This window comes from Pseudorca crassidens, chromosome 14, assembly GCF_039906515.1.
Source record: "Pseudorca crassidens isolate mPseCra1 chromosome 14, mPseCra1.hap1, whole genome shotgun sequence".
Lineage (NCBI taxonomy): Eukaryota > Metazoa > Chordata > Mammalia > Artiodactyla > Delphinidae > Pseudorca > Pseudorca crassidens.
Window position 1 is genome coordinate 69,838,203 of NC_090309.1, and position 1,061,100 is coordinate 70,899,302.

Here is a 1,061,100-nt window from a genome sequence, read left to right on the forward strand (position 1 = left end):
CTGGTCCTCCTGCCTTCTGTATAAAAAAAGATACTTTGAGCTCATTTCCCTCAACCTGGCACACAATGAAAAGGCAGCTGCGATTGCTGCATGAGTGGGTGACTGTAAGTGTGTGTACCTGTCTGTGTGTCCGTGTGTTAGCTCCAGGTCTGCTGGGAACCTGGTCTTCCCTCTCCAATTCATCACGTCTTTAGTTCTCTCTCTTTAGACCTCTCAAGGATTCTCTCTCCCGTGTTTGCTCAGACTCTGGAACTCTGTGGACAAAATGTCCTAAGCTAATTTCTCTTATTTCATATTCCTAATCCCCCATTCTTCCTCATCCAAACTGATGATTTTTCTCTGGAACACACTGTGCCCCATTCTCCCTTTCTTAGAGAGACCTCATCTTTCTCTTGCTCTCTGCCACCACCTCTGGAGCCTGGACTGATGAACTGGCCTGCCTTCTCTGTCTAGTCTTTCTACTCTGCCATTGCCTACAGCTGCCACACTGATTTCTGGAAGCACAGGATCCCCACCCTCCACTCCATAGCTTGGAATGGAATTAGAGGCCTTTCAAAATCTGAACTTCTCACCTTCGGCAGGGGGCACGTCTTTCTCTCTTGGCATGGCTCCAGTCCAGCGACCTAGCAGCTACAAGTGGCCTTCATGGGTGGGTGACTGGATCCCAGGAATAGTTCACTGAATTCCTTTCTTTTCCTGGGATGCACAGAGCTCATGCTCCTCTCAAAGGCTTTGCTTTGGGCTGGTCCCTCTGGTAGGAGCACTCTTCCAAGTGTTCTCCCCTGGGCTCACTCCTTTTCATGATTCTGATGTCAGCTCAGATAACACTTCCTCTGAGCCACCTTCTCTGGCAGGCCTCAGAGGGAACTCGGTGACAGAAAGGATTTCTTCTGCTTTGTTCACTGCAGTATTCCCGGCACCCAGCACAGTGCTGGCAGACAGCAGCCACTTGATAAATACTTGCTGAGTTATTAGAATAAAGTGGCTTCTACATAAAGTACTAGGTTGCATAAATTCTGCCTTTCTGTGTTGGGCAAGAAAGAAACTGAGGACTGAACAAAGAAAGGAGGAACCAACAAGAGAAGGGGGGAAAATAGCTCCTTATAGGGCAGAGGACAAACCTGGATAGCTGGAGAGAAAATAGGGCACAGGGTTCAAGGCCTATTCTTCACTTTCTCTGATGTGGACAATGCTTTCTGCTATGATTAAAGCAAAAGCCAGGCTTAGCTTGCAGAAAAGGACATTTTTGAAGAAACCAGAAAAGGAAACAATCCCTCCCCACATCCCTCTTGCCTCTCGTGATTTTCCAGTTTTCATCACCAAAATTAAAAATGGGTATATAAGTGTCAATTCTCACCACATATTAGATAATTCCTTAGTTAAAAATATCAGCAAAAAATGGGGTCCAAATTCAACGGACACAAATCCTCTGAATTATATGAAAATTTAAAAAGCAGTTCCTTCTAAAGTGCACATCATTTCCTGAAACTTTTTCGCTACTCTTTAAGGTGTTTTGCTCATGATTGGCTGACAATATATAAAGAAACTGACAATACATAAAGGACGTTCCCAACTCAACCCCGTTGTGCAACTATTCTGGATTTTTTTTGTCAAACTGGATCTTCTGCTTCCTTTGCCAACTGAGATCAAATGGATGCATTAGGTCATGACATTAATATGAAATCGTTTCCACCCTTGTTTTTCTTTCTCCATTCTTACTCTCTTTTTATTATGTGTAACACGTCAGATTGTAATCTTGAAAGTGAGGAACTGAGGCAGCCTGCTAGCGCTCTGAGGCTGAGCCATGCTGCTGATCTTGTTTAGACCATTCAGTCACAGCTGAAGGGTGTTATGCACATGATTGTTCAGGATGTGCCATCATCCAAGGCTAAAATGACGTCACCAGAGTGAATTACTCTGGGGCTTTGCAAATCTGCAGTGCAGGATTTGCCAGGGAAAATGAAACCATTCGTTCTTTTTACTCCTTCCATCCCCCATGTAAGTAAGTATTCTTTTTCTAGTGGCTTCGGTTTTATGCTGAAGAGGAACCTGGTCTAGTTCTTCCTGGTACATGAAAGTGTCAAAGAAACAAAGGCTTCATCAATGTAATTATGCAGTGCTTTAGACCTCTGTACATGCTATGTTTTCTCACCCCTGGGTTTGGTGCATTATGTTTCCTCTGTCTGGCATGTTCTTCTCCCTGGCCCTCTCCCCGTGTCTTTCTGGTAAACTCCTATTTATTCTTTAAGACCATTTCAAATGACTCCTTCTAGGTAAATTTTAAGTACATACACGTTTAGAGTTGTTACATCTACCTGATGAATTAACACTTTTATCAAAATGTAGTGACTCACTTTATCCCTAATAATACTTTTTGTCTTAAACTCGTGTGTATGATATAATAGCCACATTAGCTTTTATTTATTTATTTATTTATTTTGGTGAGTGTTTGACAGCTTTATATTTTTTCATACTCTTTTCTGTCCTTCTGAATCCTTACTGTTTAACAAGTCTTTTATAAAAATATATTTGGATTTATAATATTTTTCAATCTAATGTTTTCTCTATTTTTAATAGGTCGGTTTAATCCGTTTACATTTATTGCAATTACTGATATATTTGGATTTATTTCTATAATCTCATTTTGTGCTTCCTATTTGTACTGCTTTTTCACTGCTTTCTTCTCTCCCACTTTTCCAAATGTTAAACTTTGTGATTCTTCCTTTTTCACAAACACGTTTGATGGGCTACCCATACATGATTGAACCAGTAGGTTTCTGTCTTGTTTCTTTATTTTTTAAACATCTTTATTGGAGTATGACACCACATTGGAGTACAATGGTGTGTTAGTTTCTGCTTTATAACAAAGTGTATCAGCTATATGTATACATATATCCCCATATCTCCTCCCTCTTGCGTCTCCCTCCCACCCTCCCTATCGCACCCCTCCAGGTGGTCACAAAGCACCCAGCTGATCTCCCCGTGTGATGCATCTGCTTCCCACTAGCTATCTGAGTTTCTTCTAAGAAGGCAAATGAGAAGATTCTAGCAGATGTTTATAACTACTCATTGCATCATCAGGAAAGAAGAATAGCTATGAGGAGACTTGGTGAAAATCTTTAGTCCTTAACAATTCGCACTGGGGACTAAAGCAGTTTAGCAGCCAAGTAGCTAGTTTTCGAAATGATGAGTCAACAGTGTGCAATGTTGGATAGAGAAAGGTGGAATCTGTGTAAAGTATTGTGAGGATGGTACCTAAGAGGCAAATCCTTGTGTGTCTGGCATACCTATACTGGTGTGTGCTGAGACTGCGTGAGGAGGCGAGCCTCCTATGATTTGTTTCTGTTCAATCACTTGTAAAACCCTCATTCACTTGGTGTGTCATTATCATACTTGGCCTCTCTTGGCTAGAAATAAATCACAAACAAAACATAGTGAGCCATTAAATTGCAACAGGACTCAGTCATAATTGGACTGCCTGACGATCCAGAATATGCTTATATCTATTTTTAAGATTATCACTTAAAAAAAATACATATGTTTTTTAACATACTTGAAGCAAGTTTTACTTTGTGGTGTCTTTTCTGGAAATTTTTTAATTGGGAAAAATAAGTATAGCAAAGCAGTTAATAGTCTGGAATTTAAGGTTTGATACAGACTGGGATTTGAATCCTGATTCTTCCATGTACTAGCCATGTGATCTAAGGCAAATTACTTAAGCAAGCTAAACCTCAGTCTCCTCATACTCTAAGTGAGGTTAATGATAAATCTATACATGGAGTTGTGAGAATTTAATAAATTAAAACACAATAAATTATAAGGTCTTTGGCATAAAATTGTACCAAAAGAAGTAGTAGATATTATAATGATTATTATTTTTTTAAAAATAAGGAGCTTCTTGGAGGCATTCCTTCTTCAAGTCTTTGTCCCTCAACTCGGAATAATAGGTGGAGGATAGGAGCTGAAACTAGATGGTCTCTTTGCCTCTCGGATTTAACAGGCTGAGTATGGTGGAAATGCCTTTGAACTTTAAAATGCCCCGAAGGATGTCAGGAGTATGACTTATACCCTCATGTGTGCCGTCCTGAGTTAACAGACATCAAGGGTGTTGATAAACTCTTTGTTTCAGCAAATGTGACCTCCTTAATAAGGCTAGCCTGATTTCATGCCCTCAAATCCTGATCTCCCCTCCAAATCCAGTTAGAAAGCTATCAGGCACCACACAGTTGCCAATCCTCTCATTTTCAGGAATCCTTACTCCAAGGGCTAGGGGGAATCCTGTCCTGAAATGCTGATATAGAATTGAGATTGCATTTTCCTATACAAACATGATTATTTGTAGCTGATATGTACCACTGAGCTCAGTACTATTAACGATGGATAAAATAAGACCTTTAGGACCTACCTGAGATCCTAACGTCTTTAAATAATATGTTTCCCAATGGGAAATGTGTTCACAGTTCCAAATAATTGATTTGCAAATAAAATATTGAAATATAAACCATTAGGAAAATGGGGCTGCAATCCTTCACATCTTTTTTTTTTTTTTTTTTTTTTTGACCACGCCACACAGCTTGCAGGACCTTAGTTCCCTGACCAGGGAAGTGTGGAGTCCTAACAACTGGACTGCCAGGGAATTCCCCCTTCACATCTTTAGTGTAGGAAAAGGAAGAAAAATTCTGCAGACCACCCAAAGTGTAGGAACAGTTGAGCACTGTACCTTTCTCTAAACTGGATGTTAGCCAGGACAACAGATGAGCAGTTTCTTGCGAAAAGCAACACTGGCTCCTTAGTGACCACCAATGATGGGGACAGTGAATTAGGTTTGGTCGAATAGCCACCCCTGTTCCCTTGCTGTATCTGGATGCCTTATTATTCCTTGGAGAGTCTTTCTCAGAGGAGAGAAGACCATCTTTTTTCTCAGGGCTTTCTGGAAGTTTCTGAGTATTGCCTCGAAGGGGTCTCTGTGGCTACACTACCTTACCCTAAATTGGCCTGGCTTTAAGCAGCTCTCCAAACTCTCTGCAGGATCCCTCTCTATCCTTTTGTCACTCTTGTGTATGGCATTTGACCACCCTGGGCAAGGGTCTTCCATCAATCAGTCAGTTAACAGGCAGATGCCAAGAGTCTACTATTTATTGCTCAGAATTCCTCTAGGCTCTGTGACAGTCCAGAAAAGAAAAAGTTAGAATCTCTTCTCTTAAGGCATATAAAAACTTGTTCAGGAAGCAGTATATCTGAGATGTTAAAACACAGGATTCAAGTTAGCCAGCCCTGATCTATATCCCAGGTGTGTACCTTGGGCCTCAATTTTTTCATCTGCAAAATGGGGATGATAAAGTAGCTATCTCATAAGGTTGTTATGAATTGTGTTGCAAAATAAAGCACTTAGCACATAGTAAGTACTCAGTAAATGTTAGCAGTTATTATTATTATTTTTAATCATTATTCAGAAAGTCCCAGATGTGGTATAGACTAGTCTGGGCTGTGTAGGAACCTAATAACACTTTCCTCAATGCCCTCCTTAGTCTTCTCAGACCTGGGGGAGGAAGTAGTACTTTGTGGGTCACAGAAATGGATGGGGATGAACCGGTAGGAGAAGGGAACTTCCTTTGGAACTTCCTTTGCCCTTGAACAATTTGCTACCTAGGTGGGGATTCAAAACATAACACAAAATGCAGCTTTAATGTAATGGAGCAGAATCTTAATTAACAAGAACAAAATGATGTGGTAAAAACTCAGTATAAAGAAATGCTTATTAATAAGTCTAAATTCTGGACTCTGGGTAAAATGTTCTGAGTGTGTTAATACCACCCATAGCTCTGTGGCATCACAGCAGAGAGGCCCTTTTCTTACCCCCAGCCCCAGAGCCCTGCCTCTCTGTCCCCTCTGTCGATTTCTCTTCCCTGACAAAGTGTGATCTGGACGAGCCAGTGAAACATAATTCCGAGTCCTACCCACAGCCTTCAGTGATTTTGGAAGAAAGGCAAGGGTGATTTCCTAGGGGAGCCCCATGTTTGTTTTCATGTTTTAAAGCAGGGACTGGTGGAGTGATGAATGGTGAAAGCTCTCTTTTTAAAAGAAAGAGGTTGACTCTAGGTGACTCTGACTGGGCTTTTGCTGAGGATGGTGTTTACTTTGCAGGCTAATGACAGGGCTGGCTTTCTGGGAGTGTTGCAATGAAAGAGATTCAGAGGCCTCCACGGACCTCCTCTCCAGCAAGGCTGCTCCGGCTGGCATCTCGAGGGCAGTTCCACTGAGCTTGGGATTTGGATGTGAGGCACAGCTTTTGTCTGAAGATTTTTAATCAAACATCTGTGTGGTTTTGCCCTCTGGATAAATGTGTGTGTTTGGCAGCAACAACATCTCATTCTTTTACTTGATTATGCAACTCTGAGAAGAAAAGCAAAACAAAACAAAAAACATCGTTGTGATTCTATATTACTTAAGAATATTGTTATAGGGCTTCTCTGGTGGCGCAGTGATTGAGAGTCCGCCTGCCGATGCAGGGGACACGGGTTTGTGCCCCGGTCTGGGAAGATCCCACATGCCGTGGAGCAGCTGGGCCTGTGAGCCATGGCTGCTGAGCCTGCATGTCCGGAGCCTGTGCTCCGCAACGGGAGAGGCCACAGCAGTGAGAGGCCCGCGTACTGCAAAAAAAAAAAAAAAAAAAAAAAAATATATATATATAGTTACAGAATTTGAAGGCACCATAGAAATCATCTGCAGATGTGAAAAGCTGAAGCTCAGAGAAGGCAAGTGCTTTGTCTAAGGTTGCACAGCAAATGAGTGGCAGAGCTAAGAATGAAATTAGGTTTTCAGCTCTGGTTCTGTTCTCTTTTCATTATTCTACTTCTGTTGACAAACATGGACAGTTTTCTTCTCCCTTTCGTTCAACTCTTCTTTTTTTCCCAAACCCCACAAAGAGCCAAAATGATCAAGGAAATCATAATTCACTCCCAAAGCCAGTTTGTTGCCTGTTGGCCATGTTGTGTGGCTTGCTGGTTCAATTAAGTTGTTCAACATTCCGTATGAGAGCGTACAAATTACCACTGATTGTAAATAAATCAATTTAGATATTCAGGGTTTATAAATATAAAGAATTTTGCTTTCTGTCTCATCCTATCTCTTCCCTGGCTTTCTTCCCCCTGCCTGCCTCTGTTAAGATACTTCTTTTTTTTTTAAAGACTTCTCTTGGGATACAAATTCTGGTGAAATCCTTCACATTTTCTTTATTTCCTATGGTTTTATATGATCATTGTTATAATGACCAATGTTGTAACAATATATATTTTGCAGATTTTTTAGTATATTAATTTTGCCCTGTAAGTTTCTCAAGTTTTCTAATGAGAAGGGGGAGGAGGGTGCAGATACGACTAGGGAGAGAGACTTTTGAAAATGTGGGCAGGGTGTTTGTGAATGTCTGGGCAGTGGAATATTTTGTGGCATGGTGGGTGTTTTGAACTCTCTGGAAAGTAATAAGCAAGCCCCACACATACACTTGATGGAAGTCCTCCAGACTGTGGACAACACAGAAGCCTTTGAGAAGTCTGAACTGCGTCCAAGTCAAATTACAGCCTAGTGTGCTAGTGTAAATGAGAAGCAGAGAGAATCAGAGGAAATGACCCTGGTCCAGGACCCCTAGGATACCCAGGGCTCAGTGCTGGCTCTACCACTAGTGGTAGCGTTCTTGTCTGTGGAAAGGGTTCCTAAGAGCTCCTACCTCATGGAGTTGCTTCAATGATAAAAAATAAAATGATGTATGGAAAGTGCTGAGCACAACGCCTGGCACATAATAAACTCTTGTTATTTGTATGAGATCCCGATAGGCTTCTGAAGAGCTGACAGTCAACCAGACAAGGTCCCTACTCGGGCAGTGAGGAACCAGGGCTATGGCCACAAGATTTGAAGTCAGACACGGCTGGCTTTAGATCCCAGCTCCGGCATTTTCTAGCTGAGTGATCCTGGGTGAGTAACCTAACTTCTTTGGGCCTCAGTACCTATCTCATAGGGTTATTGCATGGATTAGGGATGCAGCTCATGTGAAGGCCCTGGCTTACTGCATGCAGTAGTGCTCAGTAAATGGTGGTTACCGTTCTAGGTTCTTAGAGAAAGGGGCTGCAATAAACTGGAGGAGTGAGGCAGCTAAGACATCTCGTCAACTGTGGGGGTTGAAAGAACCTAGAAAAGCAAAGTTAAACGCTTTGGGGCCCGCGTTAGTTTCCTGTGGTTGCCACAACAAATGACCGTAAACTTGGCAGCTTAAAACAGTAGAAATGTATTCTCTCACAGTTCTGGAGGCCAGAAGTCCAAAATCAGTATCAATGGGCTGATACCAAGGTGTCAGCAGGGCCACACTCCCTCCAAAAGCTCTAAGGGAGAATCCGTTCCTTCCTTCTTCCAGCTTCTGGTGACTGTTGACAGTGCTTGGTTCATGGCTGCATTACTCCAATCTTTGCCTCTGGTTTCACATGGCCTTCTCCTGTGTGTGTGCGTGTGTGTGTGTGTATGAGAGAGAGAGAGAGAAATCTCCCTCTGTTTCTCTCTTATAGGGACACTTGCAGTGCCATTAGGGTCCACTTAGATAATGCAGGATAATCTCTCCATCTCAAGATCCCTCATTAAATCACATCTGAAAAGACCCTTTTTTCTTATAAGGTAACACTCATAGGTTCTAGAAATTAGGACCTGAGGTCTTTGGGGAGCCATGATTCTGCCTACACAGGGTTTAAGGCATCAGTGGTTGGGACAGGATTCCAGTTTGCCTTTCCCTGGAGTGATGTGGCAGGCCCAGGAGGGGAGGAGAGCCGTCACCAGGACAGAGGCAAGACAAAGCAGGGCAGAGCAGGGATGTGGGAGAGACAGGTACAGACCACATGGCAACAGGCAGGGTGACATCAGTGAGGCTGTGGGGCAGAGTGGAGCTCATCACCAGCGTCTGGGCAGGGACATGTTAACGGCCTCCAGGAAAAGGCATGAGTCACTTAAACACCTGGCCAGGGGAAGGAAGAGACCAAGGCGTGGCTGATTGCACCGCCTGGGTTCAGAGCCTTGGTGGGCTGTATTGGGAGCCTCAGACCCGAGAGCCTGTGCCTGACCTCCCTAAACTGGGCCCAGCTGGGCCGCAGTGAACAGGACCCAATCCCTGTCCTTGGCGAGATCACATCCTGGTGGGGGAGGCAGGCATATTCAAAGTGCTCTATTAGTAATGCACATATCTCTATGGGTCTGAGAATAGTTATTCTACCTGGAGCCAGAGGGTGGTGGATCTAGAAGCTTTCAAAGAGACATTTGAGGTGAGTCTTCAAGTTCAAGACGTTTTCTAGGCAGAGGTAGGCAAAGTCTGCTTGACAGATAAGGAGACACGTGGGGCTGGGGACACCAGCTGTGACTCTGCAGGTTTCCGGATTCCACCTGCCTGAGACACATGGATCCTTTTTCAAATCTAAACAGGCAACAGAGCATCACCAGGATTTATCTTCAACTCGGAGCTGCAATATAAAACAGAACTCCAGGGCTTCCCTGGTGGCGCAGTGGTTGGGAGTCCACCTGCCGATGCGGGGGACACGGGTTCGTGCCCCGGTCCGGGAAGATCACACATGCCGTGGAGCGGCTGGGCCCGTGGGCCATGGCTGTTGAGCCTGCGCGTCCGGAGCCTGTGCTCCGCAATGGGAGAGGCCACAGCGGTGAGAGGCCCGTGCACCGCAAAAAAAAAAAAACAGCAACAAAAAAAACAGAACTCCAAAACTGGAGTTAGAACATGTAAGCTCAAGTCATGGCTTTTCCTTGCCCAGCTGAGTGACTCTGGGCAAACCACAAAGGCCTTCTGAGCTCCGGTGCCCTATGTGTAAAGTGAGGGTAGTAACATCTTCCTCAGAGGACAGTTTTTAGGATTAAGTAAAATAATGCGAGGGAAATGGTCTAAAAATCTACATGCTGAAATAAATGTTAGTTTCCCTCCTTCCTGAGAGGTAAGGCAGCTTAGTCTGACAGACCATATATGGGGCAAAGGCTCTTCCTGCTGGGGATGGGACAATAGTATTACCGAATACCTTTATGGGTGTTAAAGGCATCTCACCTTACCAGAAATTAGACTTGTTTGTTTTCTCAATTGTATTTTCTTCCTCATTCTTTCCTCCCTCTATGCTCACAGGTAAACACGCAGAAGGATTCTGTCTGGTCCTTTTGCACGTTTGTGTCTCTCAATATCGCCAGTTTGAAACTCCATACTCCTAAAAAGAAGGGGGTCTCTCAGTCATGGTGAAACTGTGCAACTCAGATTGGGACTTGAACCCATGCACTGGGACTCGAACCCGGCCAAAACCCAGATGGGGCTTGAATTCACGGTCTTTTAATTAGAATCACTCACCCGGTCTCAGGACTTAATAAAGCTCAGGTTCTTGATGTCTCATTGCAGAAAGAATTCAGCAAGAGACAAAGCAATAGGTAAGAAGTGGATTTATTTAGAGAGAAGCACACTCCACAGAGTGTGGGCCATCTCAGAAGGTGAGAAGCCCCAAAATCTGGAGTGGTTAGTTTTTATGGGCTGGGTAATTTCATAGGCTAATGAGTGGGAGGATTATTCCAACTATTTTGGAAGGGGTGGAGATTTCCAGGAATTGGGCCACCACCCACTTTTTTTTTTTTTTTTTTTTGCGGTACGCGGGCCTCTCACTGTTGAGTCCTCTCCCGTTGCGTAGCACAGGCTCCCGACGCACAGGCTCAGCGGCCATGGCTCACGGACCCAGCCGCTCCGCGGCATGTGGGATCTTCCCAGACCGGGGCACGAACCCGTGTCCCCTGCATCGGCAGACGGACTCTCAACCACTGCGCCACCAGGGAAGCTCCACCACCCACTTTTTTGCTATTTGATGGTCAGCCTGGGAACTGTCATGGCACTGGTGGGTGTGTCACTTAGCTTATGCTTATGTTATTACAGGGAGCTTATAATGAGGCTCAAGGTCCACTGGAGGTCAATCTTCCACCATCTTGGACCTAGTTGGTTCTAACCAGTCTTTGTCATGTCCTGTGGCTCTGTCATTCTTTTAAAGGTTGTGCCCTGCCCCCTTCCCTCCTGTTTCAATGGAGGCACTAATAAATACACGTAGTATGAGCTAGTTCCCATCTCATAGAAATGTTCCAAGGGTGAAACAAGGTACTTGTAAATTACTTAGCACAGTGCAGGGTTACTATTAATTGGTCTAAAAGGGAAAGATTAGGAATAAAAAGAAGCAAAAGTTATTTAGAAAGCCAGGAGATGAAATGGTGAAATCAGCATTTTCAAACTCTCCCATGATTTCCAGTGGTTGGGTCACCGGAGCAAATCCACAGCAAATTGTGATCTGATAGGAGGGCTGCTGATAAAAGAGCCTTTCCCCAAAGCTATCTTTTTTCAGAGAGCCTGAAATTCCTAGAGAGCCTTTGTCTCTTGACAAAGACATTAAGTCTCTAGGAGTTCTTTGATAAAACAGAGAGGTAACACATTAAATCATTAACAGTTTTGCTGAAAATATTTAACATCAGCATTGGGATCTGAAGGAATTAAGCACGGGACAGGTAAATTTTGACAGGGGAGGTGGAGTGGGTTGAATGGTGGCTTCCAAAAGACACGCCCACATCCTGGAACCTGTGGGTGTGACTTTATTTGGAAAAAGAGTCCCTACAAACGTAATCAAGTTAAGGATTTAGAGATGAGATCATCACGATTATCCAGGTGGGTCCTCAATCCAAGGACAAGTGTCCTTATAAGAGACACAGAGGAAGACAGTCCTGTGAAGAGGGAGCTATGCCTGCCTCCCCCACTAGGATGTGAACTCACCAAGGACAGGGATTGGGTCCTGTTCATTGTGGCCCAGCTGGGCCCACTTTAGGGAGGTCGGGCACAGGCTCTGAGGTCTGAGGCTCACCAAGGCTCTGAACCCAAGCAATGCAATCAGCTAGACCTTGGACTCTTGGTCTCTTCCTTCCCCGGGCCAGGTGTTCAAGTGACTCACGCCTTTTCCTGGAGGCCGTTAACATGTCCCTGCCCAGTTGCTGGTGCTGAGCTCCACTCTGCCCCACAGCCTCACTCTTGTCACCCTGCCTGTTGCCATGTGGTCTGCAACCAGCCTCTCCCACATCCCTGCTCTGCCCTGCTTTGTCTTGCCTCTGTCCTGGTGACAGCTCTCCTCCCCTCCTGGCCCTGCCACATCGCTCCAGGGAAAGGCAAACTGGAATCCTGTCCCAACCACTGATGCCTTAAACCCTGTGTAGGCAGAATCATGGCTCCCCAAAGACCTCAGGTCCTAATTCCTAGAACCTGCAAGTGTTACCTTATATAAAAAAAAAAAAGACTCTTTTCAGATGTGATTTAATGAAGGATCTTGAGATGGAGAGATTATCCTGGATTATCTAAGTGGACTGTAATGGCTCTGCAAGTGTACCTGTAAGAGAGAAACAGAGGGAGATTTCTCTCTCTTTTCTCTCTCTCTCTCTCTCTCTCTCTCTCTCTCTCTCACACACACACACACACACACACACACACACACACACGAGAAGGCCATGTGAAACCAGAAGCAAAGATTGGAGTAATGCAGCCATGAACCAAGGAGTGTCAACAGCCACCAGAAGCTGGAAGGGGCAAGGAGCAGATTTTCCCCTAGAGCCTCTGGAGGGAGTGTGGTCCTGCTGACACTTTGATTTTGGCCCATTGATACTGATTTTGGACTTCTGGTCTCCAGAACTGTGAGATAATAAATTTCTGCTGTTTTAAGCCACAAAATTTGTCATAATTCCTTATGGTAACCACAGGAAATTAAGGCAGAACTTAGGAAGGTGAGGGGAAGGTCTGAGGTGTGTACCACTGAAGGTGTTGGCTACCAGCGCTTTGAGGCAGGGAGAGACACTCACTGAGAAAAGCCCACTTTCAGGTGTTGTGTCCTCCGTTTGGTCGAACCCCCGGTTTCCCTCACCTTGCTCACTTATTGGCTTCTGCTGGTTTTGACAATGGCCAGTATTTATGCTGTTCTTATTGTGGGTTTGCCAAACTCTGCTCCAGGTTCTGAGCACAAGGCAGTGAACGAGGCTGGGGGATCCCTGCCATCACAGCGTTCCAGTCCTGGTCCGGTGGAAATGCACCAGCCCTCAGCCTGTGTCTTAGCCTCTGTTCTTGCTGTCACTCACACTTGGATTTAGCCGTGGGATTGCAGCGTTCTGACCTTAACCTGTTCTTCTACTTGTTTTCAGCTTTGACTATTTCCTGGTCCCCACTCCTCTTCCATCTACTCCTTTCATTTTCCAGGGTTGGCACTTGGCTCCTGCTGTATGCCCGGCCCAGCCTGGCACTTTTGGATCAGCTGATGCCAACTGCTCCATTATCCAGCACCTCATCGTGGACCCATCCACAGTGTGTGATTCTGTTTTCTGGCCTGGTCTCTCAACATCCTGCTTTGCCTCCTGAGTATAACTTCACATTCGTTCTTGGATTTTTACCACTGCTTTTGATCTCCTGGCTCTGATCCCAAATCTAAAAGGTGTTAGCAATTTGCAGTTATCGACCTGCCCCACCTACCTGGATCTAGCGCGGTGAGGGCACCCAGAGTAGGTTAAAGAAAGCCATGATGAACTGGACAAGATTTCTGTTATTGTGATCCTGAGATGAATGCCAGCCACACCAGCTGACAGTTTAATTGTCACGGCGCTTCCAAAGGAGGGAACACTTGGCTGGCTTCTTTCTTATACATTGCAGCTTGGGCCAAGTTCATAATTCTGCTTTGTAGACTGTAAATAATCTCTTTGTTCAAAGCAATCTGTTTATTTTGGTGTGTCTAACCCAATGATCAGCATACACGGCTCTCCACAACTTTCTCTTCAGTTCATCTTTTACTCTTTCTTCTCTTTCCTAGGATAGGGTAGAAAAGGTGAGAGAGAATATTTGAAAAGTCTTAAAAAATTTTATCGAAATATAGTTGATTTACAATGTTTTAGTTTCAGGTGTACAGCAAAGTGATTCAGTTATACCTATATACATATATCTATTCTTTTTTAGAGCCTCTTCAATTATAGGTTATTACAAGATACTGAGTATATCTTGTATGCTGTATACCTGTGCTGTATAGTAGGTCCTTGTTGGTTATCTATTTTATATATAGTAGTGTGTATATTTTAATCCCAAACTCCTAATTAAAAGTCTTTAAACAAAAGCAACGTGTGTCTGAAGTTTTTAATACTCAAATGTAGGTCCTTTTAGAACACATGGTGCTGGATGAACCTTGAATGTATCTTTCTGTTTATTTCTCTACAATTTTGTATAGCAAAGGAGTGAGAATGTGGGGGAAGAAGAGAGAAAGGAACTGACTTCACCGAGTGCCTCTAAGTACCAGGCACTGGGGTGGGTACTTTGCAGATATTATCTCATTTAAGGCTCACAACAATCTCCAGAGTTAGGTACTATTATCTCATTTTATAGATGAAGAAATTGAGATAGAAGGCTGAAAAGACTTGCCCAGGGTCATGAAGTTGGGATTCAGAGCTAGAACTTGAACCTGTACACGGATGTCGGTACCTGATACAAATGGAATAATAACAATGAAATACTTTTTAGAAATCAGCTAGGAATGGAACTAAAATACGTCCAAAACACTGGAGGCATATATTACCTCTTTGCTAGAACAAGGGCTGACATGGTCTTTAGAAACCTTGAATTTCGTTCTTAATGGAGACTTATAAGCGTAAAAGGAACCGCAGTTGTAGCTGGAAGTTGCCGCCTGCAAGTCTGCTTTTTTAGACTCTGCCTTGCATTAATTAACATTCCCAGAGCTCTTTAAGATACAAAGATAAGAGCTGTCATAGGCCTGACATACTGCTCCCAAAGCAAGGAAACAGTCTAGAGACATCGCATGGGCCTGGCTGCTGCATAGGTGTGTTCCAACAGCTTGCATGGTATAGGGAAGGCCCTATGCTTTGGAGATGCACCCAAACGGAATTCTCTGTAGGGAGATTTCAGTGCTTGGGCAGAAGGTTCTCACTCTCATCAAAATAGAAATGCTCTTTGGAGGTATTAGTGATTATCTGTTACTTTCACCTGAGTGGGAAGGAATTTCCAATTCTGTCCAGAGATCAGTTTTGGTTAGAGGAAGAGAAAACCAAAGGACCTCAGGTGCCAGGGGCTGGGAAGAGGGGGGTGCATACAAAAGCAGTGAAGTCCAAGACCAGCTCTACCCAATCCCATGTTTTGCTTGGGGTTGGTCCTTGGAATGAAACAGTATTTTAATTCTCCAGCTAAAGGCCCAGGTACAGGCACTAACTGCAAACAGGGACTGGAGGCTTGGAAGTAGACGGAAACTTCCAGGGAAAGAAAATATAAGCACAAAGAGTGAGCAAAGGGCAGAAAGGTATTTCAGAAATCGAGGTCAAAAGGATTTCCTAGGGCAGGGGGTAAAGAGAGGGAGCCAGGAAACAACAGTAAGAGATCCACGTGTGGTGGGAAGGAGATATAGAACCATCTCATGCTTTTTGATTGTTGGTGACAAGACACACAAAATGCTGTGTGTTGTCCTTTTCACCGTGATAGCCTTTACTTTCCTCACAACACCCCTGCAAAGTGGCGTTACTCATTTTACATGGGGAAGTTGAGGTTGGAGAGTAGGAGTGCCATATCTGAGTTTGAATCTTGGCTCCGGCACTCACTTGTTTTTTTATTTTATTTTATTTTATTTTAACATCTTTATTGGAGTATAATTGCTTTACAATGGTGTGTTAGTTTCTGCTTTACAACAAAATGAATCAGTTATATATATACATATGTTCCCACATCTCTTCCCTCTTGCATCTCCCTCCCTCCCACCCTCCCTATCCCACCCCTCCAGGCGGTCACAAAGCACCGAGCTGATCTCCCTGTGCTATGAGGCTACTTCCCACTAGCTATCTACCTTACTTTGGTAGTCCATGCCTCTCTTTCGCTTTGTCACAGCTTACCCTTCCCCCTCCCCATATCCTCAAGTCCATTCTCTAGTAGGTCTGAGCACTCATTTGTTGTGTGACCTCGGAAAGTGTTTGACCTTCTCAGCCTTCTTTCCCCCTAGTTACAGAACAGGGGTGAGAGTTCCCCCCCTCTTCCATGTTTTAGAAGCTATTCATTTCACACTTAAAAGCAGATGATGACGATAATGATGCCCATTATAATAGTTTACATTTATCGAGTAATCACTTTGTGCCACACACCGTTCTAGGCGCCCCCCATATATTAACATATGTAATCCTTACAGCAACTCTGTTAGGTAGAGATGATCTGATTCCCATTTTACAGATGAGGAAACTGATGCACTGTGAAGTTAAGTAAGTTGCCCAAGGCCCCCTAGGTAGTGAGTGGGAAAGAGAGGCACAGATAAACCCCTGGGGCCTGGGTAGTGTAGATTTGCAAGGATTGGGGAAAGAGCTGGCCTCGTGCCACCAGTGGGCCCTGCACAGTCTTTGCTCAACAGGTGGGAGCTCAACAGGTAGTGCTGACAATGATCAGTTTCTTCGTCTAGGTCCTCCCTGTCCTGGTCGTCTCCTCCAGAAGCTTCTCTCTCTGTCTCCAGCCTTAATTTCCTTCTGCTGGTTTTCAGTTGCAGGCCTTGTGATCCAGTTCACCTCTTCTGCCAGGCTTTCTCTCCTCAGTCAGGTCTTGATTCCATCATCTGTCACCAATCCCCACCGCCACATGTCAACAGACTCCCAGTTTCCTGTCTTTTGCTCCTCTGGTTTCTCTATTTCCAGGCACCCCATCACTGTGTTCACTTCTCGGGGTCTGATCCTGGGAGGCAGATTACACTGGCTTCAGCTCCTTAAACAGTAACCTCCAGGAGCACTTGGTCCAGGGGGATGTGGTCCAGGGGGATGAGAACATCCAGGGGGATGTTCTCTGATCTGCATGTCAGAGAAGGAGGGAGGTGGGACATGATCGACCTTGAAGAGTATTATACTTTGTCTCCGAGCAACTATTAGAAAGGCAAAGCTGGTGTGTGCTGGGCCTGGATAGGGCAAAGAGTCCCAGGAATGTGCACCTGGAGCTCCTGGCCACAAACAGTGTGACCAGACCTGATGATGAGCCCCCTATAAGACCCCAGGCCTTGTTGCTTCAAGTTTGAAATCCAGGGGCAAATCCGTCAATTTAAGATGCTGGAAAGTAAATTGAGCCTCCACTGATGGCCTTCTTGCTGCGGTGCAACTCTCTCCACCCCCACTCTCTGAATTTGGTTTAAGAAGCTACAGGTGATAGTAGTTAAGTCACTGGATGATGAAATTGATTTAAAAAAAAGCCTCTTTGGTTACACAGGGCAAACCTGGAAGAGTAGAGATGCAGAAAAACCTACACCTCCATCGCCTAAAAACAGATTAAAAGACTGATGGGAGCTTGTGACCCTACGTAGTGGAACCACCCTGTGCTCACTGGCCTGGGAGCACTGTGCACGGCAGCCGTGGTGAGTAGCTGATGAGATGCACACCCAGCTCGTATCTCAGACACAGCCAAGGCCCTGAAGCCTCCTCTCGCTGCTGTGCTGCTGCCATTTGCACCCTGTGGGTCCTTCCTGGAGAACCCACCCTCCCCTCCTCCGGGCCTGGAGGAGGGAGCAACCTGACTGATTACACCCACCTCCCCCAAAGCTCCTTTTAGAGCGGGCTGTTCCATTTCCCCTGTAGCTTAGCAACCCGAGCCCCTGACAAGATTTACTGAAGAAAAGCTTGACTTTCTCCCAGCAGGTTTTCTTTTTCCTTTCCTTCTCTTTTCTTGTCCTTCTTTTCAAATAATCAGACCTTGACTATGACCAGGTCCTTGTGGATTTCTCCCAGAGATGCTGTTTTCACCTTGCCTGGCTTGCCTGGACTCCTGCACAGACACCCGTTTCCTCCCTGGTCTTCCAGCATCAGGTCTCACCCCAGTCCGCCTCCATGCTGTAGCCAGATTGATCTTTCTAAAGTTCAGTTCTGATAAGCTTCCTCTCTTGTTTAAAACCCCGTGGTAGCTCCCAGGAGAAATATTCCCACATGGCCCTCCAGCAGTGAGCCCTGCCTGTCTATTAGATGTTACCCATTGTCTGTCACACCTTCACACCCTCTGCCCCCCTGGATTATAACTCTTTCTTGCCTCCAGATCTTTGAATATGCTGTTAAAGCCCTCCTTCTTCTTACTTAGCTGTGAAATGTTCTTCAAGATTCAACTTAAACATTGGCGCCTCTGTGAGCCTTCCCTGACCACTCCCCAGGCAGAAGTGACAACCCCTGCCTTTACTTCTGAGGGTTATATATGGAATTGTCACTAGACTGTGAGCTCCTGGAGGGCAGGGAGTATTTCTCATCCTCCAAAATGTGGCCAGTGCCCAGCACAGTGCCTGATGCATAGAGGGTGATCCACACATAATCAGATGTGTGAATGAGGGATACTGGAAGGAAGGAAGAAAAGAAGGAAGGGAGGAGGAAGGAAGGAAGGAAGGGAGGAAGGAAGGGAGGAAGGAAGGGAGGAAGGAAGGGAGGAAGATGTCATGGAAACAAGCGAGTTTGAACATCCAGTAGGCAAGATGCAAGGGTATAGGGAAATGGAGCCCAGAGTGACGCCTGGCCACCAGGACGAAAGCGGCTTCTCTTTGATTCCTGGGACTAAAACTTGTGGATCAAAGGCAAAGCAAGGTGGGCTTCTGGAGGCCTGGCACAGGTACACGGTAAGAGAAAATGCAAAGCCACACCAGTTGAGCCCATTTGCTTCCGGATCTTTTGCTCTGCTCTGAATCACAGGGAGGCTGACCACTAGAGGCTCCGTGTCAGTGGCTTCTGGCTGGGTCTGACCAGTCAGAGGTGTTGGTGGGAAGCTAGGGCATTTTGGGCAGTGACTCTTTTTGGGTCTCTGGTACCGGCCAGATAGGTCTGCTACTATTCCAGCGTTTGGCAGGTGACCCTCGCCCCTGGGCTCAGGTAACGCTGCCTCTCTCTCTCTCCTCGTCCCTCTAGTCCTTGGGAGTGATGGTTGCTTCCAGCCGCTCAGGGTTGCCTCATCATCCCCTGATAGATTTACCAGCTCCTCTGTCACGCGTGTAACTAATTCCATGCATTAAATCCCCTTCGTTGTGAGTATTCAGTGCTTTCTGTTTTTTGGTTGGACCCTAACTAATATACCAGCTGAGTTTAGGGACCCCACTAAACTGATAGTGAGGTCACTGATGCGTACCTTGGAGGGGGTGGTATATTTCTGTCTTTTTTCTGGTTTATGATGGGGTAAGGGTATGCGGTGTGTATGTTTAAACCGGATGGGTGGGGGGGTTGGATGCATTTGTTTGGTTTCCAGACCACACTGCTGCTCACTTTGAGCTCTGAGGGCCCCCTGTGCACGGTCTCCACCCAGTGGTTCCACCCAGCCCCCTGCCCCTGGGGAGGAGTTGGGGGTTGGGCCTCTGCCCCTGAGTTCCAGTTGGAAAAGTAGCCTAAAGGAGGATGTCGGGGAAGCAAGGAGCTGGTGAAAGGAAAGAGAGACTGCGAGGCATGAAGAAGGAAGGAAAGGAAAGGGAAAAGATGGGGAAGAGAGAGAATGGAACAGGTGTATCCATGTTTATCACAGTGTCTGCACATAGTAGGGCTCAACTGATATTTGTTGAACGAATGAAAGATGAGAGGAAGTAGAAGGAACAGGTGGGGTGCACGGGTAGTACTAGCAAAGAACAAGGGGAGCTCAGTCCCCATTCCCACTGTGTCGTCACCCTACTTCAGAGCCTCTGAACAGTTCACCTACGACAGCAGCTTCCTAACGGGTTTCCTCCACTCTCCCTGACCACTGCTTCAGGGACTTTTCCAAAATCACAATCTCAGTTGCTTGAGCCAATGCTTTAGTGGCTCCTAGAAGTGTAGAGATTAAATTCTGTTGTGTACTTCCAAGCACCATCTTCTACTACCTGCTTTCAGCCTGGACTCTTCACGTTGTTCCCCACTCCTGGAACGTCTGGGAGGACCATTTATTTATAAATGACCTGCTTCCTCTCTCTCTCTCTCTCTCTGTCCTTTTAAGGCCTGGGATTCTAAGGGATTTGAGGCAGGCCTAGGGAACAGAAAGTTAGATAATGAAACTCAGATCTGGCCCTCAGCCCCACCTCCTGCTCTCCCATAAATTCCCTTTGTCTCTTGAAGAGCCTGGGATGACGGTCCCACTCCAGCAGCCAGGAGGTCACTGCGATGGTTCTCACACCCTGGGCTCCTGAGAGAGCATGTGGAGGATGGGATGCGGCAGGCTCTTGGTGCAGAGAGGGGCCCAGCCCCCCAAGGCAGGCTTTGTTCACGCTCACAGAAGTCTCACGGTGCCCGCTGCTGAGCTGTGTGCCCAAGCAGATGTGGGGACTGGCACTGGGCAAGTGAGGAGGAGACAGAGGAGCATGTCAGGTGGTGCTTCCCCACAGCCCGGTGGGGCAGCCTGTGACTGCGTGGGAAGCCGAGCTGGGCCGTAAAGAATCTTCTGCTGACTTTGCCAGGAAAACTAGAGGACACCTGGTTCGACCACACCACTCAAATGCATTCCAGTTAACATTTGCAAACACACGTGGCATGGCACGGCACGGCGGGTTTGATTTGCACAGACCTGGGTGTGACTCTGCTACTTACCAGCTCTGCAGGCAAAGTCCTTAATCTCTCATTTTCCTCATCTGTAACATGAAATAATAAATACCTTTGTTACAGAGTTCCAGGTATTTGGCACCTGATAAGGCTTCAGTAAAAGGACACTCTTATTATTACTGCTATTTATTAATTTATAAATTATTTGAGACCTCTGGGGGCTGAACTCTGTGCTTGGCCTTGAGGCTACACGGGAAGCCACAGAGAAGAATAAAAAGCTTGTCAGTACTTTAGGGAACTGACAGTCTAGAACAGGGTGACCAAAGTATGGCCCTTGGGTCAGTTCTGGTCTAGTGCCTGTTTTTGTGAACAAAGCTTAATTAGAACACAGCCAAGTCCATTCAGTTACACAGTGTCTATGACTGCTTTCATGCTACAGTAGTGGAATCAGGTTGTTGCAACCATACAACCTACAAAGTTCAAAATATTTATCATCTCGATCTTTATAGAAAGAGTTTGCTGACCCTTGGTCTAGAGAGGAAGATGGATATATAATCAGGATGAAGCCAGTTGCAGGAGAGTGTAAATTACCTAAACTGATGGCCCAGAAAAAGAGAGAATCAATTCTGACTTGAGTGGGCATTAGGGTTTTAATCCAGGCCTTGAAGGCGGAGAAGGAAATTGATCGCCAGCACCTGGGAGTGGGGAGGGGTGAGAATAGGCAGGTCAAGATGACCACAGGGGTTTTAAAGGGAGATCGTGCACATGAGGATGGAAGAGACTAGAAATTAAATGGCTAGTTCACTTTGGAGTCAGAACTTAAACCTAGTTCAGTGCCTTGTAGGATTTATTGTACATTACTTTATAGTTAGATAGCATTTCGTAAAATGCATCAACACGCATCAACACATACTGTCTGATTTAATCCTCACAGTCACATTAGGAAGTAGGTATGTCTAATCTGATTTTACAGATAAGGGACACTAAAAAGAATAAGGATCACTCAGCCAGGAAGTAGCAGTGCGGTGCCTTGAATGCAAGGAAGGGGCCTATGACAAGGGTACAACGCCAGCACAGGTGGGAACTCTGTCATAGGAATATGTCCCGGTTACCTGATGCATGACGTAAATGATGCCCTAAAAACACAGGCAAGGGAACCTTGGGCCTGCACAGCTGGGGGTTATTCAAAATTCAGGATATCTTTTTCTTTTCTTTTCTTTTCTTTTTTTTTGCGGTACGCGGGCCTCTCACTGTTGTGGCCTCTCCCGTTGCGGAGCACAGGCTCCGGACACGCAGGCTCAGTGGCCCTGGCTCACGGGCCCAGCCGCTCTGTGGCATGTGGGATCTTTCTGGACCGGGGCACGAACCCGTGTCCCCTGCATTGGCAGGCGGACCCTCAACCACTGCACCACCAGGGAAGCCCCAGGATATCTTTAAGATCTGTGGTGTTTGTGCACAGAGTCAGATGCTGAGAGAAGAGCCCAGGGAAGTATAAGATGAGCCTGTGCTGACCTCCAAGAGCTGTGGGTTCAGTTGAGGACAACCCTCAGAGTCCCCTAATGGTTTGAGGCTGTTCACGTCAAGTGACCAGTGTGTGGTGCTGACAACAAGGGCACACGAGTCAGAGGCTGTATCAGGAAGGCTCCATAAAGAGTGTGGGGCTGGAGCTGAGGCCTGGCTGATTCTATGCCATGGATGAATTCAGGCAGCCATCTCCTCATATCACAAAATCCTCATAAAACCATAGAACCTCAGAGCCGGAAGGGACCCCTGTCCTTCCTATCAATTTACAGATGGGAAAACTTGAGTCCCCAAGAAAGGACCAAGGTGCCTAATAAGTATTGATATGGAGTTCAAACCCAGAGCACTGTTTTGTCCCTTTCCCCTGAATTAACCCTGCAGACTTCAGGTTTTCCATTTCCGATCCACCTTAAAGAGTGCTCATAGATGAATATTCCCCAAGCCCCGGTGGTTTCATGACACTCTTCTCCCTCTCCTCTCCCTGTCCCCCACCCCCCACTCTTAATATCTCCTTGCTTCCTTCAGGATAAAGGCCAAGCCTTAGCCTGAGAGGCTGCTGCGGATAGTGGATAGGAGTGTGAGACCTGGCATCAAACTTTCTGGGTTTGAGCCCTGCTCTACCACTTGATCACTGTGTGGCCCTGGACAAGTAATATAACCATCCTGTGCCTTAGTTTCCTCATCTATAAAATGGCTGTAATCACAGTAATTACCTCAGAAGTTTGTAAGGAATAAGCAAGATAATTCACAAATGAAACATAGATTAGTGTCTGGTATCTAGTAGGTGTTCAATAAAAGTTAGCTAAATTATTGCCATTAGCCTGGTATTTTTCTGACCCTGCCATTGGCCTCCAGCCCATTTTTCCAGCCTGGCCTCCCCAAACAGGTCTACTTACTGTCTCTTATAAGCCAAGCGTCATCTTGCCTCTTGAACCCTCCTCTCTGTTCCCCTTCTCTTCCCTGCATTAACCTCACACTCTTTCTACTTATCTAAGTCTGCCTGTTTTACTGGATGCCTTTGAAGCTCCAGCCTCTGGTCACCTCTTCTTTCTTAGAAGTCTTGCAGCACTCAGTCTGGACCTCTCCCTTGGTGTCCTGCTGCCGTTATCCATCTTGTACGTCCATATCCAACCGTTCCCAAGGGGCAAGTTCAGGGTCCACCTAGCACTTCACATCAGATTTTGCACTTGGCAGGCAGGCACTCATTCAGTTCTTCATTTATTGAGCGCCTATGATATAAAGAGGTCTTTGCTCAACACTAGGGGTACAGGCTTGATGAGCCCCAACTCCAGGCTCACAGTGTGGTAGGAGACAGACTCACGGCCAAGTGCTCGGCACTGGAATGGGAGTGGGACCACAGTTCAGGGGAGCCCGTGGAGGGAGTGAGTAATCGGTATGTTTGAGGGTGATGACAAACAAGGGTAAAGGAACTAAAGAGAGAGATTCCAGAGTCATTATACCAGAAGAGTGAGTGGATCTGGGCACTGAAGGACAAGGAGTTAAAGCCGATTCTGGGCGTTCTAGCCTGGACAACTGATGGCATCTGTCTGAAAGGTACACGAGCCGGGTACCTGGGGGCTGCCATGAGCAGAGAACGTGTGGACACAGGACCTGGCTGGGGGGGCGGGGGGGGCGGGGTCTGTTACTCCATCTTGGTAAAGGAGGGAACCCAAGTCTGAGGCTGGGAAACAGCAAGAAGCTTCCCAGCCAGGGAAGGTCCATCTGTGCCTGGTGCCGGAGGGGCAGCCTGAAAAAGAGGGATGGGCGGCAGCAGCAAGGCCGGGGGAAACAGGCATGGGTGGGGGAAAGGGCAGTTCAGGAATGAATTCTGAGAGTGCCCATTTCTGAGAGTGAGTCTGAACATTTTGGGGCCAGAGTGGGGTTTTGAAGGCCCCACTTGCACTGGATGGTGGTGTTGGCAGAAACAGGAAAGTCCAGGAGGAGGACAAAGTTTGCACTTGGGGATTGAAATTTGCAAACCCTAACTGCATGTGTTGTACAAGCACCAGTACCCAGAGGGCTGTTGGGAGATAGGAAACTGAGGATTGGAGTTTTCAGGTCAACAACTTTGAAGAGGTAGCAGGAGCTATAGCAGTGGGCCCATCCTCTGAGGGAGGGACCATCAAGGAGGGAAGAGGGCTGGGGACCAACGGGACTGAGGGGCTGGAGAAAGAGAAGTCAGAATAATCAGAGAGGTAGGACGAGAACCGGAGGCAGTGCCTCGCAAGAAAAGCCAGGCAAGGCGAAGCTTCCTCAGTTCAGGAGTGGGCCTCTTTCCTCTGGAAAGTTCTGAGCAAAAAGTCAGGGTCGAAGTAATGTGCATGGAGGCTCTCTAGTCAATTCTCTTTTGGTACATATACACAATGGAATATTAGCCATAAAAAGAAGGAAATATTGCCATTTGCAGCAACATGGATGGACCTAGAGATTATCATACTAAGTGAAGTTAAGCAGGCAGAGAAAAACAAATACCATATGATATCGCTTATATGTGGAATCTAAGAAAAAAAAAAGATACAGATGAACTTATGTACAAAACAGAAATAGAGTCACAGATGTAGAAAACAAACTTATGGTTACTGGGGGTGGGCAGGGATAAATTGGGAGATTGAGACTGACATACCCACACTAGTGTATATAAAATAGATAACTAATAAGGACCTACTGTATAGCACAGGGAAATTACTCAATACTCTGCAATGACCTATATGGGAAAAAGAATCTAAAAAAGAGTGGATATATGTGTATGTATAACTGATTCACTTTGCTGTTCACCTGAAACTAACACAACATTGTAAATCAACTATATTCCAATACAAATTTTAAAAAAAATGTTGGAGCAAGTGTTTCAAGGAAAGGAGAGATGGGAGAGTTCCATTAGGACTTCATAGCAATTTAATTCTATGTGAATGAATGCCGAAGCTGGACAACAAAGATCTCCCCAGCAGGCTTCTAGTGGCCCCGACCATCCCCTCATGAGAGGGAGCAGGTGTGACTCGTGCAGGGGAGTGGGGACAGTGGGTAACGCGGAGGGGATAGACGCACAGAGAGCTCCTTTACTGTGTGGGACTCTGGCGAAGGGGGACAGGGGACAGGACGGGGACTGATTTCAGGGAGCTGCCAAGTTAATGGAGTGAGAGAGGCCCGTCCTGGGTGAAGTGTGACAAGTGACACCTGTCAGGTACGAAATGCAAGGTCGTTTCAGGAGTGTGTGTGTTGCGGGGGCAGGCAGGAACAGGGGTTTGGGGGAACAGGGAAGGCTCGGTGAGGGCAAGGGCATTTGAGGCCGTCCTGAGAGAGAGGGGACAGGATTTCAACAGATGAAGCCAGGGGAGAGTGTTCTAGGTGGGCGACCAGCATGAGTACCGGGGTGACGCTGGAAGGGTACCTGCCGTCCGATGACGGGAGTTAGGGGACAGGATGCTGGGCTGAGGAGCTGACATAGGAGCTTGGCAGCAGAAAGCAGCCCCTGGAGGTTTAGGGCAGGGAACAGACGACCAAGATACGATTCAGACTGGCTTTCAGAGAGTTCGGAATGGAAGTCCCACCTGCCATGGGTCGATACAGGGAGTACCTGGTGCCAAGGGGACCATCTAGAAGGCTGTTCTACAGACTAGTGGAACTTCCGGCGGGAGCCTGAGCTTCTTCATTTTCCACATGGGGACCTGGAACCACCTTGCCACCCTCCTTGCTCTGCTGACCCTCTGGCCGTTTGAGACAGGGCTCCTGATAAGGCGACCGGGTTACATAGGCCAGCTCGGTGGGTGTGTCACAGATAAGCGGGGATCCTCTCTCACAGCCTGACCTTATCCAGTCACTTTGGGTGGGGCTGGGGGAGGATCAAATAGCTGCTCTGGCCCTTCCCTTTCCCGTCAGACCTCTGCGACGAAACTCAGGGTTTTGAGCCGTTGATGGTCTTGGGGGTCACCCTCCTTTCAGATTACTTGTTCCTGTTTTTCACCACAATTTATTTACTCTCTTGTATCAGGGACTATCCTGAAAACAAAGAGTTACTTCTTTTCTACCTTTGTATATCTCACACCATGCTTTGCAGGTAGTAGGCATGCAACATTCTTGCCAACCTTCAAACCCAACTAAACAAACACTTCCCACTCCCCCAAGAATTTTTCAGTCGAGTCCCTGAGGTGCTCAGACAGATCCCTGCCCTGGTTAACTGGCACTCTATCAAGAGGAGACAGGATAATAACCAAATAAAAACATTCCCTTGGCATCAGCATTTTCCGTGGAGAGAGGAGGAATTGTTCTCCCATGCTGAGTTTTGCAAAGGCATGTAAAGAGTTAATTAAATCGCTGCCCACGGGACTTGGCCAAATAAAGGCAGTGCACCCAGGAGGAATGAGGGAGTCGTGCTGGGAAGCAGGTTTCTCTCTAGGCTTGGGGGCCTGGAGGGCTTGTACCAAAGCTAATGACTGGGGCTGTGTTTCCAGCACTGGGAGACACAGGTCCCTGGGGCCACGGAACGTGATGTAGATTTCCTGGCTCCCCGGCTTCCTTTGCCTGCACTGGAGATGCCCACGGGAGTCCAAACAGTGATGTGGCTCCTGGCTGGGGAAGACTCACAATGGTAATCGGCACAGCAGCTGCCTTTGCTGGGTGGTCACCGTGAGCCGTCATCTGTGACCTTGTGTCCACCCCCACCCTGGCAGCCCGTGGCTCTTAAGGACGCATGGTCGTGGCATCCACCCGGAATGCTGGACTTCATGGCCTCTCATCGGCCCTGGACCTGCTGCACATCTTCTGTGTCAGTTTTGTTCTCAGCTGAATCCCCAGTGCCAGGTGCTGGTACCAGGTACCCGTACCAGGCACATAACAGGTGCTCAAGAATGAATGGAGTTAATTGTCTCACCTTTACTCTAATTCAAGCATGAAGGAAACAGCTCGCAATCTTCTCCCCTCAGTTTCTCTGGCGCTGTGAAGGGTGGTGTGATTATCCCTGGGCTGGCTGGGTAGAAATACTTGCCTTTTCTCTCCTCTTGGTTGATCAGTGTTTACTTGCTGTACGATCTCCTTCAAATACAGGTATTCTGTGAAGCCTTACTAACTCGGCTCTCAAATCTCCCTCAACATGTATGTAGATAGTTATCTGTTATTGTCCTAATCAAAGTTTCTTGTTTTCTTTCTCCCCAAGTATTTCGCTTCCCTGCCATAACCGACCCTCCGCCACAAGCAGTCAGGCCTTTCTAAACCTGTCACCTCAGGGGAGGGATGTGACAGGGCAGAGGAAGAAACAAAGGCATCTTCCCATCTTTGGGGCCCCATAAATTTATCTTTAGGAGACCAGAGGGGACTATGGGCGTAGACAGAAAATTTGGGGGAAACACAAGAGAACTGAAACTGGGGCGCAAGAGAGGGGCTGAGAGGCTGTCAGCTTCCTGCAGTGGAGCCCTGGGGAGGTAGCCAGACCACAGAGGCGTTGGCCGCATGGTAAACCGTGGCCTGTCAGGCCTTGGCCAGCCTCACAGAACTTCCTAGGGCCAGCGTGGCACACAGTAGGGGAGTGAGTCCCCTGCCCTGAGCATGGAACCCCGCTGGAGGACAGGAACAGGGGACAGTGAGGGCCACCCACGTAGGACATGATTACTGAGGCCCAGATGGGTCAGTGAAGCCCGGACCAACTCTGGATGAGATGCCCCTTTGGCATTTTGCAAATCCCACCCTCACCCCACCCCCGCCACTGGAACTTGAACACATTTCAGAGAAAAGGGAAGAAGAATCACAAAATCACAGAACTTAGCTTCCTGCTTCCCCAGTGGTTGGGGAATGTGGTGTAGAAATTAAGTTGTTACAGAGGAAGGTACAATGGTTAAGTACCAGACTCTGGAGCCAGGCTGCTTAGGTTCAGATCCCGGCTAGCTGTGTGAGCTGAGGCAAGCCATTCCACTTTACTTCTCTCTGTTTTGCCCCAGTTTTTGTTTTATTTTGTTTTGTTTATTTATTTATCTGTTTGGCTGTGTTGAGTCTTAGCTGTGGCAGGCTGGCTCCTTAGTTGAGGCATGCAAACGCTTAGTTGCGGCATGCAAACGCTTAGTTGCGGCATGCATGTGGGATCTAGTTCCCCGACCAGGGATCGAACGTGGGCCTCCTGCACTGGGAGCGTGGAGTCTTATCCACTGCGCCACCAGGGAAGTCCCTGTTTGTTTGTTTTTGTTTGTTTGTTTGTAATCTATAAAATGGCTCGCTCTACAATGGCAGTTCCTATCATTTATAAGACAGACCTGGGTTCCAGTCGTGGCTCAGCAGTAACTAGCTCTGTGACTCTGGGACAGTCATTGAACACTTTGCGACCAAGTTTTCTCAAAATAGTCCCTACTGACCTCACCGGGTTGTCATGAAGATCCCAGGAGACATATGGTCTTCCTTTGGTGGTGCCCTAATATGAAGTTGATTTCTGAATTCTCATGCATTTTATAAATACCATTGATTATTAGGATGACCCTTGTGACTTATAAGTAGATTACAAATAACTTGAGGGCAAATACTGATTTAAGCTATGCTAAGAAATGGATGTGCCACACCTTTGTCCCATCCTGCCCCGACGTAGTGCAGGGCCCCGTCACAGGGACATTCGATAAATATCTATTATTATTGGGGATTCTGAAGGAATAGATGCAACTTTATTTACAAAGAATCTGAAAACAAGGTTTGGTTCAGAGGGTCAGGAGATGTGAGCTGGTCGGGATTTGCTTGGCAGTGGCCCATAGAACTTAGAATTGTTTGTTTATTTTTTTAATTGAAGTATAGTTGCTGCACAATATTACATAAGTTACAGGTGTGCAATATAGTAAGTCACAATTTTGTTTTTAAAGGAACGTACTTTTCCTTTTTAAAAAAAATTTATTTTTTTTTAAAATTTATTTTTGCCTGCTTTGGGTCTTCATTGCTGTGCACGGGCTTTCTCTAGTTGCGGTGAAGGGGGGCTACTCTTTCTTGCGGTGTGCGGGCTTCTCGTTGCGGTGACTTCTCTTGTTGCGGAGCACTGGCTCTAAGCGTGGGCTTCAGTAGTTGTGGCACACGGGCTCAGTAGTTGTGGTACACGGGCTTAGTTGCTCCGCGGCATGTGGGATCTTATGGGACCAGGGCTCGAGCCCGTGTCCCCTGCATTGGCAGGCGGATTCTTAACCACTGCATCACCAGGGAAGTCCAGTGATTCACAATTTTTAAAGGTTATAGTTATCATAAGATATTGGCTATATTCCCCATGTTGTACAATATATCCTTGTAGTTTATTTTATTTATTTATTTTGGGCCACACCGCACAGCATGTGGGATCTCAGTTCCCCAACCAAGGATTGAACCCGTGCCCCCTGCAGTGGAAACACAGAGTCTTAACCACTGGACCGCCAGGGAATTCCCTGCAGTTTATTTTATACCTAATAGTTTGTACCTCTTACTCTTCCACCTCTGTGATGTGCCTCCCCACTTCCTTCTCCCCACTGGTGAGCACTAGGTTGTAGAACTACAGTTTTGACTTTGCTTCATTCTGTGATTAGCCTTTGAGAAAGTCAGCACAGGTAAATGTGCCTGAGCTCAGGCAGTGGTCCCAGGAATAGATCTATCTGGGTGGTGGGGCTTTTCCATCTTTCTCAGTTCTCATTTCCTGTGTACTGTCAGCAGAAGCACGCTGATTTTAGACATAGGTCTACATATCAACTCCACCCTGGACAAATGTTGTGATCTTGCTTGAGTTACCTAATGAATTGCCTTGTGTCTCAGTGCCCTCATCCATAAACTCTAGCCAGTACCACCCATGTTATTGGGTTCCTGTTGGGATTAAATCGGATCATGCATGCACAGCCCTCTGTCCAACGCTTGGCACAGAAGATGTGCTTCCAACATTTGTTTCCATCTCCATCCTTTCCCTTCTTGAGGAACTGGCTTAGAAGGAAAAACCTAAAAGCAGGCAGTGGGAGCTTTCATCCTGCCATGAAAAGGATGGCACGCCCTGTGATGTTTGCCCCTGACCAGAGCAAGATTTACTAGATGTGCAGCCACTTAAGGGATGTGGAAGCCCTCACCCTCCTCTGGGGTCAGAGAAGGTCAGGCTCATGTTTGAGAAGTGGTGTATTGTGTTCGGAAGACATTATACACTCCATCAATATTTGATGAGGCCCGGGGGTGCGGTGTAGTTGGCTGATCAACTCTGCAGTGTGACTACAGGCTGTCCTGTACCTGACTGTGACAGGTCAAAGACCGATGTCCTCAGGGAAGAAGGGGCACATTGTCCTTTAGGGAGGACAGCAGGGCTGATCTAGCTCCAAATTGGCTTCTCCCTTTTTCTTGCTCTCCCACTGGAAAGCACAATGATACTCATATCTAGCAATTGCTGACTGCTTATCCTGTGCCAGGCACGTAACAGGTGTTATCTCTTGTAGACCTCAGAAGGCTCACTTTACAGTTAAGAGCACTGAGGCCTAGAGAATGAAGATACTCCCTCAAGGTCAAATAGTAAGTTGTGACCTGAGGAGGGCCAGCTAACCAAGGCAAAGAGGTACATGAGTCAACTTGACCTCAAGAACGGGGGCCTTTAGGAGAGATGTTTTCACCAACTGGGGGCTGTGAAGCTCTAGAGAATCTTAGGGAAACAGAAAAAGGATGGGAAGCCGTGTTCCCAAAAACCCGCAGACCCGCCTCAAGTCTTAGCACAAGGATCGTGGAATTGACCTTAATGCCTCCTTCGATTTTAGCTTCCCTTCTCCCACTACTGTTCTCTTTGCCTGGCCCAGACCTGTCCCTTTAAGAGCAAAGAGAATGACCCTGGAGCTTTATTGCTTTTTGTGGGTATGAAATAGTGTGTGCACTGCAGCCCTAAACAGCTCCCTCCTCACCCAAAGGCTAGGCAGGAGGCACCCATTCCCCCCGGGTCTGTTTCATAGTGCCCACCTCCCTGCCAGCCCCCCACGGTTGCCGCTGTAGGTGGACCGTGGGTTTGTTTGGATAACGGATGTTCGCTCCTGGATGCTCTTAGCATTGTAGCATCTTTAGTGTCCATCCCTGGATGTCTTTGGGATGTCCAGCCTGAGCACAGCTCCATAAACTTGTCTGGCTGGGAAGTGAGTGTGCAGCGAGGGAATAATGGATTAAATAAGACCGTGCATGCAAAAGCACTCATCATGGTGCCTGGCCCATGGCAGGTACTCCATGTGTGTTATTGGAATTTGATTTGGAGTGGAAGCGTTGGATTTCAGTTCCGTAAAGGCACTTAAAATTTCTTGGCTCAAACCCCACATTTTATAAATGAAGAAGTTTGCCCAGAGAGTTGAAGTGGATTGCCCAAAGTCATGGGGAATGATCTGGGTGAGCACTGAGTTCCTGGATTCAGATTCTACCTAATAATAATGCCCTTAGATGCCCTCTCTTACTCTGGACCCTGGGCTTTACAGGACCCCCACTATGAACCTCCTTCAGCTATGCCTCTGTCTATGGGTAAGGAGTCTGCAGGGCCAAGGAGATGTGACTACCTGGAGCCCACGTACCTCCTCTAGAACATTCTCTGGGTACCTAGAGAATTCTAGAATATTCTCTGCGTACCTAGAGACTCTCCCTGCCTGAATGATCCAAGCCTGTTTCCAGACTTCTTCAGGCCTCTTTTCCAGGTTCATCGTACGAAAGGCAGAGGTCACAGCCAGTAGGGCCAGTCTGCACAAAGGGTGGCAAATGGGAGGCTCTTAGTGGGGTGTGTAGCGGGAGCTCGGCGATATGGGCTGGGATATGGGCAGGCGGTGGCGGATGGGAAGAAAAGTCCATGAGCCCAGGCCCAAGCATTGGGGCAGGTTCTCCCTGTGCAGCAGAATTCTGAGGAGGGTGAGAGCTCTAAACTTGAAACTGGCCTTCTAAGTCATTGGGAATATGTATTTATTAGGATAGGATGGTATAACATTTTCTTTATTTGTTAGCTTGATCTATAACCTTTAAATATTAGACCCCACATAAATGGGGCTCTATCTGTACTCTTGTGCTGGGCCTTGCAGATGTTAGGGGTGGCCTGCTTCATAGTGATCTGTTATGAGAGCCCCAAGGGGAATCCTGGTGAAAAAGACAGAGAACACATCACTCACTGAGATGACTGGGAGGGCATGGCTGAGTGCTTTTCCTAATGCTCTGTGGATGTTCAAACATATGAAAGACACGGACAACAGTATGAGAAATGTGAATGGGCTGTAAATGAGGGCAAGAAGAATCAGCTGCATTATTGTATTAACATAATATCCATTCTTGAAAAAAGGTGACTCTTTGGCCTTCAGATTAGTTTTGCATCAAAACTGAAGGAACCTTTGAAAACGCCTTGAAGGGTTTATGTCTAGGCCGTCATCCACACCAGCAAGGCCTTTGATAATAAGTAGCCCTTTGTTCCCCATTCCTCAAAACCAGAGGTTCAGGGGAGGATGTGCGATTTGCCCTAGATGCGTCTTCTTCCTTTTCCTTCTCTCCACAGATGAGTTTCTCAGACTCCAAAGTGAGGGGATGGACTCCAAGGGGAAGGGTTAGGTTAGAGCCTTCATTCCACTGGAAGGAAAGCCCTTTTCTGTGGCCCTTCTGTTTTTCTAGAAAGCTGGTGGAGACGCCTGGCTCCAGACCCCCCTCTTGCTGTGAGGTGAGCATGCCCGTGGCTGCGCGGCTGCACTGCCACGGTTGATAGGGAGCTACGTCCTGGGCTATTATGCTGCGCTCCCTGAAGGAAAACCTCCTTCCCTTCCCATGACGGCACGATCCACGGTCTCTGTTTACTGTCTTGCGCAGAGTCCGGTTCCCAGAACTCCCTGGAGGATTTGCAAGGCTCAGGCAATAAGGTGTCTCATCTGGAGAGAAGAGAGGGGCACGGGAGTCACCAGAGTCCATGTGGATGAGGTGAGCTCGGAGTGGCCTCGACTGCTTACTCTTGTTGACTTGAAGCCACCTAGCAGTGCTCAGGGTCTGACCGTGTTGCCAAAATGAAGAGGGGGTGGAAGTGCTCTAGTAAGCACTTTGGTGGAAGGCTAAGGGCTCATCCGAGCGGTCAGAGGGGTGAGACCTCTCACGTGATATCACACACTGTAGGTACCCTACAGCCTAAGCTGGAAGGACCGATCTTGCATGAGGCTCTGAGGCCAGCCAAGTTTGTGTTGGTCAAAGTACCCTCCATTAACTCTTCCCCTGGAACCCAGATGGGTGCCATGGTGCTCTGCAGCTCATCCAGCATTGGCCCGCGTCTCGCAGCTCCCAGGGCCTACACTGGGCTTCCTGGGTGGGTCTCATCATGCTACCCTCTCCTGCCACACCCTTGAGGACTAAGGTTTACACACACACACACACACACACACACACACACACACACACACACACGGAATTTACTGGTTGGCGTTTTATTTCTCCAGAGTTCTGTTTACTGATGGGAGGCAGTAGAAGAGTGACTCTCACATTTCAGGGAACATTTTGTTCATTTAAACCCTGATCACTTGTTTCCTAACTTCCAGGTGAGGGATGTGCTGGTCCATATGGCAGGCCGTCCGTGAGAATTAGAGGAAAGCGCCCCTCCCTGTGGGCAGGCACAGGCCCTGCCAGGTGGAATTGAGGGTGGATTCTAGTCCCTACTTGCCCTTTGCCTGGATACCCTTGGGCTCTGAGCTCTCTCTCAACTGAACGTGCTCCATGGGAGTGATCCTAATGGGAAGGGTTCTAGGCTTGGGCTCTGAGCTCTCTCTCAACTGAACGTGCTCCATGGGAGTGATCCTAATGGGAAGGGTTCTAGGCTAGGGAGGAGGGGAGAGTTTTGGAGGCAGATGGAGACTTGTAGTTGCCCACAAATCGTCTCATGTAGTGTCTGTCTCTTTCACCTACTCTGATGCTGGAGCTGGTGCTATAGGCTGCATGTGCCTCACTGGCTCAGCTGGGTTAATTACTAGGAGTCCCTGCTAAGTGCCAGACACTCCCAGGAGTACTGATGCCCAGTGTGTGACGGGCTTTATAGTGGACCACATTTTTAGAAACAATGATTTTATTTGACCCAGTGATGACTTTGGGAAATAGGCAGGGCCAAAGATTATATCCATTTTATAGATAAGAAAACTGAGACTCAAGAAAGGTGAAGTGGGGACTTCCCTGGTGGTCTAGTGGCTAAGACTCTGTGCTCCCAATGCAGGGGGCCCGGGTTCGATTCCCTGGTCAGGGAATTAGATCCCACATGCACGCTGCAACTAAGAGTTCGCATGCCACAACTAAAGATCCCACGTGCTGCAACTAAGACCTGGTGGAGCCTAAATAAATAAATACTAAAAAAAAAAAAAAAAAAAGAAAGAAAGAAAGGTGAAGTGGTGTGCACGCAGTCACCCAGCTAGTAAATGGCAACGCTGGAATTATGATCCTCCAGTTCTACTGAATCGACAGCTATGCCACATTGCCTCCTACCAGACAGACTCACAAAGTCCAGCTTTCATCTTAATTTTCCAGAATGTACAAATCTTTAAGGAGTCCTTTGTGCCTTCAAACTATGGACTATTTGCCCCACACATTCGCTAGTGTCCTACCCGCCATTTGACAGGATTCTGCTAACAATATGACACATCTGTTTAGCACTTAATGTTTTGGGGAGGCCTTTCTCAACAGTCTTGTATGGCTGGCAGGGTGGGCATTCTGTCCGTTAGAGATGAGCAAATGGAGACCCAAAGAGGATGAGTGAATTGCTGACTCACACGCCTGGTTCAGAACCAGCATCCAGGTCTCTTCCTTTTTAAGGCTACAAGCTTTCAGCTTTGTCATGCTGCATCTTCCCCAGAGCTTAGGAAGCATAAGAAACTGCCTACAGGAAATATGCTTCACCTTCCTAACAGACACGGCATTCCAGAACCAAACTCCATGGAAACGGAACGCAGAGGATATGTCCATGCATCTCCTCTAGACGCACTCCAGTTCCCATTAGAAGCTGATGCGCCACCACGTATTTTCATGGTAGGTCAATCCTAATCCATATCCTCTTCAAAGCCAGAAAAATCGAGTCACAGAATATCAGAAAAGAAAGGAAACCGTAGAGTCTTCCTTCTAGTCAAATGCCTTAATTTTACAGATGAGGAAATAGTTTTTTGTTTTGTTTTTCAGATTTATTGAGGTATAATTTATAAAATGGTAAGACATGAATTACGAGATGATTTGAAACACTTATGCATTGTGAAAGGATTCCCCCCATCAAGTTAATTAACACATCCATCACCTCACATATTCACCTTTTTTGGTGTGTGTTTGAGAACATTTGAGTTCTACTCTCTTAGCAAATTTCAATTATACAAGTATAGTGTTATCAACTATAGTCACCATGTTATACAGTAGATCCTCAGGCTGTATTCATCTTGTAACTAAAAGTTTGTAGAATTTTACCAACTTCTACCTATTTCTCCCACTGTCAGCTCCTAGCAACCACGTTCCTACTCTCTGTTTCTATGAGTTTGACCTTTTAAAAAGTGGGTTTTTTTTTCCTAAGATTCTACAAATAAGTGATACCATGCAGTATTTGTCTTTCTCTTTCTGGCTTATTTCACTTACCATAATTCCCTCTAGTTTCATCCATGTTGTTGCAAGTGATAGGATTTACTTCTTTTTTAAGGCTGAATAATATTCCATTGTATTTTTTTACCACATTTTCTTGATCCATTCATGCCTCAGTGGACATTTATGTTGTTTCAATACCTTGACTATTGTGAATATTGCTGGCATGAACATGGAAGTACAGCTATCTCTTGGAGGTAACAGTTTCATTTCCCTGGGGTATATACTCAGAAGTGGGATTGCTGGTTCATATGGTAGTTCTATTTTTAATTTCTTGAGGAATATTCATACTGTTTTCCATAGTGGCTGTACCAGTTCGTATTCCCACCAACAGTGTACAAGCGTTTCCTTTTCTCCACATCCTAGCCAGCATTCATTGTCTTTTTGATAACAGCCATCCTAACAGGTGTGAAGTGATTGTGGTTTTTTGCTTTGCATTTTCCTGATAATTAGTGATATTGAGCACTCTTTCATATACCTGTTGACCATTTATATGTCTTCTTCGGGAAAATGTCTAATCAGATCCTTTGCCCATTTTTAATTGTGTTCTTTGATTTTTTGCTGAGTTATATGTGCTCCTTATGTATTTTGGATATTAATCCCTTATCAGATATGTGGTTTGCAAATATTTTCTCCCATTCTGTAGGTTGCCTTTTTATTTTGTGATGGTTTCCTTTAGATATTCTGTGCTCATGGATTGAAAGAATTAATAGTGTTAAAATGTCCATACTACCCAAAGCAATCTACAGATTCAATGCAATCTCTATAAAAATTCCAATGCACCTTTCACATAAACAGAAAAAATAATCCTAAAATCTGTGGAAACACAAAAGACCCCAAATAGTCAAAGCAGTTTTGAGAAAAGCAAAGCAAAGCTGGAAGCATCACATTTCTGGATTTCAAGCTATATTACAAAGCAATAGTAATCGAAACAGTGTGGTACTGGCATAAAAACAGATACATAGACCAGTGGAACAGTATAGGGAGCCTAGAAGTAAAACCGTGTATGTATGGTCAGTTAATTTTCAACAAAGGAGCCAAGAATATACAATGGGGAAAGGATAGTCTCTTAAATAAATGGGGAAACATGGACAGCCACATGCAAAAGAATGAAATTGGACCCCCATCTTACACCATACATAAAAGTCAACTCAAAATGGTTGAAAGACTTGAATGTAATAACTAAAACTGTAAAACTCTTGGAAGAGAGTTTGAAGCTCTTTGACATTGGTCTTGGCAGTGATTTTTTGAATTTGACACCAAAAGCAAAGGCAACAAAAGCAAAAATAAACAAGTGGGACTACATCAAATTAAAAAGCTTCTTAGTATGGATAAGGAAAGAGTTTGTGGCTACAATAGAGACAGGTTAAATGACTTGCTCAAGGCCACCCACTTAGTTATGGGTATAGGGAGTATTTCACAGTCTCATGTTGAAGTTGTTAGCTTGGCTTCCACCTACACAGATCCAACATTTGGAGAGTGGGCCCTGGGAAAGGTGAATGGCTGCTGTCATTGGAGTCCTCTGCTCTATTCTGTCTTTCTTTTCTTTTCTTTTCTTTTTTTTTTTTTTGCGGTACGCGGGCCCCTCACTGCTGTGGCCTCTCCCGTTGCAGAGCACAGGTTCTGGACCCACAGGCTCTGGACCCACAGGCTCAGCAGCCATGGCTCACGGGCCCAGCTGCTCCACGGCATGTGGGATCTTCCCGGACCGGGGCACGAACCCATGTCCCCTGCATCGGCAGGCGGACTCTCAACCACTGCGCCACCAGGGAAGCCCTGCTCTATTCTGAAGGAGAGCCAGGAGGGTGACAGGGTGAGGAACATGAAATAGAAGGTTGGCATCTTATTGCTTGCTCTCAGTCTGAAATCTGGGCTCTGTCGGCTTCACCTGATTCCTTATAACCTGGAAGAAAAACCTTTCTACCTCTGCACTGACCTGTGAGGACTCTCTGGGCCCTGGACCTGGGCCCCACCCTCTGCAGATCCCCACTTTTCTCTGGGAGCAGTTGCTCCCTCCACACACTTACTGAGCATGTATTTCATGCCAGGCTCTGGGCCAGGCTGGTGATACCCAATAAAAGACAGACATGGCTTCAGTCCTCAGTCCAGCAGAAGCAGAAGGCTGCTTAAAATATTTAATCCTGGAATTAATTATACAGTTAATCCTGAGAATTCCCTGGAATCAGCATTCATACCTTGGTTGGGCTGTTAGGTGACCCCACTCACCTATTCTGGATCCTGAGCCACCTTTCCTAGCCTCTGGGTCTGGACGCTTTTCCCTGATTGTTTTCTGATGCCCACCTTAGACCCCAAACCCTGACCTATGGGTATCTACAGAGATGACCACACCTCTGTGTTCTCCTGCCTGGCCTGAGCACCTGAATTGATCACTATGCCAGATACTGGGGAGAGGGTGCTGAACATGTCAGGAGTGAGCCCTGTTTTCAGGAAAGGATGCTGGCTCCTGGCCTCTACTCTCTGGCCAGGGATATGCATGCTTTCCCTGTTCACTTGGAACTGCTGAGCATTAGCCTTGGCTCTCTTACACAGATTCAGTATTATGTGTGTCTTGCCTTTGATCTCCTGTCAGTCTCTGCCCTTGACTTTGAAGTTTGGGTTCATGGTTACTGCACGTCTCCTTGCCCAATGAACTGACCCTGAACTGTAACCTCTGACACAACAACTTCCTGCCACCATGCCCACCAGCTTGGCCCACCTCCTAGTGCCCTGCCCACTTCGTCTGAGGCAGCCGATGGCCTGGAGCCGACCCATCATTATAACAGGCCCTCAATAAATATTTATGAATTGAATCAACTCCAGAGTGGTTCAGAAATTACAGGTGCCTTTAAAAGAATCCGGAAGAGTTGGCTGTCATCTAATGGTACTGAAACCTTGCACTTCAGACTGCGACTCAAACCCACATGGCCAGGACTCGAACCTGGCCAAAACTCAGATTGGGATTTGAATCCACGTGGCCGGGACTCGAACCTGGCCAAGACCCACGGTCTTCCAACTGAGATCACACGCCTGGTTTCAGGACTTAATGAAGCTCAGATTCTTGATGTCTCATCGCAGAAAGAATTCAGTGAGAGACAAAGTGATAGGTAAGAAGTGGATTTATTTGGAGAGAAACACACTCCACAGACAAGGTGCAGGCCATCTCAGAAGGCGAGAAAGGCGCCAGGGTATGGGGTTGTCAGTTTTTATAGGGGTGGGTAATTTCATAGGCTGATGAGTGGGAGGAGTATTCCAGCTAATTCAGGAAGGGGTGGGGATTTCCAGGAATTGGGCCACCACCCACTTTTGTTTTGTTTTGTTTTGTTTTGTTTGCGGTACGCGGGCCTCTCACTGTTGTGGCCTCTCCCGTTGCGGAGCACAGGCTCCGGATGCGCAGGCCCAGCGGCCATGGCTCACGGGCCCAGCCGCTCCGCGGCATGTGGGATCTTCCTGGACTGGGGCACGAACCCGTGTCCCCTGCATCGGCAGGCGGACTCTCAACCACTGCGCCACCAGGGAAGTCCCTCCACACAGGACTTTTATTCTAGGGTATAGTTGACAGTCTCAAGCCCAGCCTTCTAGGGGGCCTGACCAGCCCTGGATAGTGGAGGTGTGGGAAACAGGTGCTGCCTGTTACTGGCTGATCTGGTGAGCCTTTTCTTCCCTCCATACTTCTCCATAACAGGTCTGCCTACTCAGAAAACAGAATCAAAGCCGGCCTGTGAGGTGCTTTGTTTTCCTTGAATGCCTCTTTAGATGTTTGCTTGGGCTGCTCCTCCAAATTAGAAACCTTTGTTGGCATTCATGAACTTTCTTCATGAGGTAGATGCAGTCAACTTGCTTGGGCACCAAAGCTTAAATCCCTGTAAAGCAAATGACCAGGTCCCTGCTGAGGGGCAGCCAGTGGCAATGATTTCTGCAATCAGGCTCAACTCAGGCGCTGGGTCACTAACTGGGGCACACTCTGGTTTCTGCTGAAAGTGAGCTTAGAACTTTTCCCAAATTCTGTTTGTCTCTTAAACGATCTCACCCCCAGGATGAGAGAAAGATTTTGCTTTCTCTCTCCAGTAATGACCTCACTGGAAGAGTGGTTGAAACTTGATATCCTGACAGGCAGCCCCTAAGATGGCTCCAATGATCCCCATCTCCCAGTATTCACACTCTAGGGTACTCCTCTCCCTTTGAATGAGGGCTGGACTTACTGACCTAAGAACAGAATAGAGCAAAAAGGACGGGATGTCACTTGTGAGATTAGGTTATAAAATGACTATGGTTTCTGTATTGGAAATGTATCCGCATTTTTCTTTTCCTCTCCTGTCCTCCCTCCCCTCTCCTCCCCTCCCCTACTCCCATCTTGTTTTCCCCTGGAAATGTATCCATGCTTCCCTCTCCTCTCCCTTTCTCCTATCTTCCTGTCCTCTCTCCTCCCCTCCCTCTCTTTCACCCCATCCCTTCTCTCCATTATCTCTCTCTCTTGCATCATTCACATTGGGGGAAGCAAACTGCCATGTTGTGGGCAACTCTATGGAAACGCCCACGCGGTGTGGTGAGGAACTGAGCCCCTCAGCCCAACCACTGGGAGGAACGGAAGTCGGCCAGCTTCCCCATGAGAAAGCTCTGAAGTGGATCCTTCAGCCCCAGTTGCGTTGAAATCACTGCAGCCCCAGCCGACAGCTTTACTGCAGGTTTATGAGATACGCTGAGCCAGAATCAGCTGAACTGCTCCTGGATTCCTGACTTACGGAACTGTGAAATAATAAATGTTTGTTGTTTTAAGCTGCTAAATTTTGGAGTCATTTGTTAGGCAGCTGTAGATAAATAGTATATATACCCATGTAGGAGCTCCAAACGCATGGCTTTCATTTCTTCACTAGTGATTTGTTTATAACCTTCGTGCCGTCTGCCTTCTGTCTCCACCAAGGCTGCTGCTGGCCCATCACATTGTGCCAATTAAGAAAAGGGACCCATTCCTCAAGATAGTTTTCTCCCTTTGGCTGGAAACTTGTCATGAATATCCACTCTGTGAGGACCAGGAAGGGAGGACGCCTTGCAGATGGGCTGCCTTTGTGCAGTGCACAAGCCACATCATTGCATGTAGCACCCCTGACCTTACTCCTGCTGGAAAATTCCTTTCCACTGTCATCAAATCTGATGACCTTTCCTTAGTTCTCCTTCTCTTTGATCTCTCAGTTTCATGTGACATTATGAGCCATCCCCTCCTCTTTGCAACTTGTTATGTTGGATTGAAGGAGACAGGACGGAGCCGGATTAAGGATACAAGTGGTATATTGCTAAAAAGATTGATTGGCTATTCCGACAGCCGCAAGCCCCAGCACGGCTCTTCAGGAAGCCAGACCTTCACGGTAATCTACCCCAGACGGTCGTTGCCTGGGGGCTTCCTGCTCTCATTCTCAAGGTCACCTCTGGTTCCAGCTTCCTGTCTCCAACAAGTTCTTCTTCTCTGCTCTGGCCTTGGGCCTTTCCCTTTATTGCTACCCTGGTGTTTGTGCCAACAGGGAATTCATCCTTTGTTCCTTACTTTTTACCCAAACCTCCCTACTCCAATAAAGTCTGAGGAGACAGGAGTGCGTTTTCATTACAGAGTTGCAAACAGTGGACTGTGAGAGCCCTCTACTTTTACATTATTTTAAAATTTATTTATTTATTTATGGCTGTGTTCGGTCTACCTTTCTGTGCGAGGGCTTTCTCTAGTTGCGGGAAGCGGGGGCCACTCTTTGTCGCGGAGATTCTGCTCTAGTAGGCACCCAGGTGAAAGTTGTAAGTGTTGGAAGCAAGAGCTGGCGGGCTCCTTGGGCTGCAGTGAGCGTCTCGGCAGGCTGGTCAGGTATACCCTGGCCTGTTTGGGGTGTTGGCTTTGAAGAGGCACTGAGGTGTGTGTCCAGTGCGTGCTGCTTCCTGAGAGGGGAAGGCGCATCCCAAAGGAGGAACCATGGCCAGCCAGCGGCAACAAGTAAGGGAAGTGGTGGGACCCCGCCATGGAGGAGGGTGGGCAGCCAGCGGGGACAGGCAGGTCCGGTTACGCACAGCAGGGCCTAACGTGCAGGCCGGGCCAGAGTGGATGCTGGTCTCTCGGACAGCTTTCTCTTGTGCTCTTGGGTACGGGCCAAAGATTCTAGGCTGCCTGGTTGTCAGTGTGTTATCGATTTCTGCCCTATTACTTGGTAATACTTTTTACCCAAACCTCCCTACTCCAATAAAGTTTGAGGAGACAGAAGGAGTGCGTTTTCATTACAGAGTTGCAAACAGTGGACTGTGAGAGCCCTCTACTTTTACATTTTTTTTTATTTTTTAATTTATTTTTTGCTGTGTTCGGTCTTCGTTTCTGTGCGAGGGCTTTCTCTAGCTGCGGCGAGCGGGGGCCACTCTTCGTCGCGGTGCGCGGGCCTCTCACTCTCGCGGCGTCTCGTTGCAGAGCACAGGCTCCAGATGCGCAGGCTCAGTAGTTGTGGCTCACGGGCCTAGTTGCTCCGCGGCATGTGGGATCTTCTGGGACCAGGGCTCGAACCCGTGTCCCCTGCATTGGCAGGTGGATTCTCAACCACTGCGCCACCAGGGAAGCCCGAGCCCTCTACTTTTTAGAAGTCCTTTGGGGACTCTGTACTCCTGCTGGTGCCCCACTCTGTTCTCCCATCCCTTCGCCGATGCAGCCCTATTTAACCTTTTCCTTCATAAGCTTGTCTCCTGCTAGCCTATGCCTCCAGTCACACCTGCCATCTGAAGGCTGGTAAAGGTACTATCCTGTGGGAAGACGGTTTCCTCCCTGAGAGGAATTCTGTTACCAGACATTAGGCCAAGGTTTTTCCCACAGGCCTCAGCCCTTAAAGTGATCCCAGATGGATCAGGTGTTAAAGGCCAGCTCTCCAGAGCGACTCAAAGTGGAGGGAGCAGTTTTAAGACAGTGAAGATTCTTTACTAGAATTCTCTTCTCTCTGGGACCATGTTTTTCCCTCTTCCTGGGCATTTCCCGCAGTGTGCTGCTGCCACATTTTACCCTGCATTTCTGGGTTCCTACCATAGCGCAGAACCTGACTTCTGATTGGATGGACTCTCCATTGCACTTCATGCAGGCAGCCCTTTTACTTTGAAAAGAATTACAATGGAATGGGTGCCTGGGTTGCTCTTCACGCAGGCCCAGTCTGTCTGTACATGACATTTTCTTTGACCAGCTTTGAAAAATCCAATTTAGATGATCACCACCTGCAGTTTCAGTCTCGCATGCAATGCTAACTCACAGCCTCTTTTGTTACCAAAACAATTTGGTTAGACTTTGCTGAACAATCTCTCTCTCTCTGTCTCTCTCTCTGTCTCTCTCTCTCTCTCTCTGGCATTGCTACTTTCCAAACGTTTCTGAATCACGTCACAAATTCTCTCCCTCTTTGCCTTTTGTGATGTAAAGCCTTTCCTCCCTCTCCTTCCATCTCTCAGACCAGCTGTCTCTCTTTCTTTAGACCAGCTTCCTTCTTCTGTTTTCCAAAGGTGAGCCCTTCTGGCTCACTTTTCCCTCTTTCCCAGGAAACCTCATCTACTCTTGGGGTTGGGCTATTACTTTTAAAAGTTAATATATATTTCCTTTATTTATTTATTCATACAGACACACACACACAGACGTATATGTTTTGACAATCCTAGCCATTTTTAAGTGTACAGTTCAGTGGTGTTAAGTATATTCTAAGTATATTCATACTGTACAAACTTCACCACCATCCAGCTCCAGAGATCCTTTCACCTCGTAAAACTGAAGCTCTGTCTCCATTAAACATTGACTCCCCATTCTCACCTTCCCAGCCCCTGGCAACCATCGTGCTACTTTATGTCTCTATGAATCTGACTACTCTAGGTACCGCATGGAAGTGCAATCATACAGTATTTGTCCTTTTGTGACTGGCTTATCTCAGCATAATGTCCTCAAAATTCATCCATGTTGTAGTATGTCAGCTATTACTTTTATACAAGTAATTCCTACAGATCCAGTCCTTACCTCTCTTTTCTGATTCACTTCTACACCCCCAGTTACCTTTTGGATTCTTTAACATTGAATCACTGCAGTCCCCTCAAAGACCACAAGTCTAAAATCATGCTCACCTACCTTCCCTTCAAATCAGAGGTTCCTCACTTCTATCAACAGAAATAAATTTCCATAGTCTCTTTACATCTTGGGTCCTTTTTTTTTCCTTCTCCCTTTATCTTTCCCCCTCAAGTCACTCCACAGCTTATAAACTGTCTGTAGCTCCTTATTGCCTATATAATGAAGTCCAAAGTCGTCAAGACACTCACAACCTGGCTTTGAATTAGTTGGGATTAGGCTCAGTTGCGTGTGTCAGAAAAGCCAAAATAATAGTGGCTTAAAAATGAGATAGAAGTTTATTTACTTTCTCTCATGCAAATGAATGCTGGAGATAGGCAGCCCAGGTCTGGTACACAAAGCTGTCAGGGACCCAGACTCCTTTCTAGTTCACTGCTCTATCATTTGAAGGACATCTCTATCCTCATGGTGTAAGATGCAGCTGGAGCTCCAGCCATCACATCTGCATTCCAGGCAACAGGATGGAGGAAGGGGTAAGCAGAAAGGGCACATGCTAATTGTTGTCTAAGGACATTTCTTAGAATTATCCCCATACCATTTGCAATTATATCTCATTGGCCAGAACTTAGTCACATAATCACACCTAGCTACCTGGGAGGATGGATACTATAATCTTTATTTGGGTGGCCCCATATGAAACTAAAAACTGGGAGTTCTGTTACTAAGGAGGATGGAAGACTAAATATTAGGTAGGAATACTAGGCCTCTCTTCTGCTTCAGAGTGCCCTCTGCACACCCTGGTATCAACACATCCCATTGGAATGGGATTATTTGACACTTGCTGTCACTCCTACTAGGCTGAGAGCTCTTTGAGGCTGAGAATCTTCTTCATTTTTGTGCTCTGGTATTTGGTGCAGTGCTTGGCAAGGAGATGGGGCTCAACAAGTGTTTGATGAACACTGGCAAAACTTATACAGGAGGGAGGGGCCAGGAAAGTGTCCCAGAACAAGGAAGAAGCTTCTTTGGGGTAAATAATCCTCTCCTAGAAAAAATAACAATAATACTAATGAAATTAAATAATGTCCTACAACATCATTATGCATTTGTGATTAGGACAGATATTTTTTTTTCCCCCTGACAGAAGAAGTAAGCTATTCAGTGATGTTGACACGATGCTTGAAGTCACATATCCATTTAGTGCTGAGGAGGCCTGGAGCCTGCATTCCTTCACTCCAAGCCCAGCGATCTCTTCCCTAGAATGGGGAGGCCAGAGCAGACTGCTGAATCACCTACCTCCAGTGCACCAGCTCCAGATTCCTTTTGCTTTGTAAATAAATGAAGTCCTGGAGGGCTGCTTCAGAGCAAAGCAGCAGCTCCAGGTAAGGCCCAGAGAGGAGCTTCAGAATGTTCCTTCTCCAGACGGGGACACCCCAGCAGGCTGTCTGGCCTCTGTCAATCACCAGCCTTGTAAATTCATGGGAGGCCCAGGACCTGTAATCTGCAGCTGCCTGGACTTCAGTAGAAGTCTATCTTGGGGTCCATCCCATACAGTGTGCTCTGAAAGTGCCTTAAAGGTCCCATTTAATTGTTGATTCCCCCAAACAGGAACTCAAGAGCAATGTTAGAGCCGGGCCTCGCTCGGGGGAACCGTGTCTTATACTGGACGAGAGAGGAGAGCTGTTGACGTGCTTTCCTGTCTAGTTCCATCTTGGGCTCAGGACAAGTTTTGCAAGAGAGTGAAGCACTAGCTGTGCCTTACACTGACTCAAAGCACTCCCAGGTTTTCACTAACACAGTGGTTGGCTCTCCAAAGGTGGTCCTGGGCCCAGCAGCATCAGTTTCACCTGGGAATTGTTAGAAAGGCAAATTCTTGGACTCCCCCAGGCTAACTAAATTAGCAGCAATCTGAATTTTAAGCTCTCCAGGTGATTCTGAGAAACACTGCTCTAGTAGGCACCCAGGTGAAAGTTGTAAGTGTTGGAAGCAAGAGCTGGCGGGCTCCTTGGGCTGCAGTGAGCGTCTCGGCAGGCTGGTCAGGTATACCCTGGCCTGTTTGGGGTGTTGGCTTTGAAGAGGCACTGAGGTGTCTGTCCAGTGCGTGCTGTTTCCTGAGAGGAGAAGGCGCATCCCAAAGGAGGAACCATGGCCAGCCAGCGGCAACAAGTAAGGGAAGTGGTGGGACCCCGCCATGGAGGAGGGTGGGCAGCCGGCGGGGACAGGCAGGTCCGGTTAGGCACAGCAGGGCCTAACGTGCAGGCCGGGCCAGAGTGGGTGCTGGTCTCGGACAGCTTTCTCTTGTGCTCTTGGGTACGGGCCAAAGATTCTAGGCTGCCTGGTTGTCAGTGAATTATCGATTTCTGCCCTATTACTTGGTAATAGTTTTTACCCAAACCTTCCTACTCCAATAAAGTTTGAGGAGACAGAAGGAGTGCGTTTTCATTACAGAGCTGCAAACAGTGGACTGTGAGAGCCCTCTACGTTTATATATGTTTTTAATTTTTTTTTTTTTTATTTTTGGCCGTGTTCGGTATTCGTTTCTGTGCGAGGGCTTTCTCTAGTTGCGGCGAGTGGGGGCCACTCTTCATTGCGGTGCGCGGGCCTCTCACTGTCGCGGCCTCTCTTGTTGCGGAGCACAGGCTCCAGACGCGCAGGCTCAGTAGTTGTGGCTCACGGGCCTAGTTGTTCCGCGGCATGTGGGATCTTCTGGGACCAGGGCTCGAACCCGTGTCCCCTGCATTGGCAGGTGGATTCTCAACCACTGCGCCACCAGGGAAGCCCGAGCCCTCTACTTTTTAGAAGTCCTTTGGGGACTCTGTACTCCTGCTGGTGCCCCACTCTGTTCTCCCATCCCTTCGCCGATGCAGCCCTATTTAACCTTTTCCTTCATAAGCTTGTCTCCTGCTAGCCTATGCCTCCAGTCACACCTGCCATCTGAAGGCTGGTAAAGGTACTATCCTGTGGGAAGACGGTTTCCTCCCTGAGAGGAATTCTGTTACCAGACATTAGGCCAAGGTTTTTCCCACAGGCCTCAGCCCTTAAAGTGATCCCAGATGGATCAGGTGTTAAAGGCCAGCTCTCCAGAGCGACTCAAAGTGGAGGGAGCAGTTTTAAGACAGTGAAGATTCTTTACTAGAATTCTCTTCTCTCTGGGACCATGTTTTTCCCTCTTCCTGGGCATTTCCCGCAGTGTGCTGCTGCCACATTTTACCCTGCATTTCTGGGTTCCTACCATAGCGCAGAACCTGACTTCTGATTGGATGGACTCTCCATTGCACTTCATGCAGGCAGCCCTTTTACTTTGAAAAGAATTACAATGGAATGGGTGCCTGGGTTGCTCTTCACGCAGGCCCAGTCTGTCTGTACATGACATTTTCTTTGACCAGCTTTGAAAAATCCAATTTAGATGATCACCACCTGCAGTTTCAGTCTCGCATGCAATGCTAACTCACAGCCTCTTTTGTTACCAAAACAATTTGGTTAGACTTTGCTGAACAATCTCTCTCTCTCTGTCTCTCTGTCTCTCTCTCTCTCTCTCTCTCTGGCATTGCTACTTTCCAAACGTTTCTGAATCACGTCACAAATTCTCTCCCTCTTTGCCTTTTGTGACGTAAAGCCTTTCCTCCCTCTCCTTCCATCTCTCAGACCAGCTGTCTCTCTCTCTTTAGACCAGCTTCCTTCTTCCGTTTCCCAAAGGTGAGCCCTTCTGGCTCACTTTTCCCTGTTTCCCAGGAAACCTCATCTACTCTTGGGGTTGGGCTATTTTAAAAGTTAATAGATATTTCCTTTATTTATTTATTCATACAGACACACACACACACACACACACAGACGTATATGTTTTGACAATCCTAGCCATTTTTAAGTGTACAGTTCAGTGGTGTTACGTATATTCTAAGTATATTCATACTGTACAAACTTCACCACCATCCAGCTCCAGAGATCCTTTCACCTCGTAAAACTGAAGCTCTGTCTCCATTAAACATTGACTCCCCATTCTCACCTTCCCAGCCCCTGGCAACCATCGTGCTACTTTATGTCTCTATGAATCTGACTACTCTAGGTACCGCATGGAAGTGCAATCATACAGTATTTGTCCTTTTGTGACTGGCTTATCTCAGCATAATGTCCTCAAAATTCATCCATGTTGTAGTATGTCAGCTATTACTTTTATACAAGTAATTCCTACAGATCCAGTCCTTACCTCTCTTTTCTGATTCACTTCTACACCCCCAGTTACCTTTTGGATTCTTTAACATTGAATCACTGCAGTCCCCTCAAAGACCACAAGTCTAAAATCATGCTCACCTACCTTCCCTTCAAATCAGAGGTTCCTCATTTCTATCAACAGAAATAAATTTCCACAGTCTCTTTACATCTTGGGTCCTTTTTTTCCCTTCTCCCTTTATCTTTCCCCCTCAAGTTACTCCACAGCTTATAAACTGTCTGTAGCTCCTTATTGCCTATATAATGAAGTCCAGAGTTGTCAAGACACTCAGAACCAGGCTTTGAATTAGTTGGGATTAGGCTCAGTTGCATGTGTCAGAAAAGCCAAAATAATAGTGGCTTAAAAATGAGATAGAAGTTTATTTACTTTCTCTCATGCAAATGAATGCTGGAGATAGGCAGCCCAGGTCTGGTACACAAAGCTGTCAGGGACCCAGACTCCTTTCTAGTTCACTGCTCTATCATTTGAAGGACATCTCTATCCTCATGGTGTAAGATGCAGCTGGAGCTCCAGCCATCACATCTGCATTCCAGGCAACAGGATGGAGGAAGGGGTAAGCAGAAAGGGCACATGCTAATTGTTGTCTAAGGACATTTCTTAGAATTATCCCCATACCATTTGCAATTATATCTCATTGGCCAGAACTTAGTCACATAATCACACCTAGCTACCTGGGAGGATGGATACTATAATCTTTATTTGGGTGGCCCCATATGAAACTAAAAACTGGGAGTTCTGTTACTAAGGAGGATGGAAGACTAAATATTAGGTAGGAATACTAGGCCTCTCTTCTGCTTCAGAGTGCCCTCTGCACACCCTGGTATCAACACATCCCATTGGAATGGGATTATTTGACACTTGCTGTCACTCCTACTAGGCTGAGAGCTCTTTGAGGCTGAGAATCTTCTTCATTTTTGTGCTCTGGTATTTGGTGCAGTGCTTGGCAAGGAGATGGGGCTCAACAAGTGTTTGATGAACACTGGCAAAACTTATACAGGAGGGAGGGGCCAGGAAAGTGTCCCAGAACAAGGAAGAAGCTTCTTTGGGGTAAATAATCCTCTCCTAGAAAAAATAACAATAATACTAATGAAATTAAATAATGTCCTACAACATCATTATGCATTTGTGATTAGGACAGATATTTTTTTTTCCCCCTGACAGAAGAAGTAAGCTATTCAGTGATGTTGACACGATGCTTGAAGTCACATATCCATTTAGTGCTGAGGAGGCCTGGAGCCTGCATTCCTTCACTCCAGCCCAGCGATCTCTTCCCTAGAATGGGGAGGCCAGAGCAGACTGCTGAATCACCTACCTCCAGTGCACCAGCTCCAGATTCCTTTTGCTTTGTAAATAAATGAAGTCCTGGAGGGCTGCTTCAGAGCAAAGCAGCAACTCCAGGGAAGGCCCAGAGAGGAGCTTCAGAATGTTCCTTCTCCAGACGGGGACACCCCAGCAGGCTGTCTGGCCTCTGTCAATCACCAGCCTTGTAAATTCATGGGAAGCCCAGGACCTGTAATGTGCAGCTGCCTGGACTTCAGTAGAAGTCTATCTTGGGGTCCATCCCACACAGTGTACTCTGAAAGTGCCTTAAAGGTCCCATTTAATTGTTGATGCCCCCAAACAGGAACTCAAGAGCAATGTTAGAGCCGGGCCTCGCTCGGGGGAACCATGTCTTATACTGGACGAGAGGGGAGGGCTGTTGACACGCTTTCCTGTCTAGTTCCATCCTGGGCTCAGGACAAGTTTTGCAAGAATGAAGCACTAGCTGTGCCTTACACTGATTCAAAGCACTCTCAAGTTTTCACTCACACATTGGTGGCTCTCCAAAGGTGGTCCTGGGCCCAGCAGCATCAGTTTCACCTGGGAATTGTTAGAAAGGCAAATTCTTGGACTCCCCCAGGCTAACTAAATTAGCAGCAATCTGAATTTTAAGCTCTCCAGGTGATTCTGAGAAACACTGCTCTAGTAGGCACCCAGGTGAAAGTTGTAAGTGTTGGAAGCAAGAGCTGGCGGGCTCCTTGGGCTGCAGTGAGCGTCTCGGCAGGCTGGTCAGGTATACCCTGGCCTGTTTGGGGTGTTGGCTTTGAAGAGGCACTGAGGTGTCTGTCCAGTGCGTGCTGCTTCCTGAGAGGGGGAGGCGCATCCCAAAGGAGGAACCATGGCCAGCCAGCGGCAACAAGTAAGGGAAGTGGTGGGACCCCGCCATGGAGGAGGGTGGGCAGCCGGCGGGGACAGGCAGGTCCGGTTAGGCACAGCAGGGCCTAACGTGCAGGCCGGGCCAGAGTGGGTGCTGGTCTCTCGGACAGCTTTCTCTTGTGCTTTTGGGTACGGGCCAAAGATTCTAGGCTGCCTGGTTGTCAGTGAGTTATCAATTTCTGCCCTATTACTTGGTAATACCCTTCCTAGTTACCTTGCGTGAGCAAACACTGTCAATGAGCAATTTGCATTCTCCGCAGTTCACAATATGCCCGGCACCTCCCATTCTCCTCATTACCCGTCTCCCTGTAGCTCCTTGCCATGATGATGTGTGGCAGCACCTCCCTCGGAAGGGGTGCACTTGGATGTTATGCCATGAGTACTGTCGGCTTGATTGGACTTTCAGGCTTTTGTTTCACATCTCCACCTGCCAGTGCTTTGTCATTCCAGGGACGGGAAGATGAATGGGATATCAGTATTACATGCAGTCAGGAACTGGTGTGCCTGAGTTAGTTGTGTCATGTTAAAATCAATAAATCATATTATGAAAAGTTATTGGTAATAATCAATTGTCCCAGTGCTGTAATTAAATCCTGTAACTCCATGTTTACTAGCAGGCAGTGAAAGTTCTAGCCTATGTGTTTTAAACATTGATGCTAAATAACGCACCAGTCCTCACAGTCACATCACCATCATTGTGTCTGCACCTGTGAAGGTGGTGGCTCAGGTGGGCGGGGCTGGAAGGAATGCCAGGATCTTAACGCTGGGGATGGGGAAGGGGTAGGCACACATTTGGGGAGTTGGATTCTGAGGGAGGTGACCAAAAACTTACTGTGTCCACCTCAGTAATTGGGTTTGACAAATGACAAGGGTTTGCTAGTGTCCAAGTGTGGGGCACGGAACGGGGAGTGTCTTGGTCTTGGGGTGAAGCAAGAGTAGACAGGTAGCCACTGAAAGTCTATTGGGCTTAGAGCTGGGTGGGCCAAGGGCAAGGCTTCATAGCAGGGACCAGCCAAAGGGTCAGGGACTCCAGGCCTAGAAACAGGAGCTACCCAAGAACTCGGTGGTGACTGGACGGTTTAGAGAAGGTAAGTGGACATGTGAGTGTCTGTTGCAACAGCTGTGTGCCTGGAAAGGTGACTCCAGTACACACGGCTGGTGGGTGAGAGGCTGTACACCTGCCAGGATTGGCTCCAGACGAGAAAAGGTGCTCGGGGGGGTGCTGAGGGAGGTGGGACTGTTGATGCCTGAGCCCCAGTTCCACTGCTGGGAAACAACGTGGGGCGAATGATCAGTTAGATAGTTTCCAGGGAGGTCATGGATTTTCCGAGCTTTAATTACAAGTCTTCCTTCCACGTGTGCGCCCCGCCCCTGCCCTCCCTGGGGGAGGTTTCTGGAGTGAATGCAGAGGGTTGTAGAGGAAAGCACTTTGGAATCAGGCCAACCAGCCTCTGAACCGTGGTTTTGTTCTGTGAATCTGGGTATTTTGAGGGAATTTCTCTTCATCCTGCTGAGTTTCAGTTTTCTCATCTCTGAAATGGAATCCCTCATGCCTACTTCACAAATAGTGCAGTTGTGAGGGTGAAGGAGGTCAAGCACCTACTTCATCACGAAGGCCCCTTCTCCCCCCTCCCAGCCCACATCCTGTACAGGGGACTTGAGCCCTCTGTATTTTGCAAACCCGAGTGACTGCCTTGAATAAATACACATTAGCTCTCTGCGTCAGCTTTGCTGTAAACAGGGGCTTGGGGAGAGGGAATCTATTTCTTTCACTTGGAAAGCCAGAGGCAATTTTCTTTCCTTTTCTTTCCTTTTCGTTAGAGAGGATCTATGCTGGATATTCTATCCCAGAGATCAAGTTCAGTCCTCTGGGCAAGGAGTCACACAATATCCATCGAAATTACAGGGAAGGCCGAGGTCTGGGCCTCACCCACAATGTTGATTGTGGATGTGGAGTCTAGCTCTGGTTGCATGTTGGTGAGAACCAGGATGGGGTGTGGGCTCAGGCACTTAGGCCACCTACTCTATGCTACCACTTTGGAACAACCCAATACTTCATTCCCCTCTGGAGGAATGAATTTCTAAATTCCTGCCTCATAGCCAGGGTGTGAATTTGGATTATACCACTTCAAGCAGCCCTGTTTGCTGTGTGCCCCGCCTGTGCCCCATGCCGCCTTGGGTTTGAGCTGTGTTTGCTGCTATTAGCCAAAAAGGGGAGGTCCCTTGGCCCTTCAAAATATTATCCAGTGGCAGGGCCGCCTGGCATATCAGAGCCTTACAGCTGCATCTAATCTTCCTGGAGTGGGCAGCTGAGGCACCCCAGCGTCCTGGCGCCTGTGGGCGGGTGATTGGCTTGCCCCAACTATGCATTTGAATTGAAGAGCCTTCAAAAGGAAGAGTCACGTTACAAAGCTATAGATGTTCCTAAGTGCTGTGCGTCAGGGGTACGTGATATGTGTATGTCATCCTGGCTTAAAACAAACTCTTGAGAGCCATTGGATCCCCAGCTGTTTTTGCTACACAGATTGGTAAAATGCACATGGAGATTTTTGGAAGAGGTAGGGAAAATGGTAGGAAAGAATAAAGGAGGCCTTTTGGGGGACAATTCTGGAGGAGGAGGAAGGAAAGGGATGGAGGGGATGAAGAAAAGGGGAGAAGAGAGAAGGCTGGCGGAGGAGAGGCAGTCAGCCGTAAGTGAGTGATCCAGTTCTGTGTGCATACAGTATGTCCCAACTGTATGCCAGGTACGAATGGCAGCACCTGCAGCCATCAACACTCACTGTGCTCTGCTGTCAACAGCAAGGTGAGGTTTCCACAGGGGAATGTGTCACAGTGAATGTCCAGCGCTCTGGACATCTCCCTGAATGCAGCCAGGGAAGCATCTGCCCTGGAGGACTGGCTATGGCCATGGCCTTGGTTTCCATTCCTTTGGAAGACATCACCACAGGCTCTTCAGGACCTAGCCTGGTGTTGTTTACTGCCCTGTCCCTAGGGTCTGGTGCAATTCTTGGCACAAGGTAGATGCACAGTAAATATCTATTGAATGAACAGGGATGAATATTTGATTGAATACTGTGAAAAATGACACCAGAGACTGAGGAAGGACTTCAGTCCAGACAGAGCTCACTATATGAGTGCTTCTTAAATTTTTTTTGAATATTGTATTGTTGTCTTTGAAGATGGAGTAAGGGGTCTTACAGCGAAGGAATACAGGTGGCCTGTACAAGCTGGAAAATGAAAAGAAATGGATTCTCCCCCTAGAGCCTCCAGAAGGAATACAGTTTTGCTCACACATACACACACACACACACACAATTACTCTCCCAAGAATCTTGTTTAAATGTTGATTAAGTAGGTCTGGAGCAGGGCCTGAGCCTCTGCATTTCTAACAAGCTCCCAAATGATGCCGATACTGCTGGTCCGTGGGCCACTCTTTGAGCAGAGATCTTCATCTTTCCTAAAAGCTGGTCAGTCATCTACTGATTTGATCTAGCATCCCCCTGACCTCAGAAGTGAGGCCCACATGGGCCTCACTGAGAAGTGGTTAGAAAGGCTGAAGTCTCCTTCACCAGAAAGTAGAAGATTATAGTTTGGAATTCAAAAAGAACTTAGTTCCCAGCCTTGTCTGCAACTTGCTGAACTCTGTGGTCCAGTGACCCAGGACCAGACAGAAAGAGAATGCAAGCATTTCCCCTCTTCCCACGGCTGGCCCCCTGGGACATCCCTGCGGTGGAGAGCTTTGTGTCCTGCAGCCTCACCGAGCACCCCTTGTGACCAAAGCCTTCCTAAACTCCAGGGAGGTGGTTGTTAGGATCCCATGGGTATGTTAGGGGTCTTTTCTCTGTTCTGGGATCTTTTTTTTTTGTTTTTTAAACATCTTTATTGGAGTATAATTGCTTTACAATGGTGTGTTAGTTTCTGCTTTATAACGAAGTGAATCAGCTATACATATATCCCCATATCTCCTCCCTCTTGCATCTCCCTCCCACCCTCTCTATCCCATCCCTCTAGGTGGTCGCAAAGCACGGAGCTGATCTCCCTGTGCTATGCGGCTACTTCCCACTAGCTATCTATTTTACATCTGGTAGTGTATATATGTCCATGCCACTCTCTCACTTTGTCTGTTCTGGGATCTCTGAGGCTCTCTTTCTAGGATGGACGTTACTCCCGGAGATTTTGGACAGACCCGTTTCTCCTCTGGAATCCAATCCAGCTATACACAACCACCATCACTTCCGTTTCCGCCAACTTGTTACTTCCACCACTGCCTCTGCCACTTCTGCTGCTGCCTCTCCACCACTGGCACCATGGCACCAACTCCATCATCTCCACCTCCACTGCCTCTAGCTTCCACTCATAGAGCTTTTTAAAAAATTTTTTATTTATTTTTGGCTGCATTGGGTCTTCGTTGCTGCACACAGGCTTTCTCTAGTTGCGGCGAGCGGGGGCTACTCTTCATTGTGGTGCACGGGCTTCTCATTGCGGTGGCTTCTCTTGTTGCAGAGCACGGGCTCTAGGTGTGTGGGCTTCAGTAGCTGTGGCATCTGGGCTCAGCAGTTGTGGCTTGCGGGCTCTAGAGCGCAGGCTCAGTAGTTGTAGAGCACTGGCTTAGTTACTCCGCGGCATGTGGGATCCTCCCGGACCAGGGCTCGAACCCGTGTCCCTTGCATTGGCAGGTGGATTCTCAACCACTGTGCTATCACAGAAACCCTCACACAGAGCTTTGGTAGTTTTCACAGTGTTGTCCTATCAACCTGTGTGGTAGGCACTGTTACCTCCATTTAAAAGAAGTATAAGGGCAAAAGAAACGAAACTCTATGTCTGAGGTCTCAGAGCTAGTAAGTGGCAGGGTTGGAACACAAATCAGTGTCACCTGATTCCAGAGCAAGTGTCATCACCCACTGTTCCAGTGTCTCCTGGAAGGGGCCGTACAGTCTATTCCAGTCTCATCAGTGGTTTTGCCCTGGCAGGGAGGGCCTGCTCCGTGGAGAGGGGCAGATTCATCCTCCCCTGGGCATGTTGCTTATCCAGGCAGAGAGGGAACTCAAATCTCCCTGAGTCCAGTGGCCAACCCCATTCATTTATGGCCATGTTTCTGTGCCAAATCTGCAGGCTGAATGGTCACTCCGTTGAAACTTTTAATTCAGTGGGGTGGATAGGGGGAAGTGGTCAGCAATGTCACTGTCACTTCATGACTGCTTGTAGAGCCAACCTTTGAAAGACATTTATTTGTACCTAAAAAAAAAAAAGCAACAACCCCCTTCACGCTGCTCCCATCCTGAGCCTGTGATGTGGGCAGAAGACGCTAAATTGTAAAACACTGGTAAGAATGACTTACATTGTTATGGCAATGTACACCTTCTAATTAGCCCGTAAGACTTTGTTTCATCTTACTCCCCCTGATGCCTCCTTTTAAGCTAGGCAGGACAGGTATTATTAACCTCATTTTATAGATGGGAAAACTGAGGCTCAGAGAGGTTAACGGACTTGCTCAAGGTCACAGATCTAGGTCCATAATGCAAATTGTCTGCCCCCAGTTCTGGTGCTCTTTGGTCACATGCACATGCTATGGTGGTCACCTGCCTTGAATGCACAGTGTCACCAACCAGCAGAGAACCTTCAGAGGGGCATTCCATCCAAGCCCTGGCAGATTTATTACCAGTAGCTGTCATGCCTTATTTTATTACCCCCAAATGCAACTCTTTAGAAAAACACCTGCAAATTAACCAAAGTGCTCTGGGAGCTGAGTTGGCATCTGAATGAGAACAGGACATGGAACACCCAGGGGAGGGGCAGGAATGCTTCTAGAGGGAGGGGTATAGGTACTAGAAAAGAGCAGGTCCAAGGTCATGCCCAGAGACAGCTGATGTAGGGAGCAGCAGGCAGGGGTGTGCCACCCAGCAGGCCAGGCTCAGGTCTGGAAGAGCCGGGGCAGGAGGCACGTCAGGCCCAGAGTCTGGGTTTTCAGAGCCCAGGCTCAGAATTCTGAAGAAGAATTGTCAAGGACTCATGTCTGGCAACAAACAGCCTGGTCAAAAAAAAAAAAAATGTGTCTAGGCAAGAGACCAAGAATACCAAGCATGGAGACCGACACTAACTAGGGTTGCATAAAGCAGAGGCCGTTTTTAGACTTCCTGTCCAAGACAAAACTAGGTTTAAGTGTTTAGGTTGGTCTGAATCCACGGCGGAAGGCAAGCAGGCCGGTAGACTGCAGTAAGAGAAGCAGGAGGTGGAGTGCAAAGGATGTCTCTGACAATTTTTGTAGCCCTGTGTTTCCCAAGCTGACAGTCTGCAGAACACTGCTCCATAGGATGCTTCTGAGTGTGTCAAGACAGAAGGGTCTGTGCTCTATAAAGATGGGAAATGCTGGATTAAATGAAGCCATACAGGTTCCTTTATTACAGGAGTCCTCAGTACCTTTAATATGCAAATATGCAATGTGAATTTCCAGCTGAGAACTATTAAAAGCAGAATTTTCCAAACTTCTTTGACCCCTCCCCCTTTTATTTTTGCCTTGACACACTTGTTAACATCTCCTGGAACACTGTTTGGGAAACTCAGTCCAACCCTCGCTCACCTGGGCCAATGGCAACACCTGCAGCGCTTTCTGCTTCCATATTGGGACCCTGGCCTTCTCCCTCCTCATGAGTGTGCTGGAGGAAGGGGTGGTTAGCTTTAGAAACCTGAACAAAACAGAACTGTGATTTTAAGATTAGTCCACCCTTTCATCTCTAATTTGGCATGTTTCCTTCCAGTCTTCTTTTCAATGCCTTTTTAAAGCTCGGTTATCACAGTCTAACACATTTTAAACTCGTGTTTGGGGTCTTGTATCTGGGGGTTGGCAGCCTGTCTCAATCAATGTGCCAAACTATACTGAAATTCAGAATAGAAGATCAGCAAAGCCGGGGGACCCCAGCCTTTCTCTGCTTACCAGGACGTAAGCTGCCCACCTTGTTCACCCAGCGAGCAGGACCCAGAGGGACAGAGTGGAGTAGGTGACAGTCAGTCCTTATTGTATTTTTGGATCAAGCAGAGTCCTATGTGTGACTATAGCCATCGGGGCTGGAACCAGCAACACTTCCTGATTTTTCTTTATGGATTTGTTCCCTTGCTGTTTCTCCTGCTCTGGCCTCAGCCCCTCTGTGTTGGGAAGTCCTTGATGGTCATTGATGACTACAGTGGTTCTCAAACTTGGATATTGATCAGAATTACCTGGAGGGCTTTTCAAAGCAGAGTGCTGGGTCCCACCCCCAGAACTTCTGATGGGATAGACCTGGGATGGAAACTGAGAGTTTGCATTTCTGTTATGTTCTCTTGTGATGCTGATGCTAGTGGTCAGAGGACCACATTTTTAGAACTATTAGTCTGTAGTTCCCAGACCTGAGTATTAGAATCAGCTCGGGAGATTGGTTACTTGGAGATTCCTGGAGCTCACCTCAGCCCTACTGAACTGGAATCGCCAAGGGTCAATATCTTGTGTGCCTGGCCTGGCCTCTGGTGGCCGGTTTCCCTCTCTCCTGTGCCAAATAGGAATACTGGGATACTGGCCCCTCCTGTAGTGAACTTCCTCAATTGCCCATTGGCACAGAAACCCATCATCTCTAGTGTGGCTAGGAAAGTTGACAAAGAGGATTTGTATTTGCCATTTGATTAGTTTTAAGAAGGTCCCTATCTGGATGTAATCTTTTTTTTTTTCTCTCTAGTGGAAGTAAAACTATCATTTGCGTAGCCCTTACAGTTTGTCAAATGCTGATCTTTGACAGTAATACTATGTCATAAGAATCATAAACCCCATTTCACACATGAAAAGTCTGTGGCTCAGAAGGTTTAAGAAATTGGCTAATGACTCCAAGTCGCATTATTTTTCTGCTATCCACTGCTGGAGAGAAAGCTCTAGGAGAGTGTGTTTACACCTGATTTGGAGGGTAAGCTCCTCCCCTGTCTATCTTGGGGCAGCTGTGAAGGCAGACCTAATAGCTCTCCCTGATCCCTGTGGTGAGCCCATGGCATCAGGCTGCACTTTATTTCAGGTAATTTTTTTTTTTTTTTTTTTTTGCGGTACGCGGGCCTCTCACTGTTGGGGCCTCTCCCGTTGCGGAGCACAGGCTCCGGACGCGCAGGCTCAGCGGCCATGGCTCACGGGCCCAGCCACTCCGCGGCACGTGGGATCCTCCCGGACCGGGGCACGAACCCGTGTGCCCTGCATTGGCAGGCGGACTCTCAACCACTGCGCCACCAGGGAAGCCCTATTTCAGGTAATTTTTATACAAAGACATCTTGATAGGGCTCTTAAATTTGAACCTCAGACAAACTAGTCTTCAGAATTGAGACTAACTGAATAAATACAAGGTGGAAGTAATTAGATGTGCTAAACAATTGAACACAGTTTTCATTTTCACTTGCCACATAAAATTTCATTGTATGAATATTATGCTTATTTTTAAAATGAGGAAACTAGATTCAGTAAAACCAGATGGCTTATCCAAGGTTATGGGGGTAGCAAGCGGCAGAACTAGAATTTGAAGTCTGTTTGACTTCAAAACCTGTGCTCTTGAAATTAAAATGATCAACAATAACACGTGTTGGTGAGGATGTGGAAAAAATGGAACCTTTCTACAGTGCTGATGGCCATGCAGAATGGTACCAGCACTTTGGAAAGAAGCTTGGCAGCTTCTAGAGTTAAATGGACCCTTACTTATCATGTGACCCAGCAGTCTCACTGCTAGATATTTACCCAATAGGAATGAAACATACATACATGCAAAGACTTGTATTTGATAGTTTTGTTCACAGTAATCCCAAATCGGAAACTACCAAAATATCCAACAACAGGTAAATGGGATAAATACATTGTGGTATATCCATATAGGGGAATACTAGTCAGCAATGAAAGAATAACAACATGGATGAATTTTAAAAAATTGAAGAAGCCAGACATCAAAGAACATATTCTCTATAATTACATTTATACAAAATTCTGGAAAAGGTAAAACAAATCTATAGTGGTACATGGGCCAGAGTTAGGGTATAAAACCCTGTTTTTTAATCTCCATTTTACAGCTGAGAAAATGAGGCTCAGCAAGGTTAAATAGCTTGTCCAGGATACACAGCCAGCAAGCTGCCCTTCTCTTCTTGATCTCAGGCTGTCTTGCCTGACCACACTCTTTTTGCTGGCTCCCTCCTCTATTCTAAAGAGTGTCAGCTTATTTTGCTCAGAGCTGAAGCCTGGGCTTACTGCTTCCCTCTGCAAGTGACCCAATACCCTGTAAGGCTGGCATCACTTGGACTTTTCTGCCCCTGTTTTACATCTTTAATCTCACGTTATTATTTTTTCTTTTCCTGCCTCTTCTGTTCTCTCTCCAATCTCTTAATACTCCTGCTTACTCCCTTCAAATCCTCTTTCCTTTGCTTCCTTCTGTTTTCACTGTGTCTACACCCATATCTCACTGTTGGGGTGGGCGCTTTCTGCCAAGGTGTGATTCTCAAACAAACAGTTTCTTTGGTGAGAAATTAATTATCTGCCCCTCCTAAGGTTAACAGGTTTAGGATGGCAGGATGCCCAGTTAAATTTGAATTTCAACTAAGTGAGGAATATTTTTTCAATATAAGTATGTCCCAAATATTGCATAGGACACACTTATACTAAAGCATTATTTGCTGCTTATCTGAAATTCAAATTTAACTGAGTGTCCTGTATGTTACCTGGCAATTCTAACCCCTCTTGATAGCCCATCATTTTGCTAAGAAAGGACAGGTTTTTGGCAGAACCTCTAAGAACACAGTCTCCCTGGGGAGCAAAATAAGACTGGCCCTTCAGGGTTTCTCCACCTGTGTATCTACCACCCAAGCTCATCTTGTTTAAGCCTCCATCCCCAAGAGGCTGCTGGGATTTCCCTCACTCCCTGCTCTGTCCTTCACCTCTTTAGGTCTGGATGCCTTGCCTGTCTCCGACTTACCCACTCACTGTTGTCCTTGCCCTGTTGTGGATCCACGTTCTCTAGCCTTGTCTGTCTGTCTGTCTGTCTGTCTGTCTGTCTGTCTGTCTCTCTCTCTCTCTCTCTCTCTCTCTCTCTTCTTCTTCTTCTTCTTTTTGGGCCATGCAGCATGCAGGATCTTAGTTCCCCGACCAGAAATTGAACCCGTGCCCCTAGAGTGGAAGCGTGGTTAACCACTGGACCACCAGGGAAGTCCCCCTTGTCTCTTTTCAATACCAACTTGCCCTTGCCCTGCCCTATCTGGCCAGGCTCAGGACTCTATATGCCAGGGTCAAAGCCACAGTACATTGAAGATATCAGTCCATTGCAGACCCCAACTGGGGTCACAGCAAAAACCACTAACTAGGAGCCTTGGCTCGTCCATCCATCTGTACCCATTATGTGTAAGTTACACCAGCAGACTCATTCATTGCCAGGGTTGAAACTGGGCAGGCCTCTGATTCACTAGGCTGTTTGCAAGTGGTTGCTGGGTAAAAAGACTTAGAAATACATCCTCAGTTGACAAAGGGCAAAAAGGGCCTATATTTAGTTTATGTCAATAAAATTCAGGTGATTTGTTCCCGGAAAGAAACAAGGAAATCTTATATTAAGCTACCTGTTGAGATTATTTTGCAGTTCTTTCTATTCCCTTTGAGATTTTGCAGGCACAAAGCACATGCAAACTCTCTGGTCTGTGGAAAACTAAATGAGAAGCTGTCTGTGGGAGCGGTTGGTTGGTTTATGGTTATAGTAGTTTTTTTAATTTATTTTTTTCAGACTTATTGAGGTATAATTGACAAAAAATTGCAAAATATTTAAAGTGTACAGTGTGATGATTTGATATACATGTGCATTTTGAAAGGATTCCCCCCATGGAATTAATTAACACATCCATCACCTCACATATCCACCTTTTTTAGTGTGAGAACATTTAAGTTCTACTCACTTAGCAAATTTCAATTATGCAATACAGTCTTATCAACTATAGTCACCATCCTATACATTAGATCATCAGCTCTTTTTCGTTTTGTAGCTGACAGTTTGTAACCTTTTTCCAACTTCTCCCGATTTCCCCCACCCTCAGCAGCTGACAACCACTTTTCTACTCCCTGTTGCTATAGTTTGACCTTAATTTTTAAAAATTTTTTCTAGATTCTCTATATAAGTGATACCGTGCAGTATTTGTCTTTCTCTGTCTGGCTTATTTTACTTAGCATAATGCCCTCCCATTTCATCCATGTTGTTGCAAATGACAGGATACTCTTGCTTTTTTAAGGCTGAATAATATTCAGTGTGTATATAAACTACATTTTCTTGACCCATTCATCCATCAGTGGGCACTTAAGTTGTTTCCATACCTTGGCTATTGTGAGTAATGTTGCAATGAATACAGGCGTATAGATACCTCTTCTAGATAATGGTTTCATTTCCTTTGGATATATATCCAGAAGAGGGATTGTTGGATCATATGGTAGTTCTATTTCTAATTTCTTAAAGAACCTCCATACTTTTTTCCTTAGTGGCTGTACTTTAGTTTACATTTCCACCAACAGTGTACAAGTGTTCCCTTTTCTCCATATTCTAGGCAGCTCCTGTTATCAGTTGTCTTTTTGATAACAGCTGTCCTAACAGATGTGAAGTGACATCTTAGAGTTTGTTAAAATTTATTTTAAAATTTTCTTGGAGTATAGTTGATTTACAATGTGTGAATTTCAGGTGTACAATAAAGTGATTCAGTTATATATATTCATATATTCATTCTTTTTCAGATTATTTACCCATATAGGTTATTACAGAATATTGATTAGAGTTCCCTGTGCTATACAGTAGGTCCTTGTTGGTTATCTATTTTTTTAAAAAAATATTTATCTTTGGCTGCATTGGGTCTTTTTTTAAAATTAATTAATTAATTAATTTATTTTTGGCTGCGTTGGGTCTTCATTGCTGCACGCGGGTTTTCTCTGGTTGCCTCGAGCGGGGGATACTCTTTGTTGCGGTGCGCGGGCTTCTCATTGCAGTGGCTTCTCTTGTTGCAGAGCACGGGCTCTAGGTCCATGGGCTTCAGTAGTTGCAGCATGCGGGCTCAGTAGTTGTGGCTCGCGGCCTCTAGAGCATAGGTTCTGTAGTGGTGGCTCACGGGCTCTAGAGCACAGGCTCAGTAGTTGTGGTGCACGGGCTTAGTTGCTCCGTGGCATGTGGGGTCTTCCCGGACCAGGGCTCGAACCTGTGTCCCCTGCATTGGCAGGTGGATTCTTAACCACTGTGCCACCAGGGAAGCCCCCGGAAGCCCCCTCGATATGTATATTCTTAGTGCCATTTTGTTAATTGTTTTGGTTAAATTCTTTGCTAAGTATTTTTTGATGCTATTGTAAATAAAATTTTTTTTCTTAATTTCTCTTTCTGATAGTTCATTGCTGGCATATAGAAATGCAACTGATTTTTTAATATTGATTTTGTATCCTGCAACTGTACTAAATTTGTTTATGAATTCCAACAGGTTTTTGGTGGAGTCTTTAGGGTTTTGTACATATAATATCATATCATTTGCAAAAAAGGACAGTCTTACTTCTTCCTTCTCAATTTGGAGGATTTTATTTCTTTTTTTCTTGCCTGATTGTTCTGGCTAGGACTTCCAGTATTATGTTGAATAAAAGTGGTGAGAGTGGGCATCCTTGTCTTGTTTCTTATCTTAGAGGAAAAGCCTTCAGCTTTTCACTATTGAGTCTGATGTTAGCTGTGGGCTTGTCATATGTGACATTTACTATTTTGATGTATGTTCCATCTATACCCAGGTTGAGAGTTTTTATCATGAAATGATTAATTTTGTCAAATACTTTTTTCACATCTATTGAAATGATCATACGATCTATTTTTAAAATTTTTTAAAAATATTAAGGTATGAGGTTTTTTTAAAATTTATTTATTTTTTGGCTGCCTTGGGCCTTCGTTGCTGTGCACGGGTTTTCTCTAGTTGCTGTGAGCAGGGGCTACTCTTTGTGGCAGTGTGTGCGCTTCTCATTGCGGTGGCTTCTCTGGTTGCGGAGCACGGGCTCTAGGCACGCAGGCTTCAGTAGTTGCAGCATGCGGGCTCAGTAGTTGTAGCATGCGGGCCCTAGAGCACGTGGACTTCAGTAGTTGCAGTGTGCAGGCCCTAGGGCGCGCGGGCTTTCAGTAGTTGTGGTGCGCGGGCTCGGTAGTTGTGGCTCACGGGCTCTAGACTGTAGGCTCAGTAGTGGTGGCGCATGGGCTTAGTTGTTCCACGGCATGTGGGATCTTCTGGATCAGGGATCGAACCCATGTCCCCTGCATTGGCAGATGGATTCTTAACCACTGTGCCACCAGGGAGTCCGATCATATGATTTTTATCCTTCATTTTATTAATGTGGTTTGTCACATTGCTTTTGTGGTTGTTTGCATCCCTGGAGTAAATTCCACTTGATCATGGTGTATGATCATTTCAACTTATTCTTGGATTCAGCTTGCTAATATTTTGCTGAGGATTTTTGCATCTCTGGTAAGCAGGGATGTTGGCCTGTAATTTTTCCTATAGTGTCCTTGTCTGGCTTTGGTATCGTGGTGATGCTGGCCTCATGAGTTTGGAAGTATCCCCTCTTCTTCTGTTTTTCAGAAGAGTTTCAAAAGGATTGGTAATAGTTTTTTTTTAAAAATGTTTGTTGATTTCACCAGTGAAGTCATCTGGTCTTGGACTTTTGTTCATTGGAAGGTTTTTGATTACTGATTCAATCTCTTCTACACTAGTAATTGGTCTATTCAGATTTTCTATTTCTTCATATTCAGCCTTGGTAAGTTTTATATTTCTAGAAATTTATCCCTTTCTTCTAGATTGTCTAATTTGTTGGCAGGTAATTGTTCGTAGTAGTCTCTTATGGTCCTTTATATTTCTGTGGTATGGCTACAGCATTTTAGAGGGGGCAAAGCATGGGATTTATTTTTGGCATTGGTCCAGCAGTAAAGATGGAATCAGTCAATCAGTCCATCAGTGCAGCACCACTGCCTTGTGAGAACCGCTGTAAAAAACTGTTTTCTCAGAGACATTAAGGAAGACACACAAAGCAATGAGCACGCAGGACAGTGTCATGTGCAGTATAATTAAGCTGTTCATGAGGAGGCAAGGTAATAAGCGGGTTCAGAGGCTAGAAGGGGAGTAGTGGTCCTGGCAGGGAGAAGTTGGAGAAGGAGTCAAGGAGAAGGTGCTACATGGAGTTCCATCTAGATGGCTGAAAATGTTGAGTTCCAGGGAATGGAGGAGATGCCCTCCTTCTTCTTCCAGAAGCCCCTTCTCAGTGTGGGAGGCGCTTGGAAGGAGGCCAGGGTAGGTGACAGCTTTGCCATTGTTCCTGGCTTGGGCTCCCACTAGGTTTCTTGGTGGTGCCTGGGGAGGGGCACGGAAGTACTTCTCTCCATGGTGGTGCCTTTCTAGCTCAGTGTGGAGAAGTTTCCAGGGGTCCCTGCCTTTTGGTTCCCTAGCACAGATAACAAGGAAAACGAAAGCTGCCCCCTACTGGATGGGGGCTCAGGCTAAACTACACTTAGAGCTCAGTAAAGGAATAAACTTGGGCGTGATATTGCACCCAAATCACACTTGGTCACCAGGGGCAGCTGTGCAGCCTCCCAGGCCTCCATTGCAGACGCCACAGCACGTTACACCATTCCCTTGGTCTGTGGGCAGGGTGTGTGATTTAGGGTAGAGCCAGGGAAAGAGGCAGTGTGGTTTCGTGGGAAGAGCGCAAGTTGTTTTTTTAAAAATCTACTTTATTGAGCTATAACATATATGGTATAATCACCCATTTTCAGTGTACAGTTTAATGAGTTGTGACCAATGTAACCCTACCACAGTCAAGATATAAAGCAGTCCCACCACCAAGAATTCCCTCCCTCATCCCCTTTTGCACTCACTGCTCCTGCCGCAGCCCAGGGAGTCCACTTATCTGCTTTCTGTCATTATAGATCTGTTTTAACCTCTTCTAGAATTTCATATAAATGGAATCACAGAGTATGTACTCCTACATATTTGGCTTCTTTATGTTTTTGGGGTCCATCCATGTTGTGGGGATTGGTAGTTCATTCTTTTTCGTTGCTGAGTAGTATTCCATTGTATGGATATACGGCAATTTGTTTATCCCATTCTCCTGTTGTTGGGCAGTTTGACAGTTTCCAGTGTTGGACTATTATGAACAAAACTGCTGTCAACATTTTTTTTTTTTAAAGAAGATGTTGGGGGTAGGAGTTTATTAATTTATTTATTTTTGCTGTGTCGGGTCTTCGTTTCTGTGAGAGGGCTTTCTCTAGTTGTGGCAAGCGGGGGCCACTCTTCATCGCGGTGCGTGGGCCTCTCACTATCGCGGCCTCTCTTGTCGCGGAGCACAGGCTCCAGACGCGCAGGCTCAGTGGTTGTGGCCCACGGGCTTAGTTGCTCCGTGGCGTGTGGGATCTTCCTGGACCAGGGCTCGAACCCGTGTCCCTTGCATTAGCAGGCAGATTCTTAACCACTGCGCCACCAGGGAAGCCCTGCTGTCAACATTTTTGTACAACTTTTTGTATAGATGTGTGTTTCTTTTCTTTGGGGGCAAATATAGGAATATATTACTGGGTCATGTGATAAGGGTACATTTAACCTCAGGAGAAACTGGCAAACTGTTTTCCAAGGTGGTTGGAGGATTTTGCACTGTGTGGGGAATTCCAGTTCTTCCACATCCTCTCCAACACTTGTTGTTAGTGTTTAAAATTTCAGCAGCACAGGTTTTGAAGTCAGACAGATTTCAGATTCTAGTTCTGTTACTTGCTAACCCTGTAACTGTGGATGAGTTATCTGTTCTTATAGAGTCCAGCTTCCAGTCTCATGTTAAGAATGAGAATCCTAATACCTTCTTCATGAAGTTGTTGTAAGGATAAAATGTTTAAAGGTAAAGCACCTGGCCTTGGCTACGTGATTTATGTAAAACTTGGGAACCAGGAAAAGGAGAGGGATACAAGTTTGGGAGGGGGGAAGAGTTAGACACTTTAATAACAGCAGACTTAAAGTTGAAAAGGAATGAACATAGAATTTCAAGTTTGAACCTAAGAGTAGCTTAGGTAACTATCAGATAGAAGCATAATAACTTGCTGACATATTCTATCTCAGAAACCAACCACACAGTTATCTCCTAAAATCAGTAACGTATTTGTTCTCAATTTTTTAAATTCTTAAAAAAAATTTTTCTATTAGTTTTTGGTCTCAATTTTTAATGTGCACCTGAACTGTTCTAGGTGGAGGTGAGGCAGTAGGGTGATAGATTAATGCAAGAAAAAAATTAGCTAGAGAGTTTTGAAATACAACTTGCTGTCTGTATGCATCCCTGGAAATTCTGATTCTCATGATTTGGGGCAGGGCCCAGTCATCTGCATTTTTTTACAAGCTCTCCAGGTGATTCTGTTATCAGTGGAACTTGTCCTGTATTTAAGCATGTTTTCAAGAGTGCTGTGGAAGGTATCTAATCATACCATGCCTCTACTTAAAACAAATCCTTCCCTTCTGCCTCTAACGTACTGTCAAATGCATCCTGGACAAAGTCCAGCTCCTTAGCATGGCTTCCAAGTTTCTTCACAATTTCCCAGGCTCAGGTACTAAGGAGGATAACGCTAGGAGACACTGTTTCTCATCAGGGAAGAAAATAAATCTCCCATTCTCTTTTAAGAAAACACTGCACAGTGCTAATGTGAGGAGGGCACATCATAGGTCCTTAACAGAAACCAGTTTCACTACCTGTTTCTTCTGATCAGCTATGAGTATTTCCACGTTCCCCAAACATTTTGCCACTCATCCCATAACTCAGATGCTTTTCCTTCCTCCCACTGAAATCCTACCCTTCCTTCATAACTTATTCAAAAGTTCCATTACCTCTAGTCTGAAATCTTCCTGAATTTCTCCTCATTCTGTCTCATGAGGGTCCTTGTATTGTATGCAATTTTACTCAACATTCACTACATGTGTTTACTTGTCTGTTTCTCCATCTAGCACAGTAGTTCTTAATTGTTCACGCCCACTACCCAGGACAGATAACACAACCCCACCCCTCAGGGATCACTCCATGCTCAGGTCCTATTAGGCAGGAGTCCAGAGACCAGCTTTATCTTCAGACCATTCTCTCTCTCTTAGGAAAGCACGTTGGGTTGCAAGAGTGTTAGAATGATGGGTTGTAGTGATAACTGTGATTTCAGTTGAGGACTTGTCCCCAAAGAAAATTATATAGGTTGACCCATTAGGATGTGGAAGAAAACATTGCATTTTCTACTTATTTGCCATTTTAACCTAAAAATAAAGAAGAAGCTGGTCTTCCTAATATTTTCTTTGTGGATTGACCCTGGCATTCTCATGCAAGTGTAACATGTATGGGTGGTTTCCTGGGTGTGGCAGTGTGAACCCAGCACAGAGGGATTTAAAGTGGTCCTTTGCTGAATTGTCTGCTTTCAACATGCTGTGATGACTGTCCTCCCAGGTCATAGAGTTAGAGAGTAACAGAACCAGAGTTGAAATCTGTCTGACAACAAGCTGTCAGACAAATTAAAGCAACAAGAGAAATGGCAAAGCTGACAGCCCTGAGAGTAAGGGCTCATTCAAAGCCACATTGAGAAAGTAAAACAACGATGATCTAAGCCGACCTAACAAGGAGACCAAAAAAAAAAAAAACAAAAAAACCCCATAACCTTACAACCAAAACCCCCAAAACGTTGACATTGATGTTATCAAGAAGTCAAGAAGTCTATATGGAATATGAATTTATAAGCACCTCTTCCTAGTACTAGTAAACCCCTGCCTAAGCGCATTATTGTACATTCAGATTTAAGCTAATGAAATGAAACCACATGATTCGCAAGACATTTAAAAACTAAGCATTTTGTAACATGTCAGCAAACCACTATATTTTTTAAAAGCAATGTTTGAAATCATAGGGTTTTGAATTCAACACCTCACAAAATTCACTAACTTACTGATAAATGTTTAGAGGTAATTTTTTTCCTTTTTTTTTTTAGTTTTCTTACTAGCAGAGGCAAAGAGCCACATGCCATAATGACTAAAATAAAACAAGGGAAACCACACAGTGCAAAAAGAATAGGTACATGCTTGTCTGTGTCCATTGTTGGAAGATGCATAGAAAATATTGCCAAGTGTTAGAACAGATTATGAAGCTTTGGGCATCTGGATAAAAAACCCAATATAACTTAGCCTATGGTGTTTGTTGAATTGTTTCAGTTATGAAATATAGATACAGTTGCTCTTTCTCTTTCTGTGTGTACCATTAAAAAAAGGAATATGTACCAGTGAAGACATATACTCAACAGAAAATTACTTCTTAAAAAAAAAAAACCCTGGGGCTTCCCTGGTGGCGCAGTGGTTGAGAGTCTGCCTGCCGATGCAGGGGACACGGGTTCATGTCCTGGTCCGGGAAGATCCCACATGCCGCGGAGTGGCTGGGCCCGTGAGCCATGGCCGCTGAGCCTGCGCGTCCGGAGCCTGTGCTCCGCAACGGGAGAGGCCACAACAGTGAGAGGCCCGCGTACCTCAAAAAAAAAAAACCAAAAAAAAACAACAACAAAAAAACGCTGGAAGCATTTTCACTAATAGAGTTACTCCATTGACTAGAATAAAAAGATTTCCAGGTAAGAGTAAAAACACAGCACCGTCAATGAAATTCTTTCACTGTATCATTTATTGGCAAGCTATTGCAGCAAAGCCAAAAGCGTACAGAATGAGATAGGATATCATCAATGTGGTTATTGTTACTGGAGCCGGAATCTTAAGTGTAATAGAATCTTTGTAACATTTTGTAATGAGATGGGGAGTCACCGTGAAACTATTTTGGCAATGTGCTCGTAAAAACCATCAAGCCTGAAGATGAATTATGCATTTTAAAAATCAATAGACAACTGTTTCAAACTTGCTGACCTTTTCTTTGATGACAGCTGGTTGTTGGTAACATGTCACCTAGCAAATATTAAAAACAAACAAACAGAAACACCCACCTCACTTCATGGAAAAGGAGAGGAAGTAATTGCTTTCTGAAAGTAAGTTGTAGAGTGTTGTAGAGTGTGGTGTGTGAAAATACTCTTTAAAAACAAAGGCAGGGGAGTGGGAGAGGGATGCACTGGGAATTTGGGATTAGAAGATGCAAACTATTATATAGATAATGGATAAACAACAAGGTCTTACTGTATAGCACAGGGAACTATATTCAGTATCCTGTGATAAATCATAATGGAAAAGAATATGAAAAAGAATGTATATATATGTATAACGGAATCACTGCTGTACAGAAGCAATTAACACAACATTTAAAATCAACTATAATTCAGTAAAATAAATTAAATAAAATTCAACAAAATGACAACAACAAAACAAACAAAATAGGTGGTGTTGGAAGCTGGCTTTGAAAACACATGTTTGGAAATGTTGCTACTATTATGTGATTCCACTGCTGACATGATGAGCTCCCTCCATAAACTCTCATATCTGTGTACATTAAAAATATCTGGGAAGTAAACTTTTTAAACCTGCTTTTAAATTTCAAAATGACTTCATCAGTGGGGTGTGAACCCATCTGTGACAAATCGGATAGCTTCCAGTTAGTTTGCTAAAAAATAAAGATTAACATCAGGAAGAAGCGTATTTCATGAGTGACATTCAACAAAAATCTGTACAATTGAATGAGAATCATGACTTAGCACAACCAACCAGGTACATCTTCTGTTTGGAACAATCCATCTTTGTGAGGAATCTTTTTTCAGCCATGGTTTTTTTTTTTTTTTTTTTCCTTTGGCCATGCCATGTGGCTTGTGGGAACCTAGTTCCTGACCACGGGCCCCAGCAGTGAAAGCACTAAGTCCTAACCACTGGACCGCCAGGGAATTCCCAAGCCATGACTATCTTTGAAAGCCAGTTCAGAAAGAAAATTAAACTGAAACAAGGCCTTTGAATAGTCATATCACAAAGCTCTAAATCAAGAGTCTAAAAATAGTGAAACATATTCAATCAAAACGCTGTCCTCCCCCCCAAATATTACTATTTTAGCAAGAGCAAAACCTTTACTTCACCTTTATCTTGTTCTTTACAAATGCCTATTTTTGTGAGTTTTGTGATTGATATATTAGTATAGTTATATACCTATATAGTTTGTAAGTAAACATCGCTATATTGTGGTTCACGTGCTGACATTTTTTGCAGGTACATAATCGAAATAGTGTGGCAATCCCTACAGCAGAATGTAAATCCCTTGAAGGTGACCCGAGTCTTCCTCATCCAAGTTTACTTCTCGCCCACACAGAGCACGTGATAAGGAGCCTCCGTTCCGTAGGCCGCCTGGCGGGCTGGCTGAATGAAGACATCAATCGGTAAAAACGTTTCCATCATAGGAACAACATAAACATCAACTCGCGGAGGGGGGCGGGGGTACTGAATACATAAATAAGCATTTGGCAGAGGAACAAAAACCATCAAATGTGAATCCTGAGGTGCGTCTATAAATAACACTAATAGGAGCTAAATTCACTGAGTGTTCACTCTGTGCTAGGTGTGTTCCATATTCAGCCCTCGGACCCTCCCCGAACTTTCACAACAGCCTTGTGAGATATGCCAGCAGCAGGCTGGTGTCACAGGTACCTGTGCCGCCTTCTAGAAGGCGGGCTGCCCCGGGGACAATTCTGGAAACTGTTTCCTTGTCTCCTCAGGGGATTTCAGACCCAAAGAGATCCCGATCATGTGCTCTCCTGTGTAAAATGAGTTACAGAAAGAACTGGAAAAGAAAGGTCGACAGGGAGCCTTCATATATAATGATGTTATCATCGGTCTGCAGGGCACAGGAGATAAGCTCTGAGCTATTTTTCCAGCAAGTGGAAAAAACCAAGCTGCCCTGTAGGCCTCCCTGTGGGTAGGGCAACCTCGGGTCTGCCCCAGGGTCCAGCACTTCCTCTCTAGGGGGTTGACACTCCTTGGCCTCCTCCTTCCTCTCCCCACAGACAGGGGACAGGGGTGCAGGGAGGTCCTGTCTCACTCTGGCTTTTGAGAGCGCAGAGCACTAAATGGTCTAAGGCAGGGCTAGCTTTTCTATTTCTAAGCCTAGACAGGTTTAGAAATCAACTAAAACCAGACTTTGTAACATTACAGAGTCCCCTGGCCGAGTGAGCACGGGAAACGGCTGCCTCCCAGGTGATTTGGGGACTGGAAGGTGAGAGCCTGCCCTCCTTTGTATCCTGGATCCTGAGATATTCCCCCAGTTAGCGGAACCAAGATGATAACACTTGGAAGGCTGTACTGTCAACTTCTTTCATAGTCCTTTAGGGATCTCAGCAATTCAGACAATTCCGAATTGAATTCACTGATGCTCAGAAAGGAACCGTCAGAGGCACCTGAGGCCACCCTGTTCACCTCTGAGTGTGGGACCCAGGGCTGCTGCCTCAATTGTCCTATCCAAGGGAGAGGCCTCTTCTTAGATAACCGGGGGGGAGGCTGAGCTTCTGCTGGAAGGCCAATCACTTTATTCTAGGCTTAGGTTGAAAATGTTTGGAGGACCAGAGTGGACAACGCACTGCCGAGGGTGGGGAGAGCAGGATTCATGGACACGCTTTCGGCCCAGTTTGCACACAGGAGAGGAGAATAACTACAGCTGCCATGTTTTCAAGCTCCTCCTCTGCCAGGCCCTTGTCATACATTTTTTTCTCGTTGAATCTGCTGATAGCCTCTTAAGGTAGACATGATCCCTGCGTTATTACAGTTGAAGAAATCAGGTCACTCCTAATCATTCAGGACTGGAATCCCTTTTTGCTCCCGTCTGATCCCCAGCTCCCCTACTCCCGGAGCCTGCTTGTGCTTGAGACTTTATTTAATCAGAAAGAATGAAGTTCAACTGACTGAAACGCCATCTGGGTGAATGTATTTAGGAGAAGCCTCTGTTTCCTCCCCTCCTTCTCCCATCGTCCTCACTTCCTGCTCACCCAGCACTATGTGACAGTGTCCTGATGGCAGCACTCTGGGTAATGCATGGCGTAGCCAGGGCCCAGGAGGGGTGGACTCTGGGCCTCCGGGAAGGCACATGTTCCCTTGGCCCTTGGTGTATCACAGTGCCAGCTGTCAGAACAGTGGGACAAGCTTATAGTGACAAGTCTTCTAGACTTTGCATGGAACACAGGGGGGACACACCTGAGTGGCCTCCTATTGCTGAAGCCTGGTGAGCCCTGGCTACCACCCAACATCGCCATGCTGCTCAGGAGCTGGGCCCACACTGGCCTGCTGCAGGGAGGCTGATTCCTCACCAGCTGGATGTGGGATCTCTTTTTCTTTGCCCGATCAACTTTGACTTATGTTTACTTCACTTGAGTGACTTTGAACACTCACCAAATTTCTGTAGGTGGCCCTTGGGTGAAGAAACTCCTCCAGGGGCTTCCCTGGTGGCGCAGTGGTTGAGAGTCCGCCCGCCGATGCAGGGCACGCGGATTCGTGCCCCAGTCCGGGAGGATCCCACATGCCATGGAGCGGCTAGGCCCGTGAGCCATGGCCGCTGGGCCTGCGCATCCGGAGCCTGTGCTCCATGGCGGGAGAGGCCACAGCACTGAGAGGCCCGCGTACCGCAAAAAAAAAAAAAAGAAGAAACTCTTCCAACTGGTCACTGAATGAATAAGCAGCTTAATTTAGCTTGGTTCTTTTATAAAACATCTTCCTCCTTCATTCTTTTAACTTAAAAAATATGAAATACACATACAGAAAAAGCCTGAAATATATATATATATATACATTCAATTATAAGAATAGTTATCAAGCAAGATCTTGTGAAACTACCACCCACGTTTAGAAATTGCCATTCCAGTATCTGAGAAGCCTTCTGTATATCCCTCCTCAATCACCAACCCCTCCTCCTCTCAAAAGTAGCATTATGGTTTTTCTGATAATGGTTACACTGATTTCCTTTTCTACTTTTACCGCCTGTCTCCATGTTTAAATGGAGTCGTCTTACATGTGTTCTTTGTAATACTTTCTTCTTTTCGCTCAGCGTTATATGTAAGAGTCACCCAAGCTGATGAATGCAGCTGTAGTTATTTTCACGGATGCATAATTACTCCGTTATATTAATACACCATGAGCTGTTTTCCCAGTCCATTATTGATGGACATTGACCTCATTGTTTCTGGCTTTATTGTTTTTATGAACAACACTGCCATAAATATTCTCCTACACATCTCCCAAGAGAGACACATTTGCAAATGTTTCTTTGAGAGCCATCACCTAGGGATGGAATTACTGGGTTGTTGGTTTCCACTTGTTCAGATTTACTAGGGTTTTATAATATATCCTGTGGTTTTATATACTTTCGTATAATTTTTAAAAATTAGTTTTCCCCTTAGGTATTTTTAATTTTATTATTTGACTGCGTTGGGTCTTAGTTGTGGCTCACGGGCTCAGTGGCCCCACAGCATGTGGGATCTTAGTTCCCCGACCAGGGATCGAACCCACGTCCCCTGCATTGGAAGGTAGATTCTTAACCACTGGACCACCAGGGAAGTCCCCCCTTAGGTATTTTTAAAAAGTCATTTCTTTCTAAAAAGTTTAAAGTATGATTCTCATACAAATATAGGATGAATGTATGTCAAGACTAACTCAGTGATTAATAAGGGAATTATTAAGATGGTCAAGTCTGATTCAAAGGAGAATTTGAGGAATGGAGATTTATGTTGTTAGCTGGTCAAAGGAATACTGAAATGATGTTGCTAATGGAAAACTAGTTAATGTTCTATAGGGTGATAAAATCATAACCTTGATTTTATCTTTTCTACCAGTCAGAAATCCATTAGTCAACATAACTTCGTAATATCTGAGCTCTAATCAAATAGTAAATAGCAAAGTCAAACACAAGTGTATTCTAGGTAACTAAATATTTCTTAGATGAGCTTTGTTCAACAGTGACATTAATAGGACACGTGGTCACTCTCCTGCCTTCTTTCCAAGTTTGGGATATTTTTTCTTAATAATACTGCACTTTGCTTCCAAGTTTGTGGTGAGGATCAAATGAGAACATATAAAAGTGCTTTGTAAACTGTAAGGTACCAAATGTATTTTCATTATTATGGTTGTTTCACAAAGCCCTCCTACGTAATCTATTGGATTTAAAATGGGATATGGGAAGGGATATGGGAATTATTGAATACCTATTTTTTAAACTATTGTTTTTATCTAATTTAATTCTTACAAAAAGACTGAAAAGACCCCGAATCTGCTTTCGTTTTTCTGTCTGTAAGATTGGGATAATAGTAGTACCTATCTCATTGGGCTGTTGTGAGAATTAATGAGTAATATAGACTTACTGTTAAAAACAGTGCCTGATACATAGTAAATACACAAGACATGTTGTTTCATTGAGTGTCAAATCTGTTATTTGAACAAATCTACTGAAGATTATTTTTAATAATATATTTTTAGAATTTCCATTTGGTTCTTATATAAATCTGCCTTCATTAAAAAATTACCTTAGTCTTATCTCATGTTTTAAGTTCCTGTTTTTACTAATATACTTTATTTTTAGAGCAGTTTTAAGTTTACAGAAAAATTGCACAGAAAATACAGAGTTCCCAAATACCCACTCTCTACCCCTGTACAGTTTCCCCTACTATCAACATCTCGCATTAGTGGAGTACATTGTTACAATTGATGAACCAATATTGATGCACTAGTAAAGTCCATGGTTTCCTTTAGGGTTCATTCTTTGTGTTGTACAGTGTTTTTGGTTTTGAAGGATGCATAGTGTCATGTATCCAGCACTACAGCATCATACAGAATAGTTCCTTTTGTCTTTAATCTTTCAAAATCTGCTGACATATAGTCTGTCTTCAATACTATTATGTAAAATGTGGGTCTAATCCTGTCATTCGTTGTGTCTACTAATTCTCACTGGGATTGCTTCTTCATTTTTTTTCCTAATTAAAAGATTTGCTAGCTGCTATATAACTCCACATATACTCTAGCAAAATAAATCTTAGCCCCTATAGTTAATTTTTAAAACCACAGCTTACTAACTAGAGACGGCTGAGTTCTTCAGACCAATTGGAGGCGCAGGAACTCGTGGTGCCGTCATAGCCTTGTGAGGATAATGTGTATCCCTCCTTTCTAGGTTTTTATTTTATATCCCATTTATTTGCAGTTCAGCCCAATTTACTGCTAGAATCATCTGTTTTGTATTTTGGGGTTATTCCCCTACCCTGGAAACCAGTATTCATTTTGATGGATGTCCCATTATGTAATGAAAGTGTAACTCTGGGCCAATTAACTCTTCTGAGTCTTGGTTTTCTCTTCTGTAAAAAGGGGATGATAAACAGGGATGTGGAAGCTTAATTATTCTGTACCATGTTGCCTGTCATAGTGGAAGCACTCTAAGTCAACTCTTATTGATATTATTTTTCTTTGTACCAATCTTTTCCCAATAGCATTTTAGTCCCAAATCAAATGCAGCCTGGTATTACAACCATTGTAACAATACAATCACTATGAATTCCTTGTCCTTTCCATAGTGTGTCCCTAATCTGACTGTATCTGGCTCATCCATCCTCATCGTTTCTGGACAACATCTTTCTTGTTGTCCCTATATACACACCATGCTCATTCACCTCTCCACTTAGATGGCGTTTTCCCAGTCTCCATGACCCCATTCTCTTCAGCCTCTAACCAAATCACCTCTCCATTCTTCAGAGCTCAATTAAAGCTCTATGTCCTTTGTGAAGTCTTTTGACCAAGTTTAATCCACACTAATCTTTCTCGAACTCGAAAGCCTCTATGGAGAGTATCTCAGAGCGTAGCTTTCTCAGGATTTGGTGGTTTTGTTCCTGGTGTGGCTGTGATTGGCTTCCTAACTAGATTGAACATTTTCCTATAGGAAAAGGACATGTTTTTGCGTATATATAATACCACCAGGTTCAAGTACGTGCTCTCATGTATTTTTAAATTTTGTCTTTTTAGTGTGTCTTTGGTGGGAATTTGGGGCCTGGTTTGCGGTTGTGTCCCTCCAAAGAGGATTTCTCTTTATTTCTGCAAAGTGTTCCTTGGTGACCAGCCTGGGAACCACCCCTTTCATTAACTTTTCAGACTGGGGGCTCCCGGATGACTCAGGTGGTATAAATTGCAACCCCCAACCCGAGTGAGGGGAGACTTGTGGTTATCAATTCCATGGTTCTTTGAAGTAGGAGCTACTGGAAGGGAAACTTATTAAAAAAAAAAAAAAGTCGAACTCTTCGACTTAATGAGTTATCTTGGTTGTCACACGGTGTTAAGCCAGGAACACAAGCTGGGATTGCTGGTTCTTTAGGGTATGTGATATTGTTTTTCGTCCACAGGAAGAAGTGGGGCAGGTATGCTGTTCCCTTTGTACAGAAGCAGAAATTGAAACCAGCAGAAACCTGGGACTGGGTAGGTCCTCTGCAGACTCTATTTTTGCCAAAGAGAAACAATATGATGACCCTTCATGAGAGGAAGGTGGGCAGTCTTCACTCGTACATTACCCCCAGTTCCTAAACCCATCTCTGGACCCCTCCACATCCCCAGCAGCCTAGACCCTAGCTCAACTCTTCACAGAGGAGAAGACAACCCACTTTCGTGGGTGCAGTATTTTAGAGTTACAGAGCGCTTTTCTACGGCATCTTGTTTTTTAGCAGTGCTGGGAGACAGGCAAAATGGGTACTCTCATTCGAATTGTATAGATGAGGTGTCTGAGAAACTGGGACCTAGGCTGGTGATGGGGTTTGCTGTGAAAGCCACACATTCAAATGGTACATCTGGGATTCTAACCCACATTCTTTGTCATCTCAGGCTTTGGGGTCAGAGAGGTACTTAGATCCTGATGATAATGGATTTTTGTTTGCTTTTTATTGAGGTGAAATTCCCATGACATACAATTAGCCATTTGAAAGTGAACAATTCATGGCATTTTGTACATTCACAGTGTTGTGCAGCCACTATTTCTGTCTTCAGAAATGACCATCAACCCCGCCCTGGGTTTTTGTGCTGAATAAAAGAGCTTATCTGTGTAAGACATCCAGCTCAGGGCCTTGCCCCTGCTAGGGGCTGAATGGAGGGAGCTTGTGTTATCAGACTCTCTTTAGCTCTCTCATAAACCTGGTAATGTAGAAAGAGGAATTCTTTTCTAAATTTAGCACCTTGAGAAAATCAGGTTGAGGATATGTGAAGCATTCATGTCCCAATCCTTTTTTTAAAATGACATTTCAAGATTGCTCTCTTCCAGGAACCCTTTCCCAAGGAACTCCTATTCTTGAAAGCAGACGCATTTTCCTGCCACTGCCCCAGGACTGAACCACACGCTGTCACAGAGCATCTTGTATTTTTGAAAGAGTTCGTCTCTTGGCCAGGCCGTGACATGCACAACCTTGGAGGTACCACAATGCTCTACCTTGTCCTGGGTACAGAAAAGATGTTGGATGGTACTGAGTGATGGCAGGCGAGCTCCAAAATTCCAGCCAAACCCTGGTGACCAAGGTTTTTCCCACATTTGAAATAGTGGTTTTGGTGACTGAGGATATGCCTGTTGGGTGCCAGTCTGGGCTCAGGTTGGCCATCCCTGGCTGAGACAAGGTCCCAGCTCCCACCTCTGCGCCACACGACAGGTTGGAAGGCGAGAGCTTCAAGCAGGCAAACCCAAGAATAGAACGGCTTTGGCCTTTATTTAGATGTGCCGATTCCAGGATCATAGGTCCCAGGCCCCAAGGAGTTGTGACTGTCCCTTTGGCTTCCTACATTACCAGGTGTTGAAGCGAGTGACCTCCGTAGTGGCCAGGGGTGGCCAAGGGAGAGGGCTGGTGAGGAACGTGGCTGGGGAATTCAGGATGAGAGCCCGCACAGGGCTGGCGGGCCTACAAGCTCACAGTGTTCAGACTTATGGGAGGATTTTCCCTCTGGCGACCCCTTAGGGCTCTCCAGGCCATCACTGTGCCGACACCAACCGCAAGGCCGCCTCCCGCTGCCACTGGCACGGCCCAGGAGAGCATTGGGGGGTCTGCTTTAGCCCGGTCTTGGAGCAGCCGACTGTTCCTCAGGGTGCAGATGTAGGGGCGCCCCTGTGGAGGAGGAGAGGGACAGGGCTCAGGGCCTGAAAACCACCCATCTGAGGCTTGTGTAGTCCCCATCCCAGAGATGGCGCAATAACCTTGTTTCCACAGCTCATCCCTGTTTGTAAAGCTCCTTCATCCACACTGTGCCCCAACCCCCTGGATAAGGAGGGGTATCCAAAGTGGTCAACACCCAGCTATAACCTCCTTTCCTGTCAACTCAGTTTTGAGAGATCGGGAACTGATAGGTGACCCGTGGAAGAGAGTCCTGAGGAGCTTGCAGAGTGCCCACCTCTGTTTCCTCTAGGCCGCCCCGGACAGCTGTTCCCATCCTCCCATCCCAGGAGTGCCCGCGAGCGGGGAAGGTCGGTGTGGAAGGACAGCTGGTTCTGTAGTAGGTTGAGAACCCAAATGTGAAGGGCCTGCCTCCCTGGATCCTTTCCTTCCCCCCGGTGAATGCTGGTGGCATGGTGGCTGTGTGGAGCCCTGTGCTAGGAACTGGGAGAGGGCCTGAGGGTTCAGGTGTGACATCACTCGCTCGCGGTCCAGTGGGAGATAAGACATGTTCAGAAACAATCCCATCACAGAGGAGCCTGGGTCAGTGCTTGTGAGAGGTGCGCACAGAAAAGAGAGACCAGTGCTGATGCGTGTCTGGGGTGGGAGTGGTAGGGTGAGATAAGGTGGACGGTAGCCCAGAGAGGGCAACATCTGGGCCTTGCAGGATGTGAAAATTTCCCACAGGTAGAGATGGGGGTTGAGCCTCCAGAAGGAGCAGCTGGCAGAAGCAGATGCACAGACGGGGGCTGTCGTGGGGCTGCTCTGGGAAGCCGCTCCGTTTTCCAGGAGCGGAGTGTGTGCCTAAGGTGAGAGGGGAAGGTGGGCCTCTTGTCTGGACTCTGCTCCGTGGGCGCGGGGACCGGGGAAGGGTTTTGACAGCCTTGACGAGACTGGAATTCCTTCCAGGTGGGCCACTCTGGGTCTGGCAGCGATTACAGGACGGACAGAGAAGGGAGAAAGGAGAGCTGGGGAGACAAGGTTGGGGCTTCGTCCCTGGTCCGGGCGAGGGCGGTGCGGGCCTGGACACTGGTGGTGCTGGAGGGCCAGGAAGATGACGTGGGCACCCAGAACAGACACGGCCTCTTATTTCTCTTTTCCTCCCAACCCCCAGCTCCCAGGAGCATGCCTGGCGTGGGAGGGCTCCTCGACGCGTGTTTAAGACAGAGGATGCCACAGACCCTCCAGGGTCACGGGGGTAACGAGGTTCTGGCCAGTGCTCGCTCATCTGCCTTGCCGGGCCTCTTCCTGATTCGGTGAACCCATCCCTTTGTCCCTCCCCTCACTCCTGGCTGCGGCTCCCTGAGGACCTGAGAAGTGTCGGGGCAGCCAGGAGAGGTGAGATTTGAGAACGGTGGTCGTGAACGAACGTGCATGATGGTGAAGCCTCCCAGGGGACTTTTGTGCCTCCAGATGGCCAGGACCTCCCCCCTCCCCCAACCCAGGCACCTGTTCCACTCTAGACAGGCAGGACCTTACTCACAGGGGAGGGGCACTTGAGTTTGGTTCGGCTATAGGTGAAGTTGTTGGAGGTTGTCTTTTGACCCACGGGTTCCAGCTGAAAAGAGAAAAGGAAACCTTGGTTCCCTCCAAAGCTGGGAGAGACCTCCCTGTCCGGGGGAGGAGAATCTCACACCAGATTCCCTCCCTTTGCAAGGCTGAAACCAGCTAAAGGGGCAAGACCTGGGGCAGACACTAGCGGCCCTGGGGCCAGAGCTAGACCTGACTTCTGACTCACAGACTGACAGGTCAGAGTCCATCAGAGGAGGGGGCAACCCTGAGTCTGTGTCCTGGATTTACTGCGGAGGACACTGAGGCCCAGGAGAGACTGACCGGTCCAGAGGCTGCAGCGAGAGTGGGAGGGCAGAGCCCAGGACCTCCACCTCCTGCTTTCCTGCTGGGTGGTTGTGACTGCAGCCACTCTGCACTTTCAACTTTATAAAATGGTGATCATCATATTTACCAACTCCTTGAAGTGTCTGGGGATAGTCAATTTCAGGAAAATTTTGAACACATACTGGTTACCATGACGTCATTATTATGCTTGGCTTGTCAACCTTAAGAAATTGGCATTTTCTCACTTGAGCTTTCGTGTGTTTTCCGCATAGATGAAAAGATTTACTTGAAACCTCCTGGGGAGCAGCTGTGGTTCAGGGAGGTTCTGCTTCATGCTTTTGATCCTGGGACCCTCTGAGAATGAGCTGGAAGCTGCTGTGACTCCCTCCCCAGCATCTTAAGCCAGTAGCCTGCCCCCTGGCAGCACGTGGCCAGCACCAAGGAGAATGGATCCCTGGCACTCACTTATCCAGACTCTGTCCTGAATGTCTAGCGTCCACCCATCATATGATCTGCTTCCCTGCCTGTTCTGACCTCATCAGCTCCTGACCCCCAGGTACTGCCCAGGAGGGAAGGGGGAAAGTCCACTATGCCGGCTAATGACCACACCTGGCCCGTGACCTTGCTTTTTGTTGTCTTACAGCCTTTTCCACCTGTCTGTTAGTAACAATTAGAGGAGGAAGGGCTGCTCTGGTCTTGGGAGAGTCACCACGGTGACTGGACAGAGCATGGTGGGCACATCCACTGGGGTCCTGGCTCTGCTGATAATGAGCTGTGTGGTGCTAGGTGGGCTCCTGAACTGCCCCTAGCATTTTTCCTGCGTAGCAGAACCACCTAGTGACAGAACAAATGCTACAGATCAGTTGGCTGAGCCCCAGTGATACTCCAGGAACCCAGGAACTGGCGTTGAGGAAGGTAATGATCATATGGATTTGATGACTGTATCAGTTTCTCCCTTTCTACTGGTTCCTCGGCATCGGTGCACAGCCTACTCTATTTCCCAGCCTTGAAGCCCCATCCCCATCCCCCCTCCCCTCCAGCTGCCTTCACCATTACTCCTCATAACTCTAGAAGAGTTGTTTGTAGCCCCTGGTTGCACTTCCCAACCTCCCGTTCTCTCTAACACCCATTCAGTAGGTCTTCAGTCTCCACCACTTGACTCAGCTCTGGTCAAGGTCACCAAGGACCTTGCTAGATTCAGTGGTCACTTATTTTGGATTCATCTTGCTTGACTTTTCAGCAGAATTTGTCAAAGTTGATGCCTCCCTTTCACAACACTTCTCGTTTCCCTCCCACCTCCCCCTTCTCTCCTTCTCATCGGTCGGTCGTTGGGTCAAAAGTTGGAAGAAAGCCCCAGGCTTGGTGGTTGGTCCTTTGCTCTCTTCCACCTATTCTTTCTCTAGGAGATCTCAGAAAACCCCATGGTCTTGAATACGACTTCTATGCTAATAACCCGCACATTTTTCCCCCTAAATCTCCATTTCTGACTCTCTCTGAGCTCCAGAATCATACATTTAACACCATACCTGATACCTCTGGGTGGATTTCTGGAAGGCAGCTTACACTGACCATGTCCAAAATAAGAACTTTTGATTTTCCCCTCCCAACTCTATTTCTCTCTACACACCTCAGCTGTCCACCCAGTTTCCTTGACCTCAAACTGAAGAATCACCCCTGTTCCTCTTCTGCCTCATCCACCAGCCAGTCCAAAACACATCCCAAATCTGACCACTTCCCTCCGCCCCCACTGCCATCCCCTGGTCCCGGCCACCTTCACCTCTCACCTGGACTTCCAGCAGCTTCCTAATGGTCTTTCCAACTCCTCTCTTGCTTCCTTCTAGTCTGTCTCTATGCAGCAGCCGGAGGGCAAACCAGATCACGTGGCTCTCCCGACGAAAGCCATCCAAGGACCCGGCCCCTGCTCTCGCCCACCTCTGACCTTGCTCCCCTCCCTCCAGGCACACTGGCCTTTACGCTCCTCACACGCTTCAAGCTCCTTCCTGACTCTGGCCCGCACAGGTCGTTTCCTCTTCCTGCAACACTGTGGCCCCAGACCTCTGCGTGCCCAGCAGCCTCTCCACGTTCGGTTCTCAGTTCACACGTCACTCTCCGGTGAGCCCTCTCTCTCTCCACTGTTACTCTCTGTCACATGACCCTGCCTTTTTTTTTTTTAAGCCACGAATGTGGTCAGAAATTACCTCATTGATTTATTCACTTTTTTTTTTTTTTTTTTTTTTGCGGTACGCGGGCCTCTCACTGTTGTGGCCTCTCCCGTCGCACAGCACAGGCTCCGGATGCGCAGGCTCAGCGGCCATGGCTCATGGGCCCAGCCACTCCGCGGCATGTGGGATCTTCCCGGACCGGGGCACAAACCCGTGTCCCCTGCATCGGCAGGCGGACTCCCAACCACTGCGCCACCAGGGAAGCCCGATTTATTTACTTTTTCTCTCTTTCCCATTAGACTGGCAGCTCCCCAAGAGCAGGGACGCTCTTTTCCCCAGCACCTGAGGCAGTCCCCACCACATAGTGGAGCTCAGGAAATAGTGGTTGAGGGGATGGATGGAAGAACTGGACTCATAAGGGCCTGAGGCTGGCCACAAGAAAGGCAATTGTTTTTCCTAGAACCTACCTTTCCTAAGGCAGACACTGTGGATACCAACGATGTGGCAAATGACAGGACTGAGACAAGGCAGGGTGCCATGGGGCCAGCTCTGGGGACTCGGAGAGGGCTTCTTGTAGAAGCTGACACCTGAGTTGAGTGTTGAGGTGGGTCAGAGTTAGCCGGGGAAGGAGGCTGAAAGGGCAGCCCGAGATAAGGGGAGGAGCGAGGGCAAACACACAGAGGCAGGAGACAGCATGGGTGGTGCAGGAAACTTCACTCCTTGCTGGATTGCTAAATGCAAATCAGGGAGATGGGTGCGGCTGCCGGAGAGGTTAATTGGGGCCAAGTCCGGAAGGCCTGGTGTGCTGCGCTAAGGGGCCTGGCCTTTCTTCCTCAGGGAGGGGCCAGCCTTGGAAGTTTGAGAGCAGGGGCATGACTTGGTCAGATTTCATTTTTGCAGACTACGTGGTTGCCCTGGGGTGGGGAGATCTAAGGCAGTGGTTTGCAAGCCCTATGCAGTAATATCACCTGGGGAGTGTCTAAAACGTATTGAACCCAGGTGCTACCCCAGACAAAGTCAGAATTTCTGGGGATGAGGCCCAGGCACTGGGTTTTTGTTTTGTTTTGGGGTTATTTTTTCTGGTTTTTCTTTTAAATAATTTTTTAATCGAAGCTCACATACATCCAGAAACAAGTACAAATCATAAGTGAGCTGCTGATACATTATGACAAAATGAGCATACCCACATAGCATCCAGGTAAGGAACAGAATATAATCAGTACTCAGAGGCTCCCTCCTACCCTCTTCCAGTTCTATCCACTCCCCAGTAAGACCATGGATTTATTTGCTTGTTTTTGAAATTTATATATATGGTTGCATGTTGTTGAAATTTTATTCTCATTGCTGTGAGGTATTCTATTTTAGGTATTCTATTTTATGAATGTGCTGTTTGTTTATCCCTTCTGCTTTTGGTAGACATTTGGGGAGTTTCCTGTTTGGGGGCTATGAATAGTGCTGCTATGAAAATTCTTGTTGTATCCATCTTTTGGTGAACCTTCTGTATACCTTTCTGTTGGGGAGATATACGTAGGAGTAGAATTTTGGGGCCATAGGCAATACATGTGTTCCGCTTTAGTAGATATACCAAGGTTTCCCAAAGTGGTTGTAGGTATTAATTGTTCTTAAGAGTCCCCAGATAACTGTAATACACAGCCAGAGCTATTCTAATGGCTGTAAGCCTGGTGACAGGGAAACCAGTTAGGAGGCTAGCGTTGTTACTCAGCGCCCAGGGAGATGCTAATGTTAGCTGAGAGTAAGATTTCCACAGAAGAGGGAGCGGGCAGCAGTAGAGGAATAGGCGTCAGAAAAGAGGAGAAAAAACTGTTCATAAGAAGACAAAAGAAAAAGGAAGAGTGGACTTCCCTGGTGGTCCAGTGGCTAAGACTCTGAGCTCCCAGTGCAGGGGGCCCGGGTTCAATCCCTGGTCAGGGAACTAGATCCTGCGTGCCGCAGCTAAGGCCCGGCACAGCCAGATAGATGGATGGATAGATAGGTAAATAAATATTTGAAGAAAAGAAAAGAAAAGGAAGAGAAAAAATTCCCTAGTGCCGTTGGTATTTCTGGCTTTGCGGAAGTCTCTGGAGAAGGATGCATAAACTGTTCAGAGAGGAGGGGCAGGAGATGCAACAGTTTCAAGTGTGTTTGTTGCCACAGTGGGGTACTCAGGGTGTGAGCCAAAGCCTGCAGACACTATGTCATAGGACTCTAATTATGAGACATGAATTCACTCGTTACGCATGTGCTTATCAGGCTGGGAGCAGGGAGGCAGCGTCCTGGCGCTGTGGCCAGGACGCTTGGCAATTAGACCCGTGTTCTAATCCTTGTTCTGCCACTAGCCGGCTGTGTGATCTTGGGCAGATTGTTCCATGTCTCTGTATTTTAGTTACAGAGCATTCTGGCTAGATGACCTCTAAGAGCCAAGGTCTATCGGTTCGTCATTTATTTTATGTCACTTTAGGGGTGAGATTCCAGGAAGAAGACGACCTGAAAAGTTGGCATGATGCTATAGCTTTATATCTGAGATGGTTTTGGAGGAAAACACTGGACCCTGTAATTATTTCCACAAATCACATAGCACAGGATAACATACTCACAGATGATTTTAGGTTTGTTTTGCTTTGCGTTGCTTTGTTTTTTAAATTTGGGTTATGGCTGGGACAGAGTGGTTGGGGGGCCGTGGACAGTCTTGTAGTATTAATAATATGACAGTGTTCATCTTTTGTTTTCAGATCTAAATCCCTTCTGCTCGCTTTTATGAAATAGAAGCCTCTCACCTGTGTGAATGGGAAGACCTACCGAGCTGTTTTGGAAGAGAAAGGCCAGAACTACATTAAATCATGCAGAATGCGACAAATGGGCCCTGTAATGTTCAAGTCATCAGTACGGCCATCGACCCCCAGGAGACTTGTGGAGGGTCCTGGCACTGAGCAGGCTCAGAACTGCCCTGAGGTAGGAAGACCATGCCCTGAAGGGGATGCTGGGAGGGAAAGGCTAGGGCTCAGCATTCCTGCCCCTCCTTGGAGTCTGTGGATTCCCCCGAGGTCACAGGGGGAGAAATGGACCAGGCAGAGAGATCCAGTCTTTGTGGGGGTGTGGGGAGGGGATTTTAAAAGGAATGAAATTGAGTGACTCAGCCACTGAAAGACACCTGGACTTCAAAGCAAAAAAGTCTTCAAAAGAAACATAACTGCTCTCAGGAATTGTTTTAACTTTGATTTAAAAACCTACCGTGGAGGTAGGGTTGGGAGGGAACTCAAAGGTATTCTGATTGCAATTCTGAGTCCTGGACTGACAGGAGATCAGGAGGGGGCAGAATGTGGTGTCAACAGGAGGAAAACACCAGGAAAACAGAAGCAGAGGAAGGCTGAGTCTACAATTAAGGAGGCCAAGGAGAAAACCTCCTTACGTGCTGTTCTGAGAAGAGGAGGAGGTGGTGTAGCTAAGGAGAAAGACAATATTGTGAGTCAGCCGAGTAGGATACCGGCCACGCTGGCGGAGCTGACAGGTGTGGGAATGTTTGCACAGCGGTGCCTGGCAGAGCCGCAGCAGGCCTGAAACTGCAATGAGAGGAGCAGGCGTGTGGATTGTTTAGTCACCATGGGAGAGATGAGGGAGCAGGCAGGTTGGCGTGGGGATTGGGTTACCCGCAGAGCCTAGATCAAAAGAAGCCAGTGGGTTGGAAAGGCATTCATTCACTTGCTCCGTGCAAGAGGATACAGCGCTCAGGGTTACTCGTCGAGCTCTGTGCAAACACAGCTGACTGTCCAGTCATGAGTGGCCAGTTGTAAAGGGCAGAGCAAGCCACAAGGCCGGGTTGTCCCTGTGGCCTCTGGGCTGTATGTTCATTTCGTAAGGTCCCCTTTTTCCCCATTAGGGCTAGAATAGGTGGCAGCCTGGGAAAACAGGTTGAGTGGCTCTTTTCTTTTTGATGTTTAAAGAAATAATAGTTGGGACCGAGTGGATTATTGTACTGGGTGCGGTACACACATTATCTCAGTCTTCTAAGACCTGTGTCATTTTTGTTGTTTTTGTAGCTATTGATAGAAATGGCCAGAGAGAGATCATTGGCCCGAGGTCACACAGTAAGGGGTTCATGCTGATATTTTCATCCAGTCTATCTGATGACAAAATTATCCCCCGACAGCACTGGGGCATTACCGAAAGAATAGAATCTGTCTGGGCAAATACGTGAGCTGCCATTTGGAGCTCTGGGGAGAAGGGAGCCACATCAGCCAGTAGGTTTTTCGTTGTGGGAAAGAGTCAGCTTCCTCGGGTTTCCCCTTGACCCAAACCCACTCGACCCTCAGGCACTGACCATGTTATTCCAGAGAGCGATGGCCATCTCAGCATGCCCGCGTTCTGAGAAGTGGAAACAGTCCTCGGAGAAGAAGGTGAGGTCAGCGCCTCCTCGCTGTGACCAAAGGCAAGGGGATTATCTTCCTGGGACGAGGGCACTGCTACCCCCCCATCCCGCGGCATCCTGGGCATTTCAACTTTCATCCTTTCAACTCTGCTGCCAGTTGGCTCAGATGTTGATGGAGAAATTCCCTGGTTTTGGAATTTTTACTTTTTAAAAATTATAGCCCCCTACAGTCCGCATCCCTTTTCCTTCAGCATCCCTGCTCTAATGGTTGAAAAAGAATAATAATATTTTTAGGAAGCTTTCCATTTTATCCCAACCCAGCAAATAGCAGGGCCATGTCTGGGGAGCTTGGTCACTGTTAATTTTCACCTTTTCTTTCCAAGTACTTCTAAGTTCAAGTTATACTCAGAAAAGGTGGGTGCAGGGGAAAGGAGGAAAAGCAGAAACAGCAACCCTTTGGGAGTGCTCTTGGAGAGAGATGGTCCAAAAAAGCCCATGTAGAAAAGGAAATACATTGCCTAAGATACGGCCTCTGCACACGCACCTCCCAGACACGCCCGCAACTTACGTCATTCAGGGGGACAAGAGTGTTTTGGAAGAAAGGCTGCACAACCACGGCGAAGTCCTCACGCTGCAGGTACTGGTAGGAGAGCCTGGAGAGGCGACTCTGGGGATGGGGAGAGAGGCTGCTTAACCGCCCGCAAGACGGGCAGACGGTCTGTTCCTGTGGGCTTGGGTGGGTCACGGCAGGGGCAAGGGACTCAAAGGAGCCGCTCTAGCGCCTGAGCATCTATTTAGTCTGCACCAGGTGGGGGCGCCACCCGGCTCTGCCCTGACGTCTGCTTGGGCCCAAGGCCGCCTCTGCTCTCACTTCATGAAGAGGTGAATTAGAACACGGGGCCTCAGTTCAAACGGGGAGCATTTCAACACCAGCTCCTCAAAATGCCTGTGACGTTGGGGGTGAGTATCCACGGTCTTTGCATTTCTTAAGTGCCAAAAGGTGGACTATAAAAGGGATAGACTAGCTGTGCTCATCCTCCAGAAATGTATTCATCTGGGAGATGGAAAAATCAAAACCAGGTAGGGCTTGAGGGGCAGTGAAGTGCTGACTGAAATTGCCGGGGGTGCTTCGTGGGGGGAAGCTTCTCAGAAGAGGTAAGAAGACAAGCCCTGTGCATGAGATGGATACACTGCGGAAAGGCCCAGGGCATGGCAGGTCAAGGGAAGGCATAGACAGACGTGAGTAAAGGAGGGAGGAGCCCCAGGGTAGTGAGCACAGCCCCTCTCCCCTCTGGGAGCTGAGACGTGGGCGTTCTCCCCAGCTTCCCTTCTGAGCTTCTCACTCCCCGCCCCTGCCTTGGTGTCTGATTCACCTGGACACGTATTTCAGGGGCTGTGATCTCAGTAGAGCTCTCACTCCAGGAGTAAAGATGGGGGGGTGGTAGGGAGAAGAGGTGGGGGACAGGGTCACCTGGAAGTCCCAGTTCACTGTCTTCAGTTTTTGCAGCATCTCCAGGGAGTTCTCCTGGGAGCCTCGGAGGCAGGTGCAGTTGTTCCTGTGAGACAAGGAGTCCTGAGGCTCAGTGCCCCCAGGAGGCTGCCCCCGCCCCACGGAGGTGTCCCCAAACACAGCCTTGCTTCCTCTTGGGCCCGGGTCACAGAACCATAGTGCTTGTTGGGAGAGAAGGTGGACGGGCTGCCTGTTCCCCTGGCCGCCTGACTGCTCCTTCCCAAGAGTGCAGCTCCTGCCTGGGGTTTCTCCACGAGGGCTGGGGCTGGGGGAAGACGGCCAAGGTGGCCCAGCCTTTCTTCCTCATGCTCCTGAGGCCTCCCTTCTCTACCTTTGGCTGCTTGGGACTCTCCCACAGGGCTCCGGAGTGAGGGGTCTCTCTCTTGGGCAGCAGTGGCCACTCTGAGAATAGGAACCAGCTGGTCACCTTCCCAGCGAATCCATTTGACCCCAGATAGGACCGGACTCCTCAGCTCCCTGTAGAATCTGCTCCCCCCTAACAATGGTCACAGGAACTCTGGGCGAACCTCTGGCCTCAGAAGATGGCAACTTCCTGCAGGGTCACAGCTGAGCTTTAATAAATTCCAGCCCCAGCAGAAATTCTTGCACATTGTACCTTAGCTCCAAGCCTGGCCTTCATGGACAGTCCTATCGAGCACGTTAAAAAAGGTACTATTTCCTGAGTGCCTGCCCCACAGCGACCAGGTACCTTATTTGCTCTTCCGCTAGACCTCACCTCTACCTCCCAAGTGAGGAGTAAGAGGCCCAGAGAGGTTGCATGGTTTGTACAGGGTCCCACAGCTCCTAAGATGGCAGAGCCAGGATTTGAGGCCTGACAGAGCTGTCCTGAAAGCGCATTGCCTTGTGTTGCCTCTCAAACAGGAACAAACAACTTGCTGAAGTTGGGGTTTGGCATCACAGACAATGTCAGGGGCCCTCACGGGTTATCTGACTGTCTGCCTCACTTTCCAGAAAAGCAAACTGGGGTCCAGGGAAATAAAGTGACTTGCGTACAGTAGGCATTCAATAAGGTAGCAGCATTTCTGAATGGTTTTCCAAGCCCCTGGCTAATTGCTGATGTCTGCTCCCCAGACAAGAAGGTCTGGGTCCACCTTTATCAATCTCACCCACTGACATCTAAGCCCTGTTCTCCCCAGGTGCCCTCCCCCTGGGCCCACGTACGTCTACTTACTGGGCTGCCAGTGGCATGACACATTTCCCACCTTGGCCCTGGTGCAGGCCAGCCAGCTCCATGACCTCTACCACGTTGATGAAAGCCCTTGGCAGCTGTGGGCAGAGGGGTGGGCTTCAGTAGTCCCCAGGCACTTGTGGGGGGGCACTGGTTACTGCTGGAAAGAGCTTGGGGGATCCTCTACAATCTACTTCCTCCTCCCCAACTTTACCAATAAACTGAGGCCCAGAGAGGGAACGTGCCTTATATTATCCCGTGGAATCTCCCTTATTGGCCCCGCTTTATAGACTGGGAAACCGAGACACAAGGCACTTGCCCAAAGCCACATCTCTAAGCCACAGTACCTGGCTACAAATCAGGCCGACTGGCTCCAGAAGCCAGCTCGCTCTTTGCCACCAAACAGATGCAGTCGGATCCAGTTAGACTCTTCCCCGCAGAGGAGCTACGCAGCTGCCTACCCCCCCCCCCCCCCCCCCGCCCATCCCATCCAGGGACCTGCTCACGGAGGAGCGGGGTGGGGGGCTCTGCTTGGCGTGCATCTCACTGGACACATCTAGATGCACACGGGTCACAGCCCCCGGGGAGCAGCCTGGTTGCCACCAGGAAATAGGACCCAGGATTGTGCTGCCCCTGTGCTGTCTTACCTCCTCATAGAAGATGCCCAGGGCCTGCTGGATGTGCCGAACATACTCGCTGGCTGAGTGGGCCTCCTGTGAAGAAGCAAGGGGCTCTCCTCAGCTCCTGGCAGGAGGAGGAGAGTGGCCTGAGGCCAGCACAGGAGGGCACTGCATGGGCTGGGAAGCCCAGCCCTTACTGCTGGTGGACACAGTCTCTTGTAAGAAGTCATCCCTTGACCCCTACTAGGTACCATGAACAATCCCCACCCCACCCTGCTCCCGGCTCCTCTAACCCAGAGCCTGTCAGTGCTGGACCCCACTGCCGCTCCAGTCCCATCCGTTCCCCCGCCTCTCCTTCTCCAACCAGGACAGAGCCCCTGGTGGCCATGCTGTCTCTTTCCTCTGGGCTTTGGCCCGTGCTGGCCCCACTGCCTGGGGCCCTCTGCACTGCCTCCCCCTCACTCCCACCCCTGTAACTCAGGTCAAGGGTCTCCTCCTCCGGCCCATCTCCCAACTGGAAGCTGATTTAGCCCCTTCCTAAAACATAGCTGGCGTTAATCCTGATGGAGGCCCCAGGTCTTTCCACAGAAAGCTGCTCTCAGGATCATAAACCTGACTGTTTGCATGAGGACAGGTATTCTGGGGTCACTTCTGGCTCCCTGGACCCCAACGAGTGCAGGACACAATAGCATTTAAAACCCCACGGGACTAGGTCGCTTCTGCCTCTGGAGTCTGGGCAGGGAGGGAGAAAGCCCCTGGGTGGGGGGAGGCCAGTTCTCATCCAGAATTTGGTCACTGTGGGCCAAAGGAATGATAAATGCCTTCTCCTCGCTGCCTGTGACTGTCAAATATTCTACCACAACCTCTGAATTATGGAAGCTGCTTTTTTTTTTTCTTCTGGCCAAATAAAATATAGCACACCCTCAACTTAGAACAAGATGTATTCCAAAAGTTATTACTTCCCACAGTTTGTAAGTCTGGACATATTTCCCCTTAGAAACGACATTAGGAGTGGGTTGGGTTCCCGGGCCGGCAGAGTTTGTTAACGCGTGTTGTCCTTGAAGGAGCAGTAAGCCATCGATCAGGAATAGTTCAACTGAATCGACCCTATTTATGGCATTGTTTCATCCTCCCCCTGCAACCTCCCCACCACCAAGAGATGCCCAAAAAAGTGGGCAGGGACTCTAAGCAAGTGAGGGTGGGGCTCCCTAGTTATCCACTGGATACCAGAGAACAGTATTTGTGTGCATAAGAGAGGCCGCCTTGGCAGTGCCTGAAGAGTGGGGACACCCAGACACTTCTGGAATCAGGGGACCAATGCAGCTGCCACTCAGCAGTGGGAAAGGCAGGCCTCTCCTGGCATGTGTGAGCTGGGGCTTCCTGGGCAGACTCAGGTGCCTAGGAGAGCCGGCCCATGTGCCTCCCGTGAGGGAGGTCCCGGCCCTGGGCCTGGATGGTGACCCTGGCCAGCAGCTCCCCTCTCAGGGCCCCCAGGGGGCTGCTCGGGGGCCTACCGGATTCTCGCAGTAATGGCACAAATCGTTGCTCCCAATGAACAGCGTGATGAGCTTCCAGTCCTTCTGTAGGTTGATTTCCTGAGGGGACAGAAGATCCCAGTTAGGCCTTGGTGGGGGGCACGTGCATGTGCCAGACGGCCCCCCAAGTGCCTTTTCCTCTCTTTGTATCACAGTGGCGAGAAGATGCCGAGTGCAGGCTCTCCTGCCCTCACCTTGGTGCTGGGGCAAGGACTCCGCCGGGGGGGGGGGGGGGGGGGGGGGAGGGAGGGAGGGAGGGAGAGAGAGAGAGAGAGAGAGAGAGAGAGAGGGAGAGAGGGAGAGAGGGAGAGGGAGAGAGGGAGAGAGGGAGAGCGCGCACGCGTGTGCTCCCTCAGTACAGAGGACCTTTTTCCCTTTGAGATCCTCTTAAGAAAGTTGCGGTCCAGGAGGAGGTGGTGTGTATTAACCCACCCCTAAAATGGGATCGAAAGGCCTTCAGAGGAGCCGAGGGCACAAGACACATCTAGAAGCAAGAGCCCAGAGCTGGCCTCTCTTCAGGCCTGGGTCCAGGGAGGGGGGTGGAGGAGGAGCCCCTCGTGGACGGAGAGTTGGGAGGGGGACGGGGCGGCCCCCGGAGGAGCCTGCTTTCCACTCAGCGCCGCCATAATAGGAGTGCTCCCAGACGCTGAGTGCCAAGGCATAAACACAGAGTGTTTAAAGAAGTGCTGGTGGGGAGGTTTAGAGGGGCCGGGTTAGCGGGAAGGAGGAAGGGTTGGAATGAGCTGCCTAATTTTAGAAGCCAAAGTTTACATAATAGGGCTCTGGAAGCCAGCTCCTGGGTAAAGTGGAAAGCCGCCAGAGGCCGAGGCCTGCCACCTCCGGCCAGCCTCTGCCCCTCTCACCTCCTGCAGCCGGCCCTGGGGGGAGGGGGGCGGCAGAGACGGGCGGCGTCTGGGTGGCAAGGCCTGCTCCTCGTGGCTCGTTTGGCCCCTCTTAAGGACGAGCCAAGAGCGCTGCAGTGATACAGAGGGGGCTCTTTTAGGGCGGCTTGCACCCACCCCAGCTACGGGCAGAGCACCTTCCAGGGGCGGCCCGGGGTCCTGTACTCACAGGGCTGTTCTTCATTCGCTCCATGAGGTCCCGGGCCTGGGCCGGCATGTCACTGGAGGGGGGAAGAGAAGGGGACATTAGGGCTGGCTCACGAGGGAGGGCTCAAGCTGTCGGATTTGGGCCTGGCAAGGAGATGTTTCAGGAAGAAAAATGTTATATAAAGTTCACTCTTTCATTGCATTCCAAGGCTTTCCATTCTCAAGAAATCTCAACCTGTTTAGAAAACTCAAAGATCTGCCCTGGACCTTGGAGCCGTAATTGATCCTGACCCTGCCAAGGGCTAATCTGCATCTCCCCACCCCCTTCTGCAGGCCTGCTCCTCTGAAGCCACTTCAGGGGGATTTGCTCGACCTTCCCATCAGGGACATTCCCTTATACTTCATCCAGCTCTTTCGCTGCAGGATGAAACTGAACTGAGCCTGTTCAGTTCTTATTTGGCTGCCTGTTTTAAAAATAACCTTTTGTATATTTGAAAAAATTCATCGTCCCAAATGATCCCTCAGCCTTTTCCTTTCCAGGCTTCACGACTCCTTTAACCTTTACCTCTAAGTCCCACTCTCCGTTCCTTTAATCCTTTTGTTATTCTCCCTGTAGTTCCTTTGGATTTCCACACCATTCCCCATCTCCTCACTTCTCCCACTTGCAACAAAACAGGACGGGGGAGACAAATACGGACAGGACTCGTTCTTCCTTCACCTCCTGGATACCTGCCATGAACGAGGAATTGAATGCTTCTGGATGAGAGACAGGCATGTCAATGGAAGCTTACCCAGCAATAAAGGGGAATGAACTAGTGATACACAAAACAATGGGGATGTACCTCAAAATAATTTTGCTGGGTGGAAGAAGTCAGACAAGAAAAGAGTACACAGTCTGTGGTTCTGTTTCTGTAAAGTTCTAGAAAATTAAAACTAATCTATAGGGACAAGAAAGCAGGTCAGTGGTTACCTGGGGCCCAGGGAGTGGGGTAGAGACAGGAAGGGGCGGGAGGGAGAGATTGATTACAAAGAAATACAGGGAAACTTTTGGAGGTGATGGATATATTTATCATCTTGATTGTGGTAATGGTTTCACAGGTATATGCATATAACAAACTGATCAAATTGTACACTTTTAATACGTACAGTGTACTCGTCAATTACACCTCAATAAACTGTTATTTAAAAAAATATATGTATGTGAGAAGGGATACAGCCAATGGAGGCTTCCATGGAAGAAATCATAAAAGCAGTAACTGGTACAGAATGGGCATTTTAAATCTTTGCATGTCCACAGTGAGCTGGGCATGTGGCCAAGCATACGTGGTACCATCCCTGCCATGTTTCTCATTAATACATTCAGGACCGTATCTCACATGCTACTGCTATTGATGCGTGTGTCAGAAAGCTATAAAGAAAGCCTGTCCTGGTTAAAGGGGACCACAGAAATCCCTGTAACCTTTTAATAGGTTCAAGCTATGAACAGGGGAATCCACGGGTGATAAGCCCTCGAGGGCACTAGGGGAAGTCAGGCTTTAAAGAAGCTGCATGTCTCGGCTACTTCCCCTGCCACTCCTCCCCAGGTACTCTTGCTGCCTGATGGAGACACCAAGCAGCAGTGAAATAGAAAAACCAGTTTAAGAGAAGTGAAGCAGGAATGGGGAAAGGGGCTTGAATGTCAACAGACTAAGGAATCAATTCCTGGTTAATGAAGCCTGGGCTCTAAAAAAAATAATAATGGTAATACCAGCAACTAGAGGTTGATATGATGGCCCCACGAAGCCCAAGTTTTTGCAGAAAATAATTCTTCCTGCTTATGATGTTGAGGACCTGACATCGCTTCCTGTGGCTCAGAGGCTCAAAGCGAGCGTGGGGCCCTCCTTACCGCGTCTGAAAGGAACTTTCCCTGTAAACAGGGTGAGTCAAGCGGGTTCTGTTTCCCTGGTGATCTGAGTGCAGCAACCCTTCTACAAAGCAAAGACCCAGCACGCTCTGTGCAGAAAATCAATGCACTCCGTCAGGCATTTCAACTTTAATTATCTGGGTTGTTGTCAACCACAGAAATCCAAGTGCAAACAGACAACCGCCATGTTGTTTCGAGGCCCTACCATCTAACTAACTCCCGAGTGTCAATGCCATCTAACTCCCGAGTGCCAACATACGGCTTTTTCAGAGTCAAGGGCTGGAGGTTCAGAGGCGAGAGAAGGGAGGAGGGAAGGGCGGCCAGCCGTGAGGTCCTGCTCTGTGTCCCCAAGGTGCTGAGAGTTGTCACCTGCACATTCGACCCCAGCCTCCTCTGGGCTGGGAGACCAGCTGGAGTCAGCAGGAGGGCACCCTGCGCCCTGGCCGCATGCTTCCTGTCCGGCCACCCTCAAGGGCTTCTCCCCGCTGCCCTGAGAGGTGCTAACAGCTCAGCGGGCAGAGCGAAGGCTCTGATTCAGCCTGGTCTGATCCTGGCTCCTCTGGTCCCTCGCTCTGATAAGCTTGGGCCATTCAGGAAACGGTCTAAGCCTCTGTGTCCTCACGCTAGTACCCATCTTGAAGGGTGTAAGGATTACAGGAGATGATCCACGTGAGGGGGCAGCTCAGGGCCGGGCAGCAGAAGTGCTCCGTGCACCACGGCTCTTACGGCCCGTCTGTGGGCCCGGGTCCCAGACACCACCCTTCTCTCGTCCCCGATCTCTCGGCCTTGCCCTCCTCTGTCCCTCCAGTACCCACGTCTACTCACCGAGCTCTGGCCCCTCCCACTGCTGCATTCAGCCCGGCCGTCTCCTCCCGGGTGCCGGCGGAGAAGCCGAAGATTTTGGGGTTGAACTTCTTCAGAATGTCTTTGAAGAGGGAAGGAGCAGAGAGCACAGGTGAGAGGGAGATGGACGTGCAGTGTTGGGGCACAGGTGTGGGCAGGACGCTTCTGGGTCTCTTCAGGGCAGGCTGACTTCTCTCCTTACAGACAACCTTCTCTTCCCTCGCTCAGTGGAAGGGCCCTGGCCTCAGGGAGGGGTTGCTACGGCCACAGTGATGGTGCCTCTCCGTGCTGCTACTTACTGGGCAGTGTGGTGTGGGTCCCCAAGTCGCCGTCCCCTCCAATGCTGGGGAAGCGAAAGCACATTTGTTAAAATCACAGGTCATCATATTTCTGAGTCAGAACCAGACAGTCTGCCCTGGGGCAGGATTCCCATCTCCCTTAGGAACAACAGAAGCATCGGGGCATCGCCTTGCATCCCAGCACCGGGCCTCGAGTACCCGGCCTCATCTCTGGAGGGGTGACAGGGAAACACACCACCCATGCTTCTGTGGGGAGCGTCATCAACAGAGATGAGTGGAGAGCACCCTCACCTCCAGGAGAGTCCCCTCCAGGCTGTGGAGAGGTCACTGGAGTTGCTGGGTCGGGCTCCCACCGCTGTCTGAAAGGCAAAGAGAAGGCTCTAGAGCTGGGCTGGGTCGGGTGCAGGCTGGGGGCACTGGGGAGGGGCCCTCTTGCCCTGGTGTAGCAGCTGGGACCTGGATTTACCTTTTCTGAAAATGGTACCAGCTTTTCCCCAGGCCACTTAATCTCAGAGTCGTCCTGACTTCCCAATCTTCCACACGCAACCAGTAACCAAGTTGTGGAAGAAGCAAGATTCTTCCTCCCCAACCTCTCTGGCTTCCGTCCCTTTCTTCGTGTTCCCTTTGCCATATTTGCAGGTGAGACTCTCATCTCCTCACCATGGACAGCTCTGGCGTCCACCTGACCCCACGGTCTCCAGTGTCTCTTCCCATCTCACGGGGCTGCCCACCTGCTCTGCCAAGCACACCTGTTCCCTCACGCCTCCCTCTGACTCTGACCTTCCAGTGGGTGTCTCTTACTCACAGGGTCAGAGCCAAACCCCTTCACCAACATTCAGAGCTCACCATGACCTGGTTTCCACTTTCCTTTCCTTGTTCACCGCCTCCTTTCCTGTCCACACAAACCTTCAAGGTCTAAACAAGTTGATCTGAAGCATGAGGGCCTTGGACCGGCCTACTAACAGCCACTCCATCCTTTCTGGGAATGCTGAAACTCCTCCTTTCCAGCCATTATGTCTCCAGTTCATTCTCTAACACCTTTGTCAATTTCTGCCTCCTCCATAACACTTTTTTTAAAGGCCCTATTTTTTAAATTAATGTCTATTGGAGTATAGTTGCTTTCTAAAGGCCCTATCTTAAAAAAAGAGAGTATTCCTCTTTGAAAATTACAAAATTAGTATGCATTCACTATAACCAGTGAAATGATACAAAGATGTTTTCATTACTAATTTACCCCTACTTTAATAACCTGCCCCCTGCTCCAGGGTCTACACCCCCTCCCTCCTCACCCCTTACCCTCACATACACACTACCAGGATCAATTAATGGTTAAGAGCCTGGTGTGTATCCTTCCTTCCACAGCTTTCCCCACGTTCATACCAAAATTAAAACACACTCAAACCCATCTGGAGAAGTTGTTCTTTACTGAAATGAATACCTGATTTCACAAGTCCGGTTTGTCCCCGATATGATTACGTACCTCCTTCTGTGTAAGTGTTTTTTATTTCCCCAGCTGGACAAGTTTCTAGAGGGTTAAGACTACATCTCACACTGATTTTCCCTCTGAATTGCTAGCAGAGTGTCTCACACACAGACAATAGCTAAATAGTTGGCCCATACGATTCCTTTAGTGAAACTGTGCTATGTGCAGGTATTGGGCCCCCTCTGCCCCCACAAACACATCTTTAAATGGGGTGAGCGGGTGCTGGGCAGTGTGTGGGTAAGACCCACCATCCTGGGAGTCTGGGTGAAGGAGATGAGTTCCCTGGTAAAGGCAGGCAGACTTGGATAAGTACCTTAACACAGGGGTCCCCAACCCCCAGGCCTCGGACCAGTGCTGGTCCGAGGCCTGCCAGGAGCTGGGCCGCACTGCCGGAGGTGAGTGGCGGGTAAGCGAGCGGAGCCTCACCTGCGAGCCCCACCGCCACTCATCGCTCACTTTACCACCTGAACCCCTCCCCTGCCCCCCTCCCCTGTCCGCGGAAAAACTGTCTTCCACGAAACCTGTCCCTGGTGCCAGAAAGGTTGGGGACCGCTGCCTTAACACACACAGATGAAACGCTTGGGAACAGTGGGGAAGGGGGATGGACGGCTTCTATCAGGGGATGGAGGGGAGGCCCCGTGGAGGAGGTGGTATTGAGCCAGGCTGTGGAAGGGAGGAGGGGAGGGCATTCTCGATCGCCTGCTGGTGTTTTGCAGCTGCCTGGCTATGTCTCATTGCCGGACACAGGTACGTTCTCGGCTAAATGCTGAACACAGAGCTGATGTGGAGGAAGAGGTGATTCCGCACAGGGCCTGGCCCAGCTCAGTACTCACAGTCAGCGAGTCACCCAGGGCAGCTACCACTTTGATATCCGCTGGCCGGAGCTCATGGACTAGGGAGACAGGAAAAAAGATGGATGGTCAGTGGAGGTCTTCCTTTGAAACTATTAACTTGGCTAGGAGTCTGAGATTCTGTTCTTATCCCACAGGTTCCCATTAAACTTATTTCCAGCCTAAGGCTTTAGAAAATTTGTATTTTCCATCTATTCAGAGCAACTAAGGCACTGAAGGTGATGGGCTTGATGGCTCTCATCCATCCTGAGAGGAGCCCACTTCACACTGGAGTGGTCCAGGAAAGCTCCAGCTGGGTGGGGGGTGGGGGGGTCATGAGCACAGGTAGAGAGGACCCCAATCCCTGACTATACCTACCTCACCGGGCAGGGAGGTCTGAAAGGCTGCCATTGGGACTAACCCGAGAGGAGAAGTGTGGTTTGTGGAGAGCCCGGGAGCCCAGCAGTGCTGCAGCCTAGCTTGTCATGGGCTACCCGGGATCAAGGTCTGCACTGCACGGGCATCAGCAAGACCTGCTCAAGGCTCCAAGGTGTGTGTGTAGGTTGACTGAAGGGGGCCCTTGACTGAAGGGGGTGATGATGTTTATACTCACCTGATGTGGGGACACTGTTGGAAGGATTCCACTCCTCACACAGGAAGTCACTGCCCCAGTTCTAAATCAACAGGAGGAAAGACACAACACCCGACACTCACTGTGCAGGAAGGTTAGCTTCAGCCCAGGAAGAACTAGCTAAGCAATTCTTGGTGGAGGCTGGAATTATGTTACTGTAGGGGATCATGTGAGGCTAGAGCTGTGAGTTGTGGATGGAGCGAGAGGGGAATCAGAGAGGAGAAAATAGGTCTCTCCCCACCCGCCATGCACAAAACACATGATGTGTGGACACACTCATGCACACCCACAGTCTTTCCCACCTCAACTTATCTACACCCTTAAATGGAGCCCACAGTCATCCAAAGTAGGGGAGAAAACAGTGAAGGTGTGCAACAGGTGGTCTCCCAAAGGAACACAGACCTGGATGCCTCATAAGAGGTTCCATGTGGGTTTTGGTGGTGTCGTTTAACATGAAACTAATGTACACTAATTACAACGCTAGGACCAAAACAATAATTACAATATATTTAGGACAGTAATGTGAAATTTTTACAACTGCAAAGTTTCTGGTTTCTGCATATCATTTCTGAATATGTGCATATCATTTCTTTCGGTGTATTTAACTTAATAGCCAAACAATTCCTTGTATGTATATAAATTAACGTCTATAACCTGGATACCTTCAGTCCAATTCTCTTGTCTCTGGAATATAGGGCACGCTTGCCAGGTGCTGGAGGAGGGGATGGGGAGGGAAGCAGAGGGCGCAGAAGTTGGGGGAAAGATAGAGTTCCTTCCCTAGTGCAGACGCTTGCATATGCCCAGAGCGGCCTGAGGGACAAGCCCAGTAGGGCTGAGTGCACAGTAGGGCTCCACACACAGCTGTTGTCCGGTTGACTGATTCTCTAGGCGTGTGGTTGCCAAAGGCTTTGGAAGCTTGTCTCTTTCATTTGGTCAGATGATGAGGCAGACATGCCTTGTTAAAACACTGCTCTCACAAGGGAGCAAAAATGAAACTTCCTTTAAATATTAGTTGCTTAATCTGATGTAATTTAGTTTATTCCAGGGAACTGCTCAATTCATCACACGGATGGAGTCCTTCTTCTGTGTGGGAGTTCTACTGAAATCAAGAACACAGATGTTCTTGAAGCGCAGATGACAAATATCTGGGGAAGATGCAATTAAAAAAAATTCTATAGCCGTGAGCACTTTAGAAACATCTCAGAGAACTGGTGAGCCAGAGACAAGCCCATCCCATGCAGATGAACAGACCCAGGTTGGAAATGGAGCACTCTCGTCTGTTCCAAGGGAAGAACTGTACTTGGCACCCTATGCCAGGGCACCTGGATCCCCTGTGGGTCTTGTTAAATGCAGATCCTGAGACAGCAGGACTGGTGTGCTGCCTAAGACTCTGCATTTCTAACAAGTTCTCAAGTAATGTTGCTGTTGCCTGTCTGTGGCTAATTTAAATAGCAAGGTATTTTAAAAAAAGAAACAAATCCCACCACTTTCTAGGCCTGGGTTTTTAACTCTTCCGGCAACAGAAGCAAAGACACATGAGACTAAGATCCAAGAGGACAGAACCAGAACCACTGTTTTCACCAGTGTGTACCCAGCACTTTGCACAGTGCCTGCGCCATTTAGGCATCCAATAAATATACGCATGTTAGATAAATCAATCAATGCCCAACTGACAAGATGTAGCTGACATTTCAATTCTAATGGATTTTGTCCGTGGTTGGCCTGGGACACGCCTCTGTTGGGCTAACATGAGCCTAAGAGAATTCAGAGAGGCTGGATGGTGGCATTACCACATGGCTTGCATCCCAGCGCTTAGCACCTAACGGTTCTTCAATAATTTCAGGTGAGCTAGTCTCAGTGCTTCAGCCGGCTTATAAAACGTCTTTCCTCAATCACTCCTGCTGCTCCCGAATCCATTTTCCACACTAGTCAGGGGTCTTTAAAAAGGTGAAATAGATTACATCACCTTCTCCTAGAACCTCCGACAATTTCCCACAGCGCTCCACCTGAAGTCCAACCTTCTTTCTTAGGGATTCAGATTCTGTGTGATCGGTCCCTCAATAAACCCTCTGGTCTCATGACCTACTCTCTACCTCATTCACACACCCACAGCCACACTGACTTCTTTCTCTCATCAAATACACCCGACTCAGCCCCACTTCTGAGCCTTTGCACTCCCTGGTCCTGTCTGGGACTCTGGCTCTCCAGATAGCCGGCGTCTTTTCATCATACACATCCCAGCTCAAATCTCTCCTCCTCAGAGAGGCCTGACGTGGTCTGCACGGCTCATCAGAACATGCCACCCTCCCTGCCCCATCTCACTTTCCTGCATCACCTTCCTCAGAGCTGTCTTCACTCTATGAAATGATTGTGTTTAGCTGTCTACTGGATGCCTCCTCCGGTAGATTGTAAGCTCCATGAGGGGTGGGACCCATCTGTCTGGTCCACTGCTCTATCTTCCTGAGTCAGTGTCTGACACATCGTAGGTGCCCAGTCTGGAACGACCTCTAACTCCTGAGGGCAGGACCACGCGGACGCTTCTCTGAACGCCCTCCAGCCCCTCGCACAAGACTGGACAAACCATAGGTGCTCATCCGACACTGGTGGTTGATCCCTCGATCTGGTGGCCGACACATGTGGTCTGGACCAGGCCGGTCCTGCAAGGCCGGGTGTGGTTCAGGATCCTTCAGGCCATCTTTGCAGTAGCTGCCCCTAAAGTCATGGGCCCTGAATCCTCAGAGCTAGAATGATTGACTTGAACCAAGCAAGCCCTGGAGACCCACCTGCATATGTGTCAGCTTCCTGTTGGGCCCAGCCCCCGGAATTGAGGTTCTTCCCACTCAACGACAGGAAATTGACAGTGCATCATACCCACCGCCTCCCCCTCATCTCTTCTTGAAAGGCTGAGCTGCCTGATCAGAAATGATGTTTGTGCAAAGGTCAGAGACAACTGCTCCACAGGCACTTCCTCTAGTTGGTTGCTGACATCAGGTAAACACTTGAGAACATGTTAGGACAATCCTGGGACTTTGTGGTTCAGGAGCCTTTTCTTCACATTCCAATTTCCAGTATGTAAGCGGGGTACGTTTCTGATTAAGCTAACTCTCGGAAACCCACACCACGCCCCGCCGGGAGGTGGAAATGGTTTGTCCCTGAGAGAGGCAGACGTGCGTCGGGGGTTACCTCAATGGACGGCTTGGTGGGGTATGTGTAGTTACTGTTCCGGGGGGTTCTCAGGAAGGGTTCATTCTAGGAGAGAAAAGAAACCACAGGGAGAGCTTATCTGACAGCCTGGAAGATTGCTTAGGAAACATTAAGTACTAACAATCCTGTCCTGTAGATTTATTTAACATGATCTTCTGCATTTAAATAGAAAGAACCGTACAAACATAATTTCATTCATTCCCTAGAGGGTTTTACATAACAGCTTTGACAAGGGATGCACAATAAAAGGCCTAAAAAGGGTTCCATACACGTTCTAGTCAGGGTTCTGCGCTTTTGTTTTCACCCTGACAACTGAACATCTCCCTAATCCTCAGAATGATTTTTCTTTCCTTTGTCATTTCTCTGGCAAGAGATTCACATTATAGCACTTTTTTCTTCACCAAAAAGTGTTATGATCATCAATGTATTTTAATATCTGCTGCTATTAGTATGATTTTGCCTCCTTTGAATTATGTATCTTACCCCCTTCGGGTTGGCTTCACATACTCTGGTTGTGTTTTTTTCTCGTGAAACAGCCTCTTCTTTCCCTGCTCGCCTATTTATTTTACAGTCAGTTTCACACACGCCCAGTCAAGAATCCAGGTCTATTCAGTTGTGGGTGATAAGTTGGTCGAAGAAGGAAGTAGACAAAGGAGAAAAGGGGGAAAGCAGGTAATGAGAAAGCGTGAAAATGACAGTGAAGCAATAAGAAGTTCATAAGCCAGAGATCAGGCCAAACAGCCCAGGGCTGTCAACACCTTCACAAGACGTGCTGAGTAGGGTAGAAGGGCCATGGTCTGAAAATTTGGGAATAACATGGGAGTAAGTAGGAAGAACCAGAATGTTGGAGAAGAGGTCATTGGAGATCCGAACCAGGGGTTGAAAGCTGACTGCCCATCTGCTCTATTTTGGCCTGAAAGGTGCTTAAAAAGTTAGAGGAGGAAAGGAAGGGAGAGGAGAGAAGACCAACTCTGAATGCTTCCCAAAGAGGCGTGTGCCCTTCAGTTCTGGCCCTACCACCTCCTCTTGTCCCAGACCTGATCCCATCCACACGGTTGTGTTCCTGCCTGGCACTGCATCTGAGTCTGCAACCCCCGCTTTACAGATGAGGAGCAACTGGGGGGCAGAGTGGAGGAGGGACCTGCTCCAGGTGGAGAGCAGGAAGTGAGTGCAGAGCCGGGCCCGACCCGTCAAGCCTCCTGACCAGCAGTGGCCTCCTTCCATTCCTCACGGGGAATTCCTCCTGATCACGGGGGTCAGGTCCGAGAAAGACCCTGCTGGTCAGACAGAGGGATGAGGAAGAGAAGGTCTCAGCAGTCACCTTGGAGGATGAAATCTAGGTACATGAAAGCCCTAGCCCTCAGCACAGACCTTGGCTCCCTGGGCAGTGCACGTCTCTCCTAGCCTCCGAGTCTCGGCATTCCTAGCTGCAACATGATTCAGAGGGGGCACTCGGGGCCAAGGGCAGGAAGTGTGCCCTGGACCATCTGCAACACTGCAAGGAGACAGAGCTTACAATGGCGCGTCGCCCCGGCTAACGAGGCTTGTCTCTGGCCAATGCTATTGTGCCCCCCGAGCTTCACCATCAGACGAGGGCGCTCTGGGAGCATCCTATAAATAAATGCCCCACCTTTGTAGAGCCCCATGTGTTCAGAGCTCTGTTCTAGGTGCCAGAATGAGGGGAGGATACAGAGGCTTACAACCCAGTCAGGCAGAGAACATGAGAAGCATCAGGTAGCGAAGCATCAGAGGATAGCGCATCCGGTAAGTGCAGTAATTGCTGAGGAACGGTTGCAAGATCTGGGAATGTGTGGTCCTCAAAGACGAGACTCGCTGGGAGGGGGGTCACTCGTTATCATTCTCTCCCCACTTCACGGGAGCCCCGATGGGGCACAGGGCCTGGGGGCTGGAGCTAGTCTCAGAGTGGTTACCACAGGAAGAACCGGAGAGCAAAGACGCTCCCTGCCCTTCCAGACATGCTTAAAATCAAACTGGAGAGCCTATTCCATCTCATGATCCAACGGTAGAGGGAGGGGCCAGAGAGGGGAGACTGAACTAAGGCGTCAGGGAGACACTGGAATGCGGTGGGGAGTGAGGCCAGAACGGGAACAATGAGAACAGGTCCAGGACAGTGGCAGACAGGCGGCCTGGGTGCCCTGGGCCCGTTGACCGCACTGTGTCTGCATGAGTCAGACTGGGTTAAAGGCCTCGCGCTGAGCAGAGGGAAGAGGGAGCCCATTTAGTCCGCTGGCTCTCCTAGGCGAGGTTGCTAACACCAGTAAGTAGAAAGCTAAGCCCATTGAAGGCCAGCACAAGGAAATGTTCTCCTAGTTAGAGCTGTGCAAAGATGGTGTGGCCTGCCGGTGGGCACAGCCCCGACAGCCACCTGATGTGAGTCAGCAACGTGAGTCAGTGGTTTCGGGAAAAGGTCTTCTTCATCTTGGCAGTGTTACTAGGTGTAAAGTTCCGTGAAGGAGAGCTGGTTTTCTTCTGTTCTGTGCTGCTCGGACCAAACCAGGTGTGTACTGTCAGGGCCGGGCACCAACTTAAGGGGGGGCCACGTTCCAAGGAGACATACCTACTACGTGAGGCAGGGTTTGGGACACTTGTCTGCGATAAATAGTTGAGGAAACTGAGGAGAAGACCCAGGGGAGGGTGGTAGTGGTAGAAGAGAGGAGGACGTAACAGCGGTGCATGGAACACCCTCTGACATTTCTGTCCCACCTCATCCCAACTTCCCATCCTATCCCATCCCATCATCCCATCCCAAACGCGACCTACTAGGCTGATTTTACAACATATTAACAGGTAGCCACTTGGCTGTTAGAAAAGCACTGCCTTGAGCGTGTGGAAGTGTAAGTAGAAGCCATAGCCTCTAGCTGCCTTGGGAGGGATGTGGTAGAATAATTCAATTATTATATGAGAGACTGCCTCAACAGGACTCCAAGGCCCTCTGCACTGAGATCCTAAGGTTATAAAATTCTCTGTTGCTCTGTGATGGGAAGCATCAGGTGACCTTTAACACACAAAGTGTTGAGGACCTGAACTGGGGTGGTGGCAGTGGGAACGGAAAGGATGCCAGCGGGAAAAGCACTAGGAAGGATCCTATCAGATAGCGTGCCTGACGTTTCACACCTGCAGAACTGTGACAGCCACAACAACGTGGACAGAAATAGGAAGTCCTAAGGATCAGAGAGTTTGGGAAGACAGCTATTTCGTTCCTATGGACGTTGTTACTCAAACATCATTTTTTGAATGAATATGAGTGAGTTTGAGATGATGAGGAGGTCCGGGCAGGAATGGGAGATTTAGAAGTCCAAAGCATTCAAAAGACAATAGACCCCATATGTAATTCAAAAGAGAAACACTGCTAAATAATAAAGGAAGTATAAGGGAATCCAAGAAACCTCGGCTTTTTCTCAAGATGAAAGACTGGATGAAATAGCACTCGAAATTATTTCACTTTGTTTATCCGTGTTTCCCCTTGGTTCCCCCATTCTGTGGGTACCCTGATCATATATTTAATCTGCCTTCTGGGTAAGCTTACACCATAGAGGGCAACCAAGGGGGAAAGATCTCTTAAGGGTTAGAAATAGAGCTCAAGTTTGGGGAAAAAAAAGTAAGAAATGATGACACAGGTTGGGGGATCCTAGGCAAAGACATTTAACGGGAAACCCTGGTAATGGACAGATCTCAGAGTGAGGGGACCTAAAGAAAGAGAAAAGAGAATAGGGCTGAGACATGGAAGTTGGAGAATGTCCACATTTTCGATGCTGGGAGAAAGGAAGGAGGGTTATTAAAAGAGATGAGAAGGGGCAGACGCTAGAAAAACAGAACAATCAAGGTGGCTTTACATCCACGAATGCAAGGAGGAATAAATTCACGGAGGAGGTGGCTAACTCTGACAAACGCGTCTAGAGAGGGCAAGAAAAAGACCTGAAAAAGGACTCCGCTCACCTTCGGCCGATTTCTTCAAAGCTTGAGGAGGAGCCACAGCCAGCAGCCCTGGGTTAGGGAAGGAGTGGGCAGAGGCCATGAAGGCAGGAAGGGGACAACAGTCACAGTCCACAGAGCAACTGATCAGAAGTTGGCCACAGGGCTTCCCTGGTGGCGCAGTGGTTGAGAGTCCGCCTGCCGATGCAGGGAACACGGGTTCGTGCCCCGGTCCGGGAAGATCCCACATGCCGTGGAGCGGCTGGACCCGTGAGCCATGGCCGCTGTGCCTGTGCATCCGGAGCCTGTGCTCCGCAACGGGAGAGGCCACAGGCCCACGTACCGCAAAAAAAAAAAAAAAAAAAGTTGGCCATAAAATCCTGTGTGCAACCTTAAAGTCTAACAGAAATCCATGGAATACTGTTAAGTGCCCGACCTGGCTGGGCAGAATGCACTTGCAGTTGATTGGGGCTGGGGGAGGAGCAGGCAGGAAGCTGAGAGAGCTCCCCAGTGCTTGCATCCGTCCCTGCCCCCTCCTCCCTGCTGGGTCCTGCCTGTGGCCTCTATGTTTAGACTCAGCTAGGATTAAAATATGTGCTGCCTGGCCCCTGTCAGCTCACACTGAGTTGCTGGTGGACTTTTATATAGCTCCAAGGCACATGGGAGGGAGCAGATGGGACCTGAGGAATGCAGAATTCTACGTTGCCTGGTGCGGTGAGGTTGGGCTGGCCAACAGATGGATCCTTTTGGAATGTGCTCTGGGGTTGCCTGGCAACCGCTTCTCCCAGGCTGGGCTTCTACGTTCCAGGAGGCTGGATTTGCTCTCCTCTGCTCACCAATGGCTCATTCAGGTTCTGTCCAGGAGGAGAAGCGGAGCCCAATGTGGCTTGAGATTCTGGGTGAAGCAGCAGCCTTTTGGGGCTCCGTGCCTGATCTGGGACTTTGAAGCCCATGGTGACAGGGCTCTACCTGCCCCAGTGCCTAGGCTCCAACCTGGTACTTAACAGATATTTGTAAGGAGGAGAGCAAATGACGGCTCCCTGGAATGGGCTGTGATTACTTTTACTATTTAATGGAAGGGGAATTGGCAGATTGGAGAGGGTTTTCCATGGCTGATGTTCAGAATGGCCATATGGGTTCTGAAAATATTGAAATACTTACCCCCGTATGGCTTACAGCCACTGCTCTGAGTCCCCGAATGCCCCCACTACCCAGGTTGCCTGCTCCCTCCCCTAGAACCCGCTGTACGTGGATCTAGCAATTAAAGGGTTTACACCTGGCACAGAAGGGCCCTCTAGGACCTTGCCCGCATTGCACTGATTATTACATCTTTTGACCATCTCCTTCGCTCCAAGCCCTGGACCCGGCATCTGAGCCCTCTGCTACCACTGCCTTCACTCCTGCATCCCTTCTTCCCACCCTCCTGATGAAGCTGATGGTACACAAGGCTAGCCTGGGCCGGAGACTGGGGTGGGGAAGGCAGCAGACAGGGAGGGGTATACCAGGCAGGGCTGCCCACTGTCTCTGGAGCCCTGGCAGACACACGGGGGAGCTGCAGGTCCTCTCCCTGCTCAGCTGGGAGGGTGGGAGAGGGCGAAGCAGCCCAACCCAGGTGGGAAACCCAGCCTCCCAGACCGGGTCACGCTCTCCTGCTTTCACTGCCTCTGAGGGCTCTCTGGCCTCAGCCTTATTTGGTTAAAGAGCCATAAGACAGGGGCTAGAAGAGGGGGTTGAAGGCAATGGGCACATGTACCTGCCCCACTCCTGGGCCTGAAATCAGGTTTAACAACCACTTAGATCTTCCTCCTTAAAAGGAGCCCAGCCAGCCTCACCCCAGTCATGGCAAGGCTGGGCCTGCTTGTCCCTCCCCCACCCAGCTCCAGGGCTCTCCTCCCTGACCCTCTCCCTGCCGGACATTCCCGATCCAGGCTCGACGACCACTAACCACAGCTTCTGAGCCCAGCTGGCTTCTTGCTAGGCCTCCAACCTGCAGCCGGACCTTCCCAACTGCCCCACGTACCGCTGCTGAAATGAGTGGTCTTCCCACCTTCTGGCTTATTAACGCCACTTCTCAAGAATCCACATCCGTCACCCTACTCGTCTCCCTCTACTGGGGCCAGGCCTCCTCTCCCACCTGCCTCTCCTAGAGACACAGGTGCTTCTGTACCCTCTTCTACCCCTCTCTGTTCTCCTCCACTTCCCTCCATCCTCCGAAGTCCGTCCTCTCCCAGTCAGGGGGCAAGATGGGCAAAGGGGAAACTGTGGTGCGGGGTGAAGGGGATGGGTGGGGTCTGAGCTCTGGGTTTCTGGAGAGCAGCACAGCAGGCCCTCCCTCATTACCTGAGCAGGGCAGGGGAGGGGTATAGCTGCCATCAGGTCCAGGGTATCCGTTTTCTTTCCTAGTGGTTCAAGCTGATTGAGGAAGAAAAGAGAGACGTGCATGTACTAATTTGTTTCCCCTGAAGTGAACATTCCCTGGCAGGGCTTCCTGCAGTGGGGAGAGCTCAGATTTGCTTTCAGGGGGCCTGGCTTCCACTCCTGGCACTGCCACTTGCCAGCTGTGGGATACTGGGCCAGTTTCTTAGCTTCTGTAGGATTCAGCTTCCTCAGAAACTCCTAAGACTTTTCTTGCAGGGCTGTTGAGAAGCTTAAATGAGATAACATGGCTTAAACTGCCTAGAACAGCTGCTGACACATAGAAAATACTGAATAAACGTGAGGGTTCTGCCTTGCATTCATGTAAAGAGTCCCGCACCGCAGTTCAAAGCCCACGAGAGGGGAGGCAGTTGATCCCGGAATCAGAAGGACTCCGTATTTTCAGTTCTATACAGACTTCCACAGATGCGCTGGCCACTGCTCCTCTGTATCTTGCTTGCAAAGGGAGGCCAGGAACAAGCTCCATTCTAGGGGGCTTTGCTCTAGACTAGAACCCCAGAGAACCAGGGACATCCCATGTATTTTACCATATTGACCCAAAGGGCTCTGGAGAGCTGGGAGTGGAATTTCTGATTTGGATGGAGGCAGTCTGGGGCGAAGAAGGACACATCCGGGCGCCCATCCTGAAGGAGAGAAACAGACGTCCTTAAGATCCCGTTGGCGCAGAGGGTGGATAGTGGGCCACAGCTGGTGGGCCTGACCCCTGGGGTTGACCTCTCAATGCCCTCCTCCCCCGAGGGTGCTCCCCGCCTGTGGCTTCCTAAGGCCCTGCTCACCTCGAGAGGGAGATCAGAGCAGTCCCACAGATCAATAGCCTTGAGTGACCCCAAACTCCTAATCTGCTTTCCGGTCCCACAATTCCCCTTATTTAATTAAAAAAGCGCTATATGTATTTTTAGGCACATGTACGTAACCCATGCCATGGTTGAGGGAATGAGATACTAGTCCCTGAGGAAGTCTTGGTCAGCCAGCTGGGAAAAGCTACTTCCCAGCCCTTGGCCAGCTGGTCCCAGTGACCTTGGTGGGGAGAAGAGGCCAAGCCTTGGGGCAGGCCTGGGCAAAGCCTAGGTGCTCAAAGCTTCCTCCGGCTTCCCTCCAGGTAGGCCAGGCCCTTGGGATGGAGGCCCAGGTAGAGAGAACTGAGTCCCCACCCTGGTCCATTCTGAGCAGAGCTCTTCTGCTCAGAGTGGAAGTGTCAAGTGGAGAGCAGAGCCAGGGGCGGAAATGGTACCCTCCGTTATAACTGCAGTGTTGGCTGTGGGGCAGAAAGTAAATAGTCTGGAATTGGACGTGTTCAAATCTCACCTCTGTGCCTTATTTCCTGTATGATTTTAGGGAAGATACTTCAAGTCTCTGAGCCTCTGTTATGTGGGGATGATAAAACTCACCTCAAAAGGCAGTTGTGGAGATTTGATGCGTGGTGCGCACAGTGCCTGGCACATAGTAGGTGCTCAATAAAATGGAGGCTGTGATGAGTAGTAATGAGAACATCTCACGTGGGACTCCCTCTGGGAATGCAGCTCTGATGTTCGGGGAAGCTGTACCCACCAGACCAGCAGCTGGAGAGCTGCCCGGGTCTGCCCCATTTATTTTCACTCTCACGGAAGCACTTGGCATTTCTGCCTTGAATTTTCTCCTCCCTTTGGCAGCCCTGTCAGGGAGGCAGGGGGCCTACCGCCAGGATGGGGAGCTGGATGTTGTAGAAGAAGGGCTGCAGCACCACGGAGAAGTCCTCCCGCGTGTCGTAGCGACCTGACTCCACCAGCTCACGCATGCTGCTCTGGGGACACACACATGGGTGCCTTCTGCACAGGCCCTGGGGCTCCAGGTGCCCATTAGGGCAGGGGTGGGGGTGGGTGGGCAGTGTCCTTGTCCCCGTCTCCCTCAACAGGTGGGCTGACTCAGTTCTTCCCTTGAGAACACAGACACACCTGATGGTAAATCTCTTTCCAGAGTATTGGATACGGGTTGTGCCACCTTTTGGTTTTGGTTTTAAGTGGACCGCAAGTTCTGAAGGGCCGGGCAGGAAGTCCCACAAGGAACGGAAAAACCTAGGGAGAGTCTCCAGAGGGCCCCCAGGCTCGGGACCTGAAACTCCCCATTCGTGCGTGGCCTGCCTGTTGGGGAGGTGGGAGGTTGGGGGGACAGCTGGGCCTCTAGGGTGCAGTGGAGGGAAAGGTAGTCCGATGGGGCACCTAGGGCTGCCGCCCTCTTCAGGCCAAGTGTCAGGGCTGAGCCACCAAGGACAGCTCAGCCACGAGGACTCTGCCACCTGGGTTCCTTTGGGATGACTCCAACTGGGCTGCCTGAGACACCTCAGCCAGGAAGTGGCCTGGAGGGCGATGTTACCCCTCAAAGCCTGAACAGCTCTTCCCTTCCCCGTGTGCCTCCCCTGGGGGGCTCTGGACTGGCGTGTTCATCGAGGGGGAGGAGAGACTTTCTTGGTCTTACCTGGTAGGCTCGGGTGACAGCCTCCAACCTGGCCAGCTCTTGGGAGCTCTCCCGCGGGGTCAGGACGCAGTTACACAAAATGCTGCACAGAGAGGGGGAGGCAGGGGGACCCAGAGCAGAAGCTTAGGTCAGAGACTGACTCTGCTGCGTGGGGCGGGGTGAGGTGCTCACCGGAGCCCTGGCTTAGGAGGCTCTGCCGCGCGTGCTCAGGGCAGGTTTCAGGCCTGACAGGGGGATGGACAAAGCCCCAAGGGTGTATGGGGCAGGTCCAAGTGTTGGACCACAGGCCCTGGGCCTGCAGCAAATTACGCTGAACACGTGAATTTGGACAATGAAAAGCCAACGTTCAGTGTTTAGAAATAAAGTACAAGTGCCTGCTCTGGCGCTGGAGCTGGTATTTCGGGGCCTCTGATGCTCACGCCTCAGACACCTCCTGAGTTCACACTAGTGCCCCACTGTGTCCCCTTTTGTTTTGTTATGGATTATTTCACATCCATAAAATACACTTAATGTTAAAAAAGATATCTCTAGAGCACTCAGAATAGTACCTGGTGCACAGCAAAATTTTAAAAAGTATTTGTTAAATGAGTATATGGATATATAATGTAGGAAGAATAATAAAACACACGCCTTGCACCTCTCACGCAGCTTAAGAAACAAAACACTCCCAGCTGGAAGCTCCCTGTGTCCTTCCCCAATTCGCTTCTTCCCCACAAAGGTAAGGGAATCTTGGGGACCATTCCCTTGCTTTCCATTACGCTTCCACCACCCGTGGACACGTCCCTATATGTTTCTCCTTCTCACAGGCTGGGCTGCACCGTCTCTGAGAACTAGTGTTTGTCCCAGCCCTAACCTCTTCCCTGTGGCTTCCCCGTGGCTTCCCCGTATCACAGAGGTTCTCGCTGATACCCTGAGGCTGGTAAGCGGGGGCCCTGGCTCCAACTTCCCAGAAGGAGGTGGTCCTGGCACAGACCCTGTTACAGACTTGCACACATGGACGGACCAAGTCACAGAGACCCCGAGGAGTCCCCACCGCATGAGCCAGACCAGCAAGCACCCGCCTACCTGGCCTGCTGCACCGGGCACTTGTCGGGGTTCCCCAGGAACACGCGCCGCATGACGCGGGGGCTCATGAAGTCCACGAGGTTGACCAGCGCCCGGGGTACCTACGGGAGAGGCTTCAGATGAGAGAGGGGCTGAGGGGCTTCTTTCACAAGCTGCCTTAGGGCCCCAAGAAGTGGGATCTGGCTCCGGAGTCCCCGAGTTGGGTTCTGGGAGGTGTCGACACAAGGTGACCACCTAGGGCCCTGCAGGCTGTGCCACCCACGTTGGCAGCAGCGTGAATGGGCCTCCTGGAGCAGGACAACATGGCAGACCGAAGTCTAAATGCTGAGGGCTCAGCTCGTTCAGCCATCAGTCAGTGAACCCAAATCCGTTAGCTTTCTTTTTTTAAATTTGTTAGTATTTTTTTTAATCTTTTTTAAAAATTTATTTATTTATTTTTGGCTGCGTTGGGTCTTCGTTGCTGCGTGTGGGCTTTCTCTAGTTGTGGCGAGTGGAGGCTACTCTTCGTTGCAGTGCACAGGCTTCTCATCGTGGTGGCTTCTCTTGTTGCGGAGCATGGGCTCTACTTGCGCGGGCTTCAGTAGCTGCGGCACGTGGGCTCAGTAGTCGTGGCGCATGGGCTTAGCTGCTCCACGGCATGTGGGATCTTCCCAGACCAGGGCTTGAACCTGTGTCTCCCGCACTGGCAGGTGGATTCTTAACCACTGCACCACCAGGGAAGCCCCAAATCCGTTAGCTTTCAATTTGGTGAGGTAGGTGCCCCGTTTGCCAGGACATTAGCCCTTGACTCTCTCCTTCCAGCCCGACCTGGGCTAACTCTGCTGAGCAGGCCCAGAGTCTTGGCAACCCATAGAAGCATCTGGGAGTCAGAGCGCCCCCTCCTGGGCATCTGGAAAGGCTTGTCCATGCCAGGGGGTGGGGAGACCAGAGAGGGGCCTACTGTAGACACTGCCTGCCACTCAGAGAGCGGTGCCCAGCCTGGGAGCCGCCCAGCTGCCTCCACCAGGGAATGTCCCAGGTAGAGGTGGCGGGACTGCCTTCCCTTCCTCAAGCCTGAGACCCTCGGGGCTGATTCCAAATAGAATGAGGCTTCCTTGGGGGGAAGCCCCAAACTCTGGAAAGGGCAGGAGCCCACGTCCTTGTCTGTCTCCTTCAGGGGAGGGGGCATTTCACCCTCTTGCCCCCAACACGCTTGAGCTGTGTCCAGCTTGTGGGAGCCTGCCACTCACCTCTCTGTGCAGGATGTCCAGGGCATTTCGGAGATGGTCAAAAAAGTTGGCTGCAGAATACAGATTCTGGGAAGAGACAGGATGGAGAGGAGGAGCTGGTTAGGGGGAGAGGGCAGTCTCCCCACCCGGCTCCAGCCCCAAGGCCTCGTTCTCCCTCGGCATCCAACTGTGACCAGCTCGTCATGTCAGAATCTGAGATGAACGGTTGGCTACTCGCTGTTGCCAAAGATGGGCCAGACGAAGACTGGAACCTTCAGCCAGAGCTGTAGCTCAGGAGCAGAAGGTGTCTAGTACCCCTTTCACGGGCTTGGGCTTTACTGCTTCTTCTCTTTCGGAATTCTCAGGAGTTGTAGGAAACGGGAATAGAAGCACTGTGTATCTGTCACTTGCTGCCTCATGCCAGCTAGGACATGGGGGGGAGCCAGAAATGCGAGGGTTCGGGGGGCAAGAAGTGTGTGCGTGCACCTGTGTGAATTGCGTGTGCATGTGCGTGTGTGCGTGCACACACACACAGGTGTAGATGGACAATCCTAGGGCTGATTCCAGGGACTGTTCTCAGATAGGATCTCCATGGCTTACAGGTCAAATCAAGGGCGATGAGTAGGCCTGGCCCGCCCCCATTACCGAATCCGTGCAGTAGTCACATAAGTCACTGCCTCCAATCAACACCGTGATGACCTTCCAGTCCTCGTGGAAATGTACTCTCTACACAGAGGGAGGAAAATGCCTGATGATTTCCAACAAATAAAAACACCACAGCTAGGAAATCCATTCAATCCTCCAAAACTTCCTTGCCCTCTTGAAATAACAGCATCAGAATCTCAGAGCTGACAGAACTTCAGAGGTTTGTTTATAGACCACAGATTCTTAGCATCAGGAGGGATTTTCAAGGTCATTGTGATCAGCAACAAACCTCCCCCCAGCTGACGTAATCTCCTGAGGGCCTTCGACAGGGGCTGCCCTACTGCTGCTTGAATGCCTCTAGTGACAGGAGGCTCACTGGTTTCATGGCAGACAATTCCATTTGGGGACTTTAGTGGGTCAGAAAGTTAGTGTTTAAAAATAACCATAGGGCTTCGTTGGTGACACAGTGGTTAAGAATCTGCCTGCCAGTGCAGGGGACACGGGTTCGAGCCCTGGTCCAGGAAGATCCCACATGCTGCGGAGCAACGAAGCCCTCACGCCACAACTACTGAGCCTGCTCTCTAGAGCCCGCGAGCCACAACTACGGAAGCCCACGTGCCTAGAGCCTGTGCTCTGCAACAAGAGAAGCCACCACCATGAGAATCCCATGCACCGCGGAGAAGAGTAGCCCCCGCCACTCACCACAACTAGAGAGAGCGGGTGCACAGCAACGAAGACCCGAGGCAGCCAAAAAAAAAAAGAAGAAAAAGCAATGTAAAAGTAACCAAAAAGCTGACTCACATGGTCATCTTTCATCTTCTGTATCAGAGTCTGGACTTGGCTTGAAAGTTCCCTGAGGAGGAGAGGAAATCAGTCCTGTTGAGGAACAGCGCCCAGACCTTTCATCCTAAAGGGCTTGAACTGGAGGTTTCTATGGCATTAACCCCTCCCCCCCACCACGAGCTGGCAGAGACCCTGAGGCTCAGGACAAGAAGCTACTTGCCTCTCCTGGAGAGTTCTTACAACAAATAACCGTTTGCAAAGCCTGTCGTGTGTTTGTCCTAAAGCAACAGTCAAGGGTACTGACAATTATATTTGTTACGCATGGTCTCCTTTCTAGGACTCCACATGCAAAGGGTCTTTAAGGTTCCATGCTAGGAAACCGTTCATCTCCTTTGAAGGACTGGTGTAGATTCTGAAATTAGATATAGGAAAGTTTTGGCATGCTTCCTCTTTTTACCCTGGCTGCCAGGAAGCTGAGTGTTTGATGCTTAGACACAAGAATCGTAAGAAGGCTCATACTGACACAGTTGCTTCTTCCCCTCCTCCCCCCACCAGAAGCTGTGATTTTTCTCTCTCATGTATATGTTGTGTCATTTTTGGCAAACTTAGCTACATGTTTCTTTTAGAAAGAGGTGGGGGAATAAATATACACCGTACAAACACTCGGGTTTAGAATTCATGGAAAGACCAGACCTCAGGCATCCCCAGCTCCTCACTAGTTTAGGTCCCTGTTATAGTGTGAGATGGAGCCACAGAACGTTCATCTCCTGGCGCCTGGTGGTGGGTCCATCTGTCCCCAGCCGTTTCTACTACTAAGAAGGGTCTTCCCAGGCTGGGCCAGGAGCAAGGAGACCCAGGCGGCTGAGGCTTCTAGGAGCAGGGTGAGGGGCCTCCTTGGACGAGCAGCCCGGGAGGCTGAGCAGTTGGTTCCAGCTGCCTCTGGCTTCTCAGCTGCATTTCCTGCAGCTCCAGAGCAGGAGCAGGGACAGGACAAGACTTACTGCCCCTCTAAGTAGCCTCTGAGGCTGGAGATCCTGGCTTGCCCATCCATTTGCTTGGTACTCCCTGATCTTTTGGGGGTGTTGCCACTTGTGAGGTGCTGTAGAGAGTACCACTATGCCATGGTTAAGTTTTAAAAATTGGCTAAGGTGGGTCGTTAGTTGAATGATTAGAACATGCTGCACAGGAAAGCAAGGCCAGGAGTTCAGGCTCTAGGAGCATGGCCTCTGTCCAAGATCCAGCCCTCCAGCCTCCCTGCGGCCTTGGTCACGGGGCAGCCACAGAAGAGGGTGGCCAAGAACTTCTCAAATCATTGCTGCAAATGGATAAATGTCCCCTTGGCACTCAGAGGTCAGAATTACAACCTTAAAGGGGACTACATGCCTCCCCCTCCCTACCTGACAGGCCCCCTCCCCTCCCCAAATGCCATACTTAGCCTTTGTTCCAGGAACAGCCTGATTGAGGAAGGCATTTGTGTCACTGGCGTTGCCTGTGCCCACCGCATAGCCTGTGAGATTTCCGTTGAACTTCCGAAGGATATCTGGAAGGGGAAGGGTGCACAGGACACAGAGGGCTTAGGATGGAAGGCAGAGTGTGCTCCTGAGAGGAGTTGGGGCCTCAAACGACTTGGTGACAGGCTGGGCCAAGACAACAAGAGCCTCTCAGTTTTCCTTTTCTTTCTATCTTTTCTTTCTTTTTTTTTTTGCGGTACGCGGGCCTCTCACTATTGTGGCCTCTCCTGTTGCGGAGCATAGGCTCCGGACGCGCAGGCTCAGTGCCCATGGCTCACGGGCCCAGCCGCTCCGCGGCATGTGGGATCTTCCCGGACCGGGGCACGAACCCGTGTCCCCTGCATCGACAGGTGGACTCTCAACCACTGCGCCACCAGGGAAGCCCTCTGTCTTTCTTTTTTTATAGTTTACAGTGCAGCAAATACTCACTGTCCCATTAGACTATCTCCACACTCTCTGGGCCAGTTGAGGAGATCTGAGGCTCAGAATGTTTAGTAACTTGGCCCAGGTCACCCGGCCAGCACACAGAAGGGTCAGGGCTCGTACCCAGGTCTCCGGAATCCAAACACAGAGTTTATTCCATCCCCTTCAGCCACCTGTCCACAGGCCTCTCGTCTCATTTCAATGACAGTCCACAAGGAAGATGTTATTCCCTCCTTTCTTAGCTGAGAGGCACTTTCAGGAAGCCTGGGGGTCAGATGGACCCAGAGGGCAACCTCAAGCCACTGGTGGTTACTTACTCGGTAAGGTGGTCACATTCTCCAGGTAGCCGTCCCCTCCTGAACTGTACAGAGTGAACAAAGCCAATGAGAGAGACTGAATCAATACACAGGCTTTACAAAAAAGCGCCCCCAGCTTTTAACAATGCCCATGCCATCAGTACCTGCCAGGTGTGCCAGAGACATCTCTCTGTGTTTGAGGGATTCTGAGAATATTTGAATTCCCCGAGGAGTTGGTTCCCCCCAATTCAGGATTTGAAGCTGAAAGGTGGCTGCTTCTTTTCTTCAGCAAATCAGGAGGGAGCGCACTTAGCTGAGTATATACTACGAGCTCAGCCGCGAACCAGATGCTCTGCATCAGTTATCTCAAATCTACAGACAAGCTTGTGATGAGGATGAACTATCTCTAGTTTACAGAGTAGGAAGCTGAGGCACACAGGGGTTAAGCAACTTTCTAAAGGAAACTAAAAACCATAAAGGTAACTAAAAACCAGCTTGAGCTGGAAACCTTTAGAAAATGGATAAGCTCTTCTTTGCCCAGTGGTCAGGCAAATCCCGCTGGAAGGTTCGGGGGATGGCCTCTCACTGCCTTCCAATGCCCGATCTCATTTCATCTCATCTCATCTAGTTTTATGGCCCTCAATCTAACTTGAAGAGACACAAAGTTTCATTGCCTTTCATGCATTTAAATTGAATACATGGGGGAGGCAAGGAGAAAAGTATTTCTATTTGAAAAAAGTCCAATGTTCAGATGTATTGTATCTACTGTTATTTTTCTTCTGTGTCTCCTCCTTTCTTCCCTCCTCAGTCCCAGCATATTATCCTAGGCCAAGAGATTTTGAGAACACAGTGTTAGCCTTCAGCCCACCAGTAGAACCTTCCAAAGGACAGGCCACGAATCAAAGTCTTGGCTATTCTTCATTCAAGGGAAGGCTTGGAATGAAGTTGACTATTTCACACTATGGTGGTCAGAGGCTTAAGTCAAAGGTTCAAGAACCTCAAGTGGTGGAGAGAAAAAGAAGCCAGGTAAGCCCTACCTTTCTATCTCACTCAGGAATCTCTCTCCTACCTCCATCCAATGTCTGAACTTAACTTGGCCTTTGGTTGGGCATTTTTTTTTTACGCTTCTGATCCTTTCCCAACTCTGTATAAAGCTACTACTTTAGCTGCTTCCTGATCCTTCCTTCTCTGGACTAAAAGCACTTAATCAGAACACTTTTCACTTGGCAGGAAATTACAAAGCCATATACCTCCTCCAGTCACTGTGTTCTAACTCTGCCTCCTTTTCTCCTTCAGTCAACATATAAACACAGAGATATACGTAAACACACACACATCAAGTACATTCTATTGTAATTTCTTGTCTAAAACTATCTTTGTTCCAAAACAAGTGAGGTAGCTGATCAAGACCAATAGGCTACAGAAATCTCTCTGAGCCCGTTTCCAGGAGAAAAGAGAGAATTATACAAATAAATATGGAGGAGCAAAAATAGGAAAGCCTTCGCTCTGATCAGAACTGTGTGAAACATGAAAGAAAACAGACCCATATGAAACAGCTAGTTTACACGAGACCCTTCAGATTAATGTAAGTTGTATGACACCATGAGCTCGAAGGCTGGGCTTTGTTCCCTAGTCACCCATAGTGTGCGGAGAGATGCAGAGAAGATGCTTGATAACATCTATTGGAGGAGTTTCAATAACATGAGACTGACCTCCTAATTAATAAGACAAAGAAATGCATTTTTTGATAAATATTATTTTTGTCCTTTGAATGAGTTCAATCAAGCAAACATTTCAATTGGAAAGGCAATTCTCTAAAGACCTCTGGGCCTACCACACCGTTAAGCTACCCAGAGCTGGGGCCTTTGACTGCTGTGTGATCCTTACAGGTCAAGGGGCCTTGCAAATATTCACAGCCAAACCTCTTCTTGCAGGCCCTGCTCACAGCCGCCCACCCACCAAAAATCCTTCTCCCCCGTCTGACTCTGTGAGGTCCGCTCTCTCCACTTCCTTCCCTTGGAGGAAGAGGCTCGATTTGCATTCTTAATTTACCTATAATCAATTAATTGCCTCATATTTCCCATCCGGAAGTTTTAACGGCTTCAGAAAATTGCTTTTTCTCAGATCAGTCTACTGCATGGACATTTCCCAGGGGATGCTAATGGGCATCTACAGAGAAAGAGTTATGAACAAGGAAAGAGTTCCGGGATTAAGGGAAACACTGGATTCAACAGACACAATTTAAACAGATCTCTTCAACGTAGGGCGGCTTCTCAGAGCCTTCAGTATGCTAACATGTATGTGAATTCCCCCGAGGAAGGATATAGTAGGAAATATTTTCCCCAAAATAAAAGACTGGGGCTAGTGTTCTATGGAACACACTTTGAGAAACCCTAGTCTACGCGCTTTATCAAGTGTCAAACTGTCTCTCAGACTCTGACCAAGAAGAGCTCCTATCTTTAACGCACATGGGTCTTGGGGCAGGTCTTTGAAACATTTAGAATAAAGGGTTTAAAGGGACAGCAGCCACTGAGCACACAAGGCCTCGGAATTGGAACCAGAAGATTGAAACATCAGGCCTTACTGGACCTCACTCATAGGAAGAAACAAAGAGCAATGGCTGAATTTTTCCACAGCTGCAGAGAGAGACCTTTAGCAGAAGATTGTCTCTATCGGAATCCCAGGAATCCGAGCAGTTGAACTGTTTGCGGAGCTGGGCAGATCACCTCACTCCCCTGACTACACCAGCGTCATCGCTGGCTGGCTTGTCTGCTGTATTTTCTGTTTTCCCACACTAGGATGTGAGGCCACGGCCTTCTTTAGCTCAGACTAAGTAAAGCGGCCACAACCTCATGCTTTTTCAACTGTAATAAGCTCTGCTTTCCTGCTCTCCCTCTGGCTTTTCTCTCTGCTGCAGCCTCAGTAAAGCCTGGGGCCCAGTGGTCAGGAGGCAACCTCCACTCTGTCCCTCGGCAGCCCGGTAGAGACCCCCCACCTGGCGGAGGGTGTGTGGGACCTCGGGAGCTGCGAGGCCTTTGGCTCAGCTCTAGGCAGGGTGATGTCCTCACGCTACCCACGCCCTGGATCCTCTCTGTGGGTGGCTCCTGGCTGAGTGAGGATGCCTTTCTCTCACCCGGGAAAAACTTTCTCTCTGGCACTGTCCTCGTCGTCCCCACTCCGTTCCCTCTCGCTTTCTTAGAAGAAACCTTTCATTTGAACCTCTCGGAAGGAAAGGGAGGGGGCCGGCCTGAGCTGTCCTGCCTCTCATCAGCGCTCTGCCCTCTTGTGGTAGGCCGTGTTCTAGTGGTTTTGAATCCTGAGCTAATCGCCAATGACTGTGAAGGGTTCGTAAACAAGAACTTTATCAGGAAAGAAAGAAACTTTAGAATATCCACATCCAACCACTTTCCTGACACGTCTTAAGCTTTCTTACCTCCTGCCTGGAATGCCCTTTCTCGCCTACCAAATTGCTAATCTCTCAAGGCGTAACTGGCTACCACCTTCTCTGGGAAGCCCTCCTATCCCAACTGGCAGGGCTGGGTGTTCCCTCTTCTATAGTCCTGTGGCACTCAGGCATCTTTTATTTTTAAATAACACTTGCCAACTGGGCATAAGCATCTGCCTGTGCTTCCCATATATTCCTCTCACCCACCCGCCTCCATCATACGGGCACATGGGAGGGGCTTGGCAACGCCTATTGGTTGTGATTTTTGTCTCGGCTGTTTCTGCCTGAAGCGGGCGCTGCGTTTCGGAGTTTTCTGTACAGACGTGTGCACGTACATAAAGGCAGAGGTGTGGCTACAGAACATGAATAAACAACATGAATCGATACATACAGACAGTAAACAAGAGACATGGGAGAATCTACGTGTGCACATATACACGCAAACGGGCAGGTGAAGACTCAGAGATTCGGTGCTTTTCTGGTGCATTTCATGTTGGATCTGTTGACCCAGAAGTCTGATAAGTACCCTGATGTGCTCCTTCTGCACAATTAAAAGGAAAGGGTTATTAGCAGTAAAATACCCTCTCTACTCACCAAATTGTTACATTTGGCAGAAATATATAGGTTTTCCTTCTGAAAGCCCCCTCCAGACCTGGTCCTTGCTCTTTGGTATTTATGCATTTATAGGAGACAAACCCCCGGCCGATCTCTGCGGGTGAGCATGGGGTGGGAGGGGGTCATGGGTTAACATTACCTATATGACAACCCCCGGTACTGAGTAGTGACGTCAGATAGGTCATTCGGTTTGGAGCCAATCCCATTGCCAGCCTTTGAAAACACATCAAAATCCACAGGAAAATCAGCAAGTCAAGAGAAAAGGGAGGCTGTGTATATGCAGGGCTTCCCAAGGTGTTCTCCGCGCACGCAACGTAGCGTGAGCAGAACGCTGCCCTGGGAGCCAGAACGCCCGGGTTTGCTGCTTCCCTGGCTGCGTGGCTTCCTCGAATCTCAGCTGCCTCCTTATGGAGCTGAGGCCATGCCCTGCTCATCTCACAGGATTGTTTTGATGAGCAAATTGGATCATAGCTGCAAACACAGTTTTGAAGCCTCTGAAGTGCTTTATAAATGTGACACACTTACAATATTATTAGCGGCATTCTGCTCCTAAGTCCTTCACACGCAGGAAGGAAGAGCCCATAGACTGCGTGGGCCCCAGCGGACAGATTTCTCGTACACTTCACATTTCTCCTCTTTCCCTCTGGGACGTTCTGTGGGCCAATCTCACGGCCTTGGCCGTGCTGCCAGAAAGTGCTGTCTGGGGATGGTACGATGGCCCCATTTCTTGGAACTTAAGAGCAGGGCTTTTGCCACAGCTGTGGAGCCTTTCCTGCTTTGGGGCAGAGGCAAAGACGAAATGGATGTGAAGGCTGGAGCTGCTCGTAAAGTATAATCCCAAGGGAAAAGAGCAGCCACATTAGGTTTAGGAGAGTTTTTGAGTCAAAATGACATATTTTTGCAATGGTTCAAAAGGTGACATTAGGTGTTCCAAACCTCTACTGCCTGAGACAATTCAGTTCGCTCCTGAAAAAGAGTCCCCCTCGCACACCTGATGGAGAAAGTGGCTGCCAAATCAAACCACTGTCCTGCACTCAGACTGACAGAGTCAGGAAGGAGGGGTGGGATAATGCAGAGGCCAGGAGCGCAGGCCCTGGGGTCAGGAGGACGGGGACCCGGAGCCGACACAGCCATCCCCAGCCACGTGGGGCCCACGCGTCCTTACGGTCAGAGAATCCCCCAGAGCGGCCACAACTTGGATGTCTGCAGGTCTCAGGGTGTGCACTGGAAAGACAAACAGACACACTTGAGTCTGTGCGAAGGAAGCTGCAGTCAGAGTCCAGGGCTTCTTGCTTTAAGCAAGACCAGAAACACGACCCGCGTGTGTGTTCGGCTGTGCAGGACTGAGCGTCCATGGCGCCATAGAGGCAGAGCTTAGATGAAAACAGTTTCCCCATCAGAGGCACAATAAACGATCCTGGGCCTATGGGAAGGGAGAGGTGCTGAGAGAGAGGGGGAGGAGGAAAGGGATGCTAGGGCACAGTGGGATCCCACCACTTTGGTGCCAGCAGTCACGTGGGACACCAGCTGTGACCTGAGTGCGTGACCAAATGGCCGCTGGCCCATCCGAGATGCGGTGCAGAGCCCGACGCACGGCCCACTTAGAGCTGGGTTCCGGATTTCCACCAAGAATCTGAGGAATAGTCATGTTGGGTCTTTCCCTGCCCCCAAGTCTCTTCCAAAGACTCCAGGGAACTTTCCAGCCCTATGGCAGGCAGCAGCAGTGATTGCAGAGCCTGGGGCCGCAGGGCAACCCGCAGAGCTGGCTCCCTCTGGGGCCTTCCTGGGCACCACACACCCCGCCTCCGGGCCCGGGCAAGGTCACACCCCAGGCCGGGCCACTGAGGGCGGCGCTCCTGTGGCTACTCCGCATGTGCTCCCAACGGCGGGCTGAATCGGAAGGACCCTGGCCGCCTTGGGTCCTGCTGGGTCAGACTTCACTACAGAAGACAGGGACAAAGCAGGGACTCGTCCCAGGCGACCAGCCAGACAGGAAGCAAGCCCTGGCCACAAGTGAGCTCTTGTGGAGGGGCCCTGGGTCCTGCCGTGCCACAGGGGGCTTACCTGAGGTGGGCGGCGAGGCAGAAGGGGCTCTGTCACTGCACGGCAGCTGGCTCCCGTGACCCTAGGGGTGTAGAATGAATCCCAGAATCTCAGGGTTGCCAGGGGCCAGAGAGGCTGGCTTGGCATCAGACTCACCAGAGAGCTTTAACAAACACAGATCCCTGGGCCCTACCCCGGGGACGGCCTAGCAGGACATCTGAAAAAGGCTCCCTGGGTGATTCTGAGAATCTGGCTGGGCTCCATCTGCTAACCTAGCTCAGACCCCCGCACACGGCCCCCACCATCCAGTGTAAAAATCAGGGCATCAACGAAACGACCCAGCCCACCACATGCCAGCCCTGCTTCTGCAGCAGCCTTGTGAGAGGGATGCTTCTCTTGACTTACGTCTGGAGAGGCTGAGAGTTGACCGGCTGGCCCCCTATCTGTGCTGTTATCAATGGCTCCTCCTCTGCCCTCCCCACTGTCTGAAGGTGTAGGTGGATGGACTTCACAGAAGAGTGTGAATCCCCCCGACGGCCCATCGGGAGCACCTGCCCACATTCCCACCCTGCCTTGCAGGGCTGGTCCCAGCTCGGGGGCCGCCCACTGCATTGGCGGCTGAGCCGAAAGGAAGCAACAAGCGGGTACCTGCACAGCGTTCTTGTAGGTGCTCAGAAATGGCCGAACCTGTGAGGGGAAGCGGGAGGGTGAGCCACCGCAGCAAGCTGACTTGCCTCTTGCTCTGCTCCGGTGCGCAGAAACACTTTCCACGTTCCCAAGCCCCCTGCCACCAGGCTGACCCCTGGGCTCCCTCCCAGGACGTACCCGGCCGTCTCTGCAAACCTCTTGAACAACCGGAATAAACCCTGCACGGCTCCCAGGAAGGAGCACCTCTGCTCTTTGCCTCCCACCCAACTGGCTGAGGTGGCTGGGTCACCTCTCTTTCCCCACGCTGCCCCTTCCCAGCAGAGCCTCCCTTTCTGCTAATACAAGAGCATGTCCCCTACTCGCAGGACCCCTTCCCACCCCATGCCACTCCCGCCCTGCAGCAGCCTGGGCGCCTCCCGCCCAGACAAGAAAAGCCAGGTGCTTTGAGGTCCTGCCCCCTGCAAGCCCCAGATCAGTGGGTTCCCGTGCCGGGCCTGGGACCCCTCTGGGAATCTAGGGGAACTGACAGAGGTGAGGGAGCAGCTGCAAAGGTCCAAGAATCTCTCTGATCATTTGTGAATGAACTCGGAGATCTGCTTTGCCTTTCTGCTGAATGTCTGCTTTCTTAGCTCCGGTTTCCAATGGACCTCCCACCCCCAAACCCCACCTCCATCCTAGAAGATATTCTTCTAGGTCTCAGCCCCTCACTCTTTCCATCCTACCATGGGGACAGTGGCTCTGTGGAGATGGGGTATCCTCTGTCCCTTCCCGCCCTTGAGGTCCTCCCCACCCCTGGCCTTCAAAATGAGATCTGGCTGGTCCTGCCATGTCCCTCTGCCCAGCTGGAGACAGCCGTGTGCAGACTTATGCCAGGGCTTGCTGGGACATGGAGAGACAGAGGCGAGCTCTAGGGTCTCCCGGCCACTGGCTATCACCCTTCACGGCCCAATCAGATGGGGCATTGTGGATGGCTAACTGGAGTCTGGAATGGGTGGGTAGGTGAACAGAGCTGGGGGTGGGGGTGAGAAGCTGGGATGGAAGGAACTGAGAAACGTTAATGAGAGACTTCGAAAGGCTGGGAAAAAGGCTTTAGGTAGACCCCTGGCAAGGCTGCGCTCTTCACTGTACCTGGTCGGGACATGTGATATTGATCTTGTCTTCAAACCTATGCCTTCTTGTCTTCTGGCCGACAGGTTCCAGCTAAACCAAGAAGCAGGAGGATGCAGAGTGAGAAAGGGGTGGCAAGAATGGAAAAGCCAGGATGCAGGGTGAGGCCGGAGAAGGGAGGGCGGGACGGAGGACATGGGCTTTATCGTCATCGCTGTGCAGGGAATCACACAGCCTGAGTGATGGGCCTCTGAAAGCTTCCTGGAATCTTTTTCCTATCAGAAGGAGAATAATTTTTCCTACCTCGGTCCTCTTACCATGTTGTTCCACAGGGCCTGGGCTGCGCGGGCATGAGCCTTGCTACTGAAGTGGAAACAGTCAGGAGCGAAGAAAGAGCTGTCAGGCAACCCCTCCTGGTCACAGGACAGAATAGAGGGGCTGTGTTATAGGGACGTCGCATAACACACATGGTGCTCAGACAGCTGGGCACACCTGTGGCTCCCACTTATACATGAGGCCCTACCGGGGTCTTTGGCATCGCCACGTTTTCAAAGAACGGCTGCACGACCACTGTAAAATCTTCCCTTGTGTCATATCGCCCACTCTCGACCAGCTGGTGAGTCCCCTCCTGCAGGAGGAAGGGGGACAGGGGTCAGGAGACTCTCTCTGCATCTGCCCGGTCTTTGGGAACTCTTTCTCCACTGCAGAATTAAACAGTCTGACTTTTGAGTGAAATCAACCTGCAGCAAAATCCCAACTGATCAGGCAGGAGCCAGCTACTCTTCAGATCAGGCTTTATCTCAACCCCTGCCCCTAACCTCTGCTGCCTTTGCATCTATTTGACCTAGGCTGGGAAAAAAGAAAAATCCAAGTCCATCAGTTTGATCCTCTTTTAAAGCTTCTGATTAAAGACTAGGGTGGAAGTGGGGTGAGTACAAATTTGATTAAATGACTTTTTTGGAGAACACTTACATTTATTTCTGTCCTACATGTGTTCAGAAAATCAAAGGTGAATCAACAATGACGTTTAATGCCTATTTATATCACTCATGCATGAAGTGAGTGTGAGCACGTGTGCTCCTGTGTGTGCACACTTGAGATTCTCAGATCCGTCTAGGAGGTAACAGAGCTGTTACTTTCATAGCTTCCACCTGGGCTCAGTTCCAGAAGGACGAGTTACCCCAGTTCTGGCTCCCACTTCTCCCAGACTCTGCCATTTCACTGCTTGCCGGGTTTCCATCATTTGGACCAGGACCTTGGCTGGGGGGGGAAGTCAGGCTTCCACACCCAGAACATTACAGCAGTCACTTCAGAAGACATCATGACATCAAGAACACCGTCTTTTTCCAGGGTCAGCCAGAAAAAGAGTCCACATGCTGGGGATACCTCACCTCTGACCTCCTGGGGGGAGTCTCTTCCAGTTACACGCAGAGCCTTGAGGAAGGCAGAAGGTGCAATACCGCTAACTAGGTGTGTGACTTTCAGCAAGATGCTTTCCCTCTCTGGACCTCTATTTCCTCATCTGTAAGTGGAGGATGTTCACCGAGGCCTGGGCCATCCCTAAGTCCCTTTCAGGGCTGCTAGTGCCTCCGTGGGTCAGCCATAATGGCTCACAGTGGAGCCTCGCACCTCTTGAGAAATAAAGGAAATAGTGTGGAGAATGCCTAGCACACGGTGGTTATTAACAGCAATGAGCACCTCCAAGGAGAAGGATGGAATGATAGCTTCAGCAGGAAGTAGAGAGTCAGAGGATTCAGAGAGAGGGCATGACGGCGTCATGTGGCTGAGCTGTGAGCTTGTCCAGGATGCTAGATCAGGGTCTCCATGGTAACCAAGATCAGACCTGGGAACAACAGCTGGCCAATCTACAGAGGTCAGTGAAGGCCATTTTTGTGAACAGTCCTCCTTCTCTTTAGTTGCCCAGCATCTGGACCCACTTCCTATATTAAAAAAAAAAAAAATCCACTGTGTGAAGACCAGCCTGACTTGCACTGCAGAAGGTGAGAAACCCAGATGCTGGCTTTCCCAATGCCCTTCACACGTGCCCACGTGTCCCCCAGTAGATGCTCCCGCTTCAGGCTTTGGTTTGGAAGCTAGCGATAGAAAGGCAGAGGGACAGCACAGAATCCATTCTGCTGGGGGTGGCAGCTGCATCCAGGTCCTAGAAGAGCAGTGACAGTGGTGTCCAGGGTGTCTCCACTGGACTAGTTCCTTGGCCTGACTTTTATTCTCATGGCTTGGCTCCTAGAATTCCAAGACTTGCCATTTCTGGTGGCTTGGCCTCTGACCTTAGCTCTTCCAGGCATTCTGCTTAAATAATACATCTGGATTAATAATAAATAATAAATTAACCAGAATCGCATAAGCGCTTGTTGCTTGCACCCAAACCGCACCTGGAAAAGGTCTGCTTTCGTGGCCATAACCTCGGCTGCCTTCCCTCTCCTGGTGAGGCATGGGCTTCCTCACCTGAGACAGAGGCACCTGCTCACGGCAGAAGGAAGTGCAGCTGGGGAGTCACCCACAGGGCTGGGGGATGGCCTCAGAGGACGATGAACAGAGGTTCATTCCCCTGAGCCCTGACACTGCTGGCAGATACGGCTGCCTTGAAAGAGGCTGCAGGGAAGGGTTCTGCTCCAGGGAGTCCATGGACTTGAAGGATGGATGCACCCTGGAAGCTGTCTGCAGCCCCCTTCAGAAGAGCTGGGAGACTACCACTGCTCTCTCGAGTGACTGGATGATTATTTGGGGGAGAACTCAAGAAAGTCAAGGGAGTCAGCTGCTCTGGTCAAAGATTTGATGGAGGAAGGCCTAAAAGGAACACCCCACAGGATGTTGGGAGAGCATCTGCTGACTTTCTTTCTCCCTGTGCACCCCAATAACACCTGTTCCCCCCCGAAGGGGAGGGCAGAGGGAATGCATGTTCTTTCACTGAATCCTCCAGACTCTCTTGGGCGGCAAGAGTTCCCCCAACCCCGTCCCCAGGAGTCAGAGCCTCATACTCATTCTCCGTGGACAATTGGAAATACTCATTTTCGTGTAAGGCCGGGAACTGAGATTTGGGGACGTGTGTTCAGTGACTCGGCTCTGTAACTTGAATCAAATACATTGAACCTGCTGTCTTGCGGCGGGGGGCAGGGGGAAGTATTAAAATCTGCAAACTGGTCAGTGGTAACATCACACACAGTCGGGGTCAACATAACCTAAGTGTCTGTTGGTTTTCTAAGCAGAGGGATGAAACCACACAGCAGTTGCTGTGCAGTCTTGGAACCCTTTCCCGGCTTACCTGATACTTCTTGTTCACTTTGATGAGGGAGGCAAGTTCTGTTGAGTTATCATCAAACTTCAAGACACAGGGACACAGTTTCCTGCAGGCCAAACCAAAGAGATGCCCCATCCGCCAGGACCCCCGGCTGAGTGCACGATGCAGAAGCGTTGGCTTGAGATTCAGAATATATTTAACTCGGAGGTACCAGAAGCCTGTGCTAACAGGGCCCTGGCTGGCTAACCTGTCAACTGTACCAGATGGAAGTGAAGAAAATTTCCCAGACCTGGATTTGCCCATGAAAATGAAGTAGTTACATCGTCTGACACCTGCAGGAGTGACTTTTACGGAGCTGCGTTACCTTATGAATGCTCGATAACAGTGTGGTACAGATGAGGCATGCCTCCTTTAAATAACAGTGACAACAATAATAACAATGCTAACACACACTGAATGTTTACTGTGCGAAGAGCTTTATGGGTATTCACTTGGTTAATCCTCTTAGCAATTCTAGAAGATGTATTTTCATCATCCCCATCTTATAGATGAGAAAACTGAGGTTCAGCATGGTTAGTTTCTCAAGGTCACACGGATGCTGAGTGTGGGAGCCAGGACTTGAACTCAAGTCTGCCTGGTCTGAACCTGAGCTCTTAATCCCTAGTTGAGCTGCTTCTGTCCAGTCCGCACCTCTGCCCTGACTAGCCAACCTGCAGATCTGGGCTTTTGGTCCAGGGGGAGGAGGTGATAATAGTGAGGATGGCTCAGCGTAGACTCAGGGCCACCAAGGAAAGCACAGCCACTGAGGCAGGACAGCTGAGAGCCAGGGAGTGCGGGGCACTGGAGAGGTGGCAGGACAAGGTGACCCTGAGTCTTCCTAACCCCACAGCCAGGGACTTGGCCATTCCAGGTTGGACTCTGAAACTTTAGCTTTAATTGTCTAAAGACCTTGCAGTGATGGGCAGCCAGAGACTTTTGGGTGAGCTGCTCTGAAACGGAATGAACAAGCTGAACCCCCCGTGGGGCCCAGTGACTGGAGAGAGTGGGAGTAGGGGATGAGTCAGCAGCCGAAAATAGCACGCCTGACACCAGCTGTGCTAACAGGCATGTGTCACCCTGCAGCCATCCTCCCGCTGCCCACAGCATCCCCAGGCCTTCCGCAGGGGACCTGTCAGTCAAGGCCCCCAGGGCTGGTTTGGCATGGATCTCCAGGGAACAGCCCAGATACCCCTTCACTTCCCAGAGCAAATCTGGCCCTTGTGAATTATTCATTCAGTCATTCAGCAAACAGCCACAGAGCCCCTACACCGTGCTGGCAGTGACTCCGACACAGAGTTCAGGGCTTGGGGGGAGAGGCACACGGGCCATTATCCCGTGATGCGCTCAGGGCAGTGGTGGAGGCCTCTACAGAGCTGGGGAAGGGAGAAAGGGGGTGGGGGGCACAGCCACTGTGATCTGGGCTAATGGTCCGGAGGCGACCTTGCAGGAAGGAACGGTTCACGCTTGGGGTAGAAGGACGTCTTATTCCTGAGGCTCCTGGGTAACATTAGCAGGGGAGCCATCTTTGGCTCTGAAGGCTGGGCATGAAGGCGGCCTCTCGGGGCCAGGGCTCGGGCTCTTGCTGGCGGGGGATAAGACCGTCCTCTAGACCATGCTGATTCTGACTTGACCACCCTGTCTTTTAGAAAGTGACAATAGCCCTATCTTTTTGAATGCCCAGCCTGGAGCACCCATGCTGAACAGAGGCCCCTTCTGTCCTGGAGCTGGGCCTCTGGGAGGGGGCAGGGCACACTTAGAAGGAGGCCCTATCGGTGGCCAGTGAGACTGGCCCACAGAGGCTCGTTCCATCCGTCATGTTTTATTCTTCCCTCCCTGGAGGACCGAAGGGTGTCCTGAGCTGTCTGGCAATGGCAGCACGTTGGGTTGCAAACGCATGAACTCCGAGGGTACGGGAAGGCTGTCCTGGGGTGTCTCCTCCAGGCTAGACCACGGGGTCTTAGCACTCCTCACACTCCTGCCCTTGGTTTTTCTAACTAACCAGAGTCACTCTCTGCTGAGGGTCCCATGGCTTTTTCAGGAATAGGTGGAGAACTTCCAACTCACCGGAGGACCAGCCGCGGGCAGCTGACATTCTTCTCCTGGTACAGCTCCCTCAGGCTGATGATCTCCAGGATCTTTACCAGGTTCACAAACGCCCGAGGCACCTGAGCAAAGGCAAGGTCCGTCCCCAAGAGGATCGAGGCCAGGCTGCTCCAGCCTCTCACCTGGGGCTGGGGCCGGTGTCTCCTGCTGCGTTTCAGGTCTGTGGCCTTTCATCTGGCCCCAGCCACAGCCTTCACCCCTCTCCCCCCCCCCCCCCAACCCCCAGCTCCCTGTTGACGCATATGTTCAGGCTGCTGGGGCCAGGACTGACAGCACGGTCTGCGCTGGTCTCCAGGAGAAGCGGACCTGGCAGGGAGGTCTCCGCAGGAAGCCAGAGCTGCCTCCAGGCTAAGACTGAGGCCCAAGGAGGAAGCCTGCGGCTGAGCTGCCCAGAGGCCGTGTGGCCTGGCCTCTGTACCTCGGCATGGAGGATATCCAGAGCCTTCCCGATGTTGTCCACGAACTTCTGTGGAGAATAGCGGACCTGCAGGAAGAGGAAATGTCTCTAACCCCATTCATCGCCCCACCTCTCGGTAGACCAGGACCACTTCCTCTCCTGGGTCCCCTCCTCCCTGTATTTCAGGCAGAATGGGCAACACTGAAACACAGGCTATCTTTTGGGGCCCTCGCCTCCACCCTCACCCCACGGTCCTCAGGCTTGAGGTGAAGGCTGTGACCCTCAGGGAAACACTCTTTCTTCTGCATGGAGCTACGGAAAGCTCTGGATCCACTTCACGTCAACTAGATGTGGGGCCTTCGCCACAGCACATCACACCTCTGGGCCCCTCTAAACTGGGGTGTCGGAGCAGGGGACCTCTAAGATTTCCTACAGCTTGAACACTGTTTGGTCCTAGGGGCTGATCACTTCTGATGGAACCTCAAGTGCCTGGGAAGCGAAAGCTCGATCAAATCACGTAAGGAGATTATGAGAGGGGAAGAGGGTCCTGCAAACCCCCCCACCAAGCATAAATACATTTTAATGGTGATTTCCCCTGATCTCGATACTTGTGGTCTTCAAACTTTTTAAAAGAGCAGTGGAACCCAGTGTCTGAATGAAATTTAGCCAAGAGCCTGCTCTGCCAAATGGGTCAAAGCCTCAAGGGAAGTGGGGGAGGGACCCATGGTCCCACCTCCCGCCCCGCCCCACCCTGGCAGCCAGCAGCCCCCAGGCCCCACTGTGGGCCCTTCGCATTGTAGCTTGAAACCCCCAGACCCTGGTGACTTTGATGCCAGGAAGACAGGCCTTGAGGGGTCTGGCGGGCAGGGTCACCCCTTGGGACAGGTGCTCCCAGGCCACAGCTAGACCCACCACCGACAAAGCTGCTCATGTGTCTGGCCCAGCTGGAAAGTCTCCTGCTCTCTGTAAACCTCTGACGCCGCCCCTCCCTCCCCCAGCCCCCCAAATCCCACGGCAGTTCTGACCCCAGACCAGCTCTAGAAACACCTCAGGATGGTGAGTTGTCTGTACCTCCCTGCCCTGGCAGTGTGAGTTCATCACAGACAGAGCCTGTGTTTCGGTGCCTGTGTGGCCCAGGCTGGGTCCATGCCCGACTGCCAGCCGAGTCCCAACCCAGCTGCACTGCTCCAGCGACCCGGGGTGGAAATCCTTCCCAGAGGAGTCCTGGGTGAGGGCCTGGAGACCTACCGGGTCTTTGCAGACATTACAGAGGTCGTTGCCTCCTATAAACAGGGTTATTATCTTCCAATCTTCCTGAAAATTTATATCCTGAAATGAACAGGAAACAAACAAGTAAAAGCCTTGCTCCAGAGTCAAGTCCAGGAAAATACAAAGAGCTGAATGCTGTAGGGATGGGTCCTCACACACAGGAGGGTTTAGTGGGGACATTGATCATTTCTGCTCTTTGGTTTGTGGGTCCTGAGGTCAGAGGTCACAGATGCTAAATCATTTGTTGTTGTTTTAAAGGTGGCCTCTCTGGATTCCCATGTGCCTTGTCCCCCCCACCCCCACCCCAGAGCTGACCCTCTCTGTCCCTATGATCCTCCCACCCACTCCCTCCTCTGGGCATCCTACCTCAAGCGGTCTCAGGTGCCACCTCCCCTAGACTTACCTTGTAATTCTTCATCAGATCCACCAGCCTCCTGGCCTGAACAGGTAAATCCCTGCAGGCACACACAGGAAGAAGTCATGTGACCAGCGGGGGCTGTGAAGCCGGGGTCGGGAGGGGACTTAGCAGAGACATCGGGAATATGTAGCAGGAAAACTGGACTGAAGACCATGCCCTGTCACACAGCTCCTTCCCCACTCAGTCTCTGCTGGGGGTGGGAGTCGTGAGTGTGCCTTGGGAAGGGCAGAGCACCCTACATATGAGGGGGTGACTGTTAGCGGGACTGTTTTCTGATTGGCGTATTGGAGTTCATAGTTTTCTTTCTCTTCCAAGCCAGGCTCATTCAAGACAAACAGAGGGCTGCCTATGAGTGTTCCATGCCACACATGGCTATCTCTGCAGGTGCCAAGACCTCAGCCGCAAGGGTGCCCTCACTTTCAACGTGACATGGTTGAGTCAGACACACCTGGGTGTGACATTTAGTTGCCTCTTGCTAACTGTGGGAATGTGACTTAAATTCTCATCCAAAAGATAGGAGATAACCGCCCCCCCCTATCTTAATGGGTCTTAGTAGAGACGAGCCAAGCAGCCCCGTGGGGTAAGAGCCACTCCTGGTGCCAGGCAGCATATGGGTTTGAATCCTGCTTCCACCCCTGACCAGCTGTGAGACCTCGGCAAAGTACTTAACCTTGCAAACCTTCAGTTTCTTCCTTTGGAAGATGGGGATGACAAGCATACCTTCTTCACAGAGATGCTGGGTGAATTAAATAAGGTGCCCAGAAAGAACTTAAAAGAGCACACGGTAAACATCCATATTAGAAACAACCCATTGAATTATTTCTACCATCGTCACCATCACCACCATCACCATCACTAAAGTCCCTGGCACAGGACTCAGCAGGAAACATTAGTTGTCACCCTCTTCCTCTCTTAAGTATTAGCCCAACTGGCCTGCTCTTAGTCATAATAGGCTAGGTATCAGATCACCTGGGTGGAGACTCTGGGTAAACCCCTTCACCTCTCTGAGCCTCAGTTTCCTCATCTATCGCTCTGAAGTTAGCAGGGCTGCTGTTCTTTCTACGGACCAGAGTTTTGGATGATTACTTGGCCGCTCTGAGCCTCAAGATCATCATTCAGAAAACATGGGCATCTGAGCCTCTGCTCTGTCCAACTCACAGTTACTGTTCAGAACACAAGAGATAACAAACGTGAGGGTACTATGTAACTGCACACGGCTATATACACATGAAGGGTCATTAGTGGACCTGTGGTAAAGCCTGGGGCACAAAGATGACAGACCACGTGGTCGAGATAAGGCATTTGTTCAGGCCACTTCATCTCTCTGGGCTACAGGTTCTTCATCTGTAATGGGAATAGTAATAATAATCTGGAATAATCATCCCCAACTCTTCCCTACAACACAGGACATGCTTGGACAAATAAATGACTCACACGAACGAGCCCCAAGGCCTTGGGGAAATCAGGGAAGAAATCGGGGCCATGTGAATCACACTCCATTTTTCATTACATTTATGCTTTCAGCTAAGCTTTCGTTCTTGGATGCCTTCCTGACCTAATCATGCTTAGAACTGCCTCTCCTCTTATACCACCAGCTGAAATACGCTTGGAAAAAAGCAAGATTAAGGTAATATTAACGGAAGCCTAAAATTTTAAGCAGTAACTCTGTAGCCTTTCACCCCCGCCCCACCAAAAGGAAAATGAAGCCACCGAATTCATTATAAAACCTATTAGGTTTCGCATGATCTCTGCTGCAAATAATCTGTCCCCTTTCCTGTCCTGAATAAATAAGATTTACTCTAGTCAGGGACTCGTAGATTCAGGATGGTGTTGAGAGCTGGGAGAATGATGTCGGGGATCTAGGAACCTAAACATAGGAATCCCTAGGAACTACACAGTAAAGTTCGTGATTGTTCTGGAAGAAATAGAGGACTAAGAAACAAAAAGGACCTTTCCATTTATTTTTCCTACATTGGATGTGGCACTCACTGGTTCTCTGACTGGCAGCAAACCCAAAGAAGTACTCAGGGTTCTGGGATGGTGGGGAGAAATGGAGCTGTAGGACCCAGGAAAGCTGACCCCGCTCTCTGGAACCCTCCATCCAGTGCCCCTGGCCCACGACTCAGTGGTCCTGTTGCTCGCTAACAGTTTACCCCAGGTGGGTCCTGCAGCCCTGCTGCACTGTTGCTGGGACCACCACCCTGTCTGTGCTATTTACAGCTCACCAGAACTTTCACTTTCAGCATGGCACTGAGGGCTTCCCTGGTGGCGCAGTGGTTAAGAATCTGCCTGCCAATGCAGGGGACACGGGTTTGAGCCCTGGTCCGGGAGGATCCCACATGCCGCGGAGCAACTAAGCCCATGCGCCACCACTACTGAGCCTGCGCTCTAGAGCCCGTGTGCCACAACTACTGAGCCCTTGTGCCACAACTACGGAAGCCTGCGGGCCTAGAGCCCGTGCTCCACGACAAGAGAAGCCACCACAATGAGAAACCCGCACACTGCAACCAAGAGTAGCTCCCGCTCGCCGCAACTAGAGAAAGCCCGTGCACAGCAACGAAGACCCAATGCAGCCAATAAATAAACAGATAGATACAACATTAAAGAAATAAAAGATGTTTAAAAAAACACACCGAAAAACACGGCATTGAGCCCCCCAGCCGGCGCATGGGAGAGGTTCAGCCCCATCTCTTAGAGGCTAAGGCTTAGAGAGGCCAGGGGAGAAACCAGGGCTCAGACTCACACACTCCCCCACTCCCGCTGGCCCCAGGACTGGTGCTCTTCCCATGAACCAGGAAGGATGCAAAGCATGGAGCCTGAAAAAGCCTCCTAAAAAGCAAGTCTGAGGAAGAGGGAGAAGGTGACACGACAGACGGAGCATTAACAGAGTGGTGAGACTTGGGGCTCCGTGAGTCCACCTACGGCTGCTGTCTTATGTGAACATAAGGTTTACAGACGAGGCAAAGGAATTTGCTCAAAGCATGTACCTGGCATCAGAATCAACGGTGACTAGCTCCTGGGGGCACGGTTGGTGGGTGAGCCAGCAGGCTTCCGTGTCCCACGGCAGAGGACACCCCCAAGAGAGCCCGTCCAGTCCAGCCTTTGACCCTCAGATCCTCCCCCTGGACCAAATCCGGAGCCTTTAGCCATACACCCTGGTCTAGGCTAAGCCCCCGACCAAGTTCCCGGGGACCCGTGTGGTTCACCCGCAAGGCTCCACTGCTCACTCAGCTCGGGCTCCTGCCACGGCCTGGTTTAGGAAGGCCCCAGGACTGTTTTCTCTTCCAGTGCCAACAGAGAAACCCTTCAGGGAAGGGTTGAATTCCCGGAGGATGTCTGGAAATATAAGGAAAAGATGTTCGTCATCACTGCCCCAAGGCAATCTTCAGATTCCTTTGGTAAGTGCCGGGGGTGCTGGCGACAAAGCAGAGCGCCCGCCCCACAGCCCTCACCCTTACTGTTCGCTTGGCCCCCAAAACAAAACGTCCAGCAGGCTGATGCCGGACCACGTGTGCGGCACACAAGGGCGCTCGATGAATTAGTGCTGGATAAATGCCAGTCTGGTTAAGGTGCTGCTCTCGGGTGCTTTGCTTTTTTCTCTAAATATGTAATCGCTTTACTGAGATATAAGTCACATAACATAGAATTCACCAATTTAAAGTACAATTCAATAGCTTTTAGTACATTCATACAGTTGTGCCACCATCACCCCATAAACTTTAGAACATTTTCATCACCCCCAGAAGAGACTCCGTAGCCACTAGTGGTCCCTCCCCATTTCTTCCAGCCCCATGGCAACCACTAATCTACCTTCTATCTCTATGGGTTTCCTTATTCTGGACATTCATATAAATGGAACCATACAATACAACATGTCCTTTGTGACTGGCTTCCTTCACTTAGCAAGTTATCAATGTTCATCCATGTTTAGCATGTATCAGTACTTCATTCTTTTTTACTGGCAAATAATATTCCATTGTATGGCTACAACTGTTCAACGTATTCTCTCATAATCCTTTTTATTTCTATACTTATGTCTCCTCTTTCATTTCCGAGTTTTAGGCTCTCTTCCCACCATCCACCTTGGTCAGTCTAATTGCTCGCTGATTTGGTCCATCTTTTCAATCTCACACATTCTAATGCCTTTACCATGCTGGAGCTACACTTTTCACTCTGCAATCCCCCCCAGCTTGGCTGAAAACTCCTGAGAGCAGGGTCTGTATACAGCCCTGAGCCTCGCATGGGCTCAATAAACGTTTATGCACTGAATTAAGAAGAACTTAAAGTTCAGAAAGGTTAGGAGAACTGTTAAAAGTCATACATTATTAAGAATAGAATCCTAGGCTAGAACCTGATCTCTCAGCTCGTGTTAGAGGGTACTTTCCCCAGACCTACAATCTACTAGGATGTGGGAAAGGAACTGGCTAGGTATCAGTCAGGACTTTCAGGCATCATGCCATCCAGCAGAGCACTCTCTCCAACCAAGCACTGCTACAGGGCCTACACAACACAGATGGATTGAACTCATTCCTTGTGGCTCTGGGGACATTGTACCAATGGATGGCAATTACTCTGATCTACTCAATAGAAGGAAGAGCTGCGAGATCACTCGAGCTATCTGAAAACGGAAGAGATTGTCCCAGACTCCCCATTACTGGAAGCATCCAGCATTGGCTAGCTAGGTACCTATCAGGAATGTCACAGAAGGCACTGCTCATTGGACAGGACAAGAACTTGCTGGTGCACACAATTACCTCTGCCAGGAACATTCAATCCCCTTTTCTTATCCGATGAATTCCAGTTCTTAAAGCCCTCTTTCAAAAGGCAGGGTAACAGCCTTCTTATTTATTTTCCCCTAAACTTTGTACATGGCTATAATTATTGGTACACATGTCTGTCTTTAGGGAGACGTGTCCCTAAAGAGACTTCAGTGATGTCATCAGGGCAGGGACCTCACCTCATTCTCCTGTTTCCCAAGCACCCAGCACGGCTGTATTTGCTGGATTACATTGAATAGGGAGTTGAACCGAGGTTCTGTTCTGACCCTATGTTCTCATAAGCTTTCCAACACATTGCCACGTGATTATTTCTCCATGGATTATCCAGTCCCTACAGCCAATCTGTCTTCACAACTCTGGTAAGGAAGTCTGAACAGGCAATGTTCCACTGCTGGGCTAAGCGTGTCAGGGCGTCCACCCAGATGACGCTGTCTTAATATTTTATAAATCATTTTAGTGAAAGATCTTGAGTCAGATGATTTCCAATCATGTTATCAACCACAATAGCATGGGAATCAGAGAGCCCAGCAAGTTGTGTATGCTGGCCCAGCTCATAGCCCAATTACATTCACAAACACAACCCAAATCGTCTGCTAGAGATGGCGGAGCTTATTCCTAGCTCTTGTGTGTGGACCTAGAAATAAGGAAGATGGGAAGTACTCGTGCCACAGAACTGTACCTACTTAAAATCAACAGGATTTGCAAATAGCAAGAACAGATAACACGCATGAAATCCAACCAGTTCTGCCCATGTGGCGATCAAACCACCTTTATCATCAAAGTCTCGGTGACTTAAAGCTCAAATAATTTCTTAGCTGCTAAAGATATATTACAGAGGGATAATTACGAGAAAAGTAAATGAGAATGGGACCGATTAAATTCCTCTCAGGCAAAATCGTTAGCCAGAAGATTTTAAGGGAAAATAATTCAATTGTAACATTTTTTTGTACGCGTACTTTAAGAACAAGCACTGTGCATGCACTAAGGAGAATAAAAAGATGAATAAGACCATTCAAAGAATGTAGTCAGGCTTAAAAAAATCATTCCGAACAGGTTGTTGATGAAGTAATTTAAAGAAAAGGTTGCACCCCAAATATGGCTGTGTTTGCAGAGCCTGAACAAGGTAATTTCATCATCACTGCTGCAATAGCAGCGTTTCCTAAACCAACACCAGGAATTCAACGTCTTTGTATGCAGTGGTGCGTAATACAGCCCAAGCCTAGATCAACGCCTCCCCGAAAGGTGTTCTGCTCTGAATGACAGGCAAAGCAAACATGGGTTTCCTTTATTTCCTTCTTCAATCATTTCTTAATAATAACTTGCACTAAGGGTTGGCCTGAGCATTCTTTCCCTCTTACTCTCTTCCTTCCTCGGACAAATACAATTTCTCTTAAAAAAAAAAAAAAAAGGCTTTAATCGCTCTCAAGCAACAGAGCAGGGCGACCGCCTCGGGGAAGCAGCGCCCCCTGCCGAACGCTGCTGTTTCCTGCCACCCTTCCCTGCCAAGCCCGCGGCCGCCGCCAGGGGGAGCTGCAGAAACGCGCAGGGCGGCGGCGAGCCCGCCTCGGACCCCCGGGAGCGCGTACTTACTGGGCAAGGTGGTGACGCTGCTGAGGTTCTGATCGCCGCCAGCGCTGCGTCGTCGTGGGGACAAAAAAGAAAATGAAGGTTAAAACGGCCAGCGACGCTGAAACACCTCAGACACCACCAAGACAGACCTTGCTCCTTCTGAGAAACACCCTGGGGGCTTGGGGCTTGCCCTTTCCTCATTATTTTTGTATAAAAACTGAAAAACCAGAATACAGCAACTTCTCTCTCCTTTGCCCCACAAACCAGAACGTCCAAACAAAAAACTGGCTTAAACCGTCATGGCTGACTTTGAGCTTTGACCTTGAGGCAGGGGAATTAAGTGGGCCTCTTCAGCCCCATCTTCCAAAGGGGAAATGGCCCTTCCCTGGATGCAGAGCCCAGCCCAGCGCCGACTAGCCACTGCAGCTGTGCATTATTATTATTAAAAAAAAAAAAGTTTGCCTTCATGTTTCTTGTCCTGTTTGGCTTGGGGAAAACCCGGTTTTTAAAGGGTATCTTCTAGAGAGCAACCCATCTTCTGAGCCGCTTCTAAAATTCCAAGGAAATCAAAGTTGGATGGGTTTCTAGGCATGAAAATAAGCAGCATTCCAGAGTTGATTGGATTCCCTACTTTTCCATATCCCCTCATTCTCTGCCAAGTATGTCTGGGAACATTTCAAAGGTTCTCAAAACGTCTGGGGTTTAACTCTGTGTAGCATCGCCAGGGAGGATGCCAGGGATTCAACGCTCAGGTTCAAGCTGGTGCCAGAGATGCTGGATTCCAGGTTGAGGGAACACCGAACCTGCCCTCTCCCGCTTGGCATGAGCTGGGCTTTCATAGCAGAGGTGAAGCAGGAGCGCTGCTCCCCGCAGCCTGGGGCTGCCTGGGTTTGACTACAGGCAGAGCAGGAACAAGCCTGCACAAAATACACATGATGGGGGGTGTGCTGCATTAGGGGTCAGGAGCCATCTACTCTACCTTTTGCTCTCTTACCATCTGACTGTGTGACCTTGGACAGGATACTTGCCCTCTCTGAGCCGTGCTTCATCATCTGTAAAATGAAGGCCCTTTAATAGTGATCCCAGCTACCATTTACACCTACCTTTGTGTCAGGCACTGTGCTGGGCATTTAAATTCTCTGTAAGCCTCGCGGCAATGCTAAGGCAGTATTATTGTCTCTGTGTCAAAGATGAGACCAGCTCAGAGAGGTTGAATAACTTACCCAAGGTCACACAGAGCGGGCAGCTGGGGCTCCTACGCAACCCGGGTTCTGAAGGCTGCTGCCTCCTGCTGAGGTGACTGCCCAGAGGGAGAAAGGCAAGCCCAAACTTTTCCAACCCAAACGTCTGAGTAGTTTTTCTCCTAAACTCCTGCTCAGGTCCTGGCTTGTTTTGGGGGAATATCTGGTTTGGGGAAGCTGATAAATACCTTCCTTAAATTAAACCTAGAAATTTCTCATGGAAAAGCACTAGGTTGACTCATCCTTCTGCTAGAGAACTTGTTTTCTACATGCTCAGGGGTCCTCCCCTGCCCTGCGACGGGGCGTCTCTGGGCCTTGCCACGCCTGCACTTACCTCCAGGACAGACCTCGATACTGAGTAAAGACGTCCAGGACGTTCCCAGGCTTGGATCCAGCCCCATTACCTGCCTGAAAGGGAACCACAAGGGGGTGATTTCCTTGCCTGCTCACCAGAGGGTCTGTGTTCTCGTCCTGGCCGGGCCGGAATGTCCGGCACTTTAGAATCTAGCGTCTTGAGAGCACCACGTCTTGACCTGCATCCTGCCTCGTCAGAAACGAGTGCTACTTCCCACTGGGAATTCTGGGGCCCTCCAAGGGCAGCCTCACCCTAAGAAACCCTGCCCGGACCCTAGCCTGGCAGAAGCGCTCTGAAAATTATACTGCAGTGTACAGTTTTCCAGAGGACACATTTCAGGGCCCCATTTTCCTCATTTTTTAAGTCGTGAACTGTATCAGAAAGGGAAGTATCCTGTAATCCTTTGATGTGAATAGGTCTCACATATGTACAATTGGAAAAATTAAAATGAAACGCCACGTACCTACTCCTCAGCTAAAGAAAGAGCGGGGTCTTTTAAAACCACACCCTGACACACTCTGCAGGTGCACGTCCGTTGCCTAAAGCACGTTATTTCCCAGCAGAGCCATTCCAAAGGTCATGCCAAGGGCTAGCCTCCCAGGCAGCCTGTGGGGAAGGCTGGCCTCCGGGAGAGGAGCCTTGCTGCCTCCCCAGGTAGTCCTGAACAGCTGGGCTGATTCTGTTTCTTGTGTTTTTTTTTTTTTTTGGCCATGCCTCGGCTCCTGGGATCTTAGTTCCCCAACCAGGGATAGAACCTGGGCCACAGTGGTGAAAGCGCTGAGTCCTAACCACTGGACGGCCAGGGCATTTCCAGCTGCGTCAGGCCACACCCAGCAGGAAGTGGCTGGGATGAGCCGTGCTGCCTGTCCTTCCCAGAAGGTTAGGAGCTATAGGGCCTTCGGGGTGAAGAGTACCTGAGGGGTCATGGAGGAGACGGCTACAGGGCAGGGAAAGAATTCTAGCCTCAGAGTCAGGACCTGGGAGTCCTGTCCTCACCCAGCAGTTACAAGCTATTGGCTGCGGTACTCACTTCGCTTCAACCGGCTTCACCTCCTTTGTTGGTTTCAGTTTGAGGAGAGTCATATGGCCCAGGATTTCGTTGAGGATATTGAGTGAGATCATATCAATGTGAAGAGGCCACAGACATGAAAGGTGTCAGCTGGTATTTGAGGGAAAATTCTACTGATCCAGAGAACAGCAGCTGGACTCCTCTGTAATGAGTCACTGTGGACCTGAAGTTCGAGAGCTTCAGAGCCCCCCTACCCTGGCTCTCTAAGGACCTGATTCTGCTTTTTCTGGATAGCTTTTTGCTGGGCCTGGGAGGTCACCACAGCCACCTGCAGACGTAGGCTGGGTCATCGTTAGTACCTCTGTCTTTTCCACGGACCCCGGTTTTCTCACCCCTCCCCCATTAGTACTCGTTCCTGTCCCATCATCCCATTGCCCTTGGGACCTTCCCTTCGCTTTCCTACATGGACAAAACAAAGCACCGGGTCTTTGAAGGGGCCCTACACCCCACCACCGACAGGCTGTGCGGTTTGGGCTAGGTTACTTTCATTTCAGGGGCTCCTTCTGGGGTCCCCCCACTTCCTGCTCTCTCCTTCATTCCCATGTTAGGAGAGGAAGGATGAGGTTAGAATGGAGGTGGGAAAACACGATGGGCCAGGGAATGCCGGATTCCAGGGTGGGCATGGAGGTGGGGAGGGACTGAGGTTGGGACCAGAGACGGCAACGCTTAAGGTCCAGGAGTGAGATTCTCCTATTAACCAAGATCGTCTCCTCTCCTGCCCCTTCCTTCCACCGTCAGTAACTCACCGTGAGCGAATCACCCAGGGCTCCGATGACCTTGATGTCAGCCAGCTTCAGCCTGTGAACTGAAAACAAAGATGAACAGACGGTGGGCTTCTTGTCTCCTCTGAAAGCAAAGGAGCGTCTTCCAGGAAAACTGAGACAAAGTAGAACAATTCAGCTTGGACAAAGATATTAAAAGGCCATCCTTGCCCTAAACCTCAGCAGTAGCAGCCGTGGAGCCTGACTGCCAGTCTCCTCCGTGGGGCGCCTGGACACAGGGCTCGGGAGCTGGAAGGTGGCCCCACTTTCGGAGAGGTGTCTGCTGGTGTTGGGTGAACCTGATGCCACAGGTGGGCAGTTACTCTCAGGGCGTGAAACAGCCCCTGGCGACATGATCTGGGAGTAAGGAGGGGATTGTGGTGGAGGTGAAACCCATACTTCATCCATTCTAGGATCTGTTGATAGTTGGGATAAAATATTATACCATCTTATTAGAAAAAAATCAGCTCGGTTTTTATGAAGGGAAAAGGGAAATGCCTTTATACTACTGTTTTTTAAAAACACTATGACAACCACTATCAAGGTGACGTTCACATCACATAAAAGGAAGCATTTTAAAGTCCACAATTCAGTGGCACTTCGTACATTCTCAGTGTTGTCCAACCATGACCTCTATCTAGTTCCAAAACGTTTTCATCACCCCCAGAAGAGACCTGTACCCACTAAGCAGTCATCCCTCACTCCCGCCAGCCCATGGCAACCACTATCTGCTTCCTCTCCATGGATTTACCTATACTGGATATTTCACGTAAATGGAATCATAAAATGTGACCTGTGTGTCTGGCTTCCTCCACTTTGCCTAATATTTTCAAGGTTCACCCATGCTGTAGCAGGTGCCAGTACTTCAGTCTTTCTTATGGCTGACTAATACTCCACTGTGTGGATACACCACATTTTCCTATTCCTTCATCTGTTGATGGACATTTGGGTTGGTCTCATCTTTTGGGTACTGTATATAGTGCTGCTATGAACATTCATATACAAGTCTTTATTTGAATGCCTGTTTTGAATTATTTTGGGTATATACCAAGGAGTGGAACTTGGTGGGCCATAGGATAATCCTATGTTTAGCTTTCTGAGGAAACCCCAAACTGTTTTCCATAGCCTGCTACTATTTTATCTCTTGAGTTTAGGCATGTGCTATGATGTGGCTAAGCAGCTACTTACTTGTATGACAAACATATTGGCCACCGAGCAGTGGCTGGGGGCCCTGGGGACAAAACCGTGGTCAGAAATGAAGAATGTGCTCAGGAAGCTCGCAGGATAAGCAGGGAATGAGAAACATCCATAGTTATAATAACTTATAGGCTGATGAATTCTATGGGAGGTAATAAAGTGATAAGAGGTTCAGGAGCTGGAGGAATGATTTACCCTCAGAGGTGTGTGTGTGGTGGGGGAGGAGAGTTTAGAGCAGGCCACATGGAGAAGGTCATGTCTGAACTCAGGATATGATGAGATAAGGATGCGGTGTGGTAAATCGTGTGACGTCCATAAAGAACGGATAGTTGTACAGTTTGACTTAAGTGAAGGGCATGGGAAGGAGACTAACAAGAAATAACACTGGAACCATAAACAAAATGAAAAAACAACCTACAGAATGGAAGAAAACATTTGCAAACGATGCATCCAACAAGGACTTAATTTCCAAAATATACAATATACAAACAGTTCATACAACTCAACAACAACAAAACAAACAACCCAGTCGAAAAAATGGGCATAAGACCTAAACAGACATTTCTCCAAAGAAGAAATACAAATGGCCAATAGGCACATGAAAAGATGCTCAATATCGCTAATTATTAGAGAAATGCCAAATCAAATGGTACAATGAGGTACCAACTCACACCGGTCAGAACGGCCACCATTAAAAAGTCTACAAATAACAAATGCTGGAGAGGATGTGGAGAAAAGGGAACCCTCCTATACATACGGTGGGAATGTAAGTTGGTGTAGCCACTATGGAAAACAGTATGGAGGTTCCTCAGAAAAAAAATTACCATATGATCCAGCAATCCCACTCCTGGGCATATATCCAGACAAAACTCTAATTTGAAAAGATACATGCACCCCCATGTTCATAGCAGCACTATTCACAATAGCCAAGACACGGAAACAAACTAAATGTCCTTCGATAGATGAATGGATAAAGAAGATGTGGTACATATATACAATGGAATACTACTCAGCCATAAAAAAGAATGAAATAATGCCATTTGCAGCAACATGGATGGACCTAGAGATTACCATACCAAGTGAAGTAAGTCAGACAGAGAAAGACAAATACCGTATGATATCACTTACATGTGGAATCTAGAATATGACACAAATGAACCTATCTACGAAACAGAAACAGCCTCGTGGACATAGAGAACAGACTTGTGGTTGCGAAGAGGGCAGGCGTTGGTGGAGGGATGGAGTGGGAGGTTGGGGGTTAGCAGATGTAAGCTATTATACAATATATGGAATGGATAAACAAAAATGTCCTACTGTATAACACAGAGGACCATTCAATAACTTATGATAAACCATAATGGAAAAGAATATTAAAAAAAGAATGTATCAATATATATATATATGTATAACTGAATCACTTTGCTGTATAGCAGACATTAACCCAACACTGTAAATCAACTATACTTCAATTAAAAAAAAAATAACATTGGAAATGTATGTTAGGGCCAAAGGCCTTTTATGCCTGGCTAACAATTTAGGAGCTTAACATGAATATTACACATATATACACACACATACACACATACATATACATATATATATTTACTTGCATATATACGCCTGTCCTATATCTATCTACCCCTTTACCTTATATACATACGGACTTGAATCCAAGTGCATTTTGGGAATCACACTTAAATTCCTTCTGCCATATGTGGCTCTGTCCCCTCAAATCACAAGTTCACCTCCCACTCCCCCAGGGCACCTCCTCCCATAGTCACTCCAACTTTGACACAGCTCCATCTTTCCTCAGATGTGCCTTTCATGGTCTCTAGCAGCGCGATGTTGCAGTAACTTGTCAATTAGCTTTCAGCCTTGGAAGAAGCCTAATAGAGCATTTGTACCACAGGGTGACCCACTACTTCAGTGGGGAAAGAAACCCATCATTTCAGTGGACCACTGCTTAAGATGGATAAACTGAAATCTGTCTGCCAGGAGGCTCTCTCGACAGCCCTTCTTTACCAAGTAACTCTATAACGAGGGCAGTAAAACACAGAGAACAAGATGCTTTCGACACCAGCAGGCTACATATAGCCTGCTTCACTCATCAACATCCAAATCATGGTGTATAATCACACCTGCATGGGAAGCTGTGTTAACAGTCCGTGGGATCAACGTTCAAAGAGATCTCTAGGTCTTGCCTCCTTCCATGGAGACATCTTGTCTACCTGACTTCCATGCTGTCTGCAGATGTGGAACTGCTGGTCCCACTGAGGATTTCCTCTCATTGGAAAAGGAAAAGTCCCTGCCTCTTCCCTATGACAGCATGCAAAGTAACACATGCATAGCTGTGAATGTGTGTATGCAAAATATAGAGATTAGTGGTCTTCAAATTCGAGCATGCATCAGAATCATCTGAGAGCTTGTTAAAACACAGATGGTTGGTTGCCACCCTCAGAGTTTCTGATTTAGTAGGTCTGGGGTGGGCCCAATCCTATGTGGCTAGAAGAACATTATCAAATCACAAAGCCAGCTGCACACATTAGCACACATCGACGGGGCCAAGCCTGAGAACTTTCAAATGACCTCTTCTCAAAGAAATGAGGCTCTGGGTAAAAAAGGCAACAAAATGGAAAATAAGACCTCCTCCCTTCAACTCTAGACGGTTTATTTTAGCTCCTGATGGCGACAGTCAATCACCGTATTCTTGTTGCCATGATGTGTAATACAGTGAATTCTGTGAACACTAACTGGTGTGTCAAGGCTAGGGGACATCTTTGAGGCTGGTAAAATGTGGAAGAGATGGATAGATTTGCTTTGAAAGCACATTGCAGTTTGCTAAAGGGGCAGCTGAAACTGGCCATTCCTGTCTCCTAAATTTGTAGCAGGCAGAAAGGAAACACACATATATGCGCGCACTCGTGTATGTCCACATCTACGCGTGTGTGTATACACACGTGTAGATTGGTGGGTATGTTGGGAGGGGTGGTTTTCTGTTGGTCATTCTGTAAGGAACGGCCTGTAAGAGATAATAAACCAAATGAACCAAGTCTAGATGGGAGGAGTTTGACTCAGCTGGGATCTTATTCAAATAGAACCCAACACACATTTCATTGGTTTGACATTCTGGAGACCTTGATTTGAGCTTTGTTAATATTATCGTATATGATAAAGACACAGCCTGGAACCACAGCAAAGCACTTTAGCAATTGCTCTCCTTGGGGACAGAACTCTTTAGAGATAAGATTACATTTGTGTGGCTGATTAGCTAAACATTTTCTGGTACAAACTGTCCACCACCTTGAAAGCAGTTGATAAACACATCATTCACTCATCAAGATCTTTACAGAAGGGGCCTCTTATCAGAAGGCCATCCAAACTAAGATAAAAGATCATGAATAGACAGAAAATGGTTGACTAGAGTAGAGAAAGGGGAAACTGCCCGTTGGACATGAAAAGGAACAGCAGACTTGACGCTTGGGAGTTTTGTCTTGTGTAACCCAACAGCTTAAACCTGGGGCCATAACCTGAAAAACCAACTTTCTCTCGACTGTCAGCTACGGCTGCCCAACCCTTTTGCTCTCAGATTTTAGGGACTTATATAAGGACTTCTGCAATGGTGGTAAACTGCTGGCACAGGTTGGGCCTTGTTTCTGTCTTTGAAGTGCGTTGGCATAAGTTTATGTGAAGAAATATGTGCCTCGCACACAGTAGGAGCTCAAGAAATGTGTTCAGTTGAATTAAAGGCTAAGGAAGAGGCTCTGTGTCAGAGACTACAGCTCTCAATGCTTTAAATGGTGGGAACTGCAGGGAAGGGAAATACATTCATCTGAGTGTCTTGAGGGTGAGTTTGAACTTGTCCAGTAGGCTGGTCACGCCGAGGGGACAGGCAGGCTGTTATATTCCCTGTGGGGCGTCACTACTTCCTAGTCACAGGCTAGGTTAGGCCACAAGACTCATGAGCAGGTGGTGACTATAGAGACGGTTTCAGGACGTACACTGGACAGTACACAGCTGATTCACAATGAAGTGAAACTCCTAGTGGTCACCCAGTGCCTGTAACCTGGGCATTTTTCATAGCAGCGCTTGAATAGCTCATTTTAGCCAAATGGGTAAAATAAATCACATCAGGGACTTAGAAAGGAATCAATAGCTTAAAATAAATGAACTGTTCTAATTGATACTACTGGTGACAGTGGCACAGAATTAGCTTGGTGGACTCCTATTTTCAAATACTATGAATTTTCCCCTCTGCAAGGAAGGAGCAGCTTGACTTCAAGATAGCCAGCTTCAATGGACAGGCGATGAGCCCTGTGCCCTCTGGCTCTTTATGGCCACTCTTCTGTTTACAAAATGCTACTCCTTTCCTCACTGGGAAAACCTTAAGTCATCTACCAGGCCCAGCATGTTATTCTTAGTTATCCCAACTATGTTAGGGACAGGGCCGTGAAGTAATATAAAATGATGTAAGTACTTATGAAGTTATAAAGTTCACAGGAGGTAGCACTCAGTAAATTGCATGTATGCACTGACCAGAAGGGAAAAATTGGAAGCACGCACGTGTGCATTCATTTATTCATGCTACCAAATAGCGACTGTTAATAACAATTACTTACATCAGCTCTATATATCCCATCCCAAGCCCCATAGATCAGTAGGAGAGGTTCATCACCTGTGGGCTCTGAATGGTGTGAGGGTGGGGCACCCGGGCTGCCAGGGGCTGGGACCTGTTGATGGAAGCAGTATCTTATTTTGAAATTATCACTTCTCCTTAGCTAGGTGTAGCTGTGGGTTGGTTTGAGAGAGACACTAGAAAAGGGGACTACAAAGAAGATTTTTGAAAACAACTCTGAAGATAAAACAGTTATTTTATAAGAGAGTCTTAGTGAAAAGTTGTCTTAACGGAAGGCATTTTGGTCCACTTGGTTTTTAAGATCGTTTTCAACTCTGGGAATTTCTGATTTGCGGAAGTAGGAATACTCCATGATTAAGATGAGTTCACCAACCATCATCAGGCTCCTACCATGTGCTGAGTCACTGCGGTTGTAAAGATAAGATGACCTGCTCTTACAAGTACGTATCAGAGGCCTTCATCTCAATTAGAAATTGCCAACATGATCTCCAGAAGAGTGAACGACCTCACCAGTACAACGATCATCAAGGGTAATAATGACGTGACCCTGTGCTAAGTCTTTTTCCCACCCTGACAGCCACAAGTATGATTAAAATGTCCAATCATAGATCAAGCGCAGTAATGAAATGTGTTTTTTGTTTTTGTCCAGTTAGTTGTTGCCATTTTTCTAAAGACACTTTTCAGAGGGACTCAGAGGCGCAGGCCCAACGTTAGCCCACGAGGGCTGCCACCCAGTTGGCCAATGCTAATGTTTTGGTCCCAGGCCCGCTTGGTTAGATCAAGGAGGCATAAATCTATCCATCTGCTTATCCAAACAGCTTCTGTCACCAGAGTATCTAAGATCTCAAGGCCTTGAGATTTCTTGTGCTTACATATTCAAGTGCCAATAAACAAGATAATCTTCAGGGTCAAGGAATAAAGAAGAGATTCACATTTTATTTGGCTTTCAGATGTTCAGATATGCTCTGATGGATTGGTTGGTTATCACTGTCATGATGGGAACATAATCTAGACAAGACTGCAAAATCTTTACACATCATCCTTTCAGAATGATAAGATTAAAAGAGGATGGATATCATTTCACTGTAAAGAGTACGGCTATTAAAACATTCAAATTCCCCCCTTCCTCTCTCTATACATACATACATCTTTGAGGTTTTGCTGTTGGAGGGCCTACATATGAAGCTAACAATTTGTTTCTGCTACTGAAGTTCTGCTAGTAAACTAACCAATACGAAGGGGCTGTCACTAAGTACGGGGGGAAAAAGTCTAAAGACTAAGTGTGTGTGTGTAAGACTTTTTTTAAAAAGACTTTTACCTTATTTATTTATTTTTTGGCTGCGTTGGGTCTTTGTTGCTACGTGCGGGGCTTCTCTAGTTGAGGTGTGTGGGCTTCTCATTGCGGTGGCTTCTCTTGTTTTGAAGCACAGGCTCTAGGCACGTGGGCTTCAGTAGCTGTGGCACACAGCCTCACGGGCTCTAGAGCGCAGGCTCAGTAGTTGTGGCACACGGGCTTAGTTGGTCTGTGGCATGTGGGATCTTCCTGGACCAGGACTCAAACCCATGTCCCCTGCATTGGCAGGGGGATTCTTTTTTTTTTCTTTTTTCTTTTTCTTTTTTTTTTTTTTTTTGCGATACGCGGGCCTCTCATTGTTGTGGCTTCTCCTGTTGCGGAGCACAGGCTCCAGACACGCAGGATCAGCGGCCATGGCTCACGGGCCCAGCCGCTCCACGGCATGTGGGATCTTCCCAGACCGGGGCACGAACCCATGTCCCCTGCATCGGCAGGCAGACTCTCAACCACTGCGCCACCAGGGAAGACCTGTAAGACTTTTATCACCTATTCCATTATTCTGCAACTTAGTCAAGAACACCGAAGTTTTGGTGAGAAGATTTTTAACTTACTTGCCTGTCATTTGACTAGATTTGAGCGTGTAGAGCTAAGACAGGCATGAAGGGCGGGCTGACACTTAAACTTGTTCTACTAATACTCAGCAAAAGGAGACAAAGTGACTACAAAGATTTGCACACTGCGACATCTTCAAACTTCACTTTCCATCCTGGCAGGCACATAAGAGGCATTCAACAATCATCTAATAGATGAGTGAACAAGTGAACGAATCAATGAACAAATGAGTCACCCTCCAGGACCAAGCAAGAGAACCTATCGCATTGTTGCAGAAACGCTCCTGGGTTGAGGTTGTGAGTCACGTGGGCCACCACACGGCTCTCCCGTGACCTCCCATGATCACGTGCACAGAGCCATCACTCAGAGGTTGGCTCACCTGGAGGAAAAGTTTCAGCCCTTAGGCAGCCTCTCTTTGGGAAGGTCTCTGCCTAGAATGTTCCATGAGCCTCATTTTCATGGCCCAGCACCAGTCATCTTGGAAACACAGAGAAGTAGTGAAAATGGCACGTTTGTAAGATGGCTTTCCAGTGTTTGAGTGCACTCTGCATATGGCTCTGACCGGGAGCTTGGACTGGTTATTTTTGCTTCCTGCTTAAAGGTAGTTTTATGTTTCAGAGAATAAGTTCACCTCATCGAGGCTTCCCAGCGGGGACAATGACATCAGCTCACTCACCTGACACTGGGCCCTTTGCAGAGCATGGCCTCGCACACAGTTAATGCTCAATAAATGCTTTCGATAATGTTATCATATTTTAGTTAAAGAATAATCAAACACAGGCATGAACTTACAAGTATACATACAGAGCTGTATGGCCTTGAAAACTTCTCAGGTGTATCTCAGATTGTGTAGAAAGCCCTGTCATCTTAAGGCTGCTCTTACATTGATGGTTTTAGACCTCAGATGACTTTAAAAATCACTTGACTCAAGCCGTGTACCTGATGTGGGAATCGTGTCAGAGGGATCCTTGTCAGGACACCTGATTTCCGTTCCATCTCTCACCTAAAATGAGACACATGGAGAAATAAGAAGAAATGGATCTTGCAACCTAAGAAACTGGGTGAGAAGTGGGCCTCTATTTTGGAAGATATCACTTAGTACAGAAACCTAAGCATCATGTAGGATTTCTCCCTCTCCTTCAACACTCACATCTGAGCGTCCACAACACCCTTTCCAGATGTTCCCAAGCCGGCCCCCCTTTCCTAGTCCCTCAGCCTCAGGCTAAGTTCAGGCCTTGTCCCTTCTTCCTGGAACATGGCCCTGTTCACCATCATCACTGCTGCCGGCCTGTGGGCTTCCTCCCCAGCCTTCTGAATCCATTCAGAGGACTCTTTCTCTCTCAATATAAAAATCACTCCCTTGCCCAAATTCTCAGTGAAAGCAGGAATTTTCATCCATTTTGCTTCTTGTATGTCCAGAGCCTAGAAGGCTGCACAGTAGATGCTCAATAAACACTTGTTGGTTGAATAAGCATATTTCCACTCTGTGCTAACATCAGCATAAAGTCCACCCTCCTCAGCACGGGGTAGGAAGCCCCCAACATTCCAGACCTGACTCTCTGTCCCTCCACATCTTCGTCCGAACACCTACGTCTGCTCTTTCTTTCCCTTTCCCTCCCTCTGTTTCCCTCACTCCCACCCACCTGGCTTGACTTTTGTCATCCTCAGGCTGAGGTCATGGGTACTCTTGGGGAAGGCTTCTCAACTCTCTCCTGCCTGTCATTTGTTCTTCCGCTGTGTTCCCAGAATACCCCGTGGAAACCTTACGGCACTTTTTACATTGTGCTATCACTGCTGGTTGACTCCACTAGACTGGGTTCCTTGGGACAAGCAACGTATTTGTGTTTGTATCTCCTATGCCTGGTCCCCGTCCACCCACCCACCTGCCCACCCATTTGGTTATTCGGCTAATAGTGACTAGGTACCTGCTCTGAGTCACTGCCCCCATGGAGCATGCATCCTAATGGTACACAGCTGGTATTCAGTAAACGTATCCTGAAGATATGCATTGCTCCCTCTACTATAAAACTCATGGCATGTCAGATACTGTTATATGTGCCTTATACTTAATAACTTATTACAATTTAATAGCTCTATTAGGTAGCACTATGACCTATCACCATTTCCCAGATTTGAAAAACTAAGGCACAGAGAGGTTAAGTCCCCCTGACACAGAGCCAGTAAGTGCAAGAGTCTGGATTTGAACCCCGAGCCAGCGCTCTCAAATTGCGGCACCACGGTGCCTCTCAGATGTATCCTTACTGCTGTGATATTAGTTAGAAAGCACGGGACAAGCTGATACATCAAGTCTTTTACGCCGTATCTCTTGGGCTTTGTGGTGCAGGCCCAGGCCATCAGCTTTGCCTACACCCCTGGGAGTAAACCGCACCCTCTTTTATCCAATAGGGAGGCAGGGGCGGTGCTGGGACCACCACCAAATTTGTCTCAACCCATATTGGTCCCCAGTCCTCTGAGAAGGAGACAACCTTCAAGTGTTTCTTGCATCCTCAGAGGAGTGTGGAGTGCCCTATCTAATCTTGACAGGAAGTATCAGAAAGAGACTCATGAGATAAGTCATAAGCAAGACATGTGTGAGGCAGGCCCCTAAGGTGTGGCCGACAGCTGAGGCCTTCCGGTCTCCATGCTGACAGCTTTCAGACTTCACCCCATTTCCCTGCCTTTTCTGGACTTTCTCTTCAGATTAAGGGCTCAGATGAGTTTTCAAAGACTTGTCAGAGATTTGGGGAGGGCCTGAAATTCTTGTCTCGCATCAAAATAGACGGGGAACAGGTAGTGCTGAGCCCCCCAACACACCCCGTGAAGCCATGGGATGCTGATTGCCGAGGCCGTTTTAAAGACGGAGCTGGAGGGCAGCCCTGCGTCAAGCACCAAGGGGACAGCCACATATGTGCTCCTTCACTCTTCTCCAACCTACCCATGGGGTCCAGGACACAAAGAACTGCCCTGGAAGACTTCAAAAAGACTCAGCAAGGTACGGCCCCTGGTTCATTTGCATGTTTGTCAATCACAGAAAAACCTCCCCGTACCTCAAACTTCGCCTGGGATTTCTGCAACCTGGGCGGGTAGTTGCTGTTCCTGTAGGTGAACAGATAGGGATTCTCCTGCAGAGAAAGGCATGCGTTGTAACCACGATCCGTATCCTGTAATCATCAGCTTTCATCACCCAGCAATGCCTTTGGCCAATCTGAAACATTCATACCATCCTTTAAAGGATGGGAGAAACATTCTCTGGCTTTTCTTCTCTGGACTGCTCATTAGTTCCCTGAGGGAGTTCATTAACATTTTGAAATTTCCCATTTGCAGCAGTCAGCATCTTTTGCTCTCTACCCGAGGTCCATGCCAACAGGCAAAGTAGGTATATTTCCATGAAAAGAGAACCTAATCTTAAGTTTCCCGAGAGCCAAGGCAAAGAGGAAAAGAGGGTGAATTATACGGTTCTTACGGCCTGGTAACAAAAACGTACCAATTCATCAATAAAGCCAAAAATCTGACTAGCATTAAGTGATATAAAAGAATTCTGTTCATTTACATTCAGCTATTTTTTCATTAATTTATTCAGCAACGTTAATTCTACACCTACTATATATTAGGCACATATTTAAGATACCCGTCTTAGCATTTGGGGCCGTGTGAGCTGTGCCTTTGTTCCTAGGCCCTCTACAAGCACGGAAGGGGCCTCACTTCTGTTAAAACAGCTCTCCTGGCCCACAGGTATAAACCTTAGGTGTGCCCAGGCCCAGAAGAACAGACCCGAGACTCTAACGGGCTAATGTCTCAACCAGGTAAGACCCACGTCGCAGCAAAGCCCCCTGCTTTGTGACCCCGCCTTTCTCCCCAGCTCAGCAGGAGGTGCCGTCCCCCGGCCCCCCGCCCCCTCCAGTCCTCGCCTACCTGAGAGGGACATTTCACTGGCCGCCTCTCTTTGGCACCGAATGGCTCATCTTTCTGTCCTGCTGGCTCCATCTAGGAAAGAAGGTGATGTTCAGAACAGAAAAGTCTTACACGGGTGGCAGCATCCTAGGGTACTACCACTGAGAAAGGCTCATTAGCTCAGTGTTTCTCAGAGTGTGACCCTGGGCGGGCAGCATCAGCGTCACCTGGGAACACGTTAGAAATGGCAAATTCCCAGCCCGCAACTCTGGGGTGGGGTCCAGCTCCCTGTGCTTTATCAAGCCCTCCAGGGATTCTGACGCGCGCTCAAGGTGAGGGCCCACTGCGGGAGAGGAACCACTGATTCCCAGCCCACCCCTCCTGCTACAGGGGAAAGTGAACACCAGGGAGGTTGAGCTGACACAAGGACATGGATGTCCAGATTCAAGCAAATCGCTCTCACGGGGTCACCGGCTACCTGATCACCAGGAGCCGGTTATTAGCTTGATGTCGCATCCCCCTCCTTGCTGCCCTGCTGCTGGCCGGCTCCCTGATTAAATTTCCCTCAGGGAGGAGAGTAGGAATGGGAAGGAAGGGCAAATAAATGGCTCTCGTGTAAACCAGCAGGGAATGAATGAAACCCTCTGTCACCTGGCAAGCCCCATGTCTTTACCTGGGACACAGAGGTACAGTGACATGGGACATAGCACGGCTCCACGCTAACAACTAGAGTGTCTAGCCATTCAGGAACAGTGATAGTGGTACCAGTGGCTGATAGAGGCAGCTACTTAAATGATAACTGAAGCCTATCTAACAACATAGACGAAAAGTGTATGGTGTACCCGCCAGAGAAAGCAGCAGAGGATCGGCTCAGGTAAAGACATCGGAGGGGAGATAGAAAAATGAAGGCAGTTGGAGAATTCAATGGAGCAAGGATTTTAAGTTCCTTCTGTTATTTTTAAATGTTCATTATACATTTGTAAACACTTAACAGAAAAATACAGTGGTTCTGAGAGATCACAGATTTTCTCTTGCACGCACCGTCTTCTACTGTTTGGGGACCTCGTGTTTGCTGTCAGCCCTGCTGCCCAGAGGAGCTGGGCTCCTAGGTCACCCGGTCCCTCCTCTCCCCTCCGCTCCCCTCCCACAGACCTTGACGGGGGACAAAAGTGCAGGAGGCTACAGGATGGAGCCCCCCTATCTGGCTCAGTCACGGGCTCTGCCATCTTCCACGAGCCCTTTAGATTCCTCAGCAATATCTTGCCCCGGCATCTGTGCCCAGCAAACAAGAAGCAAGGGAAGAACTTTATCTTCTCAGGTAAACTTCCTTCACCCAAACGGACAGGGTCAGATAAGAGGGTGTAAATAACCTTCTGTAAAACGAGTGGCAGCCTTTTGCTCAGGGGCTGGAGGAGGAACTGCACTCCCCATCTCCTTTCAGTTTTATTCTGATGGTGGACACTCCTAAGTATGGGATTCCAACCCAGAACTTTCAGGGCTGCCCTGAAAGGGAGTGTTCAGTGGGCCTGAGTCGGTGGCCCAATGTCGAAGTGGCCTGAGTTCTCTTCTCCAATCTTTCAAGAATTTAATCAATAATAGAATCTGGAAAGAAATGTTGAGAAAGCCACGTTGTGATAATTTTAGTCGAATGTATATAACAGAACCTAATTTTTTAAGGACGCCAAAGGAAAATTCATAGGTTTTCCCAATAAATCCATTTGCACTAAGAACCTTGTCCTAAATGTCTCTTTATCAGTCACCTACGTCCTTCCTGCTGCCATTAATCCCCTTTACACACGCTCTGACCCTCCATCCTCAGGATGGAAAATGACTCGGCTAGATCAAATGACCCTTTGCGTGTCCCTCCATCCACCGCCCTGCACCGCACGTGCCCGTACACACCCTGGGGACGCTGGTCCTGTTCTCTTACTCCACCCTTCAGCCCTTTAATTGCTCGCATCTCTTCTGCACAGCCTCCCTGTCCCCGAGATGAACTGGAGCGTGGCAGGGGTGGCGGGATGACCTTTGACGTGCTCTCAAGAGTCCCGCTTGACTGTGAGCCCTTCTCACCTCGCCCTGCGCCTCTGGAGCTAGCGCAGGGCTGGGAATAAGGTGGGGGGCCGTGACTGCTAGAGCTGGCAATTGAGTCCCCACAGGTGGGTCTCATCAACACTACTGTTACATAAGAATCATCAGAAGTTATTGAGGAGGCAGGACGGGCCCAGGGAATGAATTACATCCCAAACACAAAACCCTCCTCTGCTCCATGCCAGGAGCTCCGCTTCCGTCTGGGTGGCTCATGCAGCCAGGCGTGTTTCCGAAGCAGGGCCGCTCACGATGACTGCGTGCGTGTGTGTGGGGTTTTCCTTCACTGGCCCTCAGAGCTTACGCGCACCTCGGGACTTGGCCCGGGGAGCAGACACTGTGTAGCCCTGCACAGTCGCCACCATCGCTGTGGCCTAGGTCGAGGCCAAGCAGAGAAGCGGTAGAAGCTGGGCCCCTCTGGTCACAGCGATTCTGCTGGTCCCTCTCTGCTCCCCATGTAAGAGGGTGGCCCTCACTCGGGGCTCTTGTGTGTCTGCAAATGTGGGCATGACGGACGTAGCTGTCTTTTACCTCTGTAGTCGCAGTTAAGCCCAACACCACAGAGGCACACAGAGGTGGAGGCAGGGAGGCTCCTGGACTCCCTATGTCCCTGGGAGGACACAGGAGGGAACCCAAGGGTGAACTGCTCCTATATTTCCCAAGGTCCTCTGAGGCTGGCAAATAGAGAAAATGGGGCCCAGAAAGACCACGTGACTCACCTCAAGAAACAACCAAATGCACAGCTGGACTCAGAACCCAGGTTTTCTGGCTCCTCACCCAGTGCCCTTTCCCCTAACCTGTTACCTTCGTAATTTCTCATAAATTAACCTGCAGGAGCTGTCCATGCGCTCGGGAGCCATGGGATGGTCTGGCATTTTGCCAGAGAGGAAGCCAGGGGACGCGCTTCCCTCCTTGTTGGCTCGGCTACAGGGACCTCGAGGCCTCTCCCTGGGAAAGGACTGCCGGTTCGTTGGGCAGGTAACTGCCCACCTAGGAAAGCTGCCTCCTCCCCAAAGCCCCTGGGACACCTACTGGGTCCCAGACCTTTGGCCTTGAGCGTGAGACCTTCTGCTCCCCTCTGGGCACCTGCCCATCCTCGCCCTCGAGCGGGTTTCAGGGCGCTGTGCGCGCCGTGCGCCTGTCTGATTGCACAGGGCACTTCATTCATTCGTGGGGCCTCCTTATCCCGTTCCTCTCCCACCACCCCTTGCTAGTGCATTTTATTCTGTTCACACAGCTCCTCTCGCCTGGGAATGCCAGCCCCACCTCCTCTGACATATTTCCCCCCAACCCATGCCGACAAAGCCAATTCCAGTCCCACCCTCGGGGGGCCGTCCTGGCCTCTTGCCCATATCCCTTTTGGGTGCTCTGTCCAGGGCATGACCCTGTTCCTGCTGTGCCCTTCCAGCTATTCGCTGGGCCATTTGGTGTGTCTCCTGTATCTTCCCTGGACCCAGCATAGGGTAGGCACCCTCTAGGCTTTCTTTCATTGCTTGGGAGAAAGGTAACAGAGGAGGAGAGAGGTTTGGCCGAGCTGGAAGAATCAGCCCTCCTCCCCCAGAGAGAGGGTGGAGGGAGATGAACAGCAAAGTGGTTTTCTGGGGCCTGACTGCTCAGGGGTCAGGCCCACCAACAAGGGTCCTCGTTCAAAGAAATCAAATGGCTTCTCCGAAGGCTAGTGTGACTCCGTCAGTCCGGGCTGCCTGGGCTGGCCCCTGCCCTCCCTGCTGTCTCACTGGCCACTGCGCACCCAACTACAGCTGCTCACAGGACTCAGCACAGCACCTCAGTCTGAGGAGATGGAGAGAAATTTTTCTAATGCAAGGAAGAAGAAAACCAGGTTGCCGTCCCTGGAATTCTAGGACAGTTTGGATGGGAAAAAAATAAATGGCAAAATCAGGTCTCTGTCTGGTGCTCTGGAGAGGTTCAAAGTTTAATGGAACATTCCAGCCACTGACTAATCCCAGATAGCCCCGGGGGACCTTCAGAGTCTGGGGGAAGCCCGTCACAGTCAGAGTAAGAAGGGCCACCCAGGGTGAATACTCGCTGTGGGCCGGGAGGGAGCTGTACACTCTCCACGTGTTGGCTCGGGGGTTTTGCAGAAAGGGAGCTGAGACCCTAAGTTCACACAGCTCGTGAGAGCTTTGAACCCAGGTCTTCATCACTCCACACTCACCCCAGGCACCACCCTGGGCATTGGAAACTTAAGTGTAAAATGAGGGAGAGCTGGGCCAGGTTGCTACGTGAGCCTTCTCCCTAGTGCCCCACTCCAAGTGAGGTCTCCCAGACAGATGCCAAGGAAACGTTCCTGCATCCGGAAAGAGCAGGACTGAGGCTGCCCAGGGAGCCGTGCTCACTGTCAGGGCTGCAGCCCAGCTTCCAGGAAGAGGAGGTGAAACTCCCAGGTGGTCCCAGATGGGCTGTCACTGGATGTGGGAGGGACCCCTGATGGCCCAGAATCATCATCTTGGGGTCCTGCTGGTGTCCCTCAACCCCTCCATCAGAGCGGTGAGCAGATGGGGCACGACGGCAGAGGCCCTGCTTCTCCTTCCATAGACTAAACCCCAGGCTGGCAGGGCAGCGCCCCGGGACCCCCAGCCACTCACCATGCTGTTCCAGAGAGTCAAGGCGAGGACGGTGGGATCCTGGAGTGGTCGCTCCCCCTGAAAGAGAACCAAATGAGAGGTCCCGTGTGCCCCCGGGGCTGGGACAGCCCTGCCGCGCACTCTGAAGCTCTCCCGGCAGAGATGGGGGTCCTGATGCACTCAGATTCTATCTCTCAGTCCCTCCCCATCAATAATGGCAGGGACTTACAGGCTAGGAGGTGAGGGCCTGTAGGGGCGCGTCTCACGTCTGGCTGCTCCTCCGCATTGTGGGGTTGTACACACTGAACTCAACAGCAGAAGGAGGTGACAGGGAAGTGATTCAGGTATGGTCTGAGTAGGAGGGGGGGACGGGAACTAATATTCCTTCTCCTACTAAACCACTGTTTAAACATCACTGAAGTCCCGGAGGGACACAATGACTCCAATGGCAGGAGCCAGGAGCCTGGAGGGAGGGGCTGTCCCAGATGTACAGTGCTGAAGCCCCACAGGTGTAGAGACCTTGCTGAGCTGAGCACGTGTGCACCCACCACAGCGCTTGTGGTCTGCAGGACCCCCAGGGGGAAGGGGCGTTTGCCCAGTGACCTGGGTGAGGAAACAACTCAAAGTGCCCTCCCTTGCAGGGATAGATGTGGAGGAGACTTCAGGGGGAGGAGTGCAGTGTGGGGCCTGGAAATTCCATCCTGAATAGTCACCATAGCTGAGAGACACTGCGGGCTTCCCAGAGCCAGGCGCTGCTCTAAGTTCCTCACATGTATTTAATCACCCTGACAACCACTCTAGCAGGCGGAATGTTAATAATGGCCCTGATTTCACAGATGAGGAAACAAGACACAGAGAGTTCAAACAACTTGCCCAAGGTCACACAGCCGGCCCATTCCAAAGCCAGAAGCCGTCTGGCTGGAGCCCATGCTCTTTACCTCTGGGCGGCTCTGCCTCTCGGAACCTTCCTCACGGGGCTATCCAACCTCACGGGGAAGTTGTCCAAAAAGTATAAGAGAACACTGCAGCATTTCCCCCTGAGACTACACATCCTGGGCTCGGTGAAGCTCAACTGTGTTGGGGCATCTGCAGAGGAGAGGGCAGGGGAGGGAGAGGGAGAGGGTGTGAGCCAGGCCCTCACTCACCGAGGGTGGTGGCAGGGTTCCCTCGTAGAAGAAAGGCTGGAAAACCACTGCGAAGGACGTCTGCTCGTTGTACTTGCTGGAGGCCAGGAGCTGTTCCCAGGTTTCCTGAAGAAAGGAGTACCAGCGAGGCTCAGCCTGCCCCATCCTCACACCAGGGAGTTCCCAGCAGCCCCCCGGTCAGAATCACCCACCCATGCTATTCTGAATCACATGCTATTGGGAAGCTCCCTCTCATCTCACACTTCAGGGCCCTTTGATTAACTAAACCAGGTTTTCATTTTCCTCTGACGTCCAGCATCAGGTAAGACCCGAGAACTGTTCTCTGGGAGCTCGAGAAGTATACGCCAGCCCAGTATGTAGCTAGGGTCCCCACTCTCTCTTCAAGGGCTGAGTTCTGTACAGGGATGTGCTATTAACCACTCAAAAAATGTCATTTCCAAAGCAAGAGAAATGACATACAGCTTCATATGGAAAACTTCTTATACAAAACTGCCTCTTAAATAAAAAATCATCATGTTAACGCATGTCAGTGGGAACCGTGCTTTGCACGGTTTGCTGGTGGGGATGGAGGTTTCCGCTGAGCCACGCACACTGTCTTGGGATCTCTCCTGTAAACTAGATGCACATCTTCAGGAGCCAGACCGTAGTCCAGGCTGCAGTCTGTGCAAGCCTAGTCCAGGCAAACCCGTCCACCAGCCACAGATGCAGTGGCAGAAGGGGGATGATGACCAAAAGCATCTTGGAACGACCTGCAAAATCCTTCAGCATCTTTTACCGTAGGTACCACCACCACCCTCCACTTGCATCCACTCTCCCCGCAACCAGTACGGCAGTTCCCACTTTACGTGCTGGAAGATCAAGTCAGCACCTGGAAGCGACGCAAGAGTAGCTGCTGTCGTTCGCTCCTGACTCAGTTCTGACTTCAGCTGGTGGGGTCCTACGTCAGCAAACGTGCACCCTAATTGTTCCCACCATCCCTGTTCTCATGACCACCTGCCCCTGTGAGCCAACAGGCAGTGTCCCAGAGTGCACTCACCTGATAGGCCCACTGGGTCGCAACCCTGGACAGCCGCGAGGTCTCCCCTGAGCACCTGCAGGGCTCGGCCGTGGGACTGCAGGTTAAAACAAGCAGGAAGTGAGCATGGATGCCGTGTGGGGCCGTTTAGACTCCCTCTTGGAGGAAGGTGGGGCTGGGGGCACTGGGAGTTGCTTTGGGAGCCGGGGGAAGGGGAAGCTGGAAGTCTTAGATGGCCCAGGAGAAGGAAGGAAGGAAGTACACATTGGGGAGAAAAAAGGGTACGTTATGGAGCTTCCCTGGTGGCGCAGTGGTTGAGAGTCCGCCTGCCGATGCAGGGGACACGGGTTCGTGCCCCGGTCCGGGAAGATCCCACATGTCACGGAGTGGCTGGGCCCGTGAGCCATGGTCGCTGAGCCTGCGCGTCCGGAGCCTGTGCTCCGCAACGGCAGAGGCCACGACAGTGAGAGGCCCGCGTACCGCAAAAAAAAAAAAAAAAAAAAAAAAAAAAAAGGGTATGTTATGGAGACGCTGCCTCTCACTTCATCTCCTGATGCACCGCTTCCCTCACTGCTCCTCCCCCAGAAATCCACCTCCTGTTCTCCCCTCCCCTACTCTGAGCCACCGTTCCTTCAGCTTTCTTCCTCTTCAAACCCCCCTATCCTCTCTGCACTGTCCTCTCCTTTCTGTTGCCACCACCTACAACGCCCCTGATCTGACTTTATCCAGCCAGAAATCTCAGGATCTGGGCTCAGAAAGTTTAAATTATCTGAAAAATCTCAGAAATACATGGGAATCAAGTTGTGTGAAAATAAAATACAATTAGACTAAATTGTCTTTCCAATTTCTGGAAATAATACTTCTTGGCTAATAGCTGTTTTGCCCAAGCTGGTTTTTAAACTCTCAAGTCACCCTGGTGGGGCTGGGGCACCTGTCACTACGTCAACCAGGCTGCATATTTCATCCTTTAACTCAGTCCCCAAAACAATGCGGCAGAGGGCCCCTTCCGCAGCCTGACTCTGCCCCCGCTGGCTGTGGAATCTCACACACGTCGCTTTGTCTCTCTCCCACTCCACGCCTTGGATCAGCTGATGCACGTGAAGTGCCCCACGCGGTGCCTGGCGCGTGGCACCAGTCGACAAATGCTGGTCCCTTTTCACTTCCCTTTTTACCTGAGCGGAGTCCCCTGATGCCAGTGCGAGCCCCTCAGAACCCCGGAGAGATCCACCAGGTTCACAAACGCTTTGGGGACCTAGGGGGATACGAGGGGCAAGATGAGCATTTGCAAAGTCGCTGCCGCTGCCCTGCGGCCTCTCTGGAACCCCTGGTTTGAGCCTAGTTTGGGGTCTGGTTGAGCACGATGGGACTCTCCTTGGTTAAACAGGCAGGCCCTCTGGGACGTGGTTGGCTGGGGTCAGTTCAAAGCTGTCAGCTCTGTCGGCTGCGCCATCCAGAAATGGGTCATTCACCGCCCCTCACGGTGGGCAGGGCACCTCCCCAACACAGGGCAGCAGGACCCAGTGGTAATGGGACTGGGGACCCTCTTCCTCCCTAGGGAAAGGCGGGGAAGGTGAGAACCCAGAGCTCCCCTGGGATTTCCAGGACCTGCAGTGCTCACACTAATCACTTAGGGAAGCCTTGAGAGTTCTCAAGGTCCCTGCAGGCTCCAGGCCATCACTGCCCCAGACACAGTCAGAAACGGGCCTCAGGAAGGAGCGGGTCACAGAGACCCCAGGGGGGAACAGGGCTGTATCCTCCCTCCTCCTCAGGGGGCGCTCTTAGTAATATCCTTTGCAAGAGTGAAGAGGTCTATCTGTGACCCGTGTTTTCATCAAAAGCACTCCAGAGCCTTCCCTTTCCCTGGGGTCTTGGTCTCCCTCCTGGGAGTCCATTTTGCCGTCCTGGTGGAGGCCATTCGAAAGAAACCAGAACCTGTCCCCCCATCCCACGGAAGGGCAGCTTCTCCTGGCTGCTGCAGGTGCCCGTGAGGGAGCTCCGGGCGCGTGGTCCCACCAAGCTGAGGGAGCTGCCAACCTCACCTCCTGATGCAGGCAGTCCAGCATTCTCGTCAGCTGGTCCATGCTGCTCGTCACGTGTCTTTGCTGTGGAAGGAGAAATGTTCTGAGTGTGGGTGGGGACGGGGGACACGGGGCAGAGAGGCCCAGGCTCACGCTGGCCTGTCCCTTCCCCTCCCCAACCCCCCATCCCCCCTCGACAGAGATGATAGTAACAAAAGCCCCATCTAGACCCCAGTTTCCCACACACAAGTGTAGAGTTCCCAGAGCTTCCTGGGATTTTTGTCCATTCTCTGACTTCCCCAACACATCACCCACTAGGAAAAAAGTAAACTCTCCCAAATGAGAAGTTCTGTGTCAGGGAAGGGCAAACCCAAGGCCAAGGCAATTCTAAAGCTCACATGAGGGACATGAGACCAGATTTATTCCCAAAGACTGATGGAACCACTTTGACCTGAAGAAAATCAGGTCCAAAGGGGGAACGCTTGGATTTAAGGACCCAGATGAACCTCAAAACTTCCACATGGCACTCTTATCAGACCTTTCCCTGCCACATCTGCCCTAAGAAAAGGGCTCCTGTCACTGAGTATTTAAAGACACCTTCTTCCCACCCAATTCCTTGCAGGTAATGAAAATAAACAAATGAGAGCACTTCAAAAAACAACCCGGGTTTACCTTTTCAGTGTAAAAACAAAACAAAACAAAAATAAACTTTGCAACAAGACAGATTCCTAAGCTGCTTGCAAACCTGCTGTCCCCTGAGGCGACTTGGCTCAGACAGGAAGACAAAGCAGGCCTAGCAGCCGTTCTGTTTCCTGGGGGGGACACAGGTGGTGACTCTGGAGACAGCTGCCCATCAGTCGGGCTGGGACCGCGTGGAGGGCGGCCTCCCGCTCCTGTGTCCCCACTTTGGTGCCAGGCTGTCCTCTGGAAGCCAGTCCAGCCCAATCTGCTGCCGTAGCCAGCAACAAAGCCTCCTGTCTCATTTTTTCTCTCCCTGAGCAAGACATTAAGCATCACACTTTCCCTTCTTAGGAGTCATAGGAACTTCGGTCCAGAAAGGTCCTCACTGCCTGTATCATATGCAGGGCATCCCTCTTTCCTCGGGGAATCCCTGTATGCGTCTCCTCAGACTGCAAACCCTGATTTAGAAACCTCTTAGTCAAGGTGCTGATTCACTGCTACAGAGTGAATCAGGGCCCACCTAGGCTTTCCAGGTATTGAATGGTTGTCCTTGGGGCACCAACTGTCCCTGATCCTTAGTGGAAGACATGATGCTCCTATAAAATGTCCCCTGCCTAGAAGGTCACACGTGATAAACTCCTCCATAACTCGAAGTCAGGAAAAAGCTTATTTCTTCAAAGGAACTTACACATTTCCATATTTTGCCCCCAGAATCAGAAGAATGCTCTGTTATCAAACATGTGCCTGCAACCAGACTTAACTTTTTCTACCAAGTTATTTATCTGGGATTTATTCCAAGAAGTAAGATTATTCAGTCAAAAGACACAAACACTTTTAGGTTTCTTGAGTCATACTGCCAGCGTGTCCTCCAAAATGTTGACACCTGTTTCTAAAGGCATCTGCAAGGAATGAATGGGTATATTTTTGAAACCAAGTGTCATCCATTAGATACCTTAAACTACAACTTGCTTAATAAATAATGAACTGTAACCTGCCTTCACTGATCAAGTTCCCTTAATTGTTTTTATAAAAACTTGCATGTTCTCCAAGCATTCCATGGCCTAAATAAGATGTTTGCCCTAGTTGTGTTTCAGGAACTTGGAGTCGGCTGTTCACTGGCTCAAGCTCCAACTGGACAAGACTGGTTGAGGCCTCCAACTGGGCATGTGTTGAGTGTCCCATCAGTGACCTTCTGAGGTCAGAGGGCCCAGAACTCCACCTTCAGAACATGCTAACGCTACCATTTTCTGAACATGCATCCCATGAAGAAGCATGTGTCCCCTTGAAGAAGCATGTAGCTTAGCTGCACCTGCTCAGAACGATTACCTCACCTTTTTCTTCTCTCCAATCACCTATCCCCCACATTCCCCATGCCTCGGACTGCCCTGCTTCTTTATCCCATAAATATCCCGAGGCGGATTTGAGATTTGTTCTCGCATCTCCTCACTTGGCTGCCTGGTGAATAAATCCTTTCTTTCTGCAAACCTCAGTGTCCCAGCATTTGGCCTGTCATGCATGGGGCAGAGAAACTTGATTCAGTAACAGATTTTTGCAGTGTTAGGTTTTTTGTTTTTCTTTTCCTTTATTTTTTCTCTTCTTGCAATTTTGTTCTCACTCCATATAACTAGACTTTAACTGGAGAGCAGTAAGCAAGAGTCCAGACCCTAAAAGCATCCCTGTGTCACTGCTATGAGCCAGGTTACTAGTTAGCTCTGAAGCACCTGCCTTTGAATTGCTGCATCCACCATAGCAGCCCTGAAGAAGCACCATCACTGCCTAATGAATGGTTCCTGGTCTTACTCTCTTATGGCTTTGGTCTTAAGAAATCCCTAAAGAACACATGTGGACACAAGCCCTTGTCTATTCCCCATGAAAGGAGCCCAAAGGTCTCTTAGGGGAGGAAAATTCCAGGTCCTAAGTAGGGCAGGACCGGAGTTTAACATTTCTTCTTAACAATAAAATACCTTTTTCTCACATGAACTGTTTCAGGAAACCTGCCATATGTATGCCACAGTTAAAGGCAGAGCTGCTCTGTGAGGTCGGGTGGAAGCCTGGAGCCCACAGTCTCAGAGCACCTCCTGCAGCCCCTGGGACTCTGCAGAGCAACCCCTGAGGGAGAGGCCATGCCTGGGATGTGCTTTGGGGATGCAGAAGTGCTGTGTAAGAGCTTCTCAGATGGGGGATCCTGGTTAGCTGTGGCCAGAAGCGCCACCAGGGAGACTAGGAGGTGAGGGCTGGGTCTGGGCTGCAGAAGCAAGAGTGCAAGAGTGAAGGGAGGAACCAGCCAGCCCAGGCCAAGGAGGTCGAGAGCCAGAACCATGAGCCGCAATGTCCTTTGGGGGAAATGGAAGTGCAGGTGGGATTTATTCTAGGCTCCAAAGCCTCGGTGGTCTTTGGGCAAAAGGAAAATCAAGACGGAAGGAAAAACGCAATACAGTGGGAATACGAGTGGATGATAGTAAACATCGCTTCAGTGAGTTCAGTTTACAGAGATTAAGTCACTGGTATGTAGCCATTTAGAAATCAGGAGTGGAGCATGGCTACTTTTGTCATATGTTTACAACCAATTAAAAGTGTGAGGTTCTAAGTGTGAATAAACTTAATCCACATGTATCAACATGACTAGATCCTGAGGGAATTTCACATGCTGACAAAAAATCATTGGCTTTGATAACAACAAGTGTTGGAAAGGTTGTAGGTAATGGGTGCACTCAGACACTGGTGAGAATATGTGATATTGCCATTTGTAATACGAGGTATATATTTGGTTTTCGTCCCCTTTTGCGGCACAGAGCTCATAAACCATTGGAATTTCCTAAGTGATGAGAGCATAAAAGTGTATTTTGCTGTGTTAATGAGGTGACTTTGGAACTACACCTAAGGATGGGGGCTGGTTGCCAGGAGAACCAACCCTGGGATCAGAGAGTTGGAATTTTCAGTCCCCCTGCCCACGACCGCCACCCAACCTGGGGCTGGAAGTTGAATCAGTTGCTGTTGGCCAATGATTTAGTCAATCCTGACTGTGTAACGAAGCTCCATAAAAGCGCAGAAGGATGGGTTCAGAGAGCTCCCCTGCTGGTGGCCACCTGCAGGTGCTGGGAGAGTGGCCCACCTGGAGAGAGCACGGAAGCTTCTCGCTCTTTCCCCATACCTTGCACTATGCATTTCTTCCATCTGGCTGTTCCTGAATTATATCCTTTTATAATCAACCAAGAACCTAGTAAGTAAAATGTCTCCCTGGGTTCTGTGAGCCACTCTAGAAAATTAATTGAACTCAAGGAGGGGCTTGTTGGAACCTCCAATCTATAGCCAGTTGGGCAGAAGCTCAGGTGACAACCTGGACTTGGGATTGGCAACTGAAATGGGGGCTGGGGACAATCTTGCAGGACTGAGCTCCTAACCTGTGGGATCTGATCCTGTCTGCAGGCAGATCGTGTCAGAATTGAGCTGAATTGTAGGACACCCAGCCGGTGTCTGAGAATTGCTTGGTGGCGTGGAAAAGCCCCTTATATGTGGGGATTGGTCCCAGGATATTAGAATATAAAGGTGTTCAGCTCCTTTGGAGGGCAATTAGGCAGCCCTTTAAGACTTAAAGTGTATGTATCTGATGACCAGCAATTCTGTGTTTACGAATCTACTCAAGGCACTTTCTTCAAACTGCTTTGATCATGACCCACAGTGTGAGATATGTTCCACATCACAACCCGGTACACACATATCTATATATAAATGAAGCAAAAATAATCACGAACCAACACTTACCTTACTACATGCAATGAACTCTAATATTTTATAGTTGATCCTAGTCTAGTTCTTTTTTTATAATTTTTGGTTGTAATCTTTTAAACTGATTTTTGACCCACTAATATACTTCAATCTATAATCTGAAATATAATAAATTACACTGTAATTGAATACAATGAAATATAATCACTGTATTTAGAAAACCACCATGTTCAAGTAAATGAACAAGATTGTTTATATTAGTGGAAAACTAGAAACACCTAAATGGCCATCAATACAGAAATAGTGAAATAAAATGTAGTAAATGTACACGTGGGATACTATTTAGCAAGTAACAGGAATAAACTCAATCCATATGTATCAACATGACTGGATCTCAAAAACACTTGATTAGTGAAAAAAACTGTTCAGTGGTACATACGATATAATACTATTTATGTTAAATCTCTCTCTTATATACACACACATAAAGGAATACTAGGATTTACAAATATGCAAAAAGTTTGGAAATAAAAAGAGAGAGGATTGGAGGTGGTGGCTAAAGGGTATTTTCGCTTTAACTATAATGTTTCATTTTTTAAAAGAAGAAAGCATCTGTGCATTGCTTGTGTAACTAAAATTTAATAAAAATAAATAGTGCATAAATGGACACGCACACAGGAATACATCATGCATGTATTCAAGAATGCATGTAATGTACTGAAGGAATAAATACACGAAAGAATGCAAGAATTCACATAGGAATGCTCGAACACAAGATAAAATACATGGAAGAAATCATGAATGAGTGTAAGTATCAATGAATACATTCAAATATTAAAAAAATCAAACAAAAGCTAGCATGAACAAACTCATCATAAGTACAATAATGTGTGCCTGCATGTAAGAAGAGAGAATGAATTGATGCACGAATAGATAACTTATGGATGGATGGATGGATGGATGGTTGCGTGGATATATAGAGGAATGCAGCCATGCCTAAATGCTTGTTTGAGCATTTCAATGCATGAATGTGTAAATTCACGAGTAAATGTTGGTGTGCAAAATGGCCAAAGTGCAGGGGGTGGTGCAGACAATAAACAGGGCATGGAAATTTCCCTTGGTATGGGAGAAAACAGAGGTGAAGTAGAATAAGCTTCAAGATCTATATGCCACAAACCCAGGAGATCTGCAGGAACATTGTTTAACAAGAGCTGATTAGGGAAGGTGGGCTTCTGTCAGCATTCTCCCAGCGCCTAACATCACTAAAGGGAGGGGATTTTGGTGGTGGAGCAGGGGTCATGGGGCATTTGGAGGAAGGCAAGAGTACGTATTTGGGAGAGGGGCACAGAAAAGAAGAGGACAGCATCTCAAGAAACTTCACCCTTGCCTGTGCCATGGCCTGGTGGAGGCCCTGGAAGGCTGCTGAAAGGACAGTGGGCAGGTGTTTGAACTGCCGTAAGTGGCAGGGCCAGCTGGGTGGCAATGAGGCTTCAGGCTCCAGAAGGGTCACCTGTATGCCATTTACGTCACCATGGCCTAGGCCTCTAAGCCACCCTCTCACTTTCAGTTGATCCTAACCTGGACACTTGTCAATAAAGACTTAAGTCATAGTCAGTCACCCACCTAAATATCTTAAAAGTCACATGTTTCATATCTCATTCCTGGCAACGCCAAAGAGCCTGGAAGATACAGTCTACCTAATAAACAACTAGACAACTTCCCACTAAAACTAGGGTTCACGGTGAGCTAGAGTTCAAGAGGTGTTATCAAAAGTACTGCTTTATTTCCTAAGTTCAGCATTCAAATGAAATCAGAGTTAAAAGAGGCAAAATGATTTTTGAACTAGGAAGCGGATTTTCCTCAGGTGCAGAATGACCATTGACTCAGCTTATCTATACCATGGTTTCCTTTTCCTGAATGGTAAGGATGGTAAGTTAAAAATACCTCTCCCTCAGTATGTTTCCTTGAGCCCTTAGATATCTGTCTGTCTCTCTACCTGCCTGCCTGCCCTAACTCTGAAACAGGTGCTATCAGGCCCAGCCTTCCAGATGTAATCAGGCAGGTTTAGTTCCTTCTGCACCCACCCCAGCATCTGCAATCCCTCTGCCTCCCAGCCTGTGGTTTACCTGTTGGGCGGAGGGACACAGGTGACACTGGCTAGTGTTACTGAAGAACACGGTGATGAGCTTCCAGTCATTCTGAAAGTCAAGTTGCTGGAAGAGAGGACAATAGCATCAAAAAGAGACGGTGGTGAAACCTGAAGCCAAGAGAACTGCTTTCTTTGCGTGTCTTTCCATTTCATACACCACCCCCATAAAACCATATGTATGGATTTTTTTCCCCCAAAAGGAGGTGTATATGGTGGGAATTTAAAGTGGTATAAACTGCTCTACGAGGCCGTTTGGCAAAACTTATCAAAACCTTTTTTTTTTTTTTTAAAGGGCTTACCATTCGATCCAAGCCTTGTTCATAAGAGTCAAAAATTGGAAACAACGTAAATGTCTAAAACAGAAGACTGCTGTGTAAGTTGTGGAATGCTCATAAGACAAAACGCCATGCAGTTGTTAAAACGATGCTGGAAAACGTAATTATTGTCATGGGAAATAGGATACCGAGAAAAGCAGATTATAAAAAGTCTCTACATCTAGTAACGTCCCTATTTTATAAAAACAGATAAACGTGCTTGGAAAAAATGTGGAAGGGAGTGTACACCAAGCTGGGAACAGTAATTCTCTCTGGGCATCATGTTTAAGGATGATTTTAATATTCTTCTGTTTGTGTTTTCTGATCTTTCTCTAATGAACACGGGTTACGTGGAACAAAAAATAAACTTCTGTTTTTTAAGAGGCAGCATGGTGTACTTGAGGGGCGTTGGATAAGAATGAGGCACTTTAGATTTTAGCTTTTAACCTGCTGAGTGAACTCGGACGGGTCACAAGACTTTTTGGGACTTCAGTTTCCTCATCTGTAAAATGACAGGATTGGATTCAAGACCTCCTAGCCATTTTCCAGAATGTTACGACCATTCCAGAAATTCAGGAAGTCTCTTGGGAGGAGGAAACCAACGTTTTACAGCATCACTCCTGTAATTGTCCCTGTCCTTGTATAACCTGGAATGACCTGGCTTGAACACCTGAACTCTTTAATGAATGCGTGACTGGCCTTCAAAGTGGTTTCCCTTGGTTCCAGGGGTCCAGGCTGAGACCCTGGTTAGAGCCAGCTTGGTAGCAAGGCTTGCCTTGATTTGATACTTGTTCATAAGGAGAGCACAAAAGATTAGAGCTGGCTAATTACGAGTCCATATGTGAGTTTCTGAGTAAAGAGTGTCTGAACTGCTAGAAGAGTGGAGACCAGGGCCCCAGCATGTATGTTACAGAAACCTCCACCCAAGAACTAAAATGGGTATCGTAATTAATAACGACAGCAGTGGCCACTTCAGTGACCATGACAGCTGCAGGCTTGCACTGAGCACTGCCTCTGTGTGTGCCAGGCACATCCAACACCTCATTGAATCCACCCTAAGCCCTGTGCTGCAGGTCATTTTATTACTCGCATTTCTTAAGTGGGAAAACTGAGGCTAAGAGAGGTTAAGCGCCTTACCCAACGTCACACAGCTAATAGGTGGAAATTCAGGATTCCCACTCAAACTGGTCTCCCTCTGGAACCCAAGCTGTCAACCATCTTGCTGAGCAGGAAGTTACTTAGCCCACCTGCTGACTTTCGGCAGGACCACATTGGGAACATGAGAAGTAGCCCTGGATTTTGCTGGCCTCCAGAGAATCACCAGGGGAAAGGCAGTCTTGGAGGGCCCAGGCCACACTGGTTGCCTAGTTCAGGGCATGATAACCCGGGGGCGTCAGCTGCCTGATTGCCTCTCAGCAAATACAGATGGCCCCCAACAGAGCCGGATGGATTCTTACCTGGTTCTCTTTCATGTTCCTCACCAGCTCTTTTGCCTGAATCCACAAGTCTCTGCACAGAGGGAGGGAAGCAGAGAGAAAACTCAGTTAAATACCACTTTGTTGAGGGCCGGAAGCTTGCCCCTTGCCTCAGCCCACAGGCCAGTCTCTGAGTTGGAAGCTGCACTACACCACTCCTGGGCTCTGGAGGGCAGACATTGACCTGATTTTTTAAGTTAGGCCCATCAAACAGACTAAAATCAGCGCAGGAGATAAGCTCCGGCTTTAACACAGATCTCTAGTTTTAAGCCTCTGACTCTTCCAGCCCGCCACCCCAAATCCTCCCATCTAGAAACCCAGGACTGACGGGAGTGCACAACCCTGCAAAGTGTCAGAAAAAGAGCTTACTCGGCACCGTTATGGGGTACCACTCCCTTCCCAGGGCTGCAGATGGGCCTCAGGACAGATGGATTGAAGTGTCTGATGACATCTGAAAGGACTAAAGAGAGAGCTGGTTTGAGGCTGTGGTCTCGGCATGCGGAGGTCACCTGTAAAGAGTGACCCCCTTTGGGGTGAGGTACCAGGGTCATTGCCCCTGTTCCGAAGCATGACCTGCCTTGGGCTGTGAGGTCAACCTCGTAGCAGGGCCCTAGAAGTAAAGGGAGCTGAAAAAAGAGAGCATTGGTCAGGTGCTAGGCCAGGCCAAGCGCTAAGCACTTAGGTGTGTGTGAAGGAATCCTGAGGCTGGGGGAAGCCAAGCTAGCTCCCCGAGGTCTCAGGGCTGCCTGAGGCGGCTGGGATCTGAGCCTGAGCTCTCGGATACCAAAGCTCTTCACTGTCCTGTGCTACTGACTCGTTCGGGAAAGTGTACTGGGACAGGGACCCGGGCAGGCTGCCTTCCCGCCACCCTCCCTCCTCCTGAGAGCGACAGCAGGGTGGGAGATCTCCGGGGAACACGCAGAAAACTCGTCCCAGAGCTGACAACCAGAGGACCGCTAAAAATAGTGCTGTCAGGAGCAGCTAGGCTGCGTCTTGCTCCCCAGAGAGGAGAGGGCAGAGTGGGGAGAGTGTCACGGCAGGGAGGTTGCACTGCCCCGGCCCAGTCCCCCTTGCTTTTTGCCCCCGTCCGCGAGTGCCTGGGGCTCTGTGGGACGGGAATCCAGGAGGCGGCTTTAGAGGGGCCGCCTTTGAAGGGAGCTGACACGGTGCAGGCAGCAGATGGGGACCCTCCCACCACCTGGGCCATCAGTACCCTCTCACCTGTCAATCAGATCCTGGAGGGCTGCATAGCAGGCCTCAGCCTCTCCTGCTGGATGGTGAGGGCTGAAGGCAGGACGAGTCCCTTATTTATCCCAAGCCTTGCAGGGAGCCTCGTCATTCCAGGCCCTTGGTGAAATTCACTGGCTGAACTGACAGGATACCAGCTACCTCACGCGTCCTCACGCTCTGCTCGGTGTCAGCTCAGTAGAGCATCTGCATTGCTGCCCGAGTCTCCTCACTCTAATTATGGAGTGAAAAGTGGTGTCCCTGCTCTCAACCTGTGAGCACCAAGCATAGGTGACTCTATCCACCAGGCTAATTCAGCCGACGTTAAGGGACTCAGGGGTTCCAGGATGACTTAATCTACTTGCAAGGGACCTCCGATGTTAAGTGAAAAAAACCAGGTTAGAGATAGCATATTCCTAGGCACCTTCATATATAAAAAGGTCAAAATGTTAACAATGATTATGTCTAGATAGCAGGATTACAGTTGGTTTTCATTCTTCTCATTTCATTTCCCTGAATCCAACTGAGATATTTATTTTGTAAGGAAGGGAATTACTACAAAATGAAATAAACTGAAAATTAGAGATGGGTCTTCTCCTTGGTGTGATGGGGGGATAGGGGGTGGAGGCAGTGAATGGTGGACAGGTTCCCAAATGAAGTGCTGTAAGTCCAGTCCTGGGGTCCCGGGGGAGAAGGAGCCTCAGGACTCTGGTCCAGCCACCCCCTGACCCCTTTCCCATGTCTCCGAAGCTTAACCCAATGTCTCCTGGAGTCTCTTTGCTCAGGGACTCTCAGACACGTTTCTCATGCCCTCCTTTCAGGGAATGTGTCTTTTCATACCCTAGCTCCCTACCTGTCCTCTCAGATTGCCTCCCCCTTTCCTCAGGCTCTGCCCCGAGGTGGCCAATAGGGTACATCCTCTTCACTAACCTAAATGCTGCTGTGTCGGGAGGGACAGGGACAATCTGGATTCTGGCCATGAAAACACAGAACTCACCGGTCACCACTCCCATGCACGCCTGCGGTCCCTCGCTTTCAGTCCTGCAAGCAGAAGCAAGCACGTAAGCCTCAGACCGCATTTGTCGCCTGCCAACCTTGCCCCCAACTGCTGTGGTCTCTTTCATAACCAGCGGCGGCTTAGCATTGCCCAGGTTCTGGTTTATCCTTCCTGGAGACAGAGACACACCTCAGATGGCAATGGACTCACCAAAAGGGGGTGAGCAGGTCTGGACCCTCCTTCCCACCCCCGTTAGTCTGGTCCAAAGTTGGAAGAGGATGCAGACCCCGTGTTGAACGAGGCTGACCCTGGTCCAACCCTGCTAGCTTCCTCCAGGGCAGAGCAAGGAGACTGGAGGAAGGAAGCAAGAATCCCACATTCGGCCTTTCCCACTTTTCCTCCCTTATTCCCCTTATTCGGGGGATTCCCGGGCATGGGGAGTGTTGGCCACAGAGGCAGGAGGCTGCATCTGGTCCCCACTCTGCCGCCTGATCCTAAGCGAGACTGGAGCAGGTGTCTCCTCCCTGGCCCTCGGGTTTCCCTGCCAATGAAGCAGGGAGATGAGAGCGGATCAGCTCTGAGGCTCCTCTCAACTCTGTTGCTCTGTGGTTCCAGGACAATTACCATTCTTGCTTCTCCAGGTCATCCGTCCCTGAGTCTGGAGGCTGGAAAAGATGCAAGGTGTGAGCAGTCCAGCCAGGGATGGCTGCAGATCCTGTCCTGGGGAGGACACTCCCTCCCACCAACAAAAGGGAACCCGTGGATCCAGAAAAAGGCCAAACCCACCCATGTTCGTTTTTCAGGGAGGGAAGAAAGAAGGTTAGGTTTTCTCCAAAGCTTGTTGGTTCAAACTCAGAGCAATAAAAGGTATAAACATTTTCTTCAGAATAGAAAACTGGGTGAGAGAGCCTAGACTTAAATGCATCACTGTAGAATATTAACATCCCACATAGAAACAAAATAGATTGTTTTATTGTGATCTTCCACAATCTAAAATGTATTTGTGTATTGTTTGTCTCCCTTGCCTAGAACGTAAGCGCCATGAGGGCAGGAATTTGTGTCTGTTTTGTCCTTGATTATATTCCTTGGACCTAGAACAGTGCCTGACACATCGTAAGTACTCAATATATACTTGCTCGATACTAATTTTAGATGCTTGGGATTGTGCCCAGTACATAGGAAGTGCCCAGGACAAATTAGCTGTTGTCAGTAGTATTATTTTCACAGGTTCTGACACCAATTTTCTCTCTCAGGACTCCTAGAAGACAGTGTCTGTGGTGCTGACAGGTGATGCTGTACCCACACCACCTACACCCAGCCTGCTGTTGCTTCCCTTCAAAGGACCTGCCTATCCTTAACAACCCAGCTCCAATGACAGCCATTCAGTCTGTAGAACTGGGCCACACTTCTGGGGTCATCTTGGGAGGGCAGGCTGACCATGACCTTCCTCTACCTGGGATGGAGTCCTCTCTACTTCTCAATAAGAGGGAGCTTGAAAGGAAAATTTCCAGGGAAAGGTAACACATTAAACAGAAAATCACACACAGATGCAAGTCAGGGAGCATAAGGATGCCAGACAGGAGAAGTCCTGAGGGAGGCTAGCCTCCAGGGCCGAGGCAAGGGGGATAGCCTGTGCCCAACCGAACGGGACCTGATTGACAGCAGAGGTTTCCCTCAGGAAAGCTGGATGGGGGTGGTGAGGGGAAGGAAAGGAGAGAACAGGAGGAACAAGGTGGAGAGAGTGGGGGAGAGCTCAGGGGGAGTCACAGAGGGAAGGCTGGGACAAACCCCGCAAACTCCCATGCCACCATTTTGCCCGCTGCCGCCATTTTCTCCCCACACTCTTCATTGGCTGCCTGTACTGGAGACACACAAGTGAGACACAAGCCCTGGCTTCATGGAATTTGATAGAGTGGATTATAACCTCTCTGACGTGGAAAATGTCTGTGACTCTTAGTTAAGGGGGGAAAAAAGTCACAGCTAGTATATTGCAGTATAACCCTATTTAGGTTACACACACACACACACACACACACACACTCTCTCTCTCTCTCTCTCTCTCTCTCTCTCTCTCTCTCTCTCTCACCCTATATGTTGGAGAGTATGTGTGTGTGTGTGTTGAGGCAAGAGAATAGGAGATGTGAATGAGATCTTCCATATTTTATACTACCTACATGTGCTTTGATTTTCTTCTTATACTGAACATGTATCACAAGTGTTAGTTTGAAAATAATTTTGATGAATCTGATCTTTAACGTTCTGTGAGGAAAAGGAAGTCCACAGCAATGAGACAAACAAGTGCTAGTCATGGATACAAGTAAGCGATCGGCCTTGGCGACACAAAGCCTCAGGAACTCGAAGCAAAAGCATGGGCCTTACAGACTTCCGTCTTTTTCATTTCACTGTCTTCCATTATTTTTCCCTGGTCTGATGTCTTTTATAAACCAGGCTAAGCTCATGACAGCTGACTCTCAGGGCAGACAGAGGAAGGTAGCCTCCTAAGAACGGTGCATTCAGGGCTCACCCTGAAGGTTGAGGTGCCCGTCAGCGTGATGATAATGATTCTGGGGCCAGGAGACCGTCATGGACTGAAACCGTCTCCCAGCGCCCTGGGCCTCGGGCTCCCAGGAGGAGAAAGGGTGAGCTGAGTGACAGCAGGAGATGTGGGGATGAATAATTCATGAGCGAAAGAACTCTCTCCGAGCTGGGACCAGACAGTGGAAACTGTTGATTGGTTTAACTTTAGAAACCTGACTTGGGGTGGAGATTTCCCTGCAGTGCATTTTCCTGCCCAAGGAAGGAGAATTTGAGTCCTCCAGCTGGTGTCACACATTCCTGGCTCTGTGACGTAGCGATCAGCACGCAGGGACACACGCAGGGACACACAGGCTCGGCGGAGTCAGTGTGCTCTGCGTGACATGAAACCTCTTTCCTCATTATTCCAATCCCTCCCTTCACATCCCTCCTACTGGGAAACCTCCACCTTCACCCTCATACACACACACACGCATACGCACAGTCACATGTGCAGTTTTAACACCACCATCACAGGTAGAAGAGAACAAGGGCGGGAGCCCTGGCTGCAGATTTCACTGGGCCCTGGTCAGTTTTCTAATGTGAAGTCCCATCCTTTACACACGGCTGGCGCTGTGCGTGGGGTAGCAGGACGGGGCTTGCAGCGAGGAGGCCGGCTGGGCCCAGGGGCAGGGGCTGAAGCTGCAGGGGGTACAGAGTGCAGCAGGGACACGGAAGGACATGGGGAAGGACATGTGGTAGGTAGTGGCAGGAGGAAGGCACAGGAGGGGAGAGGCAGGGGCATCCTGGTTCTGGTGCAGGAGGTACAGCCGGGCCCCAGGGCAGAGCTGAGAACACCTGATTAATTGTCCGTTCGGCTGGGGGCTGCTAGGACTTGGGGGCGCAGCAGTGCTGAGACCAGAGCAGGTGGGACTGTGGGAAGCCAGGACTGACTGGGGAATCACACTGGAAATTCCACTCTGCTCTCCAACCCTCTTCTCTTTCTGCTCACCTCCTCTCTCTTCTCTCTTTCCATCCTTCCCTTCTTATTGCTTTCTTTCTCTGTTACCTGACCATATAGAACAATACCACTCACAACCTATTAGCAAAGAAGAGTGTATTTTTAAACATTTACCATGCAGGTAAGGACATTTTTGTTCTTCACCTCATAAAGAGAAAGTTTAAGAGATTACTTTTAAAATTCTGTGTGACCTTTGACTTAATTTATCATTAGGTTTGATTTTTTAATGAAACTCCAAAAGTTTCTTCATCCTAATGTAAAGGGAGGCATTCATTTCATTTAAGACAACAACAACATCAACTCAGAACCCTAGAGTTTAGGATGTTTTCCAACTCAGAGAATGCCCTTCTCTCCCCAGACGAAGCGTTCTGCCTGGTTACTAGGAGCTCATTCAGAAGGTCACCAGGCCCAAACCCTATACCTCCCACCTCAATCTCCTTGACAAACTCACAGTTTCCACATTGCCAATGGCTGCCACAAGTTTAATATCAGAAGGGCTCAGAGAGTGGACTGCAAAGACAAGAACGCATGTAAGAAGGTCAGATCTATATTCCCCACGATGCGGGCCAAGGGCGCCAAATGGGAGAAGCAGACCCATGTCCCCCACCCCAAGGACAGCTGCTGAGGCTGCGCGTGTTGGCCATGGGAGTGGGAAGCTGAAGATCAGGCAGTTGCTGGGAGCCCTGGAAACCTGCTCCAGAGAGGCTCACTCCTCTCTGGAGGCCACACTGCTAACTGGACTCAGTATCTCCAAATAGGTGTCCCATGGAAGGTCACTCACAGCCCTCATTCCCCTCTCACCTGGCCCTCTTTCTGCCTCTTACTTCCCTCTATCCCTTGGCTCTGCACTTCTGGGCTACCATTAATGAGTGAGAGAGCAACAAATTAAAATGAAAACCATCTGGGTTCAAAAGGGTTCATGTTAGCTTGAAGGACGCAAAGCCTGTGAACACACAGGCTTTGCATCGGATGCAAGCTGTGTGCAAATGGTACCAAGAAGCCTCCGTGACCCACCTGGGCCCCTAGCATCCTTAGAATTAAGTTTCTTTAGAAACCACTGATATATTCCTCGGTCATGTTATGGGGGCATTCAAGGTAAGCCTCCCAAAGAAGCCACTTCCTAAGAAGTACATCAATTTCTTTTTCTACCCACATTCCTTACATGACAGAATAGTGAGAATAGCATGCTTAACTGGAAACCCTGGTAAGTCAGTACAATGCAAACATAAACAAATCCATTAAACACAGTTTATAATGCAGCCACGTGATAGGATAAGGCTGGAGAAGAGGACCAGCTCAAGAGCAACGTTCAGAGCATCCAGGTATTAGATAAATGTAGCCCATTACAGGACTAATATGTCTAGAGCTGCCACTGTGGCTACATTACAGGATTGGGGAGTAATTGGTCACGTGAGTGACCAAGCTCCAAGCCACAGCTCCTGTGACTCGGTTCTACCCACCTGGAGGTGAGCTCCCAGAGGGCGCCCTCACCCAGGCAAACCACTGTGGGGTCATGCCGGTTTTATCTCTGCGTGGTGTGTTGGGCTGTGTCCCTCCACAGGAATGACTGAGGGGGCCAAAAGAGGAAGGACTAAGGATGGGAAAGAGAGAGGGCTTGAACAGCCAAAAAGTGCAAGAGGAGTAGTGCTGGAGCCTCTGCTGGCCACACCAGAGAGAAGACGCTGGCCTTCCTGGCTCAGCGGCACATACCTGAGTTAGAAGGCGCATCAGATCCTGACTTCTTTGAGTTGCATGAGAATGGAAAACCCTTCAGGCTCTGCCACTGAAACCGAACATCGGAAACATCAACTGCCTTGTATGGCAATATTACAGGTCCCGAAAACTTGGTGTAGAAATGACCAGGTACTTGTTGTACTAGGCTCAAAATCCAGAAGCAACAATTTTCCACAGTCATGGTCTTCTAACCCCTTACCCAGCTCACCTAGTAAAACGGGACACGTGCCTATTGACAGTGATTTTAGCAGATGGCAGTTAAGGATACCCCAGAACAGTGGGGTGGAGAGGGAGGGAGGATAAAGAATAAGAACAATTCTTGGAATAGCGAGAAAGTTCTGGGGATGGATAGTGGTGACAGGTGCCCAACAGTGTGAATATACTTAATGCCACTGAACTGTATACTCAAAAATGGTACATTTTATGTATATTTTACAATAAAAAAGAAATCATTAAGAAGAGACCCAGTATATCTAGACTGAAAAATGTTTAAATCTGTTCTATCCTATGATGTTTTTTTATTATCCGTTTCTTTATTTAAATTTGATTATTTACACAAAAGTAGGTATATGAGGAATTATGCTATTTGCTGCTGGTAACTGGATAAAGTGGAAACTGGGAGACTCTCACATTCCCACTGGAACGGAATGTGTCCTAAGCCCAGAGGGGCTGCTGAGAGCACAGGAGGGACTGGGTGACCAGTGCTGGGGTCCTCAAGACCACTTGGCCTCCTCAGATGCCTGTGAAATTTCAGAGCAGCCTCTGCTTCTGTGAATCACATGGAGGGCTTTGGGAAGGGAGATTATGTGTTTTCTCCCCAGAATTGAGAGTGGAAGGGGAAATACTCCAATGGGGGAAAAATGTGCAGTAAATGAGTTGCTTGACCACATCTCTCTGTCACAAGGAGACACAAGTTAATTTCTCGTGAATTACCAATTTCGGTTAAGAGATAAAGCATTTACTCTCAACTCTTATCTTGTAGATGTTCTGGGAAGATCTCACCCAGATGCCTTCAGATAACTCACAGCATCTGCTTCAAGGTTCACAGAGATAACCAGCCCATCTATAATCTTTCCAGACACTTCTGGGAACCACCTGCTCACTCTGCAGGGATGATGAGCCCCAAATTCCAGGGGATACAGTTATGCTCTGCCAGGCAGCCCGGCTGTCCCTGGAGAAGCCGCTCATCTAGCCCATTCCCTCAAGGCCTCAGGGAGGGAACCTGCCAACTTGCATCAAGACTTACATTCACCCTCTAGAAGGGAACTCACTCCCCCTCCCGTGAGGACAAAGCCCTGACCTCTGGCCATAGCTGCTCTTCCAGTGTGTTCTCTCCAGGGGAGGTACGGGCCTGGGTAGTTCCTAAAAGAAAGCAAAAACAGTTCAGGTTATTTAGCTGGAAATTAACTCCCGCCCAGATTTGCAGCTTTCGTGCCCTTCCTCCCTGCCCAACCTGTGTGCCCTGCTCAGTCACGTCCCTTGTGTTAGGAAAGTCCAGGTTCCATTCCTCCACTATCACCTCCATTGTTTGGGACACTGTGCTTCCATTAATGCAGCCTATTAATCAGAATCCCCAGGATGAAAAGCAAAAGTGCTACCTGGGAGGGGTCAGCAATAACCCTATATCATTCATGGGCACATTACCACAGATGCCTTTATTGGTTCCTTAGCGAAGGGCAGAACTCTCCAGGAGAGTAATGTTGGACAAATAGCTGCTGCTGTTTGGGGATCCAGGACAAATGAGGGAAGGCAGAGGACATCTGGGAACAGTCTGAAGGTGATGTGAGCTTAGCCATAACTATACACAGTAGCTGGACAGCGGCTGTCTCCAGTGGGCTTACTGACGGTGAGGCAAAGAGGAAGAAAAGGCAGGTGGAGAGCTGCGAAGACACTGTCCTTGTCCCAGCTTACTTGGCGCCAGTCTTTTAAAACTTTTTTTTTACTTTTTAAAAATATAATATATGTACAATGAGAGACTCATTTTGTAAGCTCATGAGTTTTCCTCTCAAACCTACCATCAAACTTTTAGCTACGGAAATGACAGTGTTGTGTACAATAACAGCACTCATTTTTCAATAAAGGAACCAAGACAACCACCCACGGTGCCACTACCCCTCTAGCCCAAGAGTGGTTTCATATGCTCACACCCTCCTGTCCACCATCAGTCTCCTGATCAGTCCCACTTTGTATTCAGTTGTAATCAATGTGGATGCAACGTTGTATCCTACAAGCTCCCTTTAATGTATCATGAGCGTTTTGTTCACACTGTTACATCATCTTGATGCTTACTTCAACACCTTCAAGAAACATTTATGATACTGATATGTAATCAGAGGTCTGGCTCCCTTGCTCCCTCTGGCTTCTCCCCACCCAGTTCTCTGCCCAGAGCGCACACTCCTTGTAAGGGCATATCATGCAAGAACCCCCAGACAGCATCAGACAAGGCTGAAGGGAGGCCTGGCTTGGGGGAAAGCGCTTGATTTCTTTACCCCACCCTTCTTTTGCAGCTTTACTTTCTGACCCTGAAAAGAATTTATCTGGAGTTTCATGAGGAACAAGAGTATATTTCCATTTCACGCCCACGGTGAGATCAGGCACTGATTTCCACTTCGGAGCTCGTAACAGGAATGTTGGTTGGATCCTGCCCCCAGATCTCAGTGACCCTTTTGAAATGCCCGGAAGAAATGCTTCTGTGCAGAAAGAACTGCATGATGGGAAGGTGTTGAGGTGTGGACAAACAGGGAGAGCTTGGAAGGGCTGGAGCAGAGGGTTCATAGCTGGAGGGGAGTGCAGGGCAGGGCAGATGAGTCTGCACAGACAGATGGCAGCTGGGCTGTGGAGCTGTGAATGCCAGGCTGCTCCACAGGCAACAGGAAGCCATGACCAGTCTTTGAAGGGATGACAGGGTGTGTTTTAAGATGATCATCCCTGGGGGTAGTGAGGTGGGTGAATTCGCAGGGCAGAGATTTGAGACCATTTTGGTAACACTGTTTTTAAGCCGGGATAAAAATGTACATGGGACTCAACACATATGCAGCTTCTGGGTGCCAGGCACTGTTCTAAGCACTTACGTGAAATAATTCATTTATTCCTCACAACAACTCTATGAGATAAATGCTATCATCCCCACTTTACAGTTAAGAAACAGGCCCAGAAAGGGTAAGTGACATTTTAAAGGTGACACAGTGAACACCTGGCGATGGAAGGATTTGAAAATGGGCAGCCCGGCCCCATGGGCCGAGCTCAGAACCAAACTAAGTGTAAGTCACAGCCTAAGATTTGGACCAGGGCTCAGCAAACTTCTTCAATATAGTCTATATTTTAGATTTTGCAGACTATGCAGTCTCTGTCACAAATACTGAGCCCTGCTGTTGTACTGTGAAAGCCACCATAGATAACATGTGGACAAATTAGAGAGACATTTGAATTTCATATAATTTTCATGTGCCATTAAATACCTTTCTTTTTATTTTTCTCAACCATTTAAAAATGTAAAAACCTTTTTGGATATCAACAAACTGATTTTAAAGTTTATACGGAGAGGCAAAAGACCCAGAAGAGCTAACAGAATATCAAAGGAGAAGAACAAAGTCGGAGGACTGACGCTGCCCACATTCAAAAGTTACTATAAAGCTACAGGATGATACTGGCAGAATAGACAAACAGACCCATGGAACAAAAGCGAGGGTCCAGACACAGACCCACACAAATAGAGTCAACTGCTCTTTGACAAGAGTGCATAAGGCAGCACAATGGAGAAAAGACAGTCTTTTCAACGAATGATGCTGTAATAACTAGATGTCCACGTGAAAAAAAAAAAAATCGATGTAAAAATCGTTCTTAGCTCACAGGTCATACAGAAAGCGGCAGAAGGCTGGATTTGGCCCATGGGCTGTTGTTTGTTAACCAATGTCTGATCTAGACACTATTTTTGTTTATAATTAATTTTTATTGGAGTACAGTTGCTTTACAATTTTGTGTTAGTTTCCACTGTACAGCAAAGTGAATCAGCTATACGTATACATATATCCTCTCTTTTTTGGATTTCCTTCCCATTTAGGTCACCACAGAGCACTGAGTAGAGTTCCCTGAGCTACACAGTAGGTTCTCATTAGTTATCTATTTTATACATAGTAACAATAGTGTCATTCCCAATCTCCCAATTCATCCCACCCCGCTGATGTAGACACTACTGAAAAGAGGTCATCAAAGTGAAATGGGAAGATAACATCTCTGGTGATCAGCAATATCCCTTAGCCCTGGGCATCCCCGATGGGAGCCTGGGATCCATCTCTAGATTACCATGCTGGTTGCTGCTGCCACAGCTCCTCATTGGGCTTTGCCAGCACCTTCACAAGTAGAGGAACACAGGGGCTAGAGCGACTCTCCCTGGTCTTTTAGAAATGTCCCGCTCAGCACATCTCCTGGTCCTCCAGGCTTCATGCCTGAGAAATAAAAAATTGCTCCTCAAAGAAAGCCTTTGGTTTCTGTTGAAAATAGCAGTTTTCTTAAAAAAAATTTTTTAAAAAAGATTTTTATCATCATGGGTATGCTTGTACTCTATAATTTATAAATTTTAAAAATTGAATAATATAAGCAGAAGATCTAGCCCAGTGCCTGCACAAAGTGTATATTGAAATCTGTTAATTTTGATGAAAGAAGTTGTTTCATTATCAACCCAGAGATACAATCTTACAAAATCTATGGGATACAGCAAAAGCAGTTCTTAGAGGGAAGTTCATAGCAGTACAGGCCCTCCTCAAAAAACAAGAAAAATCTCAAATAAACAACCTAAACTACCACTTAAAAGAACTACAGAAAGAAGAACGAAATAATGTCATTTGCAGCAACATGGATACAACTAGAGATTATCATACTAACTGAAGTAAGTCAGAAAGAGAAAGACAAATACCATATGATATCACTTATATGTGGAATCTAGAATATGACACAAATGAACCTATCTACGAAACAGAAACAGACTCATGGACATTAGAGAACAGACTTGTGGTTGCCAAGGGGGCGGGGTTGGGGAGGGATGGAGTGGGAGGCTGGGGTTAGCAGATGTAAGCTATTATATATGGAATGGATAAACAACAAGGGCATTTAAAAAAGAAAAAGAAAAAAGAAAAAATAATCCAGAGAGACAGATGTCATTATTAGTATAATTTTATAACAATGAAAGTTAAAATTTTTCTTTAGAGAGGTGGGGCTGGGTTGAGAGACCCTATCTGCTGACTCTAAATCTAAAAGGTTTTAAAGGGGCTCAGAAGAGCTTGTTTTCGAAGAGATGGATCCCTACATCTTTCCCTGAAAACATCATAGAATCTTCTGGGCCTGATTTTCTTCCTCTGCAGACATTAAGTCATGCATTTCCCCATTTTGTGTGTGTGAGTGTGTGTGTGTGTGTGTGTGTGTGTGCGTGCACGCATATGTGTGCCCATCTGTTGAGAGTCATAAAGGCAGCAAGAACTTGAGGAGTAAAGAGCCAGAGAAAAGGACAGCAGAGAGAGTGAGTCCAACATTTGATGCTGTTTTTATCCTTGAAACACTTGCCAAATCATGGGCAACAGAAATCAGCAGGTAAGTGGCTAATATGCTGGGCAGAGCTTCAGACTGCCCATGGAGCTGGGGGGAAACACTGGAGCCCAGTGCCCATCAAGGAGGAGGTGCCCTGGTGAATGTCCCAGTCTTTTATCTGGGACTTCAAAGAGCTAGACCCTTGGAAGATGGATAAAGTGGAAATAGACCAGCCTCCAAAAAGACTGAAGCCCAGCTTTGAGTCAGATCGATTCCCAGTATTAGATTAGAGTGATCTGCCCCTACCTAACTGCTTGCCCAAAGTAAAGCCTTTATGGAAGAAGACAGCACCATCTGGAACATACAGTTATTTAATTTTTCATACACAATACCTGGCTTTCAATAAAAAAAAAAAAAATTGGGACTTCCCTGGTGGCGCAGTGGTTAAGAATCCGCCTGCCAATGCAGGGGACACGGGTTTGAGCCCTGGTCCGGGAAGATCCCACATGCCACGGAGCAGCTAAGCCCATGCGTCACAACTACTGAGCCTGCGCTCTAGAGTCCATGAGCCACAACTACTGAGCCCACGTGCTGCAACTACTGAAGCCCGCATGCCTAGAGCCCGTGCTCCTCAACAAGAGAAGCCACCGGATTGAGAAGCACGCGCACTGCATCGAAGAGTACCTCCTGCTCGCCGCAAGTAGAGGAAGCCCACACAAAGCAATGAAGACCCAACACAGCCAAAAATAAAAATAAAAATGAAAAAAAATTACCAGGAGATAATACCAAATAAACAGAAACCAAGAGAGAGAAAAAAATCCCAACAGACAATAGACAGTGAAAAGTGGTGGAATAATGTGGAAATAAAGGGATAATATCTGCAGCTTTGTTAGCCTGATGTTTTGTTCCCAGTTGGGGTGAGGAGTAAACCAATGGGATATTCAACGGGGCGATCCAGGAATGAGAAGGAGGAAAAGGGAAGGGCAGAGATACACCTCACATATTCCCGGCTGGCTGGGAGTCTGCGTGCTGGGAAGACCTGCAAGAGCCCCACGTAAAATTAAAGGGAAGGAAACCTTGAAAATTGTCTGCAACTTTGTGTTCACTCCCCACCCTACACACAGACCGATAAACAGAGCCTTCCAAATTCAAGGTCTTCGGACACCACCTCTGTCCAAATCACTGATCACTAAACCATGCAGACTCAGGGGTGACTCCTAGGATGCCAGGTTAAAAAAAAAAAAAGAAAGAAAAAACTGAGCAAAGACATCAGTGGCTGTCCACTGCAGGGCAACAGATTCCACAGTTTAATTCCAGGCAGGTTACTAAAACATGAACCAACAACCCTCAGAAATGGAATGTAAGATTGTTAAATGTTATCAGACATGTCCAGTTTTCAATGAAAAGTTACTAGATGTGCCATGAAATTGAAAAGCGAGACCCAGGAAAAAAAAGAAGCCAATGAAAACGTGGCCCAAACGTTGGGTTTTCCAGGCAAGGTCTTCAAAGTAGCTATTACATATATGTTCAAAGAATTAATGAAACTATGTTCAAGGAATTAAAGAAAAATGTGAAGGTGAAAGACTCAACAAATAGAAGCTATAAAAAGAAAATTCCAGAGATGAAAAATAAAATAACTGAAAGATTTACTAGATGGCCTCAGTAACAGACTTGAGATGGCAGAAAAAAGAATCTGTAAACTTAAGGACAGATCAATAGAAAGTGCATTTCTGAAAAATACAGAGGAAAAGAGATTGAAGAAAAACAACTAGAGCCTCAGAGGTCTGTGGATACCGTCGAGCATAGAAAGCGTACAGTTAATGAGTCCCAGAAGAAGCAGAGAGAGGAAGAGGCAGAAAAAGATTTGAAGAGATAATGGCTGAAAATTTCCCACATTTGGTGAAAAATATTGAGTCACGGATCAAAGAAGCAGGGATAAAAACAAAAGCAAACAAACAAAACAACCACTTCAGGTAAGAAAAACACAATTTTACCTAGACACATCAACTGTAATAATTGATGTGTTCAGGTGTAGTTTAAAGCCAAGGTAAAAAAAAAAAAGCTCAAACAGCAGAAGAAAACCAGCTTTTCATGCATAGGAGACCAACATTACGATTAACAGTCAATTTATCGGAAACGGTGGAGGCCAGAGGCAGTGGAATGACATATTCAAAATGCTACAAGGAAGATGACCCCACATGCAAGCATAGTAATGTAAGAAGAAATGAAGTACAGAAAGTAAACATGTAGGTAAATACAAAATAATATTGCCTGTATAAAACAGAAGCCGGCAAGCTATAGCTCGTAGGTCAAATCTGCCCACAGCCTATGTCTGTACAGCTCACTAGATAGGAACGATACTTATATTTTTAAAGGGTTATAAGACAAAGAAGAATATGTGGTAGAGACCATACATGATCCACAAAACCAAATATTTACTGTTTGGCCCTTTATAGAAAAAATGTTTGCCCACCCCAATACAAAAAATAAAAAATAATAGTGTGGAGTTTAAAATATATGTAATGTATTGCTGTGGGCAGATGTGAATGGAGCAAATGGAGTTACACTGTTGTCAGGTTTTTCTTTATCTGGGGAGTGATTGATCCTCATTTATATTAGACTTTAATATAACAAGGATGCATGTTGTAATCAAATACCAAAATAACAAAAATGTATAATCAGCAAGCTAACATTGGGCAGGATACTGCAGGGACACTGAAACAATAGAAATGCTTAATCCAAAGAAGACAAGAAAGGAGGAGAAAAGATCATAGAACAGGTACGACACATTGAAGCACAGGGGGTCAGATATCATTTTTAAGCACACTTGGGATGAACGGAAAAGAGAAGCTTAGGGGGCTGCATGAGAACTTCCTTCAGTGTCTGAAAGGTCTGGATACCAAGGGGGATGGCCTTGTTCCCTGTGGCCCCCAAACCAGGACTGGACCAGTGGAGACAGGTTGTCCCTTGGTAGAATAGCTAGAGCTACCTGAATAAGAATGGAGCTAGTGGGAAGCAGCCTCATAGCACAGGGAGATCAGCTTGGTGCCCTGTGACCACCTAGAGGGGTGGGATAGGGAGGGTGGGAGGGAGGGAGATACAAGAAGGAAGAGATATGGGGATATATGTATACGTATAGCTGATTCACTTTGTTATAAAGCAGAAACTAACACACCATCGTAAAACAATTATACTCCAATAAAGATGTTAAAAAAAAAAAAAAAAAGAATGGGGCCGCTCAGGGCACTTGGTCCAGGCAGCAGCTGGGGACCATGGGGGGCATGTGGTACATACACCAGGCAGGTGTTAGGAGCTTGGACACCCTTGGTCTAGTCAATCTCTCCATGCCTCTGTTTCCTCACCTATAAGGTGAGGTCGATAACACCTGCCTCGTGGAGTTACTGTAAGGGTCATTCACATGTAAACATGAAGCCTGGTATCTGACACGTGCTAAGGTTCAGTAACTGGTAGTTATGATTATTATAATCAGTATAAGAGAGATGATTAAGCACAGACCATTTTTCAGATACTTCCAGTCTCAATATTCTGGGATTTCCTTATATAACTAGAGAGTTCGTGTTTATCCTGATGATCTAAATCATCCCTGATAACTGCCCTGGGGCGTCACAGAGAGGCTGTACCTGGAATCTAAGTGTCTAGACCTGAAGACCCGGATGGAAACTTAGGACCCCTGGGTCCTATCCCCACTGACTCCTGGGCCCTCACTCCAGTGCTTCCCACTCTGCTTCCCATTCTGCTTCCCACCAGCAAATGGAAGAAAAATTCTTGCCTTTCCCATAGCACCCCAAGGTATTGTGGGAGAAACTGTCAAAGCACTTGTGGCCTGACTGGACCCCAATCATGGAATCCCAAGGGAATTTTCCCATTTGGAAGGTTGTTTTAGCCTCAAGCTCATGGATCTATGAAGGGCGTAAAGCTCCCTGAAAAACTACCACCTCAGTATGGTCAATAAGGGAAAAAGACAAGTACTTTTCCACCCTGCTAGGCAGGAAACAGAATGTGTGTGCACACTCTTAAGAACAGGTTTGGCTGAGATCAATCATCGAAGCTGGAGAGAGCTGTGACCACTGGGGTCCTGGAGCCAACAAAGGGCCATCATAGTATTAGGCCTTGGCAAGGCAAAGTCACACACGGTTCTCCTCCGGGAGGCCCCTCTGAACAGTGGTTCTCAACCCACTGCCTGCTGCCCAGCCCCCAACACTGAAATTCAGATTGGATTGGCCTGGGGGTGGGGGGCCTTGGTGTGCTGGACCCCAGCAGATTTTCAAAGCCCTTTGAGTGATGTTTGTGTGCTTCTGAGGTTAACACCTCTGACTCTTCACGGAAACCCAAAGCTTGTCAACCCAACAGCTGGCCAGGGGGAGGGAGTGTGATTTCAAAAGCAAAACTAAAACAACTCATGCGCTCTTAATTAGTAGATTTCCTTTATTTTTTTGTTATTATTTTTTACTTATACTGTGTCTAGAGCACAACTTTCCACCACCATCCCTGCCTCGAAGAAAGATGGCCATGTTGTAACCCTGATCAAGCATCAATCTCTCTGGACCTTGACTTCCCCATCTATAAAATGGGGATGAGACTGGCTTCCTTGTGAGAACAGGAAAGCGCCGTGTGAATAGGAGAGGCCACACACTTGCAAGGGAGGACTTGTCTCCCGGGATGAATGGGAGGCACATGCCCTGGGCAGTGGGAAGGACGGTCAAGGCCAACACATTTGGAATTAGGGCCACTCCTCAGTGTACATTAAATCTGGGGGCTCTTTTTAAAAGTATAATGTCCTCACAGCAACCCTAAAGGGTAAGTAGAGGCAGGATTGACAGGCTCTAGAGAGGTTAGGTAACTTTCACCAGCTCACACGAACCACACCAGCAAGGGCAGGGTCAGGCCTTGCACCAGCACCGCCATTCACTAACCAGTGAGCTATCTGGGTAAGCTGGGAAGGGGAGGGCCCAAGTCAGCCAGGGATTGTCTTCTGTGCTGTCCTGGGCTGTAAGCAGGTCTTCTGGGCTTTGTCGGTCACCCTGTGCAGCATCTTATCCCCATTCACACTTAGGGCCTGTGGGATGCTGTTGTCGACCTGCGAGCAGGCACCGCACAGGTCATGCATGGCTGCTGCTCCTATACCAACAGTGCTCTGAGGAGCACAGGATGTTATCAGGGTGCTTGGGCAGTCACATGCCACAGTCAGTGAGGGCGACCCAAGGGCCAGAGAACCTTTCTGGGGTAGCTAGACTGACCTCTGTCTTAGAATTCTAGAATGTCTGTGGTGGGCTGAATTTTAAAACCTCAGCAAACTGAGACCCAGAGAGGTTATCAAACTTGCCAAAGACCACTCAGCAAGTTATTGAAGGCTGTGTGTGGAGCTCAGTTTTCCTTAACCTAGTCTGGCCTGCTTTCCTTGGGACCAAAGTCTGTTAAACTTACGGTTACCAAAGGGGAAAGGTGGGGAATGGAGAGGCTGGGATTAACATATATACACGGCTACATATAAGATAGATAACCAACAAGGACCTACTGGATAGCACAGAGAACTCTGCTCAATATTCTGTAATAACCTAAATGGGAGAAGAATCTGAAAAAGAATAAATATATGTATATGTATAACTGAATCACTTTGCTGTACGCCTGAAACTAACAACATCATAAATTGACTATAGTCCAATATAAAATAAAAATGTTTTAAAGGGCAATTATACAAAGGTTTTTTGTGTGTGTTCCTCTGTAGCCTGAGTTGCCAACATACGGAAATTTGTTCCTTTGCTGGGTCTACAAGAAAGGTATTTTCAGCTGCCCTTACCTTACCCAGCAGTCAATCGAAATAGATTTAACAGCAGGATGCCAAAAAATGATTTCGAATTAACACTGTTACAATGTTTGGGTAGACACAACCTTAAGTCTGATGAGATTATTAAAAAATTAGAGATAATTTGGGAAGTCCCAAACCACCGTTCTTTAAATACCCATGCCCTGTGCTGATGACCCCGAGGAGACACCCATTACAAATTCCATCCTGGACAGAGACCAACGCACCCTCCCGTCTCCATCTCTGATGCCCACCCAACACTCAACCTCAAACATCTTGTGCCCCAGGAGAGGGAAGATGGTTCTAAGAGCAGTCCTAACAGGAGAGAGCACATTCAAAGCTGACCTGACCTTTGGCCCTTGGTTCATTATATGACCTCAGACAAGGACTGCTTCCCTTTTAGATTGTATTTTCCTTAATCTCCTCATGGGGACACTTGAGGCGGGGCCACAGCCAGGAAGGAACAACCCAAAGAAGAGAGTTCCATGGTAAAGATGAACAAGTGGTCCTGGGCAGTGGCAGGTCAGAGCCCTGATCCCTCCACCATCACTCTGCTCCAGCTTTGCCTCAGCCCCAAGGGGCCAGAATTTAAAGGGACCAGGGACCCCCAAAGCCAGATGGGGGCAGAAGCAAGGATTAGTGAGCTCCAACAGGAGGGGGATCCCAGGAAACTGTGGGGGGGCCTCACGTCTCCCCCATCGGGAAGGTCTCCTCCCAGAGACAACTGGGAGGTTCTGGTCTGAAGAAGGGAGCATTGCCCGAGGACCACTTCTTCTCCCTGAGATGCAAGAGTGCAAGAGGAAATGGCTGCCTGACTCAGGACTCAGGAAGGCACTTGGCCTTCCCAGAGCCCAGCAAACTCCCTGCTGGGGCTCTTTCTAAGAGCCAGGTGAGCCTCTGGCTCACCAGTGTGTTGCCTCTTTCAGTGCATGACCTTTTATGTCTGACCAGCAGACTCATCCTGCCCAAAATACCACTTCCATTAGGCCACTCCTCTGCTGAAGAACCTTTAATAGTTTCCCCTTCCCAATACAGCAAATCCAAATTCTAGACTTGCTGCATGACCTTGAACTGGTCACTTAACCTCTGTAAGGCTTAGTTTTTTTGGGTTTAAAAAAATTTTTTTTAATTGAAGTATAGTTGATTTACAATATTATGTTAGTTTCTGGTGTACAGCAAAATAAGTCAGTTATACATATATATTTTCTATTTCATATTCTTTCCCATTATGGTTTATTACAGAATGTTGAATATAGTTCCCTGTGCTATATAGTAGGAACTTGTTTATCTATCTTATATATAGGGTTTAGTTTTTTAAAATGTAAAAATAACAGATTTGGATTAAATCACTTTAGAAGTCTCTTTAAGCAAAAAGACACTGTAATAATCTCTACTGTTCTCATCTAAGGATTTCAGAACCTCACTTTACCTAACTCATCACCTCCCCCATCACCAGCCCTGCCCTTCAGCCCAATAGGCCCACTCCCTGCTCCTCAAACCCATCACGTTGAGCCCTGACTTTGCCTTTAGGTATGTTGTTTCCCCCACTTGCATGCCCTCCCTGTTCCTCTGCCTTTATCTTAAGCCCACTCATCCTCCAGCGTGCTCAATCGAGTTTCACCTCCCACGTGAAAATTCTCCAGCCCACATTCATCTCTCAGTTTTCTGAATCCTGTTGCTTTTATTACAGCTACTTACACCTATTTTGGTACTTAATTCTTCTCCAGTGATTTTTATGCAGATCAGTTCTCTCTCCCCAGAGGGTTCCGTACATTTGGTTTATTATCTCCCTGGCAGGCTCAGCCCTACTTGGGTTCTTAGAAGGGTGCTCAGACAGTTAACTGACAGTAGCAAAAATGCAACTTGATGAAAATGATGATTGACAATAAAGTCCTCAAAATCTACAAGGTGCAGATGACATCCCAGGAAAGTAGGACTTCTGAGCCCCCAGAGAAAATCCCATACCTGTGCCCGCTACTCAGGGCAGGAATTTGGAGGCATGTGTGTGAGCTGAAGTGGGGGCTGGGAATGGGGATTCAGGCATCTGATGTAGAGGAGAGAGTCTGACACCAGAGTTCCACCATCTGCCACCAACTAGATAGGTGACTTGAACAAGTCCCCCCGACCCTTCATCAATAACTGGAAGGACGTGGGCCACCAGAAGTTCTCCAAGATTGCTTTCTACTCTTATTTGGAAAGAGTATTTCTAGAAGGCTGGGCTGGCATCCTCCAGGAAGGACTCCAGGCCCTTGTGAAACAAACGTTGACTAACTTTACTTGTTCTCATAATGAAAGAGGCATTCCTTTCCTTACACAATGAGTTCACCCAGTTCCCACCTTTGGCTTCGCAGAGACAGGCCTGGCATGGGTGTGTTACCAAGGGAAGAGTTTTCATTCACAAGCAGGACAGTCTCCTGGGGAACTTCTGACCCATGCCAGGAAAATGAAATTCTAGTGACAATAGTATTTTACTAGGCACAGGGACTTCCTTGCCAACTTGTTTTCGCCAATTGTAGTTTTGAGATAATGATGTTTCAGGTTTCTAAACCAAAACTTTCAGAGCAGGAATCTGTTTTAATATGGGTTTTGGTGAGCCCATTTTAAAGCTTAAACAAAAGCACTGGTTTGGTTTGGTTCTTTCCTCCTTTGGGCTCTATTGTAATGCAGGGAGATGGTGAAAGGCCCTGGCTCTGGACTCAGTCTCAGGACTAAATTCAGACTCCTGTGCTTATTAGCTGAATGAACTTGGGCAAGTATTTAACTTCTGGGTCTCAGTTTTCTCATCTATAAAATGGGGAGAATAGTACATCCCACTTAAAGGGAATATGTTATATATGTACAGTGCTTAGCATGGGGCTTGGCTATTCTAGGCAACCTCATACCACAAATTTAGTTTGAAGTGATCCTTCATGGTAATGTCCCAAGTGCCTGAAAGATGATGTTCATATAGTCTCTGAAGACAGCCATCTTCATCCTAGGCCTTCATCCTAGGCCTCAAAGAATCTCACAAATAACTTTTCAAGGAGTCAAAGCACCACACACTAAAAATAACCAAGCACATAAACAAACACGGTGTCCAGGAGCAAGTATTAGCAGAAAAAAACAAAGCAGAAATAGATCAAAAACTTTGGAGACTGAAATTATCAGACAAAAATTATAAAAATACTATGTTTTAAAAAATAAAAGACAAACTAGGGCCTCCCTGGTGACACACTGGTTAAGAATCTGCCTGCCAATGTAGGGGACATGGGTTTGAGCCCTGGTCTGGGAAGATCCCACATGCCACAGAGCAACTAAGTCCGTGCACCACAACTACTGAGCCTGCACTCTAGAGCCCATGAGCCACAACTACTGAAGCCTGCTCGCCTAGAGCCCATGCTCTGCAACAAGAGAAGCCACCGCAATGAGAAGCCTGTGCACCACAATGAAAGAGTAGCCCCCACTCGCCGCAACTAGAGAAAGCCTGTGCACAGCAACAAAGACCCAATGCAGCCAAAAAAATAAATAAATTTTAAAAATAAATAAATAAAAGACAAACGAGGATATTTATAGGAACACAAAATTATTTTAAAAAGTAACATTGAAAATTTGGTAAAGAACTAAATGTAAATTAAATATGAAAAATAAAACCAATTTTCCAAATCTATGATCAGGTTTAACAGCAAATTAGACACAATAAGAAGAACGAATAAACTAGGATATGTGTTATAATAAATTACTTAGAATGCAGTATAGAAAGACAACAAGATGGTAAAATTGGAAGACAGGCTAAGAGACATGGCACATAAAGTGAGAAAAGCAAACAAACATTTAATTGGCACTGCAGAAAGAAAAGACAGAAATAGTGGAGTAAAAGCAATATTTCAAGAGATACTAGCTGGGAAATTTTCAAAACTGATGAAAGATATTAAGCCACAGATTCAAGATACACTACAAATGTTGAGTAAGATTAACACAAAAATGAATGAACTAGGAAACACATATACAACATAGACTGTATATTTTTCCAAAGATGGCCATGGCATTTCCTTCCATCCTGTATGCACTTTTGCAATATGACTTTTGCCACTCTTCCCCCCTTAAGAAGTGAAGTCTATTTCCTTCCCCTTGAATCTACGCTGGCCTTGAAACTTGCATTTACCAACAGAAGCAGCAGAAATTATTCTTGAGTCTATGCATTAAAAGGCCTTGTGGCTTCCAATTTTGCTCTTTTTGGACCCTGAGTCTCAAGGTAAGGAATCCCAGGCTTTTCATGTAGAGATAAAGGCTGTGCGGAGGGGCACCAAGGCACCCCAGTACCAAGTCTCCTGATATGGCATTTTAGACTCTCCAAGTCAATCCCAGACAACACTATGTGGAACAGAGACCAGATCCCTGAAGTCATCCCAAACTGCAGACTCACTGAATTGTGTGTAAGTAAATGTGAAACATAAAACTTTCCAAGACTTACTTAAGCAGAAGTAAATATGAATAATTCCATAACCATTAAAAAATTGAGTCAGTAGTCAAAAGTCCACCAAAAAATAATATTTCAGGCCTAAATGGTCTTATTGGTGAGTTCTACTACCAATTAAAGGAAAAAAAATTCCATTAAAAACTATTCTAGAAAAGAGAAAAATAGGAACACTCCCAAATTTATTTTATGAGAATGTATAACATTGGTATCAAAATCCAGCAGTAGTGAGAGAAAGGAAAGTTATAGTTCAATCTCATTCATGAACATATAAGGGAAAAAAATCCTAAGCAAATGTTAGCAAACCAAATCCAGCAGTATATAAAAACAAAGTACACTGTGACCAACTTGATTTTATTCCAGGAATGTATGGATGATTCAACATTAGAAAACCATTCAACATAATAATAAATCTAAAAGGAAAAAAATAATACACTTATTTCCATAGATGCCGAAAAGACCTTCAACAAACTTTAAAGTTCATTCCTGATAAAAATGAAAACACTCAAGAAAACACAAATTTGTGGATACTTCTTTAATGGGAACACAGAAAACACACATATATGTGTGTGTATGTATGTATGATTCCCAAAATCCATCATCTAACTGAACAGGGAAAATGTGTTTCCTACTAAGATCAGGAACAAGGTGAGAATCCCCACTATCACCCTTGCTATTTAACATTGTATTGGAGTATTAGACAATGCAATCAGGAAAGAAAAGAAGTAAAGGCAGAAAAAGGAAAAATATCTCTATTCGTTGATAATGTGGGACTAACCATGAAAACTCTGGAGAATCAATGATAAAACTAATTCAAACAATGAAATAATTTAGCGAGATAGAAAGTATAAAATTAACATAGCAAAAAGTAAAAGCCTTCATATACATCAATGTATGGCCTGGCTTGGTTAGAAGATACAGTGGCCTCTCTCTATTTTGCAAATTTACGGCAATTCCAATAAAAATACCAATACCTTTTTTTTTTCTAAAGCTAGGCGAATTGTTTCTAAAATTCATATAGAAAAATAAACATGCAAAAATAGCTATGAAATCCTGGAAAACAAGTGCAATGAAGGTAGGTGAAGTACATTGCAAAATGGCCACAAATCTCTCCTATCCTTGAATGTATGTCACTTTGCAGTATAACATTGCTGTTCCTCCCCAAAAGAGGAGAAGACTATTTCTCTACCCCTTAAACCTGCAGTTGGCCATATGAATTGTTTTGGTCAATGGGACATTATCAAAGATGATGCAAGCATGAGACTTGAAAAGTGTTGATGCTTTTGGAGCTTACCCTTTTTCGTTGCATTCTGGAACCTGAGACCACATGGTCTTTAAAAAAAAAAAAAGACAACTTCCTTTGCAAGCAGAGAATTTAAAACTAAAATACTACTTCTCATATGTGACATTTGCAAAAATTCTAAGGCCTGACAATACACTCTATTGTCAAGCTTTGGAGAAGTAGGCATTTTCATATATATTGCCAATGGGAATGTAAAATGGTATAATCCCTATGGTTGGGGGGAAATTTGGTAATATCTAACAAAACTATATGTGTTTTTATCCTTTGACCCAGAAATCCCAGTTCTAGGAACTTACCCTAAGCTCTCCCTCCAACAACATGAATAAGACATATGTACACAATTGTTCATGACAGCATTACTTAAAGTAGCAAAATATTGGAAACAATCTAGTGTGCATATTGGGAGACTGGTTGAATATATATGGTACACAATGGAATATCCTACAGCTGGAAAAAAATAAAAAAGATTTCTGAACAGATATAATGTAATTTCAGGATATATTATTAAGTGAAAAGAAATCAAGATGAAAAAGAAGTTTATAGTAGATTAACTTTGTGCAAGAAGGAAGAAAATATAAGAATATATATTTGCAAAAAGAAACATAGAAAGGATATGACAATAATGAAATTGGTTACCGACAGGGATAGGTGGAAATGGGATGGATGGGATAGGGATGGGAATGACACTTCTCCGGGTATATCTTTTCACACTTTTGAACTTTTGAACCATGTTAATGCTTTATATATTCAAAAACTAAAGTAAAATCAAGAATGGGAGAAACTTTATAAGTGAATAGAAACAGAGACAAATTTAACTATATGTCAAATACATAACATAACCACACAGAGAGAACAAAAGAAAAAGAGTTAATACAAGTGATTTTGATCAAAGTATTTTGATTATATACCCTGTGTGGGACATATTCTAAGGACAAAAGAACCACAAAGAGATTTCGAACTTTGTTTGTGGTGGTGTTATTGTTGCAGTAATTCCAATATTGTGTTGGATGTACTGTAGGATTCAGCAAATGAATAAATTTATCAATATTTTTGTAACCTCAGCTTACACTGTGGGATAAGGACAATACAAATCAGGAATACAGGAAGGAGATAAAAGCCTAATTCTAACTAAAATTAAGAGATATCTGTATAAATTCATCTCATTAAAAAGAAAACAATATTTCTTGGCTCTGTCCACTGAGAGAACTTAGACATAATGACACTCCAGAAGCAATGAACACCCCTGGCATCTCGATCTTGGTTTCTAAATAAAATCCCCTATCAATTGGCACCTTAAAGACGTTGCTAATTGCATGGTGAGATAGGGAAAATAGAAGATTAGCCTGGAATAACTTGTTCCATAAAGCTAAAAAGTGCTAAAAAATTGATGGGGAAACAGGAATCAGCTTGAAGTGGCTCTCACTGGCCAATAACTTGAGCATCAAAATGAGTAATGACAGGACTGGGTTATAATATACTGATTAATAAAAGAATCCATATGTCCATTTTATATGAGAAAGATAAAACCTTAAAAGAGTGGGGCAGAGAATTTTATTTTATGGAGGAATGCCAACTAACAATAGTAGGAGGAATGATAGCCATTTTAAAATCACCATCTTACACTTACCATGGTAATAATTCAGCCAAGAATCATCAATGGATGCTAAAAACCATTGGGTATAAGAACAGTCACTCGGTATCACAGTATCTCCCTACAGACAACTTATAAATCACATGGGGGGAGGTACCTTTACAAGGGAGAAAGCTGGCAGACACCAACTTAACCAAATTATCAAATTTAACATCACCAATGAAAATATTTGCTAACGTCACATGTATCGCTGAATGTTACACATCAAGGACACAACAATGATCTGCATTGTATTTCTACCTGAAGAGTTTAATCTGATTCTAGCAACAAAGAAACAGTTTGGACCAATCCAAACTGCAGTGGGCACAAAAAAAGCCAGCCTCAAATTTTCAAGGACACACACACACACACACACACACACACACACACAAAAGAAAGAAAGGGAAAAAAAAGGCTAAAGAACTACTCTAGATTAAAAGGGTTTAAAGAGGCAGCACAAGTAAATGCAATGTGCAGTCTTTGGTGAATTTAACAAGCAATGACTGAAAAAAATGAACAAAATAATAAAAAGTCAATTAACTTAATTCACCATATTAGCAGATTAGAGTAAATCATACAATCATCTCAATAAGTGCAGAAAAATTTATTCAGCACCCACTTATGATTTTTTTTAAAACCACTTAGCAAATTAGGAATAAAATAGAACTTTCTTAGTCTCATAAAGAGCGTCTCAGAAAAGCCTGTAGCAAACACCACACTTACTGACGAAACATTAAACACTTTCCTTTTGAACTTGGGAATAAGACAAGAGTGTGTCCAACCGTCACTGCTATGAACAGTTGTAGTGAAGGCACCAGCCAGCACAGTAAGGCAAAAGAAAGAAAAGGCACACAGGCTGAAAAGAGAGCAACAAGACCGTCATCACTGGCAGGATTGTGTATACAGAAAATTCAAAAGAATATACAGATAACTTACTAAAATTTATAAGAGTTTAATTGGGTACAAAATTAAAAATTTATTTCTATATACCAATAACATTTTCAAAATGACAATTTAACATTCCATTTATCATACACCAAAAGTATTAGATACCTAAGAATAAATTTAACAAAACATATGCAAGACCTCAGAGAAAACTATAAAGCATTGAGAGGCATTAAAGGTCTAATTATAAGCTCATGATTTGGAAGACTCAATATTGTAAAGATGTCTGTTTTCCCCTACTTGATCACAGAAGTAAAAGCGATTTCTATCAAAAAAAAGCCCAACAGGTTTGTTTTTTTGGGGGGGTAGAAATTGACAAATAGTAAAATTGTGAAAGTTCAAAGCCAAGTCACTTCTAAAGAAGAAGAAAAGGTCTTCCCTGGTGGCGCAGTGGTTGAGAGTCCACCTGCTGATGCAGGGGACGCGGGTTCGTGCCCCGGTCTGGGAGGATCCCGCGTGCCGCGGAGCTGCTGGGCCCGTGAGCCATGGCCGCTGAGCCTGCGCGTCCGGAGCCTGTGCTCCGCAGCAGGAGAGGCCACAGCGGTGAGAGGCCCGCGTACCGCAAAAACAAAAACAAACAGAAAAAAAGAATAAAAAACAGAAAGACTTGTTTCTCACAAATAATAAAGCTTAGTACAAAACTACAGAATTAAGATAATGCGCTACTGGCACAGGGATAGACAATGGGACAAATAAATCAAAACAGAGTTTTAAAACAGATGCATGCACGTATGAGTCCTTTATATATGAACAGAGGAGGCTCTTCAGAATGGTGAGGAAGCAACTGACTTTTCAATAAATGGTGCTGAGACAACCAGGTATCTTCATGAAAAAACACATAAAACTAGGTTCTCCTCTTACAGTAGTCACCAAAATCAATCCCAGATGTCTTTAAAAAGACCCAGTGAGAAAAGCAATTTATAAAGTTTTTAGAAGGAAATATAGGATAATATCTTCATGACCCTGAGGCCAGAGAGAAGTTCTTTAAGAAGACACAAAGAGCACACACCAGAAAAGATTAAAAAAACTTTAGAAATGGACAGACAGTCTACAGACAGACAATGGCCAGACCATAGATGACAATATACCTGTGACCCACACATCTGCAGTAGACGGGCAAGGAATCAGCCTAGAACAGTCAGGACTTGGCCCATGTCTGCAGCTCCCCAACTTTTGTCCCTGCTTCCAACTCAGGACCAACCAGAGAAAGCCACATATGTTTCCCAAACGAATCATTTAAGATGCCTGGTTTCTAGTTAGCCACCTGCAGCTAGTTTCCCCCTGGCAACAGCCGCCAGTCAGAGCAGCCCTGAAGCCTTCCCCTTTTCCGTCGTCAAGCTTTCCCACTCCCCTGCCTGCCTCGGAGTCTCTGCCAAACGCAAATGATAGCAGCTTTTACCATAGCAACCTTGGAATACATGCCTCCGTTTGTTCTCATTTGGCTGGTCTCCCTTTACTTCCCCCCCAGATTAGGAAGTTTGTTCACTTAAAGTCTCCATAAAGAGAATGAAAGACAAGCTTCAGAAGATACTTGTTGGTTATACCAACAAACAGCAAGTGCTCAGCCCATATGAACAACTAAAAAGAAATCAGTGGGAAAAAGGACAACCTGTTGAAAAAAAGGGAAACACACTAGAACGGTCACTGCGTGAAAGAATTCAAATGGTCCATAAACATAAAGATTCCTAAGCCTCAGGAGTAATCAGGAAAATGCAGTCACCAGTGCAGGAAGCAGAGCAGGCACTATCGTTCTCTCTGGCCTCGCATCCCACCCAGCGACTCAGAGAGGGCGACCGACATGTCCCAGGTAGGTAGCCGAAGCAGCGCTTGGACCCCAGCCAGGCCCCGGCCTCTGTCCCCGCCTCCTCCTCTCCCTCTGCGGGCTCCAGGGCAAGAGCTTTCTGACTCTGGGCCCAGGCCTCTCATTTGGAGACAGTTAAAAAATCATCTTTAAGGGACTTGCCTGGTGGCGCAGTGGTTGAGAGTCCGCCTGCTAATGCAGGGGACGTGGGTTCGTGCCCCGGTCCGGGAGGATCCCACATGCCGCGGAGCGGCTGGGCCCGTGAGCCATGGCCGCTGGGCCTGCGCGTCCGGAGCCTGTGCTCCGCAACGGGAGAGGCCGCAACGGTGGGAGGCCCGCGTACCGCAAAAAAAAAAAAAAAAAAAATCATCTTTAAGGCCCTCTTCGGTTTAAAAGATCCCGCCTTTCTGAACAAAGGGAGGAAGGTAGAGCCAGGGGCTGGGAGAAGAGGGACAGAGGCACTGTCTTCTACCCATTAGCTCAGAAGAAATCCAAAGCCCTGGCTTGGGCCCACTCGTTGCGGTCGGAGTCAGTAGTACTAACGAGCGCGGTGCAATCCTGTAGGATTCATCATCCTCAAATCTGCCTTCCTCTGCCCTTTCAGCAAAAACGAACAAAGCCCACGTAATGATCAAAATGTGCTTACCATTAGTGGTCACAGTGGTACTTTTCCATGTTAAGAAGCAAGGTCCAGGGAGGTAGGACTTGCCCAAGGCCACGCAGCACGGAGCAGTAGAATCCGGGTCTTCACGACTCCTACACCTATGGCTTTTTGCTTCCCCACCACGGGGCTGTTGCCCGCCCACGCTTCTCACCTGTCCTAAGACCTGCCCATCCCCCACAGCTGTGGGCACTTAAGCTCAGCACTGCAGCCTGCTTATTCTCACCTGTGCGTTTCGTGCTCACTGAAAATTCCTCTCCCAAGCTCTGTGCCGAAGCAACATGGGACACCGGCAGGGCTGACCCATTGGTTGCCCTCTGAGCAAAAGGCAGACTTACCTCGCCCCAGCAGCAGCAGCAGCAGCCCCAGGAGGAAAGTGGGTGGCCGCAGCCCCATGCTGGAACCCTCCAGACGTCCGCCGACCGATGGGCTATCACTCTTCCTTCTGCTTTTATGCTCCTCTGTTGTCTGATAGGACGCCCGTCATAAATTTTACTGTCTTCACCTTTGAAAGGGGCAGTGACCAGCTGTAAATGATAAATATTAACATTTAGGTAGACGACTTCTCAAGGTAGATGGGTCAAAGATGGGTGGCATGTTCTAGACAAAGGCACCAGAAGACCAGGACCACACAGCCCCCTTCGCCTGGCCTTCCAGGATGATGAGTGCCCAGAAATTGCTAGCGTCGGGGGACTGGAAATTGCTGGCACTGGGCTGGAATCCCAGGTCGGCCACAGCCGTCAGAGCTCGGGGGGCATCCCTTAGGTTAGCCCCAGCTTTTCCGCTGTAAGCTATGGAACTAAAAGCCATGAAAGGAGAGAAAGTACTCTGTAACAACTGTAAACCAGCCACCTCCGAATGTGAGCTCTCTAGTGGGCAATGTGTCCCCACAGTGTCTCAGGAGTGTCTCTGGGTTCCCTAGCCTCCACGGCACAGAGAGGTTTTCTCCGAGCCCTGCGCCTAGAGCCGGGGTGGCTGGGAGTGTTGGGCTGAAGTGTGTGCCGCACGTTTATTGTCTGCATGTTGAACTGACAGATGTTAGCCAGAGAGGTGAGCCATGGAACTCATCCGATAGAACTAGAAGTTTCCTTTGGGCAAACGAAGTCAGAATGCTGGGCTGCGTCCAAACTGGGCCGATGGCGCTGGAGTTTAAAGCCTGGGTGACAAGCCTTGAGGGGGTAACGTTGAATTTTTTCCCCACAAGTATCAAGGAACAATGGCCTTTAGTTAATAGAACAAATATATTTAAATCATCCTTGCATTTTGGTGACCCTTATGGCAGCAAGGCTGAGAGCCTGACTTCTGAGATCTAGCTAGGAGTCTGGAGTCGGTTTCTATCACCCAACCTCAGGTCTTGATCTGCTGACACTTTTCTCAAATGTTTAAAATCACAGTTGGGTTCTCTTAAGTATAAAGTGAAGACTAAGTGGGCGGCCCCTTGTTTCTGGCTTCCAGATATTAAGATGTCGTTTTCCTTTTTCACCTGCTCAGAAAAATGTGGCTCGTGGGTGACCACTGGTTTAGCTGTGCCTAAGGCTCGGGCTGCACGGAGGTCTCAGGTCACACCGAGAGTGTGGACGCACTGATACAACTTGACCAGCTGACCACCGGCTGGTCCTGGAGCCTGGCAGAGGGCGGCACACAAGGCAGAGAAGGAAGAAGTAAACCCAAGGCGTGTGTGCAGGGGCCATTTGGACTAGATGCTTCTGAGCATCTGACGCTTGTTATCTTCACCAGACTTCCCACAAAGCTCAATGAGAGACCCAAAGCTGCTGTCCTGCTACAATGATGTCAGGAGTCCACTCAGCTCCAGGCCACCAACAGCTTCGAGGAGCATCCCTGAACCTACTTGGACTGAATGGGTGTTCATAGGTCCCCACTCATGGTTAAGCCAGTTGGAGGTGGGGTGGGAAGCGTGATGGGAAATGGGCAGAAATAGCCTAGCTCTGCAGTCTGTGTACTCCTTTCCGTCTCTTACTGCTTCTCTCCATGACCATTATGGCCCAGCTGGACTGGCACACATACCAACTTCTCACCTCTTTTCCATTTAGAAAAATTGAGAAATGACTTAAACACATACTTAACCTGTGTGAAGCATTTTTATATAGTACAGACTGAATTCTCTCTTAGATAAAAAAATCTTTGAGTCCTGTCAGCTCATCAAGGAATTCTCATCAACTGTGAGGCAGTGGGGGAATAACATTTTTGGGGGCATTCTTGTCATCCTCTGTGGTGTGCTCGTTAGGTGTTAGCTTAATTAGCACTGATGACCTATGTGATCTATTAGCAGCTGTGAAAACAATGGACAAAGGACTTGTCAAAAGCCAGAGGCAAACTCCAAAAGCTTATAAGCTTCTCTGATTTTTGCCACTAAAATGTCCTACGAGGACATGTCCTAGAGAAGGTAAGATGCTTCACTTCAGATTTTAGCAACAATCAGCAGGTGTTCCTTTCGCGAAAGGCACAGGCCCATGAATTCAAATCTTTTAGGGATGGCAGTCCATGCCTTGGTCAGAAGGCATCTTAGTGACTAAAAAAGCTGAGAGTGTGCTGTTGTCCAAGAAACCACAAGGTGCCTGTGATTCTTTTTAATGGTTGTGAGCCATAGTAAATAAAATTGTTCTCTTCTTTCAACAAAGGAAAACCTCATCCCTGGCTCCTGGGTGAGCTCTGCCAATGTGGTAGAATGTGTGCCTGTCATTTAGGACAAGTACCCACTGGTGCCTATCTTACAAAAGACCCATGGCTAGAAGAGGAAGGGTACACACCAGAACTGTGGCAGGGGTGGAACCAGGGGTGTCAATTTCAGAATAATCTGCACGGATGCCACTCATGCCCTGAGAATTGTCTGCCCCAGTTTCAGCTTTTCTGAAGCACCTACTGGCCCTCACCATGACGGCCTCGTGTCACTCATTCCTGCATGGAACTAAGTCGCAGGATCCTGGTAGGCCTCCTGAGGGAGAAGTTGGGCCTTTCTCTTCCTGTCGTCTTGGCACCCCTGGCACCCCTCCCCACAGAGCACCTAGCTCGGTGTCCTGCACATACGAGGCCCTCAACAAATCTTCATTCATGGGTTAACTCTTCTCCAAAGGCAGAGACAACTGGTTTAACCAAGCCTGTGTTCTCCAAGCCCTTCCCAGCCACAGAAGGGAAAAGAGGCTTGGATTAGGCGTCTCCAAACCTGAGTGTTACCTAGATGCCAGTGTTCCTGTGGATACAAAACACAAGCCTGGATGCACACACACACACACACACACACACACACACACGGGCAAAACACTGTCCAGTGCAAGTAACTGAGCAGATTTAGCTTCCCTGGGGCAGCGGATTTTCTTATAATCAATATACTAATGATAAGAAGAGTTTAATTAAGGAATGAACAAGTAAGAGACAAAATGAAGAAGGGACCAGCAATGCATGTCTAGAAAAAATACAATTTTCAAATATCACAGCATTAGTAATAAAAAAAAAAACGACAGGGCAAATCCCAGTAGAACATACACTCCATGAGACCTGTCCTCCTTGTTCTTTGCTATGTCCCCCACGGCTGGCACATTGCCTGTCATAGCAGGCATTCATTCAATGTTGGATGAATAAATAAATGAATGAAAGTCAGAATAAAAAGGAAAGAGACCAAGCCTACTATAAAAAGATCAGCTCAACAGGACAGAACAGAAAAGATGAAAGGGATACACATCATGTTTTAGGACAGAACACTGAGGAGAAAGAGACAGGCACAATGCTCTAATACCATGAAGCACGATGGGAAAAAATAATGGACAAGCAACATTGAAGCTCACAGCCCATGGTCTTCCCCAAGGTCACGATTATTCTCCCAGCTCCTTGGTTCTCAAGCCTGGCTTGCACATTGGAATCACCTGGAGAGCTTTCAAGAAAAATACCTGTGCCTGGGCTTTACCCTCGGACCTTCTGAATTAATTGGCCTAGGCTGGGAGTTGGGCATCAAGTTTAATGATGGATTCCAGTTGAGCCAGGCCTGCCCAGCACTGAGGGATGAAGAGGGCTTCATCTCTGCTGTTCTGGACGAGCCAAAGGTCCCTGGGACGTGGCTTGATGCCAGAACAGGCCACGGATGCTGACAAAGTCAGACTGACCTGGCAGCCTCTCCAGAGAGGAAACCCACAGGAACCCTGGGTAAAATGCTGGAGCTTCCCTCCGAGGTCAGGGAGTAGATGGGGAAAGGGCCAGATTCTGGCGCCTGGAGAGGCCCAGTCATTGAGCACCAGGATGTGTGGGCTACAGTTCCAGAACAGCCATGGTGCCCGTTACCACCCGCAGGCTTTTCCTCTTCCTTGCATCTTGGTTTCCCGGCCTGTGAGACTGGTGGCATGAATTCCATGTTCTCACGTGCAGTGTGAAGAACTGGACAACAGCCGTTGGGGAAGGGGTGAGACGAGCTGCCTACTTCAAGCATATAGGGTACCTCTCTCTCGCACAAACCTTTGTGCAGAGAAGGGCACCGTCACCAACTGGCCACCATTTACAGATGGGGAGCATGTGGCCCTGACGGCATAAGCCCTGACATCCTCCAAATCACACGCTGTTCTGCTTGTTGGTCCCTCTCTCCCCCTCTCATCCACCATCTCCAGACTCTGAGCCCCCCAGACCCCCCAGTGCTTCCCAACCTTTATGCCTCCCAGCACACGGAAGATGGTGGTATTTGCACAACAGAGTCTGAGCAGATGGGGCGATCTGCAGCCTGAGATGATCAGCCAGACAGCCCCCAAGCCCCTTCCCACCCTCCCCCGCCCCGAGCAGGGCTTGGGGGTGTCGTCAATGCATTTCCCCATCTGTACACCTTAGTGCACCTACACCCAGGTGAAGACTTGAACAGCATTTGCTGAGCACCTACTAGGTGCCAGGCATGCTCTAATCAAACTCATAAATGAATTATCTCATTTAATATCAGCTACATTCATGAGGCTTAAAAGCCTTGACTAAGGTCACCCAACCAGTAAGTTGTAAAGAGGAGGTTCTGACCCACGTCTTCTACCTCCACAGCTGTGAGTTTCTCCCAGGCGTGACTGAGAGATGAGCCTGATGAAATGGTCTTAAACACCCTTCCGGAGGGAAACCCGGGAAGGAGTCTGATTGTGCGTTGGTGGAGGGCAGCCTCTGGCTCATGCACCCAGCTGGGCAGGAGAGTCTGGCAGTACGACCATTCCCTCCTGGGCGCTGAGTCTGAGCGGGCCACCCAGCCTGACCGCCTCACGGCCTGGGCTCCGGGTACCCACTAACCTGTGGAGGCCATCTCAGGAGGACCAGAGAACCAAACAGGGATGCTCTGCTCCATTCCAGTTGGTGGACGCCCGGCTGTGACCTCCTTTCCCCTCCTCGGGAGGATCCCACCCAGAGGCAGGAAAGCAGCAGGGATTAGGTCAGAACTGGTCAGAGAGCACCTGAACCTTAGCGGCTATCTAGTCAGTCCCCTCCACCCCCATTGTACAGAGGGGGAGACCGAGGCAGAGAAAGCCGGAGGGCCAGTCTGTGACTAAGGGTCTTGGATTCCCTGATTCAAGTCCAGGGCTCTTTCCCCATTCATCATGTAGGGCTGAATCACCCCAACCACGTGCAGCAATGGAATTTTTAGGCCAGTTTTACTGATAAGAAATGAAAACCCAGAGAGGATTAGTAACTTGCCCAATTGCTCAGCTACTCAGGGTAGAACCCAGAGTGTTTGCCCTCTCTACCACAGCCCAGGAGTGGTCAGGTTCAAGTCAGAGACACTCGACACAGACCCTGCACTAGCAGATACCAACATAAAAACCAGGGCCCGCACCTCCATTCTGGGAAGAGGGTTCCCATGGAGACAGGTCGGCCAGCATGGCCAGTAGGCACTGGAACACAGGAGAAGCTCTTCCCTGGATCTTCCAGAGCTGAGATCCCCGGGGCAGGGCCGGGGGAGTGCCCTGGGGAGAGAAGTGGTGTGAGAGTCCTCTGCCCACTGAGGGGGGTGCTCCTGAGGGAACCGTGCCATGTGGCTAAGATTTCCCTTATTCCATTTCTTTTGCATCCTTTGAGAGTTACGATCTGTTCCTCAAATCCAAAGGGAATAACCACAGTCTCCTGGCCTTTCCTGGGAACCTCGCGTGCTTAGGACCATGCCGGGAGGATCCTGGTTCCTGCAGCCCCTCGTGGCCTGACCCCACATGCTTCCCTGGCCTGTGTTCAGAGCGGACCACTTGCTAGGAGGGCTTCTCCCGGACCACGGATCCAGAGACGGAAGAGCGCCTCTCTACCACCAAATCGGGGCAGCTTACCAGCTGTCGACGTCTCTCCATCCGCACTGCTGATCCAGGCTGGAGCCTCTGGGCCTTGGGCTGTGGGGCAGGAGACGGCTGTGGCCTGGCGTCGCCAGCTTGCTGTGGAGCTGGGCCGTCAGCCACCCTCACACACGCTGCACGCAGTGTTGACAGCCTTAGTAATGACAACAATGCACAAGTGTGCCTGCTTGGCCGGCTCCCTGTTTACCTGTGATGGGCATCACCTGGGGAGAGGGCCGTGCAAGGGGGCTGGGAGTGGGAGGGGGCCGGCCTTCTGTCCCAGGGCGCCGATGCAGACGGGCCTGCTGGGCCAGGCGGGGCTGGGCAGGCAGATCTGCGCTGGGCTCCAGTCATCAGCGCAGCCAGGTCTAGATGAGGCACAGCCCCGCGGAGCTCTGTCACCTCAGGCTCTGTGTCCCAGGGAGCGCCTGTGTGCCTCTCTTCGGGGCACTGCTGGCTGAGGCAGGCCAGCCTGTACTCCTTTCTTCTCTCCCTGATTCTGGAAGGACCTTCTTTGTAACTGCAGGGTTATAACCTGTTAGAACCCAGAAGAGAAAACCTGAGGAAAAGGAATTTTCAAATTCCTAATTTTCTCCATTCTAATCCCCGTACATTTTCATACTGTAACATCTCTGAAGACAGTCTCTAAGAAACCACAGAAATGTTTAGAAGCTTGCCCAAGATCACACGGAGAGCAGGTGGTGAGACCAGATTTTTAATACTGTTTTTTCTGCCCCAAAGGCCGGTCCTCAGCCCAAGACACAATACTTCCTTACTTTTGTTCATTTCCGTTTGTTCCTTGATTGACCCTTGTAGGCCTCTTAGGGGCCAAACACGTGTGACCAGGAACACCCAGGGCTGTAGGCCTTAATCCCAGGCTCTCCAGAGAGCGGCCGGAAGCTCAGGGTGGTCTCCATGGAAACCCCGGACGCCTCCTCCTACGCCCCACTCCCTTTCATCTTTGCTCTGGGAGCCACCTGGAGCCAAGTTTCCAATTGTTCCTCTCTGCAGACATTGAGATCCAGGTTTTCTTAAGCAGAGCGAGGCGCTAGGCTCTTGACCTGTAGCATCTCTCGCCTGGATTCCTGGACCAGCCCCTGCAGGCTGGCCACCACAACCCCTCGCCCATCCCCGAGGGGGTGACCTTTTAAAACCCTTTACCCTCGCTCATCTCCCCTGCCCTCCACCGTGGCTTCTGCTCCTGTCACTCTAGCAGACGTACTCTAAGATCAACAATTTGTTCAATCCAGTGGACGGTGAGGCCCTCAGACCTCGTCCTACCTGACATCTCAGCAGCATTTAACGGCTGACTGCTACCCTTCTTCTCAGAAAGTGCTGTCCTGGGCCTGCACGTCTGTAGTTTCCTGCTTTCTTCTCTCCAGTTCTTCCTTTTCAGACTCCTTTGCCAGCTCCCCCTCTGCTTCTGGAGCTCCTCAACACTCTGGCCTGGACCTTCCTCTTTCTTTCTCTGTCTCCCAAGGTGATCTCACCCCCCAACCACACACACACACCCCCATGGCTTCATTTAAAATCTGTGCATCACTGACTCCTACGTTTCCATTTCCAGCCAGCCCTCTCTTTCAACCTTCAAACCCCATAAACTTATTGATTCATTGACTCAGCATCTCTACTTTGATGCTTCATAGGACTTCAAACTCAAGGGGTTAAGAACAGGCCGTATGCTCTTCCTGCACTCATTTGCACTCCTACAGGAAGTGGCAGCAGTGGTTGTAGACAGACCCAAGAATGATTCTTGAAACCTTCATCTCCTCAGCCCCAACAGATCATTCATTGCTGAGTCCCATCAATTCTAGACCCTCAATCACCTCGTAAGCTCACTCATCGTTCTCTGTCTTCACCGCCCCACCCCAGGCCCATGTCACCATCTCTGCTTCCCTGAATGGCTGTAATATCTGCTCCATGTCCCCTCTTGCTTGTTCCAATCTTGGTTTTTTTTTTTTTTTTCACACAACAGCCTGAAGGATCTTTTCAAAGTGCAAATCTGATGTCACACCCTCGTATAAAAGCCTTTGACAGCTTCCCACTGCCCTTTGGACGAAGTCTAACCATCTTGGCGTGCTTTCTAAGGCCCTGCATGTCCCCCTCCTCCCTCTAGCCTTAAGCCCTCCTCTACCTTTTTGCTCGGACCCCAGGCTTGCTGGGCTCCTTTCACTTCCTTGAACGTGTCATCCTTTTTGCCACCTCAGAGCCTTAACACATGCTGTTCCCTCTGCCTGGAACTCTCAGGCCACACCAATCCCCTTCCCACCCCTTGGCCTCACTAGCTCTCCTTCCAGGCTCAGCATAAATATTTCTTCCTAAAATGCTTTCTCTGGCCCAGCGAGTGTCAGGCCCTGTCTCATGGTTCCCTGGCCTTGCTTCTCCTCCAATATTCAACACACTTGGAATTGCTCGTTCAAGGTCTATCCTGTCTTTCTGATTGCAAACTCCAGTAGGGCAAGGGCCAAATGGTTCTCTGCTGTGTCCTTAGTACTTAGCACAGGGCCTGATGTCAGCAGATGCTCAACAACTGCTACATTGATGAAAATACCCAGCCTGGCTCCAGTCACCCTCCGGAGCCCCTGGTGAACAGAAGCCAGTGCTACCTCATGGCAGATTAACTGCTCCTGCCCTCTCTGTAGCTGCGTTACATCACTTACTTAATTTTGTCAGCCATCCAAACATGGGCCTATTGGAACCACCTGCACAGTCTCTGCAAAGTCCCATTGCAACTTTGCACACAGGAGGAAACTGTGTCCCAAGAATTGCACTCTTGGGACCAAGAACAATACATCACCACACAAAGGAAGGGAGCCCTGCTTGGTCTCTGTCTGGCCCAGGTGTCCTCCTATGCTTGAGAAATCTCTCAAAATAATCCTCCTAATAAAACCCCAGGAAAATCTGAAAATTTCCCAGTCTTATAACTGATGGATAGTGAGCCAATCAAGGACTGGCAAATAGATTTGAAGGTCTATCAGAGTCTCCCCTGTTTCCAAGATCCCCCCGAAGAAAATGCTTGCCAATCGGAGACTGCCAGCATTTCCTCTTTCTTCCCCTATGAAACTTATTCTCCTTTCAGACACCTTTGAACCCCTGTGGAAACGAAAGTGACTGCAGATGGTTCCCTGTGGCTGCAAGTTTGTAAAGAAACAGGCTTGACTAATTTTCTCTTGGGTTTTGTTTGATTTTTCTGACTGCAATCTTGGTGCCATGACTCAGCTCCAGCCTGACCTGCCTGTCACTGTGGACCGTGACTCTTGTCCAGGTGTGGTGTCCTCGAGTCTCACTGCCCGTGGACCATCGTCCATATCAACAAGTCCGTTTACGCGGGACCTCAACTCCACTCTCCTTTAGGTTCTTTGGCTGTTTTACTCACTTGTCGAATACTGGGTGTTTATACTTGGCTAGGGTTCCCCTTTAGAGCTGCGTCCTTAGTGATTTGCTTCCACCCGTCCCTTTGCTCTGTCCTGTGTGCTCGAGTGTTATTTCGTCGAGAGGAGGAGGACCACAGAGTGGAACACAGGCCTCATTCCTGTAAGCTGGCTGTTTGAACCAGCCTCACAGAACAGGGAGGTGGCAGTTCTCTGCAGATCAGCACCCTCTGAGAGCAAACTTTGCTGTAAGTCACCAATAAAGCCAGAAAAAATGTCCTCCCATCCTGGCTGTTTGTCCTGAGACCTTGATTTTGATTCGAAGAGAGCATTCTCTCTCTCTGATATATTCTACCTGCCAGGGACTCTGGTCGTTGGGTCTGTGTTCAGAGGCAGCTGACCATTAGGTCAGGGGCCCGAGACAGAAGATTGTAAGAGCAACTTCAGTTGACTGTAACTTTCAGCTGACAGTAGCCAGGAGTCTTCTCAATCCAACCTGTGTCCCCTCTAGCAGAACTTCACCAAGGATGACCTGGGCCTTCAATGGACACTTTGGGGAACACTTAAGTTTTTTCTTTAATTGAAGTATAGTCACTGCACAATATTATATAAGTTACAGGTATACAATATAGTGATTCACAGTTTTTAAAGATGATATTCCATTTATAGTTATTATAAGATATTGGCTATCTTCCCCATGTTGTACACTTCATCCTTATAGCTTATTTTATACCTAATAGTTTTGCACTTCTTATTCCCCTACCCCTATATTGACCCTCCCTCCCTCCCTCTCCCCACTGGTAACCACTAGTTTGTTCTCTATATCTGTGAGTCTGCTTCTTTTTTGTTATATTCACTAGTTTATTGTATTTTTTAGATTCCACATATAAGTGACATCATACAGTACTTGTCTTTCTCTGTCTGACTTATTTCATTTAGCGTAATGCCCTCCAAGTCCATTCATGTTGCTACAAATGGCAAAATTTCATTCTTTTTTTTTTTTTTTTGTTTGCAGTACGCAGTCCTCTCAGTGTTGTGGCCTCTTCCATTGCGAAGCACAGGCTCCAGACATGCAGGCTCAGCGGCCATGGCTCACGGGCCTAGCTGCTCCGTGGCATGTGGGATCTTCCTGGACCGGGGCACGAACCCGTGTCCCCTGCATCAGCAGGCGGACTCTCAACCACTGAGCCACCAGGGAAGCCCAAAATTTCATTCTTTTTAATGGTTTAGTAGTATTCCATTACATACATACCACATCTTTATTCATTCATCTGTTGGTGAACGCTTAAGTCACTTCCATACCTTGGCAATTGTACATAATGCTGCTATGAACATTGGAGTGCATGTATCTTTTTTAAAAAATAAATTTATTTATTTATTTTTGGCTGTGTTGGGTCTTCGTTGCTGCACATGGGCTTTCTCTGGTTGTGGCAAGCGGGGGCTACTCTTTGTTGTGGTGAGCAGGCTTCTCATTGCGGTGGCTTCTCTTGTTGCGGACCATGGGCTCTAGGCACGTGGGCTTCAGTAGTTGCATGTGGGCTCAGCAGTTGTGGCTCGCGGCTCTAGAGCGCAGGCTCAGTAGTTGTGGCGCATGGGCTTAGTTGCTCCGCGGCATGTGGGATCTTCCTGGACCAAGGCTCGAACCTGTGTCCCCTGCATTGGCAGGCAGATTCTTAACCACTGCGCTGCCAGGGAAGCCCCTGGAGTGCATGTATCTTTTTGAATTAGGGTTTTTTTTTTTCTTTCAGATATATATCCAGGAGTGAAATTGCTCGGTCATATGGTAATTCTATTTTTAGTGTTTTGGGAAACCTCCATAGTGTTTTCCACAGTGACTGCACCAATTTACATTTCTACCAACAATGTACGAGGGGGAAACACTTGATTTAAGTAGAACTGCTCATTTGAGAGGTACCTTAGAACAAGACCAGAATAAAATTCCTCAGGCCCAATGAGCAGTGTTTATTGATTGGTACCCTGACGCTTCTAAGCAGAATTCCAGTTCTTCAAATTTTTTTGGTCAAGGGTCCACAAGGAACTTGATGACTCAAAATGTAAAACATCTGGGATAAAACCGCCTCTCTCATGAACCCCCCCACTTCTAACACTCGCCGGCTCTTCATCATACACTCTCTACCACTCACACAGATCTGACCCCAACCCCTCTACCTCTTCCTTCCCCTTGTCTGGATTTCTTGCGTTTTTCTTAACGAGCCCCTTGACACTCCAAAACATCAGTTTCCTTTAAAAATACATCCTGTTTGAGACTCACACATGCCACCTGCCATAGAGTTTAAACCCTGATCTCAGCACACCCAAGAACGATTGCCCAAGATTTCTCCAAATCTTGACAAGACAGACACCTCCTTTCTGAAGAATTTGGAATCTCCCAGGAGCCTATAAGCCAGGCTTGCCAGAGCTCTACCAACAAATTCGCATGTTGGTATGAAGATTAAGGGCTAAATTAGCAATGAAAAAAGCAAAATAGACCAATCCAGGGTAAGACTCAAGGAATCCCAGCATGCATGCTAAACCAGCAGCATCGAGAGAGCCCAGGAAACAGATCAGAATTTACTAAAAGTGATTTCTGGGACCGCCCCTGTCAAAATCGATTGGCATCAAGAGAACGAGAAGACAAGCCACAGACAGGAGAAAGTATCTGCAAAAGACATATCTGATGTGGGACTGTCATCCTAAATACATAAAGAAATTCTTAAAACTCAACCATAAGAATATGAACAATCTAATTAAAAAATTGGACAGAAGACCTGAAAGGATACCTCACCAGAAGACATACAAATGGCAAATGAGCATATAAAAAGATGCTTCACATCCTATTTTTAGGGAAATGCAAACTAAAATCCACCACACGCTTATTCTAGCCAAAATACAAACACTGACAACACCAAGAGCTGGTGAGAATGTGGAGCAACAGGAACTCTTATTCATGGCTGGTGGGAGTTCAAGATGGTACGGCTTCCTACAACACTAAACATACTCTTGCCCTACAATCCAGCAATCACAGCCCTTGATATTTACTCACAAGAATTAAAGATTTATGTCTACACAAAAAACAGCACATGGATGTTTATAGCAGCTTTATTCACAATGGCCCAAACTTGGAAGCAAACAAGATGTCCTTCAGTGGGTGGACTGAGAAATAAACTGTGGTACATCCATACCATGGAATATTATTCAGTGCTAAAGAGAACCGAATGATCAAGCCACAAAAAGACGCGGAGAAACCTTAAGTGCATATCACTAAGTGAAAGAAGCCCATATGAAAAGGCTGCATACTGTGTGATTCTAACAATGTGACATCCTGGAGAAGGCAAAACTACGGAGACGGTGAAAAGATCACTGGTTGCCGGGGGTGTCGGGGGAGAGAGGGATGAATAGGCAGAGCACAGAGGATTTCTAGGGCAGTGAAACTATTCTGTATGATGTCATGACGCTGGATACATGTTATTCCACATTTGTCTAAACCCCAGATTGTACAACACCAAGGATGAATCCTAATGTAAACTGTGGACTCTGGATGGTCACGCTGTGTCAGTGTTGGTTCATGGACTGTACCGGACGTACCACTCTGGGTGGGGGGGATGCTGATGGTGGCGGAAGCTGTGCGTGTGGGGTCCAGGGGATGTATGGGAACTCTCTGTACTTTCTTCTCAATTTTGCTGTGAATCTCAAACTGCTCTGAAAAATAAAGTCTATTTAAAAAATCAAAGAACATAAAAATTGATTACATCTTGATTCGGTGTAGTAAGCAGAGAAAAGATGAATCAAAAGGGAGATTTTTAGAGACAGACTAGAAATTACTTTCCAACAAGATTCAGGAGTCAGTCTCAATGTTGATATAACAGCAGTCCTCTCAAACCTGAAATCAGAGACCCAGTTTGCAAGCAAAAAGGAGAATGGGAGATAGCCCCACTGTCTAAACTATAGCACCTAGAGGAATACTTTGAAAGGACTTTGAAACAGAAACGATATAAAACGTAAAATAAATGCATGACTTTGCAGATGAAACAATTAGATGGTCTAATTCTAATTGGCCTCGGATTGATAAAGATGCCCAGAAATACCATAAACAGAAGGGACACTGGGACGAAAAGACCAAGCTTATGTCTTGTTAGGGGAACCCCCTTCCAGGTGTCTAATGCAGTTGCCTAGAGGCAGGCCTCCTTCTACGTGACACTGCCAGCTCTGAATCCCTTGCAGCTTGGCTCAGGCGGCCTGACTGGAAACAGCTGCCTTCTCTTGGAGGCCCCTAGGCCAACCGTTGCCTAAATTATGGCTGAGACGGAAGCACTGGATCTGCAGCTGGACCTCACAAGCCCTGCCAACCCTCTGCCGACTGTCTTCTGGGCTCGATACACCCACGGCTGGAGTCAAGCCCCTGGGTTTCCCCAGCTGCCATGCATGGTCCTGGGGAGCCACTGTGTTTTGCATCCAAGTTTTCAGGCACGCTCTACATACCGGCCTCACTTAGCCTGGCAATAGTTGGCTGAAGGTCAGTGTGTACATAGGATGGTCGAAAAGGACATTAGGATGGAAAGAGGGCTTAGAGGATCTAGTTTTCCACTCAGAAAAAATACAGTCCAGGACCAGCAATGCTGGCAGCGTCTGGGAGCCTGTTAGAAATCTGGGCCCTCAGGCTCACCCAGTACCTACTGAAGCAGGAAGCAGATTTTAAGGAGGTCCCCAGATACTTTGTGTGCACAGTAGGATTTAAGAAGCCCTGGTCTAGAACAGTGGTTCTCAAAACTTGCTGCATATTAGAGTTGCCTGGGGCACTTTAAAAAATGACTAAGAGCCCTGTCCTAGGCCAATAGAATCAGAATCTCTAGGAGTGTGGCCCAAGCACTGTTCTTTTTGGTGTTACTGCATTGTGTTGTTGTTAGTCATGTTGTTTAGAGTTTCCCAGGTGGTTTAGACGAGTAACCCCCAGACTGAGAACCTGGAGCATCCCAACTCTTTTATTTCAGAGGAGGGAAAACAGAGGCCCAGAGAAGGTGAGTGGGCTCAAGCCCCGGGCCCCCGACTGCTGGTGCAGAGCTCCCCTACCACCCCAACTTGTGCGCCTTCTCATTACCACGTGAGCCTTGTTGGAGCCCCTCTTGTGTACTGGGACTTGCCAGCATTGACCCCTGTAGCTTCCCAGCTCTTTTGAACAAAGCATCTGTTGTTTGAAATACTGGAAAGTCTGTAACTGTCCATTACTAGGGAAGTGATTGAATAAGTTGTGGTATGGCCACGTTATGGAATACTACACAGTAATGAAAAAGAATGGGGTGGCCCACACCAACCAACAAAGCTTTGCAGGGTATAATGTTGAGTAATGAAACTAAGAAGATAAAGGTATATATTGTGAGAGCTCTTTTTTGTGAAAAGAATAAGAAAAAACAAACAAACAACCAACCAATAAAATACTATATTTTTCCTATAGGACTGGTGGAGCCAGAGGGACCCTGTGTGACCAGGCTGAGGAGGTGTGGCCTGTGGCAGAAAACCACAGGGAAAATAACCTCAGTGCTAGGAGAGGCTCCAAAGTGACCACAGACTCCTCCGCCAGAGAATCTGGTACCTGAAGGCAGGGCACCACGGGGAGATACAGTTGTAAAAAGTCCAGCAGGCCCTTCCCTGCCCTCCCCCGCCTTCCACCCAAGAGCACCAAGCTCTCCCAGAATGGGGAAAGGAGATGGAGACAGAAGCGGACCACTTCCCCCGTCCCACAACTTTCCCAGGCTGACTGGAAGGAAGCTGGGCATTTTGATAGCTCTCCCACGGGGCTGGATATCTTATTACATGAGAGTGACCAGAAAATCAGTAGGAGCTGCCTGGGGCTTCCCGGCAGGGAGAATGGACCCAAAGAAACATCTGCAGGGGCCGATAAGAGAATAAAGGTGCTTTCTTCATGTGCCATGTGTCCAGCCCACGCAGCACCGGGTCACCTGGGTTTCATCTGCCCCACAGCCCGGTGACCAGAACTCAGAAGCATCATCCCTGAGGGTGGCCTAAGAGCAGCACGTGCTTCGTGAGCCACTTCTACACGCGCCGTGAGGCCCTCTACCTCACGGAGCTTATATTCTAGGCAGGTAGAGAGGGAAACGTGAATTCGTTTTACAAATGCACATAAGATGATGATATGAACACATGCGGCCAGGGGACCTCTCCCAGGCTGATTTCAAGGCTCTGTGATTAGTGGGATCCTGGGAAGAGCCAGGGGGGCGACCATGCAGAGGGAAGGGAGGCTGAGGCAGGGGAGGTAGGAGGGGCTATTCAAGCCTCGTAGGCCTTGGTCCTATCTGGGTCTTTACCTTGTAGGCCTTGGTCACGTCTGGGCCTTTACCCTAAGAGAAACAAGGAGCTAATAAAGGGTCGCAAATGGGAAAGTGACAGGATCTGCCTAATATTTTAAAAAGGGGACTGATGGCTGTGTGGAGTAGGGCCCATAGGGAGACAAGGAGGGGCCCAGACAGGAGGCTGTTACCCTCTGAGCAGGAGGTGGAAGAGGCTTGAAGCCAGCGGATGGTGGTGGGGATGGAGAGAAGCGGGTAGAGAGATGTTCAGGAAGTAAAGCCAATGGATTACGCGTAAGAGGGGAGAAAAAACAACGCCTCAATTTCTGCCCTGTGCACTGGCATGGACAGTGGTTCATGCACTGAGTAGGGACCACTAGGCAGGGAGGAGGTTTTTGGAGAATGCTGAGAGAGGTCATATGTTCAGGTATGGACACTCGGGAGATGCCAAAGAGGCAGCAGATAAAGGGATCGAAAACTCTGAAGAGAATTCTGGGCCAGAGTTATGCGGAAGTCAGATGGCCATTCCAGGTGTGGTGGGATGAGTCTGCCTAGGGAGAGAGGATGGGGGGAGGGGAAGAGAAACATCTAATGACTGCATCCTAAGGAACGCTGGTATTTAGTGAGCAGCTAGAGATGGAAAAACCTACAAAGGAGACAAAGAAAAGCCAGCCAGAGAAGTAGAAGGTTTACGTCATGGAGAGAAGAGTGTTTCTAACATGGAGATGCTGCTGAGAAGACACGGATCTGAGACCTGGGAAACTGGGTTCCAGCAGAGGGGGCTGTTGCTGGTCTTCATGCTGTACCTTGGAGTCTTGGCTCAGCTCTGTGCCCCTGGGGACACCTATGCCCCACCTGAGACTTTTGTTTACCAGTCAATGGAGGAAGAAGGTTGGCTCATCACCAAGGTCCCTTCCAGCTAAGCATCATTCCAGAGAAACATCATGGTGGAGGCACGCTTCAGCTCCTGCCTGGCCCTGCTCCCCACCTGCATCTCACCACATCCTCTGGGTATGTTTTGTGGTCACATTCCTAGAGCCACAGGGCCCATGTGTGGGTGGAAGGGAATTCCCATTCATTTGATGTTCTGTGAATGCTGGGCCTTCTATGAGCCGATCTTAGGTATTATGTGGGAGACAGAAAAGATGTAAGATGTAATCCCTACCCGTAAAGATCTCATCACCTCTTTGGGGAGATAAGATGAACATACACAAAAAATGAAGCCTAGAGACTGTATAAGTAAAAGGAAAGAGCATGTAAGGTACACAGAGCCGCCAGGCAGAGAACGAAGGGTGGGAGCCTGCGGGAAAGCTACCTAGAGTAGGCAAACCTTGAGCCAGGTCTGGAAGAAGTGATGTGCGCTCATCGGAAGAGCTTGGGCAAAGGCGTGGAGGAGAGCCATGAGCAGACTGATAGAGGGTTGGCGGGTCTGACGGGATGGGGTGGGGATTCCCAGAGATGAGGAGGCATGGGCGTGGCTGCTTGCATCCGGGTCCAGGGCACAGAGCCTGGCCCAGGGCAGAGCCAGCACTCCAGGTCCAATATGCCTCACGGGACCTGTGAAAGCAGATATCATCCCGCGGGGACCTGCTCCCCCAAGGGTGACTTCAGGCCTGAGCGAGATACATGGACTTACGGACTCACAGCACGTCACAGCCAGGGCTGGGACTGAGGAGAATATCTGAGAATTGACTGTGCTTCTCACCAGACCCTCTCCCTTCCTCATTCCCCCAACCCAGCCAACAGAGGGTCCTTTCTCACTCTGACCGTTCACAAGCCCCCTCCTCCCTCTTCTCATTGGCCTTGCACCCGGCCTCTCGCTCTCTGCCCCAGGGTGGTGGGTACTGCTGGGTTCCTCCCTGACGGCTGCCTGCTGCACCTTCAGCCCAAGACAGTGCAGCTCTTCTCCAAGAAACCCCACTGCCCACACGAGGAAGGCGACTCCTCCCCGCTTCCCCTCACCTCCAGCTCACGTGTCCCACTGCCCTCCTTTCTCCTCGGTCTTGGTTCGCTTCTTCCCTTCTCTTTATCATTGGGCCTCCTGCCTCCATCAGGGATTCCCTTCTGGTAGGGACACAAGCCCCTGGCCCAGGCCCTCAAGCCTTCCACGATGAACCCAAGCCTCCCCTTCCCCCCTTCCCCTGAGAGACTCCCTTTGAGCAAACGACACATTTCTGGCACCACAGTGACCCCCACATCTCTGTTCAGGGTGTAACTTCAGCCTGAAATACCTTCCTCCTGTTTCCATCTAACAAGTTCCTTCCTACCCTCCAGATGCAGCTCAAACCCCATCTGTCTCATCTGGCAGCCAGGCAAAATGCATACGACTATGTGCTCTGGAGCCAGAGACTTCTGACCTTAATCTCTGCTTAGCCATTTTGAAGCTGTTTGCCCCTGGGCAAGTCACTTCCTGTCTTCTGAGCCTGTTTCCCAATCTATAAAAGGAAGGGCTGGTCCATACTTCAGCGAAGCGAGGATGAAACGAAGCCAGGAGTATGAGGTGCTCCATGCAGCATGTGGCTCCCGGCAGCGAGGCAGGAATGCTTACTATCGGAGCTTGTTTCCAGTCACCTCCTACCAGCTGTGGTCTCACCCTCCTTTGAAGCTCTAGCATATTTTGCAACTCCCTTTCGGCATCCAGATCGGCTGTCTATTATAGGTGGCAAACTTCCCTAAGGCTTTTGTGTCCCTTTGGGTCCTACACAAAAGGTATTTGTTGAATGGAAATGAGGATGGACCAGTAATGACCCATCCTGGGAAGGTCAAACACTTCCCTGTGGCTGGAGATGCCCCCAAAACCAACGAAGGCCAGCAGCTACCTTCTCACCTCAAAACTACCTCACCACCTGTCTCACACCTCATCCCCAGGCACTGGGCTACCTTTGCCACCTCCCAGGTCCTCCTGTCCCTCCAGCACAGTGATCTCGGGCAGGAACAGGCCTGGCTGAGCAGAGAAGACCCCTGACAATGGCCGAAGAAGAAGTTGTGCCCCAGTGGTTCCCGCCTTATCAGCTTGGCCGCTCCACACGGCCTCAGGTCTTTGCACTGTGCACATGGAATGCCGCACTCGGGGAGTTTCCTTCCCAAGGCCCCTGGTGTCCTCTCCTACCAGGCGACCTCATGTAGAGCCACCTCCATCCAGTAGAGAGGTTAGCATCGCTGGTCCCCAGGGAGCAGGCCCTTGAGGCAGCTCACAACTGCCCACCTCTTCCCAGCACCCTTCAAGCTCTGCCTACAGAGGAATATGTGCACAGGACGGCCCACACTGTCCTGTCACACCCTTCCTCACCCCAGGAAAATAGGTGTCAACTTACAGCTGTCCATATAATTCAAGGCAAAGAGAATCTGTTCAGGGTGGCAAAGCTGAGTCTTTCCCTATTCAATCCCCTTCCTCTGGGATGAGAGACCAAAATGATCAGATGGACCACGGGTACCATCCACACAAAGAGACGGGGTGAGCTCCTGGTCACAGAGACTGGACCCTACTGAAAAGTTGAGTGGGGGATAGGTTCATCAGAAGGCCAGCAGCCACCCCGGCCTAGCAGATTCCCTAGAGGCCCAAGATAAATTGCCATCTGTGCCCCTGAAAACTACCTTGCCATCCCCCCTGCCCTCCTCGGTGTGCCTCCTCTGGCCAGGCCTGCTGGCACCTGGTGTCTCTCCCTGGAACAGCACTTATCCCCTGCCTTTAGGCTGTCTCAACACAGATACAGAGCTCCTGGAGGGATCTGCCTCTCTATAGCCCCAAATGCCAACCATGCTGGCACATAGTAGCTGCTCAATAAAAATTTATTGACACGAATGAAGCAAAGAATTAGAATGTAGATTAAGACCTAGAATTTAAGCTTCTCCCATTGGTGCAAGGAAGAAGGAAGATGAAGCCTCCTTCTTCTGACATCCCAAACTGAGAATCTCCGTTCTCCCTGTCTTCCAGTTACCAAACCTCCGTATCAGACTCCTTCCTCTTCTTGCCCTTACCACCATGAAGCCTTTCCTGACTCCCCAGTCCCCAGAGACCATTTCCCTTGGTTGCCTCGGCCCTTCACCTGCTATTTGATTCGTACTATCTTGGTTCTTAATAATTTGCAAGCATGATTTCTCTCCCAATCCAGGACTGCAAACTCCAAAAAGGCAGCAAGCCTGTGTTCTGCTTTTTTGCATCCCCCAAAGAAGCAACACAGGGTGTGGCCCAAAGTCAGCATTTTGTAAATTAGTAAAATGACTGAGTGAATTGATGAATGGCTTAATTTCCAAGGGAAGGAGAGTTTCCACATTATCCCACAACTCCATACATACCTATGGGGCACAGGGAACCTCTCGTGTCCTCTCCAGAGCACATATGCACACGGCATATGCAGGAGTATCCCACACACTCCCCTCAGGGTGCACAGGACACTCTGGGTCCCCCGCAACCCCACACCTTCTGAGTGCCCTCTGCTCCCACTCCAAGAACATATGTTTCTTTCACATCTCTAGTGCAGGAGAAATAGCTCAGGGGCTAAGACAGGCAGCCCAATGTAATCCTGACTTGGTCCTGTCTTGTTGGGAGGTTTGGCCCTATATGCCTCACATTTCTGCGTCTATTCCCTTTTCTTCTTTGTCCCTTTATTGTTACCATAAAACACATGTTTCAGCCTAGCATATAGGTATTCTCTATGATTCTCTTTGCTTTCCCTCATGGTTGCAAAATGGCTGCCACATCTCCAAGCATCCCATGTTTATATAACAATGTCCAAAGGCAGGAAGGACACACGGCTCTTCTGGTATATGTCTATGTTTTGTCAAGAGAAATCATTCCCAGAGGTCTCTAGCTGACTCTTCCTTGGGTCTCAGTGGGCAGAACTGGGTCAATCACTGGCAAGGGAGATGGGATTACCATGTCTAGACTAGAGCAAGCATGACTCATCTCTTAGGGCTGGTACCACCTTCCTTGAGCATACTGTTGATCAATATCTAAGCAAAATTGGGATTCTACTCACAAGGTAGAAAGTAGGAATGGCTGCTGGGAAGGCAGCCAGCAATGTCTCCCACATCACCAAGAACTCTCAGACCAGAGCAGGTTTCATCCAGTTGGGAAACAATAAAATGTGTTCAGTGGAGTACCAGGCACTTCATTTCATGTGAAAAATGCATTTTGAAAACCTGCACATTTTAAAGCTCATGCAAATTAAAACCAATCCTGACAGTGTCTGGTAGTAGTTTCTGTTTACTAGCTAAATTTGTAGCACCATGTGGTAGTAGCATAAACAGTTTATAATTCACTTGGCCTGCCAGGTTTCAAATTATGCAATTTGTGAAGAATTTATAAAACTTTGGGGGACTTGCATTATTTCATGTGTTACATATAAATGAAGGCTTCATTAATACTTTTATTAATCTTTTAAAATAAAATCGTATCTTAAAATTTATTAATATTTTATGCAAATTTTCTACTTTGCACAAAATATGATACTATCGCAAAGGTAAGTTGGTCAGGCCAGCTGTGATGCGTGTGAGTGGTAGGATGGGGTGAGGGGCAGCTGGGGTTCATTTTTCCAAAGCACAGGGAGGATGACGTGAAATAAAGGAATTAGTGAACCAGCAGCAAGACTTTAGGCAAATTACTCTCTGCCTCAGTTTACCTCATTTGGCTGGCTCGCTGGTTGAAAGGCCCCTTTTTGCTCTAAAAATCTATGGTTCTGTGGATCCCATAATGAGTGGAAAATTTTAGGATAAGCAACTACGTTTTAACACTGTCTTGCACGCTTTACATTTGAACCACACAAAAACATTTTTATGTTCACTACTTCGCAAATAGTTAAGCAAATAGTCATTGGGAAGGACAGATGAGGTCACTCAGGAAGCCAGAGGCCAAGGAAAGCCTGATTCCCTCCCCCACAGAGCAGGTAATGTTGACCAGGTGGTAATGTTCCCGCCCCTTGAGGGGGACGGGGTTGGATTCCATTCAAAACCTTCTTCCACCGCATAGCAGCCTCAAATGCTCTCTCCACCTGCCCAGAAAACACTAGTGAGACTCCAGCAAGCTCCCTCTGGCTGCTCAGATAGCAGAGCCGTTTTTCCAAGTTTAGCCCTGGCTGCAGTGTGACTTGAGAACTGTCTGGCGACACTGAAGTAAGAGGAAGTCACCAGGCTCCACCCAGCCCCAGCACCCCCCTCCAAGGCCCCCTGCTCTGCAGGTAGAGAACAGAGGTCCAAAAGAAGAACTGAGGGTCACAGGGCTTTGGTCTAGCCTGGACACTGTTGCCTCATACAATAGTTTGAATGAAAACGTTGAACTAGTTGACTTTTTAAAAGTGGGATGATTCTATATTTAAAACTTCGTATTTCTGGCTTTTTGGAAAATGTGGATGACCTTGAAACATGAGGGCCCACATTCCTGCGTGGTAATAACCGCCGGAGCAGGGTAAGTGCATCCTCCCTTAGGGGGAGTGTGCGCCTCCCAAATGCATTACAGTCCCACCACTCGTTCACCTCCCTGAAGTTATTTGGGTCTGAGACTCCCTGGTGTAGCCACAGGATGTTTAGTTCTTCCTGGGGGGGCTCGCCACACTCCTGCAGGCCTCATTCTTTCCAGGACGCCAGCTGGTGCATTTCCCCCAAGGGACCGTGCTCTGGAGGGAGGGACGCCACCCCTCCCACTCCGCCATTATTTGTGGGTGCAGGCCTCCCTCTGCTCTGACATGGGCTGTTAATAATCCTGGGCAGCATTATTAGCCACCAAGTGCTCAGGTCACAGGAGGTGAGAGTCTCTGTCCTCTGCCCTGGTACCCCACACGAGGAGTCCAGTGGCCAATTCTGAAGGCTGGTGTTTTCACAGAAGTATCAATATGTCAGAGACCTGCCCGCATCAGGAGAACAGTAAGCTGGATGCGAAGGGGCAGGAAAGCACACTACAGCAAGAAGGACTGATGGAACTGCAGGTGTTTAGCAGAGAAAAGAGAAGACCCAGGCAATGTGATGCCTTCTTTTGAACACATGAAGGGCAGTCATGTGAGAAAAGGGTTAGATTAGTTACTACTGTTAATAGCACTAATACAACCACTGCTAGTCACTAGTAACAAATCTCTATCTAGTGCTTACTATGTGCCAGGCACTGTTCCAAGAAGACACATTGACTAATTTTGACACAAAAAGTAATAAATGGAAGCATAGGAAGACAGATTTTGGTTTAGCCAATATTGTCCAAAGATGGAAGGGGCTGCCCCAGTCAGTAGTGAGCTCACTGTCTCTGGAGGAATGCAAGCAGATACTGGAGACTACTGAGGTGCATCAAAAGGGTGGTTGTATTAAATGATTCTTAAGGTCTCTTTCATCCTCGACATTCTGTAATTCAAATATTTTAACTTCGGGGACCTCCCATGGGGACTGAGTGGGAAAGACGCAGTGCTGGGTTCAAATATCAGAGAAGCAAGGAATGAAGAGGTGCACTCAGCACTGTGGCTCTAACGTCAGGAAAGTGAGTCTGTCTGAGGTCAGGTCAAGGAGGACGAAGTGTACATTCACACAAGTGCGCTCTGAAGTTCATATATGCAAATCTCTGGGAATGGACAGATATGCCAAGATACTCAGTTGTGCAAGAGACTTCTTGGGAATTTTTGTGTGGCTCGCCACCCGCTGAGAATCAGACAGACCAGAGCTGATTAGCTTATGTGGTTAGGGTGGTGTTTTCCAAACTACTGGTTCGGACCCATTGGTGGGTTATGACATCAATTTGGTTGGTCGCAACTAGCATTAAAAGAAAAAATCAGAGTGCATCACAACTAATTACTACACACTGTTTCTTTAAAGTGTAGTTTCAATAATGCATGAGTGTATGTGTGCACTGAATTATGATGTGAAATTGGTGAATAAAAGCCAACCTCCTGGACCAACCTCTGATGGACTCTGTTCCCAGTTGTTCAAGGACAGACGGAACAAAAGTGCCCACAAAACTGAGAAGGCATCTTGAGACCGAAAATTGAGGCCGGCAGCTCCGTACAGTCCATGGGTCAGTTTATTGCAGGGTAACTTACTCACAGGGGGCATCTGGACCAGGCAGACAACAATCCAACTGCACCTGCAGCTACACTCTGTGCCGCCAAGGGGCCACTGGGACAATTTTATAGTTAACCCGGGGTAGGGGGACAGGTGCTTGGAAACAGAACCCGCATTCCTAAGATTTATGATGGGAAACTAGTCTCGTGGGTGCCAGGAATATGTAGCAAAGGTCTTCATCATTGTTTGGGGACTAACAGAGCATAGAGGTTACCAGGTCCAAATGATTATTAAGCAATATCTATTAACTACAAAGCTCTTGATGACAGAGAAGTGATTCACTGCACAGTACTTTTCCTGAGTAGTGTCAGCAAAAGGACAGGAGAAATTGTATAAGGCCCAGGATGGCATCAGTTATGCTAACAGCCATACACCGGTCAAGGAGCCAGTGGCAGAAGGCACAGGCTGATCCCAGACTTTCGTCAGGAAGATGCTGTCAATCTTCTCTGATGAGGTTGTTCCCCTGAGCGTCCCGCCACTTGTAGACATCCCTCTCCGTAATACCAGCCACCGTTTCAGTGCTTTCACTGCTCACACTCCTTACCACACCTCAGGATTAAGCCAGAGCTTCTGCACCCACTGAGCCTCTGGAGTCCGCCCAATAATCAGGTCTGTTCCCTTGACCCTTCCATCTCAGCACTTTGATGCCTCTCACCCAAGATTGCCTAAGTGCCTGAATTATGGCAAGGAATTAGCTGCATAATCCCCTTCCCAGTTTCCTGAATTACTTAACCTGCTGAATAGATTGATTTACAATTATCTGCAGACTGAAGGAACTGACCAAAGGTGGGGTGGGGGGAAAGAACAATGGTGCGGTCTATGGCAAAGCTATGCTGAGCTATTCTCCTCACACTAGCTGCCTACCAGGAACAGCTGTTCCTCAAGGACCCTTCTGGAAGACAACCGGCCATCAGTATTTGTGGAGCAGAAGTACCCTGTTGGCGCTCACCTAAGGCCTGGAGCAGATTATTTAGACACCATTTCACAAGAACTGGAGCTGGGGCAGAGTTATACAACGCCTTTTGCCTTACATTGGAACAACTTCTGTCAACAATCCATTTCTACCCACTCTGATTTATGATGAGTGCCCTGAATGGGCATTAAAAGCCAGGACGCTATGACTCATGTAGCTTGAACGTAGGATGGGTTTGTTTTGAAGTTGAACGCCAATAATAAATCAGTGAATGCTTCAAAGACTTAAATTTTCTACAATTTTTGGAATAGGTAATATATGGACATATTACAAAATTCAAAGGAATGAGAGAATGTAGACCCTTCTCACTGCTAGTGAAATGCAAGTCTCCCTCCCTCCTCTTCCCCACTCAACCAATTCCCACCCCTACCCCCAGCCCTGCCACACCATTGAAACCACTGTCATCAGTTTCTTAAGTATCCCTCCAGAGATAGAACATTCTACATATATTATCTCAAATCGCTTAGTAGTTTTCTCAAAGAAGGGCAGCAATGGTCCACAGTAGACTAGACACCTGTGTCTAAAGCCTGAATGATATTGATTGAAATAGGGAGACTCAGACCTTCAGTCTGCTGTGGGAAAACCTGGGTCCATAATACATGCTATTTGTATAAACAGAGTAGATTATATTCTGGTCCATTATGAATGAATAAACAAATATATTTCAAGCATTAGCTATGCGCTGAAAGTAACGATGGCTGATGTCTTTTGAGCACTTACTAAGCCCTCGTATACATCATTTCACTTCATCCCGGTGATAACTTGGGAGGTGCGTGTGGACTGGCTTCCTCAGCTCTCGTAGCATCCTCCTGTGTACCTTCCTACTGCAGAAGCTAGAAAGCAGCTTGCAGCTGATGCTCTGGTTCCACCAATTAGAAGGACTTGCTTCAATTTTGGAACACGGGAGGAAGGCAGACACTGTTTCTCTGCTGTTTTCTGCACTAAACTCTGATTGATATAAACATCTATGAGTTGGATACTATTATTATGTCTGTTTTACATAGAAATTGAGGCACAGTGTAGCTAAGTAACTTGCCTGGAGCCAGGATTTGAACCTGAGCAAGATGACTCCTTTATTACACATTGCTAGGTGCTTTCATAAACCTTTCCCCTTTTAATCTTGTTGGGTCAAATATGAATCACTGCTATTTACAGATGGAGAAATTGGGGCTCAAGTGAGTTTCTCATCCAAGGTTGCATGGCTAATAAATGAAAGCCAAAATGAGCCAGTAGCTTCTGACCCCTATCCTAGTTCTTCTTCCACACTTCCAAATACCACCTGAGTAGTTTCTTTAGGAGAATTCAAAGTTTTCAGGAAAACTGGCAGTCCAAATGTCTGCCAGTGACTTTATCTTAGCTGAAGATGCAGACTTGAGGGTGTGGCCAAGATGGCAGGATAGGAAGACCCTGAGCTCACCTCCTCCCACTGGCACATCAAAATCACAACTATGTACAGAGAAACAATCGAGGAGAATGAACTGAAGACCAGCAGAAGAGGTTTTTCACAACTAAAGGTATAATGAAGGAACCACAACAAGACGGGTAGGAAGGGCGAGATGTGGTGTAGTCAAGACCCATACTCCTGAGTAGGTGACCCACAAGTGAGAGATAATCACCGTTGCAGAGGTTCTCCCCAAAGAGTGAGGGGTCTGAGCCACACATTGGGCTCCCCAGCCCTAGGGGGTCCTGCACTGGGAAGATGCACCCCCAGAACATCTGGCTTTGAAGGCTGGGGGCTTGCATACAGGAGAGCCAGAGGGCTGTAGGAAACAGAGACTCTGCTGTTAAAGGGTGCACACAATCTCACCTGCTCTGAGACCCAGCACAGAGGCAGTGATTTGAAAGGAGCCTGGGTTAAACCCACTTGCTCGTCTTAGAGGTCCTCCCAGAGAGGCAGGAGGCAAATGGGACTCCCCCGAAGACAAAGATGCTGGTGGCAGCCATTTTGGGGAACTCATTCTACCACAAACACACCGGTGCTGGCAAGTGTCATGCTGGAGTCCTCCCTCTAGCCTATTAGCACCAGGGGCTCACCACCCACTAGCCAGTCAGCACCAGTCCTGAGACCCTCTCCCCCCCACAGGCAGAGCAGCCAGGTTAGTGGTGACCTGGATCCATCCACCCTGGACCAGCCCCAGCCCCAGCCCCAGGATCTCCTGGGCCCCGTAGCCAGCTGTACCAAGATACGGTCCTACCCACCAGCAAGCAGGCAGCCTCTGCACAAAGTAGGGCCTGGCAGCCAACAGGGCTGGTGGTGAGCCCCATCTACCAGTGTGCCCGTGGTAGTCCACCTGCCACAACAAGAGGACACATGCAGCCCATATATGGGGCATCCCTAGAGCATACGGCTCTGGTGACCAAAGGAAGTAAGTGTGCTGCTGTGTCTCATAGGATGTCTCCTACATAAGGCCACTTCTCCAAGATTGTGAAATGTAACCAACCTACCTAATACATAGAAATAAAAACAGAGAATTAGGCAACATGAGGTGACAGAGGAATATCTGCAAAATGAAGGAACAAGATAAAACCCCAGAAGAAGAACTAAGCTAAGTGGAGATAATCTACCTGATAAAGCATTCAAGGTAAGTATCATAAAGATGCTCAATGAACTTGGGAGAAGAATGGATGAACACAGTGGGAAGTTGAACAAAGAGTTAGAAAATATAAAGAAGAACCAAACAGAACTAAAGAATACAATAACTGAAATAAAAATACACTAGAAGGAATCAACAGATTAGATGATACACAGGAACAGACGAGCAAACTGGAAGACAGCGTAGTGGAACTCACCCCAGCTCATCAGGGAAAAAAAAGAACTTTAAAAAATGAAGGTAGTTTAAGAGACTTCTGGGACAACATCAAGCATGCTAACATTTGCACTGTAGGGGTCCCAGAAGAAGAAGAGAGAGAAGAAGGGGCAGAGACTATATTTGAAGAGATAATAGCTGAAAACTTCCCTAACCTGGGGAAAGAAACAGACATCTAGGTCCAGGAAGCACAGAGTCCCAAACAAGATCAACCCAAAGAGATTGAAGCCAAGATACATTTGTGATTAAAATGACAAAAATTAAAGATAAAGAGAGAATCTTAAAAGTAGCAAGGGAAAAGCAACTAGTTACATACATACAAGGGAACTCCCACAAGACTACCAGCTGACTTTTTAGCAGAAGCTTTGCAGGCTAGAAGGAAGTGGCATGATATATTTAAAGTGATGAAAAGAACAAAATCCTATGACCAAGAATATTCTACCAGGCAAGGCTATCATTCAGATTTGAAGGAGAGATAAATAGTTTTATAAACAAGCAAAAGCTAAAATTGTTCAGCACCGCTAAACCAGCTTTACAAGAAGTGTTAAAGGAACTTCTCTAAGCAGAAAAGACCACAACTAGAAATTTGAAAATAAAGAAAGGAAAACATATCACTGGTAAAGGTAAATATACAGTAAACATAGTAGATCAGCCACTTATAAAGCTGGTAGGAAGGTTAAAAGACAGAAGTAGTAAAATCATCTGTATCCACAATAAGCAGTTAAGGGATACACAAAACAGAAAGATGTAAAATATGATGTCAGAAACATTAAATGTGGCGGGGGAATAAAAATGCAGGGTTTGGTAGAATGTGTACAAATTTAAGAGATCATCAACTTAATCATATATGTTATATATTTTTATATGTATATATAGTTATACTTATTATAAACCACATGGTAACCACAAACCAAAAATCTATAATAGATGTACTCACAAAAAAGAGAAAGAAATTTAAAAAATAACACTAAAGATAGTCATCAAATCACAAGGGAAGAGAGCAAAACAAGAAAGGAAAAAAAGGAACTATGAAAACAACCAGAAAACAATTAACAAAATGGCAATAAGTATATATCAATAATTATTTTAAATGTAAATGGACTAAATGTTCCAATCAAAACACACAGAGTGGCTGATTGGATAAAAAAAAGAAAACACAAGACCCATATATATATGCTGCCTATAAGAGACTCACTTCAGATCTAAAGGTACACACAGAATGAAAGTGAGAGTATGGAAAAAGGTATTCCATGCAAATGGAAACAGAAAGCTGGGGTAGCAATACAATCAGACGAGATGGAACTTAAAACAAAGACTGCAACAAGAGACAAAGAAGGACATTACATAAGGATCAAGTGATCAATCCAACAAAAAGATATAACAATTGTAAATATATATGTACCGAATATAGGAGTACCTAAATACATAAAGCAAATATTAACAAACATAAAGGTAGAAACTAACAGTAAGACAATAATACTAGGGGACTTTAACACCCCACTGACATCGATAGACAAATCATTCAGGCAGAAAGTCAGTAAGGAAACACTGGTCTTAAATGACACAGATCAGACGGGCTCCATATACATATATAAACATTCCATCCAAAAGCAGCAGAATATGTATCCTTTTCAAGTGCACACTGAATATTCTCCAGGATAGATCACATGGTAGGCCACAAAACACGTCTCAATAAATTAAATAAAATTTTGAAAAAATTAATCTATTTATTTATTTATTTTTGGCTGCATTGGGTCTTTGTTACTGCACACAGGCTTTCTCTAGTTGTGGTGAGGGGGGACTACTCTTTGCTGCAGTGCACGGGCTTCTCCTTGCAGTGGCTTCTCTTGTTGCGGAGCATGGGCTCCAGGCACACAGGCCTCAGTAGTTGTGGCACTCGGGCTCAGTCATTGTGGCTCACAGGCTCTAGAGCACAGGCTCAGTAGTTGTGGCACATGGGCTTAGTTGCTCCGCGGTATGTGGGATCTTCCCGGACCAGGGCTCAAACCCATGTCCCCTGCATTGGCAGGATGATTCTTAACCACTGCACCACCAGAGAAGTCACAAGCCTCAATAAATTTAAGAAGACTGTAATAGTATCAAGCATCTTTACTGACCACAATGATATGAGACTAGAAATCAACTACAAGAATAAAACTGCAAAAAACACAAACACGTGTAGGTCAAACAACATGCTACTAAACAACCAATGCATCACTGAAAATATCAAAAAGAAAATTAAAAAAAAATACCTGGAGACAAGTGAAAATGGAAGCACAATGATCCAAAATCTATGGAAAGCAGGAAAAACAATTCTAAGATAGAAGTTTATAGTGATACAGGCCTACCTCAGGAAACAAGAGAAATCTCAAATAAACCATCTCACCTTACACCTAAAGGTACTAGAAAAAGAAGAACAAACCAAAAGTTAGTAGAAGGAAAAAAAGCAGAAAGTTTAGAGCAGAAATAAATGAAATAGATACTAAAAAAACAATTTAAAATATCAATGAAACTAAGAGCTGGTTCTTGGAAAAGATTTCTAAAAATTGCTAAAGCTTTTGCCAGCCTCATCAAGAAAAAGAGAGAGGGCCCAAATAAATAAAATCAGAAATGAAAGAGAAGTTACAACTGACATCACAGAAATACAAAGGATCATAAGAGATTACTACAAACAATTATACACCAGTAAAATGGACAACCTAGATGAAATGGATAAATTCCTAGAAATGTACAATGTCCCAAAACTGAATATAGAAAAAATAGAAACTGTGAACAGATCAATTACCAGTAATGAAATTGAATCAGTAATAAAATTTTTTTAAAAACCCAACAAACAAAAATCCAGGACAAGATGGCTTCACAGGTGAATTCTACCAAACATTTAAAGAAGAGCTAACACCTATCCTTCTGAAATTCTTTCCAAAAATTGCAGAGGAAGGAATGCTTCCAAACTCATTCCACTAGGCCAGCATCACCCTGACACCAAAACTGGACAAAGACACTACAAAAAAAAAAAAAAAAAAGAGAAAACTACAGGCCAAATCACTGGTGAACATAGATGCAAAAATCCTCAATAAAATAATAACAAACTGATTCAACAATACACTAAAAGGCTCATACACCATAATTAAGTGGGATTTATCTCTGGGATGCAAGGATGTTTCAATATCCACAAATCAATCAACATGACACATCACATTAACAAATTGAAGAATAAACCATATGATCATCTCAGTAGATGCAGAAAAAGCTTTTGATTCAACATCCATCTATGATTAAAAAAAAAAAACTCTCCAAAAGTGCGCATAAAGGGAACATACCTCAACATAATAAAGGCCATATATGAGAAACCCACAGCTAACATTATACTCAATGGTGAAAAGCTGAAACAATTTCCTCTAAGATCAAGAACAAAACAAGCATACCAACTCTCACTACTTTTATTCAGCATAGTATTGGTAGTCCAAGCCATAGTCCAGCCACATCAGACAAGAAAAAGATATAAAAAGAATCAAAATTGGAAAGGAAGAAGTAAAACTGTCACTGTTTGCAAATGATGTGATACTATATATAGAAAATCCTAAAGACACCACCAAAAACTATTAGAATAAATGAATTCAGTAAAGTTGCAGGATACAAAATTAATATACATAAATCTGTTGTTTCTATACACTAACAATGAACTATCAAAAAGAGAAATTAAGAAAACAATTCCATTTTACAATTCCATCAAAAAGAATAAAACACCTAGGAATAAATCTAACCAAGGAGGTAAAAGGCCTGTACTCAAAAAAGGCTCTAAGACATTGATGAAAGAAATTGAAGATGATGCAAACAAATGAAAAGATATACCGTGTTCACAGATTGGAAGAATTAATATTGTTAAAATGCATACTATCCAAGGTAATATACACATTCAATGCAATCCCTATCAAAAATCTAATGGCATTTTTCACAGAACTAGAACAAATAATTCTAAAATTTGTATGGAAACACAAAAGAACTTAAATAGCCATAACAGTCTTGAGAAAGAAGAACAAAGTTGGAGGTATCATGCTCTCTGATTTCAAACTATACTATGAAGCTACAGTAATCAAAACAGTATGGTACTGGCACAAAAACAGACACATAGATCAATGGAACAGAATACAGAGCCCAGAAATAAACCCACACTTATATAGCCGATTAATCTAAGACAGAGGAGACAAGAGTATATAATGGAGAAAAGATAGGGACTTCCTTCGTGGTCCAGTGGTTAAGAATCCACCTTCCAATGCAGGGGATGTGTGTTTGATCCCTGGCCAGGGAACTAAGATCCCACATGCTGTGGGGCAACTAAGCCCATGTGCCACAACCACTGAGCCCGTGTGCTCTGGAGCCCATGCACCACAACTAGAGAGCCTGCACGCTGCAACTACTGAGCCCGCATGCCAAAACTAGAGAGAAGCCCACGTGCCACAACTACAGAAGATCCCGCATGTCGCAACTAGGACCCGACACAGCCAAATAAACAAATAAATAAATTTTTAGAAAAGAGAGAAAAGATAGCCTCCTTAATAAATGATGTTGGGAAAACTGGACAGCTACATGCAAAAGAATCATACTGGACTACTTTCTCACGCAATATACAAAAATAAATTCAAAATGGATTAAAGACTTAAATATATGACCTGAAACTATACAAATCCTAGAAGAAAACACAGGGAGTACACTCTTTGACATCAGTCACAGCAATATTTTTTTGGACCTGTCTCCTCAGGCAAGGCAAACAAAAGCAAAAATAAACAAATGGGACCACATCAAACTAAAAGCTTTTGTACAGCAAAGGAAATTATCAACAAAACAAAAAGGCAATCTACTGAGTGGGAGAAGATATTTGCAAATGATATATCTGATAAGGGGTTAATATCCAAAATATACAAAGAACTCATACAACTCAAAAAAAACCAAACAAACAGATTAAAAAGTGGGCAGAGAACCTGAATATTTAGACATTTCTTCAAAGAAATACAGATGGCCAACAGACACATAAAAAGATGTGCAACATCACTAATCACCAGGGAAATGCAAGTCAAAACCACAATAAGATATCACCTCACATCTGTCAGAATGGCTATTATCAAAAACAAAAATAGGGCTTCCCTGGTGGTGCAGTGGTTGAGAGTCCGCCTGCCAATGCAGGGGACGTGGGTTTGTGCCCCGGTCCGGGAGGATCCCGCATGCCGCGGAGCAGCTGGGCCCGTGGGCCATGCCGCTGGGCCTGCGCGTCCGGAGCCTGTGCTCCGCGACAGGGGAGGCCACGGCAGTGAGAGGCCCGCATACCACAAAACAACAACAACAACAACAAAAAACAACCAAAAAAACAAAAACAAAAATAATAAGTGTTGGCAAAGATGTGGAGAGAAAGGAACACTTGTGCACCGTTGGTGGGAATGGAAATTGGTACAGCCACTACGGAAAACTGTATGGAGGTTCCTCAAAAAATTAAAAATAGAACTACCATAGGATCCAGCAATTCCACTTCTGGGTATTTTTCCAAAGAAAACAAAGACCCTAATTTGAAAAGATATGTGCACCCTAATGTTCATAGCAACATTATTTACAATAGCCAAGATGTGGAAGCAACCTAAGTGTCAACTGATAGATGAATGGATGTATACATACGTATATATGTGGTGTATATATATACAGTGGAATACTACTCAGCCATAAAAAATAAAATCTTGCCATTTGTGACACCATGGATGGACCTGGAGTCAAATAAATCAGACACAGAAAGATATACACTGTATGAGTTCACTTATATGTAGAACCTAATAACCAAAACAAATCAATAAACAAAACAGACTCATAGATACAGAAAACAAACAGATGGTTGCCAGAGCAGGCGGGAAAGGGTGGATAGGTGAAACAGGTGAGGGTGATTAGAAGGTACAAACTCCCAGTTATAAAATAAATGAGTTATGTGGATGCAATGAACAGCTCGGGAAATATAGTCATCAATATTGTAATATCTTTGTATGCTGACAAGTGGTAACTGGACTTACTGCGGTGATTATTTTATAATGTATAGAAATAACAAATCACTATTTTGTGCACCTGGAACTAACGTAGTGTTGTAGGTCAATTAGAGTTCAATAAAGAAGGGGAGGAGGGGCAGTGAGCATGAGAAAGGGGGCGAGGGAGAGAGGGAGAAAGAGAAAAAGAAAAAAAGATACAGACTCACTGTGAAAGGTAAGTGAGAAGAGGAGACCCTCCTGTGGCTCTCTTGCCTCACACACATCTGAGGATTATCCTGTCTCAAAGGAGAAAATTTACCCTCCTGCACAACAGAAATGAAGTTCACATTGGCTATTTTCCTTGACATCAGCGTATGGTGTCTGTTGAAAATATTCCACAAGGTTGAATGGTCAGGCTAACCAAGAGGGATCCAAAAGATGACTTGTTACTCCAAAAGAACAAACTCTGGACAGTGACTCTTTTCTTTCCCATACTAAGGCTCCAGGTTGCACTGGACTTTCTGTGGAAAAGGTTTTGATCTAAAAAGGTATTTGCTAGGGATTTCCTTGGCAGTCCAGTGCTTAAGATTCTGCACTCCCAATGCAGGGGATGCGGGTTCGATCCCCGGTCAGGGAACTAAGATCCTGCATGCCAGGCAGTGTGGCCAATAAAATAAAATAAAATAAAATAAAAGATATTTGCCAGACTCAACTCCAGCTAGCTTATGTATATATCCAACACCTAATCCACCAACAAAAGACCATGATTTGTCATCTTTGAGGGTATTCAAAACATGTAGCACAGATTTTTAAAGTAATTCAAAACAGAACAGAGTCAAAAGATATTTTAAGGTGTGACAATATTCTTTGGAAGTGGCTCCCAGAAGTAAGTGAAAGAATGGCAAATACCCATTTGGACTCAGAACTTCTGGTCTGTCTATTATATGAAAGTTCATTACTTTGTAGTCATTTCTTATAAATAATAACGTTCTGGTCTATGAAAATTCATTTTTGAAAGATTCGTAACAACCACATCGATCATTTAGGATGATTTTGGTCCTAAGCAACACAAAATCCAACACAAACTGGTTTAAGAAATAAAGGGGATTTCTTTTTGGCCCGCTGCCCCTTTTGACTTCCCCCTATTCTGGGTCCTCTCATAATAGTCTTTCCCACCCCCATCACATCCAATACCCAACAGCTTCTCTTCTTGCCTCCAGTTGCTATGAACGAGCTGCTCATGACTTTATCTAAGACCCACTCTCCACATGTGCACAGGATCCTGTCCCCTCTCTCTCAACACACCAATGATCCCCTCTCAACTACTTCCTACTTTAGCAAACCAACATGGTATAATTTTTCCTGATGTCAAAAATCAAAACAAAACTTCTTGACTTCATAACCCCCTCCAGCTTCAATCACATCTTTCTTCCTTCTTTGATGGTAGAAGTCCCTGATGGATTTCTCCATTCTCCTGGACTACCAATTCCTCACTTCCTTTCAGTGAGTTCTGATTCCACTAGTTGAACCACACAGTTATTCTTAGGTTTACCAATGACTTTCCTGTCGCTAAATCCAGCAGTCGGTTTTTCATCTTCATCGTGATCTACCAGCAGCATTTGATACAGTTGACTACCCTGCCTTTTTTGGAAATCCTTTCTTTTCTTGGATTTCAGGATAACTCTTTCTTGGTTCTTCTCTTCCTTTGTTGTCCACTCTTTCCTGATCTGCTTTGCTAATTTCTTCCTCATCACGCTGATCTTTAAACCCTGGAGTACACCTTGGTTTGGTTCTGGACCTGTTCCTCTTCTACAGGTATATTCACATCTTGGTTGATTTTACCCACACCCATAACTTCATACACCATGTATATTCTTTCAAATGTTGAACGATTTCTCTCCAGGACTCTAGGTGCATATCTAACTGGCTAGTGAACATTTCCACTTGGATATCTAATGGACATCTGCAACTTAACGTGTCCAAACCAAAACTACTGACAGTTCTGTTTCCAGGATAGCTCAGTAAGCTCCTATGAGACAGACTCCTGTAGATAATAACTATGAACTCTTAAAAACTACCAGTTACCTGAAGGCCTTGGAGAGTGAACAGAAGCAATCAGTTTCTGGAGAGGAATCAACACTTGGAAAAAGCAAATGCACAGGGTGTGTTTCCTGTTTCGTTTTTGTTTTTGTTTTGCCTGAAGCAGGCCACAGTAGAGTCACAACGGGCAGATAAAATGATAGAAAACCTGCAGTCCTTCTGGCCTGAAGAAGCAAAGGAGAGCGTTTAAGGCAGCCACAGCCTTTAGAAAGTGAGGGGAGGAATCCAAGAAAAGAGAGACCCAGAGAAGAAGAACCACACATTTTATGTATAAACTCTGTCCAGGTCTCTGGCCAATTCCTGAAATGTAGCACATGAGGCAGGCTTAAGAGGCCCAGATAAGAATAAAAGAAATGAACTGAGTTTTGAACTGTGGCCCAAGAGACAGTTTATAGTTTGATACAATCAAGTTGACTGCCTGCTAAAGCAAACAGTCCAGCATTTGGGGGAGCTGCAGAACAGAATCCAGAGTGTGCACAAATTAATCACAATGCCCAGCATAGCCCCAAATTTCTCAACACATGAAAAAAGTGGAAAATGTGACCTATACTCAAAAGACAGTCAACAGAAACTGAGCTGACCCAGATGTTAGAATTAGCAGATCATAATTTTAAAGTAAGCTGTTATAACTATGCTTCATGAGGTAAGCCATCATATGTTTGTAAACAATGAAAAGATAGAAAACAGCAGAGAAATAAACTCTATTTTTAAAAAACTAAATGGAAATTCTAGAACTGAAAAAGATAATATTTGAAATAAAAAATTTACTGACTAGGCTTAACAACAAAATGGGGATAACAGAGGAAAGAGTCAATGACCTTGATATTAGACCAGTAGAAAGCATCCCATCTGAAGAACAAAGAGGAAAAAAGATTGAAAAAAAAAAATGAACAGAGTCTCAGAGGCTTAAGAAACACTATCAAAATGTTTAACATCAGCTTCCCTGGTGGCGCAGTGGTTGAGAGTCCGCCTGCCGATGCAGGGGACACGGGTTCGTGCCCTGGTCCGGGAGGATCCCACATGCCGCGGAGCGGCTGGGCCCGTGAGCCATGGCTGCTGAGCCTGTGCGTCCGGAGCCTGTGCTCCGCAACGGGAGAGGCCACAACAGTGAGAGGTCAGCATACCGCAAAAAAAAAAAAAAAAAAAAAAAAAAAGTTTAACATATGTAACTGGAATCCCAGAAGGAAAGGGGAGAGACTACTGGACAGAAAAAAAATAAGAAATAGCCCAAATCTCCCCCAAATTTGGTGAAAAATATACATTTACAGATTCAAGAAGCCCAGTATACCCCAAGCAAGATAAATACAAAGAAAACTTCCTCAAGGCATGCTGTAGTTAAACTGCTAAAAACCAAAGATGAAGAGAAAATTTTGAAAGTAGCCAGAGAAAAAGGATACATTACATATAGGGGGAAAAAAACCAACTCAAATGACCCTGACTTCTCACCAGAAATAATGGAGGCCAATATCCAATAAGGGGTTAACATCCAAAATATACACAAAATTTGTATAGATATCAAGGCGGGTGGGGGCATGGGATGAACTGGGTGATTGGGATTGACATATATACATTACTATGTATAAAATAGATAACTAATGAGAACCTACTGTATAGCACAGGGAACTCTACTCAGTGCTCTGTGGTGACCTGAATGGGAAGGAAATCCAAAAAAGGGGGATATATGTATATGTATAGCTGATTCACTTTGCTATACAGCAGAAATTAACACAACATTGTAATGCAACTATACTCCAATAAAAAATATATATACACAAAATTTTATATAACTCAATAGCAAACAAACATATAACCCAACTTAAAAATGAGCAAATGACCTGAATAGACATGTTTCCAAAGAAGGTATACAGATGGTCAACAGGTACATGGAAAGGTGCTCAACACCACTAATCATCAGGGAAATTATCAAAAAAGAGAGAGAGAAAAAAATGCCGATGAAGATGTGGAGAAGAGGGAACCCTGTGCACTGTTGGTGGGAATGTAAAGTGGTACAGTCGCTACAGTATGGAGGTTCTTCAAGAAATTAAAAATAGAACTACCATATGATCCAGCAATCCCACTTCTGGATATATATCCAAAGGAAATGAAACCATTATCTTAAAGAGATATCTGTACCCCCATGTTCATTGCAGCATTATTTACAATAGCCAAGGTATAGAAACAACCTAAGTGTCTGTCAAAAGATAGATGGATAAAGGAAGCGTGGTATATGTGTACAATAGTATATTGCTCAGCCTTAAAAAAGAAGGAAATCCTGTCATTTGCAACAATATGGATGAACCTGGAGGGCATTGTGCTAAGTGAAATAAGTCAGACAGGGAATGACAAATACTTGATGGTATCACTTATACGTGGAATCTTAAAGAAAGGTGGTGGGAGGGAATCAAAATCATAGAAACAGAGAGCAGAAGAGTGGTGGCCACGGGCTATAGGTCAGAAAAATAGGCAGAGGTTGGTAAAAGGGTACAAACTTTCAGGTATAAGATAAATAAAGTCTGAGGATCTAATGTGTAACATGGTGGCTAAAGTTGATAACACTGTATTGTATAATTGGAATTTTCTAAGAGGAAAATTTAAATGTTCTCACCCAACCCCAAAAAAAGGTAAATATGGGAGGTGATGGACGTACTAATCAATTTAGATGGGAGCAATCCTTTCACCACGGATCCTACATCAAATTGTTATGTTGCGTACTTTAGATATCTTACAGTTTTATCAGTTATACCTTAATAAAGCTGAAAAAAGGTGGGGGGCCCGGGGAGAAAAGGAACAATGAAGAAGCCAGTGGACCCACATCTCTAAAGTAACTGAAAGTAAAAACTTTCGACCCGGAATTCTGCACTCGGCAAAACTATTCTTCAAAAATGAAGGTAAAATAAAGATATTTCCAGATAAAGAAAAACTAAAAAATGTCACCATTAGCAGATCTTCAGTACAGAAAATGCTAAAGTTCTCAGGCTGAAGGAAAGTAATATAAGAAGGAAATTTGGATTATTAGAAACAAATGAAGACCACGGTAGATACTAATAACCAGATAAATACAAAAACAAATTTGTAATTCCCACTTCGCCCCACCCAAACCTGCTTTTCCTTGTAAGTTCCTTATCTTGGTGAGGAAAACACCATCTTCACATTTCCCCAGGCAAACACCTTGGCTTAGATCCTTCTCTTACTGTCCAGCAAGTAGTCTTGGCTCTACTTTCAAATCAATATATATTCAAAATCTGACCATTTTCTCTACGTCCATTTGCCTTCCTGGTCCAAGCCACTAGTGTCTCTTGCTTGGATTACTGCAATAGCCTGCTAACCAATCTCCCTATTTCTACCCTTGCTACCATGCAGTCAATGGCATAGAACACAGCAGACAAAGGGTTCCTTTTAAAGCCTATGTCAGTCCTTCCACTCTTCTGCTCAACAGGCTCCAACGGCTTCCCATCTCAGCAGGGAACAAAAAGAGTCCTTGTCACAGTCTACAAAGGCCCCATGTGATGTGGTCCCTGCTACTTCTCTGTTCTTCCTCCCTCCCTCTCTCACTCATTCTGATCTGGCCACGTTGGCTGTTCCTTCCTTGCTTCTCCTCAAACCCACCAGCATGTTCCTGCCTCAGGGACTCTGCTCTTGCCCCAAAATCCTTCTCTGATATTTATGACTCACTCCTTCAATTTTCTCCCTAAATAATGCCTTATCAGTGAAATCTTTCCTAACCATCCTCCTTCATCTTTAGTTTTAGTCATAACACTTCTTGCCTTCATATTCAGTTAAATGTTTGTTGAATGAATGAACGACACAAATACCTATAACACAAGGCTGAAAGCTCAGATAAAGGGCTATGAAAGTTCAGAGGAAGGAAACTGTTATTTCTTGAGTACCCTTCATATTCTAGCACTGTTGTTTATACCATTTAATCTTCATTACTGTCCTGTTAAGTAACTCATTGCCACTAATTTACAGAGAGATGTTGAGGCTCAGAGAGGTTGTTTGCCAAGGTCACATGCATAGTAAGTGATGGCAGCAGAATTCAACCTAGGTCTTTATAATTTCATTTATACATTCATTGCAACACACAGCTCCCAAAACCCCATCTGGCTCAGATGAGGGACAGAGAGGAAGCATCTGGAAAGACTTTCTGGAGGAGGTGGCATCCTGAATCCTGTGAGATAAGAGAAAAAATATTTATATCTATTTCTCAGTTCCTGGCACAGAGTCTTAAAACCCTTATAATTCCCTACATGATGAGAGCCCTAGGAGCATCTTTTGTTCTCATATTGGTCTTTGACCCAGTTTTTGACACAGAATTCCTAAATCCTTTGCAATTTCCTGAGTGATAGCAGTGTCTTTTGATGTAATGAAGTGGCCCTTGGTGGGTTCTTGGATGGGGGCTGGTCACTGGAAAGACCAAGCCACGATTAGAAACTTGGAAATTTTCAGCCCCACCTCATATTCTCCAGAGAGAGGAGAGGGAAAATGGAGTTAATGATCGATCATTATGTGATGAAGCCTCCATAAAAATCCCAAAAGTATGGGGCTCAGAGAGCTTCCAGGTTGGTGGACACGTGGGGAGAACAGCGTGCACGGAGAGGGCAGGAAGTTCCTCACCACCCCCCAACCCCACACACCCTGCCCATGCATCTCTTCCATCTGGCTGTCCCTAATTATATCCTTTTATAATAAACCGGTAAACAGTAAATAAAGTGTTCCTGAGGTCTGTGAGCCATTGCAGCAAATTAGTCAAACCTCCGATTTACAGCCAATCAGTCAGCAGCACAGGTGGCAACCTGGACTTGCAACTGGCATCTGAAGTGTGCAGGGGCCACTCTTGTGGGACTAAGCCCTTAACCTGTGGCATCGGACGCTATCTCCAGGTAGACAGTGTCAGAATTGGATTAAATTCCAAATTAAATTGTAAGACACCCAGCTGGTGTCACAGAATCGCTTGGTGTCGGGAGGTGGGGACGAACCCCACACATCTGGCATCAGAAGGGCTGTGAGTGTGATAGAAGTGCGAGAGCAAAGGAGACACACAGGAGAAGTGGGTTTTCCTAACACAGTTCCCAAGGGAAAAGATATAGGCAGGAGGTGAGCATCGCTCACGATATCAAGGGGTTGGGATGGAAGATGAAACTGCTAAATGGGGAGGCACATCCTAAGACACATGTAAGAGGAGGCGTGATACCAAGAGCAACCTTTGCTACTTCACGATTCTGCCTGAACTTCCCAGCAATTAGAGTTGTCCCCAGATGGAGCCAACGACCTAGGGAAGCAATAAGGATGATATTGTTTATGATTCCTTATCTGTACTGAGTGCTTCAGAATTTACACGTACTTTCACATCCATAACCTCACTGATCCTGTGACAGTTCTGTGACATAGGAAAGGGCAAGTATTCTTTCCCCGTTTTATACCTGAGGAAGATGAGGCTCAGCGATTAGGCTCAAGTCCTTTCACTTGAGGTTCAAAGCTCGTTTGTGGTAGTGAGAGCTCCGTTCTTGAGCCGTAGGGTTCCATGGGTGGGAGCCGTAGGGTTCCGTGTTGGATTGTCATAGTGGGGGGTAGTGTGAACAATGGTGAAAGAACATGATGGGCTCTGTGGACTTTATGGTCCTGGTTCAGTCTTTTTTTTAAGGTTTCTTATGGTAGTAAAATATATCTAACATAAAATTTACTCTTTTAATCATTTTTAAGTGTACAGTTCAGTGGCATTAAGTACATTCACGAGGTTGTGCAACCATCGCCACCATCCGTCTCTGGAACTTTCTCGTCATCCCAAACTGAAGCTCTGATCCCATCAAACACTAACTCCCCTTCCCTCCACCCAGCCCCTGGCAACCACCATGCTACTTTCTGTCTCTATGAATTTAGCTATTCCAGATACATAATATAAGTGAAATGACACAATATTTGTCCTTTGGTGTCTGGCTTATTTCACTTGGCAAAACGTTTTCAAGGTTCATTTGTACTGTAGCATTTATCAGAATTTCATTCCTTTAGAAGGCTGAATAATATTTCATTGTATGGTATATACATACATTTTCTGTATCCATTCCCAGGTGTTGTGGTTCAATCTTGCTAACAAAAGGAGCAGCCTCTTTCTCCAGAAATAGTTCCCCCTTTACGCTGCCAGCTCCAAGGGCAGAATATACCAGCACCCTTTCTCCTTACCCCAGGGAGGCTCTCCCCATGCAAATGGGGTCATTTGCCCAAAGAACTACCTACTTGGGGGATCAGATCCCATTGTGAACACAATGGAAGTTTCTAGTCTTCTAGAAGACAGTATCGTGTGAGGGCAAGGCACCAGAACTTCTTTCCCTGAAGAACATGAATGGCAAAATGCTCCAGGTCTCCCCCTCCCCCAAACCAAGAAATGTAGCTCGGCTGCCTGAGTTGCCTGGGAAGAGGGAGAGAGAAAGAGAGGTGGCCAATGGGGGACAGCCACCACTTCTACCTCGTTCCCTCACAGTCTCCCAAGATGCCCCTGTCCCTCTCAGTCATTACCAACTAGAGGCCGGCCAGAGCTGGGTGGTGTGGCCACCTGTTGGGGACCGGGGGTGGTGCAGCCTTGGGGCCCGGAGAGGCCCCATGCTTTCCAGCTGGACCTGCTGCAAGCACCAGGCAGCAACATCCCTGCTCCACCTCCACCACTGGGGAATGAGAGGCTGGCAGGCTGAGACTGCTGCAGGAAAAGCTAGATAGAAGCCCAGCTGAAAAACAAAAGCTGAAACAAAAGTAGCCCCTATATCCAGACAGAACTTTACTCAGCATTAAGAAGAAATGAGGGGCTTCCCTGGTGGCACAGTGGTTTAGAATCCGCCTGCCAGTGCAGGGGACACGGGTTCAAGCCCTGGTCCGGGAGGATCCCACATACCGCAGAGCAACTACATCCGCGTGCCACAACTACTGAAGCCAGCGCCTAGAGCCCGTGCTCCGCAACAAGAGAAGCCACCGCAATGAGGAACCCGTGCACCACGACGAAGTGTAGCCCCCTCCTCGCCGCAACTAGAGAAAGCCCACCCGCGTGCAGCAACGAAGACCCAACGCAGGCAAAAATAAATAAATAAAATTAAAAAAAAAAAAAAAGAAGAAATGAGCTATCAAGCCATGAAAAGACATGGAGGAAATGTAAATGCAAATTACTAAAGGAAAGAAGCCAATCTCAAAAGGCTCCCTACCGTACAATTCCAACCCTATGACGTCCTGGAAAAGGCAAAACGATGGAGACAGTAAAAAGATCAGTGGTTGCCAGGGGTCTGGAGGGAGAGAGGAGTGGATAAGTAGAGCACAGGGTATTTTTAAGGCAGTGAAACTATTCTGTGTGATAGTATTATGATGGATACAGGTGTCAAAACCCATTGAGTGTACAACACTGAGAGTAAAGCCTAAGGTAATCCGTGGACTCTGGGTGATAACATGTCAGTGTAGGTTCACGGATTGTAACAGATGGACCACGCTGGTAGCGAACGTGGATGGTGGGGAGGCTGTGCATGTGTAGGGCAGGGGTACACGGGGGACCATGGGTAAATGGGAAGTCTCAGGAAGTATCCTGCTCAGCTTTGCTGTGAACCTCAAACTCCTCTAAAAAATAGTCTATTAAAAAAACAAAAGCAACCCTGGGTAACAGAGAGGGCCACCTCCCTCTTCAGGCCAGGAGTCACTCAGCGTTAGGCTCAGAGAGACTTGCTTGCCCCCAGGAGGGGGCAAGGCCCATTTTTCTCTTCTGATGCCATTTCTTCTTCCCAGGGGGCAGGGATGGAGAGGCACTCCTTTGCCTTTTAAGTGTAGGAAGGGGATTTCTGGAGTCCTTTAAGGCCTCTGCTTGATTCCTCAGCTCAAATCTGACACCTCACGAGGCCTCCCCTGACCTCCGTAACCCCTAGTCACTCCCCCTCCCTATCTGGAGGCCTAGTTTTCTGCCCAGCACTCTTCACCACCTGAAATTCACCTACTTGCTTTCATATGCCAAAACTAAGACAGAGCCTTGTCCCTGGTGTCCAGTGGGAGGCACAGAGTAGGAGCTCAATAAATGTTTGTTGATCAAATGAATAACTGTGTGACCAGCTGCATAACCGAGGCTGAGGCAGTTAAACCTTTCTGGACCCCAATTTCCTCATCTGTAAAATGGGCGATTAGACTTAATGACCGTGCTCTCTTCTTGCTACAATGCTCTGAGTGTTCCAGCAAGTATCAGAATGACCTTGTTTTCCCACCCAAGGGCTTCTGCCAGGCCATCAGGTGACTGCGAGGTACTTAGGAAGAGAATCCCTAGCAGCCTGATGGATGCTGTCTGCCTTCTCAGGCTAGGTCTGCAGATGCAGGAGAAAGGCCAGAGTGTGAGCTGAGCAGATTGGGGTGTGGGGAGCCCCCCGCCTAGAATGTAAGCTTTAGGTTGGCGGGGGTTCATATTTGCTTGTGTAGTCCATGTCCCTAGAACAGGGCCTGGCACACAGTGAGCTCACCAGACAGTGACCATATGAGTAAAGCAGCAGCCCTCAGAACATGTTTCCAGTCTTGGGTGAGTGTTCTGTTTGGGTTGAGTGTGGTATGAAAACAGCGACAATACTCCCTCCCATTGGTGGAGCCCTTTGCAAAGCGTTTGCACGTGCACGATGCATTTGATTCTCATGACAGCCCCATGAGATAAGGACCATCAAGTATTATTATCCCCAGTTTACAGATGAGATAACTGAGGTTCCAAGAGTTTAGCTTGCCCGAGGCCACACAGCTGGTAAATGGCAGAGCCTGATCTCAAACCCAGGGTTTTTGTTTTTTTTGAATTTTATTTTATTTATTTTTTTTATACAGCAGGTTCTTATTAGTTATCCATTTTATACATATTAGTGTATATATGTCAATCCCAATCTCCTAAAAACTCAGGGTTTTTTGCTCCAGACCCAATGCTTGTGTGTTGCTGGTTGTGCAAAGCCCTGCAGGTGGGCTGGAGAAGGAAGCCTTATGTTAGAGCCAGGGCCCCGAGGATAGAAAAGGCGCAGAGACTGCTGCGACTGGGAGGATGAGTGAGGAGGGGATGGGGTGGGGGAGGGGAGGACTGGGGGAGGATGAGTGAGGAGCAGGAGGACAGCAGGCAGAGCCAGATGCTCCCTCCACTCCAGCAGTGGCTGGGACCGCTGGGTGAGAGGCTGGAGAGACCACTGGCCTCACATAGGCGCTCTGCCCCTCAGGTCCAGACATGCCCAGCTGCAAACAGGTCCTTCATGGGGCACAGATGGCAAGGATGTGGGCAAACTGGTTTGAGGAATACAAAAACCAGCTTAAAGCTTTCTTCTCTTTCCCACACAAGGCACCAGACCTGGCCCATCATCCCTATTCCAAGGAACTCTCCAGAATGGCGTCTGGCCAGCCCCCAAATCCGCCTGACTTCACCGAAGTCACTTATATGTCTCTTCAAATCATACACACACACACAGAGCCACCCCAGAGCCCTCGCCCTGGAATTCTCCAAGCTGAGCCCGCTCGGGCCCTCCCCTCACCCCCACCTGTGGAAATCCTTTGCTCCCATCCTGGTTCCCTGCGCTGGGTCCCACCTGGTGCAGGGGTCACAGATGCCGGCCGCATTGCATCAGCCCACATCAGGGAGCCCCGGGGAGCCAGCAGTTATCACAAGTCCCTGAGGCCTTCCCCAGAAACCACGAGGCAGTGATGAGGAAATGGAGGGGGACGGGTGGGTCGGGGACGGTGGCGGCCCACCCACTGGCCTGTGTTTGTCAAGGAGGGCACGGAGCGAGCAGCAGAGTAGAGGTCATCGCGAACGCATGCGCAAGGAGGGACAGACGGGGAGACTGAGGACCCACCTGAAAACCAGCGGGAAGAGGCGCCGTGTCAAAATGTCGTCCTCTTGCTGGAGGGGTGCTTTTCTTTCCAGACGCCGCAGCAAGATCCAAAATGGCCGGAGGGGGACGTCTCGGTTAATCACTGGCCGATGTGTGGGTCTGCTCTATCGGCCCCAAGGCCCGCGCTCCTGCTGCGTGCCAGGCTCCAGAGCCAGAGTCCTCCTTCCTGCTTCACAAGGAGATTTAGATGCCGCTTCCCCGACGCCCGGCTGCAACAGGGCCCCCAGGGCTAGAGCAAACAGGTGATTACCACCACCACGTGTAGCTGGTACTTGTTTATTGATCGCACGTTTCTTGATCACCTACTCTCCCATGCCGTGTGCTAACGGGGTTCTCATTTCCTTAATGGGAGCCTCCCAGAGATGGTTCTGGCGGCCACGACGGGGAGGGTGTGCTTCTGACCTGGGTGGGGTGATCAGACGCCCCGACTTGCCTGGGACAGTCCCATTTTATGTCTGTTGTCCTAGCCTCATTGTCCGCAGAGCCCCCTCTCACTCTCAGAGGCGTCCTGGTTTGGAAGATACATGATAGGTTTGTGGGGGGCCTGGCCCGGGGACTGGCTCAGGGGAGTTGTGTGTGATGTGCCTTGTTCCCAAGAGGGGCAACTGGACTGAGAGAGGCAGACACTAGAGGGCGCCAGTTAGCTGTACTTGGCCGGCCAAGTCCCCAGGCTGGGGCCCGGTTGGCTGCCAGGGGACAAGGCCTGTCTGAGGAGAGTCGCAGGCAGAGGCCGGCAGGTGGGGAACCAGTGCTCAGCAGAGCCCTAGCTGAGCCCTTTCCTGGCCTACACCCAGCCTGGCCCGCCTCCCCCCACCCCCCCACCCCCGCATCCAGCCAGCAGGGTGCCAGAGCAGTGCCTACAAGGGAAGACGGGTCCTGGCACTACCTCCCCTCCTCCATTTCAGCCTGGACAGGCCCCTGCCAGCCTCTCACCCCACCCCCGGGCCCTTGGGCGTGGCATGGCCCACCCTATGGCCCACCCTTGCTGGAGACCTCAGGCCCCTGGGCCTGCTCTCCCGATGGTTTGTGGCTGGGCCTCAGATGGCCGTTCTGGAATGATAGCCAGGCCGGGTCCAAGGAAGCCTCACAGCCCCGGAGGGGTGAAGGTGGGTGGGGAGGGCAGGAGGTAGGATGTAGAAGGGACCCCGGCCACGTGGACTCAGACGCAACACTGGGGTCTGGGCATCCTCTCCTGTGGAGAGCCCAAAAGGCTTGCTGCCCATGAAGAGCCCGCTGCCCGCCGTCCTGACCTGGCCACTGCCCTGTCCACCCCACAACTGGACACAGGATTGGCCGCCAGGGAGGCAAACTCTCTGTTCCCATCTGTTCCCCAGCCCCCAGCCCCCGTGACTCCTCTCCAGGTGAACCTGATGTCACCAGGCGCCAAGCAGGAGAGAGCAGGCCGCACAGAAGCTGGGTTGAGGCCTGTTAGAACCGCACGCGCCGGCATCCAGCAGGCTCGGCCCCGGGTTGCGGCTCTGATATCGGTAGCTGTGTGACGTTGGGCACGTTGTTTAACTTCACTAAGCCTCGGTTCACTCACCTAGAAAAGGTTATAAGAGCGTCTATTTCGCAAGGGTGGTGGGAGGAATAAACGTGGTAAGAACACAGAGCGCCTAGCTCAGTGCCTGGTACCCAAGCAGGCAGTGCCCACGGTGGAGGAGTCTCTGAGCAGCGCCGGCCGGGCCTTTCAGTCCCAGCCCAGCTTTCCTCCTGCAACAGGAGTCCTCGTCTGCAAGAGAACAAAGATGGACCATAAAACGTGTAATGGGGCACATGGTACGTGTAGAGGAATTTCCTATTTGACAGTGACATCATGGCTGCCTTAGTGCCAACAGCCTCAACCTCTTAAAGAATCTTTCATTCATTCGTTCATTTGTTCGTTCATGCATGAGTCCCAGATTATAACTGTTGTCCTGACGTAATGAGTAATAGCCTCCTTTCGCTCTTGAAGTGTCCCGGTTTGGATGATCAATGATATGCATCACCCTACCTAGTGTGCCAGGTTCTGTGCCTGGCGCTAGGGATTGAGAGAGAGATGCTATATAAAGACACTGGGCCTGTAAAGCCTTATATAGGGCTCACCAGCCAGTGAGGAGACAGACAAGGAGATGACTGGAGAAGTGTGAGAAGCGTGGGGCTAGAGATGTGTGGCCAGCTGGTGCCCCTCTGCCCCGTAAAACCCTCCCAAGAAGTACCCTTTGATTTATCTCTCCTTGGGTTCGTTTACTTTCACTTATTTACAAACCAACTTTTTGAGGTCAGTTCATGCCATACATTTTCCACCAGATACATGAAGTAGCAGGTCCTCTTATTCATTATAATATTATTTTTCTCCAGCCTCAGAAGCTGCCTTCTATTCAGATATTTGTGGTCTTCTGTTTTAAGAGTCACAAATATCCCATCTTCTCCTTCATGATCCCATAAACATCGGTTTTCCAGAAGCAGGTACTAATTTAGTTTTTCATTCTCATGGAAAAGTACACAACTGGAAGATGGCAGTGATCTCGAGGCACACTCTGAAAGCCTAGTCCTCATAACTTAGGCCAGAAACACCTCCAAGACATTTAATGAAGTTGAGGGGAGTCTTGGGGAAAAGGAGGGAAGATGAGAGAAAAGGAGCGGGGGTGTACCCTGGGGTTGGCTGGGGGTCAGGGCTGGAGCGGTCACCTCTGGGCTCCTGGCTACTCATCTGAGTTGGGTTGGGGAAGGACAACTGCCCTCCCCAAGGGACCACAGGCAGCCAGGCATGAGTGTATGCGTGAGGGTGGTGCCCCCTCGCCACCCACACCAGAATCAGTGTTGAATGTGGAGGCTTTCAGGGTCCCAAACCTGCCAGGTTCCCACACACTGTGCCCATTCTCCTTGGCCCAGGTCTCATCAAACACCTTCCTCCTTCCCCCACCCACGCCTTTCAGGTTCCTACTCAGTTAACTCAAGGACACCAGGGTCCCACATTTGCTGCAGGGTCTCTGTGTGTGTCCAACGCGAGGTGCATCACAGGACTCATATCTGTCCCACCTTCTCACCTGGGGATGGATCTCAGGATTCTATCTCACCATTATCCAAGAGTGTAACTGGGTGAAAATCATGGCTGTACCCGGCCAGCCGCAGGGGGAGCATCACCTTATTTAGATGTGCTGCCCCCAGGGGAGGAAGGAAAGGAAGGAGGAAGAGGGAGATGAAAAGCAAATAGGACCAAAAGGAGAAGAAAGAAGAAGGCATGGGTGATTCTGAGAATCAGGGGCAACTAGTGATGTCATCACAAGGACTGTTTCACCTGGGTCAGTGGGAGGGGGCATGGTGACTCATTTATGAGACTTGCCCCCATATCCCGGAGAAGCCATTCATTTAGCAAGTCATCAAGTCTTTCAGCACATGTTTATTGAGCTGTTACCGTGTTTCAAGCACTGGACTAGGCACAGGGGAGGGAGAGAGAACTGACAAGACACAGGGAGCTTGTGGCCTAGAAGGGAAAGACAGTTCCACTGCAGAGTGTAGGTGTGCCGGGGGCAGAGGGAGATGGGGCCGGAGGCCAGGGGGCTCGGTGCCATTCAGAGGGAGTGGCAGGAAAGACTGCCCCCCAGGAGGGAAGGAGAGGGTGGGGAGGGGACTCTGTGATACGTGCTGTGGGAGGAGTAGGCAGACGCCCGATGGAGGCGGGGGAGGGGAGTTTCAGGCAGAGGAAGGAGCATCGTGCTAGAAGGCACGGAGGTTTCAGGGTGGAGGGAGATTTGGGGAACTGTAAGAGGATCCTGAAAGGGTGCAGGAGAAGGTGGCAAGAAATGAGGTTGAAGAGCTAGGGAGAGCCGATCCTGAAGGAGCTGAGATGCTCTTTCCAGGCAGTGAGGCCCCCCGAAGGTATAAACCCAGGAGAGCGTGCTCAGATCCCCTCCTGGGAGAGGAGACCCTTCGTCTAATGTGGGCAAGTAACTCTGACAGCTGGGTGACCAGCTCGCTCACAGAGAGACGGGCCCCAGTATGGAGCTCTCACGGGAGTCTGGCCTGCACTGGAGGTCTCATCACACATCGCCCCATGCCACCGTCCAGTGATCCTCGGAGGTAGATCGATTTCCCCAGTGGACGGATATAAAGGCTGAGGTGCCGTAGGCATTGAAGCTTGCCCACATCACACAGCCAATAAATGGCAGAGCCAAGATCAGAAGCCAGGTTGTCTAAGCTCTTAACTGCTTCCAAACTCTACCATCCCTAGGCCTCCCTAGGACCTCCTGCTTGAACTCACTTTCCATGATTTTTCACAGCTCTTCCTCAGCCACGGCCAGTTTCATGGGATTCTCTTGAAAAAACAGCCAGGCTTCACCACGATGTGTGGCCCACCCTGGCTCGACCTTCTCACCCATGCCCCATCTTGTCCCATCATAGGACCTGGAGCCCTGGTTCCCTGAGTCAGGGGCTGAGGGGTCCTAGCTGTGTGGACCCCATACTCTCTCCCTGTCCCAAACCTCTACATCTCTGGGGAAGCTACCAGGACTCCCTCCTGGGGGAGCTGGAGCCAGGTCATCCTGTAGGCCACGGCCCACCAAGATGACTGGGGCTCCCAGGAGGGACCCTCACCCCAGAATTGCCTTTTGCAAATAGGAGACTTGGGTGAGAACCACGAGGACAGGCCCCGGCGTGACCAATAGCAACATCAGACCTCGCCCAAGCCCATGGTGGTTCCTGTTCTGCACAGAAGGAAGGAAAGACCTTTTCCACCTGGCCTAGGGTCCCAACACTGTCCATCTTTCCTGGCTGGCGATAAGTTCCCAAACATGTTTTTGCCTTTCCCTCTAAAATGTAATCTTGGGTCTATTTCAAGGGAAACGCTACTCTGTCTGCTTCTGATTCATACTCACTGAGCTCATCAAAACCAGAATTATTTGGTAATCCCTGCTGGGCTTACTGGATGCCCTCTGGGATCTGTAAAAATCTCTGTTCCTCAGAAACAGGAAGTTTCAACAGAAGGACAGATGCCGGTTGCAGAAGTCAAAACTTGAATGCTCTCTGCCTACTGGAGAGGCACTTCCCTTCTTTCTGCCCATCCACAGACGCGGATTCTGTGCCTACTGTGTGCGGAGCGCAGAGATGGTCTTTAAAGGGGCTCTGGATTAATTCCTTAGAGCTGCCGTAACAAAGTATTACAGGTGGGGTGGCTTAAACAGAAATTTATTTTCTCACAATTCTGGAGGCAGGAAGTCCAAGATCACGGGGTCTTCAGGCTAGTTTCTTCTGAACCCTCTCGCCTTGGCTTGCAGACAGCCGCTTTCTCCCTGTGTCTTCACATGGTCTGCCCTCTGTGTGTGTCTGTGTCCCGATCTCCTCTTCTTAGAAGGACACCGGTCACATTGGATTAGAGCCCACCCATATGACCTCATTTTAACTTAATTACCTATTTAAAGACCCTGTCTCCAAATTCAATCATGTTAGGAATTCAACATATGAATTTGGGGGGACACAATTCCGCTGATAAGAGGCTCTGATCTCAAGAAGTCATTATCCTGTGACAACGGCTTTTTCTTTGATCTTGATCTGAGGTTAGGCCCTGAGATGAGGTGGTTTAGAATATATTTCCTGAGCTGTTGTAGCCTTTCTAAGGCAGGATGACTCGATAGACTAGGCACTGAGCTGTCAGATCCGGATTCAAATTTTGCCTCTTTCGCTTACTAGTTGGATGATGTAGCCCAAGTTACATAAGCTCTGAACCCTCAGTTTCTCACCCGTATAATGAGGATCATACTGCCTGCCTCACAGGGAGTTTTTGTGAGGATCCAAAAAGATAATACGTGTAAAACATAGCACAATGTCCGGGAACATAGTAGGTGCTCACCAAGGGGGAGTTCCCTTTCCAGGTGTATTTCCTGCAGGGTTTCCGCTTCCAGGGAATTAAGGATGTATTCCATCCATTCTCTGGGGAGGAGCGTGCCGGGAAACATAAGAAACTCAGGTACAGGGTTAAGATGTCAGCTTCCTCAGCCAATCCACAGCCCAAATGCCTGACCACCGTTTGGGCCAGAAGAACCCTTCCTTGGTCACCTCTTATAGTCTGGGCTGATTGGCTCACCAACTCTCCAACCTACATGTGGTCTCCTGGCTTTTCCACCTGTTACTACCTCAGAAAATATTCTACCCTGAAGGCAGCCAAGCCCCAGAGCAGGAAGAGGCAAAAAGAATCTGAACTTGAACTTCACCGGGAGCACCCACTGCCGGGACCTCTGGGAGAATGTGACGTAGGAAAGGGTGGGGATGGCTGTCGGGTCCGGGCTGAGCCCAGCTGTGGAGAGCTGGTCTGGCAGAGAAAACAAGTCCAGAGGCTGGCAAAGACCAGACCTCACAGTCCAGAGACGTAGGTGCTGGACTAGTCTAGGGACCCGGGTTCTAATGCCAGCTCTGATAGTTCCCAGTGGTGGGCAATTCACATGACCTCTCTGAGCTTCAGTTCCCCTCAGAGAGACAAATGGGATAATGTGTTAGAAAAAATCGAGTTCATATTTTATCAACAAGTCTAAAAGGTACCCTATTGGCATCTCTGGGTTACCACAATTCCCCAGCTGCCTAGGGATGAAGGGAGAAGTCCTTGTTGCTTCGGTTTCCAGTTTCCTTAAACTGCCAGCATTCTACACACACACACACACACACACACACACACACACACACACACACACACACCCCACTTTGCAGCAGATTAAGGATGCATTACTTCTCAAAAAGAGTAGCATTTCCAGCTCTGGAACGAGAGAGATGAGGGCTCATTCTGGGCCACATTCCCTCTTCAACATCATCCCCACCCCCACCCCTGCACAAGTGTGAGTCCTCTCCCCTTCCCCCTCCCTCCCTGAATTACTCATACTCCTGGAAACATGACTGATGACTTCGGGATGAGTAAGAGGCCCATGAGCGTCAACTGCTGGGAGGGTGAATGAGTTCAATACTCCCTCGAGCAGGGCCACTTAGACATGCGCCAGGAGTCCTGCTGGGGGAAGGGGCCACAGGACCCTGGACAGGAGCTAGCCTTTACTCAGCAATGAGCTAGAAGTCCTTTTACCCCTTCTCCCTTCTGCCAACCCCTGGGTGCCGATGGCCTTCTCAGCAGGAGGTGACAGCCCACACCCCTTTCTGGGCAGTGGGTGCAGGGCCTCTCAGTGAGCTCCAGGACACTGCATTTCTCTGACCCAAGCACCCCTGGCCTCACCCCAGCACAGCCAGGCCCAGGGCAACCCTGAACTTGGCAGCCTAGCCTTGGTTGCTTTGAAAGGGCCCTAATCCAGGGTTCAACCTGCAGGGTGCGTATGTGGAGCGGGTGTGTGTGTTTATACGCTCCTGTCCACCCTAATCCACAGTGCCAGTTGAGCAAATAGTTTTGGTCTGTTTTCCATTTTCCACGTGTCCCATTTCTGAACATTTGGTGGAAATGAGATCCCAGCAAAGGGAGGTATTAATTCAATGTGTTTTGAAGTGTTTATTTTACATGCTTGGATAAGCAAAACAACACGCAAACTAGATTGTCCTGCACTTAATACACAGAGCTGAAGCATCAGTTTCTCCATACCTACAATGGGTGTAGTCAGGACACAGATGGCATGGAAAATAACACCAGGGCTGGGAAGCATGAGGCAGCCCTACCTCAACGTTCTCTGCAACCAGGAAAAGACAGTGCCCTCACTCTGAGTCTCAGCTCCCCAGACAGTCCCTCCGTGTAGGAAACAGGGCTCACCTCCAAGCTCGCTCTGTGAGGATCTTGAGGTGTCAGCTGGGACCCAGCATGATGTCCTTTGAATTGCTAAAGACAAGAGCAATGCATTAAGCGGAAGGACTTTATTAAGGTGTTTCGGGACAGAGGCACTAGATCGCAGAAGAACATGTTAGGAGGATCAATTGTTTGATGGCATTTTGAGATCCAAAACGCAGGGGCTGAAACATTAGTGAGGCAGGAAAATGGCCTGGCCGGGGAGCCCCCTGATTCCTCCCCACCAGCCCTTCTCCCAGCGGAAAGGAGGGCTCCTCTCCCCCATCTTCACTGTTTACTATCATTAGCCTCAGTCATTTAAATGTAGTTTGTTAGAAGTTCCATATAAAGCAGAATAAATCGTAAGCAGTAAACTCAGGTGTTTTAGGATCTTTCTTTCCTTCCCTATAACTCAGCTGAAACCCCTTGCTACCAGAGTAGCAGGACATTAATCACAGTCAATTCATGATCCTTTCCCCCTTTTCTTAGGGTCAGGGCAGATCTTCTGGGAGGTTTACAGGGAACCCAAGCACCGGGGTACATGTCCATCCCTCTGTCGGGATGGCTGCTGTGCTGATCCACAGCCTGTTCAGGACACAGCTCTTCCCCAGGGCCGCAGTGAGGGTCCAGGATTCATTCTGCTGCCCTGGACCGTCAGAGACAGGGGAGGTTCTGCAAGGGTTCCCCTGCCTCCCTGAGATTCTAACCCCGACGTAGGGGAGCATGGTTGCTCTAATCCCTTCCACCCATCCTAGGGTGGTTATCTTGTCTTAGAAGTGTTGTTGACTAGAAGCTGAGGGCGGGCTGCTCTTTATCACGTTGTGTTCCCCAAATGTTATGTCTCTATTCCTCTGAGGACTTGGGCTTTCAAAACCAAAGCAGGAAATCTCCCTTTTGTGTCTGCCCTGCATCTTGCGCTTGAGCTCGTGCTTACTTCCCCTCGGCAATCAGCACAGAACTGCCCGAGTGGTGACAAGGGCAGAGAATAAATACTGGAGGGGATTGTTGGTATTTCAAAACTGTGCTACCCCATGGAGGATTCTCACTACCTGGTTTAGGACTTGCTATAAAGCTCTAGTAATCAGGACGGTGGGTACTGACATAAGAATAGACAATGGAATCGAGGGAACAGAGTCTAGAAGTATTGAGTTCGCCAAAAAGTTCATTCGGGTTTTTTTTTTTTTTTTTTTTTTTTTTGCGGTACGCGGGCCTCTCACCGCTGCGGCCTCTCCCGTCGTGGAGCACAGGCTCCGGACGCGCAGGCCCAGCGGCCACGGCTCACGGGCCCAGCCGCTCCGCGGCATGTGGGATCTTCCCGGACCAGGGCACGAACCCGTGTCCCCTGCATCGGCAGGTAGACTCTCAACCACTGCGCCACCAGGGAAGCCCTCATTCGGATTTTTGTAACATCTTATGGAAAAACCCGAACGAACTTTTGGCCAACCCAATGTATCCACACACACGTGGTCAACTGATTATTAGCAAATCAGCAAAGACACCAAGGTAATTCAATGGGGAAGGAAAGTCTCTCATTTTACACGGTGCTAGAACAACTGGATATTCATATATTAAAAAAATGAGCATTAACCCTTACCTCACATCATACTCAAAAATTATTTTGAGATGGATTATAGACCTAAACAGATAAGCTAAAACTATAAAGCTTCTGAAAGAAAACAGAGGAGAAAATTTTCATGATCTTGCAGAAGGCAGTTTTCTTAAACAGGTCACAAAAAGCACAAAACATTGTTTGAAAGAAAGATTTATAAATCGGACCTCATCAAGATTTTTTAAAAATCAAGAGACGTTGTTACAAAAATTGGCAAGCCAGTCTACAAAGAAATATTCACAAAACATATATCTGACAAAGTTCTGGTATCCAGCATATACAGAGAGTATCAACAGAGCAATAATAAAAAGGACTCCCCCAAATAAAGAGATAGGTAAATAAATAAAAGAGAGCAAAAGACTTGACCAGACATGTCACAAAAGAAGATTGGCCAATAAACATATAAAGATTGCTCAACATCATTGAGTTAATCCGAAGACGCAAATAAAACCTCTGTGCGGCCACAGTTTACACCTACTGGAAGAGCTCAACTGCAAAAGACCAGCAATTCCAAATGCTGGCGAGGACGGGGAGCGGCTGGGACTCAGACATTGTTAGCGGGGGTGTAAAATGGCCTGACCATTTTGGAAAACTGACAGTTTCCTATAAATTTAAACATACACCTGCCCTATGATTCACCAGTTCCATTCCCAAGCATTTACCAGAAAGAAATGAAAACATTATAGTCACCAAAACACTTGTCCAAAAATGTTCACAGCAGGGCTTCCCTGGTGGCGCAGTGGTTGAGAGTCCGTCTGCCGATGCAGGGGACGCGGGCTCGTGCCCCGGTCCGGCAAGATCCCACAGGCCGCGGAGCGGCTGGGCCCGTGAGCCATGGCCGCTGAGCCTGCACGTCCGGAGCCTGTGCTCCGCAACGCGAGAGGCCATGACAGTGAGAGGCCTGCGTACCGCCAAAAAAAAAAAAATGTTCACAGCAGTTTTAGTCGTAACAACAAGAACTGGAAACAAGCAAACATCCATCCATACGTGGACAAATGAACAAACTGTGGTATTTTTGTACACTGGAATACTACTCAGCAATAGAAATGAACAAGCTACAGGCATGCCTTGTTTTACCGTGGTTCACTTTATTGTGCTTTGAAGATATTTTGTTTTTTACAAATTAAAGGTTTATGGCAACCCTGTGTTGTCAGATGATAGGTAGCATTTTTTAGCAATAAAGTATTCTTTAATTAAGGTATGTACATTTTTTTAGACATAATGCCATTGCACACCTAATAAACTACAGTATAGTATAAACATAACTTTTATATGCACTGAGAAACCAAAAAAATTATGTGACTCGCTTTATTGCAATATTCGCTTTATTGCAGTGGTCTGCAACTGAAACTGCAAGGTCTCTGAGGTGTGCCTGTATCGATAGATGCTCTATGGATGAATCTCAACAATATTATGCTAAAAGAAATTAGCCAGCACAAAAGAGTACATATAGTATGATGACATTTATATGAAGTTCTGCAACAAGCAAAACTAATCTATAATGATAGGAATTAGAACATTGGTTGCCTCAGAGAAGGAGGTGGGGATTGACAGAAAAGTTCTGGGGATCTAATGTACAACATGGTGATTATGATTATAGTTAATAAAACTTTTTTTAAAAAAAAGAAAAAGGAAAGGAGAATAGGGCCAGTTTGTGAGGTGATGGAAAGATGCTGTATCTTGTTTGGAGACGTGGTTACACATACAGGCGTCTGTCGAAACTCATCCGGTTTTACACTTAAGATCTATGCATCTCACTATATGCAGAGTACATATACCTCAATAAAAAGCAAAGAAAACAGTTTCCAGAGGCTCGGGAGATGGAGAACTGCGAAGCTGGGTTTAATGGGTCTAGAGTTTCAGTTTTGCAAGATGAAAAACTTCGGAGATTGGTTGCATAACAATGTGAATATACTTAACACTACGGAACTGTACACCTAAAACGGTTAAGACGGTAAATTTTATGTAATGTGTATTTTACCACAATTTAAAAAAGCAAACAAAATATGCTACCACGTACAACCTAACAAACCTTACTCGTGAGGAGTCAAACACAAACAAGTTAATTTCATAATATTTATGTAGTCCTTGAACTCAAAGAAGCAAGGGAAATCGGTGGGCATGGAAGGTGGTACGGGCGGCCGTGGACAAGTAAGTGGGCACCGCCGTAGGGCTGAGGAACACGGTGGACCCTTTAAACATCCTAGGTCTCTGCCCGCTTCGGCTCCCCAGAGGACAGAGAGGGATGGAGCTGGAAGATTCGGGAGACCTCTTCCATGAACCCATTTTCTGAGAACTTGGTGCAGCCAGTCCCCTGGAGGTTTGTACGGACAAGAAGGACAAGGTCCTGCCTCAGTTGTGTGCGGCAGGGCCAAAGGAAGGAGGTAGGTGAGGGGAGCGTGTTGAGTCCCTGCACCAGAGGCCTCAGCGCACTAGCCTAAGCTCCACCCCTAACACGCTATGTGGTCCTGGCCAAGTCCGTCATCTGTCACCCCCGTCGGGAGGCTAACTCAGGGCTTCCTACGCAGAGCTCCTCAGCACCCGCTGGGACTTCCCTTGGGCTCAGCTGGTCCCAGAACCAGACAGGGGCAGGCTGGGGGCCCAGGGGGCCGAGGAGCGTCAACCCCCTCCTCCCACATGTGGCTGACATCTAGGCCTGCTGCGTGGCTGACGGGTGATGCGGACGGCGGGATGGGGGTGGCGACAGTCGGGCCAAGTGGGAGGAAGGCAAGCAGAAAGGGCACCGTTGAGAAGCAGCGAATCATGAAGCATGCTGTTCATTGACTCGGGCTAATTAAGAGACCAGCATGATGGCCATAGTGCTGGTAATGTCTTAATGCCCGGTTGTCACAGTCCCTGCGGATTAGCCCCTCTACCTCCTCATCGTCCCAGAAGTGCCCTGGGGGATGTCAATGCGTTGGGGGCACCTCTAGACTCTCCTGGCCTTTGCAGTAGCTGCTGCCTTGAGAGAAGGGGAAAAAGAGCTGGCGGGCACTTATTAAGCACCTCCTACGGGTCAGGTCTGTGTTAAAAACGTTCATAAGGGGTATATATCGTTTGGTCCTCCTGACACCCTGAGAGGTGGGACCCATCATTCCCATTTTGTCGATGGGAACATGGAGGCTCAGAAGGAGGAGTGGATTTGCCCAACATCTCCTGCTAAATTAGACATAGTTCCTGCCCCCTTACCTCACTCCATCACAGTGTAGAACTGTCTCATTTGTAAGACTGAAGATACTTCTAGATGTTCTACTCTGACCCCCCCCCCCCATGGCAGTCATATGTTCTAACAATTAACCTCCAGGTCTTTCCAGCGACCCTCTTCCCTTGCTTGCTGGTGATGGAAACTCCCTCCACTGAGACAGATTTTAAGGGCTTGACTGAGAATGCTCCCCAGAAGAGGGAAGGTGAGATCTTAATTTTTCTGAAATAAATTGGAAAAATGGAGGGACGGATAGCAGTTACAGTGTGCTGCAGAGGTGGATGGAAGAATGAGCTTGCCTTGTCCCAGAGCCTGAAGGAGCTGTTGTGTCTGGAGTACAGGGACTGGGGGGATGGGGGTGGGCAGAGACGAGGTTTGCATTCTCTTTTATCCCCCCGGTGTTTCTAGCAGAGGCAATGGTGTTCCCCCTGCAGCCCTGTGAAGACTGGATGAGTGGTGTCAGGTGGGCAGCTCGACAGGGTCTGGGGCTCAGCAGAGAGATCCGGGGTAGAGTGAGACCTGAAGCTGTGCCGACCAGAGACGGCTAATCTCTGGGTAACCCCAGAGCCTGCCGCGGTGCACGGCGAAGCTGCTCGATGATGGAGATGGCCGACTGGCTGAATTGCAGCAGATGCCCTCGCTGTGGCCCCAGTGCTTACGATACTGGAAAGAGATTCTAGAGGAACAGCCTGCCCCACCCCACTGGAAGTCTGGTGTCCCCAAGTTCTCCCTATGTTGCTAGACCCAGCAGCATCCACCAGCTTCCGGAACACGTTGCTACCATTGCAGTGTTCTCCTCAGGCCCCCCTGCCCTTGCCTTCCCCACAGCTCTCCCACTGAGCCCCCTGATTCCGCAGTCCCATTTCTAAGCTGGAAGCCTCCCAGCTGACAGCGGGACCCGGGATGCAAGACTCCCGGTGCTCACACACACACGTACACACACTTACACACTCACACGTACTTCAGCATCCTTCTCGACAGGCCCCATGTGTCCATCAGACTAACTCCTGCTACCGGGCAGGAGACCTGCTTCTGGAAGACAGAGAAGACACACAGAAACACACGGCATCTTGAGTCCACTTGGTCGTTACTTGGAGGACTGATTTGGTCCCGAACTCCATGAGCTGCTGAAGATCTTAGGTGACAGCCCTATCATGAAAACCAGCCAGGCCCAGGAATCCACCCTCCTGCCAGCATTTTTCAACCCAGGAAGGGATAACAGGCAGTTACGTTTGCCTGCAGAGAGCAGAGAGTAGGAAGCCCATCCTGACCGAGGTGTGGAGGATGGCCGCGGTGTGAGGCCCACCTGCCCACAATCACCCAGTGATTGCAGAAATCTTTTCCTTTTAAAATCATGGGGAAGGGGCGAGCTGAGGGAGACAAGAACCTAGGTATGTGTTTGGCGTTCTACCCTGTTTGTAATTGGGAGCAATTTTACAAACTTGCATCATCTTTCCTAATACAATAGACTTAGGGGTTCAAAAGTGCTGGCACGATGTCTTTTAAATATTTAGAAACCTTCTCCACCCCTACCACCAAAGCTGAGTATTTGTTTTTTAAAAATAAACCCTTGGCAAGGATGCCACGTGGTGTCCGCAGCACAGGTAACTGTTGTGCAAGCCGGCCCGCCCGAGGGCCGAGGGTGGGGACCTGCCCACAGCTGTCACCCTGTTCCTAACAACTCCTCGGGGCACACCCTGCTCATTAGGCCCCGGCCGCGCCTGGCCGCCCAGACTCTTGGTGGAACCAGAATGCCGGGAGCGGGCGGCTCCTTGAACCCTGAACAATCGGCTGTGAGGAGTTAATCCAGACCAAGGGCCGGGGTGCCCAGAAAGCTGGGTGCTGGGAGCTCCCTCTCCCACGCCTAGGACGGGCCTGGGCAGCCTGCACACTGGCCCAGCTCCCGGGTCTCCAGGTGGCCAGGAAGCAGCAGGGGCCCCAGAGGGAGCCCAGCAGAGCTCTAGGCAGTTCAGGTGGACTTGTGTTTAGAGGCTGCCTCTCTCAGGGGAGGGCTGAGCCACGCCGACATTACCTCACTCCGGCTCAGTGACCCCCAGGCAGGTAAGGGATGGGACTTGTTTCTGCATTACAGCTGGGGAGCCCAAGCAGAGCGGATGGGCAGGCAGAGAGGGGAGGCCACCGTCAAAGCCCGGCACCTGCCCCGTCTCTGGCACCAGCTGGGCGAACGCCCATGCCGGCAGCGCTGCTGCCCCCTGGAATGGATGCTACCGTCTTGGGGTGGGGATGTGCCTCCACTGAAACAAGCTGCCTGTCCCCCACCCAGATAATCCAGGCCTGTCTCCCCTTCCCCCCGCGCCCCCCCCCCACGCCCGCATTTGCGGCCTGTGGCATGAGGAAGGATGGGGCTGCCCAGCCTGGCCCCGCCTGGGAAGTACGTCCCACTGGTGTGTCTGCCAATTCAGGATAAACCGGATTGGGGTTAGGCAGGTGGCAACACGCTGCAATTTGTGGAGGCTCCTGGCCTCTTGCTCCTGTGACACCAGGAGGGTGAGGGTGGCAGCCATCTCTGTCCATTCATGGGGCTCAGGCCTGCCAGAAGACAGGCCGGAGTCACAGGCCGCAGGCTGGAAGCACAGAATCTGCAGAGACCCAAGGAAGCTGCCGGGAAAGAGCCCTGGCTTGGGACACAGGAGTCCCCAACACAGCAAATCTAGCCCCCCACTAGTGGGCTGGGACAGCCCTCCCCTCCAGGGGCCCATCTGTCCAATGATGGATTGGATTAGATGAGATCCCCTTACTCCATACTCCTCCACTGTCATCAGGCTGGGCCCCAACTCCCAAATCCTCCATTGCTTCTCTCAATAAACCCATTCTACTGGGGAATTAGAATTAGCCTCTGTCTAAATTGAAGGCCATGCATGTGCAGCTCTGGGCGGGCAGCCCTGGGGTCTCCTGAGAAGAGAGGAGAACCAACCGAAAGACAGGGGGCCCTACCTTGTACCTCCCACCTGGCCCCCATCCCAAACCCTGACCTCGTGAGGCTTACCCGCTCTCTCCAGGTCTCCAAAGCGGGGCTGAGGCACTTGGGCCAGAACCCACTCCTGGAGACATGGGCACAGAAGCCCTGCAGGTATCATGCAGGATGGGGGGCTGTGAGCCCCGCAGTGGGGAGCCCCCCAGGGTGCCAAGGACCAGCCACAGGGCTTGAGTAGGAGTTCAAAGCCCCCTTTAAACCAACTCTGCTTCAACACTCACCCCCTAGGAAGGCCCAGAACGAAGAAAGTCCAAGCCCCACACCCCCTTTGCTAACCACTAGAATTGGTTACTCATTTGCAGAGCATGTTTTGGTCGACAACGCTTTTTCCCATATGTGATGTCATTTGATCCTCACAACAACACGATATTTCCCCATTTTACAGAGGAGGAAACTAAAGCTCAGAAACTCAAGCTTCAGAAGTGGTGAAACCACAACAGGGAGCCGGGAGGTCAAGTTCCAAGGTCAGTGCTCTCTGTGGGGCGCTGTGTCCCTATCTCCAGGCCCTAGGGACCCAGAAACACGCCTCCGGGACTCAGACAGTGGGCTGAAGCCTTCCCAGCCAGCAAGGCTATGTGTCTGCAGTCCAAAGGGCCTAGAGACCCACCCACACTGTTGCTCTGGGCCCACATGCAGGTTCATAGAGAAGGTTGGTAAAGCAAAGCCATTCTGCAGTGGGCCTGAAACTCAGGGTAGACCTTCCCTGGAGACTGACAGGGCTGGATCTCTTTCCTCCTGCTGAAACCCATAGCTCTTCTCTTAGAGGAAGAGACCCATTTGCCGCCTTCAAATCTCTGAAGAGCCGTGAGGAACGGGGAATGGCCATCTTCTGTGGGGATGACGGGTGGAAGAGGCAATAAGCAGATGGGTTACAGTGCAAGGAGGGACCAATGGAAGGAAGGACCCTCCAGGCTGGGTAATCGTTCTGCCCTGGGAATGTTATATAGGAAATTCAACTCCTGTAATGCTGAGTGGGAAGAGTGGGGCTACGTGATAGTTACACCTTTCCACACCAAGAGCCTATGATGAAATGGGAACTCTCTTGGCTTCTATGGCCCTTGAATTCCCCTCTATGAGTACCATACTGGCTCAAGATAAAGTTGTTGCTGAGTGTCTCTACCTCCTGCTGTTACAGACTGGGATGGAGTGGAGAGAAGAGGTCAAGAAGCAGGGATGGTGGGCTGTGTGGTGGCCCCTGGACCACAGCCAGCTGAGAGTCTGATGTGGGAAGGGTCTGCTGGAGCTCCATGCTCTGAGGGCCGAGTGCCCTGAGGCCATCTTTATCTGCTGTCCCCGAGAGGTAACTGGGGCATTCCCATTGATTTGGGCGGCCAGCCAAAGACCTGCCTGGGCCTCATGGGCAGCTGTCTCCTTTGCCACAGTGACCAGAATGAGTTGCCAGGTCAAGGCAAGCCCGGCCTCGGCCATGGGTGTTGGTCAGCCACCTGTGTCCAAGCAGCAGCTGGCCAATCACTGGCCATCCCTCCTCTGCAGCTGGCCTGGATTGTCCATATCGAAGAGGAGCTCTCTTAGGACATCTGAGTAACTGAAATCTGGAATCTGGAGCTACAGGTGGAGTGATTGGACTCTAGCATCCCAACACTGTCTGCGGAACACCTCAAGCTACAAAATTGTCTGCCGCAGTTCCTTGAGGGTTAAGAGAAACCAGACCGTCCCCCTTGTCCAGAAAGCCTCCCAGGAGTGTGCTCAGTTGGTGAACAGAGGGTGGCACCATCCCTCCCCCACCACACCTCCTGGCCACCCACCTCCTGCTTGGTTCTTGGTTTTCCCCTGGAGGCATTTCCTGCCATCCTGGGGAGGTGTGGGTACAAGCAGCCTTCAGGCTCAGCCCAGCCTGGCCCATGTTCTTCTAGGAGTCCTGGGAGCTACTCCCACTCGTTCATTCGTTACTCAATGCTTCCTGAGCACCCGTGCACCTGCAAACCTAAAACAGCAGATAACTCCCTCATAGAAAAATGGGCAAAGGATATGAACAGGTGATTCCCAGACCTGGCCTTGCTACTTATTTGCTGTGTAAATTTGGGGAAGTAACTTAACCACTCTGTGCCTGTTTTCTTATCTGTAAAATTGTGATAATAATGCTTCTAATTCACTGGGTTACTGTGGAAACTGAATGAGATAATCCACATGTTATGAGTAGAATTGTGTCCCCCACCAAATTCACGTGTTGAAGCCCTAACCTCCTGGTACCTCAGAATTTATTTGGAGACAGGGACTATAACGGGTGATGATGTTAAAATGAGGCCATTAGGGCCTATAAGGGGTGATGACGTTAAAATGAGGCCATTGGCCCTAATCCAATATGACTGGTATCCTTGTAAGAAGAGGAAAAGACAAAGAAATGGGCACACAGAGAAAAGACCATGTGAAGAGGTAGCAAAAGGGTGGCCAAGGAAAGAGGCTGAAGGAGAAATGAACCCTGTGGGCACCCTGATCTTGGCCGTCTAGCCTCCAGAACGCTGGGAAAATAAATGTCTGTGGTATTTTGTTATGGCAGTCCTAGCACGCTAATATACCACCCAAAGCACTAGAACAGCATCTGGCATATGGTATATACTCAATAAATACTAATTATTGCCATAAATATTATTGTTTATCTCAGCTGTATACCCACCATATTCGTTTCCTACTGCTGCTGTAGAAAATTACCCCCAAACGAACTGGCTTAAGATAACACATATTTATTTTCTTATAGTTCTGTAGGTCAGAAATCCCACTGGACTAAAATCAAGATGTCTGCACGGCTGTATTCCTTCTGGAGGCTCTAGGGAAGAACCCATTTCCTTGTCTTTTCCAGTTTCTAAAGGCCACCTCATTTCTTGGCTGGGGCCCCTTCCTTCATCTTTAAAGCCAACAGGGTAAGATGTTCCAATCGATCTTCCTCTGACCCTCCTGCCTCCCTCTTATAAAGACCCTATGATTACATGGGGCCCACCAGATGATTCAGGATCACCTTCTCATCTCAAGATCCCTAACTTAATCACACCTGCAAAGTCCCTTTTGCCATGGAAGGTCACATGTTCACAGATTTGGGGGATTAGGACATGTGCATCTTTGGGAGAAGGGCCATTTTTCTGCCCACCACACACATCATCTATGATTAAGTGAAAAAAGCGAGCCATAGAACAACACCTATAGGTTAATCTCATTTATGGAAAAAGATACTAAATCAATTTATAGAGAGAAAGAAACTCACACAACTATTAACCATGGGGAGGGAGTCGGGGCTTTTTGTGTATTGTTCTAACTTTTTCTTTTACAGTATGCACATATTCACAGATTACTTGTGTAATTTGATTTTTTTTTTTAAGTAATCCAAAGGAAGAAAGAAGAGATGTGTACCCATCCTTGGGGAGCTCAGTCTAGGGACGTCAAACAAATCAACAGCCTCAAGTCCTCTCGCTTCATGGTCTGAGAAGTGGCAGCTGGCGTGGAAGCTCCTGCCCGCCTGGGTGACACTACCTGAGGTGACACTTCTGCTGGGCTCTGAAGGATAAGAAAAAGTTTCCCAGATAGAGAGGAGGCAGAAGCGTGTTGCCAATGGCAGCGGGCCTAAAGGGGCCGCCCTTTACCGGGCGGTGTAGGAGCCATGGAGAAGAGGCCAGAGGCAGGACTGGGCTGCTTGGCTGTGGGCAGGCCCTGTGCTGAGTGGTGGTGTAGGCATTTCCTCATTAGATGTCAGTGAACTGAGGCTGTGTGTTTTGATGAGACGAGAGAAGGTCTGACTGGATGAGAAAGGGCATGAAAGCAGGTGGCAGGGCCTTGGTGCAGCTGGTGCAGACAGGGAGAGCTGGGGAAGGGGGCAGGTAGGGCAGAGCCAGAGGCAGTGCCTTCCCTCAGTCCCCACCCACCTCCCACGGCCCCATCTGCAAGCTTAGCCCCAAGGCAAGTAGCAGGCGCAGGACAAGGTCTCCGGCAGCCTCTCCTAGGGTTGCGGGAGCTTCTAGGCCTGACCTGGGACCTGCTGCCTGGGGGCTGACTGCCAGGTCTGCATGGTGTGTGCAAGGCAGCTGGCCACAGACCCGGCCAGGTCATCCTGGCAGCGAGGGGACGGCACAACACCATTTCTCTTAGTCCACTGGGGCTGCTATAACAAAATACCACTGATTGGGTGGCTTATAAACATCAGGAATGGACTTCCCTGGTGGCGCAGTGGTTAAGAGGCCGCCTGCCAATGCAGGGGACACAGGTTCGAGCCCTGGTCCGGGAAGATCCCACATGCCGCAGAGCAACTAAGCCCGTGCACCACAACTACTGAGCCCACGTGCCGCAACTACTAAAGCCTGCGCGCCTAGAGCCCGTGCTCCGCAACAAGAGAAGCCACCGCAATGAGAAGCCCGCGCACCTCAACGAAGAGTAGCCCCCGCTCGCTGCAAGTAGAGAAAGCCCGCTTGCAGCAATGAAAATCAAACGCGGCCAAAAAATAAATAATTAAATAAACAAATTTATAAATAAATAAACATCAGGAATTATTTCTCACAGTTCTGCAGGCCGGAAGTCCAGGATCAGGGTACCAGCATGGTCAGGTGAGGGCCCTCCCAGGGTCTCAGGCAGCTGACTTCTTGCTGTGTCTTCACCTGGTGGAAAGGAAGCAAGGGGTGTCTCTGGGGCTGGTTTGACAAGGGTGCTCATTCCACTCATGACCTAATCACCTCCCAAAGGCCCCACTTCCTAATACCATCACCTTGGGGGTTAGGCTTCAACATTTGAATTTTGGGGGGACACAAACATTCAGATCATAGCACCCTCAAAGGGTTCCCAAGCTGGGGTGAGGCTGGGTCTGTGGGCGGGGAAAGCAGACAGAGGGCCTTCAACCCGTGGCCAGCCACCCTGTGTGCTTGTCCTGACTTGCAGAGAGAGCCCAGCCGTGTCTCGAAGATGTAACTGCAGATAACACAGAAGGCACCTGTCAGTGGCAGAGGGGAGAGGTGATTGGGTGGGTGGGATTAGCTTAGGGGGTAGCCAGTTCCCGTGTTCCAATGGCACCCTGGCCCAAATGATGGACCCACATCTCTGCTCTGCCAGTTTCAAGCTGTGTGGCATTGGACAAGTTACTTAGCCTCTCTGGGCCTCAATACACCCATCTCTAAAGTAGGGGTAATAATAGTATCTGCTTCATAGGTTACTGTCTGCTAAGTGCTTGGAACAGCCTAAGTGCTAGTGGTCATTCCTGGGGACCCTCCATGGATCTCCCAGCTCGGCCTGGCAGGCGAGGACCCCTTCAGGGTCTCCACAGCGCCTTATCCCTACCCTCAACCAGTCACCCACTCACACCTGCTCCTTGGGCCCATGGGGTGGCCCCGTCAGCAGGACCTGTGGCACAGGGAAGGGGGAGGAGTGATGGCTTATGAGGCAGTGGTTACGGGGTGCGAGGGCTCTGAAATGGTGGGAGGTGGGGACGGGAGGAAGCAGGGGTTTCAGAGTAGCAGAGACTCCCTCGGGGAGATCTGTCCAGGGCAGAGACTGCTGGTCACCGAATGCCTGGCTTTGGGGTATCAGAGCCAGCTTTGACGGCAGCCAGAGCTCCCAGCTGTGCTTCACAATGCCGAGGTGTCTGTCATTATCTGCAGGGCTGTTGCGAAATGTTCCAAGCAGAATTACATACTTTTAATTCACTTTAATTGTGTAAAAGACCTGCATGTCAGGCAGCACTTGTGAGAAGGGGATAAGGTGTCACCAAGTCAGAGAAATGCTGATGATCGGGGTCCACTCAGCAGAGTTGGGGGTGGGTGTCTGGATACTGATGTGGCTGTAGGATGAGCAGGCCAGGGGCTCTGGAATGCTAATATTGTTCTTGGAGATCTGCTGATCTGTTGGAGCCCACAGGGAGGCCCATCTCAGATGAAGGGGGCGGAGCTCAGCACTGAGGAACTCAAGGAAATCATCCCAGTTTGCAAACTAGTGGCAGAGCCGGGAAAAAGTAACAGCCTGTGGTTTTCTAATTCCATTGCCAAATGGGGGCAGGGGCCTACCGGCCAGGGTGTGAAATGCAGGCTATCGATTTGTTTGATCTGTGAGGGATTCTCAGAAAAGGCCCGACCAAGGCAGGGGTGGAAATGATTGCAGAGGAAGCCCAGGCCTGCCGCAAACTGGCTGTGTAGCCTGGGACGAGCTGTTTGCACTCCCTGGGTTCCACCTCAGTCGTGTCGTAATAAGGAAGGATGGCTGCATAACGATGACACAATTATCATGCAGGGCTTACTAGGTTTGAGTCACCTTAAGTACATTATCTCACATAATCCTTCCAATAACCCTATGGAGTTATCCTCATTTTGCAGATGAGAAAATGGAAGTTCAGGGAGGTTGAGTAACTCATCCAAGTTCACTCAGCTAATGAGTGACCCAACAGGGATTTAAAGGCTTGAATGGCTTTAAATGGTTGCTAGCGCCATGCTAGATCCCTCGGGGTCAGCTCTGTGCTCCATCTTGAGCGTGAAAAATAGGGAGGGGTCGCCCCCGTTCCTTTGCGCTCTACCTCACTGCTGCTTGAGGGCCGGGTCCTGGTCGATGTGCAGGCAGTGGGTTGGGATGGCCCTGGCCGCCACCAGGACCCCCCCGAGCACGTGGAGAGGAGGTGAGAGCCCTGGCACATCCACAACCTATACACCTCCCGTCCCCACAGGTCTGAGAAAGGCCACGCCTTTGCTTTAAACTGAACTCTTCTCTCCAAGAGCTTATTACACATACCCTTTACACAGCAACTTAATCAAATAATAACTTCTGTGCAAACCTCTACAAAGGACCTTTTCACCCAGGGCTCATTTAATGCTCACAACCTCGCAGGTGGGGATGTTGTCATCATCACCACCATTTGGACAGTCAACTGAGGCAGAAAGGTAGCCAAGGATAGGTGCTACAGTCGCTTGTGGCTCTTCAATGACCAGCTGGGTGCCCTTGGACAAGTCACCTATCCTTCAGAGCCTGAGCGTCCTCATCTGTAACCTGGAGGTGGTTGTGAGGACTAAAGGCAGAGTGGGTGTGCAGTGCTCAGTACTCTGCTGGAACAGAGTAAGCACTCAACAGTGATAGCCTGTATGTTTTTAGGTACCTTTTTTAAAATGGACTTAATTTTTTAGAGCAGTTTTAGGTTCACAGCAAAACTGAAAGTACAGAGAGTTCCCATACACCCTCTGGCCCCCGCCAACACACACACACACACATGGCCTCCCCACCACCAACATCCCCCACCAGCGTGGTTACAGTCCCTGAACCCACACTGACACATCATGACCACGCAGAGTCCCCAGTTTACATTAGGGTTCTTTCTCAGTGTTGTACGCTCTATGGACAAATGTATAATGCCGTTTACCCCCCATCATAATATACAGAATACTTTCACTGCCCTAGAAGTCCTCCGTGCTCTGCCCATTCATCCCTCCCTCCCCCTGAATGCTCGGCAACCACTGATCTTTTTACTATCTTCATAGTTTTGCCTTTTCCAGAATGTCATATAGTTGGAATCGCACGGTATGTAGCCTTTTTTAGACTGACTTCCTTCACTTAGCAGTATGCTTTCAAGTTTCCTCCATGTCTTTTTGTGGCTTGATCGCTCATTTCTTTTTATCACTGAAGAATATTCCATTGTCTGGATGTGCCACAGTTTCCTTCTTCATCCACCTACTGAAGGACATCTTGGTTGCTTCCAAGTTTTGGCAATTATAAATACAGCTGCTGTAAACATCCATGTACAGGGTTTTGTGTGGACATAACTTTCCAACTTGCTTGGATAAATACCTAGGAGCACCATTGTGGGTTCAAAAAGGGTATGTTTAATGTAGGCTCTTGTTTTTTTATCCAGTCGACACTATGTCTTTTGATTGGAGTATTTAGTCCATCAACATTTAAGGTAATTATTGGTAGATACATATGTATTGGAAACAACCTAAATGTCCATTGACATATGAATGGATAAAGAAGATGTGGTATGTGTGTGTGTGTATATATATATATATATGTATATATATATTACTCAGCCATAAAAAGAATGAAGTAATGCCATTTGCAGCAACATGGATGGACCTCTAGATTATCATACTAAATGAATTAAGTCAGAAAAAGACAAATACCATATGATATCACTTAACACGTGGAATCTAAAATATGACACAAATGAACTTATCTACGAAACAGAAACAGACTCAGACATAGAGAACAGACTGGTGGTTGCCAAGGGGGAAAGGGGAGGGGGGAGGGAAGGAGTGTGAGTTTGGTATTAGCAAATGCAAGCTATTTTTTTTTAAATTTTTTTTGGCCGCATTGGGTCTTCATTGCTGCACACAGGTTTTCTCTAGTTGCAGCGAGTGGGGGCTGCTCTTCGTTGCGGTGCGCGGGCTTATTGCAGTGGCTTCTCTTGTTGTGGAGCATGACCTCTAGGTGCACGGGCTTCAGTAGTTGCAGCACACAGGCTCAGTAGTTTGGCTCACGGGCTCTAGAGAACAGGCTCAGTAGTTGTGGCGCACGGGCTTAGTTGCTCCGTGGCACATGGGATCTTCCTGGACCAGGACTCGAACCCATGTCCCCTGCATTGGCAGGCGGATTCTTAACCTCTGTGCCACCAGGGAAGTCCATAAACTATTATATATATGTATAACTGAGTCACTTTGCTGTATACCAGAAACTAACACAACATTGTAAATCAACTATACTTCAATAAAACAAAAATTTTTTTTAAAAAGAGTATATTTAGTTTTGTAAGAAACTGCTAAACTGTCTTCCAGAGCGGCTGTACCATTCCTCTTTCCCACCAGTAATGGCTGTGGCTTTTATTTTTATTGAGAAACAAGAAGTGACTAGCTTAAGATTATACAGCCATTTGTTGGCAGAAGAAGGACCTGAGGACAGTACCACTTCGGGTGGTTTCCCTTTAACCACATTGCCCCTCAGCTAGACACACCAACCTCACACCCTGACAAACACTCACACTTATTCACTATGGCTTTCAAGACCCAATTCTCGGTACAGATGTGTGTGGAGCAGTCCTCTTCTGCCCCATCCAGGAAAGCCTGCCATCCAGTCCCTGCATCTGAGAAGATTGTGATGCTCTTGCCCCACGCCCGGGTGCATAGGGGCCAGTGTCCAGGTGTTCCAAGCTTACCTGCACCTGGAGAAGAACCAGATGTCCTGGAAGCCTCTTTCCCCTGTCAAAGCAGACCCAGCCAGCCCCACAGTCCCAGGAGTCACTGTAACTTCATCAGGGACTGGCAGAGGGAAAGAAACGGCCCCTACACTCGCCCCTTACTCCAGCTCTGAGTCCTTCCTCCCTTCCTCCCTTCTGTAGGTGAAATTCACATAATAAAATTAACCATTTTGGGGCTTCCCTGGTGGCGCAGTGGTTGAGAGTCTGCCTGCCGATGCAGGGGACACGGGTTTGTGCCCCGGTCCGGGAGGATCCCACATGCTGCGGAGCAGCTGGGCCTGTGAGCCATGGCCACTGAGCCTGCGCATCCGGAGCCTGTGCTCCACAACGGGAGAGGCCACAACAGTGAGAGGCCCACATACCGCAAAAAAAAAAAAAAAAAAATTAACCATTTTTAAAGCGTACAATTCAGCGGCCTTCATAACATTTCATAATGTTGTGCAACCACCACTACCTGTTTCTAAAACATTTTTATCTCCTCAGAAGAAAAACCCTGTGCCCATTGATCTATCCCCCCCATCCTCCCTGTCCCCAGCCCCTGGCAACCACCAACTCACATGCTACCTCTTTGGGTGTACCTATTCTGTAACAGGATAAACGGAATCATATAGCCAGACCTTTGGAGTCCGGCTCCAAACACGTTTCTCGGACCACACTCTCTGTAACTCCCTGAGGAAGGAGGAGAAGCAGGGGCTTCTGCTGTTTCCTTTGCTTCCGTCCCTGCCCCCGGTCTACATTGCCCTGCACCCCCTGCCCACAGCGTCTGTGGCCCACCTCATCCGTTCCATGCCATTTCCTAGTTCCTGTAACTACCCCCCAGCTGAGGACCTTGACGCTTCCTAGATTCAGTCAACAAATAGCTTCTGGGCTGGCAGGGGAGACAGACAGGTAAACAGTCATTGCGGCGGTAGGATGAGACACTGCTAGCGGGTTTTCAGAGTCAGGGGAGCCCAGAGGAGAGACACGGAACCGAGCCTCGGGCTGAGAGTGGTCAGGGAAGATAACATGGAGACTGGGGGTCCCGTCTGTCTTGTTCATGCCGTTTGTTTCCTCAGCACAGTTCCTGGCACCTAGAACAGGATGAATGACAAGTCCATCCATCAATCAAAGCAGCTCTTGGCTAAGAGCTGAAGGATGAAGTTGTTTATACCATAAATTGGGCATAACTTACCTGAAGATTGTAGGCAAAGATTCAGCGCCTATAATACCCTGAAAGACATTTCAATCTAGATCAACATGGAAGGGGACGGGGAGTCAAGTGGCAAGACGTGGGGCCAGATCACACAAGGCCTTGGAAGCGGCACAAAGGAGATTGACTTTAACCTGAGTGAAAAGAGGAAGGACTTCAAGGAGATTTGCGTTTTAGGAACTCAACATTCTAATCTAGGTTAGAGATATGATGACCTAAGGATGTGTCAGGCGGACAGAAGAGAGATCATTCTTGCCCTCCTGCAGCTGATGTTCCAGTGGGGAACAGAGATACTTAATATGCTGTTTAAAATAATTGAGTAGTCCCAAAGGTGCAAGATGATCTGAGGGATGACATGGCAGGGAAATGTTTAAATTTCAGTGACCTTTAAATTGAGTGACCTTTAAATTGAGACCTGAGAAATGAACAGGAGATGGTCAGAGAGAGAGGCAAAGAGATTTCCAGGCTACACTAAAGCTGTTATGAAGGTCCTGAGCAAAATGTGTTGAAGGAACTGAGAAAAGTCCAGTGTGGTTGTTGAGAAAATGTGAGGCTGGGAGTTTGACCAGATGAGGCTGGGGAGGAAGAAGGAATCAAACCCCAAAGAATCCGCTTACACATTTTGAAATCACCCTCAGCAAAACAGGAAGTTTTTAATGATGTAAGCAGGATTCTCGTTTTCAAAATAGGATCACTTGCATTTCTCTTTTGCATTTCTGTGCATGTGACCTCCTTCCTAATCAGTGCATTCGTCTGCTTGCCTTGAAAGTGGTGTCAGAATTATCAAAGAAAAACAATTCAGAGAAGGAGATAAGTAGTATTTAGCTTCTGACGTTGAAAATAAGATTTTTCAGCCAGGCGATAGTCTTGAAAGACTCTCTATCAAGAAAAAGATGTTCTGGATGTCTTTAACTTTCTCTTTAAGATTTCAAGAAGCTAACCTGACAGAATTGATCTTAGGGCATTATCTAAAGAAGAGAACAGGGACTTCCCTGGCAGCCCAGAGGTTAGGACTCCGCGCTTCCACTGCAGGGGGCACAGGTTCGATCCCTGGTCGGGGAACTGAGATCCCGCGTGCCACACGGTGCGGCCAAATAAATAAATAAGCGTGCAAGCTACCAAAAAGAAAAAAAAATGAAGAGGAGAACAGAGGAGAGAGCCTCGATCTCTAGTCTGGAGGATGTTGGGGAGGAGGTAAGAGAGGAGGCAAGTGTGGAAGGAAGTCAGGTGTGCACCCTAGTGGTCCATCCTCCAGTTGATGTCCCAGATAGCAAAGGTGTGTTAGATGAGGGAGGGAGGGGAGACTGGGAGGAGATTTCCTTAAGTATCTCTCTAGAGGTCTTCACATCAAAGTAAATTGCAGGGTGGTTAGGCACAGGGAAGGTTTGAATTTAACCTTCTGAAGCCACCCTGGGTTCCCATGCAGTGTTAAAATGATGGCTGCATTAGATCTGTAGCTGTGGGTTTTATATAAGAAATAGACAAGAAGCAGATGGATTGAAATCCTGCTAAGCATTTTTTTTTTAATGCATTGAACAAACAACAACAAAAAGTATTGACTATGGCCTGTCATTTAATAGTTACTTCCTTATCCAATCCCTGGGTCCCAGAACCTGCAGTCGCAGGAAGTAGACAGTGAACACTCTGAAGCTCCCAGGGGGCCTGCTCACCAATGCCTGTTTCAGGTGTAGCCATGGGAGATAATGCACAAAGAAGGGCCTCCCAGAAGGAGAAGCCCAGAGACACAGACAGTGGACAAAGCTCCACTGCCGGGGAGGGGGCTTCCCTCCTCCAGTCTATCAGTATCTGATCGTTGCCGTGAACCAGTGTCGGATGTGTTCCCTTGATTCCCTTTTCTGAATGGGAGTCTTCACTGCAGTTATCCTATTCCTATTCCACCTGGCAAGTAAGTATGGGGTGGAGTGTTTTCACTTAGATGTGTTCAGACCATACAGAGCTTCGTCTGAAGCCCATGCAGAGGGCTGCACATCGCCTGATGATCCTGGGCCCTTGATCTGCCTGAGGCTTTGGAGTTGTCTCCCCGGGGGAGGAAAGGAAATAATAATTCAGTGTATGAGAAGAGGGAGGCATATACATTTTGGGGTGGCCAAAGGGCAGACTATGGCAGAAACCGCCCGTTGGTTACTCCAGTACCCATTCTTCCCTTCTTCCTCAATAACACAACCCCCAGTTTTATGACTAAGGCTGTGTATCACTAAGGCTCTATTTAAGATTACATTTCTCAGACTCCCTTGCAGCTAGCTCTGACCATGGGAGTAACTTCTAGCTAATAACATATAAATAGAAGTGTCATAAGGTTTTTCAGGAAACTCTCTGTAAGAGGGAAGGAGTTGAAATAAAAGAGGGGGAGGAGAAGCCTCTCCCCCATTCCACCATACTGCTTCTTGGAAAGCAAATATGATGGCTAGAGTTTGGTAGAACACGGATCATGGAAATTAGGGCCATATCTTGGGAATGGACAGGAAAGAAAAGCTAGAGGATTTTGGCCCCTGACAACTTCATGAAACCACCAGACCAGCCCTCAAGCTCTGGCTCCAGACTTTTATAGGAGAGACTAAAGCTCTGTGTGTTCAAGGTTCTGTTTATTTGGGTTTTCTGTCACCGGCAGCTGAATGTAATACTAATGGATATATCTCTACCACAGGATTTGAGTGGGAGACTTACATAATCAATTTAGTGGTTGGGTCCCAGAACCTGCAGACTGTGAACACACAAAATGTTGGCACTATGGCTGCAGAATGGGGATTGGAGGTGACATCCCAGGTGAGGGATGACAGGGGTTTGTACGAGGATGGTGATGGTAGGGTTGGATAGCACATTCAGACCTGAAGCATATTTAGGAAGTGAGACAGGAGTTGGTGGTGGTGAGGGAGAGATGAGAGTCAAGGGCAGGAAGAGGGAAACCAAAGAAAATGGCATTGCAAGGAAGGAGCGGTGAGCAGAGCCAGCTGCCGTGCCGTGGTCAAGGAAGATGCGGGCTGAGATATATCTGTAGGATTTGGTCACAGGGAAGTAGTCTCAGGGCAGTGGAGGTGGAAGCAGACTTGAGTGGGTTGAGGAAAGAGTGGGAGGTGAAGAAGTGGGCCCAGCGAGTAAAGATAACTCCTGCGAGGCTGAAATAGGGATGGAGTCAAGGGAGGGCTCTTATCCTTTTTAAGATGGGCAAGACTGGACCTCATTTAATGGGAAGAGCCCTTAGAGAGGCAGAGGTCAACGACGGAATAAGAAGAGGTATAAGCTGCTTGAGGAAGGTCCCTGAGAAGAAGGTGGGAGGAATGAGGCTTGGGGAGCAGGAGGGACCCTTCTCTGTTAAAGCAGGCAAAGGAGGGCAGGCAGGAGACACGCTGTCTCTCTCCCGAGCTGTGGGCAGAGCCCCTGGCCTCCCTGCTCCCCGCTCCCATCTCCCCATCTTGCACATCTGCTGCCTCAATATTCCTAGTGTGTGACGGAAGCCATGTCCATACCCGCCGGGCCCCTGCGTACAGCTCCCAATACCTCAAAACAAAATTCTCATTTCTGCTTACATTTGGGGTCTCAGCTTAAATGCCACTAGTTCTGGGAAGCCCCACAGATTAGGGAAAGTCCCAGTGATAACTGCACCCATGACAGCTTTTGTGTCTTCTTTGAGATGCCCAGTGAACTTGTAATTACTTGATCGTACTCCCATTAGACGATGGCAGGGGTGTGCGTGTATGTGTATGTGTGTGTGTGCGCACGCATGTGGGTGCTTCCTTATCACCTCTATCTCCCCAGCACGGAGGACAGGGCCTGGCACGCACAGGCACTACATTGGGCTGAATGACTGACTGATGAGAAGATTCAAGCCTGTCATTGAGGCTCTCGAGATCTCAGGTTCAATTTCCAGCATCCCTTAAACCTGCCCATGCTCCAGATGTTGGGGACTACTTCCTGGTCCCCAAAGCTGTCCCACGCTTTCCTCCCGCACTGGGTCTTTGCTCAGACTGTTCCCTGTGCCAGGAATGCCTGCTCTCCACTCTGTCCTGTACAGACTCCACTGCTCCTCCCAGCCCAGGGCCTCTTCCGCTGCAGAATCTTCTCTGAAACCCTCACCTGCCACAGGCTTAGTCACTTAACATCTTCCACTGTGAATGTCTGTTTTCCCTGTCCCTTTACTCCCATCAGATCGTAACCTCCTTGAGGGAAGCTTCTAGTTCATAATTGATTGTTATTTCAAATGAAAAATTTGACTGTGAGGCAAAGAGACACCTTATATAACACTTGGGTAAATAGAGTCTTATACAACTGTGTCCCCAGTGGTGGCTTTAGAGTGTCATGCACTTAGTAGGGACACAAAAATATTTTTGAATGAATATTTTCTCCCTCATACCTGCAAGACTATGATGGTGACAGTCTCCATCTGCACATTAATTTTTTTAATTAATTTAAATGTGGTTCTCCTATGTTTACAACACAGAAAAGGTGCCTGTTTTCATCCGGGAACAAAGTCTGTCTTTTCAGATTTATTCCGTCTTTACTTGAGAAACAAAGGCATGTCTTATAGAGCAGATCAAGGTGGTGACTGTCTTTGCCAGTGTACCAGATCCACCACTGCATAAGGGAAAAGGAATTTCTCCTGGAGCTGATCATTTCCAACATGTTCAGCAACATTTCTGAACAAGACCACCAGTGTAAAGGATATGAAATCTACAAAGCACTAAAGTAAGGAGGAAACTGCATCACTATTCATAGCTATTATTTTCCATGCTAATGTTTCATGATTGTTTTTTAGTTCAGAAAATAGAGTCATTGGGATTCTCAAAAATACTACCTAAATTGAAATCCATAGAGACAGAAAGCACACTGGTGGTTGCCAGGGACTGGAGGCAGGGGGGATGGGGAGTGACTGCGTAATGGGTCAGGGTTTCCTTTAGGAGTGATGAAAATGTTTTGGAACTAGATAGAAGTGGTAGTTGCACAACATTGTAAAGGTCCCAAATGCCACTGAATTGTTCACTTTAACATGGTTACTTTTATGTTATGTGAGTTTCACCTTTGGGTCAGGCCTCCAAAGGGTCCTCAGAGACATTCAGCTGAGCACCGTGACAAACCAGTTGAATGTGTGTATTTTGGTTTGTTACTCCGTTGGCTGAGTCCTTAACAAGGACTTGTTAAGGTGTTTCGTTTGATTAAGGACTTTCTAGTTCCAGAGGTGGAGCCTGAAGCAGGTTTTATTTTTTCCTTTAAACCAGGGGAACCTCCCAGAGACAACAACTCGCAGACTGTGGATGGCGCCCCAGACGCTTCTCTGGGCCGTTTGTCCGTCAGGGCCCAGTGGGGAGGAAGGAGGACGATCCTGCCCCAAAGAGCAGAGTCACAGGCTACAGTTTCTCTCCACTCCAGGCAGGTCCCACAAAGGTGAAGGCTGGTTGCAACGAACGGCGGGTGGACTTGTCCTAACAGCTCGCAGCTTCTCAGGAAGCCGTCCTTTTGTTGTCGCGTCACGGGGGGAACAGACTCCGTCAGAGAGAGCAAGGGCAGGTGCTAAAGCAACATCCTGGATCAAGTGCCAGGCTGGTGGCGACGGGCGGGGCGGCCGTCAGCCCTGCTCAGTGGGGCCTGCTGTGTGCAGGCCTGGCAGGGCCCCGGACCAGCGGCGGGGGCTGGGCTGACCACATACCAGTACCCGTCCATCTTTTAAAAACGCAGGACCCAAAGGGAAATCACACCCTTTCATTTCAAACATGGCCCGGGAGCCCAGAGCCCAGTGGCTGTGCTATAATCAAGTTGCATCAGTCAACTTTATAACCAAGTCTCCTCCTTTTTTTTTTCAGCACTTCATACCTTCTCCTATGCCTTCACATACGTGTCTCATTCAGTAACCCAAGAGACAAACACTGCTGACGGCCTTGGAAAATAGCAGCTCCAGGAGAAATTCCTTTTCCCTTATTCAGCGGCAGTCCAGTAAACAAAGAAAGCCCAGTGACAAAGTTGTGTTCACTTGGGAAACTCTAGGTCCAGCAAAAGGGGATAGTCCCAGGAGTCGCTCACCAAGTCGTCTTTCCCGAGGGAGAGAACCCCGCTTAATCTTTAGAACTCCAACTGTGTTGGATATGTAATCAATAGAGTTTACCATCAACCCAGGTCGCTGAACCAGTGACCAGTTCAAGACAGCCTAGACTCAGCAGGAATTGCAAATTCCCCAGCAGACCCTGTTAGAGCCCAGTGGAGGTGGCCCCTTATTGTTTTTCTCAATAAAAGACTAAAAAGCTGTCTGCATGTTTTGAAGGCATCGACAGCCACCCAGAGAAACAGGACTGCTTATGACTCCATCTAATAAGCGCCTGGCAACCATCAGCCTCTCTAATTGCCATGTGAGTGAAGAGGTGGGAATTTTAACAAACAAAGTCGATTTCGAAGTGTTACTGGAATTTGAAAAATGTCACAGAAGCGCCTAGCCACGAGAGGCGAGCAGAGACGCCTGCTTCTCTCAGGACAGCATAATCCCGAAAGCCGACGGAAGCCGACACGAACCCTCCCAGCACCTGCCTCCTTGACACTCACAAAGAGACACGTCAGCTGCTCAGGAAACTACAGGTACCACTGAGACACCCCAGACCCTTTCCTTGTTGTCTACTCGGGCAGAAGAGGCGGCTTGGAGGCCCGGTGCCGAGAGTTCTGAGTGCCCCGTTCCCTTATATTCCAGGCCCTCTCGAAAGGGAAAGGAGATACGGGAATCCTTCCCACGCGGGTGCTCTCACAGTATTATTGTTACCCTCCCCCTCTACAGAGCGGAAACTAAGGCTCAGAGAGGTTACGAGCAGTGGGGGCAGGCCTAGGATTCTGGGCCCCTGTGACTCACAGTCCAGTGCTCTTGGGTCCTCCAGGAAACGAGGCCTACACCCTGGGCTCATCTTACGCAGATTAGGAGCAAGTGGCGTCATCTCAGGGCCCGACTCTCAGCTGGGGCCAACCATCGCGAGAGCTAACTAATGACAGGTGTGCCTCCCTACTGTTTATATTAAAGGGAACGAGCGCCCAGAATAGATGCTCCCCCATTTACCCCGGGGTTTCCTGGTCTGCAGGGCAATGGGATCTGGCTGACACTTCTCAGTGTTCCACACCCAACAAACCGGCTCTATTCAAAAAGGAAGTCCGGAGATGTGATCACCCCACTTATCTGCACACCTTGGTTGCTTCCAGAGGCCTTTCCTGTGTGTGACCTCACGTGACCACCTGGACCATCTGAGCAATACCTTAAATTGGTTTTTTGAAGATTCTTGAGTTTCCAGCAACCTTGTTGAAATATAATCCAAAGTACCCCCAGGAAGGGACAGCACTGTGAACCATTAGTGGTTTGCACTTGGCAGCCAGCTGAGAATCAGGCCCTGAGAAGTGGGAAAAAGGACTGGGAGGGTTTGGAGAGGGTCAAGAAGAGAAAGAAGCAAGAGAGAGGAGGCGGGGAAGGTCTGAGCCCCTCCCAGCAGCTCACCTCCCAGTTTTGCAGAAAGAGGTTCCCGCGGAGCCATTCCTTGCTTCCCCACTCCCACCAGAGAGACCAACTCTGCCCACGGGGCCAAAGGTAGAAAAGTCTACAAGAAAAAAGGAGACGAGACAGGAGAGATGGGAAGAAAACACAGAATAAACCAACCATCAGAGGCTCTTCAATCTTAATTCATTTTATTCTACAAAATGCTACTCAATTGAAAGTGGAGAAGCTAACCAAAAAAAAAAAAAAAAAAAGGAAAAAAAGTTGTAATATGTTCTCTCTTCCATAGCAGCAAGCTTTTTCTAACAAGCTTTCTTTAGTGCAAATACTGTAGGCTTGTATTACAGTAAAATAACAAAACAGAACAACAACAACAAAACACCACCAGAGATGCTTTAGAGCAGAGCTACTCCTCAATTTTCAAAAGTATACAAAGATTTCTGAGATCACAGTCCTGCCTGGAGAGGCCTATTTAGCAGCCTTTCCAATGGGACCATTCCACCAATACTTAAAAAAAGAAAGAAAACAAGGTGTTCAGAAAGATAAATTCCCCATCAAGCTGTAGGAATCTTGTACAACTTTTTTTTGCCTCCAGGATCTTATAGCAGTCTTTACGCCACATCATCGACATACCTCAAATACAGATGCACAAAGCTTATGATTGTCTACTATATCCAAAATACTATATATACATCTCTCACTGCAGAAAAGACACCCTGATACCTATTCTTTATACAAAGGTGAAGATTTCCTTCCTCAATATCAAGTAACCACAAACTAAAAGAAATGGAATAAACTTTTAATCATACAGAGAAAATAATTTTTTGAGGAACAGGGCAGGTTCTCTTACAATGTAGACTTCTTGGTGACCCCTGTCCCTAGAGGAATGACAGTCCATCTTTCAAAACAGACCTTTTTTTATACAGTTTATACAGCACAAGTCACAAATCATTTTAGAAACAAAAGAAGTATCATTAGCCTAAATTTTTAAAAAAATTATAAAGAAGAAAGAGAGGGAGAGAGGAACTAAGCATTTTAATGCTATCTGTTTCTATTCAGGCTTGGTACAACACAAAGATGTAAACATTTAAAATAAATAATAAAATAAATGTCAATTTCTTCTCCCCCTCCCCTTCCCACGCCCCGCTCAAAATTTGACCCAGCTCCTCCTGAACATGTCAGCGTTAGAAAATTAAAACCCTTTTTGATGTATGACCAAAATACTAGAAGCATGAAAAGATGTCAAATAGGTAGTGGGGTGACTGGGTTTCCTTTTTAAAAGGTGCAGGAGGACATGGGCACACTTAGAAATGTACACACGAACACACACACACACACACACACACACACACACACACGACCTGTCAATAAATAGTGAGATGCTGGCTTTTAAGATGAATGCCAAGAAGACTCAACAAGCAGAAAATAGCAAGACCCCTTTACTTAAGTTTTTAAAAGAAAGTTACACACACCACGTATCCTATTGGTCCACAAATTCTATAAAACTCAGGTCAACCATCTGAAGAGTGCAAAGGAGCACATCCCAGGGAAAACAAGTTTAGAGGTGGAAGGATATTGTAGGGGATGGGTCTTTGAGAACAAACCTCGGACTGAAGGCAATCTTGCCTCGGATCTTTGGAGAAAGACCTTCTCACCTCCAAGTGTTTTTGTTTATTCATTACTTGTGGGCTTTTAATAAGGGAAGTCCTCATGGCTCAGTCTCACCCTAAAGAAGGTATATATATATATATATATATATATATATATATATATAAGTGCCTAACACATCGTCTGGCACATAGTAGGTGTTATTCTTTTCCTTCTTAAAGAGGCCACGTGGATGTCTCATCAGAGGAGGAAATCAACCTAAAAGTTACAAGATGAGACCGCAAGAAGCACTGGTGGTCCATCAGGGAAATGGGAGAAAAGTCCCAATGCCTGGAAGTTGAGCTCATCCTTAAAGTGGAGCCATGTGGGAGCAGAGAGGAGACTCCTTTCCCCAAAGCCTGAGAAAGGGAACCAGTAGCCTCTGATGGTTCTTGGCGTTGAGATGCTTGTGTTATTGGGCACAGTGAAGACACCTGGCCTGTCTCACAGGCAGAACAATGACTTCTTTCTGGAAACGTCCTCAATGAACTCTCTGCTTTGAGTTGGCTCTGGCAATCGCCTGAACTTCACCTGGGATCTCCTCTCTTTCCTGTGTCAGCAGCTGTCCCCATCCACCCAGCCAGGAAGAGGACTATTCCCAGAGAGGCCAGCCAGGTGGCCAAGGGGACGGTGTGTTTCACACCAGCCTGTCAAGGGGTGCCTGCCCTATGCCATCCCAGAGCTGCCTGCAGCCCAACTGGAGTCCACACCAGCTGCCTCACGGCTGGGGACACAGGGGGAGCACAGGGTTCCCTGCCCGAGCACAAAGGCCTCCCCGCTGCGGCTGCTCCCTGAGGGGGAAGAGGAGGAGGCAGGCCTGGGTCTGGTGTGAACTTGGAGAACAGCCAGGAGGAAGTGACTGAGGGTACACTAGTGTGTTAGGTGTGAACATTCCGCCTTCTCCGAATAACCTCTGGCTTTGGGGAAGCCAGACTACCTCCCAGAACAAAGCTAGAGGGTCCTGAATAGAAACACGGCTCCGGAGGCCTCAAGATCCTGAGAGGCGGCTGGGCTTTTGCTTTCTGCTGGTCCCAAAGCCAACGCAGCTTGAAATCGGAACGAAAGCCAGACACTGTCTCGGGCATGTCCAGCCCGGCCCCAAGTCACATACCGGGACCTGCCTTGGGATCAGGGCTGTGCAAAGTGGGGCACAAAGGGACTTTTAGAAATAAAACACCAGAAAGCAGCTTCGTTTAAGAAATATATATATATATGCAAAAAGAAGCAAATAGCTCCCAATTGGCCACAAACACCACTTGAGATGATTAAGCCTTTCAGAGCTGAGCACACCCCAGCTCTCTTTGCCCGTCTCCTGCTACTCCTTGCTGACTTCCGCGTCCTTGATTAATCTGAAGCCAGAGAAACCCAGTGGCCCAATCTTATTAGGAGCGCCCCGCCCAGAACTTCTGGGGAACTGGGAGGGCAGTGTCACAGCCAAGGAATGTGGGAAATAACATTTTTAAAGCATTTGGGGACAAAATACTTTTTCTTTTAATCTCCTCTCTCTTCATGCCCTATCTCTCCACACGTCACTCCCAGTCACAGCAGTCTGTGTATTTTAGGCATTTGGCTGTTCCATTCTGTGTGTCTAGTGCATGGCAAGTGGATAATGGACATTAAATGCCAGCCCGCGTGCCAGGCCTGGGTACGTGAAGGGAATAGGGAACAGGGAACCATGTCACTGCTCTCTTTCTCTCTCTCTCCCCGGAGTCCAACTTTGAGTTCTAACCCCCACTGGGTTGATTTAAATAATATCTATATAATTTTAAATTATCATCCAATGATCTCTAGAGCTGAATCACAATAGCGGGGTCTCCCTCAGAGCACTAGCCCAGCAGAAGCTCATTCTGGAAGATCAACCCTGGGGAGAAAAAGGCTTTGAGGGGTGGGAGGTGGGGACCACGCTGAGCTCTGCTGAGCTGTGCTCTTGGCGAGGCTGGAGGACCCCTTCCCTGCCCCCCACCCCATGGGAAGGGAGCAGCTAGCTTGCAGCGGGAAGCAACACATCTCCTCTCTGATTTCAGCAGCCCCCAAGCATGGCATGTACGCTGCAAGCCACAGTGACAGCTCTGGGCCAGCTGCTCACAACTGGCTGATGGATCTGAGGAGCACGCTGGGGTGAGGGGCAGGGGAGTGTACAAGCAAAAGCACTAGCTCCATTAGGTAGCAGACGGCCACAGGGGGTTGAACAGGCACCTGGGTGAGAGGTGAGAAGCGGGTGCTGGGGCTGCTGCGAGGCGAACCCCACTCCGACTGCCTCCCTCCTTCCTCCCCCTGCATTTCTGTCCACAGCAGAGGCGCTTTTGAGGCTTGGGGAGGGGCCAGGCCCACGCTCATTAAACCTCCGTGGGTGGCATCACCCTGAGAGGCAGGGTGGAGGAGGGCAGAGCCGGCAGGGACTTGGAGTGATTTGTGGCTCCTAGGGAGGGATGCCTCCCTGGTCCGGAGAGAAGGGTCCGGGGCAGAACGCCGAGGCAGTAATTACAGGAGACGTCCTACTCAAGACACCCATGTGGATTGTTGGCACTATTCCTGGCCCGGTAATTAGGCATTTGGCAAACCCAATCTGTGCCCCGGCTGTCTCACTCACACCCTGTCTTTTGGCCAAGCCGCTCCTCCAAAAGCCGTCTCCGAGGATGGGGAGGAAGGGTCCTCCGAGCCTCCCAGCGGTGGCGGCATCTCCTCGAGAGCTCAGGGAGCCCTGCTGGTGGTTCTGGAGATGGTGGTGGACCGGGAGTGTCAGGGGAGGAAAGGTTCTGTATTGCACATCGACTGTCCCCTTCTGGACAAGTCAGCCCCAGCAGAAGAGTCACCTGCTGCCCCATCTCCAGAAATGAAGAGCTTTAATAGTCAGACCACCCAGATGAAATGTCATGGCAAATTTGATAAAAACCAAGAGGAAGTGAAATTGACACTGGGGGAAGGAAGGGGCAAATAGTGGGAAGGTGAAACCAAAAGGCACTGAGCATGCTTGGTGGGGCAGAGAAAGACACCATCACTCCAGAGACATGTCGTGACAAAGGGACGGGAATGGTCCACACCAGCTTCAGGCTCTTCAGAAGCCAGAGAGATGCCCGGGTCCGCCGAACCAAGTTGTCCAACGTTTTTCAAGAAACAGGATTTGCTTTGCAAGATGAACGAGGGAGGAGGTCCCGTGACTTCCAAGAGATCGTCCAAGTCCTCCAGCGCCTCACTTCCAAATCCCACCTGGGTCTCCCCAGAACCAGGAAGCTCTCTGGCAGGGTCCCCTTCTTACCCTCGTGGCCCTGGAGTGCTGAAAGGTGCTGGTCCCTGGGAAGGAGGCAGTGACGAGGACGCCCCTGGGAGCTGGGTTACAGAGCCAGCAGAGTCGGGGAGTTCAAGGAGTCTGACGACTGGTCCCCACTGCTACTGCTTCTGCGGTGAGCCTTGGAGCAGGACTCAGAGGGCGACGCAGGCGACTCCTGCTCCAGGACGCTGGGGTAGGTGAAGACGAGGTTCGAGGTGCCCGGGGTGATGGCAGGAGTGGAGGTCACCACTATGGGGGTGTGCAGGGGCTCCTCCCCATAGAAGCCCCCAGCGATGCTGATGGGCTTGATCACGGAGCGCTGGGCCTTGTCCAGCCCCGCCGACGAGGACGAGGGGCTGTCCTCTTCCAGGGGCTCCTGCTTCACCACCACGGCGCCTACCCCTCCACTGCCCCCACTGCGCAGGGCCTGCAGCCCGGAGGCCGGGGGTGACCGGCGCTCCTCGGGGCTGATCTTGCACACGGGCCCGTGGGCCACCAGCATGAACTCCAGCTTCTCTTTCTCCTTCTGCAGCTCAGCGATCTCCTTCTGCAGGCCCGACTTCTCCTCCTCCAGCTCCTCCGTCTCCTGCAGGGGAAGAGGGGTACGTGAGGGACGGCAGGGGCTGCGCTGGGGGGTTGTCAAATCCGGCTGAGAAAGGGAAAGCCAGCCATGTGCTCAGAGGACAGACCATGAAGGCAGCAAGCTCACAGCCCACCTGCACGTTTAAGGTTTCCTTTTGTTTCCAAAGCTCCAGACTGAGAGAAGAGGAAAGTCAGCTTGGAGGAAGGGTGAATTAACGATCGTAGCTGTCATGATCGAGCACTTACTTTGTGCCAGGCACTGTGTTAAGCATTTCACAGGCATTATCTCATTCAACCTAGCGGTTTCTTGAAGCAGGTATCAGCAACCTGCAGGTATCAGTTTGCAGATGAAACTGAGTTTCCAAGAGGTTTAATCATTTGCCCAATGCCACAGAGCAAGCAGGTAGGGTAGCCCAGATTTGACCCCAATGTAGCTGACTCCAGAGTCCACATGCTACTACGCTCTTCTGCCTTGGTGCCAGGACCGCCCCCCGGTACGCCTGAGGGGTGAGTAATAGTGAGATCCGGTGGGGGAAGGGGGCACAGCATGCAGCTCCACCCCTCTCTCCTCGTGCCTCCTCAGCCCCATCCCGCTCGCCGTGGACACATGGACACTAAATTCTAAGCTGCGTGGCAGTGCAGATTTCTGTCTGCGCACACAAGCCCAGGACAGTGCCCAGCTTATAGGAAGATCTCAATGCATCCCGTCTGGATCTTCACCGTCCCTCTTCCCTTTTTTGCTCTAAGTAGAAAGCATATGTTTCAGGACTCACAGAAGCCCGGGAGAACATTCAGTTCAGCCCCCGAGCTTTAACAGATGAGACCCCTGCCAGCCTGAGCGGGCACGTGAGGCTGGCATGGACCTCAGCCCTTCCTTTCACACAAAGCCAGAGAAGCAACAGATGCACATGCAGGGGGTCGTTATGGAATACGGAAAGGCACGTGTCACCAGCCTCTTCCCCACTTTTCCCGAACACAGATTCCTGTTTGAGAACGAGATGACATGGGCCAGAGCTTCGCTAAGCAGCCGAGTACAGCACATTCCGAAGTGAAAAAAAGTTTCCATCTGTCTCAAGGGTCTGACGAATGTCATGAGCTTATGAGAGGCTTCCTGTGGAGGATGTGGCTCAGGGCCTGGGTGGCTGGGTCGTAGGTGGGGAGGCGCGGGGGAGTTGGGTGTGAGGCTTCTAGGGAGGTGGGGGAAAGCTGAGGGGCCTCAGGGGGGCAGGCTCTTCTGGGGCTGGTGGCAGAAGCACCTGGGGGAGACCCAGGGGGCATGGCTCTTTGCAAGGTCAGTGGTAGGGAGGGCTCTGCTGGGGGAGTCTCCCCGGGGAGTGCTGAGCACTCATGGATCCGCCTCGCGTGACATCGGAGCACCGCCACTCCTCCTCCCCGCCTCTAACGCCGCCACGGGGCACCACTACAGGCACCGCGCGATTCACGCCGTGCATGTTCAAGACCCACGAGCGAGGGCTCCAGGATGGACAAAGGGAAGCAGAAGCCGGTGAATGGTAACTGGGAGGATTAAATAAAGTAATAGGACGTGCAAGGCAATGATCTCCAAAGCACCATCCTGGCTGGTCGTTGCAAGGATTGCCGACGGAGTCTCCCTCATCTCCTCACTTTGAACACATTCCACCCAGGAGAGTCAGTCCTGGCTTTGGGCTTCCCCCACACGGCATACGGCCCATCCTGGAGGGCGGGGCTCTGGAGGGAGTTATGTGACGTTGGTCAGGTCAAGCTTTTGAGAGGGAGGGGTAGGGCCACGGGCCCCCAGGTGTGGGCAGTTAGGCAGCAGGGGAGAATGACTCACAAAGGCAGAAGGAGGTACCAAGGTGACAGCTTCAGGCTCAGGGCAGAGGCAGGGAACCCTCCCAGCCACGAAGGATATGAGAAAACCCCAAGACAGTACAACTCAGCTGCACGTGACCCATCTCCATGAGACCTAGAGAGCGTCACGACCCCTGCAGGGGTGAAGGAGCCCAGAGAGCAGTCCCCCACAATGCTCGCCGCCCAAACTAGATGGCTGAAGCTAGGCCGGGCCACTCCTGCTGGTGGCAGGCACCCTGGGAAGAGGAGCCCCAGAGGAGGCAGGTCTGGGCTCGCCTTGGCTCCTGGGCCAATGCCGACACCCTCTGCCACCCCTCACCCAGGAGCCCCAGCAGGTCTCAGTGCAGGGATTGCACAGGTGCTGAATGAGAAAGGGCACCAGGCCCAAGAAGCCTGTCCAGTTCTCTCTGGGCCCAGGCCGGTGCTAAAGGCCAGCTCCCTCTCCCCAGCCCTCTCCTTTAATCAGGGCAGTGCTGACCCCTGTGCTAAAAGGAAGCAATGTTTCTGTCTGCACGGACTCACATGTCAGCCACTAGGGGCAAGGAGGAGGGGAGGGCCGGGAGCCCTGGGGTCCCTGCTCTGGCCCGCCCAGAAATGCGCCCGCCCCATGCAGAGCTCCTCACCGCCTGCAGCTTCTCGGTCAGCTCCCGGCGGCGGTTCCGGCACTTGGCCGCGGCCAGCTTGTTCCTCTCCCTCCGGATTCGACGCTTCTCCTCCTCTTCCGGGGACAGCTAGAGGCCAAGGTCAAGGATCACGGTTAGGCTCGGATAAATGGCTCACCACCTTTTCGGCTTTTAACTGCATTTGAAGTAGGGGAAGAAGCCCTTCTGGAACTGGGGAGGGGAGGGCCGAAGGCAAGAGGAGCGCGGCTCAGAGGCCCAGAACACGCGGCTCACTGCTGTGTGGACGCCTGGGAGGGCGCTTAGAGCTGAACCCCCCCTGGAAGGTGATGTCGCGTGTTTGAAGGGAGAACAGGGTAGCCATGGGTCAGGGACTCACCAGCCCAAGCATGATGGCAGCACGTGTCAGGCCAGCCCTGACTCAGTGCCAAGGCCCGAGAGAACGGGCTGGGACTGCTTCCCGCAGAGTCCCCTCGTGCCAGGCCCGCCCCACCCACTTACGCAGCTTCCTCCACTCTGCGCCTAATTACTCCTCCCCATAACCCTGCCTGCTCTGCGAGCCTCATTATCTCCACGTGATTAAGTAGCTGGGCCCAGAGTAGGAAGCACCCAGGGGGGCATGTTCTGTTGCCAGAGGGAGGGCCACCCCACTCCCAAGCCCCTCTGCCAGCCCTCGAGTGCTGGCTGCTCACACTTCAACCCCGAGGACTCACCCGTGAGCCTGGCACAGTGCCGGGCTGGACGGGACCAGCGAAAGGAGGAGGGGCCCTGAGGCAGGTTAAACCCTGCTGCCCACCACATCCACTCATTCAGCCAATGAGCCCTTCTGCACGCCAGGCACAGTGTGAGGGCTTAGAGGTTTGTCAACAGACCAAGTGAACACAAATCCCCCCGCAGCTCCTCACACTGAGGTTGGTTAGGGGCCCGCGGCTCAGGCCACAGGGCAAGAACTCTGCCCCCACCATCGGGGCTGACACTCTGCTTACACAGAGCCCTCCTTCCAGAGGAGGGCCACCAGCCCCTCGCAGAGGTGGTGTGAGGAGATGGCTGGGGGCCAAGGCAGAAAGCAGTTCAAAAGGACAGACCACCCCTTCAGTCATCAGACTGACGGCACCCCTACAAGATGCCAAGTACAGTACTTGGGGCTTAGAAGATTCTGGGGGAATAAGACCTGAGTCCTACCCTCAAGGGATACATGGGGAAAGGGCCAAAGCCACTTTTGGAGGGGCTAAGAGAGAAGCCGCCCCACTGACGGATGCTGCCTGGACCACCAGCCATCCTGTGAGGGAGGGAGCCACTGCCCAGGCTGGGCCCAGGCCAGAGTCCCCAGGACGCTCCCTGCAGCCTTGAAGGTGTGTGGCTGTGACGTCCTGAACGGGACACAGCATCACTGCAGCAGCCTCCAGGAGGTGCGCACTGACCTGAGCCCATCCAGCCAGTAGCATCTCTGTTAGTCCTCAGGCCCCTTCCAGAGACCCAGTCTTGGAGTCCACGCTGGAGTCCCGGTTCTACTTCCCTCCTTAGGCCCCTCCTCTGCCTAGGAACCCAAAGAGCCGTTGGCTCCACGGTCTCCCTTCTGAGAGGCGTCAGGCAGCTGGGAGCCAAACGCAGGTGTGGCACTTCTGGGTGGACTTGGACAGATTACTGACCCTTCTGAGCCTCAGAGCCCCATTTGTAAAATGGGGTTAATAGGACCTGCCCTGCCTTCCACAACGTTTCTGCAATGATCAGATGAGATGCAGTGTGAGAGTCCTCTCTAAACTAGAAAGTGCTAGAAAGAAGAAGATGCAATTCAGAGGTCTCCTCTCTGATGCCTTTTCTGCACTCACTGAGCAGCAAGTCAATTGGAGACCCAGAGTCCACAGATTCAGGCACCCTGTTCTCTGTGGAGACCAGCTGAGGTCACAAGGCCACTTGGCCAAGGCCCTGAATACTGGCTACTCCTAACCCTGTCTCAACCTGAGTCCAAGAGGGTAACCCTGCTGCAGTCGTGGGTTCAGGGCTCAGCACTGAAAGGCTACCAGGGTTCCCCTTGAGGCCCAGCTAGCCCCCCTCCTCCTTCACTGATGAGGAGCAGAAAAGATGGAGAGCTGGTCCTGGTCCACTTTGGCCTCCGTTCCCCCTTGGCTGCTTCTGGACAAATTCTGACCTCCCAATTGCCCTAGAAGCCTCGCCCCTATGTGGTGAGGTGTGGGGCAACTTGTGGGAGCTCTAGGCTTAGGAAGTGTTCAGGGGTGGTGACAACACGGTTACAACTTGAGTGTGTCAGCACCACCACATACCCATCCACAAGCCACACACACCCGCCCCTCCCCGCCACTGCTGGCCTCAGAGGGAGCCTCTGGGGCAGGTTACGGAGGAGGGCAGTGAGGCACCAGGCCAGTCCCTGGTAACAGGTTCCTCCCCCTGGGGGAGGCTGGGAAGGCGGAAGTGAGCCTCTGAGAAAAGACCCTCGGGCTAGGAACCCAAAGAGCCAAGGTTCTAGGATGCCACCACCTAGGCTTCCTCCAAGCTGCCAGACGATTATCTGAACTCCTAACTGACATGGGATAAAACACTTCTGGCTCTCTCTTTCCCTCTCAAAAAAGGAAGGAAATTCTCCAAATTGTCTTAGGGCACGCCTAGGTGGTGCGGTAGGAAAACCACAGGGCTGAAGGTCAAAAGAGGTGGATTCCAGTCCTGGCTCTGCCACTAACTCACTGTGTGAGCCTGGACAAGGCCCTTCTTTCTGGGCCTCAGTTTCCTCATCTGTAAAATAGGTGCAGAGGGAAAATTATTGAATTTTCTATAATTATTGAAAATTATAGAAAAGCTGGTCTCCAAAGTCTCTTCCAGATATAAACTTCTAGATTTGGTGTGAGCCAGGTCCAGAAAAGGATGAAGAATATTCAGCACATCTTGCTTTGTTGTCCTGCTATCCCAAGAGTCCCTCCCAAGCCTGGCTCTTACTCAGGGGTCCCTTACATACAGGGAGAATCCAAATCGTCAGTGGCTACAAAGCTTAGCACCCTGGGCTCCCTGAAGGAGGCACATTTATAGAGGACCTTAGGATCACTGCTACTGCAATATTTATAACTACAGGTATGGAAAGCAGCAGTGAGGGGGATACTGGCCATTTGCCCCAGCAGCAGACAGCACCCGGGAGCTGTGTCTGTTACTGTCTATTACACACACCCCTCCAAGTTGCCCCTGCACAGGGCCCTGCCACTAATAGAACCAACCAACATGTAATGGATACAAGGCCCAGCTTTTTCCTCAGAGGAACGGGGCTCCTGTGAAAGCTTCCGGTTCCTCAGAGCAGTGACCCTTGTGATTCTAAGTGTCCTGGGGACTAGTGGCACTGGATCTGCAATTATCCACTGGGTACCACGTTTGAAAGGTCCTTGGATTGGAACAAGGAGTGGAGGTGGACAGTGGTTGAAATGGGGAGGGGTTCCAAAGCTGTAACTGAAGTAATTCTTCAAGCTAACATTTCATTTGAAAAAGGGATTCTACTGCCAAAGTATCTCCCTTCCCTGGACTTGTGGTGGCATGGTGCTGGAGAAAGAGCACCGCACAGGGGTCCAGGGGCCTGGTTCTAGGCCACGCTTCCCCACTCACTTGCCAAGTAGCCCCAGGTAGCTGTGTCCAGGCCTTGGCTGTGTCATCTGTGAAGGGGGACAGATGGGGCTCTTGGAAGGCTCATTCCCTCCTTTCTGGAATTATGCATGACTCTGATTTCTCTTTTGGGAAGCAGGGGGCCATCGCTGCCCTGGTAATCTGTTAATACAGACAATGGGCCTTTTGAGTGTTGGGTAGATGCTACCTAGAGAGCAGAGGCCCCACCCTTTGCTGGCGTCTCTCTCAGCCAGGTTGACTCCTGCTCAAAGCTGAGCCCCTTGAGGAAAAAAAAGGCTGATGATATCTGACCACCTCCCCCCCCAGCCCCGGGAGCTCAAGCAGCTGAGCAGACTCCAAAGACCCCAGCGTCCCTCCACTTCCGGAATGTGCATCCCAGGCACTTGAAACGGGGTCCTGCCTTGAGTTGGAGGCCTGAACCATGGAGGGAGAATGGAAGTAGTGTGGGCAGTACTGGTCTAGAAGGGGCGGGGGCCTTTAGGACTGCTGGGTGTCTACCAGATACTGGGAGACAGTTAAGGACTCCCCAGAAAGCTCCCAGCCAGGGTTCACTGGCTGCTTGTCCTGTGGCCCCTGTACCAAGTTATCAGAGAATGATACTGCTATAGGCAGGGCCTAAGTCCTGCCCATGTGCTGACGCCTCACCACTCACTATGTGCTTTCCCACCATGATCTCATTCGGCTGGAAGCAAGTCCTGGCCAGCAAGACGCTATCTCCATTTTGCAGCTGAGGAAACTACGACACAGATTCTAAGGGACACAGGCGAAATGCCTGACTCTCAGGTCTCTAGCTCTGCCTCCACTGGTCCTGAGCTCCTTCATCTCCCCAGCGCTCCCGGAACGTCGACCCCGCTCCCTGCCAGTCTTCAGAGAAACACTGCGTTATAAGGCCTGGAAAGCCACGAATGCGGCTCCTGATAGGAACTGTACCTGTTCATCTCTCCTCCTGCGGCCCACAGTGGTGCCAATGGTCTTGATCACGCCGGGTCTTGGGAGGGCCATGTGCCCGGGGACAGAGGCCAGGCCCGGCAGGGGGCTATAGGGGTGCGAACGGGGGTACGGGTTGGACATGGAGGTGATCACCGTGGGCTGCACCATCCACTGCAGGTCCTGGCTGGTCGTGATGGCGTTGATGGTGGGGATGAAGGCGCTGCCTGAGCCAGGCATATCTACCCGGAATTTCTGAAATGAGGAGAAAAGTAGGATTGAGCCAATAAATACTGCAGAACAGGACAAGCAGAGCCAGGAGGCCAAAACTGGCAGAAAGTAAAGTCAGAGCCTGGGAAGCCAAGGTCAAGACACTGGGTGGACTTCCTGCACATCCAAGAATCAAGGGGATCTTAACTATTCCTGGGACCCCCATGTCAGATCTGCTCCCTGACTGAGGTCCTGGAAACTCCATCCCCAACTGGCTCAGCGAGGATGTGGTCATATCTCCAATGGCTTCTAGGATACATGTGGTCCCTAGCAGCTCACACTCAGCAGGTCCTCTCTGAAGCCCTCCAGGCCAGCTAGGCCCCCATTTGCAAGAGAGCAGGCCTTCCACCCGGGGCCTCCTGAACTTCTGGGTCACTTGCCATTATTCCCGAGGGTACCAGCTTAGGATCCCTTGAGGAGATTTGCCGACCATCTGCTTTGCAGCAACGAGGATCACCAGGAAGGTTGTTATGTCTGCTTTCGTTACTTTCCAAACAGGCTCATGATGGGGTTGTGGCCCCATCAGGGTGAGACCAGGTCCGTGAAAAGATAACCTCTGACCCATGAGACTGAAAGTGGTAGCGTCTGCTGCCAGACTTCCCCTTGCTGTCCTTGTCCTCCTTGACCTTCACCCCCATCTTGCTTGGGGCAGACACACTGTGTCTCTCTTTATCTATCTACATATCTATCTATCTGTGCTCACAGGCGTGTCTGTGTGAAACTTTGCTGCTAGCTCTGAGTTTTCTCCCTGTCACTTAATTTATGCCCAGACCACGTTGCAGAGCTCTGTGGAACATGCTGCAGGAAGCATTCTATTTAAAATATAAGATGATGACAGAGTACAAAAGCTAAAATGGGCCATGCTCCTCAGCAGCTGGGCTTGACCTTCCTTCAGGGCAGCTACTAGAAAGCGAGAAGGAGGGAGAAGGGAAAGATCCCCTACTTCCAGATTTTCGGGAGAAAGCTCCCCTCCTGAAACCCTCAGCCTTGGATAATTCCTGTTTCCACAAAAAGGTTCTGCACATCCTTTCTTCCCTAACTTGGTGGATGAAATATTGACAACAATAATAACTAACACTTACTGAGCACTTATTCAATGACAGGAACCATGGTAGAGTTTAACCTAGATTGTCCCATTAATTTTCCCTCTGAGGTAAGAACTACCATTATCTCCATTTTAGAGGCAGAAATTCAGGCTTAGAGAGATTAAGTAACTTATCCAAGGCCACGTTCTAATAAGCAGTGGGGTCAGGATTCAAACCCAGTTCAGCCTGACAAAGAGGCTAGGTCTCTCAAATACAGTGCAACACAAGCTTCTGTAGCATTGTTTTTTCCTGCCTCAAAATCCAGCCCTAAGTGCTGGTATCCATCCCCACTGCCCTCGGACAGAGCATCAGGGTCATCCCCACCAAGGGTCCCTACAGACCTTCCCTCACCCAGGACTCCCCACAGGTCTGGTTGACCCCAGATGAAATCCCAATGCCATTAGCATGGATGCTATAGCATCTCCCCTGTATTGGCCCAATCAGACCAACCAGGATTAGAAGTGTCAGCAGCAGCGGCAGCTACCACCACCATGGGCTTTGCCCCTGGTGACAACAGCCGGGTTGCTTTGTGTAAATACTTCACTGCAGCTGAGGGAGCTGTGGACCCTTCGCTGTGGACCCTTCCTTGCTCACTCCCCTGCCAGCTGCCTGACCCTAGTCTGGGTAGTGGAATGTGGCTGTCTCACCTCCCAGACTGCCCTGGGGCCCCAGGTCAGGGGCATTCAGTGAAGAGAGTGACCCAGTGCAATGAATTCTGGGATTCTATGAAGTTACCAGTGCAATGGATTCTGGGAGTCCGTGAGGCGAGTTGCCCAGTGCAGTGGATTCTGGGATTCTGTGAAGTTACCAGCGCAATGGATTCTGGGAGTCCGTGAGGAGAGCTGCCCAGTGCAATGAATGGATTCTGAGTCACCTCCCAAGGCAAAGACAACTGGACTTTTTATCCGGAGCTCACTGAAAAGTAATAGGTGTATCTGGGTATGTGTGTGTGAAGGAGGGCAGGATGCAGTGAACACGGAAGGATACAAGTGGGAAATGATCTTCAAGGAGGAAAAACAGACAACCAGGGCTGGCTGTGAGGAGGCAGGGCAGTGAGAACACGTGAGCGGCTGAGTTTGTGCAGAAGCACTAAAACCCAGGCAGCTATGTTTCTCTTGGGCTGCTGGATTGGGAGGGAGAATGGGGAGTAGTCTGAGTCAGGAGGCCTGGATCTGAGGCCCTGGTGGATCACTGAGGACCCGGTTTCACTGTCTGGAAAGGGGAGTAGTAACACCAAACTCACTGCACTATCATGAGGATTAAATAGGAAGCTGCTTGTAGTCACGGGCTCTAACAGCACACCAGCGGCTCTCAACCCCGGCTGCACGTTAGAATATTCGAGGAGCTTTTTAAGAACACCAATGCCGCAGCCAGCCTCACCATTACAGGTCTAAATGCATTGCTTCGGGGTGGGGTTCTGATAAGGTGCTTTAAAAAAATGCCTGAGGAGGTTCTAACGTGCAGCCAGGGTTGAGAAACGCTGCTCCAAATAAGCGAAAGGTGGCCTCATCGTCATCACGACCACCGTTGCCACCATCACCATCCTCAACATGCATCGTCCCTGGAAGTGTCTGTGCGCTTACAGTGCAAAAGGGGTGGCCCCAGGGAGAATGCCAGCTTCTCATTCCTGGGAAGCACCCAACATTTTTATTGTTTCTCTTCCCAAGTCCGGTCCTGGGTTTGAAAGACACCCGAGGCATCCAGCAGGATGGTTTAATGTGACCTTCCACTTCTGTGGGGGAACTGTCAGCTTTCCTTTCAGGAAAGCACCCAAGAAATTCATTCCTCCTTCCAAAAAAACAAACAAAAGGGCTCCCATTTCAGGCTGGGAGAGGGAAGCCAAAAAGCTGAAGCAAAGCTGAGAGACTAAGATCCCTTAGGACTCAGTGGCTGACTCCCAGCCCCTCTTGGGGCCCTCCGGTCCACTCACTCTGTGATGGCAGGTCCACGGAAGGCCGTGCCCAGCCATCAGCCAGACTCCTTGCAGCAATGGCTTGGTCTAGACAAAACAAGACAGCAATAAAAACAAGGCAGTAGGTAATGACTGCCTCTGAATGCATGTACAACTTGTTTCAGAGGGAGGTAAAGCCATCTGGAGAACACACTGGCTCTAAACTGCAAGGAAAACACGTCCTAGCCCCTGAGGGGACTGGGGCTGTGATAAAGAAGGCTTTTGTCTGCAGGTGGAGGCTCTCTGAGACACACACAAGTTTAAGTGAGATCTGACAGATGTGTCTTGTCTCAACTCCAAAGGTATTTTTCAGAAAGCGACACTGGGGTTGGAGAGGAGAGGAGGGCCTAGGAGTCTGTGAAGCCAGAAGTCAGCCTGGCATTCTTCTCTGACAACAGACCCAAGAATCAGTCAAATGTCATGCTGGGGAGAAATCACGGCTCTCTACGAAGGGGTTAACACTGGACAGAAACCAAGATGGGGTTTCCCAGCTGTGGGCATTAGGGTGGTTTGATCCCTGATGCAGCACCAGGTGTGTGCTGGGAGTGGGGGGCTACAGGAGGGAACCCAGGACCCTCACTTGACTCCCCTGGGGCTCTCCAGCCCCCCGGAAGCTCCTCCTATAGGGACAGAATCGAAGATGCTGGATGGCTGTGTGGTATTCCAGCCTGGCAGAGCCTCCAAATGCTTCCTTTCACTGTGTCATCCTGTTGACTTCTGGGTGGGCAAGAATGCCTATAAAAGGACAAACTGCCCCCCACCCCCACCAACCTCCTAGAGCATCTTGGCAAACTTCCGCTGTCAAAGGCCAGATAGTAAATATTTTAGACTCTGGGGGCCATGAGGTCTCTGTTGCAGCTACTCAACTCGGCCCTACTAGCGTGAGTGCAGCCACAGACGAGATGTAAACTAACGGGCGTGCCTGTGCTCTCTTAAGCCCTATTTACAAAAACACTCGGGCCAGAGTTTGGCAGCCTCTGTCCTAGAGGATCATTCTCATCTCTCATGCTCAGGTTAGTGGAAAAAGAATAAAGAGAGGAAGTGAGAAAGCAAAAAATCACAACTGTTCTTCTAACCCAGGGAGTGAAGGGATGGACTCTCACTAGACAGGTTGAATCTCCAGAACCTGAAGCCCAAGTTTGAGCCCTTACGAGCCTTGCTGCAGGTCTTTGGGCAGCAGAACCTCCTTATCCGGAAGCATCCTGAATTTAAGGGAGCTGCGGGGCCGCTCAGTAAGTACGTGTGTCCTCCCACTGCCTATGAGAAAGACAGCTCAGAACACAGGGCCCCTAGGGCCACCCAACTTCATCAGGTCAGACAGGTCCCTGTAGCCCAGCAGTTGCTAATTTGGGAAAATGACCTTTCTGAACTCTGCAGGGCCTTGGATTCAGAAAGAAGGGTCACAACCACGGCCTTCTGTAGAAAGGTCCAGGAAGTAGGGTTTGGGTTCCTATTTTCTGCAGATGTGGATGGGGCAGGGTTTATCCCAGAAACTCCTGGGCTGGGCAGAAATGGCATTTGAGATGGAAGTCAGAGTTGGTGTTTTGGGCCCATCACCTCAGCCAGGTGTTTCTCCATCAGATTGATTCTTGACTGGGCCACAAAGCACTCGAGCCATGAACCCCATGAATACCTGTGACCTGCCTAGGCAGGCAGAAAGGATTATCCATATCTGGGAAGAGACTGGGTTCTTTCTCTTAAGAACCCCTTTTTTTAGTTTCCCAGCACAGGAAAAGGAAAATTCCAACATCCCAGGAGACTGGCTTGGGGAAGAGGAGAAGGCAGGGCAAATGCTGCTTCAAATGCCCCAGAATAACCCTGCTGAGGTCCAGTTTGACTCAAATGCTCTGTATTTTTACCTAACGTGGGGTGTTCTCCAAAACCTTCTATATGGAATTCAACCAATTTTCACAGATTCTGCAGTGGACATCACTTTGACCTTTGACCTTTCGTTCCTCTCTGAGGAAAGCCACTTAGCTCACCATGGAAATGGTCCTAATAACTCGTGATTTCCCCAAATTTTACAAACACTATCTCAGGTGACCTGCCTCCTGTCAGGTTCACTTGAAAGAATCATGCTATCTTTCTTCACCTAACTGCCAGGGTGAAGCACAGCAAAGAAGAAAAGAAAAAAGCAAGGAAAATAAGGCGATCGACACAGAGTTTCCAGCAGGTTCCCCAGTGTCTTTCCTCCCAGGGCCCTTCTGGACAGAAATTCCACCCCAAAGCATGAGAGGACTCTCTCCACCATTCTGTGGATCCCTTTTGTACCTCCACCAATCCTGGGACAGCTCTGCACTCCACGGGAAGGGGATGCCATCTCATCTTCTCTACAACCACAGCAGGTGAGCGTGGCCAAGTCACTGCCACGTGACAGGGTGCGAGACAGCAGCGGGCAAGAGGAGTCTTACACCTTCCCTCTCCAGCCCAGTGAGTCCAAGAGGGACAGAGTTACTGAATGGAGTTGGAACAGATATATTTGCCTCAATCAGGGCAGCTGCCGTCATTTTGAAATGCTGTGGCCATCAAAAGATACCACATACAACACAGATGAGACACATCCATTAAACACGAATTCTTTTTCTTTCTTTCAACAAACAGACCAGAAAGTTAGCCTCCCGAATTCTCAAAATCAGTACCTTTACTCCTGTATAGCAGAGTGGGGAAATATAAGGTAGAGGTGGCAAAGGTGCCTGCTTTTGGTGTGCCTTGTCTCGGTGACTGCTGTCCCAGGAAGACTCCTGAGATGAAGACCAACAGGATTCGGGGTCACACCCTGCTTTGGACCCAGAAGATCACCCAGACCTCATACATCACACTTGGTTCTTCATATGTCAGATCTTTTGATAACTTCCAAATATCAAATTCACCCTCAAAAGACAAAGATATGTTAGGAGGGAGGGTTTTCAAAAGAATTTGCTGAAGGCAGTCCCAAAGAGGGATGTTGTAAAACCTTTCTGAATCTAATAGCCACAGCATTCAAATAAGTATTTAGTCTTCTCAAGGAGCAACAATGAAGGGGACAACAGTGATTTGCATGCGTAAGTTCGGGTGTGTTTGTAATAAGACAGAAAAGAAAAAAACAGAGCCTCCTAACTTTACACTCACCTTGCATAATGAGGCAGGCAGAAATAAAGTAATGGAAATGCACTCAGGAGTTTGGATAGGAAAATTCAACTGCCACTCAGACAATACGTGACTGCAGTTTCACCCCATTCACTTTGATGAAACAGTGACACTGACTTCCACCATCAAGAATCAGCGGAACAGACAAATTCCTGGGATAACATTTCGTTTGATCCTAATCTACAACATCTGTGAGATCAAGGCAAAAAAAAAAAAAAAAAAAAGGCACCAGACCCTTAATATACACCTCCCACCTTCCCACCAATTCTGAAGACCACCTCCCCAAATAAAATTCCCAATGTCCTAATACAAACAATATCAAGAAAACAAGCCTTGGGAATTTGAAGACATTGTGCTGACAGATGTCAAAATAGGGAAAGAAAAAAAGCACTCCCTTTTCAACTACGTTGAAAAGAAACTGCATTTCAAAGTCAAGCAGCTCCTAGTTAACCACTGTTAAATATACGGCATTTATTTGTCCTGGATTAAAAAGAAAAAAATCCTAAGAATTCCGAAAACTCACCAGGTTAACACTCTCTGGGGCTGGAAAAATACATTCCCCAGATAGTTCTTCTAAGAATGTCCCGTAGGGGGCACTAGAGAGGTATGATTGGGGCTGACTTGGGAATCACAGTCATTTCTGGTAAAAGTTCTTTGATGTGAGGAATGTCCCAGCCTGGGTACAGTTGGCAAAAGTTCACTCTGGGGAATTTTGTGTGCGTGTGTGTGTGTGTGCGCGCGCGCGCGCGTGTGTGTGTGTGTATGTGTGTGTCTTGGAAAAGGATGGTTGCCAAAGAAGAGAGCTAGTCTGGTATTCCTTGAACTGTCCCCCTTGATTTATTTTCACAAGTTATCTGAGGAACAGACAAATGGCAGCCTTGGAAAAGTTCTGGGTCTTGTTTTTGTTTTGTTTTTCATTAAAAGGGGGCCCAGCTGATGAAAACAAGTTATGAAATGACCTATGTTTGTGTAACTGGCTGAATTGCGTAATGCTCAGGGCCTGAAACGGTTTAAGAGTCGTGCAGCCAGGCAGGGCATATATCTGGTAGGTGTTTTCCTAGGAAAGTTAGGAGAGAGAGAGAAAACAACAACAACAACAACAACAACAATAAAAAGAAAAAGCCAGGAGGGGGAGGTGTGTGCAACTATTAGTGACAAATCAAATCACCAATGACCAACCTCTGAGATTAAAACTATAACTGGAACAGGAAATATTTTCCATGCTTCAAGTTCCTGCCATATACAAGAACAGAGGTTTCAACAGAGTTATCTGCCCCCCACCACCTTCCCCAAGTCACTGAAACTCATGGCCATGTGTTAAGATCAAGCTTTATGAAGTGAGAGAGGAGAGGAATGTTCTAGGTTGAGTAAACAGCAACAAACTTCTCAGGAATATCAGACCCCACAAACAAAGAGAGCAGAGAAAAATAATATTCACTTGCCCAGGGTGAAACCAGAGAATGCTCTTACACTGATTGGTCCGCTGAGATGCCACAAAAGGAAGAAGGACCATCACTAACTGTCAGGAAAGTCTCCCCGTAAAGGAAGCTGAGAGAAATAAAGTGACTACAGGTTTTATCTGGTATGCAATAAAGTTACCTCGAGCCAGAGTGGGGTCACAGACTTGGGAAGTAACAAAAGCTTCTCGCGTCAGTCCTTAGGACCACAGAACAGCTCTGCTCAAAGTCACAGAGATGAGAGAAAAAACCCCTGCCTCCCTCCCCCACCCCCTCCCTCAGGGGTGGATAGGCTGAGAAACTTGTCCAAAACTACAATACCTTGCCAATCCCTCTGGTTTGAAAGGCGCCTCACTCAAGCTGCTGGGCCGAATGGGCAGGCGTATATGCAAGAACCCCGTGCACCAGTTATTACTAATTGCAAAATCCTCATGTGTTACAGCATGCTAGGAATTAGCCAACAGCTGCTTTTTGCTTCGGTAATGAGGCCCCATTACACTCTGCTGGACTGAGTTCTCTTCCTTCTTCCTAGCACTGGTTTCCTGTCTGATTTTCTTCCAAAACAGGGAATTGCCTCCGCTCACATCCTGGGCTCAAAGCCCTAGTGACACAGATTATTCAGTTGGGGCACTGATGTCCGGTCTGACTTCCCATCTAGGCCCCAGGGTCTGAGAAAAGCCAGGCGGCGAGGTTGTAACATCTCAGTGATGAGTGCCACAGAAACGGCAGCCAAAGGAGCAGATGAGAAATCAAAAGATCCCTTCCTGGTTCGGAGAGGCAGAGAGGGACTTTTTGGGGGCTGTTGAACTGGAGAATGAGGGAATGGGTTATAAATGACTCTGACCCATTGCCTAACGATAGCTGGATTCAATACAAACCACCAATGGGGCTGCAAAGCAAACAAAATCAAACACTTTGGAACAAAATTGGAAACTCATCACCTTGGTACCCATCATTAGGGGTGCACTGGCTTCACCCTCAGTGCACAGACTAGGCTCTCTACAGTGGTGCTTATGGGGACACCAGGGCAGGTAGAGGGAAGACACAGAGAAGCCGTTTTGAGGACTCACCAGGTACGGGGAGCCACTCTGGAATAAGATACCCCTCTTCAGTTACCAAAGAGCACCGTGTCTCCATTTTATTCTCCATCAGGGTCCCTCCTCCCTGGAAGCCCACCCCAACCCCTTCTGGTTGGCTGGCGTATAGAGGCCAAGGCCACTGCCTTACCAGAGCAACTCTTGCTGCAGCCAGTTTGGCTACAGACTCTGCAGATCCTGACTGAGGCGGGTTTCAGGTTCTAGCGGCCTTGTTTGTTAAGCCAGCTCCCTCACAAGCCTCGGGATGGGGGGGTGGCTGCTGCCGAGGACAGGCACCCCACCAGCACCACCAACCCAGCAGCACCCTCCTGGTATTTATTTATTCTGGTATTTATAGACAGATCGCACGCACAATCCCTCCAGTGCAAACCAGTCCGCCTGCTTTAGAAACAAGTTGTTTTTCGGCTTCCAGAACCACTCAGGAGCCCAAGCGAGGTCTCTCCACCCTCCCCGCCCCCCTTCTCTCTGCAGGCGTCCTTGCCCCAAGGTACTCCCAGACCCACAAGGCGCCCCTTCTGGTGGCAGTGCAGACTCCTTCTCCGACCCTAACAGGAGATGGATGGGCGCCGGGCACCTAGGCGCAGCCGAGCCAATCAAGGCTGACCTCCTCCTTCCTTCCTGACCTTCGCACCTGATTCCCAGAGCGCCAACCCGCACCCACTCCGGATTACTTGAAGGAGCCCAACCATGTTTCCGAGTCCCCAACATTTTTCAGAAATTAAGACCGATGGGGGCCGGGGAAGAGAAGGAGAGGGTTTTTCTCAAGAATAAGGTCCCGAGATGTAGGGAGGGGCCCGTGGGTGCAAAGATTTTTTTTTTTTTTTGTCCACCACGGAAAGAGAGGAGAATGGAGGTGGATTCCTGGGAGAGGAGGTACAGGCTCCTGGGAAAGGGACCTGCAATTCCAGGAGCTGGTCTGGATAAGATGTAGTGTGAAGGATAGGGTTTGCTGGCTGTTCCAGCCCGCTCGCCGCTCCAGTTTAAAAAAAAAAAAAAAGTGTTGGCGTTGGGTAGAGGGGATGAAAGGAGATGTGGGCAGGACAAGACGAAAATCCAGAACTTACAATGGTGGCCCGTAGGAATTTTCTCGCCAAACCAAGAAACGGAAAAGAAAGCAAGAGAGGCAGTGGCGGCGAGAGGAAGGCGGGTATCCGCCCGCGCCGCCAGGTGCACCCGGGCCCCGCACCTACCTGCTGGCCGCCGCCGCCACTGGAGTAGGACTCGGCGTGCGCAGGAGAGCCGCTGCTGCCCCGGGATGAGGTATCAAAGTTCCCGGGATAATCTTGGTACATGATCCGCGGTGGGGGCCCGAGAGGAAACAGGGTGTTTTTCTTCCCCCGCCCTCGCCGAGGCCGCGCACCGGCTGCTGAACGCTGGCTCCCTGCGGGCCGCGCCTCGGGCTCTAGTCTTCGCTCCCGGGCTTCTGCCCCTCGGCGGCGACACCCCGGGAACAGTGCCCCCCGAGCGCCGAGCGCTGCACTTCTTTCCTGCTCTACGAGCGCTGCGGGTCCGGCTGTCCACCCGGTCCCTCCCACTAAAAAGTCCGCGCGTCCCTCTGTCCCTCCCCTGCGCGCGCCCTCCTGCCCCCGCGCGCAACCGGAGCTCAGCCCGGACCGCCGGCTCAATCAAAAATTGGAAAGTAAAAAAGAATAGGAGCCCGGCGAGTCAAGCCTGCCAGGTCTGGGGACCCCGATTTCAGGCAGGGCAAAAAAAGGCGAAAAGAAAGGCTGCCCGCTTGGAGAAACTTCTATTTCCTCCTTTTAGAAAAGGAGCTGAGAATAAACTTCCTGTGGCCGACTCGCCGCCAGAGTTTCGAGCGGTTCGGACACTTGACTAGAAGAAGGCAGCCTGCGCCCGGCCCGCGGCCGGTGGGGTTCCAGTTGAGCCGGCGCGGAGAGGGACGCGGCTCCGCTCCCCGTGCCACAGCTGCGGCGCCCGGACCTGCACCCCTTCCCCGGCGCCCGCTCCCGGACGGGCCCGTGTCGCCCGTCCGCGCCTCTCTCACTCCCTCTCTCTGTCCCCGCCGAACGCCGTTCGCTTGCTCGCTGGTTTGCTCGGAGCCCCAGCGCTCTGCCCGAGATGAGTCACTACAATGGCACGAGTTCAACTCCACACTCTTTATTCTCCAGCCCCTGCACCTCACGTCAACCCCAGACTCCACCTTGCAGGGAGGAGCGCGCGGGGAGGCGGAGGGAGAAGGCCGAGGAGGAGGAGGAGGAGGAAGAGGCGCGGGAGGAGGCGGGCGCAGCGCCACCCTCCCTGCCCCGGCTCCCGGCCGCGCTGACGCCAGCCGCACACCCAGCGCTAGGAAGGAAGGGGGTGGCGGGTGTGGGAGCGGACCGCTGGCGCGGTTTGGGGGAGCCGAGGCTCCTGGCCCTTCCCCCCCCAGCCCACCCCCGGCCCCGCGCCCTTGGTCTGCTCCACTGGCGCATGTTGCCAAAGATGGTCATTTGCGTTAGAGGACGCGAGTGCGGGTTCCCTCGCTTTCGGGTGACGTGGAGGGAGAGGGATTCCCTCGCCGGCTCCCCAGCACGCCACGGCCTCCCCCCCTTCCACCACCCTGGGAAGGGGCGCGGGGCGGGGCCCCCGAGAGCGGCCGCAGGGGCCTCGGCGCCGGGTTTTAGAAAATAATCACAGTCCCGAAGAGCGAGACGGGCGGTTCGGTGCGGCGCCACCGCGAGGCTGGGAGCCGGGCGCGCAGAGCCGCTCGCAGGGAGGGCGCGGCCGCGCATGGTCGTCGGCGTCCTCCGCGGCGCCGCCTGAAGCAGCGGGCGCCCTGGACGCGCTGGGTATCCGCACCTCCCTGAGGCCGGGCCTTGCCGGGGCGAGGCGCCGCCGGGCGGGGCCGGCCTGCCTATTTTCCCCTCCGTGGCTGGCTGCCCACTGCTTCCCGCCCCTTCCCCCCCCGCCCCGTTTTTTCGGCCCTGAAATTAATTTGTTAGGAGTAGCCTTGAAGACGAAATTAAACAGTCAAGACATTCAGGCCGCCCTCTACGCTGGGCAATTAGGACGCATCTAATAGGAGTAATCGGGCATTATAAGCAACCTTGACTGTTACGAATTTGGAAGAAAAAAAGAAAAGGGAAGAGGGAGGCCCGGGAGAGGGTGTGCCCCAACGTTGTCTTCAGCTGTTTTGGAGCGAAGTTCAGGCAGTAGGTAGTGCGGATTCCTAGGTTCTCCCGCCTCGCTGGGCGGGGTGCGGGGTAAAGAGCACAGGCCCTGGAGTATGAACGCCAGGCTATGCTGTTTACGAGCTGTGAGACTTTGGGCGACTCCCTTAACCTCTCTGGGCTTCAGTTTCTTCCTATGAAACGAAGGGGTTGAGACATGACCTTCTAAGGCCCTTGTCAGCTCTGGAACTTCAATCCTTCTACAGAGATGATCCGGAGGAGCACTGTACTAGGAGTCAAGGAATTTGGGTTCTGGTCCAGGCTCTGCCTTAGTCTCGCTTTACCCAACTCTTACGTGTACCATCTGTACCCCCACAGGGTCCTTGTGAGGACCCAACGGGAAGATGTGTGAAGCCTTATGCACTGTAACACATCACGGTTTCGGTCCTCAGTTTCCTTATCTTTAAAGTGGGGGTGTTGCTAAGAAAGAAAAATAGAGCCGGGAACTCAAAGCTTTCCCGGGGCTCTATATAAAGCGCTGGCGTTTCCGGGACGGCTGGCGGCATCTGGCCGCCCCAATGGCCCCAAGATACGGTAATCCCAAACAATACTCGGGGTCATTGTTTACAACTATAAAACACATTCTGTCCTGAGCTCCATCCCCAAGGACGCGCGCGAAGAGGCGAGGCTGGCCGGGCTCCTCGCACCTCCGCCGCCGCCTGCCTGGCAGAGTCCCCAACTCCCCCGGTCAGGGCGAGAAGTGTCGGGCAGACGGATGCGCGCACCCAGCGCGGGGGCTTGGCGTTTTTGTTTTTGACTTTTAAATCCTGCGTCCTGCCTGCCTGGGTGTGTTTACGCTCCTCTCTCAGCAGGACTGTGTAAATGCAGTCCTTTGACGCAAAACCGTTCAGCCCTTTCCCCAGCGGCAGCGGCAAAACCCAGAAAACTGGGGGTGGGGACGGTGGGGGGCGGGTGGAGCGCAGGAGAAGAAATCGTGACACTTTCTTCCTCGCTTCTCCGTCCCATCCCGCGCCACACGGCCCCCGGCCGCCTTGGCGAGCTCTTGGGGGTCTACAAAGGGAGTCGCGGTCTGGGCGTCCAGGGCCCTCCCGGGAGCAGCCGCGTGTCGAAGCGGCGCGAACAGACGCACTTTTAGTTTTCCTTTGAGCAGCAGCGGCTGCCCGGGCCTCCCCCGCCCCGCGCTTGAAAATCCGGATGCTTCTGCGTCTCTCCCACACAGTACTTCCAGTAATTCGGGGGGAAAGAAGGAGGGGGAAAGGGAGCGGGTTCTTCCTCGGTGGCCTCCGCCGTCCCGGGCGCGTCCAGGCCCGGGCAGGCGCCGCCGGGAGGGAGCGGGCAGGCGAGCGCACCCTAGCGCCCTCACCCGCCCCCGCCCTGCCAGCTCCCCAGCCCTTTCCTTTCTTGTGGGTTCCCGTAAAGCCCAGCAGCCCCGAGACGTCTGCAGAGCATCACGGAATCTGTGCTGATGCAAGTCGCTAGCCTCCCTTTGGTGCGCCCCGGCCTGCCTCGGAGCGCTTTGATCCCGGCCTTCCCCGACTCCAGAACTTGTGTTGGCTCCCTCTGCCCGCCGGGAGGCCTGCGTTCTGCAGCCTGCCTTCGCCCCTCAGTCCTGGAGCACCAGACACAGAGCTGCGCCCGGTGCTATGGGCAGCTATGGGCTGGTGCAGCTGGTGCCTCGGACTAACTGTGAATGCCAAACCGAGAATTTACCTTCCAAGCCCAGTTCACTGCCCCCTCCGGGGGGAATCATTCCAGGATCACCCAATTAGAAGGGATCCTCTGACTCCCGGGAATAGGATACTAAGAAGAATAGGGGCCAGTCTTTCCTGAGCACTTACCAACAGTCAGGCCCCAGGCTGAATACTTTACGGGGATTGTCCCATGCAAGCCTCCGAACAAACGTTTGAGGTGGGTATTCTTCCCTGGTTGCAGATCAAGAAAGGGAGATTAAGTAACTTGACCAGGAAAATTAGTTAGAGGGTGAGTGACCCAGTTGGAAGTGCAGCTGGTCCTCTATGACTCCAGGCTCTTCCTCTTACCTAGGACATGTGTGACCTGCCTCCTACTGGAATGTCTTTGTTTCTCTCTTACTGGTCTCCAGAAAGCGTGGACTACCTCTGGTGCATGACTTTTCCTCCACTTAGAGGTTCTCCTTAATTCTCTGCCCAGCACTATCACTCAGGGTAAGGAAAGGTCATGTCATGTGAGGGAAGAGGAGGCAGTAAGCTGGGATGGGGTCTCATTGCCTCTCTGGGTCTTGGGACCTCCCTGCACTGAAGTTAGGTGTTTCCTCCTCTGTCCCTCCTGTCCAATGTTTGGCCCCGAAATGGTTGCCTGCTCTGGGCTGCAACTGGCCCGCACATCTGAGTGCTGGACAGTTCATGAAGCCCTTTCACATACATGGCCTCGTTTTTCCTCACGTTAACATCTGCGCCAGGGATGTAACAACAGCCAGGGTGACTCTGGATTGCCAAAGTGGAGGCCGAGGAGCAGAGTGGCAAGGCAGCCTCCTCAAGATCTCCCAACCCGTGGTTGCCAGAGCCCGAACTCAAGCCCATCTCACCTGACTTTACACCCAGCCTGTTATCCATGCTCCCGGGCTTGACAGGTCAGAAGCAGAGTCCATGGCTTAATAATACATGGTCCTTTATCCACCATGCCTGAGAGAATGCCATCATTTCTGTATTGTGAACCATACATGTTGATGATGTTTGAACGTTTCTGAAAGCCAGGTACATGCTATCATCAGTGACTATTTAATACGGAAGCGTTTCTGTTTGTCCCAAGATCTCTGGATCACTCAGGAGTCCATCAGGAAACAGACCTCAACCCGGATGGTTCAAAGGAAGAGGCTTTAAAAATGAAGCATCTTCATAGAGAAGTGTGAGCAGGGCTAAGAGAGCAACAAGGGATCTTGCCACACCCAGGGCCTAGTAACAGCTGGAAACGGTGACCATGCCCAGGGTTCAAAAGGGAAGAAAATAGTGTTATTAGAACCTACTGCACATGGGACCACGGAAGAAAGGCCATCCATCAGGATAAAGAGAAGCAACCCATGCCAGAAAGACACTGAAGAGGATGGAGGAAAGGATCCCAGACCATCTCTCCCGTCCCCTGTCAGCCTCCCAGGCACAGCGAAGAGCAAGGAAGGGTGAGCAGTGGATCTGGCGGGGGTGGGAAAGGCACACTCAGCAAATGAGGAATAACCAGCAAAGATGCTATTAAACCCAGATGTATCTTCTCATGGGTGACATTTCAGGATGGGGGAAATACAGTCAATCAGTAAGTCTCACATCTCACCCCGAGTCGGGGTAAACATGAGAATAACGCGCACAGCTTTTCAAGCTGCACCTCCCCTCCCTTTAAATGCCACTGATACATTCAGCCACTAATCCAGAGGGAATGTGTTATATCGTTCAGGTGTGGGGCAGAAAGAAAGGCTGGGAACCACGGATCAGAAGAGATCAGCATCTGGAGGAAAGAGCTGGATGAATAAGCAAGGTTCACTCCTCCCTGTGGCCTTACATTCCAAGAGGGGCCCACCAGCTTCAGTATTCTGAGGCATGACATGGGCCCTCACCCACCGTGATTCCCATTTCATGTATGGGGTTCACACCAAGGAGGAGATGTGAAAGCAAGGAAGTCCAGAAACTATTGCTCTAGAGGCCGACCTAATAATAATATTAAAACGGAATGTTCTGCATCTGGGTGGTGGTTACATCTGTACATATGTGAAAAACCCATCAAGTTCTACCCTCGGATTAGGACATCTATTTACTTTTAGGATATCTATGTACTTTACTGTATGTTACCTTCAATTTAAAGAATACAAGCAGACAACCACAAGCCCTTCTGATCGCCTTAGACCACATTTAGCGTTATATTGAAGTCTGCGCAAGACTTCTCAGAAAACATAGGCAAAGGAGGCCTTTCTGGTCCCCACTTATGGCCCCCAGGAGACTCTGAGTCGTGACTGCCCTAGAAAGACTCAGGCAGAAAGAAGGTGCTTCCCCAGTTGCCCACATGTGTGTGCGTGTGTGTGTGCGTGTGTGTGTGTGTGTGTGTTTAAGCCGGATACATTCCAGAGATAAGTTAACCAGTGCTATTATTCAGAAATATCTTTATGAGTCACAACAGAAGTTACCTCTGGTAGGAATGTTAGTTGGGTCTGGAAAGGAGGAACAGGACCGCTTTGCTCGCTTCCTCTTCTGGGTCTAAGATCTGCATGAGGAGAGGCAGCTCAGATTGGGCTTTGAGTTGAGAAGCAGAGGTCCAAGGATGGCCCTGCTATGGCCGGCTCTGTGACCTGGGCCAAGTCCCTTGATATCTCCAGGCCCCTGCTTTCTTCTCTGCCACCAAGAGGCTGGACTGAACATAGGCCCTGTCATAGGGCAAGGGATGCACAGAAGCCCTAAAGGGGGAAACTCTTTCCCTACCATTCCTCTACCGGCATGAGTCTCCTGCCAGGCATCTTCAAGTCCCACATGAAAACACATCTCTCCCACCCTCCTATCCTGAGGACCCAGAAGCCCAGCATGAGCTTCCCCACTCCTGCCCCATCCCAGGCCAGAGGCTCTAGGCAGGCTTCCTCCACTTCTAATCTGGTCAGAGCGTGGGACCCATCAGCCTGGCCCCAGGATTTGCCCAGCATGTAGAGGAAGGGGGAGGAGAAGCCTGAAGCCTGGATGGACGCTGCCTTCAGGCAGTTCACAATCTAGCTGAGAAAAATAAAGAGAACACACACAATAGTGCGGGCATGAAGCAACAACAATGGTGACACCTATAAAAACCTTTAATAGGGCTTCCCCTGTACCAGACAGTGTTTTAATTGTCGTATATATTAACTCGGTTAATATTCACAACAACTCTATGAGGTAGCTACAATCATCCCCATTCAACAGATGAGGAAAACTGACGTCAAGAGAGGTAAATTCACCCAAGATTCCAGAGCAAAAGAGAAAGAGTTGGAATTTGAACACCTGCATTCAGGCCCCAGACTCTTGGTATAGAAGGCGCTAACGAATCTTCCCCCTAGCTCTGCATGGAATCACGACAAACCATCTCTACACGCTTAGACACCCCACCCACCAGGGTGTCATCTGATCCTCTCAACAGCCTATGCAGTAGCCAGGACCCACATTATTGGCCCTATTTTCCAGATAAAGAAACTGAGGTTCAGGAAAGGTAAGCCATGGGCTGAAGATCACACCCACCTTGCATGCAGAGCCGGGTGTACCCAGGTCTTCAGACTCCCATGTGCCAGGCCTTTGCTTTTCTCCTTCACGCGCTGGGTCCATAGCAGATACAGGAGGAGCTCAGAGAATGACCAAGGGCGGGAGGCCTCGTTGCTTGATCCAGGTCTCCTTCCTGGATCTCCTCCATACTGAAAAACATGGGGATTAAATGACATAATGTTGGGCTTCCCTGGTGGCGCAGTGGTTGAGAATCTGCCTGCCAATGCTGGTTTGAGCCAGCATTTGAGCCAGGGTTTGAGCCCTGGTCTGGGAAGATCCCACATGCTGCAGAGCAACTGGGCCCGTGAGCCACAACTACTGAGCCTGCGCGTCTGGAGCCTGTGCTCCGCAACAAGAGAGGCCGCGACAGTGAGAGGCCCGCGCACCGCGATGAAGAGTGGCCCCCGCTCGCCGCAACTGGAGAAAGCCCTCCCACAGAAACGAAGGCCCAACACAGCCAATAAATAAATAAATAAATTTATTAAAAAAAAAAAAAATGACATAATGTTTGCATTTTGATTTAGAATATTTAAGCAAGGGGGGAAGCATATGTATTTTTTCACACACATATATGTATATATATATATACATATATATATTAGACACATATACAAAGTTAGCAAATATAATGAACAAAAGATGCCAGACACAAAGCAATACTGATTGTGTTGTCCCATTATATAATTTTTTAAAGGCAAAATGAATCTGTGATGTTAGAAGTCATTGCAGGTCAGGCAGAGTGGAGGGCGTGAGAGCTGAGTTCTGTTTCTTGGCTGGGTCAGGCTTACAGATGTGTTCGCGTTGTGAAAACCCAGTGAGTTGTGCACACAAATTTGTATACTTGACTGGATGTATGTTTTAAACGTCAATAAATTTACCCTAAAATGCCACCCGTACACACATGCCCACGCTCACGCACGTGTGCATGAGCGGGAGAGAGATCTGAATTGTGATACATGTGAGAGGGAGAATGATCTGAGCCACATATGATCCTCCACCGATAATTTCCTAGAAGAAGACGCAACGTGAGCTACGGCCTCAAGCCTGAGTTTTCCAAACAAGTTTGAATGCTACCCTCAGGGGGAAGTTGTTTTGTTTGTATTTGCCTTACTCAGGAGACACAAATCATGGGCTACAGCCAGAGAATAAAAATCTAGCTTTAAGGGGCTTCCCTGGTGGCGCAGTGGTTGAGAGTCCGCCTGCCGATGCAGGGGACATGGGTTCGTGCCCCGGTCCGGGAGGATCCCACATGCCGCGGGGCGGCTGGGCCCGTGAGCCATGGCCGCTGAGCCTGCACGTCCAGAGTCTGTGCTCCGCAGCGGGAGAGGCCGCAGCAGTGAGAGGCCCGCGTACCACAAACAAACAAACAAACAAACAAACAAACAAACAAACAAAAATCTAGCTTTAAGCTGATCACCCTGGTAGAGGATGGAAGGGAGGGGGAAGAGCCCAGCGTGGAGACTGAGAGGAGAGAGGTGGGGGGACCGCAGTGGGCGAGGGCCTGGGAGGGCAGCGTCCACGTTCAATGCTCCCACCCCCGCCCCCGCCGGGCAGTCCCCAGCACACCAACCGTCTGGGGCGTGCTCATGTGGAGGGGGCAGATGTGCACAGACTCACAGACACCCCAAGTACAACACACACAGAGGGGGCAGGCGCTGCCAGCACCCCTACTGAGCACCCCCTGGGTGTCAGCACACCCCGCCCCGGCACCCCTGTGGATCAGCTACTGTGGGTCACTGAGCGCATGGGCTGCCACGGGGACCCGCACCCCTAAAGACACACAGAGTCCAAGGAGCGGTGGCCCTGTTATCTGCCCAGTGAGCACATCACGCGATTGCCTGCCTCGGACAAGGAAGCACTTGAGAGGTAGGGGATGTTCCTGGAAGGAAGGAAGGGGGGGGGGGGGGAAAGAGGGAGGAAAGAAGGAAGGAAGAAAGGAAGGAGGCAGGGAAGAAGGGACACCACTGGTTTTTCTTTTGAGGCAACTGAGATGTTTCAACAGCCCTAGGTGTGCAGGCGAAAGACAAGGTTTGAGTTCTGGCTCTGCTACTCAGAGCTGCAAACCCTTGACAAAATCATTTCATCTCTGTACATCTCGTTCACTCATCTGCAAAGTGGGGCAGAGAATGCTGATTTGTGCACAGCTCAGTGCTCAGAAAGGGCCATGGGCTTAGATGAGAGAGGCCTGGGTTCCAATCCTGGCTCTGCTGCCTGAGAGCCAGGGGACCTTGGGCAGTTACTGAACCCCTCCAAGCCTCACTTTCCTGCCTTGTGATGTGGTGACGATGATAACACCAAGACCTCAGGGCCATGGTGAGGATTATGCATGCATGCATTCATCTAAATATCTGTCCACTGTCTATTTATTTATACTCTGCTTATTCCCAAAAGGATTTCTGTAGCTATGGGGAAGATTCAGTGAAACAACACACAGGAAGGGCCTGAGGCATGGTTGGCTGACAGCACCGCATCCCTTTCTCTGCCTACCTCACAGGGTTGGGTTGAGCCTCCAGTGGGATAATGTTTCTGAAAATGTCTTGCAAACTAGGGAATTCGATACACATGACAGCTGGAGAACGTGGAAAAGAAAGGAAGGATTTGGGGACGCTGAGGCAGGAATGGACATCCAGCCACCTCACCGAGGAAGAGCTTGGGTTCTTGGAGCACTGAGGGTGCCCACCCACCACCAGCTAGGGGCCCATGTGCTTAATACATAAAGCAACTCTAGGAGGAGCCGTGGCTACAGGGTCCTGTAATGTCAGAGCTAGAAGGAACATGAGCGATCATAGGGTACAACCCCACCTCCCTACCCCATTTTACACATGTGGGAACCGAGGCTCAGAGAGGGAAACGGGCTTGCCTCACATCATCCAGGGCAGCAGAGGCAGAGCTGGGACAAGACTCACTTCCCGATGCAAAGTGCAGAGCACCGTTTCCACTGCCCCACGAACCTGGTACGTTTCTCCTCACTCTGGTCTGGGGCACTCCGAAGCAGGTCTGCAGGAGCCTCACTTCCTGGGGTGAATTCTGGTAGCTTAAGCCAGGAAGGTTTGCTCCCTCCCCTGGTAAGTGTGCCTGGGGCCCCACCCGGATGACACACCCAGGGGCTCCTGAGCAGTGACTATAGCCAAGAGCAAACATAGAGCTTATTGTTAGGGACATCGATTGCTGCACTGGGTTGGGCATTTATTTATTATCACAGCTATTTCTTTTCATCAACAGAAGGCAAACATTCCCCACCCCAGTAACTGGAAGGCTACTACGTGTACCAGAGGATGGCTGATGTCTCTTGAGGCCGAGTTGGGAGCAGAACGAACCTACTTACATGGTCCTTCCATCCGATCCAATTCAGGCAAGGGTAGGAGGGACTCAGGCCCGACCTACGGGAGAACTGCCCACACCATCAGGACCCAGAGTCTGCGTTACTCAATACCTTCAAAAGCTGTGGGGTGGGATTGGGAGCCAGAGCTTGTTCTATTCCTCTCTTTGCCTCTCAACTTTTGGCAAGATACTAAACCTCCGCCTTGGTGTGATCACCTGTAAAATATTAGGGGCTGTAAGGATTAAACAGAAGACATGTGAAAGCACCTAGCATAGTGCCTGATATACGGGTGCTCAATAAACAGTCCTGGATCTGTGTCTGAGAGCATGGTGAACCCGTATCTGCAGATGAAACCGTCAGGCCACAGCGGCTCCACACATTACAAGGTGGATCTGAGCTGGGTTGCCCCTTCTGGGGGAGGATAGTAGCCTGGCCGTAATCTCGCTTGGCGCCAGGGAAATAAACCTGGTGGGCTTCTCAGTCTATGCCAGTCTCCTTATTTAGCTTTCGTGCCAACGTTCCCATCTTTCATTTGGGCCCAGAGTTGGAGCCCTGCACCTCCACCCATCCCGTCCTCAGGCTCTCTCTCTCCTCTCCCCTTGGGACACACCTTCAGTCCCTTCTCTTCCCCCACCAGCCCCGTCTTTCCCGTGGGAGGCCTAGGTTTCTTCTTGCTCCCATTTCAGAAGATCCAACTTCTCTGGGATTTTTTTCCCCCAGCAAAGGTAGGAGGGATTTCGTTGGGACCTTTAGCAGAAAGCTCTGGAAGGGCAAGTTCCCAGGTAGCTTTCTCTAACGAGGGAGGGCCGAGCAGCTGGAGTCTGAGGTGGAGGTGAAGTTTGGATCCGAGGGATGTGGTGAGCATGTCCTGTGGGGCAGAGCAGCGGAAATGCTCTTTCCTCCGTGGCTTCCTCCCAAGGGCCCCCAGCAGGCCCGGGGCCCTTGGGAGGAGGCCTTCACCCGCAGCCTCGCCCAGGCTGTCTGCGGCTTGGGGGAAGGGCTTCTCATTTTCCAGATTCTTGACTCTCATCTTGTAATGGATCATTTGTTACTTCCAGCAAAATGCCTGGCAACAGCTCTGGGGATGGGAACCAAAGACTCGAACTCAACTGTTTGGTTTGACCTCAACAGACTGTGAAAGCTGGAAAGGATGCCCAGGCAACACAGAGACCGGTCCTCCTTCCAAAGCAGCACAGGAGTTCTGCGGGGTGATAAAAGAAAATGCTAGTCGATAAAACGACTCTCTTTTCAAGTAAGTTTGGAAAAGACTGACTTCAGTGGGTTTCTCTACTCAGGACTTCTCCCAGGCTTTTGTAGGCCAGTGCAAATTATGAATGTCCAGGATGCATTTTCCAAAAGCGTCCCTTGGAAATAGCGATTCAGCCAGCCCTTTGGCATTATGGTGAGGAAACCGAGGCACAAGGTTCTAGGGACAGAGCCACCAGTGAGTCAAGGTCTCACGACCTCAGGGTCTATGCACTGTCTCTGACCCCAGGATTAAGCTGGCTCACCGTCTTCTGATTTTGTTTTTGCCTTGTAATCGGGGGCAGGAGGTAGTGGGAATAGAGTTTATTTATTTAGGTGTATTTTATGTGCTCTGAAGGACAGAACTAGGGCCAGTGGGTAGAGGTTCCTGTTGAGTGGAATTTCAACTCCACCCAAGTTAAGAACTTTAAAATAATTAGACCTGTCTGGACGCGAACTGAGCCAACCCATGAGGTAATGAGTTTCCCATCACTGGAGGGGTCCAACCCACGGCTGACTGACCACTGGGTGGGGTAACAGATGGCTCCCAAAAGATACGTCCAGGTCCACATCCCTGGATCCTAGGAATGTGGGCTTATTTGGAAAAAGGGTCTTTGCAGATGTGATGAAATTAAGGATTTCAACACGAGGAGGTCATCCTAGATCATCTGGATGGACCCTAAATCCAGTGACAAGGGTCCTTATGAGAGTGGGGCAGAGGGAGCTCACACACACACAGGAGAAGCCGATGTGAAGACAGAGCAGAGACGATGTGCTAAGGCGACAGAACGCCGCAGCTGCCAGGGCCGGGAAGAGGCCCTGCCACACCTTGAGTTTGGACCTCAGGGCTCCAGGACTGTGAGAGAATAAATTTCTGTCATTTTAGGCCAGCAAGTTTGTGGCAATTTGTTACAGTAGCCACAGGATAAGGGTTAGGGATGCTGGCAAGGGCCAGATAAGCACAGATGGGCCAGGGAGGCTTCCCCGAATGGCCCTCGGGCCTCTCCTGACCCTCTGCCCAGCGGTCGTCATGCCTCCAGGACACCTGTGACTCGGGGACTGGAAAGCTGTGCCAGGATTTCCCACCTGCCCCGGGAAGGGGGAGCCATCAGGGTCTAAGGCCTGAGCTAGGAAAAGCCAGTGGGGACAGCTTAGTGGCCGAACCCTGGCTGGTGCTCCCCACGGCCCCCAGCAAAGGCCCCCACTTTGGTGTCTTCAGCAGAGTGTCCCTTCAATTCAAAGAACCTATAAGCATCTCTACTAAGTGATCAGATGGCCTGTCAGATGGGGGCCCACGGGAGCTTCTGCGTCAACCAAGCAGGGTCTGCCCTTGGGTCCCCTGCCTCAGTGACAGAAATCAGTTCCCCCAACACACACACGCACACACGCACGCACGCACGGAAGGAGGGCCAGGCACGCACTCCGAGGACAGCCTGTTCCCTCACTGCTCCACGCATGCACGTCTACACGCACGCAGGGACCCTGTGGCAACCGCCTCTCTGCTCCCGAGACAAGTGATAACACGCCTGCCGGCCCATCTCTTCTTGCTTCAGTCCCTGGCAGGGTAAGACCCAACCCAAGTTGCAGGGCACAGCAGGATAATTGCCAGGTAAAGGAGGCGGCTGAGGTTTGACTGTCTCAGCAACAATCTGGGGAGACCTGGGGACAGGAGAGAGGGGGACTGAGGCCAGTGCCCCCCCTCAAAGCACCTGACTGCCCCCAAGACCTGCAGCCATCTGCAAAGCCAGTGTCGGCTGCTTTGTCCCTACAGCCGAGAGCCCAGCCCGCCGGGCACCTCCTGGCTGGCTGCCGCCTGCCTCCTTGGGGGGCAGGATGAGCTCTGCCCACCTGGGCGAGCCAGGCGGGGTGCTTGGCAGGAGCCCCAAGCCCGGCACACCTGTGCATGTGGCGGCCTAGCTCATGCAGAGCCCAGCTGGCCTTGGGGGTGAGGAGGGTTAACCCCTGCCCAACTGCAGTCACAAGAGGACACCCAGCTCCCCCCTAGCTCCCACCCCACACACCCAGGAACCCGGGATCTGGTCTCAGAGGCAGCCTCGCTTCACTTCCTGGTTCCCTCTTTCCACTTTCCAAATCCTCTACAGACTTACCCCAAACACAAGAGGGAACATGGCATTCTCCCCTCTCTAGGTCACAGACGCTTTGGTAACTGCGCCCGCGGGCGCTGTAAATGCTTGCAGGCTTGTTTTGCTTAGCTGGGCCAGGGGTGGGCTGAAGCCAACCCCCAGCACCCCACCCCGCCCCCGCCCCGTCCTCGATTGCCTTCTACCCCTCCTGTCACCACCCTAATTTCAGGCTCAACTGTGCGCGGTTAGGGCTTAATTAAACTCTTGTCTCGCTTTCAGAAGAGACATTTTCTGCCCCAGGGAGTTGCTACCGAGCTTTGTGAGTTAGGCAGGTCTGAGCAGGCTCTCAGGTGAAGATCTGCCTGGTGGGAGAAAAAACATCGCCTCCTAGAAGCTGCGGAGCTGTGGCCAAAGGGGAACCAGCAGGGCAGGAGGTGGGAGGCAGGGATGCCCCAGCCTTGGCAGTGAGGCCACCCCCCGGCACGGGGGGCCTCGCTGCCTCCGCAGCAGCCATTGCGTGCAGCACTCAATTATCGCAGGTCACGCTGTCCAGGTCACACTGTTCCCGTGCCCGCCCTGCCCTGCCCTGCCCAGCCAGCAGCAGCCTCCAGCGCCTCCCGCCCACTGCTGGCCGCACCCTGGACTCAGCATCGGAGATTCCTCCCTCGGGGCCAACGCCCCACCCCCAACCCAAGGGGCCTCGGGAAGAGGAAAAGGGGCCAGTGAGTGGGCTCTGTGATCCAGGCCCTCAACCCAGGTCGGGCCTGCCCAACGCTGGTTCCAGGAGGGACTCTGTGGTATGGAACTTTCTAGAGAAATGTGTCTCAGGGAGAGGCCTGGGTCTGCGCCTTACTACTTAGGTGCCTTGAGATTACTTCCTCTTTCTGAGCCTCAGTTTCCTCATCTGTAGATTGGGCGTGCTCATATACCTCTCCCACAGGTGGGGAGGGGAATTGAAAGAGACAACACGGGAGAGAAAGCATTTTGTTAACTTGGGTAAAAGGCTGGGGCTTCCCTGGTGGCGCAGTGGTTGAGAGTCCGCCTGCCGATGCAGGGGATGCGGGTTCGTGCCCCGGTCCGGGAGGATCCCACGTGCCGCGGAGCGGCTGGGCCCGTGAGCCATGGCCGCTGAGCCTGCGCGTCCGGAGCCTGTGCTCCGCAACGGGAGAGGCCACAACAGTGAAAGGCCCGCGGACCGTAAAAAAAAAAAAAAAGACTGTACAAATATTAGGAAGTATTTCTATCAACATTAAGCAGGCAGTGAGCAAAACCACTGCTGGAGCTGCATTCCCGCCTCCACCCCCTAGCCCCGCCGAATATCACTCCACGGTCCTCTTCCCACCCCGCGCCCTGCCCCCGACCCGTTCTACCCTGTGAGCACCGTGTCCCCTGCACGGCCCCCCACCCCGCCCCCATCTCCTCCATTTCTTTCCTCCAGCCTTCAAAGCCCCCTCAGGCGTTCCCCACAGACGTTACCAACAGGGAAACTGAGGCAAGGAGCAGGAAGACCCTTGTCCAGACCACACAGCTTGCTTGTGGGGGCCAGTGGTCGGAGCCTGGTCTCCAGACACCTTGCTCGGGCCCAAAGCTCCCACCGCTGTCACTGGGATGAATCTGCTTTATAACAAACTCTTTGGGTTCCTGTGAGGCAATCATTAAAAACAGACAAGATTCTGGGGAGTGTGGCTCTGAGTCAGGGTCTCAGGGACTGTCAGAGCTGGAAGGGACCTCAGAGGTCAACCCCCTTGGAGAACTGGGCCCCAGAGAGGGGCCCTAGCTGCCCAGTCACACGCCCTGGCCTCAAACTCTCCCTGGCCTGTGCCGGTGGGAAGGGACACCCTCAGCCCTCTGTCCCAGGAAGCCCGGTCCTGCCCAGAGGGTCCCACAGGCAGGACATGGGAGGCCGCCCTAGAGGCCTGGAGGGAAGCCCATGGGCCACCGTCCCCAGGTGATCCCAGGTGACCATGGTGTTTATATCTTCTGAGAGCTTCCTTGTGGGATGAAAAAGAGCCCAGGACAGGAGGCTTTTCATCTTCCCCTGGGAGGACCTGGGTGCTGCCTCAGAGCACTTCAAAGCCCTTCCTGCCATGGTCTCATTCAGCCTCGCCTGAGTGCTGGGGTAGGGAGGGAGTCAGGGCTGGGGAACTCTGAGGACTTGAGGGTGGTGGGGGAAGGGAGAGGTTGTCGAAGAACATGACTTGTCCAAGGTCACACCATTGAGCAAGTCACTTTTCCTCTGCGTACCTCAGTTTCCCCATCTCTAAAATGATATCTAATAATGCCTCATGCTCCCCAGATGACTTGTGGCCCATATTGTTGACAATGAGGGCACAAGCATGTTGCTCGGTCCATGGCAGGTGAGCATAAATGGTGGCTTCTTCAACAAGCCAGTTTTCTCACTTGTGAAATGGGAGCAATATGCCTACCTCACAGGTGGGGTGTGATCAACTAACACACGTGCCTCGAACAGGGCCTTGGCACATACCAGGCGCCCTGTCAATGTTACTTCTCTTCCCAAATCACTGGACCAAACTACCAAAACCCATGCCTATGGACCTCCTCCTATGTTCCCAAGTGTCCCCAGAACTCAGTGGTCCAGACTCCCCCGGCAGCCGCTCCAGGGCTCTGGCAGGTGAGAGGCTCTGCCACTGTCCCATCAGCCTCGTTGCAGGGCTGGGCTGGAGCCCACATTTTCTGAACCTTTCCCAGGGGCCGGGGGCTGTGAGTTCTAGCCCTCATGGCGCTGCCGACTTACTGTGTGGCCTCAGGCCGACCTCCTGGATTCTCTGTTTCCCCATCAGTAAAATCAGGCTAATGACCATCAGCCTCCTGCACTGGGGTGTAGTGAGAATTAATTAAGGTTTGTAAGAGGCTTTGAGATCCATGGACGAAAGGCCCTGGAGAAGGGCAGAGTGTTGTTATCCATTATTAGTACTGCTATATTGCATCCAAAGATCTCACAGTCTCTTACAGATGGTAATTAGTACCTTGCAGGGGTGTTTTGAGGGTGATTAGTCCCATTTCACATTTGGGAAAACCAAGGCACAGAGAGAAGTTAAGTCAGAGCAGGATGGAAAAGGGAAGAGCGGGCCCAGCGTTCCTAGAATCTGTTGCCACCCTGGCTCTTGTATCCTCAGCCCCCAGGGTACACTTGAGCATCTTCCTTAGGACCAATCAGCCAGGGTCCACGAGAGGCTGGTGAGGTGCCTCCTCACCTGTTCCCCTGATTCTTCCCTCGGGGAAGCCCATCCCCAGTCTGGCTGGGCAGCAGGAGCTGGCGCTGAGGGGCCTGGAAGAAAAGCCGTAGCAGGATATGAAAGCAGAGGGCACGACAAGACGGGGAGAGTGGAGACCCAGGGCAGCCCACTGCTTTGGGGTGCTGGGCACAGATGCTCCCTTTCACGCTTAGCTCCCCAAACTCCTCCTGTCGCCTTGAGGGTGGGATCGTATCAAGTTCCAGTGAACCAATGCCAGTCCAGCCTTCCAAGCTCTCTCCAAGGGCATTCAAGAAGGTGAAGAAGCATGAGGCTCTAAGACGAACGAGGTGGGTGTTTCTGGGCTGTCAGTCCATTGAGGACTCATTGGACTAGAGAGCCCCCGCCTGCCTTTTCTGGGGGAGGCCTGTTTGTTTCCTGGAGACAATCAGGAGACCCCGGTGCTTGGGGTTGGCGCCCTGGTGCCCTGCTATGTGGATATGGTACATTTTTTTTCTTTTTAAAGTGTCCCAGAGCTGGTAGTTTGAAGGCAAGTTGCACTAGTTTGCAGAATAAGCCATGATTTTAAGTACATAAAGTAAAATCAGTGCTTTAACGTAGCAAGCTACAGAGGTGTTCCACAGCAAACCCAGACTGAGAGCACGAATCCCCAACAGGGCTGCCATATTACACAACTGCAGGCACTTTTCCTGCTCTCAACCCCACTCCCTAGGAACCAGAGCACCGAATGAGGGACACTGATATTCAGGGACGTGCTGTAAATGTTTAATAACAAGCTCTCAGAAAACAAAACAAACCCAAAAAACTTGACATGTAGTGTTTGCCAATTTCAGTGGTATAAATACTTCTGCGGACTTCAAGCTACTGACGTGACATCGACCAGCTTACCCAATTCTCGAAACTCTGACAGTCGGCTCTCTGAAGCTGGTTCACATCAGCTTAAGATGCACACTGCCATCCCTTGAGACCATTTCCCCAAGGAGAGAGGGAGCTAATTGGTACCATAGGGAAGGAACTGGGAGGTCCCTCTCACCCAAAGTCGTTCCTTCATCGATTGTTTTGTCACCAGAAATTCCTATGAAACCTTCAGTTCCAGTAGAGCCGTGACATAGATGGAGAGGAGGGGGACTGAGGTACCTGCTCCGGGGATTGTATTTCTAAGGAAATGGGCATAAGATGGGCAGGTTTTGTGAAGGGATGGAATTATAAGGGGTACAGGTAATTGTCAAAGTGAGAGGCCTCAGGATAGAGGCTCTGGGGGGAACCTGAAGCACAGCAATTTTGAGACTCTCCTGCCTCCAACTAAACAATAAGGGGCACAAGAGGCCTTTTGAAATGACCTATACTATTCAAAGAAATGAGAGAAGCTACTGCTTCCATGAACTAAGAACAAGATGATATTTTAAAAGGTGACACTGGAAAATAAAAGAGCTCTTTGAAATTAATCTGATAGAAAACCTTGAAAAAATCTAACAGAAAAGTCAGAAGATAAAGTCGAGAAACTTTCCCAGAAAACTGAGTAAAAAAAGGCAAAAACTTAGGAAAGAGGAAAAGTAAAAGATAAAGAGAATTAGAGAGTGGATCCAAGAGTTCCAACATTTGCTTGTAAGTAATCTCAGAAAAAGATAATGGAGAAATTTAAGGGGAGAAATAATCAAAGAAATAACAATACAAAAAAATTTCCCAGCACTGATAAAACGGGTGACCAATATGAAAGGACCTACCAAATGCCTCACATGATAGGTGAGAAAAGACCTACACCAAGGACCATCATTGTCAATTTTCAGAATGGAGAGAAATAAAAGAACCTAAAAACTTCCAGGGTGGAAAAAAAAGCAGGTCACATGCAGAGGATCAGGAATTCAAATGAAACCAGACTTCTCAACAAAGCAAAACGACAAGGGAGCTATGTTTTTAAAATTATGAAGGATAACAATCTTTAACCAATACATGGTTAAACTAAAAACTAAGTGTGAAGATAGAAAAATATATACAAAAACTAGATATGCAAAATCTTCAGACATGCAAATCTCAAAAAAAGTTTACCGCCTATGAATCCTTTCACTGGAAGCTGTTATTTGAGGTACTTTCCCCCAAAACAAGGTGAAAAGGGGAAGAGCTAGGAAACCAGGAATGGAAACAGGTGAGTGGTGAAGAGACATCTCAGATGATAGCTGTGTCACAGTCGTGGAGAACAATCTATCCAGACCAGAGCCTAAGGCCTCTAGGAGGGGTGTCCGTCCCATGGGTGATAAATGACAGACCTGACCTGTTACCCAATGCACTGTAGTGAGGGGAGTTTTACTCTCTGTCTCAAGGTTAGATGAACCATATTGCAGTGTGTTAAGAATAAACGCTAAGGATGGATGAAAAGATGTTAGGGGAATTAAGAGAGACCCTTCATGATGTCCTATAATTTCTCTGAAAAAACGGAGTTAGGTCATCTGACAAAAGGGGAGGGAGACACAGATGCGGGCCTGAGTCAATGGCGAAAGTTTAGAGATTCTGTGTCAGGAATGAAGGGGGCAGTTAACCAGGAGCAAAAGTGCTCCTGAGCGTCGGGTACCACACGTTTGCCCCTGTCAGTAGAGCCGTGTGGGAGCTGGTGTCTGCACCAGGACTGGGTGTGAGGTTTATTCCCTGATCATTTATTTTGAAAAAACTTCAAACCTATAGAAACATTCCAAGAACAATACAAAGAATATCTATATCCCCTTCATCCAGATTCTCTGATAAACATCTTACCACATTTGTGCTCTCTCTCTCCATTTGTGCATCTGTCTCTCTCTCTCCCTCTCTCTCTTTTCTTTTTTTTTTTTTTTTTGCGGTTCGCAGGCCTCTCACTGTTGTGGCCTCTCCCACTGCGGAGCACAAGCTCCGGACGCACAGGCTCAGCGGCCATGGCTCACAGGCCCAGCTGCTCTGCGGCATGTGGGATCTTCCCAGACCGGGACACGAACCCGTGTCCCCTGCATCGGTAGGCGGACTCTCGACCACTGCGCCACCAGGGAAGCCCTCTCCCTCTCTCTTCATACATATATATACATCTGCCTTTTTCCGCCTGAACCATTTGATAAGAACTTGTAGACAGGTTGCCCCATGACCCCAAAATACTCCAGTTTGTACTTGCCCCAAACAACACCCTCTCCTTATTACTATCATTCAACCCTCCAAATTAGGAAATCAAAATTAGTTTAAAGCTATCCTTTAATCCATGGACCCCATCCAAGTTTCTCCCACTGTCCCAACAATGCCTCATTTGCCTTTCTGGTCCAGGATCCAAGTCAGGATTCTGAGCGGCATCTAGTTGCCATGCCTCATTAGTTTCCTTCAATCTGGAACAGGTCCATCCTTCCCTGTTTTTCACGACCTTGACAGTCTTAAAGAGTACAGGCCATTCAGTCTGAGGATGTCCCCCAATGTGAATCTTTCCAGTGTTTCCTTGTGTTCACTCTCAGGATGTGCACTCTTGGCAAGAATACCACAGAAATGGGCTTCCCCGGTGGCGCAGTGGTTGAGAGTCCGCCTGATGATGCAGGGGACGCGGGCTCGTGCCCCGGTCCGGGAAGATCCCACATGCCGTGGAGCGGCTGGACCCGTGAGCCATGGCCACTGAGCCTGCGCGTCCGGAGCCTGTGCTCCACAACAGGAGAGGCCACAACAGCGAGAGGCCTGCGTACCGCAAAAAAAAAAAAAAAAAAGAATACCACAGAAATGATGCTGTGCTCATATCAGGACATCACATCTGGGCACATGTTACTGACCTCTCCCACCAACAGTGATGTTAACCTTGATCACCAGGTCAGGTTGGTGGCTGCCAGGTCTCTCCATCATCAACTCACCATCTTTTTCTTTGCCTTTGATAAGTATGTTGTGGGGAGATACTCCAAGACTACACCAATATCCTGTTCCTCATCAAATCTCCGCCCACCAGCCTTAGCATCCTTTGATGACTCCAGCCTTATTCAACAACTAGGAAGGTTGCCAAATGGTGAATATCTATTTCCATCACTCGTTCTATACATATAGTTGGCATTCTACTGTAAGGAAGAGTTTTCCTTTCTCCATCATTTATTCATTTATTCCCTTATATCAGTATAGACTCACGGATTCTTATTTTAATCAAACGGTTGTAATCTGTTACCATCACTATTTATTTTGATGCTCAAATTGTCCCAGATTTAGCCTTCCGGCAGATTCCTGTGTCATTTTGACATGTGCCCATTATTCTTTGACTGTTTCCTTAGTTTCTGGCACAAAAAGATGTTTTAAACTCATCTTGTAGTTTTCCTGTTCTAGCCCTGGGATCAGCTATTAACTCTGGTTCCTTTTAGTGGAGAATGATATTTTTTTAAAACTAAGAAGTGGGCTCTTGACGGCTTATTGCTACTGGGTTATAATTGCCTCTAGGCAATTGCCTCTAACCAATAGCATTGATTGTTCCAGAATAATGTTAAAGAACAGTGGCAAATCCTGGCACCCTCTTCTTGCGCCTGACCTTGATAGCAATATCCCTGATGTTTCAGCATCACACGTGGCGCTGTCTATTGGTTTGACATAGATATTTTAAAACCACATTAAAGAAGGCTCCTTCTATTTCAATTTTACTAGGAGTTTATTTTTTTTATTTTATTTTTTGCGGTACGCGGGCCTCTCACTGCTGTGGCCTCTCCCGTTGCGGAGCACAGGCTCCGGATGCGCAGGCTCAGCGGCCATGGCTCACGGGTCCAGCCGCTCCGCGGCATGTAGGATCTTCCCGGACCGGGGCACGAGCCCGCGTCCCCTGCATCGGCAGGTGGACTCTCAACCACTGCGCCACCAGGGAAGCCCAGGAGTTTATTTTTTTAAAGCAGTTATGGATATTGAATTTTATAAAATATATTTTTTGGCATCCATCTAAATGGCCAAGTTGTATTTCCTCTTTTGATATATTAATATGAGTTATTGTATAAAATTTAGCAGTATTAAACCACACCTCTTTCTCTGAATAAAGTCTATTTGGTCAGGATGTACTTTTTAGAATATAATGCTTGATTTAATGTGTTAATATTTTATTTCAGAATTATGTATCAGTATTCATAAGTGAGAAGAGCCTGGCATTCCCTTTTTTTCTTGTCTTGGTTGGATGTCTTGGTGGGGTGGAAACAGGATGCAGGTGAATGTGCAACAGAAATGAGGGCTCCTGGAGTTAGGGAGGAGAGGAAGGTGGGTAGGTGGGAGAAAAGAAGGTAGAGGGGGTCCCTGGAAGGCATACAGGAGACATAGATGCACAGCAAGGTGAACTGCCTTCTGAACGGGAACTTGAAAGAATGGAGCCCTTTCCAGTGAGGTCAAGTCTCAGATTTTGGCCAGGGGGTGGCTTGCTGAAGAAAAGCTGTAAGTCATGGGGCTTGGAAAAGTCAAACTGTGAGGCAAGGATCTGGACTGTGCACCTGGCTGTCGAAATCTCCCCAGGTGGAAGCCAAGAAGCTGGCTGAGTCAGTGACAAGGCCGGTGGGGTCATGACCTGGAGGCTGATGGAGATTGCCACAGTGGGGAGGGGCAGGTGGCCTGGCTGGCTGAGAAGACCCCAAGGGGGAGGTGACTTCTTTTTCTTTTTAATAAGGGTGAAATAGCTTGACACATGGCCAGCGGTTCAGAGCTGGGGGGGTGCTGTCCTGTCCTCTCCTGGGCTCAGGTAAGGAGGTGAGAGAGGGGAGTTGACAGCCTGGGAGGCCAGGCGTCAGGGCAAGCAGAATTCGGTTGGCCAGAACTGCTGTTGAGGGAGGGGCGGCTTTTCTAATCTCAACTTGAGGACCGATTCAATTGAATGAGTTAATGGATATGCCTGGCACAAAGGAAGCCCAACAGAATCACTATCATTATTATTATTTGTATTAAGTAATTAAATGTCTTTAAGTGATGCTAAAAGGCATTTGCAGACATTGCCCAAGAAATGTGATCGACACATTCTATTTACAGGGAGAACTGGTTATCTTCCCCCCCCACACCCCTGCCCCATCCTCCCTTTCCCATTTCCAGACAGCCTTTGGCATCAGCCAGTCCCCTGACTCAAATCCCAGCAGCCCAATGGCAAGTTGCAGGGACTTGAGGAAACTCGGGCCTCACCTGGAAAATGGGTAATGACACTTCCTGAAGTTGAGACAGGGCACCAGTGCCACAGGGACCACTGAATCTTGCAGCACCCTGAGCCCAGGACTGCCTAGCACTGCAGGTTTGGTGGCTACTCAGAGGCTGAGCAGATCCCGGGTTAGAAAGGGGACAAGAGGGGGAGCCCCAGCCAGGGCCTGGATTCCTGCAGCTCAGACTGAGGAGAGAAGGGGGGATGGGGCGGGGATGTCAAGAACAGGTTTTTCGGTCCAGAGAGGCACTAATCTGTCAAGCCTGAGATCCAGGAACTCTGGGAACTCCGCAGCAGGAGAGCATGGATAGGCAGGGAAGGGTGCCGGTCCTTGGCCTGTGGTTCGGTGGGTAGTCTCTGCAGTTCCGCATTTAAGCTGGGAACCAAGCAACCAGCCTCTACCACACGCCTCCATCCCACCCATTTCCTGCCACGCTCCTGGTCCCGAAGTCCCCTCCTGGAGCCTGTGTGGTCACAGGCCCTTCCCAGGGTCACTGCTAGGGCTGCCTCTTTCCTGGGTAGGACCCTCGCTCCTCAAGGGACAGGGCATGCTGGAAAAGCCTGGGTGAACCTGGAGCCTTGTCCTAAAAGCACCTTATCACAGAGCCAGGGAGGGAGAGGGAAGGAGGGCAGGAAGGATGCGACTCCCTCAGCAGGACGAGCCTCTCCCGGGGGAGGGCTTCCATCCGGGGCTCTGGTTGCTGAGTAATAATGATGATGATATTAATACTCATTCAGTATGTAACACGTGCCTGAATCAGAACCCGCACTTTACAGATGAGGAAACTGAAACTCAGAAGAGAATTTGACTTACCTAAAGTAACAGAGCTGGTCAGTGTCAGGGCAGAATTCGAACCACATCTATGGAGCGCCAGGGCCTGTACTCCCGTCCGCTCCACGGTGCAGTGCATGAGTATTTAGAGAGGTGGGGGGAGCTCAGCAATCAGCCAGGAGTGGGGTCAGGTGTGAGTTACTTAATCTCTCTGGGCCCCAGGTGCCTCTGGTGGAAAATGGGCATAACGATAGCTCCCACAGAGAGGCGTGGAAAAGAGCAAATCAGAAAACGTAGCTGTAACCCAGTCGGCTGGGGTCTCACAGGATCAGTGTGAAACCCCACACCAGGCTCCGAGGAACCCAGGGCCCTCCCCAGGATTTCTGCAGATCACCCAGAGTGGGGGTGAGATGGGGGGCTTAGGTTCAGGGTCCCTTAGCCTCTGGGCCCCACCTCTGTGTTTCTCTCTCCATGCCACCCTGTGGAAGCCCAGGCTATCTGTCCCTTCCTCTCTCTCCATCAAAAGCCAGGTCTCCCACACCCAGAGGTAGAGGTCTTCACCGGCCAGTGGACAGGGAGGACAGAGAAGCAAAGAGCTTCCAAATGAACACAGCATGCTCGGGTTCTTCAAATGCCCTTCAGTCACGAGACTTCCACCTGCCCTCTCGCTGCAGGGCCCCAAAGTCCCAGGCCTCAGCTTCTCATGGGCTCCGGCACCCCCTGCTCTCTCCCCCCACCCTCCCCTCCCTGTGTGCCCTCTCCAGTTTTCTCCCTCTGTCAGGCAGTCCACTCAGCTTCCCCATCCCCTCCTGCCTGACTCCTTCTAGACCCTTCTCAGCACGTCCAAGCCAGCCAGGTGCTCAGAGCAAAATGACCTTCATCTAATGGAGCCGCCTTCTTAGACAGCAGACTACGTTACTTAAGCAGGGCAGGGGCACACAGATGAAGTGGTTTGCCTTTCCCATCACCATCATCCTTCCCTGCTGGCAACCTGCCCTTAAGAGTTGTATGGTGTAGCCGGTGTAAAAAAACAATTCTTGTGTTCTCCGTTAAGACCATTTGGAAATAAGATAGAGTTAAGTGTTCTAAGTAAACTCAGGGAGGGGAGTAACTGTAGGGAAAACAGGACGACTCGCTGTGTGGCCTCAGGAAGGTCTCACCTCCAGACTTTCCATTCACCTGTGCCAGGGGAAGGGGACAGGGCAGGACAAGGTGGCCCCAGAGGGCCTTCTGGCTGCTCCCCGCGTCCTGGAGAAGCTTTGGGAGGCATGACACCCGCTTGACCGTCAGCCAAGGCCCCGGGCTAACCCTGTGGCACGTGCAGCCTGGCAGCCCCTGTCCCTACACACTGTGCCAGGGAGGCAGCCCTGTACACGCAGCAGCTGCAGGCAGAGGGGCTGGACGCTCCACGGACAGAGGACTGTGGCCTGAGCTGCGGTTTGCGCCGCGCACCAGGAAGGCTGAGCAGGGAGAAGTGGGTCCTGCTTCCTGTCTCAACCACTGACTGTTACTTTGAACAGCGAGCTTCCTCTCTCTGAGTCTTGGTTTCTCATCTGATAAGGAGGGCCTGGCCCAGCCAGCACAGATCACTAGGCCCTGGGCCTGTGGAGCCTGTGCAGGAGGCCACTCTTTGGGGCTGGGATTGGGGGACACCCCAGCTATAGGAAGAGCTGCCTGCGGAGGCAAGAGAGACACAAGAAAGGAAACTTTAAAGACTTAGCCAGCCTCCAGACTCTATACCCTAACACACAGAAATCAACGCAAGAAAGGAAGAGATATTGTATAGCCCCAGGAGCCTAAAGAGCTAAAGAGAAGTACTTGGAACGTTGCCCCAGCGCCCTGATCCTTCAGCACTCCCTTGACCTACTTTGCGCCAGGCAAGGCCGAACCACCAATCCTGGTCACATCCACCCTGACCACATCCTCGCCAGCCCCGTCGAGGTGTTTCCTTCAGGTCCAACCACCACCAGAGTCCCTCTCCTGAAGGACTCCGTCTCAGACCACCAGGACACCTGATTTCGCCCCATCAACCTTGGGTTTGGATGAATGAAGGAATGTTTTCAACAATGACTAATTACTGGTGCCAGGCTCTGAGTTATGCCCTGAGTGAGCTGGGCATCGTGATGGCCCAGCCCAATCCCCTTTGGTGAGGACTTGTTGCCCCAGTTCCTGGGAGGGCCAGCCAGTCATCTTCCCCTTCAGGCATGGCCTCAGCTATAGGCAGCTGCCTCTCCCAAGATCTCGCCTTTCCCAGGGCAGCACAGATCGATGACGGATGGATTCGAGGGTATAAAGGGCCCATTTGGAATGACTCTGGAGAGCAGCTCTAGTTCCAGAGCTCCCATGGGGCTGGCTCTGGGCATCTCTGCTTGGCTTCCCTCTGCCCAGCCCTGCTTCCTTGTCCCCTTGACCCCAGGGGTTGATCCCAAGTCCACTCCCTAAGAAACATCCCGCACACTGTCTGAGAGCCTGCTTGCAGGGAACTCAGCCAGCAACACAGACGAGAGATGCGGCCCTTGCTCTGCAGAGCGCTCAGTCTCGTTGGGAATAGAAACAACAACAACAGCGGTAATAGTAACCACACAGAGCTTCCGAACGGCCGGTCACTGCTGTGCGTTTTACATCCACTGTATATCAGCCAGGCCTCAGTGGAAAGAGACAGAAACTCAGCTGAAGCAACTTAAGTAAAATAGGGGCTAAATTGACTCATGCAACTGAAAAGTCCCCTAAACTTCTGGATCCAGCTCCTGTCGCTCCGAGTGTTGCCATGGTGCCAAGAGTGTGGGTCCGAGGCCCTGTTTCCAGGGATGGCTTCAGTCTCAGGCACAGCCTCTCATTTGGTGGCTGTATTAGTTTCCTGTGGCTGCTGTTACAAACTTGGGGGGCTTAACACACAGATAGCTACTCTCTTCCAGGTGTGGAGGTCAGAAGTCTGAAATCACGGTGCTGGCGAGGCCTGTCCCTTCTGGAGGTGCCGAGTGGAAGATCGTCCCAGGCCTCTCTCCCCGCTGCTGGTGGTTACTGGCAATCCTTGTGTTCCCTGGCTTGTAGCTGCGTCACTCCCATCTCTGCCTCTGTTGCCATGTGGCCTTTTCCCTGTGTGTCTCCAGGTCTAAATTTCTCTCTTCTTATAAAGATACAGGTCATTGGATTAGGGTCCACCCTCGTCCAGAACGGCTTTATCTCAACTTGCTTACATCTGCAAAGACCCTATGTTCAAATAAGATCACCTGCGGAGGCAGTTAGGACTTGACCGTAGCTTTTTGGGAGACTCCATTCAACCCTTAACAATGGCTAAAGGCTCCAGCTTTCCTTCTATGAGCCTAGTAACTTCAATGGAAATGAAGTCTCAGTAGCTCCAGCTAAAGTCCCAAGTATGATTCCCACTGGCCTGGTGTGAGTCACGTGTCCATCCCTGGGAACCTATCTCTGTGGCCAGGGCAGAGGAATATCCTTATGGGCTGGGCCTGGATCACGTGCTCACGCTGGAACCAGGAAGTAAGATCAGCCCTACCTGGACCACATAGCCAAGTACAAATCCTTGATGTCACCCAAAGAAAGAGGAATGGACCCTGGAAAGGCCGAAATAACAGATGCTTCTCGGTCTCCATACTCCCAAGTACCCTGCAGGGTGGGACTTATTCCAATTTACCGAGCGGGAGATGGAAGCTCAGAAAAGCCAAGTGACTTGCAACGAGTGAATGAGATTAGAACTGAGCCAAGACTCTAACCCGGGTCTATCTGGCTCCCAAACTGGCTTCTCTCCCCAAGAGGTGAACGCCAAGAGTTCCTGAGATGTTCCCCCTCAGATGGGACAGTCAGGCAAAGCCTCTCAGAGGAGGTGGATCTTGGGCTGTGCCTTGACGGGAGGGAGAGGAGAAGCAGAGGCCTGGTGCCGAGGGTTCTCTTAGAGCCGTGGGGAAGGGGCTGGAGGTGTGGCTGGGGCCCACTTCGAGGCCCTGGCACTCTTCTGTTTCCCATGGGCAGTGGGGAGCCACTGAAGATTTCGGAACCGGGAAGAGACGAGGCCCTTGATCAGCTCACAGGGCGCAGTCTCAGCGGAGCGTCAGTTGTGGGGGCGAGGCTTGGGCCAGGACCATCAGGAGGCTGTCGCCACAGTCCAGGTGGGAGGCGATGAGCACCAAGTGGGGCTGGAGACGAGGCAACTCTACCCGCGGCCGCCTCACTGGCCCCCAAAGCCGAAATGCAACCCTGTCCCAGCCCAGACCCCCACCGCCTCTGTTGCTTTCTGCCTCTTGATACCAGCTGTAAATTATAGGAGATGACCAAGGACTGGCTGGGACTTCCCTCACACTCATGTCTAGTGTCGGCCCTCAAAAACCCCTCCAGACAAACCATGCCAGTGCAGACCTCGATGTGGGCGAATCATTTCGTACTGGATGGTTATGTCCTGGTACCAAAGGCATTTCCCCAACCAAGAGGGAGGGCGGCGAGGCCAGCTGCTGGGCCAGCTCCCCTGCTTCCTCCCGTCAGCTCAGGGGAACGGGGATGGGGGATGGGGGTCAGCTGCCCCCTGGGGCCCCAGGAGCCGGTGCCCTTGGCAATGGGCTCCCCTGCGGGCTCTCTGCAGGGAGGAATGCAAGCAGGGGGATTTCTCCTGCTGCACAGAGGCCCGCAGCTGAGGAAGGAAGCCCACGGGCTGCTGGCAAGCCACCCCCGGGGCCTGGCTTAAGAAGGGGAGTTGGGGGGCTGCTCAGGTGGACTCCTCGAGAGCTGAGGGCTCCGTGAATCTTTCGCAAATGAGGCAGAGCCTCACAGGACAGGAGAGAGGTTCGCATTGTCCCCAGCGCCCTCTCGTGAAGTGTGTGTGTGTGTGTGTGTGTGTGTGTGTGTGTGTGTGTGTGTGTGTGTGTGTACAACATGCGTAGAATGGGGGGTGGCAGGGGAGAGGGACGCTTCGCAGTCTCCATTCTTCCTGGTGCTAAGTCTGTGGAGATGGTCTCAGGCCACACCTATGACTGCACTTCCTCTCAGGGATCCTGGAGGAGATGGAATGAGACCCTTCCCCAGTGGGTCCCCCAGTCTTTCCAGTGACTCAGTATGGAGTGCCTTGCTCACCTTCCCCTCACCTCCTGGCATTTGAGAGAAGGGGAAGTGTGTGGGCAGCTCTGGGATTTCTCGGTGACCGTTCCCAGTCCCCCTGCCAGGGGCACTTACTGCTCCGGCTGCTGGGAAGCAGCCCACGGGAGGGGGCTCGCTCTGCATCAGAGGGAAGGCCCTTCATGTCTCACTGACTTGGCTTTTCCCAGAGCTCCCCCTGGCATCAGAAGCTGTCAGCTCCACTCCCCGAGCACCTTGTCCTGGGGCGGTTGAGGCCTTCGCTTTAGGGCAGCGGTCCTGGGCTCCCAGTTCCCCAGCTTCTAGAGGCCGGCAGCGGAATGGCATGAAAAGGAGCCCCGAGTTTCTCAAGGGTGGATTCAAAAAGGTGGGGTCGGGGAGGCCAGGGGGAGGCTCTGCCCAATACCTTGTCATTTATAACGATGAAGCAGAAAAATCTATTCTCCTGAAAAGCTGGTACACTTCTTTTTATCGGAAAAAGGAGAGCTTGACACGACAGCACAGACTTTTGGACGAGTCTGCCTGGAAGCTGTGCTCAGATGCGACAGCAGCTCAGCCCACGGTTCTGGGACAACTCTCTCCTCCTCTACCCCAGCCTTGTATTCTTTTAACCTGACTTTAAAGGCCTCTTATATTTGTGTTTTCCACTGTGAGTCATCTCTAACCTATTTGGAAACAGGACAGAATGACTGAATGCATGCATGCATGAATGAATGAATGGTAATCTTGACTGAGTAAATGTGCCAGGCTCTGTACTTTATGGTATCGACTTATTTAAGCCTCCCAACAACCCTCTGAGAAGATATTTTTAGCATGCCCGTTTCACAGCCAAGGGACTAAAACACAGTGAGAATAAAAGCTTACCCCAGGTCAAGCTGCCTGGCTCTGCATCCTGCTTCCTACTGGCACTATCCTGCCCCTGAGAATGAGTGAGTGAAAAGAGCCCGTAAGTGCTGGTGAAGGAAGGGGAAGGGGCAGGGGGAGGGCAAGTGATGGTGCTGGTGCTGGAGGGTCAGAGCCAAGGCTGGAAATGCTGGTGGTGGGAGCGATGGAGGTGGGGCTGCTGAGGAATCCTTCTCACCTGGCTGCTTCCAGCTCTCCCATGAGAGGGTTCCTTCAGGTGCAAACACAAGGCAGCTGACAGTGTGGGAAGCTGGTCCCTGGCTTGCTTGTGGCCTTGGATAAGTTCCTTACCCTCTCTTGTCCTCACTCTGCCCATTTGGGAGACAGTGGGATTCAGGGATCTGGGAGGCCTTTTAGCCAAGACACACCATGCCTCTTCCCATGGATGGAGCCAGGGCAGGGGGTGAGCTCTGAGGGTCAGGCTGCCTGGCCCCAGTGGGACCTGGAGGGCATGGGAACAGGTTGGGAGGGCTCCAAGCTCTGGCAGCTCTTGGGGGCCACAGTCCTCAAGCCCAAACCACCCTGTCCTCCCTGAAAACTTCTGGGTTCTCAGAGCTGGGAAGAAACCCAGAGACCATCTAATCTGACCTTTTATTTTACAGACAAGGAAACTGATCCTGGGGAAGGGAACTCCCGGGGGCCCCCCACTAAGCCACGGCAGATGCAGGGCTAGACCCCAGCTGCCTGTCTCTCCACCCACCTTCCACTGCCCACGCCTCTCTTTCCTTAAAGCTCCAGTCACCGGCAAGAGGGCTGCAGGCAGGAGAGACCCCAGAGCATCTGGCTGGGCCAGCGGGATCTCCAGCGGTTCCTCCGGCCTTCATGTCATCCTGGGCCATGAGTCAGGGAAGCATCACTGTGACACCAACCCAGTAAACTACGACTTTTGAGGTCGAGCAGTTGCTTATGACTAACGCTCACACTTAAGGTGCTGCGTTGGCCCTGGGAAAGTGGCAAGGGAGGCTCTATCTCTTTCCGGGAGCCCCTGGGCCCCCCGGACCCTCCCTCAGCTCCACGTCTACATGCCAGGGCTCCTCAACCCCAAGCTTGCGTCTGCTCGCAGCTGGGGGTGCCTTGGAACGAATACGATGGGTAATTCATGGTAGGACGATAACAGCTGAGACAGGGAGGGAAAACCCCACAGCAAGAGCGAGGGAAAGAGAGGGAGAGAGAACTGGGCTCTGGCTCCTGCGCTGCTGACAGCTCATCATGGGCTTGTGGACAAATCCTGTCCCCGCTCTGGTCTCAGTTTTCTCCTCTATAAAATGAGAGCTTGTGCTGGCTGTCGGTGTATCGTTCTGCACGCTGACCTGGGAGGATGATGGGGTGCTATCCCTCTCACGGGGTATCTGCATTATAAGGAAAAGAACTGAAAAGGGTGAGCTTCAGCCCAAACAGCTGCGACCCCAGCGAAGAAATGTTGGCCACCTCCCCACACTGAGCCCTCCCGTCCCCTGCCTGACACAGTGGCCCCTGAAGCCCTCAGAGCAGGTCTAAGCGGGCGCGGGGGCGGAGCAGAGGGACTGGGCCTGGGGCCTGGGGCAGGTCAGTGCACTTGGACAGTCTTGGCTGTAGAATGAGGGATCTCACCCACCCCTGTGGGCATCACACCTACCCTTACACTCCCACCCAGATCCACCCAGGGCTACAGAAAACTCCCTTAGGCACTGCCCACCCCCAACTCATGCAGCCCTGGAGAGGGGGTGTGCAGGCCCCTCCTGGTCTCCCCGTACAGCTTTCTCCCCGTACAGCTTTCTCAGGCAAGCTGTCCACTGGACCCTACTACACAGAGGTCACTCCCTCCACCTCCACTCACCAGTCCATCAGGACCAGTGCCGGGCCTGCTCTTAGAGACAGTTTCTCCAGAGAAACCTGCTCAAAGCACTGAGAAAGGAATGGAATGAGACTGAAGAGTAGCGTTTGTTTCAGGAAATCTCTTAGCTTATGAGGCAGGACGTGGAGCAAATGAAGAAACTGAGCATCGCGGAGGGTAACTCAGTAAGTAGGTGGGGACTGTGGGGCTTGAACCCGGGAAGCCTCCACACCGGCCTCGGTGTCGTTTCAAGGTTGCAAGCACAGAGGCGCACCAGCCTCTTCTCCCTCATCTCTGCGTGGGGACTGCACCAACCTCATGGGGTGCTGCTGAGGAGGTAACAGGGTAATGGACCCACATACGTGACGTTTATTGCTGTCATTACGATTATTGTTACTCATGACGCCCACCACGGCGGGCGCGATCCTCAGGGCCTCAGGTGCCCAGTAGCCACGCCGCCCATGGGGCCCCTCCCCGCAGCGCCCCAGGAAGCCGCCCTGCCTGGCCTCTGACGTCTGTCCTGTCCGGGAGCCCTCTCCTTTCTTGTGGTTCCATGTTTGAAAATCTCCCTCTGTTTTCCCAGCTCCCCTCTAACCAGAATGGCCCAGGCTCTCTGTCCCTCTCTGCACATGAGTGACTTTTGCTGAAAAGCAAACATCATTGGGGCACCCAGCCTCGTGGTTTCAGGCTGTGCGGTTTACCTCATGACGTCATCTTCCTTCCTCCAGATAAACCAGAAGAGACTTAACAGCTCAAGGTCTCGGCTGGTCCTAGAAAATGGGGCCTGCACTGACTCGTCCTTTGAAGATTCAGAGCAGAGGAAGGCGTCCCCAGGCCTGGCCCAGGGTCAGGCTGACCTGGCATGGCCGAAGGGGGTTTTCCAGCACCGAGAACCTGGGTTCCTACTGGCTTGGACAGGGCTCTCTAAATGTAGGAATCAGGCTCAGGGCAGGAGCTGGGGCCCGAGGCTGGTAAGGAAGGGCTGGGACCTCCTGGGCCCCAGCTGACAGAGCACCGGGCCCTGAGCCGCCATCCACAGAAGGCAGGAAGGCAGTAGCAGCCTGAACCCGGGGACCCCACACCTTCCTCAGACCAGGGCACAGCCCCCCTCCCTGTCCCCTGCCAACCACACAAAGGGTGGGGTATACTGGGGCCGCTTACGTCTGTGGAATACCCACCTTATCCCAGGCTCTATGCTTTATTATCTCATTTAATGTTCTAACAGCCCTTTGAAGTAGGTAATTTATAGAGTGCTCAGTGACAGATGACAGACCCAAAGCTCAGAGAGGTTTGCCCAAGGCCCCAGTTAGCAATGGGCCTGGCACACAGTCAGTGTTCAGGAATGTTTGCTGCATAGAAAGGAGCCCAGATGCTACCTTCCCTCAGAGAAGCAGAGGTCTCCAGGGCTTCCAGGACAAGACCATTTCCCTTCCGAGGGCACTCGTACCCCCGGCCAGAGGGGTCCTGGCTGAGTGGGGCCTCCTCAGAAGGAGCTTGGACCTCAGGCTGGGGCTGGGGGTGGCCAGAGCAGCCCAGATTCATCTCATGTCAGACCTGTCCACTGCTGGGGAGCATCATGGTCCTTCTGTCTTCCCAGTGGGGCCCCATCTCCTTCTACTCGATCCAAATTCTTACTGGGCCTCCACCCTGTGCCAGTCCCGCTCACTCCACAGGGTGTGACAGGGAACGTAGGGAGGGGAGAGAATACAGAAACAAAAAGACATGGTTCCGGTCCTCAGGGAGCCTACGCTCTTGGCAGGGATCGTGACAGGGACAAGGGCCAGCGCCACCGCCGCAGTGTTCGTGGTCACCGCAGTACTACGTGCCTCGCCCCACACTTAGCATGTCACACACTTGTCTCATTGAATCCCTGTTAAAAAACCACCTGTGAAGTGGCCATTATTCCCATTTTACAGATGAGGCAACTGAGCCTCGGTCTCTCACCCAAGGTCACCCAGGTAGGAAGTGGCAGAGCTGGGATTTGAATTTGGGACCGTCAGACCGTGGGACTGTGGTCCCGATCACAACACTCCAATAACTCTGACCCGAGGCAGGACCCATGTTCCAGAAAGATATACTGAGTGTGCAGAGGAAGGGACGCAGGGGAGCCAGGGCCCCGTGAAGGGAACAGAGGAGGCAAAGGGCACTCTCAAGAGCGGCCCAGCATGAGTCAAGTTTCATGGTGCACATGCGAGCAGCAAAGAGCTCCATTAGGGCAGAGCCCCGGGCCTGGGAAGCGGGGTGCCTTTGGGAAGAGAGATCAAGGACATCTGCAGGGCAGAGCAGATGCTGGGTGATAGCCTCCACCCTGCTGCAGCCTGGGCTCCTCTCAGAAGGTTGTGTCCTTGGGGTCAATGGCCAGTCCGGGAGGGAGCTTCTCCAGGGCTGGGCCACCCTCCTCTGCTCTCCGTCAACCTGCTGCCTCACTCCCTGTGGCCCAGATGCCTTCCCGGGTCAGCTGTTCGGACTAAGCAGTCCCCAAGAGGAAAGCCTGAGCAGCTCTGAGACTGCTGGGTTTGTGGGCTGAGCTGGAGGTCTGGACAATAATGAGAGCTGATAGAGCCCACGTGGGTGGCCTCCGGGAGAGCCTGGGAGGAAAGCAGGCAGGGCGCCTCTGTCCTTGGCCTGGGCTCCCAGAGCTCATTTGGAACAGGCGTGGCCATGCTGCAGGCTGGGCTGGCCGCAGCGCCTCCGGACCCTTCGGATTCTATCCCCCAAATCACGGCTGGTCATCACGAGTCACTGCTAGGTGGCCACAGCTGCCTGCAGGCCCTGATGGGGGTGGGGAGATCTTTCCTGCACTCGGGGGTTCACTCCACAGCTGGAGCCCTGGCAGCTCCTCTCTGCCCTCTGCCACGCCCTTCTCTCGTCAGCCCGTCCTCTGCTCCCCCATCAACAGGAGTCACTCTTTGGGGCCCCAGAGCAGGCAGGATCCCGGGGAGGTGGACTTGGAGGTGGGGGAGGGGCACGGCCAAGGGCAGCAAGCCCGGAGCAAAGGCCTGGGACGGCGTCTGAGCTCAGCTCCCTCTGGCTCACGCTCCTGGCAGGAGGCCCAGGCTCAGGGCCAGCCTCACAGGCTGATTCGTGACTGAGAAGCTGCCTCCTGGGCCCTGCTCCGGGTGGGAGGAGCCTGGGAAAGTCAAGTTGTCGGGTTGGCCCAGGCTGAGTGCCGCGGCTCGAGAAGCACGGAAAAACCGTTGTCTTCATTAAGCATCTGGGTGGAGATTGAAGGAATCAGCAGGAAGGCTTTTCAAATTATCCAGACCTGGGCTGGCAGCCGGGCCCCGGGGGAAGCAGGTTTGCCTCTTTTGGGTCTTAGAAGGCTCCTTGCTCTCCTTCCTGCCATGGTAATTAGCTGGGGCCTCTCTGAGAGGTGAGTAGCATTTTTCCGTACTGCTCTGCCATCCAGCTGCCCAGCCGAGGCCTCTGACTCTGGAACCCGGGAGGAGCAAGGTCCCCAGGACGTAGTTGCCATCCCCACAGTGGGCCTGGTGAGGCCCACCTAAAGGCCAAGCTTGGGGGAAACAGGGAGCAGAAATGCGGCCAGCCCAGGCCCTCAGGCAGCCTTGTGCACAGTGGCGGCTGTGGCCCAGTGACCTCTGCAGATGGCCGGGATGGAGAGGGTCAGCCACCAATGACCAGCCCCTTGATCTCTCTGGCAGCCATCGGCCTAGACCTCTGATCTCAAAGAGCACGACGCCCACCCGGGCGGACCCCCATCCCTAGGCACTGCTCTCTGTTTCAACTTTGGAGGCAGAGTAAGAAGGGCCAGTGACTGGTTGGATGAGGGGATTAGAGAGAGTGGGGGGTGGTCTCTTGGGCAACTTGGGGTGCCGTCGTCTGAGTCAGAGGCCCGAGGCCCCTCTGGGCCTCCTAAGTCCAGAGGATCCCCCATCCTACCCACTTCCAAGGAGGGATGACTGAGGTCACGACTGCCCAGCTCCAGTCGCTCTGTGGAGTCAGCGTTCTGGAAACTCACACAATCTTCTCTCTACCTGTAACAAAAATCATGAAATAACCCAAATACACTCAAAAGAAGGAAAAAGGAGTAGCATGAAAACCCCCCACTCCCGTGAGCCCACCACTCAGCTTCAACGCTCATCAACATACCCCCCACTCCCGTGAGCCCACCACTCAGCTTCAACGCTCATCAACATACCCCCCACTCCCGTGAGCCCACCACTCAGCTTCAACGCTCATCAACATACCCCCCACTCCCGTGAGCCCACCACTCAGCTTCAACGCTCATCAACACTTTCTAATCTCTTTCACTTCCCACCCCACTTTAAAAAAATATTTGAAAAGAATCCTAGACATATTATTATTTTTTAACATCTTTATTGGAGTATAATTGCTTTACAATGGTGTGTTAGTTTCTGCTGTATAACAAAGTGAATCAGCTATACATATACATATATCCCCATATCCCCTCCCTCTTGAGTCTCCCTCCCACCCTCCCTATCCCACCCTTCTAGGTGGTCACAAAGCACCCAGCTGATCTCCCTGTGCTATGCGACTGCTTCCCACTAGCTATCTGTTTTATGTTTGGCAGTGTATATATGTCCATGCCGCTCTCTCACTTCGTCCCAGCTTACCCTTCCCCCTCCCCGTGTCCTCACGTCCATTCTCTATGCTAGACATCATATTATTACCTATAAATATTTCTTGTCTCCTGGCAGTGGCCACGTGGAAGTGACCTGAGCAGTTCCCACGTCAGTCTCCTTTGGGGCGGGGCCTGCCCCTGTCACCTCTGGAGCCCAGCTCCTGGCATGGTTCTTTAGGGAGAGATCACCGAGCTGAAGTGATCCAAGGGCCATGATGTGACCTGTGTGCTGTATGACGATCTCTAGGTCATCCTCCTGTGACAATCTCTAGGTCTAATTTCTATGACCTAGAAATCATGGCCCTTGGGTCACCTCGGCTCAGTAATCTCTCCCTAAAGAACTGTGTCAGGAACTGGGTTACAGAGGTGACAGGGGCAGGCCCTGCCCCAAAGGAGACTGACGTGGAAACTGCTCCAGTCACTTCCACATGGCCACTGCCAGGAGACGAGTCTTCCTAGACCAGCCTGGATCCAGAAAGATGTGGAATCCTCTCCTGCCTCCCCAGCATCCTCAGGACCAACTCAGTGGGGTTGGGAAGCCCCTTAATGGGGCCTACACCTCCCTGTGGCCCCTTTCTCACCCTCTGTCCTCTCTATGCCCCTGTGCTGGAGTGTTCAGGCCTGTCTCCTGGCCCAGAACACCCCTTCTCCCTGCCTCCAGGCCGCTGCTCAACGTCTCCTCTGAGAAGCCCTCCCTGACCAGCCTGGGGTTGCTCCTGTGCCCGCAGCCTAAACCCCCAGCCCTGTTGTGATGACAGTTCAGCGTGTCCGGGGCTTTCTGAAAGGCAGGACTGTGTCCTGAGTGTTTCACACGCAGCCAGGCCTCCTCACCAGGGATGCTCTGTATGTTTGCTGCATGACTGTTGGTGTGCAAATAAAGGAGTGAATTTGCAGAAGAACAAGTCAGTGGAGTAGAGAAACGACTGGAAGCATGTGGCAATGGGGAAATGCTCTTCCAGATTCTCTGTCCATCTTCAGAAACTGGAAAACAGATGGAGCCAGTGGAAGTGTGGGGATGCTTCTCTGCCGGCTGGAAAGAGGGTCTCCTGCCCCTACCCGTCAGCCAAGGCCTGGCCGTCCTGTCCGGTGTCCTGTGTCACTGGATTCTTGGAAGCCCCCAGGCAGTTTCTCTGCCTGGGGTGGTCTGGGAACCGGCGTGGGGCTCAGCGCGCACCCAGACCCTGCGCCTGCTGGTGGGGTCTGTTTGCACAGGGTCATCTGGTTTCAATCCAGTGAAACCTTCAAACTTTCCATGGGAACATGTTCTATTTTAAACTCTCCCGGATGGGCTGGACAAACTCAGCCCAAGCAGGCTTTGAGCCCTTGGGCAACTGCTGGGGGACTTGCCACCGCCAGCTGGCCCCCCATCAGCAGGAGCAGGCGTGGCTGGGGGGCTCTAGGATCGACGCCCAGCTCCACTCTGGACTCCCTGGACGACCTCAAGCAAGTCCCTCTGCCTTCTGGACCGCAGTCTCCTCAACCTTACTGCACAGGGTTAACAGCAGGGAGCCCGAATGCCTGGTTTCAAATCCTGGCGCCGCCCTTAGTTAACTGTGCGGATGGCGAAGTTACAGAACCTCCCGGGCTTCAGTTTCTTCATCCATAAAATGGAAATAAGCTGAGCTGTTGGGATTACCTGAGAGAAGCGCTCAGCACAGTGTCTGGGATAAGGCAAGGCCTATACTAAGCGTTGCTTATTACAGATCTGGAATTTCTTATCTGGAACCTTTGGTCACTTGTGTTTCAGAGTTCATATGTTTTTGCATTTTTAGGAAGGTAATATAATGCATAGTCCAATACCTCACATAATCCAGTGAGGGCTGGGCAGTACCCCATCATCAAACACAGTAATATTTCCTCATGAACACCCATGAATAGTCACCCTAAGGGGGAAAATTATAGGTAGCCTCACGTTTGATCAGGCCAGGTTGTGCTGCCATATAAGTTATGAAAAAAACTTTGGGTTTTCAGAGCTTTGGGGAGTTTGGAATTTCAAACAAGGGATTGGGGAAGGTGTATTGTTATTATACTGGTCTGTTTAGGAGGAAATGCTGAAATGCTTTCCACTGATCTGGGGTGGCTCCAGGGCCATGGACGGGGAGGGCAAGGTGAGCCCGCTGTCGAGCAGGGTGGCGGGCCACCCCCTCCTGCCCAACTGGGCTGCCCACCGTGGCCTGCCCACTGTGGCCTGCCCTGGACTGGGCCCAGTCATGCAGGGCCTCCACCAGAAACTGGGCACCTTTGTGTGAATTTGAATAAAGCACCCCTCCGTGCAGGCTCAGCACTCATGGGGGTGAGACTCAGTCAGCAGACAGCGAGCTTGTATGCAGAGAACTCATCCCTCCCTCTGGGCAGGCCAGCACCACGTCAGCAAACCACACAGACCAACAGGGTGGCCCTGTACCGACGGGCGCTGGAGGGGCTGGTATCACCCTCACCTCATGTGGACGCAGTGTGACGGCTCACCTTTGTCTGAGAGTCACGAATTACAGAAGCTTCCCATGGCGTAGAGCAGTGGAAGGAGCCCCTTCGGGTCAGGACATCTATCTGGGGGCGCCTGAGGCTGATTTCTGACCCACCTCCCTCCCCTGCCCTCTGCTCTGGCCACGTGGGCCCAGGAGCACAGGCTCAGGGCTATGTGGGGAGAAGGGAACAAGCTCCTTTCATCTTAGAATCCAAGTGGAAACTAGGGCTGACATCCCCACGGGGGTCATCTCAACTGACGTATGTCCCGACGGTGGACTACACTGTCCTGGATGTCTGCCCAGAGCTGAAGCACTTACAGATCACTGTCACACACTCCGATTTATTAGCCACAAGGGTCTCATTACCCCTGTCGTATATTTCAATAAAACCAGGTTCAGAGGTGAAGTGACTGGCCCAAGGTCATACAGCAGCAGTTGGCGGAACCTAGGCTTCCCGCCTCCCCTTCTAGCGCTCTCTTTCCCACAAGTCATGGCCTCTGGGGCCACCACCTCACAGCTCGTCTGGCAGTGGCCTCACAGGGACACCTTCCCTGCTGCCTGGGCGGATGCTGAGGACAGGTACCCAATCAAAGGCGGGTACCGGAGAAGGAGCTGGGCAGCAGCCGGGTGGGACCTGGCCCCCGGGTTCTAGTCACGCTGGCCAGGAGGCATCCAGTGACTGCTCCACCTTGGGCTTGAGGAATTACGCCTTACTGGGTGCCCAAGGGTTAAACGCAAAACCTCAGCTCACAATAAAATACAAAGAGCAAACGAAACAACAGCCGGGGTGGATAAAGGAGATTAATGCTTATAAAAGTGCTTTGAGCCTCTGGAAGAAAGGAGACACCAAACACAAAGCTCCCTTCCCCAGCCTTGGGTCACTGTCGGGCAGCTCTGAGCCTCACGAGGGAGAGGGAAGGCGTGGGAGACGGGTGGGAGTCCACAGCTCAGGGCATCCTGTGAGGAAGGGGGATAGACACCCGCACCCAGACTCGAGGGGACAGTCTTGCTGAGATCACGCAGCCCACAAGGCAGAGGGAGGTCAGCTCTGGCCCACGCGTGGGAGGCCTCACGAGCCTCGGGGCCCCCGGACAGAATTGACGTTCAGCACAGGTGGGGAGGCTGCCAGGCCCCTAGGGGCTCGAAGCTGGGCCAGGGGCCCTGAGGACTGAGCGCTGGCCTACTGCAGCTGGACAGGTATGGCAGCCCCCCATGCGGGGTAAGGGCAGCTCCAGTGGGGCTCTGCAGGGGCCAGGGATCGGGGTGGGAAGAGGCAGGAGCCCAAAGCAGATACCTGTGGCCCTGACAGGAATCGGCACAATGAGAACAAACAGTACCTGGAAACAGACGCAGAATCGTGGCTCCCAGACGGGGCAGGAGAAAAGAGGCAACCAGCCCAGGCCCGGGCCAGCGCTCCACGCGCCACTGCCCCCTCCTGCCCTCCCTCGAGCCAAGGGGCTCTCCAACAGGGAGTTGCAGCCACCACCTCGGCCGGCCAGGGATCCTTTCCAGAATGGGCCAGGTGACGCTAATCTGGGCTGTGGGCGGTCTCTACAGGGCCTGAGGGCAAATTGGAAAAAGGTGCCCCTACTGGGCTGCTGCAGCCCCAGGCTCAGCTCCAGGGTTTGCTGAGTAGCTGGGAGGCGGGGGCTGCACTTTCACCTCCTCCCCGCCTCCCTGTACAAGGTGGGCCTGAGCTGGAAGGCTCCCTGCAAATCAGGACCCGCCTGCCTTCCACGGGGCCTCTGAGGTCTTCCTTCCCACCTTATCCCTGCACCAGCCCCGTGATGCTGGGAACCAGCCTGCTTGGTCCCTGCCTCAGCTGAGTCAAAGAGGCAGGTGAAAAAGCACTGAACTGGGAGTCAGATTGGGTTTTAGCCTCATGCTGGGTCCCTGCCCCTCTCTGGGCCTCAGTTTGCCCATCTGCGTTAGTGTTGGTCCAGATGGTCTTGATGGTCTTCAGAAGCCTGGACATTGGTGATACATTGACAAGTGCCTGAGTAAAGGTCGCCCATTGCCTGGGCAAGGCCCCCGTGCCCCCCGCTTTTCCCACAGAGTGGCAGGAGTAGAGGCAGAGATGGGGGTTGATGGTGTGGGCAGCATGGGAGGGGCTGGATTCCGGGTCTTTCCCCACTGCCTGGGTCTCCTGTGTCCCAGGGAGATGCCTCAGAGAGGGCTCGTGCTAGGGGGACGGCGTGGCTTTTCCTAGAGTGGATGACACCCTGGCTCGTGTGGGTGTGGTCACATGCCTCCCTGCAGCCTGGGAGAGGGAGCCCGGAGACCTGCGTTCTCCTCCTAGCGATGCCTATTATGAGCCGTGCGGTCACGCTATGGGGACTCCACTTTCTTGTCTGTAAAATGGGGATAAAAACTTTTACCTCTTAGGGTCGTTGTGAGGGTGAGAGATGATGTGGCGAAGGGTCTGACCCCGGGGCCGGCACGGGGTAGACAGATGGGAATTGTCATCCATCCCACCTTTGGCCCAGCCGACTCCCCTGCAGCTCCCTCCTTCTGGGATGTTCTTTCCCAGCTCCCATCCATCAGAGCCCATGGGACAGACAAGTGCCACCTCTCCCAAGTTAGATTTCACGATCCCCTAGCTGGAATCTATCTCAAGAGCCCTTTTTCGCCTCCACCATAGACTCTTCCTCTTCCCCCTATGTCCTCGGAATGTAGTTGCTTCTCTGTGGGAGGCCTTGGGGGCAGGCCAGATCTGATGTCTCTTGGAGCTGATCTCTCAGTGCCCAGCAGAGCCTGGCACACAGTAGGTGTCCTAGCAGAGTGTGTGCAGTGCCCCAACACTGAGGCTGCCGGCCGGGGCCTTCACGGGGGAAGCTCAGGGAAACCTCTGCGATGTGCTGGCCAGGCAGGTGCTGAGGGCTTAGGCCGTCCCCTCCGCAGCCGCTGCCCCCAAAGCCTCCTAGGCTGGCCAGGTGTGGCTGGGGTAGAGCTGGGGGTGGGCTGAGGGCTCCTTCATATCAGTAATGGTAGCAGCAGCTCCCATCCACTGTCTGCTTGTTACATCCCAGGTGTGTTATGTCCATTATCTTTGCCCAGTCAGCACATGGTTGTTAGGTAGGTGCTCTTATCATCCCACTTGATCGACAAAGAAGCTGAGGTTCAGAGATGTGCAGGTCAGGCCAGTGAGTGGCTCAGTGAGGACTTTTGTCTCTTTGGTTCCAGACTGTTTGCTGCCTTCCCTCCAGCCTGGGGGTTCTGGGCTGTGTTCAGGTCAAGCCCCTGGGCCTCCCATAGGCCCTGGCTGGCGGGAGGCTGGCAGAGGAGGGCATTCCCACTATTCTCTGAGGCTCCGAGGCCTTCCCTTTGGATTCAGAGCTCCTCCCGCGTTGATGCCCACAGGTCTGTACATGCCAGGTTTCAGGGACTCCCTGGGGCCTCCATCTGGGCCTGCCCCCAGGCGGGCTCCCCCACCCCCCCCACCCCGCCACCGGCTGCTTCCACGCCCAGGCCCTGAAGGCAGAGGACTCAGGCTCCCGCTGCCCCTGCCGGGTCCTCCAGCAGTGCGGCCTGGCCGCCAGCAGGTTGCCTACCTCACGCTCTGTGCCCGCTGGTCTCAAAGCCCAGGCGCTGTCCTCGCGTGCCGTCTCATTCCCATCTCTTCCTGTTCGTCGCTTCCCAGGATCTCCCCTGCTCCAGGGCCCCCACCCCGGCCTCACCTCAAGGTGAGATTCCTTCTGCAGCTGCTGGCCCTGGGCTCCTCTGCCCCTTGCTGGCTGACTTCCAGTCACCACACAGATGAACCTGCCTTAAGTATCACTTTGATTCTGCCCCTCCCCTGCTCACAAGCCTTCAGGGCTCTCTGTGTCCACCTGCAGCAGCTGGACACCTCAGCCTTCGTGGGAAGGCCTTCAGAAGCCAAGCGTTTTAGTGACTGACTGCCTCTGTTCTCCTCACCGCCCCGCTCAGCTCAGCCTGGAGACACAACACCCTCCTCGGGGTCTCACCCAAGGCACCCACCTCAGTGCTTCCTCCGCTACCCTACCAGAATATTCCAGCACCTTCCCCCATCCCCCCTGCTCTGGAGTCTCTGAGGCATGAGCTGGTCCACCACCACACGCATTCCCCTGCTGCTTGCTAATTGAATCGCCCCAGATTAGTGTTGCCCTCGTGCCTTACCTACAGTAGATTTAAGTAATTATTTATGGAATATATTTATAATAGGGAAAATCAAGCAATAATTTAAATGGCCCCAAATAAAGGGCGTGGTGTAGGAACTATGGAGAAACACGAGGTAGATCTTTCAAAGATGGTCGTGCTGACTGTAGCGAGATGGCAAACCCTTATGAAATCATGTTAAGTAGAAAGAAAAACAGGATACAAAATTGTTCTGTATTGTTTCTAAACACGTTAAAAAAGAATAGAAAGAAAGACTGGAAGGAAATGCCTTTATTCCTCAGGCCTCAGCTGGGCTATCATTTCCCTCCATGGAATAGGTACAAAGAATTTGCTGCACACTGTTTAACACCCCCCCACCAAACACGGTCATGTTAGGAGGATGGGTCACGAGTGGCTTCTGTCCTCTGCTCCTTTCATATTGAGAAAAAGACTAGGATACTGACAGTGTTGATGGGAATGACGTGGAGGGTTGGCTGGGAGCTTGTTGCTGGCTGTGACACCTGCCCAGGTGCCCACCTTCCAGGTCACACCCACCTCGGGCTGATCCAGGACCCAATAAGCTGAGCTTTCAGGCAGGACTCCTTGTGGTCCCTCCTCAGCACCCTAGGGGACCCTGTTCCCCCACATCGGGTTCTCTAGAGCTGAGTGGGGGGAAAGGCGGCCCGCTGCCGGCACACCTGCCCCCCGTTCTCCCATCCACCCTCTGCTGGGCCAGCAGGGGAGGGCAGGCAGGATGGGCATCAACACACATGTCCTCTGCAGTTGGTACCTTCACCGCGTCCTCAGGCACCTCTACCAGGCCCCAGCCGGGCAGCGTGAGGGCCTCTATCTTAAGTGGTGGCAGAGGCAAACTGCTTACGTAGCTGCTGCATCTCGTGGTTCCCAAAGGTTCCCCAGGCCCGGTCAGCCTTATTTTCATAATCAGCCTGTGAAAAGGGCTCATTATTTTATAGATGAGGGACCTGAGGCTCAGAGAGCAGCCAGCCAGGACTCAGCCCAGGCTTCTTGCTTCGCTGCTCTTTGCCTGCCACCTCTGGATGTTCTGGGTTCCAGGACTGACTTTCTGGGTGGGTTCCTTGGGGACCCGAGGCAAGCCCATACTGGGGCCTGGGAATGGGGCAGGTTCCAGGACAGGAAGGCGGAGGGCAGTGCCCTGCCCCTTCCACTTTCCTACTTTAGGTCTTGGCTCAAATGTCACCTCCTCAGTGAGGCCTTCCCTGAACACCCTGGTTAAGAGCGCACTCCCACTGTCCCTGCTTTATTTTTCTTCTCCTCTCATCTTCTACCATGTGCACAATTTCCTACTTATCTTGTTCATGCTCCCTCACCCCTGATGGGGCTGGAAGCTCCACGAGGGCAAGGATTGTTATGCTCTATTCACTGCTGTTATCTCCAGTGTCTAGAACAGTGCTGGGCACCAAGTAGATGCTCAAGAAATAATTGAATGCATCCGAACTAGGCATCATGTGCTCCCCAGACCAGTTGCGGAACTCGCCAGGAAGTTGAAACATCATGGTGAGGTAAAGGGATAAAATATTGGTGCGGCCAAGAGGCTGAATCTGTGCTTAGCGGACCCCTCTTCCAGGAAGCCCTCCCTGGTTTGCATGGCCTGGACATAAGGATTGTGAATCTGCTGCTCTCACCACACAGCTTATCACTGCCTCCATAGCTTATCAGCAGCAGGGGAGGGGGTACTTGCCTTATCTCCCTGGCTCTTTGTGGGCAGGGCTGGTCTTATCATCAGTACAGCCTCAGTGCCAGGATCAGTGGGGATGCTGACAGATGTCTGTCTAATGTATCAATGGGATTCAATTCTTACTTCTGCCCGGAAGCAACTCCCGCCTCTGGGCACATAGAAAGTGCTCAGTAAACAAGTGTGGAGCAGATGGAGGGCTGCCTGGCTGGGCACCGATTTCTGTTCTAATTTACATTTGTTTATCCTAACCTGTCAGGCTGGGCTCAACTGTCTCCTCCTTGAACTCAGCCCATCTTTGGGCTCCAGGATGGCCCTGGCACCTCTTCCTACAGCCTCTGCAGGCCCGCCCACCCTTCCTTGGGTGTGGGACTCTCCTCAAGGTTTCTGGATGACGCTACCGTCTCCAGACCTGGAAACCTGCTTCTCACTCTCTGGGTGCCCTGTGGAGACCAGGGAGGCTCACATGTGAACGAGTGGGGGACGGGGTGCTGGAGAGGGAGCTGTGATGGTTACACTGGGAGCTCCTCCTGTTTCTCCAGTTAGCCTGTGGGCCTGGCCCAGGCAGACCAGGCTTTCTAACAGGGGTTCCAAAAGGCAGGAAAGGGGTTAGTCATCGACAGTCAAGATTTTAAGGAAGGCTAATGTTTATTGCATGCTTACCAGCAAGAAGGAACCCCAGCTAGTAAAGGGTTCTAGTTTTGACTGGAAACATGCCCACTCAGCGAGGTAACTTCCAGTCTGCGGCGCCCACCGGAATGTAAGCAAGTATGTATGTAAGTCCTTGGTTTCAAAGGGGAAATAAATGATTACTTAAGAAATGCAGTTTAATAAGCAAAACGTTTGAAACAAGGGGGTCTTATGAGCTTGATGGAAGTGACGAGTTGGGGACCTCAGGTCAAGCTGCCCACTCAGCACAGGCTCACTGAGGACCCCGGGAGGGGGGAGGGGCCGTGGGCCTGCTGGGGCTGGTGGAGGAGGGACAGCTGGCAGCAGGAGTGTCGCAGATGCTCTAGGAGGGAGTAGCATCTACGGGACTGGAAGCCAGGGGCAGAAAAGGGTTCTCTTTCTTTTTTGGTCAGGTGAAGCTTAAGGGTAGGGATAGGAAAGGAAAGGAAGCAGTAAAAAGAAGTCAAGGGGCAGCCTGCATCAGACATAAAAGGCACTAGCATCAAAGACACCTCGCGGGGCTTCCCTGGTGGCGCAGTGGTTGGGAGCCCGCCTGCCGATGCAGGGGACACGGGTTCGTGACCCGGTCCGGGAAGATCCCACATGCCGCGGAGCGGCTGGGCCCGTGAGCCATGGCCGCTGAGCCTGCGCGTCCGGAGCCTGTGCTCCACAACGGGAGAGGCCACGGCAGTGAGAGGCCCGCGTACCGCAAAAAACAAACAAACAAAAAGACAGCCTTGCCTGAGCACTTCCTCTGCCAGCGCTGGTCTAAGCACCTCACACGTCCGGATTCACTGAGTCCTCTGCCAGGCCCAGGACGCAGGTAGTTGCCCCAGTTGCTTGCAGGGTAGGAAACTGAGGTCAAGCGGCTTGCTCAATTTCACGCCTCCAGTAAGTGGTGGAGGCGGGACTTGACCCAGGCCAGCTGGCTCCAGAGCCCGCGGGGCCTCAGCTCCTGACAAGCCAATTAGCCCAGGGCTCGGTTTCATCCACGCGAGGCTCCGGCCTGGAGAGAGTTCTGGAAGGGGTTGCTCCCCGGTGGCTGCCGGCCACTGATCAGCCAGCAGCTGGAGTGGGCGAGCGTGCGGGCCACCAGTCCTGGGAGGCTGGGGTGACAGCAGGCGAGGCAAGGGGGTGCCCCAGAGGGCAGCCTGGGTCTCAGTGAGGGCGGAAAGCGGGGAGAGGGCTGGACTGGGCGACCCGCCGGCCAATGCAGGCTGAGAGCTGTGGTGCGGAGTTGCGGTGAGGCGTCCTCCCCCAACCTGTGCCTGCGCTGAGTCCCGGGAGCGGGCACCGGGGCAGGCTAAGCAGCACCAGGTCATCTATAAAGCCCCCCCGTGTGCGTGTGTGGGTGCTTCGAGGTGGAATGCGTCTCCCCTCAGGGCAAGCTGGTCGTGTCAGTGACCCCTGCCCCAGATCTCGTGCCCCCAGGCATGACACCAGCCTTCACTCAGCTGGGCTATAACATGAACCCAAGGTAAACCCCCCTGCACGAACCTACTCCAACTTACGCACCCGAATGACTCGAAATCCCTTCAAAATTTCCCCTGGGGAGGTGGACGACATTGCCTTCCTCAAATGATTTTGTACTTCTCAGGAACTGCCATCAGAGCCCTGAGGCCTCCCTTTGGCTCTCTCTGCAGCGGTGGCCTGTCCTAGTTCTCTGAAGGGTCAGAGGACCAAGAAGGGAATGGATGCAAAGGACCCGGAACAGGGCCTGGAATATCACTCAGTGCTCAAGAGGGCGGCCGTCACTATTAACACCCACCCACCACCTAATTTCTAGGGGCGCCTGGTACCCTCCTAGCTTCTACTCTTTCGGCACCTGCCCACACAGCCACAGGTCTCTGGGAGCTGGGAGTCCCATTCTGTGGCAGAAATGTGATCATGGAGTCGAAAGGGATGAATTTTTATGAGTGGCTCCTAAGCCAGCTCAAAGGGCAGATTCCAAAGAGGACCTGGAATGAGGAGACTTCTGTAGAGCGACTCTGCTCTCTGGGGGCTTCAAAGAAGGGGACGGTGGGCCTTGCTTTGGAGGAGCAAGTGTCTGTCCCACGCTATCTGGCTCATTCCAAGATGGTACCAAGGCAGCTGGCCCAGAGCAGGGAGGGCCATGCTGGTCATTCCTGGGTTGCTTGTGGGGCTACTTTTCCTGCCATCATTAGTCATAATTTATCATGACCCCAAGCATGACCTTGCAGGCGTGTTAAGTGTGGCTCTGTGAAGGGGATCAGAAAATGAAGGAGCCAACGTGGGAACCCTGGAGAAAGAAAACATGAGTTACGTTAGGAAGTAACCTTTGGAGTTACTGCATATTTAACCTGGAGTCAGTCGTGGATCCTGCTGTCTTTGGTAATACCTTCCTTTGGTAATTTTCCCTAATGATCAGAACAACTACTTTCGTCTTGTTTTTCCCAGATGTTAGGCCATTATTTCAACCAAGCGTGTGTTGGACTTTAACCTGAGAATATGGCACTAGCTTTGAAGTCAGATTTTTTTTAAAACCGTGGGCTGGCCCTGGCTCGACCATCTGAAAATCAACTGGTATTTATGTATATTTAGACAGCCACATAGCTAGACCTATCCGCATCTACAAAGACTGCTTCAAAGTATCTTAGCTGGGGACACAGACACACAGAACTGCTGTGTGAAGCCTGGCCTTGGAACCGGCATCCGACCTTGGCCAGTCCCAACCACCCCAAGCCTCTCTCCTCCTGGGGAAAATAGCAAAAACAAGTATATGAATGTCTTATACAGGGCTCTGTGTATAGTAGATGCTCAATAAATATCTCTTTATTTGGAGAAGCTGGGAAAAGGAAGTAGAAAGAAACAGAGAGACCTGAGTTCACTTCCTTTGTGTAATAAGGAAGGGGATGGAAAGGGAGAGATAGAGGGAAAGTAGATATGATGGATGAATAAGGAAATATACCCATTCCCTGTCCGTGGGTAAGTTATTTAACTTCTTTGAGGCTTAGTTTCTTTATCTATAAGATGGGGATAATAACGCCTACCTCACTTAGCTGTTAGGAGGATTAGAAAAGTAGCTAGTATGGAATGTCACTCATAGCTCACTAAGGGCGGGGATCACCGTTACCACCACTCAGTACCCTGCGTCTATCACATGTCTGGTCTACTCTCCTGACTTTTACTCTCCTAGCAGTGCCGTGAGCACCAAAGATGCATAAACATAAAGGTGATGTTTCTTCTCTTGTTTTCATTTTAAAAAGCACCAATGAATTAATCACGATGCCATTAACAGAACTCGATGTCACGTTACCATTAGATACTGTTAACATTCGCGTTAAGAACCGTGGCACAGGCCGGTCCCCACGAACTGGGGCAGGTTCTGGGCTTGTTCTATTTATAGGCCCAAGCAAGAGGCCAACCGAATGTGGTCATTTCTCTGGCTAGGCTGTGACTCCAAAACAAGGGTCTGTAGCTGTCAGGAACTGAAACTGAGTCAGAAGCAAAAGTGGCTTGTGCGGCTCTAGATTTTCCTGCCCATGGGGAGGCGGGAGGCCAGACAAAGAAGCAGGTCACTGTGAGAGGCTGAGGACCTGCCGAGAGTTCAAGCAAGACGAGCGTGGGGCAGAGGTGGAGGGAACTCTCACGGATACACCTAACCCCTCGTTCGTTAAAATCAAGATGACATCATTCTGTTTTCCTAGTCACACAGACAGGGTCACTCTTCCAAAGGGGGCATATTCATTGGCAGGACTTTTTAACAGGGGCATTCTGCCTTTTTAGGAAAAGGCCAAAGTCAACATCAGAAAATCCTTTTTCTGGTCTGCAATAGTAACAGCCACTGTGTAGCAAACGTTTCTATGCGCCAAGCTCTGTGCTTTATATGCTTTTCTTATTTAATTCTCACAACCCTGGGAGGCAGATGGTATTTATTCCCATTTTACAGATGAGGAAAACAAAACTCAGTGAGATTAAGTAAAGATCCACACTGGAGCCCGCTCACCCCAACAGAGGCTCCCACCACTCGACGCTCCCTACTCTTCCCAAGCCTGCGTCCAGTGACCTCATGTTGGGAGCTTGGAATTGGTCATGGTGGAAGCATTTACACCATGGAAATCGGCAAACAATACAAACCAGCCCCCTCCTTTTATTTCTCTTCTTTTTTAAACTGCTGAAGAACTGCTCATTAAATATTTACCAGCCACTAAGTGGGCAGAACCAGGATTCAAATACAAGTCTCTCCTCCTCAAGCCCACCCTCTTTCCAGTTCATCCCCAGGAGAAAACGAGCTCTCTCTCTCTCTCTCTCTCTCTCTCTCTCTCTAACAAAGCACCATCTCCCTATTGTCAGTGGGTCCTCAGGAAACCGAGAGGCTGGGAGAAGGCTGAACACTGGCTGCCCCGGTCTCTTATGCCTCCTCCCCGGCCCCCCAGGAGATGCAGCCATTAGTAGTAAACACTCAGAACATCTGAGTCCTTTTCCTTGTCTGTGCTGAGCTAAGGATTCAACTGAAATTACAAGGGCCGAGTACGCTGGAGACAGGATTTACAAGGTAATAATAATGTGCTGTCCTATATGGCACTTTTGATCTTCAAAGCATTTTATAGCCATTTACTAATTAGTCCTGGGCTGCACTCTGTGCGCGGGTGCAATGCTCAACGATGGGCTGAACTAGCAAGAAGTGTTTAAAAAATACACAGGCGACTGTCGCCCATTTACAAGTGCCGCTTGCTTCCGCTGCTGTTGTGGGTAGAGATAAAAATCTCAAAAACACTGGTTCTGAGTCCCTGGCATTTGAAATATGAAGTGGCTATTGTCACCTTCTGTTCTTTGGCTCCGCATAAGAAAATGAGCCCAAATCTTCCCCCTGTGCGAAGGGGGCTGAAAGTCTTTTTAAAAATCATATCATCTCCATGCTCACAAACCTACACACAGTACATCATCCTTCGCTGGGGAAGAAAGAAGTCTCCGTTTGTTTACTAGAGTCACGGACGAACGTGAGAAGCGGTACTGGATCTGGAGCTGGGAGCCCGGGCTGAGTCCTGACTCTGGCACTGACTGGCTGGTGATCATGGGTAACTCACTTAACCTCTCTGCTCTTGCTTCCTCATTTGTGGAACAGGGGTGACCTTCCTCACTTGTTTACCTCACAGGTCTGCTGCAGAGATGTGCTGAGATAAAGTGCAGGACAGCACTTCTGGTTGGACTGGGCCTGCTTCCCAGACGTGCGGGCTGCCGTTGACAATCTGGCCAGCCCGAGCCATCTGGACCCCAAGAGACTGGCAGGGGCAGGAGGGCCACTCCCAGGTCACACTGCCCAATACTGGCCGCTGTCACTGAGGACTGGCGATTTGAAATGCCAGGGGTCCCGGCCACGTGACCTCACCCCACCCCACAGCTGCCAACCACCCCCGGCTAGAACTGGAGCTGGAAACCCTTACTGGGGTAGGCAGCTGGCCAGGGTCAGAAGAGACTCCAGCATGGTTGCGACCACGTGCTCAACAGAATCACCTGGGGAGTTTTATCACAATCCGGACGCCCAAGCCCCAGCTAATGAGATATGATTCAGCGGGCCTGCAGCGGGACCCTGAGAAGCAGCTTTTTAGAAAGCTCGCCGGGTGGTTCTGACTACACGGAGAAGTGACTTACTCAGGGTCACACCGCCGGCTGACAGCAAAGCTACGGCGCCGACGCACGACTCTGGACTGCTCTCTGTCATGGGAATTCCCAAGGTTTCAAGGCAAAGTACTCAGGTGGTGAAAGATCCCAGAGTGGGGCAGCCCTTCGGCTGGAAGCCAAGCTGGGAGGTCTGTTCTACCTGTTCTCTCACCTCCTGAGAACATCCCTGGGTGCTGGAGAATACAGGATGGAGAGGTTCCCTCACTGGCCCCCAAAAGGGCCCCGAGCTGGCTCGCTTTCAGGCTGACGCGGTGAAACTGAGCTCCACCAACCACAAGAGGAGCTGAGGGAAGAGTGAGAGGCTGGGTTCCACCTGTGCGGGCCCTACAGCGGGAGAGAGGCAGGTGGGCTGAAGTAAGAGCACAGGCCACTCAGCCTGCTGGTTTCTCTCGCCTCCGTGCCGAGGTCCCACTTCCCTGTGTCGAAAGCCCTCAGGGTGGGACGCCGCTAAGCTGAACTAGACCTTGTCAAGCGGGCAAGTTGGCTGTGGCCAGCCTGGGTGTAAGTTGAGGGAAGTCGTGTGACGGCTCCCGACTCCCAGGTTTGCCCTAATTTGCTGGGAGAGTTTCCTTAGCTTGTGGGCCTTAGTTCTCGCCTCTGACGCTGAAGGGAGCAGCAGGGGAGAGGGGCTGGGCGTGGAAACACGGTGACTTCTCTTCTGAAACCCCGCCTGGCCCTGATAATCCGTACACTTAGGAACGATGGAGCTTGCTTGGGGCACCTTCCCCCGCTCCGTTCCCGGACGGCTGCGGAGCTGGCAGGCCTGAGCGCAGGGGTCACCCACGGGACCCAACCTGTGTCTCCCAGGTATAATTCGCACAGTGCTTCGTCAGCCCAAACAACTCTCCCATCAGCCTCGGGAGGAGGGATGGAGAGAGGGATGGGTTCCTTGATGCATTCAGCAACCTTCAGCGACTGCCTCCTGGGTCAGGATGGGCTTTGTACACGGCACACACACGGGGGCCTGGAGATGGGTGGGGGAGCGGCGTTTGACGCTAGCTCCCAATTGTTCCCGAGCGCTGGCCTAGGGCCCAGCTGGGTAGGTGGCTGAAACCTTGCCAGTTGGTCAGACTCATTCGGGCAGCACCTTTCCAGTGAGGGACTGTCCAAATGGGAAAGGTTGGGTGTGAAACACACACGCACAAGGCGCTAGTTCCAGGGGGAAAGGAAAAAGCTATCTGAAAACTTAAAAGAGGTCTCAGAGACAAAGGCTTTGGAATCAGGGCGTGTGCATTTATGATGTCTTACGTTCCCTGGAAAAGTAACAGCATCCTGATTTGTGACTTTATTTCTTCCAACTAAGAAGTATACTGAAGGAAACAAAGAGGGGGCAACCAGAGGTGGGGGGCTCTGGGACCCAGGTGCCCGCCAGCCAGCTCAAGTGTGGGTTCCAGTCGGGGCGCAAAGCTGCTGTGTGAGTGAAATGCTGCCGTGAAGACATTCCAATGGCTTCCAGGAAGCGGCCATATGTGCTGACACGCATGTGGACAGAGCAGCCTGGCTGGCCACCTCTCAAGACTGGTGTTTCCTAGAGCTTTCCATTGGCAAACGCTGCCTCCTGGAACTGAGGGACAAAGGTTTTGAAATAAGCCCTGGTGGGAAAGGGGGAGAAAAAAAATTGTGGTTAGCACAAACATCTTGAAAAAAAAAAGTGCAACTCAGAGCTTTCAACCTAACTCGGAACAGTTGTTATTTATTGTTCATGCATCTTGGATTGGATTTTCCTTCCCTGCTGATGCAAAGCCCTCTGGATTTTTCCAAGGGAGGTCCATACAGTTCACTACCGTGCTATCTCTCATGGATATTTAAAGGGCCTGTACCCGGACCTTCCTGGCTGCCAATTCCTATTAGACATCAGGACTCGGGTTCCGTCTGCCCTGCCCCAGGTCAAAGCCAAGGGTCCAAGCTACAAGCCAACCACCCGGTCGCTTTCGTGATCTGAAATATCAGCAAGGTTGCACTTTTACTCAGGTGGATCTCTGACTTCACAGAGACAGAGAGGGTCTAATAAGAGGGATTTCTAAGGGATCCACGGCCTCCATTCGTTGGCAGACGTATTTGTAGTTCGATCTACTGGCAAGAAAGCCAGGCTGGGTGTCAGGAGAACGTTCCCTGGTCAGCCACAGACGAGTGACAGGGTCTGGGGCAGACCGTTAGGCTTTTCCGCAACCAGGTTCGAATCTGGAGAAGCAGGCTCTCTCTGTCAAACGGCAGGAGAGGGGCACATGCCACACTGACCGTGCCAGGCACTGCCTTAGGTGCCAAGGGTTGTGAGATGACCCAGATGTGTCACCTATCATGCAGGTGATCTCAGTTTAGAGAAGGAGCAGACACACGAGAGATACCAACTGCGGTGGTGAGGGCGTTTACGGCAATGCCATGAGGCATCAGCCTCGGGCCACCAGTGAAGGAGGCGGTGAAGTAGCCATTTTACAGGTGTTTGAGGCAAAAGACACAGCAGGAGCAGAGGCCTGGGGGCACGGGAGGGCTTGGCAGGAGCTGGGAACTAAACACTCTTCCGGAAGAGAAAGGGTGAGGTAGAAAGCAGAGGGAGAGGAAGCCGCAGAGGTGGCGGTGGGCACCGCGTGTGCCTGCCAGGCTTCCCTCCCGCACCCCTGATGCCCGTGAGATCAGAGCAGTCACACCGGACTTATCCAGAAGTGGCTCACCTGGACCTGTGACTTGAGCTAGGAAGGGCCACCAAGACACCTGTCACCATCAGTACCACAAAGGCCTCGGTACCTCACCCACGTCCATGTTATTTAGGACATGGTTCTCATAAGTTCGGCGCTCCAGGCTCCCAGGAGGTCAGAAGCCCCACATTAGGAGTCGGGGAACTAACTTAAAGGCAGAGGGCAGACCTGCTGAAGCTGCGAGAGGCAACAAGGCGAAACCCGTCTGTGAGAAGAGAGCAGAGGACTGCTCAGCAGTCACGAAACTCAAAAGGGTGGTTCATTGTCGGCGGTTCAGCGTCACATGGGTGGTTCAGCGTCGGGCGAAGAGCCCCACACAACTCAGCAGCCCCGGGGTCGCCACTAAGTCGCCGCTAAGAGCAGCCATTGATGACACCTGCCTGATCCCCTCTCCTAATGCCAAGTCACCGGAAACCCTCTTTCAAATTTCCGTGCTTTGCTGAATTTTTTCAGTCCCAGTCTCTGCAGCCTCTCTGCCACATTCATGCCTGGGCCCCCGTGTCTGGAAGCTCTCTGTCCCTGGGACATTACACATCTAGACCCGCTCCGTCCCTCTTCCTCTCCCTCCCGCCTTCCCCACTCCCATAGAAATCGAGTTGGCTACTCTTCCTGTCCTGCTCGCCACTCCCCTCGCGTCCTCTCAGGCTCGAAACACCCTCAGCAGAGAATCTGCCCCTCCCCCCACCCCAAATCTGGGTCTCCAGCCCTTATTTATCTCCCAAACTTCCAGGCCCACATTTCCAACCACCTCCAGGACATTGTGACCTGGGCGTCTCTCTATAACTCAAGCCAGTGTGTTCCAAATGTACTTTTTCATCAACATTACTCATTTGAAAGTGCTTCGGCCCCCTGGTACTTCTGTAACAGAACCCTCAGTTTCCACTTCTCCCTAAACCCCTGCGGTGAAGTCATCCTGAAGTTTCTTCCTCTTCCTCCCCTGTGTCCCAACACCTGGGCTCCCTATCTTGTTACCTTTCACAAAACTGCTGTTTCTCCCCGGGACAAAAGGCTTACTTTGCGGGCTTCCCTGGTGGCGCAGTGGTTGAGAGTCCTCCTGCCGATGCAGGGGACATGGGTTTGTGCCCCGGTCCGGGAAGATCCCACATGCCGCGGAGCGGCTGGGCTCGTGAGCCATGGCCGCTGAGCCTGCGCGTCCGGAGCCTGTGCTCCGCGACGGGAGAGGCCACAACAGTGAGAGGCCCGCGTACCACAAAAAAAAAAAAAAAAAAGGCTTACTTTGCTTTCCTGTTGCAACTAAATCAATTCTCTTTGAATGTGGGTCTCTGTCACTACCCCAACCGAGACCCTTCATCTGCCCAAACTCGCAGCCTGGCATGCCATGATTTTTACTATTTGCACTTTTCCTCGGTTACATTTTTGGGATCGTGCCTCCCCCGACCTTTGAGAAGCTAAGAAAGCTAAGGATGCTCTCCCAGAAAAACTGCAGGTAGGTCTCCTCACTGTGATGTCACATGCAGTCGGGGGACGCCGCAAGCCCCTTGAAGCCCACGCACGGTCCAGGATGCCGGCCCGCACTCCCGTCCCCTCCAGTGTGGCCACCTGCTCTTCCTCACACGTGCCATTTCCACCTTGGGGCTTTAGTCACGCTCAGGCCAAACGCCCTTGCCCCCATCAAGGCTTCCCTGGTCACCAGAAGGTCCTCTCCCTGCTTGCAGATGCTCTCTGTGCTTCTGCTGGGGCACGTGTCACGTGTGCACACGGCTTGCTGGCCGGGCTGCCCTGCCAGACCTGGAAAGCAGGGGGCATGTCCCCTTCTCTGTGACCCCACAGGCCTGCCCATACAGAGGGCCCAGTGTGGACTTCATGGCTGTAATTAAGGTAACTACCGACGGCCACGAGGTTTGCAAGAGCAGTTAAAGCACGTCCCTTGCACACTGTCGAGGAAAGTGAAAGACAGCAACCCCACAATGCAGGAGAATGCAACGTTCAGCTTCTGAGGAAGAAAACTATAAACTGTCGTCCATTCTCAAACTTCAACCTATGCCGACGGTTAGTGAGAAGGATAAACACCTTCCTCCATCTGCATCCTGACCCAGCCAGACCACCACCTTCTCTGAGACTTAGGACCTCAAACCCCTTGCCCACGATCGTCCTTATGGGAAGGGGGACTGTGTTGAGGCAGAAGGGGCCCCCGACCTAGGGTGAGGCTGGCCGGGCGAGAGAAGCCCTGAGCTTTGTTTCCCCACAGTGAGGAGGGGCAACAAGCCCACCCTGATGCGACGCTCACACACAAGACGTGCGGGAAGGAACCTTGTCAACTGGCTGCCGCCACTCGGACGTGAGGGCCGTTCGTTTCTTCCCCGTGTTTCACCTGCTGCTATTTCCCCAGCGGTATCTGTGTTTGCTGGAGGGGAGCCTGGCGGCCCTTCTGTAGAGGGTCAGATGTTGACAGGCCGCTGCCCGTCTCCGCTGCATCTGCGTTACTGCCTGAAGGACACCGCGGAGTGTGACGTACCCCAGCACCACTGGGCAGGGTGGCGTCCCTGTCGCAAGTCACAGGGGAGGACACCAGGGGCACAGGCTGTTGGCTCCAAGATAGGTGCCTGATGAGGGAGCGGTGCTGGCTGCTGCTGGAACGGGCCCTGGGCACGGGGGCAGGGGCATCTCTCCCCCGCTCTCCCTCCTCAGGCCCGGCCTCACACTGGGCAAATCTCATCAGCTCAGTTTTTCCTTGGAAACTTCTGGGGGAGGGGCCACACCAGTGCAAGCTCCTTAGACCGAAAGGTCTTGGCGAGAGGGAGCAAGCTTTGCAGCAAGCTCTCTCCTTCTTCAGAAAGTTCTGAAGTTTCCTGTTGTGTCCTGGGCTTTCCCTGCCAGGGCAAAGGGTGTGACGCCCGGGGGAAGCAGTGCGGAGAAGGGCTATTTAAAGGCATGATGCCACCAGCTGTTGTCGTGAGTGCTTCTCAACGCGGATCCTCACCAAGTCAGCTCACGGAGGCGAGGAGGAAGGGGAGAGTGACAACTGGCTCCCATCCATTTATAGGTTTTCTTTTGAAGTGCTGTTTTCATTTGTTTCAGTTTTTAATCAGAGAAGATGGAGAGCTGCCCAGAGTATATTGCCTGCCAATGGCACTAGTTGTCTGTCACCTTTTAAAAAACGCTTTCACCCAAAGACGAAGTGTATGGTAAGCTTTAAAAGTCTAAGTGTGTTACAGGGGGTGGGGGGAAGGTCTTCTCATGTCCCCCCTTAACTGGCCAAAAGGGCCCTCAGGGAGGGAGGCCTTGAGTCAGTCAAGCTCCTCATTCTACTCCCACTGGAAGAGACATTATCTTTAGACCAAATTCAAGCTAAACGTGCCTTAGGACAGCATAAGGCTCTGACCCTCTTCACTGAGCTCAGTCCCTCTGCCCTGGGTTTTATTTAGTTTTTCGGCTGCGCTGTGCGGCACGCAGGACCTTAGTTCCCCGACCAGGGATTGAACCCGTGCCCCCTGCTCTGGGAGCGCAGAGTCTTGACCACTTGACCGCCAGGGAAGTCCCTTCACTCTGGGTTTTATAAGATCACAACTCCATCCAATCCCAGAGTCGCAGGCTAGCAGAATAAAACTTAAAGAACTGACCCCAGGCTGAGGCCAGGTAGGTTGTCCATGAGTTGGAAGCAGGACTGGCTCCTGGCCTCAGCTCACAGGCGCAGCAGGGGCAGAGCAGACAGACCCCTGAGGCCAGGAATCAGCATGCTGGGCTGCTCAGCAGGTCTACTCTTCTGGGCCTTGGGTCCAGGAGCAAGTCTCTTCCCTTCTCTGGGCGCCAGTCCCTCATCTTCAAGGCCTGGCCCTGCCCTTTACTGGCTGTACCACCTGGGCAAGTGACTCACCGGTTTAGCTTTAATTTCTTCAACTCTAAGAGGTGAGCCACGACGCCTACCTTAAAGTATAGTCCTCACGAGGATTAAATGAGATGTTCCACGTAAGCACTTGGCCTGGTACCTGGCAAACTAGTTGATCAATAGGTGTCAACTGTTACGGTGGGGACCCAGCTGGGTCTGAGGGGGAGAGGCGGACAGCCAGGGCACTTGTAGCTGCAGAAGAGAAAACCCCTGTGTGGATGGAGAGGTCCTATGGTCCTTGCTCCCGGTTCATCCTTTCCCCTGGGCCTTCTTGGGTCATTTTTGACATATCGTATTGAGCTGGTAGCTGGAGGCACAGAGGTGGTCAGTCTCAGGATCGGACACCCAGCCAAAGTCGTTGGGACACTGCGCACCTCTTGAAATGCAGCCCGGAGCTGCTGGAGACGTGCTCGTGGTGCGAGCGGGAGGCACCCGCGCCCCGGCCGGCTTCTGCTTGAGCTGCTGCGTGTGCTCCCGTGCGTGGCTCTGGTCAAAAGCTTGGTCGGGGGGAGGTCGCAGCCGTGGACTAGATGGATGTTCAAGAATCATGTGGCTCTGGCTACCCCAGACGGGGGTATTGAAGTGGGCCCAGTCCTCAGACAGACCTTTTTCTGTCCAGGTCAAGAAGTATTATAAAGGGGAGGCGGTGGGGTAAGTGAAAAGGGCACTGAGCCATGAGGCAGAAGACATGGGCTCTAGTCCAGGCCCTGGCTCGCTGGGTCATCGGGAGCTGGGCCTCAGTTTCCTCACCTCTAACAGGAAGATGGATACTTGGCAATCTCTAAGTGCCACCCAGTAATGGTTCCGAGATACCCATGTGACCTTGAGCAAGCCACTTAACCTCTTTGCGTCTTGACTCTTCACCTGTTCAGTGAAGGCACCAGCCAAGCTCAGGCCCCGACGCACCGCAGGTGACGGTGGTGAGGGGAGACGGTGGTCGCCTTACCTGGGATGCTTCTTCACAAACATGGCAGAGCTCTGAGCAGATGTTCAGGGAACCACAGGCAGCTGGTGAGAGGGAAGGAAGGCCTGTTCCTCTCGGCCATGTCTGCCCTCCAACTGAGAGGAGGTCCAGAGTCAGGGAGCTCAAACTAAGTTGTCAGGGGAAACAACGCCTGGAAAATCCAATCATCTATGTGTTCTGGGGAAGGGGCTCTGGGGGCACTAAAGAGAGTGGTGACAGGGAGCTGTCAGGAAGCTCCTCAGAGGCCTCGAGATGAGGGCAGTTAGGAAACTTTCTCCAACAAGTCTCATCAAAAGGGATTTTCCCCGCTGGAATTATAGGTCTAGATTTACTCAATGGACCTTTTCAAAAGAACAAAAATCCATGCAATCAACATCTGAACAATTGAATCAGTGCGGCTTTAAGAAAATGAAAACAACAACAGAGAACAAAAAGCCCTAAGAGGTTGGAGACTCCGGGGAAAGAGGAAGGAAGCCCGTAAAGCAGATTAAACATCGCACAGGTGGCACTCCCAGCACTGCCGCGTGGGGCAGGAGTCAAGGTCCCATTTCGCAGGTGAGAAAACAGACACCGAGCGAGTTTAGTTGAGATACAGCCTGAGCCCAGTGCCGCGGCGCTCCTCTTGCCGCGGGAGCGCCACTTCAAGGAGGAGGCCCTGTGATCTTGCTGCCTTCAGCCTCATATACTTGGGGCCTCGTATTTGGCAGGAGCCTAGGCAATTGCTCTCTTCCCAAACTGGACTCAGTAGCCTCTTTCTGGAATTCCCAAATGCTTTCCTCTGGGCAATCGTCAGATGAGCCTTACGACGCTTGCTGAGTCAGGCCAGGGTGGCGGTGGATAGCGCGGGGTGGGAGGAGAGGTTCGGGGACACGAACCTCCTCGTCAGGAAATCAAGGACACACAAATCAAGTCAGAATTCATTTTTGCAAATAGAGGCAAGTTCCCAAACATCTAAGGCTCCTTTCTTTTTCCAGTTTTCTTCTGCAGCTGTGACTTCAACTGGCACATGTTTTTAATCAGTCCTAAGCAAGCCGACTGTGGTCTGAAATCAAAGCAGTGCCGTAAACAGCGTAAGACAAGTCCCGCTAATCTTCCTTGTGGTCTTGCCTTGTCCTCATCGTCCCGAACGGCCACTGTAAATACTGACTCACTTGGGGTTACTGTCCCCGTGGCAAAGGGGTCATCCTTATAATAGAATCTCTATAGAGAGACCCGGTTCTGCCTCAATGCCTGTCACCCCAAACCCTCCAAAGGCCACTGTGAAGACGGCCCATCCAACTCTGGGCGCCTTGGTAAGCAAGTGGCCGGCACGATGGGACCTTATTTTGTAGCTGTGCCCTGAGCGATGTCAGCCTGGCTGCTGGTATGGGCTTTAGGAAAAAACAAGTGGCTGTAACTGGTTCATGTACACGGTCTCCCTAAATGTGCCAACCCTTGGGCAGGCCTGGTTCATTTTTAGGGGGTCCAAGATCGCAAAACAAGGACACTAACACACTTGAGATGCAAAGGCTTGACATCATACCGAGAACACAGTATCACACGCTCACAGCTTCGGGCAGAGGCCCTCGCCCTTGGCTGGAATCAATCTCCCCTCTGCTGGGTTCCGTGGCACAGTGGCCTCCAACCTCAGGCCCAGCCATGGTCCGCCTTGAGTTTGAGATGTTAGACTCTGTCTTACATAGCTCGGGCTCCTCGCCCGTGAGAAGGCTGAGACCGTAGTCTCAGTATGTGTAGTCTCAGTATGTGTTGAATTAAATGAAATGCTGTTTTAGGAGGACTTCAACAAACACTCAACTGGGCTCCATTTCTAGACACCAAAGTATTGGGATGAAATCTGGCTCCTTCTCAATCACGGGGTATTTGTCAACGTGCACTGAATGCTCACAATTACCTAGTGGTTCTTCCTCCTTCTGAGACTCTCCGAGGAGGCCTCCTGGAGCCGGGCCAGTTCCTCTGGGGCTTGAGCAGCGCGCAGTCAGCTTCTGCAACTGCAGGGCCAGGCCTTGCTCAGGGGTCGGGGTGGGGGGCTGTAGTCGCCTCTGCTCCCCGGGCGCCCCCTGCTGCAGTGTCTGAGGGGAGGAGGCCACGTGGGCCAACTGGCCAAATGAGAGGGAGGGGCAGGGCAGTCCTCGTGGGCTCCCCCAGCCGCAGGGCTGCCTTCCTCCCCTGGGCTCCCAGCTCTGTCTGCAAGCGTCTGTCACAGTCCAGCCATCCCCCGACATCCCACTAGAGGCTCCTTCACGGCAAGCCCCGCTGCTCATATTCAGACATCTCTGCAGCCCAGCTTCAAGTCTAGAGCCCGACGCACAGCAATTCAACAAACATTTCTCAAACGACTGTGAAAGCTTGGCTTATTTAAAGATGTACTTTAGAATTATAAAATTTTACAACAGAAAGAAACCTTAGCGGCCATATAGTCCGATCATTACAGGGAAGGGAAAACTAAGGGCTGGAGAAGTTGATGGTCCCTCTCACATGGCCTAGCTCTTCTCTGGAAGCCCCTTGGGGGCAGAATTTGGTGGTGGTTTACCCTTAGTGCCCCATGGTGCTCACCTTCCTTAGGGCCTGACAGCAGGAATGAATGAATGAATGCATGGCTGTCCCAACGGGCTGCCCTAAGGCCCCAGAGCTAGTAGGCAGAATCTGAGCCCACCCTCCCTATCTCTTTACTCTCAGGCTGATGCTCTTTCCATCGTGAACCTGCTTGATGAGAAGCTGGGAGGAGGGGGCAGCAGCGTGGCCACTGAGAAAGGCCGGCCCCCCTCTCCTCCGGGGGTGTGTGTCAGCTGAGATGATGTAGTGCACCTGGCTGGGCTAAGGCTAGGGCAGAGAGTGGGTAGGTGGGACTAAGGAATATGGTGCTGCCTGAGGCCTGGGACCCCAGAGCAGAGCCACCACCCTTTGTTCACCTGTCTCACCATCTGCGCCTGCCTGGTGTGCCTTGGATGGCAGGTGCCTTGGCAACGGGCATCTCATGTTCTCTGCTGGCTCTGCCCAGGGCCGCACAGGTGGGAGCTCAGCCCTGGCTCTGCTGGTGGCCATGCAGATGCCTGTGGAGGGTGCTGGGATCTCCTACTCACGCAGCTCACCTGCGCTGGACTGCTGGGGAGAAGCCGCCGCCTGTCTGATGGCGGTGAGTCACCGTCAAAATCACAGATTACCCTCCTCCCCTTAATCAGCAACAGGGGAAAAACCAAAGGATGGCCCTCAAAGAGGAAGTGCTCGGGGTCCCAGGCGAGCTGACCATGCGTAGTGCGGGGCCTGGTCATGCCCCAGCGGGGATGGTGCCTCCAGGCTTCCGCTCAGCATCGCCAGGCATCGGCCTGCACAGGACAGTGCCGGACCCCCAAAGGGCTTCGAGAACGCTTAGGAGATCAACTCTTTGGAGCATGAAACAATCTTCTTCCCCCCCAGAGGGTCTCTCTGGGGCTTTTAAGTAATGCTCGCCTGGTTGTAAACCGGGTTTCTCCCAACAGACTCTCAGCATCCAGAGGCCGAAGCTCTGTCTCCTGGCGCGGCTCAGGCCCCTGCCTGCTGCCTTTTGAGCGCACACTCTGGGTGTTCGCCCTCCTAGCTGGGTGCTCACAGATACGCCCTGAAGATCTGGGGGAGGGGCAGCAAGGACGGCCATGGTCCCTCTTCAGTCTAATCCCCCCGCCCAGCAGCTGAAATGATATTCCCAGACGCCTGGCTCTCTGGGTTTCCAGATGGAAAAGCAACAATTCCCAAAGAAGAAACTACTGGATGGGAGAGGACATCCGCAGCCTACCCTCCCTGCTGGGGTGCAATGGCCTTAATGGGAACTTCAGGTGGGCTCCTGGGCTGGGAGTGTGGGCAAGTTCCACAGCAGGCTGGCAGGAGGCAGAACTTCTGCAGGTGGAGGGCCCTACGGGTCCTCTCAACCATGCTGAGGTTCATGGCAAAGATGGGGAGGGGCGCAGAAGCAGAGCTCACTTGCCCTGCAGGCCCGCAGGGCTCATTCCACCCTGCACGAGCACAGGGCCCGGCACATGCTGGCAACAGCTAGCTGTGTGGCCGTGTGCCAGTTACAAAGAGGGAGGGAGGGGGGAAAGGCCTGGAAGGAAAGAAAGGACATACATACAATGTGGATAAATGATATCCACACAAGGTATGAAACAGGCTTGTTCAAACGATAGGTGTAATCCATTAGTGGGTTGTGAAATCAACCTAGTGGGTCCTGACCAGCATTAAAATAAAAAGAAATCAAAATCAGAGTACATCACATGTGGCAAGTAGAATTTTTTGTGTGTGAAACTTTTGTGGATGTAAAATAAATGTCTTCCTGTGGATTGTGGTAAAAAAGTCTGGAAGCCAGGAGTATAAAGGAAGGGAGGTGCCTACTACATGCTAGACTCCGCGCTATTTGTTTTCATCTATACTATTTTACGTTTACTCCTCCTAATGGGACTACTACCACGCAGGTATTAGTACAGGTTCCCCCCACCATCTGAAAGTAGAGCATTCCTATGAAACCTTTCGAAATGGCATAAAGCGAAGAAGCAATGAACTTAGGACACATCTTGCTAACGGATGCAAAAATAAAATGAGACAAAGCAAGATGCTCGCAGACAGTTCAAAGCTATGGTGGCCTGATGCTGAGATGCCGAGTGTGGTTCCTGGGGAAGGAGCTTGGCGGCGCCACTCTGGCTGCTCGGGGTGCGCTCTGCCTCTACAAGGGTTTGCCACAAAACAAACGCTGAATGCTAGTTTTGCTTTTTGCCTTTTTTGATAAAAGTGAAAATCCTCTTTGGATGTCTTTTAGTTACTGAAAACAGGTACTAATGTAGGTCTTTTGTAAAAGCAAAGTGGGGCTTCCCTGGTGGTGCAGTGGTTGAGAGTCTGCCTGCTGATGCAGGGGACGCAGGTTCATGCCCTGGTCCGGGAGAATCCCACATGCCGCGGAGCGGCTGGGCCCGTGAGCCATGGCCGCTGAGCCGTCGCGGAGCGGCTGGGCCCGTGAGCCATGGCCGCTGAGCCTGCACGTCCAGAGCCTGTGCTCCGCAACGGGAGAGGCCACAACAGTGAGAGGCCTGCGTACCGCAAAAAAGAAAAAGCAAAGTGGCATAAAGCGAACTTTCAAAAAGTGGGGGACACCTATATCTTTATTTTTGCCAATGAGAAATCTACAATTCAGAGGTGCAAAGTAACTTTTCTAAGATCACACAGCTAATAGGTGGCAATGCTGTTTATGATTCCAGAGCTGCTTGACTCCAAAGAGCACATTCTTTCCACAATGCCATGATTTCCAGTGGAAAAGGCGCTGGCAGCTGAGCGCAGAGACCAGGCCTCCCCCTCGGGATCTGCTGTGGGACACTGAATCACTCCTCCGTTTCCTCATTCACACAACGAAGGCATGGGAGCGGTGATTTCTAAATTTCTTTGATTTGGTGATCCTCCCCCTCCCAAACATCATTTTAGGCATATCTCATTCTCCTTCATTAAAACTCCATAAAATTGGACTTCCCTGGTGGTGCATTGTTTAAGAATCCGCCTGCCAATGCAGGAGACATGGGTTCGAGCCCTGGTCCTGTGAGATCCCACATGCTGCAGAGCAACTAAGTCCGTGTGCCACAACTACTGAGCCTGCGCTCTAGAGCCGCGAGCCACAACTACTGAAGCCCGCTCGCCTAGAGCCCGTGCTCTGCAACAAGAGAAGCCACCGCAATGAGAAGCCTGCGCACCACAAAGAAGAGTAGCCCCTGCTCGCCACAACTAGAGAAAGCCCGTGCAGAGCAATGAAGACTCAACGCAGCCAAAAATAAAAATAAATTAATTAATTTAAAGAAGAAAGGTGCTTATGTTTTTAAAAAACAAAAACAAAAAAACTCCGTAAAACTGGAATTGCCAATGGCCCAGTAATGAATGTTGAGGGCTCCTTACTGCCAACTCCCATTACACCTACGTTTGTTCTTACAAACCCCCCTAAATGGCCCTCTTGTAGGTCTGTGTGTCCAGAGGTGGTGACTGGTATCTTTAGCTCTCATTTAGGGACCTGCATTGGGTGACTTTTCAGTAGAATTATGACTGTGATAACAAGGGATGAAAGCGATGAACTTGACCTCCCTCTCACTTGTCCACCTGGTTCCTGGAAGTATTAATGCACCCTACAGAAGAACAAGGCCTAGTCTGAATGTCTGGGAGAAGGAAAAGAAGGGCACATGCAATTCAAACAAGTGCACATGGGAGGCACCATAAATGTTCTCTAAATAACGAGCCCCAGAAGAGCAAAGGATACCCGGAAGGTTCCTTTAACAGTAAAGTCATCTGTCATCTTAAAGCTCTCCAGGGTTGTGGAGAAGTACCACGTCCGTAAAGTACTATAAAATGGGAGGCATTATTACCCTGACATAATCAAGCTTGAGTTGTGATCCTGGCTCTGCTTCTCACCTGCTATGTGACCTTGGATGAGCCACTTCACCTCTCTGTACCCCAAATGCCTCATCTGTAAAGTGAGGGGATGGCTTCTGAGCTTACTTCCAGGTCTAACGTACAGTCATCCCCTGGTATTCGCAGGAGACTGGTTCCAGGACCCTCGCGGATACCCAAATTCAAGGATGCTCGGGCTTCCCTGGTGGCGTAGTGGTTTAGAGTCCGCCTGCCGATGCAGGGGACACGGGTTCGTGCCCTGGTCTGGGAAGATCCCACATGCTGCGGAGCGGCTGGGCCCGTGAGCCATGGCCGCTGAGCCTGTGCCTCCGGAGCCTGTGCTCTGCAACGGGAGAGGCCACAACAGTGAGAGGCCCACGTACCGCAAAAAAAAAAAAAAAAAAAAAAGAATGCTCAAGTCCCTTATATAAAATGGCATAGTAGGGCTTCCCTGGTGGCGCAGTGGCTAAGAATCCACCTGTCAATGCAGGGGACACGGGTTCGAGCCCTGGTCCAGGAAGATCCCACATGTCACGGGGCAACTAAACCTGTGCTGAACCTGCGCTCTAGATCCTGCCAGCCACAACTACTGAGCCTGTGCTCTATAGCTCACAAGCCACAACTACTGAGCCCACGTGCCACGACTACTGAGCCCACGTACCACAACTACTGAAGCCCGTGCGCCTAAAGCCTGTGCTCCACAACAAAGATAAGCCACTGCAATGAGAAGCCCCCGCACCGCAATGAAGAGTAGCGTCCTCTCGCCGCAACTAGAGAAAGCCCGTGCATGGCAACGAAGACCCAACGCAGCCAAAAATAAATAAATAAAATAAATAAATTCATGTTAAAAAGAAATGGCATAGTAGTTGGCCCTCCATATCTTTGGATTCTGCAGCCTTGGATTCAAACAACTCTGGTTTTTGATCCTCCGTTGGTTGAATCCGTGGATATGGAACATGCAGATACGGAGATCCGACTGTACTTGCATATGACCTATGCACAACTCCTGTATACTTTAAATCATCTCTAGATTACTTAAATACCTAATACAATGTAAATACTATGTAAATAGTTGTAAATACAATGTAAATGCTCTGTACATAGCTGCTGTGTTTGGCAAATTCAAACTTTGCTTTTTGGAACTTTTTGGAATATTTTTCTTTGAATATTTTTGAAATATTGTCCTGATGTGGAACTCACGAGACATGGAGAGCCGACTGTACCATTATCCATTATTAATATTATTGCTTTGGGATCAATTTAACCACTTAAGCCACAGACAGTTTCTTTAGTGGAAGCAGTAATTTAATAAATGACCTCTCCCTGTGCTTTGCTAAAGGGGTTCCCTCCTTAATAAGCACCATCAAAGGCATGGCAAGAGGTTTCTATCTATCTCCCTTTTGTCTCTGGGTCTGACTTAGGACCCCAAGTATGGAGGCCAGCATCCATCCTTCAGACCAGCAGACAACCAGACATTCACTCGTTCATGCCGACCGAGCTCCCGAGCTAGACAAGGGCTGGTTTCTGCAGGGGCCAAGGGATGAATCTGAGTAAGGCCTGGCCCTCAGGGGACACACAGGCCCTGGACTCGCAGTCAGACTGCTGCCTGCTCACCCTGGGTGGGAGTTGGATGGCTTCACTTCACAGTCGGGGGCCAAGCCCTCCTCCGCTGGCTCCTTCTTCCTGCTATTGCTCTGGAACAACCAGAACAAACTTTCTGCCTGGAGTTGGCTTTCGTTTCTGCTCAGAGCTCTGCCAGGCCATTAGCCAGTAGGCCAGACGTCTAGCACTTTTAATGACAATAATAATAATTTGCATTTATACAAGGTCTTTCATCAGGGAATCTTAAAGTGTTTTACAAACAATAATTAATTCTCCTTGGCAATTCTGGGGGCCAGCTATGTAGGAGTCCCTTTGCTTTGCAGGTAAAGGGTACTTTCCTGAACCACGCAACATTTTGGGGGCCTCCCTATCTACCCAAAACCTACCCACACTCAAGGCCTGGCATAAGCCTCAGGCCCTCCGCAGAGCCTGCAGCACCTGTAAGAGTTATAATGTTTTTCCTTCTCCTGAGCTGGAATTTGTCCCCTGGGAACCCCTACCCACGGGGCCTCCTTTTGCCTTCTGTAACAAAACAATCCTACCTAAACTGCCTGGGGTTGCTGGTTGGCGTCCCTTATATACACGTTGTCTACCTCTGCGGTCACCCTTGGGCGGAGCTTTGTGGCTCAGTCTCGCTGAGGTTCAGTGAAGCCTTGTGAACTGAATGGTGGGAGCAGCTGAGGCCTCCACCGTGTGCTCTGAGCTCCAGGGCCAGGCTGACCTCCTGGGCAGGAGTTCCCCGGGTGTTACTGGCTCTGGAGCCGTGGGTCTGCCCATCTTTAAATGCAGCTCTTTAGACGTTTCCCCCTCTGTGTAGACACAGGAGGCTTCCTGCATTCATTTCTGGGGGCTGCACTTCAGTGACCCAGAAATACCCTAAATTTCTGTTGAATGGCTGAATGACAATGAATGGATATCCTTCTTTCCTAAATCGATCATCTTAACTCTAGGCAATAACTGTCAGTCGTTAAGGACTGGTTTTTGGAGACCAAGCCAGACAACAACCTCTTTAGTGCTTCTTTTTTCTTAAAAAAATGTTTTTTAAATCCTTTATCAGAATAAATACTTGGCGCTACACTTGAGAAAAGGATTCACTGATGGATGAGCTGGAAACCCACACGAGGACAGGAGCTCCATGCCCCTCCTCCTCTTCCAGGGGTTAGAGACAAGGGAGGACTCAGCACTGGGGGGCAGGGGCGTGGGGGCAGAGGGGCGAATGGAATCCTTTGCTAAGTTGATTTCAAAAAGCTAGATCTTCTGGGGAAACCAACAAATCCCTTGAGTGGCTTCTGGGTCCTTGCTGGTAGCTTTATGCCTGAAAAGACACCGGCCCTCCCTCGGCCAAGAGTACATTGTTTGGGTGAGATTTTTCTCACAGCGGCTTGCCGTGGAAGGAATTCCGAGCATGCATCAAAGGCCCTTGTTCTCCTGAAACCTGCGCCCTGTGAACATGAGGTTTGGCTTGTGGTGACAGAGCCTCGTTTTGCTCTGACTTCACGTGATTCCCACTTACTGGCCTAGAATCAGGGGTGATCAGTTTTGGCTTGGATTTGGCCTGGCTTATTGACCTGGGGGAGGCTTGGGAGGAGAAAAGTGGGCTAGAGAGGAAATCTGCTACTACCCTCCCCGAGTCTCCATGTATTTCTCTCCGATGGGCCCAAAGGACCCGTGCGGTGGTTGTCAGGCAACAGTGCCAGGCACACGGTAGGAACTCAAACCAGAGTAGCTTCCTTTCCTCCCAACCTCCCCTCCCACCGCCTAGCACTTTAATTTAACACACATTTATAGAATAGCGCCTGTTTACAGGAGGGCCTGGAGTACCAGGGACACTGCCTGAAAGTACCTGCACCTAGTAGGCATTTAATAGTTGTTGGATAAGAAAATGAACTAACTTGGTCCTTGGTATTTTACAGTTTATAATATGCTTTTAAAAATAACCTCATTTTGAAAAGGGAACCCTCCTGCACTGTTGGTGGGAATGTAAATTGATACAGCCACTATGGAGAACAGTCTGCAGGTTCCTTAGAAAACTAAAAATAGAGCTACCATACAACCCAGCAATCCCATTACTGGGCATATACCCTAAGAAAACCATAATTCAAAAAGACACATGCACACCTATGTTCATTGCAGCTCTATTTACAATAGCCAGGACATGGAAGCAACCTAAGTGTCCATAGACAGATGAATGGATAAAGAAGATGTGGCACATATATACAATGGAATATTACTCAGCCATAAAAAGAAACAAAATTGAGTTATTTGTAGTGAGGTGGATGGACCTAGAGTCTGTCATACAGAGTGAAGTAAGTCAGAAAGAGAAAAACAAATACCGTATGTTAACACATATATATATGGAATCTAAAAAAAAAAAAAGGTTCTGAAGAACCTAGGGGCAGGACAGGAATAAAGACACAGACATAGAGAATGGACTTGAGGACACACAGAGGGGGAAGGGTAACCTGGAATGAAATGAGAGAGTGGCATGGACATATATACACTGCCAAATGTAAAACAGGTAGCTAGTGGGAAGCAGCCACATAGCACAGGGAGATCAGCTCGGTGCTTTGTGACCGCCTGGAGGGGTGGGATAGGGAGGGTGGGAGGGAGACACAAGAGGGAAGAGATATGGGGATATATGTTTACGTATAGCTGATTCACTTTGTTATACAGCAGAAACTAACACACCATTGTAAAGCAATTATACTCCAATAAAGATGTTAAAAAAAAACACCCCAACTTCATTTTAATGCAAGCAACAGTCATGTGTGAAATAGACAGCATTACTCTACTTCCACTGTACACATGAAGAAACAGGCTTGGAGAGAGTAGGTAACCTACCCAAGGTCAGGTGCGTGGTAAAGGCAGAGTGGGGTTCAGATATGAGCCAGTGCCCTGCGACAGCACACTGCCAGCCCCGGAGGGCCTTCTCTGGCCACAGGCTTGGAGCAGGAAAGGCACGGCTCTGGTGCACCCACGTTCCACTAGAAGGGTCCTTCTGAGCACTGCTCCCCACCCCATATCTGGCCATAACCTCTGCAGCTAAAGGTGTGGGGCATCTCATGCATCTGGTGACTTGGAACAGTAAAATTTTTAAATTGGAAACATTTGCTAACTGGGAGATTTCTTTCTCTTAGGCCCTGGGGCTCTGGTCCGAAACTAGTGTACAGGGCTATTCCCCAATGTCAACTTCATGGGCTCCCACCACCCTTCCCTACAGGGTGCAGCCACACTGATGCCCACACTCCACCCACTCTCCCCCCGGTCGCATCTCTCTAGGGCACAGAGAGAAGTGCTCTAGGCCACAGGACTCTAACTGCTTCTTAGCACAGCGCTCTGCACGGTTAAGGGGCTCAGAACAGTGACAAACTACATTCCTTCTTATTCCCAGGAGCTTTTTAAGATCCAAGAAAGGGAACAGGAAGTAGATACTGAATCCTCGGCTACCCCGAGCTCCCAGCCTCTTTTTCTTCCCAATCCTCTGGCCTCTGGACTGCTGGGAACCGCTGATAGATGCAGAATGAAAAGGGTAGGTTAGGAATCTTTCAAAATTTGCCCACATGGCTGGCCGGCCCCAGTACAATTTCCAATGTGAGTTGAGAGGTGGAAACCAGATCTGACCACAAAGCTGTCTCACCCACGGAGAGTTCATAACAGCCTTCTCAAAACCATGCTGACAACACGCCCTGCAGAGGAGGGTGTCCTGGCGGAATGTCGTCACCGCGCACACTGGGCGACGTGTAACCCAGCGCCTGGGGAGTGAGGTCAGTCCCCACCATCGTGAGCTCGTCTGCTCTGGCCCTCTTAGCACATTTCTTTGTGCTGCTAGCATATTACCTCTGAGATCTAACTCTGTGGAAAATTATGTGCATTCCTTAAGCGGAGCCAGTTTTAGGTCAGAAGTTGGCAAAGAAGAGCCAGGACTTGGGCTCTCCAAAATAAGCACCTCAACTAGATCAGGGCCCTTGGTGCAGCTGGGGGAGGACCATGTCTTGGTGCTCCCAGCCCCGGGGCTCTGAGCCACCCTGCACTGTGGCACTGCTGAGGGTATGGGTATTACTGGGCGTGCTGGGGACCAGCCCAGGCTGCTGTGGTCTCAAAAACCAAGGCCAAGGAGAGTTAACCTGTTGTTGGTCAGCAGGACCCTGTGAGGGGAGCCCCCCACTAGACTTCTAAGATGCCAGGTAGCAGGAGTGGCTGCTCCATTGGGGAGGGCAGCATCTGCTCCGCACCAAGGAGTCTGGCCAAACGAGCAAGTGGGGGCTGAAATCCAGTCCCTGCCCATTTACTCAGCTGTGTGCTCGCCCAGGGCTAGATGCCTAGAGAAAGGGGGAGGTTTCTCTTACCCAGAGCTATTAGCCAAGTCTGCACCAACCCAAAGGGGCACCTTTTTCTAGTCTGCACAAAAGTTCTTCATAGGCCAGAGTGGCCTTGACTGGAGGACCATGCAGTTCTGTGCTTTGGATCCCCTATTATGCCCTGGGAACGTGGGTATGGGATGCATGTCACTGGGATGCAAATTTTATGTTAGAGTCTTGTTTGGACTGGCACCAGGGGAAGAAGATTAAAAAGATTAGCTCTTCCCTAGTCTCTGCAGTTTTCAAGGCTTCTTCCTGTCTTTCTCACCATGGCCACCAACCTACCTTGCCGCTTTGAGCTATCCTGCGCCATCTCACTGCTCAGACTCAGAGACAGGCAAACACAAACAGCGGGTGGGGTGGGTCCAGGCAGCCACACAGGTTCTCAAGGCAGCATCTGGCTCCCTTTCCTACCATAGTTATCAAGCAGATGAATCAGTGTTCTCCTCCACGTGGGTACAGACGGGTGTCCCACCTTGAACCATGCCACTGAATTCAGTCAGACCTATACAGCTGGGGTGCCTTTTTACCAAAATTGGTGGACACCAAGGATGCCAGAGCCCTCAGACCAATAAACGAATACAGACATACAGCAAAATAAACTACACAAACACAGCAGAATAAGCCCCCTCCCTTTGTAGATTTCAGCAACCTCAAGGCGCGCTTTGCATTGTAACTGCTGCAGGGGAGAGAGAGGGCCCCTTCTAGTTAGCCCCTTATTAGGTGCTTCAGGAGCTTGTGCTGTAAAAGAACTGCACGAGTTCAAAAGCCATAGAAAGTTGGATTTGAAAACCCTAAAGGTCATCTAATCCAGGGGTGAGCAATGTTTTCCTGTAAAGGGCCAGACAGCAAGTATTTTCAGCTTTGCAGGCCATATACCCTGTCTCTGCAATTCAACTCTGCCCTTAGAGTGACAGCAGCCATGTGCAATATGTAAATGAATGGGTGGGGCTGTGTTCCAATAAAACTTTATTTATAAAAACAAGCAGCTGGCTAAACTTGCCCTGGGGCTATTGTTTGTCAATTCCTTACCTGTCCAACCCCTCTATTTGCAGAAAAGAAGTGAAGTGGCTCCTTCCCAGTCATAGGACCCACCTGAGACCATCCAAGACCAAGACCCCGGGGAGGAACAGAGATGCTGCTGCAGGCCTCAGAGCCACCAGTGCGGAAGGCCAAAGTAGCCACTGGGATAACTGGAGGTTTTGACTCACACATTCAAGTTCTCCAGAGAGAACTAAACTACAAGTGGAAAATCACAGGTTGAAATCTAATGGGATCGGGAAAGACAACCCACATATAGAGCTCGGCTTGCAGAGATGTAACCATTGGTTATATCCTCATAAGTATATGTTGCTAACGTTCATTCATCAGTTAAACTCAGGCACTGTCTTAAAATGTCTCTGGTGAAGGGCTGGAAAAAATGGGAAACAAGGACCTGGAAAGCCACTGGCACTTGCCTGTGAACAATATGAGAAGAAAATAGCAACTTCATTTTTTCCAGTCAGCAGCTAGTCAAACATCAAACAGTACAGAAATGGTCAGAAAGGACAGACGCTCTCGTCCAGAGCCGAGAACAGGTTGTTTCGGCTGTCAAGCATTTTCAAAACAAGTTTTCTTGGTCTCATGACAGCCTGTGGCAAGAACAAGCAAAAAAAAAAAAGTGGAGGGCTTCCCTGGTGGTGCAGTGGTTGAAAGTCCGCCTGCCGATGCGGGAGACATGGGGTCGTGCCCTGGTCCGGGAAGATCCCACACGCCGCGGAGCGGCTAGGCCCGTGAGCCATGGCCGCTGAGCCTGCGCGTCCGGAGCCTGTGCTCCGCAAAGGGAGAGGCCAGAACAGTGACAGGCCCGCGTACCACACACACACAAAAACGTGGAAGACCCCCTGATGGCCTCTCCGGGCTTCCACGTGGGCTGGCTCTGCCCGCACGGCCAGGTTTGCTTTCTGAGTGTATGTAAAGCTGGTCTTAGGGCTAATGCCACCTTGCCAGTGACACCACTGAGTAAAGGGCTCCTCTAAGAACTCTCTGGCATCCAGATAATCATTCTAGTCTGAGGGGAACAGGTCAAAGGCACTCTTAAACCCAAGGGTGCTGTACTGCTCCAGCCTACGCCCTGCTTTGTTTTAATTTTCACCTCCTGTTACGTGGGCAAATTACTCCTCTGAAAGCGAGGTTAAAAGCCCTGTGCTTTGAGATGGATTTTTCCATCTCAACCGCTGAACACTTGGTCAGGGTGGGGCAAAGGGATCAGCAAGGAGGCACTGCTGGGGAGGAGGGCGAAGATCAAGCTGGTCTAGAAAATGCCATGAACTCCGTAGCAGGAGTGAACTTGCTCTTAGGGGCAGCAAGCATGAAGCTGAGAGCGGCAGCGCTGAAGGACATGCAGCCGAGTGGAGATCTGGAGATGACAGTTGTCAAGTAGTCCAGAGAAAATGTTCACAAGTCAACCAAGCAAGTGTGTTGGGAATTCTCAGACCCCCTGAATTAGTACAGAAGAACTCAAGGTAGTAGACCCAGGCTGAAGTTCAGACTCAAATTCTGGATAGCTGTGTGACCTTGGGCAAAGCACTTCCCTTCTCTGGGTCTTCTTTGTTTCACTTGCATAGTGAGGCAGCTGGACTGTCCTCCCAGCTCCAGTACTGTGGTCCCCAGACTCCCCAGAGCAGGGAGCATGCGGTCAGTTACTATCATGCCTGCTCTGGCCATCTCAAGTCACTCACGCCACAGGGACAGCTAAAGTCGCCACTTTTAGCAATGTTCCTGGAAGAAGCTCTGTGAAAGAGGGCTTGCACTTATTCCATGAGACAAGTTATCAGACCACAAAGGCTGTCTTCATTCTGCCAATTGTCTGTGAGAATGTTCTGAAGAAAGATGGCTGGGGAGATGTGAAGGCTGGTACCAGACATCCTGCCCCACTTGACCTCTGCTCCCACCCCAAACACACACAGCGGGACCCATCAGCATTTACTGTCTCTACCCAGGAAGTGATTTGAAGGCACTGCCGAAGTCTGCTGAGCAGAGCCTTTATTACCTGAGGGACGAGACTAGAAGATGGGGGGGGGGTCCCCCTCCCCAGGAAGGCGGACAGATTGTTCTGACCGATTCCTGAGCTGTCCCTCCACAAAGGATGCCCATATCAATTTAAATTTCAAATAAACTTCAAATAACATTTCAGTGTAAGTATGTCCTAAATTTTGCATGGGATATACTTATACTAAAATTATTTGTTGTTTATATGGAATTCAAATTTAATGGGGCAACTTGTATTTTTAATTGCTAAAACTGGAAACCCTAACTCTGGAGAATAAGAGTCAGTCTCTTGGGTATTGAGGTGGCAAAGAAAAGGTGAAAGGGCCCAAGACAAGCATTCCTTTATAGTGGTGCACAAGTGTGACCACAGATCTCAGTTTTTACTGCCTTCCTTACTATTTCCAAGGCAAGAAGGCTCTATTATGCTTTATATATCTATGCCAAGGCAGGTCACTGTATCAATATGTAATCTGCTAATTTAAGAAAAACCTTATTGCCTACAGAAAAGGAGATCAAGTGTCTTAGCACAGCAGTTAATAAGAAGTCACCATTAATTGAACATCAACAATAACCCAGACATGTTACAGTCATTTTCCCACTTAACATTCACAGTCCACTGTGAGAGAGGACTGTTATCCTCACGTACAGATGAGAAAACCAACATCCACAGCGGTAACAAAATACTGCTAGCAAGTGGCAGAACCAGGATTTGAATTCTGGCTGGTCTGATCCCAGAGCATCATTCCTTCTACCGTGCAGAACTCTGTTACCTGCCTCTTTTCTTTCCTTCTCTCCTGCCTCATCTACTGCTGCCCTCTTCAAAGGAGACTGGCCTACCTGGAACCCCATGGTTCCTGGCCTCTGAGCCTCTGTTCCCTCTGGCAGGAGTGTCCTCCCTCCATCTCTGCACATCAGTTCCTACCCACCCTCTAGAGTCAGCCACCTGAATCTCAGGAAACAGACATCATCATCTCTCCTCGGGACTCTGACTGCGTTTCACCTGCATGTTGCACATGCTGCTGCCTGATAAGTTATTTATGTAGAATTTTCATCTCACCTCTGGTCCAGTGAAGGCAGACTGTGTCCCACGCATCACTTAACATGGTGCCTGATACCTACTTTGAATTCAATAAATATTTGCTGAATGAATGAATAAAAGAATGGGAAAAATGCTGGTGATCTGGGCAGGACCTAATCAAAATGACTGCCACTACAAATCCACACTGGGGCTTGCCAAACCTGTGTGCTGACCGAGGCAGAGAACCCAGAGACTCTGCAGTTACAGACAGACAGTTGAGCTCACTTGCCTGGCAATTTTGGGATAACTCAGGCAATCAGTCTGAGGAAGAGTGGCAGGGCATTATAAGAGCAGAATGTCAGTCTAAAAGTTGGGAAACCCAAGGTATATCCTCAGTTCCTACACTAAGTTACACTGTGACCTTGGACAAGTCACTTCACTCTGTGGGGCCTCAGCTTCATCATCTGTAAAATAGGTGTAACGGCAGTACCTGTCGCATAGGGTTGTTACAAGAATCACAGGAATTAAAATATATAAAGCATTTACAGCTGTGCTGGTGCAGGGACAGCCTTCAATGCATATTTATTCTTTTCATTGTCTATAAGATGATCAGGAGAGACTGGTTGATCCATTATCACTTATTCTCAGAAAGAAACAACATAGTCTTGCCTTTACATATACGTTCCCATAAATTTCACTTTTCTGGGCAACTGAAATAATGACAATTTAAAGATTATCCGATCCCCAAAATGATCAATAATGGAAAATTTTGGTCTTCTAAATTTGATTTTTAGAAGAGCTACAGAGCTTCCCACTTTGCAATTTTGACTTGTACTCAGTGTACTGAGTAGTTAATGTCATGGATGCCCTATCATTGGAACAGAATCTCAACCAGTGATGGACGGTTCCAAAAATCAATCAGTGGGCTTTGTAGCTGGGACTCTTCACAACAGGTGGATGAGTTTTAGCGCCTGGAGGGCAGCAACCCTGTGTGTCTGTGTGTGCGTGTGTGTGCGTGTGTGTTGTGGTCCCCAGTGCTTTGCACATACTCTGTATATACAGTTGACCCTTGAACTACATGGCTTTGAACTGCATGGGTCCACTTAACCACGGAGATTTTTCAATTGTAAATACTACAGTACTACACAGTCCGTGATTGGTTGAATCCGCAGATGTGGAGAAACTCTGGATACAGAGGGTCGACTGTATGTTATATGTGGATTAACCCTCGCATTGTTTGAGGGTCAACTATTGTGTATATAGCTCTTAAATGTTTGCTGAATGAATTACCAGCAATAACTTCACTGCAGAAGCCGTTGTTCCACTTGATTCTTATAATCACGGCTGCTCTAAAGCCTGTTCTCCCCATGGCCGTGGCACTTCTACCTGGCAACCCGGCCCTGACCATCCAGGGCACTTTTTCTCCTCAGAGGGGACTCTGGATAAGAACTACCCTAGGTCACTCCAGCCTCACTTCTGCTTTCTTGGCTTCCATTTTCCATTAGGCATGACTAAGTGCCAGAAGTTCTGTCTGGGAAGATAGGAGTCACTGGAATTTTTTGTCCTCTTCTTGACTGTGCAGCCTTCCTGCTGGTTTGGAGGCAGCTGTGAAGCAGTGTCTTTCCTTTGGCCTGCTCCATTATCATACCCTTCTTCTTCTTTTGCCCACTGATTATAGTAATGAGTTCAGCCACAGGAATGGTCACCTTCCCTTAAAGGTACTCAGTGCCAGGTCTCCACACTCTTAGGAGAGTTATTTCTGCTCAAGAATACCTTGGACTTTCCCCGTGGCCACAGCATCCCTCAGCCTGCTGGCTGAGCCACTAGGAAGAAGGTTCGATGCCCGGCCACCCCAAGGGAAGGTGGTGGATATGTGGATGCAGGCATGCTGCCCTCCAGCCCTTGACTCCATTGTGCTGTCCTGTGAGCAAGGGAGCGGGAAACAGGCAGAGTGAAGGGGAGAGGCCAGAGGCGGCTCGGGCCGGCCCTGGACCAGTGATCGGGTAAAAGGGCTCTCATCTTTGTACTGTATGGCCTTGAACAAGTTCTTCCAGGAAATGAAGATGATGAAGTGAATGTCAAGTTTACGCCAATCACTGGGCTGAGGGTTTTCAATATACCAATCACTGCATTTAATTTCCACCACAATGGTTAATGCTGACCATACTCGATTTGGTGGCACTAGATGCCTAAGGTTCCTTCCGTGTTCCACGTCCTGAGACTGGCCCCTACTGTCACACTTACCTTCCTAAATGCACCCCTGCTTGGTCACCCAACCTAGCTCTGCTATTGGCTGTGGATTTTGGAGGTCACTGGCATAGTGGTTACTACCCCAATATCTGCTCCCTGTTTTTGCTCACCTCTATAAAGCTGTGATTTTAACAAGTCATGAATCTAGTTCATGTTCACAGGTGGTCCCTGTGCTGAAGGATCTGACCACAGAAAAGACAGAATCCCATTTCTGCAGAAGCAAGGCCTCTGCTTGTCACTAATGATGTGCACAGATTAGACGGTCGTCCTTTGATGCTTCCCCTATTTCTAGAATGCATGCCTCAATGAGAAATGATAGAACCATGCGGCTTGGCCCTCCTGCCTTGGCTGGACTCCACATCATAAGCCCTGAGCAGCCCCGGCGGCACCTGTCAGAAACCAACACGCACATCTGAACAGTCAAGCCTAATTCCCGAGAAGCTGTTTTAACTTGACATCTGAAAAAGTATTACATCTAGAAGTATTTTACTGGGTGTGTGTGTTCAAGGCATATGTGTGCACGTCCCGCAGCTGAAGTGTTCTATAAATATTAGATACGGGCTGTACAAAAAAACATCACGTACGGAGTGTACTTAATTCCATTTAGCAATGTTTTCAATTTGTGTCTGACCTCTGGCAACAGAGATGGAATTTTGTCAACACGAACAAAAAAGTATGCTAAACTACCTTAAACACAATTTTCACTTAAAACCCCAGAAATATGTTAGAGCTCAGTGATCATCAGCTACTAGCCCAGTACTTTCAGATGAGGGTACTGAGGCCCCGGAAGGTGAAGTGTCTTTTCCAGGTTCACACAGGAAATTAATAATGGTGTCCAAATGAGACCCAGGTCTCCTAACTCCCAGGCTGTTATTCTCTGCATTTTCTTTACTTACTGTACGTGTTCCCTTCCAACCGTTCAAAGGCAACTCCGATTCCATGAATAAGCGTGTGTTTCTACTTTCATATACTATAAAAATCCAAAACCAACTCCCCTATTCCTTCCTTTCTGACTTTATAGGACATCTGTCTATTTTTCCAAGAAAATGTAGGGTTGTAACTCACAAACAAGGAAGTAGGTGCACTTGGTTATCATGAACGTTTTCCCATCCTGGGAGGGATACCCAAGCCTGAGCTGATCAGTAGCTCTCACAACAGCACAACTAAGTGAATTCCCCCAACTAAGATGCGTTCATCTCCCAGTTACTCTGCTGTGTGCAGCTCCTTCTGGCTTGCATGACTGAGACCAGAGAGTAAAGCCTCACCCTGTTTCCCACTGAGAAAGCAGCATGGACAGGGGTTCAGTCCTGAAAACAGCCCTCAGAGTGGCCAAAGAGTGGAATCAAAGGAAGCCAGGAGCCCAGCTGGAGGGCCTGGGAGGGATGGCCCGAGAGGTCCTGTGGAAGGAGCGGGGAGGCTGCGCGGGGCTGCGAATGCTCTGTGCCTGGTACAGCCTGGTCTGCACAGGCTGGAAGTGTGGTGAGCAGCCCACTCCAGGATGAGGGCTGTATTAGCAGTAATTGATGGCCGCGCTTTTTAATGGAGCTTATCATTTCACAGCAACAGATGTCAGGTTCTAATAAATAACATGTTCTCTCTGCCCTACGCAATTTGGAGAGGATGCCTGGATGCCAGGCAGATCTGGAGTCCTCCCTGTCTCTGTTGCTCTCTCTTCTGAAGGAAAAAACAAACCAAATCCCTTGAAGATACTTTTCAAAATGATTCTCTGTGAGAGTTCAAAGATCCAAGAATTTCATGGTATTTATTTCCTTTATTTTTCTCCTCACAACTTCCTTCTCTTTAAACCCTAGGAGGGATGGGTCAGCTTGTGAACACAGGAACCCGGGGCGCGTGGGGGAGAGGAAGGTTTGGCGCCCTTAGCCTTCCCCAGTTCCTCGGGAGGCACCATCACTGGTTCCTCTCCTGTCTTCTACGGGTGCTCTCATCCCCCAAGCGAGGCCAGCCTGGGCCTGGAAAATTCCCTCTTCTCTCTTGAGGGGAGTTCAGCTGAGATGAGGTTGGGAGTTTTTAGAGGGAACTATTCCTAGGAAACTCAAGGCAAAAAAAAAAAAAAAAGAAAGAAAACCTATGAATCATAGCAGCAGCTGGGCTTGCAGGCTCTGCACTGAGGTCTGAGCTCCGATGGGGCCCGTGTGGCCGAGCTTTCTGGGAGCCCCAGCCTGGTTGCTCTGCCTAGCTCGGGGCTCTCCCTTCCATTCCCAGGACGCTTCCTGCCCAGAATGGCTCAGTTCTGCAGCTGCTCCCCTCGCAGAAAGGCTGTGAGGGTGAGCAGTCAGTGGCCACAAGTCTTACCTTCCTGGTCAACCCCTACCCCTGGGTGCCAGATGGGAGTTCCAAAAATACAGTTATAAAGGGGAGGGATGGGCGGGGGCGGGGGGGGTGTTAGTGGTCCTGGGAGAGGGAGAGGGCTGCAAAGTCCCCGTCAGGGTTTTCCCTAACGCAGAGCGATGACTGGATACCTGGGCCCCAAAGCTGGTTCAGTCAGTGTTCCCTCTGGCCAGCTTACCAAGCACAGGGACTGCAGAGAGAGGCCTGATGCCACAATTAAATCTTACCAGGAGATGTGAGTAGGCTCACATTATAACCACTTATGCTTCAAGATCACCCTTCTCCCCACGAGCCCTACCCTGGTCTCTAAAGAATTCTCAGGCCTCAGGGCTCCTGCGACCGTACTGTGAAGTACCCTCTTAGGACTGGGATTTCCACGCAGTGCTCCATGGCATCCCAGAGGGGTCCCGGAGGCCAGAGTAAGAGAAGGGATGAGGGGCACATCAGGTGGGGACATCTAACCCCCTTCTCTTGAGGAGAGAAGATCTGTTTTTACCTGTTTTACTTAGAGGGCTAATGCATAAGACTGGACTGAAGCATTTAGCAGCTAATGAGAAGTTTGAAGGAAACAGTGTCTTTGGGAATACTAAGGTATTAACGATGAAAAGTAATTGAAATAGCCCAGAATGTACAATTTTAAAAAATTATTGAAAGAGAAAGTTATTCTGCAAAGACAACAGAATGACAAATAACAGAAGTATGCACGGTGAAGAGCCACGTATGGGGAATGAGGGATTGCTTTGGGAGTATCTCGATAAGTTTCTAAATAAGAAAATAACATCTCTTTCTGACATGGAGTCAAGAGGGGAAACAACAAAATGTTTTAGAAGGCTCATGATGAATTGCTTGCATGTGTTGACCGAGAAGGTATTTTTCGAAATATTCCATTTGTATAATGGATTTAATGCGTGACAAGCCACTGCAGTAGGTGGTTTTAGGGTTCAATGCTGCTCTGAGAACATACTCAGGCCCCTAGGATCAACCTAATGCTTTATACAATGAAACTCAGGGAAAACTCACTCCACTTATTCACAGATTTATCAAACTAGAAAGGATTATAAAAAATTATCTGATTCATTCATTTAGACAGAGCTAAAGCTATGTATAAGATACCAAGGTAGGTAACGAGAGGGTTCAGGTTTTTTTTTTAAGTGATAGTTGGTTTTATGTAGATTATACAGTTGAAGGATGGAGGTTTTCCACCTTTCAAACTGGCTGTACTGGCACCAAGAAGACACAACCATAGGGGACAGCAGCCATGGACGGAGCAGCCTAGAACTTAAGAATCTCTGGCCAAGTCACTGAGGTTTGAGGGACTGTTTACTCGGTTGCATGCGAAGCTAGCAATGCTGACTCCACCATCTTTTAATTAAAAATCTCTGTTTTTCCTCCAGGTATGATGACGCTGAATTCTAACATTTACTGAATGCTTATGATATGACAGATCCTATGCTGGACAATTCACCTACATTACCCTGTGTAGTAGGCAGAATTCTAAGATAGCTCCTAAGATTCCTCAGCCCCTGGTGTACACTCCCTGTATAATCCCCAGGACTGAAAAATGATGAATTTCATTCCTGTAAGTGGGTTATGTTACATGGAACCAATGGATGACTTTAAGGAAGGGAGATTAACTGGTAGGCCTGACCTAATCAAATGAACCCTTTAAATCAGAGACTAGATGTCAGTAACACAGAAGTCAGAAATTGGAAACATGAGTGTTTGATGTACTACTGCAAGCCTGATGATGGAGGGGCCCACGTGGCAGGGAATGGCCTCCACCTGACAGCCAGCAAGGAAGCAGGGACCTCAGTCTTACAACCACAAGGATCTGAACTCTGCCAACAACCTGAATGAGCTTGGAAGAGGCCCTGGGCCTCCGATGTGGTAATGGCCCCAGCCAACACTTTGATTTTAGTCTTTTGGGACCCTAAACAGAGAAGCCAGGAAAGTTGTGTTGGATCCACAGAGAGTGTGAGATAATAATTTGTGCTGTTTTAAGATATAAAATTTGCGGAATCAACAATAGAAAATCACACACCCCATTTGATATTCTAAACTAGCTTCACTATTTTATAGATAAGGAGACAGATTCAGACTATGAATTTGCCTAAAGTCACACAGCTAGTGATAGCAGAGACAGGTTTAAACCCAACTCTCTCTTGACTTTAGGGTCAGTGCTCTTAACTGCCACATGCATTTCCTCTCTGTATTTATGTTACTCAAATGCCAGGCCTCTGAGGAGGGAGGCTCAGACAAGTGGTAAAGGGAATGGGAAACTTTATCTATCTGCCTGGGTGTGGATGTGCAGAAAGCCAGAATAAAATGGAGCATAATTTTTCTTTCTTTTCTAAAATTCTTTAGAAGTCAACTGACTATTAAAAGCCAAAGTAATAACAATGTATTGTGGGATTCATAATATATGAAGAAGTGAAACATCTGAATATAATAGCACAAGAGAATTACATTGTTTTAGACTTCTACATTATACTTGAACTGTTGTAATATTAATTCATGGTAGACTGAGATAAATTAAGAATATATTTTAGTGTGCTAATAACTAAAATATGATACACAGAGCTATAACTAAAAGACGAATATAAGAGAGAATGGTATACTAAAAAATACTCAGATAAATCAAATGGAAGATTTGGAAGGGAAGAACAAAGGGATAAAGAACAGGGGAAATTAAACAACAAATAGTAAGAAGATAGACTTATACCCAACCAGCTCATTAATTATATGAAATATAAATGAATGAAATACTCCAATTAAAAGGCAGAGATTATCAGACTAGATTTAAAAAACCAAGTTACAAAAGGTTTCCTTGACATATAAAGGCACACATATGATGAAAGCAAAAGGATGAAAAAAGATATACCAAGCAAAAAATAGGCACAAGAAAGCAGGAATGAAGACGCAGATGTAGAGAATGGACTTGAGGACACGGGGAGGGGGAAGGGTAAGATGGGACGAAGTGACAGAGTGGCATGGACTTATGTATACTACCAAAATAGATAGCTAGTGGGAAGCAGCCGCATAGCACAGGGAGATCAGCTGGGTGCTTTGTGACCACCTAGAGGGGTGGGATAGGGAGGGTGGGCGGGAGACGCAAGAGGGAGGAGCTATGGGGATATATGTATATGTATAGCTGATTCACTTTGTTGTAAAGCAGAAACTAACACACCACTGTAAAGCAATTACACTCCAATATAGATGTTAAAAAATAAAAATTAAAAAAGAAAAAGAAAGCTGGTGTAACTATATTAATATCAGACAAAGCAGAATTCAAGTGAAGTAGTGTTATCAGAAATACCGAGAATCATTTCATAATGATAGAATGGCCAATTTATCAAGAAGACATAACAATTCCAAATATGTATGTACTTAAATAACAAAACTTCAAAATGCAAAAAGCAAAAAATGACAGAACTAAAAGGAGAAATAGACAAATACAAAATCATAGGTGGAAATTTTACCACCTCCTTTCAGTAACTGTTATAATAATAAACACAAAAAATAATAGTAAGGATATAGAAGATTTGAACAACACTAACAAGTAATTTGACTTAATATGTATATAGAACACTATATCTCAGAACTGCAGGACACACATTCTTTTCAAGTTCACATGAACTATATCAAGATGGACTATATGTTGGGCCATAAAACAAGTCTCAACAAATTTCAAAGGATTAAAATCACACAGATTATAATCTCTGACCAAAACAGAAATTAAACATCAGTAACAATAAAGCATCTAGAAAAATCCCCAAACACTTGAAATTCAAGCAGCACAATTAAAAATAACTCATGGTTCAAAAAGAAATCACAAAGGAAATTAAAAATTTTTTCTAACAAAATGATAATGGAAAAGACATACAGATCGCCAAGAAGCACATGAAAAGCTGCTCAACATCACTAATTATTAGAGAAATGCAAATCAAAACTACAATGAGGTATCATCTCACACCAGTTAGAATGGGCATCATCAGAAAATCTACAAACAACAAATGCTGGAGAGAGTGTGGAGAAAAGGGAACCCTCTTGCACTGTTGGTGGGAATGTAAATTGATACAGCCACTATGGAGAACAGTATGGAGGTTCCTTAAAAATCTAAAAATAGAACTACCATATGACCCAGAAATCCCACTACTGGGCATATACCCAGAGAAAACCATAATTCAAAAAGATACATGCACCCCAATGTTCACTGCAGCATTATTTACAATAGCCAGGTTATGGAAGAAACCTAAATGCCCATTGATGGACAAATGGATAAAGAAGATGTGGTACATATATACGATGGAATATTACTCAGCCATAAAAAGAAACGAAATTGGGTCATTTGCTGAGATGTGGATGGATCTAGAGACTGTCATACAGAGTGAAGTAAGTCAGAAAGAGAAAAACAAATATCGTATATTAACGCATACATGTGGAACCTAGAAAAATGGTACAGATGAACTGGTTTGCAGGGCAGAAATAGAGACACAGATGTAGAGAACAAACGTATGGACACCAAGGGGGGAAAGCGGTGGAGGGGTGGTGGTGGTGGTGGGATGAATTGGGAGATTGGGATTGACATGTATACACTGATGGGTATAAAATGGATGGCTACTAAGAACCTGCTGTATAAAAACAAAAAAAATATCAAATTTTGTGGGATACAACTAAAGCAAACTTTAGAGAGAAATTTATACCTTTAAAGGCTTATATTAAAAAAGAAGAAAAGGGGTTTCCCTGGTGGCGCAGTGGTTGAGAGTCCACCTGCCGATGCAAGGGACATGGGTTTGTGCCCCGGTCCGGGAAGATCCCACATGCCGCAGAGCGTCTGGGCCCATGAGCCATGACCGCTGAGCCTGCGCGTCTGGAGCCTGTGCTCCGCAATGGGAGAGGCCACAACAGTGAGAGGCCCGCGTACCACAAAAAAAAAAAAAAAAAAGAAAGAAAGGATTAAAATCAATGATCTAAGTTTCTATTTTGAAAAAATTGAAAAAGAAATTAAACTGAAAATAAATAGAAGGAAATAATAAAGATAAAAGCATAGATTAATAAAATGGAAAACAAACCATGGATAAAATCAACAAAGTAAAAGCTTGTTTCTTTGAGAAGATCAGAAAAATTGATAAACCCCTAGGTAGACTGTTTTTAAAAAAAAAGGGAGAGGAAAAAGATACAAATTTTCACTGTAAGGAATAAAAGAAGTTATATCACTATAGCCCCCATAGATATTAAAAGGAAAATAAGACAATACCATAAACAATTCTATGGCAATCCATTCAACAACTTAAATATGATGGATAAATTTCTTAAAAAAAACCCACAACTTGCTACAACTAACACAGGAAGAAATTTTTAAAAATCTGAATATCCCTATATTTAGTATAGACATTGAATTTTTTTCCCCACAAATAAACTCTACCAAACATTTAGAAAAGAATAATGCCAAACCTACATAAACTCTTTCAGAAAACAGATAAGGAAGGAAAACTTGCCAATTCCTTTTATGAAGCCAGTGTAGTGCTATTATCAAAGTCTAACAAGGACAACACAAGAAAGGAAATTTCAGACTAGTATCATCCATGAACACAGATGTAAAACTTTTAACATAATTTTAGCAAATCAAATCTAATAATATAAAAAAGGATAAAATATCATGACTCAGAAGGGTTTATTTATCCCTGGAATGCAAGGTTGGTCTAACAGTCAAAACCTAATTATCGTAATTCACCACTCTAATAGAAGAAGAAAAGCCACAGGATCATGTCAATAGAGGCAGAAAAAGCATTCTACAGAATTCAACACTCACTCATGATAAAAACTCTTAGCAAAGTAGGAATATAAGGGAATTTCTTCAATCTGCTAAAGACATCTATGTAAAACCTACTGCTAACATCAATTTTAATGTGGAAATATAAGGCCAGATGTCTGCTCACAGCACTTGTGTACAACACTGGACTAGAGGTCCCAGTCAGTGCAAGTAGGTTAAAAAAAAAAAAAAAAAAGAAACTAAAAAATGTAAAGATTTAAACACTAGAAAGAAAGAAGTAAAGCTGTTAACAGATGATATGACTATTTATGTAAAAAATTCTAAGAAATCTATAAAAAAGCTACTAGAACTTAGTAGGATTGTAAATTTAGCAATGTCACAGTACACAAGGTCAATATAGAAAAATCATTTCTATTTCTATATACTAGCAACAACTGGAAAATAAAATCTGAAAAGCTATCATTCACAATAAAAGCAAAAACATTAAAAAATATCCAAGACTTCTACACTGAAATCTTAAGACATTTCTGAGGTAAATTACAGAAGATCTAAATAAAACCATGTTTACTGATAGGAAGAATTTGGTATTGTTAAAATGTCGATTCTTCCCTTGTTGACCTACAGATTCAATGCCGTCCCAATCAAAATCTCAGGAGGCTTTTCTTTTGCAGGTTGGGGTTGGAAGTGGCAAACTGATTCTAAAACGTATACAGAAAAGAAAAGGACCTAGGACAGCCAAAACAATCTTTAAAAATAATAAAGTTGGAGAATTTACATTTCCTGATTCTAAGAACCATTGGTATTGGTATATAAACAGAAAAATAGATAGATGAAATAGAATATCCAGAAACAGACCCACTCATATATGGCCTATTTATTTATTTATTTATTTTTGCGGTACGCGGGCCTCTCACTGTTGTGGCCTCTCCTGTTGCGGAGCACAGGCTCCGGACGCGCAGGCTCAGCGGCCATGGCTCATGGGCCCAGCCGCTCCGCGGCATGTGGGATCTTCCCGGACCGGGGTACGAACCCATGTACCCTGCATCGGCAGGCGGACTCTCAACCACTGCGCCACCAGGGAAGCCCTGGTCTATTTATTTTTACAAAGGCATGAAGGTAATTCAATGGGGAAAGAAAGGTTTTTTTCAACAAATGTTGCTTAAATTAACCTGGAGATATATAAACAAAAAAATTAACTTTAGTCTCTACCTCATACCACATCCCCAAATTAATTTGAGATGGGTCATAGACCTAAATGTCAAACCAAAACCAAAGCTCCTAGAGAAATACACAGGAGAATCTCTTCATGACCCTGTGGAAGGTAAATAATTAAGAGGATACAAAAATATTAACATAAAAATAAAACACTGATAGGGCTTCCCTGGTGGCGCAGTGGTTAAGAATCCGCCTGCCAATGCAGGCATCACGGGTTCAAGCCCTGGTCCGGGAAGATCCCACATGCAACAGAGCAACTAAGCCCGTGCACCACAACTACTGAGCCTGCTCTCCAGAGCCAGCGAGCCACAACTCCTGAAGCCTGGGCGCCTAGAGCCCGTGCTCTGCAACAAGAGAAGCCACCGCAGTGAGAAGCCCACGCACCACAATGAAGAGTAGCCCCCGCTCACCACAACTACAGAAAGCCTGTGCGCAGCAACAAAGACCCAACGCAGCCAAAAATAAATAAATTAAATAAATAAAAACTAAAACACTGATAAAATAGATTTAATTAAAAATAAAAAATTTCTGCTCATCAAAAGATACTGTTAAGAATATGAAGAGTTGTGGAGAGACGTAGACGAGTTGAGTCCTGGTCTGCGGGGAGGCTGCCGGCTCCGTCACAGACTACGGACCTCTCTGGGTCTCAGCTGCCAAAGATCCTGTCCGGTAGGTGAGTGGCTCACTTTGAGGGAAAGGCTTCTCGGATTGAGGCTTCTTCATGGCCGCTCAGATCGCGAGTGGTCAGGGCTGCTCTCTGTGCGGAGGATGGCGTCCAATGAGCGCAGTTTATTCGAAGAAGTACTAGCCTGACATGAGTGGCTGTGGAGTATTCATCGGGAGGCTAAATCCAGCGGCCCGGGAGAAAGATGTGAAAGATTCTTCAAGGGGTATGGACGAATACGAGATATTGATCTGAAAAGAGGCTTTGGTTTTGTGGAATTTGAGGATGCCAGGAATGCAGATGATGCTGTATATGGACTTGATGGAAAAGAACTCTGCAGTGAAAGGGTTACAGTTGAACATGCTAGGGCTCAATCTCGAGGCGGAAGAGGTAGAGGACGCTACTCAGACCGTTTTAGTAGTCGCAGACCTCGAAATGATAGACGAAACGCTCCACCTGTAAGAACAGAAAATCGGCTTATAGTTGAGAATTTATCTTCAAGAGTCAGCTGGCAGCCTATCTGTGTCGTTGGCCTTATGACGAGGAGAGCCTGTGGGTTATCCTAATTGTTGTCTCGGTCACTCTCGGTTGGGCCTGGTTGACTTTGCCAGTCAGCTCCTACAGTGATCAATTGGCCACCTCTAGATCTGTGTTTGTCGGTCTAGACGTAATCGGTGCACTTCCTTGAAGTGCCAGGTTGCAGTGATCCCAGAGCGTTGATAACGTGATCTGATCCCTAAGTTGAGAGCTGTCTTCCTGTAACGCTTCCAAATAAGAGGTCCTGGTCAAAAAGAGTTCAAAGATACGAAATTAGGTGGTCGTTGGAATCCTGATCGCAGTAAAGTGGTCCTTGGTAACTACACAAGAGTAGAACATGTCTGCATCCGCCAGTAGTCTGCTAATAGGGAGGGCTGTGCGATTAAAGGCTTCCATCGATTGGGTAGTGTCCTTCAAGTGGGTGGTGAAGAGCCAGTTGGGCATATGTCATGAAGGTTTCTCCGACCGATTAATGGTTTGCTGCTTGACTAGCCTAGGGAAATAATAATAAGGGATCTCAAAGATTTCATGAGACAAGCTGGGGAAGTAACCTTTGCGGACGCACATCGACCTAAATTAAATGAAGGGGTAGTTGAGTTTGCCTCTTATGGTGACTTAAAGAATGCTTTCTGGAAAAAAAATAAATGGGAGAAAAATCAAATTAATTGAAGGCAGCAAAAGGCACAGTAGGTCACGAAGCAGGTCTCATTCCCGGACCAGGAGTTCCTTGAGGTCTCGTAGCCGATCTCGTTCCCGGAGTCGCAAGTCTTAGAGCCGGTCCAGGATCCGGAGCCGGAGCAAGTCCCGTTCTGTTAGTAGGTCTCCTGTGCCTGAGAAGAGCCAGAGACGTGGTTCTTCAAGTAGATCTAAGTCTCCAGCATCTGTGGATCGCCAGAGGTCCAGGTCCAGGTCCCAGTCCCGGTCAAGGTCCAGATCAGTTGACAGTGGCAATTAAACTGTAAATAACTTGCCGTGGGGGCCATTTAAAAAAAAAAAAATTTTTCCCAAACCATACTTGCTAAAAATTCTGGTAAGTATGTGCTTTTCTGTGGGGGTGGGAGTTGGAGGGGGGTGGGTTGGGTTGGGCTGGATATCTTTGTAGATGTGGACCACCAGGGGTTGTTGAAAACTAATTGTATTCAGTGTTTTTGATAAGCCTTCTGCTCACATTTTTGTGAATGTCTGAAGTATACAGTTTGTGTATATTGACAGAGCTCTTTTATAACTAAAGCAAATTTAATTTTTTTGTACTAGAAAAATTTGAACGTTTTAGTTCCTGGTTATTCAAATATTTTGATACAGAATTAGTTTAATGCCTCACTTAAACTAATTAATAGCTTTGGACACTTAAAAGAGCTCTAAATTTGCTTGTACGTAAAGGCTTAATTTGAGTTTTCCTTGTTAGGGTCAAGGGGTGTCCGTCCACCCACCCTTTAACAGCTGCCTGGCAAAGACGTTAAAGCAGCTGTTTGTTATTGATAATAAAAGATTATAAAACTGAAAAACCAAAGAATATGAAAAGGCAAGCCATAGATTAGGAGAAAATATCTCTAACACATATTTCTGACAAATATATAAAGAACTTTTAAAACTCAATAATAAATAGACCAACAACCTGATTAAAAATAGGCAAAATTTGAACAGACCCTTCACAAAAGAAAACATACCAATAAGCACATGAAAATATGCTCATCATTAATCATCAGGAAATCAAAATTAAAAACACAATGCCACATCACTTCATCCCCTATAGAACAGCTAAAATTAAAAAGACTGATAATACCAAGTGTTGGAGAGGATACGGAACAACTGGAACCCAGCATATTGCCGGTGGGAGTATAAACTGGTAGGACTTCGAAAAAGGTTGTCAGTTTCTTATAAAGTTAATCATACACATACTCCCAGGTATCTACCAACAGAATTGAAAACATATGTCTATTACAAAGCTTATATAAAAGTTCATACCAGCTCTATTCATAAAAATCCCCAAATTGGAAACAACCTAAATATAATTAGCAGATGAATGGATTAGTACATTATAGTATATTCATATAATGAAATATTGCTCAGCAGTAAAAAAAAGGAATGCCATAACAGATAACTCTAAAATAATTATGTTGAATATAAAAGACACAAAAGAGTACAATCTGTATTATTCCATTTATTAGAAGTATCTAGAAGAGGAAAAACTAAGACATGGTGATAGAAATCAGACAGCGTTGTCTTGGGGGTGAGGAGACTAATTGGAGAGGGGTAGAAGGTAACTTTGTCAAAACTCCACCAAAAGATACACTTAGGGACTTCCCTGGTGGTCCAGTGGGTAAGACTCTGCATTCCCAATGCAGGAGCCCGAGTTCGATTCCTTGTTGGGGAACTAAATCCCACATGCATGCTGCAACTAAGAGTCCACATACTGCAACTGTGAGCCCACCTGCTGCAACTAAAAAAGATCCCGCATGCCGCAATGAAGATCCCGCATGCTGCAACTAAGACCCAGTGCAGCCATAAATAAGTAATTGTTTTTAAAAAAGATACACTTAAATCTGTCCACTTCATTGTACGTAAATTATAAGTGTATGTCAATTACATGACAATAAATATCTTTAAAAGATATATGCAAAACCCTTGCCTTCAAAGGACTCACAGGTCCATTAAGGAAATGAGATATATACAAAGATGTGAAAAAATCAAAGAATAATACAAAAGAGATTTCAAAGCAGTATATGACCAACAGTCAACCAAAACTGGAAAGAGGGGAACGAGCTGCCTGCAAGTTAGCATGGATGGGAAAACCATAAGGAAGAATGTGGAAGGAAGGGTAGACCTGCAGGAGCAGAAGGACAGCAGGAGGAGAGCAGTGGGCACAGGCACCGTGGGACAAAGCAGAAGCTAAACCCAACGGTCTTTCACATGTCCACCCACTGACTGACCCTTCATATCAAGCCCATCAGTAGGGAGGAGTACAGTCTTGTTTTACACGATGAAGTTCAGGAAGGTTATAGCCCTGCCCAAGGCCACAGAGCTTATAGATTAGAACTTGTGATAGGAACTGGGGAACACATGACCCTGAAGCCTGTGCTCACCTAGCAGAGGGTAATTTACTTGTGAGGACAGAATTTGCTGAACAGCCACGAGCAAGAAGTACATGTCATAGGAAGAGCCCTGGCCAGAAAGTGTCCTTTCTAAATTCACATGCTTAGAATTTTGCTCTGCAGGAGGGAATAAACAGCTGACTCCACTCAAAGGGCTCTAGTGCTGTTCATAAACCGTGAGAGTGTTTATGTCCTGGGCAGAGCTCTCCAAGTGAATTATAGCCTTTTACGCACTGTATACATACAATATTTTCAGCAGGGGGTGTAAGGAATGCTGCAGCTGACCTTTCTCTCTTTCTGTCCTGTCTCTCCACCTTCTCCACCAAACTCTGGTCTGTACTGCAGGACAGTTCTCTGGTTGTGCTTATCCATTACCTGGCCTTCTGACACAGCTCAGGGAAGTTACTCAGGTCAATTTAAGAAGGAGCTTTTAAACTATTTCTTCTTCCTAGCATGAGCTGCTGGCTTTCTCTTTTATTACATTTAAAATGGATCCATCTTCATTACAGTAGAAAGCAGACTTTTTTTAACATTACTTCGGATGTTTTCTTTAGGCTGGTAAAGTAAAGCAAATGTCTCTTGCAACTCTGAACCAATCTGTTAAGATAAACAGGCTTCACTTACGATATTCCTATACTGAAATCATAGGCTTGTGGTCTGCAACTCCTTAAAGACTCAATTCATACATTCTAAAATGTCTACTTAAGAAGCGCGTGTGTGCGTATATGGACGCACAGACACACACACACACACCGAGATAGCTTTGCCATGGAAACCACAAAAACACATCTGGTTCAGACTCCACAGCACATACCACAAATAACAGCCCATCTTCTAAGGGCAGATCCTATGTATACACAGGGAAAGCCCGGAGAATTAAACAACTGCAATCCCTCAGATGTAAAGCTTACATCGTAATCCCCCTTTTCAAGTTTATTTCAAGATAAGTCAGTCTTACTCATTGTTATTAGTCACATTTGCATATGTTTGTTATTTTCCTTAAATAGAATTTCAGACTTGGGCATCACAGACAAAAAGGAATACAGGGAGGACGGGCACACTAAAGGTTCAGGTAACAACAGCTCTGGATTCCACATGTGAATCTGGGGAGGTCTGGATTTCTAGAGAAAGCTACTCTGTCATTTAAAAGAGCCCCAACCCTGCTATGAGTGAAGGCCTTGTACTACAGAAAATATAGATGCCAGTGGGTACCTGAGGATGGAAATTGGACCCAGGGAGGGGAAGGAAAGGGCAAGAAGTCTTACCAATCAAGAGCATTCTAGGTCTGAAAGCCCAGGTTTTACTAGTAGGTACTTTAAAACCGTCACACGTTTGATATGATAAAGGCTTTGATCTCTCCTGTTGGGCTATAAATTCCATGAAGACATGGACAATTTCTAATTTATTTATCATTGTATCCCCAGCAAGGGGCACATTGCCTGGATCACGGTAGATGCTCAGTAAATACTGGATGAGCAATAAAGAGGATGCTGAATTGATATTCTTCATTTCTGTGATTCTTTGGATCTGATCATCCTTCAGCTGGGATCACAGGTGTGAGGACATGGCTGTACGGAGTGATACAGTAATAACCACCTGCCACTCTTATGATTTACTTTTGGAAACTATGGTGTTGATCCACTGTTGCTTCAATCTAGGAAGGCCATGGCTCGTGAAGACTGGTGTTCCAGATACCAAAGTCTTACCTATAAAACACTCTCTGCATTTACACTTACGTATTCCATATGACTGGTGAAAGCTTTCTACAGAGAGATTCACGTGCAATAGTTGTATCTCTAAATTCCAAGCTCCAGCTAACTTCAACCTTTATCAAATTCCCAACTTACTTCCATAGGATTTTAACAGTCCTAAGCTATCTGTGTAGCCATTTATTCAATCAAAGAAGACATAGGCCCTACTTTGGGTAATGGCTGCAGAGATGCAATGGGATATATAATTCACTCTGTTCCTTCAAAGACATTATAGTTCCATATGAAAAACTAGGTACTGGATCCATGTGTTGACTACTAGGCAAAAATTCTATTTGTTTACTGTCAGCTGAAGTTTTCCATTAAAAAAAACTGAAAGTAGCTGCCAATATTTTCTTCATTGACACCAGTTATTCCTTAACTCCAATTTCTACCTAGTACTTATTCTCTAATCTAAATAGAAAGGTAGAGGGACTTCCCCGGTGGTCCACTGGTGAAGAATCCGCCTTACAATGCAGGGGACGCGGGTTGGATCCCTGGTCAGGGAGCTAACATCCCACATGCCGCGGGGCAGCTAAACCTGTGTGCCACAACTACTGAACTCGCGCTTCTCAACTAGAGAGCCTGCGTGCCGCAAACTACAGACCCCAAGTGCTCTGGAACCTGCTTGCCACAGCTACAGAGGCCACATACCCTGGAGCCTGCGTGCCACAACTAGAGAAGAGAAAACCGTCGTGCCACAACTCTAGAGAAGCCCGCACACCACAACGAAGAGCCTGTGCGCCGAAACTAAGACCCAACGCAGCCAAAAATAAATAAATCTTAAAAAAAGAAATAAAATAAATAGAAAGGTAGATTTCAGAAAAATCATATAACCCATTTAAAAAGTAAAAAAGGCAATCTACCTGAGGAGGCTAGATGAGGAGTTGGCTAACTTTTTCTATAAAGGGCCAAATAGCAAGTATTTTTTGCTTTCCAGGCCACATGTGGTCTGTTTCAACTACTCATTCTGCTATGGTTGCATGAAAGCAGCCATAGAAAATAAGTTTAAAAATGGGTGTGGCTGTTTCAATAAAACTTTATTTACAAAAACAGGCACAGGGCAGGATTTAGCCTCCAGGCAGTAGCTTGCCCAACTCCTGGACTAGATAAACAAAATGTCTCTATTTGCAAGAAGTAACAATTGATTCACTTACTTTGCTCTTTTGGCCATTTCATTTCCGTCCCATCTGGGGCTGTATGGATAATTTTTCTGGGCCTGGGAATAAAGCTGTCCACTGTTGGTAAAGTGATAGACGGACTGGAATGTGAGAGTCGGCTGGTCTCGAGGAAAAAACAGGGGCAGGTCAACTGCAAAGACAGAGGAAAGGAAAAGAAAGTTAGGGCTTAAATGCCTTTTAATACACTTTTTGGGCTAAACCTGAATGTTGGGTACAAGACTATTTGAACCACAAGTACTGGTTGAGGCTTAGGCAAAAGGTATGGAGAGAGAGAGACCAAGAAATACAAGGTGCCTTCCCTGTCTTCATGGAGTTTACAATCTAGGAGGAGAGGCAAATCACCCATAAATAAAAATTCAACCAATATGAGGCCTGATGTGCAGGTGCTGAAGGAAGCCTAGGAAATGGTGACAGAAGCTGGCCACCCCCAGCCACCTGACCTGCTGTGGCACTTACCTTGTCCACTATTCCACAGAGGAGTTAGTTGTATATGTGCTTTAAGTCTCCATTATATCAGAAACTCCTCAAAGGTGAGGCACTGTCTTCCTCATCTAGAATTCGATGGAGGAGGTGGGATGGAGACCATCTTTAAAGAATGGATTTGGAAAGGGGATCAAGAGGGCAAGTGATAATCTTTCTTTTTTATAGGATATGGCAACTGGGCCACCAGAAAAAAGAAAAACGTTATCACTTACTTCCAATCAAGCAGTGAATTTTGATACTCAGCAGTTTTACATTTTTCCATATGTGTTACCATACATATCTCCTAAACCAGTAGGAGCTCCTTAATGGAATGCAACAGGGACTACATATGTCTACTGTTGCAGTATAGACTGATTCTAATATTTGCTGTTAACAAGTATTATGTGCTTTATTTGTTCATTTTGGGATCCTTTAACTCAATTTTTAAAAATAAAATGACTTCCTTTAGTTGCGGCATGCGGGATCTTCAGTTGTGGCATGCATGTGGGATCTAGTTCCCCAACCAGGGAGCGAACCCGGGCACCCTGCATTGGGAGCGTGGAGTCTTAACCACTGGACCACCAGGGATCCTGCATGCTGCAACTAAAGATCCTACACGTAGCAATGAAGATCCCGTGTGCTGCAACTAAGACCTGGCGCAGCCAAATAAATAATTTAAAAAAATGACTTCCTGCTTTCAGTTGAGGCAAACCATCATTAAAAATGCAGACTGTTTCAATGGCACATGCCTCAAGGCATATTAATATGTATTTCTGTAAATGTTACCTACTTGAAGGACACAGAACAGGCACGTTAATTAATTTACAAAAAATAATAAGAAAAATGTGTATAGACTTTTATAGCTTTGCAGAGTACCTTTATATACTTTATCTGATTTGATACTTATAACTCCTTGAAGCAGACATTATTTTTACCAGCTGCATTTAACAGATGAACAGACTCCGAGAGGTTTATTAATTTGCTCAGGCCATAGCTACGCAGACACAGGACTCAAGTCTAGTCCTATGATTTAAATCCTAAGCTCCTTCTACTGGTCACATTGCCACCTGCTCTTGGGTTTACTGGTATCACCTGCTCACAACACACTCACTACGTCAAAATTACAATTTAGTAAGCTAAGGTCTCCCCTGTGAAGGAGGTATCGGCTTCAACTTTTCGGCTCCATGAGGCAAATACATGACAGAAAAATACATACTAGATAGTTATACATGTATCACCATGTCAGTGAGGGCGACATTTGACTTGGATTAGGCCCACTAAGTACCCAAAATGATTTCTTGAAGGAAGTTAGGCTTGCAGCAAACTTAAAAAACTGTCCAGTTGGTAAGGCCTCTTAGACGTCTAAGTATATCTGACTCTGACTCAGTGCTGCAGGGGGTTTCTGACAAATGAATCACACCACGACCAAAGAAAAGTGGCAAGATTTTGAATGTCCACTCTTTAATCACATTTTCCAAGTGCCTCAATGCAGTTTCAATACATGTCTATTTGTGCCAAAGCAAAGATGTGGTAACATATAGGAATAATACAAAACATGAAAAACAGAGCAATTCAAATGATAAGTCATTGCATTCAGAAAACCCTTTGGAATCCCTTCATCTTACAGAGCTTCATCTGTAATGTCTTCGGTCTTTTTGGGTGTTTTTTGTTTTTTCTTTTTTTTTTTTTTACATTTTCTTGGCTGCCCCACGTGGCATGTGGGATCTTACTTCCCCGACCGGGGATCGAACCCGCACCCCTTGGAATGGAAGAGTGGAGTCTTAGCCACTGGACCACCAGGGAAGTCCTGTCTTCAGTCACTTTGAATAAATATCGTTTTCTAAAACTGTTTATCTCTTTTCTGATCACTCATTTCATTTCCTCTCATTAATTTTAGAAAAATGCCTATTCACATATTCTTTCCTTTGATTTCAACTATGTTTATAAGTTTCCACACATTAAAATGAGATTCAGATGAACCCCCAAAGCAACAGCAATAGCACTGGTGAAAAGTGTTTAACATGCAAGCTTCCCTTCAAAACAGCAATAATTTCAAATAATAAAATTCAATGGCAATAATATACAAATTCAAAGTAAGAACAGTCACCCTTCAGTATCCCAGCAATACAGATAATACCATAGGCTTCATGATTCTCAAGCTACCAGCTTTTTGGAGCTTTGAAATGCATTATATTTTTTGTTCCTGTTATTTTGTTTTCTAGAAAATGAGTTGCTGGAAGCTTTTTTGAAGTCAATATTAAAATTCAAACACAGTGGCTACAGGGGGCACAGTGGCTGTAGCGGGGGCAGGACTGGTCAGAGTCCCTCAAAGGTAAAGTCGGTAATCCACATATTAATTCACATATGAGAAAATAAAATTAGAAAAATATAAATACCTTGCTCAGCTTAACTAGGGTATATCCTGCCTGGACCAGTCAGCAGTCACTAAAAGGATGGCTTCTTTAAAAATGTTCTATGCATAAGAAGGAGTGAATAAATAAACGATTTATGAGAAATACTTTGCATTTTTCTTAGAAGAATGATTTGAATGGTACCAATTAGTCAAAATTTTAAAAAAACTAAAACTTGTTTTCCTTATCCCCGAATGTTTCTGACACTTCAGATTTTGCCTATAGGCTAAGTCATGATTTTCTGATGCATAGTAAAATAATGACTGGTGGGCCTTCAAACAGCTAACTTGCTTTATGGAACTCCCAAGGTTCTAAGCAGTTTGGGCTCATCATCTCAGCCATGTCAAATCTGAACATTTTAACCTTTGCTTCCTTAGAACCCAACCTGTCTACTAGCTCGGGTTTGATTCCCAGAGTAGAACCATTCCATTTGGTTCAGTTACTCGCTGTCAGTATAATGTTCACAACTGCTTCCTATTTCCTTCTTTCTGTATACAGAGACTGAATTTTGGTCAGCTCTCGAGTCAAAGAAGGCATGGTCCCCACCTGTTCAGTATAATTTCAATAACCATTTCCGAAGCATTACGTTCTTCAAGAACTTGTCGAAACAAGTCACATCCAAACACTGCTAATTCTGCTCAACCTGGGCATTTCACAGGAGTCACTCACGGGGCTCTGACACCCTGGCAGAAGGCAGGAACAATTAAGTTCTGCACCAGCTTGCCTCATACTGGACAGTGGCTGCAGTAACAGGTTCCACTGGTCACAGTCCCAGAGCTGGTGGTGCTGTCCAAGCAACCACCCTCCGTGCAGCTTTGAGAGGGAGCTGAACGCACTGATAAACTCTGCTGCCTCTCTCTAAACCATGCTGAAGTTCCGACAGTTTTACCTTCTCTAGTAAACAAGCGTAACTGCCCCTATGTGCTCATCCTTGCACCAGAAGAAGACTTCATTAGATTTATCTAAGTTCATAAGACTCTCTAAAAACTGCTCACTTCCCCCAAAACCTCAACAATGGAAAAGTGACACTGAACAGCCAAAAGAAAGGCCACACTGTGTATCTGACCCACAGGACAGCTGTCAGATACTCACTCAACATTTCAGGCATAGTTCTAACAAGTTTGATCATATGGTTTTTCCAGAAAAAAAAAAAAATCTAATGATGGCAAGATTAGGGCAAGGGACATTAACACCAAGTAGTGATAATTAGCAGTCTGGCATAAAGCAAGGAGAGAGAATACTAACTAAAAGCAGACTTAGGAAATCAAAAAGCAGCCGAGTTTGGGGTGATTCAGTGTAGGAGCAAAAAGCTCCACTGCCCCTCAAGCTGTAGCCATACATAGTGACACCCATCCCCAATCTCGGTAATATGGCCAGCACTCTTGGCTGCTCACCCAACAGCCATTCTCCATCCTTCTTTTTTACGGGCAGAGCCCTCCTCCCACCCCATAGTCGAAGAGTGCTGGGTATTCACTCCCTCAGACTTCCCATAAAACCAAGGTATAGAAATGTGACTCAGTCCTGCCAATGGGACCTGAGGGGAAGTTGGCCAGGGGTCTTCTGAGAAATATTTTCCTCTCTAATTAAAGACACATGTACGGAGAAGCCCCCATTTCATTCTTGCCTAGATCTTATCACGTGAGATCTTGGGACTTGGAGCTGTGCACCCATCTCATGACCATGAGCTTTTGGAAAGTCAGTCTGACATCACTGAGCTGAGAATTCATCATTCTCTGGTACTGCCCAGCTCTGGATTTCTTGTTATGTGAGATGATTACAAGCCCTAACTATTTAAACCTATTTAATCAGGTCTTCTCAGACCTGCAGTCAAAGGCAACTAAAGGAAATGTTATTTCTTGCAGCTTCTGTTCAAGGAGGCAGGATAATTGTATAATCTATTTCAGAAACATTTCCACCAAGCATGGTTAAAAACATTCAAGGCGCATAAATAGGAAAGTTTTAGTTGTCTGGAAAATTCAGTTATGTGGGACAGTTCAATCCTTGAAAATGCCAAACAAACGAGGGGTTAACCATAATTGCTTCCCTGGGAGTCACATCATCAAATATTTTCGTCATTATTCACAAGTCAGCCATTATTTCATTTCTCCAAACCTTCCAAACTCTATATTCTTGTGTTCTTGGGTTAGCAGGGAAGATGCTCATGGAGTCACTCTGTGGTGGTGATGGTCCCATTGCCACTTCCAGTCCTCTCAGGCCCCTCTGGTTCCTCGAAGCCTCATTAGGAGATAGTTTTAACCCCACGTTGAATGGCTGTAAACTTCCCTTCCAAAGATGATTCCCACTGAGGTCAATTCTTCCTAAAGGTAGTTTGTACACGTCTCATTCCCAGGCTGCCCCCACAGTGGGCACACAACCAATTAGGGAAGCTGCCGTTTATTTACTGACCACCCCGATCTTACTAACCACACGCTAAACCTCTGAGACGCACAGATTCTAACCACTAGGAAGTTAAATACCATACATTGCCTACAAGAAATATAAAAGTCAAGTTTTCCAATTCAGAAGTGTCCCTACTCAAGGCGTTAAAAATCAAATGGTGTCTCCTTTTACTATCACTGCCTTCCATTTAAGTGACCAAGGAGACTAAATATTAACCACATTTTATTAAACTGGTTTCAATTTTTCACTATCTTTTACTGATTTGATCACGTAAACAGATTACCTTTGGGGTTTTACTAGTATTACCAAACTAAAGCCTGAAGTTTCTTGAATTTTGCTGTAAACGCTAAAAATCCTAATATGGGAGGTGACAGCACGGTATGATGGAAAAAGGTACCTACAGCCTTTGGAGTCAGATAAAAATGGGTTCAATTGCTAGCCTCATTCATTTATTAGCGGTGAGACCATAGGCAAAATATTTCATCTCTTTGAATCTTGATTTTCTCATCTGCAAAATGAGGATAATAATTCTTATAGCATTGTTGAAAGAACTGAACAAAAAAAGAGCAGGTACTAAATAAACATTCCTTCTCTCCCCCTACTCATCCTTTTCCTTAGTTTTTTTTTTTTTTTAATCTGGCTTTATACACTCTTCCATACATGTGAAATTTCTAACTACAGCATAAATTTTCAGTGTTTAATTTTAACTATTTTGATGGATATCTTTCTAAACTTTGTACAGACTTTCACATCTCAGTAAATATAACATACTGAAAATAATTTAGCCTTTTCTCGATGACAGAGAACACATGAAAAAACCATTATACACAAGAGTCTCAAGTGTTAAGAAGACTTCGCTTGCTCTTTCACAAATACTCCCTACCAGACCCCCCCAAACCATCCTCTGTTAAAGAGTCGATGTGCCTTTAGTGTGGTACCGAGGTCCCCAGGGCTACTGGGATGTGCATGCTGCTTGCCCCCGACCACGAACTTTCTCTATTTATTTCTGTTGCCTTTTCCTAGCCAGCTCTCTTTCCTTTGCCACTTCTCACCAAGGCCAACTCAGTCTCAATATGGTCTCTCTTTCTTGCCTCTTCTCTTTGCCTTTTGTCTACTTCATCCCACATGTATCTCAGCTTCTGAAGAGTCAGGTACGGCTGCCTATCCATCCCTAGGACCAGGACCCGGCGTGGATCAGGGGCTGCACGATATGAAGTGATGCTGTGTGAGCTCGGGGTCGCTTTCCTCAGGCACTGTTCTGAGTTCAGAGACTGTCTCCTCCTCTTCCTTCTCTTGCTTTTGTTTGTTTCCTTCCGAGTTTACAGCTGCCCCAGACAGGTGAAGTTATAGGAAATCCGGCCTCTGCTTACATTGTGTTTAGCATTTGCTTTTGAGGTACTTTCTATCAATAGATACAAATTAATCATTTCAACACCCAATGAGCCAATCAAATAAAACTGTAAGAAGAATCTCAAGATGAAAGGGATGCCATAGCGCTGTCCCAGGAAGAGCCAGGTTCTCACACCTGCCCGCACAAACGAACCCAGGCTGAATTAGGCTTCTCCCGCCACGAGCTCAGAGCTTCTCAACTGGACGTGAGCATCGGCATCACCCTGGAATTAACGTTGCAGATGCCTGGGCCCCATCTCAGACCTCTGGTTCCTGAAAATGCACCTTAAGTGACTCTGATATGCCTCGCCAGGTAGGAATCACTGCAAAGACTGAGCACTCCTAAGGATCGGGGCCATGAATTAGCACTTAGCACACAGCATGACACATTGCTAAATGCTTGTTGAACTAAAGGAAAGGAGCATTTAAGGGAAATGCAAAATCAAAGCCTCAAGGAGATTCCACTTCATACCCATTAGATTGGCAAAGATTTTAAATCCCAACAATCCTCAACTGTTGTCAAGGAAGTGGAACACTGGGATTTCTCATCACTGACGATGCAAACGTCAATTTCTATAACCTCTTGTACAGTAAAAGCGAAGATGTACATACTTCATAACTCAACATTCCTACTCCTAAAATACTGCCGCATGTGCATAAGAAGGTAGTTAGGAGAAGGTTTGCTGTAGCAATGTTTGTGATAACAAAAATTGGAAACATCTTCAAATGTCCATCAACTGGAGACTGTGGTACATTCCTCAATGGAAGACCTTATAGCTGTTTAAACAAATGAGCTAGGGCTACATGTATCAACATAGATAAATCTCAAGGACATAATGTTCAGTGAAAAAAGCAATTTATAGATGAACATTGTTAAGTATATACTTACAAAGTCCAAAAACATGCACACATTATTACACACTGTTTATGAATGTTTATGTGGTAAAAAGCATAAAACTGTGCACAGGAATGGTAAACACCAAATTAAGGATAGTAGTTCCCTCTGGGGGTAACGGGGAAGGAGAGAGGGACAGGAATGCATCAGGGAGGGTTACTCAGGGAGCTGCAACCAATTTGATAATGTGCTCTTTCTTTAAAAACAAAACAAAACCAAACCAGAAGCACTTATATCAAAATACTGAGATTTGGCTAAGGTGGATACACAGTATTTGTTTTTGTACTTTTTATATACTTGAGTAGGCTTTAAATATTTATAATTTTTAAAAGTTTTTCAAAAAGCAAAGACACATGTTCATAGCAGCAGAAAACAGTCAACATGATTCCATTTACATAAAGTTCAAAACCAGGAAAATTTCATGATATATTGTTTATGGACATATGTTAGGTGATAGAACTATTAAGAAAATCAAGGGCACAGTTGACATAAAATTGAGGGTAGTGGTTACTTCTGAGAAGGACACGCTTAGGGCTTCTAGGATACTGGTGTTATGTTCCATTTCTGAAGTCGGTGGTGTGTTTTTTTTTTAAGATTTAATTTAATTTATTTTTGGCTGCATTGGGTCTTCGTTGCTGCGTGCAGGCTTTCTCTAGTTGCGGCGAGCGGGGGCTACTCTTCGTTGCGGTGCGCGGGCTTCTTATTGTGGTGGTTTCTCTTGTTGCGGAGCACAGGCTCTAGGCACTCGGGCTCTAGAGCGCAGGCTCAGTAGTTTTGGCTCACGGGCTTAGTTGCTGCGTGGCATGTGGGATCTTCCCGGACCAGGGATCGAACCCATGTCCCCTGCATTGGCAGGTGGCTTCTTAACCACTGCATCACCGGGGAAGTCCTGGTGGTGTTTTATTAGTTTCTAAAGTACATAGGTATGTTTTATATGTTCCTCATATATATATATACATATATATATATATATTCAAATAAATACTATTTTTAAAAATGAGAGCATTTATAAAACTAAGAGGGTCAGGAAAGCTGAATGGTCTTCATGGGAAAAAGAACACCACAGTTGTAAAGAAAAATAAAAAGCACAGAAGAAAACTGCATAAAAACTGGACTACAGCTTATACAGGCACTAAGAAGATGTAGATTCTCTCATGAGAACACTGTCAGGTTGGCAAAATCAGCTGGTCAGCTGGGTCCCTTCTTTTCTCCCAAATTTACTGAGTGGAAGGTAGGGTGCCAGGGAGAACAAAGGCGTCCATGCCCTGAGCATGGGCGGGAACAGGAGGCCCGAGAAAGGGGGAGAAGCTCCCACAGTGAAGCACGTCGGACAACGGCTGAGGCGTGAACATGGTGTCCATGCAGAGGAAGGGGGACCCTGCTTGAGGTGGAAGCTCTGCAGACGACATGCACTTTGAGTCGGTTCTAGAAGGTTAAAAGCTGAATCAGAATGGGAGTCTGGGGGATACTCCGTAGAGAGGAAAGAAGTCGGTAAAGCTTCGATACTGTGTAGACATAACAATTTTCCTTTTTTATTTGGCTCTTTTGGTATTGTATATATTCAATTTAGAAAAGCCATAACCTGCCCTCTTTTATCAATCATGCTTTCTTTTCCACCACTGCCCTCACCTTGGTACATGCGGAGAGCAACAGGTGATGCAAAGACGAAGGGAGCTGACGCTGGCCTTGGAAGCTCGTGGCCAAGCTGCTCTCCCTTCCTGGAGGGCCCTCCTCCCTTTTCTGGGTTTATCTGGGTTTCTTCTCATCAAGACTCAACTTGTAGGAAATGCCTCTGTCCTAGAACTCTGCATGCGTCCAGCTCATACTCCTGAACAAGGCCCCCTCGGGGCTGTCCTCACCAGGAGAAAAGGAGAAAACCAGGGGCTGAGGTCAGGACCGAGGGGTCCCCAGCATGAGAAACCTTCCCTACCCCAGTGCTTCTCTGTCTGCTTTCCCTGGTTCATCCATTCCCTCACCCGTCACACGTTTTGTGAGCACATCCCATGTTGCAGGCCCCATGCTACACCTGAGGACCCACGCTTCCTGGAAGTGGACGGTAGGTTACACTTCGTGCTTCCTGCAATGCCACCTGGTTTCCGTGTCCCCTGCGGTTGCGTCCCGTTTGGATCCTGTGGATCCTGGCATTTCCTCAGTCCTGGCTTCTTGTTCAGTCCCTTCAACCTGCTCTTGCTTCTGTGGCCTTCTTCCAGGACACCTCTCTTGCCTGCTCTGTCACTCACTGAGTTCTCCATCCTCCACATCCCCATAGCCCAGCCTCGGCTGAACTGCTAACAATGAAGTGTTCTTGTTATTTTATATCCTCCGCATGTGAACACTGGGCTAGACACACAGCAATTAGTTGCTATGTATCTACGGACTGACTGGCAGAGATCATAAAAGTGAGGAGATGTTGACTGCACTAGACATGTAAAGAAGGAAACATGTGGGGCTTCCCTGGTGGCGCAGTGGTTGAGAGCCCGCCTGCCGATGCTGGGGACACGGGTTCGTGCCCCGGTCCAGGAAGATCCCACATGCTGCGGAGTGGCTGGGCCCGTGAGCCATGGCCGCTGAGCCTGCGCGTCCGGAGCCTGTGCTCCGCAACGGGAGAGACCACAACAGTGAGAGGCCCGCTTACCACAAACAAACAAACAAACAAACAAACCAAAAAACAACAACAACAAAACAAGGAAACGTGTTTCTATGAGATGCAGAAAAAAATCTAGCAAGAGAGAACGCCATAAACAGCATTTAATACTGTTTAAACTTCTATCTTTAAAAGAATGTAGTCACAATAAATAAAGTCCTGGCCTGGGAGGATTAAAACAGAAATCTGGCTAAATCAAGGAAGAATTTGATTAAAATAATTCTTAAATAAATTAAAATATATTCAAATGCAAAATCCTTGGTATTTAAAAGCTGGGCAAATTCTTTAAAGAGTCATCGGCTTTTAATTTCAAAAATTCATGGATGGTGTACCAAATGCAAATGATTAGAAGGAAAGGACAAAATTTTTAAAAGTAGCAGGACCGACCCTGGTCCATTTAAATTCCAGTCTTTAAAGATTAGAACATCCTACCAGGCACAAATCTGCAAATATGAGACTACTCCAAAGTGAAGGACGACTAACTTGGCTTTATGAAGAAAAAAAATTTTGAAACGAATCTAGTTATTTTTATTTTTGAAAGGGTCTGGTTACAAGCTTTATATCCTAGAGAAAACAGCAACAAGTATCTAATTTGATGAGCATTCGTGGAGCAACTACTTTGAGCTGGCTCTAGGGAGGCCAAGCTGACCAAAGCCCGGTCCTCCCCCTGACAGGACAACACCAGCATGCACTTGACCGTCACTCTACTCAGGCAGGGAAGCGATGGTGAGGGTTATAATAGAGATAGTAACTGCCTGGGGTGTGGGGTGGAAAGATAGTCCATCTAAGGGCTTCTAGAAGGCTTGTTAGAGAAGCAGGGCCTTGAAAGACGACCAGGATTCAGACAGGCAGTTGCAGTGGGAGGGTTATGACGGGGAAGGGAGAGAGAAAGGTGAGGGAATTCCAGGCAGAGGGAACAGTGTCGAGCAGTCAGAGCAAAGGAGATGAGGGAATGCGGGTGATCAGGGTAGAGGGAATACCGGCCCAGAGGACAGGATGCCGGTGCAGAGAGGCTCTGGATACAGACGCCAAACTGTGGAAAGTCGTGAGCACAAAGCAAAGGAGTGTGGATTTTCTTGCGTGGGCACTGCTAGCCTTGAACATTTCTAGGGGAGATATCCCATACCACCCACTCTGGTGGGTCAGAAATTGTCCTGTAATTTAAATACCCCCAACACGGTAGAAATCTTCTAGAATGGAGAATGTTTTGGAAGGTATAACACATAAATCAAACATGTTATTATTTATTATTAGAGGAGCGCAGTCATTCACGTCTCAGCTTGGGAACCGATTCCTCTTTCCAAAACATCCCCTAAGACTTACTAGTGCATCCCTTACAGTCAAAGGGAGGCCCTGTGTGGCAAGCCTGAGGATGGCCTGTAACCGATTTACAGGAGTCTTCCGTTTTCTCTCAAACAACTCTGCCTTTCTAGGCGGACAATCCTTACCGTGGGGCCTGAGATTTGGGATTGGGTGTAAGATTGGGGTGGGACATAGCTTAGGTTAAATACATGTCAGTGCTTGGAAACCAGGCCCCTCAAGAGTGATTTTGTGTTTCCTCATAAGACAGGGTTAAAATCCTGGTCACCATGTCATTCCCCTATGCAGAAACCTACATGAACTTATTTTTTATTTGTGTATTACACATGCCAAACATCCTCCACTCCAGATTTATACTGTGCTGGGGTATCAAAATTACAGGAAAATGTCTGACCCGCTAGATTAGGTGGTTATGGAAACGTTTAAAGATAAGCCATTCCATTCTTTGGTTGCTTTAGGTTCAGTTCCATCTGGTGAGATGGACAGGAAAGAGCTTATCTCGGTGAGGCTGAATTGTCACGTGAAGAACATGTGCTCTGGAGGTGGCAACCTAGGTTCCAGTGAGAGGTTGTATCACGTTGGTAGATTAACTGAGCTTCTTTCCTCATCCATAAAACTGGAAAAACTCCAACCTCCAGGTTGAAAGTAAAGCAGGTGGTACAACATCTGGCACATAGAAAGTGCTCAATAAATAAAGGTTGGAGCCTAAAGGAATGTAAGAACAGGATGGTACAGTGGAAAGAATACGATCTTTGGAATTTGACAGATCTGGGCTTGATTCCTAGTCTACTGGTTATGACCTGAGTGACCTCAGGCAACTTATTAAACTCTCTGAGTCTAGGTTTTCTCATCTTTAAAATGGGATAATACCTACCTTGCAAGACTGTTGGGTGGTTTACGTGACATAATGAATATACATAGAACACTTGGCACATAGAAGATATTCATAAATGATACTTATTATTACTCACTTTTCTCTTAGAAGCAATTAAAACAAACAGACCTGAGTCTATATAATTTCTTTTTCTAACCTGACTCCCAGCTGAGAAAATACAACCCATAGATTAAAGGTAGCCAGGTTCTTTCAATTAAGCTTCCAAGTTAGTTCTGCCCATCATTTCATGTGGAGCAAATTCAGGAGTCTTTAGGAACTCTTCATTTTTAATTCTATAATCTTCTTCCTTCAAACGAAAAAAAAAAAAAGCATAGCTCTGGAGAATGTAAGGTCAAATGGGTTTTGCAGCAAAAGTTGACCAGAGACCAGAAAACATTTGAACAGAGGGAAAGCCTGATGAAAACTTGGTCAGTTTTCCTTTGTGCTTGGATAAAAAAGACCAGAAATGTAATCAATCTTTGTATATTTCAAGATTCCTATTTGGTCCGTGAATTATCCAAGTTTTTGTTTAGTTGTTTTCTGGCCATCTCCTTAGTCATAATTTCTTCTGTGAGAAGGGCCGGGGGATACAGTAGGAGAATGGAAATTAATTCATGCTCTTCCTTGATAGCAACTCCCCTTAGAAATTTCACTTCAGATGAAAGTATGATCGCTGTCTAAAATGATGTTTTTAAACTGTCATATTCTCCTAACTTGAATTAAAGAGAATACATTGTGAAACACAAGGTGAGCGTGTTGAGGCAAACCCTTGAGTTGCTTAACTTGTACATCCAAATGTAAAGGAATAAGATCATGTTCAAGCAAAGGTATTGGATCACCGTTCTCCTAAGAGAAGCATATTTGCACTCAATAACTGGAAGCTCCAAAACTTTTTTCTTCCTTTTTATTGTTTTGATTGAAATCTTTCTAAGGCAGCCTTCACATTTACTTCTTCCATAACCTCCTTTATTTTTTAAAAATAAATTTATTTATTTTTGGCTGAGCTGGGTCTTTGTTGCTGCGCACGGGCTTTCTCTAGTTGCGGCGAGCAGGTTTCTCATTGCGGTGGCTTCTCTTGTTGTGGAGCACGGGCTCTAGGCGCGCGGGCTTAGTTGCTCCGTGGCATGTGGGATCTTCCCGGACCAGGGCTCGAACCTGCGTCCCCTGCATTGGCAGGAGGGTTCTTAACCACTGTGCCACCAGGGAAGCCCCATATCCCCCTTTAAATGACTCAAAGTCGCAATTATGAACATTAGCTCTCAGAGTGGGCCATACAGCCATGACATCAGGCTGAACGACGCAAGTGTGTCTAAGCGTCTAGTGTCTGTTGTCTATAGTTTCTTGGTTCCCTCCGCCCCCATCTCCCGGCTCAGGCTATAGGTTAGGCTATACCTATATACCACAGACCTTCTCTGGACAGTTAAGCTGCTAGGAACTACGGAACTAGTGCACCAAACTTATTAGCAGGTGTAAGAGTCAGGCCTGAGGTCCCTGTGAGTGAAACACACGGACTGAGTGAGACCTCTTTGGTCTATTCCCTTCCTTTTGGCTGTGTTTTTTGACAGCTAGGCTTTCAGGGCAGAGCTGAGCTAGGCAGGTGAGATACTTAAAACTCTCCATGTCTTATCACAACAGAGGACATACTTGTTAAATCACAGTTCAGAAAGGGGCCTTGGAAACCATCTATCCATCTGGTAACTGAGGAGCCTGTGGTACAGAGCGGTGAGCTGCTTGGGCAGCTGACAGAGAACCCCAGGTCTTGATCCCGCATCCAGCGAGCCTCACTGTCTGACGCCCCTTGTGACTTGGCAAATCTCCCTGTAGGAGGAACGTAACCGCAGCTACCAAAGCTGCTTTTACAGTATGACTTTGGGTTCTCTCTTAACCCAACTCTGAAAAATCTCTTGCTAAAAATTAGGCATGGTGGTTTTTATTTTTGTGTTCCATTCCTTGGTTTCTTTCTTTCTTTCTTTTTCTTTTTAAATGCTAAGAAAAAGGAAGGAAGTCAACATTTACTGAATACCTGCAACGTGCTGGGTGCTTCCTGCCACACGGTTCTCTCTTGCCCCTTTTTACTAGGGAGTAAGGCCATGCGCGTGGCAAGCCCAAGCGCTTTCCGGCAGCCGTGAGGAAGAGATGGGGCCAGGCTTAGCCCTGGGCCGTCTGGGTCTGAAGCCCGTGTTCTTTCTACCACAAGTGCTACAAATTAGATTTACTGCTTGTTTCTGACATTCTGGAAGGAGTTTCTACTCAGGGGCATTTTGGCTCATCTGCCATCTCAGCCAGGGGTTGCTACGGGCAAGCAACGTTCTCTGGCCATGAATCAGAAAGCGCACAGAGGTCTGAGACTGACCCGCACGGCCACGACAGACCTAGAGGAGGGACAGGATGTGTTGTTTGTCCAGAACTTACGAGTTATTCCCCTGGGTACCATGAGCTCAGACTTTTAAGAATTTTTATTTTTGATGCTTTGATTTCCTTGTTTTCTTCCTTTTGATTGGGAAAGTATTTTATGGTCACATCTATGGGGTTTTAATGGCATTTGACGCTGTTGCTCAGTTCTGTTCTTCTCCCATGATTTCCACGACACCGTATTGATCTGTACTTCCCTTCCTTTTAAAATGTTTACCGTCTTCTTTTCTCCATCCGAGTAACAGCCCCTCACAAAGCTCAGGTGAGGGACTATTAACCCTGGAGGCTTGGCCCTCAGCCTTCCTCCTTTAGAAAGTTCCAGAAAGCCCAGTCTCTCAATACCCTCTGATGCCTTCAAAATCTCCACATCCTTCTCTGACTGCTCACCTTTGCAGTCTGAGAATCCCAGAGGCCTGGTGAATGCCATAATACAAGCTTTTTGGTTTACATGTTTTCATATATATCGTCTCATCTGTGATGTTCAAGGGGGCGTATTATCCCATTCACAGGTGAGAACACTGAGACTCAGGAACAGAAGGAAGCTCATTGAGAATTCCAGTTGTGTGACAGAGCTGGACCTTGAATTCAAGTCTTTCTTCAGATTTTAACCCCCTGGTTCTGACATCGTCAGGATGTTCTGCTATCGGCAGGGGAAGAATCATGCCACATGTCTGAAATAAAAGCCGTAAGCTTGTTCCTCGCTCACCCTCACAGACTGGGTCTAATATTCGACCAAGCTCAGGACCTCTGAGTCAACTCTGACTCTTCATCCTGCTGCTTCCATTTCTGGTAAGGCTCACTGTTGGCAGCTCGTCCTGGAGAGGACTGTGCACAAGGCGCTGTCCCACCGGGAGGGGACTGGTGGGGCTCGAGGCGCATCTACTTCCATCGTGGACAAACAGAAGTGGGAATGTATGTTTTTTAAAGTACCAGTCCACTTTACACAGCTGAATATACTTTTGGTTAAGCCTAAGAACAACTGCATTAGGCCTCCCATGCCAACCCTTTTAGGTCAGCTCCAAATACTAATCAATTCACACCTGAACTAATTCAATAAGCTTTCTCAGCATCCAGGAATTGCTTCTCTACCTGTCCTACAAATTGGTGCCGGCTTAATTACCTTAATTCTACCCCCTGTTCTAGCCTATAGGGACTAACCAAGGTCTCCTGGATAAATGTACAATTCTTACATGCTGGTGTGGGCAGCTCAGGGAAGGCCTACATAGGTTTTCCTTCTTAAGATGGTGGGTGTGGTGCAGCCCATCAGGCTCCAGTTAAGACTAAGGTTATGAACACAGAAGCTGAAGCTCATATACACAGAGTTGAAGGACAGATGAAAAGAATCAGATTAGGAATAAAAAAAAAGGGAAGATCCAAAGGGCTTTAACATAAAGTACCTTAAACCTGGTCACACCTTAGCAGAGCCTGATGTGGACTCAACAGCTAATCCCTTCTCATTCAGCCTGCCTGCACTCTTACTGTAAAACGGCCATTCTCACCCACCCCACCTTATTCTTGACTCTTTACCAGTACTCTCTATGATGGAATTATCTTTGTTTCTATAAGCCAAAGGGTTCACTTTAGGTATGTTATTAATGGGTTGAATGGAGAAATAGGTTGGATTCTTTCAATGTTCAACTTGCTAAGTCATCACTTACCTCTAGCTCATGGAAAAATTAAACCAGAATCTGTAAAGGGGGTGCCCTGAGTAGGCACCGATACGGATCCAGAGGAAAGGTGTGGGAACCCCAGGTCTAGAGGAATGCTTTACCAAGAGGTACCATTTTTTATATGTGCAACACACACCTCTATCTAAATATATGTATGTACATGTGTATGTATTTGGTTTAAAGTGCAGGGAAGTTTTAAGACTTGTACAAAAGAGAAGAGAGAGCTGCCTGTCTGAAACTCAGAGTTGGTGGCCGTGAGCATTCCCGACCATGGGGCTCTTGACCGGTGAGAGTTACGGCATCTTTTAGCACGGCACAGAATGACCTATGGGGTTTTTTAACTATTTAAAAATCAGTTATGATTTGGTATGAGAGTAGGACCACATGCATTATTACAAGTCAAATAAGAAAAGAGTATGCGAGTTTGTACATTTAGTTATAAAGACTCCGAGTTGCCCTACCTGCACTAGCCCTGTGCAAAGGGCAGGGGCTTTTGAGATGAAGCAAAAATGTACTCTGCCCTAAAGAGCTCATCACTGGGGAAAGTCAGTAAACAAGATAATCACACTACAGAATGAGAAGTCCTGAAGTGGGAGGGTGCATTAAACGCACTGGGGTTCAGAGGAAGAGAGGCTGCCTCGCTACTACTCAGACTTTATTTTCTTCCTCTGTGTTTCATAATATGCCATTTTCCTTTGGATAATAAAAAGCAGATAGTGAGATCAATGGCCTTGCTTTGCCGATGTGCATCACTGCTGAACTGTCCCGAGGTTTCTGGCTAACTCTCACGTCCAGGGACACCTACTTTGCCGCCACATTCACCTGCGTGTGGCAGAGAAGGCAGCGTGCAGACACCACGTGGTTCACGAGGGGCCACTCGGGCAGGCCAGTTAGCGGCGCCAGCCGATGCTTCACCCTCTTCCATGTTTTGCTCACGAGGGGCTGAGCTCTACAGCCAAGAAATACTGTGGTTGGACAGGCCGTACTGGCTCCTGGGACTGCAGGACCAGAGCAGGGTGACAGGCCGCTGGGTGCCATTGGGGGAGCGGGGGTTCCTGTGTCAAGGCCTCAGGTGGAAGTGGACGTACTGCAGAGGGGGTCGCAAATGCTCTGAGGTGAAGGGCTACTTCTGTTGTGTTTCATTTTAACTTCCAATCTGTCACAGACGGATAAAATAAAACTGAGTGACCAGAAAAACAATCATGCTCGGATGCCGGAGCAATGTCAAATTGCTGTAAAAGTTTCTGAGTGTTTACTCTCAGTGTCTCCGCGCCTCTTCACGGTCGGGTAATCAGCTGCAGGCTGCACTTTGAGCCTCCGGTCAGGGGAGCTGCAAGATGTGCCTGATACAGACTTTTTTTTTTCCCTTTTTTTAACATCTTTATTGGAGTATAATTGCTTTACAATGGTGTGTTAGTTTGTGCTTTATAACAAAGTGAATCAGCTATACGTATACATATATCCCCATATCTCCTCCCTCTTGTGTCTCCCTCCCACCCTCCCTATCCCACCCCTCTAGGTGGTCACAAAGCACTGAGCTGATCTCCCTGTGCTATGGGGCTGCTTCCCACTAGCTATCTATTTTACATTAGGTAGTGTATATATGTCCATATCACTCCCTCACTTTGTCCCAGCTTACAGTACCCCCTCCCTGTGTCCTTAAGTAATCACATTTTCAATTTCAGTGCTTGTGACAGGTCTGTTTATAGTTTCTATTTCTTCTTGGTTCAGTCTTGGAACATTGTGCTTTTCTAAGAATTTGTCCATTTCTTCCAGGTTGTCCATTTTATTGGCCTATAGTTGCTTGTAGTAATCTCTCATGCTCCTTTGTATTTCTGCAGTGTCAGTTGTTACTTCTCCTCTTTCATTTCTAATTCTATTGATTTGATTCTTCTCCCTTTTTTTCTTGATGAGTCTGGCTAATGGTTTATCAATTTTGTTTATCTTCTCAAAGAACCAGCTTTCAGTTTTTATTGATCTTTGCTATCGTTTCCTTCATTTCTTTGTCATTTTCTTCTGATCTGATCTTTATGATTTCTTTCCTTTTGCTAACTTTGGGGGTTTTTTGTTCTTCTTTCTCTAATTGCTTTAGGGGTAAGGTTAGGCTGTCTCTTTGAGGTGCTTCTTGTTTCTTGAGGTAGGATTGTATTGCTATAAACTTCCCTCTTAGAAGGGAAGCTTTTGCTGCATCCCATAGGTTTTGGGTCATCGTGTTTTCATTGTCATTTGTTTCTAGGTATTTTTTGATTTCCTCTTTGATTTCTTCAGTGATCTCTTGGTTATTTAGTAGTGTATGTTTAGTCTCCATGTGTTTGTATTTTTTACAGATTTTTTCCTGTAATTGATATCTCATCTCACAGTGTTGTGGTCAGAAAAGATACTTGATACAATTTCAATTTTCTTAAATTACCAAGGCTTGATTTGTGACCCAAGATATGATCTATCCTGATTGGGTTTTGGAGCTGGGACAGTCCAGGCCTCCGGAGTAGCTGTCCTGGAATACATGTGCTAGTGGAGGTGGCGTCCTGGACAATCCGACCACCAGTTAACTGTGGCTCTCTGAGGGTTTGCAGAACTGAAGACAGTGTCAAGTTCTCACCATGGCTTTCTCTGCTGCTGGGGCTGCCTTCTTACTCACTGTCCCTGTGCAGATCCCTAGATATCTCTTTTCTTAGCCACCTTCTCCCTAGCTAATTAGTCTCTCACTTTCAGTGAGGCTTATCTTTTATTTATTTATTTTATTTATTTGTTTTTGGTTGCATTGGGTCTTTGTTGCTGTACACAGGCTTTCTCTAGTTGCAGCGAGTGGGGGCTACTCTTGTTGCAGTGCACAGGCCTCTCATTGCGGGGGCTTCTCTTGCTGCGGAGCACGGGCTCTAGGTGCACGGGCTTCAGTAGCTGTGGCTCGCGGGCTCTAGAGCACAGGCTCAGTAGTTGTGGCACAGGGGCTTAGTTGCTCCGCGGCATGTGGGATCTTCCCGGGCCAGGGCTCGAACCTGTGTCCCCTGCATTGGCAGGCGGATTGTTAACCACTGCGCCCCGGGGAAGCCCGAGGCTCATCTTTTGTAAAAAAAAAAAACGAAAAGAAAATCCGTCCTCCTGTCTCTTCCTAATGTCCTCTGTCACTCTGGATCTTCTCAGGATAAACACCCAGTCTGTACCGCACTGTGGTCACCTCTGCTCCTACTCCGAGAGACGCCTTCTTGTTTCTTCTCAGAATGTTCCTGCTACCTCCTTGTCTCACGTGCAACCTGGCTTTCTCCCTTGGCCACTCCCTTGAGTAGAAGCCACCTGTTTTCCCAGACTCGCCTACACACTCAGCCTTGCCCCCAAGAAAAGCATCCCCATTTGAAGCTTCTACCATTTGGCTAGATCGCTTGTGTTGGTCCTCGTTGCTGTTATCTACTCAGTCTCCTGGCTACACACTAACTTCTTGAGAACGTCTACACTGGCCTCAAGTCCTCCTCTCCACTCTGGTTTCTGTAACCATCCAGGGTAACTTCAGCATCTACAAGGGCAACCTATCCAGCGCCCACTTCCCCGGGGCCACACCCCCAACCTTATCATCTATTCATGCTCGCCGCAAAATAATAACTTCTAAAATACTACTCTGTGACCACAATTTAAAACTTCATTGATTCAGAGACATTTTTGAGTGCTGGCTATACTCCAGGCACTGCAAGGTGCTGGTAGTATAGGAAGGAAGTAAACTACTCTTAGTTTGCTGTACCAGCTCTGATGACTATGCCAAAACTTTCTGTCTCTTTAAAAAGCCGAATCCTATCCCTGACATTTTCACTCAGGAGGTAATCCAGCTTCCAAACTTCTCAGAGAAAATGGACACTCGAGGGTGAATTATCTTCCTTTCCTGGCACTTCCCCCCTCCCCACCTCTCATATATGCATCCTTTCCTTCTGTTTCAGAGGAGGCGGGGTTCCTTCTTGTCCAAAGCTCTTTCCCCGACCCGTGTTCCAGGTTCCATACTCTTAAGCCACTTCTAGGATTTTGCTCTTTCAATGATCTCTCTCTCTCTCTCTTTCCCCTCTAAATTGTAACTTCTCCTCCACTGGTTCCTTCTCATCCTGCTGAAGAATCTCTTCTTCCCATAAGGATCCCTCTTGACCACCACCCCTACTAGCTATTTCCCATTAGCTCTTCCTTTAATTCTCTAAACCCCGTAAAGAGGTCTGGCTCACCTTCTTCATTGTCAATTAATTCCATAACCCACTCACACCTGGCTTCCCCCAACTCTAATGCATGGATGTTTCTTTCACTGCTTTTCCCACTCTAACATGGCACATGTTAACTACCAAAGCAAATGCTTTTCACTCTCACCTCACTTGCACACCCCTGCCTTCCTGGTGTCCCTCTCTCCTGGTTCTCATCTTTCCTCGCTGCTGCTTCTTCGTCTCCATCTGTCTCCTGACTGCCACCAGCTGCCGCCGTCCCCTTGTTTTCAGTCCTCTCATGTTACAGGCTCGTCCTGTGGCCATTCCCCCAGTCCCGTGCTACATGGATCACAGACCTGCATCAGCTAGGATGGCTCTCCCTAAGCTCCAGCCTCACATCTTTGGCTATTTGTTGACTATCTCCACCTACTTACCACCTAAACACCTCAGACTCGATATATTCAAACTCATTGTCTTTCCCCTCAACTCTGGTCTCCTTCTTTTTTTTTTTTAATTTAATTTTTTTTATACAGCAGACTCTTATTAGTTATCTATTTTATACATATTAGTGTATGTATGTCAATCACAATCCCCCAATACATTCCCCCCTGCCCCCCGCTTTCCCCCCTGGGCCCCTTCTTAAGTTTCCACTCTCACGCAGCTATCCAGCCATGAATTACACAGCAATCTGCAACCCTCCCTTACTTCCTAAATCTGAGTGTCCACAAAGGCCTGCTGGTGAGGTAGTTCCACTGTGTCTGAAGTAGTTCTAGAATCTGTCCTTTCCTCCCCCTCCCTAGTTCCACTGTTTCAGTGCCTTATATTATCTTGCCCGGACTAGTTATCCCAAGTGGTTTTCCTACCCCTGGCTTCTTCCCACTTGAATTCATCCTCCACTCTGCCATCAGACCTATGGCATATGTCACAGCTCTGTTTAGCACCCTTCCAAGACTCTCCATGCGTAATAGGACATACTCTGAACTCCTTACATGCAAGGCTCTTCATCCTCAGGCACATTTCTTTCCCGCTTCATCTCCCATTACTCCCTTAACTCACATACCCTAAACATGCAACTTTATGAATTATTCCCAATCTTCTGAATGCACCTCATCAGTCCACGAGCACTCTACTCTCTCTGGGATGTCCTCTCCTGGTTATCTCCACAGCGTAGTTCTGTTAGCACTTGAAGACGCAGCTCTAGGGCGTTTCTGTAAAACCCCACAGAAGGGGTTTTATACCCCTGTATTTTACGCCCATGTTATGGCTCTCCGCACAGGCTTGTATTACTGTATCTGCGTATCTGCCTCCCGCACCGGAAGGCAAACTCCTAGGATACCTCCCCATTTCTGTGTCCACCCCTCCCAACAGAGGGCTGCGTCTGTAGGAGGTCCACAAATGTCTGAGTTGAACGGACACAAGGTTTTTCTCTTTGACAACAGGACCAAGTTTTTAACCTCTGCATGCCCTGACGTTCTTTTTTTTTATTTTTATTTTTTATTTTTTTTAACATCTTTATTGGGGTATAATTACTTTACAATGGTGTGTTAGTTTCTGCTTTATAACAAAGTGAATCAGTTATACATATACATATGTTCCCATATCTCTCCCCTCTTGCGTCTCCCTCCCTCCCACCCTCCCTATCCCACCCCTCCAGGCTGTCACAAAGCACCGAGCCAATATCCCTGTGCCATGCGGCTGCTTCCCACTAGCTATCTACCTTACTACGTTTGTTAGTGTGTATATGTCCATGACTCTCTCTCGCCCCGTCACAGCTCACCCTTCCCCCTCCCCATAACCTCAAGTCCGTTCTCTAGGCCCTGACGTTCTTAATAATAGTGCTACAGAGGCACAGCAGGTGAGGAATGCAATGGTTTCACAGGTAACTGCCAGGTGACAGAACTGGCTAGAAGTGATTGTCTGTGAGCGGTGTGGGGCAGAGTACTTCCGCTTTTCACTGAATTTCTTTGTGGAGGATTTGTTTTTGTAACCATGTTCATGTTTCTTTGATAAAAGTAAAAAATATAAAATTCTTTGGGTACTTCGCTGGTGGTCCAGTGGTAAGAATTTGCCTTCCAATGCAGGGAGTGAATGCAGGTTTGATCCCTGGTTGGGGAACTAAGATCCCACATGCCACAGGGCAACTAAGCCCACGCGTCACAACTACTGAGCCCGGGCGCCTCCACGAAGATCCCGCCTGCTGCAACTAAGACCCGACGCAGCCAAAAAATAAATAAATAAAAAGAAACAAAGAAAAAAAGAAGTCAAATGCTAAAAAAGGAAAAAATTCTTTGTTGGTTATGAATAATCTATCGATATGTCTACAAACTGCAAAGGACCATTTTCTGTGTGTTTGAAAGGACGGTCAAGTTCTGAGGGCTTAACTCCAAAGGGGCTTCATAATAAGCGTGTGCCGATGACCAGGGAGCAATCCTAGCGGGAGGCTGTACCTCCAGGGTCACTTGGCCAGCAGAGGCCTGCGCCTGAGAACAAAGCAGCAGCCCCGCAGAGAGAATAACGCATTTGCTTCGACAAGTCTGCTTACGTACACAGATCATTCTTACCAATGTGTGTTCACATGCGTGGGTATGTATGTTTGTGTATATGGCTTTTAAAAAAACATACAAAAGTACTTTAAGAAAATATCCTTTTGTTTCTTCTACTCCCTGACCTGGGCACAGTGTGGAGGGAGCAAGCCTTTGAAAGCTATTTCTCCCAGCTTAAGAAAACTAGAATTTTAATGTTAGGCTGAGGATTTTCACACACACACACACGCACACACACATTTGGTTAAAGGAAGTGGGCCTGAATGCTGGGCAGCTTAGTGCAGAAAGGGTGCAGCTGAGATCTCCACTGAGGACAGCTGTACCCTAGGGTCAGGTGGCATTGCCATGGACAGCAGCAGACCGAACGGTTGTATCAGCCAGCACGAATCACAAGTAGAGTCTTTCAAAGGCCAGAGATGAAGATAAATCAATCCTTGCTAAAAACATCCGATGGCTTTGGGGCAGAAAGGCATATTTTGCTTTGCTATGTAATTTCCTCAGTCCTTAACTACAAAAGTGTATCAGAATTGAATTCTAGTGCGCATCCTAAACGGGAGCTGAGTCACAGGTACCTCAGTGCTGCGTCTGCAGTCTCAAGTGGGTGACTCACGTCTGTAAAATTCTGAGAGAAAGTACCAACCGACCCGTTGCTTAGTCATCTTTCACATGGATGCTGGGTTCACGAGCTCTGTAAACGATAATGAGCGATCTAGCCTTTTACCATCTCTTTATTCTTTTCTAAACAGTACAAATTACATCTCTAAAAATAACCTCATGCAAGTGAGTCACTGCGACCTGACAAGCTTCCACAAGCTACCCGGCTAAACTGTAGTATTTACTTGTGAAGGTACAAATCTTACTGTCATATTAGCCCCATTTTTTTTTTTTTTAAGATCAAAATTTGGTAGACTTGGGGAAAGGAGGAGGGTTTCATCAAATGCTTTAAGGAAAACACAGTTTACTCCTAACCTTTGATATGGGCAGGGCTTTGGGGTGGAGGTGGCGGAAGAAATCCTCTGAAAGCTGTTTCTAACAGCTTATGAAAACCAGAATTTTAATATTTCAAGTTGAAGATTAATCAAAGACTCTGAACTTTTAGTAAGGGGTGCTTATTGGCTGTTGAAGGAGAAGTATCAGTAATCTTATTTACTCTAAAATCCTGAACTGTGAATTTATGACATTTTTGACAAAAGACCCAGCCACACTAATAAATGCATCTTATTAGACATTAACCTTTATCGTCCCAGCAGGCGGCTCCCTCACCGCGCCCTGGATTCTCTACCACGCAGCTAAGCTTTGGTACCCCACCTGTTTGCTGGGTAGCTGTCCAACCCTCAGACCAGGCCTGCTGGTCTTTCGCTTGCTCGCCTTTCTGGGCCTGGCGTTGCCAGCTCTCGGCAGCCCCACCCCAGGCCTGTTCCAGTTAGTCAATAAGTACAATGAACACAACCTGAGGCAGGAGCAGGTTACCTGCAAGGAGCTTATACCTTCATAAATTAGGTAGCAATACTGAAATATCAAAGCACTGTTAATCTACACTCCGGCTGAAGCCAGAAGACTGGAAGGGTTTCCTTCTCATCAGTGTTTGGTCAGGAATGGAATTACTGATACCTCTAAACCTAGGAAGTTTCCACTGCCGTTTCAGCTTCTCCTTGAAGAGATCAGACCACTTGGCCATAATCGGATGGCCACACGATCAGCCTCCCCCAGGGCACAGGGGTGCTTTAGAATAGAAAGATGAAATCACTGGTCCATCTGAAAATTCCCCAGGAAATGGCCTACAAAGCATGGCTTCGACCTGGGCAGAGGCTGAGTCACATTAAATCCTTCCCATCTCCCGCTCCCTTGACTTGTCCCAAGGAGGAGGCCAGCTGGAGTCACCTGGCCTCTGCTCCTCACCCTGGGGAGCAGCTGCCCCCTGAAGGGGTACCTGCTGCAGCCTGTTGGGTCTGGTCCTTTCCGCTCGGACTTCACTAACTCAGCCTCAGTCCCGGGCACCTGCCGTGGCCTGAGCCCTACCTACAGGAGCTGTCGCTCACGTCTACACCCCACTGTGGGCTCCGCCGCACTCTGGTTTCCCTCAGGACGCACTGTCCCGTTGTCTCCCTGTCATTCTCGCAAGTTTGATGTTACTCAACCTCCCCAAGCCTCTTTCCTCACTTGCAAAATGGGGAAAATAACTATCTACCTCTCGGGGTTGAGATGACGAAAAGACACCTGTAAAGGAAAGTGCTTTATAGGCTGCAAGTGTGCTCTGAGCACCGCACCCTCCCAGCTCAGTGAGGGGGTCCCTGGGCTCCTGCCAAGTGCCTAACACCGTGGGGGGCACTGCACATAAGAATAACATAATTTAAAAGATCAATTAGCCCTAGCAATCCTGGACCTTGGCAAGCAAATTAACGGGAATAATGAAGCAAATACGCAGGACAATTAAAGAACCATTCAATATAATACACGTTAAAGTCTCACAATTACGTTAATCACATTGAGATGGAGGTGATCCGGTTAGAAAACTGGAGATAGGTTTTAAGAAATGGTGCAAGAAATATATGGACGTCACGGAGAGACGGCAAAGAGGCCAAAGTTGAGTGAGAGAGAAAGCCCGGTGGGCAAGGGGAGCCTTGTCCTGAGAGAGGCCGGCGGGCACTTCCGAGCAGAGGAGAAACACAATGAAGTGGTGTTTCAAGGCGATTAACTTGGTGGCGGGGCGCAGGAGCGGCAAACCAACCAGCTGCCAAGGAACAGTCCAGGAGGGAGGTGATTGGCTCTACACTGGGGTGGGGGCAGGGGAGTGGCAAACAGGGGTAAGTAGCACCTGCATTTCCAGAGCACGTGAGGGTTTCCAGCTGGCTTTCATGTGATTTAATCTTCACAAAACCCTGTGAGGTCGGCAGGATAAACAACAATACCATTTTACAGGTGAGGAGACAGTCTCAGGGCCAGTGTATGGTGAGGCTGGAAACTCAACCCAGGTTTTCTGACTGCGAGTGAGTGTTCCTTCTACTATGTGCGTGGTTCTCAAGACTAGCTACGCATCAGGCTTACCCAGGAAGCTGTTTTTAAAATATGCAAGTTCAGCAACGCCCGCCCCCTGCCCCACCCATTCTGGATTCTGATTCAGTAATAGAGGGGGGTGGGGAGAGGAGAGAGGCAGGGAGGTAGGTGTCCAGGTGTCGGGCTTTTTCAAGGCTTTGAGGGGTCCTGATGTAGGATCGGGGCTGGAACCTTGCGGGACCCAAGTGGACAAAGGGGGTGCAAGTAGAGGAGCAATTACCCTCCATTCCAAGATTTGGAGCCTCAGTTCATGGAGTCTGGTCCTGCCATTAAATGCCGGGTGGAGCAGAAGCCATTCAATCCAGGGAATCTAGCCTGGGACGCTGTTTCAGCTCCATGTGTCTGTCTTCGCTCTTATCTTTTATCTCCACCAGCCAGAGTAAAAAGAGTTCTGTGGATTCCGGAAGACTGGCGGAGAGCAGTGGCTGTGAAGACCACCTCCTGTGGTGGGGGGCTCCGCACTCTCCCAGGTCTGAGCGAGCACGGGTGCTGCTGGGCCCCAGCCTCCCCATCTCCTATCGCTCTTCACTCCACCTGCTACTTCAGCCCTGTCAGTTCCCAGTTCACATGGGGTCTTAGGGAAGCCTTGTCCAGCTTCCTCGGAACCTTCTCCAGTTCCACAGAACTCTGGAAATCCCTACCCTGCTGTGGGCTTTCTTGGTCTCACAGACTTCCCTGCTAGACACTGAGCAACTGGCTGGCAGGCACTGTCTGGCACCAGCTGGTTTTTCTGACACGGGAGAGGCTCAGTGACTATTGGTTTACCTTGTGTGGTCTCTGAATCTGAGACAAACTGAATAAACTTCTGTCCAGTTCTCAGCTTTCTGTTCCAGCCCACCACCCTTTGGGGCAGATATGAACTTCTATGAAGGCACACGTTCTGACTTACACTGAGGTTGGAATCCCGGAGTTGGGCCATGTCGGCCTTCCCCTTATTTTGCGCCTTTGTCCAAGCAATAGGTTGCCCCTTTTATTATATGGGGTTCATCCTCCACTCTATTTCCGTCCTGGAAGCTACAGGATTTAAGAGGTTTTGCCTCAATAATCATTTCCCCATGAAATAGCCACATTACTAAACCAAATTGACACAATTTCAAACCAAAGCAAAAAACTTAGTATTTCATTTATCCATGATATGAATTTATCATGGATAAGTGTTTGATTTCTATTAGGCTTTTTGAATTACAGCTCTGAACATAGTTCAGTCATGGACCACCATTGCTGATTTTGTGAATAGTTAAACTGGAATAAATACTAGAAAGAATCTCTTATCTCCTGTTTATCATACCCCACCTTCAAAGTAGAATCTTAGGGCTTCCCTGGTGGTGCAGTGGTTGAGAGTCCACCTGCCGATGCAGGGGACACGGGTTCGTGCCCCGGTCCGGGAAGATCGCACATGCCACGGAGCGGCTGGGTCCGTGAGCCATGGCCGCTGAGCCTGTGCGTCTGGAGCCTGTGCTCCACAACGGGAGAGGCCACAACAGTGAGCGGCTGACGTACAGCAAAAAAGAAAAAAGTAGAATTTTAAAACCTTTTGGATGCTTTCCCAAAAGAATTCTCCCAATTCTCTACCAGCTAATACTAACTCTCCCTTCTCTCCTCTTAAAAGGTATTTGTGCCCACTGTATCTGTACTTTCTACAAACATGCCAACCAAAAGTTAATGCCCTTAACAGTAGAAACCACCTCTAAAATCTACCATGTGCCTAGAACTAAATGAGTAGTCATTTGAAATTATTAAATGTTACTAATTAGCATAAATTTCATAAGCTGAGGGTAATTACCAAGCTTAAGCACACATCTATGAAACTTCAAAATCCATTTTAAATTTGCCAATTTCAAATTGATAGGCAGAGTCTTCCAATGTTACAGTGTACAGTTAACCTTCCTGGTTGGCCCTTTCCCTTTTAACTAATGGCTCTATAAAGGATGAATGTGGGGGTGATACCTGCTTTCTGTATGTATCTAAAATCTTTCCCAGTATTATGGTATTGCTTCAGTTTCTATATGTTAATGGAACCCTTACTGTAAAGAGCATGGACGTTTACCATACTGCCAAAAGCAATGTACGGATTCAATGCAATTCCTATCAAAATCCCAATGGCATTCTTCACAGAAATTTTTAAAAATCCTAAAATTCATATGACACCACAAAAGACCCCAAATAGCCAAAGCAATCTTGAGCCAGAAGAACAGACCTAGAGGCATCATACTTCTTGATTACAAAATATATCACACAGCTACAGTAATCAAAACAGTATGGTACTGGCATAAAAACAGACACATAGACCAATGGAGCAGAATAGAGAGCCCAAAATAAATCTACACATTTACAGTCAACTGATCTTTGACAAGATTACCAAGAACACGCAACGGAGAAAGGATAGTCTCGGCAATAAATGGTGTTCAGAAAACTGGATATCCACTTGCAGAGGAATGAAACTGGACACTATCGCACACCATACAAAAAATCAACTCAAAACGGATTGAAGACTTGAACATAAGACCCCAAACTAAAAAACTACTAGAGGAAAACATAGAGAAAAAGCTTCTTGACATTGGTCTGGGTAAAGATTTCTTGGATATAATACCGAAAGCACAGGTAACAAAAGCAAAAATTGACAAATGGGATTGTATCAAACTAAAAAGTTACTGCACAGCAAAGGAAACAATCAACAGAGTGAAAAGACAACCTATGTGATGGAAGAAAATATTTGCAAACCATATATCCGATAAGGGGTTAATATCCAAAATATTTAAGAAACTCATACTCAATAGCAAAAAACCAAGTAACCCAATTAAAAATCAGGCAAAGGACCTGAATAGATATTTCTCAAAAGTAGACACACAAAGGGCCAACAGGTGCTCAACATCACTGATCATCAGAACCACAATGAGATATCACCTCACACTGTTAGAATGGCTCTTAGCAGAAAGACAAAAGATAACAAATGTTACCAAGGATATGGAGAAAAGGGAACTACTGATGGGAATGTAACTTGGTTCACTAATTATGAAAAATAGTATAGAGATTCCTCAATAAATTAAAAATAGAACTACCATATAATCCAGCAATCTCACTTCCGGGTATACATCCAAGGAAATGAAATCGGTATCTTGAAGAGATATCTGCATTCCCATATTCACTGTAGCATTATTCACAAGAGCCAAGATACGAAAACAACCTACATGTCCATCGAGGGATGAATGGATCAAGGTAATGTGGTTTACATAGACAATGCAGTATTAATCAGCCTTAAAAAAGAAGGAAATCTTACCATTTGTGACAAAATGGATAAACCTGGAGGGCACTGTGCTGTGTGAAATAAGTCAGACACAGAAAGACAAATATTGCATGATCTCACTTCTATGTGGAATCTTATAGTCAAACTCTTGGAAACAGAGAGTAGGACGGTGGCTGCCAGAGTTGTGGGGGAGGAAGAAATGGGGAGATGTTGGTCCAAGGGTACCAAGTTTCAATTATGCCAGATGGATAAGTTCCAGAAATCTAATGTACAGCATGGTGACTGCAGTTAACAACACTGCATTGTACACTTGAAATCTGCTAAGAGAGTAGATCTTAAATGTTGTCACCACATACAAAAATAAGAAAAGGAAAAAAAAAACAGGTGACTTTATGAGGTGATACATATGTGAATTTGCTTGATGGTGTTGACCATTTCACAGTGTGTATCATAACATCTAGCTGTACACCTTAAATATATACCATTTTTATTTTTCAATTATACCTCAAAAAAGCTGAAAAAAAGAGTGGCATGGATATTTAAGAGCCTTCTTTCCTTCACAATACGTTGACAGGTTGATCTCTCAGAATTTCCTTCTTTGAACAAGAACACCAGGAACTATTTGAAGACTGGCTGAGTCACGTCCCTGCAGCTCGAGGCACAGTGGTGCCCGTGAGGGCCCGTGTTGTGAGGAGAGGAGGTTATGTTGGTTCACTCCCTGGGCGGGCGAGACCTTGAAGGAACAATGTCCCTGATGCAGCAGGAAGTAGCCCTAGTGGCAGGTGGTGGCTCTGGTCCAGCTTGAGGCCCAACCAAATCAAACACACCCAACCACCTTGCATTTACTAAAACCTCTTCTATTTGAATGAGAGGTGAAAACTCTAAGACTCTGGGTCTGCGTTCTTCTGAGGAATTCCATACATGTGAAGCAGCTGCCTCCCTTTATCTCCGACACTGTCAGACAAGTAAAGCATTCCACAGAGCTTTAGCTGTGTTCTCGGACGGCTATCATCTTCTAAATCGGGAAAACCAAATAAGATGCTCTACATCCTCTTTGTCTCCAAGGCTCTGGCACATAATCTGTATATGTCAACTTGGTGTTCACGTACCCCCTGCATAACTGACGCCCACATCCCAGGCAAGCAGGGCAAGATCATATCATTATAAGAGTCAAGAAATAATAGCATTACATCATTGTGTGAGTAAGATGAGGCAAGGCAGAGCTGAAAGGGCTCAGCGTTTGAATTTAAACGTTTGGGACCTGATTTAATCATTCTGCATTTACCACCTGTGGGACCTTAGGCACGTTACTAAACCTCTCTGCTTTCTACCTTTCCATCTGGAGAATGGCAATCGTGATTTTTATCTGGCAGGATTGTTGTAAGGATCATGAGACAATGCACATAAAGTATCTAACGCAGTGATTGCCTCACAGTGAGTGGTCTTTAAACGACAACTATTAGTGGGATGTGGATTGAGGGCCCAGATACTTTCTCTTCCATAGAAACAGCAGAAGATATCAACAGACTGAAGGAAGAATCTTGCCATCGGGGTGAACAGGACTCGTGGTTCAGGAGTGAGAAGATGAAGGTGGTTTCCAGTTTAGGTTCAATCACATCCATGACCAACAGCAGCAGTGGCCAAAACCCCCTCCAAAGCACAAAGCCCACAAAGTGGAAACAGAGGTACCAGCCATCAGCACTAAACGGGCTTGTTCTTAGATCTGGTCCTTTCTTAAGAGACAGTTTTAATATAATTTTCTGGAGTAGTGGGCTATACTGATGATTTTCTAATTTTAAGTTCCTTGAGGGAAGGACCGTATCTTATCTGTGTACCTGATATACTGCCTGGCTCAAGATGGGGCTTCGAAACATAATTTTTAATTGAATTAAAGTAGTGGCCTTAACCCTGTTTTCCAGGCCAGAGTAGAGAAAAATAGCACATGTACGATAAACAATGCCAAGGCAATATTCCTTCCAGCATTTTCATAATATGTATGTTAGCCAAGTACTGCTAAGTACTATTAGTCAAGTACTGTTAGAGCCTCTGATGTGATCTTCAGCGTAAAAAAAAACCCCGACAAGAACAAAATCCAAAATATCTTCAGATTATTTTTATTGAACAGTGTGGGTTTGTTTTTACTCTTTCTACAGCCCATGTTCATATCTGTAGCCTCCCTTTTATGGGCTCTGAAGCTATAAATCTTAAAAAAGACAGATAAGGTAGGCACCTTGTTAAACAAAATCCCCACCAATATGACAAACATTCAAACAGGAGTGGCCTGCCTTTATCTCGTCGCCACCCAGTTTTGACGGAGTCTGTTTCCCTTTTACAAAGGGTTTGCTGTCTGAGAAGTGAACATTTTACCCAGGAGGCCAAAAGTCACTCCCCAGCAAGGTATTTCCCGAAGGAGCTGTACTGTCTGTTCCAGAGTGTGTGCTGCGGCTGCTGAACTAACTCTCCGGGCTGCCGTGAATGCCTTGATTTTTATCTATGGTTGGAGGGATTGCGTTTTCTGATAACCTCAGTCCACTCCCCTGAAAACGTGGGTACGTATCCATCTGCTGACTCATTCTGGGTGCAGAGAGCACAGAATCCCCTACAGAGGGTGGAGACTGCAGAGGCTGAAACTTCGGAGGAGGAGGAGAAGGGGGAAGGGGGTGGGATGGAGAGAACAGCAACCCAGAGGGCTGGATTGATTATTTACAAACTAGTTTGCCAGCAGCCAGATAAGGGATGGATCCTGGCTGGTGGCTGTTACCGTGCTGCTTCTCTTAGGTCTTTCACTTAATGATAAAGAAGATTTGATGTGTTTATTAAGTCATTTGGTTGCCCTGGAAGTTGGACCTGTGCCTGTGATGATAACTGTCTAGCAATGACTCCTGTTCGTTACAAGCCTCAGCTTTTGTTTGCTGAAATGTGGGATTTAGTTGCATCTTTGTAGGTAGGAGACACTTTTAAAGGGATGGTTTTGAGGAAATTTAGATACACGGAGCTTGCCTTTCACTGGGAAGGATCACGATATAGCTCTGCGGGATCTCTCTGCGAGGAATAATCCCTCGGCACACGTCAAGTCGCACTACACACTGCGAGTGTGAAGACCACTGATCCACACAGGAGAACCAGACAGGATTCCGACCAGGGCACTGGGGCTGATCAAAAGCGTGGCGGCCAACAACGTTTGTGATCTCAGGGGGACTCAGCCCCGAAGTGAGTTACGCGCACAGCATGAGGAACACCAACTGATAGTCACCTTTTCAAGGGATGGGTCTGCTCCTTGTCACATTCTTAGAATTCATAAAGATTTATTTGTGTTACTACTAATGACAGCGTTCCAGTTCTTTTAAAAAATTACTATGCAATGTTTGATACATGCCAAAAAATACTTGTAATGCACGTTTAACACAGTGAAAAAACAGAACGTGAATGAATCCACACTCCCTCTCTGAACAAAGACACTACCCACAGGTTGAAGCCCCTTGTGCGCTCCCTCTTCCACTCGATCCCCCTGCCTCTCTCCCCAGAGATAACTACTATCCTCAAATATCTGTTTGCCATTCTTTTGTTTTTTTAAAAACATGGTTTTGATGCCTATTTCTGTATCCCTAAATAATATTTTATCTGGTTCTGCTTGTTTTTGAGCTTTTTATATACAAATTCTATCACATAGTATGTCTCCTGTGACTTGCTTCTTTCAGTCAACATTGGGTTTCTAACATTTCATCATTACTGTGTGCAGATATGGTTTTGTCATTTCCACAACGGTGTGATGTTCCATGGGGTGAGTTTAACACTAGTTATTTATCTACTCCCCCATTAGTTTGTACCACGACTAACAATGCCACCATGACTGTTCTTGTACATGTGCTCCTCAAACACTTTTCCTCCTGGGCAAAGTCAAACAGATTTCTCAGCCTTCCTGCGGTGAGGTAGAGTCCCATGACTGAATTCTGACCCATGGACTGTGTACGGGAGGGATAAATGCCACTTCTAGACCTGGCCCCTACCACCCTGTACGTGCTGGTCTGAGGGAGAAGATGCTGAGGCCCCAGGGAATGGTGCAGCCACTGAATAGAAGCAGCCAGGTGCCAGGACGCCTGCATGAGGCAGAGCCCTCCCCCACTCCCTAATGACGGTTGGTGAAGTGATAGCACAACAAAATAAACCTTTACTGTTAGCCACAGAGGTGGGGGTTGCTTGTTGTACGTTAGGCTTTCCTGACTACTACAACCTCCATTAAAATAGATTAGAGAGTGGGTATGTATGTAAGAAGGGGTCAGGTCAGGGCTGGGTGTGAGGAGAGAAGGAGGGAGGTGTGCCTATAAAATGGCACCAGGGGTCCTTGGGGTGATGGAGACGTTGTGCGTCTCAGTTGTGTCACTGTCAATATCTTGGTTGTTGATAATGTACCACGGTTGTTCAAGATGTTACTGCCGCTGGAGGAAACTGGGTAAAGGGCACACAGGATTCCTCTGTGTTATCTGTTACACTCACATGTAAATGTACAATTATCTCAGAAGAAAAAAGTTTTAAAAAACTACGAAAGACGGTATGGTAAATATGAAGAAGTATTAACAAAAGGAGGAAGGCAATTTCTCCCTTGTTTTTGGAAAACAGAAATGTAAAGTGGCATTAGGTACAGAGGATGGCCCTGAGACCCAGCCGTGTGCCCCAATGCACATGACTTTGCCCTTGGTTTCTTCACCTTAAAACAAGGACAATACCTGCCCTAAAACTTCACGGGGCTTGGGGAGATACAAATTACATGAGATGATAAATAGGAAAGTACTTTGAAATATTGAAAAGTTTTATACAGGATGTTGAAGACACATTTCTAGTAACAACTTGGGAATGACAAAGCATAATACAAATCCCACCTACATTTTTAAGAGCTGGAAAGCTGCGGGCTCTGAGTCTTTGTGTTAACTCAGCAACCAAGATTGAGGGGATGTTAGGGATTGCACATCTGTGGTAACAAGATAAAAGTACTTGTTCCAGGTGCAGACAGAGTGTGAAATATGCTACTTCTAATGTAAGAAAAAAAAGAATCAAGAATTTATATTTATTTTATTCACATAAAGAAACTCTGCAAGCTGGAATTGAAAAACTAATAAAAGTGACAAGAAGAGGACCAGGGTGGATTGAGCAGGGGTGAGGGTGAGACTTTCCATAGTGTGCATTTTTTTTAACTAGGTGAATATATTGCCTATTCAAACAATAAAATGCAAAATTTAAGGCACATTCTTAGGGACGGTTCCTATATTGTGTGTGTGTGTGTGTGTGTGTGTGTGTGTGTGAGAGAGAGAGAGAGAGAGAGAGAGAGAGAGTGAGTTACTTTTGTTTTTCTCACGGCCTTACTTAGTTCCAGGAGGATGAAGTTTGCTGAGTGTTATCACTGGGGTGTGTATTTGTGTGTTCCCATGTGTGTGTGTGTTAGTACAAGTCTGCATATGCCAGAGAATTTTGGACAAGGTCTTACCTCCTTCATGTCTCCCCACATTGGAAATACTCAGGAGTCATGGAGTGGGGACCACTGGTGCAGCAACCCCTGCTTTTCAATTTTCTGCCCCTTACCTTATTACTATGTTTAAGAACACCAACTGATTTAATTATATTGTCACTTTACATGGGGAAACTGAGGCTGACCTAACTCACTTTACCAGACAAAATGAGATTAGAAATAGCAGCTGAGGTCCTTCCTCCCTCTTCTGCACTACAACCACTAGTCAGTAACTCCTTGGGTCTTACGTGGCTTAAAACACAAATGCTCTCAGGGTACCGAAGTTAAACCCAGGTTGTTTCAAAGGACTTTCTAGTTGTTACAAGAATTAAATTTGAAAAGCTGAAATCAAGAAGCAATTCTTTCTGACTGTGTTGGTTTTCTGCAGCCTCCACGATCTCGGCCATAATGGAAACAATGAACCATGTTGGAGTAAACCGTCTTTGAACCTTTGAGTGTAGAGTCTCTTTTTGTCTACTCTCTGCAGAGTCCACTAAGCCTACAATCTTGGGCTGTTCACCTCCCAGAAGAATGGGTCTTTTGAAGTATGCTGTCGTCTTGGTTGGAGGCCAACTGCACATGCTTTCATCTTCTTGTAAACACAATGTTCAAGCACTGTCCCATCGAAATGGGTTCTACCTTCTCATTGACTGACTGTGGTGGAATGATTTGAACTGAAGGTTTGGCCCACTCCATTCTTCCAACATAAAACAAAGGTTATGCCACTGGGAGATGCTTTGCTGAGACCACAATTCATTTCTGAAGTCTCAACCAAACACGAGCTGAAGGATTAACTTTGCAAATTCTTTTAATTTGTCTGACACAGGAGACAGTTTATAAAACATACGAGGTTTCCAGGCTACAGCCAAATGAAAAAATAAGAAATATTAGCATAGCCAAAGAGGTTTTAAAAGAAGACTGTTCATTGGGAGAAGCCTCAGGGAATCTGAGTACAGCAGACTATGAGTTCCTTTAGAAAATGAACATGTCCCATTCAGCCCTATATCTTTAGTATTCAGTATGGTGCCTGTCACAAAGAATATGCTTAAACATTCATGGAGTTAGTTAAATGCAGCTGCCACCTGGGAGGACATAAAAAGACAAACCCCATTTCTACAAATGTTAGAGCCTATAAAGCTAAATGAGACCCTATGTCTAACCTGACAGACTAACTGGAAAAATGCACAGAACTAAATTTGTATCTTTATTGGGAAACAAACTGAGGGGTGACAGTGGTTTAGGTCAGAGATTGCTGGGTGCCTGGCATTTAAAATGTGAATGTAGTTTGCTAATTCCCTGGCCTCATGGATAGATTCGTTTTGTAATTATCTTCACTAGACTCACCTGTATGCAAAGTTTGCTGATCACTGGCAGGTACTATGGTTTCCCTGGAGACAGGGAATCCTTAATCCACCTTTTCAACACTTGGGAGAGTTCAAAAGACTCACAGTACAAAGAGACAGATTCATAGTTGGGAGCATCAGAAGTAGCACTGGGAGAAGTAACTCATTTACAGAAAAGAACTAAGGCTTAGGATTTGTACCCACCATGTACACTGGGGTAGGGACTGTCCTGATGATATACACACCTAGAGTCTTTTAAGTGTTACAGAAGTGGCAATACATATATACTATATTACATATATAGTGTTATACAGTATATGTACTGTGCTCCCCAGCCTCTTTCAAATCATAACATGTACTCAGAAAGTGCTGTGATTTTATGGCACTATGGGAAAAATTTATGAGGCTGGCAGAGGTCACTGACCATAGGGTCCAGCTTCTCCAAGGACTGAAACGATCAGTAGCCTGTCTGTAGCCTGTCCGCAACCCAGCAGTATGTCCTAGCGCGTGGGCTGGGAAGCTTTAGTGAACTGTTGAGAACAAGAGTTCTGGAAAGGTCTTAGTTCAAATGCTGTTCCCTTGTACTACTAGCTGTGCAACTTCTGGGAAGTTACTTCATTTCTAGGTGCTTTAGTTTCCTCTACTGTAGAATGGGGATAAGTAGCCATCATACAGGGCTGTTGAGAGAATTACATGGAATTAGGAATGTAAAGTACTTAGTACAGTACTTTGCACATAATAAGCATTCAGTAATAAGTGACACTATTTATACAAAACAATGGCATTATCATCTTCATCATCACCATCTATCATTAGAGGTCACTTCTTATCATCTTGGTAACCTCTGATTCAGAATGAATTAGATAAAGAAAAAATACCAGGTTGACTGAGGCTGATGAAATGTGAATAAGATGCCTGCCTACTAATGAACTTTTTATTTGTTCATTTTTAAAATTGTGGTAAAACATACAGAACATAAACTTACCACCTTAGCCATTTCTAAGTGTACAGTTCAGTAGCATTAAGTATACTCCACTGTTGGGTAAACATCACCACCATCTATCTCCAGGACTTTTCTCATCTTCCCAAACTGAAGCTCTACCTATGAAACAACAACTCCCCACTCCCTGTCTTCCCATTCCCTTGTAACCTCTATTCTGCTTTCCGTCCCTGTGAAATTGACTACTCTAGGTACCTCATGTAAGTGCAATCACACAGTATTTGTCCTTTTAATTGTGTTTTGACATTCCCTTCACCCTCACCTATCTGAATATCAGGGTTTAAATCTAGCCAAGGGTCATTCTCAGTCTAGAAGTCACTCCTCAAAGCCTCTTTCAGTACATGCCAGGCCAGGCCATGTCAAGAATTTGGACCACCTCTATGGGAGGAAAAGTTACCAACAAGGTTTCAAGTTCCAAACCAGAACCCCATTCAGTGTGAAGTATGACTGAATCCTTTTGTTAAGGGTTCAGTCAGGCCAAATAGTTCGGAATCATCCAAACTGGGGATGACCAGGGGTTTCTAGCTTGGGATAGATTCCAGGTGAAGCTGGTGAGAGCCTCCACCATGCATTTGTTTCATGTAAATGTTCACTCGTTGACTCGTCACCTGGATATCCAGTGGCTCATAAAATTCAACATATCCCAAACTGGGCTCAACATTTCCAAATCTGCTCCTCCTAATATAATCCTTGCCTCAAATGATGGTGTCATCGGCTGTCTAGATGCCTATGGAGGAAATCTGGGAATCATCCTACTTCTTCCTAGTCCTTGACAGGGATCAACTACTAAGTTTTGCCAGTTTTACTTCCATTCTTGAAATATTTTCTTTCCCTTCATCTCTATCATGACTGCTCTAGTTCAGGTCTAATTATCTTTTCCCTAAACTATCTTTTTAGGTTTCTAGGTTCACATTTCAAATCACCTTCTACATAATATCAGAATAATCTCTTTTTATAAAAAGCAAATATATGCCCCTTCTCTACTGAGCATTCTTCAGTAACTTCTTGCTATCCTCAGGATAAAGTCCATATCCGTCAGACTGGTATACGACGCTCTCTGAGTTCTGGGCTCTTACAGACTCGCTAGGTCAATCTGACACTCTTCAGGCTCTATTATATTGATACATTAGAAGAATTCTAAGCCACTTACAGTTCCTCACATATACTCTGTGTCTTCCCACAGTGCTTTTGTTTATGCTAGCCTCTCTGTCTGAAATGTTCTTACTGCCCTCCTGTCCTACCGGGTTGGGTGTCCCTTCTCTGCATCCCCCAAACATCTGGTGTACGCCTAGCACTGCACTTTAAATGTTTCACTGTTGTTTTTATATGTTTATCCTCACTAGACTGAGCCATTCCAGAACAGGCAGCATTCATCCGGTATCCCTAGAGTCTTGAAAGTGCCTGAACCAAAGCAGATGTTCAATACATGGTGAATAAAGGACTAAATCAACAAACAAATGAGAATAACTATGGCATAGGTGAGGTCTGGATGCCACTGGAAGGAAGGAAGGAAGGAAGGAAGGAAGGAAGGAAGGAAGGAAGGAAGGAAGGAAGGAAAACACATTGGAAAAGAAGAAGTAAAACTGTCTTTATTTGAAGATGACATATAGAGTGTACATAATATTCTAAGAAATCTACTAAAGGTCAACATACAGAAGTCAATTGTACCCCTATATATTAACAATGAACAATTAGACTATGAAAATTAAAAAATACTCCATTCACATTAGCTTAAAAGACTTAGGAATTAATTTAACAGAAGATGTACAAGACCTGTATACTGAAAACTATAAAACACTGCTAATGGAAACTAAAGAAGATGTAAATAAATGAAAACATACACCATGCTCATGAATCGAAAGACTCAGTGTTTCTAAGACGGCAATTCTCCCCAAATTGAGCTATATATTCAATGCAATCCCAATCATTCTTTTTGTGAAGAAACTGACAAGCTAATTCTAAAATGTATAGGAAAAGGTAGAAGATCTAAACAGCCTAAACAATTTGAAAAAAGAAACACACGGTTAAAGACTTATCCTACCTGATTTCAAGGCTTACTATAAAATGAAAGTATAGATACATAGATCAATGGAACAGACTAGAGATTACAGAAATAGATATACACTTATTTGGTCAATTGATTTTTGGCAAAAGTGCCAAGGTAATTCAATGAGGAATGGACAGTCTTTTCAACAAATGGTGCTGGAACAAATGGTTATTAGTTTACAAAAAAAAAAAAAAAGAACCATGCCCCTTACCTCACACTATACACAAAAATTAACTTGAAATGGATCACAGACTTACATTTAAGAGCTAAAACTATACTCTTTTTAGAATAGACAAGGCAGAAATTCTTGCTGAACTAGATTAGGCAAGAATTTCTTAAGCAGGACACAAAAAGCATGGCCCTTAAAATCAAAAAGTAATAAAATGGACTTAATCAAAATTTATTTTTTTTGCTCTTTGAAAGACATAGTTAAGAAAATGAAAAGGCAAGCCACAGATTGGGAAAAAAGATCTTCAGAAGATATAACTGAAAAGGGGCTTGTATCCAAAATATATAAAGAATTCATAACTCAAAAATAAGACAACAATCCAATTAAAAACAGAAAAAAGATTTGAACAGACACTTCACAAAATAACTTACTTGGCAAATAAGCACATGAAAAGATGCTCAACTAGCCATTAGGGAATTGTAAATTAAAACCACAATGAGACACTACTACACACCCTATAACAACTGAAATTAAAAGGACTGATAATAGTAAGTGTTGGAGAGGATGTGAAAGAACTGAAGTCCCATACACTGTTAGTGAGAATGTAACAACTTACAGCCTTCTGGAAAACAGTATGGCAGTATGCTACTGAGTTAAACATATATTTACTATATATGATCCAGCATCCCCACTCCTAGGTTTTTACCGAAGAGAAATAAAAACATATGTCCACACAAAGACTTGTGAAAGAAAGAAAATATAAAAGACTATACTCTTTATGATTCCATTTTTGTGAAATTCTATAACAGAATAAACTATAGTAATGGAAAATATGGTCAGTGGCTCCCTGGGGCTGGAGGTCAACGGAGGGGATTCACTGCAAAGCCACGAGAGAAACTTTTTAGGGTGATGAAAATGTTCCATGTCTTGATTGCGGTGCTAGTTCTTTGACTGTACGTGGTTGCCAACATTCATTTAAGTGTTCACTTAAAATGGGTGAACTTTACTATGTGGAAATTACACCTCAAAAAAGATGGAAAAAATATGCTTCGTGGACTTACGAAAGTTGGATTTGTACAATTAGGAAGCATACAGTATGCAAAAGGAAAAGTCATTAAACCTTAAATCTGAGCATTATTTTCTGGCTTTTTCCTTATGCTGAACATTACTCAGTTCTTCAAGCTAGCGTTAAGATGTCAGCAGTACAATACTGAACACATACTGTTGTAAAAGTACTCAACCTGTCTTAGTATCTTAGAACTGAGCCATTCAAACATAGGAAAAATAATTGGATTTAAGAAACCTGGTTTCTAGTCCTATTCTTCCCCTAACATCATACATGGCCTTGGTCCAGGCATTCAGCCACATCCTAACCCTGTAATACAGAGAGTTTTCAGAGATTCTTAACCTGAGGTCCATGCACCTTCACCTCCTTCCCCTCCACAAGGGTCCTTGGATAAAATTCAGGGCATCTGGGAACTTGCACGGGAAAAATGTATGTCTTTATATTCACTACTTTTAACTGAAATTTAGCATTTCCTCTGATTATGAATGCAGGCAACCAACTGTAGCAGTGTTAGCAGTACCTTGACATCATTATCAAGAGAAATCACAGATATTTTCATATCACACTGTGGTTGTTGCTCATATCTTCAAATATTCTTTACGCTCATCACTATTTCTAAATTGCAGTGGTTATTAGATTTGCCATGGATATTGTTATTTAAGGTATTAACAAAGAAGCTCTTATATCTCTGTTATTACTTTTTAAAGATTTGATAATAGTATTTTAATATAATTGGCTTCCTTGTAGTACTATATAATTTATTTTATGCATTTTAAAACACTGAAGAAAGGATCCATAGGGTTCACCAAAGGGGTTTTTGGCACACAAAAAGTGTTAAAAACCCCTGGGCAAGATGACCTCTAACCATTCGATTAACTGCTAAGAATTCTATTCAAAACTGGCATAGAGATAGATAGCTCATATTGTAAATAAGATAATTAAAAGCACTTTAAAACTGTAAGGTGGTACACTAACTTAAGAGGTTGTCTTATATAGGCCCATGGGTGAAGCGATGTTTTCAATGATTTCACCCCTTAGTTGTTGTTGTTTTTTTTTTTTTTGCGGTACGCGGGCCTCTCACCGTTGTGGCCTCTCCCATTGCGGAGCACAGGCTCCGGACGCGCAGGCTCAGCGGCCATGGCTCACGGGCCCAGCCGCTCCGCGGCATGTGGGATACTCCCGGACCGGGGCACGAACCCGTGTCGCCAGCATCGGCAGGCGGACTCTCAACCACTGCGCCACCAGGGAAGCCCCACCCCTTACTTTCTTAACTAAATTATGGGGAAGGAAAACGGGTGGTGATATCCATTATTTGCATCCACATTTCTTTTCTAAAGAAAGATTTTCAAAATTTATGGGTCTTGACTTATTTGGATCCTGCTTTGAACAAACCAACTGTAAAAAAACATGTTTGAGACAAACAGGGAAATTTGAACATAGACTGGGTATTAGATAATATTAAAGAATTAGATGTAATAATGTTATTTTGGACACAGCTCTTTTAAAAAATTCTTATCTGTTAGAGATGCACGTTGAATTACTTACAAGTGAAATAATATTTCACATCTGCTTCAAAATATTCCAGAAAATTAAAAAAAAAAAAGAAAGAAGGTAGACAAAACTACAATATGGGTGATGGGTACATGGGGGTTCATTATATTTTTCTCTCTACTTTTGTGTTTTGAAATTTTTATAATAAAAAGTATTTTTAAAAAAAGATTCATAGGCTATGAGGATAGATCCAGCCCACAGAAATGCTTGGACTGTACTCTGTATAAAAAAAAAAAATCAAAATCATGTAAAGGAGCATGCAGCTTGCCACAGTTCCTACCACTCCCACTTGTCTTAGAACCTGGGCTACCTCACATCTATGTTGCCTCTTTGGCTGTAGGTTTGCATGGACTTTGTATAATGAACCATTATAACTGACCACATTACTATGTCTAAACAGGTTAAATCTAGTTTTTGATAATCAGGAACTGGTAATTCTTTTCTGTTTGTTTCGTTATTGTTTTTTGTTTTTAACCCCAATCTTCATTAAAAAAAAATTGAACTATAGTTGATTTACAATATTGTGTTAGTTTCAGGTTTATAGCAAAGTGATTCAGATATATATATATATATATATATTCTTTTTTACATTCTTTTCCATTATAGGTTATTACAAGATATTGAATATAGTTCCCTGTGCTATACAGTAAAAATCCTTGTTCATCTATTTTATATATAATGGTGTGTATCTGTTAATCCCATACTCCTAATTTCTCCCTCCCCCCCTTTCCCCTTTGGTAACCATAAGTTTGTGTTCTATGTCTGTGAGTCAGTTTCTGTCTGTAAATAAGTTCATTTATATTATTTTTTAGATTCCACATATAATAAGATTCCATCATATAATATTTGTCTTTCTCTGTCTGACTTACTTCACTTAGTATGATAATCTCTAGGTCCATCCATGTTGCTGCAAATGGCAATATTTCATTCTTTTTTATGGCTGAGTAATATTCCATTGTATATGTATACCATATCTTCTTTATCCATGAATCTGCTGATGGCCAGCAGATAGGTTGCTTCCCTGTCTTGGCTATTGTAAACAGCACTGTTATGAACATTGGGGTGCATGTATCTTTTGGAAATAAGAGTTTTCGTCTTTTCTGGATATATGCCCAGGAATGGGATTGCTGGATCATATGGTAACTCTATTTTTAGTTTTTTAAGGAACCTCCATGCTGTTTTCTATAGTGGCTGCAGGAGCTGATAATTCCTTAATTAAGCCACTTACTTTTCTCTTTCTATGGCCACAGAGTGAAACCCTACTTGAGCCAATATATTTGTGCCACTGGACAGGGGATCACAGCTAGACCAACTGTCACCATCACTGAGGAGTGACACTAGCTTCATGCCTCACTGCCTTCAGATCAGTAATGTCTTTGGTGAGATGTCCACTTACATTCCTGGGAGATGAGACAGTATATGCATATCTCCCAGTACATGGATGGTCACTGACCCTCTACGTTTGTTCCTGGGACTTACAGTTCTCTGTGAAACTCCAAAGGCTTTCGACATTCATCATATACGTGGGGATACTGCCAACCAATGACCTGAAGCATTATAGTAGTATCGTTTATTAGCACATAGGCTCTGGAATCAGTTCCTGGATTTAAATCCTAACTCTGTCACAGTGAATACATTTACTCTTTCTGTGCCACAGTTTTGTCATTTGTAAAATGGGGCACTACTAGTAATTATCCTCAGAAGGACGTTGTGAGGAAGAATAACAATATATATACGCAAGGTACTGAGAACAACTTCTAGAGCATGGTATACACTTAATAGCTGTTAACTATTGTTACTGTAACTATTATCTTCAACAACAGCAAAAGTTTTACAACCAAAATAATGCCCATGTTTCAATAATACTTTAAAATTGATTCTAAGAAAAGGTTATACTGCATGAGATTGATATTACAAAAGTTACTCTTTGTAAACAGCTTCCTTTCTTTCATTGAGTGAGGCGCCTTCTTGGGTTACAATTTGTTAATTTCAAAGCCGCCGCATATGTTTTTAAGTCAAAATCACTGAGTATTCATGACCTTTCTTTAATCAGATAAACTCACTTTAGCAATTACTCCAACGATTACAGTTGAAAAGAATAATATAACATATATAAGAGGGTATTTGGTATTGTGTATCTGATTTACAACCTCTTTCCTTACAAGAAGTCCTTTAAGGTCACTGAAGAGGTCTCACAAGGTATTAGAATGAAGAGAATATTCCCAATGAAAATTAATGAAATGAATTCTCAAACCAGGGTCAGAAACTACAAAAAAAAGACTTTCTGGAAGTAGACTCTAAACATGAAACAGAAGTCTCAATTTGAATCAAAATAGTGACAGTGGCTGCTAAAGGACAGGAGCTATTTGAGCTGTAAACCTTGAAGAGGGTGTGTTTGTGTGTGTAATCGAAAGACGAAAACCACTTTGCCCAGCAGAGCTAACCACTTTCAAGGAAGTCCAGGATAAAAATTAACGCAAATGTTTCAAGTATCTAAAATACCCATAGTTCTCTTAATCAAAGCAAAAAGGCATTTTGCATTAGAAAGTAGATTTTCTTTTATCTTTTTCTATATTTTTAAATCATTTTGAACAGTACAGAGAACTGATTGGTTTCACTTTTTGTTCATAATCAATTTTAGTTCCTGTTGCTTTTGATAGTTATTATTACTACTAAAATGATAAAATTAAATCACAAAGCTTTACATATTCCTGATCTGAGGTAAATATATTAATTCTAAAATAATATCACACTTTTTATAAATCTGGCTTGAAATGAATTCTAATGCATATCATTGTGGTTCCTAATTTTAATCACTTTGTTGATTCTGATTTACTCTTCAAATCTATTTATTTACATAAAAATGAGATCTGTATCCAAAAAGCAAGCAGGTTTGGGAAACCACACAGTTTTGGTTTTACTGAATTATCTAGTAGCCATCTTGTTTGTTGCTGCTAAATATTCTACTAGACATTGTTTCTGTGGCAAAGAGATGAGTTCACACCACTTTGCTCAGGAGCTGAGTGGCTGTCAATTTCACAGCTTTGCTTTGAGTGGTGAAACGACAGTGACACATCAATGCAAATAATTTCCTTGGTTATAGTAGCAATCACACAGCCTGACACAATCAGAGCTTGGAAGGGGCATTTGCAACAATAAACAGAAGGCTCTGATTTTTACTTAAAATTTCAAAAGCTGTCCTGATTTCTAGCTTATTGGCCTTGATTACAGGCCTATGAGGAAAGAATTATTTAAATGACTAGCAGAATTAGTCTGCAGTTGTCAATTTCCTCTAGCTTTCAAAAAAAAAAAAAAAAGAAAAAAAAAAAGACTTACCAGAAGCTGAGCTCTCTGTAAAGCAAAATTACTGTTTTCTGGACTAATGTAAGCTTAAAACTAATGAATGTCCAAATGTGTGGAAAGAGAGACAGATAAGGACAAATACCAAAAGAAGTATATTAGGGAATCTGCGTGAACTTTAATTATTGAAAATAAAGAAAAAAAATCAGAGTAAGAAACTCATCATCTGCTAGAACAAATAAACCCTGCCACCTCCTTCTGCCTCTACTATAACAACTGTGAAATGGAGTAACAGAGCATTCAAAGTCCTACTAAGACCTACCTGAAATAATGGACAGAGCAAAATACAATGAAAATTATTTTCTTCTTTTAATTTCTTTTGAAAATATAAGATTGTCTATAACTAACAGAAAAAGCTGTATTGTATTTACATGATGACATATATAGATATAACATATATGACAATAATAGCACAAACAAGGGGGAGAAGGAGGAGCAAAGCTGTTATATTTTACCAGAATTAAGTCACTATTAAACTGAAGTAGACTGTGTTAAGTTAAAGACGGATACTGCAATCTCTAGAACAAGAAAATTAAAAGAAAATTAAAAGAAAAAAACAAGATAGCTAAAATATCAACAAAGAAATTAAGATGGTACACTAAAAACATTTGTTTGACACAAAATGAGGCAGTAAAAGAGAAACAAAAAAGGAATAAGACAAACAGCAAACAATATCAAAATGGCAGGCCCCAATCCAACTATACCAATAATTACATTAAATGTCAATGGATTAAACTCTCTAATAAAACAGCAGTTTGTTTAAATGTACACAAAAGCAAAACCCAACCATATGCTGTCTACAAGAGACACACTTTAGATTTAAAGGCATTAAAAAAAAAGGTTGAAAGCAGTGGGCTGGAAAAGGTATACCAAGCAAACAAAAAACAAAATAGAGCTGGGATGGGTTATTAATATCAGATGAAATAGACTTTAAGACAAGAAATATCTAGAGACAAAAAGGAACATTCCATAACAATAAAAGGGTCAATAAGCCGGAAGATATAACAATTATAAACGTACGTGTACCTAAGAACAAAACCAATAGAACTGAAAGGAGAAATAATCCTTCCCGCATTTGTTAGTAGTAGCTACCTTCCTCAACCAAAGGCTTTCCCCAGTTCCTGCCAGGAAACCCTTTCCTACAGCTACAGCTATAGCTCCTTCCAGCTTCTGGTAACCACACTCTCCTCTTGCCCATGCAGTCCTAGGGAAGGTAAAGACTCGCTGCTGCTAACCATCCCTTTTGGTTTTCTTTAACTCTGTCCACACCTTTGAACACAGTCCTTCCATTGAATTCTCCCTAGTTACCTGTATGATGCGCCATCTGTTTTCTGATGGAAACTTGACCTATATCTAAACTCCTCTCCTTGATTTGAAAGAGACTAGTAGTTTCTTACTAAATCGGCATTCTCTCTTTCTCACTCAAGTTAAAAGAACTCTGATTTTTAGTTGGGCGTTTGCTGTCCCAGAAAAAGAACTACATTTCCCAGTCTGCCCTAGCACACATGCTGAGGCCTTATGCACTAAGTTCTAGAACGATGACATGTAATTGGAAGTGGTGCGTGAGACTTCTTCAAAGTCTCATTACATGAGAAGGTGTGTCCCCTCCTTCCATCTTTTCTCTATTCTCTTACTTGGATTGTGACAGCTGGAGCTCCAACAGCTTTTTTGGCCTATACGCAAGAAAGTCACACCCAAGGGATGATGGAGTATAAAGCTTGAAGGAATCTGGGTCCCATGTGACCTCTGGATATGTCATTCCAGCCCTGGACTGCTTCCTTATACACAAGAAAGAAATACACTTCTACCTTGCTTAAACCATTGTTTTTCAAGCGTTTATTACCACTCCATCCCGATACACATGGCCTGTGAGGCACTATCCTATCTGGCCCTGACTCTCTTTCTAAAGTCTCTCATGTGACTCTCTTTGCTCACTGTGCTCCAGTCACACTGGCTCATGCAAAGCCCTTTGCTACCTTTTGTAGCTCTTTGCACAAGAGGACTTTCTTTCTCCTGAAATCTCTTCACTGAACCTGAATGTCTGCTCATTAAGGTCTCAGCTGAAATGTCAGCTCCTATGAGAAGGCGTCCCTGACCATCCCAGCAACAGCTCCCCTCTTAGCCTCTTTCAAAGCCCTCTGTTTTGTTCCATTACGGTACTTGTCGCCATCTGTAGCACATATTTGTTAGTTTACTTCTTTATTGTCTGTCTCTCTCATTAGACTCCATTAGGGACAGTGTCTCTCTTTCTAATTCTCTCTCATATATATAACATATGAAGTTTTCCCTGTGTCACTCATCATCACTTTGTTCCTTGCATACAGTAAGCGAGCTTAGAGAACATTTGTTTTTAAAGATGCGTATCAGTGTACCACACCTTTATCTGATCTCTTTTCTCATTAACTAGATCAGGGGTTGGCAAACTTCTTTTGTAAAGAGTCAAAGAGGAAATATTTTAGGCTTCACCATTTTTGTTGCATATTCTTCTTTTCTTTCCCCTAACAACTCTTTAAAAACATAAAAACCATTCTTAGCTCAAGGGCCATATAAGAATAGACTCAGGGTGGAGTTTGGCCCATAGGCTGTGGCCAACCAACCCTTGCTCGAGACTCTGTGTGTCTTAAGGTCAAGCCTGAATTATTTACTTATATCCCCTGGGACCTAGCACAAGCCTGAGCTTGTGAGAACAGCAGGTTCTCACAACAGCAGGTTCTCCATCAACTCAGAACTCAGGTGAATTGGATTAAATTGATTGGGTTAGGGGTCGAGAAGAGAAGAAATGAAATGGAATACCTAAAATGGTCAGATTTGGTCCAATATGTATTTTGCCAGGGAGATAAGGCCTATGGTCCAGGCTGGATGACTCAAAGGGTCATTTACCAAGGAGTTACAGGTAACTGTAAAAGATCTCAATACCCTCTCCTTCCAAGCAGCAACCCTGCGACCTTAGGCAGCTGCATTCCTTATAGTGCAGCTGACAGGGGCCCATGAAAAACAGGCCATTTTCCCCAGTGGTTGCTTTTGTTCTGTGTCACTGTGCCTTGCTATCTGGTTCTCTTGTCATCCAGTATTCTGAAAAGCTGCTGCCTTAAAGATAGCATCTACCTCCAGAGGTAAAATACAGCTTGGCAAATACAGAATTACCTACATAACCACTACAGATAATTCTTAGATGATGGCCAGGAAACCTTTCTGAGAACAGTTTCTGAATGAAAGCAAGTCCCTGATCCTGCTGTGGTTCCAACTCTTGCGATATGTTGATATGGATGAAGGAAAGAAAGAAGGAATAAATGGATGAAAATTCTCCATGGTCAGAGCTCCCCTCCTGGAACTGCCAGAACGCCAGGAAGTTGCAGTGTCTCCTGAGAGATCCCAGAATCCGTACAATGTTCTTTCTCCCCTAGGGCATTCTTACTTCCGAACACTCTGGCAAGGTCTGAGGTCACAGCCATCAGCCTCAAGAGAGGACTGCCTCTTTCCTCTAGCATCCAGAATGCTCGGAATTATTGCCAGCACCTGCCCTCTCGACAAACCTCTTCCTGGGCCTGGGCAGAACAGAGGGTGGGGGAGACCAGAGACGTTATCTGTGTCCTGCCAGGTCTTCATGCTGCATGGAGCAGTGAACCAGCCACAGAAGACTGGTTCCATCTCTAGGCTCTTCCTTCTTCCTTTTTCTTGTTCTTGAGATCTCAGAATAATTCAAGGCAATGTTCTATCATTAAGTCTCCCCACCCCATAATGCCACCCCATATTCAACTCCCATCTTCATGACGAGAAAAAAGGGAATAAGTGGTCCCATGGGGGTTGTAACCAAGCAAGCAGATGCTTCCAAAAGAAGGTAAGTTTCAGATGCTTAACTGTATGACTGAATAAAACGCATCACCTAACCAAGCTTCACTACGATGTTACAAGTCCTACATTTTAGATATAAGAAAGTAGCAGAAGGGTGGAAATAATTTATTTAAAGACAGGCTGTGAGTTAATGACGGAGCAGGAAACAGCATCAAAATCCCCTGATTCACAGACAAGGTCTTATCTGCCAAAGAGCCGAGAACGTGGGCCGTGACGCTAAGAGCGGAGAGCAAACGGCCCGGGGAGGAAAGGAGTAAGAGCCTAAGGAAACACTTAGGAAAAAGTAAATTAAACAAATCTCAGGGTCCCTGTACCTGTTCTAATGAGTGTCTGGGGGTTCTATGTTTCTGAAGAAGGTAATCAAAACTAAGTGAAAATATGACTTTAGGACTTAATTTTGCATGTGACAGAGGAAGGCAGAGAAGGGGCTGTAAGAAATAGTGGATACACAGTACTGTGGGGAAAACATTCTTTGGGGAATAGACCTTGCAAAGGAACAAGAACTGCCGTGACACTGAACGCACTGAGAGGAGAGCCGGCAGGAGCTAAGAGGTGGACGCTCTTTCATCCCGGAACAGCTCTCCTGCCAGGCCCCACCAGAACAGGCAGCCTTGAGTTGCATGTGGAAAACACAGGTGAGAAAGATCAGTGCCGAGGATATCTTTTTACCCTTATATCTGATATGATCTGACATCATCTTTTATTTTATTATTATTATTTTTTTGTGGTACGCGGGCCTCTCACTGCTGCAGCCTCTCCCGTTGCGGAGCACAGGCTCCGGACACACAGGCTCAGCGGCCATGGCTCACGGGCCCAGCCGCTCTGCGGCATGTGGGATCTTCCCGGACCGGGGCACGAACCCATATCCCCTGCATCGGCAGGCGGACCCTCAACAACTGCGCCACCAGGGAAGCCCTGACGTCATCTTTTTTGAAAATGGAATCATGGCTAGGAGACCAAAGTAAGTTTCGGGACAAACTGTTGAGATTTCATGCCACTTTGGGATGAAGAAATTGGTTGAAGCAGTCATCTAATTTACTGTTTGTAACTGTCCTCCTGTGTGTCCTTCCTTCTGCGTCCTTCTCTCACAGCTACTCCCGGAGGCCTCAGACCATAGCCACTACCATTCATAGCAGGGTACAGGTCCCTATTGCTGAGCTGGGCTAGAGGAAACACACCAGACTAATCCCCCAGGCAGCTGTCCAGGGTCATGAGACACAAACCAAGCTTACAGTCAGGATCTGGGGTCAGGTTACCAGGCTAGAAACAGAATCACTGGGATAAAGATGGTGGGGCAAAGTGGACAGAGCAAATAGGAAGTGAGATCTCAGAAAGCAATTAACACTCAGAACAGAAAACCAAAGCCGTGATAAGGTCAGAATTAGAAGTGAGAGCTGGAAGCAGCAGTACGAAGTTCTGCTCAGTAGAGCCACAGAAGATGGTGAGCAAAGAGGAGAGTGCCAGGAGGCCTTGACTGTGGGACTTCCTCTTCCACCTGGCCCTGTATTGTAGATTAAGCTCCATCTGCTGATGTCTCCACAGGACTTACCAAGCAAATCCCCAGTGACACGAGAGGGACCTAAAACAGAGGGAGGCTTGTCCTAGTGATTTGAACAAGGTCATATACTTAGCTGGAGGCACACCCAAGATGAAAACCCTCACCTCTCCAACTCTCTGCTTATCTGTGCGCATAATTAATACAGAGCAACACGCTTGCATTTTTCAGATGCATTTGAAAAGATGGTCCCCACGTAAGACTAGTTATCGAGTAGGAGCTCCACATGAAGCACTGCATGGCAAGGTGGTTATCCCTGGGAAATGCCTTAAACGACAGGGATAACCAACTTCTTAGAAGTACGTATGGCCAACTCTCAATTATCTCTATGTAGATTATACCGTGGTAAGGTTTTCATTAGAGTTTTCTTCCCTCTACCACTATGGACATTTTGGGGTTTCTTCCCCTACTATCTGTTGATGTGACGTCAGGTAAGACAAATTAAGAACTATTTTAGCCTAAGCAAATCATAACCAAGAAAGTAAAACTGCTGGGGAAGAAAAATCGTCCCAAGTCGTTATCTTTATACTGACAGCTTGGCTAAACAGGGCCAAAGCTGTGCATCCTGAAATAGTTTATTTAAGTCTAGGGTAGTTCCACATACTGCGTGAAGTCAACCCAAACCCACTGCTTTTGTGTAACTGGACTCGGGAGAGCTGAAACTTCTGCGCCTTTGGCTTGAAGTCTGGGCATGTTGCATATCAAATGACTAAAGAATAAAGCTCGTAGCTGACTTGCAACTCAAACCTGGCACCATGGGTCACTGGTTCTTATATAACAAAGAAATATACAAAAGAGACTCTAAATGATCCATTAAGCGAAAGCTGGAGCAATGTTTACTGACTGATTAATATCATACAACAGGAATTTAAATACGCCTACTGTGTGGAAAACACTGAGAAGTCATGTCAGGAATTCATCAAAACATAGTCCCACCTTTAAGATATATATTATATATTACCAAAGTTACAGATTTTTTTCACTTAATAAGAATGATAACCAAATGATCAAAGCAATATGTTTTGAGTAATCTTGAAAGTTTTGAGGCCTGAATCTGGAAAGATACTTTGAAAACAGAAATCTCTCTAGGGTAGGGTTTCTTAAATTCAGCACTACTGACATTGTGGACTCAATACCTTTTTGTTTTAGGGATCTGTCCTATGCACTGTAGGACGTTTAGCTGCATCTCTGACCTCTACCCACTAATGCCAGTAACAACAACCGCCAGCCCTGGTCCCCTACCCGTCGTGACAAACAAAAATGTTTCCAGACATTACCAAATGTCCCCTGAGCAGCAAATGATACCTTGTTGAGAACCACTGATCTAGAGATATTTTCTCTTGAAGACCACGCAGTAAGTAGACTTATGCTAAAGTAAAAGGAACCAAGTCAGGACACTAAAGTTTGTCATATTCATTATTACATGTGGTTTAGTACATTTTTAAATGCAGGCTGACATGCTAATAGCAAAAGTATACTCACTGTGTACAAGAAAACAAAAATCTTTCCACATCAGCAACAGAGTGAGTTTTGTAAAGCCTTCTGCATCATATTCCACGACACCCCTAAGTAATAAAAACATACACACAAACAAAAAACCCTCATAAAAACAAGGGATAAAGGAGATGGAAACAAGTAAAGAATATATTCATAAAGTCAGGGTTATTGAATCCGAGATGCATTTAAGACAAGTGAGTGTTACCACAGGAAGGATGTGGGATTTGGAATGAAAGCAGGTAGGTTTAAGTTACAGCTTTGCCATTTTACTATCTGTTACAACCTCGGGCAAATCACTTAACCTTTGGAGCCTCAGTTTCCTCATCCATAGAACAAATATAATCATATTTGTAAACTTCATCATGGAGTTGTGAAAAACAAGTAAAGTAAACCATAAAATGTTATGCAAATGTTAGTTATTAGTGATGAGCAAAAGGACAAATGAAGAAATCAGGGCAACAATGACCCTATGTCTGTACAGTGATAGTGAAATCTCACTCACTTAGGCACTGAACAGTAACAAGCAGTGACAATATTACTAACTACAGGATTATATACTACTTTCTTCCAAAGGATTTGGAATCCTTTCTCTTGTGTCCCCCTATCCTCCCCACCAGGCTCAAGGCAAAGTAGCAACGTTAGCTGGTTGGACACTGGGTTCAGATGGGAGATGCACACTTCAAGCGTCAATGGAGAACAGCCTCTGAGCACGGAAGGGCCTGGAGAGAATTCTGATAGGCTCACCTCCCCCATTTCCCTCAAGAGCTAAGTGCTTAGGGGGTGTTACCATAATGTGCCAATACTAACCACACAGCGAGGACAAGGATAATGTTCTCTCTTGTCCATACAAGGAGGCCTTTATTGTCCTTAGAGATGCCTTCATCCTGGCTGAGTCAGGCCAGTCAGACCATTAATACTGATGGCCTCCAGGTTTAAGTAGGAAGGAACAGTTGAACTCATTGGGAAGGTAAGGGAACTAAGGCACTGAAGGCTTAGTGATTTGCTCAAAGACTGTTGATACATCACTAAGATCTGCTGACTTAAGTCAACAACTCTGTTCACCAGTTTGTATTTCTTTTAAGGATATGTAATTTACTCAACATTATAACACTGATATCTAAACTTTTTAGATCCTGCATCCTGTAAGCAAAAACGAGCACAGAATCCTTTTCATTACGCATATAGTACAGTATATGGTAGTACTTGTATATGATTTCATAATTGTATACAAGTACTACTATATTATATGTATAAAAAAACACAAAAATGTACATAAACCGAATGAGATTTAAAAACAAGTATAAATTCGATTGTCACCCTTTTCGTGAATGGAGTGAGGTGGGGAACACACCCCTGAGGTATGTGTACCCTGCTTTGGAGGTTATTGTGTTAACGTCTGCATTTTCGATTATATATAAGAAAGATAATCTTACTCAAAAATGAGGAGACTAACGGTGTCATTTATTAACCACTGTTTGTATCATAAGCACTTTCTCAAAATGCTCATAAATAAAGCTGAAAAAAGTCTTAAGTATTAGAGACTCACGTAAGAGACAGTCATACTGTTTAGATATTGATACTTCTATTTTGGGGATATGACAAATTTCACTGTGGATAATGAGAAAATTTCTTGAAATTGTTTTGAGGAGTCAGAAATTTTGCTTATAATTATGCCACATTTGTAAAATTATACCCCAACCTTATTTTTTCTTAAGATTTTTTTTGACGTGGACCATTTTTAAAGTCTTTCTTAAAATTGTTTCTGTTTTATGTTTTGGTTTTTTTGGCCTCGGGGCATGTGGGATCATAGTTCCCCGACCAGGGATTGAACCCACACTCCCTGCCCTGGAAAGCGAAGTCCTAACCACTGGGCCGCCAGGGAAGTCCCCCCAACCTTATTCTTGACCTCATCTTCTCTTTCTTATTCCTTTTGCCCTAATTTCTTCATTTACTTATTTAAAATTTTAATACACACACACACACACACACACACACACACACACACACACACCACTTCTCTGGAATAAGGTGGGAGATAACTAGACCACTAAAACCCTTAGGGCTTAGTCCCCCCAGGTAGGTAGAGGGATTCACCTTTTAAAGAAGACTGTGAGGAAAGTCCATTCCCCAACTAAGCCCTGAGGGGAAAGTTGATAAGGGCTCTACCATCATTAAGGAAACAGCTGCAGAGCAGCCCACCTCGGGCAAAGGAAAGGGCCAGAGCACAGGGAGGGTGGGAGGAGATGTCTACCCTGGAACTGCAGCTATACACTTCCCTCCTCCCTTGTGGGGCCTTCTTCTAACTCCTAATCCCAAGTGTGAGTCATCGTGATGGTGTCTAATGCCAGACTTCCTTCCCGAATCTCTGTGGCCCTGTGGGGAGCCGTGGTCCTATCAGGAGACCTGAGTCCTGGGAACAGGATCCCAGCCTGGCTTTCTCTCCCCGAGATGTGTGACTTCCGCCGGGTGCCTGAACTGGCCAAGGTTTCGGGGCTTTCTTCAGTAGAATGTGCCAGTCATGCCTGCCTGCTTCACCTCATGACTGCTCTGTGATGACGGAGGTGAAAGTGTTGTGCAGACTATAAAGAGCCTGAGAAGAAGCAGGCCTTATGCCCACTGTTACTGCAGTGTTTGGGGCTAGTCATGCGCTGCTCCAGGGAAGATATTTGATTCTACTATTTGCTAAAGAATGCTCAAGAAAAAAGTCTTCCTGGGAGCTTCAGTGTAAGCAACACACCAAGAAGAATCAAAATGGCATTCGGAGGTATCACACGGAAGAACTGCTATTTTCTTAATCAAGCCCTTATATTAGGGTCATCAGGACGTGAGTGCGTCATTGATTTGTGGTTTAAACAAAGAACTTACGTGCCAAAGTGACTGAGAAAAGCAGCGATATACTCTCTTCTTTTGTGATATCCTTGAATCACATACTGCACCTGGAATAGGAACCCAAAGCTGAGAAGTGGAGTAGGAAATCATTAAACATTTTATTATGTAAAATTTCAAAGATTCAGAGAAGTAGAAAGAATAGCAAATTGAACACCCATATTCCCACACCTATATTCAACAACTGTGAATATTTTGTCTAGTTGCTTTATCCAGCCATCTACCTACCTATCAACCTGTCAATCAATCTTGCTGAAGTGTTTCAAAGGAAATTAGAGACATCATGACAGTTTGCCCCTAAACACTTAGGCATGCATCTCCGAAAAACAAGACATTTTCCTGCATAACCACAATACTGTTATCATACCAAATTTAGTAATCATTCTCTGAATTCATTTAGTACGCTGTCCATTTTCAAAACTTCCCAATTGTCCCCAAAACATTTTTGAAAAAAGCAGGGTGTAAACAGGGATCAGGCATTTAATTCAGAAAGTCTTTTACTATAGAATAATAGTACCTCCTGGGGTGTGGATGTGTGTATATAATATTGACTTTCCAAAGAGACTGGGCTAGTTGTCTTATTCTGTATTCTCGATTCTCTGATTGTTTCCTTCCTTTTTTCTCTACCTTCTGTATTTCCTAAAATTGGAAGTTAGAGCTAAAGGTGTGACTAGATTCAGGTTAAATATTTTGGGCAAGAAAACTTCCTAGGTAATACTGAGTTTGATCATTGGTTAAGGTGATGCCAGCCAGACCACTCTACTGTAAGGGGATGTTTCCCCTCTGCCATAGTGAGTAATCCAGGGGTACACCCCTCAAAGCATGGGAAGATCTAGTTCCCATGAACCTTTTACTTAATGGTTTTAGTATCTGTTGGGAGATCCTTGTCTGAATCGATTACTTCACTAGGGCCTGAAAAAATGGTGATTTTTGTATTCTCTCATTCCATCTGCATTTATCAGCTGGAATTCTCTATAAAGAAGAGCTTCCTCTCATCCAGTGGGTCTATTTGGTTATCTTGAACTACAACGGCTATTGAAACGTCACAGTAATGCTCAATTCTTTCTTTTTAAGCTCATAACGTTCAGAATAAGGAGTGTTACAACAGGAGATTTTATTTTGCCTTTTTATATTTCCTTGTTATCACCAAATGACAGTTTCTATAAAAAAAATTTGTGAACTCATTAAGCTAGGCATCTGAAAGTTAGTCATTTACCCATCAGCGTCTAACACAAAAATACATTCCTTATGAAATGTCTTCATAATGGCTGAAAGAAACAGTGGGAGAAAAAGACCCCCCAAATTGTTTATATTGGCTGTAGTCACACTGAGTTTCCATGGATAACAAAAGCCCGAGATAAAGTGCTTGAAATAACCTTGACACAATTGGTACTGATAGCCATTTGTACCCTTTAAAAGTAAAACAATTCTATTTATATAACAGGGGTTTTATGTCAATTTATAAAAACAGTTCTTGCTTTGCAGGCTTAATGCAGGATCAGAAATGTTATTTTGGGAAAAGAAAAACAGATGATAAGTTTGCTTAAGTGGCTTTGTTTAAAAAGGGGATGAAAACAGTTCTGTATACTTGATTTTAAAAACAGAAAACCATTCTAACAGAAACCCACAACAAAACTGGCTATAAAGATAGATTCCAATGTAATTATGGAAATTCATTTGAAGAGATTGTTTCTAAAAGCAGCCCATACTGTCCTCGTTTGTGGCAAGGAGAAGAACATCAATTTTAAAAGACAAGCAAAATTAATGAAAGGGAACCAGATAAGAAAAACTGACTGATTCTTGTATTTCTGGGAAAATGGTATTATAATTTTTCTGAGGAAAATGTATGACTAGAAATTAATCTCAATTGGAGAGCTTTAAAAAGGCTTTTCTTCTTGGTTCTGGAAGACCAAATTTGCATTTTTCTCTATAATACTGGGATATCTAGATTTGAAGGCAGTGCAAAGTCCCCCAGTGTAAATAAGAAATCTGTGCTCTGATCAGTTTTGTAGGAGGGCAGTGGCTGGGGGAATTTGGTCCAATGAGCAGCAACCAGTCTGTGAGAGTTAAAGACCCTGGAATCTGGGCCGAGCCCACAGACTGTGGAGTTGCCCGATTTTAGTTTCTCTGACATTTAAAAAATAATACGGAAGCCTTTGAAATATTATTATATTTCTAAAATATTTTCTATATAGAGATGAGCTATCTTTTGAATGAAAGAGACAAACAAAAGATTTATTTTCCAAGCCATTGTGAACAAGTCAACAGGAGCAAAGAAAATAGGATGTGGGGAATTAAGCAAACTGGGTCCATGTGGGAGAAGAAACAAAGTCAGTATTGCTTGCGGATTAATATCTCCGGTTTTTAGCTACATACACTGGCTGGACATTAACAAGCATATTGTATACTTTGTAGAAATAGCTGACAACAACCATTAGTGGAAACTCAGCTACTTGCCAGTGTAAGGGCTCATTAACACAGCTAAGAGACGGCTTTAGATAATCTGATGTGCCTGACTATAAGACAAGCTGACCTGGAAATCCTGCCCCTAGAAGCAGGACTCTGGCAAACTGCTCCTAGACATGACAGGGAGAATCAAGAGCCAACTATTAAGAAGTGCAGTACAGAAAAGCAGGAAGAGATAAAAGCAGCTCTACAGAATTACTGTGATATTAACTAGTGGCAAACACACACACACACACACACACACACACACACACACGCATGCAACAGATAATTGGGAAATGAAAGTTCAAAATTTTTAAACTGTAAGGAGGTGTAAGATCTAGCAAAAACTTAGGGCATAAAGGAAATTCAAGAAACAGGAGATATACATTTAAAAGATGAAGATAAGACTGGAACAGGAGGTCAGAATCCTCAGAAAAGGAATGAGGGCAAAGAAATCAGGAGAGAAACTGATGAGATGTAATTCAAAGTAGGAAAGGTTGATGTCAGACGGAGGCTGAAACTAAGAGGATGGGGTGCAGAGGATGGTGTGTGCACCATGATGCTGGGTAGATGACACTGGAGGAAGGAGCCTCACAAGGTGGGGGAGGCAGAGGACTTGCTTTTACCTTGTTGGTGAGCAGGTGGCACACTTGTGGAACATAATCAATGAGACATCCTCCTCCTGGAAAAGCTGGGATATGAAGAGCTGAGGAGCCGCCAAGTGCACTGAAAGGACAAGAGAACAATGGACACTTCTCTCAGGGCTCAGGCAGTTTAAGTGACACCCCAAACAGACTCGGCTTCTCGTGTCCAACTCTGCCCACCAACTGCCTGAAGTAATGACGATGGTTACAGGGGCTTCACTTTACGACTACATTTCCACATATATTCTATCCATTTTGTTAAGACAACATGTTCATGTTACACATGACTAACAGCTAACGATTAATGACAACTCCTGATCCTATCACACAACAGTACAAATTAGCAAATTTTGATTGGCATGGGTAAATGTCTTACCAACATTAATGGATTGTACCTGTTACTGAAACACAGGCTTTTATACTCTTGATTATGCCCAGTTCATAATTGGGCTGAGCAAAGGTAAGTCATTCATTAAACTGAACAAAACTGAACTGACACAACGCTGTAACAGTGTACCAAAGGGACTAGTTCTGCAGCTCACCGGCTTTGTTGCCCTGGGCAGCCTCCTTGGGCTTTAGTTTCCTCATTCTTAGTGTGAGGCAAGTGGTCTAGGGCAGGGGATGCAAAAGCCTGGGGTCTACCCAGCCCAGGCAGGTTTTGTAAATGAGTGGAGAGAACCAGGTGGGGACTCTTGAAGGAACTGGGGATTTTGTGCACAGTGGGAAGGGCTCTCACTGATCAGCCCCAGCCATCTCTGACATGTAGGAATACAAGCCTGGTCTTACCAGATCCTAATTTTTCAAGTGAAGCCAGAAATCCAGATGATTTAATCTCTCAATTTTTAAATGGTGGCAATTAAATAAACATTTTCTGAAGCACCGGGGTCCCGTGTCTGTGGGTCAATATGGGTAGGAAGTGTGCAACTAATCCCAGTAAACACTGATATTCAATTCATCTAAACAAGAAGGTACAGTCAAAAATCATCAGTCCAAACACTAAGACGCTCTTGATTCAGAAACATTTTCCAGAACTTTCCTGGATATTCTCTTTTCAGTTTAATTAACCAGCGTTAAGATTATTTTAAAAAATTGTTCAGAACCTTATAGCATGCATTTTGTATATCATCCTTAATCTTGATTTCATCTTCTTTCCTACTCTCACTTTCCTTCGGTCCTAATTTGTTTTTCTTATTTGAATTTTATTTTAACATATATATTTCTGTAAGCCTCTTAAAGCCTCTCTGTAAGACAACGGAATATAAAAAGACCCCTAAAATCTCTTAATGTTGTGATTATTCATTATCCAAGTCCCCATAGTAACGAGGTTGTAAATGGAAGCAAAACATTTCACAACAGTAACAGTCTAGAAAATCCTTCTCAAATAGTGTAGAGCAGATTGACTCAACCTAGAGTTTGTGGTACAAGGAACAATATATGTAACTACTCAAAGGACTCCAGATCCAGCCTGTCTCCCTATTGACTACAGATTTCTGAAATTAATTTTTCCGGTAAAAATGAATATTATGTTTATTTATTTACAGGAATGAGAAATCCCAAGAAACAAATAAAATTCCAGGTGGTGTGAGCAACTCAATATGGAGTGGAAGTATTCGCTGTTGACTTATCCTACTCAGATGGTAATTAAAAAGCACAATAACTGACAACTGAGAAAATTCTGAGACAGCGTTTGACTAAGTAGGACGTGAATATGTCATGTACACCCTGCAACTGCACAGAATCAGCAAGGACATCATTTCCATTCGCTCCTCTCAGAGTAGACATTGGATGAGACTTAGCCTCAACTCTGAAGAAGGCTAGGAAAATTCCTATGACTTTCTGTGAACGAGAGGAAGGCTTTCTGTCCCCTCTTTTCATGCAAAAGTACACAGAGGGCACACATCTCACTGGAAGTGTCTAATGGTTCCATTAGGATGGAAAACGGATTAAGAAGAAAATTCTATAGAACAAGAAAAATAAATCCAGTATTTACAGCCTGTGGTTCTTGGAATATCTGCACAACAGAGAAGAACAAGATCCAGGCTTCTCATAGGTTGCTTAGAGGAACAATCCTTAACATAATAAAATTAAAAAAAAAAATTCGGACAGTTCTCTAGAATTGATAGTAATGGCCTTTGACCTGTAAATAGCATTACAGGATAAGTTCTTAATCATTCACTAAATTGAATACAAGGAGTAAAAACAGCATGCGAGTAATCCTCTCAACCTGAAACTCTCTCTCTGCCTCTGAAATACAGCCATTAAACAAAAATTACCTATAATAATAGAAAGAAGCAGAGGTATGGAGAAATCCAATGACCAGCTGCTCTGCTGCCAGGCCCATCTCTCTGCACTCTGCTTCTGTGATTATCAAGAACTAACCCTTCTTGCTAGGTGCCTTCTCGTTATCTAATTTAATCCTCTCCACAATTCAACAAGGTGGGAATTACCACTGTGATTTTACAAGTGAAGGAATTGAGGCTCAGAGAGCAGAAGAAATTTCCCTGGGTCCACACAACTAGGAAATGGTAAAGCCAGGATCTGAACTCAGGGAAGCCTGTTGCCAGAGTCCAGGCTGCTGTTACTGCTGAATTATGTGCCTCCCTGAGAGCAGGGGGGATTTTAATCTTGAAAGGGCTACAAGGGGACTTCCTGGTGGCGCAGTGGATAAGAATCCACCTGCCAATGCAGGGGACATGCGTTTGATCCCTGGTCTGGGAAGATCCCACATGCCACAGAGCAACTAAGCCCGTGCGCCACAACTACTGAGCCTGCGCTCTAGAGCCCACAAGCCACAACTACTGAGCCTGCGTGCCACAACTACTGAAGCTCGTGCACCTAGAGCCCATGCTCTGCAACAAGAGAAGCCACCACAATGAGAAGCCTGCGCACTGCAACGAAGAGAGCAGCTAAGCCCATGCGCCACAACTACTGAAGCCCGCGCACCTAGAGCCGGTGCTCCGCAACAAGAGAAGCCACCGCAATGAGAAGCCCGCGCACCGCAAAGAAGAGTAGCCCCAGCTCGCTGCAACTAGAGAAAGCCTGCACACAGCAATGAAGACCCAATGCAGCCAAAAATAAATAAAAAATTAAATCTTAGGGAAAAAAAAAAAAGGGCTACAGGGATGGAAAGACACAGTGGGTATGGCTGGTAAGTGAGCAGGGTCAGGATTCCAGTGAGGCTAAAGGGCTTCTAGAAGCACTCAGACCACCACCGAAGCAGGCACTGTGCTGTACAGCCCATCTCCCCTTACAACTTTCCACAAGGCAGCAGGACAAGTATTCCTCCCGATTTTGTTCACACCTCAGTACTCTCCCACCCCAACCATCAAACAACCAGATTCACTGCCTCTTGGATGTGAGGGACCGACCACTCTGTCATGTCCAATCGTGAATGACTTAGCTGTGCAGGGGAAGCCTCAATGTGTGAAGCACTTCAGATACCAGCAAGGATAGTTTTAAATGAGAGTTGAGTTTTTAAAGGACACTCGCTGCACGCTTTATTTAACTCAGCAGTTTCTCTGCCTGTGAGGGCTCTGAACCTGACTTCCAGCATCACACGCTGATAAGTGCCACTGATTCATGTATAAATATCCGCCTCATTGGTAAATATTTAACAGGCTTGCTATAGCCTGAATGCTGCCCTGATCGCACTGAATAAACAAAGTCAAGTGCCTTGAAATAAAAGAGCTATTATGTTTTCAAAGTGTGCAAGATGGAGGAGGTAAGGCCTTGTGATCTCGAATCCTTTAATATTCATGAATCAAAAAATACTGGGCTGAGCATGTACAACAGAAAACTCACCCTGTGCAGGGATGCCCGGCCTCACTCAGCCATTCCCAGGAATGCAGGGCTGGCTGGCGAGAAGCAGGGCCTCACTAACTCGCTAAGTGGCTGAGTTGGGGCTGGGGAAGGGGTGAGGGGGAGATGAAAGGGACCACTGGCTGTAGACTCTTCTGATCTCTGGAGCGGTGCAGCGAGAAAGCAGGGCTAAAAGGTGGGGAACCAAAATTGGTGTGACAGGGTCTCAGGCTGAACTTGGGAGAAGAAACGGGTGAAAAGGGCTGCTTTGATGAGAAAGCACCGTCTATCTCTTTATGGACTGTAATGAAACATGAAACTGCTTGATAATTCTTAGAACTGAAACTGAATCTGTGGATAGAAATTAGAAGGACAAGGCCAGAGCTCGAGAAACCTTTCCAACAGTGGAGTTGAACAGACCGAAAGTTAGCCAGAAAAACATTTCCAGGTCTGTCTCCTGGGCTCTAAAAGTCAAATATAAGAACTGTCTATGTACTAATACTATTGTTTCCATGCAAATACAGCTAATTGAGCCCTTGTGGACCTTGCTCTGTCAGCAAATATTCAGAGCGCCTCTAATATTGAAGACTTGGATTGGCTACAGTCAACAGCATAAAGGAAATATCTTTGAGCATTTTGACATGGAAAAATGCAGGCAGTCAGCCTGTCTGCAAGCTTGACTTGGGACAATAGGGTTTTAACTCATTATGGAATAATAACTCCCTTCTCCCCATGTTGGGCTTTACCTTACTGGCCAAATAAAATGAAGAAAACATGATTTGGCACTGGAGAAAACAAGAAGGGCCAATGATTTTCAACTGTAGTTCTTGCTGCTGCCAAGTTTGCTCTCTTTGGTCTTACTCAACTTTCCATGAGTGCAGCGGGGATAACACTACTCTCAAAAGGACCCATCTCTCTCAAGGGTTAAAGTAACAATTAGAGTTACACTAATATTAAAATAGCACCATGCACCCCAAGAGAGACGTTATTCAAGAATGCCTCTTGTGTGAGTTTTCTATGTCCAGGGTTAGGTCAGAGATGCTTCAATCGGCCTTAGTGTCCCCTTCTGCCTTTGAACTGGGTTCTGAAGTTGCCCTGGTTGCCTCCTCCATAGTATGATTCAGGGGAGTGTTGGAGGGTGAAGCATGGAAATGGGGAACTTCAAGGATGATAGATGGACACCAGCAGCCACTAGGCCCCAAGCTAAGAGAAATCTAAAGAAAGGTGAGCCTTCAATTCAATCCAACAAACACGAACTGTATGCCTAAATCTGTTTAAGGACTTGAGTTTTCCATTCTGAATATGTGACTAGGGCACCACTGTTAATTCCTTTCAAGGTACAGAAATGCCAGGGACCTCAAGAATCTAGGGCACTCTATAATGACAGAGTATGTTTCCTGGTGGCTTGCCAGGAAAGCCATTACAATAAAACAAAAGTCACTGTTATTTATTGAGTATCTACTTTTGCCAGGCACTCTAATAGGCATTTCGTTATCTCCAAACCTCCCAAGAACTCTGCCAGATAGACCTAATTAGCCCAAGTTACAGATGAGGAAACTGAGGTTCTAAGAGTCTAAGTATCTTGTCCAAGATTACCCAGCAAGTAAGTTGCAGACATAGGCTTGAATCCCAGTCTTTCTGGTTCCAAAGCCTGTGTCCTTCTTCTTTAGAAATTCTTTCATAAGAAGGATGGTGTGGAATTTCTAAAACTCTTACCCCTACTAATCCCTACCTACATACTGAAACAGTAGTATAAGTGGCTGAAATTATCCTCAAAAAGCCTTCATACATGAAATTCATCACCTTGTCATCTCACTTTTTCTTAAGATATCATCTGTCACAAGAAGTTAACTGGGTAGGATTAAAAAAAAAAAATCATATGTAGGTTCTGAAAACCCAAAAGTACATAAACACTACACCATGGAAACAGTCTGCTTTTTGTTTTTGTTTTTTCCTAACTGGATTTTCTTTTTCCTAGTAAAGCATTTTCTAGAGCTGCTGTAGCCCTTGTCTCATTTTATAGGTTCAACTTGGAGCCATCTTAAGAGTCTCTCCACTGCTCAGTTAAACAAAATCAGGCTGTAATTCAAAATGGAAAAAAACTCAATGAATATAACAGGAGAAGAAAATAAAAGATCAGAATGACAAGTTAAGTTTATAAGTAGGAGAAAATTTGGGGAGTCGCACTGGATGAGAGGTTCACTGAAGCATCAGTGTGGGCCTGGCTGTATTACATTTATGCACCTGATCTAATATTTCCACTAAACATACTTCACAGCATAAAATCAGGTCTTCTTAGAGCACTGTATTCCATTTCTTGTTTCCCATTTTTAGAGGGACATATAAAAATGGAAATGTTCTGAGACAATGATAAGTATGATTAAACACTCAGAAAATGTTCCTATTTGGAGCAAAGTCTAAAGAAGTTGAATTTGCTAAGTTAAATTACTTACAAGGTTATGGAATTATGAAATAGAGTAATTTAAAAATGTGGGGCTTCCCTGGTGGCATGGTGGTTGAGAGTCCGCCTGCTGATGCAGGGGACACGGGTTCGTGCCCCGGTCCGGGAAGATCCCACATGCCGCGGAGCGGCTGGGCCCATGAGCCGTGGCCGCTGAGCCTGCGCGTCTGGAGCCTGTGCTCCGCAATGGGAGAGGCCACAAGAGTGAGAGGCCCGCGTACCGCAAAAAAAAAAAAAAAAAATGTGAAGGCATACTACATGGATAATTTGAATCAGGTATTCTTTGCTTAGTCACAGTATAAATAAAGAGAGTTTCAAAGGCAATATGAGGGATTTAGTTGGTAAAATGAATTCTCCACAGAATGGAGTAGTGAATAATAGCTCCATTTATGAAGTACTATGTATTAGGCACTATACCAAGTGCTTTTCCTATATGATATCCTCTCCTCTTCACATCAGTCTCTGAGAGAGGTGCTACCCCATTATACAGATGAGAAGGCTAGAGCTTAGAGAAGCTACATAACCATCTCTGAAATCACGTAGGTGGTAAAATGGCAGAAGGGCATCTAAATCCAGGTCTCTCTGACCTAAATCTACCCCACGCTTAGGTCTTCAATGATCACTTTTGTGACATCTGGTTCCACGTGTGTCAGATCCATCAGGCTCCTCCTGGTTTGGGTGTTTCAGGCAGATGCCTGGGCTGACTAAGCCTGTAAGGCTGTTTCCAGGAATATTAATTAAACTTATTTAGGTACCTGAACTGAAGTGGTTAGGGACGTTTTCATTCTAGGCAAATGAACCCCTGGAAACTCTGAGGGCCAGAGGACTTGATGGACACTTTCCAGGAGAGAGGAGGTGAAATGCAAGCAAGGAAACATTATACTTAAATACAAAAGACAAGAATATTGTAATTACAGAGTCTGTCTAATGACATGAACACTCACCAAGTTTTTGTTCAGAAATGTGTTTAAGTTTGTTAACATCTCAGAAAAGCCTTTGAGGGACAATCTTAACAGATGTCTACCATCAGGATTCTGTTAGCATATGGAAAAGCTTTTAAATCCCTGAAAAATGACAAATGAACTTAGCAGATGTTCTATTAGGATTTGGTATGAATCAGGCTCCCGGACTTCAGACTATACCACAAAGCTACAGTAATCAAGACAGTATGGTACTGGCACAAAAACAGAAATATAGATCAATGGAACAGGATAGAAAGCCCAGAGATAAACCCACGTACATATGGTCACCTTATCCTTGATAAAGGAGGCAAGAGTACACAGTGGAGAAAAGACAGCCTCTTCAATAAGGTGCTGGGAAAACTGGACAGCTACATGTAAAAGAATGAAATTAGAACATTTTCTAACACCATACACAAAAATAAACTCAAAATGGATGGAAGACCTAAATGTAAGGCCAGACACTATCAAACTCTTAGAGGAAAACATAGGCAGGACACTCTATGACATAAATCACCGTAAGATCCTTTTTGACCCACCTCCTAGAGAAATGGAAACAAAAACAAAAATAAACAAATGGGACCTAATGAAACTTCAAAGCTTTTGCACAGCAAAGGAAACCATAAAAAAGACAAAAAGACACCCCTCAGAATGGGAGAAAATATTTGCAAATGAAGCAACTGACAAAGGATTAATCTCCAAGGTATACAAGCAGCTCATGCAGCTCAATATCAAAAAAACAAACAACCCAATCCAAAAATGGGCAGAAGACCTAAACAGACATTTCTCCAAAAAAGATATACAGATTGCCAACAAACACATGAAAAGATGCTCAACTTCACTAATCATTAGAGAAATGTAAATCAAAACTACAATGAGGTATCACCTCACACTAGTCAGAAGGGCCATCATCACAAAATCTACAAACAATAAATGCTGGAGAGGGTGTGGAGAAGAGGGAACCCTCTTGCACTGGTGGTGGGAATGTAAATTGACACAGCCACTATGGAGAACAGTACGGAGGTCGCTTAAAAAACTAAAAATAGAACTACCATACGACCCAGCAATCCCACTACTGGGCATATACCCTGAGAAAACCAAAATTCAAAATGAGTCACGTACCACAATGTTCATTGCAGCTCTATTTACAATAGCAGGACATGGAAGCAACCTAAGTGTCCATCGACAGATGAATGGATACAGAAGATATGGCACATATATACACTGGAATATTTCTCAGCCACAAAAAAGAGACGAAATCGAGTTATTTGTAGTGAGGTGGTTGGACCTAGAGGCTGTCATACAGAGTGAAGTAAGTCAGAAAGAGAAAAACAAATACCATATACTAACACATATATATGGAATCTAAAAAAAAAAAATGGTTCTGATGAACCCAGGGGCAGGACAGGGATAAAGACACAGATGTAGAGAATGTACTTGAGGACGCGAGGGGGAAGGGTAACGAACTGGGACGAAGTGAGAGAGTGGCATGGACATATATACACTACCAAATGTAAAATAGATAGCTAGTGGGGAGCAGCGCATAGCACAGGGAGATCAGCTTGGTGCTTTGTGACCACCTAGAGGGGTGGGATAAGGAGGGTGGGAGGGAGACGCAAGAGGGAGGGGATATGGGGATATACTTATGCATATAGCTGATTCACTTCGTTATACAGCAGAAACTAACACAATACTGTAACGCTATTATATTCCAATAAAGATGTTAAAAAAGAAAAAAAGATATGGTATGAACTACTTATAATGATGCCCGGCCACGCAAGACATGAACAAGCAAAGGGAAAGAAAAGCTGGTTTCCTCTTGTTGTATCTTGATCCCTGGCCTGTTACCTGCAGTACGATTCCACCAAAATTTCTTTAAGAAGAGAAACTATTTTCAAATACTAGTCTTTAGGAATGAGTGAATTATTCTGAGTTTGTTAGAACTTTGAGGCTCCAACGAATGGCTTTACTTCTCTGCTACTGCACAGGTAGAGGTTATTTTTCCTATGAATTACTTTTGAAACATACTTACTGAAAAAAAACCCCAATACATGCATATATCAAATCATTACGTTGTACATTGTAAATATCTTACATTTTAATTTGTCGATTATACTTCAATAAAGCTGGGGGGGGAAATCAATGCATACAATAGTTACCCTAGACTAAACCCACAAGCATTTTTATAACTCCCTCCTCCTCACTGCACACAGGTTTTAATGATGGTCAAAAGAAGAGGCAGAGAAAAAATTCCCTCTGCCTGACCAGGTAGAGAAGTGTACCCACCTGATTCCTGTTTGCTGGCATTTACTAAAAGCTCAGTCCTATGAACAGCATGAGGCAACTTCACACACACATCACTGGGCTCAAAGAGCTAATCTATAGGTAGCTGGAGCCTGGCTTGCACACACAAAGAAATGAAAAGATACCAGATGCGGTTAGCCAGGCTACTGGTACACAGCGCTTTACAATTTGTTTCCAAAGTGCTCCTCATTTGGATTTTTACAACAGCCATACACAGTAGGTAACAAGTATTAATATACTCACTATAGAGATGAGAAGACTGAGGCTTGAAATGGATGCCTTGTCCAAGGTTTAAGCCTGGCAACAGTCAAAGTGAGATTGGAATCTTTCCTCTGCGCTATTTTCATGATTGCGTAAGAATGGTCTAGGGAGCCTATTAAAAGCTCAGATACCCAGGCCCCACCCCAGAGAAGTTGATTGATTAAGTTCAGCGGGTCTGAGGTGGGACCTGCTTCCCTAGAGGATGCAGGTGCAGGTGGTCCTCACACCCTGCTCTGTACCTCACCCTGAGGATGCACAACAGGGACTGAGGACCAGAAGGTGTGTGGTAAAAGCAAATTTGCCTCCCATCCCCGAGGCATTAGGTCACTGACTATTTGAAAGGCACTGTGGACAAAAGCAGGAAGACGAAGAAAGCAGAGATATGCTCTTAAGGAGCTCCAGGCCTAGTACGGGAGATGCGACATTCATGGAAACAACTAGAAAAAAGATGATAACTGCTAAGTGTGTACATGGGCAAAATGAAGTCTAGTCACATGCAGGTAACCAAAAGGCAAAGCAAAGAGCAGTAAAACAAGACTGGGGCTGGAAGGGAGGAGGACACAGAGACTACTCAACACGGCAAGGCACATAATCATAGGCTAGGAACTCCACAGACGGCAGACCGTGGACCACAGAGAGCAGCTTTTTGCCCCGATATGAGAAAAGCCTATTTCATACTTCGGGCTGCCTGGGATATCTGCTGGTAAAAGGGCATCTGCCTGGAGAGGGAATAAGAAGCTATCATGGTCCATCCTAATGCACCGCCAATGGCGAAGTGGGCAGGAAAGAAAATTCAAGGTTAAAAAAGAAGTTCTGTTTAGTCATGGAGTGAGAGATGTCCTGGAGAGAAGGAAAGGTCTGGGGTTTGAGCCTGAATCTCAGCCAGTTTCCTTGCTTAACATACCTCTTTTATACTGACAACTTCTAAATTTATATTCTCGCTCAGACCTTTCCTGAACTCAGGACTCACATGGCCAACTGCCTACTGAACGCCTCCACTTGGATGTCTAAAATGCACATCAAACTTACCCTTCTCACCAGCACACTCTGCCTGCAAAACCTAGTGCTCCTGCTCTCATCCCGTTTCAGCCCACGGCAGCTCCAACCGATTGGTTCCTTAGGCCCAGTCCAATCTAACGTAACTTCTCCTCTGGATTCTTGCCTCCAAGGATAAGCTGGGGCTGCTCCATCTCGGCGCACTGGCTCAGTTCTTCTGCTGTTCCTCTGCCTGCAACTCTCTTCCCAGCTGTCTACTGGGCTTCCTCCCCTGCTTCAGGTCTTACTCAAATACCACCTTCTCAGTAAGGCCTCCTCAATAACCTATTTAAAATAACCCACCTTTTCCAGTAACCTCTCTTCCTTGTCTTACTTTTTTTTAATGGCGTATAAATGGCGTTTATCTCCGTAAAACATTCTGCATATTGTATTTGTTTACTGTCTCCTCCCATCACCCTTCACTAGAATGTAAACTCCTCCAGAACGAGGATCTTTGTTCTGTTTACTGCTAAAACACCAGAAATAAGAATAAGGCCAAGTTCATTGTAGGCACTCAATAAATATCTGTGGTATTAAAGTTGAAAGAATAAGTAAGGAAAGATATGAGAGTTAAATTTCCAAAATGGACATTAGAAGTCAGTAAATGTATATTATCTTTTCTGAAACAGTCACTGTGAAAAAGAAGGTTTTAAGGGTCTAGGACAGGGGTTGGCAAACTTTTTCAGTAACGGGCCAGGTAGTAAGTATTGTTGGCTTTGCAGCCCTAAGGTTTCTGTCGGAACTACTAACTTCTGATGCTGTAACAGGAAGGCAGCCATACACAATATGTAAACGAGTGTGCACGGCCGTGTTCCCATAAAATTCTATGTATGAAAGCTGAAATGTGAATTTCACACGATTTTTACAAGTCACAAAATATTATTCTTTAAATGTTTTTCTAACCATTTAAAAAATGTAAAAATCATTCTGAGCTCGCAGGCCATACAAAACAGGCTGCAAGACAGATCCAACCAGCGGGCTGTAGTTTTCTGACTCTTGATCTAGGATTAAAGGATCACTTGAAAGTTCTACAGATGCTGAAGGTAGGAAAAATATCCAGGAAGAAATACAGGCCCAAAGACCTAGATTAGATTAGCCAAAATGAAAAGTGGGCCCTTGGGTCAAACCTCTTAGAAACCGTATTCGATCAGCAGGTAAACCACAAGCATTAGCCTTTGCCAGGCAAGGGTGAGGTGAACGTTAGGCAACTCGTGGACTGTGGGAGTTCTCATAATGATACTGGATTAGAACTGTGCAAGAGGGAGCTATTTATATGATCTCAAATGACGCTTGAGGCATGTTCTGGTGCTTTTACTTCTATGCTAGGTGAAAACGCTGCCTACAAAAGCCTTCCTCCCACCCGAAATACTAGCTGTTCGCTGGCGACTGATCCTCAGAAATATTAAGATGAATCATATATGCTCTTTTCACAGTGCAAAAAGAGATAATTTTAAAATTCAGAAAATGTCACTTTGGGTAGTCACAAACCACACAGTAGAAAAGCTGCCCAGCCTGAAAATTGTAAATAAATAAAATCCTGTTCCTGCATGGAAACCTTTTTCCTCATTTAGGTTCCAATGCTGCCCTGGGACTTGCCTCCAAGGTTGGCTGCTGTTTAAACGTGTTGGTTCCCATAAGCTGCTGATGGGAGGTGGCCTTTGTTCCCCAGCCCTCTTCCCCCTGGCCCTCCTAGGCTAACCCCCGCTGTTCTTGGTAATGCACAGTGCTCAGCCTTGACCTCAAGCTGTGTTCTTTTTGCCTGTAGGCAGCTCTCAGCTGCTCTGTCTACTGCCCTCAGCCGGGTTGGCCTGAAAGGTGCCAGCTGATAGTGGCTCAGTCTTTACCTGGGCACGGGGAAAGGACTCCTGTGTTTCTTTCTGCTTCCTGCTTGGAGAGACAGGTATTTTTGTCTTTGATCCCTAAGCTCTGTCTTCTTTCTCCTGTCACTAAACAGTTCACTCCCTATTTCCTCCTGTGCCCCTACCCCCCGCCCGCCCTTTTCTGCAACTTCATCATTTTCCCCACATTGCACCGTTTGGCACAGGAGAAGGAGGGAACCACATCAAATAAAGGAATGCAACCACAAAAGCTGCCTTGAGAAGCAAGGCCCCAGATTCTTTTTTTTTTTTTTTTTGCCAATTTACCGTTTTTGGATTTGTTCTCCCATAATCAAATCCTCGCTATCGTGTTAACAATGTGGTGATGTGTCAATACACTGGAATTCTGCTTCAATCAGCGACCCAGAGCTTAATAGGAAAATGAAGCAATAAAATGTTGGTCTTACTGTTAACCTTAAGCTAGGTCTGTACTTAGGATGGGGATGTTGGCTTCTTGATGGTATGCGGGCCAAACCTTCAAAGTTTTGTGAGAGCTCGGGGTTGTCAGCAGAGGCCTAAAGCATTATTCAGGCGTACTTCTGCGGTCGAGAGGTGCAATCACTCCAAGTACCACTGACTGGAGCACGAAGCACCCCAAATTTTAGCAAGCCAGAGAAAGTTCAGACTGAATTTGCGTGCAGACATTGAAAAGACATATTCAGCTTACAGGCGACAGCAACTCTCGGGTCTGGCTCTGATGATGTCTGTACTTATCACAAAAGGATATGTGTAAAGTTAAAGTGTTTTTTTTTTTTTTAAAATTAAAAACACGTGCCCAACATCCAAACCATTCAGAGACAACGATAAGGTGCCGCAACCCCCAAACGCTGGGAAGTCACTATTCCCTGTCCTTAGGATATATGTGTTATCGTTAATGTTTAACAACAGCTGGCCAATAGTCATCGTAAATGAAAACACCAGTTAGGGGTTGAGCACTTTTGATGTAGTGATTTTATCTTTTGTGACTAACTTGGTAAACCCAACTGTTCAGGGCATGAAGGGAAGTACTTTTGTTGTTTTGGTTTGGTTCACACGGCGTAGTCACATGCGATGCTGGTTAATGTTGGAAGTCAGTCTGCTCTCGAACATCATCTCTAGCAGATACAAGCAGACATGAGCGGACCACAGACAAGCCACTAGGCAGTGACCGGCCACCTTCAGCTGTCCCAGAACACCCAAGTGATGTGATATCCTCCAGAGATTCTCTTGGGGAGAGGAGAAGGGAGAGGAGAAGAAATCTCTCTCCTCCCGTCCCTCTTCTAGGGTAACATATTAGAATCTTACGATGGAAAAATGTGTGATTTAAGAAAAAAAAAATCCTGTAGCCGGTCCTGATGTGAACTAACAGGACAGGTTTTCAACTGCCCCGGCACCATCAGAAGAATTACCATGTCAAACATACAGAAGGAGGAGTCTTTGATCCTTACGAGTTAAAGAGCTTCTCGGCTAACAGGAATTTTTTTTTTTTTTTTTTTTTTTGTGGTACGCGGGCCTCTTACTGTTGTGGCCTCTCCCGTTGCGTAGCACAGGCTTCGGACGCTCAGGCTCCGAACGCGCAGGCTCAGCGGCCATGGCTCACGGGCCCAGCCCCTCCGCGGCATGGGGGATCTTCCTGGACCGGGGCACGAACCCGTGTCCCCTGCATTGGCAGGCGGACTCTCAACTACTGTGCCACCAGGGAAGCCTCCAGCTCCCCCTTTAAAAGCCAAGTCATCCATGTCATTCCAGCTGCCCGTCTTCCTGCCCCTCCTCCCCACCACATCCCCATTCTGCCCAACAGGACAGAGAGTAGGACCAAGGCAAGGCAGTGAAGGGAAGCGGGGACCGCAGGCTAGCGCCTGCGCAGAAGCCCCGCCTCTGCTCCACATTCTGCTGTTGCAGCTGAGGCGCCTGGTCCCTGTCCCAGCTACCGCCCCTGGAAAGGACCACAAATGTGAATACAGAAGTTATCATTCTACCAAAACACCACACGTCTGCTGGATGGGGGCGCTGCTCCCGTCTGCAGAAGCCCCGGTCCTCCACAAGGCATGCTCCAAAACCCACCCGGAAAGTGGGAGGACCCATTTTCTGGAGACACTGGGGAGAAGGAATTGAGGAAAAAGATGATGAAAAAGGACATCTGGGAATCTGAAGAGGTGAGGGACTGAAGAGGCGTAGTCAGAATTTTAACAAAAACAACATGTATTGAGTAGATTCCTGTCATTTAAAAAACATTTTATTTTACTAAATAAATTGTTTACTTACTAATGAAGGAAGTAGGAGTTCAGTTCTGTTAACACCCATCTGTGCAAAACCGCAGACTGCTTCTGAATATCATAATTTATTTACCTGTATCTCTTATTTCAAAAAATACCTCCATCAGTTTAAATGCTATTTCTATCCAGTTCTCTAAAATAGATGATTCAAAACAGCCACAACAGTAAACACAGGTCTACATACTCCCAGACAAAGACTGCAGGGCACGCCTGGTGAGGCGCAGCAGGAGGCCCAGGACAGCACATTGGTCCAGGCAGCTCAGGGAAATCTGGGTTTGTGGGGAACATGACAACCCCAGAAGGCAGGTGTGTTTTCTTTCTTTAACCCAGTGACACAAGATGCAACAGAAGGAGAAAGTTTGAGTCAGGAAGGAAACGAGTTCTGGTAAATGTAGACAAGGATGATGCCAATTTAATTGGTCAGATATAAATGAAATTGGCCTAATAATTTCTTTGCAACTCACTTTCTTGGTTGCTTCAGAATTTTGACTACTATCATTTTCTTAAGCTTTTAAAACCAAAACACTCAAAATTTACTAACAGAGCAATACTAATAGCACAGAGGGAGCTGTCAACATGACTTATTTAAAAAGTATGACTGGGACTTCCCTGGTGGTCCAGTGGTTAAGAATCCGCCTTCCAATGTAAGGGACACAGGTTCGATCCCTGGTCGGGGAACTAAGATCCCACATGCCGCGGGGCAACTAAGACCACGAGCTGCAATTGAAGAGCCTGTGCGCCTCAGTGAAAGATCCCGCACGCCACAACGAAGATCCTGCATGCTGCAACTAAGACCAGACACAGCCAAATAAATAAATAAATAAATATTTTAAAAGTAAATAAATAAAAAGTATGACTGAACCATAGCTATTGAATCCTGACCCTGCAGTAGTGAGTGTATCAATATGGCATCAGTGGCATCAATTTCACCCATTCACACAAAAGAACATGCTGAATGGACCCCTTGATGTAAGGGTTCAGTTTAAGACACTCTATAGCTCTCAAGAGTCCTGAGTACTCTCCAAAAATAACAATCCCATAGAAGCCCACGTGGATAATCTTCGAGGAGAAAGGCAGAGGAGGGATCCACAATTTCGGGGCCACCTGGCAAATTCTGAGCATCAAAGTATGCAGGGCTCAGTGGTCCAACTCAGAGCTTACAGCCCCTCAGGAGCGGGCTGGGCTCACATCAGCACCTCTCCTTCCCAGTCGGACCGAGACTGCTTCTCAATACAGGTGACGGCAAACTCAGGACAACTGTCTCTTCTGAGTACTTTCTCATTTTACTGGGCACTAACATGGGATCAGGGTCTCTTCAGAGCCAGAGGAGCCCTCACACTCACTCACATTATATCCTCAAACTATAAAGCTGCAGCCATGCTCGTTGCCTGAGCAGCAAACACACCAACTGTCCTCCAGACTCAACATATGCTATCGGGCATATTCTGAGAGCCTGGAGCCTCCTCAGCAGGGTGAGGACTGAAAGCCAATTCCTGGAGAATAAATGACAGGTTCGTATGGGTAGGACCAAATCACAAACGTAAACAACAAATTTCAAACAACTGAAGTATCTGTCAATTGCAGTGTTGAATCCATTAGAGTAAAATCTTCTGATGCAGCCACGAGAAAGAATGACAGTGACTTACAGGTCCTGAGTTAGAAAACTGGCCGTGATGTATTGTTAAAGGAGAAGAAAGCAAGTTGCAGACTGGTATGCAATGTATCATACCATTTCTGTGACTAAACTAAAGCAACAACAGTAACTACAAAAACCCAAAAAGAGCTAGCAGGAACGACGTTGTGAAAACACGGAGTCTACCTGCTTTGCATTTCCCAGTAAATCGTATTTCCCCTCTTTTCACTGAGGTGAAGACTTGAGGCTCATTGATTGTCCTAAGGAAGAGGGTGGTACCACACAGGCCAGAGAAGCCCCGAGCATAGGGAAGAAGATAGCTATAGCGCAGCCCCCAGACGGGAATGGAAAGAAACAGAGGCAGAAAAGGGAGAGAATCAGAGAAAACAGGGTCTGCCTGGGTGTCTTAGAGACCTTCCTTGGGCCTCAGTGTGTGTATGCGTGTGTGTGTGTGTGTGTGTGTGTGTGTGTGTGTGTGTGTGTGTGTGTGTGTGTAGAGACAGACAGACTGACAGGGTAAAAGAAATAAGTGGAGGAAGTAGGTGTGGGTATGGGGGGGTGGGCAGTGATGGGGAGAGGACAATAGGTCTAGATCCCCTGAGGGAAATCCAAATGCAGAGGAGTTTTTATTCCACTTTCCACTTGGGGCTGAGGAGATCATGCTGCAGAGTAACCTTGACTAAGGGGAAGCTATGGTCTGACACAACTATGACATTTTACCCTGTGTACTCCGTTCTTCGGTACCACTGGAAAGTTACAGTTGCCATTTATTACCTGTGTGTGGATGAGGGGGACCAGGGTATAAACAGAAGTGAATGTAAAGAATAGAAGGTCCTGAACTTGGCAGGCGAGGGTGGAAAGGGAAGGGCAAGGACCCAATGAATGGAGCACCTGAGTGGTGAGCAGAGTAGTACAGTTTGCTTCTGGGGTTGGGAACCTAAAATTCCCGAGGACGTGGGGACTCCATATTATTGATCTGATTCCCACCATTATTTGGAAGAACAGTCATAACAGCTAACACATATTGAACACTTTCTGGGAGCCACGCATTGTACTGAGAACTCTCATTTATTATGTTTATTTAAGCCTTACGAAAGCCCTGTAAGGTTGATATATTTCACAGATAAACAGTAAGGCCTGGCAGGTTAAGTAACTGACTCAATTAACTCATCTGGTAAATCATGGACTGGACGGAGCCAGGACATTTAATTCCTAAAGCCACACATCTCACCACCACCCAACCCCTGGCCTCCCACCGCAGACCATCTGGCGGTGGGGCCTTGGCAATCACTTAGCTTTTCTGTTGCCCAGTTTCCTTATATGCTCAATGAGGATGGGGCCAACTAACTCTCAGATCTCTTTCGGTTCCATCATTCCACTCTGGTCTAATGCAGTGGTGTATACAGATAGGTAGCTATTTGATTCAGAAAGCTGGGAGTATCTCTTATTAAAGAAGCTTTACGAGAAATCCTGTAACACCGGAAAGATCCAATCCTAATGTACAAACTTCTCTGGCACAAAATTAAGAAAGAGTGACTAGCTGACGCAAGCACATTATTCAGAAGCAGCAGGTCTAGATGCTGTAAAGAGGGCAGGTACTAAATCCAGGGAACAGGAACACTGAGCCATTACCGTCCAACATGATTCCGCTCACCAGCCTGGGTCCAGTGAAGCCCCTGCAGAGAGCAGCACCACAGTTTTATTTTGCAACAGGGACACTTGGACATGAAGCCCTACATGCTCGCTTGACTCCTCAATGGTCTGTCCAACCTTTCAAGCACAGTTGTGGAGGCCCTGTTACTACTACATGTTTTTCTCAGCTCCCACTTGCGACTACAAGCCTATTCCTTTGAACTAAACATGAAACAATCTCTCACTGAACAGTTTCTTTGCTTGTGATCCTCTGCCTGACGTTTTGTCTGATTAAATAGAAGTAAGCTCCTAGCACAAGCCTTGAACAAGGATAAGCATTTGTGGAGGCAGGATAATGGCTCCCCAAAGATGCCCACGCTCTGTCGCCAGAACCTGTGGACATGTTACCTTACGTGGCAAAAGAGACCTTGCAATGCGATAAAGCTTAAGGACCTTGACACGATTATCCTGGATTACCTGAGTGGGCCCAATCTGTTCACAGAGTCCTTAAAAGTGGAAGAGGCAACAGAAGAGTAGGTGAGAGAGATGTGACAATGGAAGAAGAGACAGAAAAGATTTGAAGTGTGAGACGGACTGGATCTGCTGTTTTTGAAGATGGAGGAAGAGGGCCATGAGCCAATGAATGCAAGCAGCCCCTAAAAGCTAGGAAAGGCCCTCAGCCGACCTCCAGCAAGGACATGGATGTCACTTCTATGACTGCAAGGCGCTGGATTCTTCCAGCATCCCAAGGGAGCAAGGGAACAGATTCTCCACTAGAGCCTCCAAAAAGGAATACAGCCTGCTAACACCTTGATTTTAGGCCAGTGAGAACTGCACTGGACTAGTGACCTACAGAACTGTAAGATAATAAATTTATGTTGTTTTAAGCTGCTAACGTTGTGGCAATTGGTTACAGCAGCCATAGAAATCCACACAGCACTCAAAATACGACTGTTTTTTAAAGCAAATACAATGAGATGAATTTATCTTTCTTTATGCAACAAGGTAAATAATGACAGTAGTGGCGTATATTCTATGGAATAAAACAGAGTCATTAAGTCCTTTATTTTTTATTTTTTTTCAGGCTCCGGACGCACAGGCTCAGCGGCCATGGCTCACGGGCCCAGCCGCTCTGCGGCATGTGGGATCTTCCCGGACCGGGGCACAAACCCATGTCCCCTGCATCGGCAGGCGGACTCCCAACCACTGCGCCACCAGAGAAGCCCCATTAAGTCCTTTATTGACAGATGAATGGATAAATAAATAAATGAGGAAAGCTCTTTTTTACAGTAGAAAGCCAACTAATAAATGTAGAAGGAAAGATGAAGCTAGAAAATCATCAGTGGATGTTAAAACTAGTGGTTTAAAGTCTGATGAGGATACTTAACAGAGTCTCAACACTTGTCTCCATGAAGTTCTTATTAATCACAGAGAGAAAATTAGTAACATTACAGTGACGATACCTTGTGGACATTGCCTTAACCGAGCGATCAAAGCTGACATCACCAATCCTGGGACAAACTGACTTCACATGCATCTCGGTATGATGCACTCGGGACACACACCATGTCTGCAGCACTGCTACCAAATTTCATAATCTGAATCTAATCATGAGGAAGCACCAAATGAACCCAGATTGAGGAACAAAACAACTGGCCTGTACTCTTCGAAACTGTCAAGGTCAAGAGAGATAAAGACAGACTGAGAAACCATTCCAGACGAAAGAAAAACAAAGAGACACGACAACTAAAGGCAACATGTGATCCTGGACTGGATCCTGGACCAGAGCAAAAAATAGCTAACAGGGATATTATGGGAACAATTGACAAAATTAGAATATGGACTGTGGATTAGATAATAGCGCTGTGTCGGTGATACATTTCCTGACTTGATAACTGCCCTGCGGCTATGTAAGAGAAGGCCCATGTTCTTAGGAAATACAATTTGAAGCATTTAGGGTAACGTCCATGTCCCCAGCTTACACTCAAATGGCTGAGTTAAAAATAATCATAATATATAAATACAGAGACACAGAATACTAAGGCAAATGGGGCAAAATATAAATGATTGGTGAAACCAGGTAAAAGATATAAGGCAGTTCCTCATTCTAGTAACTTTTTTCTCTTTTTAAATATCAACATAAAAAACCCTATTCCCAAACCATATAAATTATGCTTTCAATTCTTACGTTTATATTAGATCTACTGTTATATGACACACAAAGAGAATTTTAGGGAAAGCAAATATGAGTTCAATGAACTTAATTTTCTGTAGTGTAATACAATATATAAGTGGCTAGGTGACTTTTCAATTAATGTTAATATGCTATTTAATACCTTGAATACAGTAGGCAAGCAATATGTACTTGTGGGCTAAAAAGAAGTAATTTATTTTTAGTAGGAAAGTCAGCATCCCAAATAAAAGCATGGAGATACATACATGATATGAAATAAAAACTTTTTAAAAATTAGCTTAAAGTGTGAATGAGCCAGAAAAATGAGGAGGTTAAGAACTCTTGCTCTGGAATTGATGGGCTCAAGGATTTGAAATCCAATATCCACTTAGTACACTGACCTTAGGGCAAGTTGTTTAAAACTTCCCTAAGCCTCAGTTTTGCTCATCTGTAAAATGGAGATAATAATAAAGCTCACAGGGTTACTGTGAAAAGTGAATTAAAGAATCCTGTGCCTCAGACACAGTTTAAAATGTTATTTATTATTATTATCTAATGAGTTCTAATGCTTCTGTACTTGATTGTTTCTTTCATGGGAAAGAGAATCAACATTCAAACCAAACTAAAAAATAAATTCGTTTAGTGGGTATCCACTGTCAAGTGTTTGAAAAAAATCACACTTTCAATGAACTTCAAAAACCAACTTATCCTGGAGGAAAGCGTAGTTAAAGGTTCTTTTTAAACTTTCTAGGTCACTAGTCTCACTGGCCCCTCTTTCTCTCCTCTTCCCTGAGACTCCACAACTTTAGACATGTTTCTTCAAATAGAGAAATGCTTAAGCATGTTAGGCTTCCTGCTTTTTCTACTGTAGGCCCACTGTTTATTTTCTTGAATCTGGAGTGAGTCCCTGTATCTCTCAGGTCAAACCTGAACTACTTCCTTAACATTCTGAAATCCATTGATCCAGCTTCCTTCACGTTCACCTTCCAAGTGGTCCCTTCACTGCAGTTCATCTGGATGCTCAAAAATGCTCTTACTAAACAAATGATCTTTGACATCCACACAGTACTGATTAGTATAGATCGTTCCTCACACATAAAATGCCTTCTGGCCATTATGTCTGTCCAGTCATATCCATCACCTTTTCCAAAAGAAGTAAGCAGCAATCCATGGAGCCTTTCTTGACCATCATGAAATTCTTCTTCATGCACTCACTCAATGCATTCATTCAACAAATATTTATAGACATGGCAAGGAACAGGACAATTGTTCTTTCTCTTAAAGAGTTTACATTCTACTAAGGGACAAGCAATATAATAATAAATGATAATAAAATAATTGAGGAGAACAGAAAGCATAAAGAAGGAAATAAAATGTCATAACGTTAAAGAGCATGACTGTTCATGTGGGAGGCAACTTCAGTGCAGTCAAGGAAAGCCTTGCTGAGGAAATAGATTTAAACTGACACCCATATGGTAAAGTGGAGCCAAGCAAGTGAACATCTGGGGGGAAAGAGCCTTTCTGGCAGAGGAAAGAGCAAGTGCAAGTGCTCAAATGGTAGGTAAAGAACCTGGAGTGCTAGAGGCACAGAAAGAGGTCAACGAACGAGGCCAAAGTGCAGGGCACAGGGGAGGGTGGGAGAAGGTCAGATGTGCTGGCAAGGGGTGGATCGTGAAGGTGATGGTAAGGTATTTGGATTCTATTCTATGCCCAAGAGAGGGTTTTACATTGTTTCTTTCTTCTTATGGTAGATATTTCATGGGCTTATATAAGCTTTCCACACAATAGGTGCTTAATACATGCTTGTTAGGGGCATAAATTAGAAAAGCATCTAGGAGAGAAATGGAGCCAATACTCTAAGATCATGGATGATGGTTTCTGTCACCAACTTGTACCTGTGCTCCATCAACCTTGACTTAAGGTCAATAAGTTTGTTACATGGCATGAAAACAGAATTGTCATGGCAACTCTAATTAGATGGGTTTCTTTCCAAGGAGGATGAACCAAGTACTACACTTACAGGCTGGTTTGGCTCTCTAAAATACCTGAAAGAATTGCAATGCTCTACAAGTTGGAACATTTAGTACAGGGAGGGCCCAATTTACCAACAGAGTGGGTTCCTAAAGTTGGCTTGTTTGTGAGGAGTTTGGGGAATGCATTTTCCTTTAGAAAGAATGTTATAAAGGAGGTTAGACTCAGGCCAATCCATTAAAGCTTTTTAAAATTCATAAAAGTGGCAGAAATACTGTAAATTTGCATTGAGAAAATAATAGAAGTGAATTCTTTTGAAATGTAGCAATTAACCAAAAATTAAGTTGGAGCTTTTAATTTTTCTTCATACTGTCATTTGAGGAAAAGAAGTTTTAATTAAAAGAAAATGAGGAGAGAAGTAGAAAATTTAGTAGAGATTCTATTAAGGAATTCTGGGCACCATCAGGCTTTTAGACATTAATGTCACTAATTTTTTATTATTATTACTTTGGATTCAGGTGTCTCTCAGATAGCTTAGTCATGATCATGGTCGTTTTTGGCTCAGAAATAGAAGAGAGCAAACCATGAGGAGTGGCTGTCCTGAGGTTGCTGGGCCGTCTTGAGGTTCTCCAAGGAAATGGAAGAGATTAAAGAGAAAGATAGCCTAAAATACAATTATGGGAACTATGAGAAACTGAAAAAGTAAAATGAAGGAAAAAGGGAAAGAGGAAATTCCCATGAGAGTAGGCAAGAGTGGAGTGGTAGAAATTGGCTCACCTAGGACAGCTTGATTGTTAACAAAAAAACAGGGAAATGAAGAGGAAGGAGAAAGGAAGAAAAAGAGGACAGGTGCAAAGGGAAGGAGTGGGAGGGTAAGGACCAAACACTGACTGATCTTGGATGGATGGAAGAGAAGAAAGTTTTCATTCTTTTTTTTTTTTTTTTTTTTGCGGTATGCGGGCCTCTCACCGTTGTGGCCTCTCCCGTTGCGGAGCACAGGCTCCGGACGCGCAGGCTCAGCGGCCATGGCTCACGGGCCTGGCCGCTCCACGGCATGTGGGATCTTCCCGGACTGGGGCACGAACCCGTGTCCCCTGCAACGGCAGGTGGACTCTCAACCACTGCGCCACCAGGGAAGCCCAGTTTTCATTCTTTTATTCAAATATATGGGATATTTGAAAATTAAATGGTACATTCTTCTAAGACTGAATTTGCACTTAATATAACTCTGTTGCATATTAAAGAGAGTTTAATAAATTACTGTTAAATATACAAACACTTGTATTATTTTTTGTATACAAAAATATATTGTTTTGTTGTAACAACAAAATAACAACAGCAATCACTTATTAAATGTCTATTACCTGTTAAGCATTATATATATATATATATATAGATATATAATCTCATTTAATCCTCACAACAACATGAGATAGTTATTAGCCCCATTTATAGATGAGGAAACTGAGGCTTAGACCAGTTAAGTAGTCTGCCTAAGGTCACACAAGCTAGTAAATGATGAAGGCCATATTAGAACAAAATCTGATTCCAAAGTGCATTATCTTAACTTCTCTGCTCTATACCTGCCTCAGTAAATATTACAACAATATTACAACAATCAGACCTTCAACAAGTATTTGACCAATTCTTCTTAACATTCATAGATGTAGAATTAACAGTAACATGAATTCATATGCCAAACTGCTTTCTCTAGAATCTTCCTCTTCTTTAGATTAACATATTTTACCACTGGCAATATGAGACCTGCAATGAGCACTTGGGGAAGGCAGCAGTTACAGGATAGATGGCATTCGCCAAATCATATAAGCATATCAATAGATGCAGAAAACATACGATAAAATCCAACAGCCATTCATGACAAAAACTCTCAGCAAATTAGGAATAAAGGAGAGCGTCCTCATTTTGATCAAGAACCTCTATAAAAATCCTACAGCAAACATCATACTTAATAGTAAAAGACTGAAAGCTTCCCTACCTAGGATCAGGAACAAGGCATGAATGTCTGCTCTCACCACCCTGATTCAATAGTACTGGAGGTCCTAGCCAGTGCAATAAGGTGAGAAAATAAAATAAAAGGCATACGGATCAGAAAGGAAAGATAAAACTGTCCTTATTTGGAGATGACATGATTGCCTATGTAGAAAATCCCAAGGAATCTACTAAAAGCTCATAGAACTAATAAACAAAATCAGCAAGGTTGTAGAATATAAGATTACCATATAAAAAGTAATCATATTACTATATATACTAGTAATGAACATATGGAAACCAAAATTAAAAGCATAGTACCTTTTATAATTGTGCTTCAAAAATAGATAGATAGATAAATAAATCTCTAAGTATAACGCAAATGTAAAATAGCACAAAGGAGTTCTTCTGTGGTGATGTAACAGTTCTAGATCATGACTGTGGAGATGGTTACATGAAACTATACATCAGATAAAATTGCACAGAGCTACATACACATGTGCATACATACACACAAATGAATGCAGGTTTAAAAAGTGATGAAGAGAGGACAGATGAAGTATGACAAAATGTTAAATATGGAGGATGACTATCTGGAGTGCACTATACTACGTTCTCTGGTTTTGCGGATGTTCGAAAACTTTCTTAAAAAGATATTTTTAAGTCCCAACCTAACTCAACGTAAAGACAACAGTTAATCAGTTTCCAAAACCAACCTGACTATTCTCTTTTGTGGTGACTAATAGGAAATTCAGACGTTAGGATGAAATTCTGTGGCACCCTCTGAAGGTTTTGGCTACTATATGCTCAGGGAATGCAAACTCACTTTATTGTCGAGCCAAGAAAAGTATCATGATAAACCTGGAGGACCGAATCATATATAGATCTCATTCTGAAACCAGATTTAAAATATCTGAATTGTCTTTACCTCTGTCTTCATTTGCATAAGGAATTAAGAGTTAACCCTGATATGAAATCACTTTACATCTCTGTTCCAAAATCTCTGTTAAGTATTCTGCTTAAATGTTTTGTTTAAAAGAAATATAATCATTTCAAGGAATCTTCTCCAAGGAACTACTTTTTTTCTACCTTTTTGGAGATTCATTTCTAAGCGACTGGCCAAAAGTATTTAATGGCTAAGCTTTAATGACTACTGTGCTTCACTTTCAAGGAGCACCTAATCCAGGAGTTTCTACTGGCACTGTTAGGAGGAGGAAGGCTTGATTGCTCTTGATTTTCCTTTCTCTTGCATTTTATAACTCTCTCTCAAGGGGAAAAACAGAAAATAATTCCTTTTTCATTGGGGAAAAAAGTCACTAGAGCACATGCTTTTGACATCTTTCTCTTTTCTTGAGACATGAAGGTGAAATACTATCTCCTGCTACCACCTTTGCCACTGGGCACATTCCAAGGCCTTCTTTAATATCCAGCCTAACCATTTTCAAACCTTGGTGAAACGCTTACTCCTTAGTCTTTCAGGAAGTTGCCAGCACTCTCTCCTATTCTAGTATACGTCATTCATAATGCAAACACAGCACTTTCTACTGGGGAAAGGGGATAAAGACTGGATTTGATCAGTCAGTGCACCACAGTCATAGTTTGCGTGTGCCAGGCATCACAGATATTCAGCCTGTACACACCAGAGCAACAACACCAACTGGCTCCATTCTGATGATGGAGTTCCATAAATTCTGATTGATCATTGCCAGAGCTATACTGATTGCTAAATATTTCGGAGAGCACCATAGTGCCAAGTGTTACGGTAATTCTTTACATGCATTAAAAGTGCTCTAAAATTAGGAGTTTGGCATTAAAATATATACACCGCTATATATAGAACAGATAACCAACAAGGACCTACTGTATAGCACAGGGAACTATACTCAGTATCTTGCAATAGCCTATAATGGAAAAGAATCTAAAAAAGAATAGATATATACATATATGTATATAACTGAATCACTTTGCTGTGCACCTGAAACCAATACAACATTGTAAATCAGCTATATTTCAATAAAAATTTTAAAAAGATGACACAAAGAACAATTTTAACAATACAAAATTTTTAAAATGTTAAATTTAAAAACAATTTAAAAAAATTTTAAAAAACCCAGTACTTTCTATGTTGTAGCATAATTTACTATTTCCTGTGTTGTTCTTCCTCATAGACTGTGAGCAGCTCAAGAGTGGAAACACAGCTTTCTTCTTTATCTTTGTAGCTACAGGACCTGGCTCCATCCCAGACGCGTGAGAGGTACCAGATATCTTACAAATTAATACAAGGCAGGAAAGCAGGGGAGGAGAGCCACAGAAGAAAGCCTGGCCCCTACCCCTGCTCCCCCTGCACGCTTTTCTCTTTCAAGAGGCTAACGTGTTGAAGAGATGGAACGACATTATGCAAAGCCATGGAGCCAATGAGCCCAGGGATTTCTACATTTAAGGAAGGAGGCATAAGAAAAGAATGGAAAGTTCCTCTTTTAGACACTATGGAAATGGAACCACAGGGTTAACAATTAGGACAGTTAAAGGTATGTGAACAAGGTACATAATTATACCTAGACTTCTGCTTTCTCTCTATACCAATTACTTTAAATTACAGACATCTAGCTTTAGAGTTTAAGGTTACCTATTTTATGGAATAATTTTGTTTCTAAAAAGGAAAATCATACAAGAATCTCTATCTCAAGTAAACCATGCCTATATCTCAATCCCTAAGATTGGATTTGCAGCATGATCAAAAAAATCACTACCTCCTAATGGCAGGAAACCCTAACTGCAGGCCAAATGTCTAAGTAAAAACAGTCCTCAGTACTGGCCCTGAGGAATAAAGAACCCTCAGCGGCTGGACAAGTATCTGACACATGGCTGTTCAGTGAATGTATGTTGAATGAATGAATGAGTAATGTGACAACAATTACAACACGATTACAGCACATACATCATCTTCTACTAACCTGGCAGGCCTTCCCTCCTCTCAGTTGGCAATGCTTGTAAGTCAGTGTCTAGAAACTTAAAAAAATGTTTTCTGTTCCTTATCAAGGTGACCCTTTTCCCCCAGGCCACACCTTCTACAGGGAATCTGAAGATCAGGCTAAGGTCCAAAGTTTCTATTATTGGCCAAGTCTCCACCCCCAATTTGTGGGATGCCAATCCTAACAGATCGAGAATAGGTAATCGGAATCTTCTCCACCCAATGCAGCCATGACAGAAAACACTGCCTCAGAGATAAACAAAGTAATCATCACCCCAACTCCACCTCCACTCTGAGGAAGAATCAGGAGAGAGAGCTGTTGACTTCCTGCTATGGACACACACAGCCCGGGGGCCCACATTTAGCCAGGAAAGGATCTCTGAGCTGTGGGAATGGGGTGTGACAGCAACTATGACCAACTCAGCGGGACGTGAATATCCAAACTTATTACTGCAAATAACTTATGAGGGACCCTCAGACCTAATTTAGCCTCACTGTACCTTTCAGGAAACTAAGCTCAGACACGTTAAAAGACTTGCCTGAGAACACAGAGCCGGTAGAGGCAGAGCTGTGACTAGAAGCACCTGCCCGCGCTTCTCGCCTCCCGGTGGAGAAAGGGGAGCAAGGATCAAAGAAGAAAGAGGGTGAAACCTATCATCAATCAGTTCATCTGACACTCTCTTAGAGGTTGCTTACCCCATCGCCCCATTTGTCAACTCCAGAGCCCTTGCTCACCTGGTAGGTTTGTCGAATCCTATCTAAACAGGTAGAGGAGAAAATTGTTAGTAGGAACATAAGTTCCTTTATGTAAGGAACTTACATAAAGGTCTGAAGCATAGGAGAAGAGGGTGGACACTCAAGCAGGTATGCAAGAAAAAAAGAAAAGGAAACCGAAATTGTGGGAAAGGTACAATAAAAGAAGAATTTGTCTAGAAGGCGGTGCCTCAGGGGCCCTTTTTGGACATCGGAAAGACTGAGTAAGCACAATCCCATGAGGGTGGGTCCCGATTCTAAGTTGTAAATATTGGGGTTGGAAAAGGGGGTATTTTTGCTAACTTAAAAAAAACTGTTAAAGTTCTCAAAAACCACTGTCCTACAGTACTTATAAACCAAACTCAACAATTCAGCTTTTTTTTTTTTTTTAATAGCAATACCCAGTTAAGAAATGTTCCATAAACATGCATGGCCTGCTACAGACACAACATCTTGGGCTGGGCTCTCTCTGTCTTACCCTGAATCTGTTCTGATCGCAGCCGGGCTGTTCTGGACCAGCATGAACTCTGGAGAGCGGTACCCAGAGCTAACTACCTGCACAAGAATCTTCTATCACAGCTCAGTGAAATCTGCTGCAGGTGGGCAATCCCATTCTCACAGGTGTGTACATACACACACACACACACACACACACACACCCTTTAACACCTCCCCCTCTCACTCACAATTCTTTATGAATTGCTCAGGAAAAATGTATCCTCTCTCTTTGTTCCATTTATGAAGCAAAGAAACAAAACACAAATGAAAACAATAACAGCAGAAATCAGGGACCTAAATCACAGAGGAGAAGCTACCAGGACTTAGCGGTGAACTAGACATATACTATGATGGAAAAGGAAATGAAATTAGACCTGATTAACAGTCAGCCTATACCACCAAATTTAAACTCTCTTTGAAATATCCCAAAATCACCATCATTGTTTTCACAGCAATCTTTATCTATTTTTACAGTGTCCTCTAATTTAACCTTATATTTTTTCCTCAGGTGCCAGCATTCAAGACGGTTGTGTATACAGATCATGTGAAACATTTACTGACAGAATACTGAACTAATGCTATCCCCTGGTCAAGTTTGTTGCTTTAAAAAATTGTTATTGTTTTTTATTTGATTTCTAATAGTGCAGCAATTCTGTTTTCTGAGATACTTCATCCTTAAGTATTCAGGGGAGCTACTACTATAGTGGGTAAGCCCTCAGATTTGGAGTCAGAAAGATTGGCTTCAATCCCCATTCTGCCACTTAGACAGCTAGTGTCAGTACTCACCTCACAGGGAGACTGTGAAGATCAAATGAAATAACGCGTGTACATCACTGAATGCTGTGCTTGGCGTAGGGCAAGCACTCAAGAAATATCAGATGCTATCCTCTCCCTCTCCTCCCTCTTGTAGCAGTAATAGTAATCGTAGTAGTCGTAGTAGCAGTAGTAATAGGGGTAGTTGTTGTCATAGTGGTAAATAGTGGCAAAATCACACAGAGTTTGTAGTTAGGTAGGGCTGCAGTCGAATCCTAGCACTGTCACTTAATCAGGGCTGCTGTAGGCATATAAGGAATCTTTATAAAAAGATATACCCCTCCCCCAAAGATAAATGACAAAAAGATGCCCCTTCCTCTGGATTGAGGCACATGACAAAGGGCACGGGCTTGCTAACAAGAGCAGCTGCGCAAGTGGAACACAGGTGGGATTTCAGGCCCCAATCACCATCCCATGGATCAGTAAAATCATCATCATCATCATGAAGAACCCAGAAGAAAAATGAAGACTCAGAAAAGATGTCAACAGTTCTGTTTACTCTCCATTGCTGATCTTTCTAATATTCCTGAATTCCACCTGTCTAATGGAGTCTTGGTCTATAGCTCTGATCAGGTCATCCTGATGGGAGACTCTTGGCCCTCTCTCCTTCTGGCTGAATTACATACACATTCCTAAGGCTGGCATTCAAAGTTCCCTATCTGCCTCTGAGCTTTATAACCTGGACGCTTTGTGAATACCTGCCTTATTCTTTCCTACCTTTTGCTAGAATATAAGTACCATGAGGACATAGATTTTTGCCTATTGCTCAAATATGTAGCCCCCAGCAGAGTGGGTGCTCAACAAATACTGGAAAATAAATACATTTGCTCATTTCAGACCCTTTCACCTGGAAACCCTCCCAGCCTTCAAAATTTTATCTTTCCCCCCATCTCCATTCTACACGAAAGCTTCCCTGAGTCCTAATACATTTTCCATGGAATAATCAGAAAAAACTGCCCAATCTGAAAAGAAAGTCAGCAATGTAATTTTTTAATTTTAAAAGCTGAAGTATTGGTAAAATTATATACTCCTCTAGAAGTAGCCAAACTACTCTAGTGCCCTTTGGGAGGAATAAATTTATATTCATCCATTATAGCTATAAGTCAGGTACATATAAATGCCACAGATTGGTAATGTCTATTTAATTAAAACAAGCAAAGTAAGTTACTTAGCTTCAATCCATACTCTACAAAAGAGCTGGGACCTAAGCCAGCTGAAATTTTAGATCTCATTAATTTCACAGGAAAAACTGCATTGAAGCTAAAATGGTGGACCCTGGAGACAGAAAGTCAGAAACCTGGGCAAGTTAATCTCTCCGTGCCTTCTTCATCTGTAAAGTGGGGGATGATAACAGCACCTCCTTTATTAGTTAGGATAGGTTAGGCAATGCTGCAGTAACAAATAACTCCCCACACATCAGTGTCTTATCACAGCAAAAGCTCGTGGAAAGTCAGCTGCATGCACGAGCGACTGTCCTGGGCAGCTGTCCTCGATTCAATGGCTCAGTGATCCAGGCTGGCTGAAGAAGACAGTGACTAGAGAATCTAGTAAAAGAGGCTTTTTACCAACCCAGCGTGGAAGTGGCACTGTCGCAGTGACCCTATTTCTATAGAGACTGAGAAAAGATATTCCAGAGAGCCAGTACAAGCCCCACAGGTGACTCAAGCACTGGTTCACACTGCACATAACTGTAGGGCCTCTGTGCTTCTGCGTCCCTAAAAGTTCCTAGGTAACATTCTGCATGCTGCTTCTGTCTCAGACCAGGCTGCTTCTTAAATTCTCTAAGGTCATGGCCTAATAACAATCATAATTTTCATACCATCTACTGCCAATCTCTAGTTCAATGCAAATACAAAATTATACTTCTGGACTTCCCTGGTGGCGCAGTGGTTAAGAATCTGCCTGCCAATGCAGGGGACACAGGTTCGATCCCTGGTCCAGGAAGATCCCACATGCCGAGGAGCAACTAAGCCCGTGCGCCACAACTACTGAGCCTGCGCTCTAGAGCCCGCGAGCCACAACTACTGAGCCTGTGTGCCACAACTACTGAAGCCCTCGCACCACAACTACTGAAGCCCACATGCCTGGAGCCTACGTCCCGCAACAAGAGAAGCCACCGCAAAGAGAAGACCACACAGCGCAACAAAGAGTAGCCCGTGCTCGCCTCAACTAGAGAAAGCCCATGTGAGCAATGAAGACCCAATATGGCCAAAAATAAATAAATAAAATAAATAAATTTATTTAAAAAGTTATATTTTTCCTGGAAAGCTACAAAAATTTAAATAGGATAAATAATGACATCTGTTCAAAGATGGACGTTAACAGACAAAATGAACAGATAGGTAACATACAGGGAGAAGATAACGGCAAAGACTGAAACAAGGGATTAATAACTAAAATATGTAAGGAACTCCAGGGAATCAACATGAAATAATGTAAAAATGGGCAAAGAATATGAATAGGCAATTCACAGACGGGGAAACTTAAATGGGTAAAAGCAAAGTGATGATCAGTCTCCTAGTAATCAGAGAAATAAAAATTAAAGCAAGATGCCATAAAGATTGGCAAAAATTATAAATTCATAGACTACAAAGTGTGGGCGAGGATGTGGGAGCACGAGCATCCTCCAGGGCTGCTGAGACTGGAAATCGGCACAGCCCTTCCGGAAGGGCAATCTGGCCCTGCTGTACGAATGTTCCCTGCAGCACGCTGAGACAGCTTAGCTGTTTGTCACTACGGAGATGAAAAGCAACGTGTGGTGGATGCCTGGTATGGAACCCCACGTGGCAATCAGGTTCAACAACCTACATATAAAAGGAAAGATCTTAAAAGCATAAAGCCTAGCGAATGTAAGAAACAGAACGAGAACTTGAGTGTATCACCTATGTAAATGAAAAGCATCACTTATGTAAAGTCCACAAAACTACACTATACCTATTTTAAGGGCGTATCAGAAACATTATTAATGGGAATGGGAATCGAATGGAGATGAGGGTTAAGAAGTAATGAAAGAAAATAAACAGCCCTTGAACAGACTGGTGGTCATGATACTGTGCCAGCAGGACAAATTCAACTCTCCACCCTGAGGTTCCATAGACGCTCATATACCCACACAAAAAAAGTAGAAAATCATGGGCAGGAATTAGTTGATAGTTATCCATGAAGTTCTCCCTAAAATTACTGACTGAGGTATGCAGATCATTTTTGAAGCACTAAAGGCACACATTTGTATTGTGTTTTACAGGCTTTATTTTGTACTACCTGTTGAAAATTTTTATTATATTTAAGTCTCTTTTCCTTTTTGCTTTTATTTTCTCTCTCTCTTTTTCAGTACATCTAAAGAAAAGATGAGAGTTCTGATTATTTGTACTCATAGGTTCAATTTTTTCTTTTGGATATTTAAAGATAATGTTATGGACAAGTTAAATAATGCCATGACCTACTCTTCCCCCAGCTGCATGTGTTAAATTAACAAAAGCCCCAGCTAACATGTTCCCAACACATAACCTAGAGCAATAATACTAAGTTCAGCTTTGTCGAGTCCAATTCACCCTGCTGTTTCTGAAACAACTAGATGCTGGAATTAAAGTAGAATTTTCTATCCTTTGAGGAACTGTTTTTTGGTTTTTTTAAAATTTTATTTATTTATTTATTTTTTGGCTGCGTTGGGTCTTCACAGCTGCGCGTGGGCTTTCTCTAGTTGCAGCGAGCGGGGGCTACTCTTCATTGCGGTGCAGGGGCTTCTCATTGTGGTGGCTTCTCTTGTTGCGGAGCACGGGCAGGCTCAGTAGTCGTGGCACACGGGCTCAGTTGCTCTGTGGCATGTGGGATCTTCCCGGACCAGGGCTTGAACCCGTGTTCCCCGCACTGGCAGGCAGATTCCCAACCACTGTGCCACCAGGGAAGTCCTGAGGAGCTTCTTAACATGGTAAGAATACAAGCAGTCCTTGATAAAGCTACTGACAGAAAAGTCAATTCTTAAATCTGAGGGGGAGAAGGGAAGGGGGATAAGGACAGAGAAAGAAAGGGAGGGAAAGGGCACCAAAGGAGAAGGGAAGGAAGGAGGGAGGGGAGGCAACAGGAAGCAGGGGACAGGTGGGGTGGGGGAGGAGCCAGGGAGGGGGAGAGGAAGGTCAAAGCTGAGGACAACTAACAGAGCAAGGTAAAGTAATCCAATACTGGGAACACAGTAAGCACCCCAGTCACAAGTTGTCCTCCATTAAGCAGTATTTAACCAAACCTTTCTGGTATCTTCCCTAGGGTTTATTTTCCTTCTCTGACCCAGCAGTGCTTTTCCAGCTGGTCGCACGCTCCTTTATCAGAGTGGAGGAGTGAACTGCCTCCAGAGATCGTTCTGAGACCTCGGAGCACTCTCAGTTCTGAAGCTTTTAACTTCCTCTGGTAAAGGATGCCCCTGGCCTGCCGTTCCCAATTGCTCCCCTGGCCAACCATCCCCGTGGCTCACCCCACATGACTCTCCTGAGGGAGGAACATCCCGTCTTTGCATCGGTACTGTGGCCACGGTGATCTTTCACCATCCGGAGCTTCAGCTCTGCTTTGTGGCCAGGCCTCTACCAGTGCTTGCGTCTTGCCAGAGGCTTTGTCTTCATTTTGCAACCTGTTCCCGCTGATGCACTGCAGTTTCTTGCCAGCATCTTTGTTAAGTCTCAAGACTTAAGAAATCCCTGGCAAGAAGCTGTGGAGGATTAGATGAGGCTACAAAATGGAGATGAAACTCCTGATGCAGCCAAGTCCTAAGAGTTTGGCCACGCTTGTTCTTGATTTTTTTCTTTCCTTCCCTTCATATTAAAAACCCACTTAAACACAACAGAAGAGCTTTTAAGCAAAATTAACAGTGGTCTGTCCCTTGGTGTCAACTAAAGCCACAAGCCAAAGGGTGTTCCTTACGCACGTGGAGATTTAGAGTGCCATGTGGCACCTCGGCCAACATCACAGCCTCTTTGAGTGGGCACTGGCTTCCCCAAAAATATCATCTCTCTTGGCATCCTACTCGAAGCCCCATATATAAAAAATAAACATAAATGAAAATGTGCGCGTAAAGCAGCAAACAAATGTTGAGGAGACTGAGGGTCCACGTTAGCCACATGGTATTTTTGCGTAAAAACAATCATTATGTGACATTAGGACCAAAGAATATGAAATTCAGATTCATCTCTAAAATCCGGCATCTTGTTTATTTCTGCTATCCTCATTGTATAATACTAGGAGTCCTTCTTTCCTTATAGTTAAATCCTTAAAAACAACAAAAAAGACGTTTTAATATAGAATAGCATACTGGTTTTTTTTAATGAAACACAGGACATCACTCTTTTTTTCCTACATTTTTCCCTACTTAAAAAAAAAAATGAACTGTAGTTGATTTACAATATTGTGTTAGTTTCAGGTGTACAGCAAAGTGATTCAGTTACATATATATATTCTTTTTCATATTCTTTTCCATTATGGTTTATTATAGGATATTGAATATAGTTCCCTGTGCTATACAGTAGGTCCTTGTTGTTTGTTTTATATACAGTGGTGTGTCTCTGTTAATCCCATACTCCTCATTTATCCCTCTCTCCTCCACCCTCACCCCCTTTCCCCTTTGGTAACCATAAGTCTGTTTTCTACACAGGTTATAACTCTTTGGTTATTAGTGAAATTTACCACCACCCCCCCCACCCCATAAAAAAAAAAAAAAGCTTGGTAAACTTATAAATGGCCTAGAGTTTTTCATTACAAAAGCCAAACCTTGTAGTTCTAGTCTATTTTTGGAAAGGTCAATGATGCTACCTATTGTTTGAATTTGATTGGCTGTTTCAGTCAAGTAAGCAAGAGGAGGAAGTTACTTAAACTATTATTTCTAGATGACGAGGCCAATTAATTGCTTCGGCAAACTCCCAGCTGCCAACTAATATGCGCTTGACCCCTGTGGCTAATTGAGTGTGTGCACAGGATGGTTACAGATGGGTAGTTCGTGGTCCTTTTTTCCATCTGAAATGATACACTCCTTTTATTAACAGGGAGTGAAGAAGAGGGTTAGTATCTATAGATAACATTATATTTCATTCACTTCTCTAACAAATTATTAGCCTTTGCAGCCTTCCATTAGTAGATGGTAATAATGTACAAGAATATTCAGCAAAGAGGCACTTGGACCTAGTGAGAGGCAAATGGTGAATGATGATCCGTGAAAAATGAACACAGAAGACTCAACAGTGACTGATGAGGGAAAGGAATTTAGTGCAAAGGCTCAACCTTTCGTCCTGCCTTCTCCTTTTAGTGTTGTGTGCTGTCAATAGCCTAATAGATAGGAAGGGTTGTTCAGAAAGTAGGTTCTAAATCAACCATGAAGAAGGTAAACAAGAGTAAAATGTGTTATTTCCCTAAAAGGCACATTTCATACATTTAGTGGAGAAGACAGCAGTGCTAACTGTGATTAGCAGTTCATTTTTATTAACATGTACAGAATGAAGAGGGGTTTCCTAATATTTACTTCACAAAATAACAGGGTGTTGGGGACTGCCTAGCTCTACCCATGCATGCCCTGCTTTACTGTCAATTACGGAGCACGCACTTTGTCTTACTGTCCAGGGTTTTTCGTTCTATACCTGACTGTGGTTCCCCAATTTTGGCCAGAAACTCAAGGGTGATAGGCTCTTGACACTTCAGTTGCTGCGTGCTGCTACCTTCCTCGAACCCAGTCTGCCAACCTTGACCCAGCACACTAGCTGGCTCTCTACTCCTCACCTGCTTTACTGCCGAATTAAGGGAGAACACAACTCCTGAGCTCTTCTCCAGTCTTGCCTTGGACACTAGTTCCTCATCTCCTTAGCTAATACCTACTCTAAGTGTTATCCTCTGGACTTTAACTTCAGTCTATACAAAATAAGAATTCATTCAGAGAATTTATTGAGCACTCACTATTTGCCAAGTACAGTTCTAGGAGTTGGGTGTACGGTAGGGAACAAAGTCATTTGTGAAAATTTTACGTTGAGAAACAAAGACTGTAATCTGCTAGAAGAACCCACAGCCGCCTGAGCAGCACATGCAGGCTAGGAATAGGAAGAGCTGGGTGGCACTAACCTGTGCCGGCCTAGCCAAGAATATGCACGTGAAACACGCCACTTGCTACACTCAGGTAATGAAAGAGCAGAGGCTGTGAGGCGGCCAAGAAGTCAATTCAGCATGCAACGTAACAAATGCCACCTTGCTTCTGGGATTACACCAACTGGCACGATGCTTCCAAAATCAATTGTCTGTCCTCAATGCTGACCCAGCAAAGGGATTAGCATTGGATTATAAGAACGAGTCCAAGAACTGCAAAGACAAGGAAGGCACGAAAAGGTATGCTGGGACAGAACCATGGGAACAGGTACACAAATTCGAGCCAACAAACCCCAAATTCTAGCTTTTAATAATCGCACCTAAACAGCGGCCACTCCTCATCCTGCCTTCCCAGGCTGCTTAGTGGGAGCGGCCCTAGGGGCCCTAAGGCCCAGTCACCCACTTTCTCCTTCTTTGGCTGCCCTAGGGGGTCTTGCTCTGGTCAGAATGCTCCCCTCTCTGTCCTGCTGCCAAAATGACCACACTGTTAATCCACACCCCCTGGCCTCCATCCCTAAAGCCCACAAAGAGCCTGCTTTAGGGTTGTTTATTTGGGGAGGGTTATTAAGGTCAGAACTGACTTTTCATATAGTTAGGGCATAGTTAAAAAGCTCTCTTCTCTTCTCTCTTCTTCCGCCCTCCCACTTGCATCGTGCAGGTCATGGCCCAAGATTATGGATATCACAGGAGGTCTCTGCTTACCCAAAGGCCTGAGCTAAGACTGATATTAACGAAGAATACTGCAGCCAAGTAAAAGGTCTAATATCTGAAGATTGGAAGAAGACCCAGTCTCCCGGTATTCAGTCACTGGAGCTAAAGGCAAGGAGGGGGCAGGTGCTTTGAATGTAAAGCAGGAAGGCAGCTTGGGTACCAACAACCCAAAACTATGTTAAAGCAAAGTCTTTGGTTAAAGGTTTTCAGACCCTCTGACAGTATAAACGCAGGCTGCAAACTTGCTTGAAGGCCGCCTGTAGTTGTGAATCCCCAGGAAAGAGCTTTTGCTCCCTTCTATCTAATACCAAGGTCATGGCCCGCATGTTTCCTTGCTGTCCCCTTCTGTATTACAGATTCCTTTTTTTCATTTATCTTTACATGGAGGGTATTGCACTTTGGGGCCCCAATTTTATATGGGTCCCTCTTATTAGACTCCTCACCTTGGGCAAAACCTTGGATTTGGCTCCTGTCCCCTACATCCAACAAGTTATCGGAACCGTGTCCAAGGGCATCATGGTCAGGTAGATGTCTCTGGGTGAAAGCGGACTTGAGTGCTAAACTACACTGCTGGATTCCTGCTTAAACATTATTTCTGGCTTTTGAGGTTATGTTACTTTCTTTCACTTTTTATTTTATGCTAGTTCATTTCCAGAGCTTTTAGTCAGAGAGTTGTCAGGTACTTAATCTTACTTACGGGGAGAAACAGAAGCTGGGACGTATATTTTGTCAGAAAGTTCCCCAGATGATTCCGATGATTCAGGTGTGGTTATTAGGGCTCGAAAGCGTAGCTGTAGTAGACATAATTTCTGATTCCTTCGAACAAAAATAGCCGTTATCTAGCTAATCTCTTTTACCGTCTTCATCTTCCATCTAGGTTTAAGGGTAGGACACGTAGATAATTGTAAAGAGGAAACGCTCTAAGCTAATAACGCCCTGCCCATTTTCCATAGCGAGTGTTTGTGGTACTTATAAATGGGAGAAAAGCACATTCTGAGCGCTCACAAAGCACAGAAGTCCTCTGTTTTGTGATTTCACATACACTATTTCTTTTCACTTCTTCTTTCAGCCTAGTAAGTTAAGTATTATGAGCTGCTGCTTTACAGAGAGAGGAGGAAGCTCAGAGAGGCTAAATAAATTGGTCAAGGACACACATGCGCTGAAGCTTTGAACCAAGAGTCAGTGTGACTCAAAAGAACGTATTTTCCCTCTACCCATAATGTTGTTCCTCAGTAGAAAATAAAGGCTCATGTCCTCCTGGAGCTGACATTTTCATTGGTAAACTGGTGTGTCCATTCAGAGATGAAGAAACTGAGGTTAAAAAAAAAAAGATCAGTGACAAGCGCACAGACACAGGCCAAGTGAATGGCAGAGTGGACACTGTTTGCTGAGTCCCTGGTTCCAAACACCAAGCTTAGCTTAAAAAAATAAAAAAAATTCTGAAAGAAGTCTTTAACTTTGGATTAATTACGCACTATTGTGAGAGCAAAGTCTGTAACTTTGGATTAATTACGCACCATCGTGAGAGGCACGATGCTCGCCATGGTGGAAGCTGGTGCTTCTGAAGTATGGCGGCTCACAGTGGAATACCTGCCAACCTGTTGGCACTAGTCACGGCCCCAGTGCCTCTGGGATGGGATTCTGTCTTTGCTTGCTCAAATTAATACTTTGCGTGTGTGTTAGACTTGCCCAAAGCTACTTCTGTATTAGACAGACTTGAATTTTTAACTGTTTTGTGTGGAAAATGTGTTATGTTCAAACTGGCACACTCATTTCTGCTGGTAAGTTGACTAATGGCCTGGGTCAAATACACTGACTGAGACCTTATGTCTGATGCGAGTCACTTTTTACACACACAGGTTGTTCACACACACATATGTAATGTGAACAGACAACACGTTTTTTTTTGTTCAATAATGATTCACTAGTGTACCTAGAGACTCTGGCCTTCTAAGACACCCCCCACTTAAAAGGAAGGAAACTGTGTTCCCTCGGTTGCTGAAGTATGAATCCAGGAGTTTGCTCCATGGGGTCCATGCCCTCCACCCTTTGGAATTCTCATGTCATAGGAATTTTTTTTCCCAGATAGAAATCTGGATATAAAAACAAATAAACAATAAACTATCCTGACACCTGGGGAAAATTCTGTAAAGGTTATATCGTATTACTATCTACAAGAGACTAAGAAATCTGAAAAGTATAGAAGAAACCCTGTCCAAACACATCTAAAGCTATAAAATAGAAAGATAAAGGGAAGACCAACACAAGTACAAATAAGCAAAAACTGCAGATGTGTTCTTAACAGCATTCTTGCAACTTGCAAAAGTTAGCATACCTTCCCCAAGGTGTTTAAAAACACCAATGTGACATTTGGGAAAAGCGGAAACAGAAATTAATTATCCTACTATTAAAAAAAAACTCATTGCATTTAACCTCAGAGAGCTTCCCCTGTACTCAAATCTTTCTGGTCTTCCCTCCTAGAGCACAATTTTTCTCTCTGGTGTAGGATTCCCATTTAAAATGCCTGTGTTGCAACTATACAACAAGTTGTGAGGGAAACACTGAAAAGTACGGTTTTACTAACCAGCACAAGTGACAGTCACTGTTTATTTGGAGAGGTTTCTGTTTTCTTGGCAGAAAAACAATGTAAACAAAGTCAGTTTGGTCACTATAAGCTTAGTTCCATCCAAGAAAATCTTGCCTAGCAACCTTCTTAATCTTGAGGACCGCCAACAGGACTTCACAAGGAACTTTGGGAGCTGTGAGCAGAAAACCTACTGCAGAGACAGGGAGCTGACAAACTGACCCATGGTTTCCCCTGCTCTTACCACGAGCCCCAACATGATCTGTCCCCAGAAAACATCCTCGTCTGTCTCTCGCCCACCTGCCTTCCACTGTAACCTCTGGTCATACTAAGCTCTCCTCTCAGCCTTTGCATGGGCTGTTTCTTCTGAGTGGAACGCTCGCTCCCATGCTTTGCGTGGCTAACCCTTCCTTATCCTCAGATCTCAGTTTAAAAGTCTCCTTCCCCTGACTCCCCACATCTGGGTTAGGGGGTCCAAGTGCTCCAGAGCACCTCCTCCTTTCCCCCTCATAACGCTTATCAAACTGTACCACACCCCACCTTACCCCCGCCCCCCTTCCCCCACTTTTAAGGGCAGCTTCTCAAAGGCAGTGACTCATCTGTTTTCTTCCTTGTTTTATTTCTATTGCCTACAGGACCTGACACCTGGCAGGTGCTCAGGGAATATCTGCTGACTAAGTGAATGAAGCAAAATGAGGAAGCAGAGAAGGGAAGAGAAAAAAGGGAAGAGAGAACTGCTTTTGAAGGAGCAGCGGGGGGTGTCCATGGCAATAATGTCATAAGTTTTAGTGACATCATCTGTTTCTACATAGAAGTTTCATGACATAGACTTCTTTTCCTTCTTGTAAGCTGCGAAGATTACCTACCTTGGGTTTTCTTGAGCAACGAACAAGCAGGCAATGATAACGACAGAAGTGGCAATAACCCCTTGCATTTTTATGCCATTTTACAGTTTTTAAAGAATGGTCATATGACTCTCATATCAATTCTGGGAGGCAGGCAGGATGGGTATTATTATTACTCTCATTTTACACATGAGGAAACTGGGACTGTGTGACATGACTTGCCAATGTCAAGTGTTTACTAAGTGGCACAGACACAGCCAGAGACCAGGCCTTCAGACTCCTCGCTGAGGGTTGACTTGGGTTCACTCAGTGCAGTGCATACATCTAGCGTCTTGCCTAATACCCGAGGAGGAAGGGCTCAGGAGTGCAGAATTATCAGCCTCTAACTCGAACAAATTAAAATCTAACCAAAATGTAATTTTATAATGTGCCTGATTTATTCTTCATAGCTACAGAACTACTGCTCAAGAACAGTTTCTTTGAAACAAATGCAAACACAAGCTAAGAACAGGCGCTAGAAACCCAGTCCAGTTGACAGAGACCCACAAATTGTGATTGCTTTAGCTTTTCTACCCGGCTTCATGTATAATCTCCTGCCAACATCAGTAGGACGCTGAGCTCCTGTCGGAAACATCTCTTTGATTGATGTCATCAATTAAATGAAAATGATCATATTAAGCAATCAATATTTTTTTTTCCTACAGTTTTGAGGAAAAACTGACATAAAATAAACTGCACATTTTCAAAGCATACAATGTTAGTGACTTTTCACATATGTATACACTACACCCGAGAAACTATCATCACTATCAAGATAATGAACAGATTCATCATCCCTCAGAGTTTCTTGCACTTTGTAATCTCTCCCTTCTGCAACTATATCACTTCTACCCCCAGACAACCACCGATCGGCTTTCTGTCATTGTAGACTTGTTCACATTCTCTAGAATTTTATATAAATGGAATCATACAGTATGTACTCTTCTTTGTCTAGTTTTTTTTCCCCACTCAGAATGATTATTTTGAGATTTATCCATTGTTGGATGTTTCGATAGTACGTTCATTTTTTTTTACTGCTGAGTAATATTCCACTGTATAGGTATACCACAATGTGTTCATCCAATCACCTGCTGATGGACATTTGAGCTGTTTCCACCTTTTAGCTATTATAAAGAAAGCTGCTATGAAAATTCATCTGCAAATAGTTGTGTGGACAATGCTCTTATTTCTTCTGCTAAATACCTGGGGGTAGAATGAGTGGGTCACTTGGCAGGTATATGTTTAACTTTGTAAGAAACTGCCAGACTGCTTTTCAAAGCAGATGTGCTATTTTATATTCCCATGAAGGTTCCACTTTCTCTATATCCTTGCCAACACTTGGTTTGGTCGCTGTTTGTAATTTTAGCCATTACAGTGGGTGTATACTGTTATGTTCTTTATTGTTTCTTGTATATGTCTTCTCTGCCCAACGAAATTGAAAGCCCCTTGGGAGTAAAACTATACTTTATACTTAATTATAAATCTACAATGCTTGGAATATTGATAGGCAACAGGAAATAAATCTTTTTTTAAATGAAGGGACTCCTAAAATCAGCAAACCTTGTCTAAAACTCTAGTCTATCTGTATTCAGTACTAACTTACAATTAAGCAGATAAAGAACCCAAATATTAAATATGTGTTTGCTGTATTTAACTGTAGCCTAGAGACTAAGGGGTTCAAGGAAGTGTGGATTTGCCTTCCTGTCCTTAGGAGCTCACAAGGAAGGAAAGCATCCCACTGCACACCTAGACGGCAAAGACCATCCCACTACATACCTAGGCAGCAGTTCTAAGAGGGCCCCAAGGCCTGTTGTTGGGGGAAACCTAGTTTCATCATGGCTTCTTTCCACTTTTCCATTTCAGTCTCTGGTATATGCAGTTCTGACAAATACCTGTTACTATCTGATTGAGTCTGTTTACAAGATACAGGCAGTTGTTTATAAGACACAGGCCAAATTCTACCCTTTGATATCCAAGAATTATTTTCAGTGATTTCAGGCCCATTACTGGATTCTGAATTCTAGCCCTAACTATTTCTCAGCATAGTTCAAGACTGTAACCAACTTGTTTTCAAGCCCTTGAACTGTAGGGTCCCCCTGACCCACATAATAAATCAGTTTCAAGCTTATTCACCACAAAGTTTAAGGAAGTCATCAACAGAGTTTGTTAAGTGGCAAGCGAGTTAGACGGTTGGGAGGTTATGCCATCGTCACATAGGTGAATGTGTAGGTAGGATGGAGAAAGTGATACATGCCCAGAAAGGAGAGCACGAGAGGCATCAGGAGCAGATATATGAGGCTGGCATTGTGTTGCAGATCATATGGCGGCAGTGTCTCAGGGTTTACCTAGTCTAGAGCTTAAAACATCAAACTTGCAAATAAGATGCTTGGGATCTAGCCTATGTTTGCAATTTATCATCTTATGCAAGTCTCAACTTTTCTGAGTCCCTCCATGTCAACCATCTCAATCCACGTTGCAGGCTATAGAAAACAGAGACTTTGTAAGCGAATGGCTGTGAGAGTCATATGTAATGCTGTGTTTAACAGGTAGCTGCTTAACCCAAACTCACTACAGAGAGTGCTAAGGGTCCCCCACCCAGTATTCTCTTAAAAACAAAACCAGGAATAATTTGTAAGGGACAGGTGTATTGGGGGAAAATAAACAGTGTCATCATAGCACAGTTAATTAAGAAACATTAGTTCAAAATCCACCATGCCTCATATAAAATTTGCTGGTATTTATGGACCCAAAGACATTAACAATCAATGGTGGATTTGCCTTGTATTTCTGATGCCCAGCAACCCTCAGGTTCAATCCCAGAGAATTCCTTCATATCTACTGCCTGGACTGGGGGTGGGATAAGGGGAAGCATGCCGTTGTAAATTACAAAAGTAGTAAAGAAGCATCTTTAAAAAGTAATCCCAAGGGTCCTCTTATAGAAGAACAGTAATAACAATATTACGTGTGTATATGTGTGTGTGTTTGTTTCAATTCTGTTAGTAAAAGCCAGAGGCCATTATCAAGATTTTTCTTTAGATTTCAAATATACAGATAAATTGACAGAACAGATAAAATTTTAGATTAAAAGACTCAAAGTACAAAGAATCCCCTGAACTGTTCCTATGACTCTGCTTTGTCTTTAAAGCACTGTAGAGCAGAACTGTAGGCAAAAAGGCCTCTGCAATTCCTCTTCCACTTACTCAAGTGAGAGCTTTAGAGATGGAAGAATACACTTATTGAACAAATATTTGCCAGTCACTGTGGAAGCCACAACAAAACAGACACAAAACAGACATGGCTCCTGCCCTCAAGATGCTCAGTCTAGTGGCTTTTCTCTACAGGTCTCTAGGAGCTCAATATCTTGCTACTGTCACTTTCCTAGGCAAGACCTGGGCTGAGCTACAGAGGTGCTCAGGAGAGAGAGGTGACTGCATGCGACAGAAAAAAGTCAGCAACCAAGGTTCACATACCACAGAGCCAGTAACGGGTACAATCAAAAACCTATTTCTCCATTATTAAAAATGTTGAATTCCTTATGACCACAGTGTTACAATAAATAGTACAGAATAATGAGCTAGGCTACAGCCCTTCCTCAGTATTGTCCAATTTCACTTGCCTCTCTTCTCCTGTTTTCCCCTTTAGACCATACTTCTCACCTCCCTTTTGACAGTAATGTCCTCTAAAATTTCCCCATAAGGGTGAAAATTCTTACCACGCATTTTTGGATTTGTCTCAAAAACAATCCAGTGTATGTGTGTATGTGTGTGGGGGGGCAGCTGGGACTGGGAAGTGAGTGGGGTACAACACTGACCACAGATAAAGGAAGGACGGTGATGGTTACCTGAGGTTCATTATACTATTCTACTTTTGTATACTTTTGGAATGGCCCATAAAAAGTTAAAATTAAATAATTTTTAAAAAACTTACCAACATCAACATTTTGCCCTGAAAATATGGTGGTATGTTAAGGTAGGACTTAACCATGGATTTGCAGGCATAGCAGAAATGCATTGATCTGTATTCATGAGCCATTCTCTTTTAAATAAGGAAGCCCTGTTTTCAGCTCTCTCTCTCTTCTTTACCATTTCCCACACTAAATCCTACCTTTGGGTATTCACCAGCTTTTACAGAAAGAGGTCAGTGATACTCCACATACGACCAACTCCTTTAGGAAGTGCTTTGTCACATTTAAAAATAACTTTTAGCCCGCGCACCACAATGAAGAGGAGTCCCCGCTCGCCACAGCTAGAGAAAGCCCGCGTGCAGCAACGAAGACCCGACACAGCCAAAAATAAATAAATAAATGATAACTTTTAAGAAAAAGATGTATTTAAAAGGACAAAAAAACACCTTAAGTGTTTAAGATAAATAATGAAAATGAAAGAAAGGTGGTGATCAAGGTAACCTGCTTTACTTTCTAGGTAGTTTGTCCCCACTCTTCTTTTTTTTTTTTTTTGCGGTACGCGGGACTCTCACTGTCGTGGCCTCTCCCGTTGCGGAGCACAGGCTCCAGACGTGCAGGCTCAGCGGCCATGGCTCACGGGCCCAGCTCTGCGGCATGTGGGTGCTCCGGACCGGGGCACGAACCCATGTCCCCTGCATCGGCAGGCGGACTCTCAACCACTGCGCCACCAGGGAAGCCCCCCACTCTTCTTTAATAGTAAACTGGAAAGCTTTCACACACTGACCCCTGCCCTGGGGATCACCTGTGGACCAATATGTATTCAGACAAGAGTCTCAGGCTGAAGACTGGAACTTGAGACCTAATTTATTTTCAATATAACTGAAGTTTAACATTACAGGAGTCCAAGCCAGTTCCAAAACTGTGCCCAGTGATGTTTCTGGCAGGTGTGCATTCTGGATCATCCACGAAGGTTTTTAAAATTGCTTGATATGTAACCACGATAGATTTTAAAGATCAAAACACAGGTGTGTGTCAGGGTTGCACAATTCTGCGGTAAGGGCAGAACATGAGATCATTCTACCTAGAAACACACCCAAACACAAACACCCACCAGGGGTTCAGGTGTATGGCTCTGTCTGCAGGCAGATGAATTTATCTCTGGAGTCTGTTCTAAATATAATTGTGTTCTGATATGAAATGAGGTTTTGATACATTAATACTACTCCAAACTGGGTGGGTCTTTTCAGCTGACGAGCACCTTCTATACCTGCCTTTACGTTCTTTTTAACCTATTCAAAGACCCAGTTTCTCAACATAAATGGGTTACAGTCACCCATGATTTAAATAGCCTTATTTATTCTTTTCAGCCTCAGTAAACATGAGAGAGGAGCACAAAATCTCAGAACGGTGGAGGCAGAACTCTTTTCCATCTTATTATGAACCAAGAGACAAAATTATCAAGATAAAGTCTTAAGAAAATAAGTGACTTAATTAAAGCCACCTCACAAAGTAGTGTGTGCATGTCATCCAATGATGCATTTAATATGAAATATCTCCTATATGTAAGGCAGTATACAGTAACTGTTTTCATGAGTTGTAAAACTACTTGGAGAGAGAGAGAGAGAGAATTGAATAGAAGACAGTGCAAATAATCTTCTCAAGTCACAGCCCTGGATCTTTGGTTAAGGTTCACAGAAAGCCTGAGATTTATTTCACTTACAAAAGAAAGCTAACAATAGTAAAGGAGTTGCTGACACAACTGAGCAAGTATACACTTATCTCCTGTGCCCAAATGCAAACTTTATTGCTCAACAGACTAGGAGTTAAGTTTTGTGTGAATAAGAGCCCAAAGGAAAGGGTTAAGTATGTATCTTTGTGAGCAAATAACTACCTTGGGGCTCTCTGATACGAAGATTTCCCAAGAGAAATAAATCCTTTCTTTAAAAAAAAAAAAACTATAAAAAAGAAAAACACACACAAACATAAACAGAAGATGCATTTTGTACACCATCGCCATTTGGTTACCAGATGTTGGTGTCTGCCCTCAGCTCTCACAAACAGATCAATGCACTGTATTTTTGTGTAGCATCTTCTATCCAAAAGCAAAGTGCAAAGCTGTGTGGCTGGTTTGACAGTGTGTCTGCAGAATCTGCGTAAGAATCGTAACGGAGTGAACAGCTGCCAGGCCTGTTTAGATGTTGTCTGCACTGGTGATTGGCTCCACGGTAAGGTGGCCGCTGGGCTGAAGAAATGTTCCGCCTTTTCCCAAGTGAACCCAGGTACCATCATGTGTCACGCTGTGTTGCTATGGCTTGCTTACTTCATGCCTTATTATTATATGGCCTTCACTTATATTGAGGGAAGAAGTGTATTTTTGTGAATTTTCCTGATTCAAACGGATGCTGTGGACTAATGGGAACCATAAATGACATACTTAAAAAAAAAATTCACTTCTGGATCCAAAAGAACTAGCATCTAGTCCCTACTTTATTACTTACAGTCTCCACCACCCCAAGGCTGTCAGGTAACTCCTCTGGATTTCAGTGTCCCGGCCTGTAAAGTAAGTTGGGCGGTTGGACTAGATACGCGTTTCCCAAACTTTTCAGGGATGAGGGACATTTTAACACATCAAAACCTCTCTTGGACTAATCGAATGGCAGCAGTTATACTTCAAGAATCTGTGCAATTAGAAAATAAATAATGATAAAAAGAGACTTTCAATGCAGTGACAGTTGAAAATAAAATTCCAAGTCATTAATCACAGCAGAGTCTGTATTCATTTGTAAAGGAATCGTATACAGATGTTAGACATTATTTATTTAGTCTGCAAACAACAGTTGGTGTACATATGAATTTGCAGTCTTTGCAATAATTCCACAGCAGATTCCCCCCACCCCAACTTGGTCTTCTGTTTAAAGGCTGAGAACCCTGAACTACAGCACAAACACTCCAAATCCTTTCTGACGCTGACTCTTCATAGTCCTAGTTTCTTTAGATGGTTATAAGGACCGTTTACACATCAGTGACAATTCTTTGGCAGTACACTTTTAATTCCGCCTCCTCAGCCAGCCAACCAATCAACAAGACCCATGACTGGATAATTACACAAACAACTAAAATAAAAAATGGGCCCAAGACCTTAACAGACACCACACCAAAGAAGATATGCAGATGGAAGATAAGCATATGAAAAGATGTTCCACGTCACATGTCATCAGGGAAAGAGATACCACTACACACCTATTAGAATGCCCCAAATCTAGAACACTGACATCATCAAATGCTGGTGAGGAATGTGGAGCAACAGGGACTCTCATTCATTGTTGGTAGGAATGCAAAATGGTGCAGCCACTTTGGGAGAGAGTTTGGCGGTTTCTTACAAAACTAAACATACCCTTACCACATAATTCAGCCATTGTGCTCCTTAGTATTTAGCCAAAAGAGTTGAACACTTATGTCTACACGAAAACCTGCACATGGATGTTTATAGTAGCTTGATTCATAATGTCCAAAACTTGGAAGCAACCCAGATGTCACTCAGTAGATGAATGGTAAATCCAGACAGTGGAATATTATTCAGCACTAAAAAGAAATGATCTATCATGCCATAAAAAGACATGAAGGAACCTTAAACACACATTACTAACTGAGCAGATAATTACTACCAATGGTCAAAAAGAAAACTCAACGCCACACATTTACACCTTTGTCCTCAGGCTATGAAATGCACACAGATTACTCCAAATGGCAGAAATAACATTAAAAAACAAAATCAAAAGAAAACTAACACCTTTTAAGACAGTTATCCCATAAACTGTATTGGGTAAAATATTTAACAACCTTTACCATCAAAAAGTTTTTACTTATATATAGCCTAAATCTTTCCTGCTGCAAATTTGCCTCCTTCTCTGTAACTGACCTCTATTGATTATCCATCATCTCATCATCAGTAGGTTTTATGTAATTCTCCTCATATAAGTGAATTAAAAAATAATAAGGCAGAGAACTTGAAGTAAAATCTTGAATTTAGGACTTCTCTGGGCTCTATTACACACTATGGCTATCTAATCAAAAGCGACTCCTGGAATAAAAGAAAGTCCCAGAGTCTAAGAAAGAAAGAAGAAGGGAAACTCCTGGCATAGAGACAAGTGCGGGGATGTACAAATTATGGTACAAATTATGGTCCATGGGCCAAATCCAGGCTGCTCCCTGTTTTTGTGAAGTTTTATTGAACACAGCCTTGTTCCTTACTTTACATATTGTCTATGGTTGCTTTTGCGATACATTGGCAGAGTTGAATTGTTGGCCCACAAAGCATAAACTCTTTACTCTATGGCCCTTTCCAGGAAAAGTTTGCTGACATGGACTTAGACTTTCACCTTTGCCCTGGGCTGGTTCATGCTGGAGCTCCAGGGCTCAGACTCGGTCTTCTCTCCTCCATCTTACCCTTGCTTGTTACACGAGCTCATCCAGTTTCAAGACTTTAAATACCACCTATCTATCAACAACTCTCAAATACATATCTCCAGGCCAGACTTCTCCCCTGAGCTCCAGACTCACATACCCAGCTGTCTAAGTGACACATCCACTTAGAGATCTAACAGCCATCTCAAGCTTAATGCATCCAAAACTCAACTCCTGATCTTCTCCTGAAAACCTGCTTTACCCACAGTGTTTCTGATTTCAGTAAAGGGCAATTCAATTCTTCAGGTTAAACCAATAAAAAACTAACCAACCAAACAAAAACCCTGGAATTACCCCTAATTCCACTCTCACTCCACATCCGGTCTATCAGCAAATCCTCAACTGTCTCAGTATATTCAGAAACCTGCCACTCGTCATCGCTTCTGCTGCTATCCTTCTACTCAAAGCTACCGTCACCTCTCTCCTGGATTCTTGCAGAAGCCTCTTAATTGGTCTCCTGACTTCTACCCTTGTCCCTTTCATCCATTCACATGACAGCAGTCAGAGTGATCTTGATAAAACGACAGATCACATCATTCATCTTCCCCACTGCCACGCTGTGCTCCAGCCACACTGGGATCCTTGCTGATCCTTGATCACTGTCAGTAACCTCCCATCTCAGGCCTTTGTGCTGATTCTCCTTCCCCCAGATCTACGCATGGCTGGCTCCTGTACTTCCTTCTGCTCAAACGTCGCTTTCCCAGGGAGGCTTTTCCCCCGACCAACTTCATCTCTCACCCCTACCCCCACCCACACACCCTACCCCCTTTCCCTGCTTTATTTTTCTGCATATTTCTTGTTTATTTTATTGTCTGTCTCTACCAGCTACAGCATAATCTTCACGAGGGCAGGAATTTTTGTCCGTTCTGCTCACTGCTGTACCCCCAAGTGCCTGGAACACTGCCGGGTACATAGTAAGTAAGTACCCAATAAATACTGGTTTAATGAGTGAATGAATGGGCGAATAGGCCATCCCAAGGGTTTACAGCACAGTCCTACTAAAAACGACATTTCTGATTTTATTACGAAGATGAATGGGAAAATTAAAACTCCTTAGTGAAAGATGCTTCACAGATAAAGTGGCTGGAAAGTACCATTCTACTCTAAGGCAAGGGATCCTGTCCCTTAATAATTTGTTTTTTACTCAAATACCTGTATACTAAAGGAGTTTTCGGTTAATCTTTATTTTCTCTTCATCCTCCTAATTCTCTTAAACTTTGTAAATCCGATTTCTCAATCTCCTCTTCATTTTACGTTTTCTCCTGGATTATATCCAAGGCTTGCAAACCCAGAGGTCATGTATCAACCTGTACCACAGAATGCTTTCAGCTGCCAGAAACTTTCACTGGCGATACAGAGCTGTCATTGATTTCCTGGCAGCACATCACTAAGTGATGCACTGATAAATCAAAAAGAAATGGCAACATCACGTTAATCCAACAACTGGACTTGACTGAGTTAAAAATCTAAAAACAGCAAGGAAAAATCAGGGACACTGTGATCCTGGCATGAAGGCAGTCTGCACACATTAAAGCCACACTCAGTGTGATCCAAAGTCTCGCCCTTGCTGCACTCCGAAACCCGGGAGCCAGATCACTGGAGCTGCCTTGGGTCACTGTAGCCGCTTTTAATGACTTCAAGTACAGCCTCCTGGTGCTCTGAACCCTAGGACATCCCAGATAGCTAATTAAAAAAGAAAACCGTCCTCACCCCTTCCTGGGCCTGTGTGGGTCTGAGGGATCTGGCAGCCTACTTGGTCCTTGCCTGAAGTCTTATGAGGCCTAGAGGCTTGGGCTGCACTGTGAACTGTGCATACTAAAGGGGGAAAAAGTAAATAGAGTCACTTATTTATATATCATTAGTCAGTTTTTGCTCAATTAGGGTCTTGTCAAAAGTAGATGGTAACCTGTACCAGGGCACCCCCCACGAGACTAACTCAGGCAAGGACTGAATGTCTGTGCCCTCCTCAAATTCATATATTGAAGCTCTAACTCTCAATGTGATGGTATTTAGAGATGGGGCTTTTGGGAGGTAATTCGGTGAGATGAAGTCATGAGGGTAAGGCCCTGGTCCAATGGGATTAGTGCCCTTATAAGAGGAGACCTAGAGGGCTTGCTCTCTCTGCCATGTGAAGAAGTGAGAAGGCAGCTCTCTGCAAGCCAGGAATAGAGCCCTCACCAGAAATTGACCAGACTGGCACCTTGAACTTAGACTTCCCAGCCTCCAGAACTGTGAGAAATGGAATTCTGTTGTTTGAGTCACCCAGTCTATGGTGTTTTGTTATGGTAGCCTGAGCTGACTAATTCACAAGGTTTTAGATTTTAAAAGTTGTTTTAAATTGCCAAGTCCCAGAAAGCATATTTGGAATGCTCTGTTGACGATACTCTAAATTTGATTTCTTTTTCTATTCAACAAGAGAATACAGGAATACTTCTGTCCTTACTTATCTCACACACACACTACTCTGAGATCAGCCACATCTTGCTGAGACAAGTCTTCTGTGCAGGGAACTATAAGCTGATAGAAAGAACATTTCCAGAATGTCCAGGGGAAAAAAAGACATGTCAAGGCAGAGTCCCACAGCCCTGGGCTTCTGGCCCCCTCCCCTTGCAGTGCTCTTCTTGTCCAAAGGAGCCAGAATCGGAACAGGGAAGCAAATGCATGCAGGGTAGGTGTACTGGGGCTAAATGTAGGGGGGCATGAAACACAGGTCATGTGTTTCAGCATCTTCCCTGCTCTGTAACCATTCAGCGGAGATTCTCCAAAGGCTTACAATAACCTGTTCTTGCCTTTTCGATAGGAAAAATTAACACAATGAATGTCCAACAATTAGAAATAGGGAGACAAATCCATGCATATTATTGTAGATGTGGTTCTTCAAAGCCCTGAACAAATGCACTCATCTGATCATGCTATCAGATGCCAGAAAAAAAGGACAGGTCATTTCTATTAAGGATGGTATGTTGAATAATGTAAACACACACATGCACCCCTCAGAAGAAAACAAAACACAACAGAGGTAGGTAATCTTCAGCACAGTTACATTTCCCGAGTTCCTCTGACTTTTTTGGTCCCTTTTAATCATATCCCTGAACTAAACTCTGAAGAACTTATACCCTGATAAGAAAGTCCTTTGTTCTAAAATGTATACACAAAGGAATCAAGTAGCCATTGTTTCTAAGTTAGCTGAACAGAAGGAAATTACATTAATTTTCAAATCTGAAGAAAATAAGGTCCAAATCTATAACCTTCTTTGACATGTCTCTTACAAGTCACTAAACATTCCAGGTGTTACACATACCCTGGAAGAGCCGGCCCTGGTATCAATGACATAATTTATTAAGTAATACTGAATTAAGTGGTACCTCAAGCAAGGGGTAAATGAAATTCTCACCCACAGCAGTCCAATTAAAAATGAGCACAAGGGGCTTTCCTGGTGGCGCAGTGGTTGAGAGACCGCCTGCCAATGCAGCGGACGTGGGTTCGTGCCCGGGTCCGGGAAGATCCCGCATGCCGCGGAGCGGCTGCGTCCGTGAGCCATGGCCGCTGGGCCTGCGCGTCCGGAGCCTGTGCTCCGCAACGGGAGAGGCCACAACAGTGAGAGGCCCGCGTACCACAAAAAAAAAAAAAAAAAAAAAAACCCAAAAAAACAAAAAAATGAGCACAGGGCACTAAACATGAAAAACAATTAGAGCACAACGAGATCGCCCTCCTTCTTTCCCCTGTCTTCAGTTGGTATTAGTAAGGAAACACCAACTGCTAAAAAAAAAAAAGCCTTTATTTTGGGAAGACCTAGTGGACAGGAAAACAAGAATGGATTGCCTCATTTCTTGACTCCCTAACCAGAGGGCACCCCCCCCCCAACCATTAAATGAATGATCCTCTCTCCATAGCAACCTTGGAAATGCACCTGATGGCAGCCCGCTTCCAGCAGTGGAGAGCTAACCATTTCAGAAGGCAAACAAATGAGGCAAATAAGGAGATATAGGGGAAAAGCCTTCAAAACTATCAAGTGCTATAGGGATATGAGAATATCACCACCATCTCTCATCATTTGATAGATGTGACTGTTATAACAGTACTCCACAGGGTATATATAAAGATATTCATCGTTAGTGATAGTAGCAACAGACTAAAAAATGAAAACAAAAACTCATATGCCCATCAACGAGGATTTGATTAAATGAATTATGTTAAAAACATCCAATGGACCCACCTGGCTTAATATAGAACAATCTCCGTGATATACTTTGAAGTTAAAAAAAAGAAGAAAAAAAAAAAGGCTGCAGCATACTTTGTATAGTTCAATATCATACAAGTGACAGAAAAGGTACATTCATAAACACTTTTATACTCATGAAGAATGCACAGACTTGTAACTGGCTATCCTGGGGGAGAGGAACTGGAAGCCTAGGGGGTCTGGGAATGGAGGAAATGTACCTTGCATTGTATATCATTTCTTCACTTAAAATTTTTTAAAATTTGTATATCCTTTTATGGATATACTGTTTGATTTTTCTTTTAAAAATGTTTTAAAATGTGAGAGAGAAATTAATTTCTTGCAAAGTTAAATTCTTTTCCTTTATAGCTTCTACCCATTTATCTTTGTATAATCTCTTAGAACCATAAAATACAAAACAATAATAACCGAAACACCCTCTAATCTCCCTCTTACAGTTGTACGATTCTGTTGTAGTTCACAAACATCTAAAAGTAACTTTTAAAAATGTGATACTTTCAATCAAACATAAAGATATGTAACATAGCTTTTAGCTATTTTAGGGAGGAATCTTTCTTATACTTTATAATTGTTCTGTATTTTCAGAGTTAATAGCTAAGTTAATTACTTTAATGGCAATTGGTGGATGGAGTTAATATTCCTAGCTTTTTACCCACACTACTTGTGATCTTTGGGTTTCAGAGAAGTCAAAATATTAGTTCTATTCCTTAAAGTATTTAAATAACATTTTTCTGAATAAAAAAAGTAGTGCATGTTCATTGTAGAAAACTTCAAAAATAGAGAAAAGCACAGAGGAAAATTAAACAATTCATTATCCTATTACCCCAGGGAAATAGCCTTCCCTTTTAATTTCCAGTGCATGCAAGAATATATTTTTTACATAATTGGAATCAAGCTGCACATATTGTTTAAAAAGTCTACTTTAATAAATTATCACCTCTACTTATCTTTTGTTTTATAGTTTTAGTGCTTAAGATTATAAAATGTGCATTACTTGTAAAATTTCAAACAGATAAATTTTTGATTTTAATTTTTTGTTTTAGTCTCTCTGACAAATGTTACCTGAAACACAAAACTTTAAATGACTCAAAATTCACAAAGTGAAATAAGTGGAAAATAAATTTAAATAAACTTTCAAAGAATGTTTTTTGAAAATTTGAAGCATTTATACTTCTGAAGTTACTAAAACTTAAAACTGCACTTAAGGCTTTTGGAATGCCCTGTATTATAAATATATTTTCATGCCACTAATTATTTTTGAAATGGCTGACAGGATTCTGTTATACTGATATGTCACAATATACTTAGCCAACCCCTTATTACTGGATATTTAGATTGTGTCTTTGAAGAGGTCACAAAGAACATAAAGATGTCAGCTAAAAAGGCCTCAGGTTAGGTTAGATTAGACCCAGGTTAGAATTATATCAACATACTGAGATACTGGAAAAATTGATATGAACCTTTCAAAAGTTTTTAACACATATTGTCAAATTATCGTCCAGAATGGGTAATAAGCAACCATGGCATCAATATTGGACATACTTAGAGTAAAATAAACATGTTTTTAAAATATAAGTGATTTTTTTCCCCCTTAACCAAAGACACCTACAACAATAATTAAAGTAATATGTTTCAAGCTTTGTTACCACAGCTTGAAATAAAATTCCAATACAGGGCTCAAAACGGCTCTTAAAAACTGACCCATAGTCCTTTACTGGGGTTTAAAAAGAAGTAAAGGTCTAAATAAACCCGTAATAAAATTCAGTTATCGGGTCTTCAGTGTGAAGCCCACATACTGGAGGTAAGCTACATCATTCATCAGTTTGCTCAGAAGCCCTACCACACCATGAGGAAGAAAAAAGGGGTATTAGTGTCAAACCAATAATTGACTGAGTAATAAGACAGAGCCCTTACTTACAGTGTCTCTGTCTTTCTGAAAGTTTGGTTGAATTAACTGAGTTGGGGAGAAGTGAGACTAAACTATCTTGCACCACAGGGGAAGTTACCAGATCTGTGCCCAGATAGGACACAAAGGAAAAAAATGTGAAGATACTAATATCTTCTTATCTGCATTTCAAGTCTGACTTGAAGCCATTCAACTTTCAGGCAGGTCCTTCAAATCCATTTAAGAGACAAGTTTCAGAGATTAGAACCTTGCTCAGAACTAATCTTCCTGTCCTCCGAGAATTATAAACACACCGATAACTTTCAACAATGCATTGGACAGAAAAGGTTCAAAGGACCTTGGGTCATAAAACCAACCCATTTCATTTTTTGGCATGCCCCCACCTTCCAAAACCACAAAATGGGGGGAGAATTTGGAATAAAGGAAAGGAGAAAATTCATAGCCACTAGGAGTGATTACTGCCCATACAAAGCAGACTGGCGAGCCCCCATGATACCACACCAGGCCACAAAAAGACTTCCAGAAGTAGCAGTCCATGGCTTATAAAAGTCACAAACATACTCTGATTATAGTATGCAAGGCTATGAGTGACGACCTTCCGAGAAAATCAGATTCTGGCGAAATTTTTAAATTTGGTACAAAGGATAAAACTTTTATAATAGCCAAATACAGAAAAGATGTATTTTGTTATCCATCCAACACAGGAAATTCTGGCCCTTTATGATAAAATGGTTCATCTCTGTCCTGGACCTTCTTTAAAAGTATTTTCCAAGTCTAGCCCACAGGAACACCTTTTATGTGAAAGTGCATTACACTGGGTTCCTTGAGTTCTTCTGTAACAAAAAGCACTTGGATGGGGTCCAAGAAAGTCTTTCCAAGTATTACTGAAAACCCTCATTTAGTCAGATAAATAGAAGAATTTGGTTCTGACATATACTAGTGGTGTGGTCTTGGGAAAATTACTAACTTCTCTAAGACTTTGTTTCATCATCAGTAATAAGAAAGCTATTAATGGTATCCACCTCATGGGGTAGAAATGCAGATTAAATAAGACAGCATGGGAAAAACAATTAGCGTCTGAACATTATTATCTTCTCGATTTTATAGGTACCACAGATTAACTACTTTGGAATATACAGAGTAACTAAATCTCAGCCAACAAAGTGCTGTCTACTAAACGGACTTACACTGCTTTAACAAATAGATTAAAATGACCTGTCGTTCAATACACGGATTATACTTGTCCCTCAGTAATCATCAGAGGTTGGTTCCAGGACCCCAGCAGATACCCAAATCCACGGATGCTCAAGTCCCTTATACAAAATGGTGTGGTATTTGCATATAACCTACATACATCCTCCCAAATACTTTAAATCATCTCTCGATTACTTATAATACCTAATGTAATGTAAATGCTATGTAAATAGTTTAAATACAATGCAAATAGTTGCCTGAGCACAGTAGATTCAAGTTTTGCTTTTCGGAACTTACTGGAATTTTTTCCCTGAATATTCCAATCCCTGGTTGGTTGAATCCACAGATGCAGAACCTGTGGATATGGAGGGCCAACGGTACTTACAAATAAATATATTTCTGAAATCCTTAAGGATTCTCAAAAATGTTTTCCTTTGTTAAGCTACTTAAATATTCTCTTTGAAAGGGTTTCACTAGTCATTGTCTTAAACGACAGAACTTTATTTTCTCACAGTTCTAGAGACTAGAGGTCCAAGATTAAGGTGTTGGCAGGGTTGGGTTTTTTTCTGAGGCTTCTTTCCCTGACTTGTAGAGGGTCTTCTCCCTGTGTCTTCACATGGTCTTCCCTCTGTATGTGTCTGTGCCCTACTCTCCTCTTTTTATAAAGACACCAGCCATATGGATTAGGGCCCACACTAATGACCTCATTTTAACTTAATTACCTCTTTAAAAACCCTATTTCCAAATGTAGTCACATTTTGACATACTCGGTGGTGGTGTTTAGGGCTTCGACATACGAATTTTGGGAGAACACAATTCACCGCATAACACTGAGTATGTATTTTCTCTGCTTAAGAGCCTTTACCGTCCCCCCCGCCGCTGCCGCATTTTCTATACAACATACCCTAGGTTTTTAAACTTGGCATGTAAAATGACCTTACCAACCTGGCTGCCTATCTTACTTTTCCAGCTTCATCTCCTGTATCTCCTGGTTTTGTACCCTAGATACTGACCCCACTGAACCAATGATCATTTTCCAAATGTACTCTTTCATACCTCCTTGTCTCTGGCTATACTGTTCTGTCTAGAATACTCTCCCATGTTAGGTACTCTGTGAAGTTATTTTTGATGCCTGAGGCAGAGCCCATTACATTCTTCCCGCTCCTCAAAGAATCTTGAACACCCTGCTATTATTGCATGTATCACCCTGAACTGCAATTAATTCTTTCCATGTCTTTTTCCACCACTATACTGGGAATTCCTTGAAGGCAAGGACCACATCTGGTTTTGCTCATTACTGATTCTTCTGCACCCAGCGCAGACCTGGTGGACACTAGAAGCTAAAAAAGTACTTCTTGAATGAAGGAAATGAGTAAGTAAATGAAAATATGAACAACCAATGATTGAGAAAAGGGCTGAATTTCTCTTTTGATACCTAGTATAGTGGTGCGGTAGTCACCAGACTTAGTACGTGCTTAATACATGATTGCTGACTAAAATACTGAAATACTTCCATAGAAGAAAACCTGCAACAATGAAGGGCTCTGGATTAATTCACTTTAAGAAAAGTTATGAAAGCTGATCGTCTTTGGGGTAAAAAGGAAATGGATTTTAAAAAGCTTATAAACTTCAGGGAAGAAGCGCCAAGATACATGCGACAAGGCAATCTGAGCTCCACTTCGATCCAAGAACAAAGGGTTCCTGGTTTAAGCTATGGGAAGGGTCTGTTCCAGAAAGCAGCTGGGCAGAATTTCCTCACACGAATAGTTCTTAATGTATGGAAAAGAAAAGAGCAAAACAAAACAAGCAAAGGCAGCAAAAGGGAATAATTAAACAGTTTCTTTTTTGTTGTTGTTGTTGTTTTAATGCACTGGACAAACCCCAAGAAGAATGCTGTGGGATAAACATCTGTCCATTGGGAACATGACAAAGCCCTTCACAGACTCTGTGGCCTGTGTGTGTCCTTATGTGCCCGAGGTTTATATTTGCGCTCCCTCTGCTCAGACAGCCTAGCAAGAGGCCTATTCCAGGCCAGGACACACTCCACTAACTCCAGCTAGGGCTGGGGGGCGGGGGGAGCTCCCACTCAGTTGTGTCTGACACGACAAAAACCACAGAGAAGGGAAGAGCAAATACCAATCGTATGTACGTGCGGAACTGCCGTGCTCTATTTGTACAGGTTTCCACCGACACTACATTTTTACTGCTTGCATTAAAGTGACCAGACATGTCACATTTAGAGGGATAAGCATTTGTTTTCCATCTCTATGGTCCCTGGCATGAAGATATTAAGTACAATAAGTTGAAAGAGTGTTTCCTTGTGCCCCTTGCAATCAGTCACCGAGGCTGGGAGTGTCTGTTAAGAAGAACGGTCCATAGGAAAATTCTTCTCCAGTCTCCAAGATCACCTGTTAGTTTCTGCCTCCCCAACTGAGTAGAGGTGAGTAGCTGTGGGCCTAGAGGTGAACCCAGACGGGAACACTCTAGCAGTTTGCAGTGGGCAGCGCCCTCAGGGAAACATTCCCCCAAGGGTGGGTGGCCTTAATTCCCATTCTCATGACGCTAGATGACCTCAACTTAGAGTCTTGGGCCACGTGGGTCCACTTCTGTGCCCTCTGACCCAGTACCATCAGCCCAGCCCATCTTACACAAGTTTCACTCTTAGGAGTACGCAGTGTCAAGGTGGGGACAGGCTTTGCCTCACCCTTCATCTTTCTTTCTGGCTGTAGTCAAAACTTCTCTTGCTTTCTATTTATTTCCCTTTTCTCTTTCTAAGGCCTGGTAAGCACAGCTTTTTCATGATTCTCTTACATTATGGCATCCGTGTCTAAATCTGGCATTTTATTAAGTACCAGGCAGTGGTGACTGCCTTACGCTTCCTTCCTAGACCTTTGCTCCTAGCTCTATGTTATTTACATAAGGAGTTTAAGTTGTGATAACCGTGGTGCCCTGATCATCTAAGTCATATGGGATTTTTTTTCAGATATCCATTTTTTGTGACCTGCCTCAAGTCCAGAAAAAAAACGGCTTTTTTCCCATAGGCATATAGCTCTCTACATCTCTAAAGCCTCCCAGTAGAGCCAGCTACTGACTTACCCCCATATAACACAAGAGGCCACATTTAACGGAAATACTTTGAAAGTAGCCAGTTGGGGCTGTTAAGGAAACTAATTATAAAACTTACCAGAGTCCACCTACTGAGTTGGCTGGAACAAGTACCAGCACTCAGAGCTTCACATTCAGAAGAAGGTCATGGAGAAAGCAGAGTAGCTGCAGGCTGGAAAGGCGTGTGGGAAGAGCAAGGCTCTCACGGGGGGAAATGCCAGAAGCCAGCCCCCAGACACAATTCCAACAGCTTTGCTTTGGGGCACCCCACTCTATCCGTCCATATACAATAAAAAATGCTTATACGTAAAGATGTTTGGTACCAGTTTTGATTTTCTATAGAATTGTGATTGAAAAACCAATTTATTCTGATGGATTGGATGGGTACTCCACAGTTTAATTTTATCTGAAGGGGAAAAAAAAAAGCTGACATCTAGCAGTTCAACAAGTCTTTGTCACCAGAGGCCTGTGACACAAATCTCGATATTTTATGGGAACATGTATAGCTTTTCTTCATTTGTGGCTATAATTGCTGCTGGAGACGCCCCAACATGTAAAGGTTGATGCTTCTGAATGTGCTGAAAGATGTTGGAACTAAACCATGCAGTGACAACTATCAAAATGTCACCAATGCAGTGTCATATTCAGTCAAGATGCTTCAAAATGCAAATGTTCAACTGCCACTGTTCTAGCTGTGGAAGGAAGAGGATTACCTGGGTGGCTGACGTGGGGGATGAGATGAGCTAATGAGCGCAACGGCACTTAGTAAGGAGCCTGGCACAAAGGAGGCCACGCCGGCGAGAGCTCTCCCGCAGGGTGCTTCCTGGGTGTGGCTGTGGATGCCAGACGCCACTCTCAGTGCTTTACATGTTCTACTCAATCCCCACAACTGTCCTTATGCCCAGTTCACAGGCGACAAAACTGACTCATAAGAAACTAGTCCAGTATTACCCAGCTAGTAAGTACTGAAGGTGGGATTCAAACCCTGGTCTGACTCCAGAGTCTGTACTTTAACCATTATGCAAGTTCTAGCTTCTCACAGTGTCCTTCTGCAGAAAGTGGTAGACGTTTCAAGTGCCCTTTATCTTTACTGCCCAGGTGTGAGCCCTGCGCTCAAAGATGGTACCTTCTTCAGCTTGAGCTAAACACCTACTGGAAGCAGCATGTGAACGATAAAAGTACATTTCAAATTCCTAAACTTTCTGTCTAAACAACTGCCAAGCCCTAGCCACCTGAGCATAAATTCAAAAGGCTTCATGTGAAACCACTGGTATTCAGTTTACGAATGAGTATTTGATGTGAAGAGATGGTTACAATAGTTAAACTTTAAACTTACACTAATTAAGGCATAGCAAACAGTATAATCTAGTGAATTATGTTTGAAATTGAAAGCAACAGAAGGATGTCCAAATGTTTGGTCCTAGATCCACCAGAGTCTATCCTTGGCTTTAAATTAAACAATTAACTATCTCATCCCTCAGTTTACCACAACTGCAAAATGGAAATAGCACCTAACCCAACAGATGAGTGGTTAAATTAGCTGCAGCTGTGCCAGCCTGGCATTGAGTAACTGCTGTGCAAGATTTTTTGACCGCAAGAGAACAAACTGGAGGGGGACAAGTGCCAGAAAGGACACACCCACTTGTGTTTCCTTTTACATTACGAATGCAGGGCTCAGCATTGCTTAAGGGGTTTCAGGATAATATCCGGGACAGGTCTGCTGCAGAGCTCTGGCTGCCCCTTGTTTGAAAAGTGGAAGGAGAGTTTGGGTTCTGAGTAGTTCCAGAATAAAAGGAAGAAACAGCTAGCTCTGAGACATTAAGAGGTTGGACCAAAACAGACACTCTTTGAAAATGGGGAAAATAAATTGGCATATCCTCATCTAATCTATATCTCATTTCCGCTTTCCACCTACTCCGAGCCCAGCTCTTGTCCCCACGCCCACGACAAGCTCTGGGGCCATTTGCACTACTGAGACCTGCTCAAGCCCTGGGCGGATCGTCGGCTTCCTCCAGCGCCAGCCCCAAGCTCTGGAGCCACCCCCAAGAGCCCTAGGGGTCGCAAAGTAGCCCTGGGGTTCAGGCAACTCAAGACGAGAACGTGCCAACTAGTGTTCCTCTCCCAAAAAGGGCAATGGTTGGACATGTGCTCTTTGCCCCACAATGTCATTTTTCAAATGCTTTATAAGCCACTTGAAAAGAAAACTGCTTACCCATAATTCCCTGAAGATGTCTGACAGGTTCAAATGATTCCTCAGTTACGAGCCTTTCCTCTAATGGGAATCTGTTGGAAAGCTGACTCTTCACAATTGAAAAATGGGATCACCACGATTACAAACCACCACTAATAAACTCACAGAAAACCACACCTAATAGTTTTAACCTTGTAGTAGTCTCCAGAAATTTGACTAAATAGCATTGAATTAAAAGAAAAGAAAAACATGACTAATAGAAATCTTCCATGTACCAGATTCTGACAATACTTAGACCACAAGTTTCTGCACTTTCCAAACTCTCCTATTCACTACTGTCACTAACACCCACCAAATCACATCCTTTGCTCATTTGCCCACACTCACCATTCATTATAAAGTCCCACCTACCACTGTTTTTGTTTTTTTAAAAACAATTTGTTGTGTCCCTTTCCAGTTCACTTAACTCAGTTCTCCGGATAAATCTATGTGATATTTGCATGTGCTAGATGCTAGTGCCTGTGCCCCCCTCCAAAAAAAAAGCCACCAAACATTTAGAAAGCGCCTCCTGGGAACTCAAATTTTTATTAGGAATAAAGGGAGGGAATACAAAATACAAAATACAATGTGTGACTGCGTAGGGGCACGTGTGTGGCCTCCTTTAAATTGCTGCTTCTCCAGCCCAGCACTGTGGCCGAGTGAATGAGGGAAATGCTGTCAACATTATGTGTGAAGAGAGACACTAACCCAGCAGGCTAGGCGGCTGAGGGACCCGAAGGGACATCGGCTCCAGCCTGAACACATCGGTAAGCTAAGTGCATAGGACCCAGCCAAAAAGAACATTCTAAACAACAATAATTTTGCAGTTGTTTTCGAGGATGTGGAACCCTACTGGATCATCACCTTTTAGTTAGGTACCTGGCACATGACTGAGCTACAGCTAGGATGACATACGACTAAACGCTTGTACTGGTCCCCTCACAGTGCCCCAAAATGGCAGGGACACTCTCACCTCTGGGCCTAGTTCACAAGTCCCTTCTGTCTGGAATGCTCTTCCTCTCCTTCCCCTCCGGGAAAGATGTTATTCTTCCTCCAGTGTCCTAGTCAGGAGCCACCCCTTCCGGAGCCCTGGGGCCTCCAGCAGACCGAGCTCAATGCTCTCTTGGCTAGGCTCCCGTGGTTCTGTGTGCCCACCTCCAGTACAGGACTGCTACAGTGTACCAGCTGGTTACTGCTGTGCTCCCCTCCACCAGTAGGCTGTCACTCTTGAGGCTCTGACATCTTCATCTTTATTCCACAACTCCCTACCCCCACCCAAACAGCGTTAGTAGAGTGTCTAGCATGTGACAGGCACTTCAAAAAACTGGTTGAATGAATAGAGGACTCTACTTTTCGTTTCTACAAACAAACAAACTCCTGAAATGCTTTGACATAAATCAATTCACTCAAAACGTAGGAATTTCAGATCAAATGTTTTCTCCCTCACCCACTCAAACGAAAAGAGAATGTTGTTGATGATACTAAAGCTCCAAAATATGCTTTCCATACCAGGAAAATTTCCAGGCATGAACTAAAGCAGAATTGAGGCCGCCAGATAGCTTAAACCACAGGTGATAACTTGAAACAGAGAAAGGACGGACAAAGGCCTTAATGAGAATAAACAAAAATTTCCTACTCTGCCAACTTTAACTTCTTTTCTATTTAAAAAACCTCCCACAATCCCTATCTAAAAAGTCAAAGTGTCAGTCATGCAATAATAAATAAAAATAATGCAGGAAGAAGCTGCATTAGGCAAGTAGGATCAAGAAGTAAGGTAGGAGTCTCAAGCTGTGTTACGCTGCCTTTTTAAACTGTTGAAAGGTTAAGAATTTGGCTTCCAAATAACGAAGAAGACAGAGCAGGAAGGTCTAAGGAATGGAAAATGCAAATGGAAGTGTGAATATTGCCCGTCCTAAGAGATGAACCCTCTTAGCGGGGTCAAACAGTAATAGCACAGAGATCCAGAGTGGGGACAGGGAGTCCCTTACCAAAACTACCTTTGCTACTGATAGTTTTAGGACCACAAAGTGAGGCATAACGTGGGAGCTACCTTATTAAGGGAACAGCGTGCATATCAGCATTTTTTAACTTTCCTGTTACAAAGAACGTTATATAAGCAGACACTGTTGTTTTTCCTTTGGATCTCTACCTTTTCTCCCTATGTTCGCTTCTTCATTTTGAGTTTATTTGTATAGTTTTACTGTCCTGCTGACTTAAACCTGCTGCAAGTATTGTGCTGTTTTTATTTTGAATTTTTGGATTATGAGGTGCCAGTGAACATGGTTCCATATTTGTTAGTTGTCTTATTCTTTTGTAAACTGAAGGACATTATTCTTTGTCCTTTTACAAAGAGATCTTAAGTGTTCTGATCAATTTATACAGAAGTGATGTTAACTTTTGTTATATTTGTGGTAGATAACTTTCTGGTTTGTTTTAAAATTGTTTTCATCATATTCCTGACATAGAAGAAAAGTTCAGCTTGAATGGTTGGGTAAATCACTCATGGTTTTCTCATTAGTAGGTAGTGTATGTGAGATTAGAACCCAGGCCTATCTGATCCCCCAGCTCACGTCCTTAAATAACTTGCTGAACAGAATTAATGAATTTTACTCTATTAAACTCTATCGATGATACGGAGCCAACACTGCAGATGTCAGTTAATATACTGTTATTTGAGGTGGGTTTTCTTGCTGCTTTTTAAAGCTGTATTTTCTCCTGCTACCGAAAGTATACTCAGAGCAGCCGACCTGCCTTCTTATACGTTGCTTCATATATGCTATGGGTGTAAAAATAGGCTAAGCAAGTTTGCCGGGTCAGTATAAAACAAAATCAGAGTGTGTCTTTAAAACAGGCTCTTCAGTACTCAAGCTCCCCTTCTCTGAGTCCAGGGATCAAGTCCCCTTCTCTGAGTCCAGGCTCTTTTCCAGGGGGTTGCCAGGAGTCTCACCTTTGGATAAGTGGGGTTTTTCCAAGGGACTGTAATATGACCTTCCCATAGCAATCACCTGATAAATATTCATTGAAGATGATGAAATACTTTTCTTTAGAGTCCTAATTGCCCAGAAGAAACTTTTCCAGTCAAGATTAGAGAAACAGGGGCTTCCCCGGTGGCGCAGTGGTTGAGAGTCCGCCTGCCGATGCAGGGGACGTGGGTTCGTGCCCCGGTCTGGGAAGATCCCACATGCCGCGGAGCAGCTGGGCCCGTGAGCCATGGCCGCTGAGCCTGAGCGTCCGGAGCCTGTGCTCCGCAACGGGAGAGCCCACAACAGTGAGAGGCCCGCATACAGCAAAACAAACAAACAAAAAAAGATTAGAGAAACAGAAATTTTCCATACACAGGGAAATAACTGGGATGTCATTTTTATAAGAAAAAAAAAGTCTTACAATTTTCTTTAAGTTAAAGAGCTTACTATTTTCATCCTCACAGAAGTCTAAAACTTATAATAGACAAATGCGTTTGTTTTCTAAACAGAAACACATAATTCACTTTAAAGAAAAGTTGGCTATGAAAAAGATTTCTATCAATTGAATTGAATGGAGTGAATCACATTTTCTTATTAAGTTCCACTTAAAAGTTCATAATATTGAATCAATTTTGGCCTACTACTCAAAGATGTCCCTAGACTACTTAAACTCATTTAAAGAAAATATTTATTTCTCTTCAATCAAAGTCATAAAAAATGTATTCCAAATAAGTCGTAAAATGAAAATTCCAAATAAGTCTTAAAATTCCATAAGTCGGCTGCATGGGAGCAAACTATAGTAAGAAAAGTTAAGCCACATATATGGCATGGTCCTTGGAATGAATCCTATAACCCTTCCCCTTTTAAGATAAATGCTTCTTTCTAAAAGTCTTCTAAAATCAGTTATTTTGTAAGATGACTCCTGATAGCTTATTTATAATCCTGGGAAAGACTCCATACCATAACAACTAATAACATAATCTTCTTCAAATAGTCTATGAAGAACTATAATTCACAAATATTTAAAACTTACTTATTCTGTGATGGATACTCACCAGGTTTTGTATTTGGTTTTGTACTCAGCAGTGCGTATAGAAATATAAATACTATATGGCCTCTAGAATCTTCCAATTAGTGACAAAGATAGATAAATTGAAAAAAATTTTCATTCAATGAGATAAAAGCTATTATAGAGCATAAACAGTCATGTAGGAGTATGAAAGAGAGCACTCTTAACTCTGTCTGGTAGAATAGTGCCAAGAAAGGTTTTGGCGAGGAGGTGACATTTGATCTGAATCTTGAAGAAAGAGTAAAAACTAACTAGGAATGCAAGATTACAGGCAGAAAAAGTAGGAAATAAGTTTTCTCATGCTGTCTCTTAAGTGTGGGTACATATACTTAGAAAAAGCTATCTGTACTTGCACCCAAAATAAATTTGTAAACATCAGAAAAGGAAGAGCTAATAATAACTAGCATTATTTCATAAACAAATCACATCAGATTACTCTAATTTTCTTCTTAAAGAGAGGAGGTAAAAACAGTAAACTGATCTAGAGAATTCAGGTAAATACTGTGCCTAATATACAGGTATCTCATGTTATGAATTATCCACATATACCACAACTAGTTCCACACTTCTTCCACCTCCTCGCTATCCAATTGGAAGCCTGATGGAACAGCAACTGAGCTGCCTATGGTTGACAGCCCCATCTGGTGGTCAGGATTGGGAACTACGTGGTTAGTATTTCTGTCCCTCTGTTTTACTTCCCCAGAGGGAAGAATAAACACTATGTTCCCTCACTGTTCCTACTTTTCTCCCTATAGCTCAGTATCTCCAGCACCTGGCCTTTAGTACATTAATATTTATTTTTTAGATTCCCAATAAATATTTACAGAGCTGAACTGTTTCAAATAAGAAGTCCCTAATTCAAGGCTTTTGTATGGCCCTTTCCATTTTTTCCCAAGTACTTTTACTGTGTATGTTTAGCTCAGTTATCTTGGTATGAAGATGAAGAACTCTGTTGCATAAATCACCAGGATTCTCATCGGCTTGCATTAAAATACAATGTACTCTATGAGGAGATGATCCCTATCAATCAATTATTTGATGAATAAATGAATAAATTTCCTATCTTCTTCTCTTCAAATTCTTAATCTGTTATCTTAGAAACTGTTCTTCATTTTATTTGTAAGGCAAAAGTCACCAGAAATCACCCATAAGATCAGTGCTAGTTGTGTATACACTTGCAGCTGAGCTAATGGAGGCTGAAGATTGAGATAATAATAAAGAATGATTTATTTCCACAGCTGTTGAAGTGCTTAAAAAAAAAAACACTCAAATAGTCCAGAAGTCTCCAAGTACTTTTTATTTTTTCTTTAAGTCTGCTTTTTCTAAATCCTAAAGATCTTCAGAATTTAAAAAAACTTATTCAATCTTATTTTTCCTGGGATATTTAATTACTTAGGATGCAATAGTATTAGTTTATAAAAGCAGAAGAGAGAGAAGGGAGATGATAGGAAGAATACAGGAAAAGCAAGTGGGAGAAAATTTAAAAGGTAGTAATAGCAAGGAAATACTGTAGGCTCAAAAGTTAAAGTTAAAAAAAAGAATATTAAAGAAAGAAAAAGGGGAAGAAAATATGGTGATAACTACACACTGTCTCTGAAGGACCTGAACCGATTCTCAACATTAAACTGTATTCATTTAATACATATTCTAGCTCATTTGAGAAAAGATATATAATAAAACATTAGAGGGGTGGGATAGGGAGGGTGGGAGGGAGGCTCAAGAGGGAGGGGATATGGGGACATGTGTATCCATATGGCTGGTTCTCTTGGTTGTGCAACTGAAACCACACAGCATTGTGAAGCAATTGTACTCCAAAAAAGATCTATTAAAAAAAAAACAACAACAACTCTGGAAACAGAGCAGAAAAGTGGTTGCCAGGATCTGGAGGTAGGGGGATTAGGGAGAAGCTGGTAAAAGGATACAAACTTTCAGCTGTAAGAGAATAAGGTCTGAGGGTCTAATGTAAAACATGGTGACAGCTGATAACACTGTAGTGCAGGATTGAAATTTGCTAAGACTACAATTTAAACGTTCATATCTCTCATACCCAAACTTTGTGGGCCATTTTGGGTGAGTCTTTTACTTAATCTTTCTAGTCCCAAGTACCTTGTCCTGTAAAACAGAGGGGCCTGATGATATGATCTTTAAGGTTTTATTTTTAATATTCTCTGACTCTATAAATGATTGAAAAATAAAGAAGGCCCAGTAAAGGAAAGGCAGATGAAGGAGTCTGAGGGAATGAGATTTATAAAATGCACAGAAATTCTAATAAAACGATGGTGTTTCCCAGGTAAACACCTCTAGTTACTAAAGGCATTAATTAAAGTAACCAAAAATGGTTGTTTTCACTCAGGATATACTCTGGAATTCCAAAATACCCTACCACTACCGCTCTCCCAACTCCCCACAAATCACAAACGTTTCCTTTGAAATAATCCCGTTTCTTTAAGTTGAATGTGTCATTTATCCCAGAAAAGTGTTGAAGCTTAACTTTCTTATTCAGCTTCAGGTTCTAAATCTATAAAATGAGAAACGTAACACTGACCTCTCTTACCAGGGCGTTGCATACCATGTTTAATGTGGCACTTGAAGGCCTTGGCTTAAAGACACTTGAGAAATACAAAGTATCATTATGTTAATTACTATTATTATAAGGCTCCAGACCTTAGACTAGCTATATTCTGATGTCTAATGTACTATGTAGTCCTCTGTGACCCAGGCAGGTGATTTCCAAGCATCACGTGTAGGTCTGCTGCCCTTGTATATTTCTAAAGCGCCACACAAACAAGAGACCCAAGAGGGTCCAGTGACTTGGGTTTAGATAATACTGTTGGAGCTTAATTTTCTCTGTAACACTATTGAATACCAGGGAAAGTATGACCCTACTCTTTCTGAGGAGTATGCTTCACATAATTCAAATCAAAGAGAGTCCACAGAAAGAAAGACCCAAACTCACTCATGCATGTCCCGGAGAAAATTAGGTAATAAATCCCAAATAAATAAATGCTCAAGGCAGAACTTCCCAAACTTTATGTGCACACTACCACCTATGAAGCTTTTAAAAATCCAGATTTCTGAGCCCTCAAAATTCTGATTTGGTAGGTCTGGGATGGATTCAAGTAATCTATACTATAAACAAGTGGTCTCCTCATCACGCTCTTGAGAAGCACTGCTTTGGGGTTCCAGAAAGCCGTCTAATAAAACAGCAAAATCCTGATTCAACACGTTCAGCAAAGACAGAGAGATCTCAAAGACAGCAAAACCAAGTGAAATGAATTAATTACTTTTTAACATAGTTTCAACTAAACAGCAACTTAAGTGGCTAAGATTTGCACTAGTATTTCCAAAGTCTTGACCAAAAAGAAGCTGAATTCCAAAAATGCAGTATCAAGAAATCCACACGTATACGAACAGAATAAAGCAGAAGAAAAAAGCCTTTTAGATAGAAAAAGTGATTGTTACACGGTTTGCATTTTCAAATACACCAACTAGCAGCTCAGAGAACAGGTGTGACAAACAATGGGCCAATTTAACGCCCATTAAAGAAAAAGTATGTCCAAAAAAAAAAAAAAGCCATTTGTGAATAAGCCTCTGAAAAGAGGAGCATCCAGGAAACGGGATCCAAAATCCTAACGTGTCTTTACATTCTTAAATGCTAAAGTCATGGGGGAGAAAAAAACAACTCTATGTGAAATGTTATGAGGTGTTAATGTATCAAAGTGTTACCCACTAAGAATAACACACAAAACTGCTCAAGTGATTACTGGAAGCTTTTATTACAAAGACGGGAAGAGGTAGAAGAGACACGGCTGAATGAAGCAGAGGGTGGCTTTGAAGAACAACAGGAGAACTGTCTACACCCCCCTCCCCCCTCCCCCCAGCTAAACTGCAGACTGAACTACTGGCAAGGAACAGCATTGTGTCACTTTACATGAAACTCTTGGTATAGTCACCAGCCAAATCAACTGATCTGTAATTAGGGCTCAATGCCTAGTAGCTGGTGACTGTCCTTTAAGATTCAGCTCAAATCACACCTCTTCTGTGAAGCCTTCCCTTCCTTACCCCAGCAAGAGAAATTTACTAGTGATTACCATGCTGGTTTTCGGTATTCTGGTATCACGCTATTTTTACAAACCAAAATACTGATATTTCTGTTGGTGTTAGAGCATGAATTCATAATGGGTAGGCAGCTTCGTTTGTCCTGGGCTTTTTCCAATTGCTGGTTCTCTCCAATGCTTCCCGTCCCCAGTCCTTCCCGGCCAACCACTCACCCCAGACACCTTCACAGTAAAGCAGGGAAGCCTCCCAGCTTCTCCTTACCACTCAGCTCCTGCAAGGTCCTTTCTCCTCGCCAAAACCAAAAAAAAAAAGGCCCACACTAGACTTGGGGAAGGGGGAAGATCTCCTGAAGTTGAGGCACCTCTTCCCTGGGGAAGGGTGGCCTAGAGAGAAATCAAAGCTGTATTGAGGCCATGGGCCAGAGCTGAGAAGCTGCCCCATGTCCTGAAAGCCTGACCTGGGAAAGCATCTGAAACGCGGCAAGAAAGCTCCAAAGCTCTGCTGCAATTCTAGGATGCCAGAGCAGAGGGCCGAGGCCCAACCCCTTAGGGGTCCGTGGATCTTCATTCTGAATTTTTTTAAAGCAAGAGTTTCAAACCTTTAAAAAGAGACGTGTTGCTAAACATAAGCGTGGCTTTTTGAGCATGCGGAAGAGTGATGCTGTGGGCCATTTACTGTAGCCAAAATGCCTCAGGAAAACATAACGACCCAGTAAGTTTTCTCTTACTTATTCCATGATATATTCATCTGGATTACTCCTTTAAAAATCATTCCTTTAAAATGGAAACGGCGCCTGGAAGGATTAGGTTATCTCTCACGGTGCAGCGGGCAGTCAGTAATCTGGTTGTCTTACCGTGCAAACCCGCCCACCCTCTGGTGAGTATTCATGCTGTGAGAAGTGAGGAAGACCACTGACACCAAAAGGGGTCTGACGACCCAAGAAAGCTCTGGAAATTGTCCTCTCCAAGAAAGGATTTGAACTGAATTTCCTAATTAGGGAAAGCCAGAGGTAGTTTAAACAGCAAATGTTAAAATGTTTAGTTTATTAAGGAAGAGACCAAATTGTACAAAAGTATTTTTAACTATCTTGCTCTAAATTATAGTGTTCTTCATATTTATTACATAAGTATTAGTAATTAGCTATTAGTTTTAGCTCACTATTTAAGAATTATTGTAGAAAAATCTGACTGTCCAGTGAAAAGGTATGCCATTATCCTCCTTTCTTAGTTATTCCACACCTCAAGAGCAGCCTATCTGCCTGGAGCACGTACGCATAAACAAGGCATCACAAGTCATCTGAAGTCAGTGAGAAGAGTTGCAAACACAGTGTCCAAGAGAAATTTTAAAACCTCAGATATGTTTTCTTTAAAACCTATAAAGCAAAACCCCAAATCACAGGTATCTTTAAAGACCCTAAATGCTATTCTCCGGTCATTCACTAATCAATAACTATCTTACCCACAAGTTTGATAGGAGCACTACCTCCTGTGGCCCCCTATTTTCTTTAGAAAAGTCAGACCCCTGGGAGCTATTAACACTACAAAAAACTGTAATTGGCAAGGGCTTGAGTAGCAAGAAAATTGCAGTTGCTGGGAGGGCTGTCCAGTTCAGTTCCCATGTTTTACAGGTAAGGGAACTGGAACCCAGCCAGGTGAGGTGACTTACTAACCTAGGGTCACACAGCTACAGCACGGTACTCCTGCCTTCCGGGCTGGTCCTCCTTCCCCAGGTCTCACTGCCTCTCTGAGAGAGAAAAAGCGCTCTTCCCAAGCAGCTCTCTAACTGCTCAGCATGGGTAGTGTCTTTGATCGGGCCCGCCTTGAACAGCTACTAAAACACTGACACATTGCTCTTGGTTAGTTTACCTTAGTTCAACTAAGCAACAAGCTCATACATTGGAGCATTTATCAATAGATCTATGATCCTTAGAGGAGAGAGAACGGAATGAGTTCGCTCCTTTCTGGGGGTCGTCAGGAAAAAGAAATAGCTGTCCTCCAGCTTCCCTCCCTCCCTGCTGTGTCACCCTGTGTCCAGGGCATTCTTTTGTTTGTTACTATAAGCCCTGCAAACGGCGCCCTTTGCCCAAGAGGAAGGTACGTGGCAGAGTAGACAGAACATGAGCCTCAGAACAGAGAAGTCTAGGTTTTAATATTCCCTCTACTTTTTCCTTGCAGTGTAAGTTACTTAGCTTGTCTGACCTACAGTTTCTTCACCTGTAAAATATAAAACATCATAGGGCTTTTGCAAGGACGAAATGAGATCCCATACTTGAAGCTCCTAGTTAGGTGTCTGGTTCACATGAGCTCCTCAAAGAAATGAGTTCCCTTCTCCCCTCTTCTGCTCTTATTATTAAGATTTTAGACAAGTAATTTAACTGGTTAACCTCCCCTACATAATGCAAGATAATATATGCTTCTGAAGAAAAGACTATATAAAACAAAATATGATTATTAACCATCAAGATGAATACCTGAAGGCATTCATTCACTTTATAAAATGCACAAAGGCACCAATTCACTAATAAATACGCTATGGCAGGAGCCTGCCCTAGGGTGCCAATTGCTGAAGTAAGAGGATGCCAGGGCCAAAGTGCCAAGAACACTGACTAGAGCAGCTAGAGAAGGAAGCTTAGTTTTCTAGTAGGAATGGTTAGTGCCAAAGTAAAGATCCAAAGAAGGAAAACAGCAAGGAATAAGCAGAGCTACAGGAAACAGCAACAGCACAGGCATACAGTGTCGTAGTGGGAAGAGCACGAGAAGCCTGGGCCCCAGAAGCCCTGAGTTCTGGCTCCAGACCTGCCGGGAGAGGGTGTGAGAGTTGGGCAAGTCCTTTAAGGTATCTGAGTATTGATTTTCACTTTAGAAAATGGAGATGGCCATACCTGTCCTATCTAGCCTGCAAAGATAACAACGGAGAATACACTTCTAAAGTCGGAAGTGCAATATACACGTAAAGTGAAAATACTGTTACTAAGCCACCATACAAAGATAGGAAATAAAAGACTAAAATAAGGAAGCCCCGAAGGGTGATGACAAGACAGATCGCCCTGACTAGAGGACACCAAGTGAACATGCTAAGGAATTAACACGGAGGGGCTGAGCACTATGTGCCCCGTGCTTGGCAGGTCGACTGTAACCCACCACGCCAGGGGACAGGGCAGGTGACAAATAGGCACCAGAAACCTTTAAGCCCAAATTCAGCTTAATTTCAAAAAAGGCAATAAAAACACGACAACAGTAATACTCTTACCATTCCTGTCTTTAGAACAGTACAATGGGTCTAGAGGTTGTTCAGTTCCTATCTTTACTGTAATAAGAGACAAATGACAGGGAAATGTGATTCATACTCAAGAAGCTAGACTACGGGGTGATAAGCTTTTGTGGAGAGGCCCCCCTGTCTGGTTTGAGCTGGTTGGCTTTCTCTGGGTGACACAGGGTCCACATGGACGACTTACAGAGACAGTCATTTATTGCAAGGACATTTGATAACATAAGGAAGAACAGAAAGTACTCCATCCGCTCCGCGTTCTTTCTGGCTCCAGTTCCCCCGGCTCCGGCATGTGGAGGGGTTGCACAAGCAATAAAGGAAAGTCGCCTCCTACTATTCCAGATAACAATCCAGAATGGAGTGACAGCTCAGCTGCTGTGTGACCTGCATTTGTACGTTGCAGAGAGCAGATACGACTGAGCTCTGGAGGCCTCTTGGTGTATGGACTTCTGTTGGCTGAACTGAGCCTGCACAATCTGCTGTGGCTGGATCACTGCTGGCCCCCTGCCATCGCCCAGCAAGGCAAGCTGCACAAGTGACAGCCACGGAAGAGAAAGAAGAGGATTGGGTTCTATCCCTCAAAATGTGGCACTGTACACGGCAGGCACTATGGCTTGAGTACATCCAGTTTCCTTGGTAACCTAACTATGTATTGAATGGTTTCTATGGCAAAACAGAGTCCAAATAATCAACATATGCATACAATTTGAAATGTAACTTCTAACTGGGGGGCTTCCCACACTTGAAAAATTAGTAAGCTTGAAAACCAGTCGTGATGACCTCACTGTGGCACCAAAGCAGACGTCTCTGTGCAGCCTGACTTGAAGGGCACAGTGTCAGGGAAGGGGAAAGCCAGACTAGAATGGGCCAGCCTGAGCTATGTGACATTGTCTCTGTGGATGCTACGTCCCAAGAGATGAGATCCTGATCTGAAAGTAACAGGCTAGACAACCACAGAATGAGAGTAAAGTACTTCTGGGACTCCTGGAAATCTCTGCTAAGAACAGGAATAAGAGTCTCAAATAAGCAATCTAACAAAGTGTTCATTTTATAATCTGGAACCCAAAGGAAAAGGTTCTTACTTTCCTTCTCAACTGGGGTGATAGCACCCCCTTAGGGGGCATATGGAAATATATGGGGACATATTAAGTGGTCTCAATATCTGAGGGGTTATTCATGCAGCAGGCAGGGCTAAGGATGCTAAATGTCTTGCCCTGCACAGGACAGGACCATAAAACAAAACGAGTATAACATCCACATTAGAAAATGTGTCCTGTTCCCAAAAGAATTTCCTGATGGGAAAAATGATCAATTTCTTACCACTTGTCTTTTCTTCTTTAAAAACAAAAGATAATGGGCTTTCCTGATGGCGCAGTGGTTGAGAGTCCGCCTACCGAGGCAGGGGACGCGGGTTCGTGCCCTGGTCTGGGAAGATCCCACATGCCGCGGAGCAGCTGGGCCCGTGAGCCATGGCCGCTGGGCCTGCACGTCCAAAGCCTGTGCTCCGCAATGAGAGAGGCCACAACAGTGAGAGGCCCGCGTATGGCAAAAAAAGAGAAGAAACAAAAAACCAAAAGATAAAAAGGGAGGGGGCAAATCTAAATAATATTTTTGAAGTTCTTAATCTGTTTGATGAGGGTGTTATATATCACAGAGATGTGAACTTAAGCAAATGATGTAAAAGAAAGGTAAAAATGACTCGTTAAAATGAAGAAGTAAGCAGCTTTAATTTCTAAGAAAGGACAGGGCTCCAAAAAGCTGGTGGGAATAGAGGTTCCATGCCAGGCTTGGTAGGGTAAAGCTGCCCTGGGGCCTGTTGTAATCTTTGAGTTCAGAACCCTTCAGCCCAAGGTCAGGGTCTATATAGGCCTTCTCTTCACTCTGCAACTAACTGAAAATCTCTAGTTGTCTGGTAAGCAAGCAATAGTGATTATGGAGAAGAACAGTGATTAAGGGCAAAATCCTCCTTTCAGATCTCCAGAAAGGCTTCAAACGATGGGCAGACCCTACTTCATTCTGCAACTAGTCCAATTTCAGGCCCAAGACAATCTGCTGAAATCAGAAGACTCCCTTAGTTTCAGGACTCCCTTTGGGAATCCTGGACACCTTTAAGTCTGGACTGAACTGAAAAGCCCGTATTGGCTTTTCTTAAAATTCCTAGAAGTTCTGGGAATCTGATCCATATAAGAGTTCTTAAGATTAAGACCCAAGCTAGGATCAGAATGAATTCACTAGAGGGCTGAAGACTTCCCAGCCTAGTTCCAATCAAAAGCCCAGTTCAGCCTTAAGATCTCACAGGCTGAGCAGCATTCAGAGTCACTCCATAGTTCTAGCCTGTCAGGAGTCTAAGGTGGTCCACTGACGGTAATGGCTGTCATAGTCATCATGACATTCTCACGTCTTCTTATATTTCCCCCGCTAGCTTACCCTACATGAATTCAGGAGACTGATATTACCTATGGTTCTGGTGGATAGTATCTGGAGTGGAATTTTCAAACACTGGGGTCTCCAAACATTTCAAGAGGAGGAGCCACGTGATGATGCTGACTGGGATGACAGTAATAATAAAACAGGAATTTACTACGTATCTAGTGTGCGCTATGCTAAATAAACCCTTTATATACATTCTCTCATTCAATCCTGACAAAAATTCTATGAGGATTACAGATGAAGAAACCGAGTTACAGAGAAATAATTTACACTAGTTCACATAACCAGAGAGTCGCAGTCAGGCAGCAAACCCAAATCTGTCTTATCGTGAAGCAGTGCTCTTAACCAGGGCCTGCCTTTATATTTCACTAGAGACTTAATCTCTTCACTAGAGACTTAATTGGGAGAGGTAGGTGGCCAGAAGAGAGGTAAAGTAGCTATGGAGAGCAGAGGGGAAGATTCTGTTTTTGACTCAACTACATTTATCTCCCAAGAATTGAGAAGTGGGGCAAAAGGCAGAATCAGACCTTGGGCCCTGTTGGTCTTCGAGCTACGTTAGTCCTTGGAACTAAACTGTTGGGGGACCCTTCCAAAAAAGGCTATAAAAATCAGCCCAGAAATGTAAACATGCAAAACTGCTCTGCTCAACAAAGTCTGTGAGGAGACTGAAGACTGACTAGGAAATATGTGTCTGTGGAATGGAAAGTAGGAAAAAGCTACAAAAGGAGAAACACAATTTAAATATGGTATCAAGTGGAGACCGTGGTCTTTTTTCCTGAGAGTACGGGAGGACAGGAAGTAGACAGACGGTGAACTGGAGAGACTCTGAAAGCGAGCTGGCTATACAGCACCCATGGCATGTAAATACTAGAGGTTGTGAATAAGACATAAAAAGGGTAATAACTGGAGAGTACTATAGGGTCCAAGAGTTTATTTCAGTTTCTACCCGCTGTGCATGACCTAGGCGTCACAACCTTCATATCAATATATAATAAAGGAAAACAGTTCAATACTCTGAATAAAAGATATTTCTAAGGCGTAGCACAGGTACAAATAGACTCTTGAAGGTTCCTGAAGGATAACAGTAGACTGGTGGTTCTCAACTGGGAGTGATTTGGCATCTCCTGCCGTCCCTCACCCAGGGGACACTATAGACATTATTGATGTCATGACTGGGGGATTGGTGGGAGCTACTGACATCGACTGTGTAGAGGTCAGGGATGCTGCTAAACATCTTTCATTGAACAGGAAAGCCCCTCACAGAAAAGAATTATCCAGCTCCAAATGTCAACAGTGATAAGGTTTGGAAACTCTAGAAGATGAGAGAGATTAAGCAAAGTACTTCAGACAATTACCAAATGTTCAGAGCCCAGCAAAAGTAGCACTTATTATATGCAGAACACAGGCTCCCCCAAAAAGTACATAAATCATCAAATATATGGTAGATTTCTTCCAATGTGATTCTTTTCCACTTTTTTAAAAATTAATTTTAATTTCATAATTGAAATGCTTAGATTCACCCTGAAGAAAATTAAAGCGTTACCAACAGTCTAAAGTTCCCTTTGATCTGTACCCTCAGTCCTGTTAGAGTCAAACTGCCTAGTCTCAAACCACAGTCCCACCACTTGCTAGGCAGGTGACTCAGCAAGGTTCTGACCCTCTCTGAATTCCAGTTTCATCATCTAGAAGATGGGGACAACAGTAGTAGCCAACTTTACAGGGATGTTGTAAGGACCGAATGAGTTAATGGGTATAGCATACTAAAAACTTGTGACATAAGTACTCATTAAGCATCAGCTATCATTAGTATCCAGGACACACACACATCCATATACACACACACTCACTTGTAGAGAACATACACTATGATTTTCATGTTTAGGTTTTTTTTAACATAAAAGTGTATGATTCTGCTCATCTTTCTGATATTTGCTCTTTTTTTTCAACTCAGAAAACTTTCCACGTGAGCAAATAGAAATCTACCTAGTCCTTTACTGCTTCATTCTATGCCAAAGTATTTTAAGTCACTTCCCTACTGTTGACCATTTCAGCCGTTTCTATCGTTTGGACCCTTAATGTTAAATTCTCCACTGAGCGAGAACAAACAGGGCCAAGTTTATCTGCACCCTTAAGAAAGAGTGTGCAAAAAGCAAATGAACAGTCACTAACAGATTAGAAATAACAAAAGCCAATCACCATAACAAATGATACCTACCAACAAATATTTTGAAGGGTTTCCTTATTGTATGAACAGAAAAATCTAAGATTAAAAAATAATAATACGCTCTACAATTTGTTTATTTCCCAAGGAATCCTAGATGATAGCATAATTAATAAATCCTCAAAAGCTTTCAAAATAATTTTCTTTGGCTTTAGCACACGTATTATATTGGTCACGTCAAACTCTGAAAAAATCGAAGTTAAGAAAAAAGCACTAGGTGAGAGAAGGAAATGGAAACGTGGAAGTATTATCACCGTTTTTTCATAAACTTTTCTCAGAGAAACACGGCTATAAAAATGTGTTCCAGGATGAAAACCTGGCACAAAACAACCCAATCTTACATCATCCTTTTTAAAGATTGGGGTGAAGTAGGGAAAGGAAGGATTAAAAAGTGGGAGGGAAAAGCTCTTTGCATGTAGGAAAGAAAAGCGTTGTCGGTAAAATAAACTTTCCACTGATGTACAACTTCTTTAAATGAATGGTTTGGTTTAGCTGAAATTTAGCAAGGTAACAGATTTTAGTCTTTTTCAGGAATGGGGAGGCGCCTGCAAGATGGTGGAGGAAAAAGACATGGAGATCACCTTCTTCCCCACAAATACATCAAAACTACATCTACATGTGGAACAACTCCTACAGAACACCTACTGAACGCTGGCAGAAGACCTCAGACTTCCCAAAAGCCGTGTGGCTGACAGGGTCTTGGTGCTCTGGCCAGGTGTCAGGCTTGAGCCTCTGAGGTGGGAGAGCCAAGTTCAGGACATTGGTCCACCAGAGACCTCTCAGCCCCAAGTAATATCACATGGGGAAAGCTCTCCCACAGATCTCAATCTCAAAGCTAAGAACCAGCTCCACTCAACGACCAGCAAGCCACAGTGCTGGACACACTATGCCAAACAACTAGCAAGACAGGAACACAACCCTACCCATTAGCAGAGAGTCTGCTTAAAATCATAATAAGGTCACAGACACCCCAAAACATACCACCGGACGTGTTCCTGCCCACCAGAAAGACAAGATCCAGCTTCCTCAACCAGAACACAGGCACCAGTCCCCTCCACCAGGAAGCCTACACAACCCACTGAACCAACCTTACCCACTGGGAGCAGACACCAAAAACAACGGGAACTATGAACCTACAGCCTGTGAAAAGGAGACCCCAAACACAGTAACTTAAGCAAAATGAGAAGACAGAGAAATACACAGCAGATGAAAGAGCAAGGTAAAAACCCACCAAAAAAGGGAAGAGAAAATAGGCATTCAACCTGAAAAAGAATTCAGAGTAATGCTAGTAAAGATGATCCATACAGTGGAGAGAAGACAGCCTCTTCAATAAGTGGTGCTGGGAAAACTGGACAGCTACATGTAAAAGAATGAAATTAGAACAGTCCCTAACACCATACACAAAAATAAACTCAAATGGATTAAGGACCTAAAGGTAAGGCCAGACACTATAAAACTCTTAGAGGAAAACACAGACAGAACACTCCATGACATAAATCACAGCAAGATCCTTTTGGACCCACCTTCTAGAGAAATGGAATTAAAAACAAAAATAAACAAATGGGACCTAATGAAACTTAAAAGCTTTTGCACAGCAAAGGAAACCATAAACAAGACGAAAAGACACCCCTCAGAATGGGAGAAAATATTTGCAAATGAAGCAACTGACAAAGGATTTATCTCCAAAACATACAAGCAACTCATGCAGCTCAATATCAAAAAAACAAACAACCCAATCGAAAAATGGGTAGAAGACATAAACAGACATTTCTCCAAAGAAGATATTCAGATTGCCAACAAACACATGAAAGAATGCTCAACATCATTAATCATTAGAGAAATGCAAATCAAAACTACAATGAGATATCTTCTCACACCTGTCAGAATGGCCATCATCAAAAAATCTACAAACAATAAATGCTGGAGAGGGTGTGAAGAAAAGGTAACCCTCTTGCACTGTTGGTGGGAATGTAAATTGACACAGCCACTATGGAGAACAGTATGGAGTTTCCTTAAAAAACTAAAAATAGAACTACCATATGACCCAGCAATCCCACTACTGGGCATATACCCTGAGAAAACCATTATTCAAAAAGTCATGTACCACAATGTTCATTGCAGCTCTATTTACAATGCCAGGACATGGAATCAGCCTAAGTGTCCGTCCACAGATGAATGGATAAAGAAGATGTGGCACATATATACAATGGAATATTACTCAGCCATAAAACAGAATGAAACTGAGTTATTTGTAGTGAGGTGGATGGACCTCGAGTCTGTCATACAGAGTGAAGTAAGTCAGAAAGAGAAAAACAAATACCATATGTTAACACATATATACATATAGAATCTAGGGAAAAAAATGGTCAGAAGAACCTAGGGGCAGGACGGTAATAAAGATGCAGACCTACTAGACAAAGGACTTGAGGATATGGGGAGGGGGAAGGGTAAACTGGGACAAAGTGAGAGAGTGGCATGGACTTATATATACTACCAAATGTAAAATAGATAGCTAGTGAGTGGGAAGCAGCCACATAGCACAGGGAGATCAGCTCGGTGCTATGTGACCACCAAGAGGGGTGGGATAGGGAGGATGGGAGGGAGGGAGATGCAAGAAGGAAGAGATATGGGGACATATGTATATGTATAACTGATTCACTTTGTTATAAAGCAGAAAATAACACACCATTGTAAAGCAATTATACTCCAATAAAGATGTTAAAAAAAAAAAAGATGATCCAAAATCTTGGAAATAGAATGGAGAAAGTACAAGAAACGTTTAACAAGGACCAAGAAGAACTAAAGAGCAAACAATGATGAACAACACAATCAATTAAATTAAAATTATCTAGAAGGGATCAATAGCAGAATAACTGAGGCAGAAGAATGGATAAGTGACCTGGAAGATAAAATAGTGGAAATAACTACCGCAGAGCAGAATAAAGAAAACAGAATGAAAAGAATAGAGGACAATCTAAGAGACCTCTGGGACACCATTAAATGCACCAACATCTGAATTATAGGGGTCCCAGAAGAAGAAGAGAACAAAAAAGGAACTGAGAAAATATCTGAACATATTATCATTGAAAACTGCCCTAATATGTGAAAGGAAATAGTCAATCAAGTATGGAAACGCAGAGAGTCTCATAAAGGATAAATCCAAGGAGAAACATGCCAAGACACATATTAATCAAACTATCAAAAATTAAATGCAAAGAAAAAATATTAAAAGCAGCAAGGGAAAAGCAACAATTAACACACAAGGGAATCCCCATAAGGTTAACAGCTGATCTTTCAGCAGAAACTCTGCAAGCCAGAAGGGAGTGGCAGGACATACTGAAAGTGATGAAAGGGAAAAACTTACAACCAAGATGATTCTACCCAGCAAGGATCTCATCCAGAGTTGACAGAGAAATTAAAACCTTTACAGACAAGCAAAAGCGAAGAGAATTCAGCACCACCAAACCAGCTTTACAACAAATGCTAAAGGAACTACTCTAGGCAGAAAACACAAGAAAAAGAAAAGACTTACAATAACAAACCCAAAACAATTAAGAAAATGGTAATAGGAACATACATATCGATAACTACCTTAAATGTAAACAGATTAAATGCTCCAACCAAAAGACATGGCTGAATGGATACAAAAACAAGACCCGTACATATGCTGTCTACGAGAGACCCACTTCACACCTAGGGACACATACAGAATGAAAGTGAGGGGATGGAAAAAGACATTCCATGTAAATGGATATCAAAAGAAAGCTGGGGTAGCAATTCTCATATCAGACAAAATAGACTTTAAAATAAAGACTATTACAAGAGACAAAGAAGGACACTACATAATGATCAAGGGATCAATCCAAGAAGAAGATACAAAAATTGTAAATATTTATGCACCCAACATAGGGGCACCTCAATACATAAGGCAAATGCTAACAGCCATAAAAGGGGAAATCGACAGTAACACAATAATAGTAGGGGATTTTAACACCCTACTTTCACCAATGGACAGATCATCCAAAATGAAAATAAATAAAGAAACATAAGCTTTAAATGACACATTAAACAAGATGGATTTAACTGGTATTTATGGGACATTCCATCCACAAACAGCAGATAACACTTTCTTGTCAAGGGCTCATGGAACATTCTCCAGGATAGATCATATCTTGGGTCACAAATCAAGCCTTGGTAAATTTAAGAAAACTGAAATAATATCAAGTATCTATTCCAAACAAAACGCTATGAGACTAGATATCAATTACAGGAAAAAACTGTAAAAAATACAAACACATGGAGGCTAAACAATACACTATTAAATAACCAAGAGATCACTGAAGAAATCAAAGAGGAAATCAAAAAATACCAAGAAAGAAATGACAATGAAAACACGATGACCCAAAACCTATGGGATGCAGCAAAAGCAGTTCTAAGAGGGAAGTGTATAGCAATACAATCCTACCTCAAGAAACAACAAACATCTCAAATAAACATCCTAAGTTTACACCTAAAGCAATTAGAGAAAGAAGAACAAAAAATCCCCAAAGTTAGCAGAAGGAAAGAAATCATAAAGATCAGATCAGAAATAAAGGAAAAAGAAATGAAGGAAACGATAGCAAAGATCAATAAAACTAAAAGCTGGTTCTTTGAGAAGATAAACAAAATTGATAAACTATTAGCCAGACTCATCAAGAAAAAAAGGGAGAAGACTCAAATCAATAGAAATAGAATTGAGAAAGGAGAAGTAACAACTGACACTGCAGAAATACAAAGGATCATGAGAGATTACTACAAGCAGCTATACGCCAATAAAATGGACAACCTGAAAGAAATGGACAAATTCTTAGAAAAGCACAATCTTCTGAGACTGAACCAGGAAGAAATAGGAAACATAAACAGGCCAATCAGAAGCAGTGAAATTGAAACTGTGATTAAAAATCTTCCAACAAACAAAAGCCCAGGACCACATGGCTTCACAGGTGAATTTTATCAAACATTTAGAGAAGAGCTACCACCTATCCTTCACAAACTCTTCCAAAACACAGCAGAGGGAGAAACACTCCCAAACTCCTTTTACAGGACCACCATCACCCTGATACCAAAACCAGACCAAGATGTCACGAAGAAAGAAAACTAAAGGCCAATATCACTGATGAACATAGATGCAAAAATCCTCAGCAAAATACTAGCAAACAGAATCCAACAAAACATTAAAAGGCTCATACACCATGATCAAGTTGGATTTATCCCAGGAATGCAAGGATTCTTCAATATATGCAACTCAATCAATGTGACACACCATATTAACAAATTGAAGGAGAAAAACCATATGATCATATCAATAGCTACAGAAAAAGCTTTTGACAAAATTCAACACCCATTTATGATAAAAACCCTCCTGAAAGTAGGCAAAGAGGGAACTTACCTCAACATAATAAAGGCCATATATGACAAACCCACAGCCAACGTCGTTCTCAAAGGTGAAAAACTGAAGTCATTTCCACTAAGATCAGGAACAAGACAAGGTTGCCCACTCTCACGACTATTATTCAACATAGTTTTGGAAGTTTTAGCCACAGCAATCAGAGAAGAAAAAGAAATAAAAGGAATCTAAATTGGAAAAGAAGAAGTAAAGCTGTCACTGTTTGCAGATGACATGATACTATACATACAGAATCCTGAAGATGCTACCAGAAAACTACTAGAGCTAATCAATGCATTTGATAAAGTAGCAGGACACATAATTAATGCACAGAAATCTCTGGCATTCCTATATATTAATGATGAAAAATCTGAAAGAGAAATTAAGGAAACACTCCCATTTACCACTGCAACAAAAAGAATAAAATGCCTAGGAATAAACCTACCTAAGGAGACAAAAAACTTGTATACAGAAAACTATAAGACACTGATGAAAGAAATGACATATGATACAAACAGATGGAGAGATATAGCACATTCTTGGATTGGAAGAATCAACATTGTGAAAATGACTATACTATACCCAAAGCAATCTACAGATTCAATGCAATCCCTATCAAACTACCAATGGCATTTTTCAGAGAACTAGAACAAAAACTTGCACGATTTGTATGGAAACACGAAAGACCTCGAAGCCAAAGCAATCTTGAGAAAGAAAAATGGAGCTGGAGGAATCAGGCTCCCAGACTTCAGACAGTACTACAAAGCTACAGTAATCAAGACAGTATGGTACTGGCACAAAAACAGAAATACAGATAAATGGAACAAGATAGAAAGCCCAGAGATAAACCCACACACATATGGTCACCTTATCTTTGATAAAGGAGCCAAGAATATACAATGGAGAAAAGACAGCCTCTTCAATAAGTGGTGCTGGGAAAACTGGACAGCTACATGTAAAAGAATGAAATTAGAACAGTCCGTAACACCATACACAAAAATAAACTCAAAGTGCATTAAAGACCTAAATGTAAGGCCAGACACTATCAAACTCTCAGAGGAAAACAAAGGCAGAACACTCCATGACATAAATCACAGCATGGACCTTTTTGACCCACCTTCTAGAGGAATGTAAATAAAAACAAAAATAAACATATGGGACCTAATGAAACTTAAAAGATTTTGCACAGCAAAAGAAGCCATAAACAAGACGAAAAGACAACCCTCAGAATGGGAGAAAATATTTGCAAATGAAGCAACTGACAAAGGATTAATCTCCAAAATATTCAAGTAGCTCAATATCAAGAAAACAAACAACCCAGTCCAAAAATGGGCAGAAGGCCTAAATAGACATTTCTCCAAAGAAGATATACAGATTGCCAACAAACACAAGAAAGGATGCTCAACATCATTAATCATTAGAGAAATGCACATCAAAACTACAATGAGGTATCACCTCACACGGTCAGAATGGCCATCATCAAAAAATCTACAAGCAATAAATGCTGGAGAGGGTGTGAAGAAAAGGGAACCCTCTTGCACTGTTGGTGGGAATGTAAATTGACACAGCCACTATGGAGAACAGTATGGAGTTTCCTTAAAAAACTAAAAATAGAACTACCATATGACCCAACAATCCCACTACTGGGCATATATCCTGAGAAAACCATAATTCAAAAAGAGTCATGTACCACAATGTTATTGCAGCACTATTTACAATAGCCAGGACATGGAAGCAACCTAAGTGTCCATCCACAGAAGAATGGATAAAGAAGATGTGGCACATATATACAATGGAATATTACTCAGCCATAAAAAGAAACAAAATTGAGTTATTTGTAGTGAGGTGGATGGACTTACAGTCTGTCCTATAAATTGAAGTAAGTCAGAAAGAGAAGAACAAATACTGTATGCTAACACATATATATGGAACCTAAAAACAAGAAAAAAGAAAAAAAATGGTTCTGAAGAACCTAGGGGCAGGACAGGAATAAAAGCACAGAAGTAGCAAATGGACTTGAGGACACGGGGAGGCAGAAGGGTAAGCTGGGACAAAGTGAGAGAGTGGCATGGACGTATATACACTACCCAATGTAAAACAGATAGCTAGTGGGAAGCAGCCACATAGCATAGGGAGATCAGCTCAGTGCTTTGTGACCACCTAGAGGGGTGGGATAGGGAGGGTGGGAGGGAGATGCAAGAGGGAGGGGATATGGGGATATATGTATATGTATAGCTGATTCACTTTGTTTTCACTTTGTTATAAAGCAGAAAGTAACTCACCACTGTAAAGCAATTATACTCCAATAAAACTGTTAAAAAAAAAAAAAGAATGACCTCTATTTTGTTGAAGCCCTCTATAAAAGATAATGTTCACAGAGAAGATGTCCATTCCCTGTTACGGTCCTATTTACGATATTATGTTAACTCATCATTTGTTTTGTTTAAAACTAAAGGCTTCTCCATTCATTAAAGTTAATAGTGCTGCTAGTGAAAGACAGCATGTCTGAATTTTAATAAGTCCAGAAACAATCCAGTAAAATTATTAGCCCTGAATTATGGGATTCAAAATCAGACATACCAGGATCAAATCACATGCTCTTTAATAAAATGTCACATAGTAAAATCTGAAACGTGGTGTTAGACCTTTCTTCCAACAACAGTATAAGAGGTTCCACTTTATATATAAATTTTATACACTAAGAACCTTAGTCATTACCTACTCATGCCAAACACTTGTAATCAAGAACCATGCCATTACTTTTTGGTACTAAATAATTACCCTTTGAAATCATGTTGTGGATATAACAAACCATACACATTTTCAGGGAGAAGACGAGATAGAATGACTTTATTTTTAAAACCCAACTGACTTATCCCCCTATCGACACCCACACTCTGCTCTGTAAACTAAATAAAAGATATATTAATGTAATAGACCAATTCACAGATCATGGAGATAGAAACATATTGAGAAACATGAGAACCAGTGGAACGTCTGAGAGCTAGAAGCACTGGGACAGAAGTGCTATGAACCACATGAACTTCATGGAGGTCAAGGCCTAAACACAAGAGGAAAGCTCCCAAGTGTCAGGGCTCAGTACCCTGGATCCTTGCTCCTGGAGTACCTCTGTCCCCACCGTGAGCTAAACTAAGAAACCTAGATGTTTGTGTTGGGCAGAGAGGAGTGCAAATGGCAGGGTCTTCATGAATCAGTCATTCCACTGTGAGCCAAAATAATAAGGTTAAAAGGTGCTTCCTAACATAATGATATGTTAGCTATTTTGAGAGCAAGAAAGCAGTTAAAATGTGCTCTTACTGAAGCAAATATCAATCAACAAGAACAAAAGAATTCTTAGAAAAATGGTCATTCATTATATACCCCTTATAGCGAACGTTCCCAATCTGTTGTCTTCATGACACTGTAGGGCCTTAGACTTACAGGTTTACTAATTTATTGGACACCAAGCATCTGAGGACCAAATAAATGCTGTGTGTGTGTGTGTGTGTGTGTGTGTGTGTGTGTGTGTGTGTATGAGAGAGAGATATCACATACATAAAAATATGTATGTGTATATACATATATGTATACACACACCTACATGCATATATATACATATATATCCACAAATATACAGCATATGCAAGTGTATATATGTATCCATTGTTCAAATATATATATAACCTGTTGTGATTAAAAAAATATAAGTTCATTTAAAAGGCATTTAATTCATCACTTATTAACATGAAATGCTAAAAGTATTACTTCTATCTGCATAGGTCTGTGAAATGTTTTTTTAGTTTATTTTCTACTCACAGTAAAATTCAGTCTTTGTGATGCACAGTTCTATGAGTTTTGACAAATGCATAGATTTGTATATCCACCACCACAATCATGATACAGAACAAGTCCATCATCCTAAAAAATTCTCCTGTGCTGACTCCTTGTAGTCAAGCCTTCCTTCCACCCTCATGTAAAAGGTTTTGACGTTAAAGATCGTTCTTCACACTTGGAAGGAATGGGGATAAGTGCCTCATAGCACAGATGACCATCTTTTTCATAATTTCATTTTTTACACACTAGTTTCTACTTCCACCCAGTTACTGACAAAAAGGATTAAAAAGGAAGTTAACTGAAACAACAAGATAGGAAGAAATAGACTTGGAGGAGTTCAGACTTCAAGACAGTATGAAGAAAAAAATGCTAGAACTTGAGGATATACTAGATTAGGTAGGTAGTTAAAAAAAAAAGGCATATGCCTGGGAGATATGGGGAAAAGCAACAAGTTGGATAAAGCTGGTGAGTGATCATTTATGAGGGAAGGGGATGAACTTGGCTTTTAAGCAAGAGGATGATGAGAGCAGACTTGTTCTTGGAAGTCCACTCCGCCTGCAGCATGGCAACTAGATGGAAAAGGGGAAGGAGTGGGTGCAGGAGACCACTTAGAACAGTATTTCAATAGTCTGATGGAGAGATGACAATGGCTCAGCTAAGTTATCTGAAAGGATAGAGGTTTACTAAAAAACACAAGAAGTAAAGAAAAACAGGAAAGAGTTTCAACAGCTACACAGCAGAATATCAGTGGAATATCATTCAGAGCACATCTACAATCATAGTCGACCCTGTGGAAACCAGAACAATCAAGACACTTGGCAGAAGAACATCTTGGCAATATGGCCACCTAGATAACCTAGAGTCCTCTTGCTACAACACACCTAAAAATGTTGGATATAAAGTTTTAAACAGGGCTTCCCTGGTGGCGCAGTGGTTGAGAGTCTGCCTGCTGATGCCAGAGACACGGGTTCGTGCCCCGGTCCGGGAAGATCCCACATGCCGCGGAGCAGCTGGGCCTGTGAGCCATGGCTGCTGAGCCTGCATGTCCAGAGCCTGTGCTCCGCAACAGGAGAGGCCACAACCGTGAGAGGCCCGCGTACCGCAAAAAAAAAAAAAAAAAAAAGTTTTAAACAAATACAGCTACACTTATAAAAAAAATTAAGGAGAATCCCCAGAAGTACCTGTCCCTGGTTGCATCGCCTGTGGTTCACGTGTCTGGGATATGTGGTACACAGGGGCTGGGAGTATGGTGGGTGCTGAGCTCCTCACACAGGACAATGTAGCAGGCAGTTTTCTCGCCTGTTCAGTAAAGAGATACTAAGAGTGTTTAAGCAAGGCAGTGACATGGATGGAGTTCTGCTTTTGAAAGATTAATCTGCAAAGAGTTAGGAACATAGAGGCTTGAAACAGGGCTGGGAGGAAGGGTGAGGAGATAAATGTGAGAGACACCATCGAGGCAACATCAAGTGGCAGTTTAGATACAGGAAACAATGGCAGGAGGAAGGTCAAAAATAGGTTTCATGGCTGTGCTCAGTAGAAGGACAGTTAAGTCATTAATGAAAATAAGAACATAGGAGAAGAGGAGATTTTGAGGAAGGGGAGATGGGCAATGTTAGATGATAATTTGCACTTTAGATATTAAATCTGAAGCTTCCATGATTGTTTCAGCATGAGATAGTATAGAAGGCAATTAACAATGAAGAAATGAAATCTAGAACAAGGATCCTTAAATGAAGTTTATAAATTGGCTTCAGGGGCAGGTGTGTTACTTTCAGAACTTTATTTAAACTTTCTGTGTCTGTACATTTTTCTGGGGTAAAGTCCGTGACTCTCCAAGATTGTCAACGAGGTTGGTGTCAATCTGCTATTCCTTTACACATAATGTGTCAATTTCAGAGACTTTTCCTCTTTGCTGTTCAGATGATGTATCTAGGTGTCAATTTCTTTTTATTTAGCCTGTTTGAGATTCCTTGTACTTCTTCTATTTGGTGCCTTCCATCAGTTCTGGAACACTCTAGACTATTTTCTCTTCCGCTTTCTTATTTCTCTGTTCCCGCCTATAACACAGCTTAATGTTTTCATGAACTACCCACTCTTTATCTCAGACCTTTCACTGAGGAATATTTTCCTACTTGTGAATAAATATAAATGAACACTGACTGCATGTAACGATCAGTGCTCAGAGCTTCGCTGTTGAGATGTACTGTTAAATTGAAAATCATAAGGTTCTCGTCTTCATTGCAGAAAAAAACTCTGCACAAAATCCTTGAGATGTTTAGTAGAAAGGTGCTAGGCCTCAGCTTTTAAATGAGGACACATTATATCTTACAGCTTTAAGCTAATCATTATGCTATAGAGAGAACAGCATTTGAAAGAAACAAGACACAGAACTGCCCAAAGACACAAAATAAATCTAACACAGAGCTTAGGGGTCCAACAAGTTTAAGAAACATGTACCAGGGAGATTTAAGGTATCACAGACTTATACACATCTTCTTTCTAATTGTCTATTGTCTGCCTAAAAAGAAAGCTAGATAAAAACATTAATCTATCACTAACTTAGGCAGCTGGGGGGACAGGAGTTCTGCACCAGAATGTTTCCAAAAATATGGTATTTGGGGACTGATCGATTATTTTCCCTGAACTAAATTCCATTCTGGTCTTTTTTATAATGTTTCCAAGTGCAGGCTGAGCTCTTGATCTTTTGGGAGGCACAGGCAAGACAAAAGGCCAAACTCACTAATGAAAACTTGCTGAACTTACTCTTCAGAATTCCATTCTAAGTCACGAAGAACCCTTCTGGCCCTGCTCCCGGACTAGTAAAATGAACATCTCAAGTCCCTAGAGACTAAGATAGCTCACTCCACTAAAACCAAATACACATCTCTCCTGACAGCTGGTTGTCTTAGCATACTCTGGACTATATATTTATCAAAGAGAAAAAAAAACCCACTCCAGGAGCACAATATTTATTATAGGATTATCTCAGTGACTCAAGCAAACCTAAGTAAGGCTAAATTAAACCATGTTTACTATGATGTTCTATTACTTAAATCCTGACACAAAATCATCCCAAGAGATCTGGGGTCTCATTTCTTGAGACAGTTGATACAGCTTTAAAAATAAAAGGCAAGATTTACTTTTCTTTTAAATCTACCTGTGTTTAGTTGCACAATTTCTTTAATTATTCTAAAAAATCTTTTGAGCATCTAAAATGAAAATTCCCCATCCTCTTAAGATGTTGTGGGAGGGGGAAGGGTGAGCTGTGACAAAGCGAGAGAGAGGCATGGACATATATACACTACCGAACGTAAGGTAGATAGCTAGTGGGAAGCAGCCGCATAGCACAGGGATATCAGCTCGGTGCTTTGTGACCGCCTGGAGGGGTGGGATAGGGAGGGTGGGAGGGAGGGAGACGCAAGAGGGAAGAGATATGGGAACATATGTATATATATAATTGATTCATTTTGTTGTAAAGCAGAAACTAACACACCATTGTAACACAATTATACCCCAATAAAGATGTTAAAAAAAAAAAAAGATGTTGCATTCAGTATCAAATTTAAATAAAATCACAAAATATTGAATTTGCTCATTGCTTTAAAAAGACTTATTTTATCTGATTTATCTGAATTTAATATCCATAATCTCATGAAATCTCACCCATAATTCTAAGTATTACTTTAATATTCAGTTCTCCCCACCCCCCTTCTCTAGGCCCTTTAGTCAAATTTCCGCTTATCCCAGTCTTTGTGGATTACAGGCTATCCAAATGTTCCAAGTGACCATGTCTGTGGCCAGACACACTGTGGGGGTAAAGGCAGGGAAAGAGAGGCTGGAAAGGCCACAGCAGGAGTAGATGACAGGTCACATTAGATCAGAAGCATATGTACCACTTCCAGGATTCAGCTGATAAGCCACTCCTACAAAATAAAGCTCCACCTCTCAGAAACAAGGCCAGGGTTCACAGGGAAACAAGCCTCCTGGCTCGCCACAAAGCACAGCAACAAGAAACAACAATGGAAACCACTTGCCTTTGCAGGCACAGGGATCCAACAGGTCCAAAGCTTTCTGCCCCACCAGGGAGTCCAATATGTGGCGACTGTGGCTGAGCTCACGTGGGACCCGAGGGCAGGGTCAGCTTGGCAGGAGGTGGGTTGTGGCTCACCAACCCTCAATTGCTGGAAAAAGAAGCCCGCCCTTATAGAGTTTAGAGTCCAGGGAAACAGGATGATAATAGAGGCACAAACACAGGAGGGGAGAGTGCAGTCATGCTGGAGAGGCAGGTGGTGGTGGGCAGAAAAGTTCCACGGAGAAGGTGGCGATGGAGAAGAATAAAGAGGACAGACCCTATAGGAGAGGAAAATAAATTCAATGTCCTAGTATAAGAAGCAGTCCAAGCAAAGATACAACAATGAAAAAAGTACAAAGGGTGTTCACAGGAAATCACACACAAAAAACCAGCTTGGCTGAACAACAGGAAACATATAGAAGCCAGATCAGGGTGGAAAGGCAAGCTGGGACTAAAACAGAGAATACTTTGGATGGTGAGAGAGCTGTGCTTAATTCAGTTGGTAACAGGGAGACACTGGTGGTGTGGAGCAAGGAAAGGACACTACATGACCGGAACTTACTTCAAGAAGATAGTGAGAGTTTTGTGCAAAATAAACTGAAATAGGAGGAAAAGTTACAAGGCCATCAGGAGACATGGCAATTGAAGGACTGAAGTGAAATGACAGGAGGAATGACAAAAGTAGAGACATTGTGGAGACAGGGTTTCTAGTATAAAACAGCGGGCTGGCTATTGCCCTTGAGATGCAGCACCTGGGCACTGAAGACCATGCAAGTGCTGTGAACAGAAAGAAGGCCGTGAAGCAGAAAACACTCATCTACTGGAGGAATGATGAGTTTGGTTTTAGACACTCTGAATCTGAGGTGTCAACTGAACGCACCAAAGGATGTATCTATCAAGTGGCTAGAAAAGCAGATCTGTAAACAGGGAGAAAAGCTGGGATTAGAAATAGGGATTTGAGGGTCATCCACAAAGAGGCGAGGCCATAAAAGAGGCCTAGGGGTGGAATCAGGGAAACATAATTTAGTATAATTTAATGGATTGGAAAAGGAAGTAAAGGCAGTGAAGGATGCTAGGAAGGGTCTAAGAATTCCAGGTTTTAGAGGGAAAAAGATGTATTATAAAACTCATGCTAGACTATTCACAACAGCCAAGACATGGAAACAACCTAAATGTTCATCGACAGATGAATGGATAAAGAAATTGTCATACATATATACAATGGAATACTACTCAGCAATAAAAAGGAATGAAATAAGGCCATTTGCAGCAACATGGATGGACCTAGAGATTATCATACTAAGTGAAGTAAGTCAGAAGGAGAAAGACAAATACCATATGATATCACTTATATGTGGAATCTAGAATATGACACAAATGAACCTATCTACAAAACAGAAACAGACTCACGGACATAGAGAACAGACTTGTGGTTGCCAAGGGGGAGGGGGTTGGAGGAGGGATGGAATGGGAGGTTGGGGGTTAGCAGATGTGAGCTTTTATGTACAGAATGGATAAACAACAAGGACCTACTGTATAGCACAGGAAACTATATTCAATATCCTATGATAAACCATAATAGAAAATAATATAAAAAAAGAATGTATATATATGTATAACTGAGTCACTTTGCTGTACAGCAGAAATTAACACAACATTGTAAATCAACTATACTTCAATTAAAAAAAAAAACCTCATGCTAGGAATATTATCATGAAGATCAGATGGGATGCTAAATCTTAAAGCAATTTGAACATTTCAAAGCACAAAACAAATACATTTTTATTGTTACAGTATTACATGTTTAATCTCTAGAAAAGCCACACTGCATTGGAAGTGCCACACTTCCAAAGTTTTCCAAAGTCCCCTCCTCACAAATTGATTGGAAATGTGATCTCCTCCTCTTCCCTTGAAGTCTTTCAGTAGTTAATGTCTTTTCTTAGGTGTTTATACAACTCAAGAAGCACTAACTGAACATCAACCATGAGTCACACACTACAGTAGGCACTTTCATATATCTCCCACCTTGGAGTGGATGAAACTGCAGCCTAAGATGTATCCCCCTTTACAGAAGATGAAATGAGGCTCAAAAAGGTTAAGTATCTTGAGCAAGACTGCCAGCTCGCAAGTGGAGGAGCAGAGGGCTTCTAATGCCAAATTTAATCATGCTTTTTCTATATACAAGTTGGAACGTGTCATATTTGTTCTTACCTCCCTTACTGATTGTAAGCAAACTAAGGGCATAAGCCATATCTCATTCTGAAGCATCTAGCAAAGGGCCTTACACTTGGTCACTTTTCACTGCATTTTTTTGCCTGAAAGAATGAATGCATGGATATTTGCAGGCGCACAGGCCTCACTAATGGTGTCTGTGGGCTGGTAAGCTTTGAGTATTTATTTCCAAGGCGGGGCTGGAACTCAACAACACAAAGTTCTAAAAACAAATTCTGTACTTGTGAAAGATGCCACCTGGTGTGCCTCAGGGGCTGAAGTCCTCTTTTTATGCACAGAGTGGGAACAGCACAGGGAGTGACGAGTTGGTTTTCTTCAAACTACTCCCACAAACCAGCTCAAGCCAAGGAAAGGGCCCACACCTTTTGGGGAAGAGAACTGTGCATTCTCTGCTGCCCATTTAACCTCCAGTGTCACCACCAGAACTGCCAGCAGTCTGGGGAGGAGGGGAAGGTAGAGCAGGTTTAGTGCCAGCTCTGATGACGTTATCCTACGATTCCAGCTTTTATGCCAGGAAAAAAAGCCAACTGGTTTGGAATCTAGTTCCCCCCCCACTCCTATTATTCAACCAAAATTTAATTTTCATAACTTACCACTAGCTTTTTTTTGCATACTTTACCACTAACTTTTTTTAATTTAATGAACAGTCCTTTGTGTCTAATTCAACTGACTGGTTTTGGTTCCTTGGAAAACAAATGTATGGACCCTGAAATATGTGCATTTCATAAATGTCCCTTGTTGGAGAAGAACACAAAGTTCTCAGCAGCGTTTACTTTGCAAGCCATGTACGCACACAGTGGGAGACCAGGAAACAACACGCATCTAAACGCTATAAAGGCGACCAGTCAGTCATGCTTTCCAGCGCTGCCAGAAACGCCAGACAAAAATTCCAGGACAGACTTCTGAAGTGAGATTGCATCGCAGAGCTCCATAAATTACAATACACTTGGGAGTTTTCTACCCAATGTCTCTGACAGATGTTCCCTTTTGTGGCGGTCTCTAATTTGGGGGCAGTTGGTATCCATGTCCCTAGAAATCTTTAGGGTACAGTAAATGATCCCCTTCCTCACATCTGATGACAAGACCCCAAAGTAGCCTTCTCCTATGTCTGAGACTAGTTAACGTGAGCACTTGCCTGCTGCACAGACAAGCCGGGGCAGAGATATACCAGCCAGACTGACGTGGGGTATCTCCCGAGCTCAAGATATCCTTCCACGCTCATGGAGAGTCTTTTCTTGACAATTTTTACCTAATGTGGATCAGGCTATTGGTCTCCTGGGCCTCTGCCTGTCAAATACACTGCATGGGACTTGGAACTTCCTAGAAAGAGCCACAGCAGAAGCCAAAGAGAGTATAAGCCTCGGCTAGGGCAAGCTTCTGGCATCAGCTTCGGGCGGGCCCACATGGGATGCTTTTCCCATGACTCCTGAAAGAACTCTCCAAGTCTGACTCTATAATCAATGCCTCGATAGTTAAAAGTTGACAGGATAGCATGAAACACAGAAAACAAATGAGAGCTTAACGCAATATCAAAGATAGTACCAACCTCTCTTCACTCAGTTCCTAGAGTCTATCCTATGACCTTGGCCTTAATGAAATGACATTACTTCTTTTCTATGCTCTGAACTCTGCAAGAGTTAACCAAAGATATTAATAACTTTAGCAACTAGGTAAGCCCTTAGAAGGTCATACCACAATTTGGCCACTTTCCATTTTCACCTTTCTCTAAAACCTCATTTTTACAACTTCTACTGAAGGGCATAACTTTTGTTCGTTTTTCTTTGGTATTACAAGTGCAGCTCTACTAAGTGAACTTGTATCAACCAGGAAAACTGTACAACTTCTCAGTGCAGCATCTTCACATTTTCTTGTGAGAATTACTTACTGACCTAGAACACTGACAATTATTGACTATTATTTGCTATTAGTTACTATGTACTGCATTCGTAAAAGCATTAAAGGAATGAAAAGACGTGTTCCTTGCCCTTGAGTTGCTTCATAGTCAAAAGATGAAAAAAAAAAAACAAAAACGCACACCACTAACTAAATCTATGGTGGGCAGAGTATAAGAGTGATATACATTCAGTGTTATAAGAACTCAGGGGAAGGCTAGACTAATTGTGCTCAGGGAAAATGGGTGGTAGACGGCGTTTGATTAAGGCCTTAGAAAATGTATAATATTTCAATGCAAAGAGGGCATTAGAGAAGGGATTTTACATGGAGGTAACAGCTTTAGCAGAGGCATGGAGGCAAGAGAGTACATGCGAATTAAGAAAACGTCAAGTGAAGCACAGGCTACAGAAGGGGAAATGACTGGAAACTGATCTGGAAAAGTAAGCTGTGGCCAGTTCTTAACATAAAAAGAGGGGGGTAAATGTAGAAAGTCAGATTTTAGAAATAGGAAATCGCTTTTAAAATATTCCCTTCACCAACAATTTTCCCCCTCATATCTTTGACTTTTAGAGTGAGAAATATTTTATTAGCAAGTTCACGTGCAAAGTAGGTGCGATCACTTCAAAGAACAGTAGCGTGGACGCTGGCAACACTGCTTTCCTCAGCTGGCAAGTTCTCGGCTGCAGCTTAACCGATACGTTCTTATTACCCACATCTTGTGATGTTTTATTGATAACTCTTTTTTGTCATCACCAAAATACCTTCTTAATTTCGCTCATTATGTATGTCCTGAGTGGCTACTCCGGAACTAGTATTCACTCACTTGTTCACTCATCCTCTCCTTTTCTGTCCCGACTTGTCCTACTAACCACTAACCCACTCACTCAGTCCCTCACTCTTCTCCTGTAAACTATATCAGTGATAATAACATTAATAGCTACTCCTTGCTATAGTGCCAGGCACTGCAGTTAATGCTTTATGAACAGTATTTAATAGAATGCTCAAAACAACACTATGAAATAGGTATTATTACCCCTATTTTACGGATGAGGAAACAAGTTCAAAGATGTTACCTATTTTGCCAGCTGCTAAGTGACAGAACCCAGGTTTAAACCAGATATGCTTAACCCTGGAACCCTTGCCTGTTACCACTTCACTGTACTGCCTTCAACACCCTTTGGCCTCTTACTGCTATGGGTCAGTATTTTCAGTTATAAATGAAAACATTCATTGAGTGCCCGTTACTGTAAGATCCTGTTCTAGGTGCTGTCATGTATATAAATAGAGGAGAGAATGCCTGTGGGTTATTAATGCTCATAATCTCCCATATTTGAGGATAAACAGCCATGTCTTTTATCAGCGTGTAAGACGGTATGTCCATGATTCATAAATTAGCGCAACTAAGGACAGAGGGGGTGAAAATAGCTTAGTACATGAATGTGGATGGTGACCACATCTCAGACAGAAATCAGCCAACCCTGACTAAATGACTTACAGAGAATTTTAATAATACATTTCAATTGGTCTGTAAAAACTCTCCCTGCTGATGAAAAATCTGTCCTGTCAAAAGTTCCCAACCAAACCTGCTTACAATCCATTTTCGATGAACCTCAACTTCCTTTGAAGTAGAATAAGCTAGTAAAGCATTTTAGCCAACAATAAGCACGTTGCGAAGCTAGTCCTTATAAGATTCATTACTGATGAATAAAGTTATTGAGTTAAAACACAAACGTGATATTAAACTACTTGTACCACAGGGCCTTCAAGATGGCAGAGGACTAAGACATGGAGATCACCTTCCTCCCCACAAATAGATCAAAAATACATCTACATGTGGAACAGCTCCTACAGAACACCTACTGAACGCTGGCAGAAGACCTCACACCTCCCAAAGGCAAGAAACTCCCCACGTACCTGGGTAGGGCAAAAGAAAAAAGAATAAAGGTAGACAGAAGGATAGGGACGGGACCTGCCCCTCTGGGAGGGAGCTGTGAAGGAGGAAAGGTTTCCACACACTAGGAAGGTCCTTCGCGGGTGGAGACTGCGGGTGGCAGAGGGGGGAGCTTCGGAGCCACAGAGGAAAGTGCAGCAACAGGCGTGCGGAGGGCAAAGCAGAGAGATTCCCACACAGAGGAGCAGTGCCGACCAGCACTCACCAGCCTGAGAGGCTTCTCTGCTCACCCGCCGGGGCGGGCGGGGGCTGGGAGCTGAGGCTCGGGCTTCAGAGGTCAGATCCTAGGGAGAGAACTGGGGTTGGCTGTGAACACAGCCTGAAGGGGGCTGGTGTGCCACAGCTAGCGGGAGGGAGTCTGGGAAAAAGTTTGGAACTACCTAAGAGGCAAGAGACAATTGTTTCGGGGTGCGTGAGGAGAGGGGATTCCGAGCACTGCCTAAACGAGCTGCAGCGATGGGCGTGAGCCGTGTCTATCAGTGTAGACACCAGAGACGGGCATGAAACACTAAGGCTGCTGCTGCAGCCACCGAGAATCCTGTGTGCAAGCACAGGTCACTATCCACACTTCCCCTCCCAGGAGCCTGTGCAGCCCGCCACTGCCAGGGTCCCGTGATCCAGGGACAACTTCCCCGGGAGAACACACGGTGTGCCTCAGGCTGGTGCAACGTCACACTGGCCTCTGCGGCCACAGGCTCACCCCGCATTCCGTACCCCTCCCTCTCCCTGGCCTGAGTGAGCCAGAGCCCCCTATTCAGCCGCCCCATAACCCCCTCCTGTCTGGGCGAAGAACAGATGTCAGAGGTTGATCTACATGCAGAGGCAGGGCCATATCCAAGGCTGAACCCCAGGAGCTGTGCGAACAAAGAAGAGAAAGGGAAATTTCTCCCAGCAGCCTCAGAAACAAGGGATTAAGTCTCCACAATCAGCTGGGTGTGCCCTGCAACTGTAGAATACCTGAATAGACAACAAATCATCCCAAAACTGAGGCGGTGAACTTTGGGAGAAACTGCAGACTTGGGGTTTGCTGTGTGCAACTGACTAGTTTCTGATTCTTATGTTTATCTCAGTATAGTTCTTAGCACTTGTTATCATTGGTGGATTTGTTTATTGGTTTGGTTGCTCTCTTCCTTTTTTTTCTTACTTAAAAAAATTTTTTTAATTAAAAAAATTTTGTAATAATATTTCTTTATTTTTTATTTTAATTTTTTTTATTTTATTTATTTATTTTTCTTTCTTTCTTTTTTTCCTCCCTTTTCTTCTCAGCCACGTGACGGACAGGGTCTTGGCACTCCGGCCGGGTGTCAGGCCTGAGACTCTGAGGTGGGAGAGCCGAGTTCAGGACATTGGGCCACCAGAGACCTCTCAGCCCCATGTAATATAAAGCAGCGAGAACTCCCACAGAGACCTCCGTCTCAACACTAAGAACCAGAGCCACTCAACGACCAACAAGCTCCAGTGCTGGTCACCCCATGTCAAACAGCTAGCAAGACAGGAATACAACCCCACCATTAGCAGAGAGGCTGCCTAAAATCATACTAAGTTCACAGACACCCCAAAACACACTACCAGACGCAGTCCTGCCCACCAGAAAGACAAGATCCAGCCTCATCCACCAGAACACAGGAACCAGTCCCCTCCACCAGAAAGCCTACACAACCCACTGACACAACCTCACCCACTGGGGGCAGACACCAAAACAACAGGAACTACGAACCTGCAGCCTGTGAAAAGAAGACCCTAAACACAGTAAGTTAAGCAAAATGAGAAGACAGAGAAACACACAGCAGATGAAGAAGCAAAGTAAACACCCACCAGACCAAACAAATGAAGAGGAAATAGGCAGCCTACCTGAAAAAATATTCAGAGTAATGAGAGTAAAGATGATCGAGAAGCTTGGAAATAGAATGGAGAAATTACAAGAAACGTTTAAAAAGGAACTAGAAGAACTAAAGAGCAAACAAACAATGATGAACAACAAAACAAATGAAATTAAAAATTCTCTAGAAGGAATCAATAGCAGAATAACTGAGGCAAAGAACGGATAAGTGACCAGGAAGATAAAATAGTAGAAATAACTACCACATAGCAGAATAAAGAAAATAGAATGAAAACAATTGAGGACAGTCCCAGAGACCTCTGGGACAACATTAAACGCACCAAGAGTCGAATTATAGGGGTTCCAGAAGAAGAGGAAGAGAAAAAGAGACAGACTGAGAAAGTATTTGAAGAGATTATAGTTGAAGACTTCCCTAATATGGGAAAGGAAACAGTCAATCAAGTATGGAAGCGCAGAGAGTCCCATACAGGATAAATCCAAGGAGAAACATGCCAAGACACATATTAATCAAGCTATCAAAAATTAAATGCAAAGAAAAAATATTAAAAGCAGCAAGGGAAAAACAACAATTAACATACAAGGGAATCCCCATAAGGTTAACAGCTGATCTTTCAGCAGGAACTCTGCAAGCCAGAAGGGAGTAGCAGGACCTATTGAAAGTGATGAAAGGGAAAAACCTACAACCAAGATGACTCTACCCAGCAAGGATCTCATTCAGATTAGACAGAGAAATTAAAACCTTTACAGACAAGCAAAAGTGAAGAGAATTCAGCACCACCAGACCAGCTTTACAACAAATGCTAAAGGAACTTCTCTAGGCAGGAAACACAATAGAAGGAAAAGACTTACAATAACAAACTCAAAACAATTAAGAAAATGGTAATAGGAATATACATATCGATAATTACCTTAAATGTAAATGGATTAAATGCTCCCACCAAAAGACACAAACTGGCTTAATGGATACAAAAACAAGACCTGTATATATGCTGTCCACAGGAGACCCACTTCAGACCTAGGGACACATACTACTGAAAGTGAGGCGATGGAAAAAGATATTCCATGTAAATGGATATCAAAAGAAAGCTGGAGTAGCAATTCTCATATCAGACAAAATAGACTTTAAAATAAAGACTATTACAAGAGACAAAGAAGGACACTACATAATGATCAAGGGATCAATCCAAGAAGAAGATATAAAAATAGTAAATATTTATGCACCCAACATAGGGGCACCTCAATACATAAGGCAAATGATAACAGCCATAAAAGGGGAAATCAACAGTCACACAATAATAGTAGGGGATTTTAACACCCCACTTTCACCAATGGACTGATCATCCGAAATGAAAATAAGGAAACACAAGCTTTAAATGATACGTTAAACAAGATGGACTTAATTGATATTGATAGGACATTCCATCCAAAAAAAACAGAATACACTTTCTTCTCAAGTGCTCATGGAACATTTGCCAGAATAGACCATATATTCGGTCACAAATAAAGCCTTGGTAAATTTTAAAAAATTGAAATCGTATCAAGTATCTTTTCTTACCACAACACTATGAGACTAAATATCAATTACAGGAAAAAAACTGTAAAAAATACAAACACATGGAGGCTAAACAATACACTATTAAATAACCAAGAGATCACTGAAGAAATCAAAGAGCAAATCAAAAAATACCTAGAAACAAATGACAATGAAAACATGATGACCCAAAACCTATGGGATGCAGCGAAAGCAGTTCTAAGAGGAAAGTGTATAGCAATACAATCCTACCTCAAGACACAAGAAAAATCTCCAACAACCCAACCCTACACCTAAAGCAATTAGAGGAAGAAGAACAAAAAAACCCCAAAGTTAGCAGAAGGAAAGAAATCATAAAGAACAGATCAGAAATAAATGAAAAAGAAATGAAGGAAACGATAGCAAAGATCAGTAAAACTGAACGCTGCTTCTTTGAGAAGATAAACAAAATTGATAAAACATTAGCCAGACTCATCAAGAAAAAAAGGGAGAAGACTCAAATCAACAGAATGAGAAGTGAAAAAGGAGAAGTAACAACCGACACTGCAGAAATACAAAGGATTGTGAGAGATTACTACAAGCAGCTATACACCAATAAAATGGACAACCTGGAAGAAATGGACAAATTCTTAGAAAAGCACTACCTTCCAAGACTGAACCAGGAAGAAACAGAAAATATGAACTGACCAATCACAAGCATTGAAATTGACACTGTGATTAAAAATCTTCCAACCAACAAAAGCCCAGGACCAGATGGCTTCACGGGCGAATTCTATCAAACATCTAGAGAACTAACACCTATCCTTCTCAAACTCTTCCAAAATATAGCAGATGGAGGAACACTCCCAAACTCATTCTACGAGGCCACCATCACCCTGATACCAAAACCAGACAAAATGTCACAAAAAAAGAAAACTGCAGGCCAATATCACTGATGAACATAGATTCAAAAATCCTCAACAATATACTAGCAAATGGAATCCAACAGCACATTAAAAGGGTCATACACCATGATCAAGTGGGGTTTATCCCAGGAATGCAATGATTCTTCAATATAGGCAAATCAATCAATGTGATACACCATATTAACAAATTGAAGGATAAAAACCATAAGATAATTCAACACCCATTTATGATAAACACCCTCCTGAAAGTAGGCATAGAGGGAACTTACCTCAACATAATTAAGGCTATATATGACAAACCCACAGGCAACGTCATTCTCAATGGTGAAAAACTGAAACAATTTCCACTAAGATCAGGAAGAAGACAAGGTTGCCCACTCTCACCGCTCTTATTCAACATAGTTTTGGAAGTTTTAGCCACAGCAATCAGAGAAGAAAAAGAAATAAAAGGGATCCAAATCAGAAAAGAAGTAAAACTGTCACTGTTTGCAGATGACATGATACTATACAAAGAGAATCCTAAAGATGCTACCAGAAAACTACTAGAGCTAATCAATGCTTTTGGTAAAGTAGCAGGATAGAAAATTAATGCACAGAAATCTCTTGCATTCCTATACACTAATGATGAAAAATCTGAAAGAGAAATTAAGGAAACACTCCCACTTACCACTGCAACAAAAAGAATAAAATACCTAGCAATAAACTTAACTAAGGAGACAAAAGACCTGTATGCAGAAAACTATAAGACACTGATGAAAGAAATGAAACATAATACAAACAGATGGCAAGATATACCATGTTCTTGGATTGGAGGAATCAACACTGTGAGAATGACTACACTGCTCAAAGCAATCTACTGATTCAATGCAATCTCTATCAAACTGTCAATGGCATTTTTCACAGAAGTAGAACAAAAAATTGCAAGATTTGTATGGAAACACAAAAGACCCCAAATAGCCAAAGCAATCTTGAGAAAGAAAAACGGAGCTGGAGCAATCAGGCTCCCTGACTTCAGACTATACTACAAAGCTACAGTGCTCAAGACCGTATGGTACTGGCACAAAAACAGAAACACAGATCAATGGAACAGGATAGAAAGTCCAGAGTTAAACCCACACACATATGGTCACCTTATCTTTGATAAAGGAGGGAAGAATATACAATGGAGAACAGACAGCCTCTTCAATAAGTGGTGCTGGGAAAACTGGACAGCTACATGTAAAAGAATGAAATTAGAACACTCCCTAACACCATACACAAAAAAAAACTCAAAATGCATTAAAGACCTAAACGTAAGGCCAGACACTATAAAACTCTTAGAGGAAAACATAGGCAGAACACTCTATGACATAAATCACTGCACGATCCTTTTTGACCCACCTCCTAGAGAAATGGAAATAAAAACAAATGGGACCTAATGAAACTTAAAAGGTTTTGCACAGCAAAAGAAGCCATAAACAAGACGAAAACAAAACCCTCAGAATGGGAGAAAATATTTGCAAATGAAGCAACTGACAAAGGATTAATCTCCAAAATATACAAGCAGCTCATGCAGCTCAATATCAAAAAAACAAACAACCCAATCCAAAAATGGGCAGAAGACCTAAATAGACATTTCTCCAAAAATGATATACAGATTGCCAACAAACACATGAAAGGATGCTCAACATCACTAATCATTAGAGAAATGCAAATCAAACTACAATGAGGTATCACCTCACACCAGCCAGAATGGCCAGCATCAAAAAATCTACAAACAATAAATGCTGGAGAGGGTGTGGAGAAGAGGGACCCCTCTTGCACTGTTGGTGGGAATGTAAATTGACACAGCCACTATGGAGAACAGTATGGAGGTTCCTTAAGAAACTAAAAATAGAACTACCATACGACCCAGCAATCCCACTACTAGGCATATACCCTGAGAAAACCATAATTCAAAAAGAGTCATGTACCACAATGTTCATTGCAGCTCTTTTTACAGTAGCCAGGACATGGAAGCAACCTAAGTGTCCACTGACAGATGAATGGATAAAGAAGATGTGGCTCATATATACAATGGAATATTACTCAGCCATAAAAAGAAACGAAATTGAGTTATTTGTAGTGAGGTGGATGGACCTAGAGTCTGTCATACTAAGTGAAATAAGTCAGAAAGGGAAAAACAAATACTGTATGCTAACACATATATATGCAATCAAAAAAAAAAAAAAGGTTCTGAAGAACCTAGGAGCAGGACAGGAACAAAGATGCAGATGGAGACAATGGACTTGAGGACACGGGGAGGGGGAAGGGTAAGCTGGGACGAAGTGAGAGAGTGGCATTGACATATATACACTATCAAATGTAAAACAGATAGCTAGTGGGAAGCAGCCAAATAGCACAGGGAGATCAGCTCGGTGCTTTGTGACCACCTAGAGGGGTGGGATAGGGAGGGTGGGAGGGAGACGCAAGAGGGAGGGGATATGGGGATATATGTATACATATAGCTGATTCACTTTGTTATACAGCAGAAACTAACACAACATAATTCTAAAGCAATTATACTCCAATAAAGATGTTAAAAAAATAAAATAAAATAAACTACTTGTACCATGTAGCCTGAATGTTGTGTAAAGTTATATAGAACTATTTCAACACAGAAAAATAATTCGAACATGTCATCGTTTTAAGCTATCTGCTTATTCTATTCCCTTCACTAATCTGGATAAGTTAATACTGTCAGGATACTGGTTACATTTTTGCAAACAACTGTAAGTATTACAAATACACAAGAAATTGCATAGGATGTTGTTCAGCAGTCCTCTTTCGGGTAACCATACATACTCAGGGGCATTTGGAAGGAGTCACAATTGTGAATCCAGTCTACCAGGCACAGTATTCACATCACAAACTGCACAACTAAGTCTCATCCAAAGATCACAGTTGCAAATACCAACTGCATTTACTCTGAAATCTAAACTCTGAATAGAATTCATTTTTAAGAAAACAAAAGTCAATAAAGAGAAGTCATTTTAAGAGTTTAAGAGTGGCAAAAGAAGTAGCAAGCATGTTTGATTAACAAGGAGAAGCATCAGGCTACATAACATAAATGACACGGATACTTACTGTTCAATTCGGGGTGACAAGTACAGCTTAGGATACACCTGAGTGGCTTCAGTGTCCTCAAAACTGACAGAAAGGAGGGCCACATCTTCTCCAGGGTCTTCATTCACATCCTTAAACAGTTAGTGAAAAACACAATGCCATCAGTTCCTTCTCTCATGACATCTTTCTGGTGACCAGCTTACAGCCCACTAGCAATGAGACCAGAGGTGTGAGTTACCTGGATTCAAGACGCCACACATCCTTTGCCACCTACCTAGTCACTCTTTTAGAGTGATAGCTTTCAAACTTTCTGACCAAAGCCTACCACAGTGAGAAAAAGCCTGCCACCAATTTCACTTGTTCCCACATTCCAAGAGGGGAAAAGTGAATCTGGTGATAACAAAGAATTAGACAAAAACATAGTTAACAAATTACAGTAATCATGCTGCTAGCAAGATATATAATGGCTTATAATTTACATAATACATACAAATGGCTTAAAATTTACTTTTTCTGGGATGAAGATGCATTATAAACATGATTTATATCACTAGACAACAACAAAATCTTAAAATACCCAGTAATTTTATTATATCTACCTTGATAATATAAGTTATTTAAATGGCAAACATTACCAAGAAGCATATCACTGTGAAGTATTCCACTGTACATGCAAATGGCAGGGTGTTGATGTATATATCTGCTTTAGCAAAATGATTATGGATGATTCATATGTGAACCACAAGACATACGTATCTTAAAAGACTAGTTATAAGAATATTATGACAAAAACATTGTTGATCCAGATATGTATCAAGAAACATTGAGAGGTTAACCAAACAACCCACAATAAACTAGACTGGTAATGATAAAGCTAAACTTACTGTAATTTATAATTAAAAAGCAAGAATAGCAACAATCGAGTGTCATAACCAACCCAAACCAACACGGATGATACACTGAATTGTCCTGAATTAAAATTGTGGGATTTACAACTATGTGCATGTGCTTTATGATTGCTGCCAAGCCCTGAGTATTTGCCAGGCTGCCAGAAGAAAATACCAAATTAGAATAAATTCTCATTGCATGTTGATTTCAATTTGTGAAGAGCAAATTCTAAAAACCCTTAATAATTTATTTCTGGTTGATAGTGCCTCCAAGTCAAATGCAGGTTTTTTAAAAAAACTTGATAGCATTGCGCATCTTTCACCCCGAAGGACCGGTAAGAACTGACCCACATTTCCGAATCAGTTCACAGGTCCTCAGGAGGGCTCAGCAGCCATCCTAGGAGGGTCCCAACCCAGACTTTAAGAATCACTGCCCGTGAGCTGTGAGAATCTCAGATATGAAGTCCTTCCTTTGATCTAAAACTAACCTCAGCCCTGTTTCTCCTGCATCCTAGGAAGCTGGACATCATGCTCACCTGCTCACCTCTAGCATCTTCAGTGTCCTTGCTCTGCCTTCTATTGTGTCTATAGGATGCACAAGTGTGGCAAGTATACATAGGGACAAGGACTGGAAGTCTCTCCCATCTTAAAATATAAAAATTTTAAAAAGAAAGAAACGAATCATGCTGGTCTCTACCTAGTTCCCTGGGTTCTCTCTCTCCTCCCCTGCACAGACTGCTGAAAGAGTGGTCCACACTCCCTGCCTCACTCCCTCCCCTCCTCTTAGCCTCCCCTTAGCCCACTAGAGTAGCCTTCTGACCTTACTTCTTCCCACAGGCAGCCACTAAACACAGCAAATGCCTCTCGGTCCTTACCTTACTTGATCTCTAAACAGTATTTGACATGGAAATCTCTCTCCTCGGGAAATTCTCTTTCTTGCTTCTAAGAAACTATACTCTCCTGGTCTTCTTCTGTCTCTTGGCCACTTACCCTTCCCTTTTCATTCTCTCTTTTATAACTTCTCAACTGATTTTTCATTTTACATTACATTTAGCCTTGTTGTAACTAGTCAAATGATACAGAAGTTTTTAAAAGAAAAAGCATTTCCACCCTCACTTTTCAAGGTAACCAATAGTAACCGTTACATGGGCTTAAACAGCTTTTTCTATGATCATAAACACACACACACACACTTGCATATAAATAACTCTTTAACCCTGTGTCTTGTTTTCCCTAATGGAGTCATATTATACACAGGACTCTACCAACTGCTTTCTAAATAGCCACATAATATTCCACGGCATGGATTTATTTTCTATTTAACCATTCCCCTAGCAACAGACATTCAGGTTGTTTGTAGTTCTTAGCTACTTGATCGTGCTACAATAAATATCCTTGTATATATACCCTTTACTAGTGGGATTCATAGTTCTTAGGAGATAACTAAAACTCAGCTGTTGGGTCAAAGGTTATAAATATTTTACATTTTAATAGAGTTTAATAGATTGTTTTTCTAAAAATTTTGCAGCAGTTCACATTTGGACCCATGAGTTTGCATCAGTATGAGAGAGAGCCTCTTTCCGTTCATCCTGAGTCACTGGATAACACTGGCTGTTGTCACTCTTTAATTTAATGTTGGCCATCTGATAGCTGGAAAATGGTATCTCAATTTAGACTCAATGAATGAAGCTGGGCAATGTTTTTCACTTGTTTACTGGTCATTTACATTTCTCCTGTAAATTTTCCCAACAAATCCTTTACCCATTTTGCTTAAAGGTTCTTAGACTTTTTTGTTATTGCCGTGTATTAGATTTACTAACCCTTGTCTATCATGTGTATTATACATATTTTCTCTTTTTGACTTCTGACTTTGTCTAGGGGCTCTTCTGACATCAGAAGAAAATTTAGATTGCTATAGAGTTAAATCTGGTTAATAACTCAGGGGTTGTTTAACCATTTCCCTAGTTTTTCATCTAACATTGTTACAATTTTATTTTTACATGTAGATTTGCAATACACATGTATATCTGGAGTATATTTTTAGGTGGTATGACACAGGAAGTACGTACAAGGATGATTTTAGTACAGTGCCTGGAACACAGAAACCACTCAATGTCTGCTGAATGGATAAATCAATAAACAATTTAACGTTAATTCCTAACTGTTTTTCTCCACTCCTAGTGATTTTCAGCAACCTGCTTTACGAAAGTTGCTGTCACCAGTGATGTCTGGAAACTAAGTACTGGCTCCTTGCTCCTGTCCTCCCCCCGCACACACACCCCCTCAGGTACACCAAGGTCCCTAGAACTAGTGGTTTTAAAAGGAAAGCCAAGATTGGGAGTCTGAGTTTATCTATCACTTTTTGCTCTTTTATAGATGATAAAGAGTCCAACCTTGAATATTCCTTTCTGCAAAGTAAGGATGGAAAATTTTAAAAATACTTATAGTCTCAACAAATAGAAACTATGTAATTATATGACTCTAAAACTCATAAAATATCTAAAATAAGGTTGAAGCTAAGCTTGAAAAAATTCACATTCAGAGGGACAAATTTATTTTATTTTATTATTTTTTTATAAATTTATTTACTTTACTTATTTATTTTTGTCTGCATTGGGTCTTCGTTGCTGTGTGTGGGCTTTCTCTAGCTAGAGCGAGAGGGGGCCACTCTTCGTTGCAGTGCGTGGGCTTCTTACTGCGGTGGCTTCTCTCGTTGCAGAGCACAGGCCCTAGAGCACGCAGGATTCAGTAGTTGTGGTGCACAGGCTCAGTAGTTGTGGCTTGCAGGCTCTAGAGTGCAGGCTCAGTAGTTGTGGCTCACGGGCTTAGCTGCTCCACGGCATGTGGGATCTTCCCGGATCAGGGCTTGAACCGGTGTCCCCTGCATTGGCAGGCGGATTCTTAACCACTGTGCCATCAGGGAAGTCCCGGGACAAATTCATTTTATAATCTAAGTGTAGAAGTAGTCCCCCTTTCGAGTTAGGCTGGTCATCTTAAGAGAGACAATAAAAAAAGAACTAACATTGAACTGACTTTCAGATACCTTTCTCCAATGACTAAGTTTCCTTGTTAAAGGTCAAGGCTCTGACCTCAAGTCACAAAACTCTGTAAAAACAAAAAAAACACTGCAAAACTTGGGCCCACTAAAAACCCTTTTAATTAACAGCTTCATTCCATATGCCTATGGATAATTTATAATTATTTCCCTTTCCTGCTTTTTAACTTCTCATTTCACTACTATTTAAGCAAAGAACAGAAATGCTCAGAGACAGTCCTCCAAACAACCGGAATGACCCTGGTTTATATAATCAACGTTTATTATCTGGCATCCTGCAAAAAGTACACGAAACATTACTCTGAATATGAAAATAGTTGTTTCCAGGAGTTCCTTTACAAACTACTTTAATATGATTTATTCCCCTTGGTGTGGCACGTGAGTTTTCCCCGAGTTGGTATTTGATTCCTAATGGATACGTAAGTTTGACTCTGAGAGCTTAAATAAGCCCAAAGAGTTCCAAAAATACAAATCCACACAGAGCTGTTTCCAGTTTCTGCAACTCTAACAGGATTGTACATGTGTTCCTTTCCATCTGGGAAATTATAAAAGAAGCTCTTGTACCATGGCTCTTAGAAGCTAACATTACAGATGATTATTGTAACCACTAATGGCAGCATTTAGAAAACAGGGGGTGGTTACAGTGTAGTAGGGGACATTTAAAAATGTATAAGTATACATTTTCAGGGCTTTCTATCTGCGCCATTTGAAACTGCAACAAGCTAAAATGGGGGAAAGACGCCGAACATGAAGCTAAAAAAAAAAAAAAATACTGACTCCTACCTTTATAAAAGCATGTCAGGCACTGATATACATAGGGTGAGGCAATAATGGCCATGATATTTTGCTGAAAACTAACTATGGATTTGGCTCGGCACTTGGCTGTAGCACAAAGGGGTTCCTACGGCTTGCAGTGAATAGTCACTAGATGGTGAGTTCCTTGCAGGCTGGGAGTTTTTCCTGTTCATTTTTGTATCCCCTGTGTCTGGAACATAGTAAATATATAGCAAATTGGTTGAAAAAAAACTGAATTAATGCAGGAATGACTGTAAGAATGAGGAAATAACGGAGTAAAACAGAAAATGCTTTTTGCTAGAAAGTTTCTCAATATTTATCTCTCTAGTTCCTTAAATCTATGACTACTTAAGATTTTATCAAAGAAAACTCAAAGCTGACCCATAGGTAAGCAAAGGGTATACCGACTAATAAAAGTTAACATTCTGCTTAGGTCATAATGGTTTATCTATACACCTATTCTCAATCGCCGCTCATTGCAAATATCCAAAGGGTGTAGAAAAGACAACAATTAGCCTTGGAAATGAAAGCAAACACAAGTACAATTTATCATTATGTTGTACCTTTCTGATATGCTAATTTTCCAAGTGAGGAAAGCAGCCATTAAACAAGCCCCTATATGTTGAGTGTCAATACAGGAACAAACTATCAATTAACTAATTGGTGATAGACATTAGCTGGACAATATATATTACAAACCACATGTCACATAGGAAGACTAAAAAAGCCACTGTATTTCTCAATTCGAAAAGGCTTACAACAAAGCTATAACCATTACTAGCAAAACCAGTTTGTGGACATAAAGACTATAAGGAAGCTATTATACTGTCTGTGAAAAATAGAGTAAGAACCATTTAGAGTTACATTTAAAATGATATTAAACAAGACCCAGGATTAATCATGATTCCTAGGGCGAAAAAACTAGGTCTGAGTAAGCACCTCATTATACAAAAGCTATGAGCTTTTGAAAAGATGTAAGCAAATTAAAAATCCCCAAAACAGAAACTTATTTTAAAATATACTAAGTGAGGTTTGTACTTTAGAGGCCCAGTATTTTGCTATTACAGATTCGTCATCAAATTACATAAATTTAGATTTTTCAAAATCAGGTTTTTTTTCAGGTTTTTTCAAGTAAGAGAATAAGACTCTCATGATGCTACCGTTCATTTAACAAACATTTAACAAAGTAAGGAAAATAGATAATATGTTACCAATATTACGGAGAAAAATGAAAGCAGGGGAAGGGGGCAAGGAGTGAGGAGGGAATGGGAGTTGCAAGAGAGCGTTCCAAGACAGCTTGTGGAGACTCAGCAGTGGCCTCTCATTACTTGCGACAGGAGATTTAGGATGAAAAGCCCTCTTGACTCACTGCGCTATATATCAGCATAAGTAGTCCCCGTCAACATTCGAATTTGTATTCTACTAGCATTAAGACATGACAATGAACATGCTAGGGAACTGAATTAAATCTAAGCAAAAGAAATATGCAAGAACGAGGAAAACGATGTACCTGACAGAAGACCTTGGTCTCACTGCTAAGGGGTCTCTGTCCAATAAAGACACTGGTCATTTTTTTTGAAATCAGGTCATTTCCTCTTCATCAAAGTGCTGGGAAATATACAAGTGCAAGGAAAGCCAGTGTAGTCGGAAAGCAAAATGGATACAAGAGTAAGGAATCGATGGGCGTCGCGTCCTGTCGGGCCCTTTTGCCCTGGGCCCCTCCTTTCCATGCAGCAGGGGTTGCTGCACTGGGGTTGGGGTTCTGAAGGCCTAGTTACTGCTTATCTCACCACATACTGAGTTCTTGCCTAAAAACTACTTTGATATATTGATATATCTTGTGAAGGTAGCCTTTAAGAGAGTTACGTCTGATTTGGTTTCTCCAAATAGAAATGGGAGTAAAAAGATTCCCTCTGCTTAGTCCAGACAAACTGGGCCACTCCCCATGCATTTTACTAGATCTTGACTAACACTTTTGCACTTGCCACTTCCCTTATCAAAAAGCTCTTTCTCTTGAGGAGGTTGGGAAGGGCAGAATAGGTGAAGGGGATGAAGAGGTACAAACCTCCAGTTATAAAATAAATAAGCCACAGGGATATAAGATACAGAATAAGGAATATGGTCAATAATATTGTAGTGATCATTTCATAATGTATGCAGATGTCAAGTCACTATGTAGTACACTTGAAGGTAACATAATATTGTACATCAACTATACTTCAATTAAAAAATAAAACACAATTTAAAAATGCTCTTTCTCTCCTTTTCTTAATTGGTGTGACTTTAATTTCATTTTTCTTTTTAAAGATTTTTTTTAAGTGTGGTCCATTTTTTAAAGGCTTTATTGAATTTGTTACAATATTGCTTCTGTTTTATGTTTTGGTTTTTTGGCCGTGAGGCATGTGGGATCTTAGCTCCCCGACCAGGGATCGAACCCGCACCCCCTGCATTGGAAGGTGACATCTTAACCACTGGACCGCCAGGGAAGTCCCAGTGACTTTAATTTCTTTAACTCTGATTGTAAATTCACTTGCTCCATTAAGATTCCTTTCAACTACAGTGTGATCTATGTCTACCCTTGGTAGTTTTTACATGTTGCCTCATGAATTCCCCATGCCGTTTAAGCAGTGTATATTTTAAATTCCAAACAGACTGTGAATTTCTTGAGGGCAGGGTAGAGATCTCCTACTTCCTATTATGTCTAATAACAACAGCTGACGTTTATTCAATAGTCACTTTCCTTAGTGCTTTCTATGCATTATCTCATACAATTGCCATAACAGCCTTATAAGGTAGGTACTATTATTGTACATTTGCAGATGAAGAAACTGAGGCTTGAAAGTGATTAAATGGTGAAAATGAATTTTGAACCCATGTATGCTGACTCAGAACCTGGACTCTTAGCCACGATGCTATACCCACTGGCATGCTCTTGGGCACAAAGAAAAGACTCAGTATCAGTGCTCAAAGAAAGATATAAAAAACTTGGAAACCCACATGCAGAAAAGATAGCAGAGATTTACTAAACACGTACTTGTCCTCCACTTAGTGTCTAAATCCTGTGTGCTCCAAACGACCATGAGCAACTTAAGCAGCCATTTCTTATTCCCTTTTTACCCCAAATAGACTATCCTGCCTGCACCAATGGGTATTCAAAACTAATTGAGGAGTACATGCTTTATGTGTTTTAATGTTTACTTTTAGAAACTGTGGAGCAAGAAATTTAAAATTTTAAGAGTATGAAGACTAAAAGCTATAAAGGTCACCATGCCAAATAAAATGTATTTGTTTGACATCTTCACACAGACTCAGTGAAGGAAAGAGGATGGCTTCCCCAAGAACACTGATGAGGGTTGTGGAGTTCTAAGCCATAACATCAATCTTCCTTCAATTCTGTACGATTAGGCACACTCTATGATTAACTAACTGTACTCAGTGGAAATAGGAAGAGCTGATTGTTGGGTCGGGAAAGGATAACTACGATGTTCTTGAAACAGCCAGCTCTTAGAAGGGGAGTCCAGGATACCAGGAAAGAGCTGCTGTCACCTACCCGTGTTTTCTAAAAGTGATATCTTGAGTTCATTACTATGAGATGTCACGATACAGTATGGGGTTAGGGTTTTTTTTTTTAAATATATCTTACTTATTAGTTTCATAAACAAAAACCATTTCACTGCTCTCATTTATGCAGGAATCTGCTTGTGAAGCTGTACTTAACCTTAATATGTTGGTTATAGCTTCTGTTTATAAAACTAAATTGAAACACATGTTGTGCAAACAACTTTGGGGAAAAAAATTCCTGGCTCTTTTAAAATAATGATGATCAAGATTTCATTGGTCAACTACTGTCCCAACCGTTATTATACCTAACAGACATAGCCTTGAGAACCACCAACTTTCTTTGAATAATCACAGCATTGACTACAAGGTGTGTAAAATGGAGCCTTCTCTCCAGAGGGTTAGAGGTTGTGGGGGGGGGGGGGGGCGGGCGGGGGTTGCAGTACAGCCAGGGTCCTCATTGGAAGCACAGGATGTTTCCTGGCTTCCACCACCTTCTCTACTCACCAATGTTTCTAGAGAAAGAATCTGGAGTGCGGGGTTTCCCCTATTACCCTAACAATGTGTTCTTAATGAGTCTGATAGGAAGCTAAGCTTATTTATATAAGCATCAGTTTTTGTAAGTGTTTTACAAATCAAACTAAACCACATCCTCAGGCATCTGAGTTGTGATTTTATGCACACCTACAGATACAAACCTTGTGCCAGACTGTCATCCAGGAGCCCAACAAAACAAGTTAAAACAATAGTGAGTTTTCTTTAAGCGCATATGGAACAAATACGACACCATTTACCACATCCCCAGTATGGTTCCATAACTTAAGGAAAAGGTAGATAAAGCTTTTATGTAAGTAGTTCATACAGCTCTTTGTAAGGGATAGAAAAAGACATTTGAAAGGGTAGCTGATACAGTGGCTATCTGTGACGCTACCTGCCTGACACCTTCTCTTCTCCTGGGAAGCCCCTCTCTCTTCTAGTCCCCACCCGTAAGTCCCGATCCTTACAGCTCATGGCAGAGATGCCAGTTCCAACCCCCTGAGAACAGCTGATGGGTCCTGGAAGAGCCCAGTCCTTTTGCACAGGCAAAAGAAACTGTCAGTAGCCATATTTCCCATTCATGGAAGAGGCCAGGCTGTAGGGTGAGAGAATAAAGCCTGCACCCTAGAGACACAGAGCTGAGAGAGAAGAGCGTCCCGGGCAGCACTCGCACCGAGTTCCCGTGGTGCTTCGTCCGGCTGCGTCCTGCCCCTACTGTTGTTTGGCTTTTCAACCTTCTCCCAGCTTTGGAAAGCCAGTAAATTGCCCTACGTGCTTTATGCTGGTTTGAAGTGGTTTCCCTTCACTTATAACCAGCATTTTCTCTTGTAAATTGTTAAACTAACTAATATAGATGATAACCACGGCAAATTGAAATTTACAGAACTAAGTGCTAAGAAGAGACTTTTGTTCCTGAGTTATCTGAATACTTGTTACGTGCTGTGGAGTGCCAGGCCCTAATCAGAGCCTAGAAGGGGCTTTTAGGACAGAGGTGAGCGGCACGCCCTCCGCACGTGCCAGAAGAAAGGTTTGCTAGAGCATCGGCCGCAGCATCGGGCTCCGGCTGCAGCGAGGCTATTTTCCTGCACTTACTGCTTCTCGCCCTGGTGGACCTGAAACAGCACAGTAAGCCATCCCGGGCCTTGGATGGAAGAGCCTGCACTCCCCGCTCTCTAGCCACCCTAAACCTCACCCAGTGAATGAAAAGGTATTGGAGGTGCCAACGCTAAAGGCGGACAAGCCGCAGCAGCAAGCCGTTTGAACACACACGTTTTGCAAGTTCATCATACAATTTAACAACTGCATAGAAATGGGGATCTTTTAGCTACAGAAATAAAAAAATTTGCTAAGAGTTTGCATGTTTTTATATTTTTTCCACATGACATGCTAAATGTGGGCATTATGGAAAGCAACAGGTTTGCAAGGCTTTGGCAAATGTATACGAAAGTAGCCAAGCACAGAACCAGGCATGAAGAATGTGCCTGGTAAATGTTAAGTTTCATTTCTCTTACTCCTTCCTCCCCGACTCTTGGTCTGACATCATTTCCATTACCATGTTATTCTTTCTACTATTAAAGCTCCACCCTATCCTTTCCATGCTAGGTAGCTTTGAGTTATAGGGTTTAGAGATTCTTCCTGGGTGGTTGTGTGTGTGAGGACAGAAGGGAACGGCACCCTAGAAGTGCATAATACCTTTGCACCTACCCACCCAGCGAATCATTTGGCTCAAACAGTCTGGTGCCCATGGCAACTAGGCAACTGGTTACTTCCACGCTGTTTCAGCCACCTGGTACCGCACCCTCATTAATTGGCGACAGTCACAAGCCACAGGTGTTAAAACAGAGAACGGAGCCTACTAGACACTCTCTCCTTGAAGTAATCAGAGATCTTTCGATTTGCATATTGATGTTCTCTGCAGAACCTAAAGGGCAGATAGGAGCTCTGAAAAGAACTAGAGGCTTAGAGCCATATCCCTCTGGAACTGGCTGGAGGAATGATTCCAGAGCAGAAAATGAGCTCTGAGAAGTAAATACTGCATTTCTCTCAGATTCAAAAGGGCACCCTGGCTCTACAGTGGCCTGGCATTCCAGCCCCTCCAAGGTATCCTTCCAGCCTCATTTTCCCACTCTGCCGCTGACACACCCTAACTGCAGCAGCTGTCCGAACTCCATCCTGCCACTCAATCCTAAATGCCTTCTTCCCCAAACCTCCCAATTCTATCTGTTCTTTAACAGATGCCATATCCTCTCACAAGACTTCCTGACCCCGCCCTCTGAGGTAACGGTTTCTCCTCTGAAATCCTACAGGTATTTAGCTATGCCCTTCATATGGTAACATTTTATTGTTTCATCTGCATTTTAAAGTTACTTAGATATGTGCTCTTATCATGTATCTGGCTGGGTTCCTTAAAGGGCAGTGTTTCATTCACTGTCGTGCTCCCACTGCCTAGAATGGTGCCTACTACAAAAATAGGTACCCAATAAGTATTTGATGAACAAATGTATGAATATGTGTATGAAAGAATGACCACATATGCTTTCCAGTAATCTGCTGATCCAAAAATGGGTTCCACAAGCAGACATCCCTAGCAGAAACAGCAGAGGTCTATGTACCTTATTAACTTGACTTTCTAATATAAATCAGTAGGTGTAATTTGGGGCAGAATGAGCCATTATCCCTTGGGTTCAGGTCATCCCCTAGAATAAGAGGAAAATTCAAGTTCAAACACTTGACTGAGAGAGCAAACCCTATAAGACAAAAAGGCAAGAGCAATCTTTTTGCCATTTCTAATCGACTTCCAAACAACACACCATGTGCTATCGCTAAGTCAATACTCATTTATGATTTACCTACCATGGGCGAGACATTTTGATGGAAACAATACGGAAAAAAAGAATTGCAAGAATCCATCTCCCAACTTAAAGAGGCGGATGTAAACACATGAAGATGAGAAATGTTCTTTTTTGCTTCTTCAATAAGAGATCCGATAAGATAGGACATGATTAATTCTTAAAAGGTAAGGCTGAAAACGCATCAGTTTTTTCTACGTATTGAGAGTGAATTCATCAGACTCCTTCCTGGCATTAGACTTTTATAAGAGAGGAGATAAAGCAGGAGAGTAATGGGCATCCTAAGAGGAAACAAGCAAAGCTTCTAGAGGTGGTAGAAGGCAGCGAAAGGAAGCTCTGGCTTTCCCAGCCTGCACGACATTAAACAGTAAGCTTTGGACGTTTTACAGTGACGACAGTCCTACCACTTCCTTACTCCAGACTATCTAGTTCAAAATGTGTAGAGACAGGGGGGCCCAGTAACAGACCCCAAATGCAGACGTGGCATCACATTTGTGAACAGCCGGCAGCTGAATGAAGCCTGTGTGGATGGAGCCTTGCGAATCAGACTAGCAGCACCAGCTTCACCTGGGGGATACTTAACAAATGCCTAGATGATCTGTAGAACATTAAAGTTTGAGAAGCACCGGCTTAGAGAACTGACACTTAAGGGAGAGAAAATAGGTCCAAAAATAGAGAACTGAAAAGCAATGGACTAAGATATCCATCCTGTGATTAAACAGGAGGAGAACACAGATGAACTGTGATGTTGAACGGGGCTGTGGAAGACTGTGGAAGGTATCTGAGACAAAGTTTAGGATTTAAAAATAAGTATCTGTGGTATATTCCAAAACCTCAGAGTTAAATGGAGGAAAGAATCGTGGTAGAAGCGGAAAAGTACAGTAAGGTACTCTTCAAATATTCTTCTAACCGGCCACGTCCATAAGCTATGGAGGAGCCAGAGAAAGGGACCAGGTCAAGAGAGGTGGCACTGTGAACACTATCCCCTTCAGGTCAATGACGTTGGAAATGTGCCAAAGGTGAAATGACAGGAGCAAAGGGTAAATAAAATCAGAGAACGTTAAAAGTAAAAAAGAGGGCTTCCCTGGTGGCGCAGTGGTTGAGAGTCCGCCTGCCGATGCAGGGGATGCGGGTTCGCGCCCCGGTCCGGGAAGATCCCACGTGCCGCGGAGCGGCTGGGACCGTGAGCCATGGCCGCTGAGCCTGCTTATCCGGAGCCTGTGCTCCGCAACGGGAGAGACCGTAACAGTGAGAGGCCCGCGTACCGCAAAAAAAAAAAAAAAAAAAAAAGGAAAAAAGACCCCTTCGAGATCTGGGCCAGGGGTTGTTACCCTGTGTTCTGGGGAAAACTTGGGATCACGTGTACCTGAGAGTATATGTCTTAAGACATATACCGGGCATTTTGTATACCAGGCACTGGGAGAAAGATTTCATTTGTAAAAAGGTTTCTATTATATTAAAAATAAAGTTTGTAGTCATTGATTCAATACCCACACTTCATAGATTTACAGATGGAGAAACCGAGATAAGGGAAGTGATTTGTCTAATGTGCAGAGTTGATCAGTCACAGGGCTGAAACCAAAACCCATGACTGCTGACTCCTGCATCAATGCTTTTTTTCACTACGTCAATCTACTGTATACAAATCTTCTTTGAAAACTCTATGTCGCTTACTAGATGAGGTCTGTGTGAATCAAAAAGGAAATGTAAGACCCCCCAAACAGGAGGAAATTTATTAAGAGTAGAAATTTTCATATGAAGAACATATTATACTAAAAAGTTCCCAAAATGAAAAACTCTAAATGTTGGACTTAGCATACATTAACTATTGAGTAGGTGGCTTTGTTATTTAGAACTTTACTAATTATAGAGGTGCTGATGACCAGATTTAGAAGAACTATAAATTGAGTTAGACTTTATCCTTGGCTTGGGTTGGTAAAGAATATTTCTTTCATTTCTAAGCTAATAACAGGTTTAAGATAGACCAATTGACGAACATTTGCAGTTCTGTGCTTATGAACAGAAACTGTGACATTTCATGATACATCAATGATGATGAAAGTACTGAAGCGTCCTAGCAAGTTGCAATTCTCCAGGGAAGCTACTAACAACTTAACATTTCTTGTTCACATTAGAATGTGGATTCAACTTACTGATAAAAGTTTATATCAGATAAGCATGAAAGAATGCAATTAAGATAGCAGACTAGGTTGAACCCTTTAGCTCTTGGGTCTCTTGGGTCTGTTACTTACTGAATCAAATGTTGCTAAGTGTACATGAAAATCTGCACAACAATCCAAAACAGGTTTCACAGACTATGTCAAAAAACAAACAAGCAAACCACGTTTAAAAAAAATACACGGGCAGAAAACCTTCCCAATGCCTCAGCAAACTCAAAAGGGCTTTTCCCCCAGATAAACCATGGCTGGACCTACTAAGCCTATGCATCCTGGGCAAAATATATTGCAGATTTCTTTTATTTTCTTCTGTCTTCAATTATTTCCATTCTCCTTCTATACTGAGTATACCTTTGGGACTGACCTCAGGATTCATTCATTCATTCATTCATTCTACAAACATGTATTAATACCCTATTCTGTGTTAGGCACTACCTACAAGGTGCTAGAGACACATGCCCTCAAAGCCTTTACACACAAGTAGGAAAACTAAATAAACAATAAAAATAATAATAACTGACCACCTGATTAAAACTGTTAGAATAAAGGTGTATTATAAGAGAGGTGTGAATCTATGGCAGGAAGAAGGAGAGGTGTTAAAGAAAGGGCAAAACTGGCTGTCACATACGGCTTTTCAAGGAGGTAACATTTTTAATTGGAAGGAATCTCAGTGCTCTAAAGGAATAAAAAGTATAAGGGAGTGAAACAAAGAGAGAACAGTGCATAGAAAGACACGGGGGTACAGAGGTACATGGCACATTCAGGGCAGCGTTCAGAAAGGCTGAAACAGAGGACACTAGTAAGGAGGGGTGACAGATGAAGCTGGACAAGTTTAAGGGACCGACCATAAACAACCTGGATGCATTTCAGCCAGGAGTTTGTTTTTTTAAGGGCAACACAAAAAGGGATTACAAACAAGGTAGTGAAATGATCAGATTGCTTTAGAAAGAGTATTCTGACAGCTTGGGAAAGATGGACTGGAGAGCAAGGCTGAATGTGGGGTGAGGGTGGGAGCTCTACAGTGGTCCAGAGCAGAACGAGAAGGATGTCTCCATAGAAAGGCAACTTGGTGTAGGGTGTTGGAGCCCAAGCAGAGTGCAGAGGGTGCCCACACGAGGGAGAGACAGCAGCAACAATGGGAGGCTGGTCACATGCGGGGGTGGGGGCTATGTAACTAATGGAATATATCCATAATATATTATAGAGAATGGGAACGGGATTTATCACTGGGTAATATATCCACAATATATTATGGAGAACGGGAACGGGATTTATCGCTGGGTAATATATCCAAATTATATTATGGAGAATGGGAACTGGATTTATCACTTTCAAAGAAGAAAGTTACAAATACATACAAAGAGGAAGAAAACAGAACAAATCCAGCATATTAAATTGGTATTGGAGGTATCCGTATGAACACAGTTGTTTAATATACACGGATAGATATAGAAATAATATTGAGCATCAAAATAAACAATGATGTAAGTCAGAAAGAGAAAAGTACCGTATGCTAACAGATATATACGGAATCTAAAAAAAAGAAAAAAAAATGGTCAGAAGAACCTAGGGGCAAGACGGGAATAAAGATACAGACCTACTAGAGAATGGACTTGAGGGTACGGGGAGGGGGAAGGGTAAGCTGGGACAAAGTGAGAGAGTGGCATGGACATATATACACTACCAAACGTAAAATAGATAGCTAGTGGGAAGCAGCCGCACAGCACAGGGAGATCAGCTCGGCGCTTTGTGACCACCTAGAGGGGTGGGATACGGAGGGTGGGAGGGAGGGAGACGCAAGAGGGAAGAGATATGGGAACATATGTATATGTATAACTAATTCACTTTGTTATAAAGCAGAAACTAACACACCATTGTAAAGCAATTATACTCCAATAAAGATGTTAAAAAAATAAATAAATAAATAAACGATGATGGTAACTAACTATAATCCATTAAATCAAATGGGAAATCATGAGTCCATACTGCTATAAATAAAGTTTCATGAAAAATGAGACATTTGTATGGTTTCAAAGGCCCTCCCCACAAAATACTTACCAATTACAAAAGAGAAAAAGTAACTTTGCAGGGGAGAGCCTTACAGACAGCACTTTAAACAAAGAAGTCATGAAGGTGAACACAACATTGGTAATGAGTCAAACAGATAGGGTGTGCCACGTGAGAGAGGGCAGTGAGAAGAACACAGCACCACTTCTGTGATATTCCTGCTACAGACGCATAAACAGAATCCAATCATGATGGAACATCAGACAACCCAAATTGAGAGACTTTTTTTTTGGAAAGCCAAGTGAAGAAAGTGTATCACTCCTTTCCTTTTTTTTTTTTTTTAACATCTTTATTGGAGTATAATTGCTTTACAATGGTGTGTTAGTTTCTGCTTTATAACAAAGTGAATCAATTATACATATACATATGTTCCCATATCTCTTCCCTCTTGTGTCTCCCTCCCTCCCACCCTCCCTATCCCACCCCTCCAGGCCGTCACAAAGCACCAAGCTGATCTCCCTGTGTTATGCGGCTGCTTCCCACTAGCTATCTACCTTACATTTTGTAGTGTACATATGTCCATGCCTCTCTCTCACTTTGTCACACCTTACCCTTCCCCCTCCCCATATCCTCAAGTCCATTCTCTAGTAGGTCTAGTAGGACACAGTCTTTATTCCTGTATTACCCCTAGGTTCTTCATGACAGTTTTTTTTTTCTTAAATTCCATATATATGTGTTAGCATACGGTATTTGTCTCTCTCTTTCTGACTTACTTCACTCTGTATGAGAGACTCTAGGTCTATTCACCTCATTACAAATAGCTCAATTTCATTTCTTTTTATGGCTGAGTAATATTCCATTGTATATATGTGCCACATCTTCTTTATCCATTCATCCAATGATGGACACTTAGGTTGTTTCCATCACCGGGCTATGGTAAATAGAGCTGCAATGAACATTTTGGTACATGACTTTGAATTATGGTTTTCTCAGGGTATATGCCCAGTAGTGGGATTGCTGGGTCATACAGCAGTTCTATTTGTAGTTTTTTAAGGAACCTCCATACTGTTCTCCACAGTGGCTGTATCAATTTACATTCCTACCAGCAGTGCAAGAGGGTTCCCTTTTCTCCACACCCTCTCCAGCATTTATTGTTTCTAGATTTTTTGATGATGGCCATTCTGACTGGTGTGAGATGATATCTCATTGTAGTTTTGATTTGCATTTCTCTAATGATTAGTGATGCTGAGCATTCTTTCATGTGTTTGTTGGCAGTCTGTAATATCTTCTTTGGAGAAATGTCTATTTAGGTCTTCTGCCCACTTTTGGATTGGGTTGTTTTTTTGTTATTAAGCTGCATGAGCTGCTTATAAATTTTGGAGATTAATCCTTTGTCAGTTGCTTCATTTGCAAATATTTTCTCCCATTCTGAGGGGTGTCTTTTTGTCTTGTTTATGGCTTCTTTTGCTGTGCAAAAGCTTTGAAGTTTCATTAGGGCCCATTTGTTTATTTTTGTTTTTATTTCCACTTCTCTAGGAGGTGGGTCAAAAAGGATCTTGCTGTGATTTATGTCATAGAGTGTCCTGCCTATGCTCTCCTCTAAGAGTTTGATAGTTTCTGGCCTTACATTTAGGTCTTTAATCCATTTTGAGTTTATTTTTGTGTATGGTGTTAGGGAGTGATCTAATCTCATACTTTTACATGTACCTGTCCAGTTTTCCCAGCACCACTTATTGAAGAGGCTGTCCTTTCTCCACTGTACATTCCTGCCTCCTTTATCAAAGATAAGGTGACCCTATGTGCATGCGTTTATCTCTGGGCTTTCTATCCTGTTCCATTGATCTATCTTTCTGTTTTTGTGCCAGTACCATACGGTCTTGAGCACTGTAGCTTTGTAGTATAGTCTGAAGTCAGGGAGGCTGATTCCTCCAGCTCCATTTTCGTTCTCAAGATTGCTTTGCCTATTCGGGGTCTTTTGTGTTTCCATACAAATTGTGAAATTTTTTGTTCTAGTTCTGTGAAAAATGCCAGTGGTAGTTTGATAGGGATTGCATTGAATCTGTAGATTGCTTTGGGTAGTAGAGTCATTTTCACAATGTTGACACTTCCAATCCAAGAACGTGGTATAGCTCTCCATCTATTTGTATCATCTTTAATTTCTTTCATCAGTGTCTTACAGTTTTCTGCATACAGGTCTTTTGTCTCCTTAGGTAAGTTTATTCCTAGGTACTTTATTCTTTTTGTTGCAATGGTAAATGGGAGTGTTTTCTTTATTTCACTTTCAGATTTTTCATCATTACTGTATAGGAATGCCAGAGATTTCTGTGCATTAATTTTGTATCCTGCTACTTTACCAAATTCATTGATTAGCTCTAGTAGTTTTCTGGTAGCATCTTTAGGATTCTCTATGTATAGGATCATGTCATCTGCAAACAGTGACAGCTTTACTTCTTCTTTTCCGATTTGGATTCCTTTTACTTCCTTTTCCTCTCTGATTGCTGTAGCTAAAACTTCCAAAACTATGTTGAATAAGAGTGGTGAGAGTGGGCAACCTTGTCTTTTTCCTGATCTTAGTTGAAATGATTTCAGTTTTTCACCATTGAGGATGATGTTGGCTGTGGGTTTGTCATATATGGCCTTTATTATGTTGAGGAAAGTTCCCTCTATGCCTACTTTCTGCAGGGTTTTTATCATAAATGGGTGTTGAATTTTGTCAAAAGCTTTCTCTGCATCTATTGAGATGATCATATGGTTTTTCTCCTTCAATTTGTTGATATGTTGTATCATGTTGATTGATTTGCATATACTGAAGAATCCTTGCATTCCTGGAATAAACCCCACTTGATCATGGTGTATGATCCTTTTAATGTGCTGTTGGATTCCGTTTGCTAGTATTTTGTTGAGGATTTTTGCATCTATGTTCATCAGTGATATTGGCCTGTAGTTTTCTTTCTTTGTGACATCCTTGTCTGGTTTTGGTATCAGGGTGATGGTGGCCTCGTAGAAAGAGTTTGGGAGTGTTCCTCCCTCTGCTATATTTTGGAAGAGTTTGAGAAGGATAAGTGTTAGCTCTTCTCTAAATGTTTGATATAATTCGCCTGTGAATCCATCTGGTCCTGGGCTTTTGTTTGTTGGAATATTTTTAATCACAGTTTCAATTTCAGTGCTTGTGACTGGCCTGTTCATATTTTCTATTTCTTCCTGATTCAGTCTTTGCAGGTTCTGCATTTCTAAGAATTTGTCCATTTCTTCCAGGTTGTCCATTTTATTGGCATAGAGTTGCTTGTAGTAATCTCTTATGATCTTTTGTATTTCTGCAGTGTCAGTTGTTACTTCTCCTTTTTCATTTCTAAGTCTATTGATTTGAGTCTTCTCCCTTTTTTGCTTGATGAGTCTGGCTAATGGTTTATCAATTTTGTTTATCTTCTCAAAGAACCAGCTTTTAGTTTTATTGATCTTTGCTATCGTTTCCTTCATTTCTTTTTCATTTATTTCTGATATGATTTTTATGACTTCTTTCCTTCTGCTAACTTTTGGGTTTTTTGTTCTTCTTTCTCTAATTGCTTTAGGTGCAAGGTTAGGTTGTTTATTTGAGATGTTTCCTGTTTCTTAAGGTAGGATTGTGTTGCTATAAACTTCCCTCTTAGAACTGCTTTTGCTGCATCCCATAGATTTTGGGTCATCGTGGAGAGACATTTTTAAAAACTGGTCTATAATCTTCAGAAAGGTTGTGAATGTCAAGGAAAAACTGAGGAACTATTACAGATTGAAGAGACATGTCAACTTAATATAATCCATGATTCTAAACGGAATTCTTCTGCTATTAGGAAATCATTGGGATAATTGGTGAAATTTGAATGAAGTCTTAGATTTGGATGGTTGTATTGCATCACTGTTAATTTCCTGATTTTTATGATTATACTGTGATTGTGTAGGAGACTGTACTTATTTATAAGAAATGGCTAAAGTACATGAAAGTAAAAAGGGCATCACATAACAACTTACTCTCAAATGGTTAAACAAAAACAAATGCTCTGTACTGTTCCTCCATTTCTATTATAAATTTGAGATTCCTCCAAATATAAAAAAAGAAAAGAATTAAAAGATGATAAAATCCAGACCAGGCCATACAAAGACACTGTTCTCTTAGGAACAAAAAGGAGGAGAACGTGGAAAGAGCCATAAAACAACAACAAAAAACAAACAAAAAGGAAGAGAGAAGTTGGAATCTTAAATCAGAAACCCATTATATACACATGCTTCAAAGTTTTATGGTACATATTTATGCTTAATTGCATAATAAAATATGTATAATTCTCAAATCATAACACAGGTTAAGTAATCTCCCCAAATATTGCCATTTTTGCCCAAAATAAGGAACCTTGCCAGGTTTGGTTATAGCTATCTATGTAGAATGGCTGACCTCCACCTGATCCTGGAGTCAAGATTTGATGCCTAAAGTAGTCAAACCTGGGTTAGCTGTGCTTCTTATAGAAAATCACTTAATAAGGCTGATTTCTGTCTGGGTACCATACATCACACCTAAACTTATATCACCAAAAACCCTGTAAGATAGATACAGTCATCTCTAATTTGCAGATTTAAAAATTTCTCAAAGAGATTAAGCAAAATATCCCAAATCTTCTACTAGTAAGTGGAGCATCAGGAAATAAATTCAGTCTTCTCTAACTCAGAGCACATGCCTTTCCCACTACAATCCAGTAGGCTTGTTACGTGCAAGGCATCACATGCTATTCACCACGGGAGAGACAAGATGAATAAGACATGTTCTCATGGAACTGACCACTTTTGCTTTCTCCCCTTTATGCTGTAGTCAGAATCGTCTGCCTCTTACCTCTTTCCAGATATGACTCACCCACATACCAGTTTTTATCAGTGGGTGAATGCAGAGACACAGTTTTATCTACCTTTTCCATCACTGACGAGATGCAACAGCAATTCTGAAGATGTACAAACGTGCCTTAGAATATAAAGGCCAAAAAATGCTCTCTAAATGTACTGTGTTAACTGAGTTTTTCTGAGTATATAATGACCACTTAATCAGCTAAAACTGGAAAGAACAAAATGATACAGAAGGAGTGTAAAGAAAATAGTATTACTTCTGAACAATTTGATGCTGGATAAGAAAGCCAAAGACCAACCCAGGAAATGTCAGGAGTTCTGGACAAATGAACTGCTTACTCCCAAATTTTAATGTTTCATTTAGTAGAAGAGGTCACCTAAGAAGCTCTCAGAAGTCAAAGCCAGGCCTCTGACTAGAGCAATGGGACTGCCGCTCTATGAAGAAGCAATGGGACCTTGAAATCTTCAATTATCTCTGTGAAGATTATGGTATTCTTCTCACTTCAGTGATGGTTAAAAAGAAACTTCCTGCTCGATAAAAGCAGAGGGAGGACAATGAGATGGTACGTTACTACATCAATAATGAATTCCCTCCACCGAGCTCATAATACAAAATCTGATATGTTTAATATTATTTATCTAATCCTGATTTATCCATATGGAACACCGGATATAAGTCTTGGTAGAATTCTGAGAAGCTTATATGTATTGAGCAGATTTCCCCATAAAACAAATTCTCTAAAATTCAAGCTATCATGTAGGGAAACATATAATTACTTTCAAAGTTTTATGGAGAAAAAAGGAAGGAAACCAGAAAACAGAAAACAATAGAAAACTATAAGCTTGTTTATAGGTTATTCAAATTAACATAATTTAGAAATGATTTTAACAGGGGAACATGTAAGAAATCTCAATGCTGTTACACTTCTCATCATTAGTACTATGTCAGGCAAGTCAGTGGCTTTGGTTCAACTCCAGCGGTCTCCCTTACAAACACCAACTGACTGAGTCTATTCCTGGAATTGCTCTAACCTCCCCTAGTATTTCGTCCTTTCACACACAGTAACGCACAGGGAGCAGTGCTAATATGTGAAACAAGTTCAAAGATCCCAAAGTGGAAGACATTGTTTTCTTGCATCCTATCTACTGTAACTGAAAACTGGGAATTTACTGGAATTGAGGATTTATTATGAGTCAGATGGTTGACAGCTTTTCCAACCAAAACATCTGCTCTACAAAGGCACAACTGCTACAATCCATTTCCTCTTGGATCTGGAGAATGACCAAGCTGTAGCTTAGCCCCTTCCTTAAAGACACAGGGATCTGAAATGAGAAATGAAATAAAAGCAGACCTCTACATCACCTTCCAACCTCCACTATTTTCTTTGGTGGCATTAAAAATACAATAAAATATGAGAATTAACATAATTTTTGACCATTAAAAAATGACAATCAGCTCAGTGGAATAACCAAGGACTTTACCAAATCATTCAAATTGACAGCAGCCCAGATGAAACCAATTCTTTCTTCGGTATTTGAAGAAAGAAGGGACATGTATTACCGAAACGCAGTGGGGAAACGGTTTCATTATTTATTCATTCATTCAACGAATATTTACTGAACACTTCTATGTGTCAGGCACTATTCTAGGAACAAGAGAGGAATAGGCTAGGTAACGGCCCACCTCTTGGAGCTTACCTTTCAACAGGGGTTAACAAATAATAAACAAGTAAGCCTATTCCTAAACAGTTTTGAAAGCACTACAGGTTTCCAATAGCATATTCGTTACCATTGGCACTAAGATTTTTTTCCAGCAACTGTAAGCAGTAAGATAGTTTTTAGGGACCATACCCTAGAGCAGTGGTTTCAATTCTGGTCCCTGTTTAAAAACACATTCCTGGACCCTACCCCTGGCAAATATGATTCAGTAAGTGTGTTTGGGCCAAGGAAATTTGGACTTTTATTTTTGATTTACCAAGGGACTGAACTGCCCAACCAGGTTTGGGGTCTATTGCCCTAGAGTACTGACCTCCAAACATTTAAAATCATAAGCTGTCAGTAAAAGATGTTTGGGCTCCACATCAATATGTCTCATATGTATTTACTTGTACGCTATATACATGAACCATTGTGCCAAACATTATGAACATCAAAAAACATGCAAAAACAGTAGAAATTCTAGGAAGGTGAGATCAAAATAAATATGAACAAATATTTTCCCCCAACCTGGGTGGCTGCCTGCACAGGCTTTAGCTTACAAGGTGGGGCACCCCACGAGGCCTGCAGGTTCCTCTCGCAGACTGGGGAGCGGGGCAACCAGAGGTGAAGCCCTTTGATTCACAGCCTGGGAAGACAGACTCTACCTCAGCCCTCACTCTGCTCCATAAACTTACACAAATATCACTTCTGGCACAGGTGAGAGAAGGAGGCAGAGAAGCATTAGAACTATAATCTCAGTGGCAGGAATTTAGGAGACCTTGCTTCACTCTACCTGCCAACACATAACCTGCCAGCTCTTGTTGACATAAACTAAGTATGGAAAAGCAGACTTGAAAAACATATAACCTCCATCCTAGGTTCAGCAGCTGTAACCCAGTTGTGTCGGCCGTCTGAATCATGTGTGAATGCTTCCGTGCATGCTAGATGCCAGGCCATGTGATACAGTAGAAAGAGCACAGCCTTCGGGATTAGACAGGCTAGTGAGAATCATGGCTCCACAGCTTACTCACTATGTCAACTTGGCTGGATAAGTTATTTAAAACCTGGACAAGCCTCTGTTTCCTCAACTGTAAAATGGGAAGAGTTATAAAACTATTATATCAATAACAACATCGGTAAAGGGTAGCCAGCACTACGGCCACCATCATTGTCACTGTTACCCCAGATCACCTTGGAATACCTGACCCACCTGTTCCTTGCTATCCATGCACACTGAGCCTGGCCTATGCCCCTGGAAACGATATCTGTCGGTTGCCTTCAGTGTGTGTAAACTCTTTGTTGGCAAACCCTGGCCTATCTGTGCAGAATCACTTTCTTGTTTGGTCCCTCCTGACCATAATAAATGAGTGGCACCACAAATGATCATACTAAAGCCACTTGCTTGGCTTGGCCTACAGACAGCCCCCTGACTTTGAATTCAGGGTTACACCTCACGGACCAGCAGCTTTCACCTGCCTTTTCATTTGGCAGCTCACTTCCTGGCTGTTTTCTCTCTGTTGACACACAAAAAAACCCTCAACAGCCAATAATTTCTCTCTTTCAGTCATAGCCTCCTTTCCAGTGTCATCTTCTTTGTGCTTCCTATCACTATTCAAATAAAATGCAATAAAATCACTTGAGTGTGAAGATTAGAAGACAGTTCTCAAATGAGCTACTCATGGCTATACACATATATCCATAAAGAGAGCATTTCAACTAACAGGACTTTTACAAGTCAGGCAGCCATCTTAAGGAATACCAGGCCTCTTAACCAAAAGATTTTCCAACTGTCTAGATTACTAAGGAAAGAAATAAAAACAATTAAGAATCTATCTAAAAGAATTTAGGAAAAGAGAAAAGAAGTGATATCAAAAGCAGAAAAAACATAACATTAATCCAGAGAAAAATTCATAGTATCAAATCAAGATTACTAGTTAGAAAATACTTTTTTTAAAAAAATTAGGGCACGGGACTTCCATGGCGGTCCAGTGGTTGAGACTTTGTCTTCCAGTGTAGGGTGTGCAGGTTCGATCCCTGGTCGGGGAGTCAGGGACCTGGGATCCCACATGCCTTGTGGCCAAAAAAACCCAAAAAAACCAAACACCAAGGCATGGAAGAGAAGCAATGTTGTAGCTAATTCAATGAAGACTTTGGAAATGGTCCATGTCCAAAAAAAAAAATCTTTTAAAAACTAACTAAATAAATAAAAATAAAAATTAGGGCAATATAAAATTTTAGTTACCTGGTAATAAATTTAGTAATTAAATGGGAATGGATAAAAATTCAAAATAACAAGAGAACAAAAAGGAGATATCCAGAAATAGCAAACTGGAACACACAATTTACAACAAAAAAAGAAGTTATTAGAAATTACCATTTTAAAAATGCCTACGGCCAATGAGTTTGGTAAGAATGTTTCTAAATTTTCCAAAAAATAGATAAGAATGTTATGCTTTTCAATCTACTTCACAAGGCAAATTTAGTTTTTTTTAACTGACATACATTACATTAGTTTCACAGCATAGTGATTCAACGTTTATATACATTATGAGATGAAGACAAAAATAGTTTTATTCTCAATAAACAGACAAGATATTCACAATGGTTTTTTATGAGTATGGCTCTAATAACTAATAAATAAAATACAAGACCACATTAAAATAACTTTCCATTATGAACAAGCAAAGTTTATACTTGGACTGCATGACTGGACACAAGGAAAATAATGTAATTTGTCACATGAAGAGAGGAAAGTAGTAAGAATCATAGCATCATTGCAGCAAGTGCCCGTAGAAAACTAAAATACCCATTCTCAGCCTTTTGCCAATGCAAACACCACAACCAGGTTGTCGGGCTCTCTCCAAGAGGCCTCAGGAGCAAATTTATATTCTGAGTGAGCCTTCTGGGCTCAGAAACTCGATTCTGTTTGCACACCAACTGCAGAGCCATCGCTCAGGGGTAGGTGACATACAGCCAGAATGCTAACTTGTTAGTTTACCATGGGAAATTAGGTACTAAAATAATTCTAAGTTCATATGGTAAGTGCGTTCTTTCCCCATTATGTCAGCCCATTGTTTTGTAATGATAAATCTTCAGTCACAGGGAGTGGAATATTTCAAGTCCCTGTATCAGTGCATTCTCTTCCTATGAGGAAGACCCATGTGGGTTGCTAGATGAGCCAGGTGAGATAGAGGAACTGCATTTTAATAAAGCCTGATACATCAATCTCACCCTAGGAATAACCTTGTCAGTGGGGCCAATGGGACACTAGGAGTGCTTAGTCTGTGAGTTACATCCTCCTGCATCCAACTCTACTTTCAGATTATTCAAAATTCACCCATCCTTTATTCTGGATAACACTGGAGCAGTTACTGCCAAACTGACTCTATAACAATCTTTTTTTCCTGTTCTTTCCTTAGTTTTTGTTTGATACGTTCTTCCTCCAGATACATGATCACATTCAAACAGGTCTAATATTGTTCACCTGGGATCCATTTCATCTCCCAGAGAGAATATCACATGTTAATATCTTTATCCATTTATGTGCTGGCTGCAACTTTCATGGGGTAATTTGATTCCCCTACTTCCTAGTTCTTAGGGAAGCAAAAAGGTAGTTACTTCACTGAATGGGCCATTAGGTATTAGAGAAGAAAAGGATTTAAAAGTATAAACACAGAAAGGTAAGAAAAAATACGTTTTATATATGACATAATTCAGTATCATCAAGTTATAAAGTTATATGATTACATAACTCAATAAAGTCAATTTGAAATAACCAGTCATTTAAAATAACTAAGTCATTATTTAAAATAACGACTTCAGCAAAGTTGCAGGATAAAAAGCCATTTGAAACTACTACAGGCCTATGTATCATGGGCCACAGCTAGAAAATGCAGTGGAAGAGACCCCATTTATAATGCTGACAAAAAAATTCAATAAGTGTGTATTAATTTAAATCAGAAAATTGGAGACATCTTAATCAAAGATGACATGAAGTCTGACGGCAGAAATAAAGATGGATAAATGGAGAAATATAATTTGTTCCATGCTGGGAAAACTAAATATAGTAAAGATGACAACATTCCCTAAATTATTATGTAGATTAAATAAAATACTGAGTTTACAGAACTTGATATTAGTACTAAAACACATGTGCTTGAAAAGTAGGAAAAATACCAAAGGAAAAACACTGAAGTTATGATAGTGGTTTCAAACTATCAAATTTTAAACTGTTACAAAAGAAAAACTATTATCTTTTTAAGAAAGACAGGGTATTAGTTGAAGTAGAAAAAACTCAAAATAGTATTCATAAATAAATATAAAGGGTTAGTACATGATCAACCAGAAGCAATCCTATTAGAGGAAAAGGTGCTAGTGAGCAACTAAGAAGTGAACAGAAATGCAAAGAACTAACTTAGAGCCTTAAGCTCATACCATACGTGCAGGCTAAAGAGTGAAATTATACGTAGAAGATACCAGAACAGCATTATTTACTCCAACTGTGGAAGAGACAGAACTTTAAAACTGCTCCCCAAAAGTAAAATATTATCACAGACAAGATATTTTCAATTATAAAAAAATTTCTATTCCCCCAAATATATCAAATGTCAAACATACCAATATAATACAGTATTAGATAGCTAAAGGACAGAGAGAGCAGAAGAGTGAAATGTGAAAAACGTGATATAAGGTTACTATCCATAGCACATAAAAAAAAAAAAAGTCAATAACCAGACTTTAATTGAAAAAGCAGTCCAAGAAACATGAACCCTGGAAAGATGTACAGCTTAATAAGGCAATGAAAGACCACTTTAAGGTATCATAACTATAACTACTAACTTAGCAAAATAAATTAAAATGACAAAAATCCAATTAGGCCAGGGTTGGAGTACACAAAGCTCTGCCTCGGGCTCCCACCTCCCCAGCCATCTCCCCAGCTAGTCCCAGATTTTCTGGTTATGTTTTATGGGTCTAGCCTGATTACATATGGCCAAAAACTTACTTTCTATGCATTCCAATAAAAGAATCTGGGTCTTATTTTCCTGTTCCTAGGTGCTTGGCTGCCAGGCATCATAGATCTCCTACAACTATATCCCACCTTGCTCCTGTTCATGCTCTTAGAGACCGAAATAAAATATCAGTTACTGTAAACGGTCTCTCCTTCTGCCAGCTTGAATGCCTTGCCTTTATCTAGTTACCTTCCGAGAGTGACCATCCTCGCCAATGGATGGGTTTAGTTTCCAAGGCAAGGTTCTGGCTCTGATGCATCCCACAGAAAACAGAGCTTTAATTAATCACGGAGATAATTTTCACATTGTTGGGAATAAACTGGTGTAATCTTTCCTGAACTCACCTGGAAATGTGTAATAAACTGTGCTTATCCTTTGACCCAATAATTGTATTTGGGGGAATTATTCCAAGGAAATAATCCAAGAGTAAATAGCAGGAATTAGTACAAGATGTTCATGGCAGTGTTATTAGAAATAAGAGGAGAGAGGAAGGAAGGAAGGAAGGAAGGAAGGAAGGAAGGGAGGGAGGCAGGGAGGCAGGGAGGGGAAGGAGGGAGGAAGGAGAGAGAATTTAAATATCTAATGGTATGAGGAGAATGGCTGATAATACTCTGAAATATTAACATAATGGAAAATTCTATAACTACTGAAAAATGGTAACTATGTAAACCATATATACATGGAAATAGCTGGGGCATGGTTCAGTGACACTGGAAATGAAAGGACTGGGAAATTGTTGGCCTGAACTCCCGTGCTCACCCCAAAGCCTAGACTATCTAGTATTCTATCTGTACCTTCCCCCACCCCCCACCCCCACTGAGGAAAAAAAAGTTTTCCTTTAGTTTTTCCACCATAGCTTGATTTTTTTTCAGATCAATAATACTCCCAAATTGTTGCAACCTCTCTTTTTCTAAATGAGTGTCTAAACATATGTCAATAGGTTTCCAAGCTTTGCACAACTCGCGTACATTTCAATTTTTAGAAAAACACTTCTGACAGATATCAGCCATTCAACCTTTGTTTTGCCTAAATTCCTTCCTGTTAGGCCCCACTTACCCTGCTCACTCAGCTGTAAGGACTACTACTAGGTTCAAGCCAGTGTGCAATACGGATGTGGCCCTTGAACTACCCACACGGGTATCAGACTGCACTCGCTCTATGGAGCCTCTAGCATATGTGGCTAAGAGTAAGACTGGTTCTCATGCTGGTTACCTACCGAAACTCAAACTTAGTTCTGAACCTCAGGTCACTTGATGAGGGAGCTGAATTCCTCACTCTCAGGACCTGACCCTATTTCCGACGTCTCTCGCGTTTCCTCAGATACTCCTTCCTGACATTGCAACCCCTTGGAATGGACTCCACAGAAATCAACTTCTCTAGTGGTCTCTCCCTGGAAAAGAGGTCTCTCTTGGGGCGGGGTGGGGGGGATACTTGTGTTAGGTGGGCTAGTTCCTACTCCGCACAAGTCTTCACTTGCTTTGTTTTCCTCGTGAAGAGAACCCAAAAAGCCAAACCATTTATGACATTTCACGAGACCATGCATTCACTTCATTACACTGAGTTAAAATCTGTAAATCTGACTTAAGAGTTCCAGTTAGCCCCTCTGAAACTACAGAGAAAAATCTTCTACTCTATGTAAAGCCCTTCAAAATATCTAAAAGCAGAACATCTTCCTTAAATTGTCTCTTCTCCTACACAAATAGCCCTCGTTCTTTTAACATACTTGGTAGAAATCCAGATCCTCACTCTCCTAATCACCTTCCGCTGTTGGTCCTCTTCTTCACCTACACGCCTCTCAGAAGGCAGCACCCGGAATTATACTACTACCTAAAACCCCAGAGGCAGCTTTGGGAACCATCACCTCCTTCGTTCTGGAAATGGCACCTCCATTAATGAAGTCTTATATTACATGAGAATTTTAACAGCTGATTCCCAATTCTTTCCATATGACTCCTAAATACCCTAAATCTTTTTCACGTGAACAATTCTAAATACATCTCCCTATATCTTGCATTTATCTGTGTAGCTAACATGTTTTTTAAGTTGAGTATTAGAGTGAGAAATGGAACAGAATGATCTCTGGACTATGAATGAGAAGACTTAACTTGTTTCCATTCATCCGCTCAACAAATATTTATCGAGCACCCACTCTGCATCAGGCCCTGTGTTGTGCTAGGTATCAGAACTATAGTGATGAACATGTAGTCAGGAAGACAGGAAAGTAAATCAACAATTACAGTACATGTGAAAAAGGCTTTGTTAGGGGAGGCAAAGGGTATTATGGAAACATGGAGGACATGCACCTGACCCAAATTTGGTCTAGAAAGGCCTCCTGGAGAAATGTCCTCACTCCATCACTCCTCACCTATAAAACGAGAGGACTGCTATGGAGGAAACTTGCCAATCCACATCAAAATTACAAATGCATTACCCTCTGACCTGGCATTCCTACTTCTGGGAATTTGGCCTACAAATATACCAGCAAACACAGGAAATAATGCATATACAAGGTTACTCACCTGCAGCTTTATTTATAATAGACAAAGTCTGGAAACAACCCGGACGTCTGTAGAGGATGATTAAAGAATCCATGATACGTCCACATAATAGACTACTAGGCATTTGTGAAAAAAATAAAAACAAAAGAGGGAGCTATATAGCAGCATGAAAAGATTGCCAAGATATATTTGTTAAGTAAAAAAACCCAAATGCAGAGTAGTGTATGTAGTATGCCACCTTCTGTATAAGGAGGAGGATAAATAAGAATATATATACACACACACACATGTACTTGCATATAGAAATCCTGGAAGAATATACAAGAATAAGTAATAAAAGTGATTACCTATAGGGGACTGGAAACAGAATGGAGCACATGAAAATGGGATGGGAGTGAGTTTTTTCAATGTATACCCGTTTATATATTTCAATTTCTGAGCCATATAAATGACTGAAAACCTACTTATTTACATTAATTTTAAGACTGAACTAGATGATTTCTAAAGCTCTTCTACTCTTAACATTCTATAATTATATGACTTAACCTACATTTAACTTGTAATAATATAGCCAAATATTCATCAGATTCTTTATTAGTAAGGATGCTGAAATTTATAATTTTAAAAAAATTGAATACTTAGGTCAGACCAAGAGGAGTATCTTCAAACTCTGTATTCTGTGACTAACACAATCTTCTCTTTCTACTTATATTTAGATTGTTTTTAATGCCTCTAAATTTATTGAAATTTAATAAAGACTTATTGAGTACCTACCCTGGGCCAGGCACAGCCATGAACAAGACTAAAAAGGTCTCTGAATTAATAAAGCATTTATTATACTGACCAGAAGTCATCCTCATTACAGATGTTAACACTGAATTTAAACATAATTTTGTCATCTCTTTCTCCACATATAGATATTTGTGTTGTTTTTAATCTTTTTATGGAAAACTTTCTCAAATCTAATTTAAAACTTTTAAATTAAATTTGAGGAGGGGCCAGCTCATTGTTCTGATAATCTAACCTGGCCCTGCCCTGAACAGGCTAGAAAATACTCCTGGCTATTTTAATGTGTTCCTCAACCTAGTTCAGGACAGATAAGAATTTGGTTATCATTTCATAAATTAGCCCCCTCCAGACCTCTGGTTTCCCATATATTCATGCCACCAATCTCTCACAACAGTTTTAGTGTTTGATTCTCATATTGGGTTCAAATATTTCACAAGATAATCTGCACTTCTCTCTGAATTATTATAATAATTGATTTCTTATCCACTCCCCCACTATGAGCATTTTGAGGGCTCAGCCCCAGTCTTACTCAGTGCCTGAAATACCTAGTAGATGGTCAATAAACATTTGCTGGATGGATAAAAGAATGAACAAGTAAACAAACAAAGGAATGGTTAAATAACAACAGAACTAAATTAAGGATAAGTTAAAAATGGAAAAGGAACCAAAAAACCACAAGGAAATTAATGTTCTATATTTATGCTCATTACAAGTAAACATAGTAGCTGGCTCTAGGCCCCAAAGGCAAGGTATGGGTATGCAGAGAATAAAGGCAGCAGAGTGCTGACGCTATGCAGATGACATGCTGTCTTCTGCAAAAGAGAGGCAAATGTCTCAGCCCAGATGGTGGTGAGTGGTGTGGTGCAGTAAAGAAAATAAAAAGACATGGGTTCAGGCCCCAGCATTACTACTTACTAGCTAGGAAACCCTGTGTAAGTTGCTTAACCTTTCTGACTCAATTTCCTCCTCTGAGAATGGAAAAAAATAGTATCTGTCCTGTCTACCACATGGAATTGTTGGCATGAGCACATAAAACACTCTTCACGAGAGTTTTGTGATGGTAAAGGTATACAAACTTAAAGGACAGAATGAATACTCTTCCACTCTGGGTCAAAATAACTCAAAGACTTGTTAATGACTAAAACTCAATAAGACTAAATATAATAGGGACAAATTGCATCTTAACTAAACTGTAAGTTCCTCAAAAGCTGCCATTTCATACTTCAGTGGAAACCACAGAGAATGGCCTGAAGATAATACCAGCAAAAGGTATTTTGCACAGCTCACTCAGTGCACGTGTGCCAGAGAGAGACTAAGCCAGATGTCGAGAATATGAAGACAAAGAAGATATGGTCCTGAACCTATAAGGGCTCACAGTCCATTGAGAGTGGCAGAAATAAGTACAAATGATCAGGGTACTATGGGTGTGTGTGTGTGTGTGTGTGTGTGTGTGTGTGTGTGTGTGTGTGTGTGTGTGAGAAAAGGAAGAAAGGAAGGAGGGAGGGAGGCAAAGGGAAATTGGATATAATGATTAAGATTGGCTGGTTAGGTACAAAGTACTATGGGAGATTTACAAACCCATTCTAACCTATTCTTTACCCAGGCCCCTGTTTCCAGGCATCCCAGGGTATTTTGAAGATTCCTGGGCTCCACCCACGGTTTATCTTTCCATTTTTTTAGGTCTATATTTTACCTCAGTAATATTGTGTAGATTTCAGTGTAGATATCTTCCACATCTTTGATTAAATTTATTCCTAAGTATTTTATGTTTTTGATGCTACTTTAAATGTTACTGTTTGTAACTACATTTTCTAGTTTTTCTCTTAGTATATATAATAAACTAGTTCTAATATTAACCTGGTATCCTGTGCTCTTGCTAAATTCATCCTTTGTTCTAGCAGCCTTTTTGTAGATTTTATTGGATTTTCTACACACACAATTGTAAAGTCTGCAAAGACAGTTTTGCTTCTTCCTTTCCCATCATTATGTCTTTTATTTATTTTTCTTGCCTTATTGCACAGATTAGCACATCCAGTACAATGCTGAATACAAGTAGTGAGAGCAGACATCCTTGCCTTTTTCCTGATCTTAGGGAGAACACATTCAACATTTCATCATTAAGTATGATATTAGTTACAGGTTCACTACAGACGCCCTTAATCAGATTGAAGACATTCCCTTCTACTCATAGTTTGCTGAGAGTTTTTCTTTTCTTTCATTATGAATGGGTGTTGAATTTTGTCAAATGTTTTTCCAGTTTCTACTGAGGTGATCATGTGATTTTTCTTCTTTATTTTATTAATACAGTTAATTACATTGCTTTTTGAAAGTTAAACCAACCTTGTATTCCAGGGGGAACTCCATTTGGTTGTGATGTATTATTACTATTTTAAACATAATACTAAATTCTATTTGCTAATATTGTGTTAAAACTTTCTGTATCTATGTTCACACATGAAGGATAATGGTTTGTAATTTACTATTCTTGCAGTAACCTAGATAGGTTTTGGTATTAGAGTTACTCTGACCTCATAATAACCAGTTCTACTGAACTACACTGATGGGCTGAAACTTACAGCTGATTTTAGCAATGCATAGACTGAAAATGGCAGACCCAGAGAATGGTTGCTAAATTTTATGTGTAAGACAATTAGAGAAATTATCATATAAGCATACTATACACAGTTTATTGACAAAATTATTTCCCCAAGTTAGCATAAGGAGAAAACTAAGCCATATTTCACTTTAACTCCATATTCCCTGGTTCTAACAATTTACCTTTCAGAGACAAGGAGGTTATTTGGGATGACGTTAAACATCAGAGATTTGTATTTATTTACTGTTTATATCTTTATACTTACTTCCCTGACTCTGAGAAAGAAAACTGCTCCATTCACACCATAGGTAGAGATGGAACGCTACTCCATCCCATCCCTACAGTCATCCAAATACACACTCTACTCTCCCTGCCACCCTCCCCGACCCGCCCCCCCAGGAAGAGCACCCCTACTTTCCCATGCAAGTTCAACAGAAAACACTGCAACTCTGAGCAAATAACACCCAAGTATCATGTATCTATTTGGTTAAAAAACTCTCAAAGGACCTAGTATTTTTCTGTCACACCATTTTTAATCAAAACAAGGTCCTAATTGACATTAGGATGCATTTTAATTGTTTTAGGGCTGGAAAACCAAGAGGTTCTGATGGAGATCAGAGCTAATGTGAAAACAAATTGACTACTTTCCTACCTTTATATGAAATGTGAAATTGAAAAATTAAATTTATAAGGCTAGTATTACAAGGGGAAAATATATTATTAAGGCTAAGGAGTGAGGAAAATCACATTATCACCACGGTAGATTTTTTTAAATGATATCTATTACATAGCACTTGGTAGCTAAGAATGTGTTTTACACGTCTCATTTGATTCTTCCAAAACCCAGGAAAATAGAAACCTAAATAGTACTTTCCTAATCTTCATGGTGAGAAAACAGGTTCAGAAAGCTAAGCAACTTGCTCAAGGCTACACTCACAGCAAATGGCAAGTCTGGGCTTTAACCCTTGTCCTCTAATTCCAGAAGCAAAGTCACTCTACTTGGCCACGGGCCCTTTGTTTGGCTACATGTATAATTTACACGTGAATATCTTCCAGAAGTAAACCAGAAGATAAATCTATCGTAAAGAATAGAGATCTTAAATAAGTATGATCGCCTTGGAGTGACCCTGAGCTAGAAGCATTTCTATCTATTTCAAGTCCAAAATAGGACTGATAGGTGATACCTCCAGGAAAGACAATGAGGACGTGAAACAACAGCTAGAATTGAAACTACAAGAGGTAATTTACTTTTCTCAATGACCTAAGTTCTTTGTGCCAGATACAAGCTCTCTGTCATTTGGCCATCTCTTGATTACTACCTTTTACTCATGTATTAGGAGTTAAGAAGTTATAAATATAATCCCTGTTAACGAAGATAGGTAAAAATTGTTCCAAGATTATCTGAACACTGGCGACTGAAAAACCCTGCCTAAGTGTAATGAGTGGCTCTGCCAACTCATCTGAGGGCACCTTCGAATGCCCACATCTTTCTGTAAAATAATGCTAACTCATTAAACACATGCATGCACGCACGCACACACACACACACACACACACATGTACAAACATGTACGCACGCACACAAGCCAAAACACCCCCACAGAGCTTAACAGTGATAGCTACTAGGTAATTTCAAAACAAATATCAATGGCATTGAAACTTATTTACGGTGACTAAATTTTTTAACCATATTTAATTTCATTGCACCAAGTACAAAGTCAATCCAATCTGCCATAATGTAACAAGTAGAATATTAAGCCTCTTACTCTTAAGATTTGAAGATAGAGGACCTAGATTGAAGTCCCAAATGAGCTATTACTTGTTATGAACCTGGGCAAGTTACTCAAAGCGCATGAAAAGTATTTCCTCTTCTGTAAAATAAGGACAATAAAAATAACTATTAATTTTTTTCTCATCAGGTTGTTTACTGTAAGTTTCAAATGTAATTATGAATTTCATCATCTATTATAATACCCAGAAATCTATCATTTGGGCTCTGGCCCAAAATCTGACTGTGAAAAGAATGAAAATCAGGCCTTAAAGGTATATTTTAAAATTACTTACCAATATCAGGAAATTTGTTAAACTCACCTCAGGGCCTCCTGCATTTAGAACAATGACTAGAAGATAGAGATGGCCAAGACATAGTTGCTAAATGGAAAAATGAATCTGGTTCACAGTGATTTTTACTTTTGTATTGAGATGTTTGTTATTTCTCCAAAGGTTTGGCTCTCTGAGCTGTAGTTCTTCCTAGGCACAATGTCAGAGGTGTGTGTTTGATCATAGCCATCATAGCCCTGTGCAAACCATGGGTATTCAATACACACAGTATAGGAAAAGGAGGTCTTTTCTCACTGAATCCCACACACTCCGGGCTAGTAGAGCCCTTGAAAATCAAGAATGTGTAATGATGTTCTGACCATTTAAACAGTCTTTGCCCCCTTTTAGATTAAAAAAAAAAAGCTGAAATCAATAATTTTGCAAATATCTTTGATAACCTATTAGAACAGGGACTGTTCTAGACACTCGGGATACAATAAAAAACAGAAGGGACTGCCTTTCCTCTTACTGCTAAAGATTTGTCACATCAAGGCAGATACACACACGCACACACACGCACAATGAGCACAGCCTGTTAGTCAAAGGGTACGAAGTGGCTACCGAATCCTGCCAGGTGCGTATTGAGACACAGTGAGTTCAGGGGTTGTTTTTCCAGATTGTCCCTGAAGATCCAGAGGGCTACTTAGAAATGAAAACATTTAATTTGTCCTTTAGAGCAGTGACTATGAAATCATCTGGAGAGCTTTACAAACTATAGATGCCTGGGTCGCCTCCCCAGAGATTCTGATTTAATTGGTCTGGGATGAGACCTAAGCACTGGGAGTTGTGAAAACTCTCCAGGTATAGCCAAGGTTGAGCACCACCGGCATCGAGCAGCTCAGAATTTCCTGGGAATTAAACAGCCACCTTGTCCTATAAAAGTTCCCTCACCTGGGAGAAGAGAATAATTGCAGAAGTCCATGCGCCACCTTCCACGCCTGCAGCTCCAGAGCAGTTCAACCTAAAGCTCTCGGGTCAGGGAGGGGATCCTAACAGTGAGCTTTAAGGCAATCACTGGGGTCCAGCTATAAAGAACTATGCTAGTCACCACCTTATGCACCCAAGTGGCAAGTTTCAGTAGAATACTAGTCATTTATTATCCTAAACATCTAGATGAGAACAAGCTGAAAGAAAACAAAGAGAATCTTCTAAGTAGTAGTGAATAATTACAGGTATATTTCTGCTTTCTGAAAATTCTGTTAAACATTTTTTATTTGTAACATTATAGAGAAAATACAAATAGAAGAAAACTATCACCCACAAAAGAGGTTTATACTGTACACTCTTTTTTTGTTAACAGGCTGTTTTCAGTCAACAATATATTGTGAAGAAGACTTCCAGTTAAGACGACAGATTAAATTGCAGAAGGCCATGGTGATGAGAAGTAAATTCCCATTTGTTTCTTCACACTGAGAAAGTCCCAAAGGGCAGGACAGAGGTACTAGGTTCTGTGGGAGCTGAGGTCAGAGGCAGGGCTGAAAAGAGCGGTATTGATTCAAGGTGTGTATAAGATTGCAAAAAAGGAAGAGACCCTGTTCTATGACCGCGGGCCCCAGAAACTTCAGGTTCTCAACAGCCTTGGCTTCCAGCAATTCATCAAAATTTCTAGTTTCATCATCCTACAAGCATCCAGTGACTTCTACCTCAGGTAAGGGAATGCTTATGTCCTGCATCTACTGCAGGCCCCAGTCTCCTTCCAGGTTTTGGGATGGTCATTTGTTCTGTGACCTTAGCTCTGTGATGGTTTCACGAAAATCTGTCTGTCCAGCTTTTTTTCTTGTGGTAAGGATGGGACTTAGGTTGTTCTAGCTCTTTACATCACAGAGCTGAAAGTGGAAATTCACTCCTAGAATGTCAGCAGTCAGGCCTCTACGTTCTCACACCTCTCCTCCATCTCCAGGCAAGAGACAAAAAATCTACTCTCTGGAGAAGTTAAAAATTCCCCCCAGAAATACCTACTGACACTGGCATTTGAGGATCTCCCAATGAAAAAGATAGCTCACTGCCTGAATCTTTTCCATAGCTGAGCCCTCAATCAAGAGGCACTCCCTACACACCCACAAATACACAATCAATCTCTCTTCTTCCTCTCTGTCTCTCTCACATACACACACATACACACAGAGCTTCTATTTAGACTTTTAGTATCTCATTCTTTTTTTTTTCAAGTATATGTACTCTTTATTCCATTTAAGTATCTCATTCTTAAATAGAAAAGAACCACCAGGCTTTCAAGGAAAGCTTCCAACATAAAAAAGAAGGAATTCAGAGAAAAAGTGAAATTAAAAAACCCCACAGAATTAATATCCTAAAAATATGATAGCAAAATTTTAAATTCAATGGAAAAACTTAAGATAAAGACACAAAGTAGAATGAGAAAAGCAAAGAGAACCAGGGGAGGCATAATAAAACAAAAGGAAAGAAATCTAATCCAGGAGTCTACTTTCCAACAAACTGGAGTTCGAGAGAAAGAGAACAAAGAAAATGAAGTGGAGTAAACTTTCAAAGGAAAAATATAAGATAATTTCCTAGAACTGAAAGATAAGAGTCTCCACACTGAAAGGGTCCAAACTGCCTACACAGTCACCTTTTGTTTATCTATATTAAAGAAGGAAAAAAATGAACAGGCAGATATACTATAACGAATTACATGAGTAGATTTTTTTTTTGATTTGTTTAAAGAGCAGGGTTGCTTCTCTGCTAATTAAGATTTGCTTAAACTGATTTTAAAATTAATTTTGCATTCTTTAAATAAAAATATATCAAGAGGCTGCTAAAGTGTAGTGGCACAGCAGAGGAAAACCAAGTCAAGGTAAACATTTGTTTTCTCCCAGTTTGGAAAGTAGGTTGACTCTGTAGATACTTTGCAATATATGAAGCCATTAGAGACAATTTAAGAAACCGTGTTGGAATCAAGGAAGATACATTTATTAGAGACTTACAGGAGCACTTTTGTGCTTACCATATGAACTTTTTTGAAATTATTAATCTGAAGAGGGGAAAAGTACACCTTAAATAAGTTCTTGGATTGCTATTTCTAAGTGAAGTTTTATAGTAGTTAAATTATAAAATCATAGGACTAGAAAAATAGATAAGGCCCTTGAAAGCATATTTCAACATTTGCCTTCCTTCCTTCCTGAGGCAAAAAAAATACCTCAATCAATCACAAAAGGAACTACATGCCATGCTAACCTTTAAAAAAAGAATTGTTAACCCTGAAACAGGTATCCACATGCATTAAACAAGTATTCACTGATAAACCTGTTCATCTGTAAAGTGAAAATGTAAGCTTCTCCAAGATGGAGGCATGTTTACTTTGGGGTCTAAATTAACTCACTGTGGTTAATAAGTAATTAAATTAACTTAATTTAGTTAGAAAGAAAAAGAACTGTTTTATGAACTCAAAGGGTATTTGTGTTTTAAAGCCCAAGTCAAGTTTTTCCCTGTACTGGGGACTGTGTCAATGTGTTAGTACACTGGATCATATACAAACCAGCCTATTCTTGGATATGAGCTTTACACAGATATATTGAAAATTCTTTCTTCTATTTGTCTAAGCTCTAATCATACCTTTTTCTGCACTAGGGCATATCCTATCTACAATTTACAGATGGACAAGCTCATTTGAAAATTGACTAATTAAAATATATTGATCATAAAATACGTACTGTTATCTTTTTTCCTTAACACATCCTAAAGCCAATCTTAGCTGAAAATGTATACTTACTTATCCTTGTACAGCATAAGACAAGAATATAATTCAATGAAACCTTTACAAAATGTCAGATTAATTACGTTTTTTCAGTGCAGATGGATTTAAGGAAATCATCTCTGAAAACAGTACTTCATTTAAAGTAAAATAAAGACAAAATTTTCCCTGATAAGTCAATGTGTAGGAGATGCCAAAATATTAAAACTGCCATATATTAAAGATGCTATGATATGAATTTGTAAAGTACATACAAGTAGTTTGTGACGATCCTGAGGCAACGTCCCAGAAGCACTAAGATTCTCTTTGGGTTGCCCAACAGGAAGGAATGATAACATGATACACAAGAAATAAACTTTCAGTTATTGGGGCTAAAAATCTCAAATTTTAGAGGGATCATTAATACACAACTCAAGTAATTCAGTCATTTAACAAATATTTATTGAATATCTGCAATGTGCAGTTTTTCAACTACGTCTGTAATTCTGAACATGAAGCTGGTATGAAGCTGATCACATAGGCAAATCTTACCTCTCCCTCAACACAGGTCAGCATGACATTTCTCTAAAATGATTTCTTTATGAGGTTTTGAAATTCAGTGCCATAAAAGTCAGATGCATAAATCACTTCTGAAGAATACATTTATAATGTACAATGTATTGTGCAATGGCTTCATGTTTTGGTAGACTTGAGAGATTTACTGTTACTTGAGTCAAACATTAACAGAGACAAAATATATTTATCTCTTTGCCCAATAAAGCTTAATATGCACCTTAAAACAACATATGTTAACACAATACAAGTAATGTTCTATTCATCCCCAATGGAAATGTGATATTTAAAACATTCCCTATGTTATATCTGATTATAAATGGCATTTAAGAGCAGTATTCAACTCAGGAAATGCACAAAGTAGAGAGGTTAAAAGTGTTATTTCTTGTAAAAATGGATTGGTAATGCCTTCCTTTTATTAGTCCTAGTACTATTTATTACTCTTCATTCTGTAAGAGCAATCTTCTTTTTATTTTTTTAAACAAAAATAAAAAAGATATTAGTTTGGTTTGCTTCTAACACTACACTAAGTAAAATGAGAGTGCCTGAATACACATTCTATCATTTAAAATAAATTACACAGGACTGGGAAAGTGTCAAAAATGGGGACACTTAAGGTTACCTTGGGTTTCTTTCTTTAACATGGTTTCCTAACAGACTATGAGAAGAAAGAAGGGCCTCGTTTTCATGGATCGTAGACCATAGCCCCTAAACTACTGTCCTAGACCAGTTGTCAGAGTCCACAACTTAGAATCCTTGGATTCCTCCAATGGATCAAATCTCTAGGATTACTCTCCCCAGCAACAGACTAAACTGTCAATAGCACATGAAAAGGCATCGATACTATCTCTTCAGGAAACCACCCAAAATGAAGACACCCAAGGGCACTTGCAAAATAAACATCTTTCTTTCCACATACCCCTTGGCTGCCTCAAGACCTATAACTCTAGAAAGGAGAAAAGGAACTGCCTGGGTTATAGAGCTCACCCAAGTTCTACTTTCAAATATAATTCAACACACACACACACACACACACACACACAATGATGGGCAGATTCCATGTATAAGCTTCTACAATGGTTTATGTATACATCGTCCTCTAGAGAAATGCCCTATCTGTGCACATCTCTCAACAGAGTCAAGGCCTGCTCTCAGGCTGTTCCAGCCAAGATTGCCACTCACATCCCTGAGATGTCCTCTGCACACCACCTCATCAAACGACACATCTCCTTTCCAAGCCCAGCTCTAATTTCCCTCATAAAACAAAACACCCTATAGGTGTGGAGAAAAGGGAACCGTCCTACACTGTTGGTGGGAATGTAAATTGGTACAGCCACTATGGAGAACAGTATGGAGGTTCCTTAAAAAACTAAAAATAGAGCTACCATATGAACCAGCAATCCCACTCTTAGGCATATATCCAGAGAAAACCACAATTTGAAAGGATACATGCACCCCGATGTTCATTGCAGCACTATTTACAATAGCCAGGACATGGAAGCAACCTAAATGTCCATAGACAGAGGAATGGATAAAGAAGATATGTTACATATATACAATGGAATATTACTCAGCCATAAAAAGGAATGAAATAGTGCCATTTGCAAAGACGTGGATGGACCTAGAGATTGTCATACAGAGTGAAGTAGGTCAGAAAGAGAAAAATATCATATAATATCGCTTATATGTGGAATCTAGAAAAATGGTACAGATGAACTTATTTGCAAAGCAGAAACAGAGTCACAGATGTAGAGAACAAACTTATGGTTACCAAGGGGGGAAAGGGGAGATGGGACAAATTGGGAGATTGGGATTGACATATACACACTACTATGTATAAAATAGATAACTAATGAGAACCTACTGTATAGCACAGGGAACTCTACTCAGTGATCTGTGGTGACCTAAATGGGAAGGAAATCTAAAAAAGAGTGGATATATGTATATGTATAACTGATTCACTTTTCTGTACAGCAGAAACTAACACAACATTGTAAAGCAGCTATACTCCAATAAAAATTAAATAAATAAAAATTTTAAAAAGCCAACACACACTCTATAGAAAGGCCGTTTCAGACCCACTATTCTAATCAATTTGGTAGTTCCTACTTTAGACCCTCTCCAAGTGTTTAGTGCAACTTTAAAAATTCTGTATGGTTGCTGGTATGTCTCCATCGCTCACGTGTATATTAACAGCTGCCGCAGTCCTGGAGTCAGAAGGAAAAGACAGCCATGCTACCCACCAAGTGGCATCTTGCTCCACCCTGCACCACAAGAAAGGGCAGGACAGTTTTTAGGTAACCAAATTCATGGTTAGAACCAAGTGCATAATAATGAAGTTTCACTTACTTAAATTAGGTGGGTATGTCTCCCTCATTATCAATTCAGAGAAACGGAGGGCGGGCTATGTGTTTTACTCTCTTTCTAATTTTCCTTACTACCTACCTAACACAGGACACTATACTCAATAAATACAGATCACGGAATAAACTGAACACACACATACAAGTAAAGAAACATCATCAGGGGCTTCCCTGGTGGCGCGGTGGTTGAGAATCCGCCTGCCAATGCAGGGGACACGGGTTCGATCCCTGGTCCGCGAAGATCCCACAGGCCGCGGAGCAACTAAGCCCGTGCGCCACAACTACTGAGCCTGCGCTCTAGAGCCCGTGAGCCACAACTACTGAGCCCATGTCAAAACTACTGAAGCCCGTGCACCTAGAGCCCGTGATCCACAACAAAGAGAAGCCACTGTAATGAGACGCCCGCGCAGCGCAACAAAGTGTAGCCCCTGCTCGCTGCAACTAGAGAAAGCCCACGGACAACAACGAAGACCCAACACAGCCCTAAATAAATAAATAAATAAATAAATAAATAAATAAATAAATAAATAAATAAATAAATGAAACATCATCTATTTCAAAGATGGCCACTTTCTAAAGCTGGGACAAAGGTGAGAGTTAGATACATGCTTACTTAAAGGTTCAATCAGACTTCAGAGATACAATGCTGCCAGGTAACATTTTGTCATCAATCTCCCAGGGACAATGAGTGTACATGCACAGTAGCAAGAAACATCAATAATCTCAGTAAAGTGAGAGGCAAGATCATCTCCCAAGAGGAAGGGTGGGCTAGTTTAGAACTGGAAGCACAGGGAGAATGGAATATATATATTTTAGTCACTGAAGAGAATGTGCTACAGAATTGATAAGAAATTACTGTCGAGCCACAATAAGGGCCTAAAATGAAATTAGAATCACAAATTTGTAGTGGACCAAATCAGCATGGTTCTGGGAATTTCTTCTATAATGTTTTACCATCAGATTGCAAAAAGGGGGAACGCACACAGCGACTAACGCAGTGGACTAAGCACGTGGCTAGGAGGGCCACAGAGGTGTTACTGAAGCAGCAGGTCTCTGGGACAAGGGTGGGCAGGGAATCAGCAGCATCTAGGAGTGAATGGATCAAGGCAAGGATACAGCTCCACAGACCTGGATGGAAGAGGCAGCAGCCGAGGACTCTGCAAACAGAGGAGAGAACTGAGATCTTAGAAGTGGAGCAGTGATGATGGAGTACAAGGTACAGCAGAAAGGGGAGGTGGGGAGCAGAGATGGAGGCGTAAAGAGTCTAGCAGGCTGAAGAACGATGAATGCACCACCATCTCACATACCAAAGTTGGTAAGGAGGATGGCAGAGGATGGAAAAGAGACATGAGCCAGGTACTGAGGTTGACTAAAAAGGTGGGAATGAGTCCTAGATGGACAAAGTCAGCATGATTACTTGAGGTGAATGGTACAGGTGGACAAATGATTACATTTTAATACTTTCTCAACAAATCAGGATAAGTGGGAAAAAATGAGGCCTCCACAAAAGAGGGAAGAATCAATTTTCACTTAGAGCAGGAGGGAAGGTACAGAAAGGAGAGGAGAAATGACTAAGAATGAAGGGGTATGTCTCCAAGTGAAAGAACATTTCTAGTCACTGTAATGTTGACTGGATTAATCAAGCTTAGAGTCTCTTAGTAAAATACTCTGAAAGCCTTTGAACTAAGGTACCACAAAAATAACAACTACCTCAACTACTATCATTTTCTGAGGATTTATATGCAAGAGACTATATGAAGTGGACATGCATTATTTACTTGCATCCTTACAATGAGACTATGAGACAGGTATTACACTCATTTTAGTGAAGAGGATACAGAGGCATAAAAAAGCTAAATAACTCGCCCATGGTCAGAGTCACTGATAAGGCTGGGACTGGAACCCAGGGGTAACTGAGCCTTTGCTGTTTTTAACCACTAACAGAATTCAGATGGTATAAAGTATTCCCTCGTCCCATATTTCTGGTCCTCATTCTTTCATCTTTAAAATATGTCTTTTAAAGCTATGCAATGCCAATTCTCAACCACATCAGAGAACTAACACCACATATTTGCACTGCACTGAGAATGCACTGTAGTGTCTTCCCGGGAATGCAACACTTCTAACCTAAAACAGAAAAATGCATTATGCTGAAGAACAATTGCTCTTCACTTTCAAATTACTGGCATCAGAGTGAATGGCTTGGTTTTTTTTTTTCTCCCCCACGACAATGTCCCACAATCACATCAGAGTCACACCAAAGAAATGTTAGGCAGCTCTCCGATTGTTTAGTCTAAGGATTTATTTCCTCACCTCCAAAGAAAATAAACAACTTGAGGTTGTCTTCACTTTGTTACTATTAACTCATTACTAAAAAGTTATAGAACATATTATTATTATATAATAATCTATAAGAATATATATTAAGGTATTATTACCTCAATTCTTATATATAGTACAGAGTTGTTTAAAAAATAAACTGCATGTAAACACATCTTTAGAAGAGCATCTGACAGAACTTATTCCTGTGCCTTTTCGGTAGCTGTCTCATTTCCACACCAAGAGAACGAAGCAGGTTTGGTCTACTGAAAGGCAATGGGTCGGAAGCAAACTAAGGAAAACATGGGTCTCTTCTAATCTGGTGTGAAAACAAATTGTCATTTCTGCTCAGCAACCTAAATTCTTTTAGGGATGTAATGAAGGAAATGGTAGTAAAAGAAGTGAGAGCAGCGTGGCTTAAAAATGTGAGAGGGGCCCAGTGTAAAGCAGGCTGGTGGAAAATGTGCACTCTGAAGGTGTGTTGAAGTGTGATGACCACTTTAAGCTCCTCTCCAACCTGCAGTTCAGGTGGGCTGATGGTATTCAGCGGTGATGGTCTACAACGGCTAAGCTGCCACTGGATGCACTAAAAGTGACATTTTCTACACTGAGTAATTTGCCTCATGGAAAACAACTTAACACCAGGATATGTCCCTGATCTTAGCCATAGACTGGCAATTAGGGAAGTGTGGTTCTAGCCTGTCTTCACCAATTATCTGTACCACAGACTTTGACAAGTTCCTCTTCTAGAGAGAGGAAGCTACAACTTGTCCAGCCTGTCTTGGAGGGCTGTGGGAAGAACCATGTTAAAGTAAAGAGCTGTGCAGGAAAGGAGAAGGGACTCTGGCTGCAATCAGCAGCTTCATGACCAGCCCTCAAGTCTGTGTGGCTGCACTGTGTTTCTCTGCCTTCCTCTCCCCCTACTATATAAGATTGTTTTTTAGGCTCATTATTGCTTCACACACTGCTTGCTAGGAAGGAAATATTTCTATGCAATAAAAATTCTTTTGGTGTTTTTTACTCCCTTCTCATCCATGCAAAACAGGAAAGCATGACACATTGCCTTTTATGGTTATAAAGATCCAGACTAAGGTTCTTAATGTTCTTAGACAATTGTACTCATAATATTACCACAATACTTTCCTAACTTAACACTGTTTGAAGAGGAAAAGATGCCTTACATACTCCAAGCTTAATATATCTCCAGGGAAGACATACCCTTACAAATGTATACTAAATCAAGTCACCAGTTAATCAAACAGGGAGTACAATGAAATAATAAAACTAATATGCTTGTAGAGGGCTACTAAAAATGAGAATGCCAAGGTAATTTTACGTGGTTTTAAAAGCAATTTTCTTCTATTTGAACCATGCTCTGAACAGTGTGGTCTACAGGGCACTGAAAACCAAGGGCACAATTGGTCTCTCATAACAGGATCGCTTGTTTTTTGTTCACTGTTCTTCAACAACCATCACCACAGAAGGTTCTGAGAAAACTGAATATCCACATGAAAAGCAATGAAGTTGAACCCTTACCTAACACCACATACAAAAATTAACTCAAAGTGAAAAATTAACCTAAATGTAAGAACTAAAATAATAAAACTCTTAGAAGAAAACACAGGACAAAAGTTTCACACTAGATTTGGCAATGATTTCTTGGATATGATACCAAAGGCACAGGTAACAAAAGAAATAACATAAATTTGACTTCATGAAAATTTAAAAACTTTGTGCATCAAAAGATAGTATCAACTGAATAACAACGCAACCCACAGAATGGGAGAAAATGTTTACAAAGCATACATCTGATAAGGGATTAGTGTCTAGAATATATAGAGAACGCCTAAAACTCAACAATAAAAAACAACCCAATTCAAAAATGGGCAAAGGACTTAAACAGACATTTCTCCAAAGAAGATATAGGAATGACCAGTAAGCACATGAAAAGATGCTCAACATCACTCATTATTATGGAAATGTAAATCAAACCAATGAGACACCACCTCACACTCATTAGGACAGCTAGTCTCAAAAAAAGAGAAAACAACAAGTGTTGGCAAGGATGTGGAGAAATTGAAACTCTGTGCACCATTGGTAGGAATGTAAAATGGTAAAGCTGCTGTGGAAAACAGTATGATAGTTCCTCAAAAAATTAAACATAGAAATACCAAATGATCCAGCAATTTCACTTCTGGATATATACCCAAAAGAACTGAAAGCAGGGTCTTGAAGAGATAATTGTACACCTATTTTAATATTCACAATAGCGAAAACATGGAAGCAACCCAAGTGTCCACTGAAAAATGAATGGATAAGCAAAATGTGGTATGTATGTATGTGTGTATATATATATATATATATATATATAGCAATATTATTCAGCCTTAAAAAAGGAAGGAAATTCTGCAATATGCTACAACATAGATGAACTTTAAGGACATTATGCTCAGTAAAATAAGCTAGTTACAAAAAGACAAATATTATATGATTCCACTTATACAAGGTACTTGGAGTAGTCAAAATCATGCAGACAGAAAGTGTGATCGTGATTTCCAGGAGCTGAAGGGAGGGGAGAATGGGAAGTTATTGTTCAGTGGACACACAGTTTCAGTTTTACAAGTTGAAAAGAGTTATGATGATGGATGGTGGTGATAGTTGCACAACAATATGAATGTATTTAAACCACTGGACTGTATACTACCTAAAATAATTAAGATGGTAAATTTTTTTACATATATTTTACTGCAGTAAAAAAAAAAAAAGCCATCAGCTGATAGACAGCTCATCTAAAGCAGTACCATCTCTTCCGTTATTTCTGGAGATATTTTTTTCCTCTTAGATGAGGCAGGTAGTTTACGGACTCTTCTGTCTCTTCCAAGTAGTCTGCCCAACAGACAAATCTACGTTACTGAGATCAAACTCATTTTTTTTTTCAATGTTCTAATACTGCTTTCATTTAAGAATACACAGGTTCTTAACAATTTTTTAAATGCTGTATGGTACAGTTGTTTTTAAAATGACATCACAGAATTTTAAGGCTGAACCTCAGAGATTATCTAGTCTAATTCTGGAATTAGAGATAAGAAGGCTGAAACTCAGAGAGGTTTCTTAACTTCCCCAGAGTCACACCATTAATTAAGGACAAATAAGATAAAGGGTACCCAATGTTAACTACTTTGAAAAATCTAATCTAAAAATTTGAACTTACAAAAAGTTATTCATTTTATAGAAGGATTGGCTGAAGGGTTCCTTAAACAATGAGCTCCTGTAGTTCCTTTTTAAGAATTCACTATGCAAAATAAATGTACACTAAATCTGTAGAAATATATCTATAGTAGAAAGTTAACTATGAGCCCAGATTCATGACTGATTTTTAGGTAACATATTTGTAAAATAGTATAAAATAACTTTCACTGTTTATGCTATCAATAAAACATTGGGATAATTCTGCCTTCTTCAAAAATGGTCCATTTGAGAACAAAAATGTAAATCTTCTAATGTCTTTGACACTGTTTCAATCAATAAAATGAAATCCACCCCCCTTTACTTCAAATTAAAGGTGGTGCATTTATTTGCAGAGGATCATATTCCTTAATAAGCACTGTAAATCCAAATAATGTAATTAAACTCTGAATTTCCCATGAAAAGAATTATGAAGGAAGGATACCTGACCAAGGGCCTAGAGCTCAAAAGTTTGTCTAAAAACATATACAATGGGAGTTACTCAGTTTTCCTGGGTCTCTCCCATGTACATGTATTGAATTTTTTGTGCTGTTACCCTGTTAAAATAACAAACAAACAAATACAATGGTCATACTTTATCAACAGTGAAATAATGTACTTACGACACATAAACAAAGTAATACTGCAATTCAATAATTAACTATAAAACTTTTCTTTAGTAAGCTATACTTCCTAATAAAGGAAGCAAAGAGCCTTTATTTACCTTTTTTATCTAATTCCTATTTACCTTCTTTTCTAATTCCTACCTTATTTGTATGACAACAAAAAGAAAATGAAGAAACACTGTCACTGGAGTCATCAAATCCTGAAGACTTTCTCTAGATATATGTGCAAGAGCTTTTTTTCCTTTAATGAAATAGTCCAGACAGGTATAATTAATGCCAATCTACCCATCATGCAGGTAAAGAAACACATGAAATCCGAAGAAGTGCCTGTGTATTCCCTACCTCTTCACATAGCCTTCCCTATCACCTTTCCCAATTACCCACCACCCTGAAATATTTTGAGACTACTTTGGCATACCTGATGGCTTTCTGAGAAATGGTTTTTATTGTCATTTTTCCCTCTGTAAACTTCGCTTACTTAGGAAGTAATTTGCTAGAGAAGTTGAGATCAATAGTCCCCAATTTATTTGAGAGTATATGTTAATTTGTATGTTCGATTAACACAAAAATAAGAGATGAAAAACTGGTTCAAGTTGCAAATATGAATAACTTTAAGATCTGAGTTGAGAATCACTTCTTTAATGAATAACAAGTGAACAAATGAGTGAATGAATAAATGAAGAACAAACAATCTAGCCAACATATTTTAACACTGGCTTCCTCTCAGTCAGTGCTCAGCAGCATTAGACACAGGTGACCAAGCTTTCTTCTGGAACATCTCCTCTCTTGGCTTCTGCAATGCCACTCTTTCCTCGTTTTTCTACCATTTCAGTTACCACCCTTGTCAGTCTCCTTTACTGACTGTTTCTCCTCTACAAGACCTCTAGATAATCCTCAGGGCTTGGGCTCTTCTGTCTCTACACTTTCTCTTCAGGTGACCAGAGGCATTCCAATGCGTCTAAGCAATGTCTCCATGCTAAATACTTCCAAGTTTATATCACCACCTCAACCTCTCTTCCAAACTCCAGACTTACAGATCCTATCTACTGGACATCTCCGCCTAGACGTCTACTAGGCAACTCCAAATTAACATGTCAAAACTGGCATTCTTGATCAACCCTTCAACCTCTTCACCCCACCCCAGACTCGTACTCTCTCCTGTCTCTATCCTCCCCATCTAAATAAATGGCACCACTATCTACCCAGTTACCCAAGCCAGAAACCTAGTGGTCATCTTTGCTTCCTCTCTGCTAGTAGTTAATTGTCTTGACATAATGGAATTCATGAAAACTACAATTAACATTGTCCTACCTTCCCAAGACACTGAAGCTCTAGTGAACTAAAGAAAGGAAGTCTGATAACATGATCTGGTGCCATTCTCTTTAGGGTGGGATTGAGAGAGGGGGAGGGAGGTTAGGAAAAGAATTGAAGCGATATGATCAAACTAGGTATTGGGAACATTCTGGGTGTCCACAACAATCCATGCTAAAGAATATGTGTTCTTCAAAACCCAAGACAGTTGTCTCTAAAAAAAACAAAAACCTTCATCTTTCTCTGAAATAACATTTATTTGGGTTTAAATTACCTCAAAAAGAAGAGCCTTTGTTCTTAGAATGTAAGTTTTAGAATCTTATGGGAAATTTTTTGTGAGATGAACAGCTCTTCCATACACTACCTCTTCTGAAGTCTGTAATCAAGGATAATTATACTACAGCATAAAAGCCAAAAGTTACTACAATTTTAATAGCATCTTAAACAGTCTATAAAAATATTTTAAATTCATAAAACATATAGGAACAAAGAGCTGCAGTCTTCTCTTAAGACTTTAGTCCTTAAAGAGCAAAAAGTTTACTTATATCTGCTGTAAGAAGATATTTAAATATAGAAAGTTGTGCTTTGTTGTTACAAACATTTATGTACTTTTATAACTAGTCTCTCCACTCCCATTAATTATATTTAATTCTACTGTCAATAAGTAGACAAAGCTTTGGGCAATGTTAGTGTTTGTCTCCAAAACCTCAAGGCTAAAAGGTTTGCTCAGCTTCTGAAAATGAAGGACGATAGTATTTGAGAGAATTCTTACATATTTTCCAAGTCATTTACTTCCCCTGCCAATTTACAATTAATGAAAGAATATGTTGAGGTGGAAAACACTGCTGATCACCTAAATTAGGTACTGATGATACACGACGAATAAGGCACTGAGTCTGCCTTTTAAGAGCTCATGGTACAGAAATACGGTATGAAAAAAATGAAATCATAAGATTCTTTATTAAAAATGTTAAGTGGTCATCTAGGATTTAAACAACCTCAGTTAAACTGCATGTTAAATTACTAAACCAGGAGTTACTTCCATAAACGTTTTAAATGTAAACTTTCATAAAAACAGGGATGAAATTTGCTGCCTCAAGATTTTAATTAAATCTAAAAATCTATAATATATAATTTATACGATATAAAATATAACATGTATACAATAAATGAGGAAAAATCCATGAGACAATGAGGAAGTAGAGAGTCTTATTCAAATGAAGTGAAAATAATGATTGTATTATAGTTATAGGAATCACACGCCAAAGAACACTCAATTTGAGTTAGCTGCCTACTGCAGTGACTTCTGAAGTACACAACAGCAAATACTGTATAGTGCATTTGAACAATTAGTTAAAATGACTTTCCATATCTGTCAAAAACTGTAGAACACAAAGACTTGTATGGTAGACAAAAGCAGGTGACGACCCTGAAAAAAGATACCCTGGGCTTTTACGTGCATACACACACACACACACACACACACACACACACACACACACACACACACACACATTTTGTTTTTATGGTAACCCTAATTTGAAATGGTAATAGGAAGGTGTAATGCTTTTTCAAACTTAACCTTAGAATTGGTCCTTGTATCCAAGGGTTCTGCATCCATAGATTCAACCAACCACGGATCAAAAATATTTGAGGAAAAGCAATTCCAGAAAGTTCCAAAAAGCAAAACTTGAATTTGCTGAGCGTCAGCAACTAATTTCATAGTGTTTACATTGTATTTACAACAATTTGCATAACATTTACATTGAATTAGGTATTATAAGTACTCTAGAGATGATTTAAAGTATACTAGAGGAGGTGCATAGGTTATATGCAAATACTATGCTATTTTATATAAGGGATTTGAGCACCTCAGGGGTCCTGGAACCAATTCGCCACTGATTCTGAGGGATGACTGCACTTTCATCCTTTCTTTTCTTTTCTTTTCTTTTTTTTTTTAAAGAAGAGGTTGGGGGTAGGCGTTTATTAATTAATTTATTTATTTTTGCTGTGTTGGGTCTTCATTTCTGTGCGAGGGCTTTCTCTAGTTGCGGCGAGCAGGGACCACTCTTCATCGCGGTGTGCAGGCCTCTCACTATCGCAGCCTCTCTTGTTGTGCAGCACAGGTTCCAGACACGCAGGCTCAGTAGTTGTGGCTCACGGGCCTAGCTGCTCCGCGGCATGTGGGATCCTCCCAGACCAGGGCTCGAACCCGTGTCCCCTGCATTAGCAGGCAGATTCTCAACCATTGCGCCACCAGGGAAGCCCCATCCTTTCTTAAATAAGGAAAAATTTTCCTTGCCTAGAAGGGAGTGTCAATATGAACTCGTTTACTGCAGAGGTGGGGCCCCAAGGCTGTACACCTCCCTCACTAACTTGTTAGGAGCCTGAAGGCCAAGTTAATCTGCTTAAAAAAATTTTTTTTTTAAAAGCAACCCTCTCAGCTTTTAATAGAGGTGTGGTCCAATCCAGACAATTGTGTGTCCCAGCATATTCTGCTAGATCCAAATAGTTTCCATTGTGATCAAGAAAAAAGCTTGCTTGTCAGAACTTGTATTAGCTGTACTGGGTGTACTTTGTATTAAAACTGGAAGCAGGCAAGGGCCACAGCTGACTTCTTAACTAAGTAGTATGGAAAATCTTCAAGGTTCCATACAGATGTGGTCCCGAGGGTCCATGAACTGGGAAAATCTGTGACTATCTTAGGCATGCCCTAGGGGAACGTCTTAAAAAACTGCCCTGCTTTTCCTGGTCTATACCAAACCTCCTTTCCCCAAAAATTTTTGGCAGAAGCATGATCTCAAATCCTTATTTAGTTAAATGTACACTAAAAGTATAAAGTTCACTATTCTCAAGGAAATGTTACATCTTAAACAAGAGCTTGAAAATCCAAATTTATCCAAATCAATGGGCTGTCTATGGATGGTAAACAAGTACCACCCACTGGCCCTTGTCTGCTTGGGGGACCATTCCCTGCAATAAATACGCCACACTTCATCCTTCCTCACCCCTGCTGAAGCCATGCAGGGCAGAAAAGAAGAGTGAATGTGAAAGCCCACAGAAAGGGAAATCGGTCTACTGGAGATTTACCAGTAGTATAATGACACTTAGGAAGGGTTAGGGAAGTAACAGTCCTGTTTTATTTAAAGACACACACACAAATCTACAAAGGGCTAAATTTGGATTTTGTCCCATAAGTGTTGGTCCTCGACTCTTCTCTCAGAAATGAGGCGCTCTGCATCTGCTGAATAAAGGAATATAAATGGTACCAGTGGCAGCTGATATCTGACTAGAGATTAGAGAGAACTCCATATGGCCCTAAGAGATGTTAATCTGAACAACCAAAAGAAGTTCTAAACTTGAGCTTACACGTGAATAAACAGAGACAAAGGGAGACTTCAAAGCGCAGCAGACTTTCAACTTTTCCTAAATGAGTGCAATGAAGAAATCTGAAGGTCAAGTGGCACCCACTTCAAGCATCTCCCTAAGCATATAACTGACTCTTTGTTAGATAATGCTTTTGCAATCCTAAATCTTAGGTAGGAGCTGAGTTCAGGGTCAGAGAAGGACTCTTGGTTGTCATGGCTCTTGTCACAAGAGTAAAGCTGTGGTAACAGATAATTCTTAATTCTTTACATACCACTTCAAACATTTCTGAAAAGTAAAACTGACGAAACGCAGTCTGCTCTCTACAACATTCAAGGTCTGGTCTCTATCAGCTTCACCAGCTCCAGCTCCAATGGAAACACCACATACACAACTGTCTAGCTGAAATAAAATTCCAGGATTACGCTCTTTGAATTCATTTGTGGTTTAGTGGATGGGGGAGTGTTAAACTCCTAAGTGAAATCATGGCCAGATAGGAAGCAGCAAAGGGCCATCACCACTAAGTAAAACTGGGGGGGGGGGGTCCTCAGATGCACTGAAGACAAAGGGAGGGTGACCAGCGCTGCCGCCAGCTCCACAGAGAGAGAGCGTGGGCGCAACACAGCCAGACAGCACCGCCCAGTTTACAGACCTGTCAGGTTGAGAGTGAGCAAAACTGAACACTGTAAATCACTGTGTTGCATCAACAAGTTTTCAACATAGTCTGTTTCCCACAAATTTTCTTCATTGTTCAAAGAATAAGGCAAGAACACCTATAGTTTTACCAAACGAACTAAACCCAAGCTGTTTTCCCCCTCAAACCACTGTAACATAACATGAGAAAATCTTAACTACTTCTCAGGAATTTAATCATTATGTAAATTGGTATGAAGAGACTAAGAATTAAATTTAAACGAACAGAGTTGCATTATAGAAACAAAATTGGGGGGGGTGGAATTCAGTGATTTTGAACCTGCCTTTCCCATATGAACTGTATCACTGGATAACCAAATAGTAGATGAGAGAAATCATCTCCTTATTCAATTATTCCAACTAATACATAGAATGATAAAATTATAGCATTACCATTTGCAACCCCCAATGAATTAATGGATCTAAGCGTTAAGCACCAATGGCTGCTGCCTTTACAAAAAGAGTGACAACCAGACATTTATGTGCCTCTTGATAAAAGAACACACTACCACCTATAGTCTTGCCAAAGGAATTAAACCCAGATCTGATTAAGCCTTTCGATTCAGCTGCCGATTTGCAGGAAATACATAGGAACATGTATTTCATGTTCACAGCACAATGAGTCTGCAATCAGCAAAATCTAGACTGTGGGAAACTCTACAAGTAAGTGACCTGGGTTCTTGACGACAACAACAACAAAAAAAGTAAAGAATAAAGGAGGAACCTGTAGACAAAAAAAGACTTAAAAGACACATCAAATTTAAAACAACAGGTAAGACACAACTATAGTTGAGGGATACACACTTGGGTGATGAAACCATAAGGAATCTCAAGGGTTCCTTCCCAAAAAGTCAGGGCAGTGCTTACTTTTGAAGTGAGGAAGAAGGTGTGATTGGGATGGGGCACAGGAAGTCACGGGAGAGTGCTCTAATAGGTGACACTTCCGACAGATATTACTACTTTATAATTAAGGAAACTGAAGCTTAATGGGTCTGAGTAATTCACCAAGGTTCCACAGTAAGTGGTGGGTGCGTTGCCGTAGTTCCGACACAGGCCATCTGACTACAAGCTTGAGCTCTTGCCTAAGGCCTACCTGGATTTAGCACCTTTTTTTTATTTTCAAGGTATAATTTACAAAAACTAAAGTGCACCCATACTGAGTGTAACTTTTACTTGAGAGTAAAGTCCAATGAACTTTACATTTGAAAACACTACTTGCTTCTTAATATCCATAAAGATAGAGGAATGCATAATCTCTTTAAGCAAATATCTTTGCCAGTGCAAAGCTAAATTGTTGACAATTTAAGATTAATAAGGAAGGTACTTCAGAGACTACAGTAGTAAGTGAGTTTTTCCTGGAACTGGGGATAAAACAGGATGATGCTTCCTATGTGATCTAATGTTTTAGTTTTCTTTTTTTACTGGTCAAAATTAATAATTCTCTAGGGATTTTTGAAGACAGCCAAGGTGTGGGCATTGGAAGTAAGAGATAACAAAGTATTTTCTCTCCATAGGAAAAAAGAGACATGAGTGGGGCATCAGAATAGAAGCTACCGTAAATACAAACTTTCAGGTTAGCTAACAAAGGCGTAAGCTTTCGTGGCACCCCGGAGCAAGCAGAAAAAGACACGAGAAAGCTTTGTGCGAATTAAAAGATTTTCTTAAAGAAAGATTTTCCTAAAGAAAACAGAGTGAAAAAGTACTTTGATTACTGTTAGGTTTAATGAAGCTATTTGAAACTGTGCCTTAAAGTAGGTCTATTTTGAGTTTATTTATTGTAACATCTAAGCTTGGATTTGTTTGTAAATCACAGTAGTTAGTAAATATTTGTCCTGTTATTTTAAGAATTCTTTTCTGTAACAATCATAGTAATAGGAATGATAATAAGTAACATGCCTAGAGTGCTCTGTGGTGGTCCCTGAACTAACCAGTTACAGGTATCAACTCATTTAATCTTCAGAGCCACTCTCTGAAGTAGGTTGTAACTGTGGAGGTACCAAGGCAAACAGCTAGTAAGCAGCAGAGTTGGAACACTGACACTTTTGTGCGTTTGCATTTATCCACTGCTTTGCAGTTGCTTGGCAGTTAATCTTCTTGTTGGGCCAATCCTGCTCTAAATTAGCACCGCAATCCCCATGCTGGTGGGCAAACTTAATGGAACTTAGGAGAAACTAAGAGCTCTTTAGAGGCATGACTATCTGAGTTTGTTCCATTTCAGGGAAGGAAATATTGGAGGTAGACTTGACCTATACTTTTAACTTTCTGTAACTAACTCTTTGATCCATTATATTCCAAAGATATCTGGAAATATCAGACAGGATTTATCCTATAAACTATGGGTTTCTCTACTACAGAGGTCGGCACACAGTAGGTACTCAATATTGAATGAAAGTGAAAACGAATACACGAGCTAACAATCACAGAACTTTTAGACATATTGTATAATCTGTAGAGTACCAAGGAAGTAAACCGATCATCTCAAGTGGCCCCTTTCTTTTTAAGCAGTGTCGAAAGGTTGAACTAAAGAAAGGGATAAAAAGCGAGATCCCTGGAAAGAAGAGAGGGGAAGAAAAGGACCAATGCAGGGAGCATGTAGCTGAGAGAACCAATAAAGAGGATAGCAGGCAATGATTCAAGTTTTCTCACGAACGCATAAATTTATATGGATATTTGTCATTATTTTCAGTTTGCTAGGAGTCTCTATCATCCTGAAAGGTGAAAATATAATGAAGATGGACCCCTTCATCACCGTCATACACAGACACATACTTACTTACTCCATTAAAAACATCCTCTGACTTAGAGAAAAAACTTGTGGTCACCAGGGGGGAAGGGTGGGGGAAGGGATAGATTGGGAGTTTGGGATTGACACGTACACATCGCTATATTTATTTATTTATTTATTTAAAGCATTAGACCTATTGATTTTTAAAATTTATTTATTGATTTATTTGGCTGAATCAGGTCTTAGTTGCAGCACGCAGGATCCTGCATCATGTGGGGTCTTAGGTCTCCAAACAGGGATCGAACCCACATCCACTGAATTGGAAGGCGGATTCTTAACCACTGGCCCACCAGGCAAGTCCCCACACTGCTACATTTAAAACAGATAACCAACAAGGACCTACTGTGTAAAAAAAAAAAAGGACCTACTGTATAGCACAGGGAACTCTGCTCAATACTCTTTAATAACCTAATGGGAAAAGAATTTGAAAAAGAATAGATACACGTATATGTATAAGTGACTCACTCTTCTGTACACCTGAAACTACTGCAACATTTTTAATCAACTATACTCCAATATAAAATAAAAGATTTTTAAAAAGTCCTCTGAAATAAAAGAAAAAAAAATCAGAGCAGAGTTGTTGTTTTTTTTTTTTCATGCATCATTTTTTTGGTTTTTATCAACCCAGTTATTTTGGGTTGCTATAAACTAAAAGCTATAAGAATGTCAGTGTCGAGGCCATATGTTGAAAGTCAACAGGATTCTTTTTCTTCTAGCATTCTCTCTTTTATTGGCAGGTTTTCCTAGTAAGATCTGTCATCTGGAAGAGCTCATTCTGCACAGTTGATGATTTTCCATAGGTTATGTTTTCAGGCTGAATCATAATCTTTTGTAGCCATAATCTGCTGAAATTCTCATCACATGCATACAATATTTAAAACATTTCATTTTTTTTCCAAAATGTAATATACGAGTTTTCCCCCATCTTCACAATTAAACCAATATCAAAATGTCTTGGCAGAATTAATTATAGGGTGGGAAGGGTAATTAAATTTTAGAACTTAAAACCTCAAATCTACCACAGAGTTGTAAACTTAGAATTTTATGCATTCTTAACAAAGGTTGTCTGCCTCAGCCAAGTAAGTTCACAAACGTTACATTGCGTGACTTGATTCTGATTTATGGTTAAGATTGTTAGAACTTGTATTTTGTGCCCTTGCCACATATGTACATTGTAAATATTGCATAAGAACACTGGAATGCAATAGTCATAAAAATAATTGCAGGCTATTACATAATCAGAAGTCTGTTTCTATCCTTTATTAGGCTAGTCTCATCACACCAAGTAAACTATATATACCAAATAAAAATAGAATGAGTTCTAGAATTATATTTCCTTTTTCATGTTTTCTTTAGATTTAAGATTTTAATTGCTATAATGTGGATCATAATGTTTCTTTTTTAAAAAATCAGTAGAAAAGGGAGAGTTCACTTGAATAATATACAAGTGAATATTCATCTACATTGCCATGAAATCATTCTACAGATACTGTATGCCTACACATATGTGTTTTTTTCTTTAAAAGCAAATTCTTCCTGAGTATATAGTGTGTTCATGATGGTACACCAAAATGAAGGGAAATACAAAGGTAAATTAGACTAAGTCTGCCATAAGGAGCTTAAACTCACAAACGTCATCCTTTCCTTCCTATGTACCACTGCCAGTGTATCACTTCCCTTCTAGACTGTTGCTGTCTCCTCTAACGCATGCTCCTTGCCTCCGTGTGCCATCCGCAGTGAAATCTTAAGGCACCACCTTGACTGTACCTTGCCACTGACTTTTGAGCACGTACTAAATGAAGTTCAAACTCTTTAGTCTGGCATTCCACACTCAACAATCTTGTTTTTCCTTGAACGGAATTGAAACTTGTCTACCTTTAGGCCTTTCCTCAAACTTTCACTCCTCCTAGAAGTAACAGTGGTATAAGGCCACAACTGATGGGTAAGATTTCAACAGGTAGAAACTGCAACATAGAGGATTCCAGATTGAAGAAGACACAAAACCAAGGAAGAGTGACAAACATTCAAGCTAATTGCTTGGTATGGTTGGAATGTAAGATTGACGTAAGTAAGTAGAGGGATACAGGGATAACATAATGCTCATAAGCTTTCAGGTCCTAGTATTTATCTGTCTTTCTGTCTCCCAATTTACCTACTTACTTCCTGCGGTGGTTTTAAAATATGTTCACAAATTCCTTGTAACTCCTGCCTTCAAGAATTACAGCCTAATTGTCTTTTTCTTAATTATGGGCTGGACTTAAGCCACTACTAACGAAGTGAATGAAGGGAAGTGACACTGTGTGACTTCAGACACTAGGTCCGAAGCTTCTTCCTTACTCTCTCAGATTGCTTACCCTGGAGAAAGGTGCCATGTTGTGAGGACACTCAAGCAGCCTATAGAGAGGCCCATGTGATGAGGAATCAAGCCCTCCCACCAACAGCCCTGAGAGTGAGCCGTCTCAGAAGTGGATGCTCCAGGCCCAGATAAACCTTCAGATGACTACATCACTGCCAACATCCTGACAGCAACCACATGAAAGACTCTGAGCTGGAAACTCACAGCTAAGTGACTCCCAAATTCCTAGCCCAGAGAAGCTATGACATAATGAATGTTCACTGGTTCAAGGCACTACGTTTTGGAATAATTTCTTATGCAATAGTAAATAACTGCTATGCTACCTATGGGATAAATGTCTACCAAGAAGAATGACTTCAGATATAAATATAAATCTTTATGACAATATTCCCAAACAGTAAACTAAAGAATAAATAGCCTTTTAACCTGTGGTATCACTCATACGATTAGAAAGCACAGTGAGGACACAGATCACATATATCGTGTTTTCCACCATGTACATCCTCAGCATCAAGTACAGTGCCTAACACAGTAACAATTTGTTGAATGGATGTACCCCTTCCCAAGGATGGCTCTGAAGGAGATTTCCTTACAATATAATAGATTTCACAGCCCTGAGTTTCTCAGCAAAAGACAAGACTAGGCAGGATAAATGGAGATAAAATATAATTCCTTAAAACAGTCTACATTCACCTCTGACCAAAGTGTTCCTCTTTGGCTTACCATTTTAGAGACCTTGAGAAACTGCTTTAATCTTCCTGAAACTATTTGACCCTGACATTAACAGTACTACTTAGCAATAGACCTGATATGTTATTTAAATGAAATATTTAAATCATCTGGAACAGTTCAAGGCATAGCAGGCACCCAATAATTAAATACTGATGTTAGTATTATTATTCTCTAAATATCAAGTCTAGAAAAATACAATTTACTTACAGTAGACATTGACAGATATGTAAATTGTATCATTCTTATTTCTCACTAGCTATTTAAAAGGCAATGTTGGTTAATTTAAAAGTTAATCAAATGCTCTTATATGACTCAGATAATTGTTTTTTTAATGCCCTCCAGAAAATTGTCTATGTTATAAGCAGAAACTCATTTTAAGTGAAAATTACATCATAGCTGATCTTTCCTTGTGCACTTTGCAATAGTCTTTGTGCCAAAGCAATAAAATACAACATGGATACGTAAATGAAAAAAAAAAAACTGTCTACATTCAATATATTGTTTTTATTTTTATTATTTTACCTTCTTATTGAAAAATACAACTACAAATACTGAAACTGACACAAAAAAGTATCTATGGCTTAGTGAATTACTAAAAGGCAAACACCCTCGAAAGAACCAACCAGGTCAAGAAATAGAGCTTTGCCAGCTACCCCAGAAGCCCCTCCAAACTGAGTGTGTGTGCAGATGTAGTTTCCTTTCTTACATCCTACAACTAAGAAAGGAAAGGACCAGACTACTTAGGCTTAGAAAATAGAGAGGAGATGAAAGAAGAACCAGATCCAAGGGGGTGACTCTCGTCATGGCCAGGATCTCATGAGCAGAGTTCCCACAGCACTAAGAACTGGCTGCCAACTGTAGAAACTGTGGGTGTGAAGCAAGAGCTGTATGACAGGATCATGAATGGGAAGACCCTTAATGTGAACGTATTATCTTTTTTTCTTAACATTTTAATACATGGCATAAAAGAGGCATGGATGGAATTTCTGAATGAGAGATGTGATGGTGGTAGCAGGTTCAGACGTCACACTTGTAAATATGACAGCACTCTTGCTTTGTAGATTTTAATGTTGGGGAGCTTTATGTCACATTATCCACTAAAGTTAAACTGCCTTGAACTGTTATGTTATTGTCTAATAATGAAACATCTGATAGTGTGCTAACAAGGTAAATAAATTAAGTTGAATTTCTAGCTCTGTGCCATCAGATATAAATTTCTTTTACTGAGTTTACGGATTGCCTGAGTGTTCTAGCATAAAACCCCAGCTCTGTACATGTTAATTATCAACACATGGGATTACGACAATTTCCTAAAATGGATCAACTATCAACTGAACAGCAGAGTATTGGACTGAAAAACAAAAAAGAATAGCCTAATGTTGATTTCCAGTTTTTTGCAACATCAGTTATGGCACCGAGAAAAGACTGAATCATTCTAGAATTACTGTGAGATCTTGCTTAACTATATTCAGGGTGGAAAACAGATCTTACGCAGCCTTAACAGGGCTCATAAGTCTTGCTGTTTAATGATGTAATTGTTTAGAGGTGCTAATAAAGCTGCCTGGAGAGGCTGTAATAGCTTTCAAATGAAACAAGGTTGGATGACTCCACCAGTACACAAGGCAGCACATATGTGACCACAAGACACGGAGGACTGAAGCAGGTTCCATTCACGGCCAAGTGACTTGCTGAAGTAACTTTTTAGAGAGGAGTGGAGGTGGAATACGTTCCCACCAAAAAGTCCCTGTCAAAAAAAGAAGTATTTTCATAATTCCACTATAAGGGGCTAGAAAGAACTTGGTGACCTTTGAATATGTAAGAATAAAGTTCCACCCCTTTATGTGAAGAAACAGGTCTGCTCTACCGCTAGCTTCCATGATAATTTCTTGTGGTGGAAAGAGCCTGGGCTTTCAAGTGAGACAAACCTGAACTGAAACCCTGTGCCCTGCCACATACAGATAAGGTAACCCACGTAACCCAGTTAACTTCTCTCAGCTTTAGTTTCCTCATCTAAAAAAAATGGAGACATGTCAAACTTTTTCTGATCATAAATGACAGAAACCCAAATGATACTCACTTAAGCAAAAAAGATTATTTATTGGAAAACTATTGGAAAGGCTCAGAAACTCCAAACAACAGCTTGTCATAGGAGTTAGAGCCAAGACAGGTCCTCAGACCTCAAGGAATGAAACCAAAAACCTCACCACTGACAGTACTGTTTCTCTCTCTCTCCTCTGTACTTCTTTTTCCATACTGGCTTTCTTCATTCCCACTATGTAGAGGTGTACTGTCCAATATAGTAGCCATTAACCAAATGTGACTACTGACATTTGGAATATGACTAGTTTGAACTAAGAGGTGGTAAAGAGTAATATACATACCAGGCTTAAAAGGCTTAGTACAAAAAATATATATAATATGTCTCATTAATAATTTTCATTTTGATTATATATTGAAATAATATTTTGAATAATGATGGATTAAATAAAATATATTATTAAAACTATTTCCACCTGTTTCTTCTTAGTTCTTTATGTGGTAACTAGAAATTACATACATAGCTCATATATGTGACTTGCATTATATTTCTACTGGGCAGTGCTACCAAAAAACTACAAAAACAACCAGAAAACAATTAACAAAATGACAGTAAGTACACACCTATCAATAATTACATTAAATGTTAACAAACTAAATGCACCAAACGGCTGAATTGTTAAAAAAAAAAAAAAAAAAAAGACCTCTATATAAGCTGCATATAATAGACCCACTTAAGATCTAAAGGCACACACACATTGAAAGTGAGGGAATGGAAAAAGATCTTCCATGCAAATGGAAACAAACAAACAAAAGAGCTGGGGTACCAATACTTATATCAAAATAGACTTTAAAATAAAGACTGTTACAAGAGACAAAGGACATTACATAACACTCAAGGGATCAATCCGACAAGAAGATGTAACAATTGTAAATCTAAATGCACTCAACACAGAAGCACCTAAATATAAAAATTTAATACAAAACTAAAGGGAGAAATTGACAATAACGCAGTAATAGCAGGGGACTTTAAACCCCACTTACATCAGTGACAGTTCATCCGACAGAAAATCAATAAGGAAAAACTGGCTTTAAATGACACATTAGATCAAATGGACTTATATGTAAATTCATTCCATCCAAAAGCAGCAGAATACACATTCTTTTCAACTGCATATGGAATATTCCCCAAAATAGATAACATGCTAGACCACAAAACAAACCTTAATAAATTTGAAAAGAATGAAATCAAATCAAGCATCTTTTCTGATCATAACAGTAGGAGACTAGAAATCGATTACAAGGAAAAAAATGCAAAAAACACAAACACATGGAGGCTTACAATATGCTGCTAAAGAACCGCTGGGTCACTGAAGAAATCAAAGAGTAAATAAAAATATATCTGCAGACAAATGAAAATGGAAACACAATGATACAAAATCTATGGAATACAGGGTGGAGTAAAGATGGAGTATTAGAAGGACATGGGATTCACATCTCCTCACAACTAGGGCACCTACCAGGCACCAGTGGGGGACCAAGGACACGTAAGGGGACGGGAGGAACCCCCAGTGACCGGGTAGGACATGGGGTGTGAGAGGAGTTAAGGAGGAGAAGAAGCGGAGGCGGGACGAGACTGGCGCCCCAGAGGGGCGGCTAGGGAAGAGGAAGGGATCCCACACCTGAAGGGGGAGATTGGGCAACCACTGAGAGGGCAGAGAATCAAAATGGAGCGTGGCCAGGTTTCCCCTGCCCACTTGGGCCACCAGGACCCTGCTGAGATCCTGGGCCTGGTCCTCTGCCCACCTAGGACTCCTCCAGCTGTGCGAGTCCTGAGGGAGTGGGAGGGAGGGAAGGGGGAGCAAAAGTAAAAGCCAGACCTCTGGGACTGGCACCCCTGAGGGGTGGCTGGGGGAGGGGAAGGGTTCCAGCGGGACCCACCCAAGGTTAGGGGTCCAGTGGTGACACAGGAGACCCTGGGGGAGACAGTGGGGGAGGGAAGCGAAGGAACGGACGGGAATGCAGCCAGTGCTTTCCCAGTCCACTTAGGCACTGGGGAGGCTATTGGGCTCCTGGGCTTAATCCGCTGCCCTCGCAGCCTCCCTCCTGCCCTGTAGAACCCAAGGCCTGCCCCTACACCCTCACCCAGAGCCTCACCTCTACACACTGAGACCCCCTCCAATGCACTGGGCCTAAACCCCACCCACACACCCTCACTCAGGGCCCTACCTCCAAACTCTGGAACCCCACACTCCAGAGGCCCTCCTTTCAATGTGCTGCGCCTCCCCTTCTGCTTTGGTCCTAAGCAGAGACCCCGCCCACTCTTGAACCATTGCCCCACCTAGGCCCCACCCTTGCCCCGCCGCATACTCAAACATCACCCCTCCACACCCGCCTAGGTCCCGCCCCACCCTAAACGCCACCCCTGCCTAGGTTCCACCCCCGCCTAAACTCCACCCCCATACCAAGGATTTATTTTTTTATTTATTTATTTTTTTCCTTTTCTTAGATCAGGGTTCTATTTTACCTTCTTGATTCATTGTTGTTGATACTTTTATATTTTTATTTTTCCTAATAAGGCTTTTATTTTTCTAATTTTATTTTATTCTTTATACTTTGCTATTGTTCCCTCCTTTTAGCTTGTTTCCCCCCATCTTGTGGTTTTAATTTACCTTGTTGCATTTGTCTCAATTATAGTTTTATTTTTCCTAATATATATTATATCTTTCTAATTTTATTTTGTTTTTTATCCTTTGATATTGTACTGCTTTTTTTCTTTCTTTCTTTTACTTTTTTTTTTTTTTTTTTTACCATGCCACAAACCTTGCGGGATCTTGGTTCCCAGGCCGGAGGTCAGGCCTGAGCTCCTGTGGTGGGAGCTCCAAGTCCAAACCACTGGACTAACAGAGAACCTCGGACCCCATGGAATATCACTTGGAGTGAGGCCTCACAGAGGTCCTCATCTCAGCACCAAGACCTGGATCTATCCAACTGCCTGGAAACTCCAGTGCTGCACGTCTCAGCCAAACAACCAGTAAGACAGCAATAGTGCACCACCCATCAAAAAAAACAAAAGAAGGAAAGAAATGACAAAAAAATATGTTACAGACGAAGGAGGAAGGTAAAATCCTGCAACACCAAATAAATGAAGATGAAATAGGCAACCTACCTCAAAAAGAATTCAGAGTAATGAGAGTACAGATGATCCAAAATCTCGGAAATAGAATGGAGAAAATACAAGAAATATTCAACAAGGTTCTAGAGAGCAAACAGTGATGAACAACACAATTACTGAAATTAAAAATACTCTAGAAGGAATCAATAGCAGAATAACTGAGGCAGAAGAACAGATAAGGGAGCTGGAAGATACAATGGTGGAACTAACTGCCAGGGAGCAGAATAAAGAAAAAACAATGAAAAGAATTGAGGACAGTCTCAGAGACCTCTGGGAAAACATTAAACACACCAACATCTGAATTGGAGGGGTCAGAGAAGAAGAAGAGAAAAAGAAAGGGTCTGAGAAAATACTTTAAGAGGTTATACTCTAAAACTTCCCTAACATGAGAAAGGAAATAGTCAATCAAGTCCAGGAAGCACAGAGAGTACCATACAGGATAAACCCAAAGAGAAACACACCAAGACACATACTAATCAGCTATCAAAAATTAAATACAAAGGAAAAATATTAAAAGCGGCAAGGGAAAAGCAACAAATAACATACAAGGGAATCCCCGTAAGGTTAACAGCTGATATTTCAGCAGAAACTCTGCAAGCCAGAAGGGAGTGGCAGGACATATTTAAAGTGATGAAAGGGAAAAACCTACAACCAAGATTACTCTATCTAGCAGGGATCTCATTCAGACTCGATGGAGAAATCAAAAGCTTTACAGACAGGCAAAAGCTAAGAGGATTCAGCACCACCAAACCAGCTCTACAACAAATGCTAAAGGAACTTCTCTAAGCAGGAAACACAAGAGAAGAAAAGGACCTACAAAAACAAACCCAACACAATTAAGAAAAAGGTCATAGGAACATACATATCGATAATTACCTTAAACATGAAGGGATTAAATGATCCAACCAAAAGACACAGGCTTGCTGAATGGATACAAAAACAAGACCCATATATATGCTGTCTACAAGAGACCCACTTCAGACCTAGGGACACATACAGACTGAAAGTGACGGGATGGAAAAAGATATTCCATGCAAATGGAAATCAAAAGAAAGCTGGAGTAGCAATATTCATATCAGATAAAATAGACTTTAAAATAAAGAATGTTACAAGAGACAAGGAAGGACACCACATAATGATCAAGGGATCAATCCAAGAAGAAGATATAACAATTAAAAATATATATGCACCCAACATAGGAGCACCTCAATACATAAGGCAACTGCTAACAGCTATAAAAGAGGAAATCGACAGTAACACAATAATAGTGCAGTACTTTAACACCGCATTTACACCAATGGACAGGCCATCCGAAATGAACATAAATAAGGAAACAGAAGCTTTAAATGACACAACAGACCAGATAGATTTAATTGATATTTATAGGACATTCCATCCAAAAACAGCAGATTACACTGTCGTCTCAAGTACGCACAGAACATTCTCCAGGATAGATCACATCATGGGTCACAAATCAAACCTCAGTAAATTTAAGAAAACTGAAATCATATCAAGCACCTTTTCTGACCACAACGCTATGAGATTAGAAATGAATTACAGGGGAAAAAAACGTAAAAAACACAAACACATGGAGGCTAAACAATACGTTACTAAATAACCAAGAGATCACTGAAGAAATCAAAGAGGAAATCAAAACATGCCTAGAGACAAATGACAATGAAAACACGACGATCCAAAACCTATGGGATGCAGCAAAAGCAGTTCTAAGAGGGAAGTTTATAGCTATACAAGCCTACCTCAAGAAACAAGAAAAATCTCAAATAAACAATCTAACCTTACACTTAAAGGAAACAGAGAAGGAACAAACAAAATCAAACTTAGTAGAAGGAAAGAAATCATAAAGATTAGAGCAGAAATAAATGAAATAGAAACAAAGAAAACAATAGCAAAGATCAATAAAACTAAAAGCTAGTTCTTTGAGAAGATAAACAAAATTGATAAACCATTAGCCAGACTAATCAAGAAAAAGATGGAGAGGACTCAAATCAATAAAATTAAAAATGAAAAAGGAGAAGTTACAACAGACACCGCAGAAATAGAAAGCATCCTAAGAGACTACTACAAACAACTCTATGCCAATAAAATGGACAACCTGGAAGAAATAGACAAATTCTTGGAAAGGTATAACCTTCCAAGAATGAACCAGGAAGAAATAGAAAATATGAACAGACCAATCACAGGTAATGAAATTGAAACTGTGATTAAAAATATTCCAACAAAAAAAGTCCAGGACCACAAAGCTTCACAGGTGAATTCTATCAAACATTTAGAGAAGAGCTAACACCCACCCTTCTCAAACTCTTCCAAAAAATTGCAGAGGAAGGAACACTCCCAAACTCATTCTATGAGGCTACCATCACCCAGATACCAAAACCAGAGGAAGATACTACAAAAAAAGAAAATTACAGACCAATATCACTGATGAATATAGACACAAAAACCCTCAACAAAATACTAGCAAACAGAATCCAACAACACATTAAAACGATCATACAGAATGATCAAGTTTATCCCAGGCATTCACAGATTCCTCAATATATTCAAATCAATCAATGTGACATACCATATTAACAAATTGAAGAATAAAAACCATATGATCATCTCAACAGATGCAGAAAAAGCTTTTGACAAAATTCAACACCCATTTATGATAAAAACTCTCCAGAAAGTGAGCACAGAGGGAACCTACCTCACCATAATAAAGGCCATATACAACAAACCCACAGTAAACATCATTTTCAATGGTGAAAAGCTGAAAGCATTTCCTCTAACATCAGGAACAAGACAAGGATGTCCACTCTCACCACTATTATTCAACATAGTTTTGGAAGTCCTACCCATGGCAATCAGAGAAGAAAAAGAAATAAAAGGAATACAAATTGGAAAAGAAGTAAAACTGTCACTGTTTGCAGATGACATGATACTATACATAGAGAATCCTAAAGATGCCACGAGAAAACTACTAGAGCTAATCAGTGAATTTGGTAAAGTTGCAGGATACAAAATTAATGCACAGAAATCTCTTGCATTCCTATATACTAATGATGAAAAATCTGAAAGAGAAATTAAGGAAACACTCCCATTTACCACTGCAACAAAAAGAATAAAATACCTAGGAATAAACCTACCTAGTGAGACAAAAGACCTGTATGCAGAAAACTATAAGACACTGATGAAAGAAATTAAAGATGATACCAACAGATGGAGAGCTATACCATGTTCTTGAATTGGAAGAATCAACATTGTGAAAATGACTATACTACCCAAAGCAATCTACAGATTCAATGCAATCCCTATCAAATTACCAATGGCATTTTTTGCAAAACTAGAACAAAAAATCTTAAAATCTGTATCGAGACACAAAAGACCCTGAATAGCCAAAGCAGTCTTGAGGGAAAAAAGCGGAGCTGGGGGAATCAGACTCCCTGACTTCAGACTATATTACAAAGCTACAGTAATCAAGACAATATGGTACTGGCACAAAAAAAAGAAATATAGATTAATGGAACAGGATAGAAAGCCCAGAGATAAACCCACGCACTTATGGTGAGCTAATCTATGACAAAGGAGGCAAGGATATACAATGAAGAAAAGACAGTCTCTTCAATAAGTGGTGCTGGGAAAACTGGACAGCTACATGTAAAAGAATGAAATTAGAACACTCCCTAACACCATACACAAAAATAAACTCAAAACGGATTAGAGACCTAAATGTAAGACTGGACACCATAAAACTGTTAGAGGAAAACATAGGGAAAACACTCTTTGACATAAATCATAGCAAAGTATTTTTTGATCCACCTCCTAGAGTAATGGAAATAAAAACAAAAATAAACAAATGGGACCTAATGAAACTTAAAAGCTTTTGCATAGCAAAGGAAACCATAAACAAGACAAAAAGGCAACCCTCAGAATGGGAGAAAATATTTGCAAATGAATCAACAGACAAAGGATTAATCTCCAAAATATATAAACAGCTCATGCAGCTCAATATCAAAAAAACAAACAATCCAATCAAGAAGTGGGCAGAAGACCTAAATAGACATTTCTCCAAAGAAGATATACAGACTGCCAACAAACACATGAAAAGCTGCTCAACATCACTAATTATTAGAGAAATGCAAATCAAAACTACAATGAGGTATCACCTCACACCAGTTAGAATGGGCATCATCAGCAAATCTATGAACAACAAATGCTGGAGAGGGTATGGAGAAAAGGGAACCCTCTTGCACTGTTGGTGGGAATGGAAATTGATACAGCCACTATGGAGAACAGTATGGAGGTTCCTTAAAAAACTAAAAATAGAATTACCATATGACCCAGCATCCCACTACTGGGCATATACCCACAGAAAAGCATAATTCAAAAAGACACATGCACCCCAGTGTTCACTGCAGCACTATTTACAATAGCCAGGTCATGGAAGCAGTCTAAATGCCCATCGACAGTTGAATGGATAAAGAAGATGTGGTACATATATAAAATGGAATATTACTCAGCCATCAAAAGGAACGAAACTGAGTCATTTGTTGAGACCTGGATGGATCTAGAGAGTGTCATACAGAGTGAAGTAAGTCAAAAAGAGAAAAACAAATATCGTATATTAACGCATATATGTGGAACCTAGAAAATGGTACAGATGAACCGGTTTGCAGGGCAGAAATTGAGACACAGATGTAGAGAACAAATGTATGGACACCAAGGGATGTCTGCATTTCCTAATCCTTCACAGATTGATGGCTTCATAAAATACATTAAAAATTCGTTCTTATGAAAAGAAAAAAATTTTAAACATCAAAATGCAAACCCAATATTTTTATCATTACAGTCAACAGACATGATTATTCTGTCAAATTGCTTTAAATGTTTCTAAAGACTATCAATTCTGTACTTATCTCACCATGAACCAAAACATACACTCTGGGTAGCACTGACTAGAACGTTCTGACTGCACCCTTTCCTCTCTCTCATTTTCTCAGGTTGATCATTGAGTTAGGTGAGTAAGCACGTCAGCTAACAGGTATGAAAACTTCAGCAAGTCTGAAATGTGGTCACCTAGAGCCTTAATATTCAGTTTTACATCCCTTGAACCCTGACTATCAGCCTCATTTCCCTCTTCCTTCTCTCCAATCATTTTATATATGTCTCCTGGCAGACTTCTCTTCCTAAATACAATCCCAATCATAGTACTACTCAAAGCAATTACTCAAAACAATCTCTAAACTCCCTAGTTGAATATTTAAGGCTCTGTCTGTATCATTATGTCTTTAAAATGCCTTTCTTTTCTTATCTCCCACTAGTCTGTATACATGTTCTGTGATTTAGGCAAACTAGACATTTCTGCTGTTCTCCAAATGTTCTTTCATTGCCACCTAAAACCAAGCTCATATTGTCCCTAGCTTCTCTCTATCAGTACGAGTCTTTCAGGACCATTTCAAATGTCACCTCCTTTATAAAGGTCTTTTCTAACTAGATGTAATCTCTCACCAACCCATTAAAGAACTTTGTACTTCTCTTATGGTACTGAAATTATTATGACTTGCATTACTATTGACTATGCAATCATCTTATGCCCCAAACCAGATTTTACTTTTATTTGAATTGTAGGTCCGCTGATTGATGAAAATGGATTAATGGTAACAGATGACACTGATAAACTGACACTAGCCCTGTCATGTGCCAGGTGGTAACCTTATGATGTGGGGAGAGGAAATGTCACCATTGAGAAAACAGCTCCGAATAAAAAATGGTAAACCTATAATGATCACAGCCCATAATTCCTGTTACCCTCACTGTGCTACTTGGTTCCAATCCATACTTCCCTTTCTGAATTATAGGTGGCAATACCTCCCCCATAAACAGGCTGAACAAAAAGGGTAAATTCAAAAGGACAGTATGAAGGGATTAGTCTATACTTTGCCTTAAAAAACCAGCTGCATAAAACAGGATTAGAAAAACAAGGAAGTCTGGGTTTTTTTACAAACTCAATAAATACTCAATAAATAGTGAAGTTCAAAGTTCTAATGAACACTGACCTGATCAATCCTATCTGAAATTTTGTGCTTATTTCTGGACACCACAGTTTAAGAGAGATGCTGGCAATCTGGAATACCTCCTGAAGAGAAGTATGAGGACAGAGAAGGTTTTAAAATCTTATGACATGTAAGTATAAAGGACTAAAGCTGCCTAACCTATAAAAGAACAGAATCTCTGGTTGTTTGAATGCAATTGTTTTTGCTGTAATGTGAAAATGCATTCCTTTAAAAAATTGCATTTTAGTGAACTATACATTAAGAGTAAGAGGCTTATGAGAAAAATATGGCAAGGCTAGACCTTACTTTACAGTTAGTCACTTGTACAACTTCGAAACCACAGCATTAACAAAAACCAAAGTAAATCCAATAAAACTCTAATATACTTAAAATGACATGCTATATTCGTAATAAACAAAGAATTATTATACTAAACATAGGACTTTGAAAAAGCTGAAGATAACAATGAAAGGGGCTACAAGGAAAGGTTGAAACTGCTGAGTTATGGGAAAGAGTAGAGGGACATCATCATTAGAAGTTACAGCGGAGAAGCAGGTCTTGGACAAAATGTAATGATGCCAGAGAGGGAAAGCTCTGGCTTATTGCCTTGTGTTTGTTTCTTTTCCACAAAGATGGGGAGAAACCATGCGACAAATACTTAAATACAGAGTGTACAGCAAAACTGAGCCACGTGAAAGGAATGGAGTGAATGGACATTGTATGCCATACAAAAACCCTCCACAGCTTGTTAGTTCATCTGCATTAGTGTACTTGCATTCAGCTGCTGTTATTCAGTGGTCAAACTATTAACTAAACCATGGCAACTTCTGCCTTATACTGACATACTTCCACTATTTATCAATTGTGTGTGAACTAATCCATGTTACTAAAGCATTGTATGTAACAGAATACACTGTACTTGAAGAACCATCAAGATATATGGGGACAGGGTAGCAAAGCAGGTCAACTGATAGTGATTTGAGACACAGCTCCATTCTAAAATTATAATTTAGAAGGTAAAAACACAAGTACACCATAAAAAAATAAAAGCAAAAGAAAACAATAAAAGAAAACTGAAAGGAGGAAGTTCACAGAAGCTGCCTGTGACTATTCTTCATTTTCAGTAGGGAAAAATACTACTGTCAGAATGACCATAAATTATATCTGAAAATTTGGGGCAAGTGAAAATTTGGGTTTTGAATTCTAGATGGGGGAAAAACAGGACAGAAGAAAAAAGAAGTAGTAAACATAACTCTATCTTAATTTCAATGAAATGCTTACTTTCTTCCTAGACCACAATAAATTTAATACTTTGGAATATAAATTAATGACTAAATAAAATCAAAACCATTTCTATTCTGCATTTACTCCAAGCTCAGAAATGTATTAAGGACCATAATATTCATCATCTCATTGATATTCCCAACAATCCAATGTGTTGTGCTATAGCCTAACCACATTTTAACAGTTAGGGAAACTAAGACTTGGAAGAAAATTTAGTAAACTGTATGCTGCTAACAGATTATTTAAAAATAAGAGAGAAGATGGAATAAAGGAAGGAAGAAAACAAGGAAGGAAAGGAAGAGAGGAGGGAAGAAAAGAGGGAGGGAGACTTCAACCAAGCTGAAGGTGCTCGTAAAATAAAAACGAAGAGACCATGGTATTAAAATCCACTTAAACGCACTGAACCAAATCCTTTTTCTCATCTTTCTGTGATGCCCCAGGTGCCTTTGTGAAGAATTTCCCCCACCCTCCATCCCATAATTTAGGAAAGGGACCAGCAAACAATTGCCTGCAGTCCAAAGCCAGTCCAATGTCTATTTTTTTAAATAAAGTTTTACTGGGATTCAGACACAATCATTGATTTAGATATTGTCCGTAGCTGCTTTCATGCTGTGACAGCAAAGTTAAGTAGCTGTGATGGAGACCACATGGCCTACAAGCCTACAATTCTACTATCTTGTGATTAAGCCTCAAATGCAGATTTTGGCTCAATTTTAGCAATGATAAAGTAGAATTACTACTGGAATTAAAAGCACTCTACTTTTATGGCACGTTCTTCCAGGTACATATTCCTACTTTTATAAAAGTATGCCTACTCCTATTTGATTAGATAAGATGAGGGTTTTCTGTGAATTCTTTATGGTCTTTCAAGCACCAGACAACTGTTTTGTTTAAAAACATATTTCACAAGACTGAGTTAAAGCAGTCTTTATTTCTAAAAGCTGCTTATTAAGTGTGACTTTATTGGATCCAAAAAATTCCCTAAACTAAAAGGTATCAAATTCCTGTCTTTCTCTTTTTAACATCTTTATTGGAGTATAATTGCTTTACAATGGTGTGTTAGTTTCTGCTTTATAACAAAGTGAATCAGCTATATATATATATATATATATATGTGTATATATATATATATATATATATATATATCCCCGTATCTCCTCCCCCTTGTGTCTCCCTCCCACCCTCCCTCCCTATCCCACCCTCCCTCCCTATCCCACCCCTCTAGGTGGTCACAAAGCACCGAGCTGATCTCCCGGTGCTACGCAGCTGCTTCCCACTAGCTATCTATTTTATAGCTGGTAGTGTACATATGCCCATGCCACTCTCTCACTTCGTCCCAGCTTGCCCTTTCCACTCCCCATGTCCTCAAGTCCATTCTCTTCGTCTGTGTCTTTATTCCTGTCCTGCCCTTAGGTTCTTCAGAACCATTTTTTTTTTAGATTCCATATATACGTGTTAGCATATGGTATTTGTTCTTCTCTTTCTGACTTACTTCACTCTGTATGACAGACTCTAGGTCCATCCACCTCACTACAAATAACTCAATTTCGTTTCTTTTTATGGCTGAGTAATATTGCATTGTGCCACATCTTCTTTATCCATTCATCTGTGGATGGACGCTTAGGTTGCTTCTATGTACTGGCTATTGCAAATAATTCTGCAGTGAACATTGTGGTACATGACTCCTTTTGAATTATCGTTTTCTCAGGGTACATGTCCAGTAGTGGGATTGCTGGGTCGTAAGGTAGTGCTATTTTTAGTTTTTTAAGGAACCTCCATAATGTTCTCCATAGTGGCTGTACCAATTTACATTCCCACCAACAGTGCAAGAGGGTTCCCTTTTCTCCACACCCTCTCCAGCATTTATTGTTTGTAGATTTTTTGATGATGGCCATTCTGACCGGTGTGAGGTGATACCTCATTGCAGTTTTGATTTGTATTTCTCTAATGATTAGTGATGTTGAGCATCCTTTCATGTGTTTGTTGGCAGTCTGTATATCTTCTTTGGAGAAATGTCTATTTAGGTCTTCTGCCCATTTTTGGACTGGGTTGTTTGTTTTTTTGATATTGAGCTGCATGAGTTGCTTGTAAATTTTGGAGATTAATCCTTTGTCAGTTGCTTCATTTGCAAATATTTTCTCCCATTCTGAGGGGTGTCTTTCCGTCTTGTTTATGGTTTCCTTTGCTGTGCAAAAGCTTTTAAGTTTCATTAGGTCCCATTTGTTTATTTTTGTTTTTATTTCCATTTTTCTAGGAGGTGGGTCAAAAAGGATCTTGCTGTGATTTATGTCATAGAGTGTTCTGCCTATGTTTTCCTCTAAGAGTTTTATAGTGTCTGGCATTACATTTAGGTCTTTAATCCATTTTGAGCTTATTTTTGTGTATGGTGTTAGGGAGTGTTCTAATTTCATTCTTTTACATGTAGCTGTCCAGTTTTCCCAGCACCATTTATTGAAGAGACTGTCTTTTCTCCATTGTATATTCTTGCCTTTAAAAGGTATCAAATTCTGAAGCATCTTTTAAAATGTGTGGTTTAGAGAAAAAATTTTGTAATGAATAGTCTTTGAATTTATATTCATTTATCAGGATCAGAGGGCTTTTTAATGTTTGCTACCTTATGCTTGCTGAGAAACAACTATAATCAATACATATCACTCTAACAAGCTTGCTATATTTTAAAAAAGAGAATATTTGGGGGAAGATATCAGTTTCCTTCCTAGCAAATATGTAAAAATAAATGGACTTTCAAATAATAAAGAACAATGCAAGAATTCGTTAAAAAAAAAAAATCCAGGGAGATTAATCAGTCTAATTCTCTTCTTCTGGCTGCAGAGAATGCAAAATCCTCCCCGGTTCCTAAGGAAAGGTGAGGAGACTGAGGAATTTTAAAACTGCAAATTTACTAAAACTTAATCTTTGATGACAAGTCACATTTTGTGACTGTCATACACACACGTTTTCAACAGTCATGCTATTACCTATTTTCCCCTACTATATGAAAGAATGATAGTGCCCCACTCTCACCACTTTTATTCAACATAGTACTGGAAGTCCCAGCCATAGCAATCAGACAAGAAAAAGAAATAAAAGGAATCCAAGTTGGAAAGGAAGAAGTAAAACTGTCACTGTTTGCAGATGACATGATACTATACATAGAAAATCCTAAAGATGCCACCAAAAAACTACTAGAGCTCATCAATAAATCCAGTAAAGTTGCAGGATACAAAACTCATATACAGAAATCTGTTGCATCTCTATACATTAACAAAGAACTATTAGAAAGAGAAATTAAGGAAACAATCCCATTTACAATCACCTCCAAAAAAATAAAATAAAATAGCTAGGTATAAACTTACCTAAGGAAGTAAAAGACCTGTATTCAGAAAACTATAAGACACTGATGAAAGGAACTGAAGATGACACAACAGATGGAAAGATATAACATGTTCACAGATTGGAAGAATTAATATTGTTAAAATGAGCACACAACACAAGGCAAGCTACAGATTCAATACAACCCCTATCAAAATATCAATGGCATTTTTTCACTGAAGTAGAACAAATAATTCTAAAATTCATATGGAAACACAAAAGACCCCTAATAGCCAAAAGAATTTTGAGAAAGAAGAACAAAGCTGGAGGTATCACATGCCCTGACTTCAGACTATGCCACAGAGCTACTGTAATCAAAACAGTATGGTACTGGCACAAAAACAAACACATAGATCAATGGAACAGAATAGAGAGCCCAGAAATAAACCCACACACCTATGGTCAAATAATCTATGACAAAGGAGGCAAGAATATACAATGGAGAAAAGACAATCTCTTCAATAAGCAGTGCTGGGAAAACTGGACAGCTACATGTAAAAGAATGAAATATGAACATTTTCTTACACCATATACAAAAATAAGCTCAAAATGAGTTAAAGACCTGAATGTAAGTTCTGAAACCATAAAACTCCTAGAAGGAAACATAGGCAGAACACTCTTTTACATAAATCACAGCAATATTTTTCAGATCTGTCTCCTAAGGCAGAGAAAACAAAAGGAAAAATAAACAAACAGGACCTAATTAAACTTAAAAGCTTTTGCAAAGCAAAGGAAATCATCGACAAAATGAAAAGGCAACCTACCAAATGGGAGAAAATATTTGCAAATGTTATGACCAATAAGGGGTTACTATCCAAAATATACAAACAGCTCATACAGCTCAATATCAAAAAAACAAACAACCCAATCAAAAAGTGGGCAGAAGACCTAAATAGACATTTCTCCAAAGAAGACATACAGATGGCCCATAGGCACATGAAAAGATGCTCAAAATTGCTAACTATTAGAGAAATAAATCAAAACTACAGTGAGGTATCAGCTCACACCAGTCAGAATGGCCATCATCAAAAAGTCTACAAAAAATAAATGCTGGAGAGAGTGTGGAGAAAAAAGAACGTGCCTACACTGTTGGTGGGAATGTAAATTGGTGCAGCCACTATGGAGAACATTATGGAGGTCCCTTAAAAAATTAAAAGTAGAGTTACCATATGATTCAGCAATCCCACTGTGGGCCATATATCTGGAAAAGCTGAAAACTCTAATTCGAAATTACTTAGCCATAAAAAAGAATGAAATAATGCCATCTGCAGCAACATGGATGGACCTAGAGATTATCATACTAAATGAAGTAAGTCAGACAAAGACAAATATCATATGATATCACTTATATGTGGAATCTAAAAAAAAATGATAAAAATGAACTTATTTACAAAAGAGATATAGACTCATAGACATAGAAAACAAACTTATAGTTACCAAAGGGGAATGGGGGAGGGGGGCGGAAATAAATTAGCAGTTTGGGATTAACAGATACATACTACTATACATAAAATAGATAAACAATAAGGACCTACTGTAGAGTACAGGAAACTATATTCAGTATCTTGTAATAACCTACAATGGAAAAGAATCTGAAGAAGAATACATGTATGTATAACTGAATCACTTTGTTGTACATACAATATTGTAAATCAACTATACTTCAATGAAAATTTTTTTAAAAAAAATAAAATAATAAATAAATAAACAACCGATTTAAAAATGGGCAGAATTAAAATAAACATTTTCCAAATAACAAAACAAAACATACCTTTGGCCAACAGGCACGTGAAAATATGTTCAACATCAATAATCATCAGAGAAATGCAAATCAAAACCACAATGAGATATCACCTCACACCTGTCAGAATGGCTATCATCAAAAAGGTCACAAACAACAAATGTTGGCAAAGCTGCAGAGAAAAGGGAACCCTGGTACACTGTTGGTGGGAATGTAAATTGGTGCAGCCACTGTGGTAAACAGTATGGAGGTGCCTCAGAAAACTAAAAATAGAACTACCACATGATCCAGCAATTCCACTCCTGGGTATTTACACAAAGAAAACAAAAACACTAATTCAAAAAGATACATGCACCCCCGTGTTCATAGCAGCACTATTTATAATACCCAAGATATGAAAGCAACCTAAATGTCCATCAACAGATGAATGGATAAATAAGATGTACTTATATACAATGGAAAATTACTCAGTCATAAAAAAGAATGAAATTTTGCCATTTGCAACAACATGGATGGAGCGTATTCTCTTCAGTTGAGAAGTTCAGGGGTGCACCCCTGGGCCCAAGTAGGACAGACATGGGAAAGTCAGTCTATGCCTACCTGTAATTTATTTCCTGCTACATGGACTATGGAAGCAGAGGATTTGTACCACATTTCCCATTTCATTTATACTAGTTTGTGCTGGAGTCCTATCACCCAGAAATAAAGAATCCTAATTAATACAGAAGTTTTTTGTTTGTTTTTTTTTACTGACTGTGTTTTTATGTAAATGATTTATCTAACCCTTTGACTTACCACAACTAAAAATAAAACTCAGACACTAAAGTCAGGACTCATTTTCAGAATAAATTCATTCTATCCCATGTAACAACCATATACGTTGACTTCCATGGTGGCACAGTGGTTAAGAATTTGCCCGCCAATGCAGGGGACACGGGTTCAAGCCCTGGTCCAGGAAGATCCCACATGCTGTGGAGCAACTAAGACCGTGTGCCACAGCTACTGAGCCTGTGCTCTAGAGCTCGCGAGCCACAACTAGTGAGCCCACGTGCCACAACTACTGAAGCCAGCACGTCTAGAGCCCGTGCTCTGTAACAAGAGAAGCCACCAAAACGAGAAGCCCCTGCACCACAGTGAAGAGCAGTCCCCCCTCACCACAACTAGAGAAAGCCCACACACAGCAACAAAGACCCAACGCAGCCAAAAAAAAAAAAAAAAGAACCATATATGCTTGGAGTATAGTATAAAGCAAAATCATATCACTGAATACTTAATGGCTTTTTCATTCTAACATCAAAAAATTTCATTAGTGGATCAAACATGTGCACTTGGAAATATAAACTTATGAGTGAATGATGGCTTCATCATAGGGTTAAAATTTCACGGTAGCAAATTGGTAGGATATGTAGTCAAACTCCATGATATCTCAATATTTAAAGGTTCTACTTTACCTTTCATTTCTTTGAGATGGTGAGGCAAAACTACATTGATGTTGTGAAGAGTATCCTAACCCTAGGAATGTGAGGAAGTTACTTTTGGACTTAGACTATCAGACAGCAGGCAGGTAATTAGATCAGGAGCATCCAAATGCAAATAACATGTAGAACAGTTCCTAATGCAAACTTTGTTTTAAGCATATAGCCAAATGTCCCAAGATTATGATACAACAACTTTAGGAACTTAGATCTTAAAACCCTCAGTAGGTATTCTGGATTACTTCTGGTATGCAGGTAGGTATTTTTTTGCCGTTGTTTTGTGTTATATAAGATTTTCTCTTTTTTTATCCTTGTTGTATTTTTTACTCTCTGCAGGAACTAAAGATCCAGAAAGACATTAGTGCTGCAAGGTAGGCATTTAATCTATAGTAGAAAAATCACTTCATTGTACTTTGGGAAGGGAAAAATGCTTTCCAATTCTGCCAAAGAGGTTCCCAATTCTGTCAAATAGGTTCCACCTTTTTCCTATCTGACTGGCAAGGAAAGTTAGGGCAAAACAGTTAGAAGTTAGAATAGAAATCAAGTTAGAAGTCTTAGAATAGAAAATACGGAAATTTGGTTTTGAAGAGGAAAAAATACATAGATTATGATGCAAGAAGTATGTTTTTTCCTTTGACCTTCAAGAACATGAGCAGAGACAACACTAAGTTCAAACAAACAGGACAACCATTCAAACTGAAAAGGCCCAACAGATCAAAACAAAGGAACTATAACTGTAAATTATGGATTAAAGTGATTATATAATATACTCTCATATACTACTGAATTTTGTTTTAAATGAGCAGAAATAGAGTTTTACTTGGACATATAGAGGTCAATGAGTCTGTGATCTAAGAGTTTCCAAAGAGCCTGCTTGCTATTCTAATAGAGCAAAGTAATTGCTAAAACCAAATTAATTATGCTTGGTAATCACAGGTCACAACTCTTGGATACACAGTGGGAAAACAGTCAACTAGAAACTAAAAATGAAAGTTTAATGAGGCACAAAAATCCCATGTTCTACTTAGGGGAAAAGAAACTAATAAGTCCCTTGGATAGAATGTATAAAAAAAAATAAAGTGTTCCCTAATCTTTCCTATGGTCTATAGTTTATATTCCAGACTATACTGTATTTCCAGTCATTATCAAGATTAAGATCTAATGTTATTTATGACTACTATAATATGCAGGAACACTTGCACAAGGATTTTTGTCTTCTCACTACACTGTAATAAATACCATTAAGTCTCTGAACAACATCAAATTTGGAAGGCAGAAATTTTTCTTACATTAGAGCAAAGCTATATCACCATAGGCTGAAGATGGCTGAGGCGATACCTTAAATCACGACCCAAATCTACATCTATGATAAACTTAGGCCTTTGTCTTAAGGCTTCCTGTTCAGAACTTGCTGGTTCCCTGGTCCATTTAGGCTTTTTTCACACTAACCACAGGTAGTGTGGATCTGGATTTCCTCTACAAAGCATTTTGCAGACCCCTTCCCAAAGTAGCTGCACCCAAGCCACAAGTTGCCTGCATCATATCTTAAAGAATGCCATATACACTGGCCTAACTCAATTCTAGGTCTCTCCAGGACAGTCCAACTTTCAAGGTGCCCGGGATCAACTGCGACATAAATAAAGAAAATGAAACATCCTTTAGCACAGCACAGTTAATATGCAATCCTACTTAAAGACAGAATGCATGTTAAGATAATTTCTAAGAGAGTCTTTCATCCCCAAAAGATTATTAACCAAAGGCAGGTTTTGTTCCAATGTTTAATTTGCTTTTACTAATTTTGTCTTATAAGGAAAAATCCATTTTGAAATGATTCTTAGGGCTACTATTTTAGCTTTTAGGTAACAGTAACTCAGTGGAGCTTCAGGTAATATATTTTTTAATAGAATTCATCATCTGAACAAAATGCTGGCAAACCATGCAAATATTCAGAGTTAAATAATGACTTAAAAAGCTCATTTACATTCTCACACTGATAATCATATACTTTTACCTTGAGCAGGTATGTGGGAATATTGCTGAAATCCACTGGCAACTTCAAAAGGAAACGAGCTGAAAATTCACCAGTCTGCAGGGAACAAAAAGGTTTAATAATAAGATTAAAATAAAAAATAGATCGTGAAGTGACAATTACAGCCAAGGCCACAAGTTCAACCTGTTTGAACTGCAGGTATCTTCAATTTGGGTTTCCTAACATCAAGCAAGAAAAGAAGGTTGAAAAAGTAGGGGAGGATCAAAAAGCACTATTAAATTATTAGTTACTAAAAAGCACAATTAGAATTTTTTAAATTTGCATTTTAAATGTGCAATAGAATTATAACGCAGTAGTATTACCTTTTTGTTTTTTAAAAGGATGAAAAGAATATATGAATGTGTGATTTTTTTTTAATCCAAACAATAGGCACAGACCTGCCCATTCGATTCATCTGACTTTACTAAAGCATTCAGACCACTTCACTAATATTTATAACCCATAAGCTAATGACATAAATCACCATCCTTTACAGTATGTCTGGAAGTAAAAACAAAGGTCAAACTTTGACCCACGCATATGAACCAGTACATCAGTGGGTACCCCAAATAAGACTCTAATCACTTGACAATCTGCTAATATCATTATCATCAACTAAAATTTTTCAGTAATTCTTTCCATGAACTAGTCTCTATAGGAAAGACGTGCAGTGGTTTGGTGATTTAAAACATTTAACTAAGCTTAAAAAATAGCTTCTATTTTTTTCTAAGAGAGAAAACTCATGTAAAAGAAAAAAGTTTCCCTCTCAATTTATGACGATGGGAAATCATAATAATATTTTTTCTTTTTTATGATGGGAAAGGCTAAGGAATCACATTTTTTTAAAAAACTTTGGCATAGTCTAGAGGAGGGGTTTTTCCAACTGGGCTATGCAGACACCTAGGGGTTCTAAGAAACCTCTGCAAAGGCAACAAAGAGGGGTGCTGAGCTGGTGGGGTCCTGGGTCTTCCAGCCTCTCTGACAGCAAGCCTGCAGTGCAGCTTGGGATTTTGACATCTTGGGTTTCATTATGAAATTCTGTTTGAATAAAGAACTCTGGGGATGATCTAGAGCTACTCTAAAGAGGGGGTCTCCACCTTTTTCATATTATGACCACTAGACAGCTCCCTGAATCTCCACTGTCTACCCCCTTAAAAAAGTGAGCACCCTAAACTCCCTAACGCATCTTTAAACATAGCAGGCAGTTACAAACAGTTTTTATGGATGGGTGGATGAACGCACATAAGGAGGCAGGCACACCTCTTACAGAAGATTCCACAAGAGCCACCACCCCTTTCTACAAACACCCAAGCAACTGGCTTCAAGGTCCTGGCCCTAGTTTTAAAACTCTGACCTAAAAGCTTGAAAATGCAAACAGAAATATAAACCTTGAGCTCAAAAGATTAAAATGATAAATAGAATCTGCATAGTTGTGTGTTGTTTTACTGCTTACAACATCTTTTAACTTACATCAACCTCTGGCTAAGGACAGAGCACTTCTTCATCACCACAAGCCTAACCCCATGACAGAAAAGGCAGAAAAGAGAGAACCAAATGGACAGAATCAAAGCTGAGGTCCCAGCAGTCACTGGGTGGCCAGGAATGCCAACGGTGAGAAACAGCGATACTCCTCAGAGCTGAGCGGCTGTGCTCTTCCTTTGATATTTGTTCCTCATTTCCGTAAATGGTAATTCCATTCTTTCAGTCTCTCAGACCAGAAACCTCAGGATCATTCTTGACACAGTACGGAACCCCAATCGTGCAGGCTACCTGCAACTCAACGCTTGAGAGAAGAGTTACGAGCTACTTAAGGATCTATAAACAGCTCGTCATCGTGGACGGGAGGAGGTTTGTGAAAGATCCTAATAAAATTCTTACCTTCTGTTATAGTCCAAAATTGCTAGAAAGATGTGGTTTCCGTGTAATGTTAAGCTCCTAGAGGACTAACATATCCTGTGAAATGTGATTCTTTGGCCCTAAGTACAAGAAGTCATACTTTGAAAGGGTTAAGTATAGGAGCAACAGAGTTATATGGGAACTTAAAGAGGAGCATCTAGCTCAGCAGGAGTTTGGGAAGAAGAACAGAAACGTCTTCCTTTAGTGCTGCATACAGTACTATAGAGGGAGGAACACTCACAAAAGAATACACGTTCCCAACAATTGCCTCCATTCCTTCTCCTATATTCTCTATGTTTTCCTGTTTACCCACTCACTCCCATCAGCACGCAAACATCATTAAAAAGGTCTTTCTTGACTTCATATCCCTCTTCAGGTCTCATCTCATTTCTCTGTTCTACTTTACAAAATAATCTCCTGTAAAGAATTAGTCTATATTCAAGGTCTACATTTCCTCTTCTATTATTCTCTCCAGAACCCTCTCCCAGTCAGCCTTTCCTCCACACCTCGCTACCAAAACAGCTCATCAAGGTCACCAATGACCACACCATTGCCAAATCCAATGGTCATTTCTCAGTCCTCATCTTATTACTGTTCTATCAGCCGCATTCCGACATAGCTGATCACTTTTTTCCTGGAACATTCTTTACTTGACTTCCAGGATCCCAGTCTCTCTTGGCTCTTCTCTGCCTCTCCACGGGCCCTCCCTCTGGTCTCCCCAACCTCTAAATGCTGTAGTGTACAGCGCTTAACCCCAAGACCTCTTTTCTTTATCTACACTCCCCCAGGTGAGCTCATCCAGGTTCTTGACTTGAAATACCATTTATATGCTGATGATTCCCAACTATTTTATCTCCATCCCAGACCTCTTCCTAATTTGGGTTTCATTTATCCAACTACCACGATGAAAACCAAAATCCTGATTTTGTGCTTTTCCTTTGATATTTATTCCTCATTTCAGTGAATGGCAATTTCAATCTTTCTGTCTCTCAGGCCACAAACTTCAGCGTCATCCTTGATTCCTATCTTTCTCTTGCTTCCACATTCCAAATGGCAGCAAATCCTACTGACTCCATTGTCAATTTCTATCCTCAGTCCAGCCACTTCTCACCCCCTCCATAACCACCTGATCTGAGCCATTATTATCTCCAGCCTGGATGACTGCAACTACCCCTAACTGCTTCTGCCCTTGCTCACTTGCAGTTGATTCCCATCACCACAGGCCGAGAGGTCTTTTCAACACACTCATCAGATTATGCTCCTCCTTTGCTCAAAGTCTCAAATGGTAGGGATTTATCTCCTTCACGGAGGAGTCTGACAAGGTAACAATTGAGCAAAGATGTGAAAAATACACAAAAAAATGTGTATTTTTGAAAACAACAATAAAAGGAGTGAAATGTGAGATTTAAAAAATTAAAACAGCTCTTGTACATATAAGGTAGTCGGAAAGATAATTACATATTTAGCACTTGGACTCATTTGAACTGCTAGTTATTTTAGTCCATGCACTGCACTGTAGCTCTTTTGCCCTATTTTAGTTTGTACAATGTATTTTTATTCTACTGGCTATTTTAGACCAACATTCTTTTAAAAATGCTCAGACAATCCCTACTTTATCCCTTCTCAAAATGTTGATCCTAGAACTAATATAAATTTATGTTTATTGGCAAAAGACTGATTTATACAGCTAAATTTGTAATAAGAGAAATGCTGATCTCAGGACTAATATTAATTTGTGTTTATCAGCAATGGGCTGATTTACACAACTAAATTCAAAATAAAAGAAACTTAAGTGTGAAAAGAATTTGGTCTACTGGAAACCATAAAAAGTGCTTTATCATCTCCAACTTTCAAGCCTACTATACATTCTTTATTTTGCCTTTGAGAGAATAAAGAAAACTTAGTACTTGTTTCTAACAGCGTTGGAAATGTTGGAGACTAACGTTCTAGAATTCCGTTTTCAGTTCTGCCACTGATTTTCCTTGTGACCTATAAGCTAATCTTTTTTTGTGAAACTGAGTAAATGGTGATTTAAAACATGTCTTAATGTAAATTTTGAGCCATAAACATCATATGAGGAGCAAAACACAAGTGAAAAATCCTCCTGGAGTTCTCCCTCAGACAGTGACCCTTCCTTTGTTTTTATATTTGAAGTTTCAACAGTTATTCAAGCAATTTACTGCCACTCTGTTGCAACGTCAAAGATTGCTTCCATAGCAATCTTTCCTGTAAGCCGAAAATGAGACATTTAGATGTAGCCAAGTCAACATAATCGTTTGATTTTCCTTTTATCAATCCTTGGTCAAATCTTCTCTTGGATAGACGCAGAAGATTATCTGACCTATGACTGTTAAAATGTCAGCCGTTCTGCCAACTGCCTTAATGGCAATTTTCCCAGCATTAGCAATAAATAAGTGCATCGTTCCTTTTTCAAGTTGTAGTACCTTGGCAAGTAACTTAAAATAACAACATGGAGTTTTGGCAATTTATTAAGTCTCAGCTTTTCTTCTGGTAATAGCAGCTGTGGCATAGTTCTCTTCTCCTTTCAGAAGTGACAGGTAGACATCTTGTGCAGAATGGATTCCAAACCCAGGTTGCTCTGCAAAGGGAAATTTTATTTCCTTTCTTAGAGACTGTTCGCTGTCAGCAAACAAGCTGTCATCTGAAACTGACTGCTCTTACTGCTTAGGTAGCTAAAAGCTAAGAAATACTCAACAGTGGCTATAACTTTAGCTGGACAGCCTGGTAGGGATGATTCTTTAAATAGACTCTGACAACCAATAGCCTAAATCTGGAGGATGCTCCTTGTTAAACACATAATTATCTACCACATGTGAGAAGGAAAGCCAAGGTTAGTCTGATTAGAACATCTCACACTTCACAAAAATGTTTCCTAAGATATATCATTTAATTATTCCCAAACTCTGTTCAGCAGATATAATTCATTTATACCTATTTTAGAAATGAGAAAACTGAGGCTTAGTCAAGAAACCTGCCTGCAGTCGTTGAGAGAGTAATAAAGAGTCAGAACTCAACCTTAAGACTTAAAATTTATTCATCCATTCATTACTGTAGATTAAGAGCCTAAAATCTGCCAGGCCCTATACGAGGCACTGCAAACATAGTGAGTAAAAGAGACGCGATCCCTGCCCTCCCTCCTGGAGCTTACGGTCTAGTGAGTGAGTCAGACATTAATCCAAAATAACACTCCTATAAATTACAACCTGTGAAAAATACTACCCATGAAAGGGTAGAGTGCTCTGAGAGCATTTTCAAGAAGATCTGGCCTGTTCAGGCTTTGGGGCTCATGACTTGAGGGAACTTTAAAAAGCCGAGTCAAAAGACCATGTGGAAAAATAGACAATTAATACCAGCCAGGAAAACTGTGAAGAAGAAAAGCAATGAGAGGAGGCTAGTTACCCCAGATAACAAAGCATCATATAAACACACAGTAATTACAGCAGCATAGTACTGGTGTTAAATCAACAGACAGACTAATGCAACAGGAAGTAAGTCCAGAAATAAGCCCAAAAAGATTCAGTGCGTGATTGATAGTGTGGGACAACTGGAGCCATAAAGGACTAAATAAAACTTAGATCCATATTTCACATCATATATAAGGAAAAAGTCCAAGTGGATTAAGAATTTCAGTGTAAAAACTAAAACTGTAAAGAAGCAAACATTGATGAATGTCTTTATAAAACCTTGCAGTGGAGAATGACTTTCTAATTCAGAAGCCACAAAGGAAAAGATAGATAAACTTGACTACCTGAACATAAAAATTTTCTGGATGGCAAAAAAACACCACCAGCAATGTTAAAAGACAACTGGCAAACTGAGGAAAGTATATTTTCAACTCCATCACAAAGAGCTAATGCTCTTAATGAAAAAGAGATTTAAAGCCCAAGAGAATAACAGGAAAGGATAAACAGGAAAGAAATACAAATGACTCTTAAACATATGAAAATACTCTAAACCTCATTCATATCAAAAATATACAAATTAAAACTAAATTGAACATCATTTTCCACCAAACAGATTGGCAGAAATCTATCAGCATTTTAAAGATATCACTGCACTGTCTTCTCACCTCCACTGTTTTTGATGAACAGTTCGTGGTGACACAAATAATTTTCACCTACATATAAAGTGTTATTTTCTGTGGTCACTTAAAATTTTCTCCTTATGTTTGGTTTTCAGTATTTTGACTATGATGTGCCTTGTTTTTTCCTTGCATTTGTCTTGGTTGGGGTTTGTTGAGATTCTTGAATCTGTAAATGTATGTCTTCCACCGTATTTGGAAATATCTGGGCATTATTTAATCAAATATTTTCCTGCTTTCTTTCACGCATGTTAAACATTTGGATTTTGTCCCATAAGCTCTGCTTTCCCTTCTAAGTATCAACCCCCATCTAGTATCTGCTGCTTTTGATCACTCTCCAGTGCCCTGAGGCACATGGCTTTATATCTGTGGATGGATTAGTCTAATAGGAGCTACCCAGTCATTATGCAAAGTGGAACCTGACAGAAACCTGCAAATATGTTTGATTTATGATTGGCACTGCTGTGGAGAAACAACCACTCTCATATATTGCTGCTGGGTTAATAAACTGGTATAAACATTATGAGGGCATTCTGGTGATAAAATTATAAACACACATAATCTTTGATCCAGCAATTCCACTTCTAGTTATTTATCTTACAGACATACTGGAACACCTGCAAAGTGACATGTACAAGATTATTTATTCCAGTCTTACTTGTAACAGCGAAAGATTCAAAACAACTTTAATGCCCAACAACAGAATTCAAATTAAATAAATTACGGTTCAATTATTCAGTGTAATAATATACAATTATTTTTTAAAGGAACGCTTATATGGAAAAAAATCTCTGAGCTATATTAAGTCAAAAGTAAGGTGCAAAACAGAGTATATATGTTATCATTTCCATAAAAAGTATGTACTATATGTTACCATTTGCTTATATGTGCATAAAGAAACTCTGAAAAACTACAATAGGTAAAAGCTACACCAGTGCTTATCTGAGGTGGGAGAAGCAAAGGAAGGTGGTTTGATTTGGGTGGACACAAGGCAGTGATGGGAGGGAGACTTTTCACTATATATCTTTTAATACACTTTAATTTTGAACACTATGAACATATTACCCGCTCAAAGAAATTTTAAGGGATTTGAAAAGTAAAATTAAAAGTGTGTATAATGAGATGCTCATAATTCATGCACTCATTCATTTATTCAACAAACATTTATTGAGCACCTACCATGCCAAGTCCCAGGCTGGGTAATGGAGATCTTAAGACCAACAAAATACAGTCTATCTTGACTAGACAAACAAAATATTACAGTGTGATGTTTGGAGAGAGATATTTACAGGATGCGGAGGTAACTAAGTTAAGACTCTTAGTTTCAGGTGACAGAATTCTAATTCAAACTAACTTGAGCAAATAAAAGAGAATTTATTTAAAAGATATGCGGTATCTCAGGGAATCTAAGATTAAAAAAGCAGCCCACACCTAGAGGGGTGGGATAGGGAGGGAGGGAGGGAGAAGCAAGAGGGAGGAGATGTGGGAATGTATGTATACATACAGCTGATTCACTTTGTTATACAGCAGAAACTAACACACCAGTGTAAAGCAATTATACTCCAATAAAGATGTTTAAAAAAAAAAGAAGCAGTCCAGCCTCAGTTCAAAGGACTCTAATGCCCCCAGAATTTTCTCTCTGTCTCTTATCTCTGCTCTCTCTGTGCTTTGTCTTACTTTCTATTTACCACTTTCTGATTCTTTTGACTAAATAATATGAGAAAAAAAAGGTCCTAGAGTTACATGTTACAGACCAGCTACCCATAACAAGACCAATCTCACTCTCAGAACTAACTCCAAAATCCCAAGCAAGAACTCTGTTTGGCTTAGGTGCCTCCTGATATAATCAACACTATTTCCACAGTTTTTACAGTGAAAAAGTTAATGTTAGCATAAATTCATTGAAAATAACTGAAAAACTAGGAAACTCTTCGGGGGAGGCAGGGTTGAGTTATATGTACATTTCCCAAAAGCCCTAAAAAAGTATGAGGGGCTTTCTTACAGAACACATCAAATACAAGATTCTTCATCTTTTTCCTTTTACTACGTGGAGAGAAGGCTTTAAAAAGTAGACTCAGCTGGTCCTTTGGAGAGACTCGTAGGTTCTCCTCACGCTGAGGAAATTGTGCAAGGGGTGCTCCCAACAACTAAATACCATCGAAAATGGGGCACCCAAGACTCAGAACAAACAAGTGGCTTCACAAATGCAAGTAAGCGGCACCATTCCAGCCCTCCCTCACACGCTGCTGTGCGAGGTTCAGGCAAAGGATTCCCTCTGTGTTTCATAATGTTTCCGTAAAACCAGGTCTTTTCCACTTGACTGGCCCTGCTGCTAAAGGAAACTTGAATTTTCTACTGATGCTTGTATTATATTTTTAAAAAAAAAACAGTAATAAAGGTCCTTTTAAAAGTCAGTAAGATTGGAAAAGCTATCATGTTTACTTTAAATGTCTGGAGATATAAAGCAATTTAGGTGCACACACACACGCACACACACACACACACACACACTACTTTTAGTGAATAAACTAAAAAACTGAGGTATAAACTACTGTGACCAAGATCCTAAGTACTCCTACTGACATACAGGTCAAAATCCAATATAACAAATTCCATTACGCAAACAATAAAATTGTGAGAGCCTCTGCCACGGGATCATTTATTTTAAATAATGCTCAACTCATAATAGTTCCATGTGGTTAAAAACAAAAACAAACAAACAAATCTGGACAGTTCCAAGAAGTGACTATTATAGATTTGACTACCATGCTACACTCCTTCCAAAGGAGAGCCACAAGTTTATCCCTGCCACAGGTCAAATGCCATCAGAGCATAACTCCCAAGTAGCATAAATTAAAGGGGGATGATGAGAAGCCCCCTGTATCCCCTGCTCCCTGTGGCTGACTGGCATCACTGAACACCTACTCCATCCTCGTGGCCAGCGGTGAAAAGGCCATCCACTTCCAGACCCCCTCCAGCTATTCTGATTCCTCTCTGAGTACTCTCGCCCTCCTCTCCCACCATTCTAGACCAGTGCTGCCCAAGAGACAGAGAGATAGAGAGAAGGAATGCAATACACAAATGTGAGCCATATATACATATGCCATTGGAGATTATTTAACATTTTCTAACAGTCACATATAAAAAGATAAAGAGGGACTTCCCTGGTGGCCCAGTGGTAAAGGATCTGCCTTCCAATGCAGCAGTGGCCTGGGCTCGATCCTTGGTCAGGGAAATAAGATCGCAACTAAGCCCGCACGCCACAACTACTGAGCTCACGTGCCACAACTAGAGAGCCTATGTGCTGCGAACTACAGAGTCCACGTACCCTGGAGCCTGCACGCCACAACTAGAGGAGAGAAAACCTGTGTGCCATGAAGAAAGATCCCACACACCTGAATGAAGATCCTGCGTGCCACAACTAAGACCCGATGTAGCCAGAAGTAAACATTAAATAAACAATAAATAAATCTTTTTAAAAAATAAAATAAAAAGATAAAGAAAAACAGGTGAAATTAATTTTAATAATATGTCCCAATATATCCAGAATATTATCATTTCCACATGTTATCAACATTAAAAAATTATTAACAAGATCATTTTTTGTGCCAATTCTTTGAACGCTGCTGTGTATTTCACACTTGCATACATCTCAGTTCAGACCAGCCACACTTCAAGTGCTCAACAGTCACTTATGTACAGTCAGGGGTTCCTGTTTTGGACAGCACAGTTCAAGATACTTTTCCATTAACATTAATTCCTATGTTAAGTTAGTTACTCCCTGTCACAAATACCTGAAGAGCTACCTGAGCTACCAAATGCTATGAACCTGGAACACTCCTGACAGGAAGGTTGGTAAATGTCACCTGGTTAGTGGGAATGAACATGGGACCCATGCCTCTTGCAGCTAATATGTTTTTTCCTTCTTCCTCCAAATACTATCTGAACTTACTGCCTTTACTTTGTCTTCACCACTTCCCTTGCTGATACCCTGAAATCTGTTCCCCCAACCTCAGAACCCCACGAAAACTACTCCTGGAAAGATAAGCGACACTCTCCTTAAAAAGTAACTCTCCCTTTCCCCTTGTTTTCCATACTTAATCTGCACCTTGGTGATATCAACTTCTACTGGTCCACATATGGTACTTTATGATTAACAGCAGTTTCAGAGATAAGACAGGAACAATCACTGAACTACATTTACTGAGCAGCTACTATAATAAGTTACTTCATATATATACAAAAGAAGGCTAATAATAATAACAATAATACTTTGTATTACACAACTCCACCGTTTGCTTAATTTTGTTTGCTTCGCACACAGGGGATCTAATTTAATCTTTGTGTCAAGGTTGGGGTGACAGAGTAGTTATCTCCAGCAAAGTGACACAGGGAAAAGCTTTAGTCACACACACACAAAAACTAATGACAGGGGCTTCCCTGGTGGTCCAGTGGGTAAGACTCCGCACTCCCAATGCAAAGGGCCCAGGTTCGATCCCTGGTTGGGGAACTAGATCCCGCATGCATGCTGCAACTAAGACCCAGCACAGCCAAAATAAATAAATAAATATTTTTTAAATACAACTAATGATAGAATTAGAATCCAAAGCTCCCACCTCCCAGATCACTTCTCTCTCCAACACATTTCTACATGGCCTCTGCCCTAGAAGAGCTTACACTCTAAGCACACTGCTCTAAAAGTAATCAAGCAATGAGGCCATAAGAATGAGGCAGCTCTAATGCCTTGGTAGCCAACTTAAGCCAGAATCAATTCCTGTAAATGGCTCAAGGTTAAGAAGAACAGCCAATCCCAAACAGCCAACTAGTTTTTCCCAAAAAATGCAACCACTTCAGCTCTAGCCAATCAATTTCCTTGCTTTGCGTCCAACTCCTCTCTGTAAAAACCTTGCCTGTAACTCTTATCAGTGGAACGCTCCTAACCACCTTGCATCAGTGTTTGCTCAAATAAACTCTTAAAAATTTTAATACGTCTCAGTTTTTCTTTTAACAGTGCTCATATACTTTCCCTTCAAATGTAATATCACAGCAAGATGGGGTGACAGAAGCATCAAGTCATTAACTCAAATGAGGAGCTATCACGAAATGGCTCCTTTCATATTTTTAAATGTTGCCAGAGTTTAATTTATAAACCATAAATTTTGAAAATCTTACTGGGATTTGTGGTCAAGTACAACAAAAAAGGGGAATTGTTTCACATTCTCCAACATGTTATCATTATTAAGAAAATGCCCACAAAAGGAAAAAATCAGTTTCTAAGAAAATGTTTTATCTCACAGATCACCCACTGGTGATCATTAATATGTAAAATATGTGGCTTTAGAACATCTCAAAACCTTCGTTTCACAACAGGAAAGACAAATGCCTTTAATCAAAATATTAGGGATGATAAACTAATTTTGAGTTCTGGGAATTAAAACAAAAGCCAGGGGCTTCCCTGGTGGCACAGTGGTTGAGAGTCTGCCTGCCGATGCAGGGGACACGGGTTCGTGCCCCGGTCCGGGAAGATCCCACATGCCGCGGAGTGGCTGGGCCCGTGAGCCATGCCCGCTGGGCCTGTGCGTCCGGAGCCTGTGCTCTGCAACGGGAGAGGCCACCACAGTGAGAGGCCCGCGTACCACAAAAAAAAAAAAGGCCAAAGAAAAATTCACAAATTTGCTTACTGCACTCTGTTACCATTAACAGACTGTGGTTCTTTAGCTATAACAGACACACGCAGGAAATGCTGACAAGGCAGCTGACAGATACAATATAAAGTGAGACCTTAGGTTTTACCCATTGAGAAAACTTATAATGTACCTTTATCTTGATATGTTGTAGCAAAACAGTATATACAATTTTAACACCTATAGCTTACATTGTGACATTCATTGAAATTAAAATTCTAATCTTAATAACTCTGTTCAAAGAAGTAGCAGGAGGAAGATCTTTGTGGTAATCTGTATCTTGATTGCAGTGGTAGTTACAGGAAATTACTCATGTGATAAAATGGCATACACATACATTGTACCAATGTCAATCTCTTGGTTATGTAAAAAATAACCACTGGGAGAAACCAGGTTAGGGTATACAAGGCCTCTCTGTACTATTTTGCAACTTCTTGTGAATCTATAACTAATTAATATATCTTTTAAAATTAAATATTTTAATATATCTTTTAAAAATGATTCTGATCATGCAGGTACATTAGAATTGTTCATTCTGAACAGGTAAGCTTGCATCCCAATGTATCATCTGTTTTCTCCCAACTAAAAAAAAAATTGGTGTTTACTAAAAATTATAAAACCAGCATAGACTAAGAATACAATCTTCAAAACTCTACTTACTAAAGGAGATGGACAAAGCAATAAGAGAGATGACTTCATAAAAAGACCATGGTAAAGAATTAATAAAGAGTTTGTGTTGGTTTTTTGTTTGTTTGTTTTTTTAATGTTTACTTTCAAATGTGCACTTGCTGAAATCCTCTAACTGGAAATTGAGGAGGAAAAAGAAGAGTGTCTTCAGTGGTGTGGAGGCAGCACTGTATTTCAAATTAATATGCTTGTCAGAAGGCTGACAAGAGATCAGAGCCCTCTCCCTCTTTCTACTACATGGTTTTTAAATTTTTCCTTTTGCCAGCTGACAGTAAAATGGAAGAGGCATTTTTTAAAAGCAGGTTTTTAAAAGCCTCTTACTTTTAGAGCAGAAATGGAAGGTTAAGAATGTAAACACATGTTTCAGAAAGAAAAACTCTGTGATGCAAAGACGAAAACAAAAAGTCACCATCCTCTCAAATGAACACAGGATGTTGTAATCCAAAGGTATTCAATAATTATGCACAGTCTTGGATTCATTACAGAAAATATTTATCAGATGGACTAGTGGAATCAGGAGAATCAAAATACATGGATTCACATTTAGCCCAGGAAGAACAAATTGACTCATAATATTTTATTTAGAGAATATATTAATTTTCATATTTTATTTCCTATATCAATTTCTTTCATATTAAAATGTCCTCTTGCTTCAATAGTCCAAAAAGACATAATAGATATGATTTACTAATCAGTAAAACAGTCATATGTATGCTTATAATTCTTGTCCCCCACGTATGCTATGCCTCTAAGTTTTTCTGCAACCATATAACCCCCTGACCTCCTCTTCCTATAGTGCTGTCTACGTCCACCTTCCTTTAGGACCTAGGTCAGTTCTGGCTCATCAGTGAAGACTTTACTTAGTCACTCCGTTTCTCAGTGATTGGCTCTTCTTCTGAACTCATGTACAGGCAGTCCATTCCATCTGAGATAATCTGTTCAGCATTGCTATTTCATTTTTTACAAATATGTGTTGAGACTTAACTGGATTCTAACACCTTCAAGAGCAAAAGCCAGGACTGCTTTTTTTTACTCCAACTAGCATAGCAGACTTTCCATATCAGTCCTATACCAGCTTAGCCCTACTAAATTATATCTTATAGGTATGGTGCAGCATTCCAGTGCATATAACTATAAAAATAATTTTAAATATTGATTCTGTAGTTCTTCATATATCTTTTCAAGCTCTGTGTTATCAGAAAAACTGAAAAGCATGCCTTTCAATAACCTAATAAAACAATGAAACGGGGTCAAAGGAGAAGCCCTGTGACATTCCACAAACACCTGATGGCTGACAAAAGGTATAGCCAATCTTTTATGTGGAGCTCTTCCATAGATTCAGACAACTAAGAAAGGAGCCCACAGTCAGTAGAATACTAAGGGAGAACAACTGAATGTTTTACTGAAAATTAGATAATCTAAGTCAATAATATTCACCTTCCTTAAAAGGATAAAGTAAGTTTGCCATGACTGTTTCTTAGTTACCCAGCTGTTGTTCCAACTGACTATTGCATTCTTATTTAAATGTATGCAAATCATCCACCTAAAGACCTGAGTGTAATTTCTTTCAAAAATCTCCAGAATGTTTTTGCTTTCTACAATCCCTAGGACCTTTCTGCTTCCCCATAATTTCTCAAAGATAACATCTCTGAAGCACATCAGCCAGTTTCTTCAGTGCCCTGAAACAGTCCCCCGCTAGAGCCTCCAGAAGGAACGCAGCCTGGACGATAATTTGATTTTAGTCCAGGGAGACCCATTTCGGACTTCTGACCACCAGAACTGTAAGATAATAAATTTGTGTTGTTTTAAGCTACCAAGTTTGTGGCAATTTGTTACAGCAGCAATAGGAAACTATTACAGTCCCTGATTCAAAAAATCTTGGCTCAAAACCAAACTGCTCTCTTTCTGCTAGGGTCCCGTGTTTGTCACCCAAATTCTTGGTCTGGATTTGTATTCCATTAGCAAGCTGTCCTTTAACATATTCCTGAACCAGCATGCCATGCTCAAATGTGTTTCATCCTGCAAGACTCACCTTTATGCCCTGTTTCTAGACCAGGAACTAACTCACATGCCTATATTTTTACTTCTAGAGTCTCGGCTCCTGCTTCCACTGGGCCCTCCCTAGGGCTGGTCAGCTGCAAGCTTAACCTCTAATTGTCCACCTTGCCTTGTTACAGGATTCTCAGTTTCTTTACTTCCCCTAAGTCCATAATCATTGCCCTAATGCTTACAAATTACTTAACAGTATATCAAAATAAACTGGGGCAAATGTAGCAGCAGTAGGTTTAAAGAAGGGAGAATCAATAACATTAAATGAGAAGTTTTAAATATACTATAAATTCAAACTACCTAGCTATTTTAAATGAATTTAAACTTCTACACTCAGAAGAACTATATCTCAAGTATTAGCTGAGCCAATGAACATAATTTTTAAAATTCTTAGATCAGAAATGGTACCATAAAACTGGATATACCTAAATTCAGCCTTAATATTAAAAGGGGGAATTAGGAGGGAAGGAAAATCCTAAAAACTAAAGACCAATTAGCTTGACAGTGATTCCAATCATGTCTTTAAAGGAATCTATCGGCACTAAAGACAACACAGACAGGTTCACCAAGAAGTCATGTCAAATTAACCTAACACCTCTTTTGAGAGGACAACTAAGTTGATTTTTTAATAAGAAAAATGTTGGGATTAGAGGATACACTAAGTTCAATAAAGTTTTCCTTACTATCCACACGAACAGATTAAAGTTTCAAAACAATAGTTTAAAACCTTGAACTCTGCACTACTGGTAGAAATGTAAAATGGTGAGGCCATTATGGAAAACAGTACAGAGATTCCACAAAAAAAATTAAAAATAGAATTAGCAATGTGATCCAGCAATCCTACTCTGGGGGATATATTCAAAAGAATTCAAAGCAAGATCTTTGTACATACCCATGTGTAGTCAGCATTATTCACAATAGCCAAGAGGTGAAAGCAATGCAAATGTCCACTGATGGATGAATGGATAAACAAAATGTGGCATATGCATGCAATGGAATACCAGGCAGTCTTAAAAAGGACAGAAATCCTGTCACATGCTACGACATGGATGAAACGATGAACCTCAAAGACATTATGCTAAGCGAAATAAGCCAATCACAAAAAGACAAATGCTGTTCGACTGCACTTATATGAGGTCTCCAAAGGAGTCAAAAATCATAGAAACAGGAAGTAGAAAGGTAGCTGCCAAGGGCTGGAGGGAAGAGGAATTAGCATTTAAATTGGTAGAGTTTCAGTTTTACAAGATGCAAAAGCTCTAGAGATCTATTGCACAACAACGTGAACATACTTAACACTACTGAACTGTGTACTTACAGATGGTTGACGGTAAATTTCATTTTGTCTTTTACCACAGTAAAATAAGCAAAATAAATTTACAAAATAACAAAAAAACCTTGAACCGAACACAGGATGATTTGTAACAAGGGTTAATTTTAGTCCTACTAATTCAAAGGCATTAATCATGTATAAAACCTTGGAAAACATGTCCTTTGAGAAAGAGCTGAAGAACAAAAGGGGAAAGGTATATTTAACCTCAGAAAAGAAAGACTAAGTGAAATCTAAAAGAATTAACACAGAGAAGGGAACCTAAACTTATTCTGTGCTTAAATAAACTAGAGTTTATTAATTAATTCATTCAACAAATGTTTACGGAATGTAAACAATATGGCAGGCACTGTTCTAGGCGTTTACTATATTTCCAGTGAATGGAACAAAGATCTTGGCCTTGGTGGAATTTTACATTCCGCTGGGGAGAGACAAACAAACAATAAACATAATAAGTGTGGTAGGCTCCCAGTGATCTCTGGTATTCACACTCTTATGTAATGCCTCCCCTGCGTGTAGACTGGACTTAACAAGCAGAATACATCAAAATTGATGAGATGTCACTTCTGAGATTAGGTTATGAAGACTGTGACTTCTGTCTTGCTCACATACTCACTCCTGCTTACTCGCTCTGGTGAAGCCAGCTGCCATTTTATGAGCTGCCCTGTGGAGAGGCCCTAAGAAGAGGCAAGGAACTGAGGGCAGCCTCCAGCCAACAGGCAGCACTATACTGAGACCCTCAGGTCAACAGCCCACAGGGAACTGAACGGTACCAAGAAATACATGAATGAACTTAGAATGGATCCCTCTCCAGTTGAGCCTTGAGTGACTACAGCCCTGGCCAGTACCTTGAGTGCAGCCTGTGAGAGACCCTCAAACAGAGGGACTACACAGATTCCTGGCAAACAAAATTTATGATAATAAATGCTATTGCTTTAAGCCACTAAATTCTGGTATGATTATTTTATGCGGCAACATATAACTAATACAACATGTTGATTATATAGTTTGTTAAAAAGAGATGCAAAAAAAAATGTAGAGCAGGGTCAGGGTCGGGGGAGGGTGTACAAGTTACAATTTTAAGAAGAGATGTTAGAAAAACCTGCACATGAATGTTTATACAGCATTATTCATAACAGTCAAAAAGCAGAAACAACCCAAATGCCCATCAGTTGGTGAATGGATATGTGGTATGCCCATCAAATGGACTATTACTTAGCCACAAAAAGAATTGAAGTACTGACACATGCTACAACATGGATGAACCCCACACACATTATGTAAGGTAAAAGAAGCCAGTCATAAAAGACCACATATTGTATGATTCCACCACAGGTATACCTCATTCTATTGTGCTTCGTTTTACTGTCCTTCTCAGATATTCCATTTTTTATAAATTGGAGGTTTGTAAACCTTCTGTGTTGTTAGACAATATTTGGCATTTTTTAAGCAATAAAGTACTTTTTAATTAAGGTATGTACATTGTTTTTTATAGAAATAATGCTATTGCACACTTAATAGACTACACTATGTGTAGTGTAAACATAACTTTTATATGCATTAGGAAACCAAAAAATTCGTGTAACTCACTTTATTGTGATATTTGCTTATTTGCAGTGGTCTGGAACCAAACCCGCAATACTTCCCAAGTATGCCTGTGCATGAATGTTCAGAAAAGAAAATCTATACAGACAGAAACTAGTTTAGTGGTTGCCTGAGGCTGGGGGTGGGAATAGGATTAACTATAAATGGGCATGAGGGATATTATTGGGGTGATGGAACCACTCGAAAACTGGATTGATGGTGGTTGCTCAACTTGGCAAATTTATTAAAAACCATTAAACTTTACACTTAAAACAGTTACTTTATGGTATCAAAATTATACCCAAAAAAAGTTGTTTAAAAAGAATGGTGGGGGCTTCCCTGGTGGCGCAGTGGTTGCGAGTCTGCCTGCCAATGCAGGGGACACGGGTTCGTGCCCCGGTCCGGGAAGATCCCACATGCCGCGGAGCGGCTGGGCCCGTGAGCCATGGCCGTTGAGCCTGTGCTCTGCAACAGGAGAGGCCACAACAGTGAGAGGCCCACATACCGCAAAAAAAAAAAAAAAGAATGGGGGTATTAATATAGGCATTGCTGAGAACATAACACATGCGTAAAAACATTAAGGAGGAAGGATATTAGCCTTGTGAATATCCAGGGGAAATATGCCAGACAACGGGAAAGCTATGCAAAGACCCTAGGGCAGGAGCATATCTTGTGTGTCTGCAGCACAGCAAGGGTGCTAGAGAGGCTGGAGCTGATGATTTTTAGACAGGAAAGTGGGAGACGAAGAGAGAGAAGGAATGATGGATGGAGGATGGTGGTGACAGGAATCACGTAGAGCTTTTTTACACCTCTAGAAAGACTGCGGCTTTTACTATGAGAGAAGAAGAGAGGGATATGAAAGCGCTGGGCAAAGGAGTGATACACTCTGACTTGCATTTTTAAAGGATCATACAATGTAAAGAAATTATAAAAGGATCCATATAAGCTGGCTACCTCCGGAGTTACCGACCCCTCTCATCTGACTGGGATACTATATACTGTCTCATAATTCAGAGTTTTGAAAAGACATTAATGTTTATCTGGTTTCTCAAGGATATCGCCCGGGAAGTTTGTAAAATTTGGAGTCTCACATCCACAGCCGCAGATATTCAGAAGTCAGGGGCTGCGGATGTGAGACTGAGAAAGTACACGGGCAACCTAAATCATGTTTATCTAAGGAAATGGCCAGGATTTATTATTAATGAATGTCTGAATTGATTATTTTATTCTATTACAGATAAAGTGACCTTTTTTCTCCCATTCTCAAAAAACCTTACCCAGCTGTTTTTTTTCCCGGCATAAATTTCCATGTTCTCTCCATACTGCGGCTCTTCCAGTAACGTCTGGTATTCAAACATGAGGCGGGAACTCTCACGGAGGCGGCTGCATTGAAATTGGTGATATTGTTGCACAAGTTCCTTCACCACAAGTAAGAGACATTCAGGATTTGATGGATTCCAGGAGGCAAGGTTCTGCAGAAGCCAAAAATAAAAGACCAGTAACAAATGCATTTTCACACAAATCCAGTATCATATTAGCACATCAATATAGAGAAAAAGAATAATGAAAATCTAAGAGAAACACACTACTCTTTTTTTTACTGAAGTATAGTTGATTTACAATGTTGTGTTAGTTTCTGCTGTACAGCAAAGGAATTCAGCTAAACATATATGTATATATAATCTTTTCATATTCTTTTCCATATGGTTTATTACAGGATGTTGAATATAGTTCCCTGTGCTACACAGTAGGATTGTTGCTTATCTATTTTATATATATATTATATATATATATAAAATATATATCTGCTAATCCCAAACTTCTAATTTATCCCTCTCCCACCCCCTTCTCCCTTTGTTAACCATAAGTTTGTTTTCTATGTTTGTGAGTCTGTTTCTGTTTTGTAAATAAGTTTCTTTGTATCATATTTTAGATTCCACATGTGATATCACATGGTATTTGTCTTTCTCTTTCTGATTTACTTCACTTAGTATGATAATCTCTAAGTCCATCCATGTTGCTGCAAATGGCATTATTTCATTCTCCTTTATGGCTGAGTAGTATTCCATTGTATATATGTACCACATCTTCTTTAGCCATTCATCTGCCAACAGACACTTAGGCTGCTTCCATGTCTCGGCTATTGTAAATAGTGCTGCTATGAACACTGGGGTGCATTTATCTTTTCAAATTAGAGTTTTCTCTGGATATATGCCCAGGTGTGGGATTGCTGAATCATATGGCAACTCTATTTTTAGTGTTTTTAAGGAAGCTCCATACTGTTTTCCATAGTGGCTGAACCAATTTTCATTCCCACCAACAGTCTAATAGAGAAACAGACTACTCTTAATTTATGATAAACTCAGAGCTGAAGTTAGAAGGGTCTTTTGGGCTTGGTGATTTTTCCCGCCTTCTAAAAATTCTTGCAGAAAATCAAGGAGAATTCCACCGTGGGTAGGCAGAAACAGTAATGTGTAAAGTAGAGTAGTAACAAAACAAGAAACCTAAACATCCTAGAAGACCATAATTTTAGCCCTGGAAGACTGAATTTGTTTCACAGTCTTTCATAATTTTAATTTTTTTCCCTCTGCACCTAAATTCAGCATAAAAGCTAATGTCATTCAACTCAGATCCACAGACCATGTGCATCTGTAATTCCAGACATAAATAAATGCTCTGTAAACATTAGCACCCCACAAAAATATAAGCACAATGGTGGTGGTTCAGCCTGAAAAAGATAGGAATGGAGTAGAGATGAGGGAAAATACAATTAGGAAATGCAAAGTTCAAGGAAAAAGAAGAAGGGAATGGCTCTGATAGCTTATGACCAGGAACGGAGCTGGGAAAGATCTGGTAAGTATATAGTAGCTGTTAAGCTCTCATTCATTCAACAAATACTTATCAAGTACCTATTCTGTATCAGCCACTGTTCTAGGCAGTGACAGGAACAAGCCAAGTCCTTGCTAAAGGAGCTTACATTTTTGTGGGCCAAAATAAATAATAAACAATATCAGATGGTAATAAATGCTACCGAGAAAAATAAAGCATGCATCCCTGAAAAGTGATGAAGGAAGGGCTTCAAAAGGGAAGTGATCGGCTGGGTCAAATGGTGTTGAGAGTGACATGAGGCTTGGCAATTGACTGCTCGGTCTATTGACACAGGTCAACAGTTTGCTCAGCAAGTGCTACTTTGGTGAAACAGAAGCTTGACTGTGGAGGTTTAAAGATAGGATGAGTAGAAAGAAACTGCAGACAGCTAATACAGACAATTCAAACTGGTAACCAGAGGCAGATGCGGGGTCAAGAAAAAGTTGTGCTCAGATGTTTACAGCTTGATGGAATATCCCCATAGAGGGGGGAACGTGCTGATGTAAAGGGAGGTGGGGCAAGGTTCCACCAGAGAAGATGACGATTAGGGAGGTAGGGATGGGATCTCCAAGAGGGTTGCCCTAGCAATGAGCACAGGGAGTCCATCCGTAGGTACAGGAGAAGAGGCCAGCTTAGGAGTACACATGCAGGCAGGCTGCCCTAAGTGCTGATAAGAGCTCATGGTGGTTCTCTACCGGGAGCTTACGTTTTCTCCTTAAAATAAGGTCATCAGCTGAGAGTGAGGAAGAAGGAGGGGATATGGGAAGTTTAAGAAGAAGGTGTGAAATAGTCATTTAGAGCAATAAACAATAAATGAACTGGGGAAATGGGGGAGGAATAAATGGACTGGGGAAATGGAGGAGGCGTTCCAATTAGCACCAAAAGCCCCACTGAGCTTGAGGTATGACTTTTTTTTTTTTGCGGTACGCGGGCCTCTCACTGTTGTGGCCTCTCCCGTTGCGGAGCACAGGCTCCGGACACGCAGGCTCAGCGGCCATGGCTCACGGGCCCAGCCGCTCTGCGGCATGGGGGACCTTCCCGAACCGGGGCACGAACCCGCATCCCCTGCATCAGCAGGCGGACTCCCAACCACTGCGCCACCAGGGAAGCCCTAGAGGTATGAGTTTTAAGTGAGACCAATTAGCATAAATTCCCTTGCCTGGGTGCAATGTGGAGTGGGAGGAATCTGGATTTAACAAAGGTTGGGATTTTGACAGGTAAGTACAAAAGAAAGAGGGGCAAGAGATCTTAGAGGGTTTGCAAAAGAATGATCATAATTATGGACCACTGACGTTAAGCCAGGAAAAAGCAAAGTAAGTTCATAAGGGAAGTGAGAGTTAGTGAAAAGGTGGTAGGACCCATGGTCCTGGTGAGCTGGAAGAATTGTTGGAGTTGAGATTCTAAAAAGAGGAAAGACACGAGGCGTGGTCAGAGAATGGGATGTTTGCAGCTGAGATGATGGAGGTGATCTACAGCGGTACTGATGAGGCCTTGGCCGAGCATGTGCCTGGCTGAGGAGGTGAAGGAAGGACGAGACCACCAGAGGAAAGGAAGTCAGGGACTGAGAGGCCTGCGTGTCGGAAGGAGCATGTGTATGAATATTAAATCACCTGGAATCACGGCAAGAGCAATAGTGCTGAGAAAATGACAGTGAGCCATGTGCTAAAATCTTGAAAGAATGTCTCTAGATAACAACAAGGAGGGGGTGGTGGGTCCCATTGCCTGAGGCCCTGAGTTTCAAGGCTGGGGGTGGGGTCAGGGAAAAGGGAATGGCGTTTCCTTGGCAGCAGCACTGAGGAGCATGAACACCTACCACCCCTCCAAGTTCAGTGATACAAGAGGTGAGAGAGAAATCAGCTACAATTCGCTTGAGAACATGCAGGGAAAGACAGAATCTCAGGGTAGAGGGTCTGAATGCTCAGGCTTTAGAGTGGTGGTCATCAATCTTCAAACTGGAATCACCTAGAAATACTAATGCTTGGGCCCTACGCCCACCTCCAGACTCTGGTTTAACTGAGTTAATCTGGAGTACATCTTGGGTAATGGGGTTTGTTTGTTTGTTTTTTAAAGCTCCCCAGGCGATTCAACATGTAGCAAAGGTTGAGAACCACTGACTTAGAAGAAAAAGGGGTAGAGAAGTTAAGGATATCAGGGACTTTACTGATAACAGACCAGGCCAATACCCCAAAACACCCAATCTCCAGCAATCTAGAAATTTAGCACCTATAAAGGAAAACAGCAATACATTACGAATGTTCAACAGGTAGTAATTATATAGCTTGCTGAGTACTATAGAAGTTCTAAGAACTTTTCATATATTCAAGTTAATCCTTATGACAACCTATGTTATATTATTATACCATTTTATAGGTGAGAAAACTGAGGCCAAAAGTAGTTTGGTATCTCATCCAAGGTCACAGAGGTATTAAACAATAAAACTAGGTTTCAGACTTAAGCAATTTGACTCCAAGTCCCTGCCTAAGCACCACAGCAGAGGTTCTTACACATTTTAGTCTCAGGAACCTTTTACACTCTTAACAAGTATTGAGGACCCCAAGGAGCTTCTATATATATGAATTATATGGGTTACATTTACTATATTAAAAATGAAAACTGAGAAACTTTTTAATATTTATTAATTCATTTTAAAATAACAATCCTACTACATGTTAACATAAAAACATTTTTTAATGAAAAAACTGTATTTTCCCAAAAACTCATGAAACGCATGGCATTGTTTCATATTCTTGCAAATCTCTTTAATGTCTGGTTTAATTAAAGAGCTGGATTCTCATATGTGCTCTTACATTCAGTGTTGCAATATGTTGTTTTGGCTGAAGTATATGAAGAAAATCCAACCTCATTCAAATATGTACTTTGAAAAAAGAGGAGTATTTTAATAGCCTTTTCAAATAATTCTGGATCTTCTTCTTTGATACTACACCAAAACTCAACAAGTCGCAGTTTCTTAAAGGTTAGTTGCAATGTGGAATCTAAAACTACTTTTTTTTCTTTTCCATTATGGTTTATTACAGGATATTGAATGTAGTTCCCTGTGTTATACAGTAGGATAAAACTATATTAATAAACACTTCATACTCTTACCCTAAATTCCATTTGTCTATCCTATACTTTAAATGAAGCTTTTACTCGTGTATGACTCTGTATCATGCATTGATCATTTAGAAAATACTGATTCACTGAGTTATACAGATCTTCCAAATGTTGACACATTCATTAATATCATGATCAATCTCACCAGAAAAGTCTTCTATCAAAAGAAAACAAACAAAAGGTAAAGAAATGCATCCTTTAAAAGGATGGTAATTACTTTGCTCCACTGCGTGGGTTGATTTAGGGACTAAATGACAATGGAGACACCACTAAACTTATAGGAAAGGTAGGTCTTAAGGGATATCCAAATGAAGACTGATGAACAGAGGAAAAAGTAAGAGCTTCAGCATCCTACATTGAAGGACAGAGGGCCCTTGCTATGAAGTGATTGGACAGAAAGAGTACAAAGTCCTCACAGGCAAACCTCTGGACGTCAAGAGCCTGAGGTCCTTTGGGGCTACTCAAGACCACAGAAGGATATAACAACACAGTATAGAACTTAAAGTGATCATTATATAGCTGGCTATGCATTTCCTTCAGAGATCATCATTAAACACTGATAAATAGGAAAAATACACAATCTTCCATTTCCTGGTCAAGTATTCCTTTCAAGTCCTTGTTCCAGTACAAAAAGAAAAAGCTTTAGCTGCCTCAATTTAAACTCTTAATTCTATCATTTCTCTTTAGCTATTTGACAAGTTACAAGCTTACATCCACAAATTTTTTTTAAATTATGAAAGCATATAAGCTGGCAAACACCTCTTACCAATTTGAATTCATTTCAAGTGATTCAATCTAATTGTTAAATGCATAGTAAAGACATGCCAAGCAGTCCCTTTCCATTAAATACAACCTCCCAATACATGCAAATGCATTTGACCTCTTTGGCCATTCAATGCAGACTTCACTGGGAAATGATTTAGCTGAAAAACATTCCCATCAAGGGAAGCAGAGACATGCTTACAGTGATAAAAATTCCTCTACTACTGCTACTTGACCACTTTTACATATTAAGTAATTTGTGCTTTGAACTACTTGGCCTAAAAGGCGAGAACCCTGAAGATACACAAGATTTTTGGGATCACTTCCTAAGACTAAAGCATATTTTAAAAACAAGTCTAACAATGCAGGATATTGGGGTTTTCCACTCTCTTGAGTAGGAGATAGAGAAAAATACCCAAAGCTTCCTCAAGGAAAGGGTGAGAGAGCATAAATTAAGAGGCCTCTTTATGAAAAGAAGAAAAATAAGTTTCTCTCTCTGTGCACAAAGTTCTTATTCTGCTTATTTTTGGTAATACATGAAAGAGGAAATCTGAAATGTGGATGGTCAAGAAGAATAGGTACAGGACACATAATATACTAACATAGAAAAGAGTAATGAAAATGCATTAGGAGAAAGTGATATAATACGATAAAAGAGAGAAAAGCAAAAGAATTAACTACTATTATGAAACTTTATTCATTCTCACCAGACACCTATGAAGCAGTTCAGGGAAGGTTATCACAGCAGTGCTTTTTCCAAGACTGGTTAACTAGAGAGGTTTAATAACTCTGAGGATACTCAAGTGTAGAACCGAGAGTGTAGAATGTAAACCTGACAACCTTCCCCCGTTCAGGTCACTAAAATATCCGTTTCTAACCAAAGAATTGGCATCTGCCTCTTTGTAGTCACAACCTGTCTCCCATCTAGCGATAATTCCTTTGTTTGTTTGTTTGTTTGTTTCAGTACACGGGCCTCTCACTGCTGTGGCCTCTCCCGTTGTGGAGCACAGTCTCCGGACGCGCAGGCTCAGTGGCAGTGGCTCACCGGCCTATCCACTCCGCGGCATGTGGGATCTTCCCGGACCAGGGCACGAACCCGTGTCCCCTGCATCGGCAGGCGGACTCTCAACCACTGCGCCACCAGGGAAGCCCTAGCGATAATTCTTGATTCCTCACTTTGGCTCCCTGTCCAGGCTGCCTGACTTGAGGGATGTTCCTGTTCATGTGACCCTCAACCTTCCCACATCTCTCTTATCAATACACTCCATCACGCACATTATACTCCCAAATCAATGGCCCCGCAGATTTGAAAAAGCACAACCAATCCTCAGCTCCTTATGTGAGCAACATAGCAAAGGATAACTTTTTCAGAAGCCTAACTCACTTCACCCGCAAATCACATCTCACTTATTCAAAACAAGGCTTCTCAGCCATACTGAAGCAAATTCATTCACACTGACACCAATATATGAAAAAAGCTGGGAAACAATGTACTAGGTTCACAGCGCTAGGGAGATGAACAAGGGAAATAAGCAAATTAGCAAATGAGCCCTGGGACCATCACTGCCTAATAATGAAGGGGAAAAAAAACTTCTACGGGAAAAAATTTTTCTTTTAAAAAATAAAGCTTCTAATAAAAAATTTCAATCAATAAAAGGATAAAGTACAGGCATAAATTAGAAATACTTCTTTAAAATTGTCTGAAACTTCTTACTATAAAATTTCACACAACTCTCTAGCATTGTGTACAACACAGAATATTGTACTATATAGCACTAAGTAGGCCTTCTACCTATACCACTCCAAGAGTTAAGACAGCAGAAGGATTTAGAAAGAACATTTTTTTTACAGTCAGTTAATTTACCATGTAAAATTGAAAGTTGCTAAGATAGTAAATCTTAAAAGTTCTCATCACAAGAAAAAGAAAGCTGTAACTCTGTGTGGTGATGAAAGTTAAATTTATTGTGGTATTCATTTCATAATTCATATACATATCAAATCAAAATGTTGTATACCTAAAACTAATACAATATTATATGTCAATTACATCTCAATAAAAAGTTTAAAAACAATATATGAAAAGTATGTAACCTTATTAATAAGCAAAGAAATGTGATTTTCCTGATTTCTTCTTTTTCATAAACTAATATTTCATTGAAATAGAAATATATACACGGTAAAAGTAACAGCATTTTTTTCCAATAGCATAAAAGAGTATAAAGAATAAAGGTAAATCTCCCTCCCAACCTATACTATCAGATCTCCTTCCACCACTCTCCAAGACGACTACTCTTATCCCCCAGAGGGAGCCACACTGGGACTCCGTAAAGTACCAATGTTTGGCCCTTCTTGGGTATTCCTACATATGAGCTCTGGCTGTGCTCGCTCGGAGCTTCCTCCTCTCCTCTTTGAAGTTCCATGTTCTGCTTCCCATGGTTCAACTGGCTCCCTTGGATCAGGTCTTAGTTTGAACTCATTAGCCTGACTTTTACTCCAAGACAGGGCCTCAGTCCCACAGGTTGTTTCTTGTTCCCCTGGGACTTACTAATTTGGCCTGCCCCTCACCCAGCATTCCCCACAAGAGAAGAAAATCAAGCAATAATTATTAGAAACAAAATTTACATCTTAAATTAGCCAAGTTCTTTCTGTAAACAAATAACTAATGCTGGTGAGGATGCAGTTTAACAGAAGCTTTACACATGAGAGCACAGACTGGTACAAGCATTTTATATATATGATTTTTTTAGGAAGATTTTTTTCCTATACACACACACGCGCACACACACACACACACACACACACACACACACACACTACCATGTGTAAAACTGATAACTAGTGGGAACCTGCTGTATAGCACAGAGAGCTCAGCTCAGTGCTCTGTGATGATCTAAATGGGTGGGATGGGGTCAGGGGAGGCCCAAGAGGGAGGGGATAGATGTATACATATAGCTGATTCACTTCATTGTACAGCAGAAAATAATGTAACACTGCAAAGCAACTATACTCCAATTAAAAAAAAGAAAAAGGAATCTTAAATATGTCCATTCTCAAAACCTCAATTACCCCTAGAAATCCTATTTATCAAGAGTTTTAAAAATGTTCATTCTCAAAATCTCAATACCCTTAGAAATCCTATTTCTGGGAATCTATCTAAGAAAACAACAAAAATAAGGGGAAAAAAATCTTCATAGACAAAAAAATATACTTTCAGTCATTTATAATATCATAAAATTGCAAATAACCTAAAAAGCCTGATAATAAGAAACAGTTGAAAAACTGTTATAGTCATTCAAAGGAATAATATACAGCCAATATGTTCACAAATACTATGTAACAGCATAGGAAATACTTTCATTAAAATATTAAATGAAGACAGATATAAAACTATATATACATTATGATCACAACTTTTGACTACCGCTACCCCTCCAACCCTCCACAGCAAAACCCATCTATCCACAGAAAAATTACTATAAAAAATGTTAACAACTGATGTCTATAGTTGGAAGCTTTTTAGAAGAGTTTTTCTTTTTCCTTCTTCCTAATTTTCTATATTTTCCAAATTTTCTGAGTATGTGTCTACAGATATGTATGTATATGTGCACATGCAAAAACATGCATATACCATAATGGAAAAAAGATAAATTTTAAATAAAATAGCATACTTCAGACATTTCGTTTCAACCTGCTTCTCAATCTCGAAGTTCAAGAAATTTCACTTGCCATCTACATATTTTATGAGACTTCAATCATCTCTTCTGATCAACTAAAAGTTAGTTCCACAGCCTTCTGGAGAATAAATCTTTCTAAATAAATACTGTTCAAGTAACCCTGAACCTGGTGTTTCTTAAGTTCCAAGCCTCACAGAACATTTCCAGAAAGCTAATGCAATATGCTATAATGTAACAGTCACAGTTGTAGGAATGTATTCTTCTCTCAACCAAAACTCTTTTGTATTACACTCCTGGAGTGGAAAGTCTCAGGAAATGACCAATTGACATCTTACATTTCTAACAGAACTGTAACTGAACAGCATGAATTTTTAAGATGTCACTTCATCCAGAGAATACAAAAGATAACAAAAATAATAAATTTTGTATTTGGTCTGTTTTTAAGAGAACCAAGTATTATCAGAAATGAATGTCTATACTATACATTAGAACAGTGTTGAGTATTTATAACTCCTCTAATATAGCATATGAAATAACTTAAGTGAAATTACTTTAAACATTTTTTCATACTTTCTTAAAATATACCAACTTCTTAACTTCTTCAAGTAGAGTTAACATAACATAAATTTGGGAGTGGGTGAGAGGAAAGTTGGATTAAGAGAAACTAACTTTGGGACTATACAGAGCAAGTCTATTTCCTTTTCCATATAACTTCCCTTCATATATTTATAGTCATGTAGCTAACAAAAAAGACAACACAGCACCCCCAATCATATCCCTTATAGTTATAATTAACTTGTAGTTAATGTTTTGGCATTTTATATTTGAGAAGAGTCAACTATTAAAAACAAAATGGGGCATGTGGAAGGGGAAAGAACATCATAGTTGTATTCTGCTCTAATACAATTTGTAGAGTACTCACAGAAATAAATATTGGTACAGCAAAAATTTAATTAGGGTAGTTTTATAATCCTCAGTGGCTTTATTTTCAAATATTCTAATAATTCTCTTCATTTTGTAAGCAGAGCTGATTGAGTCTGAGATGTGAGAATGTTGCCATGTTCTTTGAAGTTGTTGTTAATTACAGTCTTGAAAACTCAGTGGCTTCTTGGAAGCACAGAAGCTAATTAGAAAGAGATGCAAATCTGTGACATCCAAATGAATAGCTAAGAAGACAACCAATATAAGGCCACTTCTGGGATTAATACGGGCTAGTAAAAGCATTACTAAAAGTACAGTTAAGTTAAATTCTCACACTTACTTAAGAACTATGTCTGACCAGTAAACTGAATGTATTCTGGTAAAATGTGGCAATTTGCAGCCTGTGTTCAGTGGCTGCTACTGAAGTAATGTGAGTAGAAGGCACTCCGACCTCTTAACCTGTTTTAACCAGGACGCCTCTGCCATTCTGCTTTTGGTTTTGGTTTGGTTGGGTTGGGTTGGGCTGGGTTTGGGTTTGGGTTTGGGTTTTGTTGAAGTTTTACCTAAGATGTCATTTAGAAAAAAAAAATTATTTTTTGGAAAAATGGGGCTAGTCTAAAAAGTAGTGAATACTTCTCTGAAATCTTATGCTTCTTTTACCCTTCCTATTTGTGACCATCTTCATCTTGACCATGGATGCCCTCCTAGGAGCAATCCAGAATTATAAAATGGCCTGGAGGACCTTCAAGATGTGCTGAAGAAAAGTATTTTCTCTAGTTTTTAAGACTATAGTCCCAAGTCACCAAATTAGTCTATGTATACAGCTCATGCTTGGAGTAAAAGGGATTTATCTCCTTAAATCATACATATCTTGACAATAAGCAAAGTGGAACTGCCATCTTCTCAAAAAAATCTAGTCTGTTTGGGGCCAGTCATGGCAGCTTTTGCTGTGGTTCTGCCCCTGCTTTCTCTAGCGCTCTCCAAGGTTCTGATCTCCCTCTCAACCAACTTCCCGGGATTTTTTTTTTTCTTTTTTTTTTTAAACTTTTTGTGATCTAGGCTTTTCTAAACAGTCTTTTTTATTGTCTTGCAGGAAGAAAAAAATACAGCAGTTCCTTCCCTGGCTTACAATCAATCAAAATACACAAATAGCTTAGTTTATGAAAAATTACTTTCCCACATGATTAGAACCAACAGGCTCATAAGGAAGAAAAAGCAAAATAAAAAATTCTAAATCTGAATTTTTTGAAATGCCATTCAGTAGGCAGCCTCACCGACAGTTGCTAGGTAAGCGAAACTTCCAATTAACAGAGGAATTCTGGGGAATCTTCAAATATCTACCAAGAGAGGACCTACTGGTGCATCACACCAGAATTTCTCTACCATCCCAATTTTGTGCTAGGGTGACAGACTCATTGGAACTGACATACTTGTTCGCTTTCTTCCACAGTCAACCATGCTTTTCATCTAAATATACAAAAGTATCTAAAAATTATAGCTTTGGCTCCATTTTAAAAACTCAAAAAATTGTAATATCCCTTCTTGTCCATCAGAAGTTGCTCTACAGATTACCTGTCAGCTCCTCTAAAAAGAAAGTGATCAGCATGCAGCCTCACGACATGCTGAACTACCACTTCAAATAGGTCTCTAGGATCACCCCAGCACATTTTCTAAGTTCTGTTTCTTTCTTTGGAATTAGGGGTGGAGAGACGGAAGCAAGGAGGGAGGTGGGAGGGAGCAGAGGAAGAAAGGAATCTCTTGACCCAGCCTTCCTTGTTTATTAAGAGGAAGAAGAGAGTAAAGAGCAGATTCTTTTCTATCTTGAAACCCACCTCCCCAAGTGAAACATACTTGAAAGAGTACCCTTCCCAGAGCCTTTACTAGCCTTTCTTCTCTTAACAGTACAACCACTTAGAGAATAGGGATGGTATCTTTTCCAAAATGTGTATAAAAGAACTAAGACTGGAAACACTAAAATCACTGAGCACTGAATTTAATAACAACTAAATCCACTCTATTTCTTCCCTAAGATGTTGTCTTCGTCCACACAACTTTAAGGTGCTATCTTTCAAATACAAAATCAAATCTATTTGGGGCCAAAATGCTCAAGTTTTATACCTACTGTTTCTCAAAAAAAGTACGAATAAATAATATTATTAAGTTCAATTTTGGATAAAATGCCAGTGTAGACTAAAATTTGATTAATGAACCCTAAACATTAGAAATCCTTCTGTCTGGCCAACAAAGTGTTTTAAAGAAATTTAAATTCCTTTAAGTTGTGCATGCATCCAGTTTACCAAGACCCCAACAATTACTAAAAAAAAAAAATCCTTCTGTGACCTAAGATTGGCTGTGGCTCTGAAATAAAAGTTACTATTTACCTGAGACACTGATGCCACACACCTTCTCAATCAAGGCTACTCAGACTCTGAGAATAAAAGGCAACATTGCAATGGCAGAAAGGAAATTAGCAAATATGATTTCCAACTTAATTCAAATTGTTTTTCCTGGGGATGCATTTAAATTGTCCAGGTTGCTCGAATATCATCCAGGGATGTGATTTTCAAGGAAACAGCTTGTTACTGGTTTTCCTGGCTGTACTACAAGAAACAACAGTGTGAGCTTATTTTAAGTTAAAGTGTGCTTCTGTGTTTCTTTACAAGAAATTAACTGCAATCATTTAGTTAAAGCAAACACTTTGTTAGGGTTTCACTTTTCATTAGAAAATGTCTTCAGGAGTCTTTTAAACTTAGAAAATTAAGAATCCCATCTGCACAGAGATTTTAAGCTTGGAGCAAATTATTTAAATCATGGCAAAAGATGATTGAAGTGATCCTCTGTTGGCATTGAGTGTTTTATAGCCATAGGTGAGTCACAGCATCACAGGAGTCCTATCCATTCTCCCCTATCAAGACAACTTCTTTCTGCCTCAGTCAGGACCAGACCTCAGGGTAGATTCTCATTTCTTTCCAACTAATCACAAAGATAATCACAAAAAGACCTATAGGAATGAGCAGTATGGAACAAGACAGAGAACAAACAGCTTCAACCAAGTTGTTATTTTTTAACCAAACACCTGCAAGCTCTGACCCCTGGTTTCTGACCCCTGCCCTAGATGACTTCCCTAGCTAGACCTGGCCCCTGGGCTGCAATGACTTACACTGTACAACTGCTTCTCCTCACCTTAGCTGAGCTCCCTGGACTTAATTCTAGGCCTGCAGTATTTGCCAGACTGTCTTCCTCTTAGCCAAAATCCCAGTCCTGGGCCTTCCTGGCCAGTGGGCTTAGAGCAACCAGTGTCCTAGTAATACAGTCTGTGTGTGAATGATCAGGGGAAACTCCAACTGAAAAGGAGGCTGCCTCAAGCTCTTCTTGTTGCCGCAGCCACAGGCAGCTGTAAGAGTAAGGAAGGAAAAGCCATGTAGACTAAAGGAACTAAAGGGGAACTAAAGGAAAAGACATCCGCTAAATGCAATACACTAGGTAGTAAGAGCTTTCAATGTCTTTATCCTTCCCCCTAAAAACTCTACCTCACCCTAGGTCCATATAATGTCCTTGGTCTCAACCCACATTTGTAGACATCTATTGTTTGATTTCCAACACCCATTTCTCTTCTGGTAACACAATCCCAAATGTCCTTTGGGAAACCACCCCTCGCCATTCTCAGGCATGGGTTTTGAGTAAGAACCTCCACTTCAAGCTCCACAGGTCGTGACTGCCTAACCCCATCAACATTTCCTACGCACCTAGGAAATTCAGCTACGTGCACATATCCAATCAAACCCAATGAGAAAAATGAAAGACGTCAGCTGGGACTTCTGAGAAATAAGTGTTCCTTCCTCCCATGATAGGAGAATACAAAGTCTGAATTGGAGTAACAATTTTATATTCACAAAGGAAGAGACTTGAGCCGCTGGGTGGTTATGGAGACTGAGAATAAAGTCAACACAGTGGAAGGTAGAGCAGAGAAGAAAAGAAATAGAAACTAGGTCCTTAAATGACATGATTGTAGCCACTGGACCAAGCCTTATCTGAAGCCCACCTCTGGTCTTTTAAGTTCTGTAAGCCAATGAACTCCCTCTATTGTTTAAGCCAGTTTGAATCACGTTTTCTGTCAGAAGAAGAGTAAGGAGGAGAAGGAGAAGAAAGAAGAAATAAAAGAATACTAGGGTTTCCCTGGTGGCGCAGTGGTTGAGAGTACGCCTGCCAATACAGGGGACACGGGTTCGTGCCCCGGTCCGGGAGGATCCCACATGCCGCGGAGCGGCTGGGCCCGTGAGCCATGGCCGCTGAGCCTGCGCGTCCGGAGCCTGTGCTCCGCAATGGGAGAGGCCACAACAGTGAGGGGCCCGCGTACCGCAAAAAAAAAAAAGAGTACAAGACACAGAATAGAGGGAGACATGCATAAACTCATAACTATTTAAAAGCCCTTTAATCTAAAGTATAGATTTGACGTGGGTCCTTATGTTTTCTGCTAGAGAAAAAAGTTAGACAGCTTCTTACATTATCTGCAGGAAAATCTACAGAGGATTAATCTATTTCCACTAACCCAACAATGGTTAAAATCATCTCTCTTAAGGAAAAAGTAAATTAAAAGGAGGGAAGGGAGGGAGGGAGGAAGGAAGAGTCCAGCCCTATATATTAATATTACAACTCATTCAATACACTTTTAGTTAAAATGGATCTGAAATAGGTATCTGAGATGTTCCCCATCCCAGAGCTTTTCAAACACCAGTAAGGTAATTGATTCAGTGGGTAATAAAACGAGACTTCTGAAAAAGCCAATAGGCCCGTTGAAGGATGCAAAGGAGAAAAGTGAACAAGCGTTCCAGTCCAGATAAGGACATTTTGATTACTGGCACGTGTCTTGGGAAGGCACAACAAGCCGCAGCCCAGCCCTTCATTAGCACTGAGCTTAGAGAGGAGGTCTTCACTGGCTTCATGGTCCTGTAAACAGGAGATATTTTTACCTTTCCTCCACTTGAGTGAAACAATCAGCATGGACAAACTGTACTATGGTGTCTTATCAATGCTGGCTCCATGCCAAGCTTGAAGTGTGTAGCTTTGACTAGTAAACCTTTATATCTTTTGCACAAATTCTCTCTCTAGAGAGAGTGAAAATAGGCCCCCACAAAGCAGCCACAGTGACGGCCTCAAACCATTTGTCGACTTAGCAATACACAGTGATTACTCGGTTTCATGAATTTTCACTTCCTTAAACTCGCCCTCCCTCTCTAGCCCCCAAAGCCATTCCTCTCATCAGTTGTTTCAAAGCTGTGGTGCTCCTCACAGTCAACTAAACAAAAGCATCTATTTCAAATTGTGCCACCCACACAATCTTCCCTGGGTCTCAGTCAGGGTGAATAATCACAGATACAAACCCCTCTAGTGAAATGCCTCAAGAACCTTAACAATGCCCTTACACCCTAAGCCACCAATATCTATTACCATCAACACACTTTTATCAAACAGAATGGGGTTCTGTCTATCAATAAACACCACTTTTTAAAAAATTGTTCAATAGAGGGCTGTCAATATGCAATCTTCATTGACCAAAGAAACCTGATATCTTCCAGCAAGTATATGAAACCTTTTCTACCTACAGCTGTAGTTCCTATCCTGTCTATCATCAGAATAACTGTAAGAGTATCTTTCAAAAAGACAGATTCTCAGATCTTACACACTGAGACACTGATTCAGTAAGCCTGGAGTGATACCCACTCCTTGGCCCTAGAGAATCTGTTTCGTGATTTTTGGAGTCATGTTCAGACATTCTGATAGCACCAGAAGTTTGATCAACTTTCCGACAAATTTTCTTATCATGATCAAAGACCCAAATAATTTCACATAAACTCATTAGGCTTTCATATAAGATCCACTGTTTAAATGATGGCTAAAGACTCTATCCACTAGAACTTTCCATTCAAGTTTCCCTGCATATTTCCCAGGAAGTAACAGAATGTGTCTCCAGACCTGTGACCTGCTTCTAACAATAATTAACACCTGAAATCCAGGGCTATCCATACCCTGAAAGAAAAAAATCTTCAACGATGGAGAGCCAAGATCACTCTTGTGAATTCCTATTTCTCCTACAGTAGTAGAATCTACTAAACTTGATCCCCTCATCTGCCTAGATCTATATCTTCCAGGCGGCTCCTCCTGGGATCCCATCATTCCTAATCCAATGTCATCTATGCCCCAGAAAAAAAACACCGAACAGCTTACCAAATGGTGTCATCATTCTTAAATTGGGAGTATTTATTTGTGTTTAATTTTAAATCACATCTTTCCTCCCAAATGCTTTTACGATGGTTCCATTTATATTAAGGAATTACAGAGGGGTTGCAAACTGGCAGCCTCAGCCTGCAGACATGCTTTCTCTGACCCACACAAAATTTTTATTTGAAAATCTTTAGACAAAACATATACACTTCAGCAGGTCACAGTCACCACCAATTGTGGTGACTGTGACCTGCTATACACTGTGCTATACACTGATCTTTTTCACTCATTTGTATTACCTGGCTGGCTCCTTTAGGCATCTGAGTTTGCAACACCTGAATTAAGACTTTAGGGAATTTACCAAGATATTTTTTAGTTCCTTCCTTGCTTCCTTCACTTGTGGTAGATACATAAGGTGTTTATTGGCATCACATAAGCAAAATGCAAAACGAATGGCTAAGGTTCCTCAGGCATTGAAAATTAAAGATAAAAAGAAAATTCTCCTATTCAATGCACACACTAATGTTCACGAAGAATGACTGTCTGGGTGATACAGTTCTTTCATATTATATTCCCTCTATTAGACTATAAACTGTCTGAGAACAGGGACAGTATCTTATTGATCTTTGCACAAGGGATGTACTAGACATCATAGGCTATTCAACGTGGGCACTCAAATTATTTGCCAAACGAATGATCACTACTATTCAATTCATCATAAACTAAGTTAAATATATTAAAGGATCCGAAAATTTCCCAGGGTCAATAAAGATACCGGCTTTTGGGAGTCAAGCTAATCCGCGGTTAAGGGCAGAAGTAGACAAAAGAAAATGGGACAGCAATTCTGAAAATACAATATTGCAATACGACTAATTACAGTCATCAATCATTAAAAGTTTGAACAGTCTGACAAATATTATCTTAAAAGCATTTTAAGATATCATATCTTTCCAAAAGCTAACACACTTAAAATAAGAATTTAAAAATTATTAAAAACAAAATCAAATTATCATGGCTCAACAGACAAGGTCCAAGCGGTACAAAATAGCACATTAAATCAGTTCCCCGTTCAAAAAACCTGCATGAGCTGTTGATCTTCCTGTTTTTCATAAACCTTATAATTGTGCTTCCAGAAAACTACCAAGCATCTGCCTCTATGTAGCTAATTCTTGTCATCTTGGAGCCCTCACAAGGAAATAGAGAGTGTACTGTGCCAGGATCACTATCTTCTCTAGCCAAAATCATTATGCTTCAGAGCCAATTTCCTCTCGGTAAATTTTGATCAAATTCCTTCAATTTGCAATTTCCTCAATACTGGTAATGGCTGCACATGTCACAAGTCAGTACCTATGTGTTATGTGTTTAACAATATTCATTATAAATTTAACAGTAATATGTGCACATGTGCACACATGTAAACATATATCTATGTCTGCAGCCACACAAATATATCCACGCATACTGGTTCCTATAAGTCTCTTTGTTTGGCTCTCTATGAACACCACAGTCACAAAGCCCATTTGGGCTTTCCTAATCCAGTGATAATTCTCTGGGAGTTAATGTTACTTTGGAAATCTGCATTAATCAACTCTACTATGCAGCTACAACATCATGACAATCGAGCTTAATAATAATTCTGATGCTATAGACAGCCCCTTAAAAGCTTCTGAATCATCAAAAAAAGATCAAATTATGTTCTAGTTTTAGTGTAAAGGGCATTTTATCAAAAATCAATTATTTTAAAAGAATTGGTGATCTATATATAACTTGCACAGTAAATTTCTATGAGTCTGAATATTTGATTAACCAGTATACCTTATTTCCCAGTTATTACTGATAAAGCAGAACTTCTATAATTTTTATATATGACTCCTATCTTTAAAATGTACATATTTACATATATTATTAACAAGAATTGCAGACTAATCACACCATATTTTACAGCTATGATATATAATTCTTCAATCCTTTAAGTGCCAAACTGTCGACTCTCTAGTTGTTGTTATTCTTTCAAAATAAGTCATATTAAATATAATTCACCTTTCCTGATGAATCAAGGTCATTTTTATGAGAGCATATTACACTGCCAGTATGTTTTTAAAAACAGTGATATCATTAGAGGTGTTTTTTTTAGAGAAAAATGAATATTTTTAATTAATTTTTATTGGAGTATAGTTGCTTTACAATGTTGTGTTATTTTCTACTGTACAGCAAAATGAATCAGCTATACACATACATATATCCCCTCTTTTTTGGATTTCCTTCCCATTTAGGTCACCACAGTGCATCAAGTAGAGTTTCCCTGTGGTATACAGTATATTCTCATTAGTTATCTATTTTATACACAGCATCAATAGTGTACATGTGTCAATCCCAGTCTCCCAATTCCTCCCACCTGTGCCTTCCCCCTTGGATCTATACATTTGTTCTCTACATCTGTGTCTCTATTTCTGCTTTGCAAATAAGATCTATACCATTTTTCTAGATTCCACATATATGCGTTAATATAGGATATTTGTTTTTCTCTTTCTGACTTACTTCACTTTGTATGACAGTCTAGGTCCATCCACGTCTCTACAAATGACCCAATTTTGTTCATTTTTATGGCTGAGTATGGAGGTTCCTTAAAAAACTAAAAACAGAACTACCATATGACCTAGCAATCGCACTACTGGGCATATATCCAGAGAAAACCATAATTCAAAAAGACACATGCACTCCAATGTTCACGGCAGCTCTATTTACAATAGCCAGGACATGGAAACAACCTAAATGTCCATCAACAGAGGAATGGATAAAGATGTGGTACATATATACAGTGGATCATTAGAGGTTTTTAAGTGAATAGGCTATCCTTAAAGTGAATGAGGCCAGGATACTTTACCTTAATAATCCTTCTGTTGCTTTTGATCTTTTCTATCTACTATACAAACATTTGTCTCATTTTGCTATAACCAGTGTCACTGTAAATTTTAATCTTCAGTCATGCATTATTTACAATTATCTAAATAAAAACTAAAGATGCCTCTATAGCTCATGTATACAATACAGCATGTAGTCCCTACCGAACCTCCTTTTTTGGGAGGGTGGGGGTTACTTTTGGTTTGTGACTACATACCAGGTGGTTGAAGGTGCACAAAATCTGGGACATATTTCCACCTACCAATTCATAGGAAATGCAGAGGAACATGTTAAACTGTGCCATGGGAATACAATCAACAGAATCTAGTCTGTGGCAATTTTATAAGACAAATAGCTCTGCTTCTTCAATCATAAATTGCAAATGGGGGAAAAAAGACAGAGAAAACTTACAAGTTAAAAGATATTTAAAAGACAAAACAGGAGCTTCCCTGGTGGCGCAGTGGTTGAGAGTCCACCTGCCGATGCAGGGGACACGGGTTCGTGCCCCGGTCCGGGAAGATCCCACATGCCGCAGAGCGGCTGGGCCCGTGAGCCATGGCCGCTGAGCCTGCGCGTCGGGAGCCTGTGCTCCACAACGGGAGAGGCCACAACGGTGAGAGGCCCGCGTACCGCAAAAAAAAAAAAAAAGAACTTTGATAATTACTAATACGGATTTTCTGATTTGGTAAAAATATAATTAAGTGTGCCTATGATTTATTCACTATGAGTTACAAAAGATACATTTATAACATAAGTCTATAACTAATACCAAAATTATTTCTAGTCAGTTCTATTCATATATCAAGACGAACATACAAACTCAAATGTTGGAAACAAGTTATTTCATCTTTTCCTGACCCTAAAATGCTTTTAAATTTAATGTGGGTGGATTTAGTGAATTTGGGTTTAGTAGTGTTACCTAGGTAGGGGTTGAAAGTAAAACAAATGGTTAACTTACACTTTTAATATGATAAACTAATTTTTAAATTAAATCGAGTTTCATTGAGACAAATTTTACATTTTTAAAATAATTCCCACAGAAGCTGACTGTGCTAAAAGTTCATGTTAACCTTGAAAACATCTCCAAAGTAATAAAAGAAATAAATCCTTTTAAAATGTACCTTGAAACATACAAATTATCTACAATTGTTATATTAATTACTATTCTTACCAATAAATTTTTTCAAATCTTCTAAAGGACTCCTTTGATTTAAAAATGTGACTGATCATTTCTGGTACACTATATTTTAGACACTGTAAGTAATTAGCTGTCCTTTTAAAAATCTATAATAATCCAGACTTCTTACTTTTCAATCTGGCTTCTTCACAAATATTCTTGAAACATATTCAAGAAACTGCATTAAATATGCTGAATGTTTTGCTTATAAGAATATTGTTCTTCTATGGTATTTGCATAATCCCAACAACTTAAAAACATTTTAAAAATGTATACAGGGTCTACTGAGTCACTGTCAATTCAAGGCTACAAAGCATTCGGTGGTTAAGTGATTACATCAGACCATTGTAAGGGCTGAGCCGGCACTTTACTTTGCAGGTTTAACTATCTTGGCTCTCCAAAGCTTGTGTGGGGGCTGCAGTTTGGCATAAAATTCTCAGCCGGATACAGATAATTTATCTGAAAAACTGTTTTAAATGGCTAAGGGTTTTTTGGGGGTTTTTTTGCTTTTTAAAAATGTTGGAGAAAGCATACATTAGAATCAGTTTCAAATTTTATAATATTCTTTTCCTTTTTAATGTTCCCATCCCTGTAGATAATCCAAGTATAGCAAAATAATCCCAACCCTAAAGACTTTCAATAAGTACAAAACCTCACTTCTATATAAGTTGAAATGCAAACACAAAGATCAGAATAAATTGCTTTGAGTTATAAAGGGAAACCAGAGGACTTTTCAGAAAATACAAACATCTGCTAAACCTTCTATAGTTAAGATTATACACTGCCCTTGGTCATTTTGGCTTCTACACCTGTAGTTTTATTTCCATTTTTCCATTCAAATGTCACTTTCTTTATTCTTCACAACAGCCTTGTGAGATAAAGGTACTAATATTAGCAGTTTTATTAATAAATAAATAAATGTATAGATGCTAAGTACCTTGGTCAGCATAACCCACACAGTAATCAACAGAGCTAAAACTAGAATTCAGGTCTATCTCAACCATATTTGTTTTCAGTACCCTTAGGTCTCAGCCCTGGTCGTACACTAGAATTGGCTTTCTAAAACCACTGGTGGGGCTTCCCTGGTGGCACAGTGGTTAAGAATCCACCTGCCAATGCAGGGGACACAGGTTCGAGCCCTGGTCCAGGAAGATCCCACATGTCCCGGAGCAACTAAACCCGTGCGCCACAACTACTGAGCCTGCACTCTAGAGCCCGCCAGCCACAACTACTGAGCCTGCGAGCCACAACTACTGAAGCCCGTGCGCCTGGAGCCCGTGCTCTGCAACAAGAGAAGCCACCGCAATGAGAAGCCTGTGCACCACAACAAAGAGTAGACCCCACTTGCTGCAACTAGAGAAAGCCCGTGCACAGCAACAAAGACCCAACACAGCCAAAAATAAATAAATAAAATAAATAAATGTATTAAAAATAATAATAAAAAAACCACTGGTGCCCAGGCTCTAACCTAGACTAAATACCTAAATTAGAATCTTCAGGAGATAGGAGGCTCAGTATATTTCCAGTGGTCCGCACGAAAGGATCACAGTATTACACAAAGCAATACAAGAACAGAAGAGTAGAAGGAAGGATGGCAGACATGGTCAATATTAAGTCGACCACGTGTAAAGCCAAGCTTTAATGCTATTTTTTTCCTCACCCTATAGACACCCATATCTCCACTCCCAAGTAAACACCAAGAAAAAGTCACTTAATTTTAATATTTGCCTACATAAATTTTATTGGGAACATAAGTGCTAATATCCACCAAAATGTTTAAGATAGGTGTAGCTGAAATACCTTCTGGATGATTTATAATTTTATCCCCTCTTCACCGCTATCTCCCTTCACTGATTTTGTTGTTCTTCACTCCTTTCTGCATCTCTAACCTTCCAACGGAAATCTTTTCTTCTCCCTGAAGAATTAGTAAAGGTTTGCTGATGATAAACTCTGCTTTTGTTACCTAAAAATGTAATTATTTCACTTAAATTCTTGAAGAATATTTTTGCTAGATACAAATTTTAAATGGTTGTGGTTTTCTTTCATTACATTAAAGAAATCATTAAACTGTCTTCTATCTTCCATGTTGCCATAAGAAGTCAACTAACAGTCTAACATTTGCTCTTTTGTTTTCTCTGGCTATTTTTAGATTTTTCTTATTGTCTGGTTTTCTGTAATTTTGCCATGATGTATCTAGAAGTGCTTTTCTTTATATTACCTTCTTAGGATTAACTGGACCTCCTGAATCTGAGCAATTACGTTAACTTTTGAATGCTGAATGTATTCAATTATTTTTTAAATATTTTATTGTAAAATGTAACAAATATTTAGACAACGTCACAAAACAAAAATGTATAGCTCAATTAATAATCATAAAACTAACACCTGTGAAAGGAATGGAGCACACGTACAAAGCTAGGCTGACCATCACCTTCTATCCCCCAGGCAACAATGTTCATGGATATGATGACCCAAGTGAGGCTAATCAAGACTAACAAGTTTCAATTCTAATACTTTTGGTCATGATGTCAGATTTGCTCTTCTTCTGGTATTGTGATGTTGACCTTGAGGTATTAGGAGATGCTATGAAGGGTGTGAGAACAATGTCAGCAAAGCAGGAGGCAGAGCAAAGCCCTGATGCCACTGTTTGATCCTAAAACCAGTCATACCCCAAGCTAGCTTTATCCCTGGTCTTTTTGGTTATGCGGACCAATAAATCCTCTTTTTACTTAAGCCAGTTAGGTGACATTTTCTGGCACTTGAATGCTACCAGGTTCTAATTGATACAATTCATTGTGTGATTTCCCTTCTTGAAGCATTTCTCCATCTGAATTTTGTTATTACCTTTCTTTTTTGCCTTATATCATAATTATCTGCAGCCACATTTTCTCTACTATTGAACTATGAGCATGGAGCACAGGGGCTGACACAGAGGTATTTGATAAACATGTACTGAAGAAACCGTAACTACATCAATCACTCATCTTTGTATTCCTAACACCTAGTACAAAGGCTTAAATATAGTACAGATTCAATACATGCTTGTAGAAGGAATTAACTAACAAATAAGCAGCTGGAAATAGTATTACAATAGAGCAGAGATCAGGACACACAAACGATATCTTAAAATAACCCTTTCCAGAGGCTAGAATGATCCATGTGGTCGTGGATTAGAGTTGGAGACATCAGTATAAAATCATGTTTCACTTAATATAGATACAAATGGTTAATATATACAAACATTTATAGATATGTGTGTTTCCTTGCTCTGTTAGCTCAGAGGACCCAAAAGGAATGACACCCCAGTAGCGACAAGCACACTTAGCACTCACATCTTGGTTTCTAATACCTTTGTCCAATAAAATTAAAAGAACTAGGGCTTCTTGGGGAAATGGCTGATTCCAAGACTAGAGCAGGAAAGAGATAAGATGGGCCTCAGCATCTTGTCATGCTATAAAGTAAGAAAGTGATCCAACAAACAAACCTATAATAATGGGGGCATGTTAAAAGATACAGGAGCCAACTGAATAGCTTCCAGTGGCCAAAGCTGGAACAATTTCAGCAGCAAAGTAAATAATGTAGTATTGGATTGTAACCCAAAGTATAAAATAAATAAGTCCATACTGATATAAATAAGTGATGTGGGAGAACACACAAATCTCCCATGCAGAAGAACTCCAAATAAATTATGTATATTCTGCCATTAAAGAGGTATATCATACCTCCCAATCCTTAAGTGTGGCCTGCACACAGTGACTCCCTTCTAGGGAGGACAGTATGGAAAGGAGGAGAAAGAGTAACTTTACAGTAAAGAACTGACAAACACTCTCTCAAGCCAAGTAATTAAGGTTAATATCAACAGTGATAAGTCATATTGATAGTAAGCACCCTAGATATGATGTGATGAAAATGGCACATTACCTCTGAGGTCCTCCTACCAAAAGCCCATAACCGCAGTCTAACCATGAGAAAAATATTAGACAAATCCCAGTTGAGAGACATTCGATAAAATACCTTACCAGTACTCCACAAAACTTTCAAGGTCATCATAAACAAGGAAAGTCTTAGAAACTGTCACAACTACAGGAACCTAAACAGACAAAAGAACTAAATGTAATGTGGTATCTTGGATGGGATCCTAGATAGGAAAAGGACATTAGGAGAATACAAAGGAAATCTGAATAAAGTGTGGACTTTAGTTAATAATGATGAATCAACATTGGTTCATTAATTATACAAATGTATCATAGTAATGTAAGATGTTAGTGATAGGCAAAACAATGTGGGGTACACAGGAACTCTCTGTACTATCTTTGCAATTATTCTGTAAATCTAAAGCTAAAAGTTCTAAAAATTATAAGTTTATTAAAAAATAAATAGCCCTTCGCTCATAAGGCCCTGCATACCAAAAGCACACAAGGTAAGCTAGCTGTAAGACCACCTTTGAAACAAGTAGAGAATGGGAAATAATCAATTTAGACATTCTGAGGGAACATAACCAACAATCAAGTACACATTTTTCTTTAAAAATGTAGAATAAAATTTGACTCCTCTGAAAAACTAATGTACACATATGAAGTTCATAACTATTTCCAGAAGTGTACTCACCAACAGGTGGCTAAAAAATAAAGTCATCAAAAATTTCTGGAATTGGGGCTTCCCTGGTGGCTTAGTGGTTGACGGTCCGCCTGCCGATGCAGGGAACACGGGTTCGTTCCCCGGTCCGGGAAGATCCCACATGCCACGGAGTGGCTGGGCCCATGAGCCACGGCCGCTGGGCCTGTGTGTCCGGAGCCTGGTCTCCGCAACAGGAGAGGCCACAACAGTGAGAGGCCCGCGTATGGAAAAAAAAAAAAAAAAAAATTCTGGAATCCTTAATACCACAGGGGAAAAAATATCTTCAACTCATGAATATCTCACAAAAGCATGTCTTGGTAAACCATATTTTTTAAAAAAAGGAAAACAAAATAAAATAAAACCTAAGACTGCAGCAGTTTCTTAAAATCACAGCCTAAATCTGTAATGAATAATCTTTTGTATCCTAAACCCCTAACAATTTTGCTTCCATCTACTTCTATAACTATACTTTCTATTCTTTTTTTTTTTTTTTTTTTTTTGCGGTACGCGGGCCTCTCACCATTGTGGCCTCTCCCACTGCGGAGCACAGGCTCCGGACACACAGGCCCAGCAGCCATGGCTCACGGGCCCAGCCGCTCCGCAGCACGCGGGATCCCCCAGACCGGGGCACGAACCCGCGCCCCCTGCATCGGCAGGTGGACTCCCAACCACTGCGCCACCAGGGAAGCCCTATACTTTCTATTCTTTACCTATGCAAACTCTACTCCAAGAAAACTGGTTTGCATAAACAAAACAAAAAGACAACCTACAGACTGGGAGAAAATATTTGCAAACGATGTGACTGAAAAGGTATTAATCTCCAAAATATACAAACAGCTCATAGAGCTTAATATCAAAAAAACAACAACAACCCAATCAAAAAATGGGTAGAAGACCTAAATAGACATTTCTCCAAAGAAGACAAACAGATAGCCAACAGAAAGATGAAAAGATGCTCAATATCACCAATTATTAGAGAAATGCAAATCAAAACTACAATGTGGTATCACCTCACACCAGTCAAAATGGCCACCATTTAAAAAGTCTACAAATAATAAATGCTGGAGAGGGTATGGAGAAAAAGGAACCCTCCTACACTGTTGGTGCGAATGTAAATTGGTACAGCCATGATAGAGAACAGTATGGAGGTTTCTTAAAAAACTAAAAATAGAGTTACCATATGATCCTGCAATCCCACTCCTGAGCATACAACCAGAGAAAGCTCTAATTTGAAAAGATACATGCACCCCAATATTCATTGCAGCACTATTTACAATAGCCAAGACATGGAAGCAACCTAAGAGTCCATCAACAGATAAATGGGTAAAGAAGATGTGGTACATACATACAATGGAATACTACTCAGCTATAAAAAAGAACAAAATAATGCCATTTGCAGCAACATGGATGCGCCTAGAAATTATCATACTAAGTAAGTCAGGCAGAGAAAGAAAATATATGATATCACTTATATGTGGAAACTAAAAAAGTGATAGAAATGAACTTATTTACAAAACAGAAATAGATTCACAGACAGAAAACAAACTTATGGTAACCAAAAAGGATAGCTCTGTGGGGGAGATAAATTAGGAGTTTGGGATTAACATACACACACTACTATATATAAAGCAGATAAATGACAAGGACCTACTGCATAGCATAGGGAACTATACTGAATATCATACACACACACACACGCACCTGAATCATTTTGATGTACATCTGAAACTAACACAACACTGTAAATTAACTATACTTCAATTAAAAAAAAAAAGAAAAGAAAACCTGTTTTCTCAATGCTCCCAACATGCCATACTTGGTTTGTGATACTTCGCTGTAGGTTTGTCTTCCTGACTACAGTGCCGTTACCTCTGTCATTTTCTAAATCCTACCGCTGCTTAAAGACCCAGCTAAAACCCTTCCTCCCTCATAAAGCCTCAGATGACCATAAAGGCGCAATAATCAACACTTCCTCAGAACTCCTGTACCATTAATGTGGTACTTAGCATATTCATTCATTTAAAAATAAAACAAAACAAACCTTAGTAGTGTGTACTTACTAAATGCCTATACCACAAGTAAGTATTAGGGAAATTAAAGGTAAGATATGGTCTCTGGCAACCATCACGCTGATACCAAAACCAGACCAAGATGTCACAAAGAAAGAAAACTACAGGCCAATATCACTGATGAACATAGATGCAAAAATCCTCAACCAAATACAAGCAAACAGAATCCAATAGCACATTAAAAGGATCATACACCACGATTAAGTGGGGTTTACCCCAGGAATGCAAGGATTCCTCAATATATGCAAATCAATCAATGTCATAAACCATATTAACAAATTGAAGGAGAAAAAACATATGACTATCTCAATAGATGCAGAAAGAGCTTTCGACAAAATTCAACACCCATTTATGATAAAAACCCTCCAGAAAGTAGGCATAGAGGGAACTTTCCACAACATAATAAAGGTCATATGTGACAAACCCACAACCAACATCGTTCTCAATGGTGAAAAACTGAAATCATTTCCTCTAAGATCAGGAAAAAGACAAGGTTGTCCAGTCTCACCACCATTATGCAACATAGTTTTGGAAGTTTTAGCCACAGCATTTAGAGAAGAAACAGAAATCAAAAGAATCCAAATCGTAAAAGAAGAAGTACAGCTGTCACTGTTTGCAGATGACATGATACTATACATAGAGAATCCTAAAGATGCTACCAGAAAACTACTAGAACTAATCAATGCTTTTGGTAAAGTAGCAGGATACAAAATTAATGCACAGAAATATCTTGCATTCCTACACACTAATGATGAAAAATCCAAAAGAGAAATTAAGGAAACACTCCCACTTACCATTGCAATGAAAAAATAAAATATCTAGGAATAAACCTACCAAGGAGACAAAAGACCTGTAGGCAGAAAACTGTAAGACACTGATGAAAGAAATTAAACATGATACAAACAGATGGAGAGCTATACCATGTTCTTGGATTGGAAGAATCAACATTGTGAAAATGACTATACTACCCAAAGCAATCTACAGATTCATTGCAATCCCTGTCAAACTACCAATGGCATTTTTCACAGAACTAGAACAAAAAATTCTACAATTTGTATGGAAACACAAAAGACCCCAAACTGCCAAAGCAATCTTGAGAAAGAAAAATGGAGCTGGAGGAATCAGGCTCCCAGACTTCAGACTATACTAAAAAGCTACAGTAATCAAGACAGTATGGTACTGGCACAAAACAGAAATATAGATCAATAGACCAGGATAGAAAGCCCAGAGATAAACCCATACACATATGGTCACCTTATATTTGATAAAGGAGGCAAGAATATATAATGGAGAAAAGACAGCCTCTTCAACAAGTGGTGCTGGGAAAACTGGACAGCTACATGTAAAAGAATGAAATTAGAACACTCCCTAACACCACACACAAAAATAAACTCAAAATGGATTAAAGACCTAAATGTAAGGCCAGACACTATCAAACTCTTAGAGGAAAACATAGGCAAAACACTCTATGGCATAAATCACAGCAAAATCATTTTTGACCCATCTCCTAGAGAAATGGAAATAAAAACAAAAGTAAACAAATGGGACCTAATGAAACTTCAAAGCTTTTGCACAGCAAAGGAAACCATAAAAAAGACAAAAAGACACCCCTCAGAATGGGAGAAAATATTTGCAAATGAAGCAACTGACAAAGGATTAATCTCCAAGATATACAAGCAGCTCATGCAGCTCAATATCAAAAAAACAAACAACCCAATCCAAAAATGGGCAGAAGACCTAAATAGACATTTCTCCAAAAATGATATACAGATTGCCAACAAACACATGAAAGGATGCTCAACATCACTAATCATTAGAGAAATGCAACTCAAAACTGCAATGAGGTATCACCTCACACCAGTCAGAATGGCCATCATCAAAAAATCTACACATAATAAATGCTGGAGAGGGTGTGGAGAAAAGGGAACCCTCTTACACTGTTGGTGGGAATGTAAATTGGTACAGCCACTATGGAGAACAATATGGAGGTCCCTTAAAAAACTAAAAATAGAACTACCATATGACCCAGCAATCCCACTACTGGGAGTATATCCTGTGAAAACGATAATTCAAAAAGAGTCACGTACCACAATGTTCATTGCAGCTCTATTTACAATAGCCAGGACATGGAAGCAACCTAAGTGTCCATCGACAGATGAATGGATAAAGAAGATGTGGCACATATATACAATGGAATATTACTCAGCCATAAAAAGAAACGAAATTGAGTTATTTGTAGTGAGGTGGATGGACCTAGAGAGTCTGTCATACAGCGTGAAGTACAGAGTGAAGTAAGTCAGAAATATAAAAACAAATACCATATGCTAACACATATATATGGAATCTAAAGAAAAAAAAAGTTCTGAAGAACCTAGGGGCAGGACAGGAATAAAGACGCAGACGTAGAGAATGGACTTGAGGACACGGGGAGGGGGAAGGGTAAGCTGGGACGAAGTGAGAGAGTGTCATGGACATATATACACTACCAGCTGTAAAACAGATAGCTAGTGGGAAGCAGCCGCATAGCACAGGGAGATCAGCTCAGTGCGCTGTGACCACCTAGAGGGGTGGGATAGGCAGGGTGGGAGGGAGAGGCAAGAGGGAGGAGATATGGAGATATATGTATATGTATAGCTGATTCACTTTGTTATAAAGCAGAAACTAACACACCATTGTCAAGCTGTTATACTCCAATAAACATGTTAAGCACCTCTGCCTGCAAGGTGCTCTCAGAATGGCAGAGGAGACAAAAATATAAACAAACAACTACTGGACAAAACAGTAGTGCTACAGAGGTATATATAATGTGTTATGACAACACACAATATTGTAGCAATATGCTACAATATTTCTCTATTTATGTTTAAGTTCACCAATTAAATCAAAGTCCTCTTGAAAGGTAGAGTTCTTTATCTCTACTCAATGCTGTATGTTAGCCAAAAACAATTTGGATGTTGTTTCACTAAAACCTTAATTTCACCTCTATTTTCTTAAGAGAAGTGTGGGTAGAATCCCTGTTTACAGAAATTAGACTTACAATGATGAACTAATATACTTTTTTAAGCAAGTTACTGTAATATTAAGTAATATTATAATCACCAACTATTAGGTATTAAGAATTCACAAATTGTTTCCATTTCACTTAAGTGAAGTTCATTGTTTTCGATGAAAAACAAACTTGAAAGTAAAGAAAAAGGACGGGTTTGAGATACACTTTTGATGTTCCTGCGGAGGCACTAACCATCAGGGACAGGGCAAAAGAATAGAAGCCAATTTTAAAAGATTCTTCAGACGAATTCATCATGTCAAAGGAAAAATGCTTACAATAATATGTAAGGTAAAAAAATATATATTGAAAACTGTAAAGGACATGTATGCGTGTGACAAAGACATAGAAAAATACTGAGAGTAAATCCACTAAAATGTTAATAATACTCATCTCTAAACTGTGGGATTAAGGATTTGTTTTTCTAGGTATTTATCTGTATTTTATATGTTGTTAATAATAAAAATACACTGTTATAATTTAAAAATCTACCTCTTTGAGAAGAGTGCTGGAGAGGAAAAAAGGTGATAAAGAGAGGATGACAGAGATGACCAACCAAAGACAATGAATAATCTTCAAAACTGATCATCAAATAACTCCTCTGAATAAGCGGTTTCTGAACTGAAATGCTTCACACACAATTCAGTACCTCATTTTCCCAGAAGCATTTTTACAAATTCAGTTGAGTAAATCAAAACTGGCAATATATGCTAAATGTTATATTTGCCATTAGATTTCAAAAAATAACTTAGTTTGCCTTTTTTTCATTTGTCTTATAAGAGTGAACATTTTTTTTTGGTATTTATTTTTGTTTAACATCTTTACTGGAGCATAATTGCTTGACAGTGGTGGGTTAGTTTCTGCTTTATAACAAAGTGAATCAGCTATACATATACATATACATATATCCCCATATCTCCTCCCTCTTGCGTCTCCCTCCCACCCTCCCTATCCCACCCCTCTAGGTGGTCACAAAGCACCGAGCTGATCTCCTTGTGCTATGGGGCTGCCTCCCACTAGCTATCTATTTTACATTTGGTAGTATATATAAGTCCATGCCACTCTCTCACTTCGTCCCAGCTTATCCTTCCCCCTCCCCGTCTCCTCAAGTCCATTCTCTATGTCTGTGTCTTTATTCCTGTCCTGCCCCTAGGTTCTTCAGAACCTTTTTTTTTAATATTCCATATATATGTGTTAGCATACGGTATTTGTTTTTCTCTTTCTGACTTACTTCAAGAGTGAACATTTTAAATGTACCTTGTTTGCACTTACAAGATGTTCTGTTTTTCTACAACTGTGCTTTTAAAAGCCTTGTTTGTAACACATGCCTTCAAAATTATATGTGTGTATGCATATGTGTGTATATTAATACTCATCTTAATCCACAGTTGGTTATGGTAGCAACACCTTTGAAAAAATAGATGAATTCACAAATCATCATTCCTAGACCAGGGGCCTTCCACTGTCTCCCCTAAGGAGGTACATTTTACAAAGAATAACAGTATCAGCATATTTCCTACCTCATAAAATTTCCATGGCTGATAAGGAAAAATAGATAATGGTAGAAATACAGAGTTTTTAACTCATCAGCACATAAAACAAGTTTGCATCAAAATTTCTCGTAATTTTCTCATATTCACTTGCACCATACATTGAAGCATCCTTTGAATCCAAGCTGCTATCAGATCAAGAGAACCAGAGATGCCATCTCTAAATAACGTTTACCCTTATTTCTTTCCACCTTAGGAAAATCTACTGGAACTTAAAATCTAGGTTTTCATAAGAAAGGAAGAAGTACACTGTTTTTTGGCATTTTAATAATTTTTATTGATGTTATTGAAACTTTATTAACATTAAGTATTTTTATTATTAATAATGATTTTTCTTAATTCTGTATTCTTGCCAACATAGGAAGTGGTATTTATGGTCCACTAAGGTTTTGTACTTTTGCTTTGTTTGTTTTGTTTTGTTTTTTAATTGGAGTATAGTTGCTTTACAATATTGTGTTAGTTTATACAAAGTGAATCAGCTATAGGTATACATATATCCCCTCTTTTTTTGGGTTTCCTTCTCATTTAGGTCACCACAGAGCACTGAGTAGAGTTCCCTGTGCTATGCAGTAGGTTCTCATTAGTTATCTATTTTATACATAGTATCAATAGTGTATCTATGTCAGTAAAGGGCAAAACTATATGTAGGACAACTGACTTATGCTTCCAGATAGGATGCAGTGGCTTTGCATAAACCAGCAGTCTCAGTAAGAACAACCAGAAAGCCAGATCGTTGAAGGTATTCGACGTCTGCTGAAGCAATGAGAACCGGAGGGGCTGAGAATTCCGAAAGGAGACAGCATCAGGGAGAGGTATCCCTGGGACATTTGCAAATTCTGGGCACAGGAAGGAGGCTGAGAAACCAGGCTTTGCACAGCACAAAGTTGCTGTTGGACTCGGAAAAAATCATCAGAACAGAGTCTTGAGAGACCTCAAAAAACATGCAGCCAGTTCCCCTCAAGACATCTGATAAATTCTGGGGCAGCCCAAGGGCAAGAAGCTAAAAATTAAGCAACCACTTCTGAAAAGCAGAGCAGAGTTACCAGCAGGCTTAACAAGACAAAATTTAGAATATGAGATCTCTCGGGGCAAAGATCCATGCTGTGCAGGTGTTCAAATAATTTGATAAATAACATGGTGTCTATTTTAAAATATTTTATTGGCCAAAGCACTTAAAAGGGTCTAAGAACAGTGGCCACTCCAGACTCTTGGTTTAAAACCCTGAAGAGCTCTACTTCAGGAACAGTAGTAAAGCAGAGGTAGACCCACCCTTACCAAAGCCATAAACCAGCCTCAACCCAGCAGAGTCCCTGTCTGGATTAAGGTCATCGGTCAACATGCATCTGCCTATGAGAGGGGACAATGAACTTTCTCTCTAGAAGAAAAGAGCACCACCTGGAGCCTCTACTGTTTTTGAACTGGAATGGCTGACATCCACTCAAAACAACTAGAAACACCAAATACAGAAGCATATCACTGATAAAGAAAAAAAGCAGGCAAAACAAATAGACCCAAGAATATTCCAGATATTGGAATTGGTTCATAAGGACTTGAAAATAAATACAATTAGTATGTACAAGAAAATGGAGAAAACTATAGATGAAAAGATAAATTCACTAAAGAACTTATAGAAAAGAACCAAATGGAATTGTAGAATTGAAGGATCTATTACCTAAAATTAAGAGCTCATTAGATGGGTTTAATAGCAAATTAGACACAGCAGAAAAAATAAACTGGAAGGTAAGTTTGGTGTTACATAGTTGTGCTATTTATTCCCTTATTGCCTCTCATCTCCCAAATCTACTCTTCTTTGTCCCGCTTATGAAACTGGACCTGGGCCCTGTAAACATGTTTCCTCTGTCAACTGGTGCAATGTTTAGCTTGTCAACAGAAAGTGATGGAGGGACGGTGCAAGGCATGACAGAAAGGGAGCTTCTTACCCTGGCTCTAGTGCACTTTTCAGAGCTGCACCTATGGTGCAGCTGCTAGAGGCACACAGGAGACCCAGCAGTGCTCACCCTCCAGCCCGTTTAACTGGCACCTAACCCATTTCTACTTGCCAGCCTTGGCCTCCCAGCACCCCCACGTAAGGGTCTCCATCATCCAGGGGGCTGTAGCCACACCCTCTCCAACAAGGAGGTCAGAGTCTCAGCCTTGGGGGGCTGCAGGGAGCCATGAGAAAAGCGTCTTCCCAGTTTGTTCCTTTTGGGGTATTCTTCCTCTACCCTCCTCAAATTACTGATACGGTTTCTGTCTCTTGACTGAATGCTGACTGACAAAATGGTCAAGTTGCATTTTAAGTGTACCCTGTTTGTACTTTCAAGATGTTCTGTTTTTCTACGACTGTATTTTTAAAGACTTATTTATAACACATACCATCAAAATTATGTGTGTATGCATATGTGCGTATATTAACAGTCCTCTCCTTAACCCTCTACACAACGCGAGCCAGTGAGCCCACCCTTCAGTATACACCCATCAGAAATGCACACATATGTCCACTGAGACATACAGAATATTCATAATAGCACTATTCACAACAGCAAAGAACTGTAAATAATCCAAACGTTGATCAACACTAGAATGGATAGATGCACCGTGGTACGCTCACACAGTGAAACACTATGAGCAATGAGCATGCAACAACAACAACTACTACACGGGTAAAGCTCCCAAATAAATGTTGAGTGAAAGACGTCAGGCACACAAGTACACGCTGTTTGATTCCATTTGCAGGAAGATGAAAAAGAGGCAAATTAATAATGGTGAGAAAGTCAGCACAGTGTTTACTCTTGGGCAACGTGGTCACAGTGATGGGAGAGGGCATGAGTGGGGCTTCTGGAAGCTGGGTATGTTCTGTTTCTTTATCTGGGTGCCGATTACATAATGTCTTTACTTTCTGGAAATTTGCCATGCTAGGTAGTTACGATTTGTACATTCTTCTGTAGGCATGTTATTCTTCAATAAGTTACATAAAATGTGTATTAGTTATAAACAACCAAATAATATGTTTCTAAGTCCTTGACACTTACTATCCATGGATCTGATAAACTGCTCCTCCTACATGTCCCCCCAGCACCCTGTGCACATATCTCTATTTCCTGCTCATATCACCCGAGGCTGCAATTCTGTTCACTTATTTGTCTTGAGCATTATGTCCAGCTGGAGGGTGAAGGATGAGTCTTTTACAGGCCTCAATTGAGGCATTAAACAGATATTTGAAAAATGCAGAGCGTTCTATCTTATAATATGTTAATGGCAATGGACGTGTCGAGGAGCAGGGGCACCACACATCTGGATGGCATATTTGAATAGTGGGCCATGCAGTCTATCTCAGCTTAGTGCGTTCTTCACATATATTTCAAATATCTTTTATGTACACAGGATATGGACACTTATTTTCCATGGACACATTCAGAAGATGTCTTTCTTCAGGTAGCACAGAGACGAGCAGGGAAGGAAAAGCAACAAGGTGTGAGCACACTACTCTTTCTACGCTTACATTCCATGAGCAGAACAGAGTCAGTGAAATAATTACACAACCAGTGGGTAGTACCTGCAGTAGCGTTAGGTTCCCTACCCTGAAGGTGCTTGTCGCAAACACAAAATCGTTGTCACCTTCTTCAAACCAGGAAGTCAGATATCAGTGGTTTCTAACCATGCTATACTTGCAACATGTTCTTCTCATTTAAATATATGATCCACCCTTCCTCCTTTATGCAATTTTATTTTAAATTAAAGTGAATTATCACTATTACTTTGGGGGGAAAGAATTTCACAATACCCTCTAAGTCAGCTGAACACAACACACAGTGTTGCAAAAGCGAGGCTGAAAAAATCACAGCTTCAGAGTTTCTGTTAACTGATTTTTATCCTACAAATTTCTCAAAAATTGAATCTCTTTCTTCTAGTTTGAAATTTTTATTTAAAACATTTTCTAGTCTTGGAAACCAACAAGTCCCTTAAGGATGCAGAACCTTAAAGGCAAACTGTTCATCTAACAGATACACACTGCACACCTCTATGCACCAGGTACCCTTCTAGACACTAGGATACAGCAATGAAGAAAACAAATTCCATTCTCTCAAGAAGCTTCCAATCCAGTGAATGAACAAAGGTGATCATGTATCCCAGTTTGCCTGGGACTGTCCCGTCTTAGCAGTGAACATACTAAATCCCAGAAAATCCCTCACTCTGGGACAAACAGGGCAGTTGGTCACCTTAGCAGAAACAGATACCTAATAAATAAGCAGCCCCAAATTTATCAAATGTGCAGTGAAGAAAATAAAGCAGGATAATGATGAGAAAGTAATGGGAAGAGCGTTACTACTATTTTGTATAGGGATGTCAGGGCAGGGCTCTCCTATAATGACGTTTGAAGATAGGAGGAGAGCAAGCCATTCAGATAACTGGAAGAAGAAAGTTCCAGGCAGAAGGGAATGAAACTGGTAAATAGCAAATAAAAAGTTTCTAAGGAGGTCCTCAGACTTTTGGAGGAATAGCAAGGAGGCCTGCGTGGCTGGAAAAGAGTGAGAACGGAATAGAATGGAAGGAGAAGCAATTATAACCGCTAGAGCAGACCCATCACTTACAGTTCAGCACACATTCCAACTTCTTTCTGATAATTTTAATCCTGCAGTTCCAACCCATGATAATTTTCCCTTTTTCATTTTAATGGAGCCTCTGTCTTAATTTAGTGATCATCCTCTCTTCTCATATTATATAATATATGTGAAAACGCTATGTAATTATCCCACAGCACTTCTTGGTATCAAGTATTCCAGCACTGAAGTATATACCACCTATGGCCATTTGTTTTCATGTATCTATGTCTCCCTAAAATTTAGCCTCCTTGAGGTCAAATTCCATATAACACAGTGTTGGACACACAGTGTGTAATCAATAAATACCCACAGATAGGATTTTCCTCAATTTGTCTTTTGTTGATTTTTATGCTTTTTCATTAGTAAAGGAGGGCATCAATAAGTCAGCCTCTTAGTTATAATATGACAGATGAAACCGTATGGCAAACACATAAGACAGAACAGAGTGACAGCAAAGCCACTGACAAATTAACTTATATGGCAGGGACAGCTCTTTAATCAGCATATGCTTCGGACTTGAGGCTCAAAGCAAAACTACTCAAAGCAAAACTACTCAAAGCAAAAAGCTCTGCAAATAACCTCTCCAACCAAGAATCAACTCTTCTTAAGTGTCCCTGAAAACTACTTCTAAGCACAGATTAACTGGATGATTAGCACGTTACTGTTGTATTAAAAACTTTCCACCACCAGCCCCAAACCAAATTAACATATCCCTCTGCCATGTACTATGTTGTATTCACATGATTTTCTCATATTGTCTATTAAATAAAGTTGTGTGCTAACCCTGCTAACCAGAGAACACACCTAGAGTATAGTTCAGGCTTTTTTTTTTTAATTGAAGTACAGTGATTTACAAGTTGTGTTAATTTCTGCTGTATAGTAAAGTGACTCAGTTATACATATATAATAAACTCTTTTCAATATTCTTTTTCATTATGATTTATCACAGGATATTGAGTACAGTTCCTTCTGTTATACAGTAGGATGTTGTTTTTCCATCCTATATATAATAGTTTGCATCTGCTAATCCTAAACTCCTAATTCTTCCCTTCCCCCCATACCCTCCTTGGCAACCACAAGTCTGTTCTCTATTCTATGAGTCTGTTTCTGTTTCATTGATACAGAAACAGTTCATTTGTGTTCTGTTCATTTGTGTCATAGTTTAGATTCCACATATAAGTGATATCATATTGTATTTGTCTTTCTCTTTCTAACGTACTTTACTTAGTATGATAATCTCTAGGTCCATACATGTTGCTGTAAATGGCATTATTTCATTCTTTTTAATGCCTGAGTAATATTCCTATATATATATTCCACATCTTCTTTATCCATTCATCTGTTGACTGATATTTAGGTTGTTTCCATGTCTTGGTTATTGTAAATAGTGCTGCTATGAACATAGAGGTACATGCATCTTTTCAAATTCTAGTTTTGTCTGGATATATGCCCATGAATGGGATAGCTGGTTCATATGGCCGTAGAGTTCAGGGTTTATCTCCATTGCTTGGGCCTTAGGTCCTAACTTTCAATTAATATTACCTTACATGGTTTGGTGAATAAATTATTAGCATATATAATGTAGAGCAAGGAGGCAAATTTTTAAGAAATCTACTACAATTTATGAATGTTGATCTTAAAAGAAGCTCCCAGACATACTGTAAGCTAATTGCGATGCTGCTTCCATTTCTATCTTATGAAATGCTTTAAGTTGAGTTTAAGAGATCAAAGGAAAAGCAATATCCGTATTTTATGACCACATCTCAATATAAATATATGTAATCACCCAGCTTGCACAACAAACTGATTTACATCAAAAAAGTAGAAAAAGATGAAGAACGTAAGTCTGTAAAGAGATTTCTGCTCAATAGAAAGAAAAACTTTATGTTTAAAGTTAGAGCTGTAAGGTTGCTGGATACACGATCAATATACAAAAATCAATTGTTCCTGTATAGTATCAATGTGAAAATGAAATTAAAAACAAGTTTAGGGCTTCCCTGGTGGCGCAGCGGTTGAGAGTCCGCCTGCCGATGCATGCGACACGGGTTCGCGCCCCGGTCCGGGAGGATCCCACATGCCGCGGAGCGGCGGGGCCCGTGAGCCATGGCCGCTGAGTCTGTGCGTCCGGAGTCTGTGCTCCGCAACGGGAGAGGCCACAGCAGTGAGAGGCCCGTGTACCGCAAAAAAAAAAAAAAAACAAGTTTATTTACAAAAAGAATAAAGTTCTTAGGAATAAATTTAACAAAACAAGTGTAAAATCTGTACTCTGAAAAGTACAAAAATTATTAAAAGATATTAACAAAAGACTTAAAAATGTTAAGGCATTTCATGTTCCTGGATTAGAAGACAATGTTGTTAAAATGGAAATAATCTCTAGCTGGATATACAGATTAAATGCAATCTCTTCCAAAATCCCAGTTGGATTCCTTGCAGAAATTGACAAGCTTATCCTAAAATTAATATGGAGGGCTTCCCTGGTGGCGCAGTGGTTGAGAGTCCACCTGCCGATGCAGGGGACACGGGTTCATGCCCCGGTCCGGGAGGATCCCACATGCCGCGGAGTGGCTGGGCCGTGAGACATGGCCGCTGAGCCTGCACGTCCGGAGCCTGTGATCCGCAACGGGAGAGGCCACAACAGTGAGAGGCCCGCATACCGCAAAAAAAAAAAAAAAAAAAAAAAAAATTCATATGGAAATGAGAGCAACCCACTAGGCAAAGCAATCTTGGAAAAGAAGAACAAAATTCAAAAACTCATACTTCCCAATTTCGAAACTTATTACAAAGTCACAGAAAGCAAGACAGTGTGGTACGGGTATACAAATTGGGAGTTCAGAAACAAACCCACACACTTATAATCAATTGAGTTTCAGAATGCCAAGAATGCCAAAACAATTCAATAAGGAAAAAATAGTCTTTCCAATAAACTGTGCTTGGGGCATCTGGATCTCCACTTGTAAAATAATATAGCAAGGCCCCTACCTCACATAAGAGCAAAAATTATTAAACTTGGACTAGGCAATGGTTTCCTAGATATGAAACCAGAAGCACAAACAACAAAAGAAAAAAGACAAGTTGGACTTCCCAAAAATTAAAAATTTTTGCCCTTCAAACAGTACTATCTAGAAAGTGAAAACATAATCCATCGAATGGGAGAAAGTTTTGTAAGTCATGTATCTTGATAAAGAACTTGTACCCAGAATATATAAAGAACACTTATACCTCAACAATAAAAAGACAAATAACCCAATTTAAAAATGGGCAAAGGATTTGAATAGACATTTCTACAAAGAAGATAAATAAATGGCCAATTAACACAGAAAAAGATGCAAAACATCAAAAAACCACAATGAGATAACCACTTTACACCCACTAGGATGGGTCTAATCATAAAGATAGATAACAATAAGTGTTAGTGAGAATGTGAAGAAACTGGAACACTTATACACCACTGATGGGGATGTAAAATGGTACAGACACTTTGGAAAATAGTCAGGGAGTTCCTCAAAAAGTTAAACATAGTGTTACCATTTGACCCTGTAATTCCACTCCTATATATCCAAAAGGACTAAAAATATGTCCACACAACAGCAGTATTTATAATAGCCAAAATGTGTAAACAACCCAAATGTTCATCAACTGACAAAAGTACAAATAAAATGTGGTACATGTATACAATAGAATATTACTTGGCAATAAAAAATGATGTAGTGATACATGTTACATTGAAAACAGCATGCTAAGTGAAAGAAGTCAGTCACAAGCACCATATATTATATGATTCCATTTACATGAAATATCCAGAATAGGCAAATCCACAGACAGAAATATACATTAGTTATTGTTGACAGTGAACACAGGTGGGGGTGGGGAGGATAGGGAAGTGACTGCTAATGGGTTTGGAATTTCTTTTAGGGGTGATGACAATGTTCTAAATTTGACTGTGGTGATAGTTGCACAACTAAAAACCACTGAAATTAATCAAGACAGTATGGTACTGGCACAAAAACAGAAATACAGATCAATGGAACAGGATAGAAAGCCCAGAGATAAACCCATACACATATGGTCACCTTATATTCGATAAAGGAGGCAAGAATATACAATGGAGAAAAGACAGCCTCATCAAGTGGTGCTAGGAAAACTGGACAGCTACATGTAAAAGAATGAAATTAGAACACTTCCTAACACCATACACAAAAATAAACTCAAAATGGATTAAAGACCGAAATGTAACACCAGACACTATTAAACTCTTAGAGGAAAACACAGGCAGAACATTCTATGACATAAATCACAGCAAGATCCTTTTTGACCCATCTCCTAGAGAAATGGAAATAAAAACAAAAATAAACAAATGGGACCTAATGAAACTTAAAAGCTTTTGCACAGCAAAAGAAACTATAAACAAGATGAAAAGACACCCCTCAGAATGGGAGAAAATATTTGCAAACGAAGCAACTGACAAAGGATTAATCTCCAAGATATACAAGCAGCTCATGCAGCTCAATATCAGAAAAACAAACAACCCAATCTAAAAATGGGCAGAAGACCTAAATAGACATTTCTCAAAAAAAGATATACAGATTGCCAACAAACACATGAAAAGATGCTTAACATCACTAATCATTAGAGAAATGCAAATCAAAACTATAACGAGGTATCACCTCACACCAGTCAGAATGGCCATCATCAAAAAATCTACAAACAATAAATGCTGGAGAGGGTGTGGAGAAAAGGGAACCCTCTTGCACTGTTGGTGGGAATGAATATTGATACAGGCACTATGGAGTGTTCTCCATATGGAGGTCCCTTAAAAAAAACTAAAAATAGAACTACCATATGACCCAGCAATCCCTACTGGGCGTATACCCTGAGAAAACCATAATTCAAAAAGAGTCATGTACCACAATGTCCATTGCAGCTCTATTTACAATAGCCAGGACATGGAAGCAACCTAAGTGTTCATCAACAGATGAATGGATAAAGAAGATGTGGCACATATATACAGTGCAATATCACTCAGCCATAAAAAGAAATGAACTTGAGTTATTTGTAGTGAGGTGGATGGACCTAGAGTCTGTCATACAGAGTGAAGTAAGTCAGAAAGAGAAAAACAAATACCATATGCTAACACATATATATGGAATCTTAAAAAAAATAAAATGGTTCTGAAGAACCTAGGGGCAGGACAGGAATAAAGACGCAGATGTAGAGAATGGACTTGAGGACCCAGGGAGTGGAAAGCGTAAGCTGGGACGAAGTGAGAGAGTGGCATGGACATATATATACACTACCAAATGTAAAACAGATAGCTAGTGGGGAGCAGCGCATAGCACAGGGAGATCAGCTCGGTGTTTTGTGTCCAACTAGAGGGGTGGGATAGGGAGGGTGGGAGGGAGATGCAAGAGGGAGGAGATAGGGGGATATATGTATGTGTATAGCTGATTCACTTTGTTATAAAGCAGAAACTAACACACCATTGTAAAGCAATTATACTCCAATAAAAATGTTAAAAAAAAAAGCCACTGAATTATACACTTTAAATAGGTGAATTGTATGGCATATAAATTATGTCTCAATAAAGAAGTTATTTTAAAAACATCAGAGCTATTCCCAAAATGGAAAATAATACCTCACTGGAAATAATGTCAAGCAAAGGCAAATGGCCTTCTATTGGAGATATTACTATAAGAGATGGATTCAATTAGTGGTTCCCAATAGCAGTTCACAGACTAACACATAAAAATCACCCAGGGAACTTAATGACTCTGTGGCTCCCTAAAGCATCTATCTAATTCAGTATGTCCAGTGAGGTTCAAAAATTTGTATTTTTAACAGGCTTCCTAAATTATTCTAGCATATAGCCAGAAGTGGGACCAACTATACCATTAAGATCCTAACAATAATTTTATGATTCCCTGATATCTATGAGATACCTATCTCTAGATCTGGTATCTATCTAGTACTTTCCATTCAGCTGAGAATCTCAAAGTCCATAATGAAATTCACCTTCCTGAATGAAGAGTCTGTGTTTAGAAAAAAGTGGCTTCATCAGATGGATTAGGGCACCTCATATATTTTTATTAACCTTATGTGTATCCTTTAAGCTACTTCAAACCGTTTTTTGCAAAGATACAGAGCACCCTCCAGAGCTGTGTAGACCTCACCCAGCTAGTGCAGGGTGTATCCTGGTTGCTTATCTAGACTTGTCCAGCTGACTGGTCCATGAAGAAGCACTGGGTAACCTGCCTGAGGCCTTAGATAAACTATAGCTAAAGAGAGGTGTTCCCCTAGATTTGTAATCTTTCTTTTAGATATAGTGCTTTATTTTTTTGGCTGTTCTTTTCAGCTAATTTCTCAAAAACATTTATGATAACTTCACTCAAAACTAAACATCAGGGGACTTCCCTGGTGGGGCAGTGGTTAAGACTCCACGCTCCCAATGCAGGGGGCCCAGGTTCAATCCCCGGTCAGGGAACTAGATCCCACATGCATGTCGCAACGAAGAGTTCACACGCCACAGCTAGGGAGCCTGTGTGCCGCAACTAAGGGGTTGGTGAGCCACAACTAAGAAGCCCACGAGCCACAACTGGGGAGCCCACCTGCGGCAACTAAGACCCGGAGCAATCAAATAAATAAATAAATAAAATATACACCATTAAATAAATAAATAAATAATAAAAAGGTTACACTTCTTAAAAAAAGAAAAAAAAAAACTAAACATCAGAAGAGTGAAGTTATAATATCAACTCCAACACAACAATATGGTCGATTTCCCAGATGAATGGATAAAGAAGATGTGACACATAAATACAATGGAATATAACTCCACCATAAAAAGAAACGAAATTGAGTTATTTGTAATGAGGTGGATGGACCTAGAGACTGTCATACAGAGTGAAGTAAGTCAGAAAGAGAAAAACAAATACCATATGCTAACACATATATATGGAATCTTAAAAAAAAAAATGGTTCTGAAGAGCCTAGGAGCAGGACAGGTATAAAGACGCAGACATAGAGAATGGACTTGAGGACACAGGGAGGGGGAAGGGTAAGCTGGGATGAACTGAGAGAGTGGCATGGACGTATACACACTACCAAATGTAAAATAGATAGCTAGTGGGAAGCAGCCCCATAGCACAGGGAGATCAGCTCGGTGCTTTGTGTCCACCTAGAGGGGTGGGATAGGGAGGGTGGGAGGGAGACACAAGAGGGAGGAGATATGGGGATATATGTATACATATAGCTGATTCACTTTGTCATACAGCAGAAACTAACACACCATTGTAAAGCAATTATACTCCAATAGAGATGTTAAAAAAATAAAATTAAATAAATCTAGGTCGATTTCCTGAATATTAAAACAGAAAAGTGGAGTAAGATAAAACTTAAGGTTCTTTCTAACTTTTAAAGTCTATACTCTCACCAAAATAAACAGATAGATAGATAGATAGACAGATAAAAGATAATGTCTATACTCACAATCCTTGCCAATATTGAAGATGTGCTTTGTAAATTTTACAGGCAATTCGTAAGAGAAATTGTAAACATATATTTCCTATCCTTTCCATCATAGTGTTTCCTCTTGCATCATCCTAGCTCAAAGCCCCTTCCCCCGCACAGATTTTTACAACAGTCCTCAATCTCTCTTAATCCATTGTACTGACCACACTGCTGTTAGATAATTCTCCAAGTATCATTTCCTTCAGTGGCTCTTAACCTAGCATTCAATGCATTCCACAGTCTTATCCCAAGTTATCTTTCTAACCTTTTCTAGCCCTTCCTTATATTAACTTACCCTTCAGCAAACCTGTCAAGTACCTTCTTCTACAATATATTATACATATCATTTGTTTATGTCATTCCCCTTACTTGAAATACTCTCTGCCACACTCCCCACTTTTGTTCCATTCTTCAAGTATTATTATAAGTTTCACCTCCGCAACAAAGCCTTTTCTGACAAGCTTCTTTAAACTTCTGGAGCTCTTAGCCTGTAATATATCTTTGGCATTTAGCATATGCTACCTTCCACTGGGCAGATTTAATACAGGACAGATCTGTAGGGGCACGTCCGCCTTATTTTCTCCAGGTAAGGCCTTCAGCTTCAATATGGGGTGAATTTGTAACACAAAGCATCTAAAGGGACCATACTTAAACTACAATTTTTTAAAAAAATCAACTAAAGTAACAGTTTATGTGTAATTATTAGATTTTGCAACAAACCCATCCTACTCTTGCCAACTGTATTTTTACAGCTGTTTTCCAAAATTTAAGATAATTCTTTAGGTTTGGGTTAGTACTTCCTGTTTAATACTTCCCTTTTAAAAAAGGGAGGGGGGACAAGATTTCAAAGCAAGTCATCAAACTTTTTTTTTTTTTTTTTTTTTTTTTTTTTTTTGTGGTACGCGGGCCTCTCACTGTTGTGGCCTCTCCCGTTGCGGGTCACAGGCTCCGGACGCGCAGGCTCAGCGGCCATGGCTCACGGGCCTAGCCGCCCCGCGGCATGTGGGATCTTCCCGGACCGGGGCACGAGCTCGTGTCCCCTGCATTGGCAAGCGGACTCTCAACCACTGCGCCACCAGGGAAGCCCCCTCAAACTTTTAATTACAAAACTTCAATGAGACAAAAAAAAATTTCCAAAAAACAAAACTAAGAACAAAGTTTTTGAACAATAATAGAACCTCTCTTATGGTATAGGCATCATAGCAAAATCAAACTTGAGAAGGGAAAGAGAGAGACATTTTGTCTGGTCAGACCTTTTAAACAAAATGGTACATGCTTTTCTCCACTAGCCATGAAAAAAACACTTTTTATACAAACCACATGTGATCTGACAAGTACTACCATCCTTTTCTCTGCTTTAAATCCAGAAACATTTTACTTCAACTACAAAGTTTCTGGTCTTGCTTAATAAAGAACACTTAATCTGGTCTTTACCCTTCTGATAATAATACTGAGAAAATGCAGATGTAAGTCCAAATTTGCCACTTTCACTTCTATACAAAAAAAGGCCTCCTGAAGAGCCAAGAAACAAGCCTGAAGAGCCTAACAAGCCCCGTGATGAAGTGTTAGTAAACATTAGAAAATTGATCGCAGGCATGAAATATTAAGTTAAAACAAAGAAAATGTTTTCAACATGTCTCCTTCAGCTGAAGTAAATGTATTTTAACCAATATGCTAGAGGTTTTCATTAATTCAAAATAGTCTGAAAATAAAACTGCAGTGAAAAAAAATCTCTTAACTATTTTGGCACATAACGAGTTACACTTATTTCACAGGACAGAGAAAAAAGGGGTGGAAAAAAATCCATGTGTTCAGCAAATGTATCTGTTAAAGAATTGTCAAAAGCTAACTTGATTCTCCTTTCAGCAAACAGAGATCATCCAAACAGGCCTGCAGTACTCACATGCAGAGCAGAGGGGTCTGGCAGGAACTCAGCATCTTCTCCAAAGATAAAGTCGGGAGGCAGCTCTGGGTACTGGGCATTGAAAATGATATCCCCTGAAATAAAAGAAAATGTCAGGCTCTTCTTATTTCCTTGCAAATGTATGAACGATCTGGGGAGTGCATCAGAAAAACTTCTAAAAGAAGTTTATATTAGTTTAACAAAAATACTGAAAAGCACTTTCAGAAACAAAAGAACTGATATCTTCTTTTAAATTAACATTCACAGCATGCAATCAGAAAGTGTTACCTCCTAATACACTATAAACACCCATGTAGAAAAGTAGAAGCAACGACATCCAGAGTACATGCAGATTTTATTAATAGGAAACGTTACTGTCCAGTCACTGCCCGCTAACTAATAAGCCTTTATCAAGGACTGATTTTCTAAAGATAAAGTCCTTGCCTTGAAGAAATTAAACACACAAACCTTTGGTATAATGGAAAGAACATTTGGCTTGGAGTCCAAAAAGTCAGATTTAAAACCACAGGATCTCCTAATTATTTATTAGTTCAAGTCATCTTGGGCAAGTTTTAACTTCTTTGGAGTTCAGTTTCCTCATCAGTAAAAAGAGGATATAATAGTTCTGACATCACGGATTTGTTGTGAGGGTAAAAAGAGATAGCATGTCTAGCTAGGTGTCTGGCATACGGTAAGCACTCAACAAGTCATACAGGAGTACTACTATTGTTAGTAATAGTGTTATTACTATCGAAAGTATTACATTGAAGCATAAGATAAATTACAAAAGCTCCTTGACAAATTTGTACTATAAGTTCTTCTACCTCTCTGTTCCTCTCCTTTCTCCTTCTTTAGCTTCCTTTTCTTCCCCTCTGCTCACCCCAAGAATCAGCCCTCATCATTCCACTTACACCAACGAGCAGATTAGTATACCCACAATCTAACACACACACTGGGTTGTAGTGTATAAGAGTGTGTATACTTGTATACATGCACACAACCTCTGTACCCATACACACACATAGTGTTGGATCAGTCCAGTCATTTTTACTGCTCAAACAATAATATCTTCATAGTGACATCTAAATTCAAACATTCAGAATTCAGTTTTCATTTGAGCCTTTCTAACCCTGTGTACTGTGTATTTCAACTTCAAACTCAACAAGTCTAAAAACATGCTCGTGACTATCCCTTTTCTCACTCCTTTCTTCCCCTAACTGACTTCCCCATTTCTAGGGATGGCACTGCTACTCCTTAATCACCCATGCTGAAACTTTAATGTCTTCTTTGAACTGACCCACACCCTTTATACTCTTAGAAAACAAGTCATCTCAATTTTTTCCCCAAAATGTTTCTCATATGCATATTTCCTACTGCTAACAGCTCAACCCAGGCCCAGATGACTTAGTCCATACAGTTATGCATCCAAAGAACAAAAATTTGAACTCTCCTCTAGGCACTATGCTGGGCATGAAAGATCAAACAAAAAACTCTGTTTTTAAGGACTCAACAGACTAGAAGAATTATTACCATACCCTCTTAAATGGTCTCCCAATACATCCAGCCCATACTACATACTATCATAAAGTAAATTTTAAAGTACTGCTTTGCCCCAAAACACCCTAGCTCAAAAACTTTCAATGGTTCTCTAATGTCAAATGGAGTAACAGCAAACTTCTCAAACTGGCATTTAAGGCCTCCAAAATACAATGTTCCTTATTTATCCACCCTTCTCCCTATCTGCAAGCCGATACCAATATTCTATTCCCATCAACATGATCCACTCGCTAACCTCCAAACTATGACACCTAGTTGAAATGCTCTTTCCCCTTTCTCAGTTCTTACTCATCCTTTATGAGCCCTCTTAATTACCTTCTCTTGCATGAAGCCTCCCCCAATATAGCCTTCCCTATATTGGTTTTGTAGCTCCATTAATTTTAAAAATCCATAATAAACACATGGTACATGTGAGGCACTATGATACATGCTATGTCAATACAAAGACGGTTATCCTCAAGGAGCTTACATTTAGTGAGGGGGACAGAACATATACACTGCAGCACAAATACACAGCAGTACAAAATAAGTACATATACTTGATCTTCCTAAATATATTGTAAGCATTCAGAGAATAAATATGCTCTTATTCTTATTTCATGTCTTCTCCAACAGGGCAAAGTACAATAGATACAGAATATATTCAAGAAATGCTCAATATATGAAAGAAGTTCTGTTCTCTGAATTGGTAAAGAATAGGGCTTCCCTGCTGGTGCAGTGGTTAAGAATCTGCTTGCCAATGCAGGGGACACAGGTTCAAGCCCTGGTCCAGGAAGATCCCACATGCTGCAGAGCAACTAAGCCCGTACGCCATAACTACTGAGCCTGCATTCTAGAGCCCGCGAGCCACAACTACTGAGCCTGTGTGCCACAACTACTGAAGCCCATGAGCCTACAGCCCATGCTCCATAACAAGAGAAGCCACCGCAATGAGAAGCCCGCGCACCGCAATGAAGAGTAGCCCCTGTTCACCACAAATAGAGAAAACCCGCGCACAGCAACAAACCCCCAACGCAGCCAAAAATAAATAAATAAATTTATTTTTTAAAAAAAGAATAAAGTATGGAAGAGTTACTTCCACCACTTTCTGTAGGGAATAAATCTAAACAAGAAAATATACTCTTCAGAAGTTGGGTATGGAATTAAATGATCAAAAGTAGTACAATCACTACCTCTCCTTCACCCTACCACAATCATTACCCCTGGTTTTTAACTATATCTATTACAAATTATAAACCTCCTTCAAGTGTTCTAACTATAAAGCATTATCCCAAGCCAAGACTAAGAGGCAAAGGCAATATAAATGTACTGATTACTCATTCTTACTCAACTATACCCATAGGTTAATAGAACAGAGGCATTAAAGTTTTGGAAAAAGCCAAGCTAGAATCTATTGTGCCTTGATGTTCAAAAAATAAATAGCATGCTAAATTCCAATAGAAGAAATTTTATTACTTTTGTTACTACAGGAGGACACAAAGCTGGATTTTCAAGTTCTCAAAGGAGCACTGTCAGTAATACGTATTTCCAAACCACTAAACATTAGAAATCTGATCCAAGGATATCTACTCTTGCCAATTCTATTCAACATTGTACTGGAGGTTCTAGCCAGGGCAATTAGGCAAGAAAAAGAAATGAATGGCATCTAGATTGGAAAGAAAAACTAAACTTATCTCTATCCACAGATGACATGATCTTGCATATAGAAAACCCTAAAGAATTCACACACACACACACACACACACACACACAAAACTATAAGAACTAATAAACAAGTTTCGCAAGGTTGCAAGATACAAGATAGATGTATAAAATCAACTGCTTTTCTATACACTACTTACAAACAATCCTAACATAAAGTTAAGAATATAATTCCATTTACAACATCAAAAAGAATGAAATACTTAGGAATAAACTTAACGAAAGAAGTGTTAAGACTTGTACTCTAAAAACTACAAAACATTGTTGAAAGACTTTAAAGAAAGCCTACATATATGGAAGATGAACAACTCATGCTCATGGATCAGGAGACTTAATATTGTTAAGATGGCAATACTACCTAAATTAATCTACAGATTTCATGCAATCCTGCTGGCTTTTTTTTTTTTTTTTTGCATAAATTGACAAACCACTCCTAAAAGTCATATGGAAATGCAAGGGATCCACCATGGCCAAAAAGTAATCCTGAAAAAGAGCAAAGTTGAAAGACTCACACTTCCCAATTTCGAAATTTATTACAAAGCCACAGTAATCAAGACAGTGTGGTAACGACATAAGGACAGACATACAGATCAATGGAGCAGAATTCAGACTCTGGAAATAAACTTTCATATTTATAGTCAACTGATTTTTGCCAAGGGTGCCAAGACAATTCAGTGGGGCAAAAAGAGTTTTACATCATTTGACACCCATAAGGATGACTATTAAAGAAAAAAGAGAGAGAGAATATAACAAGTGTTGGCGAGGTTGTGGAGAAACTGGAACCCCTGTGCACCACTGGTGGGAATGTAAAATGATGCAGCTGCTATGGAAAACAATATGGCAGTACCTCAAACATTTAAAAATACAATTACCATATGACCCAGCAATTCTACTCTGGGTATATATTCAAAAGAAGTGAAATCAGTGTTAGTGTCTCAAAGAAATATTTTTATACTCAGGTTCACAGCAACATTATTCACGATAGACTAATGAAAACAACACAAGTGTCCATCGACAGATGAACGGATAAACAAAATGCAGTGTACAAATACAACGGAATATTAATCAGCTTTAAAAAAGGACATTCTGGGACTTCCCTGGCAGACCAGTGGTTAAGACTTCGCCTTCCAATGCAGGGGGTGCAGGTTAAATTCCTGGTCGGGGAGCTAAGATCCCACATGCCTTGCGGCCAAAAAACCAAAACATAAAACAGAAGCAATATTGTAACAAATTCAATAAAGACTTTAAAAATGGTCCACACACGCGCGCGCGCACACACACACAAAGACATTTTGACACATGGTATAATATGGATGAACCTTGAGGACGTTATGGAAAGTGAAATAAGCCAGTCATAAAAAACACAAATACCGTACAAGTTCACTTATATGAGGTACTCAGAGTAGTCAAATTCATAGAGGCAGAAAGGAGAATGGTGGTTAGCAGGAGCTGGGAGAAGGGGAGAATGGGAAGTTGCTGTTTAAAGGGTATAGAGTTTCAGTTTTGTAAGATGAAAAGAGTTAGGGAGATTGCACAACAACGTGAATGTACTTTACTGAGATGTTTGTTATATATATTTTACACAATTTTTTTAAAAATTTTAAATAAAAGAGTCTGTTATAGACTGAATGGTTGTGCCCCTTTAAAATTCATATGTTGAAACCTAATCCCCAGTATGACAGTACTTGTAGGTGGGCCTTTGTGGGTGATTAAGTCATAAGGGCAGAGCCTTCATGAATGGGATTAGTGCCCTTATAAAAGAGACCCAAGAGGAGGCCCCTCCCGCTTCTGCCATGTGAGGTTATAACAAAAAGACAGACTGTTTATGAACCAGGAAGAAGACCCTTACCACTGACTCTGCCAGCACCTTCATCTCACACTTCCCAGCCTCCAGAACTGTGAGAAATAAACATCTGTTTTTTAAGCCACCCAGTGTGTGGTAATCTGTTATAGCAGCCTGAACAGACTAAGACAGAGTCTTTTCAATAAATGGTGTTGGTAGAACTGGATAGCCACATGCAAAAGAATGAACTTGAGTCCCAACTCATACCATATACAAAAATTAACTCAAAATGGATCTAAGACCTAAGTGTATGAGCAGAAACTATAAAAATCTTCAAAGAAAACATACGAGTAAATCTTCATAACTAGGCAATGTTTTCTTAGATGATAAATCAAAAGTACAAGCAACAAAAGTAGGTTAACTGGACTTCATAAAAATTTAAAACTTTTGTCCTTCAAAGAACAATATCTAGAAAGTGAAAAGACAACCCACAGAATGGGAAAAAGTTTGGATTTAGGATTTGGCAAATCACACATCTGATAAAGGACTCGTACCCAGAATATAAAGAACCCTTTTACTTCAACAATAAAAGGCAAACAACCCAATTTAAAAATGAGCAAAGGATTTGAATAGACATTTCTCCAAAGAAGATACAGAAATGGTCAATAAACGTATGAAAAGATGCTCAACATCATTTGTCATTAAGGAAATGAAAATCAAAACCACAAAAAGATACCACTTCAGACCCACTATGATGGCTACAATCAAAAAGACAAATAATGACAAGTGTTGGTGAGACTGTGGAGAAACTGGAACCCTCACACAGTGCTGGTGAGAATATAAAACAGTGCCATCACTTTGGAAAATAGTTTGGCAATCCTCAGAATGCTAAACATAGAGTTACTTCAGGACCCACCAATTCCATTCCTAGTTATATATCCAAGAAAAATGGAAACGTATGTCCACACAAAGACTTGCACATGAATGTTTGTAGCAGCATTATTCACAATAGCCAAAAAGAAACAACTCAGTGTTCATCAACTGATAAATGGATAAATAAAATGTGGTATATACATATAATAGAATATTATTCAACTATTAAAAAAAAAAAGAAGGGGCTTCCCTGGTGGAGCAGTGGTTGAGAGTCCGCCTGCCGATGCAGGGGACACAGGTTCGTGCCCCAGTCCGGGAAGATCCCACATGCCGTGGAGCGGCTAGGCCCGGGAGCCATGGCCGCTGAGCCTGCGCATCCGGAGCCTGTGCTCCACAACAGGAGAGGCCACAACAGTGAGAGGCCCGCGTACCGCAAAAAAAAAAAAAGAAGAAGAAGAAGTACTGATATATGCTACAATGTGGATAAACCTTGAAAACTTTATGGTAAGTGAAAACAGCTGGACACAAAAGGCCACATATTGTATGACTGTTGTGTAATTCCACTTCTATGAAATGTCCAGAATATGTAAACCCATAGCAACAGAAAGTAGATTAATGGTTGCCAGGGGCCTGGAAAGGGGGGAGTGGGGAGTTATTGCTAACAAGCACAAAGTTTCTTTTTGTGGAGATGAAAATGTTCTGGAATTTGTGTTGATGGTTGCACAACTTCATGAATGTATTAAAAACCACTAAATTGTACATTTCGAAGAGTGAATTGCATGGTATGTGAGTTATATCTCAATAAAGGCATTGTTTTTTTAATGTGATGCAAAAGTTCATCCCATTTTAATCCAAACTTAAACACAAATAAATTAGAAAGTGTTTACTCGATGGTTATGAGTAAATTATTTTTTATAAATAAAATCATCTTGAAAATGCAATTGGAGAGTTCTCCATTTAAAGAAACTCTGCAATGAGTCCTTTTTAAAAGCAAAGAATGTTTTTATAAGATGAATACTTACAAAGACCTTTATTTTTCAAGAAGTTCCCCAAATGGGTCCTTTTAAAGGAGAGTACTGGGGAGTGTTAATTTTTTTTAATTTTCATTGATTTAAAACAATTTTTTAAAGCTGCCAAAATTATTTAAATATGCAATAAATTTTTAAAGGAAACAATGTATACCAATTATTACACCCTCAACTGAAAGGATCCTTTTAGAGAGAAAGAAAAGAGAGAGATTACCATATTACACATAGTAAAAATATTATACAAATAATTTTCAAAACAAAGAAACAAATATCTTTCAGAATTTCACACTCTTACATTTCAGAATTTCTCAAAATATTACTTTCAACCTCAAAGAACTCCTAAAACACTCTACCTTAATACTCTATAGCCTCTTGGGAATAAAATGCAGCAATGTTTTCTTGCTAGGGAGAATGGTCAGTAAATCAGACAAGAACATTTATTAAAAACCCACCATGCACAGATGCACATATGAGACACCTGGGGAGTTACCTAGGAAGTAAAAAACATAGTCCCTGACCTCAAGGCAGAGATGGTGGAAAAAGACTGACACAAATCATGGAGAAGAGCAATAACATCGCATTTCCTTTATTTCACCCTGGAGAAGATGATACAAACACAGAGTACAGATCACTAGGATACTGCTTACTCCAACTTTTCATAAAAAGGAAGAGCAGGCAAGAGAACAAAGAAATAAAAATAGGATCAGAGGTGATATAAGGTGAGGTTAAGAAAGAAACAAAGAAAAGAAAGTAAAAAAACAAAACACCTAGAATGGCTAGAAGTATAACAAACATCTAACAACTAAATGGCGGTTTCAAGTGTTATTTTTCATGATTCCCTGAAAATTGACAGACGACCACTGTAGGACCAATGGGGCAGGAAAACTTCTCTTTGAAAACACACATCTACAATTCTTCATAGAAATCACAGTCGGTGCTAGAAAAGTTTTTATTTACATGCTGTGCCTTGGCAGCCGACACTCTTCAGAGCATATCAACACCATCTCAGGAAGGCCCAATCACCAGATCCACAGAGCGGGCCACATGTCCTGCTCCCCGGTTACAGAAAGAACACAGCTTGTCCACAAGCTCCTTTCCTTATTCTTATAGTATAGTGCTCTTTTGTCTATCTTAAGCTTAAATAACTGCCAGGAAAACAGAGTTTCAAAGGAGCAATTCAAATGGTATATAACTGGTATTTTGCCAATGATGGAAGAATTATTCCTATCAGTGGCTACATAAAATGATTATTTACTGAAACTCCCAATTATGGGAAGTAAGGGTCAGACAAGAGTCTTGTGGAAATGCTAGGCTGAAGGAGATTTTCAACAGAAAGGCAGGTTTAAGCAACAGTTTTACAAAAGATTTGAAAAGGTTAACTTATTTCCAAAAGTTAGTTCTAACTCTTGACAGTGTTTCCTTACACTGAAATGCAACCTATCTTTCTCTGAAAATTTCATCTACTGGTTCTTAGGAATTTATGGAACAAGTGTAGTTTCACTTTAATATCAGAGCCCTTCAATTCTTTGCAGGCAGTTCTTGTGACCTCTCTTTCAACCCCACCATGAGTCACCTCTTGACCAGGTTAAATATCCCAGTTTCTTTCACTATTCCTCTTATGACTTGGTCTCCATTTCCTTTATCACTGTCTCCTCTCTCTTCTCTGCATGTGTACCAGTTTGTCAACAGTCCTCTTAGAGGGTAATACCCAGAACCAAACACAAGATTCCAGGTGTGCTCTAAGGAACACAGAATCGAGTAAAAAAAAAAAATCCATGCCTTCATTTTAGATACTAAACTTCTATTAATAAATACCACTGCAAACTGAAGTAGCTTTTTTGGCAGCCATATCAATGTTAACTCATATTATGCGTCCTATCAACTAAAAGCCCCAAAATTTTACATATACACTAATGCTAAGCCATATATCCCTCATTCTTAACTTGGATACCTGAATTTCGGAAGCCATTTCAGGAGTTTAAATTTATCCCTATTACATCTCAATCTTGTTAGATTCACCTCTCTATTTACAACCCATCAGAATATTCTTAGGTTCTATTCCAGTTTAGGGTTGGCACCCTCACTTTGAAGTTATACACAGACTGGCTAACCGTGCTTCTGGGAAACTCCCTCTCTGGCAGCCACAGTTCAATTATCAGTACCTCTTGGGTGCAATCATTCAAACAATAATACTTACCCCCAAATATTACAAACCTGCAGCACTGGAGCCAACAGGCTGTTGGCTGGGACTGATGGCAGCCTCTGGGAGGGCTCGCGCCAATGAGTCCTCCCCAGAACTGCCGCTGCCATTTTCTTTGTCCCCGCGGTGAGCCACAGCCGCCTCCCCACCTCTGCAGGAGACCTCCAGTACTAGCAGGATTGTGGTTATGGAGAAGGTGGAGATGCATACTGCACAGCCTGCCCTCCCCTCAGATACAAAAGCAGCTGGGGCCACCACAGATGTCAGACTTGCATCACCTGTGCCGTCATCAATCGTACCCAGAAGGCTAACTGTACAGCTACCTCTAATGCCGTCTGTGGGGACTGTCTGCCCAGGTTCTACCAAAAGACACGTACTGGAGGCCTGCAGGATCAAGAGTGTATCCCATGCACGAAGCAGACGCCCACCTCTGAGGTTCAGTGTGTGTACCCAGTTCCCTTCTCCCCTTTCTTCCCCAATCCATTGGGTGACAGCAAGACAGGGTAGTAAAAACTTCCCCTACCCCCTCATACTCCTTCCTATAGGGTAGACTGGCAAGGGAATGGGTTAGATTTGAGTAACAGTTTCACAGTATATTATCTGTGTAACCTTCTATAAATCATTGAAACTCATTGAACCTCATTTCCCTCATCTGAAAAAAATGTAAGTCATGAAAATCATTGTTCTTCATACGTTATGGGATGCTGTCTAGTTCTAATGAAATAATAAATTCGAAAGCACTTTGTAACTTACAACATTTGTACACTTGTGGATTATTTATTTGAAGTTTACAGGAGTCCCTAATGCTTAGGACTAGTAAAAGGCTGAATGAAGTACTAGGATCTAGTCTATGCCCATATCACTATTCATTTGTCTATCATTTTTGTCTATCTACCATCTATGTCTACTATTTTTTTAATTGATTGATATCTTTTTAAAACATGAAGTATTTCAAATATGTAGAAATATTTTAAATGCAGAAAAAAATAAAAATGTTCAGTTACACAGCATCAATAATTAATAAATCTTAAAATTTTGCAAAAAAAAACCCCTACAAACCTGAACATCCATCACAAGGATATGATGAAGAAACTTATCAAATGCCTCAAACATACACTGTTTTCCCCACAAATTCAGAGATACCGCCAATGATTCCACTGTACAGCACATTTTTTTGCCTTAAGAGGTAAAATTTGTTTTCCTATATTAAGAAAAAGAGACTATAAAGAGTTATATCTGAAAGTTGTTATAATTTGCATGAAACAGGCCCTCAAAAATTATCTGTAGAGGAAAGAATGAAAGTGGGGGTAGATTAAACTGAGATCATTTAAATTTCCCTCCTTTCCTTATGAGACTTCCTTCTGTCAGATTCCTGTCTCTAGACTGAGACCACATGTACTCCTTATTTGCATTTCCAGTACCTAAGCTGCACTGTGCAACAGAAATATAATACAAGCCATATACATAATTTAAAAATTATTAGTAGCAACTTGAAAAGAGTAAAAAGAAAAGGATGAAATTACATTTTTAACTATTTTTTTAAATTTTATATACAGTAAAATGTACTTTTTGTGTAGTTAAATGAGTTTTATCATATGTGTAGTTTCACATGCATAGATTTGTATAAATGCTACCAAAATTAGGATACAGAACAATTCTATCACCCTCCAAAATCTCTTCATGCTATGCCTTTGTCGTTGAACTTTCCCACCATCCCTCATCCCTGGCAACCTCTGATCTGTTCTCTGTCCCTTCAGTTTCACATTTTCCAGAATGTCATATTTAGAATCATATAGTAAGGTATTTAAAATCCAGCCAAGTGTATTGATACATTTAAATGCATGTATGAATAGTCTGTTCCTTTCCTTGGCTGACTAGTGTTTCATCGTATGGATGTACCACAGTTTGTTTATCCATTTACCCAATGAAGGACATTTGGGTTACTTCCAGTCTTATAATGCAGCTACAAACATACATGTACAGGTTTTTGTATGAATACAAAATTTCCATCTCTAGAAAAATGATTATCATTTCTAGTAAATGCTTAGGAGTGGAACTGCTAGGTCATATGAAAAAGTGTATCTTTAACCTTAAAACAAATTGCCAAAGTCTTTTCCAGAATGGCTGTTTCATTTAATAGTCACACAAACAATGCATGAGAGTTCCAACTGATACACATTTTCACCAACTGACTGGTCAGTTTGTTGTTCTCATTGTCCTTGTTGTTTTTAGTCCTTCTAACAGGTGTGTCATGGCATCTCATTATGGTTTTAATTTACATTTACCTAATGACTAAGTAAGTTGAGCATCTTTTTACATGCTTATTTGCTATCTGTATATCTTTTTTGGTAGACTGTTCAAATCTATTGCTCATTGCTTATTATTCAGTTGTTTGTTTTCTTATTATTGACTTTTGAGAGCTCTTTATATGTTCTTGAAATTTGTCCTCTGTTAGATATGTGATTTACAAATATTTTCTCTCACTGTGTCTTATCTTTTCACTCTCTTAACAGCATCTTCAGCAGAACAAAGGTTTTAATTTTGGTGAAATCCAATTCATCAACTTTTTTCTTTTACAGACTGTGTTTTTGATGCTGTATCTAAGAATTCATTGCCTAACTCAAGTTACAAAGACTTCCTACCTATATTTTATTCTCAGAGTTTTATAGTTTGAAATTTTACATTTCAGAACGTGATTCATTACTTTTTGTACACGGTTTAAGATACAGATGGAGGTTATTTACTTTCCCTTGGCATAGAGATGCCCAATCACTCTAGCACCATTTGTTAAGAAGACTATCCCTTTTTTCCACTGAAGTGTTTTTTTCATAATTGTGAAAAATAAACTGACCATATTTATGTGGTTCCATTATTGTACTTTGTATTTTATTTTATTGATTCATGTCTATTCTTTTGTCAATACGGCACCACCCTGATGATAAGTCTTAAAATTTAGTAGTCTGATTCCTCCAACTTTGTTCCTCTTTCCAAAATTATTTTACTATTCTAATTCCTTTGCCTTTCCAAATAAATTTTAAAATCATCTTACCAATATCTACAAAATCCTGCTGGGATTTTGATGGGAATGACACTAAAACTATAGATTAATTTACGGAAAAATGACTTAACTATATTGAGTCTTCCAATCCATCAATATGATACGTCTTTCCATTTATTGAGGTCTTTGATTCCTTTTTTTTGGCCATGCCACGTGGCATGCAGGGTCTTAGTTCCCCAACCAGGGATGGAATCCGTGCCCTCTGCAGTGGAAGCATGGAGTCTTAACCACAGCACCGCCAGGGAAGTCCGAAGGTCTTTGATTCCTTCCATCTGCATATAGATCCTGAACATATCTTATTAAATTTATAACTATTTCTTTTTTCTTTCCATTTTATTTACTGTATTTTATTTTGAGAGAGAGTAGCTATTATAACAACACTATTTTTAAATTTTCTGTTTCCAATTGTTCTTCCTAGCGTAAAAAAATATGATTGATTTTCCTGTGTTGACCTTGTATCCTACAACCACGGAAAACTCACTTATTAGTTCTAGGAGTTTTCTAGAAATTCCTTGGGATTTTCTACATAAACAATCATGTCATATCAAAGGGTTGAGATTCTTCTACTCCGTAACAGTTTCCTGTGTCACTTCCCACTAGAACACAAACAGAGGCAAACAGAGGCAGTGTTATCTCTTCCTTTCCAATCTGCATGCCTTTTATTTCTTTTACTTGCCTTACTACTCTGTCTACAATTTCTAGTATAAAGTTATACAGGAGTGGTGAAAGTGAACATCCTTGCCTTGTTCTCAATTTTAGGAGGAAAGCATTTAGTTTTTTTTACCATGTATGATGTTAGTTTTAGGTTTTGTGTAGATGTCTTTTCAGGTTCAGGTTGGGGAAATTCCCTTCTATTCCTATTCTGCTAAAAGTATTTGTTATGAACAGATTTTGTTTTTTCTGCATCTATTGATATGATCATACAGTTTACCTTGTACTAGTCTGTAAATAATGAGAATAACATTGATTGATTTTCAAATGTTGAACACGTTATTTATTCCTAGGATAAAGCCCACCTGGTCATAATACATTTTTTTGTTCTGCTAGATTCAATCTGCTGATATTTTTTGTTTTTGTTTTTGTTTTTTTGCGGTACGTGGGCCTCTCACTGCTGTGGCCTCTCCCGCTGCGGAGCACAGGCTCCGGACGCACAGGCCCAGCGGCCACGGCTCACGGGCCCAGCCTCTCCGCGGCATGTGGGATCTTCCCAGACCGGGGCGTGAACCTGTGTCCCCTGCATTGGCAGGCAGACTCTCAACCACTGCGCCACCAGGGAAGCCCTGCTGATATTTTTTGAAGAGTTGCTTCTCTCTTCAAATGATGGATACTGGTATAAGCTTTGTTTTGTTTTTCTTGTATTTCTTTGACTGGTTTTTATACCCGGAGAATGTGGCCTTATGAAATGAGTTGGTAAATTTTGTGTCCACTTCAATTTCTGGAAGAGACTGTGTAGAACTGATGCTATTTCTTCCTTAAATGTTTAGTAGAATTCACCTGAGATGGTCTGGACCTGGAGTTTTATTTTTGAAAGACTGCCTTTTTTAAGCTATGAATTCAATTGTTTTAACAGATATGATATTATTCAGAGTATCTATTTCTTCTTGAGTGAGTTTTGATAATTTATGTCTTTCAAGGAGTTTGTTCATTTAAGTTGTCAAATAAGTTATGAAGTTAGGTTCAGACTGAAAGTGCTAAACTATGTTCTATGGACTTGGTTCACATGGCAGTAGAGTTTTCAAAGCCTTTTAATGCTATCCTAGTTTTCCCCAAGGGTATGCTACCCAGAGACCAGTCAGGGACCTGGGCAAGATTCTACACCACAGTTTAATTCTCAAAGCCTTTGCTATATTGATTCTGTCCAGTTCCATACATATGCAGCTCGAAAATAAGCCTGCAATTCCATACACAAATTAAAGGATGCTTTTCTCCAGCTCCTTCCTCTCCATGATTTCCCTCTATACTCTCTGACTCCCAGCGGTGACTTTTCCTGGTGTTCCGGCTAGAAAGCAGGAGTTTTAGCCTTCCCAAGTTCTCGTGTGTTTCCCATGACTGTGTCCCCCTAAAGTTGAAGCAGCAAAAGAAAAGAGTTAGAAAGGCTGCTGCAGGAGTCCAGTTTCACCACTGGAGCTTACCTGAGTTAAGGCCAGGAGAGTTTAAAAAGCTCCATCTTAAAGCCACCCCACCCCACCCTTTTGATCTTCTAACCCGAGAGAAAGGGTTTTCCTTGCAGCTTCTTCTGTCCATGTCCATTGCATAGTTCCAGGATCCAGGGTACTCTAGGGTCTAAACCAGGAGATGGGAAAGGAAAAATTGGCGGGGGGGGAGGGGGGGGACAGGAAACTAACCTTTAACCTCTATATGGGCCGTTCTTTGAGCTTTGATCTCTCCTCTTGGTATGTCTGCTATTATTTATTTTTCTGAGTCCTCAGGTAGTTGCTGTTTATATTCTTTAGGTATTCTAGGGTTTTTAATTGTAACCACTGAGAGAGATAGGGTGGAGAATATTCCTTCTTATCTGGAACTGATAATTAATCGTAATAAATAAATATTTAATAAATAATCATAAACAAAACAATTAACTAAAATTAATTAATCTTAATTATTTATTTAGCCAATAGATACAAAACAGTATCATTTCAACACACAATGAATATAAAGGTAATTAATGAGCTATTTTACATTATTTTTAGTACTAAGATTTCAGAATCTGTTGTGTCATATTTACAGCGCATCTCAAATTCAGATTACCCATATTTTAAATACTCCATTGCCACTTGTCGCTAGCAGTGACCACGCTGGGCAGCACAGAGCTAGAGGAACAAATAAAAGGAAAGAAGAGAACAAAGGGAATGAAGGGAAAGTAAGAAGGTCACCCAACCTTCCTTGACCACTTCCAGGTAAAATGTGCTATTTCATAGGCAGCAGATTCTGTTGCTGGGCAGTCATCAGTCGATGAATAAAGTACTATCTTGTACAGGAAAAATATATATGCCTACAGATCACTTTTACCTATTCATGGAAGTCCTACCCTAAGCATTATTCTACATGGCAGTACCTAAATAATCTGCAAATGACTTCTTCTTTTAGTCTTCTTTTCTCCAGATAAAACATGTCAGTTGTTTCAGTGGTTTATAAAAAGAGACAGTTGTCAGGAAATTAAGCTACATAATTCTTAGGTATGTCAAAGGGAATTTGCTATGTTGCTGATTCTTAGAAACTTAGGCTAATTAGGAAAGGGGTATAATGTCCCATCTTCAGATGCTATGCTTTAAATGAACCTTTAACCTTGAATTTTTGTATCCTTATTTCAGCACATAAAATAACAATATCTTAAGTCAAATGCTATGAATTAGCATTACTTTATTGAGTAATAAATATTCTATTGTAGACAATTTTAATCTTAATAATTTTCTGATGCATATTCACAAAATGTTTCATTAATACAATTTGTTACCAACTTTTTTTTAATGACTAAAATGCATCTGAAACCATAAAAAGAAAGTAAGCTTCCTCAACCTTTCTACAATTGTTTTTTGTAGTTTTAAAAAGTAGTTAGGTATCAAATATAATTTTTAAACAAATCAGTAATAATGACTGTCATGACATAGTGAAACTGATGTTAATTAATTAATTTAGGTATACAGCCTCTACACTACTATGTACTTACATTTCATTTTCTGTGAACTAAATATCATGGTGAGATGGATAAAAAAGTTGATTTAAATGTACAGAGTAAGTAACTTTGCATTTACAGAGAAGAGACATTGTCATTTGGAGGATACTATGGAAAAAATCATAGTATTGTATGTGAAGCAATACACACACACACAAAAAAGGTAACTGATTATTCTATACTTGAAGAAGCTTAAGAAAAAAGAGTATGTAACTGTAAAGATTTAGGTTGAACTGGCAGGATAAAAGAAGGCTTTTTTTCTCATTTTTAGAGAGATCACCTTTACTTGTTAATTCACCCAATACCTCAAAAACTATGGAGCAGATACAATACTCTACGTCATGTCAGTAACAGAATAAGAATTAAGAGATTCTACTCCAATTAAGCTTGCAATCTAGGAGGTATGATCTTAGAGGTAAGACATTTATGAAAATAACTATAAACACTAATAAATTATTGATTCAGAATAGCATCAACCAATGGATACTAAAACCATTGGACAAAAACTTGTTGGGGAACAGGATAGTCTCAAATATCAACCCACAGATAACTAATAAATTACAATATAAAAAAAGGTATCTTCATAATGGAGAAATCTGGCAGATACTACCTTAATTTAACCATGTGGTAAAACTTAGCAACACCAACAATGGAACAAACGGGCACATTGGACCTTATGATGACTGCACTGAGAACGATATAACACCACCTGTTTAGAAAGCTTGACAAACATGTTTAAGCTAAATGCAATCATGAAGAGATAATCAGACAAACCAAACTGTGGGACATTCTACAAAACAATAGGCCTGGAGTCTTCAGAACCATAGATATCATGAGTGAAGGAAAAAAAAAATGGTAAGAGAACTATTCTAGATTAAAGAAAATAAAAGAGGTATGAGCAGTAAATACAGTGATGATCCTTCCCTGGACCACAGATCAGGGGAAAAAAGCTAAAAGGACATTAATGGACAACTGGAAATATAAATATGAGCCACATATTAGATAATATTATTGTATCAATGTTAAATTTCTTGAGCATGATAACGGCATTGAGATTCTATAGAAGAAAAATGTCCTTTTAATGAGAGATATATACTGAAGTACTAGAGGTGAAGTATCAAAATGTTTGCAACTTACTTTAAAATGGCTATGCAAAAAGATTTAGATATACAGATATAAATATAATCTGTATCTGCATACGATGCACACGTGTGTGAGTAAAGAGAGAAATAAATATGATAAAATGTTAACAACTGACAAATTAGATAAAGAGTTTACAGATGTTCATCGTACAATTTTTTCAAAATTTTTATAGGATAGATGTTATTTTTAAAAATAACAATTTGAAAGAAAAAAACAGTATAAGGTTAAAACTGATTAGTGTCACATTAAATGGACAAAATAACATGCCATGGAAATTCTGAAAATGGAGGTATTAGTAAGGAATATAAGAGATGGCTTCGTCAAAGAAGTGGCACTTGAGCTGGGTGTTAGATAACAAAAACAACTCTAAAAGAAAAAAAATTTACAAAATACATTAATACATTCTTTCATAAAAAGTGAAACAATACAGAACATATACAAAAAAGTTAAAGAATGAAAAGGATTTAGAAATGAAGTTATGAAGGGAACATCGTCAGCAAAAGCAGAGTTGTAGGAAACCCAAAGCATATCCAGAGAAGTGTAGCAGATGCCGCCGGTGCCCAACACATATCCCCCTGGTCCACCCACCTCAGCACTCACTGAAGCTCTGGATTCCTGTACACCAAAGCTTCTCAACCTCAGTCCCACTGACATTTGGGGCTGGATAATTCTTTGTTGTAGGGGGCCACTCTATGAGTAGGATGTTTAGCAATATCCCTGGCCTCTACCCACTAGATGCCAGCCAGGAACACTCTCCTCCTCCCTCAGTTGTGACAACCAAAAGTATCTCCAGATATGGCCAAATGGTCTCTGGGGAGCAAAACAACTTCCCCACCCCAAACCCCACTCCCCATTTCCCTACCACCTCCCCTCCTTATCCTGCTACTCCCCACATACACTATAAACCGGTGGCCACCCAGCTCAAGTAATTTCACCTGTCTGCCTGAGGGCATTCTCTGGCCTAAAAGAGAGCTTTGGGGGCGGGGGGGGGACAAACAGACAAAAAGGCTACAAGGCCTGAAAGTGAATGACACTAAGACCAAAGGATGAGAATCGATGTCTAAAGAACTTCTTTGCCCTTCTTTGGGACAATATGGAGGAGTTCTACACGGTTGGAAGGCTGGAAGTAGGCTTTAACCCCCTCTACCCACAACAATAACCCACTCATTTATGTACCCTTTTTTGGCTTTTCCCTCTCCCTTGTCTCTCTTCCCCACTCCCTCACTGTGTTTCCAGAGATCACCTTCCAAATAAACTATATGTACCCAAATCCTTGTCTCAGGCTCTGCTGTTCTAAGTATCCAAACTTAAGGCAGAAAATTTGGCTGTTCAGAGAAGAAATGTACATTCCTCCTGGAGAAATGAAATGTTTAATATCTAACCATGACTAGGTGGGAGTTTCCAAAATCACACCTCTGACAGTTTTGCTCAGCACTTGGTCTGAGCCACTAAAGTTCAGCGTCATGAGACAAGGCTCTGGTCCTTCCACTTCTATTTCACAAGCAGAAAAGGAATGCAGCATGTCTGTACTCAAAAGGCAAAGAAAGGAATAAAGACTGAACAAACAAACCAAGTTACTTCAAAGAGAGGAGAATGGTTCAAACTATTAAAGCTGCCTGATCTACCAACTTAGTCAAACCAAGGGGTAACTTGAGACCTGAGAGAATCTGGCTCAGCAACTCACTAGAGACAGACACACAACTTTGCAAAGTGCAACAATTTCTTACAAGAAATTGCTTCCCGCAGTTGTTCCCTGGAGGGAGAGGAAGAGTGAAAACGCTGGCCTGAGGCCTGGAGTGAGAAAAATACAATACGAGCCTGGACTATCTGGTCATGCCAGAAGGCAAGAAAGCCATCAAAGGCTTTTGGGGTCATACTGACAAGACTCAGGAACATCACAAACAGGCTCTCACTGGCCAAAGTTGGTTCACTTCAAGCGCCAACAACAATAATAAGTGTAATGGGCTAAAACACATCAATAACCAATTAACCATGAGTTAATCATGATACACTAAAAAAAAAATCAAGTTATCTTTGGAAGATGTGAAGGAAACTACTCATCATTTTGAAAACTGATTCATACAGGAAACATAGGAGCAAATGACATGGCTGAAATCATCAAAATTCAGACGGGGGAAAACTCTATAGGACAGGGCTTCCCTGGTGGCGCAGTGGTTGAGAGTCCGCCTGCCGATGCAGGGGACATGGGTTTGTGCCCCGGTCCGGGAAGATCCCACATGCCGCGGAGCGTCTGGGCCCGTGAGCCATGGCCGCTGAGCCTGCGCGTCCGGAGCCTGTGCTCCGCAACGGGAGAGGCCACAACAGTGAGAGGCCCGCGTACCGCAAAAAAAAAAAAAAAATCTATAGGACAAATGCCCCAGTTTCTTCACAAATAAATTGAAAATGAAAAAAAAAAGAAGAAGAAGAGAGAAAAAAGACTGAAGGAGGAGGAGAGGAGGAAAGAGAATAGGAAAGAAAAATAACATGAAGAGGAAAAGGAAAAACAGGAGAAAGAAGGAGGGACCAGGGATGAGATGACTGTAAATAATACATCAGTCTATTGCAATATATACACTCTCAGTATCCAAACAAACTGTAAAACACACACACACATTTTGTTTACATATGTGTGTGCAACACACATGCACATTTTGTGTACGTGTGTGCGTGTGTGTATATATACATTGACCCAGGGAAATTTGAATACTACCTGGTAATGAAAGATTTTAGAATTAGTATCAACTTTTTAAAGTGTTACAATGATAGTAAAGTTATGTTTTAAAAAAGAGTCATTATCTCGTAGCAATACATACTGAAATATTTATAGATGATGTGATATGACACTCTGGATTGACTTCAAAATAATCCGGGAAAAAGCTGACGGAGGACTCATCAAGCATGATGGACCATGAACTGATAATTGTGAAGCTAGGTGATAGGTACCTAGGAATTCATTATACCACTCTCCCTACTTTTGCATTTGAAGTTTTCCAAAAAAAAAGTTAAGTGACTTTCTCAAAGCTTCCACATATTGACACCAGAGTTGATCTCTGATGACAAACAATATAATTTATGTTGAAATAATCTTCATTCAGCAGACACAGAGTTGGAAGGGACCTTATAATGAAGGCAATCATACAATTTATCATCCAAACTGGGACACCCTAGAGTGGGAAAGAGGGCGTTATTAATAATTAACCAGGACAAGAGATGTAAAAAGGAATACAGTTGATCGCCCTCCACATATGATAACCAGCTCAGTTTCTGACAGCTCACAATTATCCCTTAAAATACACAATGTCTCTAATAAACAAGTTATATGGAATCTATTTTAATTCTTCCAGTAACAACACCAATCACTAAAAGCTCTTTTGCAGAGCCCAAATCCTCTTCCTGATAACCTGTACCTGGTAGTATTAGTTTTAATACTTTCTGGGAGAACAGACTGTGATGAGTAGAAAGAACACTGAACTAAGAGTAGAGAATGGGATCCGCCATTAACTAATGATACCATCTTGGACAATTTACTTAACCTCTCTCAGCCTCAACTTCCAGTCCTTTTTATCTTTAAAAACTAGCACTCCTGGTTTCTTCAAGCATTGCCTATGTGTTGTGATTTCTGTCATACACACACTAGTTTGATAATGTTTCTCCTACACTGTGGTGCCCAACTGTCAATACCATACTCATGTATAGTCCACTATGTCATAGACACAGCAGAAGAACCTCATTCCAAGCCGGGGACCCAATGTTTCTGTTAATACAGCAAAAGATTGCATTAGCTTTTTCAGTAGTCACATCACGTTATTGGTTCATACTATATATCCCAGATTGTTTTTCATGTAACTGATTTCCTCTACCTACACAACTAATTTCTGAAATCTAAATAAGGGACTTTACACAGTTAAATTTCATCCTGTTGTTTTTGAACCAACATACCAGCCTACTGGGATCTGTCTGTCACGCATCATTGTATCAGTCTCTTTAAACTTGTGTTCTCCACAAGCTGAGCAAATATGTCCATATCACTCACAAAAATCTTGAACAAAACACAGTCAAAAATACAATCTTAGAGTACTTCATTCAGAGACCTTCCAATGATTGTACAATTTACTGCGAATCTACTTAACCATGTTTTGATTTAATAGCATACATATCCAGAAAGACATCACAGCAGAGTGGTCAAACTTTCTGCTGAGGGACTCCCCTGGTGGCGCAGTGCTTAAGACTCCGCGCTCCCAGTGCAGGGGACCCGGCTTTGATCCCTGATCAGGGAACTAGATCCCACATGCATGCTGCAACTACGAGTTCTCATGCCGCAACTAAGGAACCCATGTGCTGCAACTAGGGAGCCCACCTGCCGCAACGAAGACCCGGCGCAACCAAATAAATAAATAAATATTTTTTTAAAACCAGCAACAAGAAAAGCTTTCTGCTGAAATGATTTGCTATGTCAGCTGATCTACCATCAAAAAAGAAATAAGGTTAGTTTGGCATAACGTGCTTCTAAGTAAACCTATGTTGGCTACTAAAGATATAACATGTTTTAAATGCTCTCAAACCATTTGTTTAGTAACCAGCTCTTGAAGCTTACCCAACATCAATATAAAAATTAAACTGTCACTTTAAGAATATATCGCTCCTTCCTTTTCTTTAAATATTAGGACCATGTTTTTTCTTCATTGTAGTCTGCTACCATTATCCACAATTTCTCAACCCCAATAATTACTTGGTAATTCTAATAATTCCAGTAATTCCATTTTTTCAAAAAGATCACCACTATAAAAGGAATATTGGCTTGGCTAACTAATTCAAACAGGAATTCCACTGAGTGCTCCTTTCAGTACCATAAAACTGTCATGCAGATGACAAAATAAAGCTGTTTTGTCTCTGGGACAAAAATATTTTTTGAAGAGCACTGCAATGCTGTCTCATGAATAATAAGATTCCTATTAATGATAGCAGCTATATATCCACTTACCAAGGACACTACTAAAGAAATTGCTACAATCAGTAGTGGATTAGATGACATCAAAGAGTCTGTAGCTCTAAAAATAAAATTCTTTCACTTCAGTTAATTATCAGGATGACATAAATTCTAACAAATCCATGTCTCTTAAGAGGAATTGTAGCAAGACTAATAGGTTGAAGGCAGAATATTCTATTTTCATTAAATTTGCTTTTGATCATGTCTAATTTCTTTCAGATTCCTTTTGTTTCATAAAATAAAACTGAGTATTCGATATTTAAAGCTTATGCTAAGGTCAAAATCTTTTCATGATTTCGTTTCTAAATAAATGTTAAGTACATTTTTAAATGAAAAGCCAATTTTTTCAACTCAAAAATGCCCCAAAAGTTTAGCTCTACATATCTGGTCCACCTTATTATCTTAACCTTTAAGTTATCTTGACCTTTAAGTTTTCTTCCCTCATCTTTCCCACATTAAAGCAAAACCATCCAAGTGATTTTAGAAGGTTGCTAGAAACTATTGTCTAATTTGTGATCTGACTGCAAATTAAACAACAGATTTTACTATATCACAAAGACACAATTAAGACAATGAAAGATGTATTAGGCCAGATAATAGATCTGAATCATAAAGCTATGTTGCTAAGTTAGGGTCTATAAGATAACTGAAGATCACAGGCTTAAAGACACACACAGTAAAATCAGCATTTCAGACTATTCTCTACATCTCAAAAGCTGAAACTAAGCCTTTATCTCTCATAAACCTGATTAACTTCTCATTCTATTTTCAGCAACTTCTGCTTGTGATTTTTGCCCTCAGAAACAAAACAAAAATAACCAACCATGAGTTGTTACTCTTTAAGTGTCCAAGAGAGATCCACACAAAAGTAGAAGTTTGTCATGTCAGTTCATTTCCCAGTCAGGTACTAATCAGACTGACCACCACCTTTCCCAGCTGATGTATGACTGAAGCATTAACATTTGATGTTGTGTTTACTTCCTTTTCAGCAATGCCACTGCTTGTGCTTATTCCCTGCATAACTTTCTCACCTCGTTGATTTGCTCTTATCTGCTTCTACCAAGAAGCCAATTGTGAGTGTATGGTAATAAAGATAATAATTCTTTCCCAGCATGTTACAGTGGGAAAAGCATCGGGCTTGTACTCAGAAGTCTTGGATTTGGCTCCCTGACTTGCCAGTTATGTGACCTAGTCACTTGGACTTTGTGAGTCCTCCCTTGTATGTAAAACAGGGCAACTGGCCCTCTTGAAAGTTGTTGGGCAATTACAGTGAGATCATTTAAGTAAAAATACTTTGGAAAATATGGAATGCTATATGATTGCAAATGCTTCTTTCTAATTCCTAGCTGAATTATACAAAACAAAAATTTAAAGCTGCTGTGGTCACAGCTTGACACAGACGAGCAACACTTGCCAAAAAATCAGGAGAAATAACCACAGAACGCTAGATGGGGTAAAAAAAAAAAAAAAAAAAACCACACCAATCTTTCTTTCAATTCTGAGTTCATTGTTTAGCAATGTGTCTTTTGCTGACTGCATCCACTGGCACAAACCAGCACACCAGCGGCAGAATCAAATGAGCATACAAAGAACAATCTCAGCCTGGGCCTTTGCCTTCAGCTCCCACAAAGCAAGGCTTGGAAGACTGTGCAAAAGCCCACTCAGAAACTTTCAGAAACTTTGTGAAAACCAAGCACTAGCCTGTGGAATTCATGAAAAAAAAAAAAAAAAACTGAATAATACTTCCTACTGTCAAATAACTCTGAAATGCCCAGCAGCTGAACCAAGAAAGAGTAAAAAAAAAAAAAAAATAGTATGAAAGATCCTTTGAGTTCACACACGACAGAGTCAAACAAGTCTAACAATGAACAAAAGCAAGTCCCATAATCCACAGAAGCTAAAGTGGGGGGAAATCTACTGAAATGAATGAAAATTTAGGATGCTGAAAAATAAGGATGAATAGATTAAAATTCTTCAAAAGTAGATAAAAGAAAATGCTTTACAGAAACAAGGAATGATAAAATTTTAAAAAATAAAACCACTACCAAAGTAAAAACAGTTAAAGCTCTAGCCAACATTCAACAAAAAAAGAAAAAGAAAGCAACATAAAATGAACAGTTTTTTAAAAGCAATGGTATCACAATGACAGTTTTTCTGTTTGATAATTTAAGTTGATGATAACAAAGGACAGAGATGGTCAAGCTCCAGCCAGGAAAATTACACAAGTCAGAAAGAAACAAATCAAGCAGGGTCTGTTATCTACATGTATCACAATTTTCAGGGAAAGGGTGGAGAAATAAGCAAAACAAGTCACAACATCTCAGAAGTGCCAAGGTCATTCCAACAGAGTGGGGGAAAAAAAAAAAACATTAAGAAATGGTATAATCTAAAAGCATGTAACAGAGACCAAGTGAAATATAGAATTCCTCATAACACAGGGGCAAATTCTATCTTGACCACAATACGTGAAGTAAAGGGTTGATACATCATGGTTACCCTGTCATGAAAGTAGCGCTCTTTTATCCAGCAATAGTATTTCAATGAGGCTACAGCATCTCTCTTCTTACAACATTAATTAAAAGATTTCAACAAATTAAATATTTTACTGAATGGAAAACTATCTAAAACTACAGGATTCCCAGACTCTTAAGAGTACACTTAGACATGGAGCTTGTAATCCTTCACAGAAACAAACTGACTTGCGTGTGGCTGGTGGCCAGACTGCTGGATGGCTAGAGAAAACAATTATTTTATAGAAGCAATTCCACCACTCAATCACAGCACGCACTGAGTCTTCACCGTGGACAAAAGCCCTCTTAAGCTCCATAACTAAAACTGTAGATTTGTTCCCCTCTTCTCTCAAGAAAGCTGCTACTTAAAATCAATGCCCCACTCCAAATGTAGGATCCCTTCCATTCCCCAAAACCACAAGCATCTTTGGGTTATTCGAAATCCTGAAGAGCCATGTTGAGGTTCAGAACTCACACAGAGTCGTGGTGGTCCAAGGCACTCCTCTGGAGAGAGTCCCCTGTACTTCTTCCAAGGGTTCCCAGTACTTCACACTGACAGTATACACTACGCACAAAGCTCACTCAAGAAAGGCACACCGTAATGACTAAACACCAAGCCTCTCTCTTTCCTCACAAGAGTATTTGTCACAGGCAAGGACCTGATGGTCAGTTATCTGCACTGTCTTGAATACTCTCCACCAGGCAGCCAAGCCCTCTCCAGACCTTCCACCCCTTGGAAGGAGACTTCAACTCCAACCTCATCCAAGTGTGAAAATAAATAATATATATTCAAATATATATACATATATATACACACATACATAATTAATGTAATAGATCATCAGTGTGAATTCCCCACCCCTCCTCCTCAAAATTTACCCATTTCTTTCCTAATCCTTTTGTCTTTTCCTCCTCCCTCTGGAGACTTCACCTCTGGTCTCTGCACTTGATCCCACCTCTGCCATCCTCCTACAGGTTCTTGTTCCACAGCTATTCTTCAGGGTCTGTATTCTAATTACTAATGCTACTGAACAAACTACCCAAAACTCAGAGGCTTAAAATAACAACCATTTTATTATGGTCACAGATTCTGTGGGGTAGAAATCCGGGTAGAATGTAGGTGGGTGATTCTTTTGCTCTTCACAGCATTGCCTGAGATCACTCAGTGGAATTCAGCTGGTGGACAGACTAGTTTGAAGGGTCCAATATGGTTCCACTCACATGTTTGGTGCCTGGGCTGGAATAACCCCAAGGCAAGAACTGCCAACTGCAGTGCCTACACGTGAACTCTTCATGTGGCTTGGCTACCTGACAGCATGACAACCTCAAAACAGTCAGACTTCTCATGCGTTGGCTCAAAGCTCCAAACCCAAGTGTTCCTGCTAATAAGACAAACACTGAATTGCCTTTGATGACCCAGCCTCAGAGGGCAAGCAGCATTACTTGCATCATACTCTATTGATCAAAATAATCACAAGCCCACTCAGATTCAAGGGGAGGAAAATTATCCTCCAACTCTTGAAGGGGGAATGGCAAGGTCACACTCAGTATAGAAGAGCAGGCAGGACAGGAGATATTGTCGTGACCATCTCTGGACTGTCTGCCACAGTCTCCTACTTCACTACTTTGTTTCAGTTTAAAATCATGCTCAGTCTAATCAATTCTCTCTTAAAATGTCTACTCTTAGTGCTGTCCATAGTAGACTTAGATAAACAAAGAAATTTGAGAAGGTAATTGTAGGCAAGGGTAAGAGAATTAGCAAAAGTTGGGGGGTAGAAAGCAAATTATGTGCCCAGGGGATGATGAGCAGACTACACTGGTAAGAACAAGATGTTCAGAAGGGAGAGGGCAGATAGAGTTGAAAATGAAGGCTAGGGACAGATTATCCAAGTTGTCTGGTTTAGAGTAAAGAAGGGGGTAAAGAGAAGCGAGAGTGCTGGCAAGGTTATGATAGTGCCAAACGATGGAGGCCCTCAAATACTGGGCTTCAGAATTTGGACTGAGGAGGTGCTGAGTAATGACTGGATGAGTGGATGGGAGAAAGTGCTCTGAGATTCGTGAATTCCTTCCTTTCTATAGGAGATGGCCAACCCTGAGAAAGCAAGTAAACAATCTGATGTTTGAGGGTGACTGCCTGGAACTTATCTTACCCAAGAGTAATGAAATTACACTGCGAAAAACAGAAAAGAAGAAACAGAAAGATAAGAACAATAAAAAAAAAAATTAACTGGAGAAGAAAACATTTTGCAATTTGCTCTACATTAGGATGACCAAATTGTCTGATTTCAACATGAGGTAGCCCTTATTCTTCAGTCATGACAGTCTTTAGGCATACTGTCAAGCAACGCATTTCACGTCTAACTAATCATTTCATGATCTGCTTATTGGACCCGTCCTGAAGACAGAATCGAAAGCGCTGCTACTCTCAGGATAAATTCAACTTACTCTTTTCTTCCCAATGTATTATACTCATCGTTTTAAAATAAGAGATTCATCAATTAAGAGTTGTTCTTTACAAAGTAAAGTCATCTAGTCCTATTGTAGCCAAGTGCTGGCAAAACTACTTTCGAGAGTCTTTTCCCTGGTTCTTTCTAAATATGCATACCAACCGGGTAGATTTACATAAACTTGCAGAGCTCTCTTTCCCTGTCTTCAGTGCAAAAACCATGACACCCTTTCTCAAACCTTTAGATACACCCTTGTCCCACTGAAAGTCCCACTGAAAATTAGTATCCTTCCAGGTGAGACTTTCCACATAAGATATAATCTTTTAGTGCTCTGGTCTCACTCATTTAATAAATAAGCATTTCCTGATCAGCTACTATGTGGGGCATATGGACCTTAGAGATCCCAGGGATTCTGCCCCTAGAGTTTAGCAATATGCTATTTCAGGAACCACAGATTTGATTGGATATAAATAATCTGGATAACAAATTCTCCCATGTCTTGGAATCCAAATTTCTTCCTTCATGCTCTCCTTAGTGCATTATCAGGATTCAGTCTGTTTCTATGATGAACTGCCTGATGTCCATAAATCTGACATAAAATCCACCTTCAGAAAGTTCACTTTTTCTGTAAAGCAGCACAATTTCTCTTTCCTTTCCTCTCATCTTAAGAACCAGAACACAAAAGAAACAGAGAGCTACGCTAATGATGTTGAACCTTACAGAAGATGGGGTTTTCATAAATACGAAAAGAAGAGTCAGAAGTAGAAATGATGTGTGCCAGGACAGACTGTTAAGGATGCCACTTAAAATAACTCATGCATGGGTCTGTATTCTCTTTATAGACAGGTTCTTCTCTCAGACAAACCGGGCTAAAGGTAGCTCCTATTCTACATGAATAAAATCAAGTTGTCACAATGTGACCTCCAAGTCATAAGAAAGTAAGAAAATTGCTCTTTTCTAAGTCCCACAACATAGTTCACCCACTATGGCATGACAAATTAGAACGAAGATGACATTTATCTTCACATTAAGTAGTGAAGACATGTGCTTTAAATTATCTCTGCTTTCCAAAGAGTGAAAATCCAACGCAAATACTGGAGTCATATCCAAGGTGAACAGTCTTAATGGATGCTGGTAACAGGAATTGAAAATTCCCACTGTTAAGAGGAAGACACACAGAGAAGAAATAACTGGGCAACAACATGGCCTAAGTCATCAAAATATCCTTGAAAATCAAAGCCCGAAATAAAACGAAGCACCCCATGTGACTCTGAAGACTTAAGCATCACTCATTCGCAATGGGGGGAAAACTTCCACTAATGCACATACATGTGTTTGGAAAAAAACAGACAAGATTTACAAATGATGTCAGAGATCACTCAAGTTTTTGCCCTAGACCAACAAAATGGAAAGGGCAATTTCAAACTGCTACCCAGCACTTTTAGAAGTTGCCAAAGTTTGAAGATTTTTGTTCTTTCAAAGGAAGAAAGCAACGATGACTAACAATAGGGTACTTCCTGGCCTGAGGAAGAGGGAGACAGGAGCTCTCCAGCTGCACTTCCTAGAGAAGTATGCCAGCTGCCTTCTGCAAACTGAGATCAAATTTCCAAGAATTTACAGGATAGCAGTTATGATAGATGACCTAAAATACTGATCTGTTGCAAGGAGGATGCAGTGCAGACCACACAGGAACTGACAGGAAATCAGCCCTCGGGCTGGCACTTACACATTTAAGAAGGCTAGGAATTCTGGACCTTTGACAGCCAAATTTCATCATTTTCCTTTGTAGGAAGAGTTATCCTTCAGAGAGAACAGTCAGAAACATCTTGTACAAAGCTTCTTGGTGCCTATTTCTATTTAATAACACTGCCCCCTGCCTGAACCAGTGGTTTCCTCACATGTTAGAAGTCCATTTAAGGTCCTACAGCACTTACGTGACCAAAAATCACATGTTTACTGGCACACACCTTCATTTTCTCAGCCACAAGCCCACTGAATGCCATAAATGATTCACAGACTGTGATGATGCTAAGCAGAAAAACTAATATTTGGAGTTCACCAAATAATGAGTCATTCTCCTGGAAGAAAAGAAATCCTTAGGACTGGCAGCCCCATAGGACAAAATTTTAAAAATTGTTTTTAACATTAGTATTAATTCCATAAAAGTTGGCGGAATGAAAACGGTTGAGAAACATGTGACATTTGGTTTGCTCGTGCCTTCTAGAAGTCCAGTTCACGCTCCAGGAAAAAGAACGAGTAGGACATCTATTACCTATTCCTAGACCTGCCTTCTGGACTCACTGCTGCCAAGTTACTCACTCTCCCACACAACACTTTCCATACTAATTTTGACCCTTAAAAATCAAAAAGAAGCCTTGCCTTCTTTGCACCCAAATGCCAAAATGGAATCTTTTAGTATTTCACCTTTATAAAGGGAATGTTTGAAAACAGGCCTCTTTGGCTGTGACACCAGGGAGTTGCTGAGGCCTCCAAGGGCCGGAGGAAACATTCCCAGCCCCTCACAGTGCTGCCTACTCCTACGGTGCAATCTGGCAATGGCCAGGGACCAAGTCTTTAAAGCTGTTTTATGGTATTTAACATATGGTCATAAATTGCTCAGTGCTCTGAAGAGGGGCTAAATTTGCCACCCCTATTGATGAGAAATGTTCTTATTTATTTAAATTTAGTGGCAAATTGGCACTTCTCCAGATGGAGAGGTTTAGGCATAAGTACAAAGGAAGAACTAACTAGAGATGGAGTTGGAACTTTTCTATACGCTGAATGCAACCACATCAATTTAGGTTTACGGCACCACGATTAAACAGGGTTTCCCATACAGAGTGACAATAATAGGAAAAGAGTCTAATTTCTAAGGCCCAAGGAGGGGGGAAACATAAATTTTATTCAGACTGCATGAAAACTTTTTTTTTAATTTATTTCTCTCTCTCCTCAAGTTAACTCTCTCTCTTCCTTTGTGCCTTCACCTCCCCCACAAGTTAGATGTATGTGGACTTCATCTGAAGTCTATAGACCTCCTTGGAAGTTCCTAAATCCCTTCGCATCCACCTTCCTATTTTGCCACAATTTTTAACTTGCTTATTTTTTTTAATGGCTCTAACTCCCCACCACTAAAGACATGATCCTACTAAAACACTTTGTTCTCTTCCTTTTCCAACCAATCCCTGTAGCCAAAGGCAGAAGAAAAACAAGAATCTTATTTATTGATTGATTTGTTTTTTGGTGGTATTGTTACTAATGGTATTAATGTGAATGGCATCAAAAGGGAAATGGGAAAGGTAAAGCCACTTCTGGTTTTGTTTTTTATATGCTGATATAGAACCAGCAGAAGAATCAAAAGATCTCTCGCCTAACTCTGGAAATGTGAAGAAGGATTTCAATAAATTGGAGGTTTGACAGCAGCCTGGGAAAAGTATTAAAAGAACTGTTTTATGAACAGTTAGGCTGCTTATATCAAATAGAAGTCTCATTTTTTATTTTGATAGAAACAGAAGAGCCATATCTGCCACACAAATAAATATAAAGAGAGATTGATTTATTAAGAATCAACATATACAAGTTAATATGAATGATGCCACATACTAGGAAATTTAGACATGGTTCATATCCTTTGGGAGAATGGAAATATGCAATCTCAATTATTTCCCCTAAAGCAGACTAATGATCCAGTGAAAATCAATGGAGATCAGCAATCAGAAAATGTCACATAAAGCCTGCCGTGCAACCAGAAGTGATCGGGAGTGCCTGTGCCATCTGGAATGCCCATCAATGTCCCAAAAGGTCTTATGCTAACTTCTGTTGAAATATCCTGGAGGTGAGAGCAGCTCAATGTCCTTAAGGGCCAAAATAATAAAGAAAAAGGACTAGTTCAAAAGAAACAGAAGCACATCTGGGCCCTCCATACACTTCCATTAAGAACCTCGTTTCCTAAAAACCTTTAATTCTTAGGTCAGACCAGAATTTTAAAGTCTCTGCTTTACCTATTCTGAAAAACTATTAGTCCCTCTTTTCTGATATGAAGTCACTATTGCCAGTACCATAATCTCGCAAAAAAAGGGAATCATCCTAAGATACAAAGTTAATTAACAGAAATGTAGGCATGTACTGACACCAACTTTGTACCCTCACAAGATGCTATACATTTACTAAGACAGTCCATACCAGAACCCATAAAACAAGTCACAATAAATTTTAAAAGATGTAAATCATACAAAGTATGTTCTTTGACCATAATGGGACTAAATTCAAAATCACTAAAAGAAAGATATCTGAAAAATCTAGAAAATTCTGGAAACTAAATGACGTTTCTAAATAACCCATGGGTCAAAAAAGAAATCAAAGGGGAAATAAGAAATATGATGAACTAAAATGAAAATATAACATATCCAGATTTGAGGGATAGAGCTAAAGCAGTACTTAGATAGGAATTTATAGCATTAAACACCAATATCATAAAAGAAAAGACCTCAAATCAATGACCTCAGCTTCCACTTAATAAACTAGAAAAAGAAGAACAAGAAAACCCAAAGTAAGAGAAGAAAGAAATATCAAAGATAAGAATAGAAATCAATAAGATAGAAAACAGAAATACAACAGAGAAGATGGATAAAGTCAAAAGATGGTTCTTTGAAAAGATAAAATTAAAAAATTAGCCAGACTGGTAAAAAGAAGAAACAAATTACCAATATCAGGAAAAACAGATGTGACAACATTATAGATTTTATATATTAAAAAAAAAAAAACGAGAACATTATGCCAATAAATTCAGCAACTTGGATGAAATGGACAGATCCCTTTAAGGATACAAGCTACTGACACTTGAGAAGAAGTAGATGACTTAAGTTCTATATCTATTAAGGAAATTTAATCTGTACTTTAAAGTGGTTTCACTGGAGAATTCCACCAAACATTTAAGGAAGAAATAATATGAATTCTTCACAAACTATTCCCCAAAACTGAGGAAAATGGTTCTCATTTCACAATGCGTTCTGTGCTGAAGTCAGTTTTGCCATGATGCTAAAACCAGTAACAAGCATAAAAGAAAACTACAAACCAATATCATCCATGGACGTAAACGCAAAATTCTAAACTATTTTATTTAGCAAATTGAATCCAACAACATACAAAAAGGCTAATACATCATGACCAACTGGAGTTTACATCAGAAATGCAAGGTAAGTTGAACATTCAAAAGTCAATCCACCATACTAATAAAATTTTTTAAAAACCACATGATCATCTCAATAGATGAAGAAAGTACTTGCCAAAATACAACATCCATTCCTGATTTTAACACAAAACAAAAAACTCTCAATTAAATAGGAATAGAAGGGAACTTCCTCAAACTGATAAAGGGTGTCTGTGAAAAATATACAGCCAATATTATACTTAATGGTGAAAGACTGTATATTTTCCCCTAAAATCTGGACAAGGCAAGAATGTCTGCTCTCATCACTTGAATCCAACAACATGTAGGAGACTCTAGTCAGTGCCCTAAGGCAAGAAAAAGAAATATGGGGGGATTATATTTTCAATATATTAGCAACAAAGAGTTAGAAAAAGAAAGTTGAAAATAGATATACTATAAATTAGCATCAAAAAATATGAAATATTCAGAGGTAGATTTAACAAAATTTGTACAAGACCTGTTCATTAAAAACTACAAAATACTTAAAGAAGACCTAAATAAATGGAGAGGTTATCATTTTCATCCATTGGAAGACTCAATGTTATTAAGATCTTAATTATATGCAAATTGACCTCCAGATTCAATGCAATCTCAGCAGGATTTCTGCAGACATTAACAAGCTAATTCTAAAATTTCTATGGAAATAGAAATAGTAGAAGTAGTAGGACTTATAGTACCTGACTTAAAGATTTACTACAAAGCTATAATAATCAAGGCAGGGTTATACTCACATAAGGATAGACCTATCAGTGGAATACAATGTAAAGTCCAGAAATGGGCCCACACTTAAATGGTTGATTAACATGCATACGGTCAAAGTTAACTCAAATTGGATCATAGACCAAAATGCTAAAGGTAAAAAATATAAAACTTCTAGGAGAAAATCTTTAAGACCTTCAGGTAGACAAAGATTTCTTAAACAAGAAGCCAAAAGCATAAACAACAAAGAAAAAATGTTAAATTTGACTTCATCCAAGTTAAAAAGTTGTGCTATTGGAAAGACGCCATTAAGAAAATGAAAAGAGAAGCCATAGACTATGAGAAAATATTGACAAACTGACTTCTTTTCAGACTATATAAAGAACACTTATAACTCAACAAAAAAACCAACAATCCAATCAAAACACTGAGCAAAAACATTTGAACACTTAACAAAAGATATATGAATAGCCAATAAGCACATGAGAATGCAAATCAAAACTACAATGAGGGGCTTCCCTGGTGGCGCAGTGGTTGAGAGTCCACCTGCCGATGCAGGGAACACGGGTTCGTGCCCCAGTCCAGGAAGATCCCACATGCCGCGGAGCGGCTGGGCCCGTGAGCCATGGCCACTGAGCCTGCACGTCCGGAGGCTGTGCTCCGCAACGGGAGAGGCCACAACAGTGAGAGGCCTGCGTACCAAAAAAAAAAAACAAAAAAACAAACTAGAATGAGATACACTACACATCCACTAGAATAAATATAATTTAAAAGACGAACAATATCAAATGTTGGTAAGAATATGGAATAACTAGAGAGCCCATAAATTGCTAGTAGGAATGTAAAATAGTGCAACCACTTTGGAAAACAGTTTAATGATTAACACACACTTAGCTTACAACACAGCAGTACCATTCCTAGGTATTTACCCAAGAAAATGAAAACATATCTCCACAAAAACACATGTACAAAAATTTAACAGCAGCTTTATTCATACAAGCCAAAACCTGGAAATAACTCAGATGCCCTTCAACAGATGAATGAATTTTTGTTTTAACTGTGGTATATCCATACAATGTTCTACTGTTGGCAATAAAAGGAACAAAGCATTGACATATGGAATAGTATAGATGAATCTCAAAAACATTAAGCTGAATGAAAGAAGCCATATACCCAAAACTACATAGTATATGATTCCATTTATATGAAATTCTAAAACAGGCAAAACCGTTTACAATTTCAGAGAGAAGATAAGGATCAAGGGTTGGGGGATGGTGGTGGAAGGAACTGACTTGTGGAGGAAAGAAAATGTTCTATACTTTTGGACGATGAAAATGTTCTACGTCTTGACTGTGGTGTAGTTAAATAGCTATTTATAGCTGCCAAAATGTATGGAATTGTTCATTAAAATGGGTACTTTTTTTTTTTTTTTTGCAGTACGCGGGCCTCTCACTGTTGTGGCCTCTCCCGTTGCGGAGCACAGGCTCCGGACGCGCAGCCTCAGCGGCCATCGCGCACGGGCCCAGCTGCTCTGCAGCATGTGGGATCCTCCTGGACCGGGGCACAAACCTGCGTCCCCTGCATCGGCAGGCGGACTCTCAACCACTGCACCACCAGGGAAGCCCCCGGTACATTTTATTTTATGTAAATTATACTTCCATAAAGTTAATATAAAAAAGTGGGATATAAATTTCTATCTCACAGTTACTGTGTGATTAAATGAGAACATCTATATAAATAAGCCTGTCTATAAAATATCTGCTCAATAAGTTAGTCATAGCAATTTTATCAGTCACCTTTTAATAAACTATAATCAGCATCAAAGCCAGATTTTATACATATATAGTTAGCCTATAACTAAGCTGACTTCTGACTTTACAAATTTTTAATAATGTTAGTTGCTATTATTAAAAATTCTTCCAACATTCCATGAATTCCAAGAAGAAACATTCTGAAATACCAGGACAAAGGAATCCTCAAAATCTAAGGGAGAGTTAATGTCTAATCCACAAAATTAGCACTTCTTACTTGACTTTCAATGATCATTTTTTAAAACATTCACTAAATCAAAGGTGACCTGCCTCCCTAATTAGCCTCTAAAAATACCTTGAATGCTAGATAATAATAATCTTTAAGTAAATGAATCTTTTGAAAAGATAAAAATAAAGTAAAATGAAATATACTACCAAGAAAAATTATAATGCCTCTTGGCATGACGCCAAACTAAATCCCTGGACTTGTGTGTCCAAATTTTTATTTAGCCCAATTGTTACAAGTCCTAGTAAAATTGGTTCAATCCTCCTCTCCTTGCAGGTGATCTGGAGTCCCAGCCAAGGAGCCTCACAAAGAGCACAGCCATCGGAGCAGCAGGTTGGCAGGTGCCAATGAAGAACCAGATACGTCACAGAACAGTCAGCCATTTGACTATTGCCTTGGTCCGTCCTACTGAAGACTAAACAGTGCGAACAAAAGTAGAAAGAGGGGGGCTTCGCTGGTGGCGCAGTGGTTAAGAATCTGCCTGCCAATGCAGGGGACATGGGTTCAAGCCCTGGTCCGGGAAGATCCCACATGCCGCAGAGCAACTAAGCCCATGCACCACAACTACTGAGCCGGCACTCTACAGCCTGCGAGCCACAACTACTGAGCCTGAGTGCCACAACTACTGAAGCCCACAAGCCACAACTCCTGAAGCCCACGCGCCTAGAGCCCATGCTCTGCAACAAGAGAAGCCACTGCAATGAGAAGCTCGCGCACCACAACGAAGAGTAGCTCCCACTCGCCACAACTAGAGAAAGCCTGTGCACAGCAACGAAGACCCAATACAGCCAATAAATAAATGAATGAATAAATAAATAAAAAGTAGAAAGAGGAAAGACAGGACATTTGAGAAGTACAACAAGCAAATCACTTGTGTATAGGCTTTTTTTTTTTTAGAGAGAGACAGAGTAGTTTAATATGATTGTTTCCAAACATGGCAGCAGCACCTAAGAATTTTTTTTTGTTTTTTTTTTAATGCAGATACCTAGGAAACATCACAGGAAATTCAGATTCTGTAGGTCCAGACTGGGGTCTGGGAATAAAATAAGGTTGTTGGACTCTCCTTAAGGCCCTCCTCCAATTTTCCAATGTTATGATACTGAAAGGCAGACTAATAATTAAACCCACTTTTTCCTTCACCCTCATTCTCCACGGGTTGCCGTCTGCTGTCACAGGAAACCAAGAAAGGTCACAGACCCAATTGAAAACAAAGCAAAGATAAACCACTGGTACAGGAGATTCAGACAAGAGAGGAATTTAGGGAAACTGATTGGAGGGATGAAAAAGCCCTAGGAAAGGCAGGTGTTAGAGAATGGCAGAAAATAAATGAACTGAACTTCATTATATTACACGTTACATTTCCTGTCTCAGGGATTGTGAGTATCTAACACTTGGCTATTTCTTTTCCCCTCCTGTTTTAAAGTGAAAGTCTTAAAGAAAAGAAGAAAATTATGAGAGTATTTTTGTTTGTACTTTATACTATTGAAGAAGGACATTAAGTGAGTTAATATAAGGCTAAATATGGAATGCATAAATATTGCGCTATAATTCCATTCCCTTTAGTAATTCAGTGAAAGATGAATCCATCCATCCTCTAGATCTTATCTAAGGAGTTGTGTTTCAGCTCCTCAAAAGCAAAGGTAGAGTCATATGGCTCCTTCAGGATGTAGGCCTCTAACGTAAGTTGCAAATACAAATATTTTGAGGGTATGTTTGCTCTTTGCTAAAAGCTCTAAATTTTTTGCATAAAGATTCTAAAATTCCAAAATTTTTACTTTTTAATGAAATTCATTGTTTTAAGGGAGAAACCTTTGAGGTCCCAGAAATTGTTCCATTTCGCCTGACTCATAATATGGTTAATGGAATGGGTCCTATGGAAACAGAATGTCTTTTTTGAAGAGCTTGTGAAATTACAATGAGGCTGATGCGAGATCAGAGAGAACCTTTAATGAGGTAATCATCTATATTTTGTAAACAATTTAATAGTAACTTTGAATGTGATTATTGGTTTCTAGGTTGTTTTCTTTACATAGAAGCTACTTTGCTGAGCCTGCGAGCCACAACTACTGAAGCCCACGCGCCTAGAGCCCGTGCTCCGCAACAAGAGAAGCCCCCGCAATGAGAAGCCCATGCACCGCAACGAAGAGTAGCCCCCGCTCGCCGCAAGTAGAGAAAGCCCGCGTGCAGCAACGAAGACCCAACGCAGCCAAAAATAAATAAATTAATAAATTTTTTTTAAAAAGACCGAATTGTATGGTATGTAAAATATATCTTAATAAAAGCTACTATTAAAAAAAAATCTACTTCAACCAGTACAGTGTATATAGGCTTTTGACTTGGACTGTCGTCAGCTGAGCTCCACAGAGGGGGGCCAAGGCGAGGCTGGAAGGGCAGCCTGTGACAGCCTCGAATGCTAGGCTGTGAGATTCGGTTGCTAAAATACTGAAGGGAAGGGCGAAAAGGTTAAAGCAGAAAGATTACTCGGTTAACATTTTCCAAATAGATTATTTATTTTAAACAATACAAGAAATTTTTCATAAAATAAAACTGTCATCCCAACAAAACTGCCAACAGCTACAGCCACAGCAGCCAACCTTTGAACCTACACCAAAGTTCAGAATATAAGGTATAAGAACAAAGCAAGCAAAGTGCAAAGTTCTTACAGATAAGATTAAATCAATAGAACCTTAATATCTCCTTCAGCTGATGCAACAAACTTCTCCAAAACACCACTGGGACCTTCTGGTGCCAGCAGTTTGGGGTTTAGTTTATGTTTGACAGCCATCAGGCAAAGCCCTTCAGTGTCTCTACACACCGCTACATAAGTGAAAAGGACAAAGAGCAGAGGAAAAAGAGCTTTCTGAGTTTACTATGCTGATTGGCTAAGACAAAGTAATATATAATAGACCTGAGATGCAAGAAGCACTGTGTCAATGCATACAGACAGACACACACACACACACACACACACACACAAACACACACACAGAGCAGCCAAACCACTTGAGATAGGATAAAAATGAAGTCGAATTTCAAGATTCAGTAAAGCAGAAGTTCTGGAACACTATTTACAATTTGTCTATAAAAATCTTTGTGTATGTTTGACCACTGTTTAATTAAATGATACATTCCATTTAAATAGCAGTTCTGAGATTGGTTTCCTTTTGTTGTAATCATTCTCCAAAAAATACACATTTAAATTTAGTGACATAGTATCGAAGCCTTGGAAATGCTTCGATTTTATACTCCTCCTCTGAAGACAAGGAGACATAACATATTATTCAAATCATAATCTTTTTTTTTTTTTCACTTTTTCCTCTGAAAAAAAGGCTTTTCCTCTGGGAAAGTCTTTCAACTTCAAAACCTTTGGAGATAATTTTTTGGCATGACTTCTTGACTCTGTCACAAATGGCTTTGAAATATTCATCATTCCTCTCAGATGATAAACAATAGCACTGCTTCTATTGCTAAAGACAAAAGGAAAATGCCTCTAGTTTCATGTGGAATCTCTTTAGAAAGAACTCCTGAAACACTGTAATAGATACCTCTCTGGGTACCTGCCCAGCCCATGCTCACTTTGTGTTAAAATGGCCTCTAGTAACCATGATAGTACATGAACCAGAGCTCTTGGCTATATGACTGGATCCCAAGTGGACACCCAGCCCAAGATGCCAAACAGACCCTCTCACTCGAAGACCACAGACTGTCTCTTGTGGCCTTGAACTTAGTCACCATGTCCTAGGGGGCTCAGGAAGCCATTTCTGCTCAACATGAGGAGAAACAGAAATATGGGGGGAAAAGAATAAAGTGAATATGGTGACAAGAAAATATGTTTCAGGAGAAAGACAAAGACATACAAGAACACAGATGCTGACCAGCTACTATTGTGTCTGCCATCCTTCCAGTCCCTATCAGGCCTGGCTATACTTCCTGCCCTTGGGCACCATGGAGTTCACTTAATTCCTTATAAAGACAAACAAACTCTTTATTTACGTTTGTTCCAATGGGTTTCTTATAACCAAACAGTCCCTGATTAAAATAAATTGTTAGTATGAAAAATAGAAATTTTAAACAAAAGATAATTTCAAATTTGAAACTAGTGTTAGGAAACCATTTGATTTCGGCCACAGATTTGCTTGGTATAGCTTAAAATATTTCAATTATCTCTCTTTATAGTTACATAATAGTGTTACTCAAAAAACTTGTAAAATTGAGAATATTTCAGAGTTCTGTCACTTCCTCATCAAACCTCTTCATTATCATATCCAAAGAATGAACATGGTCCATTCATTACACAAACACAGATTCCCCTCTAAATACCAGGCAATAAGGTACAGGTTACAAATAAAATACGAGCAAAACAGCTTCACACCCGCCCTATTTAAATAGGACACAAAAAAACACAAACACAATAATTTCTTCAAGAGTTAAGTGCTGTAGCGCGTGACTATTTTTACAAATATGCATTTATAAAAATCTCGCTGATCTTCCTCTGTGAATTTTGCTGTAATGGGCATATTTTCACTCATTTTAGTGGCACCATCCTAGATCTTAACATTTGTTTTATTTAGATCAATTTCATCACTGATGATTCACTTTTCCAATCCTCTTTAAGTAAGTACCAGTTGTCTCTTCTACAATCATGAAATTCAAGGACTTTTTTTTTATTAATTTTTATTGGAGTATGGTTGCTTTACGATGTTGTGTTAGAAGGACTTCTCTTTATCAGATATCCTTTGATATCGTCCATGAGAATCTTACACAAATTGGCAATGCCTTCAATGCCCAACAGTTTTCTCTTCACATTGAAAAGAGCTGAGGAGACAATAACGTCATTCCTAATGTACTGCAATCTTCTGGTCTTTTTTACTTCAATTATTTCATTTTACATGTGGGTAATTCTGTAGGAATAAACTCATGAATTCATGAGTAGAAATGTGCCCTCTCCTTTGTCTTTCATTCTCACTATCATTAACTGCAAAATTTATAGATGAACTGTTTCCTAGTATATAAAATATCTCAAAATATAAAATTTGGTTACATAATATTGTCATTAATCTGCTTTGAGAAGGCAGAGTAAAATATATAAGACGAAACAGAAACAGACTCCAAATCTGCAAAGTACTGTACGTCCTTCCTGTTTTCTGAATTGTTAAGAGCAATGTTCCAATTACAAGTTCCTTGTACAATAAATAACTTCTAAAGATTGAATTTCTGTTGGCAAAAGACTGATACAAGTAACAGAATGTCACATTCTTATTTTTCCAATTCAATAAACTTTTGTAAATACAGTTTCCATAATCAATTGTCTTTTCCTTTTATTTGGCTATGCGCTGCTTAAGGTTAGGAGTCTGACTCACCTTAATGTGCAAGAATCTCAGCATATAAAGTTCATCTATTACTCAATTATTATAGAGCATTCTACAGGCTAAATTAAGTATCTAGCATATAATGATGATATCAAGCAATAACTTAATAGGATATAACTACAAGATATGGTAAATACCAGTCCAAATACCCTTATCACCAATGTTATAAAAGCTTACAGTAGTGAGAGGATACAGGATACTAGTAAATGCTTCCTAACATAAACTCATACAGCTAGAAAGATCTTTGTGAAGTCACATTACTTCTGGCTCAAGACTGTGGACTGACCACAAACATTTATTTCCTCTCTCTCCTAAGACTCACCCTCTCATTAAATGATAGTGGAGGAACAGAAAGATAAAAATCAAAAACAACAGGAGAGTGAAGAGGAAGGGAAAACAGTAGCAACATTTCCACAAATTCCTAGAAGGCAGAATGCAGATGGAAGAGTAGTACTTGAAGAAACAGGGCAGAGAAAGCTTTAGTTGCAATAATGGGAGGAAGAGGCTACTGATGAGGAGGAAGCCATCTGTCCTGGTAAAGCCATAAAAACTTGTAGTCATCCGGTGTAAGGAGAGGCAAGAATGAGACAAGGAGCTAAGAACAGGGAGACTGACTAAAAGCTCCACAGGCAATAATCTATATACCCATCTCCCAAAAATGGCATGGTGGCCAGATATGTATCCCCAGGAAAAAAATATAGAAGACTTTCTTAAAAAACAGAATAAACTATTTGGGGGAGAGCTAGAACAGCTGAACTCCAAATATGACACGTAGGGGTGCTCATATTAACAGCCTGCCCACCATTAACCCACATACTCTATTAAGTCCTGCCCATACTGAAGTCCCAATCAGAGTTTTATCATGTTTTAAATATAAATGGACAACCAAAACCCATCTTTTATTTGAGGAAAGCTATAGAATAACAGAGGTTAAAAAAAAAAGATGATAAAAATATAATCCCTGGGGAAAATCAAAATAATTCAGAAAACAGAAAAAAAACTATATCCTTCAAAAACTTTTAAGATACTACATTCATAAAATAAGAACAAGATGTTGCAAAAGAGAAACAGAGCTCTTAGAGCTCTTAAAAATTAAGATACCTGGGCTTCCCTGGTGGCGCAGTGGTTAAGAATCCGCCTGCCAATGCAGGGGACACGGGTTCGAGCCCTAGGTCCGGGAAGATCCCACGTGCCATGGAGCAACTAAGCCTGTGTGCCACAACTACTGAGCCTGTGCTCTAAGGCCCACATGCCATAACTACTGAGCCCATGTGCCACAACTACTGAAACCCATGCACCCAGAGCCTGTGCTCAGCAACAAGAGAAGCCACCGCAATGAGAAGCCCATGCACCACAACAAAGAGTAGCCCCCGCTCTCGCCACAACTAGAGAAAGCTCAAGCACAGCAACAAAGACCCAATGCAGCCAAAAATAAATAAATTTATTAAAAAAGAAAATTAAGATACCTAATTATGACTGTGGTAATAAAAAATTATCAGAGGAGCTACAGGAAAGGTGGAAGGATGGAGGGAGGAGTGGAATCTGAGCAAGTTGTTTGAGACTGTGGTCCAGCAAAATAACAAGGTAACCTGTTTACGGAGACATAATTCTAAAAACACAGAATTTTCAATACACAGATTCTACACAAGGTCAAATCCAAGAGCATAATAAAGGTAAATCCCATAGTGATAACTGCAGGAGCAGGCCTGCAGAGTAATCATTCAAGCAATTTGTGGACAAAGCACAGATGGCAACTGTAGATTTAGAACGGACAGTAAATTATCACCCTTGACAATGCAAAAGGAAAATCACAGAAGACAGAAGTTGGGAGGGTGAGGAAGAGGAATGGAAGGAAGGTCAGGGGCTAACATCTTCATCTTATAAAGTGAGGAGCCAAAAGACACCGTCTATGGTTAACGGGAAACTAAATAAAAGCATACTAAGTGGTCATGATTACTGCACAGAGATTTTGCCTAAGTAATAACAGTGATAACTGTGTGCCAGGCACTGACTAAGAACTTTTAGGAGCTGTTCACTTAACTATATAATACAATGCTTTAAATGATCCTTTAAAAGAAAAGAAAAGAAAAAATTTGAAGCTACAGGGTAACCAACACAGGAACCAATAGTGGTGGTAAAATTACACTACAGAGGAGAAGAGAGAGATAAAGGGTGCAGTGAAAATAGGCTGATACCTTATGCATCAGAGCAGAAAATCAAAAGATAGTAATATCTAAAATTGATAAGCCAAGAAATAGAGGCATAAGCACATTACTTAGATATGTGGCGATCATCCCCAGGAGAACTAAACACTGAAACAATTTTCTTTTTAATATTTTAAGTGGTTCCCTTGAGAAAGAAGACTAGGGTTGGGGAGAAATGGAACAGAGGACTACTGTTTTCATGTATTAAAAAATGTTTGAATTATTTACATTTTTAGTAAATGCGAATGATTTACTTTGATCATTTTCTTCAAATTTAGTCAAAAATATTTTTCCCCAAAAAAAGTAGCAACCTAGTCTGTCCTACTACCTCAGACAGGTGAAATTCTTTTGTATTTTAATGGTTTCCAGAGAATGATCGAACAATGAAAGGTTAGCAAGTCAGCACGTCACAAATTTTTTGGTTCACGTTGCATTTGGTAAATTATATAAAGTGATTCTGCGAATACTAAGATGTGGCCTTTCCTAGCCTATAGTGGTCTGAAAGACACTGCTTACCCATCTGTCCCACCTTCAACTTCTTTGTTCTTTATTCCTCTGTATAAGAATTGAGAGACTTTCATACCCCATTCACTAGTACAGTTTCAAGAAAGAAAATTCCTGATGAGATTATTGATACTAACCAACCAAAGCTATCATCATTTCCACACGAGGCTAGAGCTTCGGTACTGGTAAATATGGCAGAGAAGGGCTGATGCAACCTAGGCAGATGCTGTAGATGGTGGACTAAATCCTACAGTAAGTCTTGCATACTATTCTTGGAGGTCACAAACCAGTGGTTCAAGAGCTCAAGCCAGCCCACAAACACATCGGTCTGGCCTGCATAATGCTGGCCCACATTGTAATTTTGAAGAAGTGGCCTACATCTAAAACTGAGAATTCAAATAAAAATTCAGATTTCTGCCTTTTCTCAATAAATCAGTAAGGGCAACCCCTCGAAACTGGGTAGGAGTGCCCCAATTTGCCACACCTAGGCTGCTTCCCTCATTCATGTTACCAGTCTGGCCTTGTAGCCATTTGTATTTCTGACCTTTGCTATAAAAGATAAAATGTGTGCATGCCCACTTGACCACAATTTACTCCCTGCCAACTGCCTTACTTTGTTTTTGTTTTTGTTTTGTTAACATCTTTTTTGGAGTATAATTGCTTTACAATGGTGTGTTAGTTTCTGCCTTACAATGGTGTGTTAGTTTCTGCTTTATAACAAAGTGAATCAGCTATACATATACATATATCCCCATATCTCTTCCCTCTTGCATCTCCCTCCCTCCCGCCCTCCCTATCCCACCCCTCCAGGTGGTCACAAAGCACCGAGCTGATCTCTCTGTGCTATGTGGCTGCTTCCCACTAGTTATCTATTTTATATTTGGTAGTGTATATATGTCCATGCCACTCTCTCACTTTGTCCCAACTTACCCTTCCCCCTCCCCCTATCCTCAAGTCCATTCTCTAGTAGGTCTGCGTCTTTATTCCCATCTTGCCCCTAGGTTCTTCATCACCATTTTTTTTTTTTTTAAGATTCCATATATATGTGTTAGCATACAGTATTTGTTTTCCTCTTTCTGACTTATTTCAATCTGTAGGACAGGCTCTAGGTCCATCCACCTCACTACAAATAACTCAATTTTGTTTCTTTTTATGGCTGAGTAATATTGCATTGTATTTATGTGCCACATCTTCTTTAACCATTCATCAGTCAATGGACACTTAGGTTGTTTCCATGTCCTGGCTATTGTAAATAGAGCTGCAATGAACATTGTGGTACATGAGTCTTTGAATTATGGTTTTCTCCGGGAATATGCCCAGTAGTGGGATTGCTGGGTTGTATGGTAGTTCTATTTGTAGTTTTTTAAGGAACCTCCATACTGTTCTCCATAGTGGCTGCACCAATTTACATTCCCACCAACAGTGCAAGAGGGTTCCCTTTTCTCTACACCCTCTCCAGCATTTATTGTTTGTAGATTTTTTGATGATGGTCATTCTGACCGGTGAGAGATGATATCTCAATGTAGTTTTGATTTGCATTTCTCTAATGATTAATGATGTTGAGCATTCTTTCATGTGTTTGTTGGCAATCTGTGTATCTTCTTTGGAGAAATGTCTATTTAGGTCTTCTGCCCATTTTTGGATTGGGTTGTTTGTTTTTTTGATATTGAGCTGCATGCCTTACTTTGACTAGAACTAGGACTGAAAGACAAATTTTCAAAAAGTGGTAAATCCTTCTGATCAGTATCTTAGGAGATAACACCTAAAAGCCAGAAATAAAAACTAAAGCACAAAATCCAATAGCTAGCACTGTAATCTACATTTTTCAGTAGAAGAGTCATCATTTACTTACATTTTAATGTCTCTCCAGCATATGGTATGTGCAATTTAAATCGGTCACAGTTGGGTCCAGGAGTCAATGACGTGCAGCTTTAAAAAAAAGAAAGAGAAGAAAAGAGTTTCTTAAAATCCCGCATATTTACAATATTTAATAAGTTAATAAAAAGTGATCCTTAAAGACAAACGATTAAAACACTGGCTTATAGAACAAAATAAAAGCCCTTAATGGTCATGGAGGCCAAGACACAGCAAGACTTGCACTCAAACAAATAATTCATTTCTCCCACAATAAAACCTATATGCCTTCTAACAATGAATACCAACACTGCTTCAACTACTTCTCTCAAAGCAGTGTATCTCAACTTTGAAAACAGGTATATGATCCAAAACAGGTCTGTAGTCTTTGATGTCAAGAGCTGCAAAAGAAGAGTAGTTTTATGGTCATATTTTAAATATAGACTCTTAGTTTTCACTCAGTTAGTACTAAAAAGAGCCCACTTGTGGTCTTTTTCTGGTACCAGATGGTTTTCTCTCTTTTCCCGAAAATAAGGCGCTTCCTCTAGATTTGGCACCCCATAACTTACATCTGTAGCAGAGCACAATGCACTGCACTCAGTTTCAGATAAAATGCAAATCTAAAAGGGGGGTGAGTTAGTCACCCAGGTCTCAACAGCTTGGTTTTTTTTTTAATCTATTACTTCACAAAGTTATACAATACTCTTTGTTCTTTACAGAGATTTGCTTTGTAAGATATCTCTCATAATCTTCTGAGTCATAACTTCAAGTGCATAACAGCAATATTGGCTCCATAAATTAATAAAATATTAATATGAAGTCAGTCAAGGAAGTTGTATGTCTTCATTTAGTCAAAAAAAAAGCAAGGTTTTTAATTTGTAAAGAAGGCTAATTTTCATTCATAATTCTAAAACTGCCTATGAAACATTTCTGAAAAAGAACCTACAAAAGTAGTTTAAGGAATGGAAGCATTGTTAGAACAAATGTACAACTTTCCGAGATGGCCACTTTGAAGGGCAACAATCATTTGAAACTAAATTTAAGAAGTGCTGGCTCGAAGAAAAACTAACTCAGATCTCAGATTAACTATTACTTTTTCCCAAAACTATTTGAATGTGAAAGAGAAAAGAAGCAGACAGAAACTTTAATGCATTTAACATAAATCACTAGGTTGATTATTCCTCTTTACCTTTAGGGGCCAATAAAAATATTAGTTTATAAACTAAACAAAATTGCACTAGTCATTGCAGAGTAATCTACTTTAATGTTTTACAGGTTTTAAGAACACAGTCTCCTTTACCTTTCAATATAAAATATTCTTCAGGGCACATTTTATTAAAGGTACTAAAATATTTCTCTTATAGTATAATCTTTTCTAGCTCACAACATAGTAGTTCTTTGAAAACACTTATGGAAAACACATAAATTTTCGCATTATAAAATACAAAGGGACAGAAATGACCCTATAAGCAACACTAAGAATTTTTTCTCTTATATTCAACCAGCAATGTTTTTAAATGATTTTTTTTAAAAATATCCAATCAAGTGTCTTTTGGGGTCTTGAAGATCATCAAATTACCTACACCGCTTAATGACTGAAGTTATTAATAGTACAGGAAATCCTCAGGATTAATCTGATTCTGGTTTGTTTGAATAACTCATCCTTCTTCAATGTGAATTAGGTTTCTAAATTCTTACATTCACGGTGGGGCCACACTTTATATTATTCACTTTATGCCTTAACCACGACTAGGAAAGTGTTTTTGTGCTCTGCCTCTTCACCTTCCTCCCTTCCTACTTGAAGGGCTGGTTCCAGCCACCTCAGGGTGTAGAAAAATACATTCCTCCACCTGCGTGATTCACTCGCTGATTCTTTTCACTTAGATAAGATTTATTGAACATTGTTCTATGTGTTAGGAATACAGGGTGGACAAGACAGACAAGAGCTACAGTCTCACGATAATTAAATTCTAGCGAGGGACGGAGAAATGATAAAAAAAGGAGACAGGGCTTCCCTGGTGGCGCAGTGGTTGAGAGTCCGCCTGCCGATGCAGGGGACACGGGTTCGTGCCCCGGTCCGGGAAGATCCCACATGCCGCGGAGCGGCTGGGCCCGTGAGCCATGGCCGCTGAGCCTGCGCGTCCGGAGCCTGTGCTCCGCAACGGGAGAGGCCACAACAGTGAGAGGCCCAGTGTATCGCAAAAAAAAAAAAAAAAAAAAAGGAGACAAACACACAAAGATGGTTTAAGATTGCTAAATGTGATGAAGAAAATAAAACAGCGAGCTGCAATAAAACAGGAGCCACATTACATTGGAAGACTGGGGAAGACCCCTGGAGGAGGTGAAATCCGAAACCTGAATAACCCGAAGGGGCCAACCATGAAAGCTCTGGGGAAGAGCGTTCCAGCTAGAGGAAACAGCTGGTGCAAAGGCGTGAAGGCAGGAACAAGTTTGATATTTCTGGGGGAAGGAATTTTGCTAAGTCTGGGCAATGCGGCTAGAGCAGAGTGACTGAGAGAGAAAACAGCAAAAGACCAGGACAAGAGATTAAGCAAGGGACAGACCACGCAGAGCCCTGGAAGTGGTGGCGGTTGATCCAGGTTTTACTCTAAGCACAAAGGAAGGTTTTAGGAAGAGTAATATTATCTGATTCTAAGCTTTTAAAAGATTACCCAGCATACTGTATGGAAAAGGGAACTGTAAAGAGGCAAAACGGAAACGAGGAGACCAGAAACGAGTCCATTTCAGGCCAAGAATGATGCTAGGTACTTGGATGAGGGAAACAGCAGTGGCAAGGGAGACCAGAAGATTTATTCAACAGGGACAACTAGCAGACAAGCTCACATTTAGGGAGAAGGGAAGTCAAGAGCTGAAAGTGTGAGATGACAGCCAAGTCTCACATGGACACAGAGGCAAATCCATGGGTGGGCCAGCCAATCTATACAGGCCACTAACACAGCACGAAAAAGAAGACAAGATAGAAGAAAAACTCACCTTAGAAGAGTCCTGTTGTTGGAAAGATCACTTACTTGAAGTGGGGATGGTGTCAGGGGTAATACTCCTCAAACAGGAGTATAAACAGGTTATGTCACTAATCTCCAGTGAACTGTAGGGCTTCTGTTTTGCTGAGAGGTATACACAAATTTGGGGCCAAGAACTGAACTGTTCAAGGGAACAGAGGCAAGAAAGGCTAAGCTGGTCTCTCTCTCCTAAAAAGTAGTCAGCTTCTCCTCCAATTAAATACTGAGAAAATTATTTAAAATATCTTGTTATGCTCTGTCTTTCATATTACCTAGGATAAGTAGCTTTATGGGAAACAAACCAATGTCATGTTACCTAAAGGTTCTTTTAAGATTAAAATGTTTCCACTTTTTTAATTACCTCTGTCTAAAACTGGTTTTGGATGGACTTCCCTGGTGGTGCAGTGGTTAAGAATCCACCTGCCAATGTAGGAGACAAGGGTTCGAGCCCTGGTCCGGGAAGATCCCACATGCCGCGGAACAACAAAGCCCGTGCATCACAACTACTGAGCCTGTGCTCTAGCACCTGAGAGCCACAACTACTGAACCCGTGTGCCACAACTACTGAAGCCCAAGAGCCTAGAGCCCATGCTACGCGACAAGAGAAGCCACCACAATGAGAAGCCCACACACCGCAAAGAAGAGGAGCCCCTGCTCACCACAAGTAGAGAAAGCCCGCGAGCAACAACGAAGACCCAGTACAGCGAAAAGTAAATAAATAAAATTTAAAAATTTATTAAAAAACATAAAAAAATAAAATAAAATTGGTTTTGGTCATGTTATTTAATATACCATGAAATTTCAAATCACACTCAAAGAGTGTTTTTCTGTTAATCAAAAAAGGGCACGGGTTAAAAAATACTGAAAACCACATACGGATAGCATGGCTCCACGTACGGAAAAGATAGATCAATGTGTGTGTATGTCTATGTACATAACAGATTTCAAAAGGACCGTCACCAAAATGCAGCAGGATTTGGGGTGATTTTTAGAATGTTCTTCAACTACCTTTCTGCATTGTTTTGATTAATAATGAACATGAACTATTCTACAATTATATAAATATTTTAAAGCTAAATACATTCTTTTTATATTTGTCTCAGGAAACTTGGCTATGATGGCTTGATTTATCTTTTTCTTCTAAAGTGCTTCACTCCTCTTCAAAAGGAAAGAAGGCAGGATGATCTACCTATAAAGAGTCTTCAGGTAAAGTGTATGAAAGTCTTTATATTGTGATATCACAAAATGTCACATTTGTAACATTTATTATCTCTCACAGTTTCTTATGTGGCAGGGTTTGGGAATGGCTTGGCAGGGCAGTTCTGGTGTAAGGCCTCCCATGAAGCTGCAGTCAAATGCAATTACAGAGAACTAATACAGTAGGAAAGTTCATTCTCCTAGAAAGGCACCTCCTTACACAAGTATGAAAATGCTAGTAAATAAAAAGCTACCAACTTCATTAAAATTATATTTGTATAATGGCAACTTGTCCTAACACACAGTTAGATCTAAGGTTTAAAAAACCAATATTCCAAACTGAGTATCTTTTAATAGTAAAATAATTTTTAAATGACTTAGAAATTGCTGACAAATGTAATTTCAAATTTGTCTCTCAACTATATTTTTTTGTTTAATTTTTTTTTTTTTTTTTTTGCCACGCCAAGCAGAGGCTTGTGGGATCTTAGTTCCCTGATCAGGGATTGAACCCACGCCCTCAGCAGTGAAAGCACGGAGTCCTAACCACTAGACCGCCAGGGAATTCCCTCTCAACTATACTTCCTGAGTGCTTACTACAGGTCAGGCAGTGTGCTGGGCACTGGGAATACAGCAGTGACAAGAACAAAACACATATCTTGGCATTATAACATAAAAAGGATTTTTGGAGGTACTATGCTCTAAAAATGTATCTTTCACTAAATTCTAATTACCTCAATATCTGGGGACTCAAGATTTTAAAGTTTAACATGTGGAAGAACAAAGTGGGTTGAGTTCCCTTTTAAAAAGATTACGCAAGTGGGAATTCTCAAGTGGGGATTCAGGTTAACAACAAACAGGCAGTTTACTCTGGTTCTTTATTACAGAAATTGCAGCTAACCATTGGCACGTTGAAATGCTAAGCATAATAACCTTCTTATACTCTCATTCCTATGATCTCTTATTTTACATCTAATCACGACTCTCAGTATTATTATTGATCTATTTTCTAATTGTGGTTTGTTTTTCCTACCAGATCTAAGATTCTTGGTGCCAAGAACTGCTTTACAGTTTTAAAAATGTCTTAGTACAGCATCTAGTACAGTGCTAAGCAATTCTACTGTATGATTGTAATCATCAGCTAAACTCAAAAACTGTCATTTTACAGATGACAACAGATTAGAAACCACTTCCACTTCTGGCCACATCTTATTCTCCTGGGCCTAAGCATCTTCTCTTTTTTTTTTTTTTTTTTTAATTTTTATTTATTTATTTTTGGCTGTGTCAGGTCTTCATTGCTGTGTGCAGGCTTTCTCTAGTCGTGGCGAGTGGGGGCTAATAATCTTCATTGCGGTGCACGGGCTTCTCATTGCAGTGGCTTCTCTTGTTGTGGAGCACAGGCGCCAGGCGCGTGGGCTTCAGTAGTTGCGCCTCACGGGCTCTAGAGCGCAGGCTCAGTAGTTGTGGTGCATGGGCTTAGTTGCTCCGTGGCATGTGGGATCTTCCCGGACCAGGGATCAAACCTGTGTCCCCTGCACTGGCAGGCAGATTCTTATCCACTGCGCCCCCAGGGAAGCCCAAGCCTAAGCATCTTTAAATCACCTTTAAATCTCTAGAATCCAACAGCACTGGTGTCCAGAACGTGGCTACTCCACCGACTATGTATGGAGATAAAGGTTTGCTGAATGAAAGGTTTGCATAAGACTTGATTCCCGGTCCAGTGCTCTTTTCCTGACAAAAACTGATGATTTAACTGGAATTGGGAAGGCGCTCTCATCCTCACCTCTGAGAAAGCTGAAAGTGTGACTATTTGTGGAAGGTCCTCCCTTTGAAGAGTTGTGCATGCAACTCAGAATTTAAACTTAAAGTCATTACCTAAAATTACTCTGTTTTCACAAGAAATAATAATAACAACAACAGCTAACATTTGTTGGGCATTTACTATGTGGCGAGCACTGTTCTAAGTTCTTTAATTAGATTAGACTATTTAAGCCCACGGCAACCTTCAGAAATAGATGCTATTATTATCTCCATTTTACAGATGAGGAAACTGAGGCATACAGAAGACATGCAACTTGCTAGTAAGTGACAGAGCTGGGATCCAAGCCCAGGATGTCCAGCTCCAGGGCCCATTTTCTTAACCACCAAACTAAATCATCTCTCAATAATTAAAGGGGAAACCATCAGACTTACTGGAAAATGTGAATTATAACTCTTTTCAACAAATGTGTTTTTATTAAGTACTTATAATACTGGAAAGTAAAAGCTGACAATAAGTTGCCAAAAAGTGTTCAACCACATGTGCTTTAATGAAAAGAAAATGATTTCTCAGTAATAAGAACTGTATACGTGTAAATCAATGATACAAAAGAGGGAACAAGGCCCTTATAACTTGATTAAATAGGTGCTACAATGTTGACCCTCTTGATTTATTCAGCAAACTCTTTAAATAAATAGTGAAACATAAATTTGGATTTGAATCCTCTTTAAATTATTACTTGTTCCTAATTACTGAGATCAAACTCAAATTAGTAGAGTTTCACTCTAAAGAGGAAAAGGTAGGCAATTTCACAACACTTTATATGATTTGAGTGACAACCAAGAATTAATCTTGATTAACAAAGTTATATGAAGATATTCTACAACATTTAAGACATCAGCATTTTTAAGACAATGCAAAATATATACTTTCTAGTTTAATGCTAAACCTATTATTTGACATACTTTCTGGAAAAAATAATGACAAACCATTTCTATTCTTCAAGCCACCTAAAAAGAACAAAGTAGATGAGTCTAGGGTTCCTTCCCTGAGTCTACGTCAGTTTCCTTTACCCTGACTATTAATTCACCATTTGGCATGTTCTCCTACATAGCTTCCTGTTTTCTTGATAATGACGTTTGTGCTTAACCAACAATATTTAACAGCAGCTAAGAAGGAAGTCCTCAGCTTTGGCAACCTAAAATAACAGGTGAGTATAAAGAAAAAACAGGCTCAAAGACCAATAACTGCATTTTAAGTAACTATTAAGTTATAAATTAGAGTGAATTATTGTTAGTTGATATTCAGCACATTTCCATTTTAAAGAATTAATTTATTTTCTCTGAACTAAATCCAACATCAATAATTCCACTCAGACTAAATCAGTTTCAAAATTATCAGTTTCTAGACTGAAATTCAGCAGTAAGGAAGCTAGAAGACGGAAGTAGGATATCTTAACAGCTATCTAAATAATCTATAAAATGGGCATTTTATCTGTGAAGGCATCTGAACCTCTGATTCACAGAATCTTTCACCCTCAGTCTTGGAAGGGAATTATGGTACATCTAAGTTGACTATATCAAAACCCACTAGGTCAAGTCTTAGGCCTTTCTACAAGAAGACTCATGAATTAAAATTGGTAAAAGGAGGCAGCAAAATCACACTGTTTTAGATCAGGGGTCCCCAACCCCCAGGCTGCGGACCAGTACCGGTCTGCAGCCTGTTAGGAACCGGGCCTCACAGCAGGAGGTGAGCAGTGGGTGAGCGAGAGAAGCTTCATTTGCCGCTCCCCATGGCTTGCATTACCACCTGAACCATCCCCCCTCCCCCGTCCATGGAAAAACTGTCTTCCATGAAACTTGTCCCTGGTGCCAAAAAGGTTGGGGACCGCTGTTTTAGATCATTATCCAGGAGAATGAAACTACCTACTTGATGACATATGATGTTCCTGATATACCAAATACATCCTCTACATCTCTAAAGCCTAAAATCTATTTCTGGGCCCTACTAGAAAGTGATAGATTTAATTCTTAGCATAGGAATCCAAAATGCCATTACCAGAATAAGTGAGTCAGCCCAGAATGTTTTAAAAATTATAAAATTAAAATATTCAAAAATATGTGTTTGCCAGTTCATGTGGCATCAACTGTTATTCTCAGTTTCCATGCTATATCTCCATTTATAAATGAGAGATTTCAACTCTACTTTAGAGTAGGGAGTATTTTTAAATCTTAGTAGGTGTTCCTATAGCAAAAATGTGGTTTAAATTGCAATATGATTTCAGTAGGAATGATGGGCTCAAATACTATTTTTAGCAGTTAACTAGGAGGGGGGGAATCCTTTAACTTTCTGAGATAGATGCTTAGCTCATTACTGTCCAACCTTTCTTCTTTTCTAATACGTGCGTTTAATTCACTCTGCTAACAGAATAAAAAAGAAAATTAAGAGGATTATCTCAATAAGTGCAGGATAAGTGTTTGATAAAATTAAATATCCATTTATGATTTTTAAAACTCTTTGAAAACAAGGACCAGAAAAAGAAACTTCTGGGGCTTCCCTGGTGGCACAGTGGTTAAGAATACACCTGCCAATGCAGGGGACACAGATTCGAGCCCTGGTCCGGGAAGATCCCACATGCTGCGGAGCAACTAAGCCCGTGCGCCACAACTATTGAGCCTGCGCTCTAGAACCTAAGAGCCACAACTACTGAGCCTGTGTGCCACAACTACTGAAGCCTGCGTGCCTAGAGCCCATGCTCCGCAGCAAGAGAAGCCACTGCAATGAGGAGCCTGTGCACCGCAATGAAGAGTAGCTCCTGCTCGCCGCAACTAAAGAAAGCCCACGTGCAGCAACGAAGACCCAATGCAGACAAAAATAAATAAAATAAATAATTTTTTTAAAAAAAGAAACTTCCTTAATATGATAAAGGCCATCTACCAAAAACCTACAGCAACATCATACTTAGTAACAAAATGTTAAAATTTTCCCTTTGAGATAGAGAATCAGACAAGGATATCCTTTCTTACTACTTTTACTTAACACTGTACTGGAGGTCCTGGCTAGTACACAGTATGTAGCATGGGGAAATAAGGGTATAAATATTGGAAAGGAAGAAATAAAACTATATTTATTTGCAGATAATATGACTGCATGTAGAAAGCTTTTAAAATCTTCATCTGCATCATTGGAAATAATATGTGAGTTTAGTAAAGTTGCTAGACGAAGAACATACAACAAAAATCAACTGTATACTGTATATGTACATCTATATACCATCAACAATCAGTTAAAAAATAAAAGCTTTTAGAAAGATGCCATCGAAAATAACATCAAACAATCAAATACATAGAAACAAATGTCACAAAAGATGCACAAGAACACTATTTAGAAAGCTATTATTAAGAAGAAAATAAAAAATGAACATAGATATCGTGTTAACAGATTAAAAGAAACATAATGACAAGATGATAGTTCTCCTTAGGTTGATCTGAAACCTGAAAGGCAGATTCTAAATGGAATGTTAAGAACCAAGAATAGACCAGATTCTCTTGAAGAAGAAAACTTGAGAGAATTATTTACAATAACCAAAAGGTGGAAGCAACCCAAGTATCCACCGACTGAGGAATGGGTAAACAAAATGTAGTATATACATATAATGGAATGTTATTCAGCAGCCTTAAAAAGAAAGGAAATTTGGGGACTTCCCTGGTGGTCCAGTGGTTAAGAATCTGCCTTCCAATGCAGAGGGTTTCGAACCCTGGTCAGGGAACTAAGATCCCACATGCCACGGGGCAACTGAGCCCTCGTGCCACAACTAGAGAGTCTGCGTGCCACAACTACTGAGCCCACACACTCTGAATCCCACGCACCACAACTAGAGAGAAGCCTGTGCGCCACAACAAAGAGCCTGCCCACTGCAACGAAAGATCCTGCGTGCCACAACTAAGACCCGATGCAGCCAAAATCAATCAATAAAAAGGAAGGAAATTTTGACATATGCTACAACATGGATAAACCTTGAAGATATTATACTAAGTGAAATACGCCAGTCACAAAAGGACAAATACTGTATGATAACATTTATATGAGGTACCTAGAGTAGTCAAATTCAAAAAGACAGAAAACAGAATGATGGTTGCCAGGGGCTGAGGGGAAAGGAGAAATAGTGTTTACTGGGTACAGAGTTTCAGGTTTGCAAGATGAAAAAGTTCTAGAGATGGATGGTGATGATGACTGCACAACAATCTGAATATACTTAATGCCACTGAACTGTAAACTTAAAAATGGATAAAATAGTCAATTTTATGTTATATTTTACCACAATAAGGAAAAAATGCAGTAGGAGAACTTACTCTATTGGATATCAAAAATTACTATAAATCATTAAAATAATGACATTGGTACAAAGACAGACAAACAGAACAGTGGAACAGAATAGAGAGTCCAGAGAAAGATCCTCACATATCTGGACAGTTGATTTATGACAAAGGCATCTTTACACAGAAGTAAGGAAAGGAAATTGTTTTCGATAAATGGTGCTGGGTCAACTGGGTATACTTACAGTGAAAAATATGAAACCTGATCCCTATCCTTGTAATAGTCCACAAAAATCAAGTCTAAGTGGATTGAAGCTCTGAATGTAAACAGTGAAGAAAAATATTTTTAGAAGATAACTTGGGATGGAGAGAGATAATGTAAGAATATCTTCAAGAACTTGGGGTGAACAAAAATTCCCCAAAAGCACTAACTATAAGGGAAAAGATGGGTAAACAGGATCACCTTAATATTAGATCTCCTGTTCATCAAAAAACACCATTAAGGGAGTGAAAGACAAGCCACAGAGTGAGAGATGATATCTGCAACATATAAAATTGATTAAGGGCTCATATCCTGACCATATAAAGAACTCCTGTAGTGTTAATAAGAAAAAGATAACTAAGTTAGCAGACCCAAAGGAGCACTTCATAAAAGGAGATCCAGGGGTTTCCCTGGTGGTGCAGTGGTTGAGAGTCCGTCTGCCAATGCAGGGGACACGGGTTCGTGCCCCGGTCTCGGAAGATCCCACATGCCGCGGATCGACTGGGCCCGTGAGCCATGGCCGCTGAGCCTGCGCATCTGGAGCCTGTGTTCCGCAACGGAAGAGGCCACAACAGTGAGAGGCCCGCGTACCGCAAAAAAAAAAAAAAGGAGATCCAAATGGTCAATAAACTTATGAAAAAGTGCTTATGCAAGTTCACATTTTCCTTTCACATAATACTAACTCATTTTGAAACAGCTGTTTTCATGATCTTCATCTCTTTTTTTTTGGGGGGGGGGGGTACGCGGGCCTCTCACTGCTGTGGTCTCTCCCGTTGCCGAGCACAGGCTCCAGACGCGCAGGCTCAGCGGCCATGGCTCACGGGCCCAGCCGCTCCGCGGCACGTGGGATCTTCCCGAACCAGGGCACGAAGCCGTGTCCCCGGAATCGGCAGGCAGACTCTCAACCACTGCACCACCAGGGAAGCCCTTCACCTCTTCTTTAATTGAATTTTTCTTAACTCTTATGGAAACATTTCCAAAAATATGTGATTGGGGATACACATTTCCTTACTCCAAATCAATTTATAAGTATTTGTTGAACATTATTACTAAAATAACTATATAAAGTGTTACACCTAACAGGTCAATGGTCCATGGTCTGTCTTCAAGTGAGTATGTAAGACAACGCACTAGGTGCAGGAAGAAAAACTTAGGGGAAAAGAGTGTGTGTGTGTGTGTGTGTGTGTGCGTGTGTATGCATATATATGTATATGTATGTGTGTGTATATATATATGCAATATATGTATATGTACATGTGTATACATATATGGACAGAGAGAGAGAAATTAATCCTTACCAATATGTAGTATACAGATTGACCCTGGCACTCTCTTTCAGTTCCCATGTAGTTGTTCATGAGCCCTGAGTTTAAAAAGATTACTTTTTCAGGTATGACAAGTGAAAATGCCATATTAAAATTACGTAAATTATGTTTACAGTAGTGCTTATTTCATTTTATATCATTTTTTAAATTTTTATTTTATATTGGAGTATAGTTGATTAACAATGTGCTAGTTTCAGGTGTACAGCAAAGTGATTCAGTTATACATATACATATATCTTTTTTCAGATTCTTTCCCATATAGGTTATTACAGAATACTGAGTAGAGTTGCCTGTGCTATACAGTAGGTCCTTGTTGATTACCTACTTTATATACAGTAATAGTGTGTATATCATTCTTTTTAATATATGTCATATATGTTTTATAATATACAAGTATGTTTAATAATTAAATAAATATGCATGTATTAGGGGTTCATAATCAAATTATTTGAGGTACATAATCAAAAAAGATAACTGCTATAAGAGTTACAGAAAGGAGTCTCTATTCTCAAGAACCTTGAACTGTAATCAGAAGACAAAAATCAAACCTGTGAAAGTCAAACAAGGCACAATTTAAATAACAATTCAAGACAACAATAGATACAAGTCACAAAGCAATTAACATGATTAATTGCCAAATTAGTGGTTAAAGAAAATAAGCACAATAGGAGTTGAGACAGCAGAGAAACCACTTTCAGCAGGTAGTCAAGGAAGGTTCACTGGAACCCGGGCTCTAAGAATTAATTGGATCTGATCAAGAGAGAGGAAGGAAAAATAAGTACCTGCAAGTGTCCTTAAATAGGGCAAAACCAAGGAGACAGATGCTCTGCTAAAACAAAAGCTCTATAATAAACTAGAGTACATTAAACCTTAGATCCCTTAATGCTCAGCAGCCTACCTGGTGGCACACAGGAGGCACCTGAAAACTACTGCATATATAGTACAGGTGAGCAAGTGGAGCCGGAGAGGACAAGTGTACCCCAAGGTCATATCAAAGTTGAAACAAATTACATAAATGTCCTGGACGGATTCCTATTCCAACTGTGGGAATGCTGGTGATTCTTACATTAAAAAATATTATAGGGCTTCCCTGGTGGCGCAGTGGTTGAGAGTCTGCCTGCCGATGCAGGGGACACGGGTTCATGCCCCGGTCCGGGAAGATCCCACATGCCGTGGAGCGGCTGGGCCCGTGAGCCATGGCCGCTGAGCCTGCGCGTACGGAGCCTGTGCTCCACAACGGGAGAGGCCACAACAGTGAGAGGCCCGCATATCACAAAAAAAAAAAAAAAAAATTATAGAAATCACCAGGGACAAGGCCAACTTACATACTATTTTTTACAATTAATGTACAACATAATTTTAGAAAAAGCAATTTTTATATAAAACACTTAATTTGTTCAATAAAAATATTCCTGTAACAGTTTTAGGCCACCATTTTCATTCCTTGACCCCAAACATGACCTAAATGGATGTATTCCCTATTCTCTGAACTCTGCTTTATATTTTATACCATTTATAACCTATATGCTAAATCCCAATCTCAATTCCTGCTCCTTACAGGAAAGGACTGGAGAGTATTTGTCTTGGCATGCTCCAGTGGCTCACGTTCTCAAGGGAATGAACTAGCAGAGCTTTCATCTTTCTCTTACTGATTTTCATGATATTAGTTTTATTTGTTTGTATCTCCACAGTGCCTCACACTTACTAGGTGCTCAGTATATTACTTCTTATAAAAAATAAATTTGAACACTGCTATATTTAAAATAGATAACCAACAAGAACCTACTGTATAGCACAGGGAACTCTGCTCAATATTCTGTAATAACCCAAATGGGAAAAGAATTTGAAAAAGAATACATACCTGTATATGTATAACTGAATCACTTTGCTGTACAACTGAAACTAACACAACATTGTTAATCAACTATACTCCAGTATAAAATAAAAATTTAAATAAATAAATAAATTTGAGTGAACATGAACAGTGCAAAGGTAGGGTACAGAAAAGAATAAATGGAAAACTGGTAGGGGACAGGGGAGGACAGAGAGAAAAAAAACAAGAAGAAGTAGAAGAGTGAACTGCAGTGGAAACAGACAACACAGTGAAGGTAAAAATGGAGAAGGGGAGAGAGAATGGGAGAGCGGAGGGAAGAGGGAGAGTTAATAGATCTGAAGTGTCATTAAAGGATTCCCTTTCCTGCTGGTGAGAGGTGCTTTCCAAAGATGAAAGAAAAGTTTTTTAAATTCTCAAATTCTTCTCTTTAAGTGATTATGAAAAAACTTAGCATCTGTTATATGAGCATATCTGGAACTACAAGATAATGGGACAAATGTGCCATCCACGGATTTCAGGTGTAGGTGGTTTCAGAGGATTTTTTTCTTAGATTGCCATTTGAGATACAATTGTTATACACTATGAATTTTAAAGCCTCGTGCAGGTTAAATAATCGGTCTCTTCCTTGGTTTCCTCATCTGTAAAATGGGGATGATAGTCACACTCCATGGAGCTGTCATGAGGATCCACTGACTTGATATATATAAAGTGCTTAGAACAGGGCCTGGTACAGAGTACGTAATTACTGTTAGGAGTATTCAAAAGCACAAATTGCAAAACCAGAAATATGGAGAAGGAAAGTCTATCTCAAACACTGTATTCATTAAAGCCTTAATTTTGCTTGGGTAATAATTTTCAGAATTTAAAGCAAACAAGCAAAAAAAAAATCTTCAATTGACCCCCTCACCTCACTACTATGCCTTCTTTATTCCACAGACAAAAATTATCAGAGGGGGTCCCATCGTGCAGAAATTGAAGCAGAGCAGTAAAATGATTTTCCCAGGTCCCAAGTCGAATCTAATGGAGCCCAGGATGCCCCTCATGTTGCACAGCAGGACCCACAGGGGAAGAAAGAGAAGAATATCAGCTGGAGGATGTAAGTGGTGGCAGAGCCGGAAGAGAACAGGAGCCATCAGAGAAAAGCAAGGAGGGGAAGCCTCTAGTCTAGACCAGAGGCTTTCACACCTTTCTGATACACAGTAAGAAACTTATATATCACCACTTTGTACCACCACTCACTACACACACATGCGCTGAGTATATATGTACATATATGGGTACGTGTGTATACACAAGTGTCTATGTGTCTATATATACAAATTGAAACATTTTTCTGTAATACTTAGCTCTACTACATGAAATGCACTGATATTTTTTATTCAGTTCTATCCTATTTCGTATTTTTTTAATGTGGATCAAGACCCACTAAAATGATTTTATAACATACCAATGGGTTACAACCTGCCAATGGTTTGCAACACAAAGCTCTGTCCAATACAACCTCAGAGAATATAATTTCCAGAAAAATGAAGATAACAGTACTGTACTCCACACTGGTTAAAACCATCCCTCAAACACGTCATTCAGCTCTAGGTATTACACTTTGAGAAGTAGAGAGACTAACTGGATCACATTCAGAAAAGCCAACAAGAATGGTAAAAGGACACAAATCACATGGTATAAGCAAAGGCTATGTGTCAGCCTGCAGAAGAGAAAAATACAAAACGTGACAGCTATCTTCATTTATGTGAAGTACTGTTGCATCGAGGATTCATTGTTTGTTCCATACTGTGTCAAGATGTAGAAGTGACACAAAAGCACTTTCTAACAGCACAGCTGCCCAATAAGTGGCCTTGGGACTCATGGAGTTTCCCTGTGACTGGAGATACTCAGGCACAGCCTGGACAGGCGCTTAGCAGGGAAGCTAAGAAGGGGCTAATATATCACATGGTGGTTGTTAGAAGGGGCTAATATATCACATGGTGGTTGTTAGGGTTTAATGTCTTCCAATCCTGAAATTCTGTTAACTCTAGACTAGATTAAGACAGTATTATACTATAACACGACTTAAAAAGCCAACACCAGTTCTTTATTAAGTTTTTATAAAAAAATGAATTCTACCATGAACTACATTAAACAACCTGAAATGGCAAATGTTGACATTTTAACAAAAAACAATATAATAAAAATTGACTTAATGTGCCCAGCCCAGTCAAAAAAAATCATCAGTTTCGACAGAAAAAGTGAAATGCCACCCAAGTCACTGGCATAGTGTTAAGATGTTTATCAACTTAGAAAATATAAATCCATATATAGCTTTAACAAGCAAATAGCAAAAAAATGTTTGATCTTTTTTTTTTTTGGTGGGGGTGGGGTCCCGTGCCGCACAGCATACAGGATCTTAGTTCCCCCACCAGGGCTCAAACCCGCACTCCCTGCAGTGGAAGCGTAGAGTCCTAACCAGCGGGCGGCCTAAAATATTTGATCTTTAAAATGCGCAGGAATAAAGGAAGAAGGTTTCCCCAAAAAAGACTATATTGTAAACATTCTCTCCTTACTCAAAAGTCATGCTTCTTTGGTCTATATGTAGAATACACAAACAAAGTAATCATGCTTTGTCTGAATTTTTACTAAACCAACTAACTGAAAGTTTTGAGAGAAGTCTTCATTCTTATAACCTTCTACCACATTTGTTCGACTGTATTTGTTTCAAACGAAAAAGAAACCAGTATCTCAGATTATGCAATGTGTAGCTAGGAATTACTTATCACTAACGTACTACACTGTCTCACCCCTCAGACAGAATTCTCAAAAAGGCCAACTCCGGGACTGTCAGAATGTAGAAATCCTCTGAATAGTGACACTCAAAGTGAGGCCCATGGACCAGTACTAGACTATAAACTATTACTAATCCATGATGAGACAAGCACAGATACTGAGTAAGAATTTAGAAACTTTTAGAGCAATTTATAAGAGTAATTTTAATTTTGATGAATCTAATATAAAGAAGAATCTAATATAAATATTTCATTTTTCTAGTAATTCTTTCTTATTATATTTTAGAAAAGTATCAGTTGGTGACAGACTAGACTTTTTTTAAAACTCTAGTCCTTCACCAAAGACAGTTTGAGAAACATTTATCTAAATATCCTTTAAATGCTGAAGGTCCTTGACCATAAAGATAAACTGCTTTACTTTGATGTCCCCCAATCTCTCTATTCCCTTTGGTTTTCCCACTACAGTAACAAACACTATTTACTCCTTGCCAAGTGTTCTTTTGATATCCCTGCTAGGTTGACAATAATATCAATATAGCTCACTGCTTAAAATTTATCATTGGATTATCTATCTGTCTGCTCAGAATTTGTAACACTACTTCATTTGCATCCAGATGTAGCGCCAACATGTTCTTGGATTCATTCCTTTTAAGAAGATATTAACTAATTTGATGATCCAGTTTGGAGGGGTCACCCAATCTTATAATATGACTGCTGGCATCATCTGTGGCAGTAAGTCATAATTTTTTAGAAAGTCTAAAGACTGTATAGCTCAGTTCTAAATCCTAGGCCTCCACACCTAAAGTAGTGGCCTGCTGCGTCCTGAACTCATGATTAAAGACCTGATACCTCTGCAATTCTGCCAATCTACCTGGACTCTCAATTCTCCATTTGAACTATTTGGTCCCCAGAATCCCTTCTGATTACACATTCTTTTGTTTCTTACACAAATATGTACAAAGATGGATATAATAAATACATAGTAGTCCCCCCTTAAATGCAGTTTCCTTTCCAAGATTTCAGTTACCAACGGTCGAAGTCTGAAAATATTACATGGGAAATTCCAGAAATAAACAGCTCATAAGATTTAAGTTTCATGCCCTTTCTGAGATCTCGGGCTGTCCCATCAGGAATCCCCAGCCATGTCACAGTCTGTTCCTGACATCCAACTGCTGACATCATCAGGGCTCAGTGATCCAGGATCACCTGAAGCAGATGGTCCTCCTCCTGACCAACCGTCAGGTCATTAGTAGCCTAACACTAAGTCACAATTCCTGTACCATTTACCTCACTTCACCTAATCATGTAGGCATTTGATCATCTCCCATCATGTTAAGAAGAAAAAGGGTACTTACAGTACAAGATATTTTGAAAGAGAGACCACAGTCACATAACTTTTTTACCGTATATTGTTATAATTGTTCTCTTTTATTATTGTCGCTGTTAAGCTCTTACTGTGCCTAATTTATAAATTAAACTTTATCATAAGTATATATGGAGCTCAGTACTATCTGTGGTTTCAAGCATCACTGGAGGTTCTTGGAACATATCTCCCATGGATAAAGGGGGACTAGTGTATTTATAAAAACCTGCCAATAACAACTCCTAAAGACATTTTTATTATCCAAAAATATAATCAATACTACTCTTAGGAAAAATTAAATAAATACACAGGGCTGTACTATAAGAAATTATTCCAGAATGCCAATAGTTACATACTTTTAGTTAAAATGTGCAACATCACTTAAGCTTCCAACCGTTCAATAACTTGAATAATGGAAAAAAGCAAAAAAAAATATGAAGGAGTCTGAGAATTTAGGTCAAAGAATGAATCAGTGACAGACAATAAAATAACTACATGTGTTTAACTTCTGCCCCAGTTCCAACTATGAAATTGTTTAGTCTTTAATTTGTAGACATCTACAAGCTCTTGTCAATTATCTACAACACTGAGAGCCAGCTCATTTATAGTAACTTATTGCCTAGAAAATATTGTTATTTTAGACAGCTACTTTTTCTGAATGACTTCTAATACCTCTTCCTGATGTTTAAGTTTTAGTCTCAACTGCCTAAGAAATTTCTGAAATCTATCCAGTAAATGGGTTTTCTTACTACCATATCTAAAGATGTTTCACAAATGTAGATGGCCAAAACACCTGTTTCACAGTATACTATATTAATAAGTGACTCCTATCTTTTTCTGGCCAATGCTTTCTTAAAAAATAAATAAATAATATCTGGTAGAGAAGACCTGGGATCCAGTCCTGTTCTCCACAACGTATCAGCTAAGTAACCCTGAATGAGTTACTTAATCTCTCTGAGATTTATGTCCTCACATGTTTTTAAAAAAATTTTAAAGGGATGATTATAAAAACATTCCTCACAGATTTACTGAGGGCAAAAAAGAGCCAATGAAAAAAGAGCTTTGTACTATTCACAAATGCTAAATACATTTATTGCCCATTTCTTTATGGTAAAAAGATGACAGATAGATAGATAGATAGATAGAAGATAGATAGGGAGACAGATAGATAGATATTGTCTATTTAGAGCTCTGAATCCACTGTTGGCCATGGTCAGTATCCACTATCCAATTCACAGTAAAATAAATTTTATATTCTTTCCCAGGAATGCTATTGAAAGTTCTGTCACTCCTACAATATAAAGTATATACTCACACAAAGAGTCCTGATGATAAACCTACACCGGGAAGGGCACAAAGTGACAAAGATGCTCTCTTTTGAATTTCATTCTTCCCCAAGTCCGTTTCTTCAATCTTCTATCCCAATGTCTGTGTTTTCTCCTAATACTAATAAAAATTTCCCCTGATGCTGTCTCATCCCACTGGGTTCCTACAGCAGAAACTGTTTTTAAGCCAGATCTACCTTTTTTTAAATGAATTACACAAGTGAAAACCTTTCACTATAAAAAAATTATAATAATATGGAAATCAAAGTACCAAGTATCCCTTCACGGCTCATACTTCCCTCTCCCAAGTTAACCACTGAATTGAGGTTTTTAAATATCCTTCCAAACCTTCCTCCATACATTTAGATATACATATGTATACATCTATAGAAGACTTGTGTACACAGATACAGTCATACAATACCTGTTATACTGTAGACTGACACTTAACCTACTTGCCATTCAGTCCTGATCAACACTCCTCTAGTGGCACTTTGGCAATACAGACAATACTTCCCAGTGGTGGGTCACTGAGATCATTCCACTCACAGCACAGTTTCTTAGAGCTTCAACAAGTATTTACTGAGTGCCTACTTTGTGCCACGTACAGGGTGTAAGGTCCTGAACAAAACAGGCATGGTGCCTGCCTTCACGGAGCTAAAAGTCTGGCGTTAAGACACAGCATTAAATAAATAATCAGCTGTGGGGCTTCCCTGGTGGCGCAGTGGTTGAGAGTCTGCCTGCCGATGCAGGGGACACGGGTTCGTGCCCCGGTCCGGGAAGATCCCACATGCCGCAGAGCGGCTGGGCCCGTGAGCCACGGCCGCTGAGCCTGCACGTCTGGAGCCTGTGCTCCGCAACAGGAGAGGCCACAACAGTGAGAGCTCTGCGTACCGCAAAAAAAATAAAAATAAAAAAATAATCAGCTGTGAACATAATTTCAAATGGCAGAGGTGCTAAAATCAGATGTTACAGGAGCAACCTAAATGGGAAAAGAATCTGAAAAAGAATAGATACATGTATATGTATCACTGAATCACTTTGCTGTACACCTGAAACTAACACAACACTGTTGATCAACTATACTCCAATATAAAATAAAAAGTTAAAAAAAAAAATAAGATGTTACAGGAGAACACAGCCAGGAAACCTAATTTAGCCGGGGGCTAGGAGAGCCCTCTGAAACTCTGAAAAAATTACATTCAAGCTAAATCTGAAGCATTGTAGAAATCAGACAATTCATAAAAGGAGGAGAAAGAATGATCCAGGAAAAGGAAGAAGGTGAGCAAAAGCTCCCACTGGAAAAGGGCTTGGGGCCTTCTGGTAACAAAGAGGAGGTCAATGAAGCTTCAGGGAAGTAAACGACGGGGAAAGCAACACAATATAAGGCTGAACAGGGGAGAGGTGCCCAATCACATGGCAAATCACTGAGCATTTGGAGATTTTATCCTAAGAGCAAAGGGAAGCCATTCAATAGCTCTGAATGAGTCACAAGATCTACTTTTGATTTTTAACTTACATTTATTAGATTTCCTGAAAACAATATAAATGGCTGCTAGGTAGAAAACAGATTAGAGAAGAGCTGGAACACTTATGAAGAGACTGGTTAGACAACCGTTGGTGGTGCTGACAGTGCAGATGGAGAGAAATGGCTGGACTGGAGGCCAAAGAGCCTCTGAGAGGAGCTGATGAAGCTAAAGAGACATGTGCATTTCAAGAAGTAATGATATCTCGAAGTCCACACTCATGATTGCGACAGGATTCCGTTTCAGCAGCTCACTTTGCTGAGGAGTCCCTCTCAATGGCTGCATGCTTGCCTCTGGTTTTCTTCACCCTTTCTTCTCTATAATCTTTTCCTGTCCCAATTTTATCTCCCCGTATTGTCCCTCTGCCTCCCTCCATCGCTTCTTTTTTCCCTCCATAACCTTCTCCCTTACTTAGATACAATATGAAACTGAAATAATTTTTAAATGTTTACTCTACTTAATGAATAGTTCTTAATTTAAAATCCAAAGGATTCAAACATGTATACATACATTCACCGAAAGATACGTACTAGAATGTTCACATCAGCACTATTCATAAAAGACAAACACTAGGAGCTACCCAAGTGCCCTCCATCAGCTGAAGAGATAAACTGCTGTGTTCAAATAATGGACTACTCCTTACTCAAGCAGGAGAATCAATATATCCACAACAGTATAAAATCTCACAAACATAATGTTGAAAAAAAGAAGCCAGACACCAAACGGCATTTTGTGGAATATAAATTCTACTTACATTAAGTTTTTTTTAAAAAAAAGGCAAAACTAACCTACGCTTTCAGAAGGCAGGACAGTAGTTATCCTTGCACGTGTGATGGGGGAGGAAGAGCACCAGGAGGATGCGTGAGGAGCTGGTAACGTGTTGTGCGGGGTGCTCACTACACAAACGTGTTCAGCTTGTGAAAATTCACAGAGTTATATAACATATGATTAGGTGGACTTTTCTGAATGTATTCTGTACTTCAAAAAAAGTTTTTTAAAATCAATGAGTTTAGACCTTTAATGTCCAGGGGAAGGGAGCAGTAGCAACAACTAACCACTTTTTTGATCCATGATGCCCTCTAACGACCTTTTTTACCCCAGGACACAACTGTGATATAGCTGAACTTGGAACCACGAAATCTACTCTCAGATTCCCAGCTTTTTTTTTTCTTTCTTTTTTTTTTTTTTTTTTGCGGTACACGGGCCTTTCACTGCTGTGGCCTCTCCCATTGCAGATCACAGGCTCCGGACGCGCAGGCTCAGCGGCCATGGCTCACGTGCCCAGCTGCTCCATGGCATGTGGGATCCTCCCGGACCGGGGCACGAATCCGCGTCCCCTGCATCGGCAGACGGACTCTCAACCACTGCGCCACCAGGGAAGCCCAGATTCCCAGCTTTATACTTATTGTTCTTCTACTGTGCCGTGTCCTACTCTTGGCACTGAGGACACAGCTGTGATGCCAGGTGAGACCCCTGCCTTCTTTGAGGCAATATATGCTTGAAATTGGCAAGAAGCTGGATCCCGAATGGAGAAAAACAGGGGAGACCTGCTTTTGATGGAATGGTCTAGCTAGACAACCCTGAACAAGTCACTTAACTTACTTGAGTCTCAGTTACCTCATCTGCCTTAAGGGATTATTATAAGGATCAAATGTGATAGGATCTTTCAAAGCACTCATAATGATAGCATTATTAATGATAACAGCTCTTATTACATTATTGTCCTTACTGCTCAATATAGAGTTGCTTGAGTTAACCAGTGTCAGCCTGGTCTACACACTAATACAGTAACAATAACAAGGAATAATATTTTGCGGGCCATTAATTCTCAATTAAGAGGTTTCTACTGTGGGTAGAAGCAGGTGTATTGATAAACAGCTCTCCACTCCCTCTAGAGGGGTGCTAACGACACAAAGGCCTGACTCAATTTCAGCACAGCCTTCTCCAGCCTTTAAAGAGAAGTAAGCACGGAAAGACGGAGCTAAGAGAGGGGCAGGCTAGAGAAGTGATAGCAGCTTCTCAGAGATCAAACTAACCAACCAAAGAACATCTATGCAGTACCTTCATTTATTATCTGACCAGCACTTTCTTGGTACCACCATGAATCAAGGTCCATACTTAAAGGAGCTTAAGATACGGTATCAGAACTAAAATCAAACAAAGACAACAAATTTAGGGGAAAGCAAAAGGACTGAGCAATCAGAGACTTGGTATCAAATCCTGGTTCTGCCACGTAGCAGCTTGGGACCCTCACCTTGACCTCTCAGGACTGCTTCCGTCCTTGTAACAAGAGGATGCCAACACCTACACCTTGTGCAGTGATGCTGCAGAAGGCAGTGTAGCTAATGTGCCTAGGACACGATGTGGTGTAGCAGCTACTATTACTGCTACCATCATCGTGATTATTTTATAGGCAGAATTCCACTAAAAGCCACTAGTAAGCAGCCCAAAGTGTCTACACGTTGGTTCCCTCTATTCTTTCTGACTGCATTCCCTAAGTCCTACACGGAGCAGTATGTACTCAGATACATTTACACTATAAGGCTAAAAATACAGTAGGAACATAAATCTATGTGCTTGCACAGACTGAAAAGGTAAAAAAGCCTCTTTGAGTTTTCAGAACCTCAGCTGCTTCTAAAACTATGAGGATGCTCTCCCTGCTACTTATTCTGGCTTAAATCTTGGGGCAGCCTCCTTTACAGAAGCTATTTTCATAAGAATTTACAGTTCAAGAATAAGTTCACAATTTCAGCACTGTTTTAGCTTTCCTCACAGTACTTAATTTAGTTTGCTTTCTCAGCCAAAGGCTTGAATCAAAGCATAAATTGAAGGAAAAAAAAACAAACAATGGTGAAAGACTGATAGCCTTTTCTGTAAGGTCAGGAATAAGACAAGGAGGCCTGCTTTCACCACTTCTATTCAAAATAGTACTGGAAGTCCTAACAAGAGAAATTAGGCAAGAAGGAGATATAAAAGGCATCCATATCGAAAAAGAAGAAGTAAAACTACCTCTGTTTACAGATGACAAGATCTAACATGCAGAAAACGCTAAAGATTCCACCAGAAAAAAACTGTTAGAACTAATAAACAAATTCACCAAAGTTGCAGGATACATAATTAACACACAAAATTCAGTGGCAGTTCCATATACTAACAATAAACAATTTGGAAAGGAAATTACAAAAACAATCCCATTTACAACAGAATCAAAAAGAATAAAATACTTAGGAATAAACTTAACCGAGAAGGCAAAAGACATGGACACTCAAAACTACAGAACATTGCTGAAAGAGATTAAAGAAGGCACAGACAAATGGAAAGACATTCTGTGTTCACTGAAGACTGTTAAAATGTTGATATTATCCAAAGCGATCTACAGAGTCAATGCAATCTCTATCAAAAGCTCAATGACATTTTTTGCAGAAATAGAAAAAGCCATCCTAAAATTCAAATGAAAGCTCAAGGGATTCCCTAATATCCAACACAATCCTGAAAAAGAAGAACAAAGTTGGAGGTCTCATACTTCCCAACTTCAAAACTTAATACAAAGCTATGGTATTCAAAAGAGTGTGAAACTGGCATAAAGACAGACATATAGATAAACTGAATAGAATAGAGAGCCCAGAAATAAGCTCTCACATATATGATCAAATGATTTTCAACAACAATACCAAAAGCATGTAATGGCAAAAAGACTGTCTTTTCAACAAATAGTGTTGGGAAAACTGGATATCCATGTGCAAAAAAAAATGAAGTTGAATCCTTATCTTACACCATACCCCCAAATTTTTAATTAAAAACTGAAAATGGATCAAAGACCTAACCATAGAGCTAAAATGATAAAGCTCTTAGAAGAAAACATAGGGGGAAAGCTTTATGACATTGGATTCAGCACTAATTTCTTGGACATGACACCAAAAGGACAGGCAACAAAAGAAAAAATAGATAAGCTAGATCTCATCAAAAGTAAAAACTCTGTGCATCAAAGGATACTGTGAACCGAGTGAAAAGGCAATCCATGGAATGGGAGAAGGTATTCGCAAATCATGTATCTGATAAGGATTTGATATCCAGAATATATAAAGGACTCCTACAACTAGGAAACATCAACAAAAATTTAAATAGGCAAAGGACTTGAATAGACATGTCTCCAAAGAAGATACACAAATGACCAATAAGCACATGAAAAGATGCTCAACAACTTTAGGGAGATGCAAATCAAAACCATAATGAGATACCACTTCATATTTGTTAGGATGACTATTATTTTTTAAAAAAATTAAAAACCAACATGTGTTGGTGAGGATATGAAAAAATTAGAACCCTTGTGCATTGCTGGTGGCAATGTAAAATGGGGCAGCCACTGTGGAAAACAGTATGGTGATATCTCAAAAAATTAAACGTAAAATTACCATATGATCCAGCAATTCCACTTCTGAGTATGTTCCTAAAAGAACTGAAAACGGACTCAGAAAGATGTTTGCACACCCGTGTTTATAGCAGCATTACTCACAATAGCCAAAAGGTGGAAGCAAACTAAGTGTCCATCAGTGGATGAATGGATAAACAAAATGTGGCATATACATGCAATGGAATATTATTCAGCCTTAAAAATGAAGACAATTTTGACACATGCTACAACGTGGATAAAACTTGAAGGTGTTATGCTAAGTGAAATTAGCCAGTTACAAAAAGACAAATTCTGCATAATTCCACTTATACAAGGTACTTAAGGTAGTAAGATTCATAGACAAAAAATAAAATGGTGATTGCCAAGGGCTGAGGGAAGGGAGGAATGGGGGGTTATTGTTTCATGCGCAAGGAGTTTCAGTTTTGCAAGATTAAAAATGTTCTGGAGATGGATGGTGGTGATGGCTGCACAACACTGTGAATGTACTTAATGACACTGAACTGTACACTTAAAAATGGTGAAAGTGGTAAATTTGTGTTACGTATATTTTACCACATTAAAAACAAAGTATGTGCTAAGTCCGAAATTGAACCTCCATGTTAGTAATTTACCGAACCAGAAAAATTTTTAAATAATGCTTTTTAACTGAAAAAGTCTTAGGAGTCTACAGATGAAAAAAGCAATTGTTCTGAAGGCATTATACCTACTTAACAGTAGAATATCAAGATGTTTCCCAAAACTTCCACTTGATTCCAGATCTCTTATCAATAAGTTGGCAAGAGCAAAGGCTGAGATAAAAACCTTTGCAGAAAACAAAAAGGATACGTTTTTCAAAAAGTCAAGAGAAGCAAGGTCAATGGGAAAAACAGCTTTCATAACATGCCATTAGAAAGATAACCAAATGACTCAGGAAATGTGGCCCTGGAAAGGAAAATTACGAAATTATTTCTCAAGACCGTGGCACCAAAAAGCAAGATTATTCAAGCAACATGGAAGCTAAAAAGGGGGCTGTGTTACATGCGCATAAGGAGTCCTTTAACATATGACTGATGGCACAGGACAGTTAATTTGGAGCCCTGAAACAGATTTATGTACCTATCAACATGTATTAAAAGAGCCCCGCTTTAATCTTAAAGAATTTTGCAAATTTGTCATTCTAATTAAACAAAAACGAGTCAAAAAGTACTACCTTCAAATTGCACAGAATAGAGAGGACAAAAGATAACAGTAGGAATGATTTTTTTTCGTTCTCTTTAATAATGCAAAGTAGAGCTAGGAACAGACTAAATTAATCTTATACCCCTCTCCTTTACACGTTAGACTGGCTACTTCCCTTCATCTCTTCCCCTTCCCCAACTTCCATACCAAGTGAAGTCACCCTGAAATTAAGTCACTGCAGGGCATGAAAAGCCCAAGACTGACAAACATCTAAAACTCCGGACTCAGATTTATCCTAGCATTCACCACCCCAGGCTCTGTGTGAACACTGTGGAATCCTAGCAAAAGTTCCCAAGGCCAGTGACTGCAGGGTTCACTGAGCCAAGGCCAATAACACCACGCTGACTTTTCCAAAAAAATCCTAAGTACAAAATATCCACAACCCCACCCACCACTGCCGTCACTAGCTCTCCACCTTCCAGCAGGGCTCCCTAATCTAGCCTGCACACCATCTTACCAGGCCTTGCCAGGCAGGCTTCTTCAACCCTCTGCTAAGAACTGCTGCATGTCTCTGCCCAAGATAAACAGTGTTCAATCTCTAATAGCTGTTGAAAACTGTTAGGTTCTATCTGCTGGAAAAAAAAAAAAAAAAGTTGGTATCTCCATGCCCATTCATTCTTCAACCTAATCAAATATTCCAAATTATATCCACCTGCAGGGTCTAAGTTAGCCACATTAACTTTTTCCTGTCTCCATAGATCTCCAAAAGGCAATGAACAGGATAGAAAGTTACCCTGGAAACAAAAGTCTCTGACTCTCCTGTTCTTTTCTGCTCTATGATTTCTGACCTTTGTAATATATGTGTGAGCTCCCTTTTTTTTTTTTTTAAAGATTTAATTTTATTTCTTTTTGGCTGCGTTGGGTCTTCGTTACTGCGAGGGCTTTCTCTAGTTGCGGCGAGCAGGGGCTACACTTCGTTGTGGTGCACGGGCTTCTCATTGCGGTGGCTTCTCTTATTGCGGAGCACAGGCTCTAGGTGCGCAGGCTTCAGTAGTTGTGGCACACAGGCTCAGTAGTTGTGGCTTGCGGGATGTAGAGCGCAGGCTCAGTAGTTGTGGCACACAGGCTTAGTTGCTCGACAGCATGTGGGATCTTCCCGGGCCAGGGCTCGAACCTGTGTCCCCTGCATTGGCAGGAGGATTCTTAACCACCCCACGACCAGGGAAGCCCCCATGTGTGAGCTCTTACCTTGCTCTGCTCGCCTGGGTCTTATTAGACAGCTCCTTTATATCGTTTGCATAGACACTCATTCTTTATAGAGTCCCTGATTCTGCAATGCCAATGTGATTCTACCAACTAACAACAATAATACAGTGAAATAATAAATATATATAATATACATATAAACTATGAAAATATATTATATATACATTATACATAATGTTATAATAATAATATAATAGTAGCTACCATTTATTGAGCACTATGACCAAGCTATTCTAAGTGCTTTATATAAGCTATTTCATTTCATCTCCATAACTACTTTTTATTTTGTCTTTATGTGCAGTCTTTAGTTCAAGTATTTGTTAAAATACCATTAGGTTATTCCTCAGGACAAGAGCAAAGATCATCCCCTGCAGAAACTTAGGAACTATGTACAGAACTTTACAGAACAGAAAATAACACTTTAGCTGAAGCCTGACTGCTCACCAGCGATTGGTGTTCTGAATGGACTCAGCGAAGAAAGGAAATCAAGCAGGGAAGGAAAGGTGCCCCTCTGGGCAAGTCTTATGATGGTCACAGACTGGAGGCTCTGTTTCTGGAAGGTTCAAGTACAGCACAGGGATTCTATGTGTCTTTTTTGGCTACACGCCAGGCTGAGGGGCCATTAGTTTAATGTCACTCAAATTCCTGGCCAGCCAAACTCCCGCAGCAAAAAGTCCCAAACTGAGGATCAAGTTCTTCCAGAAATCCTATCAGGGGCGAAGTGGTAGACACCCTGAAGCCAATATCCCACGCCGTCCGGAATTTCAGGAGCTTCATTTGCCGAGCGGGCAGTGTTCATGTCAACCCCACTGGAAGCCATAGCAGCATTTTTGGGCTCCGCAAGGCCTCTCACCCCCATAACTACTTAATAAGATAATTATTAATATCATCCCCATTTAAGAGAAAGCACGGAAAGGGTATGTAACTTGCCAAAGGTCATAAGCTACTAAGCAGTAAAATCAGTATTCAAACTCAGACCTCACTGGCTGAAAAACCTACATGCTCACCATTATATCATGCTGTGATCCAACACCTCTAAAGATGGCTCACTGGGCTCCAGCCCCATCCACGCTGACTTCTGGCTTGTGCCTACCCAGCCCCTCTCCCCAGCCTTGCTTGAGCTCTTCTGGTCCTGGCTATGTTTCTTTTCTCCAAATTCTTAAGTATTCTTAAGTATTCTGATAAGAGATTACTGAATTATTAAATTTTCCAATATGTCTCCTGAGTCTACTTTAAATTCTATAATGGCTTTCCTATATGCCAATAAACCACTAAGAATTTCTATATGATAGCAGCCAAAGAATAAACATCTAGGAAGTTAACAGTAAATGTGCAGGAACAAAATGAAGAAAACACAAACCTTTATTCACATACACAAAAATGGATGTGACTAAGAGAAATTGACCATATTCCTAAAGATGTATACTCAATATTATAAAGCAGGAATACTCAATATTGTAAGACTATGATCCAAGGGCCACTTACCTATTTTTTTAATAAAATTTTGTTAGAACACATTTATTCATTTTTGTAGATTTTGTGCTACAATGGCAAAGCTAAGTAGCCGCAACACAAACAGTAAGATGGTAAATATTTTAATACCTAAAATATTTATTATCTGACCCTTTACAGAAAGTTTGCTGACCCTTGTTGTAAAGATGTCCATTCTCTCCAAATAAATAAAGAAGTTTTATGCAATGTCAAACTCCCAGCAGGTGAGACCACAAGTACTCGAACATATTATAAAGCTATAATAATTGAAAAGCGATATAATTGTACAAGGCAAATACAGACCATTGAAAAGAAACAGAAGGTCAGAAATAAATATAAGAATTTAGCATATAAGATGGCATTTCAAAATAGTGACTGAGTAAAGGATTTATTTTATAAACAGTGTTGGAGTAACTAGATAATTATTAAGAAAAGTAATAAAATCCCATTCCTACAGTGTATTATACACCAAAATAAATTCCAGATTAATTGACTACTTTTCAATAAAAATGAAACTATTACAGAAGAAAATATAGGTGGTCTCAAAGCAGAAAAGGCATTAATTGTGCAAAATGTTAAAAGAATCCATGAAGGAAATAGATTTGATGACAACTTACAAAGTAAAAGTTTTGGCATATCAAAGATAAATACAAAAGAAGATTCTTTACAACCCCATGTTATAGCAAAAGATAGATACAAACTGAACAACTATCAATAATAACTGATTAAATTATAGTACATTCACACACTGGAATATATGCAGAGATTAAAAAGGAGGCAGCAGCTCTAGAAGTACTAATATGAAATAATCTTCAAAATATCAAGTTAATATGAATGTTTAATATGTTACTATATCAGTTATCTATTACTACATAACAAGCCATCCCAAAACTTAGTGGCCTAAGAAAACAATTTTTATTTCTCATCAATCTGTGGGTTGGCCAGTCAGTTCTGCTGGTCTCTCCATGGCTCACCCACTCAGCGGTACTCAGCTGATGGGTTGGCTGTGCTCAGCTGAGCTGAGCTCAGCTGGGACAGCTGGGATACCTGAGCCATTCTTTCTAAAGGAAACTGGACTAGGAGACTTCTGAACATGGTTGTGTGGCTCTTCCATGAGAGTGAAAAAGAACACAAGGCCTCTTAGGGCCTAGACTAAGAAGCCACACAACATCATTTTCACCACACTCTACTGGTAAAAGCAAGTCACAAAGCCAGCCCAGATTCAAGGGGTGAGGAAGTAGACTCTACCTGCTGATGAAAGGAAGGACAAAATCATATTCAAAGGAGAAGAGATAAATAGAGAGGCAGGCTTTATCAGGAGCCATTACTGTAATAATTTACCACAGCTATTGCTTATATAGAAATAAAAAAAAAAAAAGAGGGCTTACATCAACAAAGAACACCTCTAAAAAGAAGTAAAAGAAGCTGGTAAGCAGTAGTTTCCTCCAGAGAAGAAAATTTGGGGAAAGGAATAGAAAGAAGACTTATCTTCTGCTTAATACCCTTTCGTATCTTTTATTTTTTTTACCTTTTATTTTTTGTATGTTGTACATTTATTACTGCCTCAAAAATGAATGCTATTTAAGATATTCTGCATATTGAATAAATTAATTTAATTGAATGACACTGAAAACTTCGGGAAAAACCATCTGTAATACCTGTGACAAAAGGTTAATCTTCCTAATACATAAAAAGTTTACAAATCAATAAGAAAAAGACAAATACCCCACCAAAAAAATGGACAAATGTCATTAATTCGTAATTTTCACACGCACACACAGACATGCAAACACATGCCAATAAATGAAGCAAAATAAAAGAGCAAATACCATTTCTGTCTATTGAATTAGCAAGTAATATTACAAAATTTATAATACTGATATTATCAAAACTAGAGGAACTAGCATCCTCATATACTACTAGTGGGAGTATAAATTGATAATACATTTCTGAAAACAAGTATGTGTACATTTCCATATCCTTACATATAAATACAATAAACCAATATATTAAATACATCAAAAGCCTTAAAATTTACATACTCTTTGGTCTAATAATTGAAATTTTGCTGACACATAGGAATATATACATCCATAGAGGCACTTTAACTTTTTATAGCCCCAGAGAAAAGACCTCCAGATAATGAAACTGACAATCACCTAATAAAAAGGCCAGGTTTTTTACTGCCTGAAAAACAGTTCCTGGACCCAATTCCAATGTACATGTGGAGGCTTCCCCATACCAACAGCAATTCTCACCCTACTGGTTTCTGACAATTCAACTCAATTCTGACACTATCTATCCAGAGATAAAATCAGATTCCACAGTTAAAGGGCTCAGTCCCATAAGACCACCTCCACTTCAGATGCCAGGGACCCACTGGCTATAAATCAGAGGTTCCCACCACCCCCTCCTCAGGTTCTACTAATTTGCAAGGACAGCTCACAGAACTCAGGAAAACCCATTTACTCACTAGATTACTGACTCACTATAAAGGGACATTAAAGGATCAAATCAACAGCCAGAACTTCTGGGTTTTTATGGCAGCTGCATTATTACATAGGCATGATTGATTAAATCACTGGCCATTAGTGACTGATTCAACCTCTAGCCCCTCTTCCCTCCCCAAAGGTCAAGGGGTGGGACTGAAAGTTCCAACCTTCCAAGCACAGGGTTTGTTCTCCTGGCAACCAGCTCCCACCCTTGGGTGGGATCCAAAAGTCACCTTCCCTCAAGCATTTTCAGGAACTGAGGACAAGAGACCAAATATTACTTCACCGCTCTTGCCATTCAGGAAATTTCAAGGGTTTGGGAGCTATGAGCCTAAAACTGTGGCTGAAGACCAAATATATATGAGATAAATATAAATCACAACACCACACTGCTTGATCACAATGCAGTGAAGCTCAGTGGTTGACAAGCCCACCTACGCTCAAAGAGCTTCAAATTCACATTTTAGAACTTCAGCCTTTAATAGACATGGACAGCCAAGAATCATCAGTTTAAGGAAAGCCACCAACATGAAAGACAGCAAAACAGAGATAATGCAAGGTATAGAAGAAATATTTAAACATTTTTTAAACATTTAGTCAATTATACCTCAACTGAAAAAAAAAAAAAACTACAGTTAATATCCTACAGAAAAGAAAATACTACATCCATAAAACAACAATATGTGTTGGGGGTCCCCAAGCTTACAGATCAAGGCCTCCAAAATTCAAAAGGAAGATAATTTGCAACCTACACTTTTGCACCTGCCCAAATTATCAACCAAGTTTAAAGTAGAATAAAGATATTTTCAGACTCTCAGGTACTCAAAAATGAACCTCCTCTTCTCCTTTTCTTAGGATGCTATTGGAGTACATGCTCCAACAAAGCTAGAGGGTAAAACAAGAAAGTAAGATATGAGATTCAACACAGGAAAGAGGCAAAGGGAATGATACAGTGATACAATGAGAGCTGCCTGGCAGACCTAGACAACAATCAATCCAGATTAAAGCCGTTCCTCCATCAATCTTCTCACCTTCCCATGTCAGCAGATGGCATGACCATCTACCTACCCACTCACTCAAGCTAAAAAAGAAGTCATTCTTGATTCTCTCTCAAAACCCAAATTTGGGCTTCCCTGGTGGCGCAGTGGTTGAGAGTCCACCTGCCAATGCAGGGGACACGGGTTCGTGCCCTGGTCCGGGAGGATCCCACATGCCGCGGAGCGGCTGGGCCCGTGAGCCATGGCCGCTAAGCCTGCGTGTCTGGAGCCTGTGCTCCGCAATGGGAGAGGCCACAACAGTGAGAGGCCCGAGTACCACAAAAAAAAAAAAAAAAGGAAAACTTTAAAATTCATAGAGAAAAATATATTACTTTTGTGTAGGACAGAATTTCCTGAAGTGGTCCCTTTCTCTCTTACAAATACACACACACACACACACGCACGCACGCACGGGCCCAAATCTAAAAAGGAAAATATTGATGAATCTGACTTCATTAAATTAAAACTTCTGGACATCAGTAGCACCAAATTAAGAACATAAGCCACAGACTAAATGCAGATATTTGTAATATATGTAACTGCCGAAAGATTAGTATCCAAAATACGTAAATAATATTTTAAGATCAATAAAAATATATAAACAATCCACTTAAAAGACGGGCAGGGCTTCCCTGGTGGCGCAGTAGTTAAGAATCCGCCTGCCAATGCAGGGGACACAGGTTCGCTCCGTGGTCCAGGAAGATCCCACATGCCACGAAGCAACTAAGCCCGTGCGCCACAACTACTGAGCCTGCGCTCTAGAGCCCGCAAGCCACACTACTGAGCCTGCGTGCCACAACTACTGAAGCCCGCGCTCCCAGAGCCTGTGCTCTGCAACAAGAGAAGCCACCACAATGAGAAGCCCACGCACCACAACGAAGAGTAGCCCCCCATCGCCACAACTAGAGAAAGCCCGCGTGCAGCAATGAAGACCCACCGCAGCCAAAAACAAATAAAAAAAAATTTTTTTAAGAGTATTAAAAAATTAATTAATTAAACAAGAATCCTGGCCTTAATACTGACAGCCTAGCAATGGAGTTTAGAAACACACATAATCTTAGATAAGGTAGAAAGATTTAGTTGCCATAAGAGAAATAAAGATGAATTGCGATTACAAAAAAAGCAAACAAAACTTACTTTGCATAGATTCTTGCCTATCTATTCCTTCTGTGAGTCAGACCTAGAATATAGATACTCTGGTACCTCATCTCTTCAAGGGCAAGTAGCTATATACAGTAACAAGACTGGTTCTTATGACCTCTAAAAATCAGTCTCCTCATTTTATACTTCCGTGTACACTGTGTCCTACAGGGTATGTGCCAGTTGAGTTAATAGAAATTCCAAATGTTAATCCCAATTCTCATAACTGAGTGCTGCTGATCTAAAAGAAAGGGAAATGCCAAAAGTGACACACCAAAAGAAAAAAATTCTCTTCTCTAACTCTGCCATTGTTTTGCTATAGAAACTTGAGGAATTCACACTTTGGTTGACGGAAGGACCGAGGAAAGAATTGTTAATGAGCTTCGAAAGAACTTTCATGAATCTTTCAGCCAAGTACTACATAAAAGGCATCAATAATGCTCTAGATTAATAAGGCTTTTCACATCATTTTATGTGTAGCAGCTTTGTTAATGTAGGTAGAGGTATTTTTATTCTTTTTTTAAATCAAAAGAAAGTAAATTCCATAAATACTACAAGTCATTAAACACTGTTTCAAATATTTTTCACAGAGCGAGTCCAGACACAGCCAGGTTTAGTGGATTCATTTCAAATTGATCATCAGATCCACTATTTGCATTTAAACACTCAACTAGGGCTTCCCTGGTGGCGCAGGGGTTGAGAATCCGCCTGCCGATGCAGGGGACACGGGTTCGTGCCCCGGTCCGAGAGGGTCCCACATGCCGCGGAGCGGCTGGGCCCGTGGGCCATGGCCACTGAGACTGCGCGTCCAGAGCCTGCGCTCCACAACGGGAGAGGCCGCAACAGTGAGAGGCCCGCGTACAGCAAAAAAAAAAAAACAAACAAACAAATAAACACTCAACTAAACATTCAGGATTTGGGAAGCACCAAAAAGGGAGTCTACAAAAAAGTAAAGTGACCTTATGTTGATGAATCCAACTGTTCTCTCAGAATACCAATAAAGGAGTAGGAAGTTCAGGTTTACATGTTTATATCATCTTACATAAACCAGTCCCCAGTCCTCTGGGCATCAATCCCCTCTCATGTCTTCAATACCTCTGAAAAGAATGCTTGTGACAAACTAAAGAAAAAAGACCTTTTTGCATGTCCTAGCCATTCAAGCCAGTAAACATCCCTGGTACACAGATGTGTTTTTTTTTAATGACACTTTAATGAGATATAATTCACAAACTATAAAATTCACCCTTATAGGTGCATATATCCGTCATTTTTTGGTATATTTACAGAGTTGTGTAACCATCACCACTAACTAATTTTAGAACATTTTCATTACCCCAAAAGGAAACCCCAGGCCTGCTGATTAATTAAATTGAAGGTAATACCAGATCTTTTAAAAAACAGCCTACCATTCCAATAAAATGTCCAACTAACCTAGTCTTCTCTAACTTACTACCTTATATCAAGGTCTTCAGCTTAGTCTGAAAATAGCAAGATTTGCAGAAGGCAAAAACAAAAGAGCTTAAAAAACAAAAGCTAAAAGAATCAAGAATGTAATGTTTCTAGTAGGAAAATGCTCAAAAAATGATGGGGATATGCTCAAAAGCCACCTTGACAGGGCTCTCAGTGACAAAGACTAGAACAACTGAGCCAAAAAAATAAATGAATATAGTATTTGGATTATAACCAACAGAATAAAATAAATACCTAAAATTTCATACTGACATAAATAAACAACAGAATAAATAAATAATTGGGGGGTGGGAAGGAATAGTGCTTCTTTACAGAATTCAAATTACTAAATGTGGGAGGAATAGGGACATTAAAAATCACCCTTATACAAGAACCACAGTAACAATTATTGCAGGCAAGAACAATTAATGGATGCTGAAATTAATGGACAAAAGTATGATGAGAAACAGAACATCTGCACAGTCTCAAAATGTCACTCCACAAGACACTTACGAATTACAAAGGGAAAGTCAGTTAACTTTACAGTAGAGAAACCTGGTACACACAATCTTAACCAAGTGGTCAAAGTTAATATACCAATAACTAGACTTATGAACATCATGTACTCCCTGATTTGATGCACTGAAAATGGTTCAACATCTCTTCTGTAGTATTCTTGGGTGGAAAAATAATGTGTTTCTCACTCTAATAAAGGGAAGACATTAGGCAAACCTGTACTGAGCAACATTTTACAAAGTAACTAACCAGTGCTACCTTTAAAAGCTTCAAAATCATGAAAGACAAAGAAAAACAGGAACTGTCACAGGTAAATGCAATTTGTATCCTGGATTGGATCCTGGACCAAAAAAGGACATTAATGGGAAAACTGGCAAAATTCAAATAAGGCTTACAGAGTAATTATCATCATGTAATGATGATAATTTTCTGTAGCATTTTTGTAACTTTTCTTTAAGTAAATGTATTTCAAAATAAAAAGTTGGGTTTGTTTTTTTTTTAATTGGGGTATAGTTGTTTTACAATGTTGTGTTAGTTTCTACTGTACAGAGAAGTGGAGTTCCCCGTGCTATACAGCAGGTTCTTAGTAGTTATCTATTTTATACATATTAGTATATATATGTCAATCCCAATCTCCCAGTTCATCCCACTCCCCACCCCCCGCTTTCCCCCCCTTGGAAAAAGTTGGGATCTTAATGCAACATTTCTGGCCTGAGATATTACTGTTTCAACTCAGTTGTGAAAAATGACTCATTGTTGGCTAGCTATTATAAATTTCCTATTAGGAGAGGCTATCAAATAATGTCAGATTCACAATCTTAAATCCCAGCTCTTACAGTGCATACTGAATTGCAGAAGACACAGCAAGAAAACAGTCAATGATGAAAAACACACTTGCTAAAAACCACACGGCACGCTGTTAACAAAGAGATATGCCTTTAAAATAAAAAAGAACATTCTGATCATAAAGCGATGGCCCACAGCACAGCTAAAACAACTTGAAACATAAAATGTCAAGAACTGGACAAAACCAGTCAACACGTGATAAGCTCATGACTTGATGAATTTCTGTGGTGTTCAATTTTTACAAGCCTGGTGAGAAAGGTTTGCTATTAGCTAAAGCTTGGATTGGTTCTGGTACATACCCTGATTTCAAGTCAGTTATCCTCAAACAGTTTGTAGCATCCAGTCCCACTTTCCCATTGCGGACCACGCTAGATATGAATGGGGAGAGCATTGGAGAAATTCGGTTCAAGGCCACTTCCGGAGACATTTTAACTTGACTTGCAGATCACCACTGAAAGGAGAAGGAAAGAATAATGATCAGAATATCCAAAGGAACGAGATATAACAAGCTTCCTGGAAACTAGCACAGCACACAGAAGTATCTCTTGCATGATACCTTATTTCCTGTCTTAGAGCAGCCTCTTCAAATGACCCCCTGGAAGAACCTATCTCCCTACTGCTCACCTATTCGGGACGCAGACTTTTCAGGAGCAGCAGCAACCCCTGAAATCCAATTTCCTCCCCCTTTCCAAAGCCAATTTCTACATTGCCTCACTGTACTTAAAAGCTGTCCCACTCTATCTTACAATTGGCAGGTCCTACTTTAGTTGAAGCCTCAAGTCTTCACTGACAATCCTCTTCCGCATCACACAAAACGCACACACCACTAGGTTAGGAATCCCTCCCTCTGTGTCCCCACAAAGAGTAAGAACATGATTGATAAAACTACGTAAAATTCTAGAAGCAGCATATCCTACTTGCAATTGTTACTTACTAGAAATTATTTACTTCTGCTATACCTCCCTTAATTACTTCCCCTCCACAGTGTATTATAATTACCTGCTTAGTGATCTCTCCCCTGCAGACTGTCTTTTTTTTTTTTTAATAAATTTATTTATTTATTTAGGCTGCGTTGGGTCTTGGTTGCTGCGTACGGGCTTTCTCTAGTGGCGGGAGAGGGGGCTACCCTGTGTTGCGGTGCATGGGATTCTCATTGCAGTGGCTTCGCTTATTGCGGAGCATGGGCTCTAGAGTGCAGGCTCTGTAGTTGTGGTGCACGGGCTTAGTTGCTCCGCAGCATGTGGGATCTTCCTGGACCAGGGCTTGAACCCATGTCCCCTGCATTGGCAGGAGGATTCTTAACCACTGCGCCATTAGGGAATTCACCTGCAAAACTATCTTGAATCCCTAGTGTTTAACAAAAGTACCTGGCACACACTAAGCACCCAATAAACATCTTTTAATAACTATGTGAATAAGGAGACAAAAGCTAGAGAAATGTTTAGGTATGAAGAGAAGACATTATGCCCTCAAAAAATCTGGTAGAAGATAGCATATCTGAGATGTGGCAAAAATCTACTTAACAATTAAATCATGAAAGCACACACCTATCCAGATATTAAGCAACACAAACTAACATGGATCTAAAAGTTTTTGACTTTAAGGCACTAAGAAGTTCTTAGACTTGAAAATACAAAAGTAAAAGCAATAAATCATCTCTAAATTACTTGGAAACCCACGGGGCTGGAGGAGGGAGTACCTGAATTCCTCTTAATAGATTTCTAAATGAAAGCCTCCACTTTCAGAGGTGAATAAGTCAATTTAAATGATCATTTTCTTCCTCGATCTGAAAGGATAATCCCACATCAAAAGCAAATTAATTTCCTGCAAGTTACAATTACAGGTAAATGATGTTCTCGTTCTAGTTTTCATATATTATGCCATATGAGGCTTTACAGCTCCCTGCTAAACGTTGAAAACTAGTACCTGTTTTAATCACTTCAGAGTAGTAATAAAGGGCAGAACTGCAGTGATCTTTCAAAAAATAATAACACTGTGACCCTACATAGTGATGACACCCAGAAGTACCTCTGAAGCAGAAAAAGCTTTATACTTTAGTACTCAAATCATCCTTTCTGCAAATATAAAACAACCTCCTCTTCCGACCACTTAACAGATGATCTTCCTCCACCATTCCAATATTTCATCACAAAATAAGAATAAACATCTAATGCACTGTATTCAGTCATTAAAATCATGTACATTTTCATAACACTTTATCACTTATAAAGAGCTTCCATATACATTAGTGCAGTGGACCTTCACAACTCTGGACGGTAAGGCATATATTAGAATTCCCATTTTACAGATGATATGGATAACTTTTATAATTTGTCTTTTAATAGTATACTAGACCATATTATCACTTTGAAGTCTATTTTTTTCCTATTCTGCAACATTTCCACTTTTATTTCTACCCACTGATGTCACAGTTCTTGAAAGGATGCTTATCTAGATCATATGCAAAACAGAAATACTCATCTTGGAAAAAGCAAAAGGACCTTATCTACATTACAAAATTATTCTTCCATGTATTTCCCCACAATACCTATTATTATTTGACCTCTCATTTCTATGAAAAAGGGAAACAGAACCAACACATTCTGAAAATCTACTGAGTATCAAGCACTATATTATACATCTCTATCTGTAATTTCATTTACTTCCCAATAACTACCTTGTTCTCTGATTAGTATTATTGTTCCCATTTCACAGATAAGAAAACTAACGCTCGGCAAGACTAAGTAACTTGTTCAAAGTCACAAACCTAGCAAGCAGAGGATCGGAATTCAAATTCAGATCTCTCTCAAAGTCCACTATACTCATCTTCTTCTCAAATAAACATAACTTCAATCACCAAAGAGAAAAGCATCAAAGTGAATTTATGTTTCTTTTAACACATACATCTAGTAAAATGAACAAAAAGTCATGAATTTAAACTAATGGTTGCTTGACAACTAGAAAAAATTAGACTACTCTTGGCCTACTGCTGAAGCTGGCCTGAGTGATTCACTAGGCAAATGCTAAAGGGAACAAACCTGCTCCAGAAACCAAACTATACTTCAGGTGACAACACCCCATCCAATTCAGCAACTCTCATGACCTTAGAATGACACCTGAAGGAATGAATTTGTCTTTGTTTCCAGAACAGCCATAATACTATCTTTTGACAGTGCAAGATTTCATGCAGCATTAAAATGTTTCAACCGTAGCTGTTGTGACTTCTCTGAGGAAAAAAAAAAAAAACCTGACTCCAAAATCAGAGGTCACCGAACAGCCAAAAATGATGGCTGTTTGGCATTTGAGCCAGGGACACGGATGAGAGATCACCCCCCAGTAGTAGCTTTTACACATCAAAGCACAATAATAGATCCCAGATAGTCAAAATTTTACGGTGGCCAGCCTCCCTTGAATGCCAGTTGTGCATTTTCTACTTCCTGATTTTGACGTATAACATACACAAGGAAAATGCAAAAATACAATTTTTACAGGGGTCTGCTGCCTCAAGACAGGGTCACATGAGGTCCTCTGATGGGTAGTCTGGGGAATACAAAGACGTCTAAAGCATCGCCTAGTTTCTTGCAATTAAGATGGGATGACAAACACGGAAACATGTGCCCAGCTTACGTCATGGAACGGAAAGGGGTGGCGTCCTGCTGCGTCACGTCGACGTCATACAGCGCACGAGGGAAGTTACACTGGGGAAGCAATTTCTCCAAGGGGCAACATTCAAGAAAAACAAGTCGGCTCGAACCCAAAGAATGACCACCCCGCTCTAAAAGGGAACAACTAAAAGGGGACGCTCTTCCTTCCCCCAAATTGTATGATTCCCTCATCAGGCGGGAAGGAGGGAGTCTGAGCTTATTCAGGGACCAGGGGGCGGGCTAAGTGTGGAGAGAGCAGCCTCTGGCCTTGGGGGCTCGTTCTTGAGGGGACCAGCGTCATGGGGATGAGCAGGGCATCTTTGGAACAGGGGCCTTCTCTATAGGAAGAGAAGGCGAGCCCTGGGCATATTTAAACCACGGTCCTCAGCGCCACCTGTGCGACTCGGGATCCAACCTCCCCGCACCAGCCCCAGTCCAGGTACCTGGAACTTAGTCCGATCGGTAACCGGCGACTACGTGGGGGTACAGGTTACCCGAGCGCGCCCCCGACCGACGCACCAACCTGCGCGCGCACCGCGGGCCAGATGCGTGCGCGTCCCCGGACGTCCCGCCCCGCCCCGTCCCCTCTGCGGCCCAGGAGCCGGGCGGCGTGCGCGTCCCCGGCCGCACCAGGCCGGGCGCTCGGAAGGGCGTCCCTGTAGTGCCTGAAAGTTCCTTCCTCCGCGCCTGCCTCGTGTGCGGCGAGCTGCGCGGAGCGTGGAACGATTAGGAGGGCTGTGTAACGAGATGCTGTGCAGGGAGACAATTCCTGGGAGAACTGGGGGCAGTAGGTGGGCGGGGTTATTTCGGGCATCCAGGTGGGCGACCCTCGTGGGCGTCCGGAAGGCCCGCGGCGTTAGGGAGCTTGGGAGCTGGGTCTCTGGTTACGGTGTCGGGCAAAGGTTAAAGGGCAGCCTCCAGGTGGGAGAGCGCCGACTTAGCGCAATGGCCGCGTCTGGGGAGCCCGGGAGGCAGTGGCAGGAGGAGGTGGCGGCGGCGGCGGTGGTGGTGATGGGCTCCTGCATGACCGACCTGGTCAGGTTAGTCCGGGGCCCTCACGCAGAGACTGCGGCTGGAGCGAAGGGCGGACTGCGCTCTCTCTTCTCACTGCTTTGGCACTGGGGCTTTGGGGATGTTGACTTGTGGTGTGAGCTCCAGGTTTCCGCAGCCCGCAGCGTGCCTCGATAGGGTAGAAGAAGCAGGGTTTGAGTTTGTAAACATAACTGTCAGATGAGGGAACGTAAAGGCCGGGCTGTAGGGAAAGCTCTAGTGTAACTAGCAGCGCCTCCAAAGACCTGCTGCTGTTTCCTTGACCAGACTGCTGAACTCTCCTCTGGCTAGCCGAGTGACTTTGGCCACGTCATTTTACCCCCGAGAATGTGCCCGCCTCACAGCGTTGTTTGAAGGCTGAATGAACTAAAGTGTTTTGAGCTATAATATTATCCAGATTGGGTATTATCCGTGTGAACGTGTATAAAATGAGTGGAGCAGAGGTCAAAATTTTAGGCGGTCATCTTTCACCGTATTGATTGTTGGCTTTCCCGCATTTCATCTTTACCGCATATTTTTCACTATTAGAGTAACCATAGGTTACCTATGGCAAACCAAGTGTGAGTCAAAATAAAAACCCGTAAGCACAATATTTACAACCATTAAAAAAAAATGTGATCAAATAAAATATGCTAGATGAAAATAGTTGAGTTAGGTCAGTGAGATTGGATGAAGAGATCTTCCCAATTTATCTTTTTTTTAATGAAAATGGCTTTCTTGATTGTAAAAGCAATGTTTATTTATTATAAAGAAAAAAAACATCCCAAGAAATCCTGCCATTCAGGTTGCTTCAGTTTAATTTTTTGGTGAGTGGCATTTTAGATATAATGCTATTTTTATATTATAAAAATAAAAGATGATCATACTACAGTAAGACTTTATCTGTCCTGCAACCTTGCTTTTCCAAAGGATAGCCGAGAACCTGGAAATATTAAATAAAAAGGCCTTGGGACAATCAGAATAAGTCACCAAATCCCTGCACTAAACCACCTGTGTTTTACTTAGAAAATAGTTTTAGGGCCTTCACATAACCAACTTAATCTTACATTGCTTAAAATATTTATAAACTAGGTTAGCACATTTCCAGACCGAGATTAGAAAGGTGGAAATTAGAAAGGGGGAGAGACTGCAAGGGGCAGGTATAGTAATCACCAAAAACTTGTAAGTGAGGAGAGTGTATCAACAAACAACAAAAGAGTTTTAAATGCCAAGAGCCTGGGGGAATTCCCTGGCGGTCCGGTGTTTAGGACTCTGCCCTTCCACTGATGTGGGCCCAGGTTCAGTCCTTGATCAGGGAACTAAGATCCCACAGGTGTGCAAGTGTGGCAAAAAAAAAACAAAACACCAAGAGCCTTTTTTTTCCCGCAAATATTTGAGCTACATTGTGCCAAGATAGATGTGCTTCCTTTAGTGACAGAACATAAAGTCCAATTTAGTTCTGGACATTTGGTGAAGAGGCCTACACATCCTTCTCTAGAGCTAGAGTCAGCAAACCTTTCTTCAAAGAGCCAGATAGTAATTATTTTAGGCTTTCTGGGCCACATTTGGTCTCGGTCACATATTCTTTTTTATTTTATTTTTTTAACAGGTACAGAATGTGAAAACTATGCCTTACAAAATCAGCCTGCAGGCCATAGTTTGCTGACTGCTGTCTAGAGCATCACTGTCTGACAGCTCACTATAGTAATTGATGTTACTAGCGATGACTCTTTTCAAGAAAAGGGAATATGGTTATCGTTAAATTTTATTTACAAATGGGGCACGTATTTTATTTTAGAAATAGTTCCGTCAAATATACTTAAAATTTAGTTACATAAAGGAATAAACCTTCAGATATCTAAAATAATTCATTCCTTAGAAAATCCATCTAGTTAAAATTTTACCATAATTCTATACGTGAAGTACAGAAGAGAAGGAAAGCTAAATAATTTTCCCATGCACCCTACCTGAATAAGAATGCCAGGGTTAGAATTCAGAGCCACCTTCTTGTTAAACTAAGTCAGAGCTTTCTGTGAAGCTTGACCATCACACATTAACAATAATTATAGTACTTTCTAAGATGAATACTCTTCAAACTTTGGGGAGGGCAGGGTCTCAAATGCCCATGTTAGCATCTGTCAGGATTTAAAAGCTTATTTCACAGCTAGAGGAATTTAGAGATTATTTATAATCTCTCAATCTCTTCAGTTTATAGATGAGTAAAGTGAGGTCCAGAGAAGAAACTCTTACATTGTGGATAACCTTTCTTTTTTTTTTTAATAAATTTATTTTATTTATTTATTTTTGGCTGCACTGGGTCTTTGTCGCTGTGCAGGCTTTCTCTAGTTGGGGTGAGCAGGGGCTACTCTTTGTAGCGGTGCGCGGGCTTTTCATTGCAGTGGCTTCTCTTGTTGTGGAGCACGGGCTCTAGGCGTGTGGGCTTCATTAGTTGTGGCTCGCGGGCTCTAGAGCGCAGGCTCAGTAGTTGTGGCTCACGGGCTTAGTTGCTCCGTGGCATGTGGGATCTTCCCGGACCAGGGCTCAAACCTGTGTCCCCTGCATTGGCAGGTGGATTCTTAACCACTGCACCACCAGGGAAGTCCCTGGATAACCTTTCTAATTTCTCTTCTCTTGCCATTTTCTTTCCTTTATAAGATATCCAGGTTTCTATTCTTCACATGAGTCACTATTAAAACTTTCATTCCCCTATAGATTCTCTCCCACGACTTTGCTAACAAACTTTTCATGATTTCTTTTCTGATTACTTCTGCCTCTGAAGATCTTTACAAAATACCTGAGTATAGGATTTTTATTTAAAAGCCTGCTTCTATGATAAACTTGGGTCCAACTTCACTGGTTATGGTACATATCATGATTGTATTATTTTTCTATTGTTTCTGTAACAAATTACCACAAACTTAATGGCTTAAACAATACAAATTTAATACTTATAATTCTGCAAGTCAGAAGTCTGACACAAGTCTCACTGGGCTAAAATCAAGTTGTAGGACTGCGTTCCTTTCTGGAGGCTCTAAGGGAAATCTTTTTCTTGCCTTTTCTAGCTTCTAGAGGCTGCTCACATTCTAGCTCATGGCCTCTTCCTCCATGTTCAAAGCCAGCAATGGCATAACTCTGACACTCACTCTTCTGCCTCCCTCTTCTACATTTTAAGAACCCTTGTGATTTCATTGCGCCCAAATGGATAATTCAGGATAATCTCGTTATTTTAAGGTAGCTTATTAGCAGCCTTTATTCCCCCCTTGCCATGTAACATTACGTATTCACAAGTTCCGGGGATTAGGATGTGGACATCTTTGAGGCAGGGTTGGTCTGGGGGTGGGGCATAATTCTGCATACCACAGTGATTAAAGTCAAAAAATCTTATAATACTTAGAGCTTGGAGAATCATTGAAGCCTAGCAGTCCATCCTCCACATTTTACAGATGAGGTAATTAAGAGAGGTTAAATGACTCACCCCAAATCATACAGCCAGTTAGTGGGAACCCAGGTTTCTCATTCTTTTTTTTTTGTCCTTCGGTATGCAGGCCTCTCACTGTTGTGGCCTCTCCCGTTGCGGAGCACAGGCTCCGGACGTGCAAGCTCAGCGGCCATGGCTCACAGGCCCAGCCGCTCCACGGCATGTGGGATCCTCCCGGACCAGGGCACGAACCCGTGTCCCCTGCATTGGCAGGCGGACTCTCAACCACTGCGCCACCAGGGAAGCCCCTCAACCTTTATCTTTCCATTGTATCGTTGTACCTCTAACTCTGGCTCATATTTATTGCCCTTTTCATGTACAGTTCATTTAAGGGCGTATAGTCTGTGCATTCATTAAGTGTTTACTTTGTAAAATGGCAAGGAATAACAACTTTATAATGTTCAAGGAGTAACAACTTTATAATGTTCAGATCTAAAGATAGTATCATCATTACTGTTCCTTACTTCCTATCTAAGTTTAACCATAACCAGCCTGGACACCCATGCCTATACTGTAAAATCACTTCAGAAATAAAACTACTTCAATAACTTAGCCCTCTTGGATGGCATCCAAGTCCAACTCACTTTATATATTACATTACTGTGTGCCAGACACTGCTAATTCAATCAATGAGCAACTTTTTTCATTTCTAATTTCAGTCCACTATGAATAGTAAGCTCTATATACTAATAACTTTTAAAAATCATTAGCTCATCCAACATGACAAACAATGAACATTATTTAATACCCACCTGTATTTATCATTATTCTCTTCCTCCTTGAACAGTCATCTCTGAAGTTCCACATTGCAGAGATAAGAGAAATCAAGTCTGTTCTTGTGGAAAATTAAGTCAAAGTTCCTCCAAAGACAGATTCCCATGAGAACCTAACAACAGATGAAACTTTTTAGACGTTAGGCTCATAGACCTTGGTTAATCATGCTTTCACTAATCTTTATTTCTTATGACATGTGTCACCCATTTTTTAAATTATTCAGCAAATATTTATTGATTTTATACCATGTGCCTCTGGACTTCCCAAGGTGCAGAGGATACAGCAATGAAAAACACAGCAAAAAATCCTTGCCTCATGGAGCTTACATTCTAGTGGAAGAGACAGTATCAGTTAGAAATAAGTAAAATACATTCTCTGTTAGATAAATGCTGAGGAGGAGAATAAAGCATGAAAGAGGGATGAAAGTAGTAATTTTAGATCATTGGCCACAGAAAGCCTCACTGAGAAGGTGATTTGAGTAAAGACCTAAAGGAAGAAAGGAAGCAAGCCATACAGAGAACCAGAAGAAGAGCATATGCAAAGGCCCTGAGGCAGGAGCAGACCTCTTATTATCAATGAACTACAAGGAGTCCAGTGTAGCTGAAGAAGAAAATAAGGGAGAGGGGAGGGCAATTGATGGTTAAAGGACATTGGGTCCTACCCTGGATGAAATGAAAGGCCAGTGGAGGGTTTGAGCAGACAAGTGACATAATATGATCCGCAAGGGCACAAACAGGGAGACCAGGTCAGAGTTAATTACAATAATCCAGGCAAGAAATGATGGTAGCTTGAAAACAGTGCAAGTGGGGAGAAGTGGGCATCTTCTGATTATATTTTGAGGGTAGAGCTGACAGGATTTGCTGAGGAGTACGAGATAGGTCAAGGATTACCCCAAGTTCTATGCCCTCTGCAAGTGGAAGGGGAAGTTGATGTGTGCTGAGATATAGAAGATTGTGACAGAGCAAGTTGCGTAAGGAGAGGGCAGTATCAGGAGCTCAGGCTGGACGTGTGAGATTTGAGATGCCTGTTAGACATCCAGCTGAAGGGGTCAAGAAGACAGTTAAATATATGAGTTTGGAGTTCAGAGGAGAGATCTAGCTGGAGATATGAATTTGAGAGTCATCAGTGTATAGATGGTATTTAAAGCCATGAGACAGGATGAGATCACTGAGGTCTGCGCTCCGAGGGCACTCCAACATTGAGAGGATCCATTTTACATAATTTATCTCTTGTCTTCCATCTCTCTGTACCCCTAAAACTTGTTTTGAGACAAGCTTAATACAAACCCATGTTTACATTTCCATGGCAATAGACTATGATGTCAACTAAAACCCTGTGTTATCCTTTTACATGCTCCAATTAAAAGTGATGGCTGGAGAGGTAAGGCTCATGTTCAACCAAGCATCTAAATTTAATCCTTGGCAAGTCAGGAAATGATTGCTTAATTCTCAAAAGATTTTAATTGGAAGGTGGCATAAGTGAATTTAGAAGCTTTTAGATCCAAAGTGGATGAAATGTTGGACCTAGATTACTTTAAAAAAAAAAAAAAAGGCCAAAATTTTATACTGTACCTAGAAAAGGTTACATGTGTTTGACATATTACGGTACCCTCTAACCTGCCTTCCACCAGAAGCTTCTTGTCAAATTTAGAACAGAAAAATCTCTTTGCAGTCACTTTTTCAGGAAAGTAAAAGCCAGAGGAATGTTGGTCCAAGAAGTATCGTGCATTCCCAATAGTAGAGGAATATAATATCATCCTTCAGTATTCTTTCTGCTCCTTAAATTGGTCTTCAAAGTTGCTTATCAGTTACCAATCAATCTTTAAATTAATGTTTCATTAAACATGTTTCTGTCAACTGAATTCCCTAAATTCAAATGAAATCATTCATGGGAAGTTTGCTAATTTTGGTCCCTTCAAAGAAAATATATGTTAAAAGGTAAATTACGTATGACAAAGAAAGAGCACCTATCGTTTGGTATTACTAAGCAGTCCCTTTTGCAATCCATTACTTGGCCAGCTCTTCGTACCCTAGTATCTGCATTCTAGGCAGAGCAAGGTGAAGTGGGCTTTTGTGATGATTGTCCCACATACCTTTATGCCATCCTGTTGCTCCAGTATTTTGATTACTTGTACGTAATACTGAAATACTGAGAGCGTGCTAAGTGCTAGGGATACTGCAATTAGTATAACATGGTCATTGCTCTTGAGGAATTTATAGTCCAAAGAAGGCAGACACAAAGATAGATCATTGTAGTATGGTGTGCTAAGTACCTGCAGGTTCTGTGGAAGAACAGGGGAAAGTTCCTGGATAAGATGCCTCCTGAGCCAAGTCTTGAAAAATAAGCAGGTGCTAATCCAGGGGAAAAAAAAGAAGAAGAATTAGATAGACCTAGAGGGCATTATGCTAAGTGGAATAAGTTAGACAAATACCGTTTGAGATCACTTATATGTGGGATCTTAAAAAAAATGTATTTAATTTAAAAACTAAGCTCATAGATACAAAGAACAGATGGGTGGTTGCCAGAGGTAGGGGTGGGGGTGAGTGAAACGGGTAGGGGCTCGAAAGGAACAAACTCCCAGTTATAAAATAAATAGGTCACAGGGATGTAATGTACAACAGCATGACTATAGTTAATAATACAGTATTGCTAAGAGAGTAGATTTTTAAAGTTTTCATTTAAAACAATTGAGAGAAAGTTGATTGTCAAAGAAAGTAGCATAGAATGATTTAAAGACCATGGCAGTGGAATCTTAAGTCCAGAATTAAGATTTAGGCTCATCTACCTAACAGCTATGTACATTTTGATAAGCCATTACTTTTTTGAGTTCTCACTTCCTTCCTAAGACAGAAATGATGATAATGCCTGTCCTGACCCATCTTACAAATGTATTGTGAAGCTCAAATACAATATAATCAGTTCTTGATTATTCATGATGATGGGAATGTGAAAGAAGCATGAGCACTAAAAACCAAACATAGTAGGTAATTTAACATTTTTAATAACTGATTCCAGAATACATTATTTTTGTGTGCTGATTTAGCCTTCTGATCATATTTTGCTTACAATAAAATTAATTCCATGTATATTTCTTTTACCTACACCAGCGGATGGCAGGAAGAACTAGCCTAGAGATAATTACAATGTGGTGACAGGAGTCATTTTGAAATTTAAAATTTACTATAATTAATTGGCAAAATAGAAAATAAAATCTTGGTGTATAGTTATTTGACACAGTCATACTTTGCTTGTCTTCTTCAATGAATTAAAACATTTTTCATCAGGAACTTTGATAAATGTCTCAGCAATTCTTTCTGCTCCTTTTTTTCTGCATCCTGATTGTCCCACATACCTTTATGCCATCCTGTAGTTGTCCAGTCCCCACTCACTAATCCCCCATACACATACATATATGTATTTCTCCTGCCCTCTCCTCTTGCACCTTGTAGTTCCAAAATTAGCTCATTCAGCACCTCCCTATCCAAGCTTTTATTCTTTCTCCAGGACTTTTCTCAGCTGGGAGTAAGGAGGTGTGTGTGTGTGTGTGTGTGTGTGTATATATATATATATATATATATATATATATATATATATAAAATTATTCAAAAAGATTAGTTGACATTAGATGGTGTTTTAGTTTTTATATTTTTAATACTTTGACCTGTATGCCTCTGGTACCTTCTGTACTCAGTCCTCTATCCCACATTGGAAGACTGAAGAAAGACGTGAGCCTGTTTTGTCCCTGTTATTCTGACCACATTTGTTTAATAACCATTCTACTTGGGCTACAGTCATACATAGCACTTTTGCCCTGCTCTCACCTCATTGTATGATTTTTTTTTTTTTAATGCGGAGCCATATGCTTTTTTGCTTTTTTTTTTTTTTCGTTGTGCTGGGTCTTAGTTGCAGCAGGCAGGCTCCTTAGTTGCGGCAGGTGGGCACCTTAGTTGCAGCTCGCCAGCTCCTTAGTTGTGGCATGTGAACCCTTAGTTATGGCATGCATGTGGGATCTAGTTCCCTGACCAGGGATAGAACCTGGGCCCCCTACATTGGGAGCACGCAGTCTTAACCACTGTGCCACCAAGGAAGTCCCTGTATGATTTATTATGTATGTGGGATTCTGTCATCCCAACTAAGTGTCTTTTAAGGTGTAGAACATTCATTCAAAAATATTTAATTCTGACCACATTAGAATAACTAGTGTAAGACTTACCTTCCCACCATAAACAACTAGAAAATGGGACAAAATATACGAAGCAACTGTTTCTGATATTGAACAACAGTAGTGTTATCCAGAAGAGAAAGGAAACAAACAAGGTAAGTCCTGGAGGCACATTACTTACCATCGCACAGAGAGGAGGAACTCAAGGGAAGCATGGCAGCATCAGTGAGTTGAGAAAACTGAGTTCATAACTTAGGAAGACTACGGTGGCTAGGATTTATGGGAACATATACTGGAAGAGAAGGAGCTAATCAGGGGAAGGTCCAGAAATCTGCAAAGGAGTCCCCTTGAGTCTGTTGCTAAATGCTAAATGGACATACATAGAAACTCCACAAAGCTGGGCAACTACTGGAGAGCTCTAAGCTGAACATGTCCCAGAAATTGTACAGGAATGGGAGGTGTTGAGTTCTGTCCAGCCAGAGACATTGTTGAACCCCTGGAGCATTCAGTGGAGATCCAAGAAGGATCACAATTTAGTTAGAAGGGGTAAACTTGCCCTAAAGTAAAGGTACTCTAAACTCACTGTAACAACTCCAAAAACATTCCTCAAAGGATCAAACAGATCCACAAATTAACTGCCTGAAAAAGTTCAACCCTTTGGAAAAATACAATAGAATTAAGACACCCGATGTAACATTTGCAATGTTTCGCATTAAATCAAAAGTCATTAGACATGCAAAGAATCAAGAAAATGTTATCCATAACTGAGGGAAAAAAAAGTCAAAGCCAACACAGAAATGACAGGGATGATGGAATTCACAGAAAGGAATTTTAGAAGAGCCCTTGTAAATATGCTCAGTGATTTAAAGAACTTGAACATAATGAGAAAGTGGAAGACGCATAAAAGAACCAAACAGAGATTTACGACATGAAAGGTGCAGTATTTGAAATGAAAAATTCATTTGATGGGCTTATCAGCAGAGTAGACATTAGAGAAGAAAGGATCACTGTACTTGAAGACAGTGAATAGAGATTATCTAAATTGAAGCGTAGAGGAAAAGCATGACTGAGCAAAATGCACAGAGCCTCTGTGATATGAGACAAGCAGTCTATCGTGTGTAAATGGAATCTAAGAAGAAAAAAAGAGTGGGAGAGGCACAAAAACTATTTGAAGAAACAATGGCTGAATTTTTTTCAAATGTTATGAAAAATATAAACACATAGATCTAAGAATTTCAATGAACCCCAAGTAGGATAAACATAATGTAAACCATAGCAAAGCACACTGTAATCAAATTCCTGCAAGCCAATTAGAAACTCTTAAAAGCAACCAGAGGGAAAAATACACATTACATAAGGGGAGAAAAGATTGACTGCAGACTTCTTATTAGAAACAATGCAATCCAGAAAAAAATGAAATCTTTAAAGTACTGGAAAAATAAACTGTCAACATAAAATTCTGTATCCTTCAAATATATTGGGGAAATAAAGACAGGAAAACAATAGCCAAGAGAATTTATTACTAGAAACTTGCACTACAATAAATAAACCCTAGATCAGTCACTTATAAAAAATAGAAAAAAAGAGGTGGGGTTAATAACACATCAATAGTGAGGAAGAAATGGAATACAATTAATCCAAAAGAAGCTAGGGCAAGAGGAAGGAAAGAAGTGAGTGTTGTAACGTTGGGCAATGATATTGCTATGAAGAAAATTGTTAGGATGCGATGCTCCGTGAATGTTTTCACATTTGTGCATGATCATGACTTTCTGAGAAAGACGGTTGGCACTTGGATTAAAGAATGTTTGAACAGCAAACAAACTGTACAAGTCAGAGATCTCTGGAGAGATTTAGAGACTTTTTCCTTGGATACATTTATTTACATTCTAGGGACTAAACCTGAAGACCTCCCCCTCCTTTCCCCTAAGCGGATTTGTTTACATTACAGAGCAAAAGTCAGCAGGTCATATTCTTCTCCCCTCCCTCCCTCCCTCTCTCTGCCCCACCCCACCCGAGAGGCGAGGAAGAGCAGCAGCTGTGTCAGCTGTCCTACATCAACTCCCAAAATTCATGATTTAAAGGTTTCTCTCATGTCACCCCACAGGGGATTGGGACATGGAGAACTAACACAATTAAGAGTAATCAAAAGGCTGGATCTGATCCAAAATCCTAGTGTTATTTGTCAGAATGAATGAATGAATACTTTACAAAAATTCAATTAGGAAGGGGGTATCTCACCTGTAAGGTGGTCTGGGAAGGCCTCTCCAAGGAGGTAACATTTGAACAGAGATGTGAATGAAAAGCCATGTAAGACTGCAACGTGGGAGAAAAGCATAACATGCTTGGCTTTACTGGCTCTCCCAATGCCTAGCACACTTTCTCACACATAAGCAAAATTTAAATAAATAAGGGTCAAGTATATGACACTCTGAAAGGCTGGCCACTTCTGACTAGAGTATTGTTTATCTATTCTATAAATTCAAGAGTAGCTGCATCTTCAGACAAAATGACTTTTTAGCCACAGCCTTGTTAGCTAGACAAAGATATGAGTTAGAAATCAAAATCAGTTAAGAACCAGCTAAAGCATAATTCATGTTTCATTTCCTTAAATCATACGTGTATATATGCAAATTTAGGGTTAGGCACCGCAAAATGAAGTTTTAGCTGCAAGGCTAAGTTCTTTTTACAGAGGTAGAAATAGGTATCACTAGCTTGGTTTGGGAATTACCCCATGCTTGTAAATGTGACATACACAAATGCTGGGAAGAATAGATATGGTTGAAAAATACAGGCAGTAGGAATAATAAATGAGCATAATGAGTGTTAACTGGGTGATCACTAATGGTACAATCCCCTGTTAACAGGGGGGTACAGTGTCAGAAGCTTACAGCCAGAAGAGGAAAGGATGGAATTCAAAAGCCAAAAAGCAGCATATTCCTTGACTTTTGGCTGGAGCCAGTATCAGTGTAACCTCTTTGGTCAAAACGCTGCTTATCCCTGTTTCACCAGGTCATTCCTTCCTTTGATATGAATCATCTCTGAGAATCTGTAACAGGCACATCATTGTCAAGAAGTTAAAAGCAATTGATAAGTTGTTCTGGTAACACCTGTCAGTGAAATAACTCAGAGTACAAAACCCAGGCATTTAAGGAGTTGACAAGTATTATTAAACCTGTTTTGCAAGAGAAGAAGCTGGTTCAAAGAGGGAAAAGCTGTCAAAGGTAATGCAGTCTGTAAGTGGCTCAGGCCTCCTTCCTCATACAACCAAACTCTAACTGCATGACCTCTCATGGCCCAGAAGACTGGGAGGCCACCTGAACATTTATCGGTGCTTCCTTCTGTCCAGCTTTAAAATATCATGACATTTTAAAGTTACGAATTTGTTTTAAATTCAAATATATTTCTTATGACTGGTTTTCTCCTTCATTCAGAAATTTACACTATTTAAAAATTTTAAATGGTAGCAACAGTATATTTCTACCAGTACTGCTTCCCTTTTTTTTTTTTTTCCTTTGAGCACTTAATTGGTCTGTCTTTGACACCCTACTAAGAGCTCATGTTTGAATTGGGAAGAATTATGATGATGCTTTCATACAGCGGATGGTGCTTTGTGCAGGTCCTTTCCTCAACCTGACCTTAATTTCATGATTTTAATAAAGAAAAAAAGATAGAAAAACCTAATTCAAAGTAAATTAGGATCTATAATTCAGAAATGCTTCTGCCCGTTTGTAACTAATGTTCCAGTTGCTCTCCACTTCACTTTCCACTCTTTAGTTCATTCACTTTTAAAAAATAATAAATCAGCAATAAACTGTCTTTCAACAGAAAGCAGGGCAATAAGACAAAGGCTTGAGTGCACATCCTCTGTGCTGGACTGTAATCCAGGGAGCGAGAGTGAGGGCCAGGGAAAGTGAAGCCGGGAAGCAGAAGAGCTTATACCAAGATACTTGATGTGTTTAACAGGTTGCTCTGTCCTGCAGAACAGCCAGAAACAGAAACAGAAATCCTGGAGTGGGGAGAGGATGGCCCTGGGCAAGGCTCTATTAGGCTGCACCTGCAAGAAGCCAGCCGGAGGCAACTGGCGGCTAGAAAAAGATGCGGCAAGGCCAGATGAATCTGAAGTAGTAACAAGTGGCTTCCCATAAAACACAAAGATATTCTTGTTGAATATAGTAGGTCCCCTACATACGAAACTTCAAGTTGTGAACTTTCCGAGATGCGAACGTGCGTTCCATCAACGTCAGGCATGAGTTAAATTGCAGCTTACCCTCCGTCTCCTATTGCTGATGATCCTACCATCTCCCACCTCCTCTCCCTCCTCCAGTCAGTAACTCTTCTTGCCTGTTCACTCAGTGCCAGCCCCTGTATGCCAGCTGTTGTACTGTACTACCATACTTTTCAAGGTACTGTACTGTAAGATTAAAATGTTTTATTTTTTGTGTTTGCTCGTTTTTTATGTATTATTTGTATGAAAAGTATTGTAAACCTATTATTACAGTACAGTACTATATAGCCGATTGTGTTAGTTGGGTACCTAAGCTAACTTTGTTGGACTTAACGAACAAATTGAACTTTACGAATGCGTTCTCGGAATGGAACTCGTTCGTAAGTAGGGGACTTACTGTACTTCCGTGCACTTTTGCCCCCCACTCCCATCCTTCTCATGGGTATCTGTCATTAACATTTCATTTCCTATGCATTTATATATCATATGAGAACATGTATCTTTTTCCTTTTAAGAAACATGAATCAGGGCTTCCCTGGTGGTGCAGTGGTTGAGAGTCCGCCTGCCGATGCAGGGGACACGGGTTCGTGCCCCGGTCCAGGAAGATCCCACATGCCATGGAGCGGCTGGGCCCGTGAGCCATGGCCGCTGGGCCTGCATGTTCGGATCCTGTGCCCCACAACAGGAGAGGCCACAACAGTGAGAGGCCCGCATACCGCAAAAAAAAAAAGAAACATGAATCAGGTCATACTAATCTTATCCTGTGACATATTTTTTTCACTCATGTGTTATTAGCATCACGGTTAGGTTTTATCTCATTGTCAGCAAGCTTATTTTGCCCTTAGGAGGTTCATTGGAAAACACTGATTTAACATTTGCTGAATTAATGTGTGAATGAAGGAATGATAGTATGAATTCTAGTTATAGTTCTTGCTTATAGAAAGGAATGCTGCCAGTATTGGGAATGCAGTGGGCAAGGTCTTGTAAAACATGGAATTTTTATTGCCAGACAATTGAACAGTCATCCCAGCCTCTTCTTCCTCATTCGTCAACACCTCCACATCTTCAATTCAGAGGAAAGAACAGATGCCATACAGGGGAGACGTGGAAAAGAGATGTAGGGGTAGAAAAATAACCTTCCCTCTATCTTTCTAAGTTCTTGGCTGAGACCCCTGTAATGAAAAACAGATTAATAAGAGAAAAACAAACAAATTTATTAATGTATCCCTCAGGTATACACGGGAGATACCCAGGGAAAAAATGAATCCCCAAGGTGACTTAGAATTCGGGATTAAATAACATCTCAATAGGGAAGGGGGAGGGGAGTGTAGGTCTCTTAGGGGAGAGTGAATGATTTTTAGGTCAGATGAATGGCCCCTTAGAAGAATAGATGGGAGTTGTGACAGTCTGTGACAGTGTCTGTCTAGGCGTGGTATTGACTTCTAGTCTCTCCTGTGACAAGAGTCCATCCTCTCTGGTTGATGGAACTCCCAGGAAGGGGATTTATGGCAGTTGAGTTCCTTTGGGAGGATCTGTCCGTAGGCAGATAAGGGGAGTTCAGAGAAAGCCTCTCCCTGCATTTGCTGTTTTTCACGTGCCTACAGTCAAGATAATCAGTATACCAAAGCAGCATATTTTGCAGTAGCACGTCCTTCTCCAGTCATATTTTGGAGTAGCTTATTCTGCTACCCTTCAGAGATAACAGGAGACTCTTACAAAGGTTCATTCAGTCAGCAAATGGGGGTAAGATGGTGCAGACATTGGTCCCTATCCTCATGCAGGGCAAGGCGACAACTGAGGGAGGAAGGAAATAAGAATAGGACGAAGATGTAGAAGGAAAAGAAAATAGTAGTGTTCCAAAGGAGTGAGGAATTTCAGTGATGGCTAAATTAGTACAGTGCTTGTGTTAATATAAGTTGTTTAGAAATGAGTTTAAATCCCAGCCATCTGCTCCCACATCAAACACACACACGCAGTACCCCTGATTTCACTCCTCCCCCACATACACGTACATCCCAGTAATAATCTGGTGATATATTTTTCATGCCACAGTTGATAATAAAAAATACACTTAATTCAAACCAGTGAGTTATGACCCAGATCTAAGTATAAATATAGTGGAAGTCATAAGTTTCTTTAGTGACAGTCTTACTAATTATTTTGGCCTGTTTTTAGCCACATTGGATATTTTTTCTTTTTAAGGTTGCTATGAATGTTGTTTGCAGCAGCATCAATAAGCCAAGAATTCATATAGTTACTCAATCACACAGATTACTCATCATTGCCTGTTCATAACAGAATCCTAAAATGTTTAAGATTTCTGATGCAAATCAAAATCTCATCATCACTTGTCATTGCTAAATTAAATGACAGGATAATAACATTACATTAAAACCATTTTTCTCTTGATTGAGTACCTTTTTCAGAAGTGAACCTTGTAGATGTATATTTTTTTCATCAGTACTATAAATGCATTTAGAATCCAAGATAAAAATAGAATTGAAAAGGGGAGGAGTAGAGTGGGATGTTTTCAAATTATTGATGAGTCTCTTTTGAATCTCAAATAACCATATTTGACAGGGCACTGTTAGGGAATGGAGTAGTTTTGGCCCAATTTATTGAGACTTTTAGAAATACATAAGGGAGGTTCATAGGTCAAACTTCGTTTTTATTGACACGATCATGTGTTCTTGGCATCAGTCATATGTCATTCCATTGCAGACAGGCTGTTTTCAGTTAGATCACAGCCTAGGTGGGAAATGAATGTAAATTTCTAATCTGCTAAAACAGAGTAGGTTCTCAGTTATTGTGAACTTCTCTCTTGGTCTTTCTTTCCTGTCTAAAGCTAATTAACCTTTGGGGCACAACTGCCATCTCTCCATTGGCTCCGTCCGGCCCTTGGCCCTCTTTGTGGCCAGTCAACCAGTCCTCATGCCACTTGAGCTGATCTTCTCCACTTGCCCCTATACCCAGAGCTCCTTTTCCATTTAAAGTCCATTTAAAGTTCTTCAAAGATTTTGTTTCCTCGCATCTTCCACCTTCAGTGTTATGAAAATCATATCCTGGAGCAAGTCTTTTACGCTTTTTGCCTCGTTTAATATTATCTTCATTAGACAGTAACGTCAGTAAAAATCCTTAGCACTTGGAGAAGTCAGTGAAGGTATAGACTGAAACAGGATTGGCTATGAGTTGACAATAATTGAATCTGGGTGATGGGTACATGGGGATAGGGGAAGTCAATATAACATTTCCTCTAGTTTTATATGTTTGGAATTTTCCATAGTAAAAATTTTAAACTAAACTTAGATCTTTAGAATGCTTTTATATATATATATATATATATATATATATATGCTCTTTTTGAGTCAGTGCATGAAATGGGTGGTATACAGGATGGACTAGGACCAAAACCTAATCCTGCCATCTAAATACCCCACCCCCACCCCACCCCCAAGGAAACAAATAAGATTCTTTAGTGCCCGGCATTGCAACTTCCCTCTTCTCCTTAGGTCCTGAACAGGACTACCAGAATCCTGACACACTTCCTGCTTCTTGTAAATGACCAGATAAACCTGTACAGAAATGCACAATAACTTGGTCCCATTTATTAAGTCCCACCGTGAATAAAGTTCTGTGCTGGGCATTGGGAAGGGGGAATATGAAGTTACTTCCCTCCAAGAGTTCCCCAAGATGGAAAACAGAGGCACCGGTGAACAACCCTGATGCAGTACAGACTCTAAGAGCCGTCATGTGAAGTAGAGCTACAGCAGTATGACTGTGGGGCAGTGGGGGAGAGAAGAGTTTTGTCAAGCAGATGCGTTCTTGACAGTGATGCGAACTACTGAATGTTATCTTCAAGGAAAAGGTAATCTTTCCTGCTTCTGCTTGCAGTTCTGGCTGCTAAGACTAGAGCTCCATCAGTAAACTTCCCTCTGTCTTCTGAAGAGCTTAAACTGATTGCAGTTTCCAATGTGCTTTTTTTTTTCTCCTTCTCTTTTAAAATTATGATAGCCTTACTTCTCGTCTGCCAAAAACTGGTGAAACCATCCATGGTCATAAGTTTTTTATTGGCTTTGGAGGGAAAGGTGCCAACCAGTGTGTCCAAGCAGCTAGGCTTGGAGCAAAGACATCTATGGTGTGCAAGGTAAGTGTAAAGTATGGTGGAGAGGGTTCTAGAGGCGAGAACCCGGTTTAAGACATGAGCTCATTTTTTTTAACGATTTTAAAGTGAACAATTTAGTGGCATTTAGTACATTCACAGTGTTGTACAACCACCATTTCTATCTAGTTCCAGAACATTTCCATCATTCCAAAGTAAAAACTCCTTGCCCATTAAGCAGTTTCTCCCCATTCCCCCCCTCCCGTCAGCCCCTGGCAACCACCAATCTGCCTTCTGTCTCTACGGATTTATCTATTCTGGATATTTCCTATAAATGGAATTATATGATATGTGACATTTTGTGCCTGGCTTTTTTCACTTAGCATAATGTTTTCAAGGTTCATCTACCTTATAGCATGTATTAGTACTTTATTCCTTTTGTGGCTGAATAATATTCCATTGTATATACCACAATTTCTTTATCCATTTATGTGCTGATGGGCTGTTCCCACCTTTTGGCTGTTGTGAACAGTGCTGCTATAAACAAGTACATGTACATGCATGTTTAAGTATCTGTATGAGTCTTTGAGAGGTTCGTGGTTTTTTTAACTTATTTATTTTTATTTATTTTTGGCTGTATTGGGTCTTCATCGCTGCACGCAGGCTTTCTCTAGTTGCAGCGAGCGGGGGCTACTCTTCGTTGCGGTGCACAGGCTTCTCATTGCAGTGGCTTCACTTGTTGCGGTGCACAGGCTCTAGGCACGCGGGCTTCAGTAGTTGTGGCTCGCGGGCTCTAGAGCACAGGCTCAGTAGTTGTGGTGCACGGGCTTAGTTGCTCCACAGCATGTGGGATATTCCCAGACTAGGGATCGAACCCGTGTCCCCTGCATTGGCAGGCAGATCCTTAACCACTGCGCCACCAGGGAAGCCCAGGTTTGTTGTTTTTAAAGATTTAAATAGGAGAGAGTAATCTTCCTTGTCCTTCATATTAGTTTCTACCTCACTGAATCCTCTGGGAAGTAGCAGTCCTCAAATAACTTAATGCTGCATTCCCTGAATTTAATGAGTTTGTAACTGGAGTGTAAGAAGTAAGGGGAATTAGCCTACTCCAGTGGTTTTCTGTGGTCCAGCTTCTAAACAACAGCATAAATCATCCTGTTTTTAGCAGGTTTCACTCCAGTAACACAGCTCTTGGAAACTTGGTCTAATAACTGATGATTTACTCATCTCTAAGCTATTTTCTTCTAATGCTGTATCTTGGACCAGAAAGGAATCTGGGGGACTTCCCTGGTGGTGCAGTGGTTAAGAATCCACCTGCCAATGCAGGAGACACAGGTTCCATCCCTGGTCCGGGAAGATCCCACATGCTGTGGAGCAACAAAGCCGGTGCACCACAACTGCTGAGCCCACACACCATAGAGCCCGTGAGCCGCAACTACTGAGCCCGCATGCCTTCTGTTCCTCTCACATCCACTCCCATGGTTTCATGATTCATTTCCCAAGTTCAGTTTCACAATTCAAATATTTCTATTTTGCATTTTGGGAAATGTTCAAGTAAGGAGGCTGGTTAAACAGAGGTGCTATTTGTTTTGTTCTGGTCTGTGTATGATGGTTATGTGAGCACCTGTACAATTTTGAAAGTTCTTTATATCTACTGTGACTGATTTAGTCGTCTGTTGTTTAGCCCCACAGTGGAATTTAGCCTGGGTGTCTGTACAGAAAGGACATGGAAACATGGCTTCAGCTAAAACCTATACAAGGTTACTTTGCTTAGATACCCTGGGACCTTTAGACATGGATTTATTTAAGCTTAAACAGATTGCATCGTATTCTTAGATTTCTTAAAAAGAAAAAATATCTTTTATAATAAGAGTTATTGTTATCCATTAATCATAATATTTCATTCAATTATGAAGTATATTTTTATTTAGCAAATTAGCCAAACTGCCTTATAGCAGGTTTCTTAAAGATAACAAATTCCAAGTAGAAAACCAAAATCATGAAATTACTCAAGCTAAAAATGAACAGATGGAGCAAAAGAAAAACAGGTAGAAAATTTTCTTAGCAGCCTTAACTTACTACTGCCCTGCAACAAGCTCAGATTCAAGCTCTGATGGAGGAGCACTGGCACAGGCACAACATCTGATACTGAGCTAAGGGGAAATATTTGTCAGGACATTGTGATGAAGGCTATTAAGCAAGAATCCATCAAGATGTGTACAGTGACACGTGTAATGAAACACTTCAAGTAGTTAAGAGTTGTGTAGTCAGTACTCAACTGAGTCACGGGCCAAGGCCACAGTCCGAGGATCATAGGGAGCCCCACCCTCCCTATCCCACCCCACTAGGCGGTCACAAAGCACCGAGCTCATCTCCCTGTGCTATGCGGCTGCTTCCCACTAGCTATCTGTTTTACATTTCGTAGTGTATATATGTCAATGCTACTCTCTCACTTCGTAAAGGACTTTTTAAATAGGACTCAGATCTCCATTGCTTTTGGTCCCCGTTTCAATACAATAAATATTGTAAGCCTGGGCATAGATATGCTCCCAGTTGGCTATATTGTTCTTATGAAAGGAATAAGATACATGGTTATATATATATGTACATATATATGTGTGTGTATATATATATATATATATTTTTTTTTTTTTTGGCCACAGCAGGCAGCTTGTGGGATCATAGTTCCCCAACCAGGGATCAAACCCACACCCTCGGCAGTGAAAGCGTGGAGTCCTAACCACTGTACCACCAGGGAATTCTCAAGATACGTGGTTATATTAAACAGCATTATTTACACCAAACCGTTAATGGAGCTGTTATGTTTTTACTAAAATAATAGTAATACAGTCTCATTTTTAAAATAATGCACCCACCTGCTTGCTTCCATGATCAATTGCTTTTCTGTTGAAGATAGGCAGCAACAGGAAGAATTAGAAGTGTCTGGGAGAACTAGATGGGCAGGAAAGTAGTTTATAAGATTGACTCCAAGCAGCAGAAGCCCTGCCCCTACCCCAAGAGAAGCAGCCACAGTAGCAGCAGTACAGCCATGATGATGATGATGATGATGATGATGATGATGATGATGATAACACCAAGTCATATTACTTAATCCTTTAAAGTTTTAAATGTCCTTTCATGCATATTATTTTATTTTACCCTCGCAGCAAACTGGCTGGGTCTTTCCAGATAAGGAAACTGAAGCCTGTAGATGGTTAAAGTGGCCTGCCCCAGATCACACAGCTAATGTGAAGGGACTTCTGACTTCCATGACACAAATGAAAATATTGTCTTCCTATTCTTAGGCTTTTTTCACTACTTTTACTTTGTAATGTATCACTACAACCTGCATGCGAAGTTAATGGAGCTAGAGTCAACTTCTTCTAATCCTCAACAGTGTTGCTATTTTTCCATTTATTTTTGACAAGAGAATACCAAAGAAGGCAAAAACAAAGGATTTTATTCCACTTCTCATGTAGAACTTAGAAGGCCAGCCAACAGATTTGCCAGGAAATCACTATTAGAATAAATCTGGAACCATAACAATCACTGAGGGATGTAGCCAATCAGGTAATTCTCTGGGCAGGAAGAAGACAGGCAGCTACTGCAGCCTCTAAAATACAGCTGCAGCAAGCCTGCAAAAGCTTCCACAGCCTGAGCATGAAATCCCTTCCTAATTAGGCCTCCGATGCACACGATATTCCACCCGGTGTTATAGCTGTGTCTCCATGTCTTATTTTCCCTCCAATGTCATCAGTTTCTCGAGGGCAAAACTCCATGTTTTGGTTTCTTCCTCCCCTCCAACAATTCTTCCGAACTCTGGCACTTCCTAATGTTTGTAATATCAGCACCATCTATCAAGCCTGCCCTTGGTATTCACCTTAAACAGATTTTGCCTGTATAAAACTGATATGGAAGGGTAGAGAAGTTCCTTTGCTCTAATTTGTATCAGGCTCCACATGCCTAGGGATGGCCTTTCTTAATTCCTACAGCATTCTTATAATGATACTTTCCCAACTATACAACACTTTTGATTACCCATGGGAGAGAGTTAAATAATGTAAATAAATTTTTTTTTTTTAAAGATGAGATAACAAAGATTTTGTTTTCTGGTGTGAGTCTTTGACCTAAGAAACAGGATGCCTTGGCTCTTACCTGGTAGAAAATGGCCAGCCTTCCATAAAGGAAACGTTTAGTTGATGACCTCCTTCTAAGGGGACTCTCCCCACAGCAACCCTCTGTACTTCACTGTAGAGACAGAAATTCTGCTAATAACAACTTATATATTATTTGAGATTATTGCCTAATCAGCATTTCCACCAGAAAAGGAGCACAGGGAAAAGTGTTCCTTGAGGAAGAAGGCGTCAGAGGTGGCATTTAAGTCAGAGGTCAGCAAACTGTGTCCCATGGGGCAAATCTTGGTCACCATGTACTTTTGCAAGTAAAGTTTTATTGGAACACAGCCATACCCATTTGTTTACAGATTGTCTTTGGCTGTTTTCACACTGCAATAGCAGAGCTGAATAGGTGCAGGAGAGAGCATCTGGCCTGCAATGTCTAAATCATTACTACCTATCTGGCCCTTGACAGAAAAAATTTTCTGACCCTTAACATAGACAGTCTAAAAGCTTACCAGGAAATGTTATCATCACTCATTGAGGTTCTTGATCAAGTTAACCTCTAGGTTTCTTTCTGTTGATATGTCCAAAGAGGAGCAGAATATACCAGGAGTGCTGACACCTAGATAGAGACGTTATCCACTGACCAAGCGCTCATCTGCAGGACAGAAAAATAGTATAGTTCAGGTGTGGCAAGCCTAAAAGCCTGTGGGGCCAAACAGGTAACATACATTGCAGTAGGCCAGGTGGGGACTATGGTGAACTAGAGAGCATGTGCTCACTAATGAGATAGGTTCAGCTCTGTTGTCTTGCAAGAATGTAGGCCTGGTGTTTACCAGGACCTCTAAATTTTCAGGACTTCCCAGAAACGTGTTTGTTTTTGTGGAGTCTCCTGATATTTAAATGGTGACAAGCTGGTTAAAAGTAAAAATAGGAGGAGATCCACACAAAAACCTGCACATGGATGTTTATAGCAGCTTAATTCACAATTGCTAAAACTTGGAAGCAACCAAGATGTCCTTCAGTGGGTGAATGGGGAAATAAACGGTACATCCATGCCATGGAATATCATTCAGCACTAAAAAGAAATGAGTAATCAGGCCACAAAAAGACACGGAGGAACCTCAGATGCATATTACTAAGTGAAAGAAGCCATTCTGCAAAGGCTACATGGTGTATGATTCCAATTATATGGCATTCTGGAAAAGACAAAACTATGGAGACAGTGAAAAGATCAGAAGTTTCTAGGGGCTAAGAGGAGGGAGGGATGAATAGGCAGAGCACGGAGGATTTTTAGGGCAGTGAAGCTACTCTGTATGAGACTATAATGGTGGATACATGTCTATACGTTTGCCAAAACCCAAAGAATGTACAATCCCAGAATCGACCCAGATGTAAGTATGGAGTTTGTGTGATAATGATGTGTCAATATAGATTCATTGATTGTAAAAAAAATGTGAAACCCTAATCATGTTGTCTGTGAATGGAAGAGTCCAAAGGAAAAATCGAAATATCATTACCAGAATGGATGCTAGGATGCAAAACAACAGAATTTCACTACACCAACTTACCCAAGTTAGCAAGGACTTTTTAAATTCCCTCCTCTTTGCCCCATGTCAGGGTCAGTGGAGAAGATAAGAAGATTCTAAAACACCAGGCAGGTCATTACAAAGATGCCTTCATTTATACTGAAGTATGAACAGCTGACATTCTTCATAAATATTGATGATTGTTGATGGTGGACAGCTCTGTCTCAATGGCAATTTCCATATGAAAAGATCAAAATGAGAGTGAAGCTACAGAACTTGTGACAGTCATTAAATGTTTCACGTTTTAGGCAGGATACAAATGGAACATTAATATATAACAATTATTTGGGCTGAAATCAAGTATAGCATCTTACATTAAGAGGATTAATTAGTTAATGTTTACGAAGTACCATGCAGATATGCCCTTTTAAAATGCTAAGTATTCTAAAAACTACATTGTAGCATTTTACTAAATGTAAAAAATCTAATGTTCATCATTTCTTTGGTACAGGTTGGCAAAGATTCCTTTGGCAATGATTATATAGAAAACTTGAAACAGAATGGTATTTCTACAGGTAAAATTTCATCTTTCTTAAAGTTAGTTTTTATAACTTTCTTCTGGAATCTGGTTACAAGTTGAAATTACAATAGAATTATTAGATCCTCCCCTGGTGGCCAGAGAATTTTTATGCACAGCTTTGTCTAGTCTTGCTTAAATATCCTTTGGTTAATTCTTTCATGTACGTTTCTCCAGACAGGAATAAAATGATAGGAGGTTACAAGCATTCATCTCATAGAAATCTTTCAAAAGTTGGGCTTCCCTGGTGGCACAGTGGTTGAGAGTCTGCCTGCCGATGCAGGGGACATGGGTTCGTGCCCTGGCCCGGGAAGATCCCACATGCCGCGGAGCGGCTGGGCCCGTGAGCCGTGGCCGCTGAGCCTGCGCATCCGGAGCCTGTGCTCCGCAACAGGAGAGGCCACAACAGTGAAAGGCCCGCGTACCGCAAAAAAAAAAAAAAAAAGTAGGTGACAAGAGAAAACAGGTGCTGCATTCACAAAAGATATCTTAAGAAAAGTCATTGAATGTCATAGCTGGAAATGATCTTAGAAACCACTGATGCTGATACCATCATTTCACAAAAGAGAAAACTGAAAGCCAGATTGGTTCTGAATTTGTCCAAGAGCGCACAGTTAGCTGGAGCCAGAGCCAGGACTGGAGTGCAGGTCTTTGGCTCCAGTTCAAGGCTCTTTGCTGCTGCCAAAGGCCGCCTGACCAACATTTCCATTTACACACCAGACCATAGTTCTTGATGAGATGCGAAGCTTATGAAAATGAAGAAAATCAAACAATCTCATTTTATGAGTTTGACCTTTAGTCTTTCATCTCAAGTCTGTCATTTCTTTCACTGAAGAAAAGAAATACGGTGGTCTAGAAAAATGCATATGTGTACAACTGTGAATAATCTGAAGGCATTGGAAGCGGGGGTGGTTTGCTGGGTTGCCACTAATGTAGAAAAAAGGCGCAGCTAAGTGTGAAGACTTGTATTTTCCTCATTGTATAGGTGATGGGTATAAATTAGCACTAATTACTTACTTCTTTTTTATCATTCCAGATGGTTAAAGGTTAAAAAGTTTTTCCAAGGATTAGTGGTGCATTGAAATTGTTAAAATAGATTATCCTTGCCAGGCTGTACATACGTGACTGTGATTTCCTTTTTCTTTTAGAATTTACATATCAGACTAAAGATGCTGCGACAGGAACTGCTTCTATAATTGTCAGTAATGAAGGTATGTGTTTCACATACTGGAGTATCATTTCCAGAACTAGAGCAGAAGCATCAATTTTTACCCTATTCCCATGGCTCTCTTACCATAACCACCACTCCAAGTTTTAATGTATGGTCTTTCCAATCTAAATATATATGTTGCCCTTTACTTATACTTCCCTAGTTGATCATTCAAATACAGAATTGTCCACCCAATACATATGAAGTGGTATAGTTGCCTCAAAATTATACTTATATTCTTTAGCATCCCATTACCCTTCATGTGAACCCAGAATTGATATTTCTCTCTAAAGTAGTTAAGTATTCATCTGTCATTTCAGTTACACTAAGTAAATAAATGTAAATAGATAGGTGCAAAAGAACGTTGATGAATCATATTTATAGAATATTTACTGAGCAAATGGCAGCAACCAATTACTTCTAACTTATTGTTAGTGTTCAATTTTGTCTGCTCTTTAAACAGCAACCAAATCTCAAAAGTCTATATACACAGCTATGCCTGTCACGAGGCCTTGCAATAGGTGAAACATTTGTCTTTTAAAAACAGTAACTTCCAGGACTTCACTGGTGGCACAGTGGTTAAGAATCCACCTGCCAATGCAGGGGACACAGGTTCGTTCCCTGGTCCGGGAAGATCCCACATGCCACTGAGCAACTAAGCCCGTGCGCCACAACTGCTGAGCCCGCATGCCACAACTACTGAATCCCACGCACCTAGAGCCCATGCTCTGCAACAAGAGAAGCCACCACGATGAGAAGCCCATGCACCACAACGAAGAGTAGCCCCCACTCACTGCAACTAGAGAAACCCCGCGCACAGCAACAAGAGCCAACACAGCCAAAAATAAATAAATTTATGGGGGGAAAAAACAGTAACTTCCCTTTACCCTCAGGTAAACTTTTCATAATTGCTGCCAACTATTTTAAGTATAAAAACACCTACATAAGATTTTTTTTCTTTTTCTTTTTCTTTTTTTTGCGGTACGCGGGCCTCTCACTGCTGTGGCCTCTCCTGCCATGGAGCACAGGCTCCGGACGCGCAGGCTCAGCGGCCATGACTCACGGGCCCAGCCGCTCCGCGGCACGCGGGATCCTCCCGGACCGGGGCACGAACCCGTGTCCCCTGCATCGGCAGGCAGACTCCCAACCACTGCACCACCAGGGAAGCCCTACATAAGATTTTTTAAAATTAGAATTAACATTCAGAAGGACCAAGCATTTCATGGAGCACCTAGGACAGAAGAACCTACTGCATTGTGAGAAGTCACGAGTGCGTTGTTTTAAATTAGGATTTCTCACAATATGTCTTTTATTTATAATGCAGTTTCACAAAATCATTTATCGTGAAGTTATGGTATTTTTAGTTCTACTTTAGTGATCTCAAAGTTGCAATAACAACCCCCCAAAAAATATATTCCACTTAAAGACAGCAGACAACAGGTTTCATTCTAACAACAATCTGTGTCCATTATTTTAAGCTACATTTAAGTAATTATTGCTGCTAACAGCAGCTCATTCCCTGTCTTAAACCTCTGTTTTGTGTTCTAGGGATATCGAGTTCTGTTTCTTTCTTATCTGTGTAACAAAATACTGCATTTTCCGTGCAAAAATATATAATATTGTGTATGGGGTGCCTGTTATGGTAGACTCTGTCTGGTTTATAGTGTATGGTAATGCCCTCGAGAGTATAGGTTGTAGTAGAAGAGCTAACACAAATACCCAGAGAGGCAACAATCAGCATCTTTAAATGAGGGGATGAGTAGCAGTTTTGACAAGTTTAATTTGAGGCATGAACAAGCTCGCCATATGGCAGTGTCCACCAGACAGCTTTCGTCTTGGGCTTTGTCACTCATCAGCCAAGGCCAGGCCAGAAATGTCTATTCAGGAGTCAGCAACACAGAGCAGCAGTTGACTGTAGCAGAGAGAATGAGGTCACTGAAGGAGAAAGGCGAGGAGGTATGCTGTCTTTCAGTGTGCGGGTACTTTGAATTTTTCCAGTACTGAGATAGGGTTTATGCTGAACCATCCCCACTTTATTAAGTCCTCCTTGGCCAACAGACACATCTGTGGTAAGAGGATAGGCCAGCATGTGTTCTGCGGTCAGAGGTAATTTTAGGTCACGTCTATACAAGATCAGCACAAGCAGCCTAGAGCACAGAAAAGACTGATGCAACTCATCCCCCTAGGTCAGGCTGTCCTATAGAACATAATGCAAGCCACGTCCATAATTTTACATTTTCCATTAGCCACATTTTAAAAAGTAAAAAGGAACTGGTAAAATTAATCTTAATATATTCACTTAACTCAATATATCCAAAATATTGTCCTTTCAACGTGTAATCAAAATGTTCTTTAAAATTAATGAGGGACTTCCCTGGTGGTGCAGTGCTTAAGAATCCGCCCACCAATGTAGGGGACACGGGTTCGAGCCCTGGTCCAGGAAGATCCCACATGCCACAGAGCAACTAAGCCTGTGCGCTACAACTACTGAGCCTGCGCTCTAGAGCCCGCGAGCCACAACTACTAAAGCCTGCGCACCACAACTACTGAAGCCCGCGCACCTAAAGCCCGTGCTCCACAGCAAGAGAAGCCACTGCAATGAGAAGCCCACACACCGCAACAAAGAGTAGCCCCCACTCGCCGCAACTAGAGAAAGCCCACGCGCAGCAACGAAGACCCAATGCAACCAAAAATAACTTAATTAATAAATTTAAATAAATAAAATTAATGAGATATTTTACCTTCTTTTCTTACAACTTAGTCTTTGAAATCTGCCATGTATTGTACGATTGAAGTACATTGCAGTCTAGACAAGCCACATTTCAAGTGCTCGGTCACCACATGTGGCTTGTGCTCATGACTACCGTATTGGACAGCACAGCTCCTGAGAGTTCACCTGACAGAGAAAATGCTCCACCACGCCTCCCTCACTTGCGTGGGATTGTAGAGAGTGGGTCCAAGTGATAAGCATACAAGATTCCTTAGTCCTGCTTCTGTTTGATCTAGTACAGTATAGGCCAAATATCACTCTCTCCCTGCCTTAAGTTATCTCATATAGTTTTTCATGTTTGATATCATAAAATGTGTTTTGATTTACAAAATCACTTTTCTGAATACCCTGGGGTACACACATGAACTGACTGCGTGTTAAAGAGCATGAGTTTTTCGCATTAAGCAAGCTGATTCCTATTTATACTCATCATTATGACCTCTGTCATTTAGGATTCAGAATCTTTACCACAGATATTGTACCAGCCATGTCCCATAAGAGAAAATTTTTAAGTATGTTATATATAATTCATCAGCTAATATTCTTTGTAAATATATAAGAAGGGAAATCTTTTGTTTTAGATTTTTTCTCAAGATGATCCGAATAATGTGATACCTACAGAGATGTAAAGGAAGATCCATTAGGAATACGAAATTTAACCTGAATGGCTTAGAAATGCTAGAATTAATACTTACAACACATTTTATATATAATGACTTTCTAAGGGTGATTGTAACATTGCAGGATGTCGTTGCTTGGTTTTGCTTGATTTTTAATATAAACATGTAGAAATTCTTTATAGGCCAGAATATCATCGTTATAGTGGCTGGAGCAAATTTACTTTTGAATACTGAAGACCTGAGGGAAGCAGCCAGTGCCATTAGCAGAGCCAAAGTAATGATCTGCCAGCTAGAAGTAACTCCAGCAGCTTCTCTGGAAGCCCTGAGAATAGCCCACAGCAGTGGAGGTAATTCTACACATTTGTCCTTCTTTCTGTAAAAGCTTTTATCACTGTCTCAGTGAAAGTTAACCTTTCAAGTTAAGCAAAGCCATACTTTTTCTGCAGTAAAATATTCTTTCTCCCATCTGTGAGATTCACTGTCTTCCTGTAGTTCTCGATAATGTTAGAAAACCTTAAAAATAGTGAAAAAATAACATGAGTAGCATTTCTGATATTTTGAAATACAAATCTCCAATCTAGTTAGCAGAAATAATTCAGGTAGTAACTAGAATCTTTGAAGCAGCCCATTGTCCAAGATACACTCTAAGTAGTAGAATGAGTTCCATTCTGACAAGCAGAGGTTAAGCTGCAGGTCATGTATAATCACTGCCCAGGTACATTTGGGTAAATATCTCAAGGAACTGAAGATTTGTTCTTTCTCCTTTTTGTAAAACTTTATTGTCTTTTCTATAAACTACAAAAGATTATTTATATGTAATATTTTCTTTGTTGTCAGTGTCCTTTAAGCAGCTTTTTGTTTTGTTTGATCTTTGACTTTGGAAATTTTCAAACACACAAAAGCAGGCAGAATTGTATAAGGAAACCCATCACCCAGCTTCAACAGTCATCGACTCGTGGCTAATCTTGATTCATCTGTTCTCCCACCCACTCCCCTTCTCTCAACCCCAGCACATAACCAACTTTTTAAAACTCCAGATAGTTTCTTTCTGTTTGCTTCTTTTTTACCACCGACTAGTGGGGAAAGTGTCTTCTGAGTTAGAATCCCATTTCTGTTCCTTGTTAGCTTTGTGGTCTTAGCAGAATTATCTGATTTTTCTGAGCCTTGTCTGTTAAATGCATACAGAAATACTCCCCTACAGAATTGGTCTAAGAATGAAATAAAATATGATGCCAAGAATGGTGTAGTACTTCTCAGTAAACACCAATTTTCTTTTCTCTTTCACGTCTCTCTTTAAATTAAAATTAGGATAATATCCTGATCTCAGCACTCTTTGGTCAAAAAAATCAAAATAAAAAGTGGCCACTCTAAGACAGTGGCTTCTCCTTGATATTGTGGCCATAGTTCTGTGAATTATACTAAGAAGGAAATAGGGAGAGAACCACATTGACTTTTCCAGATAAAACTTTCTCATCAAGATACAAAACCAAAAAAAAGAAGAAGAAAAAGAACAGTAAGTGTGTGTATGTATCTGTGTGTTTATATAAGTGATTCTCTCAAAGTGTATAGTGTTCTACATAGCAATAAATGGAAAATAAGTTACTGAAATGATTTTGTGGAGAATTTTAAAATGTATGTCCTGATTTAACAAATTTCCTCTTGGCAAAACAACATGCTGTGGCAAATTCTCACTGACATTTAATGTATTTTTAATGGACTCGAAGCTGTCAGAAAGAATTTTAAGCCAAAACCCATTTGGTTACATTTTCTCAGGGTGTCACAGATAAAGTCTAAGGCTTATGGTGAGCATTCTCTGCAATGACTGCACTCATCGTAATCAGGTGATGTGAGTACACCGTGCCACTTCATTCATGCTCCTGTCTTTCCTTGTACAGGTCAAAGTATATTCTCATGGAACTTCTTTTTTTCCTACTGTCCCTTGCTTCTCAGAGATGACTGTTCCCTCTGTCCTAGTCTAATGGCCTGTCACCTACCCATCTTGTGGCAGAGAGAAAGGTACAGGAACCACAGTTGAGGAGCTAACCTCTCACAGGTGAGGCTAGAGTTACCCGGAGGGACAGGCAGCCTGACTCGGGCTGTCATTTGTGTGTGTGGGGGTGTCCAGCAATGCCTCCTCCATCACCTGCCAGGCAGTTCTTCTAGTCGAGGAGCTGGAGGATCTGGGGCATCAGGAATGGGTGGGGGTAGGTGATGGAGGGCCAAAGATCACCTAGCCTACTTCACATTGTTACTGAGAGCCAGCATGCCTAAGTAGTGATTCTGCATGATCTTTCTTATATAGTAATATTGGAAGTAGTAATTCCTGCACTTATATGTACTTTACAGTTTATAAAGCACTTTCATATATATTTGATCCTCAGAAAAACCTTATGACAAAAATATGGCAGGCGTTCTTCTCCCAGATTGAAGGGGAGAAGACAGACTCGGAGAGGTTAAGTAATTAGCTCAACCAAGGTCACTGTAGAAACCAGGATTCCAGACTCCAAGACCCAAGTTCTGTATCCTAGAGCACATTTTAAGTAAAGAAACTGCCACATCCCATTGATATCAAGGAACTGAGCCTTTATGAAGAGTGTCTCTAGAAAAGTGAAATCCATGAATTGTAACAATGCCCAACATGTAGCCTAAGCTTTGAGTGTTATTACTGCTCCAGTCACAGAGACAAGACCCTAGAGTGTTCTCAGCAATGTGTCCCCTATCTGCAAATGCCCATGCACACAGGAGCCTCTGTCTAGAACTCAACTGGTCCCCATTTGGTAGTTACCAGTCAGACACAGCTTAGATTTTATACTATGAGTGGTGTGTGTGTGTGTGTGTGTTTGAATTTAATGCATCTTCATTCTCACCTGAGAGAAGAGTGGTATAATGAAAGGAGCACTGATTTGGGAGTCATGAAGTACGGCTTTGAATTCAGAATCAATCACTTACCAAATAGGGGTCCTCATGCAAGTAAGTCAGTTCCTTGCACTGAGCCTCATTTTATTCTGTGAAACAAGGGAATTGGACTGAGAGCCCTCACAGTTCCTCAGTGTCACAATGTGAGAATGGGCTGATCACAGAGCAGGCCCGGCAGAGCATAAAGACCTGTTGAGTGCTGAGTGTCCTGTCCATTACCCCACAAGGCTGCATATGTGCTAATCAGCATTATTCCATCTACAAGGAAGATGGTAAAATCCATGTCTCATCATCATCTATGGGTTTATTATCACAACTCCCTTATCTATATACTTATCTGTGTACTTACAAGCAGTGACGTTTGAATTAAACACATTGTATAACTGGATTATGTATCAGTTGTTAAAATACAGAGGAAAAGACCCCCCGCCTTCATCTTTGAATATACTTTCTCAGAAATCGCTCTCTTTACCAAAATGAAAGCATTGGTTTTAAACAGCACCTGCAACACCAAAAATGACTTGGGAGCCCTCTACAGCCCCCTCCTCTCTAGGTCACAGTGGTGTGAGGTAGGCCCACGGCAGAGCTGGTGGTACAGCTGCTTGTGATGAAATTATGCCTGTTGGTTCTGGTCTTTGTATCCATTTCAAAGCAAATGGGACATTACAGGAACAATTATAAATAATTGAGATTGTAAGATCGCCAAGATTAAACTCTAGGTAGGATACAAAATATCTTTTAATGACACTTTAGTCCTTTTCCATTTGGCAAACAGAATTTCTTGGCTGGCCACCTTGACTTTCACAATAACATGGTCCAGCACATAGCCCAAGCTTTGGGTGTTTTTGATGGTCAAGTCACAGAGAAGAACCTCTAGAGTGGGAGACTACCAAGCCAGTGTTTTGGGTAGCCCAACCTTCCTATGGTTTCTTTACTTAGGGTGATTTTCTTCCCCTGTTTCTCTGAGCTCGTTATTAGGGCCTTCTTAACTGTCCAGCCCCCTGCCCTCCATGGTGACATCATTAAGAGCTTCCACCTCATTTTCCTGTCTTTGCGCCTGTACAATTGCCTCCCTGGGCCTCACCAGTTCCGCACTGACATTATTGCACCAGCCATTGACATGCTGTTAAGACAACTGGGAGTTTAGTCCGTCATACATTGTAATGAATAATAATTACTGTTGGGTGCTGTCAGTCACCTCTGCAACTCCAAGTTACTCCATGGTACATCCTGTGTTCTCTAGTTTTGCATGGTTCCAGGATGACATCAGTTTTTTTTTTTTTCATCTTGACTATTACAAATTTGCATGCTTCTTTGATGAACTACATCTACTAGTTCTTCACTTTTTTTTCATCATGGTAAAGTATTCATGCTTATTTATGGTGGCATGAGCCAAAGAGACTCCTTTCTTTATGGTATTTTCACTTTTCCCCTAAATTTAGTTATTAGACTCTAAGCCTATGTATCCAGTTTCTTTTGGTAAGAATGCTTTCCCTTGGTAAGATACAGGCAAATAAGATTTGCTTGATTTTTATACAGTATTTACAGTCAAATTAAATTGTAGAATTTCTCAATCCAGCAGTTGTTGCTTAAAATTCAATGTCACTGTTTCTTTAAAATTTGTTTTTGGGACTTCCCTGGTGATGCAGTGGTTAAGAATCCTCCTGCCAATGCAGGGGATACGGGTTCGAGCCCTGGTCCGGGAAGATCCCACATGCTATGGAGCAACTAAGCCCATGTGCCACAACTACTGAGCCTGCGCTCTAGAGCCAGCGAGCCACAACTACTGAGCCCACGTGCCACAACTACTGAAGCCCACGCACCAAGAGCCCGTGCTCCTCAACAAGAGAAGCCACTGCAATGAGAAGCCTGTGCACCACAATGAGGAGTAGCCCCTGCTTGCCACAACTAGAGAAAGCCCATGTGCAGCAACTAGGACCCAGCACAGCCAAAAATAAATAAATAAAAATTTTTTTTAATTTGTTTTTATTGTGAAAAATTTCAAGTATGGTAAACTCATATATACTCTCATTTAGCTTCAACAATTATCAACACTTGGCCAATCTTGTTTCATCTATACCCCAACTTATTACTCCCATCCCCCATTGCAACCTTGGATTATTTTGAAGCAAAACCCAGACATTACATCATTTCACTCACAGTGTACTCATTTTTTCTTTTTTTTAATCTGTTGTGTATCTATTCACTAGCAATTCTTTTTTTTTAATTAATGAATTTATTTATTAATTTTTGGCTGCGTTGGGTCTTTGTTGCCGCACGCCGGCTTTCTCTAGTTGCAGCGAACGGGGGCTACTCTTTGTTGCGGTGCACAGGCTTCACATTGCGGTGGCTTCTCTTGTTGCGGAGCACAGGCTTTAAGCACGCGAGCTTCAGTAGTTGTGGCACACAGGCTTAGTTGCTCCGTGGCATGTGAGATCTTCCCAGACCAGGGATTGAACCCGTGTCCCCTGCATTGGCAGGCAGATTCTTAACCACTCTGCCACCAGGGAAGCCCATGTACTCGTTTTTTGATGTGAGATATTATATATATTTTAAGAATTATGTCTTTGCATGATGTATAGCAGTTAATCTGTGGTCAGATTTATTCTCAGCCTTTTGTAACTACGTACTTATTAGTTTAGTGAGTAACCTCTCAGACTTTTCTATGTAAGTGTATACATGTAAATACACATATAGTTATGTTTTATTTGTTTTGTTCAAAGTGAGGGAGATCCTACCATAGACTTTATTCTAAAACTGCCTTTTTCACTTATAAATAAATTATAGAAGTCTTTATGTGGCAAAACAGAGATCTGCTTCATTCTTTTGAACAGCAGCAGGGCATTCCATTGGATGTATGTGTCATAATTTTTTATCAACTCTGATAGATACTTAGGTTTCTTTTGGTTTTTTTTCTGTTACAAGCAGAGCTGAATGAGCATCACTGTACTTCATCTTTGCAGGCCTGTGTATGTCTGTAGGACAGGGTTAGAAAAGGAATTGCTGGATCAAGGATCTTTTAGGATAAAATGGAACTTTTATAAGAAGAGTGGCTCTACCCTATGGTTGCATACTGATAGCTTGCTCTAACTTGTGCTCAGAGCTGCTGAGCGCAGCTTTGAGGATCAGATTAGGTGAGCAATGGTGTTTCAATTTAATGCTTGAGGAAAATAGGGAACAACATATTTATTTTGAAAACCTAAAAAGTAAATGGGTGTGTTAGAATGCTGGGCAATGATGGCTTTTATGCATAATTGACATCTCTGAGACCTTGCAGAAGCGGGAAAACCAATGAGAGAGATTTTTGCCAGGCTAAAAACTCCATCAGAAGGCAGAAGAGATGGGTGGACAGGCGGGGGTGTTGGGCTATGGGTAAAGGACAATATAATAACAGTAATAATCCTTTATTTTTGTACAACACTTCATAGTTTACACAGGGCTCTTACATCCATGTTCTAATTTAAGCCTCACAATAACCCTGTGCAAAAATATGAGCAGCCAAAAATATACCATAGAATTTCTGTGGGTGGACATTCTGGATTCTAAAATAATGAAAATATGGGAATAGTGTTAGCCTATAAACCACTGGACGAGACCCACTGACTGAACCAAAATGTTAAGTAAGACCAAAGAAGGTGCAGCAGTAGATTAGCTAGCCTCCCCAGGCAGAAGTAGTGGACAGCTTCCACTAGTCACTTGCTGATACACATCTCCCTAAGAATGTGGAATGCATCAGCGCCAAACTAGCCATGGAAGAGCCACGTGGAGAACTTGTCAATGTGCATGCTCACTGACCTTACCCCCAGAGATTCTGATTCAGTGGGTTTGAGGTGGAGCCCAGAAGTCAGGCATCTTAATAAGCTATCCTAGTGAGGCTGATATGCAGCCAAGTTGGTGAACCACTGTTCTAGAAGAGTCTCTGGGGACTGCAGCTAGCGAGTTTTACTCTATGAGTCTATAGTAAATTAAGGTTACTAAACACACATAAGTCAGTGGACCTGGGTAGAAGAAAGAAGACCAACCAATCTAGTTGGGTACTCTGGTGGATAAGTGTTTTGACATAGGGAGAGCTTCCTATGAATATAAGTTCTAAATACTTAAAATAACAATTTACAAAGTTCCAGAACAAAGGCTGTTTTTAAATATTGTGAATTGCCATGGGGGGCTTGTGTTGCTATGGACAAAGTCCTGGCCTAGAGAGGCAACCACTTTAGAAACGACCAAACCCTGGACTTCAAGCTGGAGGACCCTGGGTAGGGACCCAGCTTAACCATCTCCCAGTGTTAGGACCTTAGACTGACCTCATCTCTCTGAGGTTCACTTTCCTCCTCTGAAAAATGTACTTCTTCTAACACTGCAATGGCCGTGTTCTTATTTTTCCTCTTTCTGCTGTCCCCATCCATCCTCCTCTTGTAGTCTGAGCTAGCTCTTAGCCTCTGATTGAATTTCTCCTCCTTTATCAACCTTTCCTTTACGTTCCCAGATTGCCCGCAGAAGCCAAGACTATAAGCTTTTGTGTGAATGTGTATGTTTGCATGAGTAAGTGCAACATATTTGGAAGACATACATAGGTGTTCAAAACGTGGATATGTACATGAACTTCCTACTTACCATTCTTACCAGGAAATTTTTAAGCTCTTCATTGTTTCCTTTCTATCATCTCTTTTTCACTTTCCTGGAAAATGGATTTATGAACTAGCCTTGCATCTAAGCACTCACAGTAACCCACAAAAATGTTCACCAGCCTGCATGTTCACATTTATACATGTCCTTTCATGCCACAACATTCAAATTTTTCTTTAATGTTCTTGTTGTCCTTTGCCATAACTTTGTAATCACCTTAGTTGTAAATATTGATGCTTGCCCTTGAAGCTGAAATGTTGTAAAGTAAAAAGTAGAGCAAATGGACATAACAAGGAATTGCTACTAGGCTATCACAGAGATTGAGGATCCAGACTTTTCTACATCTGTAACTAAGTTGATTTTTTTTTTTTTTTTTGCCGTACACGGGCCTCTCAGTGTTGTGGCCTCTCCCGTTGTGGAGCACAGGCTCTTGACGCTCAGGCTCAGCGGCCATGGCTCACAGGCTCAGCCGCTCCGCGGCATGTGGGATCTTCCCGGACCGGGGCACGAACCCGTGTCCCCTGCATCGGCAGGTGGACTCTCAACCACTGCGCCACCAGGGAAGCCCTGATTTTTAATCTAATGGAGAAAATGGTTGTACTTGGGGATTTCCCTTACTCAATGTCCATAAATGCACCATGTTAAAAACGATAACCACTGAACCCCTTTTTCACTCCTTTGTAGTAAAAACACTGTTCAACCCAGCGCCTGCCATTGCTGACCTAGACCCCCAGTTCTACACTCTCTCAGATGTGTTCTGCTGCAATGAAAGTGAGGTAAGGATGGAAGGTTTTGCTCATTCCTTGAGAAACCAAAAGACTCATGTACGTGGATAAAGCAAAGAATCAGGACTTACCTCATCAACTTGACTGCATGTGAATTCTTGGGCATAATGAAAACAGATTTTTTTGGATGACTGGGATGTAGAAAAAAGGAAACTAGTGAGTCCTAGAAGAAAAAGGATTCCCTGAGTCATACCCATAATTGGGCATTTATCAAACCTCAGCTAATTTTAGTCCCCACCCTGCCCTCATACGATTAGTTTCTGTTTTCTTTTTTAATCATTCCATATTGTATGGACTAATTACTGTTAGTATTAGAGTTGCCAGAGATAGCAAACAAAAATACAGGATGCCCAGTTAAACTTGAATTTCAGGTAAATAAGGAATAATATACTAAACATACCATAAAATTATTTGTTGTTTATCTGAAAGTCAAGTATAACTGAGAGTCCTATGTTTTATCAAGCAGTGCTAACTAATGTACAACACTGGAGCATTTGCATTCTGTTGTGAAGACCCTGTGATTACACTGGTGGACAGACAGAGGTTCTCCATTGATGCATGGGAAGCCCTGGTGGCCACTCTGTTAGGGGAGCACCGTGTCAGTCCACCTGAGGGTCATAATGTATATATCTGCATAAAATCTCTATCAATATATTCATATTGTGCCATTCTAAAGCATTTTAGGAAGAAAATTTCAATATTTTCCCTCTTATAGGCCAAACAGTATTAGACCAGCACTCTCCTCCAACACCGGGAGGCAAGACATATTATACAATGCAACATACAGAGAAAGTTTATAATTAACGAACTATTAGTTTTTCATTTGGTGCAAAGGCTGAATGAAGGTTTCTAGGATTTCCTGACCTGCCTTTTTATTAACTTCATCTCTCAGAACATAAAGGAAATAAGAAAGAAGACTGCAACAAGGAAGCTAATTTTAAGAAGCCACAATAGGTTATGCAATATTTTTGAGCAACCACCATGGCCAGGCATTGTGCTAGGAAACAGGAATTGCTGGAGAGAGTGACCATTTCACAATAAGAAGTTAGATTACCCTCCATGCCAAACTGGCTTAGATTTCCCTGCTAGATACTTACAGAGCATCTCTAATGATTCTTCAAGCACTCATCACAGCTTGGACTGCTTGTTCAATACCTCTGTCTTCTCCTGGGAAAGAACAGACATCTCTTATTCACTGTTGTATCCCAATGGCTATCTATTGCTGTATAATAAATTACCCCCAAATCTAGTAGCTTACAACAACAGGAATTATTTATTGTCTGTCATGGTATCTGTGCATCAGGAATTGAGACAGGACACAGTATGGCTTGTTTCTCCTCTACGATATCTGGGGTCTCATCTGGAAGACTCAAAGACTGGAATCATCTGAACCTTCTTTCACTCACATGCCTGCTAGTTGATGCTGGCCATTGGCCAGAACACTTACACATGGCTTCTGCTTGTGGCCTGGGCTTCCTCACCATATGGAAGCGAGGTTCCAACAAGATACAGTCTCCTGAGAAGGGGTGAGGGAGAGAGAGCGCAAGAGCCTGGCAGAAGACATGGTGGCTTTTATGACTTAGCTTTGGAAGTCACACAGCATCTCTTCTGGCCCACTCTATTGATTGACGTAGGAAAGTCCACCCTGGTACCCCACCTCTCAATAGAAGGTTGTCATTGTCACAGTGTGAAAAGAGCATGTATGATGTGATATATATTGATAGTTATCTTTAGAAATTATCATCTGTTATATTGTACTCTGCACAGAGTTGGCACCTAGTAAATGCTTATTGAATGAATGAATAAATGAATGAACTCTGGTCTTTAAGGAAATTGATCTCAAAGGGAACTCTACTCAATACTCTGTGATGACCTATATGGGAATAGAATCTAAAACATAGTGGATATATGTATATGTGTGGCTGATTCACTTTGCTGTACAGCAGAAACTAACACAGCATTGTGAATCAACTATACTCCAATAAAAATTAATTTTAAAAAACGTAATAGAAAAAAGAAAAATTTTTAAAGCTTAACATTCTCATAGATGACTTCTAATCATGATAACAATGTAAATTCATGCTTTAAGATATTCCCTCTGTGCCACACACAAACCATTGATATATAAATACTAAAAGAGACAATGAAAATATACTCACAAGCTCAAAAACAAGATAAATAACTCCACAGATCAGAAATGGAACAGAATCACAGAGATCCAGCCTTGGGTGTGCTGTACTCCAGTCCCAGAAGCTGGCATAGGTGTGTGGAAGTTTGCCTCCCATGGGTAATGGGCACTGCAAGTGTGCCACTCATAGGAGACTGGAGCAGTGCCCAGGCTAGAAACCAGAGATGCTGGGCTAAGGCTTCCCTGCTAAGGAAAAAGAGTGGAAGAAGCTGCTATGCCTGCTGCTTGAGGCTATAACATATAGAAAGCTCCCAACCTGCAGAGACAGGAGGACAGAGAGCCTGCCTCTGATCAGGAAGAAAACCAAGCCAACTGATGACTTAGTGACTGGATTGGCAGTTAGTACCAGTACCCCCCAGAACAGGAACTCTCTGTTGCCGACCTAACACCTGGCTCTGGTTTAGAGACCCTTGGGGACCTAGTGGATGCAGCTGTAAAACCACTAGAAAGGCAGGGATAAACCTGATTGGAGTGAAATGTGCAGACTCTCCAACTCACTGCGAGCAGAGTGAGCCTGCAGATGAAGAAATGTACTGCTGCTAGAGATCCAGCAAAATCAACAATCTGAAGAGAAATTTGCCCAAGATGAAATTCAAATAATAAAACAATGCAAGAAGACTTTAAAATAAGTATGATTAAGACTCTCATTCTTTAAAAAAGGAGAAGAAATTGTGAAAGAAAAACAGAAAAACAGTCTGTGAATATGAAAACCAACCAATTAGAAGTCCTGAAAATGAAAAAGTCATTGAAAAATTGTTAAAGCACTCATTAGAAAGATAAACATCAGACATGAACTGAAAGAGAATCTTGATCAATTCACCTGGAGGTAGAAAACTCAATTCACCTAGAAAATAGCATGGAAAGAAAAATAGTTTTAACTGTTAAAGAGGAAGTTAGCAGCCTGAGAGGCTTCAACATGTGTCAAATTGGAATGAAGGAAGAAGAGAACGGAGGGAACTGAAGAGAAGCTATGTTAGAGGGAAAACTGCAAGGAGTTTTCTAGAACTGAGAAAAGGCATGAGCTCTCAAAAGATCAGAAGTGTGTTAAAAGTACCGCATAAGATAAATAAATATAACTTTCTGCTAACATACATTTTAGTGGAACTGCATAAAATCAAGGGGTTTAATAAAGATAAAAATATTTTTACATAGCCAGAGGAAAAAGGATTACATGCTTGTAAAAGGGGAAAATGGAAAAAACCAAAGTGTCCATGAAAAAGAAAACAGATTTTGTTTAAACTGTAGCATATATCTGCAGTATGGAATACAGTGCAGTTTTTTTAGAAAGCTACATATATCAACACAAATTTTAAAATGTTAAGGTGAAAAGTACAATGCTAAATAATATATATGGAAGATATCATTTAACTTCTTTAAAGAAAACTACTGGAAGCAAATAAAGTAAAATTTAATAAAGTAAAATGTATTAAAGGTGGGTGGTAGGTACATGAGTGTTTGTGCATTATTTTTCATGTTCAAGATTTTTCATTAAAGAATAGCTGTTTAAAACGTTTTTAAAAACCAGAAGAAATTGATATTTCTGAAAATAAACTATCCAACTCAACACAAATATCCCAGTAATGAAGATCAATGCAAAACTTATAAAAAGAAAAAAGAAAGTGGCCTCACAGTATAACCCACACAGACTGAAAGGGAGGGTCTATGGAAAAGATGGTAAGGGCGGGGCTGGGGGGTACATGGTCAAGTTAACGAAACACATGCTCCTGGGAAGACTGACACCAAGAATGAGCAGACACTGTGGGATGATTTACAGGCACCAAGAAGGGTTAGTCTGGGCACATTCAGAGCAAGCACAGGAAGGGATATACCCATTCTTAGGAAGAGACAGTATGTGATTAAACTGTATTAGAGAAAAGACAAAATTTGGTTATAAGCTTTCTAAGTCAAAAAGTATCATATAATGCATCTAGTCCAGTGAATTTTCAGCTGCCAATCCCAGAACCATAAAGGTTCCCTGGAGATGCTGGGCGGGTACCTGGGGGATGAGGAAGCAGGGCTGCAGCCCCTCACCCCTACTTCATCCAGAGGATTTTTTATATTCTAGGAGGAAACTACTGATCCTGTCCAAGCCCTACATTTTACAGACTTTATGTGACTTGGGGAAGTTTCCAGAGTTAGTGAGTAGTGGAGGTCTCTGAACATCAGCACATTGCTTTTTCTGCTGTATATCAGAGCCTCTCCTACTCTGCTTCCATTTGCTCAAGCAAAACAAAAGAAATGAGTGGTCTGCAAACTAGTAATATGCAAAAGGCATTATGGCCCAAGAGAAGCCTAAAAGAATTTAAGTGTGAAATTTATGGGTATGATTTATACCAAAAATCATTGGCAGTGGCCCCTTCCTTTCTTCTTTTCCTCCCTCCTCACTTCCCTTATTTCTTTTGTAAAACTCTCTTTGTTCCTCCTTACTCTTTACTATGAAAATCATCACAAATAAGGAAAAGCTGAATGGGCAATACAGTGAATACTCATATCCTCTCCACCAAAAAAGTTGTTAACATTTTGCTGCACTGGCTTCCCCTCTCCCCTGTGTGTATTTATTTTTGTTTTGGTTGAATTATTTGAAAGTTGTAGGCATGATCCCTCACCCCTAAATACTTCAGCTTGCATCTCCTAAGAGGAACCACAATACCATTATCACACCTAGGAAAATTATCAGTAATTCTATACTGTCATCTGATATTCAGGCCACATTCAAATTTCCCCAGTTGTCCCAAGAATGTCTTTTATAGCTTTTTTGTTGTCATTGTTATTATTGTTTTATTTTATTTATTTTCCTGAGCCAGTATCTACCAAAGTTCCCCACTGCATTGGTTGTTATGAAAAAGAAGGGAGACATCGCCTAGAAAAACAGATCTAATCTAGAAGCAGACCCAGTTACTTATTCTCACCAGTTTCTTTTCTTTTTGTATGTATTTCAGGCTGAGATTCTGACCAGCCTTGAGGTCAGTAGCCCCTCGGATGCTGGGAAGGCTGCGTTGGTGCTCATGGAAAGGGGCTGCCAGGTTGTAATCATCACCTTAGGTGCTGAAGGATGTGTGATGATGTCACAGAAAGAACCTGTCCCAAAGCACATTCCCACAGAGAACGTCAAGGCTGTGGATACTACGGTAGGTTTTTCAATTTCAGAATCCTTTTTGTCCCTTGAAAATCGTCATTTAGTAACTAAGATACTGTACCTGAATTTTTGGATCATGCGGTAGAGGCCCTTAGAGGTAATATGGGGGAAGCGGACAATCAGGCAGGAGAACTGTATCTTAACCTTTTCTAACCCACTGTAGGACTTTATACAAGTCACTTAACCTCTCTGAGTCAGTTTTCTCATCCATAAAATTGGAATATCAGTAAAATTATAACCATATTACCTATATTCATTCATTCATTAAATATTTATTAAATACCTATTATATGCCAGTCATATATTAGGTGCATATATATAGTGATGAACAAGACAAAGTCTCTGCCCTCATGGGGCCTAGATTTTAAACAATAAACACATCGCTGGGTCTTACAAGCCTCTTGTGTGGAATGAAATCACAAGGACCACTGGTTATTATATTGTAGTAATAATAGCATTACTACGTGCTTACTGTGTCTCTTTCACATACCTCTCATTTAATCTTTACAACAACCATATGAGGCAGGTACTATTATTATCCTCATTTTACAGATTTAGAAACTTGCTCTAGATCCTAATGTAAGGAAGTAGCAGAGCTGGAGGTTCAAAACTAAGACACTTGTGTGAGGTGCTATGTTAAGGACAAGCAGGTTAAGTGGACAAGTCACGGCTACAGAGCAGGGATGAAAAGGAAACAAGTTAGAAAAAGGCTCAGGGTTCCTCTAAAGCTGGGGAAGTAAAAATTATTTGCTTATGGCCTAGACTAGAAAAGTAAGTAAACATCAAGGACAAGAAATTAGAGTTGAGGAAGAATAAAAATTTTAGAGTTTTTACCTATAAGAAACTGACATATTATTATTTATAAAATATGTTTATTTCTTTGCTTAGAAAAGACTTTAAAATGTGGGTCATTTATCAAAAAAAGAAGCCTAAGGGCATCTGATGAAGTTTTAGTTAAGAATATGCATTGAAATAGATAAGTGCAAGGAATGCTTTATTACATGAAATTACATCCTGATTGCCTTTGTGTGTGTGTGTGTGTGTGTGTGTGTGTCTTTTTTTTTTTAAGTTACTTACTTATTTATTTTGGCTGCGTTGGGTCTCCATTGCTGCATGCAGGCTTACCCTAGTTGAGGCGAGCGGGGGGCTACTCTTCGTTGCAGTGCGTGGGCTTCTTGCTGCGGTGGCTTCTCTTGTTGTGAAGCACGCGCTCTAGGCGCATGGGCTTCAGTAGTTGTGGCACACAGGTTTAGTTGCTCCATGGCATATGGGATCTTCCCAGCCCAGGGCTCGAACATGTGTTCCTGCATTGGCAGGCAGATTCTTAACCACTGCACCACCAGGGAAGCCCCTGATTGCCTTTTAAAATGTGTTTTATCAGGAATTTGATAAATTATACTTGGCGATGTTATTCTCATCATATTTATTTATTTCTGAAACCATTAGTTTTTCTGTTTTGTCAAGGACAGTAACCTGAATTTGAGAGATTCCTTATTAGTTCTGAAGTCAATCCTGCATTAGACTAAAACTATTCCAGGTCCTGAACTAAAGCAGAAGAGTTTGTTCTTCTTTTGCTAAAAATAAAACGAAGGGTCCTCATGAAGCTATTGGACCTCTGTGACTGCCCAGAAGTGGCTCAGCCTCTGCTTTCAAAGTCTGTGTCAGTCACGACTCCTTTTGCTCATAAGCACCAGGAACACAACTCAAACGGCTTACACAGAACAAGGGATTTATTTGGTGCACATAAGTGGAAGGTTCGAAGGTACGGCAGAATGCAGAAGCTAAACCGTGTCATGAAGACTCACTTGCTCACGCTCTCTCTGTCAGCTCTGCTTGCCTTTTGGTGGGCTTTGAGCTCAGACAGGTGCCCTCCAGGTGGTGGTCACTGGCAGCACCCTACTCACACTGTGCCTCACATCATGCCCCCATCCCCAGTGTCAAATAAAAATCAAAGAACTCTCATAAGAGGATGGGAAATGGATACTGATCAGAGTAAAACCACCCATGCCCACCACAGAACACTCATGTAGAAACGCACTGCTTGGGCATAGGATTAAATGATGGAGAAACTGGCCTTGGAACTGTTCAAATTTGAATCAGTAGTAATAATCCTCAGTAATTTCATGTTGAAGGATTGGATTTCACAGATCATGATGGATTATAACTTTGAGCATCTTATGTACAGCGATGTGCACCAAGGAGGTTTTCACACTTTGCTGATACAGTTTTGTGCTCTTTCATTTGGTTCCTTAGCACTTGCAGTTAATTTCTAGGTTTCAGGAAAGGTGAAACACAGTGAGAGTTCAGAGAGAACAGATTGCTTAATGCTTGGAGGCAGGAGAGAGAAAATGGGATCGGGAAGATCAGGACGCTGGATCGGGATCAGCAGGTTTTTTCTGTAAAGGGCCAGATGGTAAAGTTTTAGGCTTTACAGGCCATATGCATACATGCTCTGCTACAAATACTCAGCTCTACCGTGGTAGCATGAAAGCATCCACAAACAATTTTGTATGCTATTGAAATTAAGTTAGTATTAATCTAAACTAGATTAAGGTGTTAATTGGAATCACCAGTGCAATCACTAAGAAAAGAACCAAAAAAAAAAAAACACCTAAAAGAAACAAGACGATTAAAATGGTACACTAGAAAATATTTAACAAAAACAAGACGGTAATGGAGGAATAGAGGAATAAAGAAGCTACTGGAAGATATGCTATTGTAAACTGGGATAAAACTAAGACAGAAAGATATGAGATCCAGGAAACAGGTGATGCAACTTAAGAGAGAAGTCAGTGACGATGAAGGAAAGTTCCAGGACAATAGCTATGCAGGAAGCCCGTGCCCCGTCAGTTCAGAGAAGAGCAGGAGCATGGCGGGCTCTGGAAGGAACGTCTCCCGGAAACAAAAAAGAAAAAAGGAAAAAGAAAGCAATAGTGGAATATCCAGATATCCAGTGTGTTTGAATATGCACAAAGATTTTTAGCTCTTGTAGAATTTGAAGATGAAGTAGTAATTAATATGTAGAAAACTGAGGAAATTTTTAAAAAAAGCAAATTTTTTCCTCTAGGTCATCTGGAATCTAAGGGGAAAAGGTATGGTTAAGTAAATATAAATTTTGTACACCACATGGCTATGAATGCATAGTCATAACAATGTAAGTGCCAATTATTGATTTAACCAAAAATAGAGATTATAATCATACTGTGAAAATGGAAAGATAAAGTGAGTGTGTATTTGTGTGCACATAGGGGAAGATAAGAGAATTAAATGCTCATCTTCCATTGTTGGAATTCAAGAGATAATACCTAAAACAGATTTTTTTAAAAGACAACAGTATAAGCATACTACCAGAAATAGAAGATAAAATCAGAAGAAACCAGTAAAAGAATTTAAAGTATTTGCCTCATAGAAATAGGAGTGGAGAGGGATGGGCCATTTACACTTTAAGCTTTGTCTTTTTAAACTATGAATACAGATGGCTTCGATTTTTTTTTTAAGGCAAAACACAATGAGATACCAGTTCACACCCACTAGAATGGCTATAATCAAAAACAGATACTGTTGACTAGGATGTGGAGAAATCAGAACCCTCAAACACTGCTGATAGGAATGTAAGATGGTACAGCCACTTTGGAAAATGCTCTGGAAGTGCTTCAAAAAGTTAAATTTAGAGTTACAACAGACTCAGCACTTCTACTTCCAGGTATATAGCCAAGAGAAATTAAAAAAACATATGTTACACAAAACCTTATACACAAATGTTCACACAGCATTATTCATAATAGCCCCAAATTGAAAACAAACCAAATTTTCATCAACAGATAAATGGAGAAACAAATTGTGGTATATACATATGATAGAACATTATTCAGCCATAAAAAGGAATACTGATGCATGATACGGCATGGATGAACATCCAAAACATTACACTAGGTGAAAGAAGTCGGATATAAAAGGCCACATACTGTATGCTTCCATTTATATGAAATATCCAGAGTAGGTAAATCTATCGAAACAGAAAGTAAATTGACAGCAGAGGCTGGAGAGAGGGTAGAATGAGGAGTGACTGCTGATGTACACAGGGTTCCTCTTTGGGCTGATGAAAATGTCCTAGAATTAGATAGTTGTGATGGTTGTACAACCTTGTAGATATACTCAGAACCACTGAATTGTGCACTTTTTTAAGGGTGAATTTTAGGGTATGTGTATGATATCTCAATTGAGAAGACAAAGGACAAACAAAAAGAACAAAAAGGCATTTCACTAATGAGTGGATACTCTCTAGATAAAGAATCTTCTACTTAATTGCTGTACTGAATCTACTGACTGGGCGCTTAACATCCCCCCAGTGGAAGCGAGGTGACACAGGAAACAAGGGTAGTTATTTTCTGGGTGTAGTCTCCCTGAGCTTTTTCATGCTGTCTTTCTCCTCTCGTCCAGCACTCATTATTAAAATTCTTGCCTGTCCTGCACACAACTGTTCAGCTTCTTCATAAGTCTGGTAAAGAGGAGCTAATTCACCTGGTGAGTGAGGAACTCCCAGGGAGGCATTTTCTTCTCAACAGATGGGCTCCTTCCCTTTCCTGTCAGGAGGGTGTCACTTGCTCTCAGGCAGTTTGTAACCTTCTCTCTTTTCTCCTCCTCATCCCTTATGATGTTACACCTTCACAAAACAATCCTGCTGTGCAACCTAAATATAGCCAGTTTTTATTTGCCAATCATACTGGCATGGATGGTGGAAACCTCTTTAGTTAGTTGGCACGTTGTCCACTGGAGACAGCCTGCCCTAGCGGGAGCCATCGCCTGCTCTACGCTGTGCCTCTGCAGACTGCTATATCCAGTTTTGCCTCAGTGTTAATAGTTGGATATATCGCCTCTATTTTTACATCTGTTTTTCCCCTTGTACTAAAGTGAGATGGTGGCAGTAGCTGCAGATGTCCTCGGCTCAGTTTGGAAGACATGACAGATGTGTCTCTTCTCCCATCTCTGGCGCTCATGTCCTCACTCAAGTCCTTGCAACCTGAAGGTCAGGGGCTTTGCCTTCTTGTGTCCATGACTGCACTGAATATTCGCTCCATAGTCAGAGTTACACACATATAAGCATGGTGACACTTTAGGATTACTGTGATAGTGTGATATATTGTAACCTTAATTATCCTTGGCCTATAAGCTCTGTAAAATTCCTGATTTATAAATTTCCTCATGTAAATGGTTAAGTCCTAAAGTCTACACTGACACTCTTAATTTCAAGAATTCAGCCCCTAAGCTAAATCTGTCTTCTCAAGAATCACTCACTTTGTAATAAATCATCATAATTCAGGATATGTAAAGCCAGAGTAATCAAAGGCAAGGGGCAGGGGGGACTCATTGTCCCTATTTTTTATTCCTCTTTCTTTCTATCCATTGCATTTGAGTCGTGTAGTATTCACGGTTATTGGTGAGGCATGAGGCAGCATCAGCCCAGCTGCATGGATGTCCCCAAGGGACAACTTGGGGCTGGAGAAGCAGCTCCAAACTAGAGACTGCACCAGTAGGAAGTGGAATCATTTCAGTCCCAGTTGGCGTGGAAGCACTCATGAGGGCAGGGTGATTGCTGGGGCTGGTGGATTACCCACAGTTTTCCAAGGTAACTCCTCCTTGGTGTATTCCCCCCATCCTGGGGTCTGGCCTTCTGCCATCCAGGCTGCTCACAAGCATAGGCTCCCATTAATCCACTTCTGAGGTACCATCCAGAATGACAGTTCAGTCATCCAACATCCGAAGTGCCATTATTTGCATCTTGGTGTGACCTTCCCCCCAGCCTACACCCTCTTCCCATCCCCAGCCACCTGGCCACTGGAAAGCCAAACTAATTTTGTCAGATGTAAGTAGAACGATTGAATTTAGGTGCTCTCAAAAGATGTTTCTCAACTCCGGCAAACTCAGACACTGTTTCCTGCTGAGCCACAGTCTTGCTGAGAGGACTGAGTACTCACCAGGTCTCCCATGGCACTGCCAGAGGTAGTCTTTGTGACGCTCCTTAAACTGTGGTTCCCCAGCAAACCATTCTTTCTTTCTCCCGCCTCCTTCTTTCTGATCAACATGTACATTCCTTGCATTTGTTAATAATTGGTGGAGTTGCTGAGGGGACTTTGTAGCTCAGTAGCCATTTTGTCCTTGAATAGAGATTTTGCACATTTCTGTCCAGAAGCTTCTGTTATAGCCAAAATGTTTGAGTGCCCCTCACTGTTGATTGGCAATACTTCAGAAAGGGTTGGGCCATAAAATACAGTGGGTAAAGAATGATAGAATCTTCGGTGCTAAAGAGGTAACTATAAAATAATAAGACTAACTGTATCTCCATATCAATTTATTATCCAAGAAGTGACTGTTGTTTCCTTCAAATTTTGACTTAGGAGAATTAAGTATATACTGATACTGCCAATACTCAAAGTACCTTGCGAAATGCTCTTTTAGAATTGCTTTGAGAGCCTGCATCACCTTCACCCCACCAGTCACTCTATTATTTTTTTTACTTTCTACTCATGAAATTAATACATGGTTAGTGTTCAAGAGGAGAAAAGAGCAGACAACACAGAAAGGTATAAAAAAGTCCGGGGCCTCCCTGGTGGCACAGTGGTTGAGAGTCCGCCTGCCGATGCAGGGGACACAGGTTCGTGCCTCGGTCCGGGAAGATCCCACATGCCGCGGAGCAGCTGGGCCCGTGAGCCATGGCCGCTGAGCCTGCACGTCTGGAGCCTGTGCTCCACAACGGGAGAGGCCACAACAGTGAGAGGCCCATGTACCGCAAAAAAAAAAAAAGTCAGATATTCATGATCCTATCACTTAGATGTAACCACTGTTAACATTTTAGTGTAAATCCACCTAGATTTTTCTATGCATAATTTTGAATATCTGTACTTTGGAATATCTGTTAACAGCAAACTTGAATATTTGCAACAGCAGAGGATTAATGTGTGTCATTATGGGAAGGCTCTACATCCCCAAAAATAAATGAAACATTTCCTTAGAATAAAGTAAGTAGGCAATTCACTGAAGAAGAAATACGAAAGATAAAGAAATGAGACACTGTTCAACCCTACAAGAAATTAGGAATATGCAAATCAAAATAACAGTGAGATTCCCTTCATTGCCCATCAGGTCAACAAAAAATAAAGACTGATAATGTCAAAGTCCAAACAAATTGGAAAAACACATGCTCTCATATAGTTCTGGTGGGAGTATAAATTCATAGAATGTTTTTGGAAGGTAATTTGACAATACCAATTTTTAAAATACGTTTTCCCTTTGACCCAGTATATCTCTTTCTAAGAATCTGTCCTACAGAAGTGTTCACATATATAAATATTTGTACAAGAATGTTTATTTCAGCTTTGTTTGTAATAACCAAAAAATCGATTAGACAGGTCTACATAATCATCAGTAGGAGAAGGTCAAATGATAATAGTATGGTACCATTGATTTAAAAATAAAATAAAATAAGCCTAGCTATCTGTAAGTAAAAGTATAATTTAAAATCCAAAACAAACAAAACCACCAAACTTTCCCATTACTCATGGGAAGGGGAACAGGATGGGGGATAGGAAAGTGTTGAAAAGGAGGACCTCTGCATTCTGCTCCATATTCTTCTGAATTGTTTGCATTTTTCCATAAACCTGTATTTTTCACGTATTACTTTGAAATTTGGAGTAAAGATGATTTGGGGACATAGCAAAAAACTATTTGGAGCCACATCTAGCAAGTAAGATAGGTGATATCCTTTCTCAAAGGGCAAACTGGGCATTATTTTCACAAAGGAGCCAAATTAGCCACTGTTCACTCTTGATCTCATAAAGAACCTCTCAAGCTTTCCCAAACCTCTATATGTGGAGGCTGAGTAGCCCTTTGACTTAGGATGACCTCTGAATGGAGAGTCCTGATGCCAAAGAAATAGATCCACATGGCTTTCAGATCCACAGCACTTCAGCCTCTGTAAATCTGGATATTTCACTACACACTTTTGACAGTTTTTTTCTTAATCTTTCTAAAGAAAAAATTTCCCTCAAAAACATGTTATTTTATACAGTTTCCTTTGGAAATATCAGAATAAATGTCAAAGCTGCACTGTTTCTGTTCATCACTCAAATGCACGGCAGGTCTTCAGAGAAACTTCACTCACGTTCAAGTTTTCTTTCTGAATGAGTCTGTTGATATATCTCGGTTTAACTCTTAAACCCTCATTCTCTCAACTGATAACAGAATGAATGATCTAGACTTTGGCTTTGCCACATTTCTTGATCTTTGGCTAATGAATGACCTGGAGGAGCTATAAAAGGGGCCAGGCTGTAGGAGATGCCTCATGTTGAGGTACTTAATATTTCATGTACTTCATCGTACATATACCTCTGATTTGAAACAGACCTGAATGGAAGGGCTCATGAGGGATGGAGGAACATATGTAACACAAGCCCTTGGACTGAATTGTGCTCCCCCTAAAAGTTATATGTTGAAGCCCTAACCCCCAAAGTTACTGTATTTGGAGATAGGACCTATAAGGAGGTAATTAAGATTAAATGAGGTTATAAGGGTGAAGCCCTGATCCCAATAGGATTAGCGTCCTTATAAGAAGAGACAACAGAGAGTTCAGTCTCTCTGTATGTGCATTCAAAAAGTTCATGGGAGCACATAGCAAGGCGGAGGCCTCCTGCAAGCCAGGAGAAGAGGCCTCAGAATGAAACTTATCTTGCCAGCACCTCGATCTTGGACTTCTAGCCTCCAGAACTGTGAGGAATACATTTCTGTTGTTTAAGCCACCTAGTCTGTGGTATTTTGTTATGGTGGCCCAAGTAGACTAACATATGCAAGAAAGCAAATCAGCATGCTTCAGAAGTGACCTAAAGTGAATGCTGGAAAATCAGCTGTTCTGTAATAAGCTGAGGCAAACTAACAGGATCAGCCTAAATCACCTTTTTAGTGAAATATCTCAAGAGTTTTTCGTATGGTTCAACTGTAATCATTGGTCCTGGTGGCTAAGGGCAGATGATGTCCTGGGTTCTAATCCTGATTTAACTAATAACTAGCAGACAGTTTGGGGCAAATGACTCATTATGTCTGGGGCTCAGGTTGTGCATCCAAACATGATGTGTCTGGAGTGGGTGATCTCTGAGTCGTCTTCAACCTCTGAAATTCCTTGATTCTTACAGATTCTTGGGGACATAAGGATCCTTTGGCTAATAATGAAAAGCAGGGCACTACTCTAGGCCAGGCATTGTGCTGGACTCTTTATGCATTTTCTCACACACTCAGAACAACCCTGCAAGACAGGCTAATGCCCACTTTAGAGAGGAGGAAGTTATACCCGCAAAGGTAAACAACCTGCCCAGAGTCATCCAGCTGGTAAATTGGCAGAGCCAGGAATTGGTTCTAGGTCTGTCTGCCTGTCTGCCTGACCCTGACATCCGTGTCCTCCTTACCACACCCTCTTGATTTGGTGGCAGTCTGCCTAGTGTCCAGTCTCTTCTATTTGGCATTCCAGCACTGACTCCTTGCCACTTGTCATGCTATAGGCTTCTGTAAGTTGCTCCATTTCTCTAGATTTTCAGAAGCTTCCACTCTTGCTTTGTGCAGTACAGTGCAGCCTCACTTAAATGCAGTAACTCATATATAGTCTAAGAACAGTGCCTGGCTCATGTAAGCACTCAGTACATCTTAGCGCTCATTAGTAGGTCCCCATGTACCTAAATGTTCACTTTACCTGGATATCTGTGGGGAGGTGGGGCGGTGGCATAACCAGGTAGCACGTACCAGGAGCTTGCACTACTCACCATCACACAGGGTGGATATGACCTTGGCTCTGTACATTACTGGAGAGAAACCCAGGTCCCACTGCCATTCAACTCCAGCACCTTCCTGTACAGGGCAAGGAGCAGGACTGCACGGGTGGCAATGTGGCGGGATGGTGCCAGGCCAGATACCAAAGGTTCAGGCACAGATCACTTCATTCATTCTTGTCTTTGAATGATCAAGGAAGAGAGGTGCACCACTCCTAGAGTCTGTAACAAAAATATCTTTTCATTAAACTTCTTTAAGTAAGGGTCTGAACCGCTAACTAGAGAGGCTAAGGAAAATGTAATTCTTTTTTTGATCTTCCCAAACTAGTTCTCCAGTTTAAGGAAAGGAAAAACACTACTCTTTCGCTGCCTAGCAAACTCCTACCCATCCTCAAGGTCCAGCTCAGAGAGTTATTTTTGGGCAACCCCAATGCTTAATACAGTGCTTGGCATATAATAACAGGTCCTCCTGAAATAACGAAGAGTTCCAGTTCCTTCTGGGAAAATAACTAGTATGTGTGTTACAGTCACTTAGCCTCACTGAGCTCCAGTGTTCTCAGGGCACTAGAAGATCTACAGGATTCCTTATAGTCCTTCAGTGCCACACTGAATGTGCCAAGGGAAACAATCAATCTCAGATACAAATGCTCTTTTTTAATGATTTGCAAACAAAATAATTACCCAGTTTCCCATTTTTTTTAACAGTTGTTCACAGTATTTTTATTTGTAATATTTACAAATAGTTAATTTGTAAAACAAAAAATAACCTAAATGTCCATCCAAGTGAATGGATAAAACAATTGTGCTATGTCCGTACAATGGAACACTACTCAACAATAAAAAGGTATTAACTATTTATACAGCAATAAAATAGATGAATTCAAAATAATTACACCGAGCAGAAGAAGCCAGACAATAAAGAGTACGTATATCATGATTCCATTTATATAAAAGTCTAGGAAACACAAATTTATCTATAATGAACAGAAGCAAGCCAGTGACTGCCTAGGGACAGAGCAGGATTGGGGGAGGAAGCTTTGGATTACAAAGGGTCACATAGGCACTTTTACCCAGTTTCCCATTTTAAAACATATCCTAGGATTGTTTTCCCTGGAGTCATAGAAAGGCGAGGCCAGAAAAAAAAAAAAGAAAAGAAATCTTACAGAGGGTAAATGACACCTCTGAAATTGGCATCATAGAATAAAGAAAATCCATATCCAAATGAGGCTCTGAAATAGCCGTCTTTTTTTTTTTTTTTTTGGCTGCATTGGGTCTTCGTTGCTGCACATGGGCTTTCTCTAGTTGTGGCGAGCAGGGGTACTCTTTATTGCAGTGCATGGGCTTCTCATTGCAGTGGCTTCTCTTGTTGCCGAGCACAGGCTCTAGGTGCACAGGCTTCAGTAGTTGTGGCACGCGGGCTCAGTAGTTGTGGCTCGTGGGCTCTAGAGCGCAGGCTCAGTAGTTGTGGCGCACGGGCTTAGTTGCTCCGCGGCATGTGGGATCTTCCCGGACCAGGGCTCGAACCCGTGTCCCCTGCATTGGCAGGCGGATTCTTAACCACTGCACCACCAGGGAAGCCCTGAAATAGCCATCTAAAACTTAGGAATGATACCAATAAATGGGCATGATGTCTGTGCAAGGTCTGCTGACTCTGGCTGCCAGAAAGGATGACGATGACAAAAAGAAGTTCACTGACTATCAAAAAAAAAAAAAAAAAAAGGACAGAGGACAAGGTAATTGCTAAAGAGACTGATCGACAAGGCACAAGACATCTGTCATGCCGGGGGGCATATTAACTCTATTACATTACTTCCACATTAGCAGATCACCTCAATTACCAGCTAATCAGGCAGAATTAAACATTTTAAATTATCTTTCTTAATCCTGCATGTGATTATTTGAAAACCCAGGGCTCTAAAAATCTAATTGTAACTGCTTACCAGAAATGTCATCTTCACTTTGAGGAACTGAAGCAGGGCCAGATACAAGACTGTTTTTTTTCCGTTTTCCTAAAGTACCGTCCCATGGCCAGAACTGGACTTGCATGTATATCTGCCTAGTGCCGGGCATATTAGGGGCTCCCAAGGGGACCTGGCCCTGCTTCAGAACTCATAATGGCCAGAGACCAAAAGAAGAGCAATGGGAGGGGAGAAGGGGGGCGTGGGGGTGGAGGGAGGATGGAGAGGAAAAAACAACTGTTAAAACCTTAGCTAGAGACTTCCCTGGTGGCGCAGTAAAGAATCCGCCTGCCAATGCAGGGGACTCAGGTTCGAGCCCTGCTCCAGGAAGATTCCCACATGCTGTGGAGCAGCTATGTTCGTGTGCCACAACTACTGAGCCTGCACTCTAGAGCCCACGAGCCACAACTACTGAGCCCATGTGCCTAGAGCCCGTGCTCCATGGCAAGAGAAGGCACTGCAATGAGAAGCCCACACACTGCAATTAAGAGTAGCCCCCGCTTGCTGCAACTAGAGGAAGTTCACGCGCAGCAACAAAGACCCAACGCAGCCAAAAAAAAAACCTTAGCAAACGTCAGGAGAGCAAAATCTAGATTTAGAGTGTTCTGTAGGCCTAGAAGGCACAGGAAACAGTCCCTCTCCCAGTAAGAAGGGATGGTATGAGGTTGTGGGAGATTGCTTACCCATCTACAGTTAAGACTTCTGAGCTTCCTACGCTTAAGCTCCTCTTCTTCCCACTCCTTCAGTGTCCTGGACATCAGTGTGATGACATGGCAGTGAGCTGGTAGTCTACTCCTTGCCCATCTTCCTAGGATGCTGCAATAGTGTCCTCAGGAGCAGAGCTGCCAGGACTGTACTGTAGGTCTCCTAAGTGGTTTCCATTGCATGAAGATGGTTCTTGGGTAGGCCTAGAATTATATGGAGGTGAAAAAACGTTTGGAGCCAAAGTGTAGAGCCCCGTGAGTTAGAGCCTTGCCCGCTGCCCTCAGTGCCCATTGCTGCTGATAGAGGTGGACAAGGAAGTGAGAAAACAGCTGCGTGGGTCATAGCTTGCTGAACATCTGCCTGCCCTTTGCGTGAAAGTATGAGTATGTGTGTGTTAGGTTAGTGGTGTGTGTACTTTGTGTATTTTCAATGTGGATAATGTGTGCTCCATGTGAATGATCTATGAGTGGCATGAATGCCATGTGTTCGTGTGTGCATATGTGGGTGAGTAAATGTACAACAGGGGGACAGAGTTTAAAGGGCTAACTAGTCACTCTCACTTTCCTCCTCCTACTTGCATTCCTTTAAAATCTACAGGAGGGTGCCATATGATGGGACAACCCCTGAAAAAGCTATGTGATTTGGGACCAGAAGTTAGGTGAAGTACATCTTCCTAAAAGATCCTCTAAAAACAGGAAGTTTGGGGCTTCCCTGGTGGCACAGTGGTTGAGAGTCCACCTGCCGATGCAGGGGACACGGGTTCGTGCCCTGGTCCAGGAGGATCCCACATGCCACGGAGCGGCTAGGCCCGTGAGCCATGGCCGCTGAGCCTGCGCATCCGGAGCCTGTGCTCCGTAACGGGAGAGGCCACAGCAGTGAGAGGCCCGCATACCGCAAAAAAAAAAAAAAAAAAAAAAAAAACAGGAAGTTTTATATCCTTTTCCATCCTTGGTCAAAACAAACCAAAACTGGGAAAAGGAAGATCATGGTTACATTTGCTAGATGACTTCCCTATGACTGTCCTGTTCCCAGTTAGGAAAATCCTCTTTACTGAGACTTCAACTTTTAGGTTTAGCATGTGGGAATGTAATTAGAAACACGTTTGGACAGAAGAATAGTAATATTTTGTAAGAATTTCTCTTGATCTTTGCCATTCTGAAGTTTTACTGCAGTGAATTCAGATCTGAATTTATTCTTATTTATACTGCTCATGACTCTTTCTTCCTCTTGAATCTCAGTATTTGTGTTTTTCATCAATTCTGAAAAATCCTCAACCATTCTCTCTTTTATTACTACCTCTCCTCTATTTTCTCAATCCTCTCCTTCTGGAACTCCTATAAGGTATATTTTAGACCTTCTGTTTTCCATATCTTATATCTTTTAAAATTACTAGAGGGGCTTCCCTGGTGGCGCAATGGTTAAGAATCCACCTGCCAGTGCAGGGGACAAGGGTTCGAGCCCTGGTCTGGGAAGATCCCACATGCTGTGGAGCAACTAAGCCCATGCACCACAACTACTGAGTCTGTGCTCTAGAGCCCATGAGCCACAACTACTGAGCCCGTGAGCCACAACTACTGAGCCCGCGTGCTGCAACTACTGAGCCCGCGTGCCACAACTACTGACACCCGCGCACCTAAGAGCCTGTGCTCTGCAACAAGAGAAGCCACCACAATGAGAAGCCTGTGCACTACAACAAAGAGTAGCTCCTACTCGCTGCAACCAGAGAAAGCCCGCGCACAGCAATGAAGACCCAATGCAGCCAAAAATAAATAAATGTATAAATGTATTTTTTTTTTAAAAACTACTAGAGAGAGAAGCCTAAATAGGGTTTCTTCATAGTCAGGATCCTGGGGCTGCCTGGCACTTTATTCTTGTAGTTCCAGGGCTGATGAAGCAAAAGTGCCCTCTAGAACTGAAAACAGTTCTTTAAGAAATGGAAAAGACTCCTGTGGAAAATTATGGCAAAAGGGGTGAGGGGCACCCCACTGTGCACTCATTTCTTCACACTTGACCTGAATTTTCTGCGTGGTAGGGACATGCTGGTGTGATAAGACAGACCCTGGCCCCAAAGAGCTTCCGTCTAGAAGGGTATGTAGCCCACACAGAATGAGAAGTGCCGTGACAGGGATGCTCCCGAGGAGCAGCTGAGGGGTCCACCTGGCCCGAGGAGCCCAGCGGACCTGCTTCGAGGGCCAGGGAAGGAGATGAGCTGAAGGCTGTCTTCCCCTTAGTGAAGAGTAACCCAGGCAGAGGCAGGAGCTCATGAAAAGGCCAGAGGCAAGACAGCAGGTCATGTTTGTACCTTTTCAATTAGTTCTGATTGGAAAGAGCTTAGAGTACGGGAAGAGTGGGAAAGGATGAGGTACAGCTGGAACAGGGATGGGTCGTGAAGGGCTTCGTTTGCCACTCCTGGGAATTTGCACTTTCTCCTGCGGGCAGTGGGGAGCCACTGATAAGAGGTTAAGCAAGGGACAGATTTGATCAGATCTATACTTTATAAAAGATTAACATGGCTGCTGTGTGAAGAATAAATTGGAGATCATAATACTGGAGGCAGGAAGAACCATCCAGAGACTGTTACATTGAAACAGATAGCTAGTGGGAAACAGCCAAATAGCACAGGGAGATCAGCTCCGTGTTCTGTGACCACCTAGAGGGGTGGGATAGGGAGACGCAAGAGGGAGGGGATATGGGGACATATGTATATGTATAACTGATTCACTTTGTTATACAGCAGAAACTAACACACCATTGTAAAGCAATTATACTCCAATAAAGATGTTAAAAAAAAAAAAGATGTTACATTGATCTGAGAGATTATGGCAGCCTGGACTGGGAATGTGGCAACAGGGATGTGGAGAAGTGGCTTTAAGAATTCTTAAGAATTCAGAAGACACCCCACCCCACCCCCACCAAAATAAAAGAATTCAGGACATAATGGCAGTCCATTTCCTTTTTTAAAAAATTGGCGGGGGAGCCTAAGTTAGATGCTTATTTCATAGTCAAAACAAATAGCTCATTCTATCAGTCTCCATGGTTTTCAGCATCTTTTTGAGCCCTGACTCACCTAAGAGCTAAGACCTACTCCCATTAGAAACAGTTCACATCATCAGTTATTCTCTGCAGGTGGAACAGGAAGATGCCTGTGTAATTTACAAAAAAGAAAATGAAATGAAATACCCTCATGATTCCTATGTGCCCTTCTATTGGGCATGCCGGGCTGCCTGCCACCATTTGGGGGAAGCACTAATCTATGCAACAGAGAAACATCTGGAGCAGAAACTTACCCCTCATGTAAAGTAAATAACATTTGAAGGAAACTCTTTTGCAACATAGCGCTAGTTCAGATATCTCGCCCTACCACCTGTGCCCTAGACACTAGCTTACTCCTGATAGAGACACAGCCTTCACGAAACTACACACTCTCCCCCTGATGAAATGACAAATCAGCCAGCATGTGATGAATTTGGGTTGTGTAGACAAAAATACCAGGTATTCCAGCCAAGGCACACACAGTGTGCTGTGAATCATCCCCACCAGCTTTCAGCAGTTAGATTAGCAGAACAATTGCTCAGTTCCTTCCTTCGTCTTCACAGTGTAGACCTGGCCCAAGACCCAAGAGTGAAGCAGCAACTGTAAGGAAGCAGAAACATTATAAATAACCTAGAGAACCCTTTTATAACAGCAACTGCCTGCTGATTTTGTGGCCTAACAGCTCAAGCAAAAAGGATATAAATATAATATTGTGCAATGACTGATTACTCAAAATGTTGTGCATCAGCAGAAGTGGGACCTGTGGTTGGTGCTAATATTATCAGATGCCTTTGCTGTTTAATAATCTGGTAGCTCTGTATTATTTAGCATGCAGTTTTCACAGAGAACAATGATCTTATTTCAAGTACCTCTCACTGAAATAAAAAAGCAGCTGTTAGAAGATGAACATTTGGCAGAAAATGTTTTAGTGGAATCTTCGTGAGATAATAAATCATATTGGATTAACTGTTTTCTGTGTAGAATAGTGGAGTCACAAAGAAAAAAGATCGCTGACCACAGAAGGCAAGGGCAGTCTTTAGAACCCAGTGAATCACTAACAGACATTTTAGTTTTAAGTGCCATTTATTCACCAATATATAAAGTTATTTATATACAAAGCTTCCATTAATAGCGCCTGAAGAATGGGCCTTTTTTATTCCAGTTTTAGCTCATACTCAGGATTCTACTTCTCTTTCATTAATAATGGAATTCTTTAAATTATAGAATAAATTAATACACCACAGACATTTTGGGCAGAATGGGGTTTTTAACCAGTCTTAAGTCTCCACAGGCCATTCTGTGTGGCTAGCGTGCTGAGCGCATGCCGGCCCTGCCCCTGAACAGGCACCGAGGCAGCCCGCTGGGCTCCTGGGCTCCTGGCCCACCCACTCCCAGGTTGCTAGAGCAGGGCCAACAATAGACCCTCACAAGTTCTTCAGGCTGGCTGGCCACTGTCAAACTAGGGCTCTGCTGGAGAGGAAGTGACATCATGACATAGCTACTGGGCATCGCCATTTTCAGCCAGAGAACATGATCTGCTGCTTTCATGAGGCCATATTGACTCAGGAACATTTTTCACATGAAATTATTATCACTAAAACATAAAATTCTCTTTTCTAAACTATCAAGCAATGTATAGAGCAAAGACTTTCACAGTATACTCCCAATTCCCACTCTTGGGATGGAGTGGGTGATGGGTAAAGATTAAAAATGGAGGGTTTTCAGAAATGGCTGAGGATTGCTTATAGGATAAAACTAGCTCAAAACAGCTTCATCAGAATGTCCATTTCAATACTGGTGTGACTGGCCAACCCAGAACCCATCAAAAACCAGAAGCTGAGAATGGACTCTGAGACACTGAGTTGGGCCCCAGATGGAGCCAGCAAATGACCTGTCAGTATGGACCACTGGCTGACTTAGACCAGGAATTTGTCACCAATAATGGAGCCAGACCAGTTCATGGTGCTAAGCTCTGAGGTAGAACACCTCAACCATGTACATTCAGGTGGCGAGGCCGGGATAGGTGAAACGTGCCATCAGGCTGGCAACTTCTTTTGCCTTTGATTCAATTTTAGATCAAATCAAGGTGATGCAGTTATTATGATCACTGTACTCTTGCAAATTGTTATTAAATACTAGTAGGGTACCAATAAATAAAAAATCTAGCAGTTCTGGGATGAAGGTTGGTAGAGTTTTTCTTGTTCTTTAGTAGTTGAATTTTAATCAATATGTTGAAAATTGGAAGACCAGAGTCATTTTTTAATACCCCTTACAATCTTTTGGGGCAGTAATATGCTGCCTTGAACATATATCTCCCAACCTTACTTTGACTTTGCACTCAACTCCCCATTGATCCCTCTCTGTTTTCATCCATCTAAATGAAAGAAGGCTTTGGCCCCATAAACCTCATTCCAGATGGAAATGCATAATTCAAGAGAAATAGTGATGTCAAAGAAGAGAAGGCACACCAATTTGTGTCAGCAGTTGCTATAAATTAAAGGAGTACACGGAGAGTTTAATGTAATGTAAAATTGAAAATAAAATTAGAACCAATATTTAGGCATTTCTCCACCTCTTTTTTCCCTACTGTGACATGAAGGATTGACTCCCAGCTTAAGTACCTAATGTAGTTCATTTTTCTTTTCTGCTAGAATTTTTTTCCCCATAAAATGTTGCATGTTTATCTTTGGCATCCAAAATTAGATCTCTTCACTTTTTCCATTCTATTCTCAACAGAAAAGTCAGGGTAGGAAGAGTCAAAATTTTCCCCTCATCTTCCACACCCATCATATTTGCCGCATAGAAAGGACCCCACTCTACCAGTCTGACTAGTTCAGCTGCTGTAAATAGCTATTAATCCTTCCTTAGTATTGATTCTCTGTAATGTGGATGTCACCTACATGGTTTCTTTTGTTTTTCTAAGGCTGGAAAACAAAAGGTTGATAATGAACATCTCACACATGTACAACTGCACAAGGTGTTCCGAAACACTCAGGAAAAGCATTCTTGAGCATGCATCCAAAGGGATTAGTCTGATCAACTGCCATTATTCAGAACCTTTTTGGAGCCCTTTATGCAGATTTCCCCCAAAGCCAGTGTTGTTCTTGATAGTCACCCATTGTTTTGGCCACTGGTGGAATTTCCTAGCTTGATCTCCCCACCTTAATCACTAGATGGTTTTAAATGATTCACTCTTTCCAGAAATAAATTTCTTAGGATAGTGGTTCTCAAAGTGTGGCCAGGGACCAGTAACATCAAGATCACCTGGGAACTCTTTAGAAACACAAATCCTGGGCCCCACCCCAGATTTAATGGATCAGAAACTTTGGGAGTGGAGCCCAGCAATGTGCATTTTTTAACAAGCCCTCCAGGCAATTCTGAGGTACAATCTAGTTTGAGAACCACTGACTTAGAAGATGAAATATTGCCTTCATTGAGGATATTCAAAGATGTGCTACTGATTTTTAAGGCATTCCGAAGAACAAGTTTCCAGAAGTTTTTGAGCAAAGTTGGAGTACATGTATGGCCTCTCCGGGGGACCGCTTTAAGAGAGACTGGCCTTCCACTGAGACATCCCGGTTCTGCCACCTAGCCATTTGACCTTGAGCAAGTTCTTACACTTGGTTTCTCATCTGGAAAATGAAAGACCCACCCTTACCTACCTCACAGAATTGTAATGAGATTCAAAGTGAGTCACATCTACAGATATGCTCTGTAAACTAGAAAGTACTAAAAAATGTGGAAAGTGAAAGTCATGTCATTCCGCAGACAGGATTCTGGTAGTCTGAGCATTATGTCAGGGCAGAGAGTTGGAGAAAGGCCTGTATTTATCATTCCTTTGGCCAGATCCACCTTTTTGTCTCTATAATGACTGATTCATCACCTTAGTGGATGTGTCTAAGATTCTGCCGTTTCAGCCTACCAATTTATTTGGTGCTAAGAGAGGAAAACCATTGCCTGAATGGTGGCTACAAGGGGCTAGGAAGATGTATTCATTTTCAGACATGCTATTTTCTATGGAAAGCTTAGTGATGGTGAGTAAGGATGTACTGTGTATGTGGACACTGTACTCTCGTGCCCAGAACTTGTCACACACTAGCAGTGAAAGGGTCTGTACTGAAACTACCCATTTCAGCCCTGTGCAAGGGAGTCATGACCTTCAGCAAGGAAGCGAGTGTTCATTGCCACATACTGGTCATTGCAGAGAGGCCCAAAAAGAAAATCCCTCAAGCAAACCAAATCTATAGAAACTGAGATTTTAAAACAGACCAGTTAATGTGTCTGTGCTTGAGAAGAATGTGGGTGGATTTTCCCTCAGAGGTTAGGCTTTACAAACAACTTCACCATAGGAATTCTTTAAACACCAAGCTCCTGGTGCATTTGTAACTTAACTTTAAAGCTTTACAGACTGTTGAGTGAACATATCTGGGCAGGAAGGAAGCTAAATCTGTGCCTTAGTGCTTACTGGGAATGCAGTTTTAGTAACACAGAAAACAGTTCCCACTAGGCCAACATCAACTTCACTTTTCACACAAAGTGGCAGCTAAAATCAAGAGATTCAATAAGAATCTAATTGGTTAATTATGATTAAATTATTGGTTAATTATGGGAAAATAAGCTGTTGGTTAATTATGGAATTAGAATAGGAAATGATTTTGCTCAAAATGTGTGCCTATTTAACAAATCTGCAGAGACAGAAAGTAGATTAGTGGTTCCTAGGCCTGGGGGGAGTGGGGAGGAATGAGGAGTAACTGTTAATGGGTCCGAGGTTTCTTTTAGGGGGGATGAAATTTCCTAAAATTGGACTGTGGTGATGGTTGCTCAACCCTGTGAATATACTAAAGAACACTGGACTGTATACTTTAAATGGGCGGATTATTTGGCATATGAATTATATCTCAATCAAGCTGTTTTTTTAAAAAGTCAAATTGCTAATAAACTGTAGAGCCAAGGAAAACATTATGGCTGTTTAAAAGACAAAAATCACATCAAAACTTTGTTACATGTGGTTTCGGATCGATAAGAAATAGTGATCATTTGAAATATATTAAGGCAGAAAATATTTGCTTTCTTTTAGGCAGAGTATTTTAAAAGCAGACTATCTCAGCCAAATAATTGAAATTAAAATGTAATAAATTAAGGTGGCTAATAGTTGAAGCCAAAGTCATGGACATTTATGACATAACGAGTAGTCTATGTTCCCTACAGATTTATTTAGAATAAAAATCAGCAGCACTTACACAATAATGATAAGAAAACTGGATTCTCACTGTCCATCGTGTTGCCCTAAACTGATCTGGTTAGGGAAGGCTGGAAGGTTGAAGTTGGAAAGGATATGATCTCATCCTTATGATGTGAATATGCACTGATAAGAGAAGACAGAAATATTCAGATTTAAGCTGTGAAATGGGGCTCTTGTATAAGCAGCTTCGTATCTCGTGGTATGTTTATCAGGCGGACTACTCAGTTTTGTCTGCCCAGGAGAGAACCTTTGCCCTTTCCTGCCTCGTTAAGATAGGCCAGGCCAGGCTAGCTCTAATCTCCTGGTTAAAGTCCTGGCTCCAGGGCTTGGGGCTTGCCTACTGGCTCACTGGTGGCCATGGAGACTGTAGATTGACGTAAACAGGAAGGGAACTGGCTGGGAGATGTAGGAATTTCTGGCTCAGTGGAAAGAAGGCACGGAGCTACCAACACCTGCCTAGCGAGCCTTGCAGTTTGGAGGCTGCTGGTTAGGGCTTCTTAATGCACCGGAAGACCCTGACTGGGCCACTGGCGGTTCTTTGCGGCAAGAGGCCCTACTTTGGTGGCGTTTCTCAAACACCATTTTTTCATTAATCACCACCCACCCACCCACCTCAAGGAGCCTTTTAAGAGATTTTTTTCCTAATTGTCCTCTTCTTCCATGAAATGTAATACCACAGATATTCGTTCATATTCTGTGTGTGTGTGTGTGTGTGTGTGTGTATCTGTTTACATACTGCGGCACTCCCCCACACACAAGAATGAATTTTCAGCCCCGAGAATGCATGCCCTGGATGGAATGAAGGCTCTAGGCCGGGCCTTTCTCTTTCTCCTCACATTTGGAGTGAGTGGTGAGGCCAGTCACACGGAGAAGGTGGACAGGGTGGCCCATGCCCATCACTAACCATGAGAAGCCCTGACTCCAGGTTCCAGCATGGCTAGAGGAGTGTCCTCTCAAGTCACATTGTCCCCGCACCATCTGTTCAGCCTGCCTGCCATCCTCCGGGCTCTGCCACCACCTCTCTCCCTGGCAGGAGCCCTTTGCCCAGTGGCTGGCTGACTGTGATGGAAAGCAGGGTCCTCCATCAAAGCAGCAGCACAGGTAGAGGCACAGCTTTCCCCCCAGCAGGTCACTTCCTTCCCATGCTGTCCTCCAGCCCTTCCCAGCGCTAGGCCTCTCCCCAAACCCTCACTCACTGTTCTCTCTCTGTTCCCTCACCCAAACGAAAGCGTGAGATTTATCAGGTTCCCCAGTCTTGCACTGACTTTTATACTCTTCATTTCACATTTCTTTAATACCCTGCTCACAAACTTTTTAAAGTTCTCAGAAAGTATCTCCCCTGCCCTCACAGAGAAATGGATTTCAGAGACCCCCAGCACATACAGATGGCCACTGCTAGAACTCTCTAGAACCTGGCTTCCTTGTAATTAAGAGCTACAGGACATACTTCTGCCTCCTCTGCCTTTCCAGACTATGAGAGCATTCCTAATGCCCTCTTCTACTTGGAGCTGGGAACATGAAGCCAGGCACAGCGTAAACCCCTGGCCCTGGGATCCGCAGGATCATGACCCTCTTTGTTCCTTAGAACCCTCTGACTTAGATCATGGGCTTTTATTTCCAAAAAAGTTAGCAAGTTAAGGGGCCTCTAAGATGGTACCATCGAGTCTCCCCCACCTTTGCTGAACACCTGCTCTGCTCCAGGCACTGTGCTAGGCCTTTTCACATACATTATCCAATTCAGTATTTACCCCCTATGAGGTAGGTTCCCATATTACAGATAAATAGTCACAAGAGAGGTCACACAAGAGGCTGAGTCACTTGCCTAAGTGGTGAAATCAGGGCTTAAAGTCAGGCCTGTTTAACTCCACACCACTTACTGCATTGTCCCAGGGGAGAAAACATGTTCCCACTTGAGAAAAACATTTTTCCCAGCTGTGTACAGAGGGGCTTCACTGTAGTTTACCATTCTCAAAAGATGACACAGTTAAAAGGGAAGAAGGTGGGATTTAATTCCAGGTGTGTGTTCCCTCGGTGCTTCTTCCCCAAGATCCATGTCTCCGGCCCGTCTGTGATTAGCCCTTTAAGGACAAAGAATGACTTTCCCTCTCCCAGGCCCCACCAGGTGTTCATGCCTCAACCTCCTGCAAACGGGAAAGAGGCAGAAGCCCCATTCTTAGAACTTGGAAGCAGGAGCAAAGCAGAAATTGCCACCAAGTTAGCCTGAGGGCAAGCCACGTCAGCGGCCCTGCCTGCACGGGGGTGGCAGGTAGCAGGGAGCCTGGTGGGTTTACACTGATCGCTGTCCCTTTCCTGAGCCCCTTGCAACATTCTTTTTTATGAAGAAGAAATAGCACATTGACTTAGGATTTAGTCATACTTCATTCATCCCATTTGCCTTTTCCCTGGCCTCTAAAACCACGAGCCTGGCTGAGGAATTCAGGTCCACAGTGTAGGCTTTGAACAGCTTTGTGTAGGGAGAGGTTTTGAAAAGAAAGGAAAGTGGTATCTACTTGTCAGATGGAATGTGTTAACAAATCAGGGAGGAATGCAAGGACTTTAACTGTTAGGGTCCCTTGGCAGTTTGGGTGATGAATCATCCAGCGTGGGTACGGATTCCTAACAAATGAAGCCTCACGATGACATCATTCTTGCAAAATCATCTGGGTTTCTGTTGTAGGCGCCTGACAAGTTCTTACCTTGGGGATTTTCACCACATGGCGTTTGTTGTTTTTTTTTTCCCCCAGCCACAATTAATACCCATCATGCCTTACAATTCACCCACTTTTCTATCAACTGGAATTTGGCAAACTAGGACTTTCACAAGTCTGTCTCACTATCATCCCTCCTACAGGGCATTCTTGGGACACCTGTGCTTCTCACCTGATCGCTCAGCACCCAGCCTCCTGATAGTCCTGGATTCAGTCAGGCTGTATTTCAGCGGCGAGCCTGGGCTTGCACTAGTCTGAGGGCGTGGACGTGATGAAGACCACAGAGGAGTGCAGGGGCATCTAGGAGGGTACCTAACCCAGACTCGTGGGATCAGGGAAAACACAGTGCTTTGAATATGGTGCCAGTCAGCAAATATATGATGACTAAGTTAATAACTGAGTTGAGTCTTAGGAGAGGAGTAGGAGTTAGTCTAAGGATGAGTTCAAGGGGAGATATCTCAATGAATGAAGACCCGTGGTTACAATGTGTGAGTAGGAAAAAGTAAGAGATGAAACTGGGTAGGTGGGCGGGAGCGCCTCATGTGCCATGCTAAGGAGCTGAAATGTTATCCTAAGAAAGATGAGAAATGATCAAAGGGCTTTGGGCATGGAAGTAAGGTGGCCTGATTTACAGCAGTATGGAGGATGGAGTGGAAGGGGCCAGACTGCGGACAGAGAGACTAGTTAGGAAGTTAACGTGGTCCTTTAGAGGTGATGTGAGCATGAAGTAGGGCAATGGGGTAGGGATGAAATGAGAGGACAGGTTAGCAAAATATTTAGAATTTACACTTGGCAACTGGTGATTATCCAGAAGACCCCCCAGATTTTCAGGGTGGAGTTGCCACAAACTGAAAAGATAAGAAGAGGCCCATGTTCAGCCAGAGTTATCAGTTCGATTCGGGTATGTTGAGTTAGAACTGCCTGCAAGAGACCTGCGGCTGGTCGAGCTGACTCACAGGTAGTTAAGATACACGAATCCCAAGACAGAGGAGAGTGTGGGCTAAAGATAATGACTTAGGACTCCTCATATTCATAGCAGTCAAAACCATAACAGCACAGTATTTGACACACCCAGGAAATTAGGGGAAATGAGAAGGGCAGTGGGTGAAGGACAGAACCTGAGGGAATACCAATGTGGATGGTGGGGGAGAAGGAAGACAGACCATGGCAGAGACAAAGAAGGAGGGTCAGAGAGACACGGGGGCCCAGGAGGGTGCCTTACTGCTCTGTGCTTCTCTCCCCTCTAAACCTTATGGTTGTCCTGTTCCTCATAAGTAAGCTCTTCCTCACCTCCCCATACAGCCCTTGTAGGTGAAAGCGGCTCCTGATCCCAAAGCACATTCTTGCAGCTTCCAGCCATCCCTCCTCTACCCTCCTGAAAAGATTCCTGCATCTTCATGGCTCATACAATTCAGTTATAAAGCCTCAACTTCCTTTCCTGGTCATTCTCTGTTTATCTAAGCCTGGCATCTACATAACCATTTCTCTCTCCACACCTCCCCCCAATGCTACTATCACAGGACGACTTGAGTACCGTGAGGATGAACCATCACCAAGACTCACAGTTCCTAGATGCCCCCACCTCCAGGGACTCTTCACCTCCACTCCAGCCTCCCGTTCCCATGACGACCCCAGGAAATGGTTAATACCTGGCACAGCTTCAGTCCTGTGGGAATAAACCTCACATCCCACTCTGACCACAACCAGCTCTCTCACTTCTTCTCCTACACTTGTTTTCTCACTTTCCTTAGTTCCCTCCATTTCCTTCTGACCTGTTGACCCCCTCCTGACCTCTCTTCCTTCTTTACCCGGGTTAGACTCTCCAGTTATATTCATCTGGTTATTCTTTTTTTTATATAAATTTTTTTTAAAATTTTTTGGCTGTGTTGGGTCTTTGCTGCGTGCAGGCTTTCTCTAGTTGCTGCGAGTGGGGGCTGCTCTTCGTTTTGCGGTACACGGGCTCTAGGCACGTGGGCTCAGTAGTTGTGGCACGTGGGCTCAGTAGTTGCGGCACACGGGCTCAGTAGTTGTGGCACGCAGGCTCAGTAGTTGTGGCTCACGGACTCTAGAGCACAGGCTCAGTAATTGTGGCACACGGGCTTAGTTGCTCCACGGCATGTGGGATCTTCCCGGACCAGGGATTGAACCCATGTCCCCTGCATTGGCAGGCAAAGTTTTATACACTACACCACCAGGGAAGCCCCATCTGGTTATTCTTTCCTGAAATCTTTACTCCCTTTGTACCTTCCCTCTTCCCCCACACCTGCCCAGGGCAACTCTGGTCCCCATTCTCCTCTCTGCTCCTGCCCCAAGCACACAGAGGGAAACGGGATCCCATACAGAAGAACATCATTAAAGATTCACGGTCTTCACTCTCATCCCTGTAATTCTTCATCGCTATAGAAAACATAAGCCCTTCCCATGGGGAAATAGGAAAAATTGAGCAGTAGCCCGAAGCCCAATCTCTCTCCCAAAATAGCTTCTCCACCTGCTCTACTGCTAGATTTCCACACAGATGTCCTTGGTACAATCTTGACTGCCATTTACCACATTTAGTCTTACCTTGGGCAAGTTACTTAACCTCCTTAAATCCTAGTTTCCTCAGTTTTAAAATAAGGATCCCCCAGGCTTGCTGCCAACCTCCATGGCACTTTGTGCAAATTAGAAGGCGCCTCTCTGAATAGGTGTAGCCTGGGGAGCTGAGCACAGCCTGCAGACCCACAGTCACCCCGTCACCAGGGCACCCTCGTGCAGAGCCACCTTGTATGACCAGACACTGCAGCCCCAGCTACACCCACCTCCACAGGGTTCTTAGGGAACAAAGGCGATAACATACACAGTGCCCAGCAGAGAGGATGACCCTGAGCAGAACCTCAGCCAGAAGAGCCCTTGCGGACCACCTGGACTTGTAGGTATGCTCTGCTGGGGTGGCATCTGCAGCCACTTCAGGCATTGCCTGCCAGCTCCAAGAGGTTTATCACTGTGCTCCCCTCTCTCGTCAGAGAGCAGACCCCTGAGAGACTGGGACATGTGCTGCTAAGTTCAGTGAGAGAGCAGACCAGGGTCATAGTCAAGGGCTCAGGCAGCCAAGGGGCAGTGGGAGGGAGCAGGGAGTGCGGGCAGCTAGACAGAGAGGATGGTCTGCAAGGGAGAAGGGAAATGAGCAGCCCGCCTCCCCAGGGCCACACTGCCTCCCCCCAACCCCACACCCCAGCTCTAGGTGCTGTCCTTAGGAGCACCCACCTCTCAGACTCTCCCCTTGGAGTCCTCTCACCAGCTGCTGATGAGTGTCATCCCTACGCCACCAGCCCTGCAGGGTGCCTCGCCCTCCCCCAGGCCCCCACCAGAGGGCTCAGGTATTCCATAGGGTGTGTTTTGCTCCTTCCACTTCACTGTTAATCCATCTGCCTCCCGGGTCCCACAGGCCAGAACCCCTCAGGACCCAGGAGTGTGCAGGCCCTCAGGAGAGCAGGAATTTCAGAATGCTACATCCATTCTCTAAGAGCGGCTCTTCCTTAAGGGGCAATTATTGTGAGAAGGCAATGAATAGTAGCCACGTGGGTATTTTTACTGAAGAAAGATGAATTATGTCATCACCCCTTTTGGCACAAAAATAATTTTCAGTAAAAGGTTAAAGCCATCATGTTGTATCAATGAGAACTATTCCATTATTCCAAGAATGATTGATTGGAAAGTACTTTACTTACAGGAAAATCACAGTGATACAATACAGCTTCTACTTAAAGCGCTTTCCATTAAAAAAAAATTATAACCAGTGTATAAAAATAGTTATATTGAAGATGTGAATCAACAGCCGGGTAATTTATTGGCATTTGAAAGCCCTGTGCTATAAATAGATTCAACAATGAGACTATCAAGTAACTCTGGGCTGTGGCAACCTAACCTCCATTTTTACTGACACAAAAGAAAGTCACATGTAGTTCAGCAAGGGACATCTGGCCCCCTTGGAAGAGATCACTGGAAGAGAAAAACACGATGGAACTAGGACCATGAGTCTGGCCAACTCAAACCGCTAGGTGAGGCAGTGGAAGAGACACAGGGGACAGAGATATGGTCTCTGCCCTCAGAGAGTTTTCAGGTTGTCCTAGACTGTAGGCCTGTACACACAATCGTCAGTACAATGTTTTAAATGCCTAAGAGAAGTGCAAATGAATATATCACTCCCTTTCTTTCCCTTACACTCTTCGGTGAAAGTTAAGTAGTACTTTTCTACCTTTTCACTCTTAAATTTCAAAGCGCTTTTCCACTGTTGGATGTAATGTGACTTTTAAAATAGTATTCACTGGGGCTTCCCTGGTGGCGCAGTGGTTGAGAGTCCGCCTGCAGATGCAGGGGACATGGGTTCGTGCCCCGGTCCGGGAAGATCCCACATGCCACGGAGCGGCTAGGCCCGTGAGCCATGGCCACTAAGCCTGCGCGTCCGGAGCCTGTGCTCCGCAACGGGAGAGGCCACAACAATGAGAGGCCCGCGTACAGAAAATAAATAAATAAATAAATAAAATAGTATTCACTGGCCTTCACATCTTTGAGCTGATGGCCCCAGGAGTCTCCCTACTTCTTTGTGCTTTTGGAATGAGGCGAGACTGCTGCCCTCTTTGCGAAGAAGAATGTGGATCACCACCCCTACCCCCACCATCTCACTTCCGGTGAGAAGGTGGAGACTGGGGCAGCTGAGAGTTGGCCCATCAGCAGTCATTAACTGAGCATATACTACTTTTAAGGACTGTATAACTCTGGGGAGTCATCAGATAGGAAAGAACTAGACAAGATTTCTGGCCTCTCAGAGGAGTTTAATACACGGGATTGCCTCAATCAAGGTTCTTGGTTGAAAAATCGAACAGCTGTGTTACTGACATGGGGCACTGGACACCATCACAACGCTGCCACTAACATCCCAGAGTTCAGTTTTTCTGCAATCACTGTCACAGCCAGAAAATGTTCCTCCCAGTTCCCTGGACTTTGAGGAGGGTGTCTCTGCCTAGTCCTTAGTTGCAAAGGAAATTGCCTCAACGAGATGGGGTATTTCCAAATGCAGGAAAGAGGTTCTCTCAATTCAGTTTACCCCGACTTGTAGTAGATGTCTACTTAACTAAGAAAAAGAGGGAAATCATTCAGAGGCTGAAATTGGCCCATTTGCAAATTCACACAGTGACCGATCCTGATTTTTTTTTTTAACTTCTTTAGTAAAATTTCCTTTGTTAAAAACTTCTCGGGACTTCCCTGGTGGTCCAGTGGTAAAGAATCCGCCTTACAATGCGGGAGACGCGGGTTTGATCCCTGGTCAGGGAACTAAGATACCACATGCCCCAGGGCAACTAAGCCCACGCGACACAACTACTGAGCTCGTGCGCCTCAACGAGAGAGCCTGTGTGCCGCAAACTACGGGGCCCACGCCCTCTGGAACCCGTGCACCACAACTACAGAGCCCATGGACCCTGGAGCCCGTGCACCACAGCTAGAGAAGAGAAAACGCGCACGCCACAACTAGACAGAAGCCCGCGCGCCACAACGAAGAAACCGCGCACCTCAACTAAGACCCGACACAGCCAAATAAATTAATTAAAAAAACAATTTGATAAAAATCCTTCTTCATTTTTCTCTGTATTCTTAAAAAAAATACACACATACTCATAGACACAGGTATTTTCTTTCCTCTCTCTTCCATTCCCCCCACCACCCCCGCAACCTCCTATCGATCATGATGCTGAAATCTTTTCTGGCTTAACTAATGGACATTTCTCCAGGTATGTGCATGTATTGCTAACCTTTTTGTATTAATAGCTGCATATTTTTCCATAATACAAATGTACGAGATTATTCACCCATTCTCCTATTTGATAGAAAATCACATTATTTCCAGTGTTTTGCCTTTGGAAACAATGCAGCAATAAGCATCTTTGAGCACATATCCCAATATTATAGGAGTTTTCACTTCTGTAGATTTCCAGAAGCAGGACTGCTAAATCAAAGGACACACACATTTTTTAACAAATACTGTATTACTCTTCCACAGTCCTACCAACAATATATGAGAGTATCATTGTCCTCTCCATCTTCATCTTGCTGCTCTTGCTATCAATCTTACTATTTTATCAATCTGATGGGTAAAAAATATTATTTTAATTTGCATTTTACTTAACAGCTGATAACTTAGTTTCTTTTCATGTTTGTTTACTGGCCATTTACATTTCCTTTTCTGAAATTGCAGACCTATATCCTTTGTCCATTTTTATCCTGCACTTGTCTTTTTCCCAGCAATTTGAAGGTGTTCTTTGAGTATTAGGAATATGTCATATGTATTACAAGAATTTTCACCAAATTTGTGCTTTTTAACTCGGATCTTTTTTTTTTTTTTTTGCCGCACAGCACGGCATGTGGGATATTGGTTCCCCGACCAGGGCTTGTACATGCACCCACTGCAGCAGAAGCATGGGGTCTTAACCGCTGGACCGCCAGGGAAGTCCATTTGGCTTTATTTACAGTGTCTTTGGACATATTTTTTTTTATTTTTTTAAATTAAAATCTAATCTTTTTTTCATTATGGCTTTTGGGTTCACTGACTGGCTCGTGGTTTCCCTGCTTGCAATTATTCAAATATTCATCTAAATTTTCATACTATGTTACTGTTTTATTTTTTATATTCAAGCCTTTAACCTACCTGGAATTTAATTTTGTGTATGATGTAAAGAGGAATCAGGACTTGAAATTACTTAGAGTTTGCCATAACTCTTCATATGTTGTAGTATTTTCCATGTTTTCATAATACACCCTCCACCCAGCTCATAATTTCTCTGGTTTCAGACCTTTCTCTTGTCACACTGCTGTGTTGTAAACTGAGGGAGGGCATGTCTGTCTGTCTCTTTCTCCATTGTTTCCCTCAGGAAACACTTAATAAACAATTGCAAGGCACCTAGCATAGAGCTTGACATATTTTAGGTACTCAGAAAATATTTCTGGGAGGAAGGAAAGTGTTGAATTCACACCTGAGTTACTATGACTCCTTGGCAAGCTGAATATTGACTGCTTATCTTTGTTAACAAGGGGAAATGTCATTCTCCTTAAAGCCATTCAGTGTCTCATGAGTTCACTCTGTTCCTCCTCCTATATCTTTGTTCTTTGAGGCCTTCCTTCTCTCTATAAATCTGTCTCATTTCATAAGGATTCCCCTTAGGCAGGCTTTCTTCAACCATTCCTTAAAATTCAACAGTATTTATAAACTCTGCCATACTATTTAGCATTTAATCCACAATTGATTTTATTCTTTTTCAAGTACCCATCACTGTGCTAGGCACACAGCTTAGTAAATACTTAAACTGCAACTGAAACAATCATGCATACCAAGGTATAGCCTCAAGATTTGTTATGAAACCTCTTGGGACTAAGGAAGCAACAAACTGGGAAAAACTGGAAAATGACCCTGAAAGCTGTTAAATACCAGAATGATTTTTCAAGTGAAATTGTATCACATTTATTTTAAATACATTTGTTGGATGAACACATGACTAGGTACTGCCCTACCTGAAGGCAGAGGTCAACAGACTTTCTTTGGTATTTTCTATTTCCATGGGTCCCTATATGGCCTTCACCAACTTGGGCCTTTGGAGATTCAGGGGAAATGGAACTAAGCCTTATATGACCCTACATTTAGTTTGAAAATAACATCTGAATGGCTCTCACCACGTTCTGCATGAATTTTTAATGGAGAAACAGCTAATTCTAGGGCTATGGCAGAGAATATACAAGATGAGCCTGGAGCATCTTATAATGTCAGAAAATAAGAAAGTGCTCAAAAAATAAAATGATGGGAGTATGTCAAAGGGACACAAGTACCAACTGAAAGAACTCCCAACTGCCAAAGCTGGAACAATTTGAGCAACAAAATAAATAATGTAGTGCTGGATTATAGCCTAAGGAATAAAATAAATATCCCTGAGTTCATACTTATATAAGTGAGCAGCTGAATAAATAAATGAGGGAGAAGAAACAAATCTCCCATAGAGATTTCCAATTTATGGAGATACTCCATAAATGGAATTACTCCACCCTCAGGGAGGTAGAGCATAACTCTCCACCCCTTAAGTGTGGACTATACTCAGTGATTTGCTTCCAAAGAGCAAGTATAAAAAGAGAAAGTAACTTTACAATGGTGAAACCTGGCCAAGACTACCTTAGCCAAGTGCTCAAGATTAACATCATCAGTGTAAGTCATGTTGACAGTATGTACCCTTGATACGACATGATGAGAATGACACTTCACCTTTGTGGTCTTCCTCCCCAAAACCGTAAACACAGTTTAATCATGAGAAAAACAGACAAATCCCAATTGAGGTACATTCTACAAAATACTCAACCAGTCCTCAAAACTATCAAGGTCATCAAAAACAAAGAATGTCTAAAAAACTGTCACAGCCTACAGCAGTCGAAGGAGATATGACAACTAAATGTAATCCAGGTATCCTGGATGAGATCTTGGAACAGAAAATACACATTAAGCAAAACTAGTGAAATCTGAATAAAGTATGTAATTCAGTTAATATGATAATGCTATTATTTCGTTAGTGGTGACAAATGTACCATAATAATATGTTTACAGAACTAGATGTGGGGTATATGGAAATTCTCTACTATCCTTGTACCTTTTCTGTGCATCTAAAACTATTTTAAAATAAAAAGTGTACTTAAATATTTTGAAAATACAGTATGGGCAACAGATGGCTACATGCTTATCTCTACAACTGTGCTTTTCATTACAGGGCGCTGGTGATAGTTTTGTGGGAGCGCTGGCCTTCTACCTGGCTTACTACCCTAATCTGTCCTTGGAAGAAATGCTCAAGAGATCCAATTTCATCGCAGCAGTCAGTGTCCAGGCTATAGGAACACAGTCATCTTATCCATACAAAAAAGACCTGCCCCTTGATCTGTTTTGATTGCTATTAAGTCCAAAATAAATATGCCTGGAAATAAAGTATACTTGGGGATGGCCACTCTTAACTAGCAACTTACTATGTCACCTTCTCCTTTCTTTGCAAATACTATATTCATTTATTAAGTCATCCTCAAGCCTTCATTTATTTCTTTATGATGATGATTTCTTTGCTTTTCATGCAAAAGTCAACTAGACAGAATTAAGGATTCCACAACGAAGACATGTACAAACAATACCACTATTCAGGAACCAGCAAACTCTACTGCCAACACATCATGATACTGTAATGTAACACCATACAGCAGAGGTTGCATACAACGTGTCTAGAGTCAGCAGAGAATGTTAAATAAGCGAAGGGGGCATACGAATTGGGCCACTCAAGCAGTTCCTAAGAGGGGCAGCTGACATTGAGCTTTGCCTTTAGTGTTGTCAAAGCTTCTGGTTTTGCAAGGGAAGCCAGAAGTTTGGATGTTTATTGAAATCTTTCAACATTTAGGTATCAGCAACTGATTTTAATTGTAAATACCACCTGTGGGCTGCTTTCAGCCCATGTGCTGAATAGACAAGTCATTTGCTAAGCCAGATTCTAAGTTTTTTGAAAAAAAAGGTGATTCATGCATGTCACAGACCCTTTACACTGGGCTTAGGTAGGATCAGGTGAAAGATTTTTCTTGTAACCCAAGACCACAATGTAGAGTTTCAATCTAAAAACAGCCAAGATCTCACCTAGTACTGCTTTGAATTAGAGCTTTAACAAAAGATGCCAGAAAAATAGCTGATTGACTATAATGCCACAAGCCTCTAAGATTCAACAACTGTCTAATTTTATTTCCAGAGAGCTGCGCTCACATTTCCTCAGGAGATAGATTGGGCCACAGGGAGGAACACCTGTTATTTTGGAACAACATTGGTTTCTTACTGCTTGTGGTCACGGTGAACACTTTATCCTTCTCCCCTATAAATGCAGTAGGATACGTACCAGCAGAGCTCAAAATGTGAGCTGATCCTTACCTTCAGCCAGAAATTTGACAAGTAAAGGAGAAAATGGGCAATTTTGAAAATCTGTAGTAAACAATAGCTCGAGTGGGAAAGTGTACAGATCTGGGTAGGGCAGGAGTCCTTATCTGATAGGGATTTCCAAGCTGTGTGGTACCACTGCCCCAGAAGCCCTAGCCATTAGCTTTATGGAAATACACTATAGCGCCTCTTATTTAAAAAAAAAAAAATCTAGGAGTTAAAGCAGTCCAGAGCTGTCCTAGAAAATCCTAGATACTACTTCGGAGACATGAGTTTGAGAATATGGACCAATGGCATTTTTCTAACTATATAAGCACAAATCAAAAATAGCAGTTCTCTTGGTTTCTTCTGTGTTACAGCTGGCTCCCTTCTTACCATTCCTGCTCACCGCGGCCATCTCTGTTATTGCATGGGAGTTCTTTCAAGATCACTCTGGACTGTGACTCTGCCTTTTCTGTGAAGTACAAGAAAGAACAGACTGGAAACTCTTGCACAAATCTCACTATGGAAAATTTTCTTTTCTTATATGAAACAATGGTTATTTTTTAGGAATGGAGTTTTTAAAATTTCAAATAGTGGGGGAAAACACCACTAAGAGACAATAGTACAGGCTATTTTAATATTTTTATTAAGGGCTATAAAAATATCCAGAAAGATAAATAAATGTGATGCAATGATATATGTCCTAATATGAAGAACTTTCTTTCACTGCATTGTTTTCCTTCACAATGGCCTTCAAATCACAGGAGGCAGTGATTCCATGCCATTTCCTCTTCTTTCATTACACGCTGCAGAATTTCTGAATCAGTATCCCGCCCTCAGTCTTCTCATTTATAAATCAAATTCATTTTCAATCCATTGTTTAGAGGGAGCGTATTTTTTTCTGTTCCACAAAGAGGACTTTTTTTTTCACTGAAGGAGGAGAAAAAAGGATTGTAGCAGAAAACTAAAAAGTATCGTCACCATTTTTTAATAAAAATACATATCAGACCATGAGCCCTCGCTTCTTTTTCTTTCCTTTGTCATGAGGATGGAGCTGACTTGCTAACTCAGTTCCTCAATCCCAGAGATCAGAGAAGACTGGAGAAAACGGTAAGGAAAACAAGGGAAGGTGCACCAGCCAATCAGTGGCATCCTTGGTACCCCACAAGGTCACATTTCAACCAATGTGAAATAATCAAATTTAAAAAAAATTACAAGCAAAAAAATGAAAAACAACGTCTTCACCCAGCTAATGTCCACTCTTGTAGGAGGTGAAGCAAGAGCTAGACTCCAGAAAAAGGGCAGTAAAAACTGAGCAGACCACAGAAGAAAAGGAAGCCTGGCTGAAAGAGTAAATACACATTAAACCTTGTACTTTCCAGAAATGGTTTCATATACCCAAATATAAATTTTCAAGTTTGGTAATAGATTTAACATCATAACCCAAATCTTATTATTTTAAACATCATAACAGAGTACAGTTCTCTGAAACACCCAAAACAAAAATGCTAACTGCCTGGATGAAAGATTAGAGACTAGATGCTAGGCAATAAGGTTTTCATAGTTCCTGTAATGCCCTATTATAGCACTCCATTAACATCACATATCTCTCCCTCCCCCGCCCCCCCACACACACCGCCTGAATTCTTCTTTGCCAAAAAAACCAAAAACAGTGCATCCAGGAAGATCCAGGAACTCAAAAGACTAAGACACAACAGCAACTCACCTGTCCCCACCACATAGAGATTTTAGCTTTGTTTTTTTGTTATTCTTCTGTATCAATATGGATACCCTGTATATGAGATTCCCAAACTGTCTATGATTAAGAATTAGCTAGAGAGCTTATTTAAATACACTCTTACTTCTTACCTCCACCTCTACCCTAATTCTGGTTCTGTAGAACTAGAGGGGGACTGAAGTCTGTATTTTTTAAAAACCCCCAGATGATTCTGATGGGCAGCTGAAATTAATAACCATTAACCAGTCAACAGAATTTTATCTATAAAGTTAATTTAAAATACATATTTTATTACTTTGTATATAGGGATATTTTTAATATACTTCAAATCATCTAATATTAAACATAAGTAGAACTCATGCTCCTTCAAAGTCCAAGGAAGACTACAAAGCATTATAAGACAGTAGTAAAGAACCCAAACAGCTTCCTACCAGACAATGTTATTCATTGCAAGAAATATTTCCCCCATGTTTTTCTACATGGAACTAAAAAATGGATAAAAAAAAGAATCTGTCTCATGGATAACCAGTCAGGAGATTATTTAAATGACCTTGAACAGAAATAACTGATGAATATTAGTAAAGCAAGGCTTTATTCATAAAAATTTTGACTTACTTCCTGCATTCCTTCCCTTAATTCAAAGAATAAATATTTAAGTTCACAGAACTGTGCTAGGCAAAGTGGAATTTATGAAAGCGTAAAAGTCCCTGATTTAATAGCAGTGTATCATGAGGTGCCTGTATGGATGTCCAGGAAGCCCCACAGGAACCTAAAGATCAAAGGGGACTGGAATGGTGAGGGAAACGCCTCACAGAGAAGGTCAGGTTTAGCCTCTGAAGCAGCAGCATCTGGATGAGCTAAAACAGGAAAGGGCATATAGTGTAGAGAAATGGTGATAGGAGGTAAGAATGACAGTGTTGACCACAGGGGAAGGTCTTGATTTAAAAAAAAAAAAGAAAACAGACTAATTTGGCTCCATGTAATAGAAAAAATATGGGGCCTGGAGTCAAAAAGATTGGGTTCAAACCTTGGTGCCACCATTTATCTACTGGGAGTCCTTGGGCAAATTTCTCAAAATACTCTTCCTTCAGTTTTCTTCCCTATGAGAGGGATAACTCCATCTCCCTCACAGGTTGCCAGACAGCAAACACTCAGTATGTGTTAGATGAGTTGAAATGACACACTGCTATCCACAATCATAAACATAAATTAATTTTCTGTCAAAATATTTGCTGCTTAATTCACAGAAGAATGAATCTGTCAAGTTCTTCCCCTACACCTAACCTAAATCTATTCTGCTTCAATTAAAGTCTATATTGTCTTGTTTAGTCATCCAAGGAATTAAAACTGACAAGTTTTCATTTTCTTTATAATAAACCTTCATATATTTAACAAAGTTTAATAAGCTTATGCCTCAACCTTTAATCCTTCCTCCTTGGAAATCTGCATCTAGTTTCATATGAGGAAAAGGAGTTTGAAAGGACTTAGGCTGGTTCTAGCCATAGAGTATACCATAAAGTACTCAAATAATTGGGAATTTTTCCATGTTTCCTTGCCTGATTTCCTTCATAAAGCAGACAAGCAAAACATTACCCTTAAACTAACCATTTATTCACTGCAGTAAAATATGCTGGGAGAAATGCCAAGCTATTTGGTACCCTGGGCAATGGGGCAGGCCGCAAGGCAAATATCATGCAAGTGTCCATGGCATTCAGTGAGTGGGCAGGAAGCCAAGTGCTCTGCTATCCCAGAACATTCTCTTCTTCAGAAGAGACAAAGTTGTGCTGTCATGGCTCCGACCATTCCTTATCAGAAAAGCTCTAATCATCTGTTTGAAATTTATATATGAATCTTTTCTTCCACTTTCAACTTACAGTCAGAACTGTTTATGGCTGTATCCTTTCCCAGTCTCAAAACTTAAAATCAGTCTGACAAATAGTAAGTTCCTAACACCTCCATACTAACAGTGAAAATTCCAATACATTTTCACACTTAAAATATCAGAGAAGGTTATTCAATCAACATTTATTAATGTTGTATAAGTTCCTAAAAAACTCTATAATGGAGCTAAAATGCTAGAAAAACAACTACTTTATTGTAAAGTTCATCACTTTGGGTTTTCACCAGCTGATACAAAGAAATCAGAGGGAGAAAACCACCACACCAATCCAATATCACATTGCTATGGTCTGAATGTTTGCACTCCCCCAAATTTACGTCGAAATCCTAACCTCCAGAGATGATGGTATTAGGAGTTAGGGCCTTTGGGAGGTGCTTTGGTCATGAGGGTGGAGCCTTCATGAATGCGATTCATTCTCTTATAAAAGAGACTCCAGAGCTTGCCTGCCCCTCCACCATGTGAGAACACAGCAAGAAGAACCCCTTCCTATGAACTAGAAGAGGGCCCTCGCCAGAAAGTGACCATGCTGGCACCTTGATCTCGGACGTCCCAGGTCCCAGAACTCTGAGAAAGAAAGATCTGCTGTTTATGAGTCACCCAGTCTGTGGTACTTTGTTATATCAACCCAGACTAAAACACATACCTTATCATTCTAATAATTTTTCCACCATGAGATGTCATCCTGAAATTCAGACTCCTAATTATCAGGTACAAACCTAGAATCCCCTTTTTATTATAATAAAGAATGACCAGAAATTTTAACACCAAAAGAACAGCAGGAAATTTTATTTCTGTTAAAGAATGGAATTTATACCAATTTTAGGCTGACAACTGGGCTTCTCAGAGCCCTTTTTAAATGCCTCCTTACATTGGTACAGCCCTCATTTTTTTTTTAAGGTGGTATTATTTTTGTTTTTCTTAGACATTGACAAATACAGCATAATGAACAGTGGCTGTGAGACCTTCCGTACAAACTCTGAAAGCAGCTAGTAAGGTAGCTGTCAGCCAGATTCGCATTAATGCCCAACCACAGTTCATGCACCAGTAAGTGAGTTTTAGCCTCCTATGAAATCTCTCGATAACAGGTCCATACGTAGAGTGATTCCGGGCCTAGACTTGGAGTCAGACAGTCCTGAATTCAAATTTGTATTCTGTCACATATTTTAGCTGTGTGTCCTTGATTAAGATCCTTGGTACCAGATTCCTAACCTATAAAATGGGGTTCAGATTGCCTGGAGAGTATGGGTGCTTATGTTACTATGCATTCACATATCTGAAGACCTGAAGACTTGTGTAGGTAAACAAAGAAGACAGAATTTTCCATTTGGTCTGGTTATTCACAAGCACTAGTTTGTTTCCTTTCTCTCAAGGATCACTGTCTTTTGTTGCCTATATTGTCCTTTTGTTGTTGTTGAGTTTCAAGTGGGAAAGTAAATTCGGTCCCATTGCTCCATCTTGGCCACAAGTGAGTCGATCAGGTCTTGTTCTTAGTTAAAGAAAAAGTTGATTATGACATTAAGTGCCTATCTTTCATTATATAATGGATTAATTTGGAGAAATAAGATTCTAGCACCAATTTCAACTCTGATCACCAACCAGGTGTCTCACAATTCAACTCAACTCTGACACTATCCTCCTGGAGATAGTAACTCAGGAACAGCCAGATGGAAGTGACGCATAGGGCAAGGTACAGGGAAGGGGAGTGAAGCTTCCGTGCCCTCTCTGAACATGCCAGTCTCCCAGAATCGCCACGTGATTACCAACCCAGAAGCTCCGGTACTGCCATTATTAACAAGCAATTATAAAGGGGCTGTTTCGAAGCAAAGGCACAAAAATGAGATGAATGGCCTGCAGTTTTGTTTGCTAGTTGATTTTGCATAAATTGGCTCATGAAATCCAAAAACAGGATAGGCTACCACCAACAGTAATCGGGGTGCTGACCCTTTTCATCTGGACTTTGGAACATTTGTCTCTTTCAGACAAATGTTTCTATCCACTAAGGCCATTTAAAGTTATCACTTACTATGGCATTTTAGCAGGTGGTAAAACAGAAAATGAAATTTCCTACCCTCCTGCTCTAATATATAGACAGCATACTCTTTAACTCGAATCTGGACCTAATTACTTGCCACTGTTGGGCAGATGACCCTAGCAGAACATTCCCTCCCTTTTTCAAGACACTCTTCTCTGTTTCCAGAACAATATCCCCTATTCTATTTACATGGCTGCTTTCTCACCTTCAAATCTTTGTTTAACCATCTCCTACTGGATAGACTTTCCCTGAACTATCCTATCTAAAGGATAAAGGTAGGATCCACCTCCCCCCAACTTCATCCTGTATCTCAGCATCCTGCTTGTTTCTCTCATAGCACTTAGCATAATTTGTCATTTTTCCTTTCTCTCCCTTCCAAAACCAGACTGTAAGTGCCAATACCACAGGTACTGAGTCTATCTTGGGTCTTCGTATATCCCAGCACCTGGGATACTAACTAGCACCACGGTAAACTTTCAATATGTACTTGGAATGAATGCTATAGTGACAAAGGGGCCACAAAACTGCCGAAGATGTTCAGCATCAATCTGAACAGGGCATCAGGCCTTGAAAGCATTTGAATTTATTATGGAGCAACTTCTCTGAATCTTACCTACTGGATCATAATGCAAGAGAGTCAGTTTCTCCCGCAGTCGGCTTCTCTTAGTGTTGAAGGAAAAACCTGTTCCAGCTTGGCTCAACATTTTCACCAGAATTGTTCTAAGATTTAAAAGCAAATTGTTACAAGCTGAGGAAACAGAATAAAATCAGTCATGGGGGGATGGCACATTTTGAGAACCCTATACAGCAGTATTACTTGTGAGACATCACTTAAGCCTTAAATTCAGTTCTAAGACAGCCTATTTTTCCATAAATGACAGCTTGAATGGTTCTAATTCCCAAGATTTGTTCCATTACGCAGGGTACCTTGGTAATGACCTAACCAAAGCAACAAGAACAATCAAACCACACTGTGGGAATAGACTCAGACACCCACCTTTTAGAAAGAGCAGAAGTCAGGAGTGGGAAAAATACGCAAGTACTGGTAACCCTAGCTGGCCAGTCAGGAAGATGGCTGTCTCAGAAGAGCCCTATCTTCCATGGATGAGTAATAAGAGTAAAATCAGGAAAGGACAGAAAAAAGTATTGGAACTTTTACATTGACGACGTGCAAAACCTTGTTCCCCTTTATATTTTGTTTAAGTTGTTTAAGTTCTAGTCATCCAAAGCACTAAAGTTCATGTTTTGCCTCACTGGACCTTTTAATACCTCATACTATTTGTTACTCTTGCACATGTCTTGTCTCCCTATGTAGATCATGCTATTTGATTTCTCATCTAAGTCCAAAAAAGAATTTGAAGCATTCAAATATACAATATATCTAAGATATATTACACATCTTTGCATCCCTTTCAATGTACAGCACAGTGCCTCATACTAAGAGGGATAGAATATCTGTTGATTAAGACAGACAATAATTAGTCATTCATTCAAAAAGATTCAACAAATATTAAGTGCTTACTCTGTGGAAAGCACTACAGGAAATGCAAAGCCCTGTAAGTCCACATCTGCACCTTGGAGAACTACCAGTAATAGTATGGAAGGGGGGCCTCCCTGGTGGCACAGTGGTTGAGAGTCCGCCTGCTGATGCAGGGGACACAGGTTCGTGCCCTGGTCTGGGAGGATCCCACATGCCACGGAGCGGCTAGGCCCGTGAGCCATGGCCGCTGAGCCTGCGCGTCCGGAGCCTGTGCTCCGCAACAGAAGAGGCCACAACAGTGAGAGGCCTGCGTACCGCAAAAAAAAAAAAAAAAAAAAAAAAAAGTACACAAGGTCTGTAAGGCAAGACATACATGACAAATGGCACAAGGATTCAAAGAACATGACAGGCAGGGAGCATCTCTAAAGAAACTGAAGGCATGGGAGATTCCTACAGAACCTGAAGGTGGGAAATAAATAACTGGACTGTGGGAAAAGCTATATTAATCAATAAAAAATATTGAGGGTAAAACACTAACATACATGTGTTTCATTAAGTTTAATCCAAAAAACCTAGTTTTAAGGATTTGTGATGTGTCTTGGGTTGTAAACAAAGGCTGCTTTAGAATTTTTCTATTTTTAACACAGAAAATCTTACTTTGGTTATTGTCTACAAAATTTATTTTGAAATACCAGTTTGGTATTTATAGTCTCTCTGGTACAGCATGAAAACTTTAGCCTTTGCTATTTTTGAAATGCTTATACCATGAAGGCAAAGGATTACAAAACTCAATAAAACAGGCTCTGTCGATTAATCAAATCACAGCTTGTTCTGCTCGACTCCTGTAGTGGGCTCCAGACAAACTTCCCTTGGTCCTCAATTTGAGGAAACAGAATTACAGTGGTAGTCCAAAGAGAGCACGGGGACCCTGATGATTTGTTTAGGAACAAGACAGCAAGAGCAACTTTTTTTTTTTTTTTTTTTGCTGTGTTGGGTCTTCGTTTCTGTGCGAGGGCTTTCTCTAATTGTGGCGAGCGGGGGCGACTCTTCATCGCGGTGCGCAGGCCTCTCACTATCGTGGCCTCTCTTGTTGTGGAGCACAGGCTCCAGACGTGCAGGCTCAGTAGTTGTGGCTCACGGGCCTAGTTGCTCCGCGGCATGTGGGATCCTCCCAGACCAGGGTTCGAACCCATCTCCGGCATTAGCAGGCAGATTCTTAACCACTGCGCCACCAGGGAAGCCCAAGAGCAACTCTTAGTAAATTATTTGAATGTTCACTTAAGTAGGTCAGTTGGGAAGGAGGGAAAATATTTTTTGAAATAGTTCATAGGGCCAAAATAATTCATCAAGTAACTAATCCTCAAATCAACTTTTAGAAAATTGAAGCCAAATGCTTAATTTCACATAAGGATTCATTGGCAGCAGTGGGACTGATGAATCTAACATAAACAAGTGAAGTTTAAAAAGAGAAAAACTTTTACTTACTTTGACTTGGTCTTGGCAACTTTTTTTGTAGGGAGGAAAGAGAAAAGAAAAATAACGATATATTATCTTGCTTATGCAAAGCTCATATAATGTCAGGATAATCAAAATTATTTAAATCATGAAGTAGGCCATAAATTGTCACTCAAGTCACTACTCCCTAGCTATTAGGGATCCCGTTAGGATTTTATAGAAGGTTTTTAAAAATCCAATCAGACCACCACAGTTCTGGACGTAATGCTATGCAGTCTCTTTTCAGTTGGACTGGTTACCTTTTAAATCTTCCTAAACTAAAATCTGCTCCACTTGCTCCTCTTCTAAGGTGCAAACACTTGCACTAGAACAAGCCTCTTGTTTGATAAGTTAACCTTTCCAAACTCCAACAACCATCACATCAGGTGGAGAAGTGAAACTAACTCTAACCGGGAAGTCAGCCTGGTGCATGGAAGAACACTGTCTTGGGAGCCAGAGGGCTTCTTTCCCAGCCCAGCTGTATGACCTAGAGTCAATCACTGCTCCTCATCTTTAGAGGATGAGGAGCAGTGAACTAAACGACTGAACTAGAGGTTTTCCCCAGTTAGCACGTCCGGAGATTCTGCTGACACACCGCTACAGAGGGCGGGGGAAAGCGCCCCACTCCTGACGGGCTGACCCTACAGTCCGAACGAACCGCAACTGATCCTGAACCAGCGCCGCAGACCCCCGAGACCCCCTAGCCCCGCAGTGAGCGCGGCGCGGGGTCATGCCGGGCGCTGTAGTCCTGAAGGCCTGGGAAGTCGCAGCGGCAGCTTCCCGACCGGCGCGCGCACCCCACCCCGCAACGTCCCGGGGCCCGCCTGTCACGGCCTCCCGCCCCCGCTGCACGCCCTGCCACCGCCTCCAGCCCCACTTACAAGTGACCGCGGACAGGAACATGGCGACAGCAGCCTCGAAAGCAGGTCCAAATTCCCTCAACAAATAACTGCTTCCGGGGCACAGGCCTGTTCCGGAAGAGGATTCCGGAAGTGCTCCGAAGCCACGCCCCCTCTTTAAATCTCAGGGCTGAGCCCGCCTCTCTCCTGTGTTCTTTACACTACAGGTGTCTCTTTCGTGGTCCTGGAGTGTGTCCCCTCCCCTTTTGGAGAGGGTCTTTGTTATCGCTCAGGGTTCGCGCCCCAGACCCTGACACCTACTTCTGGGTCAGAGTTAGGTGCATGTTTCATAAATAATCGCAGCCGCCTACATTAAAGCCACAGGAACTCCCTATGTTCCTCAGCCGCTTCGGGCTGTCGGGCTCCCGCGTCATTTCCTTAAATTTGTTGCCTTCTTTTTCCTCCTCTGGCCCATCTCTATCTCCACCTAGTTAACATCTACTCTCAGTCCCTCCAGAATTGAGAACTCCACCTGAATATCCCTATTCCTTAATTATATGTTGGATTTCTAGGAGGGCAGGGCCCTGTGCATCTTGTTAACTGCTGTATCTAAGCATCTGCGTGGCAATAGGGACCTAATAGCTGAGATTGGGAGCGCTGACATAACTTGCTTAATGTCACAAAACTAGTAAACGGCAGAGTCAGAATTTGAACCCAGCTTTTGTCTGACTGCAAAGACTCATGCCTTTCCCTCTAGACATTGGGACCTAACCACTTTGCCATCTTCCAATCTTCACCTCTCTGCAAGGAAACACCGCTCCTTCAGCACCAGGTACTTCAGCAGAAACCTCATTTCCCAATAATCAGGACTTAAGGATTTTTTTTCCAATCTGTGATTTTACCTATATATTAAATTTTACAAACATGTGAAAGATTTATTCTCATGGATCATCCTCACTGCAAGTAATAAAATTATTAAGAGAAAATGTAGCTCTCCAATACAATACAACACAATTTTTAAAATTAGGACTGTCCTTGCCCTTAGTACCTCTAATGTTTTTTGTTTTCCCCATAACTTAATTCCAGCAACTGAGCACCCTCTAGGTGCCCAAACCCTTCCTTACCTTGTGCAGTTCAGCTGCTGACAAACAAGAGCTTCAGGTGTTCAAGAAGGTAAGGTTTCTTATTTAGGAAATTCCTTTTGGGGATCTATAAGAAAGGAACACAGGACTGGAAGCCAAGGGACGTGAATTCTAGTGTTTGTTCTGTCGCTTAGAAAGTCATTTCAACTCTTCAGACCTCAGTTTCGGGCCCAGTGTGGGCACTGGATCAGTGATTCTCATTCCTGAAGGTATATCAGTCATCTAGGGTCCTTTAAAAGACCTGGATGCCAGAGGAGAGGCCCAGAGTCTGTACAGTATTTCTTCCCCCTCCCCAATTTTCTATGAAGCATTTCAAATATATCAAAAAGTAGAAAGGATAGTATAATGAACAAACTATATACCCAATTCAACAAATGTTAAGATTCTGCTATGTATATTGATGTCTATGGAATTTTTTAAAAATATGCATATGTATATGCATATATATATGGTTAGGGTTTTTGGCTAAGCTGTGTAAATGCAAATTGGAGACATAACCTTTCACTCCTAAATATTTAAGTATGTATCTCTCAAGAATAAGATCATTATAACTACAATAGTGTTTTTATTCCTTAAAAAATTAATAGTTTGCGGGAGAAGCTGGGTAAGAGGGAGCAGTATGTTCGCGGAAGTCCCCGAGGACTTCCAGCCTCTGCAGAGGAGAAGAAGGAAATGGAAGACAAAGTGACTAGTGCAGAGAAAGCTGAAGAAGCAAAATTAAAAGCAAGATACCCTCATCTGGGACAAAAGCCTGGAGGTTCAGATTTTTTAAGGAAAGATTGCAGAAAGGGCAAAATATTTTGATTCTGGGGATTACAACATGGCTAAAGCAAAAATGAAGAACAAGCTACTTCCTACTGCAGCCCCAGATCAGACAGAGGTCACTGGTGACCACATTCCCACTCCACAGGACCTTCCTCAACGGAAACCATCTCTTATTGCTAGCAAGCTGGCTGGCTAATTAAAAGAGCTGAACTGCATGAATCTTCTAATTCCCATTATTTCTCCTTAATATGTTACTTCTCTGCTTTTTATTTCCTTTCACTCACTAAGTCATTTGAGAATTATGGCTTTGCAGGTAGTGGTAGTGTGTATGTAAGGGAATATACATGTGTAGAGTTTTTATTAGTTTAACAGTGCACTGATAAAAAGAACATGTTAGAGCAACATAATCTACTTGAAAATAATTGTATATATTACCTAACTCCTAGTGTAGGGCTGGTTCCAACAAGTAACAAGCAAGTTTTACAATTTTAATGCTTTGGCTTTCTTTAATTCATCTTAATTATAGCTTTGTATGTTACTCTTATTTAATATAGCCTCTATTGTATTGATTTCCTCTGCATTTTCCTTTTGGATTTTGTAAAACAGCAGTTTAAGACCACAAGTTAGAAGAAAGGTCACATATTTCAAACACAAATAGATTGGGCTTCAAAAGATTTGTATCCTGTGCTTGAACTTGAATGGCCTTAAATCTGTTTCAGCTTTAACAATAGAATTTTACTTGGGCAATATTTGCCCATTCTGGTGTAACTTATGTGACTCTAGTGCTTAACAGCTGCTGTTGAAGCTAGTATTCCTATTCAGTTTTATAGTGTCAGAATACCTTTTGTTGTTGAAGATGTGAATGAAGTGTGCATGTGCATCAACTGTTGAATTCACTTTTGTGCCATTTTTGTAAGTACAGTAGTTTTGCACAACCTCTCAAAAAATCTTAATAGTTTCCTAATCTCTAAGCCATAGGCAAATTGTCTTTTATGACTGTTTTCTTCAAAAACAGTGTCCAGTCCGGGACTTCCCTGGCCGTCCAGTAGTTAAGACTCCATGCTTCCAAGGCAGGGGGTGCAGGTTCAATCCCTGGTTGGGGAATTAAGATCCTGCATGCCACGTGGCATGGCCAAAAATTTTTTTAAAACAAAATTGCAAAACAAAATGTCCAGTCAAGGTTCATACATTACCTTTAGTTGTCATAAATCTTTAATCTCTTTCAAATCTAAAACAAAACCCCTCACTTTTTCTTTATCGTGATACTGAATTTTTAAAGAGACTGAGCTAGTTTCTTGTGGAGTGTCTTGTATACTGAATTTGTCTGATTGTTTTCTTATGTGGTCATTTTATTTATTCTTCTATCCCCTGTGTTTCCTGTAAGTTGGAAGGTAAATCTAAAGGCTTGAGTAGATTTCATTTAAAACACTTTTGACAAGAGGACATGATGCTCTCAGCTTCATATCCCAACATATCAGGAGGTCCAGAATGTCAGGTTGTCCCACTGCTAGTGCTAGGTTGGCTGATCTCTGGATCTCTCCGTTGTAAAAGTAGATTTTGTTTCTCTTTGCAGTTTTCTGTAGGGTGGTACTTTGGCATATGAGAATATCCTCCTCCCCAAGAACCTTTCCTCATGGTTTTAGCATCCACTGATGATCTTTTTTTTGACTCAGGAATTACATTTGGGGGTACACAATGGTAATTTTTCTAACATTTCACTTCTTATTCGTTTGCTAGTTTTCTTCTGTAAAGAAGAGCTTTCTAGGGAAAGCTGGTGGTCCAGTGGTTAAAACTCTGTGCTTCCGCTGCAGGGGATTCTGGTTCAATCCCTGGTCAGGGAACTAATATCCTGCATTTTGCATGCCTGTGCAGCATGACCAAAAATTTTTAAAAATTAAATAAATAAATAAAAGCAGAGCTTTCTATAACCAGTTGAGGCTGAATTATAGTTCCTCCTAAAAAGTCAGGGTAAATGCTAATTATTTTCTCTTCAATTACTAACATTCAGAGTAAGAACTTAGCATGAGTCACTTCCAGTAGTGACAAAGAGGTTTTCCCCTTTCTGTAATTTTCTTTAACTTTTTAGTATCACTTTAACGGATTTTTATTCATTGTTTTATAATCAGACATGGTCATTATTATTTTTGACGTTTGAATTTTCCCAAAGTAGGTCATTAGGCTTCCCTTCAAGTTGGTCCAATGTTTTGTTTTTTTAATAAATTTATTAATTTATTTACTTTTTTCTGTTTTGGGTCTTCGTTGCTGCACATGGGCTTTCTCTAGTTGCAGCAAGCAGGGCATACTCTTCATTGTGGGGCGCAGGCTTCTCTTGTTGCACAGCCCAGGCTCTAGGCGCGTGGGCTTCAGTAGTTGTGGCGCGTGGACTTCAGTATTTGTGGCACGTGGGCTCAGTACTTGTGGCTCACGGGCTCTAGAGTGCAGACTCAGTATTTGTGGCGCACAGGCTTAGTTGCTCCGTGGCATGTGGGATCTTCCCGGACCAGGGCTCGAACCCACTTCCCCTGCCTTGGCAGGAGGATTCTTAACCACTGCGTCACCAGGGAAGTCTCCAATGTTCTTTTGACACACTTCCTTCCTTGCTTTCTGTCACCAGCTGTCTCAGGTTGACCTTGTACTTTCCCTGGCCCAAACCTGGAATCAGCCATTTCTCCAAGGTACTCTGATTCCTTTTTGTAGAAGCCACAATCTGATGCACAGCCACTGGACTAGATTTTAGGGGATTTCAAGCTTTATTTTAAACCATAGAATCTTCATTCAAATGAAATCTGTCTCCGGAGCTCACAGTGTAAAATAAAGCTTCATCTCTTGAGGGATGTCCTCAGAATCCTAGACTCCACAGGTCACAGAAACTCTGGACTATGGAATGGCCACATTCTCTTCCAGAGCTGTTGCTCTGGATTCCAGTTTGAGGTTTCAAACCCCACCCACAGGCCCTGCAGCCTTTTGTCATACCTCCCATTACGTACTTCCTTCTCACACTGTCTGACCATGCAGAGGACTGGTCCAGCTAGGAGAGAGCCCTGGAGACACCTTGGCAGCAGCAGGAACAGCCTGGAGCAGAAGACCACTTAAGACCTCTGCTGCCTCAGAGATAGGAAACAACACTTCAGAAACAATTCGGGACCACAGTTACAGAGTATCTGCCATAGACTGAATGTTTGTGTACACCCACCCCCCCAGCCCCACACTAAATTCATGTGTTGAAACCTAATCCCCAGTGTGATGGTGTTTGCATGTGGGGCCTTTGGGAGGTGATGAGGTCATGAAGGCAGATCCAGTCCTTGGATCTCATCTCTGTCTACACTCATTCCCTTGATGGTCACATCTGGTTTGTTTTTAAAAATCTACAAGCTGAAGACTTTCAAATTTATGTCTCCAGTCCCAACCTTTCCTCCTAACTTCAGATTAGTGTATTTAACTGCCTACTTGACATCACAGGTCCAAAATCAAATTCCCAAATTTCTGCTGCACCCCACAGGCTTCCTCTAAATCAGTATGTGACAATTCCATTTTTCCAGTTGCTCAAATAAAAACCCCGGCGGCCAACTTGACACCTCTTTCTCCTACACCCTATATCTAATCCATCAACAAATCCTGTCACTCAAATGTCACCTAATCAGTGAGGCCACTCTATGTAAAAAAGCAATACACACACACAGTCCCTATTCTCCTCACTCCACTTTATATTTTCCTACAGCACTTATCACCATTTAATATTATTTGTGTACTTGTTGATTTCCTTATTGTCTATCTTCGTTCACCAGAATGTAAACATCTTAAGATCAGGAATTTTGTCTTATTCACTCACTGCTGTATTCTGGTGCCTAGAACAATGCCTGCTGCCTCTATTAAATATCTGTTGAATAAATGAATGAATAAATCTGAGAAGAGAGGCACCATACAATTGCTAAATTACTGGGAATTCCCTGGCGGTCTAATGGTTAGGACTCCGCGATTTCACTGCCAAGAGCCCAGGTTCAATCCCTGATCGGGAACTAAGATCCCACAAGCCACGAGGCATGGCCAAAGACAAAACAAACAAACAAAAGACAAATGTTAAATTATTAATAAATATTTACATTTAAATGGCAAACAATGGTAAGTATTTGTATATTGTTGATTGTTTCAGGCTTCAGAACTTATGATTACTTTTTAAAAGAGAAGCATGTACACTGTTTCTTGAAATTCTTGAATGGAGTAGAAAGGAAGCAGTGGCTTTCTAGTCTCATTTCTTCAACCTGCATCCACGTGTTATTTACACCTCACACTTCGTCGGCAGTTGGTAAGTGTTAATTAAAATGTTTATTAATACAGATGTAATTCATGATCTGGGGTGTGTATGTTTGCTTGAATTTACATAATGAGCCCTCTGTGCCTTACTAAAGTGAAGAACAATTAGATCATCCTGGAAGCCCAAATGGAAAGGGTATAGTCCTTATGGGAGGGGCACTCATCCTCTTTCTGCAGCTGGGAGAAGGTATAGCCGTTTAACCTAGATTCTTAACCCAGGGAAGTAGATGGAGGAAAAGAACAAATCTTAAGAGCACCTATTATGTGTCTTGCACCCGGATCACTGGTCTGCCTCCCTGCTGGCATCTAAGTCCCCTGAGGGCCAGAGCTTCTGAATCTCCGCATATTTCCACCCCCAACAGTAGGAGCTCCTAACACAAGGCAGCTGCCCCACTCACTTTGACAAATATGAACTGAACACCTTCTGTACTAGGGAACCCTGCTCCAGTCATTCTCCGTCTCTTTAATCCTACCTCCCCTCCCATGTCTACTTGAGACAGGGAGAGTGGGAGGAACCAGGAGAAGAATAGAAGCAAAGGCAGAGAGGTGTCGAAAAAAATGAGCAGTGAGCATCCTTCTGGGGCTAGAGTGTGTGAAGAAATGAACGCAATGACTAGAAAGGATGCCTGGGGCTAGGCAACCAGGAAGGAAGGGACCAGGATGTTATCGTCGGGGGTTTGGCTTTGGTTCTGTGGGCAACAGGGGAGTTAAGTGATGTGATCAGATCTCTGTAGTGGCAGCATCTGAAATCACACGGTTTTCCTGGCTAAGTGGGAGAGAGGCAGGGCCTTTCCCATCCCACCAAACACAACATTCCCAAGTCCCCTTCACTTGTGCAGCAACAATAGGCACTTCTGCTGCTCTACATGTTAGTGCCTGTTTATTTAGTTAACACAAGTATTTGGTGTTTCTGTAATAACTGGTAAGTTCTTCTTGTTTGTTATCTTAGACCAGTCACTGCGCCTTTTTTGAGGGGGAGAAAGGTAAGGAGAAAAGTATCATTGAAGACTTTGAGAATCTGCTAAAGGCTATGGCTTAGCTTTTCCACCAAATGCACATATGCCCATCCGGAAACAATTTTACCTGGACTTTCCAGTGGTTCTCAACCTTGGCTGCACGTCAGAATCACCTGGGGAGAGCTGTCAACCACTGGTGCCTGCCTCCCACCACCAGAGGTTTTCATTTAACTGATCTGAGTACAGTCTGGATTTCTAAGCTCCCTAGGAGATTCTAGTGTACACTCAGGATTTTACATTATTGGGCTAGGCATCTGTGGACTCCGAAAGAAGGCCCCTACCTTAGACCATAAGTTCCAGGTGTGTCCATTTAACTTTGACGGTGAGTAGCACCTACCTGTGTAGGCAGGGGAGGGGAGAACGTAGCCAGTTTGAAAGAACGAGGAAGTCTTGAAGCTGTCAGCAGAGAGGAGGTGCTCACATACATTCCAGAAGGCTGCAGGACACTTAGCAAAAGAGGGGCTGAAACAGAAGACAAAGAGCAGGAAACTTAATTGCCTTCCTGAAAGATGGATGGAAGGTCAGCAGACAACACCCTTCCCACCCACGCACTGCACCTCCCCCAAAGAGCTGAAAGCGTGATCGAGGGGCTGGCAGAATCAGTCTTTGGGGAAAGTCAACCAGTTAAACGTGTGGTCTGATTGATGGGTGACATGGGTGGGGAGAGGGTGGCAACTGTGGGTGCTGAAATAAAGCAGCTGTGAGGGTGTGGAGGTTTGACGGTAAGGGGCTGGAGGAGAGAAAGATTGGGGGCGTGGTCAAGGAGAGGCAGTCCTGGGGTGGCTGCGGTGGAAGGAGAATTTGGAGCAAGGCCCGGCCCCACCGTGTACTAGCCACGGACCCTGCACAAGGACCTGGCCTCAATTTCTTACCTGGGACTTGTGTGACAATCACTTCAGAGGAGCCCGCAATCTCAGATGATTATCGTCAGGTCAACTCTAAGGCTTTTCTCACTGTGAGGTCCCATGAGCCTAGGAAAGTGCCCTCTGAAAATGCTCTTTGAGGTTTTCAAACCTGGTATCCATCAAAATCACCTGGGGTGCTCACCACCCAATAAGACAACTCAGCGAGGGATGGGGGCGGTCCCCAGGTAGTTTATAATTCTCACCTGGTGCTTCTGATGCTTGTGCTTTGGGAATCACTGTTCTAGATCATGGTTTCTCAACTCCTGCGGATCTTGTCAAGGGGCAGATTCTCAGCCGGGAGGTCTGAAGTGAGGCCTGAGATTCTGTGTTTCTAACAGACTCACCGATGGTGCTACTGGCTGTACATCCTTGCCACTCAAAGCGTAATCCAGGCAACATCCCCAGCAGCTGCAGCAGTAGCATTTGGGAGCTTGTTAGTAATTCAGAATCTCAGGCCCCACCCTTGACCCACTGAATCAGAATCTGCAGCTCCAAGTGATTCGTATGCGTACTGAAGTTTGAGAAAGGTTGTTCTAGAAGAAGTGACTTCCTGATCAGGGAACCAAGGTTGAAACTTGGGAATGGTAACACAAGACTCGGTTCCTTAAAACAGAGTATAAGTTAGAGAAAGGTGAGTATTTTATTCTGTTTTAGTTACTGGCATATTTGTGGGCCTGACACATAGTAGGTGCTCAATAAATGTTTGTCAAGTGAATGGATGAGGTAAGAGTCCAGTTTCTAGGGCCAGGGTATGAGGCTAGAGTGGGGCCAGTAACCATCATAACTAGATGCCAACTTCTGGGATCAAGGTCTTTCTAGCCCTCTGCCCAGGACAGGATTGGTCCTGATGCTGGCCCAGAGTAGAACTCATGGCCATGTGAGGTAGGAGTGTATTAACTTGTCTCATCTGTGAAGATTAAAAGGCTATATGGAAATGTAGCCAAGAAATACTCTGATGTTCTCAAGTAGGTCTGCTACAAGAAGCAGGGGCTGAGCCAACCAGTGGGGTATGGGTGGCCAAAGGAGCCCCAGCTCCAGAAATAACTCATCTGGTCTGGAGGAGGGATTCCATGAAGCTGCCTCAAGCATGTACATAAGGGGTAGAATTTAATACAGTCAGCATCTATTCTAATACTCCCCTCTTTCCTCTGTTTAAAACAGGTGCCAGGGGCTTCCCTGGTGGCGCGGTGGTTAAGAATCCGCCTGCCAATGCAGGGAACACAGGTTCGAGCCCTGGTCTGGGAAGATCCCACATGCCACGGAACAACTAAGCCCGTGTGCCGCAACTACTGAGCCTGTGCTCTAGAGCCGACGAGCCACAACTACTGAGCCCGTGTGCCACAACTACTGAAGCCCGTGCACCTAGAGCCTGTGCTCTGCACCCAAGAGAAGCCACCGCAATGAGAAGCCCGAGCACCGCGACGAAGAGTAACCCCCACTCACCGCAACTAGAGAAAGCCCGCCCACAGGAACAAAGACCCAATGCAGCCAAAAATAAATTAATTAATTAAAAAAAAAAAAAAACAGATGTCAGTAAGACCTAGCCCAGGATCAAAGGCAACCAGTATGGCTCTTGTGGGTTGGGGAAATATTAAATCCTCCAAAGGACAAACAGTGTTCGTTATTAACTAGCCTTAGAGGAACAGCTCAGTAATTCGTAGTTGAAGTGATTTTATTCCTAGTCTTCAGGGGTGCCAGTCTAGAAGAGAAAGTGTTTCTCTTTGTTTTTCCTATGTGTAGCATTATCCAGACTTTCTGCATAATCCTGACAATAGAAGTTAGGATTTCAACTGAAGTAAATCCATTCTCATCCTGTCCTAGGAACAAATTGGGCTGAAGATTTCTGACAGACTCTTCAAAACACCAGGCCCCTTTTCCGAATGATTATTCTAAATATACTGTGAACATGAGAGCATGCCTTCTAAAGCAGTGTCATTTTTATCATCAATTTCATTTGCTTAATTCCTGCAAGCGAACCAAGTAGTAATTGTGCATTCCCAAGGGCTTATCTACCTCCGCCTTGGACTGGGGTCCACGTTTAAGGTAAAATGATATGACCACGGCAATGGCCATACCAGTCATAGCAAAGTTTCCATGAATAACTACTTTCAAAGGAACAATAATTTTCCATCATGGCTTCCTCCCCCCCTAACCTGATCCTCAACGTAATTTCTAACTGTTCCAGAGAGGCGGGTCCCACAGAGGGACAATCCTGTGAATGTCTGCAACATCTCCCAGAAGGATGGTTCCTGCCCAGCATGCAGTCCCCCAAGTTGCTAGGTGCATGTGAGGAGGGAACATGAACTCAAACATTGTACTCATTGCCTGCCAGGAAAGTGATTTAAACTCCTGTACTTGACTGTCCTGCTACAGACGGGTGTGAATGTATCACTGTACCTTTCTTGGCTTGTGAAAAGAAAGGCTAATTAACTTTCTCAGTTGCTTTGGAATAGCATTCAATGTCAAGCTGCCATAGTTATGCATATTCTCGGTCCTTTAGAACCATTTTTGAATGGGTCTGTGTTTCTTTTTGTTGACCAAGAGAGACAGTGAATTGTCATGTTCACAAAGATGACCTAACTTGAGCTTCTGTGGTTTGGGATCCTGCCTGCCTGTGTTTCACCCTGTTTTGCCTCCAAGGCAGAAGCCTATGTCTCTAGCCAGGATATTGTGGTTAGTTTCCTGGCCTCTGACCCAGGTGGGGACACACCTGCACCCCTGAGGGAGGGAGAGCCTGTGGAGGGTTCATGAGGCCAGGGCTGAGTCACTCAGCCGGGAGACATGTGAAGCGGCATTAGAACATCAGTTTGGCACTTAAGGAGCAAGTCCCCACACAAAAATTTGTCTGTATGTTAACAATCTAGTCCATTTTCAAACTAAACCAAGGAAAGAGATTAAAGTTTTGTATCACCTATTCCAGCATTGGAGTTTGGTCATGTGAAATCACCCCAAGGGAAACCTCAGCTTCACCCACAAATCCAAGGATCCGCCCCTGATAATATTTCATCACAGGCCGCTCCCTACTACTCCTACGCTTCACAGTCCTGTTCAAGGACCACGCAAATTCAAAAAAACCTCGTTGCAAGTCATCAGCTTTCTACCCAAATCGCTTTCCTTTCTCCAGAAAATTATTTGACATGTAACTTGAATAAAACGAGCCTTCTTAAAAAAAAAGGGGGGGGAATTCCCTGGCAGTCCAGTGGTTAGGACTCCACGCTTTCACTGCCAAGGCCACGGGTTCAGTCCCTGGTTGGGGAACTAAGATCCCACAAGCTACCCATGGCCAAAAAAACACAAAGCAAAACAAAGAAACAAACAGACTGAGCCTTCTTTCTCCCTTATGAAGTTCCATCTTCACATGGTATCCATTTCAAAAGAAATGTAAGTTAAACTCCAAATGCCTTAAAAATCATGTAAATCTTTGAGAAATTTCTTGAAAAAATGGCTATTTTTCTCACCCAATGTCCCACTCAACAGCGTACCCAGCCCATTCTCTCTCCAGAGAGTAGCTTCCCCCTTTTTCTTATGTAGATTAATTTGGCCTCTTTGATGTCTATCATCCTTGCATCCTAGCCACCATCTAATTCAGCCATAAGAAATGGAGGCGGAGGGGGAGGGGGGTGCGCGGGGGTAGGGGGCAGGGAAGGCAAGCAGCTCAGAATCCTCCCATAGAAAGCTAGAAGGGAAGAAAGGCTGTAACAACCTCTGCCTCAGTGTCTTGGTCCCAGAAGTAAGAAGAGGAAAAGGGAAGGAAAAGGATGCCCATAGCACTGTTAGTACCTGAGAGACCTTCTCCATCCTCAAGACAGCAGCCTCCTGAACAGGGCTGGGTCCCGTCGTGTTGCCCTGATGCTCACCAGCAGGCAGAACACAGGCAGTGAGATCCTCGGGACCCTCCACAGGGTCCTGGGACGACTTTACCCAAACAGGGGCAATTACTGCAATGTGCATATGCCTGTCTCTCTGTGAAGCAAGAGCTTTTGAAGGATTCAGACTGTTTTGATGTAACGTGGTGTGCGGCCAAAAGGAAAATCAAGATCCACATCAGGCTTGATTTTCATTCCAGTAAGCCATTCCAAATGAAGGAGGCAAAGCCTTTCAAAAGATGTCTTCTGTGATTGGGAATAATTGGGTCCAGTTTAATCTGGCGCACGGTGAAGTTAAAGAGCTACGGGACTGCTTCTAGTGTGTTTTGCAGTTTCCAGAGTTACTAATTAGCTCCATGACATTAAGGTTAATGAGATAAAACATCTATAAATCAAGTTGACGGCCAATTCAAGAAGAAAGCCCCCAACTCCTGCACGACGATGAGAACTACAATTTCACTCTTTCAGGCTGTCCATTTGATTAAATTTGATTATGTGTGAATACATACAAATGTATAATTATAAAATTCATACTTAAAGTATAACTACCTTGCCCAAACCTCCTTTCTAAATGTATTCAGTACCAATAAGACAGTAAGTCGGTCGTTAACTATTAACAGAATGAACTGATTTGATGAACGTTCTAGGAGTGACCCCTCCCAAAGAGCAAAAGTCTATCTTTTATGTTAAAAAAATATATTCCTTAAAATTTGGACATACACTCCAGAAAATAAAATTATGGATTTTATTGACTGAAGCTATAGAGGAATTTGGGGTGTAGAGAACATTCTGATGAATCCTTTTGTGATTTGAAGGATTCTGTCCCTCTTGAACTCTCAAAATGTGGGTTTTTCGGATGGTTATGAGCCTAGGCTCCAGACTCAGGAGAACCAGGTTAACACCTTGGCTCTACCACTTACCAGCCCTCTGTCCTTGGGCAACTTACTTAAACTTCTGTGCCTCAGTTTCTGCATCTGTAAAATGGGGATTATAATAGACTTCCTCATAGGGTTTCCATGAGAATGAAATGTGAAAATTCATGTAAATCATTTAGCACAGGACCTGGAACATAGTAAGTAAAGTAAATCATGATGATTATGAGTGACGTAGGGCCTAATTTTACTTTGACTTTCCTTCTTGAGCCTTTTGCAGGGAATGTAGAGTTTTGAAACATAGGTTTAGTCAGACAAAGTTCTTTGCAATTTATGATGGAGGTATACTTGCTCATCATCAAGCTAGTTTGAGTGCAATATTTGGCAGTTTTCCTTTGTCAAAGACTTGATGCACCTTCTCTTTTTTCCCTCTCAGACTCTGTTTTTTTTTTTTTAACTTAAAAGATTATAAGAGTTATTGTGTTCTGGGCGTCCAGGTCCCTGGGATGTGAAAAGTAGCGCAGAGTCTCATTTATATTTGATAGATGGGGCCTTGAATAGAAATGGCATTCCCAAGGGCATGTTTTGAGGCTTTGGCTATATAGAGGAAATTTCCAGATCTTCTGACACTCTCTGATCCTTCTGACTGGATCCACTTCCTCCTGGAAGAGCTCATGGGAAGCACGGTCTGGTGGGAGCAGATTCTCAAAACAACTATCTTACCTCTGGATGACCCCACTGTGTGCGGCGGGGGCATGGTATGTGTGTGGTGTGTGTATATACTCACGCATGTCCTCATTCCTAGCGCTCAAGGATATTCTCTTCAGCTACAGGTTAAAGAGCACCAGGGGTAAATGGACAAAGTATCAGTTACTGGCTCTGATGACCAGTCAGTGAACCGCATTTCAGCTATAAGGAGAGAAGAGGAAGCTGAAGCTCTGCAAAGGGCAGGGCCTTGCAACTGCAGCCCAGGTTGGCCGGGCCCAGCCCAGCCAACTTTTGCTTAGTCTTCGAAGAATACAGGCTTGTGCCTGCCTATTGCATCAGCTGCTCCCCAGCTGCCCTTCCCTGCCCCACCCTGGAAAGTCGTAAGGAGAGCTACGTAACAGCCTGTGAGGCAACCACTCAGGCAGGGGGAGGCCTGGGGGCGACTGTCTCACTCCTTCCAGCCAGGCCCCACCCAACAGGCACTCCTCTAATCCAAGTCCATGAAGGGAAAGCACTCATCGGGCCCAGAGTCCTCCCTGCTGTCCTGACACTGCACGCATCCCTCTCTACCTCCACCTGGGCATTGTGGGGTGACGGACAGGACCTCTGAGCCTCTTCTTTGGGCCAAAGCGGGCTCCAGAATCTCAGAATGGTAGGGCTGGAAGACTTCAGAGGGCATCTGAAACAGCATTCACATTTTACAGATGATAAAATTGAGGCCCAGAGAAGCAAAATGACTTGCCAAAGAGCCCACAGCTGGATTGCATCAGCTTGTTCAGACTATAGCTCACATCTCCTCTCTCCTGCACAACCTCAGCAACAAAGGACAAAAGTGTTTGGACTTGTCCAATCTTTGAATGGAAGACAACACCAGAAATGAGTGCTCTGCCGTCTGTGAAGTCATATAAGCTGGAGAGTAGGATGTTTAGGAGATTCTAAGGAGTGAGGCTGAAATCCATTCTGAACATATGCAGAAGACTCCTTTAATAGAAGTCTTGCAGGAGAGCAGGCCAATTTCAGGCTGAGCTGGGACAGGAACAGACTGGGGAGACGGGAGAGGGGAGGGACTCAGCCTGGAGCAGTGCCAGAAAGCTTAACTGATGCCTGGCTCTTCCCCAGGCCTTCAAGCCCCCTGGATCCTGGGAAGTCCCAGGGCCACTGAGGCAGGTCATCAGGTTCCAGGTTAAACTCAACTACCAGGCCCACTGTGGGGGGCTCAGGATGGACAAAGAGAGCAGCCATCAACCAAAGGTGTTAACATGGGAATCCAGGGTACTGGGTTGATTTAGAGGGTATATTAGAAGCTATAGCTACACACAAATCCACGTACATATTCTTTTTTTTAAAAAAAAATCATTTTATTGAGGTATGATTGACATACAAAAAGCTGAAGATATTTAATGTACACAATCTGATGAGTTTGGAATATACACATATTCTTTATTAACGTGTAGTTCCACCGATGCACAGTCCAAGAGGTATCCAGCTTCCCTGGGTCACTTGCAGCTGACACATGCAGCCTCACTGAGCTTCAGCTGATGAAGAATCAGCATTAGCTCCTGCTCTTCCTGGGACCTTGTTTAAGAACCACCTTCTTTGGCTTTTAACCCAAGGGCTGCCAGCAACACGTGATGTCCTGCACTTTTTAGGCTTTTCCTGGACTCTGGACACCTCATGCTGAAAGTCTCTCTCTGAGGATGATGCTGATTTGACAGATACTCTGGCTGTTTATCTGGCACGTGTGGTTTTCCTGAAGGCGATATCTCCCTTGACTGACTTCTAGAACTACCCACATTCTCACAGCCTCTCAGGACTTGAGCGCTCAGCCATGTTCTCCTGCTGACACCCAGGTCCTGAGTGATTAAAATTCTTCAACCCACCTTTCTGATTCAGGGCTCTACTTTTACAATGCCATTACTTGTCTTGAATCTCCATCATCTCAAAGGGGCAGGAGGCATTCTTTCTTCTTTTCAGCCTGCTGTACGCAGGAGGTTATCCAGCTGCCAGTTAAATGCTGGGCCCCACCAGGTACGCAGGAGGCACAGCCCCACCCACTAGTAGGTGCACTCCTGGGAGAGCCCTCAGGTCCACATGAAAACAGTAGGATAGGGCTTAATGGTATCCATGGGCTCCCCCATTCGGCCACTGAGCCCCTGGTGCACCTAGGAAGTCACCCTGACACATCATCCCTCCCCCTTCCTCAGAAGGATGGTGAGTAAGCAAGGCCTGTGAATTGGGCAACCCCATGTCGAGGGGCAGGGAACACACATGAGCTCACAGGGAGGACAGGGAGATGGTCCTGTGAGCAAGAGGGTCTGACATAGTCCCAGTGGGGAAGCAGGAGACAGGAGAGGAATCAGGGAAAAGGCCCAGGGGAGGAGCCTCGGGCAACAGAAGGGGGTCCAAAGCAGTCTCATCAAACGGTTTTCTATTCTTTGCCTAATAAAGTTTCATGAGTCAACTCAAATGTTTGCTCCCACTTCCTGCCCTTAAGGAAGAAGATGGTAGAGGATAGCTCGTCCAAGGATTTGGAATTTGGAAATGGTCAATTTCCAAGTATGGGAAAAATTCATGTAAAATGAGCACTCATACCCCGTCTTCATTCCACCGCTGGTATGGACAACACATTCCAAAGGAGAGTTGAATAACAGAGCCTAAAGGGAAATTAGATATGAGATCATTTCGTCAACATCCTCATTTTACAGATGAGAAAACTGAGGCCCAGAGAGGTGCTCAAAATCACCATCAATAATCGCAGAACCGGTGAGACTAGAACTCTGGCTCCTAACTCCCAGTCCACGGGTTTTCTTCCCTTCTACCTGGGGCTAGATTTCCATTCCAGCTGCCATGACTATTCAGGGATAAAGGTTTGCCTTGGAGCGCCCTCCTCTGGCTCTGCACAGCCACTGGAGTAGCTACGGTGATGTAGGCCTGGGTTCTTGGACTTGACCATGCAACAGAATCACCTGCAGGTGGTCAAAACAGGCATTGCTGAGCCCACCCTTGAAGTTTCTGATTCAGTAGGCCTGGGGTGGGCCCAATAATTTGCATGTCTAACAAGTTCCCAGGTGAGGCTGATCTGCTGATTCAAAGACTCATTATTGAGAACCTCTGGTGTAGGCAGAGATCTTACGGCTCTTGCAGCAAGAATACCTGGGTTCAAGTTCCAGCTTTGCCACGCATGTACTATAACATTGAACATGATGTTGCTTAATCTCTTGGCATCTCAGTCTCTTCATCTTATGATGGTAACTGTAATAACCACCCATCAGGTAAATGTGTAAAATAAATAAAACACATGTAAAACTATCTGAGGAGTACCGTACTGATGCTGTGTGAATACATAGACTCACAGATATACGACCCTTGTCTGGAGACATAGCGCTGTGGGCCAGGAAATGTCCATGGTAACTGAAGCATTCTCTTAATACTACTCAGTAATACCACAAATGCAGCAGAAATTGTGTTCATTCTTACACAAATATTGCCTGAGGAATTATTAGGGCCCAGCACTGGTTTACAAAGGTGAATGACACAGTCTCTGCCCTAGAGGAGCAACTAGGAGGAATTTAAACATGCAAATCCTAATAATTACCCTACTGGGTGGTGAGCCAGGGAAGGAACCCTATGCCTTGGAGCACAGAGCAACCAACCCTGAGGATCAAGTAAGGCTTTGAAGAGGCAGATGACTTTTAAGTAGGCTCTTGAAGGATGAATAGGAGTTCTCCAAGAAAAGAAGTGGCAGTGGGCACTCCAGACAGAGGAAACAGAATATGCAAAGTAGCCACAGAGGCATGAACACGTATAACAAGTCCAGGGCAATAGTGCAGTTTTATGTAGCTACAGCTCAGTGGGTCTGGGAAGAATAGCAGAAGAGGGGGTGGGCAAGGAAGGCCAAGGCAAGATTCTGCAGAATCCAGGATGCCAGGCTGAGAAGTTTGGACCTGATCATGAGTCTGATGAGAAGCCATTAGAAGACACCCACCTCCTCCTTGGTGGAGTCCTTGGGAAAAAATCCCTAATGAATCCCCAAGATGAGGATTTATGAGCCCAGGGCCTTCACCACCCTCCTGAGCACCCCCAGTGCCTGCAAGCCTCACCTGCCAGGAAGCCAAGCCCAGAAACGCCTCCTGAATTGGGCGGGGGCCCTCGGGAACCTGGAAGGCGTGAGGAGTAATGGGGCAGCCTCCTACCTCTTACCTTCGTCAGATAGGCCGAACTTTCCCGAAGGTTTCCTCATTCCCTCTCCCCATGGGTGTGGAGTCAGCGAGAGAACAAAAGCATGTTATCTCAACCTAAGAAGTTTTGGGAGTGGAGGAGGGAGGTGTAGGCGCCCTTGGAGGTGGAAGAATGAGCGCTGATGCAATCCCGGAAAAAGGTCTGTGGAGACCTACACCTGGGGAGGTGGCCCCTTACCTCACTGACCTGGCTGAGGTATGGAGAGTTCGGGAGCTGGAAGGGGTCTGAGAGGTTGGCTCTCCCAGGTGCCTCCTTTGAAGATGAAATAACAAACACTCAGTGGTCAGGCAAACTGACTGTGATTACTGTCTGTTCCTCTCTCCCCATATCTGACTCCAAGTGCCAGCCTCTGGGAACCTGGTGCTTTCTGTGTCCACTGACCTCCCACCCGCCTCCTGAGTCTCTCCCACACCCCACACCCCATCCCCCCACTCCCCACCCCCCATTCCCCACCCCCCAGCCAAGCCCCTGACCCTCTGTCAGACTCACGCTTTTGTTTCCAAATAGGTAGATACGAAAATGTGTAGAAAGTGGTCTCTCCTGTTTTTGAAAACTGCAATGGTGTGAAAAGAGGACAAATTGCTATGCTATACTGTGTGGGTTTGGGTTTTTAATCCCAGTTCCTCTATCTTTTCTGGAGGTGGAAGCAAATTGCTCTTGTGGGAATAATCCCTTTTGTTTTTAGGAAAATATTTTAATAGGACTTCGCGTTACGCAGGGATAAAACTTAAACCTGTTCTGGAAAAGAGACAATGCAATTCAGAACAATGTGAAACTACAGGCTCTGTGTCGTTATTATAAAAGGTGGTTTTCTTTTGGAATGAGTGGCATCTCTTCAGGGGTTATGGGGAGTTTTGTTAATGCTGCAGCCTGGCCTTGGCTGTGCTTTGGGGAGTTGAGGGTGGGGCCTGTGTCCACAGTGGGAGAGCGCAGGATTGAGCGGGCGACTGGCAGGGAGGGCAGCCCAGTCTGTGGAGAATTCCCAGGAGTTCTCGTAAACACTGGAGGAGGGAACCCAGGAAGAACGGGGCTGCCACTGGAGCTGTTTCTCTTCCGTTGTGGGGTGGGAGCTGTTCCGCTCTCTGGCAGGGATGGAAAAAACCTACTGAGCTCCTTCTAAAATGACTACAAAACTGGTCCCTCTATCCCTGGTCCTCCTGCCACTGCCAGCCGAGAACACAGCCTGTTCTTTGATGAGGTCTAGCGTCTGATGGGATGTGGACAAAACCAATAGAACCTCTCAGTTCCTAAATATTGTATTTTATTTTGAAAAATACCTTTTTCATAAATACTTTACTTTGAAAAGGTAAAAACCTTTATTTTGAAAAAAGTTGTTCTAGGACACTGGATCGTCCTGTGATTAAGGATGCATGTCCTACCAGGCGTAGGGAACTGGGTTTGAGTCAGTAACCAAGGGAAAGAATAAATGGACCTTAGGGGGTAAAGGACTTCTGTCTTATATTAGTGTAAAAATTACACTAATCTATTATTTAGATAACAATATATTATAAACATATTTCTATGTACTTATGTTTTGTAACATAAGTATATTATAAAATAATTAAAAACAATAATTTATAACAGGAAAAATCTATTTAATATAAATGTAATATACGACTTTATAGAAAATATAAATAATACATACATGTGTAAAAACCATAAATATCACCAATTACCCTATCACCAAAAATTAATTGATGTTAACATTTTGGGATACTGTCTTCAGATCTTCTTCTATGCATATAAACAAATAAATAAGCAAACAAATAACTAGATATATTGACCATCCATTCACACTTACTGTATAACCCCAATGGAAAGAGAACACGCTTCTTTTCCAACAGTTCTAGCAATAGTCCCAGAGCCAACTCTCATTGGCGCAGCTTGGATCATGTACCTATCCCTAAATCTAGAACACACAAAAGCCAATAACCTAAGATATAGGTTAAAACTAAATATATACTTTTATGAGTCATTATACTTAATGAAATAAATGAAACCATGCATGTTCAAGTTTTTTGCAAATGTAAGTAATTATTAAAATCATTAATCATATACGTTATTAATATCATCACTGCCCTTTCTCCATTGTCCTTTTTCCTCTCCTCTTCTCGCTTTATTTGTTTTTCTGCTTTTTCCTCTTCCTACCAAGTCTTCATCATGTCTGGGTTAACTCGGCTGTGGTGGACTAGTAAGGAGACCAAGTGCTATTTATAGCGGTGTTGCCTCAGGCGGTGTGGTGTGTGGTGATATGGGAACACACCATTAAGGGATACTTCTATCTCTCATTACAGCCAAAGTGGCTTCTGAGAACTTTGTGAGGAAGAATGTGGAGAACGCACTCCTCTCTCCCAGCAGAGACAAGCTCTACCTTTTACACCACCTGCTCAACCATTTAGGCATAGATTTGGTAGAATAAGAGTTTGTTACTCAGGGAATATCTGGGATGATGCATTCTTGTCAGTAGACCTACAGAAGGACATTTCAGCTGGAAAGAGACCAGAAAAAAACAATCAACCCAAATCCTGGAGAGGACATCAATGTGAGAATTGGCATTTTAGTTTGGCAAACTGGGTTGGCACAGGTCAGGGACTGTAAGGACAGAGTATCATAAAGTCCTTTATGGAATCTTGGATATGTGAAATAAGTAGTTTGGGAATAATTAAATTCCTACTTTAAAAAGTGGGTGGTTGAAAACACATGTACATTGGAATTGAATAATTAAATGAATGGAAGATGGTGGGAGCCAGATTTCTTATTGTTGGAATAGATGTTTATAGACAAATAAGAGAAGGCTAGAATGATCCATGTGGTAATGAATTAGAATTGAAGACATAAGTGGGAAATCATGCTTAACTTAATATTGATACAGATGGTTACATATGGAAATATTTATAGATATACGTACATACATGGGTTAGTATACACATCTATTTCCTTGCTATGTCAGCTGAGAGGATGTAGAAGCAATGACGTCCCAGTAGCAATGAGCACACCTAGCACCCAGATCTTGGTTTCTAATACCATTCTCCAATAAAAGGACCAGGTCACCTCAGAGAAATGGTTGATTCTAGAACTGGGGCGGGAAATATACAGGATGGTCCAGGAGCATCTTATAATGCCAAAAAGTAAGGAAGTACTCAAAACTCCACAATGATGGGGGGAGGTGGTGCGGTAGAGAACACAAAGGAACACGGGAGCCAATTGAAAGAGCTCCTAATGGCTAAAGTTGTAACAATTTGAACGAGAAAATAAGATATTATCCTATTATAACCCAAAGTATAAAATGAATATTCATTATAACCCAAAGTATAAAATGAATATTCAATATTAGTACATAATTTTGGAAACCATTAGTACATACTAATATGAATAAATAATTGAATAATTAGATAAATGAGGGATAATAGATAAATCTCCCATGTAGAAGAATTCCAAATAACATGTGTAGATACTCTCTGCCTTCAAGGAGGTGGTGCATAACTCCTCAATCCTTAAGTTGTAGATTGCCCATAGTGACTTCCTTCCAAAGAGAACAGGATGGAACGTAGTGGGGGGAGTAACTTTACAGTGCAGAAGCCTGTCAAATACTATCTTAGCCAGGTTATCAGGTCAACATCAACAGTAACAAGTCATGTCGATATACATACTCTTGATATGATGTGATGAGAACAGTGCTTCACCTCTGTGGTCTTCCTCCCCCAAAAATCCATACTCCAAGTCAGATTGTGAGAAAAACATCAGACAAATCCCAGCTGAAGGTCAGTCTACAAAATAACTGGCCAGTACTCCCCCACACTACTAAAGTCATCAAAAACAAGGAAATTTTGAGAAACTATCACAGTCAAGAGGAGCCTAAAGAAGCATGACAACTAGATAACGTAGTATCTTGGATGTGATCCTGAAACAGAAAAAGGAAATGAAAAAAACTGAGGAAAACTGAATAAAGATTGGACTTAACTAATAATGGTGTACCAATATTGGTCCATTAATCGTGACAAATGTGCCATACTAATGTAAGATGTTAATAATAGAAAGAGGGCTTCCCTGGTGGTGCAGTGGTTGAGAGTCCGCCTGCCGATGCAGGGGACGCGGGTTCGTGCCCCGGTCCAGGAGGATCCCATGTGCCGCGAAGCGGCTGGGCCCGTGGGCCATGGTCGCTGAGCCTGTGCGTCTGGAGCCTGTGCTCTGCAAGGGGAGAGGCCACAACAGTGAGAGGCCCGCGTACCACAAAAAAAAAAAATGGTTAGCAGTATCTCACCTAGGGTCTCAGAATGCTTTTGAGATGCAGCCATTGCATACCTGACCTTCCTACCTCCAGTCTTACCCCATCCAATCCATTCTCCACACCGCAGCCAGAGGGATTTCTCCAGAGCACACATTGGACCATGCTTAAAACACCACAGTGATTCCATTAGGTGCTAAAAGGGCTTTGCTGCTCTAGTTCCGTGTTTGTCTCCAGCTGCCCTTCTCACCGCTCCTGCTCTGTCTTTCTGCCAGTCATGCTGCACTGGTTTGCAGATCCTCAGTATGAACCGTTCTCCTGCCCTGGGCTTTTGCATATGCTATTTCCTCTACCTGGACACTGCTCATCTTTCCTCTTCCCCTCCTCCTCTTTCTTTTTCTTCTTCTTCAAGATAACACCTTCTAGGGCTTCCCTGGTGGCGCAGTGGTTGAGAGTCTGCCTGCCAATGCAGGGGACACGGGTTCGTGCCTGGGTCCGGGAAGATCCCACATGCCGCGGAGCGGCTGGGCCCGTAAGCCATGGCCGCTGAGCCTGCGCGTCCCGAGCCTGTGCTCCACAACGGGAGAGGCCACAACAGTGAGAGGCCCGCGTACCGCCAAAAAAAAAAAAAAAAGATAACACCTTCTAATCACTTAGGACTCAGTTCAGGCATGACCTCCTCCAGGGAGCCTTTCCTGGCTCCAGGAGATGGGGTGCTCCCTTAGCCCCTGATGTTCCCTCACAGAGAATATATCAGCCTGCTGGCCACGGGCCTTTTCTTTCTCCACTCTAGACTGCAAGTTGAGTTCTGGAAGGGCCAGGATTGTGGAGCTTTTTTGCTACTGTACCCTCAATCCCTAGCACATGCCTGATATACAGAGAGACTCAGTAGCTATTTATTAAATAAATGAACAGTGGGCAGAGGTAGGGATTATATCACCTTTATGTTACTGGGGAAGAACAGAAGCCTAAAGATAGTCAAGAAACAATACAGAATCGGATGGAGGTAAACTCCTTAAAATCTGGCCTCTTAGCCAGGGATCTGGTCCCAAGGTCTCATGGACCCATAATGAGCTGTCTAAAACAAACAAAGCTGACCATGTCCCTCACATGTAAAAAACAGATGATCTTTAGGAGTTTTATAAGCAAAGCAGTGCAAACGGGAGCTCCTTGGAGTTCTTTGTCTAGGAGTGTCAGTGGGTTGGGTGGCCAAAACCATGTAGGATGGTGAGAGATAAGTGTGTCCCTGACATCAGCCCTTCCCTCCTAGGCTTCTTCCCAAAAAGTCCACACTGAGTGTGTGCTCAGGTGACCCTGGAAAGGGGTCTGTGCTCCCCAACCTTCTCCACTATGCCTAGCAGAGTGAAAGCCGGCTTTCTGGAGCAGAAAGCTCCGTCCTGGGACAGGGGAGGATGCTGGGGGGGAAGGGGACAGTGCAGAAGGGCAGGGGCATAACAGATGAGGCTAAATTAATTTTGGAAACCATTAAATCTTTGAAAAGAGAGCGTGTTTTCAGCAGGGACAGTGAATCACTGTGATTTGCAGAAACAGGCACAAAGCAATTAGCCATCTGGATGCTGTGGCTTCCAGCCCCCCAGCGGAAACTTCAAGTGAGCGGAAGGCTGGTCATTACCCAGCCCAGGCCCAACTCTCCAGTCCCCACAGATAAGTCTGTGCCTCCAGCCGGCTGGGAGCCCAGAGGCCTAGGACAAAGGGCAAATTGGCAAGAGTCACAGAAGAATGGGCAGGAAATTCAACACCAGCCACAGGGAGCCAGTACTACTTCCTTCTTCCTGTGAGCGCCTCTCAAAATCCATCGTGACTGAGGGAGCAGTTCATTCACTTGGCAAGCATTTGTTAATCACCTACTATCTCCCAGACCGTGTGCTAGCACATAAATTATGTCATTTAATCCTCATGACATGCATATGAGGAGTTCCACCTGTGGCACAATTTCAAGGGGACTCATCACATGGTATTCCATGTAAATAGCACCCCCTGGAGTTATAAAGCAGAGTAGCCTTGCTGGGAGAGATTATTAACTTTTTAAATTAAATTTATTTAAACTAAAAAAACCCCCACAGTTCACCCATTATAAAAAAATTTGTTATCTTTTTTAGTGAATGAGGAAATAAAAGCTAAAAGAGAGGGCGTGAACTTGCTCAAGGTAAGTGGCAGGATTGAGAATGGAACTCAGAATTCCGTGCCCTTTCCTAGATGATCTATATTTGCCAATTACTGCTCTATCTGGCGCATCAAGTTTTGAGAACCAAATAATACACATAATAATGGATGTGAAAGGATTTATAAACCGTAAGTGCCACACACAGCTGAGCTATTTTTATAAAGTAGTTACCCTGCTTCCTCTGGAACCCTGTAATCCTCAGGCACTGCTCCTCCCTTCATTCCTAGAAACTGCTGGAGAATACTGGACAAGCCCTTCCAGGAAAAGGGTCAGCCAGCCTCTCCAGGAGGAGAACGTACCACTGACCAGAAAGAGTGCTTTGCTCGAGCAAGCCTGACTGGTCTGGACTGTGCTGTGATTTGCAGACTGCGATGGTTTTGGCCCGTTTGCACCACCAGTTTGCACCACGTGTGGCAGAAAGGCCAAATGGAGCAAGATGCTGCCAGAGGGAGCCTGCTTCCAGCGAAGGGGAGAGAAGCCAGGAAGGGAGACACCACCTAGACTGACCAGAGGTGCCCAGGTCCTCTCGCCTGCCTGAGTGGTGGTGAGACCATTGACCAATCACTTCCGGCTCCATGCATGGGTAAAGAATTGCCTCTCCAGAGCCTCCGCTGAGAGCTGGTTCGCCCAGCTTAGGACTCTGCTGAGGCCTACGAAACCCCAGACCTGGGCAGCCAGAGGGTTTTCATTTGCTGTCTGCATCTGCAGTCCATCCAGCTGCTGCTGGGAGTACCAGCTCTCTGACCAGGAAAAAGTTGAGGGGAATGCAGAGAGCATGGACCGGGAAGCAGATTACCTGGGTGAGAAGCCCAGCTCTGCCTCTCCCTGGCCAGGACCTTCGGCAAGGTTATTGACCTCTCCCCTTGCTTTCTTCATGTATAAAGTGGGGTTAATGTCTGTGGCCTCACAAGGTGATGGTGAAGCCTGAAAGAGATCACAGGTGCCCTTGGGGAATAGGCAGGTAATAGAAGGAGTGAAGAGAACTTCAACAATAAAGTTTCCTGACTTACCATGGCTGCCACACAGAACGCAGGCTCAGGGTTGCCAGATCTTTTCATTTGTCAAGAAAAATCAGAAGTCTGGATTTTTACATGAACTTTTCCAATTGTCAACAGCCTGTGAGGACAGAACAGAGCTTGACTGCTGGTGGCCAGAGCATGAACTCAGGTGATGACCACATGCCTGCTGGTCTCTGGGCTCACTCTGTGCTCAAAGTATTAGCATCCTTCCTCGTCTCCCTGCTTTACTCCTTTCTGGTTGGCTCCCTAAGGCTCTGCCCTTCCCAGGTGGTGTCGGTTACCACATTGTAAACTGAGCTGGGGTCGGCTCAGCCCTGGCGTGGCTTGAACCCAAGGCCCTGGAGCTGAGGGAGGGCAGGTCCTCTGGGGCTCTGAGGACAGGTGTTCTCAACAGAAGCAAGCTGGGTACAGGATGGCCACCTGGGAGCCCCACCGAGCCTCTTCCCCAAGAGGGAGAGAGAAGGTTGAGGAACAGGGATCTCCAGCTACAAAATGAATGAATGAATGAACAAATGGACAAGCCACTGCTGCCTCAGGCAGAACTTTGCCTGGCAGCTGGGGATCAGGATTGAAGATTCTGTTCCTCTCCATCACGTTGACGGAACTCCTAGAAGGCCTCTTGCAAAGGTCGGCGGGGCCTTGGGCTGGGAGTCCTTGCGGAACAAACAGGCTCAGGGCCAAGTGAAGCAAGATGCTTTCCAGCTCCCCATCTCCATCTCCTGCCTGATTAGAATTCGCGGCAGCCTTCTCTCCCCAATGCCTTCCAGAGAACCGAGCTGGGGCTGCCGGAAGCTGGAGGGCAGGGCACGGGAGAGGGAGGGGTATAGGGGTGGGCTCTTGCATCAAAGTCCTTCCCAGAAAGGGGCAGCTCCTTCCTAGCACTGGGCCTGCTGGTCTCCCCCACCCGCCCTTTCCCGGACATCCCCACGTCTCTCTTTGCAGCCTTTCCCAGGCGGGGCCCAGGCTGGTCGAGGCCTCAGGAGTCCTCTGTGAAGCCACAACAGGAAGCACTTGGCCCTGAGACACACCCTCTCGTTCCCTCTTAGCAGTTCCCAGGAAAGGGTGAGGGAGAAGTCCCCACAGAGCCAGTCTTTCTCGGGGCACTTCCCAGGAAATCCTCCAGGTGGGGAATCTTCCACTGTGGTGTCCCCTCCCTAGTTCCTTCAGCTTCCCCTAAGCTCCTCCCCTGAGGTTGTGCCCTGGCCGGGCTTCTCCGGTCTGCAGCTGCCAGACCTGACCTCAACGCCCACCAAATGGACACTGGAAGCTCAGCCAGCCAGACGTCAGATAAACCTAAACTGAGGGGCATTTTACAAAGCCACAGAAGGATAAAGAAGGGCTGAGGAACTGTTCCAAACTGGAAGAGACAAAGACAACCTAATGCAATGCGTGATCCTGGGTTGCATCTTGGATCAGGAAAAAAAATTGCCGCTTTAAAAGGACATAACTGGCAAAATTTAAATATAGACCATATAATAGGTGGTAATATTATACCCATGTTAAATTTCCTAAATTTGATCATTGAAATGTAGTTATGAAAAAGAATGTCCTTGGTCTGTTTTCTCTGAAGTATTTAGGGATAAAGGGGCCTGTCTGCAACTTAACTCTCAAATGGTCCAGAAGTAATAATATGCACATTAATATTCCTCAAAGAGTTAAGCATACAATTAGCATGAGACCCAGCAATTCCATTCCTAGGTATATACCCAAGAGAAATGAAAACTTATGTACACACACTTGTACACAAATGTTCATAGCAGCATTATTCATAATAGCCAAAATGTAGAAAAAACCCAAACGTCCATCAACTGATGAATGAATAAATAAAATGTAGCATACATCTATATACTGGAATGTTACTTGGCTGTAAAAAGGAATGCAGTGTGAAAGGATAAATCTTGAAAACATTATGCTAAGTGAAAGAGCGAGTCACAAAAATGACATATATAATTCCATGTCCAAAATGTGTTGAACAGAATAGGCAAATCTATAGAAACAGAGAGCAGATTCATGGTTTCTTAGGGCTGGGGGGAGTGGGGTTTATGGGGGAGATATCTAAAGGATATAGGATTTCTTTTTTGAGGTGACAAAAATGTTCTAAAGTTGACTGTGGTGATAGTTGCACATATCTGTGGATACACTAAAAACCATTGAACTGTACACATTAAATGGGTGAATTGTATGAGATGTAATACTTCAATAAAGCTGTTATAAAAAATAATAATACATATATATGAAGAGAGAGAAAGAAAGTGAGTGATAAAGCAAATGTGGCAAAACATTAATGACTGCTAAATCTTGGAGAAGGATATTCAGAAGTTCATTATACTATTCTGAGTTTGAAATTATTTCAAAATAGAAGGTCGATTTTTTAAAAGGAGAAATTTTCCTTTTACCTATCTTCCATCTAAAGGGTGGTTGCAGAGAGGCTATAGTACAGGCTCTTGAGTCTGACAAGGGTGGGCTCCAAGTTCAACCCCACTATTTACTAATTGTGTCACCTTGAGTGAGTTATTTGATCTCTCTGGACCTCAGTTTCCTCATCTGTAAAATGGTAATAATGCCAATATTACTTACCAAAGAGAACTGTTGTGAGCATTAGAGACAGTACATATAAAGTCCTTAATTTTTTTATGTGGTAAGTGCTCAAAAATTATTAGCATTATTACTCATTCCAAAACAATTTAAAAATAATTTAAATTTAGTTTGCCTTTGGTATTACAAAAGTAATACCTGCTCATTATGGAAGTTTTGGAAAATGCAGATATACAAACAAAGAAATAAAAATCACCTGTAAAGCCCAAATTCTGTGAAAATCGTTGTTAACATTTTGGGATATAACTGGATTGTGATACATTTACAGTGTACACAATACAATATTTAGCAAATTGTACATATTATTTTGCAACATGCTTTGTTCACTGTACATAACAGACATCTGCTGAGTATTTAGCAAGTACTGGGTTTAATGTTGAGGAGTCTGAAATGAATAAAACAGATATCAGCCCTTAGGAGCAAAATCTAGAAGTAAGACAGACTCATTAGCCAATAATTAGAGGACAATTTGATGAGAGTCACTCACATTGAAAAAGAAGAAAGAAAAGGGCCTACCTGACTCAGCCTACAGATAGAAGGGCTTTTCAGAGGTTCTCAGTGGATATGAAATAGGAGGGCAGGGGGCAGGGCACAACCTTTAAAAGAATGACATAGCCCCAGGACACAACATAAATGGTTAGAACCAACTAGGTCCAAGATAGCAGACAAGACTTCCACTGGAGAAACTGAGTTATTTGTAGTGAGGTGGATGGACCTAGAGTCTGTCATACAGAGTGAAGTAAGTCAGAAAGAGAAAAACAAATACCGTATGCTAGCACATATATATGGAATCTAAGGGAAAAAAAAAAAAAGGTCATGAAGAACCAAGGGTTAAGATGGGAATAAAGACACAGACCTACTAGAGCATGGACTTGAGGATATGGGGAGGGGGAAAGGTAAGCTGTGACAAAGTGAGAGAGTGGCATGGACATATATACACTACCAAACGTAAAATAGATAGCTAGTGGGAAGCAGCCACAAAGCACAGGGAGATCAGCTAGGTGGTTTGTGACCACCTAGAGCAGTGGGATAGAGAGGGTGGGAGCGGGGGAGACGCAAGAGGGAAGAGATATGGGAACATATGTATATGTATAACTGATTCACTTTGTTATAAAGCAGAAACTAACACACCATTGTATAGCAATTATACTCCAATAAAGATGTTAAAAAAATAATTAATTAATTAAATAATAAAATAAAATGTAAAAAAAAAAGACTTCCACTAGACCTTGAGCCTCAGTACACACTCACTGTAACGCATCAGCATGCTAAATGACACACCCACAGGCGCCATGACAGTTCCAAGGCCAACCATAAAAGGTCAACAAGTGGGTGGTGGCGCAAATCCTGGAAATCCCGCCCCTTCCCTAAAATAGCTAGAATACTCCTCCCACTCATTAGCCTATGAAATTAGCCACCCCTATAAAAACTGACAACCCCATACCCTGGTACCATTCTCGCCTTCTGAGATGGCCCACACTCTGTCTGTGGAGTGTGTTTCCCTCTAAATAAATCCACTTCTTACCTATCACTTTGTCTCTCACTGAATTCTTTCTGTGATAAGACATCAAGAATCTGAGTTTCATTAAGTCCTGAGACCAGGTGTGTGATCTCAGTTAGAAGACTGTGAGTTCAAGTCCCAATCTAAGTTGCACGGTTTCAGATAGACATTTCAGACAGAGAAATGGGGAAGTGCTGTCTGGACAGGGGAAACAGTAAGTGCAGACCAGCTGGGGCAGGTTCATGGAGTGTTTCGTAATGGATCACAGTAAGAGCAGTGTGGCTGGAACCAGATCATAAGGGGCCTTGAATGCCATGCCCATGTTTCTGGACTATAGCACTGCCCTCAAGGGTTAGAATAATCCTTCAGTCTTCTAACTCTCCCTCTTATAACACAGCGTTTAGAGTCCCTAGTTAGGAAGCAGATTGGCTGAGTTCATATCCTGGCTGTGTAGCTTACCAGCTGTGTGACCTTGGGCAAGGTATTTAACCTCTCTGAACTTTGATTTCTCATGTAGACAATGGGAAAAATAACAGACCCAAGTTCACTGGATTGTTGTGAGGATTAAATGAATTTACAGTACATGTAACAAGCTTACAGTAATGTCTGGCACAGAGTAAGCCCTAAGTATTTGTTATTACTTTTCACCTATCATCACCTCAACCCTCTCTTCTAGCAGCTGACTCTCCAGTAATTTAACTCCAATAATATAGAGCAAGGTGGGATGCCCAGGGCTCCAGGGATCACAGAAGCAGGCTGTTTACCAGAGCTGGAGCCAAAAGCCCCTTCCAGCCAAGCCCTGGGAGTGGGAAGAGGTCAAATAAAGGAGCCTCCTTACTTCCAGGAGCCCTCACTAACATCTGATCCCCCTCTATGGGGGAAGTTGTCCCCTGGGGCTGGGACTGGGCCCACACAGCTGTCTCCTCCCTCGAAGGGAAAGCTATGATGGGAACACTTTTCTCTAGGGAGGAAATGGGCAGGGAATGACATTTGTGTCCCCACCAGTATGCAAATCATCTTGTGAGACAAATGATTTTGCAGGAAAACACATCCTGTTCCCTCCACAACATTTCCCTTGACGTCTGGGGGGAACCTGTTGGGATGATCAGGGTCAGAGCAACTGCTCAGGGAGCTCCTGACTACCAGCCCGTATCCCCCAGGAGCCAGAGGGGCTGGTGAAGACAAGAACCTATAGGCTGGGCACCCCAGGGCTTGGCTCATGTCCCCTCTCCAGCCAGCTTCCTCCAGCCCACAGGGAAGAGAGAGGAGGTCTGGTGGAGCAGTGTCTGAGGAGCCAGTAATCCTGGCTTCTAGGGCTGACTCAGCCCCTAATCCACTATGGACAAGTCATTTCTCTCTCTAGGTCTTAGTTTCCTGATCTATAAAATAAGTTGGTTAAATCAGATCAAGTGTTTGCTTAAACATAGACCCTTAAATCATAAATGGGTCCAGGAAGTTGGTGCTGCCCTCAATTGTATGCAAACCTCTTTGCATGTGTGTATTTTTCTGGGGAAGCGTGCAAAGCTGTCATCAGTTCACCGTGGCAGGGGCAGGGGTGGTTCCTGTTAGTCAGACAAAAGGTTGGGTGACCTCTGTGGTCCCTTGATCTGACTACTGGATAGATGGAAGCTTCTTGAGGACAAGGATGTGTCTTATAACAACAGCATAACCTGCTATCTGACAGACAGGAGCTGCTCAATAAATATTTTGAATGAATGAATGACACTCATCAAATGCTGGGTAATGATGACAGCAAAGGATGGAGGTGCTCATCAGTGCAGACTCCCAGCTGTGGGAGTTGAGGTGGCCAGCGGTGACAAGGCTGGGGAGGGGACAAGCTGGCGGGAAGTGAAGGAAAGCTATCTGAAGACCCATCCTGGAATCTGCACAGTTCGTGGGTTACCTGGCTTGGGTTTCTCGTCTCCACCAGACACGCACACCTCTAGCTCCTCTTGGTTTCTTACAGAAGACTCAGGCAAGCCAGACTCAGCCCAGCATTCTGCAAGTAAATCGGTTTGGTTGCCACAATTAAAATTCTCAAGTTTCTCCAACCAGAAAATCCATCGAACCTAAAGATAGGCTCACTGCCTGGTCTCTTGAGGGTCACTGGAGCAGGAGTGAAAGTAAAGCAGGGGGCAATCTGTCTCCTCGACCAGGATACCTCCAGCCCTGCCGCCTCAGCACCCTCCCTCACGGCCCCACTTGGACTCTTGGCTGAACTCCTTCACCCTGCAGCATCGTTGTGTTTCCTCCCTCCACTCCTTTGCCTAGAAATATACACTGGTTTCTACACTGGCCTCTCCTGGCCTTAATTAAAATGCCTTCACAAGTTTTTTATGACCTGGAAAAATGCTTGTGATTTGATGTTATGTGAAAAAAAAAAGAGAGAGAGAGAGAGAGATACAAAATTGTATATCTACAATAAAGTCTCAACCCCCAAAAATAAACTATATAGAAATATGGATGCTGTATACATTATAATATTATAGTATCAGTATATTATATATTTATGTATATGTTTGTATAATATTATAATATTCAATGCTCTGTCTTAAGACAATATTATTTTCCCCCTATTTCTCCATTCAGAAAGCATGCTCAAGTGAGAGGCATTCTGGGAACTCAACAGCAAAGGAGGCATAGGGGCTGGGGTGTGTGCATGGCAGCGGAGATCATGAACAGGATAACTGCATGGTCCGGGACACAGAGGTCCTGGACAGGCACGCTCTGGACCTGGCTAAAGGAAGCTCATCCCACCATCATGCTCTTGGGAGGGCCAGCCCGGGAAGAAAGGTTCCAGCTGGTTGGGCCCTTCCAGGGAAGACCTCAGCCCATAGGAAGTAGGGAGGTGGGGTGTGTGCAGGACCCAGCAGGATCAAGTTCTCTTGTAGAGGGGGTGACAGGGGCTGGGGTCAGGCCTGGGGCTCCCACATCTAGTCCAGGTCATTGTCAAACTGTCCCAGCCTTTGTCATGGCAACTCCCTGGCCTTGGGAGGAGGAGTCCTGAGCTGGTGGTTTGTCTTCCTCTTCCTTTCTCCCTCTGCCCTTGCTGAGAGCATTGGGAGGAGTTGCCTTTGCAGCGATCCATTTGTAGATTACTATTAATCATAGACTATTGTAGTGTAGTGTTGTCTCCATTCAACCAACATCTATTATTATACCGAGTGCCTACTATATACCCAGAACTTCCACGGGTTCTGGGTATATAGCAGTGAGCAGAACAAATCCTTATCCTATATCGTAATAGAAATATATTGGACAAATTTTTTCAGCCTTGGATAACACCTACATAAACCCACAATGACAATGCTGGCTCAAAAGCTTTCACTATAGGGACTTACCATTTTGCCTGCCTAGAACAGCACCTCCCTTTTTTGGGGGAACGGCTCTTTCACCACTCCGACATGTAATTATGGAAAGAGCTGCCAATCAAGTGTGTTGCTCCCCTGTTCACAGGGCTGAATGTATAACCCACGTGGGGCCAGTTGTAAAACCCTAGGGGCGCCTTGACCACAGTCCATCGGTCTAGGGATAGTCACATGACCCAAGCTGAACCAATTAGAATGCTTCCATAGCTTTTTCTTTTTAAGTTTTAAAAATTAAGTTTAAATACATAAATTATACATAAATGTGTTATCATTGAAAAAATTCAAATCTGACAGTCTCCTGCGATCTCCACCCCTAATCTTAGTCTCTCACCAGAACTTTTTCTATGCATTTGGATACAATTAGAAATATATGTTGTAAACATACCCACAGGTATATCTATCATTACTTCAAGGTTTTGTTTTTGGTTATGCTTAAGTTACACCATATTATGTGTCATTCTGCAAATTACTTTTTTCATTTACCAAGATATCTTAGGGGCTTATGTCAGTACATATTTCATTCTTTTTAACAGTTTCCATATTTTCAGAGTATAAAATGTACCATGGTTTAAAGATGGACATTTAAGTTATTCCTAATTTTGTGCTACAAATAACATTCCAAATAACCCTTGCCGATATTTCCTTATGCACATGTTTGAGAGTTACTGGTCAGGATTTTGAGAAGTGGCATCATCAGAGCAATAGTATCCACATTTAAAATCAGAGTAGAGGGAATTCCGTGGCCATCCAGTGGTTAGGACTCTGCACTTTCATTGCCGAGGGAACAAGTTCAATCCCTGGTCGGGGAACTAAGATCCCGCAAGCCACACAGCGTGGCCAAAAAATAAATTAAAAAAATATAAAATCAGGGCTTCCCTGGTGGCACAGTGGTTGAGAATCTGCCTGCCAATGCAGGGGACACGGGTTCGAGCCCTGGTCTGGGAGGATCCCACATGCCGCAGAGCAACTGGGCCCATGAGCCACAACTACTGAGCCTGCGCGTCTGGAGCCTATGCTCTGCAACAAGAGAGGCCGTGACAGTGAGAGGCCCGCGCACCGCGATGAAGAGTGGCCCCCGCTTGCCACAACTAGAGATAGCCCTCACACAGAAACGAAGACCCAACACAGCAAAAATAAATAAATTAATTAATAAACTCCTACCCCCAACATCTTCTAAAAAAAACATATATATATATACAAAATCAGAATAGACAGTGCCAACTGTCCCTCCAAAATGGCTGGGACAATTTACAACCCCCCAGCAGTGTATCAGAGCATTAGTGTCTCCATTTTCCCATTCCTTCACTGATAGCTGAGAGTATCAGAGTTTAACATTTTTGAAATCTGACAATTGAAAAATGGTATGCTGCTGTTTGCCAAGATGTCTCAGGGGTTTATGTCAGTAGTGGAGCTGGTGGGAGGAGCTCTCTGTGCTCCGGCATAGCCCTGAGAGCTGCAGTGGAACCAACACCCAAGAGGGGAGGGAGGGGGCAAGTCCCGAGGGTGTCCATGGACCCAGTTGTTCCCTCCCTGCTGTCTCCACAGTCAGCTCATGTGAGCCAGCACCTCCTTTGGGGCCCAAACTAACCACAGCTGTGTTTCTGTTACTTTCAGCCAAAAGATTGAACTCCTAATTAAAAGGTACAAATGACCATTGTGTCTGTGATCCATGTCACTGAGTTCACAGCGCTTACACTGATTCTCTAGCCTCTCTCATTATTCCTTTTTTTTCTTTTCTTTTCTTTTCTTCTCTTTTCTTTTCTTTTCCTTTCCTTTCCTCTCTCCTTGCTCTCCTCATTCACACATCTCTCGCCCTAGGCAACATATTCGTGTGTCCAGATCACCCCAGAAGGTCCTTTTCAGGAAGGGTAGGGCAGAGCAGCAAATAAAGCCCCTGGGAACAGTGGACGGAAAAAGCATTTGCCTGACTCCCGACTGGAGTCTTCGCAGAGTGAACACAGATATTCTTAGAACCCAATTTCTCTGCTTTGGCCTTGTCAGAGATGGCCAAAGTCAATGTTAATGAAAGGGTCAATATCTCTGTTTTAAGGGAGAAAAAAAAAAAAGAAAGAAAAGGAAGAGAAAGAGCAAGAATGAAAGACACAGTAAAATAATCAGCCCTCCCTCTTTGTTTTAATTATCATACCCCCCAACACAGAGTGAAAACTCATTTTGTTAAAAATCTACAAAGCAGTTGCAATCGAGACAGACACAACATAAACACAGGCTGTCGATGTTCTTTTGATGATAGTATGTGTTTATTGTTTTATTTTATTAACAAAAGAATGAGGACAAGGTGCTAAATTACCTCCAATTCAAAATAAAGGGGAGATGCTCAACCTTTCCTCCTGTAAACACACTGTGCTTGCTCTCCTACTGGCTGACCTAACGCTAAGAGCAAGTCACTGTCAAGTGTGTTTCTGGTTGACATGACATACAGTGCTGGAGAGTTCTGAGTACAGTTCTTTTCAGATACGAGGTCATTTCACCCTGGAACAATTCTGAGAAGTAGAAATGGGAGAGGGACAACAACCCCATGTCAGAAAGTAGGGGCCTCCCAGTAACAGACTGTGTACTTCAAGACCAAACAGTGACAGTGGAATGACACAAAAGCCTTCCCTCCCAAGACTGGATGTCTGTGAGAAAACTGCTGGAGAAAGGCTGGCTGGCCTGGGAGCTCATGGTGGGAGATGAAGGGAGGGAAGTGCACCCCCAGGATGGCTGCAGGGCCAAAGAGGGACTTAGGAGAAGGGTCATGTACACTGAGGATTGATTCACAGAGTGAGAGGCTGTGAGAGGGGTGATGGCCTCTCATCATGGCCCCATAAATCTTTAGCAAAATACCCCCTGCCCCATACACACATGCCCTACCCCACTCCATGTTTGGAGGTAAAAGTTTTTTTCTAGAAACTGGTAAAGGGGCTGAATTTTACATTCCATTTGCTGGGGTCAAGATATTCAGCTCACTCGCAAGAGAAGACAATCTGTGAGGCATCTGTGTGTGCTTATGTGTTCTTTCCTGCGGTATCCCCAGTACCTAGAACGGTGACTGGCATGTAGTGGATGCTCAGAAAATACTTGTGGAATAAATGTACACAACTCTTCATGTGTGCAGTTTCGGCCACACACATCGCTGTGTCTTCCTCCTTCAAAGTCTGTTCAGCATTCACCAAGACTCTGCTGTGATTGACCCAGATCCTCACTCACAGCACTCAGCACCCTGCCCTGCCGCTCCAGGGAGGTCCTCACCAAGATCTCTGCCTCCCACCCATGTCTAGGAAGGAGGGAGATAAGATGCATCCTGAGGAAGCTCTTCAAGCTCCGCCAGTGAGAGCGACTGGCCTCTTTTTTGTCTATGGCCAGGGTGGGGTGGCAGACTTGTCCATCTGGTTCTCAAAGCAAGGCCTCAGGTCTGCCCCCTACTGTGAGAATGGAGGAACTTCGCCCAGAGCTTCAACTCCCAGGCTCCTTGGAGCTGCAGCACACTTTATCACTTTGCTCTGTGTAAGGGTGAAGCCACCACTCTCACATGTGTTAGGACTGGTCACACCGAGCAAAGACCTAACCTCTCTCAGCCCCAGGTGGCTCATCCTGGGGACCCCATCCTGGGGAGCAGGAGGCAGCTCCCTCCCTGCTCACCTGACTGCGACTTGGTAAGGGTCAAACGAGCTCAGACACTCGAAAGTGCCTTGAACTGTATGAAGCCCTGGCCAGGTGTGGCGCTGCCATTTCCTAACATAGGCCTCTGAACAAACACACACTCCACTACCCTATGTGCAGAGCTTACACCTCCCTTTTCCTGCAGTTCTCAGCCTGGGCACCACAGTGCCAGCTGCTGGCTGGCCGAGGGCTGCAGGCTCCTGAGCCACCTACCCGGCCTGGATGCAACACCCTGGTAGATGCTGCTGGCTGGAGCAGGAGAGCCCTGGGGCCCTTACTTGTTAGGCCTCACGATCGGGGACAGAGGGCTATCCATCCAGGTGGGGAGCCACAGGCAGGTGGAAGGCCACAGTAGCTTGGGTTAGATGCCAGCTAACCAGAAGCTGGAAGGCCATCAGGGACAGGGCATGTCTCCCCATGTGACCCTGAGCCCCACATGCTGAGGGCTGCAGAGGCTAGGTCTTAACATGGCCTCAGACAAAGGAAAATCCCACAGGCCCTGGTATGCAGGGGTCAGTGAGGTACCCCATGTGTGTCTGTCCTGTATTTAGCAAATAAAAATACAGGACAGACACCCAGTTGGACTTGAACTGCAGATAAGCATCAAATACTTTATAAAAATATAAGTATATCCCATGGAATGTTTGGGATATACTTATACTAAAAAGTATTTGTTGTTGATCTGAAATGCAAATTTAACTGGACATCCTATACTTTATCTGGAAACCCTACCCTCTCCAGCGCGCCCCAAGGCTAAAAGGGCTCAAGGAGCCCAGAGCCTGAAGCCACAGATCACCGGAGGTTCTGGGAACTCTCCCAAGAGGCCACTTCCTGGCAGCCTGCCAATGCTATGTTCTCAGTTGGTGACCTGTGCAGCCCCGCATTGGGTGGAAGAAGGAGAGGGACCATGACAGAGGAAGAACTAGGGGTCCCCTCAGGTCATTTCACCCTTGAGCCTCTGTGAGGTGAGAGTAACCCGTCTCCTTCACAGGGCCTTGTCCACATGGAAGGCAGTCACGGCGGGCAGGTGCTTTAACTTAGGACGTGCCCTCCTCCCGTGAGGGTATTGTCACGGGGCCACACCTGCCTTTGCTCACCTCTTAAGTGTTGGTGTCCCCAGTGCCCCTCCCTCTTCCCCCAGCCGTCTCACTCACTGCTTGGCTCCAGTCACCATCTCCAGAGAAATCCAGCCCCCTTTACAGGAATAAACATATACAATGTTCTCAGGGTTGACACCGTCCCAGGAGCCACTGCACACAGGCATTCCATCCACTCTCATCTGCACCATGGACACAGCCTCCCAGCGTGCCCGGCTCCAGTTCCCTGCCATGCCACCCCCAGGTCCCCTGCTTAAAACTCCTCAATGGGTTCACACTGGTCTTGGGATAAAGTCAAATCACTCCTCATCTGTCTTCTGCCCTCAGGCAGGCATATTTCTTGTCATGTCACAAACTGGCCAGCACTGTCCCTCTTCCCCAGCCCACTGTCCAACCAAAAGCCTTGCAGTTCCCCTGACAGCCGTGCCCTTCCCCGGCAAGCCTCTGTCCGTCCTGGCCCTCAATACCCTTCATGAATCTCTTTAACAGTTCCTTCGCTTGTTTGACCTTCCACGTCCTTCCCTGTCGAATGGTGATATTTGCTGCTCTGCCAGGCTTCTTAGGGTCTCAGAGAGAATCAAATGAGAAAAGAGATGTAAAACTATTTCCTAAGCTGTAAAGTTTTGTGAGAGGTGAAGAACAGAATGACAGGCAATCCAGGAGAGCCTTACAAGTCTCCTTATAAGCTGACCTCAAACGCCCACAAGAAGCGCAGGGGACAATAAAGTGAAGGGACCAAGGAAATTATGGCATTTGAGCAGGGAGGTGTGGGTGGGTGGGTAGCACCGGGGTGAGAGCCTCTAGTGGAGCAGCCATAACCTCCGCATGGGGTCTGGGGCTGCACGGGAACCCCTGGGGAGGCAGGGTGGTGATGAGGTGTGCAGGAGAGGGGGGTTTGGCCCCTTCCTTCCAGCTCAGCAGGGTGAGTCATCCAGGAGTACGGGCCCAAATCTCACCTTCCTCCGCTGGAAGCTGAGCTGAAATGGTCCAGAGGATGTGCCCAGAGCATGGAGACTGCAGTACAGAGAATGAGTCACAGAGCTGAGTCAGAGCCCACTCAGCCATTTTCAGGGCTCTGACGAAGGCTGTGCCAGCAGAGTGGCATTCTTCCAGCCTTGCCCCTTCACACACACACACACACACACACACACACACACACACACACACACACACACATTCTCCAGATCAGTGGACTCACAACATGCTTCCCCTGACTGCTAGCCTCAGTTGTATCCCAGGGTCAGTGAAATCCTACTGGGTCTCCAATGTAGCTCATAGCAGGGAGAATGAGGGAGCAGGTCCAAGACAGCCCCTCAACACTGGGATGAGTTGGGAAGTCACTGCTCAAACACCCAGCACCAGGACCCCAAGTCCTGGTGGGAACATTGAGCCTAAAGGTATGTGTCTGCACAGATTCAGAAAACATTCTGTTTTCTTCTTCTTCAAGTTAATATGGAGGCTTTGATACACGTAAGCATAACCTGAGCTCATGATCACAAAACAGGTTCTAGTCTGATCTCTCCATTTTCAGCATGAATACTGAATTCTGGCTTTGAATCTATAACAGAAAGAGCCACTTGCTTGTATCAGAGAATATACAATATCAGAACCGGGATGACTTAGAAGTCATCAACTTCTAGTCTAACTGCTTCATTTATAGAGGTAGAAACTCAAATCCAGAGAGGAGAAAGGAAGCAGAGTCTTTTGATAATTTCCAACGATTTTGCAGTTCTTAAAGAAATATAACATTTACTACAAAAATAAACCATATTACAGAAAGAATAAAAAAGAAAAACCACATTAATCCCAACACTCTAACATAACCATCGATGCCATTTTGCTACTATTTCTTTACGGTTTCTTATTGTACAATTGTAATCCTACACGCATATAATTTTGTTTTTTGTTTTTGGCCACGCCACATGGCATGCAGGATCGTAGTTCCCCGACCAGAGATTGAACCCATGCACCCTGCAGCAGAAGTGTGGAGTCTTAAGCACTGGACCACCAGGAAAATCCCATGCATATAATTTTGTACATTACTTTTTTCATTCTACTTTAACTTCTCAGCATTTCTACCATGTTATGAGAGTCTTTATAACCATCCTTTTTAATGACTATATAGTACTCCAGCATGGAGAAGGTCATAATTTTTTTCATGACTTATTTAACCATTCCCTTATTGAAAGACATTTAAGTCATGCCCAAATTTTGCCTATCATAATGTTAAATATTACTTTTTCATTTATTTCCTTGGGTTAGACTCCCATAAGTGGAATTGCTCTAAGGTAAAAAGTGTGAACATTTTTACGTCTCTTGATATATGTTAACAAATTGCTTTCTTTATGACTGTACTAATTAAACTGTTGCCAGCAGTACAAAGGCCTATATTCACTGCATCTTTACCCTCCACTGCATACCATGGCTTAAAATAAAATAACTCGGATAGTCTTATCCACCAGAGGGCAGACAGCAGAAGCAAGAAGAACTACAATCCTGCAGCCTGTGGAACGAAAACCACATTCACAGAAAGATAGACAAAATGAAAAGGCAGAGGACTATGTACCAGATGAAGAAACAAGATAAAACCCCAGAAAAAGAACTAAATGAAGTGGAAATAGGCAACCTTCCAGAAAAAGCATTCAGAATAATGATAGTGAAGATGATCCAGGACCTCAGAAAAAGAATGGAGGCAAAGATCGAGAAGATGCAAAAAATGTTTAACAAAGACCTAGAAGAATTAAATAACAAACACCTAGAAGAATTAAAGAACAAACAAACAGAGATGAATAATAAAATGACTGAAATGAAAAATATACCAGAAGGAAACAATAGTAGAATAACTGAGGCAGAAGAATGGATAAGTGACCTGGAAGACAGAATCGTGGAATTCACTGCCACGGAACAGAATAAAGAGAAAAGAATGAAAAGAAATTAAGATAGCCTAAGAGACTTCTGGGACAACATGAAACACACAGCATTCACATTATAGGGGTCCCAGAAGCAGAAGAGAGAGAGAAAGGACCCAAGAAAATATTTGAAGAGATTATAGTTGAAAACTTCCCTAACATGGGAAAGGAAATAGCCACCCAAGTCCAGGAAGTGCAGAGAGTCCCAAGCAGGATAAACCCAAGGAGAAACACGCCGAGACACACAGTAATCAAATTGACAAAAATTAGAGACAAAGAAAAGTTATTGAAAGCAACAAGGGAAATATGACAAATAACATACAAGGGAACTCCCATAAGGTTAACAGAGCTGATTTCTCAGCAGAAAGTCTACAAGCCAGAAGGGAGTGGCACGATATATTTAAAGTGATGAAAGGGAAGAAACTACAACCAAGATTACTCTACCTGGCAAGGATCTCACTCAGATTCGATGGAGAAATCAAAAGCTTTACAGACAAGCAAATGCTAAGAGAATTCAGCACCATCAAACCAGCTCTACAACAAATGCTAAAGGAACTTCTCTAAGTGGGAAACACAGAGAAGAAAAAGACCTACAAAAACAAACCCAAAATAATTAAGAAAATGGTAATAGGAGCATACATATCGATAATTACCTTAATTGTGAGGGATTAAATGCTCCAACCAAAAGACACAGGCTCACTGAATGGATACAAAAACAAGACCCATATATATGTTGTCTACAAGAAACCCACTTCAGACCAGGGGACACATACAGACTGAAAGTGAGGGGATGGAAAAAGATATTCCATGCAAATGGAAATCAAAAGAAAGCTGGAGTAGCAATACTCATATCAGATAAAATAGACTTTAAAATAAAGAATGTTACAAGAGACACGGAAGGACACTACATAATGATCAAGGGATCAATCCAAGAAGATATAACAACTATAAATATATATGCAGCCAACAAAGGAGCACCTCAATGCATAAGGCAATTGCTAACAGCTATAAAAGAAGAAGTCAACAGTAACACAATAATAGTGGGGGACTTCAACACCTCACTTACACCAAAGGACAGGTCATCCAGACAGAAAATTAATAAGGAAACACAAGCTTTAAATGACACAATAGACCAGGTAGATTTAATTGATATTTATAGGACATTCCATCCGAAAACAGATTACACTTTCTTCTCAAGTGCACACGGAACACTCTCCAGGACAGATGACATCTTGGGTCACAAATCAAGCCTTGGTAAATTTAAGAAAATTGAAATCATACCAAGCATCTTTTCAGACTACAACACTATGAGATTAGAAATAAATTACAAGAAAAAACGTAAAAAACGCAAACACATGGAGGCTAAACAATATGTTACTAAATAACCAAGAGATCACTGAGGAAATCAAAGAGGAAATCAAAAAATACCTAGAGAGAAATGACAATGAAAACAAGATGATCCAAAACCTATTGGATGCAACAAAAGCTGTTCTAAGAGGGAAGTTTATAGCAATACAATCCTACCTTAAGAAACAAGAAAAATCTCAAATAAACAATCTAACCTTACACCTAAAGGAACTCGAGAAAGAAGAACAAACAAAACCCGAAGTTAGTAAAAGGAAAGAAATTATAAAGATCAGAGCAGAAATAAATGAAATAGAAACAAAGAAAACAATAGCAAAGATCAATAAAACTAAAAGCTGTTTCTTTGAGAAGATAAAAAAAATTGATAAACCTTTAGCCAGACTCATCAAGAAAAAGAGGAGAGGACTCAAATCAATAAAATTAGAAATGAAAAAGGAGAAGTTACAACGGACACCACAGAAATACAATGCATCATAAGAGACTACTACAAGCAACTCTATGCCAATAAAATAGAAAACCTGGAAGAAATGGACAAATTCTTAGAAAGGTATACCTTCCAAGACTGAACCAGGAAGAAATAGAAAATATGAACAGACCAATCACAAGTAATGAAATTGAAACTGTGATATTAAAAATCTTCCAACAAACAAAAGTCCAGGACCACATGGCCTCACAGGTGAATTCTATTAAGCATTTAGAGAAGAGCTAACACCCATCCTTCTCAAACTCTTCCAAAAATTTGCAGAGGAAGGAACACTCCCAAACTCATTCTACGAGGCCACTATCACCCTGATACCAAAACCAGACAAAGATACTACAAAAAAAGAAAATTAGAGACCAATATCACTGATGAATATAGATGCAAAAATCCTCAACAAAATACTAGCAAACAGAATCCAACAACACATTAAAAGGATCAAACACCATGATCAAGTGGGATTTATCCCAGGGATGCAAGGAGTCTTCAATATACACAAATCAATCAATGTGATACACCATATTAACAAATTGAAGAATAAAAACCATATGATCATCTCAGTAGATTCAGAAAAAGCTTTTGAGAAAATTCAACACCCATTAATGATAGAAACTCTCCAGAAAGTGGGCATAGAGGGAACCTACCTCAACATAATAAAGCCCATATATGACAAACCCACAGCAAACATCATTCTCAATGGTGAAAAACTGAAAGCGTTTCCTCTAAGATCAGGAACAAGACAAGGATATCCACTCTCCCCACTCCTATTCAACGTCATTTTGGAAGTCCTAGCCACAGCAATCATGGAAGAAAAAGAAAAGGAATACAAATTGGAAAAGAAAGTAAAACTGTCACGGTTTGCAGATGACATGATACAGTACATAGAGAATCCTAAAGATGCCACCAGGAAACTACTAGAGCTAATCGATGAATTTAGTAAAGTTGCAGGATACAAAATTAATGCACAGAAATCTCTTGCATTCCTATACACTAACAACGAAAGATCAGAGAGAGAAATTAAGGAAACAATCCCATTCACCACTGCAAAAAAAAGAATAAAATACCTAGGAATAAACCTACCTAAGGAGGTAAAACACCTGTACTCAGTAAACTATAATACACTGATGAAAGAAATCAAAGATGACACAAACAGATGGAGAGATATACCATGTTCTTGGATTGGAAGAATCAATACTGTGAAAATGACTATTCTACCCAAAGCAAACTACAGATTCAATGCAACCCCTATCAAATTACTACTGGCATTTTTTACAGAAGTCGAACAAAAAGTCTTAAAATTTGAATGGAGACACAGAAGACCCCAAATAGCCAAAGCAGTCTTGAGGGAAAAAAAACGGAACTGGAGGAATCAGACTCCCTGACTTCAGACTATACTACAAAGTTACAGTAATCGAGACAATACGGTATTGGCACAAAAAAATATATAGATCAATGGAACAGGACAGAAAGCTCAGCGATAAGCCCATGCACCTATGGTCAACTAATCTATGACAAAGGAGGCAAGGATATACAATGGAGAAAAGACAGTCTCTTCAATAAGTGGTGCTGGGAAAACTGGACAGCTACATGTGAAAAGAATGAAATTAGAACAGTCCCTAACACCATATACAAAAATAAACTCAAAATGGATTACAGACCTAAATGTAAGACCAGACACTATAAAACTCTTAGAGGAAAACATAGGAAGAACACTCTTTGACATATATCACAGCAAGATCTTTTTTGATACATCTCCTAGAGTAATGGAAATAAAAACAAAAATAAACAAATGGGACCTGATGAAACTTAAAAGCTTTTGCACAGCAAAGGAAACTATAAACAAGACAAAAAGACGACCCTCAGAATGGGAGAAAATATTTGCAAATGAATCAACAGACAAAGGATTAATCTCCAAGATATACAAGCAGCTCATGAAGCTCAATATTAAAAAAACAAACAACCCAATCAAAAAATAGGCAGAAGACCTAAATAGACATTTCCCCAAAGGAGACATATAGATGGCCAAGAGGCACATGGAAAGCTGCTCAACATCACTAATTATTAGAGAAATGCAAATCAAAACTACAACGAGGTATCACCTCACACCAGTTAGAATGGGCATCATCAGAATACCTACAAACAATAAATGCTGGAGTGGAGTGGAGAAAAGGGAACCCTCTTGCACTGTTGGTGGGAACAGAAATTGATACAGCCACTATGGAGAACAGTATGGAGGTTCATTAAACACTAAAAATAGAATTGCCATATGACCCAGCAATCGCACTACTGGGCATATACCCAGAGAAAACCATAATTCAAAAAGACACATGCACCCCAATGCTCATTGCAGCACTATTTACAACAGCCAGGCCATGGAAGCAACCTAAATGCCCATTGACAGATGAATGGATAAAGAAGATGTGGTACATATATACAATGGAATATTACTCAGCCATAAAAAGGAATGAAATTGGGTCATTTGTAGAGACGTGGATGGACATAGAGAGTGTCATACAGAGTGAAGAAAGTCAGAAAGAGAAGAACAAATATCATATATTAACGCATGTATGTGGAATCTAGAAAATGCTACAGATGAACCAGTTTGCAAGGCAGAAATAGAGACACAGATGTAGAGAACTAACGTATGGACACCAAGGCTGGAAACGGTAGGGGGGAGGTGGTGGTGGTGGTGGGATGAATGGGGAGATTGGGATTGACATATATACACTAATAAGTATAAAATAGATAACTAGGGCTCCCCTGGTGGCACAGTAGTTAAGAATCCGCCTGCCAATGCAGGGGACACGGGTTTGAGCCCTCGTCCAGGAAGATCCCACATGCCGTGGAGCAAGTAAGCCCGTGTGCCACAACTACTGAACCTGAGCTCTAGAGCCCACGAGACACAACTACTGAAGCAAGCCTGCATGCTGAGAGGCCATGCTCTGCAACAAGGGAAGCTACCACAATGAGAAGCCGTGCACCACAACGAAGAGTAGCCCCCGCTCCCTGCAACTAGAGAAAGAGCCCGCATGCAGCAACAAAGACCTGGCACGGGTTCGAGCCCTGGTCTGGGAAGATCCCACATGCCGTGGAGCAACTAAGCCCGTGCACCACAACTACTGAGCCTGCGCTCCAGAGTCCACCAGCCACAGTTACTGAGCCCATGTGCCACCACTACGGAAGCCCGCGCACCTAGAGCCTGTGCTCCACAACAAGAGAAGCCACTGCAATGAGAAGCCTGTGCACCGCAACGAAGAGTAGCCCCCGCTCGCTGCAACTAGAGAAATTCCATGTGCAGCAACGAAGGCCCAATGCAACCAAAAATAAATAATAAATGAATAAATAAACTAAAAAAAAAAAAGAACCTGCTGTATAAAAAAATAAAATTCAAAAAATAAATTGATTAATTAAATAACTCGTCCATTTCAAAAAGTGACTAAAATGTAAATGTTTATACCTTCTGACTCACCAATTCCCGTGTTAGAATTATGGAAATAATCTAGTGTGTACTGACACATGCAAGTTGTCCACTGAAGAGTATGATAGTGGGATACCAGGTATCTTAAAACGGAGAGGCGTGCTAAAGTCTGTGCAGAGGGGTATTATGGGGAAAGGCGTCAATATTTTACTTCATACACTTCTGTGTCGTCTTAATTATTCCATGAGCATGTTTTTATAATTAGCAAAATGACAGAGATATTTCCATATCGGAGAAAAAAAAACCTTGTGGAAACCAGCAAGTTTTCATTTGCAGTTAGTGCTGCTTCAATGCATCAGAACCCCTGCCCCTAAGCCTTACATGACCTCGAATTTTCTGTCAAATGGTAATGATACTACTAATGTCATAGGGTTATTGTGTCGCTTAAATGAGATCATTCCTGTAAAATGTTTAGCACAAAGCCTTGCATTTAGTAAGTACTAATAAATGTTAACTACATAATTATTTCATTCTGACATTTGTTTTAGTCCCCTACCCACAATCTTAGCCACTATTTCTTACCACAAGTCCACTAACTCCCAGCTTCCAGGGAACAAAGCTTGTGTGAAGCCACATTAGCCACATACCTTTCCTGAGAATTCTGTTTGACAAATCATAATCCATTAACCCCAGAGCGACACAAAGGCGTGATTCAGGAGGGAGCTAGTGGCACAGGTATGTATATGGGCAGTGCACTTGAGCACCAATGAATACACTTTCCTTTCCAGATAGTGGCAAGTATGCACAGCATTTGAGACTGGCAAAAATGAGAGAGCTTGTTTTCAGCAACAGCTGAGGGAAAAACACCCAGAGAAGTAAAAATAAGAATATGTGATTTTTAAAAAATTGAAATCTCCAAGCACCCATAACTGCTTAGAATCTCAAATACCTTATGCTTATTTTCAGAAAAGAGCAAACAAAATAAAACAAAAACCACTCTTTAGAAAGAAAAGCTGAGTAGAAGCACACTAAGCTGAGAGGCAATGGTGTGTGAAATTCAGTAGGACCTACAGTCAGACAGCCTGGGCCCAAATCCTGGCCCTTCCCCTTGACTAGCTCTGTGAATATGGCCAAGTTAATTCATCTTTTTGTGTCTCAGTTTCATCATCTGTAAAACGGGAATAATAAAATTCCTCCTTTATGGGGTTGTGAGAATTAAGTTAGTTAATATGCAGGTATAAGTGCTCTGTGAGTACTGGCCGTTACTATTTTTGTATGTAGCTGTTTGCTTTCAGCAGGTATGTGCTGGGCGACCCTCACAGCCAGTCAGGGAACCAGACATAGCCTTGGAAGGAGGGCCAGCCCAGGTCTACAGGCAAAGCTTTTGCTTCCTCTCAATCCCTCCTGAGGCAAGGGCCGGGGTGAAGGAACCCCTGCCTGCTGGTCTTTCTGCACAGTCTCACAGCGGTGGGGATGGTGCCAGGGTCAGGGGTGGTGGCGGGGTTACTGCAGTCAGGCAGAGGGAGGCTGACCTTGAGGGCAGCTGCTCCTAGAATGACCTTTGATTACATCGCCTGGGAAGGCAGCAAGGGCCTCCACGCAGCTTCCTATTTGGAGACCAAGGCCTTGCAGTCAGAGGCTTGGAGCAGACAGGCAGGGCCTGATGGGAGGAGGTGGAAGTGGAGGTGAGAACGCACGAGGGGACTTTGGGGGAGGGAGAGGAATTGAGAAGGTAGGAGGCGGATGGCGAGGCAGAGGCAGTGGGGAAGGTGAGAGACCAAAAGTGGAGGAAGGAGGAGGAAGAGGAGAGGGGGCTTTGGGGGAGGAGTGGGGGGCGTGTGAAAAGGAAGGGGGAGGGGGATGTTAGGGGCGACAAGAGCGGCAGGGCCCCTCCTCCCCTCAGAGTGTGGCTGTTTTCCGAGCACCCCTCTTTCCGCAGCAGAAATGCAGCCTCGGCCTTTCTGGCCTTTTCTGGCCCCGTTGCTCATCCACACGCCTCCGACGCACTTGTCAGGCAGCCACTGGGGAGGACGCGGCGGGAGCCTCAAATGCCACCTACTCCCCGGCCTCTCTCCCAGTTGATGCTTCTATTTTAGGCACCACATTATTTCCTGCTGTGATTTTTTCAGCCTTCTAATTCGGGCTCTGAGGTAAGCCGTGACATCCGCTCCGGCTCCCGCAGCCTCCCGCTCCCGCCCCCTGGAAGCTGCGCCTCGACCCTTGTCGGCTGCACTCCTGGGACTTCAGGGATTCACTCAGCCACGCCCATCCCAAAAAGAGGCTTTTAGGAGGAGGGACATTCCCCCTGTGCAGGGTGAAAGAGCCCAGCTAGAATACATTTCTAGGCAAGGATTTAGAAAAAAGACAGGGACTGGATATAAATTATACCAGTGTGTCCCAGATCCACCAAGGGGACTGCTGATGCTTCCGTACCAGTGGTTTTCAGTTTTGGGGGGGACAAGTCCCCTTTGAGAACTGATGAAAGTTATGCACCCTCTCCCCAGAAAGTGTCCACAGGCAACCCCCGACCCCTCCACCACAACACACTTTGATTCTGCTTCTAATGTCAGGGTTGTGCATGAGACCAGAGGTGTCCCAAGACCCCAGGATAAAAGCTCCAGCTCAAAGGCCCTGGGTATCCATAGATCAGTCTCCTCTTGCCAGTCTCCTCCCAACCAGACTCACTACTCCCTTTTTCTTTCCCCTCCCCCAGGATAGGCCTCATTATATATATATATATATAGCGCTATGTGGGCCTCTCACTGCTATGGCCTCTCCCGTTGCGGAGCACAGGTTCCAGACGCACAGGCTCAACAGCCATGGCTCATGGGCCCAGCCGCTCCGCGGCATGTGGGATCTTCCCGGACTAGGGCACTAACCCGTGTCCCCTGCACCGGCAGGCGGACTCTCAACCACTGCGCCACCAGGGAAGCCCAGGCCTCATTATATTTAATCAATGTGTCTGAATGTGCAAGGATTTCACCCCCAAATGGGCAAAGGGAGGTCAGATGGTAAAGTGCTTACTGGGAGTTGGGAACATGCCCCTGGGTCTCCATTCTGATTCCTTACTTGGGCCTGCATGACCCTGGCAGTGGAAAGGACACTGCACTTGGATTCGGGGAGACTTGGGTTCAGATTCAACTGTCAGTAGCTTTGGTACATTGACCTTCCTGAGCCTCCATTTCACTCGCACAAAAGGAACTCTGACAATAAAGCTTCCCTCATAGGGCTAACCGAGGTGGTGCAAGCAGAGGCACCTTTTAAAGACCTTCTCAGTCAAGGGAAGGGGCTAGTTTACTTCTTTTGAATCACTTAGACCTTGTCTGTTGCCCCTAAGAGTGGGAAGCACCCAATAAAGTTTTGTGGTGGTTGTTTTCTAAATCCAAATAGGTAAAATGAGTCCCAAATAAGAAAGTGATGTGAGCTGAGGTATCTCCAGAAAGATGAGTGAGAAGTCAAGAGCCCATCGCCAGACAAATACAGAGCAGCTGACACGGGAATCTGCCTTTGAAGTCTGGCAGATCTTGATTCAGAAGCTTCACCTTTTCCACAGGTGCTACAAGGGGACCCTCCATCCCTTCCTCTCCACTGACGCCTCCCCTCCCACCTCCAGATACAACTCCCTCCCACCCTCCATGCTGTCTCTAGGGTGCCCTCTGGTTATGTCTTAGTTCTTTCTCCCAGCCCTGTGAGATGTCTCTAGAGTGCTGAGTGCATTCTCAGCATGATGCCCTAATGGTCCAGCTCAGGGGCCTTTTCTCAGTCCCCACTCCCTTGACTTTGGACACACTTTCTGACACTGTAGAGGGCTCTTCTAAGCCTCTCCTGAGCTCCTAGTGATACTCTATCCTGGTTCTCTTCCTGCCTCTCTGATTGATCTGTCTCTTTTGTTGCCTCCTCTCCCTCCTCTGTTATCTTTTTAAGGGTGGCTGTTACCCAGGGTTCATCACATTGCCCTTGGTTCCCTGTCCTCTGCCCTCTGGGAGGGAATCTCATCCATCTTGGTGGTTTCAACTATCTCCTCCAGGCTACCAGCTCTGACCTCTCTTTGAGTTCCACTCCCAATTTCAACTGCCCATTGGTAAGCCCTGTTATCGTCTCAAAATCAACATATCTAGAAATAAATTCTTCATTTTCCCCCACCCAGCTTTCCCTCCTGGCTTCCCTTCTCTGTTTGGGGCATGACATTCTCCTGGTCACCCAGGGACAAAGGCTCCATCAGCTTTGACTCTTCTTTTTCCCTCTCCTCCCACCTCTGTGCAGACACTAAATCCTGTCCATCCCCCCTTTGGGATGTCTCTCTGGCATCCATCTCTTCCTTTCCTTTCCCACCTCCATTCACCTAACCCTAGCTCTTAGCTCTGATGGCTGAAATAGCTTCCCGGCTGGTTTTTCTGCCCACAGTCTTGCCATTCTTTAGAATAAGTTAACTTCTGAGTCAGGACGCACCTCCACTATAACTTCCTTGACCATCTGAACTACTTTAGCCCATCTTGCCTGCTCCATTCACTTTGTCAGTACATCTTATCTGCCAAGTGCTATCTCTCCTATTGCTGTTTAGCTTTTCACATTTTTCACCTAAATGAGCAGCTCTTGGGGCTCTTTCTAGCCCCTGATCTGAGCTTGCCCAGGACCAGCCAGCATCCTTGGCACTGCACCCTGGCATGTAACACAAGTACTTCTGATTCCTCATTGTCGCCCCTGTGTTTCAGTCTGGCCACTTCAGCCCCCTTTTTAATTAACCAAGGAGTGCCCTCCACCAGAAAGCAGAGAACCCAAATTCTAATGCCTAGAGGGACCGGCCGATCATGAAGTGGGTGAGGCGGGCCAGATGTGTGCTGACAGGGAGTGGTGGGATGTAGATCCCATGTCCCCAGTCCAGAGGGCTTGCTGCTACTCAGTCCCCCTTCGTTGCCATTGGGCCCAGTGTGGACAGATTTCCCAGGTTTTCAAAAGAAACACCAAATTTGAATTTTTACAGGAAACTTCCCAGCTTTTAAAACACTGTGCAGGCTAAACAGAAAACACACTACAAGCTAAATTCAGCCTGCAGGTAACCCTGGACATAAAGGGTTTCTAGCCTTGTAATTATTCTTGATGTGGCAGAAAGAACTTTGGATGGGAGGTTCCTAGTTAATAGTTATGTCAGTAATGAGCTGTGTGATCTTGGGTAAGTTACATCCCTCTCTGGGCCTCAGATTCCTCATCTGAACAATAAACAATCCTATTAAGTGATCCCTAATGCCTTTTAACATGGTTATTCTCTGGTTCTGTGGCTTATACCAAATGGTAATTTTAGGATTTCCCTAAAGAGGTAAATCCTGTTTAATTGAATCATCTGGTAAATGAGATTTACTCTAAATACACAATGAACACAGATAACCACATTTCAAAGAACTAGAATACAATAAGTCATTGGTTAACAGAAATTCTCCAGGGTTAACTGGAAAAATCCCCTTTTAATCAAGCTTATTGTTGAAAGACTTTCTAAAATACCAGAGTTCAGTTTCCTGCCTTTCTAAGCACAGGAGATGCAGCAGTGCCGGGCAGGCAAGGGGAACTGGTGAGTCAATGTCTGGATGGCCCTGCCACCTGGGCTGAAGGGGCGGCAGCAGAGCCGCGGGAGGTCCTCTCAGGCCACTCTCAGCCAGGGGGGCTGCTGGGGATCAAGGACCAGCTGGCTGGGGCCAGAAGATCACTGCACTGGGACCTCATCAGCCTCTTTGCAGGACTCGTGCCCCAGGGCTTAACATCCACTCTGGGAGTGGGAATTACCTCACTCCTAAGCTGGGAATTCATTGAAAACTGGCACTGGCGGAGATGTGTGTTGAGGCTGAAGGTCATAAAACCCAGAGCTCCTTCCCTCTGAAAAGAGTACGAGTTTGGAGCCAAACAGATCTTAGTCAGAATCTAGACTCTTCCACTTCCTAGATGTATGACTTTAGGCAAATGCCTCAAGCTTTCTGAGTCTTAGTTTCCTCATCTATAAATTGGAGATAACAATACTCTTTCAAAGAGTGGTTATGAGCACTAAATGAAATCATGTCTGCTAAATGGCTGGTGTAGTGTTAGGGATTTACTAAGTGCTAGATAAGAGGAAATTCTTCTTCCGTTAGTAAGTAACACCTTTTATTGCTTAAAATCCAGTCTGATTTTCCAGTCTTTTTTCTTAATAGGGTTAGAAAGTCAATACCAGTCACCTTCCATGATAGACTTCCACTTTCCATGATAGACATTTGAGGAACTGTTTACAGAATTGGAAGCTGTCTCTTGTTCCCTCCTCCCTTCCATCCTATGCTATCATTCTGAAATACGCCAGCCTTAAAATCAGAACCAAGATCTTGATTTTGCAACCATTTTGCTAATCATTGATTCAGTCAAGCATCATCAATGGATGGTAAAGTTTGATGAAGGCAGAGTATTCACAGGCTTAAAGTATCTCCTCTTAAATTACTTATAAATTACAAAGGGAAAAAACAGTAACTTTACCATGGAAAAACCTGGCAGACACCTTCACCTCCATTGGTGAAGTTAACATCACCAATACTGGGACAAACAGACATCATGTTGGCTCCTGATATGATGCACTGAGATGCACAGCATCACTTCTGTGAGATTCCTGCCAACAAATGCCTAACTTTAATCTGATCACGAACAAACATCAGACTAACCCAAGCTGAGGGACAGTTTACAAAATGACTGGCCTAGATTCTTGAGAAATATCAGTGCCATGAAAGAGGAAGAAAAGCTGAGGAACTGTTTTACATTAAAAACTAAAGAGATATAAGAATTAAAAGGAATTAAAATTAAAAGAATGTATGCTCTGGATTGGATCCTGGACTAGAAAAAAATATCATTATAAAGAACATTATTGGAATAATTAGGTAAGTTTTAATATGGATTGTACATTAAATGATAGTATTATATAGACTTTAAATTCCCTGATTTCGATTTTATGGAAAAGAACATCCTTGTTCTTGAGAAATTCACACTGAAGTATTTAAGGACAAGGAGGTATAATGTCTGCAATTTACTCTAAAATAGTCGAAAAAAAGAAAAGTATAAACATGTAAAAACACGTACAAGGAGAAAGAATATTTAGACAAATGCAGCAAAATGTTCACATCTGGTGAACTTGAGTGAAGAGTACAGAGGAATTCTTTGTACTTTGTACTAGTCTTGCAACCTTTTGGTAAGCTGAAATTATTTCAAAAGGAAAAGGAAAAAAGAAGAAAAAGTCTGAGCCAGGGGTTAGTTAGAGCCGGGCACAAAGCCTCACATCATTTGGCCTGCAGCGCGGTGAAGTAGAAAGAGCCCTGACTTGCAGACGAGGTTCAAGCCCAGCCCTGCCAACTGCAAGATACTTAACATCTCTGGATGTCTGTCTCTTTACTCCAAAATGTAGAGAATAATAGTACTGCCTCTCCCTTAGGGTTGTCAAGAGGACTAAATTAGGGAGTCGATGTAGAAAAATCCGGCACATGCCAAAATATTATTCATGTATTCTACAAGTATATGCTGCTAAGTGTCCAGAAGTGAAAAATACAAACAGAATTCTTGCCCTCAGGTAGCTTATACTCAAGTCAAAAAGGTGGAAAATAAATGACTAAATGAAGGGCAGACATATAGTTACAAACTGCCATAAATTCTATGAGGGTGACAGAGTGTGTCTAGAGAGATGGGGAGAGATGGGGAAGCCTACCACTTACAGGGTGGTCAGAGGAAATGCCATTTAAGCAGAGCCTGCAGAAGGAGGAAGAGGGAAGGGCTGGCAGTCTAGGTGGTGGGAACAGCAGGAGCAAAGGCCCTGAGGTGGGTGAGATCTTGGTATATACGAGAAATGTGACCCTCTCTCCTCAGCTAGAGCATTTATAACTCCTGTATGTTCTGTGAGGGAAGGGGCAGCATAGCACCGAGCACAGATTGGACACTCAGTGTTTGATGAGTGAATAAGCGAATGGGTGTTCTTTGGTTTCAATATTTGCCATGAGGAGATCTCTCTCTCTGCCCTTAGCTGCACTATGTGGTGAAAAGAAAGGAGGCTTCTTCTGAACTGGCAGCTCTGGAGTTTTCCTCTCTGTGGGCAACTTGCTTAGATCACAGAGCCGGAGGGACCCCAAAAGTTCCACGCTCCCATCTCTCGTGGTAGAGGGAAGAAGCCAAGGCCCAGGCTTGGGACAGACTTGCCAGAACCCATGGATCTGGTTGGGGGCCCACGTCTGGTGCTTTCCCAGCCCCGCAGCCTGCCTTGTTTATTTGTTCAGCAGGTTTGTTCAACCATGGCACAGCCTGATTTGACTCTTTAAGAGATGAGCCAAAAAAATCACAGAAAAATGGTTTGCTCTTGGAGCTAAGGGTTGGGGCAGCCAAGGTGGGAGACAGGGTTCTGGCCAGCTCTGGGGCAGAGTTTTGGCTTGTCCTCTGCTGTCTTTTTCCCTCCTGCCCTTGAGAACCAAAGGGACTCCAGTGGGATTGCCTGTCTCTCTGTCCTGTTTCTCCAGGACCTTGATGTGGCCAGCCTAGAACTTTCAACTGTTAAGATCCCTGGTTCTCATCTCCACCCTCATTAGCTCCATCCCAAACCCCAGCTTCCAGCCACCAAGTTCAAGCCACAGCCTGATCCACTTGACCAGCCCTGGGATGGAGGTGTTGGGCCCAGCACCTGGATCGTTCTGCCCCCCTCTGCCTGCATCGACCTCTTTCTCCCTGCTTGTGAACTCTTGCTTATCCTTCAAAACCCAGCTGTTATGTAAAACCTTGAACTGACTCCCCGGGTAGTCTGCCAGCTACGTTTTAAATTTTAAAAAGCCCAACCAGGATAAACAGGATAGCTAAAATGCTGGATTTCTTTGCTTTTGTGTAACTAGATACTAACTCAGTGTCATAATGTTAGTTATCTCATGTTGATCAGAAGCACTTATTTGCAGTTACATAAATGTTTGATTACAAAAAAAACTTGAACACCTTAAAAATGCAATCTGTGGGACTTCCCTGGCAGACTCTGCGCTTCTGCTGCAGGGGGCATGGGTTCAATCTCTGGTCAGGGAACAAAGATCCCACATGCCGCTCGGCTCCCCCACCCCACCCCCCAAAAAAAAGAAGGTACAAAAATGCAATTTGTAAGGCTGACAAAATAATTTATTTAAATATTAATTAAGGCCAGGTGGTAGAGCGGATGAAGTAAGGATGACAAAAGGAATCCTGGTGGTAAAAACATGACTCTAAGGTCCTCTGCAGCCTTTTGATACACAGGGCTGCCTCATTTCCCCAAAGGCTTGGTACACAGTAGGTGCTCAGAAAGTATTCATTGAATACCGTATGTGAAAGTATAGGAGTATGCAAGGATGATGACTAGAGTCACTGAAGCCTCTGTCAACGCTAGTGGCTGTCCCTTGGGGACCAGACTAATAACCAATGCAGAAGCTGTCCTAGCCTCAGGCCCTTTTCCCCTAACTGCCAATCCTTAGTGTTCACCCAAGTAGCACTGAGATTAGTCAGAACCTGGGCACGAGGCTGTGTATTCTGGAGCCCCGCCAGGAAGCAGGGGCAACAGCCTGGATTCTGATGCCCATTGCAGCCCCCTCTACCCCTTTGCTCCAGGCAGCTCCCCAAGAAGCTTGAGTCTGACCAGTTGTGGGAGGCGCTGCTCTCCTTCACTTCCAAAATTAGCTCAGACCTTAAAAATCACAGCCTGGTGCCTGCTCTTCTCATGACGAGGAAAACAGGAGATGTCAGAAGTCTCCCTAGGTATCGGCAAGAGAACAGCTCCTCTGCTCCCTCCCTTCCTTGTATGAGGTCATTGAATCAGGATGACAAAGCAAACAGTGACAGGTTGGGACTTGTTCCTGGACTGATTCCAGGGTTGCCCCAGCCCCTCCCTCCTCCTCCTCAGAATGGCAGACCCAGGTGTGGACAACAAACAGACCTGGACTCGGTCCTTGGGATCTGGGAAATGGACACTAGTTGGGAGGCATCCTCCGTGGTGGAAAAGAGGAGGTCCTGGATAGACCTTGGTGGAACTGGGAATCGTGATATTGGCACCACCGGACACCTGCACAGTTTTCCAGGCTTCAGTGTACTTTCATTTATTCTCATTTGAGTTAAGGAGGACAAGAATTCTTTTCTGACTTTACAGATGAGAAAACTGAGACTTGTTTAAGGTCAGCAACTTAATCAGGGTAACATGGCTTAAGGGTCACAGAGCCAGACACGAAAGAGTTTTGTGACTCGAGTTACAACCATCTTCCCACCTCACCACAGTGCCTTGAACTTCACTCATTGGTATACCTGTCTCATGCTTTGTACCTTGTTGCATCCCACCATACTGTTACTTACTTAATGTTCTTCTTTAAATAAACTCACTTTAAAAACTGACCTCATTCTATGCAACAATATGTATGTGCATGTGTATAAATAATAATGTATTTATATGTGTAACTGCTAAAAATTAAACATTTTCATCCTCCTCCCCTAAAGTCAACTCTCATAATGCCTGGGATACTACTGCACACTTTCAGAAACTGTCCAACTGTCCTCCGCCCTCCCTGCATTACTAATGATGGATTGTCATAGGCTGGCAGCCTAGCGGCTGCCCTTGTTGAAATGCTCAGCCAGTAGGATCACTCAGGGCCACCACTGTCGTTGTTAGCGCTGTGCCTCCAAATCACAGAATTACTGAATCAGGGGGGATAAGAAAGAGATCATGGAATCCAGCTCCTAGCGGGGAGAGCCTTATACAACACACCCACTCATAGTCCTAAAGGTTAAGGGAGCACCGTTCAGAGACAGAAAGAGGAATGAGATGTAGTCTTTGCTCTTGAAACTCACAAACCTTACAAACACAAACAACTGAAAACTAGAAGGAATAAGCAAAGGATCTGGAATTATGGTTCCACCATGAACTTGGCATGCCTTTGAACAAGTCACTTCATTTTCTGAGCCTCAGTTTCCTTAAACAGAGGTGATAACATCTCCTCTTTTTACACTTTAAGACATCTCCTCTTTTTACATTTTAAGACAGATAGGAGATTCAGATTTTTGAAATGAGTGTGATATATCAAAATATCAAGTTGTACACCTTAATTATATACAATTTTTGTCAATTATTCCCCAATAAAGACAGTGGGGTGGGGGGTTGGTGTGAAAAAATGCTCTGTAATACAGTGTGTAAATAATAAACAGGCAATGCCTAAACTCCTCCATAGAATATGTGCATTATGACTGGAGAATGACTTTCTCTGGGTGAAACTAAACACCAGAAACAACAGGCTGGGAAGAGATTTAGGGAACACTGTTTGGACCTTGTCAGTGTCCCTAATTTGCTGCTTTCAGGTCTTGGATCTGGGAAGACATTGGTGACCTGAACCAGCTTGCTGCCCTGAGGTCTTTCAGAACCCTGATTCTGAAAGAGTTCAGGATGTGCTTCTTACTCTTTCTTCTGCTTTGAAACATTTGTCTTCTGGCTTTCAGCTCCAAGTGTAAGTTGCTGTACAGTGATGGGTCTTTACTGCCCTCTTGTGATCACTCCCTGTCATAGTTGCATTGACTTTTGAAGGGGTGTGCGTGACAGCCTGAGGAAACCAGAGCCAACCCTCAAGATCAAGATTTTCCAGGGCCAGCACAGGGCTTAAAGCCCAAATTAAAGCCAGCTGCTGTAATCCGGAGCTCCTTGACGGGAAGGGGTAGTTCCGCCCGATTTTGCCCCAAATAGTTCAGGAATCCAGGCCTGTGCCTGCATTAACCCTGCTAAAATGGTTAGTGCTTAGATTGTCCAGCTTGTCTGGAACAAGTTCTGGAAATGAAGGCAGCTCTAAGGTCCTTTCTCTGCCTGGAAAACCCAAGCGCAGGAAGGGCCAGGACTAGAACTTGCCCTGCAACCCTCACACCTATAAAGCAACAGTTAACTGAGCACGTATTTTGTGAACTGGTAGGTGCCATGAGGTGCAGTCGGGGTACAAAATAAGATAGTTCCCATCCCCAACTCAGAAAGTTTACAAACATAAATGACCCAAGCACACATATAATTAGCCGATGTCAGGTCATCCGAGCAAGGGGTATCACAGGAGTAGAAATAAAGTGCTGTAGGGCTGGTGGGAAAAGGGAGATTAGTGACAACCAGGGGGATCACGGTTTCCTGAAGATAGTGAGACTCAAGCTGAACTTTTAAAAATGAGTAGGACCTTAACCTAGTAGACATGAGCAAGGAAGACCACAATAATGCTAATAACTACATTTTGGGGAGCTGATTGGGTGTCAAGCATGGCTAAAGGTTTTACAGATAGCTCAGCTATTTAATCTCCACAACAGTATTATGAGGTAGCTATTACTTTCTCCATTTAACAGACAAGGAAACCGAGGCTCAAGGCCATGTACGGCAAGACGTGATGGAAAATACATGAAGAAGTAAAAGCAGAAGTTGTGTTTGGGGCAAATAACCTATTATTACTAGAGTATGGGTTATACTTGGTGGGTAGCAGAAAGGGACAAGAGCAGATGGGGATGAGTTATGATGATCAAAAAGTACAGGAACCCTATGATATGGGATTTAAAAGCCTCAAATGAATTTGGACCTCACCCTTTGGATAATGGAGAACGTCTTGAGGTTTCAGAGCCAAGGATTCTGCTCAGTGATGTACTTTAGGATAACTCAGATGCATGGAGGACAGCTTGATGAGGCAGAGACAAAAGGGAGGGAGATCTGCGAGGAGTCATGAGGCGAGGCGAGCTTGGGTCAGGGCAGTGGGCAATGCAGAGGAATGAATCCTAAAATCTCTACACGGAGAAATTGTTGAGATTGACTTGGGGTACTTCGATTTTTAAAAAGTGGTTAAAAAAAAAAAAAGAATGCACTTTAAATGGCTGAGCAAAACAAAGTTACAGTGTTTGGCTTCAAAGACCTCGAGAGACTTAAGTTATATGCTTCATGTTATACAACCCTCAACTACAAACATTTACACACGATGGTTATAGAATCCTCTTCCAGCAAAGGTCTTATGAAGCCTGCAGAAAGGCTTCCTCAAGAGATATAAGATACGTATGCACTGATTTATAAGATGTTCTTTCATGGGTTAGGTGGCAAGAAAAGTTGTCCTCTATAGGAGATAAACAGACTTTTACTTTTAAGGATAAAAGAAGACTCTAAATACTACACTTAAAATTCCATATGAAATTGGCAATTAGTATGGTCAGAACCAAGAATGTGAACTAAGTTCAGATAGAGAGTTATTATTAAATCTAGAAAAATCTCACACTACATATTTCTCACACTTTGCAAATGAAATAGAAATCTGTTCAGTCATATCATCAATTTTATTGATACTTCATTAAAATGTGTTACAAATAAATTCTATGAAGACTTGAAATTAAAAAAACAAAAAGATTGATTTGGAGGATGAAGAAGGTGGAGCTACATTCAGTGGGAACCACTGTACCCTCACATGCTGAGCCCTCAAACCTGTCATCAGTGCCAGGTCCTCTTGGGGGGAGAAAGACTTCTGGTCTCCCGTGGAATAGAGGTCTCAGTCCCACCCTGGACTGTCGTAGTGCCAAACCTCTAAAACCAAAGCAGGGCACAGTCCTCTCAGATTGCTGAGAAGAAATCTTGAAAATGGTTCTCAATGCCCACATCAAATGAGGAATCTCATGATCAAAGAGCAGCCTGTCACAAGAAGACATGATACCAGTTTGATGCCATGACCCACCCTCCACAAAGGTCAAGGAGAGTTTTACGTCATTTCCCAGCAGTTTGTCAAACCTGGTTTGGTCCAAACAGGGATGGACCAAACCTTGTATGGGAACTCAGCCATGCCAGGGGTTTGCATTCCTGCTTTTGATTGCCACAGGGCTGGCAGGCTTCCTTCCCTCTGGCTCCCACTCTCAGGAAGCCGTCCACAGCTGCTGGTCACTTGTCACACACTATCCAGGAGGTGGCAGCATTTCAATGGTAAAGCAACAGATCCCCAGGCTGTCGCTAACGACTTCAAAGTTTGATAGGAATTGTGTCATTATTTCCCAAAGAGTTAACTCCATCCAGCTACAGTGAAGTAGTAATGGGTAAAGGCTTGTAATGGGCTATAAGGAAATAATGGGACTTCATACTTCCTATGCTAGATTGGGACAATTCCAGGGAAAATATTTATAGCAGGCACTCAACAAACATTTATTGCATATACCAGGCACTATGCAAAATCCTTAGAAATGTCCTAAAGCAGACAAAGAGATTTGCTTTAAAGTCCACTCACACCCCTGACCTTTCCTTCCAGAATGATGTTCACTGTACCACTTATTTACTTTTTCCCCAAATAAATAAGTACCTATAGCCAAGAAAAACTGTTCCCAATACCAAAGATATGGAGACCAGTTGTCCAAGGCTGGGGTCTGCCTGCAAAATTCATGCCTGCCACCTGGTCTTCAAAATCACCTGAATCTTAGGCTCACCTGGTAGAAGACTGAAACTGCTCTCTAGCCCTCTCTTGAGATCCAGACCTCTACATTCAACTGCTTTCTGGACACCTTTACTTAGATGTCTTAAAGGGACATCAAGTTCAACTTGTCCAAATGGAATTCACGATCTCCTCCACCTCCACCTGGTCCTCCTCCAGTGTCCCCTCATCTCAGCAAATGACATCATCGGCCATTCAGATATATAAGCCAGTGATCTAGGAATTACCCTCCAGCTTCCTTCCCCCTTCACTCCCAGACAATCCATCACTCAGTCTCAGCCATTCTACTTGTTAAAATATTGCAGGGACCCCTTTCTATCTCTGTATCTCGATCTCCACTTAGTTCAAGCTGCCATCATCTTTCACCTGGATCTCTGCAGCAGACTTCTGACTGGTCTTCCTGCATCCTCTTGCCCTCTTCCATCCTTCCTCCAACCTGTAGCTTAAGTGTTCTTTTAAGGACCCAAATCTGACCACTTCACTATCACTAACATCCCAGTGGCTTCCCGTTGTTCTTTAAATACAGAGGCAGATATGATACAGAATTCCTGGGGAGGCCAGGAGAGACCAGGGACACCCTACTTACAGATAACCTGTTGCGTTCTTGCTGTAACAATATTTTTTTGTAATGACTAATAACCTTGCTTTCGTTTCTGTGAAAAGGAGACTAGATCACTTTGATTTCTGGTAACCAAAAAACTGCAACCCATACAGTTCAGGAGGGGGTAATTAGCCTTCTGGATAGAAACTTTTCAAATATCCTAAAGACACTGTAATGAACATCTTGAGTCAGGTGAGACCCCAAAGATGAATTTGCCTAGAGCTGAGTGGGCCAAACCTGGCCTGCCACCTGTTTTTGTTTTTAAAATATTTATTTATTTATTTGACTGTGCTGGGTCTTAGTTGTGGCATGCTGGATCTTTAGTTGCGGCATGTGGGATCTAGGTCCCTGACCAGGGATGGAACCCAGGCCCCCTGCATTGGGAGCATGGAGTCTTAGCCACCGGACCACCAGGGAAGTCCTGCCACCTGTTTTTATAAGTAAATATTTATTGGAACACAGTCACACTCATTCATTTGTATACTGCCTATGCCATTTGCACTCCAATGGCAGAGCTGAGTAGTTGCGACAGATTATATGGCTTGCAAAGCCTCAAATACCTGGCCATTAATAAAAATGGTTTGCTGACTGCTCTAGAGGTTCTCCATTATGGGCCGCACATTAAAATCACCTGGAGTGCTTTTAAAAGGGATCAACTCAGAGATTCTGATTAAATTGATCTGCCATGGGATCCTAGTATTAGAATCAAACACTTCAAAAATTTCCCTAGGTAATTCTAATATGCAGCTACAGTGGAGAATCACTGATATAATCCAGTCTCCTCTCACAGGTAAGTCGGCCCAGATGTCAGGATATGTCTCCTTTTTGTAATGAATAACAACTACTAATATCTACAAATCCCTGTAAAGCATATCCATCTACATGGTCTCATTTTATCCTAGAACAAATCCAAGGTCCAAAGAGCAAAAAGCGTTACTGTCCCTGCTTCACACATGACAGAATTCAGGCTCAGGGAAAGGTCATGTCCCCAAAGTCTCCTATTTAGTAAAGAGAAGCTAACACTCACGTGCAGGTCTTTTGAAACAAGTCCACTGACCACTGATATTAATTGTACAAGTTACATATTTATATTTTATTTTGGCCAATGGAGTCCTACTTGCTTTCATGCTCTCAAGACACAGGACCATACCTACCCCTCCCACAACATTTAGATATCTGCCTTCCTAAAGCAGACGATGCTCTGTGTAGTCCCTAGGATTCCTCAAGGTCACTGTGAGGGTAGAGTGAGGAGGAGAGGATTGTATGCATGCAGATATGTGTGTGTACATCCAATCCCCATCCATCCCCAACTCAATTCAACCAGAGCAGGCATATTTTTTACCTGTTCAAGTATTAGGGTTCCACATACAATTCTGTTTGAATCAGGAGTTTCACCTTTGAAGACCACTGATCTGGCTCAGACCTCAGTCCGTGGTTTTGATCCAAGGTGGCACAGACACTCTGCTCCCGAATTCCTGTCACTTCTTACATCATCAACAAGTTCTTCCCTGTTGGTCTAAATGAAGTCCAAAATAATAGTTTCTCATAATGCCAATACTGGTATTGTTTTTTGAGAAATCAGACTTATTTTTAGTAGAACAGACATCTGTTAGGGTAACTGAAGTTTCTTGTTACTGCTTCCTGCCCACCTCATGCATCCCATATAATCCATATTGGGAAAGCATCATCCTCATCCACTCCCTCTCGCTGGGCCACAGCCTTTCTCCTGCCTGCTCACTATGTCTGCCTCCAGCATAATCCACTGGTTTTCCACCTTGCTTCCACTCTTAGGCTTTCCTTTCCTGTGGAAGTGAGGCACTGATGATGGGAAGTGGGGGACGGGGTGGGAATAAGACATATTCTTCATTTCTTCATGTTTCCAGGGAGGAAGGAACGTTTATTCCCCTCTCTACAGAGGTGAGAAACCCTACAGTGGGCAGAACACATCCAGCTTTTAATTTTGTGACCTTATCTGCACCTTTCCACAAGAGGAGGAGTGACTAACCTAACTGGTCAGAGTCCAGGATTTTCAAAGAACTGAGTTTTTATCAGCATCAGTGCCTGAGTGCACGAGGTGTGCTGTGGTCCTGAACTGTGTCCTCATAAGTCAGGGTCTGTTCTCAAACCTGGCAGGAGGATTATAGTGCGAGGGAGTAGGAAGCCCCCAGTGTGTAGATATCTTTTTAGTTCCAAGAATGACATAGACACTCAGGGTTACACCCTGGCATGACCTCATATTTCAACACTTATTTGAGGAGGCAATTACCAGTGAATCCTAAAGCCTAATTGCCAGAAGCACCCTATTGCTCAGTAAAAGCATAGTCCCTAAAGCTTAAGACAGACACTGTAGCCTTAAATAAACATGAGACATCTTCAAGTTCTCATTTAACAGAGTCATGTCTCTCACTTTACTAATTCTCAAAATATACGGTTCCTTTTTACATACATACACAAACACTTTTAAACATAAATAGCAAATTCAAAAGAATCAGATGGGTAGATAAATTTAGGAAGCCAAGAGCACAGAAGAAAAGGCCAGTCACCAGATTTTACAAATGATCATCTGAACTCCTTCTCTGGACATTCAACTTGATATATTATCCTAAATATCCCATGTCACATGGTCCACAAGGTCTTCCTTTAGGATTCGGAAGCAATCAATAGCCATACTTATCATTAAGATGGGTCCTGCCATCTCCACTTTGGCCTAGATCAGAGTAAAAAGCAGACAAAAAGCAAGCATTTTAGTACCTAAATTTCTATCATTAGTATATTAGAAACCCAATCCATAGAAAAAGCAACCTGTGATAAGCATATGGGAAAACAAGCATCTCATATATTGCCTTGAGGGTATAGTAGGAACATAAACTAGTATAATCCCTATAGAATGCAATTTAAGGTCTCTTAAAAATGTTTGTAGCCTCTGATCCAGCATGTTGACGTTTAAGAATTTTTTCCTACAAGTACACCTTTACACTTGCAAAACTATACATATTAGAGGTTACTTATTGCAGACTTGTTTGTAATGGCAAAAGACTGGAAACACAGCAAATATTCATTGAGGAAACTGGTTAAATAAATAAAGGTATATCCATACTATAAAAAAGATCTATGCTACCATTACAAAAAAAAAAGAAAAAAAGAAATCTATAAGTAGCTATGGAAGGATGTCCATATATTATTAAGTGCAAAACAGTAAGGTATAGAATATGCTTCCATTTGTGTAAAAAAAGTGATGAAATATTATGTATTTTATTGCTTACATAGGCATTTTACATTATATATATAAGTCATAAGAAACTGATATTTGGTTATCTTTAGAAAAAAAGTGAGTAGCTAAAGCACAGCTAGAAGACTTTTTTTTCCCCTCACTTTAGAGAAAATTTAAAATACATGTAAAAGTAAGGAGAAAAATATAATGAACCTCCATGTACCCAGCACCCAGCGTTAACCATGATTGACATGTGGCAAATCCTGCTTTATCTCTTGCCTCTCCTCTATCTTCCCTCATCCTCCACCACTGGACTATTTTAAGGGAAATCCCAGGTATCATTCCATCTGTGAACACTTCTGTACATATTCCTGGAAGACAAGGACTTTTTCTAAAAAACATAACTCAGTATCACTCACACTTTAAAAAAAAATTAACAATAATTTCCTAGTATCATCACATATCTAGCTAGTGTTCAAAATTATCTGACTGGCTTATAATTTTTTTTAATAATTGTTTGTTTGAATAAAGATCCAAACAGAATACACAAATTATATTTGGTTGATATGTCTTTTAGATCCTTTAATCTACGCAGAAGGGAGACTTTTCCACTACATACTCTTGTAATGTTCTTATACTGAACCTTAAATATATATTACCTATTCAGAAACCTAAATAAATAAATATTAGAGGAAAAGAAAAGTAAAAACCATCTACCTTCAGGTGGGACCCACACACAGTAATCTGGATCATCTTCTGGATAGTTGGAGGAAAGTGTCAGTGGAAGCTGCAAAAACAGATAGGTTATTTTATTCAAAAGAATTTTAACTCTAAGAATTATTGTCCCTATCCCTGTGAGCAAACAAAAATTAAGAGAGAACAGCTTCCACTAATGATCTTGACATAAGTAACCAAAAATGGGGGAGCATTCTCTCCCTGAATCTTGATTTTTTTCCACAAAGCCTCAACAAGCTGATTTTCAGCCAGTGAGAGTGATGTTTTTTCTACAAGAGGCAGTCAAGACAGGTGTGACTCTAAATGATATAACCTCCACAGAGGACAATTTGACCTTTGCCTTTTGACTCAGGTGCAGAAGAGTTAACAAAGCAAGCCTGACTGCTATCCTTTGAAAGGCCTGTTTGAAAGGCTTGTTGGTGGCCATCTGGGAACTTGGATTTCAAGAGGGTTCCCACTACCCTAACTGACAAAGAGTGGCCCACTGGGCCAAAACTGTTCGTAAAAACAATGTGGTTTATGCTGAACACCTGCTTTCCTCCTAGGACAATGGAATTTGGGTAGATGCCAGGCAGGGTATACCTATGTGATCAGTACCCAATATAAATCCTGGGTACTAAGCCTCTAATGACCTTTCCTGGTTTCACAAGTTGTCACTCTTTGTGAGGGGAATTAAGCACACCCTATGTGACTTCACTGGAGAAGGACCCTTGGAAACTTGTACCTGGTTCCCCGGACTTCACTCCATGTTCCTTTTCCCTTTGCTGGTTTTGCTTACTATTCTTGTGATGTAATAAATCACAACTGTAAGTTCCACCACATGCTAAGTCCTGTGAGGCTTCTTGTGAATTACCTAGCCTAAGGGTGGTCTTAGGGACCTCCCGACACCAATTCCACTTCTGGGAAGTTACAGTATCCATACAAATTATATACACATAAGGTTATTCATTATAGCACTGTTATAATAAAAGACTAGGAAGAACCCAAGTGTCCATCGATAGACACCCCCCAAAAAAATGAAGTCGATAGAGTACACCCACACAGTGGGAAGCTCTCAGTGCACTGATAGACAATGATTTCCACCACAGGTTAAAAAAAAAAAAAAAAAATCACAGTGTAGCATGCAGTATATTACATTCTACCTTTTGTGTAATAAAAAGAGGAAAATAATATATTATTCAAATGTCTTTGTATGGCATATTAGGATATGAAGAAAGATTCACAAATTAATAAAAGAGGTATCTGAGCAATTATAAAGAACAGAGCAGATAGAGACAAGAATAGAGAATCCAAAAATTCAAAAATACAAATAAAAGAGCCCAGATTTCTAGAAGAGAGGGTAGCAGGCAGCTGGGAATTCTGCTAAGATAATCCCTGGATTCACTCTTCTGGACATGGCCCATGGCAAAGGGGTTCATTTTTACTTTCAGAGAAATGAAGATGATGACTAAAGCACTTACTTTGCCTACACCAGGAGCTTTCTTTTTCTTCAATTCATCTCTTCTTTTCTCATATTCATTCTTTGATGCTAATTTATGAAAAAGAAAAAAAATAAAAGAGGCAATAGCTATTTCAGAAAAATAAAATGGAAAAGAAAAATTCCTCCCTAAAGAGCATTATAATTATTGAAAAAAACATCACAATCTAATTCTCAAAAATTCCTTCTACTACTGTAAAGACTATATAGAGAGAACTGTCCCTTCGTTAATAACCTTAGTTTTCAAATCCTAAGCCTAAATTTAATCACACCTTTCGAAAAGGTAAAGGAAAATGGGGCTGACTTTACTATTTTACAATTTAACCATTACAGTTAAAAGCAGTAGAAAACCGGAAAAAAACAGTCCTTTTAATAGCCCATCCTTTCAACCAATTTATTTTAATAATGTTGGAATCACCCCCATGATAGGCACATATTCAACCCTGGGAGATGTAAAATTGTAGAGAGCTTTGCATGGCCAGAGGGAAACATGAAGGCATTAGGTGCTTTGGGGGTCAGGGGGGGAAACCCAGGAGACAGAGGAGGAAAAGAAAGGCAAACAGGATGGCACCAAACATGAACCTCTCATATATTCCAACTCTGTCCACAGCCCTGGCAGCAGCATCTACGCAGTGTCTGCGCCTCTCAGGTCAGCTGCCACCCCCTCCTCTGTGACACCAGTTGGCTGCCTGTGTGTGGAGCAGCAGGGGAGTCTCTGTGCTACTTGCCTGAGGGTTCCTCACACGATGCAGCTGTCTCACTAATCTCTTGGTAACCTTTATTCTGTTCCACTTGGCTGAGTTGAGACATGTTTTCTATAAAATGCAGAACCAAAGCATATCGTATTACTTAATTCGTGGTGGGGAACCAAGAAAACAAATCAAAAGCAAGAAAAGCTAAGTACCTACATAATCATCCACTTTTACTATCATTAGCTTCAACTAACCTTAATAAGGTTTTCAATAGTAAATGTGTCTCCAGAGGTCTAACAGAGAACCACCAATTTTCCACTTCAAAAACTGGCCAACTCTGAGGTAAAACTTTTTAGCAATACTTACCAAACCCTTAAAAATGTACATATTCCTCGGCCTAGAAATTCTACTTCAAGGAACATATTCGAAGAAAATAATCAGAGATGAGCACCAAGATTTATTATATACAAGTATGTTTATAATAGCAAAAATTAACAAATAACTTACATGTATAATAATGTGGAGTTAAGTAAATTATGGCACATTCATGTAATGGACCACTTTGCCCCTTATTAAAATCACATTTTAAAAGACTATTTTAAGACATAGAAAAAAATAGGTTATAAAATAGCATGTACAATACAATCCCAATGTTATTTTATTAATAAATTAATGAATGCCTGGAGTAATCCCTAATTAGCTGCAGATTTACTAATTAATGTATCTTATAAACCAAATTTTTAAATCTGCTATTTTTATTTTATTTATTTTGCGGTACGCGGGCCTCTCACTGCCGTGGCCTCCCCCGTTGCTTAACACAGGCTCCGGACGCGCAGGCTCAGCGGCCATGGCTCACGGGCCCAGCCGCTCCGCGGCACGTGGGATCCTCCCGGACCGGGGCACGAACCCGCGGCCCCTGCATTGGCAGGCGGACTCCCAACCACTGCGCCACCAGGGAAGCCCTAAATCTGCTATTTTTAGACACACATATTTACTTCGGTCCCTTAAACAAAAAAAATACAGTACTTACTGCTCGCCTCCCCACTGACCTGTTTATGTAACACCTTTACAATGGGTGGATCAAAGATTAGACTCTGCAAAAAGGATGCTTTCCTTTTTTGAAAAGGCCAAGCACTGTGCCAATAACAAAGGAAAATGCAAAAACAAAAGATTTACTTCTCACAGATGAGGAAACAATAACTTTTCTGTGTCTAAAACAGCTGAAGGTGACTCAGGAGAAGGTCTACATACCAGGCCTAGTGTTTTTACATGGACTTGCCTGGTTTGTTTTGGAAGTCCATATGCATACATTCCCATACACGTTTAATGCCAGTGTTTTTTGCTTTTCCTCATGCTCCCTATTTTCTGTGCAGTCTTAATCTTGCTAAGCAGTTTGGCCAACCTGCAGGAAAATAACCCCTGCAGCTGACAAGGGTTAAGAGGATACTAAAAAGATAAACAATAATCTCTGGGCGTGGGAGATCCCCCTTTTCTTCTTTGGACTTTTATGTATGATCCGAAGTTTCTAAAATGAACATATGTGCCTTTTATAATCAGAAGAAAACATATTTAAAAACTAATCAATTCCCTCTTTTATATTTTTCATCAGCCCTTCGTTGAGGTGGGTGAATACAACATGTCAGGTTCTCTGCTAGGTACCACAGACAAAAAGATGAATAAGGCATGATGCTTCCTGAGAAGTACAACCAGTGGGTACAATTATGTTTAGCCTCTGTTTCAGGGACAGGGGAGAAATGAATAAGGGGAGGCTTACCCCGAGACCACCTAATCAGGCCCCATCATCCACCCTGTTCCACTGCCCTCCAATCACAGAGTGGCAGCAGCTCAGGACTGTTCCACAGCTGCTGTGGTTTCAGATTCCACAGCTTTCAACTGTCCATAATTCTGGAACACACTGGAAATACTTGCCCTTATTTTACAATGAGGATAAATAATGACTGGCAATCAAAGAAAGACCAGGAAAGTATGTTTCCACAGAGTCAGGTGTATCACACATCACAAAGTGTCACAAAGCCAAAATGCACAGGCAAGAACTGGCTTTGCTTTTTCAAACCTATCCACGATGAATGTATATGCCCACTGAATAGCACAGGAAGGAGAAAGAAGACATTACCATGATTTTTTGTTTCTTTAGAACATGTGAAATCTGTGGGAGGACCTGTTTCCTGCACTGCTCCTTCTGGCTCTATCTCCTGCTGCAGCCTACTGCGCCCCGCCTCCATTTTCTTCTTTTCATGCTCCTCCTTTTCTTTCTCCTCCTGCTCTTCCTCCTCCTCCTCCTCCTCCTCCTCTTCTACTTCAGGCTCATCCTTCATTCTCATTAGAGTTGGAGGGAGTTCTGGACGCTTGGGGGGTAACTTCTATGAGGGAAAAAAACCCATGAACAAGCAGTTCTACAATATGACAGAGACAAATCTTTCCAAGGGGGTTAAGCTAAATGAGCAGAATGTCTAACTTCTCTAGGCGGATCAACCCTGCCGAAGTTTGTTGGAAGGAGGACTTTCACGTGAAATATTATCCATCTATGAATCCTTCTAGGGTCAAAAGAACATGAAGTATGAAACACTTGAAACATCTTGTAGGGAACAAAAACATTTATTCCAGGTATGATTTACTGAGTACCAGCTGTAGGAATTCTGTCCTGTTACCCCTCATGATATTAAATTCATTACAAATCTTTATTCATTAAAAAATCTCCTAGGGAGTAAATCAGACACACATTTCTAAAAAATATATCATTTGTGCAGCTTTTTCATTTTAGATTTAACACAATTTCAAGGAAACAAGATATGTAAATCAGTAAAACAGATCCTGAAGCAAAAGAAATTTCTTGAATAAGGTCAAATATTCTAATCAACACCTTTCAATAAAAGTAATTATTAGAGGGCTTCCCTGGTGGCGCAGTGGTTGAGAATCTGCCTGCTAATGCAGGGGACATGGGTTCGAGCCCTGGTCTGGGAGGATCCCACATGCCGTGGAGCAACGAGGCCCGTGAGCCACAACTACTGAGCCTGCACGTCTGGAGCCTGTGCTCCACAGCAAGAGAGGCCGCGATAGTGAGAGGCCCGCACACTGCGATGAAGAGTGGCCCCCGCTTGCCACAACTAGAGAAAGCCCTCGCACAGAAACAAAGACCCAACACAGCAAAAATAAATGAATAAATTAATAAACTCCTACCCCCAACATCTTAAAAAAAAAAGTAATTATTAGAAAAAGTTGATCACAGCTTAAAGAATAGGAAGAAGGTACCAAAGTATGTTAGGTATATCATTTTTTAAACATAGGATTTAGCTCAGTAATCCTAAGGAGAGCTTTTTAGTAGTTTTTCTTCTAACTAAAATACCCTCTCCCCACCTCACAGAAAAGCTTCCATCACAGGTAAACCACATGGTTCTCACTCAGGACACATGGTTGGGACTTCAGACCTCTGCCACCAGAGGACAGTTTACCCTAATTCAAGGTGTTATGGACTGAACTGTGTCCCCCCAAAATTCATGTTGAAGTCCTAACCACCAGTACCTCAAAATGTTACTTATTTGGAGATAAGGTCTTTAAAGAGTTGATTAAGTTAAAACAAGGCTGTTAGGGTGGGGCCCTAATCCAATATGACTGGTGTCCTTCTAAGAAGAAGGAAAGTCACCAGAGTTGCAAGTGCACAGAGGGATGACCATGTTAAGAGGTCATCAAGGCAACAAGAGGGCAGCCATCTGCAAGCCAAGGAAATAGCCCTCAGAGGAAACTAACCCTGCTGGCATGTTAATCATGGACTCCTAGCCTCCAGAACTGTGAGAGAATAGATTTCTTTTGTTTAAGACACCTAATGTGTGGTATTTTGTTATGGCAGCCCTAGCACATTAATACATAAGGTTATGCTCTTTGGGGTGATGAAAACCTTTTAAAAATTGAATCTATAAATAAGGATGTACAAAGAGCAAAAACATACATCAGTGAAGTATTAGAGGATAGTAGAAAGATCACAACTCAAGAGATATAAGACCTGGATTTGATTGCATCTAGCTACTTAACAATGGTGTGATCTTGAATTTAACCTCTCTGACCCTGCTCCTCAACTGTGGGCGGTAATAATTCCCACACATCATAAGGTGTTGGAAGGATTAAACAAAGTAAGAAAAACCATATGGCAGAACCAGGTGTAGAGATTATGTTACTACCAAGTGTTAGCTGACTCTGAATATTACAACATCTAACCACCAGGAAAAAAAGCAAAAAAACCCAAACAAACCCAGAAACCACAGGAGACCCTTTCTTAAACGCAACATTGATCACAAATTAATAAACTGGTATTCTAATTCACAAATCGGTTACATGCAGATTGATTCACATGAATCGATTCATCAATTCTTGATAAGCCTAGGCTGAAGAGAAAAATCCAAGAACCACGTCCTGGGAAAGATGTGATCATACCAAGCCCACAGCCCCTTTTAACATGACTGTGGGATACGTCATCTGAGTTTTGAAAAGAAAAGAGATAAATTAGCTCAGGATAACTCAAGAGCTAAAAGTTTTAACACCTTGACCCACAACTTACCCCTATTGTTCCAGTTTTTAATTTGAATTTGCTTCCTCCTTTCATGGCACCAAAGAGAGGCAGTGTAAGCTTTTTAGCTTTGTTTTCTCCATCTGTAGCCTGACTTTCAGTTCTAGGAAGAAAGAATAATTATCTATTCCAGTGAGGCCAAGGTTTTATCTAAAAATACCATGGTAAAAAAAAAAAAAAAAAAAATACCATGGTAAACAAATTTTTGGCACCACAAAACTTTCCACAAAGTGAACATTTATGCATACACGAATAAGAAAGAGGTATTCAGGCCAGCAAAGTTTGAATGGACAACACTGCTGATTGTCACAGACACAGAGGTATTAAGGGCAAGATAAGGATACTACCTTAGTCTAGCAATTTACAACATGCTACATGACTTCACATTAATAAAACGATGCCTACAGTACACAGGTCACTGGCAAAGGAGAATACACAGGCATGTCCCATCCCCACTAAATGGCAGGAGATGGATCCATGGTGTAAAGCCCTATTTGCCATCAACCTCTGAAGAGGACTCAGTGCTTTACTTACTTACCTGGAGGCCACACTTATCATAACCAAACACCAACAGCTCTGAGCACAGAAGTTTAAAAAAAAAAAAGTATGTGTAAAGGGTGTAGGAGGCAGGATATCCTGTGTAGTGAGTAACAACAAAGACTTAATGAGAGACCCCACAACTGGCGAGCTTGTCAATGTTCTCAGTGGCTGAATATAGTTATAAAAGTTAAGCACATGAGGGTAAAGCTGAGGAAGAGCAAAGAGAAGAGATTGTAGAAATTAGAAAAAAGCAGTGGAAAAAAGAACAAAGCAAAACAAAAAGGATGGCAGTTGAGTTGACAAGACACTCAGAGAGTAGTCAGAGGTGACAATGACAAGATAGCATGAGGAGAAAGAGGGGAGAAAGCCCTATGCTTTCTTCACATTGACTACAGGACAACCCTGCCTTCTGGAATATAAGGACAGCACTGGCCCTCCTGGCTCACAGGGACCCATACAAGAAACTGACTACGCTGCTCAACCCTGAAGCCCCATTTCCACTCCTGCCTTCTTTTACCTAAGTCTTAGCCCCTCAGTGGTGCTCTTGAGCCTAGCCTCACCCCACTTCTGTACCAGAGACAGACCCACTGCCTTGCTGAGGCCATCAGAGGAAATCCTGCCTGCCTGGTCTTAAAGACGCTCTGTCAAACATCCCTCACATCCCTTCCCCACAAGCGTCAGGAAGCATGGAAAGGCAAAGGCAAGAGCAACACAGATATTTTTCAGCTCCATTAAATAGCTTGGCTGGCCTGGAGGACATGCAAAGACTCCCAAAGGAGAAGAAAAAGTAGAAGATGGGATCACAATCAAGAGTTGCTTGTGGGTGGAGCAGGGGTGGACTTAGGTAGGAAGTTTAGAAGTTCAACCCTCAAGTGAGAAGAGGAGGGAGAAAATACACAGCATCTGAAGGCCAGTATCCAAAGTAAGAAAGGGAGGAGGAACAAGGCAGACACACAGACAGCAGGAGGGGAGGCTCTGGAGGAAGCTGATGTATGTTTTCTAGCTCAGAACACCTCTCAGGGCTGACTTAGCAAATTAAAGGATTACACAGTTGGAATTAAAATTCACTGTTAATTTGTCTAACCTGGGCTATGGCTCCTGAGCTTTTACCTTTTCTCCACAAAAACGATGTCACAAATAGTTGCTAAGTATATCAATGATAGTAAAAATTACGACAATGATAATACATATGCCAGCACTTTACTAAGTGCTATTCGGTTAATCTTTGCAACATCATTATTCTAATTTACAGATGAGGAAAGTGAAGATCAAAGAAGTTACATAACTTGCCTTAAAATTCCCAAAGACTAATTGACAGAGCTGAGAATGAAACCCAGAAAGTCTAACTCTAGTGCTAATCTACCTCCTCACTGTAAGGTAACTCAAACATCATTTGCGGCAAATAGACTTCTGTAGACTGATCTATGCATCACTGTATTAAATATCCAAACTACATATAAATCTTTGAACAAACCTGCTAGTAATTTGGGGATACATCTTCTGTGCAGATGACCAAGAGCTCCAGAAATGGTTGGCCATTACATTTTTATAAACAGAGGTGCCTCTCAATTGATAGATACTCATCTATGCAATGCCCCCAGAATCAAGTTACAGGTTTTGTACACGGGGGTGAGGGGCTGAACAGACGCTACTGACAACCTAAAGCAGCACCGTCCAACAGAACTTTCTGGAATGATGGAAATGTTCTCTGTCTGCGCTGTCCAATACAGTAGCCACTAGCCACATGTGGCTATTGAGCACTTGGAATGTGGCAACTGACTGAAGAACTGAACTTTTAATTTTGTTTAATTTTAATATCGCATGTGACTATTGGGTGCTGTCCTGAACAGCACGGACCTAAAGAAAACAAGAAACCTTCTATATTGAACTACCTTCATAAGTGAGTGAACGTACCTATAGGTAATACCAGTTTTTGAGATGCCCATCTGGATTGTGTTTATTGAGGGCTGCTTACTTCTACAACCACCTACTCAACATTTTCAAAATTTGTTGACACCACAGAGAAGACAATTTTAAAATATCGTCAAGTTGAAAGACTGGATTTCTCTCTCTCTCTCTCTCTCTCTCTCTCTCTCACACACACACACACACACACACACACACACACACACACACTCACTCACTCACTCACTCACTCATAAATACTAGCCACGTCTGGGAAAAATTATTCTTAAAATCTTGTTTACAAATTACTCAAAAATCTTCTGGATGTCTGCAAATGGATTTGGGTTAATCTCTTCCAATAATTTCCCCTAAATCAAAGTTAACAATAAGATCGACTTCAGGGGATTATGCTTTTACCCCTTTTTAAGGAAGAGATTCCAATTTTAAAAAGTATTTAAATATAGTGAAGAGTTATCAACTGGTTCTTAAGAATGACAGATATAGGCATTAAAATGACTATCTGTACTCATATCTTTTCATCTGTGATTTTAAAATCATAGATAAAAATGGTATTACATTGTAGTATTTGTATTTCTCTTATTATGAGTGAGGTTGAGTTTATATAGTTAAGAGTTATTTGTATTTCTTTTTCAGTGGCCTTTCAGTTGACATCCTTTGCCCATTTGTCTCTGGTGAATAGGTCTTTATATATTAGGGAAATTAACCTTTTGAGCATGTTGCTCTTTAAAGAAGTTTACTCTGCACTAAAAGTATTAAGTAAAAATTTAGAGCCCTCCAATGAAACAGGAATCAATACAGTTTTCCTTAAAAATCCTGTAGTGGTCTAAATTTCACAAATAAACTGGGTTTTTAGTTACTCCATGAAACCACTGCCTTCTGTGCTTTAAAGAGTTTCTTGTAGTCTATTTCTAGTCCATAGTGATTACCTAAAAAAATAAAGATATAATTCAAAATGTTATCTTTGTGAACATGCTTATTTAAAATTCCAAGTATAACTAAGACTTACTTTTTTAGTTCTGGGATCTCTGCTGGCTTTACAATTTTTATCAACCCTTTAAGTCTCTGCTGTTCTTTTCTCAGTTCAAAAGTTCTCAGGTGAAGTTTCTTCCGGGACACACCATCTAATGCATTCCCTGATTTCATTTCTGACATGAACGCATCTAAAGAGTCCTGAGATGGTGACTCTGACAGAGCTGTCCAAGAAAGGGATAATACATGTTTAGAAAGATGGCACCAAATATTTTAAAATTCAGCCCAAGTTTCCATAGAAAAGTCACTAACTTAAAGCTGGACAGAGGACATTACTGATATTAGGAATGAGGAAACTGGTTATACCTGGGAGATCTTAGAAAGTCACTTTGCCTCAATGGGCTTCATTCCCCTCATCTATTAAATAAAGAGGTTGAACCAAATAATTTATAATGTTCTTTCTAGTTCTAAAATGCTATGCTGCTCCTTAGAAAGGCTCCATATCCTGTAAATCTTACTAATCAAAGTAGCCTTAGTACCTAGCAAAGTGCACTACACACAGTAGGTGCTCAATAAATATTTGTTTAATGAGTCATTACCTTACCTGTGCCGGAGGCTTTCAGTCTCTCAGAAATTTCAGAGAGTTCCTTTTCAGCATCATTTAACTTTGCAACCTGTAACACCCAAATTAACAGGGTTAGCAAATGTTTTTCTTCTTTCGAAATGTGGTAGCTTTCCTTTTCTTCCTCCTCTTATTTTAATTATTGTGACAAGTTTTAAGAGGATTAATTCAGAAGTCCATTTAAATCTGCTCCTCATGGAGTTAACATTTTTCATTTGTTTATTTAAATCTAATTGAATAAATATCTGAATTAAAGAATCAAGAATTAAGCAGAAGGAATGTACAGAACACAGACCTTATTTTACTCAAAAGAAAGAACTCAAGGGACTTCCCTGGTGGTCCAATGGTTAAGAATTGATCTTGCAATGCAGGGGACGCCAGTTTGACCCCTGGTAGGGGAACTAAGATCCCACATGCCTCGGGGCAACTGAGCCTGCAAGCCACAACTAGAGAGCCCACGTGCCACAACTAAGACCCAACGCAGTCAATAAATAAATAAATAAATATTTTTAAAAATAAGAAAGAACTCAAGGCATTTGTTTTCAGTGATGAATCAAAACAATAGATGTTACATAAAGTTTTAAGCTCTGAATACTACTTAATATAGTGAAAATACAGGTCATCTTATGATAATTCCATGGAAGATACACTGTTTAAAACTACAGGCATAGCTCATTTTATGGAGCTTTACTTTACTTGCACCTTGCAGATACTGCATTTTTACAAATTGGAGATTTGTGACAACCCTGCATTGACAGAATGATGGTTAACATTTTTTAGCAATAAAGTATATTGAAAATATACATTGTCTTTTTAGAGATAGTGCTATTGCACACTTAATAGACTATAGCATACCTTTTATATGCACTGGGAAACCAAAAAGTTCGTGTGACTCACTTTATTACAATTTTCATTTTATTGCAGTGGTCTGGAATTGAACCTGCAGTATCTCTAAGGTGTGCCTGTATTACCAAACTACACTCCTCAAAATTCCTTTCACGATTCTTGGCTGCCAAAAGCCTAGAGTCAATTTCACCTCAGAATGTCCCAATTTGGAACTTTTTCGTTTCTTTTTTTGGGGGTAAGATCATATCCAAAGAATGCTCATTAATGGATCACTACCCACCTAGAGATAGATATAGTCTCTAGCAACAAGCCAAACTTTTTTCCAGCTTGGATAAGACTAGTTGTTTGTTACCATCAAATTTACAGATCACAAAAATTATACTTCAGTACTAGATTTCAATGCTACTGCTTTAAAAATTATAAGACAAATTTAAATAATACATTATTTTATTTAAAAAATTAAACTACCACAGCTATTTCTATAAATAAAACTTGCCAATGATTCGAAGGTCTCTGGCTTCTCATCAATCTTCCCAGCCTTCTTCATTCGGTTCAGACGCTTCTTTTCAACCAGGCCAGTCCGATCAAGAAACGTGTCATCATCACTATCATAAAAGTCTTCATCTTCCCAGTTCTTGGCTTTCCTTTTCCGAGATACTAGAGGTAGATAAAATAAATGATAATGAATCAGGTTAAAAAAAAGAAAAAGAAAGAAGGCAAGTAGACAAGCAGCTTAAAATATCACCATCAGTTATTAAAAGAGAGGATTCAACAAGCTGCCAAACTACATATAAAAACAAAGAGCTAAAAAAAAAAAAAAAAGGGCTAAACCTTGAAGACATTACTACAAGTGAAACGAGCCAGACACAAAAGGACACAATATTGCATGATTCCACTTACATGAGGTACATAAAATAGTCAAATTCAGAGAGACAGAAAGTAGAACACTGGTTACCAGGGGTTGGGGGGAGGAAGAATAGGAAGTTACTGTTTAATGGGTACAAGGCTTCAGAATGGGATGATGAAAAAGTTCTGAGATGGACAGTAGTGATGGTTGCACAACATGAATATATTTAATGCCACTGAACTATATACTTAAGAATGCTTAGGAACTTCCCTGGTGGTCCAGTGGTTAAGACTCCATGCTGCCACTGCAGGGGGCATGGGTTCGCTCCCTGGTTAGGGAACTTAGACCCTACACGCCGCGTGGTGCGGCCAAAAAATAAATTTAAGAAGAAAAATTTTTTTTAAATGCTTAGAATGGTAAATTTTATGTTATGTATATTTTACCACAATAAAAAAAAAAGTTAAAACAAAGGGCTAATTTATTTAATGAGCAAAAGCTCTCAAAAACCAATTAGCAAAAAAGAAAAAAGATAAATGAGGAAAGGACCAATAATCCAAAAGAAAATTTTAAAAATAATAAAAACAGTTCACAAAAAATGAAATACAAACGCCCAACAAACATTTGAAAAGATGTTAAACTTTTTTTTAATAATTAAAAAACACAAACTAAAATAATGAGATACCACTTCTTACCTATTAGACTAGAAAAAACATAAAAAGATTAATAATGCCTCATTTGGTAAGGATATGGGGAAATGGACTCTCAAACAGTTGGCTGGAATGCATATTGACACCATCTTTCTGATGGTCAATCTTACAACAGCTGTCAACATTAAAGATGCAATTAATCTAGCAATTCTACTTAAAGGAATTTATCCTATACATATCAATGAAACATTGTAACCATGAAAATCTAGAAAGCCCACCTACAGGGGACTATGGTAGCTATTACTTTTTTTGTCTACCCTATGTCATCTTACTCCCCTTGTTCTGTTAAAAGTACCCCCTTTCCTCTAGAAAATTCCTCCCCCATTCCATCTGGATTAGGGGTAGTCATGTGACCAGAGCCAGATCAATAAGAATCTTTCCCTCATAGTTACACTTAGATACAGGGAAAAAGAGGCTCTCTTTCCAATGAGGTTATTAAAGAGAGAAGATATAAATCCAGGGCTGTAAGCATCCCTCTTTTCCGTGTGGGTTAAGAATCTGTCTGCAAAATAAAACCATGCATTCATGAGACAGACTCACTCACAGATACACATGTATAAGTTGTATGTGTCCTGGTGATACTGAGTTCCGGTTCTGTAGCACTAAGTTCTGCTTCCAGAACTTGAGGTCCTGGTTCACGCAGTTCTTCCTTCAGTCCTGTGAGGTACTCTTCCCAGCTTCTGCGGCCAATAGCCTTTCCCCCTAAGCTAGTTTGAATCAGGTTTCTATTATTTGCAACCAAAACAGTCCTTATTAATATAAACCTGATAATTTCAGGTTAAGATGGTACACTGAACACACATATCTAATTTTGTTCTCGTCCCATACTCCACTAAAACTGCAGCAAAGAGATCTTTTTTTTAAAGACACTAATCTACAAAGACAGGGAGAATAGTAGTGGGGACAGTGACACCAAATTTTTGGAAATTAAAAAGCAGACAGGTAAGTGGAAACTAACTTAGCAGAAATAAAAAATGGATCCTAAACCAACAATGGGGAAAGCTGAGAACCAAACTGATTATACTATAGAATCCTCAAAAGGATCTGGAACTGGGGCTGGATAGTAGTGCTAAAATAAAGAGGACTGAGTAAAAGCTGATTGAGAAACAGATCCTTCTCCCTGGCACTCACCTCCTTCCCACCCCCAGGAAAAACACAGAGTTTAAGACAGAAAGTCTTTGAACTATGGGTTGACTAGTACAATTGAGGACATGGGTACGTACTCTCCTGAAAAGAGCTGAACGTTGAGAACACGCTCAGCCATCTCCACCATGCAGCACTAGGAATGCTGGCAGCCAGTCCTCTCCCTTCATGCAGGAGACTGGAAGAGTACTCTCTAGGGAATCTTGCCAGCAGAAGAAGGAAAATCTAAGGATACTTACATGGAGAGTTCCCCAGCAAAAGGCCCACCCACATCATCGTATAGTGTTCCTCAGACTTAACAAGCCCCACCTATATATTCCAAGCTGCCAACCACACTTTTTGTCCCTATATAAGTATCTACAACCAAGAAATACATGACATCTGAGAAAAACCTCTACCATGCACAATAGATACCAAATAAACAAAAAGAAAAAAACAACCTGGAGAAAACTGATTAGCAGAGAGATGAGACATTAATAATCCACGAACAACAACAGGATATTATGTTTTAAAAATGAATATTCAAAGAACAAAAATGAGCTTTGGAAATTAAAATCTTGATAGCAAAATGAAGATAGAAAGATAAAGTTGTAGAAATATCCCAGAAAGAACAAAAAATACAAATAGAAAAGAGAAGGGAAAAAAAGATAAGAAACTTAGATGATTGGTCCAAGAGATTCAATATCTAAAATAACAAAATTCCAGAGAACAGAGAAAACAGAGGGATGAAATGATGGAATGGCACAATTCCAGAAATGTTCCTAAACTGATTTCCAGATCAAATGGACCCAACAAGTACCCAAGGGAAATGGATGAAAATATACCCACAGAAAGGTACATCATAGTTAAGTTTCAGAGCCTTGAGAACAAAGGGAAACTTACAAACTTCTAGTGAGAGGGGGGAAAAAAAGATGACATACTAGAGATCAGGAATCTGAATAGTTTAGGACTTTGATAGCAACACTGGATGTCAGGTAAGAGCAATGCCCTCAAAGTTGTGAAGGAAAATTACTTCCAATTCAGAATTCTATTCCCAGCCAAATTATTAACCAAAAGTGAAGCTAGAACAATTATATTTTCAGAGTGGAGGTTTTAATAAAGTTGACTTGCTATATATCCTTTCTTAGGAATCCACTAGAGGATGTCCACCAAAACAACAATAGATCAGGAAAAATGGAAGATGTGAACTCCATTGAAGATTATATCTGTGCCCCCTATTGTTGTACCAGCTTTCTATCCTGCCAAAACTACAGAAAGATGTGCTCCACTAAAACAAGGGAATAAACCAAGAAACATGAGAATCTGAGAATCACAAAACAGAAAATCCATCCCTGGAGAATGAGAAAGGAAATCTCAAGGAAGACAGCAAATGAAGTCCCAAATGACTGTTCTGCAGCAGGCCTAGAGAGTGGTCATCCTTAAAAGAATGAGAAGAGTCTTCTTCAGGAGAAATGTCTCCAAAACAGTCAGAACTGATAAATTTCTTAATGTGATTGACCATATAGAAAGACAACTGAAAGGCTACTGAAAGGTGTGGGAAGAATGAGTACGAGGTACCAAAAAAATCAAACACATGAAACACATACACAATTATTAAATTTAGAAAAACAACAAAAAAATAAAACTGCTCAGTTGTGACTAATATTTGCATAAATGTAACCCTGTAAATATCAAATACTAATTTAAGTCAATAGATAATGTTTAAATGAATCAAAATATAATAGCATATTCATGTTTTTTAGAAATATGAATTTTTTTAACATTTATTCTTTTTTTATTGAAGTATAGTTGATTTATAATACTGCATTAGTTTCAGGTGTACAGCACAGTGATTCCATTTTTGTTTTGTCTTGATTTTTTGCAGGTTATATTCCATTACACGTTATTATAAGATACTGGATTAGAAATATGGATATTTTTAAAGGCCAGAAAAAATAATTGAAAGAGTTAAAAGCCTTCTAGGGATGAAGATTGGGGAGGGGCAGGACAAAGAACAGGTATATTTAGTTATAAGCCTTTGGTAGTTTTAAATTATATGTAAGTTAATTTGCAATAAAATTAATTTTAGAATAAAAAATAATTATATACCCAGACAGATTTTTAAAAAATAAGGTAAATTTAATGCAATGACATCGGTAATGTCCATGATACATTCTTATGTTAAAATGTCACCAAAGAATACTATAAGTAACATAAATGCATTTGTGTATGCGTGTTTTTTTTTGTTAAAGGATCTACTTCTGAACACACATCTATAGAAAATGTCTGGGAGAATACAAGTAAACAATGGTTACTTTTGGGTATGGAGATAGGGAATTTTTTCTTTTCACTTCATAGAGTTCTGTACGATTTACATTTTCCCCCTAAAAAGAGGTTTTGTAACCTTATGTATTAAATTTCCCTTCCTTCTTTCCTTTTTTTTTTTTTTTTTAAAGAAAAGTGTTCCCACGTACTCACCTGCCTCCTGACGCAGCAATCCCAAAGTATCAAGGATTCGACAAGCTTCCAGTGAGCACTGGATCATTGCCTCTTTTTTCTTTCCTGAGTGAATAGCCTCAGCCACTAGCTGTTTTCCAGTTGAATCATCCACAGGTAATCTGCATTGGTTTGGGGGGAATTATAGCATGGCACTAAGCTCCAATTCTCATGAAAAAAATTAATATCTTATGGTAATAGTCATATTTTTTGAGATGGCTTTTTTTTTTTTTTTTTTTTTTTGCGGTACGCGGGCCTCTCACTGCCGTGGCCTCCCCCGTTGCGCAACACAGGCTCCGGACGCACAGGCTCAGCGGCCATGGCTCACAGGCCCAGCCGCTCCGTGGCATGTGGGATCTTCCCAGACCGGGGCACGAACCCCTGCATCGGCAGGCGGACTCTCAACCACTGCGCCACCAGGGGAGCCCTGAGATGGCTTTTTAATCTCTCAGTTCATTTTGTTCTATCTTGCCAAGGTTGGACTTCAAATCTTTTCCTTCCACCTTTTACTCATCCCACCCTAACCCCAATGTGTTACTAAACTATCAAGGTCCAAATTCAGGAATAGGCTAAAATTAAGATTAAAGTTGATCTTTGGGTTGTTGTCTGTAACCATAAATTAAACCTGAAATTGACCACTTTCCATAAATGGACGTTAATGAGAAAAGAACATACCTCACCCTGCAAAGCCAAGTGCTATGACCCTGTTCATCAAATTCATATTCTAATTCTTCTCCTGTGGAAGGAAGAAAGACAAAACAATTTTAATAGCATCTGAAAGTTACTAGTTGATACAAAGGGAAAAGACAGCAAAGGTTAAGTAAGAATATAAAGTTCTCATACCACATTGAATACTAAATGTCAAAGCATTTCACTTCCAATTCCTAGAAATTATTATCTGATAATAAAATTAGAATGAGCTTGAGGCAGAGAAAAGCCCAAACTCAAATCAAAACAACTCTCCATACACAGGTTTGTCCCCTAAATAGGAGCTTTCACACTTATAAGTTGTAGACTTAGTGTTAATTTATCATGGTTGCCTAGTTTTTAGAAGCATAAATATTAAGTGCAGAATGCAAGCAGTTTATATATATATTTACACTCATACACACGTGCACACATACACATAGATGTTCTCTCAAAGCATTTCTACTGAAACTATTCTCTGTGGAAACATTCTTTAAATCATACAAAGTGAAAATCTATGTTAAGAATTACAAAAGATCAGGTGAATTAGAAACAAAAAAATGACAAGAAGTTGGGTCAATCTCCCCACCACCCCAGTCCTGGATCTTCTGAGAAGAAGGGGATGAAGTCAGGCAAAAGTACTTCCTTTTTTCCAAGATGTGAAAAAATAACAAAATTCTTACTATTTTCAAAATAAACCTGAAGCAACTGACCACACAGGCAAGAACTAAACAAGGAGGAGAGCAGATAAATTACAGCATTTCTAAGTACCTGAAGATCTGGAAAACCACCCTGTTGTGGATACATTATACTGGCAGTGTCAGAATCTGTTTACATACCTTCTCGGTCAAAAAAACCTTGGAGAGCCTTTTTTGGATCCTTTATATAAAAGGCCTCTCTTTCCTGCTGAAACTCTAAGACAATGGGGTTCTCTTCAGCCTCATCCTCTACAGCATCTTCTCCTACAGGATACGGGAAAGAAAAGACAATCAGACATAAGAGACTATCTGAATGACACCCATTATCCCTTCAGGCTGAATGAAGATACAGCTATCAGTGATGAAAAGAAAGGTGGGGGTGGGGGGGAGGAGGACAACCACAAGACCATCAGTATGAACATCTTCAGGTTTTCTAAATTGTGTGACAAGTTAAAACTTGTTTTCATGGCACCTTATTTTTGTTCTCCATCACTATATGTATTGATATTTTAAAAGCAAAATTACCTACCACATTCTCTATGTAAAAAAAAAAAAAAAAAATGAAGTTCCTCAGCCCAGCATTCTCACTCTCTCACACCCAGGTCTAATACTTTGTCTTCAGTATAATTTCCCAATACTTATCATATCCACCAACAGACTGGTCTACTTAGTACTCCATTACAATCATCAATCCCTGCCCCAAATACCACCCCAATGCTCAGCTTCTTAAGGGCTTCTTTTCCTTTCCTTCAAGTCCCAGCTCAAAACCCTTCTGTTTATAAACTTATAAACTGTCCCAAAGATCTGTTAATGCTAGCCAACAGAAATATAATGAAAGCCATATATGCAATTTACATTTTCTAGTAGCCACACCAAAAAAGAGAAACAGGTGAAATTATTATCAAGGAATATACATAAAATATTATGAATATTTTACATTCTTTTTTCACACTAAGTCTTTGAAACCCAGTGTGTATTTTACATTTACAGCACATGTCAATTTGGACTAGCCACACTGTAAGTTCCCAATGTGGCTGATGACCACCATATTGGATAGTGCAGGTCTAGGTCCTCAGTGACTGCTCCCTTCTCTGAACCCTTACCCTAGCATACTAATGGTTTCTAGCTTTTGTTTGGCACTTACCACAAGTAATTTCATAAGATTTATCTGTCTTCCCAACAACATAGTAAGGCCATCTTCTAGCTTTTCAAAATCCTAGCTCCTGAATACCCGTCCTCTAAAATGTCTGGTGTTATGGAAAATTCAATTTATTCCTCTGATTAGATATTTTCACATTTCAGGGTATTTACCCAAAGTATGAAAAATTCAAAAGAACTCCTATACTGAATAACATTCTGTTTTATTTGATTGAATGTAGTTTCACCCCCTTTAGCAATAATCAGTACTTAAATAAATTTTAATGGTTAAAAATAATAAACTATACACTGAGGAACTTTTGAACAAAGGAGTGCACTGTAAAACACATTAAAAGAAATCAATAGTACCCATAATTCAATTTTTTAGCATCAGAAAAGTTAATAAATCTGAGTTTGAGTAACCTAATGTGCAAACTGTATTTGTCCTATCAATCTCAAAGAGTCATGAAAGCTGTATGATAAAAAGAAAAACAAAAAACCCCAAACAAAAAAACACCAAAAAACATTTAAGCGTACTAGTAGAAATGAATTTAAAATATTAACCTCTGGCAGCAATTTTGATTCCTTACCCATTCCCCAGGTGCAGCCCATTTCATCATCTTGACTACTAGTATTTCTCTTTCTTTCAGCTGTATCCGTTTCCTCTTCTTCATCTGAGTCTTCTCCCAGCATCTTCTTTTCCAACATCATTTGTTGCTGCTTGCGCAATTCCTTCAATTGCGTTACTGTCAACTCAGATTCTGCCTCTCGGTCTTCCTCTGGTCCCTGATGGATCAAGCAAAAGAATTCTTTTACAGTTGATTGTTAAAGTCACTTTCAGAAATATGGCAATGTGTACAGAGGTCTGGAGATGAGGGGCCAGATTTCTCCACTTTTGTAATCGCTGACTGAGACAATCTCCTAACTTAGTGAAAACTTAACGAGCTCAGGAACGCAGCTGGGTGCACTCCAGAGACTGCAATTCTAGGTTTTTCTACTTACCTGAAAAACAAAGAGCCGGGTGCTGCCTCCAAAGCGAAGAACATGCCCGACGTGGACCCGACAATAGGTGCGGGGGGGGATGCGGGTTTTGTTAAGAAAAGTGCCATGGGTGCTTCCCAAATCGTAGAGGTAGAAGCCAGGCCCGTGGCCGTCGCATTCTGCCTCGGGACCGGACACCCTGTGCTGCAGCACAGCGTGGTAGCGAGACACCGAAGGATGCTCCAGGCACACGTCGCAGCTAGCGAGCCTCCCGAAAAGACAGCAACTCATCCCTTTCAAACTCCGAGTGCCAAGGATGGTGCCGCCCTTCAGTGTTTCTAGGCTGTAGGGGGCCGTGGCGGGGCCGCCCCACGGAGGCTCTCGGTAAGGAGGAGCCCGGGCCGGGCCGCCAGGGGAAGGAGCCGCTGTGGAGGGCCGTGGCTGCTCCTCCGCTGGACCCCTAGTCTCTCCGCTGTCCAGCAGGGCTGGCGGGTCTTCAGGCTCCGCGGAATCGGAGTCCGGCAGCGCCGTGGGCCCTTCCTTCTTTACCTCCTCAGGGTTTGAAGGATTGGTGGCCGGGGCTTTGCCCCGCACCGCCGGGAGCAAGGGCAAGCCTGGCTTCTTGAAGTCGCCATTGAGTTCCTGCGAAGCCAGCGGCTCGGACTGAGAGGGACCAGCAGCCATCATCAAGCGCGTGCAGCGTCGAAATCTGTTCCAGGGAAACCTCACCCCCTCGGTCTCTACATTCCTCTCCACGCCTCCCTCTCCCCAGTCCCCAGCGGCTTCTCTGGCAGCGACGGTAAAGTTGCTCCTTCACGACCTACAGCGTTGTGAAGAAATGAGTATCCTGGGAAGTTATAAGAAGTGGAAAGCAAAAAGGCGGTCGAGGTACTGTCGCAATGGGGACATCTTTAGAGGTTGCAACTGGGTTATAACGACTTCCTGTGGCAGCGCCTGATTGAGAATAAGCGCTTCCGGCAGTCTTGAATCACTAATCAACACACCAGCTTTCCGGGCCTGACGCGACCCTTGTCTCGGGCCTCTCGGAATCGTACAGCCGCCCAGCCCCGCACCTGCGACGTGGCAGTCCATAGTGGAGCCTCCTTGCCTCGGTCCAGGTCCAGATGTCCCTGTGTCATGGCTGCCCCAGCATTAGGGGACCCCAGGACCCTGTGATTGGCGCCTGCGCCTGCTGACGGTGACGGAGGAGCCCCCCCTAGGGACTTGGGCATTGCTTGTGCTTGGTGTCTGTCCTTCGTGCTCCTTTCGGTGAAGCTAGGGGAGAGGGCGATTTTTGTTGTCACTTGGTTCATTCATTTATTCGTTTGTTCTTTTATTCTTTCCGAAACCAATTAATGAGGCAGCATAGTGTAGTTGTTAAGAGTGCAGGCCCTGGAGCCTGGCCGTGTTGATTTTCCCTCTCAGCCATTTCTGACATTAGGCAAGACAGTAGGCCTCAGCTTCCACATCTGCAAAGTGGGGTAATAATAGTATCTACTTCATAGAGAAGTTGGGAGATTGGAATTAACAGTAAAGGCAAAGCCCGGCATGTAGTAGGCACTCACTGTACTAAGATCACAGTTGTGAGAGCTAGATGGAAGAATAAAATTGAGATAAGTACTAGTTTAAATATAGGGATAAATGCTGTGATGGAGACATGCAAAGTGCTGTGAGAATATGATGAAGGGAGTTGTACTGGGGAGGTGATAGAGGGTGGTGACTTAAGCCATACTTAAGAATGAATACAAGTCTGCCAGGGATGTGGTGGGTGTCAGGGCATTTCTGGCAGAGATCACATCTTTAAGCTGTGAAAATGCATGGCATTCTCAGCCTGAGTAGTCTGATACTGGTAGATCTAAAGTGATCATTTTCTCCAGGAAGTTCCTCCTTTGTGTTTTCTCACTGCACCAGGTCTGTGTCTCTAGAACAGCTCTTACCACACATTTTAATATTGAAATGTCCTTTTTATGTTTTTCTCCCTCACTTCAGGGTAAGGATCTTGCATTAGTCTTAATCTCTTCACATGATACCTGGCATTCGGTAAATGTTTGTTGAATTTGAAGAGACATATGGGCAATGAATCTGGAAGGGTGAGTTGAAGCCAGACTGTAAACGTTGTTGAATGGTAAACCAAAAAAATTTTGACTGACTTTTTTCCAATAGGCAATGAGTTTAAAATATTAATTCTAGCATTACTGTAGAGAGTAGATTAGATATAAGGAGAGACTGAAGGAAGGGATATTTGTTAGGAGACAGCAGATATCTCAGATTCTTCCCTGTATACGTCAAGTTGAATGCATAAGACCGTTTAGGTTAGTGGTTCATAAATTTTTCCACCAGGACCAGTTAAAGGTTCCCATGCCTGGCATTCACAAATTAAGAACCACCTCAGGAATTCCCTGGTGGTCCAATGGTTAGGACTCGGCACTTTCACTGCCCAGGCCTGGGTTCTATCCCTGGTCGAGGGAACTAAGATCCTACAAGCTGCATCAAAAAAAAAAAAAAGAACCACCTTTTCCTATCTTTAACTCTATTCCCTTTTCTCCTACTAATCCAGGACAGATGTGTCAAGATACTCTGAGAAGTATTTGCCTTGCAAATCGTTCAGGACTGGGTATGATGGCAGTTCTCGTGATGAGTTAGTAGGGTGAGATGGAAAATATGGACACTATAGCCCCCGATACTCTTGCAGCTATTAATCTACTGATGACCCAAACTCTACCTTGTGGTTCAGTCCAGTAAGAATTGTCCTAGTGTGTGATTGTGATGACTGGCATCTAACAGTTATATTTCTCTTAATTTCTTCAGGGAGAACATCCTTGGTCCTACAGTGTTGCTGACACTGACATTTTTCTAAGTGGTCTTGAACTGCCTACTTTTTATGTAAATAACTGGCTAGACTTCATATTTTTCACTACAGAAGCCCATAACCTGCAGTTGCTAGAGATTTTAAAACACTGCTTTTCGGATATCACCTATATTTAACTTGAAAGCGCTTCCTTTCTTATTCCAAAATGTTGAGATACTGGGGAGAGATACCAATCTCATCAAGCCAGACCAACAGAAGTTCCTTTGACTTGCTCCCTCGGGAGTTCCGACTGGTAGAAGTCCATGACCCACCCCTGCACCAACCCTCAGCCAACAAGCCCAAGCCCCCCACTATGTTGGATATCCCCTCAGAGCCATGCAGCCTCACCATCCACACCATTCAGCTGATCCAGCACAACCGACGTCTGCGTAACCTCATTGCCACAGCTCAGGCCCAGAACCAGCAACAGACAGAAGGTGTAAAGACCGAAGAGAGTGAGCCTCTTCCGTCCTGCCCTGGGTCACCTCCTCTTCCTGATGACCTCCTTCCTTTAGATTGTAAGAATCCCAGCGCCCCATTCCACATCCGGCACAGTGACCCAGAGAGTGACTTTTATCGGTAAGGCAAGGCTTTGCTATATCTTACTTTTCTCAGAAAATCTTCCCAACAACTGTGTTAAGCAGGTAATCACATTTCCAGGAGGAAACTGAGGATGAGAGTAATTGCCTTGGCCAAAGTTGCTCAGGTAATTAGTGGGAAGTCTAGGACTTGAACCCTGATCTTCCGAATCCAGAGTCTGTTATTTTTTTATTTTCTGATGCAGCAAATATTTATGGAGTGCCTAATATGTGCCAAGCACTTTACTAGGAGTAAGTACTACACTAGTTTGTAAAATAGGCCATGGTCACATAGTCCTCAGAGTCTAGTCCTTCTGTTTCATTAAAAGGTATAATATGGGTTTAGCTCAGTGCCCTTAAAATGAGATTCATGGACTTATTCTCATACTATTAGGAATCTCCAAGTTCTATACAAGAATTTTTAATTGTGTATTTTCATTTTGATAACATACTTTAAGAAATAATAATAGAAAAATGTTCTTGATCCTTGCTACTCAAAATCCGGTCCAAGATCAGCAACATCAACATCACCTGGGAGCTTGTTAGAAATGCAGACCTGCTGAATCAGAATTTTCATTTTAACAAGACCTCCAGAATGTTCATAAGTATATTTCAATTTGAGAAGCCCTGCTCCAGGTCCTCTGAATGACTGCCTTATAACCTAGGGCTACTACTAGGTTTCAGTGTGAAAGTTTGCATTTGGTGCCAAATAATTACTTTTTCCTTTTCATTTTGAACTTTGTCAGACCTATAGAAAAGTTTAAATAATAGTATGACACACACCCAAATACCCTTCACCTGGATTCACCAATTGTTAACATTTTGCCACATTTACTTTCTCTCTCTCACGTATGTGTAAGTGTATATACACACATTTACACACAAATATACAAACATATATATATACATATACACATAAGACCTTTTTTGCCAAATATTTTAAAGTTGCAGACATTGCAATATATCACCCCTAAATTCTTCAGCATTCTTTCACCCCTAAATTCTTCAACTTATCCTAAGAATAAGGAAATTTCCTACACAATCCCAATAACCATTATCACGTCAAAGTAAATGAACACTAATTAAATACTATCATTTAATATGTCTGTATTCAGATTTCTCCAGTTGTCTCCAAAATATCTTTTGTAGGTATGTTTGTTCCCAGTCCTGGACCTAACAAAGATTCACACATTGCATTTGGTTGTTATACCTCTTCAGTGTCTTTTTTTTTTTTTGAGGTATAGTTGATATACAATACTATATTAGTTTTAGGTGTACAACATCATGATTCAATATTTTTATAGATTATACTCCTTTTAAAGTTATTATAAAATATTGGCTATATTCTCTTTGCTGTACAAGATATCCTTGTAGCTTATTTATTTGATACATAGTAGTTTATACCTCTTCATCCCCTTCTCCTATCTTGCCCCGCCCCTCTTCGCTCTCCCCCCCTGGTAACCACTAGTTTGTTCTCTATATCTGTGAGTCTATTTCTTTTCTGTTGTATTCACTAGTTTGTTTTAGATTCCACATAAAAATGATATCATACAGTATTTGTCTTTCTCTGCCTCTTTAGTGTCTTTTAAGCCAGAATAGCTTCCCCCTTTTATAATACATGATATTAATCTTTTTTAAGAGTTTAGGTCACTTGTAGGCTCTCCCAAATCAGACTGGATTTGCTGATTATTTCCTCAAGATTAGATTCAAATGAAATGTTGGCAAAAATACTACATAAGTAATATTGTATATCACTTAGTGCATCTGCCTATTGATGATAATAGTTGCTACTATTTTAATTGTCCCAAACTAATGAGAAAAGAACAGAAATAGACTTGTTAAGTAAGGCTTGCAGTTGGGCCAGATGAAGGCCAGAAAATGTCATGGTGTATTGTCTAATCAAAGGCTCTGAAGACATTGGAATAGTGAAAAAGGGAGGGAGAACTGTGTCGTTACATGCTTGCCCCGTGTTAGTATAGATGTGCCTAACTTCAACACACTTACTCTGTGGGAATCAGTACCAAGTTTACATTTTGAGAGCAATTTACCTTTAACAAAATAATATTGTCCTTCATATTAAATTGATGCTATTATTTAGAATTTGTACTTTTGTGACAATTTTCTAATTTTAATTGTTAGGAAGATTCTGTGAACATCAGAAGTTTAAACGTAGTTTGTTTTATACATATTTAAGAAATGGCGTACAAAAATAATTTGCATCAGCTATGGGGGTACGGGAAGAATTATGTTCCTTTGAAATGGGTCCACATATTAAGCAAAGCAATACTGATTTAGCTCTGTTTATTAGGCACTTCTGAAGCCTTTAGCTTTTGGTCCAGAGAGACTGGCCATGGGAAACGATGATGCAAACAGTGAATGAAAAGTTATTAGGCAGTTGGTTTTCTTATGTTCCAATTATTATGTGAATTACAGTAGTTGCTACTGAGCAGATAACAGCAGCATGGGTGTGCAGCTCCTCAGGCACTCTGTACAGCAAGCACAGGGTGACGCATGCCAAGTATGGACCAGGGAAAAGTAATTTTCTGTACCCTATCTTTTTTTTATCTATTTACTTTGTCAGAGGGAGGCAGAAGATAGGAAATTTCGGGAGAGTGGGTAAATTGTTAGGAGCTCATTAAAAGTTATTTTTAGGAGACCAGACAGTTTTTTGAGGTTTTTTATTTTGTTTGGGAAAGATTAGGATCTTTGTCATAGTGATTAGGCGCAAAACAGTGTATTATTAAGAACATGGGGTCTAAAGGCAGAAGCTCTATCACTTAATAATACCCAAAATCTTTTGGCAAGTCAGCCCCTCTGAACTTCATTTTCTTCACCTGCCGGATAGGAATATGAAGAAATATGGACCCCTACCCACTTCACAGCATAAAACAGGATAAAAATGCTTTGTAAGCTATATATGTTTTAAATTGCTTTTATAAAATTGAGTTCCTTTCCCAGCTTTACAAATGGTCTGTTGTAGTTAAATAAGAATCTCCTAATTGGGACTGTGAATTTCTAGAAGTCCATATATTGCCCAGCATGTGAGGAACCTATGTTCTGGTGAAATAGAGCACCACTGAGCAGTATCTGAGCTATACTCTTAAAATTAATCATATCCTAAAAGTGATCAAAATCCAGCAGTTGCTATAAGGAGAAGGAAACTTCCTTTTCACTAGATACCCTTTTATACTGTTTACTACAGGCATCTATTGCCTGTTCAAACTTTATGTAATTGGAGCAGCTCAGGGATATGACTGTGGGTTGTTGAGACATGCCCTGACAGCAACAAGATGGCACTGGGCTATGTAACCTGCCTAGAATTCCCCTGGAAAGCTGAGCCGGTGGTTTGATTGGGATTGTAAATTTCCTAGGGAGACAGGACAGGTCACCCCTTTGCAAGAGCACTAATAACACTAGCATGTCTCCGCTTTCAGTGGAAAAGGGGAACCTGTGACTGAACTCAGCTGGCACTCCTGCCGGCAGCTCCTCTACCAGGCAGTGGCCACAATCCTAGCCCACGCAGGCTTTGAGTGTGCTAACGAAAGTGTCCTGGAGACCCTAACTGATGTGGCACACGAGTATTGTCTTAAGTTCACCAAGTTGCTGCGCTTTGCTGTGGATCAGGAGGCCCGGCTGGGGCAGACTCCCTTCCCCGACGTGATGGAGCAGGTTTTCCATGAAGTGGGCATTGGCAGCGTGCTCTCCCTCCAGAAGTTCTGGCAGCACCGCATCAAGGACTATCACAGTTACATGCTGCAGGTGAGAGGACCCTGAGGAGAAGTGGGTAAAGATGTGTAATCTAGGGGTGTCCAGCAGGATCCCTAACACTTGCTCTAGGGTGCAGAGTACAGGGTCTTGGAACAGAGTGGACTTACCCTGCTTTCCTCTTCGGCCCTGGCTGTGTTCCACTGGCCTCATCACTGACGTGGCCAGACTCAGGGGTCTCCTTTAGTCAGTGAAATTATAGCATGTGGTTAGCATGCTTTTATTCAACAAATATTTATTGAGTGCCTATTGTGAGTCAGGCACTATGAGATTCAGCAGTTAACAAGTTCCTTGAGCTTGCACTCTTGTTGAGAGGGAAACAAAAACAAGTAAACAAATAATAATCAAAATAATTTCAGATGGCGTTAAGTGCTATGAGAAAGAAACAAAACAGAGTGAGGTGATGCTGCCCAAGGGTGGAGTGTGGTGGGGGAGACACCATTTTTGGTTAGAAACAGAAATATCTGAGCTCTTCAACCCTTGTGGCCTGAGGCATTTTGTTCACTGTTTCGGTTTCCCCAAATCTAAAATATGGTAAGGAATTCTTAACACCCAGTTGTCTTTGCTAAGCGACCCAGATTTCCTACAGTGTTCATCATCCACCTGTGGTACCTATGTCAAATCTTAATTTTTATAGCTAAAAATGTGATCTTTTGTCCCAGTTCTGATATAATAGTCTAAATATTTTTCACCTTTATGTACCTTTTAATTAATGACATACACATTCTCTGCTAAACAGATATTCTTTACATGTCTCTGTCATTTACGAATTTCAAACTCACATTCCTTCCTTTGGCAGTGATGTTTTATGCATATTCATATTCTGTTGGCTTTTCCGTGGATGCCACAAGCTGACTATCCAACTTGCTTTTAACTTGGAAAATTGACTCTTGCTTGCCAACAGATTAGTAAGCAGCTCTCTGAAGAGTACGAAAGGATTGTCAATCCTGAGAAGGCCACAGAGGACACTAAACCTGTAAAGATCAAGGAGGAACCTGTGAGCGACATCACCTTCCCTGTCAGTGAGGAACTGGAGGCTGACCTTGCTTCTGGAGACCAGTCACTGCCCATGGGAGTCCTTGGGGCTCAGAGTGAACGCTTCCCATCTAACCTGGAGGTCGAGGCTTCACCACAGGCTTCAAGTAAGAGAAAACAACTTACCCATTTTGATTCTGGGAGATCTGCCAGTCTCAGTACTTCTTGCGTTTTGGATTCAAACTCTGGAGATGGAAGAACAAAAGTGGGGATGGGCAGGAGAATGGAAAGTCTGAAAACGAATATAGCTTCACTGATCTACAGATACCAACATTCTCTTTGTAATTAAGGAAGAAAGGACTAGCAGAGCTTTACAGACATTCTTCAAAATTATTTCTAGTTAGGATGTAGACGCAATAAGTGATTACCAGAGTTAATTCAGCTGACCCAGCTGGGTGGGCAGATGGCCTCCTGTCCTCTGTATTCTGGTCTTTCCTGCTGCTTGTACTGAATTGATTAAGGCAACTTCCAGATAGATGGAGTAATGTTAATTGCTCAGGGATGTTTGAATAGTTGGGGTTCCTTGCTAAAGTACCCCCCAACAAGTTGGAACTGAAAGGAATTGAAATAGGGCAACCCAGTTACAGGCAGCTGGCCTCTTCTTCCAGATAGACCCTGTGATTACCTTCAGAACCAGATGACTTGATCCCTAAGTCAGTTAGATTGCAAATTAGTCTAGACGCTCAGTTCTTTACAAATATAAATTGTCATGTCATCAATGCACAAATGATGCAAATAGCCAGTCCTTCAGTGTAGCCTAAACAGAATTAGGCCACATTTTTTAAAGTTTTGGGCAGAGAGCCTTTCACCATGGAAGACGTAATAACCACAGAACAGTGTTGCTAGAAGACACAGAGGCAGGAGAGCCAAAAAGAAATTGTTGCAGATGTAGGGGTCATGTCTCTTTTCAGCAGTCTGGGAACAGCTGCCAGCATTTCGTACTGGTCATTAACTTTTCATAATGTGAGAGAGGACCAGGGACCCAAACACAAGGCAGGAAAACAAGACAGCCCCATAAAAGGACAGGCCAATGTAACACCTGACTAAGAGCCCATGGTTGTGCCTGCCTTTGAACCATGAATCTTTCCACGAGCATAGTTTTACTTCCCTGGTTTAGGGAAAATGGAGGTGGATGAGCTGGAGTAAAGGAGGGTGAGGAAGTGGAAAAGAAGATATTTAGAGTTGATAACTGTTTGAGCAGAGAATAACCACCATATTCTCCAGCCAAGTAGAGAATCAGAGTGAAAACTGACCTCAAAGGTCATCAGTTGGCCCTGGGTGGTGCATGTCTCCTACTTTGTTTCAGCCTTTTTTTTTTTTTAATAGATTTTTTTAAACAAATTTATTTTTTTTATTTATTTATTTTTGGCTGCGTTGGGTCTTCGTTGCTGTGCACAGGCTTTCTCTAGTTGCGGCGAGCAGGGGGCTACTCTTTGTTGTGGTGTGTGGGCTTCTCATTGCAGCGGCTTCTCGTTGCAGAGCATGGGCTCTAGAGCACAGGCTCAGTAGTTGTGGCGCACGGGCTCAGTTGCTCCGTGGCATGTGGGATCTTCCCCGACCAGGGCTCAAACCCGTGTCCCCTGCCCTGGCAGGAGGATTCTTAACCACTGTGCAACCAGAGAAGCCCTGTTCCAGCCTTTCTTACTGCTAGTTAGTTCTACATTCTTCTTCCATTCCCAGGTACAGAAGTAAATGCTTCACTTCTTTGGAACTTGGCCCACGTGAAAATGGAGCCGCAAGAGAGTGAAGAAGGCAACGTCTCTGGGCATGGCGTGCTGGGCAGCGATGTGTTCGAGGAGCCCATGTCAGGCATGAGTGAAGCTGGTATCCCCCAGAGCCCTGATGACTCAGACAGCAGCTATGGCTCCCACTCCACTGACAGCCTCATGGGGTCCTCCCCTGTTTTCAACCAGCGCTGTAAAAAGAGGATGAGGAAAATATAAGGCAAAGAGGGAGAGTTTCTCTCCAGACCTACAAGACCCAACAGAAAACCTTGATGTATTCTAATTCGTTTCCATAAACAGTGATTTGACTTTTATTCTTAAACACAGTGGATTTTCCTGATATCAGTGGAACTGGATTTAACCAAATAAGTCTGCTTTTTCCTTTTGCATCCAGTTTTTGTAGTTTTCCACAACAACCAAGCTACCTTTCACAGACATCATGACACTGGGATGGTAATCCAGAGACCAAAGCACTGTCCCTGACATCTACTGTGTGACTAGACAAGTGACTTAGCTTCTCTAGAGCTGTTTCTCTTGCACAACTGAGAAGAATCATACTGCTTTTACCTACCTTGCAGAGATATTATGAAGATGGAGATGTTGTTAAGCCTCAAAGCTGTGCTTGAATAGACTCACAAGTAAATATATGCTGGTATCAGATGTCAATTTTTTTTTAACTTGCTTCATTTTTGGTCGAAGTCCTTGGGAATCCAGTGCTAATACCTAATAGGAAATAGCTAAACATTGCATAGCTTATCTATCAGTAGTCTTGTTTTCAAACTGTTTTTGCTGCCCATGAGGTCGCCTATGAAGTCAGAGTGGTCTGTGGTAAACAGGCTTTTTGCTTTTTCATACAGCCCTCTACTATCTCAGCCACATATTTTCTTCTGCTCTAGACTTATTCCATGTATTTCCACCATCTTTATTTTTTTATTTCCATTCAGATTTTTTTTATATTTTCACCATGTACACTTTTTGGTTGCTCCTTTCATTTTTCTCCTTTGTGAATGAAGCAAACAGGACCTGTCCAAGGACAGGCTTGTGCCTATTTCATTTGTTGCATCTGCTTGGCCATCAGAGAACAGTCCATTCCTTTGCCAGAATTCCGTCTGCACATTGTGTTTCTACTGGATGGGCAGCCGCCAAAAGGATAACAGTATGCACCTTTCTGCTTTACATCGTGTCTTGAACAACTTTACTGCTGTTACTCATCCATAGCAGTACCTGCCCTGCTTGGCATCTGATAGTCTCAACCAGTATTTATTAAGTAAATGATGTAGCACTGGAATAATCAGGAGTAATTAGCAAATGTGTGCATGTTAAATACTGCTGAAGTTTGGTTTGGGGGTGCAGAATACAAGTCTTGTGAAAGTTAGAGCACTCCTTTAGTGGAGACCAGAAATCAAGGCCCACATCATTGAGTGCCTTAAATATCCAGCACTGAGAATAAATATGAATGCAATAGCAACAAAATGAGGTTATAATTTAAACTGTTACCAGATCATTTATAAGTTTGCTAATTGTACATCCTTGGCACATTTATCTAAACCCTTCCTGTTCCAGGCTTAGCTTTATTTTTGCTTATTTATTGATGAAAGTACACATCAGGTGGTCAGTTTCCATAAATTAGCCACCTAGTATTTAATTCATTCACTTAGCAAACATTTGTTGAGTACCTATTATGTACTGGGTCCTCTGCAAGGGATACACAGATGAGTAAGACTGTCTCTGCCCTTATGGAGCTTATAGCATAGGCCAGACAAGTTCCTCTTTAAGTAAAAAGTATACAAAGGCACTAAGGGAAAAAATCAGGTATGTTCAGAGTTTTGCCGTGCAAATGGTTTCCTCTCAAAGAACAGGTTCAAGTTTTTAGACCAGTGGTTTCCATTAGTTACAGAATACTGAAATTAATACTTCATGTAAAGCGAAACACTTTTATTTATTTTTAGAATGTTAGATTGGAGAATAGGCACCAGATGGTCAAGGTTGGGGTACTCTGATAAAGCAGGTGATAAGCACATTGATATCTGAGATTCACCTGGCCTAGAATTACGTCATAGGCTGTTTGAGTTAGAATATTGTTCTGAACTTAGCATGCATCAGAATCCCCTGGAGGCCTTAGTAAAACGGACTGCTAGGCCCCACACCCCCCCAGTTTCTGATATAGGGCTTGAATGTCCCATTTTTAGTAACTTCCCAGATGATGCTGCTGCTTCTGGTCCAGAGACCACACTTTGAGAACCACTGATCTGGAATACAGGTTAGGCAGGGATAAAATTCCTTAAGAGAAATGTATAATGTTATAAGATACTGTGAAGAATGTGGAGGCAAAGCAAACCCTTACCAGGGCTGTTATATATGGAATGTGCAACTGACCCAAATCTGTGGACTTTGAGTAAATCACTAAGGATACACTGCATTAAGTTAAAGTACAGTACAAACAGGGCCTGGCTTTGTACCTGGTTACTAGGTGTGGTACGTACATGGAACTTTAGTAAACAACATGTGGCTTTAAACCTCTCTTCTGAACTGCAGTGACTATTTGTGATAATTTTCTTATTTGAAATTATGACAGGCAGGCTTACAACAAAGTTAAAATTAAAAACTCTTTATCCAAGTCACCATCTAAAGTAGAATTCTTATTCGTTAACAATGTTTTGCCCACTTTCTTCAATGAACCTGGTGTTCTACAATAAGCTACCCAGTCTGAGGCACATTTCATACCAAGATTGATTGATTGCCAAGGAGACTCCAGTGCCAAGCTCTGGACAAGCTCCTGTTTCCCCCTCTCTTTCTGCTAAAAGGAGGGGAACTCGTGGTGCAGGTTCAAAGGCAAGATGCTGGAGAAGTAGAGGCTACAGATCCAGCCCACTAAGTTCTCTCTCTGTTCTGTCCATCAGCAGCAAAAGTATGTGCGTTCAAATGATAAAACTTGCAGTTTTAGGCTTGAAGGGATATGAGCATCCAAAACCAGAATATCCTTCCTTGCATAAATCCAAGGAAAATGCCAAGGGGAATCAGCATCTACCTGCCAGGTCCAAATGTATTCTATCCCTGGCTTCATCTGAGTCAGGAGATTTCACTAGTAAGAGAAACTGCTATCCTGAACAAAATTGTCCTTTATAGTAGCCCCCAATCAGAGATAAGGATAGTCCCTTCACACAGAGTTCCAAAATTTTGGACTTTAGAAACTATTTGTTGTTTCTCTTCCAGTACTGTGCCATTGATTCTTGCATAAAATTCTGGAATGCTGGCTCTTCACGGCTTTCCTCTGTAACTGCAAGGAAAAAAGAAGGTTAATTCTTTTTAAACTCTCCCATTAGACAGGTGGATTAGAGCTGCTGTCACCCATCCATCAGAAATAGTACCTTTGACCCTTGAACAACACGGGTTTGAACTGCATAGGTCCATGTATACACGAATTTTTTTCAATCGTAAATACTACAGTACCACACGATCCACAGGTGGTGAAATCCACGAATGTGGAACCACAGATACAGAGGGCCAACTATAAGTTAATTATACAGGGATTTTAAACTGTGAGGAGGGTGGGTACCCCTAGTCTCCAAGTTGTTGAAGAGTCAACTATATTTCTAAGACACTGTATGTCCACTTCTCCCAATAAGGAAATATCTCCTAGAAGCAGGCTGTATTTATCATGTTGCCCAAAATGTACAATTTCTTTGACCTGTAAGTGGGGAGAATACCTCCTTCATAAAGTAATTAAAATGAGGTCCCACTCCTACATATTTTTAACTGAGAGAAATGAAAACCTCTGTCCACAAATACCTGTTAATGAATGTTTAGAGCAGCTTTATTCATGACAGCTAAAACCTGGCAACAACCCCAGTGTCAATCAGCTGGTGAATGGATAAACAAAGGTACATCCACATAATAGAACTATTACTCAGCAATAAAAAAGAACATATTACTGACACATGCAGTAACATGGATGGATCACAAAAGCATTACACTGAATGAAAAAAGTCAAATGCAAGTTAAATACTGTGATTCCACTTACACAACATTCTGGAAAAGGCAAAATTATAGGAATAAAAATCAGGTAAGCGGTTGCCAGGAACTGGTGTGGGGGAAGGGACTGAATAAAAGCGAGCCTGAGCGAACTTTTAGGGTGATGGAAGTGTTCTGTTTCTTGATTATAATGGTAATTACAAAACTATATATATGTATTAAAATTCATCAAGCTATACACTTTAATAAAAGGGTGGGATTTATTGTTTGTAAATTATACCTCAATAAATCTTATTAAATGATGCAATTTACATGTTAGTATCCAGCACACTGGAATAAAGAGAAGTTTGCTCTTGGGCACAGCTAGGACCTAAAAGCGTTGTTTCAAGAAACAGATTCTGTCCACAGTCCATAAAACTATGCAAAGTGGAACACTTTTGGGTTTCCAGAGCCATTCTATCTTCAATGCTACAGTCCCTTCTGACTGGTTTAGGTCTGCTGAGGCCTCCTTTTGTATTCTTAAAACAATGATTACAATAAACAATCCTGGATTCCTCAAAATTGAGTTAGGACCTAAAGATGAGAAGACACAAGACTAATAAAAGGCCGTAATCAAGCTCAATATTAACCATTCAGTAGGAAGGCCAGGAACTTTGAATATATGGAACTCCTTCCTGGTGCTGCATCCTTTAGCATGTCCTCTCTCCCCTGTAACTGGCTTCATGCTCAAGGTCTTCCCTCAGTAGCAGGAAGCTCCCGGGCAAACAATGAAAGAATAAGCAGCTGTTTTGTTCTCATGAGCCACCTCAGCCGCCTCTCACCTCTGTGGTCAATATCTTCAGTATCACTGTCTGCTTCCTCATCCTCTTCATCCAAGGTTCCCCGAGTCAGGATCAAGTCAGAAGGGTCCATCACAGGAGGTAAGCTGCCTACATAGAAAACATCTATCACTAGCATGTCATGAACATAGGCCTCCTCAAAAAAGTGATTTTGAATCGATAAGCAAGTATGATTAAAAACTGGCAGGATGAAAGTGATCATGAAAAAATGCACGATCTTATCTCTTCTAAATGTACAGTTAATACCACTTAACATTTCTACACTAGTGTATTTCACAAAGTGCTTTCATGAGGCCAGTAACCCAAGAGGTCTCATTTTCTTTTTTTTTTTTTTTTTTTGCGGTACGCGGGCCTCTCACTGTTGTGGCCTCTCCCGTTGCGGAGCACAGGCTCTGGACGCGCAGGCTCAGCGGCCATGGCTCACGGGCCCAGCCGCTCCGCGGCATGTGGGATCTTCCCGGACCGGGGCACGAACCCGTGTCCCCAGCATCGGCAGGCGGACTCTCAACCACTGCGCCACCAGGGAAGCCCCCAGAGGTCTCATTTTTAAGTTGAGGAAAATAACTCTCAAGTAGCTTGTCTTCATAGTCATAGTAATGTCATTTATTTGTACTAGCTCTCAGCTTAGAAGAGGCTATGGTTTTTCCTATGAAGGCTAAAGACATTTGAGCAGATCCAGTGTGCTGATAAGTCAAGAGTAAAAGTGTGGAGCGTGGAACTCACTTAACTGGTAAACCCAGCCAGGTTCCAGCACCTAATCCACCAAGTGGCTTTGCTGTTCTCTACTAGACCTATAGCAATAGCTATCATTAACAGAACTTTACTCCTTTAAAGGCCAGTCCACCAATGAGTGTGGGAGGGTGAGTGTGTATATATTTAAATTTGAGCACCAACCTAGGAACCCCTAGAGAATTAATGACAAAACTAACTCAAACAATAAAAAATGTCAGTAAAGTAGCAGAATAAAAAGACTAAAATACAGAAATGAAAAGTCTTCATAAACACAAACATAACCAGTTAGAAGAAAAATCCCATTTTCAACACTAACGAAGATACAATCCTTGGGAAAAATTTAACAAATTTAACAAAACCTACATGAGGAAAACATTCCTGGAAGACATAAAAGTAGACTTGACAAATATAAACACATTCCTTGTTCTTAGACAGGAAGAGCAACATCAAAGAGATGTCAATTAATTAATTAATTAATATAACACAATCCCAATAAAAATATCAAAGAGGTTTTTTAGCGAGCTACATTAAGTTGATACTAAAGGTCATTTGGGAAAACAAACAAGCAAGAATAGTCAGGGAAACACTAAAAAAGAAAACGTTGAGGAGGACTAGCGCTAGCAGATATTAAAACATACTATAAAGCCTCTATATGTAATTAAAGCCACACAGTAAAGGCACACAGTCTAGAGGAATAAAATAGGTAATCCAGAAATACATCCAAGCACATATGAAACTTTAGTATATGATACAGGTAGCATCTCATCACTGGGACAAAGGTAGACTTTTTAATAAATCATGTGGGTACAACTATTTATGAAAAAGGTAACACAGACCTATACCTCACACCATACCCAGGAATAAACCCTAAATGGATCAGGGTTCCAAATGTAGAAAATAAAACCATACAAGTACTACAGTAAAACATGAGTGAATGCCTCTTTAACACAGGTGTGGATAAAGGATTCCCAACTATGACTCAAAACCAGGTGCAATAAAAGATAAATAAATTTGACTACATCAAATTTATACAAAACGAAACAAACTTTTGCATGGCAAAATAACACCATGAACGAAGTCAAAGGGCAACTGACAAACAGGGAGAAAATATCTGCAACATGTATCAGGAAAATGAAGACTATCCCTACCTAGATTAATGCATATTAAAACTAATGGGTAAACATTTGAAAATTAAAAGTACATTTATCTAATCAAAGCATCACCCCACAAAATACTTATTATGAAGGGAAAAATAACTTTATGACGAAAAAACCTGGCAGACACCACTTTAAGTAAGTGATCAAAGACAGCTCATCATCATGTACCTTGTGATATGATACATGGAAAAAACACTTCACATCTGTTAACTTCTGCTAAAAAGGAGGCACCTGAATTGAACCATGAGGAAACATCAGACAAACCCAAATTGAAGAAAATTCTACAAAAATGTTAAGTACCATACACTTCAAAAATATCAATGTCATGAAATGCAAAGAAAGACTAAGGAGCCATTCCAGATTAAAGGAAAATAAGAGACGTGACAACTAAATGCAACACAGATCCAGAACCTTCTCCTGCTATAGAGGGCAAATGGCTACGTCTAAATAAGGTCTATACATTAGATAATAGGAACGTGTCAATGTTAATTTCCTAGTTTTTGATAACTACAATGAGGGTATATAAAATAATGCCCTTATTTTTAAGAAAAACTCAAGGGTAAAGGTGCATCATGTCTGCAACTTACTCTTAAACGATTCAGAAAAAAGTTATATATAATATACAAATATTTTATACGTATACTTATATATTTATATAAAATGTAAAGCCAAACATATATAACAGAAAGAATAAAGTAAATGTGGTAGATGTTAACATTTGGTGAATCTAGCTGAAGGGTATATGGCAATTCTTTGCAATTCATGAAACTCTTCTGTAAATCTAAAATTAGGCCAAAATAAACAGTAAAAGAGGGGGAGGATTAAAAAGTAATTAAAAAAAAAAGTAGACATCAAGTATCTTGCCAAAGTAAACCAAAAACTACCTGAAGAGAAAGAATCATCATATACATATGTATAAAAGTATAAACACAGATAAGATAAATGTGGTATGAGAGACACAGACAGTGGATTCCTCGTTAACACAGATGTTAGATATAGGTATGTCCGTAGGTATATATCTACATCTGTACACTTCAAAAATGTCAATGTCATGAAATACAAAAACAAAGGATCCATTCACGATTAAAGGAGACGAAGAGACAACTAAACACAATGCAGATCTAGGATTTATCTAAATTGACTGAAGAACAGATAGATAGATACACTATACAACATTTACTTTATCCTTTTCTCTTTCTCTCCCTTAAACATAAATACCTACCTACTAAGTGGAGATAAGCGTACCCCGCTCTTAGTTCCTAACACCAGAAGACCCTCCAGTACCTGTGGCAGTCCCGGTGTCCAAGGCTATAGAGCCCATATCTTTCCGAAGTCGTTCCAGTTGTTCTTTCTGCTGCTGGCTCTGTGCACTGGCCTACATACACAGAGGAAAATGTTGTCATATTAAAAAAGGAGGCCCAAGTTAGATGCCAGACTTCTAACTGGAGATGACAAATTATACAAATACTAGAGGCAGATAAGGGATGGCTGATGACAGAAACATTGAGCAGTGTGGGCCCAGATTAGCAGAAGTTCATTCCAGAGGGCTCTGCAGACTGTATTAGAGGTTTCAGAAATTAGACACAAAATCATCAAAAGAACCCTCAAACAGACACAGCAGGAAGGCTCAGTGATAAGATGTCCAATGTAGCCGATGGGGATAGGACACTTCATCATTTGGGGTAAGAGTTGTGAACTACCCTCTGTTCTTAAACAAAATTCTACAAGTAGCCTTTAAATGGACCTTGGAGTAGGGGTGGAGGTATGGCACAAGAAGGGCTCAGCATATATAAAAGGAAAAATTACTGATTTTTATTACTTCAAGTATAGAGAAGAAAAATAATTAAGGGCCTTTCTGCATCCAGACAGCATACGTACAAATTTACAGGTTTAAATTAACAAGTATCTAAAGGATACATTGAGAACCAAAACAAAAGCATTTATGGCAGAAGGATTAGTACATAGTTTGAGATTGTTTATTCAGTGGCCCTAAAATACACAAATAGCCTCTTTTCTTACCAGCGATTTCTTCAGACGTTCATATTCAGGACGATACTCTCTGGAAAGAGAAACACTTTCTAAATCCCTTTGATTAATAATCTATCCTGTCCCCGCCTCCACATCACTTCTATTTTCCTAGTACTTTGATAATAACAAAAGATCTTATGTCACCATACATCAGATGTAACAAGTCTTAGTCACTGAGATTCTATCCCTAAGGAATTAAAAGCCAAGGTGACTGCCCCCTCCCTGAAATCAGCAACAAGACAAAAGACTGACTGCTGATCTGGGAAGATCAACTCTGGGGAGACCATGACCAATGAGTTCACCATTCACTTGGATAAACATGAGTAAAAGATGTTTAAATGATGAGTAAAAGAAGCTAGGCCTACTGGGCTCAGGAAGCCCAATACATAATTATGTCGTTTATCTGGGCAACCATGAAAGGATATAGAAAAGAGTCTATCCTGAGGCTTTGATAACACATGCAAAAAAACAAAACAAAACAAACAAAAAAATGAACCTCATCTGATGAATAAAAATCAAAATAATGTTTCTGAAAAACCACAATGTGGCTATTAGGCTCTTGCTAAGTATGAAGCTTGCTAGAAAGCAGCCAATTATCAGGCCTAAGGAAAGTGTATAGGTGCTATGACTCCACTTTGCTTTAGATAAATGGAACTCCAGTATTAACCAAGAAAATAGTTATAACAATCATTTATTAAGAAATATGCTTACTACATGTCAGCAATTGTGTTAGGTGCTTTAGATATATTATCTCAAATAATCCCCACAACGACCTTAACAATAAATGCTATTACCCTTCATCTATAAATGAGGAAAACTTGCTAAGGTTACACACTTATTAATTGGAGGAAAAAGAAATCTAAACCATATCTATCTGACTCCAAAGTCTATGTTCTTCATCAGGGGTCAACCAATGTGGCAAACAGGACAAATCCAGCCCACTGCCTATTTTTATAAATAAAGTTTTATTGGAACACAGCCACGCCATTTGTTTAGGAATTGTCTATAGCTGCTTTTGCACCACAATGAGAGTTGAGGAGTTTCAACAGATAATACAACCCACAAAGCCTAAAATATTTAACACCTGGCTTTTTACAAACACTGTCTGATGACACCTGTTCTTCATCATTCAATATAGTGAAGATTTTATACTCCTATTCTTTTTTAAAAAAAGTTAACAGCTACTTGTTAACCCTAAGTGTGATCAGATCCAGTGCACATCTGCATGGCAAATATAATACAAACACCATGAAAACCAAAATGTTTTGCCTGGCAAAACAGCTATCATATCAGACCTGTGGGTAACTAAGAGTGCCATCACTAGAATGTTCCTTTATCCTCACCTTTCATATTCTTCTGTGGCACTGGCAACTTGCACGAAGAGTTCATCTAAGCCTGTACCCAGAACAGCAGACACTCCCACCACCTGCCAAAAGCATCATTAATACCACTGAGGAAACAACTGTATATTTTTAAATGGCATATATTATTTGGCTCAAATTTCATAAAATCTTCACAGAAGAGGTTTGGCTACTTTAAGAAGTCTCTGGCAAAGAATGAAGCTAAAACAAGACAAAATGGCATACCTACTCAAGAGTGATGGAAATAAGTCTATGGAAAATAGAGAACTGAGAAAGATAATTAGGATCAAACAAGCAGCAGTTCATCTATTCCCTATCAAATCAAACCACAGTCTGTTCTCTATAAAAAGAGAGATGTCTTCGCTTGGGCAATTAACATACTTGCTGCTACCCACACCCACTTTTGCTTACACAAATCTTACCCATCCTTCAAAGCACACCTATATTGACTATATCCTCAAAAAATCTCTCACTTCAAAAGTGATCTACCCCATCACCACTATCAGGCCCAACTTTTAATCTTTCTTAAGATATCACAATATAAGTTACTACAATATATCATGTTTTAACTCTGCGTTTAGCCTTCTCTCCTAACTAGACCATAAACTCTCTGAGGGTAGGGTCCATATCATATATATCTTTTAAGTCTCCAGTTTTTAATAAGCCATGCCTTAAAAATTACTTTTCAGAAGGTAATGAACTTCCTTTCCAAAATAGGTTCAAAGCCAGCCCCTTGGGTTATGAGGTTATCTGGAGAGACCAACAGCATAAGCAAGAAAGTTTACCCTGAGGGAGCTGTAAAACTCATCTAACACGAGGCTCATTGAACGAGTCAGGTTACTGACGTATGTAGTCTCTTGATTCAAGGCATCTTGGAAAGCCTCAAAATCCTGCATCCATTCCACTGCAAAGCTGTGATCAATGATGTCAGTCTGTACCAGAGAGAAGTCAACTATCAGCAACCAGGGATGAGGTCAGACATCAAACAACGGCAAAAAAAATTTTTTAATTGATGACAGCAGAGAGCAATAATTCATGTATTTTCTTTCTCTGCTTCCCCCATTTCCTCCTCCACTGCAACAAGTCACAAAGAGCCAAGACTGCTGTGCAGTATAAATAATTAAATGAAGATCTGTATATTCTAGGTTAGAACAGACCTTCACTATCCACTGCCAAGTGACCATGGCCACAGTGGAGGCCAGTACCCTCCAGGCTCTGAAGTCAAGTACATAGTCTCTTGCATCCTAGCCAACAACAGAGAAGTTTTGGTTTTGTTTAACTGCCACTTCCAACAGACTAGCAGTCCCTCCCTCATTTACACAGTCCCAATCCTGAGGGATAACCTATACGCTGTGGACCAGGGGCTACTCTATCTAGCCTAAAAAAACTTTGGAAAAGAATCAGCAATATATATTCATTCGATTTGATTGAATCCATTTCCTAGAAGTGCTCATGACTTTGCTTCAGGTTAGCTTAAATCTGCTCTCCAGCATCTGAAATAATCCTTCTCACCTACCCAAACACAAGGTTCTGATGAAAACGAAACATTCAGTCACAACAGGAAGAATCCACTTACTTTATTCATGACCACAATAAAAGGCAGCTTGGTTTTGTACAAGATGCTGAAAATCAAACATTGAGGCATTATTAGTAAAAGCACTTAAGCACCTGCTTGCCTGTTATCTGATGGAACTGAGTAATAAATAGGGAGATGGGTTCAGACTCTAAATACAGGTATCCATTCTTACACAGCACTCACATATTCTCCCCTCCCAAGCAGGAAACTACCACTACCATCAAGCAAACAACACACATACACACTCTCTCCTTTTCTTAGAGTAATAATGCTTTGGTACTGATCCTGGTTGTGTGTGTGTGTGTGTGTGTGTGTGTGTGTGTGTGTGCTTCACCAAATTAACTGTCTTTTAAACAATTAATATGAAGACAAAATCATGCTATCAAACATCAGATTTCTATCTAGACTAAGATTTCTTGTGTTTACCAGGAAGGGACATCCCTAGTCATAACAGAAGAGACAAATCGGGGTGATTGTTTTTGCATACCCCCAAAATAAAATTCAGCATTAATAATGGTCCGCCTTGCTCCTAGGTCTAATGCACTAATAAAGCCTAGTGAGGCATGTCCTTCCTCTCCTAATGGCACCACACTTGGGAAAACACGTGCATTTAGAATCATGGATGAATCTTTTTATTCAGTCTCTCCTCATGTTATAATTTCACTCTTCCTATCACAACACAGAAGAAAGGCATTTAGACCAGAGGCTCTATTCTATTCAGAACTGGATTTCATTCAACTTGGGCAACTGCCAGAAGGTTCATATTCATTCATCACCTATTCTGTAACAAGCAAGGGAGGAAGATGAGAAGTGGCTGATAAGAGAATGCCAACAGTATATGTGCTTCCTTTCCCGCCCTAACCCAGAGCCCCTCCCTAACCCAGAGCCACTAAAGTGAGTGGCAAGCCTGAATGAAAACCTAGGGGTAAGCACTCAGGACTCAAAAATGATGGAAAAGAAGTGGAGACTTCATACCTTGACATAATACTATGCCCAACAATAACGCATTACCTGCAGGCATAGAGCATATTGGACATGAAGGTCACTGGGTTGATACTTCGAGATGTGTCCATTACATAAATGACAATCGTTGGAAACGAGGATGCCTAAAGCCACAAAATAATCAAAGCTTTAGTCAGAGGGTTCTTGACCTGTCCCCAAATTCTTCTCCTACCTTCCGTGGCAAGGAAGAACCACTTTAGGCAGGTGTGCAGAGCTCTATGACTCTATCCCACATAAGATCCCAAGCAATAAGAAGCTTTTCTTGTCTGGCTCTCTACTTACCCTGAGTAACAAGTTCTAGAATACTCACCAGGGCCTCAGTGATGATAGTCCCAGAAGCTGACCAGGTGAATACCTCAATCTGTCCAGGTGTGTCAATCAAGACATACCTGTGTCAAAAAAGACCATTAAAGAAGTTTTCATTTATGCATTCTGAAACATATTCCATCCCACAAAACATTAACATCTGGTTACTCAAGACTGAAATAACCTCTTCACACTGTCAAGTCTCACTTCTTCCCATTGCCCTTAAAGTGCATACCACATTCCCCTGGGTTTTGTTCAATGTCCAGTATTCAGGCTCATTGGCAGGAGCACCAATACATCACTGCTGCAAATGATCACAGAGAAAACTGACAGTTTTAGAAACACACTGCATTAAAAATGAGAGATAAGCAAAACCAGAGTGTAAATCTCTTGGGAAACCATCTGGTTACTTAGGGGTGGGGTTGGAGGAAAATGGAGGGAGGGAGAAAAAGAATAAGAAAGTGATAACTAAAGAAGAGGGTCTCTTATTGAGGGAATGAAACGTTCTAAAATTGATTGTGATGATGGCTGTACAATTCTGTAACTACACTAAAAGCCACAGAATTGTACAATTTAAATGGGTAAATTGTATGGCCTATGAACTATATCTCAATAAAGCTGCTTTTAAAAAAGCAAAGATCCACACATACATGGACAATTAATTGACAACAAAGGAGCCAAGAACATACAACGGAGAAAGGAAAGTCTCTTCAAGAAATGGTGTTGGGAAAAACAGACAGTCACATGCAAGAGAATGAAACCAGACCACTCCATACACAAAAATTAACTCAAAATGGATGAAAGACTTGAATGTAACACCTGAAAACATTAAATAAATTTCTGGAGGAAAACATAAGCAGTAACCTCACTGACATAAGTTTCTGTGGATCTGACTCCAAAGGCAAGGAAATCAAAAGCAATAATAAACAAATGAGACTACATCAAACTAAAGAGCTTCTGCACAGGAAAGGAAAACATCATCAAAACTAAAAGGTGGGAATTCCCTGGTGGTCCAGTGGTTAGGACTCAGCGCGTTCACCACAGTGGCCCAGCTTCAATCCTGGTCGGGGAACTAAGATCCCACAAGCTGCCGGGCATTGCCCAAAACAAAAAACTAAAAGGCAAGCTACTGAACAGCAGAAATTGCAAATCGTATCTCTGATTAGGGATTGGTATCCAAAATATATAAAGAACACATACAACCCCAAAACAAATAAACAACCCGATTCAAAAATGGGCAGAGGATCCGATTACGTAGACATTTCTCCAAAGACACAGATGGCTAAAAGGCACATGAAAAGATGTTCAACATCACTAATTATTAGGGAAATGCAAATCAAAACCACAATGAAGTATCACCTCACACCTGTTAGAATGGCTCTTACCAAATAGATAACAAGTGCTGAAAAGGATGTACAGAAGAGGAAACCTCGTAAACTGTTGGTGGGAATATAAACTGGTGCAGCTACTATGAAAAACAGTAGAAAGATTCCTCAAAAAATGAAGGATAGAGCTAACCGTATGATCCAGTGATTCCACTTCCGGGTATTTATCCAAAGAATATAAAAACACTAATTAGAAAAAATATATGCACCCTTATGTTCATTGCATCATTATGTACAATAGCCAAGACATGGAAGCAACCTAAGTGTCCACCAATGGATGAATGGATAAAGAAGATGTGGTATATACACAGTGGAATACTATTCAGCCATAAAAGAAGAATGAAATCTTGCCATTTGCGACAACATGAATGAACAACATGAGGGTATTATGCTAAGTAAAATAAGTCAGAAGGAAAAAGACAACTACCATATGATTTCACTCACATGTGGAATAATCTGGAGGAAGGAAGGAAGGAAGGAAGGGAGGGAGGGAGGGAGGGAGAGAGGAAGGGGAAGGGAAAGGGAAGGGAAAGTGAAGGGAAAAGGAAGGGTAAGGGAAGGAAACCAACCAACCAAAAGCAAGCTCACAGATACAGAGAACAAATCAGTGGTTACCAGAGGAAAAAGGGGTTGTGGGTGGGCAAAAAGGGTGAAGGGGATCGATTGTATGGTGACCGATGGTAACTGGACTTTTGTGGGGTGATCACTTTGCAGTGTACACATGTTAAATTACAATGCGTACCTGAAACTTATTTTTAAAAAAGCAAAAAATTTGAATAGACGTTTCTCCAAATGTATACCAATGCCAAGAAGTACACTAAAAGATGCTCAACATCTGGACTTCCTGGTGGCGCAGTGGTTAAGAATCCGCCTGCCAATGCAGGGGACACGGGTTCAAGCCCTGGTCTGGGAAGATCCCACATGCTGCGGAGCAACTAAGCCCGTGCACCACAACTACTGAACCTGAGCTCCAGAGCCCGCGAGCCACGACTACTGAGCCTACATGCCACAACTATTGCAGCCCGCATGCCTAGAACCTGTGCTCTGCAACAAAGAGAAGCAACCACAATGAGAAGCCCAAGCACTGCAACTAGAGGAATCCCGTACACAGCAACAAAGACCCAAAGCAGCCAAAAAATAAATAAATTTATTAAAACAAAAACAATTACAAGTAGTGACCAGAATGTACAGAAAATGGAACCCTCCATACATTGCTGGTGAGAATGTAAAATGGTATGTGAAGCCAGCAGGAGCCTGGAGGAATGGGGAATAGAGTGACTGCTAATGAGTATGGGGTTTCTTTTGGAGATGAAAATGTTCTGAAATTAGGTAGTTCTTTTTTTTTTTTTTTTTTAAGATTTATTTTTTATTTATTTATTTTTGGCTGCGCCAGCTCTTAATTGCAGCACCATGGGATCTTCGTTGAGGCATGAGGGATCTTTCGTTGTGGCACGCGGGATTCTCTCTAGCCGTGGCGAACAGGTTTTCTCTTCTCTAGTTGTGGCGCAGGCTCTGTAGTTTGTGGCACATGGGATTCTCTCTAGCCGTCGCAAATGGGTTTTCTCTTCTCTAGTTGTGGCGCGGGCTCTGTAGTTTGCGGCATGCGGGCTCTCTAGTTGAGGCGCAAGAGGTCAGTAGTTGTGGCTTGCGAGCTTAGTTGTCCCGTGGCATATGGGATCTTAGTTCCCTGACCAGGGATCGAACCTGCGTCCCCTGCATTGTAAGGCGGATTCTTTACCACTGGACCACCAGGGAAGTCCCTGAAATTAGGTACCTCTGGTCAATGCACAACTTTGTGAATATACTAAAAACCACTAAACTGTATACTTTAAAAGAGTGCACTTTATGGTCTGTGAATTCATATTGCAATAAAGCTATTACTTTAAAAAACTACTCTAGTATGATCCTATTTTTGTAAAAACACCTTATCCATCCATCCTTCTATCTATGTACACATGAATAGAAACGCCTGGGATGACAGTCACTGATAGCAATAATGATAATAATGATAGCTATTTCTAGTGACAAGAAGGGTGATACTTTCATCTTTTAAATACTATGCATGGTAGGAATTATTTATAGTAATAAGCCTATATATCCTTTTTACAAAAATAATAAATTATCTTCCTTTCTTTTAAAAAAGCAAACCTATTAAAAATTTAACAACAGTTCATTGTGGGTAATGATAATAAGAATCTCCTATTCTATATTTTGATGCTTTTTAAATTAAAAAATTTCCCCTCTGAATCATGTAAATTATATTAATTTAAACAAGGATTAGGGGCTTCCCTGGTGGCACAGTGGTTAAGAATCCGCCCACCAATGCGAGGGACAAGGGTTCAAGCCCTGGTCCGGGAAGATCCCACATGCCGTGGAGCAACTAAGCCCCGTGCGCCACAACTACTGAGCCTGCGCTCTAGAGCCCGCAAGCCACAACTACTGAGCACGCGTGCCACAACTACTGAAGCCCACGTGCCTAGAGCCTGTGCTCCGCAACAAGAGAAGCCACCACAATGAGAAGCCCGCGCACCGCAACGAAGAGTAGCCCCCGCTCGCCACAACTAGAGAAAGCCCACGTGCAGCAATGAAGACCCAGTGTAGCCAAAAATAAACATAAAAAAAATAATAAAATAACATAAACAAGGATTAGAAAGGTATTTCATAGACTTTAATGCCAACAAGCAAGAGAAGGCAAGTGGACAAGTGAATGTGGACTCAAATTCTCAAAATACCTCCTAAGAAGCTGGGAACATATACCAAAGTGATTGGGGGTGGGATACTATTAAATTGAGCTCTACACTGTAGAGCATCTTGTCGCTTTTATTTATTTATTTACTTTGGGCCACACCATGGCTTGTGGGATCTTAGTTCCCCAACCAAGTAAAGCATCTTAATGATTGTCTTCTTGCCAACAATTTTTTCACTTATCATGGTTTCATCTCAAACTACACCCTCTCAGAACTTGATAGTAACCCAAAATTCTTCAAAAAACCTAGAAACATGTCAACTACAGAGTAATAAATAGGCATTAGACTGAAATCACTTACTTAGACATGTTCTGGGCCTTCTCAATAAATTTCATCACCTAAAAGAAAAAAACGCCAATTACAACAGAATCCAAGTTCACCAAAAATATCACAGGGCCCTCTCTAGAGTGGCCCACCTGCAGGCACCATTAACGATTGAATCTCTATGTTCTCTGTCTGAGGACACCAACTAACGTGCTCATGGAACCAAAGAAACATAGCCACACCTGCCGTACCACAACACCCTGGAGCACAGGGCAAGGCCTAAGGAGCTGAAGACTTGATCTGTCACTGCCAGGTCTCTCTCTTGGTGCTTCAGTAAAGCGTTAACAGCCTGAATCATTGAGTGAAATCGGGGTAAAAAATCAGTGATTGCCAAACACTCTTAAGGAAGCGGAATGTGACAGAGAAAACATAACAAGATGACAACAATTTGTCACAAGTGAAAAGCCCCATAATTGTTCCATTCCCTGCCTGGTAGCCCATCCCACTCCCCATCCCTCCACCCCATCCTCAGGGTAACACTGCAAGCCAATAACAGATCAAGAAGAGAACCCAGGTCTCTTAGGTCTTTACTGGCCGCCACAACGTTCAGTGTGAAGTCTCTCACCATGTTGATCATCCTCTCATAGCCTACTTCTTTGTCCGCCAAAATGCCTCCTTATATTCTGTATTGACATTGAGGTTGATTGCCCTTCTTTCCCAGTGTGATCAAGCTAAGGCATTTAAGAGTCACAGGTTCTGACACAGCCATATCTATGTAAATAGAGACAGACATACCTGATCAAATCTGGTAGCAAAGAGATTGAGTGAGGTCACTATGCCACCATTGGGTCCAAGTCCATACCTAGACACTAAGTTGAGGATTTAAATTGCTTATAGATCAATTTAGATGATAAAGTTTATTATCTAGACAATCCCTCACAAAAACAGCGTAACGTTAGTGTTCAATTGACTAGTTTGTATCACACAATCTTAACCTCATAGGGAAACATTCACTATCGATGTCTACCTCATTCATCGTTTAGAAATGGCCAGGTGAAATGGGGCCAAAATGGAATAGACAGATGTATCAGGCATTGACAGCCTGATGGCATTAGCCATGAAGATCATTTATATACCACTCTTAGCTCTGATCCTCACTCATCAAGCCACCTGAGGATTAGAATTAGTCTTCCTATCTAGACTTACCTATAGGGAAAGTACACATTTCACACAGCAATGTACTAAGAGTTGATGTTACTAATCTTTGAGCTTCCCAGTCTAAGGGGATGGTGATCAATGGATGCATCCACCAAGACAGTACTCCCTTGTGGGACCCAGGCACGCCACCAGCTAGCGTCTCCTTCTCTGTGCTAATTACAACAGCCTGCAGTTCAGGACAAAGGCAGAAAACGGAACTCACAAGCTGAAATAGGATTTCTAATCACCTACAATGCTTCTCCCCACATTCATCTTCCCTCCTCTTCATAAAATTACCTGAAAACAATCGAATGCTTTTGCTAGTATATTTCACAAGGGAAGGCACAAACACTTTTTTCAAAGCTACACAATACACAGACAGTAAGTAGCCAGGGATGAGCCAAAAACCAAAGTAGATGTGAAAAAGGATACTGTTTCATGACTTCTTTATACTTCACAGTGTCACGAATATCTGGAGGGAAAAAAAGAGAGAATGAAATGGAAGTTAACACGTAAGAAACAATACAGTTTGAGACTCCCCACCTATAATATCTAAGCCAACAGACCTCTCAAGTCATCTCTGCTTCCTCTGAGCAAACAGATCAGTTTCTCTCTTAGCATCCAAGGTACTTTTCCAATCTGTTTTCTAAATTTTCAAACTAAGATCACTGAATTGTAACAGCAAAAGAAGCAAGTTCAGGAAGAGACTAGGAGGACAAAAGGTACCCTGCAAGTACCTTCCCTCCCAGCAAGAAACTGAAACTAGCTTCTGAGGCTTCTATTGTCAGCACTGTCTTCTAGTAACTTCTCCAGCTTCACACTGGCCAAGGACAACTGCCAAGTAACCCAAGAAGAATGTTAGGCTAGGAGCTCTCAAGTTATGGTAGGGATGTTGGAGACAAAGAGAAAAGTTTTATACAACTTAAATACCTTCTCAGTGACCATATACACAGAAAAAGGGAGCTAAATAAAGAAAAAAGGTTTATTTCTTACTCCTTGCTTACTGGTAACAAAGGTAATGCAGATAACATTTTTATAAAGGCATTAACTTGGGAAGTGGATGGGTGGGGAGAGAAATAGGTGATGGAGATTAAGAGGTACAAATTTTCAGTTACAAAATAAATGAGTCATGGGGTGAGATGTACAGTGTGGGGAATACAGTCAAAAATTATATAATACCGTTGTATGGTGACAGATATTAACTAGACTCATCATAGTGATCATTTTGAAATGTACATGTATTTCAATTTACTATGTTGTATACCAGGAACTAAATACTGTGGCAGGTCAATTACACTGCAAGACAGACAAACCCACAGAAAAAGAGATTGGATTTGTAGTTACCGATCTACAAATCGGTAGAGGGTGTGGAGGGAGGGACAATTGGATGAAGGTAGTTAAAAGTACTAACTTCCAGTGAATAAATACTAGGGATGTAATATACAACATTATAAATGTAATGAGCACTGCTACATGTTATATGTGAAAGTTGAGAGTTCTCATAACAAGGAAAAAAATTTTTTTCTATTTCTTTAATTTTGTATCTATGAGATGACAGATGTTCACTAAACTTATTCATGGTAATCATTTCATGCGTTTGTAAATCAAATCATTATGCTATACAACTTAATCATATACAATGCTGTATGTCAACTATATCTCAATAAAACTAGAAAAAAATTATTTGGATGGAATTTTAAATAAAAAGGAAGTTGGTCTGTCCAGTAATATCTAACTAAACCTATCTAGCAGTCAGGAGACCTATATCCCATCAACTATTAGAGTTCCAGCCTTTAAATGAAAAGATTGAATGTTTTTTTTTTTCAAAATTCTTCCCATAATGATTTCTGCTTCTTAATACAAGGTCTTCCTTAATTAGTATGTTTGGAGTACAAGCTTAATAGGATTAAAAAGAGACCAGGAGGGAAAAGACTAACATCAAGGAATAGTCTGAAAATCAGGAAGCCTAGATCCTATCAAGAATCAGGACACTGGATCCCATCCATTCTTAATCTTTTTTATACAGTAGTCAGGGACTCCTCTACAAGTCTGATGATAAGAGGGAAGGAACCCGTCACCAAGACAATGCACACAGGCATATATACACACATTTTCCCATGTAACTTTGCAAGATTCCTACAAATCAGTAAGCAAACTCTGCACAAAACCCACATGCTCTTAACTTGAAGAAAAAAACTATACAAACAAAGTTTATGTAACAGAGCCTGCTGAAGGGTTTACGGCTTAAAAGCCAGAGGACTGACTTTCTGTCACTTCATTTTCCCAAAGAACCATAGTCTGACACCCTTGGGTCAAAAGAGGTAGAGAGAATGGGAGTGGTAAGGAAAAAAAGGAAATTTAGGAAGAGGGAAGGAGTAAACAAAGAGAAAAAGGGAATCAGGAAGAAGCCTGTTTCAGGATGCTAGCAAATCCAAGGGAAACGAAATTAGGCAGTTTAGAAAACATTAAAAATGGAAGCATTGAAGACTCATAGGATAGGCTGACAGCTTTCCATTCTCTGAGAAACTTCACACAAGTTCTGGCAGTTTACTCACCAATATTGGCAGGAAAGGGAACTTCATGCACAGCTGGATCCAGGTTGATCACATAAGGTGGACACCCTTGACTATGCAGATATCCTGTGAGCCTCTGCAGACATATGGGGAGAAGGATGGACTGAGACCAAGAGGCATAATAAAGGAAAAAGAGAGAACTTCCACCCCTTAATCCAACTTACCAGAATTCTGCACTTCCATTTCCCTCTACCTTAAATATTCGTTTCTGATCTCCACCGCCAACATTCACTCTCAGTTGAAATGCTACCTTTCTTCATCACACATCCAACAGAGCCTCCTCTACTCTCCATCACTTATTGATTTGGTGGTTTGGGGGGAGCGGGGGTTTCTATCTCCCCCACAAAAAACATTAGCTCCATTTAAGCGGGAACCTTGTCATTTCCGCTAAATCCCCAGTGCCTGAAACATGGTAGGCACCCCAGAAGGAATTCTTTAGGAATCTACACCGAAAGCCTGTGTGCAAGCACTCTATTAACAGCCAGAATTACTTGTTAAGCCTGCCTTCGAGGACTTGGCACTAGCAAGGCAATTCCAATACCAAGTACGGTCGTCACAAATAGGCACTGAGGGTGCGCAGAAGAGAGGCTGAATGAACCCAGGCTAGGATCTGAGACGGCTTCGCGGAGGAAAAAACAGGGGTTGCTGGCATCCTTGAAAGCCAGGCGCCGGTACCCTCCAACTCCCCAGAGAGACCTCCCTTTCTCCCCTGGCCTTACGCCTGCCACAGACAACTTCTCGCGCGCTCCTACTACGCCCGTGCCGTGCAGGTCACCTGTACAAAGGTGGTTTTCCCAGACCCCGCCATTCCCAACACCAGCAGACACACTGGGGGCCGGGGACCCCCGGAAGCTTGCGGCTCCGTGGCAGCTGCGAGCGCGGCCATCTTGCTCCTGGCTCCGCCCACTCGACCATAGAGACGCATGTAGCTAGAGAGGCTCCCGCGACATTCGGAACTCTGAATGAGACTAGAACAGAGCAAACCAAACCGAACCGAACCAAACCGGCCAGAGAGGGCAGGGCCACGGGGCCAGGCGTGCGCCTTTGCTCTGTCCGTCCAGACCCGGATGGGGGCCCAACTAGGGACAGAGGCGGGGAAGTGGAGACACTGGGAGGACGAGTGGAGTAGGCCACCTAAAGAGCCGCTCACCGTCGTCGGGCAGGGCCTGGGAAGGGCAAAGCTCTGGACCCCGGGCGGGCGGGACGACAAGGGACCCCCGGGCTCCCACACTATGAAAGTGAAGAGAGTGCCTTTTCCTGTCGGCCCCCCGAGAGCGGGTAACCGAGCCGCCGGAGAACCGGCCGCTAGGACTCGTCCGGCGACTGAGGAGGTTAAGCGGCTCAGGGCTGGACGTGCCGGGACCCGGGCGGGATGCGAGCGCCGGGGTTGCTGGGCCTCGCCAAGAGCCGCAGAGACCAGCCCGGAGAAACTGGAAAAACCCTCCGCACTGGGACGCCGTTTCCGCGTGTCGCCAGCCCCAGACCGTAGGGCTCTTTCCCTGGCGGTCTCCGCAAAGGTGCACCGTGACTTTGGGGAGGAACATTTGGTTGCCGAGTTTGTCAAGTAGGTACTGAGGAGGCGCTTCTCTCCACCCAGGCGCCCTCGGTACACGGAAAGGTGGTGAAAGAGCCGAGCCATGTATACACTCCTACTCCCGACCGCCCAGGTGGCTGCGGTGGCCCTTTGGAGCAGCTGTAGTGTTCAGTAAGCCGTGAGATCTGGGTTTTAGACCCAGGCTCTGCCACCCGCTGGCGGTGTACATCGTGGCCAAGTCACTTCAGTTCTCTGAACCTGTTTTCTCCTCTTTCCCTCAAGATACTACCTCGCAGGGTTGTAGAGACGGCATATTGTCAGTTGTAAACTACACTCCCTCGTCTTTACCCCTAGCTCTGTCCCCCGTGCCTTGTGTGAGGAACATCGTAGGTGCTCCCAAAGACTTGGGATATGAATTAAAGTACGTGTGCATTTTTAAAATTATTTCCTAATTTTTCGTGAAAAACATGGGGGGATGTCTCTCTTGTTCTCCCTTCAGGTTGGCTGAGGACTCCAGTAATTCCCTTCAACCGGATCTTAGTTTCATAAATTTTCTCAAGCCAGAGAAGCTAACAAAGGCAGAGAAGAGGTTTAAAGAAAAGGCAGTAGTGGAAATGATGAAGCTAGACAAGCAAATCAAAGAAACTCAAATCCGACTAGAACCGTTAGTGGAGGAAACCAGGCAGCTGCTGGCGGAAAACGTACGTGTCGAGGAGGAAAACCAGTTCTTTCTGGAATACCTGACCAAGCAAACAAAGGAGTCTAGACAGCGAACCGAGCAGCTGTGGAACTACTATTTACAACAAAGTGGGCAGATTGAACAAAGGAGACAAGAATTAACCTCCAAATATGCGGAAAAAAATTCAGCGCTTAAAACAGAGCTCTTGCAGAAAGAAAAGATCCTATCCAATTTGAATAAGCAGTTGGAGGCAATGAGGGACATTTCGATAGTAAAGGAGAAACAGGAGAGAGAAATTCAGACACTACAGCAGGAGATAAAGAAAACCCACGCTGAGACAGCTGCAAAGAAACAGGCCATGCTGGTCCAGTTCTTCCAGGATAAAGCATTACTGGAGGCACAACTGAGTGAGCTAGATGCAAGGCAGTTGGGAAAAAGACCAACAAAGGAGCTGAACAGCAAGAACAAGGCCTTGGAGAGGGCAGCAAAGCAGTACACTTCCGAGTTCCACAGTAGCATCGACAGACAGCACCAGCAGTTACAGAAGGAACTACCACAGCTAATTCAGAAATGCCAGAAGTTGGAGGCTACTCACAGCCGTTTAAAAAAGAAGCAGCTGCAGCTGCAGCAGGAGCAGTGGTACCTAGATTGCTTAAGCCGGGGGAGGCAACGGCTGCAAGAAAGGCGTAATCCGTGCCCAAAAGGACAAGGTGCTCCAAAGACCACACTGAACCCTGCCCTAGGCACCAAATCAAGGACGCATCCAAAGTAATTCCTAAAATAACACGAAGTCAGGAATGGAGCAAGGGTTCTTAGGTGCTGCGTAACATAAACCAGGTTAGGAAGGCTTTGGGATCTCAGGGTGCTGTGGTTAAATATCCATCTTGATGTGTTAGTGTGAAGGATTAGGTGCTTTTCTCCAGCAGTACTGCTAGATTATGTGTGGGACTGGCTTCCCTTAAAGTTAGGTTTTTCTTTAATTAGCTCTTGGTAATAAATGGGCTGTGCCTCACACCTCCAGATAACCCAGTACCATTTGCCAAAAACCCAGATGTGAAACTACCTCAAGAAAACCACCTTGCGGAAGTGACAGGAAAATAGTTGTGTGGTGTGTTTCACCTAGCTAAGTTAGGTTTCTTTATAGAAAAAGCCCCCTGAAGAATAGCATTTCAGATTGTTATATTCTGCTTTCTGCTCTGTAAAGAACCAATGTCCATGTATCCTCACTTCTTTGGCCACCTTAGCACACAGTGTTTTTAAGCTCTTTGTAAAGTTTGTGCTGGTGATCAGGTAGCTGCTTCTACAGTTTTCTCATGATTGAAAAACTCTTAACAGCAAGTGTAATAAGCCTTAGGCAGAGTAACCTGTCTGATGCTCAGCCCATACCATTTTTGCTTTGTGTAAACTGTGTGAAGGGAAGAGAAGATAGAGGGTATGTATACCTGGTCAGTTTTCTGTGGAGAAATACCTCTAGCCTGAATGAGGTGACTGAGTGCTTCTGCCTGTTTTAGGAAAATGTATCAAAAGAAAGTTTTCATGTATTTGGAGAACTTTCTAAAGAGTCTTTTGCCATCTCTTTCCCAGGCAACATCCTCAATTTCTAAGATGACAAAGATGACTGAAGTTTCGATAGAGTGAGCACTTTAGCTTTAGGTCACTTACTACGTTTTTACTGCATAAGCACTTCCTAGTCCTTGAAATGCGTTTTGTTATTCATGTGTACCCTCTTTATGCCCCTTCAGTAGAACTAGGAATAGTATTTTAAATTAATATAGACTTTTAGGGTAGTTATATTTTTGGCACTTAGGACATACTGATGGTTAGATCAGGGATTTCTTTGAATGCTGAATCCTGGTACAGAAATGCAGCCTCATTTTAATGTTGCTCCTTTGTGGAAAAACAGAATCAACTTAATGTTTTCAAGAAATTGTCAGTGATGAAAAAGTTCATAATGGTTTTCCCAGATTTCAGTTTTATTCATATGTAAAATGAATTCTTGTACAATTAGATTCAGAAAAGGATTTTGCCTCAATGTGCCTTAACTTCTAGCTTTAACAACTTTTCTGTTAAATGTGTAATGTCTTGGTTCTTAAAATTTTGTTATTGAAAATAAACTCAGATTATAATATACCCACTGATTTCATTATTGTTCCAATGTAATGTACCTTCTACTTACCTCTCTTCTCATGTCTTATCAACTCTGCATGTCTTCTTCATACTAGTGTGCACATAATAAAAATGCAGTTTTAGTGCACAAAGTAGAATGTTAGGTAGCACACAGTTGCCTTAACCTGAATAGTTCTATTCAGTGGAGCTGAAAATACAGAGAGCCTGTTTAAAACTATGGTATCCAAGACACATTCAAAACCGTTATTCTCTGTCGATGCAAAAAACATAGGAAGATATAAAACTAAGGATAAGGAAAGAGGGATGGGTAATCTTACTAATCTGCTGTTAATTCCCCCTCCTGCCAGTGCTGTCCAGATGAATTAATTCAGGAGTGAGTAACTTCCACCCTGTCTCAGTTTATTTTGAATTCCTCATCCCAGATAATGGATCTGATCTGGTGTACTGCTCCTGGCTGTCCCTTTGTGAGGCCTCTGAGGGCTTGAAGACTTTAAAGGGTGAATCATCAGATAAAGCAGCGGTCACCAACCTTTTTGGCACGAGGGACCGGTTTCGTGGAAGACAATTTTTCCACGGACGGGGGGTGGGGGTGGGTGGGGTGGGGTTGCGGGGGAGGGGAGGGTTCAGGCGGTAATGCGAGCGATGGGAAGCGACGGGCAGCGGCAGAGGAAGCTTTGCTCGCTCCCCCCGCTGCTCACCCCCTGCTGTGCGGCCCAGTTCCTAACAGGCCGTGCACCGGTCTGTAGCCCAGGGGTTGGGGACTCCTGTTGATAAAGGCCCTTAGAAATTCCCGTCAGCAAGCCAGCAGTAGGTTTGGCCAACGAGGATCTCAGCCTACTTTTCGTCTGCTTTCCTGTGCTGGAAAGGAAAGAGGGTGATGTTACAGAAAGTGCATTTAGATGGAAAAGACCTGTGAGGTGAAATTTAGGTTAAGACTTGAACGACATGAAGCCTGATGTACAAAAATTGGGGAAGAAGACATTCCAGACAGAGGGAACAGTGAATGCAAAGGCCCTAAGATGGGAAGGAGTTTAGTAGGATTAAGGAACAGAAGAGTCAGTGTGGCTAAGTGTAGTTGGGGAATGGCAGCGAACACGGACAGAGCAGAGGCGGATGAGGCTAAAAAGGTTAATAGACTAGGCAGGCCTTGTAGGACAAGGTAAAGGGGATGACTTTTATTCTAAGTGCATTGGGAAATCACTAGGCTTTAAGCAAGTGAACGAGGTTGATTTACAGTATAAAAACTCACTACAGCAGTATGCGGAGTGTACCAAGCCAGTGAAAAGCAGATGGAATCCAGTTAGGAAGCTCTTGAAAAGGCAAGAGGTGATGACTGTTCGGAATGGAATGGCAAACATGGAGGTGAACAGAAGACATGGGGGAGAGCTGATTCTTAGTGTGAGGGGAAGAGGAAGCAGAAGAAAAATTCCTAAACTGTTCCTTTTGAAGAAGGAGGTGGGCAGAGTATTTTTTCTTTCTTGTTTGTGTGAACTTTTTCTTTTCGGCCACAACATGCGGCTCGCAGGATCTTTCTTCCCAGACCAGGGATTGAACCCATGCCCCCTGCAGCGGAAGCACAGAGTCTTAACCACTGGACCACCAGAGAAGTGCCTGAACAGATTTTTAAAATGAAGCATTTCACACATAGCAAAAGATATAGAAAAGTATAACAAACTCACTATCCATTTGAAAAAATAAGAACTTACCATTCACTTGTCCCTCTGGATCCCAGAAGCATTATCTAAAGTTGATGTTTATCATGCCTGTGCATGGTTTCCTATCTTTTCTGTATTTTATTAAAATATATTTATAGGTACTATATTTATGTAGTCTATATACTTTTACTTCTATATATCCATAAACAATAGAGCATTGTTTTTCCATGTTTTTAAACCTTCCACAGATGGGACTCTTGATGTATTCTATAACTTGCTTTTCCCAGACTTTATTTTGGAGCTGTATTCATGATGATACAAGACGACCTGGTTCTTGGGGTAGTGTTAAAGGGGTAAGGTTACCTGACTGAAATGGAAAATCCAGCCCGTCCTGCATGCTGCTGCAGAGGGGCAGCCCCATCCATCATCTCAGTTCACATCTGGTGGTATCACCCCCCACCTGACACTCCCCTAGCTGTCCCCGTTGCCTTAGGAAGAAATCCACTACCTCGAGTGGCATGCAGAGACCCAGGTCCTCTCCCCCAATGACTTACCCACTGAGTCACGTAAAGGTTTTCTGTGTCTCTTGGTTGAATGAATCAGTTGTTTTAAAGAGATGTGAGGGAAAAAGTGCTTTAAAACCTATTAAACAAATGCTAATTTTTTTAAAAAGAAGACCTGGTTCTTCTGACAGCTGTATAGTATTCCTCAGGATGAAGACCACAACTTACCCATTTTCTCCTGATAATGGACAAGTAGCTTATGTAAGAGACTAGGCTCAGGAAGAGACCCAAGATTATATCATGACTCAAAGAAAAGGCATTTATTTTTTGCTCATACAATAGTCTCAGATAGATAGATCATCCTGATTGGCAAATAGTCTTTCCTGGGGTCATTCAGGGAATCGATATCTTCCATGTTATGGTCTACCATGACCTAGAGCTGCCTTATCAACTGCATCTAGCCAGAAGAAGGGGAAAGAAAGCATGGAGGTACACTCGCTCTCTTAAAAGTCCTGGCATGGAATTGACACACATCACTTGCACTCACATTCCACCAGAGAGAAGTTAGTTGGCTACCCCATCACTACAGGGGAATTGGCTGGAGGGCTGGAAGTGCAGTCTAGCCATTTCTCCTATAATCCTATAATTCTGCAAGGTAAAGCCAATTTTGCTGGACAGCCAGTAGTCTCTGGTACAGGATGTTTCCAGTACATATTGGAAATTAGACTGCAACATCATTCTTGTAGATGTCTAGTAGAACACCTGACCAGGAGTAGTTTGTATAGCCGTAGGAGTGAAATTACTGAGTCTCAGGGCATATCTTCAATTTTAAGAGATCCTGCCAATTAGTTTTTAAATTGATTGTACCCAATGTCCATTCCAAAGTGCAGGGAGTTCACATTGCTCCAAAATCTAGCTAAACCTGATACCGCTCAACTTCAATAAATATTATTCTAATGAATTTGGTTAAAAATCTTAAAAATTCAATTAATATATTTAGGATCATCTCTAGTGAGTCCTGCTGATCCCTGGCTCAGACAGGAAAAATAAAAGGATCACCTGCAAGGGCCCTGGATGAGACTGGACAAGTTTAATCTCAAACCAATTACAGGCACACATCTGTTATTGGGGGTTTGGGTGTAGACCACCACAATAAAGTAAATTTCATAATAAAGCAAGTCACATGAATTTTTCAGTTTCCCAGTGCATATAAAAGGTATGTTTATATTATATTGTAGTCTATTTAAAGTGTGCAATACCATTATGTCTAAAACAACAATGTACATACTTTAATTAAAATCGCTATCTGTAAGAGGAAGAGCAATAAAGCAAGGTATGAGTGGATTCATTTGAACCAGCATATTTCAGGGCCTAAAGAACTACTGACACAACTGTACGTGTTACTTCTTCCAAACTCATTCCCATCTCTAGTCGTTATCTTCCCCAGACACACTGTGTCAGCAAGGAGACAGGTAGCACGTTGGAGTCAATGAACAATGGAAAACATCATTCTAACACAGAGTCATTTATTTTTCTTGCCATTGCCAAACATTCCCCAAGTCTTACTCACCAGAAATTAACAGAGCTTCTCCATTTTCCTCCCTGACAATCCTCATGTACGGAAGAGGCTTTAAGGGAGCAACTGCCAATGACAATGTCGAGTGGACAGACCACATCCTTCCCTTGTTGCAAAACTACCCGTTCTGGCAGTATCCCAATCAGGTTTCAATGCTCCCATGTTTGAAAGTGGTCTTCACAAAAGCCCACATTTTAAGGCTATATGGAGGAGCACAGAGAACAGAGTTAAAAGTGGTAACAGCCTTTCAGAATTTGAAAAGGCAGTATTGGTCCATATTAGGGTTAAGGGTCCCTGGCTTTTTATGTGGCATAAGCCACAAAAATTGGCAAGAATATAGAAGACCAATATTTATGGAAAAGGGGAAGAGAATCCAGGAATACGACAACAGAGCTGCTCTAACCAATGCTCCAGGGAAAGCCAGCCTCAAAGAGAAACAGGCTAACAGATACTATCAGGTAGGCATGAGGTTCAGAAAAAGAACTTTTCTTTCCAACTCCAGATAAATATCTACACCTGGTGTCAAAGTCTCAGGTTATAAAAAGGACAGAACACAACATCTAAAAAAGAAGGTAGAGGACAATATTCTCAGAAAATTCAAAGAGACAGACTTTGGCTAAAGGGAGATACGAGGACTTAACAGAGTGCAGACTAACAAGTCAGGTCAAGTCCAGGGGAGAAGGAATGTGCACCTTGGCTACCAATCCTCACAGGAGTACCAGCAATATTAGGGTTCTGTGTCAAACATCAGGAGCAAAAGGGTTTATTTCTCTTTCAATCCTCAAAACGTCAGGAGCAAGACAAGCTGCAGGAGGGCACTGGTCATAGCAACAGAGGAGGCCTCACACCCAGGGAAGTTGAGGCGGTATTTATTTTTGCTGCTACTTTCTTCTTTCCAGTCATTTTATGTGTGGGACACATTCCTCCTAAGGCTGCATTTCATGTGCGTAGGTCTAGTTACTTACTGCCACCTGGGACAAACAAAGCATTTCCTAGTAAAACCTGTGTCCGGAGGGTCTAGCTTTTTTATTCTAAATCTATTTTCTCACTTTCAATCCTAAAACTGTATTGAGACAACAAAGAGCCTCCATAAATTCTGTCACCCAAGCAGACGGGGGAACCTTATTAAAGGAGTGACAACAGTTCTAGGTTCTAGGCTTGTTATATCACAAATACAAAATGATAAATCAGTATGGTTTTAAAGAGTTAGTTTGGAATTGTTTTATAAGATGATGGAGTGACTACGAAATCAATGGAGCTTCCAAGAACATTCTACACCCCAGTATGGAAAGGATAATCAAACAGGTTTCTTAGTCTTGTATGGGGCAAGAAGGGCCTATAGTGGGCCTTAAGGAGGAGCTCTTTGGGCAAGATAAGAGAAAAATAGGAGGACTCCAATGAGAATAGCAGGAAAATCTACCAAAAAGGAGATGGGGGTGTGGGTGGTGGAGGGTCCACGTGAATCAATAGGGAAAACACTGAAATTTACACAGGAGGAAGGAGCTGAGAGTGCCACAGCCTTACACAAACAGCTGAAAGAGTAAATTTCTCTTCACTTGGCCCCCGTGACTCAGGCCTCTCCACACAGGTCCCTGTGACCACAGCATCCCATCCACTCTCCCAGGAGTGCTTTCACACTGACTGCCTATTTCTTTCCTCGTTTATGATTCGTCTTTGGGGGCTTGACTTTCTGGAACTGTGTTGGCACTGGTTCCTGCTCTGGTTCTTTACAGGACGTTGCCACGAGCAGTTCCTCATGACTCCTCCTCTGATCCTTCCCTACTCTAAGACTCAGCTCTGTCTCAGGAAGCTCAATGCCAGGCTGCTGCCGCCTTCTTAGAGACCTTCGGCTCCTGTGCTGCTGCCTCCGCTTTTCTTCTTCTTGCTGTCGCTGTTTTATCTTCATCAGCTTCTCAAAGCTTTTGGTCGTTGTTGGGTTTACAACAAACCAATCCTACAGAGGCAAAACAGAAACATTATCCAGTCAAAATATAGTGCACTAGGAAGTGGTATGGGAAGATTTTTTTTTAAAGGCATGATTAGGACAGAACACAGTAAAGAGGAAACAGATATGGAACCAGAGCTTAGAACTGTGTCTTTTAAACTGGAGAAATTCAGTACAGAGCAGTCATTACAAGCATTTCTTGTGTAAGACATGATTTCGGGTACTACTGATTACTTAGCATGATCCCACCCACTCCTCTCCTTTTAAAAATCTTCTCATGAGATGTAAAGCACTGAGCCATAGGAGATTTTTATTTCATGACAGTGTAGTGGTTAAGAGCATGAATTTTGCAGCCAGACCACCTGGGTGCAAATCCTAGCTGTTTCTAGCCATGTGACCATCAGAAAATTAACTTAACCTCTCTGAGTCTCAGTTTAAAAAAATTAAGACTTCCCTGGTGGCACAGTGGTTAAGAATCCGCCTGCTAAGGCAGGGGACATGGGTTCGAGCCTTGGTCCGGGAAGATCCCACATGCCGCGGAACAACTAAGCCTGTGCGCCACAACTACTGAGCCTGCACTCTAGAGCTCGCGAGCCACAACTACTGAGCCCATGTGCCACAACTACTGAGCCCACATGCTGCAACTACTGAAGCCCAGGAGCCTAGAGCCCATGCTCCACAACAAGAGAAGCCACCGCAATGAGAAGCCCGCACACAGCTCTCCGCAACAAGAGAAAGCCTGCGTGCAGCAACGAAGACTGAATGCAGCCAAAAAAATAAATATAATTAAAAAAAAAAAGTGAGGCAGAAAGGGAGGAACAAGGTAAACATGTTTAACACCATAAGGATTTCATAAATACAGGCATAAATTATTGAACAAATACTTGGGAGCAAGTCCCAAACTAAGTGAAATTTGTTGGTTCCAACTTTTGAAACAGAAACTGGAGAAACAAGTGAACTATACAAAGGCCAGATTTTGTCAGGAGATAATTATCTTTCAAATACTTCCCAAAGCATAGAAAGGTAACATTATTTAAAAAAAAAAGACTGCCTTCCTGAAGAAATCTCAGATATGGAAAGGGATTCCCAAAGCTTCAACCAGTAAAGCAACAGGAACCACAATGGATGACACTAACTAAAGCCCACACTGCTAAGAACTATTGCATCTGAGGGCAGAGGACAGCCGCAGGCGCTTGCTATTTTTCCTCACCAGGCAACAACAGTATCTGCGGTAAAATATGCCAAGAGAATGCACACTCTACTCCTTGAGCTTTTGCAATAAGGTATTTAATTATATGGTAGAGAATTTCTCTGTTCACCTGGACTCCTAAAAACTTTCCCCAAGAGAAAACTCTTGACCTCTGAACTTAAAGCATTTTTAACAGAATTTTTTAATTTTGAAAATTTACAAACTTTCCAGAAAAGTTACAATAGTTCAATGAACACCTAGATTGACCATTGTTACTCTCTCTTCCCCTCCTTCTCTCCCTTCTTCCCTCCCTCCCTCCCTTCCTCTGAACCATTCACAATTTAGCTACAGACATGATACTTCATCCCTAAAAACATCATGTACCTGCCTAAGAACAAGCGCATTCCCCTGCATAACTATAATACAATTATCACATTTTGGAATATTAACATTGACACATTAATATTACTTAGTAGTACAGCTAGTATTCAAGTTGCCTCAATTGTCTCAATAACATCTTTTACATTGTTTCTATATGGTATTTCAACAATATTCAAAACAGGTTGCTCCAAGATGTTGGAATACCGGAAAACAGGAGCACAGACATTGCTGTGAAACAAGAATTCCAAAGGTGTAAATGCAGCCTGGTTCCCAGATGTCTGATTTAATCGGACTTAAGATAACTAGAAGAGTCAGGGATGCTCACACCCACAGTGATTTTAAATGCTTTCACAGAAAAAAACTATTACACGCCTAATTTTAGGAAGTTTTTAAACTCTAATGTAGACCCTTTAGTCTCTCTGACAGTCTTAGCCTATAATAACAGGCACAAAATTCCCATCCCTTGTGGCATATTCATGGGGTCCACAAGAATATAAAAACACTGTGGGAAAGGAGAAACCTCACCTCAGCGTGGACAGAGTTGATGTGATACTTGACACCACTCTCTGACACAAATTCTTTTTGACATAGAAGACACTTGTATTTTCCAGCCACAAAGGTTCCCTATTTTCAAGAAAGAAAGAAAGAGAAGGGTAAATTCAGGAACACATACCTGGGCAATAGGTAGGGACTGTCAGAGATGAAAAGAGGAGATACTACTTCAGCAAAGTGAAGAAGGAAGAAAATCCGAAACACCACTATATTTAGGAAAACAAGTTTGGGCATACTATGACCATAACACATCTATCCTAATGCAGTTCTATACCAAACACTGACCCCACTGACCCTCCCCAACACAACCTGAAGTTCCCCTAATTTTATTATGTAACATGTCACGTTTTTCTATCTTCCCTTATGTCTTCCACTTCACTTGCAGGTTCTCTTGGCTCCTCCCCTCAAATTATCAAACTCCTTAAGTTCAATGAGGCACCAATGCGCAATTCTTCCCACTAGAATCAATCCACTGCTGCAAAGAGTGCCTTAGGAATCCAGAATTAGAAGAGTACCCTCCATAAGATCTAGCTGAATGACTCAGAAACTAGGATCAAGATGACGAACTCCTAAGCATTCCTGGACAGATCTGGTTTGGATGTCTCCAACTCCCTTGTTGCCTTGACTGAGACTTCTCTCTGCTCCTGAAGCTTCGGGTTTCCATGGTGCTTATTTTGTGTGAGGAGATACTTCTGAATGGGAATGGAAAGTGGCAGCCATCCCCATGACTGGTAGGTTGCAGGGCACTGGGGTCAACATGGAAAAGATTCAGTGAGGTGAATGGCTGTTAGCCTAACACCCAGGGATCGCACCTCCCATCCCCAGAAGCCGGAACAGTTCAGATGGGTTTGAGGATCTTCACCAATCCAGATAAGCACAATGTAAGTTGATTCTAGGAAGTTGAAGGCCCAATAAGATAGGGCAGGCGCAGTGTGGTAGACGCTCAGGTGGAAGAAGTTAAATCCCTGGTAGGGACTCAGAACTATATATTTTTCTCCAAATTTTTTCATTGATATGACTTACGGCTATTTTGGCCCATTCTGCATCTTGGACATACCCTGGCATCCCACCCAATTAACAGACCGAGGATCTTTGGGACAAAAAAAACAAAACTAAACTAAACCAGCCTTTGAAGATAATAGCAAACAGGACAACTAGCTGTTCACCGAATCTGAATTCTCTTCCATGTCAGACTATTTTAGAGGTCATGTTAAGATAAATAGTTCAGAACGTTACAAACCAATGTACAAGAGCCCAGGTGAGCTTTAAGGCCAGATACACTACTGTAGACAGCCTCACAGCCCTGAAAAAGAGAAAAAGAAATCATGTGAAGACCACACCAAACAGCATCCTTTTCTTAGCAATCTGGCCATTTGCACTAACCCACTGTACCCTTGCGGGGGGAGGGAGGGGGGAAGAAACCCAATAAATTGCACCACAAACCACACAGAAAAATATGTAAGCCAAAGAACAAAAAGAAAACCAAGGAAAGGTAAAAGAAAAAGAGGTAAAAAAGTTGTTTAAAAAAGCTTAAAACACTCTGTTCCCTAGTACTTTTCTGATACTTACAAAAATACAAAAAACTGTATGCTCAAGTTTTTCCAAAAATCAGCTTTCTTTAGTGCAAATGTGTCTCTTACTTCTTATATATCTACTCCTCCCCAAAGTACTGCATATACAGCTGTAGTAGATTAATGATGCCTGGAAATTCTCTGCCACTCTTCCCATCAAGAAGTGAATCATTTATCCTCCCTTTGAAACTGGGTAAGTCCTATTATTTTTTTGACCAACGGAATGCTATGGTAATGAGGCTGAACAAATTCTGAAGCTAGGCCTAAGAGATCTGAGCTGTTGCTTTTATGTTCTTGGAATACTCTGTCTGAGAATTCAGTCACCATGTACCCCACTGGTAACCCAACTACCATGCAAGAGAGAGAGGCCATGTGGACAATCAATCTCCCAGCTGAAGTAGCTGCTTAGAAGCCACCTGACATTCAGGCCCCATCAGAGCTTCCGGCAGAATGCAACCCATGAATGATTCCAGCTGGTGCCATATACAACTGCCCTCTGAGTCTTGACAGAATTGTTGACTTACAGAATCGTTAACAAAGTAATTGATGTTTTAAGCCTCTAAAGTTCAGGTGTTTTGTCACAAAGGAATAAATAACTGAAACAAACAGCAGATGCTTGATCAACATTTAGTGAATAAATGAATGAGAAAGAACCACCTGGTTAGGACACTGAATGCGATGATACTTCTTGATATCTGACTTCCATTTGTGTAGTACTTCCTGGCTGAAGGTCGGTAGCCCAGGACGAGTATATTTTAACTACAAGACAAGAAACATTTTATTGGAGGAATCCAACTTTCAACCAAAATACCCCAAAAGTAACAGAATTACATAACTCTTCAGGTTCATATAATTCTAGAGTTGCAGAAGTATATTTTCATACACAAAAATGATAATATGTAAGATCCTTTAAAGTTCCTGAAACACGTAAGTATAATTGCCTATTGTTCTGTCTTAAAATAGTTTGATTTTTGACAGAGGACAGGAGACTTTCAGATATAACATTTCATCTAAAGTTGAAAAAAAAAAGCTAGTGACAGAGCATTATACAGTTAAAATATTTGTTACAAAAGAGAAAGCAATATAAATTTTCCCTCTCTATATATAATATATATATAATATGTATATATTATACTCAAGGGACATATATATATTACATATTCAATAGAAATATATGGATATGGGTCAAAGGCTATAAATCAAAATGTTAACAGTGGTATTCTCTGGGTGCTAGAATTTTGAGTGATTTTCATTTTTTGCCTGCTTATCTGCATTTATCATTTTTCTTCAATGACATCATGTTAATTTTTGATATTTTAAAAATTCTAACACAAAAAGATTAAGGTTCAACCTGAAAGAATGTGAGAAAACTCAGGGAATAGAACATCTATTCTTTGCTTATACTGCAAAAGTAGAATTATTCCTAGCACTTCCTTTCTCATGCTTTGACACCAGTTAGTCTCTTCTTACAACTATAACTAGTTTCCAGAAGAGTTAACACCTGTAGAGACAGTTCTTGCAAAGTTCACCATTGGTAATACACAGTCCTCCTGCTTGAAAAATGGAAGCATCTGAAAGGAAACTGATTCTCTGAGACAGAAGAACAGATCCAAGCCCATAGAGGTTAATGGAGGAAGTAAGAAAGGTAACCTAAAGAACCTTTGGTAAATCACAGTACAAAACTGGTTTTATTTATAAGCATTTCCTCTTTCTTAGTCATTTTAATAATATTAATTCTTCCAATCCATAAGCATGGTATATCTTTCCACTTGTTTCTGTTGTCTGCCATTTCTTTCATCAGTGTCTTAGTTTTCTAAGTATAGGTCTTTTACCTCCTTTGTGAGATTTATTCCTAGGTATTTCATTCTTTTTGATGCAATTGTTAATGGGATTGTTTTCTTAATTCTGATTTCTGATAGCTCGTTTTTAGTGTATAGAAACACAACAGATTTCTGTGTATTAATTTTGTACCCTGCAACTTTCCTGAATTCATTGATCAGTTCTAATAGCTTTTTGTGGTATCCTTTGGATTTTCTCTATATTGTATTATGTCATCTGCAAACAGTGACAATTTTACTTCTTTCCAATTTGGATGCCATTGATTTTATTTTCTTGTCTGATTGCTGTTGCTAGGACTTCCAAACTATGTTTAATAAAAGTGGGCATCCTTATCTTCTTGATCTTAGAAGAAATGCTTTTAGCTTTTCACTATTGAGTAGGATGTTACTGGCAGGCTTGTAACAGATGGTCTTTATTATGTTGACGTATGTTCCCTCTGTAACCACTTTGTTGAGAATTTTTATCATAGATGGATTGCATTTTGTCAAAAGTTTTTCTGTATCTATTCAGATAACCCCATACGTTCCATTCTTTAGTTTGTTAATGTGGTATATCACACTGATTGATTTGTGGATACTGAACCATCACTGCATCCCTGGGATAAATCCCACATGATCATGGTGTATGATCCTTTTAATGTATTGTTGAATTAGATTTGCTAATACTTTGTTGAGGATTTTGCTTTATGTTCATCAGTGATACCGACCTGTAATTTTCTTTTTTTGTGGTGTCTTTGTCAGGCTTTGGTATCAGGGTGATGCTGGCTTCATAGAAGGAGTTCAGAAGTGTTCCTTCCTCTTCAATTTTTTGAAACAGTTTGAGAAGGACCAGTGTTCACTCTTCTTTATATGTTTTGTAGAACTGACCTATGAAGCCATCTGGTCCTGAACTTCTGTTTGTAGGGAGCTTTTAAATTACTGATTCAATTTGGTCTGTTCATATTTTCTATTTCTTCCTGATTCAGTCTTGGGAGATTGGATGTTTCCAGGAATTTATCCATTTCTTCTAGGTTGTCCTTTTTATTGGCATATACTGTAATTATTCATAGTAGTCTCTTATGATCATTTGTATTTCTCTGTTGTTAGTGGTAACCTTTCCTTTTTCCTTTTATTTATTTGGTCACTCTCTTTTTTCTTGATGAGTGTGGCTAAAGGTTTATCAGTTTTTTTTAACTTTTCATAGAACCAGCTTTTAGTTTCATTGATGTTTCCTTATTTATTTATTTTTTAGTGTCTATTTCATTTACTTCTGCTCTGATTTTTATTCTTTCTTTCCTTCTACTAACTTTGGGTTTTGCTTGTTCTTCTTTTTCTACTTCCTTTAGGTATAAGGTTAGGTTGTTTATTTGGGATTTTTCTTGTTTCCTGGGGTAGGCTTGTATCATTAGAATTTAGCAGTTCCCTCTAAGAACTGCTTTTGCTGCATCCCATAGATTTTGAATTATTGTGTTTCCATTTTCATTCATCTCCAGATATTTTTCAGTTTCCTCTGATTTCTTTAGTGACCCACTGGTTGCTGAGTAGCATATCGCTTAGCCTCCATGTGTCATACCCTTCTGGTTGGAAAAGATGCTTGATACGATTTCAATCTTCTTAAATTGAGACTTGTTCTGTGGCCTAGCGTGTGGTCTATCCTGGAGAATGTTCCATGTGCACTTGAAAATAATGTGTATTCTGCTTTTGGATGGAATGTTATATATATAAAACATATAAAGTCCATCTGGTCTAATGTGTCATTTAATGCCAGTGTTTCCTTATTGACTTTCTGTCTGGATGATCTGTCTATTGATGTAAATGGGGTGTTAAAGTCCCATACTAATATTGTGTTATTGTCGATTTCTACCCCTCCCTTTTTTTTCCTGCCATACCACACGGCATGTGGGATCTTAGTTTCCCAACCAGGGATTGAACCCACATCCCCTTCACTGGGAGCGCAGAGTCTTAACCACTGGACCACCAGGGAAGTCCCTCTCCCTTTTTGTTTGTTAACATTTGCTTTATGTATTTAGGAGCTCCTACGTTGAGTGCATATATATTTACAACTGTTGTATCTTCTTTTTGGATTGATCCCTTTATCATTATGTAATGTCCTTTGTCTCTTGTTATGGTCTTTAAGACCTATTTTATCTGATATCAATATCTGATCTATTTTATCTGATATAAATATAAATATTTTATCTGATAAAAATATATTTATCTGATATAAATGTAAATATCAGATATAAATATCTGATATAAATATTTTATCTGATATAAATATGGATTGATCCCTTTATCATTATGTAATGTCCTTTGTCTCTTGTTACGGTCTTTAAGACCTATTTTATCTGATATAAATATTTTATCTGATATAAATATAAATACCCCACCTTTCTTTTTGTTTCCATTTGCATGGAATACCTTTTTTCACCCCCTCACTTTCAGTCAGTCAGATCTGAAGTGAGTCTCTTTTAGACAGCATGTATACATGTTTTGTTTTTGTGTCCATTCAGCTACTCTATGTCTTTTGATTGGAGTACTTAGTCCATTTACATCTAAAGTAATTATTGATAGTTATGTACTTATGGCCATTTAGGTAACTGTTCTCTGGGTATTTGTTGCTGTTTTTTGTTCCTTTTTCTTCTTTTGCTCTTTCCTTGTAATTTGATAACTATCTTTAGTGATAGTTTTGGACTCCTTTCTCTTTTTTCTATTGCAGATTTTTGGTTTGTGGTTACCATAAGGTTTACATACAGCAGCCCATATATATATATTTTTTCTTTTAAGTTGATGTTCTCTTAAGTTTGAAGGCATTCTAACAACCATGCATTTTTACTCTCTCCCTCAAATGTTTTTGACATATTTTACAGCTTTCTGTTTTGTATATCCCTTATGCACATAGATGATTTTACTAGTTTGTCTTTTAACCTTCCTTCTAGCTTTATAAGTGGTTGATTTCCTATTTTTACTGTATATTTGCTTTCACCAAAGAGATTTTTTCCTTTTGTAATTTTCATATTTCTAGTTGTGGTCTTCTCTTTTCCGATTAGAGAAGTCCCTTTAACATTTCTTATAAAGCTGGTTTAGTGGTGCTGAGCTCTTGTAGCTTTTATTTATCTGTAAAACCTTTTAACTCTCCTTCAAATCTGAATGATAGCTTTACTGGGAAGAGTACTTGATTGTAGGTTTTTTCATCACTTTAAATAAATCGTGCCACCCCCTTCTGGCCTGCAGTTTCAGCTGAAAAGTCAGTTGATAGTCTTGTGGGAGTTCTCTTGTACGTATCTAGTTACTTTGCTGCTTTTAAGATCTTCTGTCTTTAATTTTTGCCATTTTAATTACAATGTGTCTTGGTGCAGACCTCTTTGGGTTCGTCTTGTTTGGGACTCTTTATGCTTCCTAGACCTGGATATGTGTTTCTTTCCCCAAGTTAGGGAAGTTTTCAGCTATTATTATTATTTTTATTTATTTATTTATTTGTGGTATGCGGGCCTCTCACTGTTGTGGCCTCTCCCGTTGCAGAGCAGAGGCTCCGGACGCGCAGGCTCAGCGGCCATGGCTCACGAGCCCAGCCGCTCTGCGGCACGTGGGATCCTCCCGGACCGGGGCACGAACCCGTGTCCCCTGCATCGGCAGGCGGACTCTCAACCGCTGCACCACCAGGGAAGCCCTCAGCTATTATTTTTTCAAATAAATTCTCTGCCCCCTTTTCTCTCTCTTCCCCTTCTGGGACCCCTATAATGTGAATGTTAGTTCTCATAAACTATCTTCATTTCTTAAAATTCCTTTTTCTTTTTTCTACTCAGCTTGGGTGATTTCTACTATTTTGTCCTCCAGTTCACTCTTCTGTTCTTCTGTATCATCTAATCTACTGTTGATTCCTTCTAGTGTATTTTTTATTTCAGTTACTGTATTCTTCAGTTCTTTGGTTCTTCTTTATATTTTCTAACTCTTTGTTAAACTTCTCACTGTATTCGTCCATTCTCTTCCTGATTTCACTGAGTATCTTTATGAGCATCACCTTGAACTCTATCAGGTAGAAGGCTTATCTATTCTTTCCTTAGTTCTTCTTCCAGGATTTTGTCTTGTTCCTTTGTCTGGAACACAGTCCTCTTTCTCATTTTGCCTAATTCTCTGTGTTTATTTCCATATACTAGACTGGTCAGTTACAGTTCCCCATCTTGGAGAAGTGGCCTTATGTATGAGACATCCTGTGGCACCTAGTAGCACACTCCCCTCTGGTCACTGGAACAATACGCTCTAGGGATTTCCCCCTATGTGGGCTATGTGAGCCCTTCTTTTGTGGCGGGGCTGGCTACTGCGGGCACACTGGTAGGCGGGGCTGGCACCTGGTCTAGCTGGCTGCTAGGCCCTGACTCATGCAGTGGCTGCCAGCCCACTGGTGGGCAAGACTGGGTCCCAGTGCAGCTGACAGCAGGTCCCCAGGGGGCGCTGGGACTGGTGGTGACCTGCTGGTGGGCAGAACTGGGTCCTAGGGTGGCTGGCTACCAGGCTTGGGGGCACCCAGGGATGATGCTGGCCTGATAGTGGGTGGGACAAGTCCAGTAAGGCTGGCTGCATAGCCCAGGGGGTCCTGGGGCTGGTGCCAACCCACTGTTGGGAAGGTCCAGGTCCCAGAAAAGCTGCCTGTGCAACCTGGGGCTCTTAGTGCTGGTGCTGGCCCACTGGTGAGCAGGGCCAGGCTCTAGGGGTGTCAGGGCTGGTGCAGGCCTGCTGGTGGGTGGGGCCAGGTCCTGTGCCCAGTGGTGGAGGGAGCTGGGTCCCAGTGTGGTAGCTGCTCAGCCTGAGCCGGTCCTGGGGCTGGTGCTGACTGGCTGGTGGGTGGTGAGCCCCTGGTGCTCACAGGCTAGAGGGAGGACTCCAGCATGGCACTTGCCAGCACCGGTGTCTTCGCAGTCAAACAAGCTCCCCAAAATGGCGGCCACCAGTGACTGTTTCCCCTGGGGGAGTCACAGTTGCCTCCTGCCTCTCTGGCAGGCTCTCCAAAACCAGCAAGTGGGTCTGACTCAGGCTTCTTTCCAATTACTGTCTCTGTAATGGGTCTTGGAGTGCGTGAGGTTTTTTGGTGTGCTATCTAAGAGGACAGTCTCTGTTTCCTACAGCCCTCTGGCTCTCCTGTATGCAAGCCCTGCTGGCCTTCAAAGTCAGACATTCTGGGTGCTCATCTTCCCAGTGCAGGACCCCCAGGCTGGGGAGGAGTCAGATATGGGGCTCAGACCCCTCACAGCTTGGAGAGAACCGCTGCAGTTGTGAATATTCTTCCATTTGTGGGTCACCTATCCAGGGATATGGGTCTTGACTACCATGTCTCTGCCCCTCCTACCCATCTTGTTGTAGTTCCTTCTTTACATCTTTAGTTGTGGATATAACTGCTATTTTCTGCTAGTCTTCACCTCATCCTCAAAGATAGTTGCTTTGTAAACAGGTCTGTCCATGGGAGGAGGTGAGCTCACAGTTGTACTACTCTACCATTTTGGCTACTCCCCCATGAATGGTTTAAATTAAATAGGATGTAGGGGGAACCCAAAATGTAATAAGAGTAACACATGAACCTTATTATTACAAACGAGAAATATAATTATTACAAATGAGAAACATAATGAAAGGAGTGGGGGAGGTGGGAACCAACCTAAGAAACTTTGGAAAACAGTACTTTGACTATATATGCTAAGGCTAAAGATTAAAAAAACTATATATAAATATTAGTCTCTAGTTAGTAAATTTGTTTTTTAAAGAGGTATGGGTTAACAATTCTGAAACTACTTCATGTTACAGTAGGATTGAGCAAATAAATAAATATACTGTAGACAGTGACAGCCAGGATTCTCATTACTAGAGAAAGGAGTTATAAGTAAGGAAAAAAGAAGGTGTGAATGAAACTTGTAGTGTTGGACTGGAGATGAATCATGGCTTTAAACAGACAGATATAGAATAAGTACTATTATGTGTATGTGTGCATGAATATTCATACATAAATGTCATATTTCTATCCGTCAAGAGGACCCAGAAGCAATGACATCCCAGTAGGAATGAGTACACCTAGCACTCAAATCTTTGTTTCTAAATATATTCTCCAATAAAAGAAAGTAGGATTCCTTAGAGGAACAGTTGGTTCCAGGGCTGGGGCAAGAAAAATACAAGATGCACCTACAGTATCTCATGGTGTCAGAGAATTAAAAAGTGCTCAAAAAGTGATAGGGACATGCTGAAACGACACAGGAGCCCACTTGAAAGAGCCCTTGATGGCCAAATCTGGGACAATTTGAGCAGCAAAATAATAATAGCATTGGATTATAACCCTAGAATAAAGTAAGTATCCATGACTCCATACTTACATAAATAAATTAATAGAAGAAAAAGATCTTTCTCACAGGAGAATTCCAATTAACATTGAATAAGAAATGATGGAAACAGAAAATCATCATTAGACTAAAACACAATAGAAATAATTGTTGCAGGCAAGAATCACTGATGGATGCTAAAGTAGGCAGAAGCATAATAAGGCAGATTAGTTGAATGTCTCAATCTCCACACAAAATATTTATTAATTTACAAAGGGGAAATGTAATTTTGCCATGGATAAAACTGGACACCTAATCAAGTGACCAAGGTTACTATCATCAGTAAAAAGATACATATACCTCCTAATATGGTCCACTGTGAAGGGCCAACATTGCTTTGAAGGCATTTTTGCCAAAAACATAAAACCTTCAATCTAATCTTGAGAAAATACCAGACACACCCACATTAGGGATATTCTACAAAATAACCAGATAGTCTCTTCAAAAGTGTCAAGGGCACAAAAGACAAAGAACGTCCAAAGAACTGTAACAGATTAGAGGAGACTAAGGAGACACAGTAAACAAAATTAAATGTGGAATCCTGATGGGATGCTGATCGGATCCTGTTATACTTACATGTAAAATGTTGGCATTAGAGGAAGCTGGGTAAAGAGCACATGGAAACTCTGTACTAATTTTGCAATTATTTTGTAAGTCTAAAATTATTTCAAAATATAAAGGTTTTTTAAAAAGGAATATATATTCGTAAAATAGTAAGAAATATATATTGGTCTCTGCGCCCTAGATCCTGCTAATACTTAGTCTTTGACCCTGGTACTTGACACAGAGCTCCTAAAATTTGTAATTCCCTCAGTTATAGGAATATCTGACACAGAGGTCCTAAATCTCTTGGAATTTCCTGGGTGACAGAAGCATCTTTTGTTCTAATGAGTTGACTCTTGGTGGACTCCTAGAAGGAGGGTGGTCACCAGAAAGACAAAGCAATGATTAGAAGTTTGGAACTTTCAGGCCCACCTCCCATTCTCTGGCAAGAAGAGAGGGTATGAAAATGGAGTTAATAATCAATTATGCGTATGCGATGAACCCTCCATAAAAATCCCCAAATAACAGGGTTCAGAGAACTTCTGGGTTGGTGAACATATCTATGTGCCAGGGGAGTGACACACCCCCAACTCCACAGGACAAGAGCTCTGATGCTCAGGACTCTTCCAGACCTCACCTTATGTATCTCTTCATCTGGTTGTTCATGTGTACCCTTCATTACATCCTTTATAATAAACCAGTAAACGTGTTTCCCTGAGTTCTGTGAATCATTTGAGCAAATTATCAAACCCAAGCAAGGGGTCATGGGAACCCCAATTTATAGCCAATCCATCAGAGTACAAGTTGACAACCTGGGACTTATGACTGGAATCTGAAGTTGAAGCAGTCTTGTGGGATTGAGCCCTTAACTTATATGATCTGATATTAACTCCAAGTAGATAGTGTCAGACTATATTAAATTGTAGGATACCCAGCTGGTGTTGGAGAATTGGCCAGTGTGGGAAAACCCCACACATCTGGTATCAGAAGTGTTGTGAGTGTGAGAGTAAAGGAAAACACAGGAGGTTTTCCTAATCAAATTGCTTGTGTTTGCATCAAGAAACACCAGAAGGACACACAAGAAACTAGTAAGAATGGTTAATCATAGATACAGGAGAGGAAAAAGACAAATGAGAGTGAGATATCTCAATGTTTGTCATCATTTTGACTTTTGAACCACAATCCAAAAAATTAAGTTTTTATGTTAAAAAAAAATAATTATGCCTTAAAACCCATACACGGTCAAAACATAAAACCGTTTGATGATTTTGAGAAAGTATCTGCTAGGTAACAATACCAAAACTTATCAGTGAGCTAACAAATTCTCTAACGTATACCATGCAAAATGAAAGCAACTGGACTGCAATATCACAAGATATATATCACTGTGCAAAATTCACATCTAAATTGAATTTAGATAACCATGTACTTTAGCCTGTGGCAGGAAAAAAGTGGCAATAAGTCTGAAACAAGAAAGGATGTTCTGATATTGAAAAATAGGATCCAACTTCTTGGACACCAGTAGGACTGATTTTTAGACCAAATAAGAAAAAGTGTTAACTTCTAGATTTGACCTATTTTCTTATAATACATAACATTCCTCTCACATGGGTCAAAGCACCAGGCCAAATCTAAACTATTCTTCTTGACACCCTGGAGAGTAACAGACCCTTAACTCTGATCTTAGTCCTTACTGTATAGCCCTCCAACCCCTTCCCATGACTACTCCACTGTCATATACTCCTTGTCTCCTCTTGGCCAAATAGGGCTCCTTCCCTCTATGATCTGTTTATTCTAAACCAAAGGCTTCCAAGATGGGCTCTGCACCCCTCAGAAGTGCATTTGGGGCCGTGGAGGGGAATGATAAAAGTATCAAGGAGAAGGCTAAGTAGACAAGCCTTTGGGCTCACTACCCCTAGTTACTCAGAGCAACTCCATTTTTAGTTATTTTATATACTGGTGTTTTGCATAAGCTTTTATTATTTGGAAAAAAAAGTAGGTGGGGAAAGGGGTTCTACTGCTATAAAAACGAACTGAAAACACCTACCTAAACTAAATATTAAACTACTACATATGAACTAACAAAGTAGAAATATACTGGGCAAAGACCAAACAAAAAAGTGACCTGGGAAGTCAGGTTCACCATGGAAGTAGCCTAAAATTAAGAGGGCTCCTTAAAGAACTTCTGAAAAGACTGTCACTCTAGGACCTACATGAATCCAAACACTGAAGCTGGATCAGATATACTCCATCTCCAAGGATAAAGGAGCAAAATATTGTCTATCATGTACTCACTCAAGTGTGTTTACTTTTCTGTATGTGGTAAGCCCAGTATCAGACATAATGGTTCAAAATTAATACTACTTTCTGCCTCACCTTCCGATCATCAGGCACCAGATCCTGAAGCACCTTTCTCTTAGGCCACTCCTTGGCCAGTTCAGCAGAGGCCAGCTCCTGCAGGTGGTATACAGCTATCTTGGCAGAACGCCTCTGAACTCGGCCCCCACTCTTTGCCTCCAAGCTCATGTCCTTCAAGCACTCTGGCTGTCCTGACTCTGGAAAGAAGGATATCTGCAAGAATAAGACACAGTAAAACACAGGCCTGAGAAATGGCTTCCATCAGATCCAGTGATTAAAGGCTGTCCTTCCTGCTCTCATATCGAAAGAGCTATTAAAAAAAAAAAAAAAGAAGAAAAGAAAGCTACTTACTAGCTTGCTAACCGCTAGTATAAAGCTCTACCATCTTAATGCATATTTTACTGGTAAAAAGCTTCTTAGCAGGATAAAATCTGTTGTGTTGGAATAAGTGCAAGTGGTTAAAAGTCAAGATATACCCATATACAAAGAAATAAACATCAACCCATATACAAAAATTAATTCAAAATGGATCATAGCCATAAATGTAAACCATAAAAGTATAAAAATTCTAGAAGAAACCTAGGGAGAACGTTTTGTGATCCTGGGCATGATGGTTTTTTGATGTGTCAACTTGGTGAGGCTACCGTCATCAGTTAATCAACCAAACATTAATCTAGATGCTGATGTGAAGATATTCTTATAAATCTAATATATGTCCATAATCAGTTGACTTTAAGTAGGAGAGGTGTGACAGAAAAAAGAGGCAGGAGACATTTCAAGCATGAGAGAGACTCAATACTGTTGCTGACTCGAAGATAAATGGACCATGAGCCAGGGACTGCAGGTAGCCTTTAGAAGTTGAGCACATCTCCCAGCAAACACGGAAATGAGGTCCTATGCCTGAATGGAACTGAATTCTTGAACCATCTTAATGAGCCTGGAAACAGATCGTCTCTTCGAGCCTCCAGAAAGGAACAGCCCTACCGACACTTTGATTCCAGTCTTGTGAGGCTCTATACAGGGGAACCAGCTGAGCCATGCTGTAACCTGGACTTCTGGCCTAATAAACTGTGAGATAATACAGTTGTGTTGTTTAAGCCATTAATTTTATGGTGATTGTTATAATGCAGCAAAAGAAAATTATACACTGGATTGGGCAAAGATATCTTAGATACAACAACAAAAGCATTATCCATAAAAGGAAAAAAAAGATAAACTGAACTTTATGAAAATTAAGAATTCTGCCCTTTGAAAAACACTATAAAAAATGCAAAGACAAGCTACAGACTGGGAGAAAATATCTGCAAAACATGTATCTGCTAAAACACTCGTGTCCAGGGACTTCCCTGTTGGTCCAGTGGTTAAGACTCTGCGCTCCCAATGCAAGGGGCACAGGTTTGATCCCCAGTCGGGGAATTCAGATGCTGCATTCTGCACAGTGCAGCAAAAAATAATAATAATAATAAAAAAATAAATAAAAGATATGGGAACACATGTATATGTATAACTGATTCACTTTGTTATAAAGCAGAAACTAACACACCACTGTAAAGCAATTATACTCTAATAAAGATGTGAAAAAAAAAAGGGCTTCCCTGGTGGCGCAGTGGTTGAGAGTCCGCCTGCCGATGCAGGGGATGTGGGTTTGTGCCCCAGTCCGGGAAGATCCCACATGCCACGGAGCGGCTGGGCCCGTGAGCCATGGCTGCTAAGCCCGCGCGTCCGGAGCCTGTGCTCCAGGATGGGAGAGGCCACAACAGTGAGAGGCCCGCGTACCGCCAAAAAAAAAAAAAAAAGACTTGTGTCCAGAATATGTAAAAAACTCAAAATATATTTAAAACGTAATAGCAAGACAACAAAAACTGCAACAATAAAATGAACACAGGATTTCAACAGACACTTCACTAAAGAAGAAACTTCATTAAAGACTGACATTGCCAATAAGCAGATGAAAAGATGGTCAATATCATTAGTCATTAGGGAAATGCAAATTTAAACGGCAGTAAAATACTGCTACATACCTATTAGAATGGATTTTAAAAATGAACATGACAAGGGCAAGTGCTGATAAAGACGCAAAGCTCCTGGAATTCCCATGCTTTGCTGGTGAGAATGCAAAATGGCACAGCCACTTAGGAAAACGGCTTGGCAGTTTCTCACAAAGTTACACATACACTTATCATATGACCTAACAGTCCTGTTCCTAAGTATTTACCCAAGAGAAATCAAAACTTATTTTCACACAAAAACCTTTATGTAAATGTTTATAGCAGCTTATTCAAAACTGCCCCAAACTAGAAATGACTCAAATGCTCTTCAACTGGTGAATGGATAAATTGTGAAATATCCATACAGTGGAATCCTAGACAGAAACAAAAAGGAATAAACTAATGATCCATGCAACACACGGATGAATCACAAATGCATTATGCTCAGTGAAGGAAGCCAGACTCAAGAGGGTATATACTGTATGAGCCCATTTATACGACATTCCAGAAAAGGCAAAACTATAGGGACAGGAGATAGATCAGTGGTTGCCAGGGGCTGGGGATGGGAAGAACAAATGACTACAAAGGGACACAGAAGAATCTGGGGGGCATGATCAAATTGTTCTGTATCTTGATCATGGTGGTAATTACATGACTGTATGTTTTTGTCAAAACTCATAACTGTATACTAAAAAGAATGAATATTAATTACCATATGTAAGTTATATCTTGAAACTTAACGCTAAAAAAGAAAAAACGAGGTGGGGGAGCCTAGAAATGTAATCAGGAAAAGAAAAATTCAAGACAAAAAAACTGGAATAGAGGGATCGGCTGGATAGAATCCCACAAAATTTCTCACTTAGGGAGAATGCCTTAAGCTTTAAAAATATAGTAATGAGTTTACTTCTGCCCAGACTATACAATGAACTTTGATTTCTTTAACCTAATAATGATCAGACAGGAGAGCACAAAAGAACAAGGAAGAGAGAGAACAAAAACATTCAGATTAAAAGGGACTATAAATGAGGAACCAAGGATGTAGGAAAGATGCAGGGGCAAGCAGTCACCGCAGAACAGATCCCCAAACAGGGTCTGGAAAGCAATCAGTACTCACAGGCCCATGCTCTGACCTCAGATGATACGCAAGTCCAGCCTTCGATCTATATGGCTTTCCACAGTGGTGACATTTCAGGGTCATCTTCTCCAGCTCTGCAGCCCCTTTGCCACATTTTCTGACATGATACAGATATCCCATGATGCTGGTGAAGCTACTAGAGCAACTCTGAACAAAGGAGAGAGGCCTATATTATAATCTTACATATTTTTATATGATTTCTAAACTTCTAAACGGCCACATCATACAAACAGACGCTCTGATATCACTAGACCCTCTCCAGCATTTCCCATTCGCACAACTCTTCCTTGTCCCTGGCCCAACTGCTGTCCTATCTACCACCAAGTATGATATTCAATCAACTTAGTCAGCAATCAGTAAACTAGAACTGTATACCTCGTCTGTGTCACAGCTTCCTCCTTGGTCTATGATCCAACTCCACCCCAATATCAAACAGCCAGCAATATCAAAGTTCCTCACATGAGGTTACTACAATCCTCTTTATCACACTAAAGAAAGGATGACAAAGAAACTCCTTCAAACAAAGGGAAAAGGGAGAACAAATTTCTGGAGATGAGAAAGAAAATAAAGAACTGTTAATGAATTCAGGAGACCCTGAAAAACAGAAGTCGCTCTTATGCTGGAAGATGACACAAAACCAGGTCTGTAAGGGAGAAGTAGGAGACATGGAAGCAAGTAAAAGAAAGACATTGACCTGAGGCTCCAGGCAGAAGGAGTTGCTGTCTTTGGGCTCTTACCTCACGCATGCACCTCAGCTTTCCCAGTCTCTTGAGAACTGTTCGGAGACGTTCCCTCTCACTTGGCTCATCTATTTCATCTCCAGCCTTCAAGATGGGCTAGAAAGCAAGAGAAGCAGACAGGCAAATGACTCATGGACAAGACAGATACAGAAAAGAAATTCTATCATAGGAGAATCAAGGACTGGACTAGTACCTAAGCTGATGCCCATGAAATCTAAGTTATCTGACTCCTGGCTTTCTCCATCTTCTCCTAAACAGTGAAGTGAATGTAAAGGAACTAAGAGTTCAAAGCCTCTACCTCCCAGGATATGAACCTTTGGGCTAACCTAAACACAAATACCTATGTATCCACATTTCATTGTGTGTAACTCTTCTATCTAAAGGGTATTCTTACTTAACATCCCATGAAGTCCCAGAGCCTTAGCCATCTCCACTGATTTATCTACATTCATCCAAGTAAAGGCATCCAAATACCACATAGGCTCACACAGCACAGAACACACTCTTACCAAGCTATTATGATTTGCCATGACATGATACTTCATCCCTGCCAGTGAACGAAGTTGTTTCCCACAATGATGACAAGTGAACATTTCCTACAAGGAAAAAACACTGCTCAGGGTCAGGCTGTTCAACAGAGAAACAGAATGTCACAAAGTCCTATTCAACTGCTCTGGTCTGTATCTCCTTTATTTCCCAAATTCTATAAGAGTCAATGAATCTCAAAATCCCAAAAGCTCATTGTCATGTCCTCAAGGGCAAAGAGGTAAAGGCTATTCATTTTCAAAATAATAAGAACTACCATTTACTGAGTGCCAGTATTTGCCAAGTAATGGGGTAGGCACTTAGCATGTAATATTTCTTTTTTTATCCTCTCATGGACTACACAAGGTAGTAACTATCTCTACTTTATAAATGAGAAAACTGAGGTCCACACATAAAAAGCTAAATGACACAACTAGTAAGTACCTGAATGAAGATTCAAACCCAAGTCTGTCAGACTCCAGAGTCTGTTTTCTCTATGACACAATGCTGCCTCTTCTCCACAATAATCAGCATATCCAACACAGTGCCAGAGGTTTAAAGTTTGGGTAAAAAGTCATAACAGTTATGAAATGCCACAAAATATCTAACCTGTTTGCAGTTTTCCATGTGTTTCTTTAAGCCCTCTATGGTCTTTCTCCCCACTGCCTGGCAGGTAGGACAGGAGACACTGCCTTTATCCACAATTTCTAAGTACCACTGCTCCTCTAAACTGCCTACAAAGGAGAGAAAGGAACACTTACAATTTGCAGTATTCTCCAGAAACAAAAAGCACAATCCCAGATTTTAGGAAAAGTATCATAAAGTGGCTTTTCCTCTTCCTGGGGGAAAGACTCTTGCTATATATAACTTCTAGAAATAATTTTTTTCAGACAGTGAAGAGTTTCTGAAACTCCTACTCAATTCCCCACGATCAAAACCATCCAACAACCACTCCAAAGCCCAGTGGCTTAAAGAAATGAGCAATAATTTTTTTCCCAGTTTTACTGACATATAACTGTCAATGGGTAATATTTTTCATAGTAGCATATAAGAATGGGATACTGAGATATATAACAATCAGTTTGCTAAGTGTTTCCTATGTGCCTGAGACTTTGTTAAATGTTTTTATCCCATTTAATTTTCACAACAATTCTGACTGCCTTTATTATTCCTATTTAGAGACAAGGAAACTGAAGTTTGCAGAAATTAAGAGGCAGGTCAAAAAATTAATGAAGAGCCAAAACTTGAACAAACATGACTGACCTCCAAAGCCATGCACTTAATAAGCGCCTCCCTAAAAAAATGCTTTGGTACATCATTCCTTTACCAACAACAACAAAAAAGACAGAATGAGAGAACTAGATCTCAAAAAGCTTCCAACAGAAAGCATACCTGCTGCATAAGCTGGTGGTTCCTTCCGAATACGACGAGCCTGGGCTTTGGGATTAGGCTGAGTTTTAGGCCGTTGCTTCCTCCCTGACGCAAGACAGAAACTTGAAGCCCAACACATCACCTTTTCTGACCCCTCTCTAGCACCAAAATCTCTTTCCTCTTCTTCTCAACACCCTAGGCCCCACTCCCTCAACCAAATGACTCCCTTAAGTCATGACAGAAGAAAACGGTAAAATAAGGCAGGATGGGGGCACTTCCCTGGTGGTCCAGTGGTTAAGACTCCGTGCTCCCAATGCAAGGGGCCTGGGTTCAATCGCTGGTCAGGGAACTAAGATCCCACATACCGCAACTAAGCCTACACGCTGCAACTAGAGAGCCCGCACGCTACAACTACTGAGCCTGCGAGCTCTAGAGCCCGTGAGCCTCAACCAGAGAAGCCCATGCGCCACAACTAGAGAGCCCACACGCTACAACTAGAGAAGCCCGTGCGCCGCAACGAAGATCCAGCGTAGCCAAAATTAAAAAAAAAGCAAAAAAACAAAGGCAGGATGGAGGCCATTCCTTGCCAAAAAATTCAAAGGGCTCAAAAGTGCTTAAGGGCCAAAATCTAAGGTCCCTCTCCCTTTCACCTTCAGAGAATAAAGCCCAGGCACACAGTGAAAAAGAATTAATAAAGTTACTCCCTTACCATAAAGCTTATGCTTCTTCTGAGGAAATTCTCGATAGTCTTCATCTTCTTCCTGCCTGGGTTTCCTTTTTCCTTTGGCTGATACTCCACCTGACCCTGAAATAACGTAAGAAAACAAAACAAAATTTCAGTATGGTTTATATGAGAACATCTACGCCCATCTTCAAATCATCAATCACAAGACCACCAAAGAGAAAGATTATCAGCAAGCACAGGTCTTAGAGAAGTGTTTGTAACATTTTTAGGGAAGTTGGTATAATTTTTCATTAACTGACTCAATCTCCCCTTTTCCTTTTGTACTGTTCTCCATCCCAAGTGATCAACTGTTCCCTATGAAAAATAAGATCCTTCAGGCAGTGTGATTTGTTTGATCCCGATTTGAGGCTAACTGTTCAAGATAAAGGGCTACTAAGAACCCTTCAGACTATAACCACTAATAAATTCCACTTAGAATAATCCTTACACTAGCGCCTAAACCCTCAACAGAGGATCAAACTAGAACAACGGGAAAGAAAGTTCAATTCGTATGAAGAGGAAAGGCTATACCATATAACCTAGAGGAGTAAGATCAGCAGAATTTCACTCAGTAAAACAGAGGGACAGTTCATGAAGCTAAGAGTATATGACAGCCTAACACCTTAAAAAAAATTTCAGGGGACTTCTCTGGCGGTCCACTGGTTAGGACTTGGCGCTTTCACTGCCATGGCCCAGGTTCAATCCCTGGTTGGGGAACTAAGATCCCACAAGCCAAGTGGCATGGCCAAAAAAAATAAAAATAAAAATTCAACCACTAATAAGGAACACATATGTGGTACTTAATACTTTAAGAGCCATTTACAACAGATACCTCAAATATAACTTTAGAGAGTTCCCTGTCTTTGGAATAAGATACTGATACTGATACCTTCAACATGGGAAGTAGCAGCTGGCTTGATCCTTCTCATCTTCATCCAGTAGGCAGACTTTCGGAAGGAGGCTGGAAAATCACTCACCAGTTCACACGAAGAAGCAGATGATGAGCCGCTTAAGGAGTCATCATGAGGGATAGTGTACTGGAAACTATTATCCTTTATGGAGCACTGGGTCCTGCTACTAACAGGACACAAAGATAAATACCACAAAGGAGGGTCTGGAGTAAAGTTTCTATTACTTATATTACATCATAAGAAGATAACCAAGTTGGTTACCTGTGCAAAAAATGAAGAAGCCTGATAATAAAAACAATTTAGATTGTAATTTTCTAACAAATTAGTTGACCTAGTACAATATACATAATTATTATTATACTTCACTATAATCAGAAAGCATAAACAGTCCACGTAAATGATCATTCTATAGCCCAAGTAGGCATTCCTTCCTAAATCCATCAATGAAAAGAAAGTAGTAAAATAGGGTGTTCCATGACCCTTTAGAAGATGCCCTGGATCTGTAAGCAGGTGTGTCCAGGCCTCCCTATTCCTCTGGCAGAGGAACAGTAACCACTACACCTTGATGTCAGGGCACCCTGTCTTGCTTAGGCAACTTGATACTTAGATCCCATAGCTAAAGGAAGGGTGCTATCTTGTCTGAGTTAAGCTGGCCAGAAGTCTGGTATACGGCTGGATCCAAACTTCTAAATCTAAGACCAGTCAGTATGTAGTCAACAAACATTACTGAGTAGTGACAAAGTATCTTCTAGATAGCTCAAAGTGTGGTAGAGCAGCAGTTCTCAAAGTGGAGTCCACAGATCTCTGAGACACTCCTCTTCCAGCTAACTTAACTGTGTGAGGCCTGCCTTAGATTTATGGTTTAGAAATGTCACACTCTGGATGCTGTATAAAAGATGACCCATGGAGGATGAGTGAAAGAAAGGAGAAGAGTTAGCAGTTTATTGCAATAGTACGGATAAGAGATGATGAAAGCTTGAACTTGAACTAAGGTTTCGTAGTAGAGATGATAAACTGACAGATTCAAGACAACACTTTAGAGGTACAGTTGGTAACAATTACACATAGAGGTTTGTGGTAGCAGGTAGTTGGAAGTAACAAAGGTGACCATTCTTAGGAATAAATAAAAGTAAAATGTGATAGATGCCTGCCAAGGAATATTATGTAGCTGTTAGAAGCAATAAACCATTTCTACACATCTAGAGATACGAACATAACTAAAAAGCATACTGTTCAATAAAAAAAAAAAACAGAACAAGATGTACACTACAATGTCAATTCAGTAAATTAAAAACAATTACACAAGTAAACGGCACTAGCTATTTTATGAGGACTCATAAATATTTAAGGACAAATATCAAACTTGTTAGTATGGTTGTCTCTGGGAGGAAGGGGATGGATGTGGGGATAGGGAAAACAAAAAATAACAGGAACTTACAAAGTCAGTATGCTACAAAAAGGGAAAATTGATTCTCAGCTCTGTACACGAGGTCCAATATTACAAATTTAATACAGAGATGTCCTGGTTCCGGCACAGTGGCACACACCCACTATGGCCCATTCCTCTTGCTGATTACAACTAAAAACTCTGGACCTCAAAAAGTAAACAAAAGCAGGTGGATTGTGGAGAACAGTTAAAACTGGGAGAAGTGAGTCACATGGGGTATGTTTCCCAGTTTTTTTTTTCTCTCACATGCAGCTTTGCAAGAAGGGTGGCCCCCCACTCACAGACCAGCATGGGCAGCCTAAATTCTCATAGAAACTCCATCTTTCTGGCCTTAGAAACCAGGAAAAGGGGTCTCTATAGACTAGAGAATGTGGGGGAATCATGGAGAAGAGACAGGCAAAGAAGGTGACCTCATATTTCTGTGTACAAATCCACACAAATCACAGCTTAACTTGAGCTATGTATGTGCGGAGGATACACCCAAACCAGCTTAGCAAACACTTTGAAAGTGAAATAAGATTTAAACAAACTACACAACTCTCAGCCTAACCCCTGAGCTACTACTGTGAGACAGATCCAAACCAATGTATCAAAAGCTTGGAGAACTGAAACAAGATTTGAAAAACCTGAAAAAGCCTCAAACTAACCCCTGAGCTCTAAACCATCACAGAAAAGACTCAAAAGAATGGAACCTCAGTTCCACTGAACCAATGCCTTCAGAAAGTAGGACAGAATTTATGGTCTGAACCTAAACAGGTTACCTGCTAAAATAAAAACAGCAACAATCCCTAGAAGATCCTAAAAAGACCCATGGTCTACACAAATAACATTCACAATCTTGAGAATAAATTCCAAAATTATGCAATTCACAAAGAACCAGGAAAATGTGAGCAATTCTCAAAGGACAGATGATAAACAGATGTTGGAAGATGATGCAGATGTTGGAACTATCAAAGCCTTTAAAGCAGCTATTATAATTATGCTCCACGATAGAAAGGAAAACACTGGAAATGAAGGAAAATGTAGGAATTATCAGCAGAAAAATAGAAATCATAAAAAAGAACAAATTAATTTTAAAACTGAAAAGTAACAAATAAAATAAAAACTCACTGGATGGGCTAGTAATAGAATGGAGACAGCAGAAGAAAGAATCTATGAACTTGAAGACAGATCAATAGAAATTATCCAATCTGAAGAACAAAGAGGACAAAAGACTGAAAAACAGTCAACAGAGCCCCAACAACCTGCGGTGTCAATATCAAAGATCTAACTTAAGCATAGTTGTAATCCCAGAAGAAGAGGAAAGAGAGATTGAGGAAAATTTTTTGAAAAAAATAATGATGGAAAAATCCTCCAAATTTAATGAAAAACTTAAATTTACAGATTTAAGGAGCTCAACAAACACTCAATAGAAAAACACACCTAGATATATCTTAATGAAACTGTTTAAAACTGAAGATTTTTTAAAAATCCAGAAACCAGCTAGAAAAAAATGACATATTATTCAAATGATTGTGAATTTCTCAACAGAAACCAAGACAGCACAACACCACCTTTAAAATCCTGAGAGAAAAGATTTATCAATCCAAAATTCCATATTCAGTGAAAATAGCCTTTAGGAATATTTCTTCAGATGAAGAAAAACTAAGAAAATTTGTTGTCAGCAGACTGCTCTATGAAAAATGCTAAGGGAAATAATTCCAGCTGAAGGAAAAATGACACCAGAGAGAAATCTGGATTTTTAAGAATGAAGAAAGAGCAAGAGAAATGGCAAACAGCCACGTAAATATTAAAAACTCTTTAAAGCAAAATTTTAGCATTATCTGGTAAGGTTTTCAATAAATGTAGATGTAATATATATGACAGCTATAATTTAATGGTCAGCAGGTATGGGGTTAAAGGAATCTAAGGCTTCTACATTTAAGCAAAGTGGTAGTATTTTAACTCTAAGTAGATGATGAAAGGGTAGGTATATATTGTAATTCCTAGAGCAACTACTACCAAACCTCCCCCTCAAAGGAAAAAAAAAGGGAGGGGGGAGCCAGAGAGAGAGCCAAAATCAAATAGATAAATTAAAATGGCACACTAAACATTTAAATAATCCAAAAGAAGGTACAGAGGAAAAAACAGAGTAGAGAGAACAAATAATTAAACGGTATACCTAAATCCAACCATGCAATAATTAATTAAAATGTTTACGGTCTAAATACTCCAGTTAGAAGTCAGAGATTGAGAGAGTAAATAAGAAAGCAATATCCTAGTATATGCTGCCTACAGAGGCACACTTTATTTAAATATAAAGACATAAGTACATTGGAAGTAAAAAGATGAAAAAATTATACCATGCCATCAGCAAACACAAGAAGGCTGGAGTGGCCATTTTAATATCAGATAAAATAGACTTCAAGACAAAGAGTATTACCAGAGATAAAAAGGGACACTTCATAATAATTAAAATGACAAATCATCAGGAAGACATAATTACTCACTGCATGTGTCTAACAACAGAGGCTCAAAGCACACAAAGCAAAACTGATAGAAAAAGAAAAGTAGACAATTCTACAATCTTACCAGAAATTTTAAGTCCTCCTCCTCTTAGGAACTGACAGACTAGACAAAAATTGAGTAAAGACACAGAAGATCTGAACTACACTATTAGCCACTTTGCTGTAGCTGACATTTATAGAACACTACATCCAACACTATGGGATATACTTTCTTTTTTTTTTTTTTTTTTTTTGATACACGGGCCTCTCACTGTTGTGGCCTCTCCCGTTGCGGAGCACAGGCTCCGGACGTGCAGGCTCAGTGGCCATGGCTCACTGGCCTGTGGGATCTTCCCACACCAGGGCACGAACCCATGTGCCCTGCATCGGCAGGCGGACTCTCAACCACTGCGCCACCAGGGAAGCCCTGCGATATACTTTCTTTTCAAGAGCACACTGTGCATTCACAAGACAGATCATATACTGGGCTATAAACTTTAAACCTAAAAAGATGAAAATCATACATGTGTTCTCTGACCACATCAGAATTAAATTAGAAATCAAGAATAGCAAGGTATCTAAAATAAAAAATAAATCTGGCAATTAAAGAATCCAATTCTAAATAATTCATGGGTCAAAAATGAAATCACAAAGGAAATTCAAAAATATTTTAAATGAATAACAACAAAAATATACATATCAAAATTTGTGGGATGGAACTAAAGCAGTACTTAGAAGGAAACTTAAAACTGTAAATGCTTATGTTAGAAAAGAAGATCTAAAATCAATAAGTTAAGATTTCATCTTAAGGTACCTTAAAAAGAAGAGCAAAGTAAGCCCAAAGAAATAGAAGGAAGAACATAATAAAAAGGAGAAATTCACAAATTAGGAAACAGACTTTACAGAAAATCTGGTTCTTTGAAAAGATCACAAAATTGACAACACTGTAGCTAGACTGATCAAGAAAAAAAGATACCAAAGATACCACGAATACCAATGTCAGAAATGAAAGAGGGGTTATTATTATACATCATACAGACATTAAAATAATGAGAATACTTCGAAAAACTTTATGCCAAAAAAACTGACAAATTAAGATGAACAAATTTCTTAAAAACTACAACTTACCAAACTGACATAAGAAGAAACTGGAGGCATAAAGATCAGAAGGAAAAAAGTATAACTGCCCCTACTTGCAGATTTTTTTAACAGATTTTATTCAGTTTGTTTACAAAGATAATCTCAGAAAATATATGAAATAATTACTAGAATTAAAAATGAATTGAGGGACTTCCCTGGTGGTGCAGTGGTTAAGAGTGCAGGGGACACGGGTTCGATCCCTAGTGCAGGAAGATCCCACATGCCACGGAGCAACTAAACCCGTGCACTACAACTACCGAGCCTGTGCTCTAGAGCCCGCAAGCCACAACTACTGAGCTCACGTGCCACAACTACTGAAGCCCGTGTGCCCTAGAGCCAGGGCTCCGCAACAAGAGAAGCCACCACAATGAGAAGCCCACACACCACAATGAAGAGTAGCCCCTGCTCACCACAACTAGAGAAAGTCTGAGCGCAGCAACGAAGACCCACCACAGCCAAAAAATTAATTAATTAATTTTTTAAAAATGAATTTAGCAAGTGACAGGATATAAGGCTAAAATACAAAAATCAATTGTGGGACTTCCCTGGTGGCGCAGTGGTCAAGACTCCACGCTCCCAATGCAGGGGGCCCGGGTTTGATCCCTGGTCAGAGAACTAGATCCCACATGCATGCTGCAACTAAGAGTTCACATGCCACAACTAAGGAGCCCACCGGCTGCAACTAAGGAGCCCATGTGCTGCAACTAAGAAGCCTGCGAACCGCAACTAAGGAGCTCGCCTGCAGCAACTAAGACCCAGCACAACCAAATAAATAAATATTTTTTTAACAAGTGTACTCTTAGCTACCAGCAACAAGCAACGAGAAGATGAACTTGTAAAAACAATAGCATTTACAATAACAAAAAACACAGGAACCTAGGAACAAATCTAGCAACCTAGAAACAAATCTAACAAAAGCCATCCAAGAATTTTACAATGAAAACTACAACTCACTGGTGAGAGAAATTGAAGAGGACCTAAATAAATGGAAAAATATAACATGCTCATAAATCAGAAAATTCAATATTGTTAAAACGGCAATTCTCCCTAAATCGACCTATAGATTCAATACATATACCAATCAATACTCCAGCATGCTTCTTTTATAGAAATAACAAACTGATTGTAGAATATATATAAAAAGGCCAAGAAAATATAATAGCTGAAACAATCTTGAAAAAAACAACAAAGTTAGATGACTTACCTTATCTGATTTCAGGACTTACTCTAATGCTACAGTATCAAAACAGTTTAGTATTGGCAAAAAGATAGACATACACATTAATGGAAGAGAATAATGAAAGTCCAGAAACAGACCGACACCTATACATGTTCAATTGATTTTTAACAAAGATGCCAAGGCAACTGAACAGGGAAAGGATCGTCTTTTCAACAACTGGATATACAAATGGAAAGAAATTAATATTGACCTTTATAACACACCATACATACACATTAACTCTACATGAGCCATAGACCTGAATGTAAAACCTATAAAACTTCTGGAAGAAAGCAAAGGAAAAAATCTTTGCAATTAGGGATGGCAAAGTTTTCTTAAATAGAATACAAATAGCATGAAACATAAAAGGAAAAAATGATAAAATTTTTATTATTTTTAATGATAAATTTAAAACTTTGGCTCTTCAAAAGACACCATTAAGAAAATGAAATGCAAACCACTGACGAGGAAATATTCAAGACACATATAACAAAAGAACTGTGTTCAGAAAATATTTTTAAAAAATTAAATTATACAATTTAACAGTGAGAGAAAACACAATTTTTTTTTTGGGGGGGGTGGCAAAAGACATCAACACACTTGACAAAAAAAGATATATGAATGGCCAATAAGCACATGAACAGATGTTTTACACCACTATTCATCAGGAAAATTCTCATTAAAACCACAATGAAACACAATTATACACCCATTAAATTAGCTAAAATTAGAGACTTACTCTCCTACACTGCTGGTAGGAATGTAAAATAATACCGCCAATTTGGAAGACTGACAATTTCTTAAAAAGTGAAACATTCTCCTGACGTCGGACCCAATCAACCTAAGATGGTAAATTCCATCTTAATAAATAAATACTGTGTTAAGTATTTATCAAAAGAAACAAAAATATTTTTCCACACAGAGACTTGCCCATGAATGTTCACAGCAGTTTTACTGTAATACCTCCACACTGAGAATAACCCAAATGTCCCTCAAGATAGATGGCTAAACAAACTATGTTATATCCATAATCGAATTCTGTTTAGCAACAAAAACTATTCTTCATTCAAAATCATTATTCTGGGCTTCCCTGGTGGCACAGTGGTTGAGAGTCCGCCTGCTGATGCAGGGGACACAGGTTCGTGCCCCAGTCCGGGAGGATCCCACATGTCGCGGAGCGGCTGGGCCCGTGAGCCATGGCCGCTGAGCCTGCGCGTCCGGAGCCTGTGCTCCGCAACGGTAGAGGCCACAACAGTGAGAGGCCCACGTACCACAAAAAAAAAAAAAAAAAAAAAAAAAAAAAACATTATTCTGAGTGAAACAAATCATGCAAAAAGAGGACACAATGTCTGATTTCATTTATAGAAAATCCCAGAACATGCAAACCACTGTACAGTGACAGAAAACAGGTCAGGGGGTGTCTGGGGACAGGAGTGGAGGGAGGAATGAATTGCAAAGGGACGTGAAAAAACTTTTGGGAGAGATGGAAATGTTATCTTGATTGTGGTGACAGTTTCATGGGTACTTACATATGTCAAAGATGAAGATATTGTATACATATATCTGTATATGTATACAATATACTTATTGTATAAATATATGCAGTCTATTGTACTTCAATTATACCTCAATGAAGGTATAAAAAAATTTTAGTGGGAACTGGCTGTCCTCTAGGGCTAAAACACCATCCCAAACAATGGGAACTATCTGTACTAGAAAGACTTGATAGTATCAACAGGCCATTAAGAGTCAAGTCCCATCTGACTCCTCTTAGGAAACTGTCCTCAAAGAAATTTCTTTGCTGTCAATGTAGGACTTGGATATACCGACCTCCCTGCTCATGAATAAGCACGAGTTTAGTGAAAAAAAAAATCAACAGTTTTAACATCTTGGGGATTAAGTCAACGTGGATAGGGAATCCCTCCCTCCAGCTCTCTTTTATTTTTAAAGGACTCAACAAAAACAATTCTCAAGTATTTTACACTACCTATCAACTCAGGGTATTTGATTATTTGTTAAAAACCAGATTGGGCTTCCCTGGTGGCGTAGTGGTTGAGAGTCCGCCTGCCAGTGCAGGGAACATGGGTTCGTGCCCCGGTCCGGGAAGATCCCACATGCCGTGGAGCGGCTGGGCCTGTGAGCCATGGCCGCTGAGTCTGCACGTCCGGACCCTGTGCCCCGCAACGGGAGAGGCCACAATTGTGAGAGGCCAGCGTACCGCAAAAAAAACAAACAAACAAACAAAAAAACCCAGATTAATCTCAAACTTCTCTTTCCATAAATATGACAAGAAAAAGCTTTTGGCTCATACAATAACTATCATAATTGTAGTTACTTTAAAATAACCTGTTGTGTGTGGTACTTTCAGTCTCAGCTTCAGATCACAAAGATGAGAAGTTTAACCTATTTTCAACTCCTTTCTGATCTACCAAGAATTTTTAAGAGCCCCTAGTTCACTCTCCAGGTGCAAATATTTAGATTTCATTAAAAAGTATTTTACATTCATCTCAGTATCCTTTGCAGCCTCTTTTTATTCTACCCAATCCTTAAATACTGATGTTTTCCACGGTTTCATCCTCTACTCTCTTCTAGTCTCATTTCTCATGGAGGATTCTCAAACTTCACAATGTCCTAGGAGTCCAGTTAAAAATAAGGATTCTGATGCCCTAACTCCAATGATTCTGATTAATAGATGAGGGCCCATTAATCTTTACATTTCTGAACAGTTACCCACTTGCTATTCCATTAAATCCTTTTACCCATTCACATTCTGTTATTTCTTCTGAAAAACAAAAACAAAAAAACAAAACAAAACCCTTTTCCTTCTGGCTAACTGTATTATTCCTTGACTTCCAAGTCTGTTTAGGAGTGATTTGCTCTGGCAACCCTTCCCTTCCAAATATCACTCCCCTTCCCCAAAGGCTATACTAAATTCCTGTTTAAAAACATTTCATTAGGGGCTTCCCTGGTGGCGCAGTGGTTGAGGGTCCGCCTGCCGATACGGGGAACACGGGTTCGTGCTCCGGTCCGGGAGGATCCCGCACGCCGCGGAGCGGCTGGGCCCGTGAGCCGTGGCCGCTGCGCCTGCGCGTCCGGAGCCTGTGCTCCGCAACGGAAGAAGCCACAGCGGTGAGAGGCCCGCGTACCGCAAAAAAAAAAAAAGAAAAAATTTCATTACACTGTATTGTGTGGATCTCCTTGCCTAAATAGGTTAGTCTCTTAGTTGTATATATATATTTTTTTTTGCGGTACGCAGGCGTCTCACTGTTGTGGCCTCTCCCGTCGCGGAGCACAGGCTCCAGATGCGCAGGCTCAATGGCCACGGCTCACGGGCCCAGCCGCTCCGCGGCATGTGGGATCTTCCCAGACCGGGGCACGAACCCATGTCCCCTGCATCGGCAGGCGGACTCTCAACCACTGCGCCACCAGGGAAGCCTTAGTTGTGTATTTTTCATGTCTGTGTATCTAACCTACCACAGAGCTGGCACAAAGCAGATATTTAGTAAATATTGTATGAATGAATTAATCCCTTCCAATGAGTATCTCCTTAACAAGAACCTTTTTTGTATTAACAAATATGGAAAAGCTTAGCACAATCAGTAAACAATATGATAAACCAGTCTTGAAGCCAAGTAGCTTACAGTCATTTTTATCAGTCCTTCCCAAGTTCATCAATGTATTCATGAGTACATATTTGATGTCTAAAGAAATGCAGGGCTACACTTAGTCACACATTCCATTTTTATTATAATTCGGACTTTTTTTTTTTTGCAAGCGAAGTTTTCCTCCTCCACACTAGGATTAGACCTGCACTGTCCAATCAGGTGGCCACTAGTCACAGGTGGCTATTTAAATTAAAATACAATTTAAAATTCAGCTCCTCACTGATGTAAGCCACATTTCAAGCGCTCAACAGTTATACGTGGCTAGTGGCTACAGTACTGGACAGTGCGGATACACAACATTTTCATCATCACGGGAAGTTCTATTGGACAGCGCTGGCGACACAATTATAAATGGATCGCACAAAACCTCACTTACTTCTTAGCTCCCACGATCCTCGTGCTCCTCTGCTGCTTAAAGGATGTGGGTCCCGGGGTCTAGCAAATTGCAAGCACATGAGTAAATGCTAGGGGCCTCTGAACCTTAACCACAAAAAGACGAATCCCCCTGTGCCAAGAAATGAAGCTCTCCCGGGGCTACTCCCTCAAACGGAAGAAGGCAAGACTTTTTATGAAAAATGTGCCGCCCTATCTTCCTACAGGGTCAAGGCAGGTGACAACGCTAGAGCCTTCATCTCCCCCATTCTCAAAGCCCTGTCCTAGAAAGAAGCTCTAAAAGGGAGACAGAAAGCGAGGACAACGGATATGGGAGGCATTGGGGATGTAAAAGGAATAGAGACTAACGGCAATCTGACGAGGAACTGAGTCCAAGGGGGTGGGGATCGGGCAGCAGAAGTGGGGGGAAAAACGAGCGGGCTGGTATATCTGACCTAGAAGGGTGGGGCCTGCGATGGGCTCTGATAAAACCAACTCTGAGCAGGGGACAAAAGCGAGGGACCGCGTGTGGCGGGCTCGACAGCGCTACCCCTAAAGCGTAACGGTCAAACCGAGAAACTCACGGCGGGCACTGCACCGAGTCTGGAAGACATCACTGCCTCTCCACGCCTAACAAATTCACCCAAGGGCTCCGGCCAGATCAACGCCACTTCCGCTCTCCTCTCCGCTCCCGGATGTGGAGTCGGCGCGCCGCGAGCCCCGTGCCTAACGTCTACTTCCGCCTCTCAGCTTCCGAGGGGGCTGCGGCAGGGCGAGTCACGTGACCAGCCACCCCCCAGACACCCCCGCCCCCCACACACTTCCTCTGAGACCCCGCCCCGAGAGTGCGCTTTGGGACTCGGGAAATTGGGGCTTGGTGGTTTGAACCGCTGTTTGGCCTCGGAGTCCGTCCGTCTCGTTCCCTCCGTCTGCACTACCTCTCTTGCCCCTCCACGACCCCATGCTCCACCGGGCACGACGAGTGGTCTTTCTAGGTGCACAGGAAGGTCAATTATTACCCGTTTATTTATCTTAGGGAAATGACAGAGCCATTCCCGCCTTCCCTCCCTCCCTCCCCTCAGGTAGAAACTCTTTTATTGCTGAGGGCGCAGAAAGTGGAAGCCAGTGGCTGAGCAGGAAAGAAGCCACGAAAAGGCAGCTTGGTGGAGACTTGAGTGAGGCAATGAATAACTGGGGCGGGTCTCTTCCCATTTTCTAGCGTCAGGCCTCCAAACTTGCCCTCCCTTGGGGATTTTTGGTGTGGTCTTTAGGAAACATGTTTGAGTTACTCCTGAAATCTTTACCTAAACTATATCTGGGCTTCTCGCTAGGTGAGCTGTGCTTGAGTCTCTCCTTGAGGGGACTTTGGTGGCTCCTCTCAGAGGGACTGTGTCCACTCTTCAGAATGACTGTGTCTGCCCCTTTCAGAGGGCCTGTACGGTCTTCTCTCAGAAGCACTGTGTCTTCTCCTCTCTGAGGGACCGCGACGGATTTTCTCAAAGAGTCTGTGACATCTCTCAAAGGGACTGTGGCATCTCCTCTCAGAGGGACTGCGACATCTCCTCTCAGAGGGACTGCGACATCTCCTCTCAGAGGGACTGCGACATCTCTCAGAGGCCCTGTGGTGGCTCCTCTCAGAGGGACTATATTGGCTACTTCCAGAAGAATTCCATGGGGTTATTCCCTACAGAAGCTGTGGTGGTTTCGTTCCTTGTGTGTGGGTTTTTCTTTAAGGTGACTGTGTGAGGTTCTGTTCATAGGGGAACCATGTAAGAGTCTCCCTCCAGCATGAACTCTGGTTCCTGGTTTGGAGTTCTTGGCTAGAGACTTCATTTCTGTTAAAGTTTTTCTTAGCTCTGCTATTACACTCATTTTGAACAGGACCCAAAGGCTGGCTGCTTGAGGTGTTTTTGAGAGTGGTACTTCTTTGGGAAACTATGGGCTTGGCAGTTGTATAGGTCTGGGTTGGAAAGAGCTATTTCCTGTTGGTTGTTGAGCTGATCTGAATTGGTCTGTTTCTCCCCACAATGTGCTCTCCTCCTTAATGGTTGGGTCTGTTGGCCTTAGCTTGAGAGTTGGCATCGTCTGTCTTTTGGTATCTCTTGATAAGCAATAGTCTCTGGCTTTTTGTTTTGGAAGGTAGTTTTTGCTTGACCAGAAATGGTCTGGCCTTGTCCTGTCCTCAGGCTTCTGCCAAACCTGTAGTGGGATAACGGAGGACATGGAAAGGAGACGTGACCCATGAGCCCCCCCCCACCCAGCAAACTGGGGGCTGGCGAATAAGCCAGAACTGCAAACAGTCCTGATTGCTTTGAGCGCCCCCCCCGGCAAACCGGGGGCATGCGAATAAGCCAGAGTTTTGAACAGTTCTGAATGCTTCGAGCGCCCCCCCCCCCCCCCGGCAAACCGGGGGCCTGCAAAAGAAGCATTGAGTGCTTTGGGCCCTGATCCATGAGATGTCCTCAGTATAATCAGAGTGGTGGGAACGCAAAGAAATGTCCTTGTGCTACTTCAGTATAATCAGGATAATGGTGGGAACTTTGTGCTGTTCTTGCGCTCAAGGACGAAGCACGGCAGGTGCTCACGAAAGCCAATTATTGCTTGTATAATTAATAAAAACATAGGTTGCTGCTTTGGCACTTCTGAAATGTTAAGAAAACAAGTCTTAAAGTGTAAATCTAGATAATGCTTTAATAAAAGTTACCACAGCAAGACAGACTGCGCTGTTTTGCCTGAGCGAGCGGCAGCCCTCCACTGCTGTGCTTTGGCACAATTCATCTCGTGTGATGAGCTTACTTTCGGCCCTGTCCTAAGAAACTACAACATTTGGCGCCCGAACAGGGACCTGAAGGTAAGTAATCGCGTGATCGCGGGACCGAAGGGGAAATTGGTCTGCTCAGAGTAAGAGAAACCTTCGGCAACAGTAGAGTAACTGTAATGGGGAATTCCCATTCAGTAGAATTTCAATATAGTAAACTCCTGAAACAGTTATTATGGAGTTGAGGAGTAAAAGTGAAACAGGGATCTTTTGATGAATTGTTTGCGCTGGTACGTAAACATTGTTACTGGTTTCAACCTACTGGTCATAACCAGTTAAAAGTTTGGAAACAGGTTATGCGAGCCTTAAGAAGAGCTCATCAGCATGGAGACCCTGTATCTGTCCGTGTTTGGTCTCTTTGTAAATTAATTTCCCTTGCCCTGGAACTATTACAATCTGAAACGGAAAGTGACAATGGGGCGCGTCCTCAGCGTCCGAATTCTGCTCCCGATCATTCTGCTGCTTTTCGTACTTTGTTTCGTGAGTCTCCTATAGAGGACCTTCCTCCGCCCCCTCCTCCCCTTGTGTCTGAGATACGAGAGGATTTTTCGGATTCCAGTGATGAAGGGGCTTTTTCTGATGGTAATAAAGATTGGGAGCAGGTTAGCAAACAAAATGAAATGCCACTTTCTCAACAGAATGAGATTTCTGATATACTTTCAAAGTTTAAAAATTTGATGACTAAACTGGAAGAAAATAAATACTACTACTCCTTCATATCAGGAGCCATGTCCTACTATTCCTTCGGCTCCTCCTTTAGAATTAGCAGCTTATCCTGTTGGAGACTCTCGTCAGTTTCTCTTTCCTCTAAAACCTGAATCTAATAGAATATTGTTGGAAGAAGAGGTGAATAAACAAGAAAAGCAATATTCTGAATCCTTTTTTGCTTTCCCTATTGTTAGACAAGTTATGCCTGCTAATGATCAATTTCCGAATGGATATGTAAATGTTGATTATAACCATCATGATATAAAAATTTTAAAAATGTTAAAAGAAGCCATTAATGCGTATGGGATGCATTCTAATTATGTTCAAGGACTTTTGTCTGGGTATGCTACTGAAAACATGTTAATTCCTCATGATTGGGAAGCGGTTGCCGAAACTGTTCTTGAACCTGGACAATATATGCAGTTTAAAACTTGGAGAGAGGAAGCTGAAACCATGGCAAGGACTAATGCGGCCCGCAATCCTCCAGGGCCACTTTTAGATGAATTAACAGGAGCAGGTGCATTTAGTAATCTACAAGCTCAAGCTCAATTTGATGATTTACGAATCATTCAAATACGTATGTGTTGTTTACGAGCATGGTTACGAGTGGAACCCCCTGGAAAAACAGCACAATCTTTTACTAAGTTAACGCAAGGGCCTGGTGAGCCTTACACTGATTTCTTGTCTAGACTGCGTGCAGCCATTCAAAGAGCTGTAGCACAAATAGACGTGCAAGATTTATTATTACAATCTTTGGCTTTTGAGAATGCAAATTCTGAACGCCAGAAGGCATTGCGGCCGTTACGGGCCGTAAACGCTCCACATGAGGAGTATATAAAAGCTTGCCATGATATTGGATCTCCTACTTACCAGGCCAATTTACTTGCAGCTGCCATGAATGAAGGGTTGAAAGATAATTGTATTAAATGTTACAATTGTGGAAAGTATGGACATGTGATGCGAGATTGTCGAAAAGGGCAAGGCCAGATATCAAAACAGATTAAGAATGAGCAGCTACCTGGTATGTGTCGTCGGTGTGGTAAAGGACGACACTGGGCTAATAAATGCCGTTCAAAAAGGGATAAGTTAGGAAATCTTTTGCCTCCACGAGATGATGTCTTGGGAAAGGGGAAGCTAGGCCCAACCCGGGGCCGCAACAGCAATACGGGAAAAGTGACAGTAAACTCTCAACAGTATCCAGTAAGCAATGCCAGCTTTTATCAGACATTACAGGACAGTCTCAACCTCGGCTCTTAGTTACTGATCTCATGCATGCTACCAGCGGCAGTGCTGCCCTTGACTTAATTGCTCCTCGAGATTGTATCCTTACGCCAGCAGGAGGAGTACACAAATTAGCTACAGGAGTTTATGGCCCTATACCTGCAGGAACTATGGGACTATTATTAGGACGAAGTAGTTTGACTCTGCAGGGTGTAACAGTTCATACTGGAGTTATTGATGAGGATTATATTGGAGAAATTTCTATTATGATTTCTGTTTCAAAATCTATAGAATTTAATAAGGGACAAAGAATTGCTCAATTGTTATTGTTACCATATGTAAAACAAGCAGCCGCCCCCGTAAAGCGTACGGGGAGGGGCGAGGGGTTCGGCAGCACGGGAAAAAATGTTTTTTGGCAATCCTTTCTCAATGACCAACGTCCTCAATTAACGATTACTTTTAACAATAATGTGAAATTTACGGGCCTTGTTGATACGGGAGCTGTTGTGTCTATAATAAAACAGTCTGAATGGCCTTCATATTGGCCTTTAGAAAAGGTGGGAGTTACTTTTACAGGAATAGGAACATTGCATATGATTTGGCGCAGTAAGGAATTATTGGGGTGTAAAGGCCCGGAAGGACAAAAAGCTGTGTTGCAACCATATGCGGCCAATATTGGAATTAATTTATGGGGAAGAGATATACTACAACAATGGGGAACCTCTATCTCCATACCAACAATTTCCCCTGAAGCAATGCAAATGATGTCAAATAAGGAATGTGATTATTCGCAATTAAATGCTACTGAACCCAATATGTAACTAAAACGGGGCAAGATTATACTGGGCTTGGATATCCAAATTTAGTGTCGGGGCCACTGCTCGAAAATTTGCATTACCATTAAAATGGTTGAAAGATACCCCTATATGGACAGAGCAGTGGCCCTTAACTCAAGAAAAATTACAAGCATTACACCAATTAATACAAGAACAATTAATAGCAGGGCATATTGAAGTATCCACTAGCCCTTGGAATTCACCTGTTTTTGTAATTAAGAAAAAATCAGGTAAATGGAGAATGTTGACAGATTTACAAAAAATTAATGAGATTATTCAACCTATGGGGGCATTGCAACCTGGAATTCCATCTGCTGCAATGCTCCCTCGCAATTGGGAACTTATAATTATAGATTTAAAAGACTGTTTTTTTACTATACCATTACAATCTCAAGATTGTGAAAGATTTGCATTTACTGTACCAGCCTTAAATCAAGAACATCCAGCTCAGAGATTTCAATGGAAAGTTCTCCCTCAGGGGATGTTAAATAGTCCAACTATGTGCCAATTTTTTGTTAATCAGCCTCTGGAGGAATTACGTCACATGTATCCTGAGGCACGTATTCTTCATTATATGGATGACATTTTATTTGCTCATCCTCATCAGCAAACATTACAGCAGATGTTACAACAAGCTGAGTTAAAATTTAAAGAATGGGGTTTACAGATAGCTCCTGAAAAAATTCAAAAATGTGCTCCCTGGCAATATCTTGGACAAACTGTAACCAATACTCAGATTATTCCTCAGAAAGTACAAATTAGACGAGATTCTCTTGTAACATTAAATGATTTTCAAAAATTATTAGGAGATATTAATTGGTTACGTCCTAGTTTAGGAATTCCTACTTATAAGTTACAAAATTTATTTCACACCTTGGAGGGCGATCCAGCATTGAATAGTTACCGTGAACTTTCTCCCCAGGCTGAACAAGAACTTAAATGGATAGAAAAACATATACATGATGCACAATTGGATCGAATTGAATCTCTCGATCATTTACGACTTATTGTATTTCATACTCCTCATTCTCCTACTGGTTTACTACAACAACAAGATAATCTTATAGAATGGATATTTTTAGCTCATAAAGCTCAAAAGAAATTGCAATCTTATGTACAAAAAATAGCTGATATTATTATTAAAGGTAGGTTACGATTAAGGCAACTATGTGGTCAGGACCCACATGAACTTATAGTCCCTTTTTCAAACAAAGAAATACAAACTCTTTTTCAACTAGAGGATAACTGGCAAATTGCCTGTGCTCATTATATAGGTAAAATACATAATCATTATTCTTCTGATAAACGTTTACAGTTTTTGAAAAAGACTAATTGGATTTTGAAAAAAATAGTTCAATCAGATCCTGTTATAGGACCAACTTTTTTTACTGATGCCAGTAAAACGGGAAGAGCAGGATATACTAACAGTCATGATCAAAAGGTGTTACAATCTCCATATGTTTCAGTTCAAAAAGCAGAACTATTTGCTGTAATACTATTGTTACAAGATTATCCAATTGCTCTTAATATAATTACAGACTCTCAGTATGTGGAATTTACAGTTAAAAATATTGAAACTGCTTTTATCCCAGATAATGGATCAGAACTGCATTCTTTATTTTTGCAAATACAACATACAATTAGACTACGTACTGCACCACTTTATATTACTCATATTCGTGCTCATACTCATTTACCCAGTCCATTGGTAGATGGAAATGATTTTATTGATACTTTAGTGGGTACTGTACAATTAGCTACAGCAGAACATCATAGATATCATACTAATGCCAGAGAATTGAAAAATAAATTTAATCTTACATGGAAACAAGCAAAAACTATTCTCCGTACATGCCCGCAATGTGATGCTATTAATCAACCTTGTTTGAATATTGGAGTTAACCCTAAAGGCTTATCTGCTAATACTATCTGGCAAATGGATGTAACTCAATATCCTGGTTTTGGGAAGTTAAAATATATTCATCATTCTGTAGATACCTACTCTCATTTCTCATGGGCAACTCCATTATCTTCTGAAAAAGCTGATGCTGTAATAACTCATTTATTAGAAGCTTTTGCTGTTATGGGAATTCCCGACAGCATAAAAACTGATAATGCTTCTGCATATCATTCTCAAAAATGTCAGACTTTTTTTGCCACACATAATATACAGCATGTTACAGGTATCCCAGGAAACAGTACGGGACAAGCGGTTATTGAACGACAAAACCGCACTTTGAAGGACATGTTTATAAAACAAAAAGGGGGAGATGAGGTACAAAGTCCTAGGAAAAGAATACATATTGCTTTATTTACTCTTAATTTTTTGAATCATGGAGAAGATGATCTTAGTGCAGCTGACAGACATTGGACAAAAACAAGTACACAAGAACTTAGACAGCCTGTTTTTATATTAAATGAAAATACTAACACTTGGGAACCTGGTGAGGTTCTTCGTTGGGGCCGAGGATATGCTTTTGTTTCTGCAGGAGCTGAATCCTATTGGGTGCCGGCTAAGAAGATAAAGCTTCGGGCTGGCAACTAAGCGTAGCCTTGATGTGATGAGAATGACGAAGGGATGTGCGGAGATGGATTTGAGCAAGAGAGCATTCCGTATGCCATTGGATCAAACAAAGAGGGCGTCTCCATTGACTTGGGGGCAAGTGAAAAAGTTTGCAGGCACTGCTGAAAATCTTGTCATTTCACAGGGTAAACCCCTCACTAGCACCAATCTTTTTGTAGCTATGTTGGCAATGTTGTCTGCACAGGTAATAAGCATATCAGCCAATGAGATAAATTGTACTAACCATACTTATTGGACTTATATTCCTAACCCTCCTCTTAATATGGGGGTTACCTGGTGGGATGCCCCAATTCTTGTATATGTAAATGAGTCTGGATGGTTGCCTGGTCCTTTTGATGATAGAGGCCCTTTGAAGCCAGAAGAAGAAGGAAGGATAATAGAAAATAACACTGTGGGTGTTAATGGACCTCCTATTTGTATGGGAAAGGGAGATCATTGCCTTAAAATGAATTATCAGGCATCGTTAAGTGTTATCAAAAATGAAAGCAGATATCATGGGTTATATCTTTTGAGTGCTTATAGTTTTAAAAGTTTTAATTCCACACTTAATGAAAATGTTTCTGCACCTTATTTGCCTCCATGCCAGGTGCCTCTTGTGGATCGATTATCGGATTGGGTCCATTGGACTCGATGCCGAGGAGAAATGACTCGGGTTCTTGTTAATACTTCTTGGGGAAGCGTCATTGATTGGAGCCCTTTTGGCTCCGCCCGAGGAAAAAAGGGTTTGAAGGATTTATACTGGCATAAAGAAGATAACACTATTTATAGCGATACTATTAATGATACCATAGTATGGCATGCTGGAGGGTTTTCTCCTCCTGGTCCTCATTTAAATGGCTATCCTATCCAAAAGGACTTGTGGAAGCTTATGGCAGCTCTGAGAAAGATTAATGCCTGGGTAGGACATATGGTTAATAAATCTGAAAATCATAGTTTGATTTTTCATAAAGATGTTACTCGGTATACTCGTAGTTGTGTGAAATTACCTTATATATTGTTAAAGGGACCAGCTGTATGGAATGAGACTCAAGGTATTATAATGTTTAAAAATTGCTCTCTGTGTACCTGTATTAACTCTAGTATATCTTTTAACATATCTACTGAAAGTTTGTATATCTTACAAGCTCGGACAGGTCTTTGGCTTCCTGTCAATCTTGGAAGGGAATGGCAAGAATCTCTTCCTATGGCTGTTTTGCAATATTTAGTTGATGTGTTAAAAAGAAGTAAAAGATTTGTAGGAATGTTGATTGCAGCTGTCATGGGTATTATAGCCATAACAGCTACTGCTGCAGTTGCTGGAGTTGCTTTACAACAATCTATTCAGACCATTGACTGTATAACTGGCATAAAAATTCTGGAATGCTTTGGTCCTATCAACGACAAATTGATTCGGAAATATATTCGGAAATAGCGAACTTACAACAACCTGTGGTTATGTTGGGGAACCAACTTGTAAATTTACAAAGACAAATGAAGCTACGTTGTGACTGGAATCAAAGTGCCTTTTGTGTCACTTCAGTTCCATATAATCAGTCTGCATTCCCTGGGACAACAATAAAAAAGCATTTATTACATCACAAAAATTTGATAGAAGAAATTGTAAATTTACAAGGGAAAATTCAACAAACTTTCCAGAAGAAATTACAACGACTTAATTCGCAAGAAGTATGGACTGGAATTATTCAAGGACTTAATAATCTAAATCCCATGTCTAAATTACATGCTTTGGTTCTACTGCAGGATTGTTAATGCTCATTATAATAATAATCATATGTTTAGCTGTAGTTCGACGAGTTAAAGCTACCCGCCATGCAACATCGCAACAAGCTGCTGTGTTTTCCTTGATGCTGAACAAGCTGCAAAATAATTCATGTAGTTTAGTACTGAGAGTAATGCTGCCGTGTTCACCTTGATGCTACAAAAATTGTAAAACAAAAAGGGGGAAATGTAGTGGGATAACGGAGGACATGGAAAGGAGATGTGACCCATGAGCCCCCCCCCCCAGCAAACTGGGGGCTGGCGAATAAGCCAGAACTGCAAACAGTCCTGATTGCTTTGAGGCCCCCCACCCCCACCCCGGCAAACTGGGGGCATGCAAATAAGCCAGAGTTGTGAACAGTTCTAAATGCTTTGCGCGCCCCCCCCCCCCCGCAAACCGGGGGCCTGCAAAAGAAGCATTGAGTGCTTTGGGCACTGATCCATGAGATGTCCTCAGTATAATCAGAGTGGTGGGAACGCAAAGAAATGTCCTTGTGCTACTTCAGTATAATCAGGATAATGGTGGGAACTTTGTGCTGTTCTTGCGCTCAAGGACGAAGCACGGCAGGTGCTCACGAAAGCCAATTATTGCTTGTATAATTAATAAAAACATAGGTTGCTGCTTTGGCACTTCTGAAATGTTAAGAAAACAAGTCTTAAAGTGTAAATCTAGATAATACTTTAATGAAAGTTACCACAGCAGGACAGACGGCGCTCTTTTGCCTGAGCGAGCGGCAGCCCTCTACTGCTGTGCTTTGGCACAATTCATCTCGTGTGATGAGCTTACTTTCGGCCCTGTCCTAAGAAACTAAACACAAACCAAAGCCATGTGTGCTGTTTGGAATGCCTGCTTTAGGCCCCGAAAAAGGAGTTGAATGAATTGTGGTGGGGAAGATTTCTTAGGTTGTCTTTTTGAAGAGGCGGTAGTTGTCTGAGACACTCCACTCCTCTTCCTTCTTAACTGGCTTGGTAATTCCTTAGAGAACCTCTGTATTATGGCTGTACTATTTGTGTAGAAGTTTGTGTTTTGTGTTCTGACGTCCCTGGGGATTCTTTTCATTGGATGTTTTGAATCATGGGTCCTTTTTGTTCTCACTTTAGCCCACTTTTCATCCTGATTGCTTCCAGAGTCACTCTCTGATAAACAGTGAACTTCAGTGAATCCATAGTGTCCAGCCTCTCTAATTTCTGTCTTTTCTACTAGGCCAGGGCTGCCGCCTTGCCTTCGCCTGATGTGGACTTGTATAGGAGCAGGACACTGGGAAGACCCAGACAGGAAATCTATTGTAGAAGTAGGACTCTTGGAAGCTTGAGTATAGCCTTTAGCTTTCCTTAGTGATGTTGATCTAAGGCTCCTTGGTGTGATGCGTCTACCTCTTCTATGAAACTCTGGGACTTGGGGTCTTTTCCTAGTTTGCAACCTAAAGCCAAGACGCAACCTGATCTCTCCACGGCCTTCAGGAGTGCTTACAAGGTGAAGCTGTGGATAGATAAGAAGATAAGTTCCAAAAGTGGCCTGTAATTTATGACAGCAATTAAATCCTGAACATCGGCCACACTGTAGGCAGATAGGGTATTTTAGAACCAGACCTGAAGCTAAAGGTGGACGTACGTTGGGGGGTATTTGACTCCTTAACAGTTTTGCTGCTATTTTTAGCTGCAGATCTTGTAGAAGCTGGAACTGTTCGGAGAAGTCAGACTTGGCCTGGGGAAGATAACTTGGCTTGAGGGAGTGTTGGGACTCAAAAATCCTTGTCTGTGAATCACTCTGTGAGTTCTTACTCTCTTCCACTGGAACAGAATCTCTCCTAGCAAAAAATACGTTGAAGGAAGACTCTGACTTTGCTGGGGCAGAAAGCTGACTCCCTGTACATGAAACAGGCATGTGCTGAGTGACTTCCTGGGATATATCACAGGGCTTTGAGTTTGTTTTCTTTATTCTCACTCTAGTGCCAGAGTAGTGCTGTATTATGGAGGACATGGAGACACGTGTCCACATCCTTAAGGCCATTCTTTTCTCATGACCATGGCATGAAGTATGTCTCTGAATGTAGTTTTTGACAACTGAAGGCTGAGAAATAGTACCTTGACCCTTCTCAAGCAGACTCTGGGAAAATGCCATCAATTCAACTGGAACCCCAAATAAATTCTGAATAGATTGACAGGTATCTGCAGTGGCTCTTTCTGTTAAAGATGTTTGAGAATAAAGCTTCCTTTCCATGCTGGTCCCCAAGACATTGCCCAGCGTTAGCATACTGGAGAGGTATTTTCGAGGTAGTCGCTGCCTCCAGGAGCGACTTTCCCAGACATTCTGTCGCCTGCCCAGGACAGGCCAGGTAAGGCCTCTTCGAGCCCCTGATCCTGCCTGGAAGATCCTAGATAGTGATCTCCAGTTTTGTGGTGGATGGTGGGAAAGGCTCCGGAGTGAGCTCCCTGACTCCTCCACCTGTTTCCTCTTAATCCTTTCATTAGATATGACATCCATTCCTGGGATCTCAGAATTTAACTTAGAAGAATTCATACCTTGAAGTTTTGAAATGGAAGTTAATTCAGAAGTGTTTGTGCCTTGCAAATGTGGCCTGGGGTTGCATCCAGTAGAAATTACACATTGAAGTTTTGGTTCTGAAATGAATGCAGAAGAATTCACACCTTGCAAATTAGGCCCAATGCAGAGCACCTTAGATTTTCTACCTTGAAGCTGTGGACTAGGATTCAACCCAGAGGACTTTATACCTTGCACCTGTGACCCAGTGTTGACTGGCATATAATTTACACACTGAAGCTGTGGCCCTGGATTCTGTTCAGAGCATTTCCCACCTTGTAATTTAGGCTTATGCTTGAATTCCAGAAACTGCTCATCTGGAAGCTTCATTTCTGTGCTCAACTCAGGTTTTACCTCTTGCAACTGTGGTTGAGGATTGAACTCAAAATATTGAATACCGTGAAGCCTTGTTCCCAGACAAAAATCAGAAGAGTTCACATCTTGCAACTGTTGGTCAGGATTGAATTCCAAAGATTTCACATCTTGAAGCTTTGTCCTTTTACATAATTCTGAAGATTTTATATGTTGCGAATGTGTCCCAGGATTGAACACCATGACTTTTACACTTTGAAGTTCTGGCCATGGATTCAACTTATAAGATTTCTCATCTTGCCACTGCTTTCTACCACTGATCTCAGACAATATTCCACTATGAATCTTTGATTCCAAGGCCAACTCAGAGGGTTTTGCAACCTTGAATTCTAGACCAGGGTTGACCTCAGTAGAGTTCATTAGTTGAAGCTTTATATGTTCAGAAGATTTTTTTTTTTTTTTTTTTTGTTCAGAAGATTTTGCACCTTGCAATTTTGCCTCAGGGTTGAATTCCATAGATTTCACACCTTGAAGGTGTGCCTCTGGTGTCAACATAGACAATTTCCTGTCTTGTAACTGTGGAGCTGAGTTAAATCCCAAAGATTTCACATCTTGTACCTTTGTACCAAGAGTCAATTCAAAAGGTTTCATATCTTGCCACACTGGCCTGGTGATGAACTCCACAGATTCTCCACTTTGAAGCTTTGTCTCTGGTGTTAACTCTGAAGATGTCACACCCTGCAGCCATGGAACAACAGATTTCAAATCTTGAAGCCTCCACTGTAGCATCAAATCAGATTTCTCACCCTGTCTCTGTGGTCCAGGGTTGAACTCCACTGATTTCACACCTTGAAGCTTCCTCCTCTGTGTTAAATCAGATTTCCCACCTTGTAACTTCAGTCCACAGTTAAACTCTAAGGATTTTACATCCTGAAGCTTTGTCCCTTGAATCAACTCAGAAAATTTTTTGCTTTGTGTCTGTGGTCCAGAGTTGAACACTGATTTCGCTTTCTGAAGCTTTGTCCCTGGGATCACTTCAGAAGATTGCATACCTTGAAAGTGTGGTCTAGAACTTAACTGCTTAGATTTTACATCTGGAAGCTTTATACCCATGATCAGCTCAGAACATTTCATATCTTGTAAGTGTGGGCCTAAGTCCAACTCTATAGATTTCACACCTGGAAACTTCCTCCCCAGAGTCAAATCAGAAGATTTCTCACCTTGTAACTTTGGACTAGGTTTCAGTTCTACAGACTTCACACCTTGAAGCTTTTCCCTTGGGATAACTCCAGACAATTTCATACCCTGCAAGTTTGGTCCAGACCTGAAATTCATAGATTTTACATCTTGAAGCTTTATACCTGTGATTAAGTTGGAAGATTTCATATCTTCCAACTGTGGACCCGACTTGAATTCCACTGATTTCACTTTTTGAAGCTTTGTCCCCAGTATCAACTCAGAAGATTTCACACCTTGCAATGGTGGCCCAGATTTGGACTTCACAGATTCAACATCTTGAAACTTTGAGTCTGAGATTAATTTAGAAGATTTCACTCTTTGCAATTGTGGCTCACAGTTGAACACGAATTTCACATTCTGAAGCTTTGATCCCAGAATCAGCTCAGAAGATTTCAGAACTTGCAACTGAGGACTGGGGCTGAATTCTTTATGTTTTACATCTTGAAGCTTTATCTTTGAGGTCCATCCAGAATATTTCACACCTTGTAACAATGACCCAGGGTTGAAATCTGTAGATTTGACACCTTGAATCTTTTTCCCCACAGTCAATTTAGAAAATGTTGTACCTTGCAGCTGTGAGTCAGAGATTAACTCAGTAAATTTCTTATCTTGGGACTTTGTCTCAAGTGGTGACTTAGAAGATTTTGGGCCTTGCCACTGTGGCCCACTGTTGAAATCCTCAGATTTCACACCTTGAAGCTCTGTCTGAAGAGTCAACTCAGATGACTTCATACTTTTCAAGTGTAGTAGGGAGTTCAACTCTATAGTTTCATCACTTTGTAATTGTGACTCTTGGTTTAATACCCCAGATTTCACCTCAGGAAACTGTGGCTCTTGTGTAAGCAATACAGACTTCACACCTTGAAGCTGTGTTCCTGGGGATGACGGTAATGGTTTCACTTCTTGAAACCATGGTCCTGGGATCAACTTAGGAGATTTTCCATCATGCAAGTGAGGCCTAGATTTGAACATCATGGGTTTTACATCACAGAGCTCTGACTTGGAAGTCAGGTCACATGATTTCTTACTTCTAAACTGTAGACAAGGTTTCAAATTGAGACCTTGAGGCTGAGGTTCTTGGAGTGATGCCAGAGATTGTATACCTTGGAGCTTTGGCCTTGGAGTCAATACCGATGGCTTCTTATCTCTTAATTGTATCAAAGGTTTCAACTCTGCTGGTTTGACACATTGAGATTGCAACCCAAGATTTAGCAGAGATTTCACACCTTGAAACACTAGTGCAGGCATCCACTGAACAGCTCTCATACTTTCAAGCTGTGGCTTTTGGTGTAACTCCACAGTTTTCCTACCTTGAAGCTGTGGCTCTGAGGTTGATGCCAAAAATTTTCCTTCTTGCAGCTGTGGTCCTGGGGATAACTCAGGAGTTTCCACACTCTGCAACTGTGGCCCAAGGTTGAAATTCATATATGTTGCACCTTGAATTTTTGGCCCCAGAGGCAATTCAGATGACTTCACATCTCTTAACTGTATTGAAGATTTCAACTTTACAGATTTGACACCTTGAGATTGTGACTCAAGATTTGGGGTCAACTTCATAGATTTTACTCCTTGCATCTTTGGCTCTGGAGTGAACTCAAAAAAATTCACATATTGTTGTTGTTGCCCTGAGTTTAACTCTGAAGATTTCACACCTTGAGTTTGAGTTCCTGATGTCAGTTCACAAAATTTGACATCTTCTATCTGTGGCCCTGATGTTATCTCCACAGATTTCTTAACTTCCAGCTGTGGACTTGGGGTTAGCAACGTGGATTTCATACCTCTTGGACATTGTCCTGGAGTTAAGGCCACAGAGTTCAGATCTTTCAACTCTGACTCTGAGATTAACAACTCAGTTTTCAAATCATGAAGTTTTGAGCCTGGGGTCATCTCTACCGGTTTCACATCTCGCACCTGTGGCCCAAGGGTCAACACTGTAGATTTGACATTTCCCAGTTGTGGCTTTGATGTTAACTGCATAGATTTCATACTTCCCAAATGTGGCCCTGGTGTTAACTCCACAGATTTCGTATCTTCCAGCTGTGGCTCTGGCGTTAGCGCCTCAGACTGTAAACCTTGAAGCTTTGAGATTGGGGTCCACTCTACAGGTTTTACATCTTGCAACTGTGGTCTTTGGATCAATTCAGAAGATTTCACAACTTGTAACCATGGTCTTCTGGTCAACTCAGAATAGATTTCACTTGGCAACTGCGGTCTAGGAGTCAACTCCATAGATTTTGCATCTGGTATCTGTGGCTCTGAGACTAATTTATATGAAGTGTCACCTTCAAAGCTTGACATCTGGTCTACTGCCACACATTTTACACCTTGAAACAGTGGCTCTGGTACTAACATCTCAGGCTTAACGCCTTGCTGCTCAGGTCCTGGGGTCAACTTCATAGATTTTACTCCTTGCATCTTTGGCTCTGGAGTGAACTCAAAAAACTTCACATATTGTTGTTGTTGCCCTGAGTTTAACTCTGAAGATTTCACACCTTGAGTTTGAGTTCCTGATGTCAGTTCACAAAATTTGACATCTTGTAGCCGTGGCTCCACCTGTTTCACACCTTGAAGCCCTGGAGACATCTTTGCTGATTTAGAATCTTGAAGCCCTAACTCTAGAGTCGTCTCCACAGAAGTCACACTATGAAACAGTGGTCCTGGGGTTTGCTCCCCAGATTTGACACCTTGAAGCTTTGGCCCTGAAGTCAATTCAGAAAATTTGACATCTTGCTGCCTTGGCCCTAGGTTCAGTTCCTCAGATTTCACATCTTGAAATTGTAGTTTTGAGGTCAGTTTGACAGATTTCAAGCTGTGAAACTGTGATCCTTCAGTAGACAGAACAGATTTCATATTTTCAGCTGGGAGCCCTTGACTTGACTGCAAAGATGACTCTGTTACAAATCCTACAGACTTTATGTCTTGAAGCTGTGTTCCTGGTATAAACTGCACATGTTTGAAACCTTGATGCTTTGGTTCTGGGGTCAAATCAGAAAATCTGATACATTGCAAGCATGGTCCTGAGTTTAGTTCCATAAATTTCATACTTTGAGGTTGTGATTCTGCAGTCAACTGTACAGATACAACACTTTGATGTTTTGGTCCTGGGATAAAATCTGACAATTTTATTTCTTGCACTGGGGAACCTGGGGTCAAATCATCAGATTTCACACCATGATGTGGAGACCCTGAGATTAAATCTATAGGTCTTTCTCCTTGAAGTGGCAGCTCTGGAGATAACTCTGAAAATCTTACACTATGCAGCTGTGGCCCTTGGAGCTGTGCCTCCTTAGTCAATTCCTCTGATATCATGCTTTGTAGCACTGGCTCTTGTATTGGCTTCTCTGATTCTACCACGCTGGTAGTAGTTGACTGTTGAATTAAATTAACATATTTCACATCTTGTAATTTTGGCTCTGGCTCCAACTGCCTAGACTTTACTGCCTGGAGCTGTGGCTCTGGGGTCAACTCCATAACATGTGGTTTTGGTCCTGTAATAAACTGTTTAGATCCTACCACTAATAGGGATGACTCAGAGGTTAACTTCACATATTTCAAATTTTGCAGTAGTGGCTCTGATATCTCACATTGCATCCCTGGTCCTAAAGTCAACTCCAGAGATCCTTTTTCTGAATATGGTAGTACTAGTATTACCTCCTGGATGTTTTCAACTGGAAATGTTGCCAACCCCACAGTTTCTGTGTTTTCATATTCTGACCTTAGGGGTATCCCTGATGACTCTGTAACTTGAAGATGTGGCCTTAGGGGAGTCATTCCTGTAGATTCTCTAACTTGACCTATTGGTTTTTGTGTTAATGCTACTTGGGGCAAAGCCTCAGAAGTCAGCCTCACAGTTTCTGTATCTTGATAGCCTTGACCTAGAGTCATCTCTGAAAATTTTTGAAAATGTGGCCTAGGCACCACCCCAGCAGTTTTCAAGACTAGCTGTGGGATCAGTTTCACAGATTCTTCTTCTTGTGGGAAGATCTCAGCAGCTAACTCTGCAGGCTCTGTGTCTTGATGCCTTGGTCTGGAAGTTAGACCCACAGATTTCAATCCTTGTAAATGTGGTTCCATGGTCACTTTCCTTGATTCAACATGCTGTAACTGTGTCTCAGGAATTAACCTACTAGATTCTTCCAGTGGCACGTGTAAATCCACAAAATTATTATCATGCATTAATGGCCCTAGAGTCAACTCCTCAGGTTTTATACTTTTGGACTGTGGTTCTGAGGTCAATGGAACAGATTTCACATTTTGAAATTGTGGTTCCAAGATCAACTCCTCATAGTTCATAACTTCTGAATATGGTCCTAGATTCAGATGAACAAACTTCATACCTTGGGACTCTGGGGTCAACATCTTTGATTTCATACCTTGCATCTCTGATCCTGGTACCAACTCTAAAGATTCTTGTATTGTGTGCTGTGACACTGGAGTATCTCCCATGGCTTTTACACTTTGGAACATTGGCTCAAGAGTACCTTGGAATGACATTGAGTTCATCTGCATAAATTCTAAAGCTTGGCTCAGTGGCCCTGGAGTATTTCCTAAAGATGATTGTATCAACCCCCTAGATTCTTTTGCATGGTGACAAGTGTCAGAGGTAAACTTTGCTTCTGTTTCTGGATATCCTGGCTCTGAGATCATCCTTAAAGATTCTGAAGCTTGATGCCATGGGGTCAATCCTTTAGGTTCTGTGACTTGATGATTCGGTTTGAGGTTCAATTCTACAGATTTTACTGCTTGAATGTGTGCCCCTGGGATCAGTTCCTCATATTTCATATCTTCTACCTGTGTCTCAGGAATCAACCTCCTACTTTCTACCATTTGAGGAGTTTTCACATCTTCAAGCAATGATACTAGAGCTGTCTCCTCAGATCTTATATCTTGTAACCATGGCTTTGGGGCAAACTCCACAGATTTCATATCTTCTTGTACTGGTCTTAGAGTCAATTCTACAGTATTTATACCTGGAAACTCTGATGGTAGGGCCAAATGAACATATTCCATACCTTGCAACTGTGAACTGGGGACCAAGTCTATAGATTCCCTACTTTGCAACTGTGGTGCTGGGACTAACTCAGCAGATTTTTCATTTTGTTGTTGTGGTCCCAGGGTCAATTGGATAGATTTCACACCATGAAGCTGAGACCCTGGGGCTGACTGCACAGATTTCTCACTTTGCAGCTGTGGTGTGGAGGCCAACTCATCAGGTTTTATACTCTGCAGTTGTAGTTCTGGGGCCAATTCTATAGAGCTCACAGTTGGGATCAGCTGTCCATATTTTACCATTTGTGGAATTGAACCTGTGGTTATGTCTATAGATTTTGCATTTTGCAACTCTGGTCCCAAGATCAGTTTCCCAGATTTCAAATTTTGCAATCCTGGGGATAACTTCATAGAATCCATAACATTAAATTGTGGCATTGGCTTCATCCCCATATACTTCACATCTTGAAGCAGTGATGAATCTTGTAGCATTTCTTGTAGCATTTCTGTAGATTCTGTGACTTGAGGCAGTGGCTTTTGGCTCATTCCCATAGATTCTGTACCTTGACCCAGTGACCTTGGGATTGTCCCTAAAGATTCCATCATTTGATGGTGTGACTGTGTCACCTCTACAGATTTCTCCATTTGTAGCCAGGTGTCAGATGTCAAATCCATAGTTTCTGTGATGTGATGGCTTTGCCTTGGACTCATCTCTGAATACTCCAGAATTTGATGCCTTGGAGTCAACCTTGAAGACTCCATGACTTGATGAGGTGGTCCTGGGGTTAATGATATAGATTCTGTGCTTTGATGATGTGGTTGTGGAGTCATCCCCTCAGAGTCTAGCACTTGAATGCATGACTCAGGAGTTGACTCCAGAGATTCCTTGGCTTGAGATATTAGCCTTGGGGTCAAATCCTGAGTTTCTACAACTTGTGACTGTGGTGCTATGATCATTCCCATGGGTGACCCCAGTGCTGTTGGAGTTACCTTTAGAGAATGTATGGATTGTTGTGATGGCATTGGAATCAATCCTACCAATTCCATGATTTTAAGTGGTAGCTTTGGAGGTAAGCCTACAGATTCTACCACTCCACATGGACCAATAGTAGTAGGAGAGCTAGAAGAAGTCAAACCATCTGATTGAGTTGCCCTTGGGGTCAAATTTGCAATTTGAGACTGTGTGTCTGGAGTCAAACCCCCAGATTCTATAACATGTGACTGGGTTGGTGGAATTATCCCCATGAAATCCATAGCTTGTAATAGTGTCACTGGAGTTACTTCAAGGTAATCCATCACTGGATGCAATGGCCTGGTGATCATTTCAGGTGATTTTGTATTTTGACATATTGGCCTTGGAGTAATCTTCAGTGGTTCTATGACTTGACTTTGTGGCCTTGATGTTACGTCCACCGATTCCATAACTTTATGCTGTGGCCCTGGGGTCATTTCCACAGTTTCCATGACTGCATGTTGTAGCCTTGGACTCATCTTTCCTGGTTGTATGACTTCATGGTCCAACAATGTGGTCCTTTTCACTGACTCCTTGACTTGATATTGCATCCTTGGGGTCATTCCCTTTGACTGTATGATAGGTGGATGTGATTTTTTAATCATCCCCATAGAATCCATGACTTGAAGCAATGCTATAGGAGTTACCTTCACATTGACTATGACTTGATTCTGCTGTCTTGAGGTCATCTTCCTTGATTCCATAACTTGCTGCTGAGATCTTGGTGTTACCTCCACTGATTTAATGACTTGATATGATGGGTTTGGGCTTACACTCACTCTTTCCGTGGCTTCCATTGGTTTCACGACTTCATTTGGTGGCCGTGGTAACAAACCTACAGATTCTATCACTTCTGAATGTGACTCTGGAATTAACCCCATTGAATCCATGACTTGAAGTAATGCCAGTGGAGTAACCTTTATGCTATCTCTGACTTGATATGGTAGCTGTGGGGTCAGCTCCACATTAGTCACTTGGGTCTCATGCTGCTGTATCCTTTTTTCTGGAAGATCTATGACCCTCTGCTCTACACTAAGCTCTAACACACGTTTTGGGTCCTTCTGCAGTAAAGTTGTTTCCTCTTGAGCTATGTCAACTCCTAAACTTTTGGGAGGTGGAGTGCCCATTGATGTCATTAAGGGCCTGGATCCAAGGATTTGGGGGCCATCCCCAGGTTGTGACTGCTTACCTGGGATAAGAGTCTGTGAAATTTTTGTTTCTGTTCTGCTTAATCCAGATTCCGCTCCAACGTTCACGTGGAGCTGAAATGCTGGAAGGTCTGGGGATTCATTATTGATATCCTGCTCAGTGCTTTGATGAATGGGCATAGATAAGTGGATTTGGGGTTTCTGTGGTTCAGGAACTCCTCCTTGTACCTCAGTTAAATAATTCAGCATTGCCCATGATTCCCTCACAGGCAGAGGCACTGTTTGTTCCCGCAAAGTAGAAACCTTCCAAGCCATATGTCCCTCTAACTCCCGCCTAGCCAAAGGAGAGAGCTGGATTGGAGCTGACCCTGACAATAGTGGTCTCTCTTTGAAAATAGCACTTGGCCTATGATCTGTTGTCAAATGACTCTTGCTCCTTCTCTCATCCTTTGTTTTCTCTTCTTGTTTGTAGAGATTTGGGGATTCAAAAAGAGAGTTGATAAAAGTGCTTTGAGGACTTAAGGATGAAAGAGCTGCCAAATTCTGAAAAGGCTTTGATTTCCGGAAAAGCTCTGAGAGCCCAAAGGAAGGCAGGGGTGTGCCTTGGTTCCTGAACACAGGAGGTTGATTTGGGGGTAAAATAGGTAAACTGTGGCTCCGGAGTCGCCAAGTTGTTCCTTCAGAAAAGACAGGAAGGTGAGACAGGCTGGAGCTGTAGGATGATCCAGAGGAGATGCTACTGTCAGAAGAATGTTTTGCCTTCTTACAGTCACAACAGGGTAGAACAGGCCCCTGAGCCACAGAAGCAGAGGAGGTGGAAGAAGAAATCGTATCCTGTGGTTCAGGCAAACCCAATTCCATAAGACTTGATCTAAGAAATAAAGAGAAAAGTTTCTATTTGTTTTGGAAGAGGAAAAGGAAAAGTAGGAAAAGGGAAAGATAATGGCCATTTCAAATGCAAAATAATGTGGACTGAGGGAAAACAAACAAACAAAAAAGGTTGCTTTCCCCAACATCAATTATTTATGGAAAGAATTCCTCCACCAGGACAAAGGGAGGCATTTGTCCCCATTCCAATCAGAAATGATTCACAGACCAGTTGTTCTTAAACTTTGTTCGAACCCAGAACTTCCCCCACTACCAAAACTAATTAACTAACTAACCATCTTTCTTCTCCCTCTCCTTCTCCCTCCCTCCCTCCTTCACTCTCTTCCTTCCTCCCTCTTAAAAGCTCTACCACCTTCAACCCCAACCAAGAAACTACTTGACCTTGCACTTTCCAGGTGTTGGACGACCTGTTGAAGACTCCTGTCCGTTGACCAGCATACACATTCCTGGGACCAGCCCGTAGGGAGATCTGAAAAGCTGGATGCAACAGAGTATGTCAGTGTAATTGAAGTGATATTAAAGTACTGGTAAGGAAAACAATAAGAGGAGAGACTTAGAAAGGAGACAGCTATCATAGCGAGGGAAGTAAAACAGAGCCCCAGGTATCTTACTCCTAACTTTTATAGAATTTATCAGTAGGGTAGGCTGAAGAGAGAAAGAATAGACACAGTGAAGATCGACTTTACTCACCATGTTAGGTTAGCTTCAACGCAACCCATCCTGAGATTTTCTTCCCACTGTGGATCTGGGAGTAGAGGTAAAGAATCTATTAGCATTATGACTATTGACATCACCTTAGTTCAACCCCTTCATTTTGCAAATAAGGAAACAAAGACAAAGCCATGCCTAAGATCATAAAGCTTATTAGTGGTGGAGCTCAGATTTAACCTAGCTCTCATTTTGTTTGTTTTTTTAAGCTGTAGGATGCTGTCTTCAGCATGTAGTAGATGTAAGCCATTGGAAAGAGCAGGAATAATCATGATAGGGAGATGGAGTGGGGTAAACAGAGGAATACATATCTTTGGAGGAAAAGATATGTATTATCCAGTGTCTATGCTAGAGAAAAAAGGTACCAAAACTTCCCGCATCAAACTCTTGGTAGTTACCCCTTCTTTGTTCTTCAGTCTCACCATGTTTCTTTCCTGATACTTTGAGCTTTGCACAAAAAGAGATTAGGAAAGCATGAGGATAGGAAGCATGGAAAGAATTATGGAGCCATTTACATTTCTTTGGAAGTGGAGATGCTAGAAAGAGTAGGGCTATTTCTTTCATTTACATAGTCGTTTCAACCTTTTTCCTTCCACCTGCTATTAAAGGTTAGTGTCTTAAAACAGACCCCATAGTTGATTTGTCGTTAGCTTTGAACTGAAGAATAGGATCTTTCTGACCTGTGAATTTCTGGATCTTTTTCAATTTATGCTGCTTTGAAGTCTAGAAAGGAACAAAAAGAAAAAATAAAATCAGGTAATACTCTAGGTTAGAGACTTTATTGACAGCGCACTTCATCTCATAGACATAAATATTGATACTGTTGGTATCTATAACCACAGCAACAGTTATGTCATTCATTTATTCATGAATCATTTATTGAGTACTTACTTAGTTCTCAGTATTGTGTAGGGTGCTGGAACTGTAGAGATAAATATGATCCCTGTGTTCTAGGAACTTACACTAGTAGGGAAAATAGATGTCTAAACAGATAAATTACAATACCATGTGGTAAATGCTGTAACAGAAATATAAGTGTGGGGCTTCCCTGGTGGCGCAGTGGTTAAGAATCCTCCTGCCAATGCAGGGGACACGGGTTCGATCCATGGTCAAGGAAGATCCCACATGCTGCGGAGCAACTAAGCCCATGCTCCACAACTACTGAGCCCATGAGCCACAACTACTGAAGCCCATGCGCCACAACTACTGAAGCCTGCATGCCTATAGCCCCTGCTCCACAACAAGGGAAGCCACCGCAATGAGAAGCCCACACACCACAACAAAGAGTAGCCCCTGCTAGCCACAACTAGAGAAAGCCTGTGTGCAGCAACGAAGACCCAACGCAGCCATAAATAAATAAATAAATAAAATAAATCTATTAAAAAAAAAAAAGAAATGTAAGTGTGAAGGAATAAAGAGAACAGTGATTAACTGCCTGGGAGAGAAGGGAAGAATTCCTCAAGAAGTTGCCATTTGTACTGGAGTATGAAGAATCAACAGAAGGTTTTTAGGTGAAGAAAGGGCATTCCAGGCAAGTGGGAACATCACTGAGAAGATTAGAGCATCGTGATTGTTAGGTGCACTTTTGCTAAGTAGTGAGAGATGAAGCTAAAAACATAGGTGGAAGCCAGATTATGCTAGATTATGTGGGATTTTTATTTTATCCTGCAGGTCAGAATTTCCCATCCAGTAGTTAATAAACTCCTGGGGTTTCTGCAAGGGTGTTCCAGGTCATTTTAAAGGCATAAATGACACTTGTTACAATTTCAAATAAAACTTTTTTTATTTCTTCCCTTTATATTAGGACATCAGTCTCTGAAGGTATATTAAAAGAGCCTACACAACAATTAATAGGGAATCATGAACATGCTCATAATGCAGTAGGCCAGTAGTAGAATAACCCTAGCTGCAGTGGTAGTTTTGAACTTTGGACAGTTTTAAATTGATTTTATACTTAGTCATATATTATTTAATTTATGTCCATAATGGACTGTTGATTAAAAACATAAGCAAAAGGAAAACTGATGTTGAAATACAGGTTGATGTATTTACAAATGATCTTTCTATGTATTTATCTCAAAATGATCTCTACATATCATAGACCTAAATAATCTCCCACTAGAAAACACTCGGGAATGCTGAATAAAATACAACAAACATCTTTTAAATGCAGAATGTAGCTCCTTACAAGAAAGTAAGGGAAATCTCCAGGTCAAAAATCAGAAGAAAACTGAAAAACAAGAGTGGAAACTAGTTGAGACTTCAATGCCTTAGGTCATTTGCAGTGTCAGCCACTGAGGGACTTAGGTTAACAGTAAGGTGGGGACACAGATAAGGCCCATGTGAAGTGGCTATTTAAATGAGACCCCAGGAAAAAAAGCCAGGCTTGTCAAATTGCTACACACTTGGTAAAAAGTGGCTAGAAAAAAATCTGCTCACCAGACAAGGAAACTTGAACTCTGGGTGGGAAAAAAAGCCGCCTCTGAAATTTTTAACCAAGAGTCTATCCTCACACTGGTTTGAAATTCTAATTTATATTCCTTGTGTAGTCAGGAACCCTCAAAATGAAAATAAATGTGGTCCTGGGCTGATAATGCCCCTAGGGCAAAAGGCAAAAGTAAATATAAATCTTGAAAATTGAAGTAGGAAAGAGAAGAAAAATAGTTTGAATAACTATATTAATAAATGTGAAATGCCTAATGCAATGGTTAAATTCTTAGAAAAAATATAAAATATAAAAATTGGGCAAAAAGAAATAGATCATTTGAGTAGACCAATAAGCATGAAAGCAATTGAAATGATAATCAAAGACATTATCCATCAGAGGTAATGAAAGAATTCACCAAGGTTTCTGAATACCAGAAAATCTTATAAATGTCAATAGCATTTCTCTACTGAAGCAAAAAAACTAGAAAAATATAATTTTAAATATGAAAGATATTTTCCACAATAGCAATAAAAATGATAAAGTATCAAGGTATTAACCAAAAAGAGAGAAGACCACCATGTAGAAGACTATAGAACGCTATTAAAGGACATAGAGCTGCTTGGCGAATTTGTCCACATACATTTTCCGCCCCCTGCTACACTCACAACTTCTGTCAGGTGTTTCTTATGTTGCTTAAAATGCCATCTCTTCAATCATTCAGGGTTAAAACTGAGAAGTCATCCTTTCATTTCACAAACACCTGTGGAACACTTACTATATCCCAGGCAGTATACCAGGCATAGGGGATACAAAGATGAATATAGTCCTCATAGGAAAATGATGATAATGTTTATAATTAACTCTTTATATTTGAGGCCCAATCAGGAAAAAAAAAGACTCAATCCCTTTACTCTGTTTCTGCCTCACTTCCTATAGCCGAACTTTCACCTCAGGACCCTCCTCCTCTCTCACAGTCCCGAGGGCAGAGATTTTTGTCCCTTCCATTTACTGCTGCATCCATAGTGCCCAGAGGAGTGCCTTGTACATGGTGGTGGCAGTGGGTGATAAACACCGGGGGAATGAATCAATGTCCTCTTTTCCAACTTACTGCTCTGATTCTTTCACTTCCTTCCCCCTCCTTCCCACTAAGTCTTTTTACGTGGGCTTCTCACTGTTGTGGCCTCTCCCGTTGCGGAGCGCAGGCTCCAGACGCGCAGGCTCCAGACGCGCAGGCTCAGCGGCCATGGCTCACGGGCTCAGCCGCACCGCGGCATGTGCGATTTTCCCGAACCGGGGCACGAACCCGTGTCCCCTGCATCGGCAGGCAGACTCTCAACCACTGCACCACCAGGGAAGCCCTCCTATTAATTCTTTAAAGTAGACTCCTATTGGATTAGCTACACCAGAGAACCACCACATGCACTCACTGGAGTTATTTAAAGCCTCACATTCAAAGCATGGTGCTTGGGACTTCCCTGGCGGTACAATGGTTAGGACTTGGTGCTTTCACTGTCATGGCCCCAGGTTCAATCCCTGGCTGGGGATCCAAGATCCCGCAACCCACATGACGCAGTCAAAAAAAAAAAAAAAAAGTCGAAATAAGGTATGGTGCTCAGTTCAATAGCAATAGGATCACCTGGGAGCTCATTAGAATTGCAAAATCTCAATCCCTTCCTGAATTAGAATCAGAATTCTACTGATTCAGAATCTGCTACTGAATCAGAATCTGTTTTTTAATTAGACTCCCAAGTGGTGTGTTTGAGAAAAAAAAAGTTGAGAGTTTAAACTTTTTAAAGTTTAAATTCTGTGCTCTAAAGCACAGATCTAAGCACATTTTCACCTGGCTTTAAAATCTTTGATGCCTTTCAATTGCAGACAGAATAATATTTATACAAAGTATTCAGTCTGGTGTTTGAAGCCCTCTACAATGGGACCTCTAACCACTTTGTGACATTTTCTCTCACTTTTCCCCAACTGGTTCCCTACACTTGTACACTCCATTCCTGATAGGTGTCTTCACCTCTCCTTGAACACATCCAACGCTCTTCTGCTTCCCATGCTTTCCCCCGGTCAATTCCTTCTCTCTAGAAAATCTTCCACTACTCTCCTCCACCCATCCTATCCACCTTCAAAATCCTACACTTCCTCTGAAGCACAGCTCAAACCTAAGCTCCCTGCAAAGGCATTTTATAGATCCTAGAATACTCTTTACCTCCCATCTCTTCAGCAATATTTACACCTCTATTAACTCATCCCTTTCTCTTTCCTTGGGATATATATATATATATATATATATGTCTTGGGTTTTATATATATATATATATATATATATGTGTGTGTATATATATATATATATATGTATATATGTCTGACTTTCTCCCCCACTATACCTCGAAAAGGTGGAGGTGGTGTTTTATTCTTCAATGTCTAGTATGCTGCCATATATAATAGGTGCTCAAAGTTTGTTGAAATGTATTGAAGGGAAAAGGACTGAGAGTGACTTGCAGGATGACATCCATAGGCACTACCTCAACTCCCCTCTTCCCACCATCAATTCCTCCCACTGCCCAAGATTAGGAGTTTCTATGTCTCCAGGGACAGGGGCAGGGACAGGGAGCAGTGAGTTTCAAGAGAGTGTTGCATCACATACCTCTGAGTGCGTCTTGGCTGCCACCTGTTTCCTACTGTGTTTCCCAGAAAACCTCACCCAAAGCCTCCAGACAAGGAAACCAAATAATAGTAGAAGGCTGACATATTGTGGCAGTGGGATGGTTAGCCTCCAAACCAGAGCCATTACTCAACCCCATGCCCCTCTCAGCCAGTTTTATACCTCATGACTCCATATGACATCACAGTGGGCATTCCAAGGCTCCAGCCAATGGGCTTGCTGCTTAAATCTCTTCTCTGAGCCATACACCTGCTGCCCTTTCCTTCAGCTGCCCTTGTGCCCTGCTCTGACAGCCAATGCTCAAGGAAGCTCCTTTACGATTCTTCTAGGATTGAAGAAGAATCACTTGTTATAAACCAGAGAGTATGGAGGCAAGGTTTCAAAGGAGCAGGCTTTCCAAATGGCCTGTTTTGCCCTATAAGCATCTTCTCTGGAGCCAGTCACTCCCTAGAGGTCCAGATATGGTGTCATATGTTCCAAATCACACATTAGAATACAGGGTCAAGAGCATTTAAGAACGCTTTAAGTAGGTACTCTCAGAAAATGTATGATATATGGTTTCCTAACTCCAATGCTTGACACATTTCCTAGCAGCTGTTGCATTGAGACTGAGAAGAGATATCATGTAGGGAAATTAAATGACCTTGGAGGATCACACTACTCCAAGTCTAGAATATTTTCCAAGTGTAGACGATTTATTTTGTCATCATGCCCAGAATTGACTGGATTTTCTAGAGTTAATTTTCTAGAGTTAAATTTATGAGGAATTGATTTATGCTGTAACAAAGATAAATAAAACTGGCCAGGCCATTTTTTTCTTATAGGAAAATTAATTTGGAAAGTCCATTCAATTAAATAACTACTGAATAGCAGGCACTGTCTTAGAAGAAGACAGGATCTCTCACCTTATAGAATTTTCAGTTTATTTGGGCAGCCAAAGTAATATTCTTGAAAAGCCCATCAACAAGGTGCTGGTTAAATAAATATGATATGTCCATATTATAAAATACTCTGCAGTCACTATAAAGATTATAAAAAATGAGGCCTGTTATTCTGAGCACACATTATGTGGCAGGTACTAGTTATATGCCAGCCTGGAGCTCTAAAAAGAACGTTAAGGCTGGAGGTACAGTTTTGGGCTCTTGAAACATGTATATGCTTCGACAAGAGCCTTTTTCTATATGTATATAAAAATGTATTTTTGGGGTGGCCTCAAATATTTACTCACCATTTTGTTTGAGCGTCATCACGCTATTTTGTACAGCTGAGATTCATTCACTTTTATTAGTTCATTGCATTGTATAACTATTTCATAATAAATGTATCCATTATGATGTTGGACATTTGTCTTGTTTCCATCTTTGGCTATTATCAACAATGCTATTAAAAACATGCTTGTCCATGTGTCTTGGTGAACATATATTCCTATTTCTCTATGGCAGTGGTTTT

General features: G+C 43.6%; 11 protein-coding genes, 3 long non-coding RNA genes and 4 pseudogenes across 42 annotated transcripts; 8 read left to right on the top strand and 10 right to left on the bottom strand.

The window, feature by feature from the left end:
• Positions 1 to 77,727: 77,727 nt before the first annotated feature.
• PLB1 (phospholipase B1) lies at positions 77,728 to 279,660 on the bottom strand. Its single transcript, XM_067703362.1, has 63 exons — positions 278,405 to 279,660; positions 265,719 to 265,815; positions 247,232 to 247,420; positions 245,650 to 246,196; positions 206,240 to 206,777; positions 200,297 to 200,485; positions 179,122 to 179,183; positions 177,798 to 177,870; positions 176,539 to 176,597; positions 173,177 to 173,217; positions 172,553 to 172,596; positions 170,698 to 170,788; positions 170,311 to 170,362; positions 168,517 to 168,603; positions 162,005 to 162,067; positions 161,138 to 161,217; positions 159,987 to 160,062; positions 158,951 to 159,055; positions 157,827 to 157,883; positions 153,157 to 153,228; positions 152,292 to 152,366; positions 150,184 to 150,247; positions 141,494 to 141,552; positions 139,658 to 139,731; positions 138,104 to 138,147; positions 134,963 to 135,071; positions 131,721 to 131,772; positions 131,297 to 131,377; positions 130,070 to 130,135; positions 129,613 to 129,713; positions 127,534 to 127,615; positions 124,774 to 124,878; positions 124,568 to 124,663; positions 124,272 to 124,343; positions 123,144 to 123,182; positions 122,517 to 122,577; positions 121,618 to 121,676; positions 120,592 to 120,665; positions 116,414 to 116,457; positions 115,594 to 115,702; positions 114,181 to 114,232; positions 113,380 to 113,460; positions 112,756 to 112,821; positions 111,527 to 111,627; positions 110,462 to 110,543; positions 109,686 to 109,790; positions 108,538 to 108,633; positions 107,915 to 107,986; positions 101,621 to 101,686; positions 98,420 to 98,480; positions 97,810 to 97,868; positions 95,785 to 95,852; positions 95,494 to 95,537; positions 95,177 to 95,276; positions 92,471 to 92,522; positions 91,379 to 91,459; positions 89,892 to 89,957; positions 89,248 to 89,342; positions 88,017 to 88,101; positions 87,114 to 87,212; positions 86,498 to 86,593; positions 79,668 to 79,742; positions 77,728 to 78,139 (listed from the first exon to the last, which is right to left on the bottom strand). The coding sequence occupies exons 6-63, from the start codon at positions 200,352 to 200,354 to the stop codon at positions 77,936 to 77,938; spliced, it is 4,392 nt and encodes a 1,463-aa protein (XP_067559463.1). The 5' UTR covers positions 200,355 to 200,485; positions 206,240 to 206,777; positions 245,650 to 246,196; positions 247,232 to 247,420; positions 265,719 to 265,815; positions 278,405 to 279,660; the 3' UTR covers positions 77,728 to 77,935.
• On the top strand, positions 91,742 to 100,106 carry LOC137205326 (uncharacterized). The gene is made up of 5 exons (XR_010934097.1): positions 91,742 to 93,219; positions 94,246 to 94,365; positions 95,160 to 95,306; positions 98,197 to 98,356; positions 99,473 to 100,106. It is a non-coding gene; the product is annotated as an uncharacterized lncRNA (long non-coding RNA).
• Positions 259,922 to 265,698, top strand: LOC137205325 (uncharacterized). Its single transcript, XR_010934096.1, has 4 exons — positions 259,922 to 260,283; positions 261,603 to 261,681; positions 263,934 to 264,096; positions 264,550 to 265,698. It is a non-coding gene; the product is annotated as an uncharacterized lncRNA (long non-coding RNA).
• Positions 279,661 to 279,814: 154 nt separating the features above from the next.
• On the bottom strand, positions 279,815 to 302,649 carry FOSL2 (FOS like 2, AP-1 transcription factor subunit). 6 transcript variants are annotated; one of them, XM_067703363.1, is made up of 5 exons: positions 301,700 to 302,649; positions 294,809 to 294,877; positions 291,527 to 291,778; positions 286,982 to 287,089; positions 279,815 to 284,532 (listed from the first exon to the last, which is right to left on the bottom strand). In XM_067703363.1, exons 1-5 carry the CDS (start codon positions 301,799 to 301,801, stop codon positions 284,011 to 284,013), a joined length of 1,053 nt encoding a protein of 350 aa, XP_067559464.1. In that variant the 5' UTR covers positions 301,802 to 302,649; the 3' UTR covers positions 279,815 to 284,010. The 6 variants fall into 6 exon arrangements, with proteins under 6 accessions (XP_067559464.1, XP_067559465.1, XP_067559466.1 ...); XM_067703364.1 differs by lacking the exon at positions 301,700 to 302,649 and adding an exon at positions 297,101 to 299,529; XM_067703365.1 differs by lacking the exon at positions 294,809 to 294,877 and having other exon boundaries at positions 301,700 to 302,640.
• Positions 302,650 to 306,851: 4,202 nt separating this feature from the next.
• Positions 306,852 to 315,596, bottom strand: LOC137205327 (uncharacterized). The gene is made up of 6 exons (XR_010934098.1): positions 315,550 to 315,596; positions 313,307 to 313,397; positions 311,362 to 312,411; positions 308,854 to 309,023; positions 307,785 to 307,861; positions 306,852 to 307,111 (listed from the first exon to the last, which is right to left on the bottom strand). It is a non-coding gene; the product is annotated as an uncharacterized lncRNA (long non-coding RNA).
• A 38,312-nt stretch (positions 315,597 to 353,908) lies between these two features.
• Positions 353,909 to 788,694, bottom strand: BABAM2 (BRISC and BRCA1 A complex member 2). 3 transcript variants are annotated; one of them, XM_067703374.1, is made up of 12 exons: positions 788,551 to 788,694; positions 784,763 to 784,914; positions 747,955 to 748,031; positions 703,124 to 703,218; positions 657,470 to 657,664; positions 638,846 to 638,920; positions 558,261 to 558,370; positions 453,734 to 453,833; positions 450,639 to 450,709; positions 447,759 to 447,841; positions 395,323 to 395,476; positions 353,909 to 354,230 (listed from the first exon to the last, which is right to left on the bottom strand). In XM_067703374.1, exons 2-12 carry the CDS (start codon positions 784,888 to 784,890, stop codon positions 354,167 to 354,169), a joined length of 1,152 nt encoding a protein of 383 aa, XP_067559475.1. In that variant the 5' UTR covers positions 784,891 to 784,914; positions 788,551 to 788,694; the 3' UTR covers positions 353,909 to 354,166. The 3 variants fall into 3 exon arrangements, with proteins under 3 accessions (XP_067559475.1, XP_067559476.1, XP_067559477.1); XM_067703375.1 differs by lacking the exon at positions 788,551 to 788,694 and adding an exon at positions 788,091 to 788,397; XM_067703376.1 differs by lacking the exons at positions 747,955 to 748,031; positions 784,763 to 784,914; positions 788,551 to 788,694 and adding an exon at positions 731,810 to 731,938.
• On the top strand, positions 388,687 to 389,354 carry LOC137205332 (serine/arginine-rich splicing factor 5 pseudogene; annotated as a pseudogene).
• On the top strand, positions 389,854 to 390,280 carry LOC137205331 (serine/arginine-rich splicing factor 5 pseudogene; annotated as a pseudogene).
• On the bottom strand, positions 775,836 to 776,312 carry LOC137205699 (mitochondrial import receptor subunit TOM6 homolog pseudogene; annotated as a pseudogene).
• Positions 788,695 to 788,788: 94 nt separating the features above from the next.
• On the top strand, positions 788,789 to 862,820 carry RBKS (ribokinase). 5 transcript variants are annotated; one of them, XR_010934099.1, is made up of 8 exons: positions 788,789 to 789,147; positions 805,787 to 805,919; positions 812,033 to 812,096; positions 813,247 to 813,309; positions 816,881 to 817,045; positions 818,594 to 818,751; positions 824,922 to 825,013; positions 830,150 to 830,196. XR_010934099.1 is itself a non-coding variant. In XM_067703371.1 (8 exons), the coding sequence occupies exons 1-8, from the start codon at positions 789,053 to 789,055 to the stop codon at positions 860,261 to 860,263; spliced, it is 876 nt and encodes a 291-aa protein (XP_067559472.1). In that variant the 5' UTR covers positions 788,918 to 789,052; the 3' UTR covers positions 860,264 to 862,660. The 5 variants fall into 5 exon arrangements, 4 of the variants coding, with proteins under 4 accessions (XP_067559472.1, XP_067559473.1, XP_067559471.1 ...); XM_067703371.1 differs by lacking the exon at positions 818,594 to 818,751 and adding an exon at positions 860,189 to 862,660 and having other exon boundaries at positions 788,918 to 789,147; positions 830,150 to 830,338; XM_067703370.1 differs by lacking the exon at positions 818,594 to 818,751 and adding an exon at positions 862,576 to 862,820 and having other exon boundaries at positions 788,921 to 789,147; positions 830,150 to 830,338.
• On the bottom strand, positions 802,757 to 873,410 carry MRPL33 (mitochondrial ribosomal protein L33). Of its 3 annotated transcripts, XM_067703378.1 has the most exons (14): positions 873,273 to 873,410; positions 872,383 to 872,401; positions 870,031 to 870,137; positions 864,141 to 864,219; positions 851,092 to 851,216; positions 842,797 to 846,451; positions 840,150 to 840,377; positions 826,120 to 826,189; positions 825,094 to 825,185; positions 811,564 to 811,740; positions 810,508 to 810,650; positions 810,030 to 810,122; positions 808,751 to 808,826; positions 802,757 to 802,947 (listed from the first exon to the last, which is right to left on the bottom strand). In XM_067703378.1, the coding sequence occupies exons 1-5, from the start codon at positions 873,292 to 873,294 to the stop codon at positions 851,138 to 851,140; spliced, it is 306 nt and encodes a 101-aa protein (XP_067559479.1). In that variant the 5' UTR covers positions 873,295 to 873,410; the 3' UTR covers positions 802,757 to 802,947; positions 808,751 to 808,826; positions 810,030 to 810,122; positions 810,508 to 810,650; positions 811,564 to 811,740; positions 825,094 to 825,185; positions 826,120 to 826,189; positions 840,150 to 840,377; positions 842,797 to 846,451; positions 851,092 to 851,137. The 3 variants fall into 3 exon arrangements, with proteins under 3 accessions (XP_067559479.1, XP_067559478.1, XP_067559481.1); XM_067703377.1 differs by lacking the exon at positions 851,092 to 851,216 and having other exon boundaries at positions 842,797 to 843,021; XM_067703380.1 differs by lacking the exons at positions 802,757 to 802,947; positions 808,751 to 808,826; positions 810,030 to 810,122; ... (6 more) ...; positions 851,092 to 851,216; positions 864,141 to 864,219 and adding an exon at positions 864,371 to 864,677.
• Positions 873,411 to 874,991: 1,581 nt separating this feature from the next.
• On the top strand, positions 874,992 to 875,489 carry LOC137205700 (cAMP-regulated phosphoprotein 19 pseudogene; annotated as a pseudogene).
• A 60,799-nt stretch (positions 875,490 to 936,288) lies between these two features.
• On the bottom strand, positions 936,289 to 959,089 carry SLC4A1AP (solute carrier family 4 member 1 adaptor protein). 2 transcript variants are annotated; one of them, XM_067703381.1, is made up of 14 exons: positions 958,210 to 959,089; positions 957,798 to 957,993; positions 956,212 to 956,334; positions 955,361 to 955,421; positions 954,668 to 954,807; positions 950,010 to 950,170; positions 948,650 to 948,719; positions 948,083 to 948,269; positions 944,602 to 944,713; positions 942,166 to 942,412; positions 940,068 to 940,154; positions 939,323 to 939,390; positions 937,845 to 937,914; positions 936,289 to 936,623 (listed from the first exon to the last, which is right to left on the bottom strand). In XM_067703381.1, exons 1-14 carry the CDS (start codon positions 958,873 to 958,875, stop codon positions 936,574 to 936,576), a joined length of 2,238 nt encoding a protein of 745 aa, XP_067559482.1. In that variant the 5' UTR covers positions 958,876 to 959,089; the 3' UTR covers positions 936,289 to 936,573. The 2 variants fall into 2 exon arrangements, with proteins under 2 accessions (XP_067559482.1, XP_067559483.1); XM_067703382.1 differs by lacking the exon at positions 940,068 to 940,154.
• A 62-nt stretch (positions 959,090 to 959,151) lies between these two features.
• SUPT7L (SPT7 like, STAGA complex subunit gamma) lies at positions 959,152 to 968,804 on the top strand. Of its 11 annotated transcripts, none has more exons than XM_067703392.1 (7): positions 959,152 to 959,386; positions 960,178 to 960,313; positions 960,746 to 960,835; positions 960,997 to 961,615; positions 965,049 to 965,373; positions 966,284 to 966,521; positions 968,095 to 968,804. In XM_067703392.1, exons 4-7 carry the CDS (start codon positions 961,203 to 961,205, stop codon positions 968,355 to 968,357), a joined length of 1,239 nt encoding a protein of 412 aa, XP_067559493.1. In that variant the 5' UTR covers positions 959,152 to 959,386; positions 960,178 to 960,313; positions 960,746 to 960,835; positions 960,997 to 961,202; the 3' UTR covers positions 968,358 to 968,804. The 11 variants fall into 11 exon arrangements, with proteins under 11 accessions (XP_067559493.1, XP_067559495.1, XP_067559497.1 ...); XM_067703394.1 differs by having other exon boundaries at positions 960,746 to 960,802; XM_067703396.1 differs by having other exon boundaries at positions 960,178 to 960,278.
• A 1,926-nt stretch (positions 968,805 to 970,730) lies between these two features.
• On the bottom strand, positions 970,731 to 990,204 carry GPN1 (GPN-loop GTPase 1). Of its 2 annotated transcripts, none has more exons than XM_067703383.1 (14): positions 990,053 to 990,204; positions 989,260 to 989,353; positions 987,137 to 987,176; positions 986,303 to 986,369; positions 985,544 to 985,581; positions 981,116 to 981,194; positions 980,815 to 980,909; positions 979,804 to 979,849; positions 979,013 to 979,159; positions 978,210 to 978,292; positions 976,858 to 976,897; positions 976,123 to 976,213; positions 972,932 to 973,039; positions 970,731 to 971,415 (listed from the first exon to the last, which is right to left on the bottom strand). In XM_067703383.1, exons 1-14 carry the CDS (start codon positions 990,200 to 990,202, stop codon positions 971,330 to 971,332), a joined length of 1,164 nt encoding a protein of 387 aa, XP_067559484.1. In that variant the 5' UTR covers positions 990,203 to 990,204; the 3' UTR covers positions 970,731 to 971,329. The 2 variants fall into 2 exon arrangements, with proteins under 2 accessions (XP_067559484.1, XP_067559485.1); XM_067703384.1 differs by lacking the exon at positions 990,053 to 990,204 and adding an exon at positions 989,442 to 989,997.
• Positions 990,205 to 990,211: 7 nt separating this feature from the next.
• Positions 990,212 to 993,570, top strand: CCDC121 (coiled-coil domain containing 121). The gene is made up of 2 exons (XM_067703390.1): positions 990,212 to 990,841; positions 991,311 to 993,570. Exons 1-2 carry the CDS (start codon positions 990,240 to 990,242, stop codon positions 992,260 to 992,262), a joined length of 1,554 nt encoding a protein of 517 aa, XP_067559491.1. The 5' UTR covers positions 990,212 to 990,239; the 3' UTR covers positions 992,263 to 993,570.
• Positions 993,571 to 997,284: 3,714 nt separating this feature from the next.
• ZNF512 (zinc finger protein 512) lies at positions 997,285 to 1,032,537 on the bottom strand. Of its 4 annotated transcripts, none has more exons than XM_067703386.1 (14): positions 1,032,377 to 1,032,537; positions 1,031,797 to 1,031,855; positions 1,021,442 to 1,021,626; positions 1,020,538 to 1,020,633; positions 1,019,850 to 1,019,933; positions 1,019,067 to 1,019,191; positions 1,018,442 to 1,018,528; positions 1,017,930 to 1,018,028; positions 1,017,172 to 1,017,339; positions 1,014,088 to 1,014,282; positions 1,003,647 to 1,003,748; positions 1,002,659 to 1,002,721; positions 1,001,392 to 1,001,490; positions 997,285 to 999,305 (listed from the first exon to the last, which is right to left on the bottom strand). In XM_067703386.1, exons 1-14 carry the CDS (start codon positions 1,032,404 to 1,032,406, stop codon positions 998,997 to 998,999), a joined length of 1,701 nt encoding a protein of 566 aa, XP_067559487.1. In that variant the 5' UTR covers positions 1,032,407 to 1,032,537; the 3' UTR covers positions 997,285 to 998,996. The 4 variants fall into 4 exon arrangements, with proteins under 4 accessions (XP_067559487.1, XP_067559486.1, XP_067559490.1 ...); XM_067703385.1 differs by having other exon boundaries at positions 1,021,442 to 1,021,629; XM_067703389.1 differs by lacking the exon at positions 1,019,850 to 1,019,933 and having other exon boundaries at positions 1,021,442 to 1,021,629.
• A 9,836-nt stretch (positions 1,032,538 to 1,042,373) lies between these two features.
• On the bottom strand, positions 1,042,374 to 1,054,655 carry SPATA31H1 (SPATA31 subfamily H member 1). Its single transcript, XM_067703403.1, has 3 exons — positions 1,054,538 to 1,054,655; positions 1,054,229 to 1,054,324; positions 1,042,374 to 1,053,830 (listed from the first exon to the last, which is right to left on the bottom strand). The coding sequence occupies exons 1-3, from the start codon at positions 1,054,636 to 1,054,638 to the stop codon at positions 1,042,526 to 1,042,528; spliced, it is 11,502 nt and encodes a 3,833-aa protein (XP_067559504.1). The 5' UTR covers positions 1,054,639 to 1,054,655; the 3' UTR covers positions 1,042,374 to 1,042,525.
• Between the last annotated feature and the right edge of the window lie 6,445 nt (positions 1,054,656 to 1,061,100).

Coding starts and splice junctions, on each gene's coding strand:
- PLB1 (XM_067703362.1), bottom strand. CDS start 200,354: ATGGGGCTGCGGCCACCCACTTTCCTCCTGGGGCTGCTGCTGCTGCTG. Junction 124,344..124,567: donor AGGCCCTGTGGAACAACATG/GTAAGAGGACCG, acceptor TTCTTGGTTTAG/CTGGAACCTGTCGGCCAGAA. Junction 121,677..122,516: donor TGCCTCGCCGCCCACCTCAG/GTAAGCCCCCTG, acceptor TTGTCTTTCCAG/TGCACACCCTGAGACCTGCA.
- FOSL2 (XM_067703363.1), bottom strand. CDS start 301,801: ATGTACCAAGATTATCCCGGGAACTTTGATACCTCATCCCGGGGCAGC. Junction 294,878..301,699: donor GTGGCGGCGGCGGCCAGCAG/GTAGGTGCGGGG, acceptor TGTTTTGTCTAG/ACCAAGCCATTGCTGCAAGG. Junction 291,779..294,808: donor CGTGGACCTGCCATCACAGA/GTGAGTGGACCG, acceptor TCCTCATTTCAG/AAATTCCGGGTAGATATGCC.
- BABAM2 (XM_067703374.1), bottom strand. CDS start 784,890: ATGTCTCCGGAAGTGGCCTTGAACCGAATTTCTCCAATGCTCTCCCCA. Junction 558,371..638,845: donor TTCCCACATACCTGCTCAAG/GTAAAAGTATAT, acceptor TAACTGTTTAAG/GATGTGAATGAAGACCCTGG. Junction 453,834..558,260: donor TTGTCACCCCGAATTGAACA/GTAAGTATCCGT, acceptor TTGTCCTTTCAG/TGCACTTGGCGGCTCCTCAG.
- RBKS (XM_067703370.1), top strand. CDS start 789,053: ATGGCCGCGTCTGGGGAGCCCGGGAGGCAGTGGCAGGAGGAGGTGGCG. Junction 789,148..805,786: donor TGCATGACCGACCTGGTCAG/GTTAGTCCGGGG, acceptor AAATTATGATAG/CCTTACTTCTCGTCTGCCAA. Junction 805,920..812,032: donor AGACATCTATGGTGTGCAAG/GTAAGTGTAAAG, acceptor TCTTTGGTACAG/GTTGGCAAAGATTCCTTTGG.
- MRPL33 (XM_067703377.1), bottom strand. CDS start 873,294: ATGTTCCTGTCCGCGGTCACTT. Junction 864,220..870,030: donor CTTGCATTATGATCCAGTAG/GTAAGATTCAGA, acceptor TGTACTTCACAG/AAAAGGCAGAGTCACAGTCC. Junction 843,022..864,140: donor GGCCGCGGTGAGCAGGAATG/GTAAGAAGGGAG, acceptor ATATAATTCTAG/GCCTACCCAAGAACCATCTT.
- SLC4A1AP (XM_067703381.1), bottom strand. CDS start 958,875: ATGATGGCTGCTGGTCCCTCTCAGTCCGAGCCGCTGGCTTCGCAGGAA. Junction 955,422..956,211: donor AGGTTTTTTTGACCGAGAAG/GTATGTAAACAG, acceptor TTCCTTCCACAG/GAGAAGAATTAGAATATGAA. Junction 936,624..937,844: donor TGTGTGGGTCCCACCTGAAG/GTAGATGGTTTT, acceptor ACTCTGATCTAG/GCCAAAGTGGAGATGGCAGG.
- SUPT7L (XM_067703391.1), top strand. CDS start 961,203: ATGTTGAGATACTGGGGAGAGATACCAATCTCATCAAGCCAGACCAAC. Junction 965,374..966,283: donor ATCACAGTTACATGCTGCAG/GTGAGAGGACCC, acceptor GCTTGCCAACAG/ATTAGTAAGCAGCTCTCTGA. Junction 966,522..968,094: donor GGCTTCACCACAGGCTTCAA/GTAAGAGAAAAC, acceptor TTCCATTCCCAG/GTACAGAAGTAAATGCTTCA.
- GPN1 (XM_067703383.1), bottom strand. CDS start 990,202: ATGCGTCTCTATGGTCGAGTGGGCGGAGCCAGGAGCAAGATGGCCGCG. Junction 980,910..981,115: donor CTATCATCACTGAGGCCCTG/GTGAGTATTCTA, acceptor TTGTGGCTTTAG/GCATCCTCGTTTCCAACGAT. Junction 979,160..979,803: donor TTATTGTGGTCATGAATAAA/GTAAGTGGATTC, acceptor TCTCTGGTACAG/ACTGACATCATTGATCACAG.
- CCDC121 (XM_067703390.1), top strand. CDS start 990,240: ATGAGACTAGAACAGAGCAAACCAAACCGAACCGAACCAAACCGGCCA. Junction 990,842..991,310: donor TTGGTTGCCGAGTTTGTCAA/GTAGGTACTGAG, acceptor TTCTCCCTTCAG/GTTGGCTGAGGACTCCAGTA.
- ZNF512 (XM_067703385.1), bottom strand. CDS start 1,032,406: ATGTCTTCCAGACTCGGTGCAGTGCCCGCC. Junction 1,031,856..1,032,376: donor GACTCGGTGCAGTGCCCGCC/GTGAGTTTCTCG, acceptor GCAATTTGCTAG/ACCCCGGGACCCACATCCTT. Junction 1,001,491..1,002,658: donor ACCTGGGCTCTTGTACATTG/GTTTGTAACGTT, acceptor TCTTGAAAATAG/GGAACCTTTGTGGCTGGAAA.
- SPATA31H1 (XM_067703403.1), bottom strand. CDS start 1,054,638: ATGTCAATAGTCATAATGCTAATAGATTCTTTACCTCTACTCCCAGAT. Junction 1,054,325..1,054,537: donor GTTGAAGCTAACCTAACATG/GTGAGTAAAGTC, acceptor TGTTGCATCCAG/CTTTTCAGATCTCCCTACGG. Junction 1,053,831..1,054,228: donor CAACACCTGGAAAGTGCAAG/GTCAAGTAGTTT, acceptor TTTATTTCTTAG/ATCAAGTCTTATGGAATTGG.